General features: G+C 42.4%; 3 protein-coding genes, 1 non-coding gene and 1 pseudogene across 10 annotated transcripts; 3 read left to right on the top strand and 2 right to left on the bottom strand.

Annotated features, from left to right (window-relative positions):
- Positions 1-5,050: 5,050 nt before the first annotated feature.
- Positions 5,051-68,699, bottom strand: LOC124612710 (tRNA-splicing endonuclease subunit Sen34). Of its 2 annotated transcripts, none has more exons than XM_047141061.1 (5): positions 68,505-68,699; positions 50,232-50,470; positions 27,263-27,506; positions 18,204-18,365; positions 5,051-5,327 (listed from the first exon to the last, which is right to left on the bottom strand). In XM_047141061.1, the coding sequence occupies exons 1-5, from the start codon at positions 68,557-68,559 to the stop codon at positions 5,137-5,139; spliced, it is 891 nt and encodes a 296-aa protein (XP_046997017.1). In that variant the 5' UTR covers positions 68,560-68,699; the 3' UTR covers positions 5,051-5,136. The 2 variants fall into 2 exon arrangements, with proteins under 2 accessions (XP_046997017.1, XP_046997018.1); XM_047141062.1 differs by lacking the exon at positions 68,505-68,699 and adding an exon at positions 52,361-52,449.
- Positions 68,700-187,508: 118,809 nt separating this feature from the next.
- On the top strand, positions 187,509-569,315 carry LOC124613428 (fatty-acid amide hydrolase 2-like). Its single transcript, XM_047142130.1, has 12 exons — positions 187,509-187,529; positions 187,583-187,745; positions 363,382-363,566; positions 486,021-486,237; positions 510,621-510,838; positions 519,398-519,509; positions 519,601-519,758; positions 519,854-519,997; positions 525,612-525,713; positions 534,142-534,309; positions 545,064-545,246; positions 568,946-569,315. The coding sequence occupies exons 1-12, from the start codon at positions 187,509-187,511 to the stop codon at positions 569,045-569,047; spliced, it is 1,773 nt and encodes a 590-aa protein (XP_046998086.1). The 3' UTR covers positions 569,048-569,315.
- A 1,895-nt stretch (positions 569,316-571,210) lies between these two features.
- LOC124613949 (myosin heavy chain 95F) lies at positions 571,211-971,446 on the bottom strand. 6 transcript variants are annotated; one of them, XM_047142716.1, is made up of 26 exons: positions 971,396-971,446; positions 889,283-889,346; positions 773,583-773,617; positions 690,240-690,445; positions 675,399-675,472; positions 672,862-672,991; positions 672,311-672,475; positions 668,983-669,245; positions 668,673-668,822; positions 667,681-667,940; positions 647,744-647,901; positions 647,475-647,639; positions 647,149-647,372; positions 646,097-646,294; positions 645,759-645,983; positions 640,351-640,558; positions 632,847-632,971; positions 631,001-631,117; positions 622,120-622,340; positions 616,130-616,220; positions 614,381-614,523; positions 599,839-599,886; positions 591,546-591,666; positions 584,803-584,920; positions 572,270-572,494; positions 571,211-572,163 (listed from the first exon to the last, which is right to left on the bottom strand). In XM_047142716.1, exons 4-26 carry the CDS (start codon positions 690,433-690,435, stop codon positions 572,009-572,011), a joined length of 3,780 nt encoding a protein of 1,259 aa, XP_046998672.1. In that variant the 5' UTR covers positions 690,436-690,445; positions 773,583-773,617; positions 889,283-889,346; positions 971,396-971,446; the 3' UTR covers positions 571,211-572,008. The 6 variants fall into 6 exon arrangements, with proteins under 6 accessions (XP_046998672.1, XP_046998668.1, XP_046998669.1 ...); XM_047142712.1 differs by having other exon boundaries at positions 599,839-599,889; positions 971,396-971,445; XM_047142713.1 differs by lacking the exon at positions 971,396-971,446 and adding an exon at positions 971,225-971,242 and having other exon boundaries at positions 599,839-599,889.
- On the top strand, positions 779,995-780,112 carry LOC124614541 (annotated as a pseudogene).
- A 150,948-nt stretch (positions 971,447-1,122,394) lies between the features above and the next one.
- On the top strand, positions 1,122,395-1,122,469 carry Trnas-cga. Its single transcript has one exon. It is a non-coding gene; the product is annotated as a tRNA-Ser (tRNA).
- Positions 1,122,470-1,153,433: the final 30,964 nt, after the last annotated feature.

Here is a 1,153,433-nt window from a genome sequence, read left to right as displayed (position 1 = left end):
CTAATCTGCGCCTGTGCTTAAGTCTCTAATGTCCTCATGGCTGACAACTCTTATTACTTCCTACATTACTTATGAGCTTTCTAACCACAAACTGCGAATTTTGGGTGCTGTCTGACTAGTTAAATGTATGTAAGAACAAACTGTTATTTCATAAACTACAGTATGCTTTGAAAATGGGTTAGCCTGAATGTCACTGTTTTGTATGAACAACAAGAACTAACAATGGAAAATCCAAGATGGAATGTAACAATATTATGAAAAGGAAAGTTGTCACTCACCATATAGCGGAGATTCTGAGTTGCAGATAGGCACAACAGTCTTTTTGTTGTGGCTCTCTGCGACTCAGCATCTCTGCTATATGGTGGGTGGCAACTTTCCTTTTCATAATATTGCTACAAGAACTAATGTGTTTTTGGTTTATAGAAAATGTTACTGATCGGAAATTTAGAAAAATACATGGACCTACTCTCATTATGAAATGTGAATCCCTTGTTTACAAGTATGAGTGCCATAATGAAAATTATGGGAAATTACAAGAAATTATTAATTAGTAAATTAGTACTGTATGTAATTTTTTACAGGAAAATTAAGGTAACAAAAGTAGGTAGTCAAAGTTCATAATTTAACAGTGGCTATGACAAAATCTGCAATGGAAAACAGGGTTGCTTATGAACTTAAATGCTAGTTGTATCTTCAGTTAATTAGTTTCTGATAATTTTTAGTACTTTACAAGAAAGTGGGAATGCTTAGCTTGGTATTTTGTGTGTGTCATTACATAGAATTGTACTAACTCACTCACATAGTTTTTCCTGTATCAAAGTATATTGCTAACTTTAAATAGATGTAATTTTTAATTAACATGTTTTATAATGAAACTGATGGTATCACTGGGATCAGTGCAATCAAAATAAGAATCTGAATAATAAATTCAAGTGCAGAACTAAGCCTAAATAAGAACTTGGGACTTTTAAGTATATGTTACAGGCTAACAGGTAAATGTATTGAAAATAAGATAAAAATTAGGAAAAAAATTGGTTAACTATAGGAGTAGAAAAACATAACAGGTCACAAGAATTCACTTTTCTTTGGTAACTCAGGAACTCTTCATGAATAAAAATTTTTTATGTTTACAGTTTGAGAAGTCCCCTGCATAACAGTTAAGAGATCCTTTGGGATTGAAATAATTACACAGCTGCACTGCAATTTATTTATTTCAATGTGCCAAGCAGCTATATCACACAAATTTACCTTCAGTTATGAATGTAAAACTGCCTAAGTTGATCATTGTTGTCTGTTCTTTTGGAACATCCAACAGCAAGCTAAGCTTTCCCACTTAGCAGGAAAGTACTTCAAATTACTGGAAACTAATTGATTGAAGACATGATTACCATTTAAGTTCGTAAGCAGTCCTATTTTCCATTTGAAAGACACTCCCATCTTTACTTAATCTATGAAACCATATGTGTCAGTCATAACAGAAAATCCCATTTTATGCTCAAGACGAGGGGGGGGGGGGGGGGGGGGTGTATAGTTTCAAAATTGAAAAGATGTCCTCTCCGAGTGCTGCAATGGGTGTAACAGAGCACCAAATGCAGTCACTGAGCTATGAATTCTGCAGTTCCGTTGGCCTGACTGCACAATAGAGCGATAACCTGGAGAAATGAGGCTGATCTAGGTTTGGTCTTACACCATTAAAAGTAGATTCTACCTGCCAATTTAAGGGTGTTTCTGGAAGTCACATTCATCTAGTTGGTTCGGTCCACAGCTCATGGTCTAGTGGCTAGCATTGCTGCCTCTTGGTCACACGGCCTGGGTTCGATTTCCGGCTGGGTTGGGGATTTTTCTCTGCCCGCAGACTGGGTGTTTGTGTTATCCTCATCATTTCATCATCATCAATCGTAACAGTGCTCGATAGGATTGCGTAAAAAATTGGGACTTTGAGTGGGCGCTGATGACCATGCAGTTGAGTGCCCCACTCATCATCATCATCATCATCATCATCATCATCATCATCATCTAGTTCTTTCTAGGCCCTTGGATGACTTGTGCTCTCAGGTTCTGTAAAAGCTTAATTATGTATATAAACAACAACAACAACTACAATAATGATAGTTTTTTCTAAGGCTCAATTTCTTGGTGAAAATCTTTCTATTGGACGTCACTTTGGCAACTTGCATGAGCCTAACTTACCCCAGTTATCCAATAGGGAAAAGGGGACCCACAGTTTCACACAGAATTGAAATCACGTGTTGTTTCTGGTGGCTCCCCACATCACTGAGAGGCAAAGGATAGGCTGAAACAAAAACTGAAGAATCCATGATCCGACAGAGATTCGGTCCTGCAGCCTCTCGGTTTTCAGGCATGCACTTTACTGCTAGAACATCAGGCTTGACATTTATACAAGCAGCTCATGTATAGCTTTCAATGAGTGAGTTTGCAAGTATCAAAATATGACTGTATCTTTTGACTGAATAGTTTTAGAAGCTTAAATTATTTGCACTACCCAGAGGCCACAGACTTTAGAATCTGACATGAATTTCAACTTGATAGATCAACCTGTTGCTGAGAAAAAGGTGTCTTAATAGAAGGCCAGACAGATAGATGGAAAACAAATGGCATTTTTTTTAATGTGATATAATTACAAATTAGCGGTCTCAGATTTTTTTCCTTTACTTGCCTCTTGTCAAATTTTATGATTGTATGTCAACAGGAAGTACCCTATAGATTTTGATGAGTGAGTTTGTGAGTATCAAAATATGTGACACAAGTAGCAGTACCTTTTGATTGCATTGACTTGGAAGCATAAATTTTTTTACACTGCAAAGGGACAATAGACCTTGGTATGTGACATAAATTTCAACTTGATACCTCAGCTCATTTCTTAGAAAAGGGATGCAGACATACAGACAAGTGGATGGACTTCAAAATTATCAGGGGTTCTATTTTTTCCAATTGAGGTATGAAACCCTAAAAATAGAAAGCAGGAAGGTGATGAAACAAATGCAGTAATGTGATCACATGTGTTTTGTAAGCAAAGAAAGTTTTGATATATCAAATCTAATAACACTTTGAAAAAAGTTTACAGCCTGCTCCTCCACTTCAAGGAGTATTAATATTGGTTATTTTTGTTGATATTTAACAGAATTTTCTCAATCATTTGGAATTTTTTCTGTTCAGTTTTTTAATTTTCTTTTCATACTCATTTCAAGCTTTATTTCATACTGTGTCGGATACACTTAATTTCACCAGATGAAATTTTATGTCGCTGAATCAAAAACCTTATTCATATTATTCATCTTATTCATATTAATCATGTAAAAGCTGTACTTTTCATAAACAATTGAATAACCTTACTGTTAAAAATTAAAGTAATCCATCATACAAATACTAATTTGAGAACTACAAATTATATGTTGCACAGTAAGTTTTGTATATTTCTTATCAAATTTAGTTCCTGGGGCACAACACATTTTCTACTAACTCAGCCACTCAGTTACCCAAAAAAAGACAATTTCTGAATCATCACCCCCCCCCCCCCCCCCCCCCCATTTTTTGGAAAACTTCTGCAGATGCTCAATGGGAGTGGAACATGTTGTTGTCTGCAGCTCATGGCAGTACGATATGTTAAAGCAATTCATTACTTATTACAGTCAGTGCTGTTTTTCTGGGGGAACGCTGGGGGATGCATACCCCTAAACTTTTTCGTTGATAAAGTAATTTTTTTACGATGTTGAGATCATAGGAGAGTGCCAAAGATTTATTTCACGGACGTAAATCTTTTATTTCATTTTTTCATGTTGGTAATTGCAATATGAACAATACCAGTGCAGTTTTTGGTGGAAAAAGTGATGTCATTGACTGTTTCAAGCATTTAGAAGCTGCGGCAACCATTCTCGACAACTAAATCGCTGGCAGCCAGTTAAACAAGCATGTGGTGCCCTTGCCCGCTAATAGTGGGTGATGGTAGTGCTAAACGGATATGCGTATGCTCAAATGCCGAGCTACCGATAGATGTCTCTACGGTCCCACTACCATGATCCTTCGCGATTCACTGCCATCTTTGTTTCGTTGTTCTTTATTTGTTTGTTTGTTCTGTTCTTGTCGGTTGTGCGAAGTTTTACAGTATGTCCTGTAAGTTAAGCTGTTCTCCTGAACCTGAGTACTGAACCTACATGTGAAAATGCAGTGAACGAATGTGTGCATGATAGAAAATTAAATAATTGTCCAGAATGTTGGACTTTCGAACAATAAACATTTTTTAGAAAAAAAGCGCTGGTTACAGTTAATGACAGAATAGACAGATGACCACTCACTTTAGTAACTTATTGACCTTTTGTTCAATAGAATGTGCATGACATCTCTGGTTTGTATTTTTCCCTTGTGGTTCCAGTTTTTTAATACTCCTAACATTGTAATCCCTTGGTATTTCTTTTCGCCTTCCAAAATCCAAAGCAGATGAAAGTTTGAAAACGCAGCAGTAACCATTATTTAGTCATATGACTGTAAGCTCATTATTACTGTGTGCGCGCGAGTGTATACCCGTCCTTTTTTCCCCCCTAAGGTAAGTCTTTCCGCTCCCGGGATTGGAATGACTCCTTACCCTCTCCCTTAAAACCCACATCCTTTCGTCTTTCCCTCTCCTTCCCTCTTTCCTGATGAGGCAAAAGTTTGCTGCAAAAGCTTGAATTTTGTGTGTATGTTTGTGTGTCTATCGACGTGCCAGCGCTTTCGTTTGGTAAGTCACATCATCTTTGTTTTTAGATATATTTTTCCCACGTGGAATGTTTCCCTCTATTAATTCATATATATATATATATATATATATATATATATATATATATATATATATATATATATATATATATATATATATATATATATATATATATAAATAAATAAAAAAATTCTTAAGCAAATGTGTAAATTAATACACCTGTCAACTACAATTATTTTATGTAAATGAGAATCATATATGATGTTCCTTTTTGTGGTAAAAAGCGATAACAAAATGTAAGTAGTAACATGATAAATAAGAAAGTTTAGCTCTGGCTTTCAGTAATAATAATTTATTTACAATGTGTTTTATAATTGTTACAATAACTGTCTGAAATATACTGCACAAAGCAACACACCATACTACCTCTGTCTGTCTCTCCATTTCACCGACTGATAAATGAGGTCTCCATCTTCGGACAGAGTGGCAATCACAGCCCTCTTTCTGACATTAGTTCCCAGTCTTCCAAAGGTTATAAATTCATAGAGAGAGATTGAACATTCTCGTTCCTTGCACAAAATGAGAAAATGTGCATGAAATTTAAGTGGGTCGCCTGCAACAAATAAATTAATTATTCTTTGACAAAATCAAAAGACATTTTACATTGTTTTATTTGGACACTTAAAAAAAATGGTTTGTTCCTTCTGTGCAATGCTGTGTACTTTTTTAAAAAACAGATTATGATAGCTTTAGTGTTCTTATAACCGGAGGAAAAAATATAGTGATAAAATTCCAGTTTTTATAAACTGAATGGATTGTCTGATAAGGAGACCCTCCATACTGTAAATCACGAATTTTGATGCGCTTCAAATATGTTGTAGAGGCACTTACCCTAAGTATCTGGCTATCCGGTTTTTTAGAAAATCGATTTTGAAGTTCATTGCATGCTTTGTATACCCATAACATTACATATATTCCAAGCAAGTCAGTGTAGCACAGCGGTAAAGGTTCACGGCTATCGCACTAGAGGCACCGTGACCGAATCCTGTTCATGTACTTTCCTCCCCCTGTTTTCGTTTTATAATATCAAATATTTCATTGGAACATTTTCAATTAAAATTTTGAAGTTCACTATATAAAAAAAACAGATGATTTGACTTACCGAACGACAGTGCTGGCAGGTCGATACACACAAACAAACACACGAAATTCAGCTTTCACAACAAACTGTTGCCTCATCAGGAAAGAGGGAAGGAGAGGGAAAGACGAAAGGATGTGGGTTTTAAGGGAGAGGGTAAGGAGTCATTCCAATCCCGGGAGCGGAAAGACTTACCTTAGGGGGGAAAAAAGGACAGGTAGAATTTCGTGTGTATGTTTGTGTGTCTATCGACCTGCCAGCACTTTCGTTCGGTAAGTTACATCATCTGTATATAAAAACAATCAATATAATAGAGGGAAACATTCCACGCGGGAAAAATATATTTAAAAACAAAGATGATGTGACTTACCATACGAAAGCGCCGGCAGGTCGATAGAAACACAGGCAGACACACAAAATTCAAGCTTTTGCAACAAACTGTTGCCTCGTCAGGAAAGAGGGAAGGAGAGGGAAAGACGAAAGGAAGTGGATTTTGAGGGAGAGGGTAAGGAGTCATTCCAATCCCGGGAGCGGAAAGACTTACCTTAGGGGGGAAAAAAGGACGGGTATACACTCGCGCGCACACAGTAATAATGAGCTTACAGTCATATGACTAAATAATGGTTACTGCTGCGTTTTCAAACTTTCATCTGCTTTGGATTTTGGAAGGCGAAAAGAAATACTAAGGGATTCCCTCTTTCCTGACGAGGCAACAGTTTGTTGCGAAAGCTTGAATTTTGTGTGTATGTATGTGTCTGTTTTTCTATCGACCTGCCAGCGCTTTCGTATGGTAAGTCACATCATCTTTGTTTTTAAATATTTTTCCCGCGTGGAATGTTTCCCTGTGTGTGTGTGTGTGTGTGTGTGTGTGTGTGACCTACCATACGAAAGTGCTGGCAGGTCGATAGAAACACAAACAAACACACACATACACACAAAATTCTGGCTTTCACAACCAATGGTTGCTTCGTCAGGAAAGAGGGAAGGAGAGGGAAAGACGAAAGGATGTGGGTTTTAAGGGAGAGGGTAAGGAGTCATTCCAATCCCGGGAGCAGAAAGACTTACCTTAGGGGGAAAAATGTCACAGGTTGCCAGAATTCACGACAGATCCTGTTTAGCGTCAATGTGTGGCTGATACACACAACTCCACTATGTGCAATCAAGTGGGGACAGATCAGGGGAATGATGTGGCCACCTTTTAGGGGTGATTTGACAAAGGTGCTCAGGATGAAGATTTTGCAAATTTTATATATATATATATATATATATATATATATATATATATATATATATATATATATATATATATAAGGTGACTTACCGAACGAAAGCGCTGGCAGGTCGATAGACACACAAACAAACAAACACAAACATACACACAAAATTCAAGCTTTCCCAACAAACTGTTGCCTCATCAGGAAAGAGGGAAGGAGAAAATATGTCTGCTTTTGTCCGTATGTGTGGATGGATATGTGCGTGTGTGCGAGTGTATACCTGTCCTTTTTTCCCCCTAAGGTAAGTCTTTCCGCTCCCGGGACTGGAATGACTCCTTAACCTCTCCCTTAAAACCCACTTCCTTTCGTCTTCCCCTCTCCTTACCGATGAGGCAACAGTTTGTTGCGAAAGCTTGAATTTTGTGTGTATGTTTGTGTGTCTATCGACCTGCCAGCGCTTTCGTTCGGTAAGTCACCTCATCTTTGTTTATATATATATATATATATATTTTTTGTTTTTTTTTTTCCAGTGCCATATTTGCCTGGCATATTCTGTATAGTCAGTAAATTATGGGTTAGAACTTAAGACAGGAGGAAGTTATATGTGAGAGTGGACACAATCTGGAGATGTTTAACACTAATAAATGAAAAGCAACGGTGAAAAAAATATTTAAAGAAAAATATTTTTTGAAGTACTGATGATGAGTGAGTCAATACAGAAAGTGTATTATACTGGAACTCAAACAATGGGTATCATCACATTGGGTGACAATAAAACATAATTAACATTTTTGTTCTCCCAATTGCCTTAGTTAATTTCTCTTACATAATGTACTACATACATTTCATTTCTGGATAAAGTACAAAGTTTGACTGCTGAGCTGTTAATACCAAAATTGGGAAGTTTGCTGCTTACTAATAAGAAATAATGCATGCTCACATAGCAAGAGTTAGGTAGGTAGGTAGGTAGGTAGGTAGGTAGGTAGGTAGGTAGAACATCTTGCATATTTGTCTGAAGGACGGGTGTTAGAGAGAGGCACCAATCAAAAGTAGCAAAAGGAATTATAGAGAAATGTATCTGCCTATGTATGCTTTGAGGCCAAATAATTTCCTCCATTACTTTGATGGCAGTAGCCACCATTTTGCATCTAAAAATTAACAAGCAGGAGGGCGAGAGATTTTTTAATTGAATGCTAAACTTAATGCTTTGCCACATTCACTGCACACTTAAATACTTAAACAGAATATCAAATTCACCATCTACTAGTATTAAGGAAACAACTATTACCACTCAACAAGGTCTGAATCAGACTTCAAAATATTATCAGTACCTCTCCATATGAAACAGTACTTGATGGATTACACTGTAGGAAATACTGCAACCAGCCACAAGTTTTCTTGAAATGATTTTATTATAACATTACTAATTTCGGACGTGAGTCCATCATCAAGGATCATTCAGGTATCGGTACGGATTGCAAAAGAAAATCAAACCTCTGTATTATAATATGTACAGGAGACCTTTTCAGGAAGACACAAATGTAAAATTTGCAAGAAGTCAACACTGCCAACTGATGATGGGTTCAGGCCCGAAACTAGTCATGGTATAATAAAACTATTTAAAGAAAACTTGTGGCTGGTTGCAGTATTTCTTACAGTGTAATTTACAGAAACAGCTATGGTGTTCTCCAACCAAAATAGATAAAATAAAGTACTTGACTCATCAGAAATTCACTATTTTTTATGTGCTTGTCTAGCCCTCAGTAACTCAACTGTACAGTGAATGGTTATAATAGAGGAGGGCAAATGTATCAATTTAAGACAGGAAGCTCTAGTTGGGATATGATTAAATGGAAGCTCTGAAAGTAAAAATGAGAGTTTCAAATTTACTCTTAGTCTACTGAAGAACTTTTATCATCGAGTTGAAACATTTCTGTAACAATTTTATTTATCTGTACAACCTGAACAAGGCATTCATTAAGAACAGTTATTCAGAGTAGCATCACCCAGCTTCTATGATGACATGAATGCTCATAAAAAATTTTGTCACATCCATTAAATCAAACTCAACATTGTTCGAAAAATGTCACAGGTTGCCAGAATTCATGACAGATCCTGTTTAGCATCAATGTGTGGCTGACACACAAAACTCCACTATGTGCAATCAAGTGGGGACAGATCAGGGGAATGATGTGGCCACCTTTCAGGGGTGATTTGACAAAGGTGCTCAGGATGAAGATTTTGCAACCGCATATGTGAACAGATATAAAGTGTGACATCTAGCAACCACAGTTGAGCAAAATTTGTTCAAATCATAAATACAGTTAAAAGTTATTATTTGTTATTTGTGATTAACAAATATAGTTATTGGAACATTGTTCGTTTTTGTGAATAAAATCATTTTTCATTGTCTGCAAATAAAAAGGGTTATAAATGGCAATGATTGCCCCAATTCTTTGTCATTTTTAAAACAAATGTAATTTTTGTTGTTTTGTTTTCAGAACAACTATTTTTTTCAGTCAAAGTTTATGTGATTTTTAGATGATTTTTATTAAAATAATGTTCCATAAATCCTTTTGAGCATAAGGATATAAGACTTTCGAATATGATCTGCTTCACTAAATATTGAAAAAGCATTGAATTATGCTCTAATTAGCTCTAATTACTGGCAGATTACTTGCTCATGATTTCATGTCAACTTCACTTTTAAAATCCAGATCGAAACTGAAAAATAAATCATATTTTTCTGTCATAACTCCTTTATAGACATATAATCTGATATCTGTGGAATTTCTTTGGCTATTTTAAGTCTGTAGTTTATTGCAAGCCTCCCTTTGTCAGGGGCAGCAATACAGGTGAACAACTTTTTTTTTAAACTGCAGATAAGACAGTGTTGCAATAGTTCTCTCTCTTTGCTGTCGAAAGACAGAAGTAGTCCTGAAATACTCTCTTGACACTTTCTCGATAGGAAATTACCAGTGTGCTGCAACATTATGAGCTCTTTTATGTACTCAAACTCAGTGTCTCTTACGATATTTTGCAATCTCAAAGCTCCTTGTAACCGCATAGACATATACTAGTTCAAAAAAACGATTCCATTTTGTAAAGCAATGCTTACTCAGAGTACTACAAATTTTCAATTATTTCTAACAACTTTGGATGTGCAGCAGTATTCCATAAAGCATTACGTTTCTGTATAATTTTGCAATGCACTTCAGCTAATGCTGTTTTAGGGGACTTTACATTTAAAGCCTGTTGTTGTTATTGCTGCTCACCACAGAGCCCTTACTTCGTTCACTAATTTTCTACCAGTACGAACATGAGATATGCATATCCAATAGCATCAGCAATCTTGGTACAATTCACAAAGTACTGAAGACTCGAGTCTTGTCTGATTAGTTACAGGCCGGCCGGAGTGGCCGAGCGGTTAAAGGCGCTACAGTCTGGAACTGCACGACCGCTACGGTCGCAGGTTCCAATCCTGCCTCGGGCATGGATGTGTGTGATGTCCTTAGGTCAGTTAGGTTTAAGTAGTTTTAAGTTCGAGGGGACTTATGACCACAGCTGTTGAGTCCCATAGTGCTCAGAGCCATTTTTTTGATTAGTTACACAGAGTGTCTGTATGCTGTTATGTGGACGGAGTGGCTGAAGTTCTGGGAAGTCCAGAGTAGGTTGAATTGGTCTGCTTTGATAGTGTAAGTGCTAAGGCCATTTGCCTGCAAAGCATTTTTATGTTACATTTGTTATGCTGTAAGGCTTTGTTCAACTCGGAGGTTTCGAACACTGCAATGCATTCGTTTATTGGACATGGTACGCAGTTGCCTTCTTCTGACCTTTGGACGAACTTATGAACCAGTTGTAAGGGAACTATAGTTTGGTATGTGCTCTTGAAACGTAGTGCAACTGTATTTGTAACTTTTTTTGAATTGTTATTGGTGAAAGAAGCAATAAGTGACAGAAAACATCCAAGGACCAATGGAGGCTCAAACCCCAAACCTATGGCTTTGTGCTCTGGAACGTATTACTTCTTCCTCTTCTCTCTCTCTCTCTCTCTCTCTCTCTTTTTATTATTATTATTATTATTATTATTGAAACTAGTGCATTTATTCAGCAACAGGTGTTACAAATCTCTTACACTGGCTTTAAATAAAGCATCTAAATGAGTCATATAAATGGTAAAAACAAGAAAAAAAGAACAAACTGTAATGAACATATTTTGAAAGAATAACAGAGAAAGATTACCTCTCCAGGTAAGAAGATTTAATCCAGCTGGGAGAAGAATCGATAGGCCTAGTGCTTGAAATGACTAAGAAGAAATAGAAAACTAATGAGATTATGAAACAGCAAAAAAACTTGCTTTTACCTTTCTCATTCTTCATTCATCACGTGATATTTAGAGTTGTTTATAAACACTCCTCCCTCACTGAAAGCATAGTTTATAAAACAATATATGAACCATGTATGTGTTCTTATCTTGGATATTGGAAATTCTATGAAGCTCCTGTAAATTATTTTCTTGCTGCATATTTTGTTTAGTTGTTGATATCAAGCTTGCTGATTTAAGTTTTGCCCATTATCACAGACCTGTAATTTTGGAGCAGCCTACTGTTTGGTGTATTGCAGTGTTAACCATTCCACAGTAATGGCAGTATGGATAACTAGTCAGTTTTGTCCTGTGGTGTCACACAGATAACAGAATTACTTCATAAATGATCTTAGGGATTTGTCTGCAGAATTGGACCAGACCACCTCCCAGTTTAAGTCTTTGTGTTTCACCTGATTTGCTGGGGGGACATGGACCTTTTCTCAATGGTTTCAATTCTTTTATTTGTCACGTAGATCCTAACAGTGTGAGTCATCTCTAAAACGTATGTTGTGATTTGTGAGGAACATGTTATATTTGCAGGCACCTTCCTGTTACTTGTGTTTTCTGTCACAATATCCTACCCAGTCTTTAGTAAGAAAGACCGACTAGTTGGTAGTTTGAATATATTAATGAGAGTTTTCACTACAAGGACTGAACTCCTGCCACACAGTCTGTTAAAGATGAAATTGCTTTAATTAGGTGGTTTTGTCAGCTGTTCCTAGGCTACCTGAAACAACATAACTTTCTGAATAAACCAGCTTATGTACTTTTTGATTTGTGTGATATAGTTTCTATTGATGCGTATGATTTATTCAACATATTGGCTCTATCCAAAATGTGGTATGTTTACACATTCAATCCTACAGATGATGTTTAATTTTCTTGCGCTTTTTGCTGTTAAGGCACTTCTTACTTTTTCTACCCCTGATGTAAATTAACTTGTTTACTTTAATACCTTCATTTCACTCCTAGCACTTCCATTTCAACACATTGGGTGAAGGGCTGTGGCTTGGGACGAATACTTTCATTTAGTCACAAGAACTGTGTTTTTATCATTGCTTCTTTACAACCATCCACTGTTTCTGATACTTTTTTAATGTCTTGGGGACTGCGGAATTATAATGTTAACATCATTGGTATACACATTCACAGAGTATCCTGGTAAGAAGCTGCTGATTGTTGGGATTAATGGTTCTAAAAACACAAGGAATGTTAGCTTTGACAAAGGGCAACCTTGCAGGAAATGCTAATGTGAAGTCCATTGATTTGCACCTTGGAAAACCATTTAGTACTGATTTGCTAGCAGTAAATCTATTTTTCTTGTGGAAACCTAAAGTGCTGCAGCACACTCCTTAGATTCTGATGGCTGATTTTTATCATAAGCTTTCTCTAAATCGATGTTCAATGGACCTAGTGTTTGTTCCTGATGCTCCAATGTGACTTTGAGGAGCAAATTCCATCTATAATACTTTTCTTAGGTACAATACACATTTGTTTCAACCCAAGGATTCTGAAAGGTATCCCTTTAATCTCTACACAATGACATGAGAAATTGTTTTTGAGTCTGTGCATGCCAATGTTAACAGCATGAAATCCATTATTCTTTGTGGTATCAGTTTCTTGGGAGCTAGTACGGAGATTCTGGGTTCTTTTTCAAAGCACAGGTGTTTCTCTCTCGCTATGTCCATGAACTCTTTTCTTAATAACTGGTCTTTAAATATGTCTGCTTGTGTCTGTATGTGTGGATGGATATGTGCGTGTGTGCGAGTGTATACCTGTCCTTTTTTCCCCCTAAGGTAAGTCTTTCCGCTCCCGGGATTGGAATGACTCCTTACCCTCTCCCTTAAAACCCACTTCCTTTCGTCTTCCCCTCTCCTTCCCTCTTTCCTGATGAGGCAACAGTTTGTTGCGAAAGCTTGAATTTTGTGTGTGTGTTTGTGTTTGTTTGTGTGTCTATCGACCTGCCAGCGCTTTTGTTCGGTAAGTCACCTCATCTTTGTTTTTATATATAACTGACTAGAAGGATTTATAAGATTCATATGGGACACCATATGCTCCTGGGCTGTGTTTTGGCAAAGTATTTATGTCTTCAATTTCTTCCTCAGATATTGGTTCTGGCAACATAATGATACTTTCATTTGTTAGATATGACATACAATTTTGTGAGCAGCTGTGCAGTTTTTAGAGCTTCAGATGGCTGCCTGTATACGATCTTTGGAAATGTTCTTTAATGCCCATCCAACTAGTACATTTGTTTTCTTTCTGCATACAGTATATAACTTCCATATCTCTGTTTGCACCTTTTCCATTCTCTTTGAGTTGATAAACACCCTACGTATGGTCTGGTAATTCTTGAAAGTGATAATTTTCCCTTCTAGTTCACTATCTTGCAGCTCTAAAATTTTCTTCATGATTTTTTATAATCACTTGTTTGATCTTTCCAGTTGAATACTTGTACTTGCAGCTCATACATGATAAAGTAGCAGTACTCCATGTTACTTATCCTCATTTCATTAATCCTGTAGGCAACACGTGTAAATAGTTTCCTAATACCAGATTTTACAACATTCTTACACCACGCAATAACATTACGGAAGAACAGTTTCTGCTTAACCCACGATTTGCCACGAGCAATGAACTCCATCTTTATCGAGGTTACAATTTAATTTCCAGTATCCTACATCAATTATTTCTGGATGAGATAGACGTTTCACTTTAACAATTACAATGTGATGGTCACAGAAGCTGACAAGAATCGTGCCGTTATCTTGCACAGTTATTTATCGAACTGAAACTGTGATAAGCAACCAGAACAAAATTGTTTATAAGACACTGTTCAGTTCGAGAAGTAAACAGAGACAATGTAACAGTGTTAAAAATAATAAAAAAATTATTTGCATTCGGAGATTGTAATAATCCCTTTGTCTCAAAATAATTTATTTGTGAATAAAATAATTTGAATTATCTATTTATTTGAATAATTATTTGGACAGAAATTTATTCAAATAATGCCCATCTCTGCTTGCAACAATGTGGAGACTCAGAGAAACAGTGTGTATACTGCAGCTGTGAAGTGAGGTGGAAGCAATTATAACTATATTAATCACCCATAGACCATGCTTGACAAGTTCCCTACAAATCTTCGTTCAAGGCTCTACACAACCACAGCATGGTGATCCTTAACAACCCATACAAGACTAATGATCGTTTCCTCTCTGCTGAAACAAACTTAAGCTGAGACATATATATAGGTAGTAAAGGGCAGGCTGACAATACATCACTGCAGCAGCCAACTGCTGACCAGAACACAAGCCCAAAGTCAGTGGAGTTACAGCTTGCACTTCTTGTGAACGGTAAGGGTATAGCTACTGTTCCTATATTACTTCTCACACAGGATCAAGCATAAGCATCATCCGACATGCAACTGACCGTACTTTGATTGAGGGCACCTCACCCTTGTGACAAAGCACTGTTATGCATGCACATCTTGTGAATGGTAGGAGTGCAGCTGCTGGTCCTGTGTTATGTTCCACACAGTACTTTGAATGACCTCATTTGACATTCAGCTGGTGGTTGAGTGCTTCTCAGTCATGTGAGAGAGCACTGTTTCTCCCCAATTGGGAGTCCATACAGTTTGCTGTTGTTTTCACCTCCTTAGTCATTGTATCGTAATACCAATTGCCCCGTTTCTTTCTATGACTGGAAACAACTTGGAAAGATGGTGTACGCTGAATGTTTCATACTCTGTTACTTGACACATTACAACTACACAGCTTCCACAGAGTTTCTCTTTGCTTCTCTGCACAACACCATCTCACTGAGGTTGATCAATTGTACACATCAACTTGTGAATACAAACTGCAGTCTCAGAGGCCTTTACACCAGGGATGACCATGACAAGAGCACTGTAGTATATTAGTGGAGATTCCTGATGATATACTCCTACTCAATTAGGTTTGCTATTGTACAATGTTAAAAAATATGTACATAATAAATCAATGTATTACACAATACAAGCAATAATTCATATGCTGTTTTACTCAACTTGCAAAGTTATCTCACAATACATTATGCTTTATAACTTTTGACTCCATCATTTTTAAACAAGCTTTTCTTATATCAAACTGTCAATTCTAGTTTTCTCCAATACATTTGAAAGTTGATTGTCATCATAATACATTCTGGTATATAGATGGTAAAGCTGTTATCAACCCACAGGTTGGTTGGAGCAACACTATACTTTATTAGGTATGATCCTCCTGGAGGTGGTATACCCTTGCCTACCTCCAACCTTTGAATTGATTTACTCACCCAGTTACAGGAGGGGTGCTACAGTTTATTTCACACTGAACCAAAGTGAAACATGGAGTCACTACATTTACAAATCATTGACAGAGGTGAAAGAAGTGATAAGCGATGAAAAAATTTCTATGCGTGACAGGTAACTGAAACCTAAAACTTTGTTGGATTTGTAGACACAAACTCACAAACCACACAAGGAACAAAGAATTGTTTGACTAGAACCAGACTACCTGCCAAAGAAGTTTATTAAGCTCAATTTACTCTTCGACACCTGAGAATAAATTATCATCTCATGTCGATTTGGCAGGTTTTAAGTGTTTTCCTTCTGTCACTGATCTTATTTCTCCAAAATAACCTCTTTTTTATCCTGGAAGCCAGTCCCCAATACTTCATTTTACTGTCTTTTATTTTTAAAACTGTTTTTACACTTCCAGTCTATTTGGCTTTTGCTACCTTGTCCCTGCACGTGTCTACAATTACATTCCTCTTTCTCTTTTCTTTGTAACATAATTTTTGTTTAGTTTTTATACTGTCATCGCCTGTTACTCTTTTTTGACAGAATTAATACTGTTCTGAAAGAATGTTTCTTTTATCCAACAAAAGTGAAAAGAAAAGATTTGAAGAAATGAGAATTTACATGAATCTTGGGGACAAGGCATCTGGAACTTAATATAAAACATGATGACAGAGCAAGAGAGAAACCAACAATGAGGTGCCACAATAGAAAAAGATTTGAAAACCTGAAGTTGGGAGTGAGATGAAAGGAGGAGAGATCAGGAAAAATGTGAAGGGAAATAATTAACCAATGCGAAGAACAAATTAAAAAAAACCTCTAGTGAAAAATCTAAACAACTGGAGGCAAAATATGGAAAGAAGACTACCTTAAATCAATAAATGAGGATGGACAACAATTTCCCCTTTCTTCTTCTCTGATATGTTCTCGAAGAGATGTACCAAGGTAGTTTAAACTGGGATTTTATACTTGGCATCACATGTAATTCCTCCACTCTTATCATCCAAAGTACACTCTAAAAACCATAAGGACTATTAATAGGTGACTCACGGGAGGGGGGGGGGGGGGGGGGGGGAGACGACGACTCCCAGCATCCCTTGCACCGACTACCATTGACCTCTGTACACCAACAAAATCATCTGTTGTGGTGTCAGGCAAATCTGGCCTGGACTCTCATTGACTTGAGTAGAATTGTCTTCAGTGATGAGTCTCATTTCAAATTGAACCCCAATGACCAGCAAAGACGAGTCTGAAGAGATCCTGAACAGTGGTGAGATACATCCTGACTGTTGCCCGCCATATGGCCTGACAACCAGGGGCGATGGTCTTGGGTGCCATTTCATTTCATACCAGGACCTGCTAGTTGTGATATGTGCACCCTCACAGTACAACAGTATGCCAATGATATTCTATGTTCCTTTTTGTTGCCCTTCATGGCAATCCATCCTGGGCTTACACTGCAGTAAGATAATGCCCGTCCGCACATAGTGAGAGTTTCTACTGGTTGTATTGTTGCTTGCTAAACCCCACCTTGGCCAACAAGGTTGTCAGGTCTCTCCCGAATTGAGAATGTTACGAGCATTATGGGGAGAGCCCTCCAGCCTGCTCAGAATTTTGACGATCTAATGTGCCAAGAGGACAGAATTTGACACGACATTCCTCAGGAGGGCATCCAACAATTCTATCGCTCAATGCCAAGGCGAATGACTGCTTGCATAATGGACAGAGGTGGACCACCATATTATTGACTTACTCAATTGGTGAGGTTCTTTCTCTTGAACAAATTATCTAATTTTTCTGAAATTGTAATTGTTTGTGTATATGTACATCACATCTACAAATTTCCATTCCATTTGGATATGTACTTCATGGTATGTCATTTCTTTTTTTTTTTCTTAGACTGTAATACTTTACCTTATGCAATTGACCTTGGGATGCCTTTCTTTCTTTGTCTATTATTTCATTTTAATACATTTCTAAAAATAATAAGATAGTCAGAGAAACAAGTCATACCAGGTTTAACAAGTAACATAAAGAGGAAAAGAACACATCTTTGCACAAGAGTCAGATTAACACCATTAAATTCAAAACCAGTTGGGTGGCAGGAGGGGGTGGGGGTGGGGGGGGGGGGTGATGTGGAGGGCAGGAAGGGAGCAGGTGGGGGGTGGTGGGGAGAAGCGGAGTAATTGCAGTAGAAATGTGGTGTTTCCTTGGCGGTTTGTAGTAAATAGCAAGAGGTGAAATTTTTTAATCTTTCTGCAAATGAATTTCATATTCTCAATGCCAGTCTCAACATGAAATAGGTTCACAGACAATGAAAAAAGTGCAGAAAAAATGTTACTCAGAGTTCTGTACTATCACATGTCAAATAACTATTTGCGTTTAAGTAAAAATTATATCAGGAAACAAATCTAAAATGTATGATTTACAATGGGAAAAATTTTCATTTACCTTACCTCGATACACTAAAAAGTCTCCACCAAACTTTTTACCACTGGTCATGTAGTAACCCTTGTCCCACAAATCCTTAAATACTTTGTAGCGTATTTTATCCAATGGTGATTTTGGAAATTCCCATCTTACTGGGCAGGCATCTTCCTGCCTCAGCCAAGGATATACTAAAAGAAAAAAAAAGTGGTTTGAAATTAACTCAATTTGCATGTCATTATGTATGTGTTAGTCTTTTTCCTCTTGTTTTGAGGGTAATGAGGTTAATTTTCTTCCACAAGATCTATGTCATATTTAAATCCATTATTTGTTCCCAAAAATTATCAAAAACTCTCTTGAAACTGAAAGGCTTTGAAGGGATTTTTTATGTAGAAGACTCACCCATTTAACACCATACTGGAAAATGAATAAAAAATTTTACATTATAGAATGTTACTTGGTTAAATCACTTACAAATCTGAATTAAGACACTGTTTCCTTTGTGCAACAGTTGCACTGTAGTAGAACAACCAGTGGCACTTCACAAAAACAAAACAAAAGAAATCATGCTGACATATTAATTCTTTTGAAAGCAAAATGAAGTTCATTCTTGTTTGTATCCTGCCACTACGTATTTTTTGGTTGTGATCTGAATAATATGGAGAACCAACCACACTTTAATAATACTTCTCATAGAACATACTTTTCTAGAGGTAGACAGTAACCTTGGTTAGACACAATGGGGAAATAAATTAGTCACATTCATTTTGACAAAACTGTAATGGTATTTGTCTAAATTATGATAGACATATGGAATTATTCTAGAAAATGAGTCCAATTTATTAACCACTGAACCATCTCATTTAATAATATTAAAGCTACAGAAAACCTGCTATAGTGTATCACAAAGTCTAACAGTAAAAGAACAAACTGAAAAGTTGAAAATGATTTCCTACTATTTACCTTGTACAAGACAACTCCACATATTAACAAGAAGGAAAATAAAAATGATATTTACAAGTAATATCTTTCCTTTTTGTTTCTCCCCTGTTTAGTAGAACAAAACAATGCATAAGGAAAATTCACAAGACATGAAATCACCATGGGCTGTTTGTACCAGTACGTCATTGTCTAGGACACTACTATCACACTTTCAGACACACAATGAGAAAAAATAATAGTCACTACAATTTCACAGACAAAAGATGATATTGAAGGCTATATTAAACAGATAGGAAAGTTATCAAATCAAATCAGTTATGATGGTGTAGGAGTGTAAGGTACAAAACTAAGTCTTCTAGCCAGGAACCCATTACAAAAATTGAATCAACAGATTTGTGAGGGTAAGTATGCCACTCATGGCAAAATGAGTCTTGAACCACTGTAACTTCCACAAGTTATAGCCTACAGTTTGATATTGTTTACCTACTATATTATGGACTTCATATAGGCAAGAATGTGACATCATCTGATCGATCTGTGCTGAAATGAGTTATCTGTTTGAACTGCCCTTGTCTTACGTCAGTTTTTGGTGTTCTGCCAAAATTTCCCACATATTTTACATTATTTCACACTAATAACTCAGGATGATTAAAAACCTAGTTATTACAATACTTTGATTTGAAAATTACACTCAAAACAGTCACGCTGACAAAAAAAATTGTTATCGTGATGACACTTGTAGTTGTGTGCACCAACCTCATTCAAAATGCAAAGTAATGAAGGTCCTGTGATTATGGTTAAAAGTAAACCACATTTAAAATGTATCTGCAGTGCACCAATCTTAATCACCAGTACATAAACTGTCATCAGCCAACCATGCATTTGAATGACGTGTTCTACAATGGAAAACATCCTGGAGATGCAAAGATGTTAATACAGATATGAATTTGCACTTGGCTGTCTATCACATGCTCTCACTTTTGTCAACAAGCAGAAGTGTGTTTATACATCACTACTAGTTCATTTGTTTGTAATCCAGTTTTCATTGCAAACAAAAATTCTTAATTACCTATCTTTGTTGTTAATCTTGGTTGTTATTCAAGATGATATAATTAGAAAAAAATTATTTTGTAGTTTTTTAAAAATATTTTTGTATTTTATGCTTCACATAACTGCTCATAGAATATGCACCTTTGTTTGAAAATTTGAATCAGCCTGGAATCAAAACCAGCTTACCAACTCCCCCCCCCCCCCCCCCCAAATCCGATTCATGCTGTGAGGAAGCACTCTACCACCTCCTCATTTTAGCATAATAAACATGGTTGGAAAACTTAGCAGTCGATTTTCTCCAGGATGTTTCTCATGTACCAAAAATACAAAAAATTACAAAATCTGATTATCATGTGGACCACCTTGCTAGACAAAAACAGGTAATGTGGTCACACGTGGAGGTACAATTTTATTCTACTCCTAGTAAATGGTGAGTGTGTGTGTGTGTGTGTGTGTGTGTGTGTGTGTGTGTGTGTGTGTGTGTGTGTGTGTTAGAGTTTAAGGGTACTCAGTGGTGAGGTTACCAGTGTTCTTGCAGTAACAGGTGTGAATAAAAGGGCTAAAAATGTTGCCACACCGTGAGGAGTAAATCTACAAAATGAAACTCACTCACACCTCAGTTGCACTGACCTATATAATCACACCATATTGCATGCCATAAGACAATGGAGGAAAGCTGAAAGGTGCTATAGCTGCAAAGAAAATAACGGACAGCACAGGGAAATGTGACTGGCTGACCACTTACAAAAAACAAGAGTGAACCAGTCACCCAGTTAATATATTAAGAACATCTCCCTAAAATATTAGGGAATCAGTTGGATATATCACAAAACCTTAAAACTATAACCACATTCATTTGAATGTCATTTAAAATAGAGGGCAGATCATTCAGCAAATCTCCACTGCCCTCTAGTCTGAAAATAAAACATAGTCTAGTAAAATGTGGCACATAGTGGTCTGTACACTGCAAGCACAACACATTGGAGGGTCCTCTCACTGGAGCAAGAAGCCATGTGTCACAGGGCTGTGGCCTATGCAAAGATGAGTAAGAAGCTCATCCTGCTTGTATTGCTGGAAGGAGGTACACGATGGCTGTGTAGTAGGTTTTACTACATGCAGCTTACTGTTTGTTACTTCCAGCCTCTCTTACCATACAAGAAGAGGGCACACTGAACTAACTGAGTATCATGAAACACCTCCTTTGCTACTACATCTGCCTTTTCATTCCCCTCAGTACCTAAGTGCCCTGGCACCCAGCAGAAAGACTTTCCCCAGAATTTGCAAGGGCATCCTGGATACCCTGGACTACTTTATCAGCTGGGTACAAGCATTGCAAAGACTGAAGGGCACTCATGGGGGTGAGATCAGATGAGGAATTTAAGAGGCACAGCGCATCTCATCACCTCCAGTGCCCTCATGATCATGCACAGTTCTGCACCAAAGACAGTGAAGTCTGGAGGGAAATGAATCTTGAGAACACAATCACGGAAAACAACAGAGCAGCCAACGGAATCCCCCTGTTTATACCCATCCCTGAATACAACTATATAGTTGCGGTGCTCACTTAAAATGCTGGAAAATATTTTATTAAAAACATAAGCAGGATTGCAATCTCTACTGTAATGCATTAAATTGGAAATTACTCTGGGCCTCTGCAGCAACCAGGGTGGCAGTCAGTTAAAATCCTATATAATATGTAAGAAACTCTCTACGCAACCTGTAAGTACAGTTCAAAACATTACTACTTAATAAGAAATACCAACCACCAGAACTGTTTATAACCTATAGGCACAGTGACAAAAATGTAAATAAAATAGCTAACATATGTACATATTCCAGGCCACTGATGAAGCCTTGCAGAAAATAAAGGCGAAACGCGTATGGCACTAAAATTGTGTTTTATTCAGTTGCTGTCAGACGGTCCATAAGTGAAATTTATCAATATACCGTAGTATTACGCGCAACTGAGGAGGACAGGACCACAAAAGTTGAAGATGTCCTATATTTGAACTTATATATGCTCCACATCAAGGGAGGCTGGCACACATGTTGCGTGGATCCTAAATGGGCTTACTGCCTGTGGACAATTGGTAAAGAGGTACTCCACAGCTGGATGAACAATGCTGCTGTATGTTGGGAAAGTGGGAGTAGTGAGGAAAGTACACGCCTGATGCAACATGAGTTGTCACATGATGGTAGGTGGTGGTTCACCAGCCTCAGTGCAAAGACTGGGTAAAGGGTTGGTCTTGTAGGTGGCTGTGGCCAGCCTCATCCCCTCATGGTGTATAGTGTCAATGATCTTCAGGTAAGAAGGCCTCACTGACATGTACACTGACCACCCACAGTACAGCTGTAATCACATGAAGGCCCTATAAAACTGGAGCAGACATGCCATGCCCGGTTCCCAAGGCTTATAGCTAAGACACTTCAGAATGTTCAGTGCCTTCTGGGCCCTTGTCTTCGGATCCTTTAAATATGGTAAACACAACAGCTTGGAGGAAAAGATAAGAACCAGAAACCTCACAGAGTCTTCAAATGGTAAATTAAAAATACAACAAGAAAGATTAAAATGAACATACACACACTTCTCCGTAGAAAATGCAAAACCAGTCTTTGCAGCCCACAACTCCAGCCTCTTCACTGTAAGTTGCAATTGATGACTTGCTGCTGTGGTGTTGGAGAAGACTCCTTACTGTGGATATTATACCATTAATGGCTATGGCAAAAAGGGTGACAAAACACTGAAGAGGGTGACGAAACACTGCCCTGGTGAACACAATTCTCTTGCACATAACCATCTGACAGCATGTCACTGACTCTGTACGAAAAAAAGGCATCTTGAGAGAAAGGAATGAATGAAGATGGAGCTGGCCACGAATGCCCCACTGGTGTGGATGACTGAGAATACTGTGCCTCCAAGTAGTGTTGTATGTCTTACTGATGTCAAAAATACCCCTAGCCAATGCTTGCTGGATTTCTGTCTCCAGCAGGTTCAAGTTGTCAACAGTTAATGGACATCTCAGCAAAGGAACTGCCTGATCTCTGAGATGAAGACCAGACAGTTGGCCGTGTGCCCCAGGTTCTTCCCTACACAGTTCATTACGGCAATGCTCTGATAACTACTGGGACATGTTTGGTCCTTTCCTGGTTAGAGGAAATCTATCAAAATTGCCACAAGTCGGGAAACTGACCTGACAGCCAAACTGAATCAAAACATCATAAGAGGATTTCGTCTGACACCATGATCCAAAGTGTTGCAACATACTGTACTGTATTTGGTCACAACAGGATGCCATATCACGATTTCGACCTTTTCCATAGTCGCACGGCAAGAACAGAGCAATGGATCCTAGCTGGCAGTGGCGATAAGCACAAGCAAAATGCTCTGCCATTGTCTGCACAATTTCTCCAGGAATTGTTCAGGAGACACTCCTGTTTCAACAACGCCACAATAGGTAACTGTCTGCCTTTACCAGAAATCCTCCTGATGGCTTCCTATACTGTTGCAGAATAAGTGGGACGTTTGACAGAGTTCAGGTACACTTGCCATGACCTTTCCTTGCTCTCCCTGAAGATGCACTGAGCCTTGGCACTCTCCAATCGAAAGGCTACAAGGTTATCTCCCATTGGGCAGCACTTAAACTGTTGTGGAGCAACACACCTGACATGGACTCCTGATCAGCATTCGTAAGTTCACCAAGGTACGTGCTGCCTCCAAGGATGGGAGGACTTCAAGGTGAAGAAATCAGCAGCATGGTGGATCACTCGTGTGATCCCTTGTGGTCCATTCACCCCAGAATGCTGTCACAATGTTTAAACAAAGCCAGCTGGCTGAAAAGCATTCAGTTGGCTCTGCTGATCAGCCAGTATGACCGCGTCCTTTCAGGGAGAGCCCAATACAGTAGGTGAATCTGGAGTGGGAAGTGGTCACTGGAATGGACATCAGTGACTTCACACTGAACAGAGTCCACAAAGGCTGGAGAGCAGGAAGAGAGGTCGATGGCTGAACGTGATCCAGTAGCAGCACAGGAATGATTCGGAGCGCCTATGTTGAGGATGCACAGCTCGTGAGATGTCATGAGGTTCTCCAAAACCTGAGGGCAAGTAGAGGTTGCGCACTACAATACAAAATGGGCGTGAAAGTCTCCAGTAGGAAAAATGGTGCCAGAATTGTTCTATAAGATCAGTGAGAGCCTCAGAGTCTATCGCATTTTCCGGAGGTAAATACAGTGAGCAAACAATGATCCTCTGACATACATGAATTTCAACTGCAACTGCTTTCATGTCAGTAGCCAGGCGGACAGTAGAGGAGTGGTGCACATTACTGACAAACACAGCGACCCCTCCCTTGTCCATTCCCCCAGTCAGGTCATCCTTGCGATGAAGGGTATAGCCTCATAGTAAAGGAGCAGCAGACGCTTTAAAATGCGTTTCTTGCACACACAAACACATGGGGCACTCCTGTGCTAGGACTTTCAGTTCCTCTACATGTGTCCTCAACCCATTAATGTTCCACTGTAGTATGGGAGCTATTTATCACTGGGGTAGCACTTTCACCCCGTCTCTCGACTGCCGAGGAGAGCCCACAATGGGTGGAGGCTCAGTCTTGGGACGAGACGAGTGCCCCAGATCAACATCAACGTCCATTAGCTCTGAAGATGAATCATGAGAGATGTCAGAGAAAATGAAGTTAACATTGTTGATCTGCTTACTTTTTGTGTCCATCCTTGGTTGATGCTTGGCCTTTAATTTTTTGGACTAGGGACGCTTCGGAACTGCAACTGTGGCATTGGTAGCAGCAGCACTGGACGGTGGACCAGGCTGAAACTTTGGAGGGGCAGTGAGCTCCACAACATTGGCAACCATGGCTTTCTCTGGGGGGTGATATGCAGTTTGAAATAACTTCAGCACCACAAGCGCATTGACAAATGCAGGTATTTGTACTAACACCAGCATTCTCTATTTGCATAGCAGCATAGACTTTTTGAACAGGCATCTGAAGAACTGATGCAAAGGAGGTAGCGAATGTGGCGGGGGAGGGGGGACCCGCAGCATGGCCTTATACATCTCTTTGGCCTCACCATATGTGATGCACTTCGTAGTTTTAATCTCTTGTATCTCTCGTTCTTCTGGATAAATGCTGGACTCTGAACTCCAGACAGGATGACCCTAGAGCAATTCACACACTTCAAAGGAGATGAACAAATTACTCCTTCATGGGTGACCTTACCACATTTGCCAGAAGTGGCACTGGGTTGGGGACATAGTGACGCATGCTTAAGCACAGTAAACCTGCCTTGACATGCTCTCAGTGTTTTGTACAATTGAACATACGGATAAATGAGTTGGATCCCATCCACCCTCTTCACATTTTGCACATAGCCTATACCTTCTTGAGCCCACTCATCTCCCAATTCGTCTTTGGGATTGTCCACCAGATCTCTGCATGTCACATCTTTGCTATAGTTCAAGCTGCTGTGGAGCTCAGTTTCAGTGGCATATTTCCCAAGGCATTTTGCTTTCTGCAGGTCTGTCACTTGTTGGGACTAGAGGCCGACCAACATTGTCCCACTGTGCAATCACTTGACAGATTTTAATGCACCAGCAATGTCCTGTGAACCCCTTTGAACTTTCTCAAAGCTTCCCTCTCTTCTTTTAACAATCAAAATCATATTCTGAGCTGTAGCATGCATTCCTTTACCAAAAACTGAATTGCCCCTGAACAATTCCATTATCTGGAGGACTCATCAGGTGAGACCTCTTGAGTGACTGGGTGTTGGTACCTAGCAGCAGCCCAGCCACTGGGAGGAAGAGGAGAAAATTTCAAGGGCTCCCTCTCAACCCATGAGCAGCTATGGAAATAAGGGTCTACCCAGACAGAGCCCCCCATGCCTATGTAAGCCTTATATAACTGAGGTGTAGCTGGTTCCCCAGAGGTTACCCACTAATGGCTGTTCCACATCAACAGCCAAGCATCTCATTGGCACACAGCACACCTGGAGACTGAGATTTTTTTTAACAGGGGTTTCTAAAATCCTTGCAATCCAGGCAGTCAAGCAAGATCATTAGTCCCTGCAGCACACTACATTCAACTGCCACACCATACTGTGGTCACTAAAGCATGATCAGAGTTTACAGTGACAGACAGCTGGTGTTGCTTATCAGTCCTTCAGCGTAGGAACCCAAAGGTCACCAAGCTCGTACACATCAAATGAATGCTGAGCCCCCGAGGGCTACTCCTGTTAAGTTTGATTCATACATTGACAAACTTTTGGGCTTCATCATACCTATAGGTTATGATATAAAATGCCTTGATTCTAACCTGGTTCATTGAAACACATTGCCATCTCAATAATGTACCCTTAAAAATCTTAGTCATTGTGAGAAAACTGGATGTGAGTCATGCTTAAATTTAACAGTGATCAACTCCCTCATTTTGCTTTGGTCAAGGTTGAAGCACCAGAATTTTGCACTGAACTGGGTTAAAGCTGACTTTACTGTGCTTAACTTTTAAGCAAGGTTTGTGCACTTGGCTGTAAATGTGCTAAACATAAATGATGAGAAAGACAAAAATTAAATGATTAGAAGCTTCTGAAATGTAGTGTTACAGGAGGCTACTGATTACCTGGAATGGTCCAGAGACAAGTGCTGTGTGCCAATGAGAAAACATGCTTAAAGAAGAATATAACGAACTGAAAAAGAATAGTTAGCCATATATTGTGGCAAATTTTTGGTGTTGTAGGAGGCTGTAGTTATTTTAAAATGTAGAGCATAGCTGGCAAGTGACAAGAATAGAGAACCGTACCAAATTTTTGGTGTTGTAGGAGGCTGTAGTTATTTTAAAATGTAGAGCATAGCTGGCAAGTGACAAGAATAGAGAACCGTACCAGACTAATTTTGGTGTTGATCATTGAAGCAACAAGAAGTAGAAATTGCTCCACTTGGAAAAATTTATGACAACATTTTCATTTCTGAGACCTATTATATGAAAGAACAGGGTGTTTTGAGGTAAGTGCTCTAACGTAGTTGTTGATATTTCATTTAAATAATTATCATGATTTGAAATACATTTAAGCATTATTTGACTACTACATACCTGAAAAAATTTGAACAAGAGTGTTTTCAATGGTCACTGGTTTTATTTTAGCGAACTCTTCTTTTAGCAGCTCTTCCTTATCAATGACGATGTCCTCCATGTCACATAACGCCTCTTCTGGGGGAGATTCAGTCTTTTTCCTTTTACTTTTCTTGACACCCATTAACTTAAGTTTCTTGCCTTCTACTATTTTGTCTATCATATTCGTTACTTGTTCTCTTCGTGATTGCATTAAGTGCTCTGTCTATAAGTTTGAAAGAGAAAAGTTGCTAATCATAATGATCACTTTGCAATTACTGTTGCTTATAATCCCAAAAGATTCATTACATGTGTGTGTGTGTGTGTGTGTGTGTGTGTGTGTGTGTGTGTGTGTGTGTGTGTTAGACTGTCTGACGGACATGTTGTGTGGGAACAATATTGGCTTGCCAAATCAACCTGCAGCCTTTATGTCACAGACAGGAAATGGTTTTCTGGCCTTGACATGTAGGCTGCCCTGCATGACAGGCATGTTGTGTTGGAGTAGTAACAGCCTGCTTTATTGACCTCCTTTGCACGGCGGCCTTTACATTAGGGACAAATAAATGATTTTCAGGTCCTGTCCTACATTATTGATCTGTATTGTAGGGGCTGCATGTGATAATAAGCATGGTTGGGGACAGTTTGAGATGGATAGAGGAGGGGATGGACAGAGTGAGAGTGAGGAGGAAATGAACAAAGAGAGGAGGGGAAATGCATGCAACAGGTGGAAGGTGTAGACGGGTGGCGGGCAGATGGAAGGAAGAGCGAGAAGTGAAGATGGAAAGAGAGGGGGGGAGAAGGACAAGGTCAGAGAGAAGGGCTGGAGGAAATGGACAAAGAGAGGAGGAGGAGATAGACAAACAGAGGTGGGACAGAAAGAGGGAGGCAGAGGTACACACAGAGAGGGAAAGGGGGCAGTGTGTTCAACCTGTGTGTCGAACACACATGCAGGCAAAGCCATGGGGAAAAGGCTAGCTCTACATGTAAGACTGAAATACCTGAACAAAGCTTAAGGAGACACAGAGAGAGACAATGCACAAGACTAATGCTACCTTTATGACCTTTTGCACTGAATATAATGACACAACAGTTTATAAAGACAGTGGAACGAAAACTCTTTTACAGAGAGGAATTATTCTATTAATATATCAAGTTATTTTCAAGTGCTAGAATAATGAGAATGCAAAAACTATTCAATGGAATTAGCTTTTATAATTTATTAAAGCAGTAGGCCATCTATGAGGACAGTGTTAAAAACTAAAAAATTCAGTTTTATAAATTTAAACACATTTGTATTGGTGCAATATGTTTATTTCTGTTCCACCCTTTGAATATCTGGTAGATGCCAATAATAAATACCTTTTGTGGGCAATATAACAAGTTTGTTGGAGTTGCCATTTTCTGCACCAAGTATATAGATATATGTTTCAAATATTCAAACACCATTTTCTTGCTACAATATTATACAGGATGTCTCAAAAGAAAGTTCATATTTGAGTAGTCAAAATAAAATAGAGGTTGAAATCTATCAACAAAATCGTTATTTATTATAGAAATATAAAGTTTATGAATTTACTTCTTACAAACAATGTCATTTAAACACAATCCAGCACACTTATGGCACTCATTGAAACGATAAACAAAATTTTGCATGATGACTTGGTATGTAGACACTGGGATGGCTGCCACTTTGCCACAGATATCTTCTTTCAATTGCTCCAGAGAAGTTGGATTATTGGCATACACTTTAATTTTTGACATATCCTGATAAGCGGGCCTGATAAGGGGGCCAATTTATGTCACCTTTCCTGGAGATCAATTTACCAGGGAAAATCTTATGAACTCACAGTACAGACACATTGGACAAGTGGCCTGTGGCTCCATGCTGCTGAAACCATGTTCTTTGGTTATAACCCCATGAAAGTTTTGCAATTCAGGTACCAAAATGTCATTTCACATTGTCACAAAATGTTCCAAATTCACTGTAACTGCACAATCGCTCTTGTCCACGAAAAAGTAAGGGCCAATTATTCCTTGAGCCAACATCACAGCCCACACAGTAAATTTTGGCAAATGAAGGGGTTCTCATGCTTCTGTTTAGGATTTACCGCATTCCAGTAGCGGCAATTTTGCTGTCTCATGTGACCGTTCTCATGAAAATCAGCCTCGTCAGGAAACATGATTATGTTACATGAAGGGCACTCAGTCACATCATTAACTAACTGCAACCTAAGCTGGCAGCATGAGGTTTTAATTCTTGCAGCAATTGGATTTTGTAAGGGTGGAGTTTAAGGTCTTTTTGCAGAAATCAGTGCACTGATAATCTAGGCACATTTAAAGAACTTGAATGCTTACAAATGGAGAGGTTAGAATCATCATGAACAGACCAATTTACACTCTCCAGGATTCGCCCATTCTTGATTACCTTGATAGTCTGGATTTAGATTTGGCTAGTGTTAAACCGGTCTCTTCAAATGTTCTGATAAGGGAGAATACTTGGAGCATTATTTATATTATGCAATCCACTATCACTGCAAAATTTTGTCCGTTCTAGTCGCTGAATCACATTTTTTGTAGTAGTCTCGTACACAGAAGGCATGGCCCACTCCTGAGAAGCTCTCCCCATCAACTGAATTCCTAAAGGCCACTCAAGCAATGAACATATTTCCCATTTTCCTCCTCCTCTTTATGTACAAACTTTCTTTCGAGACAACCTGTATTTATTTACGCAAAAGAACATAAATATTATATTGAAGCAAAACAAATGGGTTTTAATTAACAAAATGAGTATTTATTTTCTTGCTGAAGAAAACAGCTACACCAACAAATTTGTTACAAAATTCCTTTTATGTGACACTCTACAACAACTATTATTTTTGAAAAGTCTGTTTTTACTAAATAATCTGTTTTTGTACATCTTAATTATTTTCTTGTGTGAAAACAAATAAACAATAAAACTTGGACCAATACAGGAGAACACATTACTTTTCAAAATAATGAAAGAAGGGCGCTGATGACCTCGATGTTGAGCGCCCAAAAGCCCCAACACACACATAATGAAAGAATCTCTCTAAATTATTGCCTTTAATAAGAACAATAGATCTTGCTAAATTGCAGCAATACTCAGTAAAACTCTTGAACATTCACTGTCTGCCTGCATGCACCACCAATAAATATGTGGATAATTGCTGAACAGGAGGCTGGAATTATTACAGAACAATGTAGAACTTAATCAGAAGGTGTCGGACACAAAATGGTGTTCCTACTGGTGACTGTCACTCGTTTTCAAGTTTATGTTTCTCTCCTGTAATGTCTTATGGAAACTGCTTATGCAGCCAGCTAATTATGTTGCAACAGCTAGCAGGTGTAGTGCATGTTTAATTTCACCCTTTGTTGAGCTTCTACTTCCTGTCTTCTTAAACCCTGTTCAAACACGCTAACTTGGCAGACTTTTCAGCCTTCTGCCTCTATCTCTGCTCTTCTATGTCTTTGAGCTATTTCTTGTAAAAAATTAGCCAATTCTAAAATGTTGTTGTTTGTAGATGATGTCTGGTGGAGTATGAATGCCATGTGCAGTGTAAAGTGAATAGATGCAGGCTTGTTTCAGCACATTTGTATCTGTAAATGGTGTACAACATATGCAACTGTATAACTTATGAAACTAAAACTGTAGTGAAAAGTAACAAATCTTAAATTCTTTTCTTTGACAGGAATACATGATGTGATCACACAAATATGGTGAATAATTTTACTAGAAACAAAGCAGTAAGTCTATATGGAATTTAATGTAATCTCCTTCAAAGTACTGTCTTTGATTAGCAACGCACTTATCCCAATGTTAAATCTGTGACTGGAAGCATTTCTGGAAGGCTTCTTTTGGGAGGACATTCAGCTGCTGTGTTTGGTTCTCTCAGTGTCAGCAATGATGTAAATTTTCCTTTAAGCATGGCTTTAATTTTTGGTAAGAGCCAGAAGTCACATGGTGCTAAAACGGATGAGCAACGGAAATGAGCACAAACAGGAACACTTTTTCCATCCCAAAATTCTCTAATTGAATGTGAGAGGTGGCAAGGCATCTTGTCATGGTGAAGAAGGAAGCCACTGGTCCATTTTTCTGGTCTCTTTCTTCAGGCAACATTTTGCAAACGTTGCAGTATGCTCTTGTAAAATTCAGTGATTACAGTTGTTCCTCTTGGAATGAACTTTGATTGCTTTATGCCCTAAAAAAAGGACATGATTTTGATTGATGTGACTTTTTAGGGCAAGGAGGTTCTCTGGTTTTCCACTGGGAACACTGAATTTTCATCTCAGGGTCGTACCCATAGTCTCAAGTTTCATCTCCAGTTACTATTTTGGACATGAAGTCTGGATCTGAATGATGATGATACGTCAACTGCATGTTAACTGACACACAATTTGCCTTCTGTTCATCACTCAAAAGTCTGGGAACAAATTTTGCACTCACTTGTCTCACTTGCAAATTATTGGTTAAAATGCATTGCATGGACCCATACAAGATGCTAAGTTATTTCGTAACCTCTTGAACAGTTACTCACATTTGAACAAACAATTTATGCCATTTTTGCACTTTTCTTCTATTTTTAAGGTTAATGGATGTCCCAAAAATTGTTCATCTTCTACCAACTCATTTCCGCTTCTAAATCACACATACACTTGCAAACAGTCTTCTGAGTTACAGCATTGTCAACGTACACCAAATTCAACATTTTGTGAGCTTCTTTGGCACTTTTTTAGAACCTGAAACAGAACTTAAAGTTTACCTGTTGCTTGAAACCCATGATCCATGACAGATGTGGTAAACACAACCTCACTCTATCACCTCTGGATGCTGATTTAAAAGTCAGAATGTGTTCCAACTTGATGCTGCCCGTCTCAATGGATCAGGATACCGTATTTTTTGATCACACCTTGTACAGTTATTTGGAGATGTGGTTGCCCCTAGCTGTCACACATGTTGACAGTGTCATGGCACAACTTACGAGTCAGTTCAAGAGATCTGCTGGCAGCTAATGCCGTTCCTGAGACAGATCTATTCATTGGTCTGGAAGGGCTCTTGTGGCAGCTGACAGCCTGCGGTTCATCTCAACAGTTCATTTTATTTATTTCATCCTATGCATGCTCCACATGATTCAGATCCAGAGAGCTTGAGGGCCACATCATCCAGTGGATATCTTCACTTGAAATAAATTCATTCATCAGAGCAGTTCAACGTGGACTTCTAGAATCGATTATGAAGAGAAAGTCAGAATAACTGCACTGCTGAAAAGTCACAAATGTGAGTGCAGTACCTCACCTTAGTAACTTTGGATATTAATAATATTTTCCTAAGCTCTGTACACTAATGCAAAATAATGTCTCTCCACAATGCATGATCAAATAACTTTGTCTCAATGATATTTCTAAGAGCAATGACTTGCACTATCCTTGCAGATGAATATGCAATGAGAATTATTCTACAACAAGGGCTTTACCCATGAAGAGCACATTCCTCTATAAATTCATTGTCCAATCTCAATATTGCTCAGTCTCAATAAATGGGTTCCTTTCAGCACTGCAGTGAGTGAGGCACACACTGTTGGATATCTTGCGCACAGATAAACCATTATGAGCCTCTGATATGCTGTTTGTTGGGAAACTGCAAGCCCTGAGTAAGCTGTAAGCTTTGCAGACATTATTGAATTTGGCGATACACTTGAGAACAGGTACTGCTCCTCTTACAGAGTGATTATTCTTGGTCATTCTTGCACTGGTGTGACACAAACATTTCCCTTTACCTTAGAAAAGTCACCAAATCCTTGAAGTGGTACTCTCAACACTGCTGCGGCTTTTGTCCGTGTTCGCCTGCTTCAAGATACTCAAGGATTCCACTTTGCAGAATAGGGTTTGTGTGATGTCTTTGTTTACTATGTTTCAGAGTTCACATGTTGACTGTACTCTGCTCAAAAAGTGCAAATAAAACAGACATTATGGGTTCAATGCATTTGTTTTTATTGTCTTTAAATAATGTCCTAATATAAAGCAAAGTGTATTCCTCCCACAAACAGATAGCACAATTCCTGCTCACAGAGATTTCTTAATAACCATTTACAATGACTGCTATCCATTTGTCTTTCCACCTTCCTCCTCTCCTGATGAGACTCAACTTTTGAATACACATGTGCATAGTAGCAATAGACATCAATGAATAAAACTGTAATAGCTGTCAGCAATTGATAAAAACATACAAAAATTTATGATTACAAGTTTTTTAGACACAGGAGAATGTAAAACTTTTTTTTAAAAAAAGTATGTATCTGTTCCCCCTTTTTCAAATGTATTTACAATGCTCCAATAGTAAGGTGAATAAAACAAGGCAAGTTTGTAAATATTGGTGCAGAATTCGGAAAGGAAAGCCTGCAATGTGGACTCAGGATCCAATCTACTTTTACACAAGGTATTCAAGAAATCCACGTAGATGTGCATCTACAAGACCATTTAAAAAGTAATTCAGAGTTTTGGAACAATGTGTATGGATGAAGCAATCAGATAATGATCATTTACAAAAAAAATGCATAGTTTGTTGATACTGCATAACACATTATGCAAAATGGTGGTAAAATTAGTTCCTTGAGGAAGAATCATGTTTTATATATGCTGCTCAAGTACACAGAATGAGGAAGTGACCGCTCAGTAATGGTCTGCATTAACTCCAGACGTACATTGGGAGGTGAAGAGGAGACAGCATACATAAAAATTCAAACTTCATATCACAAATGGCCCATATAAATTAAGAATTGTTTGCAGGAACCTTATTACATGAAGACTAAAAATCAGATAAAAGTTTTCTATTGAATAATTGAGGTTGTGATATAAACTTTTGCCTACACTGCCTACTGCAATTACATGACCGTCTTTTCCAAGGCCTCCCCTCAAAAAGCCTTAGTCACTACTGGCATTGCTGAGCCCAATATTTTTTCAACAACTTTCTGAAAAATATATGAATTCACTGCATGGCATGGCATATACTATCGCTCTGATGGCCCTGGGGGAGGAGTGGGGCTGGTGTAAGACATTGGCACACATATAATAGTTCTTGTTTATTTTAGAGAAAGTGACGATGTGGTTAGGATAGGGATTAAAATACACAGTATAGATCATCAGTAGTTGGACCACAGGTTGATCCATGCGTGATACTTCGCCATCTATTTTTGTCTTGGCCTTCGCTCCTTACTTCCATACAGTTATTGCTTTCCTCCTTGATATTCCCCATTCGTTGATATCTTCTTCTCCATCTCATTCCATATACCTCTCCTTCCATTCCTTGTAAGAGTAAGCACTGTCTTGTCAAGACATGGTCTAGTCCATTTTTCTTTTTTTTTTTTTTCTTTCCTTATGATGTCTCAGGGTGTATATGTGGACAAGGAAAAAAAATTCCCAGGTTTCCTGGTTAAAAATACACTTTCTCCCGGGTGGAAACTTACTTCTTCCCTGTTAACTGAGAGTATATTTTCTCTTGGAACTGTATAAGTAATCAATCCTTTGAAAAGGTTATGGTTTTATACACGGATGTAGAATTTCCTGGCACTTTAGAAGACGAAACTCAGGGGAAAAAAAACACGCTTTGGAAAGATGTTTGATGTGCAGCAACATGTACTGCATATTTTCGTATTACGAAAGTATAAATTCGAATTCCACCAAACACCACACGTTACTTTCTGAAGCACTGAAATCGAGATTGCGATGTGTTTTTGTAAGCCAGTCATAGCTCATGTCACGTGATCTCGCCAGCCAATGACAGCGGATATCCAGAGCTTTGGACACATGGTGTAGTCAGCCAATAGTAACATCACTATTAAGTAGAGCGAACATACTAACAGGAAAAGTTAATGGTTTAAATTAATATATATAGTGTTGCTAGAAGAAAAGCAAAGCTTTCACATATGATATTGGTCTCTAAGGCCAATACGCTGTTGGAGAAGCTAAGCTTTCACATATAATGTTGGTCTTTTATGTGCATATTACATTTTAAGATATATCACACAAATGTGCCAGTAAAATTTTTAATAACCACATAAATGTCTGATTGTAAAAGTCCTTTGTTTCTAAAGTGTTGCAGTTCATTTAAAAGCCCTTATCCTCCTCTTTTCAACAATTGTTTTATTTTTCCAAAAACTTCATATTTCAAAAATTATTTGTAATCAAAATTATTTTGTTCTAGAATGTTTTAATCTCAATATGTAACTCACTCCAAAATTCAGTGCCACAGTTTTGCAGCCATGAATTTTCTGTTTTCAAAAATGCAGACTTTCACAAAAATAACTTGTTACTTTGTTAATTATTCCAATTAGAAAATTTAGTTTTTTGAAAACTTTTTAGCAAACTTTGGGACTTCCCTTTCACAATGAAATGCTCTCCCATAAACTAGTACTGACAATTTTGCTGATTTATAATCATACACCTATTATTTAAACAAAATCACTTAAATGCCTATTGTACTGTCTCTTATAATTTTCTTGTTTTTTTATGTTATGTTAAAATGTAATAAGCTTGTATTTTACCATTTTGCGATTCCTATATTAAACACATCTATAAATAAGCATCATGCACAAAGTCTTAGTCCTCGCTATGTAATCCATACATATGAGGGTCATTCAATACGTCCTTTGAAAGAGATAGAAAAAAAAATTATTTGGGGATTTTTTCCCCTCAATAATTATAATCCCCTTTCAAGTCTACACACTTCTCCAAGCATTGCTCCAACTTTTTAAGCCATACAAAAAGTCATATTTCAGAAGGTCTGCAAAAAAAGTATCTGTTTGGGTGATGACCTCGTTTGTTGAGAACTGTTGTCTGCCATGCCATCTTTCAAGTCTGCAAATCCAGTGAATATGGTGGCTGTTACAATAATTCAAACTTCAATTCCTCATTGAAACTGGGGAGGCGCACACCTAGGTGTGCATTATTGTGATGGAAGAGGACCTTTTTCTTTTCCAAATGAAGATATTTTTCCTTGATTTATTTGTTCAACTGGTGCAATAATGACACAAATACTCTCCAGTTATTGTTTGTTCATTTCCAGGTATTGATGTAGATGATTCTGTGTGTATCCGAAAAAACTGGCCATCACCTTGCCACTCCATTTCATTGTCTTTGCCTCCTTTGTTAGCTTGTTTGCCTTCAAAAACCCACTTTTTTTATTCCTTAGTCTTTGGAGTGTAGTAGTGTATCTACATTCATCCAAAGTTATGTATCGATGCAGAAACCTCACAGGGTTTCAACAGAAATGTGTCACAGCAGCCTTGGCATCAACCAAACTGTTGCATTTATCTTCCACTGAGAGCAAACACGGCACCCATAAGGCAGACATTTTTTTCACACACAATTTTTCATGTAAAATTGACAGTGTATCTTGCAATATGCATTTGGCCTTAATGATTTCATGCACTGTGATTTGCGATTGCTCAAAACCGTAGCATGGATTTGTCAGTCATTTTGGGGAGGGACAGGTCACTTCCACCAGACATCCCAAATGTTACGCATCTTTCGTGGCTGTATGGCTACATTTAAACTCATTTACCCAATCATCAACAGTTGAAAACACAGGAGCAAATGAGCAGATATGCTGTGAACTTCATCCAACTCAGCTTTGATCTGTTTCAGTGTTCAGCCTTTTAAATACAAGTGTTTAATCCCTGCTCGAAATTCACGTTTTCCATATTGTGAAGTAAACACGAGCCTGCTGCTTCAATCAAATGGGACAATGTAACCATGTGATGGATACAGCTGCAACTTTGTCTGCCCTCCAGTGACAGATGAAGATTACTACCAGTAGATTGTTTCGATACTATGTGTGCCCATCTCCTGTGTTTTCTAAAAACTTATTGAACAAACCTCATAAACATATGTCAGGAACAGTTAGTGTTTGAGTCTTCCACTCTTGTGGCCATGGGAGCGTGCATTTTGGAGTCTGCGTGGTTATGTATGTGAATGTTTGTACTTTTACTACAAAAAATAGGAAGAACTTGAAAGCTAGTGTAACTACTGTTTCCTATTAGGTGTTTCTATGCTCCACACATCAATCCTCTATAGGTGACTGGCTGCCTTTCCCTTATTTTACTTGTAGTTCAATCCAGGAATTTCCATTACTGTTATCAGTAAAATATTGTGGTCACCTGTGGCAGCAGGCTAATTCTAAAGGCCTCACCCTTTTTCAGGGGTAGGAAGATTGATTTGAAGAAGTCATTAAGCCACTCTCTCTCTGAGTATATTTCCCAGTGTATTCGCAACTGCTCTTTATTTTGTTTTTCATCTAAGGCTTTTAATATTTCATTAGCAGTTCACCAATTCCTGTGGACTTTCTGCTTTTTGTTTTCGAAAGGGTTGCCTCCACTTCACTCTTTAGAACGTTTCAGCCCTTCTCTTCTCCATTATAAATGGTTTCCACTTCCAGTTCACGTTGTTCTGTCTGACCCCTTCCCCATATAACCACTCGATTTATTTTTTCAATCTCTCCTTTCCTTTGTAGAGTTCATTCACTATCACCATCTTCAACCTATACCACCATGACACTGTTCAGTCCCTCCTTCTCACACATCAACCTCCTCATTTTTTCATACACTAAAACTGTCATCTCTCTCTAACCACTCACTCTTATTACATTTCCCCTGAATCCATTTCTGTCTGGTTCAATCTGTCTCCCTTCTTAAATCATTATTTAAATTCTTGTACATTATTTTTTACCTTTTCTGTGTTTACATTTTCCCATTTCATTATAAACTCCATTTTTTGATCATTTCACCTGTTATCCACATCTTCCATGTCGTCTCTCTAATCTTTATTTCCAGTATTTTCTAGTAGACATACAATTAAAAAAGTCATAATATGATCTGCATACCACTGTGAAGGCCTGGCAGAGGGTACTTCCTATTGTACCACTTATAGGGTTTCTTCCAGCTCCATTTGCATATAGAGTGGAAAAGCACATGCCTGGAAACTGAGAGGTCACAGGATCGAATCCCAGTCTGACTACGGACTTTTCCTTGCCCTCATCTCTCAATGATGGGAGGAATTGCCAGAAACAACATGTGACTCAGATTCCTTGTTAAACTGTAGGTCCCCTTTCCCCAGTTGTATAACTGGGGTAGATTATGGACATACAAGTCAAAGAAGTGGCGTCCAATTGAAAGACTTGCACTAAGCCATTGAGATACATGAAATTATTATTACTAATAAACTTAAGTCTGCCACTTGATTTACCTATGTGATCATTCCATATCCCTGCAAATTGTAGCACCATGTTTGTATGAGTTGACTGATTTCAACAATAAGTCACTGATGTTGTAGTCATAGGATACTATATTTTTGTTTTGTTTTGTGAAGTGCATTTTTATATTTTTAAACTTTTAAAGTAATTTTCCAGTCTTTGCGCCACTTGGAAACTTTGTTAAGATCTGATTAAATACTTGTGCAGCTTCTTTCAAACAATACTTCATTATAGACAATTGCATCTTCTGTGAAAATATAATATTACTATTAATATTGTCTGTCAGGCCATTACTATAAAACATGAATGGCAAGCATCCTAGCACACCTCCATTGAGCTCACCTGATGCTACTTCTACATCTGCTGATGACCCTTCATCCAAGGTAAGATGCTGCATCCTCACTTCCAAGAAATACTGGATTTGATCACAAATTTTGTCTGATACCCCATATGACTGTGCTTTTTGTTAATGAGCACTGGTGTGGTACTGAGTCAAATGGTTTTTGAAAGTCAAGGAATACTGCATCTACCTTGACTGCCTCACTCCATGGCTTTGTAAAGAATTGCATGAAGTCACTGGATGAAATCACTTTTGAGTTCCTACGTGCTACTAGCAGTCCAGTTAACACAATGATTGTGTTTAGGGAGTTAAAAGAATGGGGCACAATGGTTGAGAAGCTTCTCACATGGCTCACATTTCTGTAGTCAATGCTAAGTGTCACTTGAGGCAGTGTAAAGAGTGATACCCTGGACAATGGATGTCTGGAAATGAGTGATTTGTAGTGATGAATCATGTTATACACTGTGGCAATGTGATGGAAAGGTTTGGGTTTGGTGTTGGTCCGGAGAACATTACCTATCATTATGTGTTGTGGCAACAGTAAAGTACAGAGGAGGTGATGTTCAAATACAGGGATATTTTTTGTTGTTAGGGTGTGGTCCCTTTATTGCATTTAAGAAAATCACAAATTCAGAAGAATATGAACACATTTTACAGCATTGTGTGCTGTGTACAGAAGTGGAACAATTCAGAGATAATGACTGTTTGCATCAGCATGAAAATGCACTTTGTCATCAAGTTGCATTCATGATGCATGGTTTGTGGGCAATAATAATCCTGATTGGACTAGCCTGCCAGAGCATTGACCTGAACCAAGTGAAACACCTTTGGGATAAGTTAATATGTCGACTTCACTCCAATCCCTAGGGCCCATATAACTTGCTCCTCTGCTTCCGGTTCATGAGGAAGAATGGGTGGCCATTCCTCTACATACATTCAGAAAACTTAATGAAAGTGTCCCCAGAAAGGCTCAAGCCATCATAAAGGTGAAGGATGGGTGGCCACAGCTTATATTAATGTTCACTAACAATGTTCAGATAATTTGGATCAGGCTGTGTATCTATATCACTCACATTTGCAATACTTCTGGTTATTCCTTTGTAAAGGAACATTTGAAAACTGAATTCAACATTTCTGCTTTTACTTTACTACCCTCAATTTCAGTTCCCATGTCATCCATGAGTATCTGGACACTTATCTCTGATGCCACTAAAAGCCTTCACATGAGACCAGGTTTTTTTAGGTCTTTCAATAATATGCTCGTATGGTAATTGCTAAGACTTCATGTATTTGAATCTTGACTTCATTTAGCTTTTCTTTATATATAGCTCTACACTTTGTTTAGCACCTATTGTGACATAGTCTCTCTTTCTTTGTAAGTTTCTTTATAGTGACTGTGTATTATGGAGGGTCCCTCCCATCATGAACTATTCTACTATAAAGGCAATTGTCAACTATTCCTCTAAAACTGAGCTACAGTACTTCTACATGCTCCTACCCAGAGCTAAATATATCAAGTTCCTTACTGAGATATTACGCTATAGCCTGTTGATCAAGCTGACTGAACATACAAATCTTTTACTTGTTATCGCTGTCCTTTGGTCATCATTGTTGCTATAACTACCTCATGGTCACTGATAGATATTTCAGCATGGACATACTCAAAGAGGTCACAGCTATTTATTGCCATTAAATCTAATATATTTCCATCATGAGTGGGCTGCTAAGCTATCTACTCCACATAGTTTTTAGAGAAGGCATTGTTTTGCAGGTTGTCTCGTCACACACATGACTTACAAAACTGAAATTATCCCAAAGTATTGTTGGTTGATTGAAGCCTTCTCTGATGATGATGGTATGTTCAGGAAGATAAGTACTACAAAACTGAGGTTTTTTTCCTACTGTTTTTGTTACCAATACTCATGGTTGTTAGAAAGGTCCAGTTATAAGCTCATGCCCACCGCCGATACTGTGTTTTGACCATACAATTTCACATGGAGCTTCAATTTCTATCTCAGAGGACTTGATTTTCTTGTCTACTGCAACAAATGCATCACTTCTATTTGCCATGAGCCTGTCCTTTTGATATATACCTAAATTTTCCTAAAAAATCTCACTACTATCAACCTTGGTTTAACCAGCTTTCAGTACCTAGCATCACATGAGCCCCAATGCTTTTTACAAGCACTTTAATTTCTGGCATTTTATTGGGAATGCTTTGACAGGTTATCACTAGGATTTTAATACTCTTGCCTGTGGATGATGTTTCTTTGGATCTTATACTAATACTCTTGAATCTCTTACAGCTATCATAACCACCACCTATTTTGAGCTATTTATGGGGACCTTACATTTCTCAATCTTATGACACAAGTCTAGGATGTTATGACCTAGCTCATTACAGACCCTTTGAAGTCTCCGATTTAAGTCTTCCACTTCATTCAGAATGCAGGGTTACAAACAGCTCCGCAAACAATGCTGCACAGTGTGAGTTTCATTGAAATTCTGTAACCAAGGTTGGTCTTCTCAACTTCCTGTGTCAGTCTTTGGAATGATCCAAACATGGTCATGGAGCTCAGACGACAGGCATTATTTGTTACAAAACAAGCTACAATCTGCAGTTAGTTTCACCCTATTCCCTCTCTGGCTGACACAATAACTTCTTCAACATGTTAAAGGAGGCCTCTAGACCCATACAATAAGTGCATAAAGTGATCCTTTCCATCCCTTGCTGTCATTTCACTAACGGGTACCATTATAAGTCATACATTTGAACTGCCAGTAATTAATGGACTCTACCCTTTTGCATTTGCTTCCACTTGATATGGGATACGTCAGGTATCCCAATAGGTGAAGTCACCGGCACAGTTTCAGTTGAAGGTAGCACCTAAAACTTGTTGATTAGAGGGATAGGTGTAACAACCTGAGTTCTCACCGTATCCTCTAACAGCGGCCCTAGACCTACCACTGAGATGCCACTCACAGACATGTGGACAAGAGGTGATAGATCCTGTACTTCCTGTAGAGGAGATAGTAGCCATAGTAGAGGATAGTACTTGTGGTACCTTTGGTATGTGTCTCTTGGTAACCTTCCCAACAAACCTATTCACAGCAGCTTGCAATTATGTGACAGCAGTCATGACAATTTACAGCTACTTACGAACAGCAACTATCTCATCCTGTGCTCAAGAACAGCAGTTCCAGTGGCACTGTATATCGGCTGGTGCAATGATTTATAGAACAGTAAACAAATAACTTTAAACTGATTATGCTGATTCTTTCTTCATTTCTGAATCTGTTATTCTACAATTGTTACAAACCTCTTTAAGAACTGAAGCGATTAACAGACAATAAAGATACAAGACAAGAAAAAAACCTGGAATAAAATTTACCGATTCTGTGAAGTTACTTGGAACTGTCCTTTCCCCTCCCCCATACCCACTCCACCTCATGAATTTATGGCCATTAATAACTAAAAGAGATGTGCATGTGCACAAATATGGAAAACTGTACAACAAATTACAAAGTAACAATTACATAGTGGGGTTTATTAGTAGCAGTTTACGCTCAACAAGGCTGTAACATCACATAAAGGTTTAGAAAATCCTTGAGACACTTTGTGTAATCACCCAAAATAAATGACAAGTCCATCAGCATTGTGTGCTGCGTTGTCATTAGAAAATAAGGTATTTTCTATAAATATGTGATGTAGTGATATCTGTGCACAACCAGGGTTGCAGAAGGAGGAATTAATGTGTCAGGCAACAGCACTTCATTTCTCACCTCACCGACTGGCCAGATCTGTACTGTGTCTTCTATGACTGCACGTTATCTGCACCTGGTTCTCCCCACATGACTACACGGTGTCTAGTGAAGGGTTCATAGTGTAAGATTCCTCGCAGGATGAGGTGGCCAATGTGCAGTGACCAATTTTTGTCTAGAGCACTGGGTGAGTTCATTCATTTGTTAGGAAGGTGAGGACGATGCTGTCTGCCATTTTTTGCCTGACTGGTGATGACAGAATCGAGGCGCAACCCCTTCAATCTTCCTCAAATGATTTTACAGAAACTATTTGGTAAAAAAAATTGATTTTTGCTTTACTTGTAGCTTTATATGTTAGGTTCATTATGATCTGCCCATCATTTCGTTAATGGTAATAGTTACTGTAATATTTATGTGGGACCAAGACACAGTGCAAAATTTGAAAAATTTGCAATGAAAAATAGGGATTGCTATGATTTTGCATTTGGTGTGTATTACATAATATGTTGCTGCATATGAAATTTAGCTAATATACTGAATTCTTCTTTAGACCTGGATGGAGGTGTCTATCTGTCACCAACTGATCTGACATAGCACACTCGTTTGTGATCACATCACGCCAGCAATAAGCTAGAGTGATATATCTACAACATTCCTCGTATTTCATAAACTGTTTGAGATATCAAAATGAGATTTTGGCAAATGAGGAGAGTATTTTGCCTTACGGTTATTATGCAAAACTTTATTATCTACTGTGTTATTCCATTAGCTACAGACTTTTTTGATAAAAGAATGTAATTTTTAACGGCCATTGATAGCTGATGAAATGAGAAATGCTACGGGTTTTGGAACAACATAAATGAAGACATTACACATTTATTTTGTACCAAGGAGGTGCTTTTTCATAAGATACTAACCTTACTTTTCCTCAATTCCTCGCTTAATAAACCACAGTTTAAGAATTTTCTCGCAACTGTGTCTGCACAAGATATTAGTGAGGTGAGGCTGTGTAAACTCTGCTGTGTTTCGGCAAAAAAGCAAATTTTAACATTGCAGCAAGAGAAATGTGTAGATTTTACTCAAAATTCATCACTCTTGACACTTCTCTGAAAGTTACAAATGGTTAACGAATCAGGCAAAAATAAATCACTGCATTTTTGGCGGAATTCTTTTTAGTTACTAACCAAAGCAGTGGTGACAGATCTTTTTGAATTGTCACCATGCAAGTGTGGATGTGGAGGGGCCCCACTCAACATTTAAAAAAAGGAGAGAGAGAGAGAAAAGAAAAAAATTGGGTGTAGCCTTCAGTTTAGAATCGTACTTCCCCTCCATTGGTTGGCATTTCTCCTACAGCAGCTGCCCGCAGCTCCCACCACTATTGCTCTCCCCACACATGCCCTGCCATCTGTGCAACTACTGGCCACAGTATTCTGCACAGACTGTATCAGGTTAATCCTCAACCCACCCTCCTCTTAAAGCTGAAATATAGCTAATTTTACATGGTTCTTGCATAACACAGGCAGTAATACGTTTCTTGATTCATACTGGAATGTTGGCTCTTGGAATTTTGAGAGGAAATTTCTCCACAATGGACCAGGCCTTTTTTATAGCATGTCCTACTGCAAATCACTGAGCCCTTCTTTGATGCTCTCATGTGATCTAAAAAAAATGTGTACCAAATTGCATAGCTGTTCTATGAATATTTTCTGGTTCTTCTATTAATACAATTTGATTAGAGTCCTAAACTTATGAACAATACTAGAAAATTGGTTGAACAAGGGTTCTGAAAGTGATCTTCCTTCAGATACTCCTAATAAATAGGAGTTGTGAATGACTAACGAAGCTGATCACCCACCAATAGCGTGGTCAAACAATATGTTTTCCATCAATTTAACCACACTGTATTATGTTTCTCTTGAGGCCCATCTGTCAGTTCTGTACCAAGTGCTCATCATCTGCAAGCAGCCTCAGCAATCTACGATTTTAGCAAGCCAGGCAATTTGTAGGTATACATCACGAATGGTAATAGTCCTACTGGACTTCCTTGAATACACTGGACACTACTTCTGCCTTCGATGATCCTCCCTTCCCCTCCTCTAGTCAAGAATTGTTTACTGAATTCTGTCTGTTACAAAATCTTCAATCTAACTGCATCCATTTCAAAATTCCATAAAAATATACTTTGCTTACCAGGCAGTTTGTGTGGAACTGCACTGTATACTTTATGTAAGTTATGAAGCACAACAACAAATCTGGGCTGTGCCACTGTTAGTCTTCTAAATCTCATAAACAAAGCAAACAGAGTTTTACTCAATTAGTGTCTGTCATTCATCCTTCCTAGGAAAAACACATTGTGACACAGTAAAAATCATTTAGGCCTCTGTAGCTGCTGGATTCAGCATTTCGATATCTGGAATTTCTATACGCTATGGAACAAGGCAAAGTAAAGCTTCCTCTCCTAATCATTGTAGGCAGAGGAGGGGATTGTGAATGGTCTCATCTGTTTTCGACAATGGCTGCATGTATTTGATGGCATGAAGTGCACTTATGGATGCCAAGCACATGAGAAATGTGGTATTACCAACAGTCTCATATGTTGCAATGTACCTTTGCAACAACAATGCAAAGTCTGTTGACCTGGAGGGCATGAATGGGTTAAATTACAGAGCACCAAAGGTAATTCCCTCTTTTGACCCATCAGTATACACTGATAAGTCATAAAACAATACATTACAGACATAGTCTGTATCTCTGTCCCTCTTAAGAGGAAGTAAGCTTAAAATTTCTACTGTAGCAGTTCTTAATATCTATGGCAGTAATAAGCCCCAACCCTTGCCAAAGAGTGAATTTGGGTCAAAGTCAAACAACACATGATCTTGCTTCACACTGATCTTGAATAATTGGTTTGTGTGTGATTTGGGGGAGTCACCTCCAACAACAGGATGTTTAATAAGGTGGAACAGGCATGATTGTTGATCGGACAAGGAACTGTACACCTGACTTGCCTTGAGGAGCTGCCACTAGATGGATAGTGGCACCAGCCTCGGCACAAAGTCTACCTGTGGATCTGATTCCTTACATAGAGGATGGTGTAAATAATGCATGGGGATATGAAGATCTTGCTTATCTGTAGACCTGGCACCTTCAGCGTAGCTAGAACTCCACAACTGCTATATAATGCTGGAAGAGATGTGCTCTGTCCTCTTTTCCTTCTTCTTCCTGAAACGTTTCGTTTATGCTGATCATTAACAGAGTCTCTTCCAAACTTCTCTTTTCTCCCACGGTCTATTGTTCAGCATTTCTTCCCCTTGTAGTCTCCTCACTTCTCATCGTCCTTCACCAAGTCTCTCCATCTTGTCTGTGGTCTTCCAATTGGTTTCCTTCCTGCTCCTCAGACCCATGACTATAGTAGTGTACTTCCATCACATCATTCAGATGTGATAATCAGGAGAACACATTTAAAAACACAAAGCCCAGGAACTCCATCACATATTTCACTCAAACAGTATCCTTCATACTGAGCACAGGTAGATTATTAATGCACTGTAACTTTTAGAAACTGTGACATATATTTTTTAAGTTGGAAAACTGTAAACAGTATTATACAAAAAAGGTGAATGAAAGCTTGAAAAATAAATTTACCTGATAAAAGAATTAATGTAATTAATGTACACGCACCAACTGAGGACACTGAAGAGGTTGTTAAAGATGGCTTTTATGAAGAACTAGATCAACTTTTGATTAGATTAGTTTTTCGTTCCATAGATCCGTGTTGAGGAGATCCTCGTGGATGTGGAACATATCACTTTTTTTTTTTTTAAGCTGAAATAACAATACTAATAGTATGAATATATACAATACATCATTTGTTTCTATTAAAAAATTCGTCAATGGAGTAGAAGGAGTTGGCCACTAGTAAGTCTTTCAGGCTCCTTTTAAACTGATCTTTATTTGTAACTAAATTTTTTATGTTTGCTGGCAAATTATTGAAGATGAGTGTTCCTGAGTAGTGGACCCCTTTTTGAACTAAAGTAAGTGCTTTCAAGTCCTTGTGCAGATCATTTTTGATCCTGGTATTGTATGTATGAACTGAGCTGTTTGTCGGAAAAAGAGATATATTATTTAGGACAAATTTCATTAAGGAGTAAATATACTGAGAGGCAGTAGTTAGTATACCCAGTTCTTTGAAGAGGTTTCTACAAGACGTCCGTGAATTTACTCCACAAATAATACGTATTACGCGCTTTTGGACTCTGAAAACTTTTGTTTGACTTGAAGAGTTACCCCAAAATATTATACCATATGACATTAGGGAATGAAAGTAGGCAAAGTATGCAGGCTTTTTCACTTTTATGTCGCCTATGTCTGTTAACACTCGAATTGCAAATACAGACTTGTTAAGGTGTTTCTGCAGTTCTGTGGTGTGCTCCTCCCAACTGAATTTATTATCAAGTTGTAATCCCAGGAATTTAAGACTGTCAACCTCTTCTATCTGCTCTTCTTCGTACTTTATGCGTATGCTGGGTGGAAACCTCTTACAGGTTCTGAATTGCATACAGTGAGTCTTTTCAAAGTTTAATGTCAGTGAGTTGGCTTTAAACCATTTATTAATATCCATGAAAATATCATTAGCAGATCTTTCTAGAACTACACTCGACATACTGTTTATTGCAATACTTGTGTCATCTGCAAACAAAACGAACTCTGCTTCTGGCAGCGTAACTGATGAGAGATCATTAATGTACACAAGAAAAAGCAATGGCCCTAAGATGGATCCTTGTGGGACACCACATGTAATTTCTTCCCATTCTGATGACGACTGATGACTTAATTCACTAGTCCCTTGCACTGACACCCTTTGTTTCCTGTTAGCGAGGTATGACTTGAACCATTTTGCAGCACTGCCTGTGACACCATAGAATTCTAATTTATTTAAAAGGATGTTGTGGTTTACACAATCGAATGCCTTTGACAAATCACAGAAAATGCCTGCTGCTTGTAACTTGTTATTTAATGAATTAAGTACATTTTCACTGTAGGTGTAAATAGCCTTTTCGATATCAGAACCCTTCAGAAATCCAAACTGTGTTCTTGATAATATGTTATTTGTGGTCAGATGGTTGAGAAGCTGCCTGTACATTACTTTTTCTAAAATTTTTGAGAATGCTGGCAAAAGTGAAATCGGTCTGTAGTTTGATGGCATCTCTTTATCCCCTTTCTTGAATAGAGGCTTAACATCTGCATATTTCAGCCAGTCAGGAAATGTCCCAGTTATAATTGACTGGTTACACAAGTAACATAGAATTGTACTAAACTCACAAGAACATGCCTTAATTAACTTTGTTGATATTTCATCGTAACCACTAGAATGTTTTGTTTTTAAAGATTTTATTATGGAAGTTATTTCTTTTGGTGAAGTGAGAGACATATTCATGTACCTCAAGCTATTTGTAAAGGCTAGTTTCAGATATTCAAGGGCATTATTTACTGATCCTGACAATCCCATTCTATCAGTAACGGATTTAAAGTACTTGTTAAATAGATTTGCCACACTATGCCCATCGGTTACTAATGTGTCATCTACCCTTAGTGATATTTGCTCCTGTTCCTTTCTGGTTCTACCAGTCTCCTCGTATGATACAAAATTAATCATAGGTGATTTTAATGCAAAGATAGGGAAGGAGGAAGCATTCTGGCCTACAATTGGAAAAGAAAGTTTGCACAACGTTTCGAATGATAATGGCACAAGGGTGGTTAATTTTGCTGTTTCAAAAGACATGATTGTTGAGAGCACATATTTCAAAAGGAAGGACATCCATAAAGCAACTTGGGTCTCTCCGGATGGACACACCCGAAACCAAATTGATCATGTTCTTGTAGATTGGAGATGGCACACTAGTATAGAAAATGATAGGACTTTCAGGGGAGCAGAATGAAAGTTCACCAAAGGCTATCTAGAGCAACATCAAGGTGTCACAATGCAGAACTTGTTAGGTTCGACACTGACAGGCTTACACCACATGCAGTTGAAATTGTGGGGGATTACCACGCTGGCTTTTGGAGGAACAGATCAGCTATAGACCAAATATTTACCCTGCGTCAAATTTTGGAAAAGAAATGGGAATACAATAAACCAGTTCATAATCTTTTCATAGATTTTACAAAATCATATGATTCAGTACTGCAATCAAAATTGTACAGAATTCTTTTGGAACTTGGAATACCAAAGAAGTATGTTAGACTTATAGAAGCGAGTTTGAAAAACACAAAAGGTAGAGTACGCGTGGGGAAATTGGAGTCAGGAGAATTTGTAATAAAGATCAGACTTAAGCAGGGAGATGCCCTGTCTCTGCTACTTTTTAATTTAGTCCTAGAATATATTGTACGAATGGCAGCAGATAATTCAGAGAGTGTGGAGTTAAATGGAAATATTAAGATATTAGGGTATGTAGAAGATCTAAACATCATTAGTGATAGGAAAGAATCTGTAACAGCAAATGCGAATGCGTTAATCAAGGCTAGTGAAGATGTAGGTCTAAGGATAAGTGAAGACAAAACTAAATACCCGGTTACTACTAGAATGCCAACAGCAGTAGATCAGGAAATGTTAAGAGTTGGAGACAAGCAGTTTGAAAAAGTGAACACATTTAAGTATCTAGGTGTGGACATCACTTCCAGAAATGAGATTGAATCAATACTGAAGAAGAGATTACGGACGGGAAATGCATGCTACTTCTCACTGAATAGATTATTTTCATCACAGATATTGTCTAGGAATTTAAATATTAGAATATACAAAACTATTATTCTACCAGTTATGCTGTATGGGTGTGAGACTTGGTATCTCACTGTGCAAAATGAAGAGCCATTTCAAGTATTTGAAAACAAAATTTTGAGGAAAATTTTCGGAGCAAAAAGAGATGACATTAGAGGAGAGTGGTGAAAACTGCATAACGATGAGGTTCACGAACTATATTCAAGCCCTGACATAATCATTATTATTAAATCACGTAGGCTGCGATGGGTGGGTCATGTAGCTCGAATGGATGAGGGCAGGGCAGCGTGCAGCGTACTGGTAGGGCACTTAGAGGGAAAACGTCCTGTGGGGAGACCGAGGCGTAGATGGAAAGACAATGTGAAGGCTGATTTGAGGAGCATAGGTATTGAAAGTGAATGGAAGGAAATAGCCGAAGACAGGGAAAGATGGCGAAAATACGTTGCTGCGGTAATGGACTCTTGAGTCCGGTATGACCAGTGTGTGTTGTGTGTGTGTGATATAAGAAACTCAGCTTTGACCACAAAAAATAATTAATGCCCACAAAATTTAAAGCATTAGATTTTTACATATGCTAATATATTTGCCTAAGCTGTACACATGGAGTAGAGATGGAGTCAGGAAAGTAAATAATCTAGCTTTCCCCACTGTGTTTACATAAGCATTGACATTATAAAACATTTTACAACATTCCTCTCTTCACTATTTCCATTTAATAACTATACCTGATCAAAAGATAAGTTTTACATTACAGTTATATTGGAAAATGCATAAACAGCACAAATCTGATGATGAATTGAATTATTTTTACCTGTTCTTCATAAATTCTTTTCCTGTATTTTTCATATTCATTTTGGATTCCAGAGCCAGGTGCTCGGGACAGTGATGGGAAGCGAGCTAAAGTTGCAATTTTTTTCTCTACTAGTAATGTTGCTTCCTCTGGCAAAAGTTCCAAAGGCAGACCGAGAAATGTCTCTTGCCGTGGCATGTGTGGCAGGCACCCTATGAGATTTCCAATAATACGATGTTGTTCTCTAAGTGTCAGCCAATCTGTAAATGTTAGATAACAATTTATATATCAACACTCACATACACTTTTTATAGTTCTATTTGGTACCACATCAACAGATGGATTACTGGATTATGTTAACTCCACCCGGCATTATATACAGGTGACTTTCTAACTAATTTACTGTTTACAAAAATTACATGTGCTTGCAGTTTTAATGCTTATAAGGGGCTAGAGGACTGATGTTCTGATTCCTAAGAGTCTTTTTTCATACATAAGTGTTGGTGGTATGAACTTATCACTTGATAAACTAAAAATTCTGTACCATTCCTCATTAGATAGAGATTTCCAACAGCAAGTTAAACTGGCAGCCCCCTACCGGTCTTACCAGCTATTAGTACTCCATTCAAGGAATCGTGGCTATTTAAAATGTCACAGAAATGTGAAACAGTGCATGTAGAATGCAAAAAGAGCTATGAAGAAAAAATAAAATAAAGTACCAAAACCCTTAACACAGCTGCAGGGAATGTAAGAGATTTAACAAATCAAGAAGAACAGCAAAATATAAGGGGCAGTCAAATGAAAATGAGAATTATAGAAAAACAGTAAGCAAACTGTTTATTATTACAAAAGTAATCACCGTAACTTTTAATGCATTTTTCCAACTGTGAGACAAGACAGTCCATGTCTTCACGAAACATGTTTGTGGTCGCCTACACAACCACGATTGTAACCAAGCGTGTAGCTCTTCATCCGAAAAAAAACTGACAGCCGCAAATGTCTTTCTTCAGGGCTCCAAAAAGATGGACATCACATGGGGACAGATTAGGACTGTATCGAGGATGTGTTAAGGGTTCCTAATGAAACTTCTGCAGCGTGGTCAAAACAACCTTGGTGGCATTTTTTTCTATTTGTTTTCATTTTACTACCTCTTATACGACTAAGGCAGCCACAATATGTACATAAAAAGTGGTGAAAGATAGTAAATAATTGCCTTTATGTCAGTGTCCACATATTAAGTTCAACCCTAAAAGAAGAATTGCTAATCCTGATTGCTGTCCACACACCACACAAAAGGAAACTCAATTAGGCTAGACCAAAAATGTCTATAGGCCTGATACACAACAGTAGCCCTTAAATAATTTTATGTGGAGATCTCAAGCCAAGACTTGGGTACTTACTCAACCAAAATATAGTAGGAACAACTGCAGAGAATAGGGAAAAAACATGTAAGAAATTTTGTGATTCCCAACAGACTGGAAATAATGTTACTGAAAAGTCTATATAAATATATGTAACCTGCCTGAAGTTACGGGTTGTTCATGCTTTGCCATTATTACCAAGAGAACTATATATAAGGGATACAGTAATATTTAGAGGATGTGAGAGAGCATCAGTTCTTTACTGTGTAATATTGGACGTAGAAATATATAAAAGAGTAAAGCTGTCAACTATTTGAAGACTGTTTTGAAAACCACAGTGCTTTACTAGGCCTGGTCCTGTTGGAGGTGGTATGTTGTCGCCTTTCTCTGATCTCTGAACTGACTCACTTAGCCAGTTATACAAGGATCTACTGTGTAACATGGATTCTGAATGACATTGCAACTTGACACTTTTCACATTTAAAAACATAGCCAGAGGTGAAAGAAGTGATAAGTCACAGTTAAAAATTCCAGGACTATCTTTGAGTTGAACCAAAGGCCTCTGGATTTGTCTTACACTTTACCACCGAGCCACCATGCTGAATAGGAGGAGCAAACTCAGACAAGAAAAAAGTACAATAAGAGGTTTATAAATTAGATTTACTTGACACAGACACCATTAGGGACCTATACCAAAAGGGAGTGGAGAAGACATTAACACAAATACAAAAACCGCTGTGCTGATTAACAACAGGACAAGATAAAATCATTCAAAACAGATGTACTTACAAGGTTCATTGGTTGGTTTGGGGTATAAAGGGACCAAACTACAGAGTCATCACTCCCTTTTTCCTGACACAAGAAAGGCTCAAGGTACAAAAACACCCAACACCACACCTAAAAAGAAAATGTTTGGAATGAATAAAAAATGGGGAAAATGTACACCACACACAAAAATAGAAGAAGGTATTAAAACCATAGAGCATATGGTCTGGGCTGGCTGATCACAATAATAAAAGAGGATGAGCCAGCCACACTGCAACACAAAAGTCCACCCCAAAAAGACAAAGTGAGATCAACACATGTAGGGAAAAGATGACCACCAATACAAACAAATGCAAGAAAGTGCGACAGAGTTAAAATGGAGGGAGGGTGGTGACCTCAGAGACAAGGCAAAATGCCCACCCTTAGATGGTACAATGAAAACCCCCTCACAAATAAAGTGTAAAACTAAATCTGCTGTTGAGGCATTGTCACCCAATACCGAAGGTAGAGTGCTGGGAAGGTTAAAAGTCCGCTGCAGAGTGGCTAAAAGTGGACAGTCCAGCAAGATGTGAACAACAGTCATATGTGAGCCACAGTGACACCAAGATGGATCCTTGCAATGGAGGAGATAGCCGCGTGTTAGCCACCTATGGCCAATGTGGAGCTGGCAGAGAACTACAGAGTCCCTGCGAGAGGTTTTCCACACAATCGTAGTATCTTTAAGAGCACGCAGTTTGTTGTGCGTATTCAGATTATGCCATCCCGTCTCCAAAAGCTGATAAACCTTGTGGCATAACAATGATCGTGGGTGAGTTACAGGTATGCCAGTCTCCAGAAGCGGTTTCCGTGTAGCCTGTTTGGTCAGCCTGTCGGCCAGTTCATTTCCTGGGATTTAGACGTGGCCTGGGGTCCACACAAACACCATGGAATGACTGGACCGTTCCAGGGCATAGATGGACTCCTGGATGGTCACTACCAAAGGATGGCAGGGGTAGCACTGGTCGATAGCTTGTAGGCTGCTTAAGGAGCGAGTACAGAGAAGAAATGACTCATCAGGGCATGAGCGGATGCGCTCAAGAGCGCGAGAAATGGCCACCAGCTCTGCAGTGAAAACACTGCAGCGATCTGGTAAGGAGTGCTGTTCAATATGTCCTCCATGAACATATGCGAAGCCAACGTGACCATCAGCCATCAGTGTAAACCACTTCATGGTCCTGGTACATGTCAAGAATCGAGAGGAAGTGACAGCAGAGAGCTGCGGGGTTAGGACCAAGGCATTTTGCCTTGTCTCTGAGGTCACCACCCTCCCTCCATTTTAACTCTGTCGCACTTTCTTTGCATTTGTTTGTTTTGGTGGTCATCTTTTCCCTACATGTGTTGATCTCACCTTGTCTTTTTGGCGTGGACTTTTGTGTTGCAGTGTGGCTGGCTCATCCTCTTTTATTATTGTGATCAGCCAGCCCAGACCATATGCTCTATGGTTAGGACCATGTGAAAGGTCGAGGCGAAGCTTCAGCATAGGTGTACACCATGGAGGTGTATGTGAATGGACCTCGAGTATAGTTGGTAAGGCAAGGACTCCACTTCAAACAGAAGAGATTGGACGCGAACTGCAATCTTAAGCCCTGAGCTGGGCCTTCGATGCAGGAAATGAACTGCCATGGATGGGGAAAGGAGACAGTAATTCGGATGCTCAGGAGAACTATGAATGTGTGCAACGTAAGTGGCGATCAGTTGTGCACGTGTAACCTTCAATGGAGGGACTCCAGCCTCCACCAGGACGCTGGTCACCAGACTCATCCTAAAAGCTCCTGTTGCCAGTTGAATACCACAGTGGTGGACTGGGTCAAGTAAACACAATGCTGAGGGTGCCGCCGAACCATAAAACAAACTCCTATAGTCAAGGCGGGATTGAACAAGGGCTCTGTAGAGCTGCAGCAGTGTAGAGCGATCTGCACTCTAGTTGGTGTTGTTCAGGCAGCGGAGGACATTGAGTTGCTGCCAGCACTTCCGTTTCAGCTGATGAAGATGCCATGTCAACTGGGCATCGAAAACCAGTCCTAAAAATTGATATGTCTCCACTACAGTGAGTGGGTCATCATTAAGGTAAGTTCTGGTTCCAGATGAACAGTATGACACCGACAGAAGTGCATGACGCACAACTTCACAGCTGAAAACTGGAAGCCGTGGGCTAGAGTCCATGACTGCGCCTTGAGGATGGCTACCTGTAGGTGCCACTTGGCAACACCAGTACTGGAGGAACAGTACGAAATGCAGAAGTTGTCTGCATAGAAAGAAGGTGAGACCGATGGACCGACAGCAGCTGCTAGACAGTTAATGGCCACTAAAAATAGAGATACATTCAATACAGAGTCCTGGGGACATCATTCTTCATATGGCGGGAGCTAAAGGAGGCACCAACTTGCACACAGAAAGTACGGAACGATATATATATATGATGTTGCCAGGTCATGTCATAAGCTTTTTGTAAATCAAAAAAGAAGGCAACCAGGTTTTGGCATTTGGAAAAGGCTGTTCAGATGGCAGACTCGAGGGAAACTAGATAATCAGTGGTAGAGCGACCCTTGCACAAACCGCCCTGACACGGAGCCAGTAGGCCACATGACTCCAGGGTCCAACACAATTGCTGACTTACCATACATTCTAACAGGTCACAATGAACAATGGTGAGGCTGATAGGCCAATAGCTATCCACATCAAGCGTGTTTTTACCGAGTTTGAGCACTGGAATGATGGTGCTCTCCCGCCATTGTGATGTAAAGAGACCATTGCACCCGATTCGGTTGAAAATGGCGAGGAGATGTTGCTTGTAGTCGGACGAGAGATGTTTGATCATTTGACTGTGGATCCGATCTGGCCCAGGAGCTGTGTCGGGGCAATGTGCAAGGATGCTGAAGAGCTCCCACTCTGTAAATGGAGCATTATAGGGTTCACTGTGATGTTCAGTGACAGGGCTTTCCTTTTCATCCCTCATTTGAGGGTGCAAAATGCTGGGGAATAATTCTCTTATGCAGAGGCTCGGCAATTGTGTTTGCGTTGGTAGATAACACGCCATTGATGTTAATGCCAGTAACACCTGTCGGGATCTGGTACCCACAAACACATCAGATCTCCGCCCAGATTTGGGAAGGTGACGTTTGGCACCCAATGGTCGAGATGTACCTCTCCCAATGCGCCTGTTTCCATCTTTTTATAAGCTGGCAAACGTGGGCACAGAGCTGTTTAAAAGCTATTAGGTGCACTAGGGAAGGGTGCCGCTTACGTCACTATAGAGCTCGCTGATGCTCTTTAATGGCCTCAGCGATTTCTGGTGACCACCAAGGTACTGACTTTTGCCAGGGGCACCCTAAAGAACAAGGGATCATGTTTTCTGCAGCAGATACTATTGTTCTCATGACCTGCTCAACTACCACATCAATGGTACCATGTGGGTGAGATTCAACGGTGACAGCAGAGGTGGAAGCTTCCCAGTCTGCCTTATTTAAAGCCCAATGGTCACTACCACAAAAGTCATCATGGGCTGTCCAGTGGACAGATGGGAGAAGTCCTGGGCTGCAGGGGGATAAATCAATGGCCGAGTTAGTGTCATGAGCCACACTGAAATGTGTGGGGGCCCCAGTATATAAGAGGCAGAGGTCAAGATGAGACAGGAAAGTTTTGACATCTCTACCTAGGCCAGTAAGCACAGTGACACCACACAAGGGGTTATGGGCGTTAAAATCTCCCAAAAGTAGGAAAGGTTCAGGGAGTTGATGAATCAGTGCAGCCAATGCATTCAGGGGTACTGCACCATCTGGAGGAAGATAATATGTTCCAGACAGTTATTTCCTGTGTCATCCTTATCCTGACAGCCAGAGCTTCAAGGGGGATTTGAAGACGCACAGGTTCACAACATACTGAGTTCAGAACATATACACAAACTCCACCTGACACACTATTATAGTCACTACGGTTCTTGTAATATCCCCTATAGCCACGAAGAGCAGGGCTCCGCATTGCCGGGAACCAGGTTTCCTGGAGAGCAATGCAGAAGGCAAGTGTAAAGGTTATCAGTTGCCGTAGCTCTGTCAGGTGGCGGAAAAAACCGCAGCCATTCCACTGGAGGATGACATTATTGTGTGCTGGGAAGGCATGAAGCATGCAGTGGGGCAAGCTATGCTTCAGGGTCAACTGTTGCCACTGATTGAGTATTTGTATACATTCCTACTACGGATGAGGCAACATTGAGATCTGGGTCCTCAAGGGACGCTGAGATCTCCACCTCATCCGCAGGTGCAGAATCTGTTGTAACTGTGACCAGGATGGTCGCGGGGTAGCAATGACGGAAAGTGCGGTGGGACCCGCGGAGAGGCCCACGAAGAACAACACAACGGGAGAGGATGGACACAACCAACGCAGGACAGAACGAATACAACAAGATTGAACAACAGAGTAACAAGGAAACAAACACATCCACTCGAACACAGAACAAGGAAGTAAGCTGTCTAGCACAAAGCAAGGTGTAAGTTGACGTACGCGAGATTAGACTGGTTGGCTGAGCGAGAGGCAGGCGCTTAAGTACGCTATCGGGGGCGCCGCTATTGGCTGCAGGGACCACATGTTTCACTGCGGCGCCCGCACACTAAAAGCAGGCCAGGAGGTGCGTGCCACTACAACTTACAGCGCGATGGTGCAGAGACCTCTATGGGTCTTTGACATCCATGATTTCTGGTGCGGATTCAAATTCTGCGGCGCACAGTACCAGATCCCTCCCCCCTGAAACTTGCGCGTACGGGCGGAAACGCCCCGGACGGTGCCCCGAGGTGGGCGACAGTGGGAAGAGGAACTGGGCATATCAACCGCAATTGGTGGGGAGGAAGGGATGCCTGAGGTATCCATGACAGCCGATCCAGAGTCCAGGGCGGGGGGAGGGAGCCGCTGATCCAACCGGAGGCGGAGAGGGCCGGCGGTAGGCCCATGGGGAGACGGCAACCGGGGGCTGGGACGGTTACTCGGGGACCACGAGGTAGGGAGAGAGGCGGCAGCACGAGTCCCGTGGCAGCACAAGGGCAGAGCTGATTATGATGGCGGCGCTCCACCCCTTTCGACGTCTGCATTGATGTCACATGCCGCCCGTGGGCTGCGACGACCATGGCGGGTGTCCAACCCACCTTGCGCCCATACTCGCGGGCCCACACGGCGTGCCAGGGGCATACTGCTGCGAGGGCCGGGAGTGGGGGCGGGACGAGGACGGCATCAGGAAATGGAGCAGGATCTGCGGCTGTCGCCCATGAAGGAGCTCTGCTGGCTGTGTCCGTTAATTGGCGTAGTGCGATAGTTGCTCAACCGTTGGCCTGACAGAAGTCGTGGAAGGAGCATGCTGTGAATTGGGGACCATTATGGAGACTAACATGTGGGGCAGGATCTCAATGGCGAGAACCTGGGCCAGGGCCGTGAGTGTAGCCTCCATGGTGGTGGATGCCATTTGGACAACATATGGGTATTTGGAGTAGGCATCAACGATGAGTAACCACATGGACCCCAAAAACGGGCCCGCAAAATCGATGTGGATGCGATCCCAGAGCCGGCGAGGCACAGGCCAGGGTGCAAACGACTGAGGGGGCTTGCCTGGTGACGCGCACAGACAGTACACCCACAGACCAGGTGCTCAAGATCGCCATAGATGCCAGGCCAATACATATGCCGGCGAGCCAAAACTTTCATACGGGACATACCCCAGTGCCCGTGGGGTAACAAACTGAGCACCTGAAGCAGCAATTCCGGAGGGATGACCACCCGGTGGGCATCCGACTCCGTGACCAACAGAAGGACATCATCAATCACGGAGAGCCTGTGGGACAGGTGCCACCAGGGGCTGAAATCGGACTGCATCCGATGAGTAACATAGGACGGCCACTTGTGGACCACGTAGTTAAGAACCTGCTGCAAGACAGGGTTGCGGCGGGTAGCCGCAGCAACGTCAGCAGCCATAAGAGGAAGACTGTCCAACGCATCCCGGTGGGCGGAATCATTGTGAAAGCAGAGGGCCTCCTGTTGGTCAAAGGCAGGATCGGGGCCTGCTGGGAGACGTGACAAAGCGTCCGCATAAGCATGGTGGGCTTATACCGGATGGTGTAAGCGTAATTACGTAAAAACAATGCACTGCACTGGAGATGTTGAGCCGTCCGCTCGGGAAGGTGAGAGTGGGGTCCAAAAAGTGTAACCAAGGGTTTATGGTCCGTCAGGAGGGTGAACTTTGCCCCAAAGAGATAGGTGTGAAATTTCTGGACGGTGAACACGATCGCCAGGGCCTCCTTTTCAATCTGGGAGTAGTTCCGTTGTGCTGGGGTCAATGTCTTAGAGGCATAAGCGATGGGCCGTTAGGAGCCATCGGCATCCCGGTGCACGAGGACAGCCCCAATGCCATATGCCGATGCATCAGCTGCCACAACCAAGGGGCAGTCCGGAGAGAAGGAAGTAAGGCAATGGGCGGACTTCAGCATCGCCTTTAAACGGAGAAAAGCCTGGTCACAGGCAGGAGTCCAAATAAAAGGTATCCCTTTGCAATGCAAGTGATTGAGGGGTTGAGCAACGGAGGCAGCCTGGGGCAAGAACTTTAAGTAATAAGTAACCTTGCCCAAAAACACCTGCAGTTCCGATAAGTCCTTGGGACGAGGAAGGGCCTCAATGGCCACGACATTACGACCTGAAGGGCGAATGCCATCTTTGCTAAGCCAGTGGCCTAAGTATTCCACTTCCGGTTGAAATAAACAACACCTGTCCAGCTGACAGCGTAGACCATCAGACTGCAGAGCGTGAAATAAGGCGCTGAGTTTTTGCAAATGTTCCTGGCGGGAACACCCGGTGATCAAGATGTCATCCAGATAATTCACACAGGCAGGGATAGGCTGAGTAAGCTGCTCCAGGAATCGCTGGAAAATGGCCAGCGCCGAAGAGACACCAAAGGGAAGGCACTCGTACTTATACAATCCGAAAGGCGTGTTGATAACGATGATGTTCTGAGATTCAGCATCCAAGGGCAACTGGTGATATGCCTCAGCCAGGTCGATCTTGGAAAAATACTCTCCCCCGGCAAGCTTGGCAAGAAGGCCTTCCTGTCGGGGAATGGGGTAAGTGTCAACAAGGGACTGAGCATTGACTGTAGCGCTGAAGTCCCCACACAGCTGAAGGGACCCATTGGGTTTTCGTATGACCACCAGTGGTGTCGCCCATGCACCGTAAGTTACAGGTTCCAGCATGCCAGCGGCCTGGAGCTGATCAAGTTCCTGCTTGACCGCTGCCCGTAAGGCCACCAGAAGGGGCCGGGCCCAGAAAAAGTGAGGCTGTGCATCTGGCCGTAGGGTGACGTGCGCCTGAAAGCTGGAAGCACACCCGAGATCCGGTGCAAACAACGATGCAAAAGCGGAGCACAGATCGTCCAAGTCCTGAAAGGGAACAGCCGTGGAAACATCCTTAACTTCGCCGGAAATTGAAAAGCCAAACAGTTGAAACGCATCCAGGCCAAAAATATTCGAAGCCGACGGATGGTCGACGACAAAGAGGGTAAGGAGCCGTGGGACACACTTGTACATCGCCTGGATGACAACTGCCCACGAAGGGAAATGGAACTGTCTCCGTAGGCGACCAAATGGCGAGAGGGAGGCGACAACACAGGAAAGCCCAGCCGTGTACATGTCGCCATATTAATCAGGGAGACGCTGGCCCCAGTGTTGACCTGAAAACTGACATCCTCTGTGAAAATGGGGAGCGTGAGGAAAAGCTTCAGCGCTGATGGGTAATCCTGTGGGACAACCGATTGCAGAGCATGAACGGTATCTTGAGGCCCAGGAGGGGCAGGACTGGATAGAGTCGAGTGACTATGACAAATCGAACTGATGTGGCCCTCCTTGTTACACAGCGAGCACGTATTCCAGCGGTGGGGACAATCAGCCTGTGAATGGGCAGTAAAGCACTGTGGGCAAGATGGAAGTGGGCCGCGTGACCGGCGACGAGGGGCGACCGAAGGTGCTGACGCCATAGAGATGTCGGAATACGAGGAGACCCGATGGTGCTGGCCCCTGTCGGCTGGGCCATGTCGCCGTCGTGAGGGCAGAACCCGCCGTGATGCCGTGATTGCTGCCACCTGTGGTCACACCGTAAGACGCTCGTTAGCTGCTTGACCAATTTCAAAAGAGTGGGCAATGCGAAGAATCTCTTCCAAGGAGGGGTTGTTGAGTTTCAATGCTGCAGTACCGACCTCATGGTCGGGAGCCAGCTGAACCACCACATCCCGTATCAGGGAGTCCACATACAAAGCCTTACACCGCTGATTGGTGCACGTAAAATCGCATCAACGGCTGAGACCCTGCAAGTCTGTGACCCAGGAACGATATGATTGACAAGGCTGTTTATGGTACTGGTGGAACTCCAGCCGAGAGACGACTACATAGTAGCGTTGGGAATAATAGTTTGTCAGCAAAAGGCAGATCTCCTGGAAAGAGAGAGCCACAGGATCAGACAACGGTGCCAACTTGCGGAGAAGAAAGAACGTGTCCGGAAAGGCCCAAGACAAAAACAATGACCACTGCAAGGAGTTGTCCGTGACTTGAAAAGCCGTGAAATGTTGTTTCAGCCAATGTAAGTAGGTTTCCCAGTCCTCTTTAGCATCATTAAAGGGTGGAAACAATGGCGGATGCGGGAAAGCATCGGACACCTGAGTACTCTGAAGCTGGTGCGGTAACGCGTCCCGGGCATCGACTTTGTCCGTTAGCAACTGCAGCGACTTTTGTAAGATGTCTAACTGGAGCTGCTGCTGCTGCATGAGCTGCAGCTATTGCTCCAGCAGACAGACCAACTTCGCCTCCATACCAACGACGACCACTGTTTACCTCGTCGCCAAAATGTTGTAACTGCGACCAGGACGGTCGCGGGGTAGCAATGATGGAAAGCACGGCGGGACCTGCGGAGAGGCCCGCGAACAACAACACAACAGGAGAGGACGGACACGACCAATGGAAGGCAGAACGAATACAACAAGATTGAACAACAAAGTCACAAGGAAACAAACACGTCCACTCGTACACAGAACAAGGAAGTAAGCTGTCTAGTGCGAAGCGAGGTGTAAACTGACGTACGCGAGATTAGACTGGCTGGCTGAGCGAGAGGCAGGTGCTTAAGTACACTATCGGGGGAACTGCTATTGGCCGCTGGGACCACGTGTTCCACTGTGGCGCCCTCACACTAAAAGCGGGCCAGGAGGCATGCGCCGCCACAGCTTACAGACGTCCATGACGTCTGGCGTGGATTCAAATTCTGCGGCGCGCGGGTACCAGAGAATCTGTAGGGAGAGGAGCTGTTAGGGCCACCGGAGGATCCTTTTTCTTAGCAGACTTCTCTGTTTGCTTGCCCTCTCGCTTCTCTTTAGGGGCTTGCTGGGAGGAAGACCTTGAAGCTCTTTGTCCAGCAGCTTTTGCCTCCTTTAGTCACTGGTGAAGGTCCACTGTGGCATTAGTGGAGACCTCGGGAGAGAGGGTCCCAAGGGACCCCTTCCACATAAGAGGGGCCAGAGGAGGCTGTTCCTTCTCTGGCTCGGGGGAGGGGACCGATGTCCCCTGAATTTGGGGAGGCCTTGTTCCTGAAGTAGGTACTTTGGGAGCAATAGAAGATTTTCCCCCTATCACCAAGGGGCAGATGTATTCTGGAGGCCCCACTGTTCGTGGCACAGAGTGTGGTACAACTGGTACTTGTGATGGTGATGTGCTGCAGCGTATGTGGACGTCAACCAAGTGGGGTGTAATTGTTCAAATTTACGTTTGCCTCTTGGTAAGTCAACCAGTCCAGGGTCTTGTACTCCATGATTTTCTGCTTCTTTTGGAGTACTGTGCAGTCTGGAGAGCAGTGGGAGTGCTGGTCTCTGCAGTTGATACAAATGGGAGGAGGCGCACAGGGAGTATCTGGATGCAGTGGACGTCCGCAGTCTTGACATGTGGTGTTGGAAGTGCAACAGGAAGACATGTGCCCGAATTTCCAGCACTTAAAGCACTGCACAGGGGGAGGGACGTATGGTTTAAAATCACAGCAGTAAACCATCAGCTTGACCTTTTCAGGCAATGAATCACCCTCAAAGGCCAAGATGAAGGCACCAGTGGCAACCCTGTAGTCTTTGGGTCTCCTGTAAATGCACTGGATGAAATGAACACCCTGCCGTTCTATATTGGCATGGAGCTCATCGTCAGACTGCAAGAGAAGGTTGCAATAAAAAATAATCCCCTGGACCACGTTGAGGCTTTTATGGGGAGTGACAGAAACAGGAACATCACCCAGCCGGTCACAAGCGAGTAACACCCGGGATTGGGCTGGGGATGCTATCTGAATCGAGACTGCACCACTTCTCATCTTGGACAGTGCTGTCACTTCCCCAAAATTATCCTCAAGATGTTCAACAAAAAATTGAGGCTTCATAGGTAGAAAGGAGTCCCCGTCCATTCTGCTACAGACTAAATACCGAGGCAAATATGCCTCTCTTCTTTCTGTAGCCCTACGTTCCTCCCATGGTGTAAAAAGGGAGGGAAATGATTTAGGGTCATATCTGTCAGCACTGTACTAGATCTTGCCCTTCTTAGACTGCTGGCGCCGTACGGTCACCAGCAAGAAATGACTTAGTCCGCTTCATTGCGGATCATCCACCCTGATGCCACCCTCTCCAATCAGGGGTGCCACCTAGCCACAGCAAAGGCCATCTGGCATGATAGCCGTTGCCAGGAGTTCTGATGCTCCAGGAAGACAGGCATCTACTCCTTGGCATATGTGGGGAGTTTGCAGATCAGGCATCAGCCGTGCGAACCCTGTGTTGTCAGGCGGCTACCACCAAATGGGTACATGACGGTTCCACCGCAACGGACTGGCTACTGTGCTGGATACTGGACACAGAGAAATCCAATACTATCATGGGGGCGAAAGAGGACAGGAGACAACGACAGAAGATGACATATCCAGAAAGTGTACTCACCCAAATAGTTGAATTGCAAGTGGAGGTGCAAAGCGATAACAAGAAGCTCAGGAGATCGAATCTAAGGGCACTATGGATAACTCATGCACCATGTAAGGTAACTCTTGCACCATGTAAGGAGTCCTTCCCCATATGGCCCACACTTCCGTAGAATTTGGAAAGTGGCAGGTCAAACCATAAAATGAGACCTGAACTTGAAGTGCCGAAAAGTGTGAGACTCTTTTAGTTGCCTCTTACGACAGGCAGGGATACCTTGGACCTATGCCGGATCCGCAGGGGGATACTAACAAGGCAAATGGGAAAAGTTGTGCCTGTCTGCAAGTTAATGTGTCCTCTGTACAGTACGTAACAATCTATTTTTTGTTACACTGTTGACATGCCAACCTAGAGTTTCCACTGTTTGTTTATATCAGTATGACAATGCACCCTGTCATAAAGTAGAATCTGTGATGCAATGGTTTGTGGACACTAACATTCCGGAAATAGACTGGGCTACCCAGAGACCTCACCTGATCCAATAGCATGCCTTTGGTATGAGTTAGAATGTCAACCTCACTCTAGACCCCAGCATCTTCTCTAGTTTTGGCTTTTCAGAAAGGACTGTGATTTCTCTTTCTCTCTCTCTCTCTCTCTCTCTCTCTCTCTCACACACACACACACACACACAGGGATAATGCAGTATAGATCTAGTAATGAACAAAAAAAATTAGAATAGGGGTGAACTACAATGACAAGTGCCACGAACAGAGTGTCACAGTTAAGAAAGACAGAACAGCAACTCAGCACTCTTATGCCAACTGGCTCCACTGATGACACAGAGATTGAAAAAACATATGATGGGAGAAAAGAAATTATTTAGTACATAAGAAGAGAAGAAAATTTAATTGCAATTAGGGACTTACATGAGACTGGAAAATGGAGGGGGAAGGAAAAATAGTACGTGAAATACTCCACGAATGAAATGAAAGTGATGGTCGGATTTTGCTCAGAAAATGATTTCACCATTGCAAACATTTGGTTTATGAATCAAGAATGAAATTGTGTATGTGGAGGAGACCTGGAGACACCAGAAGGTTCAAGAAGATTATGTAATGGCAAGAGAGATTTATGAACTTGGTTTTAAACTACAGAACATTTCCGGAGTGCATGTGGACTCTGACTGTAATATAGTGGTTATGCGATACGGGCTAAATTTGGAGAAACTGCAAAAAGTTTTGAAATTAAGGAGAAAGTGCCTAGGTAATTTCAAACAATGAGAGATTGTTGGGAGGCAACAACTAACTGATGTATAGGAAAGGAATATAACAGAGGAGGAATGGGTTACTTTCAGAAATAAAGTAGTGATGATAGGAGATGCAAAACTATGCAGAAAATATATGCCCAGGAAAAATTCTTTGAATAACAATGGAAATACTATTACATTTGATTGATATTGAAAAAAATATAAAAATTCAGTCCCTCCAACTGGCAAAATGGAATAAATGTCTAACATATTAAAGAGGACAGGAAGTGCAAAGTGGGGAAACAAGAAAGGCTAGAGGAGAAATGTAATGCAGTAGAAGCATGCATGACTACAAAAAAGTTATGTGCTGGTCAAGAGGAATATTTGATAAGTGTTGTTGTCTTTGACCACTGGCAATGCCAATGGCTGCTGTGATGTTACCTTTTGGTGTGTGTATCCACTTTCATTGTTAAATTGCAAAGCCAATGAATGAGAAAGTAAAACAACCTTGTTATGATGACAGACTGATCTGTAGCTTAGGCTGTTTCAAAAAATCGTCACTGATATCATGTTACAGTTGCCATATGGTTTACAGCATTTATTGCATGTTTCCTACATCATCAGTCAAAACCAATGACTTATACCAAACATTCCTCTTTATCCATTATGCAGCACACATACGAAAATTAAAAAACTTTTGGAGAAAAGAGAAACAGTTGCATGCAAGTCATGAGCTCAGATGGCAGCCAGTAATGATCAAAGGAGAGAATGCTAATAGGCGGAAGAAATACATAGAAGGGCTGGCTTGGTGGCTGAATAGATCTTTGGTGTTCAATCCCTGATTGGTCCTAGAATTTTTGTACATCATTTGTCACTTCTTTCACCACTGGCAATGTTTGTTAATGTTAAAAATACCAATTTGCACCTTGGTTCGGAGTTCATATTAAACTATAACTTCCCCTATAACAGGCTGGGTGAGTCAGTTCAAAGATCGGAGGAAGGCAATGGCATACCACCTTCAAAAAGGACCACACCTAGCAAAGCACTGTGGTGTTCAAACAAACATTGGTGCTGATGACAGCTTCATCTTATACAAAGAAAAGGAATTTTAAAGCAATGTTATGGAAAGAGAAGATGAAATGGATGACAATGAGATGGGCAAAACACAGTAAGGAGAGCAGAAACGTGATTTTACAGAAGTATATTGTAGACCAGATGACCAACTCAAGTAGCTAATGAAGGAAAAAAAGAAATTTATGGAGGTTTCTCTATTATTTAATACATTTATGGGGTCGATCGAAGCACCCGATCCCACCCGTCGGCTTTGACCCGTGATGTAAGGCCGTTGTGGTTTGTGACATCACGACGGCGCGGAAATTAGTTTCAGAGAAAGGCATGTTTGTAGATGTCGTTTTGATGTGATCGGTGGTGCTCTCTAGTGGTGTGTTAGGTGATGTTTTCGGTTTAGTTTGCGTGTGTGACGTGTTTATAGGTGGCGTATTGTTGCGATCGGTGGATCTTTCTGGTGGTGTGTTTATGGGTAGCGTGTTAAGTGGCGTATGGGGTTCATTTGCTTGATAGCATTGCATATGTGTGGTATCAGGACTGTGCTTTCAGCAGAATATTTTTCAGTGAGCTAACAATTTTAGTTTTGTTATTTCGACGTTATTGTAGTTTTTTTCTGTTCGTCATGTGTGAATTTTGGTAACTTGCTTTTTTTATGTCTTTGGTAGGTATGGATATGACTGACAAGGTCAACAGTTTTTGGTTGTCAGCAATGATGGGGGACAGTGCGTTGTCTCTAATAAAATTTCTTCAACTATTCAGATTTTTGGATGAAGTCGTGAAGGGTTCAGAATGTCGTGAAGAAATGAGGCTTACTAAAGTTTCGGCATCTCAGACCAGGGACTGGATAACAGGTCAAGGGAAGTGTTCGATTCCAATGTGTTGTTGTGGCTGTGGGTGTTCTAGTATCGGGGGTTGCTGTTGAGCTATATAGGTCAAGGGAAGTGTCAGATTCCAGAGGATATTGTTTAGTGGAATTTGGGGAGTTTTGTGTTGTCAGTTTTTTTTGTCGTTTTGCGTGGTTTGGTATGGTGGTGTGTGTCTAAATTTGTTTATATTTACTTTGTCCCCACCCAAAACCCCCCAATTTACCAATGCTTGTCCCGTTAGTTTCATTACGTTTTTTGTGGAACGTGTGTATGTTGGTTTTTCAATGTATTTTCGTGTTTGTGGTCATGTTTACGTAATGACGTCATAGGTGCCATATTGGAGTCGTAGTGCGTGGTCGATTCTGACATATTTGTGACGTTATGGGTCAAAGCAGACGGGTGGAATCAGACGCTTCTGTATTTCCCATTTATGAATTCACTTTGTGATTTTAGTTGTTTATACAGAAAACTATTTAATATGCTGTGAATTTGGAAAAAAAACCAGATAATATAACATTAGAAATGGTCAAACCAGTCACAAAGAATAGTTGAAATGTAATCATAATGTTGTGTATTAAATATGGACTTAATGATAGCAATAATGAATCTAAACCTCAGACTGTGCTGCAGATCAATATCAAAGAATTTACAACAGGGCAGTGACAAACTCTCAGGTCTTTGAATAGGTGACTATACGTTTATGCGATTGCTTTTCTTTAGTTTGAAAACTTATATGATGTGACTAAGATGTAATATTATATTTTCATTTGTCATGACAGAGTAACAACATACAAAAAGCCAAGTGTACAAGAGCCAGCCATTTCAGCCCATTATTCTACAGCTACTTGCACAATAGCAGCAGTTCTGTACAAGATCGGTGATAGTGGTTTCCATATATTCTCCACATTACTTCAGCACTACAAATTTGAAGTTTTACATTCATAAATTATTAACTTTGAACTATATGTTGTGAATGCTTGAATCATTACTACAATGTGCTACATGTAATGACAAATAAGACTGATTAAAGCAATTTAAAATACTTCAATATGGAACAGGATTCCTAAATGAAAAAAATGTCTGACTTGAAAATTTATAAGTTGTCGAATATTGTTGAATTCTGGTAAATAACATACATATCTTTGAACAATTATTGCGGTCAGCACTAGCGAAAGGGAAGGAAATTCAGGACGTACATAACTTGGAAAGGTTTGTCGTTGATGGTAACATGTTAGATAATTTGTTGGCCAAAATATGACATCTATTGCAGAAAAGGTATGACTGTATTGCACACAAATATTATGCTCTGGCCAGTAACACTGAGAATACCCATTGGCTGTGTGGAAGCCTTTTACAACCATAGTAACTAAGCCACAGCTTGACATCAGACTAGGTATTAACCTAGAATGACATACCACAAAATAAGCAATAAAACAGCTGTCTCACAATGTATAAATGGCCATACCTTACCTTTTTTCAACAATGCTATCCATATTCTACATCCAAGTGTGAAAGACACATTGGATTAGGACACAATGAGCAACTGACAGGCAATCATTTAACAGTATGAAATTCCGAAACTCAGCAAAGAACTGTAGCGGGCCAGGGGCGAACATCTCAGAAACAGAACCAAAAGAATATACGACATATCAAATGGCTTACTACTCTGTAACTATTATAAATAAAGGCGGCGTAACAATACAGCTGTATAAGGTTTATGGCCGTATGATATGTTTTTACTTTCAGATTTCAATGAAGTCAAGAAACAGACCTAACCTTCCCCAACATATTACTTAAATTTGCAATTTCATTTATTACTATGATGAATATTCTCTCTGTGACAACTATTCACTTCAACACAGTAACCGACTCCTACTTAACTCACCCCAGTAACTGAAATATCAATTATTCAGACATTATTGTGAGTTATGAAAAGTATCAGAGAAGAAATAAAAGAAATAAAAATACGACAGTGTTTCCAATAATGTTGTTCGTAGTACTTGCCATCAGCATTCCAAACAAAGGCTTTACCGTCGCTAACTGTTAACGTTATCATCATGAATTTCAGTCAAAGCAAAACGTAATACTGATCACATATACTGAAGTTATCAGTCTGTTTGCAAACAAATGTGGTAAACAAACTGCACCTATGTCAAAGTTATTCACACTTCGCAGTTCACAGATTCGCAGATTCCAGTGGTCTCTTAGTTACCCCCAAAGATGTTAGACTCCAGAAAGACGCTCGAGGTGAGACCGCACTGAGGAGCGCTGCACGGCGCAACAAAATATTGTTTTCACGAAACCGTATAAGACACAATGCACTAAGCGGCAGCGGAACTGCGCGGTGTAGAACTGCGATGCAAAATTGACCAAGTGGTCAACTATGACGTGTTGTCGATTAGTTCCATTGTCGCTACTGCAGCATAGCAAGCGTCGCGATACTGCACGTCATTCAAATCATTGCTCTTTTGACGTGCGAAACGAAGGTTTGTTTACTAAAATGGACTCAAACGAGGCAGAGTTAATTGTATGTATAAGTAGATGGTCAGATTATATGACCTTAAAATTGCACATTATATGAATAGTACCAGAAAAAGCAACATTAGAAAGAAATTTCCAAGGAAATGGGAGTAAACGTAATATACGAATACCTACAAATTACATTTTTTTGTTTTATCAAACAGATGATAAGGTCTTTATTATTTGTAACTACATGCTTACTGTAAATAGTCTTCACGGGTTTGCCGTCAGATCACGTTGTGCAAGCCAATGCATACAGATCTATATCTGCAGGCTTTGTGATCTGTCAAAGGCATTTGACTGTGTAAATCACAATATCCTTTTAAGTAAACTAGAATATTATAGTGTAACAGGAAATGCTGCAAAATGGTTCAAATCTTATATCTCTGGCAGGAAACAAAGGGTGTTATTAGGAAAGAGACATGTATCAAGCTATCAGGCATCATCCAACTGGGAACTAATTACATGTGGGGTCCCACAAGGTTCCATTTTGGGGCCCTTACTTTTTCTTGTGTATATCAATGACCTTTCATCAGTAACATTACCAGATGCCAAGTTTGTTTTGTTTGCTGATGATACAAACATTGCAATAAATAGCAAATCAAGTGTAGTCTTAGAAAGATCAGCCAATAAAATATTTGTAGACATTAATCACTGGTTCCTAGCCAATTCTTTGTCACTAAACTTTGAAAAAACACACTACATGCAGTTCAGAACTTGTAAGGGGTGTCCCAAGAGTATATGTCTAACATATGATGACAAGAAGATAGAAGAAGTGGACGGTGTTAAATTCTTGGGATTACAGCTTGGTAATAAATTCAACTGGGAGGAGCACACCACAGAACTGCTGAAGCGTCTTAACAAATCTCTGTTTGCAATGCGAATTTTGTCAGACATAGGGGATATAAAAATGAAAAAGCTGGCATACTATGCTTACTTTCATTCCATAATGTCATATGGGATTATTTTCTGGGGTAATTCATCAAGCCAAGCTAAAGTTTTCCGGGCACAAAAACGTGCAGTAAGAATTATATGTGGTGTGAACTCAAGAACATCCTGCAGAAGCCTGTTTAGGGAACTAGGGATACTAACTACAGCTTCCCAATATATTTATTCCTTAATGAAATTTGTCATTAAAAATATATCACTTTTTCAAACCAACAGCTCAATTCATGGAATCAGTACTAGAAATAAGAATAATCTTCACAAGGATTTAAAGTCACTTAGTCTTGTACAAAAAGGTGTGCATTATTCAGGAACACACATTTTCAATAACTTGCCAGCAGCCATAAAAAGCTTAACAACCAATGAAATTCAGTTTAAGAGAAGCCTAAAGGATTTATTGGTGGCCAACTCCTTCTACTCCATTGATGAATTTCTGAGGAAAACCAACTGATTTGTATATAAGTACAACATAACTTCTGCACAATTTCAGTGCAGTAATGTGTTCACCGAAAATTTGTGTGTGTGTGTGTGTGTGTGTGTGTGTGTGTGTGTAAGTATAATCTAACTTCTGCACCATTTCAGTGCAGTAATGTGTTCATTGTAAATAAGTATTACAGCAGTTGTATTACATGTTTCTTACCTTATAAATAAATAAAAAACTTTTTTATTTTAAATTCAGTGCAATAGTATTTGTAAAATGACTCTTAGTGTTCATTAAAAAATGACGATCATTCCACTTGGGACCTGTGGAATGGTACATTAGCTTATTTGTTTTAGTTTAAATATTTGTCATGTATTGTTGTTTTTCTGACATGTTCCACATCCTGGAGGACCTCCTCACTACGGATCAATTGGAATGAAAGTAAATCTAATCTAATCTAATCTAATCAAGCTGCCATCACCCTGCACAATGTGGTAGTGCATTACGTACGTTAGTTCATAGAGCACATGTGGTATCTGATCCTGAGAGCCTGTCGAGTACAATACAACATTTGAAGACAGTGTTCCGACAGAACGGTTATCCTGAGAGACAGATACGTAATGCATTCAGGTCCAGGCGAGTTCAGTCTATGGAGCAGAATGAAGATACGAAGACACCCACCACTTTGGCCTTTTTGCCGTATTTTGGTGCCATATCGTCAAGAATCGGAAGAGTCCTCGGAAGATACGGAATTAAGTGTGTTTTTCAACCATCTGCAAAACTGAGAAACCTGTTGGGTTCGGCTAAGGATGATCTTGGACTGAGGATATGTGGTGTGTACAAGATTCCTTGTCAGTGTGGGGCAGCGTATATAGGTCAGACATGCCGCACAGTACAAGAACACTGCGATGAACATCAGCGTCATACATGCCTTTGTCAACCGGAAAAGTCGGCAATTGCGGAACACTGCCTGAATACAGGATATCGTATGATTTATGAAAAGACGGAAGTTTTATCCCCGGTATCATCTTTCTGGGACTGCTTCATTAAGGAAGCAATACATATCTGTACAGCTGATAATCTCATCAACAAGGGTATGGGATTTCAACTGAGCACAGCCTGGAACCCTGCGTTGGCTGCTATTAAATCACGACGCGAAAATCAAGATTCTTCGATAACAGGCCCGTCATATCACTGGCCTAGCACGGCCATTGGTGAGTAACATCTGGCCGCAGTTGACAAACGCAGCGAACAGCCCACGCGCGGGAGAGCCGCTCTGCGATTTTCGGCAGAGGGAGTTTGAATGTGGCAAATCACTGCGCATGCGCTATTTCCGCGGCTGCGCATTTTTCGCGCGCGTTCTAAAAACGGGGCGTCCGTGTGCGGATACCGTCAATCATACCTAGCCACGAGCAAGGCTGAACCACCTGAAGATGTCAGAATGTTGCTCGGAGGAAATATTGTGGAATTTTCACAACGTGATCTGGCGGCAAACCCGTGAAGACTATTTACAACACATCCGCTGAGAAAGCTTGAAGAGTCATACATATTTATTATAACATTTTTTACTATGTATTTTCTATTAAACAACATCCCTTGTTTATCGTGTCGTTTTGCCTGGCCGAACTATGTTGCAGGAAATTAAAATAATCTTTGAATCCGTACCATATCTGGGTAACACTATTTACAGACTTGCCTCTTGTATGAGGAAGGTATTGTAATGGCATCTCCTCTGTGTCTTCATTGTAAAACAACATTGTATCATGTCTGAGAAAACTGTGCAAGACACAAGTGGCAAGATTCACACTTTCTATATGTTCCGATGTGAGACAGATCTTGTAGTAGTAAATCCTAATTTTTGGCACAACATTCTGAAAGCATTTTCTAAAATACTTCAGACTCAGTTATGTCTGTAACTATGAATTTTTTTTGATTGGCCAAGTACCAGGGTAAGATCTCATCAATACGGTTTTTAATCAGAAAGCCTCATCTCTAACAACCACATGAGGCAGTCGATCCCTCATGCCTGGTAATTCTTTTGGCCCTGGTGTATTCAGACATTGGTTTCCAGTTTTTCTGCTAAATCTGACTGCGAAAAGACCCCTGTATCCAAGGTCACCAATTTTCACATATATAACTTTATACTTATCTTCTGCACATATCCTTTCACTTTCGTCCATTTTGCTCGGAGGCTGATGAATGACTTAAGTAAAAACAATTGCTACATATTGTCACGACACTGAAGTTCAAATGCAGTATACTAAACAGAACTGTATTGTGCTGTGCCGCTTTGCTGCAGTGCAGTTCTGCTCATGTGATCTTCATGTAAACACAGAAATCATGGAGTCATTTGTCTGTGACCAAAACATTGTGAGCAGTGTATGTGTATTGTAGTGTTATTCATCGACAACTGTGTAAAAATTATGAAAATATGGTTGCTTGTGTTACCTGCATATGCATGAACAGAAACGGAGAGTCTGCTGTTACTTCTTGTAGGTAAATGCATTAGCTAAAATAATACTTTTGGTTCAAATATAGACTATTCGTTTCAATGTTTTCACTCACTAACTTATATGTTTACAATATGTAGGTTCACAAAGGACAGCACAAGTAAAAGCTTGTGGACTGGCTTTGCAAAGTAAAATAGCACATCAGTAAAATACATCACAATATGTTCAGAGCTTTACATATCTTTTATCATTTCTCTCACGCATGCAGAATGTAAGTTGCAGCAAATTTTTCATAAATGAGTGTATGATATCTATTTATTTAACAGAATTTGATGTTAAACTTGTTTTCATTTGTTGCTGGTAGCTGGGGTCACAGCATCTATCACGTTGATATAAGTGTGCAATATGTGCAGCAGACTCTGTCTGTAATTGGGAGGGTTAGGAATAACACTAATGTTAGGAAGAAGAGAGTACTGCTACTAGGTGTCAGTCTGAGCAGATGAAGTTAGGGGGGGAGTATCGGGTCACCAGCATTTTCAAGCCAAGTACTGGGCTGGATCAGTTGATCGAGGGTTTAGGGCTTTTGTGTAAGAGCTTCAGGAAAGATGATCAGGTACTGATAGTGGGAGGGCCAAGGAACAGCCTGGGCAGGGTCAAGGCATGAAACATAGGTTGGGCCTTGAATAAGATATCTTCCCTACCTGGTGAATCCAACAGGGGCATGATCAGCTTCGTCTTAGCAGTGCTGTAAGTCATATCAGCTTGGAGCTGGAGGTGGTGATGATGACTACAGGCTGGGCACACATGTCCTGGTGCCAGTGGGGACTACCAGGAGATGGGGCTACATTAGGCATGGTCTCCTCCTCAGCAGGTTTGGGAAAGAGTGGTTGATGGAGTTGATTAGTGAGGATATAGTAGGTGGGTGTCAAGACACACATGGTCAAATACCTATTAAAGGACATCATCAAAACACCATGAGCTGCACTTGAAATGTTTGTTTGCCAGACTGGGTTTTTGGGTGTATAATACATCACCAATGGCATCTGATAAAGAGGAAAAGAGCGAGAAAGTAGAAAAAATTAAGTTTATAACCTTAACATACTGGGGTCACATTTCTCATAGATTAAGCAGTTTGCTTCGAAAAATAGCCTGAAAATTGGCTTCAGGACAGAGTACAAAGTAAGATCACCTCTTATACATGATATAGATAAGAACAAATAATATAACATGTCAGATGGATACAAAGTAACATGCAATGAACATGATAAATTTTATGTTGGGAAAATGGTGAGAAGCTTCAAAACGAGATTTAGAGAACATATGAGGGTTGGAACTTAAATAGTGGCAACTATTTATTGACAACCGATACAAAAGAGTTACATGTTTGCACCTGTCCTTCGAAGTACTCACCAGCATTGTGTAGAACCCGTTGCCAGCGATGTGGAAGGCGTAGTATACCGTTAGCCAAGCCTGTTCTGTTGATGGTGTGAATAGAGTGTTCTAAACTTATGGTGATTATCGTGTGCGATTGTGATGGTGTTATCCTAACACATTACGTTCCTCCACAACAGACCGTCAATGCACAGGATTACTGTTCGTTTTTAGAGCATCACCTGCGACCAGCTTTGCGAAAGAAGCGGCGACACTTTCTGTGCAACCCACCCATAATTTCGTACGACAATGCGCGGGCGCATACAGCACAAGCTGTGCCTGCTCTGTTCGGTTGGGAAGTACTGTACCATCCACGATACTCCCCGGAATAAATTCCGGAATTGATTCCAAAGATGAAGGAACCACCTCGTGGCATTTTTTTCAGAACTGTTCCAGAGATTCGACAGGCAGTAGACCACTCCATTCGTAACATCAACAGAACAGGCTCTGCTAATGGTATACTATGCCTTCCACATCACTGTTAACGGGTTCTACACAACGTTGGTGACTACTTTGAAGGACAGTAACAGGTGCAAACATGTAACTCTTTTGTATCGATTGTGAATAAATAGTTGCCACTATTTAAGTTCCAACCCTCATATTAATATTAGTGAAGCCAGTCCCTCAGCAGTGAGTACTCATTTAGGACAATACAAGTCTTCTGCTAATAACATTAATAAAAATAAATCACCATTCTTCATAAAGCAGAAAAGGCAGGTTATTAAATATTCTAGGAGAAATTAAAATATACACTCATATGATGAAACAACCAAACAAAATACTTTGTGAACAAACAGAGTTACACAATAAGATGTGTAAATTGAACAATGTTCAATGTTTTAACTGAATAAGTTCGCTTTGGAGTCTCCATATTCTGCATGTAAAACTGTTTAATTTGACTTATTATGTTGGATTATTTTGCAACTTTATACCTTTTGTGTTCTACCTTCATGTATCAACAGTCCAGAGGATGTATTCCACATATATGAATGTATGTTGCAGATGTATATGATCTTAGAAATAACAAGAGACAGGTAGTCCCTTTGACCTACCAGTTCCATGTTTACGTTAGTGTCAGTTATGTCAGATCTCATCAAGACTTGTCCTTATCTGACTGTTGCTACATATACTGTTGTCTTGTTGTAGAAAGTGATGTACATACAGTTATTTGTTTGTTTGTATCAGATCTCACTGACGGCAGTTTATACACCTGAATACTGGTTTGGCCAACAAACATTTCAAGTGCAGCTCATAGTTAAAGCTACACAGCACCAAGCATTCAAGATTTTTGGTCGAATACCTGTTCATAGTCGGAAGGTTTACCAGAATGTACGAATACCTGTTGCCATGGGTAGGAGAACTAGGCTTTTTTTGTAGAATAAGCAATGACAATAAGATCTCCTCTTTTAAAAGTGTCTCAACCAGCTTAGAGAGTTCTATACCATGTATGTGGGAAATAGAATGCACCACTCAGGAGTGTGCAAGCAAAACGGAACTTCGCTCAGATTTATCTGTTATTCATCAAAATGTGCAGATGTGCGGTTCATTAAAAATTAAGTGCATGAGCTTGGAGCTGTTACATTCTTTGAGGAGCACAGTAACATGCATTACAGCGATGATGAATTGCAGCATATAGTGTAGATAAACATTTTGAATTGTCATCCATTGAAGTAACAAAGCTAGATGCCCATAAGAACTGTTCATTCCATGTCTTGTCTGATGATAATGGGAATAGTTTTTTCAAGAAATTAAATGTAGGCCTGGAAAAGGTCTCAGGCTTCAAGAGTAGCATAATAATATGTGGAGGCATGAATATTAACACATGTACTGAGGGCTTCAAAAACTCATATCGATGTTGTTTTGTTGAACAGTTCACACGCTGACATTTGTTGATGACCCAGATTGAAATCTGTCACGTTGAAAGATTATCTTCAGTCATCGTTGGTCCCATTCTTGCAGGATCTTTTTCCGGCCGCAGTGATGTCGGAAATTTGATGTTTTACTGGATTCCTGATATTCATGGTAGACCTGAAATGGTCATATGGGAAAATCCCCACTTCATCGCTACCTCACAGATACTGTGTCCCATGGCTTGTGCACCGACAATAACACCATGTTTAAACTCTCTTAAATCTTGATAACCTGCCATTGCAGCAGCGGTAACCAATCTAACAACTGCGCCAGACACTTGTTGTCTTATACAGGCATTGACGACCTCAGATCTGTATTCTGCCTGTTTACATATGAAGGGCTTATTTCAATAGTGGTACAAGTCCATTACCTCCACTTTTCTGCCTATAATGCTTTTGCAATTAATGATCCAAACAAACAGAAAGAAAGGTTCATCTCTAGCAAGAAGCCATATGCTTGGATGTTTCTCGTATCTCATCTTCAGATTTTTCAGAGCTCATTTAACGTTAGGACTCCATATCTCACAATGAACAAAAATGGACTTGTACCACTATTGAAATAAGCTCTTCATATCTCTGTATTTGAATATGCATTCCTTTACCAGTTTCTTTTGCACTTCAATGTACATGGATAACTGCAAATATAAAAAGGTCTTCAGTTCCTTGCAGAGGTACTGCACTTGTCCGCAGCTCCTTGGGTACTATCACAGGTATAAAAAATATACAGATGTTTACTGCAAAAAAACGTTCAGTGACAAATTAAGATGCGATGAAGAAAATAAAAGCAAAGTAGTCTGGGATCTTATAAAACACGAAACTAGAAAATGCAACCACAAGTATAATAACACGCAATTTAAAACAGTGGACAGACTAATAGAAAGTTCTCAGGAACTGGCAAATTTTGTAGACGATTATTTCTCTGCCACTTTGGAGAAACTGCTACTTATTTTTTGTTTTCCTTTCTAATACAAAAGTGACAAAATGAATACCTAGGCAATGCCGAGTTTGTCAGCTAGTAATAATAATAATAAAACTTAAAATGTTCAGGACATAACCATAATTACAATAAAACTAGCCATGTGAATGTAGAACAACTCATTCCTCATCATTACGATTTATCATGCAAAGGATCCAAAGAACATGAAAATACAACTAACTGTTAGTGGCCATTACAAAAATAGGCAACTGAAGGGCATCTCATCATCCCACTACATTGTCGGTTAGTGATAATTCCAGATGTTAGTAAAAATTACGAGAAAAATATTAGATATTTCTGTTTTTAGTCTAGAATATGATAGAGTACTTTCCATAACAAAATTCTTACCAGCTACTACTAAAAGAAAGATATGCTACAAGAAAAATTGAAGAAAATTTTTTTTACATTAAATCTGTGGAAAGCATGGAATCACTGACATATTTGGAGTGAAAATAATATATGAACATTCTCAAAGTTTATAGATTCATGGTACACATATTTTATTGTTAAAACATAAAAGTATTCAGAGTTAAAAAATAAATTATCGCAAGAGTTGAGAAACTGTTCCACCTGTGTAACAAAAACTGTCGTTGCTGGCGAATTTTCTCTCTGTTGGGTCTTGTACAAACTTACAGTGAGAAAGTTGTTAAGAAAGCTATGAAGTTAATTTTGATAATATATAAGACTTTATTAGGGAATTGGTGCAACTGCGTGCGTGCTTGTGTGCTGCCACCGGGATTTTAGTACTGATAGCTCTCTTTGATAGGACCAAGAATATTCCCAACCTCCCAAAAAATTATTTGCAGCTCTTACTGACCCTTTGTCCCTCCACCCATCACCCATATCGTCGGTGGAAGCAATACAAGAGTAACTGTCGGTAGTCTCAGGACAATATTTGCGTTAAAGTAGAGAAAAATATATTTTTACATGTAGTTCTGTAAGACCCAAGTTTTGTTAAAAGTATACCACAATACTATTGTCCTTAGCAGCAGTGTGTGTTACACAAACTTCGTTCTTGATGCTCCAATGTCTCCATATTCCATGAAATATTTTCGTCTATTTTTACACTTTCTGAATCAAAAACCAAGTGAGCGAAGAAGAGAGAGAGCAGTGGCCCCTGAGCCAAAGTAATTAATTTCTTCATGGAGATCACTCTGTATTTTTCTCCTCTGTTGTAGTATCAAAGTATTGTTCTAAACTCTAACATTTTATCAAAATCGTAAAATTCTATAATTTCTGTTTTAATTTATATCCTTTCCTTGGAGAATCAAAACGTGCGCATATGTAGAGATTCTGTCGATGTTACTACACTATTAATATGGAATACGATCTATTCGGAAATACCAAAAGATTTTAATTTTATTTTACGAATTTGCGGATAATTTATATTGTTTCTGGCTTCTTCAGTGTTGGCCAGATCGTCAAAAAATCTTCACTACGTTCGATACAACAATTTTAGAATGTTTTCGAGTGACTTTTCATCCTTTATGCACGCTGGTGAGAGCTGCACTACATGTCAGACCATGCAGCTGTGTTTCGCCCATGACCAAACTGAAACCACAGATGAGCACATGACACTGTACAGAAACACAGAATATTCAGGCGCTTACCTGTTGCACTGTTAATAGTGTACTTGTGCCAACAAAGCTATGAGGCAGACGAATCACAGCGCTTAGTGTTGGTGAGCAGCAGTTAGTGGGTGTGAGCTTGACTTGTCTAACTAAGTATCTAAACACATGTTAGATAAATTTCGTTATTGTGGCTTTTGGCCTGAAGGATACAAACCCATCTCTCCAGCTGACTGTATAAACACCACTGACTGGAAGTTAAATTTGGTGTTAGTTCAGAAACTGAAATATGTTCAGGACTCTGTTGTATTGTATAGTGCTTAACTTGGATCCACGAAAGGAGTTTATGTGTTGATCTAAGTTAGCACAAAACATGCCTGGCAATCAGTGGTGCCAACTCTAAAAAATATAGTGTGCCAAATCTACATTTATAAAATACCAAAAATGTGCTAAATTTTATGGAAAAATGCCACAATAATTGCCTTAACTGCCATAAAAAACGATACCAATAATTAATTCTACCAAATATTATTTGTATCCAGTAACATCTGTACCATTTACGAAGATTACTGCATGAAAATTCTATCGTAAGCATCTCTGCCATTGAAATCTCTATCAAATACAGTATCTACAATAAATATGTCTACCACTTTTACACTCTACTAATCAAAAGCTTAGCATAAAGATGTCTACCAAATAGTAAACCTACCAGAATAAGACTTCACTAGAATAATTCTATATTCCTATACTTTTTATCATACATTTGTGTATCATGCAAGGAAAAAGCAGAAAACATTAATTAGCTTGTGTAAGTAAGAGAGATATCATGATATACAAATTTTATTTTGTAAACTGAAACAAAAATTAAATATATTTGTTGGTTAAAAATAAGCATAAGAAGTACATATTTAATGTCTTCTAATAACTGATGTAATTTTTCCTCCTATCTATGTAATTATGTAGTTTTGTGGTTCTTAATTCGTTCGAACAATCAATCATTCATAATAGGAAACACAGTCATAACTCAGTCACTTAAAATGATTCAGAAATTTTACTTATTGGAATGAAATCGGGCGATGATTCTTCTTCTCTGCAGGTTCGTGCTTTGCAGCAGTCTGCTAATCTGTAGAAATAAAATGCCTCGTAATTTTGGGAGCTTTGTATAATCAGTCGGGAAACCTCAGATCAAGTGGATATTTGGCTTTGATGAAGTTTAACCTTCCGAAGAAGTAATGGAGCTCTTGGATCATTAAATGCAGGCTCGTATCCAGTCTTTCAGAAGTTCCCTTCTGATTAACAACTACGCAATATATCGATGAATATCATTAATTCTCAAATGTCAAATACACACCTTTTGTATGAAGGAGCAATATATATATATATATATATATATATATATATATATATATATATGTGTGTGTGTGTGTGTGTGTGTGTGTGTGTATGTGTGTGTGTGTGTATGTATGTATATATATATATATATATATATATATATATATATATATATATATATATATATCCATTTTAATCGTACAATTTCGTATCAGTTATCTTCTGTCATAAATCTCAATATTCAGATTACAATTCTTCAAACAATGCTCAGGCTAATCAGCACAAAGACAGTCTCAGAAGCTTTTTTTTTCTTTTGTAACAACCACCAGGGAGAGTATTACAAAGAATAATTATGCTCTCATGGCATAGCTATTGTATGAAACTACTTTGCGCATGGATGCTGCGAGTATGAAGATAGAAAATTAGTAAATGTGATTCAAGGGTAGAATTGTATCAGAATAATTCATCGAATATAAAGAGATATTACAATGAATTACCTAAAAGTTAGCTAAAAATCAGGATAAACAGTACGCCCTTAATGTTTTACAGCAACTGAATTACTTCAATTTGTGAAAAAGTTTTTTTATTTATTCATTTTATGTAGATCCATTACACATGTAAAATGTATAAAATAATCAACATAAAATTAATAATTATGAATATTGATTCACTGTGATATATTATTCTAATAAATAAGTACATAAATGATACTAAAATTTTATCACTCCACGAAAATAATGTTCATTTGTTAAAGTGCAATATATTATTTTATGCATGATTTCGACTGACATCAACATCTTACTACTAAAATAATATATATTTTCTATTAACATTTTGGGGTGCAAAATATTTAGACCCCCATTTGTGTTTTCTTGAATAGACGCAGCTAATGGGTCTGCTGCAGAAGACATGGCCACATACATCTCATGTGTTCCCATAATTTGAAAGACAAAGTTCATGACATCATAAGTGTGATAATATTTGTTTACCGTTTTAAATCCAAATTTTATGTATAAAACTGCATTTAATGTTGAGGTTGACAAATTGTTCCAGAGTTCAGATTTAACCAAGTTTACTTGGTTGAAGACACACTCAGTTTTCACATTTGAATGTGTTGAAGTTAATAATTTTGGTGCAAATCCATCCAGTGCTCAAAAGGGTTTGCTTTCAGCACCATCTTTATAGTTCAGAATGTCTCAATAAATTTCAGTAGTGATTGAAATACACTGCCATTATATATGGACATGGTTTTGTCATTGAGATATAAGTTCAATAACTGTCACATCCATTTTAAAGTCCTGGGATATTTCGACAACTGCTGGTTTAATAACCTTCAGGCTTTCTTGTACAAAAGGCATTGACAGTTTTCTAGAACAGCAAAGTTTGTAAGCAATCTTGCTTGTAATTCATTGACAAATTTTGGAGTAAAATTTACACATTGCTGTTTAATGTTTTGCACCACTTCATATGTTGGATTGTATTCACTTAACTTTCTCTCGAAAACATACCCATATACAAAGCTGGATCAGGTAATAATGTAATGTTAGTACATTAATTCTGACAGGAGGTTTCAGAAGACGACAACTTATAGATTCTGTTAGGGCTCTCAGTTCTTTGTAAAATTTGGCTATTTCAACATCAGTGATTTCAAAAAGTGTGTTCACCACGTGGGCCTTGTGTGCTTACAAATTAAATATAACGGGTTTTTAAGGTCATTATACATGCTGTACAACATATCTGCCATGTAACAGTTTTCATTTCCTCTGGCAACTCGAAACGAAAATTTTAATTCATTCCACTGTTCCAAAATGTGACATAAAATGGTTCAATGGAGATCCATCTGGTGTGTACAGTTGAGGAATATTTTATAGGCCCTGACCCACAGTTTATGGTTTTATATAAATCTTTGTAATATAGTTACCACTTCAATCAATGACTAAACCATTTATATATTTCCCAAACTAGAAAATCAATATTCCTGGGTAATCACTCTTCCAAGGCATACAACATAGCTAATTGTAAGGAATGGGAGAAACAGTGTATTAATATTAAGCTTCAGTTAATGATCTCATTTTTAAGTAATTGATGGACGCTGTTGTTTGTTCTTGTCATAACAAAGGCGTTGTCTGTACCAATGCCAATTAATTTATTGATGTTAAAATTTAATCTGGACAGTTTTATCTGGGCAAATAGTGAGTATTGTGACGAATACAGGGATTAGCTAGGGCGAATACTGTTACACCTACGACTATAAAAAAGAAATGCAAAGTATTTCTATTTAAAAAAGGTTATAAAAATTCTCTTAAAGCCTTTATAAGAGATAGTCTTCACTCTTTTCGATCTGACCATGTAAGAGTAGAAAAGTTGTGGAATATTTTCAAAGAGATAGTATAGACAGTAATTGAGAGATATATGTCACATAAATTAATAAGTGATGGTACTGATCCCTCGTGGTACACAAAACGGGTCAGATCGTTGTTCCAGAACGAACAAAAACAGCATGCCAAATTTACACTACTGGCCATTAAAATTGCTACACCAAAAAGAAATGCAGATGATAAACGGATATTCATTGAACAAATATATTATACTAGAACTGACATGTGATTACATTTTCACGCAATTTGGGTGCATATATCCTGAGAAATCAGTACCCAGAACAACAACCTCTGGCCGTAATAACGGCCTTTATACGCCTGGGCATTGAGTCAAACAGAGCTTGGATGGCGTGTACAGGTACAGATGCCCATGCAGCTTCAACACAATACCACAGTTCATCAAGAGTAGTGACTGGAGTATTGTGACGGGCCAGTTGCTCGGCCACCATTGACCAGACGTTTTCAATTGGTGAGAGATCTGGAGAATGTGCTGGTCAGGGCAGCAGTCGAACATTTTCTGTATCCAGAAAGGCCCGTACAGGACCTGCAACATGCGGTCGTGCATTATCCTGCTGAAATGTAGGGTTTTTCAGGGATCGAATGAAGGGTAGAGCCACGGGTCATAACACATCTGAAATGTAACGTCCACTGTTCAAAGTGCCGTCAATGCGAACAAGAGGTGACCGAGACGTGTAACTAATGGCACCCCATACCATCACGCCGGGAGATACGCCAGTATGGCGATGACGAATAGACACGTCCAATGTGCGTTCACCGCGATGTCGCCAAACAAGGATGCGGCCATAATGATGCTGTAAACAGAACCTGGATTCATCCGAAAAAGTAACGTTTTGCCATTCGTACACCCAGGTTCGTCGTTGAGTACACCATCGCAGACGCTCCTGTCTGTGATGCAAATCTAGGGTAACCGCAGCCTTGGTCTCCGAGCTGATAGTCCATGGTGCTGCAAACGTCGTCGAACTGTTCGTGCAGATGGTTGTTGTCTTGCAAACGTCCCCATCTGTTGACTCAGAGATCGAGACGTGGCTGCATGATCCGTTACAGCCATGCGGATAAGATGCCTGTCATCTCGACTACTAGGGATACGAGGCCGTTTGGATCCAGCACGGCGTTCCGTATTACCCTCCTGAACCCACCGTTCCATATTGTGCTAACAGTCGTAGGATCTCGACTAACGCGAGCAGCAATGTCGCGATACGATAAACCGCAATCGCGATAGGCTACAATCCGACCTTTATCAAAGTCGGAAACTTGATGGTACTCATTTCTCCTTCTTACACGAGGCATCATAACAACGTTTCACCAGGCAACGCCGGTCAACTGCTGTTTGTGTATCGGTTGGAAACTTTCCTCACGTCAGCACGTTGTAGGTGTCGCCACCGGCGCCAACCTTGTGTGAATGCTCTGAAAAGCTAATCATTTGCATATCAAAGCATCTTCTTCCTGTCGGTTAAATTTCGCGTCTGGAGCACGTCATCTTCGTGGTGTAGCAATTTTAATGGCCAGTAGTGTAAAATATTGATTAATAAACTAGCCAAATCGTTTTAATAAACAGACAAAAATAACTTCAGTGTTCTTCAAGACAATTCAGCAATTAAGAAGATTCCTGGGAATTGCGAACTGTCAATGACACCTGTTGGGAGTGGAAAATACTCTGTCAGGCAATGACACAACAAGCCAACGTCAACTGCACTGGACACCTGAGATGCAGTGTATCTTCAAAAAAGTAAAAGCAAACTTACAGAAAGCAATGCTGTTCTCTCACCCAGTCTAAGATGCACCATTAGCTATAGTGGCAGATGCTAGCCAGTAGGCTATCGGCACAGCTCTCCACCAGTTTGTCGGAAAGAGTTGAAAGACCTTGGGATTTTTCCTTCTGTAAGCCCACGAAGGCTCAAATCAAGTGGATCGCATATGACAGAGAGCTGTCAGCCATGTACAAAGCTGTGTGGTGCTTCAAGCCTTATGTCGAAGCTAAACCATTTGTAATTTATATGGACCACAGGCCAATCACATCTTATTTCAGTAAGCTCAAAGATAGCTGTTTTCCTCGACAGTTTCGCCAGATAGAATTTATAAGCCAGTTTACAACAAAAATAAGGCGTATAAAAAGGGCAGAAAACGTGGTAACAGATTTCTTAGTCGAGAATTGGGGCCATCTTGTGTGTCATTAATTACACTACTCAGTGGAGAGCAAGCTACGTATACTCAACTGCAATAATATTTACAGAGCAATTCAACCACCCTGTAGCTTAAGCGAGTGCAGTTATTAGCTGGCGAATACTTTACTTGGACTGATATTTCCAGACCCAACCCCAGACCTTTTGTCCCTGAAACACCATGTAAAACAGTTTTTGACATATCCAAAACCTTTCACCCAGCCTAGTACAAAAGCAAGCCTTAAGTTGATGATGGAGAGGTTTGTGTGGCCCAACAGGAGAAAGTAGGTTAAATTGATGAAGAGTCTACAATCACATATTTTTAATTTTTCCAATAATTCTACAGATTGTGCTACATGCATTATGATATTGCTTCCTGAACGCGCTCTGCAGGTATGTCTGTTGAATTAGAACCTCTTGGTCGTTTTGTTTTGGTGAGAACAGGGGCTTGGAAGTGGATAATGTTTTTGTAACAATTTTTCCGAGAGTTTAATAAGCCCCATATAAGTAATACTTTTATTTTAATAAATATTAGATGATCCCTCTTAAGCCTCACAAGTTTACTGATGCTTTAATGAAATTATTGTCTAAGATTTTGGGCGTGTTTAAGTCTGTATCCAAAACGTCGACAGCTGCTAAGATGGTGAATTAGCAGAGGGTAAGATGAAGAATTCGTCGTCTTATCTGCCTCTTTCTATTGCTGTGCTTCTAATTCCTATGTTACTGTATAGTCATGTCAGTTAGATTACAGGCTACATAATAAACAATGGGGAAATTGTATATAAGGAAGACAGATCGAAATAAATGGGGCAAGGAATCAATTAAAAAGGCAATGCAGCAAGTAATAAATGGAAATTTTATTAATACTGCCGCTAGTAAGTTCAGCCTCCCTGAAGCTTTAATACGTGTCTAAGTAAAAAAATATACTTATGAAGCAACCACTGCTTCTATTCACATTTAAATGTATTTGGAAATCTCATTCAAAATTAATATTTTATCTATTTATTCTTCATTTAAAGCAAAATTAAAATAGAATCTCTGTCATTCAATTTTTGTAAAATCTCAATGAGGACCTAATAATTCACATTGATTATTTGATTTCAGGATTTGCCACAAAATGCAAGCAGGCATAAAAATACATTTAACGACGACCATTTACAAGAACTGAGCAATATGTCATCGGTTTGTAGAGAAGAACATTTGGACTGACAAGGTCTGACTTCACTCGAATTGTCTACGGTTATGCTGAATTTAAAATATACTGCGCAAATTCAGCAAAGCTAAAAAGATGACAGGGAAAGATTATATTCAAAATGTCATGACCAAGTTTAAATTTTCTTTTCGGGAACCAGAATATATGACAACAGCTATTTTGGCTGCATTTAATAAAGTGAATGTAGAGGGATCCTTTAATGATAGTAGAGAAATAAGAACAAAATACAAATTTGAGCCCACCAGATTTTTAATGTTAAGGTGACAGGATGTTCAACTGTTCCCACAAAGGTACACCAGTTCGGAGTTTTATTGGCAAAAGAAGGGTAATAAAGGTTTCCTCTACTGAGACGGGAAGAAATACTTTACCATCGACACCTCAAGCTGATCAAAGGGAGGTCCAAGAAACCGAAGAAATAATTTTCCATCTCTAGACATAACCGGCATATCCGAGAAATTCTCTCCGGAAGAGACAAAGGAAAGAGGAAACTGAGAAGAAGAAACAGGAAAGGAAAAGACAATACAAACGCCAAGGCAAAAAAGGAAAGGTCCGAAACATAATCTTCCGTCCGAAACATAATCTTGTGGGGGAGATTTTGGCATGAAAGAAAGAAAGGATACTAGAACAAACTCCTGCGATTCATCTTCAAACTAATCCAACGAAACTGAGTGCTGTGACAGTGGTTCCGATTCAGTCGATGAAAGAGACTGCATCTTTTGTGGTGAAGTTGGAAAGACAGAATTGTGGTAACAACATTCCCGGTGCCAAGAGTGGGCTCATGGTCAGTGTACAGGCTTAAATTACAGGGGAGCCAAGGAGAAATGTTATATTTGTGACTTTTGTGATAAATAGGTAATCATCAATAAAATGTCTTTATTTGCTAAATAAAATGTTCATTTCGTCATCTTACCCTCAAAATAGTGTAGTTGAAGACTGGTGCTATTACTAACAAAAGCAGGTCCATCCAAAAATCTTTAGTTTCAGGAAATGTTTAAGAGCTTGAATCTAAAGGGAATACATGATATAATAATTTTTCCATAAATAGGCAGTTTTACTCCAAAGTAAAGGCCATAAAAATCGTATTATATCTGAATGTCGCCAACTTACCTGGCTTTTCTCTATAAACAAAGACTGCTGTGAATGGGTGAGAACATGCGTAGCTTGTCATCGGTGCAAAGTGCGCAGATATCGACACAAAATGTCTGGAGAATTCCCAGAGGCTACAGATCGTTTCTCCCATATCCACATAGACACTGTGGGTCCCCTACCGCCATCAGAATGGTATCGTTACATACACTGAAGAGCCAAAGGAACTGGTACACCTGCCTAGTATCGTGTAGGGCCCCTGTGAGCAAGCAGAAGTGCCACAACACGACGTGACACGGACTCGACTAATGTCTGAAATAGTGCTGGAGGGAACTGACACCATGAATCCCGCAGGGCAGACCGTAAGAATACGAGGGGGTGGAGATCTCTTCCGAACAGCACGTTGCAAGGCATCCGAGATATGCTCAATATGTTCATGTCAGGGGAGTTTCGTGGCCAGAAAGTGTTTAAACTCAGAAGAGTGTTCCTAGGGCCAATTTCTAGCAATTCTGAACGTGTGGGGTGTCACATTGCCCTGCTGGAATTGCCGAAGTCCGTCGGAAAGCACAATGGACGTGAATGGATGCAGATGATCATACAGGCTGCTTACGTACGTGTCACCTGTCAGTGTCGTATCTAGACATATCAGGAGACCCATATCATTCCAACTGCACAAGCCCCACATCATTACAGAGCCTCCACCAGCTTGAACAGCCCCTGCTGATATGCAGGGTTCATGGATTCATGAGGTTGTCTCCATATCTGTACAAGTTCATCTGCTCAATACAATTTGAAACTAGACTCATCCGACCAGGCAACATGTTTCCAGTCATCAACAGTCCAATGTTGGTGCTGACGGCCCAAGGCGAGGCGTACAGCTTTGTGTCGTGCAGTTATCAAGGGTACACGAGTGAGCCTTTGAGTCCGATGGCCCATATCGATGATTTTTCGTTGAATGGTTCACACCCTGACACTTCTTGATGACCCAGCATTGAAATCTGCAGCAATTTGCGGAAGGGTTGCACTTCTGTCACGTTGAACGATTCTCTTCAGTTCTCATTGGTCCCGATTTTGCAGGATCTTTTACCAGCCGCAGTGATGTCGAAGATTTGATGTTTTACCGGATTCCTGATATTCACGGTATACTCGTGAAATGGTCGTACGGGAAAATCGCTACTTCATCGTTACCTCGGAGATGCTGTGTCCCATCGCTCGTGCGCCGACTATAACACCACGTTCTAACTCACTTAAATGTTGATAACCTGCCATTGTGTGATGTCCTTAGGTTAGTTAGGTTTAAGTAGTTCTAAGTTCTAGGGGACTGATGACCATAGATGTTAAGTTCCATAGTGCTCAGAGCCATTTGAACCTGCCATTGTAGCAGCAGTAACCGATCTAACAACTGCACCAGACACTTGTCTTATATAGGCGTTGCGGACTGCAGCGCCGTATTCTGCCTCTTTACATATCTCTGTACTTGACTACGCGTGCCTATACTAATTTTTTGGCGTTTTAGTGTATTTAGCCCAGCTGACAGATATATTTGGCGGGCAGGGGCAATTGCAATAAGTGACATTACGGCAAAGACATCAGCATGGATGTCCCATTTCTGCTCTCCGGCTCAAATCACTACAGATCAAGGACGGTAATTCGAGTCGGTACTGTTCCCTGAACTGTTCAAGTTGTGCAATGCTCAACACCATCACATGACCAACTGTCATCCGGCAAGAAATGGGATGACAGAGCGCTGACATAGAACGTTAAAGGCTGCACTTTCGTTCCATGGAAGGTGGACCTCTGACTCCTGCCATTGGTTTGACTGGGCCTCCGCACAGTGTATAAGCCAGACATTGCTGTATCGACATCGTATGTCTTACAGAGAAATGTTACACTTACCATCGGAGTTTTCCCCAACAAGTCAGCTGCCAGTGGAGCCAGAACTGCCCTGTTTTTAATGCAGCAAATCGAAGTCCAAATATCAAAACTACAATCTTCATCAGCATTCCGCCTTGGGGAGCAGGAAGTTTTGTGCACAGAGATCTTGAAACGTGCTCTCACATAGCGGTGAGAACTGGTGCAGTGCGCCCGCCATTGCAACCACCATAGTCTGGGCCGTTCATGGTTTTGAAGCGTAATGGGCAATGCGATATAGACAATGCATAATGATAAGCCACACAGGAGCTCACTGGAAATAGTGAAACCGACATATCTGCTGACACCAGATACCCATGTAGAACATCAGGACTTTTGGATCCACCTGTTCGTGGGAATGGCCAGGCACATTCAGTGTCATTGTCAGCTTAGCAAGCAAGCTTGCAAAAACACCAGAGGCGGCGGTCGTCTACACAGCAACAGGCAGACGACTGCACTACAAGTACTCGCAGATTTTGGAAACTACTCTTTACTGATTTTACCGCTGTTATATTTAACCTTTCTTTTTGTGTTTAACAGTTTCTTGCTTACTCGAGTTCTTGTCAAGTCTCACTTACCTAAGTGCGTAAAATAAAAAATTTAAATCGAATATTGCTGACTCATTGAATTGGCATTATCGAATAATGAAAGGTGACTACAGTCCTAAAATACGTCCCTAGAACAAGCGCAACGTTCAATTAATTGTATTGATTGATTGATTAATGCATGTGGTCTGCAAAATTCTTAACTATTACAGAGGTTCTGTACTGTCCAAAGACACATTAAGTTCCGTGATAAATCTCACTTCAACTGAAAGTGCTCAAGCTCCTAGACTTCAGAATTATTAAACAGTGCTAAGACTCTTTCACTTCAGTGAAGTCCAAGCTACCAATCATAACAGCACGAATGCATTGACAAATTTCTTCATACATTCTGAAAACATCATATGCAAGTAGTGCGTCGTTAAAATCCCTAATTACTTCAGTTCAGCTTTAAATACGATCGCTGTTCGTTTATTAAGGTCCAGTCAGTCGCTAAATTGAAACCACAGTGAAAATCAGAAATATTTCATTCGCGACAGCTAGCTACACCTTCAAGCCACTTCTCTAGATTGTCGCCGCATCGACATGGACATTTTCGTATCGTGGTAGCAACTTTCAAATACCCTCGTCGTTGATGGCATCCGCCCTTGCTTCCTACCAATGTTTCCGCAGCTCGTTGTCTGTGTCAAAATGTTGTCTTCATAGCCAACGGGTCATGTGAACAGATACGCATCTCCGGGCCGTATGGTGGGTGATGTTTATTGCTTCTGCAGTGTGCGTTCGAGTATTGTCATGAAGAAGGAAATGATGACAGTTTTCTTATGTCATCTGCATGAAATGAGACGAAATATTCCAGCAGGCACTCATACTAGGCAGGAGAGACTATTTCCTAGGCATCTTTACGTGCTTACTTCGGCTCAGAACTGAAATGAGTGCGTGACGCGATGTACGGGTGTACTTGAGACATTGCCCAATACATTTGTGCAGTGCTTCATCGGATTTTCACAGTGGCTTCTGTGGTGTCACCCCCAGACACCACACTTGCTAGGTGGTAGCCTTTAAATCGGCCGCGGCCCGTTAGTATACGTCGGACCCGCGTGTCGCCACTATCAGTGATTGCAGACCGAGCGCCGCCACACGGCAGGTCTAGAGAGACGTCCTAGCACTCGCCCAGTTGTACAGCCGACTTTGCTAGCGATGGTTCACTGACAAATTACGCTCTCATTTGCCGAGACGATAGTTAGGACAGCCTTCAGCTACGTCATTTGCTACGACCTAGCAAGGCGCCATTATCATTTGCTATTTATCTTGTGATGCATGTACCGTCAGACCGATGTTCACCAATTATGGATTAAAGTTAAGTATTCCAGAAGCTACGTACCTTTTTTTGCTAGTATAATTGCTTTACCTGTTCCAGACCTCACGCCAGCCTGCGTGAGCTTAAACGCGTGCCTTTCGGCTTCCTCAGAGTGGCTTGGTTGTCTTGCCAAGTCACAACAGCTTCCATTTCACAGTCGATCAGACCTTAATAAAAGAATAGCTATCGTACATTCCAAAGCAATTAATAATCTTTGGCTTGGCACATCTAACGTTTCACGAATACAATCCAATGAATTAGTGTAAAATATCTTATTTATTCATGGTTTTCATTCTGTGACAATGGGTATTGTCTCTCGCAGTTATTGCTCACGGAGCTGGGTGCCGGGTAGTTCATCTCCCACGACTCCCGCGGGCTACTGCGTGGCTTGTTATCTCTTTACGCCCCTACCCCCACGATCGTGACGGTTATGTACGACTCTGTATTTTTTCCCCCTGTAGTTTGAAAATGTAATTGCAGCCGAAAACGTACGATCGTGAGGGTTACTCTAGATCATTTATTACCGAAGGACACCACTAAATCGCAGCTGTGTCCACATTGCGATGTTGTTAGGATTGTTTTTCGCTGTGTGAGATATAGTGACTTCATCTTATCAGTAGCGGTTGCGTTAGTGTATAAGTCTCAAAAACTGCTCGGATTCAGTTAGTATCTGGGCATCTCTTAGTATTTTTATATTACCGAAATATCCATTTTGCGTGGCAATTGCATCTCTGATGCTTGAAAGTGTTTCCACCATCACATTCGTGATTTGCTCCATTCTTTATTTATAGGGGTTAGTTTTGCTCAAATAAATTTATTTCGCATCCTTGAATACTGATTAATGCAATATTATAATCTTGTATGGACACACTTGAATGTTTTTGCAAATACAGTTAACTAAACACCACTGTCCTGAAATTATACATGGTGTAATGTATTGGAACATTTTTAGATAATAAATGGATTTACTAAGGAAGATGTATTGCAGTTGCTTGGTAGACCAGATCTAGAAACAAGTGATGATGACGATTGTGAAGATTTGTTTGTGCCAGAGAAAACTGGTGCATCGAACTCCGATTCTGATACAGATGAAATATCAGTTGAAATAATATCAGAGTCCTCAAGAAATAATAATCAACCAAAAGCAGAAACTCTCAAAGTTATTTTTCCATAAATAATAAAGAAACAAAACCTATCAGCTGAAAAATATGTGTGGAAGAAGAATTTATTTAAGCCGATGCACCACCCAGAATGCAGGTACAATATACCACTTGTCTCTGGGTTACTGTAATATATTTCGTCCTGTTTTCAAATTAATTTTCTGTTCAGTGTTTAGATCCACTGCGCACTTCCTTTCAGTATTTTACACATATATTTTACAAATAAATTCTTTAAGATTGCTGAAGAAAGTACTATTTGGTATAAAGTGTGGAAGTATGGGAAAAGCATTGAAACAGATGCAAAAGAACTTATAAAATTTATATCTGTCAACCTGATTATGGGTCGCATCACATTGCCTCAATTGAGATTATACTGGAGCATTGAGTATGGCTATCAATAATCATGTCATGAGAGAGATTTCTGGCACCGAGAAATGCTTTTTCCGTAGTTGATGCTTCTTCTCCCCCAGACAATTATAATAAATTGTGAAAAGTTCAGCCAATTCTTGATGCTGTAAGAAATGTGTGCCTCAGGCTTCCACTGGATCTTGTAACATAGTCAGCTGATGAACAAATGATACCATTTACAGATCTCTGTCCATTGAGGCAGTTTGTAAGAAACAAACCTCGACCAGCTGCGCTAAAAAATTTTGTACTTACTGCATCAGTTAGTCTTGTATTACACTTTGAAATACATTAAGGTGATTCAACTCCCCTATGGACTAAAGAATTGGGATTAGGCTCTTCTGCGATAGTAAAGTTGGCACAAACTTTAGTCAAGTAAGCTTCATCTACTTTGACAGATATTTCACGTCATTTCCTTTACTGGAGAACCTGACTGAAACGAAGCTCTATGGAAGTGGAACAATTACGGCCAACCGAATAAAGGGCTTGCCTCTGGTCAAAGTAGAGAACGTGTTGCTCAGAATCGTGAATTAGTAGTTGTGGAGTGGAAAGACATCAGCAAAGTAATTATGGCTTCAAACTGCTATGGCTCCACACCGACTGAACTCGTGCAACGTTGGTCCAAAACTGAAAACAAACACAGTGAAGTCGATTGTCCTCGTGTGGTGCCTAAATACAACCAAAACATTGGTGGTGTTGATGTTTAAGACCAACAGATGTGATGCTGCAGAGCCTGGTTCATAAGTAAAGACGGAAAGTAATTTTGCACTTTGTAGACCTCGCTGTGGTAAATGCATAGAATCAATGCATGATAAGCACCAAAGGGAATAATATCCCAAGAAAAGAACAGAAAGATTCAAATTAGGGATAAGAGATAATTTGCCATATCAAATTATTTTATCCAGAATGAGATTTTCACTATGCAGCGGAGTGTGCGCTGATATGAAACTGGCAGATTAAAACTGTGTGCCGGACCGAGACTCGAATTCGGGACCTTTGCCTTTCGCGGGCAAGTGCTCTACCAACTGAGCTACCCAAGCACGACTCACGCCCCGTCCTCACCGCTTTACTTCTGCCAGTACCTCGTCTCCTACCTTCGCAGGAGAGCTTCTGTAAAGTTTGGAAGGTAGGTGACGAGGTACTGGCAGAAGTAAAGCGGTGAGGACGTGGCGTGAGTCGTGCTTGGGTAGCTCTTTCAGACGTGACACCGTGCGGACGGGCTCGGCGCGCAGGGCAGTGCTCCGCAGGTGTTGTTGTTTACCCGCTACTGCGCGGTCGCGTCGTTGTATTGCCTTATAGTACCTGTACCGACCCGCCATGGCGTTCTCATATCGAAAAGCTACAATCAAACTAACGTTCAACGCATCGTACACGAGACCGAAGGCCCATGAAATTGAACGGTTTCTACGAGACATCGTGCACATAGAACCACAAGAACTGATAGGCATTCATCTGTCTATTGTAACCAGCACAGTGTATCTCAAACTGATTGACGAAGCGGCCTGCGACAGATTACTCTAACGATCTGCAAACGGATTTCGCTTCTGTCACGCAGACGGTAATGTGAACGTGGTAGGAGTTGACCATGCTGGTCTGGGGGTACGTACCGTGCGCATCATTGAACTACCGTTCGAAGTTCCTGCCAACCTAGTTGTTGATGCGCTGCGGCCATACGGCACAGTTCTGAACCACACAGAGGAAAAATGGAACACATTCGAAACGTACCCTGTCCTTAACGGGGTACGACAAGTGCGCATAGAACTTAAGAAGCACCATCCATCATATATTTTCGTTGGTGGCTGCCGCGCAATTGTTGTATATGATGGACAACCGAGGACCTGCTCGGGCTGCGGCCAGGATGGCCATGTTAGAACTGAGTGTCTGCAGCGCCGCCTCGTTCAGGTGCCCCACAATGAACTTCCCCAACGATCCACTATGACCTCTCTCCCGCTAACATATGTGGAGGCGGCACGACATGATGTGATGGATGATCAAAACCTGCTACCTCCTCAAGCCGCTGCTAGCTCCGTTGGAGAGTCAGCGCCGTCGACAACGCCGCAGCCCAACGGTGCAGAGGTTCCTACAGCCTCTGCCCACCGCAGCGTCGTGGGCACCCAGCCACCGTCACTGTCGGGATCGGACACAGGGGTTCCTAGCGACCGAGACTGTGTCGAGCCCCGCCCTCCGGCGGATGTCGAATCTCGGACCCGAAAGCAAAAATCACCCAAGCGACACAAGAAGAGGCGATTGTCAGTTGAAGAACAGGACAGGGATGTGAAGCCAGCGGAAGACATCGACTTCGTTGACTCGTCCACAATTGCAACGGACTCCAGTGGCATTATTCACCAAAAGGTGCCTGAAGACAAGGAACACTCTCCTAAATTTGGTGGCCCAGAAAACGAGGCGCATTGCGTCGACTGCCAAAATGTGGGCTCCTGTGAAAACGACCAGCCACCAATGACATCACAATCGTCTCTTGGTGATTGGGCAGACGATATGGAGGCAGATGATGCACAGCAAACATCGATATCTCCACCAGAGCCCATGGCTGACATTGAGCCCGGAGGGCTCTGCCAGTCAGGGACTCATACGGCACAGTAATGCACAGCATGCAGTTGGATGGCTGTGTGGTGTGTGAGATCGCTGTGGGCTTGCACCGGCACACTGCCTCCGCCACTTGATATGTCTCAGTCATACCGTGTGGGAACAGTCAATGTAATTGGTGTCCACTCCACTGTCAAGACCTGCATGTTACACGACATGATCAGAGCGGCAGACTCGGACATTGCCCTTCTCCAGGAGGCCCGTCCCGAGCTGCATTTAGACCTATATGGCTACACCACCTACAGCCTACCCTTAGGTGATGGCGCAGGAGGAACGGCCATCCTTCTCCGAGATGGCATAGACGCGACGGACGTGACGTACTTGCCGAGCGGGCGAGGCATCGCACTCACACTTGGCGCAGTCCGCCTCATTAACGTCTACGCTCCCTCCGGTAATTCGCACCGTGGTGACAGGCATGTCTTCTATTCGGAGGAGGTAGCCCACTTTTACAGGGAAATATGGGCCATTACATAGTGGGCGGCGATTTTAACAGTGTTCTGCGGCCTGAGGACCAGATACCGGATTACGTCCCATGCCCGGCTCTACAAGCATTGATACGTGACCTCGCGCTCCACGACACATGGCTCTTACATCATGGGACCCAGAGTGGATATACGCACTTTACCAGCCATTCTGCCAGTCGTCTGGACCGGATACACGTCTCGCGTGCCCTCTGCACAGCAACCCGTGATGCAGAACTCTGGCCGACGGCCTTCACGGACCATCTCACGTACATCTGCACTGTCACCTTACCCCGACAACTCACAAGACGCAGCAGGGGCCCGTGGACGCTGAACGTCTCCCTCCTTCGCGAGGAAGCGTGTCGGCGAGCAGTCACTGACACGTGACGTCGATGTATCAGGCGCCTGCCCATGTATGCTTCCACGTTGCTGGGGTGGCTGGGATATGTCAAACCTGTACTCCGACAGACCTTGATGGCCTACGGGCGTGACAGATCGAACTGGCAAAGGGTAACATCGGAATTTTACTATACAGCGTTACGTGAGCTGGCGACGCAACCGCCGTCTCCCGAACGTCAGATGTCCGTACAACGCATCAAAGCTCGTCTACTTCGCATCAGGACAGAGCAGCTAGAAGGTGTCCGCATCCGTGCGCGAGTGCAAGACTGTATCCCCAACGAAACGGCGTCAGTGTATCACATTGTGCGCGAGAGGTGCCACCGCAAACGTCAGCTCATTACGGCGGTAAACACGGAGGAGGGCGGCCGCGCAGTGACACAAACGGACATCGCGCACACGTTCGCCAGACATTATGAGACGTTGTACATGGAAGATCCGCGAAATGTACGTGATTATGACGAGCTGTTGCACGATTTTCCCGCCCCTCGGGACGTGGCACCCGATGATAGTCTGCTGTTGCCCTTTACATCCGACGAGGTGATATCGGCCTTGGCACGTGGAGCACCGAACAAGTCGCCTGGACCGGACGGTTTACCCCTGGAATTCTACCGCACTTTTTACGACCTTATGGGCGACAAGTGGCTCGAAATGTTTCAAGACCTCATCCGCGCTGATTTCACTGTTCCCACAGAATTCACAGAAGGCATCTTGATCCCAGTACCGAAACCGAATGGTGGTTGTAGGTGGCAGGACTTTCGCCCACTCACACTCCTCAACAACGACTACAAGATCTTCGCCCGCATCCTCCGCGCGCGTCTCCACACCGCTATCAGGAAAGCCATCCACACCGATCAGACATGTTTAGGTGGTGTCAGCAACATTCATACGGCGTTAGGAGCATACCGCGACGTAATTGCTTTGACGGCGGCCTGCAAAATACGAGGCGCCCTTGTCGCCGTAGATTTTGACCACGCATTCGACCGCGTCGACCACGTCTTCTTACGCGCAGTTTTGCAACACATGGGCCTCTCTCCGGAGTCTGCACAGGTGGTCCTTCGACTGGTCCACGGAGCGCGCTCCCGCATGATGGTCAACGGTTATCAGTCTGGTCACATTGTTGTTGGACGGTCAGTGCGACAAGGGTGCCCCCTGTCGGGTATATTATTTGCTGCGGCGCTTGAACCAGCTCTACATGGTCTACGGCAGCGATTAACTGGTATCTCCTTGCGGGACGTGACCTTTCGTTGTGGTGCATTCGCCGATGACGTGGTGTTCCTGGCCAGATCAGAGGATGAAATGCATATGGCGCTACAGTGGCTACGTCAGTACGGGGCGGTCGCTGGGAGCGTCATCAACGTGAAGAAGACAAAATACATGGATGTCGGAGGGGGGCTTTCCCACACAACGGCGGTGCCCTTTGACAAGGTGCCCGTACTCAAGTGTTTAGGAGTGCAATTCTATAGCAATGTCCGCCGCACGGCAGCGGCTACGTACCGCCGGCTCCTACACCAGACACGTGCTCTGCTGCACGACAACAAACTGCGTCGCTTGGATATGCTCCTCACAACACGTTATGTCAACACCTATCTTGTCTCAAAACTGAACTATTTTGCGCATATCCTTCACTTGACGGCTACGATGGCCGACAGATTTCAAGCAGCATATGGACATTTCGTAAACACCGGTCTGGTTTTTAAAGTCCGATACGCCACCCTGACACTGCCGCAGCGGGCGGGCGGTATCGGTTTAATTCATGTACATAACCGTGCGCGATCGATTTATCTCAACACTATGCGTCGCACGTGGACCTCTGCCCGCGCCACTCTGACGGGCACCCTGATAGCGGAAGTGGGCCGGCCGAAGTGGCCGTGCGGTTAAAGGCGCTGCAGTCTGGAACCGCGAGACCGCTACGGTCGCAGGTTCGAATCCTGCCTCGGGCGTGGATGTTTGTGATGTCCTTAGGTTAGTTAGGTTTAACTAGTTCTAAGTTCTAGGGGACTAATGACCTCAGCAGTTGAGTCCCATAGTGCTCCGAGCCATAGCGGAAGTGGCACCACACTCTCTGCATCCCCCGATTTCTGTAGGACACATTTCACCGGCACTCACCCACATCAGAGAGTTCTTGATTGACTTCAGCTACTTACGGTCAGAAATTCCGACAACACGGAAGCCCAGCACAAAAGACTATTATCGCCTCTACCAACAGCAGCAACCTGTAAATACGATCGCCCACAGACATCCTGAAGTTGCCTGGAACACGGTGTGGCGAGCGGTACACACGCCTTGTCTACCTACGACGGTGCGTTCATTGTGGTACGTGGTTGTGAATGGGAAGTTCGCTATTCGTCAGAGGCTACATTCCATACATCTGACGGACGACCCCTTGTGTCCGGCATGCTCAGTCGCTGACACGGATGCACACCATCTGACGTGTGCCGCGACCAGCGAGTGCTGGCTACTGACGCAGCGCATGCTGGCGTTACTCTTGCGGCGATTGCCGGAGTCTATCTCCCCTGATGACGTATTGCGCCCCGACGGCGTATACTTTCCATCAACCAGAACGAAGGCCGTTAACTGGCTAAAAGGCATGGCCGTTTACTACATATTTTGCCACGCTCCCAAAGGCACACTCGACTTTTGGTCCCTGTTGATGACGACACATGCAGCTTTCAGCTGCCTCCCGAAGTACAGAACTCGTTTCGCAAATTATTTAGGTTCATTATTTGCAGATCCTCCTGCTCACTGGGGCGTTCCGGGTATGAGACGCTGAAAATGAAGAAGAATTCTGGAGCATATTGATCCTCTACGGACGGAATAGGGGGGAACCCCTCCCAACAGACGAGAAGACGACTCGGACGCTCGGCTACGGCAGTTGTAGGATCTTTCTTTGTAATGAAACAAAAATAAATCTATAAAAACAATACAAAATGAAAATTAAAAAAAAATTAAAAATGTTCTAAAAAATTAAATAAATAAATAAAACAACATCGACAAACCCAGTACATCCTCTTCCTGATCCATCGACCCTGGAACTCTAACACATTGCTTGGGCGTGTCGGCGGCATGGCCAGGCTTCGGGTGTCGACCCGTGCCCTACCCGTCGTCCTGCTCCTGCAGCGGTTCATGAGAAAAAAAAAAAAAAAAAAGTTGGTAGAACACTTACCCGCGAAAGGCAAAGGTCCCGAGTTCGAGTCTCGGTCTGGCGCACAGTTTTAATCTGCCAGGAAGTTTCAAATTATTTTATGTTTACACAAATGTTATTTGATGTTATTATATGTTTCTAGGTAGCTGAAGGGCTGCTCGCAGTTTCGCCTGTGAATAGAAGAGTGTTAAGTGACAGTGACACTGAACAAGATGAAGATGAATTTTCATGCGGCCAGAAGGTCTAAATTCTTTAATCCACTTGCTAAGCTTCCATGTAATGATAAGCGTTATGATGTGTGTGTACATTTTTCCAAGTGCTGATGACATTCCTCCCTCCCCATGTACTTGCAGAAACGAACCGTGTAGAAGTCGCAGCAAAATGTGGTGCAAAAACTATAATGTGTACTTGTGCGTATCGAAGGACTGTACATGTTTTAAGGAATTCATGTTTCTCCCAATTAAAAACCAAGAAGGCAAATTTGCATTTAGAAGAGCTACAACAAAACTTATTTCAAAATCAAATAATGTACATTTTTGCAAGCACAATAAATTTTGTGTTCTCCAAAGTATTTTGCATTAGTGTTTACCTGACCCTCAAGATCGTGACGGTACCCCTCTCCCAAAATTTTGAATTCAAGGACTTTTTCTTGTTTTTATAGTAACATTTAAAGCTAAAAAAGATAAGAAACCATATTGGAAAATGAAATCACATTTTAAAATTTTGAAGAATTACACCAAAAGATCGCTTCTGTAACATATTTTCCATAAACATTTATGCAAGTACAGTCCCCCTTACCGTTTTGGAGTTCACTTGCCGATTTAGCATTACCAGCCGATAAAATTCTCCTATCTTAATGATAAACTCGAAGGTTAAAGTAAGTACTGATGGCCACAGTGGACGAGTTGTCACATACTTTAATGTCTGACTAATGTAGTATCAAATTTATACATTTCTATCGCATCCTATGGTCGTGGCTTGCAGGACGACAAAATAAACTAGTAAAGCATAACTGACGTTAAGCGATATCAATTTTCTGATCACACGGTCATTTTTCAGATCACACTAAAGTGGGACAACAGAAACATTTTCACTTTAATAATCTATTTACACCGTTCTAAATCGTTATGAGGCACAATTACAGTTAAACAGACAGTTTCTCACATCATGTTTTGGTTGTAGGGCACGACCACCCCAAGGAAATTTAACCATATGGGGGTATAAAAAGTGAAAACTAATATAAACTATAGTAAAAAAGGATCTTAATGTGAACAAGCCATCCGATGAACCTGTTGGTTCGAAATCGGTAGTGGCGCTATTTATGTAAATAAAAAGCATTATAAAAAGTGGCCGGTTCCTGTTATCTTCTCTACAAGAATCAAACTTTATCTAATAATAATTATACTGCGTCACGTCTAGTCCAGTTCTTCAGGCAGAAGTGTATGAGCTAAACATCTGAACTGAAACCTTTGCAGAACGGAAAAGGTACGCTTGTGGACAAGAGTACCTGTTCAAAATATTATGTACTTAGTCCCCACTACAACTCCTAGAAACTTGTAACGGGAGTTTCCAAAAACTCTGTACACACACACACACACACACACACACACACAATATTTGGTGGTTATAATAAAACTGTTCCTACTTGAGAGGGCCACCCACTAAAAACGAGTGATTGTAGGTCAATTAAACATTGTGGAAACATTTGTAAGGACATGCATAAGAGCAATAACGAATAAACCACTGAAAGAAACACACTTTAATTTCCACATGAGAGGGTAACATCTGTTAACTGCGTGCCATGCTTACATTCCAGGTTATAGACGCTGCTCAATATGACGACTATCTGCATTCACTATAACCTGGAACTACACTAAAGATTGCTCTACTGTTGTCCGAAACATCTCACGTGGGATGTTGGCTACTTCCCTTGCTATGCTCATCTTCAACCTTCAACGTGTGTTAGACACCTGTCGATAAGCCGTGTCCTTAACGTAACCCAACAGCCACAAACTACGTGGGTTCAAATCTGGTTCAAATGGTTCAAATGGCTCTGAGCACTATGGGACTTAACATCTGAAGTCATCAATCGCCTAGAACTTAGAACTACTTTAACCTAAGTAACCCAAGGACATTACACATATCCATGCCCGAGGCAGGATTCGAACCTGCGACCGTAGCGGTCGCGCGCTTCCAGACTAAAGCGCATAGAATTGCTCGGCCACAGCGGCCGGCTCAAATATGGTGATCTTTGTGGCCACGTAGTTTCGAACAGTCGGCCAGTGATACAGTTTTCCCCAAACGTGCTGCGGAGTAACCGAGTAATCCCATGAGCAGTGTGAGGTGGAGCTCCATCGTGCATCAAAACAGTAGAGTCCAAATCATCTCTCTCCTGTGGAGCAGGATCACATGCTGGCGAAGCAGATGACAGTAACGTGTGCGACTCACGCTGCATGTCCTTGGTCCTTGGGATCTGAGTCACTGAAAGAAAAATGGAACGATCATCAACTGTGCCATGAAGCCACACCACACAGTGGCTTGTTCCCTGTGCAGGGAACTTCATGAATGTAGGTTGGCGGCGACGATCCCCAAACGCGACAGTTAATGAGTCTTCACTGCCCCAGTGAGGGTAAAGTGTACTTCATCACTCCACAAAATGTTCGAAGGCCACATGTCAATTTTAACCCGTGCAAGAGACATAAGATCAAAGTCTACTCGAACGTCTGGGACCTGTGGCAGAAGTTGGTGAGTAGTGTGAAGTTTGTACAAATAGCATATCACAATCGTTCGCAGCAGTTTTTGAGCGGTGGACCATGAAATGTTCAGCTGTCGTAAGACAGCTTGTACACTGGCTGAAAATCGCACATTATCTCCAGCATTCTCATCCACGGCAATAGTAACTTCTTCAACAATTTGTGGTGCAATTGGCCGTTGGCCTCTTCAATGAGCTATTGCCAAATCGTCAGTTAATTTGAACTTCTGAATCACGTTCTTCAACCCCGGAGCGGAAGGATGGCCTCTCCATATTCCTTTAATGCATCCATCCTCGCGAAGACCAGCAGCGCTATTGCTGTCGTTTTGATTAAATAGCTTTACGAGTAAAGCTGTGCTCACTTTGTTCACTGCCTGTAATTATAATGCACACTGATGCTTGTGTTTCTACGTCGCCATACCAGTACCGCCACCAATGGCAAGTCATGACAAGTAGTAACAACGCATATCATGCTGCGCACAATCTAAACAACACCGACAGTAGTTCAAGTAGCGAATGTTTAATTACACTACTGGCCATTAAAATTGGTACACAAAGAAGAAATGCATATGATAAACGGGTAATCATTGGACAAATATATTATACTAAAACAGATATGTGATTACATTTTCACGCAGTTTGGGTGCATAGATCCTGAGAAATCAGTACACAGAAAAACCACCTCTGGCCGTAATAACGGCCTTGATACGCCTGGGCATTGAGTCAAACAGAGCTTGCATGACGTGTATAGGTACAGCTGCCCATGCAGCTTCAACATGATATCACAGTTCATCAAGAGTAGTGACTGGCGTATTGTGACGAGCCAGTTGCTCGGCCACCATTGACCAGACGTTTCGAATTGGGGAGAGATCTGGAGAATGTGTTGGTCAGGGCAGCAGTCGAACATTTTCTGTATCCAGAAAGGCCCGTACAGGACCTGCAACATGCGGTCGTGCATTATCCTGCTGAAATGTAGGGTTTCCCAGGAATAGAATGAAGGGTAGAGCCACGGGTCGTAACACATCTGAAATGTAACGTCCACTGTTCAAAGTGCCGTCAATGCGAACAAGAGGTGACCGAGACGTGTAACCAATGGCTCCCCATACCATCACGCCGGGAGATACGCCAGTATGGCGATGACGAATACACGCTTCCAATGTATGTTCATTGCGATGTCGCCAAAAACGGATGCGACCATCATGATGCTGTAAACAGAACCTGGATTCATCCGAAAAAACGACGTTTTGCCATTGGTGCACCCAGGTTCGTCGTTGAGTACACCATCACAGGCGCTCGTGTCTGTGATGCAACGTCAAGGGTAACCGCAGCCATGGTCTCCGAGCTGATAGTCCATGCTCCTGCAAATGTCGGCGAACTGTTAGTGCAGATGGTTGTTGTCTTGCAAACGTCCCCATCTGTTGACTCAGGGATCGAGACGTAGCTGCACGATCCGTTACAGCCATGCGGATAAGATACCCGTCATCTCGACTGCTAGTGATACGAGGCCGATGGGATTCAGCACGGCGTTCCGTATTACCCTCCTGAACCCACCGATTGCATATTCTGCTAACAGTCACTGGATCTCGACCAACGCGAGCAACAATGTCGCGATACGATAAACCGCAATTGCGATAGGCTACAATCCGTCCTTTATCAAAGTCGGAAACGTGATGGTACGCATTTCTCCTCCTTACTCGAGGCATCACAACAACGTTTCACTAGGGAACGCCTGTCAACTGGTGTTTGTGTATGAGAAATCGGTTGGAAACTTTCCTCATGTCAGCACGTTGTACGTGTCGCCACCGGCGCCAACCTTGTGTGAATGCTCGGAAAAGCTAATCATTTGCATATCAAAGCATCTTCTTCCTGTCGGTTAAATTTCGTGTCTGTAGCACGTCATCTTCGTGGTGCAGCAATTTTAATGGCCAGTAGTGTATAACCACCCACAGCATAGATACCAGATGTCTCTCCTACGGAACATCAGGAGCAAATTTCACTGATGGTTCGGCAGGTATGTGCAATTTAGTTTTGCAACGTGTAGCTGGAGTTAGCCTAAACAAATCCTGCTCATGTCTTTCATACGACGTCCAGCGTCGACAGAAAGTTTGGTTTGTTTCCCATTACAAATGAAATTATTTTTAAAGTGCAATTTTACGTACATATTTGTTTGAGCGATCCCAAATTAGTATTGTGATCTTGTTTTATCGATATGTATTAACAGGAACAGCAAAAGACGAAGAACAACCCGAACTCCAGCAGCTACCGAGCAGCGCTGTTGCATGGCGGCAGCAATCAGTGCGGGCCAGGGCGGTGCTGTCGCTACTGGAATACTGCTTATTCTACGTGTTTCACTGGCCCTGTTAGTACATATCCATAAAACAAATATCACACCACTCTAATCTGGGACCACTCTGTCGGACTGGCAGCTAAAATCCCTCTATCAAAATAATTTTGTTTGTAATGAGAAACAAATGGCTCTGAGCACTATGGGACTTAACATCTGTGGTCATCAGTCCCCTAGAACTTAGAACTACTTAAACCTAACTAACCTAAGGACATCACACACATCCATGCCCGAGACAGGATTCGAACCTGCGACCGTAGCAGTCGCGCGTTTCCAGACTGAGCGCCGAGAACCGCTAGACCACCGCGGCCGGCGTAATGAGAAACAAACCAACTCTTTCCGTCTACAATGGGCTTCGCATGGGTAGTATTTGTTTCGTCTGAGTCCTGCTTCACGTTAGGAAAAAGAAATAGCAAATATCTGCCGAAACACCAAAGAAAATGTGCAGGAGTATGTGGTAACTGTAAACTTGTGATTACTAGCCTCCACTGTCTTCCGTATGAAATAATGTCCTAGTTAGCACACACGTATTTGAAATGTTACTCCATTAAATCCCCAGCTAATTGGGCTCAGCCGGCCGGAGTGGCCGAGCGGTTCTAGGCGCTGCAGTCTGGAACCGCGCGACCGCTACGGTCGCAGGTTCGAATCCTGCCTCGGGCATGGATGTGTGTGATGTCCTTAGGTTAGTTAGGTTTAAGTAGTTCTAAGTTCTAGAGGACTTATGACCTCAGAAGTTAAGTCCCATAGTGCTCAGAGCCATTTGAACCATTTAATTGGGCTCAAATTTCCCCAACAGATTACGTTGAGGAATGTGCAACATGTACGACGGGGGGGGGGGGGGGGGGCGGCAGATTTTGGTGCTGATATACACTGAAGCGCCAAAGAAACTGGTACATTTTTTTTTTTTTTCATTTATTGAATTTCAATTCCCCCCGAAGGGGGCGGGCTGGCAGCAGCTTAGTACGCCGCTCTTCAGCCGACAGATTTTGTGACAAAGATCAAGAGAACAAATAATAAAAAACAGGCGATAAAATCGGAGACTTAGAGAGTAACAAGGCGAAAAGAAATCGTGGAACTTAAAACAACAACACAGGGATGATGACGCTAATAAAAATACATACGAAGTAGACAGGGAAAACAATAGACAATTAAAAAACACGGCGACAGTCTGGATTCTGTTCGCAAAGGAAATAAAATTCACACCGAGCGACAGCATGGTTTCTGTTCGCAACACGAGAAAGACAAACAACACTGAATAGTCACTGGAACACTGCACTAAAAAGTTGGCAAATGTGACACCACAGTCGAGAGCAGGTGGGGGGAAACTGGACAGAAGATGGGAAAACAAGAAAAGGGGGGGGGGGGGGGAAAGGAGAGTAAAAGCGAAGGGGGGAGCCGGGAAAGGGGCTGAAGGAGGAAAACTGGTACAGGCATGCGTATTCATATATAGAGGTAGGTAAACAGGCAGAATAAGGCGCTGCGGTCAGCAACGCCTTTATAAGACAAGTGTCTGGCGCAGTTGTTAGAGCGGTTACCGCTGCTACAGTGGCAGGTTAGCAAGATTTAAGAGGGTTTGTACGTGTTGCTATAGTCGGCGCACGAGAGATGGGACACAGCATCTCAGAGGTAGCGATGAAGTGTGTTGTAACTGCGGCGGGAACAGTCGCGATGTTGAACTGATGGAAAGCGCGGCGGGACCCGCGGAGCGCCCCGCGAACAACACAAACTGGAGACGACGGACAAGACTAACTAAGGACCTTACGAACTTGAACAAGATCGAAACAACGGAGCCACAAGAAAACCTAACTAGACAACTACGTCCACTCGTACACAGAACAAGAAAGTAAATACGCTGTCTAAGGCGAGGCGATACGTCCAGAGACGTACGCAAGATTAGACTGGCCGGCTGACTCACTCACTTAATGCACGGACTGAACATCGAGTCCGATGGTGCAGGAGTCTAAGCAGCGAAGCTGCTGTTCCTCCATGGTAGGCAATGGTGGTAACGATGGCCTCTGGTTCGGATGGTCCTCAGGCTACTTTCGAAGATTTTCGAAGTAGGCTATGGCGGCTGCAGCATCTGGGGCAGGTTTTCTTCTGCCGGAGCGCCACTCCTCTTTCAGCTACTCCTCGGCGACCTGGTAGTCGTGCTCCCAGTCGTCGGGGATGAAGATGGGGAGGGCGCTGATCGCTCGTAGCTCCTTCCGAGGCACCACCTCGTGCAACAGGCCACGAGTGTGGCGGAGGTCGCACGGGCGGTGGGGAAGGGGAGGCTTGGATACGTCTGGCGGCGTAAAAGGATATGGGTTGTCCCCGTGAGGGTATGACCCATCCTTTATGGACGCCGCGATCTTCTTAAGGAAGGGCTGCACACTGCACTGATCAGGGAGCGGCAGGCACAGGGGCAGCTCCTCCTCCTCCTCGAAAGTCTCTTCCTCGACGTGGGAGGTAACTGGCGGCGCCTTTTTCCTGGTTCGTGGGACCGCCACCACAGCGGGAGGCAGTCCAGGTGTAACCTCCCCGCAAGGAAGTTTAATTAAATGATAAATAAGAAAATGGAGCCAAATGTAACCTCCTAACAGAATATCGTTAGATTGAAGTGAATCCAAGCGTAATCTCCTCACACAGAAATTAAAGAATAATAATGGCCCAAATATAACCTCTCAGCAGAAATAATAATATCTGATAAATTTTATAAGGACAGCAGCGCAAATTTAAGGGGGGGAGGCACTGCCATGAATGGTAAAATACCAGTGGTTACAGGTGTTGGAGCAGCACCTTTTTTAGGATAGGTAAGACAGAAAGATGTCAATTTCTACGAGAGGTCAGGATTGAAACAAATCTGCAGTTTAGGAAAGAAATTAAACTGCACAATTCTAGCACATTGGATCACCAATCACAGCTGTCAATTATAAATTTTCACCAATTACCAGAAATTTTATCTCCACCAAGTTGTATCTCAGTCCTAGGTAATTGCATTGATGAATTAAAGTCACCCAACCCAGTTGACATAATCTGCCTCTCTGAACACCATGTGACCACTGGTATAGGAACTAGGCCTAAGCGCAATGAGAAACTCAGACAGGAGAGTACTGCAAATGTTAGAATAAGGAAAGGTTCTCATAAAAGTATAATTAAAAATAATGTAAGTATATTTCATCAAAATATTGGAAGTTTAAAGAATAAAATAGATGAGCTTCTGGTTTGTTTAGAAGATTTAGAAGCTGAGGATGAAATAGATGTACTATGCCTGTCTGAGCATCACATTGTTACTGATATGGATAAGGTAAATGTAAGTGGATATAAGCTCTCTGCACATGTAATTAGAGAAAATACTGAGAAAGGAGGAGTTGCCATATATCTCAAAAGTTATCATTGTGCAAGAAGTATAGAAACAAAAAAGTTTTGTGTAGAGAAACATATAGAAGCATGTACCTGTGAGCTTCAATTAAATAAAGGCACATTTGTAATTGTAATTGTATATAGGTCCCCATCGGGAAATTTTCATCTATTTCTGAAAAATTTGGACTCCTTGTTGTGCTATCTGTCAGACAGGGGGAAGAAAATTATTATTTGTGGGGATTTCAATGTAGATTCTCTGAAAGAGGGTAATAGGAAAAATGACCTTGAAGTATTACTCAGTTCTTTCAATTTGACACCCGTTATTGATTTTCCTAGTTGGGTGGTAAAGGATAGCAGCTCACTGATAGATAACTTCTTTATAGACCAAGTTAAGTTTAACCAGATAAATGCTCAGCTTGTTGAGAATGGTCTTTCAGATCATGGTGCACAGCTAGTTACAATATATGACATAGCTCCATTCAGCAGTACTAAAGAGTCCTCCAAAGTAGTACGTTCAGTCAACGATTTAACAATTGCGAATTTCAGGGAAAGCCTACAGCAGTTAGACTTGGATGAGGTGTACCGTGAACCTGATACCAATTTAAAATATAATTTATTTCATGACACTTTTGTAAATGCATTTGAAAACTGCTTCCCCAAGAAAATAGTTAAATTTACTCGTAAGAAACCATGTAACAAACCATGGCTTACTAAGGGTATAAAAATATTTTGTAACGGGAAAAGGGAAATGTATCTGACAGCAAGAAAGAGTAGTGACCCAGAAACTATCAAACATTATAAAAACTACTGTGCTATATTAAGAAAAGTTATTAAAAAATCCAGAAGTATGTGTATCATGCCTGAAATCAGCAACTCTGATAATAAAATTAAAACAATTTGAAATATTATTAAAAGAGAAGCAGGTCAACCAAGAGCACAGGAAGACAGTATTACCATCAAATTGAATGAAAACTTTACAAACAAAAAGTTAGAAGTTGAAAATATATTTAATAATCATTTTCTAAATATTGTGGATATAGTAGGTTCCAGGTGTTCATTAGAAGATGCTAAGCAGTTAATGGAAGAGGCCATACCTATGCAATTTGATACAATTGAAATCTCACCCACTTCTCCCTCTGAAATTAGGAAAATAATAAACTTGCTTAAAAGCAAAAACTCACATGGAATTGATGGCATTTCCAGCAAAATACTAAAAGCTTCTTCTCAATAGATAAGTAAGAATCTCAGCCACCTGTGTAATAGTTCTCTGGAACAGGGCATTTTCCCTGATAGACTGAAATGTGCTACTGTTATACCTTTGCATAAAAAGGGGGATAGATCTGATGTCAACAATTACCATCCAATCTCCCTTCTAACAGCGTTATCCAAAATTTTTGAGAAAGTAATGTATTCAAGAGTAGCTTCACATATCTGAAAAAATTAAGTACTAACAAAATGTCAGTTTGGTTTCCAGAAAGGTTTTTCAACAGAAAATGCCATATATGCTTTCACAAATCAAATTTTGAATGATCTGAATAACCAAACACCACCCATTGGGATTTTTTGTGATCTCTCAAAGGTTTCTGATTGTGTAAATCATGAAATTGTGCTAGACAAGCTCAAGTATTGTGGCATGAGTGGGACAGTGCACAAATGGTTTAATTCATACCTAACTGGAAGAGTGCAGAAAGTTGAAATAAGCAGTTCTCATAATATGCAAAGATCAGCACATTCCTCAAACTGGGGAACTATCAAGAATGGGGTTCCACAAGGGTCGGTCTTGGGTCCTTTGTTGTTCTTAATATATATTAATGACTTGCCATTCTATATTCACGAAGAGGCAAAGTTAGTTCTCTTTGCTGATGATACAAGTATAGTAATCACACCTGACAAACAAGAATTAACTGATGAAATTGTCAATAATGTCTTTCAGAAAATTAATAAGTGGTTCCTTGTAAACGGACTCTCGCTGAATTTTGATAAGACACAGTACATAAAGTTCTGTACAGTAAATGGTATGACGCCATTAATAAATATAGACCTTAATCAGAAGCATATAGCTAAGGTAAAATATTCAAAATTTTTAGGTGTGTCCATTGATGAGAGGTTAAATTGGAAGAAACACATTGATGATCTGCTGAAACGTTCGAGTTCAGCTACTTATGCAATAAGGGTCATTGCAAATTTTGGTGATAAACATCTTAGTAAATTAGCTTACTACGCCTATTTTCACTCATTGCTCGCATATGGCATCATATTTTGTGGTAATTCATCACTGAGGGATAAAGTATTTATTGCACAAAAGCATGTAATCAGAATAATAGCTGGAGTCCACCCAAGATCATCCTGCAGACATTTATTTAAGGATCTAGGGATATTCACAGTAGCTTCTCAGTATATATACTCTCTTATGAAATTTGCTATTAACAACCAAACCCAATTCAAAAGTAATAGCAGTGTGCATAACTACAATACTAGGAGAAAGGATGATCTTCACTATTCAAGATTAAATCTAACTTTGGCACAGAAAGGGGTGAATTATACTGCCACTAAAGTCTTTGGTCACTTACCAAATAGTATCAAAAGTCTGACAGATAACCAACAAGTATTTAAGAAGAAATTAAAAGAATTTCTGAATGACAACTCCTTCTACTCCATAGAGGAATTTTAGATATAAATTAAGAAAAAAAAACAAAAAAAAACAAAAAATTAAAAAAATAAAAAGATTTAAAAAAAAACAAAAAAATAAAAAAGTTGTTATATTAACTTAATTATGACATGTACTGGAAAATTTAACTCGTTCCACATCATTACGAAATATCGTATTCATGATCCATGGAACTAGTATTAATCTAATCTAATCTGGCCGCCGGGACCATGTGCTCCACTGCGGCGCCCTCACACTAAATGTGGGCCAGGAGGCGCGCGCCGCCACGGCTTACGGCGCAGGGACCTCAAGGGGTCTTCGACCTGGGTAGCATTCATCTCACGCTAGTGAGGAGAGCCCTAAGTCATAGTGACGTAACGCTACGTCATCATGGCGTAAATAAACCTAAATCGACTTCATGAGTACGTATATTGATCTTTGCAGTTGTACCACAGAAGTTGCACGGTAACGTGAAAGCTAAACGTAAATACACGTGTACAAACGAAGTGACAGCAGTTGTGTGGTATGCTCATCCCAGTTGAATTACTTATTAAGCTGTAATCTCAACAGTTTTCGATGTTATTGCGTGTTTCTTGATGTAATGAATGTCTGAACGAAGGAACCAAAACAATAATGAAAGTCAAAAATAGCGTTTAGTCATTCAAAAAAAAACCATTAATTGTGCATAAATCCCGTGGACAAACACGTGAAATAGAGAGAAATTAAAGTGTTTCGTATTTTTATAAAAGCCAATGGATTTTACATAATTCTTCTGGAGAGAAACGTTAAACTGAGACATTAATGTGGTTCCAAAGATAATTCCGAACGTAGCTGGAATTTTAATTTTGCCTTCATGCTGTAGATCAGCACAGACACTTTTGCTCTTCAGAAATAAGTTTTTCCTGATGATTATAATGTACTGACCTGTTACAACACATGTCATTATTTTTCTTCATATGTTGTATACTGTGAAAAAACAATGACATGCAAGTCACATTTACCAGAAATTTAAGCAACTGAGAGCAGTGAGTGCTGTTGCCATTTTCAGCTACTTTGTGTATGACTCTTACGCAATATGGAAATAGCTATAGTAATCATGCCAAACACCTCCAAAATTAATACCATGTCTATAGAGAGAATAAACAAACACAGTATTCCACCATCGCATATGAAACATCGATTAGTGGGCTGTTGTAGCTATTTTGTCAAGTAGCTCACCCACTGTAACAGCCAGTGTTCCAACGTCATTTGGCAACTACTAGGAGACTTACTTTTTTATAGTTGATACTGCTTACATATTAAAATGTGAGAAACAATTATAGACGAAATATCATCGTTTTTTCACTGTATACAGCGTATAAAGAATGAAGGCAAAATTGAAACTCCAGCAACACTCCGAATTATCTTTGGAACCACATTAATTTCTCGGTTTAACGTTTCTGCCCAGAAGAGTTATGAACAGTCCACTGGCTTATATAAAAATACGAAACACTTTAATTTCTCCCTATTTCACGTGTCTGTCCACATGATTTATGCAGAATTAATGGGATTTTTTTAATGACTACTCGCTTTTTTTTTTACTTTCATTGAGGTTATGGTTCCTTCGTTCAGATATTCGCTATATTCATGTAACACACAATAACGTCTCACATTCTTGGAATTAGAGCATAATAATTAATTATTTCACGTTTCCGTCGCACAATCATGCACGATTCGTGGGATTTTTCAAAAATGCCTACAAGTTTTTTTTTACTTTCGTTATATTCAGAAATACCCAATAACATCTTAAATTCTTTTGACTACAGCTTAATAATTAATTATTTCACGTTTCTTCCATATGATTTCTGGACGATTCATCGGATTTAAAAAAAGGACTGCGAGCGTTTCTTTTTTTTCTTTCGTTATGGTTCCTTCGTTCAGACATTCATTATGTTCAAGAAACACACAATAACATCGAAAACTTTTGGGCTCTGGGCACTATGGCTCTGAGCACTATGCGACTTAACATCTGAGGTCATCAGTCCCCTAGAACTTACAACTAATTAAACCTAACTAACGTAAGGACATCACACACACCCATGCCCGAGGCAGGATTCGAACCTGCGACCGTAGCGGTCGCACGGTTCCAGACTGTAGCGCCTAGAACCGCACGGCCACTCCGGCCGGCAAAACTGTTGGGATTCCAGCTTCATAACTAATTCAACTGGGCTGAACATACCACATTTAGCTTTCACGTTACCGTGCAACCTCTGTGGTACAACTGCAAAGATAAGCACACTTACTCATGAAGTCGATTTAGGTTTGTCGACGTCACGATGACGTTGCGTTACATCACTATGACGTACGGCTCTCCTCACCTAGCGTGAGATGAATGCTACCCCTTCGACGTCCATGTCGTCTGGCGCGGATTCAAATTCTGCGGCGCGCGGTACCAGAAAGTGGGGATTTTCCCGTACGACCATTTCATGAGTGTACCGTGAAAATCAGGAATCCGGTAAAACATCAAATCTTCGACATGGCTGCGGCCGGAAAAAGTTCCTACAAGAACGGGACCAGCGACTACTCAAGAGAATCGTTCAACGTGACAGAAGTGCAACACTTCCCTAAATTGCTGCTGATTTCAATGCTGGGCCATCAAGTGTCAACGTGTGAACTATTCGACAAAACGTCATCGACATGGGCTCTCGGAGTCGAAGGCCCACTCGTGTACCCTTGATGACTGCACGCCTTGCCTGGGCCCGTCAATAACGACATTGGAATGTTCATGACTGGAAACATATTGCCTTGTCGGACGAGTCTCGTTTCAAATTGTATCGAGCAGATGGACGTGTACGGGTATGGAGACAACCCCATGAATCCATGGACCCTGAATGTCAGCAGGGGACTGTTCAAGCTGCTGAAGGCCCTGTAACGGTGTGGGACGTGTGCAATTGGAGCGATATTGGACCCCTGATACGTTTAGATATATCTCTGACAGGTGACGTGTATGTAAGCATCCTCTCTGATCCCTTGCATCCACTCGTGTCCATTGTGCATTCCGACGGACTTGGACAATTCCAGCAGGACAATGCGACACCCCACATGTCAAGAATTGCTATAGAGTGGCTCCAGGAACACTCTTCTGAGTTAAAACACTTCCGCTGGCCACCAAACTCCCTAGACATGAACATTATTTGAGCATATCTGGGATGCCATGCAACGTGCTGTTCTCCACCCCCTCATACTCTTACGGATTTATGGACAGCTCTGCAGGATTCATGGTGACAGTTCCCTCCAGCACTACTTGAGACATTTGTCGAGTCCATGCCACGTCATGTTGCGGCACTTCTGCGTGTTCGCGGGGGCCCTACACTATATTAGGCAGGTTTCTTCGGCTCTTCAGTGTAAGATAACATGTAACTTGGCAGTACGGTCCAAGATAGAAAGGTCGATGGAGGTCAGCACCTTGACTTCCAAGGTCACCTGTCCACAGTCCTATGGGTCTGGGATCATCTCAAAAGTGAAGTGTACAGCACTTCCGCTGATACTGTTCAAAAAATGGAGGAGCCAATTGTACAGTCTTGTGGTCATTTAAGAGATGATCCAGGTTTGTGTGAAAGAACTCATAGCTGACTGCAGAGACAAATGCAGTGTTACATAAAAATATGAGGAAGACACGTGGAACTTTTTAAACCTTAACATGTAACGTGCTGGAATAACATAGTATTTCTTGTTAACGTAGACCTTGGGTGAAATTCGAAACAAATTAGATCAGGACTCAGTCTAATAGTTTATACTTCAAATACAGGTGTATTGGTCGGGACATTGTTTTATACTCAAGACATTGGCGGCTCATAACAACAAATTCGCAATGATCCCACAAACGGCTCGATTGCCGACCCCTGTTTACTGGAATGTTTTTGGTTTTCTTATTGTAAACTTCCGACCGTGTCGGTTTTCGCTATTAATTATCATACATCCTGTATATAAACTTAGCACTCCCAGCTTGACGACCGAAGTGTTCGCTTGTCCCTTAAACGGTCCTGTTTTTGTGAGTTATTTCTAGTGGCCAGTTTGAAAATGGTCTAACAAAGTACCTCACATTCATCCAGTCGAATATTACTCCTTAGTTACATGTTACAGAACAGAGAAAAAAATTGGCTTCCATCACATTTATTAAATTTTATTTATGATTTGCAATGTTAAAGAATAAAGGATAAGAATGAAACTGTGCAGTAAATCCATTTACATGAACAAGTGCGAATATTTACAAGCAGTGTTATGGACAGAAGGCCGTGAAACAGAATAAGTGATTTTTTAAAATTTGTTTTCTGCCTTTTCAGTTTTGAGAAATATTGATCAAACTCACTTTTGACTCGTTATTTTTGTTGATAGCCAACAGATTTTTCTCAGTATTTTGATTTTTTCTGTTTCCAGTTTTTAGTTTCAACCTAACATTCATGGTACACAATTAAAATATGTTTTGGTAATATTTTATTGTTTTATTTCCAACGTTAGTTGTCATTTTCTTGGATACTTAGCAGGTTTAATTATGCTATGGTTAAATTTTAGATAATAAAATTGAAAATGTTTCACGTCCATAGTTATCTTCAAAATACAAAAGTCATCTGCTCTAAAATAAGGACTGAGATAAAACCGCCAATTTTCTAGAACCTAAATTATTTGTTTTTTCTACCAAATATAGTTCTTGTGGTGTTATACATATCCAAATCAACCAACTCAGTTATATAAAAAGTAGCAACTTCGAAGCCTTCCCCCCCTCTCCATCCCTTAGATAAATTTTTGCGAACTTGCATGACAACAGTGTACACAGTGTTGCAAAGAGAACCTTTCATTCTGGAAGACGCTGCCCTCATTAATTTTAGCTCTGTGCCACTTCTTTATCTTCCTTTAGTTGAACACCGTGTTGTAGTGGCGAAGAATTTACAAATTAAAGAAATTCTAGTGCAAATGCAGACAGTGCTAAGAAAGCTAAGAAAGAAAGATTTCGAAAGTGCCAGCTTCGCTGGGATCGAAATCTACGAGCGAAAAGGGACTTCTGTGAGTGTTGTGCTGTTGAATAACATCTAGATAGGGTGTAACGGTTGTTATTAATATCCCGAGAACTTTTGGATAGTATATCATAGTGCAATAGGACAACAAAATAAGGTATGTACCTTGTTTCTTTGATGTAGACAATCCTGTTAATACTACAACATGCATAGAAAACAAATATTTACATTTAATACTTCAGTTTATCGAAATATCAATTACGCTGAAAATATCTCTGCAGCCACTGACCCCTTGCGTTACTTACGAAGGCCAGTGTAGTGACATGGTTGAAACGCAGGCTAGTCACAGAAGATAAATATTCCTTGTTTGACAGTCTTTTGTCGGCACCACTTCATCTTGCTTGTTGACTGCTTCTCCAAACATCGACAGCATTGGACCGAGCTCTGTTCTCGGAATTCGCGTGTTTCTGCTAACAATCTCACGCACACGTGCTGTTTGCATTGTCAACTGTTAACTCTCAAATATTTTGCAGGTATAATTATGTAAAAGAACATTTGACATCCACCTGCTATGGAAGCTAGCGACAAGCAAAGCACAATAATGTTACCAGTGGTACAAATAGTTGTTTGAGGGAGGAGGGCAACTCACTTAAAACTTTCTCTGTCAGGCGATTGTCAGTTACTAAGTACTTCCTTCCGTCGTGTACTGTCCTTGTGGATTATTCTGCACTGCAGCTTATTATTCTGTTTTGTTTACTGCTTTATTATCCCCTGTCCTCATCGAGACAGACGACAAGCTCCTGGCATCTGGTAGTTACCATTTCTGGCTGCTGAGAGAATTCGGTTGTCAGTGACATCTTCAGATAGATCAGGAGGTGGAATCTTTCTAAAGGAGTTCTGTAGCGTGGAAAGGATAAATGGAGCCTCGAATTAATTTGCACTAGACAGTTGGCCACACTACCATTTTCCTTTTCTCCTATTTGTTAATGAATGAAGTAGGACACAATGTGAAACTATAAACGGAAATTCTGAAAGAAGGTTGAAGTGTCGTCACAGGAAGCTATCAAAGGTTGCAAAATAGGAATGAAATACTTACGAGTAGCCACTCACTTTCCGAACTTTCAAATTCATTGATTTCACGAAAGGTAACTCGCCTCTAGATCCTTCCATTTTTGCCGGCCGAAGTGGCCGTGCGGTTAAAGGCGCTGCAGTCTGGAACCGCAAGACCGCTACGGTCGCAGGTTCGAATCCCGCCTCGGGCATGGGTGTTTGTGGTGTCCTTAGGTTAGATAGGTTTAACTAGTTCTAAGTTCTAGGGGACTAATGACCTCAGCAGTTGAGTCCCATAGTGCTCAGAGCCATTTTGAACCTTCCATTTTTAGGTATGATATGAGTAAATAGTTTTTATACGCCTACGTCTTTCTGTAGATCATCACTCTTTCAGCTGGTTTGGTGCTGTCGTCCGTATATTCCTGCCTTGTGCTAATCTCTTCGAACCTATTACATACAGCATCTTCGGTAACCTGTTATGCATTTCCTAGCCTTAGCCTGCACCTATTTTTTCCTCTCTGCTGCTCCTTCCAGCGCTAGGTTAGCAACAGTTCCTGCAAGTTGTGGCAGACGTCCCATTAATTTGTCTCTTCTTCTGGTAACGTTCTTTTATAGACTTCTAAACTCACCCTTTTCTTAGTACTTCGTCCTTTTGTACTTTATCCGTCCACGTAATTTTTAACGTTCTTTGTTGAAATGATTCCAGGTTCCTCTTCTCCTTACTTCCGATGATCCACGCGTAACACTGATAACTGTTTGTATACGAAACTATTGCCTGAATACGTATTGAATTGGAACTTTGCGCCTTTGGCAAAATAAATCGTAACACTTACAGGAATGGAAGTTGCTGGAAATATGTTAATAATGCTCCATGTTACTACACGACTAAAACGGTGTACAGTGCATGGGCACTTGGGCTGTTGCAAGTGGCCTATTTAACGGCTTCCAGAGGCAACAACAATCTGATTTTCAATATTTCATACAATTACTGACAAAATTTAAGAATTTAAAATGCTGTCATAATCCGTTCATTAAGAGGTATAATCTTACGATACTGGTTTAACACAAAACTCAACTGTTGAAGTTTGAAAGTGACGGCGCACAAATTGCCCAGACTACGTTCATCCAATGAAACTTCCTGGTGGATTAAAACTGTGTTCTGCAGAGTGAAAATTTAGTTCTGGAAACATTCCCTCGACTGTGGCTAAGTCGTGTCTCCGCAATATCCTTTCACCCATGAATGCTAGCCTTGCTAGTTTCTCAGGAGAACTTCCGTGAACTTTGGAAGATAGGAGGTGAGCCACTGGTGGAAATAAAGCTGTTAGGATGCGTCGTGAGTTGTGCTTGGGTAGCTCAATCTGTTCGAGTCTGCCTTTGGTAGTCTAGCGGGACGGACGTCTTGGTTACACCCTCGCCACAGGGCTCGCAATCGGAGGTGTTTTTGTGATTCATCCATCTTAGTGCGCTATATTTTCTTAGAAGGAGAATGGCTTATTCTCACCGCAAATCCACACTGAAAATCAGCTTTTAGATTGAATATGCACGACCGTAGGCACTTGACGTCGTACACTTCATCAGACGTGAGGTAAATATTTATTACAACGATGTTATTGGCGTCCCCCCGTCTATAGTGAGCAGCGTGGTGTATATGAAACTGTTTAAAGACGAAGTATGTCACAGAGGTTTACGTGCAACTACAAGTGGTCTCAAATTCCATCACTTGGACGGACACATCAGTACCTAACTGTGGAACATAAGGGATATGGACTGCGGACGACCCGAGTATCTGAACTCCCTTTTGAGGTGCCTTCAGAGATGGTGGTATCCGCATTCTGATCGTACGGTAAGGTGATTTTCCACACAGCTGAAAAGTGGGCTCAGTTTACCACATATCCAGTTCTCAACAGAGTGCTATAGATCCAGATAGTGCTGACCAAATATGTGCCGTCCTTCTTATATATAGGTGGGTGCCTTGTCATTATAATCTGTGATGGCCAGCTGAAGACATGGTTGGGATGTGGTCAAGAAGGACACCTCCGTCCTAGCTGTAATCCAGGGTCACACAGTTGTCACCGAAGGAAGGTGACCATCCCAACGGCGCTCCTGCTCACGTTTGTCAAGGTTCTCCAAAACGACCTCCAGTGGCAGTCAGTGCTCACTCTTACTGCTGACCCATCACCATCTCAAGTAGTACCTCAGGGTGTTGTGAACAGATTCACGCCTGCATCTTTGCCCCCTCCTACATTGCCTGTCTTGAGCGGTAGTGTCCAACCTCCAGCGGCGGGGATGGACCTCGACTCTACGGCCATGCCTACCGGTGCTATCGTGCCTGACTGCCAGGAGTCCCAGGCGCCTTTGGGCATTGAAGATCACATGCGTAATCAACAGTCGCCGAAATGACATCGGAAACGTCGGATCGCACTATCTGACACCTGCCAGACACAATCACAAGATGATGACGACCCCATCTTCCAAGGTCGTCTCCCAGTGTATGATTCCTTGGCAGAACAAAAAACCCGCTCCCAGTCGGAGGAGAAACCATCATCGCATGCACCCACAGCTGCGCCTATGGACGTTGAACAACAGCTGCGACAGCGCCAAGCTCTCACACAGACACAACACCACCTTCGAACTCGACAGGGGCTCTGTTGGATCCACTGGATCCACGCAATTCTGCTTGCTCTTATGATGTAGAAAACGAAATACCCGTCCTAGTCACAGTAGCGAAAGCTGCTGCTCTTACCCAAGACTGTTAATCGACTGAGGTACTGGTGGGATGAGCCGCCTGCTGGCGCGACAGTTCTGTACCTTGCTGACCTTCTTGCCTCAATGAACGTCCCAATAGTCACAATTCCGCGACAAGCTTACAGGATTGGCTCAATCAATGTCACCACCATCGGTATGCCTGTCAAACTACTATTGCAGTACGAAATGTTGCGGGTGAAGGATCTCGATGTTGCTCTCCTGTCTCCTGGCTATGCTGCTTATATAACGCCATGTGTTGTTAATGTTAGCGGGACGGCTGTATTCCTAAAATAAATCACCGAGGATAACGAAGTGGTTTAACTTCCATCGGCTAGAGGTCTTGTGGTGACCTTCCATTGTGTCCGAATCATCAGTATTTACGCTCCTTTGGGCGTGGCCAAGCGGCGGGAATGGGTGCAGTTCTATTCTGAATAGGTCGCCCCCTTGTGGGCTGTCACCGCCATATTACACTGAGGTGACAAAAGTCATTGGATAGCGATAGGCACATTTACAGATGGTGGTAGAACCTCGTGCACAAGGTACAAAGAGGCAGAGCAATGGCAGAGCTGTATTCAGGTGATTCATGTGAAAAGGTTTCCGATGTTATTATGGTCTCAAGACAGGAAGTAATAGACTTTGAACGCGGAATGGTAGTTGGAGCTAGAGGCATGGGACTTTCCATTTCGGAAATCGTTTGGTAATTCAATATTCCGAGATCCACAGTGTCAAGAGTATCCGACGGCTTTCAATACTTGACCGAGAGAAGTTGCGTGTGCGTGTTGTTGTCAGACAAGTAACACTGCTTGAAATAACAGCAGAAATCAATGTGGGACTCACGAAGAACGTATTTCTTAGGAGAATGCTGCGGAATTCGACGTTAATGGGCTATGGCAGCAGACGACCGACGCGAGTGCCTTTGGTAACAGCACATCACCCACAGCGCTTCTCCTGGGTTCGTGGGCATATAGGTTGGACCGTAGACGACTGGAAAATCGTGGCATAGTCAGATGAGTCCCGATTCAGTTGGTAAGAGCTGATGGTAAGGTTCGAATATGGCGCAAACTCCACGAACCGTGGACCCAGGTCGTCAACAAGACATTATGCAAGCTAGTGGTGGCTCCATAATGGTGTACGCTGTATTTAAATCGAATGTACTGGGTCCTTTGGTCCAACTGAACCGATCGTACACTGGAATTCATTTATGTTCGACTACTTGGAGACCAATTGTAGCAAAAAAAAATCATTTTTTATGGGTAACAATGCTCTATGTCGCCGGGCACATCTGTTCGCAGCTGCTTTGAAGAACATTCTGGACAATTTGAGCCATGATTTGTTCATCTAGATCACCCGATATGAATCCCATCGAAAATTTATGGGACACAATCTAGAGGTAAGTTCACGCACAAAATCCTGCTCTGACAACATGCTCGCAAGGACGGCTAAAGAGTCAACATGGCGCATTATTTCTGCAGATGACTTCCAACGTCTTGTTGGGTCCATGCTACCTCATGTTGCTGCACTGTACCAGGCAAAGGGATGTCGGAGATGAATTATGAGGTACCACATGACTTCTGTACCTCGCTGTATTCTTGGCAGCGGCTTCAATGGTGGGTTAGCCCAGGAGGACCAACATTCCCGTTATACCAGGAACTCAAGATTCTAGTGTACTAACTGAACTTGCCAATACTTGAGACCACATCATAGTGATTGGCCCGTCTGTATGTACGTCACCAGCCATTCAGCGAGTCGTCTATGTTTCCCAAGGACTCACATCTGCCATACCTGACGTTGAATTGTAGCTGACAGACTTCTCCGACCATATCGCCTACATTTACACTGTTCCCCTCCAGCGGCAGAGGATGTGGCGAGTTTGAGGCACTTGGAAGCTGAATGGCACCTACCTGTAAGATCCAGAATGCTGGTCGTTCATTGAAACGACTTGAAACATCTGCAAGAGACGTCTCTCAACATATCCCTCGATCCTCCAGTGATGGCTTGACTGCGCCAAGCCTGCTTTACGTCGATCGGCGATAAATTATGGTTGTGACAAAATGCAGTAAAACAACGTTCCATGGGGTACTATTTAACTATACTCCACGAGCTCCCAGCCCATGCCCCCTCTATTCAACGACTGGTTGAAATTCAACTCATTAAGGCGAAGATAATTTAGCTTAAACATCGCCACCTTGATGGGACCATAGATGCCAAGGCCGGGTGTGTGGAGAAGCCACGTCCATCCTTCATATTATCCAACCCGAGAGAAGCAGAGCAGTTGGGAAACGTTGGTCCATGCCAAATGGTCACCGATTGAGCCCCAGAAAGATATCTCATGTGTCTTTGCGGACCACTACAAACAGTTCTTTACAGCAGTAGACCAGGACACCACAGCAATGGCTGATGTCCTTGTATCGTTGACGGGGACCCTTTATGGAGTGACTGTGGAGATTTTCACAGTGACAACTAAGGCTGATGACTTCGCTGAAATTCTCCCTAAGGGTGGCTTTCCATTGGAGTTCTACCGCCCAATCCACAACATCATGGGTTCACATTGGACTGAGATGTACCAAGAACTGATGACCCCTGACCTTCCCCTCCTGTCTGGATTCGTAGAAGGTCTTATCCTGGATCTCAAGCCGTCAGGGTGTCGGAGAGTCGGATATCATTGGTGGCTGACCATGTTAAACAGTGACTTCAAGATTTTTACGCGGAATCTCGCCGCCCGCCTTCAGCGGATCCTCCCTCAAGTCATCTCTATGGATTAAATGTGCTTTGGTGTTGAAAGCAACATTCAGATGGTGCTCAGAGTTTAACGTGATATCACAGCCCTTTCACAGGCCTACCTTATACACGGTGCCTTAGTGACAATGGGCTTTGACCATGGCTTTGACAGATTGAGTCATAACGTTCCTGAGACAGTTCTCCGACAGATGACCATCCCCCGCATGTTTATACACATTATCTTGCGACTTCTGCGAGGTGCCACTTTGTGGGTGCTGTTCAATGGCTGTGCAGTGGGCCCTGCGTCGATCATGAGGTCAATCCGTCAGGGATGTCCGCTGTCGATGGTTCTTTATGCCATAGCCTTTGAGTCACTGTTATATAAACGACTGATGGGCATCACAATGATGGTGCATGCTTTCATTTGTCGTGTGTACACAGATGACTTCATGTTCCTGGTTCGATTGGGGGATGAAGTGTGAATGGCACTGGACTGGTTCAACCAATATGGGACTGCTGTGGGAAGCCGCATGAATCTGACGAAGTCTGGTGCTATGTTCGTTAGTAGAGGTCTTTCAGCAGAGAATGTGACCCAATTACCATTACTGGGGATCGTCTTCATACAGCGAGCGGCCTCGTATAACTGTAAAGGCCTCCTTTAAGTGAATCCCACGAACATTTATACAACAGGTTAATTTGATCAACACTTATCTGGCGTCGGAACCACAGATTTTACCAATGCCAAAGGCAAAGGCACACAGACTGCTGGTGACGTTTGGCAACTTTCTGAGCACAGGTCTTATCGCCAAAATTCGCTACGACATGCTAACTCTTCCTCTTCGAAATGGCGGCCTTGGTCTGGTCAACGTCTGTGCAAGAGCAGCTGCGCTTTATACAAGTACGAAGGTTACATCATGGACCCGCCACCGGATTGGATTAACAGGACTCCCGATTGATAAAGTTGCCCATCCCACATGAGTTTCACCCGTTGCAGTACCACATATTTCTACCTCCCTCTCACACGTCGAATACATTTATGTCCAAGCATACTTGCCTCGTACTAGGAACCCTACGAAACTTGATGTTTATCACGTAATAATGAAACATCACTCCCAGAATGTGTTTGAAAGACAATATCCTATGATCACACGGTCCGCGTCTGGCGTTCGGTATACCATGTCCTCCTCTACATGAACGCGTGTGCGATCTTGTATCTGGTTGCTAAGGGGACATTGTACATGAAATTCGTTGAAATTTGACATTATCTGTTTTCTACTCCATAATGTACTTTGGCCTTGTCTGGACATTTTGGTATATAATACAATAAAATTAGACAATTGTGAGACCTTTAAATAATATTTTGAATGTCGACGTGTGACTTTCAAATTTCGCGGCTATGCATATATTGTCACAGAAGAGCAGTCATATCTTGTGAACTACGCGCTCTAGAAAGCTGTGAATTGCTTTGTTTTGTGCCTACTGCTACGTCTCAGAAGTTGGAATTACGGATAAAGAAATCAGTCCTTTGTTTATTTACATATAAAAAGCAATAGAAGTTAGCTTACTACAAAAATAGCCGATTATCACGCTACTTTCAACGAAAACTAGTATCAGAAAAGTAATTGATGAATTCCAGGAATATTATGGGAAGGCCATTAGAGATAACTGTGTCAGTTTAGAGAAGATGAAAAGAGCTGTGTGGAGCACTTTCTTTCATCGAATACCAACTGATGAAAAGCCATGTCATGCTTTGTGTCCACCTCCACCAAACACTTGGTGTAAATATTGGCAAGCTGAATTTTCTGGCACTGTGCATGAATTTAGACATAAACATTCACTTCCTTTGGCAGTAATGAAGGCAATCAAACCTATTTACAGAGATTTGGCAAATCCTGAGCTACTAAAGAAGTGTTTAGATTGGAAAACCTAGAATGTGAATGAGTCCTTCAATAATGTTGTGTGGTGCCGTGTGCCTAAAAATGTATTTGTTGGCCTTATAACTCTAAAGTTAGCAGTGTCTGATGCTGTAATAACTTTTGATGTTGGGAACTATGAAGGACTTAAGGTTCTGCAGAAGTTAGGGTTAAGATTTGGATAGAACATAGCTAAAGGACTGCGGAAACTGGATGAGCTTCGTGTACGTGAAGCAGAGTTAGCAGCTCAGCAAATGACAAAACAAGCAAGAAAGAAAAGGGAGAGGCAATCACTGGGCTGTTGTGACACTGAAGAAGACACATACTATGGGCTATGGCAATTGTAGTGCATAAAAGACGCAGAAATGTAAGTTATATAAGAATTTGTAATAAAAAATGTTTTAAACCTCAGTATCTCTGAACTACATTTTTTGCAATAAATGACCCGTTTTCTAAAAAACTATTGAGGGTAGAGACATGAAAATTTCACAGCATGCCAAGTGTGTGATTCAACACATATGGAACTAGAATAATTAAAATATCCTTAGTTGTTTTGTTCTTATGTTCATTTATTTACAAAGTTCTGTCAAAAAATTGAGTGTTTGAAAAAAAAGATAACATGCGCCACAATACAATTTTAGTAACCATTCTAGTTCAGTGTATCTAGAAAGGTGCATTCAATTATTATGGAAAACTGTAAGTTGGTATCTTAAAAAGTTTCGAAGGTAATGGGTCACAAAATTCGATAATTTAACTTTGGCGGCATAGGACATACAATGTCCCTTTAATGGAAAATTCATGACACAACTTCGCCTATATGCTATTAACATGACAGATTCGCCGCTTTGCTCTCAGTGTCACACGCTTGACACGGATGAACATTGACTGGAGTGTGGATCTCCTGCAGAGGTATGGCAGCTGATGTGGAAATCGCTTGTCTTTCTGCTATGTACGGCTGCCCATGCCATTGCACTAAAGTCACTTCTGTTTCCGGGTGAGACCTGTTTCAAATGTGCGAAGACCAACGCAGTGAATTAGATAACGGGCCTATTGATCTCTTACTTTTTCCATGAAGGAGATAAGAGAATTCTTGATTTTTGAACGTTCCTGTGAGATCGCTTTGCTTTTATTACGAGCAATTCGAGATACCGTCGATACTATACCAGCCTTTTGGATAGCCTCTTGTTGGACCTCCTCCCCTTCAGCTGGGGTGTCCCAGGTACGAGAAGATGACTTCAGTGTGACTGTGTAGTACCAGGAAATGGAGCAGTGAACCGGTAAATGGGGTATTCTTCGGGAAGAAATTCCCGGAACACGCCTGATGAATTCGGGATTCTGAGTGCGTCTACCCATATCTTGGCAGTGTGCCAATGTCATTTTATTTGTTTCGCTGGAAGGGCGTTCTGAATTCCATTTCTGTTTTTTTTTTTTACACAAACATAAAAAAGGCGGTCCGGCGACCGGTTACATTATTTAACCTTCCACCTTTTGTTCTGCTGTCATTATTAGCAGTGTAAATTAGCATTAAAATTTACTTCAGCTGTTTGTTTTCCGAAATTATTCAGTTTAAGTTAGTGCAATGAACAAAAAAAGTTGAGTCGCGATAGGCACAATAAAAAGATTCACACAATCATAGCTTTCGGCCATTAAGGCCTTTGCCAGCAGTAGACACCATACACACACGCATACACACACTCACGCAAGCGCAACTTGCACACACGTCTGTAGTCTCAGAGAGCTGTGCCTATCGCGACTCAGCAGCTCCGCTATATGGTGAGTAGCAACTTTCCTTCTCTCGTATTGTTACATTCCATCATGGATTTTCCATTGTTTGAATAAAAAAAGTTAGTAGAGGACTTGTCCGCGAAAGAAAAAACTTCTCGAGTTCGAGTTTCGATCGGGCATACAGTTTTAATCTGTCAAGAAGTAACATATCAACGCACACTCTACTGCAACACCCCCAAGGCTATGGCTAAGCCATGTCACCGCAGTATCCTTTCTTACAGGAGAGCTAGTCCTGCAAGTTTCGTAGGAGAACTTCTGTGAAGTCCGGTCGGTGGATGATGAGGTACTGGCGAAAGTAAAGCTGTGAGGAGGGGTCGTGAGTTATGCTTGGGCAGCTCAGTTGGTACAGCACTTGCTCACAAAAGGCAAAGGTCCTGAGTTCATGTCAGTTTTAATCTGCCAGGAAGTTTCATATCGCGCACAGAGAGAAAAATTCGTTCTATATTCGTCCAATGCAATGGAATGAGACATACTCCCTAGCGACTTCCAATAAACTTTACACATATTATCAAACCTTTTCGAAATTTTTTCTCGCTGACATCCTCACAAAAAGCTTATAGAACATTTTCACTGTTCTTGCACTAAAATTTCAGCGTGAGACGTGACGTTATAATTTATTATGTTTTACTACTAACTCTATTCCCATCACATTTTACAAACAGTATCTGCATATACCACTGAATATAACTAAAAATTGCATCACTGTGCGATACACAGTTCCGTTTTATATATGGGAGATATTTTTACAGATTCTGGGTGTGGGGCGTTTACTGGTTACTACCATTTTAGAAAGAGATATCGTGTTAGAATGAGGTTATTTCTCTTTGCACCCTCTCTTTTCCGGTCTTCCTTGAGCACTACAAAATGTTACACTGTGACATATCTCTCCAGAAAGAATTAGTGTAAATATCAAGTATAATCAAATAATAATATCATCGCTTTTTGTAATGCTCAGCAAAATATAAGACTGTTTTATGCTCTTAGTTTGTGTACACAAAACGCAACTTTATCCCGCGAAACAATTTTTCACTTCTTGCAAGAAGACTATCTTAAGATACAATGATAATCGTAAAACTGGCAACTTTGTTACACCTGTAGCACCTTTTGTAACGTAACGTTACACAAATATGTACTACGACATTTGATTTCCATTCATATAGAGTGTCTTTATTGAAATAGCAATAAAGTTATTATGTGCAGTGATATATTCGTATATAGCATATTAATTGTCACAAAGTTACCCCAGCTCCGGAGAACATTGTGGTATGAAGACTAAGACAGGGAAACTAGAGCTATATTCATTTGGCACAAAAGTGCGCTGACTTAAGAGTTTCTTTATCATACACAGTTATATCTTTCTTACAAATTTGTTCCTTTTTACAAGTTTTGTCTTATCCATTCACAGAAAAACAGTTATCACGCAGTTTGCCAGTTTGGTGAGATTTATTTTCCTAATTTTCTTAAAATCCAAATAATTATAGGTCTATCCTCGCTGAAACAAGATAAGAATAAAAACTACACTGCGTTAGCCAAGATAATTAAACAAAACTATTATACACTTTTTACGCTTTCATTCAGTGGAACTGCTTCAGAAAAAAAACAAGTTACAACACTTACATGTAACACTGTACTCTCTGAGCAAGGTAATTCGTTGAATCTGTTGGACACTTGCAATTTCAGTGGCTGGAGAAAAAAAAAAAAGATCGTTGTTGGAGAAAATTTGCTTAATTACTGTTATTAATCATTGAGTTGTCGTGAAGATGCGTTGTTATTGTTGGTGAGCAGACATGGCATAGGAATTGAGTGCAGTTGCCTGTAATAATTCTCATACTTTCATCAACATGTACGTCACTCTTGTTAGTACGGTGACTGACTATTCACAACAGTCAGCGACTATGTACAGTAGGAGGAGATCTGTGGTATGGTGAGCAGATGCATCAGCAGCCAAGAGGCACTCGCTAAGTGCTTCAGGAAGATATTTCGCATCTCGAAATTCTGGATAATGTTTCCCAATGCTTATAACTGCACATCAAAGCATGGTCCAAAGCTATGTTAACGTATTTTGAGTTGAAATTAGCTTTTACCTTGTTAAGTTTACGTTGTTGTCTTCCTACGCTATTACTGAAATGTAATGCACACGTCTCTAAGACGAATTTGGTCAGTTCCATTCTCGACATATCAATTATACTTTCCCGGTCCCTGAAAGAGACCTCCGTTTTTCTAGTGATGCAATTTGAACAATTAATATTAGGTCATCAGCATTACGGATCTGTGTTAGGGAAGCATTACATAATTGTGTTTGGGAAGTAGGTGATGTACAACCTAGAGCTTTTTGGAGCCAATACAGAATCTTGAGATAATCTCTTCTTTATTGTGAGTTACTAATTTGAACTACACCCATTCTGGCTTTGGAAGAGCGATCTGTAAGAATGTTAGTTACGAGTCTGGTCAGAGTTTTGCTTGATGTATATTTCTTGAGTTTATCCAGTGGTATGGTTCACACACTACAAATAGCCACCACAGAATCTACTGGTTTTCGTAGCTTATTCTGGAGTCCTGACAACATATAAGATTTGTCAGTGCCAGTAGACATTCTAGGATTTCTTATTTCAGAAACCGGATTGGTACGCTGAAGCTACTTTTGTTAGTATTCCCTGAAGTCTGCTGACTGTTAAGCGTTCCAGGTGTTTGGCAAGATGCTAAGTAATCCTTTGGTACTATATTTTGATGTGTCGTTGTATGATTTATCACGGTTAAGGATCTTTATGCTAAAAGCTATCTTGAATTCTGAAGGAATATTCCCAGCGTAAAAAACACGACCGATTATCTCTTCTGGAATTTTCTACCACACATCCCAATATGTCGAATAAAAGTCATAATAGTAGTAGGGCAACAAGGACATCACCCCACATTGGGGGTTGCCTACATCAGGGCAAACCTATCGTTCTCTTTTGACTGACAGGTCCCTTAACCTATTGTTCCCCCACCCCTCCTCCTCCCCTTTCCCTCTGGAAGCTCCCCTCGCCAATAAAAGCTGACTTTTGATATCACTTTGATTGACTAATTAATTAAATCAATCAATTAATTAAACACCCCCTCTGGGGAACCCTCCAGGCCTCCCCCTGCCCCACCCAGAAATTGGCAGGAAAAAGGCTTGGTTCATTGGCCATTTGGAGGGAAATGGATTGGCAGTGCATGGAATATTGTTTAGACAATTTAGACAATCAGCGGAAAATTGTTTATTTAAACAGTTTATGGATACAAGACAATGTATGAAAATAGTTTATTTATATATTTAAAGAATTTGATGGAAAATCGATTGCAGTGTATGGGATATTGTTTAAACAACTTAGAGAATATGTGGAATATTGTTTATTTGAACAATTTATGGGACATGAGGTTATGTATGGAACATAGTTTCTTTATTTATGTAAAGGATTTGATTAGAAATCGATTGCAGTGCATGGAATATTGTTTAAACAATTTAGCCAATGTGTAGAATATTGTTTATTTAAACATTTTATGGGATGCAAGGAAAATGTATGGAATATTTAAACAATTGCGATGCATTTTCATTCCGATTGTGTAAGGAATCACGTATTTACACTGTCACAGACCGCTTTAATATATACGAAAAACTTTTTCGCATCTTGCCATGTGCACAGGCTGGGACGTACCGGAGGGATTTTGGAAATGCCAGAAGGCTCTCCCCACCACTGTAGTCTGTCGACTGCCGTCTTAAGTGGCCTGTATCTGTGAACCAACCTATCGGATAGCGGCGCATGCGAGACACCTTCCTTGCAAAGCAAATAGCTGATTGGTTATCGATCCTGAAATACTGCTGAAGTTAATAAAAATTAATTTCCGGTCACATGATCCTGATGTAGGGAATACAAAGCGGACACGGTAACTATTGCACACACTGACGACGTCACGAAAACTAATACGTAGGAGGCTGACACGAAATACACTTAACAAATGGATCGTTGCATATAAAGAGAGAGGAGAGAGCTGTAGTTTGCTTTGCACACGACATAGGAACTAGCATGAGATATTTCATTCTACCATGGACCGTAAACTGTCCCAGCCTTCCTGCCGCACTTCCTCGTGGTGCATTTCACGAACTGCTTCAGGAATTATTGAATCTAGTGTGGAATATCACGTCTTGAAGATGTCACAGATGTTGTTTCCGAAGATGTGCCACGGGAAATATTAAGTAAATAGTGTTTAAAAGGTTTGTTTCACACACTTTAAAACCACTCGAAATAAAAAGAAAAAAGATCGACACTGGACAGTAGTTTGCTTGCATGAACAACAGTGCTATGTTTTTGACGAGAAATTACATTAAATAATCAAAATCTATTATTATTTGGTGGACGGCCGGAGTGGCCGAGAGGTTCTAGGCGCTACATCTGGAACCGCGCGACCGCTATGGTCGCAGGTTCGAATCCTGCCTTGGGCATGGATGTGTGTGATGTCCGTAGGTTAGTTAGGTTTAAGTAGTTCTAAGTTCTAGGGGACTTATGACCACAGCAGTTAAGTCCCATGTGCTCAGAGCCATTTGAACCATTTTTATTATTATTCGGTGTCACGATTGGAAGCGGTGAAGTGTGAAATGATAGTTGGAAATTCAATTTTCGAACTGGTCACTTCGCCGGCCCTCACTGCCGTCGGCAAGATAAGACAGGTCGGCGCATTCTTTGTACTCGTCACAGGCTGAGCTAATATGCAACTACCGGTCGCTGAAGGCTCGTGACCATCCTTATGGGCAGCCGCGGTGCACTGCAAAACAAGCAGCTGCAGCTTGGAAGTGTACACTGTACAGTAGTTCTAAAGAATTCCATCCCGACATAGACCCATCAGTTTAAGAAAACCTACTTTACCCAATCTGAGGCAGCGATGTTGTTGACCATACATTCCGAATTTCTCACTTGACATGTAGATTCTCCCTTTTATACGAGTCATTTTCGAAGGCAGAGGAAATCGAGGCATACACGCATTCTCACATCGCTAAAGTATCTTTACTTGTGAAAATCCTGAAACCGTATGGCATAGTCTACATTTAATTTTGTCGTTAGGTAGGAAGAAACCTTTTCTTATCTGTTACGTCATGTATCACAGCACTAGAATATTAAATATTTTGACTCATGACAGAGTGCTAAGGCCTACCTCTATCACAGGAAACTTCCTCAGTTTCGAGCTCCCTTAAAGTAACCAAATGCCTAAAATTCAAATGGCTCTGAGCACTATAGTACATCTGAGGTTATTAGTCACCTATGCTTAGAACTACTTGAACCTAAGTAACATAAGGACATCACATACATCCATGACCAAGGCAGGATTCGAACCTGCGACCGTAGCAGCAGTGCGGTTGCGGACTGAAGCGCCTAGAGCTGCTCGGTCACAGCGGCCGGCCCAAATGCCTCGCTACGTATCGAGAAGTCGTAAACATCAGGTTTATAACATGTATCACTTTATAAATTCGGTAACACATCTGATTTTATTACGATGGTCGTCTCCCCATGTGAAGGAGAGAGACTGAAATATCGCTAAAAGATATCGCCGCAACGAAAAAAACTCTTGTTTACCCACCAAGTCAAGAATCATATCTGCTGTACCCTAGCCTTCACTTCCACGCGCCAGGTGGCACGTCATTGATAGGCTAATTAATTAAATTGATCTGAGAGTCACTTTTCATGGCGAGTAATTTTTTCCAGCAGTCGGATTACACTCACCAGGTAGCTCAAATGGGAATCCCTGGAGGGAACACTACGTTCTTTTCGAGGAATACTATTGAGAACCGACATTTGAAGCTCACTGCAGAAGAATTCTACCGCCGGCAACGTACACTTCGCTTAATGATCGCGTTATTAAAAACACGATCACAATGACTATAGTGTTGTCACCTGCATAAAAAGCGGTCTTGGTTCTACAGTCACACACAAGAGCCGCTAATAGTGTTACACTTTCTGGTAGAAATGCTGTCCGGAATCAAGTCTAGCCATTCAACCACATAGTTGCGCTGGATTCTGTGGAGATGTCTTTCAATGATTACAGCCACTGATAAATCATATTCGTGGCATTCTCATATCTAGAAACGAGTCATCATTTTTCGAACCAACAGAAAATGGTTCAAAGGGCTCTGAGCACTATGGGACTTAACATCTTAGGTCATCAGTCCCCTAGAACTTAGAACTACTTAAACCTAACTAACCTAAGGACATCGCACACAGCCAGGCCCGAGGCAGGATTCGAACCTGCGGCCGTAGCAGCCCCGCGGTTCCGGACTGCAGCGCTAGAGCCGCACGGCCACCGCGGCCGGCTTCGAACCAACAGGGTGACAATTATTGAACTATATGAAAAAAACGTAAATTAGTTACGAAGTACGGAGTGCACACTCTTTATTCAACATGTAAACCTCACTACAGGAATTCGGATTTAGGTTATGACATGTTCGATATGCCTGTCATCATTGGCGATGACGTGGCAATTCTGCATGAGCCACCGAAGTGTCGGAACATCGATGCTGTCGATGATCTGAATGCCTGGTTTCAGCTCAGCAATGGTTTTGAGGTTCTTGCTGTACGCCCTGTCTTTAATACAGCCCCACAAAAAGGAGCCATTGTGTTCAGATCCAGAGTGTATGGCGGCCAATCGAGGCCTGCGGGTACCCCAGAGCAATAATGCGGTTCCCAAAGTGCTCCTCCAGGACATCAAACACACTCCTGCTTCGTTGGGGTCTGTCTTACATGAACCACATCTTGTCGAAATCAGGGCCACTTTGGATAATGGGGATGAAATCATCTTCCAAATCCTCCACTTACCGTTCGGTAGTCACCGTGCTCTCAAGGAATATCGCACCGATTATTCTGTGACTGGACATTGTACACCACACAGTCACTTGTTGAGGATGAAGAGACTTCTCGATCGCAAATTGCGGATTCTCAATCCCCCAAATGCGCCAATTTTGCTTATTTACAAACCCATCCAAACGAAAGTGGGCTCTCTCGCTAAACCAGACCATAGTCGTATTCTTATCTGGCGAAATACCCTCACACTCCAAGAAGAAAATCGTAATTCCAGTTCCAAAGAAACCAGGTACTGTTTGTAATTGTTACTGCAAAATACTTCTCTGGTAATAGTAAAGAGTCCACAGATTCCCTCTAGGAAACTTTTTGTTATTTATGAGAAACCTAGATGTATTATTGAGTTACCTTTCAGATAGGAAGAAACAGTTAGTAGTTTTGGAGCTTTCAGTGTAGAAAAAATGAATTGAAATTATTATTTGGGTGTTTCATTCTAATTTCAGTACTGAGTTTTCCGTCTCTCGTGCAGCAAAATAGTAGGACTGATTGATTACATTTTTACAGACAGCGCTCAGGCTGAAACAATTAATGTGTACCTAACTGCTAATAGACTATCTGATCATGATGTACAATTAATGGAAATAGTATGGCACTTACAACACTGAGGCAAGTTCATGCGAAGCAAAGAGACTTGTTAAGCTGAAGAGGATACAATGTTAAAACAGTAAGCTAAAAGAGGTGGTACGGGATGAAATATGAGTAGAAAGAGATATTAATGTCAATTTTTGTCAGTATTTTAAAGGTGTTTTTCCAAAAAAATTATTCAGAAGATCCATTAAAAAACAAGTAAGCTGTTGATAACTAAGGGAGTTAAAATCTCGTGCAAGAGAAAGAGGTAAATTCATGTAAAGGCCAGAGGAAGTCAAGATTTGATATTACTTGCATACCACAAAAAATACTGTATTATTTTAAGGAAAGTCATTACAATGTCCAGAAGTATGCTTGTCTTAACAGAAATAAATAATGTAGATAACCAGATGAAACTGTGTGGGACACTGTCAAATTGGAGATTCAAATGGTTTAAATGGATCTGAGCACTATGGGACTTAACTTCTGAGGTCATCAGTCCCCTAGAACTTAGAAGTACTTAAACCTAACTAACCTAAGGACATCACACACATCCATGCCCGAGGCAGGATTCGAACCTGCAACCGTAGCAGTCACGCGGTTCCAGACTGTAGCGCCTAGAACCGCTCGGCCACCCCGGCCGACTCAAATTGGAGACTGGACAGCCAGTCAGAGTACGAGATTTCATAACAGTTACACTAAATGACAATTTTATGACTGATAATTCACAAGTTGTAAGGACTTTTAACAATCATTTTCTAAACGTAGAGCAAAAATCGGATTAAATGGTTCAGTTGAAGAAGCAAGAAAATATATTAAAAGTGTCATACTACAAAACTTCAAGCGACTGGAAGTAGCACCAGCAGCCTTCTCTGAAATTAATATAGTTATAAAAATTCTAGTTGAAAAGTTCTTCCAGCTTAATAAGTAACGTCCTTAGCGATATACGCAGTGCTTCACTGGCACAGGGACTTTTACCAGATAGATTAAAATATGTAATTGTATGAATATCAAGAGCTCAGATGGAAAACCAGTTCTAAGCAAAGAAGGGAAAGCAGATAGGTGGAAGGAATATACAGAGGGTCTATACAAGGGCGATGTAATTGAGGACAATATTATGGAAATGGAAGAGGATGTAGATGAAGATGAAATCGGAGATATGATACTACGTGAAGAGTTTGACAGAGCACTGAAAGATCTAAGTCGAAACTAGGCCAGGGAAGTAGACAGCATTCCATTAGAGCTAGCCTTGGGATAGCCAGCCCTGACAAAACTCTACCATCTGGTGAGCAAACGGTATGAGACAGGGGAAATACCCTCAGACTTCAAGAAGAATATAATAATTCCAATCCCAAAGAAAGCAGGTGTTGACAGATGCGAAAATTACCGAAATATCAGTTTAATAAGTCACGGCTGCAAAATACTAACGCGAATTCTTTACAGACGAATGGAAAAACTGGTAGAAGCCGACCTCGGGGAAGATCAGTTTTGATTCCATAGAAATGTTGGAACACATGAGGCAATACTGACCCTACGACTTATCTTAGAAGATAGGTTAAGGAAAGGCAAACCTACGTTTCTAGCATTTGTAGATTTAGAGAAAGTTTTTGACAATGTTGACTGGAATACTCTCTTTCAAATTCTGAAGGTGGCAGGGGTAAAATACAGGGAGCGAAAGGCTATTTACAATTTGTACGGAAACCAGATGGCAGTTATAAGAGTCGAGGGACATGAAAGGGAAGCAGTGGTTAGGAAGGAAGTGAGACAGGGTTGTAGCCTATCCCCAATGTTATTCAATCTGTATATTGAGCAAGTAATAAAGGAAACAAAACAAAAATGGGAGAAGGAATTAAAACCCATGGAGAAGAAATAAAAACTTTGAGGTTCGCCGATAACATTGTAATTCTGTCAGAGACAGCAAAGGACCTGGAAGAGCAGTTGAACGGAATGGACAGTGTCTTGGAAGGAGGATATAAGATGAAAATCAACAAAAGCAAAAGGAGGATAATCGAATGTTGTCGAATTAAGTCGGGTGATGCTGAGGGAACTAGTTTAGGAAATGAGAAACTTAGAGTAGTAAATGAGTTTTACTATTTGGGGAGCAAAATAACTGCTGATGGTCGAAGTAGAGAGGACATAAAATGTAGACTGGCAATGGCAAGGAAAGCCTTTCTGAAGAAGAGAAATTTGTTAACATCGAGTATAGATTTAAGTGTCAGGAAGTCGTTTCTAAACGTATTTGTATGGAGTGTAGCCATGTATGGAAGTGAAACGTGGACGATAAACAGTTTAGACACGAAGACAACAGAAGCTTTCGAAATGTGGTGCTACAGAAGAATGCTGAAGATTAGATGGGTAGACCACGTAACTAATGAGGAGGTATTGAATAGAAGTGGGGAGAAGAGAAATTTGTGGCAAAACTTGACTAGAAGAAGGGATCGGTTGGTAGGACATGCTCTGAGGCATCAAGGGATCACCCATTTAGTATTGGAGGGCAACGTGAAGGGTAATAATCGTAGAGGAACGCCGAGAGATGAATACACTACGCAGTTTCAGAAGGATGTAGGTTGCAGTAGGTACTGGGAGATGAAGAAGCTTGCACAGGATAGAGTAGCATGGATAGCAGCATTAAAGCAGTCTCTGGACTGAAGACCACAACAACAACACAACAATTGTTAAACCATTTCACAAGAAAGATGACAAGACAGTCTTAAATAATTATCGTCCAGTTACTTACTGATATCTTTTTTCCAAGATATTCGAAGAATTAATTTGGTAAAGAGTTGTCACACACTTAAGTGGAAACAATCTACTTAACTTAACAGCGTTTAGATTCCAGAAAGGCCGACGACTGAGAACATCATTTATACATTCCCACATCAAATGGTACAAGCCGTAAATACTGTAATAATATATTGCCAGTTGGCATTTTTTGTGATCCTTCCGAGGCGTTTGACTGTGTACATAATATTACTGTCTTAGAAAGACTCACTTTTATGGAAGTGATAACATTACATACAGCTGTTTTGAATCATAATTAACAAACATAATGAAAAAGTGGTGCTGAATAATCCAGGCATAGACAGAAAGGTAGAAAACTCTAGTGACCGGGGAAAAATCAAAGGGTTCAATTTTGGGTCCACTCCTATTCCTTATATACTTGAATGTACTTCCACTTAATACACAACAAGCACAACTGGTTCTTTCTGCAGACGAAACAAGTATTGTAATAAATCCCATTAGAGAAAAGCAACAGAAGAGTTAGCAAATGATGTTTTACAGAGAATTATTAAGCGGATCTCTGAAAATGGACTCTCCCCAATTTTGAAAAAGCACACTACATTCAGTTCTGTGCACTGAACAAAACTTGAAGTGGAAGAAGCATGTTACTGCACTTCTCAAACAAGTTCAGCTACTTCATGTAATTTAAAACATTGGAAACAAACGTATCAACCTCCTGACCTATTCTGCATACTACCATTCAATAATGTCTTACGAAATAGTTTTGGGGTAACTCACAAGTCAGAAAATACTGACTGTACAAAGTTGAGGAGTAAGAATAATATGTGGTGTTCACCCACCGACGTCATGTAGGAACCTCTTCAAGGAGCTAGGCGTTTTACCTAAGCCAACACAATGCATATATTCGCTAGTGAAATTCGTCATAAACAATACATCACAAGTTGAGGAGGACAGTGATGTTCTTGAAGGAACTCTCCAGGCAACAAGACCATTGGGCCGATCTCGTACAAGGTGGAAAGATGACATAGAGAAGGACATCGCAGCATTAGGAATTCCCGCAGGGTAGAGAGAGGCTGCGAGAGATAGAAGGCGGCGGAAGCAGATCGTTGATGCAGCGCGTCGTCTACAGGGCCTGTGATCGCTAAGAAGAGAGAGAGAGAGAGAGAGTGACGTTAATACCTACAACACTATAGGAAACAATGACCTTAATTACCCGTTGTTAAGGCTGTCAGTAGTAGTCTTGCGCATAATAGTTCGCGACTGGGAACGTTCAGTTTAGTTCGCGGTTCCGTCGCTCTTTTAGTTCGTTAGCTCCCATCTCAATTTCCAGAAAGACAGTTCGCTCGCTTTGCTACCGCTACTGCACACGCTCTTTTATTCGTTATGCTAGTCTTTTAAATAATGGCCAGTGTTGCCAATGCCTGTATTATTACAGTTTTATGTCGAGTAATTAGACTTCGAAAGCGCAAATAAACCAGTTATTTACACAAATGGGTAATATGTGGTAGTCAACTACTTCACTTTACATACAGTGCACTCTTAGTATTTTAATTTTAAAATATATTTATTTACTTATTAGTTCATTGTAGGAATATTACTTACAGAATATGCTAAATGCGTTTTTTTGTGAATAAAAATACACTTTCATAAATAATCGACTTTTTTAAACTTTTGGAAATAACCAACAAAAAATATTTCTGCTTTAGGTACAGGTTAAGTACTATATGGCACAAACGATAATACCTTTATCATTAACAGAAGAAACACTAACACTTATAATTTGTTACCAAACAATTAGACATAGAAAAAATAACTATGACCCCTGAGTGAGATCGTATTCTAAAGCATACTTTTTGTGCTTTGCATTATCATTCTTTAAATAATCAGTCTTCTAATTTTCAAGTGAAATATTACAAAAATTTACATATTATTATGTAAAAACATTAATTTGGAAACTTTGTTCGTTGATAACAGTGTTCTTCGTTCATTAAGGATTTGTCCTGTCGCCGAAAAACGCGTTCGCAGGGCACTGATGTCGCTACTATGCAAAATCTCTTTAACACATATGCATATACATGAGGATATAACTGACGACGCGCGTGCCACCACTCGAGCGGATCTTTTTCTCGATCTAAATACTCTTCATTGAGGTATTTATCGAGTTCGCGAATATCAGCAGCAAGTTGGTTATCTGGTCTAGTGATTTTTCCTATTTGTTCGCCATACTCGTCCCATATAGAGTATTTTTTTATTTTCATTACTGCTGCTACTAGAACAAGACGCCGAAGGGTCGCTAGCAGTACGATCAGCCACTAAAATATCTCGATTCTCCCTCTGAAGTAACTGCACTCTGCCGACTTTATTTTTGAAGCGTTGTATTGCAACTTCACAAGCTTTCTGATTTCTAAAACCTCTCTGTCTAAATCGGGGGTCCAAAATATTACACTCAGCGTATAGAATGTTATTCTCTATATCTTTAAAACGGTCTTCCATGCCTTTCTTGAGCACTAATTTGCACAGCGACAATTTTTTTATTGTTAGAAGCATGCTTATGCAGAAAACTGTTGAGCAGGTTACAAAACACAATAATTTTTGACAAAGTCACATTTCTTTCGGCACTTATTTCTACCGTAATTTCATAGAATGGACTAAGTAAGGGCAAAACTCCTTCTATTATTTGCCAGTCACTTTCTGTTATTGTTAGGTCAGAGCGCAGAAGTGCTAACGTAGCAATCACTGCATCCTTTACCTTCATTATTCGCTGAAGCATGTCAAAAGTAGAATTCCAGCGGGTCTGGACGTCCTGTTTGAGCTTGAGGACAGGCAGACTTATTTGCTGCAGTGTAGCAATCAGTTTTTTTTTTACTACGATTGAAAAACTCGACAATGTTTTTAACTTGCGCCAAAACGTCAGATATTTCTTTAGTAGCTTCTTGTACAACAAGATTTAGAGAGTGGGCGAAACATGAGACTGATCGCCACTCACCATGTCTGACAGCAGATAAGCCATTTGCAGCATTATCGCTAACAATAGCACCAACTTTGTGGGAAATATGCCAGTCCGTGATAACGTCTTTCATGAAATTGCACAAGATTTGGCTGGTATGCCGCTCTTTATAATTAATACAACCAAGTAATGCCGACTCAAGTTTAGTCCCTTCATCTATAGCTTTCATTATTCCTCGACGTCCAACCATCAGTACTGAGAGATAACGCAGATACAGCTTGCACCTTCTTTTGTACTTCAGCCATTATATCATTGTCAACCCTTGATATTAAATTTTCCGATAACGTTTTTCTTGATGGAAGTTTTTTGGCCAATGAGAAACTAGTTCTATCAGTTTTCGAAAATCTTTTATTTCCACAATTCGTGGAGCGTGATGCCCTTTAGTTACCATCTTAACAACTTCTCTGTCTATTTCTTCAACCTTTCGGACTGACGGTAGTCTTCGAATATATTGGTTCATTGATTGTTGGGAGGCTGATACCGAAATATTCTGCAATAAGGATGTAGTTTGATTTGCTTGCAGTGAGTTTAAACTAGACATTATCAGTGGTTGTCTTTCCATCGTTATTGGGATTAAAGATGTTTTGTTTTCATATGCCGGGTTAAATTTCCGTTTGAGCCTGCTGAAATACTTATTAATGTTCTTTTGTCTGTCATCAGTGAAACGTGTCCACAAGGAACTATGTTTCCTTTTTGATGACATAATAATAAACGGCCTAAAACAAAACATAGTAACCCTATAATCAACCGATACGCATTACCGTACCGTACTCCACATCATCGCATTGTAGAAGTCCATACGAACTAGTTCGTTCTCGAACTCCACAAGACTAGTCAGTAGCTCAGAAGGAGTTCAGTCTGCAGCAACAAAAGTTTTTGATCATTTTCTCAATTATATAAAAAGTCTGACAGGTAGCGAAGCAAGTTTTAAAGCTAATTTAAAATCATTTTTCCTGCACAACTCCTTCCATTTCATTGAAGAATGTCTACTTAAAAACTGACGGGCACTAAAAATATATAGTTGCATAAGTAGGACTGAAAAAAATAAACATTCATTAATGTGTTAACACTAATAATTTATACAGATCCTGTAAACTCACTCGTTCCATGTCATTTCCATAAAAGAATCATTCAGATGATCTACGGAACATGTTACTAACTAACTGAGAGGGGTGAATATTACCGAACTGTTAGTTTAATAAGGCATGATCTACGGAACATGTTACTAACTAACTGAGAGGGGTGAATATTACCGAACTGTTAGTTTAATAAGGCATGGTTCAAAATACTAACGCGAATTCTTTCGAGACGAATGGAAAAAATGGATGTAAAATGTAGATTAGCAAGAGGCCAACCTGGCGGATGATCAGTTTCAATTCTGGAGAAACGTAGGAACAAACGAGGCAATACTCTATGACTCATCTTAGAATGTAGGTTAAGGTTAAGGGAAGGCTAACCTACGATTAAAGCATTTGTAGACGTAAAGACAGCTTTTGACAATGTAGACTGGAATACTCTCTTTGAAATTCTGAAGATAGCAGGGATAAAATACAGGGAGAGAAAGGCCATTTGTAATCTGTACAGAAACGAGATGGCAGTACAAGAGTCGGGGGGGGGGGGGGGGGGGCATGAAAAAGGGGAATCAGTGGTTGAGCAGAGAGTGAGACATCTCTGACGTTATTCAACCTGCTCATTAAGCAAGCAGTACTGGAAACCAAAGAAAAATTTGAAGTAGAAATTAAAGTCTAGGGAAAAGAAATAAAAACTCTCAAGTTTGCCGATGACATTGTGATTCTGTCAGAGACAGCAAAGGACTTGGAAGAGCAGATGAACAGGACGGGCGGTGTCTTTAAAGGAGGATGTAAGATGATAATCAGCCAAAGTAAGACAATGATATCGAATGAAGTCGCATTAAATCAGGTGACGCTGAGGGAAAAAAATGTTCAAATGTGTGTGAAATCTTATGGGACTTAACTGCTAAGGCCATCAGTCCCTAAGCTTACCCACTACTTAACCTAAATTATCCTAAGGACAAACACACACACTCATGCCCGAGGGAGGACTCGAACCTCCGCCGGGACCAGGCGCACAGTCCATGACTGCAGTGCCTGAGACCGCTCGGCTAATCCCGCGCGGCGCGCTGAGGGAATTAGATTAGGAATTGACACACTGAAAGCAGTTGGTGAGTTGTGGCATTTGGCCAATAAAATAACTGATGATGGCTGAAGTAGAAATTGGAAATTTTGTGGTAAGTTCTATGGGACCAAACTGCTGAGGTCATCGGTCCTTAAGCTTATACACTTCTTAATCTAACTTAAACTAACGTACACTAAGGGCAGCACACACACCCATGCCAAAGGGAGGATTCGAACCTCCGACGGGACGGAGATAAACCGTTTCAAGGCGCCTGAGACCGCTCGGCTACCCCGCGCGGCGCCGAAGTAGAGAGGATGTGAAATGTAGACTGGCAGGAAAAGCGTTTCTGAGGAAGAGAAATTTGTTAAAATCGAATGTATTTTTAAGTGTTTGGAAGTCGTTTCTAAAGGTATTTGTATGAAGTGTAGCCATGTATGGAAGTGAAACATGGACGATAAAGAGCTTAGACAAGAAGAGAATAGAAGCTTTTGAAATGTGCTACAGAAGAATGCTGAAGATTAGATTGGTAGATCACGTAACTAACGAGGAAGTACTGAACAGAACTGGCGAGAAAAGAAATTTGTGGCAGAACCTACTAGAAGAAGGGATCGGTGTAGAGGGCAAATTCTGAGACATCAAGGGATCTCCAATTTAGTAGTGGAGGGGAGTGTGGGAGGTAAAAATCGTAGAGGAAGACCAAGAGATGAATAAGTAAGCAGATCCAGTAGTTATTCGGAGACGAAGAGGCTCGCACAGGATAGAGTATCATGGAGAGGTGCAAGTCCTCAGACTGCAGACCACCACAGTAACATTATTATTAATTCAGTTCCCAATGAAGGGACTGATTGGCAGTTGGTATAAAACATTCTTCAGCCTAAATTTAACAAAATGTTTAACTATGTAGAACATGAGAAATAAATTCTGTTTTGAAAAATATATACATTAGCGAAAAATTTTGTAGTTTTAAAAATTTTAGCTGAATTTGCGCAAAAATCAAAATGTAAACGCAGATGATGTTAACACTGCTACGCTATAATGTTGTTGTTGGTGGATCAAAATGGTCATGTTCATTATGGGTGTGGAATGTTGAGTTATACAATGAGACCCTGTGAACCGGAGAAAGCAACTAACAGTTGTCGAGGAGGAGGTTGGAGAAGGGAGAAAATGGAAGGATGGACTGAAGTGGAGTGCTGTTGACTAAGAGTGGAATAATAGAGAGGTGGATGCTGAACGCGATGTATTCACCTTATCTTTGTAGCATTTTAAGAAATTCGTAGAGTGCAGGAAGGGTGATGATTCAGGCAATATTAACGTAACTTAAGATGGGATAGGTGAGGGATTTATAGGTTCAAATGGTTCAAATGGCTCTGAGCACTATGGGACTTAACTTCTGAGGTCATCAGTCCCCTAGAACGTAGGATTACTTAAACCTAACTAACCTAAGGACATCACACACATCCATACCCGAGGCAGGATTCGAACCTGCGACCGTAGCGGTAGCGCGGTTCCAGACTGTAGCGCCTAGAACCGCTCGGCCACTCCGGCCGGCGGATTTATAGGTGAGGACAATAGTAGAAGCATGTAGGATACATGTGGGGTCTCTTAGCAGTTTTAGTTGTTTTCGAGCTTTGTACTGGTTGACAAGCAGGAATCATTCCCAGGACAGCAGTATGTGGATACAGAACTATACATCACCGACGAGCATGTTTTTGGCTTTTACATAGGCAATTGATCCCTGTGCTGTTGTAACGCTGTTCGATCTTCCAGTTCCGTCTGTGACTGCGGGAGGTTTCCGTTGGTTGCAAGTTAAATGACAAGAATGGAAATCCGTTAAAAATATTTCCCATCGGCGGTCGCCTTGCGCTCACTGCCAGTTCACAGTTAAACAGGAGCGCCATTTTCCGAATAGGATATAGAATGAAACGCGAAAAAATTAAGGCATACCACGGAATAATCTCGTATTAGCAGTTCGCTGGGAATCAGCCACCGACGAAGTAGAACCAAAGTAATGGAACTTACATGTTCCGCCTGCCCGCTGCTAAATCTTTCATCAGGTACATTAGAAGCGGACATTGCAGCAATGAGATGTTGCAGTAATGAAACTGTTATGACGAGATGTTTGTCTGTGGGATTTCCGCAGTCCCTGCGGTATGCATTTGCAATCTTCAGAGCACAGTACCTTTATAATTGCCAGCTTTGAGAAAGGAAGTTTTCTCATGAAGCAGCCAAGCATACTCTGCCTCTGTATCTACGCAGGCTGTGCTACGCTACCTTAAGTATGATTTATGTTGTTAGAAAAATCAGTAACGTATCTGTTTCGATCGAGAGTAACTAATATTCGTTACTAGCCTCTTTCACAGCGAACAGCCTGTTGTGCTCGCAGACGAGCCTTGTCTATGTTTCAGCATTCTGTCCACGAATTTCTGAAGGTGTGTTATAGAGCTGTAGGGGCTTTACTCATGAAATGGATTTCCATGCTATCTTATCGGTTCACTGCATGCAGTCATCCATTTTGGAATATCAGCTCATATGCTCTAAACATTATTGAAGAGATTACAGAAGTGGCTCCCTCCCTCTCTGTGATAATGAAGATATCATGCACCAGAGTACTGTATATTGCCTCGTCCTGTGATATTTTTTCTTAAAAAAGAGTGCTCTGTTGAGTTATGCAATACTATACTGATAGTTCAGGAAATTATCGTTAGTTAAGGTTTAGTTAGCCATCTAGTACGTCAGCGTGCCTGGTTCGACGTATTGCTTAATTCTTTGCCACTAGACTGGCCTTCAAAAATAAACTACGTGATCTTTTGATCCGGACAACCCTGTATACTGCGGAAGCAAGATGTCACAAGAGGCAGACCAGCCAATATGTAAGGAGGCGTAAAGCACTGTGTCGTCAATATGGAAACAGTAACAGCAGAAGCTCAGTGAATTCGAACGTGGACAAATCATTTGATGTCGCCTTAGTAAGAAATCCATCAGGGACATTTCAACTCTTCTAGAGCTGCCCAGGTTGACGGTTGGTGACGTAACTGTGAAGTGGAAACGCGAAGAAACAACCACAGCTAAACCAAGATCAAGCAGACGTCACTTACTGACGGACATGGACCGGAGAATGGTTGTTAAAGGTCGCATGAAATTAGCGAACTAAACCATTTGCGACTTCGAAATTGCAGCCAGAAGTCCATTTAGCACAAAAACTATCTGCAGAGAGTTAAAAAGAATGGGGTACAATGATCAAGCAGCTACTGATAAGCCACAAATTTCTGTGCCTGCAGAGGATTGCTTGCCATCATGGATGTGTACTCCCAACAGTGAACTACAGAAGACGTGGTAGTACAGTATATGGAGGCTTTTTATGAGTAGGATTTGGCCCTCTTATTGAACTTAAGAAAACTCTAAATGGAGAAGGATATGAAAACGCTTTACAGGGTTGTGTGCTGTCTACAGTCGAGGAACAATGCAAAGACGATGAGCGTTCTTATCAGCATGACAACGCATCCTGTCATAAAGTAGCATCTTGAAGCAATAGTTTGTGGATAATAGCATTCTTGAAATGGACTGGCCTTCCCAGAATCCCGACGGAACCCAGTGGACGCCTCTGGGATGGGCCAGAACGTCTACTTCGCTCCAGATCCTACCATCCAACATCACTACCAAATGGCTTTTTGGCTCTTAAGGAAGAACTGGATGCTAATTATCCATAGACATTCTTACACCTCATTGACAGTGTCCCTAGCACAGTTCAAGCGGTCATAAACGGAAGAGCCAAAAAAACTGCACACCTGCCTAATGCCATGCAGGGCCCCCTGCGAGTGCGCAGAAGTGCGGCAACACGGCATGGCATGGACTCGACTAATGTCTGAAGTATTGCTGGAGGGAATTGACACCATTAACTCTACAGGGCTGTCCATGAATCTGTAAGAGCACGAGGGGGTGGATATATCTTCTAAACAGCACGTTGCAAGGCATCTCAGATTTTATCAATAATGTTCATGTCTGGGGAGTTTTGTGGCCAGTGGAAGAGTTTAAACTCAGATGAGTGTTCCTGGAGCCACTCTGTAGTAATTCTGGACGTGTGGGGTGTCGCATTTTCCTGCTGGAATTTCCCAAGTCCGTTGGAATGCACAATGGATATGAATGGCTGTAGGTGATCAGACTACGTATGTTTAACCTGTTAGAGTCGCATCTAGACATATCAGGGGTCCCATGTCACTCTAACACCACACACCCCACACCATTACAGAGCCTCCACCAGCTTGAACAGTCTCCTGCTGACATGCAGTGTCCATGGATTCATTAGATTGTCTCCATAGGCGTACAAGTCCATCCGATCGATACAATCTGAAACGAGACTGGTCCGACCAGGCAACACGTTCCCAGTGATCAACGGTTCGATGTCGTTGTTGACAGGCACAGGCGAGGTGTAAAGCTTTGTGTCGTGCAGTTATCAAGAGGAAAAAAGTGGGCCTACGGCTCCGAAAGCTTAGCAGCCTCACACATGTTGATGGCTTAGCATTGAAATCTGCACCAGTTTGCTGAAGGGTTGCACTTCTGTCACGTTGGTACGATTCTCTTCGGTCGTCGTTAGTCCCATTCTTGCAGGATCTGTTTTCGGCAGCAGTGATGTCGGAGATTTGATGTTTTGCCGGATTCCTGATATGCACAGTACCCTCGTGAAATGGTCGGACGGGAAAATCGCCACTTCATCGCTACCTCAGGGATGTTGTGTCCCATCGCTCGTGCGCTGACTATATAACACCACGTTCAGACTCACTTAAATGTTGATAAGCTGCCATTGTAGCAGCAGTAACCGATGTAACAACTGCGCCAGACAGTTGTCTCATACAGGCGTTGCCGACCGCAGCTCAGTATTCTCCTGTTTACATATGTCTGTATTTAAATACGCATTGTAAGTAGGCTGTTTAGGTTTTTATATTGGTAACGCCACGTAGCGCTCTGTATGAAAATCACTGGCTGTGCTGTGTGCAGTCTGTGACTAGTTTGCATTGTTGTCTGCCATTGTATTGTTGGGCAGCTGGATGTGAACAGCGCTTAGCGTTGCGCAGTTGGAGATGAGCCGCCAGCAGTGGTGGATGTGGGGAAGTGAGATGGCGCATTTTTGAGAGTGGATGATCTGGACGTGTGTCCATCAGAAACAGTACATTTGTAAGAATGGATGTCATGGACTGCTGTATATATATTATCATTTTTGAACACTATTAAGGTAAATGCATCGTTTGTTCTCTATCAAAATCTTTCATTTGCTGACTATGCCTGTCAGTAGTTAGTGCCTTCAGTAGTTTGAATTTTTTATTTAGCTGGCAGTAGTGGCGCTCGCTGTATTGCAGTAGTTCGAGTAACGAAGATTTTTGTGAGGTAAGTGATTTGTGAAACGTATAGGTTAATGTTAGTCAGGGCCATTCTTTTGTAGGGATTACTGAAAGTCAGATTGCGTTGCGCCAAAAATATTGTGTGTCAGTTTAAGCACAGTCTTGTACAATTTTTCTAAGGGGACGTTTCATATTTCGACCCTACCAGGATACCTCACTGGAATCTTCTGATTTTTTCTTGTAGTTTGTGTAATTAGTGTAGCTATTGTTTATTGCTAGCGCGTAATTATAGAGACAATTTCCTTTGTAGTTGTAGTTTTTCATTGTTGTACAGTAAAACACTTGTGGCATGCATGTAAATTTGCACCAAGTATTTCGCAGCTGCGCTTGCAATTAACTAGATATTATTTTCAGTGCTATGTTAATGTGTTTTCTTATTTTGCTCTTCAAATTGTGCTTTTCTGTGCTGTCATGTGAAGTATTGTGACAATAATGCCGTGTGAAAAACATAACACCATTCTCCAAAGTAAACTGAGAAATGACAGTGAAGACGAAAGCAGTGTGTTAGCGCCACCGTGTAATGAATTAACTAATGTTCAAACTAGTAATTTGGTAATTGTGCATAGGGAAATGGAGCAGGCGGCAAATAATGGTGTAGACAGTGAAACAAGTAGTGAACAGGGAAGCATTATCGATCGATCGGTCGGCAACAGCTCGCCTCAGGAATCCGAAATGACAGAACACAATATTGCAAATACTGTAGACTCAGATTTTGGGTCCTCACCGTTTCCTCAAATAAGTCAAGACACATTTTCTGCTCGTCAAAATGTAAATGTTGCCGGTGCAAATGCACTGCCGAAAAGCATAGAGGAACAGATTCCAGACACTAATACATTATTATTGCAATTAATGCAGCAAATGAAACAAAATCAGAGACAAACACAGCAACAGTTACACACAATGGAACAAAATCTTCAAAAGTTAGACACAATGAAACAAAATCTTCGGAAGTTAGACACCACACTTGAACGAACCCGTGAAGATTTAACTACTGAGTTACATAAAATCGAAGCGAAATGTCAAAAAGTCTGTAATGACGTAAAAACACAAATTTGTGAGGATTTCCAACCCATTTTTTTGCGGCGTGAAAATGCATTACAGAATCACGAAGCAGCCATAAAAGAACTGCAAACTATTGTTCATGAAAATCATGAGACCTTTGCAAGCTAAAATTGACTCAGTTGCATCTACTGATTTGGTTACACAACTTGCAAAAACTCAGGAAAGCTTAAAGGACTCAGTAGATACTCTGAAAATTGGTTCAGAAAGACACATGGAGGAAATTAGTTCACTATCAGAGAAAGTAGTCGAACTTTCGGATCAGCTAAATAATTTATCTACGAAGGTAGATGATAATCTGAATGACGCAAGACCGGTAGTCTTTAATGACACAGAAGAGTACGAACATATTAGGAAATTGAAACAAAATCAGAATCAAATTAATTCACAGCACCAAAGAGAAATCCGGGAAGTACTAAATCAGCTGACACAGGTAATGCAAGAATTACGTATTTCAGAGGACACTCGCGCTCCAACACGGGAAGACGGACTTAGAAATACGGAAAAGCCACAAAATAATAACATAGGGCATTTCGGAAATTATGAAAGAAATTGGCAAGGTGCACCGAATTTTGAAATGGAACCGCTGAAACGACGTAACAATGACCGACATGCGACTCGCCGACGCGATGATTTTGACTATAAGCTGTTCATTACTACACGCAAATTCAAAACATTTAAGAATTCTGGCAACGACATTCATCCACAAGCGTGACTTCATCAATTCTCTCATTGTTTTCCTCCCAACTGGTCATTAGAGCACAGATTAGTATTTATGTGTGGCTATTTAGAGAATGAACCAGCTGTAAGAATGCGATCGGTCATTCACGATAGCCACAGTGAAGGAGAATTTTATCATGCCTTCCTCTCAGCATATTGGTCTCAAGCTACACAAGACCGAGTAAAACATAGCATCATAATGATGAAACATTTCGAACAATCTGAATTTTCCAGTCTTGTGAAATATTTTGAAGACATGTTGCACAAGAATCAGTACCTGTCAAACCCATACAGCCCCTCAGAACTCATCCGCATTTGCTTAATCAAATTACCTGAACATTTACGACATATTATTTTAGCAGGACGTTGCAAACACGACATTGAAGCTTTTCAGGGACTCTTACAAGAATTAGAAATTGACACTGACAATCGCAGAATGCGAAAACAGGAACACAACAATTACAGGTCACATCCGTCGCAATTCCGCGATGAAAGAAATAATAACTGGACACGACAAGGCTATTCTCACAACACAAATCGTGACCAAAACAGACACCACCCGTATGACAATCGTTGGCAGAGTAGTAATAATTACAGGGAAAGATCACCTCTCCGCGGTAGTGACTATCACAGAGACAATCAGAGAAACAAACAATATGGAAACCAAAATAATTATTATCAAGGGAGACAGAATAACTTTAGACGCAACGGTCCAGAGCGCAGTTACGATTCAGGGAGAAATTCTCCACCACTTAACCGACAAGAAAGAAACTACAGGAACTACCGACATGACGACAGACGATATAATCATAACGACACACCTGAATTTCGTCAGAACTGGCGGGTTTCAAACAGGGTTGGGCCCTCTCGGCAAGGCGAATTTGTAGAAGTTAGGTTTCCTAATCCCAGTAACGACGCGCGACGACAAAGGTAACAGACAGTGTCTCGTACCGCAGGCAGCCACGTGCGCCGGCTCGGCTTGAGGAAAATAACATAAGCTAACCTTGAGAAAAATTCCAGTATTACTCACCGACGTATGCAACATGATAATTACTTTGAAGATGAAACTCTGCGCACTAGGAAGAGTAAAGGTTTACGCCATATTTCACATGTAAAACCGTTTATTGAAAGATAATCTGCTTTTTAACTTTGCCTTTGCCATAAAACTTTTCACTTCACATTTCTAGTATGCTTTGTCAGACTTAGAATCTGTTAACATGCAACAATGTTTGGAATTGAATATGCAGTCAAGAACCAAGAGAACTTATTTAAACAGAAATTACGAATGCATTGTTATAGTGAACAGACGACACAATGTTGTTATTTGTACGTTCTTGCTTGTTAGTTGCACGATTACATAACGACTATCAGGCTTACATACTTAGAACATACACTGCTAATGAGATTTTAATGCAACATTTTGGTTTACTTGAAAAGACACTCTTTATTTGAAGTACATTCGGTGCGATTAAAAATGACTTAGCATTTGGTTTCTTTGATAGCTACACGATTATATCACGACACTAGTAATATGTGACACAATTTACATTGTTGCTTTTGTGGTGTATCTGTTTTATATCTGCACAGTTTTTCTGAATTCTTCTGGAAAGTAAAACATGTTTTAATAGTAACTTTTGTGGTATAGCTACAATGAGACATCCTTTTCCGTAGCACAACAATACGTTACATTATAGTACTTTCTCGATGACAGTAAGGTACGTAATAACTACGATATCTATACGCAAAGCATTTCACTTTCATTTATAATGAGATAAGTACATTGACTTCAGCAGAACTTTGCTTACAGAGGACGACAACTACGACACTTCCACAGAATTATCTTACAGCAAGACGCACATTTAGCGCCACAGGACACGCATTTGAGTGATTAATTTTGTACTTGAACCATTTATTTTTCAAGGTTTTTGAATTACAAAGAGTTTTCCGTGATACATTTCATTCCAGTGCTGTAATCTGTAGCACCTGAGGGTATAATTTCATTAATCCTCAGGGGGGTACACGCTTACTTTGTGTACCATGTGTTTGGCAAGCACAAGGAGCCTTAGCTAATATGGTATTTGCTTATACAACTTTACACATCGGTACCATATTTCTCCAACACAGAATTACACAGCTACCTGATTATTTAACAGAGAAACAAACATTTTTTTACTACATCAGTGACAGATGTTTACGTAATTACACAGTTGGATACCTGCACACTTATGAAATTGTATTTTGTCTGTACTTTGTGAACTGTTCATATTTTTTCGGAAACATTGTGATACTATGAGAGCTTTGAATGATGTATTTGGTATGGGATCATGATTTTTAAAGTACGTTTTGCGGTATATGACACTATTGAAATGAGCAGAGAAAATTTTTTAGGTTTTGAAATTATTGCTGAAAGCTACGACGTTTTTGAGATTTGACTGAGGTGTTATGATGTTATTATTATGATGACGATGTGTATTATGCTGTTGAGGTATGTTTATGGTCAATAAGATGATGCTACCGTATATGAGGAATTTGATTATGCTACGTATTTATTATGATGAAATATTGAAGAAGTGTCGACGAATATGTATATGTGTAATAAGGTGAGGAATAATGACTAGTGGTTAGGGACTCTGGTTTGTGAAAAAGGATGCTGGAAACCAAGAATCGTACTTTAAGAGTTATGAAAGGTGTGTAAATGCATGAATGTATCACAATGCCGACGAAAATTTTTTGGACACTGTTATATTTGTAAGATTTTGTTTCTACAGATTTGTAACGCAAAAATTCGACCTGTGAAATCTTATATGTATCAAACTGTCACTGTAGCGGAAACTTCTGTTGTAAATTTCGGTAAGAAAGCTAAGTGACCTCGACGTAATGCGTCGTTGACGCCCAATTGTGCCAGCCGCCTAGAGAAAAAGCCATTAGGTGGAGAAAAAAGAGGCCATTAACCTCGCTATTGACATTCCTTTGTCGAAAGAATCGCAAATATCACACGCTATTACTTGAAAACATATGATTACACTGTGGAGCTCTTAATTTATGATATTTACTAAAATGCCTAATGAAATGATGAGAAACATTTTACATCTATTGTCTTTCTAGTTGAGAGATTTTTTTGCCTTGCGAGACGCCATTTGTCTAGTGAATGACGTTTCATATGTTGCTTTATATATACATTTGGCTATTATGTTTAATATCTAGTTTCTAGCTGCACTGCAGCATTGGTTACAATAAAATTTAATAGATGTACTAATACAGATATTTTATGCCTACAGATCCAGTAAATAATAACTTTATGCTCACAAAAATATCAGGGAGCACAAAAATACATTTCCCCTCACAGGAATTGCATACATAATTTTTGTCAATGACTGGTAACTTTTTAGTAGTGTAAGCTAAGGTGATGCATCACTCTAGTGTTAAGATGTGACATAGGTATTAGACATGGCCATTTTTACTGTAATATTTTTTCTGCTTGAACTTTGTCATGATTAGATATAAGTTATTGTATTTGCTGCTACTGTTTGCCAGGCCTAGTGTTACTGAATTTGACTTTGTATTTCTCTGTTAAGCCAGTTTTACTACGGATTTATTTTTCTTGTTTGCTGCACATTGCCTTATATTAGTTGTAATATTGCAATTGCTTTGCTAATTTATATTTATTGCTGCTAACTTTGCCAATTTGCATTTTTTTGTCATTGCTGTTTTGTTAATTGTTTTGTGCTGCTGCATTGCCTCGTACCTGGGTATATATATCTGAGCTCAGTAGATTTAAGTTAGCTTAATGGAGGGTAGACTATATGTGAAACAAACTATGATGAATTGTAAGAAATGCATTGAGAAGTTATACGAAAAAAGTACAGAAAGCAGGTATGGATAGGACTTTTTGGGAATAATGATGAACGAAGGGAGATCTCCAAGAAAAAAAAAGTTTTGTTTGCAAAATACTGCAGTGCAAAATGTTACTCTGAAAACGAACCCTGTCCTTTCCTTTTGTGTTATTCCGCTATGTGTTTATGTACCCTTGTGTATTTGTCTTTTTCCTGTCTTTAAGTGTTTAGCTAATAAGATTTATGTTGTAGAATTTTTCAAATACTGTGTTATTTACTTTGTAAAGATGTTTAGACATTATTTATTCTGTTTTGTTTTAATGCTCACGTGTGAAGTTGATGTTTCAAAAGTTATTCTGATCTTTTATGTATTTACTTATGTCATAATTCCTGTAACACTGATGTATATGTTATTTCGAGTCTTCTGTAAAGCCTGCATTACCACAAATGTTATCTGTATTGTTATGCTCTTTAATGATGTATTTTGTACCTTTGTTATTGTATTCTTATGTTATAAAATTGTAATTGACGCCAGTTCATCAAATTAAGTAACTTGTAAGTTACATTTCACTGCACACGTTTCTGTTGGTCATAGTATATGGACAATATGTGAGAAGTAGGGACTATTAGTGTTTGCACGTGTGTTAATAATTCAGCAAGGGACTGGATAACAGTGAGTGCACAAGTGGTGGTTTATGGACTTGCTATATTGTCCGCAAGACTTTTCGATGGTGATTGTGCACCCGTACAGTTGCAACAGATGGCTGCTGGCTGTCTCTACAAGGACTACAGTGGGTCTGCATCTTTGATGGCCCACCAATACCATTATCTCCCTGCCGCCGTTGGATAAGCAGCTGAGCAGCAAGTCGTATACTCCTAGCTCACTCGTTTGTTACATAGTTTAATTCTTAATTTCTTTGCGTGTTTTTGGTACTTGCATTGTTTAATTCATAAATTTCGGGCGTATTATAGTATTTGAGAGTTGTAGCATCGCGTTTTAGTACCTGAATAGTGTAAATTCGCGTAGTCGTTTGTCTACTGTTTTTGTTTTGAACGGCCAGTGTCGGTTGGTCACAGTCAGTGTGCTCCCTGCCGCCGTTGGATAAGCAGCTGAGCAGCAAGTCGTATACTCCTAGCTCACTCGTTTGTTACATAGTTTAATTCTTAATTTCTTTGCGTGTTTTTGGTACTTGCATTGTTTAATTCATAAATTTCGGGCGTATTATAGTATTTGAGAGTTGTAGCATCGCGTTTTAGTACCTGAATAGTGTAAATTCGCGTAGTCGTTTGTCTACTGTTTTTGTTTTGAACGGCCAGTGTCGGTTGGTCACAGTCAGTGTGCTCCCTGCCGCCGTTGGATAAGCAGCTGAGCAGCAAGTCGTATACTCCTAGCTCACTCGCTTGTTACATAGTTTAATTCTTAATTTCTTTGCGTGTTTTTGGTACTTGCATTGTTTAATTCATAAATTTCGGGCGTATTATAGTATTTGAGAGTGTAGCATCGCGTTTTAGTACCTGAATAGTGTAATTTCGCTTAGTCTCCTTCCGCCGCCGAGCAGTGTCAGCAGTGCGCAAGTAGCAGCATTACTGCATTTACTAGGCAATCTTGTATTTTAATAACCGTTTAAATTTTGTCGATTTGTTTGCGCTCTCTGTAGATTAGTTCAGACGTTCTTTGCAAAACAGTTTTTAGCATGGATAGGGACTGCAACTGCTGTGTTCGGATGCAGGCTGAGTTGGCATCCCTTCGCTCCCAGCTTCAGGCAGTGTTGGCTTCGGTCACACAGCTTGAGGCTGTTGCCAATGGGCATCACTGTGGGGGTCCGGATGGGGGTTTGTCGGGGACGGCCAGCTCGTCCCACGCATCCCCTGATCGGACTATGACTGTGGTTGCCCGGGATACTGCCCGCATTGAGGCTGATCCCTCACCTGTGGTAGAGTGGGAGGTCGTTTCAAGGTGTGGCAGGGGGCGAAAGACATTCCGGAGGGCTGAACGGAAAGCCTCTCCAGTTTGTCTGACGAACCGGTTTCAGGCTCTGTATCAGGCTGATACTGATCTTCGGCCTGACATGGCTGCTTGTCCTGTTCCTGAGGTTGCCCCTCAGTCTGCAAGATCCGGGCAGTTGCAGAGGGTGGGCTTACTGGTAGTTGGGAGCTCCAACGTCAGGCGCGTAATGGGGCCCCTTAGGGAAATGGCAGCAAGAGAGGGGAAGAAAGCCAATGTGCACTCTGTGTGCATACCGGGGGAGTCATTCCAGATGTGGAAAGGGTCCTTCCGGATGCCATGAAGGGTACAGGGTGCACCCATCTGCAGGTGGTCGCTCATGTCGGCACCAATGATGTGTGTCGCTATGGATCGGAGGAAATCCTCTCTGGCTTCCGGCGGCTATCTGATTTGGTGAAGACTGCCAGTCTCGCTAGCGGGATGAAAGCAGAGCTCACCATCTGCAGCATCGTCGACAGGACTGACTGCGGACCTTTGGTACAGAGCCGAGTGGAGGGTCTGAATCAGAGGCTGAGACGGTTCTGCGACTGTGTGGGCTGCAGATTCCTCGACTTGCGCCATCGGGTGGTGGGGTTTCGGGTTCCGCTGGATAGGTCAGGAGTCCACTACACGCAATATGCGGCTACACGGGTAGCAGGGGTTGTGTGGCGTGGGCTGGGCGGTTTTTTAGGTTAGATGGCCTTGGGCAAGTACAGAAAGGGCAACAGCCTCAACGGGTGCGGAGCAAAGTCAGGACATGCGGGGACCAAGCAGCAATCGGTATTGTAATTGTCAACTGTCGAAGCTGCGTTGGTAAAGTACCGGAACTTCAAGCGCTGATAGAAAGCACCGAAGCTGAAATCGTTATAGGTACAGAAAGCTGGCTTAAGCCAGAGATAAATTCTGCCGAAATTTTTACAAAGGTACGGACGGTGTTTAGAAAGGATAGATTGCATGCAACAACCGGTGGTGGAGTGTTCGTCGCTGTTAGTAGTAGTTTATCCTGTAGTGAAGTAGAAGTGGATAGTTCCTGTGAATTATTATGGGTGGAGGTTACACTAAATAACCGAACTAGGTTAATAATTGACTCCTTTTACCGACCTCCCGACTCTGCAGCATTAGTGGCAGAACAACTGAGAGAAAATTTGGAATACATTTCACATAAATTTTCTCAGCATGTTATACTCCTAGGTGGAGATTTCAATTTACCAGATATAGACTGGGACACTCAGATGTTTAGGACGGGTGGTAGGGACAGAGCATCGAGTGACATTATACTGAGTGCACTATCCGAAAATTACCTCGAGCAATTAAACAGAGAACCGACTCGTGGAGATAACATCTTGGACCTACTGATAACAAACAGACCCGAACTTTTCGACTCTGTATGTACAGAACAGGGAATCAGTGATCATAAGGCCGTTGCAGCATCCCTGAATATGGAAGTTAATAGGAATATAAAAAAAAGGGAGGAAGGTTTATCTGTTTAGCAAGAGTAATAGAAGGCGGATTTCAGACTACCTAACAGATCAAAACGAAAATTTCTGTTCCGACACTGACAATGTTGAGTGTTTATGGAAAAAGTTCGAGGCAATCGTAAAATGCGTTTTAGACAGGTACGTGCCGAGTAAAACTGTGAGGGACGGGAAAAACCCACCGTGGTACAACAACAAAGTTAGGAAACTACTGCGAAAGCAAAGAGAGCTCCACTCTAAGTTTAAACGCAGCCAAAACCTCTCAGACAAACAGAAGCTAAACGATGTCAAAGTTAGCATAAGGAGGGCTATGCGTGAAGCGTTCATTGAATTCGAAAGTGAAATTCTATGTACCGACTTGACAGAAAATCCTAGGAAGTTCTGGTCTTACGTTAAATCAGTAAGTGGCTCGAAACAGCATATCCAGACACTACGGGATGATGATGGCATTGAAACAGAGGATGACACGCGTAAAGCTGAAATACTAAACACCTTTTTCCAAAGCTGTTTCACAGAGGAAGACCGCACTGCAGTTCCTTCTCTAAATCCTCGCACAAACGAAAAAATGGCTGACATCGAAATAAGTGCCCAAGGAATAGAAAAGCAACTGGAATCACTCAATAGAGGAAAGTCCACTGGACCTGACGGGATACCAATTCGATTCTACACAGAGTACGCGAAAGAACTTGCCCCCCTTCTAACAGCCGTGTACCGCAAGTCTCTAGAGGAACGGAGGGTTCCAAATGATTGGAAAAGAGCACAGATAGTCCCAGTCTTCAAGAAGGGTCGTCGAGCAGATGCGCAAAACTATAGACCTATATCTCTTACGTCGATCTCTTGTAGAATTTTAGAACATGTTTTTTGCTCGCGTATCATGTCATTTCTGGAAACCCAGAATCTACTATGTAGGAATCAACATGGATTCCGGAAACAGCGATCGTGTGAGACCCAACTCGCCTTAGTTGTTCATGAGACCCAGAAAATATTAGATACAGGCTCCCAGGTAGATGCTATTTTTCTTGACTTCCGGAAGGCGTTCGATACAGTTCCGCACTGTCGCCTGATAAACAAAGTAAGAGCCTACGGAATATCAGATCAGCTGTGTGGCTGGATTGAAGAGTTTTTAGCAAACAGAACACAGCATGTTGTTATCAATGGAGAGACATCTACAGACGTTAAAGTAACCTCTGGCGTGCCACAGGGGAGTGTTATGGGACCATTGCTTTTCACAATATATACACTCCTGGAAATGGAAAAAAGAACACATTGACACCGGTGTGACAGACCCACCATACTTGCTCCGGACACTGCGAGAGGGCTGTACAAGCAATGATCACACGCATGGCACAGCGGACACACCAGGGACCGCGGTGTTGGCCGTCGAATGGGGCTAGCTGCGCAGCATTTGTGCACCGCCGCCGTCAGTGTCAGCCAGTTTGCCATGACATACGGAGCTCCATCGCAGTCTTTAACACTGGTAGCATGCCGCGACAGCGTGGACGTGAACCGTATGTGCAGTTGACGGACTTTGAGCGGGGGCGTATAGTGGGCATGCGGGAGGCCGGGTGGACGTACCGCCGAATTGCTCAACACGTGGGGCGTGAGGTCTCCACAGTACATCGATGTTGTCGCCAGTGGTCGGCGGAAGGTGCACGTGCCCGTCGACCTGGGACCGGATGGCAGCGACGCACGGATGCACGCCAAGACCGTAGGATCCTACGCAGTGCCGTAGGGGACCGCACCGCCACTTCCCAGCAAATTAGGGACACTGTTGCTCCTGGGGTATCGGCGAGGACCATTCGCAACCGTCTCCATGAAGCTGGGCTACGGTCCCGCACACCGTTAGGCCGTCTTCCGCTCACGCCCCAACTTCGTGCAGCCCGCCTCCAGTGGTGTCGCGACAGGCGTGAATGGAGGGACGAATGGAGACGTGTCGTCTTCAGCGATGAGAGTCGCTTCTGCCTTGGTGCCAATGATGGTCGTATGCGTGTTTGGCGCCGTGCAGGTGAGCGCCACAATCAGGACTGCATACGACCGAGGCACACAGGGCCAACACCCGGCATCATGGTGTGGGGAGCGATCTCCTACACTGGCCGTACACCACTGGTGATCGTCGAGGGGACACTGAATAGTGCACGGTACATCCAAACCGTCATCGAACCCATCGTTCTACCATTCCTAGACCGGCAAGGGAACTTGCTGTTCCAACAGGACAATGCACGTCCGCATGTATCCCGTGCCACCCAACGTGCTCTAGAAGGTGTAAGTCAACTACCCTGGCCAGCAAGATCTCCGGATCTGTCCCCCATTGAGCATTTTTGGGACTGGATGAAGCGTCGTCTCACGCGGTCTGCACGTCCAGCACGAACGCTGGTCCAACTGAGGCGCCAGGTGGAAATGGCATGGCAAGCCGTTCCACAGGACTACATCCAGCATCTCTACGATCGTCACCATGGGAGAGTAGCAGCCTGCATTGCTGCGAAAGGTGGATATACACTGTACTAGTGCCGACATTTTGCATGCTCTGTTGCCTGTGTCTATGTGCCTGTGGTTCTGTCAGTGTGATCATGTGATGTATCTGACCCCAGGAATGTGTCAATAAAGTTTCCCCTTCCTGGGACAATGAATTCACGGTGTTCTTATTTCAATTTCCAGGAGTGTATAAATGACTTAGCAGGTAGTGTCGGAAGTTCCATGCGGCTTTTCGCGGATGATGCTGTAGTATACAGAGAAGTTGCAGCATTAGAAAATTGTAGCGAAATGCAGGAAGATCTGCAGCGGATAGGCACTTGGTGCAGGGAGTGGCAACTGACCCTTAACATAGACAAATGTAATGTATTGCGAATACATAGAAAGAAGGATCCTTTATTGTATGATTATATGATAGCGGAACAAACACTGGTAGCAGTTGCTTCTGTAAAATATCTGGGAGTATGCGTGCGGAACGATTTGAAGTGGAATGATCATATAAAATTAATTGTTGGTAAGGCGGGTACCAGGTTGAGATTCATTGGGAGAGTGCTTAGAAAATGTAGTCCATCAACAAAGGAGGTGGCTTACAAAACACTCGTTCGACCTATACTTGAGTATTGCTCATCAGTGTGGGATCCATACCAGATCGGTCTGACGGAGGAGATAGAGAAGATCCAAAGAAGAGCGGCGCGTTTCGTCACAGGGTTATTTGGTAACCGTGATAGCGTTATGGAGATGTTTAATAAACTCAAGTGGCAGACTCTGCAAGAGAGGCGCTCTGCATCGCGGTGTAGCTTGCTCGCCAGGTTTCGAGAGGGTGCGTTTCTGGATGAGGTATCGAATATATTGCTTCCCCCTACTTATACCTCTCGAGGAGATCACGAATGTAAAATTAGAGAGATTAGAGCGCGCACGGAGGCTTTCAGACAGTCGTTCTTCCCGCGAACCATACGCGACTGGAAAAGGAAAGGGAGGTAATGACAGTGGCACGTAAAGTGCCCTCCGCCACACACCGTTGGGTGGCTTGCGGAGTATCAATGTAGATGTAGATGTATCTCTACAAGGACTACAGTGGGTCTGCATCTTTGATGGCCCACTAATACCGTAATCTCTACCAGGACTACAGTGGATCTAAACCAATATTCTTCAAAACTTCGACTGACTCTGCGGTGGGTTTGCTCTGTTGTGGCCCATTACCTGTCTGCATGTCGAGTCAGCACTGTCTTTCCGTTGAAAGGACAACACTACTTCTTCAAGACTGCATGAAAATCCACTACTTCCGTGTACATTTTCTTTTACTACTCAGACATTGAAAAAAACACTGCTATTTTACTGTGATGAACGATCAAGACTGTCTGCATGGACTGTGAGAAAATTTTAGCTTTTGACCAACATTGTATCAATAAATGTGTGCATTTGATTTTTTTGTTATTGTAATTATGAAACATTTTTCAAATCCGTATTGGCCACTGCCCAAAACAATTTGTAAAATTTTTTGTGGGGAGCATGTAAGTAGGCTGTTTAGGTTTTTATATTGGTAAGCCACGTAGCGCTCTGTATGAAAATCACTGGCTATGCTGTGTGCAGTCTGTGACTAGTTTGCATTGTTGTCTGCCATTGTATTGTTGGGCAGCTGGATGTGAACAGCGCATAGCGTTGCGCAGTTGGAGGTGAGCCGCCAGCAGTGGTGGATGTGGGGAAGTGAGATGGCGCATTTTTGAGAGCGGATGATCTGGACGTGTGTCCATCAGAAACAGTACATTTTTAAGAATGGATGTCATGAACTGCTGTATATATATTATCATTTTTGAACACTATTAAGGTAAATGCATTGTTTGTTCTCTATCAAAATCTTTCATTTGCTGACTATGCCTGTCAGTAGTTAGTGCCTTCAGTAGTTTGAATCTTTTATTTAGCTGGCAGTAGTGGCGCTCGCTGTATTGCAGTAGTTCGAGTAACGAAGATTTTTGTGAGGTAAGTGATTTGTGAAACGTATAGGTTAATGTTAGTCAGGGCCATTCTTTTGTAGGGATTACTGAAAGTCAGATTGCGTTGCGCCAAAAATATTGTGTGTCAGTTTAAGCACAGTCTTGTACAATTTTTCTAAGGGGACGTTTCATAGCACGTCTATACCACTTTGTTTGGCGTTTTAGTAGTATTCAAGAAACTATAATATTGCAAAAAAATTGAGATTAACTTCCTTCATTTTCGTCCTGCTAACCACCTTCTTTCATCAGACAACTGTTAAATTAATCCTACGTGTGGTCAGTGGAAAACGAAGAAGGAAGAAAGTTTAGTGGTTCGCGTTAGGAATGGAAAAAACCAACCGGTTAAAACCGATTCCGGTATTTTAGTTCTGGATAATCGGTAGTTTATGGTGTTGGTTTTGTCTCAGTTTTAACAGATATTTCGATTTTCAATAATAACTGGGTAAAAGCAGCAGCTATCAACATGCCACAGCAGCAGTGCAAAAACTTTTTTTTAACGTCTTCAAAACTTCTTTTATCAGTTGCAGAATGGTATCAACCCCAGTTTGGAAGCATTTTACGGAGTAGGGTAGCAGTGAAGTACAATGCTCCACTTGCTTTAAAAGATTAAAAATTGGAGAAGCCACAATGAATTTGCGACATCACAGTAAGGAGAAAACATCCACAGTGTTCCACGTGTAAATACCTACTCCGGAAGCCACCATATGGTGCGAGGCGGAGGGTACTCGTACCGCTACAAGTCATTTTCTTTTCTGCAAATACTCCGAGTTGATAACGACTGTTTACATGCCTCTGTACCAGTCCTAATCTCTCTAATATTATCTTCATGGTGCTTAAGCGAATCGTCCGTTGGCGGCAGATGAATCGTTCTGCAGTCAGCCTCAAAAGCCGGTTCTCTAAATTTCCTCGAAAAGGATGTCGCCTTACCCCCAGTGATTGCTGTCTGAGTTCCCGAAGTATCTCCGAAATAGTTACGCTTTGTTCGAACCCACACTTTACTAAAATGCTCCCAATAAACCAAAGTTGACCATTCAACTTCCTTACAACAGTCCTTATATGCTCATTCCATTTCAAATTGCTTTGCTACATTAAACCAAGATATTTAATCGATGTGATTGTGTCAAGAAGCGCACTACTAATACTATATTCGAACATTATGGGTTTGTTTTTCCTTCTCATCTGTATTAAATTACATTTTCTACATTTAGAGCTAGCTACGATTCATGACACCAACAAGAAAATTTGTTTAAGTCTCTTGAATCCTACTGTCACTCAACGACGACACCTTCTCATACACCACAAAATCATCAGCAAACAGCAGCAACCTGGCGTTTACCTTGTGCGACAGATGATTTATGTCTATAGAAAAAAAAACCAGCGCTCCTATCACATCTCCCTGGGGGCACTCCTGACGATACCCTTGTCTCTCATGTACACTTGCGGTCGGGGACACTGCGTTCTGTCACTTAAGAAATCCTTGGAAGAAAAATTTGATTGATTTACTTATAACTTTCTTGGCATGCTAAAAACTATGCATAACGACTGAACCTTTAATTTTATGGTTGCTTGAGGGCGAAAAATTGGTAACATCCAAAGTGACGATGCAGGGAAGTGATCAGCTTGTGACCTTTCGCTCTCGCTGCCACCACACCTCCATCACTTGGGGACAATGAGACATATTTCTGCCGCAGGCTGAACTACATATCGCTCGCGACCTCCTTGTCCTTCACCTTCATTAGAGTTTTTCATTCTTTGTAAGAAATTTACTTTTATTACAGGATTCTACAGAAATAACAAAACCGAAAATCAATTGTTTCAGAAATCGGTTATTTTGAGCGATTTTAATAGTCAGGTTGAACTCGAGACGAAAAGACCCAGTGTAATGGAAAACAGCCTATTCTGTGATAACCACCATCTAGGGATGGGAAAAACTGACCGATTACAATCTATACTAGTACAGGTTGTTTATAAATGAATATAGCGGTTTTAACGCTTTACAGTATTTATTACATTAAAGTTACAGTTATAAATGATATGTCAAATGAAAGAGCAACTCAAACAGTTGTGTTTGACACCAGTTCGCATGCGCAGTGTGCAATGTTTCCGCCGCAATCCGCTAGACAGCGGTAGTAACGAAGATGGCGACTAGTGAACAGAAATCATTTTGTGTTTTGCAGTTTGCAAAGACCGAATCTGTAGTTACTGTGCGACGTGCATTCCGGCTGAAGTTCGGTTGTCATCCTCCAAAAGTGATAATAACATTCGTAGATGGTATCATCAATTTGAAGATACCGGCTGCCTTTGTAAAGGGAAGAGCACTGGACGACCAAAGAGTTGAGCGAGTGAGAGAATCGTTCACTCGAAGCCCAAAGAAATCAGTCCGGAAGGCTAATCTTGAAATACAAGTTCCCATGTCGACTGTTTGGAAAGTTTTAAGAAAGCGCGTACAACTACGTCCTTACCGTTTACAGTTGTTACAGGCTCTAAAGCCGGCAGACCATGGACTACGTTCCAACTTCGCAAACGAAATGTTGTTTCACGACGATGAAGGTTTTCTGAATCATGTTGTCTTCAGTGATGAATCGACCTTTCACCTTAGTGGACATGTTAACACCCACAATGTGCGCATCTGGGGCTCAGAAAAGCCTCTCGAGGTAGTACAAATGCAACGAGATTCCCCTAAAGTGACTGTTTTATGTGTCGTATCCTGGCAGAAAGTTTATGGTTCCTTCTTTTTTGGTGAAACTACTATAACTGGCACTTCTTACCTTGATACACTAGAGCAATGGCTCTTCTCTCAGTAGGAAGAAGATGAGCCAGAGAACTTCAATTCCCAGCAAGATGGTGCGCCACCTCACTGGCATAGCGAAGTACGCGATTAGTTGAACTTCACTGTAACCAGGTGCTGGATAGGCTACAAGGGGCCCAATGACAGGGCTTGCTTTGCATGGCCTCCACGTTCACTCGACCTAACGTCATGCGATTTCTTCTTTTGGGGCTTCATCAAGGATAATGTGTACATGCCTCCGCTACCAGCAGACCTCCCTGAATTAAGAAACTGGGTTTAAGCAGCTGTTGCTACAATCACTGCAGACACACTTATCAATGTTTGGGAAGAGCTCGGCTATAGACTTGATGTGTGCCGTGTGACAAATGGTGCTCACATTGAACATTTATAAGATTCTTGGTAAAACTGTTTGAGTTGCTCTTTCATTTGACACATCATTTAAAACAGTAAGTTTAATATAATAAATATTATAAAGCGTTAAAACCCCGATATTCATTTATAAATACCCTGTATTTTAGTACTGAATAATTGGTATTTTTCGGTATTTGTTTGGCTTTGGTACAGAAGTCATTTTCATTTTTTAAAGATAACTGAGTATAAAACCGATAAATCAATTTGTCATAGCAATTGTGCTACAATTTTTGGCTTCAAATGCAATTTTGTTTTTTAAAAAAGTGTTTCATAGGAAGTTCTTTGGTTTCTGAAAGTTTCGTTTCGTCTTTGAATTATATTGGTGAAAGGAGTCAATTTAATGGTCAATACACTATAGAATAACTATTTGTGAACAGATTGGACCATAAATATTGGCCAATGGATTAATTTATTATTGAAATCTTAACTATTGTCATGTAATTGTTACTGCTACTATCTAAATTATTCAACTGAATTTTTTAAAGAGTAGTTTCGGTCTTGTCAACAAAAAATCAGATGTATTCAAATCCCCAGTATAAAGTAAAGACATATATTTGAGTAAACCGCCGATTTTTCGTTCTAAATAACAGACGAAAAATAATGCTACAAGTTTTACACAAAATCTTATTATTTGCCTGTCATTTCCGTGAAATAATAAAGGAGAAAAGAAGTTAGTCGCAGTAATAAATAAAAAAACTTAATTCATTCATAGCTAACAAAAAAAATTGAAAGTAGGCGGTCTGCTGCTGTTTCTGCGTACTAATATGCCTTTATCTACACTCCTGGAAATTGAAATAAGAACACCGTGAATTCATTGTCCCAGGAAGGGGAAACTTTATTGACACATTCCTGGGGTCAGATACATCACATGATCACACTGACAGAACCACAGGCACATAGACACAGGGAACAGAGCATGCACAATGTCGGCACTAGTACAGTGTATATCCACCTTTCGCAGCAATGCAGGCTGCTATTCTCCCATGGAGACGATCGTAGAGATGCTGGATGTAGTCCTGTGGAACGGCTTGCCATGCCATTTCCACCTGGCGCCTCAGTTGGACCAGCGTTCGTGCTGGACGTGCAGACCGCGTGAGACGACGCATCATCCAGTCCCAAACATGCTCAATGGGGGACAGATCCGGAGATCTTGCTGGCCAGGGTAGTTGACTTACACCTTCTAGAGCACGTTGGGTGGCACGGGATACATGCGGACGTGCATTGTCCTGTTGGAACAGCAAGTTCCCTTGTCGGTCTAGGAATGGTAGAACGATGGGTTCGATGACGGTTTGGATGTACCGTGCACTATTCAGTGTCCCCTCGACGATCACCAGTGGTGTACGGCCAGTGTAGGAGATCGCTCCCCACACCATGATGCCGGGTGTTGGCCCTGTGTGCCTCGGTCGTATGCAGTCCTGATTGTGGCGCTCACCTTCACGGCGCCAAACACGCATACGACCATCATTGGCACCAAGGCAGAAGCGCTCTCATCGCTGAAGACGACACGTCTCCATTCGTCCCTCCATTCACGCCTGTCGCGACACCACTGGAGGCGGGCTGCACGATATTGGGGCGTGAGCGGAAGACGGCCTAACGGTGTGCGAGACCGTAGCCCAGCTTCATGGAGACGGTTGCGAATGGTCCTCGCCGATACCCCAGGAGCAACAGTGTCCCTAATTTGCTGGGAAGTGGCGGTGCGGTCCCCTACGGCACTGCGTAGGATCCTACGGTCTTGGCGTGCATCCGTGCGTCGCTGCGGTCCGGTCCCAGGTCGACGGGCACGTGCACCTTCCGCCGACCACTGGCGACAACATCGATGTACTGTGGAGACCTCACGCCCCACGTGTTGAGCAATTCGGCGGTACGTCCACCCGGCCTCCCGCATGCCCACTATACGCCCTCGCTCAAAGTCCGTCAACTGCACATACGGTTCACGTCCACGCTGTCGCGGCATGCTACCAGTGTTAAAGACTGCGATGGAGCTCCGTATGACACGGCAAACTGGCTGACACTGACGGTGGCGGTGCACAAATGCTGCGCAGCTAGCGCCATTCGACGGCCAACACCGCGGTTCCTGGTGTGACCGCTGTGCCGTGCGTGTGATCATTGCTTGTACAGCCCTCTCGCAGTGTCCGGAGCAAGTATGGTGGGTCTGACACACCGGTGTCAATGTGTTCTTTTTTCCATTTCCAGGAGTGTACGTGCAGCACTCGGAAACGGACAACTTAACACGTAAAACATTTTCCACCTTCAGTTTTCATTCTTTAGCACAGTCTACACGTAATTCCCAAATCCTTAATTACAACATGTTTTTTGAGCACAAATTTAAATCATTGGAATCAGTAGTGAACGTAGAATGCAAAAGTCTGACAGAGTCTTAGAATCCTTCAATCTTTTTTCGATGTCTATGTTTATTTCTGAAAAAATATCAATAAGAGCCGAAAATTGGTTATTTCAGAAAACTGTTATTTCGAGCGGCTTTAATAGACTGGTTGAACTGGAGACGAAAAGAACAGATGTAACCGAACACCGGTTATTCCGCGATAACCACCATCCGTAGTCTTCCCGTCGTCATCAGAGGCGGAGCACAAGCCCATATTCTTTCGGGGATGAGGAAGAAAATAGGTCGCACCCATTCAAAGGGACCATCCTGGCAATTGCCAGGAGCGACTTTGGGAAATCGCAAAAAACCTGTATCTGGACTGTCGCAGGCAGATTTGAATGGTCGTCCCGCCGAATGGAAATCCCGTGTACTAACAACTTCGCTCGGTGCCATTGAGATCTCAAGACTGACGACGAACGAAAGAATATGGCTGGCCATCAAAATTGCAACAGCAAAAAGGATCGCACACAACGAAATTTTACTTCTTGTAGGTACATAATACAGGAGGAAGCATTAGTGATTAAAGCTGTAGCTGATAAGGTATTCCAGAATTCGAACTGAGAACAACTGGCCACATAAGTAACACATAAGTAAGCCCGCCTGGTTGGCCGTGCGGTCTAACGCACGACTTTCCGGGCGGGAAGGAGCGCCTGGTCCCCGGCACGAATCCGCCCGGCGGACTTGTGTCGAGGTCGGGTGAGCCGGCCACTCTGTGGATGGCTTTTAGGCGGTTTTCCATCTGCCACGGCGAATGCGGGCTGGTTCCCCTTATGCCGCCTCAGCTACACTATGTCAGCGATTTCTGCGCAAATAAGTTCTCCACGTACGCATACACTACCACTACTCTACCACGCAAACGTAGGGGTTACATCCGTCTGGTGTGAGACGTTCCCTGGGGGGGGGGGGTCCACTGGCGCTGAACGCACAATAACCCTGGGTTCGGTGTGGGGCGGCGGAGAAGTGAAGTGGACTGCGGTAGTCGTCGTGGGGTTGTGGACCACTGCGGCTGCGGCGGGGACGGAGCCTCTCCGTCGTTTCTAGGCCTCCGGTTCACATACAATATAATACAATACAATATATAAGTAGATGTCCTCGGTGTAGCGAATCAGCCTAAATCAGTTGATAAAGGAAAGGCCTCCAGCCCAGACTGCATACCAGTCAGGTTCTTTTCAAAGTATACTGATACAATATCTTCATTCTCACTTGTCGAGTGATCCGTACCTACAGATCGGAAAATTGCACAGTTCACACCAATATCCAAGAAAGGAAACAGTAATAATTATCTGAATTACAGAGCCATATCGCTAAAGTCGATCTGCAGTAGGATTTCGGAACATCTACTGTGTTCGGACATTATGGTGTATCTCGAAGAAAACGATTTATTAACAAACAGCCAACACAGATTCCGAAAATATCGTTCTTGTAAAACTCGACTAGATCTTTATTCTTTCGAAATAATGAGTGCTATCGAAGGGTATGTCAAATTGATTCCATATTTTTAGATTTACAGCTGGCTTTTGACACCGTTCCTCATAAACAACTACCAACCAAATTACGTCCATATGAAGTATTGTTTCAGTTGTGCGACTGGATTCGTGATTTTCTGTCAGAAAGGTCATAGTTCGTAGTGACTGACAGGAAGTCGTCGAAAGAACAGAAGTCAATCTGGCGTTCCGCAAAGAAGTGTTATAAACCCTGATGAGTTCCTGATCTACATAAACGACATAGGAGACAATCCGCATAGCCCTTCCTGATTGTTTGCATACGATGCTGTCATTTCCGTCTTGTAAATTCATCTGTTGATTAAAAGCAATTGCGAAATGATTTAGAGAAGAAATCTGTATGATGCAAAAAGTGGCAATTAACTCTAAGTAATGAAAAGTGTAAAGTCATCCTCATGAGTACTAAAGGGAATCCACTAAATTAAAAGTTACACGACAAAACACGCAAATCTTAAGGCTATAAATTCAACTAAATACTTAAGATTAAAATTACGAATATCTTAAATTGGAACGATCTAGTAGATAACGTCGTGGGCAAAGCAAAGTAAAGGTTGCTATTTTTTGGCAGATCACCTAGAAAATGCAACAGGTCAACTAAACTGACTGTTTTCACTACGTTCGTCCTCTCCCTTTTGAAGTACTTCACACAGCAAAGGACCTGGAAGAGCAGCTGAACGGAATGGACAGTGTCTTGAATGGAGGATATAAAATGAACATCAACAAAAGTAAAACGAGGATAATCGAATTTAGTCGAAATAAATCGGGTGGTGCTGAAGGATTTAGATTAGGAAATGAGAAGCTTAAAGTAGTAAATGAGTTTTGCTATTTGGGGAGCAAAATAACTGCTGATGGTCGAAGTACAGAGGATGTAAAATGTAGAGCGGCAATGGCTAGGAAAGCGTTTCTCAAGAAGAGAAATTTGTTAACAACGAGTATAGATTTAAGTGTCAGTAAGTCATTTCTGAAAGTATTTGTTTGGAGTGTAGCCATGTATGCAAGTGAAACGTGGACGATAAAAAGTTTAGACAAGAAGAAAATAGAAGCTTTCGAAATGTGGTGCTACAGAAGAATTCTGAAGATTAGATGGGTAGATCACATAACTAATGGGGAGGTATTGAATAGAATTGGGGAGAAGAGAAATTCGTGGCACAACTTGACTAGAAGAAGGGATCGGTTGGTAAGACATATTCTGAGGCATCAAGGGATCACCAATTTAGTGTTGGAGGGCAGCGTGGAGGGTAAAAATCGTAGAGGGAGACCAAGAGATGAATACACTAAACAGATTCTGAAGGATGTAGGTTGCAGTAGGTACTGGGAGATGAAGAAGCTTGCACAGGATAAAGTAGCATGGAGAACTGCATCAAACCAGTCTCTGGACTGAAGATCACAACAATAACAAATATTTAGTTGAATTCACAGCTTTCAGATTTGTGTGACTTATCGCGTAATCGAAATTTAGTGGATTTCTTTTAGTACTCATGTGAATAACTCCACACTTTTCTTCATTCAGGGTCAATTGCCACTTTTCGCACCATACAGATATCTTATGTAAATCATTTTGTAATTCGTTTTGGTCATCTGATGACTTTACAAGACGGTAAATGACAGCATCATCTGCAAACAATCTAAGCCGGCTACTAGATTGTCTCCTATGTCGTTACTATAGATCAGGAACTGTAGAGGGCCTATAACTCTTCCTTGGGGAACGTCGGACATTACTTCTGTTTCACTCGATGACTTTCCGTCTATTACTACGAACTATGATCTGTCTGACAGGAAATCACGAATCCAGTTGCACAACTGAGGCAATATTCCATAGGCACGCAGTTAGGTTAAAACACGCTTGTTAGGAACGGTCTCGAAAGCCTTCTGCAAATCTAAAAATATGAAATCAGTTTGATATCCCCTGTCGATAGCACTCATTACTTCGTGAGTATAAAGAGCTAGTTGTGTTTCACAAGAACGATATTTTCTGAATCCGTGCTGACTATGTGTCACTAAATCGTTTTCTTCGAGGTACTCCATAATGTTAGAATACAGTATATGTTCTAAAACCCTACTGCAAATCGACGTTAGTGATATGGGCCTGTAATTCAACGGATTACTCCTACTTCCCTTTTCGGGTATTGGTGTAACTTGAGCAATTTTCCAATCTTTAGGTACGGATCTTTCTGTGAGCGAGCTATTGTATATAATTGCTAAATATGGAGCTATTGTATCAGCATACTCTAAGAGGAACCTGACTGATATACGATCTGGACCGGAAGCCTTACCTTTATGAAGTGATTTAAGCTGCTTTGCGACACTGAGGATATCTACTTCTATGTTTCTCATATTGACAGTTGTCCTCGACGAGAATTCAGGAATATTTACTTCGTCTTCTTTGGTGAAGGAGTTTCGGAAAATCGTGTTTAATAACTCTGCTTTAGTTGCACTGTCATCAGTGACTTCACCGTTGTTATCGCGCAGTCTAGTGCGATTTGTCACGGTTCGAGCGGCTCCCCCCGTCGGAGGTTCGAGTCCTCCCTCGGGCAGGGGTGTGCGTGTTGTCCTTAGCACAAGATAGTTTAAGTTAGATTAAGTAGTGTCTAAGCTTAGGGACCGATGACCTCAGCAGTTTGGTGCCGTAGAACTTACCACAAATTTCCAAATTTCGCGCAGTGAAGGTATTGATTGCGTCTTGCCACTGATGTGATTTATGTATGACCAGAATCTCTTTGCGTTCGTTCTCATCGGAGTCTCTTCCCACGGGTACGTCCACAATGACGTATACCTCCGACTGGAAACAGATGTCTTGTTGATCATAATATCTATGTGCTGTCGCTTATTACCATAGTCTGGTCTAAATAAACTTGTGCCAAAATATGGCTCTCCTGACATCGATGGCTAATCAGTTTAATGAAGATTTGCCGAAGTGAATTGGCACGTGGTCTGAGTTCTCATCTGCTGTTATGCTGCACTACACCTCTTGTGTAGAAATTAAAAGCTGAGTGTCTTAATCACCTGGTCCTGACCCACTTAGAAACGACAGGCAGAACTACACGCGGGTGAAAAGGGTTATGGGATACCTCTTAATATCGTAGCTGACCTCCTTTTGCCACGCTTACTGCAGCAATTCGTTGTCGCATGAATTCAAAACGTTGCTGGAAGACCTCTGCAGAAAAAATTGAGCCATGTTGCCTTTATATTCGTCCATAATTGCGAAAGTGTTGCGGAGCAGAATTTTGTGCACGAACTAACCTCTCGATTATGTCCGATAAATGTTCGATGGTATTCATGTCGGACGATTTGTGTGGCTAAATGCCTCTGAGCACTATGCGACTTAACTTCTGAGGTCATCAGTCGCCTAGAACTTAGAACTAATTAAATCTAACTAATCTAAGGACATCACACACATCCATGCCCGAGGCAGGATTCGAACCTGCGACCGTAGCGCCTAGAACCGCACGGCCACTCCGTCCGGCAGGGTGGCTAAATCATTCGCTCGAACTGTCCAGAATGTTCTTCAAATGAATCACGAACAATTGTGGCCAGGTGACATGGCGCATTGTCATCCACAACTAATGCCTGCAAATGGTCTCCAAGTACCAGACATGACCCTTTCCAGGCAATGAACGGTTCGGTTGGACTAGAGGACCCAGTCCATTCCATGCAAACACATCCCACACCATTATGGAGCCATCACCAGCTTGTACTGTGCCTTGTTGACAAGCTGGGTCCATTGCTTGATGGGTGCGCTACTCTCGAACGATACTATCAGCGCTTACGAACTGAAATCGGGACTAATCTGACCAGGCCACGGTTTTCCAGTCGTCTTGGGTCCAACCCACGTGGTCACCAGCCGAGGAGAGGGGCTGCAGGCGATTTCGTGCTGTTAGCAAAGGGCCTCGCGGCGGTCGTCTGCTGCCATAGCCCGTTAACGCCAAATTTCGCCGCACTGTCCTAACAGATATGTTCGTCGTATGTCCCACATTGATTTCTGTATTTATTTCACGCAGTATTGCTTGCCTATTAACACTGCCGCTGCTCTCGGTCGTTAAGTGAAGCCCGCCGCCCGCTGCTTTGTCCATGGTGAGGGGTAATGCGTGAAATCTGGTATTCTCGGCACACTTTCGATACTGAGGATCTCGGAATATTTAATTTCCTAACGATTTCCGAAGTGGAATGTTCCATGCGCCGAACTCCAACTACCATTCTGCATTCAAAGTCTATTAATTCCCGTCGTGCGGCCATAATCATGTCGGAAACTTTTTCACACGAATTACCTGAGTACAAATTACAGATCCGCCAATGCACTGACCTTTTATACCTCGTGTACGCAGTGCTATCGCCATCTGTATATGTGCATATCGCTATGCCACGACTTTTGACACTTCAGTGTAAACACACGCAGGTTTGTCTGGAAGCTGTAACTCAAGTACAGTTGGTGACACAAATCGCGACACCCCTCGCCTTATCGTTATACTGAACGGCATAGCTTTGCCGTCTGTTAACACATCGTAAGATGCAAGGAGACGAAGTGCTACCAACATAATACTGTATTTAAACGTGAAGTCGAAAAACTATACGAACATTGTCAGACTGTTTTAGATAATGTGCGAGACTATATTGCTGCTAATTTGTTAATTTTATATGTTTGCAATTTTCAATAAACTTTCAAAGAATGCTATTTAGTATGCACTGTACTAACACAAATGAATTACAATTTATTACGACAATGTTATGATAATAGTGATTTTTAAATATAACAAAGTATACCAAACTATCACGAATTAGCAGTGTAACACGTACTTTCGCCTTCGAAGCGATCTGTCTCTACGTTCAGTCGACAGTCATATTGAAGTAGTGTTACAGCCGTACCACGGAAGTATGCAAACGTAGCAGTGGGGTATAAACAACACAAAATCCAGATAACAAATTATTCAGTGTCACTCCTTTGTCAATACAGGTGACAGAAGCAGAGAAAGCAGACGCTAACAATTGCACAGTTCAGCACGTCTTTCACCTTTAGATCTACAGCGTTCAGAATCAAGGTAACGAAAACCATGTATGGGAGAGGGTTGTCTCAGGATTTCTTTAATGATTGTCCAACAGCCTGGAATTTCCTCTTTCACAGAAGACGCCAGCATACAACTGTGTCAAACAGTGCTCCCTTCTTGTCTCAATGATCATCAAGACAGAGAGTTCTCAACGTAAATGGCGGTAAGTTGCACTTTCTATTGGAACGACTTTCCTAGACTCAAAACAATGAAATTCCTAACAGCGAAAAGCGCCTGATGAACGAGTTTTCAGGCAGATTAAGACAGAGATGAACGAAAGTAACAAGAACAGGTTATCCTTGATAAGCGTGGGACGGAATTTCTATATGGTATCACGAAGTTGGCGCATTTCACTGTAATTTATTTCTCTGCTGTTTCTCACTAACGACCCTTCTAGGCTATCACAACGTTCATATGCGAATTATCGAGGTGTAATCGTTAAAATGGTCTGCTCTTTTAAATATTAATGCGCTGGTGGACGGATCTGACTCAGTGGACAATGCTAATTGTAATCTTATTTCATCTTACAGACTATTGGAAAGGCTTAATAACCCTTTCAAGATGTTCAGTCTGCACATGAACTTGCTTTCTGAAACCATTACTCATTGGCTCTTGCTTCACGAAAACGTTAAGCGTCACATGAATAGGGTAAAACCAGATGGACAAATTGGCATGGAGACTAGACAGCTCATTCTTCACACTTACAAAGTTTAGCATTGGTAAGCCAACGAATTTAGATGAAATAAGATTGATGAAATAAATTAAACATTTCGAAAGGAAACCTAAATCACTTCTTCCTTAAGTATTCCCTTTTTGAAAAAAAACGCCAAAGCCTTGTAACTTAAGACCTCTTCGAGTCGTTCTGAACATTTTGCTAACTCGAGGTCACAGTGGGGAGTGTCTGCCACCCCATACTGTTGTCATTCCAGTCCCGGTGCGATGCGAGCCCCAAAGAGTATCCTACAATTCATCGAAAAGCTCAGCAATGATATAATTTCAGGAAGAGAGTGAAAAAGAGAGAAAAAAGTTCATAAATCACAGGAAATGAAACATGTCAGTTTCCATGGAACCAATATGATTTAATGGGGCCCATAAGTTGGCCGAGCAATGTTTCTGGTGTGGAAATACTGCAAGAACTCCATGTTCCATATGTTTCACGCACGGACATGGAGTTACGCTAGCAGTCGAAAAAAAAAAAAAAATGTTCAAATGTGTGTGAATTAAACTGCTGAGATCATCGGTCCCTTGACTTTCACACTACTTAAACTAACTTACGTTAAGAACAACACACACACATATAGTGGTACGCAATAGTTACTACGCGCGGCAGCTGTTTCCGGAAACTATATCTTACAAGCACGGGCGGCAGTAGGTCTCTCTCCAATACAGTCGAAACTTTGCTTGGCGAAAGTAAATGGATACTTATTATATCTTAGGTGCCAATAGTTAGTAGTATCTGAGGAAATGACAGTCAAAGTTTTGATTCTACTGTGAGGTTGCAGTATAGTGCCTAACAGCACCGGTTCGAGTTTTTGCACTCCGTGTACAAATCCAGTTTTATGTTGCTATTTTTTTCCTTCGGTTGTCGCTGAAGTATGTGACATCATTGACGTCAGTGTTTTTGTGACATCGAGAAATACGATGCATTTATTTACAAAATAAATAAGCTTTTCAAATTATCATAACAGATCTTATGCATTGGCTGAAAAAAATCGCAAAACCAAAAAATAGTTAATGTAGAATAATGAAATTTCAGGAATACATTTTCCTAGGTAACATATTTAAGTGATTAGCGTTACAAGATCACGGGTTAATTTAAGTTCGAGAGAAGCCGTTGCAAATGTGAAATGCTGATACATCAATAAGCGGTGTAACTGTCAGAATGTTGAATGCAAGCATGCAAACGTGGATGCATTGTGTTGAACACGTGGCGGATGTTAGTTTGCGGGAGTTCCATGTCTGTTGAACTTGGTCGGTCAATACAGGGACTATTAATGCTGGTTGTGGATGATGTGCTCGATTGGAGAAAGACCTAGTGATCGAACAGGCCAAGGCAAAATGTCAACACCCAGTAGATCATGTCGTTCGTTCTGGTTGGTTGATTGGTTTGGTGGAAGGGACCAAATAGCGGGGTCATCGGTCCCATTGGATTAGGGCAGAATAGGGAAGGAAATCGGACGTGTTCGTTCACAGGAAACATCACCGCGTTTGCCTCAAGCGATTTAGGGAAATCACGGAAAACCTAAATCAGGATGGCGCGTCGCGGGTTTGAAACGTAGCCCTCCCGAATGTGAGTCCAGTGTGCTAACCACTCTCTCGGTAGTACATCATGTCAGGTTACAACAGAGGTATGCGGGCGAGTGTTATCCTGTGGGAACACATCCCCTGGAATGCTGTTCACGAATGGCAGCACAACAGGTTGAATCACTAGAATGACGTACAGATTTTCAGTCAGGGTGCGCAGGACAACGAGAGTGCTCCTACTGTCTTGAGAAGTCGCTCCCCAGACCGTAACTCCAGGTGGAGGTCCAGTGTGTCGAGCATCAGGCAGGTTGGTTGCAGGCCTTCAACTGGCCCACTTCCTACCAACACACGGCCATCATTGGTACCGAGACAGAACCAACTTTCACTAGAAAACGCATCAGATCTCCACCCTGCCCTCCAATGAGCTGTCCTTGAAGTAACCGATTTGTAACAGTTCGTTGTGCCACTTCGGTGCCAACTGCTGCTCAGGTTGCTGCTACATGAATTCGTAAGGTTATTATCTCCATACCCGTACAAGTCCATCCGCCCGATACAATTTGAAACGAGACTCGTCCGACCAGGCAACATATTTCCAATCATCAACAGTCCAATGTCAGTACTGTACTGTACAGTCAATATTGTACAGATACGGCTCCATTTTTATGTAAGGTCACAAACCTTTGTCCAAAAATTGATGATAGGTATTATTTGCGACCTTTCAGATTTTGTAGCTATTGCGTACCACTATGATGCTGTTAAGAATGCTGAAGATTAGATGGGTAGATCACATAACTAATGAGGAAGTATTGAATAGGATTGGGGAGAAGAGAAGTTTGTGGCACAACTTGACCAGAAGAAGGGATCGGTTGGTAGGACATGTTCTGAGGCATCAAGGGATCACCAATTTAGTATTGGAGGGCAGCGTGGAGGGTAAAAATCGTAGAGGGAGACCAAGAGATGACTACACTAAGCAGATTCAGAAGGATGTAGGTTGCAGTAGGTACTGGGAGATGAAAAAGCTTGCGCAGGATAGAGTAGCATGGAGAGCTGCATCAAACCAGTCTCAGGACTGAAGACCACAACAACAACAATGATGCTGTTCCATTGGCTGGTTTACATCTTGTTGCATTCGACGACCAATTTTGCCACTAACTTCTTGGAGGCAAACAAAAACTGTTAGTAACAATTTTTCTGGAAGTGTCAACTTGTACTGGGACGCGAACGAGCGCGTAAGATCCCAAGTACAAAGCAGACATCCGCAAGCTTTCACTTGACACCTCTGAAGTTGCAAATGATGATGGTCTGGGGTCAGGGCATCTGGCTCAGAGCTGTGTGCAGTTATAGTGATATGGGACCCCTGATATGTATAGATACGGCTCTGACAGGTGTGCATTCCGACGGGGAATTGCAGCAGGACAATGCGACATCCCACACGTCCAGGATTACTAAAGAGTGGCTCCAGGAACACTTCCGCTGGGTACCAAACTCCCCAGGCATGAACATTATTGATCATATGTGGAATGCCTTGCAACGTGCTGTTCAGAAGAGATCTCCAGCCCCTCGTACTGTTTCGGATTTATGGACAGCTCTGCAGGATTCATGGTATCGATTCCCGCCAGCACTACTTCAGACATTAGTCGAGTCCATGCCACGTCGTGTCACGTCATGCTCGCGGGGGCCCTACACGATATTAGGCAGGTGTACCAATTTCCTTGGCTCTTCAGAGTAAACACGCCCTTTTAACTCCATGATTCATAGAATCCTAAAGTTACTACTAGAATCAGATTGTACAGCCACCGAAATGCAAGTTGCCGCATATTAGTCGAGATCTTACATAAAAATTTGAAAATGAAACTGAATAAAGGTAGCAGCGGTAAGGTTCCCAAAAATAAAGTGAAGTTTACTAAAAAGCAAATACCTATGGTTTATAAAGGAAAATTTTCTGATATAATTGAACGGCAATTCCATAAATCTAATGTTTCAGTAGTTTTTCAAACAACTTCAATATTTTAAATGACGGCATAAGATCGGAGAAAATAATGAATATAAAAAATTCTGGTGTGTGTAAGCTAGAATGTGGTCAGTGTAAAGAGTTCTATGTTGGTCAAACAGGTCGATCTTTACTCTCCGGATATAGTCAACATGCTGGGAAACTTAATAATACACTCCTGGAAATTGAAATAAGAACACCGTGAATTCATTGTCCCAGGAAGGGGAAACTTTATTGACACATTCCTGGGGTCAGATACATCACATGATCACACTGACAGAACCACAGGCACATAGACACAGGCAACAGAGCATGAACAATGTCGGCACTAGTACAGTGTATATCCACCTTTCGCAGCAATCCAGGCTGCTATTCTCCCATGGAGACGATCGTAGAGATGCTGGATGTAGTCCTGTGGAACGGCTTGCCATGCCATTTCCACCTGCCGCCTCAGTTGGACCAGCGTTCGTGCTGGACGTGCAGACCGCGTGAGACGACGCTTCATCCAGTCCCAAACATGCTCAATGGGGGACAGATCCGGAGATCTTGCTGGCCAGGGTAGTTGACTTACACCTTCTAGAGCACGTTGGGTGGCACGGGATACATGCGGACGTGCATTGTCCTGTTGGAACAGCAAGTTCCCTTGCCGGTCTAGGAATGGTAGAACGATGGGTTCGATGACGGTTTGGATGTACCGTGCACTATTCAGTGTCCCCTCGACGATCACCAGTGGTGTACGGCCAGTGTAGGAGATCGCTCCCCACACCATGATGCCGGGTGTTGGCCCTGTGTGCCTCGGTCGTATGCAGTCCTGATTGTGGCGCTCACCTGCACGGCGCCAAACACGCATACGACCATCATTGGCACCAAGGCAGAAGCGACTCTCATCGCTGAAGACGACACGTCTCCATTCGTCCCTCCATTCACGCCTGTCGCGACACCACTGGAGGCGGGCTGCACGATGTTGGGGCGTGAGCGGAAGACGGCCTAACGGTGTGCGGGACCGTAGCCCAGCTTCATGGAGACGGTTGCGAATGGTCCTCGCCGATACCGCAGGAGCAACAGTGTCCCTAATTTGCTGGGAAGTGGCGGTGCGGTCCCCTACGGCACTGCGTAGGATCCTACGGTCTTGGCGTGCATCCGTGCGTCGCTGCGGTCCGGTCCCAGGTCGACGGGCACGTGCACCTTCCGCCGACCACTGGCGACAACATCGATGTACTGTGGAGACCTCACGCCCCACGTGTTGAGCAATTCGGCGGTACGTCCACCCGGCCTCCCGCATGCCCACTATACGCCCTCGCTCAGAGTCCGTCAACTGCACATACGGTTCACGTCCACGCTGTCGCGGCATGCTACCAGTGTTAAAGACTGCGATGGAGCTCCGTATAACACGGCAAACTGGCTGACACTGGCGGCGGCGGTGCACAAATGCTGCGCAGCTAGCGCCATTCGACGGCCAACACCGCGGTTCCTGGTGTGTCCGCTGTGCCGTGCGTGTGATCATTGCTTGTACAGCCCTCTCGCAGTATCCGGAGCAAGTATGGTGGGTCTGACACACCGGTGTCAATGTGTTCTTTTTTCCATTTCCAGGAGTGTATATCGGCGATCGTCTGTGAAACTCAAAAATGGTTCAAATGGCTCTCAGCACTATGCGACTTAACTTCTGAGGTCATCAGTCGCCTAGAACTTAGAACTAATTAAAACTAACCAACCTAAGGACATCACACACATCCATGCCCGAGGCAGGATTCGAACCTGCGACCGTAGCGGTCGCTCGGCTCCAGACTGTAGCGCGCAGAACCGCACGGCCACTCCGGCCGGCTGTGAAACTCAAACCGCAGCATTACTAGCACCAGTATTAATATGAAAAATCTTCACAATGCCCCTAAAGACAAGAAGTAGTAAGATATTTTGGAGAATTTATAAATACGGGTATATAGTCATAAAGACGACACAGAAATAATGTTCTTAACTGCCTGACATTTCACGCCACCTTAGAGCTGAATGTCACCCTGTTTCATGTGTCTTAAGCTGGGTTATGCATGGCCTTATCAGTCTGCTATGACCTTTATGTACCTAAATCGTGTTTTTGTCCTTGCTTGTATCCACACAGTCATTATATCGCGTAATTCCACGTCACACTTCCTGCTTCATCTAACTCTTTTAATGTCTCAGTGAATTTCTTTCTTACCACTGCTGTACTATGATTTTAGTTTCGAGAGTTTAGTGTTTTCCCATTTTTAACGATTGTTGGAAGTCCAAAATCAAACGTAGACCTCGGGCTACGCACCATGTTGTATATCTAAGAGCTTTTTCGTGGTGATGACTTATAGTTTCTAAAATAATTTTAGCTTCTATCTGCTACAAAAAATTATACGGTTGTATATGAGTTACCACATTTTTAGACTGCAGTTTTAATAACATGTTTTATTTTTAGATTGATTGTTTCACCTACATGGTTATGTAGGCTCTTTCTGTTTCTACAAAATATTTTATCACGGCTACGGCTGACGGTAGCTGTAAGCGCATTCAGCTGTTCGCGAACTGAGGCCAGCTCCTCCTGCATCCGCAGACAACATGCACACATTCTAATCATCCCAGCAAGACTAACTGAAGAAGCAAACTATGAGAGCAGACAGAAACCTATTATACCACTTGCTGCCCTCAATACTTGTCACTAATTGACCTTGATGCCTTAATGTGCTATATAGGTGACTGTTGTGAAAAAATGAAAACTGCGCTACATACTTTCTGAATTAAAATTTTACAGTTAAAAACGCGATATTAAGCCTCTTAAACAGGAGAACGCGCACAGAATTTAAGAAATATATTACTAGAAAAACACAGGAAAAGCTAAATATGTAACATGCCGAACTGTAGATATGTGACAGGCGATAGCTGGAGACTGGCTGGTGGATGATAAAACCTGGTTCTGACACAGCCTACTTCTTTCGAATAGCACCAAGGGGGCCAACGGTCTTTATGTCGCTATCTGATAGACGAACCACCAGAAGCAGTGTCACATGCCCTCATTCCACACATTGTTGAGATGTTTGGACTTTAACACAGGCTATTGATACAAAGTTTGTTGACGAGGAACTGTACGCCACCACTTCCCCTCACCTGCTCGCCAAATATTGGCGGTGAAATACCACTAGTCACAAGGATTCGAACCGGCTGCCTCCGAATAGAGTTCCAGTACTCGGGTGTACGAAGTGACCTCGGCTAATGTGGCGATAGTGTTGATGCCAGAGTGTACGGCCCTACGTGTGCTGTGTTACTACCCCTGGAGGGTATATCACAGATCTTTGTATCTGCCTGGTAGTCGATTCCTCCGCACACCGGGCAGGTCGTGCTTGCAGTCACTGCACGAGGAGAATGCGTGTAACGGCTCTCATCAAAACAGAGACATTTTCCTTGCATGGCCTGGGATGTTAACCACGGAGTTACACGTCCCCTCCACAGCATCTGGAGGCGGGCAGTGTGCCTGTCGCAAAAGGATGTTGTCGGCAGGACACTGTCTTGCTACGGCAGGACACGTGTCCTCGTAGCATCACGCGGATATCCATCCCTGCCCGATTATTTAGGCCGTCGATGGACCATGCGAAGTCAGTTACGCCCTACGCCTCAAGTCAGCGGTACCAGCAATCCCGTTCGGCCGCATCAGCCGTTCAGTTCCAGCACTACCAGTTGGCAGTTTCTTCCAGTGCTTTGTGCCAGCAGACCGGGCCCAGTTCATAGTGGTCTCCACGAACAGCATGTCACCCGTCACACGCTGGCAGCACTGTCCCATTAATGTCCCATTAATGTCCCAGGTCTTCACGCCACCGCCTACCACGACTCTAGGGTTCGTCGTCACAGAAGAGAAATTTGTTTTATATAGTTGTTGGGTATTCGTTTAGGACATTATAATTGAGTTTCGTCTGTTAATAAAGTTATTCTTTTCAAAGTGTCTCCGTTCGCTCCTCAGTATGAGGATGCGTCGCAGACCATGGGTGATATCCCCAAATCGGTAATGCTGCATCTAGTAAAATTGGTCCATGACCGCTGTAATCATTCACAGGTGACCGAGACAGGAATCTGCTGCCAGATCAAGTGCGTCAGCACGCCTGCAGTATCCTGCTGCAACGGAAGCAGGGAATGTTTAGAGACAGAGCAGAAGAGCGTAATGGAGGATGGAAAAATACATCGTGGCCCCATTTAAGAAACATCCTGGTTTCCGCTCCAAGGTTCTTGGAGAAAAGAGTAGAGCCAGATAAGATTAGAATCATATTCCTCACATAAACGAGTCCAGTACCTTATCTACCACTACCTCGTTCGTTGGGATCTCCAGGAGACCTGAGCGTTCTGCAAGAGAATATACTACCTTACTTTCTGCTGAATTCAACCTCTAGAAGGCGGAAGAACCTTGTACCACAGCTAATCATTCCCTTTCCTGTTCCATTCGTGAATGGAGCGGCGGTCCTTAAGCGAAATGTAGGTTAGCAGCAGTTAGACTGTTCTGCAGTCATCCGTAAGCGCCAGTTCTCTAAACTTTCTGACTGGTGTTTCGCGAAAAGAAAGTCGTCTTCGCTCCAGGAATTCCCATTTGAGTTAACGAAGCATCTTCACAATACTTGCATGTTGATCGAACCTACTGTTACTAAGTCTAGCAGCACGTTTCTGAACTGTTTCGATGTCTTCCTTTAATGTGACCTGGTGGGGATCCCAAACAATCGACCAGTACTCAAGAATGGGTCGCACTACTGTTGTACACTCCGTCTCCCTTATAGGTGAGCTACACTTTCCTAGAATTACCAGTGCCTTAATGACATCTCTACGGCTTTAAAGATAAGTGCCTGAACCTTGACGTCGTCTACCGTTAGAATGGTTGATGGCAACTGGGATGCTATCAAGAGCACTATGCTAACACTTGAAATAAGAACAACTGAAACAATATTTGTAAACAGCAGATACAGCAGAAACAGGGTCTCACATTGGCGCCCCGGGCTCTAGTGATTAGGAGTTGGACAAGACACGTGGAACAAACAAAAGATTTATTAATATTAGAACCGCTTGTAGTTAAGAAGTTCAGACCATTACGCGATTTGAGTTTTACTCCAAGGTAATCCCTTTTGGCGATTACAGCAGTGACCATTCTCCCGCACTCAATCTTAAATTTATTTCCTACTTGTATATTTTATTTCTCTCCTTCGTTTTGCTTAGCTACTTTTAATCGTGTTATATCAAGCTTTTCAGAGACGGGCAACACAGTGATCGGCGTGAAGCTTGTCAAGGAAGGTTATACACTGCTTGACAGGGGCTAAGAAACAGAGACATTGATGGACAGAAATAATTATAGGCAATGATTGGCGATATGAAACACAGTACATACGTAACCGAGGTGGACTGGTATATTTTTAATGAAAAATGGTACAGATTTCACCACATGGGAAAGCGGGTTAAAAATGGTTCAAATGACTCTAAGCACTATGGGACTTAACATCTGATGTCATCAGTCCACTAGACTTAGAGCTACTTAAAACCTAACTAACCTAAGGACATCACACACGTCCATGCCCGAGGCAGGATTCGAACCTGCGACCGTAGCAGCAGCACATTTCCGGACTGGAGCGACTACAACCGCTCGGCCACGCGGGCGACAAAGTGGGATAACAGACATAAATAACCCTCATGTTTGACCAAAGTCAGACTCCCATCATAATGGTCTATACCGTACTCTCAAAATGGTTCAAATGGCTCTGAGCGCTATGGGACTCAACATCTGAGGTCATCAGTCCCTAGAACTTAGAACTACTTAAACCTAACTAACCTAAGGACACCACACACATCCATGCCCGATGCAGGATTCGAACCTGCGACCGTAGCGGTCGCGCGGTTCCACACTGAAGTGCCTAGAACCACTCGGCAACAACGGCCGGCTCCGTACTCTCAGTAAGGAATAATCCCCCCTCGGGCACTGATGCACATTTTCCACCGTCATTCATTCTGGCAATCAAACTATTGTATTGTCCTTGGGGGTATTGTACCAGCCCTCCCTCAAGGCGGTTTTCTGTTCTTGCACAGTTCGGGGAGGGGTGTTTGTTGAGAAACGCGTCTGCCAGGAGCATCCCAAGCATGTACAATAAGGCATAGGTCCCGGGAGTACCTAGGTCATTCCGTACGTTTCATATGTTCACTTTCCAGTGTGTCCGGTGCCCTGTGTGTGTGTGTGGGGGGGGGGGGGGGTTGGAGGAGGGAGGGGGGGCTCGTTCATGAAGTCGAGACCTACCGCACCCCTAAACAGAAGGACACAATCCAGAATAACCTCCCTGCAGTACTACTGTGTTGCAACGGTGCATCATGCAAGCAGGGGCTTTCGGCCATTGTGCTTAATGCCTTATCGCACCATTAGGTTTAGGCCATACCGATGACGTCTTGAACATTCTGCGATGTGTAACATATTCCCCTCTCTCCCCACACTAACTGGTGGCCAAAATCATTTGCCACATTTCAGCGGTATTCGTCAGAGAACGTCACTCTGGGCAGTTGTTGCTGAACCCATCAAACATGCTCCCTACATCAACGAACTCTTTTTCGAAAAAAACGTGGGTGAAGTGGAGTGCATTTGACAGGCCTCTGAGAATACAAACCAGCCCGATGGTTCAAATGGCTCTGAGCACTATGGGACTTAACATCTGTGGTCATCAGTCCCCTAGAACTTAGAACTACTTAAACCTAACTAACCTAAGGACATCACACACATCCATGCCCGAGGCAGGATTCGAACCTGCGGCCGTAGCAGTCGCTCGGTTCCGGACTGAGCGCCTAGAAGCGCTAGACCACCGCGGCCAAACCAGCCCGATTCAAGCACCGTGAAATAGTTGTGGCAGAGACATATGTACCGGCAGTAGTTGCAAGGTCTACAGCGATCTTCCTAGTGCTAAGATGACTGTTCCTTTTCGCCACTAGGGCTACGAATCGAGCCTCCTGCGGTGTGATGGTCCGTCTATGACAACCGTCATGCTTTCGCATAGCGTTTACAACTTCAGTTGCCTTTTTTAATCGCGAGATGACACTTTTAGATAAACTGAAAGTTGGACGTTAATACTTCATTGCAAGACTGGCCAATGATTCTGCTGTGGTGTGCATACACAAACTCTGAGTTCAAACATGTTCAAATGCGTTTGAAATCTTATGGGACTTAACTGCTAAGGTCATCAGTCCCTAAGCTTACACACTACTTAACCTACATTATCGTAAGGACAAACACATACATCCATGCCCGAGGGAGGACTCGAACCTCCGCGGGACCAGCTGCACAGTCCATGACTGCAGCGCCTTAGAGCGCTCGGCACGAACTCTGAGTCTGACATGCTATTATCGCGAGTAGTAGAGAGCGAACAGATGTGGAGAGGAGTTGGAAGTGATTGGTGAGAAGCCGCGCAGCATGAGAGATCGCAGCTTGCCGTGGAAATGAGCGTCCGGCATTGTGGACCGGGAGCCCCCATTCTGGCAAGTTAGGCCGCCGAGGGCAAGTACTTATTACATTGGACGCCACATTGGGCGACTTGTGCGTCGGAGATGGGGATGAAATGATGATGAGGACAACACAACATCCAGTCCCTGAGCGGAGGAAATCTCCTGCCACAGTCAAGAATCGAACCCGGGCCCCTTGGCGTGGCATTCCGCCGCGCTGACCACTCAGCTAACGGGGGCGGACGCAGCTTGCCGTGATCGTGCTAGTAGCGGAGGAGGAGACTTTGGTATTAATTGAGGCTTTTTTGCCTTTTGTTGCAAGTAGTTGTTGCTTGTTTGCGCTCAGGTGGGATTTTGTCAGATTTGTATACGCATACATTGAGAGTAATATTCTTATCTTTGTTGTGGCATCGACGTGTTTATTGAGTAATGGGCATTGTGGACTAATTGAGGCCTGTGTAAAGTCTGTCAGTGTTTAAATAATCTATTTAGCGAGTACAGTAAATTTAAGTCTTCATTGGTTTCTTGCCGTAGTGGTAACACCGGTTCCCGTCAAATCTTCGAAGTTAAGCGCTGTCAGGCTGGGCTAGTATTGAATGGGTGACCATCCGGTCTGCCGAGCGCTGTTGGGAAGTGGGGTGCACTCAGCCCTTGTAAGGCAAACTGAGGAGCTACTTCATTGAGAAGTAGCGGCTCCGGTCTCGTAAACAGACATACGGCCGGGAGAGCGGTGTGCTGACCACATGCCCCTCCATATCCACACTCGGTGACGCCGGTCGGTACCGTCGCGCCTTCATGGCCTGTTCGGACGGAGTTAATTTTTAGTTTTAGTTTATGGCTAGTTGACCACACTCCTCCTGATCATTCAATTTCTATATTTAAAAAAATATGGCAGTAGTTGTTACAGTTATTAGGACCATGCATGGCGCTCTGCATGGATCACAGTATTGCTTTTGATATATTTTTAGCGTGTTGCTGATCACGCAGTTGCTGCGGCAAGACGAAGTAAGTTGTCGGTTGGGTACAGGACCATTGCATTGTTAGAGAATATTTTAAAACGAGTTGTATTATTGTCAGAGATGTATCGTCACATATTTCCGTACGTCTTTGAAAACCTGACAGTTTCAACACCTCTTACAGTGGCTACAGCAGAGACGCTTTGACCGGCTTCGAACCGTCCAACTGCGCGTCTGCGACCGTAAGCACTCAAATGACGTCTTGCAGACGTGTTGTAACACACGGAATGTTGTACTTACCGATTCCACAACAACCTTCGCCCAAAACCGTAATGGATGAATTGACAAATGCATACAAAGCGTTCGAGCTCAGGCTTCGCTGCAGTCAACACGTTCCGCCATTTACTATCATTGGCCAGGTATTCCGTAGCAATCGTCGGGTGTTCCCTAGTAACTGGCAATTGTTCCTTAGCAAGTGTCAGTTGTTTCTTAGCAGTTGTCAAGCAATGTGACACTAGTGGCATATTTATATACGCTGTAGGACTGAAATAGTTTTAAAAAAGTAGGACAAAAGAAAAAGAATGAAAATGACTTACTTTGTATTCTCATTTTCGCTCGGTTCTCTGACCGTTTTAATTTGGCAGCATTCTAATTGATTTACATGTACTTTGTTTTATACTATCTAAGGAGGTATGTACTAGTACTATAATAAGTGCAGCTTTCTAGACTGAATTGTAACTGTATTTAGCTTTACATTGCACTGATACGCCAAAGAAACTGGTATAGGCATGCGTATTCAAATACAGAGATATGTAAACAGTCGGAATACAGCGCTACGGTGGCCTAGTTCTATACAGGACAACTGTCTGGCGCAGTTGTTATCGTTTACCGCTGTTAGAATGGCAGGTCATCAAGATTTAAGTGAGTTTGTACGTGGTGTTATAGCCGGCGAACGACCTATGGGACACAGCATCTCCGAGGTACCGATGAGGTGGGGATTATCCCGAACGACCATTTCACGATTGTACCGTGAATAAAAAAAAAAAAAAATAAATAAAAAATAAAAAAAAAAATTTTAAAAAATGTTCAAATGTGTGTGAAATCTTATGGGACTTAACTGCTAAGGTCATCAGTCCGCCGGCCGCGGTGGTCTCGCGGTTAAGGCGCTCAGTCCGGAACCGCGCGACTGTTAACGGTCGCAGGTTCGAATCCTGCCTCGGACATGGATGTGTGTGATGCCCTTAGGTTAGTTAGGTTTAAGAAGTTCTAAGTTCTAGGGGACTGATGACCACAGATGTTAAGTCCCATAGTGCTCAGAGCCATTTGAACCATTTGTCATCAGTCCCTAAATTATCCTAAGGACGAACACACACAAACACCCATGCCCGAGGGAGGACTCGAACCTCCGCCTGGACAATATCAGGATCTGATAAAACATCAAATCTCCGGCATCGCTACTACCAGAAAAAGATTCTGCAACAACGGGACCAACGACGACAGAAGAGAATCGTTCAATGTGACCGAAGTGCAACCTTTCCGCAAATTGCTGCAGATTTCAATGCTGGGCCATCTACGAGTGTCAGCGTGCGACCCATTCAACGAAACATCATTGATATGGGCTTCGGGAGCCGAAGGCCCACTCGTGAACCCTAGATGACTGCACGACACAAAGCTGTACGCCTCGCCTCGGCCTGTTAACACCGATATTGGACTGTTGATGACTGGAAACATTTTGCTTGGTCGGACGAGTCTCGTTTCAAACTGTATCGAACGGGTGGACGTGCAAGGGTAAGGAGACAACCTAATGAATTCATGGAGCTGGCCGCTGTGGTCGAGTGGTTCTAGGCGGTTCAGTCCGGAACCACGCGGCTGCTACGGTCGCAGGTTCGAAAAATGGTTCAAATTGCTCTGAGCACTATGGGACTTCACTTCTGAGGTCATCAGTCCCCTAGAACTTAGAACTACTTAAACCTAACTAACCTAAGGACATCACACTCACCCAAGCCCGAGGCAGGACTCGAACCTGCGATCGTTCCAGACTGTAGCGCCCAGAACCGCTCGGCCATCTCGGCCGGCAGCAGGTTCGAATCCTGCCTCGGGCATGGATATGTGTGATGTCCTTAGGTTAGTTAGGTTTTAGTAGTTCCAAGTCTAGGGGACTGACGACCTCAGAAGTTACGTCCCACAGTGCTTAGAGCCATGTGAACCATTTTTGAATCCTTGGACCCTGCATGTCAGCAGGGGACTGGATGGTGGAGACCGTGTAATGCTGTAGGGCGTTTGCAGTTGGAGTGACATGGGGCCCCTCAAGCGTCTAGAACGACTCTGACAGGTGACACGTACGTAAGCGTCGTGTCTGATCACCTGCATCCGTTCGTGTCCATTGTGCATTTCGACGGAATTCGGAAATCCCAGGAGGACAATGCGACCCCCCACACGTCCAGAATTGCTACATAGTGGCTCCAGGAACAGTCTTCTAACTTCAAACACTTCCACTGGCCACCCGGAGTGGCCGAGCGGTTCTAGGCGCTACAGTCTGGAACCGCACGACCACTACGGTAGCAGGTTCGAATCCTGCCTCGGGTATGGATGTGTGTGATGTCCTTAGGTTAGTTAGGTTTAAGTAGTTCTAAGTTCTAGCGGCTGATGACCTCAGAAGTTAAGTCCCATAGTGCTCAGAGGCATTTGAACCATTTGAATCACTGGCTACCAAACTCCACAGGCATGAACATTATTGAGTATATCTGAGGTGGCTCGCAACGTGCTGTTCAAAAGAGATCTCCATCCCCCTTGTACTCTTAAGTATTTATGGACAGCCCTGCATGCTTCGTGGTGTCAATTCCCTCCAGCACTACTTCAGACATTAGTCGAGTCCACACCACGCCGTGTTGCGGCACTTCTGCTTGCTCACTGGGGCTCCACACGATATTAGGCAGGTGTACCACTTTCTTTTTGGCTCTTCAGTGACTACTGTATTTAGCTTTATATTATTTAAAGAGCTGTGAATAGCTTCCTAGTAATTGCGCTGTACGATTACGCTTCGTGATGATCTCAAAGACGCCTTAATAGTCGTCATAGGCAGTTTTTCTGAATTTTCAATTGTTTAAAGGCTACTGCTTTACGTATCTGGTAAACTGCGAAATTTTTGATAAAACACCCCGAAAATGCCAGTTTCACTCGCGAGTGTTAGCACTGAGATAGTTTCCTTGTTCCTACCCCAAACGCGGATGCTGTGCCGGGGGAAGGATTGCCTGAACGCTAATCTGCCTAATACTACCTCCGTAGCCTGTGCGTGGTGCGCGTTATTATCCGTCGCCATGGATGCCGCTACGTCCTTTGTACGCCGCCGCCGCTGCCGCTGCCGTAACCACAACCGGCGCCGCCCCGCCAGTTGTCGGAGGCCTTCTGGGAGGCGCAGCGAGGAGGTGAGCTGGTCGCGGAGGGGCCCCCAGTCCACTGCCGGGCGCCGTCGCAGCAGCAGCAGCAGCAGCAGCAACCGCCGCGGCCACACGTCACAGATAGCAGCTGGGCTCACAGCTACTCGGCGCGTCCCGGTAAGTCGGCGGACAGTGCGGCCGGCAGCGCGAAACGCGCGACTTTCGAGGAACTGGACACAGGCGGCACCTGGACACGATTACTTTAGCTTGCGACAAAACTTCGCGTCGGAGGCCAGCGACCATTATACGCAAACATGGACAGGACTATAGTGATATATCATGCATTTAATATTTATAAACTGGCCAAATGCGAGTAGGACTCGCGCATTGAGGATTTCTATATAGTTCACCTATCCTGGGAATCGAGAATCTCTACGATTTTTGCCTGTTATCGCTATCGACACTGGCAAGATACTGGTCCCGGTAATTCCAAGACCGTATCAAAATCTCTACAGTAGTTCCTCAGGCTAGAACGGACATGCAAAAAGAAGCTAGCAGGGGACTACACTGTATATATGTAGAAAGAGAAGAGATAATAAAAAGTTGGTTATCTGCGTACTAAAACATGACTGCAACTTACATTTTATATTTGCATGCAGTAATGTTCGCCTGTTATGCTCTTGGCGGATGATGAATGCAACTATGTTCAAATGACAAGAGATATTTTTTTATGTTATAATCACAATTTAACAAGATTCAGATTTTTTACTATACTATTACTGCGAAATATTACTTCTTGCTGAATTTCGTGGTTCTAGTAAACATACAGGTTTTGATGAGTGAGTTTGCGAGTATCAAATCATATGACACAAACGGCCATATCTTTTTACTAAATTGACTTAGAAGCTTGTAATTTTTACGCCGCCAAGGGACCGTAGAGCTTAGTGTGTGACATGAATTTGAAATTGATACGCCAAACTGTTCCAGGGAAAGAGGGTCTTAACAAACGAACAGAGAGACAGATGGTTAAAAAAAGACAAAAAATATTTTTTTCGTGTAATACAACTAAAATTAGCAATTTTCGGGTTTTTTCCTTTACTTGTACTGTGAAATTTTGCTTCTTGCCAAATTTTATGATTCTATGTCAACAGGAAGCACCCTGTCGGTTTTGATGAGAGAGTTTTCGAGTATCAAAATATATGAGGTAAATGGCCATCTCTTTTGAGTGAAGTGACGTAGAAACTTCAAATTTTTACTCCTCCAAGAGACCACAGACGGAAATGTGTGATACAAGTAAACTTGATACGCCTGCTCGTTGCTGAGAAAAAAGGGTTCTTAACAGTCGGACAGATAAACAGGTTGACAGACAGACGGAAAACGAAGTCATCGTATAAGGCTTTCGTTTTTATACACTGAGGCACGAAACCCTAAAAATGAATATTTCTTTGTTCATCTCCTGTGCGTACCCATATTATTTGTTCGATTACGTTGAAAGTTTGGAGAGCTGTTGTGGACATGCTCGCGAATGTTTCTGTGGGGGTAAGAACCACCTGCCACCACTAGGGGCGGAGATGAAGACGGGGTGACATAAAAGCTTAACTCGGGAACTTCTGGAGCATTTTCAGTTAAATTTTGTATATACATGACTCATTATTTGTGCAATTATTTGTATAAAAATATTGTGCCCGCATCTCGTGGTCGTGCGGTAGCGTTCTCGCTTCTCACGCCCGGGTTCCCGGGTTCGATTCCCGGCGGGGTCAGGGATTTTCTCTGCCTCGTGATGGCTGGGTGTTGTGTGCTGTCCTTAGGTTAGTTAGGTTTAAGTAGTTCTAAGTTCTAGGGGACTTATGACCACAGCAGTTGAGTCCCATAGTGCTCAGAGCCATTTAAAACTTCTTTTTTAAAAATATTGTTGCGGTAATATAATCCAACCACTCCTAGGTGTGGAGGTGGGGTAAGAAGATGTAGCATGTAGAAATATGCGATGACGATCGATATTAACAGGCAAAAACAACACCTTTAGGAGTCACTACACTTACTAGCTACAGTCACGATGATGGGCTCAAATGGCTCTGAGCACTATGGGACTTAACATCTGAGGTCATCAGTCCCCTAGAACTTAGAACTACTTAGAGCTAACTAACCTAAGGATATCACACACATCCATGCCCGAGAGTCACAATGATGTTTCACGCCTACTGCTGGGGTAGGGGGTGAGGGGGAATGCCACGATATTGACATTTCTCAGCATCTCTCTGTAACGCCTGAAAGAATTTGTATCAAAATTGGCAAATTTACAGTATCACCCCCGTGGCTGAGGGTTTGGGGTGAAAAGGCGTCACAGAAAATCATACCTCAGGAACGTCAGCAGCAGTTTCAACCAAATTTGGTACATGCATTACTCACTGTTTACAATGTAGCAGCGAAGTATAAAAAAAATTGGTGTCTAAATTTTGATATCTACTACCGTTGGTGGGACGGGAGGGTAGGGGTGGTGGTGACGATGACAAGGGATGACATTTAGAAACGTCTGAAAACCATCTGTCGGCATTTCTTTCCTTTAATTAATTGACTTAGAATACAAAAGTGTAAAACGCAACCTGTCTCTCATTTGCGATTTTCAACGCATAATCCACATTACGGTCCGGGGCCAAAAGTCATACCACATGACTCAGCACGTCAGATACATTTAACGTCGTCACCAGAATGGCATGGTGCAAAACAGCAGAGAATCAGAGTTGCCAGTGTAGTCCTTTTTTTCGAAACGACAATCAGTTATTGGCAGAATTAAAAGTTTCCTCAAAATTAAGATGAAACACATGGCGACTTCGCTAGAGATACCTATTAAATATGTGCACAAATATGTGTGAAATATGTTAAATGTATGTAATCTCCTATGCACATCCATTGCATGCGTGTACCTACAGCTAGTAATATTTAAAAAGTATATCCCATTAAAGGTACACCATCAGGCCGGTACTAATAGACACAGATGACAATTTGCACAAGCTGTAACAATGAGGTTACTGAAAATGTCTGAAAACATGAGATAAATATAAGTTTGCCGTCTCCTTGGTACCGCACGATACGCCGCCGAGTTGATACTCAAACCGCAAAACAGCCTCGATTTTAAAGAGAGACTCCTTTTCCGTCATTCCGATGTCAATATGTTATATGGTTGCTGTATTATTGAACTGTAGTACGGGTAAGCGTATCATTAACACTTTACGGTACATGTTTCGTTGTCTTCTTTATCTTTGTCTATCGTGTAACATTTGAATGGAGGAGCCACATAAGGTAACATTTCTTGTGGTTCGGAATCAGCGCAACAGCTGATCTACTACATATCGGCAACATTATACAGATTTACAAATACTATTTGCATTGTAATGCGTGGTAAGTGTCGTCAAATATAAAATGCGTCACGTTTCGTGATCTTGCTACCTCGCAAGGTGTAGGTCATGGGTTGGAGTTCCTCTCGGTCCTGGGTGGGTGTTTTAAATGCGCCGTTATTGCGCCAGTCCTATGACAGATACAAAATATGAGATGAGAATATGGAAATTTGTAAGTATTAAGGAATTCTAATACGCTTAATGCGTTCAGAGACGACAAAATTGCAGTATGCTATGGCTGTGATTTGAGATCTCAGAAGCCAAATTAAAAAAAGAAACCAATAAGACTTTACAGTTACACTTCGTCAAGCCCGTATAAAGGCATGGTAACATGCCCCCTGAACCACGCGTAGAAAAATCCTCGAAGTTGTCAAATTTCTGGAAGATAAAAACAATGCGGATGCAGGAAATTTGTAGAACAAAAATTAAATAAAAACAGTCTTCTCATCTTCTCAGCGCCATCCTATAAACCGTGATGCTGATGTAATACCAGAATGAAACAGCCTCTTTCTTAAAGAAACGTCGCACTTCCACCAGATAACTTCAACATTACTTCGGTATAAATCCACTAGAAAGTTACTATCGTAGGGAACTGCAATGCTGGTTAGCGTTTAATCAATATTAGCGGTATTTTTACAGTAAAGCTTTTATGCATGTACCGCAACCAGTGTCAATGTTTATGGACTTTCAGTCTTATAAAGTGCTGGCCAGAGTGGCCGAGGGGTTCTAGGCGCTACAGTCTGGAACCGCGCCCGCTACGGTCGCAGGTTCGATTCCTGCTTCGGGCATGGATGTGTGTGATGTCGATAGGTTTAAGTAGTTCTAAGTTCTAGGGGACTGATGACCTTAGAAGTTAAGTCCCATAGTGGTCAGAGCCATTTTTTTCTTATAAAGTTAACTTATTTGCCGCGAATTTCGAGCCACTGGTGCTCATCTTCAGGCATGAAGGCACAATGCGAAAGAGAAACGTGTTGCAAAGTGAGGATAGATGGCCGACCATCGCAACAGCCAGTGGGCGTACATGTCTTAAGTAACCAGTACAAGATAACCAGAAAGTATTTACAGATCGGCACGTCTTTTTGACAAGAAATATGCCACAGATATTTTTCTATTACTATGTAAGGAGACATACCACAAGGACCTAATGAAGACTCTGGCAACTCAACAAACTGGCGATAATGCAGCTAATAGACTTAGAAAAGTAATATTTAAATATTTTTGTATGCTTTATCTCCTGAAGATGGTCGCCTATGACTCTAAACACGTCACAAATAAATGAATAAAATGAATAATCAATAAGCATTGTGACTGGTTGCAGTAAATACGTACAATCTCGTATGCATATGATATTTATTTTAAAGTCTCGTTCTCCGTTCTCTTTCTAGCCTCTTTATTCTTGTGCAGCGAATCGACGCATGGTGAAGGGAATGGCAATTGTATCTCAATGTAGACAAGTGTAATGTGCTGCGAATACATAGAAAGAAAGATCCCTTATCATTTAGCTACAACATAGGAGGTCATCAACTGAAAGCAGTTAATTCCATAAATTATCTGGGACTACGCATTAGGAGTGATTTAAAATGGAATGATCATATAAAGCTGATCGTCGGTAAAGCAGATGCCAGACTGAAATTCATTGGAAGAATCCTAAGGAAATGCAATCCGAAAACAAAGGAAGTAGGTTACAGTACGCTTGTTCGCCCACTGCTTGAATACTGCTGAGCAGATTCGGTCAGAGGGTTACGTGCCCTCTGCAATAAAAAAAACTGAGTCAATCGATCAACAACGAACATTAATGGATGTCTTACGGCGTCCGCCCCGAGCAGACACAACGAACAAAACCGAACAAAATGAGATTAAAAAAAAAAAAAAAAAAAAAAAAGCAGTGTGGGATCCGTACCAGATAGGGTTGATAGAAGAGATAGAGAAGATCCAACGGAGAGCAGCGCACTTCGTTACAGGATCATTTATTAATCGCGAAAGCGTTACGGAGATGATAGATAAACTCCAGTGGAAGACTGCAGAAGAGACGCTCAGTAGCTCGGTACGGGCTTTTGTTGAAGTTTCAAGAACATACCTTCACCGAGGAGTCAAGCAGTATATTGCTCCCTCCTACGTATGTCTCGCGAAGAGACCATGAGGATAAAATCAGAGAGATTAGAACCCACACCGAGGCATACCGACAATCCTTCATTCCGCGAACAATACGAGACTGGAATGGGAGAACCGATAGAGGTATTCAAGGTACCCTCCGCCACACACCGTCAGGTGGCTTGCGGAGTATGGATGTAGATTTAGATGTAGATACTGTAGTGGAGGGAATTTCTCACGATTGTATTCCCTGTGCTACGGCTGCAGCGCGGAATTTGATACACAGTATTTCGGCAGCCTTATACACACTGATATAAATTATTTGTTTATTTCCTGTTGCAGTGTGTCATCAATATTATTGAGGACAAATCGCCGTTCATACACCGCATAATGGAAATTGTGAGTGCGAATTCCGCCCGAGTATGGATGCCTGTTTTAAATGCTCCATTACTTAGTCATTTCTGCATTGACACAAAATATGTGACGGGAATAAGGAAATTTAAATAGTGCGTTCGCAGCTGACGAGATTGCAACACGTGTGATTAATGTGTAATTTCAGGTATCGAAGGCCAAATTACAAAAGGACTGCCAAGGGACTCATGACGTCGTGCAAGACTTAACGCTACTTCGGAAGTTTGTGGGTCAGGTATCTCAAGTGTAACTACTAAGTGGAGGTGCTTATGAAGATTGCATGAGCAGTGCACTGGCGTGTTTGTGTTGTTGACGGTGGGAAGAAAGGGAGAGCGAGACTACCGCTGTCGGCACACCCTTTCGACTTTCAACAACGGGCCGCAATGCTTAACGCACACGTCATACGGACAGGTTACTGCCAACAGTCGCACATTCTCTCAATCTGTGAGACACTTTGCAGAGATTTGGACTTACATCTAGAGTCTTGGAACGCAGAACCTACCCATCACCCCCTCTAATTTCTCACTCCAATTCTACATCTACATTTATACAGCGCAAGCCACCCAACGGTGTGTGGCGGAGGGCGCTTTACGTGCCACTCTCATTACCTCCCTTTCCAGTTCCAGCTGCGTATGGTTCGCGGGAAGAACGACTACCGGAAAGCCTCCGCGCGCGCTCCAATCTCTCTAATTTTACATCCGTGATCTCCTCGGGAGGTATAAGTAGGGGGAAGCAATATATTCGATACCTCATCCAGAAACGCACCCTCTCGAAACCTGGACAGCAAGCTACACCACGATGCAGAGCGCCTCTCTTGCATAGTCTGCCAGTTGAGTTTGCTAAACATCTCCGTAATGCTATCACGCTTACCAAATAACCCTGTGACGAAACGCGCCGCTCTTCTTTGGATCTTCTCTATCTCCTCTGTCAACCCGACCTTGTACAGATCCCAAACTGATGAGCAATACCCAAGAACAGGTCGAACGAGTATTTTGTAAGTTACCTCCTTTGTTGATGGACTACATTTTCTAAGGACTCTCCCAATGAATCTCAACCTGGCACCCGCCTTACTACAATTAATTTTATATGATCATTCCACTTCAAATCGTTACGTACGCATACTCCCAGATATTTTACAGCAGTAACTGCTACCAGTGTTTGTTCCGCTATCATATAATCATACAATAAAGGATCCTTCTTTCTATGTATTCACAATACATTAAATTTGTCTATGTTAAGGGTCAGTTGCCACTCCCTGCACCAAGTGCCTATCCGCTGCAGATCTTCCTGCATTTCGCTGCAATTTTCTAATGCTGCAACTTCTCTGTATACTACAGCATCATCCGCGAAAAGCTGCATATTACTGAGGACAAATCGCCGTTCATGCACCGCATAATGGAAATTGTGAGTGCGAATTCCGCCCGAGACCTGTAGAGGATCGAGGCTTGTTCGGGGAGTGGCAATTGACCCGCAACATAAACAAATGTAGCGTGTTGCGAGACGGACAGACCGTTTACTAGCGTTGAAAATTTCTTGCAAGGCATGGATGGTACAGACCACCTCCAGTCAGCAAGGCGCGTTATAACTGTTTGTCGCACCGGGACTCGAACGTGGACTCTTGAATTTTGTGGGAAATACAGGCGAGCCTCTGGGAAACTTGGAAATCAGAAGACGGGCAGGGACGGCGAGGCAGGGCAGGTTGCATCAGCCAGTGGTATCAATGTCTACACGTTTGTTAAATTATTTAGTTCGAGCCCCGGTCCGGAACACAGTCTTCATCTCTCACAATATTTTCACTGCAGCGTACGCTCCGGAATCGAAGAAGCATTCGTAATAAATTTCTGATATTAGAGTAAGATACTACAGAATATGTTTCGTTTGAAACTGATGGGTGACAGTTACTGCTAGAGTGGTCAGTAAGACAAGGAGACAGTAACATTTAGCGCATCTGATATTCTAAAACATAAGAAAAATGTCATAGGAATCCATATTTAGATCTATACATATTTAAATGGGATTTAGTAAATTAGAATGGAATAAGAAGTGTGGGTCTGCGCATGAACGACTGTATCGGGGCAAAGATTTGTCTCATAAGGTCTCTCTAAAATAAATCAGCTGAACGAGAACTTTTTACTAGGATTTACAAACAAAGGTTCCGGAAACAACGACTGCCCGAAACCCAGCTCGCTTTGTTTGTCTACGAGATGAGCAGTACCGACGCTGTAGCAGAGTCCGTGTTCCTTGACTTGCAGAAGGCATTCGATACGGTTCCGCACTGCCACCTAATGAACAAAATACGACCGTATGGAGCAGCGGACCAACTGTGTGATTGGGCTGAAGCACTTCTAGCACACAGAACACAGTATGTCATTCGGAACAGAGAGAAACCTTCAGACGTAAAAAAAACTACGGGCGTGCCTCAGGGGACTGTTATAGGACCACTGCTATTCACAATGTATATAAATGACCTGGTAGAGAACGACAGAAGTTCCATGACGCTTTTCGCAGATGATGCTGTGGTATATAGAGAAGATGCGACGCTAGAAAATTGGAAGACCTGTAGAGGATCGACGCTTGTTCAGGGAGTGGCAACTGACCCACAACATAAACAAATGTAGCGTGTTGCGAATACACAGACGGACAGACCGTTTACTATGTGATTAAACAATTGCAGAACAGTCACTGTAAGAAGCTGCTTCCATAAACTGTGTAGGAGTAGGTGTACGGAACGATTTGGAATGGAGTGAACATATGAAGTTAATCGCGAGTAAGACAGATAGCAGACCGAGATTTATGAAAGAATCCTGAGGAAATGTAGTCCATCAACAAAAGCAGTTGTTTGCAAAACACTCGTTTGACCGGTACTTGAATATTGCTCGTGAGTATGGAATCTGCAACAGTTAGGACTGGTAGAGGAAATAGGGAAAATCCAAAGAAGAGCAGCGTGTTTCGTTACAAGTTCATTTAGTAAGCACGAAAGCGTCACAGAGATGATCAATCAATTTCAGTGGTGCAAGAGAGGCGTTCTGTATTACGGTGTGATTCAATGTCAATGTTCCGAGAGTGTATGTTTCTAGGAGAATCAACAAATATATCTCGTCAAAAGACCATGATGATGAAACTAGAGAGATTCGAGCCCACACGGAGGATTACTGGCAATCGTTCTTCCCGCGATCTATTCGCGACTGGTACAGGAAAGGGGGGAAGTGACAGTTACACGAAGTACGCTCCGCCACACACTGCAACGTGGCTCACGGAGTACAGATGTAGATTTCGACGTAGAGGATCAACCGCTTTATTCTTGAGCTTAGGCTGCAATTTCTGCTCCTCTTTTAAGTTATTTGGAAGTACATAACAAATTGCGACCACTGAACAGCAGATTAGTGGAAGAACACTAGAGCAAGGATTCTGCATGAAACTGATCGACACTGTCGTACACAGATTCAGGCGAAATTTTTCAGGGTCCAGAGAAGCCTTCGTTATAAATGGACCTGCATACTTGCTGACAGATTAAAACTGTGTGGCGGACAAGAAGTCGAACACAGAACAAAGCCGTTCTCTGTCAATACTTTAATCGGCTGGACTATCCAGCACGACTGACTACCAGACCTTGCAGCCTGTCTGCCGCTAGTACAGACGGATAGAGTGAGTCAGGAAGAAAGGTACATGCTTTGAGGGGCGACAGTAGTGGTGATTCTGAACAAAAACTTGAAATCAAGAAATGCCCTTTTCTTAATCATATCCGACATACAGCTGTTTGAAAATCACGAGCGTCAGTCGCATTTCCTTCTTCACCAGCACTTACGTGCGAATACAATAAAAAAGACATTAGGTTACTTAGTGTATTCTCTACGGACCACACACATAACCGTCTCAATGGAGTATGATATCTTGATTTCCTTCAAAGCGTGTTACCAAAATAATTGGAAGATATCCCTTTGGCAACACAACGTCGTATGTACTTTCAGTTGGGCGAAGTTCCTGCACATTCCGTACGGCCAGTGACACAATACCTCACTGAAACGTATTCTGGGCGTTGGATCCGTCTCCGTCTTACTCTATTACATTATTGTTTGTGGGGTTGGCTTAAGAGCGAAGTCTACAAGCGCAGAGTGGACACAAAGGTAGAGCTTCTCACTCGTGTTTTACATGCGCGTGCTCCAGTAAAGGATACTGTCGCCTGATAAACAAAGTAAGAGCCTACGGAATATCAGACCAGCTGTGTGGCTGGATTGAAGAGTTTTTAGCAAACAGAACACAGCATGTTGTTCTCGATGGAGAGACGTCTACAGACGTTAAAGTAACCTCTGGCGTGCCACAGGAGAGTGTTATGGAACAATTGCTTTTCACAATATATATATAAATGACCTAGTAGATAGTGTCGGAAGTTCCATGCGGCTTTTCGCGGATGATGCTGTAGTATACAGAGAAGTTGCAGCATTAGAAAATTGCAGCGAGATGCAGGAAGATCTGCAGCGGATAGGCACTTAGTGCAGGGAGTGACAACTGACCCTTAACATAGACAAATGTAATGTATTGCGAATACATAGAAAGAAGGATCCTTTATTGTATGATTATATGATAGCGGAACAAACACTGGTAGCAGTTACTTCTGTAAAATATCTGGGAATATGCGTACGGAGCGATTTGAAGTTGAATGATCATATAAAATTAATTGTTGGTAAGGCGGGTGCCAGGTTGAGATTCATTGGGAGAGTCCTTAGGAAATGTAGTCCATCAACAAAGGAGGTGGCTTACAAAACACTCGTTCGACCTATACTTGAGTATTGCTCATCAGTGTGGGATCCGTACCAGGTCGGGTTGACGGAGGAGATAGAGAAGATCCAAAGAAGAGCGGCGCGTTTCGTCACAGGGTTATTTGGTAAGCGTGATAGCGTTACGGAGATGTTTAGCAAACTCAAGTGGCAGACTCTGCAAGAGAGGCGCTCTGCATCGCGGTGTAGCTCGCTGTCCAGGTTTCGAGAGGGTGCGTTTCTGGATGAAGTATCGAATATATTGCTTCCCCTTACTTATACCTCCCGAGGAGATCACGAGTGTAAAATTAGAGAGATTCGAGCACGCACGGAGGCTTTCCGGCAGTCGTTCTTCCCGCGAACCATACGCGACTGGAAAAGGAAAGGGAGGTAATGACAGTGGCACGTAAAGTGCCCTCCGCCACACACCGTTGGGTGGCTTGCGGAGTATAAATGTAGATGTAGATGTAGACAGCACGAATGACCTAAGGTCAGCAAAGCAGCAGCTGCCTACAAGAGCTGCAAAGTGCATTGTAGTTGACAGTGGACTTTTCAACATCTTTTGTGAGGAAATGTAACAATTAAAGCATTAGATCACAACTTTTCATTTACTATCACCCACATTTATCCTGTTTCCCAGTTTTCATTAGTTCACTCAGAAAGTGTTAAGAGCAGTACGTATGTTCATGTGGCGTTTTTTGTTCAGAAGCACTATCACCCCTAAAAGCATGTACCTTTCCTCCTTGACTCGCCTCGTATGTACAGATATGGGCGCATGTGGTCCGGCACAAAGTTTTAATTTGCCAACGAGATTCAATTTTTTTTATTCTTCTCTTGCTCGCCATCAGCAATGAGCGCTAGCTTTTGTTGCAACCAGGTTGTCTCTGGATCCGGAAGTTGGGGCAGTTACATTGTGGTGTGTACGCCGTGAAGTGTTGGTTCCGCTCTAGGTAACGCACATATTCATGGCTACTCCGTCCTTTCATTTTACGTTGCAGGACAGGTCTCTGCCTATGATTCCCATGATGTTGCCGAAATATGGCGTCTCCTTTCTCCTGATATTTCTGAGCGATCACCAGCTTACCATTTAACCGCCTAGCACTAAGTCATTCCTCACGTGGCGTGTCCAAAAAATTATTAGCATTCGAGGACGTCGCCATAACTAAAAGACGTTGTCGGTCATTGTCCCGCCCTCGGCGCCACATTTTAAAACTGCAGCCACCAACACCACAGGAACTGCATGTGGGTTTAGAGTCCTTCACATTGATTTCTCAGGTGGATAAAAGCGCAGCGGAACTTCTCGGTGCAGATGTTAATGCCATGAGAGTTACTCCCGCTATTACGTACAGTGTATCTCAATTAATTACATGTTTTTGATCTTTAGATTGCTCTTACGTTGCAGGATGAGTCTCTGAAAGTGATTTCCCATGACGTGGTGGAAACGCTTATTTTCCGCTTCTTATGTTTAACAGTTTTGTGTTAATGACATGTGACGTAATCACAGTGAATGTCACAATGACCCAATGTTGAAAATTTGTAAAATTCCAAACAGTCTCTGATCGCTTAATGTGGCATGTCTACAAAATTGGAAAATGGGAAAGTGTCGCCATAACGGGGAGACGTTAACGGTGACTGTTTCTGCTCAGGCACCACAATTTGCAATAAATGGCAAATTGGGAGCTGTGCAAATTTTGTTTTAAGTAAATGCGGATTTCAAATTTTTGCCGACACTTATCGCTTAATCTGTTCAGTCCTCCTGCAATACTCGCCATTAGAACTGTACCAACTGCGTGCCTGGTGTTTCATAGTGAAATGTGTATTCTTATAGGACGACTATCCAATGAGTTCCACCCGATAGTATTCAAACAGCAGACTTTGTACACAATTTATTAAATTGCCAATACTAAACACTTTTAAATAACAACAAATTCATATAACTTAACAAATGGTTAAAGAGTGAGCTTTAAAAACAATAACGGCTGCTTGCCACCATAAAATCAAGAATCTTTTACAATAGTGCTTTTAGAGTTTATCCAAAAGACGAAATCCAATAATAAGTTAACTTGGCATTACAATTTAAAATGATTTATATAAAAAAACTTTGAGAAAGATAATGGCGCTTGGCACCATAAAATGAAAGAAACGCAACACACAACCAATAAACATAATAACAAAATAATAATTTGATACAACCAAAGGGCGAGGGCAACTCCCGACGCAATCACAGACGAGCGAGCTCTCAACACTTCGGAGCCTTCCCACTAGAAACGGTCCCCGAAATAAACCGCTGAGAGCTCCCAGACACGCCTCCCACAACTGCCCATCACTTTACGCACCTTGGTTATGTTCTGTAACACACGACAGATAATAGCAACACAAGATAACATTCAAAAATACAGTGTAACATCCCGACAGCACATTATAACCACGGCGCCGTTAACGCGGGCGCTCTTAACAAGTGCCGGAAGCCAACACACACAAATCTCAAACAATTCTCGCTTCCTAAAACGAAACAATAAAAGCCAAGCGCACATGGATAGTCAAACCACAGTCTTAGAAGTGCCTTAACGACACCAAACGCGACTATTCCACCAAGTTAATAATAACACAGTAAAAAAATACAGAACATACCACTAAATGCTGTTACACAACCAAATTGACTAGATCGTGTTGTTCAGGTCCCAGAAGACCACATATACCAAGCAGCAGTAATTCATTATGTATATACTGTACAAAACCGCCCTTCTTGCTGCCAAATGTACCATACATGAACGCAACTCCGGGCAGGACTACAGTTGAGCAAATAAATTAGTAGCAACAAATATCGTAACGAGCCACACACGCAGCAAAAAGTTCCAACAACACTGTCCCGCATCAGAAAAGTTCAGAAACCGCTGCTGGAGCTTCCAGGGGAAAATCTGAAGAGCCAACCGAGCCCACACCCTAACCTGGCAGACGACTCCAAGATTCAGCAGCTAGTTGTCTCCGGGCCAGAGTATCACAGGACCCCACCGGACCTCCACATCAGACAGGCAGGAAGAACAAGTACGCCGCATGACCAGCACAGCGGTGAGTCGTCTCCGCCTCAGACCACTCTGCTCATATTGCGAGACACAACAACCTTAGCGCTAGTCACTAGCCGGTCAGGCAGAGCGAACTTCACGTTTCGTGCAATACCCGGAAAACCAACTACCCTCTCGCTTTCCGCCGGCCGCCGCAAACACACGCCAGCGACGTCATAGCAAATCGCCACCGGAGCGACACCCGCACCAGGACAGCGAACTATAATCGATTACAGTGCGCGCTCTAAGCAAGATCACAGGTTTGCGGCGCGCGCCGTATCACATAGGTACGCCATTCACTAAGGTACTGTTGAGCAGTAGATATTTCACTGCTTCTCTGGACATCATGAACGAGCTCGATGAAGGATTGTGAGTTTAGCAGACAAGATGGTAAGGCCAGCTGCCTAATACAAAGGTTCATGCCAGCCCCGTAGTTGTTGCTTGCTAATGTATTAGTAATGTAAAGTCTTGAGTGTTTCGTCATACATATGGATGCCAATTTTGATATATACACTCCTGGAAATTGAAATAAGAACACCGTGAATTCATTTTCCCAGGAAGGGGAAACTTTATTGACACATTCCTGGGGTCAGATGCATCACATGATCACACTGACAGAATCACAGGCACATAGACACAGGCAACAGAGCATGCACAATGTCGGCACTAGTACAGTGTATATCCACCTTTCGCAGCAATGCAGGCTGCTATTCTCCCATGGAGACGATCGTAGAGATGCTGGATGTAGTCCTGTGTAACGGCTTGCCATGCCATTTCCACCTGGCGCCTCAGTTGGACCAGCGTTCGTGCTGGACGTGCAGACCGCGTGCGACGACGCTTCATCCAGTCCCAAACATGCTCAATGGGGGACAGATCCGGAGATCTTGCTGGCCAGGGTAGTTGACTGACACCTTCTAGAGCACGTTGGGTGGCACGGGATACATGCGGACGTGCATTGTCCTGTTGGAACAGCAAGTTCCCTTGCCGGTCTAGGAATGGTAGAACGATGGGTTCGATGACGGTTTGGATGTACCGTGCACTATTCACTGTCCCCTCGACGATCACCAGTGGTGTACGGCCAGTGTAGGAGATCGCTCCCCACACCATGATGCCGGGTGTTGGCCCTGTGTGCCTCGGTCGTATGCAGTCCTGATTGTGGCGCTCACCTGCACGGCGCCAAACACGCATACGACCATCATTGGCACCAAGGCAGAAGCGACTCTCATCGCTGACGACGACACGTCTCCATTCGTCCCTCCATTCACGCCTGTCGCGACACCACTGGAGGCGGGCTGCACGATGTTGGGGCGTGAGCGGAAGACGGCCTAACGGTGTGCGGGACCGTAGCCCAGCTTCATGGAGACGGTTGCGAATGGTCCTCGCCGATACCCCAGGAGCAACAGTGTCCCTTATTTGCTGGGAAGTGGCGGTGCGGTCCCCTAAGGCACTGCGTAGGATCCTACGGTCTTGGCGTGCATCCGTGCGTCGCTGTGGTCCGGTCCCAGGTCGACGGGCACGTGCACCTTCCGCCGACCACTGGCGACAACATCGATGTACTGTGGAGACCTCACGCCCCACGTGTTGAGCAATTCGGCGGTACGTCCACCCGGCCTCCCGCATGCCCACTATACGCCCTCGCTCAAAGTCCGTCAACTGCACATACGGTTCACGTCCACGCTGTCGCGGCATGCTACCAGTGTTAAAGACTGCGATGGAGCTCCGTATGGCACGGCAAACTGGCTGACACTGACGGCGGCGGTGCACAAATGCTGCGCAGCTAGCGCCATTCGACGGCCAACACCGCGGTTCCTGGTGTGTCCGCTGTGCCGTGCGTGTGATCATTGCTTGTACAGCCCTCTCGCAGTGTCCGGAGCAAGTATGGTGGGTCTGACACACCGGTGTCAATGTGTTCTTTTTTCCATTTCCAGGAGTGTATGTCTCTCTGTGTGATGTCCCATTTTGTCTACCTCCAGCGGCCTTGCCTCCTGCTCAGCACGCAGGTTTAGAGGCCTGACGATTTTATTGTGTAGTGTGCTCTACAGAGATATACAGTTGTGTACTGGTACACGAAACTCAGAGGACAATTATTGCGACGGCACCAGGAAACTTTTAAGCCTATTGCTTTAAGACTCTCCGAAGCCATTGCAAATAGCCAGGAGGAGACTGGGACGACGTTATTCTCACGTAAAGAACCACGCTACCTACTGTGAAATGTTCTCTCTCTGGGTCGTCAAGGCATCAGCCCGTAGTAGCAGCAGCAGTGGTAGCAGTCATAATGTGCTGAAGGATAATGACGGGAACTATATTCCTAGAACCAAGGAGATCGAGCTTGTTGTCCCAAGGTTAGCATACTGTATGAAAGCCATTCCATGACGAGATACACAGCCTCTGCAAAACTATAAGCCGAATAACTAAAACAACAGTAATAATAAAAGTAATAATAATAACAATATTTTATACACAGCTAGAATAAATAAATATGAATAATTCAATATTTTAATGGATCATTTAGAATAAACTAATCAAGCAATAAAGGAAACAAAAGAAAAATGCGGAGCAGGTATTAAAAATACATTGAGAAGAAATAAACACTTTGAGGTTGGCCGATGACATTGTAATTCTGACAGAGACAGCAAAGGACTTGGAAGAACAGTTGAACGGAATGGACAGTGTCTTGAAAGGAGGATATAAGATGAACACCAACAAAAGCAAAACGAGGATAATGGAATGTAGTCGAATAAAATGGGGTGATGCTGAGGGAATTAGATTAGGAAATGAGACACTTAAAGTAGTAAAGGAGTTTTGCTATTTGGGCAGCAAAATAACTGACGATGGTCGAAGTAGAGAAGATATAAAATGTAGACTGGCAATCACTGGAAAGCGTTTCTGAAGCAGAGAAATTTGTTAACATCGAGTATAGGTTTAAATGTCAGGAAGTCGTTTCTGAAAGTATTTGTATGGAGTGTAGCCATGTATGGAAGTGAAACGTGGACGATAAATTGCTTAGACAAGAAGAGAAATGGCTCTGAGCACTATGGGACTCAACTGCTGAGGTCATTAGTCCCCTAGAACTTAGAACTAGTTAAACCTAACTAACCTAAGGACATCACACACATCCATGCCCGAGGCAGGATTCGAACCTGCGACCGTAGCAGTCTCGCGGTTCCAGACTGCAGCGCCAGAACCGCGCGGCCACTTCGGCCGGCCGACAAGAAGAGAATAGAAGCTTTCGAAATATGGTGCTACAGAAGAATGCTGAAGGTTAGATGGGTAGATCACATAACTAATGGGGAGGTATTGAATAGAATTGGGGAGAAGAGGAGCTTGTGGCACGACTTGACTAGAAGAAGGGATCGGTTAGTAGGAGATATTCTGAGACATCGAGTGATCACCAATTTAGTATTGGAGGGCCACGTGGAGGGTAAAAATCGTAGAGGGAGACCAAGAGATGAATACACTAAGCAGATTTAGAAGGATGTAGGCTGCAGTAGGTGCTGGGAGATGGAGAGGCTTGCACGGAATAGAGTAGCGTGGAGAGCTGCATCAAACCAGTCTCAGGACTGAAGACCACAACAACAACAACAATGTAAACATATTGACACATTAACATATGTAATCTGTAGTACACTAGCACATTAGTAAAACAGTAGCCGCAGGGCATCCAAACGTATTTTCAATTCAAAATGATCGGCAGTCACCTGAAGTTGTAATTTAGACATAGGTTTAAGTGACTTGCTGTAGTACATAGACAACAGGTTAAACACCTGCAACTGCAAATACACAAACGAAAAGGACCTCGCGTTACGGCAAAACTCTGCATACACGTTTATTTAATTAGAATTAAGTACCTACGATATGTATATTTGTTTCCTCCAGGGGAAATCGTGTGATGTTTGTGTTGACGCTATTGGAGATTAACTGCACTATGTAAATCGACAAATTGGATATCTCAGACCGCCTTTTAACTCAAGACGAGTTCTAATCTACCAGTTTTGCCTAAATATGTGTCGTACCTCAGGATACAAAATAAAATTACCTTTAAAGTTTTGTCTGTTTAACATTTGTAGTGGAAGTTCCTATTCGTCGATTTAAGAGATTATCAAATGAAAGAAACAAAAAAGATTAGAGTTTATGCCTCACGAATGCCGAGGCCTAGCTTAATCGTAAAAAGAGAAGGAAACACCATGGGTTGTCTGAGCACACATTCAGACATTCGTCTAAAGTGATTTCGGAAAATCACCAGAAACCTAAATAACTGAGGGGAAAAGGGCTTGGTTTCGGCCGGAACTTTTTGATCTCACTGAAACAAGACGGGACCGGAGATTTAAAATAGTACACGTGCATTAAATGGCAGCATGACCATAAATTGGCCCTGAGACGCTTGTACGGAAGTTCGTGTTCAAATGTATTACTTATTTGTAGAAATGAATAAGAACTTAAATCAATCCAGTTTTAATACAATTCAACGAGCAAAAGACAAATGGCGTTTAAAGCATTTTCTAAACGTCTAACTCAGTGTGTCGTGACACACCGTCTTTTGTTTTTCCCAACTCTTTGGGAAATCGAAATTATGCGTGATCCGAATAGGCCAAGAATATTTTCATCATCATTCATCGCTAAATGCTAAATCATCTATTAATTAATACTGGTAACACATTCACAGAACAGCTAAAATGCAACTGAACTTTGTCGCAGACAGCAGATGAAGACAGGTCGTCACTGGTACGAAGACTACCTTATTGTGCCGATATCCATCTAACAGAACTTGGGAGCATAGCAATACTGCTACGGGAACAGACGGTAGCACCTGTTGTTTATATTAAATCTTGTGGTTTTATTGTTTTGATTTTCCATTGTAAGTTTTATCACAGATTTTCAAAAATCGAAACTCGTTATTTCATGGTTGAGGCGGGAGAGGGCTGTGTCATTGAAAAGGCGGGTTCCGGTACCTAAAATTTGAAAAATTAAACTCTGGTGGCGAAACTCGTAGACATGAATCCACCTGGCTTTGTGTAATTCACAGTTCTCCTTTTTAACGACTCCTAATTCATGTATTTCGAAGTTAATAACGGTTCAAATGGCTCTGAGCACTATGGGACTCAACTGCTGTGGTCATCAGTCCCCTAGAACTTAGAACTACTTAAACCTAACCAACCCAAGGACATCACACACATCCATGCCCGAGGCAGGATTCGAACCTGCGACCGTAGCAGCAGCGCGGCTCCGGACTGGAGCGCCTAGAACCGCACGGCCACCGCGGCCGGCTCGAAGTTAATAACACTGTACGACTGTTAAAGTAAACTGGAATGAACTTCTCTTACGACTCTTAGTGCATCAAACCACTCTTCGGTAGTGAATGCTTTTAACAAAGTAGTTACCGTCTCTGTTGCACCATTATAAGACTATTCGAGAACAAGACATTATGGGAGACTAAATCTGTGTGCCGTACCGGTGCTCGAACCCGAGTCTATACGTATCGGCTGCAGTATTCTAAGTGACATCAATACAGGTACGACTCGACTTCACAGCTTGAATTCTTCTAATGTTGCTCTCTGTAGCAACAAAACAAACAGGGTGCTTTCTGTGAGCTTTGGAAAAAGGGGAAAGAAAAATGGATAGATCTGAAGCTCGTGAAAGTTATCTGTAGGTTGTTAGTTGTATGCTGAAACTTAGTGTAGGTGGATTTCTCGCTAACAATCTGAAAACTGTCCGATTTTTTAAATTCCAATTACAGATTCAGATTTGGAATCGGCGTAGCTACCGTACTTTTGAACATGAACTTATTTATGCCACTTTTTAGGAACGTGATTTTAATTAATCTGAAATGCATCTGACTTTCTATAACTTATGTTGCATAAAAGAATGATTCACAAGAATACTCAGAATGACTATTATGTAATCTAAATCTACGCCATTACAAAAACGCATCGGTTAAATTTACATTAAATTCCACTGTTTCAAAACTGTTCGTAATATTATGTCAAAAATGTTCATTTAGGCCCCACAAGAAAGTCTTTTCTTGCAACAGATAACTTGACTGTGCCTTGGCTGCACTGCAAATGATAATTTGAAATGAACCACTTGCCCGCCGTTAGCCTTCTTCTTTCTTTTAAGTTGATGTTTTAGCAAATTAGTTTCTGATTCTCTTTTCGAAACTATTAATTATTATTCATGCAGAAGTGCAAGGCGTGACAATTCATATTTTATCGAACATTTTGCACTGAACTGTGGGGATGTACTTTGTGGATTATCTATAAGTGACAAAAGGAAGTTTCTTGAAATTCAGGCCTTTTAACGACACAAAATTAAACTCCAACTAATATGAATAATTAGCAATATGTCTCTTTACATTGTCATACACAGTCAGATTAACAGCTCATGCATCGAAGCTGCTTACAAGAATAATATACAGAAGAATGGAAAAGAAAATTGAGAATGCGCTAGGTGACGATCAGTTTGGCTTTAGGAAAAGTAAAGGGACGAGAGGGGCAATTCTGACGTTACGGCTAATAATGGAAGCAAGGCTAAAGAAAAATCAAGACACTTTCATAGGATTTGTCGACCTGGAAAAAGCGTTCGACAATATAAAATGGTGCAAGCTGTTCGAGATTCTGAAAAAAGTAGGGATAAGCTATAGGGAGAGACGGGTCATATACAATATGTACAACAACCAAGAGGGAATAATAAGAGTGGACGATCAAGAACGAAGTGCTTGTATTAAGAAGGGTGTAAGACAAGGCTGTAGCCTATCGCCCCTACTCTTCAATCTGTACATCGAGGAAGCAATGATGGAAATAAAAGAAAGGTTCAGGAGTGGAATTAAAATACAAGGCAAAAGGATATCAATGATACGATTCGCTGATGACATTGCTATCCTGAGTGAAAGTGAAGAAGAATTAAATGATCTGCTGAACGGAATGAACAGCCTAACGAGTACACAGTATGGTTTGAGAGTAAATCGTAGAAAGACGAAGGTAATGAGAAGTAGTAGAAATGAGAACAGCGAGAAACTTAACATCAGGATTGATGGTCACGAAGTCAATGAAGTTAAGGAATTCTGCTACCTAGGCAGTAAAATAACCAATGACGGACGGAGCAAGGAGGACATCAAAAGCAGACTCGCTATGGCAAAAAAGGCATTTCTGGCCAAGAGAAGTCTACTAATATCAAATACCGGCCTTAATTTGAGGAAGAAATTTCTGAGGATGTACGTCTGGAGTACAGCATTGTATGGTAGTGAAACATGGACTGTGGGAAAACCGGAACAGAAGAGAATCGAAGCATTTGAGATGTGGTGCTATAGACGAATGTTGAAAATTAGGTGGACTGATAAGGCAAGGAATGAGGAGGTTCTACGCAGAATCGGAGAGGAAAGGAATATGTGGAAAACACTGATAAGGAGAAGGGACAGGATGATAGGACATCTGCTAAGTCATGAGGGAATGACTTCCATGGTACTAGAGGGAGCTGTAGAGGGCAAAAACTGTAGAGGAAGACAGAGATTGGAATACATCAAGCAAATAATTGAGGACGTAGGTTGCAAGTGCTACTCTGAGATGAAGAGGTTAGCACAGGAAAGGAATTCGTGGCGGGCCGCATCAAACCAGTCAGTAGACTAATGACCAAAAAAAAAAAAAAAAAAAAAAAATTACGATAATGTCTTCCTCTACAAAACATTTCTATTACAAAAATTTGTTTTCTTGAATTCTTAAGTCAGTATTATGTCAGTAATCTAAATGGGGGAGGGATAGTCAGAATACTAAACACATGATTGATAGTTCTCCCTTATTGCCGGCTGGAGTGGCCGAGCGTTTCTAGGCGCTAGAGTCTGGAACTGCGCGACCCCTACGGTCGCAGGTTCGAATCCTGCCTCGCGCATGGATGTGTGTGATGTCCTTAGGTTAGTTAGGTTTAAGTATTTCTAAGTTCTAGGGGACTGATGACCTCAGAAGTTAAGCCCCATAGTCCTCAGAGCCATCTCCTTTATTACGAACATGTATATATTCTTGGACACAATGAAGCCTTTGCACAGCAATAACTTGCGCTTGCCGCTAACAAGCTAAAAATAAGTTACCGTTTTATGAAGTGCTGTCCCTTTGTACAATCATCTTAAAAATCATCCTGCATGCTCAGGTTACACATCATGGAACATCTAAGAATAGAAAGCTCTGGGTATCACCTCCATTATCCAAGTTACTCATTCCGCCATGATCCAACACCCTCTCTCCACGACTACTGCTCCGCAAGGCTGCGATTCAACTCGACTGTTACCTACTAGCTTGCCCGCGCTTTCCTCAATTTTGCAACTTTTGGAAACCAGAGACTGTGTATTGCTCTTGTATTTAGCATTCAAAGATATTTTAAGTGTTAATATTCCGAATAAGCAGAATATTTTTATTATATTTTTATTGAAATATGCACCAAGTGGTAATATAATAAACTAACTATGATTTACTCTCATTTCTTTCAGTGTATTAACCTTTCAGTACGAAGGCGAGTCGGTAAGAGCATTATAGGAGGAAGCAGTAAATCCTGGTTAGAGCTTCGTTCTGCCACACCGTTTTAATGTCACAAAGGGTCATACTTCCTGTCAAAGTGGGAAATTCATCTCATTGCAGAGTAATTTAAACGCATCTATACTGAATGCGTGTTACTAAACATCTAAAAGGTTCGTCTGGCCCCAGTTGCAAGTAGCCTAATTAAGGCTTCCAAGGGCAAAAAATTTAATTATCAGTATTTTATATAATTACTAACTGAACTTAAAAATTTAAAGTTCCGTCGAAATCTACTCATGAAGAGGTATAATGCTACGTTAAAAAGTTAACACAATCAGTTGGATATTAAAGTTACAAACACTATACGTCTTGAGTAGCGTTAACTCATGGCGCGCAAAGTAAGGAGACTATATTCATCCTGATTTTGAGAATGAGAACGCTTAGCGACTTTCAAACAAATTATTTATTTTCAAACCTTTTCGAAAATTTTTCTCGCTGACATCTCCCCCGCCCTCACACACAGACACACACACACACACACACACACACACACACACACACACACACACACATACATACACACAAAATAATGAAAGAGAAAAAAAATTATCAGGACATTTTCACTGTTCATTTAGTAAGGCTTCAGCATTATGCAACACGTTTCAATGTATTACTTATGTACTACTTATTCTGGTCGCAACACATTTTACGAACGGTGTCCTTTCAATGTGCGGGGGTAGTTACTAGTTTTGAAACAAATTACAAATACATCCATGCACACATTGATCTATTTCTCCGCGCCACATTTTGATTGTCTAGTCGTTTATCTTATGTGAGATAATTGGTTTTTTTTGAACAGGAATACAGCTATAGATTCGGAAAACTTTAGCGAACCGCTCATTATTCACTTTCTTCGTCACATTGGAAGTACCTGTAAGCTTCACCGGAAGAACGGTTAACGTACTGCTTCAACTAAGTATGTGATGCTTCCACAAGGCCTCACAGCAATAAATCAAGTGATGGCACGATGCCAGGACTATAGTTGCAGCCTTGAAGGATAAATTAGTGGCACTATGCGCTCGTCGGCCATGGTAAACTTGAAAAATAATGTACTAGACTGTTCTCTTCTAATGGAACCCTATGTCCTAGCTACAATTAAAATATTGTTAATTATTGACGTAATAGAAGTACAGTTACGGTTATAGAATTGATTAAAATTAATTGCGAAGCATGGCTCCTAATCTCTTTTCGATACCGCTGAATGCTGAGGAAAGTCATTTATTGAGAAGAATATTCACCTTTCTGTTCGACGTCGTAGTTGGCTGATGCTGTAGTTGCTGTTGCGCGTTGTTCTGAAAATAAATAGGGTATAATTTCGCCGAGAGTTTTCCTGGATCTTGAAAGTGTTTACGAAGAATACGTTAATCTTCAACTTTTGTGGTCCTGTTGCCCTCAGTTGTATGTAACATTGCGATATGTTGATAACTTTTACTTTTGGAACGTCTCATTACAACTGAATAAAACACAATTTTCGGTCCATACCCGTTTCGCCTTTATTCTTTGCATGGCACCTTCAGTGGCTTGGAATATGTACATATTTGTGTTTATATTAAGCCTGCAAGTAGAATTTAAATTATTACTACGTCATAGAAAAGCCAACCATCAGAACTATTTATAACCTATACATAAATTTTCCCGAAATGTAAACTAAATAATATAAACAAAAAGATGTACATATTCCAAGCCACTGAAGATGCCATACAAAGAATAAAGGCGAAACGTGTATGGCACGAAAATTGTTTCATTCAGTTGTAATTATACTGTCTAGAACTAAACATTATCAACGTACCGTAATTGGAATATGTTAATTAATTAGAATATGTTAATCGTCTTCTCAGTCTCAGTATTGTGGCGTAATTGCTTCATTCAGTAAAGTCAGCAAGAAAGCATTTCTGTCTTCTGCTAAAAACGTCTTTAACAGGTATTAAATGTAACTTCTTTGACATGAAACACCAGTTAGACTCATATTCATATTATTCTTCACTTTTAAATAACCGCAAAACCATTTTTACATGTACTTGTAAGTTGACAATGTATAACCCACAAAAGTACATCAGAAATCAGTTACATTTCGACTTCTTTCCATCACAGCTCACAACCAACTCTCCGCCTATACTAATAGCCAGAGAAAACATAAACCAAAGATACATAAGCCCCACATCGATACTTATACAGTACAATACTCATCGATTTTTAAACACAAATAAAACTTAAATAGAATATGTTACGTCATATTCTAATTGCATTAACTTAAAATTTGAACAATGAATTAATTTTGCAGTCTTTCATAGTAAAAGAAGATAAACACGACATAAAAATAATGGATCCCTAAAAATAGAAATAAACTAAGAAATTCACATCGAGAAAATGTGTCTTATCAACGTAACAAAAAACAAAGGGCAGAAGTTGTATCGCATCTACTACACTCCAGAGTCACACATGTGTAGCCTACTTATATCTTGATTTCCCCTGATAACTTTAAGTAATTAGTGGAACCTCGATCCATATTCGTCACGTTGCCTGCGGCGAAGATCAATTGCCTGAACTCAGCTCCGTGTAAATAATCCAGTTTTATTGACCGGTTCAGACAACGGGACACTCCTTGAATTATGAAATGCTGACCTTTCCAATATGACGTTAAAAAGATTGTGGATTACAGTTCTCACTGAAGCTCCATTACATTTTTCTACAGGCAACATTCATTACTACAAAAATGGGGAGTAAACTGGCGTAACTTGTACACACCAACATTTTAACAGCACTGCATCCTTCCCGTCAATGTTTATTTCTTGTCACTTGGCGTAATTAGCTTTGCGAGTTGAGTACAGCGATCTTACGAACTTCGGCTCATCTGGAACGCCAAGCGTTAGTCAAATAACACACAATGCCTGACCGTTGGTGAAAGCCATTGACATGAAACTTTTACAGGACATTAAAGTGTATGTTCTGAGTCTACTGAACTACAATAATTACATTTCAGCCACTGCTTTGGGAAATACAATTTTTTGATTACACGGTTAAAATTTTGTGTACTTTTCTGTTCGTTACCCTAAATAATTTTAATTATACATAACATTACGTTCTTTTAGCTCAGTAGACTCAGGATATGTATGTTATTACCCCCTGAAAATTTGAATGCTCTACTCGAAGTGGTTTCTGAGACTTAGGGAAAAATGCAACAGCAAATGTAAATTTTCAGGAACGCCTTCTAAAGTTTCAGAAGACTGTAACTCACTTAATATACGCATAATTTTTTATTTTTAGTCACTCAGAAGCACGCTGCACCGTACTGTATACCATCCTCTTAATCTTTTTCCAAGTTTTCTCTTCTGTTCTTCTTTCTGGACTCCATAGCGGCCAGCTATGCTGCATACGCTGCTTTATCAATGCGAATCTTGTCCATCCGTTCAAGTTCTCTGATGCAGTTTACTCCAGGGTTAATTCCCATATGCTGTAGCACTTACACCCTACCAATGTTGCCATCATTAAAAGCAGTAGCAGCATTAATGACTCCCTGCTTGAGTGTCCAACGAAAACATTTTTTGGTAAGCGAGTCCATATAAGATTCTTGAACGACCCATTGGGATTTTGAGTCTGACCATGCAGACACTTCTTCATTAATTCAGGATTTGCCAGGTCTCTGTAAATAGGTTTTATGATATCCATGACTGCTACTAGGATGGAATGTGTACGGCTGTATGAACAGTCTGAGTACTAGTCATTGCGGTAATTGCATCATGAATCAGGTCCAGGAGGACAAAGGTGGTGTACTGGTTTTTCATCAATTGACAGTCTGTGGAGGAAAGTAGCCCATACTGCCTTCTTTATTTTCAACAAATCCTCAGTATTATTTCTAATGGCCATCCTATAATACTGCTGTAGTTCATCAATCATTTTGTCTGTCAGCCTGCCTCTTATGGTTTTACCATCAGAAAGCTTGTTGTCTCCCAAACTTTGTTTCAACTTCCTCAAACTGGTTCCCATCCTCTTCTGGACATGACCTTTATAACACAGCAATCCATAGCCTTCTATACAAAAAATTACCAATTTTATTAGATCTTGAAGTAATGCACGTAAAAATTTTAAAATTAATTTTTATATATAAAAAAAATAAAATAAAATACTTCCTATGTGACTTTATAAGTGATATATATATCATTTTATTCGGAAAATTGTAAATTTTATAATGAGATAAAAATCCGAAAATTTGAAAAAATTCTTTTTTCAGCTCTAACTCCCCTTAAAGAGAGCTCGTGCGGATCCCAAACGCCCGAGTAGCTCTCAAGAATACGTCGCACCATCCTCCTTTACAGATGAACCATACACTCCTAAAATTCCCTCAATAAACCGGACTCGACCACCTTCCTACCACAGTGCTCACATGCTCGACCTATTTCATATCGCTTTGTAACGTTACGCGCAGATACTTAAACTACGTGTCCGTGTCAGGCAGGGCACTACTAACGCTGTATCCGAACATTAGAGTATATTTTTCCTACTCATTAGCATTACCTTACATTTTTATACCTTTAGAGCTATCTGTCGTTCATCACGCCGACTAGAAATTTTATCTAAGTTATTCTTGTATCCTCCTACAGCCACTCAACTTTGACACCTTCCCGTAAACCACAGCATCAGTAGACGACCGCAGATTGCTGTCCACCATGTCCGCCAGATCATTTATGTACATAAAAAATAGTAGCGGTCCTATCGCACTCACCTGGCCACTCCTGGCGACATCCTTGTCCGTTAAGGGGAGGCTGCCTCCTCTTGTCATCTTCTGTAATTATTTTCATTTTCTGTTTTAATATTAATTTTGTAACTATCAAACTATATTTTAGAAAGTTGTGGTTTTTGTCAGTGTTTCCAAGTTAAGCTCCTTTGGTACTTTCTAGCGGTTTGAGTAAAATATTTGTGAGCCTTGTTTATACTATATTGTTTTAAAGTATAGTTACTGGAGTTGAAATCGTGTGTTTTACATGCTGTGGTCCTATTTGAATAAATTTTCGAGATTTGTAATTGATAACTCAACTCAGTCAATCGCCTCTAACCTACTTCCTTACTGCCCATGGGGATTTTCCTCAGACTAGAAACTTTCATTCCTCCTTTGTGATCTCCGATGTATTGCATATTCATCAGAGTGAGAGGCATTTGGCGACTGTGCCAACACGAAAGGCTGTGTACGTGTCAGAATGGATTAAGGAGCGTAAGAGGAGTCTGTTCACTCTAGCATATGGAATGAAACAGAGCGCTGCCAAAAAAAAGTAAATAAATAAAAATTGGAGATTTATTCTCTTTCTCCTATTCTACGGGGTACACTGGGTCTGTCGTCTGCTACGACCACATAGGGAACCGCTCATGGTGACTGATAGCATTTCGCCCTCAATGGAAGGAGCAGACGGACACGTCCGTAGGGTGGGAGGGCTGGTAAACAAGACAGATCCACTGCTGCGGCCACTGTCTCGACTCGCAACCCGCACACCCCACGTGACCGATCTCTACTCTCCCACTGGTTGGCTTTGAACCTTCTGAGGGCGTTACTTGGCAGCCCCGGAGACGTTACTTGGCAGCCCCGGAGACAGCGACCCTAACTCAGCGGAACCGCGTGTGGAATCCATCTCTGTTGACACAGAGCTGCTTACGTAACCTACATCACGCCATTGATACCCAGTGGTAGCAGCAAAAAAAGTACTGCAAAAATTGAAAAAGAAAAAAAAAACAAAAAAGGAAAAAAATGCTGTTCTAGGCGCTTCAGCCTGGAACCGCGAGACCGCTATGGTCGCAGGTTCGAATCCTGCCTCGACCATGGATGTGTGTGATGTTCTTAGGTTAGTTAGGTTTAAGTAGTTCTAAGTTCTAGGGGACTGATGACCCAGACGTTAAGTCCCATAGTGCTCAAAAAAAAAATGCTCTTTTCTATCTTTAACACCACTTTGGGCTGCACAGCTGCAACTCGCTGCTCCATGTCGTTATCAGATAATTCATTCACAAACGTCGGTCTAAATTCTTTCATTTTCAAATCTCTGATGTAGTCATTAAATGTTGACTCTAGTACTTCAAGCTCAGTGAGTCTTTTGCGTGTAGCTTTCACTGGAGACTGCACAGCTGACTGAGCGACGGTGAAACATGTTTCCTCTCGATTTCCTTACGTGGCACTACGCGGTCTGTCTTTGATACCGCCTGAAACAAAAGCACGTTTCTCCCAAACAAGCATGATTGCTTTACAAGGTGAGATCTTGCCAAAGTGGTCTCATTACCGCTGTCACTGCGGACGTTCGTGCGCCTACACACACGCCATTAATCGCTCGTCAGCAGTGTAGCTGTGTCCGCTCGCATCAACCGTAGCTTCATAACTAAAACAATTCAGTACTGAAACAGAACAATACAAAAGGCACCTACTGGCAACAGCGCCCACCGCCAGCTTAAAGGCAATGATACCATTAACACAATTACTTATTTCTCCTTATGTGTAAAGTCGACAGGAGTACGGGACTTCTTGGACACCCTATACAATACCATCAATGTGTGGTTTGGGGAATTTTAACCCTTGGCGATGACGTTTTGAATCTGCTAAATAATTCATCTAAAAGACATTTACAATGAAGCGAGATGTTGTTCATTACTGGCGCCGGCGATTATCGTTTCGGAGACACTACATTACCATCGGAGATATCTTCTTAATTTGTCTGTAAGAGACTATAGGAAGGACCATATGTAGTATATGAGACAGGTTGCTATTGATATACAAAATCATCAGATCTGATGATCTAGTTTATAACAGAAACCAATATCCTTTCGAAAATTCGAATGTTGGATCTTAGTCTTGTGGCTGTCCACAGTGAAACCTGTTCGTGTTTTACTGCTTGTGATTATTGATCTGAGCTACTGACTGATGCACAGTATTTTAATTGGTATCTCATGCCGAGAACGAGGATGAAATTTGAGAGAATAATGTTATGTTATGACAATATGAAGGCGATGGCACAATGTTAAGCACACAATACACATTTATTGTGTACAGAGTGAACCAGAAATCTATCGATAAAATTTCAGAGAGTGTTCATGGATATTTTCTGAGTATTTTGGCATAAGGAACCCATGATCTCCGATGTCTCGTCATAGAGTAATGATGTGATTATCACTTTTCAGTATGTCTCCCTGTTAACGTTATTTATGGAAAAATATTGGGTTGGTGCATAAGTTCCTAGCGTTTTACCATAAGTTTAACAAACACAACAGGTACACATAACACAGACTTTAGTCACCAATAATACATTTTCCTTCACTATTTACAACAATTTTCCAAGGCTGGGGCAGCTTTTCGATTCTGCGTCTGTAGAAATCACGTGGTTTTGAAGCCAAAAGCTCATTGAGCTGTGTTAGGAGCGCATTTTCATTCGGAAAGGAAGTTCCTTGACGGCCGTTCGATACAGAGCGTTAAAGGTCAAAATCTGAGGGTGCGGAGTGAAAGTTCACGTGAATAAAGTAGGTGCGGAATGACTTCCCAATCCATCTCCTGTAAAGTGTTTTTGAAATCTAGAAGAATGCGGACAGACGTTATGGTGGAGTACCATCACTTCATGCACTATTCATGGTCGTTGTTCTTGGATTTCTTCTGCAAGACTTCTCAGTTCAAATGGTTCAAATGGCTCTGAGCACTATGGGACTTAACTGCTGACGTCATCAGTCGCCTAGAACTTAGAACTACTTAAACCTAACTAACCTAAGGACATCACACACATCCATGCCCGAGGCAGGATTCGAACCTGCGACCGTAGCGGCCACGTGGTTCCAGACTGTAGCGCCTAGAACCGCTCGGCCACCCAGGCTGGCACTTCTCAGTTACTGACAATAAATCTCAGCAGTAATAGTTCAACCTCGGGCAAACAATTCCTAGTACACCACACCGCCGCTGTTCCATCAGATGCATAACATTATGAGGATGCGCGCATGTCTTCTTACGGCTTTGCTTGGGCTCAGCCATTCCTTCTTTCCCTTCTATTAGCATAAAGACACGATTTCTCGTCACCAGCAACGATACAGACTTGAAATAGTCGGTGTTGTTCACGAGCCAATTGATGACGGGCGACCAGAGATGCACGTATGGCCACCCTCTGATTTTTGTGTAATTTTGGTTTAGAGCATTTTTGAACCTTCTCCATTGCACACAAATGTCGCACGATGGTAACGTGATCAAAGTTCATAACATTTACCAGTTCTCGAGTACACTGACGTAAATCATTATGGATTAATGAGTTTAAACGACTTTCATCTACATCTACATCTACATCTGCATGATTACTCTGCAATTCACATTTAAGTGCTTGACAGAGGGTACATCGAACCACAATCATACTATCTCTCTACCATTCCACTCCCGAACAGCGCGTGGGAAAAACGAACACCTAAACCTTTCTGTTCGAGCTCTGATTTCTCTTATTTTATTTTGATTATCATTCCTACCTATGTAGGTTGGGCTCAACAAAATATTTTTGCATTCGGAAGAGAAAGTTGGTGACTGAAATTTCGTAAATAGATCTTGCCGCGACGAAAAACGTTTTTGCTTTAATGACTTCCATCCCAACTCGCGTATCATATCTGCCACACTCTCTCCCCTATTACGTGATAATACAAAACGAGCTGCCCTTTTTTGCACCCTTTCGATGTCCTCCGTCAATCCCACCTGGTAAGGATCCCACACCGCGCAGCAATATTCTAACAGAGGACGAACGAGTGTAGTGTAAGCTGTCTCTTTAGTGGACTTGTTGCATCTTCTAAGTGTCCTACCAATGAAACGCAACCTTTGGCTCGCCTTCCCCACAATATTATCTATGTGGTCTTTCCAACTGAAGTTGTTCGTAATTTTAACACCCAGGTACTTAGTTGAATTGACAGCCTTGAGAATTATACTATTTATCGAGTAATCGAATTCCAACGGATTTCTTTTGGAACTCATGTGGATCACCTCACACTTTTCGTTACTTAGCGTCAACTGCCACCTGCCACACCATACAGCAATCTTTTCTAAATCGCTTTGCAACTAATACTGGTCTTCGGATGACCTTACTAGACGGTAAATTACAGCATCATCTGCAAACAACCTAAGAGAACTGCTTAGATTGTCACCCAGGTCATTTATATAGATCAGAAACAGCAGAGGTCCCAGGACGCTTCCCTGGGGAACACCTGATATCACTTCAATTTTACTCAATGATTTGCCGTCTATTACTACGAACTGCGACCTTCCTGACAGGAAATCACGAATCCAGTCGCACAACTGAGACGATAACCCATAGGCCCGCAGCTTGATTAGAAGTCGCTTGTGAGGAACGGTGTCAAAAGCTTTCCGGAAATCTAGAAATACGGAATCAACTTGAGATCCCCTGTCGATAGCGGCCATTACTTCGTGCGAATAAAGAGCTAGCTGCGTTGCACAAGAACGATGTTTTCTGAAACCATACTGATTACGTATCAATAGATCGTTCCCTTCGAGGTGATTCATAATGTTTGAACACAATATATGCTCCAAAACCCTACTGCAAACCGACGTCAATGATATAGGTCTGTAGTTCGATGGATTACTCCTACTACCCTTCTTAAACACTGGTGCGACCTGGGCAATTTTCGAATCTGTAGGTACAGATCTATCGGTGAGCGAGCGGTTGTATATGATTGCTAAGTAGGGAACTATTGTATCAGCGTAATCTGAAAGGAACCTAATCGGTATACAATCGGGACCTGAAGACTTGCCCGTATCAAGCGATTTGAGTTGCTTCGCAACCCCTAAAAAAAAGGTATCTACTTCTAAGAAACTCATGCTAACAGCTGTTCGTGTTTCAAATTCTGGAATATTCCATTCGTCTTCCGTGGTGAAGGAATTTCGGAAAACTGCGTTCAATAACTTCGCTTTAGCGGCACAGTCGTCATCAAATCCGGAAGGTCTTCCTGAACGTGGGGAGTCACTAATGTCAATACGATCCTTCTTAAAACGAGAAAACAATTTTCTTGACGTTCTCTGTCCAATGGCATTGTCCCCATACAAGGCGCAAATGTTTCTGTCTGCCTCGACTTCAACCCTCTACTGACTGAAACAGAAGAATATGTCGGAAATGTTCCGATTTCTCTACTTGGAGCTCCATTTTCTTGCGTCCACAGTTCCACTCACTATCTCTAAATGACAATATGACAACATGTAAACTCAAATAGCAACAAACAAAAAAATGACAATCTGTAAACAAAACCTATAACAACCGGAATACCAACATGCAAAACAAAAACGCTACGAACTTATGCGCCAACCTAATACCTTCATAACAGTGAAAAAGTACGTTATGCAACAACTCAAATCAAATTCATACCTTCCCAGGTGCAACTAACACACTACACACTTGGCATTAACATACCACCTTACCTTGCAAAGTTCCTACTTGATGGGAGCGTAGCATCATTGTGCCTTTCTTCCATTGCACTCAATGAACCCGTTCACGAGTTGCATTTCGACAAACTCGCCGTCAGTAAACCTGTTCGTACTGCTGTGTATCACTGTTAAAGAGCAACTAACTCTACTGGAAAAATAAAACGAGACAGAACCGAGCAGTACCGATTGCAGTCGTGAGATAGAAGAGTAAATTGGGCTTTAGTGTTGTCGACAAGTAGCGTGAGTGAAAGTAACTAGTGTTTTCAAACAAGACGCACAGTGCATATCGTGAATATTTGCAATGTTATGGAGATACTTTCAGTGCAATGAAGATGCAAAGATAAAGGAGGGCAGTAAAATGCAATTACTGTGTAATGAGCCAAAGGAGACCCCCAAATATACAGAAAATATTCCTGACCACCCTCTGGCATTTTGTCGAAGGAGTTCTGGTTCACTCCGTATAGTGCAGGTTAGACAAGGATGTGAATGGACTAGATAGTGAGCCCGCATCTCGTGGTCGTGCGGTAGCGTTCTCGCTTCCCACACCCGGGTTTCCGGGTTCGATTCCCGGCGGGGTCAGGGATTTTCTCTGCCTCGTGATGGCTGGGTGTTGTGTGATGTCCTTAGGTTAGTTAGGTTTAAGTAGTTCTAAGTTCTAGGGGACTGATGACCATAGATGTTAAGTCCCATAGTGCTCAGAGCCAGCCAGGACTAGATAGTGATGAATCTGCCGACATAGTCACTTGATCGAGCGACTGTATACAGTTTGCAACTACTTGCGAACCCGGCGGAGTCCCACGGCTTCGCTCGCTACACGATGTTTGTGGACCAAAGAATGAGGCTAGAATGAAATTTCTGGCCACACGTCATTCCTGCACATGCGGTAAACATGGACTAAACATTACCATTCCACCATGTGTCTTTCTCTTGCTTCAATGATATTAGCACGACGGTGGCCGATGTCTTTCTAAGTACAAAGAGGGAGGACTATTTAACTAAGAATTTATATGTGTGTGATCAAAGAGCGTGAGATATGATAAAACGAAATGAAACATGGCGAAAGAAACTGAAATAGACTGCTTTCAGTACCCAGCGCAGCGGCTGGCTGGAGGTTCTGTATCGAGTTTACTAAAAGAAAACATCGTTTACAGTAGGCATTAATGAAGACGATCTTGATTTAAATCGCGCGATTAGCTAATTTCGATGACTTGTCACTTTCAAGCATATGTAAAACCATAATGAAAGAGAACCACATTTTCTACAACATCTCCATACCTTCCCACGTATAACTAACACACTACACACTTGGCATTAACACACCACCTTACCTTGCAAAGTTCCTACTTACATATGTAATATTACGTATTACATGTCGTAATTGTCAAATTATTTTACACTACACGTAAAAAAATAGACGTTATATTGCATACTCACATGTGAATGGGTCCACACTAACGTGACAACCTTAAATATCATATTGCGAACTTTGTTCTAAGTACCACAGCCTGACAACTGACAGCGGCTGATACTTCGTTGTCAAAGATACACATACATTCAAAAACCGTAAGACTATCGATGGCAGACGTCAGTGGTACAATACACAGGCGTGCCAGGCTTAGTTAATGTGTTATATATAAGACAATTAGCGATCAAAGACTACTTAAGGCCATACAAAGAGACACAATAAAATATTTTATACTTTACATTAACAATAATGTATGAAATGAGTACAAATTTCACAAAATATTGAAAAATAAACAATCCATCCATTGCTGGCAATATGATGCTTAAAGTTGTCGCGTAAATGTGGATCCATTCACGATGTAAAGACGGAATATAACGTCTACTTTTTCCACGTGGGGAAAAATAAGTTGACAGTTACGACATATAATATTACATATGTAAGCAGGAAATGAAATGAAAGTATCCTGTGGCACTGTTGGTTCAAATGGCTCTGAGCACTATGGGAGGTATCTGCGTGTCACCAATCTCTAGAAAACTGATCTCATGTGGCACACTCATTTGTGATCGCGCCGCGCCAGCGATAAAGACAGAGTGAAATATCTACATCATTCCTCATATTTCATAAACGGTTTCAGTTATCGAAATGAGATTATGGAAAATGGTTCAAAATGGTTCAAATGGCTCGAAGCACTATGAGACTTAACATCTGAGGTCATCAGTCCCCTAGACTTAGAACTACTTAAACCCAACTAACCTATGCACACCACACACATCCATGCCCGAGGCAGGATTCGAAACTGCGACCGTAGCGGTCGCGCGGTTCCAGACTAGCGCCTAGAACCGCTCGGCCACACCGGCCGGCTGTGGCACTGTTGGCGGGTGACGCCACATTGGGCGTCTTGCGTGTAGGTGATGATGAGATAATGAGGACAACATAACACCCAGTCTACGAGTGGAGAAAATCTGCAGTCCGGCCTGGAATCGATTCAAACGGTTCAAATGGCTCTGAGCACTATGGGACTTAACTACTGTGGTCATCAGTCCCCTAGAACTTCGAACTACTTAAACCTAACTACCCTAAAGACATCACACACATCCATGCCCGAGGCAGGATTCGAACCTGCGACCGTATCAGTCGCGCGGTTCCGGACTGCGCGCCTAGAACCGCTAGACCACCGCGGCCGGCCGCCTGGAATCGAACCCGGTCCCGCTGCAAGGTAGGCAGATACGTTACCACTTAGCGAAGCAAGCGGACATGAAAGCAGGAATTTTGCATAGTAAGATGGTACGTTAAAGTGAGGTGTGTGATCTGTTACTTATACATGGTGCAGACAATGCAATACTCTTTCAAGTTCGTTTTACAGGCGCTCGGAAATGACTGACACTCCTTCAAGTTGGTTTTACAGGCGCTCGGAAATGACAAGTCATCAAAATTAACTAACCGCACTATTTAAATATAGATCGTCTATATTACAGTCTGCTACGGATCATATATTTTTCACTAAGCGTTCGGAGGCTGTGGATAACCACAAAAAGAAAATTCTATATCAAGTCAATGACGATTATACATCTGCTATTGACTAGGCTCTGCATTCGAACAAAAATCGGTCTTTGCAAAAGGAAATCGTTTGCTCGAATTTTTAACTTTTTACATTAAGGGCTGTATCTTATTATTTATTCGAATCGGAAAAAATATAATACATAGTTTTTACCATTAGAAGCAAATGAGAGACAGAATAAACAAGTTACTCTACTCAAAGTCTTGCAACTTGAATTGTGCTTGAGTTGCGAGATACAGGTCACAATTGACAGTCCGATATGTGATGCATGGTCTGTCGTTCTCCGCAGTCACAGTTAGTGGCATCCACAGGGAAGTACTATTTGTGGAGGTTACTCCTGGATCTTCCAAATCCACAACGACGGCTGAGTGACCTCCATACGAACAAATTCTGTTCCTGCCCTGGTGGGAGGGTTTCCGAAGGGAGGCACCATGTAGCGTTATTCTCACGTCGAGAAATCCACAGTTGTTTCGTTACTGCAGCAGCTGTTGTTTGTAAGACTAAAGAGGTCTTAAGGAAACTTGTTCTGGACCTCAACCTCTGGGCTGCTGCGTCGTACTCACGTAACGGACGGATTTCCTGATGAGCCTGATGTATTCTCTCCGCGTTAGCAGCTACTTCACGATGATTCTCTGATGGCGCTATGACTGCGAGCTGGTAGAGTTTCACAAGTGACGTGAGTTTCAAACAGAATGGTATGAGCTTACACGTTTCGTTTAGCGCCTTGTCAACTATGTTTGCGTGGGAAAATTTGTACCAGACTGTGCACACGTACTCTGCTGCACCATAACATGTTGCTAGTGCCGTCGTCCTCAGGTTCGTGGTCGAGAGCCCTGCGAGCTACCAGTGATCTTGCGGAAGATATTACACTACTGGCCATTAAAATTGCTACACCACGAAGATGACGTGCTACAGACGTGAAATTTAACCGACAGGAAGAAGATGCTGTGATATGCAAATGATTAGCTTTTCAGAGCATTCACACAAGGTTGGCGCCGGTGGCGACACCTACAACGTGCTGACATGAGGAAAGTTTCCAACCGATTTCTGATACACAAACAGCAGCTGACCTGCGTTGCCTGGTGAAACGTTGTTATGATGCCTCGTGTAAGGAGGAGAAATGCGTACCATCACGTTTCCGACTTTGATGTAGTTCGGATTGTAGTCCATCGCGACTGCGGTTTATCGTATCGCGACGTTGCTGCTGGCGTTGGTCGTGATCCAATGACTGTTAGCAGAATATGGAATCGGTAGGTTCAGGAGGGTAATACGGAACGCCGTGCTGGATCCCAACGGCCTCGTATCACTAGCAGTCGAGATGACAGGCATCTTACCCGCGTGGCTGTAACGGATCGTGCAGTCACGTCTCGATCCCTGAGCCAATAGATGGGGACGTTTGCAAGACAACAACCATCTGCACGAACAGTTCGACGACGTTTGCAGCAGCGTGGACAATCAGCTCGGAGACCATGGCTGCGGTTACCCTTGACACTGCATCACAGACAGGAGCGTCTGCGATGGTGTACTCAACGACGAACCTGGGTGCACGAATGGCAAAACGTCACTTTTTGGGATGAATCCAGGTTCCGTTTACAGCATCATGATGGTCGCAGCCGTGTTTGTCGTCATTGCGGTGAACGCACATTGGAAGCATGTATTCCTCATCGCCATACTGGCGTATTACCCGGCGTGATGGTATGGGGTGCCATTGGTTACATGTCTCGGCCACCTCTTGTTCGCATTGACGGCACTTTGAACAGTGGACGTTACATTTCAGATGTGTTACGACCCGTGGCTCTACCCTTCATTCGATCCGTGCGAAACCCTACATTTCAGCAGGATAATGAACTACCGCATGTTGCGGGTCCTGTACGGGCCTTACTGGAACAGAAAATGTTCGACTGCTGCCTGGCTAGCACATTCTCCAGATCTCTCACCAAATGAAAACGTCTTGTCAATGGTGGCCGAGTAACTGGCTCGTCACAATACGCCAGTCACTACTCTTAAAGAACTGTGGTATCGTGTTGAAGCTGCATGGGCAGTAGTACCTGTACACGCCATCCAAGCTCTGTTTGACTCAATGCCCAGGCGTATCAAGGCCGTTATTACGGCCAGAGATGGTTGTTGTGAGTACTGATTTCTCAGGATCTATGTACCCAAATTGCGTGAAAATGTAATCACATGTCAATTCTAGTATAATAAATTTGTCCAATGAATACCCGTTTATCATCTGCATTTCTTCTTGGTATAGCATTTTTAATGGGTAGTGTTGTATTTCTGGTTTCCCCCTTCATTCTGGAATTGTTACAGTGCCTCTCGTATGTAGATACGATCCAGAAGCAAGTCAATAATCAACGTGGTTAGTAAAAATGCTGCTTTGAGGAAAAACGAAATATCATCACAGACAATATTGATGGTCTTTCATCCTACAAGGAAGACGTACGAAGTCAGAATTGTGATTTAATTGACACTCAGGAGCTGTATCTGTTTCCTTGCATGGATATACAGGGTGATTCACCTACCCCTACCATTGGGTTTTATGCAACATGCAATGCCTTCAAATACCACGTGAAAGATTTTCATAATCTCTTTGCTCGCTAGCGCACCCTGTTAGACCTACAGAAAAAATGAACAGTACTTTTTTATTGTAAATTTAATGTAGTTCAATTTTGTACTGAAATGCGTTTTCGCTAGAGGTTGTATTTTTGGAATTATTCAAGAAAAACGTACAAAAGTGACTTTCAAAGGCGTTTTTCTTGAATAACTCAAATCCATGGCCTCCAGCGGAAACGTATCCCAGTGAAAATTTAACTACATTAATTGCCTACAAAAGATCCCGTTGATTTTTTCTGCAGGACGGAACCACGACGAATCTCTTGGACAGACCCCTTGGAGTTTAACGTTACCTTTGTACTACGCGTTACCTTGTACAAGGACAGCAGACATAACGCTCGCAGCAGAAATTTGCAGTATATGTAACTCGTAAGCATGTGAAACGTGGTGACGATAATCTCACAGTGGACCCACGGGAACTAGTTTGATTACAGGTGGCCTGTAGCTGTAAGTATTCGTCTTCGGAGTGTGAGACCCTTGAAGATAGTAATTTTCCTGGGATAGTTTCCGACGCAGTGCGTGGAAGTTATGGTGATAGGTTCAGTCAGACATGATTACAGAGTGATTGAAAGTGTAAAGACAGAAAATTCGTTTTGATCCCGGGTTGTTTAGTTCCAGGTACAGCTCTGGACGGTCTAAGCTCCTCTGTAAAATGAAAAAAATGAAATTATGGGATACTTTTCGGGGCTAAGCACATTCGCGTACCATCTTAGTTTTGTAGTTACCCATTCATATATGTGTTGCCTCGTACCTCAGCGACAGTGTTAGAATGGGATATTCAATTGACGTTGGAGACGCGCACGTCACAAACGCATTACAAAGAAACTCCACACATCAAAAAATAGTTGTGCATTACCTCGGTTCCGAGAGTTTCGGAACCTGTACAGAAAATTGGGATAGAAATCAACATAAACATCATTTCCGCCCTTTTTATTGCTCAAGAAAACCACACATTGCGTGTTGTACCACAATACAGCGAGCCACTGAGAGGTGGTGGTCCAGATTGCTGTACACTCTGGTGCCTATAATACCCAGTAGCACGCCCTCTTGCATTGATGCATGCCTGTATTCGTCGTGGCATACTATCCACAAGTTCATCAAGGCACTGTTGGTCCAGATTGTCCCACTCCTCAATGACGATTCGGCGTAGATCTCTCAGAGTGGTTGGTGGACCACTTCGTCCATAACAACCCTTTTCAAACTATCCCAGGCGTGTTCGATGGATGGGGTTCATGTCTGGAGAACATGCTGGCCACTCCAGACAAACGATGTCGTTATCCTGAAGGAAATCATTCACAAGATGTGCACGATGGGGGCGCTAATTGTCGTCCGTGAAGGCGAATGCTTCGCCAATATGCTGCCGATATGGTTGCACTATCGGTCGGAGGATGGCATTCACGTTTCGTACAGCCGTTACGGCGCCTTCCATGACGACCAGCGGCGTACGTCGGCCCCACATGATGCCACCCCAAAAACAGCAGGGAATCTCCACCTTGTCGCACTCGCTGGACAGTGTGTCTAAGGCGTTCAGCCTGTCCGGGTTGCCTCCAAACACGTCTCTAACTATTGTCTGATTGAGGGCATATGCGACACTCATCGGTGAAGATAACGTGATGCCAATCCTGAGCGGTCCATTCAGCATGTTGTTGGGCCCATCTGCACTGCGCTGTACGGTGTTGTGGTTGCGAAGATGGACCTCGCAATGGATGTCGGGAGTGAAGTTGTGCATCATGCAGCCTATTGCGCACAGTTTGAGTCGTAACACGACGTCCCGTGACGGCACGAAAAGCATTATTCAACAGAGTGGCGTTGCTGTTAGGGTTCCTCCGAGCTATAATCCGTAGGTAGCGGTCATTCACTGCAGTAGTAGCCCTTGGGCGGCCTGAGGGAGGCATGTAATCGACAGTTCCTGTCTCTCTTTATCTCCTCCATGTCCGAACAACATCGCTTTGGTTCACCCCGAGACGCCTGGACACTGCCCTTGTTGAGAGCCCTTCCTGGCACAAAGCAACAATGCGGGCGCGATCGAACCTTGGTGTTGACCGTCTACGCATGGTTGAACTACAGACAACAAGAGGCGTGTATCTCTTTCCTGGTGGATGACTGGAACTGATCGGCTGTCGGACCCCTCCGCCTAATAGGCACTGCTCATGCATGGTTTTTTACATCTTTGGGTGGGTTTAGTGGCATCTCTGAACAGTCAAAGGGACTGTGTCTGTGATACAATATCCACAGTCAACGTCTATCTTCAGGAGTTGTGGGAACTGGAGTGATGCAAAACTTTTTTTGATGTGTGTGTAACTGCTGTTGTCAGTTTTCAATGCAAAAAAAAGAGCTGAATCATGCTTATTGGCGATTCCCACAACACAAAGAGGGTGACTAGAAGGCAGGAAGGAAAGTTAGACGTTTCTTCAATAGAGACCGAGTACATATCTTTCTCCTAAACAAAAGGAATCACTGTAAACACATTTTCTTAAAAATTAGCTATTCAGTGCTGAAAGTATGAGCCTAGAGCCAACCTGTTTACCCACATGGGCAATAACAGCCACAAAAGCTACAGACAAGCCATGTATCAAACAATGATGCTGTTGAACTTCCAGGTCTCGTAATGTGTCATTCAGCTTTAACAACTTAGTAATTTATTACCCATGTTTGATACACTTTCAGCATTCTATGAATTTAACATAATTTTAGGTAAGTATCCAATACCTAATCTAACAGAGGAGTTTGTTATATCAAATGTCGACAATTCTAGGCATTACTTGTGTCTCTGAAATGGCGCTGTCAGTATATTTTCTATGCTAAACCACTCTCATCAGCTTCCTCACTATTAGTTACTATTAGTGATATGCTTGTCCAAATCACGTGTTTTCCGATGGCACACGTCGTTCATGGAGGGCCGAGAGGAGGTCACCGACGAACCTCGCAGTGGACGGCCATCAACCGCACGAGTCGACGAAAATGTGACGCGTGTGCGCGATTGTTTGAACTCTGACGGACGGCTGAGCCTTCAATTGATAGCACAAACTCTAAACATGTCTAAAACAACCGTTTTTCGCATTGTGACCGAAGATTTGAACATGAGAAAGGTATGTGCCAAAGTCGTACCAAAAGTGTTGACCGATGAACACAAGCACATGCGAGTGCTTCGGTGGCGAGAAATGTTGAAAATGATCCTCATTTTTTCAACTCAGTTATCACTTGTGGATATTTGAGTACGAGTCTGAGACAAAAAGGCAGAGTTCAGAGTGGCACACCCCATCTTCGCCCTGTCCCAAGAAGGTCCGCATGAGCAAGTCCAGGATCAAAACCATGTTCTTTGTCTTTTTTGACGACAGAGGCATTGCCCACCACGAATTCGTACCTACCGGGACTACAGTGAACTCAGCTTTACACTTGGAAGTGCTCAAAAGACTGAAGAGGAGGGTCTCGCGCTTCCGAAGCGACATCAAGGACACGTGGAAACTTCACCACGACAACGCGCCGAGTCACAGCGCCTTCATTGTCAACGACTTCCTGGCCAGGACCAAGACCCCATTGGTTCCCCAGCCTCCCTACAGTCCTGACCTGGCTCCCGCTGATTTCTTTTTGTTTCCTCGGTTAAAAGGAGTCATGAAAGGAAAACATTGGGGACACGATTGAAAGCATCCATGCGCATGTTACATCAGCTCTAAAGGACATTCCGGAAAAGGCATTTCAGGATGCCTTCCAGGCATGGAAACACCGCCTTCAGAAATGTATCGACGGAAGAGGGTGCTATTTTGAAACTTTTTGATTATTTGTACGAATATATTCAATAAATGATATCTTATGGATTTGGTCGCATTACTTATGGATCGCACCTTGTATATACGCGCACCAGAGTCGCACTATGTTGCATATGCGCTTCAGCAGCGCTCTCAAACGATAAATTTTTGATCGGCCCTTACACCAACATCAGGTGATGTTTCATCCCGATGTGCACGAATACAGTCTTGTATTCTTTGAACCATGAAAGCAAAAAGCCTCCGAATGTTACCTTGTTCAACGTTTTTGTCATGTCTGTGTCAGTTCATGAAAAGTGTTGGCTAGAGGCCGGTATGAAAGTATGCGTCTTCCCATCACATCACATATATGTTTTATGGATGACAAATCAGGGGACGTGGGAAGCCAATCAAGCTCCATACATTTCTAAAGGTTATCTGCGATGTGAACTGTAGCGTAGGGGCTTGCATTATCCAGCTGGACTATACCTTTTGATATCCTGGTGATGAAGGGTATGACAACTGGGTTTACCATTATTGCCACATACTGGCGAGCATTCAGCCACCCATCAACAATTACCAAATAATTCTTGTCATATCCAGTACCACTCTGATCCCAGGAGTTGGAGAGGTATGGATCCCGAGAATCGCAATTTCCTGCGACCTTTCACGGAGTCATTGCAACAACTCGTTAGTGTCAGTGTGGTCGCCACAAGGAGAAGCAAGGCTCATTGCTGAACACCACAGATTGCCACTCAGTGTCGCGCTTCACGCTGGCTCTACATCATGCAAGTCTGGCGTCAGTGGTAAAATACGGATGACAACTCGTGATCTCAAGCCAGCTTTGAGTAATCTCTTACCGGCAGTTTGTGGCGACACACTGCGTGCAACCTCTGCCCGGAGTTCAACCGCTGTCATCTAGCCGGCCGCTGTGTTCGAGCGGTTGCCGGCACGGTAGCTCAGCGTGTTCGGTCAGAGGGTTAACTCTGAAAAAAAAAAAAAAAAAAAAAAAAAAAAAAAAAAAAAAAAAAAAAAAAAACTGAGTGAATGGATCAATAACGAACTTCAAAGGGCGTCAGGTGACGTCCGCCACGAACAATTGCAACAAAATGAGATTAAAAAAAAAGCGGTTCTAGGCGCTTCAGTTCGGAATGGCGCTGCTGCTACAGCCGCAGGTTCGAATCCTGCCTCGGGCATGGATATGCGTGATGTCTTTAGGTTAGTTAGGTTTAAGTAGTTCTAAGTACAGGGGACTGATGACTTCAGATGTTAAGTCCCAGAGTGCTCAGATCCATTTGAAGGTTTTTTTTTTTTTTTTTTTTTTTTTTTTTTTTTTTTTTTTTTTTTTTTTTTTTTTTTTTTTTTTTTTGCTGTCATCTGTGTACTTGTCAGACCCAGTTCAACAGTGCTACGTTCTCGTGGTGCAGTTCTTCTCGTCAGACTGTTCTTCCGAGTCCATCTCGTCACTGCTTGTTCTTCAGCCATTTCTCTATAGCCAAATGTCTGTACGATGTTTTGGTATGATGCTCCCATGTTCCTCCGACCAATGGACGAATCTTTCTCAAAGTTCGAAAGATGGCAATAAGCCACACGTGCACGTCCTGTGAGCATGTTGTGTTGCGATCTTCATGTAGAAAGTTCCAGTAACGTTGGACATTCCCAATAGCCGTCATGTATTCACACAATTCTTCATCCTTAGGAAAGACTTCTTCCTGTAGTGAAAATAAGCTCATACCCGAATGCAGTTTCGATGAACATATCCTACAGCATGAAAATACTGTTGCATCAGTATGGTGGCATTCGGTCAAGCTGTTCGTCGTGTAACATTCCCCGTCAGTGTATATTTTCAAACGTTAAGTTTTATCGTTTTTACTAGCTCTGATCAAGAGCTACTGAACCACTGTTCATGTAAGCCAATGTAAGTCGCAGTACGCAATATTGATGATCTTAGCCAATAAAAATAGTAACACTCAGTTGAACTAAACAGTACAGCAGCCTCGCTACATCGAAATATCCAGTTACAAGTAGTGATAATAAGAGACTTCAGTATCTCCGCCGAAGCAAAACTGCAGTTCGTATTACAGTTAGAAGTTTTAACTCGATGCAGTAAATCTTGATTAGATAGCGAAGTGTGTATCCTCGTAGAACTGGTTGAGTAATTAAGCACATCTTCTGAACAAGACAAACTTGCCTCTGAAGTAACCTCGCATGACGATGAGGTGCAGAATAGATTGAGTAGGAGGAAACGGGTATGCAGATCTGATTGCGTAGCGCGAAAGGCGAAGACGTATAAATGAACAAAATGTTAGCGTCCTTCAGTTGAAATGGTGTGTTGTGCAACATGGTCTGGTGTGACCATGGCTAGGAGATTAGAGTTTATCGCGTTTCAGTATGTAGTGATACGAGCAATGTAGTCTACCGTATACGTAAGTTATTTTCACATTCCTCGACTCACAGTGTCAAGTGCATCTGGTAGATAGTGTATCGCTGAAGAGAATGACTAACCACCTATTTTGCACGACCTCAATGCCCACGTCGCTTTTGCCTCAATTTGGCCTGATAATGGTCTACTGACAGAAAGCGCTCACGACAATAAAGTAAAGCGACCTAGACTGGTTTTTACAATCTGTTTCAATTGCGTTTGAGTAACTAGGATAACATTACACACCGAAGTCAGTGGTGGCTTGTAACCACACATTCTGCTTCTAATTTCGTGAACCTTCATCCGTGTCAGTATTCGCTGTTAATTACGATACACCAGTCGAAGGTTGTGATGCAGGAAATAAAACCTGTTACATGTTTTAATTGAGGTGTATTCAGATATGACAGCGTAGCGCTAAAGACGTATAAAAGAGCAGTCTAAGAGCGTCCTTCGGATGAAATTGTCTGTTGTGTAACATGGTTCACATTCCTCGACACCATATACAAATTGTGGTGTACATGTTAAAGAAGCACATGCTCAAGAAATTTTACAAGGTATGTTATCGATAGTGCACATATTTTGAAACGTCCCCTTTTTAACGAATTATACACGACTGTGCTTAACCTGACACACAATATTTTTAGCGCAACGCAATCTGACTTTCAAGAATCCCTACAAAAGAATGGCCCTGACTAACATTAAACTATACCTTCCAGAAATCACTTACCTCACAAAAATCTTCATTACTCGAACTACTGCAATACAGCGAGCGCCACTACTGCCAGCTAAATAAAAGATTCAAACTACTGAAGGCACTAACTACTGATAGGGATAGTTAGCAAATGAAAGATATTAATAGAGAACGAACAATGTATTTACCTTGATATCATCATATATAAATATAGCAGTTCATGACAAATTACAAACCTCCGCCATCTCTCTCCCCACATCCACCACTGCTGGCGGCTCACCTCCAACTGCGCAACGCTACGCGCTGTTCTCATCCAGCTGCCGCTGCCCAACACTACAATGGCAGACAACAATGCAAACCAGCCACAGACTGCACACAGCACAGCCAGTGATTTTCAGAGCGCTACGTGGCGTTACCAATATAAGAACCTAAACAGCCTACTTACAATTTTAATAGTGCCTCAGCAAGATATATGATATGGACTCTACAGAAGTTTTATTTATATTTGTCAGACAGTATGGATCTGAGTCCAATAACTGTATGAATTTTGGTTCCCCCCCTCCCGCCCCTCCCCCACTTTTGGGCACCCACTTCTTCAGGCTACCACCCCCCTCCTCCCTCTCGATTCTCCTCCTTCCTTGTTACCACTGCCACAGCCACTACTATCCAATATGAATAATGTCTCATGTTCTGTTACCTCCACAGCTGCATCCATATTAATTTCCCCTCCCCTACCATTTCGGCACTATTGCGTTGTGGTTTTCCTGTTTGAGGCTGCTGGTGTAAAGGACATTTGGGAGCATTTGCGTACTGCTGTTGCAATCTGTTACGACACATATTAATACTCACCTATTTAATGCATCATGTTTTACATAATTATCTGTATTTCAAGACAGAAAGTTCATGTTTGTCACAAATATATTACGCTAACATACTTCACGATGGTTACATGTGAACTTTATTAGTCGACTGTACCAATGTAAGCAAAGATAATGTATTTATCACGCAAAATAGTTCACCTACCTTGTTCCCTAGCACACCGCAGACTGCGTTTTGCAAACTGATGTCTGTCCAAGGAGATCTTTGGAAGATCGTTTCATCTACTTCCATGTCACCTGTTGTTCAGACACAATAGTGTAGCGTATACCTGTTTATTGGTTAGCAGTTTCGTATAACAGCTGTGCTATTTGGTCCACAAATGAAAGTTTGCAACATATTTAGGCGTTTTAAAGGTGTTCTCACTTTTACAAGTGACAGATGCGCCCTTATATACGTTTTCAACAAGGACTTGTATTTTATACTAGTCTTGTGTGTTCTGATACTCAAATACGGTAAAGAATCGTGGCTGCCCTGTTTCTTGCTTTTGTGAGTTATACTTCTACTATCTATTCCAGTTTTTATACTTGAAAAAGGCCTATGACCGAAGTCTTGATCCTGTAAGAATAAAATACAAATTCTTGCTGTCAAATGGCGGCAGCGTCATTAAAGAAGCCAGTATCAAGTGTTTTAATTGTTGGAATGCTTACATTTTGGTAGTGCAACGGTTCTTTTTTTCTAAAGGATACCTTCGTTATGCAATCAAGCATAATCATTACTGTTCCTAGACACACACACACGGGATAAATTTTGCTAATATATTTCCTAACATGAAATCAGAAAAATCGTTTGTCCCAACAAATTTATTTATAGAGCCTACAACAGAGAAGAAAAACATATAGTTGTAACGTTTCTTCACTGAAGAAAAACTAACCGTGTCCGTAGACGAGTGCTGGAAGATCGCAACCGTGGCCACTAAGAAACATCCAGCATTGGCCTTCAAGTAATTTGGGGAACCATGGAAGCCTAGGTCAGAGTCGCCAGACGGGAATTTGGACACCCCCCTCCCCCCCCCCCCCCTCTTCCGAAAGCGAGTCCGTTGTTGTAGTTACTGCGCTATAGCTCTATAGTTGCTGTTCTTTCTCTTGTTAAACTCAGTTCTGTGTAACCAAAAGGTTTTCTGAATATCCAGTGAAGAATTTCACTGGATAAGACGCTTACGACGTACGTCATTTTCTTATCCATGTTGTTGATTTTCCAGAACGAATTTCCAGAATGAATACGTTCACGATTCGAGCAGACAAAGTTTCCGTATTTTTATAATCAACCAGGTTAATATTAAGTCGATAATAGTCGTACATGCGTGAACGACAGAGAGAGAGAGAGAGAGAGAGATCTATTGTTCTGTAACAGATTTCATGCGCAAGCCTGTGCTGCCCTCATTGTGCCCCGCGAACCTCCACATGATGGTAGATAACAATCATGTAGGATACACATCTCGGAGACTGGTCACAACATCAGCTACGGTACTCCGTTGTAAAAAAGAAGATAACTAATATCTTATACACTATCTGACCAAAAGTATTTGGGTGTCTATTAGTGGATATTAATAAGAGGTTGTGTTCACCATTCAGCTTTATAACGGCCTGAAATCTGCTGGGGACACTTTCAATGAGGTATCTGAATGTTTGTGGAGGAATGGCAGCCCATTCTTCCTCAAGAGCCGAAGCGTTGGACGTTTAGGTCTGTAGCGAAGTCGATGGCCTAACTCATCCCATAGTTATTGCACTGGGTTCAGGTCGGGAATCTTAGCAGGCGAGTACATTTCAGCAAATGTTATTGTCCACAGATGCTGTTTTATGACAAGGTGCAATGTCGTGCTGATACAACCATCGTCTTCGAACTGTTTTCTAGTGTACCCGGCACACAAGATTCAAAAATGTGTTCCCATCCAACGTATTTAGCGTTTTCTTAAGCGCAAGAAGTGGACGACACCCTATTCTCGAAAATACTCCCTCACCGTAAACCACCACCTCTGTACTTCGGTTCCAGTTGTACATGAGGTCTGCCTAACCTTCGGTTAGCTGCTGTTGTTCCTCCACGTTTCCACTTCACAATCAGATCACCAACAGCCGACTTGGACAGTTTTAGAAGAGTTCGAATGTCCCTGACTGGTTTCTTAGCCACTTGACATCCAACGACTAGTCCACGTTCGAAGTCACTCGCTTCTCTGTCGACAACTCAGCCCTTTTACAGTGACTAGTCCGTCTCTCGTGGTATCTGGTGATCAATTTCAAGTTACGTATTGGTGTTCAGACATCTATGATCAGAAAATATGGTTTTTGATGAAACCATTGCTCGTTATCGTACTGGATTAAGAACCAAACCTCTTTTGAAATGTCTTTTGGAGTAAGGACATAAGAACACTGTCCTTAGCAATTCATCTATCGGATGGAGAGTTGGAGCATGAAAACATGTACAAGGTTTCTCGACAGGAATAGACTATGTGCGTGAAGCCATTTCGTTCTTCGTCTATTGTAATGAAGTGTATCACATGCTTGGATATGCAAATGACTGGCATTCCATGCGTATTCAAATACAGAGATATGTAAACAGGCAGAATACGGCGCTGCCGTCGGCAACGCCTACACAAGACAACAAGTGTCTGGCGCAGCTTTTAGATCGGTTGCTGCTGTTACAAACGCAGGTTATAGAGATTTAAGTGAGTCTGAACGAGGTGTTACAGTCAGCGCACAAGCGAAGGGACACACATCTCCGAGGTACCGACGAAGTGGGAACTTTCCCGTACGACCATTTCACGAGTGTGCCCTGAATATTAGGAATCGGGTAAAACATCGAACCTCCGACATCACTGCGGCCGGAAAAAGATTCTGCAAGAATGGGACCAAAGACGACCGAAGAGAATCGTTCAAAGTGACACAAGTGTCGGAAATTGCTGCAGATTTCAATGCGAGCCATCAACAAGTGTCAGCCAAGAAACATCATCGATATGGGCTTTCGGAGCCGAAGGCCCACTCGTGTACTCTTGATGACTGCACGACACAAAGCATTACGCCTCGCCTCGGCCCGTCAACACCGACATTGGACTGTTGATTACTGGAAACATGTTGCTCGGTCTGACGAGTCTCGTTTCAGATTGTATCGAGTGGATGGACGTGTACGGGTATGGAGACAATCTCATGAATCCATGGACCCTGCTTGTCAGCAGGGGACTGTTCAGGCTGGTCTAGGCTCCTTAATGATGGGGGCGTGTGCAATTGGAGTGACATGGGGTCCCTCATACGTCTAGATACGACTCTGACAGGTGACACGTAAGTAAGCATTCTGTCTGCTCGTCTCCATCCATTAATATCCATTGTGCATTCCGACTGACTTGGCAATTCCAGCAGGACAATGCGACATTCCACACGTCGAGAATTGCTGCAGAGTGACTCCAGGAACACTCTTCTGAGTGTAAACAATTCCGCTGACCACCAAACTCCCCAGACAGGAAGATTTCTGAGCATATCTGGGATGCCCTGCAACGTGCTGTTGAAAGAGATCTCCACTCCCTCGTACTCTTATGGATTTACGGACAGCTCTGCATGATTCATGATGTCAATCCTCCAGCACACAGCTCTAAACCGTGCCACGTTGTGTTGCGGCACTTCTGCGTACTCGCAGGGGGCCCTACACGATGTTGGGCAGGTGTACTAGTTTCTTTGTCTCTTCAGTGCAGTGGCGGATACATATGGGGCCGCCCGCATTTCCACACGCGCTGCCCTCGACGGTCAGCCCGCACGCTATTCGTTCGTTTCTTTGGTCAGTCGACTCGACTGAATAGAGTTATCGAGTAGTTGTACTTTCCTATGTAGCACGAGCGTCCGCGTCATCGTATTTTATTCGTTTCTGTCTGGCACATAGATAGCTAACACATATCTACGAGAAAAGTCGCTGCCATTCTAATGATCACGATACGTTATCCTCTCTGGCATTTGTTTGAGAAAAGTTGCAAATATTCTACTGTTTTCTTGTGCAGAGAACCTTCGATAAGTAGGGTTATAAATACCGACTATTCGCTGAATGGGAAGCTAGTTTACATTCAGAAGCAGAAATATTAAGACTGAAGAATGATTAAGTAAGAAGTCGTAGTTGTAGCACGGGCAAGTGTGAAGATCAGTTGATTGTGAAGTATTAATAATCGTAATTCATAGTAATTTCTCAGTAAAAATATTTTTATGAGACTCGCAACAATACTTTTACTAATAACGTAACAGTAGTTTGCCATACCTAACTCGTTGGGTATGGGAAACTATTGATGCTTGTATCTATGGTAATAGTGATTTTCGAGAAGATTCCTAAAAACGCATTGTTACTATAAAGGCCCTCCATCGAATGCACTAGAAAGGATCGGAACCGCCAATAAAACTTCCACACACATAAATTGCCGGACGACGTCATCATTGGAAACTCGCCCTTATATTATACGCCGTAAGGTTCATATTGGCTTGTCACTTGCGTAGTAGGTATTTGTTCACACTCCATAAAAGTCTGGAAGCGAACATTCTGACAGCGAATGTTGACGAAATAACCGAAAAAAATGGTTCAAATGGCTCTGAGCACTATGGGACTTAACAGCTGTGGTCATCAGTCCCCTAGAACTTAGAACTACTTAAACCTAACTAACCTAAGGACATCACACACATCCATGCCCGAGGCAGGATTCGAACCTGCGACCGTAGCAGTCGCACGGTTCCGGACTGCGCGCCTAGAACCGCGAGACCACCGCGGCCGGCCGAAATAACCGAGCCACATATATAAGGGAGACAGAGTCGCTGCCAGGTAGTCAGTTTGAAAACAACGGTCGTCGTAATAACTTGGAAGTTGTGAAAAGTGAACTGCGATTATTGGCTATTACCACGGACTTGAGTCAGTGTTGTGCTTAGTGGTATTAGAAATACGTAGAATGCGACGCTGTGTGTTTTAGTGTTAAGTGTACTAGTGCTGCATTTTTCAGTGCGAATAAATTTTTTATTCGAGAATAATGTTGATGTTGACGGCAATTACACGAAAGATTTTTGGGTTTCGTTGACATCCATAAAGACAATGATTGTAGTGGAAACATTGACGATGAACCTCAAGAAAGTCAAGATGAAGAGCTGGTGAAGTATTAGGTACTACGATTCTAAGGAGAATGGAAAACCTTTCTCTGTTACTGGAGAACTCTGTGGGTATAGGCTGTGATGGTTGCTCAGTTAATATGTCAGAATTGAAAGGACCTGTCGCTACAATAAAAAAGAAAGTTATCAACGTGCAAGTAGCACCGCGTCGAAATCATCAACTCAACTTCGATGTCTCTTGCAGTTGCAAAGTAATAATTGTGAGAAACTCACTTGGTACTACTGAAGAAGTAGTATCGTTCTTTACAGCGCCTAGCAAGCGGTTTGCAACATTGAAGAGCCCCCTAAAACACTCGCTGCAGTCACATTGTCAAACGAGATGGATTGAGTGACTTGCTGTTATTCAATACGCAGCTGATCTCGGAGCAGTTTGCAATGTTATTAAAGAAATACAGCCTTGGAGGGATAGAACAACGGCTGCCAAAGCCAATATTGTCCTTCGAGCTCTCTCTAATTGCGAGTTTATTATCACTCTGTTTACACTGAGTGACATTATGAGCATAACACATCCAGTCAGTAAAACCTTACAAGACCCTAGCTTTGACGTTGCGATGGCAAAAGCAAAATTAGATTCGACGTTCAAGGTGTATGACGGCATGAGAGCTAATGCTGATAGCCATTTTTCTCGTATTGTTGAAGAGGCGAAGGCAGTTATGGAAGAGTTAGGCGTGGAGATGAGTGTTCCTCGTGCTACAGGCAGACAAAGACACATGGAAAACTTCCATCATAATGATGATGCTATGACATATTGTTAAAGAATTGTTTTTGTTCCAGTACTATACCACGTTACGAGTGACATGAGAGAGCGTTTTGGTGAAAAAAAAATTTATCATTTAAAATTCAACATACTTTTTCTGCGCCGTGACATACACAATGTCTGCAGACAAACTAGACTGGATACAGAGCATCACAGGAACATTTGACGTATTCTCACGTGCGACACCATTCGACGGGTGAGAAAATCATGTTATCCTATATTGCTCGAATATTGTGCAATACCCTAAGTTCACCTATCGTGCGGAAACTGGTGCAAAGGAACTGACAAACTACAACTGAAGATAACCGCCTCCGTAATGATTCACTGGTCCACGAGATAAAAATTTTCATTCTTCTCTGAATTCTAGAAACACTCTCATCTCACGATTTTAGTCACTAATGCAATGAGAAATTACTTTGTACAACCCTGGATACCAGATTTTACTCAAGTGTCGTAGACCAGATTCATAGGAACGTGGCATTGTTGAAAGTGATTGGCTCAAATGGCTCTGAGCACTATGCGACTTAACTTCTGAGGTCACCAGTCGCCTAGAACTTTGAACTAATTAAACTTAACTAACCTAAGGACATCACACACATCCATGCCCGAGGCAGGATTCGAACCTGCGATCGTAGCGGTCGCTCGGTTCCAGACTGTAGCGCCAAGAACCGCACGGCCGGCTGTTGAAAGTGAACTGACCATCGTACTTGGACGTGACCGCAAGGTGAACGAGTTATAGCGGTACCGGCGTTCACCATCTCTCTCTTCCTTTCACTCATAGATTTGCACCTGACACAAGTGCAACGCTAAATGCTACAAGACTTCCTTGAGGTATTTTCGCAGTATAGGTTTAGCTTCGCTGAAGAAACCAGTTTTAGATCTAAGCGCTTTCACTTGGTCGGCTAATTGGAATGCGATCCACTGTGCCTTCGTGTGCAGACTGGAAAGACTATCCCGATTTCTGTAGATTACAAAATTACTGAAAACGACGGGTACTGAACACTTTATTACTTTACCAAGACAAATCTGCATCAGAAAATTAGCGACGCTGGAATACATTCAAATGTTCCTCAGTCGTCCGCATGGTCCAGACTGTGTCGTCAGTCAGTGTTTTTATTTTTTACTCGTGTCAGAAACATAAACTATAACTTACAGGATATCACAAACATTAACAAAGATGCTCCAAACAGATTGAGATTAAAGGCGTTAACGGTATCGGCTGATTATTTACTGCACAAATACATACTACAAAGGGCGCGACCAATGTGCAGCTAATTCTCATGGTTCTTTGGTAACATCAGCCACATTCTTTAGACAGCATGTAGTCGGGCACAACTAGCAGACCAGATGGTAGCTCATTGTCTCATCTACACAACATTCGCATAAGGTAGAGTTGCAGGCAAACCAGCTGTTTCCTCATCTTGACCTTCGTTCTGCCAACTTCAGAGCGCAGGCTGTTGGCGCTTTGTGTATAAGCCAACTTTCCTCGTGACCTAAAGGAACGTTTTCAGAAGACATCGTCCATAGTGCAACGTGGCTGGATATAGACTGCCATGAATTTATTACAATGTGTGAGGATGGTTCAGTGAGACTTTCTGTCGCATGAACAAGGCTCTTCCTCGCCTTGAACCTCTGAGTTATCGGTTGGTACCCATTTACTGTATGGGTCCTAAAATTAATATCCCTTAGATTTCTCCAATCTGGATGCGTACTCTTGGCGGGTACCTGGTGGTGGTGGTGGTGGAATACCTACTAGGTAGTAAACTTTTTCACGTGGTGTAGATCTGTTATGAATCAGCAAGTGTCATCAGAAGCGACATCTACTTGATTGGCGTGAATGGTTAGTGTTCTGAGACCGACAGAATGCGTCTCGTATGGGAAAAATGGCAGAAGCGTTAGTAACAGAAACATCTGTAATAGAGGGCTATTGGCAGACTGGAAACGAACTCAGGTAGACGTAACGAGCCGGCCGGAGTGGCCGTGCGGTTCTAGGCGCTACAGTCTGCAGCCGAGCGACCGCTCCGGTCGCAGGTTCGAATCCTGCCTCCGGCATGGATGTGTGTGATGTCCTTAGGTTAGTTAGGTTTAATTAGTTCTAAGTTCTAGGAGACTGATGACCTCACAAGGGAACCTCCCCATCGCACCCCCCTCAGATTTAGTTATAAGTTGGAACAGTGGATAGGCCTTGAAAAACTGAACACAGATCAATCGAGAAAACAGGAAGGAGTTGTGTGGAACTGTGAAAAAATAAGCAAAATATACAAACTGATTAGTTCATGGGTAGATAAGCAACATGAAGGACGCAAAGAACGCCGAAGCGCCGTGGTCTCGTGGTAACGTGCGCAGCTGCGGAACGAAAGGTCCTTGGTTCAAATCTTCCATCGAGTGAAAACTTTAATTTTTTTTTTATTTTCAATTTATGTGACAAACTCTTATGTTTTCATCACTTTTTTGGGAGTGATTATCACATCCACAAGAAAACCTAAATCGGGCAAGGTAGAAGAATCTTTTTACCCATTCGCCAAGTGTACAAGTTAGGTGAGTCGACAACATATTCCTGTCATGTGACGCACATGCCGTCACCAGTGTCGTATAGAATATATCAGATATGTTTTCCTGTGGAGGAATCGGTTGACCTATGACCTTGCGATAAAATGTTTTCGGTTACGATTGAAGAGGCACGTCCTTTCGTCTACTAATCGCACGGTTTTGCGATGCGGTCGCAAAACCCAGACACTAAACTTATTACAGTGAACAGAGACGTCAATGAACGAGCAGACAGATAATAACTATGCAAAAATAAAGAAAGTAGAATTTTCACTCGTAGGAAGACTTGAACGAAGGACCTCTCCTTCTGCAGCTGCTAACGCTACCACGGGACCACGGCACTTGTGACCTCACATTTTCCTTGATGTTGCCTATGTGGCCCATGGACTACTCAGTTTGTATATTTTGCTTATTTTTTCACAGTTCCACACAACTTCTTCCTGTTTTCTCAATTGATCTGTGTTCAGTTTTTCAAGGCCTATCCACTGTGCCAAGTTATAACTAAATCTGAGGGGGGTGCGATGGGGAGGTTCCCTTGTCAGAAGTTAAGTCGCATAGTGCTCAGAGCCATTTGAACCATTTGAAGACGTAGCCAGGTTATAGGATTATCGGTAATTCTGTTGTAGCGAGAATGTGACAATTGATGACCGCAGGATTGACGTTTGACATGCTGACTCAAGAATAAAAAAAAAAGCGCTACACAAGTGCAACGAAGAGCGCTATTAACTCTACACGCTGCTACATGTACATCGAGACCTGTACACCGCAAGTCGCGCGGGATTAGCCGAGCGGTCATGGGCTGTGCGGCTGGTCCCGGCGGCGGTTCGAGACCTTCTTCGGGCATGGGTGTGTGTGTTTGTCATTAGGATAATTTAGGTTAAGTAGTGTGTAAGCTTAGGGACTGATGACCTTAGCAGTTAAGTCCCATAAGATTGCACACACATTTGAACATTTTATGGATGTGTGTGGTGTCCTTAGGTTAGTTAGGTTTAAGTAGTTCTAAGTTCTAGTGGACTGCTGACCTCAGAAGTTAAGTCGCATAGTGCTCAGAGCCATTTGTACACGACAAGCCCAGCACGGTGTGTGCCAGAGGCCGCTCCCCCCACTCCGCACCTTCCCTTTTCTATTACATTCGCGTATGGTAAGTGGGCAAGAAGACCGTTGGTGGTACCTCTCCATAGGAGCTCGAATTTTTATAATTTTGGCGTCGTAATCGTTATCCGAAATTAATGCTGGAGGGATTGGTATGTTTCTTCATTCACTCTGGAGCGTGGGCTTTGGAATTTCGTAATCAACGCTCTTCGCTAAGAATGACCATGGACGCATAACTTTATACATGAGGAGACAAAATTCCAAAATTGGCATTTTTTATGTAAGCCATTCGATGAGTTTCAGAAAGTATCACGCTCGAACAACTAAATTGGACAAGATGTACAAGAAACTTATTATACACTGACGAAAAAAATCGCAACACCAAGAAGAAGTTGTGCGACATAAACGATGATTGGTAGGCCTGTTTCTACATCTGAAAAGTGGTGTCTGTTCAGATTTCGCACCAGTCGCATAAGAGTGGTGCTAGCAGCGCCGCTACGAGGATGTCAATAAGGCTTGCTTTAAATACACGTTGTAATAGTCGTGAGCGAAGTTACCTTTCAGTTTGACATATTATTGTGAAGGATTGCCAAATAGACAGCAGAATTCGAAATTACACTGAAGCGCCAAAGAAACTGGCATAGGCATACATATTCAAATACAGAGATATGTAAACAGGCACAATACGGCGCTGCGCTCGGCAACGCCTATATAACGAAACAAGTGTCTAACGCAGTTATTAGGTCGCTTACTGCTGCTATAATGACGGGTTATCAAGATCTCAGTGAGTTTGAACGTGGTCTTATAGTCGCCGCACGAACGGTGGGGCACAACACCTTCCACCTCCGAAATAGCGACGATATGGGGATTCCTCGTACGACCATTTCACGAGTGTATCGTGAAAATCCGGAATCCGGTAAAACATCAAACCTCCGACATCGCTGCGGCCGGAAAAAGATCCCCCAAGAACGAGACCAATGACGACTGAAGAAAATCGTTCAAAGTGACAGAATTGCGACCCTTCCGCAAATTCCTGCAGATTTCAGTGCTATTTATATTTATTTTTTTATTTTTTATTTATTTTGTAGTAAATGAACATGATTCTTCCTGTACTGCACCACTTATGAAGCAAGAGCAACTTTTCTTGGGGGGGGGGGGGGGGGGGGGGGGAGCATCAGCAAGTGCGAACCATTCAACGAAACATTATCGATATGGGCTTTCGGAGCCGAAGGCCCACTCATGTACCCTTGGTGGCTGCATTACACAAACCATTACGCCTCGTCTGGGCCCGTCAGCACCGGCATTGGACTGTTGATGACTGGAAACATGTTGCCTGCTCGGACCAGTCTCGTTTCAGATTGTATCGAGCGCGTGGACGTGTGCGGGTATGGAGTCAACCTCATGAATTCATGGACTCTGCATGTCAGCAGGGGCTGTTCAAGCTGGTGGAGGCGCTGTAATGATGTGGGGCGTGTGCAGTTGCAGTGATATGGGTCCCTGATGCACCTAGATACGACTCTGACGGGTGACACGTAACTAAGCATCCTGTCTGATCGTCTGCGTCCATTCATGTCCATTGTGCGTTCCGACGGACTTGGGCAATTCCAGCAGGACAATGCTACACTGCACACGTCCAGAATTGTTACAGAGTGGCTCGGGGAACAGTCTCCTGAGTGTTCTTCCGCTGGCCACCAAGCTCTCCAGACATGAACATTACTGAGCATATCTGGAATGCTTTGCAAAGTGCTGTTCTGAAGAGATCTCCACCCCCTCGTACTCTTGCGAATTTATCGATAGCCCTGCAGGATTCATGGTATCATTTCCCTCCGGCAGTACTTCAGAAATTAGTCGAGTCCATACCACGTCGTGCTGCGGCACTTCTGCGTGCTCGCGGGGGCCCTACACGATATTGGCAGGTGTACCAGTTTTTTTGGCTCTTCAGTATTTATGACTTCATGTAGCATTGTGTTGCATCTCAGAGAGTTTGGGAATGTTCCAGCTCTTACAAACGTCATATATTCCATCTTAAAAATTCACAGACTTTTTTCTTCTCTCCTAGTGCAAAAAATGGTATTTATTCTTTTCGTCTGATTCACTTATGAGCACCGCACTGTGTAGCAAGGCGGCGTCCTTCAGAGGCCACTACAAACGTTCTGCCACGAATGCGTTCTCAGCTCGCCTAGGAGCGTCTTGTTTGTCAACAAACAATTGGTAATCGCGGTTGTGGTCAAGTTGTCCAGCATGAGAAGGGTAACGGTACCATGTTTATTTTGTGAGGGGTGTTGAAATGTTCCTTTCTGCAACCTGATAAGTGATTTGTGAGCACGAGGAATCGACAGAGATAACAATGTGGACTTCATTTCACCCAATTTTATTGGGCGTCGCATCCAGCGTGCCTGAAACAAACCCAAAGGCGCCGCCGTGATGTGTAGAGCGTATAATTCATCGTGAGTAGCCTGGCAACTAAATAAACTGAATGTATGTAGTGTTTGCTTAGCCACAGTGTTTCTCGATCCATTCAGTGATGCTAAACGTTCAAGTCGAATAACAGAATCTCGTTTCTAAGAATGCGTGAAAATTCTGTAATGAATAAAAAGAGCTGTACCCCAGAATCCAGGGGGGGAGAAGGGGGTGAGTGAAGGTTCCTCCTCATATCGCCCTTCCCTACGGAATAACGACTTTCCCGTGACCTCCCCCTGTACAGTTTTGTCAAGCATTTTTGTGACTCTCCTGCTGAAGAAATAAACCCGAGATGAATCGTGCAGCTCCTTTTTGAATCTTTTCTATCTCTTCCATTATTCCAGATTGGTACGGCTCTCAAGCCAACAAATAGTAAAGGATGGTTGAGCAACGGTGTGGTATGTAATCTCTTCCCTAGCTGTCTTCTCCACTGCTGGATTTATGTCGTCATTCCACCTTTAATTCGTCCAGACAGAACCGCTTAGATAGTAGAAATTTGTGACTGATTCCAGTACTGATCACCAGTTGCGTGATATATAAAAAGCCTCATAGGCCTACAAGACGTTTTCGGGCAGATCCCTTACGTATTGTATATCGCAAGCAGCAGCGCCCTCCCATACCAGCATGATGTATGCCAGACACTACCTCTACATCTGAGGGAAGTATGCACAACCACTTCTTCCCCCCCCCCCCTAACTATGGTAGTACACAGGTAAAACGGTGCATGGTCCCAGTTGCAGTTTGTCAGTCTAGCGGATCCCAAATACTACAAAAATTTGATTTTCAGAACGTCGTACTATTATTGACCAAATTTAAAAATTTAAATTGCTGTTTATATGATACAGTGTGCTACAATTTGTTTAGTGTTTGTGGGCGCCTCTCTGACCTTTTCAGGTGGTGGGTTTCCCACTTTACGATTCGCCTTTTTCGTTGTTTTTAAACAAATGGTCTGATGATGACCTGGCAATATGTCGAAACCGTAATGGTACCATTTTTTGTGACCTGAGATTGAGTTATACCGGATGTCCTTCCTAAGAGTCGTAAGACAAGTTACCTCTGGTATTTCGGCAGATATTTGCAATTTCATTTTTTCAGTGTGAAGCTGAAGTTGCCCCAAACAGATATTGCTCATCACGTCTTTCATGCGACGTCCAGAGTCACGACATTGGCACTATTCCAGGTATGGTGCACCTATTAACAAGTCATTGGACAATATTCCAAACATCAACATCGAGTGGGATGTAGGAATCTGAAGAGGAAAGAAAATAATTTATATAACGAAATTTTACGTGCCAATTCGACAGTGCGGTCCGACATTGGTCTAGTGCGATATTCGTTATATAGGTACCTATTTACAGGGACAGTAAAACACGAAGAATAACCAGTACTCCAGCGCTTCTGCACTGCGGTAGCAGTCAGCGCGGGTCAGAATGGCACACGAGTCACCGTTGAAGTTCTGGTTATTCTTTGTGTTTTATTGTCTCTGTTAATACATACCGAGAAAACAAATATCGCACTAGGCTAATTTCTAACCGCTCTATCGAATGGACATACAAAATTCCGCTGTAATATCATTTGGTTCATAACGGGAAACAAATCGAGGCTTCCGTCGACTCTGGACATCTCATGAAAGACGTTACGAGCAGTATTTCTTGGGGCGACTCCAGCTACTTACTGCAACAAGTAAATTTCAGATATCTGCAGAAATACCAGAGAAAACGTGTCTGACGGCTCCTGAAAGATACACTCTGAATAACAGTAAAAAATTAAGGAAGTTGTGTTCGAGTTCCAAGTGGTTGCGAGTAATAAGAAACAGAGATAGTGTTATACGACGTTTCATCTCATTTTTCTTGATTTTCATAGGGCAGAACGACGCTAACTACGGGGATAATAGTATTGTAATCCGAGTGACACGCGCGGATCCGTACTGGAACTATTGGGACTGAAATGTTTGTTTCATAAACAGTGACCGTATTCAAACATTTAGTTCGTATGAATTAATGAATATAAACCATGGGCATTATACCGTCTTTTAAATAGAGATGACTATTCTTGAAACTATATTTAGAGCTAATAGACGTGTGTACACTTTCCCGTACTTATCTGCAGAGCTGTTGGAGTCGAATGAGACCCATTTTTATCCTCACATGTGATAAACCAAATGTATAACCTGAACTCTATTTGAGCGGAATATGGCCTGTGTTTATACACTACAAGTTAATACTGTGTGCTGGATAGGTCTCAAACACGGATCTCTGCCTTTTGCGAAGAGTGTGCAATTAGTTTCACTACTCGAGAAAGTCTCACGAAGCGGCTCAAAGCCACAAATTGCTATGGGCTTTTCCATAATCTTTCCAAATCCCACAGAGACACTGTGCCTCATTCATTGTCTCTATGTTGGTAGTCCCCCTACAAAAGTGCGGGAACCTCAGTGGCTTTGCAAGGATTGAGAAGGAGCTCGTGACACATTAAACCTCCGTGTCATTTCACGAGCTGCGCTCAAATTTTGCAATTGGTAGCTCACACTTCGTAAAATGCAAGGACCCGGGTTCGACTCCCAGTCCTAAACACGAGCTTTAACTGGACACACACAATATAAAATAGTTCGTTAACACACTTCAGACAAATGCATGGCGTCGATAATAAACTTGCTCGGAAATTTTGTAAGTCTGGGAAGAAATAAATTTTCTTAGTTTAATCGACGGGACAACTACTCTTTACGTAATAATAACTCCAGTTGTCTATGTCTTCATTACTCTGTCTTGAAGTATCACCAACGCTTTTCAGGCCAATTGTATTTTGGTCACGTTGTAGTTTATTCATACATGACCGGTGCCTTTCGCACTACAACCTTCGAGAGTTTACTGGTGATTCTCGATATATGTCCGACGGATACCGTGCTACGTTACAGGGTAGGGTTGTATTGGTTGCGGTGTGAATAAAATGATCAAGGGTGCGAGATCACGGGCGCTCTTGTTTTTAATAAAAGACGCTTACAAGCCTGGAAGTTAGACGAACGGGTGTCTGATTGGTATACAACATATCCTCAAACATTAAGAACAAACTCAGTACGCGCAACATTGCCCCCGCTATTAACAGGCCATTGAACCATATCCCAAACAGCAAGATAGAGTGGGATGTAGGAACCCACCCATCTGTGAATTTGAGAGGAAGGTTCCGCTGATTAAGTTTTCAGTTGCCCCTGTTCCTGACGGATCGAGAATGCAGACAAATAGACTGCGATCTGCAAACAGTTGTAAATGACCAAAACTTATGGACTACAGTTAATATGAAACTACATACTGAATATCTAAAAAGCAGTTGCTTAACTTTCACTTTTTAAGATTAAGCGGAATTTGAATATCAAAATAAAAATAACGTTAACAGTTCAGAAGAACGAAGTAGAAGACTAAGAAGAATTGTTTCCTCCATAATAGAAAATGATAGGCAGGAATAGAATATAACTAAGAGAAAATATAAAACATCGAAAATAAAATAAATAAAAAATGCAATGACTGCCCGCATAGGTAAGAGTAGACTAAAAGATTTCCGAGGCACACAGTTGCCATTGGTGGCGATGTAGATTAGTGTAGAGCTCTTCCGAGGCTACGCGTAACATATCTAGTAATTAAAGATGGAAATTATCCACTTAGAACTTTAACTTAGTTCCTTTCACTTTATGTTGCTTTTAACTGGTTCATTGCATGTTGTCATGGGTATTGGATATGTACTACTTGCTTAAAGTTTCAAGATAACAGTTCTAAAACTCATGTCAGTAAACTAAATTGTACTGAAATGAATTCATACATCGAGACCATTGAACATTTCCGGAAATGAAGCGCGGTTCATCATGCTCGTCACGTCAGGATGAAGAAGTGCTGCAACCCTTTGTTGCATTTGTAAACCATAATTTTCCCCGACTTCATTGATTCTGGTTTTAGTGGGATAGTAGGGCATTACGCATTGTTAGGCAATATGTGACTATGTTGTGACCAGGCACACAATACCACTAAATTTGCCCGCGAGTAATTTTTTTTCTCTATGGGGCCTACATTAGATTCTGGTCCACCCGATTTCACCAAGGGTACTGATTGAATCAGAAAGTAGAAAGTAAAATTCATTGTAGATCAGCTACGAGAGTGCACCGTCAGCTACGAGAGTGCACCGAACAGCGAACAAATTCAAAACCATACTGGAAGAATACTTCCCTAGAGGATGGAGCAGTCTAGAGAAGTAATTTTGAAATAGTAGGAGGTCTTTTGGTCTCTCATTTGGTAAGCGACCGATTGCAGATCCAAGTGATCGAGTTTCCATCCCCGTTCAGTCGTAGAATTTTTCCCGTCTCTCGTCGTTTCCTTCATCTCTGCAGTTAAGTTGCGATAGATGCCAAGTTTCACAGTGGTTCGGGGTCCACGCCAACTGTAGACCCTCCTGTAACTGGCCTTGTAAATCAGTCCATAGATCGGAGGAAGGCGATAGCATCTACCTCCAATAGAATCGCGTATAATGAAATACAGTGGTATTCAAACCGTCTTCAGAGTTGACAACAGCTTTATCTGAAGAATTTCGACCGTTTTTCTTAAAAGTCAAAATGTAATTATTTTCTACAAATAAATAACCCCAAAGGCTACAGTGAGAAGATTTATTGATCTCCTATTGGTTCACAAGTAGTTTCGTGACATAAAGAGGATGCAAAAAAATACCTTTTGTTCAGCTACATAAGACAAAATGTATGACAACATTTTGTTGTTGTTGTGGTCTTCAGTCCAGAGACTGGTTTGATGTAGTTCTCCATGATACTCTATCCTCTGGAAGCTTCTTCATCTCCCAGTACCTACTGCAGCCTACATCCTTCTGAATCTGCTTAGTGTATTCATCTCTTGGTCTCCCTCTACGATTTTTACCCTCCACGCTGCCCTCGAATACTAAATTGGCGATCACTTGATGCCTCAGAATATACCCTAACAACCGATCCTTTCTTCTCGACAAGTTGTGCTACAAATTTCTTTTCTCCCAATTCTATTCAATACCTCATTAGTTATGTGACCTACCCATCTAATCTTCAGCATTCTTCTGTAGCAGCACATTTCGAAAGCTTCTATTCTCTTCTTGTCCAAACTATTTATCGTCCATGTTTCACTTCCATACATGGCTACACTCCATACAAATACTTTCAGAAACGACTTCCTGGCACTTAAATCTGTACTCGATGTTAACAAATTTCTCTTCTTCAGAAACGCTTTCCTTGCCATTGCCAGTCCACATTTTATGTCCTCTCTACTTCGACCATCATCAGTTATTTTGCTCCCCAAATAGCAAAACTCATTTACTATTTTAAGCGTCTCCCTCAGACCTTCTTTTAGACATGGAAGCCATCCCTCAACGAAACATAGATGCCACTTATGCTTATGCTGACTATAGCGTAAAAACGCAACGGTCAAAAAACTTGACAGTGGACTGCATCCGAGATGTAATCTAAAACACAAAGAAATTCTAAGAACCCAATCAAATTATAACAGAATCCCAGTGATAAATAATGACACCCAAAGGAAATTGAAAATCCATTTTAAGAACCCCCAAAAATAAATGCTCTGGCGGCAGCTGTTGCGATTGTTTATTTATTCAAATAGATTTAGACAGCCGCGGCTGCCCCACTCAGCCAGTGATATTTATTCATTTTGTGCCATCTATTAAATGTTTTCGTCAGAGTCTTTTTTTTTTTTGGTGGGAGTGGGAGGGGATCCGTTCCGTTCTGTTTTTTTCGCGTTCAATAAATAATGCAACACATTTTTTTCTCGACCAATTTCCCCTTCAGCCATTCTGGTTTCATGACGTTCCGATTGGTGGCGGTTCTACACGTATCCTTCAAAATGGCGTCTGTAACGGAGCTGTGTTCCAAGCAGAGAGCTGCCATGGAGTTTCTTTAGGCGGAAAACTCGAGCATCACAAATATTCATAAGCGCCTTGCAGAATATCTGCGGAGACCTGGCAGTGGACAAAAGCACGGTGAATCGTTGGGCGATGTGTTTGTCATAATCGTGACAGGGTCGTGCAAACCTCAAACCTGTCTGATATCCCTCGTGCCGGCCTGCCGCACACAGTTGCGACTCCTGCAATGTTGGAACGTGTGGACACTCTCATTCGAGGTGATCTACATATAACAGTCAAACACCTCGCTGCTCAACTGGACGTCTCTGTTGGTAGTGGTGACAGACACCAGTTGGGATACTCAAAAGTGTGTGCGCACTAGGTTCCTCTCCGCCTAAAGGATGCCCATAAAGAGCACCATCTGTGCGGAACTGCTTGCGCGTGACGAGACTGATGGTGACAATTTCTTGTCGAACATCGGCACACGCCATGAAATATGGATACATCACTTCGAACCGGAAACACGACAATCCTGGGAGTGGCGAAACGCCACCCCTCCTCCGTAGATAAAAGTTCAAAGCCGTTCCCTCACCCGGTAAAGTCATGGCGACGATCTTCTGAGACTATGAAAGGCTTATCCTGTGTGCACTCTGTTGTGGCGTAACAAGCTAGCTACGCCACACTGAGAAGGGAGCCGAAAGGCACGCGTACACACATGCCGACTGGCGTCAAGTCTGGAACAGGATAAGTATTGAATGCTAACAAGAAAAGTATGCAGCTCCTCGAATACTTAACTTTATTTGATCCTTGTGGTACATCGCTCTTGATAATACAAATAAGACTATCTTCAGATACGGTTAATGGCGCCTTGCTAGGTCGTAGCCATGGACTTAGCTGAAGGCTATTCCAACTGTCTTTCGGCAAATGAGAGAAAGGCTTCGTCAGTGTAGTCGCTAGCAAAGTCGTCGTACAACTGGGCGAGTGCTACATCGTATCTCGAGACCTGCCTTGTGGTGGCGCTCGGTCTGCGATCACACAGTGGTGACACGCGGGTCCGACATGTACTAAATGGACCGCGGCCGATTTAAGCTACCACCTAGCAAGCGTGGTGTCTGGCGGTGACACCACATTCCTCCCCTGCAAATCGGCGAACGGTCGTGTTATAAGGCTTCCGCCCGCCGTGGGGAGGACCCCATGTTGACGTATGCGATGAGGTGGGGAGCCTAACAACAGGTGAGGCTGTGCCACCCGCACCCGGCCATTCGGTCCGAGGGGAGCTAGGAAACGCCTGAAAACCTAGTCCAGGGTGCACGTCAACATGCGGTGTATGCGCCCGTAAAGAGACAGGAGGGGCCGAAGGGTCGACCTCCATTGCGTCGGGGTACCCGACGCGCGAAGACGCCATGTGGTCCGGAGCGGGCAAGAGGTCCATGGCGGAGGACGGCTGGTCACGGGAAGCGATCGGCGGCGCGTGACCCAGGGAGGCGCTTGGCGGCTGCAGCGAAGCGTCGAATGCGGGCGGCGCCGGCGGGAGAACAGGCGGCGGCGGCGGCGGCTGCTGCGGCGGCGCGTCGCCATGGGGCAAAATGGAAGGCATCGTCGGGAACACCTGGGGATGAGGCGAGCCAGTAGATGGGTCCCCAGGGCGCTGACCGGACGGCACCGTCGCTGAAAGCAGACGGGGAGCGGCAGAACCCGTGCGACGACAGAGGCGCAGCTGATGGAGATGCCGACGCACCTCACCAGAGGCCCCCAAAACCACATACATCGCGCGCCCGAGGCAGCGAAGAATGCGCCCTGCGAGCCAACGCCGTGAACCTCGATAGTTGCGATAGAATACAACGTCGCCTGGTGCAAAAGCAGGAGTCTGCCGCTGCACAGGAACCTGACGCGGCGGATGCAGCAAAGACATCAAGGTTCGATGAGGACGACCATGGAGCAACTCAGCCGGCGAGCGACCATCTCGGGGCTGAGAGCGATACGATGACAAAAAGAGCAACAACGCGTCCTCCCGAGAATGCGACTCTTTCAACTTCAACATCTGTGACTTGGAAGTCCGGACCAATTGTTCAGCGGCACCGTTTGACTGAGGCGAAAACGGCGCGGATGTCAGATGTTGAATACCATTGGCCTGGCAGTATGACTGAAATTCTGCGGACGCGAATTGTGGGCCATTGTCGGAAACAATAGTCTGCGGAAGACCTTCAATGCAAAAGACAGCAGACAACGCTTGGATGGTGGCAGAGGACGTCGTGGAAGACATCCGGACAACAAAAGGAAAATTACTGAAGGCATCTACTAGAACCAACCGTCGAGCATTCCAGAATGGACCAGCAAAATCGATGTGCAAGCGTTGCCAAGGGGAAGTGGCTTTTGGCCATGCAAAGACTTTCTGCGGCGGTGCGGATTGTTGGTCGGCACACGCCATGCAAGATGAACACATATTCGTAATCGCAGCATCGATTCCGAACCAAGTACAGTGCTGACGAGCAAGTTGTTTCGTTCGCACTATACCCCAATGTCCTTGGTGAAGAAGCCGTAAGACAGAGGACTGTAACGAACGTGGGACCACGACTCTGGACTGATCATTATCAGAACGCAACAACAAAACACCATGTCGAACAAAAAGTCTCTCCTTGTGAGCAAAAAATCGGCGAACCAACGGATCCTCGATCCGAGACTTTGACAAAGACCATTGCGTAGCAACAAAACGCAAAACGGTAGCAAGGACAGGGTCAGCAGCTGTGGCTGTAGCCACACGACGAAAATCAATCGGAAACGATTCGACCACTTCATCGGTTTCCGCATCAATGAACATGCAAGCAAGTTCGGAAGAATCGAATGCTTTATCCTCAGCAACAGGCAAACGGGACAACGCATCGGCGTTTCTGTGCTTAGCAGTGGACCGATAGAAGATATCGTAGCGGTACTGCGAGAGGAAAATAGACTAGCGAATGAATTTCTGCGCTGTACGCGGAGGTACAGGCTTGTTCGGATGAAAAAGCGACGTCAAAGGTTTGTGGTCTGTGATGATGGTAAAGTGACGACCATACAAGAAATCATGGAACTTAGTAACACCAAAGACGAGAGCCAAAGCTTCTTTCTCTATCTGTGAATAATTTCTTTGCGCAGACGAGAGCAATTTTGACGCAAAGGCAATAGGGCGATCATGCGAGCCAACTTTGTGCGCAAGCACAGCACCGATCCCGAAATCCGATGCATCTACCATCAACAAAAGGGGTTTCTGGGGATTGAATGGCGTAAGGCAAGTATTAGAAAGCAACGCCGATCTCAACTGGCGAAAGGCGCGTTCGCATTCCGTCGTCCAGACGAACGGAACACCTGTACGGTGTAAGCGATGAAGCGGAGCTGAAATGGAAGAGGCAGTGCGCACATTCAATCACACCTTGTGATTCTAAATCGTTTAATGTTCTTGCGACCTCATCACGCAATGCATGGGGAACATTGCGCGCTCGGAAAAATTTCGGTTGCGCGTTTACTTTCAGTTCCAAATGTGCTTCATAGTTTTTAGCGCAACCAAGGCCCGGTGCAAAAATGTCTGCAAATTCTTCACACAGCCGAGAAACACTGTCTGAAGGCACAGTCTGATTCACTGATAGGACCTGATTTACTATAGACATGTTAAACAACTGAAATAAATCTAAACCAAACAAGTTCACTGCAGTAGAAGAACGAAGAACGTAAAATGACACAAGTTTTGTTTGTCCCTTGTATGTTGCAAGAAGGCTGCACTGTCCTAACACAGGGATGAGCTGTCCTGAATAACTTTTTAACTGAACATGTGCGGCACGCAACGGAGGTTTGCCCAGTTGTTTGTACGTGTCATGATTGAGCAATGAAACTGCAGCTCCGGTATCGAGCTGGAATGGAATGACCTTGCCATTAAAGTCCAAATCTACAAAAAGTTTATTGTCCTGCTGACGACAAGAGCGATTGTCTTGTGCAAGTTGAACAGACACTGGTACTGAATCACTTGTTAATTGACGTGATTTCCGGCGACGTCGACGCACACTTTTTGTGGGACGAACACCATCACAGTTAGAGACAGTGGCACTGGACAAAGTGGAATTAACTACATGAATGTCCATGGGCGAAGGTCCACGAGCCTGAGTGTCCTTGGTTCGATTCCGGCGCGAAGCAAAAGGCCTGGAATGATTATGATTGTCTGATCTGAGCTTTTTCTGGCAAACACTTTGAACATGTCCTTTCTTATTATAGAAAAAGCAAATAGCTTGGCGTGACAGGCAATGTTCACGCGAATGTCTAGTAGCACACCGAGGGCATGATTTCACTGCATTTGTGTGCTGGCGCGGCACACCTGGTTTAGAGCGTGGCGGCAGCTGCGTGAACGTGCGCGAGGGCAGTGTTCTGGGCCGCGCAGCGCTCCCGGCGGACCGGGTAATGTTACACATGGCTGGCGAAGTCGCAAATGATTCCTGAGCAAAGTCAAGTGTGTCTTGTCTATCCAATATGTCTATCACTTGTGGAAGGGAGGGATTGACTAGTTTCAATATCTGTTCCCATATGTGAACATCAGAAACGTTCTGTCCAATCGCATCACGCACCATAGTATCTGAATAAGGAAGGCCACAGTCACATTCAAATGCACAATCCCTAGTAAGGCCTTGCAAAGTTGCAACCCACTCCCTATTAGTTTGACCGGCCGTACGTCTTGTACTGAAGAAAGTATACCTTTTTGCAACTACATTAACTGTTTCTTTGAAATAGGCGTCCAATGCCGACAAAATTTCTTCGTAGGACAGAGTGCTATGCACGCGTGGGTTCGGATCCCATCCTCGTCGCCAATCTGTTGTGGCGTAACAAGCTAGCTACGCCACACTGAGAAGGGAGCCGAAAGGCACGCGTACACACACGCCGACTGGCGTCAAGTCTGGAACAGGATAAGTATTGAATGCTAATAAGAAAAGTATGCAGCTCCTCGAATACTTAACTTTATTTGATCCTTGTGGTACATCGCTCTTGATAATACAAATAAGACTATCTTCAGATACGGTTAATGGCGCCTTGCTAGGTCGTAGCCTTGGACTTAGCTGAAGGCTATTCCAACTGTCTCTCGGCAAATGAGAGAAAGGCTTCGTCAGTGTAGTCGCTAGCAAAGTCGTCGTACAACTGGGCGAGTGCTATATCGTATCTCGAGACCTGCCTTGTGGTGGCGCTCGGTCTGCGATCACACAGTGGCGACACGCGGGTCCGACATGTACTAAATGGACCGCGGCCGATTTAAGCTACCACCTAGCAAGCGTGGTGTCTGGCGGTGACACCACACACTCCCTTGCCACTTAACAGTTGTAAGTAGGCTGTTTAGGTGTAAGTAGGCTGTTCAGGTTTTTTATGTTGGTAACGCCACGTAGCGCTCTGTATGAAAATCACTGACTGTGCTGTGTGCAGTCTGTGGCTGGTTAGCATTGTTAGAATATTCGCTATTGTAGTGTTGGGCAGTTGGCTGTTAACAGCGCGCAGCGTTGCGCAGTTGGAGATGAGCCGCCAGCAGTGGTGGATGTGGGGAGAGAGATGGCGGAGTTTGGAGAGCGGATGACCTGGACGTGTGTCCATCAGAGAGAGTAAATTTGTAAGACTGGATGTCATGAACTGATATATATGCAGGGTGTTACAAAAAGGTACGGCCAAACTTTCAGGAAACATTCCTCACACACAAATAAAGAAAAGATGTTACGTGGACATGTGTCCGGAAACGCTTAATTTCCATGTTAGAGCTCATTTTAGTTTAGTCAGTATGTACTGTACTTCCTCGATTCACCGCCCTTGGCCCAATTGAAGGAAGGTAATGTTGACTTCGGTGCATGCGACTCATTGCTTTATAGTACTAGCATCAAGCACATCAGTACGTAGCATCAACAGGTTAGTGTTCATCACGAACGTGGTTTTGCATTCAGTGCAATGTTTACAAATGCGGAGTTGGCAGATGCCCATTTCATGTATGGATTAGCACGGGGCAATAGCCGTGGCGCGGTACGTTTATATCGAGACAGATTTCCAGAACGAAGGTGTCCCGATAGGAAGACGTTCGAAGCAATTGATTGGCGTCTTAGGAAGCACGGAACATTCCAGCCTATGACTCGTGACTGGGGAAGATCTAGAACGACGAGGACACCTGCAATGGACGAGGCAATTCTTCGTGCAGTTGACGATAACTCTAATGTCAGCGTCAGAGAAGTTGCTGCTAAACAAGGTAACGTTGACCACGTCACTGTATGGAGAGTGCTACGGGAGAACCAGTTGTTTCCGTACCATGTACAGCGTGTGCAGGCACTATCAGCAGGTGATTGGCCTCCACGGGCACACTTCTGCGAATGGTTCATCCAACAATGTGTCAATCCTCATTTCAGTGCAAATGTTCTCTTTACGGATGAGGCTTCATTCCAACACGATCAAATTGTAAATTTTCACAATCAGCATGTGTGGGCTGACTAGAATCCGCGCGCAATTGTGCAATCACGTCATCAACACAGATTTTCTGTGAACGTTTGGGCAGGCATTGTTGGTGATGTCTTGATTGGGCCCCATGTTCTTCCACCTATGCTCAATGGAGCACATTATCATGATGTCATACGGAATACTCTACCTGTGCTGCTAGAACATGTGCCTTTACAAGTACGACGCAACATGTGGCTCATGCACGATGGAGCTCCTGCACATTTCAGTCGAAGTGTTCGTACGCGTCTCAACAACAGATTCGGTGACCGATGGGTTGTTAGAGGCGGACCAATTCCATGGCCTCCACGCTCTCCTGACCTCAACCCTCTTGACTTTCATTTATGGGGGCATTTGAAAGCTCTTGTCTACGCAACCCCGGTACCAAATGTAGAGACTCTCCGTGCTCGTATTGTGGACGGCTGTGATACAATACGCCATTCTCCAGGGCTGCATCAGCGCATCAGGGATTCCATGCGACGGAGGGTGGATGCATGTATCCTCGCTAACGGAGGACATTTTGATCATTTCCTGTAACAAAGTGTTTGAAGTCACGCTGGTGCGTTCTGTTGCTGTTAGTTTCCATTCAATGATTAATGTGATTTGAAGAGAAGTAATAAAATGAGCTCTAACATGGAAAGTGAGCGTTTCCGGACACATGTTCACATATATTTTCTTTCTTTGTGTGTGAGGAATGTTTCCTGAAAGTTTGGCCGTACCTTTTTGTAACACCCTGTATATGATGATGACTTTTGAACACTATTAAGGTAATTACATTGTTTGTTCTCTATCAAAATCTTTCATTTGCTAACTATGCCTATCAGTAGTTAGTGCCTTCAGTAGTTAGAATCTTTTATTTAGCTGGCAGTATTGGTGCTCGCTGTATTGCAGTAGTTGGAGTAACTAAGTTTTTTGTGAGATAAGGGATTCATGAAACGTATAAGTAATTGTCAGTCAGGGCCATTCTTTTGTAGGGATTATTGAAAGTCAGATTGCGTTGCGCTAAAAATATTGTGTGTCAGTTTAGTGTTGATCAGAATAAGTAAAGAGAGAAATGCCTTAGTACGTTCAGTTATGCTCAGCTGTTTGAAAATCAAATAACGTAAGAGCTTTATCAGCACAGTAATTCACTAATTTTTCTAAGGGGACGTTTCACAGTCAACTCTGAATTGTACTGTGCAACCGTCAGGAAACTGAGGAAGCGACTTCAGCGTGTTTGTTGCCACAAAAATGCAAACGAACTTCTCCTTCTCCATGGCAAAGCAAGGCCTCACTGAAGTCGGTGCACTCAAGATGAGCTCACAAAGCTCATTGGACCTGTTCTTCCACTTTCACGCCATAGCCCGTATCTCATACCATACAACTTCCACCTGTCTGGCAGTGCGTGGATGATGGGGAGGTTATTGATGAAGCAATACGTTGGCTCCGACGTCGACTGTAACATGCGGGCATAGAGGCCCTGCCAGTAACGTGGCGTAAGGCCGTCGCAATGAACGGAGATTATGTAAAAAATAGGATTTCATAGCCAAAATAACGAGGAATAATATGATATATTGAAATTCTGTAGAAAACCAACCTGTTTTTAGAAAAAAATGTGTTGCATCACTTATTGGACGCCCCCGGTATTTATGATGAGGACAACAAGCCTTCAGAGGAGGATCTTGTTCTTCAGCCATGTCAATTTCGAGTCCCATTTGCGGTTTGGAGATTAGGGCTAGGCCGATGAGGTATCTTATGCAGATGGACCACCTCTCAGCGCTGACTGCAGCATAACGAGCGCTGCCTCCACGGGCCCGGCACGAAGCGACAGAGTTACGCAACTGCCTCTCGTTGTGTTCTGACCTCGGTGATTGCATCGGAGGTTAATTTAACGTTAGGACCTTTTTTGTGTGTGTTGCGTAGGGCAGTGGCAGATGAACGTAATGCAAGCACGCGCTTCCTGTGCCTGTGACACTAATTGTGGGAGATGGTCAGATTCGTCTGTCAGGCATTCACAGAGGCCGGAAGTCACGGAAACAATGCACACTAATTCCGAGAAATTTCTAGCTGCAAGCGCTGGACTCGCGGTCGGGAGGTGGGATCCGGTTCGAGCCTCACTCTGGTCATTCTTACTTTACATTCTTACAATTAGAGGTTTCCCTCAGTAAGCCAGGGACGTTGCGCGAGGGTTCTGTTGAAGAGGACACGGCTAGTCTGCTCTTCTACTTCGTTCCTAGTGAACTCGACATGCTTCTTACCTACCCGCATTCCTCCTAAATGCGAATGGAAGACCCTAAAAAGATAATACACGCCTATATTTGGTCAGTTTGCCTTGGCTTCCAGCTAACCGGGTCTCCTCAAGTTGAATAACTGGCAACATTTTTGGACGCAAGAATGGTAGCCTTTGAACAGCAGTGAAATTTGAGATGAAGTAAGATGTACAGCGAGAAAACTGCAAATAAACATAGAAGAAATACTTCGGTTGATCGGCGAATGAAAGAAGTACACCACTGCGCAAAAAACATAAATACAGCAATATAGACCACTTAGGGATGAAATCAGAAGGAAATGCAGGGAAGCTAACGCGAAATACCAATGGAAAAACGCGAAGAAATCGGAAAAAAACGGTCGCAAGAAGCATAGATACAGCATACAGAAATGTCAAATTAGAACAAAGGCGTCAACGTTAACAGTGCGTGAGGAATTTCATTACCAAAGACATACGAGAGAGTGGATATGTGGAAAGAGAACACTGAAGGCCCTTGCAGGGGGAAAGAACTGCCTGATGACGTAACGGAAGAAAAAGAAACTGGCGTCGATATGGAAGACATAGGCGATCCAGTAATTGCATCGGAAGTTACCGTCTAAAGTCACCAAACGACTATTGAAGTTAGTGTGTGCAATCTATGAGATTGCAGACGTAGCATCAGACTTTCGAGAAAAATACCATGAACACAATCCCGAAGAGAGCAAGGCCAGATAAGTGTCAAAGCTGTCATAGAATCAGCTTAATAGTTCATGCATCGAAGTTGCTAACAGAAATTATGTACAGATGATTGGAAAAGAAATTTGATATAAATTAGATGACGATCAGTTTGGTTTTACGAAAGGCAAAGGCTCCAGAGAGGCAGATCCGATGTTGCGCCTGATAATGGAAGCCAGACTCAAGAAAAATTAAAACATGTTTATAGGTTTTGTCGATCTAGAGAAAAACGTTCTGCGACGTACAATGGTACAAGACGTCAAAAATTCTCAGAAAAAATGTTGTAAGCTATAGAGAAAGACGGAAAATACACAGTACATAAAACACCAATAATTATAACAAGAATAGAAGACCAAGAACGAAGAGCTGGGATTAAAATAGGTGTAAGACAGGGGTGTAGTCTGTTGCCCCTACAGCTCAATCTGTGCATCGAAGGAGAAGTGACGGAAGTAAAAGCAACGTTAGATAGATATATTAGTTTTTCGTTCCATAGATCCGTGCTGAGGAGATCCTCGTGGATGTGGAACATGTCAATTTTTTTAAATCTGAAATAACAATACTAATAGTATGAGTATATACAATACATCATTTCTTAAAAGCTGAAATAACAATACTAATAGTATGAATATATACAATACATCATTTGTTTCTATTAAAAAATTCTTCAGTGGAGCAGAAGGAGTTGGCCACTAGTAAGTCTTTCAGGCTCCTTTTAAACTGATCTTTATTTGTAACTAAATTTTTTATGTTTGGTGCCAAATTATTGAAGATGAGTGTTCCTGAGTAGTGGACCCCTTTTTGAACTAAAGTAAGTGCTTTTAAGTCCTTGTGCAGATCATTTTTGTTCCTGGTATCGTATGTATGAACTGAGCTGTTTGTTGGAAAAAGAGATATATTATTTAGGACAAATCTCATTAAGGAGTAAATATACTGAGAGGCAGTAGTTAGTATACCCAGTTCTTTGAAGAGGTTTCTACAGGACGTCCGTGAATTTACTCCACAAATAATACGTATTACACGCTTTTGGACTCTGAAAACTTTTGTTTGACTTGAAGAGTTACCCTAAAATATTATACCATATGACATTATGGAATGAAAGTAGGCAAAGTATGCAAGCTTTTTCATTTTTATGTCGCCTATGTCTGCTAACACTCGAATTGCAAATACAGATTTGTTAAGGCGTTTTGCAGTTCTGTGGTGTGCTCCTCCCAACTGAATGTATTTCAAGTAGTCATCCCAGGAATTTAAGACTGTCAACCTCTTCTATCTGCTCTTCTTCATACATTATGCATATGCTGGGTGGAAACCTCTTACAGGTTCTGAACTGCATATAGTGAGTCTCTTCGAAGTTTAATGTCAGTGAGTTGGCTTTAAACCATTTATTAATATCCATGAAAATATCATTAGCAGATCTTTCTAGAACTACACTCGACATACTATTTATTCCAATACTTGCACTGATACCCTTTGTTTCCTGTTAGCGAGGTATGACTTGAACCATTTTGCAGCACTGCCTGTGACACCATAGAATCTAATTTATTTAAAAGTATGTTGTGGTTCACACAACCAAATGCCTTTGACAAATCACAAAAAATACCTGCTGCTTATAATTTGTTATTTAATGAATTAAGTACATTTTCACTGTAGGTGTAAATAGCCTTCTACGTATGAGAACCCTTCAGAAATCCAAACTGTGTTCTTGATAGTATGTTATTTGTGGTCAGATGGTTGAAAAGCTGCCTGTACATTACTTTTTCTAAAATTTTTGAGAATGCGGTCAAAAGTTAAATCGGTCTGTAGTTTGATGGTATCTCTTTATCCCCTTTCTTGAATAGAGGTTCAAGAGATGGATTAAAATTCAGGGTGACAAGATATCAATGTTAAGATTTGCTGATGACACTGATATCCTCACTAAAAGTGATGAAGAGTTATATGACCTGTTAAATGAAATGAGCAGTCTACTGAGTACAAAGTATGGATTGATAACAAACTGAGGAGTAATTAGGGGTAGTAGAAATTAAGTTAGCGATAAATTTAACGTCGAAATTGGAGACCGACGAAGCAAGGAGCACATAAAAAACAACTAACAAAGGCAAAGAGGGCACTTTTGGTCAAAAGAAGTCGACTAGTTTCAAACATCGGATTTAATTTGAGGAAGAGATTTTTGACAATGTACGTCTGGAGCACAGCATTGTATCGAAATGGATCATGGTCGGCAGGAAAACTGACAGAAGAGAATCGAGGGGTTTGAGATGTGGTGCTAAAGAAGGATGTTGACAATTACGAGGGTTGCCCAGAAAGTAATGCACCGCACTTTTTTTTTCTTCAACAATTCTTGAGAATTACACGTTTGAAAGAATGGTGTTTTATCCACACACCCTATTTTTCCACGCAATCTCCATCCCGTTCTATTGCCTTCCTCCAATACGAAACAAGGGCGTGTATGCCCTGTCGGTACCAATCCTTGTCCTGGTGGCGGAGCCAGTGCTTCACTGTGTGAATCACCTCCTCATCGTCCTCAAAATGTCTTCCGCGAATGGCATCCTTTAATGGCCCACAGAAGTGGAAGTCCGAGGGGCTAGGTCAGGGCTGTAGGGTGGATGGTGTAACACTGTCCAGCCCTGTTTAGCGATGTGTTCAGCAGTCCTCAGGTTTGTGTGAGGCTGAGTTCTAATGGTGCAGCTAAACATCTCCTGGGCTGCTGTGGGGCCGAAGTCGCCGGAAGCTCGTCCTGAGTTTTGTTAATGTGTTGACATATGCTTCTGAGTTACTAGTGCCGCCTCTTGGCATCACATCAATGAGAATCACACCTTCATAGTCCCAGAACACGGTGATCATGACCTTACCGGCTGAAGCAGTTGCTTTGAATTCTACCTTCTGTGGGGAGTGGGAATGGCGTCATTCCATCACCTGTCACAATCCGGGACAAGAAGGCCTCCCCCTCAGCTTCAAAACGTTGCAACAAATGAAGACAATTTTTTTTTTCTGTGCGATATGTGATCCACCGTTAGACGCTGTTGGACTCATCTTGTACACACTTTTTAATATCCAAGAGTGCGGATAATTGCACCCCCACTTGCTCTGCTGATTGACAAGATGCAGCGCCAACTACCGAGTCGTAATGCGTCTGTCCTCGCGAATGACAACATGTCAGGTGTGACAGCCGTGGATGGTCTCCCGGACCGCTGCAAATCGTGGAGATCGACCGAACCGCCTTCTGATGACCTCACCCTCCGTGACCAGCGACTAACTGCACTTCACCCGCCCGGTTAGCCGTGCCCCGGCTCGAATCCGTCCGGCGGACTCGTATCGACGACCTGTGAGCCGGCCAGCCTATGGATGGTTTTTAGGCGGTTTTCCATTTGCCTCGCTTAATGCGGGCTGGTCCTCTTATTCCGCCTCAGCTACACTGTGTCGGCGGCTGCTGCGCAAACAAGTTCTCCACGTACGCGTACATCACCATTGCTCTACCACGCAAACATAGGGGTTACACTCGTCTGGTGTGAGACGTTCCCTCGGGGGGGGGGGGGGGGGTGAGGGCCACCGGGGGGACCGAACCGCAGAATAACCCTGAAAGAGTGGTTCGGTGTGGGGCGGCGGAGGGATGAAGTGGACTGCGGTAGTCGTCGCGGAGTTGTGGACCACTGAGGCTGCGGCGGGGATGGAGCCTCTCCGTCGTTTCTAGGTCCCCGGTTAACATACAATACAACTGCACTTCTGTCGACAGCAGATGCTCCATAGACTTTGCACAAGCGTTTCTCTGCAGAGGGAAATTTAATGATGGCACATTGCTTGTAATGTACATCACCTACAAACGCCATTTGGAACTGTCCTGCAGCTACGCTATCTGTCGGAAGTGACGGAATCTTAGCGAGTTCACTCAGGAGACTTCAGTTAATACACACGTAACGTTTCGCATTCGTAGCACTGTTTTCACCCGAGGAAAAAAATGTGGTGCAGTACTTTCTGGGCAACACCCGTAGGTGGTCTGATATGGTAAAAACTTAGCAGTTTATTCGCAGATTCGGCGCATATAGGATGGTATGGAGAACACTGATAAGAAGGAGGATAGGATACGTGTTAAGAAGTCAGGGAATAACTTTCATGGTGCTACAGGGAGCAGCAGAATGTAAAAACTGTAGGGGAAGACAGAGATTTGAATAACTTATTGAGGATATGGTGGGCAAGTGCCCCTCTGACATGAAGAAGAAGAAGTCACAGGAGAGGATGTCCTACCGGGCTGCATCAAACCAGTCACAAGACTGATGACGCAAGAAAAACCTCCTTACTAGTTTCTAGGATTCTGGAAGGCATACGTCAGCAACTGTATGGTTTACCAGATTATTCAATAAACAGCAAAAAACCGTCCAAGTTGCAATATTAATTTTCTTTACTGATGACTAGCTCCGGCCCTAAGTTCATTATCAAATCGTCCACTAAGCTGTATAAAACCATCCATTACGACAGTCACATGACTGTTCATTTTCGTTAAATGTATCACAGTAAAATAGCTCAGGACTGAACTTTATTTATCTAACTACGTAAAATGACACGAGACGTCCAAAACTCTCATAAAAATTGTTATAAGCTATAGAGAAAGCCGGGGAATAAACAGTATATACAAAACCAAGAAGAATATCAAGAATGGAAGACCGAGAACGAAAAGCTCGGGTTAAAAAGGGTGTAAGACAGGAGTGTAGTCTTTCGCCCCTACGACTCAGACTAAGCATCGAAGAAGCAATGATGGAAGTAAAAGAAACGTTCAAGAGAAGAATTAAAATTCAAGGTGAATGTAGTTCAATCCTGCACTACTTTATAATGCTATTTTTAACTAAAAAGAATAGTCATGTAGCTGTCGCAATGGATGGTATTGCATAGCTTCAATGATGATTTGATAATAAGCTCAGGGCTCGAAACAAGTCATCAATAAAGAAAATTAATACTGCAACTTCGACAGTTTTTTTTGTAATTTATTGCATAATTTGGTAAAATAACCTCTGTTGTAATGAGTGCCCTTGGTAAACACTTTAAATCTGTACACAGTTCCGAAATAACGACTATATTCGCAATCGTCTCCGTTAGGAGAGTAACCGTCTGTCAAAAAGATGACGGATTTAAATGCTGCAGTGGACGCACTCTATGAACAGAGATTATTTCGGCGTCAACGCTAACACGTCCTCCACAGCATTGTGTTTCATTTGACAGACCACCTCTGTATCAAGAACACGCTTCCAAACGTTGCTGAGCAACGCGAATATGTAAGAAAGCTGATAACACACATCTCTATCACCTCTGTGATAACTGAGTGCCAATACTTTGAACCGTGACCTAGAAAGCATTTCTGCACAAACAAAATCTTGTTCTTGTTCTTAAGGTTGAGTGTCGCCAGCGCCTATTTTTCGGTATGACTGTACTTGTTGTGAACTGGTATTTGGTACAGCAGTTGCTGTGCGTTAACAGGGAAAGACCACAATTGACTGAATTTGGATATCCAGCATCGGCTCTCTAGACGACTGGAGAAGAAAATGTCATGGCTGGGAGAACAATAACGAGACTGAGATTCGTAGTAACGGACGAACGAGATGGAGTTGTAACACTGTTGTGACAAGAGGGCAGTTTTTAGTTTACGACTAGCATTCTTCGAGGCACTTGTCGGACGCTACAATATTTGATGACATCTGTGTTCCACATTAAGGGAGTTTTGATTATAAATTCCCTGTGGTTACACTACAGTGTACCAGTTGTTAATATACGTTAATTATGTTCTAACATATGTTTCCATAATATTTAGCCAGAACATGCTCAGTTATCTTGTAGTAACAGAAATTTCATTATACTGTAACGTTTTTAAAACACATACTTATCAGGTCGACAGATCTTACTGTTCGAGTTTTCGTACTGTGGAACAGAGGAATTCATGTCTTGCACCCGTAATCCTGATTTAAGTTTTTCATGTTTACCCAAGCCTCTTCAAATGACTGCCCTCCATCAAAACCAAGGCAGATTTCCCTCCTCATGCTTGTGCACTTGAACTAGAATCAGTCCATAAAGTTATCGATGGGACTTTGAGCTGCAACCTTCCTTCTTTCTTCAACAAGGACGCTGCTTATCTTTCCGAGAACTAGAGCTTGCGAAGTTGACTGAAAACCACTCCACATGATCTTCCTCCAGATAAATCTGAATTAGTCACCGCCACACTCTGCCATTAGCAACGCGGGCTGCTAATTACCTAGTAAGCGGCGCCGTGGAACGAGTAAAAGCTTCTGTAATGTGTATTTGTGTGTAACTGTAGCCTACTGAAAAAAGAGCTAAACAGAGTTCAGAATGCATATACAGAAAGACAATGGTATTGTGACAGTGGCAATGCAAGAGAATTTATAAACAAGAATTAGATGCCCTGTACTATCAAAAAAGGCTCTTGATATTGAACGATAACACGCTTGTTGGCAGGGGCGCCCTGGACTTTTGGAGTAATGGTTTTTACTGTTCTTTGAAAAAATACACATGGGTCGCATCCCTTCCATTTTCTTTTGAAATCTGCAGATATGGTTATTATTTATACCTCTCTGGTGCAAATGGATAGGTGTTTAATCAAAGTTGGCATGCATTCTTACCAGAATAGTTACAAGTTCCTGCTCGCCAAAACTTTTTGAAACCATCAGGAGTTCATAAGTACTCTTGGAAAGGATGAAGAAATCGGCAACCAGTTGCGTGACATAGGTTTACTAGAGCCCTTGACCTAGGTTTCGATAATTACCAAATTATGTTCTACAGAAGGAGATGTAATGCCTATAAATTACGCGTTAGGTTTCTAAATACAGGTTGTTTTACAGCTGTGTACTCCCTTCTATGGAATGTTGAAATTCATGAATCCATAGCCCCTTTTTCACCGTCTTATTTGCGTTACCACGTCGTCCAGCTCAGTATAGTCCAGGGGATGTGCCAAAAATCGGAGAACGGTCAAAGACAGTGAGCGGCCCTGGGACATTGTTCCCTTGTGATGGACTCAAACGGCGGCGAAGGTTCCTAATGACACTCCCCAAATGCTGTGGCCATACTGCCAGAACGCAAGATATTATTCAGCGGAGCATCACTATCTACAGCTGGATATTGTCCCCGTGCGACCAGTACCTGGTGACAGTCACGTACTGCGAAAGGCATATATCCAGCTGTTTCTCACGTAATGTCCCAATAATGACTGCACTATCTATAGGGCCGATTGTATGATGAACTCACCAGTCGGCAGAACGAGTTTCTGGAGCGCGAGAAGGGCCTAGTGAGGCAGCGTATGAATGCCCTTTATTCGCCAAGGAATGACACCATGCCAGATGTCTTTTTTTTTTTTTTAAAAAAAAGAAAAAGGTTCAAATAGCTCTGAGCACTAGGGGACTTAACATCTGAGGTCATCAGTCCCCTAGAACTTAGAACTACTTAAACCTAACCTAAGGACATCACACACATCCATGCCCGAGGCAGGATTCGAACCTGCGACCGTAGCAGACGCGTGGTTCCGCGCCTAGAACCGCCCGGCCACAGCGGACGGCTCGAGTGTTTCACGCGAGGCCCGTCGTCAACGGTTAACGTCGTGCAGCAAAATGTCATATAAAGTGTAATTTTGTGCATTCAGTCAGTAGAATAGACTCAAAGCTATACGGGATGAATCACCTAAAACTTGATCTGCAAATATTGCTGAAATGGAAAGTGCTACTGATGTGCGTTTTCATAGAATGTATTGGTAGTCAGGGACTCGTGCTGTTAGCCAATAAACAGATTGTACCGGTCGTGAGTCGTGCTTCGGTAGCTCAGTTGGTAGAGCACTTGCCCGCGAAAGGCAAAGGTCCCGAGTTCGAGTCTCGGTCGGGCACACAGTTTTAATCTGCCAGGAAGTTTCATATCAGCGCACACTCCGCTGCAGAGTGAAAATCTCATTCTGGAAACATCCCCCAGGCTGTGGCTAAGCCATGTCTCCGCAATATCCTTTCTTTCAGGAGTGCTAGTTCTGCAAGTTTCGCAGGAGAGCTTCTGTAAAGTTTGGAAGGTAGGAGACGAGGTACTGGCAGAAGTAAAGCTGTGAGTACCGGTCGTGAGTCGTGCTTCGGTAGCTCAGTTGGTAGAGCACTTGCCCGCGAAAGGCAAAGGTCCCGAGTTCGAGTCTCGGTCGGGCACACAGTTTTAATCTGCCAGGAAGTTTCAGATTGTAATAATACTTAGAAAGCGCTTTTTTGCGTAAATATAAACTTCTTTAAAAGGAACAGTGCTGGGTAAATTAGAATGTAAGTGGTGTTTATAGCAGGATTCTAGTGCGAGTCATTTACGAGATATCGTATTTTGAAAAGTTTCCACATCGACACTTGTTTATGCCATTTAACATGCATAGTTGCTAGATACGATGTTGTTATGTTTGCTTACAGTGTGCTTGTATGTTCCTTGAGTGCATTGCGATTTGCCAGTCAGTTAATGCGCTACAGTCCAAGCAGTAGGTCCTGAGTGGGCAATGGGATTTAGCAATGCAGAAAAAGCCGACCTGCTCGGGGTGTATGGAGAGCGTAGGAAGAATTCAGTTCGTTCTTGTACGGTGTATTCGGAAAGATATCCAATAGATGTCAACCATGTCGGCAAATATTTATCAACCTCTTCAAACAGTTACATGAAAGTGGTAGTTTAACACCCAGACAGTGTAATAGAAGGAAACAAGTGGCGACAGAAGAGCGGGAAATTAAAGTTCTTGCAGCTATTCCGGTGGATTTGCACGTTAGCTCCCGTGCAATTTCACGGCGAAGTGGCGTGAGTCAGGAAAGCATCCCATGCTACGAACCTTTGGGTTTGTGGAATGACACTTACCTCTGTACCACCGAATCACACTCGCATATTACGTACTATGTTGAAAAAAATAATACCGTACTAGTGAGACACCCGTAACAACTCTACGGATGCAGCTGAAAGAGCTTGAGAATAAAAATAATCATAACTGGAATACCTAAACATTTTAACCAAACTTATCACACTTACGTCAAAAATATTTGAGAAAACTTGCTGTGGGAGCAGGACAAGCGTATAAACCTAGAAATCGTCTAGAACGATCAATATTAGTGTAACATTGACGGTTTGTGGTCGTTAGGTTGACTGATGGCAGTAGAGATGACACTGAAGTATAATTTTAATCGAACAAAATAAATAAAAGTTTATAGGAATATCTGGGTAGAGCCTACAAGAAGAAATTAAACGTTTAAAAAAAATGGTTCAAATGGCTCTGAGCACTATGGGACTCAACTGCTGAGGTCATTAGTCCCCTAGAACTTAGAACTAGTTAAACCTAACTAACCTAAGGACATCACAAACATCCATGCCCGAGGCAGGATTCGAACCTGCGACCGTAGCGGTCTCGCGGCTCCAGACTGTAGCGCCTTTAACCGCACGGCCACTTCGGCCGGCCATTAAACGTTTAACAAATTGTTTTCCCAGACCATTATGTTCTGAAAATTCTGTCTGCATTTTATACACATACCCCCTAACAATGACATTTACAAATTGAGGTACGATAGGAAATGAAGGGGAGCGGGGGATAAATACATAAATGTAAACTGCCGGCTAATCCTCTAGTTCGTATGAATGATGCAGTTGATATCCATGCTATCATCCATAACTTACGTACCTCAGACGAAGTAATGCCGCCTTTGAAAATCTTGTTGTTTATGAACGTTGCCTGTACTCACGGCCTTGGCCTTATGGAGCAGCAAGCAGGCTAGAGACCATGGAGGCCGTCGGTGCGATATTCGGCTTAAGGATATTGATTGACCGTAATAGCAAAACACAAAGAATAGTCAATATCTGCTGCAGCGTTTGGGGAAGTTCACTGTCCGTGACACGACATCTACACCTTATTCATCTCTACTGGGAATATCGATTGTTGCTCCTGTTTTGCTGGTATCGTCAATAAATATCCTTGAACTGAATGTCAAACAAGAACATACAGATTTACAATTTACGTTTTTTTTGTAATGTTAATAAAAAAGACGTATCTCGTTAGCAAATGCCAAACTGGTTTCTGTGCTATACCATCGAGGTGTCAGTAAACACCAGTGAACCCCCGAATCTTTAAAGAATCGAGCCTCCCTGTATAAAACAGTTTCAAAGTCTGATAACTTCACAAATGTGTTAAATATTTGCCGCTAAGCATGTAATCGAGAAAAAATTTAGAAACATACGAAATTATGTTTAAAGTTTGTTGAAGGTCGCTAAATGTTCCTATTAAGAAGCACCGCACCGTGTGAGTAATTTGAGCACCATTTTTAGCATAGCTAGTTTTTCACGCATCTCAATGCTTACTACGTGATCTATCCTAAGCTATGTATCGTATAATGCTGGTACATTCAATGGTAGGATACTGTCTGCAAAACGTGTTGCGATTAGAGTTAGTAGTAAAGATGTAATAAATTAAATATGTCACTCCTGATACTGAAGTACCACTGCATTTTCCCCGGCGTTACAGAGAAACAGTTCAATAAAGGATTGAAATTATGCTTAAAGTTCGTTTGAAGTAGTTAAGTGCTCACATTCTCAAATACTGGATGAATGCAGTCGGCTAATTTGCGTGTAGTGAGTTACGCTGCTAAAATCCACACACGCAGTTCGCAACACTGGCCTTACTGTGTCGAACCTTTAACAAAAGACTAGACCTGTTAATGAGGAGATTATGACAGTATTTTAAACTTTTAAATTTGGTCAATAATTATGTGAAATACTGAAAATCAAATTTTTGTTGCCCCTGGAAGCCGTTACATGGGCTACCTGCAACTGGACCTTGAACCCTGAACCATGAACCGGATTACTAAATAACTTATAAAAACAGAGTTTAAAAATCCGTTTACGTTATAGAAAACGCTGTCCATAAAGATTATTAGTGTTCCAGATGGGTTCAATTGCTGCCATTACAAACATTATTGTCCAATTTATTGTAGCATTGTTGCGGTCTCTGCCAAAAAACACTGAATATTTCATTCTGCCTGCAGTGGTTTACCTTGTGTTGTGCGTTAGACATAGACAGTCACACCAACATCTTGTATGGCCACTATTACGAAAACACAAACACTGTGCGCAGACGGAAATATTCTGCATCTTTGTCACGCAGATGACAAGAACTCTATGGTAAATAGAATAGCAATATTTGCAAACACAGCATCGGATACAAAACCCAAAAATTTATTCTTTTGTGTAGACAGTAACGCACAACTTAGATTAAGTGCTACTTAATTTTTTTATATATCTCAGTTGTGTGGACCGCCTGAGGTTGTGTTCCCAGATAGTAAATTGGTGGCGTTCTTTGCTACTACCAGTCTGTTACGAAGTCATTAGAGACAGAGCATAAGCTAGGGTTAGGAAATCCGCCTTGCCCTTTTGAAAGGAACCATCCCGGTATTTGCCTTAAACAATTTAGATAAATCTCGGAAAACTCAAATTTGTGTGACCTGACGAGGTTTTAAATTGTCGTCCTCCTGAATGCGTGTCCAGTGTGTTTAACAAGTGCGGTACCTATCTCGTTAGTAACTCCTAAAATTAATGTTTTAGTTTGCGTACTAATTAGTATTGGGTACTGTAATGCAACAGTCTTTCGTAATGTTAATCACATAATTGTAATGCAGCTGACTAAAATTTACATCTTTGACTTCTTCCCACATCCGAATTAGCTCGCTGAATGAGAATTACTTGTCGTCAGCTGTATTATGTATATGTCTACTGCAAATAGTGACAACTGAAAAATTAGTACCGGACCGGGACCTAACCCGAATTTCCTGCTTTTGGTTTCGGCTATCCGTGCACGCTTCCCGGTGCGACCCAAGCTTCCGTACGGCAGGAACTCCCAGTTGGGAATAATCAAGATGGGATTTACAGCTTCTGCTTGCGCCTGATGACCAAGGAAAATCTTGCGTAAACCTTACAGGAAACCAAGGTTAAGAACTCTGATTTATTCCTGAGACAGTAATGTCCATTATGTATGTGCATGTGTGTTTTGAGAATCATGATAGACGTTTTTAAAAATTCTATTCCTTCTCTGAGTAGAGTGGTGTATTCGAGTAACGACCTTTTTAGAGTCAGGGACTTTTCAGCCAAATTCTGGGCGAGCTCATAGTTTGGCAGAGAGATTTCCAATGCGGAATAAACGAGGGGAATCGTCAGTCCGGGAATCTGCCTCACAACCAAGGGAAACATTGCGGAAAGTTTGATCAAAACCGGAGGATTGGATCTATTTTTAATTTAATTCTGTGACAGTATTTCCAAGATAAAATATTAAAGTGTATTGTAAGTGAGAATACACTTGCTAATGATTATACAGAGTAATCTCGATAATTTGTCCAACATTACAGTGTACCTACCGTCACTGACGACGCTACAATACATTAAAAAAAAAGCTACTGCTCATTCCTTACTTTTACATGTAGAACGGTCTTTGCCAGTAATGATCATATTGAGAGTCAGGGACTTTTCACGAACATACCCTACCTTATAAAAAGCATCTGGACACCCTATGTAATGCAGAATTAACAACTGAATGTCACACGAGGCGGACCCGCCAATATGAAAGGGAGCGGGGAATGTTGTGTTGTGATTAGAAAGTCAGTGGCGCTGTAAGGAGAGCTCAGTGAATTCGAACGTGGAGTAGTCACTGGGTGTCGCCTGAGTAACAGGCCCATCAGCAACATTCAAACCCTGTTCTACAACTGTCCAGATCACCGTTCGTGTTGTGACTGAAGTGATTATGAAGTGGGAACAAGAAGGAACAACCACACCGAAACCAACACCAGTCACGCCTCATATACCAACAGGGACCATGACGCATTGTGGAGGGCGACTGTATTTTTTTAAAAAAAAAAAACAAAACAAAACATGAAATCAGCACAAGGAACTCGTGAGTTCCAAAGTGCTACCGTCAATCCATCTATCACTACGAACGAGCTTAAGAAGTTACAAAGAATGGGACAGCTCCTTATAAGCTATATATTTTGGTAGTGAATGCTAAACGACACTTGAGGTGGTGTAAAGAGCGATGCCGGAAGGGTTTGGGTTTGGCAAGTGCCTGCAGAACTTCACCTGTTGTCATGCGTACTGTCAACAGTGCAGTAGCCGGCCGCTGTGGTCGAGCGGTTCTAGGCGCTTCAGTCCGGAACCGCGCTGCTGCTACGGTCGCAGGCTCGAATCCTGCCTCGGGCATGGATGTGTGTGATGTCCTTAGGTTAGTTAGGTTTAAGTAGTTCTAAGTTCTAGGGGACTGATGACCTCAGAAGTTAAGTCCCATAGTGCTCAGAGCCATTTGAACCATTTTTGAACAGTGCAGTACAGAGGAGGTGGTGTTATGGTATGGGGGTGTTTTCCGTGGTTAGGGCGTGGTACACTTATTGCGCTTCAGAAAACGCTAAATGAGCAAGGGCATGAACATGTTTTATGGCACTGAGTACTGCTTACAGAAAGGAACAGTTCGGAGACGATCTTTGTATCAGCCTGATCGTGCACCCTGTCATGAAGCAAGCATCTACGTCTACATATCTACATATATACTCCGCTAGCCACCAAACGGTGTGTGGCGGAGGGCACAATTCGTGCCAAAGTCATATTCCCCCCTCTGTTCCACTCACAGATCGCGCAAGGAAAAAACGACTGTCTGAACGCCCCAGTACGAGCTCTAATTTCCCTTTAAATGGTGATCATTGCGCGATTTGAAAGTTGGTAGTAATAATATATGCTCTACATACTCGATGAAGATCGGATTTCGGAATTTAGTGAGCAGCCCTTCCGCTTAGCGCGCCGTCTATCTGCAAGTGTGTCCCACTTCAAACTTTCTATGAGATTTGTAACGCACTCGAGATGGCTAAATGTATTAGTCACGAATCTTGCCGCCTTCTCAATCTCTTGAATCAGACCCAACTGGTAGGGGTCGCATATAGTCGAACAATACTCTAAGACTGGACGAACTAACGTATTGTAAGCTATTTCCTCTGTTGAAGGACTGCTTCGCTTCTGGATTCTACCAATAAACCGCAATCTAGAGTTCGCCTAACTCATTACTTGTGTAATCTGATCATTCCATTTGAGATCATTTCGAATAGTCACACCCAGACACTTGGCGGATGCTACCGCTTGCAAAGACTGGGCATTTATTTTGTACTCGTACATTAATGGGGATTTTCGCCTTGTTATACGCAGTAGGTTACACTTACTAATATTGAGAGATAACTGCCAGTCATGGCATCATGCATTTATTTTCTGCAAATCCTCATTGATTTGTTCACAACTTTCGTGTGATACGCCTTTCCTGTAGACTACAGCATCATCGGCAAACACTCTAATGCCGCTGTCAATACCATCAACCAGATCGTTTATGTAAATCGAGTGCGATGCATTGACTGGTGGGCAATAACATTACTGAATAAGACTCGCCTGCCCATAGTCCCTACCTGAAGCCAATGGAACACCTCTGGGATGAGTTAGAATGTTGACTTCGCTGCACAGCCCAGCTTCTCTTGATGAAGAATGGACTGCCATTCCTCCACATACATATTCGGGCAGCTCACTGTAAGCGTCTCCAGAAAAGCTCAAGCCGTCATAAGTGTGAAGGGTGTACACAACCCGTATTCATGTTTAATAACAGATGTCCAGACACTTTTGTTGGCGCGCTGCAGGCTGCGGTAGGGCGGAGTCCTTTTCAGTCAGCTGTAAATAATGCTGTTTTGGTACTCTTTATTTTTAATCTTAGTTTCTTATTTTGTTCGGACATAGTATGTGAAATTGGTGGATTGGGGGAAGATGTTCGTTTACTCATTAATTAATCCCGGCATTCGCATTATGGCCGAAGAAAAACCTCCCTTCAGAAAAATCACAGCTGGGACTGTTCTTTTATGCCAAACAAAAATTGTGTCTTGTTGCTTTGGTTGGTCTAATGAATATATTAATAATCCCTATTGTCGGGACCTCTGATCTTTTCTATGCCTCGTTAGATCATCACACGTTCCGGTTGGTGTACCTGGTACATGAAGGATAACGGTTATGTACGACGTAGCTTCCAGAATGACGTGAGGGGCGTATATGCATTTGAAGTGTGCTTAGCTGGAGGTCCTAGTTTCGTGCTGAAGGAGAGATTTCACTGATCCAAGGTATTGTTACAATATGCACAACTGTCTCTGGTTTTAGCGATTTACCTGCCTTTATAGTACTCTGTTAAGTTCGATTAAGGCGAATGGCGATCACAGTGTGGAGGCAGTCAGGAGCACGTCGCGAATTGGAAGCATCGCAATTTACCTGAGACCAGTCGAGCGTAGGGCACATTCAGGAGCCACTTAATATTGTCTCCTTACACAACGGAGGTCGATACAGAGACGGTCGCGTGCGGCGGTATGTAATATTTTATGATTAACCCTTATTGACGCACTCTGAAGTCTTAGCCCATGTCTCTCTGTTTTACGAAGACTGCAGAGAGCTTGTCTGAGTGATATCGTACTATTTGAGCCTCGCTTTAAAGCTATTCGTCTGTACTAATTACGAAGACGAAGACATATTTTACCACAACTTCTCACTGATATAATATACCGACTACCCTCTACAAGGTATACACAGGAACACACTATCGGATCAAAAGTGTCCGGATACCTACTAGTGGACATTGAGAAGGAGTGTATCCACGCTTCGCCTTTATGAGAGCTTGAACCCTGCTGAGGACATTTTCAGTGAGGTGTCTGAATGCCTATGGAGGAATGGCAGCCCATTCTTCCTCGAAATCCGAAACCAGACAAGGTAGTAATGTTGGACGCTGGAGTGTGCAGCGAAGCTGACTTTACAACTCATCCCAAATATGTTCCATTGGTTTCAGATCGGGACTCTGGACAGAACAGTACATTTCAGGAATGTTATTGTCCACAGACCATTGCCTCAAAAATGGTTCAAATCGCTCTGAGCACTATGGGACTTAACTGCTGAGGTCATCAGTCCCCTAGAACTTAGAGCTACTTAAACCTAACTAACCTAAGGACATCAAAGACATCCATGCCCGAGGCAGGATTCGAACCTGCGACCGTAGCGGTCGCGCGGTTCGAGACTGTAGCGCCTAGAACCGCTCGGCCACTCCGGCCTCACTGGAACTGCATTTTGCCATGGTGCGTTGTCACACTGATGCAAAAAAAATCATGGTCACCTAACCATACATTAACTGTATGCAGGACACAAATACGTAAAAAGTGTTCACATCCTTTCGCATTAGCTTAGTGAGGGGAGCAAAATCTAATCATAAAAAACACCGTCAAGCCGTAATACCACGTCCTCCGTACTTCAGTGTTGGCAATACACACAATAACAGGAAAAGTTCTCCAGGTATTCGCCAAACTCAAACCCTTCCATCGGATTGCCCCAGGGTATGGCGTCATTCATCAATCCAAATCACTCTTTTCCAGTGATCCACTGCCCAGTGGCGCCAATCTCCACACCAACTCAGTGGTTGAAATGTCCCTAATGGACTTGTTACTCAGCTGACACCCAACACCTAAGCTCTCCTAACCGATCATTCTGCTCTTATTGCTCGTCTATTGACAACACAACGCGCCCCACCTGCTTTTGTACTGGAATTGTGTTCTCAAGTTCATTCTCGAAATTTCGTCCTGTGTGAGAGTCGTGATACTGAAATCTGGTTGCCTGTACATGTAGTACTGTATTTATTATAGCTTTAGATCTTGTAGCCGTTTTTCCCTTGAATGCTGTAACCTTTGTTTTGTTAGATGTTCATGTTTTGAAGCCAACAAATTACGTTTGTAAATGTCTCTTTGAAGATGATCTTCATTTTTTTTTAAATTATTATTTAATCGTTTACGTATAGTACAGATATATTGTTTTCAAACAACAGTAAGGTCATCTACGTAGACATTGAATAAAGTTGGAGACAGCCAACAGTCCTTTGTAACTCGCTGTGTTGTTGTTAATCTTCGATTATTATTTTGTCTCTTTGTAAAGAGCTTAAGCAGGGTTAATTAAGTACCTGTAGTTCTGTAATGTGGCACAATATATGTCTACTGACTTTGTCAAAAGCCTTTTCATAATCTACAAAAGCTATGTTCGTCCTAAAAGCTAAATTCTTCCTTTTTCTCTACCACTTGTCTTAGACTGAAAATAATATCAATGTAAGATAGTTTTTACTGAAACGTATTTGGTTTTCTAATACATTTGCGTTAGGGATAGGGCGCAGTCAGATCGTGCTATAGACTTTATACCCTGTGTTACCGAGACTACCATAGTTGTTTCGGAAGCTTCTGTTGTCATTCTAGAATGTGGAGAAAATTTCAGCCAGGTTTCACTTCTCAGGTACTTAACCCGATGTCTGTCACAGGTTAATGAGATATAGCACAAATTATTCCAATGAAAATCCTCCGAATTTAAGTAATTTATTGCGACTGTTTCTACTGATTTTATATTCTTCAGTCTTTGCGGTCACACGTCCAGGAACTTTTCATAAAATATCACACGAAAAGAAATACAGTTAAAACTATAACTAGCTAAAAGCAACGGGAATCGTGAGAACGTTTCATAAAATAAACTGAAAATTATATACATGGACGATTGTCAATAGCATACAAATTAATATGACAAATGAGCCAAAAAGATAAAGATACAGCCAAAATAAATAAAATAACGTTAGAATGGTGGAACAGCATTACAAAAATCTCTTGTTTGACGATTCAGCAGCGGTCGAGTACTCTGAAAACTGTTTAGTGACCAGAAACAAATTGTTTAAGAAGGAAAAGAACAATGAGACCAATGTTCGCAGGCTTTTATAGTTATACAGAAGTGATAATTTTATAAGATCTGACTGTGAATCGAAATGCGATCTGCGAAAAGTATATGAAGCAGAATGAACGCTCACAATTTCAAAAACTGTCCATTACGGACTGGAAAATTTGGCAATGTACGACAATGATACGTAAATAAGGTGACTGACGAAATAAGGTAAAAGCTGTGAGAATGGAGGCAAAGTGAGAATTGGGGAACGAAAAAAGCTGCTGCTGCTGGGTGTGAATGTGGTTCGTTCTCTACCAGTCGAAATGTTCGATAGTAAATTCTGTTGTCAACAGAAATCAAACAGATGGCCGCCACGTTCCCACATTTCTGGTGATTTCTCAATAATCGAGAGAGATTGTCTAGTCGATTTGTCCACCTTACAGTTGTGACTTTCCTTTTGTTTCCATACCAACAAAATCACCTTAATGATGTGAAGTTAACTTTAAGAGAGTGCTGTGTAATGATGGTTGCAGTTTTTGTAACTGCTTCCTAGACACGTAAGGGATTCTGCCTTTACAATCGCTCTCATCAGCCATCGCGTCGAGTGACAGCCTGGACTGCACGAATAATAAATGGTTTTCCTGCTCCGCGTTGCGATCGGCAATATAAATGCAACTAAACTGTTGACTTGAAACACGCTGACCACCTTGAAACTACCGGTTCATGTTACTAATCGGTTATGAAATGCATTTTTTCCGTGTGTCGTGACCAAAACTATGACAGGTCTACAGGTCGAACGAAATGGTTTCAAGTGCTGCTGACAACCGCTTTAAATGATTTACTGAATCCACGTGAAACCCGAACATGGAAGCCCTGCTGCGGTTTTGAGAGCTGCTTGTCCTTAATGCCAGGCAGTGAGACTGCGAAGAAAACTCGGCGCGATGCAACATCCTCAGTGATACGCTGCTGGAAATGTTATGCATGCTTGCCTACTGATGCCCCGTTATTGAAATGATTATTTCACACGACAGATCTGAGGTTTTCCTAACAACTGGCCCGACAAAATTATGGCTGACACATCATTTCGTTTGTAATAAATAATGAAAACGAGGTACTCTTTTGTCATATGCAGTCTTTGTCTGCACTGACTCTACAACTACAAAACTGCAAATAGTTGAAAATAACATGAAACGCCATATACAAGCGTAGGATTCTACAAGGGGAGGAGAAAAGGGGGGGGGGGGTGAGGCTAGAGGAGGCCTTCGGCCCTCATGCAATCTGCAGATACAGATTTCATGCTTTTTTTATAAAATTATCGCCTATTGTGAAGAACGATTGTCTACGACACAACTAAATCACAGCAATAGCATTGCTGAGCGTGACAGAAAATAGTTTATTTTTTAAGTTTATTTCTGTTTTTTTTTCATTTTGAAGAGCATTATTTTTTTCCTGATTATCTTTGTTGCTGTGTAACAAAATTAAAAAATGTAACAAATCTCCTAAAGAGACTGCCTACACTACGCTTGTGCGTCCTTCTTTTAGAATACTGCTGCACGGTGTGGGATCCTTACCAGGTAGGACTGACGGAATGCATCGAGAAAGTTCAAAGAAGGGCAGCGCGTTTTGTATTATCGCAAAATTGGGGACCGAGTGTCACTGAAGTCATACAGGATTTGGGGTGGACGTCATTAAAACAAAGGGATTTTTCGTTGCGCCGGAATCTTCTCGCGAATTTTCAATCACCAACTTTCTCCTCCGAATGCAAAAATATTTTGTTGCCGCCGACCTACATAGGGAGAAGCGATCATCATAATAAAATGAGGGAGACCAGAGCTTGCACGGAAAGATATAGGTATTCGTCTTTTTCCGCGCGCCTGTGCGGGATTGGAAAAATAGAGAATTAGTGTGAAGGTGGTTCGATGAACCCTCTGCCGGGCACTTAAATGTGATTTGTAGAGTGTCCATGTAGATGTAGTAGGAGATTGATTTGCTCAATGGTTCTGTCATTTTCTATTTCAGATTTTAAATTGTCGGTGACAACACTATTGGTGTATAATACAAATATTACCTGTGAATAACGTGTTTAAAATTCTGGTTATGATTAATCATAAGAAGGATGGAACGTCAGCTCGGTAGATAAAACTGATTGAATTTGATATTAATCATTAGCATACACTAATTGCTTGCTATTTCTGTATCAACGTAATCTACTTAAAAACATTCCATGGGCATCTGTCAGTTATTTGGCACAAAACGTTTTGGATAGTTCGTGTCAAATTTAGTTCCTGGGACACTCTATACGTTCTCAAATTCATCTAATCAGTTATATAAAAAATGGCATTTTTAGAACATTGTCCCCTCTTGCATATATTTCTGCCGAGTCCCGTGGATATATGGCACCATGATACTAAGTGATAATCTATAGAATAGCGCCACATATGGTGACCATAAAACAGTACTCGAAATTACGACGGCGCGCAGAACAATTATGACAATCATTTTCGGAGCGACTTCTTGTCGAAATTCTGCCTGTGGCATACGTTATTAGGAAAGATGTCTATAGATGGGCGTTACATAATCTGAATCGTGCTGTACAAACAAACGGCGAGAAAAGCTTGTTTACTACACAACAGCCATCCTCTTGCCTAGAGGAATTATGGCACTTGGTCAGGTGATGGGAAGTTCGAGCGCAGTTACCAAACAGGGCAGATATCGCTACACGTGCTCTCCATATCTTACAAAGCTCAAAGGAAAAAATCTGGGTGGAGATGCTTTCTACAGAGGATACTCAAGTTCAAGAGGTGGCGATAAGACAAGGTGCAACACTTTTACGACATTGCAATAAAAGAACTTCTGCCAGGACTAATAAAATGCATGAGCAATGATGATGACTTCGTAGGAAAGTGGTTAAACAAACGTTCTCTTAGTAAATGAAGTTAACACGGGAAGGTAACGTTTTAGGAATTTTCCTGTATTTTATATCATCACCTTTCGGTAAACCATTGGAACGTATAATTTTAGAATGAAATGATAATTTGATTACATGTACATGTTTGACTTGAATTCTGGTCTTTCGTGATGAGCCGGCTGTTGTGACCGAGCGGTTCTAGGCGCTTCAGTCCGGAACCGCGCTGCTGCTACGATCGCAGGTTCGAATCCTGCCTCGGGCATGGATATGTGTGATGTCATTAGGTTAGTTAGGTTTAAGTAGTTCTAAGTCTAGGGGACCGATGACCTCAGATGTTAAGTCCCATAGTGCTTAGAGCTATTTGAACCCTTTTTTTCTTTCGTGATGGAGATATTCAGTGAACAAAAGGCTAACAAGAATGTATGCTGCAACCTGTAGTCTTCAACAAGAATCCTTTTAAGGACAACAATAATTTGTGCAACAAAAATGTCTCCGTTCATCACATTCAATTATAGATGCAGACCCAAAGATTATATGCAGTTATCATGGTTCAAATAAGACAGTTCTTAATGTAAACCTTTTGTAACAGAAATATTTTAAAAATGCAATGCATAAAGAAGTATCTATTTTCCAGCAACGCCTTTGGAAAAAATCTTTAGTCCCCAGTAAATGTCGACCGACAGAATGTCATAAGTTGCTGAGGTATTCGTTGTGGGAAATACGCAGAACATTCTTAAGAAACACTTAAGAAAACATGCAGTCTGTTGTTAGCATTATAAAAGCTTGATTTGTCATAAATGGTAAATGAGTGAATAAAAGTAAACAATATCAACGTCATGGAGCTAACGCTAAATAGCAGCCGCAAAAAATGAGGAGTACATTTGTTTTTTGTGTTTCATATTTTGAGTGCTGCATTGTGAAAAATAATATCCTGCTCTTTCACCAGAACTAAATTCTGAAAAAAAAATCATTTAGAAAGGAGCGCTACAAAACGATTCAGAGTAGAAAACTTAAACAGGTGTGCCGGCTTTCACAGACAATTGTGCAAGTCAAACAAACACATGCTCGCTAAACAACTGAAGTGAAGATGCGAAACCTGCTTTCTAGGAAGAAAGGGAAAGGATGGATTGTAAAGAAGATTTGTATCTTGTATTGTATTGTAACGTATGTTAACCGGGGACCTAAGAACGACGGAGAGGCTCCGTCCCCGCCGCAGCCGCAGTGGTCCACAACCCCACGACGACTACCTCAGTCCACTTCACCGCTCCGCCGCCCCACACCGAACCCAGGGTTATTATGCGGTTCGGCCCCCGGTGGACACCCCCCCCCCCCCCCCCCCCCCCAGGGAACGTCCCACACCAGACGAGTGTAACCCCTATGTTTGCGTGGTAGAGTAATGGTGATGTAAGCATAGGTGGAGAACTTGTTTGCGCAGCGATCGCCGACATAGTGTAACTGAGGCGAAAAAGGGGAACCAGCCCGCATTCGCCGAGGCAGATGGAAAACCGCCTAAAAACCATCTACAGACTGGCCGGGTCACCGGACCTCGACACAAATCTGCCGGGCGGATTGGTGCCGGGGACCAGGTGATCCTTCCCGCCCGGAAAGACGTGCGTAAGAACGCACGGTCAACCGGGCGGGCTAGATTTGTATCTTAGTATGCTTCTCAACAATGCAGAGCGTCGCACATAGGACAAATTGGTTCACCTTGTACATGAAAGTGCTCGAAAGAAGCCAATACTTTTTTCTGTACATTATTGTCATCGAATAGCACTATTTTTCCCAAAAGCGTTAGTTAATAGGAATTTCGAAAATATAGGCCACAACACAAATATCTTTCCATTTTGAGTGATCGCTGGTCGCAATATGGAGAAGGTACTGCTGTGGAAAGGGCCTTCAGTTAATATCATTGGTTATTCGTGGGAGCGAAGTGATCTCGTTGCCCAACTGTTTTCCGAGCTCAAGAACGTATCACAACGACACTAAAAACTTTATGTAAACATTTCGGTATTTCTAGACGCATTCTTATTCGTGACTGAAAATTTTCCTGCTGTTGGCTTCGTGGTGCTGGAACAACATCGAAACAAAAACCAGTTGACCCTGAAATGTAAAGGTCGTCGAACAAAAAGCGGTTTGCAAATAACAAGTCGCTGTCCTTGGTACCACCGTTCGAGGTATTTGGCTAATGTTGCTCCAGCATCTTGAGATACCGTCCAGCGGAATTATTTTAGCCAGGAAACAGCGAGATGAACTACAAAACTCACGAAGCTCTTGTCTTGGAAGATGAGCAATATGCTTTCCACATATCTGTTGTGTTGTCTACTTACGAGAAGCGAACACAAAAAATAATACACAATGATTAGTACGTAAGCCTCTTAACTCCGCGGAAGTCCGTCATATATACTGTGTGTCAGCTTTTGGTGCACAATCGCCAAATTCAGTCGCCTCCGTAAACAAGGTCCCTAACGGAAGTATGGAGTCACTTGTCCCGGAGGTGGGGGTTTCGTATCTGGTGATGGAAAAAAAGTCATCATTAGTATTTTTTCAAGGAGAGACAGAATGTTAAATTGTTTATGTAGATACGTTAGTTGGACGGGTCTGTCGAACTCTGCGGATTCTTAGCTGCTTTTATTCATAGAATAGAGCAGACAGTCAATGACTTCTCTGCGCAATAGCAATGGACATACTATCGGCGACAGTGCTGCGAAAGTGGAGTTACTGAACACAGCCTTTCGAAATTCCTTCATCAAAGAAGACGAACTAAATATTCCAGAATTCGAACCAAGAACAGTAGCTAACATGACTAACTTAGAAGTAGATCTCCTCGGAGTAGTGAAGCAACTTAAACCATTTAACAAAAGCAAGTCTCCTGGTTTAGATTGTATACCAATTAGGTTCTTTTCGGAGTGTGCTGATGCAATAGCTCCATACTTGACCGTCATATACAATCGTTCACTCGACGAAAGATCCGTACCCAAAAACTGGAAAGTTGTACAGGTCACAGCAATATTCAAGAAAGGTAGTAGGAGTAATCCACTGAATTACAGGCCCATATCATTAACGTCGATATGCAGCAGGATTTTGGAACTATATTGTGTTTGAACATTATGTATTACCTGATAAAGAATCAACACGGATTTTGAAAACTTCGTTCTTGTGAAACACAACTATCCCTTCACTCACACACGAAGTGTTGAGTGCTATTGACAAGGGATTTCAAATTGATAGCATATTGCTAGATTTCCAAAAGGCTTTTGATACTGTACCAAGCAAACGGCTTGTAGTGAAACTCCGTGCTTCTGGAATATCGTCTGAGAAGTCACAGTTCGTAGTAATTGATGGAAAGTCATCGAGTAAAACAGATGTGATTTCTGGCGTTCCTCAAGGTAGTGTTCAGGTCACAAGTTTTTTCAAACCTAGTGCTGGACTGGGGCAGGTTACAGAGGATTTAGGTTCACTATGTAGAGGCTTTACTAAGGAAGATACCGTGGTTATTGTGGGCGGGCCGGGCAACAGTACTGACAGAGATCCGGGGTACAGCATAGAGTGTGACCTGGCAAAGATTGCATCAACATCGAGTCATACCAGTGTTGGGTTTGTGTCGGTTCTGGAGCGCCACGACCAACCTCATATGAGCTCTTCAGTCAGGAGAGTTAATTTGGAGTTGGAACGGCTACTTGGATCTGGTGCAGGGTCACATATTGGTGTGGTTCCTGTTGATTCACTCTGTAGGTGGGACTATACTAGACATGGCCTACACCTCAACAAGAAAGGGAAGGGCAAACTGGCTGGGCTGATAGCAGGAAATTTAAAGGGGGGAGGAACTACATATCATGGTGGAAACTCTTTTTTAGTGTAAGATCAGTGTCCAATGGGAAACTCAGCCAGGCAAGTACTAAAGATGTTAAAAAAGTTCAAGATGCTCGCAAAAGTAAAGTGAAAAATAATGTTAATATATTTCATCAAAATATTGGGGGTTGGAGAATAAAATTGATGAGCTTCTGCTTTGTTTAGAAGATATAGAAACTGAGAATGTAATAGATGTACTATGCCTGTCTGAGCATCACATTGTCACTGATATGCAAAAGGTTAGCATCAATGGGCACAAATTAGCTGCACATGTAAGTAGAGATAATATGATGAGAGGAGGAGTTGCCATATATGTCAAAAGCTTCCACAGTGCAAAAAATTTAGAAATTAAAAAATTTTGTGTAGAGCAACACATGGAATCATGTGCCACTGAACTAAAACTTAATGATGGCACTTTCATAATTGTAACAGTGTATAGGTCCCCCTCAGGGAATTTCCACCTATTTCTAGAAAACTTAGATGCTTTGTTATGCTATCTGTCAGAAAGGGGGAAGCAAATTATCATTTGTGGGGATTTCAATGTTGATTCCCTGAAAGAGTTTAATAGGAAGAATGACCTTGTAGTATTACTCAGTTCTTTCAATTTGAGCTCCGTCATTGATTTTCCGATTCGGATAACAAAGAACAGCAGGACATTGATAGATAACTTTTTTATAGACCAAGATAAGTTTAAGGACATAAATGCTTATCCTGTTGAGAATGGTCTTCCAGATCATGGTGCACAGCTAGTTACAGTACATGACATAGCTCCATGCAGTATATCAAATCAGAATTTCAAAGCAGTGCGTTCAATTAACAATATAAATATTGCAAACTTTAGGGAAAGCCTAAAGCAGCTAGACTGGGATGAAGTGTATAAGGAACCCGATGCAAACTTGGAATATAACTTATTTCACGATATATTTTTAAGGGTATTTGAAAATTGTTTTCCCAAGAAAATGGTTAAACATAATTCCAAGAAAACAAATAAAAAACCTTGGCTAACTAAAGGAATAAGAATATCTTGCAACCGTAAAAGAGAACTGTATCTAACAGCAAGGGGGAGTACTGACCCCGAAATTGTTCAATATTATAAAAACTATTCTGCAGTACTAAGAAAAGTTATTAAAAAGTCCAGAAGCATGTGTATCATGTCTGAGATCAGTAACTCTGATAATAAAATTAAAGCAATTTGGAATATTATTGAAAGGGAAACAGGGCAACCAAGAGCACTGGAAGACTTTAGTGCCATAAAACTGAATGACAAGTGTACTAACAAACAATCAGAAATTGAAAATATTTTCAATAATCATTTTTTAAATGTTGTGGAGAAAATAGGATCTAGATCTTCACTAGAAGAGGCAAGGCTTCTAATAGAAGAGGCCATACCTGTGCAATTTGAAACAACTGTATTTCCACCAACCTCTCCCTCTGAAATCAGTAAAATAATAAACTCACTGAAAAGAAAAAGCTCTTACGGAATTGATGGCATTTCCAGCAAGATACTTAAAGCTTGTTCCCCACAGATAAGTAGGATTCTCAGCCACGTATGTAATAGCTCTTTGGAGCAGAGTGTTTTCCCCGATAGACTGAAATATGCCATTGTAAAACCATTGCATAAAAAGGGAGATACGTCGGATGTCAACAACTACCGCCCAATCTCTCTTCTGACACCTCTATCAAAAATTTTTGAGAAAGTAATGTATTCAAGAGTAGCCTCCCATATTTGTAAAAATAAAGTACTAACAAAATGTCAATTTGGTTTTCAGAAAGGCTTTTCAACAGAAAATGCTATATGCGCTTTCACTGATCAAATATTAAATGCTCTGAATAACCTGACATCACCCAATGGTATTTTTGTGATCTCTCAAAGGCCTTTGATTGTGTAAATCATGGAATTCTTTTAGATAAGCTAAATCATTATGGTTTGATGGGGGCAGTGCACAAATGGTTTAATTCATACTTAACTGGAAGAATGCAGAAAGTTGAAATAAGTGGTTCATGTAATGTTAAAACAAAAGCTGATTCCTCAAACTGGGGGGGGCTATCAAGTACGGGATCCCACAGGGTTCGGTCTTAGGTCCTTTACTGTTCTTGATATACATTAATGACTTACCATTCCACGTTGATGAAGATGCAAAGTTAGTTCTTTTTGTTGATGATACAAGTATAGTAATAACATCCAAAAACCAAGAACTAACTGATGTAATTGTAAATGATGTTTTTCACTAAATTATTAAGTGGTTCTCAGCAAATGGACTCTCTTTAAATTTTGATAAAACACAGTATATACAGTTCCATACAGTAAATGGCACAACTCCAGTAATAAATATAGACTTTGAACAGAAGTCTGTAGCTAAGGTAGAATTTCCAAAATTTTTAGGTGTGTCCATTGATGAGAGGTTAAACTGGAAGCAACACATTGATGGTCTGCTGAAACGTCTGAGTTCAGCTACGTATGCTATTAGGGTTATTGCAAATTTTGGTGATAAGAATCTCAGTAAATTAGCTTACTATGCCTACTTTCATTCACTGCTTTCGTGTGGCATCATATTCTGGGGTAATTCATCGTTGAGTAGAAAAGTATTCATTGCTCAAAAACGTGTAATCAGAATAATTGCTGGAGCCCACGCACAGTCATCCTGTAGACATCTATTTAAGGATCTAGGGATCCTCACAGTAACCTCACAGTATATATATTCACTTATGAAATTTGTTGTTAATAATCCAACCCAGTTCAAAAGTAATAGCAGTGTGAATAGCTATAACACCAGGAGAAAGGATGATCTTCACTATGCAGGGTTAAATCTGGCTTTGGCATAGAAAGGGGTAAATTATGCTGCCACAAAAGTCTTTGGTCACCTACCAAACAGCATCAAAAGCCTGACAGATAGTCAACCAACATTTCAAAATAAATTAAAAGAATTTCTTGATGACAACTCCTACTCATTGGCTGAATTTTTAGATATAAATTAAGGGAGGAAAAAAACAACTTAAACATTTATGTCATGCAATATTTTGTGTAATGTAATATCTTGTACAGACATGTTTTATTAACGTGACACGTTGCACATCATTACGAAGTGTCGTATTCAAGATCTATAGAACAAGTATTAATCTAATCTAATCTCTAATCTATAGGTCCTCTGCTGTTCCTTATCTATGTATAAGATTTAACAGACAATGTGAGCAACCGTCTTAGGTTGTTTGCAGATGATGCTCTCGTTTATGTCTAGTAAACTCATCAGATCAAAACAACTCACAAAACAATTTAGAAAAGATATCTGAGTGGTGCGGAAATTGACAATTGACCTTAGATAATGAAAAGTGTGAGGTCATCCACATGAGTTGCTAAATGGAATCAGTTAAGCTGCGGTTACACGATAAATCAGTCTACTCTAGAGGTCGTAAATTGAACTAAATATCTCGTAATTGCAATAACGAACAATTTAAATTGGAAAGAACAAATAGAAAATGTTGTGGGGAAGGCAAACCAAAGACTGCGTTTTATGGGCACAACACTTAGAAAATTTAACAGATTTACTAAAGAGACTGCCTGTTTTGGAGTACTGCTGCGCAGTCTGAGATCCCTTCCAGATACGATTAACTCAGTACATCGAGAAAGTTCAAAGAAGAGCAGCAGGTTTCGTACTATCGCGGAATAGGGAGAGAGAGTCATGGACATGATACAGAATTTGGGATCGACACCATTGTAACAAAAGCGTTTTCTTTGTGGCAGAATCTTCTCACGAAATTTCAATCACAAACTTTTCCCTCAGAATGTGAAAATATTTTGTAGACGCAGACCTAATAGGTAAAAAAGAACACCATAATAAAATAAGGACGCGTGTGATTAGCCGAGCAGTCTAGGGCGCTGCAGTCATGGACTGTGCGGCTGATCCTGGCGGCGGTTCGAGTCCTCCCTCGGGCATGGGTGTGTGTTTTTGTCCTTAGGATAATTTAGGTTAAGTAGTGTGTAAGCTTAGGAACTGCTGACCTTGGCAGTTAAGTTCCATGAGATTTCACACACATTTGAACATTTTTGAATAAAATAAGGGAAATAAGAGCTCGCGCGCTGTTGGAGAGTGGAATAATAGAGAATTAATGTGAACGTGGTTAGATGAACTCTCTGCCAGGCACTGGTCGTAGACGTAGAGGTAGAGGTAGAGGTAGAGGAAGCGGAGGGGAGAGGAGAGATCATACCAGCTCCGGCTTTGTCCATTTGTAACGTACATTTTATGTATTGCTGCATGTAAATTATTTTGTATTTTTTTATCTGTTGATTTAAAGAAGAATATATTTTGGTGCTTGAAACAGCTTCGATAGAAAGTTCCTATATGAAATAGATAACCCAAACACTAGTCGCATGTGAAGTTATAGATCCAGGCTGAATGATATGAAGCAGGAGAAAAAAAGTGGCGTCTGGAATAGCGCTCTAAACAGTCAAATGTATGTGTCATTGCAATAAATTTTTGGAAAACTGTTGAATTCACTAACGTGTTTGTATTGCGGAATCGACCAAAGTAAAGTTGTGAACATTAAGAAGTAAATTATACACTTGTGAAATATGAATTTTCGAAACTCGCCGACAGAATTTGCTTGCAGTGGGCGAGACTTTGTTTCATAGCAAGAATCGGTGAAATATGTAAAGCTAAACGAGCAAATACTCTGGATCCTCTACATTGCTAGAATCATTTCTCATCTCTTTAACTTATTATATTTAAATAAAAAAAATCACCTGACAGAAAAATGGTTCAAATGGCTCTGAGCACTATGGGACTTAACATCTGTGGGCATCAGTCCCCTAGAACTTAGAACTACTTAAACCTAATTAACCTAAGGACATTACACACATCGATGCCCGAGGCAGGATTCGAACCTGCGACCATAGCGGTCACGCGGTTCCAGACTGAAGCGCCTAGAACCGCACGGCCACCGCGGCCGGCCTCACCTGACAAATTTACAAAATTGCAATAGCGTACATATCGAAGAACAAGGCCAAAGAAATTATTACCGCTGCACAATTGTTCTCAGTCTTAAGGTAAACGATAGCCTGAATTTTCAAGACGACGTGGGTTGTAATATTCCCATCGTAAACAGCTGAAGTATCTCACGACGTGCACAGGAGTCTAGTAAAAGTAAGTCCAACACAGGAGTTACACGTCAGTCAGCCTTAACTCGATATCCGCTGCAGAATTCTGCCATTTTAGGACTTTTAAGTGTTCTGCTTAGTCCGGGTCAATTGCTATTCAAAGTACACTAAAGCGCCAAAGAAACTGGTACAGGCAAGCGTATTTCAAATACAGAGATATGTCAACAGGCAGAATACGACGCTGCGGTAGGCAACGCCTGTATAAGACAACAAGTGTCTGGGGCAGTTGTTAGATCAGTTACTGCTGCTACAATGGCAGGTTATCAACATTTAAGGGAGTTTGAACGTAGTGTTATAGTCGGCGCACGAGCGATGGGACACAGTATCTCCGAGGTAACGAAGTGGGGAATTTCCCGTACGACCATTTCACGAGCGTACCGTGAATATCAGGAATACGGTAAAACATCAAATCTCCGACATCGCTGCGGCCGGAAAAGATCCAGCATGAACGTGACCAACGACGACTGAAGAGAATCGTTCAACGTGACAGAAGTGCAATCCTTCCGCCAGATTTCAGTGCTGGCCCATCAACGATTTTAGCACGAGAAACATTCAACGAAACATCATAGCTACGGGCTTTCGGAGCCGAAGGCTCACTCGTGTACCCTTGATGAATGCACGACGCAAAGCTTTACGCCTCGCCTGATCCCGTCAACACCGACAATGGACTGTTAATGACGGGAAACATGTTTTCCTGGTCGGACGAGTCTCACTGCAAATTGTATCGAGCGGATGGACGTGTATGGGTATAGAGACAACCACATGAATCCATGGACCCTGCATGTCTGCAGCGGACTGTTTAAGCTGGTGGAGGCCCTGTAATGATGTGGGGCGTGTGTAGTTGGAGTGATACGTGACCCCTGATAGTTTAATTGCTACTCTGATACGTGAGAAGTACATAAGCTTCCTGTATGATCACCTGCATCCATTCATGTCCATTGTGGTACCGCAGGACTTGGGCAATTCCAGCAGAACAATGGGACACCCTACACGCCCAGAATTGCTACATAGGGGCTCCAGAAATACTCTTCTGAGTTTGATCACTTTCCTTTGCCACCAAACTCCCAAGACATGAACATTATTGAGCATATCTGTGAAGCTTTGCAACGTGCTGTTCAGAAGAGATCTCCACCCCCTAGTACCCTAACGGATTTATAGACAGCCCTGCAGGATTCAAGGTGTAAATTCCCTCCAGCACTACTTCAGGCATTAGTCGTGTCCTTGGTACGTCGTAATGTGGGGCTTTTGCGAGCTCGCGGCGGCCCTACACGATATTCTAGGCGTACCAGTTTCTTTGGCTCTTCAGTGTATTTTTGGTCAACCATCCTACAGTTACGTTTCTCGGAAAGTGTGCTAATGTTCTTTTCCATTTTTGTCCTGAAATTTTGAAATTTATTAAAGCTAAGTCATAAAATGAAAGAAGTCAGATGAGTTGCGGATCCTTTGGGATTATGGTTGAGGAGTTACATCCGCAAAACCGAGTTGTGCTCTTTGGTTGCCTGATAACATTACTACAACGCTCTACGCTTCGAAATAAATGCATTATTCGTGGCTAAAAGAGACCTTAATCATTTTCACCGAACATGGTGACTCAATATTTCGGAGGAGCAGAATGAAAATCTCTGTTCGGTCATTCTAATTTAGCCTTCTGTGTTTCCCTGGATGACCTCATCCCCATACCGTGCTGGTTCCTTCAAGAAGACCACGGACGAGTTTCATTCCATCGTCCTTGTCCAACATGGATAATGTTTCTTTGCCTTGATAGCGATGTGAATTTAAATTGTAAAGTTTATACCTATTTTCTGGTGCATTTTCAGTTACGTGTTCCTGCTTTTATTTCCTCAGCATGTTGCGGAAAGCTGTGCAGGACCCACCTTGTTCAGCAAGATTCGAAACCTTTTTTCTGTATTTATATTAATTCGAAAAAATTCATAACGTATACTCTCTTTCCTATTGGTCTGGCACACACACACACACACACACACACACACACACACACACACACAGTCAGAAGTGTAGGAAGACAGACAAGAAAGACTTACAATGTTCGTTACTGCCATTGTTTCTCGGATATGTTCTAAATCGATTCGTTGATATTCTCTGATCCCATTTGTTAGTGCGCCGCTTCCGGATGTGTGTGCCCTTTCTGAAATTATTTGCGCTTTTGAGGACAGTTCTTTCGTCAGTACGAGGCACAGACATGACGTTACATTCTGCATGTGGATGGTCAGCCAGAAGGTGATAATCGATGCTAAACAACATATGCCGAATGACCACAGGTAATAACCTACCAATGCTGTTTGGAAACGCTGGGCAGAAACGAGCCGAATTTACTCTCCGAATTCTTCGTCTGCTTGGAGATCGTCGGGTATATTTACTTACCTGGGTTCGTCGTTTAACGACTCGTTCGCGTGTGTGTCATAGGATAAAAACTTGTTTCTTCCTTTCGTTGTGCTTTAACGCCTCGTCGGTAGTGAAGTCATCTCGCACCTACCTCATCACAAAAAGAAGGAGTAAGAAATCTGTCATACTAATAGTGAAGCGAATTTTGAAAACTACTTAAAACGTGATTTAAGAAGCGCATTTTCATGTTTTCGCTGCGCAATTATTGATCCATTATTATTGTTGTAGTCTTCAGTCCGAAGACTGGTTTGATGCAACTATCCATGTTACTTTATCCTGTGCAAACTACTTCTTCTCCGTATAACAACAGCAACTTGCATCCTTTTGAATCTGCTTACTGTACTGACCTCTTGATCTCCCTCCACAACTTTTACCCCCAATACTTCCCTCCAGTACTAAATTGGTGATCTCTTGATGTCTCAGACTGTCTCCTATCAACCACTTCCTTCTTCTAGTAAGGTCGTACCACAAATTTCTTTTCTCCCAATACCTCATCATTACTTACGTGATCTAACCATTTTATTTTCAGCATTCTTCTGCAGCGTCACATTTCAAAGTCTTCTATTCTCTTCTCGTCAAAACTATTATCGTGCATGTGCCACTTCCATACATGGCTACCTTCCACGCAAACACTTCCAGAAAAGAGTGCCTAACACTTAAATCTATATTCGATGTTAACAAATTTCTTTCTATAGCCAGCCTACATTTTATATCCTCCCTACTTCGACCTTCATCAGTTATTTTGTTCTCCTAATTCCCTCAGCATCATCTGATTTAATTCGTCTATATTCCATTATCCTTGTTTTGCCTTTGTCGATGATCATCTTTTATCTTCCTTTCAAGACCTCGTCCACTCCGTTCAACTGCTCTTCCAAGTCCTTTGCAGTCTCTGCCAGAACTACGAAGCCATCGGCAAACCTGAACTTTAATTCCTACTCCAAATTTGCTTTACTGCTCGCTCAATCTACAGACTGAATAACATCGAGGACAGGCTACAATCCCGTCTCACTCCCTGCTCCATCACTGCTTCCCTTCTCGTGCTCCTCGACTCTTATAACTACCATCTCGTTTATGTACAAGTCGTATACTCTTTATACTAATTCCACCTTTCATCTTACCCTTCTTTGCTTAAGAACTTCTTTTCTACAAGAACTCTTTAATTTTCCTGTATGCGGTGTCTACCTTTCCCCTAGTGAAATATATAAACATTTAAATTTATCCTGTAGCGATTCCTGCTCAGTCATTTTGCGCTTCCTGTCAGTCTCATTTTTTAGGCGTTGATATTCTCTTTCTTCTGCTTCATTTGCTGCATTTTTATATTTTCTCCTTTCATCATTTAAATGCAGTGTCTCCTGTGTTGTCCAGTGATTTCTACTAGGCCTTTTCTCGTACCTATTTGATCCTTTGCTGCTTTCACTATTTCGTCTCTCAAAGCTACTCATTCTTCAGTTACGTATTCCTTTCTCCTTTTCTAGTTAACCGTTGCCTAATGTTCCCTCTGCCCGCGGGGTAGCTGCGCGGTCTGGGCGCCTTGCCACGGTTCGCGTGGCTCCCCCCGTCTGAGGTTCGAGTCCTCCCTCTGGCATGGGTGTGTGTGTGTGTGTGTGTGTGTGTGTGTGTGTGTGTGTGTGTGTGTGTGTGTGTGTGTGTTGACAGCGTAAGTTAGTTTAAGTTAGATTAAGTAGTGTGTGAGCCCAGGGACAGATGGCCTCAGCAGTTTGGTCCCATAGGAACTTACCACAAATTTGGGAAAATTCCGAATGCTCCCTCTGAAACTCAACAACCTCAGGTTCTTTCAACTTATCCAGGTCCTATCTCCTTAATTTCCTACCTTTTTTCAATTTCTTCAGTTTCAGTTCTACAGTTCATAACCAATAAACTGTGGTCAGATTCACGTCGGCCCCCTGGAAATGTCTTACAGTTTAAAATCTGGTTTCGAAATCTCTGTCGTATCATTAAATAATCAACCTGAAACCTGCCGGTCTCTCCAGGTCTCTTCCATGTACACAACCTCCATTCATGATTCTTAAACCAAGTCTTAGCGGTGATGAAATTATGCCCTGTGCAAAATTCTATCAGGTGGCTTCCACTTTAATTCCTTTCCCCCGTCCATATTCAGCTACTATTTTTCCTTCACTTCCGTTTGCTACTGTCGAATTACAGTCTCCCATCACAATTAAATTTTCGTCTCCCGTAACTATTGAGTCATTTCTTTTATCTAATCATACATTTCTTCAGTCTTTCCATCATCTGCGGAGCCAGCTGACATATAAACATGTACTACTGTGATGGATGTGGGCTTCTATATCTATCTACATCTACGTGATTACTCTGCTATTCACAATAAAGTGCCTGGCAGAGGGCTCAATGAACCACCTTCAAGCTGTCTCTCTACCGTTCCGCGCGGGAAAAACGACCACTTAAATTTATCTGTGCGAGCCTGATTTCTCTTATTTTATCGTGATGTCCATTTCTCCCGACGTAGGTAGTTGCCAACAGAATGTTTTCGCAATCGGAGGAGAAAACTGGTGATTGAAAAATCTTGAGAAAACCCGTCGCAACGACAAACGCCTTTGTTTTAATGATTGCCACTCCAATTCACGTATCATGTCTGTGACACTATCTCCCCTATTTCGCGATAACACGAAACGAGCTGCCGTCTTTGTACTTTTTAGATGTCATCCGACAGTCCCACCTGATGCGAATCCCACACCGCACAGCAATACTCCGGAACAGGACGGACAAGCGTGGTGTAAGAAGTCCCTTTAGTGGATCTGTTGCACCTTCTAAGTGTTCTGCCAATGAATCGCAGTCTTTGGTTTGCTCTATCCACAACATTATCTACATGATCGTTCCATTTTAGGTTAATTGTACACTACTGGCCATTAAAATTGATACACAAAGAAGGAATGCAGATGATAAACGGGTATTCATTGGACAAATATACTAGAACTGACATATGATTACATTTTCACGCAATTTGGGTGCATAGATCCTGAGACATCAGTACCCGGAACAACCACCTCTGGCCGTAATAACGGCCTTGATACGCCTGGGCATTGAGTCAAACAGAGCTTGGATGGCGTGTACAGGTACAGCTGCCCATGCAGCTTCAACACGATACCACAGTTCATCAAGAGTAGTGATTGGCGTATTGTAACGAGTGAGTCGCTCGGCCACCATTGGCCAGACGTTTTCAATTGGTGAGAGATCTGGAGAATGTGCTGGCCAGGGCAGCAGTCGAACATTTTCTGTATCCAGTAAGGCCCGTACAGGACCTGCAACATGCGATCGTGCATTATCCTGCTGAAATGTAAGTTTTCGCAGGCATCGAATGAAGGGTAGAGCCACGGGTCTTAACACATCTGAAATGTAACGTCCACTGTTCAAAGTGCCGTCAATGCGAACAAGAGGTGACCGAGACGTGTGGCACCCCATACCATCACGCCGGGTGATACGCGAGTATGGCGATGACGAATACACGATTCCAATGTGCATTCGCCGCGATGTCGCCAAACACGGATGCGACCATCATGATGCTGTAAACAGAAACTGGATTCATCCGAAAAAATGACGTTTTGCCATTCGTGCACCCAGATTCGTCGTTGAGTACACCATCGCAGGCGCTCCTGTTTGTGATGCTGCGTCAAGGGTAACCGCAGCCATGGTCTCCGAGATGATAGTCCATGCTGCTGCAAACGTCGTCGAACTGTTTGTGCAGATGGTTGTTGTCTTGCAAACGTCCCCATCTGTTGACTCAGGGATCGAGACGTGGCTGCACGATCCGTTACAGCCATGAGGATAAGATGCCTGTCATCTCGACTGCTAGTGATACGAGGCCGTTGGGATCCAGCACGGCGTTCCGTATTACCATCCTGAATCCACCGATTCAATATTCTGCTAACAATAATTGGATCTCGACCAACGCGAGCAGCAATGTCGCGATACGATAAACCGCAATCGCGATAGGCTACAATCCGAACTTTATTCAAGTCGGAAACGTTATGGTACGCATTTCTCCTCCTTACAGGAGGCATAACAACAACGTTTCTCCAGACAACGGCGGTCAACTGCTGTTTGTGTATGAGAAATCGGTTGGAAACTTTCATGCCAGCACGTTGTAGGTGTCGCCACCGACACCAACCTTGTGTGAATCTCTGAAAAGCTAATCATTTGCATATCACAGCATCTTATTCCTGTCGGTTAAATTTCGCGTCTGTAGCACGTCATCGTCGTGGTGTAGCAATTTTAATGGCCAGTAGTGCAATTGTAATCCCTAAGCATTTAGTTGAATATACAGTCTTCATATTTGTGTGACTTATCCCGTAATCGAAATTTAGCGAATTACTTTTAGTACTCATGTGAATAACTTCACACTTTTCTTCGTGTCTATCTTGGCTACGATAATGCGTTCACTATATTGTTCACAGTAGCTTACCGTCATTCCCATTTTTTATTCGTTATTAAATCCATTCCTGGATTACGCCTATTTGATTTTGTATTTAAAACCCCCTTACTCACTTGGCCAGAACTTCACTAATTCCTACCATATCTAACTTCAACCTTTCCATTTCGTTATTTAAATTTTCTAACGTACCTTCCCTATTAAGGGATCTATCATTCCACACTCAAGTTTTGTTGCTCCTGATGACGACATCCTTCTGAATAATCCTCGCCTGGAGATCCTAATCGGGAACTATTTTACCTCCGCATTATTTCACCCAAGACGACGTCGTCATCATTTAGCAGTACAGCAGAGCTGCATGCTCTCGGGAAAAATAACGGCTGTACTTTCTCCTTGCCTTCAGTTGCTAGAGTACCAACAAAGCAAGACCGCTTTGGTTTATGTTACAAGGCCAGATCACTCAATCATCTTTACTGCTGCTCCTGCAGCTACTGAATAGGCTGCTGCCACTCTTTATGAACCACGTGTTTGTCTCGCATCTCAAGAGATACCTCCATTGCAGTTGCCCTATTGTATCGCTGAGGTACGCAAGCCGCCTCGCCAACTGCAAGGTCCATGGTTCATTGGTGGGAGGGGCTGATGCATCAGATGCAATATGTCAGCCGAATACAGTATCTGATTACAAGTAACCGGACACCTATTGGTGGACTTTAATATGGGTTGTCAATCCTTCATCTTGAAGATGGCCTGAGCTCTGCTAGGGACACTTTCAGTGCAGTGAGGTGCCTGAATGTCTGTGGAGGAATAGCAGTCCTCTATTTCTCAAGACTCAAAACAGAAAAACCTAATCATGTTGGACTTCTGGGCCTGGAGCGAAGTTCTAACACGTCCCAAAGGTACTCCACTAGTTTCACGTCGGGACTTTGGGTAGGCCAGCCCATTTCAGAAATATTATTGTCCACAAACCATCACCTCAAAGATGTTGCTTTATGAGAGGGTGCATTGTAATGCTTATGGAAAAATAGTCTCCGAACTGTTCCTTTATTGTACGCAGTACACAATGCCGTAAAGTGTGTTCGTATCCCCCCGCATTTAGCATTTTCTTAAGCGCCATAAGGGGACTGCATCCCAAACACTATAAACGCCTCCATACCGTAAAACAGACCCCTCCGGACTTCAGTGTTGGCACTACACATGATGGCAGATAACATTCTCCAGGCACTCGTCAAACCCCATTCACACCATAGGACTTCCACAGGGTGCAGCGTGATTCGTCACTCGAAATCGTCGCTCATTACACACCTCAAGCATAGCTTAGCATATACTACAGCTATGTGCGGCTTATGAGGAGCTGCTCTATCACAGTACCCCTTCTTTTTAACTCAACACGCGCGCTCATTGAGTCAGCTGGACAGCTCTTAGCTGTTTAAAACCCACAAGTGATTCTTTGCGCCGATTTCATGAGATTTTTTTGTTGGAATCAACGACCGCGATGCTCGACGGTTCGTGTCCATCAGTAGGTGTGGATGAGCTCTTGGTCTAGATTTAGCTGTTGATGTTCCTTGGCGCCCCCACTTCACAATCACGGCACCAAAGATTGACTTGGGCAGTTTTGGAAGAATTGAAATGTCTCTTATGGATCTACTGCTCAGGTAACATCCATCGACTAGTCCACATGCGAAATCACTGAGCTCTCCTGTCACTGCTTCTTTTGTGATAACGCAGACGCTGACGCTGAAAAGACGAGCCTATCCTTTGCTCGAGATGGTGCAGTTTGGACAAAAATTTATCATTCCTGCGGTTCCTGTGGGGGGAGGGGGGGGGGGGAGAGAATAGATCTTACCATTCTTGTTGATTTGTCCTTGCTGGTGGAAGGGATTAGTAAAACTTAATCCGTCAGCAGATCAGGCCAACGCGTGATCGGCCTGTGATGAGGTTGTTGACCCAGTCCTCGGATGAGCCGGTTGCGGGAGCGTCCCGCTTTCTCGTAGAACTTCTTGGCGATGGCGAGAATCCTGTCTCGGATAGGCAGGATCCCGGTGTCCTCGTGGAGTTGGCGCGTCGAGAAGTGCCTCGGAAGATGAATGGCAGTCTTCAGGGCGCGGTTCTGTATCCGCTGCAAAGTCACAATGTGAGCATCTGCGGCTTTCCCCCAGACCACAGCCGCATACTGTAACAGAGGGCGGGCCAATGTTAGGTACAGCGTGATGCCGTGTTGCGGTGGGAATGACGACTGCGGGTTTAGCAGCGGATACAGGGCGCGGAGGCGTACTATTGCTCTCCCTTTCACATTACGGATGTTATGCTTCTAGGTGAGCCTACGGTCTAGGGTGACCCCTAGGTATTTCGCCGTCCCACTCCATGGGACAGGTTCTCCCAGGATTTCGACTGGCGTAAGCCCTGGCGGCAGAAGTCTTCGGATGAAGACAACTCCCTGGCTCTTCGTAGCTTTGAATTTCAGCCCCCATTTTGTTGCTCATGAGTCAAAGGCGTTGCACCCGCGTTGGAGACGATTTATCAGCACTTGGGCGTTCGTGCTGCTAGTGAACAGGGCCGTATCATCCGCGTACAGCGCCAGTTCAACTCCTGCCACGTTCGGGCGTCGGCAGTGTACAGGGAGTACAGCGAGGGGGTGAGTACCGACCGACCCCTGCGGCACTCCTGCACGTATCTGCCGGTCTGTGGACGTACCGTCGTCGGCCCTCACATGGAAGGTTCGTTCAGACAGCTGCAGCCGCAGTAGCGTCATGTGGGACGTCGGTATCCCTCGTTCAAAAAGTTTGAACTCGAGACCGTCGTGCCACACCGAGTCAAACACTCGGGAGACGTCGAAGATCACTGCCCCACGGTATTCCCTTGTTTCCAGTGCCCTCATCGCTGGTTCTACCACCCGCAGGAGCTGGTGGGAAGTGGCATGTTCTTCTCGAAACCCGAACTGTTCGTTTGGGATGATGCCCACCTGGGTGACGTGTCGCATCAGTCTTCTCGCGTACAGCCTCTCGAAAACCTTCGAGAGGGACGGGAGCAGGCTGATGGGCCGGTAACTTAGATGCCTGGCTTGAGTCCTTGCCGGATTTCAGAATGGCCACAACCTCCGCGTGTTTCCACGCAGAGGGCTAGACACCTGATCGGAGGATCTTGTGACAACGCAATACTCCCTGTCTCCTTTTATACTGGCGGGTCCGCCTCGCATGACATCTAGCAGTCAAGTCCGCGTTACATAGAGGTGTCCGGATACTTTTGATCAGATACTGTGTAGCTACATTGGGAGGGGATGTTTAGGTGGAGAGCTGGTCACCTCATTTACTAATAATCCCATTGAAGTTTACGATAAATTCTTTACACTGCGAGAACAGAACAATTTCATTTAGTTGAAGCAAACGCCTGTTTCCCCGTTCACGAGTAGCACTTCTGCTATCAATGTCCTGCAGCCGAGAGCCAGCTGGAAGCAGATAGCAATGGCTTATGTCTTCTTGCCTGACGAATTTTCCAGTTTCGCAAGGACTCAAGGAAGTTGAATTTTATCGAGCACTCCCTCCAGTCTTTCGCTTTTGTCTTTAGGTTACAGAGGGCTGACGGAATCTTACACAACGACGTACTTATCGATGGTCGAGGGTGCACCTGAAACACATGCACTACGGGCAAGGAGGTATAGATGAAAGCGACAGAGCAGCTACACGGTTTTAGAAGGAGAATGGTACTTTGTTGTTTATAACTAAGGTACTCTTATCAATAGAGTGGAAATAGTTTTATTAAATTGTGAGGTTTTATAAGTACAAAAACGTATCATGCCTATAAAAAATTATCGATATCAATGTTTACTTATAAAGATCTGCTCCTCTTTCTGATTGATTCCTTTATATTTTCAGAGTGCGTCATTGTCTTGACTACCCTTTTAGTCTCTGTAGCGGGACTTCAAATGGTTCAAATGGCCCTGAGCATTATGGGACTTAACATCTGAGGCCATCAGTCTCCTAGAACTTAGAACTACTTAAACCTAACTAACCTCAGCACATCACAAACATCCATGCCCGAGGAAGGATTCGAACCTGCGACCGTAGCAGCAGCGCAGTTCCGGACTGAAGCGCCTAGAACCGCTCGACCACAGTGGGCGGCCTGTAGCGTTTACGGTGTTGTCTCCTTATCTGCACCCTCAATGTTTCTCTTACTTGATTCCTCACATGTTAAATAGTGCCCGCCTTCGTAACCGAGGACGCTAACGCACGTCTATGCGGTGGCACCCGACTCTGAGGTTAAGACGGCAAGAATCCCGGCCGGATTAAACTGCCACTGCCAGTAATTGGCCGGCAAGGAGAGGAGAGGAGAGATCGTGTGACGTAAAGCTCCTCATCATCAGACTTTGCGACAATGTTCAGGATTGAATTCGAAACCTCTTCGCAGTGTCTCATGAAGTGAGGGCTTGTGTCACTGTTGATGTGATGAAACAGATCCAACCAAAACACTTATAGAACACATTTGCCTCGTAAATCATGGAACCGCTTGAAAAGAATCAGGAAAGGGCATACCAGAACGAAAGATATGCTCTTTAAGTGGAAAATGTCTGAAAATCTTCAATACGACTGTGGTCCTGCAGAACTAACAGTACAACACTTAGGATTGGAATGTCCACACAGGAAATTCCACGGGATTCGGGACGACCTGCAAGCAGAAACAATTGAAGCAATTAAATGACTGAATTCACTGGACGCCGCACTGTAGCAGACACGTAAGAAAAATGAAGAGCTACATAAAAACTAGATTTGAATGAATGTTTAAATAATATATCACTACCAAACATTCAGTACCTTTTAAATTTTATTTGTAATACCTGTCTTTTTGCCAACGCTTTATAGTCCTCAGTACATACATGTTTTATTACCTCCTTAGACACCATACGATAAATAATATAAAACTGTTGATGGTGACAAGTCCACCGGATAGGGACTTCGTGTTATAAGAGAGGAGAAGGCTATTTGCCGGAACTGGGTTTCACTCTCTCCTTTCTCTCACCACCACCACCACCACCACCACCACCACCACCATCATCATCACCATCATCATAATAATTGTCGTCATACAACACAAACATAACATTGTGCTTTCCATGCATGCATTATATTCATCTACAATCTACAAATACACACAAGACAAACATCTCACGTGTTTGCACGGAAAGGAGCCAATATGTGTGGCCGCATCTATCCCTTTGAGACTCCCGGCCACCAATGCCAAACGACTTTAGTTTACTGTGTTAAATAGTAAATAAATTGTTACATAGCACTACTGAGCTAGTTATGGAGTGATGTGATTCCTTTCTTAGGTGCAGTTGGTGGATATGCATTTGTAACAGAGCAATATCCACAAAGTTCGAATGGTTGTAGAGGAACAAATGGAGGATAGGAACCAATATCCGGAAACATCCAGTGACGGTACTGAGCGCCGAAGTTACAGAGGCAAACGCCTGTCGCTAAATCACCATTTCAGGCCACAGATGACTGGTGAAGGACTGCTTCGGAGATGTGTACGCAAACAGATGTGCAACTCGAGCAACTGACCGCCAAACTGATCCAAGGGGCAACAAACAGTGTCTCCTTAATGACTGTTGAGCAAACGTTGCTGTGTATGGGCCTCTGCAGAAAGCGCCGGTTTGATGCATCCATGGTGACTACTGTTCATTGGCGACGATAGCTTGGAATTTTCACGCTAATACCGCGACTGGGCAACCACTGAGTGGCAATAAGTGGCTTTTTCAGATGAATCGCGTTTTCTGCTCCATCGAAGAGGTGACCGAGACCCTGCAACAATCGTGGCAGGGTCCAGGCTGGAGGAGGGAGCATTCCCTGGGTGATTTAGTCGTTCTGGAAGGCGCAATGAATCAAAACAAGTAAGCATCTTTCCCTGGGGACCATATCCATCCTTACATGCAATTCGTTTTTCCTCGGCTCGACAACATCTACCAGAACGACAATGCAATGTCACACAGCTCGCAGTGTACGTGCGTGGTTCGGAGAGCACCAGGATAAATTTACCGCGCGGCCCTGGCCACCAAACTCCCTGGATTTAAAACTTGTGGAGAATCTGTGTGACCACCTCCATCGGGCTGTTCGAGCCATGGATCCTGAAGTGAGAAACCCATCACAGCTGGCCACGGCACTTGGCACGGCTCCATGTCCCTGTCGGTACCTCCCAGAACCTCACTGACTGTCTTCCTGCACATCTCGCAGCGGTCCACGCTGCAAAAGGTAGTTGTTCAGGGCTTAGACAGGTGGTCACAATGTGAGTAGACGATGTACCGGGTGATCAAAAAGTCAGTATAAATCTGAAAACTGAAGAAATCACGGAATAATGTAGATACAGAGGTACAAATTGACACACATGCTTGGAATGACAAGGGGTTTTATTAGAACAAAAAAAAAAATGCAAAAGTTCAAAAAATGTCCGACAGATGGCGCTTCATCTGATCAGAATAGCAATAATTAGCATAACAAAGTAAGACAAAGCAAAGATGATGTTCTGTACTGGAGATGCTCTATATGTCCACCATCATTCCTCACAATAGCTGTAGTCGAGGCATAATGTTGTGAACAGCACTGTAAAGCATGTCCGGAGTTATGGTGAGTCATTGGCGTCGGATGTTGTCTTTCAGCTTCCCTAGAGATGTCAGTCGATCACGATACACTTGCGACTTCAGATAACCCCAAAACCAATAATCGCACGGACTGAGGTCTGGGGACCTGGGAAGCCAAGCACGACGAAAGTGGCGGCTGAGCACACGATCATCACCAAACGACGCGCGCAAGAGATCTTTCACGCGTCTAGCAATATGGGGTGTAGCGCCATCCTGCATAAACATCGTACGTTCCAGCAGGTGTTTATCAGCCAGGCTGGGGATGACGCGATTCTGTAACATATCGGCGTTCCTCTCACCCGTCACGGTAGCAGTTACAAAACCAGAATCACGCATTTCCTCGAAGAAAAAAGGCCCGATAACGGTAGATGTGGTAAATCCGACCCATACCGTGACTTTCTCGTCGTGCAATGGAGTTTCCACGAAAGTTCTAGGATTTTCGGTAGCCCAAATTCTGCAGTTGTGGGTGTTGACAGTCCCTCGGAGCGTGAAATGAGCTTCGTCGGTCCACAACACGTTACTCAACCAATCGTCATCTTCCGCCATCTTTTGAAACGCCCACACAGCTAATGCCCTCCGCTTCACTAAATCGGCAGGTAACAGTTCATGATGCCGATGGATTTTGTACGGATAGCATCAGAGGGTACGCCTCAGTGCCAACCAAACAGTGTATGGCACGCCGGTGCGACTTGCGACTGTACGAGCGCTGACTTCTCCGTGCATAGACGAACCCGCTACAGTCTCCATTTCTTCCTGAACTGTCTCAGCAGCATTACGCCTTGTGCTCGGTCGGCCACTACGGGGTCTATCGTCTAAACAACCCGTGGCTTCGAACTTCGGAATCATTCTCGCCACAGCTGCATTTGTCAACGGATCTTTACCCGTTGGAATCCCCTTCCTACGGCGATAGGATCGTAACGCTGAACTAGCAGATTCCCCATTCTGATAATACAGCCTCACTAAAAGCGCCTTTTCAGGTAAGGTCAAAATGCTGCGACTGCTGGCGTATCTGATTCTTTCTCTCATTACAGCTCCTTTTATACACGATTGTCATGCTCAATCACTGACGTTTTGCTGTCCAGCGCCATCTGTCGGACATTTTGTGAACTTTGTTTTTTTCTGTTCTAATAAAACCCCATGTCATTCCAAGCATGTGTGTCAATTTTTACCTCTCTATCTACATTATTCCGTGGTTTATTAAGTTTTCAAATTTATAGTGACTTTTTGGTCACCCGGTATATCCACGCCAATTTGACATTTGTTGCTTGGTGCCGTTATGGTGCTGCAAATTTTAATGGCGAATACTGTATTTTCGTAAGTACTAGTGTGCAATTGATCTTCTACCTTGAACTTCGTTCTTAAGCTATGTCGAGTTTCATGAAAATCGACCTTCTCGGTGACCGTTGATGCTTCGTTCGGAAAATATCGTTTACGAAGTATGACACAAAAGAAACGATATTGATGGTAAAAATTAGTGTGATTCCAGTTAGTGGTGGTCACCTTCGAGGTAATGCCAATTTGAGTCCACATACGTCTGTATTCGTTGCTACAGCTGCTCGAAACATTTCCGCATGTCCTTGTCCTCCCGTTTGCACTCCAGGTCCACCATTTGTGTCTTCTGTCGAAGATCAAGAGACTGAGCGAGGTGGCGCAGTGGTTAGCACGCTGGACGCCGGTTCAGATTCCCGTCCGACCATCCGGATTTAGCTTTACCGTGATTTCTCTCAAGAATCCCCTTTGAAACGGCACTGCAAACTTCCTACCCCATGCTTCCCCAATCCGAGCATGTGCTTTCCTCTCTAATGATCTTCTTGTTGACAGGACATGCACTGTAATCTTCCTTCGACGCTAAACAGGCATGTCTCTAGTAAAGTACTCGTTCACCGCTACTAAGTCCATCCTTACTGCTGAAACTTCTCGCAGCTTAAGGACACGATTCATAGTCGAAAATGGTCACGTAGTATTACTTCGCCACGAATAATTCCTTAATAATGCAATTGTTCAACTGTATTTTAAATCGAGTTTCACATCTCCGTTATCGGATACTGAGCCTGTAACATCTCTATTACATTCACTGGGTACGTAAATCTGGCTTAGTATGCCTTTATTAAATACTAGGTGCGCCCCGCGATGTTACCCGCGGTTATATGGTTGTTTGTAAACATACGTTAATGCCGAAACTCACTATCCATGTGTATGCTTCGCAAAAGATATCTCTTGAAGGTACTGAGGCGCTAGCCACTTGCGACTCAGTGAACCGCGCGGCATCGGGAAGAAATGGGAGAATCCGACAATACATTTGCTTATTACTCACTCGTTTACTTGAGGAAAAAAATTTACGCGACCGAGTACTGAATTACAAAATGTGTCGGTAAAGGGAGTAAATAATTCCGCGAGTGTTTGCGACATTCCTAGTACAGAAAAGATCACAGTTGTTTTGATGTGTATGCATCATTATCAAATCCAACCTCACTAAAAGCCTATCACGTTTTACATTAAAGGCACGAGGTCTCCCTGTCAGCCGGCCGGGGTGGCCGAGCGGTTCTAGGCACTACAGTCTCGAACCGACCGCTACGGTCGCAGGTTCGAATCCTGCCTCGGCAATGGATGTGTGTGAAGTCCTTAGGTTAGTTAGGTTTAAGTAGTTCTAAGGTCTAGGGGACTGATGACCTTAGAAGTTAAGTCCCATAGTGCTCAGAACCATTTGAATCTCTCTGTCATACAGCATTTGAATGACATCGTCATTGTGAGTCTTCAAGCGGCCGAAATGCTACGGGCTTGTTTGAAAATATTGATTAAACACTTTGAGCACTATATAACCTTTGTATTTATTACTTCGAAGCGTATTATACAAGACATATTATACAATCAAAGCATAATCATAAATACAATACAGGTCAAAATTCAAAGAGTAAATATCTTTTTCTAATAGTAATTATCGTATCATAGGCTTCAAATCAAAGAATGTCTTGTACTAAGCACTTAAAATTAGCTTATGTTTTAATTCAGGGTATAAGGTAATGCCGTTCCAAATTTCTCCGAAACCTGTCCAGCCGTTACAGTGTGAAGAAGTAAGAAACATACAAACTTTGGCATTTATAATATAGATAAGATATGAAATACAATTCTGTAGTTTTAATTCATACGTGCCAGTTTTCATTCTCTCCATTCTTTCCTTTCCATATTGATAACACAAACAAGCTACGCTGTACAAGACTCTATTGGAAACAGTCACTACACGCAGTTATAGGATTACTACATAACCACGATTCATTGCACTTTGCCTGCCGTGACCGCTACCGAAAACATGCGGCGACATTACAGTAAACAAAAACCATACCCATATGTTGGACTGTGGTATACACTAGTAGTCAGCACAGCTTCACGAGCGAGTTGTCTGGTCGCTAAAGCAGCAGAGAACATTGCGATGGTCTTAAAGTTCACAGGTAAATAACAATAGGACCGAAGCGCCTCAGGTGCAATAATGCTGTAGTCGACTAATACACTCTTTCACACAACCGAACGGTCTGCTGGAGGCAGTGTCAAATAACCTTCATCAGAACAATGCCGAAGACAGCGATTTTTGTGTCTTGCGTCGACTCCAATGACCCTCGTTTGCGTCGGTAGGTATTACGTAATATACAGTAGGCAGTCAGTATCTGTGTTAATTGCGAGCAATCAGCGATGACCATCTGTGGTTCCACCCGTCTGTCAGGTCGGTGAAGCGGCAGTGCGCTTGTGCTTACGTAACTCGTTCTGCTGTACTTTTCCCCATTGCCAGCGCTTTGTTTCAGTAGTGTGAAAAGAAAGTCTCCATTGAACACCATCGATAAATTTAAACAATTTCAGACTCAATTACATGCAATAATATTTCTTCATTCTTTAACTCCGCAGATTAGGTCTGCTTCCATTTATGACGATGTAGACGCATGGAACACAGCGTTTTACAGAAATCACGGAAAACCTGAATTTGGAGGCCAGACGCGGGTTTGAACCGTCGTCCTCCCGAATGCCGCTCACCACTGTGCTCACCATTGCGCCACCTCGCTCAGTGATTTGATACAGTAGTCTTTCGAATACCGTTGTAGCCATAGAGACTGCTGTCGGCCGAACAGAGACAGAGAACTGAATGGAAAGCTTAATAATAAATTTTCACTACTCTTCTTTAATGGCGTTTGTACTAAACCATGTATATTTCTAAGCACAACTACATCATAAGCATTTCCGCTGATATCGAAGCATCTTCACTGTGATGTCAAGACGCTAGACCCCGTCACTGTGAATTTTGCTGTTTTATATGAAATCACAATGAAGTAACTTCCACATGTTCTTTATGCTGTCATCTAAACTACAGAGTGTAAGACTTAATAATAAAGTTTTTCAATCATTTAAGAGTCACATTATAATTTGATGCTAATCGTGTAACAATTTCCACTTGTCATTTTATAGTTTTGAAAACTTAAAGAATATTGTTAGCTTTACAGCGCTGGTCACTGGGCATGAAAGGGTAACTATTGGATTAGGATACACACTGAAGCGCAAAGAAATTGGTATAGGCACGCTTATTCAAGTACAAAGATATGTAAACAGGCAGAACACGGCGCTGCGATCGATGACGCCTATATAAGACAGTAAGTGTCTGGGGCAGTTATTAGATCGCTTACTGCTGCTACAAAGCATCTCCGAGGTAGCGATGAGGTGAGGATTTTCCCTTACGACTATTTCACGAGCGTACCGTGATTATCAGGAATCCAACATCGCTGCGGCCGGAAAAAAGATCCTGCAAGAACTGGACCAACGACGACTGAAGAGAATCGTTCAGCGTGATAGAAGTGCAACTCTTCCGCAAATTGCTGCATATTTCAATGCTGAGCCATCAACAAGTGTCAGCGTACTAACCATTCAACGAAACATTATGGTGCAAATGGCTCTGAGCACTATGGGACTCAACTGCTGTGGTCATAAGTCCCCTAGAACTTAGAACTACTTAAACCTAACTAACCTAAGGACAGCACACAACACCCAGCCATCACGAGGCAGAGAAAATCCCTGACCCCGCCGGGAATCGAACCCGGGAACCCGGGCGTGGGAAGCGAGAACGCTACCACACGACCACGAGATGCGGGCAAACATTATGGATATGGGCTTTCGGAGCCGAAGGCCTACCAGTGTACCCTTAATGACTGCACGACACAAAGCTTTACGCCTCGCCTGGGCCCGTCAACACCGACACTGGACTGTTGATGACTGGACACATGTTGCCTGGTCGGACGAGTCTCGCTTCAAATTGCATCGAGCGGATGGACGTATGGAGACAACATCATGAATCCATGGACTCTGCATGTCAACAGGGGACTGTTCAAGCTGGTGGAGGCTCCGTAATGGTGTTGGGCGTGTGCAGTTGGAGTGATATGGGACTGTTGATACGTCTAGATGCGACTGTGACAGGTGACCTGTACGTAAGCATCCTGTCTAAAATGGTTCAAATGGCTCTGAGCACTATGGGACTTAACATCTGAGGTCACCAGTCCCATAGAACTTAAAACTACTTAAACCTAACTAACCTAAGGACATCACACACATCCATGCCAGAGGCAGGATTCGAACCTGCGACCATAGTGGTCGCGCGGTTCTAGACTGAAGCCCCTGGAACCGCTCAGCCACACCGGCCGGCTGCATCCTGTCTGATAGCCTGTGTCCGTTCATGTTCATTGTGCAATCTGATGGACATTGGCAATTCCATCAGAACAATGGGACTTCCCACAGGTTCATAATTGCTACAGAGTGGCTCCAGGATCACTGTTCTGAGTTTGGACACTTCCGTTGACCTCCAAACTATCCAGACATAAACATTATTGAGAATGTGGGATGCAACGTGCTGTACAAAAGAGCTCTCCACCCCCTCGTATTCATGCAGGAGTCATGGTGTCAATTCCACCCAGCACTACTTCAGACATTAGTCGAGTCCATGCCACGTCGCTTTGCGGCTCGCGGGGGCCCTACACGATATTAGGCCGGTGTATATTAGCGAGCGAGCTAATGTTAGCTGTAGTGGCGGCAGGAGTTTCATAGAGTGACTCGTGGCGGGATAAGGAAATGCTGTTCGTCGGTGTAAATGCGACCCACTGTATGCAAACGAAGTTCTAATAAGTACAGCGTAGTCAACATTTAGCAGTCGCAGCGAGCGGTCACGCGGTCGCGATACTACCGTTTACTTCCTGACATTGTTCAGTTACCGACTTTACTCATATTGTGATCGTATTCCGTTCGTGACCGTCAGTGTTAATTCTTGTGTACGTTTGTCAACACTATATCTGTAGTGTGAAGGAAAAGCATACTGCTGTGGAACCGTACCCAAAAAAGAGTACTGTCAGACTGGAATTTTCAAAGGACGACGAGCGGCCAACACCGCAGATATCCAGAACTGGGTGGCCACCATTCTCAAACTTACTAAAGATCAAGTGTAAAACTCGATACTATTGAGTCTATGCTTTTTTTCAAAATTTGGTCTAACGTAATTGACGAAAGTGTTGCTGAGGAAGGTTGAGCCAACTATAAAATGATACTTACTTCCATATTTGCAGTTTTCTGACAGTGCAATAGAAAGCAACTAGATTAATGTGAAAGTGTTTAATATACCAACGGAATTTCCGAACAAAGTTTCAAAACAAAAGTTTAAAGCTTATGATAATATTTGTGGTATTCGGAACAAGGTATGGGTTGACTTCTACCTGTTTCCCCTTTCAAACGGTCTACGATTAGTAAAAATCGATTAAAAACCCAATTCCATCAGCGATAAACATAGGTGGCCATCAGAGCTATGTAAGACGTACATGGGTCAACCCCCAGCGCGTTTCATATGCAACAAAATCGAACATCGCGTTTCATATGCAGCAAAATCGACCATATTAATGGGGACTCCACGAAACGAAAATTACGTATGGAAATGGTGCACAAACATCAGCGTCTATTTTCAAATTTGATTACGGGCACACACAGAGATTCAGTTATTAACAAGATACTATTCCAGATGGGAACAACGAGGAGGCTGTTAGTAATCCTGTTGATGGAGTGAGTAGTTTAGAACATCACAATGACGGAAATAATGTTTTAAATGTGCACCCACCGTTGCCACGAACATAGCTTGTAAAGAAACGACCCGACATTGGTAAAAATAAAACAGTTCCGGCAACTAGACCTCGAAATCAGTGTAGCAACGTACAGGGGTTTGGCAAATATATGGAAACAGCGAGAACTGCATGCAGGAACATAAATGCAGTTACTAGGAAAAAAACGAAGGGAAGATTGGGTTTAATGTCCCATCGACATCGAGGTCATTAGAGACGGAGCACAAGCTCGGATTGTATTAAGTATGGGGAAGGAAACCAGTCCTATCCTTTCAAAGGAACCTTCCTGGCATTTGGCTGGGGTGATTTAGAGAAATCAGAGAAAACCTAAATGAGGAGGCCGAACACAGGTTTGAATCGCAGTCCTGTTGAATGCAACTTTAGTGGCTAGGCAGTCATAGAGGTTGCCCTGTTGTATTCACCACGAACGGCACCTGTACAATATTCTCAATACGTTGTAAGTATCAGTTGCGGTCAGAAAAGTGTTCTGTGTAGTTGTTAACGTATTATGTCGAGCTACGTGACTTCAAACTTGAGCAAATTGTTGGTGCTTGTAGGATATCACATGAGACATTCGTCCTTTGCATGGTCACAACACAAAGTCTCTCGGGAAAACAACTCAGGTGCGACGCATCTCAAGCATAGCCGAACACAATGACAGAAAGAAACACCAACCACACTATCAGTGAGCGAAAAGATGACCAAGTCTTGGAAAAGTAAAACAAACCAGACGTCGATAACATGGAGTAGCATGATAACTTCTCCCACATGACAGTCAACCTAATCAAAAGAAAGTGAGCATACTTCTATGTGATCATGTCAGAAAAAAATTTATTTCCGATATAATTATGATGAGTCTGCACCACATCTGTTAATCCTTTCTATCAAAACAATATGATAAAAAGACAGGTTCAGAGATGTAAATAACGTTCACGTCCTTATCAAGTGAATGTCTACCTGTGAGCGTCTGCTTGTGAACTGAATTTTAGTTACCAACAACAACATTCCGATATATTTTTTTTTTTTTTTGAAATTTGTGGTAAGATCTTATGGGACCAAACTGATGAGGTCATCGGTCCCTAAGCTCACACACTGCTTAATCTAGCTTAAACTAACTTACGCTAAGGGCAACATACACACCCATGCCCGAGGGAGGACTCGAACCTCCGACGGGGGGAGCCGCACGGACCGTAACAATGTACCCTAGACAGCACGGTTACCCCGCGCGACAACATTCTGATGATGCTCATCATTAACTAGAAGGCAACCACATATTAAGACCATCTTCCAATTCAATTTTTGTTATACAATAACAAATAAACTGAAACATAATAATCCTAGCATAGCTGAGCCTGCATGACATAACTTAACATATGGTCTAATATGACATATGTGATGTACTCCAATCAATTTCTTGGTTTTGGTGGATTCCAGTTCCACTGCATTTGGATGCACGACCTTCCGAGTATGCATAGGTCCATTGCAAACTGAAAAGAATCTGTGCCACAGTTTTTTTTTTTTTTTTAGTTGATAGCTGTAAGGACTTTCCTAGAACTTCTTGACCAACATGGAACTCGCTTAATCGTGCCTTCTTGTCTTACCGTTCGTTCCATTTGCTGGCCACAAAACGGATCTTGTGGACTGCTTGCACATCTCTTTATGTTGCTCTCTTGTCCTTAGCGGGAAGTCCACGACTTCTCTGATACGATCTCTTGCATGACTGTTTCTTAATACTGTAACAGAAGTCAGCATCGTGGCACCGTGGGAACCTCATTCATTACCTGCTGGAAATCCCTCAGGAAAATATCCCACGTAGTGTACTGCTTTGCATAGTACATTCTACAAAAATGGTCTAGCTCTTTTATTACGCTTTCTGGTGGGTTCAAAGCCAGGTGATGTGAAAAGATGCAAATCGGTTCTATCCCGTGCCTCTTCGATGTAGGCTTTCATCTTTCTGATCTAAATTGAGGCACTTTTTCTAAAATAATCTTATCCACATGTCTTATTAATGCAGGAAGTCCTTGCATAAAGCTCTTGACACAATCACAGCCGTTGGTTTCGGCAGTGATATAAGAGTGACGAATTTGAATGTCAGCTCCACAACTGCCATTACGTAGCAGAATCCTCCGCATGTATACAGAAGAGGCCCCATTGTTTTAGTTTCTTGAGCATGATAGAGTACAACGCCTCCTGCTTTTTTATTGTTGATGGGACTGAAGATATCCTGCCACCATGAAAATGTGCCCTAGAAATTTTACTCTGTATGACGATATATTCAAGTCTATAAACCGTGGAGTACATGCGTCAGAAGTGGTTTTGTTAATGTGTACACTGCAGCATCTGTCATTATGTGAGGTCTGTGAGCCTGACAGATTTGATGAGGCACCTATAATTACCAGTGCCGGCCCGTGTGGCCGAGCGGTTCTAGGCGCTTCAGTCTGGAACCGCGCGACCGCTACGGTCGCAGGTTCGAATCCTGCCTCGGGCATGGATGTGTGTGATGTCCTTAGGTTAGTTAGGTTTAAGTAGTTTTAAGTTCTAGGGGACTGATGTGTCCAGTTAACGGAAGTCTACATATGTTCTCTGTGATCAGGAAGTTTTGTAATTGACTCCCATTGTTATTAGCCGTAGTGTCACCAAGCAGGATACGTTTGGGATTGAAGTCTCCCATTATGATATAATGTTGAAGGTTTGTCACATGGCGCAGAAGTGAGTTGGGATATCGATCAGTGGTCTAACGTAAATGCTCAGAGCCATTTTTTTTTAGTTATCAGTCTGTGCAGTAGCCCTTCATGCCAGATCTTTAAAGAACGCACCTTCTACCGGGTGTTCAATAAGTCTCTCTGCGGTGCCGTATGACTGTTAGCCGCTCGTGCCGTATGCCGCAGTGAATATACCGAAATGAAATTCAGTGAAATACAAGTTATTAATTTATTGAATATTCCTTTTTACTGAGATAAACGAAACAGTGGAATGTTGGGAGAGTCCACGTGAAGGGAAGTAATCCAGGCAGGCGAACAATCATATGGCACGCGCGGCTAACAATCATACGGCACTGCGGTGAGACTTTTTGAACACCCCGTATATCTAAGAAGAATGCCGGTGTGCAACGTATTAAGTTTGACAGACTTGGTAGTAAGTCTGAGTATGTGGTCACTAGTTGATTTGGGTAGTCTGAAGCCTGCTTGGTGATCAGGGAGGAGGTAATGTAGTTCTGCAAATTTGCTGAGTCTGTCGGCCAACATCCTTTCAAAAGTCTTCCGAATGACATCGAGGAGGGAGATAGGATGATAGGACTTTCGGTGTGTAAGAGGTTTACTTGGTTTGAGAATTATTATTGTTCTGGACTCATCCTAGGGGTATGGTTTCGTTTAATAGATAATAGTTTAAGAGTGTAGTCAGAAGTGGGATGATGATAATCATTGGGGCTTTACTAAGGTTTAGGCAGATTATGCCACTGCCAGTAGGGGAAGGATTTCGTCCTGATATGTCTGTCACCTCGTCCTCTGTTATTTCGTGAGTTAGGAGGTCGTCTGTCTCTGTTGTGTGGGAATTGTTCGAATGCATGGAAGTTCTCTAGTCACTAGTTGTCTGATGTCGTCAAACTGGTCGGCCGCGCGGGATTAGCCGAGCTGTCTTAGGCGCTTCAGTCATGGACTGTGCGGCTGGTCCCGGCGGAGGTTCGAGTCCTCCCTCGGGCATGGGTGTGTGTATTTGTCCTTAGGATAATGTAGGTTAAGTAGTGTGTAAGCTTAGGGACTGATGACCTTAGCAGTTAAGTCCCATAAGGTTTCACACATATTTTGAACAAACTGGTCGTCCTGCGGGAATGAGTGAAAGGATTGCAGTGTGTGTCTAAAGGCCTCCGCTTTTTCTTTGTCGTTGGCGGGTGGAGCGTTGTTGTTTCAGTCTACATCATTATCATAGATAAAGATTAGACTCAATACGTCTGAAGAACATCGGCTGTAAATGTTAGGCTAATCCTGTCAGGGTTTCGAATTTCTTCCAGAATTTTCGTTCTTCCTTAAAGGCGAGTATTTGACAGGAGTCGTCCCACTGTTGCGTTTAATTTGGGCGTTGACTCTGTTCCACGTTGTTTTAGAATCTGTGTTGTTAGTCCTTTTACTTTCCCGTTATACTCGCCTCTTTTCTTGGATTAGTCTAAGGACGTTTTACGGTATAGCCGGTCTGTAGTTTTTAACAGTGATTTTGAGAACTGCTTCGCCCGTAGCTAATTGTAGTGTCTGTTCTTATTGATTAGTTCCATGTCTTGGTTGTTGGTGATGGTCACGAGGAATTGAAGCTGTTTTTGTATTATGCCTTCGCAGGTCTCCCAGTTTGCTGCTGCTAAATGCCTAATTGTACGTTCAGTGAGTTTGGGGGGAAATACGTTCATAACTGTGATTTTTATGAGTAGATGATCACTAGTTATGCTGTTGGCAGTTCTCGGGTCATTTATGTGGTCAGTAAGTTCAGAGCTGAAGAGGATGGGTCCTGGTAGGGAATGTTCTCTGTAACTTACGAAGTCTGGTCCAGTTAACGGAAGTCTACATATGTTCTCTGTGATCTGCAAGTTTTGTAATTGACTCCCATTGTTATTAGTCGTAGTGTCACCAAGCAGGATACGTTTGGGATTGAAGTCTCCCATTACGGTATAATGTTGAAGGTTTGTCACATGGCGTAGAAGTCAATTGGCATATCGGACAGGGGTCTAACGTAAATGCAGATTAGCATTAATTTAGGTTTTCGCAGTTTGTTAATGCAAACCATTATCGCCTCAGTGTTCCGGAATTGTGGCAGTTGGGGAACGTCAATAGCCGGGGGTTCTGTTTGGGTATAAATTACCACTTCATCTCAGCTGTCTCGCCTGTGAGGGGTCAGTTGTTACAGTGTGCGCAAAATGCCGCTAGATGCGTAGTCGGCTGGGGATGCGCGGGGAGTGCGGCAGTGGTGGGGGGGTCGCTCAGAGCGCTATACGGGAAGTGCCTTTCTAAACGGAAGCCTACGCTCACATTTTTTGTAAATATTAAGTGGGACCCCTCCATGCCCCCATTTGCGTGGTGAGCATTCAAAAAGATCAGCTGTCACCTCTGATTTCGTTAGTATCTAAAAAGAATTCCACCGAAAATGCAGCGATTTATTTTCGCGTTTCAGAGAAGCGTCATGAGTGGCGAAATTTGAGTAAAGCCTACGTCGTCCTCATTTCTCTGGTTGTCATGTCACAATTTGCATCGTTTCTCTAAACACAGCGGAGCTACACTGTCTCACCTCACTAACATGTTGTGGAGACACAACTGAGAGAGAATACTGAAACAGTGGTTTATTAGGTGAGGAACTGAGGAAAAAAGTCAATAGCTTATGAAAATGCACATCCTCGCTAAAAAAAAAAGGTTTAATGTCTTCACATATGTTGTACCAAAACCCATAGCATTTTTCGTTTCACCAGCTATCGATGGCCCTTAAAAATTACGTTCTTTCACCGAAAAAGTTGTAGTTATTGGAATAACACGGTAGATAATGAAGTTTTACATAACAACGATATGGTAAAATAGTCTCCTCTTTGCGTGCTATCATTTGCCATAATCTCGCCAGCCTCTGTGGCCGAGCGGTTCTAGGCACTTCAGTCCGGAACCGCGCTCCTGCTACGGTCGCAGGTTCGAATCCTGCCTCGGGCATGGATGTGTGTGATGTCCTTAGGTTAGTTAGTTTTCAGTAGTTCTAAGTCTAGGGGACTGATGACCTGAGATGTTAAGTCCCATAGTGCTTCGAGCCATTTGAACCATTTGCCACAACTCATTTCGATAACTGAAACCGTTTATGAAATATGAGGAATATTGTAGATATTTCACTCTGGCTTTATGGCTGGCGCGGCGCGATCACAAATGAGTGTGCTACATGAGATCAATTTTCTCGAGGTTGGTGATAGGCAGATACCTCTATCCAAGTCTAAAGAAAAATTCGATATGTTAGCTAAATTTCATATGCAACAACATATCATGTAATATGCACAGACACAAAATCATAGCGACCTCCATTTTTCATTGCACACTTTTCCGAATTTCACGCAGATAACTACGACCATTAACAAAATGGAGGTCACTTCATCACGAACCAGACGTATAAAGCTATAAGTGAAGCAAAAATGATTTTTTTTTACCGAAGAGTTTCCGTAAAATTGTTTACAAAAGATTGCAGGGTGCGCGCCTCGATTCTGTCGTCGCTAATCACCCAAAGGTGGAAAACACTGTCGACCTCCCCTTCGGAATAAACGAATGAACTTCCCCAGCGCTTTGGACAAACACTGGTCATTGTGCATCGGCCACTGTATATACTGTCCGCCCCTGGTAGCTGGGTGGTCAGCGCGACAGAATGTCAATCCTAAGGGCCCGGGTTCGTTTCCCGGCTGGGTGGGAGATTTTCTCCGCACAGGGACTGGGTGTTGTGCTGTCCTTATCATCATCATTTCATCCCCATCGACGCGCAAGTCGCCGAAGTGGGGTCAAATCGAAATAGTTGCACCCTGGCGGAGGCCCTAGTCACACGAAATTTACATTTACTGTATACAGGGTGAGTCACCTAACGTTACCGCTGGATATATTTCGTAAACCACATCAAATACTGACGAACCGATTTCACAGACCGAACGTGAGGATTGGGGCTAGTGTAATTGTTTAATACAAACCATACAAATATGCACGGAAATATGTTTTTTAACACAGACCTACGATTTTTTAAATGGAACCACGTTAGTTTTGTTAGCACATCTGAACATATAAACAAATACGTAATCAGTGCCGTTTGTTGCATTGTAAAATGTTAATTACAACCGGAGACATTGTAACCTAAAGTTGACGCTTGAAACCTCCGACGTTCAGTTGCGTGTTGTAACAAACACGGGCCACGGTCGGCGAGCAGCATCTGCACGGACATGTTTACGATGACGATCGTTCTCGTGATCTTACACCTCTGGACTTCTTTCTGTGGGATACGTTAAAGGAGAATGTGTACCGTGATGTGCCTACAACCCCAGAGGATATGGAACAACGTATTGTGGCAGCCTGCGGCGACATTACACCAGATCTACTGCGGCGTGTACGACATTCATTACTCCAGAGATTGCAATTGTGTGCAGCAAATGATGGCCATCACATTGAACATCTATTGGCCTGACATGTCGGGACACACTATTCCACTCCGTAATTGAAAACGGAAACCACGTGTGTACGTGTATCTCACCCCTCATGGTAATGTACATGTGCGTCAGTGAAAAAGACCAATAAAAAGGTGTTAGCAAGTGAACGTAATGTGCTGTTCCAGTCTCTTCTGTACCTAAGGTCCATCACCGATCCCTTTGGATCCCTACGTAATTCGGTGCTCTGCGATACACACGATCGAACAGCGGAGTGGTACTCAAGCGTCAACTTTAGGTTACAATATCTCCGGATGTAATTAACATTTTACGATGCAACAAACGGCACTGATTACGTATTTGTTTATATGTTCAGATGTGCTAACAAAACTAATGGGGTTCCATTTAAAAAAACGTAGGTTTGTGTTAAAAATCATACTTCCGTGCATTTTTTTATTGTTTGTATTAACCAATTACACTAGCCCCCTCTCCTCACGTTCGGTCTGTGGAATCGATTCGTCAGTATTTGATGTGGTTTACTAAATACATCCAGTGGTAATGTTAGGTGACTCACCCTGTATACTGGTCAGTTTGGTCCAAGTATTGTGTCAGTCTTGCCACATCTACGTTGTTTTGGTCACGACTCTGGGATGTATTGTATGTTGTCGACCTTGCAGTCGTAACGTCGTGGCATGCCAGTAACACTTTATGTGCCTTTGAATGATGGTTCAAATCATGTAAGCAAATAAGGTGCCGAATTTAAAGTTGACTTACATCTTGGAATTTTAAAGAGTACTAAAGAATGAAATTTCGTTCAGTGGCCTTCTTACGTCACTAACGTATGAGTACAGTCTCTCAACTGCTACACATGATTTCAATCATCGTTCAAAGGCATATCAAAGTTTCTCTAATCTGTTCACCGTAACATATGGTTTCCAAGTAATGGTTCAGGGGAGGGGCGAGAATTTCACTGTTAAGTTAGCAATTATTCATAACCTCTGAGGGATGAAATTCTAATTTTTTTACATAATGGATCCATGTAGCATTATTAACAACCGTGGAATATGTCTTTAAAACAATATAACAGTGAAACAAACGTGTACGTGTTTAAAGAAGTGCCCTGAAAAAGAGATTGCGTGATAAACATGTGGTTTAAATCGCTCGACAACGACAGTTTCAATTTATTTAGAAAATTTTTACGTGACGACAGAAATGAAATTGCACTGCGCCTGGTAACGTTAGTAGACACTATATTTTGCTAGGCAAGGCATTTCATTCGGTAACTGAACGATAAGCAGTTGTTATCATCTTATTCGTACTCAGACAATGAAAGGACATCATTTAGTTCCAATATGAGGGACGTAGTGAATTATGGCAGATTTTAAACTGAATGTTAATCGCGCTCTGGAGAAGTATATACCGAGTTAAGTAGTTTAAGGACGGAAAAGGTCCACCGTAGTTTAGTAACGAAATTCGGAAAACGCTTAAGAAGACGAGATTGTTGCACACTCGGTAACAAAAGAACGCAGAAATGTCGACTGACAGAAGTTAGTAGAAATTCGTGCGTCTGAAAAAGATCGATGCCAGAAGCATACAACAACTTTCACCGTCATACGTTAGCCGAAAATCTTGCCGAGCACCTGAGAAATTTGTCGTCCTACGTAAAAGCATTCAGCAGATCTAAGGATTCCGTTCAGTCACTCGTCGACCAGTCTGGAGTGCCAATAGAAGACACCAAAGGAAAAGCTGAAGTTTTAAATTTCGCGTTTAAACAATAATTTATGTAATGGGAGCATCCAGACGTACCATCGTGTGACTGTCGCACAGACTGCCCTATGGAGAACACAGGCATAGGCATCCCTTGTGATGAGAAGCAACTGAAAGAGTGGAAAACATACAATTCACCAGGCCCTGATGGCTTCCCAAATCGGTTTTACAGAAGTTCACTTCGACATTGGCCCCTTACTTAGCTTGCTTTTATCACGAATCTCTTATCCAGCGCAAAACCCAAAGCGACTGTAAAAAACAGCAGGTGAATTTTGGACGATGGTTGGAACTTTAATAGTGGCAACTATTTATTTACAGCTCGTACAAAATAGATACATGTTTCAAAGTGTTACTGACCTTCAGAGGAGTCACCAGCATTGTGTATAACCCGTTGCCAGCGATGTGGAAGTCGTAGGATACTCTTAGCAATGCCATTTGTGTTGGCAGTTCGAACGGCCTCGGTCTATTGACCGACGAATTTGTAGCAGTTCTGAAGCGAATGCCGTGAAGTGTTTCCTTCAGTTTAGAAATCGAGTTGAACTCACGATAACTTACGTCAGGGGAGTGCAGTAGGTGGTACAGCACTTAGCAGCCCCATCAGTCAAACAAATCAGTAACAGCTTGCACTGTACGTGCTTGAGTATTGTCCTCCAAAATGATGGTTAGGTCCTGCAGAAAGTGTCATTACTTCTGTCTCTAAGCTAGTCGTAGGTTGTGTTCCAAAAATTAACAGCATGGAGACAGAAGTGATGATACTTTCTGCAGGACCTGACCATCATTTTGCAGGACTATGCTCAAGCACGTACAGTGCAAGCTGTTGCTGATTTGTTTGACCGGTGGGGTTGCTAAGTGCTATACCACCTACTGCACTCAAGTCCTCGTGAGTTCAACTCGATTTCTAAACTGAAGGAAACACTTCACGGCATTCGCTTCAGAACTGCTACAAATTCGTCGGGCAATAGACCGCGCCGTTCGAACTGCCAACACAAATGTCACTGATAAGAGTATCCTACGACTTCCTCATTGCTGGCAACGGGTTATACACAATGCTGGTGACTACTTTGAAGGTCAGTAAAACTTTGAAACACGTATCTATTTTTTACGAGCTATAAATAAATAGTTGCCACTATCCAAGTTCCAAACCTCTTATATAAGAAAGTTAAAAGAACGGACCAGCAAAATTATAGAGCACTATTGTTAACATCAGTTTGCTGCAGAATTATGGAGTGTATTCTCAGTTCGAATATAATAAATTTCCTCGACGCAGAACAGCTTCTGTCCACAAATCAGCACGGATTGGAAAGCATCGCTCATGCTTAACTGAGCTTGCTCTTTTCTCGCACGATATTCTGCGAATCATCGATGAAGGGTAATAGCCAGATTCTGTATTCTTAGATTGCCGGAAGGCGTCTGTCACAGTGCCCCACTGGGGACTGTTAACGACGGTCCGAACATATAGAATAGATTCCCACGTATGTGAGTGGCTCGAAGACTTCTTAAGTAATAGGAAGCTGTACTTTGTCCTCGACGGCGAGTGTCCAGAGACTAAGGGTATTGTCACTAGTGTCCCGAACATGTGTGATAGGACCGCTCTTTTCCTCAAAACAAACGATCTAATGGATAGGGTGTCCAGTAATCTGCGGTTGTTTCTGATGAGCCGAATTGTACGGGAAGTTGTCTTCGTAGGGTGACTACAAGAGGATACAAGACTACTTAGACAAAATTTATAGCTGGTGTGATGAATGGTAGGTAGCTAAATGTAGAAAAATGTAAGTTAATGCATATGAGCAGGAAAAAACAACCGCGTAATGTTCGAATGCAGCATTAGTAGTGTGCCGCTTGATACAGCCACGTCGGTTAAATAGCTAGGCATAACGGTGCAAAGTGAACTGAAATGGAACGAACGTGTAAGGTTCGTAGTGGGGACGGTGCATGATCTATTTCGGTTCATTGGGAGAATTTTAGGAATGTGATCCATCTGTAAAGGGGGCAGCATATAGGGCATATAGGAAACTAGTTCGATCCATTCTTTACTACTGCTCGAGGGAGTAGTTGTAGGGAAGACGGCATTCTTTTTGCAAAACGCTATTGAGAATATTTAGGGAACTGGCATTTGTGGCTGACTGCAGAACGTTTCTAACGTCGCCAACGTACGTTTCACGTAACGACCGCGGAAACAAGATAAGTACGGACATTTGGCCTCACTTCATTTCGGAGAGGAACGGGAAAAACAGGTAGTGGCATAAGGTACTCTCCGCCATATACTGTATTTTGGAGTATGTATGTAGAGGTAGATGTAAATACAGAGCTTTCTAGTAAGTCAAATACGAGAAATCTTTCTGCTATTACGTACTAGCAAACACAGCGAAATCCAGAGACCGACCTGAGAAATGAAAATATTTTGAAGCAGCCCAACGGAAGACATTACTTGTCAAGCTGTACTGTTATGATACGAAAGAGATACCGTTTGCGAGAAACAGCTTACTACGGAAAACCACGCAGTACTAATGAGATGTTTAACCGCGAACGCTAAAAACTTCCACATCCAAAGCGGAGTATAGCAGTCCCATTTGGCGTTAATGCCTAAAGCACATTCCTTGACTCAGCTGTAGTGTTACGTGTGCAGCAGAAACTGTAGCTACTACATAACCAGTAGACACACGAGTCTTTAAAGAATCGACCTTCCATCTACAAAACAGCTTCAAACTTCTTGTTACTTTACAGCTAAATTTAAGAGTTAAATATTTGACGTTCAGCATTATAAGTGAGAGAAAGTTTAAAAAAGTTTTGATACTATGTTTAATGTTTGTTGGAAGTCGATAAGAGCCCTCCTTAGCAAACACTGTATGAGTGTATTCTGTATAATTTGCGCTCCATTTTAAGCAAAAGATAGTTTTTAAGGCATCTCAATGTTTATGACGTCATACCTCCTGACCCACGTGTCGTACAGTGATATAATTTTGCAAGTACACCCAGTGCTACATGTAGACACTGTCCGAAAAATGTGTTGTCAACACAACTTCTACCTAATAAATAAGAAACACATTAAGACGTCATGGCTGATGCTGCAGTTTTACTGGATGATCAGAGAAAATTTAGTGAGTAATAAGCTTTTCTTCCTTTCTTCATTGTGTGTGTCGTTTCAGCGAGAAAACGTTTAATAAAGGTTTACAATAGTGTGTAAAGTTTGTTGGAAGACCGTAATTGCTATCATTATGAAATACTGCACGAATATAGTCTGAGTATTTGCGTTCAGTGAATTACGCTGTGCCAAGACATATACACAGTTTATAACTGCAGAACTTGTCTTATGGGTTGAACCTATCTTTGTAAGATTATTCCACTTAGGCCTAATGAGCATTTATGCAAAATATTGAAAATCAAATTTTTGTTGCCCCTGGGCGCCGTTAGAAGCTCACATAACATCCCAGACACAACACACACACACACACACACACACACACACACACACACATACACACACACATCACACAATTTTTTTTATTTGTTACTGGGACAATGGACAACATTGATCCAGTAGTAGTTATGATCACCCAGTTTCAACCAAGGCTCCTGGCGGGTTTCCTTCCGTTGTAAGGCAGATACTGGGACAGATAATCCCCTCCTATTTTATTCCCAATTTGGGAACTCTTCTGCTCCACTATTATCTCGCCTTGTTTTTGGCTGAAAAGAACCGGGGCTTTTCGATGGATCAGAATCAAAAAGCCCACTCTACCCTGTGGCGGTTCTAAGTTCGACGTAAATAAGCTGTTAAATTATACCATAACACGACAGATCCATTTCTGTCGGTTTCAACAACAAATAATGTTGGATTATGCCGGCTGCAGTTCATTCCAGGAGTCTGATTCCAGGGTTCACCTGTGCCATGTTCCATGTGACAAATAGTAGGCAAAGACATGTCTACGTAGAATTACGTTTACTATGTAACCACAATTCGCAAACACATACACAAAATCAACAGGCACAGGTCGTGTTTTCAAAGTGATGTCATCCTAACTTGAGAACACAGTCACAAAAATAAAGGTGTTGTCGGTCACAACGAAGTACCTCAACACTGAGTCTCAAACTCCTACCACTAATCGTTCTGGCATCCCAGCAAATTAATTAATCTAACTTTTAGAAATTTAAAACGACAGTGAAATGACGTGTGAAAGATTTCACGTTAAATAAATTTTTGTGCTGATTCCAAAACTGGTATTGGATTTCGCGCACTTGAAGTATTTTCGAAGTTATGAAGAATTTAAAATTATAATTAATATTTTATTAGTGTTTATCTAACACGTTTAGCTTGCAGTTGTATGTATAACACATGATCTTTTGTTCTCTAGTATTACTTGAATGGATGTTAGTTTGAAAACAGTCCTTTAATTGAATATCAATATTGCATCATAAATTTTCTCGTTGGTATTTCACACAATTTTGGAATAACCGAGATGAACATGTCACCCCATGAAACACATTCCCTGTTATGATCTTTGGTTGTTATAGTCATAGGCTCTCAATTTATGGTAGCTGAATTTAACTGGTTTCAGGATTCGAAATATGGCTTCTTACATGATTCCTTGAATACAATTTTAGAAGGAATGTTTGGTTTATATGGAACAATCCAGTATTAAGCAATGTTGTATTGTTGTTATACACAGGTCATATATAAAAAATAGATTTTTCGTGACGTCAATTTAGGTTAGGGTCAAAGAGGCTGTTGCTAGTGTTCACGATCGATTTTCGTATAATAATCAATAGTCGACTATGAACTTCGTGGATGAAATCACCTCACAACCAAATGAATGAAAAAAGGACACTTTTCTTCGGCTTTCCTACATAACGTCATTGACTCATGGTGACAGTAGTAAAGCTGAACAAGCACAAAGGTTAGCTCCTGATCTCACGACCGTAAGACTCCTTGACGGGTATCACCCACCGTGTGGATTACACCAATTCTCAAATCGTCAACTTTTTCATTGTTTATTGTGGTAAAAGAGAGAGATTCACTGTCCAGTTAATAAGAGTAATATATTCTGCTTCCATTTTAATTCCTCTAACCGAATTGCTCTCTGAATTTACGTGCAATGAGGTGAGCAATCACAGAAAATATTGTTATATTTGTTATCATTTCAACATCGGACACTATTTTATTTGTTTACTTAGGGAATTCATATCGTCTGAATATAAAGAGAGTTCAAATAAATACAGTTATTTGCTAGCTGAGGTAGCACATGTATTGCAGGTCACCGGCTGGTGCAGCTCTTTCGAGTTGACGTCACTTAATCGGCCATAGTTTCAATGTGACTGCTTACTTACTCATGTACCTTTTCATTTGTCCTCACATGATTGCAGGAATCCAGTTACATACCTTCTCACCAGTAACAAAAAAATAACAATAACAGTGACCTAGTTAGAGTGTATCGAAGCAACCACTTCTGTATCTGTGCCTAAAGAAAATGACGGGTTGAACAAAGACGTGATCGATAGCTGAGGCTAACTAAATATAATAACAAAATTTTCAACATCAAACGGTACAGCGAAAATCCACTCAGTCGCTAGAGAAGAAAATGCTAAAGGATATGATCTCTTGCACTGTCTGGTTACGAATGAACTGTACAGTATTATGTAAAAAAAAAAAAGGAAGTGTAGTTTATATTGCGAAACAAAGACACAAAACTTACTTTAGAGGAAATAGCTTACATTTAACCGACTACAACCTAAGTTAGACAGAAATGTTTGGGCGGCATGGCTGTCCAGCATCGCGTTGAAAATCTTAGATCACAGGAATGGCGGCTTAGTCCACTGACAATCATTCAGCCAACTGTAATTTAACGATTAACCTGAAACATAACTCCTTATGAAGAATAATTTTGATGTTAAATGTAATAAATATGCGCCTCTTTTCAGAAAGAACTCCCAATGATTTCATTTGTAAAAAATAACAACAAACGAAGGGCACTGCTGTAAGTGAAAGCTGTGTCGTTAGTTTCATGGAACACTTCTCGTACTATTCTGTAATGGATGCAGTCAGAACTGCTTAATATCCCCGTACGACCCCTTGGACACACAATAGCGTGATTTCAAACCAACGCTCAATAGTTGGTTAAAAGACAGATGAATAATATTCTCGAAAGCGGTGGTGGCAGGAAACAAAAAAAAAAAAAAACAATGCTATAAAATACACTGAAGAGCAAAAAAAACTGGTACACTTGCCTAATTTCGTTAGGGCCCCCACTAACATGCAGAAGTGCCGCAACACGATGTGGCATGGACTCGACTAATGTCTGAAGTAGTGCTGGAGGGAATTCACACCATGTATTCTGCAGGGCTGTCCATAAATCCGTAAGATCACACGGGGATGGAGATCTCTTCAGAGCAGCACGTTGCAAGGCATCCCACATATGCTCAATAATGTTCATGTCTGGGGAGTTTGGTGGCCAGCGAAAGTGTTTAAACTCAGAAGAGTGTTCATGAAGCCACTCTTTAGCAATTCTGGACGTGTGGGGTGTTCCATTGTTCTGTTGGAATTGCCCAAGTCCGTCGGAACGCACAATGGCCATGAATGGATACAGGTGATCAGACATGATGCTTACGTACGCATCTTCTGCCAGAGTCGTATCTAAACGTATCAGGGCTCCCATATCACTCCAACTGCACACGCTCCACTCCATTACAGAACCTCCACCAGCTTGAAAAATCCGTTGCTGACATGCAGGGTCCATGGATTCATGAGGTTGTGTCCATACCCGTACACGTCCATCCGCTCGATAGAATTTGAAACGAGACTCATCCGACCAGGCAACATGTTTCCCATCATCAACAGTCCAATGTCGGTGTTGACGGGTTCAGGCGAGGCGTAAAGCTTTGCGTCGTTCATTCATCAAGGGTACACGAGTGAGCCTTCGGTTCCGAAAGCCCATATGGATGATATTTCGTTGAATGACACTTCTTGATGGCCCAGCTTTGAAATCTGCAGCAATTTGCGGAAGGGTTGCACTTCTATCACGATGAACGATTCTCTTCAGTCGTCATCGGTCCCGTTCTTGGAGGATCTTTTTTCGGCCGCAGCGATGTCGGAGATTTGATGTTTTATCGGATTCCTGATATTCATGGTATACTCGTGAAATGGTCGCAAGGGAAAGTCCTCTCTTCATCGCTACCTCAGAGATGCTTTGTTCCACCGCTTGTGCGGCGAGTATAACGCAAATTCAAACTCACTTAAATCTTGATAACCTGCCACTGTAGCAGCAGTAACCGATCTAACAACTGCGCCAGACACTTGTCCTCTTGTATAGGCGTTGCCGACAACAGCGTCGTATTCTGCCTGTTTACATATCCCTGTATTTGAATACGCAAGCTTATACCAGTTTCTTTGCGGCTTCGTTGTGTATGAATAATTCAGTGGTTTGAAGCTGCTATAAAACTTATTTTACCACACAACCACAGAGCCTGCAAAAGTCGTCTAATGACAAAATTCCTTTCGTTATTGTTATCTCCTATGATAGTGTCTTTTTGTCCATTCGCAGTTTGAGATGTGATGATTCAAAGCGCACCTTTAAAGTTCGGCGAATGATCTCAGAAAATAAAGGAAACATGAGTTGCACGCGAAATACCTTTTCCGAGCTTCGAAGCTGTCATCTGTTGTAAAGCTTTTTGTGGAATCGCTCGAAGCACCGTGGTCATGCATTGTTGGATATCCGCCATATTACAGGAGATGAGACCTTGTGTTACCAGCACGATCCGCAGACTAAGCGACAGTCACTGTTCATCGTCTACCCCCTCTCAAAAAAGTAGACTGACAAAATCCAATATTAAGATGTTGATCGCCTTTTTCGACAGCAAGAGCTCGATCTATCATGAATTTTTACCCTGGGAGGTGGGGAAGATCACGAACAGCATGCCGTTGACTGACGCTTTGCCTCCAAACCTTATTGGTATCTCCAGGTCTCATCGCCTGTAATGATGCTGATATGGCAACGAGTGACCACGTTGCTTCGTGAGATGCCACAAGAAGCGTTTGCGTGATAGTTTCCAACGGCTTTACAATCCACATCGCAAGTGTGTTGCAGCTAATGCTGGTTACATTGAAGGCCAGTAAGGTGTAAAACTTTGCTTCCGCCGTTTTCCCCCAACATTTGAAGCTTTAATGAAACAAATTGGTTACACATGCATCATTCAAAGTATTTTCCATCGCTGGCCACTACTTTATCCCATTTTTCGGACAGAGTACGAATCCCGCGTGGAAAAAATTGTTCATCTTTCGAAGCGATCCACGAATCGATTCAATTTGTGACTTCTTCATGAGATCGGAAGTGTTGGTCAGCCAGTTCATGCGCCATTGATCTAAACAGGTGGTAGTCAGAGATGGCAATGTCTGGAGAATACGGCGGGTGGAGCAGGACATCCCAATTTAAAGTTTCCAAGTACATTTTGATCTCTTTTGGAACGTGGGGTCGGTCATTGTCGTGCTGCTAAATCACTTTATCATGCACCCGTTTGTCTTTCAATGTTCTGCTCAAACGGATTAACTGCGTTCGATAACGAGCACGGGTGATTGTTTTACCCGGTTTTAACACCTCATAGCACACGACGCCGAGCTTGTCCCACCAAATGCAGAGCATGACTTTGGAGCCGTGAATATTCGATCTGGCCGTCAACGTGGAAGCATGGCCGACATATCCCCACGATTTTTTGCGTTTAGGGCTATGGGTAAGAACCCGTTTTTCGTCCCCGGTCACAATGCGATGCAGAAATCCCTTCTGTTTTTGCCTCTGAAGCAACTGTTCACAAACACACAAACGCCGTTCAACGTCTCTTGGTTTCAGTTCACACGGGACCCAAGTTCCTTCTTTCTGAATCATGCCCATAGCCTTGAGACGTTTTGAAATGGCTTGCTGTGTCACTCCCACTAATCGTGCCAATTCTTCTTGAGTTTGACGCGAGTCTTCACTCAGCAATGTCTCCAATTCTGCATCTTCGAAAACATTCTCTCTTCCACCACTAGGCCTCTCTACGACGTTAAAATCACCGTTCTTGAAGCACTGAAACCACTCACGACACGTTCTTTCACTAATAGCGTCTTTACCGTACGTACTTGAGAGCATTCGATGAGTCTCAGCCGCTGCTTTCTTCATACTGAAACAAAACAGTAACACCTCCTACAAATGACGAGAATTAGGCTCGTAAACTGTCATTTTCAATCAAGAACAACTTTATGATGCAGACACAAATCGACTAATGTTTGAATGAGGTTATGCTGACCGAGGTCCAAGCTAACTGCCTGACGTCTGCGATCTGTTTCTGTCGAAAGCTACTTACTGTTGTCGCCACCTATCCGCAAACGGCGGAAGCAAAGTTGTACAACTTGTATTTCGCTTGTAACTTTTGTTTCCTTTATTTTATGAAACCATTCATCGATCTTTTCGGACCCGCATTGTAAAATGGCGCCCCCTTAGATATTGCAAAATTACTAGCTGAAGACAATGAATACTTGAGAAAGGAATTAATTCTGTTATTGAATCCAGGATTAAGTTCTGTCAATGGACTATTGTGTAACGATGCCTTGAGACTGGCAGTATCACTTTGAAGAGTTGCTTTGAGTGTAAATTCTTGGTAACAGTTTCTCATCGATGAAATTTGGCTCAAATGGCTCTGAGCACTATGCGACTTAACTTCTGAGGTCATCAGTCCCCTAGACCTTAGAACTACTTAAATCTAACTAACCTAAGGACATCACACACATCCATGCCCGAGGCAGGATTCGAACCTGCGACCGTAGCGGATAAAATTTGGATATTCATTTTCAACCATTAGTTCCTTATCTGAAAATACTCAATTTAGAACCCTCTACTCTGTATAAGTTCGGATAGTAAATGAACGCCACTGTCGCAGTCTACGAGGACAAGACACTGCCCTCCCTTTTGATTCTGCCACCTTTTGAAACCCGAGACATTATTTATTCCTCCGGTACATTAGCAGACGGCCCTGCGAAACTAAGTGGGTCTTGTTCCAGTTTCTCCGCCAAGGAAAAGTCCCTGGAGAAACCAGAAATCGCATTCAAGTCCTTCATGTGGCAGTCTACATCCAGACCACGCAGTTACGAGGTGATCTGTATTTATTAACATCATGACCTCATTAGTGCCACTAGGTGATTGTGCAACAAGAAGATCAGCAGGGCCGGCCGGAGTGGCCGTGCGGCTCTAGGCGCTACAGTCTGAAGACGAACGACAGCTACGGTGGCAGGTTCGAATCCTGCCTCGGGCATGGATGTGTGTGATGTCGTTAGGATAGTTAGGTTTAATTAGTTCTGAGTTCTAGGGAACTGATGACCTCAGAAGTTAAGTCGCATAGTGCTGAGAGCCATTTGAACCATTTTTAGATCAGCAGGTCAGTATAAAATGCGGCTCAGTTACGCGCTTCTCAGAGCAGGCAGTTGTGGTGAGACTGGTCGTGAGGTATGCTTTTAATCTATTCCTTTTTGTCCTAATACTTATTGTACGACACGAAACAAGGCAGTTTGTAGTTGAATTTAGTTTTTCCTTCGTATCTTGGTTCAAATGGCTCTGAGCACTATGGGACTTAGCTTCTGAGCTCGTCAGTCCGCTAGAACTTAGAACGACTTAAACCTAACTAACCTAAGGACATCACACACATCCATGCCCGAGGCAGGATTCGAACTTGCGACCGTAGCGGTCGCGCGGTTCCAGACTGTAGAGCCTAGAACCGCTCGGCCACCCCGGCCGGCCCTTCGTATCTTGACTCAGACTATTCATTTGAGTTTTTTATTCTTTTTTACTGGATTCCATCTTAGAGATCAAAATACCCAGCTCTGATTTCACACTACTCATTTCTGTTCTGCAACAGTTTTCTGCATAGTTTGACTTCCCCACTAGTACTGAATCATCGAACTACTCACTTTCATGGACTGATACTTCTTCCAGCTTTACTTTTATATTCCAGTTACCATCTTCCCTAAACTCCATTCTAGCCATTTGGTTAGAAGCAATCAACAAGAAGTAGAAGTATTCTTAACTTACGTTGTCTTTACCGACGTGTGATGCCGGAACACTCTACCAGCAGACGAGATTCGACGACATGACATGATCGAAGCAGCAGCACTCACTGTTGCGTCGTCGACTGGTGCAGGGGTCGCTTACTGCAGTAAGTGGAAGGGGGGCGAAGGGGGTATGGGGCAGGTAACGGTGCAAGGCCTCTGCGAGTCCGTGCTACACTACGAGCACTACGATGACGCACGCCTTCGGTTCCCACCACAGCCGTCAACGCTTGTCACAGCAACAGCAACTCGTTCTCTGTCTCCTGCTCGATGTGTTCAAGGTAACTAAACGTGACATCCACTGTCAAGTCTCCACGCTTCAGAGACATTATTACTTGTCCACGCCGCTTATTTCACTTATTTTGCCTCATCTGCCCATTATTCGACTCAGTGTCTGTGCCAGGCCACTTCACTTTTAATCACTCACTATTATCACTGTGTTCCTGGACAATGCACCACATGTGGTGGAACGTTCGATTAGATTTCATTTTAGTCTACGCTCTTTCGCCTTATACCACGCAACAAGGCAGCTTGACGTTGAATCAATTTGTGCCTTCATACCTAGATCCAAACTGCTCATTTCAAATTTTATTCCGTCTTTATTCCCTCCTTACCGATTCCAACTTAAAGTTGAAACTGTTCAGTTCTGATAATATATCGCTCAGTTCTGATTTTCACTAGTCACTGCCAGCCTGAATTTTTTGGAATACCGTCCCTGAACCCAACTGGCATCCCCAATTAGTGACAGTTGTTGCGGGTGTTTCTTATCTGCATCTACATATATACTCCGCTAACCAACAAGCGGTGTGTGGCGGAGGGCACAATTCGCGCCAAAGTCATATCCCCCCCTCTGTTCCATTCGCGGATCGCAAGAGGGAAAAACGACTGTCTGAATGCCTCAGTACGAGCTCTAATTTCCCGTATCTTTGAATGATGATCATTGCGCGATTTTAAAGTTGGTGGTAATAGTATATGCTCTACATCCTCGATGAATATCGGGTTTCGGAATTTAGTGAGCAGCCCTTCCGTTTAGTATGTCCCACTTCAAACTTTGTATGAGATTTGTAACGCTCTCCCGATGCCTAATTGTACCAGTCACGAATCTTGCCGCTCTTCTTTGGACCTTCTCAATCTCCTGACTCAGACCCAACTGGTAAGGGTCCCATACAGACGAACAATACTCTAAGATTGGACGAACCAATATATTGTAAGCTATTTCCTTTGTTGAAGGGTTGCATCGCTTCAGGATTCTACCAATAAACTGCAATCTAGAGTTCGCCTTATCCGTTACTTGTGTAATCTGATCATTCCATTTGAGATCATTTCGAATAGTCACACCCAGATACTTAACGGATGTTTCCGCTTCCAAAGACTGGGCATTTATTTTGTACTCGTACATTAATGGGGATTTTCGCCTTGTTATACGCAGTAGGTTACACCTACTAATATTGAGAGATAACTCCCAGTCGTTATACCACGCATTTATTTTCTGCAAATCCTCATTGATTTGTTCACAACTTTCGTGTGATACAACTTTCCTGTAGACTACAGCATCATCGACAAACAGTCTAATTCCGCGGTCAATACCATCAACCAGATCGTTTATGTAAATCGTAAAAAGCAGCGGACCTATTACGCTGCCCTGGGGCACACCTGAAGTTACTCTTGTTTCTGTTGAAGTCACTCCGTTCAGGACGACATACTGCTCCCTGTCTGTTAGAAAACTTTCTATCCAACCGCATATGTCATCGGATAGACAGTAAGCGCGCACTTTCTGGAGCAAGCGACAGTGCGGAACTGAGTCGAACGCCTTTCGAAAGTATAGAAATATGGCATCAACCTGGGAGCCGGTATCTAGAGCCTCTTGTATATCATGCACAAAGAGGGTCAGCTGTGTCTCGCATGACCGCTGTTTCCTAAACAAATATTCCGCTTTAGAGTACTTTCAGAGGTATGCTGGTATTGGCTAATGCAGTAATGAAGAGGCAGGGTTTGGGCACTGGCGTAGCCCTCCTATTGGACCTGTAATAAAGTAATTCTATATAAGTCATTTTCAATATATAACCTATCAGCATACAAAGGATAATTAAAAAATATTAAGTCCTAACAAAATAGTGACGTGTTGAAACAAATGTCATTTTCTTCGCCCAAAACATCGATACAAAAGCGTGCATCGAAAATAGACTTTTGAAGATATCTCAAAACGGCTACGTACGCTGATACACAATTCATTTTAGAACGCCGGTATCAAATTCTGATCAAAATCGTATTTATCGTTTTCAAGTTACGTTTCATACCAGTCTGAAAAATACGCCATCGAGAAAAATGTCTTTAAAATTTTGGGATACATTTTTTGTAGTTAAACATACCTCCAGTCAGCGATCCCTGGACCATCCGGAGACCCTTCCAGATCGAAAAGGAGGTGCTCTTCTATCTTCTTCAGGGTCATGGTAGTCCTGTGGGCCTGTTCGACAGCTGCAGTCAGCCGCTGCTCTGCTCCCTCGATACGCTTTTCGTCCGCTTTTGTGCCTAAGCTGTAACATGTTGTCCCTAAAGTTCGACCACGTTCATGATTTCCATAATGCCTGTTAGGCTGTCATTGAAATTATACGCTGCCAAACAGGCCACGATGTCGACTAATTTTTTCCCGCGGTGAGTGGTTTCGGAGACACTTTTTCACAAATCGTCTTGCAACTCGATAATGGAGTTTCTGGCGAACTTCGGATGAACTATGCAACGAAACAGACATCCCGGAGAACATTTGAAGCAAAAAAATTTTCGTAGAGGAGTACCCCCTTAAGTAAATCATGGAGAACCCAATTCCGAATGACCGGTCGAGAAAATAAGCACATGTCCGTTGAATGCGAGCATCAGTACTTTTATTGTATCTGCGTTTGCTTTCCTGGATTATAATTTTCAGTGGAATTAAGCAAATTCATACAGTTTTTTTATGGAGGGTAAAGATTATCTTTAAGACAAATTTAAGTTGGTCTTATCACAGCCGAAACTTCACGTCTTTAGAGAAACATGGGTAGAATAGGTTTTTGCGAAGTACAACTTTTATCTTGACTATGGTTTCTCTGGAGATCAAGAAGGCGCAGTAGTCCAGACACTAGACTCGCATTTGGGAAGACCCTGGATTAATTTCCCATTGCCGGCCGCGGTGGCCGTGCGGTTCTAGGCGCTCCAGTCCGGAGCCGCGCTGCTGCTACGGTCGCAGGTTCGAATCCTGTCTCGGGCATGGGTGTGTGTGATGTCCTTAGATTAGTTAGGTTTAAGTAGTTCTACGTTCTAGGGGACTAATGACCACAGCAGTTGAGTCCCATAGTGCTCAGAGCCATTTGAACCATTTTTTGAATTTCCCATTCAAATTTAAATCGTTTATCTTTTCCATTAATAAGGGCATGGGAATGCCGCCATGGTTCCTATGAATGTATCAGCAACAACTTCCTTCTGTGATCCTGTCCAACTGAACTGACTGTTGCAACTTACAAAATTACATTATAATAATGTATGATGAACATGGTACTTTGTAGATATGATGTCAGTGGTTAAATGGTGGGAAGCTTTATACGTCACCTTTAGTGGGTAGAATGGACGAATATTTTCTTTAACATAAATAGAGATTAACATTATCAACTCCAAACCTAAAGATGCTGAGGTGTTAGCGTGCCAATTTTTGCAACGAATGTTACGAGCCAGTGTCATACATTTGTTCTTTCGTGCTACCAGAATCTTTGATACTTGAAAAGAGTTCCCCCATAACAGCAAATAGATTCGTGAAGAAAAAAGAAAGTAAATGATGTGGCACTCAAGAGGAGTATCACAATGGAGTGACATTTGGGATATACTGGATGAGTGAAAGTGATGAAAGCATTGTAAAATCAGAAAGCAATTCACAGTAATTCAGAAAAAAAACATTACGAAATTGTTTATCATTTAGTCGGTAACTGTAATGTGAGTTTTCCTGAAACGTTAACATGGCTTACCAAATATACGGTATACGGAAGTGAAACTCAGTTGCCGCGCCGTTTGAGGCGCCATTTCACGGATTGCGCGGCCCCTCCCGCCGGAGGTTCGAGTCCTCCCTCGGGCATGGGTGTGTATGTTGTTCTTAGGATAAGTTAGTTTAAGTAGTGTGTAAGTCTAGTGACCGATGACCTCAGGAGTTTGGTCCCTTAGGAGTTCACACTCATTTGAAAATTTTTGAAACTCAGATCTGGAAAAAATATATAAAAGTAGTGTGCTATCTAACGGCTGTAGTCTGTAAGAATTTGCCCGAAACTCGTGGTAGTGCGGTAGCGTTCTCGCTTCCCACGCCCTGGTTCCCGGGTTCGATTCCCGGCGGGGTCAGGGATTTTCTCTGCTTCGTGATGGCTGGGTGTTGTGTGCTGTCCTTAGGTTAGTTAGGTTTAAGCAGTTCTATGTTCTAGGGGACTGATGACCATAGATGTTAAGTCCCATAGTGCTCAGAGCCATTTGAACCATTTTTTTCTGTTAGAATTTCATTGTTGATTATGAGAGAGGCAATCAAAGGTAACCGCATACGTCACACTCAGAGACGCATACAACTTTCGATGTGAATTTACCAACCACTTAATTCCCTTGAATTGTAGAAAAGAAATATGACCGTAAATTTTTGTATTTTATTTATTAGTAGAATAATAGTGATTGCTTGCTTCATTTCCTCGTCACATTTCTAATGCATTGAAGTATGAACAAATAATCGAGCAAAAATTTTGGTAGGATATTTAGATTTCTTTAAAACATTCACTTAAAAAAGGACAATAACTGTATCCTATGATCTACTTCTGCACATATTTCGAACACAGTTCATACACGAGATGTATTCAATGGGCAGTGATGTCGGAGGAGCTTAATAAATGTCTGGGAAAATGAATTATTTATGCAAACTTGAAAAAGTATAAGTTTTGTGTTCCAGTTCTTGTACGAAAGAAAATTTTATATTTATATATTTATCTGGGAAATATTAGTGACATAAAGCTTTCTGTCACATCCAATCCGATTTTTTCATATTCTGTCTTTACGTTCATTACGACACGTTTGTTAGAAAGTGTCTCACATTTGCTATGTAGTCTTACAGATGGTTATGACATTAAAGTGGTAAGTGTAACAGCTACAGCAGGAAGAAACGCGTATCATATTGTTTGTGTACAGTAGAAAATGTGTCAAGCAGTTTCACCATAGGCTGCATTCGCTGTAGTATCATTATGGAACCTATTAGCCAAGCGTTCTTCTCGAGTTTAGTGCCAGGTTAACGGCGATCCGATATGTGAACGCATCCTTATCGTAGCCGGAAACTAACGTAGAAGCGTGGGAATCCATTCTGGGGTGACGCATAGGTTGTCGTGGGATCCAGTTAGCTCCGCGAAATAACTATAGCGATGGACGAATAAAGCAGCAGCGACTTTGAAGAGGAAGCCACCGAAGTCATATGAAGTGCGCTATGAACAAAACTGTATTTAACGTTTCTTCTCCTACTTCATCGTCCCTCCCATCTGTCCCGGTATGCTCTAACGTTGAGTGAGCGCCTAGCGACGATTATTCATCTTTGGCCGTGGGATTCTCGTTGTCCCACGCATCACTCTGTCAATCGGACACTGTTATATGTGTGTTCAGTGTTCTATGTTGACTGCTTATACACTACTGTTTGGAAAAACTGAAACACCACGACCGAGAGATGTGATCATAATGAAATTTATTCCACTAGTTAGAGACGTGACACTACACAAGTGATTGTCATTACAGACACAGGTACTGTGACTACGGAATTTCAGCACGGAGTTTCATCACTACATGCTGCATCAGAGCCGCTAGCTCTCGTGGTGGAATCAAAAGAGCGCCTTAATAAGCATTTGAGGAATACTGGAATGCCACGCGGTTTGTAGGCGCGTCCACAAATCATCGACTGTTGCTGCAAGTGCACCGAACGAACAAGTTGTCGACGGACCAAGTGCAGGCAGAACAAGGAAAAAGTGGTACCCGTCGTTCGACGAAAAAGGCTTGCACTTTCCAATGAGGCCGAGCGTTGTCATGCTGAAATATAGGATGTGGAATTGCCTGCGGGTGGGTACCTCAGGCTGTATAATCTCCCTGGTGTAGCAGTAGCTGCTACATGAAGGAGATTACACAGCCCACAAGAGGTAGGAGGTGTGTTGCAGGCAATGGCTCGCCAGATCTTCAACTCAGCGTTTGTCCGCTATGCCGCTAAACAACGCAATCTGCTCGATTGTGTTCACGATGTGCCGTCGCACGCGTATGCAGCCATCACTGCAGGACAAGTTGGAGCGGGACTCTTCCGAAAACATTACATTTTGCTACTCAGCATGCCAGTGTAGGCGTTCACGTGCCCATGGATGCCGACGAAATGGCGTGCGTGCCACCAGTCCAGGACGCAGAAGACGGCCAAGCGGACAAGATGGCGGTCATCTCACGCTGTGCGCACATTGTGACGTCCAGTACCCTGTCGGCGCTGTGTACGGCCCTCTTCAAAAATAGTTCAAATGGCTCTACGCACTATGGGACTAAACATCTGAGGTCATCAGCCCCCTAGACTTAGAACTTCTTAAACCTAAGTAACCTAAGGACATCACACACATCCATGCCCGAGGCAGGATTCGAACCTGCGACCATAGCAGCAGCGTGGTTCCTGACTGAAGCGCCTAGAACCGCTCGGCCACCGCGGCCGGCACGACCCTCTTCTCTCGACTGGTTGCACATACGCTGTTGAAGCAGCGTGCTCTATTGGAGCCGCAGGGTCAGGAAACGGCACGCCCATCTCCTGGAGACCAATCATTCTGCCCCGTTCGAACGCACTCATATGCCCATATTTCACCCTGTGATGTCGGCGAGGCATTGTGGCACCAACGGAGCGTTGAGTAACACTGACCTGTCCGGTCACAAAAAAGATGGCCCTGTTGGGCCTACGTGTACGCCGCCTCTGTGCCATTTAAATCACATATCATAGTTCCGCTGTTCTAGACGTCTTCTTATCGTGGCCTATTGCAGACCATTCCGTCTGAGCGTTTCACTTTTTACAAGCAGAAGTGTATATCAATTGTTTTAAAGGAAAATGGGGAGTCAGGCAGGTGGTTATATAGGCGAGCTCGGAAAACGGCATAAAACCACACTTAGTCTGGGGTTGTGTCACCAGAGTTCCCTAGTTCGGTCCACGGATTCGATCTGAGTTTGCCACACCTCCCTGTCTTGCAAGACTGTGCTCTGCGCGTTAAGCCGTACGAGAAGTTCTTAAAACAAGTTTCTTGTTGACAGCAGTACATTCTTCTTCTTCGTCTTTCTTTCTTCGTTATGTGCAGTAAAAGAGCGCATCTGAACTCTTTATTGTGCTCTGCCAGCATCCTTTTCCTCTTCTCTTTCCAAAATCTCTTTTTGAATTCGCTGTATTGTTTCTCGCGCTTTTTGCCAACTGTTTTCAAATGGTTCAAATGGCTCATATGGCTCTGAGCACTATGGGACTTAACATATGAGGTCATCAGTCCCCTAGAACTTAGAACTACCTAAACCTAACCAACCTAAGGACATCAAAAGCCATCACACACAACCATCCCGACTGAAGCGCCTAGGTTAAAGGCGCTGCAGTCTGGAACCGCAAGACCGCTACGGTCGCAGGTTCGAATCCTGCCTCGGGCATGGATGTTTGTGATGTCTTTAGGTTAGTTAGGTTTAACTAGTTCTAAGTTCTAGGGGACTAATGACCTCAGCAGTTGAGTCCCATAGTGCTCAGAGCCAGCCAAATTCTGAAGGTGATCAGTTCTCTTTGTTGTCTGTCCCTAGTTTTCCATTAATTTGATGAATACACAAAGCTGGTAGTTGGTACCCAGATAAATCATCTACATGAATTATTATTATTATTATACATATCGTGGTTTTGCTTCAGTGTGAGGTTCCACAATAATTACGATTAACACGCGATTTACCACGTGATGTGAAGGACTGAGTTCCTTGCTTGTAACAGCAGTGCTGGGCTCCACGACTAACTGTCCGCGTCGATTTAGGCTACAGTTGTTAGCATTTAAGTTGTTCTTCACATTAGGGGAACGGTAGACAGAACGATCAGAATGCAAGAGTAATCTTCCACTCGGAATATTTCCGTATTTGTGTTCGGGGCAGATACATCGCTGTTTGTCGAAGTCGTGCCTCCTACTACTTCTCATTCTCATCTCATCTAATTCCATCTCAGACCTTCGCTGCATGCCATATAACGTAATGGAATCTCACGGATGAATAACAGATTGTAAGGAGGAGAGTACTGGTCGTCTGTATCAGCGTGGGGAGAGTTGTAGTGTACGAGTCGGAGGGTTGCAAGACGGTCTACGACCACAAGCAAAGAGTAATGGATTTCCATCATTATTAAAAGTTAAAATCATTAGACTAAGCTAAAGGCTAGACGGATTTCTTCATCAAAACAAAACTAATGAAAACTGCTCCAGAGCCACAGAGGTACTCTGTGGAAGGTGGTGGTTTATTCTGCCCATCGTACCGTCCAGAACTTGCGCTATGTGACTTTGTGCTATTTGCTCGCCTGGAAAACCGTTTAAACCTGAGTCTCTTTACGTAGCTGGGAAGGAGAGGAAGGGATACATAGTTTCGTCGATATTACTTCATTACACGGATGGAGAAGAGGATGGAATATTGGAGTTTAACGTCCCGTCGACGGTAAGATCGTTAGAGACGGAGCAAAAACTCGCATTTGAAGAGGATGGCGAAGAAAACACGCCTTGTCTTTTTTCAAAGGAACCACCTCGTAATTTTGGAAACCCACGAAAAACCTAAATATGGACTTGTAAGGCCGTACTGGCGTTTGAATCATCGACCTCCAGAATGCGAGTCCAGTGTTTTACCGCTGCGCCACGTAGTTCGTTAGGAAGGAGGAGTATTGGACCAAAAATGTCTCGTTGACAGCGCAAGAAAACGCGCTCAGAAGTCACACCCACACACTTACCGACAGCGAGTTCACAGGTTAAGCTGCAGCAGCGCAGAGCATCAACCAGAGGAAAGCTGAGTGACACGTCAGGCCTGATGTGACCAGGAAAAATTCACCTCCGATTCCTTAAAAAATCGAATCACTTGTGTAACACATCATACCTCCCAAACTAGGTGTCGTAAAGTGATATAATTTTGTAGGTACTTTCAGTGGTGTACGTGGGTACTGCCTGCAAAACGAATTACGATTAGAATTAGTAATAATGAAATAATAAATTAAAACGTCATGCCTAATACCGCAGTTTTACTGCACACGAAGGAAAAATGTAGTAAGCGACAAATTTTTCCGTCCATCATTTTATGGAGGCGTTTCAGCGAGAAAATAATTCCAAAAGGATTGAAATTACACTACTGGCCATTAAAATTGCTACACCACGAACATGACGTGCTACAGACACGAAGTTTAACCGACAGGAATAACATGCTGTGATATGTAAATGATTAGCTTTTCAGAGCATTCACACAAGGTTGGCGCCGGTGGCGACACCTACAACGTGCTGACATGACGAAAGTTTCCAGCTGATTTCTCATACACAAACAGCGGTTGACCGGCGTTGCCTGGTGAAACGTTGTTGTGATGCCTCGTATAAGGAGGAGAAATGCGTACCATCACGTTTCCGACTTTGATAAAGGTCGGATTGTAGCCTATCGCGATTGCACTTTACCGTATCGCGACATTGCTGCTCGTGATGGTCGTGATCCAATGACTGTTAGCATAATATGGAATCGGTGGGTTCAGCCTATCGCGATTGCACTTTACCGTATCGCGACATTGCTGCTCGTGATGGTCGTGATCCAATGACTGTTAGCATAATATGGAATCGGTGGGTTCAGGAGGGTAATACGGAACGCCGTGCCGGATCCCAACGGCCTCGTATCACTAGCAGTCGAGATGACAGGCATCTTATCCGCATGGCTGTAACGGATCGTGCAGCCACGTCTCGATCCCTGAGTCAACAGATGGGGACGTTTGCAAGACAACAACCATCTGCACGAACAGTTCGGCGACGTTTATAGCAGCATGGACTATCAGCTCGGAGACCATGGTTGTGGTTACCCTTGAAGCTGCCTCACAGACAGAAGCGCCTGCGATGGTGTACTCAACGACGAACCTGGGTGCACGAATGGCTAAACGTCATTTTTTCGGATGGATCCAGGTTCTGTTTACAGCATCTTGATGGTCGCATCCTTGTTTGGCGACATCGCGGTGAACGCACATTGGAAGCGTGTATTCGTCATCGCCATACTGGCGTATCACCCGGCGTAGTGGTATGGGGTGCCATTGGTTACACGTACCGGTCACCTTTTGTTCTCACTGACGGCACTTTGAACAGCGGACGTTACATTTCAGATGTGTTACTACCCGTGGCTCTACCCTTCATTCGATCCTTGCGAAACGCTACATTTGAGCAGGATAATGCACGGCCGCATGTTGTAGGTCCTGTACGGGTCTTTCTGGATACAGATAATGTTCGACTGCTGCCCTGGCCAGCACATTCTCCAGATCTCTCACCAATTGAAACCGTCTGGCCAATGGTGACCGAGCGACTGACTTGTCACAATACGCCAGTCACTACTCTTGATGAACTGTGGTATCGTGTTGAAGCTGCATGGGCAGCTGTACCTGTACACGCCATCCAAGCTCTGTTTGACTCAATGCCGAGGCGTATCAAGGCCGTTATTATGGCTAGAGGTGGTTGTTCTGGGTACTGATTTCTCAGGATCTATGCACCCAAATTGCGTGAAAATGTAATCACATGTCAGTTCTAGTATAATATATTTGTCCAATGAATACCCGTTTATCATCTGCATTTCTTCTTGGTGTAGCAATTTTAATGGCCAGTAGTGTACTTGTTAAGTTTGCTAGGAGTCAGTAAGTCCTCTCATTCTCAAATATACGATGAATATAGTCTGGATAACCTGCACGTCTTGAGATACGCTGCCTCAAGACATATAAGCAGTTTCTAACTGAAATACTTGACTTATTTTGTTGAATATTTAACGTAAGATTGTATCTCTTAATGAATAGATTATGACAGAATTTTAAATTTTTAAATTGTCAGTAACTGTATTAAGCACCTAAAATCAAATTATTGTTCCTTGGAAGCAGTTTAGTATACAGGATGATGCGAAACTAACTGTACACACTTAGTGGGTGTAACGTATGCATCAAAATAAGCGTAAAATGTTAAATAAAGTTTTGTCTGAGACTATTTCAGTTTTGTGTTACGTTATATCTTTGGGGGGGTAGGAATTACATTATGGACAAGTGCAGGGTTCTGGCGTATCGTGTTCGCCTGCATATCGCTGGTGGTTTTTAGAGGGCGCCCCTACACATTTCAGCCAGGAGGCAAGAGAATATCTCAGAATCGCTCATCCCGATAGCTGCACAGGTCGTGCCGGACTAATTGCTGCCGGCCGAAGTGGCCGTGCGGTTAAAGGCGCTGCAGTCTGGAACCGCAAGACCGCTACGGTCGCAGGTTCGAATCCTGCCTCGGGCATGGATGTTTGTGATATCCTTAGGTTAGTTAGGTTTAACTAGTTCTAAGTTCTAGGGGACTAATGACCTCAGCAGTTCAGTCCCATAGTGCTCAGAGCCATTTGAACCATTTTTGAACTAATTGCTTGGCCCGCCAATCTCCGGATCTTAACCCCTGGACTTCTCTCAAGGACCTCACGTACGGTGTTGCAGTTTAGAATGTAGCACGACTACAGTCACGAATTGAAAATAGCTGTGCAGCTGTGCGGAATGGAATGAACGGAGCCTGCTACATTTTAAAAGCAGTAAGCAGTCGGGCACTTCATTGTCTTCGTCTACTCGGACATAATTTTGAACATATCCTGGGGTAAATGTACACTACGTAATTGAGCTGAATTTCGGGCCTCTTCTTGTCGTTGCTTTCCTAGAAGAATTAATGTTGTGTTTTTTGTGATTGCTATTCGCCTGCATAACTCCGAAATAAAGTAATTTCAGACAAAGCTTTATTTAAGTTTTTATTCTTATTTTGATGCATACATTACGCCCACGAAGTGTGTACAGCTGCTTTTGACATCACCCTGTACAGATTAGCCGAGCGCTAATCTAGCCGTGTGCAGCTGCTCTCGCCTCTGATGCAAGAGAGCGCCTCGCCTCATTAAGTCTCTGTTAAACGCGTTATGTGCGCTCAGTAAATTAGAAAGTACTGTCGACAGTACTGTTGTGCAAGGATGCTGGCTAACAGCGGAATATTCCTCAGATATTGGTGAGCAGCAGCGTTCCCCGCAAGTAGCCTTAAAGTAAACCCTTGAGGTCGCAGTACAGATTTGGAATTTCGATCTCACTCCTCTGATTCTCCTTAATCATTTTGATATAAATGTGATAGGTTTATGTTTCGTGGATGACAAATCTTAGCATATTAAACGCACTATTGTTGCTATTCCTGTGTCGGAGCGAGTTAAAGTTAGTGACAACCTTGATGAACACTTTGGGGGCGTCTTGTGGTGGAACCTTTCTTTTTGTCCGTGTTTGGTTCCTGATATGCGATTATGGAACAAAACAGAGGGCAATCAACACTAACACAGACAAAACGCAGCACATCTCGATTCTCTTAACATCATTATTGATCATATCTGGGACGCTTTACAATGTGCTGCTCAGGCCAGATCTCACCCCTTCATACTCTTACGTATTTATGGTGTCAATTCCCTCCAGAACTACTTCAGACATTAGTCGAGTCCATGCCACGTCGTGTTGCGGCAGTTTTGCGTGCTGCCACCTACTGCCAGGTACTCCATATCAGCGACCTCAGTAGTCATTAGATATCGTCAGAGAGCAGAATGGGATGCTCCGCGGAACTCACGGACTTCGAACGTGATCAAGTGATTGGGTGTCATATGTCTGTACGCGTGATTTCCGCACTCCTAAACATCCCTAGATCCATTGTTTCCGATGTGATACTGAACTGGGAACGTGAAGGCACACGTACAGTACGAAAGCCGAAAGCGTACAGGCCGACCTCGTCTGTTGACTGACAGAGACCGCCGACGGTTGAAGAGGGTCGTAATGTGTAATAGGCAGATATCTACCCAGACCATCACACAGGAATTCCAAACTGCATCAGAGTCCACTTCAAGTATTGTGACAGTTAGGCAGGAGGTGAGAAAACTCGGATTTCATGGTCGAGCGGCTGCTCATAAGCCACACATCACGCCGGTAAATCCCAAACGATGCCTCGCTTGGTATAAGGAGCGTAAACATTGGACGATTGAACAGTGGAATAAAGTTGTGTGTAATGACGGATCACGGTAGACAATGTGACGATCCGATGGCAGGGTGTCAGAATGGCAAATGCCCGGTGAACGTCATCTGCCAGCGTGTGTAGTGCCAACAGTAAAATTCCGAGGCAATGGTGTTATGGTGTGGTTGTGTTTTTCATGGAGGGGGGCTTGCACCCCTTGTTGTTTTGCATGGCACAATCACAACACAGGCCTACACTGATGTTTTAAGCACCTTCTTGCTTCCCGCTGTTAAAGAGCAATTCGGGGATGGTGATTGCATCTTTCAACCTGATCGAGCACCTGTTTGTAATGCACGGCCAATGGCGGAGTGGTTACACGACAATAATGTCCCTGTAATGGACTGACCTGCTCAGAATCCTGACCTAATCCTACAAAACACCTTTAGGATGTTTTGGAACGCCAACTTCGTACCAAGACTCATCGACCGTCATCGATACCTCTCCTCATTGCAGCATTCCGTGAAGAATGGGCTGCCATACCACAAGAAACCTTCCATTACCTGATTGAAAGCATGCCTGCGAGAGTGGAAGCTGTCATCAAGGCTAAGGGTGGTCCAGCACCATACTGAATTCCAGCATTACCGATGGAGGGCGCCACGAAACTGTGAGTCATTTTCAGCCATGTGTCCGGATATTTTTTATCACATCGTGTAGTTACGCTGGCGACGAACACGTTTCTCCCAGCGAGAGACTAGTTTGTTGATAACGCCACTGTTGAACGTTTGACTTCGTTGACAGAGCCGCAGCCTCACCTCTGCTTGCACTGCTTCATCACTATCGAAGTGAAGTCCTCGGAAATGTTCTTCAGGTTCTGAAAGCAGATCAAAATTGGATGGTACCAAGTTGGGACTGTATGGAGGATGCTCGATGACAGTGAATCCAAGGCGACGGATGGTTGCAGAGGTCGAAGTGCCCATGTGTGGTCTGCCATCGTCATGCTGCAGGAGAGGGTGCTCCACGTGTTGACGAACTCTTCGAATTCGAAGCTCAATTAGAGCACTTTGTTTCTCACGCGCCGACATAGTTACGATGCACACCACCTTGTTACAAGCTACAATTCTGAGACCTCTAGCGAGAGACTGCTGGAGGTAAGTACACTACTGGCCATTAAAATTGCTACACCACGAAGATGACGTGCTACAGACGCGAAATTTAACCGACAGGAAGAAGATGCTGTGATACGCAAATGATTAGCTTTTCAGAGCATTCACACAAGGTTGGCGACGGTGGCGACACCTACAACGTGCTGACATGAGGAAAGTTTCCAACCGATTTCTCATACACAAACAGCAGTTGACCGGCGTTGCCTGGTGAAACGTTGTCGTGATGCCTCGTGTAAGGAGGAGAAATGCGTACCATCACGTTTCCGACTTTGATAAAGGTCAGATTGTAGTCTATCGCGATTGCGGTTTATCGTATCGCGATATTGATGCTCGCGTTGGTCGAGATCCAATGACTGTCAGCAGAATATGGAATCAGTGTGTTCAGGAGGGTAACAGGGAACCCCGTGTTGGATCCCAACGGCCTCGTATCACTAGCAGTCGGGATGACAGGCATCTTATCCGCATGGCTGTAACGGATCGTGCAGCCACGTCTCGATCCATGAGCCAACAGATGGGGACGTTTGCAAGACAACAACCATTTGCACGAACAGTTCGACGAAGTTTGCAGCAGCGTGGACTATCAGCTCGGAGACCATGTCTGCGGTTACCCTTGACGCTGTATCACAGGCAGGAGCGCCTGCGATGGTGTACTCAACGATGAACCTGGGTGCACGAATGGCAAAACGTCATTTTTTGGATGACTCCAGGCTCTGTTTACAGCATCATGGTGGTCGCATCCTTGTTTGGCGACATCGCGGTGAACGCACATTGGAAGCGTGTATTCGTCATCGCCATACTGGCGTATCACCCGGCATGATGGCATGGGGTGCCATTGGTTACACGTCTCGGTCACCTCTTGTTCGCATTGACGGCACTTTGAACAGTGGACGTTACATTTCAGATATGTTATGACCCGTGGCTCTACCCTTCATTCGATCCCTGCGATACCCTACATTTCAGCAGGATAATGCACGACCGCGTGTTGCAGCTCCTGTACGGGCCTTTCTGAATACAGAAAATGTTCGACTGCTGCCCTGGCCAGCACATTCTCCAGATCTCTCGCCAATTGAAAACCTCAGAATACGCCAGTCACTACTCTTGATGAACTGTGGTATCGTGTTGTAGCTGCATGGGCAGCTGTACCTGTACACGCCATTGATTGTTTTTAATCTTTTTTGGTGGGGGGGAGGGGGGGGACCTAACAGCGAGGTCATCGGTCTCATCGGATTAGGAAAGGATGGGGAAGGAACCCGGCCGTGCCTTTTCAAAGGAACCATCCCAGCATTTGCCTGAAGCGAATTAGGGAAATCGCGGAAAATCTAGATCAGGATGGCCGCACGCGGATTTGAACCGTCGCCCTCCCGAATGCGAATCCAGTGTGCTAATCACAGAGTCATCTCGCTCGGTGCAGATAAGAAGACTTGAAGGATATAGTTGTAGAACGTTAATACCGTTTCTTTACTTAAAAAGATCTATTTCGGTGGCATTGATTTTCAGCGCGCCCTCGTTCTATTTACAGCGTTCCAAAGTCATCAGAGTGATTTTTGAAAAGGGTGACTAGTATTTTGTCCGGTGAACTTGTGTTATTTAACAAAACAACATTTAGAGAAGCCTTTAGCCCTAACCTCATCGTGGTCTCCCAATATCGCCGTGTTTTCTTAGGATATACTGTCTCATGGTATTACATCTACCTCACTTTAAGAACGACTTTAACGAAGGAAAAATATAATTCAGAAAAATTATCGTTGTGTAAAAGTGTCCAAATTTTCCAGTTTAAAGACCTGTACTCCCAATGTACAGAAAAGCTTCCTAAATATTTTGGCATTGTCATTTGTTTTACGTTCCGATCGGCATCGGTGTTACGGCTGTTTGTTCCTTGAAAACATCTGAACGACGTATAGCGTCTGCAATTTATAAACAATGGTAGACTTCCGTGTCCCAGTAACGGAAAGAAGGAGCGATGTTCATTTTCCGATGTTTCCAATCCGGTTCTCGTGAGTAGCTACAGAAACTGCTATTCGTCTGTTCCTTTCATCTATGAAATGCGGACGCTAAGTCGCGTGTGCAGAAGATAAGCTTGCAAGTAAGTGTTGATAATTTCAAACGCGTACAGTACGAGTTTTCCAGTGGTCATTGTGTGTTCTATCTGTTACGAGTTCGAGTATGATAATGCCTTTGCTTTTCGCTTAAATCTTGATGGCGATGTATGGTGACTATAATTTTGAGCGTACCCGCGTTCGAGATTAGGAGAGAAGAGTGGTAGCAAAAAGTTACGAAAATGTAGAATATGATACGTAACCTTCGTGTTATTCTTGAGTTGCTGTAAAAGATACATTCGAATTTAACCGGGCTGAACTTCACAAAATGAATACAGTATTCATATTGAGAAATATGCAAATGTTTTACGGTTTCCATAAAGATGAGGAATGAGTTTTCACATCAGTTCTCCTTAATAATTAACACCTAAATATGTTTACGTTATATTATTATTGCAAACTTGTTCTTGATTTGATGTCTATTGCGCAGTAAGTTAAATTTGTTTGTTACTCGTCAGGAGCCAGTATGTGTAACAGTTCACTCATGCAGAAGGCGTTTTTATGGGTCAAATGTTTTGTAGTTTTAGATCGTACTTACGTAATTTAATGTGGTATCGAAAGTTATTTTTATTTGGAAAGAAATACTGTCAGTAAGGCTTCCATTTCCTCTCGCATTTTAGTGCTAATCGTTTTGATCTAGGCCTACACTGATTATGTACACTACCGGCTCTGCAACAGTATATTACAGATAATTGTATAAAATATCTTTCTAATTTTAAAAAGAGTTAAAACTCTTATTTTAAATTCTTATTGGTGATTTACTATGAACTATAAAACACGTAAAAAGATTGGAAGTTTTTGATAAAATTCGAAGAATCATAGAGCGGCGCATCGAATTTTATGATGGGAGTACCATGGTATGTTGAGATTATGGAAACAGTTAAGACATGCTATGAATTGACAATAGGATTTTTGTGTTAATAAAGGCACTTTTTCGAAGCAGACTGCGGAAGATGGCTCACCAGTCAAAGAAAATCAATATTTGATCATTTGTGATGAACAAAACTATGTTGATATGTCACTGCGATGCACCGATGGATCTGCATGGATTTTGTGGTATAGGGCACTGACAAGCCGCCCGTCCCAACGGTAGGTGCAACTGCATTATCAATGTCTTGTCAGTCAACAAGCTACTGTCAGGCAATGTGAAGTGATGTTGCTGTGTATGGTTATAATATAGCTGCAGAATGGTTAATAAGTGTTACTCCGTAATACGTCGTAGCATCTTCTCGTATAAGCTCGCTTAACTGTGCTTCAGACTTTCGCAGAATCTTCTCAGACTACATGTGTTCCATCCACCCTCCCTGAGACTGATTTGAGAAGTCCATCCCATTTTATATTGGAGGTTGTATGTCCTAGCTTTTGTCCGACATTTGAAATGACTTAGCCAGACAGATGCAGGGAGACCTACAATTTAATGTGGACTCCAAGGCACGGTCCAGCACCGCACTGTTCACATTAAAAAATCGTTGCCAGAGATGAATCAATCGATAGGCGACACAGAAATCTCCTAGTAGCGAGTGGGATTCAACCCCAGACTACAGGGTTGCGGTTTGGCGCTAAGTGGTTGCGCAGTCACACTTAACCTGAGGTTCGAGATATGAATTCTAAGACTCCTTTAGTACAGATCAAGTAGCTTCTGTCACCTTCGCTTTCCTGTCAGTATTCGCGTGTTGCCGTTAAGCGTTGTCGGGCTTAAATATTAATGGTGTTTTTCAGGATGGGCATTCGCGCATAATCACTTCGATAAAGGATATTACGTTGTCGCCTCTCCCTTTTTGGCGGCTACATGATTTGGGCCGGCCGCGGTGGTCTAGCGGTTCTAGGCGCTCAGTCCGGAACCGCGCGACTGCTACGGTCGCAGGTCCGAATCCTGCCTCGGGCATGGATGTGTGTGATGTCCTTAGGTTAGTTAGGTTTAAGTAGTTCTAAGTTCTAGGGGACTGATGACCACAGATGTTAAGTCCCATAGTGCTCAGAGCAATTTGAACCATTTTTTACATGATTTGGTACTTACCGGGCATACCGTGACAACTGTACATAGCATTGTGCCCCTTTGCTACTCGACAAACACCTTAGGCCGTAGATGCTCTTCCTGTGTGAGGAAATCATTAATGCACAGATGCGCAAAACTTAATACGAAAGCAACTTTCACATGCCAAGTAACATAGCTCAATGAAACTTGGACCATACATGAAAAGAGCTAATGCAGTATAATACGGAAGGTAACTGAGACGAACAGAAACGACACTTTGATTCAAGGATAATAATTACACTGGAGTCAACGTGTTTTCTACGGTCTGCTGGACATAATGAAGGCTAGAATATGGTTCTTAAAAAGCGATGCGATGATCATGAACGGGAATGCATACCCTGAAACGTGCTCCCATGATGATCATAAGCTTGGTAAAGGGTTCGTATCGCTGGGCCTTCAACTCCTCCACCAGCGTGGTTGATGACTAGAGCGAATGGACGTGCTGCATTATGTCTCCCCAACGCATCCCATATGTGCTCGATGGGATTTAAGTCATGGGAACGGACAGGCCAGTTCGCTCGCCAAACATCGTCTCGTTGCACGAGCTCTTCCAACTGCACAGTTCGATGCGGTTGCGCATTGTCATCCAGAAGAAAGAAGTCCGATTTGAATACACCCCTGAAAAGACGCACTTGCACAAGGACAGCAGTGTCACAATAATACTGACCTGTGAGTGTACTGTGTTCAAAGATTTGGATGCCAGTACGCCCACGCAACATTATGCGTTCCCACATCAGAACATTTGGACCTCCAAAATGATCACGTTCGACAGTGCTGGACATACCCCCATACGGCGAGAGACTGGAACACATAATGGACTCTGAGATGTTACCGAACATGATCGTTTTGCTGGCCCAGATGTTTTGGTGTGGGGAGGCATTATGTTGCATGGGCTTGCTGACCTTCAAATCTATGAACACGGTGCACTCACCGGTCAGCATTATTGTGATACTGTTCTTCTTTCCCGTGTGCGTCTTTTCAGTGGGACTTTCAGCCCCGATCTCGTTTTTGTGGATGAGAGTGGACGGGTGGAAGAGCTCGTGGCGAGAGGATATTCATCGAATCGACTGACCTGCACGTTCCCCCGACTTAAATCCCTTCGAGCACGTTGGGGATACTTGTTGTAGCACCTCCACATGCACCAACGAACATCCAGCAACTGTCAACCACGTTGGTGGAGCAATGGAACATCATTGCACAAGAACACCTTACCATCGTCCTGGCCAGCAAGAGAGCGCGTTGCAGAGTATGGGCTCACAACTGTGGTCATCATCCATCTTATTGGCAATCATGTCCCGCCGTTTGTAATGTCCAGGAGACTATGGTTCAAATGGTTCAAATGGCTCTGATCACTATGGGACTCAACTGCTGAGGTCATTAGTCCCCTAGATCTTAGAACTAGTTAAACCTAACTAACCTAAGGACATCACAAACATCCATGCCCGAGGCAGGATTCGAACCTGCGACCGTAGCGGTCTTGCGGTTCCAGACTGCAGCGCCTTTAACCGTACGGCCACTTCGGCTGGCCCAGGAGACTATCACGAACCACGGTGACTTCAGTGTAGTTATTATTTGAATAAAAGCGTCATTTCTGTTTCCCTTATTACGTTTCAGTTACCTTCTGTACTACACTGTATCAGTTCTTTCTACACAACTGGCCATTAAAATTGCTTACCACGAAGATGACGTGCTACAGACGCAAAATTTAACCAACCGGAAGAAGATGCTGTGACATGCAAATGATTAGCTTTTCAGGGCATTCACACAAGGTTGGCGCCGGTGGCGACACCTACAACGTGCTGACATGAGGAAAGTTTCCAATCGATTTCTCATATACAAACAGTAGTTGACCGGCGTTGCCTGGTGAAACGTTCTTGTGATGCCTCGTGTAAGGAGAAGAAATGCGTACCATCACGTTTCCGACTTTGATAAAGGTCGGATTGTAGCCTATCTCGATTGCGGTTTATCGTATCTCGACATTGCTGCTTGCGATGGTCGAGATCCAATGACTGTTAGCATGATATGGAATCAGTGTGTTCAGGAGGGTAATACGGAACGCCTTGCTGGATCCCAACGGCCTCGTATCACTAGCAGTCGAGATGACAGGCATCTTATCCGCATGGCTGTAACGGATCGTGCAGCCACGTCTCGATCCCTGAGTCAACAGATGGGGACGTTTGCAAGACAACAACCACCTGCACGAACAGTTCAACGACGTTTGCTGCAGCTTGGACTATCAGCTCGGAGACCATGGCTGCGGTTACCCTTGACGCTGTATCACAGGCAGGAGCGCCTGCGATGGTGTACTCAACGACGAACCTGGGTGCACGAATGGCAAAACGTCATTTTTTCGGATGAATCCAGGTTCTGTTTACAGCATCATGATGGTCGCATACGTGTTTGGCGACATCGCGGTGAACGCACATTGGAAGCGTGTATTCGTCATCGCCATACCGGCGTATCACCCGGCGTGATGGCATGGGGTGCCATTGGTTACACGTCTCGGTCACTTCTTGTTCGCATTGACGGCACTTTGAACAGTGGACGTTACATTTCAGATATGTTACGACCCGTGACTCTACCCTTCATTCGATTCTGGCGAAACCCTACATTTCAGCAGGATAATGGACGACCGCATGTTGTAGGTCCTGTACGGGTCTTTCTTGATACAGAAAATGTTCGACTGCTGGCCTGGCCAGCACATTCTCCAGATCTCTCACCAATTGAAAACGTCTGGTCAATGGTGGCCGAGCAACTGGATCGTCACAATATGCCAGTCACTACTCTTGATGAAGTGTGGTGTCGTGTTGAAGCTGCATGGGCAGCTGTACCTGTACAGGCCATCGAAGCTCTGTTTGACTCAATGCCCAGGCGTATGAAGGCCGTTATTACGGCCAGAGGTGGTTGTTCTGGGTACTGATTTCTCAGGATCTATGCATCCAAATTGCGTGAAAATATAATCACATGTCAGTTTTAGAATAATATATTTGTCCAATGAATACCCGTTTACCATCTGCATTTCTTCTTGGTGTAGCAATTTGAATGGCCAGTAGTGTATATTACTTGGCTGTGACACATCAAGCGAAACTGTTTCGTCCTTAAGTTTTGCATACCAATACACATAGCGCTCGCCGCTCACAGCTGTGCGAAGTGAAATTACTAATATTACAAATACTAATGTGACCGGATAAGATAGTAAATACTGCTAAATGAAATAAATTGGAAAGGATTCGTCATTAGGCACTAGCATTAGAACTCTAAATAAGACGTTAAGGTATATCGTACTCAAAAAATTTGTGGTGCATAGCCCATCGCCTCAGCAATCCATGACTTGCGTTCGTACTATCCCCTTTTCAACTACGCTACGAGATGAAGCGATAGTGGGAGGTGCAGCGTACTTTTCCTGGCTGGAGTGATGGCTCAGACTTACGATGATCGCTTAACGCTTATGAGCCATTGATTTAGAAACATGTCGTTAGTAACGCGATCCTTTTTGCCCTAATGATAGCAGCGGCGGGTTTCCGCATGGAATCTACGAGAAGCCGAAGCACTGGGAAGCCTTCTTGAGCCATAAACACTCAATCGCTGTCCGCAGTTCACTGTCAAGGCCGTTACGGACTGCTGTGCTCTCTTCTACTTCGTTCACATTTATAGGATTTGGAGTTCACTGCCCGGACGTCAGTATCCTAAAGTAGTACGGCGCCATTCTCTATAAAACTCGATAAAACCGCCTTTGAACATCTAAAGATTTCAGAACTCATTGAAATACAAAATATTTCAGGCAACAGAGCCGCCGACATCTGAGTGGTAGCTCATAGGTCTTGCAATCGTAAAGTTGTTGGTTCGTATCTTCCTGGTACTAACATTATGTGAGTTGTGTTTTGCAGAAGTGAACTACTCCCATGAGCAGTGAACGTTGACTCCTTTAACTTTGAAGTTATGCATTAAGTATGAACTTCCGAGTCCCCGAATGAAAATGGAGACGCAATTTGGCCCTTATTGATTAACGGAATAGTCTAACACACTCACAGATGGTTCAAATGGTCATCAGTCCCCTAGAACTTAGAACTACTTAAACCTAACTAACCTAAGAACATCACACAACACCCAGCCATCACGAGGCAGAGAAAATCCCTGACCCCGCCGGGAATCGAACCCGGGGACCCGGGCGTGGGAAGCGAGAACGCTACCGCACGACCACGAGCTGCGGGCACACACTCACAGACTTACATAATTTAAGCGCAGCTGAAACAGGGTTTCGCGTAGTAAGTAATGATTCATTAAAGAACTAAACGTATATTAAATCAGTGTTTGGTATCTGCTTATGGCGTCCAACAGTGCTCATGAGGATGTCCCCTCTAGAACGTAGTCGATGATTCTCAGCATGAAAGAACAAACTGATTAATCAAAATTAACACATAATTTATGAATTCCATTTGCATCTAATATCTCCGTAAGGCGCTACATCATTCCACATTGCATTTAGCAAGGGCCGATCGCCATAACAGCAGCCGTCGACCTACATGTCTGCAATTGAAATGAAAGTCCGTGCTAAGAGAGAATACGTATTTTAGTGAGTGGCCTCTGATGCATAAGAATATTCACGAACAGTGATTATTATCAATAAGTGCAGAAATTTATCAGGCAACCTCGAAATAACCTAACCAATTCACCTAAGCTTCACCACGGCAAGTAATTGAAATAATCTCAATTTATTCAGCAGCAGAATATCCAAACCAGCTCAGATTGTCATCAGACGCAGCCAGTCTGCTTCCAAAGGCAGAACTCTCACAGTACAAGGACAGAACACAGCAAGCTAGTGTTTCACAATCAGAATGGCGGAAGTGCGCTCAAACAAGGAAACCGTCGTGGCTTCCAAACCGCGGTTGTTTTCCATTGGCTAGTAAACAAACCGACCTCCCAAAGATCCGAAGGTGCCTCGGTGGCAAAGCAAAGAGTTTGCTCAAAGAGCTTATTTCGATCAATCGAAGCTGAGTATGGAAGAGGCAGGCACAGTACTCCAAAGACAACTAAAAGCAAAATATAGTGAGTAAAAAATGAGACTACCGGATATCTTTTTTTCTTTCATTTGAATTCCATATTTGTTATCAAATGGAAAGTTAATTAATAAATACTGAATCACAATTTTTTTAAAAAAGAAATCATTTCAGTTTAAGTTACTAACTGCTTGAATGCGAGTATTTAGAGTAAATTAAAATTTGAAAATTTGTCCAAAATCAGACACTCTAATTCCATCATAAAATAAGAAACATTTAAAGTTTCGGAGTGTCTTATTTTAATTAGAAAGGGGCAGATGGAGAAACTTGAAAAGAAAGAAAGGAAGATTCTCGGGAAAATTAGGGGACTACAGAAGATTACTGATGGGACTTGGAACAATAAGGGAAACGAGAAGCTCTACAAGTACACCGAAAAGATCAAGGATAGAATGCGGAAACGACGGTTGAAATTTTATGGGCACCTAGTAAGAAAAGACGGAAACAGACTGAGCAATAATATCTTCAATTACATCACGTCATTAAAGTACACTTACAAGTGAACAGAAGAATTCAAAAGAGACACACAAGAAACTGGTATTATTACACTATAGATGATCCGAAACAGGGAAGAATTCTAAAACAAGGATGACAGCACAAAATCATTTGAAGAGAAACCACTAAAAAATCAGGTCGATGTATTACATTTCCGCGTGTGGGTGAAAGAAAAGAGGTGAAAGAATGAAGATATTTTGGGAAGAGAGGAAAACAAAGACCAAGTAGCCAAGACCTATGCGATCACTATTAGTCCAAAAAAAATAAAAAAAAAATAAAAGAAAAAAAAAAGATTTGACCATGACGTCAGAGCTCGAATTACGATAGCTAAGGAAGATTTCAATATAAAGAGAAGCATACTACGTAGAAAGCTAGATAAATAGTTCAGGAAAAGACTAGCTAAATGTTTCGTTTGGAGCGTGCCACTCGATGGAGGTGAAACGTGAACACTGGAAGAGAGGACTAAAGGAGGTTGAGATGTGGGCGTGTGGGGTGGATAGGATCAATTAGGTGCAGAAGAAGACCATTGGAAGTTATAAGAAAAAGAAAGAAGAATACACTTGTTTCCAAGGCTATCAGGTATGCAGCCGGATGCGATCGTTGAAGTCCCAAGATATTTCGTCGAATAACCTTGCCGCCATCATCAGGTGGTTCTGATGGAATGGTCTGTCTGCTCATTGTCGCAGACAGACCATTCCATCAGAACCACCTGATGATGGCGGAAAGGTTATTCGCCGAAATACCGTGGGACTTCAACGATCGCATCCGGCTGGACACCCGAGAGCCCTGGAAACAACACATACGCCAGTAAAGCGTCCGATCACATATCAAGAATATACTTGGTCAAGTTGCGACGGGACTGTTTGATCGCGTATACATTGAGAGGATGGGTGTGTGCGAGAAGAATCAAAGGAAAAAGAAAATAAAAAATTTTAGATGATGTTAAAGCAAGTGCAAGCCACTTGAAATGAAGAGAGCAGCAGAACACAGAAGGACGCGCAGAGCAATCTTGTGTGGTGCTGACTTAGGACAAAGCACACAATAATTGTGGTACAAAAATGCGAAACTTCAAATATGAAATAAAATACATTGTTATTTCTACAGGTTGAACAGTATTATTGATATAAATACCTTTTCGTATGGCAATAAGTCATTTTGCATTTCTGTACCAAATTTTATTGCTTTGTGCAATTGGTAATTAAAAGTAAAAATACATTATATCTCCATGGTGCGAAAAGAGGCAGGTGACACTGGACAATAAAAAGTGTGAGGTCCTCCACACGAATACTAACAAAATTCTGTTAAATTTCAGTTAGACGATAAAACACACACATTTAAAGGCTGTCGATTAAACTTAAACCTAGTGACTACAATTAATAATTTAAACTGAAACAATCACATAGAAAATATGCGGACGGCAAACCAAAGATTGCGCTTTATAGGCAGAACCCTCAGGAGATGCAACAAGTCTACCGAAGTGACTGTCTGGTTACATTTGTCTGTCCTCTTCTGGACTATTGCTGCACGGTATGGAATCGCTACCAAATGGGATTGAGGACATCGAAACAGTACAAAGGAGGGCATCTCTTTTTCTATTATCGCAAAATAGGTGAAGAGCGTGAAGGGTGTGATAAAAGAGGTGGGGTGGCAGTCATTAAAATAGAGGCTTTTTCGTTGCGGATATATCTTAGGCCCCTCCTTTTAGTCATCGAACGAACGTCGGAATGGCGGATGATGAACTAATCGATATGAGCTAATCGATAACGGAATAAAAAAAAAACAACAATCGCTTAGTAGTGAAAAGCCATCAGGACCAGATAAAAAACCTATGAGACTCTACAGAATTATGCAAAATAACTTCTGGCAGCAGTTTATCGTAGATCGCTGAAGCAACGAAGGATACCCAGCAATTGGAAAAAGGTGCAGTTCATTACTGTTTTCAAGAAGGGCTGTAAGACATATGCACACAATTATAGGCCTATATCGTTAACGTCAATCTGTTGATAAATTATGGAACATGTTTTACGCTCAAGAATTACGACGTTTTTGGAGAACGTAAGTCTCCTCTAATACAATCAATATGGCTTCCGCAAACAGAGATCTTGCAAAACTCAGATCGCTCTGTTCCTCCATTAGACCCAGAGCGCTGTCAACAACGGCGCTCAGGTTGATGCCGTGTTGCCTGACTTCAGGAACGCATTTGACACTGTCCCGCACCGCCGCTTAGTGAACAAAATACGAGGTTATCACGTACCGAACAAGATTTTCGACTGGATTCAATACCTAATTGCACTTAGAACTCATCATGTCGCTGTTAACGGTACAAACTCGACAGATCTAAAGGTAACTTCCAGAGTACCTGATGGAAGTGTGACAAGACCGTTACTGTTTACAATATATATAAATGATCCAGCAGAAAGCGTCAGAATCTCTTTAAGACTGTTCGCACACAACGCGGTTGTTTATAACAAAGTAGCAACGCAAGAAGACATTACCGATTTGCAGAATGACCTACAGAGTACTGACGAATGGTGCAGGCTCTGGTAGTTGACCCTGAATGTAAATAAATGTAACATATTGGGCATACATATAAAAAGAAATCAGTTACTGTAAACCTACACTATTGATATGATAAATTGTTGGAAATAGTATTTATCGTAAAATACCTGTCTTAAGTGGAATGCCCACATAAAATAATATGAAAAGCTGATGGCAGTCTGAGGTTCATAGGAAGAATCTTATGGAAATAATGTAACTAATTTACAAAATAAGTGGCTTACGTAGCGCTTGTCCGGCCGATTCTCGAGTTGTGTTTATCATTCTGGGACCGTTACCAGGTAGGAGAGAGAGAGAGAGAGAAAGAGAGAGAGAGAGAGAGAGAGAGAGAGAGAGAGAGAGACAGACAGACAGACAGACAGAGAGGATCCAAAGAAGAGCGGCGCGTTTCGTTACGGGTTTGTTTAATCGGCGCGAGAACGTTGTGGGGATGTTCAACAAACTCCAATGGCAGACGCTACAAGAGAGGCATGTGCATCACGAAAAGGTTTACTATTGAAATTTCGGGGAAAAGTCTTACAATTTGGTACTTCCTCCAAAATACATCTCGCGAAATGTCCACGATGATGTGCTCCATAATGCAGTTCTTAGAGTTTTCCCCAAGACCATTATCTCTCATTTTGGAAGCGAGCTGTTGGTACATTGTTTTACTTAAGTTACAAATCACCTCCGGGGTTCTTTATCGTTTACCCGTAGGAGACGATGGAAGACCTATTAGGGGACATTTCCCTTCCCGTGCAAACATCCTCCATATATGTAAGAGAATTAAACAGTTCCTATGTTTTCAAAGTTTTGTAAAAAGGCTTTTGCGGGGTAGTTGGCGTGTATCTCCCAGTTTTTGACAGTTCAGATTTTTCAGTATTCCATGACGTTCTCCAGCAAGTCAAATAAGCCTTTGACCCATCGTGCTGCCTTCTTTGCAAGCGTCCCTCGTTAGTCTTGTTTAGTACGGGTCTCACACGCTTAAGTAGTACCCTAAAGTAAGTATCCCAAGTATTTTGTTTACAGTCTCATTTACGGGGTGACTGCATTTTCTCAGTAACCCATGAATGATTCCGTTTGTGACTTATTAATTTTATAGTCATAGCATATTGGAACGATGGTGATTTTTCCCAAATCGAGGTCCTAACGTTATACGCTTGACATTGCGCCACGAGAAAAGCCAGTGCTTGTCTGACCTCGGAGAAGGAGTATCGTTTGCGTCAGGCAACCACGAGCCGGTGGCAGTGAAGTAAGCTGATATCAGGAGCCTTGGTCATGTCGCACTAGCTGTGCAGGGTCCAGTAGCGTGAAACACTGAAATATCCCATTCGCTGTCGTAAGATGAGCGCTCTGCCTCTGACATAGCAGCAGCTATTTCTAACTTAGCTGCTCACGAGTATTCCAAGAAGGCGTTTTGCTGATCATGTCTATGAACTTTCTGTCTGTTAGTATAATTTTTTGTTTCGTCTCTCTATCCATCCTATCATCACTATGTATTGCTCCAAACATTTTTCTGAGGATTTTACGGTCTATTTTTTCTGTCTATGTGTTACCTGATAATCCAATTGCGACCGTTTCTGATGCGCGATGTTCTTCTGGTAACACAACTGCATTGAAGAACCTGAGTTTGGGCTGTTTTGATATGTTTTTTTACTGTAGTTTGTTCATATGAGTTTGTACGCTTTTCTGTTCTTTCTGTGTTTGATGCTTTTTTTGATCCTATTTTTTTGTATCCCCCTGGATATTTGAATTTTTCCATTCTTTTAACGTTTCCATATTTTACGAGGTGGGTTTTTAAGTAAGTACCGTTTTGAAACTAAAAAAGACGTGCTAAGATATCTCAATAATTTTGTTTTTACATGAAAGCCTTTACCTTAATCTACGAACTGACGCCATTACAGTCTGATTCTTCCTTGTTTATGTTGTGTACTGAGTGTTTAAGATGCCTCCGATAATCGTGAGTCCCGCCGACTGTGAAGTACGGGCTGTTATAAGATTTATTCGTGCTAATGGCCTAAAAGCGATCGATATTCATCGTTATATCTGTGCAGTATACGGAGAAAATATTATTAGTGATGGAATGGTAAGAAGGTGGGTGAGAGCATTTAAAAATGGCCGCACAAATGTGCCTGATGAACAACGGAGTGGGCGTCCTTCGGTCGTTAATGAAAGTTTTATGCAGGAAGTGGACAATAAGGTGAGAGAAAACAGACGCTTTACGATTTCCTCCTTGCGGGATGACTTTCCTAATGTTTCTCGTAGTGTTTTGTATGGCATTGTGACCGAGCACTTGAATTACCGACAATTGTGCGCACGTTGGGTACCGAAAATGTTGACACATGTACACAAAACCAAACGTTTAGACAGTGCATTGACTTTCCTTGAGCGGTACCACAACGAGGGTGATGATTTCTTAAGCCAAATTGTAACGGGCGATGAAACATGGGTGGCCTACGTCACACCAGAATCATAGCAACAGTCCATGAAAGTTGAGCAAGGGCATCGTTTTGCTGCAAGACAATGCCCGCCCGCATGTGGCGAATCAGACCAAAGATCTCATCACATATTTTCGATGGGAAACTCTAGATCACCCTCCGTACAGCCCCGATCTTGCGCCCAGTGACTACCTGCTCTTGAAGAAACACCTGGGCGGTCAGCGTCTTCAAGACGATGACGAAGTCAAAACAGTGGTGGTGCAGTGGTTAACAAGTCAGGCGGCAGACTTCTATGAGGAGGGTATTCAAAAACTGGTACAATGTTATGACAAGTGCCTCAATATTGTCGGAAATCATGTAGAAAAGTTGATTCAGGTACAGGCTTTCATGTAAAAATAAAATTATTGAGATATCTTAGCACGTCTTTCTTTAATTTCAAAACGTTAGTTACTTAAAAAACACGCCTCGTATGTCAGGGTCATGTGCGTAGGTATTCTTTCTTTCCTTGTAATGACCTTTTGATTTGTTTTAGCAGAGACTTTATGTAAGTGTTCCAGTGCTTCTCGTCTATAGTTCCTGAGTATTGTCAACTCATCTGCAAATGCCTGACAATTTATTATTTATGATATTAAAACATTTCATATAGAAGGGGCGATCAAAAGGTTCCCGTTTAAGGGCGTTGCTGCAGCGTATATGCAACCGATCCCGACTCCGATGCGGGTATATAACCACAGTCGTATAGGCAAGGGAATAGTGTGGCCTTCGAATGGAAACTTTTTGATCGCCCCTTACATATTGTTGAAAAATAATGCCTCCGAATTTTTTACGTGAAAACTCCCAAAACTTTTCAAATAAAACAAACGGCATTAACATTCTACATTTTTATTCTTCATGTCTATATATTTATTTCTCAACATGGCCTGGCGACGAATATATTTCTCCCAACGCGAGGCCAGTTTTTGATATCGTCATTGTAAAATGTTTGACTTTCTTGGCGGAGTCACAACTTCACCTCTGTTTGCACCGCTTCTTCACTATTGAAGTGAAGTCCTCGGAGATGTTCTTTAAGTTTTGGAAAGAGTTGAAGAAGGGATGGGACCAAGTCGGGTCTGTATCTACATCTACATCATTACTCTGCTATTCACAATAAAGTGCCTGGCAGAGGGTTCAGTGAACCATCTTCATGCTGTCTCTCTACCGTTCCACTCTCGAACGGCACGCGGGAAAAACGAGCACTTAAATTTTTCCGTGCGAGCCCTAATTTCTCTTATTTTATCGTGATGATCATTTCTCCCTATGTAGGTGGGTGCCAACAGAATGTTTTCGCAATCGGAGGAGAAACTGGTGATTGAAATTTCATGAGAAGATCCCGTCGCAACGAAAAACGCCTTTGTTTTAATGATTGCCACTCCAATTCACGTATCATGTCTATGGCACTATTTCCCCTATTTCGCGATAATACAAAACGAGCTGCCCTTCTTTGTACTTTTTCGATGTCATCCGTATGGAGGATGCTCGATGACCGTGAATCCAAGGCGTCGGATTGTTGCCGTGTGTAGCCTGCCACTGCCATGTTGAAGGAGAGGATTCTTCATGTGCGGACGAACTCTTCGGATTCGTGCTTTCAGTTTTCTGTGGGTCTCCCAAGTGCCGACATCGTTACATTATACACCATCGCATTAAGCGCTTCAGTTTGGAGTCCTCTAGAGGCAGAGGGTTGCAACTTGCGTCAGCAAAGCAGGAAAGTCGACCGAGTAATATACGTGACATGCAATACCTCAACCGATATTGAAAACAGAACAAATAACTCAGAGGCATTACTTTTCAGCACGCCCTCGTATATTGTTATACTCGAAATTGTCATCATATAAATCATGGAATCATGGAATACTTCTAGATAAGCCCAAGTACTGTGCTATGAATGGGACAGCGCTCAAATGGTTTAAATCATGCCTAACTGGAAGTGTGCAGAAAGTTGAAATAAGCAGTTCCCGTAGTATGCAAAAAACTGATGATTTCTCAAACTGGGGAACAATCAAGAATGGGGTGCCACAAGGTTCGGTCTTGGGTCCTCTGCTGTTCTTAATATATATTAATGACTTGCCATTCTGTATCCACGAAGATGCAAAGCTGGTACTTTTTGCCGGTGATACAAGTATGTCTATCACACCCAACAGACAAGAATTAACTGATGAAATTGTAAACGATGTTTTTCAGAAAATCTTTAAGTGGTTCTCTGCAAATGGTCTCTCATTAAACTTTGACAAAATACAGTATATACAGTTCCACACAGTAAATCAAATGACACCATTAATAAATATAGACTTCGATCAGAAATCGGTAGCTAAGGTAGAATATTCAAAATTTCTAGGTGTATGCATTGATGAGGGGTTGAACTGGAAAAAACGCACTGAAGATGTGCTGAAACGTTTGAGTTCAGTTACTTATGCTGTTAGGGTCATTGCAAATTTTGGCGATATAGATCTCAGTAAATTAGCTTAACACGCCTATTTTCATTCTCTTCTTTCGTATGGCATCATATTCTGGGGTAACTCATCATTGAGTAAAAGAGTGTTCAATGCTCGAAAGCGTGTAATCAGAATAATTGCTGGAGCTCATCCAAGATCATTCGGCAAACACTTATTTAAAGAGCTAGGGATCTTCACTGTAGCCTCACAATATATATATTCACTTATGAAAATTGTTATTAACAATCCGAACGAATTCAAAAGTAATAGCAGTGTACATGGCTACAACACTAGGAGAAAGGATGATCTTCGCTACTCAAGGTTAAATCTAACTTTAGCTCAGAAGGGGGTAAATTACGCTGCCACAAAAGTCTTTGAGCACTTACCTAATAGCATCAAAACTCTGACAGATAGCCATATAGCATTAAAAGGAAATTAAAAGAATTTCTGAATGGCAACTCCTTCTTTTCATTAGATGAATTTTTGGATATAGTAAGTTGGTAATTTCCCCACCTCCCACCAAAAAAAAAAAAAAAAAATAAAATAAAATTAAGTGTCATGTAATATTTTGTGTGATGTAATACCTTGTATAGACACCTTTTATTAAACTGACACGGTCCACATCATTACGAAGTGTCGTATTCATGATCTATGGAACAAGTACTAATCTAATCTATACACGTTTATGGCACCTTAAAAGTAGGGACGATGAGGTGGATCCGCACCCAAGCGGAGTCCAAAGTTTTTATCTTTTAGACTTACATTTTACTGCATGTGTTGCAGGAGAAAAAGCAGTCATGGAGATAGGGGTGCGGCTGATCGGCCTGCTGCAGCTGCTATTACGGCTGATGTTGCGGCCCCTGCAGTACCTGCGTTCCCTGAGGCCGGCTCCGCGCCTGCCGCCCATACAGAGCCGCCTGCTCTTCCACAGCGCCTCCCAGCTGGCAAAGCTCATCCGCACGCAGCAGGTAACGTCACCACTGCCAGCGACCAGACGCACACACATAGATAGCCTAAAAGAATGATGAACCTAATGCATATTTTTGATATACACTACTGGCCATTAAAATTGCTACACCGAGAAGAAATGCAAATGATAAATGGGTATTCATTGGACAAATACATTATACTAGAACTGACATATGAGTACATTTTCGCGCAATTTGGGTCCATAGATCCTCAGAAATCAGTGCCCAGAACAACCACCTCTGGCCGTAATAACGGCCTTGATACGCCTGAACATTGAGTCAAACAGAGCTTGGATGGCGCGTACAGGTACAGCTGCCCATGAAGATTCAACACGATACCACAGTTCATCAAGAGAAGTGACTGGCGTATTGTGACGAGCCAGTTGCTCAGCCACGATTGACCAGACGTTTTCAGTTGGTGAGAGATCTGGAGAATGTGCTGGCCAGGGCAGCAGTCGAACATTTTCTGTATCCAGAAAGGCCCGTACAAGACCTGCAACATGCGGTTGTGCATTATCCTGCTGAAATGTAGGGTTTCGCAGGGATCAAATGAAGGGTAGAGCCACAGGTCGCAACACATATTAAATGTAACGTCCAATGTTCAAAGCGCCGTCAACGCGAACAAGAAGTGACCGAGACGTGTAACCAATGGCACCCCATGCCATCACGCCGGGTGATACGCCAGTATGGCGATGACGAATACGTGCTTCCAATGTGCGTTCACCGCGATGTCACCAAACACGTATGCGACCATCATGATGCTGTAAACAGAACCTGGATTCATCCGAAAAAATAACGTTTTGCCATTCGTGCACCCAGGTTCGTCGTGGAATACACCATCGCAGACGCTCCTGTCTGTGATGCAGTGTTAAGGGTAACCGCAGCCATGGTCTCCGAGCTGAAAGTCCACGCTGCAGCAAACGTCGTAGAACTGTTCGTGCAGATGGTTGTTGTCTTGCAAACGTCCCCATCTGTTGACTCAGGGATCGAGAGGAGGCTGCACGATCCGTTACAGCCGTGCAGTTAAGATGCCTGTCATCTCGACTGCTAGTGATACGAGGCCGTTGGGATCCAGCACGGCGTTCCGTATTACCCTCCTGAACCCACCGATTCGATATTCTGCTAACAGTCATTGGATCTCAACCAACGCGAGCAGCAATGTCGCGATACGGTAAAGTGCAATCGCGATAGGCTACAATCCGACCTTTATCAAAGTCGGAAACGAGATGGTACGCATTTCTCCTCCTTACACGAGGCATCACAGTAACGTTTCACCAGGCAACGCCCGTCAACTGCTGTTTGTGTATGAGAAATCGGTTGGAAACTTTCTTGATGTCAGCACATTGTAGGTGTCGCCACCGGCGCCAACCTTGTGTGAATGCTCTGAAAAGCTAATCATTTGCATATCACAGCATGTTATTCCTGTCGGTTAAATTTCTCGTCTGTAGCACGTCATCTACGTGGTGTAGCAATTTTAATGTCCAGTAGCGTACATCGAGTTGACAAAGGGCGTGGGATACCTCCTAATATAGTATCGGGCCTTCTTTTACCCAGCTTAGTGCAGTAAAGCGACGTGGCCAGGACCCAATAACTCGGTGAAAGTCCCCTGCAGAAATATTCACGCATGTTGCCTCTATAGCCGTCCACAATTGCAAAAGTGTCACTAGCGCAAGATTTTGTTCACGAACTGGCCTCTCCATTCTGAACCATAAATGTTCGATGTAATTTACGTCGGGCGATCTGGATGGCCAGATCATTCGCTCGAATTGTCCAGAATTTCTTCAAACAAATCGCGAACAACTGTGGCCCGGTGTCATCCATAGAAATTTCATCGATTTTTGGGAACATAAAGTCCATGAATGGCTGCAAATGGTCTCGAAGTAGCCGAACACAACCATTTTCAGTCAGTGATTGGTTCAGTTGGACCAGAGGACCCAGTCGGTTCTATATTAACACAGACCACACTATTATGGAGCCACCGCCACCTTGCACGGTGCCTTCTTGGCAACTTGGGTCCACGGATTCGTGGGGTCTGAGCGACACGCGAACCCTGTCAGCAGCGCTTACCAACTGAAATCGGGATTCATCTGACCAAAACACGGTTTTACAGTCGTCTGGGGTCCAATCGATATAGTTACGAGCCCAGGAGAGGTGCTGGAAGCGTCGTCGTGCTGTTAGCAAAGGTACTCACGTCTGTCGTCCTCTGCCATAACCCTAACGTTAGATTTCGCTGCACAACCCTAGCGCATGCGGTAATCGTACGTCCGATATTTATTTCTACGGTTATGTCAAGCATTATTGCTAGTGGGTTAGCGCTGACGATCTACACAAACACCGCTTCTCTCGGTCGTTTAGTAAAGGATGTGGAGCACTGCATTGATCGTGGCGAGAGGTACTGGCTGAAATTTGGTATTCTCGGCACACTCTTGACACTATGTCAAACTATGTCCAAATTCTGTATTCCCTAACGATTTCCGAAATGAAATGTCCCATGCGCCTAGCTCCAACAACCATTCTGCGTTCAGAGTCTCTTAATTATCGACGTGCGGCAGCATCGTACCTTTTCACGTGGATCACCTGTGTACAAATAACAGCTCCGCCAATGCACTGCTATTTTATACCTCGTGTACGCTATATTATGGCTATCTGCATGTGTGCATATCGCTATCCCATGAATTCTGTCACCTAAATCTAAGTTTCTGTTTTGCTAACTAGGTTATGATGAGACCAGCGATAATACGCAGAGATCGGAAAGTGATCTACAACTTCCATAAAAAACAGCCTGCAGGTACTGGGTTGGCAAAATAAATCTGTCCTAGAAAATATTTCATGCACCCATGGACAGGAAAATCAGACTTGCATCACCCGAATCAGTTGCAAGTGATACAAGTTGGATTGCCTATCTTAAGTTCTATTAAATGTCGCCAAAAAAACAGTAGATGTGATGTACATATACAAACAGATGATTACAATTTCAGAAAACCGAATAAAAATGTAAATGTCGTGTGACTAGGTGTAGCCTTATAGTCTTATACCGGGTATTATGCATAGTTCCCAAGATTAAGATGGCTGATTTATTTTGATATCTAATAATTGGCTAATATGAATACTAATTAAGTACCTAGGCATTAAGTTGACGTTGGAACTAAAATTCTGTTACAAGAATGAAGTTGGTTGCTTGGAAGAACAAATGCTTTTTCATGTTGAATCACAGCGATACAGACATAGCAATACAGCCATTCAACACCAAATTATTGTTGGCAATCTTTATACGTCAGGAGTCCTCAGATGCATGATCACTAGTGCCATCGCTGTAATAATTGTAAGTATTCATGACTCTGTTAAGTACATCGATATGACAAAATTATTTTAAAGCTCGTTACAGGACTGTGTCCCGCCTTTTTTAAAAAGCAGACATTCTTTCTACATTAATAATTGTCCCCAAAACTTTTTCACTTCGTCTACGCCAACTTCATTAAGCTCTTATTTTATTGCAATCTTAATTACTGGTTGATTAGTTTTTAGAACCTTATTAACTGGCTGGACAGCTTGTCGTAATTTGTTTAGAGGTTCTTGTCATCATGCACATGTTCCTCATGTGACGATGGAGACGTGACAATCGCTGTACATGTTATTATTAGTGGAAGCACCCACATGATTTTCATTATCATTAGCTTCAAACAAATGAGTATAAGCTATGTATTTCAGTATGAACATTGTGCCTGAAGCTAAAGCTTGACAAAACGTGTTAGTAAAAATAACATATACACGAATGCGAACCTCCATCGTCACAGAAGAAATATGTGCATGATGACAAGAACTTCAAAACAAATTCTGAAAATTTATCCAACCACTTAAGAAATATTCTACAAAACCTAACCATCAATAGTTAAGATTTCAATAAGCCACGTAGCCCATTAACTCGTTTTGAAAGGACAACTGCTCTTAAAGCATCGGAAGTCAAAGAATGATTATTTTTAAAAGCATTCACTAACGGAATAATTTAGGACGGAAACCGAATATCTTCAAGAAGTTTAAGGCTGTTTAGCATCTAACAAGTGTTGCCGAAATTCTAGGGAAAGACCATAGACAAATAATATGCGATTCTCTGTTGAGAAAAAAAGCGCTTAGTTAAGGCAGTCTGCCAGAACGCGGTACGGTGAGATGAGTTCCTGACAAGCTTCGCGCCCTGGTGTGACCGTGAAAGGAAGCCATGTGTCAAAGGCCAATGAACTACTCGCAGCACGTTAATGTGACCTCATTTTATCTGAATGACTCAAGAACGTCAGGGTCGAGTGGTCGGTTTAGCGTTACGAATCGTATTGTCTACCACTTCCAACCGCTTAAACTGCAACTATCCCCAGCAGTCACTTCACAGGATGTAAGTCCATTCTGCATTGAGACACGATGAATGTGCTTTCGTCCGCTGTATCTGATCGTTCTTATCACGGACTTACATGTCTGTGGTGTCCAGTCAGCAATAAAAAAATGTTGCGTATTGCTTTATTGTCAATACTGGGCGTAATAGAAAGAAAACTGATTTTGTTCTTTCAGTAAGTCAACAAAAATAAAGAAGATCAACACATTACCACTTGATAAACACAAGCAAAAAAAGCAAAAACAAAACCATACAAGAGATTCCACTGGAAGAACCACACTTTCTTCTTACTGTCGTCTTGTGTAACACATTGTTTATGAATAATTTGGCCATCCTTGTCACAGGAGACACATTTTAAGTGGTTAGGCATACCCCTTACCAAATCGTCCAGAGAAGACTGTGGAATATTTTCTCATTCCTCCACAGCAACCTCTAAGGTGCCCTGTAAGGTCTCTGACGGGACAGAATGGTTGCAAACCGCCCGTTTTAGCGTGGCCCGTGCATTTTCAATGCAGTTGAGGTCTGGAGAACATGGAAACCATTCCATCTGACTGATTCTGCGCTCCACTAATAAGGTGTTCACAAAACGTTGGCGATGGGGGTGTGCATTGTCGTTCCTCGGCGTGAATCCCAATCCCATATGTACACCAAACAGAGGCACAATGCTTGCAACAGTGACGTCCCAATACTTCACACCAGTCATCCTTCCATGTATTGGAGCAAGGGGTGTTCTGCGGCCATGCTTGATTCCACCCCTAAACATGACTGAACCGCCTTCATAGGGGCGGTGGCCTACGATAGTGTTAGGGTGCCCGTTGTCCTAGTTATCTCCACACACCAGTATCAGTATTGTCAGGATGGAGACTGATACGGGTGTCACAGAGTTGTGTCTCACTGCTGCCTAGCCCACAAAGAATGGTTTCGAGCCATTACGACACGAGCCCCTCTCCAAACCCAATTTGGAGAGGAGAAGCCGGAAGAGGTCTTTTGGCACGTAATCCCTGCTCGTGGAGCCTATTTCGTATCGTTTGTGTAGACACCTGCTCTCCTGTAGCTGTTTTGAACTGGGGCCCTAGACGTGCATTACGTTGAGGGTTTCTGCATGCTGTTATTCGCAGATATATTGGTCCTGCACACTAGCTGTTTTTCATCAGCGGTCATTTCTGTGATGATCCTCAACTGATCCTGTCGCTAGAAACTTGTTCCAGACTCTAGAGACATCACTTTGACTTACACCAACGTTTGCTGCTCTGTCCACCTGTCTCAGTCCCTTCTCCATTGGAGCGACTGTACGGATACTCTGACCCTACTTAAAGCTGTCCGAACCATCCTGAAGCAATACAGCTCTCGTAATGGCACACAGTACAAGTACTGCAATGTTTACAGGTGACGCGGTTACCGCAGACTGCACTTACTGCCCCTTAGCAGTGAAACCATAGACTGTTTCAGCTAGAATTACATTACAAACAAACCAATGTGTTGATATCACAGTGTATTGGTTCAAATGGCTCTGAGCGCTATGGGACTTAACTTCTGAGGTCATCAGTCCCCTAGAACTTAGAACTACTTAAACCTAACTAACCTAAGGACATCACACACATCCACGCCCGAGGCAGGATTTGAACCTACGACCGTAGCGGTCACGCGGTTCCAAACTGAAGCGCTTAGAACCGCACCGCCACACCGGCCGGCCACAGTGTATTGCTAGATCAAAAGTTCAGTGATAAAGTTACGGGAACATGCATCATTTATTTTGACCATTGTATATTGCTTCCTCTTCTAACAACCCTACCACAACAAAGGTCAAAAATTAATTATGATTGTAGTGTTGCTCACGCTGCTAAATATTGCATTTTCGGGCAACAACAAAGTTATATTATGTGACAGGTGTCATCAGAGCACAGTTAATAAAGTCATTTCTTGAAATAATGGATAAACTAGGCACTCATCTTTTCGTGTTTCCCACGCTGGTCTCGTTGTGAACTCATGGCTCAATCGTCGAAAATCTAGGTAGTGATGATTCCAAGCTCAGATGCAAAGAGGCCTAGGTGTTATTCTGCGATATGCAAAAGTTTTATAGATGTGTTTCATAAACCATCCTTGAAGATTAAACTTTTGCAAGTTAGGACAATGGTGTTGTAAAAAAGTAATCAGCACTCCGAATTTAAATTACACTTCTTTTTTATTACTTTTGTTGCAATATCACTTAACTCGTTCCAAAACATCACTTCACCATATAAAACATACTTGAAAATATCTTCCTCACTGTTAAAGTTCATATTTCATAAACTGACTACAATTTGCGTCTTTTTAACATGACGACCAGAGCTTGACTCTCTAGTAACCGCTTACGCGCCCAAAAATCAGAGCTACAAGTACGTCAAAGATCATAGTGACAAAAGAAAGAATACACATAAGAATAATATCATTGGAATATATACATATCGATGTATCGAAGTACCTCTACATTAATGAAATCAAATCTGAATGTTGTCACAGAAATATGTTAACTATTTTACAGAAACACAGTGGACTATTGCTGGTATGGAGAGGTTGAGGTGAGGTGCCGTAATGGTTACGTAATTCACGTACCATTACACTTTCAACATAAATTTAGTATCGTGACTACTACAGCACTTTGTTGTCGTCTCATGAAACCTGCCTTTAAAATATGAGACGAATTTTGTAAAAAAAAAGTACAGCGGAAATTATGTCACTTCCGCTGACCACTGATCACTATTTGTACCCTAATTTGATCACTGACTGTATATGATGCTAACGATTTGTGCTGGACCGAAATTCAGACAAACATTGGTAGCAGCTGTGACATGACTCCAGTATGACACTGCTTTTCATCGTATATATAAAAGACCGAAATGAAAAAGATAGACTCTTGGTGGAAGGAATAGCAGTTGATTTTCAAAATAAGTAACACATTGCACTTAAATACGCGAAAACACTCGTTATTGGTTCAAATGGCTCTAAGCACTACGGAACTTGACATCTGAGGTCATCACTCCCTTAGACTTAGAACTACTTAAACCTAACTAACCTACGGACGTCATACACATCCATACCAGAGGTAGGATTCGAACCTGCGACCGTAGCAGCCGCGTGGTTCCGGATTGAAGCGCCTAGAACCGTTCGGCCACCCGTTATTATTTGACTACATAATTGCAGAACAATCACTGTAACAGCCACATCATTCTATACCTGGGAGTATGCGGACTAAAGTGGAACGACCACATGAAACTAAACGTATGAAAGACAGAGCCCAGACTTAGATTCATTGGAAGACTGTTCAGGAAGAGCAGTCCACCCACTAAGGAGAGGTAATTTACAACATTATCATTCAACCGATACTTAAGTGTTGTTCTGTAGTTTGCTACCCTTATCAGATAAGAATCATAAAGGCAACAGAGAATAACCAAAGGAGGACAGTGTTTTCGTCACAGTTCGGTTTAGTAACTGTCACGGAGATGCTCATTTGACTCCAGTGGCAGAAGTTATAAGTTGTGCATCACGGATTGGTTTACTGTTAAAATTCCGAGGGTGAATGTTCGTAGAACATCAGCTGTTGAAATACCATTAAGGTCAAAAATGAGCGTTCAGAGCTCAAACGAAGATTTACCAACAGTCATTCTTCCTGCGCGCCCTTCCTGGCTGGATCATGAGAGGGGAAATTAGGCAGAATTAACACTGTCATAGTAAATAATCGAGAACTAGATCTATTAACATCGAATTCATAGTTTTCTAACCTTCTGCGCTGATTGATCACAGACCCGACGATATTTAACCGTTAGGGATGGGTATGGTGATACGAATAGCTGGCAACTGATGTGTAGCCTGGAACGGAAGGAGAAATTTCAACCAAAACTGGTACACAAATGACTTAGTGTCTGGAACAGATAGCACTTCTGGAGATAGATGCGTGGACAGGGGAGGTAAGGGGGCGATTATGGGCGTTCTTGAGTTATGCTACCACAAGACAGGGATAAATAGGCAATCGATCAGTGGTGGGTAAGCAATTAGTAACTTCATAAAAATGGAAGGAAGCCTTTAAGACATAATAAATCAACGCAGTTGGGTGAATGAATAACCCGTAACCTATTCACATAAACATCTTGGCATTCGCAAGACGTTACACTGAGGGAAATGGGATACCATACACCGTGAAACATCAGTCTGCTATTTATCAAATTTTGTGGAGATCTTCATCTCATAAAGGGCATTAATGGTCAGACTTTCTTTCCTTTTGGAACAAATGTCCGTCTTCAACAATTGTAAGATGTGAGACTCCCAGGGGCACGAATGCAGTCTTTTATTCGCCGTAGCATGAAAGCAAACAGCCCCCGAATGTAATCTTCAGTAATTTCTTGCCATGCTTGAAACATTTGCGGTGTCAGTTCATGAATATTGGTGGTTGGAGGCTGATATGAAAATATAGTCTCCCCATGGCGTCCCAGACATGCTCTGTGGGTGACAAACTAGGAAATCGAGCAGGCCACTCAAGGACTCGAACATTCCTCAAGGCATTTGTGCTGTGAACTACAGTGTGAGACCTTGTATTATCCCTCTGGAATATACCATTTTGCTCCCTGTTCTTAAGGAGTATAACAGAGTTCAGCATGCTTGCAACATACTGGCGATCATTCAGCCACCTATCACTAATTAACAAATTAGTCTTATTACCATATCCAGTAGCACTCCTTATCATGATCCCAGGAGTTCGAGAACTAAGAATCCCGAGTTTGCTGCATCCTGTGACCTTTCACCAGGTCGTCTGCGAACACATTGGTGTCTATCTCACTACCAAAAACAGGAACAAAACTCATCACTGAACGCAACAGAGAGACACTCAAGGTCCCAGTTGACTCTGGCTCTATCCCATGCAAATCTCTCTTGTTAGTGGTGTATCAGCTGTAAACGATGCATTTCACCCTATCTTCCAGTAATCTAATCTATTACAGACGGTCTTTGGTGAGACTCCGCCTGTACCCTCTACCCGGATTTGAGCTGATGTCATCTGCCTATGCGTCAGAGCCAGTTTATGATCTTCTGTTGTTGTAGTCCATCTGGAAGCAGCTGTGTCTACTCATTTTGTCTTACTGTCGTCCTGAGAGCCATCTCGTCACAAATCATTCTACAGTCATTGCACTACAACCAACCCTCTGTGCGATCTGTCGCTAAGTTAATCCAGTGTCCCTCAAGTTAGTGATTCAGCCTTTTTCAAGACGGCAATAGGCAAATTTGTGTAACCTCTTGGTGGACTGAAAATACTGTGATGAAATTTAATCAACATACTTCAGAGGTCATGTTGCTACAGGAAAATATGGCAGGTGGTCAAAAAGGAACTAAATTGGAGCGCAATTTACCAAAAAAGACAAAAGCGACGATCCCCGGATAGATGGGACAGAAACTTAAGAAAGATAGCCAGATTGAACAGGCAACGGGAAGCTCAAGATCGGCAGAAATAGAAGAATCTGCAGGAACCTCATGTTGCACTCCGACTCAAAGAAGCCAAATCACCAAGTGATCGAACAAGCTGGTGAAGATGATTATGATGATAATCTTAGAGGTATGGAACTACCGGAGTATGTTTTGGTAGCATTCTATCAAGGCGTTCGTGGTGTAACACTTCCCATTTTTTTAAATTACTTCCTATGAACCTACTCTCTCCTTTCATGTGATAGGTCGTGTTTATAATATTTCTTGCAGTTTAAAAGACGCCCACTGTTTCTTGAGTATCCAACACGCCTAAATGTTGAACTTGTTGTCTTGAGTCCAAAAACTGATTTGATGCGGGTTTCTATGCTACTCTACCCTGTACAAGCCTCTTCATTTCCGAGTAACTACTGCGACCTACATCCTTCTGCATCTGATTACTGTACTCATCTCTCTACAATTTTTACCCCCCCCCCCCCATACACACACACACTTCCCTCCAGTACTAAACTGGTGACGTCATGATGTCTCAGAGTGTCATATAAACCGACCCCTTCTTTTAGTCAAGTTGTGCCACAAATTTCTTTTCTCACCAGTACTATTCAGTAGCTCATCATTAATTATTTGATCTACCCATCTAATCTTCAGCATTCTTCTGTAGCCCCACATTTCAAAAGCTTCTATTCTGTTCTCGCCTAAATAGTTTATCGTCCATATTTCACTTCCATACATGGCTACATTTCAAAGCAATACCTCCAGGAAAGACTTCCTAACACTTAAGTCTATATTCGATGTTAACAAATTTCTCTTCTTCAGAACGCTTCTCTTGCCGTTGCCAGTTTACATTTTATATGCTCTCTACTTGGGCCGTCATCAGTTATTTTGCTCCCCAAATAGCAAAACCCGTCTACTACTTTAAATGTCTCATTTCCTAATCTAATTTCGTCAGCATCACCTGAAATAATTCGACTAAATTCCATTATTCTGGTCTCGCTTTGTGACGAAGCAAGCTGGGATATTTTTACTTCCTCTCTTGTTTTGCCATCTGCCTTCTTAAAATTCATTTTTTTTAAATTTTTGACTAATTACTATTAACATACGTGAGTATAATCTGCATTTCCATAAAAAAGAAAGGTTGGCCCTCAGTTTAAAGAATATAGTAGCAGATCTAATTTTGCGTTAGTTTTATGTATGTAATTAACTTTCTAATTTTTTTGACTATTCCTAGTTAGTATTTTTCGTTATAGGGTGAAATCAGTAATTGTTTTGCAAGAATTCTATTGTTGAGTTACAAACATATATAAATTCTGTACTAATTATAATTCCTTGGAGGAAAAACTAATAGTATTCTTAAAGGATCTATTTAGCTCTATTCTAAAACATGTTAGCAAAGCCAAAAAATTACCAGTTTTGTCAAAAATGTTGTTTGCGTAACAGTATCTGTTAGTTTCATCATTTAAACAAATAATTCGGCTTAACCCTCGTGGTAGAAGAAACTGTTGAAAAGAACCAATTTTTCGATGTATTCAGTTAATTTAATGAGTTAAGTTTTAATTGTAATTTCTGTAAATTGAACATCAAACGATGTATAGTTTCAGTACCTATTATTGTGATGATACATAAAGGCCCGATTTTTGGTCCCGACATTGTCAGTCCACGGCCGATTTTCAGACGAGAAACTCGTGCTGGTTAGGTCAACAACAACAATGCATCAACTTAACTGTGAAATAAGTGTAAGACAAATAGGCCGTGTTGAGTTCAAATCCTGACCTCGGTACAAATTTTCATTCGTCTCTCCAGTCTGTATATATATACACTACTAGCCATTAAATTGCTACACCACGAAGATGAAGCGCTGCAGACGCGAAATTTAACCGACAGGAAGAAGATGCTGTGATTTGCAAATGATTAGCTTTTCAGAGCATTCACACAAGGTTGTCGCCGGTGGCGACGCCTACAACGTGCTGACATCAGGAAAGTTTCCAGCCGATTTCTCATACACAAACAGCGTTGCCTGGTGAAACGTTGTTATGGTGCTTCGTGTAAGGAGGAGAAATGCGTACCATCACGTTTCCGACTTTGATAAAGGTCGTGTTGTAGCCTATCGCGAAGGCGGTTTATCGTATCGCGACATTGCTGCTCGCGTTGATCGAGATCCAATGACTGTTAGCATAATATGGAATCGGTGGGTTCAGGAGGGTAATACGGAACGCCGTGCTGGATCCCAACGGCCTTGTATCACTAGCAATCGAGATAACAGGCATCTTATCCGCATGGCTGTAACGGATAGTGCAGCCACGTTTCGATCCCTGAGTCAACAGATGGGGACGTTCGCAAGACAACAACCATCTACACGAACAGTTCGACGATGTTTGCAGCAGCATGGACTATGAGCTCGGAGACCATGGCTGCGGTTACCCTTGACGCTGCATCACAGACAGGAGCGCCTGCGAAGGTGTACTTAACGACGAACCTGGGTGCACGAATGGCAAAACGTCATTTTTTCCGATGAATCCAGTTTCTGTTTACAGCATCGCCATACTGCCGCATCATCTGGCGTGATGGTATGGGGTGCCATTGGTTACACGTCTCGGTCTCTTCTTGTTCGCATTGACGGCACTTTAAACAGTGGACGATACATTTCAGATGTGTTACGACCTGTGGCTCTACCCTCCAGTCGATCCCTGCGAAAGCCTACATTTCAGGTGGGTAATGCACGATCGCATGTTGCAGGTCCTGTACGGGCCTTTCTGGATACAGATAATGTTCGATTGCTGCCCTGGCCAGCACATTCTCCAGATCTCTCACCAATTGAAAACGTCTGGTCAACGGTGCCCGAGCCAGTGGCTCGTCACAATACGCCAGTCACTACTCTTGACAACTGTGGTATCGTGTTGAAGCTGCATGGGCAGCTGTACACGCCATCCAAGCTCTGTTTGTTTCAATTCCCAGGCGTATCAAGGCCGTTATTATAGCCAGACGTGTTTTTTCTGGGTACTGACTTGTCAGGATCTATGCACCCAAATTGTGTGAAAATGTAATCACATGTCAGTTCTAGTATAATATATTTGTCCAATGAATACCCGTTTATCATCTGCAATTCTTCTTGGTGTAGCAATTTTAATGGCCAGTAGTGTATGTGAGTCCAGAGACCTTTTCAAGAGGTCGTGCGGTAGCATTCTCACTTCCCATGCCCGGGTTCCCGGGTTCGATTCCCGGCGGGGTCAGGGATTTTCTCTGCCTCGTGATGGCTGGGTGTTGTGTGATGTCCTTAGGTTAGTTAGGTTTAAGTAGTTTTAAGTTGTAGGGGACTGATGACCATAGATGTTAAGTCCCATAGTGCTCAGAGCCATTTGAACCATTTTGAACCTTTTCAAGACTCAAACATGTATGACGTATATATGCAGTCCCGGGTTCAAATCCTGGCCTTGGTACAAATTTTCGTTCGTCTATCATAGGTGTTTGAGACTTAAAACTCTCTGGAACCATATAATTTCATTTTATTGAAAGCACTTGTGCCTGAGTTTCAGGCAGTATCTAAAAGAGTTGGGCAGCCTCTCCAATGACGTTCAAGTTCCAGGGGAATACCAAGTGGGCTGAGGCGCGAATGGGAACTGAGGACAGAGGCATGCTAGGGTAATCGGTACAGCTGTACAAAGCTACGATGCCAGGCTGACGTAAAAGTTTGCGAGTCTGTCTAATGAGCACGAGACATGGGCTCGAATCTCGGTCTTGATACAAATTTTCATTTGAATGTATTTATTATTTGAACTAAAGACTGTTATTTCTTCTGTAACATCTTGATTCCTTTTTCTTCTATTGTACAAGTTTTAACTCATCTCAGGAATTTCATTTCTTGAGCCTGAATATGGCTTTCTTGCTTTTTGCTTATCATCCTGGTCGCTTCCACTGAGCAGTGTTAGTACTGCAACTGTTTTGTACAATTTAATTTGAGTATCTCTCCTACTTTTTTTCAAGTTTTCTGTTAATTGCTCCACATACTCGGTTGAATTTACTAAGCTTAGTTTCTACATTTTTACTGTAGCCATATGTCACCTCACGTCCTAGGTAACTGAAGTTGTTCATTTGTTCTAAAATCTTATGATTTCCTATTATTTTGGTTCTAATTTCTTCTTTCCCCATGAAGGCCATTGTCTTAGTTTTTTTCTCTTAAGATCTGTATGTCAAATTTCGCACTTATTTATTTCAGTAAGTAAATTCCTTTCTGAAGGTCTCCTCTTTATCTGTTAGGATCACTGCATCGTCAGCATGTAGCAAGTTATTTAAAAGAATCCTCCTGTTTATGTATATACCTTTTTGAAATTCTGGTTTCCATATGCTCATTTTCCTTTCCATATATGCATTATTTCATTCATCATTTAATGATTGAATTGGCTGATGATGATGATGATATGCATTATTTCATATATGCAAATGTGAAAGAAAATTGGGGAAATATAGCAGCCTCCTCGCACTCCTTTGTTAGCTGGTATTTCAGTAATTATTTTTCCGTTGAGAACTAGAATGATAGTCGTGTTATGATACAATCTTTTCATCGCATTTATTAGATGTTTCGAATACCAGCGACATTATATTCCAAGTTTCTATCTATTGACATAGTACTTTTTTTGCATTTATTAGATGTTTCGAATATCCGCGTCATCATATTCCAAGTTTCTGTCTATCGACATTTTCAAACACTTTTTAAGAAATCGATGAAAACAATGTGTGTTTCGTTATTCTACTCTCTTCGTCTTTGTACTATCTGCTGTAAAATAAAAACTGCATCTATCGTAGAGCGTCCTTTCCTGAAACCCATTTGTTCCTGAAGCAAGTCTTTTGTTTAAAATCTTAGCATATATCTTCTATGCTGAATCTAGTAAACTTATTCCTCTGTAGTTACTGCATAGGCTTGTGTCTCCTTTTTTTAAAAAAAATTGATATCACTCTAACAATCTTCTACTCTTTGGGAATATTCTTGCTCTTCCAGTTACAAAGTTGTGTCTCGGAACAATAATAATAATAATAATGACAGTTTCCATTTCCGTCATTCTATTTAAGTAAATAATAGAAATTACCAAGTAAGGATGGACAAACTATGATCAGAATAAAAATACGATATCTTAAGCACCAGGTCGCTTTGTGTGTACTAATAAAATATTCTCTGCCATTTTGGATGTCTGGGGAGAGTCGAGCAACGCCAAAGAACCATCACTGATGTGAGTTAATGTCCCCGTCGCCCACAATGATTTTCAGTTGGATATGTGTGTTGCTCCCTCTACTCAACGAAATGGATGTGATGTTTGCTAAGCGTTTGTAGTGAGGTAACTTGTACAGCTCTCTAGAAGAAAACAAACTAGGTCAAAACTTAATGTGAAAATTCATTTTGAAGCTGTGTCTGGCGGTTGTCATGCTCGCAGAGTTCTTGTAACACTTGTGCGCATTCGAATGTATTGTGTTACAATTTGCGCATGCGAAGTATACCTCCTGATGAAATCCGATGGTGCTCAGAGAAACTTCGTGAGACATCTTGCAGTGATCCGTTTAAATTAGCTGGCATTTGTGAGCGAGCTGACTTAACTTACCTCGACAGCTGTACGCCTTTGGGAGCCTCACAGTGTCGGCTGCCACTATGTTGTCACATCCGCTGCGCAAAACACACTACCTGCCAGCAGTTGTTGAGTAGCAAATTTTTCCGGACTCGAAAATCTCTCCTACTTCACTGAAAATCAAAACGTAACTAACATCAAGGACCTATTTCCCTATTTAACAGGAAATCATAACCTTAATAAATATTTTACACACTGAAAGACATTAAAGAGTTCATACAACAGGTTAATTTCAGAATTTTTACTTGATTTTTTTAGGAAATATACTATTAAAAGACTGTACCTCCATATAGGTCGATGCACTGTGGTAGCTGCCTGCAGACAATACCCGTCAGACAACACCATAACTTCAGACCCGAAAAACCAGCAGCCAACTAAATTAAATCATAGTACTGTAGCAATAAGGGAAGAGAGATGCCACTGCAGGCACAGATTTAAACATCTTCAACAGAAAACAATTTTATACAACTGAAGGCTTGCTGTAAATAAGGAACTTTTACTTTTGGAGAATGTTTACTTAGCAGATGAAATACACTGACAGAAGCGATAACAAAGCAACATAGGGGTACTTGTTGGACAAGAACGTCATACAATTGAAAACATGTTCCGTGGGCGATATGGTTGTAAGTGGCTGCTTCTGTGTTGGCAACGCTGTGTAGCGCTTTGCATTGGATCTCTGGCTACGCTTTCTTTGTAAGAGACTCTGTGGTTGGTCGGACTCGTTATTGGAAGTTAATCGCCAATAGTGTTGGGCAGTTGGAAGTTAGTCGCCAGCAGTGATAGTTCAAATTGCTCTGAGCACTATGGGACTTAACATCTGAGGTCATCAGTCCCCTAGAACTTAGAACTACTTAAACCTAACTAACCTAAGGACATCACACACATCCATGCCCGAGGCAGGATTGCCAGCAGTGATGGAAGTGCTGTTGGGCAGTTGGAGGTGAACGGCCAGCAGTGATGGATGGATGTTAGATGATGGAGGGTAGAGGTCTGAAGTGTTAGCGTAAGCTAACGATCTGTACATGTTCGACTTGGAAATTGAATATTACTCATGATTATATACCTTTGTACTTGATGTCAATGACGATTTATGTTTGTGTCTGAACTGGATGTCACATTATTAAGGTAAAAAAATACATTCTTTGGTTTGCAGCAAAATCTTTCCTTTGCTAACCACATGCCTATTAGTAGTTACTGGCTTTAGTAGTTAGAATCTTTTATTTAGCTGGCAGTATTGACGCTCGCTGTATTGCAGTAGTTCGCGTAATGAAGATTTATGAAATGTATAGGATATTGTTAAGATTTCTGTTTAGTCAGGGCCAGTTTTTTGAATTAATTATTTGAAGTCAGGTTGTAATTTTTTTGAGCAGTCAGTTTGCGTTGCGTTAGAATATTGTGGATCAATGTTGACATGATAATAATAAGTAAAGAGAAAGTAGGTTCACTTGCATTCATTTTCACTCAGCAGTTTAAGTAAAATATTTTAATAAAGAAGTTTCAGGGCTTGCCACAAAGTACTCAGGCGTCGAGGACGAATTTACAACGACCTCTTTGACACGGTAATTAGTCTGCGTTTATTTCCCATAAAACCAAAGTGAGCTTCAGCAGACCTCAACTTGGCAGAACATGTTTCCAGTTACGTGACGTCCTTGTCCAACTTCGCGCCTTGTGCAAAACCTGTTATGCTGCATTACAAACCTTGTAGCCGTTTTTGGAGGATAAAATGTTTTCCATGTTCTGGAGGCTAGTGGCATTCCAATTCTTCTCCACATTGCATCATGTGCAACTTTTCTCTAGTCATTGAGATTCTTAGCAATAACAATAATAACAGTAAACGCAAACGCCAATCATGGATTAGGTCTTCGACCTGTTCCAACTGGCCGACTGCAGCCTTTAAGTCAACGTGAGGAGCAATCTACGATCGTGATCATGTCACCAGTTCCTCCAGCCATTATTGACAGTAGATGACTTCTGATGATGACGCTCCTTTATTCAAGTAGCTCCTAATTTGGCTTCACGAAGCTTAATGTGCCCCTTTCCAGACCTCCCTAACTCGAAATATCCGAGGAGGGGCCGTGAATACAACCTGGGCGTTTCTGTGTCTAGCGCAGCTATGCCAAGCATTTGGCAACAGAGGCACTCAAAATGACAGTGATAATTGTAATAACACTTCAATTGCAACGAGTATTTCAATCATGTGTGAGGAAATATAGAATCATCAAATACACACATTATACTCGTGTAGCTTCACTGATTACTTATAAAGTTTTAGATAATACTTGCCATGGTAGCACAGACGGATAACAAGTGACCAGAATATAGTTTGGTGGCACTGAACACGAAATTTTTCAACGGACAGGAGATCTGACTGCTCGTCGACACTGGATATTTCAGCATCGAATATCATGAGACCGATGTCTGGTAATGGCGGCTGAAACGTCCCCTTTGAAAAATTAAGAATGACTGTGCTGGTAACTTCTATGTTATTTTAAACAGCTGAGCAAAACTGAACGTACTGAGACATTTCTCTCTTTACTTATTCTGATCGTCACTAAACTGACACACAATATTTTTAGCGCAGCACAGTCTGACTTTCAGTAATCCCTACAAAAGAATGACCTTGGCAACAATACCCTATACCTTTCATGAATCACTTACCTCACAAAAATCTTCGTTACTCGAACTACTGCAATACAGCGAGCGCCAATACTGCCAGCTAAATAAAAGATTTTAACTACTGAAGGCACTAACTACTGATAGGCATAGTTAGCAAATGAAAGATTTTGACAGAGAACAAACAATGTATTTCCCTTAACAGTGTTCAAAAGTGATCTCATATATATATATATATATATATATATATATATATATATATATATATATCAATTCATGACCTCCATCTTTACAAATTTTCTTTTTGTGGCGGACACACGTCCAGATCGTCCGCTTATATTAACCTCTAAAAACTCTGGCATCTCTCTTTCCACATCCACCACTGCTGGAGGCTCATCTCCAACTGCCCAATGCTACGCGCTGTTCACATCTAACTGCTCAACATTACACAAGCGAATATTCCAACAATGAGTCCAACCAGCCACAGACTGCACACTGCGCAGTCAGCGATTTTCATACAAAGAACTACATGGCGTTATCAACATAAAAATCTAAACAGCCTACTTACACAGCTTAAATCACTCCGTCCTACTAGACGACACATTAGCAATCTAGACAGAAATGTTGCAGACCCATACACTATCTGACCACAGGTATGCGGAATTGATCAGCAGAGATCACGGGAGACGGACACGCCAGAGTAAAAGGAAGCCGGAACTATTGTGTTGTCAATATACGAGCAGTAACAGCAGAATGGATCGGTCAGGAGAGCTCAAACCCATTTTCTAACGTGGACTAATCATTGGATGTCACTTGAGTTACAGATCCATAGGGACATTTCAACCCCTCTGCAGCTGTCCAAGTCGACTATTGATGGAGTCATTGTAAATTGGAGCCGCGCAGGGTAGCCGCACGGCATAGGGCGTCTTGCACGGTTCGCGCTGCTCCCCCCGTCAGAGGTTCGAGTCCTCCCTCGGGCATGGGTGTGTGTTGTCCTTAGCGTAAGTTGGTTTAAGTTAGTTTAAGTAGTGTGTAAGCCTAGAGACCGATGACCTCAGCAGTTTGGTCCCATAGGAACTTACCACTAATTTCCAAAATTGTAAATTGTAAATGCGAAGAAACAACCACACTTAAACCACGATCAGGCAGACCTCATAACTGTCGGTCAAGGATCGTCATGCATTGCGGAGGGTAGTTGTAAAATGAGCAGAAGAAGTCACTTTGAATTCCAAAGTGCTGATAGCAGTCCAACTAATGCAGAGACTGTGTAGACAGTAAAAAAGGATTGGGGTACAAATGTCGAACAGCTCCCAATAAGCCACGCACTTTTGTAGTGAATGCTAAGCTTGAGGTGTTGTAAAGAGCGTCACCGCTGGAGAGTGAATAATTGGAAACGAGTGTTTTGGAATGATGAATCACGCTATACCTTGTAGCAATCCGATGGAAGGGTTTGGGTTCTCCAAATACCTGGAGAACGTTACCTGCCATCATGTGTAGCGCCAGGAATGAGGTACGGAGGAGGCGATGTTATGGTATGGAGGTGATTTTCGCAGCTGGTATTGTGTACTACCAGCACGACAACACGCTGTCATAAAGCAGCATCTGTGGAGCTATGATTTGACCTGCGCCGAGCCCCGACGTCAACTCAGCGGAACACCTTTGGGATGAGTTAGAACGTCAAGTTCTTTCCAGACCCCAGTGTCCAGCAACACTACCTTCTCCGATTTTCGGCTCTAAAGGAACAGTTATCTCCTATTCTTCCGCAGACATTCACACACCTCATTGAAAGTGTCGAAAGCGGAGTTCAAGCAGTCATAAAGACGAACGGGGGACACACCACACATTAATGTCCGCTAATAAGTGTCGGGTAATTTTGAGCAGATATTGTATATACTCGTTTATGTTCAAACCACTGACTGGCAACGCACGGCCGATTTTCCGTATTTATCGGGAACTTGCCTCGAAAGTATACGTTAATACGGTCACAAAAATTAGCTATATTATATTATTTCTTCATTACACGGTGTCTCGATATTAATCAACACAAAAAGTGCAACTTACTAGTATAATAACTATAATTAGGTCTTCGTGGTACTTACCTATCAAAGTAATTTTTACTCCTTTGATGAGTTTCGATATGTATTCCTAGCAGCAACAGTTCGCAGCCATTACCGTTTCTAGTAAATAAAAGTGGGAAACAGGGCAAATGTGTGTAATATTTGGCATTTCGTTCTTACTGCAAAATGTAGTCAACGGCGTTATACCAACGTCATGTGGCTATATGGGTATGACGCTGCGGGCATTCGCAAAGCGCCCTAGTCCCTTCATAGGTACCTCGGTGCTGTGTGTGGGATATTAGAGAATTCATGTTTGACAGTACACCAGAAGTAATTAATGAAGTCTTGGTGTTAGTAATACTAGAAAATGGGTTTGGAACTGAGGTCGTGTGAAATAAAAGCATATCTACACAAAAAGTTGACCTTTCTTGTGCAATATTATTTATATTTCCTTTCACAATCTTTTAGTCGGTTTCAGTGTCTTCGCCTGAGTATTTGCATTCACAAGTCATGCACAGATATGTGCCCTCTTCAAACATCATCTGTGACCGTAAACAACAATATAAATTTGGGCACATTAGTTTGTGTACTAAAGTTATCCCTTGAATTTAAACTAGGAAGGTATGTAATGTGTGCTACAATGTGCAGTGAGAATGAAGAATAGCTGCCAACATAAGCAATTTTACGCTCGATGCAAGTCACTTAATAAAGGAAATTTTTCCTGTCCAGATTGTATACCTATTAGGTTCCATTCGGAGTACGTTGATACAATAGCTTCATCTTGAGGAAGCAATTTCAGTCTTTTGCTGTACGAAAGATCCGCATCCAAAGATTAGAAAGGCCCTCTGTTCTAACCAATACACTAGAAAAGAAATACAAATAATCTGCTGAATATTTGTAGAAGGAATTTAGAACATACGTGTAAGAAAAAAAGATGCACTGTGAAGGAATTATCTGAATCGAACAGAAATTTGTAGATATGATGATTACGATCAGAAAAATTAGATGATTTATTCAAGAGAAAGCGCTTCACAAATTGAGCGAGTCAATAACGCTTTGGTCCACCTCTAGCCCTAAAGCAAGTAGTTAACCGACTTGGCATTGACTGATAAGAGTTGTTCCCTGGTTGTCGGGGCCCATTTCGAAGTGGGACTCATCACTGAAGATAATTCTACTCCAGTCATTGAGATTCCACGTAGAAGACGTGTCTGGAGACGCCCCGGACAGCGGTGACATACCAAACTGTCTGTCGCTCGCCATACGGCTCGACAACCAGGAGTGATGGTCTGTGTGCTGTCTCTTTTCGTAGCAGGAACCCTTTGGTTGTCATCCGCAGCGTTCTTTCATTACAGCGGTTCGACGACGACATTCTACGCCCCGTTTTGTTGTCCTTCATGGCAAGCCATTCTGGGCTTACTTTTCAGCAAGATAATGGCCGCCCGCACACGGCGAGAGTTTTTACTGCTTGTCTTCGTTCTTGTCAAATCCTACCTTAGCCAGCAAGATTGCCGGATCTCTCCTCAACTGAGAACATTTGGAGCATTATGAGCAGGGCCCTCCAATCTGCTCCGGATTTTGTCGACCTAAGACGCCAATTTGGCACGATATCCCTCAGGAAGACATCCAACAACTATATCAGTCAATACCAAGCCGAACAACTGCTTGCATGAGGGCCAGAGGTGGACCAACGCGCTATTGATCTGCTCAATTTGTGAATCTCTTTCTCTTGTATAAATCATTCAGTTCTTCCGAAATTGTGATTATTTATTTGTCTGTACATGTATATCACATGTAGCTATTTCCGTCCAATTTGGATAATTTCTTCGCGGTGCGTCGTGTTTTTTGTCTTAGAGTATATATAGTATTCCTGCATTCTGAAACACGAAGAAGAAAACGACCTAATGACCCATAACCATCACGATTTCAGAAAATATCGTTCTTGTGAAACTCAGCTGTCTCTCTATTCACACGAAGAAATAAGTGCTATAGACAGTGGATCTCTAGCAGATTCCATATTTCTAGATTTCCGGAAGGCTTCTTTGACACTATTCCTCACAAGCGGCTTCTTATGAAATTGTGTGCCTATTGAGTAACGTGCTAATTGTGCTACTGGATTCATGATTTCCTGTTAGAAAGGTCACATTTCGTAGTAACTTACGGGAAGTCATCCAGTGAAAGCGAAGTGATATCTGAGGTTCCCCAAGAAATTGTTCTCTGATGTTATTAATCTATATAAAAATTCAGGACACAGTGTGAACGGCCACACTACCTAGTAAAGTCATGGAAAAAATTGACAAAGTTACTAGAAGATGAAAATGAATTGCAAAATCATTTAAAGAAATATCTCTATGGCATGAAAACTGACAATTGACCCTAAACAATAAAAAGTGTGAGGTACTCTACATAACTACTAAATAAATTCGTTACATTTCTGTTACACCATAGATCACACTAATTTAAAATTTGTCAATCTAATTAAATGTCTAAGTACTGAAACGTCCCCTTAGAAAAATTATTAATGACTGTGTTGGTAAATTTCTACGTTATTTGATTTTCAAACAGCTGAGCAAAACTCAACGTACTCAAACAGTTTTCTCTTTACTTATTCTGATCATCACTGAAGTGACAATATTTTTGGCGCAACGCAGTCTGACTTTCAATAATCCCTACAAAAGAATGGCCCTGACTAACAATAACCTATACCTTTCATGAATCACTTACCTCACAAAAATCTTTGTTACTCGAACTACTGCAATACAGCGAGCGTCAATACTGCCAGCTAAATAAAGGATTCTAACTTCTGAAGGCACTGATAGGCATAGTTAGCAAACGAAAGATTTTGATAGAGAACAAACAATGTATTTACCTTAATACCGTTCAAAACTCATAATATATATATAATTGTGACATTCAATTAAACAAATTTCCTTTTTCTGACGGACACACGACCAGATCGTCCGCTCAAAGCTCTGGCATCTCTCTCCCCACGTCCACCACTGCTGGCGTCTCACCTCCAACTGCGCAACGCTACGCGCTGTTCACATCCAACTGCCCAACACTACACAAGCGAATACTCCAACAATGAGTCCAACCAGCCACAGACTGCACCCAGCGCACTCAGCGATTTTCATACACAGCACTACGTGGTGTTACCAACATAAAAACCTAAACAGCTTACTTACAGTACTATAATCACAAACAACTTAAATTGGAATTATCACTTAGAAAATACTATGGGGAACGCGAACCAAAGACTATGTTTTATTGGCATAGCACTTAGGACATGCAACAAGTCTTGAGAAAAAGAATGCCTACACTACACTTGTCCGCCCTCTTCTATAGTACTGCTGAGCTGGATGGGATTCTTATCATACAGAGTTGACAGACGACATGGAAAAAGTTCAGAGAAGAGCAGCGCGTTTTGTATTGTAACTAAATTGATGAGAGAGAGTCACTGATATACGAGTGTTGGGGTGACAATCGCTAGAACAAAGGCGTTTTTCGTTGCAAAGACCTTTTCACTAAATTTCAGTCACTAACTTTCTCCTCCAAATGTCAAACTATTTTGTTCGTTCCCTCATATTTAAGGAGGATCGCCCATCGTACTAAAATAAGGAAAATTAGAGCTCTTATAGGAGAAATAGGTGTTCGTTTTTCCTCACCTGGTATTCGAGAGGAGTACAGTCTGAAATTAGTTCTGTGAACCATCTGCCAAACACTCAAGTGTGAATTGCAGTCATATAGAAGTAGTTGTACACTTTATGATCAAAAGTATCTGAACGCCCCTATGTGGTGCGGGATTGACCATCAGACGTCACTAGAGGCCGATTCATCACTGTGAAAAGTGACGGGGAGTGTTGTGTTGTCAGTAGGGATACTGCTTCAGCAGAATGGGTCCGTCAGAAGAGGTCAGCGACTTCGAACATGGACTACTCACTGGATCTCATCTGAGTGAAAATCCATCAAGGATATTTCAGCCTTTCAAAAGCTGTCCAAGTCGACTGGTGGTGGTGTGACTATAATGCGGAAATGCGGTGAGACAACCAACTTCTCGTGTAACGACGAACAGAGACCATTGAACATTGCAGAGGATGACTGTTAGAAATCAAATGAAATCAGCAGAATCACTCGTGTGTTCCGAAGTGCAGTCCAACTAGCAAATGACTCTGAGCCTGGGAAGTTAAAAAAACAAGTGGGGTACTGCGGTGCAGCAGCTCCTCGCAAGCCACAGATTTCAGCATTCAATGCTAAGCGACTCTTGATATGGTGTAAAGTGCGACGCTGGACATTGGATGACTGGAAATGAGTGATTTGGAATGTTGAGTCATGCTATACCCTGTGGCAATCCGATGGAAGGGTTTCAGTTTGGCACGCCATCATGTGGAGTGCCAGTTGTGCACTATAGAGGAGATGGTGTTACGGCATAAGGGTGTTTTTCTTGGTTAGGGTGTGGTCCACTTACTGCGCTTAATGCGGAAGGACATGAACACTTTTTCAGCATTGTATACAGGGTATTACAAAAAGGTACGGCCAAACTTTCAGGAAACATTCCTCACACACAAATAAAGAAAAGATGTTATGTGGACATGTGTCCGGAAACGCTTAATTTCCATGTTAGAGCTCATTTTAGTTTCGTCAGTATGTACTGTACTTCCTCAGTTCACCGCCAGTTGGCCCAATTGAAGGAAGGTAATGTTGACTTCGGTGCTTGTGTTGACATGCGACTCATTGCTCTACAGTACTAGCATCAAGCACATCAGTACGTAGCATCAACAGGTTAGTGTTCATCACGAGCGTGGTTTTGCAGTCAGTGCAATGTTTACAAATGCGGAGTTGGCAGATGCCAATTTGATGTATGGATTAGCACGGAGCAATAGCCGTGACGCGGTACGTTTGTATGGAGACAGATTTCTAGAACGAAGGTGTCCCGACAGGAAGACGTTCGAAGCAATGGATCGGCGTCTTAGGAAGCACGGAACATTCCAGCCTATGACTCGCGACTGGGGAAGACCTAGAACGACGAGGACACCTGCAATGGACGAGGCAATTCTTCGTGCAGTTGACGATAACCCTAATGTCAGCGTCAGAGAAGTTGCTGCTAAACAAGGTAACGTTGACCACGTCACTGTATGGAGAGTGCTACGGGAGAGCCATTTGTTTCCGTACCATGTACAGCGTGTGCAGGCACTATCAGCAGCTGATTGACCTCCACGGGTACACTTCTGCAAATGGTTCATCCAACAATGTGTCAATCCTCATTTCAGTGCAAATGTTCTCTTTACAGGTGAGGCTTCATTCCAACGTGATCAAATTGTAAATTTTCACAATCAACAAGTGTGGGCTGACGAGAATCCGCACGCAATTGTGCAATCACGTCATCAACACAGATTTTCTGTGAACGTTTGGGTAGGCATTGTTGGTGATGTCTTGATTGGGCCCCACGTTCTTCCACCTACGCTCAATGGAGCACGTTATCATGATTTCATACGGGATACTCTACCTGTGCTGCTAGAACATGTGCCTTTACAAGTACGACACAACATGTGGTTCATGCACGATGGAGCTCCTGCACATTTCAGTCGAAGTGTTCGTACGCTTCTCAACAACAGATTCGGTGACCGATGGATTAGTAGAGGCGGACCAATTCCATGGCCCCCACGCTCTACTGACCTCAACCCTCTTGACTTTCATTTATGGGGGCATTTGAAAGCTCTTGTCTACGCAACCCCGGTACCAAATGTAGAGACTCTTCGTGCTCGTATTGTGGACGGCTGTGATACAATACGCCATTCTCCAGGGCTGCATCAGCGCATCAGGAATTCCATGCGACGGAGGGTGGATGCTAACGGAGGACATTTTGAACATTTCCTGTAACAAAGTGTTTGAAGTCACGCTGGTACGTTCTGTTGCTGTGTGTTTCCATTCCATGATTAATGTGATTTGAAGAGAAGTAATAAAATGAGCTCTAACATGGAAAGTAAGCGTTTCCGGACACATGTCCAAATAACATATTTTCTTTCTTTGTGTGTGAGGAATGTTTCCTGAAAGTTTGGCCGTACCTTTTTGTAACACCCTGTATAGACTTCACTCCAGACCCCACCATCAAACATCACTAGCTTCTCTGGTTTAGACTCTTGAGAAAGAATGAGGTGCCATTCCTCCACAGACATTCAAACATCTCACTAATAATATTCCCAGCAAGGTTCAATCCTTAGTCAAGACGAAGGGTGAGTACACCCTATATTAGTCCACGATTAGGCATCCCTGGATGCTTTTGATCAAAGAGCGAAGACTATTGAACTCCCTGTAGAAGAGCGAAGCAGATCTGAAGCTGGGCCGAGCATGCAGCTGGAGCGCGGTGCGGTCGGGCGCGTTATAACTGTCAGCCCTTCGCGTAGGCGGGCACACAACAGCTGGTCTCACTCAATTGGAGCTTCCGCTCGCCGCCACACGCTCAATCTCCGCCGGCTTACCGACGCTGCGGCACACCGCACACCGCGGCGCATGTTCTGCAACCCTTCACTCTCGGCTCATCATATATTTTCTTTTGATACGCCACACGTGACCTCTCAGATTTTCTTGCCGTAATTGATTAATTGGGTGTTTTACGTCTACAGCCGGAAGGAAGATTAGGTTTTAACGTCCGGGCCGGCCGGAATGGCCGAGCGGTTCTAGGCGCTGCAGTCTGGAACCGCGTGACCGCTACGGTCGCAGGTTCGAATCCTGCCTCGGGCATGGATGTGTGTGTTGTCCTTAGGTTAGTTAGGTTTAAGTAGTTCTAAGTTCTAGGGGACTGATGACCTCAGAAGTTAAGCCCCATAGTGCTCAGAGCCATTTGATTTTTTAACGTCCGGTCGACATTGAGGTCATTAGCGACAGAGCACAATTTCGGGTTGTGTCGAGTATGAGGAAGGAAATCGGCCGAGCCCTTGCAGAGGAACCATCTCGCCATTTGCCTGGAGCGGTTTAGGGAAATCACGGAAAACCCATTCAAGGTCACCGGACGCGAATTTGAACCGTTGTCCTCCCGAATGTGTACAGCCGATTTACTGATTCCATTATATGCGCGATGTTTCGACGACCGATCCAGTCGTCTACTTCAGGTTCTGTGAACTCTTCATAAGTCTGGACAATTTTGTCCAGAGGAGTAAAAGCGATCTGGTGATACAACTGGGTTAAAACAACAGTCTACGTAAAGGTCTTTGAAGATATCGACCTGTACCGTTTCTATGACTACAGTCGGCTTCACTGTTTGTACTTATCTGATATCTTAGCTACCATCTTGTTCATTGGTAACCTTGACAAGAGCGTCACTTCGAGTACACACTAGAGAGCACTGGTTAGCAGTTATACTGCTTTATCTAAATATTTTTGTATTTTCGTAATCGAATGCAATTATTTTCCAGTTGTATGTCACGTTATGCCAGCATGTATATAAAAATATTTCTTTATTTTATTCTTTTGCTTATCGGCTGGAAACTGTTAAGAACATCTTTCAAACGCGTGCCAATGCCATTAGGCAGCGGTTCAGCTTCTTTCAGTCTGTAACCTCACTAATTTTATCATAAGGACACTACATGTCTGGTGATATGTATCTATTTACCTGTCCACTCGTACCTTGTGTAGGATATCTTATTTTGTAAACTCGAAATAACATCAACATCTCACTCTTTGTGAAACTTTTACCTGCTGTGCTTATTTTCTGAAGATGACTTCTACGTGACGCCGAAACAGGTCATTAATGAAATGTTATAGCTGTCTGGACTACAACCAGTGTTTGAACTATTGTTGGTGTCGTGTCGCTGTTTGCAACCGAGTTAGATTTCCGGGCCAGATTTACAATTTAAACAAGGCTTGGGGTCCCGCTCTCAATTTACACTACTGGCCATTAAAATTGCTACACCACGAAAATGACGTAATACAGACGCGAAATTTAACCGACAGGAAGAAGATGCTGTGGTATGCAAATGATTAGCTTTTCAGAGCATTCACACAAGGTTACCGCCTGTGGCGACGGGTACAGCGTGCTGACATGAAGAAAGTTTCCAACCGATTTCTAATACACAAACAGCAGTTGACCGGCGTTGCCTGGTGAAACGTTGTTGTGATGCCTCGTGTAAGGAGGAATAATGCGTACCATCACGTTTCCGACTTTGATAAAGGTCGGATTGTAGCCTATCGCGATTGCGGTTTATCATATCGCGACATTGTTCCTCCGATATGGAATCGGTGGGATCAGGAGGGTAATACAGATCGCCGTGCTGGATCCCAACGGCCTCGTATCACTAGCAGTCGAGATGACAGGCATCTTAACCGCATGGCTGTAACGGACCGTGCAGCCACCTCTCGATCCCTGAGTCAACAGATGGGGACGTTTGCAAGACAACAACCATCTGCACGAACAGTTCGACGACGTTTGCAGAAACATGGACTATCAGCTCGGAGACCATGGCTGCGGTTACCCTTGACGCTGCATAACAGACAGGAGCGCCTCCGATGGTGTACTCAACGACGAACCTGGGTGCACGAATGGCAAAACGTCATTTTTTCGGATAAATCCAAGTTCTGTTTAGAACATCATGATGGTCGCATCCGTGTTTGGCGACATCGCGGTGAACGCACATTGGCAGCGTGTATTCGTGATCGCCATTCGCATTGGCGAAACCCTTTGAACAGTGGACGTTACATTTCAGATGTGTTATGACCCGTGGCTCTACCCTTCATTCGATCCATGCGAAACCCTACATTTCAGCAGGATAATGCACGATCGCATGTTGCAGGTCCTGTACGGGCCTTTCTGGATACAGAAATTGTCGACTGTGCCCTGGCCAGCACATTCTCCAGATCTCTCACCAATTGAACACGTCTGCTCGATGGTGGCCGAGCAACTGGCTCGTCATAATACGCCAGTCACTACTCTTGATGAACTGTGGGTATCGTGTTGAAGTTGCATGGGCAGCTGTACCTGTACACGCCATCCAAGCTCTGTTTGACTCAATGCCCAGGCGTATCAAGGCCGTTATTACGGCCAGAGGTGGTTATTCTGGGTACTGATTTCTCAGGATCTATGCACCCAAATTGCGTGAAAATGTTATCACATGTCAGTTCCAGTACAATATATTTGTCCAATGAATACCCGTTTATCATCTGCATTTCTTCTTGGTGCAGCAATTTTAATGGCCAGTAGTGGATTAAGACCTCCCCAGCCATCTTATCCACCAGAGCTAGAAAACGCTGAGAGACTGAGAGTTTCACGAAATAACATTGCGGTGGCTGAGAAACAAATGAGACTTGAAGGGAGGAGGGTATGCCAGTAATCGAGCTCTGCGCTGAGACAAATAAACAGTGCTTCAAAAAAGGAGACAACGGCTCGGACTCGGACGCATTAACAGCTATTCAAACGAATTGTTAGCTCATACATATAAGACCTTCTTTAGACCAATTCTCGAATATGCAGTGCCTATCTGGATTGGTAAACCAACCAAATAAAAAGATTATTCGGCACAGGAAGAGGAGTTATAGAAATAGGTAGAGAATCCAGTACACTTACTCCAAACCCAGCCGCATCCGAAACAGCCGACATAAAACCTTTAAAATGCCGACTCACAGAACTTGCTTGTAAAATCGGACTGAACAGACTGATTACCAATATTCTACCAAGGGACCTGCTTAAAAATAAAACGATACCTTTCAAATTTCCAATATTTCATTGCGGTTACCCGCCACATATCACAGCCCAATGCATGCAGAAAAGAGGCGAGTACAACAACGAAAGAGAACTGCATACAGGAGGTTAAACCATCTCATACCGGAAAACCGAGAAAGAAAAACTAGGCAACCTAAAGTCCACAACATACGCAACATAATCCCGTGTGAGGTTTTAGAGGGTTATCAGCATAACAAAAAAAAAAAAAAAAAAAAAAAAAAAAAAAAAAAGTATCAGCACCAAAATCTAAAAAGAATAATAGACGATAAATTGAAAATTCTGTTTTTTCCCCGTTTATAAATACATGGAGTCCAAATAAAACAAACCAACCTACAACTGTAAAGAGCATAAGTTCTCTTCAAGAGACGGAACGAAAGATTTTTTTGAAAAATACTTTCTAGTTGTTTTAGGGCACCGAGTTCGTCGAAATATTGTGCGTGAAATGGGGCCAGTAACTCCGCTGTGCACCCTAAAACACACCTTTAAAGTACCACGTTTGTGTATGCAGGTATTTCCAGCAGAAATGATCTGTACATGCGACATGGTCTGTGAGCAAGACTTCACTCTCGGATAAACTGATGAAAAAATAGATCATTGTATTCTTTCGCCTTTTTCCTCATTTAGTTACGATTTAAATATTGCATATATCAGCATCATAATAGTAAAAGTCAAACATAAAGTGAATATAACACATAACATTTCACGTTGGTCTTCAATTCAACTTTAAAAAAGTAACTAAAAATTTTAGATGTTTCAGCTCCAAAGGCTTGGTATAAATGATACGATTTGATTCGGCGCTGAGTAGTTCTGTCCTCTGCTTGTGCGTACTTGCGTTTAAGGCGGGCTGCATTCAATCAGCCATGTGGATACCACCTTTCGGGCGTTCTGTTTCCTTACAGCACTCAAAAGTGGTTGTTTCGTTAAATAACATAATCGTTTGGGGACAATTTGGTAGTCACCGCTGTAACGCTTTGTAGTACTGAAACACTCATGATGAAGCTGCTACAATATTTGTCGCATATGTGCGGTTAAAACAAAGCGACTTGATGATTTTGCAACGTTAAATAGGGGCTGACATATTTTTGCTTCCCAGTGCACCATTGGTTACGACCCTTACTGTCACTGGATTGATTTTCTCCCCACTCTCCTTGATAAGTTCTGCTGCCGTTTCAGCCACTCAAGTGTGAAGTTTAGTTTACCTTATGCGCAGCGAGACGTCGTCCATTGATGGCCTGCATGTTGCCGTGAGGCGTTCGCAATTTACTCCTGTATCACCGCAAGATGTAGGCCACGACAATACCAGGTAACTTTTACGAATGTGTAATTTCCCTTGCCTCTCGATGCCAGTGTTCTCACTTGATGAGCATCAAGGAACGACCCACAGCCAGCTTTCACCGCTTCAGTTCTGCCCAACTGTCTGTCCCACGTTCCAAACATCATAGAAGCTCTCCTGCATGTCTGCAAAAGGCAACGTCCCGACATAGGGTCACGGTCGCCAAATACAAACTCAGGGCGGAAACAACAGCAGCTCCTAGCTCTTAAACCCGTTTACTTGCATTTATCTTCCATTTCCTCGTTTAGAAGTGAGATGTTTATTGTATTATTATTTTACATACATCATGTGTCGGTTGGGGTAGGGGTGGAACTTTTCAGCGCAGTTGAGTCCTGAGGTACCCCTATTTGCGTCTGGAGTACACGCTGTCCCGATATTGCCCCTTTCTTTACATTTCTTGATATTGGTCGTTATTCTCAGCACTGTCACTGCGGTAGACGAGTCTCTCCTACTGATTTACATAAGACATGGTAACAGTTTTATAACCTTAATCGAAGAAATTATACATGGAAAGCTCCTGGTTACAGTGAAACATACAAGATAAATTTCATTATCACCAACTAAGATTCAAAAAATATCAAAATGGCGAGAAGATTCCCTTGAGCCAATCGTGATTCAGATCACAACTTTCTAGGAACAAACATTCAAACAAGGCTGAAGCGTATTAAAATAAGACAACCGACAACAAAACGGGATATAACTTGAACCCAGAAGTATCTAATGATCATGCTCAAACCATTAAAGAAAAACTGCAAAAATTGAACAAAAAGTACCAACGTAAGAGAAGAATGGAACAGGATAAAATTATAATTCTGAAAACCTTAGAAAAAGTAATAGGAGAAGGAAGGAGTAGAAAGGATAGAATACATCTAGTATGTTAAATAAAAAGGATAAAAGTAGGAAATGAAAGAATAACCATCTATGGAATGGAAAAAAAGGCGGAACAAAAAGCCGAACAGTAAACTAAGAACATTGATCACAGTAGACGGCAACAAGCAAAAGACAGTTTGAGAAGGCTAAATAACTGGAAAAGCAATTTAAATCAGAAGAAACTTACAGACAATTAAGAAACTAACAAAAAGCCAAGGAAACTCAGCAGACAGTGCTTACTAAATAAAAATGAAAAAATGGCAGCGTGTGTAGAAAGGAGCAAATGGACATAGAAGAAGATAATACAGAACTAAGATTGGAGAAAATATTGAAATGTGACGAAATGAACCATGGACTGAAGTTACTGAGGTGGGAAGTGGAGAAAACGCATTCAATTGTTCAAACAGTGTTGGCTGATTGCGAGGCAGATACAATTAATAACGGAGAGGATTATACAACAGAAAAAGATTCTGGAATGATGAGAAATGTAGGAAAGTCCAAAGTGACGAGAATGAGCAAACATGAAGGTTCCGTCAGAATATCATTGGAAGGAAAGACATTGGAACAAGTAGAAAGTAATACTTAGGACAAATGGCGATAGAAAACGGGAACAGTTTGAAGGAAATAAGAGGAAGGATATGTCATTGGGTAAAAGAGCTTTTGAGAAGGTGAAAGGTGTGTTGACAGCAAAGAGTGGAGTTAGGATAGTTTTGAAATGTGGTTGAGGGAAAAATTCTAAAAGAGAAATGGACTGACAGAATGACCAATTACAAAATGCTTTTAAGAATAGGATAGGAAAGAAAACTAATGGGAATGATAAGAATGAGGAAAACTTGTTGACTGTGACATGTATTGCTAAGAACACATATCTCTTCCTCTCACTATATATAGGCATATATTTCCATTTTGATATATATATATATATATATATATATATATATATATATATATATATATATATACACTCCAAAATGGAACCTTGTGGCACGCTGGCGCTTTAAGGTAGACACCAGAGACAGTGTGACCATTAAAGTGCTATCCGTAAGATATCAACTACTTAATCTAACAACGTACCGTGGGAATTGCAATTTTATTAGCTTATACAGTAAACTACTATGCCATACCCTGTCGAAGGCTTGAGCAATGTTCAGGTATACAACTGCCAAGGGCTGAGCATCATTATAACCACCTGTAATTGCTTCCACTAGACATTGTAACTCTGGAGGAGCTGAATGCTTCGGACGAAATCCAAACTGCCTTTTTGGGTGAACTGATATTTCGTTGCATGCTTTGCGGAGTCGAAGAAATATGACCCGCTCTGCTACTTTCGAAATAGATGATACGAGACGAATTGGCCTGTAAGTTTCAGGATACCTATATTCTTTGGTTGGTTTGGGTATAGCAATGACGTCGGCATAATTCCACTGACTGGGAAAATGCCTTAGTTTTAACGTTGTATTAATGATGATGACCAGCACTTTTCGGGCATTGAGGGGAGGGCGGGCGGGGGGGGGGGGGGGTAAATTTGGTAACATCATGTTTCTTATCCATCAATACCAGATGATTTCGTGATTTTAGGTGAGGCAGACTTTAGTTAATTGCCAGCAGATTAGTTAAATCGATGCGCCTATTTTCAAGATCGATGTAATTGGTGAAAGTATTAGTAACAGTAACAGTGTTGTAGGTATTGAAGCTGCAGAGTTTGGAGTAAAGGACAATGCAATTTCTTTTGCCAAAGCTTGCACCTTTTCTCTTGATGAAGTAGCCACAGTAGCTCCGTCATAAAGTGGTGGAACTGCAGTCGGCCCTTGAAGGATTTTCCGAGTAGCGTTACAGACAGAATTTGAACCTGGGTTGATCGGTTTAAGTCTATAGTGCCATGCGTCTTTTCAAGTTGCTTTATTTTTTCACTGATTTCCCTAGGTAATCTATTTAATTCAGTTTTTACTGCTGTATTGCGCGTCTGTTGGCAGAGTCTCCCTATGTAATTCTTAGTTTTCTTTAACCGAAGAAATTTCGGAGGAAATTCTGGGGTGTAATTTGTGCGACACAAGGGGGTCAAGGTGCTAATGTTAGCTGCTGTGGTCGAAATGTCGGTAAATAATACAACTTGCAGTTCCAGGTCTTCAACAGTCTGCATATGAGGGAAGCCGCTGCTCGTAGAGTTCCCCGTCAATATCCCTATGCAGCTTAATTATCTCTCTGCCTGGCGACGTATCTCTGGGGGATATTAATCATGGGTTATGATCAGAATTTGGGGTATAAAGAGATTCATGAAAGTCAGGACATTTTTGTAGAGAACGACGTCCAGAACGTCTGGTAAGAATGCAGTATTTGCGGGGTAATAAGTTATTTCATTTGGTGAAAAAACCGCTAGGGCTGCGGGCAGGCGCTGTAGGGGAAATGCCGAGTGCTGGATGAGAAGTGTCTTTCTAAGCTGAAGCCTACACTCACATTTTTGTAATTATTAAGTGAGGCCCCTTCACGCCCACACTTGCATGGTGACATACAAAAGGATCTGTTACCCTTGCTTTGGTTTGTATCTTAACAGAATTCCGCCGAAAATAGAGCGATTTATTTTCGCCTGGCTTGTTAACCCTTTGTATCTTTCAGAGAAGTGTCAAGAATGGGGAATTTTGAGTAAAACCTACACATTTCTCTTGTTGCCACGATAAAATTTGCTTCCGTTGCCAAAATCACAGAGGAGTTTACAGTCTCCTCTCACTAACAAGTTGTGCAGACGCAACTCCGAGAGAATTCTGAGACAGTGGTTTATTAATTTTTTAAGTGAGGAACTGACGAAATGTAAGGACAGTATCGTATGAAAAAGCACATCCTCGATACGATATAAACATGTAATGTCTTCACGTATGTTGTTCCAAAACCACAGCATTTCTCTTTTCATCGGCAATCGATTGCCCTTAAAAATTACATTATTTCGTCGAAAAAGTGTGTAGTTAGTGGAATATCACGGTAGGTAATGAAATTTTGGGTAATAACCGTATGGCAAAATATTCTCCTCTTTCCGTGCTATCATTTGCCAAAAACTCATTTCTATGTCTGAAACCGTATATGAAATATGAGGAATGTTGTGGATATTTCAAATTCAAATGGCCCTAAGCAATATGGGACTTAACGTCTGAGGTCATCAGTCCCCTAGACTTAGAACTACTTAAGCCTAATTAACCTAAGGACATCACACACATCTATGCCCGAGGCAGGATTCGAACCAGCTACCGTAGCGGCAGCGTGGTTTGGGACTGAAGCGCCTAGAACCGCTCGGCCACAGCGGCCGGCGTGGATGTCAGAACAATTTTCTAGACGCTGGGGACGGATGTCCATCCAAGTATAAAGAAAAATTCAGTATGTTACCTAAATTTCATACATGTAATTTAATATGTACCAAACACAGAATCATAGCAACTCCAATTTTTCATTGCAAACTTTTTCGAATTTCGCGGATTGTCTTACTTTCATGTAAATATCACAATAACTATGGCCATTAACGAAATGATGAGCACATCAAAATGAAGCTTTTACTGAATAGTTCATGTAAAATCGTTTCAGAAAGATTGCAGAGCGTACACTCCGATTTCACCGACAGGCCGAAGGGTGACAGTGTTGGCCTCCCCTTCTGAACAAACGAATGAACTCGTCCAGTGTTTTGTTCGAAAACTGGTCACTGCGCATCGGACACCGTACCGTGCGCAGACTCTAATACTTGAATGCCGCATGGGATGTTTATAATTCGGATCACCGCTGCTATTACAAGTTCAGTAGGGTCATCCAAGACGCTATTGAGAACTGTCGGTAGAAGTTTTCTCTGGGGTGGCTAGCCGTGGAAACTAATGTTACGTCACGTTCGTATCTTCACAGTTGTTGCTTCCAGGTTAAGTTTCTGCAGCAAAGGAATTTCCCAGTGCTGTATGTTTTGCTGGTCGGGTATGGCAGTACCAACCCCTCGTCAGAGCTCTCTGTCAGTGCGGTAGCGTTTAAATTGTGGTAAGTTAAAAGTTTCTGACGGCCGAAAGTGAGTTTCACTGAGCAAGGTTAGCTCAGGTAAGATTTCACTGATGAAAAGTTTTAGTTCGTGAACTTTGTTTTTTTACGCCGCTTGCATTCCAGATAATGACTTTCAGGTTTTCCACTGCTACAATACATTGTTCGCCATTTAAGGACTGTTGATCAGTAGATATAATAAGATTTCTGATACTGACGTATTTTGCGGTGAACTGATAATTGTTGCTAGACTTTCACAGAGCCATTTCAAAAGATCTTTTACTCTGAAATGCGCTAATATTTGTAACAGATTTGTTAGATTAGTATGAGATCGAGATATTTTCTCAGAGGAGGAGTAGAAGTATATAACAGTTCGGGAGAACGCAAGTTTGGCCATAGAAGGTGTTGGTCAGCTGACCGTTGCGGGAGACTGCCTTTCGTTATGTCGGCATATGATGCACTCTTCATGGATAACGAGTTATAACTTGGTTGTTAAGCCAGAGTGGGAATGTTTTGTGTGGCACTGGCGGCTGTTTGTGGCAGTATGGCTGCTCCTGCTGCGCGAATGCGTTTACTTGGCGCGAGCGCAGTTGCTGGTAGACAGCGCAACCTTTGTATGACGCGGGATGGCTTCCGCAACAGTTAATGCAACAGGCTAGAGTGTCTGTGTTTTTTACAGTCTGAAGCCAGGTGACTTCGAGCGCACTTTACACAACTTAACTCCATATTACAATGTACTGACGAATGATTAAATCACTTATTGCAAAGCTTGGGACCACGTGATCTGTAAACTTCCACAATTAGACCTGAAATACAACATAACTTTGGCAGGAAGTATATGTCTGCAGGTTTAGCATTACGAGATAATATTACTAAGAACAAGAGATAATGGTCGTTTGACATGGCGAATATATTCGTACTGCAGAATCTATTTCATGTCCTTTGTTAGTAAATTGAACAGAAATCTCCTTCTCAGAGGTTGTGACTGGTAGCTCCGTGATGACTGCTTTTAGCGGTTTGTTAGTCAGGTCAATTTCATAAGAGTAAAATTCCATGCTGTTCTCTTCCCAAGAAACTAACACACTTCCTGTAATCGTCAGGGATCTCAGTCACAATTCTTATAGCATCACGTCGTGAAGCAGCCAAGTACAGATGAAAAAAGCACCTTCTCCAGGCCTTTTGCTAGACCTTTCCACTTTTTACTGTCGTATATAAATACGGGAGGGATCTTCGCTTTCGTAGGTGGTTGCGGAGGATTTTATTGACAGGAGGCTCAGTTTCTCTGGCACAAGAATTTGCAATAACTTCAAAGCGATTTTGAACTGGCAGGTTATACTGTACTCCTTGATGTCACTGCTGCATACCTGTCGAATGGATAGCTGATGTTCTGTGCCTCGTGATGACTGGATGTCGTGTGCCGTCCTTAGGTTAAATAGGTTTAAGTAGTTCTAAGTTCTAGGGGACTGATGGCCATAGATGTTAAGTCCCATAGTGCTCAGAGCCATTTTTGGATAGCTGATGTGTGTCGTAGTTGATGGGGTAGTTGCTGAACCAGTTCGACGTCGTGGGAAGCTGGCGGCTAACAGTGCATCTCCATGTCTTCGGTTGGCGACGGTTGCCTCCTAGTAGCAGAGGCTGAACGCACTGCTGTTGATATGGATGCTGTTCGGATCTTGAACAAAGTGAAGACCGGTGCAGTTGGTTGTTCGTTGTCGTCACGTTGTTCTGAGAACACGTGTGGCCCTTGATGCTGTTGGTAGCGGGGACGTGGTCGTGGACGGCATTACGATGAGAAATACCTTCCGGAAAGTTCGCAGGATTATTTACAAAATCGCTGTCTTCGATAACTTCCATAGTTCCTCTACGCTTTCTTAACGGATCACACATGTGCAGTCGCGTGACTGTATAAACGTCCTGGTGCCGTGCTACAAAACGCGGGAATAGTTCGTACCACTACATCTGAAACCGATATCGTAGATATGACAAATAATTTAGTGAACACGCTTGCTTAAAGGCGTTAGCGAATGGTAAACAACCTTGCAGTGTACGATGTGAACCTGACGACTATTAGACACGGGACGTGTTTATATTCTAGAAATGAACAATGACGTCCGTGCAGAAATGACAGCTCCCTGGCTTTCCTAGCGCTTATCCCGTCGTACGGGGTTGACTGTTTTTATGATGTGGGGAATTTACTTTGATTTAACGTTGCCGCCGCCACAGTCTTCAGTTAACCAAGGGAGGCTGGTCGCTTGATATGGGAGAGGTCATCGGTCCCATCGGATTAGGGAAGGATGGGGAAGGAAGTCTGCCGTGCCCTTTCAAAGGAATCACCCCGGCATTTGCCTGAAGCGATTTAGGGAAGTCACGGCCGAACGCTGGTTTGAACCGTCGACCAGTGGGCTGAACACTGCGCCAACTGTCTCGGTTAACCAAGGAGGGAAATCGTGGTCTTTAACAATATTTCTGTAAGCTCATTGCCACCGAAGCAGGATAGAAATTGATATCACATTTGATTCATTGACTCAAAAAATGTTCAAATGGCTCTAAGCACTATGGGATTTAACATCTGAGGCCATCAGTCCCCTAGACTTAGAACTACTTAAACCTAACCAACCTAAGGACATCACACACATCCATGCCCGAGGTAGGATTCGAACCTGCAACCGTAGCAGCAGCGCCGTTCCGGACTGAAGCGCCTAGAAACGCTCGGCCACAGCGGCCGGCTGATTTATTGACAAACTACGCATTAGTCACGTATGCCATGTCAATGAAAGAAGAATTTTTGGTTTAGTGGACATATTATTCATTTTTAAACAGTTGTCCTGGTATATAGTTGGCAAAATAGTATATTTGATATCCGTAAACTTCGCAACCCATAAATAAACCATGTATTTTAATAGTGGGCATTGTATGAAATTTCTGAAACCAGTCCACGCATCTTCCCGTAATTTACGATGGAAGATGTGAACAGTACGTCTAAAATGCAGAAGTTTAAGAAAGGAAGTCGCACACCATTACTTTGAAACTGTAGTTCACGATGATCAGAAACTACTTTAATAGCAAGCAACTTCTGACATGAACGAATATTCAAAGAAATCATTACTGAAATAGCGATTTTATTCCACCGTGACTAAAGAATAGTGTATCACTCGTAATGACAATAATATGCTGAATAGCTACAGGTCTATTATTTACATGAGAGGTAAAGAAACTTCCTTTCTCTGTAACTGTTTACCTAGGCAGTTCAGTATTCATATGTAACTAAATTATCTTCACAGCAAACGCTTTTTGTTTTTGTTATTACCGAGACATTTGACGCTGCAAGTGATGATTTATGTTTGTTCAGTTTCTTGTGAAGTGACTTTGGTATTTTTTTATTTGATGCTTCAATTTTTTTAAATTTATCTATTTTGTCGTTATGTGTGTTACACAAAACCACCGCATCTACATCTGCGCCTACGTCTAAACCCCGCGATGTGTGGCGGAAGATACTTTGTGTACCACTGTGACTTTCCTCTTTTCCTGTTAGAGTCGCGAATGATATTCATGAAGAACGTTTGCTGGTAAGTCTCCTTGTGAGCTCGAATCTCTCTGATTTTGGGTTCATGGCCTTTTCTCGAAATTACGTAGGGGGAAGCAATATATTGGTTGGCTCTTCTTGGAACGTACGGTCTTGTAACACAGTGAAGGTTCAAATGGCTCTGAGCACTATGGGACTCAACATCTGAGGTCATCAGTCCCCTAGAACTTAGAACTACTTAAACCTAACTAACCTAAGGACATCACACACATCCATGCCCTAGGCAGGATTCGAACCTGCTACCGTAGCGGTCGCTCGGTTCCAGACTGAAGCGCCTAGAACCGCTCGGCCACACGGGCCGGCAACACAGTGAAGCAGAACGCCTCTCTTCCAGCGTTGCCACTGGAATTGGCTGGGCGTCTCCCTGCGGCTTTAGTGCTTACTAAATGATCCTGTAACGAAATGCTCTGCTCTTTTTTTGGATCTTCTCCATTTCCGCTCTCAGTCCTACCTGCTACGGATCCCATACTGACGAGATATATTCAAGTATTCGTCGAACGAGTGTTTGGGAGCATCTTCCTTTGTTGATGGGCTACATTTCTGAAGATGCTTCTAATGAATATCAGTCTGGCTTCTGCCTTACTCTCGGTTAATTTTATGTGGTCGTTGTCCGCCCCAGTAGCTGAGTGGTCAGCGTGACGGATTGCCGTCCTCTGGGCCCGGATTCGATTCCCGGCTGGGTCGGAGATTTTCTCCGCTCAGGGACTGGGTGTTGTGTTGTGTTCATCATCATTTCATCCCCATCCGGCGTGCAGGTCGCCCAATGTGGCGCCGAATGTAATAAGACCTGCGATATGGCGGCCGGACCTTCCCCGCGAGGGGCCTCCCGGCCAATGACGCCAAACGCTCATTTCCATTTCCATGTGGTAGTTCCATTTCAAATTGCTCCGTACGCATACTCTTAGGTATTTTACGGAAGTAACTGCTTCCAGTGACTGTTCTGTAACTGTGTAATCAAACAATAAACAATGTTTCTGTCTGTGTATTCGCAATACGTTACATTTCTTTATGCTGGGTATCAATTGTCGCTCCCTGCAAGAGGCGTCGATCCTCTACAGGTCTTTCTGCATTTCGCTAAAATTTTCTGTATACAACAGCATCACCCGCGAAAATCATCATGGACCTTCCGTCGTTCTCTTCTAGGTCATTTATATTAATTGTGAAAAGTTGTTGACTGTTACGTCCCCTTGGGCAAGCCCGAAGTTACTTTTACGTCTGAAGACTTCTCTCCGTTCGGGATGACATACTACGTTCTGTTTGCTGCAAATGCTTTAGTCCAATCACACAGTTAGTTCGATATTCCGTATGCTCATATTTTGGTCATTAGGCGGCAGTGCGGAAAGTCAAGGAAGACGGCATGTACCTAGGCACCAGTATTTACTTCTTTTTGGGTCTCGTCGACAAACAAATGGTTCAAATGGCTCTGAGCAGTATGGGACTTAACTTCTGAGGTCATCAGTCCGCTAGAACTTAGAACTACGTAAACCTAACTAACCTAAGGACATCACACACATCCATGCCCGAGGAAGGATTCGAACCTGCGACCGTAGCGGCCGCGCGGCTCCAGACTGTAGCGTCTAGAACCGCTTGGTCATTCCGGCCGGTGTCGACAAACAGCGCGAGCTGGGTTTCGCACGGTCGTTATTTTCGGAACCCATGTTAACTTCCACAGAGGAGATTTTCGGTCTCCATAAATGTGACAATACGCGAGCATGAAGCATCTTCCAAAATTCTACGACAGACCTACGTCACAGGTATTGGCGTATAGTTTTCTGCGTCTATTCAACGACCCCTGTCGAAAATGGGGACGTACACAGATCATTTGTGCAAATTAAAATCAGAAATATATACAACATGACATACAGAGAAAATGAACACGTGGAAACACAAATAATCAGAGATGTAATCTCACAGATCATCAACAGAGAATAGATATTACTTACTCATAGTAGGAAACATTTTAGTAGGAAACATTTTAGTAGTGCGCTCATATTACATGATTTATTTTCTATACACCATTGCAAAAATTTTGCAATTCTTAATAATATTATCAAAGCATCTGAAGAATTTCAGAGTGTCACTTTCTAGTTTTCATTTAGAACTTTGATTTCATATTTTTTCTTATTTAAGTATATCTCCATTTGTTTCCTCAAATATATTTGTTGATTATGTTGAACCACTGTATTTCCTTAATATTTTTCCTGTTTCCAAAATTGTGTCCAGTGTTGGGTGCACGCGTGTCTATCGCTGATCTTGTTTGTCATGAGTGAAAGCACTTACCGTATTCTGAATACCTGATGTGGTACTCCCGGGCGTTTTATCTCAGGCACAACACGGAACTTCCCTGGCATATGAATTTATAGATTCCAGCATCTAAAAATGGATCATGAACACAGCGTAAAGTGCTTGTTACCTTCTGCTGTAATTTGTTAGACGAAGAGAATTCTGAAACTTCCTGGCAGATTAAAACTGCGTGCCGGACCGAGACTCGAACTCGGGACCTTTGCCTGTCGCAGGCAAGTACTCTACCGACCGAGCTGCCCAACGACGACTCACTTCCCGTCCTCACAGCTTCAATTCCGCCAGTACCTCGTCTCCTAACTTCCGCTGCAGAGTGAAAATTTCATTCCGGAAACATTCCTCAGACTGTGGTCAAGCCATGTCTCCGCAATATCCTTTCGTCCAGGACTGCTAGATCTGGAAGGTTCGCAGGATAGCTTCTGTGAAGTTTGGAACGTAGAACACGAGGTACTCGCAGAATTTAAGCTGTGAGGACGGCTTCTGAGTCGTGTATGGGTAGCTCGGTATGCCGGCACGGTAACTCAGCGTGTTCGGTCAGAGGGTTAGCTGCCCTCTGTAATAAAAAGACTGAGTTAATGGATCAACGACGAACTGAAACGGGTGTCTTGCGACGTCCGCCCCGAGCAAATACAACGAACGAAAACGAACAAAATGAGATTAAAAAAAAGAAAGTCGGAAGAGCACTCACTTCGAAAGACAAAGATCCCGAGTTCGAGTCTCGGGCCGGTACGCAGTTTTAATCCGCCAGGACGTTTCATATCAGCGCACATTCCGCTTCGGAGTGAAAATTTCATTCTCGAACAGAATCCTATTTTTTTGCGTTTTCGCATGGTTTGCAATCTTGTGCCTCGAGTATCTATGTTGCTAACATCGTTTCTGTAAAAGCTTACGAAACCTCGCGTTCACTTCTTTGAAACACATTCGCACGAAGAATATTATTGTGTTGATGTAATGCGTACTCATAGACAATAAGACACAAAAAATAACTCTGTGAGTGCTTTATTTGCAGTAGCAGGAATAAGTGTGCATGCTCAAGTGTTTCATATTGGCCAGTCACTTCATTGTCACAACACCAGAATGCCTCTGGAAAAAAGTACTGAATATTTCTCCAGTTTGACCCAATGGTTTCGGAATTATCATTCTGTATTCTAGTACAAGTATTGAGAATGTAGTGGACAGTAAAGAGTCAGTATCAAAACCATATTTTTACAAAATTAAACCTCTATTGTGTCCGCAAAGCAGTTGATGAGAAAACCGTGCCAAGGAAAATGTTAGTGGGATAGCTACGTCTATGCAACATCGCTGCATACCTCGCAGCGACAGCCGGACTGAGTAGGTAGCCTACGTGTTGACCTAGGCATCCGCGTTGCATAACGTGCGGCATTGGGGTAAGCTACGCGTCGAATGCAAGAGCAGCTGGCCGCATGCAGCACGCAGTCAAAACACGCTGTGCGTCATCTCACTCCGCCCACGGCGCTGGGAATTCTGTGATTACGTTGACCTTGTCCCTACTACACGTTTCTATCCCCTTAGGTCACGTCTGTCCTCATCTTTCTCACCCACTGTCACATACCACAAAACACGTCAACACGTAGTAAGGCATCCGAATGTACGCTCACAGCAACAAAAGTATTTGCAGGAAGAACTGAATAGGGATTATTTGTAACAACGTAGCAAGCTCTCAGGGAAGATAGAAGTACAGGGGGAATGATTGCATGATTAATGTACAAACTGTCACGGCACTATCGAATTAACGGCGAGTGACTGCCGCTTATCAGTGAAATTATTTTTACTGTAAATAAAATCGGTTGGCTTGGTTGACTGGGAGGCCGTAGGTGGATAGGTTCAACTGCAGAATGTTTTTCTAGCTGCACATTTTTTAGTATCCAGCCGATTTAACGATTCCACTATTGTGCACAATATTGCAACTTCTTCATGTGGCATGAGTAGTAGTCATACAGCGAAGAGGGACTACCAACATCCACCGAAAGACTGAACGTTACCTGGTGGCGTTGCAGTCGCGTAACACCCTGAGGAAAGTACACTGACGGAAAAGGACAACACAAATGTGAAATGTTGGTACATTAATAACCGGTGTAACCATCAGAATGTTGAACGCAAGCACGCGAAAAACATGCTTGGATTTTGTTGTACAGGTGCCGAATGTCAGTTTGTGGGATGGAGTTGCCGGCAGCTGTGACCGAGGGGTTCTAGGCGCTTCATTCCGGAACCGCGCGACTGCTTCGGTCGCAGGTTCGAATCCTGCCTCGGGCATGGATGTGTGTGATGTCCTTAGGATAGTTAGGTTTAAGTAGTTCTAAGTTCTAGGGGACTCATGACCTCAGATGTTAAGTCCCATTTGAACCATTTTGGGATGGAGTTCCATGCCTTCTGCACTTGGTGGGTCAATACCGTTAATGTGGATGACGCTGGAGTTGTCGACCGATGATGTCCCAGATGTGCTCGATTAGAGACACATCTGGCGACCGCACATGCCAAGGCAACACGTCGACACTCTGTAGAGCATGTTGGGTTACATCAGCGGTATGTGGGCGAGCGTCATCCTGTTGGAAGACACCCCCTGTAATGCTGTTGGCTCTCTGAGCACTATAGGACTTAACTTCTTTGGTCATCAGTCCCCTAGAACTTAGAACTACTTAAACCTAACTAACCTAAGGACACCACAGAACACCCAGTCGTCACGAGGCAGAGAAAATCCCTGACCCCGCCGGGAATCGAACCCGGGAACCTGGGCGTGGGAAGCGAGAACGCTACCGCACGACCACGGGCTGCGGACTGTAATGCTGTTCATGAATGACAGCCAGCAGGTTGAATTACCAGATTGACTTACATATTTGCAGTCATGGTGCATGGGATAACCATGAGAGTTCTCCCGCTCCCAACCGAAATCGCACCCCAGATCATAACTCCATATGTAGGTGCACTGTGTCTAGCACGCAGACAGGTTGGCTGCAGGTTCTCAATTGGCCTTCTCCTAAACAACACACGGCCGTCACTGGCACCGAAGCAGAAACAGGCTTAATCAAAAAACACAACAGAACTTCACCCTGCCCTCCAATGAGCTCTAGCTTGACGTCACTGATGTCGCAAATGGGGGTGGTTTGATGTCAGAGGAGTGCACGCCACAGGGCGTCTGGCCCGGAGCTGTCCTTGAATTAACCGGTTTGTAACAGTTCGTCGTATCACTGTGGCGCCAGCTGCTGCTCAAATTGCTGCTGCAGACGCAGTACGACGGGCCAAAGGCATACGCCAAACACATTGGTCTTCCCTCTCGGTAGTGTCATGTGGCCGTCAGGATCCGGTCTTCTTGCGACCATAGCTTCGCGTAGCTCTATTACATGACCTCGTTTAAACTCAGTGAGGTGTTGATAATAGCGACTTTGTCGCCTTAAAGGCGTTCCTGACTAACATCAACTCACCACGTCCAGAGATAACTTACGCTCACTGGCGCCACTGTTATGTGACTGGCGCGAAATTTGAATAGGCATCATCTCTGAGATGTAGAAACACTCCTAGAAGCTTTCGTTCATGTCGCATAACTCCTTGTTGGTGTTGCGATTTTTTTTTCGGTAGTGTATACAAGCAGAGTTGAGACGAATGTAGAATCATCCTAAAGACAATACACGCTTCAGATACGGCCTACTGCAGCACTTTCAGCCCTAGGAGGAAGTTGTGCACCTACTGATAATTCTGAACAACGTACAAGAATACCATTTCCTATTAAGTATGGCTTTGTACACAAAATGACTGGTGAGGATACCACCCAACCCTGATATCCGTGGGGCAGCTTAGTATGATAACCCCGAGCACATTACTCACGTAGCGGTAAGGGGAATCTGTTGTTAACAAACAGCTAGAGCGCTTTTCAGAACCAACAAATTTTGATAAATGTGTATGGTCTGAAGAAACCCAAGTCCGAAGGTAGAATTATACATTTAGGTATACGTCCACTTTATTTAATATGTTTCGACAACATTTATGTTCTCGCCCGTCTCTGATGGTTTCAAACAACATCAGAACATAACGCATCAATTGTCCGCACTATATATTTCGGTCTTATTGATCCTGTAATGCAGCATCAGAATAAGGGTTCAGCGAGTGTCGGTACGGACAAATTCTTAAAACGTGAGAATATTGAACTGCGTTGCTTTCAACCACGGTATCCAGATTAGATAATAGGAATATTCCATGCAAAAATACTTCTAAAAATTATGGGAGACATGAAGTGGAAAATTGAAGCGAAGATCAACGTGAGACTGCGTTGTCGTACTTCAAACGGTGAATTAAATGTTAACATCTTTGTTGCGGTAACTGTCTCTTTCTGCATGTCCCGATCAGAATCCTTACTAGCGGATACAAACCCCTTTCCAATGGAAGAAGTTTTGATGTGAGGCTTTTAACCTTATTTTATTCTGTCTGTTGAAATTTTGTCACACGGATAGCATGGAATAGCAATACGAAATACCGTTCATTAAATGAGACCTGAAACGTATCTCAAAAATTAATAAGCATCAATATGAACACGGCGACATTTCGCTATCGGATTTACAGTTTTATTTTCTAAAGAGTTTAAGAGTCGCTAACATATTATGGAAACTTCTGTAATTCCATATTGTGTAAATGCAATGGTCTGGCAAAGACTTGAAGAAAATAAACACCAGTAGCTGTAATTTTATTTGATAATTTTATTTAGGCAGCTATACTTTAGCTACATAAATCGTCTAATCGTTTGTGCTATCATAGAGAACATTATATTCGACTGGTTTCCGTAGACTTCTTCTCGGTAGACGTGGATCCTTCACACCTCTGACGAACAAATATGGGTCTGAAGATGGTGCCAATGAGGCACCGAAACTAGTAGCTAAACAAAATAATTAAATGGAATTACTGCTGTTGGATCTCCTTTCTTCAAGGCATTATGAACACATTTTGTGGTTTGCTTCTAATATTGTTTACTAACATCTCCGGAAAAAATAGCCATAACCTAACTCGCTCCCTGTATAGTAAATACACTGACGGAAACGGAAGCCCTGGACTGATATTTATCAAACTTTGTGAACATCTTCATCATATAAAGTGTATTAAATGACTAAACATCCGTTCGATTGGCAGCTGACTTCCTTCACCAACATCACGATAAGGTGTGACCCCAACGGGCACAAATACACTCTTGTATTCTGTGTGGCGTGGAAGCGACAAGAGCCTCCGTATGTCATCTTGAGGAATTTCTTGCACATGCCTGATACACACGCATTTAGCTGGCTGTAGGCATGTATAAACGTGTACGTCTTCCTGTAGAGTCCCAGACATGCTCTATGGTTGGCAAATCACAGGACTGGGCAGACCAATGACATATCCATGTTACCCTCAAGTTATATGTGATGAGAACTGCAGAGCGCTCTAGCATTATCCTGCTGGAAAATGTCATTTAGTTCAAAAATGGTTCAAATGGCTCTAAGCACTATGGGACTTAACATCTGAGGTCATCTGTCCCCTAGACTTAGAACTACTTAAACCTAACTAACCTAAGGACATTACACACATCCATGCCCGAGGCAGGATTCGAACATGCGACCGTAGCAGCAGCGCGGTTCCGGATTGAAGCGCCTAGAACCGCTCGCTCACAGCGGCCGGCTGTCATTTACTATTCTGCTCGCAAAGGGCACGACAGCAGGGTTTAACAGTCTTGTCACATGCAGGCTAGTATTCAGCCTCCCTTCAACGATAACCAAACCGTCTTGTCATATAAAACAGCTCCCCATACCAAGGTTCCAAGAGCCGGAGAAGTATACAGGTCGAGAATCACATTCACCAGCACATCTACGGACCCGTTGGCATCAATCTGACGACTACAAAGAGAAGCGAGCATAATCGTCATAGAATGACAATTAGTGTCCCAGCTGACTTTGGTTGTACTCCATTCAAGTCCCTGTCTTCTGAGATATGGCGTCATCGGTAAACGACGTATGGAAACTGGAGACCTAAATCCAATTACCAATACTCTGTTCCCGATGTTTCGTAGCCTCTGCCTGGATTTCAGGTGTTACCATCCATCTATTGGTCAGAGCCAGTCGAACAATCCTACGATATTCTGGTTGTGTAGTCTTATTTATGGATTCTTCCGTTACTTCATGGTAGAACAATTCCATACTTAAGGTTGAATAACAAGTACACGGTTTTTGTTCTACTGGTTTTTGTTTATTTCGAAGTAGTTTTCGGCTTATTGGCTATCTTCAGGAGACAACTGGCTAGCGTCTGGAAGAGACCCTGGTTCTAAGGTAGCCAAAAAATATAGGCGAAGATACAAGCACTTGCATACAGTGTTGTGCATCAAACTTGTGTCTTAATACTGAAATTATACTTTACACGATGGACAATGTTAAGCTCAATAAATAATTAAACCACACAGTATTAGAGGTTAAATGGATTTTTTTAGGTACTGTTAAAGTGAGCATTTTTCATTAATGTTGTGCAACAAACGTGGTTTTCCTATGGAGTGGGCAATATTGAACACAGCACATCGTTAAAATATGCAGTATTAAAGTATTACAAGTTATATTCTTGAAGTTTGTGGGGTAAGGAATAGCAAAGTCTTTTACATTTTAATCTGGTGTAGCAGTATGTCATTGTGGCAGTTTTTGGGTGTGTGACTGGTTGATAGCATCATGTGAAGCTTAAAAGCGGAGATGTGCCCATCTATAATTGATCATTTAGAACCAGCTGGAGATTTTGGGCTAAATGTCTGTTTATCTCAGGTGCTTCTAGTAGGATTAACTTCCTTCCTTTGTTGTCTACATGTAGTATTTTTGTGTGCAGAATGAGATTTTCACTCTGCAGCGGAATGTACGCTGATATGAAACTTCCTGGCAGATTGAAACTGTGTGCCGGACCGTGAACTGTGAGGACGGGTCGTGAGTCGTGCTTGGGTAGCTCAGTTGGTAGAGCACTTGCCTGCGAAAGGCAAAGGTCCCGAGTTCGAGTCACGGTCCGGCACACAGTTTTAATCTGCCAGGAAGTTTCATATTTCTGTGTGGATTTAGTATTTGTGTCCTTCCTTCAGCACACGTTCGGAAAAGGTGGAGTCTGACTTGCGCAATCTCCAGCTGCGTTTGTGTGCAATCAGCCTAGTTGTGATGCCCCTGCCTGTCTGACCAATGTTCAGTTTGTTGCAGTCATTGCAAGTGATTTTGTAAACACCACTGTTGTGAGTCTTCCTGGAAGCAGCTGTGCTTTCTCTTCTTGCCGCACAGTTGTCCAAGGCCCATATCGTCACCACTTGTTTGGGGGCTACTGCACTGCAGATGGTCTGTGCAAAATGCTCACTGCTCACTTCCCTCCCCCCCCCCCCCCCCACCTGCACGTGATTCGACATATCTCAGATGTCGAAACACGGCAATAAGTTACACGCGCACGTTGCCTGGGGATGTTGTTGAGCGATTCCCACATGGGAAGTTCCAGTAATTTCAGGCGCCCATTAGCCATTAATTACTCGCTTCGTTGTGCGTATGTAGGTATGGCTTCTTTTTGTTCTGAAAATAAGCTCACGAAATGGTAAAATTTTAGATAACTTATCCCACAAGCATGGAAGTACACGAGTATTAGTTTTGTAGGATTGATTACTGTAACACTTTACATATCCGTCAGAGTATAATGAAACATCTTACACGCACAAGTTACCCCCCCCCCCCCCCCCAGGAGCATCCTGTCGTCTTCCCCACCGTTTCCAAACAGAAGTCCACTGCATTATCCACTATGAACCTTTGCACGGTGCCGTAGTTGGAGACACTTCTGCAACTGACCATCGTGGCGTGCAATACGCTGTCTGATCTATACCAAGCAGGAGGTACTGTACATGCGCGTGGCGAAACGAGTCTAGGTTTCTTGCGGAAAAAGCATTTCCGTGTTCCAGAACCGGTTACTCTCTTGTCAGTTCCTCGTCAACCTTGGACACCAGCATGTAGCAAACCAGCTCGCAGTTCCTCGAACAGAAAGTTTCATTAAATAAAGTTACCAGAATGAATCCTTTACTGTGCAGCCGGGTGCACATTGCAGTAGAACTTCCTCGCAGATTGAACTTTAATTGCAGGCCGTAGGATAATTTTTGCGGAGTTGCTAATGTAAAACAGACGCACTGAAAGAGCCTCGAATCAGACTTGGGATGCGCGTACGCGTAAGTTACTTGTACGAGAATTACTTGCGAAAGGCACGGCTTCAAGCCACCATGTACCACACTCATTTAATCTGTACGGAAATGGGAAATATTAACGTGTTTTTGAGAGATGACTTATTTATTTATGTACTAATGAAACCCTTATCATGACACACCTCTCTGTTACCATATTTTTTTTAAAAGTATGCAACAACTTTAACTGACAGAGTATCCATATATTTTCGTTACCGCAATTTGTAAATATATGTGTGCTGTAGAGGACAGAGCATAAATATCAACATAAGAATTAATTGTAAGTTTACTACTGTAACATTCAAAATTGTTGCATTGGGGATAAAATTAAAGTTATATTTCACACCAGTTCGTCTCCATAAATTCGGCAACAGAAAAATAACATCAACTGAAGAAATAAGTATATAAATGAGTCCACGATCATGTCATGGCACTTTATTTCTCTTGGTCACGTAAAATATACCAGTCGCAGTTGCCAGTTTCGGCCATTGGGATCTTCGGATCTGTTACAAATAGAAAAACAGTGCGAACACTGTGAGACCTGAGTTTCTCCTGGCGTATACAACTTTCAGGTGTTACCTGCTTGAAAGTGCTAACACTGTAAGCTGAATTAGCTGAAGCGGTTTCTACAACAGGGCTAGTAATATGTAAGAAAAATAAAAAATACTAACGTGATTAACAACAACAACAGTGCTGGAGTATTAAATTGGTGACTTTTATTTAACTGAGCGAGTTAATTTATTCTAAAGTATAAAGCGTATGTACCTTACATTGTCACAGCATTTATTCGGTCTCTTGCTTGTCAGATGAATCCACCCGCTAGTGGGGATGTGATGATCACGTACATCATTAATGTGTTTCAGATATCGATTCTTATTTACAAATTAACTGTCTCCAATACTTATACGCCTAGGACAGACAGTATCCTCAGTTTTTTGAAGCTAGGCGTACGTGGCAATCTTATTACGATCTTCAGAATCGTTTTTGCCTGTAAACTACTTTCTTTTGTACTGGCTGCAGAAAGGAATGTCATATGAAATGGCGGAGTTAACAGAGGCAAAGTACACAACTGTAATGGTTGTCAAGTCACATCTTGGACTGAGCACTCTAAAAGCCATCAGTGGCCACTCAATTTACATAGCAGTTTATCTCAGTTTATACCACAAACACTTCTTTTTCTTTTCACAATCCTTTCCGCTGTTTTGATAGACGAAAATAAAGACACCGGGTTACGTGCAGCAATGGTTAAAGGACTAGATTCCTGCTGGGAAGAAGTAGGCATCGAATCTTGATTCTGTCTGTATCCTAAATTACCCAAGACGACACTGACATAGGTCACTCAGCAGGGCAAACGAACTAATCTTCTTTCAGTTTAGAGGTTGCGCTGTCTTAATACCAAAATCACATCGAAATTTATAATTTGTTGTTAATGGACGTTTTCAAAGAAAAGAAAAAAATCGTGGAAGTAGTTTGACCCTTGATTTTTAGGCTCAGGAATGATATTATTGCCTCTATCTTTTGACAAAGTACGGTATATGCTGAATAACGCCGGCTTCCGTCGACGATGAAAGGTCGATTAGCAAATAACGTAAAAAATAACAATTTATGATTTGTCTCTCTGCTTTCATAAAATTGAAACTAAAATTTCCTGTTTCCATCGGAAGTACTTAGATACAACCTTTTACATATTCAGCGACTCAAACTTGGCCAGAACGTGCTTTAAATTTTTTTAATGCTGTAAGCTACTACAGTACTGTCACTGAGACTGTGCAACGAGTAACGACAGTGAAATGTGTTTGCCGCCTGTCCTAATCGTTACAGTATTATTTCTCTCTTCAATACTCTGTGTTATTACAAAGTTAAGTATTGTATCTTTTCATTTTGTTATTTGCTTGAAAACTGAGCACATTCTTATTGCTAGTTAGAAGGATAAGAAACGCTCTGGAAGACTAGTCTCTTGTGCGGTTCCGCTTAGGAAGATATCAATGTATTTGTACTGTTTCCAACTTTTCCCTCGATAATTATGTTTACTAGCAGTTACCATGATGTCTATTATGACTCCAAGCTCCAGATATTGGCCAAGTTTTTGAAAGGAGAATACACGTATCTGCGTACTCGGTTCATTACACGAACACTCAAACAAATGGTATTAATGAATTTTATAACAAGAACAACATATAAATTAAGTGAATACTAATGTGTCATGAAATATTTTAATAAAATTTAAAATATATTTCACAAAAATGGAAAATTTAATTTATCGTTTATCTTAATACACAGAGAACTTGTTTGTGTAAATGAACATTAGAAGGTGATTTCTTCTGAGGCCATCGCGTTCAGAAATTCAAAAAACAATCTACAACACCAGTTTCTTACTATACGATATCACTAATATCCTCGCATTGAAACATACAGCGAACAGATTCATCGTGAACTTTTTTAATACGAGGGTTATTCCAAAAGTAAGGTCCGGTTATAAAAAAAAATTAAAACTAAAATGTTTTTTCAAAACAATTGTTTTATTTACATTCCTTACATCTTTATCTATTTTTCTACATAACTTCCATACTTATTTAAACATTTGTCACACCGTTCAACAAGCTTTTGAATGCCCATGTTATAGAAATCGGCCGCCTGTGACGATAACCAGTCCTTAACTGCTTCTTTCACTTCATCATCTGTGTCGAAGCGCTTGCCGCCGAGAAACTCCTTTAAGTAACGGAACAGGTGGAAATCACTTGGCGCCAGGTCCGGACTGTAAGGAGGATGGTCCATCTGTTCCCATCCAAATTTCTTGATCAGAGCTTGCGTTTCATTTGCAGTGTGGGGTCTGGCATTGTCATGCAACAACAAGATTCCAGACGACAAAAGACCACGTCGCTTATTCTGGATTGCACGTCGAAGTTTAGTCAGGGTAGCGCAGTAGGCGGCTTTATTAATCGTTGTTCCTCTCTCCATAAAGTCGACTAACAATACTCCACGTCTATCCCAGAACACAGTCGCCATAACCTTACGTGTTGAGATTGTCTGCTTTGCCTTGACCTTGACTGGCGATGACGTGTGACGCCATTGCATTGACTGACGTTTAGACTCTGGAGTGATGTGAGAAACCCATGTCTCATCCCCTGTGATAACATTGTCTAAAAGACTGTCACCTTCCTTATGATATCGCTCCAAAAAATCAAGAGCAAAAGCCATTCTTTTCATTCGTTGGGGCTCAGTAAGCAGCCTGGGAACCCAACGGGCACACAATTTGTGAAACTTCAAATGTTCAGACACAATTCTGTACAAAGTTGTTCTACTCACATTCGGAAAATGCATGTCTACGTCTGTAATAGTGAATCGGCGATCCTCACGAATTTTTTTGTCAACCGCATTGACCAAATCGTCTGAAATCACTGATGGTCGGCACACCGTGGTTCATCGTGCACATTATCCCGTCCTTCATTAAAAGCTCGCACCCACTTGCGCACTTTACTGTCGCTCATTATGTTAGGACCGTACACTTCAGTAATCTGCCGATGGATTTCCGCCGCTGAATTGTTTCTTGCAGACAAAAACCGTATCACTGCCCTTACTTCACAATCGGCGGGCTGATCAATTGTCTTAAACATTGTAAAGTGACACTGTGAACTACACTCAGCAACAGTAACAAAGCGAATGGCGGCGTTTGACGCGCAAGGCTTGCCGGGAGTCGGCGCGCATGCGTGTTTTGTCATTGGCGCCAAATTTCAATAGTTACGGCGAATCGGACCTTACTTTTGGAATAACCCTCGTATATTGTTACTACTACAAACAATAAATTGCATTTTTGAGAAGGACTTTTGAGCCATCCCACGAAACTTGCCGCCAATCCTAATCGTTACACTATTATTCCTCTCTTCAGTACTCAGTTTATTTAAAAGTATTTTCATTTATAATTATTTTTCTTTGCGTCTTGGTGTTGGCTTTGTAGTACTTCCTAAAAAGGGGCATTTGGCATTCGCATTTCTCGACGAACAGATTTCTGCGGGTGCTGTGCATTTAATTCTCTTGTAAGAGGACATGTTTTATCGCCTTTCTGATTAGCTACCTCAGACTTTCAGGTCAACAGTGACCTAGTTTGCTACATGTCACCGTAGTTTCAAAATTGCCACCTCGCAGTGACATCTCTATGTCGTGCTTAAACGAGGATGGTAGTGGTATCATATAGTAAGAAACTGGTGTTTCAGCTTGTTTATTGGCTTGAAAGAATGGTTCAAACGGCTCTGAGCACTATGGGACTTAACAGCTGCGGTCATCAGTCCCATAGAACTTAGAACTACTTAAACCTAACTAACCTAAGGACATCACACACATCCATGCCCGAGGCAGGATATTGGCTTGAATGAAGAAAGTGACTTTCTGAAAGCGATGGGCCCAGAAGAAAGGTGATTAAATCACCTTCTAATGTTCATTCACACAAACAAGTTCTCTGTGTATTAAGATAATCGATAAATTAATTTTACCATTTTTGCTAAATACATTTTAAATTTTATTAAAATATTTTATGACACATTAGTATTCACTTAACTCACATGTTGTTCTTGTGCAGCGCAGATACGCGTGTTCTCCTTTCAAAAACTTGGACAATTGACGACATGTTTTCGCTTGAAAACTAAGCGCTATCTTATTGCTAGTTAGAAGGATAAGAAACACTCTGGGAGACTAGTCTCTTGTGCGGTATGATACGTGCTGGTTTATGCTTGGGGCATAATATTCCCTCGTGTCTCTAGTGCACTTCATTACTATCGATTTACCTCCCAAGTTTCTGTCTTTCAGCCTGTGTTCAAATGTTCAAATGTGTGTGAATTCCTAAGGGACCAAACTGCTGAGCTCATCGCTCCCTAGACTTCCACACTAACTGCACTAACTTAAAGTAACTTGTGCAAAGAACAACACACACACACACACACACACACACACACACACACACACACACACACAGACACCCATGTCCGAGGGAGGACTCGAACCCCCGGCGGGAGGGGCCGCGCAATCCGTGACATGGTGCCTCAAACCTCGCGGCCACTCCGCGCGGCTTAGTCTGTGTAAATGTACTTGGCAGCATTCATGTACCAGTCGAATTAGAACCGCAAACGTAATGTTTTCCATGTATGATTTTTCTAAACTCGGCGATTAGCCTTAGCGGGAAGGGGTCGGGAGGAGGAGGGAGTAGATAATCACAGGAATTATGAAAATATTGAGATGTTTAAATATGGAAGACTCTAGCGAGTGCTTATGAAGCATAATTTGAGTGTTGATGCAAATGAGTGTGGAACGAACGGAGCGTGCAGGGTGAGGGGGGGGGGGGGGGTGGGCGGGGGGGGGCGGAAGGGGGAAGGGTCGACGGAGAGGGAAGGAAGAGAGAGAGAGAGGGAATGAAAACAGTGTTCTGGAAAGTGGTATGCTCCACTCAAAATTAGCGAAAGAATGAGCCGAGCTGAGCGTCCCCATCTGACGAGCTGATGCCCATCAACAGTGTCATTGTCTTCACTCCATGAGACATTGCTGAGAAATGACCAACAAGTATACACCACTATGACTTTTCCTTCTACAGCCAATTATCAGTGAATATTTATTCCAAAACCTGAATTCGAATAGCCACCAACGGGTCGAGCACTACAGTGTTCATGAGGTATTGGCCGGATATAATCTTTTTTCGCATGGCAAGTAAGGAAATCCGTTTTACGAATGTTGCCTCCGGCGCTCCGGTCAATGTTGTCTTCGGCACTCCGGTCTGACGATAAACCCTGAAAGTTTGCTATAACTTTCTGATCAAAAATTTGCATTCTGGTATGGATAACGTTTAGGGTAGTATCTTATTTAATAACATGATATCTTACTTAACGAATGGAAAGCAAATTTATATGTTTAACTGTTACACCATGGGGAGTACCTATCGATGCATGCATGTAAACCCACTGCTTGCTCACAGTAGCTGTCATTTTTCTCTCATTTTGTCTGACAAGAGAGGCGAAGTCAGCAGTGTGGTCAAATCTGATCCGTATAACTGTCTCTATTACGGAGACTTCAGTTTCAGAGGTAAGGCTGCGTCTAGCCCACCGCCGTGTGTTGCGTCTGCGTGCCGGTGATATAACTGCTGCCATTTCCCTAACGGGTCTGGTGATCTTGGTTTTGTAACGTTCTGTCAACAACTGTGTAACTGGACTCGTGATAGACCCAGCAACGTGCGAAAGGCGAAATGCACTTGAAGTTCGCAAAAGGCGGAATCACACAGGTTGAGAGCGCTAATTCAAGGAAAGAGTGATTAGCCTAAATGTATATGACGTAATTTCACAAAAGAGAGGGCACTTTAAGCGTCGAGATCGGTTGCACTGCTAGTTTTACTAACTGTATCAGATAGATAATATCACTGAGTAAACTTAGTGAGTAGACCGTTTAACTTCCTCTACAGACAGCTTCGTAAGGGACTGGTCCTTCAGAGTGCAAATTTATTAATGAGTCTCAAAGTTAATGGATAAACAAGGAAACCAAATGCTGCATTCTTCCTGGAAGCTTATAAGATGGGAAGAATACATAAAATAACTTTTTTAAGACCACAGATACGAGGGGAAAGAGGATGTAGTAGTGTATGGCCCACCCGTTGTAAAAACTGAAATGGAAAACACACTAAAATGTGCAACTGTGTGGAAATCATCCGGTCCAGATGACATACCAGTGAAACTCCTAACAGTAGAAGGTTACAAACTGCAGGTACTTGTTGATGTATATAGTACTCTGTACGAAGCAGGGCTCATTCTAACAGAATGACTAAAATCCACTTTTGTAATGGTACCACGAACAAAGGTTAATGCCAAAGAAAGCACCGAACATAGAATGATAGGCTTAATGTCGCATACTTTAAAAATTTTCCTCAGTATCATTCACAGTCGAATATACAATAAACTAGGATACAATTTAAGTGAAAATCAGTTTGGATTCCGTAACGGTGTGGCACCCAGAGAAGCCCTATTTGCAGTGAATATTTTGGTATAAAAATGTGTAGAGGTGAATCAGCATTTGGTGCTGGGGTTTATTGATTACGAAAAGCTTTTGGCACAGTGCGGTATGATAAGTTGGTGAGCCTATTGGAAAAAAATAAAACCGACCCGCAGGATATTAGAGCAATTAAACTTAGCAACAGACGGAAAATCATCAGAGGATATTAAGATAAAGCAAGGCTTAAGACAAGACTATGTTCTCTCCCCACTCCTACTTAACTATTACTCGACGGCAGTCCTCGAGTAAGCTCCATCACATGTAGAAATAGGTATCGAAAACTAATAATACACCCGATGCTGACGTCACATTAGTGTTGGCAGAAAGGTTAACACAGCTACAGACGGTATTCTAAAATATTAAAATTGTCAGTAACAATTTTGGCTTAAAAATGAATTTTAGCAAAACAAAAAACAAGATTACTAGCAAAACTCCCAAAATATGATCAGATATCACTATTGATGTCCTCTGAAAGAGTATCAAAATATAAATATACAATATAAAGTCAGTCCACAGTAAAAATATTTCTGTCACTGATAAGTCTGATATATGTACAGTATTTAACAATCATTTTCTGAGCATTGCTGCTGAATTAAATAAAAACTTAGTTTCTACAGGGAATCATATAACTCTCTTGGAAAATGCCTTTCCGAGATTGTCTGAAATGCTCCTCTTTGATACTGACTAGGGGGAGATTGATTCAATAATTAAATCATTGATGTGATGGAGTGCCTAACAGAATATCATAAGTACTGTGCTGCACATGCTACCCCTGTACTCATCCACATTTTTAATTTTTCCTTTAAGAATGGTCAGTTTCCTGAACGATTAAAGTATTCGGTAGTAAAGCCGCTTTATAAAAAGGGAGAAAGGGGTAATGTAGACAATTTTGGCGTATTTCTATGCCGTCGGTGTTTGCTAATGTTATTGAAAAGGCTGTGTATGTAAGGATAATTGATCATTTTACATTACACGATTTGCTGACCAATGTACAATTCCGCTTTAGAAAGTTGTTTAACAATTGAAAATGCTATATTCTCTTTTCTCTGTGAGGTACTGGATGGACTAACCAAAAAGTTTGGTTCGCTAGGCATCTTTTTTTATTTAACTAAGGCATTTATTGCTCCAGAAGTTGGACCATTACAGAATAAGGCGAGTAGCTCACAATTGGTTCACCTCTTACTTTAGCAACAGACAGCAGAAGGTCATTATTCGCAGTGTTGAGAATGGCTGCGATGTGGGGTCTGCTTGGGGTACGGTCAAGTGGGGGGTGTCCCAGATATCAGTGTTGGGGCCACTCCTGTTCCTAATTTTTATAAATGATATACCCTCTAGTATTACGGGTAACTCTACAATATTTCTGTTTGTTAATGACACTAGCTTGGTAGTAAAGGATGTTGTGTACAACATTGGCTCTATTTCAAATAGTGCAGTTCACGGCTTGTAGAAAATGAACTAACGCTAAATCACAGTAAGACTCAGTTTTTACTGTTTCTAACACACAGTTCAACAAAACCCGACGTTTTAATTTTACAGAATGGGATACGATTAGTGAAACTGGAGAGTTCAAATTTCTAGGTGTTCAGATAGATAGTAAACTCTCGTGGAAAGCCCACGTTCAGGATCTTGTTCAAAGACTTAATGCTGCCAGTATTACTATTCGAACGGTATCTGAAGTGGTCGTTCGACACGAAAATTAGTCTAAATTATTTTCATTCGCTTATGTCAGATGGTGTTATATTTTGGGGTAACTCTTCCCATTCTCAAAGGATATTTGTGGCTCAGAAACTGGCAGTTCAGGCAATAAGTGGTGTAAGTTCGCGAACCTCTTGTCTACTCCTGTTCACTAGTCTGGACCTCTCAATATATATATTCTTTACTGTCGTTTCTTGTTGACAATATCAGCTTATTCCCAAGAATTAGCAGCTTTCACTCAGTCAACATCAGGCAGAAATTCAATCTGTATTTGGATCGCATTCCTTAACTCTTGTGCAGAAAAGTGTGCAGTGTACTGCTGCATCCATTTTCAAAAGGCTACCAAAAGCATTCAGAAATCTTAGCAATAATCCACGCGCTTTCAAACCGAAACTGAAGAATTTCCTCACGGGTCACTCCTTCTATTCTGTCGAGGAGTTCCTTGAAAAATTAAGCTGATTTCTATTTTATATTGTTGATTGGGTTTACTTAAATTTATGGCTTGATTTTTTTGGGTTCATAAACATTTTAATTTATCTGTTATTACCTCGTGTTGTAATTTCATGTACTGTCACGTTCCATGACCTTGGAGATTTGCTCCTCAATTTGGTCCTACGGAACTAGACGTCTAAATAAATAAATAAGTAAATAACGCGGTACTCGGATGAAAGATAAAATCAGACTCAGGAAATCAATAGCAGAATTGATCAAGATAGGGCCTCCTGTTTCGAGAGAGGTCGTATTTTACCAACCGTAACTTAAACTTGCAACTACGAGTATGAATGATTTAATGTTATGTAATCCCAATACTCTTGTGTGTAATGGAGTCATGGCCAATAAGGCTACAGTGAAGGAGATAGAGGCATTCGAAATATGATTGTATGGACGAGTGTTTGAAATATTCTGGACACAGAGAGTTACCATTAATACGTTCTAATGCGAATCAATAAGGAAAATTAATATGGAACACAATCAAAACCTGAAAACTACATTATCTCGGCCATATCGTGGGAGGAGGAATGTACAGTACTCTAAGACAAGTAATGGAAGGAAAAGTTGTAGGTAAAAGATAAGTAGGAAGAAAACGAACATTGTGGCTACAGAATCTGACAATGTGGTTCGGATCCTCTTCCATACAACTGATTAGACATGCAAAGTCAAAAACAAGTTTAGCCGTAATGATAGGCAGCCTCCGAAGAGAGACGGCACCTTAAAAAGAAGCTGATGGGGCTTCTCAGAGACCTGCGCTACATTCCGTACTACCCTGAAAGGCCGAGACCAATTACGTTTGTGTCGTTTGAGGTAAACCTCTGACTCTCATCGAGCAAGGTGGGACAGTGGCAAGGCAATGGACTCACATTCGAGAAGACGTACGTTAAAATCCTCACTGGTCATATAAACTAAGAGGCATGGGATACCGCCTAACATCGTGTCAGACCTTCTGTTAGCCAGCACAGTTCAGCAACAAGATGTGGCCGTGGACTCAATAAGTCTTTGGACGTTCCCTGCAGATATATTGAGCCGTGCTGCCTCTATAGCCGTCCATAACTGTGAAAGTGTTGCCAGTGAAGGATTTTGTGTACAAACTGACCTCCCGATTATGTACCATAAATATTCGATTGGATTCATGTCGGCGATCAGAGTGGCCAAATCATTCGCTCGAACTATCTCGGATGTTCTTCAAACAAATCATGAACAACTGTGACACGTTGACAAAGCGCATTGTCATCCATAAAAATCCATCGTTGTTTGGGAACATGAAGTCCCTGAGTGGTTGCATATGGTCTCCAAGTAGCGGAACATAACCACTTCCAGTCAATGCTCAGTTCAGTTGGATCAGAGGACCCAGTCCATTCCGTGTAAATACAGCTCATACCATTATGGAGCCACCACCAGCTTGCACAGTGCCTTATTGACAACCTGGATGCATGTCTTCGTGGGGCCTGCGTCACACTCGAACCCTACCATCAGCCCTTATATCTGAAATCGGGACTCCTCTGACCAGGTCACGGTTTTCCAGTCGTCTAGGATCCAACCGATATCCTCCCGGGCCCAGCAGAGGCGCTGCAGGCAATGTGCAATCAGCGAAGGTACTCGCGTCGGTCGTCTGCTGTCATAACGCCAAATTTCGCCGCACTGACCTAACGGACACGTTCGTCACACGGTCTACATTTGTAATATCTCTTTATATTCGATGAATTATTCAGATACAATTCTACCCTTGAATGCCGTTTACTAATTTTCTATCTTCATACTCGCGGAATCCATGCGAAAAGTAGCTCATACAATTGCTATGCCATGAGCGCATAAGTATTCTTTGTAGTACTGTCTCTGGTGGTTGTTAGAAAAAAAAGAAAGGGAGCTTCCGAGATGGTCTTCGTGCCGATTAGCCTGAGCTTGGTTTGGATGAACTGTAATCTGATTATTGAGATTTATCACAGAAGATAACTGATACGAACTGTACGATTAAGAGGAAATATATATAGATTGCTCCTTCACAAAAAAGGTGTGTATTTGAAATTTGAGAATTAATGATATTTATCGATATATTGCGTAGTTGTTAATCAGAAGGGAACTTCCGAAAGACTGGATACGAACCTGCATTTAATAATCCAAGAGCTCCATTACTTCTTCGGAAGGTTAAACTTCATCAAAGCCAAATATCCGCTTGATATGAGGTTTCCCGACTGATTATACAACGCTCCCAAAATTACGAGGCATTTTATTTGTACAGATTAGCAGACTGCCGCAAAGCACGAGCCTGCAGAGAAGAAGAATCATCACCTGATTTCATTCTAACACGTAAAATTTCAGAATCATTTTGAGTGACTGAGCTATGACTGTGTTTCCTATCATGAATGATCGATTGCTCGAACGAATTGAGAGCTACAGAATTACGTAGAAAAGATAGGAGGAAAAATTACACATTGATTTCTGCGGTTATTTCATGCACTGTTGCTTTTCTGATAGCACTGACAACTTACGCAAATGCCGCTGCTCTCGTTCGTTAAGTGAAGGTGTCGGCCACTGCTGTGTCCTTGGTGAGAGGTTATGCCTGAAATATGGTATTCTCGGCACACTCTTGACACTATGAATCTCGGCATATTTAATTCCCTAACGATTTCATAAACAGAATGTCTCGTGCGTCTAGCTCCATCTACCACTCCTCCTCCAAAGGCTGTTAATTCCCGTCGTGCGGCCATATTCTCGAAGGAAACCTTCCTACATAAGTCACCTGGTTACAAATGACAGCTCCGCCAATACCTTGTGTACGCGATACTAGCGCCACCTGTACATCCATGATCTCTGTCACCTCAGTGTAGGTGACTGCATGGCGTAAGATACTGCTAGTAAGAATCCAAACTGTTAGTTATGCAGCAGTTACAGATGGATATTGCATCTCCCCCCCCCCCCCCCTCTCCCTCTCTGTCACCCATTCATTTATGCGCCAAAACCTGATGCACAATAAATGGTACAGAACACCTCGAAATATTAGATATTAGAAGAAAATGTGTTATCATTTTTATTACTGTCACTCTGACATTATAAAAAATCTCGTCAAAGGCGCGTGAGCTTTATGAACATTGTTCAACGTCGGCCGTTACTTTAACTAGCCGGCCGCTGTGACCGAGCGGTTCTAGGAGCTTCGGCCCGAAACCGCGTTGCTGCTACGGTCGCAGGTTCGAATTCTGCCTCGGACATGGATGTGTGCGATGTCCTTAGGTTAGTTAGGTTTAAGTAGTTCTAAGTCTAGGGGACTGAGGACCTGAGATGTTACGTCCCATAGTGGTTGGAGCTTTTTGAACCATTTTTTTATACTTTAACTCAACGTCGTCTTTTTGAATAATTTGGTACTCCGAAAACTCTACATTTGTTTCTACTAGAGGGGATAATCTATTGTCTTCCTCCTGTGAACTAGGGCAGCTAAGGAAGGAAGGTCTGTAATGAAACGTATCGCTATGCCGAGTTCACTGGCCACTGAACCACAATCAGTTGGCCAAGCACAGTGGAGGAAATTTGAGTCAGTTGCGTTATGTAAGGGATCATCCAGGCATTAGCGTGATGATCTAAATCCGGATGATCCGATGAAGATATGAGCAGCGCTGCACCCCATCACAAGTCTACTTTCCAGTGGCTTCATATCTGCGCAGCTTCTACTGAGAACCTCAAATTTAAAGAAAGGATGGAAGAAGGAAGGTTAAGGCTTACTCCCATCGAAGTCTAGGTCAATAGAGGCGAACGCAAGCTCCTGGTCTAAAACATTCTTGTTCGTCGAAATGAATGTTTGTGAGAATCTAGTTATGTTCGTGCGGCTGGATCTCCCAGTCCCTTCATTAACCATGCAAATTCCGACTGAAATGAACATTAAAATGTGGTAATCAATAAATGTCAAAACAACAAAAATCCCAGTCACCAAAATAACTTATCACAACCGTCATCAATATGGGATGTCATTGTACATGTGCACTTCTGACTATCCGCTAACTCTTTGTTTGCTTCAAAACGAAATTTAGCATTTTAGCAAATTCATGGGAACCACTGCATGTACAGCAGATTACGACTCCCTGATACTCTAGCTCGCGCAGTTCACCTCCCAGCTTCAAAACCTGGACACACGCCGTTCTCTGACTCGCTCATGCTTGTGATGACTAATAAGAATTCTGCCTGTTCTCAAATAACTAAGAAAAATCTCCAGCTGACCAATCATAACTCTAAAATGGAATTGAGGTTAATTGCCAAAATATTGTTTCCAATACGTTAAATTTACTCCGAATAACCTCATTTTTACTCGTCATATCGTAAAGCTGTTGGTTTACCGATATAATCACTGGCCGTTTTCAGATTATTCCTTTCACACAGTATATGTGACCCACTCCACCATTACAAAATATTACGAGTATTTCCTCACTAAAACGTTCGTAATTGCTCACAAATTCAAGATTCTTTCTTCATGTACACTTCCCATTCGCTCTACAAATATTCTGATAATATGAATAACTCTTTAACTACGGAAATATTGTATTTTAAGTGTTGTGACTTAGCAAGACAGCCAAATCACAACGAGAGGAAGCCGAAAGGCACGTGTTAAGCTCACGCAGATTGGCGTGAGGTCTGGAACAGTTAAAAGGAAATGAGAACTTAGAAAATGGACGCAGTTGCTGTAATACTTAACTTTAATCCACATTTGTAGAACATCGCTCTTGATGATACATGCTTCACAATATTAATTATCAAAGCTATGGCGGCTTGCTAGGTCGAAGCCAATGACTTAGCTGAAGGCTATGCTAACTATCGTCTCGGCAAATGAGAGCGTATTTGTCAGTGAACCTTTCCTTGCAAAGTCGGCTGTGCAACTGGGGCGAGTGCTAGTAACGTCTCTCTAGACCTGCCGTGTGGTGGCGCTCGGTCTGCTATCACTGACAGTGGCGACACGCGGGTCCGGCGTATACTAATGGACCGCGGCCGATTTAAAGGCTACTACCTAGCAAGTGTGGTGTCTGGCGGTGACACCACATTAAGCATATATATATATATATATATATATATATATATATATATATATATATATATATATGTTACTTGAAATTTATGCGGTGCCTCATTCTTCTACACAATTTCATTGTACGACCGCCATTCGATAAGTAATGCAGCAGTTTTTTCCTCGGACAATTTTGGTTGAAAAAATGTGGAATTTGCTGTCGGACATCTTGGAATATTCCTGCTCCAACCTTAGTCGTTTCATGTAGTTCCAATAGGCGGCAGCGTCATACGTAGTCTTCAAAATGGCATCTGTAACGAAGGTGCTTTCCAAACAAAGAGCTGTCATTGAGTTTCTTTTGACAGAAAACCAGAGCATCACAGATATTCGTAGGTGCTTATAGAAAGTCTGCAGACACCTGGGTGTGAACAAAAGCACGTTGAGTCGTAGAACGAGCCGTCTTGTCATCATCGCAACAAAGTCGCGCCAACCTGTCCGATTTCCCGCGTGCCGGCCGTCCGCACGCAGCTGTGACTCCTGCACTGTTGGAAAGTGCGGACGCTTTCCGTCGAGGCGATCGACGGATCACAAACAAACACCTCGTTGCACAACTGGACGTCTCTGTTGGTAGCGCTGATACACTCGTCCACCAGTTGGGGAACTCAAAGGTGTCTGACCGCTGGGTTCCTCGCTGACTACCAGAAGCACCTTCCGACTTCCATTTGTTTGGCCCAATGAAGGATACTCTCCGCGGGAGTCCAGTACGTAAATGACGGAGAGGTTATTGATGCAGCAACACGTTGGCTCCGACCTCAACCATTAGAGTGGAACAATGGCGGCATATAGGCCCTCACAATAATGTGGCGTAAGGTCGTCGCATTGAATGGAGAAAAACGTCAAAAAATAGGTTTTTGTAGCCAAAATAGAGGGGAATGATATGGTATATTGGAACCTGCATTCCGATAAAAATGTGTTGCATTACTTAGTGAATGCCCCTTATATGAAGTTTAATTAACAATGATTAATGGAAATGGATAAAAGTGGAATCACGTTCTGTTGCATAATGTAGCTTCTCGGTACACCCTCCCATTCTGCAGCACGTCGGATGACTCACTGCATAGCGCTGGTCCATCCAGCCACCTTGGCTCCTCTCCATGCAGCATCTGCACAAGCATAAGGCAGCTCTACATCTTGCTGTACCATAGGTAAAATTTACTACGCCGATGTCGATAACCTTCTCAGGTGGAGAAGGACGAGCGCAGGAGTAGTCGCTGCATCTATTAGGAAACTACCCGGTATTCGGCAGTAGTTTCTTTCCGCCATGGTAAACAAGAATCAGGTTGGCCTAGAAGGGATTTGCCGGCCGCGGTGGTCTCGCGGTTAAGGCGCTCAGTCCGGAACCGCGCGACTGCTACGGTCGCAGGTTCGAATCCTGCCTTGGGCATGGATGTTTGTGATGTCCTTAGGTTAGTTAAGTTTAAGTAGTTCTAAGTTCTAGGGGACTCATGACCTCAGCAGTTAAGTCCCATAGTGCTCAGAGCCATTTGAACCAATCTACAAGGGATTTGGACCCACTCCTGCAAATATTAACCCAGTCCCTATACCACTGTGCCATGTCCACTGGTTCATCACTAAAGACAATCATAATAATGACATTGATCCGTCCTATGCCGCTGACTTGTAATAGCACTGGAAAACGTCTTCCTTCCTGTGTTGGATTCTTAAATATTTTAAAATGGTGCTGCAGTGAGGTAAAAAAGCTACTGCAAGCGGAGGACCATTTCCCTGCAGCTTCTCGAAACGATACATCATGACAGCAACGCTTTTAGCACAATTATCACCATTTCTAGCATCCTCAGACAGTGCCCTACGCACTCGTTCTCAGTCAATAATACACACCAGTCTTGCTGGCAGAACACCTGCGGTGCTGTAGCACATGCCTACGTAGCCGAGATCTGCTAAAGCTAGCTGCTGTATTGGCGCTTCATTTGGCGTTAGTTGGTTCGAATTCCGCACAAAGGAAGAAATTTTCAGTATCAAAAGTTGACCACAAACGAATTGCGTGATGGTGGCGTACAATTCTTGAACACCAGTTATAGCTTCAGTACCGTGGGTAATATTTTAAAGCTCTCTGTTGGAATGAGGACTTGTAATGCTGTTGATTATGACAAGTATGTCGGATGGGTATTTTAACTCCGGAGGCCTACGTGCTATTAGAGACGACTACACTTTGCTCTTCACAGAGTTTCAGCCTCTTTTCTATTTTCACCAAATAACATAACACTAATATGTATTTTAGGAAATTCATGGTTAGTTCCTATGGGACAAAACTGCTGAGGTCGCCGGTCCCTAGGCTTACATACTACTTAACCTAACTTAAACTAAGGACAACACACACGTCCATGCCCGAGGGAGGACTCGAACCTCTGACGGGGAGCCGCGCGAACCATGGCAACGCGCCTTAAACCGCATGGCTACCCCGTGTGGCACTACTGTGTGTCCTATTCGTTATAACCTGTACTATCAGGCCCAAAGTAACGTAATCCTCAAGCAACTAAATCGCCCCTTTCGAAGATTTGGCGGAAAACGGGCTTGGTTTACATTTAGAAATAGTTCTTTTCCGGGACTTAATTTTAACGCATACCATGCCTACGATAACATCGCCTAAAAAGTCGGTGTTGAAAGTTAATCATTAATTATGCTTTGACCCTTTGTTGCATCTACGCAGTTTTGCAATAGTCTTTGGGTTCCCAGAAGCACACTGCAATTTTGAAAATTCCAAATAAAGTTCGGTACTGCTCCTTGTTGTAAACAAGCATCGTCCGGTAGGCTCTCCGTAGTCCCTCGTCACGAATTCGCAGCAGTATTACTCGAAATTCTTTTCATGTAAAACAGCTTAAAATTTCAATTCCTTACTAATCCGAACCACTTGACAAAATTGTTTGCCTACCTTTTCTTTATTACTTATTGATTTCCTGGTTAGCCCTCCTATTCCTATCAATACGGAAAACAATACAAATAAAAAAACTGCAGACTATATTGAGACTTGAACACCGGTTCTCTGCTCCTCAGCCAGATGTTTTGATAGCTACACCAGAGGCGCTTGCCTTGGTAAGCGTAAGGGCAGTCGTAACAGTTTCTTTCCTCAATTTTTAAGAAAATATGGGCTTGCCGGCTCCTTGCATAACGTCGAAAAATGCTCAGTTTTCAACTGTCTATCGATTCTGTTCATTTTAAGTGCATTACGCGTCATCCAGCTTTAGGCGTATTCTCAAAACCGAAGGCGCATTGAGCTAATATACCTTAGAGTCTTCCATTTTGGGTTGTACGCTAGCGGTCTGCCAAATATGAGCCGAGTCGGTTGGACGTGTATAAGTCCTTCCTCTCGTCAGCATGTGGACACGTACGGCTGAGCACAAACACCAGTACGTGCTGGATCTGGGCGCCAGGCCCATTGGCAGCGGATGGGAGCTACACCGTTAAGCAGGATGGCTCTGCTTCTAAATGCCGTCGTCTCAATGAATGCTTCCCTCTTCAGAAAGATGTGGCGAAATGCGCAAACGTTGACTTTCATCAGCAAGACACTCTATACGCCAATTTAGACCTTCTTTCTTCAGTTCTAAATGGTTCAAATGGCTCTGAGCACTATGGGACCTAACTTCTGGGGTCGTCAGTTCCCTAGAACTTAGAACTACTTAAACCTCACTAACCTAAGGACAACACACACATCCATGCCTGAGGCAGGATTCGAACCTGTGACCGCTGCAGTCACGCGGTTCTTCATTTCTCAAAACAATACTTAGGTTTCGCTATTAATGTACTGACAGAAAAATAATCACAACACCAAAAAATAATTAATGTAGGGTAATGAAATTTCGGGAATACATTTGTCTAGGCAACATACTCGTATTTAAACGGCTATCACTGCAACATCACAGGTTAATGTAGGCGCGAAATAAGCCATTGCAAATATAAAATGCTGGTACATTAATAACATGTGCAGCCGCCAGAATGTCGAATGCAAGCATGCAAACGTGCATGCACTGTTGTGTATGCGTGCCGTATGTCAGTTTGTGGGATGGAGTCCCATGCCTGCCGCCCTTGGTCGGTCAATACAGGACGGTTAATGTGGATGTCCCTCGAGCTGTCTTCCAATAATGTCCCATGTGTGCTCGATTGGAGACACATCTGGCGATCAGGCAGGCCAAGGCAACTTGTCGACACACTATAGAGCATGTTGGGTTACATCAGCGGTATGTGAGCGAGCGTTATCCTGTTGGAAGACTCCTGGAATGCTGCACAAGAGGTCGAGCCACCAGATTGACTTGCACATTTGCAGTCAGGGGATAACCACGAGAGTGCTCCTGCTGTCACACGAAATCGCAGCTCAAACCATAGCCCCAGGTATAGGTCCAGTGTGTCTAGCACGCAGACAGGTTGATTGCAGGGCCTCAAATGGCCTCCTCCTAACCTGCACACGGCCATCACTGGCCCATAGGCGGAACCACCTTTCATCAGAAAACTCAACAGACCTTCGCCCTGCCCTCCAATGAGTTCTCGCTTTCTCGCTTGTCACCACTGAAGTCGCAAATGGGGATGGTTTGAGGTCAATGTAATGCAAGCTGCAGGGCGCCTGGCTCGGAGCTGCCTTGAAGTAATAGATTTGTTAGAGTTCGTTGTGCTACTGTGGTGCCAACTGCTGCTCAGATTGCAGCTGCAGATGCATTACGATGCCCAACAGCCATAAGCCTAATGCGAGGGTTTTCCTTCTCGGTAGTGCCATGTGGCCGTCCACAGATCGGTCTTCTTGCGACCGTACGTTCTCGTGACCACCGCTGCCATTAATCACGTACAGTGGCGACATTCCTGCAAAGTCTTCAGCAGTATCGAAGAGAGAACGTCCAGCTTCTCGTATCCCTATTACACGACTTCATTCAGTGAGGTGTTAAAAAATGGCTCTGAGCACTATGGCACTTAACTTCTGAGGTCATCAGTCCCCTAGAACTTAGAACTACTTAAACCTAACTAACCTAAGGACATCACACACATCCATGCCCGAGGCAGGATTCGAACCTGCGACCGTAGTGGTCACGCGGTTCCAGACTGTAGCGCCTAGAACCGCTCGGCCACCTCGGCCGGCAGTGAGGTGTTAATAATCGCGTCTTTGTTACCTTAAAGGCATTCTTGACTAACATAAACCACCACGTCCAATCTCAAAGGTAACTAACGCTCACGACCATTACAGCGCGTATTTAAACCAAACCTGATTTGCATCATCATAGTGGCGCTGCTAGCGACACCCTTATACGCCTAGCGCGAAATTTGAATAGATATCATGTTTCGGATACAGAAACACGCCTACCAACTTTCGATTATGTTCCACACCTCCTTCTGGGTGTTGCGATTTTTTTCTGTCAGCGTAGAAAGGAAATTAGAGACTTACGTTTTACAGTCGATATAGCTGCCACCTTGCTTCCACAAAATAATTACACGGCTATAGTATTGTTTCACCGCGAGCCTTTTCGTTTCTTCTTGTAAACCATCGATTCTTGTTTCCATTCGGTTTTATTTCTCTTTTCCCTCTCACTCCTCCCCACTGTCTTCTCATATGGTTCCTCCATACTCACGATTCAGCTACGCTCCTTTCCTCTCCTGCCTTTTCCGGACCCTTCGCTCCGTTCTGTCACTCACACTTCCTTTCATGTTTTCTTTATTTCTTGCTCCTGTACACCTACTTTCCCGTTTCTTCTCTGACTGATAGATCATCATGTTCACCAACTTCATGGCATCACTGCTTATCAGTGTACAATACCCTCAATCAGCGTTTAACGTCCCGTCGAAGAAATCGTCATAGAAACTCGAGCTGCGGAATGATGGAGAAGAAAATCGACCGAGGCCTCTTAAAGAACTCATCTCGTCATGCGCTTTAAACGATTTAGGAAAATGGCATACATTTGGATGCCAGACGGGGATTTAAACCACCGCTCTCCAAATAAGAGTCCAGTGTCTTAACACTGCACCACCTCGTCTACATCTACATGACTACTCCGCAATTTACACTTAAGTGCCTGGCAGAGGGTTCATCGAACCAAGTTCAGACTACTACTCTATCGTCCCTCTCTCGAACGGCGAGAGTTAAAAACGAGTACTTACATGCCACCGTGTGAGTTCTGATTTCTCTTATTTTATTACTGTGAACATTTCTCCCTATGAAGATGGGCGTCAACAGATTATTTTAGAGGAGTAAGGTGAATATTCAAATTTCGTGAAAAGATCTCGTCGTAACGAAAAACAGCTTTGTTTTAATAATTACCATCCCAATTCACGAATTACATCCGTGACACTCTCTCATTAAACGATAGTACAAAACGAGCTGCCCTTCTTTGAACTTTTTCGATGACCTCCGTCAACACTATCTGATGCAGATCCCACACTGCACAGCAGGACTCCAGAAGATGGCGGACAAGCTAGTGTAAGCAGTCTTTTTAGTAGACCTGTTACATTTTCTAAGCGTTCTGCCAATAAAACAAAGTCTCTGGTTCGTCTTGCCCACAACATTATCTACATGTTCGTTCCAGTTTAAGTTGTTCGTAATTATAATCCCTAGATATTAGATAAATTGACACTCTTTAGAATTGTGCGATTTATCTTGTAGCCGCAATTTAAAGGAGTTCCACAGCAACCGAAATACACACACCTTCCCTTATTTGGGGTCAATTACCTCTTTTCGCACCGTGTAGATATCTTGTCTAAATCATTTTTGATTTGGTTTTTCTCTTCCGATGACTTTACTAGACTGCAAATTACAGTGTCATATGCAAACAATCTAAGATATCTGCTCAGAATGTATCCTAAAACATCTATATAGATGATAAACGGCGAAGGGCCTATAATATTAGCTTGAGAAACGCCAGATGTCACTTCTGTTTTACTCGATGACTATCCGTCAGTTACTACGAACTGTGATCTTTCTGACAGAAAATCGTGATCCAATCGTACAACTGAGACGATAATCCACAGTAACGGAATGCGATTAGAAGTCGCTTGTGAGAAACGAACTCCCATTCACTGCAGGCTTTAAATTAATCGAAACGCGTAGCGTTTACTTTGCACGCTCCACTTCTATGATCTACGCTCTCGCTAAAAGATCCAATAGTCAGATAGACTGATCTCACCTGTCACATGTTTTATTTCTCGCTGTCAGTAGCCACGTTGGTGACTTAAAGCTCGAGAACACTAACTTTGAAGGAGACAGTCATCCACGTATCTGAATGCGTAGAGTCTGGTGTGGAAAGTATCGTCAATACGTTGATATTTCACTGTATGTTCTTTGCTTGCATTTTTGAGTCACCAGTATGACTAATTCCAGCAATAGTTTTGCATAAGACCGCATGTTTTGAGAGTCTCGGAGAGCGCATATGAAGTTTTCTTGTTGAACTTCCAATAACTTGGTTTAACCAATTGAATTCCAATATGTCGTTAACGCCTTGAATTGTTTTAACCAAAGGATCTGTAATTCGGTGCTAACGACTAAATCAGGAGATGTATCTGTACGTGGTCCCTTGCAAACTTAGTCTTAATTTACGTTTAGCACATGGGAGAGTTTACACACAGTTGTAATTCATTTCCCTATTGAGGTCAAATACAGTGTACTGCAGTACTTTACTCTATCACCCACATTACATTCACTTGGCCTTCATATCTTTGTCTGGAACGGAAACAACTAAAAATGGACACCAGTCACCTCCCACACGTTCCGAAATGGGAACCCCTTTGCCTCGCCCCAGCTCTTTGAGGTTTGGCTCACATGAACCGAAAGTTCTACAACGGTCTCCGCTCCCCCTGACCATTTACGCAGGGAATCAAAGGCGCCGAAAAATACCCACTGGTCGTCAGATTCTTTGTTTTAACTTAAGTAAAGAGTCTGTAGCTGTCATTCACTGATTTCGTCACTGCTGTAAAGTTCTCGGTGTCGCGAATATATTTTTTTCGAATGTTTATATGAAAAGTACTACACATGTAATTGTTCGAAGAAAAGAGAGGACATGTAGAGGAGTTATTGAAAGAGCCTTTGTAAGGCAACTAGTATTAAAATTCTAATTCTTTACAAATCCAAGTAATTTGAAAAATATTTTGCCCATCTTGTTGTTATTCCTTATTTATTTCCATTTAACTCTCCTATTCCTACCAATTTAGATATGGAAAAATATAAATAAAAAACTGTAGACTGTATTGAGAATCGAAAACAGGTTCTCTGCTCCCCAGTCAAATGTCTTGGTCGCTACGCCAGCGGCGCTTTCCTTCAACATCGTTTACTTTATGAGTACATAATCGGCAGTCGCAACAGTTTTTTTCCTGAATTTTCGGACGTGGATATAATGATGAAAAATGCTGTTTTCAATTACCTATCGATTCCGTCAATTTTGACCCGATTCCGCGCTATTAACTTTAGAGGCGATTTTCTCAAAAACGGGGAGATATTGACCCAAAATATCCTACTGTTTCATTTTATTTTGCTCACTAGTTATCTCCCAAATATAACCGAAGCGGTTGGCCGTGTCTGAGGCTTTCTCCTTGTGAGAATGGGCACTTTTAACCAAGCAGTACACTGCATGTAGTGTGAATAATGTTGATTAATGGTTCAAATGGTTCAAATGGCTCTGAGCACTATGGGACTTAACATCTATGGTCATCAGTCCCCTAGAGCTTAGAACTAGTTAAACCTAACTAACCTAAGGACAGCACAGAACACCCAGTCATCACGAGGCAGAGAAAATCCCTGACCCTGCCGGGTTGATTAATGAAAAATACCTTCTGTTATATATAGCAGGGAGAGAGAGAGAGGGAGGGAGAGAGAGAGAGAGAGAGAGAGAGAGAGAGAGAGAGAGAGAGAGAGAGAGAAAGGGGGGCAAAATGTTAACATCAGGTCCCGCACACCGATAAGAGGATAAATTTCGTCTGTTTAACTGTATTAAGTATTTCCTGTCAAACAGTAAATGGCTGACCATGTTGGATTTCTTATGACTGCCAGAGTTGAACTCAAGAACCAAATAGGGGAACTCCATCTAGGTATTAGCTGAGAATCGCTCCATCGTATGATGTAATATCAGTGCGGGTAAACAAATGCGGAATGAAACTTCCTGGCGTATTAAAACTGTGTGCCGGACCAAGACTCGAACTCGGGAACTTGGCCTTTCGCGGGCAAGTGCTCTACCAACTTTTTTTTTTTTTTTGTTAATCTCATTTTGTTCGATTTTGTTCGTTACATCTGCTCGGGGCGGAAGTCGTAAGATGTCCGTTTAAGTTCGTTGTTGATCGATTAACTCACTTTTTTGATTACAGAGGGAGCTAACCCTCTGACCGAACACGCTGAGCTACCGTGCCGGCGGCCAACTGAGCTACCCAAGCACGAGTCAGCCCCCGTCCTCACAGCTTTACTTCTGCCAGTACCTCGTCTCCTACCTTCCAAACCTCGCAGAAGCTCTTCTGCGGACCTTGCAGAACTAGTACTCCCGGAAGAAAGGGTATTGCGGAGACATGGCTTAGCCACATAGCAATATCCTTTCCTCCAGGAGCGCTAGTTCTGCAAGGTCCGCAGACGAGCTTCTGTAAAGTCTGGAAGGTAAGAGACGAGGTATAAGACGACATAGAGGTCGCACTACTCTGAAGTGAAGGTCACTGAAGTCCACTGTAAGTGTAGTAGCCCGATTCAAAACTCCTCCGAATATGAAAATATTTTGTTGACTCCCACCTAATAAAATAAGAGAAATCAGAGTCTCACAAAAGACGTAAATGTTCGTTTTTCTGATAGGTTGCTCGAGAGTGGAACGATAGAGAAATAGTCTGAAAGCGATTCTGTGAGCCCACTGTTGAGTACTACAAAGTAGTCGAGTAGATGTAGACGTAGACGAACTTGAGCGCGGTCCGAAGAGCTCTTGTTCAAACGTTATTAGCGTCAGTAGGATGCAAGAAAAGCCTTTCTGCAAGCTGCACATGAGTTTTTCATTTTATTTAAACACAGAGACGCGTTTCTCCTTTTTAACAGAGTATCTTCAGTGGGTGTCCTGGGATATTACATGTTTTTTTATATTTATTTTCACATATTCGTTTTTAGATTTATAATGGTTCACGAAACTATTTTATAATAATATTACTTACAGTAAAGCGTGTAATTTATTATTTGAAAATCGCGAAGTTTTCCCCCACGTGGATTGATCGGTTGAAACCTGTATGATTTTCAAATAGTAAATTAGATGTTTTACTGTAAGTATCTTTCCATTTTGTTATAAAATAAACTCCTGAACTGTTTTAAATTTAACGACAAACATGTTGAAATGAAGAAATCATACCAGGAACCCCACCGAAGACACCTTGTTTTTTGCCGAAACGTGCCTGGATGTAGAAAACTGAAAACAAAATTCATGTGCCACATGCAAAAGGTCGCTTTCTTGAAAACTGCTGCAATTTATTATAATTGCTGCCACTACAAGATACTGACTGTTATTTGTGTTGGAAAGTAAATCACGCCCGGAGCAGTTCCGCCATAGTGATATTCCTTTGTCGTTTCTTCCGAGAAAGTCTACCTGTTCCTGAATTCGAGTCCGTATGACATTATGTCTTTTACTCTGTTCAGTCCTCTTTTGACTCTTTTTTCTAGTACATCAATAACACCCGAGATTTAGCTTAGAATGGCTTTAGCCACAGCCTCAAAGTTTCCTCAGTATGAAGAGAAGTGTTGAGCTAGGGGAGAATCATTAGCAATCTGAAGCTTCTGGCAAGTTTTATATAGATCACTCGATAAAGGCTCTGTCCGTGAAAAACATAGTCAATCTCGAGTCCAATCCGGCAAATGTTTTTAATCGGTCCGGTAGTTTCACAACAAAGTAGACTCCACAGGGGAGTGAAAGATTCATCCTCTATCTAATTAATATCCAATGATTTGTCGCTGTCACTATTTTATGCCAGCTGCTCTCTTTCTGGAAAAGGTGGCTTTGAAAATTCTCACATAATCCAGCTGGAGTTCATAAGGATGTCTGATAAAAAACGATAGAACACCCATAGGTGCTATACAACTGGAAAAATGACCAATATTTTAGTAACTATAGTACAGTTTTATTCGCAATACCCTTTGTAAAATGTAAGACCTGGTTCGCATTTGAGTTTAGAAGCACAAGTATTAACTGCATAAAGCTGGCGGAGGTTGAAAGACGTCAGCACCTTCTCCCATGTTGCCTGTTTGTTAACGTTATTTCGCACTCCGACCCTCCATTAGCTCCGAGCAAACTTCCTGAGTATCAGAACACTAACACAACATCCATACTGTTTCCTTTACTTATTTGGGTATGTCAGCGTAAGCCTTTTTAGCAGGTCTTCTCATTGTCACGTGGATCATAAACAGCCTGTACGCTTGCACAGAACCACGCAAATTGATTAGACTCATTGAAGCTTGCTTGCTATTTTTTCCCTGTGATTAAACATCCTCTCTACAGACTCCAGCAAATGGAATCGTACCATACTTAGTTGAGTAAGCTTTTGCAATGCAGAAAGATAATTAGTACTCTCGAGTTTGTTCCCAATTTTCACTACGCATTTCAGAAACAAAGTAATGTTCATCTTCGGGTGGTATTCTTTTGATTGTTTCGCATGCATAACATCTTTGCCGCTATCAGTCCTTTCTTTCACTGAGTTGATCCTTTCAGCTCCTTTTCATTTGTATAAAGTTTCTTGCTGGGGTTACCGTTTAAACACTCTCTACTTCCTGTGACTGCTGGAAAATAGTGACACAGATCTGTGTTGATATGTTTTATGATGTGTATGGTATTGCTGCTGTTCGAAATTGCGTAATGTTTGGCTGATAGCCTTACGTTTACCGAAAAATTTGACACTCATGAGAAAGATTTGGTATGGGCAACTCAGTAAATAATAAAACGTGTAAAGAATTCATTAACAGCAGCAATAAAAGAAACATTGAACTAAAGCGGCAGACAACAACACAATTGAATTCAGAAGCGCTATCGATGCCAGAAGTTTGCCTGAATGCTCCAAAACCCTATTTTTCCGAACAGCGAGAAACTGCCACTTACTGTCCCTTTTTTATGTAGTGCAGTCTTGATGAACGAAAAAATCTGCTGCATTTTACTGACTTAAGTGTTATAATCGGTTACGGAGGTATGAACTATCGACTCCGTAGCTGAGTGGTCAGCACGTCTGACTGCCATGTGGAGGACTTGAATTCATTTTCTGGTAGTGCCAGAGATTTTTCCTTGGTTCGAGAACTGGAACGGGGTCCTCACAGATTCAAGATGCCAACGGAGGCACTATTTAAATGAGAAGTAGCGGCTCCAAGGTCTGGAAAGTCGATAAGAGCCTAGAGAGCAGTATGATGATGAACCCATGCCCCTCCATACCTCATCTCCATGATGCTGTATGGCAGATGATAACACGGCGGTCGGCACGGTCTTCTGGATCTAACCTGCGTATGCATTCGACACATATATTGAACACACTTCCTCCTCCCCCTGTCTGTGTACGCCTCCTCCTCTCTCTCTCTCTCTCTCTCTCTCTCTCTCTCTCTCTCTCTCTCTCTCTGTCCACCTCATCCACCTACCACTATCTGTCTATCGCCCCCTCCCCTCTATCTCTATCTCTTCATTTCGTCTCCCCGTCTCTTCGTTCATTTCCTCCAACCCCCCTCAAACCACATCTTGCTGCCCCCTACTCTATTCTTATCCTTCTCCACTTCTTTCTTTCCATCTCTGCTTCCCCCTCTTCCTTTTCCACCTGCTTACTACCCTTCTATATATTTCATCTGCCTCGTGCATCTACTCCTCTTGCCCTCTCTCTATTCATTTCCTCCTCCACATTGCTCTGTCCATCCCATTCTCTATACATATCAACCCGTATCCAGCCTTGCTCATCGGTATGTGTAGCCCCTGCAGTACAGGTCAGTAAAGCACTACTCCCACAACCCAGCTGTCATGTAGGGCAGGCTACACATCATATGAAAATCGTTTATTGGTCCATGATGACTGGTTGCCACGCAAAGCCGATACCGTTCTCACACAACATGCCTGGCATACAGGGCAGTCTCTTCACCAGGGGGTTGAAAAAACACGTTTTTGTCAGTATCACTGCTCTGATCCGAGTTAGAAGGTTATAAACCTCACAATGTTGATACTCGTGAGGCCTGCTGTTTCTGTGCCGAATTTGGTTGAAATTGATCGAGCGGTTTGGAAGGAGATCCCAGACATACATCTATAAACTCTGCTATATAAACCTGCACAAAAGATAACGGATACACCACATAGCTTTTCTGCACCTCTTTTGTCATTTATCATTAACAAGAAACTCAGAAAAATTAATAATATTCAGGGACAGGTTGTAAAGTTTCCTGCTAGGAACTTATTTCATTTATAAGGCGAACAGTAATCAAACCAACGAACTGCAGGGATGGGTTCCCGACTGGAAATAGATGAAGAAAGGTTCTGTAAACACGTGTCTGGAAATGGACGTGGTGCATGCAACAACAAATTGTCCTGGAACACAGAACAGAACTACATCGCACCTACATCACAACAAAAGCGGTCTCCATGGGATGCAATGCACATGTTCTCACGTTGCATCATGGATTGCCACGCTCTTTCGTATGCTCTGGCCTCTCTCTGAATAGTGTCACAGACGTCGTAAACACCCTATTGAAGGGTCTGTACATCAGGAAACGGTTCAGCATACACAAAGCTTTTCAGATGGTACTGAGATAAAAATCCAGGGGGCGATCCAGCATGTATGACCTACAGAGTCTCTGCGTCCTATCTACTGACCGGGGAAGATATTGTTGACGTCTCGGCGAACTATAATGCGACCGGGGAAGATGATGTTGAGGTGTCGACTAACTACAACACTTCTTCACGCAGAAACCCCATAACGTGTCACGCTGCCAAAGGCACATTCTCAAGCAGCCCAGCCAGAGTGTTCCGCAGGAAGACCAGGTACATTTCTCCTCGAGGGGTTGTGCAATAATAACCAGTCCAAGTATGTGGTCCACCCATGAACCATGGACCTCGCTGTTGGTGGGGAGGCTTGCGTGCCTCAGTGATACAGATGGCCGTACCGTAGGTACAACCACAACGGATGGGTATCTGTTGAGAGGCCAGACAAACGTGTGGTTCCTGAACAGGGGCAGCAGCCTTTTCAGTAGTTGCAGGGACAACAGTCTGGATGATTGACTGATCTGGCCTTGTAACAATAACCAAAACGGCCTTGCTGTGCTGGTACTGCGAACGGCTGAAAGCACGGGGAAACTACAGCCGTAATTATTCCCGAGGGCATGCAGCTTTACTGTATGGTTAAATGATGATGGCGTCCTCTTGGGTAAAATATTCCGGAGGTAAAATAGTCCCCCATTCGGATCTCCGGGCGGGGACTACTCAAGAGGACGTTGTTATCAGGAGAAAGAAAACTGCCGTTCTGAGGGGTCGGAGCATGGAATGTCAGATCCCTTAATCGAGCAGGTAGGTTAGAAAATTTAAAAAGGGAAATGCATAGGTTAAAGTTAGATATAGTGGGAATTAGTGAAGTTCGGTGGCAGGAGGAACAAGACTTTTGGTCAGGTGAATACAGGGTTATAAATACAAAATCAAATAGAGGTAATGCAGGAGTAGGTTTAATAATGAATAAAAAAATAGGCGTGCAGGTAAGCTACTACAAACAGCATAGTGAACGCATTATTGTGGCCAAGATAGACACGAAGTCCACGCCTACTACAGTAGTACAAGTTTATATGTGAACTAGCTCTGCAGATGACGAAGAAATTGATGAAATGTATGATGAGATAAAAGAAATTATTCAGATAGTGAAGCGAGACGAAAATTCAATAGTCATGAGTGACTGGAATTCGAGTGTAGGAAAAGGGAGGGAAGGAAACATAGTAGGTTAATATGGATTGGGGGGAAGAAATGAAAGAGGAAGCCGCCTGGTAGAATTTTGCACAGAGCATAACTTAATCATAGCTAACACTTGGTTCAAGAATCATAAAAGAGGGTTGTATACGTGGAAGAATCCCGGAGATACTAAAAGGTGTCAGATAGATTATATAATGGTAAGACAGAGATTTAGGAACCAGGTTTTAAATTGTAAGACATTTCCAGGGGCGCATGTGGACTCTGACCACAATCTATTGGTTATGAACTGTAGATTAAAACTGAAGAAATTGCAGAAAGGTGGAAATTTAAGGAGGTGGGACCTGGATAAACTGACTAAACCAGAGGTTGTACAGAGTTTCAGGGACAGCATAAGGGAACAATTGACAGCAGTGGGGGAAAGAAGTACAGTAGAAGAAGAATAGGTAGCTCTGAGGGCTGAAGTAGTGAAGGCAGCAGGGGATCAAGTAGGTAAAAAGACCAGGGCTAGTAGAAATTCTTGGGTAACAGAAGATATATTGAATTTAATTGATGAAAGGAGAAAATATAAAAATGCAGTAAATGAAGCAGACAAAAAGGAATACAGACGTCTCAAAAATGAGATCGACAGGAAGTCCAAAACTGCTAAGCAGGGATGGCTAGAGGACAAATGTAAGGATGTAGAGACTTATCTCACTAGAGGTAAGATAGATACTGCCTACAGGAAAATTAAAGAGACCTTTGGAGAAAAGAGAACCACTTGTATGAATATCAAGAGCTCAGATGGAAACCCAGTTCTAAGCAAAGAAGGGAAAGCAGAAACGTGGAGGGAGTATATAGAGGGTTTATACAAGGGCGATGTACCTGAGGACAATATTATGGAAATGGAAAAGGATGTAGATGAAGATGAAATGGGAGATATGATACTGCGTGAAGAGTTTGACAGAACACTGAAAGACCTGAGTCGAAACAAGGCCCCCGGAGTAGACAACATTCCATTGGAACTACTGACGGCCTTGGGAGAGCCAGTCATGACAAAACTCTACCATCTGGTGAGCAAGATGTATGAGACAGGCGAAATACCCTCAGACTTCAAGAAGAATATAATAATTCCAATCCCAAAGAAAGCAGGTGTTGACAGATGTGAAAATTACCGAACTATCAGTTTAATAAGTCACAGCTGCACAATACTAACGCGAATTCTTTACAGACGAATGGAAAAACTGGTAGAAGTCGACCTCGGGGAAGATCAGTTTGGATTTCGTAGAAATGTTGGAACACCTGAGGCAATACTGACCTTACGCCTTATCTTAGAAGCTAGATTAAGGAAGGGCAAACCTACGTTTCTAGCATTTGTAGACTTAGAGAAAGCTTTTGACAATGTTGACTGGAATACCCTCTTCCAAATTCTAAAGGTGGCACGGGTAAAATACAGGGAGCGGAAGGCTATTTACAATTTGTATAGAAACCAGATGGCAGTTATAGCAGTGGCTGGGTAGGGAGTGAGACAGGGTTGTAGCCTCTCCCCAATGTTATTCAATCTGTATATTGAGCCAGTAGTAAAGGAAACAAAAGAAAAATTCGGATTAGGTATTAAAATCCATGGAGAAGAAATAAAAACTTTGTGGTTCGCCGATGACATTGTAATTCTGTCAGAGACAGCAAAGGACTTGGAAGAGCAGTTGAATGGAATGGACAGTGTCTTGAAAGGAGGATATAAGATGAACATCAACAAAAGCAAAACGAGGATAATGGGAAGTAGTCGAATTAAATCGGGTGATGCTGAGGGTATTAGATTAGGAAATGAGACACTTAAAGTAGTAAAGGAGTTTTGCTATTTGGGGAGCAAAATATCTTATGATGGTCGAAGTAGAGAGGATATAAAATATAGACTGGCAATGGCAAGGAAAGCATTTCTGAAGAAGAGAAATTTGTTAACATCGAGTATAGATTTAAGTGTCAGGAAGTCGTTTCTGAAAGTATTTGTATGGAGTGTAGCCATGTATGGAAGTGAAACATGGACGATAAATAGTTTGGACAAGAAGAGAATTGAAGCTTTCGAAATTTGGTGCTACAGAAGAATGCTGAAGATTAGATGGGTAGATCACATAACTGATGAGGAGGTATTGAATAGAATTGGGGAGAAGAGGAATTTGTGGCACAACTTGACGAGAAGAAGGGAGCGGTTGGTAGGACATGTGTTGAGGCATCAAGGGATCACAAATTTAGCATTGGAGGGCAGCGTGGAGGGTAAAAATCGTAGAGGGAGACCAAGAGATGAATATACTAAGCAGATTCAGAAGGATGTAGGTTGCAGTAGGTACTGGGAGATGAAGAAACTTGCACAGGATAGGGTAGCACGGAGAACTGCATCAAACCAGTCTCAGGACTGAAGACCACAACATCTACAACAACAGTATGTGGTCACCAAGAATCCTTGCCCACACATTGATGCTGAACCGATGCTGATGAGACGCGTCAACCATTCCCCAAGGATTGTCTGTGATCCGCAGATGACGATTTTACATTACTAATGTTGCCAGTTCTGATAAGGGCTGCTTCGTCGGTAAAGAGGACTGGTGACAGAAATTCCGTAATTGTGAAGGTCTCTCCAAAAACCACCGAAAAATTCTTATCTGCAAAGGGAAATCCGCTGCTGATAATCCTTGCACTCGTTGCAAGTGATAGGGGTAGGAGCGGTAGTCATACACCTAATCGTAATTTGGCTTACACCGTGTTGGCGGAGCATTTGCCTTGAGCAAGTTCTAAGTTTGTCTCAATATCCTGTAGAAACTGGAACTCCAAATCTGGTGCACGCACAATGTGCCGCCTCCCGGCACGTTAGTCTGTCTGAAAGGACCCATGATGACACAACCGCCCAAAAAAGGCTTGAAATGTGATGTGGTTGGTGTCTTTGAGGGTACTTGTTTTGATATAGCTGTGTTGCCTCTCGACCGATTCCATCTGCTTGGCCGTACACAAACACCATCTCACCTTGTTCAAGACATGAATACCGGACCATTCGGCTGCTTACAGTACATTCTGCAACACACAAGGAGAACACGGAACGTGGTCAGAAGAACTGTTATTCGTCAGCGCCTTCTACCGTGGCGACGATGCATTTCCGACCACATGTTCATGAGACCTTTTTTCCTCCATTTTCAGTCACGAACCTGTCAGTGCAATGTGTCGGTTTTGTTAATTTTCACCCTGTATAAGCTACACCAAATTATTTTTTTTTATAAACTGAAGTTTGCTGGCTCTTGCATTACTTACTGCATAATGTTTGTAGTTTTTATATGACTCTGATAGGAGACCTTAGAATATTTTACTGATTTGACCTTTCATTGAACTAGGCTGAGGCACTCGAGCGGCATCAGAGCTTGTCACTAACATCAGCTTATTGCTTTACCCAGAAATACACTACTGGCCATTAAAATTGCTACACCAAGAAGTAATGCAGATGATAAACAGGTATTCATTGGACAAATATGTTATACTAGAACTGACATGTGCTTACATTTTCACGCAACTTGGGTGCATAGATCCTGCGAAATCAGTACCCAGAACAACCACCTCTGGCCGTCATAACGGCCTTAATACGCGTGGGTATTGATTCAAACAGAGCTTGGATGGCGTGTACAGGTACAGCTGTCCGTGTATTATCCTGCTGAAAGTAGGGTTTCGCTGGGATCGAATGAAGGGTAGAGCCACGGGTCGTCAAAACATCTGAAATGTAACGTCCACTGTTCAAAGTGCCGTCAATGCGAACAAGAGGTGACCGAGACGTGTATCCAATCGCACCCCGCACCATCACACGGGTTGATACGCCAGTATGGCGATGACGAATACACGCTTCCAATGTGCGTTCACCGCGATGTCGCCAAACACGAATGCGACCATCATGATGGTGTAAACAGAACCTGGATTAATCCGAAAAAATGACGTTTTGCCGTTCGTGCACCCAGGTTCGTCGTTGAGTACACCATCGCAGGCTCTCCTGTCTGTGATGCTGCGTCAAGGGTAACCGCAGCCATGGTCTCCGAGCTGATAGTCCATGCTGCTGCAAACGTCGTCGAACTGTTCGGGCACATGGTTGTTGTCTTGCAAACGACCCCATCTGTTGACTCAGGGATCGAGACGTGGCTGTAGAATCCGTTACAGCCATGCGGATAAGATGCCTGTCATCTCGACTGCTAGTGTTACGAGGCCGTTGGGATCCAGCACGGCGTTCCGTATTGCCCTCCTGAACCCACCTATTCCATATTCTGCTAACAGTCATTGGATCTCGACCAACGCGATCAGCGATGTCACGATACGATAAACCGCAATCCCGATAGGCTACAATCCGACCTTTATCAAAGTCGGAAACGTGATGGTACGCATTTCTCCTCCTTACACGAGGCATCACAACAACGTTTCACCAGGCAACGCCGGTCGACTGCTGTTTGTGTATGAGAAATCGGTTGGAAACTTTCCTCATGTCAGCACTTTGTAGGTGTCGCCACTGGCGCCAACCTTGTGTGAATGCTCTGAAAAGCTAACCATTTGCATATCACAGCATCATCTTCCTGTCGGTTAAATTTCGCGTCTGTAGCACGTCAGCTTCGTGATGTTGCAATTTTAATGGCCAGTAGTGTATTTTTACGTCCACTCATCTGTCACTTCAGCCTCCAATTCCTGTAAGCTAGACAGTTTTGTGGGGACAATACCTCACAATAATCAGTAACGCCGTCAGCTAACAGTCATATACAATATAAAAGACATTGTAATATCTCTCTTCAACGAAATGATTATCAAAGACACAGACAAAGAAGTGGAAGAAAACCAGCCATATTCATATTGCGACGCCGGATGTTCTACCAGGTTGTTGTTTTCATATTGTGTACAAAATTTCGATGACCGATCCAGCTATCTTCTTTAGGTGCTGCGAGAATTGCTGCTGCCTACTCGTTGCTTCGACTCCACCCAGACCGCAAGTGCACATAACAGCAAAACTCGAGCGCCTGAAGAAGATAAAATACTGTGAATGAAATGGAAACAACATCTCGACGGAGCACACGGAAGCACACCATTAATCAGTCGTTCAACCTAAGAGCTCAAGCCAACCGTACTCTTTCTTTAAACGACATATGGAAACCGAGTGAAACCCAGCTCTGGATGGTCATAAGGGGATTTAAAATCCGATTCCCCGGACTGTGAACTCGAGTTTACTAACTGCTGTTTCACGTAGCTCGATTTATGGTTTATTAGCATCATGAGCAGAAATAGGTATCGACATACTTATGGGCAGGCTTAATTTTACCCATTTGTCTTCGAAACGTATTACCTTTAGAGCAAAATCATCTTTTATGCCAGCGAACTAATCCACATTATGTCACACATCATCCAGTTAAGCAGTCTTCAACAACTGAAGTTCTGTTTGAGTGAATTCTATGAACGTATAACGTAACGTCTGAAATCCACGTCCAAGGCGGGTTTCGAGATCATAATCTGAGCTTTACAAGGCAGACATGTTATCTCCAGACGGGTGAGACGGCGCCCCGTCAAATATTCGATAGGTATTTATTCTATTTGTCAAACAGCTATATACAATTGTCCAAATGTCTTCAAGGAGTTGAGATTCGGTGAGCCTGTCTGAGTCAGTCTATGTTATTTTGATGTGCTCGTGCCTTTCGAGCATCACCACCGAATCGACTCTGTGTATTGTTTACAAAATGACGCAGCTTCAGTTGCCGTCAGTGTTGCGTTACCTTGGAAACATAAATACGCACATCGAGAGCTTACCTCAAACCAAACGTTCGCACGTCTACATCTGCTTTTTGCGAAGAATAAATCAAGAGTCCTCCTCTGGTCAAAAGAAGGTGCTGCTGACGCAGGCCAATGGTTGAAGCCAGTGTGCCCTTGATGCCTTCTTCGCCTGTTAGCTGAGAAAACACGGTGGTATTCGTGTGTTTGATAAGTGGCTTCAGAAGCATCCTGTTCCAGCTCTCCTCGTCATGAAGAGTAGACTTTTCAATATATAAGACAGCAGACAGTGACAAATGTTAAGTGTTTGCTCTGACAGTCGAGGACATATTACGTAGGAGCTGTCTGACATGAAAATAGCGTTTTCACTGTTGTGCGTCACAAGGAGATACGTAGTAGCACCTGTTGCTCGAAGTTGCCCTATCAATATTGACTCGACGGAACATCTTACGCGTAAAGAGAAGAGCAGAGCATAGTGCTCTGAGCACTATGGGACTTAACATCTGAGGTCATCAGTCCCCTAGAACTTAGAACTACTTAAACCTAACTAACCTAAGGACATCACACACATCCAGGGAGGATTCGAACCTGCGATCGGAGCGGTCGCGCGGTTCCAGACTGAAGCGCCTAGAACCGCTCGGCCACACCGGCCGGCAGAAGCAATGACGATACTCATTCTTCAGGCACAGAAGACTGATCCGAAATGGCTTAAAACATCTATTTAATATTGGTCAGAAAGAAGATGAGCTATTACTTTTAAAAAAAGCAGTTTCTGTTTTATGTGGTTTCATTAGCGGAAAATAAAAAAAAGAAAGCAAATAAAGGCGACTATCCCGTTTGACAGGCCGAGTCATGTAGTTGAATTTCAGTGTTACAGATATTAGACGAACACTAGGCGTCAAAAGGATCGAAAAGTGCCCGTGGGCGCGAGGTTTTGATAACGTAGCACTACTCAGTTGGGAATAAATACTATATGAAATAGGCTGTGAGCATTTTGAAGAAACCACTGTAGCGTTAACCTGAAGAGATGCAGGAAACTACCACGGAAAACTTACGCCACAAGATTCTCTTCCTCCAGAAGTTGAGTCCACCCCGCCCGGCGACATCGGAGTTAGTTGTTTGGCGCAGCTACTGCTTTCCAGTAAAATGGATGTCCCGCAACTCTTGACCTCTATAGTTGCAGGCCACTCAGAAAGATTCGATGTTACTCGATAGCTAAAAGATCGAAACTAGTCACGCCAGTACTGCGACAAAGCCTTCCCTGCCTATGTCTATCGCCTGATACGTTTACCAAGTGTTTTCTGTCATTGGTTACCTTCATATGCAGTTCAGACTCAAAACTACGTCAACCACCAAATCAAATGGTCTTTGCGCATCGATGATATAACACTTGTGAGAATTCGAGTATTATGTACTATGATCAACTACATTTTCAAAATATCGATGTTGGACATTGGAACATGAGTGTGACAGTACCAATACTCACATCCTTGAAACAGTGTAATATCGAGGTCAAAAACAAAATGTTGTCCTTGATGTTGGAAAAGAAATAGTACTTGTTAAAATAGCTAATATTTTTTTGTCGCTTAGACGATTCTTTTGTGAACAAGTTTCATTACGGTACAATAATTATTAAGGTAACTCACGTGTTGAATTAAAATATCCAGCATGAAAACACAACAGGCAATGAAAGTCTGAGCAGTAGCAACATAACAAATTACGACGCACTTAATATCAACTGAATACGTTACATTTACCCAGATCACCGTTGACTGATACTAGATTCAAAATCATACACCTTCAAGATGCTTTGACATTTCAGAAGGATATAAAAACCGTTATTTATTTGGTTGTAACTACTGAGATGACTGTTAGTGAAGGCTAATATCATACTGATATATTCTAGAAAAACAATGAAACTGAATTTAATTTGTGAACTATTAAGTATAAAATAGCACAAGCAAAAATAATTTTCAAACTGGAATAGAAAGGAGCGTATCATCATAGATTTAATTGCTGTCTGGAAGACCGCCTTCTCGGCATTAGACATCCATTGGAAGTACTGTGGCTTGTCAGTACTATAACCTTACCATAAATACAAAACGTGATACTAAATATTTGCCCACTGTAATCAAATCTATAGCTTTCGAAAGACTGTTCCCAAAAGCAGGATGAATTCCACTGTCTATACGATTCAACATACAATATGCTAAAGAACTGCTCCTCATCTAGCAAGGATCTATTGTAGATTAATAAAGTTTTCCAAATGATTGGAAAAAATGCGCAAATCATCCCAATTTTCAAAAAGTGTCGTCGAACAAATGCATACAACTATAGACCTATATATCTGCGTCAGTCTGGTGTATAATTTTGGAATGCGTTTTATGCTCGCCTATTATGACCGTTCAGCCGACTGAAAATATACTCTTTACGAATAAACAAGCATTTAGTCCGCCTCCATAGCTGAGTGGTCAGCGCAGCAGAATGCCATGCGAGAGGCCCGGGTTTGATTCCCGCTCGGGGCGGAGATTTTCTCCCCTTTGGGTCAGGGTGTCTGTTGTCCTCGTCATCACTTCATCCTCATCGACACTCAGCCGGCCGGTGTGGCCGAGCGGTTCTAGGCGCTTCAGTCTGGAACCGCGCGACCGCTACGGTCGCAGGTTCGAATCCTGCCTCGGGCGTGGATGTCTGTGATGTCCTTAGGTTAGTTAGGTTTAAGTAGTTCCAAGTTCTAGGGGACTGATGACCTCAGATGTTAAGTCCCATAGTGCTCAGAGCCATTTGAGCCAATTTTTTGATCGTCACTCAAGCCGCCGAAGAAGCATCAACTAAAAAGACTTGCACCAGGCGACCGATCAACCCGACGGAAGACACAGCCACACGCACATTTCATTTCAACACGCATTCCGCAAAACAAAGTTCGTGTGAAACCCAGTTCGCTCTATCCGTAAACGAGATCATATAGATACTGGTGATCAGATTGCGGTCGTTTTCCCAGATTTCCGTAAGGCGTTTGATACTCTTCCCTAATGAATGAAATATTAGAGGACGGAATACCAAATAAGCTTTGTTAATTGAATTGAAAAAGCTCTTAACAAATAAAACACAACAAGCCATTCTTAAAGCATAGAAATCTTAAGGCGTGGGCTTTGGGCATACCTCAAGGGGGAGTTAAAGGCCGCAATTTTTAAATTATGTAGTGCAAAACATCAGACGTTCCATTCGTCTATATTCGACGTCCACGTACAATTATCACTCACAGTGCAGCACTTGCAATGGAGGTTAAATAAAACGTGTCCTGGGGGTGGGAGGGGGGGGGGTGGGGGGGGGGGGGGAGGAAGCAGTGCACTCGTTGTAATGCGGAAACTGAGCGATTTATCTTACGCCCAAAACGGCACTGATCGCGTGCCGCTGTGGTTAAAGTACCGGGTGATCAAAAAGTCAGTATAAATTTGAAAACTGAATAAATCATGGAATAATGTAGATAGAGAGGTACAAATTGACACACATGCTTGGAATGACATGGGGCCAAAACAATACAAAAGTTCAAAAAATGTCCGACAGATGGCGCTTCATCTGATCAGAATAGCAATAATTAGCATAACAAAGTAGGACAAAGCAAAGATGATGTTCTTTACAGGAAATGCTCAATATGTCCACCATCATTCCTCACCAATAGCTGTAGTCGAGGCATAATGTTGTGAACAGCACTGTAAAGCATGTCCGGAGTTATGGTGAGGCATTGGAGTCGGATGTTGTCTTTCAGCATCCCTAGAGATGTCGGTCGATCACGATACACTTGCGACTTCAGGTAACCCCAAAGTCAATAATCGCACGGACTGCGGTCTGGGGACCTGGCAGGCCAAGCACGGCGGAAGTGGCGGCTGAGCACACGATCATCACCAAACGACGCGCGCAATAGATCTTTCACGCGTCTAGCAATATGGGTTGGAGCGCCATCCTGCACAAATATCGTACGTTCCAGCAGGTATTTATCAGCCAGGCTGGGGATGATGCGATTCTGTAACATATCGGCGGACCTCCCACCCGTCACGGTAGCAGTTACAAAACCACAATCACGCATTTACTCGAAGAAAAAAGGCCCTATAACGTTAGATGTGGTAAATCCAACCTACACCGTGACTTTCTCGTCGTGCAATGGAGTTTCCACGACAGTTCTGCAGTTGTGGGCGTTGACAGACTCTGGGAGCGTGAAATGAGCTTCGTCGATCCACAACACGTTACTCAACCAATCGTCATCTTCCGCCATCTTTTGAAACGCCCACACCGCAAATGATGCCGATGGATTTTGTACGGATAGCATCGGAGGGTACGCCTAAGTGCCAACTAAACAGTCGTGTATGGAATGCCGGTGCGACCTGCGACTGCACGAGCGCTGACTTCCCAGTGCATAGACGAACCCGCTACAGTCTCCATTTCTTCCTGAACTGTCGCAGCAGCATTACGCCTTGTGTTCGGTCGGCCACTACGGGGTCTATCGTCTAAACAACCCGTGGCTTCGAACTTCGAAATCATTCTCCCCACAGCTGCATTTGTCAACGGACCTTTACCCGTTCGAATCCCCTTCCTATGGCGATAGGATCGTAACGCTGAACTAGCTCATTCCCCATTCTGATACTACAGCTTCACTAAAAGCGCCTTTTCAGGTAACGTCAACATGCTGCGACTGCTGGCGCATCTGATTCTCTCTCTCATTGCAGCTCCTTTTATACACGATTGTCATGCACAGCCACTGACGTTTTGCTTTCCAGCGCCCTCTGTCGGACATTTTGTGAACTTCGGGTTTCTTTTTTTTTTTTGTTCTAATAAAACCCCTTTACATTCCAAGCATGTGTGTCAATGTTACCTCTCTATCTACGTTATTCCGTGGTTTATTAAGTTTCCAAATTTATACTGACTTTTTGATCACGCGGTATATCGTGCATGGCGAAATGGCACCATCCAAAACTGGCGGTGAGGCAAATGTGGCGCACTATTGGCCATATGGGCGAATAGACGTGTAGTTGTTGAGCAACTGTCAATCCCAACAAGAGGCTACTAAAAAGACTCTTCAGCGACAGCTCAGCGAACTTTACTGCCTATGGAACGGCACAGCAGCTGACTGCTGTTCATTGGCAACGAAGGCTGGAATTTACAGGCCACTACCGCAACCAGACGTCCACTGAGTGGTGGCCTGTGGCCTTTTCAGATGAATTATGTATTATGCTACATCGGACAGATTTCCGTTGGCGTATACGTTCCTGCAACAATCAGCGGACAGGTCCAGGGCAGATGAGGGAGCGTTATGATGGGGGAAACAGTTTCGTGGTATTTGCTGGGTGATCTCATCATTCTGGAAAGCACAACTGATGCGTCTATCGTTGCGAACCATCCCCATCTCTTCCTCCAATTTTTTTCTTCGTTAGCACCATGGCACTTACCAGCAGGACAATGCAACTCGTCACACAGCTCTCAGTGTACTTGCTTGGCTCGAAGGGCACCAGGATGAGTTTACCGTACTCCCCTGGTCACCAGGCTCCTGGGATTAAAACCCAGTCGAGAATCTTTGGGACCACGTCGATCGAGCTATTGGCGCCGTGGATCCTCAATCGAGAAACCCAGCGCAGATGGCTACGGCAGTGGAGTCTGCATGGCTCCACATCCATGTCGGTACCTTGCAGAACCTCACTGACTTTCTTCCTGCACGTCCGCGCTATAAAATGTGGTTACTTACATTTTTGACAGATGCTCACATTAATGTGTTCAAAAATGTTCAAATGTGTGTGAAATCTTATGGGACTTAACTGCTAAGGTCATCAGTCCCTAAGCTTACACACTACTTAACCTAAATTATCCTAAGGACAAACACACACACCCATGCCCGAGGGAGGACTCGAACCTCCGCCGGGACCGGCCGCACAGTCCATGACAGCAGCGCCCTAGACCGCTCGGCTAATCCCGCGCGCACATTAATGTGACTGGACTGTGAATAATATACAGAGAAGTCGAAACACTGGAAAACTGTTGTCTACAGAGAATCCACCCAAGGCGCAGGGATTGGTAGCTGACCGGCAGCATACACAAATGTGTCACATACTTTAGTATTCGCAAACTCACTCACCAAAACCTATAGAGTGCGTCCCGTTGACCCAGAACCATGATATTTGGCAAGGAGCAAGGTTTCACAGTACAACTAAAGGAAAAAAGTCCGAAAATGTCAAATTGTAATTGTATCATATAAAAATATATTTTTTTCCGTTAGAATTTACATTGCTTTCATCATAATTACGTCAAAAGCATTACAGAAAAATATTACTGCATAAAAACATAAAATGTAAGTTTTACTCATGTTATAGTAAGTAAACAAAAATTATTTTATTAAGTCTTCTCTCTCTTAATTATGTAAACTGATCCGTCCCGGACGCTTATTTTTGTACGTCTGGGCTAGTCTCAGGAGCTACTGTAGAGATACTGATACCGTCTCGGAATTCCCGGGACCTACATATCGCCAGTATCGATATCGATAACAGGCAAAAATCTTCGCGATTCTCGATTCCCGGGATGGATTTAGTAGTAGTAGTAGTAGTAGTAGCTTTATTCATGCTTAGATCTCTTTTTACAAGGATATAGGACATTTCAAAGTATTTACAAATTTAGATCAATTTAAAATAAGCTAATTCATATACACATATATTTACAGACTTCTAGTTAGAGACAATCATTAGATTTATTCCTGGTATACAATACTTTTTTTTTACAAATAAACACTCTGTGCACTCAATCTCACTATAAGTCACTGCACGCACTATGCACACACTGTTTCATAACACTTCACACACACACACACACACACACACACACACACACTCACACACACACACACGGCCTTGGTGGCCGAGCGCTTCTAGACGCATCAGTACGGAACCGGGCGACTGCTACGGTCGCAGGTTCGAATCCCGCCTCGGGCATGGATGTGTGTGATGTCCTTAGGTTAGTGAGGTTTAAGTAGTTCTACGTTCTAGGGGACTGATGACCTTAGATGTTAAATCCTATAGTGCTCAGAGCCATTTGATCCATTTGCACACACACACACACACACACACACACACACACACACACACTGGTGATCTCTGGGCCATTTTCTGTACCGCAACTTCCCATTTGCTATCCTGAAAAACTGAGCCATCATCCCCCCATAATGAGTGAGATGTTGAGGTCAGAAAGAGGAAGAGATGTTAGTATTGTGCTATGCATAGCTTGGGGGGAAGTATTTCTAGAAAGGAAAAAAGAAGGAAAAAAACCTAGAGTGAATGTGTTATGTGGAATGTTGGATATTTTATAATCAGTATTATTATTATTTATTTGTATAACATTTTTTTATCAAACCCCTACTCTGTTTTAGCTAAGTAATCCTTCAATGTATAAAATGTATTGCATAATAGGTACTTTTTAGCTGCCTTTTTAAATAAGTGTATTTTTGAAATTTCTTTATTCTCTTTTTGTAATTTATTATGCAATTTTATTCCTTGGTAGAAAATGCTGTTTTGAGTTTTATGTTTATTTTTTATTGGTAAATGTAAGTTGAGTCTATCTCTTGTTGCATGGTCATGGACACAGCTGTTTCTGCAGTAATTACGAATTTTATTTATTCCCAGTGTTTTGAACAGATCTTTACATTGAGCACGACTAGTATTTTTGGTTATTATTCTTTTGGCTGTTTTTTGGAGTTTGAAAATTGTGTTCATATTTCGCGCATTTGTTCCCCAAAAAAGAACACCATAGTTAATAACTGAATGTACATGTGAATAACATGTAACTAATTATCTATATACAAAATTAAGTTTGTGCGGAACCCTCAGTGCGGGAGTCCTACTCGCACTTGGCCAATTTTTTACTCCTGCCTAAAAGTCATTATTTAGTCTCCATATTAAACGATATCGATTGTTTAGATACGCTTATTATCGATCATAATTGTTTAGATGACGATGTAGATATCGAAATCCGATATCAATGGCAAACCAACTTCGCACATCGCTAATTTCGGCGCTCACTTGCGCCGACTGTTCGTGTGCCTGCCTCCAGCGTCTGCTGAAGAAGGTGTGACATAACAAAGCGAAGGAGATAATCGTTCAAGTCCAAAGCCGTGACTGAAGCGACAAGTCATCGCTGCTGGCAGGGGAAAACGGAGGCTGCCGCTTGGCGCCAGCACCTGTTACGCCAGCAAACGGTGCCCCTGCTGGCGGCCTTGGCTGGGCGGCCTTGTCCCCACTGCTGGTAGCGTGCTCCGACATCCCAATCAGCTGGCAGTGCGGCCCCACTATACCGTGGCCTCTAGCCATCCAGCCGTCGCATCCTGTCCTCCGCCAGTGACACCTTTGCAACGGAAACATTTCTGCTTACATCTACACCCCATCACCACCACTAACCATATTACTGGGTGGTTATAATTACTAAATTACGGTTACTCACGGAGGTCCCATGTGGGCAGTAATTATCGTATGGCAGGGAAACTAGATAGATATTGTAATGTGCTAATGCGGAACCGATTTACCCTGGAAAAAATAGTACCAATTTTTGCCACCAGGTGCAATTCTGGCGCTATACAGCACCTCGACGACCCCTCTGGCGCTCATATTGAAGAAATTGTGTAAGCGTCAGTTAATAATAAAATCACCTGTATACCTTTCTCACTTAATTGACCTTTCCTCCCATGTCCCTTTCCTAACCCATAACCCTTCGGAGCATTTCTATATATCTTTCTTTCGTTTGCAGCGCCAGATTTGCACCTGGTGGCCGAAATTGGAACCATTTTTTTCCAGTGTAAATCGGTTCCGCATTAACGCTTTAGACATTTGCCAAATTTCTTTACAGTACGATAATTACAGCACACACTCGACCTCTTTGAGTAGTTGCACCTTAATTATAACCAACCGGTTTATGTGATGGAGGTCGCATTACGTTTTAGCATCACTCACCTTCTCCTCAATTACTTAGCTCGGTCAAAATTTTCGTCGACGCCCCACCCCTTGAAAGAGAACACTGGTCGCTGTAGAACTAGCACCAGGCGACTTTATACCCCTCCAAACCTGATGCAACTCATGACAGAGAAGGAATGTATGTGTGTGTGTGTGTGTGTGTGTAGCTGACGTTTGTATGGAAGCGGCGCAGTAAAATGGGGCGTCAGGGAGACGTACCAAAATGACAGAAAGTTGATATAGCGTTTGGCTACATCCATGATAACATGTTGAATGGAGTTGTCCAATTTGCAGGCGTATCAACAAGCGAAATACCCTCTGACTTCAATCAGAATGTCGCAATTCCAGTTCCAAAAGGGCCGGTGCTGACAGATGTGAATATTACCTAACTATTAGTTTAATAAGTCATGGTTGCTAAATGCTAACAGGAATTCTCTACAAAAGAACGAAGAAACTAATAGGAGCCGGCCTCGGGGAAGGTCATTTAGGATTCCAGAGAAACATACAGGATGCCAGTTATTGACCTATAGGAAATAAAGTCGTCATAACTTTTGAACTGTTTGCGTTAGGACGTTTAAACTGCATGGTTGGCCTCGGGGCATGGGGGAAATTAATATGAGAATGCACACGCGCCTTGTTGTTGTCGGCCATTTTCAAGTGAAAATGTCACGGTACAGAGTGCCTGAGCGTATAGCGTTTCAAAGCAGACCCAGAAAATCGATCAGACGAACTGCACAACAGGTGGAAATCAACCGGGACACAGTGCGACAAATAATCGTCGAACACCTCCATTTCTTCCTACATAAAATTCAAACCCATCAGCAATTAAGCCCCAGGGTCATGGAACAGCGGCTGTGTTTCTCCAACACTATTGTCCACAGAATTAACGAACAGGACTGTGAGGTGAACATGATTGGTTTAGTGATGAAGCCCACTTTCATTTGGGTGGGTTCGTCAATAAGCAAAATTGGTGCATTTGGAGGACTGAGAATCCGCATTTCGCGATCGACAAGTCTCTTCACCCTCAATGGGCGGATGTATGTCACCGAATAATCAGTGCGATATTCTTTGATGATACGGTGACTACTGAGCGGTACATGAAGGTTCTAGAAGACTATTGGATCCCCATTATCCAAAGTGACACAGATTTCGACAAAATGTGGTTCATGCAAGACGGAGCTCGATCCCATCGAAGCAGGAGAGTCTCTGATGTCCTGTAGCAGCACTTTGGTGGCTCTGGGGTACCCAGAGGCCACTGGCATGGGCCTCGATTGGCCGCCATATTCGCCGGATCTGAACACATGCGACTGCTTTTTGCGGGACCACATTAGAGACAAGGTGTGCATCAGTAACCCCAAAACCATTGCTGAGCTGAAAACAGCCTTTCAGGAAGTCATCGACAGCATCAATGTTCCGACACCTCAGCCGGTCGTGAAGAATTTCGCTATTCGTCTACCTCACGTCATCGCCACTAATGGCAGGCATGCCGAACATGTCATAACCTAAGTCCGAATATCCCGTAGTGAAGTTTACATCTTAAATAAAGTGTCTGCACGCGTAGTTTGCAACTAATTTACGTTTTTTTTTCATATAGTTCAATAATTGTCACCCTGTAGGAACACGCGAGACAGTATTGACACTAGGATTTCTCTTAGAAGAAAGGTTAATGAATCCTATGTTTATAGCATTCTTGCTGTTGTGGTCCTCAGCCCAAAGACTGATTTAATGCAGCTCTCCATGCTACTGTATCCTCCGAATAACTACTGCATCCAACCTCGTTTTAAACCTGCATACTGTGTTCATCTCTTTGTCTTCTTCTATAATTACCCCCTTCCCCCCCCCCTCTCCCCACATACACACATATCCCTCATATGTTTATAGCATTTGTTGACTTAGAGAAAGCTTTTGGCAGTATCGACTGCAATACATTCTTTGAAATTCTGCGAACAACCTTGTATGGGAATGAAACGTGGACGATAAACAGTTCAGACAAGAAGAAAGCAGAGCAGAAACTTTCGAAATGTTTTGCTACAAAGGAATGCTGATGTTTAGATGGCTTGAACATGTAGCTAATGAGGATGTACTGAATAGAATTGGGGAGAACAGAAATTTGTAGCACAACTTCACTAAAAGACTGGATCGGTTGATAGGACACGCTCTGAGGCGTCAAGGGATCACCTTGCGGGAAGTGTGTGTGTGTGTGTGGGGGGGGGGGGGGATTATAGTAGAAGACAAAGAGAGCACGTTGCAGTAGTTATTCGGAGGATTCAGTAGCATGGAGAGCTGCATTAAATCAGTCTTCGGACTGAGCACCACAACATCAACATTCAATGCAGGCTGTACCACTCCCAGTCATGTAACAGGACGGGGAATAGTGATCATAAAAAAGGATGCTAACCGACAGGAACTAGAGTCGAGTTTGACGCCTTGTCAACGACGGTTGGTTTCCATCAGACACGAGTTGGTGCTTTCAGTGAATGTACGTCCATCTCAACCACTCTCCGGCGAAGACTGTCAAGACAGCTGTTTTCCTGTTTTCAATGGATATGTGGACTCAAATACCTCGCAAAAGGCCGTTGCTCACAGTGACACATAAAGCTCATTCCAATTTTGCCTCTTTTCAAATGATGCAAGGCGACGAGAGCACTGTTGGCCCAATTAGGCGGTTAACCAGCAGCTTGTGAAGAGTATGATTCAGGTCTAGATTGTTTTGTGATGTGTATCATACAATGACCGCAGCTCACAGGTTACTGAGAATACAAATCAGGCCGTTTATTTCAATATTCTCATTGACCATATGTCGCCATTACTTCAACATCTTCATAATGAGCACGCTGTGGGCACAGATGTCTTCCAAAATAACGAAAGCCGTGCTCACTGGGTTCCACACATACATTCCCGATCTGAACAACATTCAAGCATCCTCTCGTACCTCGACTGGTCCGCTAAATTACCCGATCTCAATCCCAAAGAAAATTTGTGAGTTTATTTGGGACATAGCAATAAACCCAGTAGTTCGCCAGCTGGACTGATCCCGAATTGATTCCGAAATGAAAGTCATGTTTCCCATTAACTGCCACCGTATTTATCCGACAGCGGACATATTGATTCCGTTTAGTTGCCGTCTTGTTTTTCCATAGCGAACGTGTACATTCCATAAGCTATTTTCCATAACATTTTCTTTCCCATTCTACACAGTCCTAGGACTGTGTGCATGCAGTAGCCATGGTTAAAAAGTTTGGTATTTTGATATTTTCATAATATAAGTACGATGTGCAAGTTTCTCGTTATTTTTCTAAATTCTTCTTTGTAAGTGTCATTTTCAGCCCGGAAGTAAATTCGTGAACTAATACATCTGTTAGGGATCTTAAAAATTTGTCCAAAAAAATGGAAAAGTACGAAAACTCCCACTTACACAAAAATGAGAAATGCGTTAAACTTCTTTGATATCGAAATGTGCCGGGCAACAGAACTTTCAGAAAATTTAACTTTGAAAGTAAACATGTCGCGCTAACACCACGCAATGCAAAATCCACACTAGCCGGTGTATCAAACAATTCACCTGCGAGAGAGCAACCCTTTCTCAATGAAATTTACATATGCTATCTGACTGCAAAACATATAACTCAGATTTAAATGCTGGCCCTGAAATTGCTAATCTTTATATCAGTCTTGTAAACACTCTGTACCAGAACTGTTATTATAAAACGAATGAACATGAAAATTAACGCATCTGACTTTCTGACAAAACTGTTTGAAAGTCCACAAGGTAGCGCTTTACTGAAATCTTTTATTGCTACTAAGCCTCAGAACTAATAATGATAATTTCACAGAAACACTGTGATAATCACTGTGACTTACAATGTACATGAACTTTTACTCTAATTAAATTTATTTGCATACCTGTGCGCAGGGAACGCTCTTCTGCTCTGCAACCTATCACTATTAGGATAACGATGATATTGTCAAAAATCAAATTAACGAAATTTGATTTGCCGTACTTGCGATGTGCACTGCAAGACGGTATCTTACCAACTGTCACAAAAATTATTCTCAGTAAGCAACTCGCTATGTGCAGTTATGAAAGTACATAAAAATAGGGAACTAATCTTAACGATTGATAAATGAGAACTAGACTAAACTTAAATATGCTTCATTAAGCCACGAGAACAGTACACCTTTTCATAAGGTTAGCAAAATATTTCTTAATAGCTTTCCTGTGTACAATTACTTCCCTTGACACTCGCTTCAGCTATAAGACAAAACCAAATGTTGCATTAAAAGATTTCTACAGCAAATATCAATCATAAGCAATGTGCTGATAATAAGGAACTACACAGCTACAAATATAAAAATACTGAATTACGTTAAAAGTTGGCTCTTGTCATTCTTGCATTCATGTCATCTCATTTGCTCAAAATTTTTCCTCGGAATATATTGTTACAAAACCCTTTTTAATAATTCTTTCTCCACTACGCGGCAGGTCGCCTTCCATCCTCTCCAAACCAAGTACGTAACCAGACTGCCCAACACGTACTGCTACTCCCTTCAAAAGTAACCTCTCTGACCAAAGAATATAATATTACAGAAGTTGAGAACATTCATCAAATAACGCAATTTCATTCATATTTATGGCCTGAACTACCTGAATATCGTCATGGCAAAAAGGACAGCCCCTTTCAAGTGTAAGCAAAGTTGCAGTTCTCAAGCATAAGTGATAAAATTATGTAAGTGAAAGAAACTTGCTTCTCATTTTACCGTAAGTTTCAGTTTGATCACCCCTTGATGTCTCTAAACAATGAATACGCTGTGATGTGAAGACTAAATTTGACTCTCCTGTTCAGAGTAGAAGCCTCACAACTGTTAGTAGTCCATTCAGAATTATTACTAAAGTCGGCCCACATACATCTACATCTACATCTACATTTATACTCCGCAAGCCGCCCAACGGTGTGTGGCGGAGGGCACTTAACGTGCCACTGTCATTACCTCCCTTTCCTGTTCCAGTCGCGTATGGTTCGCGGGAAGAACGACTGTCTGAAAGCCTCTGTGCGCGCTCTAATCTCTCTAATTTTACATTCGTGATCTCCTCGGGAGGTATAAATAGGGGGAAGCAATATATTCGATACCTCATCCAGAAACGCACCCTCTCGAAACCAGGACAGCAAGCTACACCGCGATGCAGAGCGCCTCTCTTGCAGAGTCTGCCACTTGAGTTTGTTAAACATCTCCGTAACGCTATCACGGTTACCAAATAACCCTGTGACGAAACGCGCCGCTCTTCTTTGGATCTTCTCTATCTCCTCCGTCAACCCGATCTGGTACGGATCCCACACTGATGAGCAATACTCAAGTATAGGTCGAACGAGTGTTTTGTAAGCCACGTCCTTTGTTGATGGACTACATTTTGTAAGGACTCTCCCAATGAATCTCAACCTGGTACCCGCCTTACCAACAATTAATTTTATATGATCATTCCACTTCAAATCGTTCCGCACGCATACTCCCAGATATTTTACAGAAGTAACTGCTACCAGTGTTTGTTCCGCTATCATATAATCATACAATAAAGGATCCTTCTTTCTATGTATTCGCAATACATTACATTTGTCAATGTTAAGGGTCAGTTGCCACTCCCTGCACCAAGTGCCTATCCGCTGCAGATCTTCCTGCATTTCACTACAATTTTCTAATGCTGCAACTTCTCTGTATACTACAGCATCATCCGCGAAAGGCCGCATGGAACTTCCAACACTATCTACTAGGTCATTTATATATATTGTGAAAAACAATGGTCCCATAACACTCCCCTGTGGCACGCCAGAGGTTACTTTAACGTCTGTAGACGTCTCTCCATTGATAACAACATGCTGTGTTCTGTTTGCTAAAAACTCTTCAATCCAGCCACACAGCTGGTCTGATATTCCGTTAGGCTCTTACTTTGTTTATCAGGCGACAGTGCGGAACTGTATCGAACGCCTTCCGGAAGTCAAGAAAAATAGCATCTACCTGGGAGCCTGTATCTAATATTTTCTGGGTCTCATGAACAAATAAAGCGAGTTGGGTCTCACACGATCGCTGTTTCCGGAATCCATGTTGATTCCTACATAGTAGATTCTGGGTTTCCAAAAACGACATGATACTCGAGCAAAAAACATGTTCTAAAATTCTACAACAGATCGACGTCAGAGATATAGGTCTATAGTTTTGCGCATCTGTTCGACGACCCTTCTTGAAGACTGGGACTACCTGTGCTCTTTTCCAATCATTTGGAACCTTCCGTTCCTCTAGAGACTTGCGGTACACGGCTGTTAGAAGGGGGGCAAGTTCTTTCGCGTACTCTGTGTAGAATCGAATTGGTATCCCGTCAGGTCCAGTGGACTTTCCTCTGTTGAGTGATTCCAGTTGCTTTTCTATTCCTTGGACACTTATTTCGATGTCAGCCATTTTCTCGTTTGTGCGAGGATTTAGAGAAGGAACTGCAGTGCGGTCTTCCTCTGTGAAACAGTTTTGGAAAAAGGTGTTTGCTATTTCAGCTTTACGCGTGTCATCCTCTGTTTCAATTCCAGCATCATCCCGGAGTGTCTGGGTATGCTGTTTCGAGCCACTTACTGATTTAACGTAAGACCAGAACTTCCGAGGATTTTCTGTCAAGTCGGTACATAGAATTTTACTTTCGAATTCACTGAACGCTTCACGCATAGCCCTCCTTACGCTAACTTTGACATCATTTAGCTTCTGTTTGTCTGAGAGGTTTTGGCTGTGTTTAAACTTGGAGTGAAGCTCTCTTTGCTTTCGCAGTAGTTTCCTAATTTTGTTGTTGTACCACGGTGGGTTTTTCCCGTCCCTCACAGTTTTACTCGGCACGTACCTGTCTAAAACGCATTTTACGATTGCCTTGAACTTTTTCCATAAACACTCAACATTGTCAGTGTCGGAACAGAAATTTTCATTTTGATCTGTTAGGTAGTCTGAAATCTGCCTTCTATTACTCTTGCTAAACAGATAAACCTTCCTCCCTTTTTTTATATTGCTATTAACTTCCATATTCAGGGATGCTGCAACGGCCTTATGATCACTGATTCCCTGTTCTGCACATACAGAGTCGAAAAGTTCGGGTCTGTTTGTTATCAGTAGGTCCAAGATGTTATCTCCACGAGTCGGTTCTCTGTTTCATTGCTCGAGGTAATTTTCGGATAGTGCACTCAGTATAATGTCACTCGATGCTCTGTCCCTACCACCCGTCCTAAACATCTGAGTGTCCCAGTCTATATCTGGTAAATTGAAATCTCCACTGAAGACTATAACATGCTGAGAAAATTTATGTGAAATGTATTCCAAATTTTCTCTCAGTTGTTCTGCCACTAATGCTGCTGAGTCGGGAGGTCGGTAAAAGGAGCCAATTTTTAACCTAGCTCGGTTGTTGAGTGTAACCTCCACCCATAATAATTCACAGGAACTATCCACTTCTACTTCACTACAGGATAAACTACTACTAACAGCGACGAACACTCCACCACCGGTTGCATGCAACCTATCCTTTCTAAACACCGTCTGTACCTTTGTAAAAATTTCGGCAGAATTTATCTCTGGCTTCAGCCAGCTTTCTGTACCTATAACAATTTCAGCTTCGGTGCTTTCTGTCAGCGCTTGAAGTTCCGGTACTTTACCAACGCAGCTTCGACAGTTTACAATTACAATAGCGATTGCTGCTTGGTCCCCGCATGTCCTGACTTTGCCCCGCACCTGTTGAGGCTGTTGCCCTTTCTGTACTTGCCCAAGGCCATCTAACCTAAAAAACCGCCCAGCCCACGCCACACAACCCCTGCTACCCGTGTAGCCGCTTGTTGCGTGTAGTGGACTCCTGACCTATCCAGCGGAACCCGAAACCCCACCACCCTATGGCGCAAGTCGAGGAATCTGCAGCCCACACGGTCGCAGAACCGTCTCAGCCTCTGATTCAGACCCTCCACTCGGCTCTGTACCAAAGGTCCGCAGTCAGTCCTGTCGACGATGCTGCAGATGGTGAGCTCTGCTTTCATCCCGCTAGCGAGACTGGCAGTCTTCACCAAATCAGATAGCCGCCGGAAGCCAGAGAGGATTTCCTCCGATCCATAGCGACACACACCATTGGTGCCGACATGAGCGACCACCTGCAGATGGGTGCACCCTGTACCCTTCATGGCAACCGGAAGGACCCTTTCCACATCTGGAATGACTCCCCCCGGTATGCAAACGGAGTGCACATTGGTTTTCTTCCCTTCTCTTGCTGCCATATCCCTAAGGGGCCCCATTACGCGCCTGACGTTGGAGCTCCCAACTACCAGTAAGCCCACCCTCTGCGACCGCCCGGATCTTGCAGACTGAGGGGCAACCTCTGGAACAGGACAAGCAGCCATGTCAGGCCGAAGATCAGTATCAGCCTGAGACAGAGCCTGAAACCGGTTCGTCAGACAAACTGGAGAGGCCTTCCGTTCAGCCCTCCGGAATGTCTTTCGCCCCCTGCCACACCTTGAGACGACCTCCCACTCTACCACAGGTGAGGGATCAACCTCAATGCGTGCAGTATCCCGGGCAACCACAGTCGTAGTCCGATCGGGGGATGCGTGGGACGAGCTGGCCGTCCCCAACAAACCCCCATCCGGACCCCCACAGTGATGCCCATTGGCAACAGCCTCAAGCTGTGTGACCGAAGCCAACACTGCCTGAAGCTGGGCGCGAAGGGATGCCAACTCAGCAGTTGCAGTCCCTATCCATGCTAAAAACTGTTGTGCAAAGAACGTCTGAACTAATCTACAGAGAGCGCAAACAAATCGACACAAAATTTAAACGGTTATTAAAATACAAGATTGCCTAGTAAATGCAGTAATGCTGCTACTTGCGCACTGCTGACACACTGCTTGGCGGCAGAAGGAGACTACGCGATTTTACACTATTCAGGTACTAAAACGCGATGCTACAACTCTCAAATACTACAATACGCCCGAAATTTATGAATTAAACAATGCAAGTACCAAAAACACGCAAAGAAATTAAGAATTAAACTATGTAACAAATGAGTGAGCTAGGAGTATACGACTTGCTGCTGCAGCTGCTTATCCAACGGCGGCAGGGAGCACACTGACTGTGACCAACCGACACTGGCCGTTCAAAACAAAAACAGAAGACAGACGACTACGCGAATTTACACTATTCAGGTACTAAAACGCGATGCTACAACTCTCAAATACTATAATACGCCCGAAATTTATGAATTAAACAATGCAAGTACCAAAAACACGCAAAGAAATTAAGAATTAAACTATGTAACAAATGAGTGAGCTAGGAGTATACGACTTGCCGCTGCAGCTGCTTATCCTACGGCGGCAGGGAGCACATAATGGCTGGAAAGTCGCTATCTGCAAAAATATAGGTACGAAGTAAATAATCAAAAACGTCATCCAGATGTTCATTGTTAGGTTTGCTGGACGTTAGATCTTCGACAAAACAATCTACAGTTTTGTCAGGGGGCAGAAGAGGCAGTCCAAACAAAGTTTTCAGATGTCTTCCGAATTCAGATTTATGTGACTTAGAATCATTTGATCAACCTAAATTTTGAATCTTTCTCAACCATGTCTGCCCGAGATGAGCTCTGCAGCCCTTTATATTCGTTTGGGACCAAACGTGAGCAATTGCCTGGCGAATTCCGTTTAAAAGTCAACGTACCTAATGTCAGCATTGGTGTTATTTGCAATTAAGGTAAAAACTTCCTTACATGTTTCATGTTTTTTAGTTTGGGAGCAGAAAAAATACCATTGGGAAATAGTTTTTTCCATTTATGCCCTGAGTTATAAATATTTGATGGAAAATCGTAGGCCAATTCTTGAAGGCCCTATCTATAAACTGACATGAGAGACTCACAGCATTTCTTTCAGCGTCATTCACAAATAAAAAATTTTCTCACCTAGTTGCGTAGATAACATTTCTCGCCAATGCATCGTGTAATTCTGGTAAATTATTGAGAAACTTCCGAAGTTTATCTCTTGTGAATCCTGGCTACACCAATGTGCACTCCACATTGCTCGTCATAAGTAAAGCGGACCGTATCTCAACATGTATTGGTCTCTGAACATATTACAGGAATTTTTCATCTAGTTTTGATCAATACTACCTCCTACAGGAAATGTGACACTTTATTAAAAATACTCTAATGTAGAATTAAGTAATATCTTTGTAAACTTGTCGCAGAAAGTGCAGCTAAGCTGTTTTAAGAGCAAAGTTTTCTGTAACATTCGAGCTCTTTTTTGTAGTATCATCCAGTGCACTTTCTTCTGGAATATCTCTTTCTTATGTACAGTTAGTTTGGCGATTGACTTTTGCTAGCGATCTCCCTCGACATTGAATTACAATTCCTTAGATTTCGTCGCTAATGACGTGGTCTCGATGGGGAGGTAAGTTTTGATCTTATTTCTTTTCCTAGGATTCTTCCAATCATTTTCAGTCTGCCTTCACCGACAACTACACTTTCGGCTGTGAATCCAAGGAATGCCTCTGATGAATCCATTCTTGGAGGATGTGCAGAACAGAATACATGCAATAAGTAATGCAGAAATGGATGACGTATACATACGCTCAGTAGCTTTCTCTCTTGTGTTACTGAAAAGATTTGTTTTATGTAAAGTTCAGTCACAAACACGCACACAAACGAAATGAAAGTGTAAAAGCAGATGTCCTTATGTAATTTCGAAATCAAAGAGCATACTGTTGGCTTGTGAGTGAGTCTAACCGATGCAAAACTGTCAGTCCCTTAGGAATGAGTTTTCCGTATCATTGTGGCCATGATGCTGCAAATAAGGTGGGCCACTCGATGTAAGAGGGTTACACACAGCAACAGGAGGATACTTGACCACGTAATTTGGCTATAGCACATGTTGGACATTATTTTATTAGAAGAATTGTAACGGCCCATGAATCTCCGTCGTCAGTGTTGGCGGGATTCTGAAGCAGCGCAATGCTTGTAGCCCTCAGTGAGTTGACAGTTTGACACGGTCTACTGGTGGCACACACATGTTGGCTCCAGTTATCAGTGACCAGAAACCATAAACTTCTCAGACTAGAGCTGTTTAGCAGATGCTCTTAACTGACGAGTAGAGTGCGTACAAAATAGCTCGGCCCGTATCTGTGCAAATGGCGATAGGATTTAAAAATCCCGTCCACTTTCTAGGGTCATAAAACAGCATGGATTTGAATTCATGGACTGGCGTTCTGTCAGTACGTCTGTGTACCACTGCTGCAGGGCAGAAAACATTTTGACTGTGGTAGTTTAGTATATCTGCCCAAAGAGGACAGTAAACAACAGAGAGTCGTGACCAGAGCCGGTTCGTGAGTATACATTCTTGATGTTCACAAATTTTTAGATTCAGATAAATTCTTCGAGTGTGAAATTAATAGCATCTGCTGTACAACAGCTATACTTATCAAAAAGTTTATACAACTACAGCCACTGCAAATTATAATAACAACAGTAATAATAATAATAATAATAATAATAATAATAAGATGCATAACTTCTCTGACAAAAGAAAGAATTCTTTTTGTGGAATTTTGATGTTAATTATAGTTTAGGGCAATTACTAAGAAAATGTAAGTTTTCACAGCTCTCCATTTCGGATTTTTGTGTAAGTGGGAGTTTTCGTACTTTTCCATTTTTTGACAAATTTTTAAGAACAATAACAGATGCATTAGTTCATAAATTTACCTCCGGACTGAAAATCAGATATTCTTACGCAGCACCCACACAACAGCTTGTGCTAACTGTACACTTCCTTGTTAAATGCTCGCTTGTAGTCACGCTTATTTGATTTCGTCACTCTCTCAATCAAAGGATCTGTTCTCGGAGGCCTTAGATCCTTTGAGGCTAACTTTTCCTGGAAATTTACTTTTCCGTTACCAGAATGAGATTTTCGCTCTGCAGCGGTATGTATGCTGATATGAAATTTCCTGGCGGGCTAAAGCTGTATGCCGGACCGAGACTCGAACTCGGAACCTTTGCCTTTTGCGGGCAAGTGCTCTACCGACTGAAGTAACCAAGCACTACTCCCGACCCGTCCTCATAGCGTCAATCTTCTCTTAGTATTTAAAGCGGATTCAACAATGTTCATGTTTACACTGCACACGAAAGCCGATTCCACCGAGCGGGGTGGCGCAGTGGTTAGACACTGGACTCGCATTCGGGAGGACGACGGTTCAATCCCGCGTCCGGCCATCCTGATTTAGGTTTTCCGTGATTTCCCTAAATCGCTTCAGGCAAATGCCGGGATGGTTCCTCTGAAAGGGCACGGCCGACTTCCTTCCCCATCCTTCCCTAATCCGATGAGACCGATGACCACGCTGTCTGGTCTCCTTCCCCAAAACCAACCAACCAACCAAAGCCGATTCCCGCACAGTGAACAACCAAAACCAAATACAAAGTGCCGTTTTTGGAAATGACTAAACTCATGTAGTAATGCCAACAAACAAGGTCAATTGATTAGAATACAAATGAGCCGCTGAGATCGATGAGAGCCTAAAGCACACTGCCGTCGATCCCGTATTTAAGCGAATATCAGAGCAACCATTGGTACAGCTTTTCGTAAGTTTTCATTAATACAATGTGGGCCTACAGCACGCATAAATCTGACTCACTGTAAGACCAATAGATTTCAGAAGTGTGAATAAATGTACAATCTCACAATAACCAGAGATGTGCTTTAGACCATTATGATTCTCAGCGCCTCAACTGGATAACCGTATGATAAAATTTATAGCTTAATATATGTACTATAACTCATTCAGAAACCCACAAAATAGGTTTTACTGCCAGTACAGCTTTAACATATACTGACGTCCTATCTAATTTTACTACAGTATATAGTGAGAGAATTAGCATATCTGACATGTGTACTGTCATCCAACAGGATTTATGCCGAGGGAACGAGGATTAAAGTCGGCCGCAGTACACTACCTCCTGGTGGCACTGACGTAAACTTCTGCTTGAGTGGCAAGGGCTAGCAGTGCACACCGTGGCCGTGCACATTGTTTATCAAATCCGAATGTATTTGGCCCATAAGGCAATTACCTCCCCGCGAGTTGCATAAGCGCAAAAGCTCCTTAAAATGTGCACAACTGAAGGTGTGCTCACGACTGTGATGCCAAGTCTCACGGACTCTAGAGAAGCAGTAGCGCTGTAGATTTAAGTGCTGTATCTTTCCGATTGCAGCATCTACGTTACGTTTAACAGCATTCAAAGAAAATTAGCCAATAAATCTGCAAGGCGTTGAAAGTTAGGGTGTTCACATGCCCCTGTCCTCTTACACAGCAGCCACCACTGGTCGTAATGCTGTGTTGCTTACATCGTCCTAAGAGTTTGTTGGCCCTAATGACGTGAAAGAAAGTTATTGGTGTCGTTTCACGTTACAATCTGGTTTTGCATTGTTTTAGTTAATGTAAACTAATAATAATGAAATGATGTTCTTTGAATTTAAGTAACGTTGTAAAATGTGTAAGGACATTTCTAGTACTGTCAGGACATCAAAGACATTTTTGTGCACGAGCGTTTTTCATTGCACATGGCTTTTTTCGCAAATCACGACATAGTTACATGGTTATCACTTTGCTTGAATTGTTTATTTATCACTTACGTTAAATTAACACGTTCATTTATCGTGGTACTATGTTTTTTTCCTCAGATTCATTAATGTTACGAGAAGACTAATTTTAAAGCTGACAAAACATACGAGGAACAAAAACTCAGTGGGATATTTCGATAATTACGTCCCTTCGTTTGCTTGAAGTTCTGAAAGCATACGACATATTTAGGTGTCGGACAGTTAGAACAGAAAGAAATGGTATGCCTCAAATGACAGAAGACACATAATTAAAATGAGATGGCTTTGACCATAGGATTTCTAATTTAGGTATATCTGTGTTCAAGTGGAAGGACAGTAAAACTTTTGACACTTAGCTCCTATCGCCATGGGAAAGAAACAGCCACTGCTGCTAGAAAGCAAGAGTGGTGCAAAGGTAAATATGCCTTGTCTAAGCTTAGAGATTAAATGAAAGAAGCGAGAGGGGTAGATTATGCAGATCAGTTCAGATCTTTGCACATTGTTGATCTTAAATCGCCATAATTGTGGCACAGAATATTCTGGGCTATTATTGATACAGTATACATCAATGGATATGCAGTTTATTGTAATTTGTATGAAACAATGCCTGTCTTACAGTCCAGAAGACAGGTTCCTCTGGGGTTGATCGCCAAGAAAAAACTGGAAGTGGTGGAAGAAAAGGGAAAAAAATTTGAAGGGCAGCACCAAGAGACAGTCCTGGCATTATGAGCCAAACAAGTGGTAAAATGAAATAGTTTTTCTCTGCCTAAGTTTGTTATACTAAAAAATCAGAGGAGCGCATTGGACGGTGTTTGTGAAAAACAGAGGACGTTGAGAACAATATTGAATCACTACCGCACATAAAACGCAAAATGTGTAAAGTTTCCTGTGCTTGACTGAGAAGAAATCGATTTTCGGTGTATATCATGATATAATAATAACTATGTTCTCTGTTTTTCATAACTACTTCCAAAGTGTTACTAAGTAAATAACGTGACCAGATACGATGATTATATCCTGATTGGGCGCAGAAGTCCCACTTGTGCTTTGTACTTAAGCAAAATATGTGTATTACAACGCACTACTCTATTTTCAGTTGCTTTGGTAATGTTCTTACCAAATATAAAATCCTTTGTCACAGTTTTTCATAGATGGCCAGGAAAGAGTTAACAGGTTACTTCAGCACAACAAAAAATTCGACGAAAACGTACATACTTTCAAAGCCAACAGTTTTTCAATGCAGCACTGAAAAAAGGGAAAGGACCAATCAAAGAAAGTCTGACCACGTGGTGTCAGCAGGAAAAATCACGAAACAAAAAAAAAGGTAAAAAATGTAGCGTAGCAGATAACCTTGCTTACTACAATGCTAACAATAAAATATAAAGAAGCAGAATGATGTGGAAATTTTGTGTCAGTTCCTCGGCAAGCTGTACATTAATGTCACGTAAAAATAAAATGTTCTTCCTTTTGGGCATCTTTCTGAAGTATCGAAGCCTTGGGAAGTACTTGTACCTATGCTCCTCCTCCCCCATTATTTGTTCTCTTTATTGAGTGACTGGAATAACTAGCGGCTTGTACAGTCCTTTCAAGCAGACTTTATAACGAAATTTCGCTTATTCCTTTGTCTCTTCCAACAAAAATGTAATAGTGTTGCACATAATCACAGGTGCCTGAGTGTGAAGAACTTTCACTGGGCCTATAGTGCGTAAGACTGCAGTTCCATGCTACGTAGTAAAGAGACAACAGCAAGAACGCTCAAGACGTGCAGGTCACTAGATACACTCAACTGAGGTAGTCTCCCTTTCAGAACAACGGGATGAACTCACCCATCGCTCATGATAACAATGCGTTTCTGATGGGGTATCATATTATTTTGCGCGAACTCGTAAGTATGAGGTTGCGATTAGTGTCCCCCTCCAGTTATCTCTGGTGCTGACTTAGGAGGCAACAAAGAAATTGGAGCAGGCCGGAGGAAGCGGAGGTAGAAGTCGTTTGTCCAGAGTAGAGCAGCAGTAATTGTCAGCTAGTAATAGCGTAAACTCTATTCAAGAATCACAAGAGGAGGAGGTATACTTGGAAAAGGCCTGGAGACACAGAAAGATTCAATCTAGATTACATCATGGTCAGACAGAGATTCTGAAATCAGATATTGGATTGTAAAGCGTACCGAGGAGCAGATATAGACTCAGATCACAATTTAAAGGGGAGATCGAAAAGTTTCCGTTTGCGGGCGTTGTTGCAGTGTGTATGCAACGTTGCACGACTCCGATGCCGGTATATAAGAACCTATATACAAAGGTTCAGTGTAGCATTCGTGTCTTTCTAACGTGCATGTGGTCAATGCAGAAACGTGAACTACGGCGATGTTATTACCAAATGCGTCCGAACAGGACCAACGTGTTGTTTTTTCTTATCTTGGCTACCAAAGGACAAACACCGTGGTTCGACACAAGACGCAACACTTTCCTTGCCCACACTGCTGCAGGCGAAGAAAGCTGGTGGGAGACACTCACTCAAGCACCCGCCTATAGTCCTGGTCTCTCCCCATGCGATTATCACGCTTTCGGCCCCTTAGAAAGGCCCTGAACGGGCTGTAGAACGAGGATGTGCAGCAGGTAGTAACGAACTTCTTCACGTAGTAGAACATGGTGTTTTACCAAACGAGTATCTTCAAGATCATTTGTCAGTGGGACGATTGTTTCAATGCTCATGCCGATTTGGCCTGATTGGCATACCGATTCTGGACTGTACGGCCTTCGAACGGAAACTTTTTGATCACCCCTTATAGTAATGACGAAGAGTAGACTGAACGTTGAGAGAATCTGCTGGAAGAATTGGTGTTGAAGGAAGTGGGATACCGAAGTACTGAGGAACGGTGCTAAAAACGGAGATACTCCCAACAGGAATATCACAGTAGGCAGTTCAGTTGAAGAGGAGCGTTGTTTTTTCTTTTCTTGGCTACCAAAGGACAAACACCGTGCTTCGACACAAGACGCAACACTTTCCTTGCCCACACTGCTGCAGGCGAAGAAAGCTGGTGGGAGACACTCAAGCACCCGCCTATAGCCCTGGTCTCTCCCCATGCGATTATCACGCTTTCGGCCCCTTAGAAAGTCCCTGAAGGGGCTGTAGAACGAGGATGTGCAGCAGGTTGTTACGAACTTCTTCACATAGTAGAACTGGTGTTTTACCAAACGAGTATCTTCAAGATCGTTTGTCAGTGGGACGATTGTTCAATGCTCATGCCGATTTGGCCTGATTGGCATACCGATTCTGGACTGTACGGCCTTCGAACGGAAACTTTTTGATCACCCCTTATAGTAATGACGAAGAGTAGACTGAACGTTAAGAGAATCTGCTGGAAGAATTGGTGTGGAAGGAAGTGGGATACCGAAGTACTGAGGAACGGTGCTAAAAACGTGGATACTCCCAATAGGAACATCACAGTAGGCAGTTTAGTTGAAGAGGGGCGGTCATCTCTAAAAAGAGTAATCTGTATACACAAATGGAAGGTTCACTCAGAGTCTAGGTATGGTTGCTAAAATAGGAAATGCCTCGTAGTGAAAAAAAAAAAAAAAAAAAAAAGAGTCCCGCGAGGCAATGGTCAGTGGTAAGCAGTGGCTGCACATTACGACGGCTGAGCAGTTCGACGGCGTCCAGAGAGGTCGTGGTCGGCGGGTGAGCAGCGGTTGTACGGTGACGGCATATCAGCTCGCGAAGTGCACGGAGATGGACCCACGATGGAAAGCAGCGACCGCTCGGGGGCGACGGCGAGGCGACTCGGTAGCGTGCTGCAGGCAGAGTCCTTCGAGGCTGTGGTCAACGGTTGGATCCCTGCTGGCTTGCCCTCGGCCGGCTGATTGTATGCACGCCCGGCGGAAGACTACACGGTCGGATTTTAGGGGGCACGAGACCGGCGTAGGAAAATAGTACGGTGATTGTGGTGCCTCCTTGACGCCGCTGTATTGTGCGAAGCTTCCCGTAAGTCTGTCGGTATATATGTTTATGTTTGCCGACAGTGGATGTGGAGTCTCTTAGTGCTATAATCTGTGGCGAGCCAGTCGCTGGCAGGCTGAATGTCTTGCGGTACAGCCGAATTTCCAAGGGGCAACGCAGTGGGATAACCACAGGTACAAGGAAGGTGATTGCGAGGAAACCTTGGGTAACAGAAGAAATACTCAAACTGGTATGCGAAAGAGGTAAGTACAAAAACATTCAGGAAATACGGGATTACAGCAATATAAATAACTCAGGAATGAAATAAATAGAAAGTGCGGAGAACCCAAGGCGAAATGGCTGCAGGAAAAATGTAAATAAATCGAAAAAGAAATGATCGCCGGAAGGATTGACTCAGCATAGGGTAAAGTCAAAACAAACTTCGGTGGTAACATTGAGAGTGCAATTGGAATTCCGCTATTCAACACAGATAAGTGAAGGATAGGTGGAAAGAGAACACTGAAGGCCTGTGTGCAGGAGAAAAATTGTCTGATGACGTGATGAAGAAAAAACTGTAGTCGATATGGAAGACATAGGAATCCACTATAGCAGAATTTAAAAGAGCTTTGGAAGACTTGAAATTATATAATTTCTAAAATTATTGGAGGAAGTGCCAACCAAACAACTATTCAAGTTGGTGTGTAGAATTATGATACTGGCGGGATACCATCAGACTTTCGAATAAATGTCATCCACACAATTCCAAACATAGCAAGAGCAGATAAGTGCGAGAAGTATCACAGTCAGCTTAGTTCATGCATCGAAGTTTACTGACAAGGATAATATACAAAAGAATGCCAAAGACATGGAAAAAATTGAGGCGATCAGTTTGGCTTTAGAAAATGTAAAACTCCACATAGGCAGTTCTGACGTTTGCTTGATAATGAAAGCAAGAGTGAAGAAAAATCAAGACATATTCACACGATTTGTTGATCTGGAAAAAGCGGTCGACCGTTTAAAATCGTGCAAGATGTTAGAAATTCTGGAAAAAATAGGAGTAAGCTATAGGGAAAGACGTACAAGAATAAAAACGGAACAATAAGACTGAAGGACCAAAAACGAAGCCTCAGATTAAAAAGGGTGTAAGGCAGGGGTGGAGTCTTTCGCCTCTACTGTTCAATCTATACATCGAAGAAACAAGAACAGAAATAAAAGAACTGCTCAAGAGAGGTATTAAAATTCAGAGTGAAAGCATATCAATGATAATATTTTCTCATGACATTACCATCCACAGTGATGGTGAAAAATCATTAGAATATCTGTTGAATGGAATGAAGTCTAATGAGTACAGAATATGGACAGAGCGTAAACCGAAGAAATACTTAGGTAATGAGAAGTAGCAGAAATGAGAATAGCGAGAGGCTTGACATCAAACTTGGTGATCACGAAGTAGACAAAGTTGAAGAATTCTGCTACCTTGGAAACAAAACAACCCATGACAGCCGAAGCAAGGAGGACATAAGAGGCGGACTACCACAGGTATAGAGGGTGTTTATGGTCAAGAGAAGTCTACTGATATGGAACATAGGCCCTTAATTTGAGGAAGAAATTTCTGAGAATGTACGTTTGGAACATAGCATTGTATGATAGTGAATTATGTACAGTGGAAAAACCGGAACAGAAGAGAATCGAAACGTTTGAGATGTGATGCTACAGAGGAATGTTGAAAATTTAGTGGACTGATAAGATAAGGAATGAGGAGGTTCTCCGTAGAATCGGTGAAGAAAGGAACCTGTGGAAAACACTAACAAGAAAACGGTACAGGATTACAGGACTTTTCTAAGGCATCAGGGCATATCTTCCATGGTACTGGAGGGAGCTGTAGAAGGCAAAAACTGTAGAGAAAGACAGAGATTGGAATATACATCCTCAAATTATTGAGCAGTAGGGTGTAAGTGCTACTCTGAGATGAAGAAGTTGGCACAGGAGACGATATCGTGGCGGACTACGTCAAACGAGTCAGAAGACTGATCGGATGCCGACTTGTTGGCTAGTAGTGCTCTGAAACCAGAATGACACTGTCGTTTTGTTTTTTTGTTTTGTTTTTTATAGGAGACTATGAGCAAAAGGGGGTGGCGCTCAGTTGACAAAAAAGAAGCGAAAATACTTCTACCGTTCCTCTTTTTAAAACATTTGTTGCATATCTGAACATCTATTTGTAAGGAAACCTGTCTTCATCCTCAAATCATTGCCAGAAGTGAAACAAACGATAAATAACGAGCAAAATCCTGACACCTGCTGGGTATCGAATTCCAGAGCTTTGTATCCGAAGTCTGGTACTTACTCACAAAGCCATGCCATTTGGAAATGATTAAGCGACACCGTTTTGACGTAACTAAATGTAATTTATACTCAATTACGACTGTAAAAGTACTCTCAGAGAAAATGCCTCTATATGTGGCACGCGAAGAATACAAAACCACAGCCGCTGTGAATTTCTTGAGGGAAGACATTTTACTGCGTAGGCTTTTTCATTTTCAAATAATCAATATACTTCATAATTTAGCAATTAGCTAATTTCGTCCCCTTTGGCATTTATATAGCATCACACCAGGTGCAGACGTATGAAACCGGAATTTCCCTATAGATGGTGCTAGCCGTCAGTGTACGGTCCGTGAGACCGCGTCTGCAGCGCCTTCTGCTTCCAGTGACGGCTAATGACGAATGACAACACACATTAACCCAAGTTCCATACTTCGGTATCTGTTTCAAACCCATAAGCATCTCGAGTTTTGTGCCTACGAACTACGATTAGCGGACAGCATTAGTTTTCTGTTATCATTTGAAGAAAACTGCAGCAGAATCGCATCGAATGCTTATCTAGGGCTGGCCGCTGTGGCCGAGCGGTCATAGGCGCTTCAATCCGGAACCGCGGCGCTACTACGGTCGCAGGTTCGAATCCTGCCTCGGGCATACGTGTATGTGATGTCCTTAGGTTAGTTAGGTTTAAGTAGTTCTAAGTCTAGGGGACTGACGATCTCAGATGTTAAGTCCCATAGTGCTTAGAGCCATCTGAACCATTTTGAGCTTGTCGAAGCTCTCGGCGAACATACTCTTCGAAAAACACAATGTTTCGAGTGGTTTAAAAATTTCAAAAGTGCTGATTTTATGTGAGAAACGATGAACGCGCGAAACCATCGAAGAAGTTAGAAGACAACGAATTGCAGCATTATTGGATGAAGATGATACTCAAACTTAACAGCAACTCACGGAACAATTGAATGAGACGCAGAAAGCCGTTTCTCTTCTGTTGAAAGCTTGGGAAAGGTGCAGAAAGTGGGAAAATGGGTTCCGCATGAACTGAATGAATGACAGCAAGCAAATCGAAAGACCACTTGTAAAATGCTGCTCGCCAGATCCAAAATAAAGTCGTTTCTCCATCGAACAGTGACAGGTCATGAAAAATGGATCTATTTTGAGAATCCTAAGCGTCTTAAGTCATGGGTGAATCCAGGCAAACCATAAACATACACTGCAAGACCAAATCGCTTTGGAAGTCAATGCTCTGTGTTTAGTGGTATCAGAAGGGTGTCATCTATTATGAGCTGCTAAAACCTGGTGAAACCGTTAACACTGATCGCTACCAACAGTAAATGATTTATTGAAATGGAGCATGACTTGAAAAACGACCGGAATATGGAAAAAGGCAACACAAAGTCCATGATAACACCCCATCACACACAGCAAAAAGGATCAGGGAAACGATCGAGGCGTTCAGTTGGGAAATACTAGGGCATGCGGCTTATTCTCCATACTTGGCTCCGTCCGATTATCACCTGTATGCATCATTGAGACACGCTCTCTCTGAACAACGCTTCAATTCGTATGAAAATGTACGAAAATGGCTCGCTGAATGGTTCGCTTTCTAAAGAACTATTTTTTTGGCGTGGCATTCATAGCCTGACGGAGACGTGAGAGAAATGTATAAATAGCAATGGAGATTATTTTGAATAAAATACTGTTTATGACTTTCATACTTCTACATCTGGTATATTGCACAGGTGTGAGACAGGTGTGCCCTATCACGACTGTGAGAAGCCGTAATTAAGAATGCCATCACATGTTGCTTCCTCCACCCAGATGTGTTGAATACATGATGCTACGTACGTATATGCTTACGATGTTTTACTGTGAAAGAAGTAACACAGTCAGGATGAAAATGCCCAAGCAAGCGAAATTAGCTAGTGGCTATGTCATGAAATAAAGTGATTATTTCCAAATAATACTGCTTACGCAAGACATTAAAAAGATTTCGGATAATTTCCTTCTGTTCTGCATGTCTAGTCCCTCTGAAGCGCAGAAAAAAGGATAACTTCCAAATATTTTTACAGCCATATTTATTTTCTGCCGGAAACAGAAGGCAATCGGTTCATTTCATCTGTTTGAACATCTCGCTTTTCGTGTCCAACTGGAACCGAGCCAGACTGTGCATTGGTAGGACACTGAACTTGTAGTTGGCAGGACGTCGGTTCAAATCCCAATTCGACCACGGAGATTTTCCTGAACGGCTCGAATGCCAGAATGGTTCATTTGAAAAGGGGAGGCCAATTTTCTTCCCTTTTCTACCCCCATCCGAGCTTCTGCTACGTTTCTAATTACGTCCTCCTCAATGCAACGCTAAACCCTTATCTTTCTTCCTTCTTTCCTTTGTCCAGCCAGAATAAGTCGGAGACCATGACTGAACACGGGCAAAACCTCTGCCCCAGGAAAATTCTTTCCATGACGAGCACTGACTCAAGCTGCAGTGGACATGTGAACGTTATCGCCAGTAGTTTAGTGAGTGCCTAAATATGGCTTTTCGGACGAATACTGATGTAACCTATATCATAGGATACTTCCACATGTGTGTTACAGGGTTCCGTGATGGTAGCAATCTAGGAGGCTGCATTGTTGAGAGACGTGATGATTAAAATGGTTCAGTTGCTTAGCAACGATCGTTCTATATAAATCGCCAACTAAGTTCGCTGAGCTAATCGTCTTGAATTACTTGGATTAATCTGAGAAGTTTGCGGCAGTGCATCGTTCCTGGAGCACAGTTCGCTAGCCGGATCGCTTCAAGTCGCAGAAATAATGCGATCTTATCTCAATAAGCATCACTGCATTGCTCACACCAAAGTGTTAGAGATACTACATTTTTAACTTAGTGTTCCTGACGAGTCAAGAAAAATTTGGAATACTAACCGTCGGATTTGACCAATGACGTAATCGTAATGGCTGCTGTGACGTCACATTTTGGTGTATATTTTGAACAGCATATGTTTATAGCGCCATTTGTTGTCATATTTTCGTAGGTTTCGAGAGAAATTATATTTATAATCTCTGCTGTATACGAGAGACAAAATATTTTCTCTTCTGCTTCGGAGGTAATTACAGTATTATACAACTCGTAAGTCATCACGATAATTTTAAGAAAATAGTGCTATTTAAAGTTGTCCTCATTACAGTTGTAGTGGTTTGTTTTACGATATTCGATTGGTTTTCTTTCCGATAAATAATCAAAGTACTTTTTGTTATACCTCTTTAGATTTACTCATGATACATATTTTTGTTCAAAAATGGTTCAAATGGCTCTGAGCACTATTCGACTTAACGTCTGAGGTCATCAGTCGCCTAGAACTTAGAACTAATTAAACCTAACTAACCTAAGGACATCACACACATCCATGCCCCAGGCAGGATTCGAACCTGCGACCGTAGTGGTCGCTCGGTTCCAGACTGTAGCGCTTAGAACCGCACGGCCACTCCGGCCGGCTATATTTTTGTAATTGCGTATCGCGATCTCCATTTGTGATATATAATTAAAGAGAATTTTTCGATATCAGCGTTGATTTTTGTACTATTAATTTCATTTTAGTTCGTTCTGCGTATAGTGATTCCCACTGCAGCTGTAGGTATAATCACAGCTCATCACTTACCTATTCAATCTCATTAGCATATCTTATATCTTTGTTATTTAGGACCTGTTAAAGACAAGATTATTTTGTTCAGCCACTCCCTTGGGGTATGTCACCAAAGTTATTGTTTATTTTCTTCTTAGAACAATTGTCGTAATTTGTTATAAAGTTCACTAGCTAACGTGTCACGTATTTTATCTCGGTTAAATATTTTTACATCGTATTTTCACTGAAACAGTTCCTCTCGATTTAGGCCTAAATCAAATATTAACATTTTTCGTGTTTGGAAAGCGAGATACTCTGTAAATACACTCATAGAGTACGTATATCCATAGAGTGAGCATAGTCTACAGCACATGTTCTCATCATCAAATTGGGCTAGTCATGTGATTTTGGGACGACGCTGCTTGTTTACAATTTGCAGTTATAGCAAAACTTGAATATTATACATATTTCCCTTGTTTTAAACACGTTTTCGCACGTTTGAATTTTGTAACAGCTATGGTGTGGTGTTGTCGTTGCTACGAATAAAAAGAGAAGTATGTGAAAGGAGGACCAGTTGCTTTTCAAAGGTTGTAAAACGAAAGTATAATTGTAAATGTCTTTGATATGAGATACTTTATATATTGAAAAATATCAAGACATGGTACTGTTAAGTCTTGTATAGAGAATTCCTGCGATTTTATAGCCGTGTATTTATGAGACAAGTGCTAGATAAATTTGCAAGTGTGTTTGAGTAAACTGCCAGTCAGTATATACATACTGATTCTACGTTCATATGCAGATAAAATTTGTACTTGGCAGTCTTTCCTCCACTTTATGCAGGTTCTCACAAACCCTTGTGTGTATCTAAGTATTTCTGCATAAGATTGTCATTGTAACGTAATTAATTGAAATAGATTCGACGAATTGAACCAGTGCAATACAAAACCTAAAAAAAATTTGTTGACTTTCACTTCTTTTATTACTCCAGAGTTCGGGCATTGCTCTTGTATTTATTTATTTTTTTTTTTTTTTGTGCGTAGTGTATGGTTTTGCTATTCTGATAAGACGGCGAAAGAATTTTATAGATATTTTACTTGTCTATAACAAGCAGAAGGGTGAATAAAGAAACATTGAACACAATAATGCGCAAACAGGTGGTGCACATCGCTTACCGTACTTACTGTAACAATTCCATAGTTCCAAATGCGTTGTCCTTTCGTGATATTTCGGCACCGTCTACAGTGTCATTGTAGCTTAATTAATTAAAACAGAGATACGACAATATAGTAAGTGCAACAGAAAACGTAAAAACATACTGTTGGCTGGCACGTCTTATCCTGTTACCGAAAAAACTTAAATAAAATGTAATCAGAGCTATGATACTGTGTCGAAAAAGCACAATACCACCGCTCTTCACATCTTTAAGCCAACTTCAATTCCTGGTATCAAACCGTCGAGATGTCTGTAAAACGCGTGTCTGAAAGTGATCTGTGTGTACCAGCGTAGTAGTAACACTCAAAATACACCAAGTGATATACGGAATAAAATGCGCCACCCCGAAATCGCATGACTTGAGCTGCAGAAGATGTTGCGGATGGAATTCTCATTCTGCGCATCTGATTGCTCACTCCATACATACTCTATGGATACACTAGTTTAAAAACTTTGATCATACAAAAATTCCACCTCACCACATATTTACGTATGTACCTGATATTGGCGTAACAGCCAAAAACCGGTTTGTGAAAAGAATAATAAATCTTTCTTCACTTAAAACTTTCGGGCTGATAGTCCGTGGTCGAAGTATAAAACTCTCCCCTGACATTTCGTCTCGGACTGCGGGAGACATCCTCGGAGGTACAGCGGCGAAGTCCGACTAGAACTCGAGGAAGCGCTGATTATATGGGCAGTACAGAGGGGGCCACTGTCGATCACGTGGCGTTGGCTATGAGATTGTCTCTGGTAATGCCAACATTCTCGATTGAAGGTAATCAATCGTCACGCTTGCGGTGCAACGCTGACATCCAAATTTTATCAAGTTTAACACCTTCGTCTTTCCTGTTAAAATTATTACGGTGTTTATCAATCTCGATAGCCTCTCTATACATGCGTGCATAATAATGTTAGGTTTTTGATATGACATTCGTCTCGCTGAATTTTATTTCATGATCACCTTCCTGGTAAACATGTTCCGCTACGGCCGATTTATCCGCGTGACCCAGGCGGCAATTCCTCTTATGTTCAACAAGATGGGTGTTCACACTTCTCTTTGTGGTACCGATATAAACCTGTCCACAACTGCAAGGAATTTTATATACTCCCGGTGTAGTCAAAGGGTGTCGTGCATCTTTTGCCGATCTTAAATATTCTTTTATTTTCCTGGTGGGTCTGAAAATAGTGTCCACCCCATACTTGCTTAAAACTTTCCCAATGCGATCTGTGACCTTATGAATGAATGGAAGAAAAACTTTGCCCTTGGGAGACAGTTTTTCATCGTTGCTCCTGATTCTCTGCCTAGAGCGAAGTGCTAGATCTATATCCTTGCTAGAATAGCCATTCTTCACGAAAGTTGACCGTAGATGTTCAATCTCATCTTTTAAATAAACAGGTTCACAAATTTTGTACGCCCTGTCTACCAAGGTTTGTTTTCATTATACCTCTTTTTTGTCTAGAGTGGTGGTTTGAATCTTTATGTAGATAACGATCAGTATGTGTGGCCTTTCTATACACCTTATGGCCCAACGTTCCATCCTGCCGTTTAACCACAAATACATCCAGGAAATTGCCCATTCCTTTCCATCTCCATAGTAAATTGGATTTTCGGATTAATGCTGTTCAAATGTGTCAGCAAGGCATCCAACTCCTCTGCTCCGTGTGTCCATAATACGAACGTGTCATCGACATAGCTATACCATCTGGCTGGTCTTTTACTGGCAGTTTGCAACGCCCGTTGTTCAAAAGTCTCCATAAATAAGTTAGCCACAGCAGAGCTAAGAGGACTGTCCATAGCCACCCCATCAATCTGTTCATAAAAGCCGGCCGGGGTGGCCGAGCAGTTCTAAGCGCTACAGTCTGGAACCGCGCGACCGCTACGGTCGCAGGTTCGAATCCTGCCTAGGGTATGGATGTGTGTGATATCCTTAGGTTTGTTAGGTTTAAGTAGTTCTAAGTTCTAGGGGACTGACGACCTCAGAAGTTAAGTCCCATAGTGCTCAGAGCCATTTGAACCATTTTGTTCATAAAAGTTATGGGGTCAGGCAGTGTCGGACTAATGCCACAATATCGGTAGGAAAAATATCCGCTATGCATAAGATACCGAAATCATGGTAAATAACGACACAATATCAAAACTGACGACGATATCATCCGGGCCCACGCTCGTTTCATTTAACTTGTCAATGAAATGAGCTGAATTTTTAATATGACTGTCCATCCCACCAACATAAGGTTGCAACAATGAGGCAAGGTGTCTAGCTAACTCGTGTGTTAGTCCACCTATAGCGCTGACAATTGGCCTCAACGGAATCTCAGGTTTATGCACTTTGGGTAAGCCATAAAGTCTAGGTAGGTACGCTTCTGTTTTACAAAGCAGCTTCTTATCGTCGGGGGCGAATGAAGACGCTTTCACCAATCGATTGGTCGTTCTTAAAATCTTCATAGTCGGATCTTTCTGGAGTTTTTTGTAGTTGGAGGTAACCAAAATATTGATTTTTTCCATGATAGTCCTCACTGTTCAGTATGACGGTGGCATTACCCTTATCTGCATTAAGGACAATAATGTTTTTATCAGCATTTGTATCCCTCAGCGCCAAAGGAAGGCGATCGATTGCTTTCAATCGAGAATGTTGGCATTACCCAAGACATTAAAATCCGTGGAGAAGAAATAGAAACTTTGACGTTCGCCGATGACATTGTAATTCTGTCAGAGACAGCAAAGGACTTGGAAGAGCAGTTGAACGGAATGGATAGTGTCTTGAAAGGAGGGTATAAGATGAACATCAACAAAAGCAAACGAGGATAATGGAATGTAGTCGAATTAAGTCGGGTGGTGCTGAGGGAATTAGATTAGGAAATGAGACACTTAAAGTAGTAAAGGAGTTTTGCTATTTAGGGAGTAAAATAACTGATGATGGTCGAAGTAGAGAGGATATAAAATGTAGACTGGCAATGGCAAGGAAAGCGTTTCTGAAGAAGAGAAATTTGTTAACATCGAGTATTGATTTAGGTGTCAGGAAGTCGTTTCTGAAAGTATTCGTATGGAGCGTAGCCATGTATGGAAGTGAAACATGGACGATAACTAGTTTGGACAAGAAGAGAATAGAAGCTTTCGAAATGTGGTGCTACAGAAGAATGCTGAAGATTAGATGGGTAGATCATATAACTAATGAGGAGGTGTTGAATAGGATTGGGGAGAAGAGAAGTTTGTGGCACAAATTAACTAGACGAAGGGACCGGTTGGTAGGATATGTTCTGAGGCATCAAGGGATCACCAATTTAGTATTGGAGGGCAGGGTGGAGGGTAAAAATCGTAGAGGGAGACCAAGAGATGAATACACTAAGCAGATTCAGAAGGATGTAGGTTGCAGTATGTACTGGAAGATGAAGAAGCTGGCACAGGATAGAGTAGCATGAAGTGCTGCATCAAACCAGTCTCAGGACTGAAGACCACAACAGCAACAACAACCAAAGACAATCATATAGCCGACGCCACGTGATCGACAGTGGCGCCGCCTGTACTGCCTACACAATCAGTGCTTCCTTGCGTTCTCTTCGTAGTTCGCCGCTGTACCTCCAAGAATGTCTCCCGCAGTCGGAGACGAAACGTCAGGGGAGAGTTTAATACTTCGACCACGGCCTGTCAACCCGAAAGTTTTAACTGAAGACAGTACCGGCCGTGAAAGCTTACACTGTATGATCAAGAATAATAAATATTATAGAATATTACACCAGTGTCTTGTGTGTTTTCATTCGTAATGTAAAAAATTATAATTTTTTTTTAATTAAGTGTATCGTGTGAGCAGCGGCGGCTTGTTTCGTACTCAGGTGAGCAGCGAGGAGGTGGTGCGGGCGTACGTGGAGCGTATCCGCGCGGTCAACCCTTTTCTGAACGCGTTGGTGGAGGAGCGCTTTGAGGCGGCTGTGGAGGAGGCGCGGGACGCGGACCGCCTGGTAGCCCAGCGCGGTGCCGCGGGTGACCTGCACAAGCTGCCGCCGCTGCACGGAGTGCCCTTCACTGTCAAGGAGAGCTGCACACTCAAAGGTAAGACTGCAGCGCGATCACGATGAAGGCCATGGACGGCTGAAGGCTAACGCAGTCGCAGAGGCCGCAAGCTGGTGGGGGGGGGGGGGGGGGGGGGGGGAGTGCGGGCGGACTTGAGCCCTGTAAATACTTCTTCACACTTCATTCACTCATGATTCCCGTTAAAAGAAAGAAGTTCTTCAAATTTAGAGTGTTAACAGGCCCCATTCACACTAGCCCTGCCAGAGCGCTTTGATTGTTGATTCTACGCTACTGGCCATTAAATTTGCTACACCAAGAAGAAACGCAGATGATAAACGGGTATTCATTGGACAAATATATTATACTAGAACTGACATGTGATTACATTTTCACGCAATTTGGGTGCATAGATCCTGAGGAATCAGTACCCAGAACAACCACAACAATAACGGCCTCGATACGCCTGGGCATTGAGTCAAATAGAGCTTGGATGGCGTGTACAGGTACAGCTGCCCATGCAGCTTCAACACGATACCACAGTTCATCAAGAGTAGTGACTGGAGTATTGTGACGGGCCAGTTGCTCGGCCACCATTGACCGGACGTTTTCAATTGGTGAGAGATCTGGAGAATGTGCTGGTCAGGGCAGCAGTCGAACATTTTCTGTATCCAGAAAGACCCGTACAGGACCTGCAACATGCGGTCCTGCATTATCCTGCTGAAATGTAGGGTTTTTCAGGGATCGAATGAAGGGTAGAGCCACGGGTCATAACACATCTGAAATGTAACGTCCACTGTTCAAAGCACCGTCAATGAGAACAAGAGGTAACCGCAGCCATGGTCTCCGAGCTGATAGTCCACGCTACTGGAAACGTCGTCGCACTGATCTTGCAGATGGTTGTTGTCTTGCAAACGTCACCATCTGTTGACTCAGGGATCGAGACGTGGCTGCACGATCCGTTACAAAAATGGTTCAAATGGCTCTGAGCACTATGGGACTTAACATCTGTGGTCATCAGTCCCCTAGAACTTAGAACTACTTAAACCTAACTAACCTAAGGACATCACACACATCCATGCCCGAGGCAGGATTCGAACCTGCGACCGTAGCAGTCGCGCGGTTCCGGACTGCGCGCCTAGAACCGCTAGACCACCGCGGCCGGCGATCCGTTACAGCCATGCGGTTAAGATGCCTGTCATCTCGACTGCTAGTGTTACGAGGCCGTTGGGATCCAGCACGGCGTTCCGTATTACCCTCCTGAACCCACCGATTCCATATTCTGCTTACAGTCATTGGATCTCAACCAACGCGAGCAGCAACGTCGCGATACGATAAACCACAATCGCGATAGGCTACAATCCGACCTATATCAAAGTCGGAAACGTGATGGTACGCATTTATCCTCCTTACACGAGGCATCATAACAACGTTTCACCAGGCAACGACGGTCAACCGCTGTTTGTGTATGAGAAATCGGTTGGAAACTTTCCTCATGTCAGCACATTGTAGGTGTCGCCACCGGCACCAACCTTGTTTGAATGCTCTGGAAAGCTGGTCATTTGCATATCACAGCCTCTTCTTTCTGTCGGTTAAATTTCGCGTCTGTAGCACGTCATCTTCGTGGTGTAGCAATTCTAATGGCCAGTAGTGTATTTTTGTGTAAGGGGCTTTCTCGTGGCAAATGACCAAAACTATGAAAAATATACTTCCGCTCTATAGAAAAGAGCATTTCATGCCGATTACAAAAATCTATAGTTTATGGACATTTTTTCTCATTTTTTCATAAAATTAGTTTGAAAATAATGTTGCAAAGGTGTCACGCTCCTTGTCCTTTCAAATTGCGCCAGAATGCGTGATGTATCTTTCTTTTCATTACTTTTTTCAGTTTTTGGATATGGATCATAAACACCGGTGTATTTTAGAAGGCTCTCACTACCGGAACCTGAGTGCAGGTGTATCTAGGATGCTGTGGCTTAGCTGCAACCCAAGATCTTATGTTTGTTTACTTATTGCTTTCGGAATTTGAAACACCTATCCTTCATAGCTGCTGCTGTGTTCTTCTGTTTCAGTGTCTGTGTTATAAATGCCAAGAACAAAGAAATTTAATACCAAATGGAGGTTTCGAGGCAACCAGTTCAGGGCAACATCGAATAATATACGTCATTTGCTTCAGCAGTCACCTGCAGAAATTGGATGTACAGGCGTACAATACGCCCACAAGCATTCCTTGCTGCTATGGAGACAATTTAGCCTAAATAAAGAGTTCTGGCAAATGCAAAATTTCTTAGGACGTACCTTCATGGTCTGTCACAGAATCCCAACAGGAAGTTTCAAGAGTTACATACCGAAAACTCTATTTTGTCAGGCTCACAGTATTGAAAGTAGATGTACTGGCTGCAATAATAACTTTTAATGACGGTGCAATTTCTAGGGTTGGTCTTCTGAAAAAATTAGAACCCACTGGCTGCAAGGAACTGAAGCCGAGGGAGCTACAGAAGCTGTTACCAAGGAGGCTAGGATAAATAAAAGAGTGAAGAGAAGGGGGAAGGAAGATAAAGAAGCAGGTGACCAACAGGAACATGCAGCTTGAATGTTCTAAAACTGCATAATGATAAGCTAATAAATTTGTGAATCTTCTTATCCAATTTACCAGAAACCTGAATTTTTGTCGTTCAGATACACTTTTCCCCGAAATGACTGAAGTTCACTTGACTACCGTTTTCAGAAAATTCTAAAATATGATGACAATGTGTGTGACCGCTGATCTAAATTTTTGAGTATATTTCTCATGGTACAATAGATTTTGTAAATTTCTCACAGATTAGCTTCCGAAGAGGAAAATGGAAGGATAACAAACTTCCCTCAATGTTGTCTGTAGCATGACTGTTTTTCTAAGCTGTACGGTCAATGGTACGAAAGAAAATCGTACCTCAGCTAAACAGCATTCTGTTTTCTAGCCTCTTATGAATATTGTTGTCAACTAAACAGTGTAATAGACTTCTAACTGATTTTCTCAGAAATGCTTTGACTAATAACCCTAATAGTTTGTACAAATTTTGAGCTACTTCTGCTTTAGAGATCAGTAATACTGTGAGGGGGAAAGAGAACGTTAAAAATGGAGGTCATTCAGGGACATGTCCCCTTAAACTGAAGAGCTTTGATGAATACCACCAGCAGTTTCTCTGTCAGCGAACCAACGAAGATGGGGATTTCCATTTCTGTCCCAGTCGGTCGCAGGGCTTTGCGGAAATAAAGAGAAACATTTGATGTTGCTGAGTGGCGGGAGACGCCTTGGCTGCTAGACCAGTGGTTCCCAACAGGTGGCCCGCAGACCCCAGGGGTCCGAGAGCTATCCCAGAGGGGTCCGCAAGATGCTATTAGAATAACAAATATATTAAATATATTTCGTATGATAACAGATTTTTCGTTTTGGCCGCCTTCTGCATGTGCAGAGCTCTGGCGAACGCTAACCTCTGCGTCTAGCATATTCGTAGAGCCAACTGACACTAGCACACTCTAGCACAAAACTAGAACTAGATAGAGGCAAATAGTTCTGCTGTATGCCGTTAGACTGCGCGCGCTGCCTCTTTGCAGCTAACAACTGACAGTCACTTTACACAGAAACTCGCATTTCAGACGACAATCGGCCATTGTTAATTTATTACCCGTGCTTTCACAGACCGTGTTGTTTACATATTCAATATTCTGTATTAAAACAGTAGTGTTTGCAAAGCGTTGTTTTTCGCGGAAGCTACAGTTCGCGTAGTTCAAAATGGACCATTGGTTAAAAAGTGGTTCGTTAAAACAAGAAAGGCCTACAGATGAAGAGGAAGATAATGCATTTGATGTTCAAGCAAGTAAGTCAGAGACTCTCGAACCGAAGTTGTCAGTGTCCATTGAACCTAAATCGTCAGCGTCCCTTGAACCTAACCCTTACAAGATCAGTGTTAAGCTTACTGAAAAAATTAGAAAATATAACTCTGATTACTTGGAAATCGGTTTTACGTTCACTGGACCTGAGCAACAGCCTAAACCTCAATGTGTATTTTGCTATGAAAGCCTTTCGAATGAACACCCAGATTTGAAGACAAAGATTTTGAGCAATAATGAAAAATTTAACAATAACAATGATGGCTAAATTGAAAAAGTTATAAGCTCAATATTTTTTCAATAATGAATATGTCAATGTTTTTTTCTAAGTCCCAAAAATAGAAAACGTATAAAAATACTCTTAATTTGGCTTTTTTAGGTACTTGATAGTGTGATATGACAAGGTACCAATCATGCTCGATGAGGGGGTCCTCAAGAAAATTTTGTTGGGAACCCCTGTGCTAGACAAAGAGCGCCATGTAGGCTAGCAAGCGGTTTGGGGTTTCCACTGCTACAGTTCCCGCAAAATATTGTGGCTGCTAGATGCTCAATCTGCTAGGGGAAACACCGAGCGCTGGAGCGGAAGTTGCCGTTTTAAACTGAAGCCTACATTTTTTGTAAATATTAAGTGGGGCCCCTCCATGTCCACAATTACATGGTGGCCATTGAAAAACATCTACAGTCACCTATGCTTTCATTAGGACCTAAAAAGAATTCCTCCAAAATTGCAGAAATTTATTTTCGCCTGGCTTATTAACCATTTGTAACCTTCGGAGAAGCATCATTAGTGGCGACTTTGGAGTGAAACCTACTCATTTCTCTGGTTGCCATGTCAAAATTTTCTTCTTTTGCAAAAGCACAGACGATTTTACACTGTCTCACCTCACTAACATGTTGTGCGGACACAACTGCAACAGAATTCTGAAACAGTGGTTTATTAAGTTTATTAAGTGAGGAACCAAGGAAAAGTAAAGTCAGTAGCTTATGAAAAAACACATCCTCAGTGCAAAAAAAAGAGTGTAATATTTTCACATATGTTGCTCCAAAACCCATGGCATTTCTTGTTTCACCAGCTATCGGTGGTTCTTCAAAATTACATTCTTTAACCGAAAAAGTCTGTAGTTATTGAAATAAAACGGTAGATAACCAAGTTTTAGATAACAATCATATGGTAAAATACTCTCCTCTGTACGTGCTATTGTTTGCCAAAATCTCATTTCGATATCTGAGCCGGCCACGGTGGCCGAGCGGTTCTAAGCAGTTCGGTCCGGAACCGCGCGACTGCTACAGTCGCAGGTTCGAATCCTGCCTCGTGCATGGATGTGTGTGATGTCCTTAGGTTAGTTAGGTCTAAATAGTTCTAAGTTCTAGGGGACTGATGACCTAGATGTTAAGTCCTATAGTGCTCAGAGCCTTTTGAACCATTCGATATCCGAAACTGTTAATGAGACATGAGGAATGTTGCAGATGTTTCACTCTGGCTTTATCGCTGGCGTGGCACGATCGCAAATGAGTGTGCTACATCAAATCAATTTTCTTGTGACTGGTGACAGATACCTCTACCCAAGTCTAAAGAAAAATTCAATATGTTAACTAAATTTCATATGCAACAACACATTATGTAATGTGCACCAAAAGCAAAATCATAGCGACTTTGTTTTTCATTGCAAAATTTCAGAATTTCGCGCAGTCTTACTTTCACGTAAATACCACAATAACTGGGACCATTAACGAAATAATGGTCACATCATCATGAACCTGACATATAGAGCTATAAGTAAAGCAAAAACTATTTTTTTAACAAATAGTTTCTGTAAAATTGTTTGAGAAAGATTGCAGGGAACACCCCCTCGGTTCTGTAATTGGTGACGGCCAAAAGGTGGAAAACACTTATCGGCCTCCCCTTCCATCAAATGAATGAACTCGCCCATCCCTTCGGACGTAAACTGATCACTGCGCATCGGCCACCGTATCCTGCTTGAGCTATAATCCATGGGCAGGCGCATTGAACTAAAGGGACAAAGTTTCCTGTATCTTGGTTCAGCAACTCAGTCAGGTGTGAAGTACGAAGGCAGTCTATGGTCTGTGTCTGGTGCTATCGGAGCCTGTGATTTGTGTTATGCTAGAATGTAGAATGGGTCACAAATACACTAATGGTCATTAAAATTGCTACACCAAGAAGAAATGCAGATGATAAACGGGTATTCATTCGACAAATATATTATACTAGAACTGACATGTGATTACATTTTCGCGCAATTTGGGTGCATATACCCTGAGAAATCAGTACCCAGAACAACCACTTCTGGCCGTAATAACGGCCTCGATACGCCTGGGCATTGAGTCAAACAGAGCTTGGATGGCATGTACAGGTACAGCTGCCCATGCAGCTTCAACACGATACCACAGTTCATTAAGAGTAGGGACTGGCGTATTATGACGAGCCAGTAGCTCGGCCACCATTGACCAGACGTTTTCAATTGGTGAGAGATCTGGAGAATGTCTTGGTCAGAGCAGCAGTAGAACATTTCCTGTATCCAGAAAGGCCCGTAAAGGACCTGCAACATGTGGTCGTGCATTATCCTGCTGAAATGTAGGGTTTCGCAGGGATCGAATGAAGGGTAGAGCCACGGGTCGTAACACATCTGAAATGTAACGTCCACTGTTCAAAGTGCCGTCAATGCGAACAAGAGGTGACCGAGACGTGTAACCAATGGCACCCCATACCATCACGCCGGATGATACGCCAGTTTGGCGATGACGAATACGCTCTTCCAATGTGCGTTCACCGCGATGTCACCAAACACGGATGCGACCATCATGATGCTGTAAACAGAACCTATATTCATCCGAAAAAATGTCGTCTCCGAGCTGATAGTCTCTGCTGCTGCAAACGTCGTCGAACTGTTCGTGCAGATGGTTGTTGTCTTGCAAACTTCCCCATCTGTTGACTCAGGAATCGAGACGTGGCTGCACGATCCGTTACAGCCATGTAGATAAGATGCCTGTCATCTCGACTGTTAGTGATACGAGGCCTTTGGGATCCAGCACGGCGTTCCGTATTACCCTCCTGAACCCACCGATTCCATATTCTGCTAACAGTCATTGGATCTCGACCAACACGAGCACCAATGTCGCGATACGATAAACCGCAATCGCGATAGGCTTCAATCCGACCTTTATCAAAGTCGGAAACGTGATGGTACGCATTTATCCTCCTTACACGAGGCATCACAACAACGTTTCACCAGGCAACGCTGGTCAACTGCTGTTTGCGGATGAGAAATCGGTTGGAAACTTTCCTCATGTCAACACGTTATAGGTGTCGCCACTGGCGCCAACGTTGTGTGGATGCTTTGAAAAGCTTATCATTTGTATATCATAGCATCTTCTTCCTGTTGGTTAAATTTCGCGTCTGTAGCACGTCATCTTCGTGGTATAGCAATTTTAATAGTCAGTAGTGTACTTGTATTGCACCGACGTTTATCATCAAAAGTACGATCATATGGGGTATCAAGCGAAATTTGTGACTGGATTGAGGGCTTTTTGGTAAGAAGAACACAGCATTTTATCTTGGGTGGGAGTCATCGACAGATGTAGAAGTGATTTCGGATGTACTTCGGGGGAGTGTGTTGGGACCCTTGCTGTTGTATATTAAAGACCTTACAGACAATATTAGTAGTAAAATCAGGCTTCTTGCAGATGGTGCAGTTCTCTATACTGAAATACTCTCTCAGAGAAGCTGCATAAATATTTAGTCAGATCTTGATAAGATTTCAACATGGTGCAGAGATTGGCAACTTCTCTAAATGTTCCGAAATGTAAAATTGTACACTTCACAAAACGAAAAAACGTAGTATCCTATGAGTATAATATCAATGAGTCACTGTTGGAATCGACCAACTCGTGTAAATACCTAGGTGTAACACTTTGTAGGGATATGAAATGCAATGATCTCATGGGTTCAGTCGTGGATAGACCAGGTGGTAGACTCCGGTTAATTGAGTGCAATCAGTCTACTAAAGAAATTGCTTACAAATCACTAGTGTGACCCATCTTAGAATATTGCTCAAGTGTGTGGGACCCGTGCCACGTAGGACTAACAGAGGACACTGAATACTGAAGAAACTGAAACGACAGACTCTTGAAGACAGACGTAAACTATACCGAGAAAGTCTGTTAACGAAGTTTCAAGAACCGACTTTAAATAATTACTCTAGGAATTTACTACAACCCCCTACTCATCGCTCACACAGGGATCATGAAGATAAGATTATAATAGTTACTACACGCACAGAAGCATTCAAACAATCATTCTCCCCTCGCTCCATACGTGATGGAACAGGAAGAAATGCTAATAACGGATATAATGGGACGTCCCCTCCGCCATGTACCTCACGATGGTTTGCAGAGTATAGATGTAGATGTAGTGTCGATTTTGGGTGCCAAAAAGGTGTGAGAACATAAAAGAGCGTTGTGGCAGAAGTGTTCACCAAATAAATTTTTAAACTAAATTAGTAGTGTTTCAGTGAATATACAGTGTGATGTGAAAGGATGTAGTGATGCTGAAGTTTCATCAGTTGATAATGCTGAAGAATCGTACATTTCAAGCAAGCAAGAACTAGTGGCTGATGAAACTGTTCCACTAGCAGAAATAGTTGACAATAATGTCACTGCAGGAGAAACCGAAGCAGGCCAAGATCTTCAAGACGAAAGAAACTCATCTAAAGAAGGTAACAGCTTTCAAGCTGTCGATGATCTTGGCGATATGGGAACCTGGCCCGATATTATAAATGATTATTTTAGGATCTACATCTACATCTACATTGATACTCCGCAAGCCACCCAACGGTGTGTGGCGGAGGGCACTTTACGTGCCACTGTCATTACCTCCCTTTCCTGTTCCAGTCGCGTATGGTTCGCGGGAAGAACGACTGTCTGAAAGCCTCCGTGCGCGCTCTAATGTCTCTAATTTTACATTCGTGATGAGACCAATCAAAGAAGGTAGGCAAGATATTGGTGAAAAAAGGTCCTATGGATAGAGAGATAAGGTGTTTTACTGTTTTTAATTGCTTCTGTCATCTTTCAAATAATGAAAAAGTTAAGCGAATGTGCCTTGCATATTCTCCAACAAAAGATGCCGTTGGCTTTGTTGCAAGTTGCTCAGTTCGAGTGCTGGCGCTATCACAACAAATAATCTCAGAGACTGGCAAAGCTTATCGGTAGTTTTCTCTAATCATAACTACCCCACAGCCACATTACTGAAATGTGCAAGTGGAAAGTGCTTTCATAGAGCATTAAAAACTCAAAATTAATTGATAAGGTAACTCAAGATCAAACTCATCAAGGAAAAGAGAGATGGAGATGGGTTTTGTTAAGATTATTTTCCGTAGACGTTTCCTCATAGAAAGGAATCTTGTATCAAAAGGCGACCATGCAAAGTTTGGATATGCAGGTAATGGACACTTTTTGGATGAAGTAGAATTAATGGCCAACTTCAGCCCTATATTAAGTGATCATAGTAATAATGTGGATAAATCTGTAAGGTTGGTTAATTTCTTACCTAAGTAAGGACACACTAAATGAAATCATTATCATGTGATGAGATTGTATCTATCATGAAGGATGCCATACTCAAAAATAAATACACTCATGCTCATAAATTAAGGATAATTGCAGAATGTGGTGCCACACAACGTGACACTACACAATACTGGCGCTAATAGCGTATGCACATAGAGAACACACACGACACAGATCTGTAAGTCCATGGTATTGGTGATAAGTTGAGAAAACTGTTCCGAACCACATGTGCTACAAAACGCCACTGTTTCCTGCGCATGTACCCCATCATCAATATGGGATATGATCATCATGCACACATATACAGGCCACACAACGAGTTGGCATACTCTGGATCGGGTGGTCGAGCAGCTGCTGGGGTATAGCCTCCCATTCTTGCACCAGTGCCTGTCGGAGCTCCTGAAGTGTCGTAGGGGTTTGAAGACGTGCAGCGATACGTCGACTGAGAGCTTCCGAGACGTGCTCGATGGGGTTTAGGTCTGTAGAACAGGCAGGCCATTCCATTCACCTGTTTCAAGGTACTCATCCACGATGGCAGCTCAGTGGGGCCGTGCGATATCATCCATCAGGAGGAAGGTGAGACACACTGCACCCCTGAAAAGGCGGACATGCTGGTGCAAAATGACGTCCTGATACACCTAACCTGTTACAGTTCCTCTGTCAAAGACATGCAGGGGGGTACGTGCACCAATCATAATCCAACCCCACATCATCAAACCACGACCTCCATACAGGTCCCTTTCAAGGACATTAAGGGGTTGGTATCTGGTTCCTGGTTCACGCCAGATGAAAACCCGGCGAGAATCACTGTTCAGACTATATCTGGACTCGTCCGTGAACATAACCTGGCACCACTGTTCCATTGACCATGTACGGTGTTCTTGACACCAGGCTTTACGGGCTCTTCTGTGACCAGGGGTCAGTGGAACGCACCTTGCAGGTCTCCGGTCGAATAAACCATGTCTGTTCAGTCGCCTGTAGACTGTGTGACTGGAGGCAACTGCAGTAAGATCCCGAGCAAGGCTACCTGCAGTACTCCATGGCCGTCTGCGGGCACTGATGCTGAGATATCGGTCTTCTTGTGGTGTTGTACACTGTGGACGTCCCGTAGTGTAGAGACTGGACACGTTTTCCGCCTGCTGGAATCGTTGCCATAATCTTGAGATCACACTTTGTGGCACACGGAGGTCCCGTGCTACGACCTGTTGTGTCTGACCAGCCTCCAGTCGCCCTAGTATTCTGCCCCTCATAACGCATCAGTATGTGTTCTTTGAGCCAGTTTCAACACACAGTCACCATTAGCACGTCTGAAAACGTCTGCACACTTACTCGCTGCACCGTACTCTGACATGCACCAACACGCCTCTGCGTATGTGGACTGCTGCCAGCGCCACCGTGCGACGACCGCAGGTCAAATGCACAGCATGGTCATAACCTGAGGTGATTTAAACACGCAAACCGCCCACCCCACCAGAGCGTTGTTTCACCATGTATCAGCAGTATCCTTAATTTATGAGCTTGAGAGTATGATTCAATAATACTGGACAGTACACTACACTTAAGTGACAAAGAACAATAAAGTGCGATCTTAAGAGCGATAGATGTGTTTTCCATACCAGCTGCAACAAGAGGAGGTTTTTTTTTTATTTTTTAAAGCGAGTGACTGTACTGGAAAAGGTCTTACATAGTTGTTGCTTCAGATGATACACAACCTTACCATATTGCTTACAGGTTGTAGGCGATAATCTTACGACAATGGGAGCAACATGAAGGACAAGAAGAGTGGTACTCAAGCTCATATCATCGAAGAAAATCCAAGAGCTCGCTATATCCCTTGCTGTGTTCATAGCTTGAACTTGGATGTTAGTGATTGCTGTTAAATAATCTATAACTGCGCTGCTTTTCCTGGTGTAGTTCGAAGATTGTTCACATTATTTTCTGCTTCTGTGAAGCGCTGAGAAGCGCTCGAGAATCACATAAGCCTAACTCTGAAGCTGCTGTGTGTTACAAGATGAGAGGCTAGTACTGAATGAAGTGTTCGGATTATAAGTTCTGAAAAGACTTGCCTTGACAGAGTTAAATAACGCATGTAAAAATGATCTGTTGTGTTTCAGTGAAGAATCTAGTCTCTTGAAAGAAATCTCAAAATTTAAGTTTTCTTTGTGTGCTATCGTATAGCACAACGTCCTTTGCATGTCAACAGAGTCAATAAAGCAGTTGAGCAAGAAGGTACGCAGTTAGGCACTACAGCGAAAATAATAAAATCAACACTTAGTGTTATGGAAGAATATAGAGCCAACAGTTTTGAAAAGGTTAAGGAAGAAACAGAGGTATTAGTTGCATCTTTAGGAAATGTTGCTAAGTTAACGGAACCCAGATCTGCAACTATTAAAATCGAGTTTTCTTATGAAAGTAAGGAAGAACCGCTTAAGAATAAACTTCTTCTCTGTTGTGGCAGACACCACTGTTGTCTTTGAAGGAAAAGTTTCAGCAGCTCAATAACTGCTGTGACGTGCTGTGACGTTGAGCATTTGGCAACAAAAAAATGCTATTTCAACATATGAAGTAGAAATATTGCAGAAGCTTTGAAAAACTTTAAATGTATTCAGGAGACATAAATTCGGAGGATTTTGCAAACTAATTGGAACTGGTGTCTCCTATGCTTCCACAAATTGCGAACACGTTTAAAATTACTTCACTAGATCTTCGAAATGAACATTCAGGACGTTTTCCCATATGTAACAACTACGAGAAGAATATTTTTGTACATGCCGGTATCTGTAGCTTCTGCAGAACGTAGCTTTTTCGACTTAAAGATAATTAAAAACTGTCTCAGATCTTCAGTGAGAACCAGCCATAATGGCAGCGGGATGGCAGATTGCACAATTGCTCGACATGGAGAAATTAGTGAAGATCTTCGCTGCTCAAAAAGCAAGAAAAGTGAACATTTAGAGGAGTAATTTTTAAAACAATGTCTCTACAATCTAGTAGGCTTATCCCTGTTTTATTTAACGTAGCCAGAATTTATTCAATTATATGCCTAATTTTCCATGGTTTTAGCGCTGCATTTGAAAGTTACTACTACCAAGGCAACCGGGCTTTGCTCGCAACTCGAACTTATACTAAGGTATGCTCATCAACGATGAAGGATGACGAAAACAAAATTTAAGAACGTGCAGTTTATTTCTACGACAGCTCTCACTGGCTGTTTGTCGCGAATGTAAAAATAGATCAAATTTTCATACAGTCTGGAAACACAGCGTTGAACCCCCGCTATTGCTTCTTTAAAGTTAAAAATTACGATGAAAAGTTCAGTCGTTACAGCCGCTGCAATATTTGTAGTAATTTTCCTTCAATTTATATGAAACACTCTAAATAATTTTTTTTATAAATTTCAAAATCGCCATATACTTGCTTGCTGTTAAATCTGTGAGTTAAAGAAAAACATTATATCGATCATTATTATTTCGGACGTACTTTTCGGGCATTATTTTGCAAGTGACATTGCGACAATGAAGTTGTACTTTCAACCATAATTTGACATGGAGGGGATTTTTCCAGAGGTGAAAACTATCTTGACATATGGAAGGATGGCCGTTCTGAAAGAGTTAGAAAAATGTGAAGTAATTTACCATAACATACACAGCTAAAATCAATTCATAATTGGATCAGTATCACTGTAATGTCAGGAATGACTAATAAATTTTTAGATTTCTGTTTTTCCAATTCTATTTGGTGTTGGATTTAGGTACAGGCTCATTCATTTTAAGTGCATATTCCTGGTGCATATTTTCCTTATTTTAGTGCTTATTTCGGGTGTTTTTGTGCATATTTTAATGCATAAGTTCCACCATTTTATACAGTAAAGCCAACTGGCCACCTAGCCGGAGCAGCAGCACCGTCTGGTCTACATTCCAAAAAAAAGATGAGTGGACATGTGAAATCTTACTGTCCGGTAAGCACCAAAGAAACTGGCATAGGCATGCGTATTCAAATACAGAGATTTGTAAACAGGCAGAATAAAGTGCTGCCGTCGGCCATGTCTATATAAGACAACAATTGTCTGGCGCAGTTGTCAGATCGGTTACTGCTGCTACAAAGGCTGGTTATCAAGATTTAAGTGAGTTTGAACGTGGCTTATAGTCGGTGCACGAGCGTTGGGATACAGCATCTCCGAGGTACCAATGAAGTGGGGATTTTCCTGTACAAACATTACACGTGTGTAGCGTGAATATCAGGAATATGGTAAAAAATCAAATCTCTGAAATCGATGCGGCTGCGAAAAGATCCTGTAAGAAACAGACCAACGACGACTGAAGAGAATTGTTCAACATGATGGAAGTGCAGTCCTTCCACAAATTGCTGCAGATTTCAATGATGGGCCATCAACAAGTGTCAGCGTGCGAATCATTCAACGAAACATCATCAACATGGGCTTTCTGAGCCGAAGACCCACTCCTGTATCCTTGGTGACTGCACGACACAAACCTCTACATCTTGCCTGGGCCTGTCAGTACCAACATTGAACTGCTGATGACTGGAAACATGTTGCCTGGTTGGACGAGTCTCGTTTCAAATTGTATCAAGTGAATGGACTTGTATGAGTATGGAAACAAACTCATGAATCCATTGGATCCTTCATGTCAACAGGGGACTGTTCAAGCTGGTGGAGGCTCTGTAATTGTGTGGGGCGTATGCAGTTGGAGTGATATGGGACACCTGATATGTCTGGGTATGACTCGGACAGGTGACACGTACGTAAGCATCCTGTCTGATCACCTGCATCCATTCATGTCCGCTGTGCATTCCGACGGACTTGACTAATTTCAGCAGAACAATGCAACGCCCTACACATCCAGAATTGCTACAGAGTGGCTTCAGGAAAACTCTTCTGGCCATCAAACTCCCCAGACATGAATATTATTGAGCATATCAGAATGTCTTGCAAAGTGCTGTTCAGAAGAGATCTCCACCCCCTCGTACTCTTATGGATTTATGGACAGCCCTGCAGGATTCATGTGTCTCTCCAGGCATTAGTCAAGTCCATGCCATGTTGCATTGTGGCAATTCTACGTGCTTGCGGGGGCCCTAAATGACAGACAGGTGAACTAGTTTCATTCGCTCTTCAGTGTATAAGTGAAAATCTGAAAAAAGTGCGAAAATTTTGATATCTCTTTGAATTTTTCGTTGTGAAGCCGACCTGCTACAAGGCACCAAGGATGAAATTAGGATTCAACACCCCCAGGGAACACACAGAACAGTTGAGGAAAAAACTTCTGCAATATTACTATTGGAAAACCACCATTTGACTGGACTATTCGAGACTGCAATTTGCAACTTCGTGACATTACTGCTCATTTTGGTAGGGATCCTGTGACTGTCATGTAAGTGTGGATGGAATCAATGGCTTCTACATGGCCACACTCACAATACCATGCATCTAGCACATGAGGGAACAGACATATAGTTCTCCCAGCTGTGTAGAACCACACAGGTAAATCATGTAAGTTTACTCAGTTAAACAGGCTTGTTTGAAGCAAGGCAAGTACAGAAACAGAAGAAACAGACTGTGTGATGCCAGGAGCACAAGGGACTGTCAGTACGGTAGTCACTGTTGTGATTTCATTTGACACTGAAGCAGACAGAGGTGTGCTGACTGTGGTCCACCCAAAGACAACATTGGACACAGAAGTGATACCACACTGCATTTTCGGATGGGTCCTGGTACTGCTTATAGGATCACAAGGGATGTATCTGTATGTGGATCTGAAGAAGGTTTTGGCCGAAAGCTAAATGTGTAACAGTCTTTTCGTTGTACCTGTCTCTAGTTCAATGTGTCATCTTTACAGTGAGTAGCAATCTACCCTTTTCCTAATATTGTTATACAGAATACATTGCATTTTTTATTGATTCCCAGTGTGCTGCACACAGCTTTCTAGTCTGTATTTTGTGGATACAGCTATAACGCCTCAATTTCTTTTCAAATCACTGGCCTTGCAATTGAAATATAGCTTTGCAATCTCAATGTGTCTATAAGAGTCTTATAAATAGCAGTGCTGCTGGTTCCCTCAAGTCTTGTTGTAAATCACATGAAGGGGAGAGAGAGATTACCTATACGAGATGGCAAGGGACTTAAGTATTTCTGTAAAATAGGTACCAAATGGCCCACAAAAATCAAATTAAAACTTTCGCTGCACATTATCTCGTTATGAATAATAATAAAAAAGGTCAGTTGGAGTCCTGTTTATTGTAATTATTACTACTGACTTCCCTAGAATCTCTGCTTCCCTAAGGCAGAGGCTTCAGAATGCTGATCACTGTAAAAGCTGAGAGTATCAGTGTTTTTTATTTGTATGGTAACCCTTTTTTAAAGTAAGTGGCAACTAGTGTTTTGACTCCACTTTTCAGAGTGGTTTGAATTTCTTGAATAACTCTATAAATTGACATAAAGCCTTTACTCACCATGGCCACAGCAAAACAAAACAAAACATCAAAACCACAGTTAACAGGTACATAGGCCACAGCCAGCTAACCATATTGCCATACAGGACTACGAATGATCCATCAGATTGCACATGAAATACAAGCAATCAGCAATTTACACACATATGTGTAATCTATGGATGGATCACATGACTGGCAACATATTGTCGATATCTGTCACTCGAGCATAAGGCACTTCGACAATGGCACTGCCATTGTTTTAGACTCTCATCATAACAGCAACTAAATAATTCACAGTTATGATTTCATGTTTATGAACATACAGTAAAGCTTAATTTATACGTTTTTCACTTTACATTTTTCTCACTTATACATTTATTTTTCACGTCCTGGCAAAATATTCACAGTGTGCGCAAGTTATGACGCAGTGTTTCAGAGTGGGTTGCCAGGAAGTGGATTGGTAAGGTCAATATTAGACTACAATAAAATTTGATAATATAATAAAGAACTTTGTCAAAGTTAGGCGTTGGTCAAATTTTCTTTGATCAAATCCAGCGCCTCACTGTATATTTGATCAAAGGAAGCGTTCCTCTTATGTTTACTGCGTAGAGAAATCAATCACTGCATCAGTCTGACACACAATGTTTATCAATATGATTCCCAAATTTACATGGCGCGTTGCATGGTCGATTGATAGTGACCGGGCCAAATATCTCACGAAATAAGCATCAAACGAAAAAACTACAAAGAACTTAAACTTGTCTAGCTTGAAGGGGGAAACCAGATGGCACTATGGTTGGCCTGCTAGATGGTGCTGCCATAGGTCAAACAGATATCAACTGTGTTTTTTTTTAATAGGAACCCCCATTTTTAATTACATATTCGTGTAGTACATAAAGAAATATGAATGTTTTAGTTGGACCACTTTTTTCGCTTTGTGATAGATGGCGCCGTAATAGTCACAAACATATGGCTCACAATTTTAGACGATCAGTTGGTAACAGGTAGGTTTTTTAAATTAAAATGCAGAATGTAGGTACGTTTGAACATTTTATTTTGGTTGTTCCAATGTGATACATGTACCATTGTGAACTTATCATTTCTGAGAATGCATGCTGTTACAGTGTGATTACCTGTAAATACCACATTAATGCAATAAATGCTCAAAATGATGTCCATCAACCTCAATGCATTTGGCAATACGTGTAACGACATTCCTCTCAACAGCGAGTAGTTCGCCTTCCTTAGTGTTCGCACATGCATTGCTACAACTGCCTCATGGTTACTGATACCTGCTTTGATGCAGACATACTCAAAGAGGTTAGGTCTATTTTTTTGGCATTACATGTAGTATAATACCATCGTGAGTGTGGTTCCAAACCATCCATCCTAGGTAATTTTCAGAGAAGGCATTTAGTAATGTTTCAATGGATGTCTTCTCATTTCAACCATTAATAAAACTGTAATTATCCCTGTTGTTTGTTGAATGATTAAAGTCTTTTCCAATGATCACAGTATGATTGGGGAATGTATGTACTAGTGAATTGAGGTTTTCTTCAAAATTTTTGTTTCATCAGGAGGTGAGTCTGTTGGTTGACAGAATGATCCAGTTATAGTTTTATGCCCACACCTGGTACTGAGCCTTACTGAAACAATCTTGGTTGTACCTTAAATTCCTATCTTGATAGATGTGAGTTTTTTATCTGCTGCAGCAAATGCACCACCTTAATTTCTCATTAGCCTACCCTTTCAATATACAATTAAACTTTCCTCAAAAGTCTCATTGCTATCAGCTTTGAGTCTTAACCAGCTGTCTGTATGTAGTATTATATGAGCTTCATTGGCTTTTTTATGGGACCACTTCAAGCTCTGGCACTTTGTTACCACTGCTTTAACATCTAACCACTTGAATTTTAATATTCTCACCTATGGTGGGCATTTCTTTGGATCTTACTCTGATGCCGCTGTATATCCTATTACTATCAATATTTGGACTGGATGGATATTGCCTGTTCTAAGAACCTCTGTGTGCACCCCATAAACAGTCAGCTGCCTTTGTAGCAACCTCTGATGTGTAATGCACACCTGAACTATTTAGGGGAACCCTACATGATCACAGCCTACCTTTTCACAGAACCTTAACAGCCTCTGGTTCAAGCCTTCTTCCACTTCAAATCATAATCAGAGACACTGGACTCACTTGTGGGAGGACAACATTTCAAACCCACGTCCAGCCATCGTGATTTAGGTTTTCCATGATTTCCCCAAATCACTTCAGCAAATGTCGAGACAGTACGCTTGAAAGGGCATGGCCGACTTCCTTCCCCGTCCTTCCCTAATCCAATGGGACCAATGACATTGCTGTTTGGTCCCTTTCCTCAAGCCATCCAATCAACCATAACCAGAGGACCACCATCTGTTCTGGGGACAATGACACAAACTGTGAGCTTTGTTGAAACTCCATGAGCTATGCTGGTATCCTCAACATTCTCTGCCAGTTTCTGGAATGATCCAAATATGACCTGAACTGTGAGCTTTGTTGAAACTCCATGAGCTGTGCTGGTATCCTCAACATTCTCTGCCAGTTTCTGGAATGATCCAAATATGACCTTGGAGCTCAGACTACGCACATCATACATCCGAACACGAGCCAGAATATGCAGTTGATTACACTCGACTCCTCAATGGCTGCTACAATAGTCTATTCAGCATGCTGAATGAGGCACCTGTGCATATGCACTAAGTGCATATGGTGTTCCTTCCCATCCCTTACTGCCATTCCAAAGGGGTACCACTATGCACCATACATTTGAACTTCCAATGATTAATAGACCCCTACACTTTAGTGTTTGCCTCCCTTTGGCATGGGACTCAGAAGCTTTAGAAACAGGTGAAGTGAGTCCCACTGGCTTAGTTTAGGTTTCAATGGAAGACATCACCTCAAACTTTTTAGTTACGGGCGTGTGTGTAACATCTTGATTTCTCTCTGGTCACTGTCTCCCCTGTATAGGATGCCTAGGTCTACCACTAACGTGCCTGTTACTGTCAAATCAACAGTGGTACATCCTATATTGAGACAATGTCCACAGAGAGGATAGTACTTGAGATACCTTTCATGTCTCTGATACGTGACTCTTGGTAGCCTCCCAACATGCCCATTCACAGCGGTTTCCAATTGCATGACAGTAGTCAGGACAATTTCCATCTCCTTACAAACAGCAAGTAACTCATTCCATGCCTGAGAACATCATTCACAGTGGGGCTGCATTATGCCTGGTGCAATATTTTACAGAACAGTAAACAAATAACCTTAAACTTTGCTTGCTGATTATTTTTAAATTTATGGATCAGATATGCTACAAATGTTAGGCTACCAGTAGCCTTTTAAAAATGTATTGATTAACTTTCAAAATAAGGTATCTACTACATAACAGAAAAACTAGCTACAAAGTTTACTCTTTCTTTGAAACGTTTTGTGTTAATTTACCAACATTGTAGGCAATATACACTCCTGTTCAAAGAGAAAACTGATATGACATGACATGTTAGTTATTTATAGTAACTGCAAATCACAGACACCAATTTACTATGAAATTGGTTATGCACAATACCCACACTGTACAAAAATTCACGAAAATTTGCATTTGCAAGCATCCAAAAATTCTCAAAAATATACCATACCTTTCCCACAAATATGTAATGAAATTAGGGAAGGATTTGTTTTTAATGAGGATACAGTGGATAAAAGTTTCTAAAAGGCACAACATAAATTTACAATTCATGACATGGTACAAGTTTTTTCACTGAACTCACAAATGTTTGAAAAACAAAAAAACACAATGTTGACACAACAATGACAGATTATTTGAAAATGACACAAACAATATTGTACAATGTTAGAATCTAGAACTTAAATTGGACTCAACTGGCACATGTGGTCTCACACAAAGGAAAATTCGTAAGTCTGCTTATATATGTAAATAAGTGCAAATTGCACAGATTTTTAACTTAGCTGGATCTGTGACAACTTCTACACTGGCATGCCAAAGATGAACTCTGCAGCATCAGTTTACCTCAGTGAAAATCACAAAAATTGTGGAGCACCAGCAAAGCATGTCTTCTGCCTGTGGCAGCTAACAAGCATAAAACTCACAGGTTTCAGTATTTTTTGTGATATCAGCTTTATGATTCACCCTCAGTGAACATAAGTGTTTTCTTTAAGAACTTAGCTTCAATAATAGAGAAACTAATAAAATAAAAATTGTCTAGGATCTTAATCTGTGGTGACATTAACATAAATTTTCACTCAGAGTATAGTGTCCACTTTAACTGTAAAATTTTTATGAGTTAATACATCTGTGATCTGAAGGTTAAATACTCAACCAGGCTAACAAATCATAGTAAAAGTTGTCTTGATCAAGTAGCTCATGAACAAAATGCACTGCATGTTCCATGAACTTAGGATTCTCTGACCTCATTGCATCAGTTACGGATAAATCTGCCAATGAGCAAGCCCTAAATTAAAAAAAAAATTGTAAACTTCTATGAAACAATTTGCACATGAGTGGGATAACTGATAAGACCCTGAACCAGTCCCAAAGAGTAAATAGCAAATCTGAAGCTTCTTGAAATACTTTCTACTATTACTTCAGCTACCTCTTGCTTCAAAAGCAAATATATTCATATGTGTAATAACAGTAAACATTTAAAGTAGACCACCATAAGCATCATCAAATCAGATAAAAGAAAGAGGTACCTTCTTTCCCCGAGAAAAACCGAATTTGTCATTTGTGAAGAATTTAAGGGGAACTGCAGTGCATATAATAATATCTACAGTATGGTTACCTGCTGAAAATATCATCAAAGAAAATAAATTCATGTGAAACCTACAAGTACAAATACTGGTAGAAATAAACAGCCATCAAGTAGCATTAATGTAAAAGTGAATTAGGAGACTAGCTTACAATAAAAAAGAAATTGCAGATAAATTCAACTCCTACTTCACTAAAACTGTTGAAAATCTATCAAATACCCTCAAAAATAATTATCTCTCAGAACTGGACCACACACATTTCTTACCTGCAACATCAGAAGCAGAAACAGAAAAAATAGAAAAAGTGCTATTGATGGTCATGCCCACATCTTGGTCCATCCTTATGTCACTTTCATTCCCTACCATTTGCTACAAGAGTCATATCCATGTGGAAGACCCAGATGTAAGATCTGCATGATTCACTCAGTCAACACACCCTATTCTTATGTTATGTTATTATGTTATTCATCAGAGGCAGGGCAACTTTTGAAAGCTACCATGACATACACCAGCTCTACTGCAGTCTCTGCACAGCATTTTACATGGTTGTGATCATCAGTCAGCTGCCCACCAGAGTGAATGGCGACTGCCAAACTGTGACAAAGAGCAGATTTAACTGCCCAGTAGGCTATACATGCTGCTAAGCACAACATTGCTGTTTCACAACCCATGCCATCTAGATCTTTCCCCCAGCACCAGCTTTTCTGAACTATGTGGATGGGAGTTATTCTTGTGATACATCCTTTGTTTTCATAATCCTCCTGGCCTCGATCTCCACTAACCCAATGTACCCACACCTTCTGCCCAGCAGTCTCTCTTTTCTCTGTCCTGTCACTCCCTCCCAGTCCACTTCCCCACATCATCATTGTGTGCCTGTGTGAACCCACTGGCTCTGTTGCCCGTATGTCACATTCCTGTCCTATGCTTCTGCTGCCTCTCCTTCCCACATTCCTATTCCACACACTTGCTACCTCCTTCTGAGTCATTAGCTACCATTCCCCAACCCTCCCTTCCACTTCTCCCTCCACTCACACTGGACTACAGTGCCCCAGTCAGACTCTATCCCTCCCCTGCATTATTGCTTTCATCCAAAACTATCTTCTGTGTCTGTCTTTGTGGTAGGATTTTAACCAGTTTCTCACTGCCTCTGTGGCACCATAAGTGTGCTTTGTGGAAAACATTTTTGTGATACACACAGCTGAAAGCTTTTAAAAGATCACAAAATATACCAACTGCCCTTTTTTTTTTTTGTCTGTAATGAAGATGGTGCAAGAAGAGTTCTGGCAACTCACAGCACTGTTGCCAGCTTTCGACTGTAAAGTGCTGACAGCTGCAGGTGGAACCAATGGCCATTTACAGAGTTGTGACAACACTGAGACATTGCCATAGAGACATTTACAAGTGTGTTATTGGTTAAGAAAGGCCTACGGTGCTGCCATGCCTAGTCCACTGCAACTGTTAGTAATTGACTTAAGGTGACTCAACTACAGGGATTCGAGTAAATCATTCATGAAAGAAAATAGAACTTCAGCTGTGAATATTCCTTCGCAGAATCAAAACTAAGTTTCAGTGATGATATCAAAGTTTCAGAGGTGTCTCACAATTCTGAAGTATGATGTCTTCTCACAGACCTCTGTGAATGTGGTCAAAAAAGAGGTGCAACAATAGTGTGTGACTTGTGTCATACCTCCTTTCTGTGGAAAGGCTTCGTTATAGCAAGCTTTGCTTAACTGATCTGAGCAGGGTTTTAGAACCTTACTGGAAATATTTTCTACACTTGATGATCCTTTGGTTTTCAAAGAGGCCATGGTTTTCTTTGCTTCATTTCTAGTTATGGAGGATATTCTTATATTCCACTTACAGGATTATGAAAATGGTGCTTCAGTAGTCCCATGGCACTTGAAAAGAAGTCATTGCTGCCTATTTGTTCATCAGAATATAAAAAGTGATCACTGAAAATTTTACAATTATCTCTTGGTTGCTTATTCACTGATGAGCCAAAACATTATGACCACCTGCTTAATAGCTTGTGTGTCCATATTTGGAATGAAATACTTCACTGATTCTGCATCTCAAGGATGTGACAGTTTGTTTGTAGGTATATGGAGGTATTTGACATTAGATGTCTATGCACAGGTCATGTAATTTGTGTAAATAATGAACCAGTCATTTGTGTAAGTGGTGATGGCACCCAATAGCAACCCACATAGGTTCCATAAGATTTACATCACGCAAACTTAGTCATGAAGACATCAATATGAGTTCACTATAATGGTCCTCAAACCTCTGTAGCAGGGTTCTGGTCCAAGACATGGACTATTACACTGCTGAAAGATGACATCAGCATTGGGGAAGACATCGAGCACTAAGGGATGCATACAGCCATGGCGTGCTGCACATTTCAAGCTGCCGTTCACCTTGATGATGGAGAAGACCATTGACCTAGTGTAGCAAAAATGTCAATTCACTCGAAGAGCCAACACATTTCCATTCATCAACAGTCAAATCCTGATGGTCCTGTATCCACTGCAGTCATAATTGACAATGTTATTGGGTCAACATGTGAACATATAGGGGTGGTCTGCTGTGGAGCTCCATGTTCAACAGTGTAAAATGAACAGTGCACCCCAAAACGTTTGTGTGTGCACCAGCATTGTGCTCTTTCAGCAGAGGTGCTGCAGATCAGCACCTACCATACTTTACAGAGCAAACAAACCTTCAAATCCCATGTTCTTTGAAGAGGTGGTGCACATCCAACCATTTAGCGCCTAGTGATAGTTTCACTATCCTTTTACCTCTTTCTGTAGATGCTCATAATACTAGCACTGAACATGTGGCCAGCTTCACCATTTTTGCAATACTTGTTCACAGGCTCTGCATGATAATAATCTGCCCTTTGTCAAAGTCACTTATTTCAATTGATTTTTCCCATTTGCAGCCCTTATCTTTGCTAGGGTGATCCCCTGTCTGTGTCTGATCTGCTTACATGCTTTTGTTACTGTGTAATGTGCCCACAAAGCCACCAGGTGGTATCCAGTATCACGATGGGCAGTGGTCATAGCATTTTGGCTGATCAGTGTGTATTTCTCATCAGTATTTAAAACTGTCTTTAGTAATCAACATAGATCACTAACTTTAAGTTGGTGGCAGTGTTGCAACACTAATATATCCACGAGACAAAAATGGCTCAGAAATACTTCTATGTGGGATTCCACAGCTGATAATTTTGCGTATATTTCACTGTTAGGGTCTTCCCTTCATTTTTATAACATACTTGGGCATATTGTCATCTATCAAACAAATATCTTTTGTGATTCCCCTTGCATCAGAATTGAAGGCCTCAGATAAATCTAGAAAAGTCCCAATGACTTTTCTTCTCTTTTATTCAGTCAAGAAACCTCTCCCAATTCCCCCGCCCCACCTCAGTTTATATTTAGAAAGTTATTGCATGAAAACGTCATTCATGTTTTGCAACTGATGTTTCATTGTGTACATTGAAGTATGTGTTACTTTACATTACATTGTTTTGTTTTTGTTCTTTTTTTGTATGGTTGTGAATTTTTCAGACTCTGTCATGTTCTATTTTATTGTTTTTGTGGAGAAAAAAACTGAATTCATATGATGATAGATGCCATTATTTAACTGCCATTAATTAGCATATATATTATATGATGAAAATAGTTTCAGTCATCTAGCAATATTATACTTTCAGGAATGAGCTGCTGTGTTGGTTCTGTCCCAAGAAAAGGTATGAAGGCAGACAAAGATGGGCAGGTGGTTGCTCTAATGAAAAAGGCTGGAGCTATTCCATTAGCAGTAACAGCCACACCAGAATTATGCCTTAGTTGGGAAACAAATAATCTCATCACAGGAAAAACATGTAATCCATATGATCTTCTCAGAACCAGTGGTGGATCTTCTGGGGGAGAGGTACTATGCATTTATAATACATGCAGGTGCTTAACTTACAGTAAAATTTATTAATTTGTTTGTAAAAAATTATTTACATGAAAATTTACAAGAAAGTACAGGTAGTAATGTTCCAAATAATTCAACAATGGGTGATGGAGAGGATAACAATTAAACTTTAAAACTTTATGATGATACAAATTTTAACCACTTTCTGTTTTAAATGTATATTTTAAAAATATGATGTATTTCCCTGCAACAATCCATTCACAACATAAACCATTAATTTTGTTTCAAAATTGAACAATGATTCTGTTTTAGTGACTTAGTGACTGTAACACTTTGTATCATAGTTCTCTTATATCATACTTATTATAAAATTTTTACACCACAAATTTGTTTTCCTTAAAATTTGTAGACTTGTCTTTTGTAAGGAAGATTTAAAAGTGCATACTTACCTTCAAAATAGTACCAACTACAATAATAATGGTGGAACATAAATTAGTTTAAGATGACAAATACTAATCTAGTGGATCTTGAAGACTTTTCATTTCAAACCAACAACAAAATGTGAGATGTGGGATGCCATCTAGCATACTATTAAAAGAAAGCAAAAGTTACTTGAGCTATTGGATCCAAAGCGAATGTTTACCTCTCACCTCCTCTTGGCATTTTTTTTACATTCATTTCCCTTTTCACTTCTCAGAAAAATATTATTTTGTGAAAACTTCATTGTTTTGTGGTCCTCTTAGACCTCCTAAGTGCTGCTGTCCATGAGTGCAGGCAAGTGGCTCTCAGCTATTTAACACTGATTTGTACATCCAGTAATTATTTTCATCATTAGAAGTTGCAACTCTGTTTTTTACCCACAATTAAAAATAAATATCTGTCAGCTTGGAAGTTCAGTACCAGATCATAATTCCTTTCCTCAAAAATAATTCTGGTATTACACCTATACAAAACTTTGATAATTCTGACACAACCAGGTGTGCATTCACTCATTATATTATATAGATCCCACTGTGAAGCACAACTTATGGAGATGTGAAATGAGTCAAGTTACACGTTGGCAAAAGAAAAGCATTTGTTTTAAGTATGTATGTATACACTGCATTAAAAATAAGTTATAACTACACCACAATACTGTATCTATGCCCACTCAAATTACATTTGAAATACTAATATAGAGAAACCTCACTTAGCAAGCATAATTCATTCCAGAATCTTACTTGTAGTGCCAAACACTGGTTAAGTGAATCAATTTATCCCATATAAATTAATATAAAATACGATAACGCGTTCCATGCATAAAAAGTACTAGAAGTGTTATCTTATTCAGGCCATTTATGTGAAGAAAATTATACCTACAGTATACAGTATTATGTACTTTATTATTCTGTGTACATAACTAATACTTTTTTTACTAGGAAACTATCTGTAGTCATTTGTTTGTGCTGATGCTTCAACATTTGGCAAAAATGTGACATGGGACTGTTGTCAAATAAATTTGTAGCACGTGTAGCGACTGCTTTATTGGGACGATGATCTTCAGTGTACGATGCAGTGGGTTCTCATGCTTTCAGCATTTCTCTTATTGCACCAGAAAATTGCTGCTTTGCTGTTACTGCCCCCTCCTCCTCCTCCTCCGAAGAACTCCTCTCCACAACTTCCTGCTGTGATCTTCCACAAACTCATCGATATCATTGTTATCCACTTCCAGTCCCATGCTCTTGACAAAGGACACAATCTCATTGATTACACTCCACAGGTACTGACTCAAATGCGTCAGAGTCACATTCACCATTGCAATCTGGCCAAAGATTTTTCCAAGCAGAAGTGAGAGTTATCTTGGTAACCTCTTTCCAAGCCTTTTCAATTATCTTGATGCAGGCAACAACATTGAAGTGATATTTCCAAAACTTTCTAAGAGTGAGGTTGCTAGCTTCAGTCAACTCAAAGCAACACTGAAAGAGTGCTGTAGTGTAGAGCTTCTTAAAGTTAGAAATAATCTGTGTGTCCATAGACTAGAGTAGGGCTTTCCAACCTGTGGTCCGCGGACCCCTTAGGGATCCGCCGGCTCTTTCTAGGGGGTCCACGGCCACCTTTTACCAAATCAGGTAAAATAATGAGTAAAATTATTGAATAAAAATGTGAAAATCAAATTCATCACTGTTTTTTTTTTCTTGTGAAAAACGTGTACTTTTGCTTCAGGTCGTATCCCCAAGCAGCCTTTGTGGTTCCTCAGTGAGAACGTATACACAGTTTAGTGCTGGAGAATGTGGCTTCTCTGATCGACTGTTTAGCAACAATACGGGGGTCGTTCGTGCGCTGGCTCACAGCACTAGATGCGCAGAAACCTTTTACGCATGCGCGGAGCGAGCTTTGTCGACCAATCACATCTCTCGCTGGCACATAAGCGGCCCCAGGCATCATTATATGTTAAACTTGCCTTGTCAGTGCACTACCTGTTACATAAGTCAATTTTTGACCAGTTTATTACTTCTAACATGGATCGGTGGCTGAAGTCAGGATCATTGAAGAAGGCTGCAGTTTCTCCATCGCCTTCACAACAAGGGAAGTTTCCAGTTGAAATGAATGAGCAGGGAGGACGATCAAAGGAAGACTTTACATACATTTGAACATTTTTCTTCGGATTTCACGAAAAACCACACACACACACACACACACACACACACACACACACACACACACACACACACACACACACGACTGTTACGAAATATGCATGCTCCTTACACAACAGTAGCCAAACAGTTGAAGTGAACAGACCATAAGCGACAGCTTGTCAACAGCGAACAGTTGGGATGTGACGTTGATTGCTCTTGGAGGAAGAAAGCTCCATCGTGTGAAATTTCAATTACCAAGTAATTTTAAACAGGCTATAGTGTGTTGAACAAAGAGAGTAAATCCACTAGTAAGTGTCAGTATACAGTGGGAATTCAAATTGGATCATTAATTTCAAGTTGTTTTCATTCATCTCTAAACCAAAGACTATTGATACTTTGGAGAGGGGGGGGGGGGGGGGGGGAGGGGTCATTGGGAACATGGCACCTGCATTAAGAAGCTTTCAGTTCCCATGGGTTTCGCCCTGAAATTTGAAGTTACTGTGCTGTTGACTGACTAGGTGGTCCGCCATGGATTTTCGACTGAAGAAGGGGTCTGCCAGCTGAAAAGATCGGGAAGCCCTGGACTAGAGTAACAGAGTGGTGTTGGGAGGCAGAAATTGGAACTTGATGAACTGAAATTTTTCAAGGAGGTTTTCCTGTGGGGATGGAGAATGGGCAGGAGTGTTGTCCATAACAAGCATGACATGGAGTGGCAGATTCAGCTCAAGCAAAATATTTTTTCACTGAAGGACCAAACACTTCGTTGATCCAGTCATGAAAAAAATCAAGTGTCACCCAAGCTTTGTTGTTGGACTTCCACATCACATTTAACTTGCTCTTCTGGGCTTTACACTTTGTGAAGGCTCGTGGAGTTTCTGATTGGTAAACAAACGGTGGTTTAATTTTCAAATCACCACTTGCACACTTGCATTGGCACAGAGTAGCAGTGTGAGATGGTCTTTCATTGGCTTGTGACCAGGCAATGTAGTCTCCTCTGCTATTATAAATGTACGCTTTGGGGCATCTTTTTCCAGAATAGACTCATCTCATCATAATTAAAAACCTATTGTGGTAGATAACCCTCAAAATCTATGAGCATTTGAAGTTGCTGATGAAGTTCTCTGCTGCCTTTGTGTCAGAGCTGGCTGCTTCGCCTTGCCTCACAATGCTGTGGATGCCGGTTCTTCTCTTAAACTTCTTGAACCACCCATGACATCCCTTAAACAATTCTTCGGCCACTGATGATCCTGACATCTTCTTAACAAGGTCAGCAAAAATCATTCTCACCTTCTCACAAATAATTGACATTGTTCAGGATATGAAACCATTGTTTAGATACTCTTGTTACTCCCTTTGAAGCATCTCTCTGCTTAATCTTGTCCTTGGTCTTGCAGATAGTAGATGTAGATCGATTGTATGTGCATGCTAAATCAGCAATGCTCATATTATGTTTTTGTTTTTCAATGATTTTATGTTTTATTTCTAGGGTCATTTTCTTTCTTTCATGGTCATCTTCTTGCAGTTTTATCTTTGGGGACATTTCTACGAAGGGTATTAAAATTTGCACACAAAAAACACACTGTGTGAACACAAGTTTAGAAAAATGTGTGATCACAAGCAGCACCAAGATGGTAGCAGAAAGAGTGCTAAACCCACACTGCAGGACATACTAAAGACATTGTTCATATGCCACTGCCGACATTGAAAGGTGTCCACATTGTTGAATGTTTCCCCCTTTGCATATGAACGGCTAGTGATGTCACACTAAATTGTCATCACATGTTATGCAGAACATTGCTCGTTAAGTGAGCACTTTTTTACAATTTGTTTTGCTTGTTATGCAAATTGTGCATTATGGAAGGTGCTTGTTAAGCAAGGTTCTGCTCTGTTAACATCAGAAGCATAACTTATAAAAAAAACCCATTGCTTCCCCATATGTATTAAACTATCACTGATTGTATCCTAGAGCTGACTTAAAACAGGGTGTTCAAAAAGCCTCTCCGCTGTGCCGTATGATTGTTCAACTGTTTCGGTTTTTCAATGAAACAATAAATGCACAACGATACTGCTGTGATATTCTGTACCCATTCATAGGAGAACTTGTGTCAAGTGAAATACTGAACGATTATTTTCAACAAGATGGTGCACCCACACACACAGCTCGTGTTTCAATGTCAGTGCTAGCTGATGTTTTGGTGATTGCATAATTTCACAGAGACTTTGGTCTCCAACATCGCCTGACCTAACACTACCTGACTTTTTCTTCTGGGGTGCAGCGAAAGCAACTGTCTATAAAAACCGTCGAAAATCCATCGATGAATTGAAAACTGCAATATCTACTTTCACTGCTTCTGTTACAGAAGAAATGGTAGAGCTTGTGTTTCGAAACTTAATTAGATGAATTGAATTGTGTATTCAACAACAGGGGGGAACACTTTCAACATTTAATGTGAAAATTTGTAAGTAAAAATGAATATTCATTCAATTAATAACTTGTATTTCACTGAGTTTCATTTCAGTATATTCTTTGCGGTATACGGCACATGCAGCTAACAATCATACGACAGTGTGGAGAGACTTTTTGAACAACCCTTATATGTACGACTACATTAACTTTTATTGAAGAATCGCGTAAAGTTGGATCAGCAACAACAGAGGACTAGAGGTGTTACTACTTGTCATGAATTTAACAGGTATCTTCAATCCTTGACTGTAGCTTACCAGATAATATGTAGAGAAAGTGGTTAGTAAGGCATACTTTCCATTTTGTTTTGAATTTAATAGAATTTCCAGTTTCTTGTTTTATGTTCAGTGGGAGCTCATTGGAAGCCTTTGCACCAGAATACACCCAGCTCTAAGAACTAGATAAAAAGCCAGGATATACGTGGAAATTATTTTGTCTTGTACTGTAATTATTCCAAGCTACTGGAAAAAAGAAAGGAAAAAAAACACTGTAATATGTGTGGTTATGTATTTCATGCAATGTTCTTACTGCTCACTGTTTTCTGAATAGATTCTTTATTTTCTTTGCTCCATACAGAAGTAATAGTATGAAATGCAAACATCCACATGTGTCCTAAAGTCAAAATGTGATTCATTCACTCTCTTCCTGGCGCCAACAGGTCTCTGCTACTTCTTTGAATCTGTATAATGAGAGTAATGAGTAGTATAACAGGAGAGCAGGTTCCCCTCCACTCCATAAGAGCAGCTTTCCTTAATTATTTAAGGCACTAACTGGCTGCCTTTTCACATTTAAAGTAGGAACAATTTATGGTATGTGGCATAAATAAAGAATGATAGATGTGCACCTTTAATGATAATTATTATTGCAGCCTAAAAGAGGGATTTATCATAGCTGCATATCTGCTGTTCCGCTTTCCAGTGGATTCTCTCTAATCATGAGAGCTATGGAACATGGAGTGCAAATAAATAATTAATTAATTTTTGAATGAAAATCCACTCAGTTGTAGCTAAATAGGTGAGTCACAAGACAGGTACCAATATAAACTATCACAGTGATACTTGTAGTAGCCTCTGTATCTTTATAGACTGTGAGAGGAGCCAGCCAATAACTGATTGGTTGCAGTTTAAAATATTTATGGCACCCTTTTGTGGAGAATTACAAGGAACATATAGGGAGTCAGATATTTATCTCCTGACGATGAGAAAAGTGGTAAAGATTCTCAAAAGATGGAGTACAGAGTTTAACTTGATTGGGCCTTTATATCAAAAAAACTTTATGCTACTAGCTGCTTCTTTCTTTCTTTATTTGTTTCTTTACGTATAGAACTTATTTGTGTTATGGGAATAAAAAGAGTAAACATTCTTGGTTATCACCTTACAACTAGTGCCAATAATAAGTAGTGTAGCATTCTTAAAGAGCTTATAACACTAATTTATAATTCAAACCATTCCATATTCTTGAAAGATCTCTTTTATGAGAGAATCTATGCGGCCTGATATGTAATAAATACAGCAAGAAAGTATTGCTGCAGACAACAACACCACCAATTTTTGAACAATGAACAACTGTCAGTTCAATATTATTCTTTAGCACTTGGCCTGTACTCGTTGGAAAGATCATAACAAAGAATAAATTACATGATAGCACCAGTGGCTTGTATAATGTGTTGCAATTGCTGCTGTAGTTTGTTAAGAAAACAGTTATTATATTGTCAGTGGGAAATATCTTTTTACAGTAAGCAAGTACATAGCCAAGGAAATTATTAGACTGTAGGAAATATTGCAGTCAGCCACAAGCTTTTCAGAAATGATTTTATTGTACCATTACTAGTTTCGGGTGTGAGCCCATCATCAGATGGTAGTGTTGATTTCTTGGCAAGTTTAATATTTGTCACCTACAATATAACAGAGTTTTTGTGATTGCATTGTTTACAAAAGGTTTTACATTGTATATAAGCTCTATAAATTATACTTACTCCATGAAAGCTCTCTATTACATGTTGTAGGAGAGAGGTTTCTCTTTCTCTATGCATGCTGATCCATGAGCTAAACTAAATAGAAGATGGCAAATACATTTGTATCTATCTTAAGATATGTAAAGGAGTACTTTTCATGAAGTACATACCATTTAAAAGCTTTTGTAAACTATGTAATCATGAAAACTTTATTTTAGGACACAAATGTAAAACTTGCCAAAAAATCAGTGCCGCTGTCTGACAATGGGTTCAGGCCTGAAACTAGTAATGGTACAATAAAATCATTTCTAAAAAACTTGTAGCTGTTACAGTATTTTCTACAGTATAATTTACAAATACAGCTGTGGTGTTACCTAACCATTATGGATAAAATAAAATAAATGAAAAGCACCAGTTTGCTTTTGTTCTACAATATTACTTTTATTGTAAACTGGTTTTCAGCTTACAAGGCCATCTTCAGACATTTACTGAAAAATACATTATTATATAGGCTTAAGTTTTAGTCATAACAATAATGGAAATTCGTGGATGAAAAAATATGTAAAATAAGGGAAGGGCACCCACTGTTGTAGTGGTCTGCTATATGTGAGTGGTTGCCTTTCCCTTATTCTATCTAAGTTTTAGTCACTCTTTTTGAGTATGTTAACAAGTACATAGCTTACAGGCATATGAGGTATGACAATAGAGTTTGTGGACTGATTGTATTGTGGGTACAATAGCATCATGTTGAATGCGGTAACTCTGTGCTTGTTCAGTCTCCAAAATATCTTTAAATTACTGTCTGGTTTTAGTGAACATAATAGTGAAAGCAGTTCTCTTTTTGTACCTGTATTTTTTATTAATTTATTTATTGGCAAAGGAAAGTGATCACATTTTTGAAGATTCTTCAAATGATGAAACCTCCATGTGGAAACTGTTGTTTGAAGAAGAGAAGTTAGTTCTTCAAGTGATAGGAAATTCAGGCAGGAGACAAGCTCAGTATGGGATGGGTGAATGAACAGGGCATCCAGCTACCAGGCATATAATCATATTTTCATCTGTGTGGGAAAGGAATTGTGTTTCAAGAATGGTTTCTTGGAGGTCAGTTGGTCTCTTCTAATTACAATTAGGAGGTAAAGAAATGTTTACATGAAAGAGACCCAATCTGCAACAAGTCAAGTAATGGATGCTTCACCAAAACAAAGCACCAGCTTACACATCTTGATTCTAGAAGCTGTTTAGAAATCAATATCAGAGGAATTGTTGGGGATAGCAAAAGAACAATTTTGCAAATGCTTCAAAGATTAAAAAGTGAATGGAGAAACCCATTAAAGTTCAGGAAGATTGCCTTGAAGTTGTGATGAATAAATATACAACATTTTTGACAAAGTGTGTTTTCTATCACTATTCAGCAAACTTCATTGTGATATCTCCAGTACTTCAAGTATTCAATGAACTTACTTTTTCCATAAGTAGTGATTTTAGGTGACTATCAGTGAAATAAAATATCTGATATTTTTATAATATTCTCACAGGCTGCTCTGTTAGGAGCTGGAGCATCTGTTATAGGTGTTGCTTCTGACATTGCTGGCTCTATCCGCATACCTGCTATGTACAATGGAATTTTTGGCCACAAACCTACTCCAGGTAATTTGTAAGAAGTGATGCATGAAAATGATTATTTGATACAGACATGCAGAAGCAGCTTTAGAACAGTATCTGCTGTTTTATTTTTCAGGGTATATATCAATTGAAGGACATTATCCAAGTGCTACTAGTGATGAGTTCAAGCACTACCTAACTGTGGGGCCACTTACACGTTATTCTGAAGATTTGAAACCAGTGTTAAAAGTAATGGCTGGTGAGAAAGCATCTGGTCTTAGACTAGATGAGGAAGTATGCAACATTTTATTTTCTAATGAAATTAAACATTTGTTATTACATATTTTTGTATATTAAGTGTATGAGGTAAAATATCCTCTCCTTTTTAGGTTAACATGAAGGATTTAAGAGTCATTTATATGGAAGAGGCAGGATTCTCATTTGTTATATTACATTTAGACAATGAGATCAGAAAAGTATTACAAAAAGCTGTTAATTTTTTGCACAAGAAATTTGACATACCTGTTCAGAAGGTAAGTTTCAGAAAACTGTCTTCTTAGAAGTATAAGAAATAGTGTAGTATCTGCTTTCATTTTCAGATTATGTTGCTGGGGTCATCTTGGATACCAATAATTCTGGTGTCACTGTCTTATTTTTATCTGCATTTTTGATACAAACCATTGCTGAAATTATGACGGAAAGCTTGTGTAATGTTGATCAACGTTAATTTTTAGTGGTAAATTTTATTTGAATATTATCCTTTCCTTTTATTTATTTTCTTAATAAATTTTATAGATCTTACTCTCTTGTAGAAGAAAGAGCCATTATGTTTCATGCATGTCAAAGAAACTTTCCTTTCATTAACCTTCTTTTTTTTAATAAAAAAAGAAAAGAAAAAGAAAAGTTAGAGTCACATACCTTCCATCTGTAAGAAAGGAGGTTAACAACTCATACGCAATTTCCAGTTAATGTTTAAGCTTTTTTACATTAATTTCTTCACCATTTTTTCAGTCATCAGGGAAAAGGCATGTAAAAGATTTGTAGAACTGATTTAACTGGTTAACATTCCCAGAATTCACTCATGTGTTATAAGAATTTTAACTGGCTTTCGTTCTAGAACATCGAGCAGATGCCTCTTGCAAAAAATTGTTATTTTGAGAACTGTTTTGCATCCATTCATTAATGTCTTTAGTTGTTGATTTTGTGTTGCCCAAATTAATGTAAACTGCATGCATATAATACTAAGTTCAAAAACAACTTCTTGAGCTTCAATGTTGCTGCAGAAAGGAGTCAGGTATGCCAATGTACCAGATACTTTTAAATGACTTGAAGGTGATGAACTGAATTTAAGACTGACTCAGAGAACTTTTTATAGCATAACTCTTTCTACTCCATCAGAAATTATCCTCTTATAAACTCTTAAAATGTTTTAAGGTACAATTTAAGCATTATAATACTGTGAATTTTCATAAACTTAAGTTATTTCAAAGTATAACACTTAATTAAAATATATGGCTTTGATTTCTTCCCAAATTCCAGAGACTTCTCTCAGTGAGGTTCATTTAACATGATTACTGTAATAAAAAGAATGTAAAGATAGGGTCATCTCCATTATAGTTTCTCCCTCACATTAATAAGCTGATTTTGCTTGTTATTTTGAATATAATATAACTCTGTAATAATCTTTATATGATTTCCTTATTCTTTCCTATCTTTTGATTGATACTACAAAAAAAGTAAATAAATTTAGACAGTATGACTAATATGAGGATTGGGAACAAAGTAAGTTTCATGCAAGTAATTTCCATTAATTTATTAAATCCCATTCTTGTACAATAAAACCTGGATGAAGACAGAACCACAACTCACAGGTTGAGTAATGAGGAAATTGGAGAAGTTTTGACAAACAATATCAAATGAAATGAAAATCATAAATATCAAATAAAAAATGAGAAAGGTACCAGTAGCCTGTAATGTCCTAAGCATGTGACAGTGTGCTGAATGCTGAAAAGGTGTCAGTACAGTATCATGGAAATCCAACACGGACACCAATACAGGAATGGTGTATAGAGCACTGCTCAGTTAACAGATTCCGCCAGGAATGAATAGTCTTCTGCTATTTAATTTGTGCATTATAAAGGTTCAGCACAGTGAAAGCATATTTCTTACAACATCAAATCTACAAATGGGGTCTAAAGTTTGTAACTGGTACGATATCATATTGCATCATGACTCTAGAAAACACTAGCCATAACATCCACTATGATGGAAAACTGGTGATTGACATAGCAACATCTGCAAAGACACTATTGGGTATTACAACCAAAATGCCATTAAGGCAGTATGCAACAAACCTCAAACTGTTACGAAGTGTGCAACATGCTTGTATATGCAAATGACTAGTGTTTCAGCACAACTGCACTATACGGATAGGAATAACACCATCTACATCGTGTATATAAAGAAATAATACACAAAGGTTTCACATTCAAAAATCACATTTGAATGTCAGTTATTTGTGAAAATATGTTTCAGAATCCGACAATGTTAGCATCATCACCTAATGAGACATTGTTTTACCATTCTGTGATACAGCTGCTCATGTTGCTCACAACCCCACAGCTATAATGTGAATATGGAATCAATGGACATAGGGGGCTCACGCTCACTGCCATGCAGTGCCTCAGTGACCCCACACAAATAGCACTCAAGAGGATAGATTTATAGGATTTACAATCATTGACACCCACACCTTGAGTCAGAAAATGGGCTTGTTTGCAGTAAGACACATATCTACATCGACAATATGATGAAGTATGGAGACCATGGACTGTCAGCACAGTAACCACTGTTTGGCTTCCCTGTACATGGCAGCAGAGCTTGGCATGCCCACAGTGGTGTCCTCAATGACAATGCGGGGCACAGGAGTTGCACTACATCTTTTCTTCAGCTGGGTCCCATTACAAATATATGGTGCCATGCTATTATTATTGATGAACTCTTCCATAGACTTTAATCAGCAAGAACTGACATATTTATATCTTTCACCCAAGTTCAGTTCAACTCATTGCTGAGTTGTTGTTTCTGCCAGATGTGGCAGCTCTGTGAACTAAATATCCCTCTCTCTATATCCCAGATCACCTACAAATTTAAACAGGTTTTCTCTCCACTCAACTAAATATACAAGTAAATTTTTGTTATTTGCTATCCTTGTTAGTGCTGCAGTTTTAAAGGTCACCATGTAGTAGTCATGGTTTCAAACATCACAAAGTGCATGATGTCCTATTTCACTGTGTGTTCATAAAGCAGCTGCCTAGTACCTGACTCCTCAACAGCAACAGGTTGGTGCAGGCGATCAGCTCTTATAGTGCATGATAAGGTAATCCCTTCCTTGAAAGAATAACGTATTGGTCCTCTACTACCAACCAGAAAAGACCAATCATTAACAAGGAAGGTTAAGATGACTCCTGTTAGAGATAAAAAGACATTAATTTGGAGCATTACATGTTGCAATGAATTGCTATCACAGAGGCATCATACTCAGATTTAAAAATTTATCTTTTCTCCAGAATAAAATCAAACAGACATGGACTGATGTGTGCAAAGTTTCTGTTGCAACATGACACTACATGGCTCATGCAACAGTTGTGACAATCCCAGACCTGAAGTTACTATATTCCATCACATTCAACAGACATTTTCTCAAGTGATATCCATATATCTAGATCACTCAAAAGAAACACTGGGTGAAAGTTCATTCTGATAAACAGATATACTATGCAGCATACACGCAGTTATGTGGATTTCCTAGCAAATTCCTTACTGTGGTAATCCAGGCATTTTTTAAGTGTTAGTAAACCTGCTTCAGTTGTGAGGGGTATTATGTAGAACAATAAAGCAACTTTAATAATCAATTTTTGACAAACATATCAAGGGTACAGCCACGGGAACCAGGAGGCTTTTTCCTGTGTCAACCTTTTCAAGGGTCACTTGGAGGGGGTTTCCTGTGATCCATCAGCCTTCAGCCCCTGGTTTGGTTGTCATCTTTGTCATATGGACTCACAGTGAGACTGACCTGTTAAAATTTCTGGAACCTCTAAATACCTTCTCTCAATGAAATTTGATGTGGTCCTATTCTCAACCTCATGCCACTTTCCTTGACGTTGATCTCATCCTTACCAAAGGCCAGTTACACACTTGCGTCCACATTACACCTACTAACATACAACAGTACTTACATTTTGACAGTTGCCATCTTTTCCATGTCAAATGTTCCCTCCCATACAGTCTTGGCATTCAGGGCAAATATATTTCTTCAGATGCAGACTCTTTACAGCAATACACCATCATTCTCATCTCAGCATTCACTAGATGTAATTATCCCACCAGCCTAGTTCAAAAGCAGATTTCCCAGGCCATCACATCCAATTCAAGTACTGCTGATCCCTCCAAAAACCAGCTTCAAGGCACATTACTTGTCACACAGTATTATCATAGTCTTGAATGTATTAATCAGCTACTTTGACAACGCCATCACTTTCGAAAATCATACCCTAAAATGAGATCCGTTCTATCTGAGGTTTTGCCCACCACACCTAGAGTAGCTTTTTGTTGCCTATGCTCCTTCTGCATCCATCTCCCTACCCTACAGCACCTACCTCTGTGACCATCCCTGCGGCAAAACTTAACCTACGCACCCACCTTCCCCACCTATACCAGCCATGTAACTGGCAAAACATATACTATCACCTGTGAAATGACATGTCATATACCAACTGTTATGTAAACACTGGCCCTTTGCATCGGCATGACTACCACCAAGTTATCATTTAGGATGAATGGGTTAGGCAGGGGGGTGTATACCAATAACAAACAGTTTCATGTTACAGAGCATGCATTAGTCTTGCAGAGCATGCTCTACAACATGACAGTCATGACCTCGGTGCCTGTTTCACCACAAGCACCCTCTGGGATTCTTCCCCCAGACACCAGTTTCTCAGATCTCCGCAGGTGGGAATTAGTGCTACAGCATGTCTTTGGTTCTTTCCACACACCTGGCCTTAATTTATGTTAGTTTCTTTTGTCTCAGCATTTTTTCACAGTAACTTCTTCTTTCTTCATTCTGTTTTAATTCTCTATATCTTTCATTTTCTGCTCCATCTATTTTTCGCCATCCCCCTTCCACATCTATTATATACAATGCACTTAGCTTTTCACTCTTATTAATCCATGCACAGTATTTTAGCAGTAATGTCTGTCTTAATAATGCTCTGTCTTCCACCTTTAAGCTCTCATGTTTTCTAATCTCAGCTGGTGCAGTCCTGAACAATTAGTCTTTCCTTCTCATCCTGTCCAGTAAGTCTCCCCTGACCTGAGGTTCTGAGTGGCTTTCCTGAACTCCTAAATCTTTTTTACAGCCTCTCTAGTCCTTTTCCTTCACCCCTCTTTCCTTCCCCTTCAACCCTTCTGCCAGAAGAAGGAGAGGAGCCAGTGGCTCCAAAACCTTGCACTTGTAAAACAGTTTTTATATGTGTGTTCTCCTGCCACTATTTGGTGAATAGATTTTTTATCTATCCAATTACATTAAATTGTACAACTTTGTAATGCATGTGAACAATCCAATTCTTCCTCACAGAACAGATTAAATGGTGATTTCTTTTCTAAGTCTTATGTAGGACACTTCCATTTTAAAGGTGCACAGAACCCAAGCAGTTTCATTCTTCATGCTGATTTAGTTTTGGCAACTGACTTAATTGCCATTTCTAAATTTTTAGGTTTTTTAATTTTATCTGTTGAATTTCATTTTTTATTTTCCCCCTCAAATTGTTCAAGTGTGCCTCTTCCAATCCAATGGCCTGAGATGTTTATGCATGTAATCTCTGTACAGTTTTATTTCTTCAAAATTCCCCCTGGTTCTCAAAACTAGCTAATTTGCTATATTTCATTCATGTTTTTGTTTCTATACTTTTTTACTGTAGTTTCATGTTGAGGTACTTTTCTGTACTATTCTAATATTGTATTATGCACATGTGTTTCTTCATGGTTTTATAAATGAAATTTTTGTTGTTTGTCACCCCATGTATAGTGTGTTATCATATTATCTAATGATTTCATGAAAAGTTTTAGCAACATTTTCCTTTATTTTAGGGGAATATTGAAGAAATGTCAGACTCTGTAGAAATGAGTGCAGCTGTTTTCTTTGGAATGCCAGGAATACCAAATTTATTGCAAAAAGAAGATAATCCAAAGGTAAATTATTGGTAAATAAAACAAATGTAACATAAATTTTAAAAGACCACCTCCTCACCTAAAATATCTATTTGTTTTATTAACTGAGTAATTTAGTCCACCTCTGAACTAATCATCTATTTCTTCCTTCCTCATTTACATTTTTTATTTGAGATGTTACAGTTTCTCTGTAACATCATTACTTTTAATATTAGTGTATTTTTCCTATGTGACCACTGAAGTCTTAGGTATCAGTTTAAACCTTTATTTAAGATTCCTTGCTAAATTAAGTTGCACTGCACTGTTAACAATATTATGTGACAGTATTCTGTGATATTAACGGAACACCAGTAATGTTCTCAAAGTTTAGTACTAAATAAAAATATATCATTTTCAAATTATCATGTTATCCTGCGTGGACTGTTAAAGCGTGTGGAATCAGTCTCCAGAAGGTCACGCAATTTCGTCATCAGCAAACTTGCCTCCATCTACCTTCTAATTTGAAAGAGGAAAGCTAACTACTCACTGTGTAGCTTGGCACTGAGAAGTTGAAATGCACATAAACAAGAATGAAACTGTTGCTGAGCTTTCAGATGAAACACAGTTTACTGTACTTTCCTGGCCAACTACTCAACTCATCAACCAAAACAGATAAGTTTAGCATAGTAACTAATGTCCAGAAATGTGCCACTTCCTCACTACATGCAAAATACTGCAACACACATTCAAATCTCCCACATTTTTGGTGCCACTGACTAAGGTGTTGTGTATCATTCACTGATTACTGGGGGTCCCATCCCCACCACTGGTTTGTTTGCATATCATTCAGTTGAGTTTGTGACGTGTGTTCTCATCAGTTGTATCTTGCAGCAGTGATAACAGCAACTACCAGCACATGAAGATGTCAAGCAGTTGTGTCAGTGAAATATTGTGGGGTTTACACAATGCAATCCAGTGGCAAGCTCAAAAAGTGTATTTGCAGTTTTATTTGTGCTTTAATTCAGTTGTCAGTAGTCAACACAGAAACACCATGTGCCATCTTTATTCTTCACAAGTACCAGAGGAGAGGATGAAAGATGCTCCAAAAGTTCAATAATATCATCTTGCAGGATCTTCTCCACTTCCTCCTCAATCACCCATTGTTCATCCAGTGACAAATTAAATGAGCACTGGCTAATTTGTAGATGATCCCAATGTTGACAGTGTGTTTTATCATGGGACATTCAGTCTGTCTTTCTCCATTCCAGATGTGAAAGCATCCAAAAATTGAAACAGAATGGCCACCACTTGCCAGTGTTGTTCCTCGGTCAGGCCAGATCCTATTGGCAGTTTGATAATAGTTTCCTCACCCACATTTTCTGCAGTGATAGCAAAGCATGGTTCTTTGACAATGACACTGAGCTACCCTTCCTGGACTAGTTTGGCTGTCCCTTCACACATATCTTTAGAGATGAGTTGTGGCTGCTTATGACAATTAGTGATCCAAAATTCTCCTTGAGCATGCATAATGCTTATGATCATCACTGGCATGTAGATTTCTTTTGTGAGACTGAGTAACATTCGGTTAAAATGACACATTCAAAGGCCCATTTTCTGTCATTGATATCTACTCATGAAATATGTATTCCTGTCAGTTGGATGTATTTCCCATTTGTGGCTTTCAGCCAATCAGTTTCATATCATGGAACATAGTCATTTTTCGCTGGTGATGATAAGCATCTGACATTACAGAAAAGGAAGCCCCTGAGTTGACTTAACACCCAGAGAGGTTGGCTGTCAATGATGATGTCAATGAGATTTTTTGATATCTTAGTGACTTTCATCCAGGGAGGATAAGCATCTTTTATGGTCGCTCCTCCACAGCTGATCAGCTTTGCTTGGTTTTCATGAAGTTGGCAGCTAGGCAAATAGCTGGTACCACTGTATGGTGAGGGAGAACGGCAAAGACATGTTGGGGAGTGACCTCGTCCTGGGTACTGCAATGGGTTTTATCCCACAGGTCTACTACAGTCATCTGCAGCTGACTGATGTGAATAGAACTGATGTGTTGATTGATGTATGACTGTTGAAAACTAGACTTCTATCTCTGCAGCAGCACACAATTTGTCCCATGTATCAACAGTGGAAACACAGCAGTGTGTTGCCCTCTGTCCTCCAAATGTCTATTCTTCTGTGGGGCATTCTACTTGGTTAGATCTGCATTGGTTGGGTGCTGGGTTGTCATTGATGGCTGCAGCATTAGTGTCAGTTGGCTGGTCCATTCTTCTCAGTACGTTCAGCTGGTGGCAGAGATTGGTGCTAATGACTGATAAGCCTCCTCCTCAACATTTTCTATTATCTGCTGACATACCGGCTTGACATTCAAGGCTGCTGTCTCTTGCTTACTTGGTCTGATATTTCTAGATGCCATACACTGTTGTATCTGTTCTCATACTATCTGATGTTGGAGAGAGGTGGATTCGTGGTGGTCATCTCTAACTGCCATAGGGACCACATTTAGAGTCAATCGTATCTCCTTTGCCCAAGACTTTTCCATTGCATTTAATTAATTCACTGGTGCTACTTGATAGATTCCTCTGTTGTGGTGAAATCCTTTACCAGAAGAGCTTAGTTATGTCTTCAGTGACTCCATTCAAGTGTGAGATTTTGTTGACTTCTGTCATGTTAGGATTCATGATGTTGCATAGGGCCGAAACGTGTGTATGACTGTGTCATTCCCCAATGACATCAGGCTGTGTCCTTCAAATGTTCTTCTGCTAATCAGACTTGCTGCCAGTTCTTGCCAAATGTTTTCTTCAGTTCAGGCTGGGAATTGTCCCAGCTATTAAGCTTCTCTTCATTGTTTCTTGAATCACTGTTGGGCTGCATCAGCCAAGTAAAAGTACACATTTGCCAAACACATGTCATTCCACTTGTGGTATTTGGCACCCCAGTCAAATCCTGTCAGCTATTTCATGGGGTCCTGATCAGTGCCTCTAGAAAATATTGATTGATGCCAGATGTGCAGCTGACTTACTATTATTTTGGAATCTACCTGCCTCCTGAATATACAGAGCTTGGTAATGGTATACTACTTGTATTCTATACATGAAATGTAATTGCAGTTGCAAATATGGACAACCTTCAGCTGTATAATGGAGTGACGACAATGAAAATTTGTGCTGGACTGAGATTTGAACCCATATTTCCCATTTATCATGAGTGGCCACCTTACCATTAGGCTATCTGAGCATGACTTATGGCCAAACCCAAACTTCCATACATCATCAACCATGTGCATGCATGTCTGAAGGAACATTGTGTCATATTTCTGAGTAACACAGGCACTACAGTACCACATTTTTGTATTCTAGTTTCTGTCCATTTAGTTGGCAGTTTTCACATTGCCTAATTGTAGCTTTGATGATGTAGAATTCTGAAGTACTCACTAAATCCACCAAACAATTTCACACGTGAACCACACTCAAGTCCAAAACTGAAAGGAGGGTCTTCATTGAAATACAATACTTAGCACTCAAAGCAAATTAATTACTGACACCAGTCAACAACCAGAACACAACTGACCTCGTGGACAGAGAGTGCAGCTGCTTATACACATTTATTTATTTATTTATTTATTTATTCTTTGCCCATGGACTCCAGCTGAAAATCCAGCTGAGAGTATTGGGTGTGTCATACAATAGCCTATTAACATCAAACTTGATTTCAATATATATATAAATGAAACAAATGATTAAACAGAAATAGTCCATAATCATACAAAGGTTTTACATGTTTCACATTATATGTACACACAAATCAAAAAAAACATACAGAAATGATAATTTTTACAGGTACATTTCAGTAATGATATATTTAAACACATCTTAGTATTCACTCAAACTGTATATACATTTCTCTGTGAGATATAGTTTCAAATGATTTTTAAAACATTTTAGATCTGTTTCTTTTTTAATGATTTTGGGGAGTTTATTAAAAAACCTTTTGCCTGCTTCTTCTGGGGCAGTCATAGACAGTTTTAGATTTCTGTTTATCATGTAGTAATTTTCATTTCCTCTTGTACCGTGTTTGTGTACATCTTTATTTAGGAGGTGTTTATCACTTGACCTTACCACCATTATGCTTTGGTATATATACAGTGAATATACTGTCATAATATTATAGTGTACAAAAGCTTGCCTACAGGTCTGTCTTGGTGGTATTTTTGCAATGCATCTCACTGCCCTTTTCTGAATTGTGAATATTCTTTTTAGGTAGCCAGCTTGTGCATTTCCCCATATATGAACCGAATAAGACAAATGTGGGAAGACAAGTCCATAATACATTGATCTGAGGACTTTATCATCCACAGTCTTAGCTGTTTTATGCATGATGAAGATCTGTTTGTTTATCTTTTTACACAGTGCATCTATGTGCTCCCCCCATGCCAAATGTTTGTCTATTATAGTTCCTAGAAAATTTGTGCTGGTTACTTCTTTAATAGTGTTTCCATTTATATTAACATTTATATTATAATTTTCACTACGCTTGGTCTGAAATACTACATTCATTGTTTTAGACTGATTCATAAACAGGTTGTTTTGTGTTAAATATTTATTTGCATTTTCAATAGTCAGGAGTGCTTCCTTCTCAAGCTCCTCCTTTGTGTCAGCTGTGCAAATGATTGTTGTGTCATCAGCATACATTATAAGTTTCTGATTTATATAGTTAGGGAAGTCATTTACGTAGAGTATGAATAGTATTGGCCCAAGCACAGACCCTTGCGGCACACCGTGTTTAACTGTTTGTAATTCTGATATGTAGTTTGTTATGTTTCCCCCACTAGTATGTCTGATTTCTGTGCATTGTTTCCTATTTGTAATGTATGATTTAAGTATGTCATAGCATTTTCCTCTAATTCCATACTGATGTAATTTCATCATTAATTTTGAGTGGTTCACACAATCAAATGCCTTAGATAGGTCCATAAAAATCCCACAAGTCTTTTGTTGCCTGTCAAGTAAATTAAGAATGTGCTCAATTATATCTGTTGATGCTGTTTTTGTTGACTTCCCTTCTCTGAAACCATGTTGTGATGAATGCAGTATACTGTACTTTGTTATAAAACTTACAATTCTATTCTTTATTATCATTTCATAGATTTTAGCAAATGTTGAGATCAATGATATTGGCCTGTAATTTCCTAATTCATCCCTGTTCCCTTTCTTAAATATTGGCTTCACTTTACTTACTTTCAGTGAATCTGGAAATATACCTTCTTCTATCGCAGCATTCAGCATGTGTGTCAATGGTTTTAATATACATTCTCTGCATTCCTTTATGAGATGTGATGTGACACCATCCAAGCCAGAAGAATGTTTAATTTTAAGTTGTTTTATTAGGTTTGACACTTCTGCATCTGTTGTAGGTATGAAAACCATAGTATGATTTGTATGTGGGGCGTTTAACAATTTACTTACTGCATTTGTTTTATTTTGACTTATTAATTCGTCTGCTACAGTAATATAATATCTGTTAAAAGTATTGGCTACTTCTAGAGGGTTTGCGTTGCTTTTCCCACTCATCAGTGGGCAGATGTCCTCTGCCCGATTTGTTACTTTTCCTCTCTCTCCATTAATGAACGACCATAAACCTTTTGAGTAGTTCTTTCCCTTATCTATAGATATCCTGATGAATGATGCTTTAGTTTCTCTGATAAAACTACAGTACTCTTTCTTTTTTATTTTATACAGTGTGTTGTAGGCCTCATTATTTTTTTGTTTGGAGAGGTCATAATACACTCTCAGATTATTTCTGGCATGGATTACTTCTCCAGTCACCCAGCTTTTCTTTTTTTGTTGCTGTTTGACAAGCCTTTTACTAACAGGACATGTAACATCATAATAATAATTGAATAAAGAATAAAACTGGTTCCATTTGGTGTTTGCATCTTTAGCTGCATATATTGTTTCCCAGTTTTCTGCCTCTAACATCTTTTTTAGCAGATTTATGTTATGTGGGTAGTTCTGTCTTCTCATCTCCCATATCTTCTGCACTGAATCACTAGTCTTTATATTTATGTCTATCATGATTGCAAAATGGTCTGCTAATGTGGAGTTTATTACCTGTGTGTCACAATAGCATGTAGGAATATTTGTTATTACATGATCAATAATAGTTTCACTATGCTTTGTTACTCTGGTTGGTTTATCTATTTTTATTTTTAGATTGTATATGCACAATAAGTCCAGTAGGGTCTTAGTATTGTCTGTATTTTTACTCGTGTCTATGTTCAGATCTCCTATAATGATCAAATAAGCATATGTTTTTGAGAGGTGTTGGATTATATCTTCCAGCTGTTCAAAGAAGGTTTTAATTATACCATTTGGTGATCGATACAAACCTAATACACAACATAAATTCCCAGCAATTTTAGTTTCCAGTGCTGTAGCTTCAAAGCTCAATTCTATAGCATATTTTGTTATATTTATGGCTTTAGTTGATTTATAGTTAGAAAAAATAGCAACCCCACCACCTTTATAGGAAGTTCTGCAAAAACTGGCTACTTTCACATAATTCTTCAAGTTGTACATTCCTATGTGATTTTCTTTTAGCCCATGTTCTGTAACTACTAGAATGTTTGGCCTATACTCCTGTAATATTATCTCTAGTTCCTCTGTTTTATTGTTTATGTATTGAACATTTTGGTGAAGTATTCTAACAGTTGGCTTTAAATGTAATAGTTCCCCTTCCTGTAATATACTAAGCACTTCACTTGCTCCCTTTGCTTCTGGTACTATGCAGTGATTTTTTTCAGTTTGTGTCATTAAACCTGGAACGTATCTTTGTCCGGTGTTTATATTCCTCTCACTATTGTCACACTGGTATTTAAAATGGACAGTTTTACTTACATCTTTTTCCATGTTCTCTTTCTGCTTACTCGGTACCATAAAAAATTGTCACTTAGTGTAGCAGATCTCCTAGTTCTCAGGCATCTGTCTTGATTGGAAGCTGCTTCTGCTGTTGATCTCCCAGGCCTCAGGCACCTCTTCTGTGTGGTTGCTGTTGCTGGTGGCTCCTGTGCTCGCCGACTTGGTGACTGCCCTTCTTTGTTAGCTGCTGCAGCTAATGACCTTCGTATGTTTTCCTCACATGCATTTTCATTGCCTTGAGGTAGTATTATGTGGTCTGCTGTTCTGGATGCTGCTGCTGATGACGACAGCTCTGCTGATGATTGTGGTGATTCTGCTGCTATTGGTTTATCAGACACTGCTGCTGAGAACATCTGAGCCTTTGCTGCTGCTGCTGGTGTTTGTTGTAGCTCTACTGCAGATAATGATGGTTCCACTGTTACAGACAACTCTTGTTTTGGCGGAATTGGGATTGGAGACACTTCCATTACAGATGACTCATTAATAAATTTAAGTATTTCGGCACTAATAATCTTTTTCCCTTTTACGTTCATGTGGAGACCATGTCTTGTGAAGTGCTCTCTGTGAACGCTGTTTATCTCTACAAAAGTCGTATTCTGGAAACCTCGACATATTTTCTCAAATAGCCTGTTTGCTGTAACAATCTCGATGTTTACGCACGAGTTTTCCATCAGATCATGCCTCCTGGGGATACTAACAATGTAGAAATGCACTTGAGGCATCCTTTTGATTGTTTCCTTTAGGATTCTCGTTGCACGCCAAGTTTCATTACAGTAAACATCATAAGATATTCCAGAATGCTGACGCTGAATAATCCAGAATATACAAACATTACAAATGTAGTAACAAATAATTGCTTGTGATCTGTTTTGAACTGATGCCCACAGCATGCCAACCAGTGATGCTAAACCCTACACACACTGCATGCACCACAGCTCATGGCAATATCATTTTCATATAAGAAAGCAAGAAGTACCAGAAGATGTGTTTGCTTAACAAAACAGTTAAACTAACTTTGTGTTTCCCTTCTGGTGAAACACAATTTATGTTTCACTTATATGATAGTTAATATATCACTTCCACACATAAAATAAATAAGTTGACAGTAAACGTACCACTTGAAAATATCAGCATTATATGTATACTGTTGCATTCGGACTCACAGATCTCTACCTTCAGAGGTATCTGACATTACAAACATTAATACGCAGAACACTTTCAATAAAAGTATAGACCAGTTATTTGAGACTGTTACTTTGCTTTATTTGCTACAACTTGAAAATACATTTGCAGTATTAATTGGTTAAAGCATTAAATTTTTTGGAAGGTACTGAATGAACTCACCACATTCACTGTTGTAATATTTTCATTCACATGACTGGTTTTGAAATTTTGAATCTCATTCTCGTTGCTTCATATATTATTTAGCCATAGTGACAAATATTAAGATATCAAAGTGCTGCATTTAACAAAGAACTACAATTAAGTTATAGGTTAACTTCACAGTTTATATTTTATATCTATTCTTTACATTTCAGGAGAGCCATAATCTATTTGTGGAAATACTGAAGTCAATATTTGGTATTTCAAAGTACTCGCCAGCAGCACTGGCCTTCTATTTGTTGAAGGAAATGAATGTGTTAATACCACGTTACAAATACAATGATTACTGTGCTCAGAGAAATGCTTTAAGGAAGAAATTTGTGGTAAGAAAATTGGCTTCTTTATAAGATTTTTCATACAACCAGTTACACATTTGGGAGAGATATTTTTAAAAAAGTCTGATCCATTTTTATAACCCTCTTTTTCAATAGCACAGACTTTTTATAGATGTGATAATTTTTTGACTAATATTGTTGTCTTATAACAACATTTCAAGGCAATTTAAACATATTGTGGAAAGAAGTCTCTGGCCATAGACTTAAATGTTGCTTTCATCTTGGATATTTTTGTGTTTATTTATACATCAAGACGTTGTGAATTGTATGGATGTTGTCAGCACAATAATGTACATAATACATAAATATAAGTGTATACAGACATGTACATAGATACATGACATATTACGAAAAGGATAGATTGCTACTTGTGATGTAGAGGATATATTGAGTCGCAGACAGGCACATCGTAATGACTGCTGTACATTTAAGCTTCTTCTGAAATGGAAAACACACTCATCCACAGAAGGCCAACTCACAGACACATGACCACTGTCTCTGGCTGGAGGCAGTGGTCTTGAGTGTGTGTGAGTTGTGCTTGTTAGGAAGATCTTTTCATTGTGACTGTCTTGAGTCAACATCTCTTCTATACAGTGATTAGCAATCTGTACTTTTCATAATATTTTTTTTACTCCATCCTGTACTTACCACTGTTTAAGTAGATTTGCTTTACTATGTTACATGTTTGTACATCATATTTCACTATTCTATTAAACATATTCTTCTTAAATATAACAGTTAATTATTAGCATAATTTTCAGCATTATTTACATATCATTTCAGGTGATCTTTGACACTATAAGAATGCTTATCTAACAGATAATTTTTTGGATCATGTTTGTTGACATTGTCAATGTTAGAGACGAAAGATCTACATCTACAGCTACATCTGTATTCTGCAAACCACTGTGAGTGCATGGCAGTTATTAGGATTTCTTCCCATTCCATTCACATATGAAGGACAGGAAAAATGATTGTTTTAATCCCTTTGTGCAAACTGTAATTATTCTAATTTTGTCCTCATGATCCCTCTGTGAGCAAAATGTAGGGGGTTGTAGTATATTCCTAGTATCATCATGTAAAGCTGGTTCTTGAAACTCTGTTAGTAGATTTTCTTGATATAGTTTATGTCTATCTTCAAGAGTCTGCCAGTTCAATTTCTTCAGCATCTCTGTGACATTCTCCCTTGGTTCAAAGAAACCTGTGACCATTCATGCTGCCCTTCTCTGTTTATGTTCAATATCACCTGTTAGTCGTACTTGGTATGGGTCCCATACACTTGAGTAATATTTTAGAATGGGGTACATGAGTGATTTGTAAGCAGTCTTCTTTGTAGAGTGACTGCACTTCCCCAGTATTCGACCAATAATCTGAAGTCCACCACCTGCTTTACCCACGACTGAGCCTATGTGATCATTCCATTTATTCCACTTCATGTCCCTACAATGTGTCATACCCAGGTATTTGTATGAGTTGGTCGATTTCAACTGTAACTCATTGATATTATAGTCATAAGGTACTACATCTTTTTTGTTTTCATTTTTTGAAGTGCACAATTTTACATTTCTGCACATTTAAAGCAGGTTGACAATCTCTGCACCACTCTAAATTTTATCTAGCTCTGACTAAATATTTGTGCAGCTTCTTCCAAACAGCACTTTGTTATAGATAACTGCATCATCTGCAAAAAATCTGAGTTTAGTATTAACATTGCCCACAAGGTCATTAATATATAACATGAACAGCAAGGGTCCCAACACACTTAACTGTGGAACACCCGAAGTTACTTTTACATCTGACAATGACTCTCCATCCACGATAATGTGCTGCGACCTTCATACCAAAAAGTCAGTCCAGTCACAAATTTCATTTTATACCCCATATGCCTGTATTTTTGACTGTAAGTGTATGTGTGGTACTGATTCAAATGCTTGTTGCAAATCAAGAATTAGTTATCTACCTGACTGCCTTAATCCAAATTTTCAGTACATCATGTGAGAAAAGTGTGAGTAGGGTTTCACATGATCAGTGTTTTCAGAATCCATGCTGGTTGGCATGGAGGAGGTAATTCTGTTCAAGATATCTCCTTACCTTTGAGCTCAGAATATTCTCTAAGATCCTACAGCAAATCAATTTCAACGATGCTGGATGATAGTTTTCTGGATCATTTCTACTACCCTTCATGTAGATGGGTGTAACCTGTGCTTTCTTCCAACTACTGGGCATGGCTTTTTGTTTGAGGGACCTACAGAAGATTATAGTTACAAGAGAGTCTAACTCAGCTGCAATTTTGGTATAGAATCTGATGGGGTCCTATCAGGCCCTGGAGCTTTGTTCAGTTTTAACGATTTCACCTGACACCAATACTTATTTCATTCATTTTTCAGTGGTATGAGGATTAAATTTGGGAAATTCTCTTGGGTTTTCCTTTGTAAAGGAGCAATTGAAAATGAAATTAAGAATTTCAACTTTCGCTATACTATCCTCATTTTCAGTTCCTGTCTCATTCACTATGGACTGGACACTAACTTTGGTACCACTAACGCCCTAACATATGACCAAACTGTCTTTGAGTTCTGTGGAAGATCATTTGACAACATTCTCGCATGGTACTCACTGAAGGCTTCACACATTGCTCTGTTGACAGCAAAACTCGTTTTATTCAGCATCTCTTTATCTACAGCCCAGTGCTTTGTTTCACAGTTATTATGCAGTAGTTTCTGTTTCTCTAGTTTCTTTACAGTGACTATATAACATGGAGGTTCCCTCCTACTATGAACTTTTCTACTGAGTACGTTCAACAATCCTTTTAAACTTGGACCATAGTTCCTCTATATGCTTCTGCCCTGTGATGGAAGTTTGAAGTTCCTCATTGAGTTTTCATCTGGTTTACTGAATATATATATATAAACAAAGATGAGGTGACTTACCGAACAAAAGCGCTGGCAGGTCGATAGACACACAAACAAACACAAACATACACACAAAATTCAAGCTTTCGCAACAAACTGTTGCCTCATCAGGAAAGAGGGAAGGAGAGGGGAAGACGAAAGGAAGTGGGTTTTAAGGGAGAGGGTAAGGAGTCATTCCAATCCCGGGAGCGGAAAGACTTACCTTAGGGGGAAAAAAGGACAGGTATACACTCGCACACACGCACATATCCATCCACACATACAGACACAAGCAGACATATTTAAAGACAAAGAGTTTGGGCAGAGATGTCAGTCGAGGCAGAAGTGTAGAGGCAAAGAAGTTGTTGAAAGACAGGTGAGGTATGAGTGGCGGCAACTTGAAATTAGCGGAGATTGAGGCCTGGCGGATGACGAGAAGAGAGGATATACTGAAGGGCAAGTTCCCATCTCCGGAGTTCGGATAGGTTGGTGTTGGTGGGAAGTATCCAGATAACCCGGACGGTGTAACACTGTGTCAAGATGTGCTGGCTGTGCACCAAGGCATGTTTAGCCACAGGGTGATCCTCATTACCAACAAACACTGTCTGCCTGTGTCCATTCATGCGAATGGACAGTTTGTTGCTGGTCATTCCCACATAGAATGCATCACAGTGTAGGCAGGTCAGTTGGTAAATCACGTGGGTGCTTTCACACGTGGCTCTGCCTCTGATCGTGTACACCTTCCGGGTTACAGGACTGGAGTACGTGGTGGTGGGAGGGTGCATGGGACAGGTTTTGCATCGGGGGCGGTTACAAGGATAGGAGCCAGAGGGTAGGGAAGCCACTTCCTCGTCCCCTCAAACCCAGAATCCCCCACAGAAGAACCACAAAAGTGCCCCACTTGTGACAGGATACTTTCCGGGACTGGACCAGACTCTGAATGTGGCTCTCCAGCAGGGATACGATTTCCTCAAATCCTGCCCTGAAATGAGATCCATCCTTCATGAAATCCTCCCCACTCCGCCAAGAGTGTCTTTCCGCCGTCCACCTAACCTTCGTAACCTGTTAGTTCATCCCTATGAAATCCCCAAACCACCTTCCCTACCCTCTGGCTCCTATCCTTGTAACCGCCCCCGATGCAAAACCTGTCCCATGCACCCTCCCACCACCACGTACTCCAGTCCTGTAACCCGGAAGGTGTACACGATCAGAGGCAGAGCCACGTGTGAAAGCACCCACGTGATTTACCAACTGACCTGCCTACACTGTGATGCATTCTATGTGGGAATGACCAGCAACAAACTGTCCATTCGCATGAATGGACACAGGCAGACAGTGTTTGTTGGTAATGAGGATCACCCTGTGGCTAAACATGCCTTGGTGCACAGCCAGCACATCTTGGCACAGTGTTACACCGTCCGGGTTATCTGGATACTTCCCACCAACACCAACCTATCCGAACTCCGGAGATGGGAACTTGCCCTTCAGTATATCCTCTCTTCTCGTCATCCGCCAGGCCTCAATCTCCGCTAATTTCAAGTTGCCGCCACTCATACCTCACCTGTCTTTCAACAACTTCTTTGCCTCTACACTTCTGCCTCGACTGACATCTCTGCCCAAACTCTTTGTCTTTAAATATGTCTGCTTGTGTCTGTATGTGTGGATGGATATGTGCGTGTGTGCGAGTGTATACCTGTCCTTTTTTCCCCCTAAGGTAAGTCTTTCCGCTCCCGGGATTGGAATGACTCCTTACCCTCTCCCTTAAAACCCACTTCCTTTCGTCTTCCCCTCTCCTTCCCTCTTTCCTGATGAGGCAACAGTTTGTTGCGAAAGCTTGAATTTTGTGTGTATGTTTGTGTTTGTTTGTGTGTCTATCGACCTGCCAGCGCTTTTGTTCGGTAAGTCACCTCATCTTTGTTTTTATATATAATTTTTCCCACGTGGAATGTTTCCTTCCATTATATTTACTGAATATATATAACTTCCTGCTTGTTTTAGTTACCCTTTATACTTTGGTAATCATTTGCTACAACCGCATAATGGCCACTGATATCAGTTTTGATGAGGACATCCTCCAAAAGGTCAGATCTCTTTGTTGGCATTACATCCAATATTTTTCCATCATGAGTGGGGTTCTGAACTACCAGTTCTAGGTAGTTTTCAGAGAGGGCACTTACTAATGTTACCACACCCACCATCAACGAAACTGTAATTGTCATTTTTTTGTGTATTAAGGATTAGAAGTCCTCAAAGTCAAGATTGCAAACAATTTTTTTGTGATTACTAGTTTCAGCTGCATACAAACAATGTTCAGATCTAAAACTTAAAGTTACATATAAGAATATAGCAATGTCCAGCAGCATACAGGAACCAAAAGTGCAGAAACTGCACGTAAAATTACAACAGTGTCCAATGAGATGTAAGAAAATTTTTACAGAACGTGTACCACAAAAACAGTCTTGATTAGTGTAATTAGCATAACAGCTTAACGCATTGTCATAAAAGACTTTTGAATGACAACATTAATACAGAATATACAGTTGGAATAATCTGACATGTCATTTGTCTTCCATCAATTAGAACGAAGGTCATAAAATTGGAAGTTGGAAGTTGGTTAAGGAAGAAGCAGTGAAAATGAAAGACTCATATTTACAGAAGTCAAAATTATCGAATGGAATAAGTTTACATGCAGTGAGGTATCATTTTACCTGAGCCATTACATCATTAAAACTTAGTCACTGATACATTCAGTCTGTATTTGTGTTGTTTCATAGCAGATATCATTGTGAGTACATTATTACACCATGATATATGAAGATAGCATTACAGTTGATGACCAGTACAGCAGACAAGTAATACAATATTTGTTATACACATCATGTAAACATGAGTGGCCAGTATTATTGTGAATAGAAAACACAGCCTCTAAGTTCAATAAGCTACTTGAGATGATGATTGCTAGATGGCATTAAAACTGAATTTGTAATTTACATATGATCTTAATATTATTATGAATTTATGATCTTAATATTATTATAAATTTAGCTGAAATACAGGATACCAATGCGCTTATAGCTAAATTATTAACTTAAGTGCAGTTCATATTAATAACAAACAGGACATCAACTCACAATATTATAATAATTGTAGTAATTTACAAAGGTTTACTGGCCATTGTCACAGTTTTGATTTTTTTAACAAGTGTTCAGTGTAAAATATAACAGCGGATTACATGTCTTCTTAATAAACCGAAGTGTGGGGAACATACAACCTTATGGAGCATATGTGGGATCAAAGTAGTGTTAAACTAATTTCATCATATTAAAAGCACTACATAGTTATGGTGTCAGATTACTTAAATATTAAAAAGGAAATAACACAAAAGATGTGAAATAATCCAAATAATATAAAAGAAGTTTATTATTAATGTAATACAAACTGCATGTAGTTCAATAGTTAGATGACTATCATTTGCAGTTTGTTGTATAATTTAATTATATAGCACACTATTTTGCATTTTTGTTTTGTATTTCCTACTGACATGTAAGTGGTGAGTGGATCTGGTTCCATATTCATGTAGAGACCATTCATTGGATACTAGTCGATGTCTTTCTTTATGTGGATCACATGAAACAGTCAGGATTCTCATACATCTAAACAACTCAGTGCAGCGAGCTCTCTTGCTACTTTTTATTATAATTCATACAATCCTTTTTTGTAGCCTAAAGATTGTTTGTACATTCCACGTGTTTCTTCACTAGAAGGTTATGCCACAATCAATTATAGAATGAACACATGCCAAAAATATTGTTCTAGTGCTACTATACATTGAATTTATCATTCTAAGTGCACAGCATGCTGAAGTTATTTGCTTCATGAGGGCACTGAGGGCAATTATCACTTTTGGTTTGTTCCCTACAGTAATTTTCCCTACAAGAACAGTAGGACATTTTTATAAAATACAGATGAACTCATAGCAAATGGTTCAGGTGAATATAATGGTCAAATGGGAGTGATAAAGCATCCCTCTCAATTCTGTTCAGCTAACAATTGCAAAGCCTTGTTAAACCGAATTATAAATGCCGGCCCAGTTACAATGTTAAAGAGAATTTACTGGATGAACACTGGGAAGTAGTTTACCAAGGCTGGACAGTAGATGACAAGATTAATTTTTTCCTAAAATATTCTTGCAATGCCGTGAATTCAGTTTTCCTGGTTTGGTGGGTAGAGGTAGTAACAGTGGAATCCATGAGAAAGGATGGTTATTATCTATGAACCAAGTATGTTGTGGCAGCAAGAGAGAGTTCACTAAGTTAAATGACTTCTTCTTAACAGTCGCTGAAAAAAACAGATCTAAAAAATGAATCACATAATGCTGATCCTTTAGATTTATTAAGACAGGCATTGCATATTTCACCACCTGAGATCAGCTTTGCCAAGTCAGTGATACCACAAAAATCATTGGGCTACTGAAATATTGTATCACTTCTATTCTTGATTGTATTTCATCCAGACTACAGAAATCTTGTGTTTACTTGATGTTGCTGCCTTTGAGTTAGGTTTGTTTCTAAGCCAATGAGTCAAGGCACATTTCCTGAAACACTGAAATAGGCAATAGCAATATATGTTTAAAGTGGATTTGTGAGTGCTCAGAAGTTACTGAAAAGCTAACTTGCAACAGAATACTGGACCGCATATCTGATATTGACCTAACAGCATCTCAGTTTGGCTCCCATAAAGGCTTCTCTATAGAGAAAGCAATATATGATCTCACAAATTCTGTCTTGGTACAACAAAGTAAGAAAAATTATCATATTCACATTTTTTTATAATCTTGCTAAGGCCTTTGATTGTATAATGATAAAATTCTACAAAAAAATCAAAATATTATTGATTAAAGCAATCCCATTTGCATGAATGGAGTCATATCTGGATGAGAGGAAACAGATGATTAATATAACAAATAGAGGTTCAGTGCTGGTTTGTACCTGCTCTTCACCTCCGTAAGTGAATTACTATTGGACTTTTGGAGGCCTCCTCAAAATTGTAATGCTGGTAACGCAAGTATGCTGTTAAAGGGCCTAAACACTTCCATACTTGAAACACCAGGAAGAATAATGGAACAAGCTTACAGCAACTTCACAGCTAACTGCTCAATTCTGTTCCCACAAAGACTCGCATTACGTAATTCCAAGCAAATATATTATTTAAGGTACCAGAAGAGTATTTCATTGGACACATGTTGGGTGAGGCTTCATGTTTGAAGTTATTATGTACCAGTAGAATGCAGAGAGTTAAATGATTCAGGGTAGATAAGTAATCCAGCATATTCAGAGTGAAGAGAACTCATATCACTTTGTTATAGAGATTAGTATTGAGTCTGCTTTCATTTGTGTTGTATAAATGTGATCCTCTCTTTGATGAGAGTACATAGTGTAGAGCCACTTCAACAATAAAAAAAATAAAAATAAAAATTTGTTGACAGTTCTGAATTGATTCTCAGCAAATGATTTGTCACTAAACACTAAACTAGAATAAAATTTAGTACACTCAGTTATGAACCTTAGGTATGACCATGCACACCTCAACAGGATTGCACATCAAAAATTAAGACATAAAACATCATTTACAAAATTTTTGAGTATGTATGTTGGGAATAATTTGAATTGCAAGTGATATATTATAAGGACTTTGTAAATGTCCTAAGTTCACTTTCTTTTGCATTATAAGCAATAATACACTTTGCAAATGAAACTGACAAAAATTAATACTTTTTATCTATTTCCTTTCACTAATTTTTCACTGTGTAACATTGTTTTCCTTTTCACTTATGAATAAAGTAATTATTGCACCAAAAGATGTAATAAAAACAATGTTATTTCCATGCTAAAAGATATAAAAGCCAACTCCTTCAACAGTCAGGCATACTTAAAACAGTTTCAGAACAAAATTATTCTTTTGGGAAGTTTGTTGTCAACTGCCAGCTACAGTTAACAATAGTTATACAAACATAATACCCAAGGTAAACTGACCCACACTGTTAATTTACACAGCTTCTACATGGCACAGAAAGAAGAAAAGTAGGCAACCATAAAAGACATTTACCATTTATTTGCTAATGTAAAGGTTGTTTCATATAGCAAAAATATTAAATGAAGATTGCCTTCCTGATACCCAATTCTACTTGACAGAAAAATCCGTAATACCCAATGTGATTCTTTGTGTGTGTGTGTGTGTGTGTGTGTGTGTGTGTTTTTGTGTTTGTGTGTGTGTGTGTTTTCCTGCACTAGCAACCCTAAAATATAGTTTTCATAATTGTTCAATAAGTACAAATATTTGACTGTCTTCTAGTGACCACAGAAACTCTTGAAAAAGGAATGGGGCACACTGGCCTTACAACACACTGCAACATGCAACATCATAGTGAATTGTTAGATATTTATCCAAGGAATAAATAACAAACGGCTAAATTTATCTGTCTGTCTATGCCTGCATTGCTGGCCAAAACCTCTCATGCTGGTTTTTAGCGTGTAATGTACATTTATAGTGAACTTGGTTCCAATTATAAAACACACTTATGCATACATGCCTATTCAAAATTTTTCCATCCATGGCCTATAATGGATGACCTACATTGATGCAAATTTTAATATTTTCCCCCTTGTTTGTCACCTCTTTCAATTCACTGGAGAGACTGTGAATGAGTGTTGTGGGTTTTGACTAATAAATGCAAACAAAAACATTGACATTATTGTTTGAATTGGTTATCCACATTACAATAAAGCAAAAAAGAGGAAAAAAGTTATGCTATGTGACTGTGCCTCAGACATTTTATTAACAAGTCAACACACTGCAGAATGTAATTTTCACTCTGCAGCAGAGTGTACACTGATATGAAACCTGTCTTCATGGCTTTAATTCCACCCACCAGTACCTCATCTCCTACCTTTCAAATTTCACAGGAGCTGTCCTGCAAACCCTGTAGAACTAGCACTCCTGGAAGAAAGGGGTTTGGAAGATAGGAGATGAGGTACTGGCAGAATTAAAGCTGTGAGGATGGGTGGGGAGTCATGCTAGGGTAGCTCAGATGGTAGAGCACTTGCCCGTAAAAGGCAAAGATCCCGAGTTTGAGTCTAACTCCGGTGTACAGTTTTAATCTACCAGGAAGTTTCAAGTCAACCCATTGATTACTGAATAAAATGTAATGATTATAAGTTTCTCCATCATGTAAAATAGCATGACATGTTTATTTCTGACTGACTATTTCAGTTAAAGCAGTTACCTATTGTTGTTATATTAAGCTATACTTATTTTTGACTCTTCTAAAATACTGAATTATAAAATAATTGAGTGTATATCATTTTATGCCAGTTATTGAATATGTATCTACAGAGATTGAAAAATATTTTTGAAATTAGAAGGAGAAGCATGTGGTGCCAAATTGTTTTGTATTCGTGTAATTGTGAGAAAAACTCATCTAGGAATGGTTTCATGTACCAAATAGTTTCTTTTTATACTACTGCTCATAAGTCTAATTAAAATTTATGTTTAAGCTTCTTGCCATTCACAAACTGACCCTCAGTGTATGACCAGCAATGATTTTGGCCAATGCATAGTCCTGCAAAATACCTTATTTCACTAAGCAGCAAAATTTCTTGAGACCCAAAGAATAAAAATAATGTATATAGAGTACATGCAGGGGACATAGTGCCAACAGAAAGCTCTGCAGAAGATTTCAGATATAACTTACATTATATCTTCTACAAGTTGTCCCTTTTTTCCTTTTCTTTATCTCATCATTATATTATTTATAAAGCAGAATAATTATTTTTGATGTTTTTCATTTTTCAGGATATTTTAGGAGACAGTGGGGTATTTATATACCCAACCCACCCAACAGCAGCCATATATCACAATGATTCATACATAAAGACTGCTGGTGTTTTGTATACAATGGTATTTAATGTCCTTGGTATGCCAGCAACACATGTACCACTTGGACTTAACAGTGAGGGACTCCCAATTGGCATACAGGTAACATTCATGAAAATAACTTTTTGTGGATAGAAAACAAGAGGAATAATAAAAAGATGTTTTGGCTGCTGAGTATACGGCGATCTGGGACTGTTTGACTGACCTGTTACAAAAAATGTTGTATGGGTATTGGAGAGTCATGATCTACAGGGTGGAGAATTACCAACAACAAGATATTAACCATAGAAATATTTTCTTCATGATGAGTGCTGCAGTTGCTATGTAGCCTACAGTGGAATTGGCAACACGTTGATTCCAGTGTAGGTGCACTGCTTCTTTATTTCTTTCCCATAATTAGTTCTGGGCATTACGCATTCTCCAGCAGTGATGCAAAAATTATCCATCCATAAAATAAAAACTAGTGACATTAGTTGGAAGAACATAATGCCCTGTGTTTTTGATTAGTCATCTGATCAGTCCTGTATGTTTGGTAGTCTTGTAATCAATGATGTTGTAGGCTGCACTTTTCACTTCAGTTAGAAGGTTAGTTATCACCCAAACTCAAAAGGAACTGGAGAGGAGATGTGTGGGGAATATAACACCATGAAAGAAACTGAAACAAAGCCAGAAAAAATAGTGTAAATAGATATAAGGTGGATAGTGGGAGCCAAACTCATTTTGGAGAGCCAGTTTCCTTTTCTGAACTCTGCAGCCACTTGTATAAGAAGTTGGGATCCAAGTGATAAAGTGGTATTTATGTTCCTGCTGAGACATGATGCCTTAAAATTACACAGAATGACTTGGGTACATAGATCTTTTATATTTCTGCCCAATTCGAAAGATACCCTACCTGAAAATGAGAGGAGTATTCCTTCATTTCATAGTTACATCCTGGATGGAAACATGATCAGCTGGCACACCAGACGCATAACTTTCTAAACTCATGCTTTGGTATTAAGATAAACCAATCAAACTCCTTGGTACATGTCCTGCAATAACCTTCCTACCAAATGTTCAGACTCATTGCAAAATCTACCTTGCACATACTGCTATTACCACATATGGTTATAGTAATTAATGTACAGTTCAAAACATAAAGCTACCATTCGGCTGTACATTAACAATCAGAAGGAATCCTTACAAGCCACTCTTTAAGTATACTTTGGTTGTGTTGAAGTCTATCACCTTCCAATTTTTCTTTCCATTTTGTTTAGTCCATAATTTGCACATTTACATGTGGTTGTCAATTATTAGTATACCTTTAACTCCTACATAAATTAAGTGCTAATTAGTCTGCCAGCAGATCTGGACTTCTATTAGCAATTTGATGGATTTCATATCACCATTCCCATCTGTGGCAGTTCTGGGACTGCTGCACTTTACTGTAAAAGACTCATACAGTCTCCAGAAAATGCTCACTGAGATAGAGATACCTAGTGGCAGTTACACAGTCAAGAAGTCCCTTGGCAAAAAGCATGCCAATAGCACTGCATGATTTCATGCTATAAATGTGAGCTCGAAGTGTCAAGAAACTGCGTTTCTCCCACACTAGTGCAGCATACTCTAGCACTGATTAAAGCAGAGACTTGTACACAGTGATGCCAAAATGTTTCAATAATTATGTTGGGTGTAGCAGTGAGTATAGGTGCTTGATGGAACCCAGCACCTTCCCCTGTAGTTACTTTATGCGCTGGTGCCATCTTAATTAAGTGTAGAATGTGACATTGGGGTAACATTCAGTTCTGCTCCATTGCACTAAGTTTCTAGAAACATGGACAGTCTGTAGGTTGTCTGTGATGTTCAGCCAGCTAATGATAATGGCTTGACTTTTGTCTCTGTTGAAAGGTAGATGCCACTACAGGGTCAAAGATGTTATGTGATCAACCAAATTTCGGTGTTAATGAAGGTGCCAGGTGCTCATTTATAGTCCAAAGACCACTTTATCATCTGCATACAGTGCAAGGTGCATGCGGTCTGCAGTTCAGAGATTGGCTCCAGTACTGACCCCCACTGTGCATTATCATTGATGTTGCTGTGGGAGGAGGATCTGTGCTGGATATGCACAAGGAATGTTCTTCCTTGGCAGCATGTTGAAAGCAGATGGATGCCTGACACAGAGACCTCATGACAAAAAGGTGTGAAGAGGCGGCTTTCATGTCACATGCTGTTGAATGTATGAGAGATGTCCAGGAAGACTCAGAGAATTCAGTACTCCACTGAGTCTATCACCTCCTCCACCAATTGCAAAAGTTGATAGCTCATGTAGCGGCCTCACCAAAATCTGAACTACTGCCATTTCTGGCAGTGGGCTGATTAGTCAACAACTCTTTGGAAGCCACAAATTTTTTTCTGCCTTTTGAGGTGGCCACCATTTAGGCACATTTCCAAACCTTCATATAGTGCACAGTATGGAGCATATCACTGGAGGTGGCTGTGATATATTGGACCACATTCAGGAGGAAGTAAGATTAGGGATTTAATGTCCCATTGACAATAAAGTCATTAGAGATGAAGTACAAGCTCAGATTATGGAAGGATGGGAAAGGAAATTGGCTGTCACCTTTCAAATGAACCATTCCATCATTTGCATCAAGTAATTTAGGGAAATCACAGTTAGTTGAAACCTGGATGTCTTGACAATAATTAGGTCCATCATCATCCTCGGGGCATGTTCTGAGGCATCAAGGGATCACCAATTTAGTATTGGAGGGCAGCGTGGAGGGTAAAAATCGTAGAGGGAGACCAAAAGATGAATACACTAAGCAGATTCAGAAGGATGTAGGTTGCAGTAGGTACTGGGAGATGAAGAAGCTTGCACAGGATAGAGTAGCATGGAGAGCTGCATCAAACCAGTCTCAGGACTGAAGACCACAACGACAACAACATCCTCCAGAATATGACTAGAGTGTGCCAGCCACTGCACCACCTGACTTGGTGCTGCATTCACTGGCAGCTGCTATAGATATTGATTGGTTAGCTAATCAGTACCTGGAGCCTTTCTGGCATTCCACCTCTTGTGACGAATGATGTCTGTTACATTGGCAGCATGCTGTACAGCTAAAAAATGTGGTAATCACTTTTTGACCAATTGTGTGCTCTGGTTTGTTGATGTAGACGAAATTTGTGGCCTCAGCACCTAGCTGAATCACAGACTCTACTTCCCGAGGTGATGGTATCATCTGTTGGTGTTTATGGAAATAAGCCTTTATTGTCTGCCAGCAAAGATGTTTTGGGAGCCTTCACCTGATTCCTTTGTTTGTCAACAGTGTTTTTTTTTCCTGTCACAGTTGATCCATTACCACTTCATATGACGGTAGTATCTGTTCCCAAAAGAACGGTTACCGTAGATGACCATGCAGCTTTGCTAGAAATGAAATGGTAATTAAATGGACACCCCTAGCTGCAAGCAGGCATTGATGTACTTCATTGGGGACATGTTGAAAATGTGTGCCCCGACCGGGACTCAAACCCGGGATCTCCTGCTTACATGGCAGACGCTCTATCCACCTGAGCCACTGAGGGCACAGAGGATAGTGTGCCTGCAGAGACATATCCCTTGCACGCTCCCCGTGAGACCCACATTCACAACATGTCCACACTACTAATATGGCTTCCCGGCCTTTAACCTTCTTGTGCGAATGCACACGCTATACCCAAACTCGTATGGGACTTGGTAGATTATTCTGCCATGAGTAATGAGTAAGATGGGCAAACATCTATTAGGTGCACTACGAATGTAGTGGTGTGGATATGTTGGGAATGTGGGTCTCATGCGGAGCATGCAAGGGATAAGTCCCTGCAGGCGCGCTATCCTCTGTGCCCTCAGTGGCTCAGATGGATAGAGTGTCTGCCATGTAAGCAGGAGATCCTGGGTTCAAGCCCCGGTCGGGGCACACATTTTCAACATGTCCCCAATGAATTACATCAACACCTGCTTGCAGCTAGGGTGTCCATTTAATTTTCATTTCATCACCACTTTGTTCCTGGGTCTCTGGGTTGGTGAGATCCATGGCAGTCTTAAATTGTTTGTAGCTGTCATCAAGCAGATGTGGTGACAGGTGTTGTGAGCGGTCTTGCCTGACCCCTTGTAAGTGGTGGTAATGCTGCCTCTGCTGCTCGTGTTGTTATCTCCCTTAGGTAATTAACTGATTGCTCCACCTCAGCATTTTGAAATTGAACCACGTGTCTCATTTTGTGCCAAAATGTGAAGCCTCTTAGATGACACCTTCAATATGTTGTGGAAATATCATTTGGAATGGGGTCAAAGTTGATGTTGAAAATTGTCAGCAAGTGGAGAGAAAAATGAGTGTTCAGATTTGATGTGTACAAATACTTTGGTAGCACTTAATGATACCAACATCAGCCATGTTTGGCCATGTGCTGCCTGTTCGGTAGATGGTTGGCTTTTTATGTACAGTACGATTGTGTTGTTTTGCTTCACAATGCACAGTTGTGAGAGCAGTTGATGATGTTTGTTATTCTGGAATTCCAGTCTCCATGATCTGCATTAACATCTCCACCAGTGAAAACTTCGCAATGGAGGGACAGTAATTTCATAAAGTCAGCTAGTTGGAGTAGACCAACAGGTGGATAATACACACCAATGAAGGTGTCAGTGTTATGTCTCAACAGTGATGCCTGTTGTTTCCATGGCCTCTAATTGTCATCGAGAAATTGCGTAATTTCTTCACATCACACATGAATGCTGTTTGAAGTGCACACACAGATTGACCTCTTATTAATTATGGTAGACATGCTGGTCTGTTTGTTGCACCCTAACAATTGTCTTGATGGCTGTCTGTGCACTGCAGATGCTATTTCCTATGGCAAATCCAACATCAACTGTGTGTTGGTGTTTAGTAACACATTGTTTTGTGGCAGGGTTACTCTGAGGTCAGAAGATGTAGGTATCAAATTGCTGTCGAATGTGGGGTCAGTCGGTTGAAACGACAGAGGGCATTATTTAAGGTATTTTGAGATTTTGCTGGCACTGCTGCTCTTTAGGACCTCTATGCTACCACCCAACTTCTTGTTCCTTCTTCCTAGTTTGTGTCAAGCAGATGCCACCAAACTTTTTACATGGTGCTCCCAATGACTGACAAAATAACAAGCCTGGGTCAAATTATTCTTGTGAACAGTATTTACAAGCCAGAACAAAACATCTGGGAAAAAAGCTGAAAAACTGCAACAGATTTATTTTATAACAAAGTTATCAATGAAGGCAATGTTAGTAAAAATATAGTACCATCAGATATACTATGCACATAGCCAAATATGACAAACTAAGCAGCAAAAAGAGTTGGTGAGATGTGAATAACTGACATTTGTCTGCCTACATATGACCAATGTTTGGTTTGGTATTACTTATCGAATCAAGAGAATTGCCTTCAGATGTTCATTAGTCAATCTCATTTGATGTTCTGACTTCTGAAACATTATTTTTGAAAACTTTTACTCATCGACATAATTTGTTCCAAACATTAATGCACATACCACTAGCAAATTCCTTCAAGTTTCGGAAACTCAGTATCATGTAAGCAGCAATAAAATTCAACAAGTTTTTTCTCTTTGCGCTTCTCTTTCAGCAACGCATTTGCCTTCAAAACAATGAGATACAACTGCAGTTCAACTGGCACATCATCTAGGTTACAATCAAACGGATTCTGGAATGTCACTCTCAATTCTGTCTAGATCTGAAAATCTCTCCAAAAATGCTTATTCAAGTCAGGAAATTTTTTTTTTAAAGAATCAAGGTTGAAACTTCAGGTATTGTAGCACTAAACCCTTTAAAACAGTGAAAATGGGAAAAGTTTTCTCCTTCCCAGTGTGCTTCAAATAATGACAGTTTTTGAAGTTTCAGATTCAGGTAGGGTTTGATGTTGACAAAAAATAAAAAATGACAACTTCAGCAGCCAGGTAGGATCCAGCAGCAGTGGCCCTGTTCTACCTTTTTCAGTGAGAAAGACAGCTACAGTATTTCATTTGGAAGAATGAAAAAATGAAACAGGACTTTAGTTTGCATCTGAGCCACCTTGCTGCTGTGTGATTAGGAAATCATAGAATTAAGAATCACTTTCTTCAAGAAAAGCTTGAAGCAGATGGTGATTGAGTACATGTCATATGAATTTCATGCAGGTTAACACGGGCAGGAGACCATGTACAATGTTTGCAACAGTGGTTTGACAGAGTCTTTACATAATATGACATGATGACACATCCATAGATCCTTGTATACAAAAATATTTGGACCCATATAACAGGCAAATTTTGGAGATGCAACTCTTGACTTACTGTAGTAGGAACAGAGGTTCTTGTGACGGGTGGCAATGTTGCTGCTCAAAAAATTCTGAATGGAGTCTGATTGGTTCACCATACATGAATTCTGCTGTAGAAGCCCCAGTGTCAGGTTTAACAACTGCACGTAGTCCTAGAAGCACAGCAGTAGGTCAGATACACTGTATGTCTTGTCACATTCAATGAAATTCAAGTACCATCGATGGGCTGGATGAACTGACGTTGCGGGCCAGATAAACTGACATCACGGGTCGGATCAGGCCTGCAGGCCATAGTTTGGTGACCCCTGGTGTAGAGTATTCTGCTCGCTGGCTGCTAGCAGTTCTTGTCAGCTTAATCACTACTGAGTGCAGGTCGATCCATCTTTAGTGAGACTGGAGCTGTTTATCTTACCCTGGCCTTAGTTACAGCTGTCTTCCAAGCAACTTGTGCCAGAGTATGTTACCACTAGAGGACGTACATGATAGCTTCACACTTTCTATAGCTTGGAAAGTGTTCCTACTGTCAGGTGGTTTCCCCACTCATTTTGTTACGTTTGAAAGCAACTGGTCACACTTATGATCTGCAGAACATGCTGATTACTAACTAGCATGCTCTCCTTCCTGGAATGCCTTCTATTGTAATTTACACAGCATTTCAGCAGGATGCAGAGGCATACTACGTTTCCAGCATCATGGTAGCTGTAGGTTTTAAGTGGCTCTATATATCCCATAACATTTCAATAACAACTACCAGTAACAGTGGAGTGTCCTCCTTTGTCTTTGAGGTTTTAACTTACCTTGTTCTATCAATAGTGGTGGCGACAGAGTACCAGTTTTACTAGCTCATGGGTGTCACAGTATGCATGTAGTATAGCAGTTGCTCTAATAATACCACCTCTGTGACTTGCAAGTAACTGTTGGACAGCCTTAAGCAAGCCTTACATGTATTTTTTGCTCATCAGTTTGACATCTTCACAGTCAGGCTCTTAGTTTTGAGTGATTTGCCACAGCAAGCTGTCTTTAGCAGTAAGTTCTAATGACATGTGGCTGAACACACTGAGGAATGCAAGGGCAGGCACTCAAGTAATTTTTCCAATGTTTTTATCACCAGGATTTTTCTGTGCTTTTGACCCAGTATCTACTCTTATTTGTTTATCTCGCCTAGCTCCTCTGGTCATCATTCCTTCCATCCTCTTTTTTTCTGCTTTTCTGTACATGAGGGGAAGTCAAGCTGAAACCTTAAATATTTTTTTAAAAATATTTAACAAACAAAAATGGGACACAAGTGTATCATTTTTTGACATTGGCTCCTTGTCGTTCAACACACATCCTCCGACACATAGCAAGTGTAGGGACTCCTCCAAACAAGAAAATTCCTCTGGTTGTTTGCACATCCACTCATGTATTGCCTGCTGCACCTCTTCATTGGAATAAAATTTCTTTCCTACCATCACCTCTAAGTGGTCCAAATATGTGCTAATCACTTGATGCGGGGTTTTGTGGGTGTGGTGGATGTGGCAGAATATCAAAGTGTGAGGCTGAGCATTGTCATGTTGCAAAATGACAACGTAGTCAGAGGTCCATGTCACTTTGATCTTATTGCATGCCATAGCTGGTTTTTTAACATATTGGAATATGATGCACTGTTGGTGGTGTTTCTGTTAGTTGAGTAGTATTCCAAGACAGCGTCTCGTTCATCCAAAAACAGAAGTCAGCAAAACCTTCACAGCAGATTGCTGCATCCAGAACTTCTTGGGTTTTGATGGTGAAGAATGGCACCATTCCTTGCTTGCTTTCTTTGTTGTGTGTTGGTGGTAGTGTACCAAAATTTGTCTCCTGTAACGATTCTCACAAAGAAGCCATCACCTTCTGATCCAAAGCACCACAGATGTTCTTCACAGACATCAATGCATCACTGTTTCAGTTCTGGAGTGAGCTGCCATGGCACCTATCTTGCAGACACTTTGTGAAACTTAAGCACTTCATGGATGGTGTGATGTGCTGAGCCATAACTAATGTTCAAATTTGCGACTATTTCGTCCACTGTCAGAAAGCAATTTTCCATCATAATCTCTTCAACTGCTACAGTAGAGTCTGGTGTCACAACATGGTGTGCGAGACCCAGGCACTGGGTGTCTGTTGCAGAAGTCATGCCATTTTTGAACTTTCTATTGCACTCACACATTTACTGCAGTGATAAACATGCTTAACCACACTGGACCTTCATCCACAGATGTATTTCATACCTCCACTGCTCTAAAAACATATGACAGAACACTGTTCTTCCTTGATGCAAACCTCAAATGGGGCAGCCATTTTGAACTGGTATTGTGCCTGAGTTTCACTTGTCTATAGCATGCTGCCACCTGTAGGGCCTTCCTTGCATCATTGGTAACTGTACTGCCAACTTAGAGAACAATGGCACAAAATGATGATTTTTTATTATATTTTTACAGTTTTCATTTCACTTCTCCTCGTATTTCAGTTTCATCTGCGTTCTACAATCTCTTTCAACACTATGCTTTGGCCTTAAGGAAAACATCAGTAATTGGAAATTTGAATCCTAGCTGCCAGTCTTGTGTTCCTTGTGACTAATTTTTTCAGGCACTTGTAAGACCTGGGTACAGTCCCCAGTACTGCCACAGAAATTATCATAGAGGAAGGACTGCAATAGAATACTATTAAAATACTGGAATTAGAAATATGGGTTTGAATGCTGACATTAACAGCTAGGAAAGTGGCATGTAGATCATGTGGCCTGTAGTACCCTTTTCCAATGACAATTTCAGCACAGGATGAAACAGTGGGCACTTGGAGGGTTTGTGGATCATGGGATCACAGTAACATGAGAGAGCGTACTTTACATCTCCTTGCTTTGATTATCATCATTCCATCTATTCAGTACAAATACAGATCTGCTTTATTTTTCCCAACCTTCTGTCTAGAGCAACTTCTTTTGCATGAATCAAAGTATTTTCAGAAAATAAACATCTATTACCTCCTTAGCCAACCTCAGTTGTTTCTGACCACATAGTTCTTCATAGTAACATTCTTGAATAAATGCTTTGTGGCGTTCTTGCCACATCACATTTGTCAATCACAAGCTTTCAACAACTTCCTCTGTTGTCATCGTATGGACCTGAGATTTTAGTATGCTGTTAGGTACTTTAGTTGGCCAGATTATGTCATGGAGACATCATGAATTCATGGAACTTCCATATTCTACCAGATACTATGTTAATGTCTACGACTGAAGAATGTTCACAATAATGTTGATTTTATTGGATGGAGGATGACTCGGTTGATTTCTCTATACCTTACATCATCAAGTGCCCATTTCCATGCAGCACTGAGGATGTAGCCACTGCCTCAGTTTAAGTTGAGATCAGTATGTTTAACTATAACTTTAAACAAGACAGAGGTTACATCCTCAGTGCAGCAATGAAATGGGTGCTTGATGCTGAAAGGCAACAGAGAAATCAATTGAGTCACCCACCGTCTAATGAAATCAAGCATCACTACCACTGTTCAGCAATCAAAGACATCGGCACAATCTCTCGTGATGCATGGAAGATCTGTGATGCCTCTATGACATAATTCAGCCAACTAAAGTATCTTATTCCCTTATGATGTCAATGGAGGAAGTTGTTGAAAGTTTGAGATAGCCAAATCTGATGCAGCAAGAACCCTGTGAAGCATTTACTCAGTTAACCACTTTTGATAACATTGTTGGAAACACTGTGATCCACAATGAATTTTAGAATAAATAATAAGTCTTGCTCACTAAAATATTTTTTAAATATTTTATTTTAATGATGACTGGTTTCAATCTTGAAGATTATCATCAGGCCGTTACATGTCTCTGGAATGGATATAACATTTTCCTTAGAGGGAATTAGGAAAAAAAGTTAAAACAACATTTACAATAAAAGTTACAACAAAATATAGAAAGATTTATACTCTTAGGTGGTATACAGAGGTGCCAAGTGATGCATGAACATGTCAAGAGACGCATTCGTCAAATGCTAGAGAATGGAGGAATATTAAATTGGTGGAGCCCCACCAATTGCCTACTGCATGACCACAGAAGGAGCCAACAAGATACAGTTATATATGTAAACAAATAATTAAAAATAACATAGAAAAACATTAGAAATCTGTTATGAAGACCGTGCATAGAAACATGTCACAAAGATGAATGTAGTAGTAGTAGTAGCAGTAGCTTTATTCATCCATAGATCTCTTTTTACAAGCATATAGGACATGTCAAAGTATTTACAAGTTTAGACCAATTTAAAATAAGCTAATTCGTATACACATACAATTACAGACTAGTTGGAGACATTCATTAGATTTACTCTTGGTATACAATACTTTTTTTACAAATAACTTATTACATAATGTAATGCCACACTGTTCACTTGTATCTCACTACCAGTCACTGCACACACTATACTCGCATTGTTTCATGTCACTTCACTCATTACACACACACACACACACACACACACACACACACACACACACACACACTTCAGACCCCTACTCTGTTTTGTCTAAGTAATCCTTCAGTGTACAAACTGTATTGGATAACAGGTACTTCTTAGCTGCCTTTTTAAATAAGTGTATGAAATTTCTTTAATCTCTTTTGGTAGTTTATTGTACAGTTTTATTCCTTGCTAGAAAACACTGTTTTGAGTTTTATGTTTATTTTTCTTGGTAAATGTAAGTTGAGTCTAGCTCTTGTTCCATGGTCATGGACAGAGCTGTTTGTGCAGTAATTACCAATGTTATTTTTGATGTGTACAACTGACTGGTAAATGCATTCACACACAGTGTTTTGAACAGATCTTTACAATGAGCTCAACTATTATTTTTGGTTATTACTCTTATGGCTCTTTTCTGGAGTTTGAAAATTCTGTTCATATTTTGCGCATTTGTTCCCCAAAAAAGAATGCCATAGCTAAGAATTGAGTGTACATGTGAATAGTATGTAACTAAAAGACACTGCACTTTACACACTGATGATAGGATTCCAAGGGCATAACATGCTGCTGACATTCTGTTTGCTCGTACCTCTGTGTGTTCACACCACTTCACTGGGAATCAATATTGATTCCTAGAAATTTGCAAATGTAGACGAAGCCATCAGTTTTCATGGAGATGGGTGGCATGGGGCCTATTGACAAACTGCTTAGGTGGTAAGACAGGCAAGAAGTCAAGTGATGTACTGGCAACAGACAACATCGGTCACCATGGAGAGAAGAATACCAATGAGCCAAAGACATACTGGCAATGAGCCAACCTGTTCCTGTTGCTTCAGAAGTAATCAGCCTAGAACTCTATGATAATGGTGTATCAGCAGCAAAAAATTGTCTATTAAAATGTCACATTAGTCACATTGTTAGGATGATGAATATTGTATAAGTTCTATTTAAAATTATTTAAAACAAGAGATAAAAGAACAAACGAGTAGTAATCTAATACAGCAAATCATCAAATAGGTGGTAGAAATGTTTCTCTCCAACAGGAGTCCAGGAGTTTGTTTCATAAGTTAAACAGATGCTTTTAGTAATGTGCTTAGATTTAGATTTCTTCAGCGTTGTTTAGCAGGTGCCCCTCAGGAGCGTTATGCAAATATGCAAAAGACCAATTTGCCTGTTGCTTTTCTTGTGCAACAAAAGAGCAGCCTATATTGAATTAAATCCAAAATTATGGCGGCCTACAAATCTACAGATATCTTAAATAACAAAATCCATAATGTGCACTTCCTTTTAGTAATCAGATTTCTCCTCTAATTTATTCAATGTTGCTCATATTTACAGAGGAAAAGCTGAATCTCTTGTGAAATTTCATTTGTGATCGACACCGCAAGAAAATTAACTTTCTGATAAATAGAGTAATGCTATGCAGGAATCTACAAATAATGCACAACTTTAATTCTAAAGTCATTCATTGCACAGATGTGTAATTCAGTAAAGCTAAAGACAGAAATTAACACCAATTTTAAAGCAGGATAGTATAAAACATATAATTCCTGAGGTTAAAGTTGCAACTAGATCTACTACACTCAACAAGTCCACATACTAACAAAGAGAAAAGTAAACAACAGTTAAATAGCAATCTTCATATTGTAAAAAGCTTAAATAATAAATTGCCATCGGTAAATCTATTGTAACTATGTATGGCAGATAAAGTGAATACCCTTGTCATCACTAGAGAAAATGAGAATTTATCTGAAACTATTCAATTTTTTAATGAAAATGACTTAAATGAAATTAATTAGCAAAGGTCCAACCTTATAAGTTTCAAACTAAACTTAAGAAGTTAATTGATATTAAAAATTCTTTATTCCTGCCATGAGAAAAGGTCTCTTTGAAAGTAATGAATCCACAATTATTGAACCTTAGGCCCAGATCAAATCACGTGAACAAAATGAGCCAATACATCCAATCATTAATAATATGTTGTCCATCTTACAAACTTAAGAGAAAACTTACTGTAATAATATCTTAAACTCTGCATACACATGCGAAGAATTTATAATATTAAGGATAACTTTGAACTTGTCCAAGCAATATTTACCATACAGATGGTCCAGATGATGCTTGATTTGCCTCATTAGATGTTAAGAATATCAACATCCCAATTAAATAAACTATAGATATGATCAAAAATAATCTACTAAGACATAAAACAATGAGCACAGGGGAAAGAGCACAACTTATTGAATTGTTAGAAAGTACTTTTACATTTAATTATTTCTCTTCCAATGATGTGGTTTAATGTTAAAAATATGCACCAGTAATGGATAATTCTCTACCTGGATTTTTAGCAGAGATTTTGAAATTAAATTCTTTACAGAAAATCCTGAAATTATCAATAAAAATATTTATTACAGGAGATATGAAGACAATACATCATTGTTCTACAAAGGTTCAAAAGATGAAATAGACACCTAAGCTGAAGTCTTAAGTAACATTCATCCAAAACTGTCATTTAATGTAGCACATGAAAATGACAAAAGAATTAATCTCCTTAACCTCAATTACCAATCTTAAAGGCAAACATTATTTTGCTATTTATAGAAAACGTACTCCATCAGATGCTATCATAAATGCTACTTCCTGTCATCCACAGAAACATCAAAGAGCAGTCTTTTTCTTGATAATTCATAGAATGTTAAAGTTCCCAGTAGATTTAAATGAAATTCAAAGAGAAATTGCTATTCTCAAACAAATAGCTATGGCTAACGATTTTCATTTAAATGAGGTTAATTTTTTGTTCAATAAGTTAAAATGAAAGTCCTCAGACTGTTCTGTCACAACTGCTTCAAAATTTGTTAAAATGATGTGTACGGGCAATCTGATTTTAAAAAATGTTAATAAATACAGGCAGAACTTAAGCATTTACCATCAATAACCTCCTCCAAAAAGAGTTTAAACATACAGTTGGCAAGATAGCATATATTTCAACTCTGGTGCCAACAATGTTCTTTGTACGACTGTACCAACAATGCATTGGACAAACAGGTCATAACTTTCTCATCCATTTTAAAGAGCATGCAGTGGGTGCTGCTTGAGATAAATTATTGTTTGGCCTGCACAGAAATGAACATTCTATGGCCCGTTTGGAGATTTGGTGTAGTACATTACTGCTCTTTTATCTTTTGTTTTAAATTATTGTAAATACTTTTACACTCCATTTAATTCTTCTCTTACATGTACGCATTTTCAGGCATTAAGCTTGTGTATCTTCATTGGTCAGTTGTATACTCCCTGGCGAGTACTGTCACTTCAATACATACTACCAATACTTTAATAAGTCCTCCCCCCCATGAACCATGGACCTTGCCGCTGGTGGGGAGGCTTGCGTGCCTCAGCGATACAGATGGCCGTACCGTAGGTGCAACCACAACGGAGGGGTATCTGTTGAGAGGCCAGACAAACGGGTGGTTCCTGAAGAGGGGCAGCAGCCTTTTCAGTAGTTGCAGGGGCAACAGTCTGGATGATTGACTGATCTGGCCTTGTAACATTAACCAAAACGGCCTTGCTGTGCTGGTACTGCGAATGGCTGAAAGCAAGGGGAAACTACAGCCATAATTTTTCCCGAGGGCATGCAGCTTTACTGTATGGTTAAATAAATGATGATGGCGTCCTCTTGGGTAAAATATTCCGGAGGTAAAATAGTCCCCCATTCGGATCTCCGGGCGGGGACTACTCAAGAGGACGTTGTTATCAGGAGAAAGAAAACTGGCGTTCTATGGATCGGAGCATGGAATGTCAGATCCCTTAATCAAGCAAGTAAGTTAGAAAATTTAAAAAGGGAAATGGATAGGTTAAAGTTAGATACAGTGGGAATTAGTGAAGTTCGGTGGCAGGAGAAACAAGACTTTTGGTCAGGTGAATACAGGGTTATAAATACAAAATCAAATAGGGTAATGCAGGAGTAGGTTTAATAATGAATAAAAAAATAGGAGTGCGGGTAAGCTACTACAAACAGCATAGTGAACGCATTATTGTGGCCAAGATAGACACGAAGCCGATGCCTACTACAGTAGTACAAGTTTATATGACAACTAGCTCTGCAGATGATGAAGAAACTGATGAAATGTATGATGAGATAAAAGAAATTATTCAGTTAGTGAAGGGAGACGAAAATTTAATAGTCGTGGGTGACTGGAATTCGAGTGTAGGAAAAGGGAGAGAAGGGAACATAGTAGGTGAATATGGATTGGGGGTAAGAAATGAAAGAGGAAGCCGTCTGTCAGAATTTTGCACAGAGCATAACTTAATCATAGCTAACACTTGGTTCAAGAATCATAAAAGAAGGTTGTATACCTGGAAGAATCCTGGAGATACTAAAAGGTATCAGATAGATTATATAATGGTAAGACAGAGATTTAGGAACCAGGTTTTAAATTGTAAGACATTTCCAGGGGCGCATGTGGACTCTGACCACAATCTATTGGTTATGAACTGGACATTAAAATTGAAGAAACTGCAAAAAGGTGGGAATTTAAGGAGATGGGACCTGGATAAACTGACTAAACCAGAGGTTGTGCAGAGTTTCAGGGAGAGCATAAGGGAACAATTGACAGCAGTGGGGGAAAGACGTACAGTAGAAGAAGAATGGGTAGCTCTGAGGGATGAAGTAGTGAAGGCAGCAGAGGATAAAGTAGGTAAAAAGACGAGGGCTAGTAGAAATCCTTGGGTAACAGAAGAAATGTTGAATTTAATTGACGAAAGGAGGAAACATAAAAACACAATAAATGAAGCAGGCAAAAAGGAATACAAACGTCTCAAAAATGAGATCGACAGGAAGTGCAAAATGGCTAAGCAGGGATGGCTAGAGGACAAATGTAAGGATGTAGAGGCTTATCTCACTAGGGGTAAGATAGCTACTGCCTACAGGAAAATTAAAGAGACCTTTGGAGAAAAGAGAGCCACTTGTATGAATATCAAGAGCTCTGATGGAAACCCAATTCTAAGCAAAGAAGGGAAACCAGAAAGGCGGAAGGAGTATATAGAGGGTCTATACAATGTAGATGAAGATGAAATGGGAGATATGATACTGTGTGAAGAGTTTGACAGAGCACTGAAAGACCTGAGTCAAAACAAGGCCCTGAGAGTAGACTACATTCCATTAGAACTACTGACGGCCTTGGGAGAGCCAGTCCTGACAAAACTCTACCATCTGGTGAGCAAGATGTATGAGACAGGAGAAGTACCCTCAGACTTCAAGAAGAATATAATAATTCCAATCCCAAAGAAAGCAGGTGTTGACAGATGTGAAAATTACCGAACTATCAGTTTAATAAGTCACAGCTGCAAAATACTAATGCGAATTCTTTACAGACGAATGGAAAAACTGGTAGATGCCGACCTCGGCGAAGATCAGTTTGGGTTCCGTAGAAATATTGGAACACGTGAGGCAATACTGACCTTACGACTTATCTTAGAAGAAAGATTAAGGAAAGGCAAACCTACGTTTCTAGCATTTGTAGACTTAGAGAAAGCTTTTGACAATGTTGATTGGAATACTCTCTTTCAAATTCTAAAGGTGGCAAAAAATACAGGGATCGAAAGTCTATTTCCAATTTGTACAGAAACCAGATGGCAGTTATAAGAGTCGAGGGGTATGAAAGGGAAGCAGCGGTTGGGAAGGGAGTGAGACAGGGTTGTAGCCTCTCCCCAATGTTATTCAATCTGTATATTGAGGCAGTAGTAAAGGAAACAAAAGAAAAATTCGGAGTAGGTATTAAAATCCATGAAGAAGAAATAAAAACTTTGAGGTTCGCCGATGACATTGTAATTCTGTCAGAGACAGCAAAGGACTTGGAAGAGTAGTTGAATGGAATGGATAGTGTCTTGAAAGGAGGATATAAGATGAACATCAACAAAAGCAAAACAAGGATAATGGAATGTAGTCGAATTAAGTCGGGTGATGCTGAGGGAATTAGATCAGGAAATGAGACACTTAAAGTAGTAAAGGAGTTTTGCTATTTGGGGAGCAAAATAACTGATGATGGTCGAAGTAGAGAGGATATAAAATGTAGACTAGCAATGGCAAGGAAAGCGTTTCTGAAGAAGAGAAATTTGTTAACATTGAGTATAGATTTAAGTGTCAGGAAGTCGTTTCTGAAAGTATTTGTATGGAGTGTAGCCATATATGGAAGTGAAACACGGACAATAAATATATTTCACAATATATATAAATGACTTAGTAGATAGTGTCGGAAGTTCCATGCGGCTTTTCGCGGATGATGCTGTAGTATACAGAGAAGTTGCTGCATTAGAAAATTGTAGCGAAATACAGGAAGATCTGCAGCGGATAGGCACTTGGTGCAGGGAGTGGCAATTGACCCTTAACATAGACAAATGTAATGTATTGCGAATACATAGAAAGAAGGATCCTTTGTTGTATGATTATATGATAGCGGAACAAACACTGGTAGCAGTTACTTCTGTAAAATATCTGGGAGTATGCGTACGGAACGATTTGAAGTGGAATGATCATATAAAACTAATTGTTGGTAAGGCGGGTACCAGGTTGAGATTCATTGGGAGAGTGCTTAGAAAATGTAGTCCATCAACAAAGGAGGTGGCTTACAAAACACTCGTTCGACCTATACTTGAGTATTGCTCATCAGTGTGGGATCCGTACCAGGTCGGGTTGACGGAGGAGATAGAGAAGATCCAAAGAAGAGCAGCGCGTTTCGTCACTGGGTTATTTGGTAACCGTGATAGCGTTACGGAGATGTTTAATAAACTCAAGTGGCAGACTCTGCAAGAGAGGCGCTCTGCATCGCGGTGTAGCTTGCTCGGCAGGTTTCGAGAGGGTGCGTTTCTGGATGAGGTATCGAATATATTGCTTCCCCCTACTTATACTTCCCGAGGAGATCACGAATGTAAAATTAGAGAGATTAGAGCGCGCACGGAGGCTTTCAGACAGTCGTTCTTCCCGCGAACCATACGCGACTGGAACAGGAAAGGGAGGTAATGACAGTGGCACATAAAGTGCCCTCCGCCACACACCGTTGGGTGGCTTGCGGAGTATCAATGTAGATGTAGATGTAGAAGAGAATAGAAGCTTTTGAAATGTGGTGCTACAGAAGAATGCTGAAGATTAGATGGGTAGATCATATAACTAATGAGGAGGTATTGAATAGAATTGGGGAGAAGAGGAGTTTGTGGCACATCTTGACAAAAAGAAGGGACCGGTTGGTAGGACATGTTCTGAGGCATCAAGAGATCACAAATTTAGCATTGGAGGGCAGCGTGGAGGGTAAAAATCGTAGAGGGAGACCAAGAGATGAATACACTAAGCAGATTCAGAAGGATGTAGGCTGCAGTAGGTACTGGGAGATGAAGAAACTTGCACAGGATAGGGTAGCATGGAGAGCTGCATCAAACCAGTCTCAGGACTGAAGACAACAACAACACCACCACCACCACCTCCAACAACAACAACAACTACTTTAATAAGTCATATGCTTATGATGGGGCACATGATCTAATGTTTCACTAAATACTGACTTACACAACATTCATCATCCTAACAGCAAGTAATGTGATATTTTAACAGACTCTTTCTTGCCACTGTTACACTAACATCATCAAGTTCTGGGCTGACTACATATGAACCAACAGAAACTTCTGGGCTTATTGATGTTCTCGTCTCCATGCTGACCAACAGTGTCCTTTGCTGGTACATCTTTGGTTCATTGATGTTCTTGTCTCAGTTGTGACTGACAAAGTCCATTTACAGTATATCTTTGGCTTGTCATCTGCCTTATCGCATAAGTGCTTCATCAATATGCTCCATGCTACCCATCTCCATAACAACTTCATCTTTACATCACATTTCTATGACTTTGTTTTTATTTTCACTTACTGCTATAAACACTCTTTTAATTAAGAATGATGTTATCAGGCTTAGTTCCATATAGGGGAGAAGTGATTGATAATATCAGAAATAATTAATGGCATTGAAAAAGTTTTAATTAAAATTATCAATATATAATCACACATCAGAGTAACGCCCGCAGGAAAGCAGCGCTTCAGGCAAATCAAAGAGGGTTTAACGTGGCTACTTTTGTTTATAAATCCTACTATATAAACCATTAGGTGGTATTGTTAGCTGTCTTGTCTTGTTTTCTGCACCCAGAATACATCTACATATCTGCGGCATGCGATGTAGTGGGCATTTCTGTACTATATGCTACGGACGGGATCAGGACACTTTTGTTAAATAGGATCTGTGGACTATACGCAGGGACGTTAAATTGAATATAAGAACAGAATTGGATACTTAACTTTGAGAAAGTAATGGCATACGAAGTTTGAATGACTGTATCGAAGTATAGTAATGGACCACAGTCCTTGCTATAATATATCTGAGTAACTATAAAAATCACGGACATTTTAGTTGCCATAATTGCTGAGAGTAATTGTAGGATCAACCCTCCTTTTCCCTCTATATATAATGCAATCATTCATGATCATTTAATTATTATTGAATATCGTTAATAAAAAACTAAAGTGATTTCCATAATTACTTGTGTATTAGTAATTAATAAATAACATCTAAAGACATTATTATGTATCTTGTATTTGGTAATGTAGCAACAAATGAAGCGTGATTGACTGAGCAAAAATTTAACATTAATTATCTTGAAAACCCAAAATTTAGTTGACATTACAGGGAAGATGTTTGTGGCTGCTCAATCTGAGTTACAGATATAACAGTGAAGCATATACAGTAGATAACAACATAAATATTGTACGTCAGAGAAGTTGACGACAGCAGATTGACAGAGGGTGGCTACACTGCCCATAGATAGCAGTTATTGTTTCCATAACCAATTTCTATTGGTTATCCACATAATTTTTAATTACTTTTTAATAAATGTAACTGTAGTGTACAGTGGCCATTTTATGTATTTTACCTGCTATTTTATATTTTTTCATTTATAATACAACTGGGTTGATTATTTTAAGCTTTTTCATGATATCATCATACGTCTCACATTAGACCTATTGGCTCCTTCTGTGGTCATGTTGTATCTCTTGACATACGTTCCTGCTCCACTCAGCATCTCTGCACATAGCTTTCTAAACATTGCTACAAAATTTATTGTACATGTTGTTATTGCTTGTTTCTCCATGTTCCTGATCACCTCTAAGGAAAATGGTATTTACATTTCAGAGACATGTAATGATCTCACGATGATATTAAAGACTAAAACCTGTAACCATTAAAATAAAATATTTTAAAAATATTTTTGCAATTAACACTGATTATTTATTTTAAATTTACTCACATTATTTCTGTTTGTGTTTCTTCTTTTTTATTCAAGAAGTGTTACACAGGCCATAATCTTAATTCTGCAAATAGCGTATCGGTTCTAGGAATCAATATTGATTCCGAGTTGAAGTGGTGTGAACACACAAATAGCATATTGATTCCTAACATCTTTTAATCAAAGGCTGTAATGACCTGATAAATGTATACATGATGTTTACAAAACTTCCTGGCAGATTAAAACTGTGTGCCGGACTGAGACATGAGACCTTTGCCTTTCACGGGCAAGTGCTCTACCAACTGAGCTATCCAAGCATGACATGCGACCTGTCCTCACAGCTCCAAAGCATGAGATGAGGTACTGGTAGAATTGAAGCTGTGAGGATGGGTCATGAATTGTGCTTGGGCTGCTCAGTTGGTAGAGCACTTGCCCATGAAAGGCAAAGGTCCCGAGTTCAAGTCTTGGTCCAGCACACAGTTTTAATCTGCCAGGAAGTTTCATATCAGCACACACTCTACTGCAGAGTGAGAATTTCATTCTGGATAAAGATATCTTTACAGTTTGGTAATTATTGGGTTGATGCGTAAGTTTCTAGCATTTTTCCGTAAGTTTAATAAACACAACAGATACATGTAACAGAGACTTTAGTCATCAGCAATATATTCTCCCTCACTATTAACAAGTCTGCTCACACTGGCGTAACTTTTCAATTCTGTGAAAGTAGGAAACACATGGTTTTGAGGTGAAGAACTCGCCAAGCCCTGCTTGGAGTGCATTTTCATCATGCAAGGAAGTTCTGTTGTGATTTTGGCTTACAGCATGCCATACTCACAAAACATTCCCCATTGCATGCAGACATCAAACAATGTGGAATGTCAAAATATCCACGGGTGTGCTGCCGGTCTATAGTGTCCAACGGGCACAATATTTCGGCGATCATACATGTCGCCATCATCAGGTGAACTGACGGACTGAGCTCCTGTGAACGTGCCGGCACGGAGATCCGCACGCTATGGCTGCTCAGAGGGAACTGGGTTCGGTCGCGGCGGCGGCCGATTTAAATACCCTCCGCCCGCGGCGCACTCCCTCCGCCGTCCGCGCCCCACGCCACGGTCGCGCGGTGGAACAGATTGCGACGGCGTCTGAGATGACGTCGGAGTGATGGCTCTGTCCGCCGTGGTCGTCACAACTATACGTTTGCTCGATTTACTCTTGATTAACCCGATCGCTGGTTCCCACGCCTTGCTAAGATTATAGCCACAGTCACGGTTTATGAGGTCGTCATTGGTGCGAATTTCGATGGCCTCTCTAACAACGCTGTCCCAGTATCTCGACGTCTGTACCAGAATCCTCGTGCGGTCATATTCCATGGCGTGATTTTCCGACAGACAATGTTCAGCGACCGCCGACTTGCTCGGATACATCAGGCGAGTGTGCCTCTGGTGTTCACGGCATCGATCCTCGACGGTACGCATCGTCTGACCAATATACGACTTGCCACATTGACACGGAATCTGGTACACACCGGCCTTCCTCAAACCGAGGTCATCTTTGGCGCTCCCCACCAGTGCACGAGTTTTATTTGGAGGACAAAACACAGTTCCGACCCGGTGTTTCTTCAGAATGCGAGCGATTTTCCCCGAGAGTGCGCCTGTGTATGGAATAAATGCAGTGCCTACCTCCTCCCTCGTGACTTCATCCATCTCAAGAGGTTGTGCTGCAGTGGTTGGGCGGAGAGCACGTTGAATCTGCCACTCTGAGTACCCATTTTTCCGAAATACAGTTCTCAGATGTTCCAATTCCTGGGGTAGACTCTCTGCGTCAGAGACAGTGCGCGCCCTATGTACTAGAGTTTTAAGTACCCCATTCCTCTGTGAAGGGTGGTGGCAGCTGTCTGCGTGCAAATACAGATCCGTGTGCGTAGTCTTAAAACTCTAGTACATAGGGCGCGCACTATCTCTGACGCAGAGAGTCTACCCCAGGAATTGGAACATCTGAGAACTGTATTTCGGAAAAATGGGTACTCAGAGTGGCAGATTCAACGTGCTCTCCGCCCAACCACTGCAGCACAACCTCTTGAGATGGATGAAGTCACGAGGGAGGAGGTAGGCACTGCATTTATTCCATACACAGGCGCACTCTCGGGAAAAATCGCTCGCATTCTGAAGAAACACCGGGTCGGAACTGTGTTTTGTCCTCCAAATAAAACTCGTGCACTGGTGGGGAGCGCCAAAGATGACCTCGGTTTGAGGAAGGCCGGCGTGTACCAGATTCCGTGTCAGTGTGGCAAGTCGTATATTGGTCAGACGATGCGTACCGTCTAGGATCGATGCCGTGAACACCAGAGGCACACTCGCCTGATGTATCCGAGCAAGTCGGCGGTCGCTGAACATTGTTTGTCGGAAAATCACGCCATGGAATATGACCGCACAAGGATTCTGGTACAGACATCGAGATACTGGGGCAGCGTTGTTAGAGAGGCCATCGAAATTCGCACCAATGACGACCTCATAAACCGTGACTGTGGCTATAATCTTAGCAAGGCGTGGGAACCAGTGATCGGGTTAATCAAGAGTAAATCGAGCAAACGTATAGTTGTGACGACCACGGCGGACAGAGCCATCACTCCGACGTCATCTCAGACGCCGTCGCAATCTGTTCCACTGCGCGACCGTGGCGCGGGGCGTGGACGGCGGAGGGAGCGCGCCGCGGGCGGAGGGTATTTAAATCGGCCGCCGCCGCGACCGAACCCAGTTCCCTCTGAGCAGCCATAGCGTGCGGATCTCCGTGCCGGCACGTTCACAGGAGCTCAGTCCGTCAGTTCACCTGATGATGGCAACATGTATGATCGCCGAAATATTGTGCCCGTTGGACACTATAGACCGGCAGCACACCCGTGGATATTTTGACTATCAAATACGCCGGGAGAAACTCAAGAATCACAATGTGGAATGATCACAGTTCATCACATTTGCCAGTTATTGAGTACACTGACATGAATCACTGTGGATTAATGTGATTAAACCATCAAATCCCAAAGGTCTTCCTAAATGTGGACAGTCACTAATATAAACATGATCCTCCTTAAAATGAGAAAATCATTTACGTGGCATGCTACATCCAGTGGCACTATCCCCTTACATGGCGCAAATGTTTTGGGCTGCCTCTACTGCAGTCACCACTCTACTGAACTCAAAACAGAAGAATATGTTGGAAATGTCCCAATTCCTCCACTTTGCACCCTATTTCCTAGTGTCCACAGCTCCACTCTATCACCAAATGAAAAAATGACAGTATGTAAATTCTAATAGCAACAGTGAACTACAAATAAAAAATGACAATTGAAAATAGACCCATAGAAACCAGAACACCAATATGCAAATCGAAAATGCTGTGAACTTATGGGCCAACCTATTATTGTCCCGACTGATTGAAACAGTTCAGAAGAGTTGCGTCCGTATTGGAGAGTGCTATTAACTTTCTTTTCATTTTGTGATGGAAGAGGACACCTTTTTTTTGCGGTAGATTTCAATAAATGATCTTTGCTGAAGATTTCAAAACATGTTTGAAATTCTCTTTGCTGACACCACCATGTAAAAATAAGAAATTGACTCTTGTATCTAATCTGCCTAAGGAGATATACAACTGAATCTAATGGAACCTTTGTTTCAATGTAGGTGGTCGCAGCTCCACACCAAGACAGGCTTTGTATTGCTGTAGCACAAGAATTGTCAAAGGAATTTGGTGGCTGGGTACCACCACCTGAAAGCAGTTGTTAACATAGTATTTCTGCACATCACAATGTAATTATATTGTAAATAATTATGTATAATCTCTCTCTCTCTCTCTCTCTCTCTCTCTCTCTCTGTGTGCGTGTGTGTGTGTGTGTGTGTGTGTGTGTGTGTGTTTGTTTGTTCTGCTGCACATGTGCATGTGATTTTGTGCAAATAAAATAATAAAATGTGTAAAACACCAAAATTAAAAATTGTGTACCATGTTTGCGTCAATAAGTGTACTGTGGTTGTGTCAATAAAATATGTTTATTTAGCCTGCTGTTTGTGTCATTTGGATTGAAAAAGAACACAACACTGACACATATGTGAAGAAAAAACATTAACAGTCAGTCACTTTGGGCAACAATACTCTGTCCTCAGTGTTTGAACATACTGTGGATCTCCTCATAATGTCTGAGAAACTGGAACCAAGGATCTCACACACCCGACATTAGCATTAGGTACCCAAAATGAACAATGTTAAGGAATTACTTACTGACTGGAGCATTACTGTAACTGCAAGTTCTGTACTTTTAAGAAAAATGCAAGAGCCTGTTATTTTCATATTAATTACATTGATAACAAATGCGTAAACAAAAACCATACCAGCTCAGTGCCTAAAAGGAGTAATGGCTTGGTGGCTGGAATGTTCTGGTGGATAAATGTGGGCAATTTTTTGTTTATGCAGGATTAGCTGATATTTACTTTACTCTTCGTTGTAAGCTTATACAGAGGGGTCCAAAAAAAAAGTCCATAACTTGCAAACTAATTGACAGAGTTGTCTCATTTTTGGTGAAAGTGTAGCTTAAAGTCCAACTTAAAGATATCACTGTAGATGTTCGAAATGGTCACCATTAACATCCACACACAAACTATGCCGCAGAACTGCAGCATGAACTACTGACTGCAACGTGTTCAGTTGGATATTTCCACATGAATGTACGAATGGATTCTCGAAGTTCATCCAATGTGCATGGCTTTTGTTGATAAACGACATCCTTTAGTGTTCCCCACAGGTAAAAGTCCAGATGAGTTAGGTCTGGGAAATGTGGTGGATACTCCACAGCACCTCTATGGCCTATCCATCCTTCCTGGTAGATTTCCGTCGAGATACGCCCTAACACGATTTTGGCAGTGGGCTGGGACACCATCTTGTTGAAAGTAAACTCTTCCGTCTCCACACAAGTCTCGGATGGCAGGTAAAATGGATGTCTGAAACTACATCACACATTTACTCCTGGCAAATTCATGGCTTTGTTTACATGGACGTTCACATTTTCGGTGGCCCAGTAGATGCAATTGTGGCGATTTACTGTACCATTGAGTTTGAACTGTGCCTCATCAGACCATACAATCTTCTCTGCAAACTCTTCATCGTTGCACACCACATTAGTAAACCACTCGCAGTACTCCATTCTGCGATATGGATTGTCCTTGTTCATTGCTTGTAGCAATCATGGGATGTAGCACTTCCACTTTGCTGTCTTCAAAATTCGCCGAACACTTGAGCGACTCACACCAGTTTCACGGGCACACTGTCTCACAGACTTCCATGGTGAGTGAGTGAAATGTTGAAACACACTTGTTACTGTTACAGGTCATGCAGATCATTGTTTGTGTACATCTTTAACACAGCCTTCGGCTTCAAATTTGTCTCGAATGCGACGAATCGTTAAACATGTCGGTGGCTCTGTTTGATACTCATTTCGCCATTGCCGTTGAACCTCATTAATATTTTCGTACTTCAAATACCACTTCAAAACTGACTTCCTTTCATTGAATGTAAGCCTTGCGCCAGCCATGTTTACTCAAGTAACGAGGTGCAACTAAGAACAAAACAGTGACTATCTGGCGACTGTCCTCTGACAACAAAAAACAATGCAATACAACACTTGTGTGGCGATTGCTGGAGCTAAAAGCTATTACACTATCAAAGATAAGACAACTCTGTCAATTAGTTTTCCAGTTATGAACTTTTAAACAGTGGATACATTTTTTGGACCCCTCTGTATATGTACAATACCAGAGTTTAACATTTCAAAATGATGTACAGTGTTTTAACACACTGGTATAAAAACCACTCACTGCTCCATATGCTGTGTGCTCATTAGGTTTCATGTGAGATGCCAAATTACCAGGTATTCATTAATTCATAATCACAATATACCCCAGCTCAAAAGAAAATCAAGTCATTTTTATAAACTCAGAAAGTCAGATTTATTTAGATTATGCATAAATACATGTTCATCAGACAGATAAATATTATAGGTGACTAGTTGAATGGAATGTTTAAATATCAAAACTGTCTAACTTTAAGAATGATTTGTTACACACCTGGCTTTTATGTCTTAGTGTAAAACAACAGCATCTGAACAATGACAACAAAAATTAATGTACAATCTTTCAACACACAGTATGTTTATCTTAATACACAGTCACTTTAAAAAATAAATTATTTCTTGATACACAGGCCTTTTTTGACTTGGCAACAGTATTACAATGATTAGCTTATCAACGTGCAGCTCATGTGTGAAAATAAGGTGACCTCAGAAAGTACTAAATGAATGACAGGAATAGAGAGATGCAGTTCTGTTACAAGCTGCAGCATGTCATTTTATGCTGTAAAAATATTTTCTAAACACACACTCACAGGCTTAGGAACCAAATGCAGTGTACTGCCACACCACACAAAGGTGCAATGTCCCTTAAGTAACAGGCAAAATTAAGTCTGCTCTCTTCAGTAAACTCATAATGTCAGATTTACTTATAGTTTAATGGTCTGAAGTGCACCATATATTTATTCCAAAAATATTATAAATCTATTTTACTCTTTCAAATGAATAAGCAGTCATAAAAATATATTTACATCCATAAAACTGAACATTGCAGAAACAAAGCCTTCACCAAAAGCACTTCTCATGTTTCAAGGGACACTGCCATACTATACAAAGCAAACTAGTTTTGAGTTTACTGCCTTCTACGATCAGCAGCTTTAACATATGGCTTGCCACCATTACGTTCCCATTCTTTTTCAAATTCTTGCTCTAGAATTTCAGCACCTCTTCTGCGAGTTAATCCAGTTTCTTCAAGGCTAAGTTCACACATCTGCATATCATCAATGCCTGCAAACAATATTGTAAATGTTCATGTATTTAGCTCCATGCGTAAGTACACATTAGTACAAACTTAATGAGAATTAGTTTTAAGAAAAGTGTTTCTGCAGCCTACCTGCCACAAGAAGTATAGGTGGTTTGTCAGGATGTAGCTCCATTTGTCTTGCAACATACTGTCCATCAAAGTGTGCATACCACAATCCACGTTTATCTCCAACAGATGTTGAGGCTTCTCCCTGATTATTGTTGACTGTAGGAGGACGAATGAATGGAATGCGGAAGTAACGTTGAGTACTTGTTGATATTGGTGCTTTCTGTACCACTTTTGGGGTTTTTGTTGCTGCAAATGAAATTTATAAATAAAGTAGGCGGAAGTAATCTTATTTTCAAGAAAAACCAGAAAAAATGACAATATATGCCATGCATTTTAGACTTCTCTTATGTTACGTTGATGACAATAATATAAAGAGGCACAATTTATTACATTACACAATAAAAATCTAGGCACTTCGCATTAAATTGTATCAGTCCTAGTTCATATTTTTCAGTTAATGCAGTCTATTATACTATCACAACAGAAGACAAAGATTTAATCTCTCCTGCAGGAAAATTTCACAGAACAAACCATTGACTGATATCTGCACTATGCTTAAATTGTGTTAGCCACAACAATAACGAAATAATCACTTAACAGACTGCAAAAATAAAGGTAATTATTATGTTCCTAGTCAGCTAAAGACGAGTGAAGGACTTTCACATTCGTGCACAAAATTTTCCACTGTTTCCATAACAACATGAATTTCTCAGGATGCTAACTTCACTGATGGCTTTGAATTTTAATGCAAATATACTGCTGTTGGTGAAAATTAAACATTTGCAAGGTACACAATGTCAAACATGAAATTTACATTGTAAAACATGACGTTTTCTAGATGATTGCACTGCAGCACTACCTGGACATGTACCTACAACAAACCACAACCTTTGAACTATTTAAGCACAGATCTAAATACTGTAGAAACTGCTATATTTTAAAAGAGATAAAGAAAAATTTTTCAATTTCACGCAGCCTGTTTCACTTCAGGCAGAGGATGTATTGAAAATAAGTAACAGACACTGAGTAACATGAACAAGCTGTGAGTACAATCTTGAGGATGATAAGTTATCCAGTTATCTGAGCAAGGTAGAACAGTGATTAGCATACTGGACTTAATTTCAAGAGGGCAATGATTCAAATTCCCGTCCAAGCATTCAGATTTAAGTATTCTGTGATTTCCCCAAATCGCTGCATACAAATGCAGGGATAGCTGTAGTTAAACCTTTTGGGATGTGAGGTCATGGTCCAAGAAACTCTTCTGTTTCTGACGTTTCATCCAGGACTGTGCTAGACATCCTCAGAGGCACCTCTGAGGGTGTCCAGCGCAGTCCTGGATGAAACGTCAGGAACAGAAGAGTTTCTTGGACCACGACCTCACATCCTGTGTCATCCAGTCATGAAAGCCTTCATTCTAAAATACAGGGATGATTCCTTTGTAAAGTCCATGGCCAACTTCCTTCCCCATCCTTCCCTATCCTAAGCTTATGCTCTATCTCTAAATGACCTTGTTGTCAATGGGATGTTCAACTCTTTAACACCACAGTTATCAGCTAAGATAAGTACAGTCACAGTGTGGCATCAAATCTTTCCACAACAAAAGTGAAGTGAAGGTGTTGCATTGCCATCACAGGTTTCTTAGTAACAATCACTGGGATATATGAGTATACAACAGAGATAGAGATTGTGGTATGTTAATCAGCATGGTTTGATATTATGACTTACACAAAGGACTGTTGCTGTTCAGCATATATTAAATCTGGTTATTAATCTCTGATACCTCCAGCTGCAGTGAACTGAAAACTAAAATAAAAGTGGTGATGTGCTGATGTATCTGTTTGATGAAAAGAGGAGGAAGACCTAGAAACAGGAATTCAACAGTGTCCTAGTGTTGAAATAATTATAATACAGTTTGCAATAAAATAACACATTTGAACGATGCACACTTGTTAATCCCTCATTACTTGCAAATACAAAGGCTATCCAGTAGATAAACTGTTTCCATGGCATCAAAAGAAGTGGAGGGAATCTAGCAGTTGCTACACATGATGCATACAGTAGTTCAGTGTGCTCAGAACTGTGACAGTGAAAAAAGCCACATTGCATCTCATTCAACCACAGCAACCATGCCAAATGAACATTGTTTCTGAAATGTTGCAGCGAAATGCAGGAAGATCTGCAGCGTATAGACACTTGGTGCAGGGAGTGGCAACTGACCCTTAACATAGACAAATGTAATGTATTGTGAATACAGAGAAAGAAAGATCCTTCATTGTATGATTATGTGATAGCGGAACAAACATTGGTAGCAGTTACTTCTGTAAAATATCTGGGAGAATGATTTGAAGTGGAATGATCATATAAAATTAATTGTTGGTAAGGCAGGTGCCAGGTTGAGATTCACTGGGAGAGTCCTTAGAAAATGTAGTCCATCAACAAAGGAGGTGCCTTACAAAACACTCATTCGACCTATACTTGAGTATTGCTCATCAGTGTGGGATCCGTACCACGTCGGGTTGACAGAGAAGATAGAGAAGATCCAAAGAAGAGCAGCACGTTTCATCACAGGGTTATTTGGTCAGCGTGATAGCATTACGGAGATGTTTAGCAAACTCAAGTGGCAGACTCTGCAAGAGAGGCGCTCTGCATTGCGGTGTAGCTTGCTGTCCAGGTTTCGAGAGGGTGCGTTTCTGGATGAGGTATAGAATATATTGCTTCCCCCTACTTATACCTCCAGAGGAGATCACAAATGTAAAATTAGAGAGATTCGAGCGCGCACGGAGGCTTTCCGGCAGTCGTTCTTCCAGCAAACCATACGCAAATGGAACAGGAAAGGGAGGTAATGACAGTGGCACGTAAAGTGCCCTCCGCCACACACCGTTGGGTGGCTTGTGGAGTATAAATGTTAATGTAAATGTAAATAATTAACATCAGTGGCCATCATTTTATAGTCAGCAATGAACTCATAAGGAAAAGTGACAACAATATTTGCTGTAATTCACATTTCTTGATATCTCACCTGTCAGACAAAATTTCACAGATTTTTGATATCTCATCTGTCAGACAAAATTTCACAGATTTACCAGACACTTTTGCATGAGATCATGGCTAAAAAATTAGGGCACCACTTGTACGGAGGCCCGAAAAATTGTTTTTGAGAACTACAAAACTAAATGGATGACTGCTTCTTTTTTCATTACAGTGCTGAAGGAGAAAGCCTACTGTGAAAAATAGTGACCAATGATGGATGAATTAAGGTTTTCTTATGCTGGTGAGGTGAAAAAACACCAGTCATTTACATGAAGTCTTGCCACCTCATCCAACAAACAGCCAAATTCTCACAGCAAGCCAGATTATGAACACCATTTTTTGGGACTCTAAAGGAATCTAGTTTGTGAATTTTGCTGAATATAAAGTTCTAAAGCCTAATGAGAGTCATACCATCTCACCCAACAAACATACAAAAGCATATCAAACTCTGACATCACTCGTGCAACTGAGACAGACAAAATAAAAAAAAAAAAAAAACTATCAAATTTCCTCAAGAAAGGAAATGAGAGATTAATATGAGAAAAGCAGTACTGTGTGCATCAAATCCATCAAACAGAAACAGAACAAGACTCATAAAATGGAGATTATAAAACTGCTTCAAAAGGACATTCAGACATTAAAAGCTGAAATATTAACAACAAAGGAAGAAAATGATAGACTATTTAAAAAAAAAAAAAAAAAAAAAAAAAAAAAGCTGTCCTATGAGTGTGGAATCCATCAAACAGAAATACAAGACCACAAAAATGTGTGCAAGTTTACGAACTCTAAAAACAATTATAAATCCAGTGCCTCCAATGATGTCACAATAACTCAAACAAGCCAAGAATGAGCAGATAATAATACACTAAAGTGACAAAATTATGGGATAGCAATATGCACATATACAGACGTTGGTGTAGTAAAGTGTACACAAGGTATAAAAGGGCAGTGGGTTGGTGGAGCTGTCATTTGTACTCAGGTGATTCACATGACAAGATGTTCGACATGATTATTGCCGCACAATGGGAATTAACAGGCTTTGAACACATAATGGTAGTTGGAGGGAGACACATCAGACATTCCATTCTGGAAATCATTAGGTAAGTCAATATTATTCTGAGATCAACACTGTCAAGAGTGTATCAAGAATACCACAGTTCAGGCATTACTCCTCACCACAGATAATGCTGTGGCCCATGGCCCTCACTTAACTACTGAGTGCAGCAGCATTTGTGTAGAGTTGTCAATGTTAACACACAACTAGCAATGCATGAAATAACTGCAGAAATCTATGTGGGATATAGGACAACTGTATCCATTGGGATAGTGCAGCAAAATTTGGTGTTAACAGGCTAGGGCAGCAGACATTGCCTGCAGCATCTCTTCTTGGGATCAAGAGCTGGCTGAAACACAAAGCAGAAAGCTCAGAGATATTTAGCCAGTTAGGGAACCTACACTGGAAAAACTCAAGGCCATAGGAGGAGTGTTCATTTCAGTTGACAAAAATATTGTCTCTATTCAGGTCAAAGTTCAGTGTGACAGTGAAGTTATCTGGTCATGTATAACAGGTCTAGGTGAAACCAAGTTCATTGTTGGATGTTTTTACTGGTCACGCGATTCTGCTGAGGCAGTTCTAGTCATTCACAGGAAGTCTATGGACAGTAGCGTGTAGGGACCCAGATCATGCAATACTAGTTGGAGGTGACTTTGATGTACCAAGTGTAAACTAGGATAATTATGGATTCATTGCAGGAGGTGCAGACAGACTTTCATGCAAAGTACTCTTGAACACTTTTTCTGAAAACTGTCTTGAGCAGTTAGTTCAGCAGCCTATATGCAAAGGAAATATCTGAAATCTTGTAGCTGCAAATAGGCTGGGCCTTATTGACAGTGTCACTATAGAAATGAGGAATAGTGATCATGATGTCATCATAGCAACTACGGTTATGAAAGTTAATAAATCAGTTAAGAAGGCTATAAGAGTGTTTCTACTAGAGAGAGCAGATAACCAGTTGTTAGCATCTCCCATAGACAGTGAACCGACAACACTTGGTTCCAACAGGATGGATGTAGAGGAATTACAGGCAAAGTTTAAGCAGATATAGCGTCCCCAGTGCTATATTACGAAAAGACTTAAAAAACAGTATTTATAAAGAAGAGACATTTAAAAATTGAATAATATATTTTTATCATGTAGCCGTAAAACAATAATTTCTCTGTCAAGAAATGCAAGGAAATGCAATGCAAAGAAATAATTTATGACAAAATGATCTAAAGAGACGACAAGATACGCTCTTTTGTTAATTTTTTTTAGTCAACTTCACTTCTTCACTTGTCTTGATGATGTACAGACGGACATCTTGCGAGTGCTGGCAAATGTAAGCATATTTGTATGAGTTAAGCATATAATATACTGATTTAATATTATTGTGCACTTTTAATTTGTAAGAGGTGATCCCGATTTCATGTCCGCCTTCCTTGAATTAACCTGCATTCAAGTAATTTACAGTTCAACAATCGCAGCTGCCGATGCAGCCAACGACGCCATTACGTGGCGATATTAACTTATGAAAAATTAGCGGAAGTGGAAAACTCGCCCGCTATTAACATAATATTAATTTTTCTCCACAGCCGCCCGACGTTGCAGAAAATACTTAGCTTTAAAATTCTTATTTTCAGTACCATAGGCGAGAGACAGAGACAGGACTTCGACTACAATACAATGGTTAACGGAGGTAAGAAAAATACTCTCGCGCGTGTGTGGGCCGCAATTGTAATTAATAACTAAAGATTTTTTGCTTTAAAGTGAACTGACTAGCCGAGGAAATTAATATGAAAAGTTTATTACATTGTTCAACTTATATGCTCATGTTTTAAAAGATTCAGCGAGTCTAACATTTATTAACGTAACAAATAATTTGAGATTAATATTATTAAAAAGGAGAACTTCAGGAAAGCATTTAATCATAAATCAAAATTAAATGAAATATCATTTTTATTAAGGCCCACCACGAAAGTCGGCAACAATCAAAAAAAAAATAATAACAATAATAATATATTAAATTACGACGGCCGACGGACGCGAGACAGACTACAAATTTTTTCCCACGAAGTGTACAACAACTTCCATCATTATACATTAGCAAAAGATCTGGCAGAAGATAAACCGAGAAAATTCTGGTCTTGTGTAAAATCACTTTGTGGATCGAAAGTTTCCATCCAGTCACTTGTTGACCAGTCTTGTGCAGCAGTTGAAGGTAGCAAAATGAAAGCCAAAGTTTTAAATTTCACATTCAAGAAATCATTCACACAGGAGAATCATACCAACATACTATCATTTAATCACTGAACAGACTCCTGCATGGATGATATTGTAATAAGTACCTTGGCATGGAGAAACAACTGAAAGAGTTGAAAACAAATAAGCCACCAGGTCTGGATGGAACCCCAATCCAGTTTTTCAAAGAGTACTCTACAGAATTGGCCCCTTACCTAGCTTGCATTTATCGAAAATCTCTCACCCAGTGCAAAGTCCCAATTGTCTGGTAAAGAGCACAGGTGACTCCTGTACATAAGAAAGGCAAAAGAACAGCCCTGCAAAATTACTGACCAAGATCCCTATCATCAATTTTCTGCAGAATGTTTGAACAGACTCTCAGATCGAATATAATAAATTTTCTTGAGTCTGAGAATCACCATGGTTTTAGAAAGCATCGCTTTTGCGAAATTCAGCTTGCACTTTTCTCACATGATATACTGTGAACGATGGATGAAGGGAAACAGATAGATTCCATATTTCTAGATTTCTGGAAACCGTGACATGGTATCCCATTGCAGGCTATTAAGGAAGATACAAGCATATACAACAGGTTCACAGATATGTGAATGGTTCAAAGACTTCGTAAGTAATAGAAACCAGCATAGTGTCCTCAACAGTGAGTGTTCATCATGGACAAGGGTATCACCACGAGTGTCCCAGAGAAGTGTGGAATGACTGCTGTTATTTTCTATATGCATAAAAGATTTGGTGGACAGTCTGGGCAGCAATCTGCAGTTCTTCAGTGATGCTGCTGAGGTTTACAGTAAGGTGTTGAAGTTAAGTGACTTCAGGAGGATTTAAGTTGACTTAAACAAAATTTCTAGTTGGTGTGATGAATGGCAGCAAGCTCTAAATGTAGAAAAATGTAAGTTAATGCAGGTCAGTATGAAAAACATACCCATAGTGTTCGGATACAGCACTAGTTGTGTCCTGCTTGACACAGTCACATCGTTTAAAATTACAAAGTGATATGAAACGGAACGAGCATGTGAGGATTGTGGAAGGGAAGGCGAATTGTCAAGTTCAGTTTTCTGGGAGAATTTGAGGAAAGTATGGTTCATCTTGGGTACTGCTCGAGTTTTTGGGATCCATACTAGGTTGGATTGAAGAAAGGCATTGAAGCAATTCAGAGGCAGGCTGCTACTAGATCCGCTACTGGTAGCTTCGAACAACATGCAAGGGTTCCAGACATTTTTTTTTTTTTTTTTTTTTTTTTTTACTGCCTCCAATAAACATTACGTGTAAGCACCATGAAGATATGATACAAGCAGTTAGGGCTCATATGGAAGCATGTAGGCAGTCTTTTGCCACACTCTATTTGCGAGTTGAACATGAAAGGAAATGACTAGTAGTGGTATGGGGTACCCTACAATATGCACCGTATGGTGGATTGCAGAGTATTTATGTAGATATAGATGCAGATGTAGATGGACAATTCGAGTGCAGATTTAGCCATGCATATCACCCAACATGAATCCCACTGAACATTTATGGGACATAATCAAGAGGTCAGTTTGTGCAAAAAGTTCTGCACCAGCAACACTTGCGCAATTGTAGACAGCTATAGAGGCAGCATGGCTCATTATTTCACCATTTGTGGAGCCCATGCCACCATCGAGCTGCTGAAAATAGATATGAAATAATAATTGAATCTTTCTAATATGCACGTCTCTAAAACATAAATGCACGAGTAAAATTTTATAAACTTGTGCTTATTGTGATAGAAAAGATTTTCCTGTATCAAATTTCATTGACAAACTATTTCCTCATCACAATTAAAGTCTGAATGTATAATCAAGGGAGGTCACTTGGTCCTAACATGTTTTGAGATTAGAGTTTTGTTTCTTATTCAGATCGAGCATAGTGGTTTTGCTCAAGGATTGAAGAAAGACATTGAAGCAATTCAGAGGCAGGCTGACCAACATCCCTATCATCAATTTTCTGCAGATTGTTTGAACAGACTCTCAGATCGAATATAATAAATTTTCTTGAGTCTGAGAATCGTCATGGTTTTAGAAAGCATCGCTTTTGCAAAACTCAGCTGGCACTTTTCTCACACGATATACTGTGAATGATGGATGAAGGGAAACAGTGGAAGGGAAGACTTTAACAACAATGCATGAGTCGTTGGCCTGCAGTAGCACGAGCGAAATGCAAAGACATGAAAAAAAAGTGTAAAACTGCAGGTACCAGTGTCTGCTAAGCTCCCAATGAACCATTTAAACCATCATTACTCATGTGTATTTAACCATTTATAGTCACAATCTTGTAACATCAAGTGTAAAATGATAAATTGTGATGACATATAAAAAGAAAAATGGAAAAAGACTAATTGATAAGCTCCGCAGAATTATTTGTGAAAAGGGTTGTACCGACATACATAATAACAATGTACGAGTTGTTGACTAGCAGTAGCATGAGCGAAATGCAAAAACAAATCTTGGTGTCACAAAGTGAAGGAACCATAATCACAGTTCACCACAAATGTACAAAACTTGAGTATTCGAAAATAATAAAGCAGCGAACGGACTGCATCTAAATGCTATTTCACCATGATAAATGTTATGAGAAGAAAAAAGTGGATATCTGGAATAACAGAGACTGGTCCACGACTTTACGTGCTTCCAGATATTGTGAGTGTTGATAACTGTCTTATGCCATGTTTGATTGTTACAGGTTCGCTTGCTGGAGTACCAAAAGCTGTCCATCACAGGCTACCAATTATACAACGAGCAAAACCCATAGAGAAAATGATGCCACTGGGCTCAGCTGTTAGACTGCCATCCACAGACCTAGTAGGTTGCCACACCTGTGCACTCAACAATCTTTGAGAAAATGACCCACTGGGCTTGGTTCTTAAACCGCCAGCCACAAACCAAGTGGGTTGGCACATCTGTGCACTCAAACTTCTTGAGATCATCGATCTGGCTACTACAAAAAGAAGACAGTACAAGAAGTGACATGAAAGAAAAGTGTAAAACTGTTTGTAAAATAAGAAATAATTGAAGTTTATAGTAAGCAACCTTATGGGCTCATTTAGTTTTAAGTTGCCGTACTTAAGGAATGAAAATTTTTAATAGAGCAAATTGTTAGGCTCACAACTAACTTTGAGAGCTTAGCCTAAAATTTAATGAGTATGATATCATGGCTCCTTCTGGACTCAGGCCAGCAAAACAATTATTCACTGTCCCCAGTTGGGGAGCAAATGGAGCCACTCTTATATGGCCATAAGCCATGATTTTAAATAACTTGATTAATATTTTGTATAATTGTGAATTATTTGAGAATAACCATTTCAAAATAATAAGTAGTGTACTTAAAACTTTTAGGATTAAGAAGTTATATTTACATCAACTTCTGTTTTGTATAAGTCTATAAATAGTTGAGACAAAAGTGTCTCACTGTCATTTTGTCTCAGCTCATCTTGTCCCATGTAGTCTGTATTGCGTTAGCTTGTGTGAGCACTTAATTGTGAAAATTTACAGAATGAAAGTAATAAAAACTTTAATTTCAGAAGTACATTCCACCTTCCCTGAAAGTAATTGTCTTAGTGAGAGGGAAAATTTTTATTGTTAAAAAGAAGTGCTAATTCATATTTTAAGAGAGATCAGGGAAGTGAGATAGGGAGTTTGTGTGGACAGGGCTTAATTCAAAGCTTAATCTGTGAGAACTTTAATTATTTTCGATTGCTACATTACACAACACAATGCAGCAATTGGTATTTTTTCGTCAAATCAAACGAAAGTTAATGTAGACATAGATTCTTTGGCTGCCAGCATTAATGAACACTGACTTTATAATAACCCACAAAAATAACATTTGACATGATTTTAACTTACGTGCAAGAGTGTAAAATTAATTTGGACATGACTTGCTTAAAAATGATTGTCCTTATTCACTGACTGATCCATCAAAGTTAAGGAGCAAAAGACGCTATGGAACATTCATTTACACTACAAACCCTCTTTTATGATGAATTTTAAGGATAGTAAACTGTGGCATCTTCTTGCAAAGAAAATTAACAATTACCATGCCTTGAGATCAGACGGAACAACAAAGAAACAATGGCTAACCACTATCAACTAGTCAATAAATATCAAGATTATGAGAGCTGCCCCAGAATTAACATTTATTGCTTTGAATGCAAGGCTTAGCAGACTGCTAGCTATTGCTGGTGTTTAATGGCTGACTCTGGAGATGTCTTATTAGGCTGAGGACACAGTCAACCCAAGCTGGAGTGTGTCATGCCAATGTTTTTGATAACACTACCAACATATGACTAACAGTCTGAAATTGGTAAATTTATCACTTTCTTAACTTTTCCATTAGTCTGCGTGTTGATGCACACAACTGTCAACCATGTTTAATGGAATTTTTCTATCTGTACTCATGCAGAATCTGTTACAATTTCTCGAGAGGTGCTGAAGATTGGTAAAAGGACCGTAATTGCTTTCCCATAACTGATAATAAAAAAGGTCAACAGCTTTCATCAGGGCTATGCGCCTACCTATGAGGATGCTTTGGTAGTGGGAAAAGAGGGACTAAAGCATGAACTGTTGGAATATCCATACTGTTCACCAGATTTGATACTTGTAATTTCTCTCTCTAATGAAATTTGTGAGTGGAAAACATCTTGAGTGCAATAAAGAGGTAATGGTAGTCACAAATTGATATTTTGCAGATCTTCCAGAATCGCACTTCAGGACTGGAATTTATTCATGTTGAATACAATGGACAAAGGGCAGTGACCTAAAATGTGCATTTTTTTTTACAAACACAACATCAATTTTCTTCTTGCTCTTGTTATATATTGCTCTTGTAGGTGATGTTTTGCTTTGAATGTAACGGTATAAGGACATTCGATTTTCAGGAAATATTTGCTGTAATTCTGTCACAAAATAGCTGCTATGTAACTACAGAAGACATAATTATATCACTGTTGGTATTGATTGGGTGTCTCCCTATTGGTAATAGCATGAAAGCAGATCCAATGAGTGAACAAGCAGAATCCAGTAATCTTTCATGAGAAAATGTCAAGAAGTTCCAAACCTGCCCAATGAAATTGCATCTCTCACCAAAAAGCAAATCAGATTCAGAGATTCTCATTGATTAATGTATATTATCACCGGATTGACGGAGAATCGAGCAATATACAGGATCAGTATGCCAACACTGTAACTGCACTTTTTCTCAACTTGCCCATTTCTGTGTATATGAGAAAAACACTAGCACTGCATAAAATATATGTGATGTCAATATAATAGGATACTAAATGACAACACTCTGGTGGTTGTAGCACAGCCATGCTAGGAACCAGCCCAATACCAACCTTATAGTCAACTGGCATTAAGAACCGAAGGTAGAAAGGTGATGGAAATCCCTTGCCCGAGCAGAATATGGCACAAGAAGAAAAGTATAAAAAAAAAATAGCGTATGGTCATTTTAAATAGTTATAAATTAGTAAAAAAGTCTCGTTGATATTGTGTAGTGATATCTTCATAAAGGCTCAACATGCTACATAAAAATGATACTGCATAATTAAAAAGAAGGCTTCAGATACCCTGTTATTATAAGATATATCAATAATAACATTAAAATTACAGTACATGTTGTAACTACAGCAGAAGAATCTCAAGAGACAATTACTTCATCTTCATACCTACAAATCATAATTTTACACAAGTGAGTTTTTATTCCTTTTCCACTTTTTGATAACCACTCCAGGGGCATAATATTACACCTATTTTAAAACCATTATCCTTCTTGTAATCATTGTAAGAGAGCCACTGTTACAAGTTACCATCTCCAGTACAAGTATTTAACTCAATAACTACTTCATGCATTTGAGGTACTGTAAGATCAATCAGTAGTTAACCTCAAAATTTCATACATCCATTAAATCTTGAGAAATTTTAGGTCTATGCCATCTGAAATAAGTATCTAAATGGAAAAACATTTAACAATGAAAATAAAATAGCCAAACAACAGAACAATTAACTATCATAATAGTATTTCCGCTACAAAAATTGTGCACTGAATGAAGCAACAAAATGTGCCTCATAGTGTAATATCTTTTGGTTTTCCTTCTAAATTAATATTACAAAGAATGCTGAAAAAATTTTGTATAAAAAAATCTAGAGATGTGGAAGTACTGACCCATTAAAGAGTACTAATAATGATTGAGAAAATCATTTAAAGGGCTTACCTGCATCCATAATTGAACGTGGAGCCCTTTCATTTTCCATCATTGTTGTGCGTTTCCTATTTTTTGCTTTCCAAGCATGATAAACCTTCAGACGGCGATGAAATTCCACTCTACATGCCTGGGAAAATGTTGAAAGGATTAATCACGTAAACTGGCATTTTTATATGTATAAATCACTGAGCTATAATCATATGCATAGAAAAGTGTGTTTGCAATGAACAGTCTTTAAAAAAAAAAGAACATTTGGATGCTGGACTGCTCTGACATTGACTAAAGCTGACCTGAGTGCCTTCAGAATTGTAAGCCAGCCGATCCGAAACAACTGGCGATCTTGTAAACTGTAGCATTTCTTTAAGGTAAAGATTTCCTCAGCTCTAGGTGTACATCCTAGTGCTGCACATGCTAATTGTCTAGTGGCAAGGTGCATGTAAGTTGCGTATAGCACATCACTATTTGCATAATTTTTTGACACTAATTTCCTCTGTATGCTAAAAGTACTTGTCTAGTGGGAAGCATAATCACAATTTCACTTTCTGACATAAAAAATGGTCATCATTAATAGCAGATCCATCCTAAAGTATTTTTGTGACACAGTTCCTGGCTTGCATTCCATCCCTAAACTCTTTATACTTGTGGGTTTGGGGGAATCTGACACAGGACTTTGTCTGATAGCCTAATAATACCCAGCTGTCTACTTTTAAACTTGCCTGTCTGCCAATGAACGTTCCTATATGTGTTGGTTAGCAGTCTACTCTAATCCATATTGTTGTTAACATTACAAAATATGAATACTTGATGCTAATTAGCAATATCTTATTTCAGTATTAATAGATTGCAATTTACAACCCCAGTCACCAGCGTAATGATGCTGAGAATGGTTTACCAGCCAATAAAGAATTAATCTTATGCCTATGATGCTAAAATCACTTGATTGCAATTTGATAGTACATCTGGTTGATGGTTATGAGGTCACTACCACCTAGATCTAACAGTACTGGTTGTCTCTGAATGAATAATGAAAATAAATGAATAAAAGTAATTGAGTAGTATATTAAACATACACTATGCACTCTTGACATTATCACACTTGAAAGGCATGTGATGAACAGTTTATAAAGACACCATGATTTGTTTAAGTAGACAGAGCAGCTCTAATGTAAAACATAACTGATGATTGTGGCTTAGATAATCATGCTCTGTGCAGCCTTTGACTTCCCAGCAATTGAGTTTTTATTTCAGGGATTGGGAGGAGGGGGGGGGGGGGGGTAATATGAAACCAGTATTATATTGTAAGTCATCAGAACCTTGTCCACTGAAAAATTGTACTCAAGAATTCCTCAGAAAGCAGAAGAATACAAATTTATGAAACATAAGAAATAAACTAGGGGACATTCCAAACTCTGGAGTTTGGAAAAGACAAGTGAGTTTCTTGACAAAGACAGATAACTTATGTAGTGATAAAGTGACAAAATACACACTTTAAGGGTTCTTCAGCTTAATATGATATGTAACATTTACAGCTGGCTCTGTTTGAAGCAAAAAAAAGCAGTTAGATTTGCATGCTACCACAAAACTTCCTATATCCACACATACAATCTTACCACTTTTAATTTCTTATTTATAGTATTGAAGATAATACGTTCTTTGGAAAATTAGCCCTCAGTAATTTTACTAACTAATGAAATAAGCAATTCAGAAATTATACGTAATTTTACTAACAGATGGACTGAAATTGAAACTGACACCACCAAATTAGTCACATTCAGTCGCAAGTGGACAACCACTTGATGTATAGTCTGTTACAATAATTACAATGAACTATTTCTCTATGAATAATCAATCGGTTCATACTAACTATGTCTTAGAGCCTATGGAACTGCTATTGGGAACTAAATTCAAAGAAGACATTACCAACTATGGGCTGCTATGTAGAAATCATGCCCCAAGCTCAACTTTGTAAATTTACTGTCCTCATTGTTGTTTCAATTTCTTTCTGTCATAAAAGTACCGAATGGGATATACTGGAAATTACTTCCAGTGTTTTGTGTCCTTTTTTAAATGTTTTGATAACTCCTGTTTCTCCTTCTATTGTCTCAATTGAACATAACAGGACATGCATTGCCTTTTACAATAATCAGTGTGATTCACATTTAGTTGGCATATTCAATGTGAAAGGGGTGCTCAAATGGATCTGAATACATCATGTGAATATAGTAACTAAAGCATTAAAATAATATCAACTGCTTAAGTCCTTATCTGTCACTGTAACATGCATTTAGTACACTATACTTGTGCAGTGAGGTACTCTCTAGTAAGTAGATTAGATTTATTATGGATGGGCAGTACATGCCACTCACTCAAAATACGAAACACGAACCAGGCCTACAAACACTGAAGAAAGACAATATATGGTACAGGGTAAATGCTACTCACTTCAGAGCCCCTTCCTTCTGCGACACTATTTTCAAGTGGGCTGTGGTTCATGGAAGTGTAACTGGAATCACCCAAGATCTAATTATATTTTCCATATTACTAAAATTAAGCTCACTTTTTCAGGCTTCTCTAAAAACGGTTTTTGTGAGGCATACAACATTACTCCACTCTTCTGGCATTATTTGTGCCACTGCTCTTCCTAACAATTTCTAAATTTCTACCACTGTGAAGCTTTTATTATTAGCTACCATGTAATGTTTGATCTATACTCAAACTATTTTGATAGCGCTAAACTGGCAGTGGTATAGTGGAAGCTTGAGAACATCTCATCAACAACTTACTATTAAAACTGTGATTTACATTGTTTCATAAATTGCATGAGTTCACTGCCATCACTGGAGCTTTACCTTTAATAAATGAACAGTGTGAGATATTATCCATTACCAAGAAAGATGGCTGATTTAAGTTTTTCAATAGTTGCCCCTTGAACCACTTCAGAAAACTATCATGGTTCATCTCCTCATGGTAGTTACTTGTTTTCCTCAATTTGTAACCTAGAGACAGATCAGTACAAAACCAGAGAAAGTTCCAGCATGTAGGACGATAAATCTTCTGTCCTATTCCACAGGAACAGGAAGTTTCACATGCCACATATACTGTCATCTGTCCAGTCTTTTCTGATGGACATGTTCATTGAGCCACACAATGTCTTCAAACATCACCTCAACAATCTCTCTAAACAACTGACAATGCTATGCAATGATATCACTTCTCTCCACTGTAATTATGCATCAATTAATTTTTTTGTACCTGAAACCAAGAGCACTGAAACTGTTAACAAAGAAGTCCTACTGACATTGAATAATTCTGTCTCATGAAGAAGCTTTTTTATGACTGGTTGTTTTTTTTTCTCTTGTAATATCCATATACATGGTGGTGCACAATAAGTCACCTGATTTGTTTCATACAGCTTGAAAATACAACCTAATGTATCACATGTTCAACATGACCGCGATTTTGGTCTACAACTTCTTCAAGTTGCACACATGCATTTGTGACGACTCTCGGACACGAATCTTCTGGAATGGTGCGGCATAACTCCACAATGATGGCTCTAAGTTGAACTGCATTTTCGCGTTTTCTGTGGTACACCTTCTCTTTAAGGAACCCCCAAAGGAAGAAGTCACATGGGTTAATGTCCGGGCTATGGGGTGGCAACATTACTCCTCCTGCATAACATTCTGGAAATCTGTTTGACAATGCCCTAAGGCCAAGTCTTTCATGTAGGATATCAAGCACAACACTGGCAGTATGGGTGTGTGCTCCATCCTGCATGAACCATTGTGTCTGCAACGGAAGACATGAGGCCATGAGTTGAGGAAAGAACTGGTTTTGCAGCATGTGTAAATAGCATTCACTGGTTACTTTAGCATTGAAGAAGAACAGACCAATGATTCTATGGCTTGACATCACTACCCACATGCTCACTTTCTTCCTTGTAGGTGTTTATCATGTGGATTATTCATGAAGGTTCACATACCCAGAATCGAACATTCTGTTTGTTCACAACATCGATCACATACAAATAAGCTTCGTCAGAAAACCAAGTGTTGTGTAGCACTGCCTCTTGGTCTTGCTCGATCGCTCACCTTGCTAACTGCTGTCTCCGCTCCTTATCTCCCGCAGTAAGCTTATGCGTCAGTCATCTTGTATGGATACAAGTGAAGGTCGGATTCAATAATTCTTTGTATAGTACAACGTGTAATTCCCATCTCAGCACTGGCTCTTCTTGTTGATTTACTCGGACTACAAGTCAAAGCCACTCAAAGTGCTACAATGTTTTGCAGCAAATGTATTGGTACGTGCATGTGGCCGCTGACACTCCAAAACAGATCCAGTACCTTTTGATGTAATCTGTGTATTGTCTGTGGGCTGGGAGCTCACTGTGTGCTGAAATAAGCATGAAACCTTTTCTGTGTCAATGTAATGCCGTTCGTCACTGCGAACAATAACACAATCCGCAACTCTTGGGCGACAGTCAACCATCCTTTGTCCACTATCGGCAAACTGAAATGGCGCACTCACAATGGAAGTGATGAACTTGCAACGGCATCTGGCATAATTTCTGTGAGCTGCACGAAGTTGAGTGCACAATAGCATAATTGTAAGATCAAAATTCAATCAGGTGACTTATCATGAACCACCCTGTATCTGAGGATTCTGAGCATCTTTTTTGAACGAGTCCAAGTTTGTAACTCATTGGTCTGTCTTCCTCTTTTTACTGGGTGTCAGCATCTTTGACTGTACACACCCTTCCCGGACTGCACAGTTTTTTTCCTTATAAACTCTAAAGACAGTAATTTTATGAATCTTCAAAGCATCTGCAATTCTTTCAACTACCTTGGTTGGAGGCAGTAGAGTCACATTACTGTTTCTCTCCTCCTTGAAATATTCTGGTACTAAGCATACAAACTCACATCTGTCTATGTAAAATGTGAGCACATCATTCAGCTTTCCATTTAGCAACCATACTTTTCTGCAATATTCCGCTGAAAGATTCTGGGATTTTGTAACACAAAATAAATTTTCTGCACAGAGAAACAAAGCACACAATGAAAACAGATCATAACTGTTGGGTTACCAGCTACAAAGGTTGCTATTAGCCACTGCAGCCACTACCTGCCACAGCAGAGCAATTTGTCAACTGTGAACAGAACATATCACTATCAGTTTACATACTTCAGGACTCCATTCCACTGAAGTCAGAATTAGAGAGTCTGTGTGATTTTCCATTAAACTTACACTGTGCATGGTATTCACTCAGTTTATTGTAGAAATTTTCCATGGGCACTCACAAAACAAAAATAAATACCTTAACATTTGTCGAAATCGGAGCAGTAGCAGACATTCTATATCACAGATGCTAACTGCAGTACAAAGTGAATATCCAGACAGTAGTTAGTGGCCATAAGGTGGAGTCTGGCATCCACAGCATCGAAGGTAAATTCTCATGTACAAATGATTCAAAGCTGGACTGTCAGCAAGGAACTATGTCACAGAAATATTTTTAAATGGTCATGTTATTACTCTCGTGTGAGAAAGAGAAATACACTGTGACTTTGCTTGCATTAGAGATGTACTTTTAATATACTGATCAAATGCGGCATAAAAAATGTATGCATACAATTGCCTCAAGCACTGGCCTTGTGAATGCATAAGATCACACACTGAACTTGCTGTTTACACTGTACATCATTTGCCATCAGACCACTAGGACAAACAGCACTTGACAACTGGAGAAGAAGAAAACTTTACCTAACAAATTGCTGCAGCCTAGAATGTCTCCAGCTTGTGCATACTGGTGGACTTATTCTAAGTGTGGTCATTTTTATTGTCACATAATTAGTCAGATAAGCCATTTTCAAAGCAGCAAACAGTTTTTATTTTGAATAATGTACATAATGAAACATAGTTCACTTTTCAAGCACAGAACATTTTAAAACTGGGTGATTACCTTTTACTGTTTCCAATGAGTAAAACGAGACAAATAATTCAATTATAGGGCTGCACATAGCACTAAATCCTGTTCCCATCCATTAACTACAAAAAGTCACTGCACTGGGATCTGCGCAAATTATTCACCAATACACCAGATGTACTAGATACATAGGAAATGCCCAACTAGGCATAAAATATGAAATCCAGCATACTGAACTCACTTGCTGTGTTTACTGTTATAATAATAATAACATGATTTATTATCAGAAGATGTAGCAAGAGGATTTGGTTACGTCATTTCTAGTAATTACAGACTTGTTCCAACTGTACAAAATTTTACGGTTTGCCCTGTTTCTTCACCTAAGTACAGAGAGAAAAAATTAAGTATTCTGTTTGAACCAGACATTTTTTAATTTGGAGACAGAGGCAGATAGGCTTACAAAATTGAAAAGAAAACAAAAGATAATTCATGAAACTACTTTTGGATGGAATGGCACTTGACAAAATTATAGACAAGGATGCAAAATGTACAGGTAGTATTTTCTCCAAATATATTTTCGACCTAGATTTCATTTTTACTAGTTCAGCATTTTCTTAGTAAGCACTTGTCCTCTGTCTTGCACAGTGTGCACCCGGAGGAAACCATAGCTGGCTCTTCTCAAATTCTTATCCTTAGCAATATGACATCAAACGACCACTTTTGCAGACCCTATAGCCAAAGATACCCGACTAGTTTATTTACTCTGTAGATAAATCACGAGGCAGACAATGGGAAAGAGAACAAAAACAGTTATATTACGAAAAATTCTCACCTCCAGTAGTTCAATATCACATGAAGTATTAATTGTGTCTCTTAGTTCTGAATATTTCCACTTTGAAAGATCATATTTCTGCTTCCCTTGACTTCCTTGTATTGAACGAGCTAGCTCCGACCTGAAATTATGGAAAAAACTAAGTAATATTGTAAAGAACATAAAAAAACAACAACAATAGCACTCCAAACTTCAGAGCAACAGGTTATTCTTCATGTAGGAAATATGCATTGATTGGCAAAGGCATGGGACAGGAGAGGGAAGGTCTACCAACAAGTAGGCCATTAGAGACAATGCACAGGCTGAGATTGGGGAAAGAAGATGGGCTGCATCCTTTTCAAAGAAATGATCCCTAAATTTATATGGTCATAAGGGGACTTTAGCCATCACCTTCAAAAATGCATATCCAGTATCTTACTACTGCACAAGAACATTTGGTCTTGAGCAAAATGTGTGAATCATCAGAGCAAACATACATGTAATAGTTAGTCCACATCATTTTCTGATATTCTGTACCAGCAAACAATACCCAGGTGCAGATATTGAGACAGACAGTGTAAAGCTGAACAAAAATGACAAAATTTCAGAGGTAGTTCCAGGATATCTTCTGAGTATTCTATTTTAAGTGACACGTGGTATCCACTACCTCATTACAGAGTAATTGCATTCCATTTGATTTCCTATCATCATTTAATTTGTATCTGCATTGCACAGAAAATACCTGTGGTGTCACCGCCAGACACCACACTTGCTAGGTGGTAGCCTTTAAATCGGCCGCGCTCCGGTAGTATACGTCGGACCCGCGTGTCGCCACTGTCAGTGATTGCAGACCGAGCGCCACCACACGGCAGGTCTAGAGAGACTTACTAGCACTCGCCCCAGTTGTACAGCCGACTTAGCCAGAGATGGATCACTGACAAATACGCTCTCATTTGCCGAGACGATAGTTAGCATAGCCTTCAGCTACGTCATTTGCTATGACCTAGCAAGGCGCCATAGCATTTGATAATTAATATTGTGAAGCCTGTACCGTAACAAGAGATGTTCTACAATTGTGGATTAAAGTTAAGTATTATATCAACTACGTACTTTATTTGCTACTATTAATTCCCTTAACTGTTCCAGACTTCACGCCAGTCAGCGTGTAATTAAACGCGTGCATTTCGGCCTCCTCTAGCAACACAGTGTTGGCTCTTCTGCCAACACATCAATACCTACACTGAAAATGTCAATGGTATGCACAGTGCGTCTTGTTTGGATGTGAATTTATTCCATTCACTCGTGGTACCTGCTGTTGACAACACTAATAACCACTTGACTCCTCATCCTCAAGCCTGTATTCAGTACTGTTTTGTTATGCCTTGAGCTTGTTTCTATGGCAGTGTTAGTTATATGTTAACACTGATGTGATGCATAATAGTATGGGTAGGATTCACTGACAGTACCTGCTGTTGACAACACTAATGCCCACTTTACTCTTCATCCTCAAGCCTGTATTCAGTACTGTTTAGTTACGCCTTGAGCTTGTTTCGATGGCAGTGTTAGTTGTATGTTAACATTGATGCATACTAGTATGGGTCGAATTACTGATGAAGATGTGGTTGTTGTGCACAGTGTGTATTGGTTCTTTGAATGCAATGGAACAGTGGCACCGTGATGTTATGCAGTTTGTTTCCACACAGTGGCAGTGACTATATCACAGCAGTTATATATTTGTACACAGGCCCCTGTGAGAAGCCAGATAGTTCTTGTGTTAAATATGGTGATTGCAGATTACAGTCTTTTCATTGTTGTAAAAGCATTTTCACAGAAACAAGGGTAATTAGGATAACAAACTGAATAAATCATTATACATTATTACTCAGTAATGAGCCACCAGAGATCGCGTGTCAGTGGAGTGTGGAGTTCAGGTTCACTCTGTATTCAGAGTGAGCTGTAACAGGATTTTACTTAGATGTCCTGTTGTAATTTATTAACCATATAATTGGTTAAGTGCTGGCTTGTGACTTGACAAATACAGTAAATTTGCTGCAGCCCACAATTTTTTTTAACTGAACACTGATGCATCACTATGTTGGTGTAATAGCAACCTAATTTATAAGGCATCTTTCAGATTTTTGCTTATTATTTTCCACTTCATAAACATGGGAGAAAATTTCACTGTATCTGGTAAGCCAAAGAAAATAACACAATTATAAAAAGAGAGAATAATGAAATTCAGGGAGGGTTGTAAATTTCAGGAAGTAAATTCAAGCTCAAAAGAAGAAGAAGAAAATGAAAAAAATTCCTTGCATAAAATAAAGTACATACATATTGGTTGATTCCTGGATTACAAGTTGTTCTATAACTATTAAACTGAAAAATATTTTCTTGCAAAAATATAAACTGAGGATTCCAATACAAAAATTCCCAAGGCATTTAAATGATACTTCCACCAGTGTTCACTTCATTCACAGTACCACTCACAGTTACATTCCTGGTTTGATCACTATGAACCTTTTGTCTGTTTAGTAAATTACAAATGTTTATGGCAACATATTTGTAAGTTTATACACAAAACAGAGGAGAAAAATAATGCTTTTAAAATATAATGTACATTATACAAGATGCAGTGACAAGGTCTCCAAACACAAATATGCAAACATTTGCAAAGCATGTTTCCCAATGTAAATTTTCCAACAGGTTGAAGGATACTGTGCAGCAGCTATTGACAGTTTGTTTTCAGACTCAGTTACCTTCTAATTGGCTTATCTGACCACATACATTGAGGTGACAAAAGTCATGTGATACCTCCTAATATCGTGCTGGACTTCTTTTTGCCCAGGGTAGTGCAGCAACTCGACACGGCATGGATTCAACAAATCAATGGAAGTCCCTTGCATAAATACTTGCTGCTTCTATAACCAAACATAATTGTGAAACTGTTGTTGGTGCAGGATGTTGTGCACAAATTGACCTCTCAGTTATGTCTCATAAATGTTTGATGGGATTCATGTAGTGCCATCTGAATGGTCAAATCATTCACTCAAATTGCCCAGAATGTTCTTCAAACAAATTGCGAATAACTATGGGCCAGTGCCATGAAATTGTTGTTTCGGAAAGTGAAGTCAATGAATGGCTGTAAATGGTCTTAAAGTATCTGAACATATACATTTCTACTCAATGATCAGTTCAGGTGCACCAGAGGACGCAAACCATTCCATGTAAACAAAGCTCACACCATTATGGAGCCACCACCACCTTGCACAATGCCTTCTTGACAACTAGGGTCCACAGCTTCATGGGGTCTGCACCACACTTGAACCCTACCATCAGCTCTTACCAACTGAAATCAGGAATCGTTGGACCAGGTCATGGTCACAAGCCAGAGAGAGGCACTGCAGTCTATGTCATGCTGTTAGCAAAGGCACTCTAGTCAGTCATCTGCTGCTAGAGCCCATTAACACCATTTTCTGCTGCACTGTCTTAACAGATACATTCATCGTACATCCCTCATTGTTTTCTGTGGTTATTTCACACTGTGTTGCTTGTCTGTTAGCACTGACAACTCTATGCAAATGTTGCTGCTCTTGGTCGTTATGTGAAGGCTGTCAGCCACTGCATTGTTCGTGATGAGAGATGACGCCTGAAATTTGGTATTCTCAGCACACTCTTGACACAGATGATCTCTAAATATTGAATTCCATAATGATTTCTGAAATGGAATGTCCCCTGCAACTAGCTCCAACTACCATTCCACTTTCAAAGTCTATTAACTCCCATTGTGTGGCCATAATCACGTTGGAAACCATTTCACATGAATCAACTGAGTACAAATGACAGCTCCATCAATGCACTGCCATTTTACACTTTTTTTTAAGGCATTATCTCACATTTATCCGTATTTAAACTACATTTATCCACGTTTAAACACAGCTGCTGTTTATTAGACAGTGGAAATCTTGTCCAATGCTTCCTGCAAATCCTTACAATTGTCTAATAATAATACTGTCCTGTACACAACAACATCATCATTGAACAAATCTTACAGTACTGCTGATCCTGTCCAACAAATCATTTAAATATACTGACAACATTAGAGGCACTTCTTCGAGAAACACATTACGTTACTTTTCTTTCAGTGAACGTACTTCATTCAGTACTGCATACTAGTTTCTATTAGTGAAATTTCATAGAGTCACTCAAGTATTCTTCATGTTATTGTATCTTTTATAGTAGTCAATGATGTGGCACAGTGCAGAACACCTTTTGGAAATCTGTTACTTGTCCACCTGCATCTATTGTTTGTGAGATGCCATGTTTCAAATGATTGGATTTTCCTGAATCCATGCTGATTCTCTGAGAGAAGTTTGTTTTCTTCTAGGAGTGTCTTAATGCTTAGAATGTGCTCTAGGATCTTGCAACAGACAGACATCACAGAAATTGCAAAGGCCACCTCTTTGAATAATGTCACTGTTAACCAAAACCTGAAACTTCCAAATCATTATGACGTAGAATCATCTTACAGTGAAAACGAACAGCACAATACCTGTAACCTATAAGCAATGCCATTTCAGAACAGCATGTTTTCTGAATTCATCACCAATCCACCATCATTTAGCATTCATGGAATCACTTGCACAAAGCATATAAACTATCTAAGCATGGTGTGGGTGTGCAATAACAATAATTACAGTCATACCATCATGAAATGGTCAAGCTTTACAATCAGTTGATTTCCAGCAATGCTTCAACATTGTTTCTTGTTTTCCACTTTGCAGTATATTAATATGGCTTCCCTTGGTTTATTCTGTGGTCAGATTAGGCTGCTTTCATGGGTGGTGATGCTAATGTGCAATAACAAAACTTGGAGTGGTCTACGCCCACTTGCAATGGGTGAACACTGTCATCAAGTGACCTTTAATGATAACTTACAGGCTGGCATTGTCAGCAAGAACCTCACCAGATTCTTTTGCATCCAGTTCTTTTGATTTATTGATAATTTTTAGAGGACATACAGCCCATTCATTTGGAGGTCATGGATTTATAACACACTAGCATCTCTGGTACCACATCTTAATTTACTGGTCCATTCTGAGCCATTACATACTTCAGTAAAATATTCGATACATGACAAGTCAAATCTGATTAACAGAAAGTGTTGATTAGTGCTAGATAGGCAAAGGGATACCAATGGAGTGGCCACCACATTCCTTATACATGACACTACCTTTTTTAAAGCCTCCTCAGTATATTTCTATATAAGACCCTGCATGCCACATATGTTGAACTTCACAAATAGGCTACTGATATAGTTCCTATCATTTACAACACTCACAAATCTGTCATGGCATATTATATATACAGCTCACCATAATTTGTGCACCGAATCTGGTGTTGACTACTTTCAACAGTTAATGTACATCACACCTACTGATTCAAACATGACTGGCAGAAGTGGCCACATTACTAAACTTCACTCTCTCAAAAACTGTTAGTCTCAAATTATTAAGTATTAGATCACATTTACAGCATATAAACATTAACCTGTATGAAATTTTGTAAGAAAATAAAACATCCAAGAAACATTATTCATAGAATTGGCCTATAACTGCATACAGGTTTCAGCTAAACACATTTGCAGTGTGGCTGCTACCCTTGTGAATTACTATACCGTGTTTCACCTCCAAGCATTTGTACCTATGAGTCACAAGCACCCTGATTTGCAAGTTATTATATTAACATATAAATAAATTTCAGTATCTTTTCACTTCGTAGTAATCTAATACAACTAATATCAGCGCAAAATGATCAGTTTATAAACATCTACTACCTCAATTACTGTTGCCTAAATGACATGTTTTCTGATTAATAATTTCATATCCTGAAATCAACACTACACTACCCTGAATTATGCTAAGTGGTGAAATATAAGTAATTACAGAGGGAGCATGCACTCAGATTGGGCAAGAGCAAAGCAACTATCCCATCATTTGCTTTAGTGAGAGTGCAAGTTTTGCAAATGAACACAAACTAAAAACATGTGCCAGACTGTTGTTTCCTCTGTTTATGTGCCTATGTATTGCTCAATATCTCACCTATGTTTTACTCATATCACAATTAAATATTTACATAGTCATGAATCAATTAGATACTGAAGTTATCATGAGTTGGCTATCTAAAACCAAATGTACAAAAGCATTTGAAATGTATGATAGAAATTCACTACAGCTTTGAAGCCCAAATACATCCATACAAAAATAGTTTACTCAGTATTATCTACTTAGAGTATAAATTCCATATCTGTGACTAAATGAAAGGCAGTTCGTTTAGCTGACAGATGTGTTTCGCTTCCCAGTCTGTGATATACAGATTACACATTCTAGCTCTAAATCAAATTAGTACAATCACGAACTTGCTATATTAAAACAAGTAGCTGTGACTAAAGATTAAAAAGCAAAAGACGTCAAAAACTTGCATAAGAAGTTAATTAAGAAGGTGATGGGCAGTGTAGATGGAAAAAAAGAGTAGTTCTCCACACTGACAGTCAACATACAATTTGGCATACAGAGCTGTTCATAAAAAATACTCAAAGTCAGACTTATACAAGATAAAATCTGGTGCCTGTCTGAAAGTTTATGCAGGCTTAATGAGCTGATTTTGTAAGTCAGCTTTAGAGAACATTATAAAGTAGGTAATAATAAAACAGCAGACATAAAAGAGGATGCATGGATCAACATCTTGATATTTATCACCATGTTCCTTAAGGATGCTATTTGAATGTACTTTAAAAGCTTGAACTTTTCACTAATTTAAAAATTGCCCACAACAGTTGTTAAATTAATAAAGAGGTTTTTTAAGTATTTTCTGGTCTTTCATGATGTCCCTTCTCCAAGCTTTTTGCCTTTTTCCTAAGTTGGGGTTCCTTTTTCTGACAGCTTGCATTGGGCTAATAGTAGCTTGATTCACCAGTTCTTTCTTACTGGATGTTCAGTGTAAACTTGTGATCGCCAGATACTAATTTGTTACTCACAGATTGTGCCTGCAGATGGGTGTCATCTATCTTCTAGTGCATGTCTAGATAATCTACATCAGTAGTCAAGTAATTTTTTATTATTTCTCACTATGAGAAGACTTTTTCTTGAAAATCAATTTTACATTTGCGATTGAAGAGTTACCAACCTCATATTATTACACAGTCAACTATAGGTTTCCGTTTCAATAATAAGAGCACCAACATATTTGCACTGTGAGCATCTCTCTTGTCCTCCTCAGTTTCTTAGTATTTTACTACTCTTTTTTTCTTTCACTTTAATCAGAAAATCTAATGATATTTTGGTAATAAGTTGAAATTGGGAATGATACCACTATTTTGACCTGAGGCTGAAATATAAGATCTCCCCCTTCGCCAATATGTTCACCAAGTTTCCCCTAAGAAAGCATTCCTACTCTGTACATCAAAATGTGACTGGAAACCAAACAACCTGCCTTCCATTTAGTCAAAAAGAAGGAATTTATATCCAAAGGAGATGCCAATATTCTATTTCATCACTGTGCAATGACAAAAGCTACATAATGACAAGTTTATTCATGCTGGAATGTGCAGCATATGAACTGTGAAAATGTTAACACAATATCCCCACCACAGTTGCACTGTATCTTATTTATTTCGCTATGGCTAGTTCTGGGAATTGCCATTATCAAGCAGTGTATGCACCGGCCATGTGTAAGACTTTAGAATGTAGATGGTACAGTCACCATGTCACGTAAATGCTTCACTAAAAATGGGTTTCTGTGCTTAAACCTTGATTACAAAGCCACTGAGTGCCAAGCCTGCTTGCAAGCCATAAAATTGCTCTTATGTTCAGGGACTTCTACACTCATGGACAGTTTGTGCATATTTCACTTCAGAACGAGCAGTAAACATGAAATAAATAAAGAAGTAGTGCAGCTTGGGTACGGGTATGGTGTATCTTTCTCACAAATACTAAGCACAAGGAACACCCATTGAATAATCCTGGCAATCAATTAGGGCTGTTACAAGACCATGACAGGAAAAAAGAGAGAGTTAATGGCAACAGTACAACAACATTTTACAAGTGTGCGGTAAAATTAGCAACAAATGTTACAGCTTTTGCAGCAAGTGAAAAGAGAGCTATCATTAGTGCAAGGCAATAGTGAAATTTTTTTACAAATGTACAAAAAGTAGTAACAAAAAGAGTTAAAAGAATCACCAGAGACAGTAGTAAGACATGCAGAGTGCAAGAAGCTGTGTCACTATACATATAGCACAGTGCAATGTGATGGTATCTACCTGTTGAGTTTACTTGGCGTTGGACTTCTGACTTCATTGTAGACAGGCCTACTGTTGGAGAAACAACCATACATGGAACTGTACACAGAATATTTTTACATTTCAGTGTTTACAGAACATCACAGAATAATTCATTGTCACACTGCCCACATGGAAACACAAATATTGCAAGCAGGAAAACTGCAATGAACAAGCTATAGTCACTTATACACTATAAATATTGAAGGCATCACATAACAGTTGTAGAAGTAATAGACAGCCAAATTAGATATTTTTCAGAGGGATAAATTTCATAACTTATTACCAAGATTCATTACATATTACCAAGAATTTCTGATAAAGACTGCAGAATTTCTTGACTCAAATTGATTGTGTGTATTTGTATCTATTTTATCTAATACTGCATTAGTCTCCCAGACTGTTATATTCACTGTTTACAGAAAAAGTGAACTGCAAACAATGAAGAGTTAAAAATATTTTTAAAATGTAATAAAAATATTTCTTATAGTTGACAATTCTTGATTTATTTAGTCGTCCCTGTGTTAAGAAACATAAAAATATTAAAATGTCAAAAACATAACTTCACAGGCTCAACACTTTAGCACTTTTACAACATGTATGCAGAAGCAGTAAGGACATACACAATGATCACAGCCACCTCTGTTGTGTTCACAACCACTGCCACATCAAGAAGTAGCACCTCTTGCAAGCTAGATAATTGTTAAGGGTTATCTGAAAAATAATGCCTAGTTCTGTCCCTTTAAACTTTCTGCGACAGTCATTATCTAAATCCCAAATGTAAAAGTAAAGCAGTCTGTGATTCAAGACATTGTGATCAACCTGTAGAAACACTTTAAATAGTTTCTACCAATATAACCTACTAATTCAAGTATGGGATGTGACTTTTGAATGGAAAAAAATTATATTCTTTGAAACCAAGGTTTGTGCTGATTTGAGGCTTACAAGCTGAGAAGAGAGACTCATTATTCATTAGCACTGATGCATCAACACGCATGTACACAAGACTAACAAGAAATCTGGTGTACCCTACTGTTTGTTACATTGAGGAGTCGATCCTTTTTTCAAACTGTTCATATTTGAGTTCCCCTAATTCATAAAAATACTCTAAGCTAGGACTGGAAACTTCAGAGAACAGGAACTGTTGAACCACAATTAGCAAAAATATGGATCATCCTCAACACCATTTACCATGTATAGGAATCAGACAAAGAAATCTAAGGAAATCTATTTTGATAGCAAACGAATATTGAAATCCATGTGGTTTATCATACCAGACACAATTTCTTACATATAACGTCCTATAAACTGCCTTTTCCTTCATTATATTTTGGATAATTTTGTAATTCTTGAGGATGTCTCGCAACATGTTTGTTGAGTCTGCTTTGGTGATTTGTCACAAAAGATTAGATGTAAATCATAGCACATCATAACTGCTGTGGAACAGGTCACTTTCTCATATTGCACTGCTTACATCATATCCATTGCTTACATAAGTCTGCTCCAACATTTTGGGTTACTTTTTACCATATCAGTGGATATGTTGCTTTCCTATGTGATTCTTCTTTGAGTTTGTAACTAACATGACAGTAGCTTATTGCTTTCAAGTGGGACTTTATGAATTTAATATGATGCTTAGTAGCAAAACCCAAATCATAGCTGGAATTATCATAGTGTGCTGGGTACTAAAACAGTTAATGGTTTAGCACCTGTCACTTGAACATTTAAGAAAAATCTGTGCAATAATATGAAGTTATGACATTGATTATATCCTGACAACAGGCATTATCTTAGGACAAATATTGTTAAGCTGTAGTGATTATTGAATTAATCAATCCATATATCAAAAATCATTTACTCCAACTATTTTCCCACTTTTGGTGGACACAAGAACTTACAGATCTGAAACTAGCACATTTTATGACTGCAAGTCTGTCTGGCACCACTACATCTTAAGAAGTTTTCAGTCTATATTTGCTTGATGTTCCACATTAGAAATAAGTCTCTTGTGGATAGTTACATTGGTTAAACTATCTAGTAAAACTAGATCATAGTGTTGAAAAAATTGACAGGAATCCTGGTCACAGACAATAGTAACACTTGTTTTCTGATTATTGTTAGTTAGTTCAAGTAGCACATAATGCTGAAAAGACAGACAAGAATCTTGCTCATACACAATGATCACATTTGTTTCATGACTATTGTGAATTTGTTTATACACTTTTAAAACACTACAATGAAGGGACATGATCTTATTAATGCTTCACTGTATCAACTAATCAGCTAAAACAAACACACACACACACACACACACACACACACACACACACACACACACACACAGAGAGAGAGAGAGAGAGAGAGAGAGAGAGAGAGAGAGAGAGAGAGAGAGCAGTTCAGCAGATTTAGAAAGAAACAGGAAGAGCTAGCAGAAGATTGGAGGAAGACAGCAGAGCAGGTGGGCAGGCTAAGAATGTGGGAGGAAGTGGTGTCAGGTACACAGGCTAACGACGCAATACCTGGGTACCAGAGTTAGTGAGGTGGGGCATGCAATGGTGAAGTGGAGGCATGGGCTTGGAGGGTGACAGGACAGAGACAGGAGAAACTGTTGGGTAGAGGGTGTGAAGTCAGTGGGTTAGCGGAGATTGAGGCCAGGAAGATTATGGGGGTGAAGGATGTCTTGCAAGGAGAGCTCCTGTTGACACAGTTCAGAAACACACTTGCTTGAGGGAAGGATCCAGATGGCATGAGTTGCGAAGCACCCATGTTGCGCTCAACAGTGTCACATACCTATTCCTCCAACCATGCCCAACAATCAGCTGTAAAGGAGCACTCCCCCCTCCTCCTCCCCTCGTTGCCCAATATTGTTCCGGTCAGGAGCAAATGAATAATATCCCTTGCCAGAGCTTTGATTACCTATCATCACGCCCAAAAATGTGGTACATGCTATCCAAGCTCCTTCCCATCCCTCCTAAAGTAAAACTCTGTTGCCCAGTTCCCCACTCAACTGACACAACATCCCAGTCCATTCCTATACCACTTCCATTCCAATCCCTTGCCGAATGGGTGCTACACCTGTGGAAGACACAGGTGCAAGACCTGCCACATCCTACTCCAGTCTTTTCAGTCATCAGTCTTCTGACAGGTTTGATGCAGCTCACCATGAATTCCTCAACTGTTCCAATCTCTTCATCCCAGAGTAGCACTTGCAACCTACGTCCTCAATTATTTGCTGGATTTATTCAAATCTCTATCTTCCTCTACAGTTTTTGCCCTTTACAGTTCCCTCTAGTACCATGCAAGTCATTCCCTGATGTCTTAACAGATGTGTCCTATCATCCAATCCCTTCTCCTTGTCAGTGTTTTCCACATATTCGTTCTTGGCCATCCGCGCTTATTATTCCCTCTTGGCTCTTGTACATATTGTGTATTACCCATCCCACCCTATAGCTTACCCCTATTTTTCTCCGAATTTTGAACATCTTGCACCATTTTACAGTGTAGAACACTTTTTCCAGGTCAACAAATCATATGAATGTGTCTTTATTTTTCTCTAGTCTTGCTTCCATTATAAACTGCAATGTCAGAATTGTCTCTCTGGTGGCTTTACCTTTCCTAAACTCAAACAGATCATCAACTAACACATTCTTAATTTTCTTTTCCATTCTTCTATACATTATTCTTGTAAGCAACAGCTGTTAAGCTGATTGTGAAATAATTCTTGCACTTGTCAGCTCTTGCAGTCTTCGAAATTGTGTGGATGATATTTTTCTGAAAATCAGATGGTATGTCCCAGACTCATACATTTGACACAACATTGTGAATAGTCATTTTGTTGCCACTTCTCCCAATGATTTTAGAAATTCTGATGGAATGTTATATATTCCTTCTGCTTTATTCAATCTTAAGTTCTCCAAAGCTCTCTTAAATTATGACTCTAATACTTGATCCCCTGTCTCTTTTAAATCGACTCCTGTTCCTTCTTGTACCACATCAGGCAACTCTTCCCCCTTATAGAGGCCTTCAGTGTACTCTTTCCACCTATCTGCTCTCTCCTCTGCATTTAATAGTGCAATTGCTATTGCACTCTTATTGTTACCACCCGTGTCTTTAATTTCACCAAAGGTTGTTTTCACTTTCTTGTATGCTGAGCCAGTACTTCCGACAATCATTTCTTTTTTAATTTATTCTCATTTTTCATCCAGCCATTTCATCTTAGCCTCCCTGCATTTCATATTTATTTCATTCCTCAGCAACTTGTATTTCTTTATTCCTGAATTTCGCTGAACATTTTTGTACTTTCTTCTTTCATAGATCAACTGAAGTATTTCTTCTGTTACCCATGGTTTCTTTGAGGTAACCTTCTTTGTACCTTGTTTTTCTTTCCAACTTCCATGATTGCCCTGTTTAGAGATGTCCATTCCTCTTCAGCTGTACTGCATACCGAGCAGTTCTTTATTCTGTATCTGTAGCCTTAGAGAACTTCAAGCATAAATCGTCATTCCTTAGCACTTCTGCATCCCACTTCTTTACGTATTGATTCTTCTTGACTAATCTTCTAAACTTCAGCCTACTCTACATCACTACTACATTGTGATCTGAGTCTATATCTGCTCCTGGGTATGTATTACAATCCAGTATCTGATTTTGGAATCTCTGTCTGACCATGATGTGATCTGACTGAAATCTTCCCATATCATCCAGCCTTTTCCAAGTATACCTTCTCCTCTTGAAATTCTTGAACAGAATATTTGCTGTTACTAGCTGAAATTTATTACAGAACACCATCAGTCTTTCTTCTCTCTCATTCCTTGCCCCAAGCCCATATTCTCCTGTAACCTTTTCTTCTATTCCTTTCCCTACAACAGCATTCGAGTCCCACAAGAATATTATATTTTCATTTCCATTTACATACTGTATTACCCATTCAATATCCTCATATACTTTCTCTATCTCTTCTTCTTCAGCTTATGATGCTGACGCGTATACCTGAACTATCATTGTCGGTGTTGGTTTGTTGTCAATTCTGATAAGAACAACGCTGTCACTGACCTGTTCACAGTAACAAATTCTCTGCCCTACCTTCCTATTTGTAACAAATCCTACTCCCATTATACCATTTTCTGCTGCTGTTGTTATTACCCTATATTCAGCTGACCAGACATCCTTGTCTCTCTTTCCAATTCACTTCACCGACCCCTACTATATTTAGATTGACCCTTCGCATTTCCCTTTTCAGATTTTCTAGCTTCCCTACCATGTTCAAGCTTCTGATGTTCCATGCCCCAACTCGTCGAATTTTATCCTTTCGTTGGTTATTCAACATTTTTTCTCATGGTCACCTCCCAAAGATCTATTCTGGAATCTTTTGCCAATGGAGAGATCATCATGACACTTTTTCAGTTACAGACCACATGTTCTTCGGATACACATTATGCATCTTTAATGCAGTGGTTTCCATTATCTTGTGCATCCTCATGCTTTTGATCAGATATCAGATGACAGCACCACATCAGGACCTGCGTGCACCGCTAATGGTCAGCATCACCTCAACTCACCAATCAAGAAAATAACTTCATATAACCTTGGAGCAGAGAGCATGCTATCTCATTGCATTATTTTATTTTGTTGCAGTAACTTGGACTCCACTCTTGCGGTGAACTGTGATTTGTATCGTGTACTCGACTTAGCTTGTATCCTGACTTGTATGAAATACTGTAACTGTGAGAACTTTGTGTACATTCTTATTTCTGTCTGGAATTACTACACAAGTGGCAACAACAGCAGTTGAGCTTTCATGTTTGTTTCTGGCCAATTTGACAATGACAACTGGTGCACACGTGTAGGTGGTGCTTCAACGTTTACTCCAGCAGAAGCTGGAATTCCACTGGCATTTGGAATTGCAACTGCAAGGACACATGGCGATGTTGGACAGGCTACTGACCAGACTGCTCGCAAAGCCACAGCAACTGCCAGCCCATCTGCCTCCCTTCCCCACCTTATGACGAGTCTGTCGAGGGCAGGGAGGTGTACAAGAAGCATTTATAGCATCACTTTGCCATCTGCTTCAGGAACCCTTTTTTCTCTCATGTCAAGAAATGTGTCCCTTACTGACAGCTTATTACCACCAATCTGCTCATGTTACTTCCTCAAGGGCTGAGTTTAACAGCGAAGGCAGCAGCCCATGAATTGTATCATGCTTGGGTTGCCGAGTTGCAGGGTCTCAGTCAAAAGTGCCGCTTTGTTACCTCTCACAAGGAATCCCATGACTGTGAGGTCACAAGTTCAGCCTTTAGTAAGGCTCATTTGAAAGTGTTGTGCTAATGATTAGGACAGGAAAAATATTAGCTGCTAATGACTCACCATGTGCATACAGGAAGGTGACAGAAAATGAGTGTCTGTGAGGTGGAGAGATCAACCTTCTATGGAATGTATGTGTTACACTTCACAAAATGGACATTGTCTACATTCAAGAAATGCTCAAAACAAACCATTAACTTACACCATGAACACTGAATGAAAAATAGGATGCTACAGTGATCCAAAGGTTCACATTATCAAGACTGAAGACAAACTCCTTGGGAGTTACAAACCATGCAGGGTGTTCAGCTATGTATCCACTCTTAGTAAATGCATATAGAATCATACTCATGTAAGGGGCTGATGAGAAGTGATGGCCTGTGATGGCTTGTAACTAAATGAGAAATAGTCTGTCATCGACAGAAACTTGGTATCCTTTTAGGTGTACCTGTAACTGTATGATAGTATATCTTATAGGCACAGAGAAAACAAACATCCAGGGCCTGAATTTGTCCAGTGATTATAGGTGGTATAAATTGTAATCTAACATTTCAGGAGGGACAGTTTGCTCTAAAGGAGTACGAATTTTATACACATTCCAGGAAACACGCAAAGGCAAGTTATTTTGATGAGCTATTGGCCAGAAGCAGTTGTAGATCTCTTATGCTCACTTTTCCACTCTCACTAGCTGTGACAAAATCTTCCCTACTGCTCTTGCAAGGTCATGCACACAAGAGACAATCATAGGGGGCAGAGCACTTCCACCTACCAAAACTTTGCTTACTACATCCAAAAACAAATTTCTATCTTAAGAATCAAATCACTCTGCAAACAGACTAACAATGATTACAAATTTTGAAGGAATGTTGTATGTGGTCCAAGGGCAGTTCAGAATGGAAGCAAATAAGGAGTACCTGTTAATTTATTCACACCATAATCATTAACTGAATTTTCCATCAGTACTCAGCAGAACACGGTAACTAAATTAAACAGGAATTTGGATAAAAAGAAATTTCGTTTCAGAAGACAGTGATTGACTTTTTATAAGGTTGTGTTTATTTCTTGACACAATCGCTTCATTATGGCACAATCATAGGCAGTGTCTGCCACAATAGCCACCTCCAGATGTCAAAAGTGCCGCTATCATACACAAAATATTTCCCTTTAAAAGACTCTTCAGCTTTAAAAAAGCAAGATGATAGAGTTTTAAAGAAGAACTGGACCAAGAAATTGTGCTGTTGGAACATTGTATCAATTTGTCTGTTAACTTCGTTCTTCCAGTAAAAAAAATATACAGGAAATACAGGCTGAGGGCCAGCAGGACTGAATAGATTGTGGACCTTGAAGGAGGATCTAAAGAACTTCTAGAGCAGTATCAATCAATGTTCAATGATGATCCTTTCTCAGAAAACACTATTCAAACAGGTGAAGAGTTTCTACAAGCAGTATCAACAATGTGAATGGAAAGATGGTCTAAACTGAGACGAAGCAAAATAACTGGTGAGCTTGGAAGTTAGTAAAAAGTATCTGCAACAAACCTGTAACTCCAGAACCTGATCTCATTGGGATACCTACTGACAGAAGAGAAAATACTATCTAAAGTGAAAATTCAACATGATATGAGTAATGAAGTGGACATCTTTGCCAGACCATTCAGTATTGAAAAGTTAAGATGATTGACCCACCAAGTGCAGAGCTGGCTTGCATGATATCCACACTGAACAAATAAAGCATTTTGGGCTTGCTGCCCTAAAATTGAGTGTATAGTTAATTGACAGTGGTATCACTATCATGCACATTCTCTGGAGAAAACCCAAGGTGATAGCCCCTCTAAAACCAGGGAAAGAACCTAAGGATTCACAAAACTTCAGGCCTGTGTCTTGTCTTCATCATGTCCACCATGCATTTGAAAGTATGGTCCATGACAGAATTTTTGGCTCAACAGAGACGAAAGTCATAACAGAACTAACAGAATCTATGCCTCATATGTCATGTTGTGGCCAAATACTCCATCTCACCCAACACAAAAAGATGGCTTGAAATGGAACCCGATAACTGGAGTCACTTTTATAGACCTCTCAGCTGTCTATGAGATTGTCAGGAAGCAACAGCTGCTCATTAAATTTTATAACATGACTGAGGACTTCCGGATGACAAAATTTGTGGAATGTCTCCCGCAAAACAGATGTTTTTATGTGGCACTACATGAGAGGAATAGCTGCGAGAGAAAGCAAAAGAATGGCCTACTTCCAGGCCGTGTTCTGTCACTAATTTTATATAACAACCATACAAATGACCAGCCTATAAACACTGATACGAGACAGTTTATATACGCCAATGATACTGCCATGACTGCACAAAGAAAATCATTTGAGGAAGTGGAAGGGAAACTTATGTAGGCTCCTGAAGACTTAGTTACCTACTATAGAGAACATTTCCCCAAGCCAAATCACTGTAAAACTCTGGCGTGTGCCTTCAACCTCAGAAATAAAGACACACATAGGCAACTGAAAGTAATGTGGCAGGATCAGGAGTTGAACCATGATGACTTATCAACATGTTTGGGTATCCAACTTCACAGGACTCTCGAAATTTCAGATGCATGGTCAAAACATTAAGGGAAAAGTATGTGTGAGGAATAATATCATCCAAAAACCAACCAGCATCAAATGAGGAGTTCAATTTCAGAATAATGGCACTTGCACTACGTTTCTCTGCACCAGAGCATGCAGAAGCTGCATGGTACAACTCTGCACACACCAAATACATCATATACATCTATGTGCCAATAATGAGACTGTGTGCATAGTTATCTGGCTGTCTAAAACCAATGCCAGTTCAACAATTTCACCCCATTGTCAGCATAGCTCCAGCCACAATCAGAAGGAAAGTTGCAGCTGAGTTCAAAAGGAGAAAACAGTCTGATGATCACAGACACCCGCTATACAGCAACTAAATACAGCACAGATGATTAAAGTCCCAGTGATGTTTTATGCGAATAACCAATTCCTTAGATGAATCAAATGAAATATAGTGAGAATATTTATGGCAAACCTGTATTAATCAGACACTAATAAATCCCAAGGAACATTTGGCTGCTGGGAATCACCCACCATTTCCAGCCTGGATGGCACTTAACTGCTTACAAACTGGTATCACATGGTACAGAACCAACCTGAGGAAATGGGGGTATGAAGAGAGTGACTCTTGTGAGTCTGGTGTAACACAGGATCATCAACATCTATCAATATACCCAAAAATAGGTAAAACTTGCACAGTGATAGACTTTATCATAGCACATGACAAAGCCATTCATGTGGCTGATTACTGCAAATATGCAGTGTAGCTGGTGACCCAGATATGTAAAGTAAGTAAGTAAAAGTGGCATTTTGTGAACATGTTCATGTGTTATCAAACTGACTATCTATGAACATGTTTGACTATCTATGAACATGTGTTCACCAAATATGCTTTTAGCATCTGAAGATCACCACTGTGATCAAAATTGGTTATGATTGTGTCATAAAATGGTTTCTTATTTAATATGATTATATCATATTACTTTATCTCAATGGGCTTGGAAACAAATTCTTGAAAACTGCCACTAGTATGGTCAGTAAAAAGACCCTATTTTCTCATATATTTTCTCCTGAACTCTCACGCTGTTGAACAGACATAGATGTACTTTGTCATTATGGTGTATGTGTATCAAAACAGTGTTACTGCAAGTCCACCAAGGTGCTCCTAGTCTACATCTGGACACAAGTGTCAATGGGTAAAATATGACCAGTATAGAGAACTACTTTAAACATTGCTGAGATCTGAAGACTGTAATATCACACAGCTGTAGAAGTCTATAAGTCAATAACAACAATAGTTAGAAATAAAAGCGTGAGTTGATTTAAAAATAGATGATATACATGAATCAATGAAACATACTAAAATGTCCAAGACAGTTATATGAAATAGCTTAAGGTTAAAACACTCTTATGCCACATAATCATTATGTTTATAATCTTATGTCATTTTCCTTTCCCCATTCATCTTAAAGCCATTTCAGGCATGAAATTCTGTTAATTTGCAAACCTCTTTACATACCCTAGTGTCCAAAATTGAAACATAACCAGGAAAATTAAAAAAGAAAGGTATAGTAAGTGACCACTGGATAGCAGTCAATATTTACCCTTATCTGGAACCGTGCTTTGTGTATAGAAAAGGAGAAGATTCTGCTTTGAATAAACATTTGATCCAAGGACAACAAAAAGCAGTTCATAAGGACCAATGGGTGTCAGGCATGGTTGCACTTCTACTGAGAGCAGCACAATGCTGTAGAGATTCCATATGGATTTTGCTTTGTGAAATAGAATCATTGCACACCCTGAAGCTGTCAGATGCACATTTAAGTCTCAGTAGTAGTAGTAGTAGTAGTAGTAGTAGTAGATGAAGAAAAAGAAGAAGACGAAGAAGAGAAGAGAGTGAGCACAAAGTGTTATTTCAAGATTTTGGTGATAATTTTGAGATACAGGAAATGTTCCCCAGAGGCAAGGTTGACCAAGGAAGGATTAGGCTACAACACAGCCAATATCTGATGTTTTGAATACAATTTTCAGCAGAGTTTACAGCCGAGATAGCAGTGAAGTGCAGTTTTTCCAAAAAAGTGTGTACTGGTCCATGTGCCTGATGTTCAGCAGCAGGTGTCCCCTCCACAGGAGTGCAGAGACAAAATCGTTCAATTTAAAAGTAGTACATTCAGAAATATTCATGAATGAATAGAGTAACAAGCTCTTTAAGATGAATTCTGTTCTGGTTTTGCAGAATGATCCTTGTGGTACAGCTTGAGGGATAGTGGTAGCCAATAAAATCACATTAACAATGTGGAAAGTTAGCATTTTGGTAATGTTGGGGCCCTAGCATGGGGAAGCATCATGCTGGATGTCTGTTTGAAGTTTGACATATTGAGGAATACCTTTAATGCTCAGAGGAGTAGGTATGAGGTACTGCAACCAAATGTATGACTTATCAGCAGTGCAAGTAGTCCATACTTCCTTCTCATGATCAGTCAGGACTCTCCAGCTTGAGCTGCAGTGGAGGATATTTTTAACATATATATGATGACCAAGGTTGTGATGAGTTCAAAAGGTCTGTTGTGGTTCTATAGCTACACTAAGTGATCAAAAGTATCCGGACACCTGGCTGAAAATGACTTACAAGTTTGTGGCATTCTCCACCAGTAACGCTGGAATTCAATATGGTGTTGGTGCACCCTTAGTCTTCATGACAGCTTCCACTCTCACAGGTGTATGTTCAATCAGATGCCGGAAGGTTTCTTGGGGAACGGCAGCCCATTCTTCATGGAGTGCTAAACTGAGGAGAGGTATCAATATTGGTCGGTGAGGCCTGGCATGAAGTCAGCGTTCCAAAACAGCCCAAAGGTCTTCTACGAGGGCGGTTCAGAAAGTAACCTCCAATTGATCACAGTGCGGGTTGTGGGGGGAGTAGCAATGCCATCTGTGCGTTCACGCACTCAACAGGTCAGTCGGCATCAAGCTGTGGTCGAGTGAACGTCGTACCTGTGCTAGTTTAGTTTTTGTGGCAGTTTGAAATGTATGCTGCAATAGAAAACCCCGCCAAATGTGAAGTGCGCGCTGTCATAAGGTTTTTTACAGCCAAAGGATATTCTGCAGCAGCTATTCATCGTGAGCTTTGTGCCGTGTACGGACCAAGAGTTATGAGTGAAGGAGTTGTCCGTGAATGGGTACGTTTATTTAAAAGTGGACGAGAAAACGTTCATGATGAAGAGAGGAGTGGTAGACCATCATTGGTGACTGACGAACTCGTTCAGACAGTTGATGCAAAAGTTCGTGAAAATCAACGTTTCTCAATGTCGGAGTTGTCTACTGGTTTTCCACAGATTTCTAAGACTCTCTTGTATGAGATAGTGACAGCAAGATTGGGTTACCGTAAGTTCTGTGCACGATGGGTGCCCAAAATTCTTACCGACCACCACAAAACTCAAAGAATGGCCTCTGCATTAGACTTTCTGTCACGTTATGAGGACGAAGGAGAACCATTGTTAAACAGAATCGTGACCGGTGACGAAACCTGGATTAAGTATGTGAACCCTGAGACAAAAGAACAATCAAAGATGTGGGCACATTCAAATTCGCCTACCAAACCAAGAAACGCCTCGCAAGATTTTTCTGCCAGAAAACTGATGGCAACGGTGTTTTGGGATGCCAAAAGGGTTTGGTTGGTTGAATTAATGGAACGTGGTACGACCATTAATCAAGACGTGTACTGTGAAACAATACGAGTTACGACGGGCTATACAGAACAAACGCCGTGGTATGCTGACTTCCGGTATCGTTTTTTTGCACGATAACGCCCGTCCTCACTCTGCTCGCAGAAGAACGGCCCTTCTTGAGTCCTTCAAGTGGGACGTTATCAACCATCCACCTTACAGCCCAGACCTGGCGCCAAGTGATTATCACCTCTTCATGCATTTGAAGAAATGGCTCGGGTCACAGCGGTTTGATGACGACGAAGAGCTCAAAGATGCGGTCACAGGCTGGCTCCAGGCACAAGCGGGTGATTTTTATGCAGAAGGAATTTCAAAGCTTGTGAAGAGATACGATAAGTGCCTCAATCGCTATGGAGACTATGTAGAAAAATAATGCAAAGATGTAGTTGTAAGATGTATATATTAAAATATTTTTATTTAACTTGGTGTATTTTTTTAAATCAACCGGAGGTTACTTTCTGAACGGCCCTCATATAAGATTCAGGTCAGGACTGTGTGCAGGCCAGTCCATTACAGGGATGTTATTGTCATATAACCACTCTGCCACAGGTCATGCATTATGAAAAGCTGCTCAATCATGTTGAAAGATGCAATTGTCACCCTGGAATAGCTCTTCAACAGTGGGAAGCGAGAAAGTGCTTAAATATCAATGAAGGCCTGTGCTGTGATAGTGCCAAGCAAAACAACAAGGGGTGCAAGTCCCTTCCATGAAAAATGTGACAACACCATAACACCATTGCCTCTGAATTTTACTGTTGGCACTATGCACACTGGCAGATGATGTTCACCGGGCATTCGCAATACCCACACCCTGCCATCAGATCACTACATTGTGTACCAAGATTCGTCACTCCACACAATGTTTTTCCACTGTTCAATCATCCAATATTTATGCTCCTTACACCAAGCAAGACATCGTTTGGCATTTACTGGTGCGATGTGTGGCTTATCAGCAGCTGCTCAACCATGAAATCCAAGTTTTCTCACCTCCCACCCAACTGTCATAGTACTTGCAGTGGATCCTGATGCAGTTTGGAATTCCTCTTCCACCGTTGGCAGTCTCTGTCAGCCAACAGACGAGGTCGGCCTGTACGCTTTTGTGCTGTATGTGTCCCTTCAAGTTTCCACTTCACTATCACATTGGAAACAGTGGACCTAGGGATGTTTAGGAGTGTGGAAGTCTCATGTACAGATGTATGACACAAGTGACACCCAATCACCTGACCACGTTCGAAGTCTGAGTTCTGCGGAGCACCCCATTCTCCTCTCTCACAATGTCTAAAGACCACTGAGGTCACTGATATGGAGTACCTGGGAGTAGGTGGCAGCACAATGCACCTAATACAAAAAACATACGTCTTTGAGGGTGTCTGGATACTTTTGATCACATAGTGTATGTCGGTAAGTTGCTACAAAGGCAAAGAGTGCTTCATTACTAGTTTAAATGAAACAAAAGTCTTGTTGACATCAGAAGTTGAACGAAGCCCAGATGAATAAAAAGGAATTAATGCAAGAAGCATTCAGTTAATTGAATTTAAAAAAAAGAAAAGAAAGAAGCAGAAAGATCTATCAGTTTACCAAAAATTTGAGAAGATGTGCATCTAACTCCAAAGGCACACTCTACAATAGATGTGCAGAACAGAGGTTTGTTGGGAAAGACATTATCTGGTTTAGCGATTTTTAAAAATAATTATGCTTTGTTTTCACAGCTCTTTTAATTACTTTAATTGGACACTGTTGTATGCTGTAGTCCTTTGATTAAGACTTACCTTGTTGCTCTCATTTCATGCATATATTTAAGTTACAGACACTAGTGTAGTTGTATCCATTACTCCCTCATAGCAACATATACACCATAATTTTGTCCATAGTTAATGTATCTACAGAACTAAAACTTTGCCTCACTGAGATAAAGAAACCTACCTCGCAGCAGATGGTTGAGGCATATCCTCAATCTGTTCATTTGTTTCCTGAGCCAGTCTGAGTGCTAGCTCATGGTCTCTCTTTTCTTGCTCTAACTGTTCACGGTACTTTGCATCTTCCAAAGCTTCTTTTTCCAGTTGCTTCTGCAAATATATTTATTTTAAGTAGTTAATAATGGAACTATAATTTAGTCAGTAAATTGAGTTTTCACAAAAATTGGCTTTTGTATCAACTACAAAAGGTATAACATTCATCAGTTTCCATATCACTACAGACATGAATCTCACAAACAATAACTGGTAAAATTTTCTAGGTAGTTGGAATAACAACAATAAGAATTTTGCAGGTGCGAACTCTCCCTGCAATATATCCTTTTTTCCTGTTACACCCTGGCCTCAATCTTCACTAATCCCGTCCTTTACCCACCTATCTCCTTCACTGCTCCCACTCCAGCACTGAATAGCCTTCTGTTCCACTAATGCATCCAATAGTTCCTCCTCTCCTCCACTACTTCTCCCCTTTTCTGCCCCCCCCCCCCCCCCCTCATGCCACCCAACTGCACCAAGATGCCATACCCTGTCGCCGCCATGTAGGTGCATGCTCCTACAAGCAACACACCCTCCCCCATCCCTACCCTGCTATTCCTCCCCCTCCCCACCCCAGCCACATCCTTAACCCCTCCATACATGGAATGCTTCTCCCATCAGGTGCAGCTGCTCCAGTCTAGCCTCAGTGACCAGAGTTAGTGGTCCTGCATGTGATAGATTGTTCTTGCGTGAATGGGTGTGTTTTCTACCTTAGAAGAAGGCCTTTTGGCTGGAAGCTTAAATGTGAAGCAGTCTTTTTGTTGTGTCTGTCTGCAACTCAACAGCTCCTCTATTGGTGAGTAGCAATGTATACTGCCACTAAGCCATCCTGGGTTGCCAATATGAAATACATATATTACTACTCACCACACAGAGGCGGCACTGAGAACCAAAAAGGCATGTACAAAAAAAGTCTGTTAGATACTATCAGCTTGGACTAATTCCTTTAGTCAGATGTAGTGAAACACACACACACACACACACACACACACACACACACACACACACACACACACGGCCACTGTCATCTCCAGATGGTAATGTACATGATAACTAACAACATACTCTTACAAATGGCTGGCAATAGATTTATCACACTTGACAAACTTTTTAGATTTCAGTTTCAACTCGGACACAACTGACTTAATGTTGAGCATAATTATTGTCTTTTTCTGCCCCTGTGCCCACCAAGAAAACCAAATTCCTTTTCCTGCAATTAGTTGCAGAGGGGTCTCCTAGGGGATTCTTAAAAATCCATTGGGAGATGGCACTTCAAGCAGACAAGAAATAGTAATGGTGCTTTTAGCATCTCTAAATTCAGTTTCTAACAGCAATGGATCTTTACACCAATTTCCTCAATGTGTATAAGAAGTAATAAAGAATCAGTTGATTTTCTGCCACCTAAAGGAAACGTATGTACAGAAAAATATCTGCAACTGTTTCTTCAGTACTAAAGTAAAAATATAGAGGAATTCTTTACAAATGTATTATATGGCTGTTACTAATTATGTTTTGTAATTCTCTATGTGAAAGACAAACATTTTTTTTCTTCTTCAAAGCATAAAGCAGTATTAATTTGATTAACACTTGATAAAGAGATGACAGGTAATTCACAGAAAATGTTACACTAAAGAATGAAAATTTAACTTCTTTTAGCACTCACCTGAAGTGCTGCAGCAGCTCTCCTGTCTTCCTCCTCTTGTTTTTTCCTTGCTTCTTCCTCAGCCTTTCTCCTAGCTTCCATTTCAGCCTTTCTGAAAATTTCAGTGAAATCAAGAGTGTAATGCTTAAATTCCATACTACAACAAAATGTAATAAAGTTTCTTAGCCCTTACGACAATTATTATTGGTATAAAATATAAGGTAGATTTAATTATTTCAAATACATGCATTACACATTCTCCCAAAAACATTACAATTATACATACATATAAGGCGACATCAGGCACACACATACAAATAAAAAAACAGCCTACAATTTGGAAACAGAGGTTTCTTCACACAGATGAAGTGTTTTACAGTAATATTTGATTGTACTTTCATTTTGTAAATCCTTTCTTTACCATTGTTTTCATAATGTTTCCAGAGTACCACTCTACTGAGGAATAGCAGTTATAAAATAAAAGACATGACAAAGTGGGATTCGATGATGAGAAGTGTGGCTGTTGGAAACAACATGCTGTTGTGCCTATACAGTACTCATGGGTGCAGAAAACAGTTAATATAAACTTTCAATGAAGTGTAACAAATACAGGTAAACATGCTCAAGGGAAGAAGCAGCTTAAAATTGCATTAATAATTAACTATCATTAAACTACTACAAATCATGTGTAATTTTTCAAGGTAATGTTGGTATAACAAAACCAAAAGAAAAGCTGGTACTTTTAAAGAAAATGTTGCTTCCTCAGTTATGATAAACAGTTGCCATTTATCTCACACTATTAGCTTAGCATCAAAAGGATTATATTGATATTTATCACATAAAAGTTACACCTACATTTTTAGCAAATGATGCACAATGAAAACAAAAATTACAATTGTTTCATTGTTAGCAGAGAATTTTTAATCCTCCTGTCTAGATTATTGTACAATTTTTAGGAATAATTACAAATCATGTAATTGGTTTTTATTTGAAACTATAGATATTCCCAATTCCAGCTTTAAGTCCGACTGGAGCTTGTTGGTAGTGAGTTGCTTGACAATAGATGTTGATAATATCTTTATAAAAAGATCTAATCAAAACCACTAGTCAATGGCCTGTAAGAACATGACATGCAGTTTCATATATTAAATGATAATACTGATAATGGTAGAAAATTTACTAAATTTGAATTTAGGAGGGTAATCAGTAATCCAAAAATTGGCTATTTTAGGAAATCTCTCAAAGGCACGAATTGGAGTGGTGTATAGAGGAAAATGATGCCATGTCAACAAATACAGCATATTTATTAACAAATTTGTCTTTATCTGAAATTAGAGTAAAGGTATCTTGTGAGATAAAAAGGAATTGTATCTGTCAGCGAGCTCATTATTAGACATACTCCACACATATACACAAATTTATTATGAGCAGAATACAGTCCCACCAAGTACAGTAACAAAATAAAGACAGCATGGGTATAGTGAAGGAGGAGAATGGTACAACAGAGACAGGAAAATGTATGTTATGTTGATCATAGGTCGGGCAGATATCTTTTAACAGTAACTGATATGTTGGCACCAGAAGTGTACAGTATTGTAAAACTTTTTAACAAGCATTTTGTAACTTTTACTCAAAAGAAGGGGATGTCAGGCTCACTAGATACTGCCATGGAATGTCTTGGAAAAGCTGTTACAAATAACTTCAGTAATATGAATATGATCTTCACAACATCAGGAGAGGTAATGTTCCCCAAGAAATCTTTAAGACAAAAAGAATATCTAGTGGTTATAGCAAGTATAAACAAAGTTTATACGTTAAACAATGAAAAATCCAGGTTGGAATATCAACAATATTACGAAAATGATAGATTGCTACTTACCATAAATATGACACACAGAGTTGCAGAGAGGCCAACAAAAAGACTGTTACACATTCAGTTAAAGCCTTCCTCAGAGAGGAAAACACACACTCATTCACACAAGCAAGTACGCCTGAAGCACACATGACTGCTATCTCTGGCTGCTCTGGCCAGAATGCAGCTTTGTCACATCTCCTGATGTTGTGAAGATCATATTCATATTACTGAAGTTATTTGTAACAGCTTGGAGAAGGGGGACGGGCTGCAGGGTATGAGTAGGTGAAGAAAATTCAGTGTACCCTGGAGCAAAATGTAAGGTTTAGATGGTGGTCAGACAAGGCTGCCACATGTAGCATTGAGAGGCTGTAGCGGAGGGGAGAGGAAGAGGGAGACAAGGAGCAGAAAGGAGAAGAGCAGATAAGAGGAGAAAACTGCATTGTCAGACAGCAGCACACAATGAAGGTGAAGGGACAACATGGATTGGGAGGAGGTGATAGGACAGAGTGGGTGGAAACTGTTGGGTGGAGGTTGTGAGGATACGAGGTTACCATAAGTTGTGGCCGGGATGATCTCAGGAACAGAGAACCTGTTGTAAGGGTAACTTCCATCTGGGCAGTTCAGAAAATCTGGTGATGGAGGGGAGGATCAAAATGGCTTGGGTTGCAAAGCAGCCATTAAAATCGAGTATGTTATGTTTGGCTGCATGTTGTGCCACTTTGCTCTTGGCTACCATCTGGCAGTTGTCATTCAACCTGGTGGGCAGCAAGTTGACAGTCTTACCAACATAAAAAGCAAACAATTGCTGCATAGCTGGTATACGGTAGGCTTCTTTCACACATGGCACAGCCTCTGATGGTGTAGGATAAGTCCGAGACATGGCTAGAATAGGAAATGCTGGGTGGATGGATCGGGCAGGTCTTGCATCTGGGTCTTCCACAGGTATATGACCCCATGGCGTGCTTCCCAGCAAACTTCTCTCAGAGGCTTCTTCAAAGATCTACGAATTTCAACACTTCATTCTCAGTGCATTTACTCTTTGATGGTATTTGATGCATATAACTAAAAAGAACAGTTTCACTTAATTTGTGGTTTGCACAACCACAATACACAATAGAGAAATATACAACTTTTTTATTTCCTTTCCTACAATTCAATGGTTCATAGAGGACACAGTTGGATTCTGGCCAGAGCAGCCGGAGATAGGGGTCATGTGTGTGTGAGGTGTGCCTGCTTGTGTGAATGAAGGTGTGTGTTTTCCTTTCTGAAGGGGCTTTGGTCAAAATCTCATTGTGTAACAGTCCTTTCCTTGAGACTGTCTGCAACTCGAAGGTATCATCCTTATGGTACATAGCGATCTATCCTTTTCATAATATTGTTTGAAGCTAATTTGTTTTATTTTGAGCTTAGTAAAACATTAAGCCAGTAGAAACACTACCAGAATCTGAGTAAATGCCTACTGTTACAAAGGAGAAGAGACAGGGAAACATGCGTCACTCTGACCATAAAGTGATCACAACTAATGAATAACCAATGTCCTGTTATGAGGACACAATTTGCTTTATCATCTTGTATTTTGCTTATATCTGTCTTATTTTCACCAAGTTTCCCAGCACACATCTCCTAGAGGCCTCTTCAATGATCTTGGAATTCCCACACTTACTTCCCAGTGTATTTATGCTTTGATGCTATTTTAAGCAAATAACGATAATAATAACAATAATAATAAACAGTTTCACTTAAATTGTGGTTTACATAACCATAATGCACAATAGAGAAAAATATTGGTTGTAGTATTTATTTCCTTTCCTATGATTCAGAGTAGGTTTGGTATTCTGGTGGAAAGGTGTTCAACAAGGTCCCTTCAACATAAAACAAGAATTTAGGAGTCCAATATATTCAGAATAAAATCAACAACATATCTCATTAGCTATTCCCCTTACAAATTATCTGACTATCTTGATTCAAGACTACTGTTAGCTACATGACAAGTAGCAATTTTTATCGTAATTAGAGCTCTACCATAACAGCTCATGGATAGTTACCATTGTATGATAAATATCAATGTGACCATGTAGATATAGTAACGTTCACAAGAGAGATAAACAACAGCCAATAACATCATGGAAGAGCACCAGCTCCCAATACCTCCTAAAAAAAGTGACTTTTCTGTTTATTCTACTGCTTTACATTTGCTTGGGCAATTACAAATAATTTATATTAGTTCAATGGCAGTAAAGTATTAAATCAGTTTCCATGACCTGCTTCACTTTGATGATTATACTTTGACACATTTCACATGTATGTATATTACCCTGCACGAAAGGAATAATAAAACTCAGTGAAAATACTTATTGCACAACAAATCAATTTGTAAAATTTTCATTAAGAGAAATGTGTAAGTTTTCGGGGGATAAAAACGGTCCCTATGTACTTGATATGTAGGGGACGGTAGGACATTCCTAGAGTCATCATTTAAAGCCAATTCTTGAAACATCGTTAATAGACACAACAAAAATCAAAACGTTTTTTGGTAGGTTAAAAACTGTATCAACAGATAAAAGTAACAGTATCAAATTGTTATTATCACAAGTGGACAACAAACAAATGTGCCTCAAAGCTGTTGCAATTTGCAATTTTATTCCCATGTTTTTGTGTTGGTATGAAGATCTGCGAGAAATAAACTCAGACCACGTTTTATTTAACATGCTAATTGTTATTCAAAGCTGTCAGAACATCAGCATATCATGTAATTATTAGACTGTGTGCTTTTATCTATTACACAGAGCCAGATTTGTGATTCATAATTTCAAATATTTCTTTAATATGCTTTTCGCCAAATCACAGCTCTTAGCAGCTGTGTGTGGGACTATATTCAGCATACAATAACATTTGCAAGTTTTAATACCACACAAAAGTTTAGTGATTTTTCAAGAAAACACTGGTGGAACATCAATATAGTCAGAAAGCCAATATGGTGGAAAGGTGCAAACAAAAGAGCACATAGAAGGAGGAGGAGGAGGAGAACGAAGAGGAGGAGGAAGAAGAAGAAGAAGAAGAAGAAGAAGAAGAGAGCGAAAAACAGGAAACTGATGCCACATGGGTAGTAATAGAAAACGAGTACAAACCAATCCAAAATTCATCACATACTTCTCTACATCTACATCTACACTCTGAAAACCACCATGAGGTGCATGACAGAGGGTTTCTTCCTGTTACATTCACATATGGAGCGCATGAAGAATAATTGTTTGGATGCCCCTGTGTGTACAGTAATTATTCTAATCTTATCGTCACTATACCTATTTACGTGATATCTAGGGGACTGTAGGATATTCCTAGAGTCATCATTTAAAGCCAATTCTTGAAACATCATTAATAGACTTTCTTGAGATAGTTTATGTCTATCTTCAAGATCTTCCAGTTCAGTTCCTTCAGTATTTCTGTGATACTCTTCCACAGACTAAATAAACCTGTGACCATTCATGTTGCCTTTCTCTGTATACATTCAACACCCCTTGTTAGTCCTATTTCTTATGGGTCCCATACACTTGAGCGATATTCTAGAACCAGTTGCAGGAGTGATTTGTAAGCAATCTCCTTTGTAGACTGACTGTACTTCTCCGGTATTCTGGCAATAAACTGAATTCTACCACCTGCTTTACCCACGACTGAACCTATCAAGCCATTTCATATCCCTACAAATTGTTACACCCATGCATTTATATGAATTGGCTGATTCCAAACGTGAGTCAGTGCTATTTTAGTCATAGGATACTATGTATTTTCATTTTATGAAGTGCACAATTTTACATTTTTGAACATTTAAAGCAAGCTGTCAATCTTCGCACCACCTTGAAATATTATCAAGATCTGACTGAATATTTATGCAACTTCTTTCTAATAGTATTAAATTAGACATAACTGCATAATCTGCAATAATCTTACTAATAATCACAGAATTTTTTCTCACAACAATCACATGCAGTACCAACAGGTAAAAACTTTGCTTGTTGAGATATTCTGAAACAAAGATTTTTCGTTCACTCTTGTATTCCCTTCATCTTTATGTGAGTTTTCCTTAATTATAGGAGGTACTTTAACATGAAATGTAATACTTTTTTGTGCATTCACTTTAAGAAATGTTGTTACTCACTTCCTTCTATTTTCCTCCTCTTCTCTTTTCTTTCTTTCTTCTTCCTCCTTGCGCTTTCTTTCTCTCTCCATTTCTTCTTGAATCTTGCGCAATCGTTCTTGTTCTTCTGCATTCTTTTGCTGTTGCAGTTTTGTCTGTAATTGGCTCATTTGCTCATTTATTCGATTCATCAGCTGAAGGTGTAGACTGTCCACCTGGGCTGTAGTGATTGAGTCATCAGTCTGGAACAGGAGCATATTTCAAAGTAATAATAGAATTGTGATTTGCTATTTAGTTATACCAGTTTACTTGTGTTGTAAAAATAGTTCTTACCTGCATACACGTTCCCTCACATGTTACTCTAAATGAAAGTTGCTTAGTCAAAGTTTTTTAAAATTTTTGAACAACACATTCCCTTTAAAACATTTCACCATGAAATTCATTCGGTAAACTGAGGATGAGTTTGCTATATTGGCAGCAAAATGACTGATGATGACTGATTTAGAGAGAGCATAAAATGAAGATTGGTATTAGTAAGAAAAGTGTTTATGGAATTGAGAAGCTTTTACATTTCTTGTACATTTAAGTGTTATTACTTCTTTTCTGAAAGTGTTTGTCCAGAGTGTAGCCTTGTATGAAAGTGGAACATGGAAAATAAACAGTATGCACAAAAAAAACTGAAGCTTTTGAAATTTGGTGCTACTGAATAAGGTTGGGGATAGATAGGTAGATGCAATAGCTAACGAAAAGGCAATGAGTTGTGTCATGGAGAGAAGAAATTTCTGGTACAATTTGACAAAAAGGAGGGCACAGTTCATAGGCCACAGCCTGAGGCATCTACAAATAATCAAAACAACCGTCCCCAGCTTGGTGTGGATAGCACTAAGTATCTACAGTCAGACAACTTGTCTCACATAGCAGTAATTTTGTTTATGGGCCGCTGAATAAAGTTATGATTAAAATTCAGACAACAATGTTAGCTAACTGAATATCACCATTTTCATACATCTTAGGAACTCTTCAAGGAAGGAAAGTTCTCTGGAGACTGAATGTCACCTGTTCACTTCTGGAGCGACACCTCATGGCAATAATGGGAGCTGTGAGCTACCATACAACCCAGTCTGCCCAACTGCAGTACCAGTTTGACAGGAGCTATGGCCACTTGCTGGCTGCCCGACTCAAGCACCAGTCCAGTGTGAGTCACATTCCCTGTGTGACCTTTTACTGCATTTTTCCTTCACGTCCCTTAAACATTATCTCTGTACCAAGAAATCAGCTCTTATCAGCTTCTTAATCAATACACGCTGCATCTTAGTTCAGTCAGGATGTTGGTTGCAGCTCACGATGATTTCTGGGTAGTGGCAGCTCGTACCAGCCTGGCACTGCAGTCAGGCAACCTAGCACCTATCTCCTGGGCCTACAAAACTTCCTCATCAACCAATCTATTTATTAGTTAAAAAATTGGGCAGATGTGAGTACAACATGCACTCTGAAGGTTCTATGCACATTTAATTATGTATACATACAGCTCATCCATCCTGGGAATCAAGAATCTCGACAATATTTGCCTGTTATCAACATTGATACTGGCAAGATATTGGTCCCAGGGATTCCAAAATTTCTGAGAAAGTTTTGATTTTAAGTTTTACTTTGGATAACAAATGAAAAAAGAAATCTTTTGTGTGATTTAATTACAAATTAACAATTTTTGGATTTTTTCCTTTACTTGTGCTGTGAAACCTTGTTCTCTGCAAAATTTCACAATTCTAGGTCAATGGGATTTGCTGATGATGAGGTCCCATAATCCAAGGAGCATAGGGGACAATCCAGGAGACCTGCACCACCGACTCGGCAAGGTCCTAGCGGAGGTGGTTTGCCACTGCCTTAAGTTTTATTTACATTCCCTCCGCAAACATGCCTTCACCCTAGCCAGATTACGCTCACATATTTTATTTTCTCAGGCTTGTCTGACATTTGGCATAACCCCCAAAGGCCTCACACTTAAAGTTCCCATCTCTGGCTGCAACCCTTCTTTCCATCAGTCCCTATACCAGTTCCAAACTGAACAATCCATTGCCCTCACCCACCTAATCCTTCACCTACACATCAACTCAGCCAATGAACACACCCGTCAACTCCTATCCTTAATAAAAGTCCTCAATCTTTCCTCTCCCACATCCACACCGGCTATTCAGAGCATCCTCCTACAGGCCAACCGCAAATTAGAACAGCATGCCACCCTTCACCTCAAAAAACTATGCAATCTCCTGGTTTCCCACCACCAGAAAGGCAACTCACTCACCCTTCACAACCTTTCCAGCAAACCTCAACCACCTCTCATTGCACACAAACCCAGTCTCTCCCATCTACTCAGTCTCCCACTTCCAGCTCCACTCCCTCCAAAACCTCAAAATTCCAATCAACACAATCTGGCACCACAACACCCTAATTCAGTAGTTAACCTTTCCTCCAAACCTCTCTCCCAATCCGAAACCTCTGTCCTATCCAAAGGCCTCGCCTTCAGCCCCACTCCCAGATTCAACCAAACAGCCCTCGTCAAAGATTTACTGTCCTACACTCGCACTCTCTGCTGGAAGTATCACTTTGGCACGAAGAAAAATGATCCTAATCCTACCCCTAATGATCCAACTCCCCAAGACACTATCCAAATTGAACCCTGCCTGGAACAGTTACGTCCTCCGTCACAGCGGGACCCACCTCCTCTTCCTCAAAATCACCCTCTCCAAACCTTCCAGGAATTTCTGACTTCCAGCCTTGCCTCTCAATCCTTCTTAAAAAACCTTAATCCTACTCCCAACATCACCACTGCTGAAGCCCAGGCTATCCGTGATCTGAAGGCTGACCGGTCCATCTTCATTCTTCCGGCGGACAAGGGTTCCACGACCGTGGTACTTGATCGTCAGGAGTATGTGGCTGAGGGACTGCGTGAGCTTTCAGACAACACCACATACAAAGTTTGCCAAGGTAATCCCATTCTTGATGTCCAGGCAGAGCTTCAAGGAATCCTCAGAACCTTAGGCCCCCTACAAAACCTTTCACCTGACTCCATCAACCTCCTGACCCCACCGACACCCCGCACCCCTACCTTCTACCTTCTTCCTAAAATTCACAAACCCAATCATCCCGGCCGCCCCATTGTAGCTGGTTATCAAGCCCCCACAGAACATATCTCTGCCTACGTAGATCAACACCTTCAACCCATTACGTGCAGTCTCCCATCCTTCATCAAAGACACCAACCACTTTCTCGAACGCCTGGAATCCTTACCCAATCCGTTACCCCCAGAAACCATCCTTGTAACCATTGATGCCACTTCCTTATACACAAATATCCCGCACGTCCAGGGCCTCGCTGCGATGGAGCACTTCCTTTCACGCCGATCACCTGCCACCCTGCCTAAAACCTCTTTCCTCATTACCTTAGCCAGCTTCATCCTGACCCACAACTTCTTCACTTTTGAACACCAGACATACCAACAATTAAAGCGAACAGCCATGGGTACCAGGATGGCCCCTTCATACGCCAACCTATTCATGGGTCGCTTAGAGGATGCCTTCTTGGTTACCCAGGCCTGCCAACCCAAAGTTTGGTACAGATTTATTGATGACATCTTCATGATCTGGACTCACAGTGAAGAAGAACTCCAGAATTTCCTCTCCAACCTCAACTCCTTTGGTTCCATCAGATTCACCTGGTCCTATTCCAAATCCCATGCCACTTTCCTTGATGTTGACCTCCACCTGTCCAATGGCCAGCTTCACACGTCCGTCCACATCAAACCCACCAACAAGCAACAGTACCTCCATTACGACAGCTGCCACCCATTCCACATCAAATGGTCCCTTCCTTACAGCCTAGGTCCTTGTGGCAAACAAATCTGCTCCAGTCCGGAATCCCTGAAGCATTACACCAACAACCTGACAACAGCTTTCGCATCCCGCAACTACCCTCCCGACCTGGTACAGAAGCAAATAACCAGTCCCACTTCCTCATCCTCTCAAACCCAGAACCTCCCACAGAAGAACCACAAAAGTGCCCCACTTGTGACAGGATACTTTCCGGGACTGGATCAGATCCTGAATGTGGCTCTCCAGCAGGGATACGACTTCCTCAAATCCTGCCCTGAAATGAGATCCATCCTTCATGAAATCCTCCCCACTCCACCAAGAGTGTCTTTCCGCCATCCACCTAACCTTCGTAACCTCTTAGTTCATCCCTATGAAATCCCCAAACCACCTCCCCTACCCTCTGGCTCCTACCCTTGTAACAGCCCCCGGTGTAAAACCTGTCCCATGCACCCTCCCACCACCACCTACTCCAGTCCTGTAATCCGGAAGGTGTACACGATCAAAGGCAGAGCCACATGTGAAAGCACCCACGTGATCTACCAACTGACCTGCCTCCACTGTGATGCATTCTATGTGGGAATGACCAGCAACAAACTGTCCATTCACATGAATGGACACAGGCAGACAGTGTTTGTTGGTAATGAGGAGCACCCTGTGGCTAAACATGCCTTGGTGCACGGCCAGCACATCTTGGCACAGTGTTACACCGTCCGGGTTATCTGGATACTTCCCACTAACACCAACCTATCCGAACTCCAGAGATGGGAACTTGCTCTTCAATATATCCTCTCTTCCCGTTATCCATCAGGCCTCAATCTCCGCCAATTTCAAGTTGCCGCCACTCATACCTCACCTGTCATTCAACAACATCTTTGCCTCTGCACTTCTGCCTCGACTGACATCTCTGCCCAAACTCTTTGTCTTTAAATATGTCTGCTTGTGTCTGTATATGTGTGGATGGATATGTGTGTTGTGCGAGTGTATACCCGTCCTTTTTTTCCCCCTAAGGTAAGTCTTTCCGCTCCCGGGATTGGAATGACTGCTTACCCTCTCCCTTAAAACCCACATCCTTTCGTCTTTCCCTCTCCTTCCCTCTTTCCTGATGAGGCAACAGTTTGTTGCGAAAGCTTGAATTTTGTGTGTATTTTTGTGTTTGTTTGTGTGTCTGTCGACCTGCCAGCACTTTCATTTGGTAAGTCACATCATCTTTGTTTTTAGATATATTTTTCCTACGTGGAATGTTTCCCTCTATTATAACTATATATATGTAAGATATGAATTAATAGAGGGAAACATTCCATGTGGGAAAAATATAACTAAAAACAAAGATGATGTGACTTACCAAACGAAAGCGCTGGCATGTCGATAGACGCACAAACAAACACAAACATACACACAAAATTCAAGCTTTCGCAACAAACTGTTGCCTCTCAGGAAAGAGGGGAGGAGAGGGAAAGACGAAAGGATGTGGGTTTTACGGGAGAGGGTAAGGAGTCATTCCAATCCCGGGAGCGGAAAGACTTACCTTAGGGGGAGAAAAGGACGGGTATACACTCGCACACACACACATATCCATCCACACATATGCAGACACAAGCAGACATATTTAAAGACCAATATGTCTGCTTGTGTCTGTATATGTGTGGATGGATATGTGTGTGTGTGCGAGTGTATACCCGTCCTTTTTTCCCCCTAAGGTAAGTCTTTCCGCTCCCGGGATTGGAATGACTCCTTACCGTCTCCCTTAAAACCCACATCCTTTCGTCTTTCCCTCTCCTTCCCTCTTTCCTGATGAGGCAACAGTTTGTTGCGAAAGCTTGAATTTTGTGTGTATGTTTGTGTTTGTTTGTGATTATTCTGTGTGATATAATTACTCAAAGTCCACATACTTCAAAAGGAGGCCAAACAAACTTAAAACTTGGAAACATCCTAATTGGAGAAAAGGAAAATGGCAGCTGTATCATGTACTTATGGACAAATTCTTTCACAGAGAAATCTACAATGTTAAAATATTAAGAGGGGTAGATACAGGTTCAGACATTACATTGTCAAAATCAAAATTAAGCTCACACCACTAAAAAGAATTCAAAATGCAATAAACAAAAGAGGAACTTCGATCCCCACCAATTAAATAGAAATGATGAATATAGTGAAGTCACACAAAACATAAAACTGACAGATAATTTAGAAGAACTGGTTCAAATTCTCAGGCAACAAGCAGAAAATTTAGACCCATTGAACCCACATAAAAGACATGTCTGGTGGAACTCAGAATATGACAAAATTCGTGAAGAAAGACATCATGCATGGTTAAAATTTCAAACACACAAAACAGAATAAAATGCAACCAACCTCAAAAATATCAAGAAAAAGTTCACAGAGATTATCAGGCAAACCAAGAGGCAATCACAGAGACTTTTATAAAATGTCCATAATGACAGTCAAGGTGTTAGATTAAATAACTTTGATAAAAAAAGGATTTCTAAACTTCTTTTTTGAAAAAATTGTTTAAAAATGGGAATTATTTTGGACTGTCCTTGGATCAAACAACATCTGTGTGCAGTCTTTTCAGTGACCTCTGCAAAGTCCATGGACTTGCAACAGTGTCTCCATTTATGGTGTCTCCTCCTTGTCTTCCACAGAATTAATTTTGCCAGTATCAGCCCATACATAAGGTCAACATAAATATTCAAGAAGCTAGCTCCAAATTTCATTTCCACTCAAAGGAGCTGGTATCCATGTTGTGGATTAAATCCATATGTTCACACCTTGATTTATTCATTCTGTGCAGCACTTTTTGGTATTATGGAGGAGAATGTCAGCATAAAGTTGTATATTTACAGTGGAAATGATGTTACATACTCTGTAATAAGTCTACTTGTCATGTTTAAGGTTATTCCATCTATACTGTGTGCACAGACCTATACTAGATAAAAGCAGAATACTGCCTTGCCAAGGCAGATTGTTACGATCTGGAGGCTCGACATGAACATTTCAGAAACTGCATGACTTGTTGGGTGTTCGAGGAGTACTGTGGTTGATGTCTTCAACATGTGGTGAAACCATGTCCAGACATCATGGGGTTGGGCAGCCACCCCTCATTAGTGATGTTGGATGTCGTAGGCTGGGCTGACAGGGACCGGCGGCAAACTGTGCCACAACTAACATCAGACTTTAATGCTGGGCAGAGTACAAGTGTGTTTGAAAACACAATGCACTAAACACTCCTAACGATGAGCCTCTGCAGCTGATGACCCATGTATGTGCCAATGTTAACACCTAGACCTTGGCAACTATGACTGAAATGGGAACGTGACCATCGGTACTGGACATTGGCAAAGTGGCAGAGCGTTGCATCTTCTGACAGGTCATGCCAATGGGAGGGCACAAATCTGTCATCTTCCAGGGGAATAGCTCCTTGACACCTTTACTGTGGGATGGAGGCAATCTAGCGGCAGCTCTATTATGCTCTAGGGAACACTTATATGGTCATCCATGGATACAGTGGAGCTCATGCAAGGCACCATGATGGCCATGGAGTATTGGAGATTGGTGCAGAACATGTACACCAATTCATGACGATCACGTTTCCCGATGGCAGTGGCATTTTTCAGCAAGATAATATGCCATGACACAAGGCCAGGAGTGTGATGGAGTGGTTCAAGGAACAGAGTGGTGAGTTCCAATTGATGCACTGGCCCCTCAACTCACCATATCTGAACCCGGTAGAACACATCTGGGATGTGATTGAATGTGGCATCAGAACCCATCGCCCCCTTCCCAGAATTTAATGGAAATAGGTGACTTGTGCATGCAGATGTGGTGCTAACTCCCTCCAGCACCCTACCAAGGCCTCATTGCTTCCATACCATGACGAGTCACCATTGTTATCTGGCCAAAGGTGTACATACTGGCTGTTAGGTAGGTGGTCATAATGTTGTGGCTGATCAGTGTATATTCTTGTACTGAAAACATCAGATTGTCAGCATAAGAAAACTTCCGAATAGCACCCACACTTGTCAGCTATTTGTAAACACATTAAAGAGGTTAGGTGAAAGCACACTATTCTGTGAGAGTACATATTTTTGGTGTTTCCAGTGACTTTGTTGACCCTTTGGTCTTTTTGTAGGCTTTTATGGAGTGGTATGATTTCTTCATGAAAGCTGTTTGCTTTATTGTGTCCTAAGCTGCAGTCAGATGTACAAACATAGCTTCAGTAAGGTTCTTTTCTAGGCATTCTCACAGGGCCAGTGCTGCATTAGATTGAGGATTTGGATTTGTGAGTTCTGTGGCTGAATTTTTTTTTTTTTTATATGAGGAGGGATTCTATTTCTACTGATTACTGCTTCAGAATCAATCATCCAATCACTATGTACAGAAGCTCAGCAAAGATATTGACCTACAGTCATTTGGATCAATTATAGGCTCACCTAGGTTCAATACATCCATAACATGGACTTGCCTCTAGATGTTCCCTATATCGAATTTATTCAGACATTCACAGTTGAACTGAAAACTATTCCTTTGTTTTAGGGACAAAATGTTTGGTACACTTGATCTGGATTTCATCAATGCAGCCTCTTTTTCAATTCTTGCACCAATCTATTGTAGATCCTTCTTTGTGTGCTGGGTTTCATTCTTTTTTCTTATTTCTTAGTATTCTTGGTTTCTACTTGTCTAACTGGTCTCATTTGTATTCATCCTTATGATTTAAAAGAACCTAATATGCAATTTTATGTGTACTGTGTAGTGTTTATTTGTCTTCATCAACAGCAGCATAACAAACCCAGTCTGCAAACTAATCAGTCCACTGATTACATTTAAAACACAAAATACAGCTGTTAACAAACACCAGCAAGATGTAATTTAGTGTCAATCCCCACCCCCCTGCCCACTGACTTACACAACAAAATTACTTGCTATTGGCGCTTCATACCCACAGAGAGACAGAGACCACATTAAATATTTCATGCCTCAATAAATGACAAATACCAGAATGTTTCACAACTGATACACCTGTAAATACTACCAACCTTAATTTTTTTCAATGCTGTCTCAATATCACTGTGGAGTTTTTTTACTTCTGCTGCACTGGATTCTTTGTCCTTTTTGAGCTGAGGAATAATTTTCTCCATCCTACTAAGATTGTCCTGAAAAGAGACAGAAACAGCTTATATCATGTTGAAAACAGTAGCTTATAAATCATTGCAAAAATTAAATAGCAAACAAGAACTTGTAGAAATCTTAACCGGATAAGTGATGATTAAGAACAGTGCATTTCTTCAGCAAAAGAAGAAATAATAACAGAAAAGAGCAGAAATGAAGATATTAAGAATTATGCATCAGAAGGCAAAGAATGAGAAATCAGGAACAAAATTAACAGCAGAAAAATGGGTCAAGCACATGTTATTGGCTATACAGTCATTCTCTTCAGTTACTGTTGATTAATCTAGAATGCACTCATTCATTCATTCATTTACAAATCATGTTTCAGAAATGTCATTGAGAAAGAGTGTCATCAAGACTGTAATGAGTGAAGTTATGAATTAGCAGGCAGAAGCTGCTAATGTAGGCTTGTAGTGTTATAAAATTGCTTACACTAATGTTCGTACTCCTGCAGCTAGTGCAGTCACAGGTAATGTCTTATTAGGCTATTATATTTTTAATGGACAATTATTTAATACATTAATTTTTTCATTTCATGAGGAGTTGATTCTTGTTGATCTTTATTTTAATTTAATGGAAGGCTAAATTAACAAAAACCATATTAAACAATAGTAAAAGCATAGAACATTCAGGCTTCCTATTACTGTCCTGGCCCAAAACCTGTAAATCCTAAACTTGGATTGCAATGGAGTGAAAACAACAAATTTATATTGTTGAAAAGTGAATGGATCCTATATCTCGTTCTCATAAACTCATCAGTGACATTAAATACTAATGGAAATGCATATTTTGGCCCATTTCCACAGATGATGCAACAGAAGGTTATTAATTTGATGGGAGTATGTACTTCCAATTCAGGCTAGGATACAGATGTAGCTTTGAAGATTCTTTCTGTAAGAAGAAGACCCAGTATTAATAATATTGGGTAAAAATTCTATTAACTAAGACATTATAGGACTGATGAGGAGTCAGTTAGAGGTTTGTCAGTTTCAGATGCTAACAAAATGCTAATCAGTCAAGTGCTGAATTTGATGGGATACCCATAGGAAGAATTTTACTGCAATGTAATGAGTGTTGACATGTCAGATGAGGCTGTCAAGTGTTGTTCCCTCTTTGTGTGTCAAAGGTTAGTGCACAGATGTGTTGTCACTCTAATCAATATTAAAAACACATAAATTTGTGTTTGAAAGGATTCTGCCTTGAGCAAAACACAGTTATTCCTTTACTTCTATACCCTGACATGTTTCACTGCAGTTCAGTATCATCAGTGGGCCTTTATTTTTACCAAATTTTGTTATACGTTAGCAAAAGAAAAACTTGACAGGTTTTACACAGTAGCAAAGGAAATGAGATGGCAACAATTTTTTCTGAGTTAGCTGCGTTTTCTCAGAATGGATTGAACCTGCTACTGGAAAAAAAACCCTCAGAAAGAGAAACACCACATGCTAGTTCTGAAAAGTATATTAACAACCAATTATGAAGAGTGGTAATCCACTCACAATGATAATTATGTGAATTACTTCATATATAGAAGGTAGCTGCTTTACAAAAACTGCTGGTCTTTCTATTACACAATTCAGCTGCTATTTTTATCTACTAATTCATGTTAGCTGTAATGGTAGAAACAAACAGCAAATATTTTTGCAACATGTTCAGGAGATGATCTGAAAGACTGTATAAATCTATGATAGTCTACATATCAAAATGTTTTACCTTTAGCCTGTTGATTTTGGTGAGTCCCTTTATTCTAGGTTGATATTTCTTCTTAACCAAAAACATTCGAACATTCTTCTGTATTACAATTAAGCAATGTCTTCTATATAATATTTTATATTTCACTGAAACAGTTGACAATAAATCAGTACAGGACATCTCGATTATGTAGGAAACTGGTACGATAAAGGCTTATAAATACATTAATCTATGTTACTAGATGGCTGGCTTTTGTTCAACTGCATTTCATTTTCAGATACAACATACAAGAATTCACATTCAGCACAGACATTCATTGATGAAGGAATATGATAACCTTTGTTTTTACCTACATTGTTCCAATTTCAGGACAATCTTTCACATTAAAACTAAGTTTAAGGTATGTGATTGTACATAAGAAAGAGCACTTAAACATTAATAATTTAAAAATGAAATCTTAAATTTTAGATCTCAGAAAGGAAACTTGAAATATTTATCTCTTTACCTGTACATAAGCACCAATTGATGGTTAAACCTTTTAGTTTGTTCCTGTTCGAGAAGTTACAAAATCACAGGTATATTCTGCTGCTTTACCTGTGTACAGCTAATTCAAACGTTAGTAGTGAAAACAGTTTTCATTGTTGGTGTATAAATCATAGGACATGACAAACAGCAGCAGATGGGGTCATTCCATGTCAAGTGGTCTAGGGCTGCCTGCTCGATCCACTTGGATTTTGCTGAAATTTCGTATGTAGAGTACCACATATCCCATATGAACTTTGATTATGTTTAGATTTTCCAGTGGAATATTTGTTGAGATACAGTCGTATGTTTGACCCCATACGCTGACCACATACAGTACGACACTGAGCTTTCACCAACTTTGAGGCCTAATATCTCTCTTGGTACTTTTTTTTTTCAAACATGAAACTTAGCTGGTTGGTGCTCTTTTTGACACTGTATGCCAGTGTTAGGATGTTCAAAACATATTCATTCTAATGAGAGTGGTTCTAAAACATTTCTAAAAGAGACTTTTGTGTAAAATGGGATTGAAAATACCCTATTTTTAGCCATTTTACAAAAATCGTCAACTTTACACTAGGCCAACTGTGATACAATTTATCTACTTATGGCACACACAGAAATAATAATTGTTACTACCATAAAATAGACTGCAAAATGTTGTACAAGCTAGCCAAGTTCCATGCTTAAAAAAATACCAAGAGAGATATTAGTTCTTAAAGTTGGTAAGGTCTCAAAGTTGGTAAGTGGTCAGGGTATGGTGTCAAACAAGTGGTTTTCTCTCTAGAAGTATTCCACTGGAGAAATTAAAGCTTGATCAAAGTTCGTTTGAGACATGAGGTACTCTATATACAAAAATTCATCAAAATCCAAGAGGGCAAGTGGGTAACTTTCAAAAAATTAGACATGAAATATCCCTGTAGTTTCTAGCCACCAACCTACAAACATCACCCTACATTAAATCTACAGCATCTTGAAGGAGAAAACATGAAATAATGTTGGTAGTTCTTTAGTTCTTGCTGGGAATGTTAGTGCTTGTAGTGCTCTTTAAAGGATAAGTTGCAATGAGTATTTCATACTGCTTAAAATGATTTTTAAAGCTCATCAAAAATTACATTCATCCTAATGGTAAAAATAACAACTCCCCATGTGGCAGCAGGAGAACACACTGTCTCCAACAATCAGACTTTCTTTTTCATTCCATCTGGTAAATTCCCTTGACTCAGGGTTCTGGGCAACTTTTCCAAACTCTATCCCTTTTTCTAAACCTCTCCAGTCCTCTACCTTTACCCCTCTTCCTTCCCCTTCAGAGAAGATTTTTTTAATCTATCCAATTACATTACATTCTTCGTAATGGATATCCTTACAACAATATCAATCCAAATTACAAGGATTTTGAATTAATAAGTGGAAAAAAATTGTCAGTTCCCACTGTATATATTTTAGAGCCTTTGGCAGATGTTTACTCAAAATGAAAGAAAAAATGGGCACTAACAATAACTGCAACAGAACAGGTTAGTCCTTTGGGCAGCTACTAAAAGTATAATGAATATATATTTTAGTTCTACTGTCTTGATCAATACTGAGGCCAAAAAACAGTACGAGGGTTATGAACAGATGCAGGATGGGTCATCTGCACCTCTCTCAAGCTAAGGCAATAATGACTTCCCTTCCCTTCCACATCTAATCCACTCCTATATATCAGTGATCATAGGAACTTAATTATTACAATAAATAAATTTATATTTTGGATATCAAATACCATATTATATACTCTTCATAGCAAAAAACATTTACAAGCAGATTATAACAAGAGTAACAGCAAAATGTATTGTAAGAGTATAAAGTACACATACTCAAGCATCCTTTTACTAACATACTGTGCTAGAGAAGCCCAATGGCACCACTCCACAGATTAAAAAGCAATAAGCTCAACTTCCTCTACTTCTGCATAGCTTTTGTACATAACAAAGGAAAAGCTACAGTAGATGTAGGAAGACAAATAACCCCCTAACTGACAAATCAAACTGCAACCAATCAAGAATATATACTAAACACAATTAATTGTTTTATTTTATACTCCAACTTCTGTTTTATCAGTGGTGATTGGCGGATGTAGCTAGATGTTGTGGTTTATAGAGGAACTGATGTAGTTTCTTAAAGAGACAGGTACAATGGATTGGTATGAGTGTGCACATGCATTTAACACATACCTGTAGAGTGTGTAACCCTTCCCAGACAAATCCTTGAATAAGGTTTTTATTAGATTCATTGTGACTCAGTTCTTAGCTGCATAAAAAGTTCCATACAGAGCTTTACGATGTCAGCATACTGGACCAAAAATTAGCCATCCTAAGGAGACATCAAGCTAATACTGTGTAACACTGCCTCTAGCAGTAATGGCCTTCACTCAGTCCGAAGATTTCTTCAGGTATGCCATACCCACCCAAAGCCATTCACTGATGGTTGGATCTTATATGGAGTTACCAGACTGCAGAGTGCTGAGAACTCCGTTCCACTCACTTGACCAAATAGCTCCTACACGTTTTCTATGAGATTAAGACCCATGATTTAGCAAGCTAGTTGAGGTGCAGTAGGCTGCCTGAGTGTGCATCAAACCATGAACATATGCTTGCATCTCTGTGAATAGAGATGTTGCCATCTTAGAAGACTCATTTTGAAGATTCAGAAGAAAGCACAACATTTGGTCATTAAGGATGTTTAAATAAACATCTTGGTTCTGTTCACGGTAACCTGAATAACCAGGACCAAGTTATGGTGTGTAAAAAAAAAAAAAAAAAAAAAAAAAAAAAAAAAAAAAAAAAAAAAAAAAAAAAAAAAAAAAATTGTCAGTAATATGATGGCCATTACATATTACTGAGTAACAAATCTGTGTTTATGTTTTACTATGTATGTCACAACATGTCCCAATTGTACTGTAATTCATTTCCATGCCTAATTTAATCAAAATCGTATTGTTAACAGTACTCTTACTGTTTTCAACTGTTGAGAATATGTAAAAGCACTGGTGGCTCCGCCCTCCCAGGTGGTATGTTGAGTGAAAGTTTGTGTTAAGGTCAAAGTATAACTGTGAATGTACTATGGAAAAAGTATTTGGTTTCCATTAAACTTTAATCAAAATCAGAAGTACTGTGTACATTATTGTTATCAATGTGCTGAACTAATGTTCCAGTGAATTACATGATCAATGGTGGAAGATGCAGCAAACAGATTTCGACATCCATTATCAGCATTATAATGAAGGTACAAGTTAAGTAATATGTTACATTATTGTAACATCCCACTACTGCTTTCATTAAATTTGTAGTATGCTTCATTTTCTTATTTTAAAGAATCAGTAAACAAATAAATAGAAATTATGACTCATAGAGTTGCATTGGTAGGTGTGTAGTTACAACTTCATTTACTGACAGCAGCATTCAGTTGGCTTTAATAATCGACGAGGTGTGACACATGTCTCTGGTTAGTTATAATCTGTTTACGACCACTATTCTTACGCCATATTACATAGCTGTGAGTGATGCTCCATTCCTTGTGGACAGGAACTACTCTATTTTGATACAAAAAACAAATGAAGCAATTTCATTTAGGGTGTGGTCATGGATGCATCCAAACATGATAGTTCCTTTCTGCTACCTAGTCATGACTCCACATCGAGACATCTTACTGTACTGATTCCATACAACCTACAGATACATACACAACATTTCAGTCCCAAGACTTATGTCAGAAGTGGAGAATCACACAGATAAAGTAACCAATGTGCCCTTTTAATTACTGCCTGAAACACACATGGCTAAGAAATTTACTCTTGCCTTCATCGATGGTAATTTCTTGAGAGAGGGTATCTGAACAATGGGCATTAGCACTAACAATTTCCAGTAGAAGTCTACCTTGTGCAGTGCATCACATAATCTGTAATGAAATAGGAAAAAAGACTAGATCTGCACTGTTCTCATCTACACTGGTGATGCTGCACTGTCCAGATTTTCTAAGCAGACTTCAATAATGGTAACATGGATGGTTTTAGTACAATCTTCCTCGGAATCTGTTTGATATAAAGTTCTCACTCTCTCCCTTAGTTTTCAACATCTTGAGGCACAATATGAAGAAAACTCTATCTAATGCTTTGTTTTCAACATTCTTCAAGAACATAGTCCAAGCTATCCTCCAAATTATCCACATTATCATCTTCAAAAATATCAAGCCATTTTCTGCAAAATCACAAAATATTTCATGAACAATTTCATCATCATATCAAACCTTGCCTTGGCATGTTGATACAAGTGAGCTCATGTTGCAGAAATGTGCCTCTGCACTAATGCACAAGGAGAAAATGTACATACTTCCATACCTTGACTGTACGACCCGTGGTCTATTCAAAATTACTTTACAACTAACAGCTACAAAGGAAATGGTGAGGTGAGGCTCACAAGGAAGGCACAGCACAAATTCAGCCATTCCCCCATCACGAGCCCTGTTGCCCGAGCAACCACTTGCAATTCCTAGGTTTTCACCCCACCATGACATTTCCAAGATTGTATATGCTGTAGTTTCAGGCAGCTAGCTGTCCTGTGAAAACACTGATTATGTGTTGGGATTTGTTTATTTTAACTTCTTACAGCTCCAGAGTTAATATTTTACCTCATTTTGTTATTGTTTGTCATGTGTTGTGTCATACTCAACACTGTTAGTAGCTAGTTTTTCAAATGTTACTCAGTGGAAGAGTTCAACATGAAACAAATGTCTCTCGGTCAGGACACTGGTGTATGAGGTCCGTCAAGGGAAACAGTTTAAGCATTATGTACCTACAGTGTCAACAATGTTTGTAGAAAATTATGCCTAGTACAGCAGAAGTGAAAAAGGACACATGTACCTTCAGCCTAAAACACTGAAGTAAGTGATAAATTTAAAAAGCAGAACTTTGGATCTAATATCTGTGAATAAACCACAATTCCCCTTATACTAAATCTATATGCTGACAAAAGCATACAGCCATACAGTCATTAGGCTGTCACCTTTTTCACTGTCATTTCAACCCAACAGAATTGTATTGACCCAGTTTAAAGGATATGTTGCCAGCAATAACAATCATCAAAAAATTTGCTGTCTGCAGTTCAGGCACTCAGCAATGAAGCTGTTAGGGAAGTCATCTGTTATGCAGCACATAATGGAAAAAGCATAGTAAAATGGAGTATTTTAAAAAATTATAACAGGAAGCGATATGTTAGTGAACATTGGCTGTGACAATATTACTTCAAGCATAAATGCAACGAGAGTAATGTCAATATGGTTTTTCCATTGTTATCACACAGAAGATCAACAGGTGGATTCAACTGAATTTTTGGTATGTGCAGATTAAATGCCTGAATAGAAGAAATATGTTTTTATAAGTTCTGATCATTATTATGAAATCAAACAGGTTGCAGGAGAGGTTTTGATGCATGAATGCAGCATTGTGCATCACATTTACTTCAAATTATATCATGTTAGGGATCTCTGGGTGAGTTACAGTTTAGAGCATATGCAAATATGAATATTCTTAAGATCTCATTTGCATAATGTTTCATTTAAATTCAGTAACAAAATAGTGTCCTGCATGTCAAAAATCACCACCAGAAAATGGTTTTTTGTAAAGATTCCGTATATTGTCTAAAAAGTTTAGTGTGACAAGTAGAACCAAAATGAAAACATACTGCAGCTTTTCCAGAAGATACTGATGCTACTTCCAACTTTGCAGACCGAATAGTTTGAGCATGTGAGTGAGTTGAATGAAATGTAAAATTACGTGTGTGTTCTGTGCAGGATGTGGCAAGTCAGCTTCATGCCTTCACATGTTCCTACTAAAATGTCAACTATAAAGCAGCTTTGAACAATCAATGCAAGAACTACAGTCTCCACTGAACAGCTCATAGAAGGTAGACCTGTAAGTACATGAAAAGGAAGAAATAAAATCACTAAGAAATTGTGCCAGAAAAATTATGGGCACTGAACTTTTAGGCAGGCCAACTGTGCCCAAATTTTTAGTGGTCCAGGGACCAGAGTGGAAACTCTTTCTCATTTGTGAGTAGAACCCTTCTCACCCTTCTATAGCATTTGTCCACCTTCGTAGCTGACTGGTCAGCATGACTGACTGCCATGCGGGGTCCCATGCTTGATTCCAGTAATGCCTGAAATTTTTTGCTGGTGGGAGGATTGGTACAGGATGTACTCAGCCTCATGAGGCCAACTGATGAACTACTCAACCAATTAGTAACAGTTACAAGATCAAGAAACACAACAAAGACTGGGAGAGCAGTGTGGTGATCACATGTCCGTCCATACTGCATCTGATGATGCCATTGGCTAAGTGTGACACAGTGATTGATCGGGTCTGGTTGGTCTGTCTAGGGGCAGAAGGCAGAATTTCACAATTATATTGTTTATCTTGCTACATCTCAATTTACTAGTGCTTGTGTAGAACACATATATTCTTAAATCCTCCATGACTGTCAATCTCTGTTATTTCAGTGTGCCCTATTATTTTTTCCCTCTGTCAATTTTAGTTTCTTATTATCAGTGATAAAACACATTTTTTATGACATACTTATGTAACAAGCTCCACACAAAAACAGTGTGTCAGCTTTGAATGGGAACTGCTGAATTCACAATGTAAATAAATAAAACATTTACTTATTCATTGCATGGCATGAATCAATAATGGCTTTGTCGATAAGGTGAGTTATATGCTTCCCACATCTACAAAATTGTTTCACAGAAAACAGACATCTGTTCTACTTAAAAATAACACTTAACATACAACTATCTTTTTTATTTGGTGTTAATTTGCAATAGTCAGCTATAAAGGAAAATTTTTTGGTTCAGAGGTCAGTTGGTTAGTGCTGTTTAAAAACCTGAGAGTGAGGTAGAGGACAGAAATACTACTCATGCAAAGCTAATTTGTGAAGCAAGTCATGCATGAAACACAATTTGATATACATACACTTTATCACTGACAGTGAACACCATTGGGCTTTCTTCCATTGTGAACTGAGTAACCATTTCTTAATTTTGTTCACCATTGCTGATATGTTTTCAGGATCAGATTTCATAACTGCATCAAATTCTGAAAACTTGCCTGGTCTGAAGAACACTTTGGTTACACCAAAGCGGTAATCATCCTCTGTCATTCCTAAAGCCTTGAGCAATGCCTGTGAAAGTAGCCAAAATTACACATAAATACACAACATAATGTTAGTAGATAGATACCTCATTTGAATATTATTATCTGCAATGCATAAATTGATACAGTGGACGGACATACGTCACTGAATGATGTTTCTTAAGAGCAACAAGTACAATAATGGTGTGGGCTGCTTAAATTCAGGGCAACCATTTACTTGTTCTCCACATAAGAATGTGATTTCAGCATTAAAAATGAGGATCAGCACTTACAAGCAGATGACCTTCTGTTTATTGATTTTTGGTTGCTACTTTGCAACACACAGCGCAAACTTGCTTCATATCGAGGGTTACAAAGTACTAACCAATTTAAGAATTTTAACCTCTACTTCATGCAAGTCTAAGGTTATAGGGTAACATTTCTTACAAATTTTTCCCTGCTTGTCATTTTTTAGTGACATTCAGGTTAAATTTATTGGTGAATAACACATTTAAAGTCAACACATTTTGGGAAATGAGACTCCCTCCAAGAAGAACTTTCAATCTAATACTGTATGCATGTTACCCCACTCATTTCTCCTAAGGACTCCATTCACAGTTAACTTTGAATACTCTACTGTAAACTGCACCTTCCCCGATCAAGGATTTAGGTTTCTCATTACAAAGGAACATTACCAGGTCCTGAGGTCTCTGTTAAAATTGTTTCTTTTTTTAAGGGCTGGTAAATACACCCTCACCTTCTGTTTCATTTATTTTTATTATTCATTTTTATTTGAATTTTATGTTATCAAATTATTATTTGTTTACTTCATTAAAACTTTTATTTCAAATAATACGATAATTTTTTAAGGTATTTAACATCGATTACCTACAATCATGAAAATATTTAGAGCAGGTGGGTTGTTGTGTATACCAAAATTTCATAAATATTTAGAAATAGGTGCAGGCTTGTGGGACAAATGTACTGAAATAGTGACATTATGAGCAATACAATACTGACATGTGTAAAGCCCATTTCAACATGCCACAGGAATGAGAGATCAAATTTTGTGGTTGTATACTGCATATAACTAATCAGTATTAAAAAATCGCAAGAGAAGAAGGTATACAGAAAAAGGCCTGGATGGTCCAACAAAGATTCCAAGATCGAATATTGGATTTTAAAGTGTACCCAGGAGCAGGTAAAACTTCAGATGACAGTTTAGTATTGGTGAAGAGAATCTTCCAGGAGAATCATTGTGGAAAGAAATGAGATACTGAAATACTGAGTAATGATGAAATCTATCTTAAGGTCTCTTAGTTTGTAGATACTGCAATAATGAATACCAAATTAGGCAGTTCAGTTGAATAGGAATGGACATCTCTAAAACAGGAAGCCACAGATATTGGACAATCATTAAGTACAAGGGTGAACACTTGATGGGTTTGAATCTAGCACACTTGCATGAGCCAACCTTGAACCTTCACGTGCGTGCACGAATTTTTTCCCGCCTGTCAATAACGTCAGTTGCTGTTGAGTGAGGTGTTGTGTAGTACTTGTGTCAATTTTTCATTGCAAGGAAAATGACGGAACGATTGCAGCAGCGCTGCTGCATCAAATTTTGCCAGAAACTGGGAGACAGCCATATGGAAACCATTCAGGAAATTCAGATGGCTTTTTATGATGATGTTAAGAGCGTCACATAGATTAAGGAATGGTACAACCAGTTTAAAGATGGCTGCAAATTGGTGGAGAGTAAGACAAGCTCTAGTCGGCCGTCAACATGCAGAAATGACCAGGTCATTGCCAACGTGAACGCTGTGCTGATGCAGGACCATCATGTGACTATCAGAGAAACTGTGGAAGAGTTTGGCATCAGCACTTTTTCAGCACATTCCATTATGACCGAAGATTTGATCATGAAGAGAGAGTCAGTGAAATTCGTGCTGGAGCTGCTGATGGCAGTGCAAAAGCAGCTTCATGCTGAAGTTTCACAGGATATTGTGGACTCCACAAAGAGAGGCCCCAACTTTGTGAACACCACCATCACTGATGACAGGTCCTGAGTGTATGGGTATGACCCGGAAATCAAATCCCAGGTGTCATAGAGGAAGCACGGCTCATCACCTAGACCAAGGAAGGCCTGCCAGGTATGCAGCAACATCAAAGTGATGCTAACCGCTTTCTTCGACTCTCATGGGGTGGTACTACCATGAATACACACCACAGGATGAAACTATCACCAAAGAGTACTACAGGGATGTTCTCCTTTGCCTATGTGATGTGCAGTGCAAGAGACTGGAGTTGTGGTCAATAGGAAATTGGCACCTCCATCACAACAATACTCCAGCACAATGCTCGCACTTGATTCGGACTTTTTTGACAAAAAACCAGATTCCTGTCCTTCAACAGGCTTCTTACTCTCCTGGTATGGCCCCCTGTGACTTCTGGCTCTTCTCCAAACTCAAGACGCCATTAAAAGGAATGCTATTTCAGACAAGAGAGGACAATATGGCAGCAGTGGCAGGTGAGCTAAACTCCATTCTGAGAGAGGCTTTTTCGGCATGTTTCCAACAATAGCGGCACCACTGGGAGAAGTGTGTGAAGTCCCAAAGGAACTACTTTGAGGCTGATTAGGTGTCCAATGCTCCAGATCAGCCAGTCCCCCCCCCAGCCAAAGGTCAGATACTTTTCTGACAGATCTTGCATAAAGTACTTAGATATGAAATAAATAGAAAGTGTAGGGAAGCCAAGGTGAAATAACTGCATGAAAAATGTGAAGAAGCTGAAAAGAAATAGCATCAGAAGGACTGATTCAGCATGTAGAAAAGCCAAAACAACCTTCAGAGAAATTAAAAGCAATGCCATCAACATACTGAGACCAGTGGGAATTTCACTATTAAATGCAGGAAAGGGAGCAGATAGGCGGAAAGAGTACCCTGTAGGCCTCTATGATGGAGAGGAGTTATCTGATGACATGACTGAAGAAGAAATGGGTGTCAGTATGGAAGACACAGGGAATTGAGTATTGCAGTCAGAGTTTAACAGAGCTTTGGAAGACTTGCGGTTAAATAAGGCAGGTGGGATATAGGCAACACCTACTCAAACATTCTAAAATCATTGGAGGAATTGGCAACCAAATGACTATTCTAGTTGGTGTGTAAGATCTATGAGACTGGAGACATACCAACAGATTTTCAGAATGATGTCATCCTCACAGTCCCAAAGATGGCAAGGTCGTCTAAGTACGAGAATTATCACACAATCAGCCTTGCAGCTCATACATCCAAATTACTGACAAGAATAAGATACAGAAGAATGGAAATGATAGTTTGGCTTTTGGGAAGGTAAGGATACCGGGAGGCAGTTCTGATGTTGCAGTTTATAGTGGGAACAAGGCACGAAAAATCAAGACAGTTCATAGCATTTGCTAACCTAGAAAAAGTGTTCTGAGAAAAATAGGAGCAAGTTCCAACGAAAGATGGAAAATATACAAGATGTACAAGAACAGAGAGGGAACAATAAAAATTAAGGCCAAGAATGAAGTGCTCAGGTTAAAAAGGACGTAAAACAGGGATGCATTCTTTTGCCTCTACCGTTCAACCTAAACATCGAAGAGGCAATGATAGAAATGAAAGAAACATTCAACAGTGGGATTAAAATTGAGGATGAAAGATTATCAGTGATAAGATTTGCTGATGAAATTACCTTCCTCAGGAAAAAGATTAGAGGATCTGTCGAATGGAATCAACAGTCTAATGAGTACAGTATATGGACTACGAGTAAACTGAAGAAAGACAAAAGTAATCAGAAGTAGCAGAAACAAGAACAGTGTGAAACTTAACATCAATAAATGACCGTAAATAAGACAAAGTACAGGAATTCTGCTACCTAATAATCAAAATAATACGTGCCACATGAAGCACAGAAGGTATAAAAAATTGACTATCACAGGCAAAGAGGGCATTCTTGGCAAAAAGAAGTCTACTAATACCACACATAGGCCTTAATTTGAGAAAGAAATTCCTGCAAATGTATGTATGGACCACAGCTTTTATGGTAGTGACACATGGACTGTGGGAAAATTGAAAAAGAAGAGAATAAAAGGGTTTTATGATTAGTGCTATGAAAGAATGTTGAAAATCACGTGGATTCTCTGTAAAATTAGAGAAGAAAGGAATGTATGGTGGTGGTGGTTGTTGGAATGTTTAAGGGGGACTAAGGAATGTATGGAAAACACTGACAAGAAGAAGGGCAAGATGACACAATATTTGTTAAGACATCAGGGAATAATTTACATGATACTAGAGGGAGTGGTAGAGGGTAAAACTGTGAGGGAAGACAGAGACTATAATACATATTAACAAATAAATGAGAATATGGGATGCAAGTGCTACTCTGAGGTGATGAGTTTGGCACCACAAGAGAGGATTTTGTAGTGGACCAAATAAAAAAGGTACTTGTTGGGTACACTTATCACGTAGGACGTAGGTACAGGAGAGTGCAGATGCATATTGATCAATTTGTGCAACATATATAGCTTGGAGAAAGTGTCCTGCCCACTCATTTCTTTCTGCAGCATTTAAAATGAATTTGATGTCAGTGCAATGTAACATTCAGCGACACACCTGTACTGCTGCAAATAATGGAATAATTATAAGGCACAACCCTGTAAGTTTCCATGAATGAGCTGCCCCTTACTGTGAGTTTCCATGCATTACCCTTCCAGAATTTATTGCTGATTTCCCTGTCTTATTAGTCTTCTGCGTCTGCCTTAATTCAGGGTTATTCCTTTTACCAAACGAACACTAGCATTTTTTAAGTAATACGTCTGCTGCTATTTGGCTAAAAGAAATCTTTAACACATTCATTTCATCATACACTCTGTAGTGAGAGATTCAGCATGAAATTTGCCAAATTTGTGCAAAATACTGTGTATGGGCCACCAAAAATAGAGTGTCAACAAAAAATTTAAAATTTTCAAGTTTCTCATACAATCATTATTTCAGCATTGAACAACAAAACTAAAATTAATCATAGGTGGTGTACTTCTTTATATCTAACAAAACAGAAATAAAAGGAGCATTTTTTTCATGACATGGAAAGGAAATATGTGAATAGAACATTTATGGGCTGTACCTACACCACATAAATAAGAAGGCTAAAAAATCTTTGTTCAAACACAACTTGCTGAAATGAAGACATTCACTGTTGATGCATGTAAGAATTAACTGTGAATGAATACTTACCTTACAGAACATACGAGGTGGTAAACTTCTCAGTTTTTCTGGTAAATGTTTGTTATACATGCTGTGTAGTTCACTGAATGGAACTCTTGATGGAAAACCATTCTGCATCAACTCAAGTACAGACACCATACCAGAGCACTCAAGCTGTGATAGTACTGAGCCTCCTTCAAATTGGTGATCAACCATCTTTTGATTTGGCTTGATACACCGAATGAAATTAGTACCCTGAAAAAAGAACAATATGTGGTAAGTAATTACTTCTACAATGCAAACATATTAATACTATGTCTAGTTTTAAATTATATGACTAAAAAGGTTCACTTCGAATGACTACTTACTGTGCTCTTAAGCTTCTCCATCAGTTCAGACAACTGATTTTTGAATTTCATTCCAACACTGTCAAATGCTAATTTTCCTTTTTGATGGCCAATATCAGCTGTTGGAAACAGACCTTGAAGAAATTTGTTCTTGCACTCCAGAATCAGTCCTTCCAAGGAAGCATGCAGAGCATCATTGTTCTTTTCTACAAAGTGTGCCTTTAAAAAAGAAAAGGTTGTCACTCATTGACTCATTGTGTTCCATAGATTACATCATAAAGAAGAATCTGCGGAACTATGTAAAAAATTGAGGTACATACTGACATAGAGAAGCAACTGTTTGTGGCTGCATTAATAATTTATAACTGTCATAATTATAATTATAATTATAATTATATTATTATTATTATTATTATTATTAATTGCTATAAATCATACATGTTTCTTGCTTTAAACCAACAAGTTTATAATGATATTTAGCAAAGAATATTAGCTACCAATATACTGTGCGGCCACAGAATTGTAAACAAAACACTGTTACGAGATTGGTTGGGGCAAATGTGTGAAGCAACCACATCAGGCCCACTTTTCTATTAGGGATTTTCTCTCATCATACAGACTATAGTCATGCAGTTACCAGGAAATTCAACTGAGTTTCCATTAGTCAGTCATAAAATATACAATTATTAAGCAGAAACAAATAATGTCCTAACAAAAAAAAATTAAAAAATGTTCACGTGGCAGTAGGAGCACTACAATTAATATTTCAGTGTTTCATTCATGGTTTATCGATCCGAATATTTCTCTTTTTTTAACTACCAGTACTTAATAAAATCCTAGTTCATCTAATTAATTACAGAATGAGTTCAAAATTAGTTGAAAGGCAAAACTGTATATGAATAAAGAGAATGAATAATAACAGTGGTAACAGTGTTGCATAATTTAACAATAGTAGTACCAGTGCTGCATACAGAATGGAACAATGGACAGAATACACTCTGCTTCAATAAAATTCTACAAATGTTATAGTCTGTAGTATAATATACAAGAAATTGGTTTTACAAGAAACTTACAGTCTGGTAACAAACAGCACCTGCAAAATGTCGGATCATGAACCCTTCAGAATCTCTAATTTCCCTATGTGCTTTAAGTTTGGAGTCACGTGTTTTAGCTAGTCGGAAGTGATTGGCCCAGTGTCTATGGACTTCATTTGTGAAATGTTCTGAAGATGGCTTTGGAAGTTTAGATTCCTCATCCAAAAGGTTAAATATTCCAGAAGCTTTTGTTTCTATGAGATCTGGATAAACAGAAATACAGGTTATACAATTAGACACATAAAAATAAGACAGAAGATACATTAAATTTGCAATTTATGGAAGTTTTGTTGTAAGGTTCTTACCAATACAGTCTTGGTTGTCTCTAAATTCAATCTTTGGTACATTTAAACTCTCCTTCTGATATAATTCTTGCTCATCCTTCAATATCCGTTGATTGAAAAACTGCTGCAGTTTCTCATTGCAGTAGTTAATACAAAATTGTTCGAAGCTGTTGACAGTGAAGTATTCTGGAATGGTGTAAGATTGGAAACAATGCACAAAGCATTATCAATGTTTCAGTCAACTGACAAAAAAAGTGACTTCTTTGTGTAAGGTAACTCACTTTACTTACCAAAACCAGCAATATCTAGGACTCCAATATAATAGCTAGATGCTTTGAAAGGGATTGATTTATTAATTCTCTGAACTATATAATCAAACAGTTTGCTATATAATGCTTTAGCCAAAGCATCCCTGGCATTATTGGCTTCATAGACTTTAAGTGGCACCCTGTTAACAAGAAAAGAGAATCAGATTACTGGGAATAACGCTTAACCTGTATCTTCGATAGATCATATTTTTCCTAGATGAGATGGAGTTTGTAAAGAATAGGACAGACCACCTATAATTCCTATATAATAGGTAGGACCGTAAATGTAGGCACATGAACAAAAGAAAATTGCTGAATGCATCAAGACATATGACAGTAATGATACATAAAAGTCCAAAGTGGAAGAAATTTCCAATAATAGACACTACAAATAAGTGAACACTGAAAGTACTAATTGAAACTTAATATGTAAGAGAGCAAATAATTGAATAACAATCAGTTAGAAAACAGTGAACAAAGATGTCCGACTTTTGCCAGTGGTATCAGTATAATCACTGTATGGATATATTAATTTCAGTCTTCTCACAAGCCTAATTTACGTGAGGTTTAGTGCTTGTTACCAAGAAATTATCTTCATATAAAACGGTAATAGTACATTAACTGACTGTACAGTGAGATGCAACCTCACTGTGACAATAAATGACCACGTAGAACAATTGCTACTTAATTATTTATCCTTCCATCCATTGATCATCTTACAATGATTTGGATTTGTCATCATTACACAATGAAAATAAATACGTCAAAAATATCATACACACAGAATACGTAAGTATGCTTTACAAGTATAGAACACACAGCATATATATTATTACAATGATTTTGGTGTATACACTAAATAAATTATTGTATGTTCTATTCTCATCTTGGACTGCTATGCAGTTTCAGTTGGAAAACAAAAAGTGGAAAATGTAACCAAAGCACAGGTAATAAAATGACTTTGTGAATGTCAGTTCCAAACACAAGTCTACATCTACATCTACATACATACTCAGCAAGCCACCATACGGTGCATGGCAAAGAATGCCCTGTATCACTACTAATTGTCTCCTTTCCTATTCTGCTCGCAGATAGAGCGAGGGAAAAACCACTGTTTATATGCCTCCGAATGAACCCTAATTTCTCATATCTTATCCTCATCGTATTTACATGAAATTTAAGTTGCCGGCAGTAGGATCATTCAACAGTCAGCTTCAAATGGCAGTTCTCTAAATTTTCTCAGTATGTTTCCTCGAAAAGAGCATTGCGTTTCCTCCCAGGATTCCCATACAAGTTACCAAAGCATCTACGTAACACATGCACATTGTTCGAACCAACTGATAACAAATTTAGCTGCCCGCCTCTGAATTGCTTCAATGTCTTCTTTTCATCCAACCTGATGCATATCCAAAACACTGGAGCAGTACTCAAGAATCGGTCGCACTAGTGTCCTGTATGGGATCTCCTCTACAGATGAACCACACTTTCCTAAAATTCTCCCAATAAACCAAAGTCAATCATTTGCCTTCCCTACCGCAATCCTTACAAGCTCATTCAATTTCATATAGCTTTCCAATGTTATGCCCAAATATTTAAAAGAAACTTCAAAACAGAACACAGGAAAGGACCTCAAATGACCGCACTGGAACATGTTAACAACTATCTGACTTGTAAGCAACCTTATATAACCTTCACTCCTAGAAACTGCTTGTTCATGGTTTCAAAGAAGGTTTTTCATGACTCTTCAAATGTTTGACAGTTCTGATTTTTTATAAATTCTGTGAAACCTTTCTATAAACCAAACAAGCCAGTCACCAGTGGCACCAATCTCTTTTATGTATGCTATATTCTCCCTATTACAACAATCATATACAGTTCCCACATAACACACAACTTTCTGTCTGTCCAGAAATCCTTCACTTAATTACAATTTTAACTAGATATCCCACAAAAATGTTTGTTCTTTAGCATCTGTCTGCACAGCAAGGACCAAAAAGCTTTTTGCAATTGAAAAACACTACTTCAAGTTGCCTATCTTGATTCATGATTCTAAGTATATCATGTAAAGAACACAGATTGGACTTCAAATGATCAGTGTTTTTGGAATCCATGCTGGTTGGCATGGAGAAGACTATTCTGTTTAAGGATAAATGTTATAGAAATATATTATAGATAAACTTCAGCTTGGTGAATTTTCAGGATCTACTCTCCCTTGAGGTAACAGATGACCCATGCTGTCATTCACTAACTGGGAACAATTTTCTGCTCAAGGAGTCTGAGTGTTGTTATTGTTAAGGGTAGAGTTAATTCATGTGCAAATTCCGTATAAAATATAACAGACATTCCACTGAATCCTGGTACTATCCTGATGATTAAGAAGTTTGGTTTAGTTGTTATTAATCATCATTGGTTTGATGTGCACATTAACATTTTTGGAATGGAACGCTAACTGAATGGTAAACTGATTACTGCTTCTCTTTGCAAAAGAATGGATGAAAACATTGTCTTGTTTAACAGTTAGCTGCTCATTACAGCACAGTTGCTTTCAAAAGTGCTTTTCAAATCATATAATATCAATCTCCTCCTCAACACCCACCTCCTAATTGTTCAGCTGGGAACTATTTCTACAAAGGACTGTAGCACACAAGTCTTGTGCTTTCCAACTCTCACTGGTTCTGCTCATTCAGTCTTCCCTTCTTTCGCAGTTCTGTTTCTATTTCTCTCTTTTGTTGTTTCTGTTTCTTTTATTTTATCTTCATTATGTTTCCTTCAGTCATTTGTGCCATTTTTTACCCAATTTCCTGTTTCATGTCTGCTCATACACCCTTCTCCCCCATGAAATGACATCCACACCAGACCAAAGGCAGAACACCAGCATGCAGACATGCACATCAGACCAAAGATGGAAAATCTAAGGACACTTTTAGTGGAAGAGGACTGCAGATGGAAAGCCTGGAACAGATCATGGAGGAGGGAAATGGCCTTAGGTATAAATACTGGACCCATTTCACTCAACAAGCAGTCTCAGGTGGCACCTGACGAAAATAATGAGTCACATTATCTGGCAGAATAGCTGATACCTCAAGATGTCAACCGATCACCATCGGCGGGATGGGGAGGGGGGGGGGGGGGGGGGGGGGAAGGAGGATACCTGAAGAATTACATCAAGAGATTCTACAGGGAGGACATGTACCAAAATGTAAAGAAGCTCGACAACCTTTGATGGAGAGAAGGGAAGGTGCTGAGTTCTCTCAGATTCATGTTGAGATGGAGATGTAGTACCAGTTTTCACCAGGATTAAGCATCACACTTCAAGTCTAGAGTTGTGAACAATGTAAAAAGTCAGGTCAGCTTCTCAGTTGTGAGAGAGAAGATACGAAGTATGTACCACAGGCCAGGCGCAGTAGCCAGTAACTTTTACACCTCCAAAAGATATGGTAGCCTCCTTAGCAGGTGAAGACTCCAACTAGGTCACTGCCTCTTTGTCTCTAGTGGAGTGCACCAGGAAAATTGACTTAGTGTGCCAGTCTTCGAAGTTTGACCGCACGAGTAAGAAGGTGCAGCGGATGGAGGACATTCACACTGTGATTAAAACCTAAGTGGTACATAGTTTAACGCAAAGAGCATCAGAGTGACTCCCGATTAAGATTAAAACAGGGAACTAAATCAACCATTACCAAGCACTGTCTCGAACTACATCACTCCATGAACTATCATGAAATGAGGGTTCTGGCACAGACTTTCAGATACTAGGACAGTGATATAAGCGAGCATAGAAATATAGGTGATGGACAACCTCATGATCATGACACTGAGTACAGACTCAATAGAGCCTGGGATCCTGCACTAGAGTTGCTGAAAATGCAATGGGGGCAGCTGCAGAACCGAAGATGGAATGCCAGCACTCAGCCTGGCACACTGGACCAAAGGAGGACCTAACAATCCTTATAGCAGGAGCAGACTACAGGTGGAATGCCTGAAATGGACCATGGAGGGGGAAGGCCACAGGCACAATACTGGACCTGCTTCACTCAACGAGCAGTCTTAGGTAGCAACTGATGAAGATAATGAGTCATGTTGTAGAAATATGTGCATGAATGACGCTGATATTCGGTAGAATACTCAACACCTCAAAATGTCAACAGACAGCCAGGAAAGACTAAAAAAAATTACAACTGTTTTCTGTTAACTCTAGGAGTCATCCCTGCATTCTGATATCACATGTTGTCCTCATACCACTCCTCCTCATCCCTTCTAAAACCACATCCCTCACTTTTGCAGTTTTCCCAATTCCACTCATCCTATTCTGAAGAAGAATATGATTTCAAAGGCTTGTAAGTATCACTATACAGGGTGTTTCAGAATGAATAGTAGATATTTTAGTTGGTAGCAATATAGAAGAGAGGAAGATTAATGTTTAACATCCCATCGAGACTGAGCTCATTAGAGACAGAGCAAAAGTTCTGAATGTTTTCAAGGATGGGGAAGGAAATGGGCTGTGCCCTTTCAAAGAACCACCTTGGGATTTGCCTGGAGTGATCTAGGGGAACCATGGGAAAACTACATCTGGATGGATGGACAGATTTGAACCATCATCCTCCCAAATGTGAATCCAGAGAGCCAATCACTTATTTCAGTGAAATATTCAATATAACATGTGTCCAATTTGTACTGGTTACAAACATATAGCTGGAGAATGTAACCTAAACAAATACTCACAGAATTTGTTAAGCAAAGGCAAATGATTAACTTCAAAGCTGATTTTCAAAAATTCCACCTCCAATATCAACGCACTTCCAAATTCTCTTCAAAACACCACATCTGCTCTGAGGTTGTTTGAGTGTTATTTTATTATGGCAGCCCTATTCATAATCCAAATGATCAATTTGTCTCTTGTGTTTACCTTTTATATTTAAATGTCACCTTTCCTCCAACCCTACAGGCAGAAATCTAAAGTTGCAAGGTGTGGGGAACATGGTGGCTAAGAAATGTGACCATATCTGCCAATCTATGTTCCAAGGAACGTCAGAATTAAATTATGTCTGAACGAGTGCCAGAATGTGCAGGGACCCTAGCACACTGGAAGAACATACTCATCGTTGCATTCAAAGGAACTTCTTTCATTGATGCTGGAAGCTCATTTTCCAGAAAGTCTAAATGACAGGGCCCTGTAAGATGACATGGTAACACAAAAGCTCCAATCAATTAATTGCCTATCACACCAGACCACACATTTACAGAGAATCATTCCTGAAAATGTGTTTTGACAAAGAGATGTGGGTTTTCATTGGAAAACTAATGTGAGCTGCAGTCCATGCAGAATATATTGTCTGGTATGTGTCCAAAGCACTGGACAAGTTTATTCGTTTGTTTGCAAGGGGAGGTCGACATTGTCTGTGTTATGTCCTAGCCAGTAATGCCAACCGAGCCCGCTGCCAAAAGGTTGGCAGCATCAAAGTCCGGACGCCGTCCGTATAAGCAGCGCCAGTGATACAGGAAATTGCCGCAAGTCTTCGCGCTGGAGTCGCGAGCGCTAGGACAGTTCTGTATTCGCCGCTCAGTTGTATACGCGCCACCGAATTGTGTACTTGCTAGTCAGTTGTGTGTTCATCGCAGCAGAGTTGTTGTTTGTCGTCAGCCGACGCTGACCTAGCCGCTCCGACTCGAACTAGACAGATTTCTGTAGACACCGAGTTCACTACTGTGTTTCTGTATCTTCATGAATAAAGATAAGTACCGACTTATTTAATCAGAGTGTTTGGGGTTTCATCTTTCTGTTTACTGTTCCAGCGGACCGGTCGGCCCGCTATTAAAAGTGTGGCGGTGACTTCGTAAGCCATTTCTACAGCCAAGTGTTTGTCGCTACGAACACCGCCACAAAACTGGCGACGAGGTCTTCCGAACTCGTGTGCAGGGCTGGTTCAACTTGTTCTTGTTATACTAATTATAGCGATAAACTTTTGGGGGCTGGTTTAATTTGTGTTCACTATGTCTGCCAAATTACAACAGTTGATCTTGTTACAGAGTCAGCAAATACAAAGTCTGGTGGAAGCAATCGCCAAACAAGCGGCTAATCCTCCAACACAAAAGGAACAAGCACAGGCAGCACCACAGTTCCGGGCTTTTGATGAATCCAGAGAAGAATGGCAAGAATATTTCGCGCAGTTGCAGGCGCACATGACAGTCTACAAAATCACGGGTACTGAGCGGCAGCTTTATTTAATTTCCACTGCAGGCGTGGAAATCTATCGACTCCTTTGTAAGTTGTTCCCGGAATCCCAGCCAGAAGCTTTAGACTATGACGTTGTTGTTAACAAGCTTGCTGAGTATTTCGAGTCACGAGTTCATGTGGCAGCAGCCAGATTCAAGTTCTTCAGATTAAAGAAACTGCCACATCAATCTAATAAACAGTGGTTAACAGATTTACGGGGCCTCACCCGTCAGTGCCGATTTAATTGTGTGTGTGGAGCTTCCTACAGTGATGTCATGTTACGAGATGCTATTACGCAAAACATTGCAGATTCTCGTATTCGTGCTGCTATCTTAAAGTTGCCTGACCCGTCATTAGAGACTGTGATGAACATCATTGAAGCCCAAGATACTTTTGACTATGCTGAGTGTGAGTTAGATCAGCCATGTATTTCTCAAATTGCCTGTGCTAAGCAAGTTGTGTCACGCCCGCGGCCCCACCGGCAGAGTCAGACTGTAAACACTAGCCGGCCGCGTCATGTTAAACACATTCGTCAGCCGCGTGTGCAGAATGATAGAGTTAAGTCTTGCCCTAAGTGTGTTCTGGCTCATCCTCGTGAACGTTGACCGTTAAGAAATGCGGTTTGTCACTTTTGTCAAAGGAAAGGACACATCCAGACTGTTTGTTTGCATAAACGCAAGAACAATTCTAGTGCTGCCCACCCCATGGATATTCATGTTTTTCAAAGCCAGCCCGCCCAGAAGGTCGCGTTTAAAGACTCTTCCATGGTTCGTGTGGGTAATAAACTTGTTCGCAATAAGCCACCCACCCAGCCCTCTGCTATGCGACCCAAGCGTAATTCAAACGCTGTAAAAGGTAATGTACAGACTGCAAGTGAAACGGGAGTTGTTGTTCCACCTGCCCAACCCACGAGTTGTCGTAAGCAGCGAACACGCGCTAAACGCGCTGATTTTGTGTCTTCCGCCTCCACTGCACCGATCCAGAGACAGTGTAATAAACTATTTGTGAAGCTACGCATCCAGGATAAGACCTTCAATTTTCAATTAGACACTGGTGTGTCTGTGACTCTCATCAATAGTGCTACGTATGCGGCTATCGGCCGCCCTAAACTTTCAGCGGCAAAGCATTCTTTGGCTACTTATAGTGGAGAACAAATTCCTGTGTTAGGTGTATGTAGCGTGCCAGCCACATTCCGTGGCAATACAAAAACAGTTTCATTCACAGTGCTCCGCGCTACAGACAGTGTAAACATTTTCGGATTAGACTGTTTTGACTTGTTTGGCCTGTCTATCCAAGACAATGTGTTGCAAATTAATTCTGTTGTTGTTCCTCAAGACAGCATAACCGATTTGTGTAAACGATACAGTGACATATTTAAAGACGAACTAGGTTGTGCTGCGAACTTTGCCGCTCATATTACGTTAAAAGATAATGCTCAGCCTCGATTTTGTCATGCTCGTCCAGTGCCTCACGCCCTCCGGGCACCTGTAGAAGATGAACTTCGTCGTTGGCAAAACAACGGTGTTATTCAACCCGTTTCAGCGAGCCAGTGGGCTTCTCCCTTAGTTATTATAAAGAAACCGTCTGGCAAGTTACGTTTGTGTGCTGATTTTAAGTCGACAGTTAATCCTCAGACTGTCATTGATTCTTTTCCTTTGCCTAGACCGGACGAGCTGATGGATAAGTTAGGGGAAGCTCGTTTCTTTTCCAAAATTGATCTCCGTGAAGCATATTTGCAATTGCCCCTCGACGAGCAATCACAACAGTATTTTGTCATAAACACGTCGTTGGGGTTGTTCCGTTTTCTGCGTTTGCCTTTTGGTTGTGCGTCAGCTCCAGCTGTTTTTCAGCGTTTTTTGTGGCAACTTCTGGCTAATGTGCCATCGTGTTGCAACTATTTAGACGATATTGTTGTGTCCGGTCAGACGCCTGCTGAACATTTCCGTAATTTGGAGTGTTTGTTTAAAGTGTTGTCTCAGGCAGGCCTACGTTGCAACATCGATAAATGTTCATTTTTCCTTACGGAGATGAAGTATCTGGGACATGTTATTAATGCTCAAGCCATTCATCCCTCCCAGTCACATTTAGCAGCTATTCGTGATTTGCCCGCCCCTCGCAATCTGCATGAATTGCAAGCAGTTCTGGGCAACTTGACGTATTATATTAGGTTTATACCTAATGCATCACAGATTGCTGCACCGTTGCATCGTCTCCGCCGTAAGAATGTTCCGTTTGTGTGGTCAGCTGATTGCCAATCAGCCTTTCAGCAGCTTAAAGAGGCTTTATTGAATGATCGTTGTCTGGTCCATTACGACCCTAACAAGCCTCTGGTGTTAGCTTGTGATGCCTCTTCTTACGGCCTCGGAGCTGTGTTGTCTCACCGAGTCGGTAACACCGAACGTCCTATTGCGTTCGCATCTAAATTGCTAAACAAAGCTCAGTGTAATTACAGCCAATTGGACAAGGAAGCGTTGGCTATTGTGTTCGGTGTCACAAAATTCCATCACTACCTCTATAGTAGACCATTCTATTTAGTAACAGATCACAAGCCCCTGACGTCACTGTTTCATCCGTCTAAACCAGTTCCTCAGCGGACAGCTCAAAGACTACAACGTTGGGCTCTTTTGTTATCACAATACCAGTATGAGATACTGTATCGCCCTACAGCTCAGCATGCAAACGCTGACGCGCTTTCTAGATTGCCGATTGCTGCGGATGATGTCTTCGATTCCTCTGACGACTCTTGCCATCCGATTGACGCCGATGAGCATCAATCCCTCCGGGATTTTCCGATTGATTATCGTCAGGTGGCACGTGAGACAGCTACGGATCCTCATCTGAGTTTACTATTACGTTTTGTTCATTGTGGTTGGCCGTCCAAGGCAAAGGACATATCGGATCCTGTGGTTCATCGCTATTATCCGCAACGTCATCTGTTGTCTGTTTCGCACGGAGTTCTGCTGTTACGCACCGAGAATGACCGAACACCAAGCTGCTCCGCCTCAATGCTATTTTGAGTGGGCACGCCCTGCCGGTCCCTGGCAGCGAGTACATATTGATTTCGCTGGTCCATATTGGAATTCTCGTTGGCTCATCGTGATAGATGCATTTAGTAATTTTCCGTTTGTTGTGCCCATGCAGTCTACAACGACTGCACAAACTATACAGACGTTGACTTCAATTTTTTGTATTGAGGGTCTTCCAGCAGTTTTAGTGTCTGACAATGGTCCACAATTTACCTCTGCTGAATTTGAAAGTTTTTGTTCTGCCAATGGCATTCGCCATGTTCTTACTCCGCCGTTCCACCCTCAATCGAATGGTGCAGCGGAACGTTTTGTACGCACATTCAAGGATCATATGGACCGCCTTCGTGCTACGCACTCTCGTCAGCAGGCCCTCATCACGTTCCTGTCGTCGTACCGGACCACGCCACGCGACGGCCCTTCGCCTGCGGAGCTTCTCCACGGCCGTCGTCATCGCACCCTACTACGGTTGTTGCACCCCCGGGATCGACCCGCCGCTTCTGAGCATCGCACGCGTTTTCAGCGCAACGACGCCGTTTTTTTCAGAGTTTATCACGGTCGCCGTCGTTGGGAACGTGGTACCGTGATAAGTGTCCAGGGACGCGGTTTTTATACTGTCCAAGGTGCTACTGGGATGCACAGGAGGCATCAGAACCAGTTGCGCCGCGCTGGCCGCCCGGATTCTGCCGCTCGTTCTTTGTCCACAGATTTGGTCCGCGGCGGGTTCCAGCCGCGCCTTCCGACTTCGCTGCCGCCCCCAGGGCAGCAGCAGCAGCCGTCGCCGCTACCACGCCGACAGCCCGTACCGTTGATGCCTCCCGCGCAGCTTCATTCGGGAGCGCCCCAGGTGGTCGCTCCGGCGCCTGCGGTCCCTCTTCAGTCGCCACCGCCTTCGGAGCTGATGGACGTCGACCCCTCAGCCGGGCCGCCTTCCCAAGCGGTGGCTGTGCAGCCTGTCCTGCAGCCACTTTCCTTGGGCACCCCCAAGGAGTCTGACACCGCAGCACCTTGTCAGGCGCCCACTCAGCAGCCGTCGACGCAGCGTCAGGAGACGCTGCCTCTCTTCGTGGGTCCCGACGCCCCGTCGCGTCCAGTACCAGAAGCTGCGCCCGTGGTCACAGGCGTGCACCCTGACCTCGGTTTTCAGTCGGTGTTTCCCGAGGCCCCGCGCAGCCAATGCTGGGGTGCGGACCGGGGACTGCCACCGACAACAGTCTCCGCCCCGGTCTCTTCTGCTACGCCTGCGGCCAGACCCCTCCCCCCCCGTCGACGCTCGCCACGTCACTATTCAACGACGGTGCAGCGATTTGGGGGGGAGGAGTGTTATGTCCTAGCCAGTAATGCCAACCGAGCCCGCTGCCAAAAGGTTGGCAGCATCAAAGTCCGGACGCCGTCCGTATAAGCAGCGCCAGTGATACAGGAAATCGCCGCAAGTCTGCGCGCGCCACCGCTGGCTTCTGGGTTCTTAAGCGCTGGAGTCGCGAGCGCTAGGACAGTTCTGTATTCGCCGCTCAGTTGTATACGCGCCACCGAATTGTGTACTTGCTAGTCAGTTGTGTGTTCATCGCAGCAGAGTTGTTGTTTGTCGTCAGCCGACGCTGACCTAGCCGCTCCGACTCGAACTAGACAGATTTCTGTAGACACCGAGTTCACTACTGTGTTTCTGTATCTTCATGAATAAAGATAAGTACCGACTTATTTAATCAGAGTGTTTGGGGTTTCATCTTTCTGTTTACTGTTCCAGCGGACCGGTCGGCCCGCTATTAAAAGTGTGGCGGTGACTTCGTAAGCCATTTCTACAGCCAAGTGTTTGTCGCTACGAACACCGCCACAAAAGTCTGCATGCTTTTGGCTGGTTAGTAATGTGCTGCACTAAGAGAAATGAGGTCCACATCCTGTAATCTTTCTCAAATGATTTCACAGAAAGTAATTGGCAAAGAAATTAATCATTTTTGTATTACTTATAACTTAATATGTCAACTTCCAATGATGTAAATATCATAATTCACTTGTCACAGGTATTTTAATATGGTGTTTAAGTAAGGCACTGCACGAAATTCAAAAATGTTTATATGAAAAATAAGAGTAGCTAAGATTTTGCATTTGGTGGATATTACATCATATGTTGTGTGTATGTGATTCACTAAACATATTGAATTTTTATTTAGATTTGGGTGGAGGTCTATCTGTCACCAAATTTGAGAAAATTTCTTTTACATAGTGTACTCATTTGCAGTAACGTGCAACAGCAATAAAGAAAAAATGAAATACCCATAACATTCCTCATACCTTATAAATGCTTTGAGATATTGAAACAACATTTTGGCAAAAGATAGCATGCAAAGAGGAGAGTATTTTGCCATAAGCTTATTGCACAAAACTTATTTATCTACCATGTTATTCCACTAAATACAGACTTTTTCAACGAAATAATGGAATTTTTAGGGGCCATCAATAGTTGTTGAAACAAGAAATGCTGTGGATTTTTGAACAACATAATAAGCGAAGACATTACACATTTATTTTGGTATCAATGGTGTGCTTCTTCATAAGCTATTTACCTTACCTGTCCTCAGTTAATATACTTAATAAACCATTGTTTCAGAATTCTGTGGGAACTGCACCTGCACAACATGTTAATGAGGTGACATTGTGTAAATTCTGTTGTGTTTTGGAAAAGAGGCAAATTTTAACACAGTAACAAGAGATATATACGCTATACTCAAAATTCACTGCACATGATGCTTCTCTGAAAGTTATAAATGGTTAACAAATGAGGCAAAAATAAATTGCTGTTTTTTCTGCATTTTCAGCAGAATTATTTTTAGGTACTAACCAAAGCAGAGGTTATAGTAGATCATTTTGGATGTTCACCATGCTAGTGCAGGTGTGGAGAGAGTAGATTAGATTAGAGATTAGATTAGATTAATACAAGTTCCATGGATCATGAATACGATATTTCGTAATGATGTGGAACGAGTCGAATTTTCCAATACATGATATAATTAGGTTAATTTAACAACATACATAAGTTAATATAACAACTTTATTTTTTTGTGTTTTTTTGTTTTTCTTTATTTTTTATTTTTATTTTTATTTTCTTATTTTTTTTATATTTTGTTTCTTAATTTATATCTAAAAATTCCTCTATGGAGTAGAAGGAGTTGTCATTCAGAAATTCTTTTAATTTCTTCTTAAATACTTGTTGGTTATCTGTCAGACTTTTGATACTATTTGGTAAGTGACCAAAGACTTTAGTGCCAGTATAATTCACCCCTTTCTGTGCCAAAGTTAGATTTAATCTTGAATAGTGAAGATCATCCTTTCTCCTAGTATTGTAGTTATGCACACTGCTATTACTTTTGAATTGGGTTTGGTTGTTAATAACAAATTTCATAAGAAAGCTACTGTGAATATCCCTAGATCCTTAAATAAATGTCTGCAGGATGATCTTGGATGGACTCCAGCTATTATTCTGATTACACGCTTTTGTGCAATAAATACTTTATTCCTCAGTGATGAATTACCCCAAAATATGATGCCATATGAAAGCAATGAGTGAAAATAGGCATAGTAAGTTAATTTACTAAGACGTTTATCACCAAAATTTGCAATGACCCTTATTGCATAAGTAGCTGAACTCAAACGTTTCAGCAGATCATCAATGTGTTTCTTCCAATTTAATCTCTCATCAATGGACACACCTAAAAATTTGGAATATTCTACCTTAGCTATATGCCTCTGATTAAGGTCTATAGTTATTAATAGCATCATACCATTCACTGTACAGAACTGTATGTACTGTGTCTTATCAAAATTCAGTGAGAGTCCGTTTACAAGGAACCACTTAGTAATTTTCTGAAAGACAGTATTGACAATTTCATCAGTTAATTCTTGTTTGTCAGGTGTGATTACTATACTTGTATCATCAGCAAAGAGAAATAACTTTGCCTCTTCATGAATATAGAATGGCAAGTCATTAATATATAATAAGAACAACAAAGGACCCAAGACTGACCTTTGTGGAACCCCATTCTTGATAGTTCCCCAGTTTGAGGAATGTGCTGATCTTTGCATGTTATGAGAACTACTTATTTCAACTTTCTGCACTCTTCCAGTTAGGTACGAATTAAACCATTTGTGCACTGTCCCACTCATGCCACAATACTTGAGCTTGTCTAGCAGAATTTCATGATTTACACAATCAAAAGCCTTTGAGAGATCACAAAAAATCCCAATGGATGGTGTTCGGTTATTCATATCATTCAAAATTTGACTGGTGAAAGCATATATGGCATTTTCTGATGAAAAACCTTTCTGGAAACCAAACTGACATTTTGTTAGTACTTCATTTTTACAGATATATGAAGCTACTCTTGAATACATTACTTCCTCAAAAATTTTTGATAAAGCTGTTAGAAGGGAGATTGGACAGTAATTGTTGACATCAGATCTATCCCCCTTTTTATGCAAAGGTATAACAATAGCACATTTCAATCTATCAGTGAAAATGCCCTGTTCCAGAGAGCTATTACACAGGTGACTGAGAATCTTACTTATCTGTTGAGAACAAGCTTTTAGTATTTTGCTGGAAATACCATCAATTCCATGTGAGTTTTTGCTTTTAAGCAAGTTTATTATTTTCCTAATTTCAGAGGGAGAAGTGGGTGAGATTTCAATTGTATCAAATTGCATAGGTATGGCCTCTTCCATTAACAGCCTAGCATCTTCTAATGAACACCTGGATCCTACTACATCCACAACATTTAGAAAATGATTATTAAAAATATTTTCAACTTCTGACTTTTTGTTCATAAAGTTTTCATTCAATTTGATGGTCCACTTAATATTTACAAAAAATGTGAGCATAGGCTTAGGTTTAGAACAGCACTTCCCCTCCAGTGCTAGACATTTCCCTACAGCGCACTGACTGCCTGCCCACAACCCCTACCAATACCATACCACTTTCCCCATGCTTGTCCAGCAGACTGCACATCTTTTGGCCATGTTATTCTGCATACACTCTACAAATGTATTAGTACCATAGTACTATAATGAGTGAAAGTGATTTCATCAATAAACAGTATTCATGGGACTACTTGGCAATCGGAAATTAGCCAACAACAAAATTCCAATTGTCTACCTTCATCTATTTCTTGAAGGTATTGAATATGCTGTAAATTACAACCAAAGAGGCTATGTACAATTAATATCCACCATATTTAAGTGCCAGGAAGTCATTTCTGAAAGTATTTGTATGGAGTGTGGCCATGTATGGAAGTGAAGCATGGACGATAAATAGTTTAGACAAGAAGAGAATAGAAGCTTTTGAAACGTGGTGCTACAGAATAATGCTGAAGATTAGATGGGTAGATCACATAACTAATGAGGAGGTATTGAATAGGATTGAGGAGAAGAGAAGTTTGTGGCACAACTTGACTAGAAGAAGGGATCGGTTGGTAGGACGTGTTCTGAGGCATCAAGGGATCACCAATTTAGTATTGGAGGGCAGCGTGGAGGGTAAAAATCATAGAGGGAGACCAAGAGATGAATACACTAAGCAGATTCAAAAGGATGTAGGTTGCAGTAGGTACTGGGAGATGATGAAGATTGCACAGGATAGACTAGCATGGAGAGCTGCATCAAACCAGTCTCAGAACTGAGGACCACAACAACAACAACAACATATTATTGTATGTGGGGCACCAGTACTTGGGGCTTGGGGTTCTCCAGTGGGTAAATGAGGGCCAATCCAGTTATGTTCAGTTTGGTATCAGTGGATTTATTTATTCAATCTAGTCTATAACAGGTGGGGGAGAGGCATCAAATCCTTAGGCCCAGCAGTGAATCATTGTCACGTATACACCTATGATCGCCATGCTCAGTGTGTCTCAGCAGTGGGATGAGCTTGTACAGTAGGCATCCAGGTGGAGCTGCATCAGGTGCTGGAGCTGCAATCAAGCACAACAGAGCTACTAGCAGGTAGGGGGTGGAGGCCTGCCCCAGCCTTGGTTAGTGACAGATGCATAGATATCTGGGGAATAAACATAGCTTCAATCTCTGGCAGGCAGTGACTAGTGATGGTGGCTGCCCAGCAGATTGGTGGCTGTTAGGATTTCTTTTCATCTCTTGGCCCACTGGTACAGACACTGGACTCCCAAGACATGTGGCCCCATAGGATGGCGAAAGGAGATGACTGCTTCAGTGGATGGAGGGTGAGCAGTGTTGCTTCTCAGCCACATGACAGTAGGCCACTTCACAGCAGTCATCAATTTGATACCTATAGCCACCTGGACAGCCACTATATATATGTGTCAGGATCACAGTGTTGATAAGCTGACCCTCAACTGTCACACATAGACCCCTTACTGCAATATTGGTAAAGTATCCCGGATTTTGGTAACACCACTGATCATCAACAGAGTGATCATGCCAGTGTGCCAAAGCATGTGCAGTGGTGAAACAATGCGACCAGCCATCACTGTTACATTCTACCCTTCTTTGAAGAATACAACTATCTGAATCCCACTCTGTGATTAAATCTGAAACTTTTCTGCATTCTACACATTTCATGGTGGATACACTTTTTGCAAAGTCTTGAACTCCTTTTTTTTTACATTGGTCATGCTATTACATATTAAAGAGACATACTGGGATTTTCCCAGCTATCATGCCATTTCTTCATGTCTGCTGACACTGTAGGTATATGTGGGAGGACAGTGAGGACTGAATTTGGATGACTCTACCGTTGTGGCAGTAACAGACAGTGACCTTTGAGATCAGGGCTCAGAGTTTGGCTGACATAGACATTCCTAATACAAGTCAATGCTGAAGCTCTCTGCAGGACTGCTTTATATGTCCCAATAGTTGTTCCATCACAATTCAATTATCTTGGCCAGCTACCATTTACTCTTGGAAGGAGAGAAGCATTGAATCTAAGGTGGTGTTTACAGAGAAGAGATTTTTGCTTGGCCGGATCTCTAATGGAAGGTCAGGCAGGTAAGGTAATGAATAGGCATTGTTCACTACCATGGTTCCTGTTTATGTTTGCAGGCAGTTGAAAAGAGGGTCCCAGTACATTACAACTAGTACCATTGATCATCAGACCCTTACCCTGTAGTTACAGGCATTGTGTTTTACTTAGGTGAGATTGTATGTAACACATGCAAAGTGTGATTACCGTTTCTGCCATTGCAAAGAGTAAACAGCCCACCCATTTTACAACAACTTCCTGCACCGAGGTTTCCTGAAGTGAGTAAACAGCTCACCCATTTTACAACAACTTCCTGCACTGAGGTTTCCTGAAGTTGCGCCAAACATGACCACAATGACCACAACGATAACATGTCACTTCACCATTTAAGACCACCCTCTGGATATGGTCATTGTATCTATTCCTGCCAAAGACATTGTAGTTGCCACAGCTTCATTTAAAGACTTTGGAAACTCTGCTATATCTTGTGGGAAACTTCAGCTGACAACCCCTGCAAGATTGGACCTACTGCCCTCTGCTCTGCATCCTGCAGAATGGCTTTGTTGGCATTGTCATTGCCCCTAAGTTCACAGGTATCAACATTTAATTTCTTAATTCTGTCCCCAAAATTTTCTATGGACTCCCTTTCTCTCTGTGCTATACCATTTAGCTGTTACTGTCTGTATCTAAGGATATTCTTCCCCCAACAGTATTCCAACAACCCTTCCTGCGAGGCATGCAAGGGGAGCATTCTACAACTTTTCATGGTACATAACATATGTCCTTGCATCTCCTGTTATCAAGCCATACTCGACAACTGCTCATGATTCCAACCCGCTATTCTGCAGCCATATATAGGTCATCCAGAAAAGTCAGAATATCCATCCCTGAACTACCACAAAAGGATTAACTAATGTAGCAATGCTAGTATGTAGGACAGGTAGACACAAATAGAAGGGGACAGTTCCCTTCCCTAATTCCCTGTGAAACTAAGTTGTCAGCTTACATTTCAGCAGTTTGATCCAGTTTAATACATTTGTTTACCTCCTGGGTACAAACCTTCTTGCCCCAGTACCTGATGGAATCCTGCACAAAATCTGTCACTACCAGAAACCAAAATAAATAAGCATAACATTTTACTTAGGTCTGAAAGGGAAAAGGATACAAATGATCCTGTAAGCCTATACAATGCTAAAACACTAGTCAATAAATGTAAACTTTTATCTCAGTGCTTCTTGGGAGTGGAGCGACTTTGCATGGTTTGCATACCAAGCAGAGCTCTGTCAAATGCTGGCACTGGGATCAGGCACAGCTAAGTTGCTAGCAATGTGGGCTGGTGGCCTGCACCAACCTTTGTGAGTGACAGAAGCACAGAAAACCGGGGAACGAATATCACTCTTAACGTCTGGCTGGCAGTGGCAATGGTGGACGAATAGCAGATTAGTTGCTGAGAGGGTCTCAGTTCAACCTGTTAGTGTGGAGGCTTGACCTCCAAGGCAAGTGTTCACATAAGAAGGCAAACAAAGACAGCTGCTTCACAAATGGCAGGTGAGTGACAATGTCTCTTCAGCCTCACAGCAGTAGCCTGCTCCTCAGAGATCGCCAATTTTATGCCTCTAGATGGCAGGATGAATGATTGGGCACACTGCTAAGCAGACGCTCCAGCTGTCACATAGACCCTTTGCCGCAATGTTGCCGAAGCATCCAAGATTTTAGTAATGCCACTGGTCATCAACTGAGTGGTCATACCAGCATATTGAGGAAGGTGTGGTGGTGAAATGCTGCTCTAGCATTTTACCGCAAGCAGCATGATTATGCAAATGAGTGCTTACACTGACCAGTGCCATTACAATGTCTAAGAAGTTCTTTATTTGCTTGTTGAAAGACTACATTGTACAGTCTGAGTAATCTTTTACTTTATCCACACTGTTCATTTGCACATTCAGTTGAGACATGACTTCTGAGCACTGAATCAGTCTCACACAGTTTAGTGGAAACACAATAACCACTCTTGAATCAGGTACTCCACAGTTAGGAAGCAGTTTACCATATTCTCCACAAGTAGCTGTGTTTCCATTACAAAACCCATGCACTAATACCATGTCATCATACACTGCATTTGTAAACATATTTGGCATGCTCAAATGAAACAGTCGAATTATTCAATAAACCACAATTAAAATTGTAAAATTCAATTACGTAAACTTGCGTACAACTTCACAAGTTGAACTTCAGAACAAAAGCGACAGCCGATAAATAACCCCCATAACAACTGGAGTATTAATGTGCAAAACAAAAGCTTATCTCTAACCAGGTGTATCTGTTTAAAAATTAAAAACCGAAAATACAAACAATGGAAAATCCATGATGGAATGTAACAATATAATGAAAAGAATAGTCGCTAGTCACCATATTGCGGAGATGCTGAGTCTCAGAAAGGTACAATAAAAACACTGTCAGAAAATTAGCTTTGGACCAACACAGCATTTGTCAAAAATACACAAAACACACACACACACACACACACACACACACACACACACACACACACACACACACACATGACCACAGTCTCTGGCAGCTGGAGCCAGTCTGACTAGAGACTGTGGTCATCATGTGTGTGTACGTTTCATTTGTGTGTGTGTGTGTGTGTGTGTGTGTGTGTGTGTGTGTGTATGTGTTTTGACAAAGACCCTGTCAACCAAAAGCTAACTTTTTGACAGTCTTTTTGTTGTGCCTTTCTGCATCACAGCATCTCCACTATATGGTGAGTAGCAACTATTCTTTTCATTATGTTGAAAACTGGAAACACTTAAATGAAAGGTTTACTATTTTGAAATACCCTGTGTTTTAGGTGCCTGTTTGTGGTTAAGCATCTTATTAACAATGGAGAGTTGTGGTCCATGTTCTCAGTCATTATTTATATCCCATTCACTATGTTATATTGCCATAATGATTTATAATAGGCCACTGGAAATCAAGTTGAGCTCATGACTCACAGAGGCACTGCAGGGAAGCCATTTTGAGCATGTGCCATACACCGGCTCTAACATGCAACATTTGGAGTTAGTTGTCAGCTGTACACAAGTGATAACATGCATAGATGATGATGGGAAAAACTGAAACTGCCACAAATGTCAGAAACAGGCAACATTTTTTTTAAAAAAAATATATTGAACAATACAACAACAGATAGTTACTGTCAGATGAGACTAGTAGAAAGTTTGCATTTGTTTGTTATTTTTTAAAAAAAGTTTCCATTATTACAGCACAGATTTTTCTGATTGGCACTCATAGATCCTAATCATTACTTTGCATGGCAATTCATCATGACAAGTACTGCATACCTAGATAGCTTCAAGCACAGCAGAACACACAGTTTCCACAGTTAACTATGACATCTTTGGAAAAAAATGAAATTCATTAGCACTTAGAAATTATTCATGAAAACAACTGAGAACATTTATACTTGTAAAAACGTCAAAAGTATGTAAATATTGTATTGCTATTTGTTTCACTGTTACCACAGAGCTTGTGTTTGTATCGCTTGTACGTACTAGAAGAAACTATAACTGTTCAATATTAAACAGTAAATACAGCTAATGTGCAATTTAAAAAGCACAATAAAGGAAGATAGAAATTATCACAATTTATACTGAAATATTATTGCAGAAAATTAAGAACTAATAGTATGCATTAGTGCAAAACTCACATTATAACAGTTCCTTTGAGGCCACCACGACTGGTCTGCATGACTTTAGAAACAAGGGCTTGTCTAAGTTCCTCTGGATCCATTCCCATCAATTTAGATGCTATTGTTAGTGATTTTTCTGATGCTGCAGTGATCCTACAGCCTCCTTTTGTATCCTCTGGGTTTTCTTCAAAAGAGACATTTCCTAGATGGAGCACTGATGCTACTGTTGTATATATGTTTAGCCTTTCTGCATCATCCAGACCTATTCGAGATAACGCCTAAACCAACAGAATATTAAAAATGCAACTTAGGTAAATATACAAAATATAAAATTTGTAATGGAAGGCATGATGTCTGTAATTGTCCAAAAGAGAACATGATCGTACAAAATAAACCACTTTCACATTTTTATCTTCCTGTGAACAACAAGCTTTTCATACTTATGCATAGTCATGTATATAGTTGTGCATACGAATAACTCTTTCTGGGGCATGAGAATTTCCTTTCCACTGACTTTTCTTGGAAAAACTGCTTCAGTTGTAAAACTGAAGTTCTTCAGATCAATTAAATTCATGTAACAGCAAAATTACAACAAATTTATGTGTTTTTGTTGTCCAGGTAAATACATCTCACATTTGTGAACTGAACTATGAATAGAAAGGACACTTAACCTCTTGATTGCTGGTGATGCAGCATACACACATGAGAAACTCGTAAGGTAAAGTAGTACTTGTGAAAATATATTTTAGAACACTCCCAAAAACACTATCTGTCCTCCAAAGGAAAGAACATGTGATAAAAAGAAACTCGTAACCCCCCCCCCCCCCCCCCATGCTAGTTTCATTGTTTGCAACTTTAATTTCAATTAGAACTTCATGAGACTGGTGTCTATCACACAGAGGTAGAGGTATACATTTTTTATGAAATAACCACGAGTACTCTTTTGATATACAGGGATAAAATCTCTTTTAATGAAATGCATGAATTTAGAAAAGACAATATTAACATACCTGATCCAGGGTAGTGAAGTCCTGCACATCATCCAGTAATGGATCCTTTAGGCCTCCCTTTTTAATTTGACTCTGAGATTTTTGACTGTTGTTCAGTTTCTTCTCTGTTGTGTTGTTTACAAAATACTGGGTGCATCCTTGCTTTAAATACTGTTAACGATGATAACAAAAATTGAACACTAATTTAAAATCTGCAGCTCTCTTCCACACGACAGGCATGAGAAAAATGTGTGATCACAAATGTTTCAGCTACAACAAGAACAAAGTAGCTGAGCTATAAGCTAAACAAAATTCTCAATAAGAGACTTACATGGAAGTCATCAGGTTTGGTGATATTTAGCTGGGCTCGAAGCTGGTCAGGTGCACCCGCACACAGTAGATAGAATACATGGTAATTTCGCTCCTCAGGGCCTTGCACACAAATGCGGGATTTCTCCAGAAGATAATGAGAGATGTAGCCACCGACAACCTGATATTTGTTGTCAAAGTGGACTTCCATGAATTTTCCAAACCTACTGCTGTTATTGTTTCGTGTTGTTTTTGCATTTCCAAAAGCTTCCATGATTGGATTTGCTAGAAATGTACAAAGAAAATGTTAGTTTTGCTATCAAGTACAGCTGATGCTGACAGGACAGAAGTGCAACTAATTAACAAAGATGAATTCTTAATCAATAGTTCCCAAATAAAAAATTCTAGAATACCACCAGATCCCTTTTTCAGTACTTTGGAAACATCTCCACATATTCCCCTATTGCCTTTCTAGTTGCATACAACATAGCACTTAAAATGCATTAAGATAAGCAGTGTACTTATTTACTTAATTCTGTTGATTCACTGTTTTTCATCAGCAGGTGACATGTTTTAATATGAAGCAGTGATTAGGCATCAGTTTGTCACAGTATTAAATGTTGGAAGCCTGATGATAATATCACAGTCACACATCATGGATTTTCTCTTCCTTAAAGCATCCACAGCAGATTTAACAGCAGGCCCACTGGTTGCACACCCAGGGCTGGGATTCCTGGGAGGTTGGTAAAATAATTATGAACTTTTGTCTATTTTCTGCACACCACCTCACTGTGTGTGGTAGAAGTATTTCATGTGTCACTGTCACTCCCCCCTCCCCTCCCCCACCTCCCCCCCTTTCCCTGACCCAATTGTGAATGGTATACAGGAAGAAAGAGTGTTGGATAGCTTCCATATGAATCTCTCTCAGTTTACTTTCCTAGCCCTTTTTGTGAGATAAACATAGAAGGGAGGGATATGTTGACAGACTGTTCTATGAATGTGTCCTGTCAGAATTTTAACTGCAAACCACACTGTCATGGGCTCTTTGATGATTTTACACTTGCTTAACCAACTCGTGATGAAATATAATGCACTTCTTTACATCTACAAGGGGCGTTTGAAAAGTCCGTGCAAAGTCCGAGAGATGGCACCACCGACGCGTATCCAGGTCATGTTTAGTTAGTAGCATCTTTGGAAAGAATGCACACTATGTTTTAGCTATATTGGTCTATTTCTTTGTGTTTGGCATTCGTGTGAATCAAGGAAGTCAAGTGATTGTCAAAAATGGATGAAAAAGGATTTCGTGTGGTGAATAAACTTTACTTTATGAAAGGCAAAACACCTCAGGAGACTAAAGGGAAGCTTGATAAATATTACGGTGACTCTGCACCTTCGATTACAACAGTTTATAAGTGGTTTCAAAATATTCAGAGTGGCCAAATGGGCACAAGCGATGCTGAATGTTCTGGACGCCCTGAGGAGGTTGCGACTCCAGAAATCATTGATAAAATCCATGATATGGTGATGGATGGCAGAAGAGCTAAGGTGCAAGAGGTTGCTAGTGCTGTGGGCATCTCAAATGAATGGGTACATATTTTGCATGAACATTTGGACATGACAAAGCTATCCGCAAGATGGGTTCCACAATTGCTCATGCTTGACCAAAAACAGAATCAGGTGAAGTGTTGCAAGGATGGTTTGCAGCTGTTCAGGAAGAATCCGCAGGAGTTTAAGCATTGTTTCATCACTGTGGATGAAACATGGATACATTACTATAATCCTGAGACCAAACAATAATCTAAACAATGGGTTACCAAGGGAGAATCTGCACCAAAAATGGCGAAGACCATTCCTTCGGTTGGAAAGGTTATGGCGACTATCTTTTGGGGTTTGCAATGGATAATCCTCATCGACTATCTATAAAAGGGTAAAACTATTACAGGTGCATATTATTCATCATTATTGGACTGTTTGAAAACCGAGCTCCATGAAAAATGCCGGCGATTGGACTGCAAAAAAGTCCTTTTCCATCACGACAATGCACCAGCTCACACCTCAGCAGTTGTGGTCGCAAAATTAATGGAAATAGGATTCCAACTTGTTTCATGTCCCTCCTATTCTCCAGACTTGGCTCCCTCGGACAACTATTTGTTCACCAATTCGAAGAAATGGCTGGCGGGACCAAGATTTAATCAAACGAGGAGGTGATTGCAGCAATTAATACCTCTTTTGCAGACTTGGACAATTCCTATTACTCAAAAGGAATCAACAAATTATAACAGCATCGGATGAAGTGTATAAGTCTAAAAGGAGACTATGTCGAAAAATAAAATAGGTTTACCCCAAACATGTAAATAGTTTTTATTTGCATGGACTTTTCAAATGCCCCTCGTACTCTATTTCTTATCTCAATCCTACTTGATAGTTGTCCCAGACTAAAGGGCGATACTCTAATAAGGATTGAATAAGGTCTTGGAAAGCTACTTTCTTCATGTGTCGGCTACACTTCCTCACAGTTCTTCTAATGACTCACAGACTGCCATCTGCCTTTCTTACGGTTAGTTTTATACAGACACCCTCTTTACCTATCTTCACTTGCATACTTCCAGATACTTAACAGATGTGATTGTTCCATCACATAATCAAACAGTATTGAAACATTACAACTATTTTGATCAGTATGCTATATTTGTTTATGTTAAGAGTCAACTAACAAAGTCTGCATAAATTGTTCATCCAAAAAAATTATTAGCATTTTTACATAGTATTTTTCCCCAACAAGCCTCTGGCTACATTAAAATCAAGTTGTCTAGAGTTATGTCCAATTGTTTGACTCTCATTGCTCAGAAAATTTGAAATCTGTCTCTTGTCGCATTTGCTAACCAGACATATGTTCCTACTTTTCTTAACATTTCTATTAACACTCATAGTCAATATTGCTATAATGGCCTTATCATCAATAATTCCAAGTTTTTTGATAAATTAATTGAAAAGTTTGGCACTGTTTGTAACCTCAGTAACTGCTCACCCTAATCACTTCATCTCCTTTAGTATAACTGTTGAGTTCCTCCCTCTAATTTCATTCAGCATCATGATTCAAAATGGTGAACTGCTGCTTGAGCATGAAAGTAATATCATTAGTGACATTGATTGCAGAAGCTGCTATAGTCCTTTGGAGACATGGAAAAATAATCTTTGAGACTCCGTGACCCCACAGGAGACTACTGGTCTTGGAGAACTATGCTATGAATACTTTGGATTTATGTGTATGACTGTTTTGCTCTGCTTGTCTCAAACTGCACTACTGTATCATAACCAAACTGAAATACAGTACTATATACAAGAGTTACCATCCAGAATCTTCTGTTCAATTGGCCCCGCTGTCGTACCCCAGAGATCACACAAATACCGCAGCAGATATTTTGTAGATTCAGTCTTCCCAGCACCCGATTCTCCAGACACTATTATTGACTGTGATTGCTTCATGACCTTCATGTCACGGAATGCTTTGTCGCCTGCGAATAGCAGAAGCAGCATTAGAAATTTATTCTCAATATATCAGCAGCTATAATAAACAAATAAAAAGATTATCATGCAATTATTTGAACTGCCTTCATTTTGGGCCAACTTAAAAAACCCATATGCTATTCCTTAACTATTTGAAATATAAGTTTCTGCATATTGTTTGAAACTGTATATATTATGCAACAATATATTCTGAGATATAGCTCTATCATCTTCAGATGGTACTGTACGAGTTCTTGGGTTCACAAAACCCAAAGTTGCTAAAGAATTTAGATTTGTAATTATGTAGAAACTTTTATGTGTCATTTCAGAAAGTTAAAGGATTGCATGAAGGATGCTAAACAGTTCAGTAAATAGGAAGGGATATCATACATACCGATTGCAAAAACATGTGGAGGCATAACACCTAATGACTTTCCCTGGTAACTCTTTATAGTATTTTTTGAATAAAGATCTTTGATTTCAAAGTATGGATTCACAGCGAGAAGAATATTGGCGACATATGTCTGAAAGAAAGAGAGAAAATATTTTTTAAAAGAAAATTTTACAAAAAAGCTAACCAGTCTAATTGCAGTCATTTATTTAATCATTTGCAACTTCAGATGGTAGTTTTCAGTTTCTTCTTCTTAAGGTAATTTGGGTCAAATACACTATGTAACAAAAAGCATCTGGACACCTATTAGTGAACATTAACATGGGGTGTGTCCACACTATGCCTTTGTGATGGCTTGAACTCTGCTGGGGACACTTTCAATGACATGTCTGATTGTCTGTGGAACTTTCAACGACATATTTGCATGTCTGTTGAAAAATGATAGTCCATTCTTCCTCAAAAGTCAACACCAGCAAAGATAGTGATGTTGGACACAGGTCTGAAGTGAAGTTGACATTCTGACTTATCCCAAAGGCTTGGTTCATGTTGAGATTTTGGGCAGGTCAGATCAATACAGACCTCTGAATCATAGATGCTGCTTAATAATTGAGGCATTTTCATGCAGACAGAAGCAGTCACTCTCTCTGAATTGTTCTTCTATTGAACTCAGTATGCAGTTATGTAAAATGTGTGCATATCTATCTGCATTTAGCTTTTTCTGAAGCCCAGTACTCCACAATCACATCACCAACAGTCAACTTGGGCAGTTTTAGAAAGGTTGAAGAGTCCTGATGTATTTGTTACTTAGGTGACATTCAGTGACTGTAGTTGAGTTGGCATTAAGTTGGTCCCTGACAGTTACAGTGGGCTGGGCACAGCAGCTTCACTCATCTATATCAACTAATAACGTAACCCGATCTTGTAAAAGTCTCTATGGCAACACTTCATTGTTGTCACATCTACATACAGTTACTGCTGTCACCTGAAGCCATTAATGCTTTGCAGTTGAAAGCTGACAAGAGAGCTACACCTCGTCACACATCATCCCAGGCCGTCTCAACTAAAGTCCATGTTTGAACCCAGTGAGCCCTCCAGTCCGACCCATTCATCTACTATGCCTGCCTTGATCGGCTTTCCTATCCAAAGCCCTGGAAGTTAGCAAAATGTGATCTCTTTTCCTAAGCCAGGCGAGCACTTATTGTTTCTACAAAATTATAGGCCAATTTTCCTCCTCTGCTGTCTCGGGAAAACCCTCAAATGCATTCTGCAGTCCTCCAAGACTTTCTGTCAGCCAGGAACATCATCATTCCTCAGCAGTTCAGCTTCCACAACAACCACATAATGGTTCACTAACATTTTAACTGGCTGAGTATATTGTTTGTCTTGTCAAATCAAGCTCAGTACTGGTGCTGTATTTCTATACATACAAAGAGCTTTTGATAAGGTTTGACACATCAGGCTTATCTATAAACTTATCTTTCAAGACTTCTACTTCATTAAAATCACCTTTTGCTTCCTCTGCAACAGGCACCTCTACTGACGACACAATACTTCCAGCCTCCTTTTACACTGGCACCTGCCTCTCTTGACATCTAGTGGTCAATTCCACATTTCAAAGGTGTTTCCAGACACTTTTGACCAGATAGTGAATGTCTGTGTTCTGTGGCATCAGCAGTGCCCAACTGCTGAGATGCTGCATGGCAGTAGTATTGTCCTCCTGACTCTATTTTACATTCTCACGACAGCTATGACATTCATATCAACATGAACAATGATATCACGGAATATGTATACTGCAGTCTCTATACTGCCACTGACAGGTTGGTTGATGTTCATCCCTCTTATAAGAAACATAACATGATCTTCTCACAAGCAATCTACAATTCAAATGTGATATCTGAATATATAATGTTGCATAGTCTTTCCTTACATACAGACTGTAAATGCTGTTTCTGCTACACACTTTCCCCAATTGTACTGAGACACTAATCATTTGCATATCCAAGCATGTAGCACACTTCGAAGTTTGTTGCACGAGTTTTAACTTTAATCGCCAATATACCATATGTAAGCTTGAGGGCATAGTTAATATTATTTTCTTGGTGGTTAACCCACAGATATTCCATAAACATTCTGAATTTGATCTGAGTCTATAAATATCTCCATGTGTAGGAGAAAATTTTCCATTATGTCTCTCGAGAAATTCTCATGGTAATAAAAATTCAGATAATGACACATATGGAGAAAGCTCCACAATGGTTAATACACAGAGAACTCTCGTGTATACAAACATTAAGAAAACCTACAGTATTGTCTACAGAAATATCTTGGAACAGGAAACAAAATATGTATTCCCTACATGACATTGTTCACTCGGTACAAAAAAGTGCACAAATATAAATTCTGTTCTTATCCCTTTATGTGGTTTCCTGTATGGAAAAGCAATAGGCAAACCATAAATATAACAGACTGTTTACTTATGTATGTAGTATGGGGAATTCGCTTACAAAATACTACTAGTAGAAATGGATCATACTTACATATATCTTGTCTTTGTAGTAACGAAGGCGAACATTGTGAAGCAGTGTTGCTGGATTTAAATACATTAACCCACCTATAGAAAAAAGAACATAACATATATCTATCTGTCATCATAGAGAAATGGTTATTTGAAGAAAAATTTATACACAAACAAAAAGTTTGTGGCCTCATAATGCCAAGGTATTTGTACATTTGACTCAATAATGTAGTCACAGAAATAACATCACATATCCTCTCAACCTGTGAAGCTTCATTAGATTTCATCCTCATATTCTGGGTGCTTAACTTTTTTTTGTCAGGTAGTACATTTAATAACTCGTATCAAGGCCAAGTGCAATTCAATACAACCATGGTACTACACAGATTATGAGACCAGTCAGATGACACTGTCCAGCCGAGATTAACAGAATTGGCTCCAAATAACCTCCAACCCTCAACTTGAGATTATTCACAGAGTTATTCCAGAGGTAGGTGATAAACCTCGCAGCACAATAGGTCACACGTAGTTTTTTATCACTAACACACACTTATGCAGTGGTACTCAACACTGAGGTAGCCAGATAGAATCTCGGTGGTCTAAGAAATTTTCGTTGCCAGTTCTTGATGAGGAAGGGAAAAAGTGACACGATGACATGCAGTTTATGATAATCAGATACTGTTCCACTGTTGTGGATTACATTCCAAACCATTACATACTGATGGTGTGTGAGTTTGTTGACTGTGATTCGTCTGCCAGATGAGGCCATTAAGCTCAGTGCCTCCTGGTGCTATTTGTGAGGAGCAGACTGTGTGTCAATACCATAGTTCATCCTCTCTATTCCACTCATTGTCATCAAGAACAGAAATATGACACTAAAACTCCACATGCTCTCATCAGAATCACCTACATTGGACAGATACACCATTTGATCAAAAAGTTCGCAGTAGCTAAGGTGGCAGCTTGTACTGAGAGGCACAGAGTGAGGTAGCACACTGTACTCACATTCAGGGGAATAATGGTTCAAATCTGCATCTGACCAATCAGATTTAGATTTCCTTGAATTCCTTAAATGCTCCAAGCAAATACCAGGATGGTTCCTTTGAAAGGGCACAGCCAATTTCCTTCACTCTACTTGAAACTGTTTGAGTTTGTGCTTCAATCACCTCTAATGATCTCAATGATGGCGTGATGGTAAACCCCTAATGTCCTTCATTCCTTCCTTGAACTAAAAAGTGCAAACAACAGGTGTGCAAGCAGACAGCTTTAAGCACTGGACATGTAACCATTGTGTCAACGTCATTGTGTCACAACTACAATATGGAGCAACATCTCTAAAACAAAAAGACATTATCTGGAATGTTCCAAAGAAGAAAAAAGTATGCACAAAGTTTTCCCGCACAGCCTGACTACCGAACAAAAACAAGGAAGCATGGACACCTGCTGAGACTTGACACAAATGCAGAATGCACACACTTTTGTGGAAGAAATCATCATAGGTGACAAGACTTCTTGTTATCAATATGAACCGACCACAAAAGAACAAAGTGCAGAAATTTGCGTGAAGGTTCAACACATAACATTATGGACCTTATTGTACTGAATATTTACATGTTTTGTGAAAAGTTAATTGTTACCTATTAACTGAAAATATGTTTAAAATTCTTTTTTACTGATTCCGCATCCGAGAGGGCTGGGATCTGTGGAAGGTGCATTAGTGTATTTATCTTTTTTATACATATTTATTGTGTATTCTTGTTTTCTGATATGTTCTACATCCTAGATGATCTCCTCACAACAGATCTCCTGGAATGAAAACTACATACAATCTAATCAAATGCTCAAGCCAATGTGACGCACAAGTTGAACAGCATCCCAAAGAAGGACTTTTCTGACACTTTCACATGGCTGTATGAATGTTCTCTGCATGGTACTCAAGTAGAACACATCAAGCATTAAAATCACTGTCTTACCATTTCTCTACTTTTTTTTAATCCCGTCTCAAATTTTTTTGGACTGACGGGGTATATTAACACTTGTGAAGGAAGAACAACCTCTCAGTTCACTTCCAACTAACAATGTCATACAGTTTTAATCTGTCAAGAAGTTTCAAAATAATTTACCCTGCATTGTAGAATTAATGATTTAGTCTAGTATGGATTTTATCTTTTTGTGAATTTACTGTCATCACTGACATGTTTTTGTGTTACAATAAAATGAGGGGCAATGGAAGAGATGTTCAGCCTTTATATGAGCTTCAGTTTTCAACCTGGAGACATCTCCATCTACATCCATACAAGGCAAACGTTTTTATAATATGTGGCAAAGAGTACATCTTCTATCACTACCATTCCACCTCTCCTCACCCTCTTTTCCCTGTTAAAGTCGTGAGTGAGAAGTGTGGAAAAACAGCAGTCAGTCAGCCTTCTCATGAACTCTATTTTTTCTCATTTTTCTAATGATAATCAGTTCACAAGATGCAATCTACTGATCAAAAGTACCTGGACACCATTGTGTAATGTGGACTTGACCACTAAATGTCATGAGAAGTGGGCCTACCAGCATAAAAGGAGGCAAGCAGTATTGTGTCACTGTAGAGAAGCAATAACAGTAGTACAACGGGTCAGCCACGGGGGCTTAGTGACTTCAAACGTGGGCTAGTCATTGGATGCAACCAGTTTAACAAATCCATAAGCAACATTTCAACCTTTCTAAAACCAACCATGACAACTGCTAGTAATTTGATTATAAAATGGAAATGTGAATGTGAAGTTGAAACGTGAATGAAAAACCAGCAGCTAAACCAAGACCAGGAAAACCTTATATACTGACGGACAGCATTGAGAAGGGACACTGCAAATTATTACATGAAATTAGCAGGAGGAGATTGTCAGTTCTGAAGTGCTACCAGTATTCCAGCCACCACAATGACTGTGCATATAGAGTTAAAAAGAAAGGGTACAATGATCTAGCAGTTACTTATAAGCCACACTTTTCTGTAGTCAGCGTTAATTTGTGTAAAGACCAACACCATCAGACTGTGGGTGACTTGTAACAAGTGATGTAGAGCAATGAATCACTTCTGATGGAAGGCTCTGAGTTTGGCAAATGCCTGGAGAACGTGATCTGCTATCATGTGTAGTGATTACAGTGAAGTACATACTGGTTAGTGTTGAGGGGTGGGAGTGTTATTCATTGGTAAGCTCTGGTCCCCTTATTGCACTTAAGAAAACACTAAATGCAGAAGGATATGAATACATTTCACAGCGTTGTGTACTGCGTACAATGGAGGAACGGTTCAGAGACTACGAGACTGTCTACACCAGCATGACAATGAACCTGTCATAAAGTAGCATATATGAGACAATGGTTTGTGTGCAAAAATATTCTTGAAATTGACTGTTCACCCAGAAACCTGAGCTGAACACAGTGTAATACCTTTGGGATGAGTTAGAACGTCGACTTTATTCTAGACCCCCAGCATCCAACATCCCTACGTTCTCTGGTTTCAGCTCTTGAGGAAGAATGGATTGCCATGCTTTCACAGGCATTCAGACACCTCACTGAAAGTGTCCACAGCAGATATGGAGCTGTTATAAAGGCTAAGGTTGGACACATTCCATGTTTATGTCCTGTAACAAGTGTCTGGATACTTTTTATCAGAAGGTATGGAAGATTAATATTAACCTGACTCTTCTTGGGACATTTGCTATCACAGTTTTAACGGTAAACCTCTCCTTGCAGCACAACACTAAACTAGTACTGTCTGCATTGGAGTATGAGCACCTCCATAATGGATGAATCACAGTTCCTGAAGATTCTTTTAATGGACCTCAGGGTATTATCTGTTTTTTCTGAAACTAGTTGTATATGACCATTCGACTTTAGGATGCACGGGTCGATTAGTCCCAAATATTTCATAGTACATTATGTTTATTTACATTAAGGGTAGAATTTTGCGCAGAGCATAACTTAATCATAGCTAACACTTGGTTCAAGAATCATGAAAGAAGGTTGTATACATGGAAGAACCCTGGAGATACTAGAAGATATCAGATAGATTATATAATGGTAAAACAGAGATTTAGGAACCAGGTTTAAAATTGTAAGACATTTACAGGGGCAGATGTGGACTCTGACCACAATCTATTGGTTATGAACTGTAGATTAAAACTGAAGAAACTGCAAAAAGGTGGCAATTTAAGGAGATGGGATCTGGACAAAATGATTAAACCAGAGGTTGTACATAGTTTCAGGGAGAGCATAAGGGAACAATTGTCACAAATGGGGGAAAGAAATACAGTAGAAGAAGAATGGATAGCTTTGAGGGATGAAGTGCGAAGGCAGCAGAGGATAAAGTAGGTAAAAAGACGAGGGCTAGTAGAAATCCTTGGGTGACAGAAGAATACTGAATTTAATTGATGAAAGGAGAAAATATAAAAATGCAGTAAATGAAGCAGGCAAAAAGGAATACAAACGTCTCAAAAATGAGATCGACAGCAAGTGCAAAATGGCTAAGCAGGGATGGCTAGAGGACAAAAGTAAGGATGTAGAGGCTTACCTCACTAGGGGTAAGATAGATACTGCCTACAGGAAAATTAAAGAGACCTTTGGAGAAAAGAGAACCACTTGTATGAATATCAAGGGCTCAGATGGAAACCCAGTTCTAAGCAAAGAAGGGAAAGCAGGAAGGTGGAAGGAGTATATAGAGGGACAATACAAGGGCGATGTTCTTGAGGACAATATTATGAAAATGGAAGAGGATGTAGATGAAGATGAAATGGAAGATATGATACTGCATGAAGAATTTGATAGAGCACTGAAAGACCTAATTCGAAACAAGGCCCTGGGAGTAGACAACATTCCATTAGAACTACTGACAGCCTTGGGAGAGCCAGTTCTGTCAAAACTCTACCATCTGGTGAGCAAAATGTATGAGACAGGCGAAATACCCTCAGACTTCAAGAAGAATATAATAATTCCAATCCCAAAGAAAGCAGGCGTTGACAGATGTGAAAATTACCGAACTGTCAGTTTAATAAGTCATGGCTGCAAAATACTAATGCGAATTCTGTAGAGACAAATGAAAGAACTGGTAGAAGCTGACCTCGGGGAAGATCAGTTTGGATTCCGTAGAAATATTGGAACACGTGAGGCTATACTGACCCTACGACTTATCTTAGAAGCTAGATTTAGAAAAGGCAAACCTACGTTTCTAGCATTTGTAGACTTGGAGAAAGCTTTTGTCAATGTTGACTGGAATAATCTCTTTCAAATTCTGAAGGTGGCAGGGGTAAAATACAGGGAGCAAAAGGCTATTTACAATTTGTACAGAAACCAGATGGCAGTTATAAGAGTAGAGGGACATGAAAGGGAAGCAGTGGTTGGGAAGGGAGTGAGACAGGGTTGTAGCCTCTCCCTGATGTTATTCAATCTGTATATTGAGCAAGCAGTAAAGAAAACAAAAGAAAAATTCGGAGTAGGTATTAAAATCCATGGAGAAGAAATAAAAACTTTAAGGTTCGCCGATGACATTGTAATTCTGTCAGAGACAGCAAAGGACTTGGAAGAGCAGTGTCTGGAAGGGAGGATATAAGATGAACATCAACAAAAGCAAAACGAGGATAATGGAATGTAGTCGAATTAAGTCGGGTGATGCTGAGGGAATTAGATTAGAAAATGAGACACTTAAAGTAGTAAAGGAGTTTTGCTATTTGGGGAGCAAAGTAACGGATGATGGTCGAAGTAGAGAGGATATAAAATGTAGACTGGCAATGGCAAGGAAAGCGTTTCTGAAGAAGAGAAATTTGTTAATATCGAGTATAGATTTAAATGTCAGGAAGTCGTTTCTGAAAGTATTTGTATGGAGTGTAGCCATGTATGGAAGTGAAACATGGATGATAAATAGTTTGAACAAGAAGAGAATAGAAGCTTTTGAAATGTGGTGCTACAGAGGAATGCTGAAGATTAGATGGATAGATCACATAACTAATGAGGAAGTATTGAATAGGATTGGGGAGAAGAGGAGTTTGTGGCACAACTTGGCAAGAAGAAGGGATCGGTTGGTAGGACATGTTCTGAGGCATCAAGAGATCACCAATTTAGTAATGGAGGGCAGCGTGGAGGGTAAAAATCGTAGAGGGAGACCAAGAGATGAATACACTAAACAGATTCAGAAGGATGTAGGCTGCAGTACGTATTGGGAGATGAAGAAGCTGGCACAGGATAGAGTAGCATGGAGAGCTGCATCAAACCAGTCTCAGGACTGAAGACCACAACAACAACAACAAGGGTGAAATGCCAGCCCCCCACAGATCTTCCTGTACTTCACACCACAACTGGACTATGGTATGATCATGGCACTGTATTGATGTATCAAGAAACTGTGAGTATTCATTTGAACATGTTGGGACTGGAAATCAGGATGTGAAGATAATAGGTTTTCTTGGAATCCATGGCTGAGAAGTTTAGTAATTCATATCCATTTCTTTCATTTCTATGGGCTCAAACCACATGTCTATAAAGACAGTTTGAGGAAATACAGCCTCCACTTGTGTAGCATCTTCAGAAGGTGTAGACATGAGGAACAGTCAGTTTTGGACCTTGTATGGAACTTGTGCAGTGATTTCTTCAGGATGCTATAATGCTTGCAGGGCACTGCAACAGCTGTATCCAGCACAGCTTATCACTACCATATTTCAGAAAGTATCAGTGTGTAGTTCATGCAGGACTTTTTGCCTGCCAGATCTGACTTAATCCCCCTTCAATAGAACAATGTGAACACATGAAGAGTGGTACGCGTAACTTGAATAGCCATGACAGCTGATGACAACCAATGATGTGTCTCACAACATTACACAATCCTGGCGTGTTTGACAACGCTGTATGCTCACTGCTGGGAATGGCATTAAAATCACATAATTAGGCTCAGGCCAGAGTAGTTGATGATGTGTTGTGCGCAGCTGACCATCACATTTGTGGCACCAGGAAGGGAAGCAGATAATGAGATTTCACTTACTGTGCATGTACTGTATAGTAGCAAGAGCACAAGATTAAATTTGTAGGTGATATGGCAGTACACAGGGTGCAAAATTTAGACACAGAGCTGCTACCTCTGGTAACAACAACAGCTGGGCCTCGAGTACAATTAAGCTAGACTGACACATTCGGCTACATCACTCAATGCTACTTCAACTCTGCTCCAAAGTTCATCACTCCTAGAGGCTGATGAGTGGTGGTGCCCCAGTCTCTCGGCAACTTATGGCCAGATGTTTTTGATGGGCGGCTGATCTGGAAAATGTTCTGGCCAGGGCAATAGTCAAACACTATCTGCATCAAGGTAGGTCAGGACAATACAGACAACATGTGATCTCATGTTATCTTATTGAAAGATAATGTCATGGAGAAAATGATGATATGTCACAGCCACCAGACTCAGCAGTCAGCACGGTAACGGGTGCTGTCCAAAGTACCAGCTGTGTAAACTGGTGGTAGTAGTGCTGTGAATCTAATGGCACCTCAAATCACTACGTCAGGCAAATGTCAATGCTGAATACAATTTGGAATCATTCATTGTTCTCAGAATCTCTACACACAGATACATCCATCATAATACTGTATATGCAGAACAGGAACTCATCTGAAAATATGATGTGTTGCCTATCCTGGGTCCAGTGCTGTCGTTAGGTGCACAACTGCCTTCACACCTCTCTGTGCTGCTGTTTTAAGGGAAGTGGCAACAGTGATTTCTATGTTGACAGTCCTTGGGGCTCGACACGTTGTTTATGTGGACACCTGTCTTACAGGAAAGAAGCCCATTTCGTGACGAATTACATGACATGGCTGTTTGATCCTGCATGTGTAAATGAATGATACGTCTGTCCTCTTGGACACTAGTTGCAAGGGCCACTGAGATCTTTCACGGCATTGAGTTGGCTGTTCTAAACACATCAATTCCACACTCACGCGGCAGCTGCTGGATCTTGACCATTGAGAGCAATCACATCATTGCACTGTAAATTGCAGTCTCTATACACCATGATTGCGCCACTCTCTAATTCCAACAAGTCCGGTCTGATGTTTCTACTGCTTACTATACATGAGGCATTATGCAATCTTTGCTTATACACAGAATTTGTATAAGGTTATTTCTATCTCCTTTGTGCAGTTGTGCTGAAATGTTAAAAATTTGCACATCCAAGCAAGTAGTACAGTTCAAGCTCATTTCATGTTTGTTGCATACGGTCTTCACAGTGCAGCAGTTCTAACAACCAGCAGTGTGTATTTATTCTAACACACATTTAACAAACTATAATTTGCATATGGTTGTTGTTATTCATTCTTAGAACCTTACCTCATCAGCATAACTCAAAAGATGGGTTGAAAAGATACATTACTTAATTTAAAAAAATATATATTCATTGCATGTACAGCCTACAGTCCCTCAAAGTTTGTGGCTATGAGGTCGTGAAACATCCTTGTGGCACAAAAAACACAAACTGTGCTCTGTTGCACCTGGATATTTATTGGCTGCTGAAGTTCTTTTCATCCATAACACTTCCAGTTTTTTTCCCTTTCCTCTCTCGGGTGAATGACTTATTCATATGGCTAATAACAGAAATAATGACAGGTTCTATTTAGTGTTTTGCAGTCTGGTGACACATCTATAGACTTGTGGATCATGAGTTTCATCACTTGGAAACAAAATCCAAGTTTATTGGATGATGGTCCAGACTTGTGATAAGATTCATGATTTCCTAGGTGATAGAACTCAATATATTAACCTTAACAGAACAAAATCAATGAATGTAAATTTAATTTTGGTAGTACTCCAAGGCAGTGATAATTACATTGTACTTGATTTACGTCATTACCAAACTAGTGCATAAAGTTATAAGCTCTGTGAAGCTATTCACTCACGCTATTGTCTTTAAGAATGTTAAACAACAGAAGACTGTAGTGAAACGCAGGAAGATCTGCAGAGGATCAGTGATTGGTGCTTATAAATAGGTTAAGATATCCAGTACTATCAGTTAAGTGAGGTTTACTGTAGCATGTTCCAAAAAGAAAAAGGCAACATATTATTTCCTTCCACATACATCTCAAGAAGTAACCACAATAAAAAAATAGAAAATTTATGTCACATGAAGAGGTTTATCAATACTTGTTGTTCCTACACACCATGCATGATTAAAACAAGGATGAGGAGAAATAGTTGTACTCTCCATCAGATATGGTAAGGTGGCTTGCACAGTATAATGTAGACATGGATGAAACTGAAATGACTGATGAAGACTGGGAGTGTTTATGTTGATAAGGGAGACAGCAGCCATTCTTCCAGATTTCCTTAGTACGCTGGGGTGCACTTTTTTGTAACTTCATTGAAAACATTTGATGCAGACATCAGTTGTAACGTGGCACAGGTCTAAATTATATTCTGTTTCAACCCTCTACCTCTGATTGTTGTCAGATGTTACAGTTAGAAGTGGATCCACTTTATGAGGTCACCATGGGGTAATCTTCTTTACATATAATTGACACTCATAGGATGAAATGTGAATATGAGGTTTCACTATGTCTTTCATTATCGGATGCTTTTCCTGTGAGGTATAATGTGACCGTCACTAAAAGGAAGCAGTACAGCCACTGTGCAGAGATGTAGCGACCAGCAGGCGGGCATCAGCATACAGTCGAAATGCTTAAAAGGGCTCCAGGATGACCATGACCAAATGCCACCTGTTTGCAGCTACTGATCATCACTAGCCCTGGGAATGAACAGTCTCCTGGGGTGAGTGAGACCCATCATCTGTATGACATAAACATTGTCAGCTTCTCAGATCTTAAAGCCGCTACTTCTCATCTGAGTAGTTTGTAGCTTGTCAACTGGCCTCATACGGGTCGGTAAACTCTGCCTCAGTCCTCCCACCAATGGAAAATCCCTGGCAGTTCTGGCTATTGGGCATGGGTCATCTGCATGGAGGTCAGCTCTGCTGATCAATTATCAAAGTGGACATAGTATATATGACACACATACAACAATCCCAAAATACTCTCTACATTTTAACGTCATGGATTTGTAATTTCTGATTACGTTTTGAGTAAATTGATCAGCATATTGAGAGTATAAAAACAGTTTTAAACTAAGCTGACATGTGGTGATAAATTAGTACACTGAGCTGATAAAAGTTATGGGATACCTCCTAATATCATGCCAAATCCCTTTTTGAACAGCGTAGTGCAGCAGTTTGACAGCCGCTGCAGAAAAATTGAGTCATGCTGCCTCTATAGCTGTCCATAATTGTCAAAGTGTTGCTGGTGCACGATTTTGTGCATGAACTGACCACCTATAAATGTTCGATAGGTAGCCAAATCACTCACTCGAATTGTCCAGAATGTTCTTCAAACTGATCACGAACAGTTGTGGATCTGTGACATGGCACATTGTCGTGCATAAAGATTCCATTGTTGTTGCAGAACATGAAGTCCGTGAATGGCTGCAAATGGTCTCCAATAGCCAAACATAACCACTTCCAGTAAACGATTGGTTCAGTTGGACCAGAGGATCAAATCCATTCCATGTAAACACAGCCCACACCATTACATAGCCACCCCCAGTTTGCACAGTGCCTTGTTGACGACTCGGGTCCATTGCTTCACGGGGTCTGTGCCACACCGGAACCCTACCACCAGCTCTTTCCAACTGAAATTGAGACTTATCTGACCACACCAAGGTTTTCCAATCATCTAGGGTCCAATCAATATGGTCATGACCCGACGAGAGGTACCGCAGGCGATGTCGTGCTGTTAGCAAAGCTACCATATGTCTGCTGCCATAGCCCATTAATGCCACATTTTGCTGTACTATTCTAATGGATGCGTTCATCGGACATTCCACATTGATTTTTTGCAGTTCTTTCATGCAGTATTGCTTGTCTGTTAGCACTGATAACTCTATGTAAATGCCGCTACTCTCAGCTATTAAATGAATACCATCGGCTACTGCACTGTCAGTGGTGAGAGGTAATGCCTGAAATCTGGTATTTTCAGCATACTGTGTATCTCGGAAACTGAATTCCCTAATGATTTCCGAAATGGTATGTCCCATGCATCTAGCTCCAGCTGTCATTCCATGTTCAAAGTTTGTTAATTCCCATTGTGTGGCCATAATCACATTGGAAACATTTTCATATGAATCACATGAGCGAAAATGACAGCTCCGCCAATGCACTGTCCTTTTGTATCATGTTTACATGTTACTACTGCCATCTGTATACATACATATTGCTGTCCCATGACTTTTGTCACCTCAGTGTATAAATTTTTGTATCAGGGCTGGGTTACATATAAGTGTTTCAATCCCAAAAGCTAACTACTCTTATGTGAAGTGCAACTGCATTGCAGGATACAAATTCATATTCATTTATTTTTAATCTTTCATTCCCAGATTGTGAGAGCAGGGAGGGCTGCTGTAGCCCTTCATCTTTTTCAGTCAAATATTCCAACAGGTTGAGGGTGGGCCAGAGGCAATCCCGACTAGCAATATTTGGGAGCGGGTTTCCAGTTTTGACATTCACCTGATAACCAAGGAAAATCTCCCAAAATCTTTATTCAGATTGGAGAATCAGAAATTATTTACTCCCTATGGATGTTGAAGGATAGTGTTGTATGTAAGTAACGTAGCATGCGAGAGAGACAGTCGCAAATTGCATATTCACAAGGTACAAGTACAACTGAATAGGTCTGGATACTAATGCAGCTCATCAGAAGATATCATTGCCACTACTTGTCAAGGATGCAAATTTTGTACTCATTAGGAATTCACACAAACTACTACTTGTGAATCATGATATTAAACTTCCAGCAAATGGCAATGGTTGTAGGCAATTACTAATCAACTGACATCATGTAGCAACAATAGCAGCATAAAGCAGCATCAAAAAAATCATTAAGCATGTCCATATGCAATTTTTCTCAGAGACAAGCAGTATGTAATGCTTTTACAAGACAGTGGACAGGAGAGGTTAAGATTCATGCACTGCTGCACACCTCCCTTGTTGCATTCAGTTCAGGAGCCACTCTGAGCCATAACCAAGTGAGGTGACACAGTGGTTATAGCACTTGGTTCTCATTCACAGCCAGCCATCCACATTTATATTTTCCATAGTCTCTGAAATCAGATACTGGATTGTAAGGCGTACCCACGAGCAGATATCGACTCAGATAACAATATAGTAGTGATGAAGAGTAGGCTGAAGTTCAAGACATTAGTCAGGAAGAATCAATACGCAAAGAAGTGGGATACGGAAGTACTAAGGAATGACGAGATACGTTTTAAGTTCTCTAACGCTATAGATACAGCAATAAGGAATAGCGCAGTAGGCAGTACAGTTGAAGAGGAATGGACATCTCTAAAAAAGGCCATCACAGAAGTTGGGAAGGAAAACATAGGTACAAAGAAGGTAGCTGCGAAGAAACCATGGCTAACAGAAGAAATACTTCAGTTGATTGATGAGAGGAGGAAGTACAAACATGTTCTGGGAAAATCAGGAATACAGAAATACAAGTCGCTGAGGAATGAAATAAATAGAAAGTGCAGGGAAGCTAAGATGAAATGGCTGCAGGAAAAATGCGAAGACATCGAAAAAGATATGATTGTTGGAAGGACAGACTCAGCATACAGGAAAGTCAAAACAACCTTTGGTGACATTAAAAGCAACGGTGGTAACATGAAGAGTGCAACGGGAATTCCACTGTTAAATGCAGAGGAGAGAGCAGATAGGTGGAAAGAATACATTGAAAGCCTCTATGAGGGTGAAGATTTGTCTGATGTGATAGAAGAAGAAACAGCAGTCGATTTAGAAGAGATAGGGGATCCAGTATTAGAATCGGAATTTAAAAGAGCTTTGGAGGACTTACGATCAAATAAGGCAGAAGGGATAGATAACATTCCATAAGAATTTCTAAAATCATTGGGGGAAGTGGCAACAAAACGACTATTCACGTTGGTGTGTAGAATATATGAGTCTGGCGACATACCATCTGACTTTCGGAAAAGCATCATCCACACAATTCCGAAGACGGCAAGAGCTGACAAGTGCGAGAATTATCGCACAATCAGCTTAACAGCTCATGCATCGGAGCTGCTTACAAGAATAATATACAGAAGAATGGAAAAGAAAATTGAGAATGCGCTAGGTGACGATCAGTTTGGCTTTAGGAAAAGTAAAGGGACGAGAGAGGCAATTCTGATGTTACGGCTAATAATGGAAGCAAGGCTAAAGAAAAATCAAGACACTTTCATAGGATTTGTTGACCTAGAAAAAGCGTTCGACAATATAAAATGGTGCAAGCTATTCGAGATTCTGAAAAATGTAGGGGTAAGCTATAGGGAGAGACGGGTCATATACAATATGTACAACAACCAAGAGGGAATAATAAGAGTGGATGATCAAGAACTAAGTGCCCGTATTAAGAAGGGTGTAAGACAAGGCTGTAGCCTTTCGCCCCTACTCTTCAATCTGTACATCGATGAAGCAATGATGGAAATAAAAGAAAGGTTCAGGAGTGGAAATAAAACACAAGATGAAAGGATATCAATGATACGATTCGCTGATGACATTGCTATCCTGAGTGAAAGTGAAGAAGAATTAAATGATCCGCTGAACGGAATGAACAGTCTAATGAGCACACAGTATGGTTTGAGAGTAAATTGGAGAAAGACGTAGGTAATGAGAAGTAGTAGAAATGAGAACAGCGAGAAACGTAACATCAGGATTGATGGTCACGAAGTCAATGAAGTTAAGGAATTCTGCTACCTAGGCAGTAAAATAACCAATGACGGACGGAGCAAGGAGGACATCAAAAGCAGACTCGCTATGGCAAGAAAGGCATTTCTGGCCAAGAGAAGTCTACTAATATCAAATACCGGCCTTAATTTGAGGAAGAAATTTCTGAGGGTGTACGTCTGGAGAACAGCATTGTATGGTAGTGAAACATGGACTGTGGGAAAACCGGAACAGAAGAGAATCAAAGCATTTGAGATGTGGTGCTATAGACACATGTTGAAAATTAGGTGGACTGATAAGGTAAGGAATGAGGAGGTTCTACGCAGAATCGGAGAGGAAAGGAATATGTGGAAAACACTGATAAGGAGAAGGGACAGGATGATAGGACATCTGTTAAAACATGAGGGAATGACTTCCATGGTACTAGAGGGAGCTGTAGAGGGCAAAAACTGTAGAGGAAGACAGAGATTGGAATACATCAAGCAAATAATTGAGGATGTAGATTGCAAGTACTACTCTGAGATGAAGAGGTTAGCACAGCAAAGGAATTCATGGCGGGCCGCATCAAACCAGTCAGTAGACTGATGACCAAAAAAAAAAAAAAAAAAAAAAAAAAGTCTCCTCAAGTTGATGAAGACCTTATCATTGATGGGATGTTAAATCTTAATCCTCCTTCCTTCAAAACTACAGACTTACAGAGATGAGCCAAGCATCGCTGGCCATGCTGGAAGAGACTATTTGTCTTCCTCTGTTGGTAACCAAAAGGCAAATCAACTTCATATACTTGTAATGCAGAATGTATGCCTGGTCTATCAGGACTTATCATAATTGAACATTTGCAGTGTTAGATGCTTAGAAACTGTACTGTGCAACTATATGAGCTAAACAGCCATAGAAAATGTTACTATCTGGGCAATAATTATTTTTAATTACACAGAAATTATTTATCTTTATGTGCTCCTGAAACACTTTTCAAATTATTGAGTCTTTATTTTCTTTGTTAGTCTTGCAACTTACAGTAGATGAGATTTGTAAGCAGGCAACACTAGAAACAGAGCATGGAAATGTTGTTAACTTACAATTATCATCCACTTCTTTGCTGTCGTTGTCTTCTGCATAATGAATTCTGTCTAAGCTGCATGTCTGCTTGGAATGTTTGCCATCAAATGGTAACACTGTTGCTTGTCCACTGTAGCCAAGGTCAATGATCTGCCCCAGTATAAACCCCTCCACGGGGTCAGGAACCCACACTTTCTGCTTCTCCATGCTGTTCATTGCTTCACACCTACAAGCATAAGAATGACACACGTAAGTAACTGTTACATTTATCAAATGTGAGGAGGAAGACTTGACAGGCATCATTTATTTATTTATTTTGGCTTTAGGCAACAATGAGCAAACAGCAAGCAACAGTTAAAACTGCACAGAGTTAACATAAAACTTAGAGTTAAAGTAAACTGACAGAATAAGCTCAGCCTTGTGGATAGTACAATATACAAAACTAAGGAGATTACATTATGTAAGATACTATTCTTAGAATAGTTTCATATGGAGCAGCTTATTCAAGATTGTGTGGGTCTGTAGATACAAATGTAGCTTCTATATTAAAAAGTATACTAAGATGTGACAGTTTCTGCCCTTATGTACAATTATATGTTCTTAATTCAAAAAATTACTTGAACCAAGTGGACTTATAGTAAAAATTTCAAAACTGTGTAACAGCTTCTTTTAAGTATTCCGGTATCACATTGTATTCATTCACATCAAATCTGCAGAGTACGGATGTAACACACCTATGTAGGGAAAACTACTTGAAACCAGTTTGCTGCATAGTACTTGTTATGCTTTCTTTTACTTTGTGTGTGCCAGTATTATATGATTAAGATTGGCCACAACAGTATTATATGATTAAGATTGGCCACATCAGGTTGGTCCTAATCGCAATTTTCAGAAAGTAAAATTCTTATTTGATGTGACTGTGCAGAGTAAACTCTGTGTCATTTTGCCTTGCTTCTTTGACGGTCCCAATATATCCAATATATATCTGTCAGTTTGCTTGAAGAAGTTTGGATTTTTCAATTTCTGCGAAACACTATGAGCGTTCACGAGTATCAATATGACAAAATATGTACATGAAATGTATTCGCAGTTGTGAAAATGGACAACTATCACCTGTATAATGGAATCATGACAACAAACATTTGTGCAGGCTGGGACTCGACCCTGGATTTCCCACTTATTGCGAGTGGTTTCTGAACAGGAAGCAAATTAAATAAAACATATTTATCTGTAAAAGCATCAAAACAATGTAAAGGCTTCCCTTCCACCAGACACAACACCCGAGCAAATGTGCAAAAATCTTTCTTAAGAAAGGCCTGGCCACATTGTCCCCAGTACCACTACCAGGTAGAAGCGCACAAAAGGAAGGCGGAAGTCAAGGAGGAGGGGACAGTAGAGTTGGGGGAAATCCCAGCTTGGTCTGGTATATTGCATAAAAGAAAGGGGCATGTGTCCATGCGCCTAACCCATCATGGGGTACGGTATAGAGGGAGGGAGTCTCAGACATCATCTGGTGCGGGAGGGAGGGGGGGGGGGGGCAGTGCCGATCACATGTGATACCATCCAGCTGAGGGGAGATGATGTAAAGACCGTAGCAAATCATCGAGTAAAACTGAAGTGATATCAGGTGTTCCCCAGGGAAGCGTCCTGGGACCTCTGCTGTTCCTGATCTATATAAATGACCTGCGTGACAATCTAAGCAGTTCTCTTAGGTTGTTCGCAGATGATGCTGCAATTTACCTTCTAGTAAGGTCATCCGAAGACCAGTATCAGTTGCAAAGCGATTTAGAAAAAATTGCTGTATGGTGTGGCAGGTGGCAGTTGACGCTAAATAACGAAAAGTGTGAGGTGATCCACATGAGTTCCAAAAGAAATCCGTTGGAATTCGATTACTCGATAAATAGTACAATTCTCAAGGCTGTCAATTCAACTAAGTACCTGGGTGTTAAAATTACGAACAACTTCAGTTGGAAAGACCACATAGATAATATTGTGGGGAAGGCGAGCCAAAGGTTGCGCTTCCTTGGCAGGACACTTAGAAGATGCAACAAGTCCACTAAAGAGACAGCTTACACTACACTCGTTCGTCCTCTGTTAGAATATTGCTGCGCGGTGTGGGATCCTTACCAGGTGGGATTGACGGAGGACATCGAAAGGGTGCAAAAAAGGGAAGCTCGTTTTGTATTATCACGTAGTAGGGGAGAGAGTGTGGCAGATATGATACGCGAATTGGGATGGAAGTCATTAAAGCAAAGACGTTTTTCGTCGTGGCGAGATCTACTTACGAAATTTCAGTCACCAACTTTCTCTTCCGAATGCGAAAATATTTTGTTGAGACCAACTTACATAGGTAGGAATGATCATCAAAATAAAATAAGAGAAATCAGAGCTCGAACAGAAAGGTTTAGGTGTTCGTTTTTCCCGCGCGCTGTTCGGGAGTGGAATGGTAGAGAGATAGTATGATTGTGGTTCAACGAACCCTCTGCCAAGCACTTAAATGTGAATTGCAGAGTAGTCATGTAGATGTAGATGTAGATGAAGGTAGTTGGCAAAGAAGGTGCAGTAGTACGGTTAGTGCTCAATTTCTCTGTGGGAAGTTTGTAAGTACTGTCAAAAGTCAAGATAAAATGTATTGCCATCAGTATACAGGTAAGTGATCGTCCATCCCTTTGATCCAGTTTCCAGACGTCACTGGTGGTAGCACAAGTCAGGTGGTGGCCATCGTCATCCACTACGTGGCAAAGGGGTATGTCCAACAATCTGACTGCGTGACAATGTTGATTTGTGACGAATTTTCCACATGCGACGTGGTGCCATGTTATCCGGACATTGGAAGGAAGGAAAGGCTGGTGGATATGACACACAACCATGGTCCACTGCATTGATGGATGTTTGACGTTGTTGTGGGTTTGCCGTGAAGCAGTGGAAGTAGTGTGATATAGAAATCTTTGGTTTGAGGAAGGCGCGTGCTCAATAAGTGAGTGTGAGAGTAACCGAAGTCAACAATGAAATCAGAAATGTGCACCACATGGGGCGTGATATGACCTATTGGTACCGCCGGGGATATGTACGTGAGCATAAGAATGTCCAGAAACCTTTGTGTAAGGGAGGCATCCCCTGCTTGTGCATGGAGGGCATGTACAAGGATGCCGCTCAAAGTCACACATTGGCAAGGCCAAGGAGTGTGAGCATCTTTTAACGGACCTTATAGGGTGTACCAGCCATTAGAAAGTATCCAAACGCAACCTGGAGACTGCGACCCATAGTTGATGGCAGTGGGAGTATCTGTGTGATGTGGACCATCTTCTACCCCACATATTGACTGAGGTATCCGACACGTTGTAAAGAATTGAGTCATCGGAGGAGATCATGTTGAACTGCCATGAGGATGAGTTAGAGAGCATGCGGAAAACAGATGGCAGTGAAGTGTCACGCAGTGAAGGTCAAAATGATACCATGGTTTCATAGGTTCTGTACCCACGAGAGGGGTGATAAGTCATTGTGTGAGAGGTCATGTCCAATGGGCATCGACGAGGATTTAGCCACATTCATGGTAATGCCCACTTAAGTTCCGTGCGTTGACATCACATCAACTATCATTAGGCTATATAGCATGACACAGCCAGACTCAAACTTCCGTATGTCATCAACCATATGTCTACAACCTGCACCAAAAAGAGGAAGAAGCACTTTCGAGAACAATTGACATCGGGAAAGTGGAAGCAAAATCAGACGACATAAAACAAATTGAAATTCTAATAGACAATTCGCGACTCAAGGAAGTAACAGAAGCGATAGAGAACTACTCTAAGACAAGCCGCTAATCCCAGGTACAAAAAAAGAGCAAAAAAATTGTTCAACACAGTGTCACAATCTAAGAAAAGGTACCTGAAAGCCTGCAACAACTAAAACGGCGTGCAGAAAACCTTACACTCCTCAGGTCTTACGCCGAAAAGCGAAATATATACGAGGATAATCCCAAAAGTAAGGTCTCCTATTTGTTTATAAGTACAGAACTCTGTTTGTGTTGTAGTTGGTCACACTGTTATGAAGAGTGCTTCACGCGCTGTGTGTAAACATGCGCACGCCGCGTTGAGGCGCGAAGTCTTGGCTTGGCAGCCGTTGAGAATGGAGCTCCCGTTGGATGTTAACGCCAAGTGCGAATTGTGCGCATTTATTCGGTTTTTGAACGCAAAGGGCACTGCGCCGATTGAAATCCATCGTCAATTGACGGAAGTGTATGGTGAGTTGTGCATGGATGTCAAAAATGTTCGTAAGCGGTGTAGAGAGCTTGCTGCTGGTCGGGCCGAAATTCACGACGAACAAAGGAGCGGGAGACCGTCAATTTCTGAGGAGACAGTGTTGAAGGTTGAGCAAAGAATGCGTGAAGATCGGCGGATCACCCTGGATCATCTCTGCACGTTGGTTCCTGAGGTTTCCCGAAGCACCGGTCACAGAATTTTAACGGAAACATTGAACTACCGGAAGGTGTGTGCAAGATGGGTACCACGCATGCTGCCTGAGGACCACATGTGGCAACGAGTTGATGCTTCCCCCGCGCATTTCTTCACCGCCTTGCAACCGAACAGGGCATCTTTCTGGACTCAATTGTCACAGATGACGAAACCTGGACGTAACACTTTACACCTGAGACCAAGCAAAAATCACGCCAGTGGCGGCATCCTCCTTCGCCAAAGCCGTGGAAATTCAAACACAGTCTGCCGGTACTGTGAGACTCTGAAAAAACTCGAACGGGCAATTCAGAACCGGAGAAGAGGAATGTTGAGCAAGGGCGGACACATTCTCGATGACAACGCTCGCCCACACATCGCTAGGCAAACCGTTGCTCTCCTGTAACAGTTTCAGTGGAACATAATCATCCACACACCCTATAGACCTGACTTGGCGTCCAGTGACTATCACCTGTTCCCTAGGTTAAAAGAACATTTGGCCGGAAAGCGATTCAGCTCCGACGACGAGGTGAAAGAAGATGTTCATAACTTTCTGAACTGCATGGCGGCGAGCTGGTATGACATGGGCATACAAAAACTGCCACAGCGTCTACAAAAATGCATCGACAGAAATGTTACTTATAAAAAAAATAGGAGACCTTACTTTTGCGATTACCCTCGTATAAGAATATCTTCTGTGTAAGAGAAGGAAAGAAACTAGTGAAGGAAGCCTCAAGAGATCCAAATGGTTCAAATGGCTCTGAGCACTATGGGACTCAACTGCCGAGGTCATTAGTCCCCTAGAACTTAGAACTAGTTAAACCTAACTAACCTAAGGACATCACAAACATCCATGCCCGAGGCAGGATTCGAACCTGCGACCGTAGCGGTCTTGCGGTTCCAGACTGCAGCGCCTTTAACCGCACGGCCACTTCGGCCGGCCAAGAGATCCATATATTGGGCTATGCCCCAGAAAACGAACTAAAACACATTACATCGATATGAAAATGTGGGAGACGCACTTCGATAACATATGAACAAGGAAGGACTAAAAGGGAGACCAGACGGCAGACAGGACACAATGCCACAACCAACTACGGAATGGGTCCCATTGGCCACAGAAGAGGTCAAATATGCCATTAACAGCACCAAGAACAAAAAAGCTGCACGCTCTGTGTAGTGGACTGGCCCGACAGCCAATCCACTATGACTGGTAGCCGAAAGGCACGCGTTTAAGCTCACGCAGACTGGCGTGAGGTCTGGAACAGGACAATGTCTTGAGAATTGCAAATAAAGTACGAAGATCTTGGAATACTTAACTTTAATCCATAATTGGAGAACATCGCTCTTGTTTATACACTCCTGGAAATTGAAATAAGAACACCGTGAATTCATTGTCCCAGGAAGGGGAAACTTTATTGACACATTCCTGGGGTCAGATACATCACATGATCACACTGACAGAACCACAGGCACATAGACACAGGCAACAGAGCATGCACAATGTCGGCACTAGTACAGTGTATATACACCTTTCGCAGCAATGCAGGCTGCTATTCTCCCATGGAGACGATCGTAGAGATGCTGGATGTAGTCCTGTGGAACGGCTTGCCATACCATTTCCACCTGGCGCCTCAGTTGGACCAGCGTTCGTGCTGGACGTGCAGACCGCGTGAGACGACGCTTCATCCAGTCCCAAACATGCTCAATAGGGGACAGATCCGGAGATCTTGCTGGCCAGGGTAGTTGACTTACACCTTCTAGAGCACGTTGGGTGGCACGGGATACATGCGGACGTGCATTGTCCTGTTGGAACAGCAAGTTCCCTTGCCGGTCTAGGAATGGTAGAACGATGGGTTCGATGACGGTTTGGATGTACCGTGCACTATTCAGTGTCCCCTCGACGATCACCAGTGGTGTACGGCCAGTGTAGGAGATCGCTCCCCACACCATCATGCCGGGTGTTGGCCCTGTGTGCCTCGGTCGTATGCAGTCCTGATTGTGGCGCTCACCTGCACGGCGCCAAACACGCATACGACCATCATTGGCACCAAGGCAGAAGCGACTCTCATCGCTGAAGACGACACGTCTCCATTCGTCCCTCCATTCACGCCTGTCACGACACCACTGGAGGCGGGCTGCACGATGTTGGGGCGTGAGCGGAAGACGGCCTAACGGTGTGCGGGACCGTAGCCCAGCTTCATGGAGACGGTTGCGAATGGTCCTCGCCGATACCCCAGGAGCAACAGTGTCCCTAATTTGCTGGGAAGTGGCGGTGCGGTCCCCTACGGCACTGCGTAGGATCCTACGGTCTTGGCGTGCATCCGTGCGTCGCTGCGGTCCGGTCCCAGGTCGACGGGCACGTGCACCTTCCGCCGACCACTGGCGACAACATCGATGTACTGTGGAGACCTCACGCCCCACGTGTTGAGCAATTCGGCGGTACGTCCACCCGGCCTCCCGCATGCCCACTATACGCCCTCGCTCAAAGTCCGTCAACTGCACATACGGTTCACGTCCACGCTGTCGCGGCATGCTACCAGTGTTAAGGACTGCGATGGAGCTCCGTATGCCACGGCAAACTGGCTGACACTGACGGCGGCGGTGCACAAATGCTGCGCAGCTAGCGCCATTCGACGGCCAACACCGCGGTTCCTGGTGTGTCCGCTGTGCCGTGCGTGTGATCATTGCTTGTACAGCCCTCTCGCAGTGTCCGGAGCAAGTATGGTGGGTCTGACACACCGGTGTCAATGTGTTCTTTTTTCCATTTCCAGGAGTGTATATAATGACAATCTCAATATAACTGGTAATGGCGCCTTGCTAGGTCGTAGCAAATGACGTAGCTGAAGGCTATGCTAACTATCGTCTCGGCAAATGAGAGCGTATTTGTCAGTGTAGCATCGCTAGCAAAGTCGTCTGTACAACTGGGGCGAGTGCTAGGACGTCTCTCTAGACCTGCCGTGTGGTGGCGCTCGGTCTGCAATCACTGACAGTGGCGACACGCGGGTCCGACGTATACTACCGGACCGCGGCCGATTTAAAGGCTACCACCTAGCAAGTGTGGTGTCTGGCGGTGACACCACACCCTGACAGACTTTATAGCGAACATTTAAAAGATACTGCCCAAATACTAAAGCCAATATGGAGAAAACTCTGCAATGAGTGCTAGAAACAGCCTCCATTCCAGAAGACGTAAGTGAAAACAACATATGGACACGAATCATAGGCACAATACTGTGATGGAACGAAATATGGATCTCGCATAACCTCTCCCTATCGGAGCCTATATCTCTATCAAACGGAGTCCTTCAGGGAGACCCACTGAGTCCTCTGTTATTTATCCTTGCAGCGGAAGAAACTGTGAGTTATCCCAAAGGGAGGGTGTAATCTCATATGCATATGCAGACGATATTGTAATAAGCGCAACGGACATCGCAAAGTTTCAAGAAGCAATAAACGATGTGGAAGACTGGTGTGTCGAACACAGCTTCGAAATAAATGTGGAAAAACAGAAATGACGGCACTCCGAAATGTAGGAAGAGCACCTGAATCAGCCGAGGTTTTCATATTGGAGAGAAAACTGAATATCGTACCAGACTTCAAGTGCCCAAGTGTGACAATACAAACAACCGCAAAATGTTTCGCGAAACATGTGACAGAGAAGGCAATGCAAGCAATAATGGCAATCCATGACATACAATATATTAGATCCCTCAGCCTACAGACAGCAATGGCACTATTCAGAACAAAAATCTTACCAATAGTGACGTATGGTATAGAAGTTATCGGACCACATCGTACAGTGAAAAACCTACCGACACTAGGAAGAGTAAAGGCGACCTATATAAAGAAAGCAATAGGAGTGTCCAAAACAACACGATCCAGAGTTATATACTGGCGGGAAACCCTTCCTCACTGAAGACTTACGGATAAGCCTGATGCTACCCAACATGAGCGCTTTGGAAAGTCTACTAAAAACACTGAAGGAAAAAACCTCCAGAATTTTACAGCACAGGCGCCATGATTGACAAAACACGGACAAAGGAAAACTTCGAAATGAGACACGTGACCAACAGAATGGCAATCCACGGTTTCCACCTCCTTATTTGCACCAGTACGTCATAACATGAACCTAACGCAAATGTGTGAGTGTCAAATCTTTCGTCAGTATGGAAACGTTACCATATAGAACTCTGTATCAAATAAGTGACTATCCAAATCACAATACGTAAAATTTCTAATTTCGCGTACCGTATTATTATTGTGCTTTGAACTTGTATGCTTATTTGGCTGCAATAAACTTATTATTATAGGTTTCAAGATCGAGATTCATTTCGTAATTTTATACGAACAGAAGAAAGAGATTGTTTTGAAAATACTGACCATCACTGAAAAACATCAGGCAGTCCATAAAACAAAGAGACAGGTATATATCTTTTACACAGAAAACCACTGCTCTAGACGTTTCGAATTCCCCTCTCCCCAACAACACACACACACACACACACACACACACACACACACTTTTCATCAAACGCCAATCAAAAGATAGGGGAATCTAAGCGCAGTGATCAGGTGACCAATGAAGCCATCAAACTTGCCAGAGGTGTCACGAAAAGATTAGGGAATCGCTGTGAGAATGTCCTCATTATTGGTAAATTTGCGGTTACTGCGAATCAGTTCTTCAGTTGCCTGAACATTGCCGTCTGTGGTCGATGTCGATTGCCTTCTTTCCCCATCAGCGCCATCCTCGTCTGTGCGGCCTTGTTCACATTTTTGGGACCATTTCACTATGACTAGAAACGATAGTGCATTTGATCCATATACCATTAGAATTTCAAGGTCAATTGTGTGCAATCTAGACGTTTATGCAACAAAAATCGTGCTGTCCCTCGTGCTTCAACTTTGTAATCCAATTCTAGTTGCCTTGCCATTTCACTCCCACGCTGTAATGCACCCATAATCCATTCCGCAACAGAACTGTCTGCAGGAAATCCGAAGCGTGTAGTCTCTTCTAACAATGCGAAACTCTTACAGACTCGCACTCGGGAGGATGACGTTTCAAACCCACGCCCGGTCGTCAAGATTTAGGTTTCCATGATTTCCCTAAATGGCTCCAGGCAAATGCCGGGATGTTTCCTTTGAAAGGGCAACGCCAATTTCCTTCCTCATTCTTGACCCAGTCCGAGCTTGGGCTCCGTCTCTAATTACCTCGATGTCGACGGGACCTTAAATCATATCTTCCTTCCTTCTTAGCGTGGTACGGCATGTGTAACCTGTTTTTTGCTGTTCCCTCGTATTTCATTAACAGTGTGTTGGAATAGTTGCAGAACGTGTTAAAATTTATCCCAAGACATTTAGCATACAACAGCATCCAAAACAAATGAGGGGACGAAAATATACTTTGCTAGGTAACACAACTTTATTACAAAAACAAAATTGCACTGTAACCATAATTCGCTCATACACAAAAAAATATACCAGGCATTAAGAAAGAACAATAATGAAATAAGAATAAAATATGCCCCAAAGGTAAAATTCGGGCAACAGGATAGTCTCAAAAAGGAGAATCAATATGTTCTATAACTAACTTCACAAGAAATCTGACGCAAAGGCGCTACAAAATGCAATAAGTGAGCTAAAGTATATAATAATTGTGTATTAAGCACTGTCGGACGGCACATTTAGCGAATTCAAATGGAAACTTCGACAGAGCAGAGGAAATACGAGTGTTTCACTAGGCGAATCCTAAGTACAGGGAACACACCACAAGGCACAAACACTGTCTGTGTACTTGTTTAAAGAGCTAGGGATCTTCACTGTAGCCTCACAATATATATATTCACTTATGAGCCGGCCGGAGTGGCCGAGCGGTTCTAGGCGCTACAGTATGGAACCGCGCGACCGCTACAGTCGCAGGTTCGAATCCTGCTTCGGGCATGGATGTGTGTGATGTCCTTAGGTTAGTTAGGTTTAAGTAGTTCTAGGGGACTGATGACCTGAGAAGTTACGTCCCATAGTGCTAAGAGCCATTTGAACCATTTTTCACTTATGAAATTTGTTATTAACAATCCGAACGAATGCAAAAGTGATAGCAGTGTACATGGCTACAACACTAGAAGAAAGGATGATCTTCACTACTCAGGGTTAAATCTAACTTTGGCTCAGAAGGGGATAAATTATGCTGCCACAAAAGTCTTTGGTCACTTACCTAATAGCATCGAAAGTCTGACAGATATCCATATAGCATTTAACAGGAAATTAAAAGAAATTCTGAATGGTAACTCCTTCTACTCATCAGATGAATTTCTGGATATAGTATGTGGGTAATTTCCCCCCCCCCACCCACACACACACACACAAAAATAATTGTCATGTAATATTTTGTGTAATGTAATATCTTGTATAGACACCTTTTATTAACCTGACACGTTCCACATCATTACGAAGTGTCGTATTCATGATCTATGGAACAAGTACTAATCTAATCTAATCAATCACAATAGGCTGGAATATTCTGACAAGGGGGCTATCCATGACACGACGGCCGGACACTTTAATCACATCGCATAGCGGCCATCTTGAACAACTCTCGCAAATATGACAGCACTGATGTTGTAATGATATGCAGTTCGATGTCCTGCAGTGCAGTAAGTGCTTCACTGTAGAGTAGGGGGTCTACATCGGATTTTTTAGTTCCTTCTCCAGCCAGGAACAACCTACTGAAGTCTGTTCCAGCAAACCTATTCCATGCGCAGGTCATTTTTCCGCGATGACAGATGAATTTCGCCGGCCGGTGTGGCCGAGCGGTTCTAGGCGCTTCAGTGTGGAACCACACGACCGCTACGGCCGCAGGTTCGATTCCTGCTTCGGGCATGGATGTGTGTGATGTCCTTAGGTTAGTTAGGTTTAATTAGTTCTAAGTTCTAGGGGACTGATGACCTCAGATGTTGAGTCCCATAGTGCTCAGAGCCATTTGCACCATTTGAACAGATGATTTTCTCCGAAATATCTCGTCGTTGCATACAGTATGACGACCGGCGAGCAGGAAAGCAGCAGGTGGGAGACTCAGAATGGGCTGTTTCAGCGGGAATCCCGTTAGCGCGGCACGGCGTACGGCTTCGAGCGATAGCGACACCCACGTCACTAGCCCGCGACTTCTCGCCTGCACCGACGACAGCCGGCGGCGACTACAGTGCGCGTTCCGACAGAGGTGTTTACCACTCAAGACACCAAGACCGCGACAGTTACTTCCAAAATTGGCAGGGGCTTTGTTAAGTACACTATCTGATCAAAATTATCAGGGCAGCTATCAGTGGTCATTAACATGGGGTGTGTCCGCCCTTGGCCTTCGTGATGGTTTGAACTCTGCTGGGGACAGTTTAATATTTCTGAATCTCTGTGTGGGAATGACAGCCAATTCTTCCCCAAGAGTCGAGACCAGAGAAGGTACTGAAGCTGGAAGCTCTGGTCTGGAGCGAAGTCGACACTGCAACTCATCCCAAAGGTGTTCATTGGGTTCAGACCTTTGGATAGGTCAGTCCACTTCAGAAATATTATTGTTCACAAACCATTCCACCGCAGTTCTCACTTTCTGACAGGGTTCATCGCCATGCTGCCGCAAACAACCATCGTCTCCCAACCGTTTCTCTACTATGCCCAAGTACATAATATTGTAAAATGTTGTCATCACCTTCCTCATTTAATGTTCTCTTAAGCCAACTACCAGAAACACCACCATTCCGTGACACCACCTGTAATAATAAGTGTGTGGTGTATATACGAGGGGCATTTGAAAAGTCCGTGCAAAGTCCGAGAGATGGCACCACCGGCGCATATCGAGATTATGTTTAGTTAGTATCATCTTTGGAAATAACGCACACCAAGTTTCAGCCATATTGGTCTATTTCTTAGTGTTTGGCATTCGTGTGAATCAAAGAAGTCGAGTACTTGCCAAAACATGGACGAAAAAGAATTTCGTGTGCCAATTAAACATTACTTTATGAAAGGCACACGCATCAGGAGACTAAAGGGAAGCTTGATAAACATTACGGTGACTCTGCACCTTCGATTAGAACAGTTTATAAGTGGTTTCAAAACTTCCGGAGAGGCCATATTGGCAGAAGGGATGCTGAACGTTCTGGACGCCCTGTGGAGGTTACGACTCCAGAAATCATTGATAAAATCCTTGATATGGTGATGGATGACAGAAGAGTTAAGGTGCGTGAATTGTTAGTGCTGTGGGCATCTCGAATGAATGGGTACATAATATTTTGCATAAACATTTGAGAAAGCTATCCGTAAGATGGGTTCCACGATTGCTCACGCTTGACCAAAAACAGAATGGTGTGAAGTGTTGCAAGGATTGTTTGCAGCTGTTCAGGAAGAATCCGCAGGACTTTAAGCGTCGTTTCGTTACTATGGATGAAACATGGATACATTACTATACTCCTGAGACCAAACAAAAATCTAAACAATGGGTTACCAAGGGTGAATCTGCACCAAAAAAGGCGAAGACCATTGCTTCGGCTGGAAAGGTTATGGCGACTGTCGTTTAGAATTCGCAAGGGATAATCCTCATCAACTATCTGGAAAAGGGTAAAACTACTACAGGTGTATATTATTCATCATTATTGGACCGTTTGAAAACCGAGCTGCAAGAAAAACGCCAGTGATTGAACCGCAAAAAAGTCCTTTTCCATCACGACAATGCACTAGCACACACCTCAGCAGTTGTGGTCGCAAAATTAGAGGAAATAGGATTCCAACTCGTTTCACATCCCCCCTATTCTCCGGACTTGGCTCCCTCGGACTACTATTTGTTCCCCAATTTGAAGGAATGGCTGGCGGGACAAAGATTTAATCAAACGAGGAGGTGATTGCAGCAACTAATAGCTATTTTTCAGACTTGGACAATTCCTATTATTCGGATGGGATCAAGAAATTAGAACAGCGTTGGACAAAATGTATAAGTCTAAAAGGAGACTATGTCGAAAAATGAAAACGTTTTACCCCAAATACGTAAGTATTTTCTATTTTCGGACAGACTTTTCAAACTCCCCTTGCAGTAGCTTGTTCATGTTGTAGATAATACGACAATGGAAAGGGTGAAAATCGGTACAAGCACATACTGCACTCCTCTCGAAAAGTATCAAAGGCGCCTTTGAGCTTAACGTTCCCACCCAACGTACGTATCACCATCAACAGTATCGAATGCCCTCACTTGTGACACAATGCGGAAACGTTTGGAATTTAATCCAGGACTTTGGTACCCCCCCCCCCCCCCTGTCTCCCCTGCCATAAATGCAAACGGCAAATTGCCAGCAGTGCACGGCGTACCCGAACGGTCACTCACCCAAGCACTGGGCCCATCCTATGGTGTTCAACTTCGGTAATCTGACGGGAACCGGTGTATCCTCCTTTGGATGGCCCTTGACATATAATTAAGGGAATTTTTCTTCTGGTGTTGACCAGTACCACCTTCTACAGACACTTTTTCCTAAATACACTATATACTGACTGAATAACGAGGGGGATATGATATAATCCTGGCTTAGTTCCTTGTCAACTATGACCCCCCTTTCACGTCCTTCGACTTTTAAAACTGCAGTTTGGTTTTTTAGTAAGTTTCAGATAACATATGCTCTTCATATCTTATCCTTGATGAATTCAGAATTCCTAAGCAATTATCGAAGTGAACATTGTCTAAATCTCTTGTATTCATATATTTCTTCGGAACCGAAAGCGATCTTCTCTCACAGAGGCTTCTAAGCAGGCGTTCCATTCTTCTGTAGATAATTCCTGTCAGTATTTTGCAACAATGACTCATTCAACAGCTCAATGTAATGCACCTGACACCAGCTGCCTTTACTGGTGTTAGATTTATTACACAGTTGGTGATGTCTAGAAGTATTTCGCCATCCCATGTATCCAGCATACCAAGTGGAACAAGTTTTTTAATTGTTGGTTCTTCCAGGGATATTAATAAAAAAAACGAACACCGACCAAACAGGCCTTGAAGGCCCGACAGTGCCGACGGCCGCCGTGTCCTCCTCAACACTCAGGCGTCACCAGATGCGGATACAGAGGAGCAGCCGCCCGGAGTGGCTGTGCGGTTCTAGGCGCTGCAGTCTGGAACCGAGCGACCGCTACGGTCGCAGGTTCGAATCCTGCCTCGGGCATGGATGTGCATGCTGTCCTGAGGTTAGTTAGGTTTATTTCGTTCTAAGTTCTAGGCGACTGATGACCTCAGAAGTTAAGTCACATAGTGCTCAGAGCCATTTGAACCATTTGAACAGAGGAGCATATGAGGTGTGACAATAAAGTAATGAGACTGATGTGAAAAAAATGTTGCTTACTGTTTTAGTCAAGTTTCGTGTTGTCTCCTTCAAAGTAGTTCCCTTCTCATTGCACACACTTTTTCCAGAGCTTCTGCCATTGATGTTAACATTTCTGGAACTCATCTTCTGTGACATCCTCCAACACCCTCGTTACAGCGTTTTGGACATCTTGTGTTGTTTGAAAATGGTGTCCCTTGACCGCCGGTTTGACTCTTAGAAATAGAAAAAAGTCGGAGAGAGCGATATCTGGTGAATAAGGTGGCTGTGGTAGTACTGAAATTTTTTTTAGGCTAAAAATTGCTGTGCTGACAGAGCAGTATGGGATGGCGCATTATTGTGATGCAGAATCCAACTATCAGCAATGTTGGCATGGACACGAAGAACTCTTTTGCGAAGTCTTTCTAAAATTCCTTTGTTTGTCCAGGAGGCAACCACACTTTATGAACAATTCCCTTCGAATCAAAGAAGCACACAAGCATGCATTTCACTTTTGACTCTGACATACGAGTTTTTTTTATCTGGGTGATCCCTTTGAGCACCATTGCCTCTGGATCGTACGGGGGAAAAAACCAACTTTCATCACCAATGATAACACGGCTCAACAATTCTGGATTGATTTCCACTTGCTCCAACAGATCGGCTGCCACATTTTTCCGTGTTTCTCGCTGTTGTGGTGTGAGATTTTTGGGGACCATTTTTGCACAAATCTTTCTCATACCAAGATCTTCAGTTATTATTAGACAAACCGTATCTCGATTGATGTTCAGTTCTTCTGCAATCATTTTCAGGGATAATCTTCGATCAGATCGTACGAGTTCACGCCAAATTGGCATTCGCCTGTGAGGCTGATGGTCGTCCACTGCGGTTTTCAACTTCAACATTCGTTCTGTCTTCACTAAACATTTTATGCCAATGAAAAACTTGAACTCATAACACGAGGTCCTCTCCAAATGCCTTCTGAAGCTTACCGTAAGTTGTCGCCGCGTTTTCACCCAATTTAACGCAAAAAGAAATTGTATACCATTGCGCAATATTATGCTGTTCCATTTCCGTGACGAGGGACACAAACACGTGTTAACTTATTAGAGCACAACTCACGACTTAGCAGTTGCATCGATGTGCTGCTTGGACTAGAAGCAGCTTTTAGACCAAGGTCAAAGATATTGTGCCTACGCAAGCCTGCAGGGTTGCCACATCTTGCAAAGAAAATTAGTCTCATTACTTTATTGTCGCACCTCGCAGGCCTACAGTCATCACACCACTTTCCTGGCCGTTGTCAGTTTTCAAGACTGGCTCCGCTACTTCTCAATCAAGTAGCCTCACAAGGCTTGAGTGCAGCCCGACTGCCAACAGCACTCGGCAGACCCAGACGGTGACCCATCTAATTGATAGCCAAGCCCGACAGAGCCTAACTTCGGTGATGTGACGGGAACCAGTGTTACCACTGCGGCAAGGTCGTTGACTCAGGGGTCTAAATACCATCTAAAATTCTGTAATGTCGCCTTTGTGGCAAGTGAACAGCCGTGTTTGAAGATTACGCCTGGTGTGGCAGCGCCGTGAACTGAAGCGGCGCCGTGAGAACTATGTGCAGCCCTGCGGTCTCGCGCAGCGGTTTCGGGTTGTGAACGGAGTGCGACACGCCACGCCAACACAGAGCAGCAGGCAGCTAGCGACAACCCGAATAATAATACCCCGCGCAGACCACAGCGCGAGGCGGGCAGGATGTGGCATCGCACTGAGAGCCCCACAGTTCCTATTGTCGAGAGTATTCAGTGTACAAAGTTTTGGTCACGAAACCATGTCTGGAAATGTACTGATTGGACAAAACATGAGGTACGATGTAAAAGAAACGGGTTATTTTTGTTTTTCTTAAAGAATCTTTATTTATTCATCAACATTAACTTTGTGCCCTTCAAAGTAATACCACTCAGATGTAATACACTCATGCTCATAAATTAAGGATACTTGCAGAATGTGGTGCCACACAACGTGGCACTACACAAAACTGGCGCTAATAGCATAGGCACGTAGGGAACGCACACGACACGGATCTGTAAGTCCACGGTATTGGTGGTAAGTTGAGAAAACCGTCCCGAAACACACGTGCTACAAAACGCCACTGTTTTCTCCGCAACTACCCCGACGTCAATATGGGATATGATCACCATGCACACGTACACAGGCCGCTCAACGGATTGGCATACTGTGGATCAGGTGATCGAGCAGCTGATGGGGTATAGCCTTCCATTCTTGCACCAGTGCTTGTCGGAGCTCCTGAAGTGTCGTAGGGGTTTGAAGACGTGCAGCGATACGTCGACTGAGACCATCCCAGATGTGATCGATGGGGTTTAGGTCTGGAAAACAGGCAGGCAATTCCATTCGCCTGATATCGTCAGTTTCAAGGTACTCCTCCACAATGGCAGCTTGGAGGGGTCGTGTGATGACTGGGTGTTGTGTGCTGTCCTTAGGTTAGTTAGGTTTAAGTAGTTCTAAGTTCTAGGGGACTGATGACCATAGATGTTAAGTCCCATAGTGCTCAGAGCCATTTGAACCACTTTTTTTTTAAGGGTCGTGCGTAATCATCCATCAGTAGGAAGGTGGGATCCACTGCACTCCTGAAAAGGTGGACATACTGGTGCAAAATGACGTCCTGATACACCTGACCTGTTACAGTTCCTCTATCAAAGGCATGCAGGGGTGTAGGTGCACCAATCATAATCACACCCCGCACCATCAAACCAAGACCTCAATACAGGTCCCTTTCAAGGACATTAAGGGGTTGGTATCTGGTTCCTGGTTCACGCCAGATGAAAACCCGGCGAGAATCACTGTTCAGACTATGCCTGGACTCGTCCGTGGACATAACCGGGGACCACTGTTCCAATGACCATGTACTGTGTTGTTGACACCAGGCTTTACGGGCTCTCCTGTGACCAGGGGTCAGTGGAATGCACCTTGCAGGTCTCCGCGCGAATAAACCATGTCTGTTCAGTCGTCTGTAAACTGTGTGTCTGGAGACAACTGTTCCAGTGGCTGCGGTAAGGTCCCGAGCAAGGCTACCTGCAGTACTCCGTGGCCGTCTGCGGACACTGATGGTGAGATATCGGTCTTCTTGTGGTGTTGTACACTGTGGACGTCCCGTACTGTAGCGCCTGGACACGTTTCCTGTCTGCTGGAATCGTTGCCATGATCTTGAGATCACTCTTTGTGGCACACAGAGGACCCGTGATACGACATGATGCGTTTGACCAGCCTCCAGTCGCCCTAGTATTCTACCCCTCACAACGTCATCAATATGTGTTCTTTAAGCCATTTTCAACACACAGTCAGCATTAGCACGTCTGAAAACGTCTGCACACTTACTCGCTGCACAGTACTCTTGACATGCACCAACACACCTATGCGTGAGTGTACATTTGTACCAGCGCTTTTCCTACTCCTGGAAGCACTTCTGGTTATGGTATTCTACTCCTACAGCCATTCTGTTTTCATATTATCAGTGGTGGCAAAATAACGTCCTTTCGTGGTAAAAGAAGTGGCAGGGGCAATGTCCGGCGAATGCGGTGGCTGTGGCAGCATAACGTTGTTTTTCTTTATTATATTTTTACCAAAAGATCACGAACAAGCATTGTGGTTTGAGCGGGAGCATTACGCTGTCGCAATTTTCACGAGTGGTTTGCCACATTCCTGGTCGTTTCCTTCCGACTGCTTCACGGAAACGGCGCATAACTTCCAGTCGGTATTTCTTATTGACTGTACGACCATTAGGCACAATCCCATGGTAATCGAAGAAAACGGTGAGAAGAACCTTCACATGTGATCGAACTTGACGAATTTTTTCGGCCTTGGCTCTACAAGCAGTTACCATTGGGACTATGGGGTCTTTGACTCGATGTCATATCTGCATACCCATGTTTCGTCACTTTCTTTGCCGGCAGCTGTGGCCGAGCGGTTCTAGGCGCTTCAGTCCGGAACCGCGCTGCTGCTACGGTCGCAGGCTCGAATCCTGCCTCGGGCATGGATGTGTGTGACGTCCTTAGGTTAGTTAGGTTTAAGTAGTTCTAAGTCTAGGGGACTGATGACCTCAGATGTTAAGTCCTATAGTGCTTAGAGCCATTTGTCACCTTCTTTAAAAGCTTTCGATTATTGCGGACTTCACTCAGCTATTTTTTGAGCGATGTCTAAGCGACTTCGTTTTCGTTCGAAATTCAACAATTTCGGAACAAACTTTGCTGCTATACGTTTCGTGCCCAAAACATCCGAAAAAAACTGCTTGGCATGTGTCAACATCATCAGCAAACCTCTCTGTCGGTGGTTCGGTCATTTTACAGAACCATTTTCTTTGCTTCGTCCACATTGTTGTCGTTATTGTGCTAGGGCGTCCAGGGCGGTCTTCAACGTCTTGTCGCCCCCCTTTGTAACGTATACACTACTCGCAAACTCTTGTCTTACTCACTGTAGCTCACCAAAAGTAACAGTGAACATTCTGAACGCGTTGCTGCAGTTTATTCCATTTTTCAAGCAAAATTTAATGTAAATTCTGTGATAAATCTTTTCCAAAACTAAAAGTTCGTCCAACGTTTGAAAACATATACAACCTTTTCGACTGTCAACAATAAACTAAGTATTCAAAAGAGCTGAAAATGCAAACATTCATCACGAACATCTCAATCAATCTTACAGAACACCCTTCGAAGAGCCCTCAATACGCCTATAACATATTGCCAAACATTCGAATACTATAGTTTGATACTAGTTATTATGCGAATTACACAGCAGTTAATAAGGAAGTTCTGGTTAAAAGCCAAATAGAAAGGTCATGACTACATCAGATTCAAGTATACTTAATATCCAGACTCTATAATCAGTAGGGATATTTTTGGTTAACACTGAAGCCGCTAATTAGCTAAATTCCTTAATGACTATCAATGTTCACTAGCATTTACATTTGCTGCATATTCTGTTCGCATTGTATGCACTTTTTCATCAAAGTCTGCAGTATAATAGGGCAGCAACGTAAAATATTTGCATCATCGCTTGTAAGTAAAGAGAAATTATGCAGTCCTTTATTACAAATATAAACGTATACCGATTTTCAGCCCTAACAATAATTTTGAACTTTGTGGTTACTAATCAGTCAAAGCACATTTAATTTGTAACTCCAATATGTGTAAGGAAACGATGCAACTTAAATTTTCCTTATAAATTAATCAAATATACTTCCCGTTGTTAATTTCCATATAATATCTTGTTTCAAGCTTCTAAATTTTTTATTTCACAAACTATCTATACATACTCATCAGGAAGTAATACAACTAAATTACGCTGTGCATAGTTTATCTCTGTGTATTAGTTTTGTAAATTTGCATCTTAAACATCACTATTGATCGTTACTAAAGGTATAAATACACGTGCAGCAGCATTGTCATAACGCAGATTGTAGCCAGTTTGAACATCAGATCACTTTCAAATGTCCCGTTTCACAGCACGCACACAAAATGATACGAGGGCGCGGTTGTCAGGCACTGTTGAGGTTGTGACGTCACATATCATATTCGTCCGACTACTACAACGGCTGCGAGAAACTTGATAAGTCTGCAACTATAGGAGGGTTGGCTGTGGTGCTCTGCAGACGCATCACGATCTCGACTTTGAAGAGGGTGTTCGTCACGCACGAGAGCGCCCGGCGACGAGTACTCGAAACTATACACATGCCGTCGGTTCTTGTAGAGCAAACAGCTCGTTCTGCATCTACATACACTTTCCGCAAGCCACCATATGCCGTGTGGCGGAGGGTACCTTGTACCACTACTAGCCACTTTCTCTCCTGTTCCACTCGTAAGACAAGCGAAGGAAAAACGATTGCCTGCCGTTAGTTTGGCCCGGCAACAGCAACGCTTCCTCCCTAGGCTGTCGACAATGGAGGTTGGGGATGGCATTAGCCCTCAATAAATTTTATCACAGACGCTCACACATTTGTGATTCAGGAGTTATAATGGATATAAATGTTGGGAATGGCTTTATCCGGTTTAAATAGAACCTCTAATGTTTTGACCTGAAGCACCTGAAGATGCAAATTTAATTTACCAAACTGGTCTTGTTGTCCAACAAAGAATTCTAATAGTCGCAGTAGTCTTGTTTAGCAACCCGCCTTGGAATTGCTTCGATGTCTGCCTTTAGTTAGACTTGGTGGGGATCCCAAACACTTGAGCAATAGTCAAGAGTGGGTCCCCCTAGTGTTCCATACATGGTATCCTTTACGAATGAACTACACATTCCTAAAATTGTCTCCGCTGTATGCGTTCCGTGAAGCGTGAGATTTGAAAGAGATCCGATCTTCAAACTTATTTTAGATCCAACGATATATCTCTGGACATGGGTTCCTTATCAAAGTTTATCTAAGAATTCCCCTTTACAATCCATGGAGCATGCAATAGGAATTGGTAAACATCTAGCTTACTGCCCCGTCGCAAGTAATTTCTCTTCATATTAAGGAAGTTTAATTAAAATTTTCATTTCCAAGAGTACATTTTTAGGGCGAGCTATTAAATTACTTTTGCCGACTTTGCAACTTCTCCGTCAGTTTATGTAGCTATAGTGACTGCGGGCTCTGCGTGTCAACTGTGAAGGGAAGACTTCTGTTGCATTATTCCGGATACAACTGCTGTAAAGCGCTGGACACAATGTGTTATACGTCTTTGTAGAATTTGTTTCGGAATATATTTAGTGGTCTACAAAAGTGTATTTCTCTTCTAAGTAGCCAGTTGCCACACCATTAAATCTATTTCATAGTTCCTACAGAGGGATTGTTTTTCAGGGAAAACACCTGAAGATTCTGCTGGTAGGTAGACAGTTGGAGTGATTTTCAGGTGACAATGCCACCCGTCTAAGCTGCTCCCGTAGAGTGTGTTGGAGAGCTCGTACTATCGTAATTTCAAACGGCGACGAAACAGAATGGCGTCCCTCCAGGAACTGGCTGTTCCTACTCTGGAAATGTTAGCTATTTTCTGAAGAGAAAAAAACAATTCCAAATGTGTTTGTATTAACCTACTTAACTCTCTTACTGAAGGGTTGGTTTGTTTTATTTTCTGATAGGCAGTATAATACAACATATCCGTTTGTTTTCTAAATAATGAACATAAACTGAAATTATAATTAGACAAACACAGCCCCAGAACCGGATCAACAGAAAGCTCCCGCACCTCTGCGTATCTTTTTCATTTCATTAATAAATAATAATTGAATATCATAGTGGTAATCAGTGACACTGTTGGACAGTTGACCACAGTGTAGTACTAAGAAGCGTCATGCATCCCTTTTGGCTTTGACGTGTTCTTTCGATGGTTGTCTCTGTTATCAACCTCTAAGTCTCATCAAGAGCGCTGCAAGAAGTTCTAGTAAGAACAGGATTTTATATAGTAGATAGTGCATACAGGTTTGTCCGATGTCGATATTTCAAAAGCCTTTCCAGGCATCGAAATAAAGCTTTCACAAAATGTTGAATCTGGAAAGACGTAAGTAGCTTGTTGTTTAACTACCGCAGTTTAGCAGCCAAAATATTGATGAAACTATGCCGGCCGGTGTGACCGAGTGGTTCTAGGCGCTTCAGTCTAGAACAGCGCGATCGCTACGGTCGCAGGTTCGAATCCTGACTCGGGCATGGATGTGTGTGATATCCTTAGGTTAGTTAGTAGTAGTTCTAAGTTCTAGGGGACTGATGACCTCAGCAGTTAAGTCCCATAGTGCTCAGAGCCATTTGAACCATACTGTACTACGCTATCAACAGATAACAAAAAATATTACGTAAGCAGTATCTTTTTAGATATGTTTTCGGCTCAAAAGATTTTTAAGTTACTGTACTGGAAGGTGGATGAATGTTCAACAGGAACGAAAGTGATATCGACAGTGCTGGAAGGAAACATAATACGACCGCTCATGTTCTCAATATAGACTGCCCCGAAAAAGAGTTAAGCAGGCAGAAGGGGAGCAGTAAACGAAATGAAACTTCGTTCAGAGGGTATGAGGTATTGTCTGAGTGATTACGAAATTGAGTCCAATTTACAAAGAACCTGGCAGCAAGAGCCCACTTATCAGTACGATGTTTACCCCGTCTGGCCTGGATGCATGCATTGATTCAATCGGGAAGGCTGTCGCAAGCCATTGCGTGCTCTTAGGCAAGCTGACCCACAACTGTCGTATTTGGTCCTTCATATTCTGGATTTCAGTATCTGATAACTAATCTTTGGTTGTTATGTTTATCCAAGGAGCTTAGAGTGCATTATTTTAAACTCCTAGTGTTTATCTACGCAAACATCTGTGCCTTCGTTCAAACATCGTGTACTTCGTGTCTCCGTGTATCGTACACCCATTTGCCACATGAGAAGCTTCGTCTCGAGCATGAAGGGTAAGTAAAGCAACCATAAGATGCTTATTCTTAGTAACAGTCCCGAATAAGTAATTCTTACAGGTGGATTTCATGTTCAGCGGATTTTTCACACTCAAACTACTCGACCGTAAAAGCTAGATATATAAAAATCTAAATTAACATGGTAACACGTCATTATGAAGACTTGCTCGCTAAACATACTGTATAGTGCCATTAAGTGGCAAACAAATAGTTGTGATTCGTAGAAAACGACCAAGTTGTGATTGTTATTGTCTTCAGTCTGAAGATTGGTTTGATGCAGCTCTCCAAGGTACTCTATCCTGTGCAAGCATCTTCGTCTACGAATAACTACTGCAACCTACATCCTTCTGAATCTAATTACTGTAGTCAGCTCTTAGTCTCCCACTATGATTTTTACCACCCACGCTTTCCTCCAATACTAAATTGCTGTTCCCTTGATGTCTCAGAATGTCTCCCATCAACCGATCCCTTCTTTTAGTCAAGTTCTACTCAGAACCTCCATAAATTGGAAATCCTGTCGCTGACCCTGCGATGGAAAGAAATTCAGCAAAACTAAGTTTAAGGTATAGCAGGAAACACCAGTGCCTGCTACAGTAAACGACATTGTGAGATAGAAACTTAAACCAAATGTTACAATTTATGACTTTGAAGTTTTCCAGATTTTGAGTTCACTAAATTTTTGAACCTTCTGCGCAAGAACTGAACTGCCGTTGGGCGTATAAGGTAAGCAACGGAGTTTACATTGAACAAACATTTTGATCATTGTATCTCCAATGACATGCAGTATTTCTTCCTATATATTCTTCTTTTCGTTAGCGTTCACACCGTCTAGGACGGGTTCCACAGTACTAAACATGTCTTCCCAGCATAGTTTATTTGGACTAAAATTTGAACGTTCCTATTTCGTAGATATGGTACATGCATAATGGTTTCGAATAGAAAGATTGCTCAACTGAATGGAAAAGGGGCATATTATGTCGGAAACGGCTCTTCTTCGTATGACCAACGGGTCTTTGTCTCAAGACACTACGTCTAAGTAAGTACACATTGGAAGAGTTTCAGCACTGGGCTATCAGCCACAGTTAATTTTTCAGGATTTTAAACAGGTATCAGTTCTTTACATCGATGGCGTAGTGAAATGTTAGACATTCTGAAGAACAAATCAGCCGAGCTATCCAAACAGTTAGTCACACGATAACAGTTGAATCGACAGTTGCGAAAGCCTGAATAATTCGATTAGTTTTGCGAATTTTTCGTAGATAATCCCCCGACGTAAAGACAACAGGAGCGACTGGATGCACCATCCGAATCGGATTCGTCGCGGATTGTCGCACGGCTGGTCTGAATTCCACCAGAAAATCGCGCCACGTGGACCGTTTTCTCTGCCGTAACCGTGACGTATTTGTGTCGCTACAGGAAACACATTCCGCAAAAAGGAAATCCGTTTAGTTAAATACTAGAAAGTCTGATTTCGTACCAAGTGGACGAAACACCAAGGTGCAGAAGAGTAATAATCAGACATCAAATTAAGATTTTCAAGGCTGTATTTACTTAATTCGACCTCCGTTTATTTTATGAAGCCGCCTTAGATACTGTCAATATTATTACATGACTGACCACAGTATCTAGCGATTTTGAAGATCTTTCCTCTTTAATCAATATATTCGTTGTTAACGGATGAAGAAGCAATTGAGAGTTACCTCAGTATAATCAGACACTACCTGTAACAATTTCTGTTTGAGAAAAAGTAGAGCCTCTGGAAATCCATCTCAAGACTAGGCCATGCCTGCCGAACATTTTTTATGTTGTTCTGGCACTTCATCTAGCCCGCTTAGCGCTAGTAAGCGAAATTAATATTGGTTCTCTTACACTATAATTAGTGGCAATATGGCAATATTTATGTTTTTCGTGTGGCATCCGTTTTACTACCATAAGTTTTGGACCCTTGGCACTGCCTTCGTCGTCACTATCAAACGAGCGGCTCGTGTGCTTGGCGAGCAATGAAGCATAACCAGCATGGAAAATATATGCTATAGCAGTTTCTATTTTTGGAATGCTATTACTGTTACCGAGGTCTGATCCCATCTATGGAGATCAATATACACAGAATATTTTGCCCTCTTGCGCTGTGAGGCAATACAATAGGCCTTCGAAATATGAGGCAAGATGTCGAAGTATATATGTGACATTGATAAGTGCATCTCTTGGGTCCTCTTGGTCTATATGTCACCGCAACTAACGAATGAGGCGCTCATCCTCTCGTATTCATGCGTAGTAATTTTAAAAGACATAGTCTACATGATACGTGTTGAACTCTGCACTTACAAATGTTACCAGGGCTAAAATGATAACCGTATCTTCTAAATTATCTAGATGTAGAGAAGATTTTCGCTATCAAAGTATTTCAGTGGAGTTACAAATAGGGATAAGCACTGTTAGTTTTAGCGAATGTAAATACAGTTGTTTAAGAACAAACAGAATTGAGATCACTACTGAGTTGTTCAATTAACAGAGGAAATATCGAAGTGCAAAAGCCGGCCGAAGTGGCCGTGCGGTTAAAGGCGCTGCAGTCTGGAACTGCAAGATCGCTACGGTCGCAGGTTCGAATCCTGCCTCGGGCATGGATGCTTGTGATGTCCTTAGGTTAGTTAGGTTTAACTAGTTCTAAGTTCTAGGGGACTAATGACCTCAGCAGTTGAGTCCCATAGTGCTCAGAGCCATTTTTCAAAGTACAAAATATGCTAGAATTATTGCTTTAAGGGATCTAATGTAATGAGAGAAAAAAGGAATTATCACATAAGGCGAACTTGAAATATTTATTTTAGCAATACTAGACGTTACTACTGATACATTTTGTGTCGTCGAGAAAACCTACCAAAAAATAACAAATTATTAATTTAGAATTATCTGCATTACCCTTTCTGACATATATAGTGTACACATAGTAAGTTCACCCAGTTACAAGGGAGACACATACGCTGATGAGCCAAAACATTATGACCACTGCCCACCGCGAGGTCGAATGCCTTCTATTGGTGTTACGGGCACGTGGCGCAGTAAGGAAAGAATGTAAGCGAAAGAGAGACGAATGGGCAGTCATTCTAGCCAATACACGGGCCACAAACGCGGAAATTCAATGATATAAGCGGGTTTGACAAAGAGCACATTGTTATGGCCCTGCGGCTGGAAACGAGAATCTCTGAAACGGCGAAGCTGGTCACCTGTTGGTGTGAGCACCTATGGGAAAAGATTTAAGGATGGTGAAATAACGAGTAAACCGTATGGTATCGGACGACCACGTCTCATCACAAACCGTAGAGGTCGGACGATTCCCTGCTGTGCAATCCAGGATAGGCAGCGCTCTGTGGCAGATCTGACGACAGAGTACAACGCGGGTGCAGACATAGGTGTTTCGAAGCACGCCGTTCAAAGGCCGTCGTTGAACATGTAGCTCCACATCACACGACCACTACGCGTTCCTGTGCTGACCCAACGACATCTTCTGTTATGACTGCAGTGGGCTCAGCATCACAGAGTTTTACCTTGGTCAATAGAAACGTGTCGCCTGTCGAAAGAATCACATTTCTTGTTACACCAGGTCGATGGCTGGCTCCTTACATGCCGTCATCCAGGCGGATGGCTGCGCGAAGGCAGAATTATGCTATGCGGTACACTGAATTGGGCTTCCACGTGATGAGTGGTGGTAATCGAAAGCATCATGACGACAGTGAACTACCCGAGGGGTGTTTGAAAAGTCCGTGCAAAAATAAAAACTACTTACCTATCTGGGGTAAACCTTTTTTATTTTTCGACATAGTCTCCTTTTAGACTTATACACTTCGTCCAACGCTGTTCTATTTTTATTCATCCCTTCCGAATAATAGGAACTGTCCAAGTTTGCAAAATAGCTATTAGTTGCTGCAATCACCTCCTCGTTTAAATAAAATCATTGTCCCACCAGCCATTTCTTCAAATTGGGGAACAACTAGAAGTCCGAGGGAGCCAAGTCTGGAGAATAGGGGGGATGTGAAACGAGTTGGAATCCTATTTTCGTTAATTTTGCAACCACAACTGCTGAGGTGTGTGCTGGTGCATTGTCGTGATGGAAAAGGACTTTTTTGCGGCCCAATCGCCGGCGTTTTACTTGGAGCTCGGTTTTCAAACGGTCAAATAACGATGAATAATACGCACCTGTAATAGTTTTAACCTTTTCCAGAGAGTCGATGAGGATTATCCCCTCTGAATACCAAAAGACAGTTGCCATAACCTTTCTGGCTGAAGGAATGGTCTTCGCCTATTTTGGTGCAGTTTCTCCTTTGGGAACCCATTAGGTTGTTGTTTGGTCTCAGGAGTATAGTAAAGTATCCATGTTTCATCCACAGAGACGAAACGACGCTCTAAGTCCGATTCCGTTTTTGGTCAAGCGTGAGCAATCACGGAACCCATCATGCGAATAGCTTTCTCATGTACAAATGTTTATGCAAAATACACTCCTGGAAATGGAAAAAAGAACACATTGACACCGGTGTGTCAGACCCACCATACTTGCTCCGGACACTGCGAGAGGGCTGTACAAGCAACGATCACACGCACGGCACAGCGGACACACCAGGAACCGCGGTGTTGGCCGTCGAATGGCGCTAGCTGAGCAGCATTTGTGCACCGCCGCCGTCAGTGTCAGCCAGTTTGCCGTGGCATACGGAGCTCCATCGCAGTCTTTAACACTGGTAGCATGCCGCGACAGCGTGGACGTGAACCGTATGTGCAGTTGACGGACTTTGAGCGAGGGCGTATAGTGGGCATGCGGGAGGCCGGGTGGACGTACCGCCGAATTGCTCAACACGTGGGGCGTGAGGTCTCCACAGTACATCGATGTTGTCGCCAGTGGTCGGCGGAAGGTGCACGTGCCCGTCGACCTGGGACCGGACCGCAGCGACGCACGGATGCACGCCAAGACCGTAGGATCCTACGCAGTGCCGTAGGGGACCGCACCGCCACTTCCCAGCAAATTAGGGACACTGTTGCTCCTGGGGTATCGGCGAGGACCATTCGCAACCGTCTCCATGAAGCTGGGCTACGGTCCCGCACACCATTAGGCCGTCTTCCGCTCACGCCCCAACATCGTGCAGCCCGCCTCCAGTGGTGTCGCGACAGGCGTGAATGGAGGGACGAATGGAGACGTGTCGTCTTCAGCGATGAGAGTCGCTTCTGCCTTGGTGCCAATGATGGTCGTATGCGTGTTTGGCGCCGTGCAGGTGACCGCCACAATCAGGACTGCATACGACCGAGGCACACAGGGCCAACACCCGGCATCATGGTGTGGGGAGCGATCTCCTACACTGGCCGTACACCACTGGTGATCGTCGAGGGGCACTGAATAGTGCACGGTACATCCAAACCGTCATCGAACCCATCGTTCTACCATTCCTAGACCGGCAAGGGAACTTGCTGTTCCAACAGGACAATGCACGTCCGCATGTATCCCGTGCCACCCAACGTGCTCTAGAAGGTGTAAGTCAACTACCCTGGCCAGCAAGATCTCCGGATCTGTCCCCCATTGAGCATGTTTGGGACTGGATGAAGCGTCGTCTCACGCGGTCTGCACGTCCAGCACGAACGCTGGTCCAACTGAGGCGCCAGGTGGAAATGGCATGGCAAGCCGTTCCACACGACTACATCCAGCATCTCTACGATCATCTCCATGGCAGAATAGCAGCCTGCATTGCTGCGAAAGGTGGATATACACTGTACTAGTGCCGACATTGTGCATGCTCTGTTGCCTGTGTCTATGTGCCTGTGGTTCTGTCAGTGTGATCATGTGATGTATCTGACCCCAGGAATGTGTCAATAAAGTTTCCCCTTCCTGGGACAATGAATTCACGGTGTTCTTATTTCAATTTCCAGGAGTGTATTATGTACCCATTCATTCGAGATGCCCACAGCACTATAAATCTCACGCACCTTAACTCTTCTGTCATCCATCACCATATATCATGGATTTTATCAATGATTTCTGGAGTTGTAACCTGCACAGGGCGTCCAGCACGTTCAGCATCACTTGTGCCCATATGGCCTCTCCGGAAGTTTTGAAACCACTTATGAACTGTTCTAATCGAAGGTGCTGAGTCACCGAATATTTATCAAGCTTCTCTTTAGCCTCCTGTGGCGTTTTGCCTTTCATAAAGTAATGTTTAATCACCACACGAAATTCTTTTTCGTCCATTATTTGACGATCACTCGACTCCCTTGATTCACACGAATGCCAAACACAAAGAAATAGACCAATATCGCTGAAACTTGGTGTGCGTTCTTTCCAAAGATACTACTAACTAAACATGACCTCGATACGCGCCGGTGGTGTCATCTCTCGGACTTTGCACGGACTTTTCAAGTGCCCCTCGTACGTGAACATATTGCGGATCACCTTCATCGCTTCATGCTCTCTCCCTACGGCAATGGCTTCTTCCAGCAGTATAACTGCTGTGTTGCACGGCCAGAATCGTGCAACAGTGGTTTGAGACTTCATAGTGAACTCACACAGATGTCCTGGCCAGCCAGTGTGCCTGATCTGTAACCACTGGAACACATGTCGAGCGTCAGCAGCCTCCCGGTAACCACCATCCCGTAATTTGCGGGAACTGCTTGACTTGTGCCTAGACATCTGGTGCCACATATTTCTGGAGTCCTGTCAAGGACTTGTAGAATTCATGCCTACCTCTGTTGTACTGGGTTTGAAAATTGGAGCATTACGCTATTAAACATGTGGTCATAATATTTTGGTTCATTGGCGTAAAAACAATAATTTTGTCTTGGAACTCTTCCATTTAGTCCGTGTTTGCATAGAAAAACAATAGTATCAGAAACTGAGTCCGCCTTGACGCAAAACACCTTGTTATACGTTTATTTCTTTATTCTCCCAAACAAGTTTCGGCGACAAATATCACCATCATCAGTGGGTTTTTTTAATCCAAAACATGCAGAAAATAGATGGATATACAAACACAGTGGCACATTATTACATTTTTACTATTCGCTTTTTGAAATAGAGTTTTCTATGGATACTTTCATACTACCTTATTTATTGTATTTTACAGTATGTTTTTGAGAATTATTGTCGCTGTTTGCGACATATTTTCAGTGCGCTTTTTTTCTGTAGCCGTTTTTACTCAGCGAACATCATGTCATCTGCACCTGTGTGAGCGGCCGTTAGTAAACAAATATAAAATGAAAAAAAAAGAAACAAAATTTCTTTGATCTTACAATCACAAGAAACAACCACCAACATGAATTCTCCATCTACAGAGTCAGCCTGCTTAGCTGGGTGCTAACGTACTCGCCTGCCATGCAAGCGGGCCCGGGTTCGATTCCCGGTGGGGTTGGAGATTTTCTCCGCTCGGGGACTGGGTGCTGTGTTGTCCTTATCATCATTTCATTCTCATCACCGACGCGAAAGTCGCCCAATGTGGCGTCTAATGAAATCAGACTTGCACTTGGCGACCGAACTTCCCCAAATAGGGGCCTCCCGGTCAACGATACCATATGCTGATCTCTCTCTCTCTCTCCATCTACAGAAAACCCACATCCACAAGCACTGTATTCCACAGCTCATCCAACCACCCGACGGTTCATAAATATGCCAGTTTCAAATGGTTCAAATGGCTCTGAGCACTATGGGACTCAACTGCTGAGGTCATAAGTCCCATAGAACTTAGAACTACTTAAACCTAACTAACCTAAGGACAACACACACATCCATGCCCGAGGCAGGAATCGAACCTGCGACCGTAGCGGTCACGCGGTTCCAGACTGGAGCGCCTAGAACCGCACGGCCATTCCGGCCGGCTGCCAGTTTCACACACACGCTCCACAGTATAAACAGAACACCTCTTAAACCAGGAAACTACACACAGGAACTAAATATAATCAAACAAATTGCTGTTGAAAACAACTACAAAACAGACATCATAAACAAACTCAACAACAAGGTAAAACTGAAACATGCAGTGCACACAGACAACACAACAGACCACACCACTTCAGGAAAAAGAGAGAGTTGGTACAAACTAACATACAGTAACAAAATATCACATAGAATAGGAAACATCTTGAAAAAGCAAGGGATCCCAATAGCATTCAGAACAAACAATACAGTTCAGAAAAGACTAAGACCAGTCAGAAAAACCTCAGACAAATTCAGCAACGCTGGAATATATCAACTCACTTGCAACTCCTGTCACGCCCATTGCACAGGACAAGCAAGCAGAAACTTACGAACGAGGTACACAGAGCACATGAGAGCTCTAAAGAGTGACAGCACACATTCAACTTTTGCAGAACATCTAATGAACAAAAACCATAACCCCACGAATATCGAAAACGATGTACACATTTTAAAAAACAGCAGCAGTCTATACCGACAACTAAAAATAGAAGAAAATTACTACATACAAAAGGCTATAGTGGAAGGGAGAAATGTAATAAACGAAAACACAACACTTTGCAACAACACACTCTTTACAGCTCTGAGCTGGCCTCTGTGGCAGAGCGGTTCTAGGCGCTCCAGTCCGGAGCCGCGCAACTGCTACGGTCGCAGGTTAGAATCCTGCCTCGGGCATGGATGTGTGTGATGTCCTTAGGTTAGTTAGGTTTAAGTAGTTCTAAGTTTAGGGGACTGATGACATCAACTGTTAAGTCCCATAGTGCTTAGAGCCATTTGAACCATTTTACCGCTCTGAGGGAATTGACCAAGGACACAAAACAGAAAGCACACACACGCAAAAGAACCACTTCCCCTATCACACACACACAGACATAAATAAGGAACAGAAGTCGTCGCTACAGTTTTCATAGCCACGCTATTTTATGCAAGTTTTAGATTTTTAAAAACCACTGATGGTGATATTTGTCGCCGAAACTAGTTTGGGATAATAAAGAAATAAACAAATAACAAGGTGTTTTGCATCAAGGCGGACTTAGTTTCCGATATCGTTGGTATAAAAGCAACTAAACAGCAGGTTCTGCCACAGTCGTCCACGCTCGTTCCACGAGTATCCTATTCTCACACAATTCGTAGGATATCCTCTGATAGTATTGCCCGGAAACCATAGATGGAAACAAGAGTGACAACGAAAGTTCTGAGTGTGGCCTAGGGACATTCTCAGATAGCTTAATTGCTAGCGAAAACGATCTGTCACTATATACTGTGGTAACATGTTACGGGATACCTCCTAATATTCTGCCCGGCGTAATGCAGCAACTCGATGCAGTATGGACTCCACAAGCTGTTGCAAGTCCCCTGCAGAAATATTGAGCCATGCTGCCTCTATAGACGTCTCAATAGCGAAAGTGTTCCCGGTGAAGGACTTTGTGCAGGAACTGACCTCTCCAGTGTGTCCCATAATGTTCAGTAGGATTCATGTTGGGTGATCTTGGTGGCCAAATCATTCGCTCGAATTGTTCTGAATGTTCTTCAAACCAATCGCGAACAATTGTGGCCAGGTGACATGTTTCGTAACGTGAAGTCCATTTACATGTTGTTATGCACTCAAAAGTTACGTTATTTATGGGACACCTTTTGCAAACTGAAATGAGAGAGCAGCCTGATCATACGGCACTTGCGAATTAAAATAAAATTGCTTTCCTTGTCCACTTTACACCACTGGAGTGTCGTACTCCAAGCACATACAGTAGCAAGACCATGTATGGCCATGTTTTGACCTCTACTACTACCTCTTTTGCACTGTCATTAGAAGGACCCATTTGCCAATGGGAAATAACTGTTTTCTATCATTTGGCATTGTGTACGCCGACAAAGAAAATTTGAACCTCGTCTAACGCATCCTGGCATGATATCCACGGAGCCAAATCGTCAAAGTGGCAGTACATGCTTTGTACGAACGTACGTTTCTCGTCACCTCTATTAGCATGTAGTTGAGGGTAGCGATTAAAACGTATTCGCCACCGGATGTGGTCGGACCACCAACCTTTCGGCCAGCAGCCTTTCTTTAGTCGTCTTCCAAAATAAACCATAGCGTCAGTATTGTTTCACATGTTTCTATAATTCTTCGGATATGTTTCATACGTATAGAATTTGTAGTTCGTGCCTGTGTTATAAAGTGAGAAAATCGCTTTTGAATATTAGAAGATTCCGAGTGCTCTCAAGAACCAAATATTTGCAACTTATTAACAGAGGCGCTGGTAGAAGACTGTGTCGGTACCTCAATTAATAAGTTAGAAATGTTTTTTACTTAACACTACTCGGAATTATTCTAACCTTCAAAGTCAATTTTTTATCGCGTTTTTATTATGTCGCCTTCCTTCTTGTCTGTCTGCTTGTCCGTCCGTCTGTCCGGAACAAATTTTGCAACTGATTTTAATCTTAGCTCTCGCTGAGCTAGAGACTTAGCCTAAGCTTTCAACATAGATCAGAACTGGATGACAATACAATGTTAACTCGCCTTCTTGTCTGCTGCCGATGACATCGGAAGTTCACTGAGGCTTTTTGCGGATGATGCTGTGGTATATCGAGAGGTTGTAACAAAGGAAAATTGTACTGAAATGCAGGAGGATCTGCAGCGAGTTGACGCGTGATGCAGGGAATGGCAATTGAATCTCAATGTAGACAAGTGTAATGTGCTGCGAATACACAGAAAGATAGATCCTTTATCATTTAGCTACAAAATAGCAGGTCAGCAACTGGAAGCAGTTAATACCATAAATTATCTGGGAGTACGCATTAGGAGTGATTTAAAATGGAATGATCATATAATGTTGATCGTCGGTAAAGCAGATGCCAGACTGAGATTCATTGGAAGAATCCAAAGGAAATGCAATCCGAAAACAAAGGAAGTAGGTTACAGTACGCTTGTTCGCCCACTGCTTGGATACTGCTCAGCAGTGTGCGATCCGTACCAGATAGGGTTGATAGAAGAGAGAGAGAAGATCCAACGGAGAGCAGCGCGCTTCGTTACAGGATCATTTAGTAATCGCGAAAGCGTTACGGAGATGAGAGGCAAACTCCAGTGGAAGACTCTGCAGGAGAGACGCTCAGTAGCTCGGTACGGGCTTTTGTTAAAGTTTCGAGAAGATACCTTCACCGAAGAGTCAAGCAGTATATTGCTCCCTCCTACGTATATCTCGCGAAGAGACCATGAGGATAAAATCAGAGAGATTAGAACCCACACAGAGGCATACCGACAATCCTTCTTTCCACGAACAATACGAGACTGGAATAGAAGGGAGAACTGATAGAGGTACTCAAGGTACCCTCCGCCACACACCGTCAGGTGGCTTGCGGAGTGTGGATGTAGATGTAGACGTTTACTTTGTGTACCAGTGCCATTTCCACCTTTTCCTGGTCTATATAGTTGCAAATGGTTAGCGGGAAAAACGTGTGAGGTCGAATCTCTCAGATTTTATCTTTACGATCTTTACTCGAAATATATGTAGAAAGAAGCAATATACTTGTTAACTCAGGTGTAGAGAAACTGAAATAAATCTGATATTTACATCTCTCTGCTATAGTCTCATAAAAATGTTTGAAAGCGATTGGAAAATTTCACACACCTAAGTCTAAAAAGCAGAAAATCATTATTAAAATAAAAATAAATTTTTTAAGGACCGCGTTTTTAAATCGGACTAACCAGTATAAAATAATTTTTCCTATCTCCATACAAATTCCTAATCCCACACAGTAAAACTGAAAATTTGAATGTGAGGTTCTAATACCTATGATAATACTTGTAAGATTTAAAACGAGAAACGTAGGTCCCATGCAATACATAATTGACGCATGACTAGTTCACCTCCTTGCTATTATCTATTGCATGCGCTCTAGTTTTCGTTATAAATGTTTTCATAGCTATTAAAAATTCACAATGACGAATTTTGCTTTCTATATGAGCTAGGATAAATTATTTTATACTTTTTAGTCCGATTTTATGTACTTCTCGTATAGCCAGGAGATCTAGAAAGATTGTCTGGCTGCCAGTTTCGTTGCCTTCTTAGCATGTGTGGGACAAATTTCAGGTTTACACCCACGGACGTCAAGCAACATCGACCCCATTTAAATCACACCTTACAAAAGCAGCTGCCAAGGTGAGAACAAGAAACAACCTCATCCATAAACTCTGCGGAACCACCTGGGGATCAACTGCAACAACTCTGAGGACGTCTGCACTGAGCCTGGTATACTCTGCGGCGGAGTACTGTGCGCCAGTATGACTAAACAGTAGTCATGTGAACAAAATCGATGTCGAACTTAACACCATGCGCATTATTTCAGGAACCGTTAGGTCTACCCCTAAGAAATGGCTACCTGTCCTGAGTCACATACACCCAAAAATACGACGAGAAGCGGCCTTGATCAGGGAATACAACAAGATCGAAGCAAACCCTGAACTACCGGTACACGTGGATATACCTGATCTGAGTGCCAAAAGGCTTCGTTCAAGACATCATCCTCTTGCTCTCGAGAGCCTCAATGGGTCTGACATCAACTATTGGAGAAGAGAATGGCTCCAGAATGCCCCAATAACTTGCCACCTAATGCCTTGTATTACCGAGGCAATTCCTAGGTTTGATCAGTCCCGCAAGATCTGGTCAACTCTGAACCGATTAAGAACTGGGTATGGAAGATGTGCTGATTCACTCTTCAAATGGGGACTGCTGTCTTCGCCTGCATGTGATTGCGGTGCGCCTAAGCAGACCATCCAGCACATCAGAGAAGAATGCAGTGCTAGAGCGTTCAGTGGTAACTTTGAAGAATTCCTCGTGGCATCTCAAAAATCCAACGAATATATACAAAGACTAGATGTTTGTCTGTGAATATATGTAATTTTATGTAATGTAGAATAAGGTGATCCAATACCGAAATGTACTTAAATTCCATACGCTAAATAAAAGTCCGATTTTAACACGTGGCATATCAAAAATTTATCGTAATTTAAATAATTATGTCAATTGCGTCGTACTGCTTTATTAAATTTATGTCCAGGCCGTGACCTTCAAATACGATAAATATGAAGAAAATCGGAGACTGCTTATCCTTAAGATTTCCTTGTTAGACTTAAGTGACACTGACTTCGTGTTCTTCTGTTGATTCCTTCATGTCATTCTGCCTTTTTTTTCTTTGCCTCCTCCAGTTGGCATAACAAAACAGACTATCTATCTTTCGACAAACGTCCCCCACCATTAAAGAACGTGGACAGTTGTAAAATAAAGGAAAATTAATCAAGCAAGGACTAAATAACCGCTTGGCCTTGGAACTGCAGAATGGGCTACTAGGAGAAAGGGAGTTGCTGCGTTTCGCACCTGAGAAGCGCTGTGATATATGCAGACGCAGAGCAAGCTGAGGTGAGGGGTTCAGCGCTCGGCCTTCGCTTTCACTGCGCTCGCGGCCCGACTCTTTCTCGGACCGTTACTCACGCTGCGCCTCGCCCGCTTCGCAACGCCTGGAGTTCATTGTACTTGCTGGGAGACTATCTCCGGGCCATCTGTAGCCAGTAAACAGAGCAGCAACGCCACCTGCGCTGGCGCCAAACAGACAAAGGCTAGCACAGAGTTGTCAGAATGTTCCAGATTTTAAGTACAAGCTATGAAACATTCTGTACAACACAGAAAGAAAGGTATAGGGTGTCCGAAAAGTCTTTCCCTGATTACATAAACTGATAACTCTGGCTAGAAGCAAGATACAAATATGAAACTGGTGTCTAATTGTTTACAAACTATCAAAGTTTTTTTTTCACACATCAGTAAACTTCCACATGAGCACCCTTGGTAGCACGTAGCACATCTAGACGATATTTAATTTCCGTCCACACATTACTCAACATCACTGGAGGGATCGATTCAACAACTGTGCTTATTCGTTGCCGAAGGGTTTCAGGATCTGGGACACGTGTTCGGTAGACCTCGTCCTTGACATAACCCCATAAAAAGAAGTCTAATGGGATTATGTCAGGAGAGCGTGGAGGCCAAACCGTTGGCCCATCACGACTAATCCATCGCCCAGGAAAGGTCATATAGAGATGGGCACGGACGTCCAAACCCCAGTGAGGCGGTGCACCGTCTTGCTGAAACAAGACATCTGGGTGATACTGAAGCATCTGAGAAACAGCATACAGTTGCAACATGTCCAGATACATTGCAGATGTGACGGTAGCCTCAGCGAAGAAGAATGGCCCCATAATTCGATCGTGCAATAGCTCGCACCAAACATTCACCTTTGGACTGCCTCTGGTGCACTCCATGACCTCGCCAGGGGGTTGTGAACCCCAAATGCGCACATTATGGCGATTCACTACTCCACAGACAAAAAAGGTCGCTTCGTCGGAAAAGGTAATTCGTCTGACATAACCATCATCGTCCTCAATACGTGATGGCATTTGGACCGCAAAGTCATATCGACGTGTGCTGTCATTGGGCAACAATGGAAGTGGAAGTTTATTGACGTGTGAAAAAAACTTTGATAGTTTGTAAACAATTAGACACCAGTTTCATATTTGTATCTTACTTCTAGCCTGAGTTATCAATTTATGTAATCAGGGAAAGACTTTTCGGACACCCTGTAGTTCATGCTATTGTTAATGGTCCCATTTCCTGTTCTATTCGCGAATCCTTTGTGAGAAAAAAAGGAAACAAGTGAACTGGTAAAGTAATTAAGAGACGGTACTCTCATTCGGTGGGCAGCTGTTCAAATCCCTGTTCAGCCATCTAGATTCATGTTTTCCGTCGATTCCCTATATCGTCTAATGAGATGCGGGATAGTTCCTGTGAAAGGTCACAGCGGTATACTTCGCCGTACTACCCCTATTCAAGCGTTTGCTCCGATTGTAATGACCTCATCGTCGATGGGACATTAAATCTCCATCTTCGTTCCTTTTCTTCAAATCCTCGTATTCGACACTGTCCGTCTAGTAAAGTATTCTGGAAATCGAAACGAATTGCCAAATGATTTAGATAAATTAGATTTAAATTTCGGTTACGCTATGAATGACGGAAATGAAATGTTGTAGATTCCACTAGACACCTAGGGATTACAATTACGAACAACTTAAGCTGGAATAATCGTGTAAAAATTTTGGTGTGACAGCAAACAAAAAACTGCGTTTTATTGGCAGAAGTTACTGCGTTTCACATTTGTGCTGCGCGGTAATACAAACAGACACAAGGCAAGTGGTTAGGATTGACAGAAGACACCGAAAAAGTTCAAAGAAGGTCAGATCGTTTTGTATTATCGCTAAATAGAGGAGAAAGTGTTACGGATTTGACAAGCCATATTGGGGTGGGAATCATTAAAAGAAAGTATTTTTCTTCGGTGTGGCGAGACCTTTTCATGAAATTTCAGTCTCCAGTCTTCTCCTTCGAATGCCAAAACATTTTGTTGACCGTCACCTACATAGAAGAAATGACCGTCATAACATAATACGAGAAATCAGAGCTCGCACAGAAAGATTTAGGTGTTTATTTTTCCCATGTGCTATTCTAGAGGGAATGGTCGAGAAATAGTCTGAAGGTGGTTCTGTGAATCGTCTTCCAAACTCTTACTGTGAATTGCGGGGTAATCACGTACATACACACGTATCGTAAATATTCGCTCTCTCAATTTACCCACGGCCAGAAACAAACGGAGTTGCTGTCACGGACACCCAGTTAAGTTCCACTGACCAGGAATGTTACAACCCTTCCAAACGGTTCAAATGGCTCTGAGCACTATGGGACTTAACTTCTGAGGTCATCAGTCCCCTAGAAAGTAGAACTACTTAAACCTAACTATCCTAAGGACATCACACACATCCATGCCCGAGGCAGGATTCGTACCTGCGACCGTAGCGGTCGCGCGGTTCCAGACTGTAGCGCTTAGAACCGCTCGGTCATTCCGGCCGGCCAACCCTTCCAGCAACACTTCAATGTTCTTCAGTCTCTTCGGGTAAACCAAATGTTACGAGACTCTCACACGCATGTGGTACTGGTGATCAGCACGCATTGCATACGCCTCGCCGATACACTACACTTCCAGGAGTTCTCCAAATACATCAAAGTCTTCTGAATTATATACGCAGTTGAAATACAAACTTGTGAAGTGACGCTAGATTCGGAGGTAGGTGTTCAGATCGTGGCGGTGGAAGAAACTGGTCGGCAATCAGAAATCTTGTACGAAGTAAAATACTTCTGAGACATGCTGTATTTTTCCCATAGCCACAGAAGAATGTTAAAGAGTAGAATACGGAGATAAAGAGCGAAATGATACGCTGTAAAACGGATTCAGAATATAAACAAATCTAAAAAGCTCTCGCCAGTAGGGGCATATTGGAAGAAAGTGCGATAAAGAATTCAGCATTAATTAAAAGGAGAGGGAGAAAAAGATATGAATATGCTGCTGTCCATGGCAATGAGCCTTGAAAGTGTGCCGACTAAGCCGGCTCAACGTTCTCGCAAAGCAGAACAAGAAGCAGCGCCATTGCCTGTTTTAGCTGTGAGCCATTCCTGCGTGGGTTCTCGCGTGAACGAGCCTTCAAAGCCGTCATCCCTAGGAAACAGCGGCGCACGCGACAAGGCTCTTGCAAATCAGAAGCACTCTTGCTGTGAAAGATGTTTTCCTAGGGCGTTTCGTCTCACGGTTGAAGCTCGTCGCGACATACTCGTACAACAACACTACACACGAACACCACTAATGCACTCTGGTGTCCTTTTTATCTGTCATAGATTATTGCAGCTCTCATCATTTACAAGGCCGCCGATGACGTGTCTGTGCACGAAGTTACATCGACATCTGACCGTAGGTACTGAACCTTTTTTACAACCACTATAATGTGTGTCCAGTTTCTGCCAACGTCGCAGATCTAACAATAACAATACAGCTTGTAGCGTAGTAGCGGTTACACGTATCTTGAATAAACAGTTCTTTGACTGATATTACAGCGGCAGCATGTAGTGCTGCCGGCGTGCAACCAGTCATACTTCACCGAGCTCGGCTTGCTCCCCGTAAAAGGTAATACACGGAGAACATGGCGCTCGAGCGAGAACTACTATTGGCTAGTGACTGTCTCTTGCCACCAGATTCGTTGAACCATCGTCTCCGAGTAGTGGCTGGCGGTTTAATTCTTTGGACACGACTGATGAAGCAACTTCGGACTCATCGCAGGCGCTACCAAAAACTTCTCGGAGCAGAAGGCTTACAGTGCACAGAGAAGTCAGTTGCAGTTTCGTTGATTATCACTATGAAACACAAAGCACGTGTGTAGTGTTAGCACCAGAGACTTCTCGCTTCACCCTTCCTCAGCCTACTGCAGTCAGTGAGCTGGACGAATATTGCTTCTTCAATTTCCCTTTCTAATAACGTTTCGTAAAATAGGAGTCAAGGTGAGTTCCATTACTTGTCAGTAAGAGTCTTGGAGAACACAGGAATTCCACATTGCTTCCCCGACCAGGTTTCAGAAGAGTTGGATTGCTACCAATTTCCTCTGGCCCGTTACTTGTGGTAAATATGTAGGTATGCATTCCCCCTTGATTTCCAACAATTTTTTTTTTTTTTTAGTCACGCACAATTTAATTTCGAACAATTTGTAGGCATCTTCAGGACCGTTGGTTTCTGCGGCACCTGCAATCTGCATACGTCCTTTAAACGACATCTTGTGTTAGTGCGGCAAGTTACATAATTTTGTGTGCAATGGCAGGTCTATGATGACTGGGAAAATGCGTACCTATACATGGTGTTACAAAAAGGTACGGCCAAACTTCCAGGAAACATTCCTCACACACAAATAAAGAAAAGATGTTATGTGGACATGTGTCCGGAAACACTAATTTCCATGTTAGAGCTCATTTTAGTTTCGTCAGTATGTACTGTACTTCCTCGATTCACCGCCAGATGGCCCAATTGAAGGAAGGTAATGTTGACTTCGGTGCTTGTGCTGACATGCGACTCATTGCTCTACAGTACTAGCATCAAGCACATCAGTACGTAGCATCAACAGGTTAGTGTTCATCATGAACGTGGTTTTGCAGTCAGTGCAATGTTTACAAATGCGGAGTTGGCAGATGCCCATTTGATGTATGGATTAGCACGGGGCAATAGGCGTGGCGCGGTACATTTGTATCGAGACAGATATCCAGAACGAAGGTGTCCCGACAGGAAGACGTTCGAAGCAATTGATTGGCGTCTTAGGGAGCACGGAACATTCCAGCCTATGACTCGCGACTGGGAAGACCTAGAACGACGAGGACACCTGCAATGGACGAGGCAATTCTTCCTGCAGTTGACGATAACCCTAATGTCAGCGTCAGAGAAGTTGCTGCTGTACTAGGTAACGTTGACCACGACACTGTATGGAGAGTGCTACGGGAGAACCAGTTGTGTCTGTACCATGTACAGCGTGTGCAGGCACTATCAGCAGCTGATTGGCCTCCACGGGTACACTTCTGCGAATGGTTCATCCAACAAAAGTGTCAATCCTCATTTCAGTGCAAATGTTCTCTTTACGGATGAGGCTTCATTCCAACGTGATCAAATTGTAAATTTTCACAATCAACATGTGTGGGCTGACGAGAATCCGCACGCAATTGTGCAATCATGTCATCAACACAGATTTTCTGTGAACGTTTGGGCAGGCCCAGTCATCACGAGGCAGATAAAATCCCTGACCCCGCCGGGAACCCGGGCGTGGGAAGCGAAAACACTACCGCACGACCACAAGCTCCGGACCATACGGGATACTCTACCTGTGCTGCTAGAACATGTGCCTTTACAAGTACGACACAACATGTGGTTCATGCACGATGGAACTCCTGCACATTTCAGTCGAAGTGTTCGTACGCTTCTCAACAACAGATTCGGTGACCGATGGATTGGTAGAGGCGGACCAATTCCATGGCCTCCACGCTCTCCTGACCTCAACCCTCTTGACTTTCATTTATGGGGGCATTTGAAATCTCTTGTCTACGCAACCCCGGTACCAAATGTAGAGACTCTTCGTGCTCGTATTGTGGGCGGCTGTGATACAATACACCATTCTCCAGGGCTGCATCAGCGCATCAGGGATTCCATGCGACGGATGGTGGATGCATGTATCCTCGTTAACGGAGGACATTTTGAACATTTCCTGTAACAAAGTGTTTGAAGTCACGCTGGTACGTTCTGTTGCTGTGTGTTCCCATTCCATGATTAATGTGATTTGAAGAGAAGTAATAAAATGAGCTCTAACATGGAAAGTAAGCGTTTCCGGACACATGTCCACATAACATATTTTCTTTCTTTGTGTGTGAGGAATGTTTCCTGGAAGTTTGGCCGTACCTTTCTGTAACATCCTGTATAATGAATACGATAAAGCTGTTAATGATGTGTCAAGGTTGTGTAGCTGCATGTGTGACCTAATGAGTGCTTGTGAACTAAAAGGTTGTTTTTTATGTTTTTATAGATGAGAACGAAATTTTGTTTGGCTGGCTCGGCGGCTCAGTGACTAACTGCCAAACTACAAATCCAGAGGTCTCGAGTTTGATCTCTTGTCAATCCTGGAATTTGCATCTGTCACTTATCACTTCTTTCTACCCCGGCAATGTCCACTGACGTGAAAAAGGCCGAGTTGCATCGTGGTTCGGAACCCACTTTAAGCTGTAGCTCTGCCTGTAAGTGGCTGGTTTAAACCGGTTCAAACGTCGGAGGAAGGCAATGGGATACCACCTCGAACAGAACCATGTTTAGAAAAGCGCTGTGCTGTTCAAAGCAATCTTCAGATTAATAACTGCTTTACTTACTTATCTTTGCACTGTTTGCTACACTGATGTAGACTGTTACTATATGAAACTACAGTCACGGAAAGGAAAATAGTAAGACCAAGAAGTAGATGTGCGACTCAACAAAAGTTGGTTTCGTGTGTTTCTAAACCTGAAAGATGATGTCTATTCATATCCAGTCGCTAAATACACGCTGTAACGGTCGTGTGCGTTAGTTACCTTTGAGATTGGACGTGATGAGTTGATGTAATATTTTTATACGATCCGTACAAGATGGAGAGGAAGGCGTTCATTCTTCAACTAGTAAATGAAATTACTAATATGGAACAAGAAAGAGCCAGACAGGAGCAAGGAAGCCAATAGAATGAAGGAGCGGTTCTTGGAACAGATAAACGAAGAAGACGAAAGAAGTGCAAAACTTGAATGCGCAAGGGTAACGAGACTAGCGACATCCTTCAGAAATACAACGAAGCTGTCTGCAGAAAATGTAAAACCGTCTGTCCAAAAAAAAAAAATTTACGAGGGTGATTTATTCCTGGCGTACAAGCGACGTCAGCGCACTATGGTGTGAGCTTGAATGAACAACTCTAAAAAACAGATGTGAATTCGACCAGTCAGTTGCGAGCAGGCAGTCTTAAGTAGCGGATGTGCGATTGTAGTTTGTCAAAGTTGTTGTGTTACAAATCGCATTACTAACGAAGTGAAGATCTCTAAAAGCCTCGTGGTCTAGGGCGCCTTGTGACGGTCCGCGCGGCATCCCCCGTCCGAGGTTCGAATCCTCCCTCGGACATGGGTGTGTGTCTTGTCCTTCGTGTAAGTTAGTTTAAGTTAGATTAAGTAGTGTGTAAGCTTAGGACGGATGACCTCAGCAGTTTGGTCCCATAAGACCTTACCACAAATTAAAAAAAAGAAAAAAAACTCCAAAACAAGTTTTCAAGGCACTCTGCAGAATGTTTTGAAGAAGAGTGAAGTGTGCGAAGTTTGTCCTGTACCGCTTGATTTGCGGCCACTCAGCGTGGCGATGCGTAATTGAACACCACCCCAACAAAGAACTTTTCTAACAGTTTCACACTGTTGTATGAACGTTCTGTGCGTTGTACTCAAGTGTGTGGGAACTATGTAAAACACCTGAAGTATTAAAACGAGCATCTTAAGTTCTCTCTAGTTTTTATTAATCCTGTCTCGAAACTTTTTGGAATGATGGAGTACGCGAAAAATACTAATAATCCGCTCAAAAAGTAACTTATTTCTTTAGAAACAAACATTTGAAATAAAGCAATAAATATTAGGAACTTCAAAACTAAGCCGCATCGTGCTCGATAGACAAGCAATGTGTTCGTAACCAACACAGTAATCTAAAAAAGTTACAACTTCGACTTTGATTGTAATGTGTACATGCTATACGAATGTAAGGAAATATATGGGACATAACGATACCCATGTTGTGAATTCTAATGCAAATGTCATTACAGGTCAAATAACCCATCTTCGCTGTTCTGGAGGTACCACATTTTCCGCTGTTCTAGTATGTAATATTTATCTATATCAATATCAGACAATAAATGAAAGCTCTCCACATAATTTCTCGAGGAACGCAGTTGGCAGCAGTGCAGAACAGGAACGCGAGTCATACCGCTGTCCTGTTGCGCTGGCCATGTTTGCTCTTTGCGAAACAATCGGCGTGTGCACAGCTGTGTTAGGCGTGAGCAGCAAAAAGCGACGGTGCTGCCTCAACTGAGTCAGCGGTGATGCAAGCGGCGCAGGAAGGTCATCTGGCCCGCGCGCCGCTAGGGAAGCTCCCTGCGACTGCTGCCAGCACCGGCCTGCTCCAGAACTGCACTTCCCGACGGTGGGAAGTCTACTAACACAGCTGACTGGCGGCGTTGCAACGGTTAAAAACCGTCCCTACAAGGGATGCGGCCGCTGACGTCGACGTGGACACGGACGCAAAAACCGAACGCACTAGACAATGCGCCCGCATCATATGATAACGTGCTCATTAACGTGTTTTCAGCGCTGTCCAGCGACAGGTGTCGGTTGTATCTGGTTCGCAAGTCACACATTTTGTTTACGAAACTGGACGAGCGTAAAATTCCTATGTTAGCTCCATTAAAAACCACATTTCCTCCCTTATCCATATGCTAGTCAGGTTGTTGTTCAAATGGCTCTGAGCACTATGGGACTTAACATCTCAGGTCATCAGTACCCTAGAACTTAGAACTACTTAAACCTAATTAACCTAAGGACATCATACACATCCATGCCCGAGGCAGGATTCGAACCTGCGACCGTAGCAGTAGCGTGGTTCCGGACTGAAGCGCCTAGAACCGCTCGGCCACAAAGGCCGGCTTATTTGGTGATTTTAAACCGGTTTGTGACAGTGTCATTGTTAAATTTAACCATTTAACTGTACTAGGTACCACTACATAATTTTTGTGGAGCTGAATGCTTGTTAATTTTATTTCTTTTCTTCATTTAGGACTCTAAAATTGGATTTCAGTGCCTGAAGCATGTCAAGTTGTTGCTAAAATGGAAAAACAGGATCAAGTTAATGTATGCAGTTTTGGAAATACTGATTCCCCATGCCATTTAACGACATACAATGCCTTAAAAGGTCTAAAAGCTGTAAAGGTACTTTCCTTAGTAGAACAAGAATTACTTACAAGACGGGGTTTCCACTCTACTGAAAATGCTCAACTGTGCTTCCACCATGAAGCTTTACTCCTACAAAGGTCTGAATTTTTGCGAAGATCATGCTGCGACCCATTCATAAGAAAAACCATACTGCACGAAAAAGTTTGCGCTCAATCAACATAGAAACAGCTGATCTGCTAAAAAGGATAACCACGTCTGATATTAAACCAGGCCAAACAATGTGCCCTTCATGTAGAAAAGAATTTAATTTAATTTGTGGGAAGTTCTATAGGACCAAACTGCTAAGGTCATCGGTCCCTAGGCTTACACAGTACTTAATCTAACTTAAACTAACTTACGCTAAGGACAGCACACACGCCAATGCTCAAGGGAGGACTCGAAACTCCGACAGGGGGAGCCGCACGAACCGTGGCTAGGCGCCGAAGACTGCCTAGCGCGGCGAAAAGAATCTGATACACTGAAATATTCACAAATGGAAGTTACACCTCAGTCAGATGAAGATGATTAGATCAATGTTGCTCACAATTTGAATACATGCTTAACAGCTGTTGGAATATCACCATTAAAATTTCAACGAATTGCTGCAAGGGATCCAAAAGGATATGCAAAGCGCAAAATACATCAAGTTGAAGGTGCAATTATTAAGAAAATTGTAGAAGTGGAAGGACTTGATCCCAGTGAACTGGAGCAACCATCCATAAGCAAGCAATGCTTGACTTGTTCAGATTACAGTCAGCAGATCCAAGAATTGAAAGACACATTACATGTATCAGATCATAATGAGAAAATTCAAATTTTGACATTAGTTCCCCAAAGCTGGTCGATCAAAACGGCTATAGAAAAATTTTATTTTTCTGAAAGAATGGTAAGGAAGGCTGGAAGGTTAAAAGCTGAACAGGGAATATTGGCACACACCAAAGCTAAATGTGTGAAAAAGCTTTCTGAGGCTGTGAAGGCGAGAGTCATCGAACATTTTTATGATGAAGAGTTTAGTCGAATTTGTCTAGGAAAAAAGGATTGTATTACTGTTCGGACTGATGGAGAAAAGGTTCAAGACCAAAAATACTTATTACTTAGCAACTTAAAAGAAATGTTTGTTGCCTACCGCAATGAAAATGGACCGGAAATTGGATTTTCCAAATTTTCTGAAATAAGGCCAAAGTGGTGTGTGTGCCTATAGGCACACCTGGCTCACATTCAGTTTGTCTCTGCACAATACATCAAAAAGTGAAACTAATGTTGGCACATAGCCCAATAAAAGAAGATTACAAAATATTACTGAGCAAAATTATTTGGAAACAAATTATTGCATGGTTCATCACTGTGAAGTATGTCCAGGAATAGAAGCTCTAAAGGAATATTTGGAAAGCGCTTTTGCAGATACTGATCCCGAGGATACAATTCAGTTCAAACATTGGACTCACACTGACAGAGATACACTTGAAGCCAGAGAAATGACAGTTGAAGAATTCATTGAACTATTAGTTACGAAATTTTTGGCCCTTTCTACTCACCACTACATTGCAAAGCATCAGAGCAAACCATTTGCAGTTCACTAAAGAAGGTCTCAAAACAGGAGTATTGATTATATTAATGAATTTCTCTGAAAATTACACCTTTATTGTCCAAGACGCAGTCCAAGGATTTCATTGGGAGAATAGTCAAGCTACAATACATTCATTTGTCATTTACTAAAAATATAATGAAGACCGAAAAAGTGTCACATACTGCATGATTGCCTCCAACATGACACAGTTGCAGCGCATGTGTTTTAAACGTACTTGATCAAATCCCTGAACTGCATTTGCAAAGAAATTCAGCATATTCATTATTTTAGTGACGGTTCTCCCGCACAATACAAAAATTTAAAGAGCTTCCTAAATCTTTGCCATGATAAAAAACATTTTGGCATTACTTAAGAATGGAATTTTTTCGGAACAAGATATGGGAAATCACCACGTGACAGAATTGGGGGCACAGTTACGCGTTCAGCTCCCAATTGACAACGAAATCTTAACACCAACTGATCTGCTTGAATATTGCCAAAAAAATTTGCATGGCATTGAATTTATCTAGATTAAAAAGGAAGACCATCACCATTTTGTGCCAGCTGATGAAAAGCGACCTCAGAATCTTAGAGCATCAAATGAGACGTTGTCCTTTGTAGCAAATGTTAACCGATATGCTAAAGTTGCTCCTAAACATGCTGCCATTACTGAACTACAGCCCGGCCAGTATGTCGCTTGCATTTATGATGGAAAATGGTGGATAGGAAATATCTGTGAACTTTCATGTGAAGAAAAAGATGCCTTGATTAATCTCATGCATCCTCATGGAGCTGCTCAGTCATTTCACTGGCCTACTAGAAGAGACATATGCAACAGATAATTGCAATCATACCAGTTCCAGCTGCTTCAATGCTGGGATGCCAATACAGTTTGCCAGAAGCAATAGGTTTTGGACATCAACAAAAAATTAAAAGCATTCAGCAACTGAAGAATTCTACATTATGGCTTGGGAATCACAAAGAAACCCAAACAAGACTTGGGAACCTGTTTGATACCCACTTTCAGGCTTGGGAACCTGCAATAAAGGAAGCCACCCGTGGCTGACCTTGCATGGCTATTGGGCGTGGCCCCTTGGCGATGGGGCCACCACTCACTGAGGTTGGTAGTGGCATAGCCACCATGGACCAACGGAAGCATTTTTCTCGAATTACAAAAAAATTCAATAGTTTGGGGGAATTTTTGCACCTTACCCAAAGAGACACTAAAATGAAATGTGCCCTGTTGAATGTAATGTGGTAGATATCTATTTGGAGACACGTGACTTTGAACACAGGTATATTTTGATACATTCTTGTTTCTTAGCAAATTTACAGGATGGTATCACAGTAATTAAACACACAATTCAGGCCCAAATTTGTGATATACTAAATACCCATACAAACAGTAGTTTGGCAAAAGACCAGGTCCATAGCGTACTTTCTCCACTACTTACGCCTCGTTAAAGTATGGGACAAATTTCTCACGACATGATTTGTTGCCCACTTTAAACTGAGATTATGCCAAATGCATTGCTTTCAGAACTCTACTTCCATCATTTTTGTGTAGAGCACAAAAAGTTGTATGACTATTCCCAGAAGCGAGAGTCTATCTCTTTTGCATTAGGAATAGGGAATGCCAAACTTGAAGATTTCTTCGCTATTTTTAGGTCTCGTTAAAAGTGGTCTTCACAAAAGTTCCTCTAGCATCTCAACCAAGTTGCAGGTGAGGCTGAAACTTTGCATAAGTTCACGTAGGGCCCTCAGGTACATACTGAACAAAATTCGTCAAAATTGAAGATGGTTGAGCTGGAAGCCATAGAGCACTTTAAGTGGAATGACCCACTTGTCAAATTTAAGCACAATGAACAAAATATTAGACACTACCTTAAAGAGAACATAGTGATCGTTTTGGAGCGCGGTACACAATGTAGGACTGGCACCAGGCAGTGATTTCAACCTCCCCCACAAGCCATGGCAGTGGAGTTCTGAGTATTCGTCAATCCGTCGTGTGGAATCAGCGCAGTAAAGCCTGGTTTACACCAGAGCGAATGGAAGCTAACACAACGGAACGATCATTAGCAGACAAATGGTTCAAATGGCTCTGAGCGCTATGGGACTTAACATCTGAGGTCATCAGTCCCCTAGAACTTAGAACTACTTAAACCTAACTAACCTAAGGACATCACACACATCCATGCCCGAGGCAGGATTCGAACTTGCGACCGTAGCGGTCGCGCGGTTCCAGACTGTAGCGCCTACAACCGCTCGGCCACCTCGGCCGGCCAAGCAGAAAATAAATAAATAAAATAAACATAAGGGACATAAGATATTCTGGGTTTACAATGAGGGACGCCAGGTAGAAGAGGTTCGAAACTACTGGTTTATGAGGATGACCCACCTTATTCGAAAGTATGACACTATTAAATACAGTTCGTTGCTTGAAGCCAGCGCATTACCTCGAAAACGTTTAGGACAACTTTCATACAGTGGCTTTAAAAATATAAGTAAATCATCTTAAACCATTGGTATCAGATCTGGGTACCTAATATACGAACCGTTCATCATGTAGAGTAACTTCCAAAACTAAAATTTCTTAATTTAGTTTCATAATTTAAAAAGAAATGCCAGAACAAATAAGAGTTCTTACTGACACTAGCGGTTTATTTACAACCGAAGTCAGTCTCGCGTGTTCACAGGGCGTTTACAGTGCAATTCGCATTACGTTTATTTGTACCAGCCACAAAACTGAGCATAAAAAAATAAAAGTGACAGGTGACGGGAATGCTACAGAATCATGTCAGCTCTCTCTGTAACAAGCGCCGTGAGTGTCCTGTGTTACTGTCAGTAGCTAGTATTGTTTTCACTTTGCGAATGCGAATCTTTGTTTTACGCGGGAATCGTTTCAGTGATAGGAGATTTCCTGCAAACGGTAAACGTCCTGATTCGAGATCCAACCGTCTTCCTGACGAGACGGGTGCCAACCTGGCGGTCTGACGTCACAAATATGAGAACTTGGTGCCACGTTACATCACTCGTCCTCGCGTCTGAAATCCGGCAAAATGCCGCAGACAATGTTCGTCGCGTGATGGTGAAATGCGGTAGCTGGGGCTGGGGGGCGGGGGGCTGCAGTAGTCTCACAACCGTCTGCGAGTGCATAAACTTGGTGTGCGGTGTTTTACGAGCTTCACAAACTTCAGCCGACTGCGCTGCAGAGGTACACTGGGCTTCCGCGCAGTTTGCTAGCATTCCTCAGCGTGCAGCTCTGTCGTATAACTAACGAGTAATTACGTTGCCAGCTCAACCATAATGAATGCTCGCTATGTGGAAGAAAGGTAATGAGACAGTGTTTATCGTAAGAAGGAAGAGAACAGTATAGTTTCTACCAAATAATTTTGTCTCGAATTACATAACTTCAAAGTAACTCCTTCAGTTCTACTTAATACGCCTCAAACAGCAAGGTCTCGGTCTCCTCCGTTATGCCTGGCTGAATATTACTAATTCACCCAAAATGGTGTCCATCAAGTAGATCTTCTATTTCCACAAAAGAACGCAGTAATTCAGACTGATGACAGGGGAGAAGGACTATTGGCGCCTTCCTGGCTCATTCTTTCAGAACACAAAGCCCCTAACATTCGCCCTCGTGTAATAACAAAGAATGAATGCTTGGAAGCAGAGGAAAAACAGTGGACGATGATTTGTTCTTGAGGTGTGTACATTTTCTTAATTATTCCCTTCCGTCAAGAAATCGGGAAATTTATTTTAGGTTTGCTTTTCCCTGCCGTTATGGAATGTGGGGCAACTCTAGCACCCTACTGCATAAATATTGGTTTGGAGCAAAAGTTCGCAGCGTTTTTCCATAAACACAACAGATACACATAACAAGAGACTTAAGTAATCAATGCCGGCAGGAGTGGCTTACGTAAAACCAGCTGACGCCCACACACAACTCCACTGCCACGAATCACACCACCAATGGAGGATCGCACGGCCGCTTGGCACCGGTTCTACACCGTCGACAGTGGTCCATAGCGATCAGGTTGCTCTTGTAACCTTCGTGCTACCAGGACTCTTTCACTGACATGGGAACCTCCCCATCGCACCCCCCTCAGATTTAGTTATAAGTTGGCACAGTGGATAGGCCTTGATAAACTAAACACAGAGCAATTGAGAAAACAGGAAGAAGTTGTGTGGAACTGTGAAAAAATAACCAAAAATACAAACTGAGTAGTTCATGGGAAGATAGGCAACATCAAGGACACCGGAAACGCAGGAGCGCCGTGGTCTCGTGGTAAGGTGAGCAGCTGCGGAACGAGTGGTCCTTGGTTCAAATCTTCCATCGAGTGAAAAGTTTGATTTTTTATTTTCAGTTTATGTGACAAACTCTTATGTTTTCATCACTTTTTTGGGAGTGATTACCACATTCACAAGAAAACCTAAATCGGGCACGGTAGAAGAATCTTTTTACCCATTCGCCAAGTGTACAAGTTATGTGGGTCGACAACATATTGCTGTCATGTGACGCACATGCCGTCACCAGTGTCGTATAGAATATATCAGATGTGTTTTCCTGTGGAGGAATCGGTTGACCTATGACCTTGCGATCAAATGTTTTCGGTTCCCATTGGAGAGGCACGTCCTTTCGTCTACTAATCGCACGGTTTTACGATGCGGTCGCAAAACACAGACACTAAACTTATTACAGTGAACAGAGACGTCAATGAACGAACAGACAGATAATAACTATGCAAAAATAAAGAAAGTAAAATTTTTATCCGATGGGAAGACTTGAACCAAGGACCTCTCCTTCTGCAGCTTCTCACGCTACCACGAGACCACGGCGCTCGTGTGCCAAGTGTCTCCATGATATTGCCTATGTCGCCCATGGACTACTCAGTTTGTATATTTTGCTAATTTTTTCACAGTTCCACACAACTTCTTCCTGTTTTCTCGATTGATCTGTGTTCAGTTTATCAAGGCCTATCCACTGTGCCAACTTATAACTAAATCTGAGGGGGGTGCGATGGGGAGTTTCCCTTGTGAGTACCATTGGGGTCATATAGATTGGGACTGTTGATAAAATACCAATATGGGTATATTTTTTCGAAAAACGTCAATATATATCGGCGATATCTTTTCCTCCATCATATCGATATATCGATATCAAAATGGCTGTATCGAGTGCCGATAGTTTTATTTTATATTATACTTCATCCGCAATTTTCGGTAAATAATTGAAATTGTTCTTTTGAAACTGTAGTAGAACATAATTTTACTTTCACTGTGTGAAGGAGTATTACTGATCTTTGACGTTTCATCACGACCTGTCTTTCTCTTTGAAATGCGAATGAACTATGGGTTGGCGGTATGAATGGAGTAACAAGATATACGATGTCACGAAATAGCACATAAGTCTCGTTAGAAAACAATTTTAACACAACTAGTGTGTTATTTCTTTACGTTATTCAAAAACAGGTGCTGAAAATGATGAATAGAAATATAAATGACGAGATTGGTCTTTGCGGTGGGCGGAGACGTGTGAGGGGACCTGCTGAAGTAATCGGCCCTCGGTACTACCAAAAGAAACTGTTGAGTTTAGCTTCACCAAACAATTTTGACACTACAGCTGCTAGATTGCATGTGTTGACAGAAACGGAAAAAAACAGGAAAGTTTACATGAAATGAATTCTGCACTTACATGCAGTTACTATTGTTAGCAAAGTGGTTATCGCCAAGCGTGAATGTGCATTGTTTTCCTTTACATTTTTTTACAGAATATCTAATAATAAATCAATACTAAATTACACAGCGCTCAAACCAGCAGTATATTTACAATGTCCAGTTGATATTTTTATAGCCATGTTCGTTGACGTTTTACGACGATATATCGATGCTTCTTTTTGATATACTGAGAGCTAAGAATGATTTTTAAAAATCGATACATCGGATTCCCGATATTTTTAAAAATATTAGCAGTGCTAATACTGACCCCAAGTAATTTACACAGTACATATACATAAACACAAAATCAAATAGGGGTAATGCAGGAGTAGGTTTAATAATGAATAGGAAAATAGGAATGCGGGTAAGCTACTACAAACAGCATAGTGAACGCATTATTGTGGCCAAGATAGATACGAAGCCCACACCTACTACAGTAGTACAAGTTTATATGCCAACTAGCTCTGCAGATGACGAAGAAATTGAAGAAATGTATGATGAAATAAAAGAAATTATTCAGATTGTGAAGGGAGACGAAAATTTAATAGTCATGGGTGACTGGAATTCGAGTGTAGGAAAAGGGAGAGAAGGAAACATAGTAGGTGAATATGGATTGGGGGACAGAAATGAAAGAGGAAGCCGCCTTGTAGAATTTTGCACAGAGCACAACATAATCATAACTAACACTTGGTTTAAGAATCATGAAAGAAGGTTGTATACATGGAAGAACCCTGGAGATACTAAAAGGTATCAGATAGATTATATAATGGTAAGACAGAGATTTAGGAACCAGGTTTTAAATTGTAAGACATTTCCAGGGGCAGATGTGGACTCTGACCACAATCTATTGGTTATGACCTGTAGATTAAAACTGAAGAAACTGCAAAAAGGTGGGAATATAAGGAGATGGGACCTGGATAAACTAAAAGAACCAGAGGTTGTACAGAGATTCAGGGAGAGCATAAGGGAGCAATTGACAGGAATGGGGGAAATAAATACAGTAGAAGAAGAATGGGTAGCTTTGAGGGATGAAGTAGTGAAGGCAGCAGAGGATCAAGTAGGTAAAAAGACGAGGGCTAGTAGAAATCCTTGGGTAACAGAAGAAATAGTGAATTTAATTGATGAAAGGAGAAAATATAAAAATGCAGTAAATGAAACAGGCAAAAATGAATACAAACGTCGCAAAAATGAGATCGACAGGAAGTGCAAAATGGCTAAGCAGGGATGGCTAGAGGACAAATGTAAGGATGTAGAGGCCTATCTCACTAGGGGTAAGATAGATACCGCCTGCAGGAAAATTAAAGAGACCTTTGGAGATAAGAGAACCACTTGTATGAATATCAAGAGCTCAGATGGAAACCCAGTTCTAAGCAAAGAAGGGAAAGCAGAAAGGTGGAAGGAGTATTAGAGGTTCTATACAAGGGTGATGTACTTGAGGACAATATTATGGAAATGGAAGAGGATGTAGATGAAGATGAAATGGGAGATATGATACTGCGTGAAGAGTTTGACAGAGCACTGAAAGACCTGAGTCGAAACAAGGCCCCCGGAGTAGACAATATTCCATTGGAACTACTGACGGCCGTGGGACAGCCAGTCCTGACAAAACTCTACCATCTGGTGAGCAAGATGTATGAAACAGGCGAAATACCCTCAGACTTCAAGAAGAATGTAATAATTCCAATCCCAAAGAAAGCAGGTGTTGACAGATGTGAAAATTACCGAACTATCAGCTTAATAAGTCACAGCTGCAAAATACTAACACGAATTCTTTACAGACGAATGGAAAAACTAGTAGAAGCCAACCTCGGGGAAGATCAGTTTGGATTCCGTAGAAACACTGGAACACGTGAGGCAATACTGACCTTACGACTTATATTAGAAGAAAGATTAAGGAAAGGCAAACCTACGTTTCTAGCATTTGTAGACTTAGAGAAAGCTTTTTACAATGTTTACTGGAATACTCTCTTTCAAATTCTAAAGGTGGCAGGGGTAAAATACAGGGAGCGAAAGGCTATTTACTATTTGTACAGAAACCAGATGGCAGTTATAAGAGTCGAGGGACATGAAAGGGAAGCAGTGGTTGGGAAGGGAGTAAGACAGGGTTGTAGCCTCTCCCCGATGTTGTTCAATCTGTATATTGAGCAAGCAGTAAAGGAAACAAAAGAAAAATTCGGAGTAGGTATTAAAATTCATGGAGAAGAAATAAAAACTTTGAGGTTCGCCGATGACATTGTAATTCTGTCAGAGACAGCAAAGGACTTGGCAGAGCAGTTGAATGGAATGGACAGTGTCTTGAAAGGAGGATATAAGATGAACATCAACAAAAGCAAAACAAGGATAATGGAATGTAGTCTAATTAAGTCGGGTGATGCTGAGGGAATTAGATTAGGAAATGAGGCACTTAAAGTAGTAAAGGAGTTTTGCTATTTGGGGAGCAAAATAACTGATGATGGTCGAAGTAGAGAGGATATAAAATGTAGGCTGGCAATGGCAAGGAAAGCGTTTCTGAAGAAGAGAAATTTGTTAACATCCAGTATTGATTTAAGTGTCAGGAAGTCATTTCTGAAAGTATTTGTATGGAGTGTAGCCATGTATGGAAGTGAAACATGGACGATAAATAGTTTGGACAAGAAGAGAATAGAAGCTTTCGAAATGTGGTGCTACAGAAGAATGCTGAAGATTAGATGGGTAGATCACATAACTAATGAGGAAGTATTGAATAGGATTGGGGAGAAGAGAAGTTTGTGGCACAACTTGACCAGAAGAAGGGATCGGTTGGTAGGACATGTTCTGAGGCATCAAGGGATCACCAATTTAGTATTGGAGGGCAGCGTGGAGGGTAAAAATCGTAAGGGAGACCAAGAGATGAATACACTAAGCAGATTCAGAAGGATGTAGGTTGCAGTAGGTACTGGGAGATGAAAAAGCTTGCACAGGATAGAGTAGCATGGAGAGCTGCATCAAACCAGTCTCAGGACTGAAGACCACAACAACAACAACATATTCGCAGTATTTTAATGAACTAACAAAAAACATACATTACAGTTGTTCAGTGTAACAGTGTTGATTCTATTTTCATAAAAATAACGTTCGAGATACAAATGGAAATTTAGATTGTGTCATATTGACACCAGCGATACTCAGCGAGAAGGCCGCTAATAAATTTTAATTTTTTGTAAATATAAAACTGATCGAAACATCACTGGATGCTGATTAAGAGAAAAAGTCATATATTTTGAAAAAAATAGCTTTGAAAACAAGAAAGCCATGCTTTTCCATTGTGCTTGTGGGGTCATATCGGCTATAGTTTTACTAAGAAGGATACAACAACCGCTGATGCAAGAAACACTAACAATGGATACAAAAATAAGCCGAAAATAATATTTTCATTATTGCACGTGTTTCGTAGAACAGCTGTTCAACATAAAATTCATCATTCTCTTTCCATAAATGTTACATCCAAGAAACAAACAATTTCTGTCGGAGTCATACTGACTCTAGTGGTTCTTACAATGGAAAATTTCCGTCGCAACACCCTCAGATTTAGTGGTAGGATGGCCCAGTGGATAGCCCGACAAAAACTGAGCACAGATCAAGCATGAAAACAGGAAGAAATACTGAACTACGAAAAAAGAAGCAAAATAGAAACAGTGAGCAGTCGAAACTGAAGATATGCAACAGCGACCCACTGCAATTAGCCACGTCGTTGTGGTTATGTGGTTACGGTGTTGGACTGCGAAGAGGGAAATACATATTCAAACCTCCCTCGTGCTTCCTTTTTTTTCCACAGAATTATGAAATGTCTGTCCGGCCACTGACAGGTCTGTTCGCTGTATTCAAATTTGTGTCTGTGTCCGGGTGTAACGCCCGTTTGCAACAGCGAGGTGTAACGAAGAGATCTCCAGACCCAAGTACCTCCTATTTGTTCTACACAAAAACTACATATTATGTCCCTTGTGTTCCGTTTTGGAAAATTTTTACTCTTGAATTCCTTTCTTGTAATACAGTTACCACCCGTTTATTTGTTGTTTTCCTTTCTGTTAGGTCTATATTGCATCTCGCCTGCTCTCACTATACATTACAATTACTTGCGACGGTAATATGTTCCTACCACGTGACTCATGTTCTATAATCTGTGTACAGTATGACAATTGCCAAAACTTCAGGAGAACAGAGTCAATTACCGGATGAAAAGTTCTTAAATTTGTGAAAAAAAAACATGGGGCACAAAGCAGAATTGAACACGGATCTCCCGCTGCGCAGTCCAAGCCTGTGACCACACAACCACAACGGCATGCTTCTTCCACGTTGCTCAATATTCCACATGTTCAGCTTGGACCGTTCACTTTTTATGTTTTGCTATTTTGTTTTGGGTACACCTTCGTGCTTGATCTGTGTTCAGTTTTAGACGGACTACCGACTGGACCATTTTACCTCTAAATCTGAGGGGGTGGGATGGGGAGTTTTCCTTGTCAGTGCAAAAGCCATGGATAAATTTTAATGTGTTATAAAATGAACGACACATCGTTAGACACAATTGACTCAGAGGAAGACAGTCGTAGATTTTGAGACAAGCAGTTCTGAAAACAAGGGAGATATACACGAAGAGCAAACTCGTACACCTGCCCAATATCGTGTAGGGCCCCCGCGAGCACGCAGAAGTTCCGGAACACGACATGGCATGGACTCGACTGATGTCTGACATAGTGCTGGAGGGAATTGACACCGTGAATCATGCAGGACTGCCCATAAATCCAGGGCTGCCCATAAATCCCTAAGAGTACGAGGGGGTGGAGATCTGTTCTGAACAGCACGCGGTAAGGCATCCCAGATACGCTCAATAATGTTCATGTCTGAGGAGTACTGTGACCAGTGGAAGTGATTTAAGTCAGAAGAGTGTTCCTGGAACCACTCTGTAGCAATTCTGGACGTGTAGGGTATCACATTGTCCCGCTGGAATTTGCTTTCGTACGTGTCATCGTATCTAGACGTATCAGGGGTCTAATATCACTCCAACTGCCCACGCGCAATACCATTACAGAGTCTCCACCAGCTTGAACAGTCCCCAACTGACATGCAGGGTCCACGGATTAATGAGGTGGTCTCCATACCCGCACACGTCCATCCTCTCGAGACAATTTGAAACGAGATTCGTCCGAACAGGCAACATGCTTCCAGTCGTCAACAGCCTAATGTCGGTGTTGATGGGCCCAGGGCAGGCGTAAAGCTTAGTGTCATGCATCATCAAGGGTACACGAATGGGCCTTCGGCGCCGAAAGCCCATATCGATGATGTTTCGTTGAATAGTTTGCACGCTGACATATGTTAATGTCTCAACACTGAAATCTGCAGCAATTTGCGGAAGGATTGCGCTTCTGTCACGTTGAACGATTCTCTCCAGTCGTCGTTGGTCCCGTTCTTGCAGGATCTTTTTCCGGCCGCAGCGATATCGGAGATTTCATGTTTTACCGGTTTCCTGATATTCACGATACACTCCAAATGGTCGTATAGGAAATCCCCCTTTCATCGCTGCCTCGGAGATGCTCTGTCCCATCGCTCGTGCGCGGATTATAACACCACGTTCAAATTCACTTAAACCTTGACACTGCTGGTCGGAGTGGCCGAGCGGTTCTAGGCGCTACAGTCTGGAACCGCGCGACCGCTACGATCGCAGCTTCGAATCCTGCCCCGTGCATGGCTGTGTGTGATGTCCTTAGGTTAGTTAGGTTTAAGTAGTTCTAGGTTCTAGGGGACTGATGACCTCAGAAGTTAAGTCCCATAGTGCTCAGAGCCATTTGAACCATTTTGAACCTTGATACCCTGCCATTGTAGCAGCAGTAAGCGATATAAAAAGGACGCAGACACTTGGTGCCGAGCGCCGTATTATGCCTGCTTACAAGTCTCTGTATTTGAATATTCATGCCTATTTCTTTGGCGTTTCAGTGTATATTTCCATTGTGCTTATGGGGTCATATTAACCCCAGTGGAACTCGAGAGTGAGTAATGTTTTGCCCGGTCAGCTTATGAGGCAGGGAAGTGCAGAGCCCGCTGCCTGCGGCTGTGCAGTCCAGTAGGCAGACAGTGCGTACTGTATAGTCGGATCGCCGCTTCCATTGTGTTCCGAGGCCGTTTCGCCTCGTTGCGCTTCCGGCAGCACTGCCCGCCAGCGGCGCCACATGCGGAGATGACTTTGAACTTCAGCTCGTTCCCCGTGTACGATTACCGTTGTCTGTGCCGAAAGCCGCTATCTATAACTCAGTAAACCTAAAGCCTCGCGTGTGGCCAGTCATCAAACCAAATATTTGCGACTGAGCGAGATCATCCACTGGAGGGTCATTACGAAGACGACAACACATTTGCAGAGGACTAGCGATCAACACTATTCACAGTGAGCGCAGAAGGAATATTTCACTCTGCGGCGGAGAGTGCGCTATTACGAAATTTCGTGTCAGATTAAAACCGTGTGCCAGACTGACATTTGAAGCTGGAACCTTGCCTTCCTCGGGCAATGCTATTACCGACGGAGGTACCTATGCGCAATTCTCGTCCCACTATTCACTATTCAGCGCTTCAGTTCTCCCAGTTCCTCTTCCCGTGTTTTCCAAAATTCTCCTGTACTTGTCGGACGAGCACTTGTGGAAGAAAGGGCATCCCAGAGAAATGGCTTAGCCACAGGTCAAGTGATTTTTCACTATGCAACGGAGTGGATGATGTTTCTAAACTTCATGACTGGATACATCTGTGTACTGAACCGAGTGACAGTCCTCAGTCGTAGCCGGATAGCTTCATCAGTTGCGCCATTGCCCGCTGAACACAAGGTTCCGGATTCGAATCTCGATCCCGCACACAGTTTTATTTCGCCAGGAACTTTCAAAAGAACGCATACTCTGATGTCATGTGAAAAATTAAACCGTGGAAGAGCAAGTGTTATGGGATGAGTTCTACACAGCCACGACGTCTTACTTCCAAAACGAAAAAGCCCATTAGAGAGAAATTGAAGAAGCGACGTATCTGGTGGATTAATTCCGGACACAAGAACTATTTCTAGGTCAGTTTGGTTCAAGCTGTGCTCGAGTTATTTCCATTTACAGCCTCCGCCTTTCTACAAATAAATTTCGTCATGTTGCCGCCAACCTGATGCAACCTGATCTGATGACACTTCAGTGGCTTTCACGTCTATTCTAACAGGTAATCATTTCGCCTCGCCAGGAGCCATCGACGCTAACCAATAGACCATAAAGGCGAAATCGCTTCTCGCTAATGGCAGAACTGTTTGTTCTACGGAACCACGGCCGATTGATTCCTCCCACGCTTGTCCAGTGTAGCAGCTGGTCCATCGCTAGTGGCGTCGTTCTTGACGGAACATTAAATGCGAGATGTATCTTCTTTCGGACAGAAATTCTGTTAACTGCCATTGCTCCCACGCTGGCACGTCGCTAAACGATGCAAGGCCAAGAGCGCTGACGCATCAGACGAAGTGGAAAGGGGAAGACAGTCAAGATCCGCTAAAATTACCGTGTTCACCGGGTGGTACAGTTTATCCCTGAACATAACATCAGAGAACATGGTGGACTGTAATTTAATGTTTAAAATTATACATGTTACTAAGTTAAAATCCCCCTGTGTGTTTTACTGTCTGTGTGTGAAAGCTAATCTCAGAACTATTGCAGGGATTTCGAAACGGTTTTTACTAATAAATAGACTGATTCACGAGGTAGGTTCGTGTCCATAATTTATAACTATAGTAATGATTTGAGTTTAATATATGTATTGCTATCTGTTCCGTATTTAATTGGCGTTTTGTTCAAATGGTTCAAATGGCTCTGAGCACTATGGGACTTGACATCTGAGGTCATCAGTCCCCTAGGACTTAGAACTACTTAAACCTAACTAATCTAAGGACATCACACACAGCCATGCCCAAGGCAGGATTCGAACCTGCAACCGTAGCGGTCGCGCGGTTCCAGACTGAAGAGCCTAGAACCGCTCGGTCATTCGGGCCGGATGGCGTGACATCTCTTGGCGAAGATCGGGGCCACGAGCTCGTCAACTACAGAGAAGGCGGTATTTGATGGGAAAAGCAGTGAAGTAAACAGCCGCCGTAGCTCTAGAGAGCTGTGAAACTTGACCAGTGTCTATACATATCTATACATTTTATAAATAAATGTCCCCGGCCGCGTTCTTCAGTCTGTTATGGGGATGTATACCGTAGAAACTATTGTAGGGGTTTTGATATGGTTTTCACCACGAGATGTGTCAATGATATTCCCAACCTAGAGAGACCGCGCCCCTTGGGGGGAGGGTGGGGGGGGGGGGAGATTACCGCAGGGGGGAGGGTGGTAGACAGTTCAGGAGAAAGCAAAAACCATGCCATCAGACAAGTCAAAATTTTCATATTCTTATTACAACTTTGCCTCACGCGTCACCTAGTTATTGCTGACCCCACGTTCTTCTGTCTGCATTCCTTCATTCTCAACTTGGTATTACGCTTGTTGTGCTATGTAGAAGTAAACGGTATTTTTATTGGTTTTGTCCCTTGAGTGCAAATATCTGCTAAAAGAGGATTGCATAATGAAGAATAAATTAAGTATCGATTCACGTTTATTAAGAACAAGGTCCAACTGCGACACTATGTTGTGTGTCATAACGTCCTCATTGCGGCCTGTGCGTCTGAAATGTCGTCTAACAATAGCTCATCTGGCGTTGAATAACAAACCAAATTATTTTTTAAGAAAGAAACTCTTTAAACCGCATGAAACTGGACTCTTCCAGCAGAAAAATGAGAAAGTTATAGAAGTATCATATAAAATTGCTTTCTTAATAGTAAAAAATAATACACCTCATGCTATCGGTGAGATGCTCATCAAACCTTCCATTCTTAAAGCAACCAGAATTGTTTTTGGACATGATAGTAAGCGAAAAATGGACAAGTTTCTCTTTCAAACAACATTGTGCAACATAGGAATGAAGAAATGGTCCCGAATGTGAAAGAACAGCTAGCTAAGAGCCTGAAAATTTTTCCATTTTTGGCTGAAAATGTTTGTCTTGAGACAGATTTATGTTATATTCACGTTCTGACTTCGTAAGTATCATTAAAGGAAAAAAAAAATCCTAATCTTATTGGCTCTCACTGAATGAGCAACAGACAGGCCAGGCCCTAGCTTCTAAAATTACATTCACGTTCTGGCTTCAAAAGTACTAACTAACGAAAAAAATCATATTTTATTGGCTCTCGCTTCATGAACCACGGACAAGGCCTAGCTTCTTAAACTTCACCTGAGAAACTTAACAATGCACTGGCTATCGGTGTAGTTAATAAAATTAAATGGAGTACTGTGAATACTCGTTTTTTGCCGAATCCTCTGTGAGGATCTCAATTGTGAACACTGATGTTTAATATTTCACACACAACTCCTGTGGCTTTCGAAGGGCAATGTGCTTAGCAGTTTGTATGAACTGAAGTCAGAGGTAGAACTATTTCTTTTGAGTCAAAGAAAAGCTGAGCCTCATTCATCACTGATGGCAGCTTCATATTTTCGCTAACATACATTGCGCACTTCTCTGAAATCCTGAATAATCTAAATTCGAAAGTACGGTGTAGAAACACCACAATAATGGATGACAATGACGCCATAAGGGCCTTCTATGGAAGCGTTGCCTGGATGTTCCCATTACTAACTTTTCGTCATTCCCTCGATTCAATGAACTTCAAAATCGGCAATAGTGCGATGTCAGGGAGTGGAGAGTTATCATAAGTGAACACCTGGAACAGCTTCAGGAAGAGTTCTACTTTTGTTTTCCTCAGTAATCTTCAAAAGACTGTCAGAGCAAATCAGCAAGTTCAGCCATCTCAACTGATATGCAGGTGCTTCCTGATTAAATGCATAAGGATGCAACTGAATTGAAATGTGATTCGAGAGCTAAAGAACAGTTTCAACAAATGGCGTTGGAAGAGTTTTGGGCCAGTTTCATCCCTATTCATACAAGACTAGTAAAGGAAGTATTAAAAGCTGTCGTACAGTTCTCACCAACACACTTCTGAGGGACTGGATTCTCAACATTACCTATCTTGAAAACACAACACCGCAGTCGCCTGAACATGGAGAGTGATCTTAGATGTGCTTTATCTAGTGTGAAACTAAACATGAAGGAGCTGCTTAAAGAAATCAGTGCTCTGAATTTTTCTTGTAATTTTTAAAATGTTTAATATCAAATGTGTTGGTCAAGTGAAAACAATATTATTAGGTATTAAACTAAGGCACAAAGACGTTTCGGCTACCAAGTCCTATGAAACACTGCAGTTTTGTATTACTCTACCTATGATAATTCCACTTTTTTAAAGTGTGAATTGTCGATTATTGTGAAATAAAATTTTTCGAAAAAATAAAAAAATAGTAAATAAATAACTAAATAAAATAAATAATAGCAGGAGACTTGAGATATTCTGTGATTTCAAAGGTGGCCACCAGGCAAAAAAGGTTGGGACCCATTGCTCTATACATACTTAAATTAGTCTTCATTTTACAACAATTGTCTATTAAAGACGCTTTCAGTCGCTGTACAAAACAAATAAAAATACTGATGATTTTCACGGGTTTGCAGCCGGGTTCCATCGCCCTGACGACAACACGATATTTCGGCGGAAAATCTACGTTATCAAAAATAAAAATACTGTTTGAGAGTCTCCTTGGGTTTGCTACCAGACCCTAAAATCAACTTGATTCGGTATACCGATGGTCTATCTCTCCGCCATCTTCTCCTGAGATTGGTGGGCCGATGGACTGCCAAAATATCGAATCATGTTGATTTTAGGATCCATCAGCGAACGCTTATTATGCCCCGGGAAAGCCTAAGAAGTCACAGAGTACTGTTTACTTCTAAGGGCACAAAGAATGTTTTGCAATAACGCAACAGGCGGCCGGAGTGGCCGTGCGGTTATAGGCGCTACAGTCTGGAACCGCGTGACCGCTACGGTCGCAGGTTCGAATCCTGCCTCGGGCATGGATGTGTGTGATGTCCTTAGGTTAGTTAGGTTTAAGTAGTTCTAAGTTCTAGGGGCAGATGGCCACAGTAGTTAAGTCCCATAGTGCACAGAACCATTTGAACCAATAACGCAACAATAAGTCACAAAAGGCTGATTATTGCTGTGTTCTGAGAGTGCTTCATACTTGCATTGTAGGGCACAGTCATTCACTAGCAGAGTTAGTTCGAAGTGTTTGTTATGGTATCGTAGTCACGAAGTGAGGTTTGGGCAGTTTTGCTGTACTACTTCGCGCGCGGTTTAAACATTGACCTATTCCTCGAAGAAATGACTCTTGCACTCGGTGATGAGTGGCCACATCGTACAACTATATTCAGGTGGCAAAGAGAATTCTAATGAGGAAATTTCGCTCTGGTTGGTTCAAATGGCTCTGAGCACTATGGGACTCAACTGCTGAGGTCATAAGTCCCCTAGAACTTAGAACTACTTAAACCTAACTAACCTAAGGACAACACACACATCCATGCCCGAGGCAGGATTCGAACCTGCGACCGTAGCGGTCGCGCGGTTCCAGACTGTAGCGCCAGAACCGCTCGGCCACCAGCGGCCGGCATTTCGCTCCGGAGGACGCTGAGAGGGCGGGAAATCCACGATCATCATTTACGGAGAAAAACATTGATGCTGTGAGGAAAATGCTAGACGAAGACAAGCGAGTGACCTATAACCAGATAGAGGATACCTTAGGGCTAAATGAACCTGCAATTCGTTCGATTCTGCATGGTCATTTTCAAGTAAAGAAACTTTGTTGTGTCTGGGTGCCGCATAGACAGAAGGTAGAGCAGAGGACATTACGTGTGACTTGGTGCTGGGTGATGTTAAAGAAATTTTCTAAGGGACAATCTCAGCATGTGTATAACATTGTGACAGGTGACGAGACTTGGATGCGCTATTATGGCGTGCCGACTAAGACTCAAAACAAGGTTTGGTTCTTTGAAGATGACGACACAGCTGTAGCTGTCGGAAAATCCAGATCAGTAAAGAAGAAAATCATAGCTTTTTTTTTTCAAATCGAGTGTAATTATGGAGCGTGTTGTTTTGGACACACAGAAGACAGTCACAGCTAATTGGTACACTGAGCAATGCCGCCCAAAGTTATCCAGTCTTTGAAGAACCTGCGACTGAAGCCAGGAATGGGCACTTGGTTCCTCCAGCATGACAACGCTCCAGCTCACCACGCCAAACCAGGCACCGAATATTTGCGGGGTACAGGACTGGAACTTCTTGAGCGCCCTCCTTACAGTCCAGGCGTTGCTCCTTGTGACTTTGCACTGTTCCTGCATGTGAAAATCTGCTGAAAGGAGTTCAATTTTCAAGTGCTGAGGACTTCTTGAGGGCTTGAGACAAAGCGTCTGCCTTAGTCCCTTGAGAAACTTGGGACTGGTTTAGGGATTGGTTTCAGAGGATGGAGAGGTGTATTCACAGTGGCAGAAATTATTTCGAAAAAATTAAGTAAATAAAGCTGTATTGCAAAACTTTCCTAATACCCTTTGGTGTGGGCTAAGAATGGCGACTGCAGACTAAAGAACGTGTTGTGTCACCAATAACTTGGTGATATGTGAGGACACGCTGATGCTTTCAGTTCCACAAAATATGCACACGCTAACTGTAATAAGATTATGAAGTGTTGAGTTGTCTGACTGCAAGTTTCTGCTTTATTCTGAACTGTCTGTCCCTTCCAGCCCGCCACCCCCCACCATACTCCAAGTGGCACACCAGATTGTGGACCATTGAGGGGAGGGAGAGGGGAGAAGAGAGAGAGAGAGAGAGAGAGAGAGAGAGAGAGAGAGAGAGAGAGATAAGCAGAAATATTTTAGGACCTCACTATACTGGAGGAGGAACATACAAAGTATGACAAAATAAAGAAACCGAAAATTATAAAGAAAATAGCAGAGGAGCTGAAACTGAAACAATAAAATGGATAGGTCCAATAAAAGAAGAATTGAAGAAAATAGGAATATCACAACTTGATGTGCCACACCGAAAAAAATTTAGGCGAAAAATCCACGACTCAACCGTTGACCTGATCGAAGAACCCAAGAAAGACGGGAACAACTTCGAGTGGCGAGTGAGAATGCCTCAGGTCAAATGGGTCCAAGCACTAACAGACAAGCAACACTGCATGGAAAACCGCAGAAATCAGTGTGGGACGTACGATGAACGTTAGGACAGAGCAGCTAAATTTGGTGTTAATGCGCCATGGCAGCAGACGACCGACACTAGTGCCTTTGCTAACAGCAAATCGCCTGCAGTGCCTCTCCTGGCCTCGTTACCATATCTGTTGGATCTTAGACGTCTGGAAAACCGTAGCCTGGTCAGATGAGTTCAGATTTCACTTGGTAACAGCTGATGGTAGGGTTCGAGTGTGGCAAAGATCCCACCAAGCCATGGACCCATGTTGTCAACAAGGCGCTGTACAAGCTGGTGGTGGCTCCATATGGTGTGGCCTGTGCTTACATGGAACGGACTGGCTCCTCTGGTCCAACTGACCTAATCACTGAATGTAAATGGTTATGTTTGGGTACTGGAGAGCATTTTCAGCAACTCATAGATGGAATTTTTATGGATGACTATGCGCCATACCATAGAGGCGCAATTATTAGCTGTTGGTTTGAAGAACATTGTGGACAATTCGAGTGAATCTACATCTACGTGGATACTCTGCAAATCATATTTAAGTGCCTGGCAGAGGGTTCATCGAACCACCTTCACAATTCTCTAGTATTCCAATCTCGTATAGCGCGCGGAAAGAACGAGCACCTACATCTTTCCGTACGAGCTCTGATTTCCCTTATTTTATCGTGGTGATCGTTTCTCCCTATGTAGGTTGGTGTCAACAAAATATTTTCGCATTTGGAGGAGAAAGTTGGTGATTAGAATTTCGTGAGAAGATTCCGTCGCAACGATAAAACACCTTTCTTTTAATGATGTCCAGTGCAAATACTGTATCATTTCAGTGACACTCTCTCCTATATTTCGCGATAATACAAAACGTGCTGCCCTTCTTTGAACTTTTTCGATATACCCCGTCAGTCCTATCTGGTAAGGATCCCACACCGCGCAGCAGTATTCTAAAAGAGGGCGGACAAACGTAGTGTAGGCAGTCTCCTCAGTGGATTTGGCCACCCAGGTCGCCAGAAATGAATCCCATCGTACATTTATGTGACATAATCGAGAGGTCAGTTCGTGGGCAAAATCCTGCACCGGCAACGCTTTCTCATTTATGTACGGCTATAGGGACAACATGACTCAGCATTTCTGCAGGGGACTTCCAGAGCCCTGTCGAGTTCTTGTCGCGTCGAGCTGCTGCACTAAGCCGGGCATGTTAGGAGGTATTCTATTACTTTTGTCACCTCGTGTAGTCTCGTCCACGAACAGTTGCGAGATTCTTATTTCCTTCATAGAATCCTTGGTCAAGCATTAAGATCGCGTTTTCCCTTACGTCACGTCAACAGTGAATTCTGAACCTTAACTTTAATCTGGATAGCTAAATCATTACCTTTCGTAGGCATACAGTGTCAATCTAGTCGTAAAAACAGTGTGAAGATTTAATTATACTATCACCACTGTACAGAGAGAAGATGGATCACTCATTACCGCCACGCTGTCTCCGTGAATAGAAGGATAAGTAATCACAATAACCAGTACAATTAAATGCACTCTCTGCCACGATTTCTATAGTAATTGGCGAAACAGGTATGTAGATTAGACGACTACTATTCTTATTCAGTCTTGCTTGGCTGTGAGTGGTACACCATTCCTCGTGTAGACACCATGGGCCAACCAAAGGGATAATTTCATTCACGGTCTGGTCACGCGCACCTCCTAACCCAACAACTCGTGTCTATCACTTCGACACGTTTCCATGTCGACCCATCCTATTGCGTTGGTTCCATACAGCTGACTTGTCACTTCCACACCACGTCACCGGTGGAGGGTCCCGTGACCAGCTAGAGCATTGGTTCCCGACCTGGGGTTATCAGCCCCCGAGGGGTGAAACGTAATTTTCTGAGGGGTAAAAACAAAAGGATTCAACTGCGTTTTGGTCACGAAACCAAATTATTTGTTACATATGACACATTGTCGTGGGGGTTACAGTTTATGAAACGTATGTACGGCTAACAATGGAAGCAAGGCTAAAGAAAAATATGATTGTCGGAAGGACAGATTCAGCATACAGGAAAGTCAAAACAACCTTTGGTGACATTAAAAGTAACGGTGGTAACATTAAGAGTGCATTGGGAATTCCACTGTTAAATGCAGAGGAGAGAGCAGATAGGTGGAAAGAATACATTGAAAGCCTCTATGAGGGTGAAGATTTGTCTGATGTGATAGAAGAAGAAACAGGAGTCAATTTAGAAGAGATAGGGGATCCAGTATTAGAATCGGAATTTAAAAGAGCTTTGGAGGACTTAAAGGTCAAATAAGGGAGAAGGGATAGATAACATTCCATAAGAATTTCTAAAATCATTGGGGGAAGTGGCAACAAAACGACTATTCACGTTGGTGTGTAGAATATATGAGTCTGGCGACATACCATCTGACTTTCGGAAAAGCATCATCCACACAATTCCGAAGACGGCAAGAGCTGACAAGTGCGAGAATTATCGCACAATCAGCTTAACAGCTGCTTACAAGAATAATATACAGAAGAATGGAAAAGAAAATTGAGAATGCGCTAGGTGACGATCAGTTTGGCTTTAGGAAAAGTAAAGGGACGAGAGAGGCAATTCTGACGTTACGGCTAATAATGGAAGCAAGGCTAAAGAAAAATCAAGACACTTTCATAGGATTTGTCGACCTGGAAAAAGCGCTCGACAACATAAAATGGTGCAAGCTCTTCGAGATTCTGAAAAAAGTAGGGGTAAGCTATAGGGAGAGACGGGTCATATACAATATGTACAACAACCAAGAGGGAATAATAAGAGTGGACGATCAAGAACGAAGTGCTCGTATTAAGAAGGGTGTAAGACAAGGCTGTAGCCTTTCGCCCCTACTCTTCAATCTGTACATCGAGGAAGCAATGATGGAAATAAAATAAAGGTTCAGGAGTGGAATTAAAATACAAGGTGAAAGGATGTCAACGATACGATTCGCTGATGACATTGCTATCCTGAGTGAAAGTGAAGAAGAATTAAATGATCTGCTGAACGGAATGAACAGTCTAATGAGTACACAGTATGGTTTGAGAGTAAATCGGAGAAAGACGAAGGTAATGAGAAGTAGTAGAAATGAGAACAGCGAGAAACTTAACATCAGGATTGATGGTCACGAAGTAATGAAGTTAAGGAATTCTGCTACCTAGGCAGTAAAATAACCAATGACGGACGGAGCAAGGAGGACATCAAAAGCAGACTCGCTATGGCAAGAAAGGCATTTCTGGCCAAGAGACGTCTACTAATTTCAAATACCGGCCTTAATTTGAGGAAGAAATTTCGGAGGATGTACGTCTGGAGTACAGCATTGTATGGTAGTGAAACATGGACTGTGGGAAAACCGGAACAAAGAGAATCGAAACATTTGAGATGTGGTGTTATAGACGATGGTTGAAAATAAGGTGGACTGATAAGGTAAGGAATGAGGAGGTTCTACGCAGAATCGGAGAGGAAATAAATATGTGGAAAATACTGATAAGGAGAAGGGACAGGACGATAGGACATCTGCTAAGACATGAGGGAATGACTTCAATGGTAGTAGAGGGAGCTGTAGAGGGCAAAAACTGTAGAGGAAGACAGAGATTGGAATACGTCAAACAAATAATTGAGGAAGTAGGTTGCAAGTGCTACTCTGAGATAGGAAAGGAATTCGTGGAGGGCCGCATCAAACCAGTCAGTAGACTGATAACCAAAAAAAAAAAAAAAAAAAAAAAAAAAAAAAAAAAAAAAAAAAAAAAAAAAAAAAAAAAATGTATGAACACCATCTTTCTCACATATACCACCCACTACACACATACTTTGTACTTAGTACCCTGCATCTATGACAGTGTAATTGAAACATAAACGTCACATATACTTAAATATCTCATGAATATGCCTCCTTTTCACTTCGCAACAATAAGCGAACTAATTGACAGCAAAACAGCAACTATGTAAATGGCTACTACTATACTGCTTTAGGACCTACATTGTATTTTTATTATTACTATTATTAGTGGCAGTCGCCCAACACAAAGCATTGGCACCCAGTTCAGGAGTCCAGCAATCAAGTGGTCTAAAAACATTGTAAAGTGTACACATTTTAATTCGGTAGATTTTAAACGGAGGTGCAGGAGGTGGGTGAAGCAAGTGCCGGCAGGGAGAGGACTGGTCCTGAGGAAACGTGTTTTCTAATACGTATTTACCTCAATGTCGATAGTTAGCTTTCTTTTGTGAGAAGTACTTGCGGGTAACACTCGCAATGCGCTTTAATTTATCATTTTATAAAAAAGGTTGTTCGAAATACGCCGTACCTGTAGTCTCACTGACTCAGTGATCTGGTGATGATGGGCGGAGAGAGGGGTGGGCGGGAGGGGGGTGTATCTAGTATCTGATTGCACTTAGGAGTAACGGTCTCAAAAATGGTTCAAATGGCTCTTAGCACTATGGGACTTAACATCTGAGGTCATCAGTCCCCCAGAACTTAGAACTACTTAAACATAACTAACCTAAGGACACCACACACATTCATGCCCGAGGCAGGATTCGAACCTGCGACCGTAGCGGTCGCGCGGTTCCAGACTGGAGCGCCTAAAACCGCTCGGCCACTCCGGCCGGCGGTAACGGTCTCAGAAAGGTTGGGAACCACTGAGCTAGAGCCTGTTCTACTGCAGTTACAGCGCTCCAAAGCGAAAAGGGTGGTCTTTTAAGGGAGGCGACATATATGTTTTCGGGGGAGCTAAGAAAGCGCCAACCTGAACGACATTGGACGCTAACGCCGAAGCTGTGAGTGACGCAAAGACAACAGTAGCACAAGGCTCAGCAGTTACTCCGCGGTCGCTTCTCACTCGAGTAACGAAGCGTTTTGTTCCATTGTGCCGACTTGAACGGCGCAACACACTGTGAAATTGTGCTAGGACGCGGCGGTTGCTTCCGGCGGGCGAAATGAAAGGCGAGCTGTCTCGAGGCGTACTACGCCGCCAATTAGATACGGGAAAGCGCGGGCTGCAGTCCGCTTTCGTGGCATCGGCCGTAAAATGTAACAGGGAATGTAGGCAGCCGGAGAAAGTGCTCGGATTAAATTGGCTCCCTCTGAAGAAGTCGGCAAAATTTAATATGCGAGCGTATCTCCTCCAAGGAAAGACGACCAAGAAAAATCAATAGAAAAGTTAAAGTACCTTACGGGAACTTTAGTATTTAATGTTTTTGCTGAAAGTTCTGACGGTGACTCTAATAAGTATGACAGTATCAGTCTTTTTCATTACCACTTTCACGTTTTCTAGGATTATATGGATTTATACACATGTTAAATTATGCAATGGTTATTTTCACTACTGTTTCAGCGGGAAAGTGTAAATATCAAATCATGAGACAAACAAAACTAATAATTCCACATCTGGAAAACGGTTGGCATTATGCGCAACTGATTAAGAAATAAACGAAACATTAGATTCTAAAATGCGTTCAGGCAGAAGCAATGTCTTCGTTTACGTTTGACATGAGAACACGAATCAAAAAATGGTTCAAATGGCTCTGAGCACTGTGGGACTTAACATCTGAGGTCATCAGGCCCCTATAACTAAGAACTACTTAAACCTAACCTAAGGACATCACACACATCCATGTCCGAGGCAGGAGTCGAACCTGCGACCGTATCGGTCGCGCGGTTCCGAACACGAATCAATGATTCCACTGAATTGTAACGTAATTCTCAAATGCAGCAACAGCCCCCCATGGTTGAAGGGAAACAAATAATAAATAAATAAACAGCTCTTTGCAACAGAACTCTCTTTACACCAACTCCCCCCCCCCCCCCCCCCCAATCCCTTACACACACCAAACGAAACAATTAAAGAAAATCCACAAACCTTCAGCCACTTACACACACAAACAATTCAAAAAGAAACAAAAAATAAATGAATAAAGCAGTAGTAATTAAATAAGTAAAATCCTCACCTATTCTCTCTCGATTTCTCTCTGTCACACGCACACGCGCGCACGCACACACACACACACACACACGCACACATACACACACACACACAATCTTTCACGTAGAATTAGTTAATGTTAGGCCCAACCATAACATTCCCACTCGTATAATTTCGATGTAAATAACTTCTTTACATTAGCTTCTATTTGGTTGCAGATGACGAACTATGAAAGGAAAAAAAATACAATTAAAAAAAAAAGGAAAGAAAACGAGGAAAAGCACAGCACGTGGTAACGAGGTGTATGTAGAACTCTCTGTCTGCTTTTCAATGACAAAGTTGCAACTACTGTCTTAAAAACTCAAATTTATATGTGCACAAGTAGTAAAGAGCATTTTTCGTGTCTAACAGAAAGAAATAATGATGGTGATTGGTTTGTGGGCGCTCAACTGCGCGGTCATCAGCGCCCGTACAAAGTCCCAATTTTTTTCACACTCCAATTTTTTACATAGTCCAATCTAGCCGCTGTCACGAATGGTGATGATGATGGTGATGATGAAATGATGAGGACAACACAAACAGGCAGTCCCCGGGCAGAGAAAATCCCCAACCCGGCCGGGAATCGAACCCGGGACCCCATGATCCATCGGCAGCAACGCTGCTAGACCACGAGCTGCGAACGACAGAAGGAAAGATACCTCTCTAATGATGCTAAAACTTCAGCGAAACATGTCTGGGAAATAGAAAAAAAAATTATATTATGTATTGCTCAAAGTGAATCCCCTCTACAAACAAACCATCTGTAGTTAAATATATGGTAAAAGACATATTTTACTATTTTACGTTTACGTCCACTAGGGTAATGACCGCCCATCTGTAGCTGACGGATGTGACGTCACGCAGTGGATGTTTGAAGGGGCTCTGCAGAGCAGTTGTTGGTGGCCCAAATACACTGAACTCATAGGTTACTATCCTATATCCATTTAAACCTCAATAGATATAACACCAAGAAAATAAATGAACCCACTGACGATGGTGAAAATTCACCGAAACATGTTTGGGTGTTAAAGAAGTGCTACGGTCGCAGGTTCGAATCCTGCCTCGGGCATGGATGTGTGTGATGTCCTTAGGTTAGTTAGGTTTAAGTACTTCTAAGTTCTAGGGGACTGATGACCACAGATGTTAAGTCCCATAGTGCTCAGAGCCATTTGAACCATTTGTTAAAGAAGAAGAATATGTGTTTGCTGAAGGCAGAACCATATTTCCATGATTAATTGTTTGAAAGCTAAAACGGCAAAAACATAAGATGGGTGGTCAGTAAAGGTATATACTACGGTGCTTATAAAGTTCTATTCGCTGGACAATTACGTTTCTTGCTTTATTACGGGTCTGTGTGCCGTGCAAGTAAATTTATTAAAGAATGATCACAGCTCAATCTGTTAACGGAGGGAACCAGTCCTACACAATTAGAAGAAACGACTGGAACGTTTACATGAAATACTTGAGGGGTAACATCAGTCACTATGACTAGACAGGGATCGAATTTGCATTCAAAATCCTCGCAGACACAACTGCACAGTGTTGTTATAGTGTCGACATCTGTCGATTCAAAAAAAAGAAATGGCAACTCATATTTGATAAGCAAAAATTAAGAAAGATAGGGGTTTAACTTTACATAGGCCTACACGATGAAGCTATTGGAGAGGCAACTCATGCTCGGATTGGGGAAGCACGCGGAAAGACATTATCCGTGCCCTTCCCTTAGGACCCATCTCAGCGTCTACCTGAAGCGAATTGGGGAAACCAAGAAAGGAGTAGATTTAAATGGGAAGACTGGTATTTAAACCGTCGTCCTCCAGAATGATTTGTTTCAAAGGTCATTACAGTTTCGCAGCACCCGCCCACGCAAGGATATTCCCTACAGCACTTATGACTCATTCAAGGAAATACTGTCCGTGCGACGTTTCGCACTTACTGTTCCACAACGGACAGCCACAGTCATTGTGATGCTCTGGAATGATTCTTTAGTTATCTTTTTTTCTTCTTTGCATGCAGTATGCACATTTTGATGTTGACATTTCCCAGGCTAATTGCTCTGCCCGTAAGCTAGTTGACGGCCAGTGCCCTCGTCCGTTTCCTGTTGCCTAGACGTCGCGTCTGCAGTCGAATGTAGTGCATCACCAGACAAATACACAAAACAGTGCACTGGGGAACGTGGTGCACAACAACACTACCTGGGAATACGGGAGAGCTGTCACACTGCACAACTATACACCAGTGATTCTAAATACAGCGTCATTGTAAAACCACGAAACATTTTTAAAAATTCGGGACAGGGATGTCACTAAACATAACGTAACAAATAGATGAAAGACAACGAGGTGCTGGGCTAGTTAATTTGTGAAGCCGCCGACAGAGGCGCCACCGTCTGCAGTAGGTTCGTCAGATTCGACGCCTGGCTATTTTTTCTTGTGGGGTTACATTAAGGATATCGTTTATGTTCCACCTCTACCACAGAACCTCGAAGACTTGCGACACTACCGCAGCAGCTATTCTTATCGTCATTCCTGATATGCGGGATCGGGTGTGAGCAGAAATGGACTAGGTATTAGATAAATACTGTGTGATGAAGGGTGGACACACGAGGCATTTATAAACACCGACAGAAGAAAAAAAACTAACTTGCTTTGAGAGTTTCTTTCACACAGTGTACCATTGTTGTTGTTGGTCGTATAGATAGCCTGAAATGTTTCATGGTTCAAATGGCTCTGAGCACTATGGGACTCAACTGCTGTGGTCATAAGGCCCCTAGAACTTAGAACTACTTAAACCTAACTAACCTAAGGACATCACACACATCCATGCCCGAGTCAGGATTCGAACCTGCGACCGTTGCGGTCGTGCGGTTCCAGATTGTAGCGCCTTTAACCGCTCGGCCACTCCGGCCGGCGAAAATGTTTCATGGACTTCATATTACTCCCTACAGGGGCCCACAGAGAAACCGCGAAGAAAAGCTTAGACAAATTACAGCGCCCAGAAGGGCTGTAAACATTCATACTCCCTGCAATCCATACTGCAGATGACACTGGAAGAAACCCTAACCTGAGGCACAATGGTAAGTTACCTCTGCCACGCTCTTCACAGTGGTCTATGGAGTGTAAATGTAGATCTAGAATTTCTCTGTTTTCACCGTAGTCACCATAGTGCGAGGTAAAGTCGTACATTTCTTGACTACGACTGAAACGTTAGCTCTCGAAATTAGAAGAGCAACGCCCCCTGAAAAGTATAACGTCGTTCTTAAGGCGACACCCACGGAAGTTGAAAATTTCTGTGACGCCCTCACACTGGCCAAACGAAGCCGTGACTAAACGTGCACTTCGTCTTTGAATATTCTCCATATTTCTCATCTATCCAACTAGGTAGAGACCCAGACTTATACGAACAATATCTCTTTCCTGCCTAAATTACAGTGCAGAAACGAGTGAAATACATTGCTATAAACCTCTTGGAAAATTTGTCCACGGAGAAACAGTTTGACAAACATCAGATGTGTTTTCAAATGTAGTGTACATTAAGGTTTTTTTTTTCTTAACAGCTCCTTCTTTACGACAGAGCATATCTTGAACAGAAATGAGTACCCAGTTACAAGCGCGCGCACACACACACACACACACACACACACACACACACACACACACACACATATATATATATATATATATATATATATGCATTCAGCTACAAAACAGGCAACAAAGAGATCACGTGGCACGCTACAACTAAACTTGGTAAAACGTCATGCCCAACTTCCGATGAGAACACGGCAAGTGCCATAATCCGATTTCCCAGAAGCTTCGCTCAGTACAAGAAACGTCAAAATAAGCGAATACATGTCTCGGATTATCTGTAGATACTCTACCTTTTCTGGGAAAATGAGAGTGAAAGTTTTCTTTGCCTTTTAGCGGATAGCAAGACCAAACGAAGCGGTAACACAGCAGCTAGCGTTCCATATTCCTACTTTCGCGCACTCTGTTCTGAACTCGATTATTGTTTTTATTTTGTTTTTTATTGTTTGTCGTATATCTACGCTTGTCCGTAGAAGATTACAATAAGAATGTCCAAAACGATAAATGAATGCACCAAATCTTGCTGCAGAACAAATATTAAGAATAGAACATAAGAATTAAGAACTGATATAAAAATAAAATATAGGAGTATGGGGATTTAAAATGATTGTAACCGCTGAAAATACCACACACACATCTATCATGTAATAAATGTATGACATTTATTGTGAAACCAATTGTACTTCGACAACTGATTTAACGCCCTTGTATCCCCCAACTTGATAATAAACATTCGTGCACTAACCTTCAACGGGTATATGCAGATAATCGAAAAAAAAATTAAAAAACACAGTAATAGGATTTCGAACCCGGGTCGCGACAGTGGAAGCCGCTACACAAGCCACTGTGCTGTCGGCTCGGTTGAACTGATTGCGTTTTTGACATGTAAAGCACATCTAAGACTTTGAACGTCGTTTTCTAAGAAACGTTTGAGTATCTACAAATAAGACACACATTATCTTAATTTGAACCCTCTTCCATTGGTCGAAGTTTCTGTGAAATTGGGCTATGGCACTTGTCGTGTTCTCCTTGTTAGTATAATCGAACTATAGCGGGTAAGACTCTGAAGTCGATTTCAGGACGAGAGAGGCTCAAAATCTTCTATCACGTAGATTTAGATGTCCAGTTTTATTTGCGTCTCTCCACACAGATGTCCGGAGGGTTATTCTATAAGGGCAAGACCAATACCTTCATCCAACCACATCCAGCTCAACCCTTCATGAGTCACTGGTAATGTGGATGTCACCGAAATTTTAAAACCTTTCCAATCTCAAAGAGAAAAACAAATGTGCATGGGGCATAAAAATTCTAACTGTTAACGCACTTGAAAATTTTAAAATCAAGACAATCTTTTTCTAATCAACACAAATTAAATATCCTCGGAATTCGAAATCTATTAAACATAAGCACAGCCTACGTCAGTCATAAGAAGTGCCATCTCGTGCGGATTCTGTCCCAAGACTGTAGTGAAGAAATGATGTCACGAAGAGATTTTTCTTTTCCTTCTTTCCGACAGTATTTAATGTCATTCATCACATTTATGACTATATGTCAGAATCATACCAATGCTCTGGGCGCTTCAAACTCTCTAAAAACGGTGCAAAGCGCACATTTCCACTTGTTATCTTGTTGATAAAGGTAACGTTTTACTAGAGTATATTATTTTTGTTTCTTAACCAAGCATGTTACACCTGATTTTTTATGCATCTTCAGTCTTCACGAAGCAAATGATTCATAGCATAATTAATTGCTTGTCTGCAAATAATTTATTTTGAGTTGTTTGATTTCGATAAGTAGCATATCGAAGCAGTACTTCTAGTTAGCTCATCATATATGTTACTAGTAAGAAGAGCAGCTTTGAACTAGCAAATGAGGAAGATTGATCAAATGTTAACGACATAAGAACATCTTAATTTCGACAGAATCAGCATGAGTGCATGCCATATATAATACAGCAGTTTATAAACATATTTTGCAGCATAGCAGCTCCTTGACTAAGTAAGAGAAAAGAAACTGTGGGTCCAACATGCAGTTATAACTACGTTAATGAGTGACAACATGTAGAGATGTGAGGGGGGGGGGGGGGAGGGGGCGGAGCCACCGCGTTCACAACCCCGTTGTGTAACTACGGAATTTCCCAAGGAAGTGTAGCAGCGTGGATTCCCAACGCTAAATTTCACGTGAGGAAAAGACTTGGGTACCTGTTGTCTCTTCCTACATTCCTGTTGTCTTAAATGACAATGAAAACCTTTTTCGACTCCTGCTTAAATGACGTCTCTCAAAAAACACTTTATTACACTGAACACAGTTTTACACGAATTAACAAATACAGCCAGCGTCTTGACTACAGTCACTGCAGTGCTATTCAGATCTAGAAATTGAAACGTAACTGCAACGTCTCGCGTTAAATAAAGTGACTCGATATATAATAAAATGTTTCCGAAATCTACTTAAATGTCTCGCATGATTACATACACGACTTCAAACGTCACAAGCAAATCTCGATAACACTTCGCTATTTTAATGATATGACTTCCAATATCTGTGTCACGACTTTAATGTTCATATTACGCTACGAAAAACGGAGCACGGGAAACTCGAAAGCTTATACAGGACTGCAGATTGGATTCAGACATACACTGAGGTGATTTAAGTCGTGGGATGGCGATGTGGACATACACAGATGGCGTTTGTATCGCATACACAAGGTATAAAAGGGTGGTGCATTGGCAGAGGAATTATTTTTCATGTGAAAAGGTTTCTGATGTGATAATGGTCGCACGATGGGAATTAAAAGCCTTTGAACGCGGAATGGTAGTTGGAGCTAGATGCACGGGGCATTCCATTTCGTAAATCTTTAAGAAGTTTAATATCCCGCGATCCATAATGTCAAGAGTGTGCCAAGAATACCAAATTTCAGGCACTACATCTAGCCACGGATAAATCAGTGGCCGACGGCCTTCACTGAACGACCCGGATCAGCGGCATTTGCGTAGATTCGTCAGTGCTAACAGACAGGCAACACTACAGGGTTATTACAAGTGATTGAAGCGATTTCACAGCTCTACAATAACTTTATTATTTGAGATATTTTCACAATGCTTTGCACACACGTATAAAAACTCAAAAAGTTTTTTTAGGCATTCAAAAATGTTCGATATGTGCCCCTTTAGTGATTCGGCAGACATCAAGCCGATAATCAAGTTCCTCCCACACTCGGCGCAGCATGTCCCCATCAATGAGTTCGAAAGCATCGTTGATTCGAGCTCGCAGTTCTGGCACGTTTCTTGGTAGAGGAGGTTTAAACACTGAATCTTTCACACAACCCCACAGAAAGAAATCGCATGGGGTTAAGTCGGGAAAGCGTGGCGGCCATGACATGAATTGTTGATCATTATCTCCACCACGACCGATCCATCGGTTTTCCAATCTCCTGTTTAAGAAATGCTTCTGCTTTAGCCTTTACCGTAAGATTTTCCAAACCGTCGGCTGTGTTACGTTTAGCTCCCTGCTTGCTTTATTCGTCGACTTCCGCGGGCTACGCGTGAAACTTGCCCGCACGCGTCCAACCGTTTCTTCGCTCACTGCAGGCCGACCCGTTGATTCCCCCTTACAGAGGCATCCAGAAGCTTTAAACTGCGCATACCATCGCGGAATGGAGTTAGCAGTTGGTGGATCTTTGTTGAACTTCGTCCTGAAGTGTCGTTGCACTGTTATGACTGACTGATGTGAGTGCATTTCAAGCACGACATACGCTTTCTCGGCTTTTGTCGCCATTTTGTCTCACTGCGCTCTCGAGCGCTCTGGCGGCAGAAACCTGAAGTGCGGCTTCAGCCGAACAAAACTTTATGAGTTTTTCTACGTATCTGTAGTGTGTCGTGACCATATGTCAATGAATGGAGCTACAGTGAATTTATGAAATCGCTTCAATCATTTGTAATAGCCCCGTACGTGAAATAATCACATAAATCAATATGGGACGTAAGACGAAAGTATCCGTTAGGACAGCGCGGCGAAATTTGTCGTTAATGGGCTATGGCAGCATATGTCCGACGCGAGAGCCTTTGCCAACAGCACGACATCGGCTGTAATGCGTCTCCTGGGTTCGTGAACATTTCCATGACCTATTCAGATGAGTCCCGATTTCAGCTGGTAAGAACTGATTGTAGGGTTCGAATGTGGCGCAGACCCCAAGAAGCCAAGGACCACAGTAGTCAACAAGGCACTGTGCAAGCTGGTGGTGGCTCTATAGTAGTCGTTAAATGGAATGGATCCATTGGTTCAACTGAACCAATCATTAATTGAAAATGGCTATGTTCGGCTACTTGCCATTCATGGACCTCAAAGTCCCAAGCAGCGATGCAATTTTTGTGGATGACGATGCGCCATCTCACCGGGCCATAGTTTTTCGCGATTGGTTTTGTAGAACATTCTGGACAATTCGAGCGAATTATTTGGCCACTCAGATCGTCCGGCATGAATCCCATCTAACATTTAAGGGACATATTCGAGAGGTCAGTTCGTGCACAAAGTCCTGCGCCGGCAACACTTTACCAATTATGGACGGCTACAGAGGCAGCACGGCTCAATATTTTTTGAGGGAACTTCCAGCGACTTGTTGAGTCCAGGCCCCGCCCGTCGAGTTGTTGCATTACGCCGGACAAAAGATGGTGCAACACGATTTGTGAGGTATCAAATGGTTCAAATGGCTCTGAGCACTGTGGGACTTAACTTCTGAGGCTATCAGTCCCCTAGAACTTAGAACCACTTAAACCTAACTAACCTAAGGACATCACACGCATCCATGCACAAGGCAGGATTCGAACCTGCGAGCCGGCCGGAGTGGCCGAGCGGTTAAAGGCGCTACAGTCTGGAACCGCACGACCGCTACGGTCGCAGGTTCGAATCCTGTCTCGGGCATGGATGTGTGTGATGTCCTTAGGTTAGTTAGGTTTAAGTAGTTCTAAGTTCTAGGGGACTTATGACCACAGCAGTTGAGTCCCATAGTGCTCAGAGCCATTTGAACCATTTTTGAATCGAACCTGCGACCGTAGCGGTCGCGCGGTTCCAGACTGTAACGTCCAGAACCGCTCGGCCACAACGGCCGGCTTAGGAGATATCTCACGACCTTTGTCACCTCAGTGTTTAATTTGCATCGCTGGTATGCGTAGCCTAACTGGAGCATGCACGCGGTGCTCAGTAAGAAAATTTAGCATGAGCCAATTATTCTAGGGCCGCGTCGGTCATTAAGTTCAGTTCGGTACAGGGTGTTCACTTTCAGCTGTCACAACACAATTGTTTTCATTCGATTACTCATGTCAGTAGAAACTTTGTCAGAGACTTTATATGGACAAACAGAGCGTACAAGAAACAAGCTTCAGACAGCGACCACGCACTTAAGCACTACACTGGTTACCAATATTGTTAAATATCCATCATTTTGATTTGCAGCTCCTTTCATCGGCCGTGTTTGCTGTTAAAATCGTTGGATGTGAGGTCCGCCAGCTATGCAAAACACCATTTTTCTCAGTACCTGTAGTAATTAACACACAAGTGATCAAAAAAATTCATGCATACTAAATGTAAAGTTATTTAGAAAAAGAAACGATCTGTTGTTTGAACTAAAAATGCACATAATTTTATAATCATTTAACAAAAATGTTCACATTGCAGAATAAATAAAAACGAAAACTCACTGATGATGGCACAGTGGTGCCGAAACATGTTTGGGTACTGAGAAAAACGGTGTTTTGCATAACTGGCGGACCTCACATCCAATATTGTTAAATTCTGTAAAATAGGATAATGCACAGAAAATAATAAAACGAACAGGTAAAGAGAGAGAGTAACACACTAATTCCGCGCTGGTTTCATTGTAGGGCGTTCTAAATTACCGTTACTTCCGACACATAAGAATTATTTTCTCTGTCACTTGATTGCCTCATCTCACGAATGCGCGCTACGTACGTAACCTTCTTTGATTACTAAATCATATTTGTAACTTATTAAAGTCAGAATATGTTATTATGGTTTAAGAAAACCATGACTTTGAAACCTTCATTCTCTAGCTGTAATTACTGTTACGGTGATTCAATGTTCTACTTATGCTGTCTCTTAATCCTTAACTCATGAGGTGTGGTCTCTCAGACCGCGTGAAAATTTTCGCTCATTCGCCACCGTCGGTTCTAGTGGAATCCTTCTATACTCCACCTACCCTTTTTAAATCGCTTACCATACAATCTTTAGTTGTCGGCTGCATTATCGCCTTCTTTATTTGTTGTTGACCCTTGTTACTGACACATGTTGTGGTTTCCTAGATAGCGCCTCGTGAACTACATACCTGTTTTCTGCAAGTATAGTAAAAAATGTGTGCACTGGAACGTGTCAGTTTTAACGATCCTAAGTTTCAGGAAATTGTTAGTTGGTGGATGGAGGAAGATATCGGTAAAACAATCAAGAAACGCCCGAAGAAGTGGGCGATTTTACAATAGCCAATGCTCACAAGTCTGCTAGTGAACAAGAGAATCATTCAGAGGGAGATATTCAGGAGAACTGTGTTTGGGACCTTACTGTTCCTCCAATTTAACACTTAAAGCGTTATTTAAAATCATGTGTGTTCTGAATGGTGATAAAGAAAATTGTAGTTCACACCATTGCATTTCAATTTTGCAGACTTTCTTTTTTTGAACCGGTCGAGGGCAATTTTTAAGTGCAGATTTAAACCTTTTAATTTAATTATACGTGAACATTACCTGTTACAGAGACACTATAATTTTTCAGAATGTAAAATTCTATCCTATAACATTTCCTTTACGTGCACTTCTTAAAAATCCACACGGAAGTATGTTATTTTGTGTGATAAAGAATGAAGTACTACAGGCTGTATTTAATGTAATAAAATCAACGAGTATTTAAACATCACTTAAATAATTGTAAAAATAATTTTTATATAAAAATTTCAAATGATTTTGTGCTTTAAATCTCGGTTTGAATATATGGGTCCCAGAGATCCATACGCTACAGAAAAGTCATCTCGTAAATTAAAGGTAGTTGCTTTACCACAAACTAGAACTACATTATATTACGAGAAAGGTTAATGAAATGAAGAATCGTGTCAAAATAACGAAGATGAATCGATCGTTGCAGTTATAAATATGTGATCAAGTAATTCACTATTGACGCCATGAATCCTGCAGAGGTTGCAAAGATCTTTATTACCTCTGACTGCTTCTGGAACAGCGCATTTCGTTTAAGGAAAGGTGTGATAGAAGTAAAAGAACAGCTGGAAATACGCTACAAAACGGTGTTGCATTTAGAAATTATGTTGCCGATATCGATGAGTGAACTACATTCCTGCTCTGTAAGATAACTTCACTTGGTACAAAAGAAGTCCACCACGCAAATCAAAAACAGAGTGAAACTGAAATATGCTAGAACTAATTAAGTTACTATAATCGTTAAAAAGGGACGTCAGTTCTGTTTCTGACGACACTCATTGCAGAAATTAGAATCTGGTAAAACGTCTATCATATTTTCTGGAAAAGAAAGATTCTAACATTTCAAACTTTTACCTTATGTTTAAATAGGAAACTTGTAAAACAATGCAAATCGCTTCTTATTGAACTATCTGTGAATTAGGTACAACATGAGGCTACTGATTGTTACGTACTCGTACGAAATGCAGAAGAGTTATGCATTTCCTTCGAACGAAGATGTGCATACAAACGTGGAAGACAAGCAGAAAATTCTTTGTAAACAATTCCAACGTTAAACGGTAACTTACCCACAGCTGGTGTGTTATACAGGACTGTCCTTCACCTGTAACAATGAAGAAAACAATGTTAGATACAAAGAAAGAATAACGACAAGGCAGGTGTAAAGTTTAAGATCGCCACGAACTGTTTTTCGTAGTACCAGAATCTGTATCAGAAATGCAAGCGTCTTGTGCTACCGACGAATAACTAGGATTTAGCTTGTAGTACATTCTGGACGGGCAGTTCGCGATACTTAAATTTGAATATCGCTATTGTCAGCTTGCCGCTTTGACAATGGTCAGTGTCTCGAACGATGTCCACAGATGACCTCAGCAATTTGGTCCCATAAGACCTTACCTTAACCCAAACGATGTCCAATGATGTGGATGCGTTATTCTGCGAGGGCAACACTTTTGTACCACGGTTTTTAGGTGTATAATAACGTTCATATGCACACTAATTTCAAGTCCTGTATCATATATAATACTGAGTGAAGGATTATAAGCGAAAATAATTTTGGGATTTTTTTTCTTTCTGAGCGAGAAACCGCTGCGAAGCAAATCAACTCTGCATACATTACCCTCTTACCATCATCAGGTCACCATCAAGCGATTACACAGCACGCGCACAACAATGAACTACGCTAACATTAAGATAATTTACATGAGTGTAAGAACGTCTTCTGATAGACGCGCCTCCCCAGAACCTTCTTATGCAGTAAGTTGTGTGTCCATTCAAGTTCGGCTTAATACTTCGATATTTAACTAACAACGGATTTCGGATAGATGCTTCCTGTAGCGTATGACGTATGATTCCTCATTACACGTGGTTATACCAGCAGCTGTACAGTGGGCTGTTTAACAATCATTCTCAGCTCTTCATGTTATGGCTCGGTACGTAACCGTCTTGACAAACAACACATAACAATAACATTTTGTGCTAGTTTGGGTAATTTATTAAGCGGGTGAAATGTCAAACAGTAACAGTGAGACTTGCGGTGGTTCTATGTCAAGTTCAGTTGCCAAGAAGTGAGAAACTCAGCGCAGTCTTCAACAATGTCACACCCACCACATTTACATTGGGCTCCAAAAACTGGATTCGTACACGATTTCCCAATACCGCTTCTGGATGGTCATGCAAACACTTCAAGATCGATTCTGGAAATCCGCTTCTGGTTGCCAGTTATCCAATGTCGCAGTCGATTTTCGCTCCCATGTAAACGCAACCGGTTTTGAAACATGCTTCGGCTGTCAGTTTCGTCTTGTTTTCACATATTTTCGGCTAATATGGACGGAGTGGCTTTTTGTACAGTGATGGATAAGTATATATATTAGACTGAAGCTGTTTATACCTCGTCTAATGGAAGACAAATAGCGATTGTGCTGATTAAATCATAAACTGTAACAGCTGTTTTCCATGCGTCATATTTAACTGGGCTAGCAAATCCGCTTCAGGCCTTAACATGTAAACGCGACAGGGAAAACGGTTTCCGACATTCGGTTTTCGTCTTGCGGCCCCCACACGTCCAGAATTGCTAGAGTGGCTCCAGGAACATTCTTCTGGGTTTAAACACTTCCGCTGGCCACCAAACTCCCCACACAAGAACATTATTATCTTCTGGTAAACCTTCACCGGAGGAGAAACACCCCTCTGAAGATGTCCAGCGCAGCTCTGGACGAAACGTTAGGAGCTGAAGAGTTTCGTGGACCACGACCTTACATCCCGGAAGGTTTACCAGAAGATATGTCATCCGATCGTGAAAGCCTTCATACTATGATAAGAACATTATTGAGCATATCTGGGATGCTCTGCAACGTAATGTTCAGAAGAGATCTCCAGCCCCTCGTAATCTTACGGATTTATGGACAGCTCTGCAGGATTCATGACGTCAATTCCCTCCAGCACTACTTCAGACATTAGTCGGGTCCATGCCACGTCGTGTTGCGGCACTTCTGCGTGCTCGCGTGGGCCCTACACTATGTTAAGCAGGCGTACGAGTTTCTTTGGCTCTTCAGCGTAGATTAGAGAGTGCTTTATGTTCCTTCTCATTTAAATGCTCTTCTTTGACGGTATTTTAATTTTGCTTTTATTATGACACTTATGGATGCAAATGGGGGATAACCTGAGGCTTGTGTACACTAGTTTCATTACACCTGAAAAATTGACTGTTATTGTTATGAAGGTTACCTAGGGACTCCAATGTAGGCACAATGGTTGAAGAAACACATGAAATATAATAGCATATTAATAAAATGAATAGTATACCTTCACTCACGAGGTGTGGTCTCTCAGACCGCACGAAAATTTTCGAACTCGCTCTCCAACGTTCAGTTGTAGCGGAATGCTTCCATACTACGCCTATCCTCCTTAAATTGCCAACCCTACAATGTTTTGTTGTGTGTTGCGTCACGACCCCGTTTGTTTGTTGTTGACACATGTTACTGACATGTGTTCGAGTCACCTAGATCGCGCCTCGTGAACTACATGCCTGTTTTCTTCAGTATAGTACAAAATGTGTTCGCAGGAACGTGTCAGTTTTAACTTTCTCGAGTTTGATGAAATTTAGTCGGTGAATGGAGGAATGTATCAGTGGATAGAGATAAAGAAATAGCCAAAAACGCCGGCGAGTTTGCGATAGCCAGTGATCACAGTTCTACTATCGAACAAAAGGATCATTCAGAGCAAGGCAATCGTGATGGATATCTTTCTGTTTCTCCAATAAAATACTTAAAAGTGTTAAGTTAAAACCAAATGCGTTCTCTGTGATGATAAGGAAATCTGTGGATTCCATCACTGAATGTCAATTTTGCCGACTTTTTCGGGAGGACGACGGTTCGATCCCGCGTCCGGCCATCCCTATTTAGCTTTTCCGTGATTTCCCTAAATCGCTCCAGGCAAATGCCGGGATGGTTCCTTTGAAAGGGCACGGCCGACTTTCTGCCATGTCCTTCCCTAATCCGATGAGACCGATGACGTAGCTGTCTGGTCTCCTCCCCCACACCAACCCCAACCGACTTTCTCTTTGCACCTACCGAGTGGAATTTTTATGGCACGTTTAAACCATGGAATTTAGTTTTATGTGGAAATTTACCTACATTAGAGACACTATAATTTTTCAAAATGTAAAATTCGGTTCTCTAACAGTTCATTTGTGTGTACTATTTAAAAAAACACACACAAAAGTATATGACTTTGTGTGTTGAAAAGTAAAATGCTGCAGGCTTTATTTAGTGCAGTAAAATAAACAAATAGCATTTAAACAACACTTAAATAATTGTAAAAATAAATGTTACATGATATAACTTAAAAATTTCAAATGATTTGTACTTTAAATCTTGGTTTAAACATAGGGTCCCAGAGGGTCCTCTTAGTATACGTTACACGAAAGTCGCCTCGTGAGTTAAGGGATATCACTGAAAAATCATGCACTACTTTTGCAAAGTTTTTGTCTGATATCGACAAAAAAACTGCAGAACCCGAACTTAAAATTGCCTTTTGCTACCAGCTCATGACATTCGTTTTAATACAACTGACCATTTGACAGCTACGTTAAAAAGTGCATTTCCTGTTTCTTAAATAGCACAAACTGATATTTGATTAGGAACAAAAGCACGGCTATTAAAAGAAGTACTAATGCACCTTTTCATAAAATTGATCTTACTTCCAAGCTTCAAAAAGTAAAATCCTCAGTTTTGGTGCATGGAGGTACCGATATAAGAAAAAGAAATTGTGTGTTTATGTGTTCCAGTAACCTCAGAGAATTAACATTTGGGAAAACCAGTCTTACAGTTATTTGTAAAATTATATTAGGCCGCGTATTTACCGGTTAAATTCCATTATATTTACAACTGTTTACTTCTAGGTTTGTCAAGTTATGTGCTATCAGCAAGACAGTCACTACGGAGTCTGCGAAGGAAAGAGTACCTGGTGACGAGGAATTATGTAAGTGTGTGTGTGTGTGCGTGTGTGTGTGTGTGTGAGTGAGGGCGTGGAGGCCGGGGTGGGGGGGAGGGGGGGGGGGCTGTGACGAACGTTAACTCCGCAAGACAAATTATTGGTGTCAACAACATAACTCTTTGCTACCTGAATGCCTTAAAACCTTTTCCTCTCTAATGTCAGGCTCCCGTTCATATGACCTTAACTGTCCTGTATTTCTTCTTGGGAAATCTGAAGGCCTGGAAATTTCAGTAGCCTCTCGCAAGACGGGTATTTATTATTTGGAAGGGAAACTTGATTTGGCAACTACTGTTCGCTACACCAATACAAAGAACAAACCTTTGCAAAGATAACGTTAATTCACCTGGTAGAAGTAAATCAAGCTACAAGATTTTGTCTTTAAAATCACTATATTTTCTGTGGCGACGAATTTAATATCAGATTCCTTTCACATGATCTCCGAATGTTTTTTGAAGTACTTTTAATGCGTTCTGCTGCTTTTGCACTAGCGAACGGCAAAAGCTGGAAAGCGGCTCGCAAGTACTTGTTCCATTGTTGTAGTGTCGTGCTGGTTCGAGTGTCTGAATCTTTGCACTTATTATGCAGTGTGGTGACTCCTTTGGATGGCAGAGATCTGGATGTCTGGTTATCCTAAACTGAACATGCCTATCATCCTTTGAGAATTTCCTATCGCATTGGCTTCCATATCAGAACTGAAACGGAATCATGTCGGTGACTGATGAGTACCTTCGCACTTAAGTGGTGTATTAGAGTCGTTACGCATGTTTGTAAAAATGTAAGGAAGAAAAATAGTGAACACTTTAAGTCCTCTTCTGTCAGACGAATCACCGTCAGCATTGATCATAAATTGTACATCGCCATATCTCAGTTCCCCTCCAGATAAATGTTGTCAATGAAACTTTTTTCCGAGAATCAGGACACTAATCGACAACCTTCACGAAGGAGAAGCGCTTTCGTTCGCTACTGGGAAACTGGAAGCTTATGTTAATATATCGTGCTGGAAACCTTTGTGAGTCGAGTCGTTTGGACTAGGCCAGAAAAACAGTGCGTCGCACCCAAAAGAACTGTCACACCACCTGCGTGGATGCCAGTTCGAATCTTCATCACCAATATGCTACAGCGCGACGAGTTTCTACAGTTCACAAAACTGTCCCAATGCAATACTGCTGACCAAGGACACCGTCCGGTCAATTAATGTGAGCATCTGTCAAAAACCTGAAAAACCGTCTTTTCGGCAGCGCGGACCGCTGCGAGGGATGTAAGAAGAAAGTCAGTGATGTTCTGGGAGCTTCGACTGGGATGTGGACTGTGGAGCCACGCCGACTCCATGGCTGTGGACAGCTTCGCTAGGCTTCTCGGTTGAAGATCCATACCACCAACAGCACAATCGAGGTGGTCCCACAGGTACTCAGTTGGGTTTTAATCTGGTAAACCTGGGAAGTCTGCTGGTCAGGGGAATAAGGTAAACTCGTCATAGTGCTCTTTGAAACATGCACCCACTCAGCGAGCTGTGTAACACGTTGCATTATCCTGTTGGTAGATGCCATCGTGCTGGGGAAAAACAAACTGCTTGTAGAAGTGGTGGTCTCCAAGGATAAATGCGTATTGATACGTTGTGCCTCCCAGAACGACGAGGTCACATATGGAATGCCACGAAAACCTTCCCCCGACCATCACTCTCCCTCCTGTGGTCTGGACCCTTCCGACGATTGTTGCAGGGCATTTGCTTTGAGACGTTTCATGCCATACACACGTTTCATGCCATACACACGTTTCATGCCATACACACTAACACTCATCTGTCCGATGGAGCATAAAACGTGATTCATCTGAAAAAAAAAAACGCCGATCACTACTCAGTGGGCGTCAAGTTGCGATATTGGCGTGCAAATTCCAGCCTTCGTCGTCAATGAACTGCGGTCAGTATGGGTATATGTAGAAGGCGCTTGCTGCGGAGGCCCATACGCCGTAATTTTCGCTGAACAGTCGTCGATGAGACACTGTTAGTAGCCCCTTGGTTCATCTGGGCAGGCAGTTGCTCAACTGCTGCACGTCTATTTGCCCGTAAGCATCTCCGCAGCCATCGTTCACCCCTGTCATCAAGGTGTGTGGTGCACTGCAGTTGCCTCGGCACTGGTTTTGAACAGCGCCATTGCACCATGCATGGTATACAGGGTGTACATAAAGTCCGGGAACACTTTCAATTATTTATTGCACAAGAACCAAACATTGTACACACATCATACATATGTCATTTTGAAGAGAAACCCTGAAAGTTTTTATTTATTTTTTTTTTATTTTTCATGTATAGCGCCACAGCGTAGTTTGATAATCTGCCGATAGTCTGTGCTAGTCGCAAACATGGCGAGTTCAGGTGCGGAGCGAGCTTTCTGTGTGTTGGAGTTCGACGGATGTTTACAACCAAGTACGGTAAGAAGCCACCAAAAATGACACATTAAAGATCTGGTTTATGTACTGCCTCTAGGCAACGGCCTTGCCGCAGTGGATACACCGGTTCCCGTCAGATCACCGAAGTTAAGCTCTGTCGGGCGTGGCCGGCATTTGGATGAGTGACCATCCGGGTCGCCATGCGCTGTTGCCATTTTCCGGGGTGCACTCACCCTCGTGATGCCAACTGAGGAGCTACTCGACCGAATAGTAGCGGCTCCGGTCAAAGAAAACCACCATAACGACCGAGAGAGCGGTGTGCTGACCACACGCCCCTCCTATCCGCATCCTCAGTGAGCATGACACGGCGGTCGGATTGCCCCGATGGGCCACTTGTGGCCTGAACACGGAGTGCTTTTATGTACTGCCTCTACGCTGTGATGTAGCAGAGCTCCGGGAGAGAATATGGAAAGAGACAGCCACAGTCGATGATGCCATGCTGGGATGGGTATGGCAAGAAATCGAGCCGGGTCACTCGTGGTTCGCACATAGAATGTAAAAAAAACTTACAGAGTATATGTATGACATCTGTACAATGTTTAGCTCTTCTGCAATAAATAATTATAAGTGTTCTCGGACTTTATGTACGCCCTGTACTTTAACCACGGTGACACGCGAATAGTGCACCATTGGCCCAAAAAGCAATGATCATACCCTTTTGGACGTCAGATAAATCGCTCCATTTCCTCATTATGACAGTAACTGCACTGTTTTTCTGTCTCTCCCTGACACGCTTTATATATCCTCCACTGCTAGTGCTGCCGGCCGGAGTGGCCGTGCGGTTCTGGGCGCTACAGTCTGGAGCCGAGCGACCGCTAGGGTCGCAGGTTCGAATCCTGCCTCGGGCATGGATCTGTGTTGTGTCCTTAGGTTAGTTAGGTTTAATTAGTTCTAAGTTCTAGGCGACTGATGACCTCAGAAGTTAAGTCGCATAGTGCTCAGAGCCATTTTGAACCTGCTAGTGCTGCCACCTACCACCAGTGAACGGTTATGCAAGTTGACGTCGAATATAGGCGGTGGTCACATTAACGTGACTGGACCGTGTATAATGTATCACTTCTATTTGCTTCAAAGCACAGCCTCGTTTTCCTCTGTCCCTCGTTTTACAGTTCTTTGATATTGTTAAAGTATGTAACAGAGAACGTCAACCATAGCCGAGTGTCAGTGGAAAGAATTTTCATAGGCTGAATTAGTCAGGAGAAGAGAGCAGGGTTGATAGGGTACCGAGTTTTATAGTGAGAAATCTCTCTCAGTAAGACCTTTCTACAAATGCATGCAGAATCCCGCATTGTTGCTATCGCAAGCTAGTAATTATGATATTATCCTGGTTTTATATGAAACCTCAGGACATTAATTCTGTAAGGTTAGCTTTTAATACGTAGATCACCTGCTGACTGCGATGCCTGACTCCTGAGTTGTATCGCCAGCATCGAGTAGATAATAGGGTTGTTGATAGAAAAATCCGGTCGTCCGCTATCGTAGCGGGATTACGAGATTAGAGACTAAATCAAGACACGCCCGTTTGTTCGGTGAAACCATCTCATCAGTGACGCTTTGAGCTACAGGACGGTTGTCTACGTCTTCACACACAAAGGTAAGGAGAGGGGAGCTACAGGGTGGTGCGGCAACAGTCATCGTAGGAAGGCTAGACAGGAGCAGAAATGATTAGAGAACCAGTTAACACAGTTAACAGAAGAGTTACTTAACTTATATTTCTCCAAGCGAACGAAAACCCGTTACAAATAATGCAGCAATAAATAAAGAGCCCAGCTATCAGTGTCAACAAGGGTGAAGTTCTCAGAACAAAAGTAAACTACCGTGTTAGAGCTGTGACTAGGCGGCGTCTGAGTAGGATCACATAGTGAAATGGGGCCGAGCGCGAGTGGGGTGTCCGGCCGTCCTATAATGCGGCAGCAGAGGGCATTCGTAGTACGGAGCCACTGAAGGGGTGGCTCTGTTGGCGCGCACCACTGGATCCGCCAGATCCCGCTCTAATGCTATGGGCGTCTGATGAAAACTTGCAATTCCGTTGCCAACTTGAAGATGACAGTAGCGTGGTATCAATACATGATACCACAAGGACAACAAACAACTCGATGCTAAATGTACCTCCTGAACACTGCAGAAAGAGGTGGAATCAAATCTTACTCATACCAATCGACTTCCATGCAAACATCTTGGAAGGAGAGATGACTAGGTCCTTAGAGACAGAGCAAGAGCTCACACTGCAGAAGGGTAATTGCCCGTGTCCTTTCAGAGGAACCATCCCATCATTCACCTTACTCTATGTAGGGAAATCATGGAAAACCTAAATCTGGATGTCTGGACCAGGACTTGTTCCGTCGTCGTTCTGAATACGAGTCCAGTGGCACCACCTCACTCGATCCATCAGTCTTGGAAAGTCAGTGACAGAGGAAACCATGTATCTCATGAAATGGAGTATTAATGTTTTGAAATTTTATTCCATGTGTCACTGATTTTCACTATCTCTTCTGTACTTCCCAGAACGGAGAATGCATATTGCGAAATCATGAGGCAAGGACAGGAAGCGGTATGCACAGAAGGAAGATGGGATCGTTTTAAAAATGGGATCAAAAAGGCAACTAAGGAAACGCTTGGAGTCAAGGAGAGGAAAAAGTAAAGAAAGAATGGGTAACACCAGATATGATAACCAAGATGGATGACCGCAGGAAAAGTGAAGCGCAACTACAAGAAGTTAAATAATGAATTAATAAGGGAGACAGAAAAAGCAAAGGAAAAATGGCTGACAGAAAAGTTTGACAAGATAGAGAAATTAGAGAAAGAAGGAAAATATGATTTGATGTACAAAGAAGCAATGGGTTTGACATTCAGGGAAAAGAGAAACGATAATGGACTAAAGGAAGTAGAGGCAGCAGATGATAAAATGGTGAGTGAACCCCAAGAAATAATGAGAAGATGGGAAGAATATATAGAATGGCTGTACGCTGCAGACAGCTGACCAAGTGAAGAAGAGCTTGGGGTAGAAGAAGAAGAAGAAGAAGATAAAGTTGCAGATGATTAGAAAGGAAATGCAATGCTAATTAGTGAGATTGAAGCCTCTATGAAGGAGATGAAAAACGGAAAGGCAATGGGAATTGATGACATTCCTGTGGAACTGTTAAAGGCATTTGAGAAAGAAGGGAAAAGGGAGGGGACTGAATTGTGTAATCAAATATAGCCTACATGACAGGAAAATGGCCAAAGGACTTTACAGAAAGTATATCAATACCTATAGAAAAAAAAGAACAGACAAAAGTGTGAGGAACATAGAACAGTGAACCTGATATCGCACGCAGCCAAAGTCTTGCTGAGGACGCTCAACAGAAGGCTATACGGAAAGCTGAATTGCGTTATAGGAGATGAACAATTTGGTTTCAGGCGAGGGATGGGAACTAGAGATGCCACTGGGCTACTGAGAGTGATAGGGGAGATGTACATGGAGAAGAAAAGGAAGGTGTGTGTTGTGTTCATTGATCTTGAGAAGGCTTTCGACTGTGTCAGGTGGGACAACCTGCTGGAAATCCTAAGGAAACATGGAGTTGACTGAAGGGATAGACGGCTAATTAGAATTTTATATTTGAACCAGAAAGCAAGAGTGAGAATAGGTGGTGTGACGAGTGAAGAAATTAAACTGGGGACAAGGTGGTTGTTTATCACCAACACTGTTGAATATCTATCTGGAGGAAATTATTAATGAAAGTTTTGATAGAAGGAGAGGAGTTTGTATAGGGGGTCGGAGAGTGGAGTATAAGATTTGCAGACAACATGGTTGTGATGGCAAAGAGTGCAAGAGAGATGGGATAACTATTCGATGATCTAAACACAAAATTAGAAGAACATGGAATGAAGATTAACAACAAGAAAACGAAAAGGGTGGCAACTGGAGGAAAGGGGAGAAAATGCCGTATGAAAATGGGGGGAGAGGAAATAGAGCAAGTGAATAAGTTCAGTTACTTGGGAAGTGTAATAATGGATGATATGTATTGCTCAACAGAAATTAGGAAAACAAATGCAATGGCAAACGAAGGGTTCAAGAGGAAACAGAAATGACTTTGCGGACCACTACACAAAGATCTGAGGGAAAGACCTATCAAATGTTACATCCGGAGCGTTGCACTGTATGATGCGGAGACCTGGACATTGTGGAAGAAAGATGAGAGAAGATTGGAGGCATTACAGATGTAGATATGGAGAATAATGGAAAAAGTGAAATGGGAAGACCAAGTAAGGAATGAAGAAGCATTAAGAAGAGTTGGAGGAGAAAGAAACATGCTGAAAGTCATCAGAAAGAGAAAACGGAACTGGATTGGACATTGTTTGAGGACGGACTGTTTATTGAAGGAAGGAATAGAAGGAATGGTGCAGGGAGAAAGAGGAAGAGGAAAAAGAAGATATCAAATGCTGGACAATATCAAAGGAGACAAATGTTTAGAAATGAAAAGACTGGCTATGGACAGGCAAAAGTGGAAGAGGCTTAACCCATAACAATACCTGCCGTAAGGCAGAATACCATACTACAACTACTGATTTTGGTACTTTATTCTAATGCTACAGTTTACATAAGCATGACTCTTGAAATGCTGTTATGGTAATTCCGTGATACACAAACACAATACTGTATTTTTTACTTTATCAGTACATGTGTTGCCATCAGTGAGTGACTGTTGAAAAATTGTGAAAATATACCAGTTCTGTCAAGTTCGAGAACATTAGCCCTAAAACTATTTTTCCAAATTGGTAACAAAGATCAAGAATTCTTTAAAAATACCGTTTTTCGATTTGTTAAAACAGAGTTTAGTGTTAATTAAACAAACGTATAAAAATGATTATACAGACCCAGTTTTTGAAGTAATCCAACAATATCTACTGGAACAGTAAAGAAAATGATCAAAATGTATGAATAAAATTAAAAATAATAATTTATTTTTGTGGAGGGCAGAATTCTAAAATCAGTATTTCTTACAAGCACAACCATCAAATAATGACCCTAAAAATTAAATGATGCAAATATGGTGTTTGACAAGTAATGGTCAAAAATTTTAAACTGCAGCGGCCGGCCGCGGTGGTCTAGCGGTTCAGGCGCTCAGTCCGGAACCGCAGGACTGCTATGGTCGCAGGTTCGAATCCTGCCTCGGGCATGGATGTGTGTGATGTCCTTAGGTTAGTTAGGTTTAAGTAGTTCTAAGTTCTAGGGGACTGATGACCACAGATGTTAAGTCCCATAGTGCTCAGAGCCAAACTGCAGCGCAGGAACCTGAACAATGCAAGATAGTATCAGTACACAGTACTTTGTACGCGAACCATTTACGAATTACACTGAGGTAACAAAAGCCATGGGATAGCGATATGTACATATACAGATGGCGGTAGTATTGCGTACACAGAGTATAAAAGGGCAGTGGATTGAAGCTGTCATTTGTGCTCAGGTGATTCTTGTGGAGCAGTTTCTGACGTGATTATGACCGCACGACGGGAATTAACATGAAGAATGTTAGTTGGAGCATTTCATTTCGGAAATCGTTAGCAAATTCAATATTTCAAGATCCACATTGTCAAGACTGTGCCGAGAATACCAAATTTCAGCATTACCTCTCACCGTGAGCAACAGTGGCAGTGGCCGACTGCCCTCACTTAACGACCCAGAGCAGCGGCGTTTGCACAGAGTTGTCAGTGCTAACAGACAAGCAAAACTGCGTGAAATAACCGCAGGAACCAACGTGGGACGCAAGGCGAACGTATCCGGTTACGATAATGCTGCGAAATTAGGCGTTAATGGGCTGTGGCAGCAGATGACCAATGCGAGTGCCTTTACTAACAGCACGACATCGCCTGCAGCGCCTCTCCTTGGCTTATGACCATATCGGTTGGATCCTAGACGACTGGAAAACCGTGGCCTGGTCAGATGAGTACCGATTTTAGTTGGTAATAGCTGATGGTAGGGTTCGAGTGTGGCGCAATCCAATGAAGCTGTGGACCCAAGTTGTCAACAAGACACTGTGCACTGGTGGTGGCTCCATAATGGTGTGGGCTGTGTTTACATGTAATAGACTGGATCCTCTGGTCCCATTGAACCTATCATTGACTGGAAATTGTTATGTTCTAGTGCTTGGAGATCATTTGCAGCCCTTCATGGACTTCACGTCCCCAAACAACAGTGGAATTTTTATGGGTGATAATGTGCCATGTCCCTAGTCCACGATTGTTCGTGATTGGTTTGAAGAACATTAGGGCAGTTCGGGCGAATGATTTGCCCACCTAGATCGCCCGATATGACTCCCATCAAATATTTATGGGACATAATCGGGAGATGAGCTCGTGCAAAAAATTCTGCAACAATTCCGCAGTTATGGACGGCATAGGGGCAACGTAAGTCATTATTTCTGCAAGGGGCTTCCAACGACTTGTTGTGTCTACGCCATGTCGAGCTGTTGCACCACGCAGGACAAAAGGAGGTCAGACGCGAGATTAGGTGGTGGTTCAAAAATGGCTCTGAGCACTATGGGACTCAACTGCTGTGGTCATTGAGTCCCCTAGAACTTAGAACTACTTAAACCTAACTAACCCAAGGACATCACACACATCCATGTCCGAGGCAGGATTCGAACCTGCGACTGTAGTGGTCGTGCGGTTCCAGACTGTAGCGCCTTTAACCGCTCGGCCACTCCGGCCGGCTATTAGGTGGTGTCCCTTGACTTTTCTCACCTCAGTGTACAGTAGTTATCACGAACAGTACATCCACGGTACTAATGTAGGACACGTGCACGTTCTCCCTTTTTAACATGATATGAAACTGCAATAACGAGATGCTGGTATCAGTTTCATATGTGTCAAGGTGAACGACATTGCAAACGAAACAGTACTTTCTAGAGACCAAGATAATGATTTATTTCTTTTTAGTCCAGTTTTTAAACGTAACTCATTTCCACAACAAATTAGATTCACGCTTTTTTAAATTTCCTGAGCCACAATGGTGTGTATCCGCTCCAGGATAGTGCGATACTAGGTCTCGAGACCATGTCTCTGAATTCTACTCATGTGAGGTTCTAGGCCAATCATATTCAGTCACAATCGTGATGATGAACTTGCTACAGGGAATACACGTGCTCGTACATGCTAGAGGTACAAACTGTAGACTAACAGCAATATCGATATTTTTTTATCCACTCCACGAGTTGTGGAGTGTTCTGTTGCAGAAGCTCTTCGTCCAGAATATCAAAACGAAAATTATAAATAATGCTTGATAGAGTCGTGGTTACGAGAATATTTACAACTTATGATACTGTTTGTTTGCTGGGACAAACATTAAGCTTATTTCACTCAGTCGTCTTACTTTATTGGACTAACTCAGTTTTGCTACGTAATATTTCAGTTATATAACGCACTCATGAAACTATACCGAATATAATTAGAAAATTTATCAGAATACTGCTTCCACTCTTCGTAAAGTGCCACGGATTGTCCTTTTAAACATCGTTTGTCATTCAGGGGACGCACCCAGAATACCTTGTGTTTCCTTCTTCGCCTTCTTGGCAACACAGAGCCCTATTGCTAGTAATACTGCGGAATTCATTTCACGTCCGACTACAGCGAGAAACGAGGCAAGAGCGATTTTTAAGCGTCCGTAAGAACAGACGTCAAGAACGTTTTAAAAACGCCAACGTCGGGATTTAACGCAACGCTTTTTTAACTTCGCGCGAACGAGGTCTTAAACAGACAGAAAATCACAGTGCGGTGTGCTGCCTCTTTAGTGGGCATCATCGGCCCTTTCTTTTTTGAGGTTCAAAATGGACGAGCAACCACAGTCACTTCCTGGCGGTATGCTGCCATGTTTGACAAATTCTTCGCACCTGCATTTGAACAGTTTCCTACAAATATGTATTGGTTTTAGCAAGATGGTGCTACGTCTGATTGTACTCAAATTTCAAAAGCAGCAGTGCGCAGATTGTTTGGTAAACCCTTCATTCATGGAATGGGGACATTTTGTAGTCTCCCAGATCTCCCGACTTATCGGTTTGTGATTACTGCCTTTGCGGGTCCCTGAAACACAGGGTGTATGTCACACGTCTATCCACAATTACGGAACTGAAAGACTCCATTCGTGCAGAAATCAGAAATATTGCTATACAGATGATTGAATGTGCCGTGAACGATTTACGTCGCATATTGTATGAGCATCAACGTACCTACAACACACCATTTTTCAAAACATGAAAAATTAGTGAAATGACAGTACGCAAGTGTTTCGTTGTTGTGGTTTAAAATGTTTTACTACATAATCCTCCGCATGTTTCGCTATATCCATATCGGCCCGTTTTTCTGCCACACCCCGTATTTCAGTATTAGTGACCCGCTCCAGCTTCGCACAGGTAGCGGACAGCTTGTCTCTGTTGCGCAAATAAATTTTGTACACAAACCCTCCTCTGAAAACAGCCTGTCTATTAGTAGAAACCGTATCAAACTCTCTGCAGTAGTTCCTTTGATTAGCCTTCGCATACAGTCAGAAAAAGGCAATGAGAGAGTTAACTTATAATATGTCTAGACATTGAAATGAAATGAAATGTCGTGTGGCTAGGGCCTTCCGTCGGGTAGACCGTTCGCCTGGTGCAAGTCTTTCGATTTGACGCCACTTCGGCGACTTGCGCTTCGATGGGGATGAAATGATGATGATTAGGACCACACAACATCCAGTCCCTGAGCGGAAAAAATCTCCGACCCAGCCGGGAATCGAACCCGGGCCCTTAGGATTGACAGTCCGTCGCGCTGACCACTTTGTTTTTTTTTTTTATTCACCAAAAACAGTAACAAAAATTGGTTACAATGAAATGACATAAATAAGGTGACAGATAATTGCAGTCATAAATCACAGCATTCAAAGAATGAGTCTTTAGCAGTAGCACAATTTAACACCTTCACTGTCACCTTCAACTGGTGGCAATTCAGCATGCACATTTTCTTCTTCTGCAGCCTGAGGTTCCTCATCATCATTTACCAGGCCCAAATTAATCATTCAGTAAATCCTTGATGTGTGTTCCTTCCAGGGTAAACTACGTGGACAGAAGATAAGTCCTGAACAGCGACATCGCAAAATATTTCACTGCCTTGTTATTTTTGTCAGTTCCAGCCTTCTAAACGCATCTATAGGGAGTTCAAGATCTTCCTTTATATCAGACACCAGATGTTTGTCGCCGTATTCTTGTATCTGCTGTACTGCTGATTTATTTTTCATGGGTGACTTGCAGGTGAGGTTAGGGTCGGGAACGTGACCCAATCCATTCCCTCTCTACTAGGAATCCAGTTCCTAACCTATACCCATTCGGTTGAAGACAATTCGGAGCATGTTACCGTATTTCTTATTGTGATTCTGATATTTGAGTATTTTCTCGAATTCATTTTCCATATACATCTTGTATTCAATATGTTCATCGCTGCCAATATTGTTAAAAACATAACTTGTATATTTGCCCATTAACGAAATCACTGCGTTATTTTTTGCCTGAGGGTAGTAACTTTCCTCTGGTCTGAAGAAAATGTTAGTGGGTACATTGTTTGCTGAAGTTCTTGTTATTTGAGCAATTTTCTCCCTGGTCCACCTCCAGTTGATAATCCGATCTCCACAAGTGTAACGATGAGGCACACTATCAACGAGGTTGCATTTGCTGCAGAGGTTAGTGTCACTTAAACCGATGGCAAAGAGACGCTCATTAGCGCTGATGATGTTATTGACTACCTTGTACCACGCTGTTCTCACGTCAGACGAAAGAACATCACTACTGATGTTTTTCCAGACCACATTCCATGCTATTCCCGCATATTTGGTTTCTATGTGATTTTTCCTTTCATGTTTCCGTCTTTCAGCTAAAATCGCCTTTGCTGTAACGTTTTTGGAGTTTAAAATCTTTTTGCTGAGATAACTTAGTTCAAGATAATACTCCCTAATGTGTTTCAGCTTAAAACTTATTTTTTGTATATTTATCGGCAGCTCTACACTTTCTGGCCGGACAATATCGTATAGTTTTGCTGTAATGCACCCTGGATCATTACACATTATGCTCCATGTTCGTTTGACATACAATGCCATCGCTTTAGACTTGATGTCGGTTAGACCCATTCCTCCATTGCTTGGATCCAAAACTGCTGTCTTCACCGGCACTCGAAACAATTCCCCTTTCCACAAGAACTTTGCTAAGCTGAACATGATCGTCTTCGCCACCATTGATGGAATGGGGAGAACCTGTGCTATGTAGTAGGCCTTGGATAAAATATACGTGTTGATAAACAGTATTCTCTGGAACTGGTCTATGCTACGTTGACAGTTTTCAATCAAAGCTCCCTGGATTTTTCTTGCCACCTCCCGCCAATTTATTGCTATCATTTTTAAAAGGGACGTTGTCAATGACGTTCCAAGAGCTTTGTGTTCATTAACATGGTTCGCCCACTCAATGCGTAAGTTAGCAAGCCGCTTTATATTTAGAAATTTACTTTTATTTTCATTTACCCTCGCACCTGATGTGGAACAGTATTTTGCAAGTATCATCTCTAGTTGTGTCACATCTGTTTGGTCTCTGATGATTACGCCTACATCGTCCGCGTAAGCACCTACCACGGTCTTTGTTCTTTGAATGGTAATGCCTGTGAGTCTGTGCTGTAGCTGTCTCAAGAAAGGTTCCAGCGACATAACGAACAGGAGCATGGATAAGGGGCTTCCTTGGGTAACACCCCTTTTTATTTCAATTTTTTTTTGTCAGTTGACAGTTAACGGAGATTTGTGCAGTAACACCCATTGCCATGTTCTTGATGATGTCGATGGTTTTTGGCAGGAACATTTGGCGCATTATCTCTATCAGGTATTTGTGATTAATTTGATCAAATGCCTTATGGAAGTCTATGAAAAGCAGTCCACATTTTATGTTACTTGCCTGCGCTAGCGCAATAACATCGCGATACAAAGCCGCAGCAGCTACCGGGGGCATTTAGTGATAGACATATACAGATTGCAGCCAAGTTTCACTGATCAGTGAACGGAGTTTTCCAGCCCGATACCCATCCCTCCGTAGCAGACTAGCTTGTGAGTCCCATTTTTGCAACGAAATCTCACTCCAAACGCCAATGAAATATGGAACAGATAACAGTAGATACAATACACATCCAACATTACTGGCCGGACGAAGTGGCCGAGAGGTTCTAGGCCAGGGGCGGGCAAACGTTGCACGCGGCTCATGAGCGCACAGCGCTGCACGTGTGCTGCTCGCGTGCAGGCGTCGACCGGGGCTGTGGCGACAGCCGGCAGGTTGCGGCAGTGTAGTGCCAGGCTAAGCTGCGGACGTTGATGCGAAGCGAGCACTATGTAGTGAACGTTGTATTTCAAGAAACGGAGAAGTGAAGATTTGCTATCTTTTAAAAAGTAATGAGAGAATCATTTTTTCTTTGTGCAAAAACGTGAAAATTCGAAATGTTTAATATGTGGCAGCATTCTCGCTGATCAACGGAAGTTTAGTATTGAAGCCCATTATAATAAATTTCACAAGGACGAGTACAATTTATTGTCGGATTCTGAGCGGATGGGGAATTGACTGAGCTTAAGAAGAGCGATCTGACGATACCAGATGAATCTGTCGTAGTTGGCCCGCCGGAGTGGCCGAGCGGTTCTAGGCACTACAGTCTGGAACCGCGCGACCGCTATGGTCGCAGGTTCGAATCCTGCCTCGGGCATGGATGTGTGTGATGTCCTTAGGTTAGTTAGGTTTAAGTAGTTCTAAGTTCTAGGGGGCTGATGACCACAGCAGTTAAGTCCCATAGTGCTCAGAGCCATTTGAATTTGTCGTAGTTGCTGTTGTCACGAGAGATCTGCGACTTTCTCTCGTCATGTCTCTCATCTAACTGATTTAAAATTTTATGGAGCACTGTTTTCAAGTTTTCAGGACGACAACAATAATAGCCCAGCGGTATGTGCAAAGTTAGAAGACTGCGCTTAATATAGCGAGAGCTGGAAAACCATTTGCTGAATTAATAAGTCTCGGTTAAGAGCAACATCAGTGACGAAAATTTACGTAACTGTTTGTGTTTGTCTGTATGTAGAAATTTTGTTCCAGATATTAAACGTATTGTAAACTCCACCTGTGATAATTAAATAAAACGTATCGTAGGTAGTAGGTACTCTTTCAAACCATGATTTCCTTCAAGCACTCCTACTCACCTTATTCATTCACTCAATAAAGCAAGCTAGGAAACAAAACGCATTACAGAGGAAGGAGCGGACAGAAGGTATGGTGGGGATGGGAGATAAGCGGGTGGCCAGCTCGCCCCTGTGTGCACGCAGAACACCTGTTAACTGCACGCGTGCAAGTGCACCGCACATGTGCAGGATTCCTGCCCGCCCCTGTTCTAGGCGTTACAGTCTGGAACCGCTCGACGACCGCTACGGTCGCAGGTTCGAATCCTGCCTCGGGCATGGATGTGTGTGATGTCCTTAGGTTAGTTAGGTTTAAGTAGTTTTAAGTTCTAGGGGATCGATGACCTCAGAAGTTAAGTCCCATAGTGCTCACGGCCATTTGAACCATCATTACTAAACTGAACCGTCCAAGAAAGTGGTATAGACACGCGCATTCAAATAGAGAGATGCGTAAACAGACAGAACTCGGCGTTGCGGTCGGCAACGTCTATATAAGACGACAAGTTATGGCGGAGTTGTTAGATTTGCTATTGCCGCTACAATGGGAGGTTATCAAGATTTAAGTCAGTTTGAACGTTGTGTTATAACGTTGTGTTATGGTCGGCGCATGAGCGATGGGACACAGCATCTCAGAGGTAGCGATGAAGTGGGGATTTTCCCGTACGACCATTTGACGAATGCGCCGCGAATCGGGTAAAACATCAAATCTCTGACATCGCTCCGGCCGGGAAAAGATCCTACCAGAACGGGACGAACGACGACTGAAGAGAATCGTTAAACGTGCAACCCTTCCGCAAATTGCTGCAGATTTCAATGCTGGGCCATCAACACGTGTGAACGTGTGAACCATTCGACGAAACATCATCGATGTCGGCTTTCGGGGCCGAAGGCCCACTCGTGTACCCTTGATGACTGCATGATACAAAGCTTTATACCTCGTCTGGGCCCGTCAACACCGACACTGGTCTGTTGATGACTGGAAACATGTCGCCTGGTCGGACGAGTCTAGTTTCAAATTGTATCGAGCGGATGGACGTGTACGGGCATGGCAACCTTATGATTCTATGGACCCTGCATGTCAGCAGGGGACTGTTCCAGCTGGTGGAGGCTCTGTAATAGTGCGGGGCGTGTGCAGTTGGAGTCATATGGGACCCCTGATAGTCTAGATACGACTCTGACGGGTGACAAATAAGCACCCTGTCTGATCACCAGCATCCATTCAAGCCCATTGTGAATTCCAACGGACTCGGGCAATTCCAGCAGGACAATGCGACATACACACGTCCGGAATTGATACAGAGTGACTCCGGGAACACTCTTCTGAGTTTGAGCCGGCCGGGGTGGCCGAGCGGTTCTAGGCGCTACAGTCTGGAACCGAGCGACCGCTACGGTCGCAGGTTCGAATCCTGCCTCGGGCATGGGTGTGTGTGATATCCTAAGGCTAGTTAGGTTTAAGTAGTTCTAAGTGCTAGGGGACTGATGACCTCAGAAGTTAAGTCGCATAGTGCTCAGAGCCATTTCAACCATTTCTTCTGAGTTTAAACACTTCCAATGGCCACCAAACTCCCCAGAAATGAAAATTATTCAGTATATCTGGGATGCCTTGCGTGCTGTTGAGAAGAGTTCTCCACCCCCTCGTACTCTTACGGATTCATGGACAGCCCCATAGGATTCATGGTGTCAATTCCCTCCAGCGCTACTTCAGACATTAATCGGGTCCATGCCACGTCGTGTTGCGGCACTTCTGCGAGGTCGCGGGGGCCCTACAGGATATTAGGCAGCTGTACTAGGTTCTTTGGCTCTTCAATGTTTTTACCAAATCTTCTGCCTGAATCAGTCTATTAGTGAAAACAGTATCAAAATCCATAGTGTATTTCCTGTGATTGGCTTACAGTGGACTGTAATTTATAATATATATAAATTTAATAAATGGATACATGGAGCGCGATGAGTACTGCTTTTACCGCCACGGACATTACTTTTGGCACCGGCTGTATTCCCTGCGGCAGTGGCTGGAGATTCCGCGCACGTCCCGAAGCCTCGTCTGTGGCTTGTAGGCAGCCTGGCACCTGCCGCTAGCTTCTGCTGCTGCCGCCGCCTTGTCATTAGCTTGTTTTTGTGGCGGCTGCTCGCTCTCCGCGCCCGTACCTGCCGTGACGCAACGGCTGCCGGCCGGGCGCAGAGCGCTGCACGCTAGAAAGCGACGCGGCGAGTGAACTTTCCGCGGCTGACTCATCTGCAGCGTCGCCGACACGGTCAACCCGGCAGCGAAAGCAAGCCATCCGTCCGCGACCGCGGCGTTTTGCTGCGGGGACTGTTTGTGCTGCGACGTCCCTGTCCCCAGGCGATATCCTTTCCCTTCAGAGAAACTCGTTTCTAAATGACATCCATGACCAGAAGCAAAAGTCCAGATAAATGAGATCAGTGTCTCCACTGTAGTCATATGCATCACTGTGTGTACCAATAAACCTGCCTGTATAATACGCCAGCTTGTTCCACAACGCGATGCCCCACGCAAGGATCAACAAGCGCACTGAATTACAAGGGTCACTCCAAAATAAATGAACACTATTTTTGTAAAAATACAGTTTTCATTCTGCATGTATGAAAGTTTTACAGTGTGTAGATACATCCTTCCTGCTTATTTACAAACTTAGTTCAACCTGTTCCCGTGAGTGGCGCCGTCACAGCATGTCTTTGTAAAAATACAGTTTTCATTCTGCATGTATGAAAGTTTTACAGTGTGTAGATACATCCTTCCCGCTTGTTTACAAGCTCAGTTCAACCTGTTCCCGTGAGTGGCGCCGTCACAGCATGTCTTCAAGATGGCTGCTACACTTGACGTTCATCAGAAGCAACGTGCTGTCATAGAATTCCTGTGCTGTGAAAACGAGACAATGGGAAACATCCACAAGAGGTTGAAAAACGTGTATGGAGATGCTGCTGTCGATCGCAGTACAGTTAGTCGGTGGGCAAGCGGGTTACGTGATGAAAGCGGGCACGGCAATATAGACCATTGGCCTCGCAGCGGCAGGCCACGTACAGCACACATTCCAGATAATGTGCAGTGAGTTAACGAATTGGTGACTGCTGACAGACGCATCACAGCGAACGAATTGTCACGCTACGTTGGGATAGGGCAAGGAAGTGTTTGTAGAATACTGAAAGTGGTGCCGTTAAAAAAGGTTTGTGCCAGGTGGGTTCCCACGATGTTGACAGTGGCTCACAAAGAAACAAGAAAAACGGTATGCAGCGCACTTTTGGAGCAGTACGAGAATGGTGGAGATGAATTTCTTGGAAGAATTGTAACAGGTGATGAAACATGGCTCCATCATTTATCACCAGAGACGAAGAGGCAATCAATGGAGTGGCATCATGCAAATTCACCCAAGAAAAAAAATTCAAAACCACACCTTCTGCTAGAAAAGTTATGTCTACGGTGTTTTTCGATTCTGAAGGACTCTTGCTTGTGGACATCTTACCAAGTGGAACCACCATAAATTCTGATGCATATGTGACGACACTGAAGAAACTTCAAGCTCGATTGAGTCGTGTTCGACCACAAAGCAGGATGTTTTGCTGTTGCACGTCAATGCACGGCCTCATGTCAGTCAAAAAACCATGGAAGCGATCACAAAACTCGGACTGACAACACTGAAACACCTGCCTTACAGTCCTGACCTGGCTCCATGTGACTATCATCTCTTTGGGAAACAGAAAGACTCTCTTCGTGGAACAAGGTTTGAAGATGATGATTCCTTTGTGCACGCTGCCAAACAGTGGCTCCAACAGGTTGGTCCAGAATTGTACCGTGCGGGTATACAGGCGCTGGTTCCAAGATGGCGTAAGGAAGTTGAGAGGGATGGAAATTATGTGGAGAAATGAAAATATTGTTCCTAAAGGATGTATCTACATACTGTAAAACTTTCAAACATGTAGATGGATTTAAAAAAAAAACTAGTGTGCATTTCTTTTGGAGTGACCCTCGTAATTACTATTGGTTTAGTAGTTTCACTTTACCCACTATAAAGCGGACGTGGAAAATACCATGACTATATGTATATACAGTAATTTTACGAATGTTGTTTATTTTTAAGGAGCACAATGCGTTTCGAGACTATCCTCATTTTCAGTTCCTTGTTCCTATATCTGTACATACGCGTGTGGTTTGATATGTCTGGTAAATCTCCCTGAAAGAATGGAACATTTTTGTTGCGCCTTCATGATTGGTAAGCTTCATTATTCTTCGGATCGTACGAAGAATTTCAACAATGTACAGTTCATTCTTGACAGCTGTCTGAAATGGACAGTTGTCGACTGCGTCTGAAAATTGAGAAAACCGAACATTTTGGGTTAGGCTTTATCGTGACTGTTATTGACATTAAATCGGACAACAAGTTTACTGTTACCAGTCACTCTTTATTTATCTCCACGACGCGTTTCAAAGATTTAAACCTCAATCATCAGGTGGATTTAGACTTGTTAGTACGACGTGTGTGTGTGTGTGTGTGTGTGTGTGTGTGTGTGTGTGTTGTGTTACGATTTTTTGGAGGAACTTGTGGCATTGTCTCCAGTGCTCACAGGATCCTTTCACTGTCGTAACACATCACATGTATACTGTCATATTTTGTAAATACACCTGATGCTGGAGGTTTAAACCTTTGAAATGCGTCGTGGAGATAAATGAACAGTGAATGGTAACAGTAAACTTGTTGTTTCATTTAAGGGGAAAACCGAGTTTCGTGCTATTAAACATTTTGATTTGAAGGAATGGACTGCCACACAAATAAAAAAAAATGGATGAACTTCACGCGGACTCTGCACCATCACTGAAGACCACTTACTTTTGGATCAATGAATTCAAACGTGGTCGGACGAACGCTGTAGTCGAACAAGCGCACTACGACCGTCCAGTTGAGGTCACCACAAAGGAAACCACTGCCAAAATCCATGACATGGTAATGGAAGACCGCAGAATAAATATTCATGAGACTCCTCAGACTGCAGGTATCTGAACTGAGCGAGTGCACAATATCCTGCACGGAGAATTTGCAATAAAGAAGCTGTGAGCGAGATGGGTGCTGCGATTGCTCACAGTCTACCAAACGCGCATCCAGCACAGCTTTTCAACACAAAGTCAGGCGGTTTTTAAACGCAACACTCACAACTTTTGCGTCGAATTGTGACTGTTGATGAAACCTGGATCAAAAAAAATGGTTCAAATGGCTCTGAGCACTATGGGACTTAACTTCTGAGGTCATCAGTCCCTTAGAACTACTTAAACCTAACTAACCTAAGAACAACACACACATCCATGCCTGAGGCAGGATTCGAACCTGCGACCATAGCGGTCGCGCGCTTCCAGACTGTAGCGCCTAGAACCTCTCGGCCACCCCGGCCGGCAAACCTGGATCCATTGTTATACAACAGAGTCAAAACACCACTCAAAACAATTAACAAAGGTTGGTGAAAGTACCATTTTGTCAGCTGGTAAAATAATGGCCACTGTTTTTTGGGATACCCACGGAATAATCCTCCAAGATTACTTTGAAGAAGGCAGAACCTTAACTGGACTCTTATGCTTCCTTGATGGATCGTATGAAGCTTGCGCTGACTGAAAGCAGAACGAGGTTGGCAGCTTGCAAAAAAGTGCTCTATCACCAGCATAATGCAGCATTCCATACAGCAGCGATAACGACGTCGAAAGTGCAAGAACTGGGTTTTGAGTTGCTTCCTTATCCACCCTGTTCACCAGACATAGCCCTAAGTGACTTTTTCCTGTTCCCTAACTTCAGACTTTCATTGGCTGGGACGAAATTTTCTCAAATCAGGAAGCGATATTTGCGGATTGACATAACCTGTTTTTCGAGGGGATGAAGAACCCGGAGGATCGCTGGACGAAGTGTATAGCCCTCAAAGGAGACTAAGTCGAGAAGTAACGTGAGTTCTTTACGAAGCAAACATTTTTACTTGTTTTTCACCAGACTTATCAAACCACCCTCGCACTTTAAACTTAAGTTCCCTGGCGTGTTTCTTGGTCTGTATGCGAATGCTAACCTCAGGAACTTCTGTAGACATTTTGATATGGTTTTCACTAATAGAGAGACTGATTTGCGAGGAAGGTTTTTGTAGATAATTCATAACTATAGTAATGACGAGAGTGTAATATATGTGTAGCTTGTCTGTTTCATATTCCACAATCCAGTGGTGTTTGCAGTGACATCTTGTGGCAAAGATGTGTCACGAGCTGGTCAGCTATAGACGAGGCGGTATCTGGCAGGAAATGCAGTAAACATCCGTCCCCACCTCCAGAGAGCAGAATCTATACAGATCTAGCTACATACCACTACATATTATGATTTAAAGCCTACCACTGCACTTTTCTATTAGTTATCCATACGAAGCCATTGCGGGTCGCTAGCATAATTTTTTATATGTTCGTTTAATCGTGTTACACACACGTGGAAAATGAACACCCTGAAGAAATGTAACAACATAAATAAAGTCTAACTCGCTTTTTATACAGGTTGTACTCTGCATAAGATCATGCAACCGCAAGCAAGTGGTCTTGCACAATGTTTTGAGTAGCTTACATAGCCCCTTGTAGTTACAGTGCAATTCTACAATAATGGATAGAAGCTATCATAAATTTATCAGGTATCATCTTGGGGAACAGTCCTCAATACGATTTCTACCTGCTGACAAAAATCTATTAATGTACGTTACCTATAATGCAGATAGGGCATGGTACTGGCTCATCATGTTCCACTCATGAGACAATGCGTGACATGTGCGGTGAACATGTTATTCAGGACAAATGACGAACATTTTGGAGATGCACAAGCCAAAGCAGTCACCTTTACTCGGCACTCGAAAGACGATAAAAACGATGAATTCCATTCGATGGAAATTCGAGCACAACTATTCAGTTTCTCGAGCCCAAAGCATCTCCTGTGACAGCTCAACATTTGACATTTTACCCAGACTTGCATTAGGGAATGGCTCTGAGCACTATGGGACTCAACTGCTGAGGTCATTAGTCCCCTAGAACTTAGAACTAGTTAAACCTAACTAACCTAAGGACATCACAAACATCCATGCCCGAGGCAGGATTCGAACCTGCGACCGTAGCGGTCTTGCGGTTCCAGACTGCAGCGCCTTTAACCGCACGGCCACTTCGGCCGGCTTGCATTAGGGACTGAATGGCTTTTAGATCAGTAACGAATACTCTCAGAGTCTGCTGAACCTTCTGATAGTAACACTGCTCTACTTGGTGTTGAGCCTTGATAAGACTTCACATTACCATTACTTGCATCATAGTTTTTAGAAATATTTCCATTAATGTACTGCAGAACACGAGCCCAGCCGAGAAGATTCTATAATGTACTCACGACATTCACAAGAAAACTACGTTAAGGCTTACGAAAATTAACACTGTTTATGATTCCCTGCAGAAGAATTGCCTAGCCTGTGATTGGGCCGCACGCACATTGCGCATGGGCCGCTAGGCGTCTGCAGTGGTGTAACGTTCCAACGCTCATTTCTGAACGTGTGTAAGTTGTGTTGTGCAGTGACGTAGCAGAGAAATTCGTGGAACGTATGGCGTGACCAGCCATCGGAAGCGTGGCCCCAGTCACAACAGGAGGTTGCCGATGTCACTAAAATGTTCCCTAACAACAAGAGCTATTCGAGTTTAGTTAATGACAGAGACAACCGTTACCTCTTGATAAACGATGTAAAGTAGCTGTAGAGTACACAGCTCTCAAGTGCAGGGATACTCCTGAAAAGCTACAGGAATATACGACGACGAAGTCATTTGCCACGGGCACAGGCTCTGAAGGAGCAAGTATGAGGAAGAAAATCGGTCATGCCCTTTGCAAAGGAACGATCCATGCGTTTGCCTTAAACGATTTGGGAAAACCGTCACTTTGCGGTTTGCCAGCGTCTGCTTGAATGCTTTCGGTTTGTTGGGGCAGTGAGTGTACATCCACTGTTTGGACTGTTCCTTAGCTTCAGAGTCCACATACTACACCATGTATCGTCACAAGTCAGGATACTGTTCAGAAATACCTCCCATTCCTCACTGTAGTGCTGATGGAATGTCAAGGCCGAACCCATTTCTTCAGTTTTGTGAACACTGGTTAGACATTTTCGTACCCATCATGCACAAACCTTATGGTCACCTAGCCTCTCTACGGCAATGTTGAAGAGGGCTGTCTCTGAAATTTGAGGCACATTTTTTGAAAGCTAATTTCACTAACGTGTTGCACAAGTTAATCAGTCACATTTGAATGTCTTCCTCATGTGTGCGACAAGCGTTGAGTCTCCTGCACCACTCCCCCAGAACACCCATCACTCATATCCCCATCCCCATACACACGACACAATCGACGATGAATCTCGGCGGCACGAACTCCACATGCTAGCTGAAAGTGAATAACACAATGTACCTCGCAACTGCCGGTAGGCACGTTAACACCGTCCATTTCAGCCGCTTGCAGCTTACATGCTAACGAAAGACAGTGAGCAGGCTGACGCAACGTGATGTGACCTTCATGGTCCCCTTTTCCAAGCACGCTACCACCAGTAAGCTACAAGTATTTGCGTATTTTTAATAGCTCTTCAGAGGTTAATTTATAAATAGCTCTCTTACATTCCGCTATTCACTGTATGGTGGCTTGCGGAGTCTACTTGTATACAGGGTGTCTCAGAAGGAATGGTCAATATTCAGGCATTCAAAGCAAAAAAAAAGTTAAAGATGGGCTCTAACATGTATAACTTAAGAGCAATAAGCACTTCTTCATCTTCGATGCACTGAAACAAATTTGTTCTGCTGAAAGCTCTTTGCTTTCCATGTTTTGGGACGAGGTAGTACGAACCAAAACAACAAAAAATAGTGCCGTAAACATGGGATCTAAAATACATACCTTAAGAACTATAAGCACTTGTTCAGTAGAAGAGATGTGTTTCACAGTAGCGCAGATGAAGAAGTGCTCATAGCTCGTTAAGTTATGCATTTTAAGACCCAAATTTACTAGACTTTTTTGTTTCGATTGATCTCTCGCGTCATACTCCTCAATGCTGACCATTCCTGCAGGGGCGCCCATTATTTACATTTAAGCTATATCGTAAACAAATAGGCAGAATCAAGTAAATTTTGTAACAGTTAATTGTTATGTGATTTAAAAAATATTTATACTTTTCACAACCAGTACTGGTAAACAAGAGAATCAATATGGCATTCGTTAACGTATAACATTTTGGAAACGTTAGAAGCTAGAGAATCCACGATAAGGGTGCATGCAACCACCTGAAGACTGGTCTAATCCACGGAAACCATTCATGACTTACATTATAGTTGACGGTGACCATTATGAGCTATTTATCTTATCGTTTAGGTTGCTTTCCCCTGAGACAGAGACATTATTCGTAATATAAAATACGCACATACGTTCTGACAATAAATAAGTACATTTCTTACGAATCTTCCATGTAAAGTAGCATAATGGGCCGATTCTTAAAGAAAACCACGATTACCGGCCAGCTCAACTGTTCGATACCGCTTCGCGATGTATACCCGAAGCAGGAAAACTCTATTAGCACATATTGCAGTCGTGCTGAGTGGCTGATTTAGCTTTGTCCACATAGTTACAACGTAATTATTATGATCTATAATTAAAATATGGTGAAATACAATTTTTTTTCGAAAGTATGTTGAGAAAGTATAAACAAATAACGGAAGTCATATTTATAAAATGTATACACGAAACCAATTAGTAATTAGTATACAGCTTAATGAAAAACGCCCTAGGAAATATTTTAGCAACAAAGTCCATTCTCTAACTGAAAAGTTATTACATTTTGTAAATTAAGTATTGTTGTAAAAAGTTATCTTAAATATTTTGGAATGATAACTGTTTCATTTCGGGAAGTTTGTTTTTCGTAAGTAACTGTCATGATTTATAAATACAAACTCCGTAACTTTTGCTGTAAAACTATTCAACTTTTAATTGTATATCCGAAATTAACACTCTAAGCAGTGCTTGTACACAGAGTGCCATTATTCTCACATTTAACGTTAACAGTCATATATCTATGATACTTTGTCATTTTAATATTCAGCCGTTCTATTGTCCAGACTCTTTGATTTAACTGTCATTACGTTTTAAGGACACGTGCTCATCTTTTATTTACCAACGTAAGACTGTTTTCACTAAATGTGACGTACTCCCACGATTATTTACTGATCTGTTAAAAGATGGTGATTTTACATCAGGCATTTCATGGGGAGCTTGACAACATGTTAAGTGTTCTGCAATATATGTTAAAGGCATAAAATGTAAGTACATATTTCGTAATTATACACAAATTTACATTGATTGTTTAAGACATTTTACATCTTTCGAAATTTTACGTGATCTTGTTGTATGCAATTTTGCTTTTAGGAAATACTTGAACATGGCATAAAAGGCCGAAACCTGGGTTGCACTTAAATAAACAATAAAACAGTCAAATGGCGGCGTGATCATTTTAAAAAAGAATATATAAGAAACGGCGTCACTAGCTGGAGGTAGGCAGTGTTATCTCATCATTCAGCTACGAAACCTGTGTCAATCTATGATGCGAATAAATAACAGCTCTAAAGCAACTAGCTGTTTCGGTCACATCATTTCGTAGAACTGATTACTGAAAACACGCAAGTCCTGAAAAACTTTGTTACAGGTAAAGATATTTGCAGCGAAGAGATACGCCCTATCTTTAATATCAAGAATCTCAGTTGAGTGTTATCCAACACAGCCCAACAAGTGGTTATGTTATATCCGCTTCCAGAATATTGATTTTGCGCTGCTGTGCGAATATTCAGTACGCTTCTAACAAGGGCGCCGGGAGCAAAGTTTGAGTTTTAACCAGCCTGCCAGGGTAGATGGTAGTTCAACCTGAACTACAGTCGACTTGATGTAACGGGAAGAGCACTCTGTGTTACATCGAGTTCCGTCACTCACCTCAGTGTTAAGCGAGAATCGTGTGGTGTGTGTCTCGTCGCCTCAGTCAACTGAGCCGGCAGCTGGTAGCAGAGAGAAGTTCGCGTCCGAGACTCGGCGGTCCACCGCGAAGCGTGCGGAATCTGGCGGCGTTTAGCGGTCCGCTCGTCCGCTTTCTCCGCCGGCAACTTTGCGGATATCTGTGCCGTCCCGTCACACAGCCTGCACAGCTCTCCTCGCCAGCGGCCGCTTGGCGACCACAACTCCCACCTCAGCGTCGCTTCCCAGGCGCCGGCATTCGCCGAGACAATGGGAGGTCCCCGCTGCGTCATCCGCCTACAACCCCCTCCCCTCCCTCCCACTGCTGCGCTCGTCTCTTACTCTCACCTACGGTCCAGACGCCTTGTCAGGCAGGAGGAACGTTTATTTATTTCTACTTTGTGCTGGCATATGCCTTCACCAGCACACCAGTCGGCAGTAGGAAACACTGTACAGCAATCGCCAAACTATGGGCGCCTATGATAAGGGAAGACCAAGACACGCTCGCAGGCTACGCGCCGATAACGCCCCCTGGCAGCGTGCATATAGGCCGCCGCCGCCTACCGAGCTCTCAATCGCTCAATCTCAGTACCTTCGTACGTCGCATCCGGACTGAGTTCGCATTGCTACGCAATACGTCGCACTGTTCTCTAATCTTCAACAGTGATAGTCATCGCCTCACATCTTAGTTAGATATGAGGGAGCGTTAGTCATTGTACACTACTGGCCATTAAAATTGCTACACCACGAAGATGACGTGCTACAGACGCGAAATTTAACCCACAGGAAGAATATGCTGTGATATGCAAATGATTAGCTTTTCAAAGCATTCACACAAGGTTGGCGCCGGTGGCGACACCTACAACGTGCTGACATGAGGAAAGTTTCCAACCAATTTCTCATACACAAACAGCAGTTGACCAGCGTTGCCTGGTGAAAAGTTGTTGTGATGCCTCGCGTAAGGAGGAGAAATGGGTACCATCACGTTTCCGACTTTCATAAAGGTCGGATTGTAGCCTATCGCGATTGCGGTTTATCGTATCGCGACATTGCTGCTGGCGTTGGTCGATATCCAATGACTGTTCGCAGAAAATGGAATCGGTGGGTTCAGGAGCGTAATACGGAACGCCGTGCTGGATCCCAACGGCCTCGTATCACTAGCAGTCGAGATGACAGGCAGCTTTTCCGCATGGCTGTAACGGATCAGCCGGCCGGTGTGGCCGTGCGGTTAAAGGCGCTTCAGCCTGAAACCGCGTGACTGCTACGGTCGCAGGTTCGAATCCTGCCTCGGGCATGGATGTGTGTGATGTCCTTAGGTTAGTTAGGTTTAATTAGTTCTAAGTTCTAGGCGACTGATGACCTCAGAAGTTTAGTCGCATAGTGCTCAGAGCCATTTGAACCATTTTTTTTGTAACGGATCGTGCAGCCACGTCTCGATCCCTGAGTCAACAGATGGGGACGTTTGCAAGACAACAACCATCTGCACGAACAGTTCGACGACGTTTACAACAGCATGGACTATCAGCTCGGAGACCACAGCTGCGCGTCTCCGGCCATCCTGATTTAGGTTTTCCGTGATTTCCATAAATCGTTTCAGGCAAATGCCGGGATGGTTCCTTTGAAAGGGCACGGCCGATTTCCTTCCCAATCCTTCCCTAGCCCGAGCTTGCGCTCCGTCTCTAATGACCTCGTTGTCGATCGGACGTTAAACACTAACCACCACCACCACCATGGCTGCGGTTACCCTTAACGCTGCATCACAGAGAGGAGCGCCTGCGATGGAGTACTCAACGGCGAACCTGGGTGCACGAATGGCAAAACGTCATTTTTTCGGATGAATCCAGGTTCTGTTTACAGCATTATGATGGTCGCATCCGTGACATCGCGGTGAACGCACATTGGAAGCGTGTATTCGTCATCGCCATACTGGCGTATCACCCGGCGTGATGGTATGGGGTGCCATTGGTTACACGTCTCGGTCACCTCTTATTCCCATTGACGGCACTTTGAACAGTGGACGTTACATTTCAGATGTGTTACGACCCGTGGCTCTACCCTTCATTCGATCCCTGCGAAACCCTACATTTCAGCAGGATAATGCACGACCGCATGTTGCAGGTCCTGTACGGGCCTTTCTGGATACAGAAAATGTTCGACTGCTGCCCTGGCCAGCACATTCTCCAGATCTCTCACCAACTGAAAACGTCTGGTAAATGGTGGCCGAGCGACTGGCCCGTCATAATACGCCAGTCACAACTCTTGATGAACTGTGGTATCGTGTTGAAGCTGTATGGGCAGCTGTACCTGTACACGCCATCCAAGCTCTGTTTGACTCGGTGCCCAGGCGTATCAAGGCCGTTATTACGGCCAGAGGTGGTTGTTCTGGGTACTGATTTCTCAAGATCTATGCACCCAAATTGCGTGAAAATGTAATCACATGTCAGTTCTAGTACAATATATTTGTCCAATGAATACCCGTTTATCATCTGCATTTCTTCTTGATGTAGCAATTTTAATGGGCAGTAGTGTATATAGTTGCGATGCGGACACGGGCAAGAAATAGTACATGTTATTTGATTGCTATTAACCACAGAACTTCAGATTGGACATCACTGAAGTACTCGATTGGTTCCTGTTATAAAGTGTATTTTAACCATTTGGGCATTTTGTGTTGTAGTGAGAGGAAACCAGCCACCCACCTCTCATAGCTCCCTCTCCAAACCCAAAAAGAAACCACAAAACATTACAAGACGGCACAGCCTATACTTCATTACTAATAGTCTATTATATCTACGTCTACACATGTATTCCGCAAACAGAGATTTTGCGAAATCCATCTCGCTGTGTTCCAGCATGAGCGAAAAAAAAAAATGTACAAACTTCCCGAGTCTCGTACCAGATTTTCTATTGGATTCAAGTCTTTCTTGCAAAGAGAGCTCCTAGCGGAACAAAATCGACAGATGTAAACGTAATTTCCGGAGTACCCCAAGGAGAACAGTATCTACCGTAAAATATCTAGAAATAACTACTGAGAGCGATCTTAAGAGGAATGTAGAAAGTAGGAAAAATCAGATGCCACACTTACATTCATAGGAAGAATCTTAATGAAATGTAACTCTTCCAATAGAGAAGGGGTTTACAAAAAACTTGTTCAATGGATTCTTGAGTATTGCCCGTCGGACTGGAACACTTACAGGTAGGACTAATAGAAGAGATAGAGATCCAACAGAGAGTAATGCGTTTGTTCACAGGGTCGTTTCCTTGGCACAAGGGCTTTGCAGACATGCTTGACACACTATAGTGGCAGATGCTGCAAGAGAGGCTTTGTGGTCACGGAGTGATTTACTATCGAACTTCCGAGAGAGTACGTTCTGGGAATAGTCGAACGACATTATTTGCTCCCACATAGGTCTCGTGAAATTACCACAACAAGAAAATTCGAGATATCAGAGGTAATACAGAAGTTTACCGACAACCATTCTTCCACGCACCATTATCGAATGGAACAGGGAAGAGCGTATCAGACATTGGTGCCAGAAGTACTCTCCGTCACACACCGTCGGATGGCTTGCGAAGTATTAATGAGGTACATCTACATGTACATGATGTAGTACATAAATCAAAGTCCCCCGGCACGGTTTCGGTATCTATGTAAAGGCTAACGTCATAAACTACTGTAGGGATATTGATGCGGTTTTCAGTTTTCACTAACAGAGAGACTGATTCACCGGGAATATTTGGATATATAATTTATAATTATAGATGAATGGAAAAAATGGCAGAAGCCGACCTCGAGGAAGATCAGTTTGGATTCCGTAGAAATGTAGGATTACGGGAGGCAATACTGGTCCTACGACTTCTGTTCAGAAGAGAGAGGTTAAGGAAAGACAAACCTACAGTTATAGCATTCGTAGATTTATAAAAAGCGTTTGACAATGTTGACTGGAATATTCTCTTTCAAATTCTGAAGGTGGCAAGAGTCAAATACAGGGAGCGAAAGGCTATTTACAATTTGTACAGAAACCAAATAGCAGTTATAAGAGTCGAAGGAGAAGGGAGTGAGACAGAGTTGTAGCCTGTCCCTAATGTTAGTCAATCTGCATATTGAGCAAGCAGTAAAGGAAACAAAAGAAAAATTTGGAATAGGGATTAAAATCCAGGGAGAAGAAATAAAAACCTTGTGATTTGCCGATGACATCGTAATTCTGTCAAGAGACAGCGAAGGACCTGGAAGTGCAGTTGAACGAAATGGACAGTGTCTTGAAAGCAGAATACAAAATGAACATCAACAAAAACAAAACAAGGATAATGGAATGTAGCCGAATTAAATAAGGTGATGCTGAGGGAATTAGATTAGGAAATGAGACACTTAAAGTAGCAGATGAGTTTTGCTATTTGGACAGCAAAATAACTGATGAATGTCAGAGGAGAGAGGATATAAAATGTAGGATATAAAATGTAGAATGGCGATGGCAAGGAAAGCATTTTTGAAGAAGAGAAATTTGTTAATATCGAGTACAGATTTAAGTGTCAGGAAGTATTTTCTGAAAGTATTTGTTCAAAAATGGTTCAAATGGCTCTGAGCACTATGGGACTTAACATCTGTGGTCATCAGTCCCCTAGAACTTAGAACTACTTACACCTAACTAACCTAAGGACATCAGACACATCCATGCCCGAGGCAGGATTCGAACCTGCGACCGTAGCAGTCGCGCGGGGTCCGGACTGAGCGCCTAGAACCGCTAGAGCACCGCGGCCGGCAAAGTATTGGTATGGAATGTAGCCGTGTATGGTGGTGAAACACGGACGATAAACAGTTTAGACAAGAAAAGAATAGAAGCTTTTAAAAATGTGGTGCCACAGAAGAAAGTTGAAGATTAGATGCATAAATAACGTAAATAATGATGAGGTATTGAATAGAATTGGGGAGAAGTGGTATTTGTGGCAGAACTTGACTAGACGAAGGGATCTGTTGATAGGTCACATTCTGAGGCATCAAGATATCACCAATTTAGTACTGGAGGGAAGCGTGGGGGGTAAAAATCCTAGGGGGAGACTAAGAAATGAATACACTGAGCAGATTCAGAAGGAAGTAGGTTGCAGTAGTCACTCGGAGATGGAGAGGCTTGCACAGGATAGAGTACCATGAAGAGCTGCATCAAACCAGTTTTTGGACTGAAGACCACATCAACAACAGTAACGACGAGTGTGTAATATAGGTATTGTTATCTGTACCGTATTTATTTGGTGTTTGAAATTACATCTCGTGGCGATGGTGGGTGCTAAGAGCTGTTCACCTACAGAGGAGGCGATATCTGGCGGGAAAAGCGGTAAAGTAAACAGCCGTCTCAATTTCAGGGAGCAGTGAAGCTTGACCAGATTCTTTGTCGAGCCTGGCGGTTTGGCTGTAAAGCGCCTGCCTGGAAACAGAGAGGTAGGTGGGATCGCATCGCATTCGAACTGCGGACTTTTAAGTCTGCATTTTAACCTAGCGTTCACCACTCAGTAATGTGAAGGTTCGCCAGAATCGACGCATGGTTCGGATGCCACGTAGAACTGTTAAGTCCTCTTTTTCCAGTTGGATAACTGGTGTAGGTGAGGGACACGCAAGTCACCAAAGTGGCGCCCACTCGAAATACGTCTCCAGGCCACTGAGCCAAACGAAATTATTATTACCGGAATCTATACATACCTCCTTCTTCGATTCATATATAATTTGGAGTCCACCGCGTTTTTATTTTTATTTTGTGAAGGCTAATTTCAGGAACTACTGTAGGTATTTTACATCTACATCTACATTTATACTCCGCAAGCCACCCAACAGTATGTGGCGGAGGGCACTTTACGTGCCACTGTCATTACTTCCCTTTCCTGTTTCAGTCGCGTATGGTTCGCGGGAAGAACGACTGCCGAAAAGCCTCCGTGCGAGCTCGAACCTCTCTAATTTTTTATTCGTGATCTCCTCGGGAGGTATAAGTAGGGGGAAGCAATATATTCGATACCTCATCCAGAAACGCACCCTCTCGAAACCTGGACAGCAAACTACACCGCGATGCAAAGCGCCTCTCTTGCAGAGTCTGCCACTTGAGTTTGCTAAACATCTCCGTAACGCTATCACGCTTACCAAATAACCCTGTGACGAAACGCGCCGCTCTTCTTTGGATCTTCTCTCTCCCCTCTGTCAACCCGACCTGGTACGGATCCCACACTGATGAGCAATACTCAAGTATAGGTCTAACGAGTGTTTTGTAAGCCACCTCCTTGTTGATGGACTACATTTTCTAAGGACTCTCCCAATGAATCTCAACCTGGCACCCGCCTTACCAACAATTAATTTTATATGATCATTCCACTTCAAATCGTTCCGTACGCATACTCCCAGATATTTTACAGAAGTAACTGCTACCATACAATAAAGGATGCTTCTTTCTATGTATTCGCAATACATTACATTTGTCTATGTTAAGGGTCAGTTGCCACTCCCTGCACCAAGTGCCTATCCGCTGCAGATCTTATTGCATTTAGCTGGAATTTTCTAATGCTGCAACTTCTCTGTATACTACAGCATCATCCGCGAAAAGCCCCATGGAACTTCCGACACTATCTACTAGGTCATTTATATATATTGTGAAAAGCAATGGTCCCATAACACTCCCCTGTAGCACGCCAGAGGTTACTTTAACGTCTGTAGACGTCGCTCCATTGAGAACAACATGCTGTGTTCTGTTTGCTAAAAACTCTTCAATCCAGCCACACAGCTGGTCTGATATTCCGTAGGCTCTTACTCTGTTTATCAGGCGACAGTGCGGAACTGTATCGAACGCCTTCCGGAAGCCAAGGAAAATGCCATCTACCTGGGAGCCTGTATCTAATATTTTCTGGGTCTCATGAACAAATAAAGCGAGTTGGGTCTCACACGATCGCTGACTTCGGAATCCATGTTGATTCCCACAGAGTAGATTATGGGTTTCCAGAAATGACATGATACGCGAACAAAAAACATGTTCTAAAATTCTTCAACAGATCGATGTCAGGGATATAGGCCTATAGTTTTGCGCATCTGCTCGACGACCCTTCTTGAAAACTGGAACTACCTGTGCTCTTTTCCAATCATTTGGAACCTCCCGTTCCTCTACAGGCTTGCGGTACATGGCTGTTGGAAGGGGGGCAAGTTCTTTCGCGAACTCTGTGTAGAATCGAATTGGTATCCCGTCAGATCCAGTGGACTTTCCTCTGTTGAGTGATGTCAGTTGCTTTTCTATTCCTTGGACACTTATTTCGATGTCAGCCATTTTTTCGTTTGTGCGAGGATTTAGAGAAGGAACTGCAGTGCGGTCTTCCTCTGTGAAACAGTTTTGGAAAAAGGTGTTTAGTATTTCAGTTTTACGCGTGTCATCCTCTGTTTCAATGCCATTATCATCCCAGAGTGTCTGGATATGCTGTTTCGATCCACTTACTGATTTAACGTAAGACCAGAACTTCCTAGGATTTTCTGTCAAGTCGGTACATAGAATTTTACTTTCGAATTCACTGGACCCTTCACGCATAGCCCTCCTCACGCTAACTTTGACATCGTTTAGCTTCTGTTTGTCTGAAAGGTTTTGGTATTCTGCACTAAGAGGTGGACTGTTTCATGAGGAAAGTGTGTGGATATAATTTATTACAGCTGCGCCAGACAAGTTTTCCGGGCGTAGGGACTTAGCCATGCGAAGACGGGGCTAGTCGCTAATACGAAATATTAATTATTTTATTGTAGTACAACTAACCCAAAATAACGGAATGTTCTGTTAATAGCTTTGCGGAAGATGCGCGGTGAGAAGTGAATACCACTGGAAATCATTTGTTGTTGTAAGATTTTGTAGATGAGTCGGCGTAAGTTGTTCCCCGGAAGTTGCAGTGAAATGCGCGCGGCAGCTTCGCGCGTCTACCTCAACCAATGTAACGCTATTTTGTAAACTTCCTATGGCAACGCCTTAGCCTTGCCACAGCTCTGTAGACGGCTACTGTTAACGCTAGAACTGTTGATATTTTTAAAAATATTCGGTATCCGAGATATCGATATTTAAAACTGTAATATCATGGGCACTCGATATATCGAGAAAGGTATCGGTATATCGGCGGGAAAAATATCGACGTACATGCCTGATAAAATATCGGCTGCACGTTCTAAATATACTGCCAGTTTTGGAGCTGTACATTTAAGTATTGATTTATTATAAGGTATCCTGTACATCAACAAACTAGCAGCCTTCCTCTCTCCCTTAGGGCAAGTATTGAAAGGAAAACGATGCACATTCACGCTTGGCGATAGCCACTTTACTTACAGTGGTAACTGTATGCAAGTGGCACAATAAAAGATGTCTGATCGGTCCGCCCTTCGATTCTGCGATACAGCGGATTTGTTCGGAACGCTTGATGTCGTCTTCCCCATTTTTTTCATTTCTGCCAACGCCAATGACCTAGCAGTCATAGTGTCAAAATTCCATGGTGGAGCTAAACGTCGCAGTTACTGTTGGTGGGTCCGAGTCCCGATTACGTCAGCATTTGCCCTCACACATCTCTGCTCACCCCAAAGACCAGTACTGCCATTTGCATTTTTGTTCATTATTTTTAGCAACTGTTTTTGAAGGATGCCAATTTGAAGAAATAGCACACTAGTAGCGTTAAAAATTGGTTTTTAACGCTACTGGTATGCTATTTCTTCACATCGGAAATCTTGTTATTCCATTCACCCCCCCCCCCCCCCCTAGTGCAATCGGACTTCTCCTTTTGTGCCACATATACTTGCTTCACACAGCCAAAGTGATGAAAGCTCAAGAAGCAGTAAGACTCCTTCGCACAATGAAAGAAAAGGCAGGTTCTACTACATTTTCAGAAGAAAAACTTCAAATATTTACCGAAAATTATGAAAAAATATAATATAAAATAAAAATATCATCACTCGACATTGCCGTCTTGATATCGATATATCGTGGTGAAATATCGCCGATGTACATCGACATTCTTTGAAAAAATATCGGTCTGTCGATATCTTATCAATAGCCGTACTTTGCGCCTGCATCCATTAGCGCTTCGCTGTTGAAAGCTGACAACAGTGCTGCGAGCTGTCAGGGGTCTCATGCTGTCTCGACTACAGTGTACCGTCCGTCACTGATTGTGTCTCACAATATTGCTTCTTTAATAGTCCAAGACTTTTCTTACTTGCATTTCCTGCTGGCAGCGCTACACTACATGGAAACATTACTTCACAGCTTCGCTACACTACAATGAAACACTGCATCATATCGCTTTGCAAATTCGCCAATGAGTTTATCTCTCGACTAAGCGAACCGTAGGTCCTCCGGAAGCTGTAAGTAACTTGGTGACGTGACTAGGTACAGTCAAAGCAATACAAGTTGCTATCCTGCATTGCAAGCATGGAAAGTGATTGCAGAAAATGCCTTCGTTGGCAGCTGTGACAGCTTCCTGTTAGCGTCCTTAAAGTTACTGAAAATGAAGAGGTGAAAGGATTGAAAGTGCTGAACGACAAAGTGACAAAACGAGGAAGCAAAGTGTTACAGTAAGTAGGTCGGCGATGTGCAAATTACTGCTAGAGGGACATAATGTCGAGCGGAGAGGGAATGGAGAATGTACCCAAAAGAAGATGACTTATAGCATCTGCATACGCACGATGGGGATCTGAAGAAGATCAAGCATGATCGATAGTCTCACCGTAAAAAAACGTGCAACTGAGACAAAAAATGGCACACAAAATTATTGGTAAACACGGCAAATGCAAAAGCAGTAAATTCAATTTGTAAATATGGAACATGAAATACTTTAAAATATCAACACTGTTGCTCAACTCTCGCGACATACACTCCTGGAAATTGAAATAAGAACACCGTGAATTCTTTGTCCCAGGAAGGGGAAACTTTATTGACACATTCCTGGGGTCAGATACATCACATGATCACACTGACAGAACCACAGGCACATAGACACAGGCAACAGAGCATGCACAATGTCGGCACTAGTACAGTGTATATCCACCTTTCGCAGCAATGCAGGCTGCTATTCTCCCATGGAGACGATCGTAGAGATGCTGGATGTAGTCCTGAGGAACGGCTTGCCATGCCATTTCCACCTGGCGCCTCAGTTGGACCAGCGTTCGTGCTGGACGTGCAGACCGCGTGAGACGACGCTTCATCCAGTCCCAAACATGCTCAATGGGGGACAGATCCGGAGATCTTGCTGGCCAGGGTAGTTGACTTACACCTTCTAGAGCACGTTGGGTGGCACGGGATACATGCGGACGTGCATTGTCCTGTTGGAACAGCAAGTTCCCTTGCCGGTCTAGGAATGGTAGAACGATGGGTTCGATGACGGTTTGGATGTACCGTGCACTATTCAGTGTCCCCTCGACGATCACCAGTGGTGTACGGCCAGTGTAGGAGATCGCTCCCCACACCATGATGCCGGGTGTTGGCCCTGTGTGCCTCGGTCGTATGCAGTCCTGATTGTGGCGCTCACCTGCACGGCGCCAAACACGCATACGACCATCATTGGCACCAAGGCAGAAGCGACTCTCATCGCTGAAGACGACACGTCTCCATTCGTCCCTCCACTCACGCCTGTCGCGACACCACTGGAGGCGGGCTGCACGATGTTGGGGCGTGAGCGGAAGACGGCCTAACGGTGTGCGGGACCGTAGCCCAGCTTCATGGAGACGGTTGCGAATGGTCCTCGCCGATACCCCAGGAGCAACAGTGTCCCTAATTTGCTGGGAAGTGGCGGTGCGGTCCCCTACGGCACTGCGTAGGATCCTACGGTCTTGGCGTGCATCCGTGCGTCGCTGCGGTCCGGTCCCAGGTCGACGGGCACGTGCACCTTCCGCCGACCACTGGCGACAACATCGATGTACTGTGGAGACCTCACGCCCCACGTGTTGAGCAATTCGGCGGTACGTCCACCCGGCCTCCCGTATGCCCACTATACGCCCTCGCTCAAAGTCCGTCAACTGCACATACGGTTCACGTCCACGCTGTCGCGGCATGCTACCAGTGTTAAAGACTGCGATGGAGCTCCGTATGCCACGGCAAACTGGCTGACACTGACGGCGGCGGTGCACAAATGCTGCGCAGCTAGCGCCATTCGACGGCCAACACCGCGGTTCCTGGTGTGTCCGCTGTGCCGTGCGTGTGATCATTGCTTGTACAGCCCTCTCGCAGTGTCCGGAGCAAGTATGGTGGGTCTGACACACCGGTGTCAATGTGTTCTTTTTTCCATTTCCAGGAGTGTATATGCCAGCTATAGTGATAATGTATTTCTGAAAACCTTTCAATTTTTGTGCGAGAAACGCCTGGAAATGGGTGAAACAAGCTCGGAATGCGTCTCTGTGTAATAAAATAAAAGAAAACATTAACATAGAATAATAATAATAATAATAACATTATTATTGTTATTTTTTTCCTTTACCAGACATAATGTCTGAGAAACGAAAGAAATAACAATAATAATGTCGTTCTCAGTCCGAAGACTGGTTTGATGCAGCTCTCCACATACAACATGCGACGTATTTATAGAACAGACGTCAGGTAGGCCGAAAGTCTTGGTACGATAATCAGCTCAAAAGGTAAAGATTAACTGATTAGAAGAAACTAGGAATATGGAAATTTGTGGTAAGATCTTATGGGACCAAACTGCTGAGGTAATCGGTCTCTAGGCCTACGTACTACTTAATCTAACTTAAACTAACTTACGCTAAGGACAACACATACACCCATGTCCGAGGGAGGACTCTAACCTCCGCGGGAACCGTGACAAGGCGCCTGAGACCGCCTGGCTACCCCGCGCGGCGAAGAAACTAGAGATGATATGTAAGACAGAAAAGACTTCCACAGCATACTTCATCACAAATCATGGTTCAAATGGTTCAAATGGCTCTGAGCACTATGGGACTCAACTGCTGAGGTCATTAGTCCCCTAGAACTTAGAACTAATTAAACCTAACTAACCTAAGGACATCATAAACATCCATGCCCGAGGCAGGATTCGAACCTGCGACCGTAGCGGTCTTGCGGTTCCAGGCTGCAGCGCCTTTAACCGCACGGCCACTTCGGCCGGCCACAAATCATGTACGGTTTATAATGTTAGTAATTAAATGAAGATTCACGGAGATTCTTAAACAGAAAACTGGCAATAAAGAGTCTGAGAAGCAAATGAATAAATGGAGTGAATTCATGCAGAAATCTTTCGATGATAAAACGGCAGAAACCTTCAGGTCAACTAACAAGTTTAATTTTTTAAATAATTAGGGCAAACTGAACATATGAAACACATTCCACTGTCGGCAATCATATAAATAAATATTCAAGTAGAGACACAGTTTCAACAGTCAGCCACAGCTGCTTCAATAATACAACTATCTTACATTCTTAATGTATTTCATATGATGTCTTTCTCTTCACAGCTGCCTGCGCATGTACCTACAGATGAAAGTGAAATCCGAACTAAGGCAGCGACATGGCGTTTATCATAGACACAAAGCACTCACAAAGATAAAACTGACACTATCCACAAAACACTGTAGTTTATGAAGTTTCTAATTTGGAATTTAGGCAAGTATCCACAATGAGATTTTCACTCTGCAGCGGAGTGTGCGCTGATACGAAACATCCTGGCAGGTTGAAGCTGTGTGCCGGAGCAAGTGCTCTACCAACTGAGCTACCCAAGCACGACTCACGCCCCGTCCTCACAGCTTAACTTCTGCCAGTACCTCGCCTCCTACCTTCCAAACTTTACAGGAGCTCTCCTGGTAGCTCTCTTGGTAGAGCACTTGCCCGCGAAAGACAAAGGTCCCGAGTTCGAGTTTCGGTCCGGCACACTGTTTTAACCGGTCACGAAGTTTCAAGTATCCACAATTTTATTTCCATGATTTTATGAACCAAGTGTAATGTAATTCATTTTGTGGCTGTTTCTTCTATGACGCCCATCGGATAAATCATCAACCCTGATAATGAACATTTATTCACCTTTATTTTGTTTCAGAGCTTTCATTTCCCACGCAAGCGGGCAGAAAATGCTGTTTAGGGAACTGATCCATAGGAGAACTCAGTTCTTTTCAGTGACCTGACCGTTGGCTGTCAGTAGGGACGATGAACTTCCAACTGGGATTATTTGGAGGGTGAAAGTTCCTCGCAGATCATAACTGTTGTCGAATTGGATTTAGAGTCCGGAACCTTGCCTTGTATCAGGAATGTGGGTCGTGGGACGAGCCTGGCTGGCTCAGTCGATAAGAGCAGCACCCGCGAAAGGCAAGGTTTCAGATTCGAGTCCCCGTTAATTACACAGTTTTTAATTTGTCAGGAATTTTTGAAACTCTCCGCTGCAGAGTGAAAGATTCATTTTGGAAATTTGGAGGATAGTTGCCAGTGCTGGCATTTGCCTGGCAGTCAGCTCCTAAAAACATTGATTGAAATCAGAGGGCTGGAAATAATTTTAATTTCCAGCAGGAATGATTCTGTCCCAGTGAAAAATTATGTAAGCCTAGCGTATGTACGACTGCGTAAATTTTTGGGTGTCTCGGCTGTCAAAGTCAATGACCTGCTCGACACGTAAAGGGATATTCCTAAGAATCCGACGTTCCAGAAGAAGACTGCGCGAAAATTACAGTGCATACAGAAAAATGACACATATCACTCTCCAAGCTTCGATTCGTAACACGCGCCTTGGCTAAGTTGCAGAGCGCACCGCAGAGGGGCAGCCGTGTGAAAACATGGCGTGTATTGGTGCGATGCGTGCGTTTTGTGTCCTAAGAGTCCGCTAAATGCGAATCAGTAGCGACGGGAAGCAACGATTTTATACCAAACACCAGTTAAAAGCTCCGGCACACGTAACGATCCGTGGGTGGAACTAAATGAAAGAAAGAAACCACACGTGGTACAACACATTCCGTGAGACTAGCTGCGTATGTACTGCGAAGAATGCAGAGCGGCTGGGTCCATCAGTGAAGAAGACGGAGCGTGGGCGGTTATCAACCGTCAAGGAGCCCCAAAAAATCGATACAATGTGCAACGAGAGAACTGTAAATACCAAAGTCAGCTATGTGGCACTTTTACGTAAACGTTTCCGTGTAAAACAATATTGGCTGCAGTTTTTACACGCACTGACAACTCGCGACAACTAACCCCATTCTGAATTTTGCAATGACTTGCAGCGACTACTGGAGGCAGACGGTTTCTCGCAGAAGTAGGTTTTCAGTGACGCTGCCATGTTCCATTTGTTTGGAAAGGTGAATCGTCATAATACACGTGTTTGGGGCATAGAGCATCCACAGAAGACTGTGGAACACAGGCGTCATGCACCTAAAGTTAACGTCTTTTGTGCATGTTCTCCTCGAAAGTTTATGGACAATTTTTATTTGCGGAGGAAACTGTAGCTGGTTTTGTGTACATGGACATGCTGCAGCAATCGCTTATTGCACATTTAAGCAAGACAGTGGATACTTCATTTTGCAAGAATAAGGTACACCACAACACTTTCTTTCAGACGTACGAGATTACCTCAGCTGTCTCAACATTAGGTTCGACATGCTCCCCATCATGATTCTCCTCTTCTTCAGTGAGCCGCATGGTCACCTGAGTTATATCCACGTGATTTCTTTTTGTTAAGTTGTCAAATATAGTGTGTTTGTGCCTCCACCGCCAGTTAATTTGGAAGAGTGATATGGAAGGAGAATTAATGCATTAGCTGATACTGACCGTAACTTCTTAGGACATGTATGGCAAGAGTCTGACAATCGTATTGACGTTTGCCGTGTCACAGACATTGCCCACAATGAACATCTGTAATGTGAATTAAAAACATGGAGTGTTGTTCTATTCACTGCTATCCCACTGTTTTCTGTATGTCTTGTTTTCGCACAGTCGTCTTCTGAAACTCCGGAAGAACAACCGCGTATCAGAGTTTAAAGAGTCCATCACGTGTTCCTCTTACAGTCACGCCTGTACACAGTAGGGGTGTTCAAGAATAACGTACACGAGTTTTATCACAGCCCTCAGCTTGTCTGGCTGCCCATTGATTTCCCAAGTTTGATCTCCAGTGCCACCTGTAATGGATCGACACAACCTTAGGCGACGACTGAAGGGCAAAGTAGTCGTCGTTCCGGTTTCCAGATCCAACGTAAATCCTGTGCCGACCACACGACCACGTACACTGCCGTCCAACAACGCCTCAGCCACGCCTCAGAAGCAATCGTGCAGTCCTCAACGCCTGATCACAGCTGTATTTAATTAGTTACTTTATGAAATAGATTAATGGTTATAGTTTAAATTGCCGTCAGCGTCGGGGTCACTGAAGTCGTGGCGCTAGCATAATAGTGGAAAGATGCGAAAGAATTGGGTCTAATTGAACAACTATCCTGATTTTTATATTTCAAATACGAAGGGAAGAAAAAGTAGAGTTAACGTTCAATTTATGATGAGGTCATTATAGACGGAACACAAACTGCGACTGAAGAAGGATGGGAAGGGAACCGTCCATGACCTACAGAAGGAAGGTCCCCACAATTGTCTTAAATGATTCAGGGAAATCAAGAAAAACTTAAAACATCGAGTCCGGACTGAGGTTTTGACAACAGTCCTCTGGAAAATGAATCAACCGTGTTACCAATGACCCCGCGCCTGGGTTCCCGGGTTCGATTCCCGGCGAGGGTCAGGGATTTTCTCTGCCTCGTGATGACTGAATGTTGTGTGATGTCCTTAGGTTAGTTAGGTTTAAGTAGTTCTAAGTTCTAGGGGACTGATGACCATAGATGTTAAGTCCCATAGTGCTCAGAGCCATTTGTTACCATTGCGCCACCTCACCTGGTCACCAAATACGGGTCCACAATCTCAACCACGCCATCTAACTGGATTCTTACGCAACATTAAAAGAGCAGTAACTCTACACTCATGAAAGGCTGTAGACAAGTTTACAAACTTTCTATGTTCAGCTTATATTTCTTACTATTCCTCCTGCAACGTACTGTGAACGTGCACAGGTGGAGACTCAGCTTTTAGATTCTCGGAAAGACGTCGTCAGCATTACTTACCATTGGCTGATAACACAAATGCCTTCACAAGGCTTATCTTTCCAGATATGTCGTCGGATAAAACCTTTCTTGACAAGTGAATTAAATATTTTATCTCTGGCACTGCCAACATGAGCACTGTGCGGCTAACATACACCTATATTGTCCAGACAGATGAAGCGAATGGCTGTAGCTAAATGTGTCCAGGAATTTTTTTTTATCTGATATAATGACATGTCTCATGCTAAACGTGTAGCAATGCTAGCAATTAAGCGAATCCTGCACAGATCGACTTGGGTTGTAATACACGTTTGTCATAACTACTGCAATGACAAAGTTGGAATGCATCATGAGGAAGGAAGAAGGGGGAGAGAGAGAGAGAGAGAGAGAGAGACAGAGAACGTGCAAACTTTCCTTCTCATCTGTAGCCGCGAGCCGCCATGTCCGTTTCATTCGATAAACACTTCCAGCCAGCTGATGTCTCCATAGGCTGCTACGCAGCCTCTCCCTACGGATTAAGTTCACACCCACTAGACAGCAACAACCGCCTTGAAAACAGGCTAACGATTGAACCAGTACGCACATCAGAGCACGGGAACGCTCTCTCGAACTCTTTTGAAACACTACGTACGAGGAGAATCACTTCACTGTTCACCGACTCCCAGCTTCCTAGATAGGCTCCGCAACAATTCCTCCGCCCAAGAGAGAACAAATCTAGATTCGTGCTTCTAACGAGCGCTGCTGGACGACTCCGAAAAACGCTCCACGACATTGTTTTGACATGCAGATCTTTCGGCCAATGTAGGCCAGTGCGGAATGTAGGCACTTCGATTAGCTATTTCCTGCTAACGCTCACAGTGGTTGCTGCAAGGTGCTGCTTGCTTACAGCCCTCTGAGAAGAGTATGAGGAAACACCGTCTACCCTGTGGAAATCAATCGCATTTGAAAACGGCATGGTCGGTTGAGGCCATCACTATTTAGGGGGACTAAGGGAAGATCTGCCTATTATGTCCAAGTTGAATAGGCTTGGAAGGCCCACTGAGAAACCGGTTGCAGGGTTCGCAACAGCGACCAGGATTAACCGACGGCCGCGACCAACAAATGATATGTTAAAGACTGTCGTAACTACTGCACAGAAATTAAATTCGAAGAGAAATAAAGGAAGATTAGGGGTTAACGTCCAGTCGACAAAGAGGTCATTAGAGGCGGAGCTCAAGCTCGGATTATTTCAAGGATGGGGACAGAAATCTGCAATGCCCTTTCAGAGGAACCATCCCGGCATTTGACTGGAGCGATTTAGGAAAATCATGGAAAACCTGAATCTGGAGGGTCGGGCACAGTTTGAACGGTCGTCCCCCGAACGTGAGTCCAATGTGCTGACCAATTTACCACCTCTAACTTAACATGTAGCCGGCGTCGAAATCATGAAGGAGAAGAGGAAGAGAGAGAGCGCTGAGAAGAATCCGGGAAGAAAGTGGTCCCGACAGCCACGTGAAACCAGGCAGGGAAACAGAAGGTTAGCGGAAATCTGAAGTGACCAGGTGGAAACACACTGACGGGAAAAAATCGCAACAGACACAAAAAAAAACAAAGAAAGAGATAAGCCATTACAAATATGAAAGGCTGGTACATTAATAAGTGGTGTAACAGCCAGAACGTTAAATGCAAGCATGCAAATGTGAATGCATTGTGTTGTACAGGTGCCGGAAATTGGTTTGTGGGATGGAGTTTCATGTCTGTTGCACTTGGTCGGCCAATACAGGAACGGTTAATGAATAACGCTGGAGTTGTTGTTCTATGATGTCCCATTTGTGCTCAATTGCGACAGATCTGGTGATCGAACAGGCCAAGGCAACATGTCGACACTCTTTAGAGCATGCTGGGTTACGACAGTGGTATGTGGGCGAGCGTTATCCTGTTGGAAAACAAACCTCTGGGCCGGCTGAGGTGGCCGAGCGGTTCTAGGCGTTTCAGTCCGCAACCACGCGGCTGCTACGGTCGCAGGTTCGAATCCTGCCTCGGGCATGGATGCGTGTGATGTCCTTAGGTTAGTTAGGTTTAAGTAGATCTAAGTCTAAGGGACTGATAACCTCAGATGTTAAGTCCCACAGTGCTTAGAGCCATTTGAACCATTTTTGAATAAACCTCTGGAATGCTGTTCATGAATGACGGCACAACAGATCGAATCACTACATTGACGGAAAGCTGTCATACGAAATCACGCCCCAGGCCGTAACTCCAGGTGCAGGTCCAGTGTATCTAGCACGCAAACAGGTTGGTTGCAGGACTTCAACTGGCCTCTTTCTAACCAATACACGGGCATCACTGGCACTGAGGCAGAACCAGTTTTCAGCAGAAAATACAACAGACCTCCACCCTGCCCTCCAGTTGTTCTCGCTTGACACCAGTGAAGTTGCAAATGGCGGTGGTTTGGGGTCAGTGGAATTTACGCTACAGGGTGTCTGGCTCGGACCTGTTCTTAAAAAAACCGGTGTGTAACATTTCGTTCTATCACTGTGGTGCCAACTGCCGCTCAAATTTCTACTGCAGATGCAGTACGATGCGCAACAATCATACGTCTAACATGATTCTCTTCCCTCTCGCTAATGTAGTGCCATGTGGCCGTCCGGAGTTCAGTCTTCTTGCGAGCGTACATTCCCATGACCACAATGGCTGCATTCCTGCCAAGCCTTTCTGCAGTACCGTAGAAGTAACATCCAGCTTTTCATAGCCCTGTTACACGACCTCGTCAAACCCAGTGAGGTGTTGATAATGGCGTGATAAAGGCATTCCTGACAAATATCAGCCCACCACTCTCACAAGTAACTAGCGCTCACGACCGTTGCAGCGTATATTTGAAGTAAACCTGAGTTGCATAGTCGTAGTGGCGCCACTAGCGCCATTCTTATGTGTCTGGCGCGAAATCTGAATACACAGCATCTTTTAGATGTAGAAACACGCCTACCAGCTTTTGTTTATGTTGCGCAACTCCTTGGTGCTGTGATTTTTTTCTCGCTCCACCAGTACATGTGTCCACTCCCCTAGCTACTCTGCCATTCCCTCGCTCATTAATACGGATCACCGAAATAGATGGGCAGAGAGAAATTCTGTGAGAGGAAATAAATGCCTAAATTGTTACAGAAGTTTCGAAGAAGGCATCAGAATAACAGATCACAAGGGACGCTGCTATGCTTTACATAATAGTGTAAAAAATAGGTGTCGATAGAGAAGAGAGGACACTGAAATTTCAAAGCTCTTGATGTTTTGTCTGGACTGGACTGATTTGGGGAAGAGACCAAACAGCGAGGTCATCGGACTCATCGGATTAGGGAAGGATGGGGAAGGAAGTCGGCCGTGCCCTGTCAAAGGAACTATTCCGGCATTTGCCTGAAGCGATTTAGGGAAATCACGGAAAACCTAAATCAGGATGGCCGGACGCGGGATTGAACCCTCGTCCTCCAGAATGCGAGTCTAGTGTGCTAACCACTCTTGATGTGTTGTGTGGACTGTATGTATATGTTTGTGTAAGGTTTTGCAACGAACCAGTGAGAAGTACGAGCAGAATATTTCAGTGTCTGCTTGCACATTCTTCTCGTATCAGAGTTGATGAGTTACCTACGTTGGCACCATGCATTCGGAGATTATGAAGAGCGTGATGTAACGTTAAGTAGCACTTATCATCTAGCAGCCACGAAAGCACTTGGGAGCTAATGGACTGAAAGTCAGAGACAGATGGTCACGGTCCTCAGAATGTTTCGTCTGTCTACAAAGTGCTTTATTAATAGTTTTACCAAATTGCGAAATAAATTGGAACTGTTGGAAACAATTTGTAAGATCTGTAAAGATATTAGCACAGTAAATTAAACAGTGATAAAGAGAATCGAAGCATTTGAGACGTGGTGTTACAAAAGGGTGCTGAAAGTTTTAAGCAACCTGATACGTAAAGAAATCAGGAATCTCAGCTCGGAATCGGCGGAGAGAGAAATATTTGAAAGACACTGACTAGAAAAAGTGTCTGGATTGTAGGACACGCGTAAAGACATTAGGAATAACTTCATATGGCACCAGAAGGAGCTGTAGAGGGCAAAAAACTGCTGAGGAGACAGGTTTAGAACACCCCCACCAAATAATTGAGGAAGTTAGGTGTAAGTGCCACTCTGAGACGAATAGATTGGCACAAGTGTCGAAGTCGTGAGAAGCCCAGTCAAACCCTTCAAATGGGTAATGAAGATAATAAAAAAAGAAGAAACAAAGAAGTAAGTAAGCTGCCAGTGTGACGACTGGTTTCTTTCCCTATGCGTATGAAGTCGCAATAGTAAATAGTAGATCTCACAGCAAGTACACTCTTAAGACAAAAGAAACTGTCCGCAGCTCGTGGTCGTGCGGTAGCGTTCTCGCTTCCCGCGCCCGGGTTCCCGGGTTCGATTCCCGGCGGGGTAAGGGATTTTCTCTGCCTCGTGATGACTGGGTGTTGTGTGATGTCATTAGATTAGTTAGGTTTAAGTAGTTCAAAGTTCTAGGGGACTGATGACCATAGATGTTAAGTCCCATAGTGCTCAGAGCCATTTGAACCATTTGAACAAAAGAAACGTACCAGGAAAGAATAATGCGAATGGAACAGAAATCGGTAGATGTGATGTACAAATACAGATCAGAATTTGAGGAAAATTGGATGGTTCATTTCATTCAAGAGTAAGAGCTTCGCAAATTCAGAAAGTCAATAACGAATTGGTCCACCTCTGGCCCTTGTGCAAGCAGTTATTCGGCTTGGCATTGACAGGTTGTTGGATGTCGTCCTGAGGGTTATCGTGCCAAATTCTGTTCATTTGGCGCCTTAGGTAGTCAAAATCAAGAGCTTGTTGAAGAGCCCTACCCATAATGCTCCAAACGTCCTCGATTGGGGGGAGATCCAACGACCTTGTTGGGCAAGGTAGTGTTTGGCAAGTATGAAGACAAGCAGTAGGAACTCTCACCATGTGGGGGTTGGCGCTATCTTGCTGAAATGTAAGCCCAGGATGGCTTGCCATGAAGGACAATTAAACGGGGCGCAGAATATCGGCGACGTGCCTCTGTGCTGTAAGGATGCTACGGAAGACAACAAAACGGTCCGGCTGTACAAAGAAATGGCACACCAAAACATTACTTCCGGTTGCCGGGACGTAAGACGAGCGACAGGCAGGTTGGTATTCCATTGTCAGGACCGTCTCCAGACGCTTTTCGGCTTGGATCCTCACTGACTGAAGTAGAATTATCTTCACTGATGAGTCCCCCATCGAACTGAGCCGCAATGATCAGCGAACTGCCGATTAGAAACACCAACAGAAACCAAGCGAATTTGCACAGTAGTAGAATACTAGACTCATGTACGGGTGGACTTCCGACCATCTAGATACAGGTTTTCCAAGATTCCTCTTTCAAATTCTAAAGTTGGCAGGGGTAAAATACAGGGAGCGAAAGGTTATTTACAATTTGTACAGAAACCAGAGTCGAGGGGCATGAAGGGGGAGCAGCGGTTGGGAAGGGAGTGAGACAGGGTTGTAGCCTCTCCCCGATGTTATTCCATCTTTATATTGAGCAAGCAGTAAAGGAAACAAAAGAAAAATTCGGAGCAGGTATTAAAATCCATGGAGAAGAAATAAAAACTTTGAGGTTTGCCGACGACATCGTAATTCTAACAGAGACAGCAAAGGACCTGGAAGAGCAGTTGAACGGAATGGACAGTGTCTTGAAAGGAGGATATAAGATGAACATCAACAAAAGCAAAACGAGGATAATGGAATGTAGTCGAATTAAGTCGGGTGATGCTGAGGGGATTAGGAAATGAGACACTTAAAGTAGTAAAGGAGTTTTGCTATTTGGGGAGCAAAACAACTGATGATGGTCGAAATAGAGAGGATATAAAATATAGACTGGCAATGGCAAGGAAAGCGTTTCTGAAGAAGAGATATTTGTTAACATCGAATATAGATTTAAGTGTCAGGAAGTCGTTTCTGAAAGTATTTGTGTGGAGTGAAACATGGACGATAAATAGTTTGGACAAGAAGAGAATAGAAGCTTTCGAAATGTGGTGCTACAGAAGAATGCTGAAGGTTAGATGGGTAGATCACGTAACTAATGAGGAGGTATTGAATAGAATTGGGGAGAAGGGGAGTTTGTGACACAACTTGACAAGAAGAAGGGACCGGTTGGTAGGACATGTTCTGAGGCATCAAGGGATCACAAATTTAGCATTGGAGGGTAGCGTGGAGGGTAAAAATCGTAGAAGGAGACCAAGAGATGAATACACTAAGCAGATTCAGAAGGATGTAGGTTGCAGTAAGTACTGGGAGATGATGAAACTTGCACAGGATAGAGTAGCATGGAGAGCTGCATCAAACCAGTCTCCAGACTGAAGACCACAACAACAACAACATGATTCCTCCAGATCGCTTAACGCGAATGCCGAGATGGTTTTCCTCTAAGAACATAAGCGATTTCAGATTTTGTGCTCCATCTCTAATGACCTGGTCGACGATGGGACGTTAAACTCCAGTCTTTCTTTCTATTTCGAACAAGCAGCTAATATAATTGTTATATTGCAGCTGGCTTTTCGTCTCCAGGTGTTATGCGCGAAAAGAGAGAGAGAGAGAGAGAGAGAGAGAGAGAGAGAGAGAGAGAGAGAGAGACTGTCTCACACCAGTCCTGTTTGTCAGACTTACCGATCAAAACGTTTGGCGGTTGCTCGTCTGTTACGCAAATAAGTGATTACAGTTGTTGAGTTCGTGCTTGGAATCTGCGTTTCCTCTCATGTATCAATTACTGCGTAACACTTGTGAAGACGGATTTGGACAAGCAGCCAGAACGTTTGATGTCAGATGCAAAGAACACATGAGAGCCGGGAAGTATCTGACAAACTACTTCACATTTGCAGAACACCTAAGAGAACACAATCACAAACCAACCCCCAAAGAAGAAGACATGAAAGTAATTAGAATAAACAATAAAAAACACCCTCCAACCCTGCAAGAAAATTACCACATACAAAAACCCAAAGCAGAAAGAAAACCCTGTTGAATGATCAATTATACGTAACAAATAATTCCGCGTTTACATTAATAGATAAAATGGTAAATAACACTCCAACAGACTACTATTATTATTCCATCCAGCCCCCTTTCCCCTCAGTCTTCCACGAAACCCCACACAAAACATTTAAACCAAAACTGAAATCAGCTGATCACCAAAACTTGCAACCACACTCTGATAGCTGTTACATTCAACTTTCTACAAGTCGACCTGATTAACCCCCCTCCTACAGAGAGAGAGAGAAAGAGAGAGTTTAGTTATGAATTTAAATCACACTTTTCGGTAAGATATCTAAAGTTAATGACGAACCCCCAGTTGTTAGCGCACAGATCATCAAAAAAGTTCTTAACGTCAAAATGTGCTTATGTTTCGTAAGTGGAGTTACAGTGCGACCTTTAGCATGTGACCACATGAGAGAAAATGCAGATGCCAGAAATCTCGAATATCTGTAAGTTTTCACTTATTAGCGTAAAAAATAAGACGTGAACTGTTTTATAATCTAAAAATATCGCATATACAAAACTGGGTCGTTCTAGATTTCGCTGAAGATGCCTTGAAGTAAAAGGCGAAACGCGTCTGAAACAAACAAAACACACTGCAGCAAGAAAACGGCGTTTTAATTTACAAAACACATAAAGTTTGTATTCATTCATGAGAAGGACAACAAAGACGTATTACAGGCAGGCAGATTTAAACTGAGGGCACCGACAGCAGCGGATTTGACAGAAGATGTGGGATAAATGGGACCACTAATCTGATTGGAAACAGTGTGACTGTGGCCTCGTTGGAGGAGCCCTACTGGTTCAAAAAAAATGGTTCAAATGCCTCTGAGCACTACGGGACTTAACTTCTGAGGTCATCAGTCCCCTAGAACTTAGAACTACTTAAACCTAACTAACCTAAGGACATCACACACATCCATGCCCGAGGCAGGATTCGAACCTGCGACCGTAGCGGTCGCGCGGTTCCAGACTGAAGCGCCTAGAACCGCTCGGCCACCGCGGCCGGTGAGCTCTACTGGCACTGTAGTGAAGTGTTACAGGGAAATTATGGACAAACTAAATTGGAGTGGGTAGAAAGCTTTTTGAATCTAGCTCCTTCTGAATAAGAGCTAACAAATGGCATTTTAACCACTAATTACTGCTGAGTATTCATTTCATATCGTGAGTGAGTGGAAAACCACCTTACTTACCTGACTGTTGTCGCTGGTAAGCCACCTTTCTTCCCCGTGAGTAAAGTCCCTGAAAATTCCTGACAGAAACGTGCCTGCAACGAGGTCCGCAACGCCACCCTATTGAGCGATTCAGAGACGTTTCCCCCGCAGCAGTAATATCCGGTCACGAACCCTGGCGCTCGTGTTTCCGCCTGTAGTGTTCTGTGCCCAGGTTGCTTCTCGCAATGCGGATGTGCAGTACACAGTCGATACCAAGTAGACATTTTATCCAAAATAGTCTACGATCAGTGATCTAATTTTACATCGATAATGGCATCCATAAATGTGTTCGTATAGCCTAACTTGCCGCGTAAAGACTTGTAAGCCTGAGGGGGTGGGGGAGGGGGGGAGAGAGGTGCATATAGGGACCGTATCTGCGTGCCAGACTGGCAGCCGCTGAACTGATACACAGGTCAGCATTAGCTGATTCCCAAAATCACTTCAGGCAATAGTGGATTGGCTTCCTATCTGTGCGTCAGTACAACAACATATATCGGCAGAAACAGACGAACAACGAAACCAGAGAGCAATATAAACATTTTGCAGGTACGTGTAGTTAACGACTAACACTCTCATCTTAGATTAAAGCGATATTATGCCGATGCAAAAAACTGCCAAAGGCTAAATAAAGCAAGGGTGATGCTCCATGCCTGCGGAAACCGGAAAATAAAAGCGCTAAAGTCAACAAAAAAAAGAAAAGAAGACAAGACATTGCATCCAAATGTTATCATTCTGCTGGAAGAGATGCGTTCAGTATGAAGAAGTTTAATGTCCCGTCGGCATTAAAGTCATTAAGACAAAGTATTGGGTGAGCTGAATCAGGACTGAAAAAGCAACAGCAATCATTGATAGTTCAGTGTAACTCAAGATACTCAGGGAACTTACAGGCGAATCTTTGAAAGAAACACGTCGTTACTCTCGAGAAACGCTACCGGAAATTTTTTGAGAACCAAATGTCGTGGAAGACTGTGACAGTTCTGTTGCCTCTAATCTGTATCGCTCGAAAGAACTCGATAATACCTACTGAGGTTATTACCGATTCCCAAAGTGAAATAACTCGAGTGAATGCCAGTATTAAAGATGCCTTATAGACTATCAGCTTAAGGGCCGCTATATCGCTATATCGTAATCGGATGCTTTTATAGACTATCAGCTTAAGGGCCGATAGCGGCAGAACTCCTCTAAAAAAAAAGAGAGAGAGAGAGAGAGAGAGAGAGAGAGAGAGAGAGAGAGAGAGAGAGAGATAGAGACTCTGAGAAAACAGTGGCTGAATTCCATGAGCATGAGAGAAGATTTCAGTTTACCAACTATCGAATTAGATGGTCGCAAAACTGTTACCAGGGACAAGGATTTATTGAGAATGTTCTGAACGTATCTTCAGAAAATCGTTCAGAAAATAATCCACTCGTGACGGCAACAGCTCAGAGCTCGTGGTAACGTACCCGAAGTTTTTGGCTCGTCTGACGTACAGGAAGATTAAATGCGCATAAGGTTGCAACAGCAATTAAAAATTACGAAGATATTTTTGTGTGACCGAAGAGACGTTACCTGACCAACCAACATCAGACCTTCTACTCTGGGGACGAAAATGTTAAGTACCATTGGATAAGTCAGAACTATTGAAGAATAGGCCTTATACGTGTATGTGGCGAGCAACGCTGCTTGCGTGGAATGGAAAGGACCCGTCGTGATTCAATAGTAGTGTCAGAGTTGTTACGAAAGACAAGTGAGCTTCATCCCAGATTTAAGCGAACGAAACTATGGAGGACGAGGCAATGAAACTGTATTTCCAGTCTCCATCTAATTCATAGATTTTGAGAAAACTTCTGGATCATTTTCAACATAACTTGTATCCAGAGTGATTTTTTCACTGGATAGACTCTAGGGAATGATCGATGAGAGGATACGGGACAAAAATGGTCTTATGAACTTGTGTTCGGAAATGCATAATTTTCATACTAGAGACCATTTATTCAATCATACATTCTTACAAAGATTGTGGTCTAATACGCAGTGCGCCGTGCAGCCACAGTTACAGTATGCGTTGAAAGTGGTTTCTATTTGCCTCCGCTGTAGCATGTCCTGTCCCAAACACTCACATCGGCCAGGCTGCGTCTGAAGAGTGTCAAAGGCAGCGCGTATACGCTGCTCCAGTGTCTCCACATCCGGAATGAGCTCTGCACATACGATACTTTTGAGATGGCCCAGATATGGCACGAGTTGAGATCCGGTGAACGAGCAGCCCATGCAGCTGGACCCCCTCGTCGGATCCATCGACCAGGGAAGACACGATTGAGACTCGTGCGGACGTTAACAGCGAAATGGGCTGGAGCACCATCATGTAGCAGCCACATAACCCTCCGAATCATCAATGGCACTTCTTCCAGCACTGGAGACAAAGTCACCAGCAAGGAACGCAGATAGTTCCTGCTTGTTAAGCGACGTGGAAGGAAGAGTTGTCCCAAAATGCTGTCGCCAATTATGCCGGCCCACACATTTCGGCTGGACCGATGCTGATGACTCGCTGTAACCATACCATGGGGGTTCTGCATACTGTCCCACAATGACTCTTATGAAAGTTGATGACACCACTCCGCGTAAAGGTGGCCTCATCTGTGAATAGGATGGATGACACAAATACCACGGAGTTGTGGTTGCCTGGTGATAAGGGTAGCAACAATTGTCATGGAGAGTGTTGCCGGCCGTTGTGGCCCAGCGGTTCTAGGCTCTTCAGTCTGGAACCGCGCGACCACTACGGTCGCAGGTTCGAATCCTCCCTGGGGCATGGATGTGTGTGATGTCCTTAGGTTAGTTAGGTTTAAGTAGTTCTAAGTTCTAGGGGACTGATGACCTCAGATGTTAAGTCCCATAGTGCTCAGAGCCATTTGGAGAATGTTCCACTCGGTCATCTGGCTCATCTGTACTGGCGGCCCAACTGCCTAACTGATAAGCGGTCGTCTTCCACAGTGTTAAATCACATTTTCCTCCAAGTCTGTGGTCCGAACATTTCGGGTAAGTCCTTCATGACTTCCTGCTTCCCGAAACGACGCTGTGTCAGACAAACGGCGAAATACTGTTGCAAACATTGAATGCTGTGGTTGTTGTCGGCGGGGAGAGGTTTCCTGATACAACCTTGCTGCCTGCCGCCCGTTACCATTTGCCTTTCAATAAGTAAACTCCATGTCAGCAAGCTCTTGATTCGAATACGGAACCATTGTGTACAACGCTGTATCGCATCCACTACAAGGTGAGTCAGCAAGAGAAATGAATCGGACACAACATTACCAAAGGCTGTGGCAGGAGAGGGCGCTAGGGCACGACGTATGAGGAACAGTACCGCCCTCTAGGGTATTACCAGTTTCAATTGCCTGAGGCTGCAGTCGTGTGTGTGAGTTCAAATGGCTCTGAGCACTGTGGGACTTAACTTCTGAGGTCATCAGTCCCCTAGAACTTAGAACTACTTAAAGCTAACTAACCTAAGGACAGCACACACATCTATGCCCGAGGCAGGATTCGAACCTGCGACCGTAGCGGTCGTGCGGTTCCAGACTGTAGCGCCTAGAACCGCTCTGTCACCCCGGCCGGCGTGTGTGTGTGTTGCATTAGCGTGCGCGCGCTTGTGTGTGTGTGTGTGTGTGTGTGTGTGTGTGTGTGTGTGTCTATTGTTGACAAAGACCAATGGCCGAAAGCTTTAATTGTGGAAGTCTTTTTGTTGGGACTATCTGCGAGTCAGCATCTCCGCTATATGGTGAGTAGCAACTTTCTTTCTCATAATATTGTTTCATAGTGAATGACAGTTGTAAATTATCAAGGAATCCTGTGGCAAAGAAGTGTGTCAAAATTTAGTAAATCTTTTATTCGTTTGTGTAATAAAGTGAATCACTATTTCATATGTTCTAGTTTGACGATCCTACTCCACGAACAAGCAAAGAGCCCACAGTTATGGCCAGACGAAAGTAGTTTCAACTGATCACAACACTATCAGTATTTGTAAACACTTTTTATTGTTGCAATGCCAAACCATTAACCTGAGGGTTACTCAGCGGACATGAATGCATGATGGGATGATTTTAGGAGAGGCAGAAAGCAACAACAAAAATGAGATAAGACATCATCGTAACACCAAAGATAATGACATGCAGGTGGCCAGGAAATTTCACAGTGAGAATTGATGATGGATGGATCAAAGATGTTTGTTGCTGGTTTTAGAGAGATACGAAAAGATCGAAGTGTGTTGACGACAGAAATTGAGGAGCAACATGAAAAAGTCTGGGGGTTTCTATTCAGCAGTGGGTTTCGAGTGGCTGTGACGCGGATGACGTGGGTTTGAGGTAAACATATTACTAATTTCCACAACAGAAAACAATGTGAAAATTTTTTCTAACATATTGGTTGGCAATCGATCCGAAACACTTCTGAATGTCAATGCGATGTCGAATGTTGTCGTCGGCTGGTGTGGCCGAGCGGTTCTAGGCGCTAACAGTCTGGAACCGCGAAACCGCTACGGTCGCAGGTTCGAATCCTGCCTCGGGTATGGATATGTGTTATGTCCTTAGGTTAGTTAGGTTTAAGTAGTTCTAAGTTCTAGGGGACTGAAGACCTCAGCAGTTAAGTCCCATATAGCTCAGAGCCAGTTTTGAATGTTGTCAGTGGCAGTGAATATGAAATGACTGTACCACATGTACTAAAACAGGTGAGCTTTAGAAATCGGGACACACATTTGTTGCTCAAATTTCGTTCTTATTCTATGACTCTATGTGCCTACAAAAATTTAAAAAGCTGCACTTACATTAGGAGGTCAACCTACTGAACCGTACTCTCACTGTGTTTACTAATTTATTAAAGGCTACAGTGAAAAGATATGAAAATCGGGACCACAACGAAACATTAAAATATTTCTATCGAAGGATCAACCCGGTACAATATGGAGCCTTCACGAACTACTCTATATGTTGTGAAGCTGCTTATTCTTTCCAACTTCGTGTGTACGCAGTCTCAGAACTGTATAGCACACTGTGCGTAAGGGCGGATCTGTGCGGCTGGCAGTCCAATGCACCCCGCCCCGATATCGTCATGCAGTCATAAAAAGTAATGCGGAACTAGTGTTTCGCTTAATTGTGGGAGCAGGCCCACTTCCGGGTGGTCACTGGCCGTGGAAAGGGAAGGGAAGCGGGGTGCCCGCCCTTCCGGCTGCCAACCTGTCACCTGAACAATGGCGGACTGCACCGGAGCAGTGCCAGACGCAGCTTCTGGATTACCTCTCCCGCCTTTCTGACAGCAAAAGCACACACCAACACCGCGGTCTTACGTTCGACCGAATCTCTCTCAAGTTCCGACTACGTCACGCAACAGGTATCAACTGGTCGTATCTCTTAAAACAATAGTAGTCCAATATACATATAATTTCGAGTAATCCATTGTCACGACCGTCTGTCTGTTGAACAAAAATATATTGGAAGCTGAAGCATCCCCAACTCTCTTGTGGTTACCTTTTTAGGTACTCCACGTCGACGTCTGCTCGTAGATACGTATCGTCGGTAGGTTTTCCGGCTATACTTCCCGACGTGACAGAGACGACTCTCTGATGAGGTGCGGGCCTATTACTGCGAGTCTTGTAAATATCGCTTTTATTTAGAAATTTGCCCGGCTAAAACTCTCCCCTTTTATGATTAAGACAGCCTGCGCCACCTTTCGGAGGGAGTTGAGACGTCAAAGAGTCACAAAAGTTCATATTAAGCAGTCCGTAAAACACGTAAACGTTCACTTCAGTTAGCGCGTTAGTTAATGCCTACGCTTTCCGCTAGATGGTGCTGACGTACTGCCGAATAGCTTTGGTTCCGTAAAACCTTCACTGATTAGTACTAAGTAAATGAAATACGTACAACACTCTTGTATTTCATTTTCACTCTATATTCAAGGGTTAAGATGGCGATGGATGATGGTCTATTTAAAAGGTTCCTAGCCCGGAGGAATCTAAATAGTCCACAAATGCCGATATGCACGCGCTCTACGTCCAGATTCGCAACTAACGGCACACGACACTTTCAAAAGTCCACACGTTAATATCTGAATACCGGTACCTCTGAATTCACTCGTATCAGCAGATAATTTGAGTTTCTGTCGTCTATATGTCCGTAAAGTTCCAATCTAGCACTAAAGTCCTAAAATATCCTTAATACTCCGTTGCTACCAACAGTCAGAGATCGTACACTACATCACTTTTAATCTCCGTAATATTCTAACAGTGTATCGTGAATCTTAACACGTTAAAGTCCAATGTAATTATTGTCTCGCTGACTGACACGGGTTCCCCGCCCTTTAACGAAACAATCAAGGAAAAAAGGCGGCAATAATGACGATCAGGCCTTTTTATAGGTTTTTCATCACAAGAGTTTAACGTCACTGCCTTCTCCATGACGGAGCTTCCGTGGCTTTGCTGTACTTAGGCGTTAAACTACTTGCTGATATACTGTAATTTTGATCTACAATCACCGAACTCTGATTCTACACTATTTTCCCCTCTAAAAATTCTATTCTTAATTATATATTATTCTTTCTATAGCTTTTATCACTGTAAACTGGACCGAGGTGTTACAAAGCGTTTGCTACGTTACAAAATCCCTTTACAGTTCTCCAGTATAATCTCCATTTTTGCTTATGACAGCTTCAAAACGTTTCGGGACTACTACATTCCGAATAGGAGACCTCCATTGTTGAGCTATCTGATTACCCAGGTCGCCTAACTGGATACTTCACTAGCCGTATTAAAACGTTTTCCTCTCAGTTGTTCCTTCAGTTTTAGAAAGAAATCAATAGTCTGGTGGGCTCATATCAGGACTGTATGGTGGGTGCGGAAGTATTTCTCGTCCATGTTTGTCGAGCGTTCATCTCAATATGCGGTCTTGCATAAGCGTGGAAAATGAGGTTCAGCTGCAAGCGTGTCTTGCCTTCTTTGACGGATTTTCGGGCGCAAAACATTTTGCAGAAACATCTTAGAGTACGCGCCTATTACAGACGTCCCTTGGGACACTGTACCTATGAGTCCATTCATGTCATATGCAAACATCGTTACCAGTTTCACCATTGACTGTTGGCGGGGGAATTTTTTCTGGCGTAGACAATCGGAACTCTTCCACTGTGACGAGTGAGACTTCGGCTCTGGCTCAAAATCTCGCATCCAGGTTTCAAGTGCAACAATGCTTTTCAGAAACTGTTTTCCTTCTGTTCGATAACGTTCAAGCAATTCATCTGTAATTCTTTTGCGACCTGCTTCCAGCTCTTCACTCAGATCACGAGGAACCCATCTGGCAGCAAGTTTTCTCATCTTTAACTTTTCAGTTATGATTCTCTACACTGAAATGACAAGACATTCTGGCTTCATATGTAATATTCTCATCTCATACGTTTTCTGTCATTAACAATATCCTGAGAAGTGTAGTCTGTTGCAGGTGATTGCCTTCCACTTCTTGGGTTATCCTCAGTGCTTACTCGACCTTCACGGAAATGAGCAGACCACCGTGATACTGTGCTAGGATCCGCTACACTATTCCCACACACTTCTCTCAAACCATTGTAAATCTTTCCATGAAGCGATTCCATTTTGATGTAGGAACGCTTGTCACAAAGTGTAATCCGACTTGCCCAGGTTTCAACTTCTATTTTAAAGATGAATTATGAGACAGTCAAGCCATCCAGCAAACACATATACGACCCTCACGCCTAAAGTCTCCCCCACAACTGACATGAATTTCAACTTTATCACGCCACCGTAACGGCCGCGCATGCAGAATGTGCAGGAACTTTGAAATGATCCTCGTACATACAATTACTTGTACTTTTGTTTTAAGCACCACGCAGTTTCGTCACCCTTCGCAGTTTTTGTATCTTTAACGATCAAACGTCTTATTCCAAAAACGCAAGAATAGTAACAGTGACACTCTACATGGAGAAATGGTGTATAAAAGGAAGAGTCAGATTGGGTGAGAGAGTGGGTATTGTAATGCGTCGATATGATGGAGACGCTGATATTGGCGGCTGCTTGAACACCAGTAGTTTGCCACTAATCTTGTTACAGGATACAGTCAGATATTCTCTCTCTCACTCTCCCTGTTTGCCTGCCTGCCTGCCTGTCTGTCTGTCTGTCTCTACACGCACTGTTCGCTGCTTACACTATATAGTTACACTTAAGAGATTACATTCTCACTTCAAGTTTCCCATGGATTCCTGAAACATAGCTTCAGGCGAATGCCGAGACAATTCCTTCACGGACGTGGACGATATCGTCAATCACCCTTCAACGGAGCAACACCATCGCCTCTACCGACCTCAATGTCGACGCGATTTACGACATGTAATGTAAATTAATTGTAGGTAAATGTCCACATTCTCAGCCGCCTCCTTGCATACGAAAATATTTACAAAAGTAGTGATAGAAGTTTTTGAGGAGAAATGTACTACACACATCTTTTCAACCAATTCTAAAAGTAAAGGAGATCGAATAAACAGGTGTAAAAAGTAACATACTGAATATAACAACAATACGAAGAGATCGAAGGGAAGAAGCGTACAAGTATATCATAAATGTGTCAGAGAAAAGTAAAACAAAATAAATACAAAGGATTGTCTAAAAATGTTGAAAGCAGCTTAAACCAAAGTGTTGCGTTCAAATCTCTAACTTGTCTGCCGTTTAATGTACAGTTAACAGAGATACACGTATGTAGGGGTGGCTTCTGTTTCCCGATGTTACCTACTTGAAACTTTTCCTTGTGGGATTACATGAGCAGTATTATTTACGTGTTCCCTATATAGTCGGAAGAAGATCTGGCCGCACGGGCAGTGGGTATGGCAAAATGATTTACTGAACATCTGCTGAGTACATCAAAACATCCTGTGCTAATGCAATTTGTGTAAGGAACATGATGGCTTTAATATCGAACAGGTTTTGTTGTAATTTTGTAAGAAACAGCGGAAGTTGAGTTGATTTGGCGTTCGATTTAACAGGGAAAAGGATAGTTTCCAGACTTTCTTTCTATGGAAAACTCTGTCGAAGAGTTTCCTTTGCATCCTCTAGAACAGCGTCATGGAAGTTGTCGTACATTCAACAGTTAACGCAGCAAACTGCAGCGCCGTCGGGTAGCTTGTGGGTATTCTGTGTATGGCTCATATGATAACTACGTACTCAACTATTGTGTCAGTTATTGAATGTTTTTCAGAGTTATTGTGTTTTTCCTAATATGTGTACATTACACTGCAAAAACGAAAAAAATGTTGCGTGGCACATCACAAGGAGTGCTGTCACCTAAGACTGTGTTCTGTTATAACGCTGTGCTTACGTAGGCATTGCTTATCGCTCGCGCAGCTGGGAGAATCTGATAGTCGTCGCAGTTTACCCAGTAATGTTTGTAAGATTGCATCACACAGTTCGCAGGGTCGATTTCACAGCACAAACGGGTCGCAAAGAATTAGTCTGACTCTTAAAGGCAAAGTATCTATAGCGAAATACTCTTATTTCTAAGCTTGGTTTGCGCTTCCATCAACGATACCATACAAAATTTAGTACCGGGCGCGACCACAGTTAGGAAAGTGTCTGTCGGGGATACAATAGTGTTCGAACAAGTGCAGGCCTTAGAAACGCTTCAAAGCTAGCAATAGCGAAATACATATGGAAACCAGGTTCGAATAGGAAACCTTCAAATATCTGGAGGTACCCATCGGCACCGATTGAGGATGGAATGATCACGTGAATCGACAGCTGCCAGAGAGAATCACTGGAAGATCCCCAAAAAAGTGTTATTCATTAAGGAAGGAGTTCTCTTACAAAATAGACGCTTTGTTCATGTATGCAACAGCAAGAAATACAGCCATTTTTATGCATTCGGTTCTTTTATGGCAGTTTCTTCGAAAATGAGCCACGACTAGGAAACCGTTAAGTAATAGTTTGGGTTAATCCCAACAGCTCTCGAAACAACGTTCAGAGTAAAAAATAAAAGAGAGTGGCCCAGATTTTGTCACTACCTCCGTCTTCCATGATATGACACAAGAAGTGGGACAGGAAAGAATTTCTATACGTCTTACCTCCGTTACACAAAAAAACCAACAATACACCACGAAGGACTTACGCAAATTGGTCACAAATTGATGTTCATCTAGGTGTCGACGGAAAATGGAAAATTGTAAACATTGGCGGTCGGTGGATGACTGTGTGATCCTTTAGTACAATTTCACCGCGCAGCTGGTAAGAATAGCAAACAGGGGACATGTCGATACCAGGGAATAATGTCTGTGTGAATTTCATTGCATGTACTTAGTTGGACAGTAACTATGATTCGCACACAGGCGCGTGAATAATATACGCGGATGTGAGCGTTTGAGAGTGGGTGTGTCGTTGGGCTCAAGGAAGCCGGTTGGAGTAATTGGCGAATGCCTCGACATCTGAATAGCAGCGATGCCTCTATTTGACGATTTTGCCAGGCATGAGTGAACCATTGTCAAACACAGCGTGAAGAAAGAAGTGTCGACCAGAGAGACGCTAGAACGAGAGGACCGAGCAATCGTCAGAGAGGCTCTCAGAGCCCCAGATTCATCATCATCCTCTATTCGACGTGCTACTGGTGCTTTAGTGACCACAAGGACCATTAACAGGCGGCTCACAGAAGGGAGGCTGATCTCGTGGAACCCCTTTGCGTCGACTACCATTGACCTCTTTGCTGTGGTGTCGGGCACATTCGCCTGGAGTAGAATTTTCTCCAGGGATGAGTCCCATAGAATTGTCTCCTGGGATGACTGCCACTTCGAACTGAGATCCGATGATCCGCAAAGACGGCTCTGGAGGTGCTCCGGACAGCATTGATCCACGAACTTGACTTTCTCCCGCCATACGAGCTGACTACCACCTGTGATGGTCTGGGGTGCCATTTCATTTCATAACGACCGATTTCGTTGTCATCCGTGGCTCCATTACAGCACAGCGGTACGTCGTTTTGTTGCCCTTCATGGCAAGCCGTCCTGGGCTTACATTTCGGCAAGACAATGCGCCCTGCACACGGCAAGAGTTTTTACTGGTTGTCTTCGTGCTTGTCAAACCCTTGGCAAGCAAGGTCACCGGACCTCTCCCCAACTGGGAACGTTTGGAGCACAACGGCCAGAGCCCTTAAACTAGCTCGGGATTTTGACGATGTACATCTACATCTACATGGATACTCTTCAAATCACATTTAAGTACCTCGCAGAGGGTTCATCGAACCACCTTCACAATTCCCTATTATTCCAATCTCCTACAGCGCGCGGATAGATCGAACACCTATATCTTTCCGTACGAGCTCTGATTTCCCTTATTTTATCGTGGTGATCGTTTCTCCCTATGTAGGTTGGTGTTAACAAAATATTTTCGCATTCGGAGGAGAAAGTTGGTGATTGGAATTTCGTGAGAAGATTCCGTCGCAACGATAAACGCCTTTCTTTTAATGATGTCCAGCCAAAATCCTGTATCATTTCTGTGAGACTCTCTCCTATATTTCGCGATAATACAAAACGTGCTGCCTTTCTTTGAACTTTTCGATGTACTCACTCAGTCCTCTCTGGTAAGGATCCCACACCGCGCAACAGTATTCTAAAAGGACGGACAAGCGTTGTGTAGGCAGTCTCTTTAGTAGGTCTGCTACATTTTCTAAGTGTCCTGCCAATGAAACGCAGTCTTTGGTTACCCTTCCCCAAAACATTTTCTGTGTGTTCCTTCCAATTTAAATTGTTCGTAATTATAATACCTAGGTATTTAGCTGAATTTACGGCTTGTACGTTAGATTGATTTATCGTGTAACCGAAGTTTAAGGAATTCCTTTTAGCTCTTATGTGGATGACCTCCCACTTTTCGTTATTTAGGGTCAATTACCAACTTTCGCACCATTCAGATGTCTTTCCTAAATCGTTTTGCAATTTTTTTATCTTCTGATGACTTTATTAGTCGATAAACGACAGCGTCATCTGCAAACAACCGAAGACGGCTGCTCTGATTGTCTCCCAAATCGTTTATATAGATAAGGAACAGCAAAGGACCTATAACACTACCTTGGGGAACGCCAGGAATCACTTCTGTTTTACTCGATGACTTCACAAATCCAGTCACATAACTGAGATGATATTTCATAAACACGCAATTTCACTACGAGCCGCTTGTGTGGTACAGATTAGATTAGATTTGTACTTGTTCCATAGATCATGAATACAACACTTCGTAATGATGTGGAACGAAAATGGTTCAAATGGCTCTGAGCGCTATGGGACTTAACATCTTAGGTCATCAGTCCCCTAGAACTTAGAACTACTTAAACCCAACTAACCTAAGGACATCACACACATCCATGACCGAGGCAGGATTCGAACCTGCGACGGTACCGGTCGCGCGGTTCCAGACTGAAGCGCCTAGAACCTCTCGGCCACTCCGGCTGGCGATGTGGAACGTGTCAAAAGCATTCCGGAAATCGAGAAATACGGAATCGATCTGAAATCCCTTGTCAATAGCACTCAACACTTCGTGTGAATAAAGAGCTAGTTGGGTTTCACAGGAACGATGTTTTCTAAACCCATGTTGACTGTGTGTCAATAGACCGTTTTCCTCGAGGTAATTCATAATGTTATTGATTGGCGACTCCATGTGTGCACAACGACCATATACGTGAAATTACAAGGAAGATCAGCGTTGGCTGTAATGTTGATGGTTTATTGACACCAAAATCGATTTTCAATCACATAGTGATCATCTTCAGTGCTGTAGTGTACAAATTAAACTCATGGGCACTGGTATCAAGTTATTATCAGTAACCAAAGCTATGAAACGATCACAAAGCTTTGGTTACTGATAATAACTTGACACCAGTGCCTATGAGTTTAATTTGTATACTACAGCACTGAAGATGATCACTATGTGATTGAAAATCGATGTTGGTGTCAATAAACCATCAATATTACGGCCAACGCAGACCTTCCTTCTAAATTCATAATGTTCTAAAACAATATATGTTCCAAAATCATGTTGCATATCGACGTTAGCGATATGGGCGAGTAATTTAGTTGATTACTCCTACTACCTTTGTAACACGCCAATTGGACAGAATCTGGTACGATATCCCCCAGGAAGCCATCCAACAACTCTAACAATCAATACCAAGCCGAATAACTGCTTGCACAAGGGCCAGAGGTGGACCAATGCGTTATTAACTTGTTCAGTTTGTGGAGATCTCTCTCCTGAAAAAAATCATTCAATTTTTCTGAAATTGTAATCATTTGTTTGTCTGCACATCATATTTATAGATTTTCGTCCGAACTGGATAATTTCATCCTGGTGCGTCGTTCTTTTTTAATGTGTTACTACGGTACTGTTTCTTGCTCGCGTATCATGTCATTTCTGGAAACCCAGAATCTACTCTGTAGGAATCAACATGGATTCCGGAAACAGCGATCGTGTGAGACCCAACTCGCTTTATTTGTTCATGAGACCAAGAAAATATTAGATACAGGCTCCCAGGTAGATGCCACTTTCCTTGACTTCCGGAAGGCGTTCGATGCAGTTCCGCACTGTCGTCTGATAAAGTATGAGCCTACGGAATATCAGACCAGCTGTGTGGCTGCGTTGAAGAGTTTTTAGCAAACAGAACACAGTATGTTCTTCTCAATGGAGAGACGTCTAAAGACGTTAAAGTAGCCTCTGTCGTGCCACAGGGGAGTGTTATGGGACCACTGCTTTTCACAATACAGGGTGATTCAAAAAGAATACCACAACTTTAGGAATTTAAAACTCTGCAACGACAAAAGGCAGAGCCAAGCACTATCTGTCGGCGAATTAAGGGAGCTATAAAGTTTCATTTAGTTGTACATTTGTTCGCTTGAGGCGCTGTTGACTAGGCGTCAGCGTCAGTTGATGCTAAGATGGCGACCGCTCAACAGAAAGCTTTTTGTGTTATTGAGTACGGCAGAAGTGAATCGACGACAGTTGTTCAGCGTGCATTTCGAACGAAGTATGGTGTTAAACCTCCTGATAGGTGGTGTATTAAACGTTGGTATACACAGTTTACAGAGAATGGGTGTTTGTGCAAAGGGAAAAGTTCTGGACGGCCGAGAACGAGTGATGAAAATGTAGCACGCATCCAGCAAGCATTTGTTCGCAGCCCAGGAAAATCGACTCGCAGAGCTAGCAGAGAGCTGCAAATTCCACAATCAACTGTATGGAGAGTCCTACGAAAAAGGTTAGTTATGAAACCTTATCGTCTGAAATTGGTTCAAGCACTGTCTGCAGCTGATAAGATTAAAAGAATCGATTTCTGTGATTTTATCCTTGCTCAAATGGAAACAGATGAATCTTTCGTTTCAAAGATTGTGTTTAGTGATGAAGCAACTTTCCACACTAACGGGAAAGTCAACCGTCACAATGTCTGTATATGGGGCACTGAGAATCCGCGGGAAACAACTCAGTATGAACGTGACTCGTCTAAGGTGAACGTTTTCTGTGCCATTTCAGCCAATAAAGTTTTTGGTCCCTTTTTCTTCGAAGGTGCTACTGTAACTGGACTACAGTATCTGGAGATGTTAGAGAATTGGCTGTTCCCTCAGCTCGAACAAGAAGCACAACAATTCATATTTCAGCAGGATGGAGCGCCACCACATTGGAACTTATCTGTCCGTAACTACCTGAACGTCAACTACCCGAAGCGATGGATCGGCCGCCAGGCAGCCCGTGACAGAGCACTTCATCACTGGCCTCCAAGAAGCCCTGATCTTACCCCCTGCGATTTTTTCTTATGGGGGTATGTTAAGGATATGGTGTTTCGGCCACCTCTCCCAGCCACCATTGATGATTTGAAACGAGAAATAACAGCAGCTATCCAAACTGTTACGCCTGATATGCTACGGAGTGTGTGGAACGAGTTGGAGTATAGGGTTGATATTGCTCGAGTGTCTGGAGGGGGCCATATTGAACATCGCTGAACTTGTTTTTGAGTGAAAAAAAACTTTTTAAATACTCTTTGTAATGATGTATAACAGAAGGTTATATTATGTTTCTTTCATTAAATACACATTTTTAAAGTTGTGGTATTCTTTTTGAATCACCCTGTATATATAAATGACCTAGTAGATAGTGTCGGAAGTTCCATGCGGCTTTTCGCGGATGATGCTGTAGTATACAGAGAAGATGCAGCATTAGAAAATTGCAACGAAATTCAGGAAGATCTGCAGCGGATAGGCACTTGGTGCAGGAAGTGGCAACTGACCCTTAACATAGACAGATGTAATGTATTGCGAATACATAGAAAGAAGGATCCTTTATTGTATGATTATATGATAGCGGAACAAACACTGGTAGCAGTTACTTCTGTAAAATATCTGGGAGTATGCGTGCGGAACGATTTGAAGTGGAATGATCATATAAAATTAATTGTTGGTAAGGCGGGTGCCAGGTTGAAATTCATAGGGAGAGTTCTTAGAAAGCGTAGTCCATCAACAAAGGAGGTGGCTTACAAAACACTCGTTCGACCTATACTTGAGTATTGCTCATCAGTGTGGGATCCGTACCAGATCGGGTTGACAGAGGAGATAGAGAAGATCCAAAGAAGAGCGGCGCCTTTCGTCACAGGGTTATTTGGTAAGCGTGATAGCTTTACGGAGTTGTTTAGCAAGCTCAAGTGCAGACTCTGCAAGAGAGGCGCTCTGCATCGCGGTGTAGCTTGCTGTCCAGGTTTCGAGAGGGTGCGTTTCTGGATGAGGTATCGAATATATTGTTTCCCCCTACTTATACCTCCCGAGGAGATCACGAATGTAAAATTAGAGAGATTCGAGCGCGCACGGAGGCTTTCCGGCAGTCGTTCTTCCCGCGGACCATACGCGACTGGAACAGGAAAGGGAGGTAATGACAGTGGCACGTAATGTGCCCTCCGTCACACACCGCTGGGTGGATTGCGGAGTATTAATGTAGCTATAGATGTACTGTGCACATAGATATTCCTGCAGTTGTTGCTGTGGCCAGATATATTTTGACAGATGCCTAAACATCTGTCGGAACTGTTCTGGGGCGTCGCAAGTGCCTTACGCACAGCACCACGTCGGTCGGTCAGTTCCGACAATACTGGGAGTATCGGAAATCTTGGTTATTCGTTTGGGTATCGCCAGCGTCTCTGCGGAATGTCCGCGGGCTGCTGTTGGAGCCTTGTTTGACGCAATCAGCGAGGTGACGCAGCAGCGGCGCGTTATCAGCGCTTCGTCGTCACCAGACACCTGATGTCGGCTCCAGCACTACTGCCTGCCTACCGTGTTGCCACGCGGCTGTCCAGGGCCGCCGCCTTTTCCTTGTACACCGTCCTGAGTAACAAGTGACAGGTCTCTGCCACTTGACGACTTGGGAAGACCACTATATTTGCTGAACCCCCAAAAGCGAAATCAACTGTTTTAGGTTTTCTTCACCGAACGGAAACGCATGGGCTGTCGTTTACGCGGCGCTCTGCATCTACATATAAACTGTGCAAACCACTATGAAGCGTTTTTCAAGGGTACTTGTTGTACCATTTATTAGGGCTTCAGTCCATCCTAACCGCGTATGAAGTGTGAGAAGAGCGGTTACTTAAATCCCTCCCTGCGCGATATAATTAGTCTAATTTTGCCTTCGCGATCCCTACGGGAGCTATATGTACAGGGTCGTAATACAGGGTGAACACAAAATCTTGCACTGATTATAAAAATTTATAACAGAATAACAGTTTGACATAATAAGTTACATTTGAAGCCGTTACATAGGTTATTGTTACTAGTTTTTTTAAGACCACTTATGTTAGCAAACCTCAACATGTGCTCCCTTGGTAGCTCGGAGAATGTCGTGGCTGTATTCCAGTTCCCGCCAGGTGTTTCGTAACATGTGTTCTGTCACAGTACCCACAGCAGCTTGTATCCTAGCCTTCAGTTCGTCGACGTCAGCAACTGGTGTGACGAAGACTCTGTCCTTGATATAGCATCAGAAAAAAGTCAAGGTGCGTAATGTCTGGAGAGCGGGGTGGCCAGACTGTTGGCCCGTTCCTTCCAATCCACCGATCCGGACATTACTCCCCTCTCCAAACACATTACGCCCCTTGCTGCTCTCTACCGTTTTGAAAGCCAGTTTGTGTTAGAGGTTAAGCAAATTGATCTCGCGTACTAGTGGCTAAATGTGTGTTACATAAGAAGTTCTAAGCTCTGGGGTTCAGTCTTTTATCACTTCGTTCGTCTCTGGTAATGATTTAAACACGTGCAAAATGTCAAATTGCAAGGTGGTTCGGAGTCCATGTTAAACTGTATGTCCCTTCAGTTCAATGGACAGAAGAAGGCAACGGCATACCACCTCCAACAGAACCATGTCTAGTAGAGCACTGCGGTATCAAAGTAACCTGCGGTATCAAAGTAACCTTCGGGTTCAGGCAGCTTTGAGTTCGTCTGAAGATGACGAGGAGGAAACTAGTCGAAACGTTACGACGCCACGACTCAGCTGTTAACCAGAGAAGATTTCGTAAATGATATTGGCCTAGAAAGCCTGCATTCCCATACAACTTAACAGAATCAAGGATAGTTTAAGAGATTGTAATCTGCACATCTAACTGATTCTGCATTCCCATGGAGAGTATCTGTACTATCAAATCGGCGGTCTGGTGAGAGTATTGCTTGTTTTTACCATACGGAAGCTGTCGTATCGCCATAAGGTTATCTAACAATTTCGATTCGGAACAAATTATTGTATTTGTGCTGTGATTTGCATAATACAGCAACCGGTTGTAACAAGATTTTACTTTAATCTAGTTTCAACGCCGACTGTGGATGTCTTCATCAGAAAATCGAAACAATTAATGTAATAACAGATGAACATATTTAGGAGTAAAAGGCTCTCCTCTTCTGAAATATTTCATAAGAGGACAATATTTAAATAGAATAAAAATTACAGACATTGGAACTGGCACAAAATTGGTAACTGTCAGTTTCCTCTAATAGCCCCAAGCGGTGAATAGTGTGCTACGTCATGTAGCCATAATTTTATTGACAATTACCAATTCTATGTCAGTTCCAATTTCTTTAATTTTTATATGGTTTAAATATTATCTTCTTACGGAGCATTTTAGATGACGAGAGCATTTTGCTCATAAATCCGTTCATCTGTTGCGACATGTAGCTATTTGGCTTTTCTAATGAAGACACCCATAGTCGATTTCGAAATCAGGTTAAATTACGATCTTGTTGCAATCGGTTGTCTATATTTTACATATCATATTCTTGTACGGTTGTTGTATCATAGCCAAGTTTAAAATCATAAGAATTTTACCAGCCCATGTATTTGTACTGTTGTTTACATTTTTCCCGTAATAATCAAAATGAAATTTATTTGTTGTTATGATCTGTTATCAGCGACTAAGTGCTCAGTGCGTCCTACCCTAATTGTTTGTTATAAGAGTCGAGGGGCATGAAAGGGATGCAGTGGTTGAGAAAGGAGTGAGACAGGGTTGCAGCCTATCCGCGATGCTATTCAATATGTACAAACAACAAGCAGTAAAGGAAACCAAAGAAAAATCTGCAATAGGAAGTAAAGTTAAGGGAGAAGGAATGAATACTTTGAGGTTTGTCGATGACATTGTAATTCTGTCAGAGACAGAAAAGGGCTTGGAAGAGCAATTGAACGGAACGGACAGTGTCTTGAAAGGAGGATATAAGATGAACATCAACAAAAGCAAAAACAAGGATAATGGAACGTAGTCGAATTAAACCAGATGACGCAACGGAAATTAGATCAGGAAACGAGACACATAAAGTAGTAGATGAATTTGGTCCTTGGACATAATAACAACTGATGGTGGCCGAATAGAGACGATATAAAATGCAGACTGGCAACAGCAAGAAAAGTATTTCTGAAGAGGAGAAATTTGTTAACGCTGAATTATAGATTGAAGTATTAGCAAATCTTTTATGAAGGTATTTGTCTGGATTGTAGCCATGTATGGAAGTGAGACATGGACGATAGACAGTTCAGATAAAAAGTGAATAGAAACTTTCGAAAAGTGGTGCTACACAAGACTGCTGAAGATTAGGAGGGTCGATCACGTAACTAATAAGGAGGTACTGAATAGAACTAGGGAGACAAGACATTTGTGGCACAACTTGACCAAAGGAAGGGATCGGTTGATAGGACACATTCTGAGACGTCAAGGGATCACCAATTGAATACTGGAGGAAAGTGTGGGCGGTAAAAATCGTAGAGGGAGATCAGAATGTGAATACAGTAAGCAGAATCGGGAGGATGTAGGTTGCAACAGTTATTTGGAGAGGCCCGCACAAGATAGAGTAGCATGGAGAGGTGCATTTATCAGTCTTCGAACTGAAGACCGAACAACAAACACAATTACGCTTTTATCTTAATAGAGTGCCCCTGTGTGTAAAATGCCGACTACATGGTACATAAAAACAACCTGTACGAATCTCAGGGAAACTAGGAAGAGGTAATACGGCATAGATTCTGGCCTTATTGTCGTTGCCACACACTGATACCGTGGACGTCGGATGGAAGTGCCTGATGATGACGACGATGAAATTTGGTTTGTGAGGCGCTCAACTGCGCGGGTATCTGCGCCCGTACAAATTCCCAGTCTTTACACTATCCAGTCTCGCCACTTTTCCGAATGATGATCAACTGATGAGGAAAACACAAACATCCAGTCCCCGGGAAGCTTCTGAGCCATGTTACATTTGCAAATACACACAATGCACCTGGAACACTAATTACAGCTTCCAGATTCCATTAGCACACTGGACTCGCATTCGGGAGGACGACGGTTCAATCCCGCCTCCAGCCATCCTGATTTAGGTTTTCCGTGATTTCCCTAAATCGTTTCAGGCAAATGCCGGGATGGTTCCTTTGAAAGGGCACGGCCCATTTCCTTCCCTAACCCGAGCTTGCGCTCCGTCTCTAATGACGTCGTTGTCGACGGGACGTTAAACACTAACCATCATCATCATCATCATCATCCAGATTCCAAACGGCGGGTGCGGACGTGATTCAAGGGCATTCGAATTCTGTTCAGACTTACCCACGACCGATGAAAGCATAGTTTTTCACCTCGGTGAAACCATAACGGCGAGTTCTCATTTACGCTATTCAGACTTCTCCGTTTGTAACTTCTTCCTGTCCGCCACCGGTAGCTGAGTGGTCAGCCGGCACGGTAGCTCAGCGTGTTCGGTCAGAGGGTAACGTGCCCTCTGTAATAAAAAAACTGAGTTAACAGATCAACAACGAACTTAAATGGATGTCTTACGACGTCCGCTCCGAGCAGAAAAAAAAAGTGGTCAGCGCGACAGAATATCAATCCTAAGGGCGCGGGTTCGATTCCCGGCTGGGTCGGAGATTTTCTCTGCCCAGGGACTGGGTGTTGCGTTGTCCTAATCATCATCAATTCATCCCCATCGACGTGCAAGTAGCCGAAGTGGCGTCAAATCGAAAGACTTGCACACAGCGAACGGTCTACCCGACGGGATGCCCTAGTCACGCGACATTTACATTTACTTTTTCCTGTGGATAAACTCAATGCGAAACAATCTCAAACCCTACCACATTTGCGCTAATCTATTCGAGCTGTTACAATGAACATTCCGATGCACGAAGTACTGAATAGTAACATGTATTTGCCGAACAGATGTGAAAGTCTCACTATTTTGAACACGTAGCCAGCATAAGATATGCTTCATAGTCCAAATGTTTCACTTTGAAACTGATAGTTCCCCATCACACTGTATAAAGAGTATATACTACCTCAATGGCTTCAGAGATACGGAAAAGTGAGATGAATAATTGTCTGTGATCACGTGGTAAGAATTTTTGCTTACTGATTCAAAATTACGCGGTACGACTTCTAGCCTCGTCTTCCTCAATCTACTAGCGCTGCCTGTGTGAGAAAATGAAGCCAAAAGTGACAGCTTAATGAAGTGGAGACGTCAGTATCAACTTCATGAGATGCGCCAGTGGAACAGATATGAAGATCAATGTTTCCCGTTGCGAAAGCGACTGCTCGTGCTTGACGACCAGTGCATTCTCTTGTCGCGATAAGGGACTCTTTCCTCAGAAATCGCAACTGTCAGCTGAAGCCGCTCTAATAGCTCATATCAACTGTCAGACAACCACTGAATTTACTGGATCGTGTGATGTATCTCTTATTATACAGGGTGAGTCACCTAACGTTACCGCTGGATATATTTCGTAAATCACATCAAATACTGACGAATCGATTCCACAGACCGAACGTGAGGAGAGGGGCTAGTCTAATTGGTTAATACGTTTCTAGCATTTGTAGACTTAGAGAAAGCTTTTGACAATGTTGACTGGAATACTCTCTTTCAAATTCTGAAGGTGGCAGGGGTAAAATACAGGGAGCGAAAGGCTATATACAATTTGTACAGAAACCAGATGGCAGTTATAAGAGTCGAGGGACATGAAAGGGAAGCAGTGGTTGAGAAGGGAGTAAGACAGGGTTGTAGCCTCTCCCCGATGTTGTTCAATCTGTATATTGAGCAAGCAGTAAAGGAAACAAAAGAAAAATTCGGAGTAGGTATTAAAATTCATGGAGAAGAAATAAAAACTTTGAGGTTCGCCGATGACATTGTAATTCTGTCAGAGACAGCAAAGGACTTGGAAGAGCAGTTGAATGGAATGGACAGTGTCTTGAAAGGAGGATATAAGATGAACATCAACAAAAGCAAAACAAGCATAGTGGAATGTAGTCTAATTAAGTCGGGTGATGCTGAGGGAATTAGATTAGGAAATGAGGCACTTAAAGTAGTAAAGGAGTTCTGCTATTTGGGGAGCAAAATAACTGATGATGGTCGAAGTAGAGAGGATATAAAATGTAGGCTGGCAATGGCAAGGAAAGCGTTTCTGAAGAAGAGAAATTTGTTAACATCCAGTATTGATTTAAGTGTCAGGAAGTCATTTCTGAAAGTATTCGTATGGAGTGTAGCCATGTATGGGAGTGAAACATGGACGATAAATAGTTTGGACAAGAAGAGAATAGAAGCTTTCGAAATGTGGTGCTACAGAAGAATGCTGAAGATTAGATGGGTAGATCACATAACTAATGAGGAAGTATTGAATGGTATTGGGGGGAAGAGAAGTTTGTGGCACAACTTGACCAGAAGAAGGGACCGGTTGGTAGGACATGTTCTGAGGCATCAAGGGATCACCAATTTAGTATTGGAGGGCAGCGTGGAGGGTAAAAATCGTAGAGGGAGACCAAGAGATGAATACACTAAGCAGATTCAGAAGGATGTAGGTTGCAGTAGGTACTGGGAGATGAAAAAGCTTGCACAGGATAGAGTAGCATGGAGAGCTGCATCAAACCAGTCTCAGGACTGAAGACCACAACAACAACAACAACAAACCATAAAAAATGCACGTAAGTATGTTTTTTAACACAAACCTACGTTTTTTTAAATGGAACCCCATTAGTTTTGTTAGCACATCTGAACATATAAACAAATACGTAATCAGTGCCGTTTGTTCCATTGTAAAATGTTAATTACATCCGGAGATATTGTAACCTAAAGTTGACGCGTGAGTACCACTCCTCCTCTGTTCGATCGTGTGTATCGGATAGCACCGAATTACGTAGAGATCCAAAGGGAACGGTGATGGACCTTAGGTACAGAAGAGACTGGAACAGCACATTGCGTCCACATGCTAACACCTTTTTATTGGTCTTTTTCACTGACGCACATGTACATTACCATGAGGGGTGAGGTACACGTACACACGTGGTTTCCGTTTTCAATTACGGAGTGGAATAGAGTGTGTCCCGACATGTCAGGCCAATAGATGTTCAATGTGGTGGCCATCATTTGCTGCACACAATTGCAATCTCTGGCGTAATGAATGTCGTACACGCCGCAGTACATTTGGTGAAATGTCGCCACAGGCTGCCACAATACGTTGTTTCATATCCTCTGGGGTTGTAGGCACATCACGGTACACATTCTCCTTTAACGTACCCCACAGAAAGAAGTCCAGAGGTGTAAGATCAGGAGAACGGGCTGGCCAATTTATGCGTCCTCCACGTCCTATGAAACGCCCGTCGAACGTGTACCTCACCCCTCATGGTAATGTACATGTGCGTCAGTGAAAAAGGCCAATAAAAAGGTGTTAGCATGTGGACGTAATGTGCTGTTCCAGTCTCTTCTGTACCTAAGGTCCATCACCGTTCCCTTTGGATACCTACGTAATTCGGTGCTCTCCGATACACACGATCGAACAGCGGAGGAGTGGTACTCACGCGTCAACTTTAGGTTACAATATCTCCGGATGTAATTAACATTTTACAATGCAACAAACGGCACTGATTACGTATATGTTTGTATGTTCAAATGTGCTAACAAAACTAACGGGGTTCCATTTAAAAAAACGTAGGTTTGTGTTAAAAAACATACTTCAGTGCATTTTTTTATGGTTTGTATTAACCAATTAGACTAGACCCTCTCCTCACGTTCGGTCTGTGGAATCGATTCGTCAGTATTTGATGTGGTTAACGAAATATATCCAGCGGTAATGTTAGGTGACTCACCCTGTATAGTAACAGTCTTTGATGTAAATCGATAATGTTCCCTACAGCAAAGGCGAAAGAAAACCACAATAAAAATATGATAATGCATTTACTTATAGTTCAACCTATTGGCTACGTTTACTTAGCCTTTGAATGCCTAACAGATGAAATTACTCTCTGGGTATCAGTTATTCCAATGTGTTATTTTACTTTCTTTTTTTTTAATTTACAACGGCGCCTTTGTCTTCTTATTCATTTATTAGCTCTTATTTTTGTTGATCATTTTCGCATTACAATTAAATTTTTCTCATTCACAATGCTGCATTGTGGTATAGCACTAAATTATTAATGTTTGCATGCATTTCAAGAAAACTATCCTCTCTTGATACGACCCGTACAAGACCAGAAACAGAGGATTCAGTACCAAGACTCGGTGATACGACTTCGTTTATGAAAAACGCATTTCTAATAGCCGCACTACACACATTTTACTACGGCGCCACAGAAACGAAGCTAGAAAAAATGTGCAAATTTGGTTCAGGGCCTTCGACGCAGCTTTCCTAGGCGCCGGTTCTACGTAAACACACGCGTTATCTGCTCCATCAGCCATCTGGCACTCACAAGTGGACGAAGTCCTTGTGCAGTATTTCTCTACATTTGCGGTTTTCAACAGCACGCAATTACGTTGCCCCTGAATGTTTCCAACTGCCATGCACTCACCCATAGCGCCATGCACTCACCCATAGCCGGCCCCTACGGCCGAGCTGTTCTAGGCGCTACAGACCGGAACCGCGCTGTTGCTATGGTCACAGGTTCGAATCCTGCCTCGGGCATGGATGTGTGTAATGTCCTTAGCTTAGTTAGAATTAAGTAGTTCTAAGTCTAGGGGACTGATGACCTCAGATGTTAAGTCCCATAGTGCTTGAAGCCATTTGAACTTTTTTTTTTCTGCACTCACCCTCCATTATGTCGTCAACCATCTTTCCTCGTCTTTTGCTATCCAGCAAAGAACTTCTGTGATTCACCTGGCTACATGTTCCATCCATCTTAATTTCCTTTTCATTACAATCATAATTACGTCTGTCGTATAAGAATGACCTCGGCTATCTCTGGCACTGAAACGCGAAGGCCTGTTTGCTGTGGTTGTTTTGGCTCTATTATCCCGCTTCGTATTACATTTTTGGGCAACACTGTGCATTCACACAAATTATTCTTAGCCTGGAAAAGGACGGTGAGACATCTGTGATGTCAGACCACGAACTTCGTGGAGACCGTTGTTTGGGTGTCTCGGAATGGTTCAGATGGTTCAAATGGCTCTGAGCACTATGGGACTTAACATCTGTGGTCATCAGTCCCCCAGAACTTAGAACTACTTAAACCTAACTAACCTAAGGACATCACACACATCCATGCCCGAGGCAGGATTCGACCCTGCGACCGTAGCAGTCGCGCGGTTCCGGACTGAGCGCCTAGAACCGCTAGACCACCGCGGCCGGCTGTCTCGTAATGGTAACTCTGGTGGTCGTGTACACAGATTGTTCAAAAATTCAGTGTCCAACCTAGTAGGGACGATACAGGAGATAAAAACAAATATATTTCGCAAAGCAACCATGTGCCGGAAACCCGTACTGCGTCAGCACTGAGCATGCATAATGCTGACGTAATAATTGGAGCAGATAAGTCGTTGCGTCTAACGTTGGGTGTTGTGTGATGTCCTTAGGTTCATCTGGAAAGGTCACGTGTCGCCACTCAGTGGACGTCCGGCTGCGGTGCAGGCGAGCAAATTCCGGGCTTCTTCGCCAATGAAAAGCAGTCAGCAAGTATGCATGAAGCTGGTGGCTGCTGCAGAAGACCATACGCAGCAACATTCGTTGGAAGGTCGTTGAGGAGACAGCGTTGGTAGACCCTTGGTTCATCTAAGTGGTCAGTTGCTCAACAGTTGCACACCTATTCGCCCGAACACATCTCCGCAACTGTCGTTCAACCCTGTCATCTACGGTCTGTGATGCAGTACAGTTGCCTCAGACCGGTTTCGGATAGCGCCATTTTGCCATGCACAGTGTAGTTCAACCAAAGCAGCGCGCGAAAAGTTCACAAACTTAGACGTTTCGGAAATGCTACCACACTAGGTCCGAAAGCAAATGACTATTCCCTTTTGGACGTCAAATAAATCGCTCCGTTTCCATGTTACGAGAACGAGTGCACTGTTTTCCGCGTCCCCCCTACAAGTTTTATATACCCTCCACTGCCAGTGCTACCACCTACCTGTCTGAGTGGTTACTGCACGCTGACGTCGAACATAGTGGTCACATTAATGTGACTGGATCGTGTAGTAAAGATGCTAACTTTACACCCAGCATGCACTACGTCACGATGGGGGTAAATATATTATCGACAGCCGACCATTTGCGCGAGTTCAAGTGTTCCATGCGGCTACCATAGGCAACAACAAGGGTTAGTGAACTCTGATGCAGCATCTACTGCCGGCTGACTATAATACGCAACGATATACAACGTCCGTCGTTCAGCTATAATCGTAATACTACACAGGGTCTCCCAACTGGCAAAGTAGACATTCCGGAAGGTGACGGAAATTGTCAGTTCAAGCAAAAAGTATGTATACGTAGATTTACGCTATTTCAGAATGGTTTCGGAGACAATACATTTTCTCTTTTTTCTTGCGGCTACATTTACACATGAACAGTAACAAACGAAGATTGGCAGAAGAGCTTCTGTGAAGTTTGGAAGGTAGGAGACGAGGTACTGGCGGAATTAAAGCTGTGAGGACGGGTCGTGAGTCGTGCTTGGGTACCTCAGTTGGTAGAGCGCCTGCTCGCGAAAGGCAAAGGTCCCGAGTTCGAGTCTCGGTCCGGCACACAGTTTTAACCTGCCAGGAGGTTTCATATCAGCGCACACTCCGCTGCAGAGTGAAAACCTCATTCTGGAAACACCCCCGAGGCTGTGGCTCAGCCATGTCTCCGCAATATCCTTTCTTTCAGGAGTGCTAGTTCTGCAAGGTTCGCAGGAGCGCTTCTGTAAAGTTTGGAACGTAGGAGACGAGGTACTGGCAGAAGTAAAGCTGTGAGGACGGGGCGTGAGTCGTGCTTGGGTAGCTCAGTTGGTAGAGCACTTGCCCGCGAGAGGCAAAGGTCCCGAGTTTGAGTCTCGGTCCGTTGTTGATAATTGTATGACATCAGACGCGACAGAATGGAAATAAATTTACAGTTTCGTTTCTCAATCAAAGTGCGACGCCTCTTAACCTATAAAACGTTGGAGGATCGGATGAGAAGACACAATAACGCATTAACGAAAGCTCGTTGAACAACTAGAGGTTGCTTTATTATCCACTACGAGTTCAATATATCACTTCGCTGAACACTTCCAGTGTGATGACGCCTCCCTACATTCTGTCATTTGAACGAGACGAAGTCTCCACTTTCTGTAATCGTTTGGCTGATAGAGGATAGTACTACTGCCTAGGCATCAAGATTTCAAGACCTATCCTGGATAGATTTTTACTTATGTAGATGATTGCAAACAGATGTCTAAATAAGAAAGGTGCAAACACAAGATAAACTGCTATATTGCATCATAAAGGAAATTTGAGATTAATGAAGACAAGCAACGTTACACACTCTGAGAGCGTGAAAGAGTTTTTAAGTAGAAGACTGACATTTTTGACAATATAGTGTGAATGTTTAAATTTGGTCGTGAGCTGTAGCAAATTCTCTTGCAGACTATTAACAATGTATTACGAACTACTTTAAATTTGTGGCCTGACGAGTAAATGTCTACATAGTTTTCTTCCTTTTTGTTTTTAATGTTTATTTATGCCGTATCGGAAATGACCAAGATATATGATTGACATCCACACAAGTTTTCAAAGTCGACAAGTGATTTATATGCATAACAGACATTGTTATCTTGTTCTTGTCTTCGACCTCGACATTTTCTAACTTTATTACACGCAGGAAATGCAGTAAGGACAAGCACCAAAGCTGTCCACTCTCGTGTCCACTTTTTGCTACAGAGGCGCCCGGATATGCTGTCTCCGATGAGAGACTTCAGATGCCCGTCTGATGCTTCTCTAATGGCAGTCAGGTCGATTCCCTCACACTCATTTTCAGTCCAGTTGGATAAGTCCCTCCGTAACGACCCGATAAAGAGGATATACAAGGCTGTTAGGCCTCCGAGAAACAGACAGCAATGCACACTCACCGCGCTGCTGATAACGTGGCTATATATCTCAGTACACTGGATATTTCCACTGTACTAAGCTTGTCATAGAGGACGCACTTCAACGTAATGCATAAACTACATCTTTTTCTTGTCCCTTCGTACCGTATCGGAGCAAGGTCGGCATGACTATGAACGGATGTGGCATTGTTAATTTAAGGAATGGCCGAATGCACTTCCTATTGCCATCCCGTTACCCCTCGGGACGAATGCATGTACCCCGTCTGTCCGCGCATGACAGCGAGCGACAGTTTTCTAAAGGTTTGCAAATCGTGTTAACAGAGGTGAGACTTGGGTACCAATCCAGTTTTCACTTAGTGAGTTGTGGAAAACCGCCTAAAAACTACATTCAGGCTGACCAGTACACCGGCCCTCGGCGCTAATCCACCGGGCGGATTCGATCCGTGGCCGGGACATCTCTCTGTCCGGGAAGTGGCGCTTGACGTGTACTGCTATCTGGGTCGATACAGCTGCACTACATATGTCATTTCAAAATCTTATCTAGCGGGCCGGCCGGTGTGGCCGAGCGGTTCTAGGCGCTTCAGTCTGGAACCGCGCAACCGCTACGGTCGCAGGTACGAATCCTGCCTCGAGCATGGATGTGTGTGATGTCCTTAGGTTAGTTAGGTTTAAGTAGGGGACTGATGACCTCAGATGTTAAGTCCCATAGTGCTCAGAGCCATTTTTCTTATCTAGCGTAAACGATATTTCCAGTTTACATGAATTTTATATTTGTTTCTAGATCATAACTCAGGGTGCTCGGTTAAATTGGTCAAATGGCTCTAAGCACTATGGGACTTAATATCTGAGGTCATCAGTCCCCTAGACTTAGAATTACTTGAACCTAACTAACCTAAGGACATCACACACATCCATGCCGAGGTAGGACTCGAAACTGCGACCGTAGCAGCAGCGCGTGTCCGGACTGAAGCGCCTAGAACCGCTCGGCCACAGCGGCCGGCGTTGCTCGGTTATTCCAATATTTCATTTATTGGTATTTTTAATCTGGCAAGATTTCGAACATTTGTGCACTATGAACTGGTAGAACACCCGTGGATTGTTCGATCAAGTAACGTGCCGAGAGCAACTGAAGAATCAGAAGCTTGTTATAAGTTACATCAAACATCGAACACTACTTTTGTAAATTACAATGTTACATGTAAAAACACACAGTTTACATTATTTGATGATAAATAGAACAATAAATACAAATTGTCAGTGCTAGCGGCAATGAATTAGCGGCGTTCAATAAGTAATGTAGCGTATTCTTTTTTTCTGAAATCAGGATTCGAAACACCGTATTACTCACAACTGTATTGGCTACAAAAGCCTATTTTTCAGCATAATTTTCATTCAATGCGACCGTCTTGCGCCACCTTACTAGGAGGACCTGAATGCCCACGTGGTACCACTCTACTGAAGAGATGAGAGCAAACGACTAGTTAACATCGGTACCGGTATTTTAGCACTGAATAACCAACCGGTATTTTTCGGTATTTGTTTGGCCTCGGTTACAACAGGTGCTTTTTATTTTTTACTAAGAACCGGGTAAAAAGAAACGAAATATCAATTAACAAATGCAGCAGTAGTGTTAAAATTTTTTATTTTAAAATAAAGCTTTTTTTTTTTAAAAAAAACGAGTACGTTTTAATTTCACTGCTTTGAAATGTCGCGTTATAACAGAAAAAGGAGAAAGCTATAAGTGGCGTTTTAATAAGAATGCCGGCAGAAACGAGCAACAAACACATGGCATGAGAAATAGTTTAGCGTGACTGAGACAATACCTGTTACCATGTGGCGTAGTCTATTAGCTGGTAGCGTGTACATGCAGGGTGCAGGACATACCCCATTTGCTCCAGATGGTACTTTCTCAGTGTCGTCGTCGGACATCATTTGTACTACAGAATGGAACCGTGCCCGCCTGGTTGGCAGTGCGGTCTAACGCACTGCTTTCCGGTTGGAAAGAGCGCCTGGTCCCCGGCACGAATCCGTCCGGCGGATTTGTGTCGAGGTCCGGTGAACCGGCCAGTCTGTGGATGGTTTTTAGGGGGTTTTCCATCTGCCTCGGCGAATGCGGGCTGGTTCCCCTTATTCCGCCTCAGTTACACTATGTCGGCCATTGCTGTGGAAACAATTTCTCCACGTACGCGTACACCACCATTACTCTACCACGCAAACATAGGGGTCTGGTGTGAGACGTTCCCTTGGGGGTCCACCGGGGGCCGAACCGCACAATAACCTTGGGTTCGGTGTGGGGCGGCGGAGGGATGAAGTGGACTGCGGTAGTCGTCGTAGGGTTGCGGAGCACTGCGGCTGCGGCGGGGACGGAGCCTCTCCGTCGTTTCTAGGCCTCCGGTTCACATACAATACAATGGCATCGTCCCTAGTCTCCACGACAAACGTGCGACATTTGAGGAGAAAACTTCAAACTTAGCAATTCATTCATAGGTTAGACAAAAATAGAATGTAGCTGATCTGCTGCCTATGTTTACATAATATACCTTTATCTGCTTGTAGCCCTTGTAAATAGACAAATTAACACGAAAAATAGAGTTCTTCAACCTCAGCTTTTGCCCTTTAGCACTGATTATTCCTAAAGCCCTAAAAATGCTATCATCCTCGATTACAACATGATTTTTGAGCAGAGTTTCAAAAAATTAGAATCAGTATCAGAAGACTAGTGATTTTTTGTAGTATTCGACCACTTCGAGAAAAGCAGCGAACGGTGGACGGATTAATTTCTCTTTTATTTGCTTATTTAATGTGGTATTTTGATTCTACGTGCCTCGAAACTGAGGGAGTCAAAAGTTTTCAATCTCTGTTCGATATCTATGTTTATTACAGGAAATAGCAGGAATAAAAAGCGAAAACTGGTTAGTTCATAAACTGGTTACTTTGAGCGATTTTAACAGTCAGGATAAACTGGCGTCGAAGAAAACAGATATAACCGCAATCCGGTTGTTTCAGCGATAATCGCCATCCCTACCCTACTGGCCGTTGTCGGAGTCAACGTTTTGCTGCAACAGTAATCTCCCCATCATCCCCACGCAGCGCTTGCCGCGGAGTGGTCCGTCATTGGGCCAAACAGATGGAAGTCGGAAACCGAGGAAGCCAGCGGGCTCACGTTTTTTAGTGCCCCAACTGATGGTCGAGTGTGTCAGTACTACCAACAGAGACGTCTAGTTGAGCAGCGAGGTGTTTTATTGTCATCCGTCGATCACTTCGAATGAGAGTATCCGCACGTTCCAACATTCTTCAATAAGCTCGAGGCCATGGGAGTGGATCCGGTGCAGCATCCAAGTAATGATGAATCCTGGGCGAATGTGTTGACACAGGCTATGAGCCAATTCTCCAGCATTAGCATCATGTGTATCTTTTGTGTTTATTAAACTTACGGAAAAACGCTACGAACTTACGCAATAAGTTCAAATTAAATGTCATACCCTTCACGTCTGCACCTCACCTTGCTGTCGTATTTTTATTAAATCGAACATTATTACGTTTTGCCTATCGTCGGTGCATGAGATGATAACAGCAAAAGCAGACCATGCGTCATAGCCATTTGTATCTTATCGCAATGGTTTCGGACGAGGCGTTGTTATCAAAACAATATGCAATGAGCGAGATGTTGGAGATCATGCTAAACTTCAACATTTCCTTTTGTCTTTCTCTACTGGGCGCTGTCACAAGCTTCTCCAAAGCCACAGCACAATACACACATGCCATATTAATCTACATAAATCAATCTCATGATGGAAGCTTTCGAAGCACGTTGTCGAAATAAACGAAATAAACGGTGACTGGTAACAGTAAAAGTTTTCAGTCTATGTTGTATACGAGGTAAACCCGAACTCCACAGATTGAATCCAAACTCCACCGACAAAAGTTCGGAGGCTGTTAAGGGATATTTTCTTAGTATTTTAGTATAAGGAATCTGTGGCCTCCACTGGTTCGATACAGAGGAGTTTTATTTCGTTTGATTTCGTACACCCGTTAATTTTTGTATCTGTCTTATCTGCACAACATTGAAAATGTCAACGGTATACGCACTGTGTGTCTTGTTTGCAAAGTAACTCGTTCCATTCAGTTACGGTGCTTTCTCTCGACAACAGTAATGCCAACTTTACCCTTCACCCACAAGTCTGCATTCACTACTGCTGTGTTTATTTATTTATTTAAATGTCAAGTTCCGTAGGACCAAATTGAGGAGCAAATCTCCAAGGTCATGGAACGTGTCAGTACATGAACTTACAACATAAAAAGTAATAACAGATAAAAATAAATCTTCATGAACCTGAAAGAAAATCAGTCCATAAGTTTAAGCAAACGCTATCAGCAATACAATGAGAATCATGTTAATTTTTCAAGGAACTCCTCGACAGAATAGAAGGAGTGACCCATGAGGAAACTCTTCAGTTTCGATTTGAAAGCGCGTGGATTACTGCTAAGATTTTTGAATTCGAGTGGCAGCTTATTGAAAATGGATGCAGCAGTATACTGCACACCTTTTTGCACAAAAGTTAAGGAAGTCCGATCCAAATGGAGGTTTGATTTCTGGCGAGTATTAACCGAGTGAAAGCTGCTTATTCTTGGACATAAACTAATATTGGTAACAAGAAACGACAATAAGGAATATGTCTCGGGTTTGTTTTTTCCGCAGTGTTAGTTGTTTATTAAAAGTAAAACTCAGCAATATGGGTGAGTTCACTGATGAAGAGCTGATCGGTATGCACCTCGTCCACTGAATGCAACGGAAGAGCGGGACAGCAACACTATGCTGAGCCGTTCCCGCTACATGTCAACCACATCACAGCACTCCTGCATCTGTGTTGTGTGTTGTAAATTTCGATGATCGCGTATTATTAGCCTTTTCACTGTTCTGAAGGTATTTTCACAGAAACGTAGGTAATCGGGGATAACAACTCGAATACATTATAATTACATTATTCCTCTGTAACGAGTCACCGAAGACCGTCGGTTCCTTACGCCAAAATGCTCAGAAAATGTCCCTATCTCGTCCCACACCATCAAGATATACCCTGCAAATAAATTGTCTTGGAACATGTGTGGCGAAAAAAAAGTACCAGGCGACGAGGTTTTAACTCTTGCAACCCTCATTACAAAAATTACTAACTAAAACGAAAGGATATGAGGTAGGATGTAATATGACATTAGAGACGGGAAAATTTACCAAATTGCGGTTGATTACGATGTGCGATCGTTTTTTATACTCACAGTTAACAAAATAGTGCGGCTGTTACTCCGTGGTCTTATGGATGTCACAATAAAACCCAAGGTTTCATCTCCATCTGCGGAGGACATTTTCAAAGGGGATCGTAGCTTCATTGAGTGTCCAATTTACACCCTGGTTCGCTAGTGACTGAGGCAAAATTCCGTTTTACGTGTGCACCAGCGCAGTGGTGTGACATTACATGTTTTGAATACCCAGCGTAATTAGCCGTTGTCAGTTGATGTCGTCTGCTATTGCAGTCACCCCATGGTGGAAGGCAGGTACACATCTTCCTCGGCACCGGGAACAAAACGTCATTCAGTTTCATGCCCTCTTCCCTTCTACTGAAATTCCTGGGATGTTTAATAATTTCTATGGCTCTCTGTACAACTTTTCATAGGACCCGCTTGTGGCGGCCACTATTTGAGTTGTATCAAAATGAGTGTGGTGGTCTGTTGGCTGGAAAGCATGTTCCGCAACAGCTGATCTGTCAATCTCTCCCCTTATACAGATGCCCTTGTGCTCTTCTAGTCGTGTTTTGGCCGTTCTTTTTCTAGTGTCCACGTACACTTCCCCACAAATGCATCCTATAAACTCCTGCTTTTCCTAATGGTTTGCGGCTACCCTTGGCCAACTTTAGGTGATGATATATCTTCCAGAAGGGTCTATATATTATCGCGAAGTTTCATTTTGTCAAGATTTGTCCCATGCGGTCAGTAAAGTCCTTAACGAAAGACTTTTTTATTTTGCAGGTACTTGTGGATCGCTATGATTTTTGCACTGCGATCTTAACGCTCTCTTTATATCAACGAACGAATAACCATTCTTGAGCAAAGCATTGGTGACGTGTTTTAATTCCACCCTAACCAGCTATGATTCGCAATGTTACTTGCACTATTCCCAATGTTTTTACAACGCCCCGGCTTTGTTGTGGGTGGTGGTTCGAATCCCGGTGTAGGTAACGACCTGTGTCCGTGGGTTTTCGGTAAACTGTGTAGCTTAAGGTATTACCTTCTTTCTTGAAATCTAGCACATCAAGAAAATTTAATCTTCCGCCTGCCTTTTCATCCATGGTAAAGTGAATCTTCGTATTAATCCCGTTGCTTGTGAAAACGACCTAGTTCCTTTCTGCCATGCCTCCACAAAACAAACATATCATCTACGTACCGGAACTAAATATGCGGCTTCCTGTTGGCAGTTTCCAATGGCCGCTCCTCGAAATATGCCATAAAGAAATTCGCTCTAACTGGTCTTAAGGGGGTCTCCCTAGCTACGCTATCCGTGGGTTCATAGACATAATCGTTCCAGTTTAAATAAACGGTTTTGAGGCAAAATTTAAAAAGTTCTGCAATAGCAGGAGGAACCATCGTAAGCAGCGATACCACATCAGACTAAGTAATATATACTCCGGCTGGACCACTATGCCGTTCAATTTACTGATAAAATTTGCCGAATTCTTGATAAAGGAGTCCGATCGGAGCCAATACAGTCGTAACAATATTGTCAAGAACTTGGCAATCGAATAACGAGACGAACCAGTGGTACTACCTCTAGGTCTCAGAGCAAGATGTTCATTATGCACTTTGGCAACCCGCAAAGGCTTGATGGCAGCGCAACTGAACTGAACAGACTTTCCTGGGCGCTCTGTTCGACAGAGGACTTTACTATCAACCACGTAACAGTTCTAAGAACACTTTTATACTGCAGTCGCAGTTCTGAGCGGGCGAGCAAGTGGCTGCCCCATTTGTCCATATGCTGGTGTACAGTACCTGGCGAGTGGTGACGTCCAGATGAGTGTAAGGAAATCCGCTCGCCCGCGTGAAGAGTCGGCGGTGTGGCAGAACCAGGTGGTGGCCGTGTGCACCGCGGGAGGGCGGGTCCTGGTGCTCGCACAGGCGTGCCGCATCCACTGCCGGCGGCGGGCAGATAGCGGCTCCGCGACACGGCCGGCCGGCCAGATAAGCCTATCGCTATCAGCACCCGCAGAGCGTGCCTTCACCCGCACTGCCGCTCGGCAGCGCTCAGGTGTTGCGGCCGCTGCCGCCGAGTCGCGAGTCCGCCTATGTTTGCAAATATCGCTCCCTGCTGAGGCCGTTAAGCCGCCAAAACGCGTTACTGTTCTTATGCGGAGGGCAACATTTCGAACACTAGTGCTGAACAAGTCATCACCGCAAGGATTTACTACACAAAGAAAATCTAACATTCTGTATCTGCATTGTGTTAGGTAAATAACCGAGTCTCTTTCGAAGAAAAACACACTCTAGCACAAAAAATAAATAAATACACTACTGGCAATTAAAATTGCTACACCAAGAAGAAATGCAGATGATAAACGGGTATTCATTGGACAAATGTATTATACTAGAACTGACATGTGACTACATTTTCACGCAATTTGGGTGTATAAATCCTGAGAAATCAGTACCCAGAACAACCACCTCTGGTCGTAATGACGGCCTTGATACGCCTGGGCATTGTGTCAAACAGAGCTCCGATGGCGTGTACAGGTACAGCTGTCCATTCAGCTTCAACACGATACCACAGTTCATCAAGAGTAGTGACTGGCATATTGTGACGAGCCAGTATCTCGGCAACCATTGACCACATGTTTTGAATTGGTGAGAAATCTGGAGAATGTGCTGGCCAGGGCTCCAGTCGAACATTTTCTGTATCCAGAAAGGCCCGTACAGGACCGCATTATCCCGTTGAAATGTAGGGTTTCGCAGGGATCGAATGAAGGATAGAGCCACGGGTCGTAACACATCTGAAATGTAACGTCCCCAGTTCAAAGTGCCGTCAGTGCGAACAAGAGGTGACTGAGACGTGTAACCAATGGCACCCCATACCATCACGGCGGGTGATACGCCAGTATGGCGATGACGAATACACCCTTCCAATGTGCGTTCATCGCAATGTCGCCAAACACGGATGCGACCATCATGATGCTGTAAACAGAACCTGGATTCATCCGAAAAAATGACGTTTTGCCTTTCGTGCACCCAGGTCCGTCGTTGAGTACACCATCGCAGGCGCTCCTGTCTGTGATGCAGCGACAAATGTAACCGCAGCCATGGTCTCCGAGCTGATAGTCCATGCTGCTGCAAACGTCGTCGAACTGTTCGTGCAGATGGTTGTTGTCTTGCAAACGTCCCCATCTGTTGACTCAGGGATCGAGACGTGGCTGCACGATCCGTTACATCCATGCGGATAAGATGCCTGTCATCTCGACTGCTAGTGATACGAGGCCGTTGGGATCCAGCACGGCGTTGCGTATTACCTTCCTGAACCCACCGATTCCATATTCTGCTAACAGTTATTGGATCTCGACCAACGCGAGCAACAATGTCGCGATAAGATAAACCGCAATCGCGATAGGCTACAATCCGACCTTTATCAAAGTCGGAAACGTGATGGTACGCATTTCTCCTCCTTACACGAGGCATGACAACAACGTTTCACCAGGCAACGCCGGTCAACTGTTGTTTGTGTATGAGAAATCGGTTAGAAACTTTCCTCATGTCAGCACGTTGTAGGTGTCGCCACTGGCGCCAGCCTTGTGTGAATGCTCTGAAAAGCTAATCATTTCCATATCACAGCATATTCTTCCTGTCGGTTAAATTTCGCGTCTGTAGCACGTCTTCTTCGTGGTGTAGCAATTTTAATGGCCAGTATTGTAAAATAAAAATAAAAAAAATAAAGGACGCACCACGAAAGAATTACCCAGTTGGGTTGGAAATCGGTAGAGGTGATGTACACGTACGGACAAACAAATGATGACGATTCAAGAAAGATGGGTGATTTATTCAAGAGAAAGGGATTCACAAATCGAGCGAGTCAATAACGGTTGATCCACCTCTGACCCTTATGCATCAGTTACTCGTCTTGGCAGTGATTTACAGAGTTGTTGGATGTCCTTCTGAGAGATATCGTGGCAGAATCTGTCCAATTGGCGCCTTAGATCGTCTCGAGCTGATTGGAGCGCCTTGCACATAATGCTCCAAACGCTGGAGAGATCCGGCGACCTTGCTGACCAAGCAAGCACGAAGACAAGCAATAGCAACTCTCGCCGTGTACTGGCGAGAATAATCTTGCCGATATGTAGGTCCAGGAGAGCTTGCTTTGGAGGGTACCAAAACTGGTCGTAGATTATCGTCGACGAACCGTTGCGCTGTAAGGGTGCCGCGAATGACAACCAAAAGGTTCCTCCTATGAACAGAAATGGCATCCCAGTTCATCACTCCAGGTAGTCGGGCCTTATGGCGGGCTATAGTCAGGTTGGTATCCCACCACTGTCCGGGGCCTCTCTAGAGACGTCTTCGCTGGCCATCGAGGCACAGTTCCAAGCGGAACTCATCGCTCAACAGTTCTACTGCAGTCAGTGAGGTTCCAGGCCGGACACGTGTCTGGACGCGCCCCGAGATACCGCCCGACAACCAGGAGTGATAGTCTGGGATGCCATTTATTTTCATAGGAGGAACCTTTTGGTTGTCATTCGCGGCACCATTACAGCGCAACGGCACGTCACCGATATTCTACAAACCGTTTTGTTGCCGATCATGGCAGCCCACCCTGGTCTTACATTTAAGCAAAATAAGCCTGCCCACACATGGCGAGAGTTTCTGCTGCTTGCTCAAAATCAAACATGTTTCAAATGGCTCTGAGCACTATGGGACTTAACATCTGAGGTCATCAGTCCCCTAGAACTTAGAACTACTTAAACCTAACTAACCTAAGGACATCACTCGCATCCATGCCCGAGGCAGGATTCGAACCTGCGACAGCAGCGGTCTCGCAGTTCCAGACTGAAGCGCCTAGAACCGCTCGGCCACACCGGCCGGCTGCTGCTGCTTGCCTTCGTGCTCCCCAAACCTACCTTTGCCAGCAATGTCACCAGACCTCTCCCCAATTGAGATCGTTTGGAGCATTACCGCCAGAGCACTCCAATCAGTTCGTGATTTTGACGATCTAATGTGCCAATCGGACAGAATTTGCCGTCGTATCCCTCAGGAGGGCATGCAACAACTCTACCAATCGTTACCAAGCCGAATAACTGCTTGCATAACGGCGAGAGGAGGACCAACGTGTTCTTGACTTGCTCAGTTTGTGAAGCTCTGTCTCTTGAATAAATCATCCAATTTCCTGAAATTGTAATAATTTGTTTGTTTTTACACGTTCATCACATCTACATCTACAATTTTTCATCCCATTCGGATAATTCATTCGTGGTGCGCTTTTTTTTTCTTTTTTTTTTACTGTAAATTGGCTTCAGATAGGCTTAATTCCAGAATCACTTATGTTTAAATAATTCGCTCATTCGACTGAATTTAAACTTGTTCCAGCATTATTCCTCATCCGTATAATTGTAAACAGTCGCTGACTTACCGACTATTGGACCTGATTTGTGAATGGACTGTGCACTTCCTTGCAGATGCAATTCAACAGCCGGCCGCTGTGGCCGATCGGTTCTAGGCGCTTCAGTCCGGAACCGCGCTGCTGCTACGGTCGCAGGTTCGAATCCTGTCTAGGGCATGGTTGTGTGTCTAAGTCTAGGGGACTGATGACCTCGGATGTTAAGTCCCATAGTGCTTAGAGCCATTGAACCATTTCGTATTCAACAAGTCCTTCTTAATGGACAAAATCTACAGATATAGAAGTCATTTCAGGAGCGCCCATAAAAGTGTGATAGAATAGTTACTGTTTACGGTATACAAGGTGTCTGACTGTTACAGGTGCAAACCAAAGTGGCGAGTATAAGGTATTGAAACAAGCAAATAACCTTCATGAGCATCAGTTCGGAAACCAATGGCTTCCCCTATACGAAGTATCCACAAGAGCAGTCGTGGCAATGTTACAACACTGCTAAGGTCTAAGCCTACGTTCTACAAATGTTCCTTATTGTAAAAGGATGCGTGTGTCGTACATGCGTGATGGTGCACTGGCTCAATTTCATGTGTCTGCTCGGGGATACGTATCACGAATCTTCGACAAGTGTATCTGCCTTGGCTCGCCAATACCATACCCTCCCTGCTCTCCCGATTTTAACGTGCTGAATTTTTTTGTGGGTATAATTAAAAATTTTAGTGCATTGCAGCTCTGATGATAGTGTCGATGACCTCTGGGAACGCCATGTACATGGTTGTCAGTGCTTCGGAACGCGCGTGGAATTTCTGAACGTATACGGACATCGACGACGAGACCTGCTGATGTCTGCCTTCACAGGAACGGTGGCCTTGTCGAACACTCTTGTAATGTGTTTGTTCTCAAATGCGCATCTGTAGTTAGGATACTCGGGGACAGTGTTATTAGATGTTCATGTACTCAGTGGTAAGCCGGCCGGTTGTGGCCGAGCGGTTCTAGGCGCTACAGTCTGGAACCGCGCGACCGCTCCGGTCGCAGGTTCGAATCCTGCCTCGGGCATGGACGTGTGTGATGTCCTTAGGTTAGTTAGGTTTACGTAGTTCTAAGTTCTAGGGGACTGATAACCTTAGAAGTTAAGTCCCATAGTGCTCAGAGCCATTTGAACCATTTTTTACTCAGTCGCAAAACGTCGTATTGGAGAAACCATTGGTTAGTTGAGCTATTTTCATAACGGTTTTGCTGTCCTCTACTCGCCCCTTTGATTTGTACCTATAATAGTCAAACACCCTGTGCAGCTACTCCTAGAGGTCCAGTGCGGGCTGTAATTATCGTATGGCTGCGAAACTTGGTAGATTAATGCGTTATGCTAGAAAAAATTAGTTTCAGTTTTGGCGACCAGGTCCAAATGTGGCACTGTGAATGCTAGAAAGACATATAAAAACGTTTCCATATGTGACGGATTAGGAACGAGACGTGGGCAAAAAAGGTTAAACACGTGAGAAAGGCATAGTGCTGGTTCTATTATTAACCGCCACTTACACAATTTGTTAAATATAAGCATCAGAGACGTCGACGAGATGCTGTACAGCGCCAGATTTGCACCTGGTGGCCAAAACTGAAAATATTTTTACCCCAGCTTCACTGCTTCTTCATTAACGCAGTAACACATCTACCAAGTTTCGCTGCCATACGATAGTTACAGCCTGTACTGAACATCCGTTAATGGCTGCATTTTAGTTACAACTACCCGGTAAGATGTAATGAGTAACGCCGAAATCTCCTTAAGGCTGTCCGTAAATGATGCGGTTGTCTGTAAGAAGGTACCAATTGCAGAAGACTGTAGCGAATTACGGGAGTACCTCCAGAGGTTCGATGATTGGTGTACGGACGGCCATTTAACCGTAAACGTAAATAAATACATCGTACTACGCAAAAATAGTTGGAGAAATACACTACACGATTACGTAATTGCCGATAAATCAGTAGAAAGAGGAACATAAAGTACACAGTAGTAAAGAAGGCACGCACAACGAGGGGGACCACTGGAGGATTGACCACCACACGTGAGCAGATCCGATGGCAACGCTAAGAGCCATCCAGTAGTGAGCTGACCTACCATAAATGCAACATCCGGAAAGAGCTACTGTCGTTAGCAGGCGGCTGAATGACGCAGCATTCGCCAGACGCCAACCCACACTGCCGGCCGGGCCGAGCCGAGCCTGGCCGGGCCGCCGCCCGCTCCGATATCAAACACATGGTTTTGAATTGCAGTGTTCACACTGGCGGCCGGGCCGCGCCGACACGGCGTGAGCCTCCCGGCGCCGAGCCGACGACATTCCGAGTGTTTAATATTGCCGGCGCGAGCCCACCGCAGGCGCGAGCCTGTGGAGCAGCACTACAGCTTCTGCAGTACACGCATCACACGTCTCCCTTCTGCTTTCTTCATAAGTGTGACTGCACACGTCTTTTATTTTAAGATGTTACCTCACATTTCACAATCAGTGAGGAAAAATTACGTTTATTATGATGATACATGCGAAATTACTTTTATTTCATTTATTTAAACTACCGTATTTACATGCATTTACAACAATAGCTTGCCAGCGATCACGGCATTGCCGCCACTGAATAGTTCGCATTTACTTGTAAACGGAGACAGATATGAGTGTCACTGAGGGACGGAAATGTGTCCCTACCAGATGATAATGCGTTGTAAAGTCATGCTGTGGCAGTTCCTTATCAGTGGAAATAGAACCACTGAGTCAAAGGGCATTATCTCAAAACTCTTCGCCTATCAATCTGTCTATCTTACAAGGTAATGAAAAGAATTCTGTGAGGTCATCAGCGGCTCCACATGATGAACCATCACCACTCCCAAGAAGAAAAAAGAAGAAAAAAGTTGGAAAATTCTGAAGGAGTATTTCTGCGATTCTTCGTTGAAGGCACAGCAAGACATTACCCTAAATGACGAGGCTAATTACTTCCTAAAGATTGTCAGGAGTCCCATAAACTCTCTTCCCCTCAGAGGTAAGCGTTTGTGAAATTTAAAATACAAAAGCATGACTACAATTAACTGGAGGTAGTGAATGCTGTACAAAGTTCTACTGCGAGCCAAAAAGTGTGTACTAACGAATCTTACCTTATCGTTATACACAATTTTTCTTCTGCTGTTATACTTCTGCGAAAATTTGTGTTCTGTTTAGAAATTTTGTCTTGAATGTTCTGCAGCACATACTGAAATGTATTATGATTCGTTCTGTAATTTGAATAAAATTTTTTAAGGATAGTTTTTAAGTTCTTCATATAAAGAAAAAAAAACTCTCCTAAATGTCTGTCGCTATTCATGGGATGAATCCATAACCTCCTAGTTCTTCCGTACTTCAAAACTCGACGAGTTACTGCAGAGTCAAAACAATACCAATAAAAGAGTGAAGACATTGTTCTACACGACAGCACAGACCAGCTAAAGGCGAGCAACTGTTGACTGCAGCTGCGTTTTCTACTGACTTGCTTGTCAGCTGTCGAAGGGTGGAGATCTTTTTAAATTTATTTATTTGGCCTCCCGCCAGCCATTTAGCCAAAGAGTGGGGATTACATTGACAGTGCAGCGCAGCCCGCCAAGGAAGAAAAAAAAAAACAATGAAGAACAATGAAACGTACATCTGTGCCGATCTACAGTAGTTTCATTAACTCTCCATTATTTTTTCTGTAAAAGTAGACAACGAGACTACAGAATTGCGCTTCAGTTATCTTTTAGTTCGAAATACGAAATATACATCATACTAATTGTATGATGTTGATGACAAATAATTGTTTGTCTTTTGTGATGCAACATGTGGCCAATTATAAAAGCATAGCAGATGATTGTCCAGTAGCCGAGGGAAAATTTTTTATACATTTGGATTTATCTAGGGAATGAGACCATTAAAAAAATAAGAGGGACCGGCACTAGGTCTGCGCTGATCACTAGTAATTAGTTTTTTTCTGTCCTGCATTATATGACTACACTAAACCAAGCTGTAACCGCGCGAACTCCGTGGCTTGCGGACGCGGTACTGACGCCACTGAATAGCTCGCATTACTTGAGACCAGAGACAGATATCAGTATCATTATCATTTCAAAAACTTTTTGGTACTTTTAGCTACATTTCATTCCCAACAATGTATGGTCTAAAACTGATCTAACAGTAAGCTACCCGCTACATAACTTTTTCACTACAAGATTTGTAAATCAAGTGCACAACGTTGACAAATAGTATCATTTCACAATGACTGTTAAGAAATATGGAAAGATAAATGATTCAATACGAAGCTAAGATGTTGCACTACCACGTGTACAAAAATCAGATTCTTTAGCCGCATACTTTCTTCAAAATCGGTTGGGAAGCGTTACGAAACTAAGAAATCACGCGAAACGAAAAGTAGACTTTTTCTTTTTTTACGACGTAAGTAATGCTTTTAAGGAAAAAATAAGTTCATAAAACGATGTGGCGAAGTCTCATGTGATGCCGAGCGGTCTAAGGCGCTGCAGTCATGGGCTGTACGGCTGGTCACGGCGGAGGTTCGAATCCTCCCTCGGGCACGGGTGTGTGTGTTTGTCTTTAGGATAATTTTGGTTAAGTAGTGTGTAACCTTAGGGACTGATGACGTTAGCAGTTAAGTCCCATAAGATTTCACACACATTTGAACATTTTTGAACTAATGTGATGGTGTGGAGTCCGTTATCCTATGGTGCCCGTCCACCATTAGCATTCCCAGCGGGCTCCGTGACAGACGTGCGGCACATGGGTGACGTTCTACAAGCGGTAGCTCTGCTCTTCGTGAACGCTCACACCGACGTCCTATTTCAACAGGACAGCTGTCGTTTTCATACCGCTGCAAACTCCCCGGGCTGCGTTGGACACGCTGACATGGCCAGCCGCATTCACCAATCTCTCCCCGATCCAAAATGTGGAGGATGCTACAGAACGTGTCATTAGGATTCCACCTCCACCCACCAATCAGTGGGATCTACGCGCTCTGCAAGCAGCATGGGATGGAGTATCACATCATTTCGTATGTGTGGTACCAACGTCCACCTGCCTGCCAACAATGATCGCAATCCGCCTTGTCCTTTTAGGTGCAGCTCTTTTTATGACGATGTTTGTACATGTACATGTACGAATTCACATTGAAATCCGATCTTGTCTTACTTTGTCAGGCAAGCTATCTGCTAGTGATGGGACACAAAGCAAGTATAGAAAATTTCGTTACTACTACCTTCCAAAAAATTACAAGAAGCCAGTTACACAGAAGAAAGAATGGGAGAGGGAAGTTATCTACATACATTGATGTGAAATTCAGACCACCTAAAAAAGAAAGGAAGCTTAGGGTTATACGTCCTGTCGAAGACGAAGTCGTTAGAAATTAAACGCAAGCTTCGACTGGGGCGAGTTTGCGAAGGAAATCAGCCGTTGACTGTCGCAAGAACCACCTAAGCGTTCTCCTTAAACGACTTAGGGAAATCACAGACAGCCAATATTTGTATGGTCGGATGGGGATATGAATCACCATCTTTTAGAACATAATATCAGTGTCTTCCCACTACGCCATCTCGCTCGGTGTATATTATAAATGTAGTTTACAGGACGAGGTCGGCTAATTCCTCCGAACTTAGGACCGACTGAACCAACGTGGGTAATACAGGCCGAAGAACTGCAGTCCTTGCTTGCACAGCCACCTCGGATCACGCCCCCCCCCCCCCCCCCCTCCGATGAAAAATGTACCCGCACACTATGATGGATGGTCTCAACCACAGCACATCCTGCTGTTAAGCACCCCTTATCACATTATCATCCCACTCTGGGGCGTGCTGGAAGCCAGTGGTGGAGGGAAACCACAAACAGTTGCCCAGAATTCATTGCTGGTTTTCCTGTATACTTTGTACGTGTATCACTGTGTCACGTGTGACAATGCTGTAACGGCACATTTTAGTAAAAATATTAAGGCTGTAACTCATGTTGTATCGTGACTTTCGAAGCTCTCTCAACATGTGAACACGAGTGTAGGACGGGGTAAAACAACGGCAAACGACAACCGCTGATATCTGGCCCATCATACGAAGTGGTCAGGAAGTTTGAAAAGCTTGTGAGGGTGTTGCAGCGCAGGTTGTGCCAAGAAACAATTGTTGCGCCGTTTCCGAGTAAATTAGCATTGAAGTTACCCAATCAGGCCATTGCGAGCGCAAATTCAAGCAGCCAGACAGAGACGATGCCATCAAACGTAGTCATCGTTTGGTTTCCTAAAACCGAACAGTAGAGCGATACAAAAATTGGACGTGGGACGGTAGTAAGGATCTGGCCCGAGCCAAAGGCTGATCATTAAATGTATACGCACTTGCGAATGTGGACAACCATCAGCTGAAGAGTGGATACATTGCACACCACGAGTTAGGACATGAGGTTAAATGCAGGGTTACAAAACGCGTCATCTGCGGCAGTTCAGTCATTGGTCACTTAAAATCAGCTGTCGAAAGATCATCGCCCAATTACGTCATACGAATTCCGTAATTGTAATCGTGCTACAGGTTAAAGTTCATAAATTGGAGATTATTTTCAAAGAACCGTACTTCCAATTTTGTACCTTTGAAGGCTCGTTTAATGCTACGGTGGAAAAGTGCGAACTTTGAAAAGAAAAAAAAAATGAGCCACCTGAAAGCACTTGGCAACGCATAGCAGACGTTCAGCGTTGCCAGCTGATTGCTTTGGAGCAGGAAAAGTGATTTACGGCTTGATAGGAGCTGATGTGAGTCAGTCCCTGCTCGCATCTGCCTGATAACCGATAACGTTTACTGTTCCGGTAGAGTTACCTGCTACAGCAGAATATGTGGGTCACGCATTTGTTTATTAATGTGTTGCCGCTTCTATATTTCACTGGAACAGCGTCTTGTAGGAGCATGACTAGGCAGCCATTCAGTCTGAGGTTTTTCTGTGATATTCCTCGATCACTTGAGGCGAATAACGGCGTTTCCTTTCTAGTAGCAGGTTGTTTTCTATCGCGAGAAATTAAATCTCGCGTCAGGTTTCTGCGAAAGTAGGTGTCTTGTTTTAGTGGTCACTTGACTAAAGTTTCTTGTCTGTTCTCCAGTATAGCAATTCGCCTTTCCGATTTGCTCTCTTTTCACGACAGTGATTAAAGTATGTTGATTTATTGCATAATGGGCCAGGTGGGTGGCTGTAATAATAGTGTGCGGGACAAGGCAGCTCATTTTGAGTAGCGAAGCGTGATTTCTATTCATTGCGCATCAATGTGACATACTAACTGGGCTTAAAAAAGTCCCTCAGGTTCATGTACCATTATTGTGTGTCACTATTTCTAATAGAATTCTATACACGATGCTCATAATTGTGCGCGAAGCAGCAAAGCAAGTAGACTTTAAACCTAGTCCTATTCGGAGCGCATTTAACTTACCGGAGGCTCGTAACGTGATTGATTCCCGGAGGCTCGTAACGTGATTGATTGCTTCAGTACGGCTGCTGAGGACGCTTCCGTTCGCCTTAGGCCAACTGACCCAGTGCTCTGTCTAGAATGACAGGGCATTAAATCCCAGTCTCCATTTCTTTTCTTCTTTGCTTAAGATTAGCAAATAAATAAATAATTATCCCCGACTTTGCCTACACCACGATCCGTCCTTCGCCGAACAGTGGCAGTCTTTGTGTTTGTACAACTTTTCACTGCCGAACGAACTGACTTGTCCAGTCACCGTGAGCTACATGGTTGTATGAGACTGTCACGAATAAGCCACCACACGGCTCATGCTAAATGTTGACGAGGCAGCTGTACTTCAGTAAAGAACTAATTTCAAACGTCAGTATTTCAACTCGCAATTTTTTTAAAGGGACGATGCAACTTTGTGTCAGTACTACTCCATCATTCCTGGCAGCTGGACTTCGTGAAATGCGCACGCGCAAAGAAAAACCTCGATTTTTTTTTCCCGACGTATCTCCGAGACTAACAGTTCGATCCGAGTGTACCACGTGTTGCCCTCAAAATGAAAATATGTGTTACAACTTTTCCTGGGATGGACTGAAAAGGGCTGTTTATGGACGACTGATCCACCAACCACTCTGAGGGATCTACGCCGAATCGCCGTTGAGGAGTGTGGCAATCTGGACCAACACTGAGTGCCTTGATGACCTTGAGGGTAGTACGCCACGACGAATACAGCCTAATGTTTAAGGCAACCTTCGCGACAAGCGGGAAATCCACGATCGAGTCCCGGTCTGGCACAAAAATTTTCACGTCACCAAAAGGTAATACACCTGTACTTAACACAGCTGAAGCCATCTTACTCGCGTTCAGTGAATTTATTTCTAAGTAATTTCGGATCGCAATCTTTCGTCAATAATGTTCATCGAGACATGCAAGTAAAAATTTTATTGCATACTTTGAAAATGCTACACGCAACTGATCTTTCCATGAAAAGAACTCCGGCTCCGTTTGATACTGCCAATTCTGTTTTTCTGTTCAAATGGAGAGCTGTAATTTTGGCAGCATTTCAGAACGCTTCAAAACAGCAGTAGAATGATACAATGTTTGTCAACGACTCCAGTGTTGCGCATTGAATAATGCGTAGACTGGAGGTCCAGAGTGCCACTTCTCAGCAATTTCACTTCTAATGGCAAGTACATATCCTAGAAAGAGATGACGTTTGCTTCGTAACATTTAGCATTTTTCTCGCCTTTTGTTGCGAAAAATTTTGCTTGAAGTTTTAACAGTTATAATCTTCTTTTCTAAACATGTCGCATACTGTTAGTAATACCATTGTTAAATATTTAAAGACACTCTTGTTCCAATATATCGAAAGACACAAGCCTACACCTAATAGTAATACTGCGGGGGAATATGAAACGGAGTACGCACGTGGAATAAATAGTAGGGAAGGTTAATGGACTACTTAGGTTTTTTGGAAGTATTCTGTAAAAGTGGATGACGTTTATTAAACATGGTTTTTGTTGAGGAAACTGTCTGAAAAACGTCAATCAGTTTTTTTATAGTATCGTAACAGATCGACGTAACCGTTATGAATGCGTAACAGAGATGTTCAGGGAAGTTACAAGCAAGTCTTTGAAAGACGAGAACAAAGTTTGAGATCCGGTGTTAAATGTATGCTGCACTTCTGCAGCATTTATCGTACACGATTTGGCCAAAAATATGGAAATATGGCGAGAAATGCATGCTTACTGTTGCTAGCCAAGCCTGCAGGTTGCGTGGTTGTATCTGACCACGAACGGCACCTGTGCAATGTCCTCAACACGTTGCGTCAGTCGTGTTCAGAACAGTGTCCTGTGCAGTTGTGAGTGCATTATATCGGAGCTAAGTGAATTCGAACGTGGGGAAATTTCTGATGCTTCCGTAACCTAGGGAACCGAAGTGATTGATGCTTCTAGAGGCACCGTATACTAGATTTATACCGCAAACAAGTTATGGCCGACTTTACGAGGGGCGTTTGAAATGTCCTTGCAAAGTCCGAGAGATGGCACCACCGGCGCGTATCGAGGTCATGTTTAGTTAATAGCATCTTTGGAAAGAACGCACACCAAGTTTCAGCCATATTGGTCTATTTCTTTGTGTTTGGCATTCATGCGAATCAAGGAAATCGAATGATTGTCAAAAAATGGACGAAAAATAATTTCGTGTGGTGAATACACAGTCCTTTATGAAAGGCAAAGCGCCTCAGGAGACTAAACAGAAGCTTGATAAACATTACGGTGACTCTGCACCTTCGATTAGAACAGTTTATACGCGGTTTCAAAATTTTCGTATGGCCATATGGGCACAAATGATGCTGAACGTTCTGGACGCCCTGTGGAGGTTACGACTCCAGAAATCGTTGATAAAATCCATGATACGGCGATGGATGACGGAAGAGTTAAGGTGCGTGAGATTGCTAGTGCTGTGGGCATCTCGAATGAACGGGTACATAATATTTTGCATAAATATTTGGACATGAGAAAGCTATCCGCAAGATGGGTTCCGCGATTGCTCATGCTTGACCAAAAACGGAATCGTGTGAAGTGTTGCAAGGATAGTTTGCAGCAGTTCAGGAAGAATCTGCAAGACTTTAAGCGTCGTTTCGTCACTGTGGATACATTACTATACTCCTGAGACCAAACAAAAATCCAAACAATGGGTTACCAAGGAAGAATCTGCACCAAAAATGGCGAAGACCATTCCTTCGGTCGGAAAGGTTATGGCGACTGTTTTTTGTGATTCGCAACGGATAATCCTCATCGACTATCTGGAAAAGGGTAAAACTATTACAGTTAAATATTATTCATCGTTTGAAAACCGAGCTGCAAGAAAAACGCCAGCGATTGGACCGCAAAAAAGTCCTTTTCCATCACGACAATGCACCAGCACACACCTCAGCAGTTGTGGTCGCAAAATTAATGGAAATAGGATTCCATCTCGTTTCACATCCCCCCTATTCTCCAGACTTGGCTCCCTCGGACTACTATTCGTTCCCCAATTTGAAGAAATGGCTGGCGGGACAAAGATTTTATTCAAACGAGGAGATGATTGCAGCAACTAATAGCTATTTTGCAGACTTGGACAATTCCTATTATTCGGAAGGGATCAACAAATTAGAACAGCGTTGGACGAAGTGTATAAGTCTAAAAGGAGACTATGTCGAAAAATAAAAAAGGTTTACCCCAAGCATGTAAGTAGTTTTTATTTTTGCACAGACTTTTCAAACACACCTCGTACGTTCCAAGGGTGAAACATGGCCGGGGCTCGGTGACGACTAGATAACCGTATCACTACTCTGCAAGACCGCATTACTGCCAAGGATTGTGTGACCATTTCGGATGGTCAGTTCTATCCCATGGTACAATGTTTGTTCGCCAAAGGTGAAGCTGCGTTCCAAGACAACTCGCATCGTCCAGGACTGGTTTTGTGAGGACAAGGATGAATTGCCTTGGCCACTATAGTCACCAGATCTCGATATTATTGAGCCTTTTTGGTCTGCTTTGGAGAGAAGTGTCCGTGATCGCTATACGTTTCCATCACCACCGTTATCTGAACTTGCAAATATTTTGGAGGAAGACTGGTATGAGTTCCTTGAAAACCATACAGGACTTATATTTATCCATTTCGTGACGGGTGGAAGTTGTTTTGGATGCCAACGGGTTTCCTACACGGTGTTAGACATGGTAATGTGCTGTGTTTTTGGTGTTTCCATGTTTTTTTTTTTCCATTCCCTGAATGTCTCACAGAGGAAAGATGAGCATGGCGCGTAGGAGCCATGCATACAGACATCTTTCCCTTGGTCCGTACACAAACTGAGTAGGACAGAAACATGATACAGTATAGTAGCTGCAGAGTGTATAATTATGGAGATGTTAGAAAGTTGCGAGTACCTACTATTAAGAAAAATACTCAACTATTGGCGTAATATCACTTGTCGAAGATCATGCTTCGTTAATTTCAGCCGTGAGATACTCTGTGTAATGGAAGGTCGGGCAGTATTGGACAGCGAATTGCTTTGTACAAGAGCTGTTTCCAAACTAAACTCCTGCGATATTGAAAGCACTTGTCGCGTCACAGCAGAGCGAATTATTGAGGAAAAAAACCGATCACGCAATTTTGAATCAAAACTAGTGCTTTCCCGATTGGCAACAGGTTGCCTGTTTCTAGGAAAGTTGCGTTTGGTTTGCAAGTAAATACTATTATATTTTTATCGTATATTTAGACACTGTAGCCTCTGACAATGCCTATCCCAAGTAGTAACGACGGGAATGTTAGACTAAAACAGCGGTACGTTAAGGTAGCTTTCGGCAAAGCAATGTCGGGCTGTGCCGGACAAGACAGGAGCAAAAAAAATAACTTTTTTTTATCAGGCAAATATGGAAAAGTTACGACAATAATAGGATTAAAATAATATGAAGGAAACCGTAGAAAAAGACAGACGTCTTGAAATGAAAATCAGGGAAGCAGATAAAAAATATTCAGTTCGGAGAAGTACACAGATAACAGACATCAAGCTGTACAGGAAAACAAGGAGGTGGCCACGAAATTCGTTGTAGGGAATAACAAGAATTTTCCGAAAACATTCAATAATGGACAGGAAATAATATTGTTCAAGAAGAAGATTCGATTCAGTGTTATGCTTGTGAGGATTGGGGCCATGAGAATGGTGCCCATCTAAAGTTGAACAGTCTTTTATATATGTATGCTAAATGTATCACAACAAGCTAAATCAATATTTTGATTTAGGCCTATACTGTTGAAAACTAACTTAATAACTTTATTAGAATTTTTCCGTATTTCAGTCAACGTGAAAAATTAGTACTAAGATACACTCCTGGAAATTGAAATAAGAACACCGTGAATTCATTGTCCCAGGAAGGGGAAACTTTATTGACACATTCCTGGGGTCGGATACATCACATGATCACACTGACAGAACCACAGGCACATAGACACAGGCAACAGAGCATGCACAATGTCGGCACTAGTACAGTGTATATCCACCTTTCGCAGCAATGCAGGCTGCTATTCTCCCATGGAGACGATCGTAGAGATGCTGGATGTAGTCCTGTGGAACGGCTTGCCATGCCATTTCCACCTGGCGCCTCAGTTGGACCAGCGTTCGTGCTGGACGTGCAGACCGCGTGAGACGACGCTTCATCCAGTCCCAAACATGCTCAATGGGGGACAGATCCGGAGATCTTGCTGGCCAGGGTACTTGACTTACACCTTCTAGAGCACGTTGGGTGGCACGGGATACATGCGGACGTGCATTGTCCTGTTGGAACAGCAAGTTCCCTTGCCGGTCTAGGAATGGTAGAACGATGGGTTCGATGACGGTTTGGATGTACCGTGCACTATTCAGTGTCCCCTCGACGATCACCAGTGGTGTACGGCCAGTGTAGGAGATCGCTCCCCACACCATGATGCCGGGTGTTGGCCCTGTGTGCCTCGGTCGTATGCAGTCCTGATTGTGGCGCTCACCTGCACGGCGCCAAACACGCATACGACCATCATTGGCACCAAGGCAGAAGCGACTCTCATCGCTGAAGACGACACGTCTCCATTCGTCCCTCCATTCACGCCTGTCGCGACACCACTGGAGGCGGGCTGCACGATGTTGGGGCGTGAGCGGAAGACGGCCTAACGGTGTGCGGGACCGTAGCCCTGCTTCATGGAGACGGTTGCGAATGGTCCTCGCCGATACCCCAGGAGCAACAGTGTCCCTAATTTGCTGGGAAGTGGCGGTGCGGTCCCCTACGGCACTGCGTAGGATCCTACGGTCTTGGCGTGCATCCGTGCGTCGCTGCGGTCCAGTCCCAGGTCGACGGGCACGTGCACCTTCCGCCGACCACTGGCGACAACATCGATGTACTGTGGAGACCTCACGCCCCACGTGTTGAGCAATCGGCGGTACGTCCACCCGGCCTCCCGCATGCCCACTACACGCCCTCGCTCAAAGTCCGTCAACTGCACATACGGTTCACGTCCACGCTGTCGCGGCATGCTACCAGTGTTAAAGACTGCGATGGAGCTCCGTATGCCACGGCAAACTGGCTGACACTGACGGCGGCGGTGCACAAATGCTGCGCAGCTAGTGCCATTCGACGGCCAACACCGCGATTCCTGGTGTGTCCGCTGTGCCGTGCGTGTGATCATTGCTTGTACAGCCCTCTCGCAGTGTCCGGAGCAAGTATGTGTTCTTTTTTCCATTTCCAGGAGTGTATATAATTTACGTCTACTTTAGTTTGATGTTTATAATCATTTTCTGTCAAATTAAAACTTTTTATAACGAAAATGACTTTTTTTGCTCGTTGCAATTATCCAAAAAGTTAAACGACAAAAATATAAATGGTGGACAAATATTTTAAAAAAATCAATGAACGTATATTCTTATGCCATTGATTTTTATAATTCTATTAAGTAAGGTATCATAATCTTTTTTAGTGTGCAGAATGATCCAATATAACATTTTTAAAAACATGTAAACTCGCAAAATCTTACTTGTCTGAGAGTAACAGACCTTCCCCTACATGGAGCCGAATTATCATATGAACAGGGAGCAACCAAAACCTTAGAAGAAAGCTATGTTGTCGGATACGGTAGCCTTAGTGCCGTAGATCACGCGACGAGAAGTTATTTGTCCCTCCCTCGCGTAGAGTTAAGGCAGTCGGCTAGCCAGATATTCTGATGCCTACTACCATGGGTGTTCACGAGTTAGCCCTTTCTCCCGTATAGATCAGAAAAAGCAGGGGTGCATTTAAGCGTTGCCGATGATTTCAAAGTTAGTTGCCACAGTTGCACGGTAATGTGGACGTAGCATAGTATCAAAATGGCTGGCTTCTGCAGTCAGACTTCACCAACGTGGCGGCTGGTATCTCTCCGTACCAGCTTATCTGTCGGGACAGATTTGCGCTGTTGTGGGAAGCGATAACCGAGCGATCTCGCGATTAGCAGGAATGCGTGTAACATGAGCAATTACCGCCGGGTACACGATGGCGTCACGCCGCGAACTGCTACAAACAAAGGCTCCGCGCTCCAGATTCCTCTACCACAGGCGGCTCAGCGCTGACGCCCGCCGCACCAGGCCTCTCAGTCCCTTCACTGTTGAACTCGTCTGCTTCTTCTTCTTCTTCTTCTTTTTCTTCGTCCTCTTTTGTTTCTTCTTTGAGTGATAGGCAGAGGAAACGTCGCTTTGTTACAAGGCTCTTCCCCAATGGACCATCTCGGTTACGCTCTGTCGACAATCTGAAGCCATCTTTAAGTTTCTGCGTAGACCACTGCATCAATCATCCTCAGCCCTCCATTCCACGGCGAAAAAAGTTCCCGTAGGTAGAAACGTCGACAGTGAGTTTCCAGATGTGCAAAATGTGGTCGTCAGGCGAGAGGCATCCAATTGAGTCATTATACACTGAAGAGCCAATATCGTGTACGCCCCCGCGAGCACGCAGAAGTGCCGCACCACGTCGTGGCGTGGACTCATGTCTGTAGTGCTGGAGGGAATGGACACCATGAATCCTGCAGGGCTGTCCATAAATCGGTAAGAGTACGATGGGTAGGAGATCTCTTCTGAACATCATGTTGCAAGGCATCCCAGATATCCTCAATAATGTTCATGTCTGGGAAGTCTGGTGGGCAGCAGAAGTGTTTAAACTCTGAAGAGTGTTCCTGGAGCCACTCTGTAGCAATTCTACACGTGTGGGGTGTCGCATGGTCCTGCTAGAATTTGCCAGGTCCGCCGGAATGCACAATAGATATAAACGGATGCAGGTGATCAGACAGGATGCTTACGTACGTGTCACCTGTCAGAATCGTATCTAGATTTATCAGGGGTCCCATATCACGCCAACTGCACACACCCCATACCATTAAAGAGCCTCCAATCAGCTTAAACAGTCTCCTGCTGACATGCAGGGTCCATGGTTCATGAGGTTGTCTCCACACCCGTACACGTCCATCCGCTCTATACAATTTGAGCCCACATCTCGTGGTCGTGCGGTAGCGTTCTCGCTTCCCACGCCCGGGTTCCCGGGTTCGATTCCCGGCGGGGTCAGGGATTTTCTCTGCCTCGTGATGGCTGGGTGTTGTGTGCTGTCCTTAGGTTAGTTAGGTTTAAGTAGTTCTAAGTTCTAGGGGACTGATGACCATAGATGTTAAGTCCCATAGTGCTCAGAGCCATTTGAACCATTTTTTTTATACAATTTGAAACGAGACGTTCGATCAGGCAACATGTTTCCGGCCATCAACAGTCCAACGTCGGTGTTGACGGGCCCAGGCAGGGCGTAAAGCTTTGTGTCGTGCAGTCATCATGGGTAGACGAGTGGGCCTTCGGCTCCGTGCCGATGATGTTTCGTTGAATGGTTGTACTTCTGTCACGTCGAACTATTCTCTTCAGTCGTCGTTGGTCCCCATTTTGCAGGATCTTTTTCCGGTTGCAGCGTTTGTCGGAGATTTGATGTTTTACCGAATTCCTGATATTCACGGTACACCCGTGAAATGGTCGTACGAGAAAATCCTCACTTCACTGTTACCTCGGAGATGCTGTCTCCCATCGCTCGTGCGCAGACTATAACACAATGTTCAAACTCACTGAAGTCTTGATAAACTGTAGCAGCAGTAACCGATCTAGCAACTGTGCCAGACACTTGGTGTGTTATATAGGCGTTGCCGACCGCAGAGCCGATTTCTGGCTGTTTACATATCTCTGTATTTGAATATGCATACCTATGCCAGTTTCTTTGGCCCTTCAGTGTATAAGAAAGGTAAACGTGCTGGTGCCGGTCGCTGTGGCCGTGCGGTTCTAGGCGCTTCAGTCTGGAACCGCGTGGCCGCTACGGTCGCAGGTTCGAATCCTGCCTCGGGCATGGATGTGTGGGATGTCCTTAGGTTAGTTAGGTTTAAGTAGTTCTAAGTTCTAGGGGACTGATGACCACAGATGTTAAGTCCCATAGTGCTCAGAGCCATTTGAACCAAACGTGCTGGTTAACGTCCCCCAGGGTAGCTAAACAACGTTATCTGGTTAATTGTTTTGTTTTATTTTCCTTCTGAACGAAAAGATATCTCGGTAGTGATGATAAATTAGGTACCGTGTACAGTAGCATGAGAAAAAAAAATGACAATTATGCTCGTAAACTCTTGTTTGTGTATTACCTTTTTATAGATCTTTATTACTTATGCATATGTTTGTAAGGCTCAGTAGTTAAGTGGGTTAGTTTGTTTTATTCGAACCGCGTATCAATGAACCTTGTTTTGTGAAAATTAATATTAACTTCCCGACACAGTCAAGTTCAGATTCCAAAATCTTGTCGTAGTGCGGGAAGCAAGTGAACGGTGGACACGTCCGATGCTGATGTCCACAAACAGGTGTCCGGATTCTTTTGGTCGGAGAGTGTATTTCAGAGATACCTGACAAGCAAACAGCCCAAGCCGTGTCAGCTAAAAAGACCTTCATCAGGCCGTGAGCCAGACGATTAAATAAATAACGCAAAAATTCAGGCATCACAAAAGATGGGATTAAACGATGTTGACACGCTACGTACCTGTCGTTACCCAGAACGCGGTGACTTGCGGAGTAGCGATTTAAAAATAGTACCTATTCCTCGAGCAAAGTAACCGCGGATACCTGGCAGTTGGTCATTAGAAGCACGTAGTTGCTAGTGCAACCAGACACACAGTGCAAGCATCATTTTCGCTGAACTGGTGGACAGAAATGCTTGGCACGCAGGAGACGGCAGCACGAGATGTGCCAAGAAGAGCGTGGCTTTGCGGAACGGCGAGCTGCGTGTCTCTCCAAGTCGTGACGGTCGCTGAACTTTGAAGCTGGTTCTCCCCCGCGGGAGCAGGGCGCGAAGCCTTGGCGTTGATGCGCTTTCTAAGCAGAAAAGATCTCTGCAAGCCATCTACAGCATGTATCCGGACCACCATCCGAGAACAGGGTTGCAGGCACAAAGAAGTCCGACAGGAGTCACGTGAACGCGACAGTCCACTGCAGACAATAGCTATGGTGCTACGGACTATATAAATCAAATTCAGAACATTTCATACCACCTACTCAGATCAAGTATTCTAGATTTCCTAAAAATGTGGACGACCGCGCATTTTGATTTCCCGATGTTATCGAGCAATGGACAACTCATTCGAAAGGACAGGAAATGATGCACAGGTTGCTTCATAAACGAACTCAAAATTCATTGAAATTGATCATGACGTATAAACAACAGTTGCGGTTACGTACTCGAAATTTTTTTGCGAATATCTAAATACACTGCTGGCCACCGTAAATGCAACAGCCTGAAGGAAGCATCCGAATCAAGTGAAATTTACACCATGGGTTTGCAGCGATGAGATATGCAACTGATTAGAATTTCAGCGCAGACGCACATCACGCGCGCCTGTGGCGCCACCTCATAGCGCCATTTAAGGCTTGGCGATTTCGACGAGTGTACGTTCGGCACGTGTGTTTACCTTGTGGTTGTTTCACAAGACGATCAGTTATGCCTCGTAGACAACAGCGAACATCGTTTGATCAAGTATCCGAGTTCGACAGAGGAAGGATAGTGGCTTACCGAGATTGTGGATTATCATACAGAGAAATCGCTAGTCGTGTTGGACGAAACCAAACAACTGTAATGCGGATATGTGACCGTTGGATGCAGGAGGGTACGACGGACCGACGTGGTCCATCGCATTCACCTCGGTGCACCACTGCACGTGCTGATAGGCAAATTATGCGCATGGCAGTGATGGACCGCTCAGTGACATCCCGAACAATAGCACAGCACATTGCGTCTGTAACGCATCACCCAGTGTCTGCGCGTACCATTCGACGCCGTTTACAGCAGAGTGGCTGTCCGCAAGACGTCCATTGCTTCGTCTACCATTGACGCAGAACCACAGACGTATCCGTCGCCAATGGTGTGATGACAGACGGATGTGGACGGCAGAATGGAATGACGTTGTCTTTACTGACGAGGTACGCTTGTCTGCAGCACCACGATGGTCGGATTCGAGTGTGGAGACACCGTGGAGAGAGGATGCTGGACAGCTGCATTATGCACCGCCACGCTGGTCTTGCACCGTGTATTATGGTATGGGGCGGTATTGGATATTACTCTCGCACGCCTCTAGTACGCATTGCCGGTACTTTAAATAGCAGGCGCTACATATCCGAGTTGCTGGAGCCAATTGTCCTTCCTTACCTTCAGGGCTCGGCCACAGCCATATTTCAACAGGATAATGCGCGACCACACGTGGCACGCATTGTCCAAACGTTCTTCGTCAATAACCAGATTGAATTGCTTCCCTGGCCGGCTAGCTCTCCGGATCTTTCGCCGATAGAAAACATGTGGTCCATGGTTGCTCAACGAGTGACCCAGATTACATCCCCAGCTGCCACACCAGATGATCTTTGGCAACGTGTGGAAGCAGCTTGGGCTGCTGTACCCCAGGAACACATCCAACGTCTCTTTGACTCAATGCCGAGACGTGTGGCAGCGGTGATCTCCAACAATGGCGGCTACTCTGGCTACTGATTCTGGCAGCAACCACATGTCACAGACGTCTGTAAACGTAATCATTTGATACTTGGTCAACATGTTATCTACAAAATAAATTTTGTTGTGCTACCTCTTGTCTTTCTTGGTGTTGCATTTACGGTGGCCAGCAGTGTAGTATCGTCCTAAGAGCTCTTTTCGGTGGTAGGTACAGAAAACAAAATTAGGAAGGAATATTAGGACATAACGTGCAGTTGACGGCAAGGTCATTAAAGAGGGAACAAAACTTTGCAAGGATTTTCAAAAGAACCATTCCGGCATTTGTCTTAATGCCAGGTTCTCATTCAAAATGGTCGAAAATTAAATTTTTTTATTGCATTTTTCGAAAGGTACATGTGTCTAGAAAGTTCGGAAGAAAACGTTTTTTAATGCGTACGTTATGCGTTACAGAAGTTTCTACAGCCCATTGGTCCAAGCAGTGTAACGGCCGATGTGGGACAATCTCAGCGGGAGACATCCGGCTCAGGAAGAAAACTTGTCGTGCCGTGACGCGCGTGCACAAAAGATTTATGCTGCAGTATGCATGCACTCGTAGTCCCGAAAACGTTGGCGAACAATGTGTGCAGGCTGCCGAACGCCGGCCGCGGTGGTCGAAGGTTCTAGCCGCTGCAGTCAGGAACCGCGGGACTGCTACGGTCGCAGGTTCGAATCCTGCCTCAGGCATTGATGTGTGTGCTGTCCTTAGATTAGTTAGGTTTAAGTAGTTCTAAGTTCTAGGGGACCGATGACCCAAGATGTTAAGTCCCATAGTGCTCAGAGACGTTTTGAGCTGCCGAACGCAGCGTATCCACCTCAGTCAGATCGACTTTTCTCGTCTCGAAGAATGAGGGAATTACTCTCTAGGAACAATTCGAGGTAGAGAAAGGGTTGATGTACCCTCCTGGAATTGCAGACTAAACGTAAGTAACGAAAACATTTTTTCAGATTAAATTTTGGTCAAAACTGGTAAAAACATAATTTTTGGTCAGCCATATTGGATTATCCATTTTGCATTTTGAAAATCTGACTTCAGATTTGTGTTCAGCGATACCAAAGATATGTAATAACACGCAGCTTTTATGCAAAATGAACTAATAATACATACAAAAGCTTTCCCTAACCTTTAAACAGGTTTTTTCTCGAAAAAGAATTTTTCAAAACTGCGTGCAGCATTAAAGAAAAACGATTCAAACTATTAACCTTTGACACGCGAGAAGTGAATACTTTTCTTGGGAGCTTATATTAATAAGACTTACATGAAATTTGTTAATACTAAAATTTTTTGGTAAAGCTGTAAGAATGAGAGAAAAAACTAACTCAAAGTTCGAGTTAGCACAATATCGTTAAATTTAAGATTATTTCATTGCTGTTATGTATAAGCTCCCACAAATTTAATGTAGTATCGACTGATGTTACCCATTTTTGATTTCACGTAACTCATAAGGGGCTACACTGCACGCAGTCTGCGTACTTCAGATTCGCAGGTCCTTGATCAAAACATATTTACGGGCGCCATTTTGTCTGTTTATTGAAAATCTAAATAAATTTCAAACTATGATCAATCGTAAACCCCAAACAGACCCTTTGTATGTCTTTTCATTGTCCCAAAAAAATTTCCAAACTTAGCCTATTTTTTGCTCATTTGAATGAGAACTTGACCATATGCGATTTACAGAAACTACATAAATATGGATGGCCAGATGGGGAATTTGAAGCGTCATTTTCCAGAAGCGAGTGCTACGTGCTGACCACTGCACCATCTCTCGGTGCTAGGGATAAAAGTCAAGGAAGTATCAATAATAGTAGACTGACGGAAGAAAAAATTGCGACACCAAGGAGTTGTGGCACATGAACGAAAGTTGATAGGCGTGTTTCCGCATCTGAAGTATGACGTCTATTCAAATTCCGCACCAGTCGCATAAGAGCGACTCTAATGCAAATCAGGTTTGCTTTCAATAGACACTGCAACGGTCGTGAGCGCTAGTTACCTTGGAGATAGGACTGCGCGAGTTGATATTAGTCAAGAACGCCTCTGAGGCGAGAAAGACGCCATTCTCAACACCTCACCGAGTCTGAACGAGGCCGTGTAACAGGGTTACGAAAAGCCGGATGTTCCTTCTGCTATGCTGCACTAAGACTTGGCAGGAATGTAGCCACTGTACATGGTTGCTGGCGGTGGTGGTCATGAGAATGTACGGTAGCAAGGAGACCGGCCTCCGGAAGGCCATTTGGCGCTACCGAGAGGGAAGACCATCGTGTTCGGCGTAAGGTCTGGCGCACCGCAGTGCACCTGCAGCAGCAATTTGAGCCGCAATTGGCACCACAGTGACACAACGAACTGTTACTAACGGGTTACTTCAAGAGCAGCTCAGAGCCAGACGACCTGTAGTGTGCCTTTCACTGACCCCAAACCACCGCCATTTGCGTCTTCAGTGCTGTCAAGCGAGAGATCGCATGAGGGCTGGATGGAGGTCGTGTTTTCTGATGAAATTTGATTCTGCTTCGGTGCCAGTGAAGGTCGTGTGTTGGTTAGGGGCAGGCCAGTTTAGGACTCGCCACCAACCTTTCCGCGTACTAGACATACACCTGGAGTTATGGTCTGGAGAGCGATTTCGTATGACTGCAAGAGTTCTCTCGTGATCCCAAGCTCGCTGATTGCAAAGTTGTGCGTCAATCTGGGTTATCGACCTGTTTTGCTGCCATTCGTAAACAGTATTCCAGGGGGTGTTTTCAGACAGGTTAACCCACATATCGTTGTTGTAACCCAACATGCTCTACAGTGTGTCGCCATGTGGCCTTGGCCTGACCAATAACCAGATCTGTCTCCAATCAAGTACATATGGGACATCAGCCGACGACAGCTCCAGCGTCATCCACAAACAGCATTATCCGTCCCTGTATTGAGCGACTAAATGCCATAAACATGGACCTCCTTCCCATAAACTTACTTCCGGCACCTGTACAACACAATGTATGCACGTCTGCATGCTTGCATTCAACATTCTGGCGGTTACGTCGGTTATTAATGTAGCAGCATTTCACATTTGCAACGGCTCGTTTCGCGCTTACATTAACCTGTGATCTTGCAAATATATAACGTTATGTAGACAAATGTATTTCCAATATTTCATTACTCTGCATTAATTAGTTTTTGGTTTTGCGATTTTTTCCGACAGTGTACATCCAAGCGCAAGTAAGAACAAAAACGACAGCTATCTAATTGTTTACACCTGCGTTACTCTCTTGCTAACTAAAAGACTAGATTTGGCCGCTATCAGCAATTGGACATGTTGACTTTTCAAAGAATCTGTCCGCCTTGCCGAGCACTGTTTCCACATTTTGTAAGATTTTGAAACTGTTTCATTGTTTGTTCCTATGATCACATTTACACAGTTGACTGGCTGTGAGAGAGCCTGCGAGCAGACAGCCACAATCTTGTGAGAATTTCTTTCTGTGTATTAGTATATTAACGGGAAACATTTTATGAGTATTAGCTTCATTTCTAGGAAAAATAATTTGTGTAGTAGTTCGTAACCTGGCATTTTTGAAAAATTGTTCTAGGGAACAACGACCTTATAGTATTATAATTATTTAGTAAACACAGTCGTGGTCGCTTATAAGTTGTTACTTTTTATTTGCTGATCGATCTACTACAAAGATCATCATCAGATCTACATTTTTTGGTGGTAGTAGGAATCTCTGACGTGGAGCAGGCTCGTCAGTGCTGACGTTGTTCTCAATGACAGCACGGACATGGTAATAAACATGATTCGCAACGATAATAATAACTATGGCCTTACTGTTTTGACTGTTGAAGCAACAGCTTTTTTTCTAAAAATATAGGCTTTATCTGTTTTCATTGAAATTCAGCTGCAGACTGCTGTGACAAAAGTAAAAAAGAACGATACTTGGGAAGATAATTGTGAAAGAAGGGGTGCAAGAATTAAAGTGAGAGTGGAAGAAAGAGAATTACGTTGGAATGAAGCATTTTTTACCTCGGCAATAAGTTAAATCGCCGATATATAACTCCATTTATAAGTGTGGCATTATTTTTATCACTATTGCTAACGCATGCACACATTGCAGTTGACTGCTTCTTTACTAGGACTTTTTTACACATTCCTCGTTGAGCGCCCCTAACAAACAAAAAAACGAACAAACAAATACACACACGCACACATACATACACACACAATTTCCTACCGTTAACAAAATTTATTCGTGGTTCATTTAATTTATTAAAGTGCAATCTCAACAATTTTGTCTGTATTTCCGCCCTGCACCTACGTCAACCGGTAGCTATACTAAATGCTACAACTTATCTTTCTATTCATTAGTATTTACCTTCAATGATCTTGGGGAAACAGGCTCCGTCCTCGATTACGTCACTACTGACTGGACACCAGACCTGCGAAGAAAGGACAGAAACCATAAGTTTGCAGATCAAGTTAAAAGTATAACAGTATCCTCTTATTCTTTGTAAATCTCGCGAAAAATAAAGCTTCGCCGCAACGACAGGTAGATACAAATACAAGTTTGATTTTACCCATAATGGTTTCGAGGAAATGGTGTTAAAATCAACGTTAAAATGTAGGCTTAGCGACCTATTAAACGCGAAGGCACTAAAACTGACGCATTTAGAAGGTGCAAGCCTTCATCATCATAATTACTGTACAAGAATCACGTGAAAGTGATAACGATAAAAATATTGAAAATTCGTATTGACTTCTCATGTAACCAGGACACGCGTTATCTTTGCAAACGGATCTGCGTTGTGGATGGACACAGTTGGGAAATAAATAACTGTCGAGCGTCAACTGCTAACCTTGCACCAGACTCTGGTCATCCGTAAATCAATATGCATTTCGTAACCATCTTCCAGTACATAACTGTGTTGTCTGCATACAATCCCACAGAGCTACAGACGTGGTAAAAACATTACAGCTTCCTGTTCGGTGGGAACTTAGAAGCAATTTGCATGTGGCACTCTCCAATGACGCGAATCTAAAATTAGTGCGAGCAGATTCGCTACTGAAATTGGACGCGCTGACTGCCAGGTGTAAGTAATAGACTAGATAGTCAAAAAATGGTTCAAATGGCTCTGAGCGCTATGGGACTTAACTGCTGAGGTCATCAGTCCCCTAGAACTTAGAACTGCCTAAACCTAACTAACCTAAGGATATCACACACATCCATGCCCGAGGCAGGATTCGAACCTGCGATCGTCGCGGTCGCGCTGTTCCAGACAGTAGCGCCTAGAACCGCTCGGCCACTCAGACCGGCGATAAAGGAAGAATTCCAAGCTTGACAATGCATGTTTGCTGCTGGGGTTTCACTTTTGGCGGTGCCTAATGGCACAGAAACTTCGAGGTATGTGATAGTACAGGGCAATATAGGTATTTACATGGCTGACAGTATGTGTTTTAGTACTGCGATGTATTGATTTGTTTCTATGTTTTATGCCACTTGATAATGAGCTAACGCTGTCCCAAAACATGTTGTGATAAATATGTCACACATACACTGAGATGACAAAAGTAATGGGATACTTCCTGATATCGTGCCCTGCGTACAGCAGCAACTCGACGTGGCATGGACTCAATAAGTCGTTGTAAGTCCCCTATAGAAATACTCAGCCATGCTGCGTACCATAAATGTTCGATGGGATTCATACCGCACGGTCTCGGTAGCCAAATCACTCGCTCGACTTGTCCAGAACATTCTTCAAACGAATCGCGAAATGGTGTGGCCGAGTGACGTGGCGCATTGTCATTCATGAAAATTCCATCGTTGTTTGGGAGCATGAAGTTCATGAATGGCTGCAAATGGTCTCCAAGCAGCAGAACATAATCATTTCCAGTCAACGATCGATTCAGCTGGACCTGCGGAACCGATCTCTTCCATGTAAACACAGCCCCACCACTATGGAGCCTCCACCAGGTTGCACAGGCAGCCACACTCGAACCCTACTATCAGCTCTTACCATTTGAAATCACGACTCACCTGACCAGCCCACGGTTTATCAGTCGTCTAGGGACTAACAGATACGGTCACGATCCCAGGAGAAGCGCTGCAGGCGATGTCGTGCTGTTAGCAAATCCACTCGCGTCGGTCGTCTGCTGCCAGAGTCCATTAACGCCATATTTCGCCGCACTGTCCTGACGAACAGGTCCGTCGTACGTCACACACTGATTTCTGCGGTTAGTTCACGCAGTGTTGCTTGTGTGTTAGCACTGACAACTCTACACAAACGCTGTTGCTCTCGGTCGTTAAGTGAAGGCTGTCGGCCACTGCGTTGCCCGTGGTGAGAGGTAATGCCTGGAATTTGGTATTCTCGGCACACTCTTGACACTGTGGATATCGGATTACAGAATTCCCGAGAGATTTTCGAAATGGAATGTCCCATGCGTCTAGCTCCAACTACTATTCCGCGTTCAACGTCTGTTAATTCCCATCGTGCTGCCATAATCACGTCGCAAACCTTTTCATGTGAATCACCTGGTTAGAAATGACAGCTCCGCCAATGCACTGCCCTTTTATACCTTGTGTACGCGATACTACCGCCATCTGTCTATGTGCTTATGGCTATCCCATGATTTTTGTCGCCTAATTGTAAACCAATGGGGGCAGTATTATTCTCCGGGGAACGTTCACCTGAGCTTCGATAGGACCTGCGGTAATAACTGAAGGCGAATACCTGTGCTGCAACGCTCGCTGAACATAAGATTTGTGCACAGCAAACGTAGCATCGGGTCGTATGTGGGGACACTGGCAGACGCCTTGCCGTCTCCTGTCGCCAAGGGCAAGGTCCTGACCGCCACAGCCGCGCCACCGGCTGAGCGAGGTCGCCCACTACACTGCACTGTACCGTGCGTGCATCGCTTTGTAAGCGCCGCCGGTTCTCAGCCGTCGCGGGGACGCTGCACTCCACGACAATGCGACATTTAGCTCCCCTTCAAACCTCATCCCTAAGCGAGAAAAGTTTTTCACGGCTGACTTATCTGCGAATGTTTGTTGCTTTCGATTCAGGGAAGGCAGATACGGAAAGAATAAACATTACGAAACCAAAACAGATTATAAGTAACATAGGAGAATGCAGGCAGGTGATGTCGTCCATAACCGTCAATATTTGGACATGAGTATAAACTGCCGCTTTCAAGGCAACTGCAGCAAGTAAGCGCTGTGCAAGCGAATTTAGAACCACGGTTTCCAGAGAAACTCCGGTAAGACACACACACACACACACACACACACACACATACACACAGGCGGCCGCGGTGGCCGTGCGGTTCTAGGCGCTGCAGTCCGGAACCGCGGGACTGCTACGGTCGCAGGTCCGAATCCTGCCTCGGGCATGGATGTGGCTCTGAGCACTATGGGACTCAACTGCTGAGGTCATTAGTCCCCTAGAACTTAGAACTAGTTAAACCTAACTAACCTAAGGACATCACAAACATCCATGCTCGAGGCAGGATTCGAACCTGCGACCGTAGCGGTCTTGCGGTTCCAGACTGCAGCGCCTTTAACCGCACGGCCAATGCGGCCGGCTGCATGGATGTGTGTGATCTCCTTAGGTTAGTTAGGTTTAAGTAGCTCTAAGTTCTAGGGGACTGATGACCTAAGATGTTAAGTCCCATAGTGCTCAGAGCCATTTGAACCATTTTTGAACACACACACACACACACACAAACATACATACAGTAAACATTAGCGCATCACAAAACAGTGATGGCCTACGTCAAAAATTATCGATAGCGAAATCAATAATCAATGGCTGAGATAGGATTAACCCTGATCCTATGTTTTTGGTCAAGGAGGAGAGCTGGATTCCATGCACAATTTAAACAAAAACTGCCAACGTTACTTGTTAATTTAATTTCTACTGATTCATTAATACCACTTTCCCCATAGCTGGAAGTAGATGCTAGATTCTACGTGTTTTATATTCTGCAGGATGAACGGTGTCAAGGCAATTTTCTGCAATGGCGCATTTGCTCAGGCTCGGTACACCAGTCCTCCACAGTCCTGATGTTATGTTATGTTGTGCTAACCGGGGACCTAGAAACGACGGAGAGGCTCCGTCCCCGCCGCAGCCGCAGTGCTCCGCAACCCCACGACGACTACCGCAGTCCACTTCAACCCTCCGCCGCCCCACACCGAACCCAGGGTTATTGTGCGGTTCTGCGCCCTGTGGACCCCCCCAGGGAACGTCTCACACCAGACGAGTGTAACCCCTATGTTTGCGTAGTAGAGTAATGGTGGTGTACGCGTACGTGGAGAACTTGTTTGCGCAGCAATCGCCGACGTAGTGGAGCTAAGGCGGAATAAGGGGAACCGCCTAAAAACCATCTACAGACTGGCCGGCTCACCGGACCTCGACACAAATCTTCAGGGCGGATTCGTGCCGGGGACCAGGCGCTCCTTCCCGCCCGTAAAGCCGTGCGGTAGACCGCATGGCCAACCCGGCGGGCCACAGTCCTGATAGTCTGACCAATGTATGGTATGCCACAATTGCAAGGAATAAGATGTACATCCGTCTTATGCAATCCAAGATCATCTCAGCGGAACCTAAATGGCCCCTGATCTTAAACGGTGGTCGAAAACCACATTTCACATCATGGCAAAATACGACCAATTCTGTTCGAAATGCTCCCTGCGTTAGGCAAGAAGGCTGTATCATCATCGTTCACACGATGCGCAATTGGTCGATAGGGTAACGCACTTGTGATCTGTCTTTCACGGCAACCATTCTGACGAAAAGTGACCACGAGGTGGGTTAACTCAGCCGACAAACCCCCAGGGTCCGAGATGACATGGGCCCTGTGAAGTAAGGTACGCAGTACTCTTTCATGTTGAGCCAGAGGGTGACAACAGCCAGCCGTTGTCAGCCTGCAAATACAAGCGAGTGTGAGCAGGCTTCCTATAAACTGCATGTCCCAACGTACCACCAACTTTCCTCCTTATCGACACACCAAGGAAGAAAAGACAGCCATCCTTTTCCACCTCCACCGTGAAACAAATATTCGAGTGACTGAATATAGGTGTTCAAAAAAGTCGTTCATATTCTCACTGCCATGAGGCCAAACAACAAAAGTATCGTCCACACCGGCCGCAGTGGCCGTGCGGTTAAAGGCGCTGCAGTCTGGAACCGCAAGACCGCTACCGTCGCAGGTTCGAATCCTGCCTCGGGCATGGATGTTTGTGATGTCCTTAGGTTAGTTAGGTTTAACTAGTTCTAAGTTCTAGGGGACTAATGACCTCAGCAGTTGAGTCCCATAGTGCTCAGAGCCATTTGAACCATTTTTGTATCGTCCACGTATCTGAAAAAACACGCAAGTTTCGAAGACGTCGACTCCAAGGAACGTGTCTCGAAGCCTTCCATAAAGAAAGTGGCGATAATAGGTGACAACGGGCTTCCGATCGTAATTCTATATGTCTGCTCGCAGTGCTGGTCACTGAATTAAAAGTAAGTAGAAGTCAACATATGTCGAAATAGGTTCGTCAACCCAACACCAAACCTAACTCCAATCACCCGTAACAAATCAGACAGGGGAACACGAGTGAAAAGAGAGACCACATTAAAATTTACTAGAATATCAGAGTCATTCAAAGGCATTCCCTCTAATCGACGTAAGAAGTCCGCCGTGTTCTTATTGTGATGCTCTCACCGACCTACAATAGGGCTCAACAGAGGAGCTAGGTGTTTTGTTGCACGATGAGTTGGAGCACTGATGTTACTCACAAACGCCCACGTACAAACACACACAGAATTTAACCAACATTTTATCACTAGATGGCGCCGTAAGCGGCAGAATATGTAAAATAACAGAAGCGAGGTACACGGCTGTTCCTCAGTTTGTGTCTGATTCAGTTTGAGGTCCTCGGCATGAATGTCTCAATGCAGGATCTCGCGCTGCTGGTAAACGTCGTTTACAAGAACGGTGACTATGCGCCATTAGCCCTGCATAAGTTCCGGGCACTCAGGAGTGTGATGTCTGCTACGTGTCTGGAGAAAATGATTACGAAACTCGAAAAGACAGATTCTTCTGAAGTGCAATGTGGCAGGAGGAGGAAAACAACCGTATAGAAATTGCAGATTCTTCCACGCAAGCTAATTATAAGAGGGCTGGAACGTTAATAGTGGCAACTATTTATTTACAGCTCGTGCAAAATAGATACGTGTTCCAAAGTTTACTGACCTTCAAAGTAGTCACAAGCATTGGGTATAACCCATTGCCAGCGATGTGGAAGTCGTAGGATACTCTTAGCAGTGGCAGTTGTGTTGACATTTCGAGCGGCGCGGTCTATTGCCCGTCGAATTTGTAGCAGTTCTGAAGCGAATGCCGTGAAGTGTTTCCTTCAGTTTAGAAATCGAGTTGAACTTACGAGGGATTAAGTAAGGGAAGTGCAGTAGGTGGTATAGCTCCTAGCAGCCCCATCAGTCAAACAAATCAGTAACAGCTTCCACTGTACGTGCTTGAACACTGTCCTGCAAAATGATGGTCAGGTCCTGCAGAAAGTGTCATCACTTCTGTCTCTAAGCTGGTCATAGGTTGTGTTCCAAAAATGAATAGCACAGAGACAGAAGTGATGACACTTTCTGCAGGAAATTTTGTTGCTTTCAGATGACAAGCCCAAAACGCACCGTAAATTTGTTATATGACGCAATCTTACTGCCAGTAATCCTGCAGATTCAACCGCGATCAATCACGTATTAGAGATAAGGAACAGTTTCCGAACTGCTTTGCCGCTTTGTTAACCGCGACGCCCCTTGGAATGAATGAACTGCTGATGGCGTTATGTGAGGCATGTAAATAGAAAGATGGAAGAGAGTGGGACTGGTGTACGCCTGCAGAACACCTGCCATCATGTGTAGCGCCAACAGTGCATTAGAGGAACAGCTCGAAGACAATGGTTCTTTCAACATGACAATTCCCCCCTGTCATAGAGCAGCATCTGTGAGGCAATGATTTATAGGCAGTGACATTCCTCAAATCCACTGGCCTGCCCAAAATCCCGATCTGTACACGCTGGAATACCTTTAGAATGAGTTAGAACGTCGGCTTCGTTTCACACCCCAGCGTGCAACATCACTACCTTGTCAGGTTTGCTCTTCTCCTTAAGAAGACCGGACTGCCATTTCTCCAAAGACATTCACATACCTCACTGAGAATACGGTGGCATCGAGGCAAGAGTAGACACACTAATAAGTGTCCGCACACTTTCGATCAGATAACGTACTAGTAAATGTTGATGTTGCAGTCTCCGTTCATGCGATGTTGCCACTCTTTGCATCAACCCCGTTAGCCGCGTGAACGTTCTGCTTCGATGACCACGCTGAAAATTTCTGAGTTAGCCTCAGTACCAAATTGCAAAGGGTGTATCTCTAATGGTAATACACATTCCGTCACGAATAATGTCCGGTCGACCGACTTGATAAAACGCCTAGCTTTCGGCGGCGGTTGGGAACTTCGTTTCGAGTTCCACATTGTTCTCACCACCACTCGTGGCACCGAGGGCTGAAATCGATCCGCGCCGTGCAGACACGTCGTGCATCGGGTTACCCGTCTTAGTCACCACGGTCGATACCCACCAGGATCGACACACAGCCGCTGTCGATGACCTGTACCGTCGAAACCCAGGACATCTTCAGTGTCACGCTCTAATTATAAGCTATTTAAGTAAACGAAAAATAATACCACCGCGACTCCTCTGTGGTGCAGGCGTAATGTGTGACGCGCCTCTTTAGTTACATCTGCATTCTGCGTCTTACTTAGAGGCAGTTGGTCTCTTCTTAACCACATCTGTGGTCTGGCAGACAGTTTTGATTGTCACATAAATACTGAATGTCTCAAAATCAGTCTCCGTTACTGTATTACTACTACTCTGCTGGTGCCAAGCGAGAGCAGTTATTCATCTCAATAATAACTGATCAATGAAAGACGCACACTTGAAATTTTCAACTATTATAAACTCTCTCAGTATGTGAGAGTTTTACCAAGGACTCGAGAAAAGTGCTCGTGTCCTGGAGCACGTGGATTAAAATGCGTTTTCCACCTCGCTGAATCACCAAATATTCGTCCCCTAGAGATCCGACGTAATTACGGATAAGATGAGTGAGAAAATGAAATACATATCTATACGTCATTTCCATGTGCCCTGCTGATCATTAAACCGAATTGGTAGAGTTTTTTAAATTTACGTTTTTATAGTAGGAAATGACTCTCGCATCGAACTGGGAACAGCTTGTTCAAGGAATGAGGTGCAAAATTGGACTGTTGCGGGTTTTGTTTCATCTCAAGATGAAGAGCGACGTATGTCAGGAAAAGAACGAGTCCAGTGACCACCATCTATGTTCGACGTCAACGTGCGATAACCACTCACAAACAGCAGGTGGCAGCACTAGAGCTGAGGGTATATAAAACGTGTTGGGGGACCCAGAAAACAGTGCAGTCGCCGTAATGCAGAAGCGGAACGATTTATCCGACGTTCAAGAGCGGATGATCATTCGCTTTCGTGGCAAGAGTGGAAGCATTTCTGAAACAGATAAATTTGTAAACTGTTCGTATGACAAAATGGCGCTATCCAAAACCGGTACCGAGACACCTGTGTTGCACGGCGAGCCCCATTTCTGAGCACATCAATCACAACGAAGTCAGATCGCGTTAATATTCATTCTTGGGTCAAAATTTCGCATAAAAAATGGCAATTTTCGGGACATTACTACTGAGGCTACACCAATTACGTACTCAGTTTTAGTTTTAAAAAATGTGTAGTAGGCTTTCAACTTCCGTACAAATTCTGCTTTCGGGGTGGTGAAATTCTTTTTGACGTCATGTTGCGGGATCACAAACGCTTCCCTCATCCAGTACTGACGAAACGACAGCTTCAAAATGAAATTTAATTTAGAAAGGATAACTGGTATTGCTATTTTCTCGATAAGCATATAATAACAAATTTTCATATCGTGAAGATTTAGCTTCTTGGTCGCACCACAAGGATTGCACTGCCTCGCTGACTCACGTGCCATCGCCGATGAGGTCATTGCACACGGAACACATCCTCGGATTGAACAAGAACTGGAACGGGTTGTGCCTGTTTGCAGGAATCATTCTCAATTTCCCTCAATAGATTTTGGGAAATCACAGTAAAACTAAATCTGGATGTCCATGGAGGGATGTCAACACCGTTACTCGCGAAGACGAGTCCAGTGCTTTAATCTCGGTGCCAAGTAGTTTGGTTTTCAGTCGGTGTGGACACAGTTTATTTTGAATAAAGTAATACCTAATGAAGATATTCACGTAACGATGCTTAAGCTGAAATTTCACAAGTCTGATGCGATTCTTGGAAATGTGCTTGGCATCAGATTACAGTGTGATGTTGTGGATGAATATCAAACATTATCACTTGGATAAAGGCTTCATGGACCTCTTACTGCGCCAGATTTGTATGGTAGCTTATGCTTTCGACATCTTCTCTGACGCCATCGTCAGGACGTACCTGTAGGCCGAGTGGTACTTTATTTAGTTGGCCGAAAGGGAACACACATTTCACAAGAATTTCTGCAAATGTGACTCAAAATCAACAACCGCTTTCGACTTTCGTTAGCGTTCGGTACGGGCCTCTCACAAAACCTTATGCACATCTATCAGAGATTTATAAAAACACACCGTTCTTCATACGATTAATTATAATTATTGTTATAATTAAAAGTCATATAGGTTGTTATCATTTTTTATCATAATTTACAAATTAAGCATGAAACACACTTCAACGTACAAGCTTTCAAGACGTGCTCTGGTAACCAAGACAGGAGATTAATAAGTCCTAGCGTCGTGATAATGTCGTTGTTTATGTAATCGAAGGATGTAGGTTCGCATCCCGCTATACGCAATTTTTTTTCGTCTTAGAGTTGGCAACACATTCTGGGACTTCCTTGCGAATGTAACACAACTATGTTCTGCAGTATTCGATGGTACTTAAATTTCCGTCTGATTAGAGAACAAAGGGTGAAATAAATATTTGGAAATTTTCGAGAAAATTAAAAGGACAGTTTTAATTGCTGCGAATGAAAAAAAAAGCAGCTTAAAAATCCATACATTTCCTTTTTGCAAATATTTGGCTCTTTATTTCCGAATATATGGCGATTTCCGAGTGTGTGGTTAGGCACGAGCCTAAGAGGACATTTTAACTTGCTGTGAGTGAAACGATGAGCAATAACATTCATATTCTTCCTTGTCAAAAGTCGATAGCAGTTCCTACAGCTGTCGATATCGCGCGAGATATGAAAATGACGTCACGTCTGTTGAAAGTCTTTTGAAATGGGTGTTACCCTTGATCGAATTGTGTCTTGGAGACGTCACGAAGTCACGAAACTTGCATATACGAGGGGTATCCAGTAAGTAATGCAGCACATGTTTCTTTTTGTGAACGTAGGTTGGTTTCATTCATCCCAATACACAATATTACTCCCCACTATTTTGGGTAGAAGACCCTATTTTTCAACATATTCTCCGTCCCATGCGACGCCCTTAAGCCACCTTACTGTGAGGGCCTGTATGCCCGCAAGCTACAACTCTACTGGTCGACGTCGGAGGCAACGTCTTGCTGCATCCATAACTTTCCCATCATCCACGTACGGAACAGCGTGTAAGCGCCACCAATAGGAATGTGCAGTTGAGCAGCGAGGTGTTTGATTGTGAACTGTCGGTCACCTCGCATGAGTGTATCCGCAAATGCCTACGAGTACATTGCAGGAGTTACAGCTGTGTGCGTCGGCCGGCAAGCGGGAGATGAACAGATTTGAACGATCTTGTTGCGATGACGGACACCTCAGCCATCTATCGGACTTCATGAATCCTTGGGGGCTGGAGCGGGAATATCCTACGATGTCCTCAAAAAATTCCGCATTATTTCAACCGAAATTGGCCGAGAAAAAAGAAAGTGTTGCATTACTTACTGAACGCCCCTCGTAGAGAATACGTCGATGTTATCACGGAGGAATATCAGTACCCGCCAGGATAGCCGAGCGCGCTAACTCAGGTAGGCGCGCCGGCCCCGGATCGAATACGCCCGGCGGATTAACGACGAGGGCCGATGGGCCAGCCAGCCTGGATGTGGTTTTTAGGCGGTTTTCCACATCCCGCTTGGTGAATACCGGGCTGGTCCCCACGTTCTGCCTCAGTTACACGCGTCGCAGACATTTGAAACACGTCCGCACTATTTCACGATTTACACTAGACGTGTACACTGATTCCGTCCTGGGGGGTACGGGGTGGCGGCAGGAAGGGCATCCGGCCATCCCTAAAACTAACACTGCCAAATCCGTTGTAACCACGCCGACCCTGCGATCACTGCGAAACTATGGCGTAAGCGAAAGAAAGAAATATCACAGAGGAATATTAGTAGCGATTTTTATTAAAAATGAAACTCCTCCAGCTGTACTTAAGATTTTATATTTACTTCGGTACTAGTTTCGACGTTGCGTCAACGCCATCTTTAGGCCCGTACACTTTGATCAAATCAGTTGTGTGTGGCTCAGTCTAGAAGTCCGCGGTGAGACCAACACGTGCTCCACATGGATGGCGGGCAGTAACTAGTGTGTCCCACCTTCATCCAGTTTAAATATGGATGTACGAAGATATTAGTAGCGATGTCGACTTCTTTAGGCGCTGGATAAATCGGCTTATTTATCTGTAACCTTTCAACGTCAACCGTGTACCACCAAGGGCGCACAGAGAAATAAGCTAAATTATCCATCGTCTAACGAAATAAAGATCGCTACTAATGTGCCTCCGTCATAGACACCGACATAATCTGTAGTAGTCTGTGCAAGTTCCGTGACTTCGTGACGTCTCCATGACAGAATTTGGTCAACTAAATAATGAGACAATACAGTCTACAGATATCTCCTGACGATGAAGATGGAAGAAGCTGTCGAAAGCTTGAATTTACTCGTACATACAAATGTAACGTGGTAAGAAATCCGTGAAACATTTACCCAAAAATGTCACCGCGAAAAACTACGTTCTCGTAAGATTACTTCTGCAAAACATATTCAGTGCACCACTGTTCATTTGCTTTAATCATTTGATACGAAATGTTCATTATAGCTTTTCAACGTAAAATTGTCACATTGGAAATTTTTTCATTAATTCCTTTCTCTTAGTTCCCATAATTTACAAATTTCTAGTTTTCAACGTCGTACACAGTTCAAACTTAAGTCCAACTCACTGGTATGAAATACAATTTACTGTATTCCGATTACTACTGTTTCTTTTGACATCAGCCGACCGGTGTGACCGAGCGGTTCTAGGCGCTTCAGGCCGGAACCGCGCTGCTGCTACAGTCGCAGGTTCGAATCCTGCCTCGGGCATGGGTGTGTCTGATGTCCTTAGGTTAGTTAGGTTTAAATAGTTCTAAGTCTAGGGGACTGATGACCTCAGAAGTTAAGTCCCATAGTGCTCAGAGCCATTTGAACCATTTTTTGAACATGACATCAGTTGACAGATGAATGATTGTCAATTCCGAACTCGTAACACTGAAGTCTTAGGTTGAGCCTCATACTGAGTTAGAATATGTTGCCTAGAAAAGTAATATTAATATACAGTGCGAGGTGGCACAGAGGTTAGCACTCTGAACTAGTATTTTTCACTGTTCATATCATCGTCCAACCACTTAGGCTTAGTATAACTGTGGTTTTCCTACACTACTTACGCAAAACAGGGGATGGTTCTTTTGAAAAGGCATAACTGGTTTCCTACCTCAGTGCGAGTCTGCTCTTAGTCTCTAACCACCCAGTCGTCGACGTGACGTCGAACTATATTTTTCCTTTCTTCAGGAGTGCTAGTTCTTCAAGGTTCGCAGGAGAGCTTCTGTGAAGTTTGGAAGGTAGGAGACGAGGTACTGGCGGAATTAAAGCTGTCAGGACGGGGCGTGAGTCGTGCCTGGGTAGCTCAGATGGTAGAGCACTTGCCTGCGAAAGGCAAAGGTCCCGAGTTCGAGTCTCGGTCCGGCACACAGTTTTAATCTGCCAGGAAGTTTCATACCAGCGCACACTCCGCTGTACAGTGAAAATTTCATTCTAGAAACAACCCCCAGGCTGTGGCTAAACCATGTCTCCGCAATATCCTTTCTTCCAGGAGCGCTAGTTGTGCAAGGTTCGCAGGAGAGCTTCTGCGAAGTTTGGAAGGTAGAAGACGAGGTACTGGCGGAATTAAGCTGTTAGGACGGGGCGTGAGTCGTGCTTGGGTAGCTAAGATGGTAGAGCACTTGCCCGCGAAAGGCAAAAGTCCCGAGTTCTAGTCTCGGTCCGCACACAGTTTTAATCTGCCAGGAAGTTTTATATTTTTCCTTACTGTTTCCCAAACTCAGTCAATGCTTCATATCAGAGGTACTCCCGTTACTTTGATAAGCATGTGCAACTCTGATGTCACCATTCGCGTACAACAGCCACGCAGTTCTCGATCACTGAAGCTGGCGCTAGGGAATAGCAGTGTCTGGTGTCGCGCATAACACAGAAGCCGTACAGTAGGGGCGGGTGTCAAAGCGTGAGGCTGATAACTGCGGCTGCTGCCTCCTTTGACTGCCTCCGCGCCGACAGCCGGTGACAGCATGATGGACATGTCGATGGGAGCGCTGGGTGTGACCGCCAGATAACACCTGCATTCACCGCCGTGTCTCCATGGCGACACTGTCGTGAGCCGTTCCTTTCCTGCTGATAACCGCTGTCTGCCTTTAGAGGTTGGGGGGAGGGAGGTTAAAGAAGTACTTAAGACTTATCTAGCGCCAACCTTGTACAAGGAAAAGAACCTGCATGAGACCCATAGGTAACACAATGCAACGTACGGTGCTCGTTAAAAAATTAGTTCTGGGAAAAAATTTACATTATTCAGTAAACAGTTTAATATTACTTTATCCTTCTATTTTAGGGTATAGACCATATTGTAAGAGGCGTGTTTTTTAGGCCGGTATTACACTATCAAATTTATTTGTCAAAGATTTGATCAAAGATGTGATCAAATACTCCGTCAAATATATTTGACAAAGATCTTTGACGTAGCGCTAGAAGCGGTATTACACTGTCATCATATTTTTCGTCAAAGTTCAAGATGGCTGACAACAACAACTTGTTATTAACCGCAGCAGTTGCATGTACCAAAATTGCACTGTGTGCACATTCGGAAGAGAAGCAGGGGAAAAAAAGGAAACATACCTGGGTGAAGCCGTGGGTTTTACGACGACGCGATAAAAGCATCCAACAAAACTTTTTACGTGAGCTTATAGTGGAGGACGTCAAGTCGTACATCAATTGCTTAAGAATGGATGAGCATACATTTCTGCATGTGCACAGTGAAGTGTATCCTCACATCACAAAGCACAATATTCACTTAAGAACTGCTACATCCGCAGAAGACAGGCTCACTGTAACACTCCGATTCCTCGCTACAGGAGAGGGTTAGGTTAGGTTAGGTTAGGTCAGGTCTCCAATCTTCTTAATCTATTTTTGTATTCATGGTCCCTCACGTTGTAAAGCGCCTCATCAGCTTCATACATCTCTATTAATTTTGTAGTTGTCGGCACACACCAATTGTATTTACCGGCAATGTTTATAAAAACACTACAGATGACAGAACGCTGCAGCGATGCTAGCGCTCCATGTGGTAACATGTCACATTGCAGTGAACAGAAGGCAAGCGACTTCTTTGATCAAATCTACAGCGAGGCCCTAGATTTGATCAAATATTGGACGACATTTGACAAAGTTCCATATTACACCATCAAATATCTTTGACAAAGATATTTAACAAAGAAATTTTATAGTGTAATACCGGCCTTAAGTAAGGTCCGTTTTGTTGTTGAAACTGGCAGTTCGCGCGCATACCGCAACGAGAGCGTGTGTCGTGTACCGGCATGCCTCGGGAACAACTGTGCTCAGTTTCAGCTCTGTAGCTAACCTGTACGGTTCTGTTCTGTGCTTTCAAAATGTTTAAGACAATCAACTCGCCCGCCGCGTGTGAGATTCGCTCAATGATAATGGGTTTTGTTAGCAAGGAACCTGTGTGCTGCAGAAATTCATCGACAAATTTGCGAAGTATACGGTGATACTGTTATGAGCGAAAGCAAAGTGCGTTACGTGGGTACGAGAATTCAAAGATGGCCGTGACAACGTCCATGATGAGGACCGCTCCGGTCACCCTTCTTTGGTTCAAATGGCTCTGAGCACTATGGGACTTAACTTCTGTGGTCATCAGTCCCCTAGAACTTAGAACTACTTAAACCTAACTAACCTAAGGACAACAAACACATCCATGCCCGAGGCATAATTCGAACCTGCGACCGTAGCAGTCGCGCGGTTCCGGACTGAGCGCCTTAACCGCGAGACCACCGCGGCCGGCTCACCCTTCTTTGAATACAGATCACAGTGGCTTCTGTTGAAGCAATGATTCGTGAGAACAGGCACTTCACAATAATAGGCCTCTCAAACCAATTTCCTGACGTGTCGAGATAAGTACTTTACAACATTGTTTCTGAACGCTAAAGTTTAGGAAACTGTGGTCCCGAAACTCCTAACAGAGGGCCACAAAAACCAAAGATTTGAGTGTGCGACATCACACTGCAGGTCAGACGTGCGATTTATTGGACAGTTTTGGCTGGGAAGTTTTAGACCACCCACCCTACAGTCCTGATCTTGCGCCGAGCGATTACCATCTGTTCCTCCACCTCAAACAACACTTCAGGCCGGCCGCGGTGGCCGTGCGGTTCTAGGCGCTCCAGTCCGGAGCCGCGCTGCTGCTACGGTCGCAGGTTCGAATCCTGCCTCGGGCATGGGTGTCTGTGATGTCCTTAGGTTAGTTAGGTTTAAGTAGTTCTAAGTTCTAGGGGACTGATGACCACAGCAGTTGAGTCCCATAGTGCTCAGAGCCATTTGAACCAACACTTCAGTGGCAACCTTACAACGATGACGACGACGTGAAAACGGCATTTTGCATGAAATTTTTTTTGTACTTATAGAATTCAGACTAAAAAATATTAAAATTCTCCTATTCCATATAGATTAGAAACTTCACGAGAGAAGCTTACTATATGTAAAGAGATTAAACAGAGAAAAAATTGCAAAAATCTCATGAACAGTTTCTGAGAAAAACGTACATATATTATTTTTTTGAGTATAAAATTTTTTAATTCCGTAAAGAAGTTAAATATATACAATACAAGTAATTAAACAGTAAATGTATTGTTTCCATGTAAAGCATGGTACATAATTTAATTGCCGTATCTTCAAAATTGTGGATTTGGTTCATCTTTTAAGGAGCGTGTGTTTTTCGTGACTGTCCGCCCTTAAATGTTAAAAAAAATACCTCTGTATACCAGTACAGCTGTTAGTTCAATAGTTAAGTGTATTTACTTTTCCCTCGAAGAACTATAACATTACAACTACATTGAAAAATAATAAATACCTTCCCAAATATTAGTACTATACCCTACTAACAAACCTTAAAGTTACTATTGTTCAAAAACCTTAACTCATTTTATTTTCATTTGTTGAATAAGAACTGTTCTTCAGTATCCTACAATTATGACACTTTTATGAGGCTTTGCATTGCCATCTCTACACATATTCAGGAACACTTTTTTAAGACTCTTAGGGTGTACATAAAGTCCGGGAACACTTTCAATTCTTTATTACACAAGAACATAACATTGTACAGATATCATACATATGTCATTGTGAAGAGAAACCCCGAAAGTTTTTTTTTATGTATACCGCCACAGCATAGTTTGGTAATTTGCAAATAGTCAGCGCTAGTCGCAAACATGGCGAATTCAGGTGCGGAGCGAGCTGTTTCCTGAAATGGCCTCCCCGATCACCAGACCTCACTCCGTGTGACTTTCTTTCTGTGGGGGCACATTAAAGATCTGGTGTATGTACCGCCTCTACCACGTGATGTAGCAGAGCTCTGGGAGAGAATACGGGAAGAACTGCCACAGTTGACGATGCCTTGCTGGGACGGGTATGGCAAGAATTCTATTACCGTATTGACGTCTGCTGGGTCACTCATGGTTCGCATATCGAATGTTTGTAAATAAGAAAAAAAAAAAACACTTTCAGAGTTTCTCTTCAAAATGCAATATGTATGACATCTGTACAATGTTAAGTTCTTGTGCAATAAATAATTGAAAGCGTTCCTGGACTTTATGTACACCCTGTATTTGAGAGTATTGGGGCCAGTACCTTCCTTCAGGGAGAACGTTCTCAAATGACCTCCATCGGCTGTGCTGTCGTTGAAAGTCAACGTGGAACCTAGGATTCCATAGAAGAAAGGAGATGAACCTGGTCAAGTTGAAGTCCTCGGTCAGGCTGTAGCGCTTAGTTAACAATAGCCGAGGGCTGACAGTGTCTTACGCTGCTGATAAGTCAACAAAAACAGTACATTTTCCTGGTTCTAACAAAAGCTGGCAAGCCTTGAATTTTGGATTCTTTCTTCATGAACTACAGCTCCTTTTCCAGATTTTCCCTCATATCATTTTTACTGCTTGCTCTAAGCAGAAACTGAATAGCGTGAAGGGTAGGGCACAAATCTGTCTCCAACTGCCCCCCCCCCCTTACCCCCTTATCAATTACTGCTTCCCTTTCATATGCTTGAAACCTTATAAGATTTTACTAGCTGTAGATAATCTTTCGCTCCCTGTATTTTATCCCTGATAACTAAAGAACTTGAAAGAGTGTATTCCAGTCAACGTTGTCGAACCGAGCGAAGTGGCTCAGTGGTAAGACACTAGGTTTGTGTAAGAGAGGACGGTAGTTCAAATCCCATATACTCATCCAGATTTGATCCGTCTCCGTGAGTGAGTAGCCAGCGTAAACGGCTGCCATGCGGCGGATCAGGATTCGGTTCCCAGTACCGTCAAGTACGAGGGCCGTTCAGAAAGTAACCTCCGGTTGATTTAAAAAAATACACCAAGTTAAATAAAAATATTTTAATATATACATCTTACAACTACATCTTTGCACTATTTTTCTACATAGTCTCCATAGCGATTGAGGCACTTATCGTATCTCTTCACAAGCTTTGAAATTCCTTCTGCATAAAAATCACCCGCTTGTGCCTGGAGCCAGCCTGTGACCGCATCTTTGAGCTCTTCGTCGTCATCAAACCGCTGTGACCCGAGCCATTTCTTCAAATGCATGAAGAGGTGATAATCACTTGGCGCCAGGTCTGGGCTGTAAGGTGGATGGTTGATAACGTCCCACTTGAAGGACTCAAGAAGGGCCGTTGTTCTGCGAGCAGAGTGAGGACGGGCGTTATCGTGCAAAAAAACGATACCGGAAGTCAGCATACCACGGCGTTTGTTCTGTATAGCCCGTCGTAACTTTTTTATTGTATCACAGTACACGTCTTGATTAATGGTCGTACCACGTTCCATGAATTCAACCAACAACACCCCTTTGGCATCCCAAAACACCGTTGCCATCAGTTTTCTGGCAGAAAAATCTTGCGAGGCTTTTCTTGGTTTGGTAGGCGAATTTGAATGTGCCCACATCTTTGATTGTTCTTTTGTCTCAGGGTTCACGTACTTAATCCAGGTTTCGTCACCGGTCACGATTCTGTTTAACAATGGTTCTCCTTCGTCCTCATAACGTGACAGAAAGTCTAATGCAGAGGCCATTCTTTGAGTTTTGTGGTGGTCGGTAAGAATTTTGGGCACCCATCGTGCACAGAACTTACGGTAACCCAATCTTGCTGTCACTATCTCGAACAAGAGAGTCTTAGAAATCTGTGGAAAACCAGTAGACAACTCCGACATTGACAAACGTCGATTTTCACGAACTTTTGCATCAACTGTCTGAACGAGTTCGTCAGTCACCAATGATGGTCTACCACCCCTCTCTTCATCATGAACGTTTTCTCGTCCACTTTTAAATAAACGTACCCATTCACGGTCAACTCCTTCACTCATAACTCTTGGTCCGTACACGGCACAAAGCTCACGATGAATAGCTGCTGCAGAATATCCTTTGGCTGTAAAAAACCTTATGACAGCACGCACTTCACATTTGGCGGGGTTTTCTATTGCAGCACACATTTCAAACTGCCACAAAAACTAAACTAGCGCAGGTACGACGTTCACTCGACCACGGCTTGATGCCGACTGACCTGTTGAGTGCGTGAACGCACAGATGGCGTCGCTACTCCCCCCACAACCCGCACTGTGACCAATCGAAGGTTACTTTCTGAACCGCCCTCGTATTTTTCCTTGTTGGGAGGAATGATGCCGGGTATACTCAGCCTCTTGGTGCCAACTGAGGAGCTACTTGAATGGAGGTAGTGGCTCCAAGGCCTGTAGGTCGACGAGACGGAAGGGAGAGCATTGTGCTGACCACATGCCCCTCCATACCACATCACCATTACCCTGCACGGCGAAGGATGACACGTCGGCCGGTGGACATCCTTAGCGGCTACAAGGACTGGACGAAGGGCATCTAGAGCAGTGGTTTCCAACCTGGTGGTAATTACCCCCTCAGGGGTAAAATGAAATTTTATGAGGGGTAAAAACTAAATGATTCGATTCTGTTTCAGCAACGCAACTAAATTATTTTCAAAAGATCATTACTATTATCATGATATTGTAGGACTCTAATATTGATTATATAATTTGTCAATAATTACTTTGTCTCAATTAGTAGTATTAATGTGATGGATGTTACAGGTTCCCCACATAGTCCACCCACTAGACACATATATTGTGCTTTGTCCCGTACATCGCTGATGATAAAAGTGAGACCTACGAGGTGCGACAATAAAGTAATGAGACTGATTTTCTTTGCAAGATGTGGCAACCCTGCAGGCTTGTGTTGGCACAATATCTGTGACCTTGGTCTATAAGCTGCTTCTAGTCCAAGCAGCACATCGATGCAACTGCTCAGTCGTGAGTTGTGCTGTAATAAGTTAACACGTGTTTCTGTCTCTCGTCTCGGAAATGGAACTGCATAATATTGCGCAACGGTATGCCATTTCTTTTTGCGTTAAATTGGGTGAAAACGCGACGACAACTTACAGTAAGCTTCAGAAGGCTTTTGGAGAGGATGTTATTTCAAGAGCTCAAGTTTTCCATCGCCATAAAATGTTTAGTGAAGGCAGAACGAATGTTGAAGATGAAGACCGGCAGTGGACGACCATCAACCTCACGGACGGATGTTAGTTTGGCCAGGGTGCATGAACTCGTACGATCTGATCGAAGATTATCTGTGAAAATAATTGCAGAAGAACTGAACATCAATCGAGAAACGGTTCGTCTAATAGTAACTGAAGATCTTGGTATGAGAAAGATTTGCGCAAAAAGTGTTCCCCAAAAATCTCACATCACAACAGCGAGAAACACGGAAAAATAAGGCAGCCGATCTGTTAGGGCAAACGGAAATCAATCCAGAATTGTTGAGCCGTGTTATCATTAGTGATGAAAGTTGGTCTTTTGAGTACGATCCAGAGACAAAACGCCAGAGTTCGCAATGGTACTCAGAGTGATCACTCAGACCAAAAGAAGCTCGCATGTCAAGGTCAAAAGTGAAATGCATGCTTGTGTGCTTCTTTGATTCAAAGGGAATTGTTCATAAAGAGTGAGTGCCTCCTGGACAAGCAGTTAACCAATAATACTACAAAGAAATTTTAGAAAGACTTCGTAAAAGAGTTCTTCGTGTCCGGGCCAGCATTGCTGATGACTGGATTCTGCACCACGATAATGTGCCATCCCATACTGCTCTGTCAGTACAGCAATTTTTAACCTCAAAACAAATTTCAGTACTACCACAGCCACCTTATTCACCAGATATCACTCCGCGCGATTTTTTTCTATGTCCAAGTGTCAAAACGGTGGTCAAGGGACACCATTTTCAAACAACACAAGATTTCCAAAAAGCTGTGACGAGGGTCTTGGAGGATATTACAGAAGATGAGTTCCAATAATTTTACCATCAATGGCAGAAGCGCTCGAAAAAGTGTGCAATCAGAAGGGAACTACTTTGAAGGAGACAACACTAAATTTGACCAAAACGGTAAGCAACATTTTTTTCACATCAGTCTCATTACTTTATTGTCGCACCTCGTATACGTAACAAATTCTACATATCTCAAGAAAAATCTTCTCCAAATTGTAGATAACAGCTGCAATAGCCCTGAGATCTCTTCATTACTCGCTTCAAAACAGATACGTGAATTATTTGAAAGCATGACACAGCAGTAACTACATAAGAGCTACTACTATAGTGCTGTACTCAGTATTGTTATTATTATTACTGTTACTATTAGTGGCTGTGGTCAGACGCCAAGCATTAACAATCTGAAATCTCCCAATTTTTGCCAATTCAGAAGGAAGGACTGCCGCAATGGAGTGATTTACGAAGAGTAAGTATAGCACACACATTTTAACTTAGTTGATTTTAAATGGAGTTGCAGAGTGCAGGTCAAGATGCCGAAATGAAAAAAAAATAAAATAAAAAACGTCCGAACAAGCCTTCAAGGCCCAACGGCCCAACGGTACCGATCATTCTCAGTGTTAGAATGAATGACGAAGGAATTTGTGGTGCATCACAAGCGCTAGACACAAGTCCTCAGATAAAAAAGCTAACTATCCACAGTGAGGGTGGACACTTGTTACAAAACATACTTCCTCAGCTTTACTCCTCTCCACACCGGATGCGAATATGGAGGGGCGTGTGGTCAGCAGACCGCTCTCCTGGCCGTTGTCAGTTTTCGTGGCCGGTGCCGCTATTTCTCAATCAGGTAGCTCTTCAATTGGCCCCACAAGGGCTGAGTGCACCTCGCTTAACAACAGCACTCTGCACATCTGCATCCAAGTGCTAGCCAAGCCTGAAAGAGCTTAACTTCGGTGATCTGACGCGAACCGGCGTTACCACTGCGAAGTCCCGCAGTGGAGAGGAGTAAAGCTGAGGAAGTATGTTTTGTAACAAGTGTCCACCCTCGTTGTGGATAGTTAGCTTTTTTATCTGAGAAGGAGTTGTTTGTAGCACTTGAATGCATTCATTCTAACACACACACACACACACACACAAACTATCATTCATCTTTCATCAGTTTAAAAATAAAAGTGTTCCAAGAAAAGAAAGTCTTTCATTCTACGATATAGTTAGGTGCTAAAGTTCGTGATTATGCGGGCGGGCGGAGGGGGGGGGGGGTCTAAGAACCATTGGGAACCATTGATATAGAGTTATGTTTCCCGTAGTTTCCATCAATCATTAAGGCAAGTGCCGGAATAGTTCCTTTAAAATGACGCGACCGACATCCTTCCCAAGTCGACGGGCAGTCTCCATCTCTCATGACCTCGATGTGCAATTGATGTTGAAAAATGTTCAAAATGTGTGTGAAATCTTATGGGACTTAACTGCTAAGGTCATCAGTTCCTAAGCTTACACACTACCTAACTTAAATTATCCTAAGGACAAATACACACACCCATGCCCGAGGGAGGACTCGAACCTCCGCCGGGACCAGCCGCACAGTCCATGACTGCAGAGTGACGTTAAACAGAAACATCTTTCATCCTTCATAATACTGTGGAAAGCATTTTCTAAATCGACAAAAGCTATACATGCGGGTTTCTGTTTCTTCTAGGACACGCTGTACAGTCAGTATTGCCTGCCATTTTGCTAGTTTTCTCCGCAATCGAGGCTGATCTTCCCCCCAGGTCTGCTACCACCAGTTGTTCCATTCTTCTGTAGGCAATTAGTATTAATATTTTGCAACAGTGACTCATTAAATTAATGGCTCGATAATATTCACAGATAATTCACGAGCTAAAACAAACTTTTAATGTCAGCATTAACGCTTCCTCATTTGATGTGGCTTCTCTTTTTCTTGTGGCTCTGATGACCGGTCACTATCGACTGGAACACGGAGCTGTTTCTGAGATCATCGAAGGTAAGTGCCAATAAACTGCTGACACTTAACACCGGCGTCGGACAGAATTCAACGACGCATTCAAAATTTTCACCTGTTGCATTACGTTTCTAGAAAAGAAAAAGAAATACGTACCGACATTTTAAAAGATCTTTTAAAGCTGCAATTTAAAACGTATTTAAGAATGTATTTTCTGAAAAATTTTGTTGTCAAAATAGCTTAACATATGAGCATGGCGGTAGAGATTATTCAAGAGCCACTGCTGTACAAAACGCGAGTTATATTTTTCACGTAATTCATTAACAGCGGAAATATCTCGCTTACTCATGGGAACTGAGGCTAAAATTGAAAATTAAAGGCTGTAAAGGTAAATTTATATCGTGAATTTTAGTTTTTAAATTTCAGTATTAGGCATTTTAGATGTCGCACTGCACTGTCGATGGGATATCCCATAGATTCAGCCGGCTGTCAGAAAGGTTTTCTTCCACTGCGCACACCGGCCTCCGAATGTGTGGGAGGTGTGTCGTACGTGTGTCATATACACTACTAGCCATTAAAATTGCTGCACCACGAAGATGACGTGCTACAGGCGCGAAATTTAACCGGCAGGAAGAAGATGCTGTGATATGCAAATGATTAGCTTTTCACAGCATTGACACAAGGTTGGCGCCAGTGGCGACACCTACAACGTGCTGACATGAGGAAAGTTTCCAACCGATTTCTCATACACAAACAGTAGTGACCGACGTTGTCTGGTGAAACGTTGTTCTGATGCCTCGTGTAAGGAGGAGAAATGCGTACCATCACGTTTCCGACTTTGATAAAGGTCGGATTGTAGCGTATCGCGATTGCGGTTTATCGTATCGCGACACTGCTGCTCGCGTTGGTCGAGATCCAATGACTGTTAGCAGAATATGAATCGGTGGGTTCAAGAGGGTAATACCGAACGCCGTGCTGGATCCCAACGGCCTCGTATCACTAGCAGTCGAGATGACAGGCATCTTATCCGCATGGCTGTAACGGATCGTGCAGCCACGTCTCGATCCCTGAGTCAACACATGGGGACGTTTGCAAGACAACAACCATCTGCACGAAGAGTTCGACGACGTTTGCAGCAGCATGGACTATCAGCTCGGAGACCATGGCTGCGGTTACCCTTGACGCTGCATCACAGACAGGAGCGCCTGCGACGGTGTACTCAGCGACGAACCTGGGTGCACGAATGGCAAAACGTCATTCTTTCGGATGAATCCAGGTTCTGTTTGGACAAAGAAATTTGATAGTGTAATACCGGCCTAACACTGAGCAGTGGGGTAGCGCTAACTCAGATGTAATCACGTTGTAATCCTGTTGGTGCAAGAAAGTTTCATCGTGAATTCGTGGCTCATAAGGACAGAAGAGTTGATTTATAGTTCCTCATCTCTGTGGCCTGCGTTAATTTTCTGAGTGAAACCTCAAAGCTTACCGCTGAGTCAGAAAATGTAGGGTGATGACTGTCCTTGGATGGATATCTTAAGATTAAACGATGTCGCGAAACACTCCCGTGGTTTCTTTCTCATTCTTCTTTTCTGTCATCTGTCTCCTAACTGGTTTGATACGTTCCGCCACGAATTCCCTTCTTGTGCTAACTCTTCATCTCAGAGAAACTATTGCACCCTATGGCCTCAATTACGTGTTGCCCGTAATCCAGTCTCTGTCTCCCCAACAGTTTTTACGCTCTACAGCTCGCTTCAACAGCAAGGAAGTTATTCTCTGATGTCTTAACACATGTTCTATCATCCTATCTTCTTGTCAGTGTTTTCCTCTTAGCTGATGCAGCAAAGAACAGCATATTTCTTTATATTAACATGTCCTCCTAGTTTTTCAACGTGTTTCTACAGCACTGCATCTCTCTTCTCTTCCGCTTTTTCCACAGTCCACGTAAACGTAAACGCCTTACGGCATTGCTGACTAGGAAATCCCAACGGGGTGGACTTCGCCTGTCGGAAAGTGTGTTCTTGCTTTGCCCACATTGGTCCCTTCCCTTTCAGATACGAGGGTTGGAACTTTAATAGTGGCAAATATTTATTTACAGTTCGTACAAAATAGATACGTGTTCAAAGTTTTACTGATCTTCAAAGTAGTCACCAGCATTGGGTATAACCAGTTGCCAGCGATGTGGAAGACGTAGGATACTCTTAGCACTGCCAGTTGTGTTGACAGTTCGAGCGGCGCGGTCTATTGCCCGGCGAATTTGTAGCAGTTCTGAAGCGAATGCCGTGAAGTGTTTCCTTCAGTTAAGAAATCGAGTTGAACTCACGAAGGCTTAAGTCAGGGGAGTGCAATAGGTTGTATAACACTTAGCAGTCCCATCAGTCAAACAAATCGGTAACATCTTGCACTGTACGTTCTTGAGCATTGTTCTGCAAACTGATGGTCAGGTCACGCAGAAAGTGTCATCACTTCTGTCTCTATGCTATTCAGTTTTGGAACACAACCTCTAGACTTGATAGTGACGACGAAGAGAGTCTACACATTTCTTCAGGTATGCCATATATAGCTGTAGTTACTCAATGACGAGTAGATCGCGTAGAGCTATAACACTGTCAGGAGCTACTGCTACGTTTTAACAGCTGTTCCAAATAGCCTCATACTTTTTCTATGGGATTAATATCGGGTGATTTGCAGCACCAGCCCAGTGTGTGCCGATTTTCGGCACGATTGTGTTCCGGCCGCGAGTGTTCAATATTGGCCTCGCCAGAGATACTGGGGCGCCGAGTTGGTGCCGAGTGGCCCTCTGACGACGAAGAGAGGAGGGTTGGACCGTACCGAGCGAGGAAGACGGAACGGCAGAGTGTTAGGGTCCGGATGGTCCGAACTGTGGATTAATAATTTTGGCACTGTCGAAATCAACTGGTGGTGAAACCGAGACGCTTGGGAATTCAACGCTGCTGTTGAACGATAAGCTGTGAGCTCTACAATTGTATGGGCGCAATTTATGGCGAGCTGTGGCCGATGTTGTTTGTGGGTGTTTCGCCACGGCAGATAAACATTAAAATTAATTCCGCACAAGTGAATGCGTCTGTTGTCATCTTGGAAGAAGAGAGTAAACACAGCAGAAGCATCACGCAAATGCAGAAGAAAGCACAACACTTGTTGGCCGAAAAATGTGGATGAAATGAAATGATCATATGGCATTGATGGCTTGGAGTCCACACCTGGGGAGGTGGCTGTGGCGGACAGTTTATAATGATTACTTTAACAGAGATTACTCAACTGAGCGGTACTTAAGATTATGCAACGTAGGGCAATATGTTGCCTCTGGTTGGGAGAGAGAGGGTAAATAAAGTGGGGGACAGAGAGAGTACAGCGCAGCGCCCCTGGTGATATGGTATTACATTAGCCAGGTATGAAGACGATCATTGGTCGACTCCAGAAGGCAAGATATACGTAGGCACCAAAACGGAGGGCTCTGATTGGCCCAAAATACAAGGAAACATTTTCCTACCCTGTATCAAAGTAACTAAGCGGAATTGCGAAACGGACGGCAGAGGTGAGCGGTTGCATGTTGGGCATAGATCCCGCTGGTCACTGTAGGTTGGGACGTTCATTCGCTGCATTTAAACAGTAAGCTGTTGTAGCAACACACTGATCTACCCAGTAGCCTTTGCACCAATCAAATATTTCCATGGCGCACTTCCTCTGACTACCCACGCAATTTCTAAAGCTCTTTTCCATCTCTTCCTCTAATTCAGGTTGTTGTGGATCCAGGACTGCCGAGCAGTATTCAATAATACATTTGCCTAGGGGTTCGTAAGCGGCCACATAAATCAAAAAAAGCCACTTGCATGTGAAGCTTCCCGACATAGGAATTAAAAATTTGTGTCATACCAGGACCTGAACCTACACCGTTCGTGGGCAATGCACTTACGGATTGTGTATCCGAACACATTGAATCTTCAATGTGGACCAGTACTCGAACCCGAATGCAGCTTTTATCTTCTAGGAAGTTTCACAACAGCTGCTGCAGACTGAAAGATTTCATTCTTGCTGCTTTTTGCATTCTCCCAATGAGCATTAGGCTGGCATTTGCCTTCCTTATAACAAGGATTTTGTAGTTCTTCCATCTGAAATCATTACAGTGATCCCCCATGACAGCCGACATGTGATCACAAATGTTGAAGTCAAACATTATTGAGTTTTTTCGCCTATTTATGCAAACTAAATTATATTTACTAATTTTGAGTGGTCGCCATTAGTCTTTGTACAAAGCTTGTTGGTCTGCAGGTCCTCCTAAATTTCACGACGTATTCAGATTTTGTAGTCCTATCGTCCTCAGTTGCGTATAATATCGCGATAAGTTGATAATTTTTACTTTTTGACCCTCTAATTACAACTTAATGAAACAATTTTGGTGCCATACGCCTATCACCTTTATTATTTGCAATGCATCTTCAGTGGCCGGGAATACGTGCAAATTTTTGTTTATACTACGTGATATAAATTTGGGACGATGTGTGCATTGGTTAGAAATAGTTCTGGCAGTTTGCTTTTCTTTGTTGTAGCAATAATTTAAAGTTTTACTCACAGGTTTCGTGAATGTTGTTCTATACGTTGTGTTTTTGTTCCATTTTTAGCGCTGTTCTTCCTGTTATAATTGCTATTTGGAAGTTTGTTTTTCAGACTTCACAGAACTAGGAACTGAATACTTGTTCTGATGTATCTTGGTATGTGTTACCAGCTGTCGAATGTTATTGCCAACGATCGAATTTTATTGCCAACTGTTGAATGTGTTTTTGTGATATCTATGATATGTTCGTGTGTGTGTGTGTACTACTACAGTAGTACAAATTTATATGCCAACTAGCTCTGCAGATGACGAAGAAATTGAAGAAATGTATGATGAGATAAAAGAAATTATTCAGGTAGTGAAGGGAGACGAAAATTTAATAGTCATGGGTGACTGGAATTCGACAGTAGGAAAATGGAGAGAAGGAAACATAGTAGCTGAATATGGATTGGGGCTAAGAAATGAAAGAGGAAGCCGCCTGGTAGAATTTTGCACAAGGCATAACTTAATCATAGCCAACACTTGGTTCAAGAATCATAAAAGAAGGTTGTATACATGGAAGAATCCTGGAGATACTAAAAGGTATCAGATAGATTATATAATGGTAAGACAGAGATTTAGGAACCAGGTTTTAAATTGTAGGAAATTACCAGGGGCAGATGTGGACTCTGACCACAATCTATTGGTTATGAACTGTAGATTAAAATTGAAGAAATTGCAAAAAGGTGGAAATTTAAGGAGGTGGGACCTGGATAAACTGACTAAACCAGAGGTTGTACAGAGTTTCAGTGACAGCATAAGGGAACAATTGACAGGAATGGGGGAAAGATATACAGTAGAAGAAGAGTTGGTAGCTCTGAGGGATGAAGTAGTGAAGGCAGCAGAGGATCAAGTAGGTAAAAAGACGAGAGCTAGTAGAAATCCTTGGGTAACAGAAGAAATATTGGATTTAATTGATGAAAGGAGAAAATATAAAAATGCAGTAAATGAAGCAGGCAAAAAGGCATACAAACGTCTCAAAAATGAGATCGACAGGAAGTGTAAAATGGCTAAACAGGGATGGCTAGAGGACAAATGTAAGGATGTAAAGGCTTATCTCAGTAGGGGTAAGATAGATACTGCCTACAGGAAAATTAAAGAGACCTTTAGAGATAAGAGAACCACTTGTATGAACATCAAGAGCTCAGATGGAAACCCAGTTCTAAGCAAAGATGGGAAAGCAAAAAGGTAGAAGGAGTATATAGAGAGTCTATACAAGGGCGACGTACTTGAGGACAATATTATGGAAATGGAAGAGGATGTAGATGAAGATGAAGTGGGAGATACGATACTGCGTGAAGAGTTTGACAGAGCACTGAAAGACCTGAGTCGAAACAACGCCCCCGGAGTAGACAACATTCCATTGGAACTACTGACGGCCTTGGGAGAGCCAGTCCTGACAAAACTCTACCATCTGGTGAGCAAGATGTATGAAACAGGCGAAATACCCTCAGACTTAAAGAAGAATATAATAATTCCAATCCCAAAGAAAGCAGGTGTTGACAGATGTGAAAATTACCGAACTGTCAGTTTAATAAGTCACAGCTGCAAAATACTAACGCGCATTATTTACAGACGAATGGAAAAACTGGTAGAAGCCGACCTCGGGGAAGATCAGTTTGGATTCCGCAGAAATGTTGGAACACATGAGACAATACTGACCTTACGACTTATCTTAGAAGAAAGATTAAGGAAAGGCAAACCTACGTTTCTAGCATTTGTAGACTTAGAGAAAGCTTTTGACAATGTTGACTGGAATAGTCTCTTTCAAATTCTGAAGGTGGCAGGGGTAAAATACAGGGAGCGAAAGGCTATTTACAATTTGTACGGAAACCAGATGGCATTTATAAGAGTCGAGGGGCATGAAAGGGAAGCAGCGGTTGGGAAGGGAGTGAGACAGGGTTGTAGCCTCTCCCCGATGTTATTCAATCTGTATATTGAGCAAGCAGTAAAGGAAACAAAAGAAAAATTTGGAGTAGGTATTAAAATCCAGGGATAAGAAATAAAAACTTTGAGGTTCGCCGATGACATTGTAATTCTGTCAGGGACAGCAAAGGACTTGGAAGAGCACTTGAACGGAATGGACAGTGTCTTGAAAGGAGGATATAAGATGAACATCAACAAAAGCAAAACGAGGATAATGGAATGTAGTCGAATTGAGTTGGGTGATGCTGAGGGAATTAGGTTAGGAAATGAGACACTTAAAGTAGTAAAGGAGTTTTGCTATTTAGGGACCAAAATAACTGATGATGGTCGAAGTAGAGAGGATATAAAATGTAGACTGGAAATGGCAAGGAAAGCGTTTCTGAAGAAGAGAAATTTGTTAACATCGAGTATAGATTTAAATGTCAGGAAGTCGTTCCTGAAAGTATTTGTATGAAGTGTAGCCATGTATGGAAGTGAAACATGGACAATAAATAGTCTGGACAAGAAGAGAATAGAAGTTTTCGACATGTGGTGCTACAGAAGAATGTTGAAGATTGGGTGGGTAGATCACGTAACTAATGAGGAGGTATTGAATAGGATTGGGGAGAAAAGAAGTTTGTGGCACAACTTGACTAGAAGAAGGGATCGGTTGGTAGGACATGTCCTGAGGCATCAAGGGATCACAAATTTAGGATTGGAGGGCAGCGTGGAACGTAAAAATCGTAGAGGGAGACCAAGAGATGAATACACTAAGCAGATTCAGAAGGGTGTAGGTTGCAGTAGGTACTGGGAGATGAAGGAGCTTGCACAGGATAGATTAGCATGGAGAGCTGCATCAAACCAGTCTCAGGACTGAAGACCACAACAACATTCAAATCTATGTCTTCTTCTACGGTTTTTACCCTCTACAGCTCCCTCTAGTACCAACAAAGTTATTCCCTCATATCTTAACAGATATCCTATCATCCTGTCCCTTCATGTCAGTGTTTTCCTTACGTTCCTTTCCTCGCCGATTCAGCGCAGAACCTCCTCATTCTTTACATTATCAGTCCGCGTAATTTTCAACATTCTTCTGTCGAACCACATCTCAAAGGCTTCGGTTCTCTTCTGCTCCGGTTTTCCCACAGTCCATGTCTCACTGCCATACAATGCTGTGCTCCAACCGTACATTCTCAGAAATGTCTTACCCAAATGAAGTCCTATGATTGATACTAGTAAACGTCGCCTGGTCAGGAATGCCCTTTTTGCCAGTGCTAGTCTGCTTTTTATCTTAGTTATCACAATTCCTTAACTTCATTTACTTCGTGATCATCAATCCTGATGTTAAAGAGTTTCTCGCTGTTCTCATTTCTGTTACTTCTCATCCTGTTATTAACAGATTATTATTTATTTAAATTAAGAATTCGACTATTTCTAGACGACCCGTAACTTAAGAATCTAGTACAGCATGTTTTCTTCTTTCTTTCCAGAACTTTCTCGTACGTTGGCCGACTGCCTGTCAAATGACATCAGTCTGTTAGCTTTGGATTTTGGTATTTAGTCATAAATATTGTAGAATTAATCAGTTTGCGGAAGTCGCCCTTTTGTTAATGATTTGTTCTCCTGTCTTTGAGTCGTCTTAGTCCCATTTTGTTTAGTTTAGCCTGCCAGTGTTTTTTTTTTAATTTGGAAATGAAGAAGAAAAATATTTTGGTTAGTTTTTCTTCAGACAGCGAAGGTGTTCGTAAAATTTTAATCTTGTTTTTTTTTTTTTTTTGTGCTTTCAGTTTGTCTGTGTTTCTGTATAAATCTTCATTCTTCTTCTTATGTCATCGACGTCAGCTTCATCCCCTCACTGTGTTCACAGCCGGTACTTCATATTAGTGTGTACTGGAAAAAAATTAAGTGTTCAATTCAGCACGCACCCTTTCACTTACAACTCTTTCGCTTACATCACAGAGAATTTCACACCAAAGCTGAATGCGTTGTTACTGTAGTACCTGGTCCGATGGATACAATCGTCATGACTCAGCTTTACCGGAAGGCGTTAAAAAATTTCACTAGGAACCTACAGCGTTAGTGATTTCCCTAAATCGCTTCAGGCGACTGCCCGGATGATTCCTTTGAAAGGGCACGGCCGATTTACTTCCCTAACCCTAACCCGAGCATGTCCTCCGTCTGTAATGACCTCGTTGTCGACGGGACGTTAAACGCTAATCTCCTCCTCCTACAAGGTTACTCCTTTCGAAATGAGGCAAAACGGATAAAAGTGCATTCAACTAAAGAGTGGGATCTGAGGTGTGATTTGAAGGCAAGACGAATGAGCACATCCGGAGATTTCCCCGTCACAGCTACTTCGGGAAACCGCTAGACAAAATCCCACCACGTCGCAGCCGACAGCAGCAGAGGGGCCGCTGTCACAAGCAGCCGACTCAGTGGGAGGCATTACGAAGAGATTATTACCTCGGTCCCGCTGCGTCTCCGGTCACGGGGCACTTTGATCATTTAGCATCTCGTCCCCAGCTCCGATTTGCGACTAGTTGCAGAGTATATACAAAGCGTTTGCAAGTATTTTCAATAAATGCCAGTCGTGTTGGACAAGTTTTGTTCGAGACAGAATGTTCGCCGACACTTCTCGGTGACGATAAGCGACTTTTTATTGAATCTGGCGGCTCAGAGACGATGAAATTTCACCGAACTAGCAGGGCCTACTAACCAGGTGCGCTGCATCTGCATACGACCTACCCTACTAAATAGTTAGAATGATTGTCAACAAGAAGTCCTTAAGAATGAGTATCTCTAAGCGGAGAAAAATATTTTAGCAGCGAATTAGGAACTTTAATTATGGTCGGCCTACCCTCTTTCATACGGAACTGATGACTGGATTATAGGCAACACTAGGGGGTCGTATGTGCGTTACCTGTACGTTAGACGTGTTCATAGTATCAAGCATTATCTCATAACGATCGCTTTCTTTACGTATCCGAGCAGTGTCTTACTAGATTTACCTAAAAACCAGGAGTGAACCGTCTAGAAACTGAGTGAGCATATAAAAGGGCCCGGTAACCCACAGGACATTTTTGTTCATGTAGTTATTCACCTGCCTGTTACTTAAAAATAAATAGTGTTTATAGCAAAATTGTTCGCAGTGGACGTTACATTTCAGATGTGTTACGACCCGTGGCTCTACCCTTCATTCGATCCCCGCGAAACCCTACATTTCAGCAGGCTAATGCACGACCGCATGTTGCAGGTCCTGTACGGGCATTTCTGGATACAGAAAATGTTCGACTGCTGCCCTGGCCAGCACATTCTCCAGATCACTCACCAACTGAAAACGTCTGGTCAATGGTGGCCGAGCAAGTGGCTCGTCACAATACGCCAGTCACTACTCTTGATGAACTGTGGTATCGTGTTGAAGCTGCATGGGCAGCTGTACCTGTACACGCCATCCAAGCTCTGTTTGACTCAATGCCCAGGCGTATCAAGGCCATTATTACAGCCATAGGTGGTTGTTCTGGTTACTGATTTCTCATGATATATGTAACCAAACTGCGTGAAAATGTAAACACATGTCAGTTCTAGTATAATATATCTGTCCAATGAATACCCGTTTATCATCTGCATTTCTTCTTGGTGTAGCAGTTTTAATGGCCAGTAGTGTACATGCTGCGAAATGACCATAACTGGAATACTGGAGAATTTCAATTCATACGGACGCTCAGACGCAGTCGTTCTCTCCGCTAACCGTTCACGAATTGTACAGGAAATGGGCGAAATGATGGACCTCTACGAAGTACCATCAGCTACACACAGTGATCCGAGACGCAGATGTGGTAAGAGGAAATGTTGGAACGCCAGTCAGGTGTTGTGTGTGTTACGTAAGGCGGTATCGACTGGTGCAAGGTCGCGCATCGCGCCGTGCCGGGCTTCGCGTGTCTGCCTGGCTATATTTGACCACGTCGCGTCCGAGTCAGCCCGGAGGGGGTAAAGGTAACCAGCGGCGCGGCTGGCCGCCGCCCCCCACCACGCCTCGTCGCTCTGCCCATACGTGTTTCCCACTCCTTGCGCTCTCGGCATTTCCCATTCAGTGCACATAGCAGCAGTCGCAGAGCCAGGGAGGCAGGGTGGATCATAAAAGGGGCATTTCAGTAGAAACGTTTATAGTTTCACATACATCAACTTGCAAACTTCGAGGCCAAATTTCGTAACTAAAGTAGCAGAAAAACCAAGAATGTGGAAAATGGAAAGGAATTCTTGAAATTAAAAACTGTTCAACACTTCAGTTTGGAACCGCGTGACCGCTACGGTTGCAGGTTCGAATCCTGCCTCGGGCATGGATGTGTGTGATGTCCTTAGGTTAGTTAGGTTTAAGTAGTTCTAAGTTCTAGGGGACTGATGACCTCAGATGCTGAGTTCCATAGTGCTCAGAGCCATTTTTTTTTTTTTTTAACTTTTCAGTTGCTAGCGCGAGGGCGTGCCGTGGATGTGTTTGCGGTCTGACAGCTGTAACTCCAGCCAGATAATGGAGCACGTTCACAGCCTGATTGCCGTCAACAACAAATCCGACACGGAAATGAAGTAAGAAAAGACAGTCTCTTCAGTAACGAAAAAAAGAACTGACTTCACGGACATTGCTGGAATCGACCTAAATCTGGAAGACTAGATGGAAATTTAAATCTCATATCTAACGCGAGTTCAGTGTGTACAGGGTGAAAAATATTGAAACCGACAAACTCTGGGAGGTTGTAGGGGACATCAAAACAAATATTTTTCCCTAATGTCATTTTTTCCTATGAGGATTATTTAAACCGGTGGACGCCGTTTTACGCACTTCAGTTGTTAGAGGCCGTATTACGATCTTCGGTTGTTAGACGGCGTATTACGATCTTCAGTTGTAGGCAACTGCTGTCCACCAGTGTAGTAGAGCATTGTCCCTGTTTACTAATGGAGCGATACACCTGTAGTGAGTACACTGATATGGTTCGTGCGTACTACGTAGCGCACCACAACGGACGAGCTGCACAGCGGGTTTATCAACAACAATATCCTAATCGCCGTATCCCGCATCATAAGACCTTTGCTGCTGTGTACCAACGTCTGCGTGAGACCGGATCATTTAGCAGATTACCTGGACAGGGGTGCCATCGCATGGTAAGAACGCTGCAATTTGAGGAAGCTGTCTTGCAGCATGTGGAGCGGGATCCTTCAATCAGCACTCGTTCAATTGCACTAACATGGGGACAAATCAGACGAATGTAAGAACAGTTCTTCGAGAGCAGTTGTTACGTCCATTTCACTTACAGCGTGTCCACAACCTGGGACCAGTTGATTATCCACCTAGAGCACAATTTTCGCAGTGGTTCCTGAAACAGTGTGAAATGCATCCTACATTTCCATCCTCTGTGTTGTTTACCGATGAAGCAACGTTCGGGCGTGATGGAGTCTTCAACATGCGCAATTCGCATGTTTGGAGTGAGGATAACCCACATACCGCAGTTACTAGCGCTCATCAAGTGCGGTTCTTCGTTAATGTGTGGGTCGGTGTTGTTGGGGACTGTTTAATTCCGCTACCTAGGCCATTAAATGGCAGACACTATTACAATTTTCTCGCCAGAGCATTGCCGGAATTGCTGGAAGAAGTCCCGCTCCCTACAAGACAACGCATGTGGTTCCAACATGACGGGGCGCCGGCACATTTCAGTCGTCGTGTGCGTCGATTCCTGGACCTACGGTTCCCAGAAACGTGGATTGGCAGAGTTGGTCCTGTACCATGGCCTGCTCGGTCCCCAGTCCCCTCTGGACTTTTTTGTGTGGGGAGAGATGCGCAACCTTGTTTACGCAACTCCTGTTGCATCAGAAGAGCATCTGGTTGCCCGGATAGTAGCAGCAGCAGGAACAATTCAGGATACTCCTGGGGTTTTTGCCCGTGTCAGACAGAACATGATCCGACGGTGTAACCTTTGTTTGCGTGACAATGGAGGCATTTTTGAAAATCTACTGTAATTGAAATTGGGTTGTGTTGTGTTGTCTCTTTGTCATAAAAAATGGAAAAGTGTTTGTTGGTTTAATTAATTTGCCGCCAGAGAAATCTTCCTCTACCGGTTTAAATACTCCTCATAGGAAAAAAAAGACATTAGGGAAAAATATTTGTTTTGATATCGGTTTAAATGCTTTTCACCCTGTATAACTGTGCCACGAAGTCCGTCTCCCAAAAGAAGGATAGAAGAAAAAGCAGGAATGCTTTGTCTTTGAAATCATCCTTGCCCTTCCTTAAACACTGGCTTTATCGATAATTAAGTTTTTTCTCTGCATATATTTAATGCTTTTAAGAATTCCGTTATATCATCACACTGCTCTAAACTCTCTGGGCGAATTTCGACTGCATTTACATTTGTGTTTCTAATTGAAAACAGATTTCCATAAAATGTTGGTAATGCCAGACATCTTGGGTAATCTGCTGGACGAGTGTGTTGTGAGGATAGAATCGGAATGTGTTCTAGGCGGCATGCGAGCGTGCGGGCACATCTGAACAGAGAGAGGGGGGAAGAGGAGAGGAATATCATTTTCTTGTCTGTTCGGTATAATATTTTGCACCTGATTTTAAACCAACTTCCCCATGGGCTACAGACTTGAAATTTTAAGGTTCAGATGGTTCAAATGGCTCTAAGCACTATGGGACTTAACATCTGAGGTCAGCAGCCCCCTAGACTTAGAACTACTTAAACCTAATTAACCTAAGGACATCACACACATCAGCGTACGAAGCCTGCGACCATAGCAGCAGTGCGGTTCCGGGCTGAAGCGCCTAGAACCGCTCGGTCACAGTGGAAATTTTAAGGATAGCTCAGAACTCGATGACAATGCCATATTAACTCGCTTTCTTGACAGGTGTGTGGCGGAGGGCACTTCGTGTACCACTTCCATTTCCTTCTTTTTCGTCTCCAGTTGCGAATGATGGTAAGCCTCTGTGTGAGCTCGAATTTCTCTCATTTTTACGTTCGTGAGATATACGTAGGAGCAACATATTGGTTGAATCAGGTGAAAAGGAACTGGGATAATCCCGAAATTTACGATATGTCTCAGTTCTAATCTCATCATAATGTTTGAAATTGATTGAAAATTTCCAGGTATAACAGACTAAACAGCAGAAAATAATTAATTAAAAAATGAATTTTTAATCTACCACGGTATTAAGTTGGGCTAAAAACTATAAAATAATTTCTCCTTGCACCATACAGATTCCCAAACCCGTACAAACAGTCCTGAAATTTGCGATTGTGAATTTTTAATAGGTAAGAAAATACCTGTAAGATGCAAGACGAAAAACGTGGGGCACATGCAACAGAAAACAATAAGGAGGTGCACAATTCATGCATCAGTTTTGTACTGCATGCGCCCCACGTTTTTTCTTTTAAATCTTACAAGCCATGCAAAATGTACAATCAGAAATTTTCAGGAATATGTGTACGGGGTTAGGTATCTGTATGGGGATAGGAGAAATTATTTTAATACTTTTTAGTGCGATGTAAAAACGTGGTATACTAAAAATTCAATTTTATTAAAAAAATTATTCACATTATTGGTCTCGTTCATATTCATCCTGTGCTCAAGTGAATGAAACATGTAGAAAAGAAATACATTTAACATTTTCGTAATTTGTGGTCCAGGAAATCTCTTCCGAAAATGACAAACCACATAATGTTTTACTTTGCCGTCTAACTGAATCTACTCTTTGAAGTGAGTTACGTGCCGAGAACTGGAAAGTCAGTAGTCAGTCTGCTTCCCAACAGTGGATATCCGTTCCAGACTCTTGCCCTAGGCTCTTACGAAACGGGTGTGCAAGTTGCCACCACGGAGCAAGAATCTCATTACCACAGTTCTCGGCGAAAGAGGCAATTAGTACGACATACACGTATGCGGGACTGCCTGGGTGGCCATTTCTGTCACCTACCAGAAGTTTTTCTGCCGCAGACGCGGCTATCACGCTGCATAACTTTCAGCTAATGGACTGTGAATCGGAGCGTTCAGCTTCGTCCGTTGCAACTAGGAAGAGGCTTAGCGGGACCATCTGGGCCGAAGCCCAAGTTTAATAGAATCACAGGCGATCACTGCTAGAAGTCCATCAGACATCTGTAATGAATAAAAACTTCAGTTTCGGGGTTCGGGGGAGCAAATCCCCCCTAATCCCTCTTCCCCGCTTACCCTTGCGAACACCTACGTCACTCCAACAACAGATACTAAACAAACAAATGAAATGCCATAAGGATGCTTTTCAGCATAGATTTAAAAATGGGGGCATCATCCCACACATTTTTCGGTCCTATTGGAAGTCTATTGAAATGGGACCTGTTGAAAAATGCACTGCTCTCCGTGCAATGATTAAGGACGTGTTTGTTATCCAAGCCGAAACCGTTTTTCTGTCGAGAGTTGAACGAGTAAATGCTGCCGTTCGTTTTGAAGCGACGCATATTGTTAACCACAATTTCCCTAAGTAAGCAAAAATTAATTTTTTATGTGAAACCTCCTAAATCTTTTCAAATAAAACAAACATTATTAACGTTAAACATCTTTATTCCTCATGTCTACATATCTGCAGCCCACTGCCGCTAGATGGTCACTAATTGTAGCATATTACATGGCGGTTGAAGCTCGTGGTCTTGCGGTAGCGTTCTCGCTTCCCGCGCACGGGGTCCCGGGTTCGATTTCCGTAGAGTTCAGGGATTTTTCTTGCCCCGCGATGACTGGGTGTTGTGTCGTCATCATCATTCATCCCCATGACGGTCGGAGGAAGGCAATGGCAAACCACGTCCGCTAGGGCCTTGCCTAGTACGGCGGTGCGGGTCTCCCGCATCGTCCCCTAAGCTCCTCGGAGTATGGGACATAAAATAAAAAAAAAAAAAAAAAAAAAAAAACATGGCGGTGTGTAACGTAACTACGCTGGTGCGCGAGAAAGAGCGTGCTGTAACCGAATTTCTAAACGCAGAAGAGTTTGTCCACACATGGAACACCCTCTCCTTCAGCATGACAAGCCAGATCACACACGAGCGCTGCAGCAATCCGACGCGTTTGGTTCACTGTCATCGATCACCCTCCGTACAGTTGTGACTTGGCCGCATCTGTTTCCAAAAGTTCAAGAACACTTTGAAGGACTTCACTTTGATAGTGACGAAGCGGTGCAGTCAGAGGTGAGATTGTGACTCCTTCAACAAGGAAAACTTTCTACAGTAATGTTATCAACAAATTGGTCTCTACTTGGGGGAAATGTATTCGTCGCCAGGGTGACTGTATTGAGAAATAAATTTGCAGAATTTAATAATGTTTGTTTTATTTAAATCGGTTTAAGAGTTCTCACATTAAAAATTAAGGGGCATTAGTTTTCAGCATACTCTCATAGTTGCAAGACAAAAAAAAGGTTCAAATGGCTCTGAGCACTATGGGATTTAACATCTGACGTCACCTGTCCCCTAGAACTTAGAACTACTTAAACCTAACTAACCTAAGGACATCACACACATCCATGCCCGAGGAAGGATTCGAACCTGCGACCGTAGCAGTCGTGCGGTTCCGGGCTGAAGCGCCTAGAACCGCTCGGCCACCGCGGCCGGCAGTTGCAAGACATCAACAAAGCTTTTCATATTGGCTGAAATGATCACCGAATAGTACATTGTACGTGAGAAGACAAATGAGTTCATGAGGTCAGTCAGCATTGATTTACGGAGAAAGAAAAGGCGTTTCCAAATTTTAAACTCCCTATGTACTCCGAGTGAGATTAAAGTGGAATCTCGTCTATCTGGACTAGGCCATCTCGATATTAGAATGTCAATGATTAAATGCCATAAACACACACTTTATATTTATTTTCACGTAAACACCCAAATTATTCATTATTTCCACATAAATGTTGATCAGATGTTGGCAGATCACACACGAGCGCTGTGACATCTGCAACAATCCGACACCCTGGGTTCACTGTCATCGGTCACCCTCCATTCAGTCCTCACTTCGCCGCATCCGATCTGAGTTTTATACACTGAAACAATCAGAAAGTTTCTTTTGAGCCAGCTTCGTATATCGTTTATGTGCCGCGCGATCTCACCAGAAATAGTTCGGTCGAAGCTGTTTCCGTGTAGCGTTCCAAATTAAGCATTATTTTGTGCAGTTGCGTTGACGCCTTTGCGTGTACCATAAAGTCTTCAGACTGAGTGCCAATTTAGTCAGGCGAATCCATATTCACTATCGTCACTAGAATGAGATTTTCACTCTGCAGCGGAGTGTGCGCTGATATGAAACTTCCTGGCAGATTAAAACTGTGTGCCCGACCGAGACTCGAACTCGGGACCGAGTTCTAGTCTCGGTCGGGCACACAGTTTTAATCTGCCAGGAAGTTTCACTATCGTCACTGTCTGCAGACGAACAAACGGCGATAATTCCACATCAGAAATCATACTGTATCCTGTGTAATTATCATTTCGGAGTTAAGTCATTTATGTGTACAAAACCTATGTCTGAGAATCGTAGTATCTTTGCAAATGCTCCAGCCGGCCTGAGTGGCCGACCGTTTCTAGGCACTTCAGTTTGGAACCGCGCGACCGCTACGGTCGCAGGTTCGAATCCTGCCTCGGGCATGGTTGTGTGTGATGTCCTTAGGTTTGTTAGGTTTAAGTAATTCTAAGTTCTAGGGGACTGATGACCTCTGATGTTAAGTCCCATAGTGCTCAGAGCCATCGCAAATACTTCAACACGCAATACAGCAATAATTTTTTTTCCAAGAATTCTCCTTTATCTATCGTATGCAGAGCACGAAACTTGTTTCCATGGACACTATCACCTTCTTTATCTATAGTGTTAAACTTGGAGCAGTACAACTCTACGTCAAGCGGGTAACTTACACCTTATCAGGATGTGTGTACAGCGGTTGGATGAATTTCAATTTAACGTTTATGGTCGTAGATTGTTACCGCTACTTAAAAAAATAAACCTGAAAACAGATTTCATGAATCGTGAGATTGGAACTGCTTCCTGTCGTAGATCCACATGACGAGACAGAACCCTACAGTTAATTTGTTCGGTTACAGATGTGGTATGATAAGAGGAATCTCATTCAAGAAAGCCGAAGAAGGAAGCCCGATGTTCTTTATATGTGAATGCGAAACATAACCTACTGCAGTAAGTAAGTAAGTAAGTAAATAAGTGCAAACAACGAAGCAGACCTACACCGGGCCAGAGTTATTCGGCAAATACCGCGCTTACTGTGGGTCTACTCCACGTGCAGGCTCACGAGACAAAAGTGATTACGACTGTCGGAAGCCTCTGGAGTGCGCGAGTGGTAAGTCGCTTCCTGAAGCCTTCATCGGCAGACAGAGCCGCACAGAGCAAACACTGGCGCGCGAGAGCCGCTTAACGTTACAGTACGTCATCAACGAGGAACACCGGCGAACGGTTAAAAACAATCTGCAGTACACCACGAAGAAACTAGGCTACGAAACACGCACTTTACGTTACTGGACGTGAAGAAACTTTGCGAAGAAACTTGTGTTCTCACGTGCGTATTTTATAGCCGTTGATAATTCATAACAATGACCTGAAAACATGTACCAAACGGCATACGCTTTTGCAGAAAGTAAACGTTCTCTTTATGATATGCTGAGAGACACTACAAGAACAACGTAGAAAGCACACATATTGTTGATATACTGGCAGTGTGAAAGACAGATGAGCCTAAAAAGTCGTCATAGACCAGCGGTTCCCTATCTTTCACAGACCATTACTCCCCATCTCCCACAATATCACCAACTTTAGTACCTAACTAACCTTTAGATTGAAAGACTTTTCTTGGAACACTTTCATTTTTAAAATGATGAAAGATTGGAAAGACGAATGACATTTAGTATGTGTGTGCGTGCGTGCGCGCGCGCGTTTGTGTGTGTGTGTGTGTGTGTTAGAATGACAAAGCGATTTGTGGTGCATCATAAATGCTACCTACAACTCCTTCTCGGATATGAAAGCAAACTATCCACAGTGTGGGTAGAACTCGTTACGAAACATATTTCCCTGTGTTACTCCTCTCCATCGTAGCATCTGCTTGAACCGCACACTGCAAACCCATTTAAAATTAAACAAGTTCAGATGTGTGCACTATACTCACTGTTTCTTTTTTTTGTTGGACTCCTTACTTCTGAACTGGCACAAATTAGACGACTTCAGACTCCTAATGTTTTGTGTCCAACCAGTCTAATAATAATAATAATAATAATAATAATACTGTGTACATCCTTACATAGTTGCTGTTGTGTTGCACTGTCAATTACTTCATTAACCTGTTTCAAAGCATGTAATGAAGCAATTTCTGTACGATTGCTGATAGTATCTACAACTTGGAGAACACATCTGCTCGAGATATTTAGCATTTGTTACGTATAAGTCTCACTTTTATCATCAGCAATGTACAGGACAAAGAACAAAATGTATGTGTAGTGGGTGGACTATGAGAGGAACCTATAACATCCATCCATCCATCGCTTTTGCCTTTGTCCCATAGTTTTCACATAGTCGGCAAGGTTACAATGGGATGCGGCATGGTTATTGTTAAGGGGTGACCAGACGCCCTTCCTGCCACCACCCCTTACCCCCCCCCCCCCCCCCCCTCCCTCCCGAATTGGAATCAATGTGCCCCAACTGTCTGCATCCAGTGTAAATCATGAAAGAGTGCGAACGTGTTTCAGATGTCTGCGAGTCGTGGAACTGAGGCGGGACGTGGGGACCAGCCAGGTATTCACCTAGTGGGATGTGGAAAACCGCCTAAAAGCCACATCCAGGCTGGCCGACACACCGGCCCTCGTCGTTAATCTGCCGGGAGGATTCGATCCAAGGCCGGTGCGCCTACCAGAGTCCAGGAAGCAGAATATTAGTGCTCTCGGCTAACCTGGCAAGTAGAAGAACCTATAACCTCCACCAGATTAATGATATCTCAGAAAAAGTAGTTACTGATAACTTATATAATCAATATTAGAGTCTTACTAAATTGTGATAATAGCAATGATCTTTTGAAAATAATTTAGTTTCGTGACTGAAACAGAAGCGAATCATTTAGTTTTTACCACTCGGAAAATTTCATTTTACCCCTCAGAGGGTAATCATCCCCAGGTTTGGAACCATTGTCCTAGAGGAAAGCAATAACTATGTAATTTACCAACGGAAAAATGCTTCTATCAGACCACAAAAATTGCTGCTCTTTAAAAGACTCTGCCTCATTCAACCTTCCTCAGCCCCTTTAAAAATTTTTCCAAAAATTTCGGCAAGTAAATACATTCGCGCATTTTTATGCTGAAAGAGGAAAAGGCAATGGCAGTGGCAAAAAGACGGAAAAGTAATAAATACGGGAAGATGGCAGACAGTGCTTACGGTATAGAAAGAGCGAAGGAGACAATGGCAGTGTGAGAGAAAGAGAGGGACACAGTGACGGTAGAACATAGATGACGGTGACAGAGCAGTGCTAAGAAAAGAGGGAAGGAGACAGTGCCAGTGGGACAGGAGAAAAGAGAAGAAGGAAGTGGATGACAGCCAGTGATCACGAGACACAGAGTCTATGGCAATGAAAACGAGGAAGAGGGAGATAATGACGACGAGAAGAGACGGCAGCAACGGGAAGAAATGAATGAGATAGTAGCACTAAGAGAGAACAAGAAGGAGACGGTGACAGTGACAATTTTCGTAGAGCTAGCTTCAAAATTGCCTTACTAGCGACATACTTTCAAGAAACCTTTCGTCCCTTGTTTCGCCACCTTAGGGGTAGAATTTCGAAAAATCCCATCTTAAACGACGTCTAACGTATGAGATGAACACTCTCTACAAATTTCAAGTTTCTATCCTTACTCGTTTGGGTTGGTTGATGATGAGTCAATGAGTGAATCACCCTGTCGGGACATCCCGTCTTTTATGCAGAGATTATAACCGCAATGAAAACGAGATGGAGACGAGCGGAATACGAAGCCAGGCGGATGAATTCGTCCATAAGCCAAGGAGGTTCTTTGTTAGATTACATGAAGAAAAGATTACGTCTATTATCTGCACACCTCCTGTGAAGTGAGTGGCAGGACATACGTCCCATTGTACCAATTATTAGGGCTTCTTCGCGTTATATTCACCCATGTAGCGCAGGATCAATGATTGCTTAAACGCCTCTACACGCCCTGCAATTAGTCTAATCTTGTCTTCGCGGCTCCTATGGGAGCGATACGTACATGACTTCAGTATATTCTTAGATTCACCTTCTAAAGTTGGTTTTAGAAATATTTAATTACGCTTTCACGATATAGTTTGCGTCTATCCTCAAGTGTCTGCCAGTTCAGTTCTTCCAGCATCTCTGCGACGCTCCCTCACAGGTCAAACAAACCTGTGATTATTCGTGCTGCCCTTCTTTGTATCCGTGCAATATTCCTTGTTAGTCCTATCTGGTATGGGTTCCATACACTTGAGTAATATTTTAGGGTTGGCCGCACGAATGCAGTCACCACTGTAGACCGATTATATTTCTCTAGTATTCTACCATTGAACTGCAGTCTGCCATCTGCTTTACCTACGGCTGACGCTATGTGATCCTTCCATGGCAAATTCCTGCATATAGTTGCACACAGATATTTGATTGAGTTGACCGATTCCAACAGTAACTCACTGATATTGTAGTGGCAGCGTACTACGTTTTTTTGGTTTTGTGAAGTGTACAATCTTACAATTCTTGACATTTAAATCGAGTGCCCAATCCCTACACCATTTTGAATTCTTATCACGATGTGACTTCAATTCAGTGGCAAATCTCGTTTGATATCCCATATGATTGTACGTTGGACAATAACTGTATGTGTGGCACTGAGTCAAATGCCTTTCAGAAGTCTAGGAACACCCTGCATCTGAGTGCCTTGATACATGGCTTCCCGGACATTACGTGAGAAAAGCGCGACTTAGGTTTCACATGATCCATGATTTCCGAATGTATGCCGGTTTGGTGTGAAGGAGGTTCAAGGTAACTCATGACATTTGCAATTAGAATATGTTTTAAGATTCTACAGCTGATGGATATCAAGGATATTGGCCGGTAGTTTTGTCGATTGCTTCTGCTGCTCTTTTTCTAAATGGGTGTGACCTGTGCTTTCTTCTGACCACTGGGGACAGTTTCTTGCTCGTAGCTCCATAAGCAGGACAAAACAAATACCTTCTGGGGTTTTCTCGTCAGCTATTTAAGATCAGGAGGAGTCTGGAATACATTTTGGCATTCCCTGTCACAAGTTCCTTCGCCGGCAATGTGATGGAAATCTGTTTTGTTTTCCCCACTTCGTAATTCTGGTAAACAGTGAAAATTACCTTTCACTTCTTTGGCGTCCCACTGATCTATCTGCGATGGTATCTCATTGACTCATGTTCACTTTTTAAAGCTCATATCATTCATTTGAATCACAGTTATGAATGCCATAGAGGACTTTTATAGTGCGTGTTGGCAGCAACTTTTCACTGCAATAGACTATGTTGCTTTTAGCTTTACAATTACAATAAAATCAAAGACAGTTTTGGACTGGCGTTTTTTAATGAATATAAACGATTATTACTATAATTTTTTAAAATAATTGACATCTTTATGAATGAAAACAATGATATAATATTCTACAATATTTATTATTTATTTTACAAACCCGTTTCCGGCTGTTACTCCATCATCGGATACAAAGATAAGTTTGTGGTGCAGTGAAATTTTGTTGGATCAAAGATTTAAACTAGTACACCTACAGAGTATTTCCATTTCCAGACATGAAAAATGTTAATGTTACATTTAACAATAAAACAAACGGGATTATTTCAGTGTAAATGCGATTAATGTTATTTAACTAAGGTAAAATGTGTGACACATTAACTAAGAGACTAAATACAAATCATAACAGTTGTTCATAGAAGAAAATAAATTGAACAAGAAACTTGGCTGGCATGTTCCAAAGGTGTGGTTGAACAAAATAGTTCTAAACTACAAACGGATAAATTATACTAGTGAGATTAAGCAGGTAAGTGAAACAGCTGTGATAATACAAAGTTAATTTTTTTTAAACACAACTATAGAAATTATAGTAACTGAAACAAAGGAAAAAGGGGCATGTGAGTGAAACAAGTAATTTACAACATGGCCTGGTTGGTATTATGAGTAGTATCTGCAGATAGACGTGGCGAATAAGGGAATTGTGTCTGGTCATGCAGTACCAAGCTCGGGCTGATTGATGAACATATGTTTATAATTTCTGTTATTTTAAGAACGTTCATCTTCCTTCCCTTATGGATGTGATGTAATACTTCATGTTTCACCTTGTATCTATGGCGTCGTTTAAGCAGGTGGTCTGCGATGGTAGAACCTCCTTTTCTAAGTTTCCAGCTTCTGTGGTTTTTCTTCAAACGGGTGCGTATTATCCTGTCAGACTGACCTGTATAGAATTTACCACAATTACATGCTATTTTATAGCTGAAATGCTGTCATTACCATCAGGCAAAAAGTGTCGAACAGTGTTGTGCACAGAAAATAATAGTTTTACTTTCCTGGATTTAAGCTTTCTGGCTATACCTAGTGAGATTTTTCCTAAATATGACACTGTGCACCATTTACTGCGTTCTTGCGGTGGTGAGTCTAGAATAGGATGAAAGAACAGAGTACACCTGTTGTTTCTGCTTTTTGTGCATTATAGTGTCCACCAAGGTAGAAGAGTAGCCCACTGTTTGAAGCCATATGTCTGATTTTATTTAATTCCATTCGTAAATTGTCATGCGGATGCACATTAAGTGATCTATCACTGAAGGAAAGGCAGCATCTTTATGGGTCATTGGAGTTGAGAATAGGCAGGTATTACAACATCTGTGATGGTAGGTTTCCTACAAATCTTGAAACTATAATTATCGTGACTTGTGTCTATGGTTAGATCTAAATAATATATGTTTTTACCTCCAAACTCCATTGTGAATTTTGTACTGCTGTGTTTGGGATTTAGTTGCTTGAGGAATTCCTCATCTGTCATAAGCACAACACATCATCAACATATCTAAACCGCCCGGGTTCCCGGGTTCGATTCCCGGCGGTGTCAGGGATTTTCTCTGCCTCGTGTTGGCTGGGTGTTGTGTGCTGTCCTTAGGTTAGTTAGGTTTAAGTAGTTCTAAGTTCTAGGGGACTGATGACCTAAGATGTTAAGTCCCATAGTGCTCAGAGCCATTTGAACCATATCTAAACCACTATCCAACCTTCGTAGAGAGTGGATTACTTTCCAAAAACTGTTTTTTGAAACTGCCCATGAAGATTTCAGCCATGTCTCGAGCAACTGACTGTCTGTATATCCTGCTATTGAAACGGAAATAATTTACTGTTAGGTAAGTTTGTGTATCTAATCTTATGTCATCTGTGACTACTGGGTTAACTCCTGATTTATCTAGTAAGTCTGTGAGAATGTTTAGGCACTCTTGAACAGGTATATTACTGAAAAAGTTGTTAACATCAAAAGAAACTAGCTTGATACTAGGGGGCGGGGGATTTGAACTTAACTCTCTGGTTAATTTGTAAAATGGAGCTGAGAATGCAGACACCACAGGGCGGATTGGGATATTATCTTTATGGAGTTTATGGAAGTCATGCAGTCTGGGAGTTATAGGATTTATGTTGGTGAGAAAGTAGGCAGCAAGTCTAATATACTTTTGTACTACTTAACAACAGTTTTAATTTTATCATTATACGACCTGAAGGTCTTTCTGTATCTGTTGGAAGTTGGTGGAGTTTAAGAGACCTTCCACTTTGTTAACGTAGTTACGTTTGTTCATTAAGACAACAGTATTTCCTTTGTCTGATCGGATTGCAGTAACATTATAATCCCTCATTATCTTCTTGAAATTGTTTAATACTTCTTGTCTTTCGCTGGTGGGGCACTAGAAACGATGTTAGACGTTCCCAGGTATTTAGTGGCAATCTCATCACATAATGCACATTCTTAATCTATTTTTATTGTTTCCAATTGTTTTTCAGAAACTTTTTGTGGTGAAATAAATAATAAATATTGCGGAATATTACACAAGTGTATGCGTCGTATCATTTCTAATGTATAAAATATTCTACCAAGAACCCACGGAACAATCAATCAATGCAAATTGATAGCTAATGCTTCTGTTATTTAGACGTGTGTCTTGGGCTGCTAGAGTTCATTTATTGCCCGATGCTTCGAAAGCTATACACTATGGGTTGAAAAATGTGGTCAGTGGCGTCTTGTCCACTTCGGGTGGGAGAAGAGGAACGGAGTGGTATAGCCACTTGTTGATAGCTGTGTTCCGGTAGTCAGGAACTGCAATTGCTCCGAGCTGTTAGTAGACACCTTTCTGACAGATGGCTGCTCAGACAACGGCACGCGATGAGGATATAAATCAAAATTTGAAGAAATCGTATCTTTGCGTGTCTTTGACAACGCAATGCGGTTCGAATTCCTTACGATATCTAGGTACGAACCAGTGACATTGGCTTTTCCACAGTTTTGCAATTAACTTAAGCGATTAGCTAGGCATATTCTTTATCTAGCTGAACAGCGGTATTGACGAATATCTTATATCTGCAGCTTTTTGGAAGGGTAAAGAATCCGTAAGGCAGAAATACCAGCTGCAGCTCAGTAATCTTGGAGGCAGTCATTATGCAGAGGTGAAAAGACTTGCAGAGTACGGAGTAGCACGGACAGCAGCGTCAAACCAATCTTCGGGCATATGACTACGAGAACAAGAAGCTTAAAAATGGTTCAAATGGCTCTGAGCACTATGGGACTTACCATCTGTGGTCATCAGTCCCCTAGAACTTAGAACTACCTAAACCTAACTAAGCTAAGGACATCACACACGTCCATGCCCGAGGCAGGATTCGAACCTGCGACCGTAGCGGTCACGTGGTTCCAGACTGAAGCGCCTAGAAACGCACGGCCACACCGGCCGGCAAGAAGCTTACTTCTCAAGAAGATCAAGAGGAAAACAAATTTAAAGGTAACAACAACTCTACTGTTGGTAATTTTGTCCAAAGTTTTGTGTCACTGTTTAATTAATATACTACCATTTATTACCATGAAGCAGACTGCAGAAATGTAAAAGATCTTCCGTTTAATGTAGAACAATCACAAGTAGTTATTTTTGCGGATAAGACTAGTATTGTAATCAATCCAAGCATACATACAGAAACAGAAGAAATGGTTAATTCAGTTCTGTACATCTAGGGGTACTACACCAATTAGAAGCGTAACACGTGGTGAGGAAATAATAAATAGGGTGGGGACTACAAAAATTTTAGATGTCCGTATTGATGAGAGTCTAAAATAGTAAAAGCACATTCTGGAACTCTTAAAACAACATCGTTCAGCCTCATTTGCACTTAGAATCACTGCAAATCTTGGAGAGAGGCAAATCAGTAAGTTTACATTTTTGCATATTTTCATTCAATAATGTCATATGGAATAATGTCGTGGGATAACCCACCTTTAAGAAAGAAAGTCTTCATTGAACAAAAACGTTCTGTAAGAATATGTGGTGAACACCCATGATCATCTTGTACACATCTGTTTAAGGAGTAATGTGCAACACGATCTGTAACGGAAGTATCAAGATCCTTCAGACTGACGGTGTTCTGGATGGGTGAATAAGTTAGAATCTAGAAACAACCAAGTGAGAAGTTGTAGGATGCTATAAATCCCCAGGATACTTGTTAAAATCTGTATTACTAAGCGACTATCCTATAACCCATTCCCATTTGCAAGGCTGCCCACGTACAGGCTTCCAGGGGCAGCAAAAAGTTGATTTTCAATATTCCGCGTTATTATTGACTGAACTTGAAGATTTAACATACTCTCACAATCTGCTCATTAAGAGTTATAATCTTATGTTAAAAGTTTAACACAATACGACCAATATACAGTTGAAACTATATGTTTGTCTTGCAGCGTATCTGACGATGCGCAAATAACCGGACTTTATTCGTCCAGTATTTAAGGATGAGAGCACTTAGCGACTTCCAACAAACTTTACACATAATTTCAAATCTTTACGAAACTTTTTCTCGCTGACACATTTTTCAAGCAGCATTCGAATCATCACTCAATGTACCAGGAAAATTAAATCACTGTACGACACTTAATTCAGGAGATATGATGTCATGAACACGTAATGTGCTAAAAACTACCACATCATGCATAACATTTAAATTGTTACTTTTTAGCTACTAAGACTATTCACAACACTTTTCATGGACAGTATCCACATTTGCCACTGAATATGGCTACAAAAATATATCATCGTACCACACTTAGTCCAGGAGGTACCATATCATAACCATTAAACTACATGAAAATGAATCTGCAGTGCAAAATTCGCTGACATACAGGTGAAATATGGGTACAAATATGTGTCAAAAAGGTTGTGAAATATATTTGACATGTGTTTATGTGAGCAAGACCAAGAGTAGAAAACCTATCCTAAACCCCTGGAACGATTTCAATCAAATTTGGTGCACATATTAGTTACAATCTGGAAGGAAATACTGTAGGAGCAAGAACCACCAACTTACTACTGGGGTGAATGTGATAATGTGGAGAGAGGAGGACGAAGAGTAAGACAGACAACGAGGGGAAAGGTAGAGAGAGGCACAGTGATGAGGAAGAGGAGCAGAATTAGAACAGAGATAGGTGAGGGGGAAATGGACAGAGAGAGGGGAGAGGAAATATGTACAGAGGAAGGAAAGAGGAGAAGATGGAGGGAGCCAAGGAGAGGAAGAAAACTGGAAATTTGTAGTAAGTTCCTATTGGACCAAACTGCTGAGGTCATTGGCCCCAAGGTTTACACACTACTTGATCTAACTTCAACTAACTTACACTAAGGACAAAACACACACTCATGCCCGAGGGAGGACTTGCACCTCTGGTGGGAGGAGCTGTGTGAACCATGGCAAGGTGCTCAGACCGCGTGGCTACCCCAAGCAGCAGGAAAGGAAGACAGAGGCAGAGAAATGAGGAGGAAGAGGTGAACAGACAGAGGGCAGGTGGGAATAGATAGAGAAAGGAAGAGTAGAGGATGGCCAGAGAGACAGGAGAGCAAGAGACAGAAACAAAAAGGGAAGTGGAGGATACAGACAGAGAGAGTGGGACGAGGTGATGAACAGAGAGAAGGAGGAGAAGGAGGAGTAGATGGACAGAGAGAGGACAGGAGGAGAATGAGAAAGAGAGGGGGAGGACGAGAATGACAAAGAGAGGGGGAGGAGGAGATGAACAGAGGGGAAAGAGCAGATAGGCAGAAGTGGGAGGACTAGATTAACACAGGGAGCAGAGAGGAGGAGATGGACAGAGAATGGGGGTGGCGGAGGTGGACAGAGAGAGGGGGTGGCGGAGGTGGACAGAGAGAGAGGGTGGCAGAGGTGGACAGAGGTGATTTGCAGGGACAGAGGGGAGGAGGATGGATAGAGAGAAGAAAGGAGTGGTGGAAAAGGAGAAAGGGGATGGGTAGAGAGTGTGAGAAGAAGGAGATGGACAGAGAGACGAGGGAGTTGGAGATGGAGTAATAGAATAATGGAATAAATACATACCCAGGCAATTTAGTACGATTATAAAATCATAGTTTGCTGTCTGTTGGATACTTTGTTACATGAAAGATATCCTCTAGTACACTAATAATACTTTACTGGCGTGAAAGGAAACGCCAAGTTGCGCCGTGCGTATGAATTCATAACTAGCCGTAAGCCAACTTCTCGAGTTGCTGTGTGGCCCAGTTCTCAAGTGAGAGGAAGGCAAGGCATGTCCCCTTCAACAAAGACCATGATTTGTAAATACTTAACTACCATCGGTCAGGGTGATTACCGTGTTCTCCTATTCGCTAGACATGAATGTATTAATGGTGTTCGTGTAGGAATACATTACATCACAGTGCCCCAACAGAAGAAGCCGTACGCCAGCTGGCAGCTGCAATCGATTCGCACGCGGCATCGACCTGCGGTGGCGACCTTGGCGCGCTCGACTTGCTGCTGCCAGACCCGATTGCACACATCCTGCCACACCAGCCGCGCGAGAGGGGGCGAAGGGGTCCAACAGCTGACTCGGTGACTACACAGGAAGGCAGCCTGCACTTTCTCTCTACCCGCTCCGGCAACGGTGGCGAAGAGCTACATTGTGGGCGGGTTTCTCATGTTCGAGCCACGCTGCGTCACCAAATGGGTGCTCACTTCGCAATATTGCGGGTTCAGGCGGAATAGAACTCAGTTTCCTCCAGCCATGTTCTGGGATGAATCACTCTGGTATTACAATAATTCTGTTAAGTAATCTTTTGGCGTATTAGCGATATCGCATTTTGTTTAGGAAGCTTCAGTTTAGGAAGTTACTGGTGTTCTTTTGCAAGTGAACAGAATTTGTTATGGATTAAGCCTGACAGGCCAATCAGAGGAAAACAGAGGAAGGAAAGAGGAGAAGATGGAGGGAGCCAAGGAGGTAAGTTGCTATTGGACCAAACTTCTGAGGTCATTGGCCCCAAGGCTTACCCACTACTTGATCTACCTTCAACTAACTTACACTAAGGACAAAACACACACTCATGCCCGAGGGAGGAATAGAGAATAGTTGATTATTTCCTTTTATTTCTCGGTTGTCTTGTTCTCTACCCGAAGTGTTCACAACGTTTTGTGCAAGGTTCAGTAAAATGTAAGCGAGAGACGTCACATTTCTAAACAACAGAAATTTATTTTCAAGAGAGCCATTACAATAGCTACACATTCGGCTCACTTCGTCTCCAGAGATCTCCTGTCTTCACAAAAGTTGTTTGGCTTAGAATATGTCATTGATTCAACATCTACGTCTACACTCCTGGAAATTGAAATAAGAACACCGTGAATTCATTGTCCCAGGAAGGGGAAACTTTATTGACACATTTCTGGGGTCAGATACATCACATGATCACACTGACAGAACCACAGGCACATAGACACAGGCAACAGAGCATGCACAATGTCGGTTCTAGTACAGTGTATATCCACCTTTCGCAGCAATGCAGGCTGCTATTCTCCCATGGAGACGATCGTAGAGATGCTGGATGTAGTCCTGTGGAACGGCTTGCCATGCCATTTCCACCTGGCGCCTCAGTTGGACCAGCGTTCGTGCTGGACGTGCAGACCGCGTGAGACGACGCTTCATCCAGTCCCAAACATGCTCAATGGGGGACAGATCCGGAGATCTTGCTGGCCAGGGTAGTTGACTTACACCTTCTAGAGCACGTTGGGTGGCACGGGATACATGCGGACGTGCATTGTCCTGTTGGAACAGCAAGTTCCCTTGCCGGTCTAGGAATGGTAGAACGATGGGTTCGATGACGGTTTGGATGTACCGTGCACTATTCAGTGTCCCCTCGACGATCACCAGTGGTGTACGGCCAGTGTAGGAGATCGCTCCCCACACCATGATGCCGGGTGTTGGCCCTGTGTGCCTCGGTCGTATGCAGTCCTGATTGTGGCGCACACCTGCACGGCGCCAAACACGCATACGACCATCATTGGCACCAAGGCAGAAGCGACTCTAATCGCTGAAGACGACACGTCTCCATTCGTCCCTCCATTAACGCCTGTCGCGACACCACTGGAGGCGGGCTGCACGATGTTGGGGCGTGAGCGGAAGACGGCCTAACGGTGTGCGGGACCGTAGCCCAGCTTCATGGAGACGGTTGCGAATGGTCCTCGCCGATACCCCAGGAGCAACAGTGTCCCTAATTTGCTGGGAAGTGGCGGTGCGGTCCCCTACGGCACTGCGTAGGATCCTACGGTCTTGGCGTGCATCCGTGCGCCGCTGCGGTCCGGTCCCAGGTCGACGGGCACGTGCACCTTCCGCCGACCACTGGCGACAACATCGATGTACTGTGGAGACCTCACGCCCCACGTGTTGAGCAATTCGGCGGTACGTCCACCCGGCCTCCCGCATGCCCACTATACGCCCTCGCTCAAAGTCCGTCAACTGCACATACGGTTCACGTCCACGCTGTCGCGGCATGCTACCAGTGTTAAAGACTGCGATGGAGCTCCGTATGCCACGGCAAACTGGCTGACACTGACGGCGGCGGTGCACAAATGCTGCGCAGCTAGCGCCATTCGACGGCCAACACCGCGGTTCCTGGTGTGTCCGCTGCGCCGTGCGTGTGATCATTGCTTGTACAGCCCTCTCGCAGTGTCCGGAGCAAGTATGGTGGGTCTGACACACCGGTGTCAATGTGTTCTTTTTTCCATTTCCAGGAGTGTATATTCCGCACGGCACCTTAAGGTTTGTGGCAGGGAGTACTTTGTGTATCATTGTCTGTTCCCCTTTTCCTGTTCCAGTCGCGCACGGTTCGCGGGAAGATGGATTGTTGGTAAGCTTCCGTGTGAGCTCGAATTTCTCTAATTATACCGTGAGACATATGTAGGAGGAATCAACATATTGCTTGACTCTCCTAGGAACGTACGCTCTCAGAACTTAGACAGTAGTGTACGGAGTGATGCAGTACGCCTCACTTGATGCCTCCACCACTGTGCTTACTAAACGAACCTGTAAAGAAACGCGCTGCTCTTCTTTGAATCTCCTGTATTTGGTACGGATCCCAGATCGACAAGCAATATTCAGGTATTGGTCGAACGAGGGTTTTGTTAGCTATCTCCCTTGTGGGTGGACTATATTTCCTGAGGATTCTTCCAATGAATCTCAGTCTGGCATCTGTCTTACCTGCAGTTAGTTTTATTTGGTCGTTCCACTTTAAATCGCTCCGTACGCGTATTTGTAGAAACTTTATGGATGTGACTGATTCCTGTGACTGTTTTGCAATCGTGTAATCAAACAATAAAGTGTCTCTCTGCCTATTTATGTGCAATATGTTACATCTGTTTATGCTGAGCATCAGTTGCCATTCCCTGAAGCAAGTGACAATCCTCTTCAGCCTCTTCCTACAGTTTGCTGTAGTTTTCTCATGTGACTTCTCTGTGTACAACAGCATCATCCGCGAAACACCGAATGGGACTTCCGATGTTATCCACTGGGTCGTCTATACATATTTTAAAAAGTATGAGGGGTACTCAAGAAAACAAGAATTCTTTTAAGCTATATATTTTCAAATTGCTTACAAAACAACCTTATCCAATTCAAAGTACTCCCCATTACAACTAATACATTTGTCACATCGGTGCTTCAACTCTGCTTCCACTGTTAGAAGCAATTTTTGCAATCATCTTTAGAAATAGCTGACAACTCCTCCTTCGTTTTTTTCTTGATTTCTTCAATGTTTCCGTACAGCTGTCCTTTCATGGGAATAAGAAAACGTCGCACGGAGCCAGGTCAGGCAGCTGAGATGCATGGGACAGTTGGAACAGTGCCATTTTTAACCAAAGACTGTCTGACAGAGACGGCTGTGTGTGCAAATGCGTTGTCATGGTGGAAGAACCTTTCCTGTCTGCCACAAATCGGGTGTTTTTTGACGAACATTGTTGCGCAAGCTTCTTAAAACTTCCAAATAAAAGGCTTGATTGACAGTCTGACATGGGAGAACAAAATCTGAATGAACTACGCCTTTGGCATCAAAAACACAAATCGGCATTGTTTTGATGTTTGATTTAACTTGAAGACTTTTTTTTTTTTTTTTTTTTGGACAGGCTGACGATGCGTCTTCCTTTGGCTTGACTCTTGCTTTGTTTCTGGGTTGTAAACACATCTCCATGACTCATCAACAGTAATGACCTTCGACAGAAAACCTGGATCAGTTTCAAACAGTTGCTTCAAAGCATTATATATTTCAACTCGACGTTCCTTTTGATTGTCAGTCAGAACCCGAGGAACAAACTTGGCAGCAACCATTTTCCATTCCCAAATCTTCTGTTAAAATTCACTGAACCGAGCTCCTAGATAACCCACTAATCTCTGACAGTTGATCAATTGTCTGTAGACGGTCTGTGGGCACAACCTCTCGAATCTTTTCAATTTTTCGTCGATTCAGGCAGTTGATGGACGTCCAGAGAGAGGTTTGTCATCAATCGACAAGTCGCCATTTTTAAATCGAGCAAACCACTCGTACACTTGAGCTATTCCCATGGCGTCGTCTTGGTAAGCTGTCTTCAACATTAAAGCAGTTTCAGCAGCATTGTTACCGAGTAGAAAACAAAATTTCACAGCTGCGCGTTGTTCACTTAAAATGCTAGCATCAAAAACGAAACACGAACAAAACAGCGCTATCAAAAACAATCACTACAGATGAACAGAACAAGCCAGGTCGACAACTGGCACTGAGTTGCGCTGTACACGCCTAACGGCAGAAATGCGTACTCCCCAAGCTCCACCCACGGCAATGTTATTCCGTTTTTTTTGGTGGTGGTGGTGGGGGGGGGGGGCTCCCCCTCGTATAGATCTTGCAATACTTATTTCGACTATACATGAAATTACTTTTACGTCTGAAGATTCTCTGCAGTAAATATAAATGTCGTGTGGCTAGGGCCTCCCTTCAGATAGGCCGTTCGCCGGGTGCAAGTCTTTCGATTTGACGCCACTTCGGCGACTTGCGCATCGATGGGGATGAAGTGACGATGATGAGGACAACACAACACCCAGTCCCTGGCGCATGGCCTGGCTGACCAACACTTCCGATCTCATGAAGAAGTCACAAACTGGATCGATTCGTGGATCGCTTCAAAAGATGAACAATTTTTTCGACACGGGATTCGTACACTGCCCGAATGATGGGAGAAAGTAGTGGCCAGCGATGGAAAATACTTTGAATGATACATGTGTAACCGATTTATTTCATTAATGCCTCATATGTTGGGAAAACGGCGCAAGCAAAGCTGTACACCTTGTTTCAACAGTCGTTCTACCCATGTGCCATTTGCGAATGGAAAAGGGTAGTGGGAAAATAATAGTGGTATCAGAGAGGTACCCTCTGCCACAAATCGCATGATGGCTTGCTAGAAAAAAAACCTCTGATAGAATAATAACGAAATACGCGAACATTCAGTATTTCAAATAAATATGGCAGTCGCATTATAATTGTTTCATCTTACACATTGACGCGAGAAAAATCATGGGACATTCCTAATATTGTGTTGGATCTCGTTTTGCCTGGCGTAGTGCAGCAACTCGACGTGGCATGGACTCATCCAGTCGCTGGAAGTCCCCTGGAGAAATACTGAGCCATGCTGCCTCCATAGCCGTCCGCCATTGCGAATGTGGTACCAGTGCAGGATGTTGTGCACGAACTGATCTCTCGATTATGTCTCATAAATGTTCAATAGGTTCATGTCGGGCGGTTTGGGTGGCCAATCATTCGCTAGAATTGTCCAGAATGTTCTTCAAGCCATTCGCGTACAATTCTGGCCCAGTGGCATGGCGCCTCTTCGTTTAGGAACATGAAGACCACGTGTAGCTGCAGATGTTAATTAAACTAATGCTTGGTAAAAGGGACAGTATTTAATTGAATACATTCCATCTTCCCTGAATCCAACATAGTAAGTGTTGTAGACCGAACAACAGTTAATAACCGCTCATACGAGAGTTTTGTAAACAACCACCTTCGTCGATAAAGAACATGTTGCTGAAGATTTTTAAACAGCCCTTCCGCCGATGAACGACACCACTTCATTGGCCTCCCAATGAATTTTAGTTCTGCACCTGACTTCTCATGACTAGATACATGTGTTCGTTCTATCTTAAAATATCCTGAATGGATACCCTAACTTTTCGAAGGTTATACTACCTCTGGTGAGAATTCATCGATGATATAAATTACAGGAGCATGCTAAAGTAAGCACTGTGGTATTCATAATAATTTTCAGGTTAATATGTTAGCTACTTTACTTATGCAATAAGAAATCTACCTGATCATTGTGGATTAAATAAGTCGAAACCAGCAGCAACATATCACTTCACTCATGTTTTCCTAGGAAAAGGTTGTTAATTGCTTGCAAGACAGTGGAATTTCAGGTTACAGTTGGAAATGAAATTGTTTGCAAATTGCCTCAGTTTTTCTAGTGTGCGTTACGCGTCAAGTTCGATGAAGACCAACGTTCTAGAATAGATGATGTCCGTTTTTGTTTTTTTATGGTAATGTTAAATCGATAAGCGATAAGCACTTTGAAATGTTTGCGATGTAGAAACAGGCAATGCATGACATTTATCTACTGAATATCGGTTATTTTTATAGTTTTGCGTGGCATTTAGGAGCGAATGGTAATCAAATTGAAAAGTTCCATCTACGCCAAGGTGTTGGTGTTGTGTGCACGATAACAACTGACGAACGGAACACGCACGAGTACACACAATGCTGTGTCAACCATGGCTCATTGATAAAACATCCCAAGCGTATCATGGCAATGTAAAATTTATTCATTCGTGTATTACAGAAACGTTTTGTATGATTTTAGGTACAAATATCATCAGTAGACAGCAGATTTTTGTGTTGGATGTACAGTGACGCAGAGAAATAACACACCGGATTGTTATCAAGATGACTTAACGCTGTGAATATTTAGGCTACAGCCTACTCCAGTACTATCGTAACCTCCATCTAAGTTTGGGTGCTGCGTAATTATCAGATTTCGTTCCGCTAAATAAACAGCGCGTTTCTTCCATGTGGTGCCATTAAAAGTAACTGAAAGCGTTTGTTATTCTTTTAAGTAGTCTGTGGTCCTTTTAAATTCATTTATTTATTATTATTGACAGACTTTATACTTCGTTACGACTGTAGACATTGTATCGTCTGAAGGCTTCATCATGAAAGAATACCAAAGACTTTTGTAATCACTAACCAATGTTTTCTTTAATTTACAGAGACGCAACTAACGCCGAATTTAATGCAATTTATTTATCGACCGCTTCGAGTGCAGGACCGTCTTATTCAAGGTAGTCAAATACGCAATTATAAAACCATCATTACATGTCACACATCTTTCGAAATCCTAGGTACAGTACATAATTCAAGTCAAGCCGACCAATTCTGAAAACAATAACTATGTGGAATGAGGCGCTAGCTATAATATTCGGAATTATTCTGCTTGGCATAGTTAATGTGTTCAGAACTGTTCTGAAAGACTTAAAATATGTACCTTGGATTTTGAAAAGTGCATGATTTGTAATATTGGTTTTGGAATTGCATATTACACTACCGTGAACATCGTCTTGGACTGAAACTGGTCGGTAAATGATTGCATTAAAGTCAGCATTTGCATTATGCATTTCCTACGGTACATGTATAATGATACCTGCCTAGACAAGATGTTTAGTATCTGTTTTGTTTGTCACAGTTACATATGATGAGTAGATTCCAAACATTTCATAGCGTAATCTACCGACCTGCGTCTCCTATGAGAGACAGAATGCTAGAGAAAGAGTACAGTCTTCCAATGTGTTTGACAGCACTACAGAGACTATAAGAGGATTTTATTATTTATAGGCGAAATCAGGACATGACAGCGAGATTATGGACTTTCGAAAATCAGGTGTGAGTAGTACTGAAGCAACCGACTCGGTTAAAGCAGCGAATCACGAAACTGATACAAGCTCGTTACTCAGAACAGAAAACATAGTACTCACAGACACGTATAAAAAGAAATGAAATGAAAAATATGAAAGCTGCAAAACAGTGGGTTTTAACAACAGAAAGAACAAGAAAATGAACTTTTACAGAGTGAAGTCCTCATTCAGGTCCCCTTATGTAAGCTTTCAGTGATTTTACTAAATCACAGGTAAATAGCGATAATTGCTTTAAGTAGCTAACATGCGCTGCCTTTCCTCTTCAACTGTCCTATTAGAGCTACTAAGCCTTTTGTGTAGCCGCAGAGCATTACATTATAAGACCCGAAGTTATTACACTTCCCATCCCCCCCAGCCGGCCCCTGTGGCCGAGCGGTTCTAGGCGCTACAGTTTGGAACCGCGCGACCGCTACGGTTGCAGGTTCGAATCCATGCCTCGGGCATGGACGTGTATGATGTCCTTAGGTTAGTTAGGTTTAAGTAGTTCTAAGTCTAGGAGACTGATGACCTCCGATGTTAAGTCCCATAGTGCTTGGAGCCATTTGAACCGTTTGAACCATGCGATCCCTGTTTCTCCATGGGCATCTTAGAAAATGGATGCATGCAACCAATTTTACTCATAGTAAAAATTTAGAATAAGAATTTACTACCTGAAAACACTTGAAAATTCATACCACTGATGTCAGTGTACTCTGAAGAGTTTCTAGAAACCATAATCAGATTTCGACGACTTTATTTTTTATGTACCGACAGCTTAATTCGTTGCCTTTTCCAGCTTAATACGCCGCCTTTTCTGTCTAGATGTGTGATATGTTACACTGTTCTCTTCCGGTAACTATTATTTTCTCAAATTATTCTGTTAATACAATACAAAACTTTGCTATAGTGGTATCTGATTCTTCTCTATCGATATTTTATACAGCTTCTCAGGCGCTGGCATCAATCAAGTAATGTTGGTATTCTAATCTGAATTAACGAAAGCTAGCAGAATTTAAATACAAAGATAAACAATTGCAGGCACCCAATAGATATGTTCGCTGAGACACAAGTACGACAATAAATTCTGCCGGTACCCTGAGAGAGAGGGGGAAGGGGGGAGGCCGGTTCCTTGGTCTTAGCGTAACTTTCGCCTATGATGATATTATGCATACTGAGGCTCTCCATGATCCGTATTTTATATTAAACTGTCGATTTACCATAAAGTACATGCGTTTTACACACTGACGGAAAAAAGTCACAGCACCAAGAAGGAGTTGTGCGACGTAAATGAAAGCTGGTAGGCGTGTTTCTGCATCTGAAAGATAATGCCCATTGAATTTTGGCGCCAGTCGCGTAAGACTGGCGCTAGTAGGGCCACTATGAGGTTGCAAATCAAGTTTGCTTTAAATACGGACTGTAATGGTCGTGAGCGTTAGTTCTGTTTGAGACTGGACGTGGTGAGATGATGTTCGGCGTATGGCTGTGGCACATCGCGCATTCAACTGACCCCAAACACCGCCATTTGCGACTTCAGTGGAGGCAAGTAAGAGGTCATTGGAGGGCAGGGTGAAGGCCTATTTCATTTTCTGATGAAATTTGGTTCTGCCTCGGCGCCAGTGATGGCCGTGTGTTGGTTAGAAGGCCAGTGGAGAGCCTGCAACCAACCTGTCTGCGCGATAGACACACTGGACCTCTATCTTGAGTTATGGTCTGGGGTGCGGTTCCGTGCAGGAGCACTCTCGTCGTTATCCTTAGCACCCTGATTGCAAATCAGTCTAGAGATTCGACCTGTTTTGATGCCATTCCTGAATAGCATTCCAGGAGGTATTTTGCAAGAGGGTAACACTCGCCCACATACCGCTGTTGTAACCCCACATACTTTACAGAATGTCGACATGTTGCCTTGGCGTGCTCGATCACCAGATCTGTCTCCAATCGAGCACATACGAGACATCATCGGATGACAACTCCAAAGTCATCCACAGACAGCGTTAACCGTCCCTGTGTTGAGCGACCAAGTGCAACAGGCATAGATCTCCATCCCACAAACTGACATCCGGCTCCTGGGCACGTTTGCATGCTTGCATTCAACATTCTGGCGGTTAAATCGGTTATTAATGTACCAGCATTTCACAACTGCAATGGCTTATCTCGGCGTTACATTGTAAGTAGGCTGTTTGGGTTTTAATGTTGGTAACGCCACGTAGTGCTCTGTATGAAAATCGCTGACTGCGCTGTGTGCAGTCTGTGGCTGGTTGGTCTCATTGTTGGAATATTCGCTTGTGTAGTGTTGGGCAGTTGGGTGTGAACAGTGCATAGCGTTGGGCACAGTGTTGCCAATTTAGCGACTTTGTCGCTAGAAATGGCGACTTTTGCCTTCGTCTTAGCGACAAAAAAAAACATTTTAGCGACAAAAATTATTTAGCGACTTATCTGGCGACTTTTGGAGTTTTGATGAGTTTTGAAGAACAAATCAAAACTATTTTGCGCCAGTATTTTCATTAACAAAACTAAGATTTCAACTATAGAATGGGTACTACACTGACTTTGTTCTAGATTTACAAAGTTAAATTAAGTTCTTAGCAGATCATGTAGCATTGTTTAGCTTTTAGTAAACCTGAATGTGGGAATTGCCTACAGAGTAAGAAAACCTTGACTATAGAACAATTCATTATTCATTACCCACTAGCCCATTATCGTCGATAGCGTATCGATCTATAATTCTTCAACTTTTGAACTCCCTTTATTTTTCGAATTGACAAACATCCGTAATATTAAGTATAATAAAATACATTTCTGTCCAGCAACCTCTAATTTTTCGAAATGTTAACTCGCAGTCAAATTATTACCACATGCACAGTGGTAACGCAAGAACAATTCGGTGGGGGTATCTCAGACATTATTACGTTTTAAACAATGAACAATAGGACTGATATCGAGTTACCGAGTGGGTAGATTGTTTCACGACCTTTAGTTCGCCTGAGTTCTAATGTATTTTCAGTGATTATAAATTGGTGAAACTTGTGTTGTGGTGGCTTACATAATGGATTTACTGCAGAAGAAGAAGCAGTACGCTCAAAAATATCGGGATGTGTGGGAAGCAGAACCTGAATTCAATGGGTGGCTGAAACCAGTCGTTGGAGACTTATCCAAGGCAAGATGTCAAGTATGTGCAACAGAGTTTTATGCTAAATTGTGTGATATTAGAAAGCATTCGAAAACTATTAACCATAAAGAAAAAATTGATTAAAAAAAACACCTTACCTGTGAAAATTGCTCCGAAAACTACAGTTAGAATAGCAAGCAGAGCGGAAGGCGCCCTTTCTTTATTTATTGCTGAACAATGTTCTATTTTAGCTGTAGATCATTTAGGAATACTGTGCAAGAAGGTGTTTTCCGGTGATGAGGGCGCTAAAAACATGCAATTACATCGTACAAAGTGCACTTACATTATAACTGAAGTTTTGGCTCCATATTTTACACAATCATTGGTTGAAGATATAGGTAACCACAAATACAGTGTACTAATAGATGAATCCACAGATGTATCAATATCTAAAATGCTAGGTATCGTTATATGGCACTATAGTGTAAACAACCAAACCATTAGATCAGCATTTCTCAAACTCGCTGTAGTACAAACTGCAGATGCAAGAAATCTGGCTGCTGTTCTTGTGAATTCTTTGAAAGATCTCAAACTTCCAATCGCTAATATGGTAGGAATTGGCACAGATAATGCTTCTGCAATGTTTGGTATAAACAATGGGCTTTTCGAACAATTCAAGAGAGAATATGGTTTGAAGCATTTGGTATTGATCTGTTGCATTTATCACTCTTTTCACCTTGCAGTTTCGCACGCCTCAGTGAATACCATACCTAGAAACATAGAGTTTCTTGTCCGGGAAACCTACAATTGGTTCTCCATTTCACCCAAAAGAGAAGAGGAATATAAAAAGGCTTATGAGACAATAAATTGTGGAAAACAGCCACTAAAAATTTTGAAGGTCTGTGCAACACGTTGGCTTTCAATGGAACCAGCAATACGAAGAATTCTGGAGCAGTGGGAAGAACTAAAGCTACATTTTTCATTTGTCATGGTTCAAGACAATTGTTACACTGCCGATCTTTTGTACAAGACGTATTATGACGACTCAAATCATCTTTACATGTTTTACTTTAAACATGCTTTAAAAGACGTGCAAATAGCAATAAAAGCTTTTGAAGGAGAAGACAATGACCCCACTAAATTACTAGATACACTTGTATTTCTCATGCAGTCACTCTGACAAAACATAGTTTTTCCAACTGTTGATTTGTTGACAACACCAGTTCCAGGCGAATGTATGTACGCAAATCCGAACCTTGGCTTTATGTTTGAACAGAAATTGTCTGAGTCAAGTTTGTCTGAAGAAAATAAAGTTTATTTGTAGAAGAGATGCATTCAGTTTAGTCTGAAACTCAAAGAAATTCAACAAAGACTGCCAAGTAACGTTACGATCCTGAAAAAAATGTCAATGCTGAATAAACACTATAAGTGAATAAAAATAATGCTGTAGTGGATGTAGCCAAAGAATTGGGTTTTAGTGGCGATTTCATAGACGGTATGCTGCAAGAATGGCATAATATCAATTTCATTAAGTGGAATAACACTACTAACCTGTTCGATTTTGGAGTGACGTTTTGCAGTATAAAAATGCCGCAGGGGAGAATCCTTTTTCTTTGATTTCACAGCTAGCAGTGACTGGTCTATGCCTACCGCATTCAAATGCAGAAGTGGAAAGAATATTCAGTTCTATGAACATTATAAAAACTAAACAACGTAACAGATTATGATTAAAGACAATTAATGCTTTAATCATATTGGGAGACCAGCTGAAGAAACAAAATAAAGATTCTGCATCTTTTGACATACCGTCAGACGTATTGGAGCTTATTGGAACGAACAAAAGTTACTCTTTTGCGACAAAAACAGTCGAACTGCAACATCATCTTTTGAGCGACATTTAACCCTCTACATCAACTGCAGTTCCGTCAGAGCATGAAACAGAAGAGTTATTCGATCTTCTGAGTGACGACGATGAACAGCTCACATACTGGTATGTATATATTTTGTAACCTAATTTGAGTTCTTGCTTTCTTTTGTTACAAATATAGTTGTATATTTCTAGTATATTTGACTACTGTAATTGAAACAATAATTTATGTGTTGCGTCAATTATGATAACATGTATAATTAAACATTAGCGTATTTTATATGTATGTTGTTGCAAGCGATGCGTCATTTAATTAAGACAATATAGCAATTACGTACGAGACAATTTTTATTATTATTTTATTACCTCCCCACTGGCTTATTGCACCATTCACAGCACGAAATTTTCAGTACACCTCTAGTAAAATCAGTTTTAGCGACTTTCTAGCGACTTTTGATATTGAATCTAGCGACGCTGGTTTTTTAGAGTTGGCAACACTGGTTGGGCAGTTGGAGGTGAGCCGCCAGCAGTCGTGGATGTGGAGAGAGAGATACCAGAGTTTTGAGAGGTTACTATAAGCGGACGATCTGGACGTGTGCCCGTCAGAAAAAGGAAATTTGTAAGACTGGATGTCATGAACTGATATATATATATATATATATATATATATATATATATATATATATATATGTATATATATATATACTATTAAGGTTAATAGATTGTTTGTTCTCTATCAAAATCTTTCATTTGCTAACTATGCCTATTAGTAGTTAGTGCCTTCAGTAGTTTGAATCTTTTATTTAGCTGGCAGTATTGGCGCTCCCTGTATTGCAGTAGTTCTAGTAACGAAGATTTTTGTGAGGTAAGTGATTCATGAAAGGCATAGGTTATTGTTAGTCAGAGCCATTATTTTGTAGGGATTATTGAATTGCGTTGCGCTAAAAATATTGTGTGACAATTTAGTGATGATCTGAATAAGTAAAGAGAAAACTGTTTGAGTACGTTGAGTTTTGCTCAGCTGTTTGTAAATCAAATAACGGAGAAGTTTACCAGCACAGTCATCCATAATTTTTCAAAGGGGACGTTTCAACATTAACCTTTGATCTTGCAATGCTAATCACTTAAATATGTGACGTAGACAAATGTATTCTCGAAATTTCGTGACTTTACATTATTTTTTGGTGTTGCAATTTGTTTTCTGTCAATATAGGTTATGGGCCGCAGTGAATCCATTACTAGTGATGCTCTTTTATATTCAGATCAATGTTCCCATTGATGACTTAACTGTTTCCATTTGAGTAGTATTCGCAATGTAAAAACTGGTGGAGAAGCTATGCCTGTTAAAGTTTGATTGGACTACTCTTATAATATCTGTATATTTCCGATATGCTCAATGTAAGACGTAACACGAAATTTGACAACAGAGACATATGAAATAAGAAAAAGCTAATGGCTGTGATTTCTGGGAGAGGACTGATTGATTGATTGATCGAGAGCGTTTATGGGACCAAACGGCGAGGTCATCAGTCGCACAGAAGAAACAGGGTGCGCTAAAAGTGGACGGATCCAGTCAGGGGAGCCAAATTATAAAATAATGAAATTAAAAGATACACAGTAAAAGGCATAAAAGGTGGAACCAAATCTAAAAACTGGAAAAAAAGAAAATGGCTGCCATTAACACCACAACGCAAACAGCTGCGGTTGGAGTGGTGCCTTGACCAACTAACATGGACTACCGGTGAATGGTGGCGCATTGTGTTCAGCGATCAATGGCGATTCTGCACTATCCCGGATTGCCATAGTCGACGATTATGGCGGCGACCTGGGAACTGGTCTCAATGTTTCAACATTTCGGAGACGCACAATGGTGTTAAACCTGGCGTTGTCTACATCTATATCTATTCTCTGCAAACCACCGTGAGGTGCATAGCAGAGAGTGTGTTGTCTACAAAGCCTGCACACTCGGTTCGCTAGACAAGCATTCAAACAAATAGTATTAATGAATTTTATTACAACAAGGCAAGTACAAATATTTAACTTTTGCAATTACACAGATGTGTCGCAGGCAAAGGGCGACGACATACGAAATAATCCGAAGTCTGTGCTACATATCGAGTACAAGCGAAGTGATCTAGCGTGGACGCTGCTATCCAGGTCACTTGTCTTGAAGCTGCTACTGAACTGGATGTCACCAGTCGGTCACGGCGCTTATGTCCTCTTCACATTAGGGGCCGCTGCTCTCGCGTTGTCGTCCTGGAGGGAGGCCCGGTCAGCGCGCGATTGGCTGACTTCTTCTCACAGCCTTCTCTGCTTTGTCGTTCCCGACAGGCGTGCCGGCGCTTGGAATTACGCCATAACACCGTGCGTCCCATTGTACCAGTTATTAGGGTTACTTTCTGTTCCTTTCACGTATGGAGAGCGGGAAGAATGACTGTTTTCAAACATCCTGCCTCTACGCATGCAGTAATTATTCTAATCTTGTCCTCACGACCCCTATGTGAGCGATACGCAGGGGGTTGTAGTGTATCCCTAGAGCAATCATTTAAAGCCGGTTCTTGAAACTTTGTTAACAGACAGTCTCGAGGTAGTTTACGTCTGTCTTCAAGAGTCTTCTAGTTCGTCCCTTCAGCATCACTGTGACACACTCTCAAGGATTAAATTAATCTGTGACCCATCTCTGTATATGTTCAATATCCCCTCTTAGTCCTATCTGGTACGAATCCCACACACTTGACCAGTCTTCTAGAACCGTTCGCACAAGTGATTTGTAAGCAAATTTTCTTTTGTAGATTGAGTGCACTTCCCCACTATTCTACCAATAAATCGAAGTGTACCACCTGCATTACCCACGACTGAACCTAGGCGATCACTCCATTTCGTATCTCTACAAAGCGTTACATCCAGGTATTTGCATGAGTTGGCCGATTCCATCTGTGACTCGCAGGTGTTATAGTCACAGAATACTGCGGTTTATTTTCGTTTTGTGAGGTGCAACATTTTACATTTCTGTACATTTAGAGCGAGTTGCCAATCTTTGCACCACTTTGAAATCTTATCAAGGTCTAACTGAATATTTATGCAGCTTCTCTCAGATAGTACTTCATTATAGACAACTGCATCATCTGCAAAAAGCCTCATTTTACTATTAACATTGTCTGCAAGTTCATTAATATACAACATGAACAGCCCTCCAACACGCTTCCCTGGGGTACATCTGAAGTTACTTCTACATGATGACTCTCATCCAAGATAACACGCTGTATCCTCCCTACCAAAAAGTCCTCAATCGAGTCACAAATTTCACTTGATACCTCGCATGTTCATACTTTTGACAAGTCTAAAAGGAAGTCGTTAACTCCGGTTACACGATAAACGAGACAAATCTAAAGGCCGTAAATTCAACTAAATACCTAGAAATTACAATTACAAACAACTTAAATTGGAAAGACCACACAGAAAATGCTGTGGGAAGGCAAACCAAAGACTGCGTTTTATTGGCAGGAGGCTTAGAAAATGTAACAGATCTACTGAAGAGACTGCCTACACTGCGCTTGTCCGTCCTCTTTTAGAGTAGTGGTGCGCGGTGTGGGATCCATACCAAACAGGATTGACGGAATACATGCCGAAAGTTCAAAGAAGGGCAGCACGTTTTGTACTATCGCGAAATAGGGGACAGAGTGTCACTGAAATGATACAGGATTTGGGGTAGACATCATTAAAACAAAGGCGGTTTTCGTTGCGGCGGAATCTTCTCACGGAATTTCAATCACTAACTTTCTCCTCCGAAAGCGAAAATATTTTGTCGACGCCGACGTCATACGGAGAAACGATCATGATAATAAAATAAGGGAAATCGGAGCTCGCGCTGAAAGGTATAGGTGTTCGTTTCCTCCGCGCGCTGTTCGACATTGGAATAACAGTGAATTATTGTGAAGGTGGTTCGATGAACCCTCTGCCAGGCACTTAAATGTGATTTGCAGAGAATCCATGTAGATATCTACCTGGTTGTCTTGGGCCAAATCTTCCAGTATGTCACGTGAGAAAAGTGCGAGCTGGGTTTCAGATGATCGTCTGATTCTACAACGAATCTATGTCAAGGATATTGGACGTTAGTTTGTGGACTTATTCTAAAAACATGGCACGGTTTTTGTACGCGGGATCTACGACAGCTTATAGTTAGAAGAGGGCCTAACTCAGCCGCGTATTCAGTATAGAATCTGACAGGGATTCCATCGAGTCCTGGAGCTTCGTTCAATTTTAACGATTTCAGCTGTTTCTCAACCCCACTGACACTAATACTTATTTCCTTCATCTTTTCAGTGGTACGAGGATTAAATTGGGGCAGTTCTCCTCGGTTTTCCTTTGTAAAGGACATGGTGTAGGGAGCCATCGGATCTGGGTCCATGTCATGGCTATATGGGGCGAAATCTGACGGCACATTGATACGTCACAGACATTCTGCGTTCTCATATGGTCCCTGCCATGCGAGAGTATAATGGTGCGATTTTTGAACAGGACAATGCAAGTCCACACATGGCAAGTGTCTCTATGAACTGTCTGTATGATTACGAGGTATTCCCATAGCCAGGGAGGTTCTGTCTCCGGCAGAACATATGTAGGATCAGCTCGAACGTCAACTCCGTCGCACAGTCACTATCCAGGATATCAAGAACCGGTTACGTCAGTTGAGGGCCAGTTTGTCTCAGGAGAGGATACTATGGCTTTATGACTACATTTCCAAACGAATCAGTGCATGCATTCAGACCATAATAGGACGCTCATACTGTCCAGTTAGTTGTAAATTTGACCCTGCTATGTAATAACTGCAGTAACACATACCGTCTCAATCCGTGACGTTCGTTTTCTCCTCTCCTTCTGTGTACTACTTTTTTTTTTTTTTTTTTTTTTTTTTTTTTTTTTTTTTTTTTTTTGCCAGGCAGCGTATATACACGAATCTCTGAAGCGGGACGAGTGCAAACTGTGGACGTCACAGCCCCGTATGGTACGATAATCGATATCAATGTGCCTTCCGTGAAGCCGAAAAGTAGTTGTGATAAATTTGGCGAGGTAAAAATCGCTTTATTTACTTACGTTATCTACACGGGAGAGCAGTAGAGTAAGTGATGAGCACTTCATGCAGTTTTAACCATACCCAAGAAATACAATCGGCGGAGTTCTCATACGTCAAACCAAGTTAAGTTATTCCAGCTATCTAGTGTCAAATGAATGTATTCCCACGCCACCGTGTCATGTTACCTCCGTTGGCGTTCTTCTGGTACCATCACTCACGCAGGTCTTCTGGTGCCGTATTCCGACAAGTTCCAATTCTTCGTCAGTGACGTCATTGGTCCGTCTCTTATTCAGTTGATACTTCTCCATTAACGGGAACGTTTTCGCTCGACGTCTGTGGTCAGGACAATAAAATTAACCGCAACTATGTCCGTGATGAAAACTGATATCCTCCAGATAACTCTGAGGCTCTAGGCGGATGAAGTAGGATGGTCACATCAACAAATTATCAGTTATCAGGAAGGACAAGACTCACTGCAAATACACTACACTGCACTACACTGCACATGATGGCCAACATAAGATAGTTAATCCAATGCGTGTAAATAGATAAAAAAGTTGTTTCATTTCATTAACCCCGATCGGCCACGAGAATCGACGAAATGTCGATGGGAAACTATAAGAGCAATGTGAAAAGAAATTACCATCTAACCGCTTTGTGGGGAAGACAGCTATCAAAATAAAATTCAGTGGAGCAATCCTACATATCTCTCGCCTAGACTAGACACAGTTATCCTAATGGTAATGTGACCACTCACGATGGCGGGAAATTCAGGTTCGAGTCCCGGTTCGGCACAAATTTTCACATGTCACCAACAGATGGAACATCTGAACCTAATACAGCTGACACCAAGTTATTCGCATTCAGGAAATTTAATTCGATCTAATTTCGAACTGTTGTCAATCATCATCAATGTAAATACCACTTCTTCCACGTATCTATCACCTAACGACCATTAAAATGAAATCAGAGTATTCCTGTCTTATTTGGTGACGTATGGACAGTGACTGTTGTACACCATATGTGAAGACTAGAATAGGACCGAAATGTAAAATGTGCCGCATGTTTTTCTGAATGAAGACTGTTTGTCTAAATTTCGTCTAGAGATAAACATGAAACAGACCAAACTAATGGTTATTAATCGACAAGGTTAAGATAAAATCCAGCTTACAGGTTGCTGAAAGGATCCGGAGGCAGTGAATGGTTGTGTATATTTAGAATCTCCGATCAATCACAAATGCAATTACGATGAAGAAATAAAATGACGAATCGTCCGTGTCCGAGGCGCGAGATCACCAAGGTCTGGCAGAACCGAGCATCATCCAAAACAGCGAACATCAGCTTGGTGAAATCATTTGGTGTTCCCTGTGTTTTTGTATGGCTGTTAGGCCTGGACCTTGAAAGCTAGTGACAATACCCAAATTGACGCCTTCGTGATGTGGCATGTTATGCGTACTTTGCGTCATTTGAAGTTTATCTTGCAGTGTCAGTCAAAGCTAGTTACAGTTCCTTGGGGAGAAGCGGTTAATGCATAACTGATCACCTTGCAACGAAAAACAGAAGGCAGAAACCACGAGGAAGAGCAGCAAGTAGATGGCTGGATCAAGCGATGAAGATTAACTTTGTATGAAGAAGGGCTAAAGATCGCTGTGGATGAAGACGTCCAGTCGAATATTCAGTTAATTAAGAAATGAACGAAGACACGACGTCGCGACACTCAGCAAAGAGTAAATCGATTAATGATGATGACGCTTTGTGCTTCCCTTCCCGTAACACATCTTTGGTAGCTTACCATGTGTGGGTCAGATGTAGATGATAGTCTCGGTACGTTCTTGACGCTGTGGGTTGATAAATGTTGAAAGTCCCAACAACAGATGTATAATGCTCCATGTGTCTCACACCGTCTACTATTCCGCATAATTCGGGCTGTGTAATTCCGTATAACTCTCTCTGTGTAGCTACAATCACGTCAGTAAACATTTAATAAAACACTCATGAAACCACCTGAAAGAGATATGACGTTTGCTGGCGATAAATATTTATTTTGGTTAGAAATTTTTTGTCGTCAGACTACCGGTTTCGGTCTATAATGACCATCTTCAGATCTGTTTTTTAAAAACATGTCCTAATATACATAGTCAATAATATAGACAACCAGTTAATTGCGTTGTCCAAAAAATTCTGTGTTGTAGTTACATTGACAACGAGAAGACCTAAGACACGGGCCAATCGATTGGGCTCACGTTTGGAAAACCATCTAATGGTGTGTGGCGGAGGATACTTTTTGTACCACTAACTGAGACCTCCAACCCTCTTCCACTGTGAACAGCACGTGGGAAGATTCATTGTCGTTAAGTCTCTGTATTGGCTAATTTCTCGAATTTTCTGCTCATGGTCATTATGCGAGACGTATCTGGGGGAAGTAATACGTTGCCCGAGTCTTCCTGGAGAGTGCTCTCTCTAAATTTCAATTGTAAATCTCTCTGTGATGCACAACGCCTCTCTTGTAACGTCTGCCAACGGAGTTTGTTGAGCATTTGCGTAGCCCCATCGTGCCCACTAAACGATCCCGTGAAGAAATGTGCCGCTCTTCGTTGGATCTTCTCTATCTCTTCTACCAGTCCTATCTGGTAGGGATCCCAGACAGATGGACATTACTCAACACTCGGTCGAACAAGCGCCGTGTAAGCCACTTCCTTCGTGGATGAGTTAAATGTCCTTAAGGTTCTTACTGTGAATCTGAGTCTGGCATGTGTTTTTCGCAGTGTTTGTTTTATGTGGACATTCCACTTAAGGTCGCTCTGGATAGTTACTTGTAGGTATTTTATGGTAGATAATGTTTCCAGCAGTTTGTCATCAGTCGTGTATTTCTTTTCCTATATATGCGCAATATGTTAAATATTTACGTTAAGGGTCAACTGCCACAGCTCGTACCATTCATCAATTCTCTGGAGATCATTCTGCAAATCGTTACTATCTTCTGGCGCTGCTACTGTGTTATGGACAACTGTATCATTTGCGAACAGCCTTAGAGAACATACGATGCTTTCTACTAGTTCATTTATATATATTGTCGCTGGTGTACCACCTAAAATGAAAAATCCCTAAGATATTTTGGTTCGCTTCTCTCTTGCTTTTGGGCTCAAATGGCTCTGAGCACTATGGGACTTAACATCTGTGGTCATCAGTCCCCTGGAACTTAGAACTACTTAAACCTAATTAACCAAAGGACATCACATACATCCATGCCCGAGGCAGGATTCGAACCTGCGACCGTAGCAGTCACGCAGTTCCGGACCGAGCGCCTAGAACCGCACGGCTACCGCGACCGGCTCTTGCTTTTGAGAAAAACAGCAAAGTTCTTGACGATCAATCGACTCAGAACTGAGCGTTTTTCACCTCACATGAGGTTCGCAAACAAAAGTTTTCCGAGAAATCGAGAAAAGATTGTCGGATTTAGTCTAGCACCTTCCTTCGACGCTGTAGCTCTTTGGGAACCTTCCTTTTGGTACAACTCTCGTATAAACCAGATGTTCTCAGAGAATGTTCACATAACATTTCTTCCTTCTCGGGTGTGAGAAACTATCCTCAAAATCTATATACACTGGTGTCCAAAAATAAAGCAACAAACCGTTATTTTCCCGTCCCGTGTCTAGTTCACGATATAATCATACAAACTGTCAACAGATGTCTGTACGATAGTGTTCTTCACGGAAGATAGCACTCTGGTTATTGTCGGTGACCTGCCGTCTGTTTACCTCTGGTGTGTCTTCACAGAAGAGAATGTCTAGAGTGGAGCCGAAAACATGCTACCTGTACAGTCGAAGAGTGAGCCAGTATTGCTTTCACAGACGATTCCCAATTGCCGAGCGCTTCTAGGCGCTACTGTCTGGAACCGCGCGACCGCTACGGTCGCAGGTTCGAATCCTACCTCGGGCATGGATGTGTGTGATGTCCTTAGGTTAGTTAGGTTTAAGTAGTTCTAAGTTCTAGGGGACTGATGACCTCAGAAGTTAAGTTCCGTAGTGCTCAGAGCCATTTGAACCATTTGATTCCCAATTTGGCCTGGAGAGTGATTCCGACGGATTCGCATCCGGAGTGAAACGTGGAACATGATTTTGGGACCCAGACATTGTGGAAACATACCAATATCGAGGAGGATCCCTAATGGTGTGGGCAAGCATTACGTTGACCACTCAAATACCTCGTTATGAAATTTTTCAGGTGAACTAACAAGGTTCAACTGCTGTCAGGCATCGTGACAAGATCTTGAGACATCATATGTGGTCGCTGCAAAGTGCTGTGGGCCCAGACTTCGTAATGATGGACGATAATGTTCGACCTCATAGAGAACGGGTGGATGATGTTTTCTTGGAAACGGAAGATATTGCATGCATGACATGGCCTGTTCACTCTCCCAGTTTGAATTCCATGGAGGATGTCTGGAATGCACTAGGAAGACAGGTTGCATCACGTCAGCATGCACTGACCGTTCTCCAAGACTTGTGAGTAAAAAATGGTTCAAATGGCTCTGATCACAATGGGACTTAACATCTGAGGTCATCAGACCCCTAGAACTTAGAACTACTTAAACCTAACTAACCTAAGGACATAATAATAATGTCGTGTGACGAGGGCCTCCCGTCGGGTAGGGGACTGGTGCAAGTCTTTCGATTTGACGCCACTTCGGCGACTTGCGCGTCGATGGGGATGAAACGATGATGATTAGGACAACACAACACCCAGTCCCTGAGTGGAGAAAATCTCCGACCCAGCCGGGAATCGAACCCGGGCTCTTAGGATTGACAGTCTGTCGCGCTGACCACTCAGCTACCGGGGTCGGACTACCTAAGGACTTCACCCACATCCATGCCCGAGGCAGGATTCGAAACTGCGACCGTAGCAGTCTCGCGGTTCCCGACTGAAGCGCCTAGAACCGCTCGGCCACACCGGCCGGCACTTGTGAGCAGTTCTGCAGGAAGATTGAGTGTCAGTTGCCTCAACATGAAACTGATGACATCATTCGCAGCATGCCCAGTAGTTGTCAGGCCCGTATTGCTGCCAGAGGTGGTCACACGCCGTATTGAGCACATTAACCAGTTGTCGGAATGTGTGCAAATTCGTTGTTTTTGTCTAACGTTACGTGTGTTGCAATTGTGTGTGCCCTGTAATTTTTACACTGTTTCTACTTTACTATCACCTGTTTATACTATTTTGTGGCAAGATAAACGCAACCTTGCAAAATTTCTGTTTGTTGCTTTAATTTTAGACACGGGAGTATTTCAGAGTCACTCTAACACACAGGCATAATACATTAATGGATCCTGGCTGACATGAACTACAGTAGTTGTAAGAAACTCTATGAAAAACAGCTTTCTAGTAACTACGTTGTACAGTTATTTTGACGACCCATTGTGACTTAAGCTAGCGAATTTGCAGCGCCAACTTTTTGAAGTGTCGATTCGTAGCTCGGCTTTCTCACTGCCAGCTTAGCTGCGTGCTAACAGAGCTCTAACGACCCACAAAAGAATAAGCGCCTGCATGACGGCACCTGAAAAAGTGCCCACTTGCATGCTGCGTTTCAAATAACAAACGATATGTTTCCTATATATAATAAACAGCTTGGATAGGCTATACGTGCCACTCTGAATCTTTCCGAAATCACACGATCAATATGTTGTGTTGTTTTCACAGAATGGAAGTATGCATGCAGGAGCTTTACATGCTAACCTTTGCGACGATTCTACAAACAACGACGTTTTATAGCACCACGATTTGATTCCCTAATTATAATAATGCATATTTTTGCAACGAAAGAGACAGTGTAAATGATTTGAGCCACACTGAACGTCTTTCCAAGATCTAACAACAACACTCCACGAGTTATTACACTACTTCAAAAGCGTTATCCGTTACACTGCAGAAACACCACTAGTTTCGATAGTTTGCCTTGTATTAGTACGGTAGTCCGGTTCGTGCTTGTGAATTTTGCGCCTGCCAATTTGTAGACAGGAATAGATACGCAGCAGTCTCAACGAACACAAACACTGTTTTGCGAGCCCTTTCTTGGAACAAAATAAGGGCGCAGCGCAAACGAGTGAACAAATAATATCTACTAGTCAAGTTACAATACCGCACTGTAAATAAGTTTACTCGTTAAATTAGTGCATACATACATACATTAATCCTTGTTCCATAGATCATGAATACGAGATTTCGTAATGATGTTTACGCTAAATAATTATTATTTTTTAGAGTTACTACTTCATATCTAAGAATTCACCTATTGAGTAGATGGAGTTTTCATTCAGAAACTCTTTTAATTTGCTTTTAAATGTTGGTTGGCTATCTGTCAGACTTTTAATGCTATTTCGCAAATGACCAAAAATTTTAGTGGCAGCATAATCCACCCCTTTCTGTGCCAAAGTGAAATTTAATCCAGAACAGTGAAGATCATTCTTTCTTCTAATGTTGTAGTTATGCACTTCGCTGTCATTTTTGAACTGAGATGGGTTATTAATGACAAATTAATGACATAGAACTCTGTTACGCAGCGGAATTTTCATTTGCTTTCGTGTGGTACCAGGATCTGTTTGCACCTGTATTTTTGTCTTAACAATAGCAAAGTAACTCATCTCTTTTTTATGTCAACGTAATAATAAAATCGTATCCTGTTTGCTAATATAGCCACCATTTTCAAGCGTCACAGAGTTTATGAATACGTAAATAATTGTCGATGGTTCTCTTAACAGAATGTTAGGTTTCGGCACACTGGTTTGTGGCCTTCGCCCGTTATATGTTTAATATTATGTTAGTATGTTGATCATTGTAAACAAAACGTAAAACTATAACGGAGAAGGGCTTCACAACGAAAAAACCTAATTTCAGTTAAAACTTTAGTCGAGGTCGCAACATCATTTTTTTTTATTATTATGACCGTTTTCGGCTTATGTTAAAGCCATCCTCAGATTTTTTTGGCCCCTTATGGCTGGTGCACGATCGTGGTATCACCTGAAAAACCGAGGAGCCGCCTGCACCAGCCATACGAAGCCCAAAAAATCTGAGGATGGTTTTAACATAAGACGAAATCGGTCATAATAAACAAAAAAGAATCTTATTCTGTCGCTGCAGACATCCTTAGGTGATACGATTAAAACGCTACAAGGTTTTCACTAAGCTGAAGACTTCATAAGGTGTCCATATTTGACAAAAACATAAAAAGAAGAGTCCTATCATTCAAAACTGGAAAGTTAGGCTGTAATGTCATGTCGACCATGAGGTCTTTACAGACTGAGCCGCATAGTCCAAGAATGAGGAAGAAAACAGATGGTGTCCTTTCAACGAAACAATCCCAGTATTTGCCTTAGTCGTTTTACGAAAACATTGGAAAACCTCAGTCAGGGTGGTTGCATGGAGAACTGGACCCAGTTGTTCCAGAATGTGAGCCCTGTTTGCTGACCACTGGATCACCTCGCTCGGTTATCTGTCAAGTAATCATCTACAGCCCAGAACGCACCTCTTTATCTGTGCAAGTAGCTTTGCCAACTGGAGTGGAAAATGAATTTTTTGTGAATTAGTTTTTATGCAGCCCTGGGGAAACAGCAACAGGTAACGAGTATAAATGTGTAAAAGCTATCAGGGTGCCACAATACTGAATTATGGAGAACATCTAACAAGGTGAGGCGTTGGGATCACGGATTTACTTCAAACTTTGTACACCTTTACTAGGCCATTAAAACAACATAATGTAAAAGTAGTAAGGTGCACTACTCTGGCAGTTCCGAGAAAATTTTAAGAGAAGTTTTACACGTCTCTTATTTAAATGATGTATCAATGCAATGGTTCCGGGCGCAAGAAGTCATTGTGATCATGTGGTTAGCATTATTGATTAGCGTAACGGCCGTGGACGAGGCAAAGGTTCGAATACAGTTAATACTAATGTTTCAATCTACATTATTTTCATCACTGGCCACATTATTTAATTTGTGTGACATTTGAGAGTAACATAATGAAAATAAACCATGCGCATTTTCGTGAAGTTGTAGTGAATTTCATATATTACTTAACTGTTTACTATTTGTAATTAAATTTTCAAAGATGAGGGACACGCTTGGAAAGTCCAAGTCAAACCTCGATGAATAATGATGCGAATGACGTTATTGACAGTCAGTAGAATAGCAAGTCACAGTGTGCCAGACCACAAGACTCATGTAGAATTACTCGTCCGATGTGCTCTCGACATCACACGTTGCAGGATGTCATTTACCATACAGACATGGAAAACACAAATTGAAACTTCATACAAATACTTTGTGCAAATAAATGCGATTTTTTCCTCTTATTACCTCTCAAATGTCTTCTAAATTAAATAATATGACCAGTGATGAAAAAATTGATTAATAATTAAGTTTGAGCGAGACTCGAACCGTCGCCTCACACACGTTCGTCTTCACGAAGTTCGAACGCTAATCACTTGACCGCCACGCTCCTACTGGCAGATTCATAAGCCACATAATAGACGTTTAAAACTTCTATTGCGATATTCTCAGAATTGCAAGAGTAGTTGTCATAAATGTCTACTAAAGGTGTGCAAAGTTTGAAGTACCGGGTGATCAAAAATCAGTATAAATTTGAAAACTTAAAAACCACGGAATAATGTAGATAGAGAGGTGAAAAATGACACACATGCTTGGAATGACATGGGGTTTTATTAGAACCAAAAAAAAAAAGTTCGAAAAATGTCCGACAGATGGCGCTGCACAGCAAAACGTCAGTGACTGCTGCCGTGACGGGTGAGAGGTACGCCGATATGTTACAGAATCGCATCATCCCCAGCCTGGCTGATAAACACCTGCTGGAACGCACGATGTTTATGCAGGATGGCGCTACACCCCATATTGCTAGACGCGTGAAAGATCTCTTGCGTGCCGGCCGAAGTGGCCTTGCGGTTCTAGGCGCTACAGTCTGGAACCGGGTGACCGCTACGGTTGCAGGTTCGAATCCTGCCTCGGGCATGGATGTGTGTGATGTCCTTAGGTTAGTTAGGTTTAATTAGTTCTAAGTTCTAGGCGACTGATGACCTCAGAAGTTAAGTCGCATAGTGCTCAGAGCCAGCCATCTCTTGCGCGCGTCGTTTGGTGATGGTCGTGTGCTCAGCCGCCACTTTCGTCATGCTTGGCCTCCCAGGTCCCCAGACCTCAGTCCGTGCGATTATTGGCTTTGGGGTTACGTGAAGTCGCAAGTGTATCGTGATCGACCGACATCTCTAGGGATGCTGAAAGACAACATCCGACGCCAATGCCGCACCATAACTCCGGACATACTTTACAGTGCTGTTCACAACATTATTCCTCGACTACAGCTCTTGTTGAGGAATAATGGTGGACATATTGAGCATTTCCTGTAAAGAACATCATCTTTGCTTTGTCTTACTTTGTTATGCTAATTATTGCTATTCTGATCAGATGAAGCGCCATCTGTCGGATATTTTTTGAACTTTTGTATTTTTTTTTTCTAATAAAACCCCTTGTCATTCCAAGCATGTGTGTCAATTTGTACCTCTCTATCTACATCATTCCGTGATTTACTCAGTTTTCAAATTTATACTGACCTTTTGATCACCCGGTATATCTGTGATCCCAACATCGTGGCCTCCCGTTGTAAGTTCCAGACGGATGCACCTGTATATGTCCATGTAGGCAGCACAGGCGTATATCTCCAGACCTCCCAAGATCATTTTAGAACAAGATTTTGTATAGCAACACAGACAAATTTATCAACTAGCTTTCGGAGAATAGAGCAGCGTGGGCACTAAGAGCTGATAATGGCCAAGAATTCTAGAAATCGCAAGCTATATTTAACACAGGACAGATCTCAGTTTCTTGCCGGAGCCCTAGTCCACGTGGATGGGCTTATGGCCCAATCGCCTGCAGAGGACATTCGATCCAAGTAATGTCGCTCTTCACCGGCTTATGGTGCTGGCCGTCAAGAAAAAATGGGAGCCATTTCGTGAGTCCACATGCAGAACCGCACCCGCCATCGTAGCCTAGGTCGCCAACGAACATCAGCGCGGCGGCGCTCTCCTCGGGCCATGGTAGTAGAAAACTTTCAGTGCCAGTATTTAGTCAGCAAGATTAGCTGAAGTTCCTGATAAACATCCTTTGCGTCAGTGTCCCTGGATTAAGTTCCAAACCTGTCCACAGTTTCTCACGAAGTAAGAGCATGCGACACCGTCGATGGTGATCCATACGTCGGACTGGGATGTGCCAAGCTAGGCGACCCCTTTGGAGTGTTCGAGAGGAGTAGGTTCTGTTATCTCCCTTCCCTTCATCCATAACAACACAAACACAACACGTCTTCAGTCATCCACACAACGCAGATACACACTTGATACTTCGTAACAGGTAGTAGGAAGGCAACGACAAACCACCTCCAGTAAGACCTAGCTTAGAACGGCGGTTCAAGATTCCTGCACCTTCTCCCCTATGCTCAGTCCCTGAGTATGGGATTAGATGACTTGACACGCACAACCGGCAAACCAGAGGACTGTTTACAGGCAAAACAGCAAAGGAAAGGCCCTCCCACAATAGAAGGGTAGTGAAAAGACTGACTTCCACATGTAGGCAGAAACGAATGGAAAATACGTAGGACATTACCCGTTTACAAACTCGCTCTGGTCCTTTTCTTTCAATAAATGATTTAAAAGTCGGTATTACGCAAGTTTTTAACAAGGTCGGAAGTGGAAAATTTTTATGTCTGCTTAAAAGTCGCCATTCGTCGTCCAAAATATTAAAAATACACCATACCCCCAGGTCTGCCCCCCGGCTCCTCTTGGGTGAGACACGGTCGAGTTGTGACTTTCGCTGTTATTACTTCTTAAATCAATAAACAGCATGACTGCAAATCCCAGATTTTCAAATGACGTATTTCTTTGATGGACAATTTCTTGGTGATTAGGCTAAGACAATGTGCTAAACACAATTGTAAACAAATTATTATTATTAACAAATCTAAGTCTCTAACATGTTAAGAGATGATGACAAGATTTGTTTGGAGGGGGAGGAGACGGTAACAAATTGTGACCCCCTCCCAAACATCTGCGCCTAGTAGGCAACGGCGAATTATAAGAAAAAGGTGATAATGTAATTACCATAACAACAATCAATCAAAGAATGACCTTGGTCACGCTTGCTTTTCTGTCTACCGTTGTCATATCGCTCTGCTACCTCAGGAGTTCGTTGCTACACACTGTTCAGGCCGGAAACGTTAACAATTGTAATAACGTTTCCGTCTGCATTGTTCGTCGCTCCATTGTTTAATTTACTTCACAAAATGTCCTAAATTAGTCGGTCAGAAAAGTGTTAAATTACCATCATGCGGATCAGACCCAGTACTGGCGTAAACGGGCAACTTGTGAACGTATCTAGAACGGATACACCTAGCTGTTGCTGCTGCAGCCTTATTGTATGCCTGGACAAACGTGAACTGATGTCGGCCCCCTCATTACTTGATTGTCACTCACTTTGTTGTTTTAATCGACGTACAGTAAAGTAATTTCTCTCTGTCTCACCTTATTGGAAGTTAACAAATTCACAAGGTCGGTTATTACATACTAGTTATGCGAAAATGCCTTTGTTCTTATCTGCTGCATTGAGATGCGCTTGATGCAGCACGATTTCCTATTTCAAAGAAATTGCAACTTAATATGTATATGTACCGCGCTGTGGACCGCCCCACGTAACCTGTGCGTATGTACTAGCGTGAAGTTAAAATTCTGCACTGATTTCACTTTCCTGAACAAGTAGGAAAGGGAAACCGATAAGCCATAAACGTTTGTACATCCCTTGAGAAGCGTGGCAGCTAACGCGAAATGATGTAGAATGATCAATGATGAGGCACGGCTACTAAAACCTTTATCCGGCCACATATAAAGGCTGCGTACAGTAAGCAATAAGCTGAGCTGTCCTTTCCTTTCGCCTGTGATCTACGAACGTAATGATGGCTCTCTCGCGGACGTTTTCATTACGAAGAGGGGACTCTAGTTTCATTGGAACCAACCGTCAAGGTCGATTATAGTTCTAGCTAAACACAGACTGACGCCATCATCTAGAGGCGGAAGCACACTTTTATCCTCCTACACGCCAGGTCACTGTATGACAGTTCTAAGTCAAATTATAACTGGCGGTTTCACGTATTGTAAGCAGAAAATGTGATTTAATACTTGCACTAGATCTGACAACAGTTCTGACTGATGATTTAGCGAATGAGAATATACTTACAGAATGCTGACGGGTTGCATTTACGCGCAAAGCACGCTCCTTGTAGTAGGTCTGTTAGTGAGAGCGTATTACTGAGATGAACAAAAATGAAATGTTACTAAGTATTGTACAGATTTTTAACCTCACAAGCTGTTTGGAAGAATATTTGAGCATCGAAGTGTGCACTGGCCATTATCGATACTCAGCCTAGAAATACGTACCAAGGGAAACATAAAGATTAACACACTTTCAGCCTCAATTATTAACCATTAAAGATGTTGTTTCACATCGTCGTGCGTGTTTTCAGCAGATTTTGCGTCCTACCATAACGTGAAACGTACATTTACTACTCTAAAAACAGACTAGCGGACACTTGACACCTGCTACATATGTTGTTCTAATGAGAAAGAGCAACCACAAATGAACCTCCAAAGCTCGCACTTAATTCGGTCACGTCAGATGTACGTTACGCCCAGGACGCGAACACTCTCTCTTTCCAGTTGTCGCACATAAGCTGTAGTTTTGTCCCTCCCACGCGGAAATTACTTTTCCCTCATAAACACATTCATCTTCCCTTCCCACTCCGACCACCCTTCCTTCCGTCATGCGTCGGAAGTCGCAGAGCACAGGAAACCGTGTATACTATTAACTGCCACTATATATTGGTAGCGGTAAAAGAAACCAGAAGAACGCGAAACGGTACAGGTAAAATTCTAGGTAGTCCCTGCCACAAACTTGTAAAAATAGCTTGAATGGGTTTTTCTTAAGGCAATGACGGTAGCATGTAAATAGATGAAACTGGTAGGGAAATGAGTAGGCAATATCGAATGATTAACAATGCAAAAAGGTGTAGTTCTTAAGTGTCATTTTCGCACGTCTTGCGAGGTGATCTATGTGCATTTCGGTGTAGCAGGAGAAAGATGACGGCAGAGTGGAACTTGTGTCACTCAGGAAGGCGCAGCCGCACAGTTCAGCTAAAGGAACAAAGTTTGAAATGGCAATTGTTAGTGTAGAGCTCCGTGTGTCCGTTTGGTTCACTGATGTTAAAAGTTCACCTGGTGCCAATGTTCGTGGAGCCTGACTGAAGACAAACGCAGCGGTGCGAAGTTGACCTCCGTCAGTTTGCAGCACAGCTGACAAAGCCGACGGTTGGCGGTGGCGGGCTGGCGCGCGCGCGGCAGGTGAGTGCGTTCCAGCTGTGAGGGCGCAGCGCAGCGCGGACTCACCAGACAGGCGAACGTGTTGCTGCGCCACGGGTCCGCCGGCGACTGGCGCGCGCCTCGGCTGAGCCCTGCCGCCGCCGACTGTCTCTTGTTCGCCGCGTCAGCCACGTACTGTTCCAGCGGTTGCAGGGCTGTCCACCGGGCGCCACGGCTCGCGGCCCTTCGCGAAACGCGCCGCCATTTGCATACCCGGCAACTGCCCTCCGGAAGCGTTCTGTAGGAAGCCAGACCTGTAGGAAGTCAGCACCATCAGTTCCTGAAAGCGTTCGTAGGAAGCAGATGCTGTAGGAATTCAGCTGTGACAGCCACCAGCATTATCAGTTCCTCTTGAAGCAAAGAACATTTTAATACACTAAAGCACCAAAGAAACTGGTATAGGCACGCGTATTCAAATACAAAGGTATGTAAAACTCTGAACATAGCTGCTAAGGTTCAGTGACCGTGTCAGAATTATGTTAGAAACAAATAAGCCCTCGGTCAAAAATATTAAGTTGCAACCCTTGTTCACTCTGGTACGAGCAGCCCTTAGCGGCTCGCCATCTTAACTTATTCACAACTATTCATGACGTCGCCTTTCCGGCTTAGATTTTTTAAAATGTGACTTGTAAGTACTGCATCTCTTTCCAGTCAGTACACACTTTAATTTATTAATGTCTTATATACCTATTATGTTTTAGAACAGTTAGTTTAATTCTGAAGACGACGCTCATAATAGTGTCGAAACCTGGTCAGTTTTAACTTAATATTTGTGACCGAGGGCTTATTTGTTTCTAATATCACAAAGGTATGTAAACAAGCAGAATACGGTGCTGCAGTCGGCACCACCTAAGTAAGACAACAAGTGTCTGCCGCTGTTGTTACATCGGTTACTGCTGCTACAATGACAGGTTATCAAGATTTTGGTGAGTTTGAACGTGTTGTTGTAGTCGGCGCACGAGCCATGGGATACAGCATCTCCGATGCAGAGATGAGGTGGGGATATTCCTGCACAACCATTTGATTAGTGTGCCGCTTGAGGAATCCGCTAAAATAAATGAAAAGCACCATTTTGCATTTGTTCTACAATATTACTTTTATTGTTAACCGGTTTTCGGCTTACAAGGCCATCTTCAGACATTTACTGACTAAATGACATTTACTGAGTAAATGTCTGAAGATGGCCTTGTAAGCCGAAAACCGGTTAACAATAAAAGTAATTTACTGAGTGAATGTCTGAAGATGGCCTAGTAAGCCGAAAACCGGTTAACAATAAAAGTAATATTGTAGAAAAAAAGCAAACTGGTGCTTTTCATTTATCAGAATGTTGTTCTACTAAGAACCGACGGAAGATTCTGTTAACATAATTCGGTAAAACATCAAATCTCTGAAACTGCTACGCTGGAAAAACATCCTGCAAGAGCGAGACCAACGACGACTGATGAGAACCGTTCAGCGTGGCAGAAGCGCAACCATTCCGCAAATTGCTGTAGATTTCAATGCTGCGCTATCAAGAAGTGTCAGCGTGCGAACCATTCAACGAAACATCATCGATATGGGCTTTCGGAACAGAAGGCCACTCGTGTACCCTTGATGACTGGACGACACAAAGCTTTACCTCTCGCCTGGGCCCGTCAACACCGACACTGGTCTGTTGATGACAGGAAACATGTCGTCTGGTCGGACGAGTCTCGTTTCGAATTGTATGGAGCGGATGGACGTTTAAGGAGCCAACCTCATGAACCCATGGACCCTGCATGTCAGCTGGGGAATGTTCAAGCTGGTGTGGAGCGTGTGCAGTCGGAGTGATATGGGACCCCTGATACGTCTAGATACGACTCCGACAGGTGACACGTACGTAAGAATCCTGTCTGATCACCTGCATCCATTCACGTCCATTGCGCATTGCGGCGGACTTGCTCTATTCCAGCAGGACATTGCGACACCCCACACGTCCAGAATTGCTACAGAGTGGCCCCAGGAACACACTTCCGAGTTTAAACGTTTCCGCTGGCCATCAAACTCCCCAGACATGAACATTATTGAGCATATCTGGGATACCTTGCAACGTGCTGTTCAAATGAGATCTCCACTCCCTTGTAATCTTACGTATTTGTGGACAGCCCTGCAGAATACATGTTGTGAATTCCCTCCAGCACTACTTCAGACAGTAGTCGAATCCATGCCAAGTAGTGCTGCAGCACTTCTGCGTGCTCGCGGCGGTCCTTCACGATATTAGGCACGTGTACCAGTTTCTTTGGCTCTTCAGTGTAGTAATGTAGTTGTCTATAACGAAAGCTGAAAACAAAGTACGAATATTCAGTTCATCTTTATAAGATTCGGGGCCGGCTCTAGCGGGGGAGGGAGAGGTGGAGGAGGGCGAACCGTACCACCGCCCCGGACGGCGGGTTTGATAGGGTTCGCAAAATCTTGTGGTTTAGTATGGTTCCAAAAGGATGGATGAAACAAAACAATGAAAGTTTTGTATAAACGAAGAAGTCTGAGAATAAGCTGTAGATGCAAATCGTTCATAAAATCTAGTATCCTACAGGTAACAGTCTACGTTATTGTGAAATAGGCGACTAAGGATGCGCCGGAATTGGTCACGTCTCTTTCAAAATACCAAAGGTTGCTAGCGGCAGTGTTGCCAAGTCAATTTGTACCATGTGGCCGGCCGCTGTGACCGAGCGGTTGTAGGCGCTTCAGTCTGGAACCGCGCGACCGCTACGGTCGCAGGTTCGAATCCTGCCTCGGGCATGGATGTTCGTGATGTCCTTAGGTTAGTTAGGTTTAAGTAGTTCTAAGTTCTAGGGGACTGATGACCTCAGAAGTTAAGTCCCATAGTGCTCAGAGCCAATAGAGGTCTCCTATTCGGAATGCAGAAGTCTCGAAACGTTTTGAAGCTTAAGTAGTTCTAAGTTCTAAAAAAAAAAAAAAAAAATAAAAAAAAAAAAATAAAAAGAGAGAGAGAGAGAGATGAAGATAAACGTCAGTTAATCGTGGTCTAATTATTCCTTAAATACCTATGGCAGTATAGCTGAGAAAAACCCTTTCTAATAAACAGGTAAAGTAACTGAAATATGCACTGCCCGTCAAATGCTATAGTCCTTAGAATCCAGACACTGTGATTAAGGAGCATTTACTCGTGTAAACATGTATGGCGTCCTTCCGCATCACTCCCACTCCTTTGGATGTGCCATTAATACCACTTACATTCTTGTTCTTTTGGTCACGCTCCTCTAAATTAATGTTTTCAATAACTTCTTTTAGCATTCGCTCATTCCCATTTCTTTCTCGGCGTTGAAGCCATAATCAATAGATACTGTTGCTAAGATAAAACTGAAAACAGCTACCAAACCTTAATTTGGGGCTGAAGCAACTAACCAGCACTCCACGAGCTGTTTATCCAATTACGTTCCATTTCACACTCTTCGAGTTTCAACAACTTTGTTTAGGATATAACTGTTAATTTTCGCTACAGTAAATGAAGAAAGTGGTTTCAAAACTTATTATTTTGGGCCATAAACCATAGTCGTGGCTTGTCGGAAAGCACGACTTTTAATATTCGATCATAGAAGATTTTCCTTTGTGTACTATGGACGCACTATATAGGTAGTGACGATGTATACACTTTTTTTCAATAAATGAAGCATTTACATGTAAGTGATTCGCTGTTCTATGACCTTTCAGTTTGTGCATCACAAGCGGAGACGTGCCGTCGACAATGCAATACTCAGCTGAGCTGGTCCTGCTACCGGTTTCGCACCGCTCGCTCCACTTCGCTCAGGGAACGTAATTAATTTTGGAGTTATTAACTCAAAATGTCCCCCCATGAACCATGGACCTTGCCGTTGGTGAGGAGGCTTGCGTGCCTCAGCGATACAGATAGCCGTACCGTAGGTGCAACCACAACGGAGGGGTATCTGTTGAGAGGCCAGACAAATGTGTGGTTCCTGAAGAGGGGCAGCAGCCTTTTCAGTAGTTGCAAGGGCAACAGTCTGGATGATTGACTGATCTGGCCTTGTAACAATAACCAAAACGGCATTGCCGTGCCGGTACTGCGAACGGCTGAAAGCAAGGGGAAACTACAGCCGTAATTTTTCCCGAGGGCATGCAGCTTTACTGTATGATTACATGATGATGGCGTCCTCTTGGGTAAAATATTCCGGAGGTAAAATAGTCCCCCATTCGGATCTCCGGGCGGGGACTACTCGAGAGGATGTCGTTATCAGGAGAAAGAAAACTGGCGTTCTACGGATCGGAGCGTGGAATGTCAGATCCCTTAATCGGGTAGGTAGGTTAGAAAATTTAAAAAGGGAAATGGATAGGTTGAAGTTAGATATAGTGGGAATTAGTGAAGTTCGGTGGCAGGAGGAACAAGACTTCTGGTCAGGTGACTACAGGGTTATAAACACAAAATCAAATAGGGGTAATGCAGGAGTAGGTTTAATAATGAATAGGAAAATAGGAACGCGGGTAAGCTACTACAAACAGCATAGTGAACGCATTATTGTGGCCAAGATAGATACGAAGCCCACAAGTACTACAGTAGTACAAGTTTATATGCCAACTAGCTCTACAGATGACGAAGAAATTGAAGAAATGTATGATGAAATAAAAGAAATTATTCAGATTGTGAAGGGAGACGAAAATTTAATAGTCATGGGTGACTGGAATTCGAGTGTAGGAAAAGGGAGAGAAGGAAACATAGTAGGTGAATATGGATTGGGGTACAGAAATGAAAGAGGAAGCCGCCTGGTAGAATTTTGCACAGAGCACAACATAATCATAACTAACACTTGGTTTAAGAATCATGAAAGAAGGTTGTATACATGGAAGAACCCTGGAGATACTAAAAGGTATCAGATAGATTATATAATGGTAAGACAGAGATTTAGGAACCAGGTTTTAAATTGTAAGACATTTCCAGCGGCAGATGTGGATTCTGACCACAATATATTGGTTATGAACTGCAGATTGAAACTGAAGAAACTACAAAAAGGTGGGAATTTAAGGAGATGGGACCTACATAAACTGAAAGAACCAGAGGTTGTAGAGAGTTTCAGGGAGAGCATAAGGGAACAATTGACAGGAATGGGGGAAAGAAATACAGTAGAAGAAGAATGGGTAGCTCTGAGGGATGAAGTAGTGAAGGCAGCAGAGGATCAAGTAGGTAAAAAGACGAGGGCTAGTAGAAATCCTTGGGTAACAGAAGAAATATTGAATTTAATTGATGAAAGGAGAAAATATAATAATGCAGTAAATGAAGCAGGCAAAAAGGAATACAAACGTCTCAAAAATGAGATCGACAGGAAGTGCAAAATGGCTAAGCAGGGATGGCTAGAGGACAAATGTAAGGATGTAGAGGCTTGTCTCACTAGGGGTAAGATAGATACTGCTACAGGAAAATTAAAGAGACCTTTGGAGAGAAGAGAACGACTTGTATGAATATCAAGAGCTCAGATGGCAACCCAGTTCTAAGCAAAGAAGGGAAGGCAGAAAGGTGGAAGGAGTATATAGAGGGTCTATACAAGGGCGATGTGCTTGAGGACAATATTATGGAAATGGAAGAGGATGTAGATGAAGATGAAGTGGGAGATACGATACTGCGTGAAGAGTTTGACAGAGCACTGAAAGACCTGAGTCGAAACAAGGCCCCCGGAGTAGACAACATTCCATTGGAACTACTGACGGCCTTGGGAGAGCCAGTCCTGACAAAACTCTACCATCTGGTGAGCAAGATGTATGAAACAGGCGAAATACCCTCAGACTTCAAGAAGAGTATAATAATTCCAATCCCAAAGAAAGCAGGTGTTGACAGATGTGAAAATTACCGAACTATAAGTTTAATAAGTCACAGCTGCAAAATACTAACGCGCATTATTTACAGACGAATGGAAAAACTGGTAGAAGCCGACCTCGGGGAAGATCAGTTTGGATTCCGCAGAAATGTTGGAACACATGAGACAATACTGACCTTACGAATTATCTTAGAAGAAAGATTAAGAAAAGGCAAACCTACGTTTCTAGCATTTGTAGACTTAGAGATAGCTTTTGACAATGTTGACTTGAATACTCTCTTTCAAATTCTAAAGGTGGCAGGGGTAAAATACAGGGAGCGAAAGGCTATTTACAATTTGTACAGAAACCAGATGGCAGTTATAAGAGTCGAGGGACATGAAAGGGAAGCAGTGGTTGGGAAGGGAGTAAGACAGAGTTGTAGCCTCTCCCCGATGTTGTTCAATCTGTATATTGAGCAAGCAGTAAAGGTAACAAAAGAAAAATTCGGAGTAGGTATTAAAATTCATGGAGAAGAAATAAAAACTTTGAGGTTTGCCGATGACATTGTAATTCTGTCAGAGACAGCAAAGGACTTGGAAGAGCAGTTGAATGGAATGGACAGTGTCTTGAAAGGAGGATATAAGATGAACATCAACAAAAGCAAAACAAGGATAATGGAATGTTGTCTAATTAAGTCGGGTGATGCTGAGGGAATTAGAATAGGAAATGAGGCACTTAAAGTAGTAAAGGAGTTTTGCTATTTGGGGAGCAAAATAACTGATGATGGTCGAAGTAGAGAGGATATAAAATGTAGGCTGGCAATGGCAAGGAAAGCGTTTCTGAAGAAGAGAAATTTGTTAACATCCAGTATTGATTTAAGTGTCAGGAAGTCATTTCTGAAAGTATTCGTATGGAGTGTAGCCATGTATGGAAGTGAAACATGGACGATAACCAGTTTGGACAAGAAGAGAATAGAAGCTTTCGAAATGTGGTGCTACAGAAGAATACTGAAGATAAGGTGGGTAGATCACGTAACTAATGAGGAAGTATTGAATAGGATTGGGGAGAAGAGAAGTTTGTGGCACAACTTGACCAGAAGAAGGGATCGGTTGGTAGGACATGTTCTGAGGCATCAAGGGATCACAAATTTAGTATTCGAGGGCAGCGTGGAGGGTAAAAATCGTAGAGGGAGACCAAGAGATGAATACACTAAGCAGATTCAGAAGGATGTAGGTTGCAGTAGGTACTGGGAGATGAAAAAGCATGCACAGGATAGAGTAGCATGGAGAGCTGCATCAAACCAGTCTCAGGACTGAAGACCACAACAACAACAATAACTCAAAATGTATTATACTGAAATCGTTTCTCTTCCGTTTCATTGACTGGTGGTCGTAAAGACGTACTCAGTCAGAAACATGTGTGAGCAAGTGTGATGTGTACAAATAAGACCTCGCAGATGAACGACATTGTGAAAAATGTTGACAGTGTGCGAAAGTACAAGAAGTGGGACCGGCTAGGGAGGCGAAAGGGGGGGGGGTGCATGGGAGCGACACTTGGAAATTCCGCACGCAGCGGCAAAATCTCTGGGGCCGCCACTAATAACAAAGACTGACGCCTTAAATGTTTAGAAATGTGAAACTGTGCACTTCACAAAACGAAAAACATAGTACCATATGACTAATGTGAATGAAGTACAACTGAAATCGCTCAACTCTAATACCTCGGTGTGACAGTGTATGGGAATATGAAATGAAACGATCACTTGGGTGAAACATGCAGCAGACTTGGTTCATTGCTAGAATAACAGAAGAGTGCAATCAGTTAACAAAAAGAGACTGTGTACAAAACACTCGTGCCATCCATCGTACAACACTGCTCAAAAGTGTGCCACCCATACGAATGAGGACTAACAGGGGAAAGGAATCAAATGTATACAAAGACGACAGCCTTAAACCCACCAGGGTAGCTAATGCGCTGCTTCCTGGACTCGGGTAGGCGCGTCGGCCTCGGATCGAATCCGCCCGGCGAATTAACGACGAGGGCCCGTGTGCCGGCCAGCCTGGATGTGGTTTTTAGGCGGTTTTCCACATCCCATTAGGTGAATACCGGGCTGGTCCCCTCATTCCGCCTCAGCTCCACAACTCGCAGACATCTGAACGAGTTCGCACTATTCCATGAATTACACTAGTCGCAGACAGAGCAGGGGTATACTAATTCCGTCCCAGGGGGTACGGGGTGGCGGCAGGAAGGGCATCTGGCTGCCCGTTTCCACTAACCTTGCCAAATCCGTTCCTAACAATGCCGAACCTGCGCCAGTGCGGGTCATGGCACCAGTGAAAGAAAGAAATATAACAGCCTTAAAAAAGCATTGTCTGACTTGTAAGTGGAACACCCAGAGGGGGAGAAGGGTATAAAGTGAAGTTTCATGAGTTGAAGGGATACAATGTTATGTCGGTGATTACAAAATCGAATCAAATTTACAAAGGACCTAACAGTATGAGCCCACTTATCAGTAAGACGCTGCACCCCCTCTGACCCTGGATGCATGCACCGATTCGTTTGAGAAGGGTGTCATAAAACCGTCGTATCCTCTCCTAAGACAATAAGACAAGCTGACCCATGACTGTTGTAACTGGTCGTTGATATCCAGGATACTGGCACTGGGACGGAATTGGGATCCGGGCTGGTCCAACATTATGTTCTATCAGGGTTAGTACTGGGCATCTTGGTGGCCACATGAGTTTCTCAGCATCACAGAGACTTTTGTCAGATGCGGCAAGCGTAGTCCTGTTAAAGAATGGCACCGCGCTACTGTCGTATGAGAGGTAACACGTGGTCTCTCAGGATGCCCGTGACGCACAACTGAGCGAGGTAGCGCAGTGGTTAGCGCACTGGCCTCGCGTTGGGGAGGACGACGGTTCAAACCCGCGTCCGGATATCCAGGCTTAGGTTTTCCGTGATTTCCCTAAATCGCTCCAGGCAAAAGCCGGGATGGTTTCTTTTGAAAGCGCACGGGCGATATCCATCCCCATCCTTGACACCATCCGAGCTTGTGCTCCATCTCTAATGACTTCGAAGTCGACGGGACGTTAAACTCGATATTTCTTCCTTCCTCCCGTCCTTACGTGCCATTGTGCCATCAGAGTTCCTTCAGTCATTGCCAACTATCACTTTGTCATAATCGCTAGCTTTCTCCTCCATGACGAGAGCAGGAATACCGCTATGCCTCCCAGAAATATTTGAAGGACTAGCTCTCTTTTCCAGATCGCCGCCATACTCCCTGATGATGGCCACACGGGGTAGCGCCATTCATCAGCAGTCCATACATTCTGGTCGCACTACCACTCCAAACGCACTGATGGTGTTGTGGTATCAACAACAGCCTACGCCCTAGACAGGCTGTTGATAGTCAACTAATGGTGTGGGATGATACAGAATTCTGCAGGGGGACCCGTTATTTGTTTTCAGATCGTAGTCGCAGATGTGAAAGAGCTATGATGTCCTTTGTACACAATACGGTGATCCTCCCATGTGGTAGTTAGACGTGGTCGAGCGGAACGTTGGCGACGTATGTGTCTGCCCTCACGATTCCATGCAGTGCAGACCAACATTGACCCACTGTCACATCCAAATGGCTCACAAATCTGGATATCTGAGGATTCGACCAGCTGGACGATGGAGACCCACAGTGAGGCCCCACTCAGACTGTTGGGTGATTATAACGCTGTTCACACGCGTACGCGACATTTCCGTGTCCTTCACAATGTTCACTCAAAAACTTACGCTGTTCGCGCCCCTTATATATCCTACCAGGCCTGGTAACAATACTAAATTTGGAAATGTTAGTGGATACGATGAGATACCCGCAACATTCTACAGAAATTTTGTGACAGAACTGGCTCCTTTTCTAGCAGTAGTTTATCTAGGTCGCTGGATTAACGAAGGCCACCTAGCTATTACAATAAAGAGCAGCTCATTTCCGTTTAATGAAAGGTCGTCGTACACATGCGCCATTTTAAGCCTGTGTCGTTGACGTCAGTATGTTGTAGAGTTACGGAACATGTTTATGCTCAAGCATTATAACGTTTTCAGAGAAAGCACTTCTCCTCTATAAAAATCAACAAGGATTTCAGGATTCTTGCGAATAAGGCGCCAAGGTTGATCATGTGTTCCTTGACTTCACGAAGCCACGCCATACGGTACCGCATCTGTCGTTTAGTGAAAAACATATAAACTTGAAGAGTATCGGATTAGCGTTTGTGATTGGATTCAGGAATTCCTTACAAACAGAACACAAAATGTCGTTCTTAAAACAGAACGCAAAGAGTCGTTCTTAAAGGGACAAAGTCGGCAGATGTAAACGTAATTTCAGGGTACTGCAACGGTGTATGACGGGGTCATTACTGTGTACAATATGTGTAGTAATTATCTACAACAGTGATAGTCAACCTAGGCCCTACCCATTAGTGGGTGTTCCACCTTTCATGGTGGACGGCAGGAGGTTGGGATATTAAACAATAGGTTTTATTAATTTTTGATATAAAGTAATTGGTAAGTAGAATTGGTTCCATTCCATACTGAGCGCCTGGTGCAGCAACCGGCTATGCACACTACTGGCCATTAAAATTGCTACACCACGAAGGTGGCGTGCTACAGACGCGAAATTTAATCGACAGGAAGAAGATGCTGTGATACGCAAATGGTTAGCTGTTCAGAGCATTCACACAAGGTTGGCGCCTGTGGCGACACCTACAACGTGCTGACATGAGGAAAGTTTCCAACCGATTTCTCATACACAAACAGCAGTTGACCGGCGTTGCCTAGTGGAACGTTGTTGTGATGCCTCGTATAAGGAGGAGAAATACGTACCATCATGTTTCCGACTTTGATAAAGGTCGGATTGTAGCCTATCGCGATTGCGGTTTATCGTATCGCGACATTGCTGCTCGCGTTGGTCGAGATCCAATGACTGTTAGCAGAATATGGAATCGATGTGTTCAGGAGGGTAATACGACCGCCGTGCTGAATCCCAACGGCCTCGTATCACTAGCAGTCGAGATGACAGGCATCTTATCCGCATGGCGGTAACGGATCGTGCAGCCACGTTTCGATCCCTGAGTCAACAGATGGGGACGTTTGCAAGACAACAACCATCTGCACGAACAGTTCGACGACGTTTGCAGCAGCATGGACTATCAGCTCGGAGACCATGGCTGCGGTTACACTTGACGCTGCATCACAAGACAGGAGCGCCTGCGATGGTGTACACAACGACGGACCTGGGTGCACGAAAGGCAAAACGTCATTTTTTCGGATGAATCCAGGTTCTGTTTACAGCATCATGATGGTCGCATCCGTGTTTGGCGACATCGCGATGAACGCACATTGGAAGCGTGTATTCGTCATCGCCATACTGGCGTATCACCCGGCGTGATGTTATGGGGTGCCATTGGTTACACGTCTCGGTCACCTCTTGTTCGCACTGACGGCACTTTGAACAGTGGACGTTACATTTCAGATGTGTTACGACCCATGGCTCTATCCTTCATTCGATCCCTGCCAAACCCTATATTTCTGCAGGATAATGCACGACCGCATGTTGCAGGTCCTGTAGGGGCCTTTCTGGATACAGAAAATGTTCGACTGCTGCCCTGGCCAGCACATTCTCCAGATGTCTCACCAATTGAAAACATCTGGTCAATGGTGGCCGAGCAACTGGCTCGTCACAATACACCAGTCACTACTCTTGATGAACTGTGGTATCGCGTTGAAGCTGCATGGGCAGCTGTACCTGTACACACCATCCAAGGTCTGTTTGACTCAATGCCCAGGCGTATCAAGGCCGTTATTACGGCCAGATGTGGTTGTTCTGGGAACTGATTTCTCAGGATCTATGCACCCAAATTGGGTGAAAATGTAATCACATGTCAGTTCTAGAGTAATATATTTGTCCAATAAATACCCGTTTATCATCTGCATTTCTTCTTGGTGTAGCAATGTTAATGGCCAGTAGTGTATTTCTTGAAATGAGACAGTCTCTGCTGCTATTTTTTCACTTACAGAAATAAAAAAATTGCAACCGAGACTGTCTCATTTCAAGATATTTGGCAGATAATTATTATTATCTGCTTTAAATTGTTGTAACTCTGTTTTATAAATTTTATTAAGCAAAGCTACTTCATACTTTACAAAACACTATTACCGTGAAGCTTGAAAGTTGTCTATTTCAATATTTGTAATTATTACTGTTCAGGCGAAAGACCTACGGAAATGTGTAAGGGTCCATCTCAGATGATATTAGTAGTATGAGAAAAGGAGAAGAGAAAAAAAAATTATTACTCTTCCTACAAATCATGAAAAATCAAATTCTCTTCTACTTCACTGCTATTATAAAAATATCTTCTAACGTCTCCTAACAATTAATACAGTAATGCTCCTGCACGGAACAGACAACTTACCTCGTCTTGCCGCTGCACCTGCGTGTATACTCTACAACCAGCAACACGCTAAACTAATTCAAAAGAAATGCTGTGATCCACGCAGAATGCGATGCATGGTCAAAACTACTGACACAACTGCTGCAATTTTTTTATACAGAAATTGAATGATGAGGAGAGGTTTAGTCATCAAGCCTTAGGCGGTATAAAAAAATGAAAGAAACCAATAAAAATTTTTAATTTTCTGTATTCTGAAAATAGACAATTTAAACACTGGCGAACTTTACTCTGACCTTTCCTTTTCTTAGACAGTTCGAATAGCAACAACTTTAAATATTCCACAATGTCTTAGATCAGTTACCACGTAATTGGTCATTACAAAGATACGAGTATTATTCTCAATGTCTGCATCCAGAAATCTGACAAAATCACTCCAGTGCGCAAGCAAGCAACAACCACGTGCAGCAAAAAAGCAAATTAGCAAAACTCCTCAATTATTACCAAAGTCTCCTCCGGCGTTAATAGCACGGTCACGGCAGGCTGAGCCTTCATTTGTCACGCGTTTTCTTTCCACCGTAGTCTGCGTCCGAATACTCTCAACAACTGTTCGTACGCTACCACTCGCGATAATAATATCTCAGACTCAGAGTTTGTGTATGCACACCACTGCAGAATCAGTGGCCAACTTTCCAAAGAAATATTAACGTCCAACCTTCAAGTTGGTGGCTGGTTACAAAACTTTACTGCTAACGGAAATACTAAAGTGAGATAAAAGATGTTGATTAACCCTGGTCTGGAGCATAACGTTGAAGGCTACGCGAGGCTATTCGCGAACGATGCTGTTATCTATAGGAAGATTGCAACGCTATAGAATAGGCAATTGATGCAGGGGCTGGCGGTTGACAACGTGGCACTACACAAAACTCGTGCTAATAGCTTAGGCACATGGGGAACACACACGACGCAGATCTGTAAGTTCACGGTATTGGTGATAAGTTGAGAAAACAGTCCCGAAACACATGTGCTGAAAAACGCCACTGTTTCCTGCGCATGTACCCCGACGTCAGTATGGGATATCATCACCATGCACGCGTGCACAGGCCGTACAACGGGTTGGCATACTCTGGATCAGGTGGTCGAGCAGCTGCTGGGGTACAGCCTCCCATTGTTGCACCAGTGCCTGTCGGAGCACCTGAAGTGTCATAGGGGTTTGAAGACGTGCAGCGATACGTCGACCGAGAGCATCCCAGACGACCTCGATGGGGTTTAGGTCTGGAGATCAGGCAGGCCACTCAATTCGCCAGATATCTTCTGTTTCAAGGTACTCCTCCACGATGGCAGCTCGGTGGGGACGTGCGTTATCACCCATCAAGAGGAAGGTGGGACCCACTGCACCCCTGAAAACGCGGACATACCGGTGCAAAATGACGTCCCGATACACCTGACCTGTTACAGTTCCTCTGTCAAGACATGCAGGGGTATACGTGCACCAATCATAATTCCACTCCACACCATCAAACCACGACCTCCATAAAGGTCCCTTTCAAGGCCATTAAGGGGTTGGTATCTGGTTCCCGCTTCACGCCAGATGAAAACCTGGCGAGAATCACTGTTCAGACTATACCTGGACTCGTCCGTGAACATAACCTGGGATCACTGTTCCAACGACCATGAACTGTGTTCTTGACACCAGACTTTACGGGCTCTCCTGTGACCAGGGGTCAGTGAAATGCACCTTCCAGGTCTCCGGGCGAATAAACCGTGCCTGTTCAGTCGTCTGTAGACTGTGTGCCTGGAGGCAACTGTTCCAGTGGCTGCGGTAAGGTCCCGAGCAAGGCTACCAGCAGTACACCGTGGCCGTCTGCAGGCACTGATGGTGAGATATCGGTCTTCTTGTGGTGTTGTACACTGTGCACATCTCGTACTGTAGCGCCTGGACACGTTTCCTATCTGCTGGAATCGTTGCTATAATACTGAGATCACACTTTGTAGTACACGGAGGGCCCGTGGTACGACCTGCTGTGTTTGACCAGCCTCCAGTCGCCGTAGTATTCTACCGCTCGTAACGTCATCAATATATGTTCTTTGAGCCATTTTCAACACACGTTCACCATTAGCACGTCTGCACACTTACTCGCTGCACCGTACTCTGACATGCATCAACACACCTCTGCTGCCAGCGCCACCGTGCGACAACCGCAGGTCAAATGCACCGCATGATCATACCCCGAGGTGATTTAAACACGCAAACCGCCCACCAGAGCGTTGTTTCACCATGAATCAGCATTAACCTTATTTTATGAGCATGAGTGTAGATGAAGAGACGTACTACTGTTCGGTTACACCATTCGCGACAAATCATTGAAAACAGCAGCTACCGCAAAATAACTAGGAGTTATCATTCCAAGAGGCCTAAAGTGGAATTAATACATGAAACAAAAAGTAGGGAAAGCAGATGCCAGGCTGAGATTCATTGGGAGAATCTTAAGGAAGTGTAATTCATCCACGAAGGAAATGGCTTACAAAACATTTGTTCGACCGGTACCTAAGTACTGTTTATCTGTCTGGGATCCTTACCAACTACTAGTAACAGATGAGGCAGATAACATCCGACGAAGAGTGGCGTATCGGTCACGGGATCGTTTACTCGGCACGAGAGCATTACGGAGATGCTCAACAAATTCCACAGGCAGACGCTACAAGAGAGGAGATATTCATCACGCAGAGGTTTACTACCGAAACTCCGAGAGAGTACGCTGCAAGAACAGCTGGACAGCGTGTTACTTAACTCCGCTCCACTGTAAGGGCTGGCCGATGTGGCCGAGCGGTTCTAGGCGCTACAGTCTGGAACCACGCGACCGCTGCGGTCGCAGGTTCCAATCCTGCCTCGGGCATGGGTGCGTGTGATGTCCTTAGGTTAGTTAGGTTTAAGTAGTTCTAAGTTCTAGGGGACTGCTGACCTCAGAAGTTAAGTCCCATAGTGCCTACAGCCATTTGAACCATTTTTCCAATGTAAGGAACGCTCCAACCGTAAGTAAGTTACACGCGAATTCAAACGAACCATTCTACAGTATGTCTTGAGTTACTAGGACAATAACCTCGTTTATGAGTGTGTGTTCATTAGCATATAATTACGCCAGAGGGGGGGGGGGGGGGAGGGGGGGAGGCGGCGGGGGGCTTACTAACACCGTGTATAAGACATCGATATTCTCTTTGTGTGCTTCAAGCAGAGTGGTTGAAGCTTTGAAATGGTTCGAGAGAAAATCAATAGTTTTTATTCTCCATGAAAAATGTTTCGCAGCTGAAGTCCCCATTTCTTCTAACACTGTGGAAGCTACAAGAAAGTAGTCATGTACCGCGTTCCACAACTGCATTTGTTACAAGATTTTAGTGAGTGAGACCTGTGTGACACTAATTACGTCAGAGATTGGTTTAGGCATTAGGAGCTGTCTGCCAGTCGTTGACACATCGTCGCTAGGGTATATTTAAATTGGACGTGGTAACGTGACTCCAACACTCCAGTTCTAAAACGTTTCTGATGTTAACGATAATCTCGATTCGGCGATATTTCCACATCATCTCATGGTATACATTACAGTCGCTTAACACGTTTCTCCCTCAGTTAACTTTCAATTAAGAATCCTACTAATTAGATTGTTGTGAAAGAAAATACTTCATCAAGCTAGAAAGAATGTAGTTAACAAATTAAGTAAAAGAGAGTGTAACATATATGTCAAGCTAGGCAGAACATATATTTTAAGTGAAATACATGACAGTAAATAAAATATTGAAGTTTATGTCATCAGTATTATGTTTCGGCAACAGCACTCATGTACTGTGTAACGGAACGAAACTCTGTGCACAATCCAACATGACATTTGCAACACGTTGTTCTTGGAGTTCATTTGCAGTTTTCTTCGGCGCAGTGTCTTCTTTTCTAAGCTGCCAGAGATTTTTCCCATTGTATCGGATGTCATGCTGCGCGCTACCTTGATATGAAGTATCTGCAGGGCCACCAGAACCTCTAAGGATTTTTGCATTGGAAGTCATGCAACATTTCACAACGTAACGCCAAAACTGTAGTTGTGGCATATTCATAGCTGTCTTTCCGTAGAGAAGCGACAATAACGTACATACACATCCAGTAACCATGTAAAAATTAGCCACCATCATTTCTTTCCTCAGACGCTCATCCTATATAACATTCTAGTTTCGTTCATTCGGTCAGGTCCCCCATATTTTCGTTGTATTCTGCAATAACATGTTATCGGGGTACAAAGGTTCTTTTCTTCTCTTATCTGGAGTATATGCCCACAGAGGTCAAATGACTGATACCTTGCCTGGTCAAAGCAGTTGTTACTTCATAATTATCTAGCCATCTGGTAATAATCTTTCCATTTTCTTTGCTGCCCTTGTAATCTAAATCTCCTCTCTTATTATTTTTGGATATTGTCTTAGAGGTTATAAGATGACATTTTTTAGGCAGATGGTTCTCACTAATAGTTCCAGTAGCACCATAACCTCGTTCTTTTAGGAGAACCAACAATGTTGGTGATGTAAATAGGTTGTCAAAATAAAATCTGTTGACAGTTATTTACTTTTTTCAGGAAGTTGAAACGTCCCCTTAGAAAAATTTATGAATGACTGTGCTGATAAACCTCTTACATTATTTGATTTTCAAACAGCTGAGCAGAACTGAACGTACTCAGACATTTCGCTCCTTACCTATTCTAATCAACACTAAACTGACACATAATATTTTTAGCGCAACGCAATCTGACTTTCAAAAATCCCTACAAAAGAATGGCCCTGACTAACAATAACCTATACCTTTCATGAATTACTTACCTCACAAAAATCTTCGTTACTCAAACTACTGCAATACAGCGTGCGCCAATACTGCCAGCTGAGTAAAAGATTCTAACTACTGAAGGCACTAACTACTGATAGGCATAGTTAGCAAATGAAAGATTTTGATAAAGAAGATGTTGAGTCCCATAGTGCTCAGAGCCATTTGAACCATTTTTGATAAAGAACAAGCAATGTATTTACCTTAATAGTGTTCAAAAGTCATTATATATATATATATATATATATATATATATATATATATATATATATATATATCAGTTCAGGACATCAAGTCGTACAAATTTACTGTCTCTGATGGACACACGTACACATCATCCGCTCCCAAAACTCCGCCATCTCTCGCCCCACATCCACCCCTGCTGGCGGCTCACCTCCAACTGCGCAACGCTACGCGCTGTTAACAGCCAACTGCCCAACACTACAATAGCAAATTCCAACAATGCCACCCAGCCACAGACTGCACACTAGAGTTGGGCAACACGATTCTTTTTTCCGATTCGATTCTTACGATTCAATCTCACATTGCGAATCGATTCCTACGATTCGTTCACGATTCATTCTAGTCTGCGATGGCACGATTTTTACGGAATGCAAAAAGTTCTACATCTTACTCACAGATGGCAGGACATGTTTGAAATTGTCAATGAGGTTAGAATCGAACTCTGTCATGATAAGATATGCCATAAATAGTTTATTTACGAGTAAACTTGCATATGACGTTACAAGTGTGATTCTCGATTTATACGTGTAATGCCTTAATTGATGAAAGGTCACGTTTGATTTGATTGCATCTATTGTTTTATTTCAGTATGCCAGGAAAGAGGAGTCGATTTGTGCGAAAGGCGGTGCAAAATTACGTGGTATGCCAGTTTGGTTGTGTGGCTTGAACGTATCTAACTACAGACGTCTGTTTTATAGTAACAAAATCTAGCAGCGAGGCAGACGTGGTTTGGCTCATATCATCCTATGTTTTTCTGTGCTGAGATGTCTTTCCAAGTCCACATCACCCTTGTAATTCATAACGCAGCTGACAGCCCTCCCACACAGCAAATTTAGCGTAACTTCATTTCTTCTAAATACTAAGCATAGGTATTTTGCTTTTAATTTGTCTGAGAACTTGCCGCTGTCACTCATATTTACGTAAGAAGACGACATAATTCTAAACAGTAGGATTCAATCGCATACAGCGACATTACTTCACTAAAATTGAATATGAATCTGAACACGATAACATTCGAAAATTCGAACTTGAAATTATTAATTAAAAAGCTTTTGTTTAAAGACGGTATTACACGGCGATCCGCCAAGAAAGGTAGGCCTATTGGTTAGAGGGTCTATATTCTCTCTTTTTTTTCCCGCGAGTAATATTACGGCCCACGAACTTCGTTTATTTGTTCCGAGCTTCCTTTGTTCACACGCATCCTCCACTTGACTGCCATCTGACGGTCGTAATCATTCGGCACAACTCTGCAATCTGCATGATTAGGAAGTTGCCTTCGAAGCATAGCATACAGTAAAGCTGTGAGTACCGGGCGTGAGTCGTGCTTCGGTGGCTCAGATGGTAGAGCACTTGCCCGCGAAAGGCAAATGTCCCGAGTTCGAGTCTCGGTCGGGCACACAGTTTTAATCTGCCAGGAAGTTTCATATCAGCGCACACTCCGCTGCAGACTGAAAATCTCATTCTGGAATCGATGAATCGTTGGAACTTGGAATCGTCACGACTCGGAAACACGCAATCGTTCTTACGATTCTTTTGAACGACGATTCGTCCGTATCACGATTCGATTCTTACGATTCTTTATTTAGAGTCGTTCAAATGAACGACTCATTCACGAATCGCCACAACTCTACTGCACACAGCACAGCCAGTGATTTTCATACAGAGCGCTACGTGGCGGTGGCGTTACCAATATAAGAACCTAAACAGCCTACTTACAAAGTGAATTGATAGAAATTCTTTCACAGGCTGAACCTGGAGAGAAAACACTTTTCCTAGCGTATCTATTAGTGGACGAAGTTTGCACGTTTTATCAGTTACATTGATTTGTGTGTTATTACACGAGTGAATGAATCTCATAATTGTGGCAAATCTGCCACTTCTCATGTTGTATACCATTTCATTTCTCACGTCCAACCTTGAATCCCGGTAACATCTTGTCGCAGGTAGCGGATTACAGCGCGAGGAAATTAGAATTCTTAAAAACCTTTTTATCTCTTCATGTATTATTTTGGGATCCTAGCAGTTCTTGAACAAGGCTTATTTTGTTGATTCAATGATGAGAAATGTAATTATTTCACCATTCCAAAATAATTCAAAGCACTGAACTGGAGACAAGCTTCTCTATTCATTATGATCTCTCTCAGGAAATATAGCGTGATCACTTTGCAGATCCTTCCCTCTCGATTCTCTGATAACAGTTTTTCAGATCTGTAACTTTCCCGTTTCATTTAATTGACAGTTTCTGTCACCAACTATCTCCTCCGAATGCGAAAATATTTTGTTGACGCCGACTTACATAGGAAGAAACGATCATTATAATAAAATAAGGGAGATCAGAGCTCGCACGGAAAGATATAGGTGTTCGTTTTTTCCGCGTGCAGTTCCAGAGTGTTCAGTCAGGAACTTAAATGTGATTTGCAGAGTATCCATGTATATGAAGGCGCCTTGGTCGAATTTTGTCTATCCCCCCCCCCCCCCCCCTGTCTTCTTCACCAGAATCATCTGACTCCATATTAGCTTCAGGAGACTCAATACATATATGTGTTGCCTCGTCTTCTCCTTCCTCAAGAATACTTAGGATGTCATGCAGAGACAGACCTGTGAAAAAGAATGAATCATCATACTGACTGTTCTGCGTAGCATAATAGCGTAAAATGTGTGCAAAAGGACCATAACAATGAATTGCATTTTATGGTTATCCTATATCATAAACTCCAGCACCTTTGAAATTATAATTAAGCTAACATTTTTAAAATTATGTGATATATTGCAACAGAAAATAATACTTACTTTTTATTCCAAGACATAGTCTTATTCAGAAGAAGTCTTCATAATGGAAACACCATTCACTGCCCTTCTCCTGGTTTCTACTGACAGAAATCAAATCTCTTATCTGAGAGACATATAACAATAGACATTACAAGCGTATGCATTATTGACAACAAGATAAAACACTGGCAGAATGTTACGTGACATGCAAGGTGTTTCAGAAGTGATGGTCAATATTCAGGGATTTGACAGGAATGATCATTTGAAACAAAAGTCAAGAAAGATGGGCTCTAAAACGCATATCTTAAGAGCTATGAGCAATTCTTGATCTTCGATACTGTGAAACAAATCTCTTCTACTGCGAGCTCTTTGCTTTCCATATTTTGCGAAGTAGAACGGACCAAAACAAGAAAAAATGTCCAATAAACATGCGCTCTAGAACACACACCTTAAGAGTTATGAGTACCTGTTCATCATCGCTACTTAGAAACATAACTCTTCTAATGAAGAAGTTTTCATAACTTTTAAGGTGTGGATTTTAGAACACATGTTTACGAGACATTTTTTTCTTGTTTTGGACCGTACTACCACTTCCAAAAATATGGCAAGCAAAGAGATTGCAGTAGAAGAGATTTGTTTCACAGTACCGAAAATCAAGAATTGCTCATAGCTATTAAGGTATGTGCTTTAGAGCCCATGTTTCTTGACTTTTGTTTCAAATGATCATTCCTGTCATATCCCTGAATATTGACCATCACTTCTGAAACCCTCTGTATGTGTTATGGTAGCCAGAAATGGGTTAAGCGAGGTCGGTGGGCTTAGGAGCGGGGCCGGGTGTTTGAGAAGGTCTTGGACCAGCAGCCAAGTTTGATTTGCATGCAGGAGGCGCGCCAGAGGCGGCCGTAGCACTGTGTGTCCCTGGCCGTACGGTCGCCCACAGCCGGCAGACAGGCAGACGGTACGTTGACTGCAGGCGGCAGCGTGGCGTGGCGCCGTTTTCCGGTCCCCGGAAGCGCGGGGTGGCCAGCTGTTTCCCTGAACAGGCTCGGCACGTCGCCACACGTGCCGCGGTTGCCGCTTCTGTCGCGTTCCTCCCTGCTCTTCCATAGTTCGATAAAGACTAAGCGAGAGAAAGAAGCTGGTATTTTACGATCACAAGATTACTGGTGAACTAGAGGAACGTGTTTAAATTTTTAAATACCTGGGGACAGAACAATAAAATGTAAAGTCTGGGACGTAAGTATTTTACCAACGGGAAAGATTCCAGGGACTCGTTTGATAGCGCTCTAAGTGGATCTGTTGCCGGCCTGGACGGTCTGGAACGTTGAAAAATCACCGCCCCTATCCGGAATTTAATCCCGGACCTCCACGGCCGGAGACTAGAGCTCTGGCCGCTAGACCACGTCGGCCAAATAGTGTCATAGAGAGATACGAAACAGAACGGACCAATGAAATCAGTAGTACGGCTATAGCCAATATACACTCATGCTCATAAATTAAGGATAACTGCAGAATGTAATGCCACACAACGTCGCACTACACAAAACTGGCACTAATAGCATAGGCACATAGAGTACGCACACGGTATTGGTGATAAGTTGACAAAACCGTCCCGAAACACATGTGCTACAAAAAGCCACTGTTTCCTCCGCACGTATCCCGACATCAATATGGGATATGATCACCATGCACACGTACACAGGCCGCACAACGGGTTGGCATACTCTGGATCAGGTGGTCGAACAGATGCTGGGGTATAGCCTCCCATTCTTGCACCATTGCCTGTCGGAACTCCTGAAGTGTCCTAGGGCTGTGAAGACGTGCAGCGATACGTCGACCGAGAGCATCCCAGGCGTGCTCGATGGGGTTTAGGTCTGGAGAACAGGCAGGCCACCCCATTCGCCTGGCATCTTCTGTTTCACGGTACTCCTCCACAATGGCAGCTCGATGGGGCCGTGCGTTATCATCCATCAGGAGGAAGGTGGGACCCACTGCACCCCTGAAAAGGCTGATGTAGTGGTGCAAAATGACGTCCCAATACACCTGACCTGTTATGGTTCCTCTGTCAAAGACATGCAGGGGTATACGTGCACCAATCATAATTCCACCACGACCTCCATAAAGGTCCCTTTCAAGGCCATTAAGGGGTTGGTATCTGGTTCCTGCTTCACGCCAGATGAAAGCCTGGCGAGAATCACTGTTCAGACTATACCTGGACTCGTCCGTGAACATAACCTGGGACCACTGTTCCAATGACCATGTACTGTGTTCTTGACACCTGGCTTTACGGGCTCTCCTGTGACCAGGGGTCAGTGGAATCCACCTTGCAGGTCTCCGGGCGAATAAACCATGTCTCTTCAGTCGTCTGTAGACTGTGTGTCTGGAGACAACTATTCCAGTGGCTGCGGTAAGGTCCCAAGCAAGGCTACCTGCAATACCCCGTGGCCGTCTGCGGGCACTGATGGTGAGATATCGGTCCTCTTGTGGTGTTGTACTCTGTGGAGGTTCCATACTGTAGCGCCTGGACACGTTTCTTGTCTGCTGGAATCGTTGCCATAATCTTGAGATCACACTTTGTGGCACACGGATGGCCCATGCTACGACCTGCTGTGTTAGACCATCCTCCAGTCGCCCTAGTATTCTACCCCTCATAACGTCATCAATATGTGTTCTTTGAGCCATTTTCAACACGCAGTCACCATTAGCACGTCTGAAAACGTCTGCACACTTACTCATGCATCCTACTCTGACATGCAGCAACACACCTCTGTGTATGTGGACTGCTGCCAGCGTCACCGTGTGACGACCGCAGGTCAAATGCACCGCATAGTCATACCCCGAGGTGATTTAAACCCACAAACCGCCCACCAGAGCGTTGTTTCACCATGTATCAGCATTATGCTTAATTTATGTGCATGAATGTATACTTTGCAAGCCATTGTATACTAGAGAGGGCAGCAGTGGCAAGGTGACGTAGGGTGGTGCGAGGTACGGGTGGCGGATGGTTTATCCGGTATGGGTATCGTGAGAAAGACCGCCTAAATTTTGGTCCTTCTCCGCAACTGGCTGCAGCGTTCGGAAGTTGCGCTCCAAAATGATAACTTTCTGTTTTTAATAGTAGGCAAACTAAACAGTGTATTATTTTGCAGTTCAAATTAAAGCATCTCTCAATAGCCTGCTACCATTCCATTGTTTCACAAGTATTAATAACGAGCAGGATAAAAAACAACTTCAAGACGAAAAGGCCGATGAAGTACTTCGGTGATCTTCGGATCGCGCCTTACTTCACTGGCGGGCGAAGCGGTTCGGCTGTAAGCTCAGAGCGGGTTCGGCAGTCTCGGTAGACGAACATGTTCTCCGCTGCGGTATCAGTTAAGTCTTAATTTTCAATGTCTAGTTTGTAAATATGAGAGCTGGTTCGGCAGCATCGGAGGATAGACATGTTGTCTGCTGCAGTCGGTGTCAAGACTATTTTAACAATGTATGGCTATTTGGACATATAGTTGAGAGCAGTATGATACTAATTACGGAAATACACAGTTCATTATTTTGTTGAAGGATGGAAATTATTTATGGCCCTAAAGTGGAATGTAATTGTGCAGCTTCTCGTGATCTGCCAATAAAAAGCGAGTGGTATCCCATACAAACAAACTAATAGGAAATTAAATTATTCTAAAACAACAGTTCCTCGCTAGGACTTTCTTACAGCCTCAAGATAACAGATTCACGACCTACGTGCTGTTTTTTGCGCAGGGGACAACTATAGAAGACTGCAGGCTGTGAACATTTGTTAGAACTTATGCATTCCACTAAGGGCGGTGAAAGCAAATACTCGTAGGCACCTCGCGTATACTGCAATCTTAGTACAAATGAGATCAGTGACACGTTATCTGTGGTAGCGCAGAGGAGGTATAAAGGAGAGAAATTTCGATGGAAAAGGTTTATAATGCTCATGTAAATATCGCCTTACCCCACGCCCTTACTCTCCCTTTTTCAACTTGCTGTACAGAGAAGGCAATGATGATCGACGCTGCGGTCTGGAGAGAAGTCGACGTTCTGCCTTAAAAAATGACTCTGACCGCTATGGGACTTAACATCTGAGGTCATCAGTCCCCTAAACTTAGAACTACTTACACCTAACTAACCTAAGGACATCACACACATCCATGCCAGAGGCAGGATTCGAACCTGCGACCGTAGCAGCAGCGCGGTTCCGGGCTAAAGCGCCTAGAACCGCTTCTTTTTTTATAATCTCATTTTGTTCGCTTTCGCTAGTAGCATCTGCTCGGGGCGGACGTCGTAAGACACCCGTTTAAGTTCGTCGTTGATCGGTTAATTCAGTTTTTTTTATTACAAAGGGCAGCTAACCCTCTGACCAAACACACTGAGCTACCGTGCCGGCGAACAGCTCGGCCACGGAGGCCGGCTCGTTCTGCCTTATCCCAATGGCGTTCCATTGGATTCAGGACAGGACTTGGTGCGGCCAGTCCATGTATGTTTCTGTTCACAAACCATTGCCTCGCAGTCGCTGATTTACGGCAACGTGTACTGACGTGTTGATCTGAGCAGTCATCGCCTCCAAACTGTTCCTCTGCTATGCAAAATACACACTGCTGTTACATGTGTTGAGAGCCTTCTGCATTTAGCGTTTTCTTGAGTGAAATAAGGGGATCACATCATAACCACCAGAACAGCCACAAACATATTCTGAGTTCAAACATAATGAGGTATGTCGAACAGAACAACCTCCTCCATGCCAATCAGCATGGATCGAGGCTGTCAGGTAGACGCAGTATTTCTCGATTTTCGAAAAGCATTTGACTCAATACCACAACTACGATTATTATTCTGAAAGGTGGATTATATGGGGTATCAGGCGAAATGTGTGACTGGATTGAGGACTTTTTGGTAGGGAGGACACACCATGTTATCTTGGATGGAGAGTCATCTTCAGATGTAGAAGCAACTTCAGTTGTACCCCAGGGAAGTGTGTTGGGTCGTTTGATGTTCATGTCGTATATTAAAGATCTTGCAGACAATATTAATAGTAATGTCAGACTTTTCGCAGATGATGCAGTTATCTACAACGAAATACGTTTTGAAAGAACCTGTGCAGTTATTCAGTTAGGCCTTGAAACTGGAGCAGGGATTAGCAGCTTGCTTTAAATGTTCAAAAGTGTAAAACTGTTTACTTTACAAAACAAAGGAAAAAAACGCAGTATCCTATGAATACAGTGTGTTTCAAAAAGAACTCCTGAGTTATAATGTGTCCTAGAATCTGTACCAAGTCACATACACTACTCTAGTTTGTGGTGCTGTGGCGTACTTAGATGTTCACCATTGATATTATAATCAGACAATATACGGTACTTTTTCTTTATTACAGGCGTTGTCGTACATTTATCCATATTTAAAGAGAACTGTCATTCATTATACCAACTGAAAATTTTGTCCATGTCCTGCTCCATTAATGTTTCCTTGCATGGGCACATTTTGCAGCACCAACTGTTATTGTTTTTCCCGTATTAAGCTAACTGAAAAAATTAAAGAGAAGTTTTCTCAGACGCGGTTCGCTTTTATTTATAAAGCACCTTCTGCGGTCATTCTGGAAAGTTGGATACCGTTGGATATGCGTAGACATTTTACTATTTATATATTAAAAACGGTATTTCCTTATAAAAACTGCATGTAATTTACTCACGGTGTTTTTGCTTCTTGTTTTGAAATATTTTTGCTTATTGTTGGTGTGTGCAGTGACGTGTTGGGGATCGGCAGTGGAGTGTGAAAACTGCTTACCACATTTACGTACTCAACATAGAAACGTTATACAAGGCGGTACATGCTGTAAACGACGTTAATTCAACGAACTGCGCTAATTACAGCAACTGAAATTCTGGATAATCTCAAAACTGTGATAAATGAAAATCAGAGCAATTCTCATTCATCATTAGCGATGCAAATGCAGTAAATTCCCTACAGCAAATATTAAATGTTTCAAGTTGGGACACTTGTTTCACAATTAAACGCCGCCAAGGTGAGGACACGATGCAGCTGTGCAAAAGAAGCCGTTCATATTTTCTCATTAAATTTCGTCAGACCAGAACAGTTGCAGGCGAAAGTAAACACTCTCCTAAAGCTTCAACGCACGCAACGAATCTATATTGTTTCAGACACCTATTCAGGTCTCAGACATCTATGATGTATATATGCAGACTGAAGCGTTGAATGAGAATTTTTACCACAGCCGTGATTCGAACCCAGGTCTCCTGTTCACTAGGCAGATACACTAAACACTATGCCGCCCTGGCACAGTAGCTCTGCACAGCTGCACACAAGAAACAACCACCAACATGAATTCTCCATCTACAGAAAACCCACATCCACAAGCACTGTTATCTACAGCTCATCCAACCACCTGACAGTGCATAAATATGCTAGTTTCACACACATGCTCCACAGGATAAACAGAACACCTCTTAAGCCAGAAAATTACACACAGGAACTAAATATAATCAAACAAATTGCTGTTGAAAGCGACTACAAACCAGACATCATAAACAAACTGAAGAACAAGGTAGCCGTCCGGTGTGGCCGAGCGGTTGCAGGCGCTTCAGTCTGGAACCGCGCGACCGCTGCGGTCGCAGGTTCGAATCCTGCCTCGGGCGTGGGTGTGTGTGATGTCCTTAGGTTAGTTAGGTTCAAGTAGTTCTAAGTTCTAGGGGACTGATGACCTCAGATGTTAAGTCCCATAGTGCTCAGAGCCATTTGAACCATTTGAACAACAAGGTAAAACTGAAACATGCAGTACACACAGACAACACAGCAGACCACACCACTTCAGAAAAAAGAGAGAGATGGTACACACTAATGTACACTAACAAAATATCACATAGAATAGGAAACATCTTGAAAAACAAGGGATCCCTATAACATTCAGAACAGACAATACAGTTCAGAAAAGACTAAGACCAGTCAGAAAAACCTCAGAAAAATTCAGGAACGCTGGAATACATCAACTCACTTGCAACTCCTGTCAGGCCCAATACGTAGGGAAAACAAGCAGGAACTTCCGAACGAGGTACACAGAGCACATGAGAGCTCTAAAGAGTGACAGCAAACATTCAACTTTTGCAGAACATCTAATGAACAAAAACAATAACCCCACAAATATCAAAAATGATCTACACATTCTGAGAAACAGCAACAGTCTATACCGACAACTAACAATATAAGAAAAATTACTGCATACAAAAGGCTATAATCGAAGGGAAAAATGTAATAAACGAAAACACAACACTTTGCAACAACACACTCTTTACCGCTCTGGGATAACTGACCAAGGACACAGAACAGAAAGCACACACAAGCAAAAGAACCACTTCCCCATCACACAATGAGACATAAATAATGAACAGAAGTCGTCGTAATTCGCGCTACAGTTTTCATAGCGTTTCTCATCACATGCGATACACCTCTCGCGACACTCGCGAACAGCAAGATGGCGTAATATTCTGGATCAGAAACAAAGTGCGAAAGTTTTGTTTTTCTGTCTATAAAAGCAGCTACATACTATCCAACGAACGTGAGAACACGAATAGCTAAGTATCAGCGCAGTACACACCAAATAACTGGATTCCACAACACTACCACAACCCCAAGTATACTTTGCTGACATACGAAGTTTACCTTTTAGTATTTTGTTTACTAACAGCCGCTCACACGGATGCAGGTGACATGATGTTCACCGAGTAAAAAACAGCAACACAAAAAAGCGCACAGAAAATATGTCGCAAACAGCGACAATAATTCTCAAAACATGCTGTAATATACAATAAATAAGGTAGTATGAAAGTATCCATAGGAAGCCCGCCGGTTGACCGAGCGGTCTAACGCAGTCTGCCTTCGGCAGTGACACAGTGCGGACCGTGTTGCCTGCCGGCCGCGCTGTGGTGCGCGCGCCTGTTTGTTTACGCCGGAGCAGCTTCGCGTGTGCGGTGTTGTGAGTTTAGAACGAGATGGCACACTCGTACAGAAAAACGACTTTGAAGTTCAGTTTTGCGAACGACTATACACGACCAAAGGCACACGAGATTGAACGTTTCTTCAGAGAAGAGGTAAAAATCGATCCACAGGAAATCGTGGGAATCAATTTATCGCTCGTTTCAAGCGTCGTCTATGTCAAGCTTGTTGACGAGGCTGCTTGCGAAAGACTTCTACAACGATCACCGAACGGGTATCGTTTCTGTCATGCCGACGGGAATGTTGGTGCGGTTACAGTCGATCATGCAGGAATGGGGATCCGCACTATACGAGTCTTCGAACTTCCGTTTGAGGTTCCGTCTGAACTTGTTACCGACGCCTTTCGACCATATGGTACAGTTCTATCCCATGTGGCCGAAAAATGGACGAGTTTTACCACGTACCCCGTTTTAAATGGGGTGAGACAAATACGGATAGAACTGCGCAAGCACGTCCCCTCTTATTTGTACATAGGAGGTTGTCGAGCGATTATAATCTATGATGGGCAACCTCGCACTTGCTCGGGGTGCGGGAAAGAAGGTCACGTCCGCTCGGAATGCCTCCAGCGACGTTTAGTGCAAACTCCACTGGATGACGTTCAGGCGCCACGACCGACGACTGTCTTACCGTTGACCTTTGTGGAAGCCCTGAGAGGCGACGTGAGGGAGACTTCCGATGGGCACCAGCAGCTGCCCCCTATAGAGAACATGGACGCCAACGGGCTGGAACTCCGACCACCGGTTCCACCACAGCAGACACAGGACACCACAGAAGAGATGCAGCTGACGGCCGCTCCAGGCTCATCCGTGGTGGCTGCCAGTGCTTCCACCGAGAGCGTGATAGGCCAGGCCCAAGACGGAGGATTCGCAACCCCAACAGCCGATGCGGAAGCAAGGCAACGGAAACAGCGTTCGCCGAAGAGAAGAAAGAAGCGTCGACTGACTTCTGCTGACGATAGCCATAGTCCCGAGGGGACAGTGGACGACAACGACAGTATCGACCTGAGACCAGTGGATTCAACAGATACCGAGATGACGATGCAGGAACTACAAAGCGACGATAACTTGAACTCTCCTTCTGGTAACCGGAAGGCGGAAGTGGAGATGACAACTGTCCAACATCAGAGCGATGACAACGTTACCTCCCATCCTTCGACCAGTTCCGGTAATATGCTGGGGGACTGGGCGCAAGAAATGGACCAACAGGAACGGGATGAAAATACGAACGCGACGATTGAGGACAGTCCTGGCCAGAGGCCGGGAGGGGTCGGGAAATGTTGACCAACTTAGTGTGTTGAGGAGCGCCGGGGGTGCAGATGGACGCTTAATGACACCGCCCTACAACTGATGAACACAAGCCAGGCGTACCGCATTGCCACGATAAACATTAATGGCATACGGACACCGCTTAAAATTCAAATGCTGAAAGATATGTTACGCGCTGCGGACGTGGATATTGTACTCCTACAAGAAGTGCGTTTCACATCGCCGCCAGAGTTCTACGGTTACGAGGCACATTATTCAGTGCACGATGAAAGTGGATGCGGTGTGGCGATTCTCACCAGGGAAGGAATAGGAGTGGAGGACGTCGTGTCTCTCCCTTCGGCACGCGGCATAGCGATCACTGTCGACGGCGTTCGTTTCATCAATTTATACGCACCATCTGGCTCCACAAAACGAAGAGAAAGGGCGACTTTTTACACCGAAGAGATAGCACCGTTGTTCGCTGGACGCTTTGATAACTATATAGTGGGCGGCGACTTTAATTGTGTCGTCGACAAAAAGGACCAAGTACCTCATTATGTGCCATGCATGGAACTGCGTGCGTTGATTACCGAAATGGCGCTTCTGGATACCTGGGAACTGCAGTATGGTGACAGACCGGGTTATACGTTTGTCACGGGACACTCGGCGAGTAGACTTGATAGAGTGTACGTGACACGCACTCTACGGACGACGATACTGGATGCCGAAATCTGGCCAGCGGCTTTTACGGATCATATGGCGTACGTCTGTACGATTTCACTAACGCGTCAGAAGATATGGCGGAGTAAAGGTCACTGGAAAATGAATTGTGCACTTTTACGTGACACTGATTGTCACCGGTCGATAGAGGCGGCCTGGGAGACCTGCGTTCGCCGCCAACGAGCATACACCTCGGTTCTCCAGTGGTGGAATAAATGCGCAAAACCAACGTTACGGCGAACGTTGATACGATACGGGCAGGACAAATCGCAGTGGAACCGCACAACGGCTGATTTTTATTTTACAGCCCTGAGGGAGCTGATGACCCAACAACCATCGCCGGAAAGGCACACGGCCATGCGCAGGATAAAAGCCAAGTTATTACAGCTGACGAGACTAAGAATGGAAGGTATAATGGTCCGGGCGAGATTGGCGGACACAGTTGCTGCCGAAACCCCCTCCATGCACCACGTGGTACGTGAACGCCAACGACGACGCAGGACTTTGATCAGGGAACTAATCTCTGAAACTGGCCAGCAAGTTGTGCACCAGCGTGATATTGCGCATGTGTTTACCGACTATTTCCGCCAGTTATATGGACCTGTACATGTGAACCACGAGACACTACATGATGTCATCTCGGAAATGCCAGATAGAGGACCACCACTGGATGCAGAGACTTTCATCACAGCGATAACAGAGGACGAGCTGACAGACGCAATTGCCAGGGGGGCTCCGAACAAGTCCCCAGGACAGAACGGCTTCCCAATTGAATTTTACCGCGCCTTTGCATACCTCATGGGACGGACCTGGATTCAGATGTACAACGAACTCCTGTTACCGCAGACTGAGATACCTGCCGAATTCACGGAGGGTATCATCATCCCAATACCCAAACCACGCGGTGGCAGAAATCCAGGAGATTATAGACCACTCACTCTCTTGAACTGCGACTATAAGATTTTCGCGCGCATCCTTGGGGCTCGCCTGCGGTCTTCACTTTCTGATAGACTCCTCATAGATCAAACTTGCCTCGGCGGTAAGAGCAACGTACATACGGCGCTCAGTGACTACCGAGATATCATCGCGTTAGCAGCGGCATGCCGAGTGCGTGGGGCACTCGTCGCTATTGACTTCGATCATGCATTCGACAGAGTGGATCATACCTTTTTGCATGCGGTGATGGGCAGATTGGGAATCCCACAGGCCTTCATCCTAGTGATCATGCGACTGTTACACGGCGTACGATCCAAGGTCTCGGTGAATGGGCGGGGCACTGACTACATCGTTATTTCAAGGTCAGTTCGTCAAGGTTGCCCCCTTTCGATATTTTTGTATGCAATGGCTTTGGAAACCTGTCTATATGGTCTCCGAAGACGGTTGGAGGGAGTGCCGTTGCCACAACTGACCTTTCATTGCCGCGCTTATGCTGACGATATGATGCTGGTGGCACGGACAGGCGAAGAAGTACGTACGGCGTTGGCATGGATACAGCGATATGGGATGGCGGCAGGAAGCGTGCTTAATCTACAAAAAACACGCTGCATGAATGTCGGTCGAGGATTACAACCGGGGGAGGAAGGCTCGCTCATCTTGGTTAAGACCATAAAATGCCTAGGTATTACGTTCCACACGGATGTGCAGCGGACAGCAGCGGATAACTACCGACGCATATTGAAGCTGATGCGGACAATGGTGCTGTTACAGAAATTAAGAGCGTTGGATATGATTCAGAGGGTGACCTATGTTAACGTATACCTAGCACCGAGACTCACTCACGTAGCGCATGTCCTGCCTTTAACGCGCACAATGGCATCACGGATACAAGCAACTTTCGGAACCTACGTGAGTGTGGGACACCTGTTTAAGATCCGATACACAACGCTTACGCTACCACCTGGAGAGGGTGGACTTGGTCTAGTGAACGTATATGAAAAGGCACGGGCGTTATTCGTCAGTACGATTTTCCGACAGTGGCGCGGTCAATTTCGCAATATCTCGGGTGCGTTGGCCGACGTACTAGCGCCCACTTCAATGCTGCCCCCAGTCGATGTGGGCCATATTTCACCGAAGCTGTCACATTTCAAGTCTTTTTTTTTGGAGCTTAGCTATGTCAGAGATTTCTTCCCAACAACACGACTACCGACGACGCGAGACGTATACCAACTCTTACTGCGCCGGTGCCCCAGGAATACCCTGGAACAGAAGTACCCAGACAAGAACTGGCGACAGATATGGAGCGTTATACGGAACGTTTACCTCCCAACGTCGATACGCTCAACATGGTATGTGGTGATAAATAGGAAGTTCGCAACGAATCACCGGCGGCACGCGATTCATTTGGCAGACACTCCACTATGTTTAGGCTGCGCAACAGTGGACACTGATGAACATCGTTTAACATGTAGTGGGACGGCTCCAGTGTGGCACTTGGCACAACAGATATTGGCGTTCCTGTTACACTCCGCCCCTCACACAATTTCATCAGACACGCTTTTTTTCCCCCAGGAATATTATTTCCCGGTCCAAAAAACCAATGCAGTGACATGGGTGCGGGGAATGGTGGTGGGCTACGTGTATAACGAATCGGAAAAGGACAAAATTGATTTTTGGCATTTTCTCCTGGATGGACACACGAAGCTGCAACAGCATAAGAAATATAGACAAGACTTCGCTAATTACTTGCGACTTACATTTACCGACCCGCCGGCCAGATGGGGTGTGACGGGTGAGAGATGAGATAGACGAAGAAGCCGAGAAAGACATCGATCACACTTACGGACCCTAAGTTCATTTCGAGAAGACGACCCAGTCTTACACCAACGTCTGGAGAACGAGTCGATAGATGGCTCTCTTGCTCTATCGAACGTCGGGTCGTGAGCAGGTGTCGCCCCCGACACGAATTTCATTTCATTGCTACAGGAGCATGTTTCTTTTGTATTTGTACTATCCGCAATGTCTTCATGTCTTTCATTTGGGAATTTTCAGTTTTATTCATTTCCTTAATTAATTAATTTTCTAAGTAGCCACTATTTGTCAACATATGGACTTTGTAGACACTATTTATGCGATAGTACAACAACATGTATGTCAGCAAAGGTGGTAAGCCTGACATTGGATTAAAAAAAAAAAAAAAAAAAAAAAACGCAGGGCTTTCCGGAGCGGGAAGGAGTGCCTGGTCCCCGGCACGAATCCGCCCGGCGGATTTGTGTCGAGGTCCGGTGAGCCGGCCAGTCTGTGGATGGTTTTTTGGCGGTTTCCCATCTGCCTCGGCGAATGTGGGTTGGTTCCCCTTATTCCGTCTCAGTTACACTATGTCGGCGATTGCTGCGCAAACAAGTTCTCCACGTACGCGTACACCACCATTACTCTACCACGCAAACATAGGGGTTACACTCGTTTGGTGTGAGACGTTCCCTGGTGGGTCCACCGGGGACCGAACCGCACAGTAACCCTGGGTTCGGTGCGGGGCGGCGGAATTGTGAAGTGGACTGCGGTAGTCGTCGTGGGGTTGTGGACCACTGCGGCTGCGGCGGGGACGGAGCCTCTCCGTCGTTTCTAGGTCCCCAGTTAACATACAATAGAATACAATCCATAGAAAACTATATTTCAAAAAACGAATAGTAAAAATGTAATAATGTGCTACTGTGTTTGTATAACCATGCTATTTTCTGCATGTTTCAGATTTAAAAAAACCCACTGATGATGGTGATATTTGTTGCCGAAACTAGTTTGGGAGAATAAAGAAATAAACGAATAACAAGGTGTTTTGCATCAAGGCGGACTCAATTTCTGATATCACTGCACAAGCTACCCTAGCACGCCTCTCTCCTCAATCTAGATTGCCCTTCTCGCCTCAGCCGACTTGGTATTCCCATAAACTCAAACAGCATTACAGAGGCATTACCTCACCATCGAACGAAACGGGGTATCCTGCCTGCAACCCAGGCATAGGTGCTTTGATCAGAGGGGATTTGGACTGAGGAAGGAGGCGTGCTCAGGCAGTTCCATGCAGTTGTACAAAGCCATTGTGCCAGGGTGCCGTAGTGGTTAGTGCATCCGCTTAGTGAGCAGGAGACCCGTTCGAATCCTGGCCTTGGTAGAAATTTTCATTTGTCACTTCGGTCTGCATACGTACAACATAGATGTTTGAGACTTCAAAAGGTCTCTGAAATTATATAATTTCATTTGATTTGAGCACCTGTGCGTGGGTTTTGGGCGGAATATCCCATTTCGTTCAATGCTGAGGTGCTGTTCCAGTACACCTGGAGTGCCTATACAATGCTGTTCTAGTTTAGGGGAAATACCAAGCGGGCTGAGGTGTGAACGGGAATTTGAATTGAGAAAGGATGCGTGATAGGGTAATCCGTGCAGCTGTGCAAAACGTCTGCACCAGTGGGGCGTCGTGGTTACCGCATCTGCCTAGCTTAACGTATGAGTTTATCTTTCTCAAGTCTGTACCACAATTCAATAATTTATAATTAACTTTTTAAACAAAAGATGAATGTCAAAAATGGTTGCTCACTTGAATCTCACAAATATAATGGACCTCAAACCGTTGATGTATACAAAAATACAACAAGTGACACCTCGAGTGAAGCTTAATTGGTACCGAATGTACTGTTAATAGCTGGTTGGTACCTCAAACTATATGGAAGATTGCTACGGAACTGTGATTGGCTTTCTAAATCTTTACATCTCGCAAACACAAGTTAAAAAAGGATCGAATATTTAAGGAAGTGAAATTACTGAGAAAGCAACACAAGTTGCGGAGTAGCCCTCATAAGTTGTGAGTTGCTCAGAGGAAAATCAGCGCTAACGAATAAAGCGACACTTACTCAAGGCTCAGGGAAGTACGCGAGACTGCGACCAGGTGCCTCACGGCCATGTGTCTCCACCCAGTCTCCGTGTATCTTGTACGTTCCTCTCTGTTCCCATAAACTACCATGTGGAGGGAAGGACTCACAACTTTTACCATGATGATGAGCAACAATTTCCCTGAATACACCAAAATTTACGGGAAGCCTGCCAAAACTTCTCCACCTTTGAAACCTTCTGGCAGATTAAAACTGAGTGCCGGACCGAGAGTCGAACTCGGGACCTTTGATTTTCGCGGGCAAGTTCTCTATCATCTGAGCTCCCCTAGCACGACTCACGATACGTCCTCACAGCTTCAGATCAGCCAGTACCTCGTCTCCTACCTTCCAAACTCCACAGAAGCTCTTCTGCGAACCTTGCAGAACTAGCACTTCTGGAAGAAAGGATATTGCGGAGACATGGCTTAGCCACAGCCAGGTAGGAGATGAGGTACTGGCAGAATTGAAGTGTGAGGACGCGTCGTGAGTCGTGCTTGCGTAGCTCGGATAGCAGTCGCCTTTCGGCACGCTAGCGGCACGGACGTCTTGTATATACGGAGGTGTTTAGCAAACTCAAGTGGCAGACTCTGCAAGGGAGGCGCTCTGCATAGCGGTGTAGCTTGCTGTCCAGGTTCGAGATGGTGCGTTTCTGGATGAGGTATCGAATATATTGCTTCCCCCTACTTATACCTCCCGAGGAGATCACGAATGTAAAATTAGAGAGATTCGAGCGCTCACGGAGGCTTTCCGGCAGTCGTTCTTCCCGCGAACCATACGCGAGTGGAACAGGAAAGGGAGGTAATGACAGTGGCACGTAAAGTGCCCTCCGCCACACAGCGTTGTGTGGCTTGCGGAGTATAAATGTAGATGTAGATGTATGTGTCTTCTCCGCGCAACTCGCTCGCGGAGTTGTTTACGTGATTCTGCCGTCTTAGCGCGTTATATTTCCTTCGAAAGAGAATTGGTTATGCCCACAGAAAATCGACACTGAATATTAGCTTTTCACCTGAATATGCCCGACCAAAAGCACATGAAATCGAACAGTTTATCAGAGTGAAGTCAAGATTGATTGCAACGGTCTTGTTGGCATCCATCTATCTATAGTGAGCAGTCTGGTATACGTGAAACTGGTTAACGAAGACACATGTAACAAAATTCTGATCTCTGATGGACATGCGCGCCTTGTCACGGTCCGTGCGGCTCCCACCGTCGGAGGTTCGACTCCTCCCTCGGACATGGGTGTGCGTGTTGTCTTTGGCGTTAAGTTAGTTTAAGTTAGATTAAGTAGTGCTTAAGCTTAGGGACCGATGACCTCAGCAGTTTGGTCCCATGAGACCTTACCACAAATTTCCAAATATTCTGATGGACACATTGGTGACGTAACTGTGCAACATGCGGGACTTGTACTGCGAACGATCCGTTTATTTGAACTCACTTTCGAGGTGTCTTCAGAGGTAGTGGTATCTGCATTCCGTCCCTATGGAAAGGTGTTTAGTCGTACAGCTGAAAAGCGGGTTCAATTCACTACATACGCGGTTCTCAATGGAGTACGACAGATCCACATAGAGCTAACCAAACACGTATCATCCTACTTATATTTTGGTGGGTACCATGCAATTATAATTTATGCCGTGCAGCCGAAGACAAGCTCGGATGTTGTAAAGGCCGCCTTTGTTCCAGCTGTCTGCAACGCGGAATCACGCGGTTACCGCCTGGCGACTTGCAGGCCACGACCGCTCCGACAACGCTCCCGCTGACGTTTGTCGAAGTTTTCCATAGCGAACCCCGACCGTGGTCATCACTGGCTTCTACTACTGGCACATCGTTGTCTCTGGTAATGCCTCAGGCTGTTGCGGACGGACCGACGTCCTTGCCTCCTCCTCCTGTCATGTGCAATGGTGAGCAATCTATAGTGCAGGGGATGGCCTTGACTCCGTAGTTGTGCCAACCGATGCTTTTGGGCCTGACCATCCGGATCCCCAGGCGTCTTCGGACAATGGAGATCACGTGCGCAAGCAACGGTCGCCGAAAGATGTCGGGAACGGCTGATCTCGCCGTCTGATATCTGCAGGACGCAGTCTCAAGACGATGAGGATCACAACTATCAAGATGTTCCCCCGATGGACGATTCCGTGGTGGAAGCATCAGCCGCCCCCCGTCGGAGGTACAACCATTTTCGCATGCACCAGACGCTGTACCCATGGACGTTGAACAGCAGCTGAGCAAGCACCACTCTTCCACCACCGACATGACACCGCCTTCAGACTCTGCAGGTACTCCACTGGACGCACACCATCCACGCACTTTTGCGTGGTCTGACAATGTAGACGACGAAACACCCACCGTTGTGACAGCAGCGAATGCTGCTGCTCCAACCCACGACTGCTAATCGACAAGGTTACTGGATGGGGATGTGCAGCCTGTTGGAACAACGTTCTTGTTCGCTGCTGCTCTTCGTGCCTCCATGGGCGTCCCAGTAGCCCCAATTCCGCGACTAGTTTACAGGATTGGCTCCATCGATGTCAACACCATTGGCACCCCTGTCAAACTTGAATTGCTCCGTGAAATGTTGAGGGTCTCAGACCTCGATGTTGCCCTTTTGCAGGAAGTTCGCCTGGCGACGTTTCCTAATATCTATGGTTATGTGTCCTACCTCACTCCGTGAGCTGACGGTGACAGTGGGACAGCTATTCTTTTAAAGGAAGGCACTGAGGTAGACGACGTGATTTACCTACCATCGGCTAGGGGTCTTGCTGTGACTTTCCACGGTGTCCGAGTCATCAATATTTACGCTCCCTCGGGCACGGCCAACTGACGGGAACGGTCGCGATTCTATTCAGAACAGGTCGCTCCTTTGTTTGTAGGCCACTACGACCATATTATTGTTGGCTGCAACTTCAGTTGTGTGTTATCCCAGAAGGACCAACATCCGCATTTCACCACATGCCAGAAACTCAAGCTGCTCGTGCATGAACTGAACCTCACCGATACTTGGAACCGCGTGCATGGTGATCGGCTTGGATATACGGACGTCACCAAACCATTCAGCAAGTCGTCTTGACCGTGTCTACGTTTCCCAAGGAATCGTAACTGCCACGCTCGACGCTGAGATATGGCCTACCTTCTTTTCCGACCATATCGCCTACATTTGCACTGTTTCGCTCCAGAGGCAGAAGGTGTGGCGCGGTCGAGGCCTGTGGAAGCTGAATGTCGCCCATCTCAAGCATCCGGAATGCAGGCAGGTCGTAGAAACGAAGTGGAATAACTGTGTTAGACGCCTTCCAGCGTATTCTTCAACACTCCGGTGGTGGCTCGACTGCACTAAGCCTTCTTTACGTCGTTCGATGATGAATTACGGTCGCGACAAAATGCTGTGGCAACATCATACCATGGAATACTATTTCACAATTCTCTGGGAACTTTCAAACCATGCCCCCTCTGTTCAACGACAGGTTGAAATTCAACGTATTAAGGCGACGATAATTTCTCTTATGCGTCACCGCCTTGAAGGCACAATAGTATGCGCAAGATGTCACGATTGTGTACCAGGAGAGCCCCCGTCCATGCATCATATTATCCGGGAGAAGCAGTGGTGTCTGAGAAAGTTGATCAACGCCCTCGACATACCAGATAGTCGCCGATTGACATCCCAGAATGATATCGTAAACGCCTTTGTGGATCACTACAAACAGTTCTATGCAGCAGAGGACCAGAACATGACTGTAACGACTGATGTCCTCAGTTCCTTGACAGCTACCCTTGACGGGGCTGCTGCGGAGACTCTCACAGCGACAATTACGGCTGAAGACGTCGCTTATGCTCTTCATAAGCGTGTGGCGAGCAAAGCCCGAGGTCCCGACGGGTTTCCGCTGGAGTTTTACCGCACATTCCACGACAGCAAAGGCTCACGCTGGACTGCGATGTATGAAGAACTGATGAATGCTGACCTTCCTCTCCCATACTAATTCGTAAAATGCTTGCTTATCCCGGTCCCCAAGCCATCGGGAGGCTGGGTAGTTCGACATTATCGGCCGTTGAGCATTTTAAATTGGGACTTCAAGATTTTTACCCGGGTTCTTGCCGCTCGCCTGCGGCGTGTCAGCCCTCAAGTCATTTCTCTGGATTAAACGTGCTTTGGTGGTGACAGTGAAAGTATCTAGATAAATTTATCTTTAAAACTGAAAGTATCTAACCAAAATTGTTTCCTTTTTAATTAGTGAAAGTATCAAAGATAAAGTTGTTCCAAATTAATTATTCAACAAACCTGCATCTGACTTTGTCTGCAAACTTGTTTCATGCACTCCTCCATTTTGCCAGTAATGAAACATGTATTTGACTCAGCAATCAAGTTTATGAGAAAAATGCCGTTTGTGCAATGGCATTAAGATGGTACTGAAAAATTAACTTTTGGCTCTGATGTTTACTTAATTAAATTATATCTCGTCTTGAATAATGCCAGTTGTGCAATGGCATAAAATTAGTTATTTGGAATAACTTTGCTCTGATAACTTTAGTTTTAAACCTTGAACTGCACATATATATTGCATAAAGGCCTTATTTTCTTTCCGTTCTTTCATTGGTGGGTAACTTTACTTTACTACTCATTTCCATTTTCAGTACAAGGAAAGGATGTGGATTATGATTCAGGCTGTTAGATTTAAACACAATACATATATTGTTAAAGTTTTAAGTCATACACAAAAACTACCATTTCCAACATTTTTGTAGCACAATCACTCTTACAAAAATTTTTACAGAACGCTTACTGCGTCAAACCTTGGACATACAAATCCTAACTCTGAAAATTATCTAACAAAAACCATTTTTGAAATCATTACATAGCTTCTCTCATTTACGTGCTAAAGTCTGCTCAGTGTAATTGCGGAGGTCCTACCTTAAAGCTGTCACCACACATCTGCTTCCTCCGGGCACCTAGCTACGACTCCCGAGTTTTTTACTGTGCGCGCCTGGCTCTCTTAACCATCAAAGATCCTCCTACTCAAAGATGTTATACTCGTTCCACCTTGCGGTTAGCAGCTACCGACCTTATTTTCAGTATCTACCTTGATCAGACCTTAGCACATACCTTTCAACAGTAACATTCAGACGGGACTCAGCGATTACTGTGACACCATAGCCCTGGCCACGTCCTGCCACAGTCACGGTGCCTTAGTGACAGTGGACTTCGACCACGCCTTTGATAAAGTGCGTCATGAATTTTTAGAAAACGTACGCCGACAGATGGCCGTCCCCCACAGATTTATTCGCATCGTCTTGCGGTTCCTCCGAGGTGCCACGTCGCGGGTGCTGGTCAATGGCCGTGTGGCAGGCTCTATTAACATCATGCGGTCGGTCTGTCAAGGATGTCCGCTATGTTCCTTTTCGCCATCACCCTTGAGCCACTGTTTCACGGTTTGAGGAGCCGGTTGACAGGGATAACAATGAGGGGGCATGTGCCGCGCCTAGGCAGATGGCGTGGTGTCCTTGGTTCTGTCGGAGGATGAAGTACGAGAGGCACTGTAATGGATCACCCAGTACGGGACTGCTGCTGGCAGCTGTGTGAACCTGACGAAATCCAGTGTTATGTTCGTCGGTCGAGGTCTCCTAGCAAAGAGTGTGGCTCCAATGCCATTAGTGGACAAGCTCAGATGTTTGGGATCACCTTCACGCGTGATATACAGCACATGATCTAATTTCGCTATAATCGCCTGCTCCAAGCACGAACGTCCGTGGCAACCTCCTGAGAGCATTGGATATGTTACAACGTGTGGATTCTGTTAACACTCATCTAGTCTCGCGACTACCCAATTTAGAACAGATTTTACGGATGCCACAAGCAATGGCACATAGACTGCAGGTGGCGTTCGGCTACTTTGTTAAGCGCTGGTCTTATCTTCAAAGTCCGCTACGACACGCTGACACTTCCTCCTCGAGATGGTGGCGTCGGCCTTGTCAACGTCGAAGCGAGAGCAGCTGCCCTTTATGTAACTACGATGGTTGAATCGTGGATCCGCCGCCGAACCGGATTGTCTGGAAGCCTGATTGACGAATTGGCCCCTACCTCTCGAGTGGCACCCGTTGCAGTAGCCCATATTTCTTCCTATCTCTCACATGTCAGGACTTTTTTTCATCGAATACAATTATGTCCATGCCGACTTGCCTAGTACCAGGAACCCTACGATACGTGATGTTTACCGCCTAATAATGAGAAATCATACTCAGATTGTTGTGGAAAACCGACATCCTACGATCGCATGGCCCATGGTTTGGCGTTCTGTGCACCATATCCTTCTCGATTCGAGCGCTCGGGCGACCTGTTATCTGGCCGTTAATGGAAAATACATGACACAACTTCGTCTACATGCCATAAAAATGACAGATTCGCCGCTGTGCCCTCGTTGTCACACGTTTGATACGGACGAACATCGACTGACGTGTGGATCTTCTGCAGAGGTGTGGCAGCTGATTCAGAAGAAGCTTGCCTTTCTTCTATGTACGGCTCCCCATGCCATTACACCGACATCATTTCCCAGATGAGACTTACTTCCGACATACGAAGACCACCGCTGTGATCTGGATAAAAGGCCTCTCGATCTCTTATTTGTTCCATGAAGGCGATAAGAGTGTTCTTGATTTTTGGACATTCCTGCAAGATCGTTTTACTTTTCTTGTGCAAGATCCGCGATACCGTCAATAGTATGCCAACTTTTTGGGTAGTGCCTTCTTCGATCCCCCCTGCAGCTGCGGTGTCCCAGGTATGAGAAGGTGATTTCAGTGTCATTGTGTAATACCAGGACTCGGTCCAATGTACCGGCAAAATGGAATATTCTTCGCGAGGACGTGCCTGGAACATGTCTGACTGCCTTGGGATTCAGAGTGCGTCTACCCACAAGTTTACTGGACGCGGATGCCACTTCGTTTGTTCTGCCAGAAGGGCGTTTTCTGTAATTCCCTTTATGTTTTGTTTGTTATTGATGCTAATTACGCATCATTATTTTTCTTCTGGCGGGCGTTCTATGTGATTAAAAAAAAGAATGGTAGAGCACTTGCCCGCGAAAGACAAAGGTCCCGGGTTCTGCCATGAAGTTTCATATCAGTGCATACTCCGCTGAAGAGTGAAAATCTCACTCGCCACCATTGCCTACTGTGTTGGAAAGCAGGAAGACTTTGCCACCATACGTTTCACGTTGTTTTACACAGTATTTATAGTAATATTAGATCACTGTTTACGATGCATAATTGGATTATTACTCATGCCATTGGCTGATGCTGGCTAGCACCACGTGCTAGGAACATTTGTAGTACTGCATGTCTGGGAGTTAATTAGATCTGAGCACTGAGAAAAAGGTGAAGTGGTCCCCCCGTTCCTCAGAAAACATTATCGGCCGACGAGGGGCTGGGAAGAGAGCTGTGTTCTACAGAGAACAGAGTGTGGAGGCGGCGGTTTACCACACTGGAGGTTGCAGAGCCCCCGTAGCCTGGACAGAGCAGACGGAAGGTTGCTCTGTGGTGGAACGAAAAAAATTTGAATAGCGTATCTGGAGAAAGAGCATTGGGGGCGGAACAAGGCGAAAAGTCATCCTTTTAGTACAAAGGAATGCGCGGGATCACAAACGATGGTCGCGAGCTAACCTCTGAGGGATTTTATCATGGAAAGCACCAGGGCACACTTCCCACTGAAAAGGAGAGACGTATTTTTGATTGGTGGAGTGCTAAGTATGTAGGAGGGTAAATAGAAACTTCCAGAAAATCTTTTGCGTTCAAGCGTTTGGTTGGAAGACTCATGACCCATGTATTGGGAGGTAATGGTATTTTAACAGCCTCTGGATTCGTCGCCTGATCTCAAACATAAACGACACATGCCCAGGGTATGGCTTGAAGAGAACACTTCCCTCCAGGGATCGATCGAGGGCACTTCCCTTCAGGGATCGACCAAAGTTCCCTCTAGGGACTGACCTAGAGACTTCGCTGGCGAAAGCCATATTGGAGAACCGGTTTCGATATATGGAGCACATGAGGTCGTTTCTCTGTGACAGAGTTTACTCGAGTGACTATTCTTTAGCTCTCTGTGGAGTCTGACACGCAGTGAAGTGCTTCTTTATGGATGAATACCTGAGTCGAATTTCTGTTCCTGGCTAGAGAGCAAATTAAATATTCGCTCGTGTTCTGTCTCTTACTGATGTAACTTCAGCCCTGGGGGTTTACGGACGGTATATTGCGTCCATTGGGCAGGCAGAGAATTGCAGGTTCGCCACGTACAGCGTCTGCTCAGCGGCCAACGCTCCAGCGAGCAGATCATAAGTGCAGCACAATACAACTGCTGCCCATACCACAATAGGCGACATGCGCTCTCCGGTTCGACGGATAGGGAAACACTCACAGTAAATGAGCTGACTTCCATTTGCTTGTCCACTCAGCCTCTTGTGGAAGTGCCAGTCAGATTGAAGATCTTCCGTTTCTCTCCGCTAACCAGTATCAGCCAACTTTGTGTCCGTCTAATAACGGGGGAAGGCACTGTCTAAGAAAGAAACATATGTTAAAAAATCAAATGGCTCTAACCATTATGGGACTTAACATCTGAAGTCATCAGTCCCCCAGACTTAGAACTGCGTAAACCTAACTAACGTAAGGACATCAAACACATCCATGCCCGAGGCAGGATTCGAACCTGCGACCGTAGCAGCCGCGTGGTTCCGGGCCTACAACCGCTCGGCCACAGGGTCCGGCGAACACATGTTATCCTAATCTCGAAATTACATGTATGGTACTCGAACATTAAGAATCACCTTGAAGAAAATGACTTATTGATACATAACCAACACGGATTCAGAAAATACCGTTCTTTAGCAACACAGCTAGCTCTTTATTCCCATGAAGTAATTAGTGCTGTCGACAAGAGATCTCAGATCGATTCCATATTCCTAGATTTCCAGAAGGCTTTTGATACCGTTCCTCACAAGCGACTATTAATCAAATTGCGTGCATATGGAGTATCGTCTCAGTTGTGTGATTGGATTCGTGATTTCCTCTCAGAGAGGTCACAGTTCGTAATGATAGACGGTAAATCATCAAGTAGAACAGAAGTGATATCTGGCGTTCCGCAAGGTAGTGTCATAGGCCCTCTGCTGTTCCTGATTTACATAAATGATATAGGCGATAATCTGAGCAGCCCCCTTACAGTGTTTGCAGATGACGCTGTAATTTACCGTCTAGTAAAATCATCAGACGATCAATTCCAATTACAAAATGATCTAGAGAGAATTTCTGTACGGTACGAAAAGTGGTAATTGGCACTAAACAAAGAAAAGTGCGAGGTCATCCACATGTATACTAAAAGAAATCCGATAAATTTAGGGTATACGATAAATCTCATAAATCTAAGGGCTGTCAATTCGACCAAATACCTAGGAATTACAATTAGGAGAAACTTAAATTGGGCCGGCCGGAGTGGCCGAGCGGTTCTAGGCGCTACAGTCCGGAACCGCGCGACCGCTACGGTCGCAGGTTCGAATGCTGCCTTGGGCATGGTTGTGTGTCATGTCCTTTGGTTAGTTATGTTTAAGTAGTTCTAAATTCTAGGAGACTGATGACCACAGAAGTTAAGTCCCATAGTGCTCAGAGCCACTTGAACCATTTTTGAACTTAAATTGGAATGATCACATAGATAATATTGTGGGGAAGGCGAAATAAAAAGACTGCGCTTTGTTGTCAGAACACTTACAAGATGCGATAAACCCACTAAAGAGACAGCCTACATTACACTTGTTCGTCCTCTGCTGGAATATTGCTGCGCGGTGTGGGATTCTTACCAGGTAGGATTGACGGAGAACATCGAAAAAGTGCAAAGAAGGGCAACTCATTTCGTGTTATCGGGCAATAGGTGTGAGAGTGTCAGTGATATGATAAGCGAGTTGGGGTGGCAGTCACTGAAACAAAGGCGATTTTCTTTGCGGCGAGATCTATTTACGAAATTTCAGTCACCAACCTTCTCTTCCGAATGCGAAAACATTTTGTTGACACCCACCTACGTAGGGAGAGATGATCATCATAATAAAATAAGAGATATCAGAGCTCGAACGGAAAGATTTAGGTGTTCCTTTTTCCCACGCGCCATTCGAGAGTGGAATGGCAGAGAAGTAGTACGAAAATGGTTTGATGAGCCCTCTGCCAGGCACTTAAGTGTTATTTGCAGAGTAACCATGTAGATGTAGATGAAGATCTGATATTTTGTGCCGGCCGCGGTGGTCTAGCGGTTCTAGGCGCGCAGTCCGGAACCGCGCGACTGCTACGGTCGCAGGTTCGGATCCTGCCTCGGGCATGGATGTGTGTGATGTCCTTAGGTTAGTTAGGTCTAAGTAGTTCTAAGTTCTAGGGGACTGATGACCACAGTAGTTAAGTCCCATAGTGCTCAGAGCCATTTTTTGATATTTTGTGCTTTACATGTATGTAATTTCTTGTACTCTTCATGTTTTTTTTTTTGAGAATAAATAAATTACGGTATTCACCTTGCGATTCGTTCTAGTTGTACTCCTATAGGAATGATTGGTTTGAGATGGTAAATAGAAGTTTTACGGAAATCCCTAGGTGTAGGTTGCCAATAGCAGGGTCATTTGTAAACGCGAGATTTCCTTCGCAGAGACAACGTTAGGCAACCACACGTATACACGCTATATATTACAGACATCACGGGGATTTACAGTTTGTCGGTTAACTAAGCAGTGGTTGGTACACTGTGCTTGCTGTATCGGTCGCCAATCATTGGCTCAGACACTCGCGTCACAGTGCCAACGCTGCTGACCCATCGGACTGGCTAACAGCATCTACAATGTAAGATTCAGAAATTTTATCGCACTGAAGACGGCAAAGTGGCGCTTTCGCGTGTTTGCGTCAAGCCTACACGACGCACAGATTCATTGTGCAAGCAATACTCGGGGGACCAGCGGGCGCTATTCTCTAATTTCAAGGCCACGCCCGCGTGTGGACAGCAAGGTCAGCTTACGGCCGAACAGTTCTGCGAACCCACAGCCCAACAGGGTGTTGCAAATCAACGCGTATTCAAAGCTCCGAGACCATACAGGCATTCCGCAACGCTTCCAATCTGACCTGCCTCAGAAAACAATACTTTCAGAATCTTGCTCCTTGCTATATCCCCAGAAAATTAAGACAATACAGCTACGGAATTTAATCAGTATCGCAAAGTAATATGTGGCAGTACTGTCACAGTTTATACACTCCTGGAAATTGAAATAAGAACACCGTGAATTCATTGTCCCAGGAAGGGGAAACTTTATTGACACATTCCTGGGGTCAGATACATCACATGATCACACTGACAGAACCACAGGCACATAGACACAGGCAACAGAGCATGCACAATGTCGGCACTAGTACAGTGTATATCCACCTTTCGCAGCAATGCAGGCTGCTATTCTCCCATGGAGACGATCGTAGAGATGCTGGATGTAGTCCTGTGGAACGGCTTGCCATGCCATTTCCACCTGGCGCCTCAGTTGGACCAGCGTTCGTGCTGGACGTGCAGACCGCGTGAGACGACGCTTCATCCAGTCCCAAACATGCTCAATGGGGGACAGATCCGGAGATCTTGCTGGCCAGAGTAGTTGACTTACACCTTCTAGAGCACGTTGGGTGGCACGGGATACATGCGGACGTGCATTGTCCTGTTGGAACAGCAAGTTCCCTTGCCGGTCTAGGAATGGTGGAACGATGGGTTCGATGACGGTATGGATGTACCGTGCACTATTCAGTGTCCCCTCGACGATCACCAGTGGTGTACGACCAGTGTAGGAGATCGCTCCCCACACCATGATGCCGGGTGTTGGCCCCGTGTGCCTCGGTCGTATGCAGTCCTGATTGTGGCGCTCACCTGCACGGCGCCAAACACGCATACGACCATCATTGGCACCAAGGCAGAAGCGACTCTCATCGATGAAGACGACACGTCTCCATTCGTCCCTCCATTCACGCCTGTCGCGACACCACTGGAGGCGGGCTGCACGATGTTGGGGCGTGAGCGGAAGACGGCCTAACGGTGTGCGGGACCGTAGCCCAGCTTCATGGAGACGGTTGCGAATGGTCCTCGCCGATACCCCAGGAGCAACAGTGTCCCTAATTTGCTGGGAAGTGGCGGTGCGGTCCCCTACGGCACTGCGTAGGATCCTACGGTCTTGGCGTGCATCCGTGCGTCGCTGCGGTCCGGTCCCAGGTCGACGGGCACGTGCACCTTCCGCCGACCACTGGCGACAACATCGATGTACTGTGGAGACCTCACGCCCCACGTGTTGAGCAATTCGGCGGTACGTCCACCCGGCCTCCCGCATGCCCACTATACGCCCTCGCTCAAAGTCCGTCAACTGCACATACGGTTCACGTACACGCTGTCGCGGCATGCTACCAGTGTTAAAGACTGCGATGGAGCTCCGTATGCCACGGCAAACTGGCTGACACTGACGGCAGCGGTGCACAAATGCTGCGCAGCTAGCGCCATTCGACGGCCAACACCGCGGTTCCTGGTGTGTCCGCTGTGCCGTGCGTGTGATCATTGCTTGTACAGCCCTCTCGCAGTGTCCGGAGCAAGTATGGTGGGTCTGACACACCGGTGTCAATGTGTTCTTTTTTCCATTTCCAGGAGTGTATATTCTCCAAACCACTTCTTTTTCAGTATAAATACATGGAGTTGTAAACAATCACTTTTTTGAAATAGTTCTTTATTGATTCCATGAACCGGCTTTCGAACCGTTTCAAGCTCATCTTCAGATGGTGTACAGGAAGTTCCATAGCTATTTCAAGCATAAGGCTAGATGCTGGATGCTGGCTTGCGACAGTATGGGCGGCTTTTGTTGTTAGTATCCATCCGTCTGACTCCACTGTGATGGCCAGATGGTACCACATCACTATTTTTACACAATATGTATGCATCTAAACTGTGATAGCGAAACTTTTCCAGCATCCAGCATGTGCTGTACAACTGTTTCTTGTTACAAAGATCTTCACACATGCTGGATGCTGGCGAAGTTTCGTTATCACATTCCTTTGTATTCTGTGTGGGTTGTGAGTGTTGGCAAGCTGAGAAAGCATCTTTATGTCTGTAGCTGTGTCGGTGTGTGTGTGTGTGTGTGTGTGTGTGTGTGTGTGTGTGTGTGTGTGTGTGTGTGTGTGTCAGAGAGAGTGGGTTGTGAGTGTTGGCAAGCTGAGAAAGCATCTTTTTGTCTGTAGCTGTGTCGGTGTGTGTGTGTGTGTGTGTGTGTGTGTGTGTGTGTGTGTGTGTGTGTGTGTGTGTGTGTGTGTCAGAGAGAGAGAGAGAGAGACAGAGAGAGAGAGAAAGGCAGAGAGAGAGAGAGAGAGAGAGAGAGAGAGAGAGAGTGTGTGTGTGTGTGTGTGTGTGTGTGTGTGTATGTATGTATGTATGTATGTGTATGTCTGCGCAGGTTCGCACTTCTACAGTTCTTTATGATTGTTGAAGGTTGACACTTTCCTGTACAGTCCAGCATACTGAGGGTGAAATCCTATACACTGAGGTGACAGGAAGTAATGGGAAACCGATATGCACATTTGTAGATGGCAGTAGTATCGCGCACACAAGGTATAAAAGCGCAGTGCATTGGCGGAGCTGTGATTTGTACTCAGGTGACTCACATGAGACAGTCACCGACGTGACGTGACTATGGCTGCACCATGAGAATTAACAGACTTTGAACTCGGAATGGTAGTTAGAGCGAGACACATGAAACATTCCATTTCGGAAATCGTTAGGAAATTCAGTATTCCGTGACCCACGGAATCACGAGTGTACCGAGGACACCAAATTTCAGGCATTACCTCTCACCACGGACAATGTAGGGGCCAAAGGGCTCCACTTAACGATCGAGAGCAGCTGCGCTTGGTAGAGTTGTCACTTCTAAGAGACAAGCAACACTGTGTGAAATAACCGCAGAAATCTATGTGGCACGTACTACGAACTATCCGGTAGAACAGTGCGACGAAATTCGGTATTAATGGCCTGTGGCAGCAGAGACCGACACGAGTGCCTACACTAAAAGCACGACATCCTCTGGAGCGCCTCTCCTGGGCTCGTGAAGATATCAGTTGGACCCTATATAACTGTAAAATCGTGGCCTGGGTCAGATGAGTCCCGATTTCAGTTGGTAAGAGCTGATAGTAGGCTTCGAGTGTGACGCAGACCCCACGAAACCACGGATCCAAGTTGTCAACAGGGCACTGTGCAGGCTAGTGGCGGCTCCATAATGGTGTGGGCTGTGTTTACAGGGAACGAACGGGGTCCTCTGGTCGAACTAAACCGATCATTGGCTGAAAATGGTTATGTTCGGCTACCTGCAGACCATTTGCAGCCATCTGAGATGGAATTTTTGATGGTGACAATGCACCATGTCACGAAGCCACAATTGTTCGCGATTGGTTTGACGAACATTCTGGAGAAGTGAATGGTTTGGCCACCCAGATCGGCCGACATGGAACGTTTATGGGACGTAATCGAGAGGTCAGTTCGTGCACATAATCCTGCGCTGGTAACACTTTCGCAGTTATGGAGGGCTACAGGGACAGCATGCATCAATATTTCTGCAGAGGACTGAAAGACTTGAGTCCACGCCAACGTCGAGTTGCTGCACTATGCCGGGGAGAAGAGGTTCGACACGATATTAGGAGGAATCCCATGAATTTTTTCATCTCAGTGTAGTGCTGCTGGTCCTAACTGATAAAGAGTTTATGCATATTAGAAACGTTAGAAGTGTTACTGAGCTTCCTTGGAGCGCACCCGAAGTTTCTTCCGTTTCAGTGGAACGTTGTCCGCCCCGATAGCTGAGTGGACAGCGTGACAGACTGCCGTCCTACGGGCCCGGGTTCGATTCCCGGCTGGGTTAGGGATTTTCTCCGCTCAAGGAGAGGGTGTTGTGTTGTCTTCATCATCATTTCATCCCCATCCGGCGCGCAGGTCGCTCAATGTGGCGTCGAATGTAATAAGACCTACAGCAAGGCGGCCGGACCTGCCCCGTAAGGGGTCTCCCGGCCAATGACGCCAAACGCTCATTCCCATTTTTCAGTGGAACGTTCACCGTCCTGTATAATGTACTGGGTTCTTTTACTAAAATATTCGTCTGGTCAGTCAACGATGTGGAACAAGAAGACGGAGTCTACCTGTTCACCAGCATCTAGCGTCTACAACATGTAGTGTATGAACGAAGCAAATTCTGTTTCACACGCTTGATTTTATCGTGTTTGAGCTTATACGATCCGATAACAGACGGACATCAGTGATACTGGTCTGTAATTCTGTGTCACCGATCTATTACCCTTTTCTATAAACAGGAGTGCCTTGTGCTCATTGCCGGCCGGTGTGGCCGAGCGGTTCTAGGCGCTACAGTCTGGAGCCGCGCGACCGCTCCGGTCGCAGGTTCGAATCCTGCCTCGGGCATGGATGTGTGATGTCCTTAGGTTAGTTAGGTTTAAGTAGTTCTTAGTTCTAGGGGACTGATGGCCTCAGATGTTAAGTCTCATAGTGCTGAGAGCCATTTGAACCATTTTTGAACCCTGTGCTCATTTCCAGCCAAACAATTATGATAGTTGCGCACGAGATTCGCGATAAATGCGATGTAGAGAAGGAGCTAATTCCGCGACATATTCTATGTAAAATATAACTGGAATTTCGCTAGGACCTCGTGTCTTGTTCGCTTTAAGTAGTCTTAACTATTTTCCAATACGGGAATGCTAACATCAATATCTCTCATTTATGACTGTTTCGTTTTGTTTTAGGGCGCAAAAACAACAAAGGTCATATGCGCCCATGTCAGAACCGTAGAAAACGAAGACGAAAAAGGAGTTAAAAGCGACTACACACACGAAAGGAAAGACAACTAAAAACAGGGACTTCCTGCTGGAGAAAGGTCCCTCAAATACGCCATAGAGACAACGGAGGTCCTGAACTAAATATTAAGTGTGCTTCGACACATTGCTACGACGGATAACATGTAAAACGCGGTCGACAGCCCGCGCGGTTCGCTAAAACGGTCGATAACTCAGACGGCAAACGTAAATTAGAACGTAAGTGGTTAAAAAAAAGGGCACTCTGTCAGGAAATGGCGAACCGTCAAAGGTTGATTACAATGGGCACAAAGTGGTGGGGGATCACCACTTAACAAATGGCGATGGCTAAAACGACAGTGACCAATACGCAAAATGATCTCGCAGCTGCCGGCTGTTGTGGCCGAGCGGTTCTAGGCGCTTCAGTCTGGAACCGCGCGACCGCTACGGTCGCAGGTTCGAAACCTGCCTCTGGAATGGATGTGTGTGATGTCCTTAGGTTAGTTAGGTTTAAGTAGTTCTAAGTTCTAGGGTATTGATGACCTCAGATGTTAAGTCCCATAGTGCTCAGATCTATTTGAACCATTTTTGATCTCGCAGCGAAAGGGCCGAGGGGAGGTCCGTAAAGCTTCTGGAAGAGGTTTAATTCCCCGGAGCTTATTCCCATGAAGGGAAGACCAGTGGTGATGCCAAAGTGACACCACCTGCTGACAGACGGCAACACGGAGATCGCCGGAAGGAATGAAAGAACTAGCAGGCCGAGGTAGGTGGACTGCAGCCTTAGCAGCAGCGTCAGCGGCCTCGTTTCCCGTCAGACTGACGTGACCAGGAAGCCACATAAACATCACAGCGGCTCCATCAAGAGTGAGCAAGTGACAGCTTTCCTGGACCGTTGCACTAAGGGATGGACTATATGCAGCACACAGAGGCTCTGTAGGGCACAGAGAGTCGGGGCAAATGACGCAAATGAAAATCCTGTGTCGCCGAATGTACAGCGAGGCCTGGTACAGGGCGAAGAGCTCCGCTGTAAATAGTGAGCAGTGTTCCGGAAGCCGACACCGAAAATCGTCGGTGCCAGTGACGAAGGTACACACCAGTCCGAGAGCCATTAGTGTACACAAAGGTACTATCGCAAAGCTCCGTGCGTAGGTCGATAAACTTACGGCGATAGAGCGAGTCTGGAGTAGTATCCTTAGTAAACGAATGAAGTCCCAGGTGAACACGGGCCCCTGTACGAAACCAAATTATTATAAAGATAATAACTAAGTGATTAAGGGATTTGTTGTCACACAATGTGCGTAGCGTAGGAATTATGAGAATAAGAGAAGAGGCATTAGGGAATGCACTAGCCATAAAGGGTGTATTATTTCCGTGGTTCCATCCGCGAATGCCTTATAAACAGATCGACTGGTGTCCTCTACTAAAAAGTACAATTCATTAAACAATGAGACTTGTCAAGCAAATCTTGGAATGACAAACAGCAGAACGGCTGGTAGAATTACGACATGGCGGTGAAAGGACTGTTAAAGTGAGAGTGAAGCAGCACTACGGCGTAAAAGGAAATGAAGGTTTCCACATACTTGCGAAATGGAAGTTGGCAATAGGAGAAAGAAGTATGACCAGGTTCCGTGTGCTGACCTACTCCAGCCTGCACGGCTGCAGATGAGAGTCACCTGGAACAGCCGACTGCGTCTTGTGTCTGTCAGTATGAGTGGTGACTGTTCTTTCGGACATGTGCATGTCCATCTGCCTAGTAAGCAGGCGATACGGGTTTGAATTCCGGCCTTGGCACAAATTTTCATTCGTGGCCAGTCAATTCTTTCATGGCCCGAATGCAGCAGAGATCAGAATTTCTTTTTTCTGAATATAAAATGCGTCTCTTCTCTGAACATAAATTGCATCTTTTCATACCAGTATAAGCGGCGGCACTATGTGGAAATGGACCTGAATATTCTGTCACGACCGTGGTATGGCTTTGTCCTAAACCGCAGGAACTTACTCTGCTTTAATCACGGAAAGCTTTTTTCTTTTCTTTTTTTTTAAAAAAAAAGAAAAAAACACCATTCATCAATGCCAGTGATCTGAATAACCATTGTACAAGTAGGATGCGAGGAGAACACTAATGTTTCCGTTCGCTGTTCTCTGCTCTCACAAGAAACATCTTATTTACCACAGCGTCAAAGGGATACTACCAGTACTTAATTTCTAAAATTTTAGGTACCAGAATGCATCTCTTTGACCATACAACCTCGCCCAATTCCCCCTTCCCCTGCCCCCCGCTATAAAAAGCCACTAGTTTCGATTTTTGAAGACGTGTGATAAAACTTACAATGACGTATCATTCTTTACAAACTACTTTTCTCGGCCCAGGGGAAACTGTAGTTACGCTGCGATTTAATACAAGTGTACTATTTTAAATCTACGTGCCAACTTGTTCCGGTAAATTTTAAAAAATTCCATGGGAAGTGCCGGAAAGGGGCTTTAAAGATCATTTCTTTGTTTTTTTTTAAATATCTAGAACACCGCGGCTTGTAGCGAATTGTTTCCCCAGTACAAAATTAAACTACATTAATTTCTTACAGAAAAAGTCTTGTTATTTTTTTCTCTAGGACTAATAGTTTCTGCATTGCAGAGGATGGAGAAGTTGCAAATTATTAAAAATAGCAGTGTAATGGTGTAAAATAAATGTAAATTATTAAATAGTATGCTTACAGGACACATGTTAACGTTTGGACGACATATGAACGCAGCACAACCGAATTAATAGATAAATTGTGCTCTGGGAGTGTAGCACGGTTGAAAGATGGAGGTCGACGATAAAAGAGTGAGGGGAGGTATGTCACCAGATAGTCGTCATGCATTTGCCTCCTTCAAAGGTCTGAAAAAAGAAGAACCAGCCGACGGAATCCGTTTCTCTCCACCACGCTACGTCACAAAAAGCAGCTACAAGATGTTTTACAAAGTTAGAACGACCTTTCCGAAACTCGTCTTATGAATCACTGGTGACGCAGTGCGCAGACACCCTGGGCAGGTGGGAATTTGATGTGGGTGGAAGTATTTACTTTCTGTGAAGAGTGTTAACACTACATTGAATACAGACATAAGTTGCTAATAATACAAATGCAAGAAAAGCATATAGGCAGATTCCACATGAATCTCTGCACACTGTTCTGCACTGCTACAGGGAAAATTGATTGTTAGTCATCCTGTACAGTAGTTGTACTGTTCTGGAAAAGATGACGTCCTCCACCACGAGCGCTACTGTTTTCCGTTTGCAGACATACTATACTTCCCCTTCGTTTCCTGTCCAGTTCTCTTATGTAAGTAGACAATATAACTTCACTAAACTCGTGATCATATAGTGGAGTCATTTTCTGTTTATTAAACGAGTACTTATCATTCTTTAAGTGAGCTTTTATCTGATATTCGTTCCTATAAACAATGACTGAGAAGTGCTTAATCTGTAAGCGTGATGTTAGTGATGTGTCTAGTGTTGGTGCGAAAGGGATTGGATTGGTAAATGTGGCATCTTGCTGCTGTCTGTCGCTGACAGCACACTGTAAACCTGTGTAACCATGTTGCAGTCACTTAGTGGTGAATGAATGAATAACCTGAGAATTACTGCACTTCTCTCACCATTAACTGCGTTACTGGTAGACTGCACAAATCTCTTCCATTCATAAATTACTAGCACTGATAGAGTGGGAAACACTGAATGGAGCCACTTACAACACATCCACAGTATATATTCTAAGTGGGTGTCAATATGCCTGATGAAATAAGACTGATCACGTTTAAATGTAGAACAGTAATCTGCTGTTATGCATTGCTTGACTTTTGCTGAAATACCTGAAGTTCCTTAATTCCTGTGTGACCTACTTCTGTTAAGGAGATAGCTGGTATAATCCTGTACACCTCTTCAGACGGTGGGACAGCTGAGGCTGAGGTGATGCATTTGTCGAATACTCTCTGACAGCATGTTGCATCTGAGACAGGCTCTTGAGTGGCGTAGACAGCTGACACCTTCAGCTGTTGAGCGTTTTTGCAGAATAGCTCATTTAACAACTGCAAATACTCACTTAATAAACTAAAAATAACTCTTCTGTATAAAGATATGTCCAGTGAAATTATTTTATATAGTCACATGACAGAATTGCTGGGTCAGGGATTTTCTCTGCCTCGTGATGACTGGGTGTTGTGTGATGTCTTTAGGTTAGTTAGGTTTAAATTGTTCTAAGTTCTAGGGGACTGATGACCATAGATGTTAAGTCCCATAGTGCTCAGAGCAATTTTTGAACAGAATTGCTCAAGAAACGTGGGGAGGTATAGCAAGTCTAAACTGAAATATGTGCAGCAGTTGTGGTGGGGTAAGCTGCTTTTCCCAGAGGAACATTACACTTTCCAAACAGGACGAGTAAAACTTCCTGGCAGATTAAAACTGTGTGCCGGACTGGGACTCAAACTCGGGACCTTTGCCTTTCACGGGCAAGTGCTCTACCATCTGAGCTACCCAAGCACGACTCATGCCCCCCCCCCCTCCCCCTCACAGCTTCACTTCCGCCAGTGCCTCGTCTCCTATCCTCCAAACTTCACAGAAGCTCTCCTGCGATGCTGCAGAACTATCACTCCTGGAAGAAAGGATATTATGGAGTCATGGCTTGCCACAGCCTGTGGGATGTTTCCAAAATGAAATTTTCACTCTGCAGCGGAGTGTGCGCTGATATGAAGGTAGGGGACGAGATACTGGTGGAAGTCAAGCTGTGACGACGGGGCCTGAGTCGTGCTTGGGTAGCTCAGGTGGTAGAACACCTGCCCGCGAGAGGCGAATCTCCCGAGTTCGAGTCTCGGTCTGGCACACAGTTTTAATCTGGCAGGAAGTTTCACATCAGCGCACACTCCGCTGCAGAGGGAAAATTTCATTCTGAGGACGAGTAAAAATCAGTTTCCCCTCTATAACCGTAGTACCGAGTGCAGAGATTTCTGTAGGTTCTGTGTTTCTTGCGTTAGCGTAATAGTAATTGCTATCTGTATTCCACGTAGCGTTAACGCACTTTATGAAGAATAAACACCCCCAGGCATGTCTGCACACCATGTCGCCAGTGATGCATAAGGTGAGCTTCGGAAGGGTCATTCTCACTTTGTGAAACGCCCTGTAGTTGCTTTTTCTGGCGTAGTGCGGTAGAAAGAATGGGGAATCCTCGGCTCGCTCTTCGTGTTGCATATTTTTAAAGGAGACAACTGCATGACCACTATCGGGTAACATACACTATGTGATCAAAAGTATCTGGACACCCCAAAAACATACGTTTTTCATATTAGGTGGATTGTGCTACCACCTACTGCCAGGTACTCAATATCAGCGACCTCAGTAGTCATCAGACATCGTGAAAGAGCAGAATGAGGTGCTCCGTGGAACTCACGGGCTTTGAACGTGGTCAGGTGATTGGATGTCACTTGTCTCATACGTCTGTACGCGGAATTTCCACACTCCTAAACATCCCTAGGTCCACTGTTTCCGATGTGACAGTGAAGTGGAAACGTGAAAGGACACGTACTGCACAAATGCGTACAGGCCGACCTCGTTTGTTGACTGACAGAGACCGCTGACAGGTGAAGTGGGTCGTAATGTGTCATAGGCAGATATCTACCCAGACCACCACACAGGAATTCCAAACTGCATCAAGATCCACTGCAAATACTATGACAGTTAGGTGGGAGGTGAGAAAACTTTGATTTCATTATCGACCGGCTGCTCACAAGCCACACATCACGCTGGTAAGTGCCAAACGACGTCTCGCTTGTTGTAAGGAGCGTAGACATTGGACTATTGAACAGTGGGAAACCGTTGTGTGGAGTGACGAATCACGGTACACAATGTGGCGATCCGATGGCAGGGTGTGGGTATGGTGAATGCCCGATGAACGTCATCTGCCAGCGTGTGTAGTGCCAACAGTAAAATTCGGGGGCGGTGGTGTTATGGTGTGGTCGTGTTTTTCATGGGGGGGGGGGGGGCTTGCACCTCTTGTTGTTTCCGTGCCACTATCACAGCACAGGCCTACATTGATGTTTTAAGCACCTTCTTGCTTCCCACAGTTGAAGAGCAATTCGGGGATGGCGACTGCGTCTTTCAACACGATCGACCACCTGTTCATAATGCACGGCCTGTGGCGGACTGGTTACACGACAATAATATCCCTGTAATGGACTGGGCTGCACAGAGTCCTGACCTGAATCCTATAAAACACCTTTGGGATGTTTTGGAACGCCGACTGCGTGCTACACTTCACCGACCGACATCGATACCTCTCCTGAGTGCAGCACTCCGTAAAGAATGGACTGCCATTCCCCATGGAACTTTCCAGCACCTGACTGAACGTATGCCTTCGAGAGTGGAAGTTGTCATGAAGGCTAAGGGTGAGCCAACACCATATTGAATTCCAGCATTACGGATGGAGGGCACCACGAACTAGTAAGTCATTTTCAGCCAGGTTGAAAGGTGGCTACACTGAGCCACTGCGCCAGAGATTGTGCCAAAGAGTATTATTCAGCCGCCTCCACAGTGCCTGTCGAGAGGTCGTAGTAGTCAGTGCCTGTCGAGGTCTCGTGGTAGTCGGTGCTGAGATGTCGTAGTGAAGAGCGTTTGTTGAGATGTGCTAGTAGGCGGTCCTTGCTGAGATGTGATATTGGAGAGTTCTGGTTGAGATGTGGTCGTAGCGAGTCGGTGTGGAGATACTGTAATGATTAGAGTGCTTTTCATCAATATAAATTAAGGTAACAACTACTTTTCTTTTTTTTCTCATTATTTCAATGTCCTAAATAATGCGTCATTACAGGTTCAGTCAACAAAGCATCTGGCTACACAGAACAATTACACTTGTGGTTTGGTTTAGTAGGTTTTATAGTTGCTGGGGACTTAATTAATTAATTGTGTTAACGAAAATTTTCATTTCATTCTTTGTTGTTGTTCTATGCAGTGAGATTGCGTACAAAAAGTAGTCAGGGCCAACCGTTTACGAGACGCAGCGTAATCGGACATACAGCTACTAAATACTAAAAAGTATTTTCATTATAAATAATTAAGCCCCCATGCAAGGTGTATGGATACTTTTGATCGCATGCTGTACCTTCCCTCACACTTCTATCCTCGGCACCCACCTTTGCATCCTGTTACACTTCCAGAACACAATCTATCCATTAATTAGATTGTACTGCACTTATAAGTCTACAAACAGTTAATATTTTTTTCCTTCGTACATCCATAGTTGAAATGGAGGACAGTGAGATGTCAGCTGGTATAAATTTATATTAAAAATGAATAAATTCCTCCAGCTGTATTTAAGGTGTCGATTTTATTTTGGCAACTAGTTTCAACATTGTAACAACGTCATCTTCAGGCCCATACACTTGTTGACGTCATCTGCGTGCGGCTGATACTAGATGTTCAGTGGTGAGACACGGATGTGCTCCGTGTGGAAGGTGGTTAGTAACTCATAGTTTGGAGCCACACCTTCCGCCGTGCATCGTTTGTAGTATGCGATGACTGCTGTTGTCTTTATCAGTTTGATCTAGTTAGCTGCGAACCTGCGGGTTAGTCCCAACGCCTGTTGCCCGCATCTCGTGGTCGTGCGGTAGCGTTCTCGCTTCCCACGCCCGGGTTCCCGGGTTCGATTCCCGGCGGGGTCAGGGATTTTCTCTGCCTCGTGATGGCTGGGTGTTGTGTGATGTCCTTAGGTTAGTTAGGTTTAAGTAGTTCTAAGTTCTAGGGGACTGATGACCATAGATGTTAAGTCCCATAGTGCTCAGAGCCATTTTTTTAAAAAAAAAGCCCAACGCCTGTTAAGGCACGTTTAATCTTCGTATATCCATAGTTGAAATGGAGGACAGTGGGACATCAGTTGGTATAAACTTATATTAAAAGTGAAGAAATTCTTCTAGCTGTATTTAAGTTACTAACCACCTTCCACACGGAGCAGGTCCATATCTCACCACTGACTTCTAGTATCAGCTGCACGCAGTTGACGTCAACAAGTGTATGGGCCTGAAGATTACGTTGTTACAACATTGAAACTAGTTGCCAAAATAAAATCGACACCTTAAATACAGCTGGAGAAATTTCTCCAATTTTAATATAAAGTTAATATTTGTTCCTTACCCATATTTTTTAATAACATGCATTAATTTTATACCATTATAAATTTTTTAATGATCTGCAGTTTATTCATCCTCTGCGATGCAGAAACAATTAGTCCTAGAGAAAATTAAATAAATTTTCATTAGAGATCGCGTTTTTCGAGATAGTCAAGGAAAACATGAAAAATTTACTTTTAAAAGCCCCACCGCCCACCCAACCCTTACATTCCATCCCACTGTTCAGGATTTGTAGCATCTTATTCATTACACTCACCACTACCGCTGTACAAAAATTTGATTAACGACTACTTGAATTTTTTTCCCATGATTTTCGGTCATTGACTGGACTACTTTCCCTTTTAGTTTTCGTGCGAAAACATGTACGAACTCCACAAGGAAAGTTGTTTTAGTCAAGAACCACAGAATTATAGCGTGAAGGAAGTTACAACTGTCTCGTGATTGTGTGCAACAATTACTTTGGTGGTAACAAGTGATGACTCTACATGCAAATACATATTCTACTTACTTCCCACTGAACAATGAATTGCCGGCCGGTGTGGCCGAGCGGTTCTCGGCGTTTCAGTCCGGAACTGCGCTGCTGCTACGGTCGCAGGTTCAAATCCTGCCTCGGGCATGGATGTGTGTGATGTCCTTAGGTTAGTTAGGTTTAAGTAGTTCTAAGTCTAGGGGACTGATGACCTCAGATATTAAGTCCCATAGTGTTTAGAGCCATTTGAACCATTTGAACAATGAATTACTTAGCGTGTAAAGCGTTATGGCCAACATTTGAAATTCTTAAGTGTGTGTATGTGTCTGTGGGGGGAGGGGGTGGGGGGAAGGGAGGGGGGGAGGCGCGCGCGCACTTGTGTGGATGAACGGTCATATGTGAAAATATGCGGTACAACTGCCCTTAATCCAGCACGTGGATTTCATCTCAGTATTCTCTCCCTGTAATGTAAACGAGAGCGCTACAAGTTAAAAAGGGCAGCTCCACAACAAGCATTATTACCCAGATGTATATCTCACGACTTCTTTGCGGTCTGACAGTTCACTGAGGACATAGGGGAACTTGGAAAAACCTGCATGTGCTTTCTATGAATCGGAAAACACATTCCACATTGAATTTCCGTAAAATACGACCAATCTTGTTGGAAGTGCTTCCTACGTAAGGAAAAAAGGCAGTTGACTTACGTGTCGACTCAGAATTAATCACCCGAAGCACAGTTGGTCGATAGCGCAACGCACGTTCAATCTGTCTTTCACCATAACCATTTTGACGAAACGTAGCTTCAAGATGAGACAGCTCAGCTGGCAAAGTCTCTGCGTCGGAAATGACATGTGCCCTGTGTACCAAGGTACGAAGTACTCCTTCACGTTGAGCCAGATGGTGACAACTATTAGCCTGTAAATATAAGTCGGTGTGAGTGCTTATTCTAAACTTTGAGCGCTTTTGGGTTCTGTTAAGGATGATCTTGGTTTGCATAAGGCGGGTGTATATCGCATTGCTTGTAATTGTGGAATGGCATATATTGGTCAAACTATCAGGACCGTGGAGGACTGAAGTACTGAGCATAAACGGCACACACGATTACAGCAGCCAAGTAGATCTGCTATTGCCGTACATTGATTGGATACTGGTCCCCCCATGTTCTATGATAACACCGAGATATTGGCATGCACGTCCAGCTATTGGGACAGTGTTATTAAGGAGGCAGTTGAGATTAAAGTGGCGAGAAACTTTGTAAAGAGGGGTGGAAGTTTTTGTTTAAACTCTGTTTGGAATCTGGCTCTCTCCCTTGTCAAAAAACAGAGGGACAGAGTCAATGTTACCTCACCTACTTGTTAGTAGTCTCACTATCGATATCTCTGACTCTGGTCATATTTGGTGGCACTAGCGTTCAGTGTGTGTGTTATCTTTCCTGCATTAATCCAAGAACTAAGGTTTTAAATTTGCCTGTGCGTCGCCTGTCCGTTGCAGTTGTGCCTTGAAAATGGCGGGATGTACTCCCGCCGAAATATCAGCGGTCCGGCGGTCGCTGAAAATACTACCTGGTTGAATTCCCGTAAGTTGTTTGAAAAAGTCAGAATAGTGTTTCAGTGTATACATATATATATATATCTAATTAACTCGCAGTCCATCAGAATTGTAATTGTAAAAATCTTTGCTATTGGGGCTGTTGAAATAGATTCTAAGCGTGCACAGGCTATTAGAATTATTGTAAAAGATATGCTGCTGCTGTGGAATTTAGTTATAGTAAATAAAGTATATCCGCATTAGTTTTTAGCGTAGATTTATAAAAAAAAAATCCGCTCAGTTTTACTGTTGTAGTGAGTAAGCTAAAAGTATCTCTCCATTGGAATAACAGAGTAAATTTATACCTCAAGAATATTATATTGTACCTCAAAAACTACATTGTACCTCAAGAATTATACTATACCTCAAGAACTATATTGTATTTGTGTGAACTGATTAAACGAAGCAAAAAATTCGTCACTATACGTCTTCGTTGTTGTTATTTACAAAATCCCCTGTTGCATTACGTATGTGTATGTATATAGTGGCTGTGCGGGTCATAAATGACATTAATTTTCTGAAGATGAGCGCTATTAAGGAGGGGAAGTTTAAGATGGTAGATAACAAAATATATAGAATGGTTGCATGGAATTACGCTTATCATGCAGCACGAATTGGGTTATGGAAGCAGGAGGCACGTGGCCGTGTCATCTACTAATTGCTGTAGCGCTCTGCACATGTTTCATCCTAGTCGAACTCAGAAATTGGCACTTTAATGCCTTCTATTTCTATTCTCGCATGCAAGCCCCAGTCATAATATGCTTCTATACCAACGTTTGCACGTTTTGTTCCACTGGGAGTTAAATTGTATGCAGAACTGAAAAGCATGGGTATACTTGATGCCTTCTTATCCAAAATCTGCACTCTGTGCCTGCACTAGCACAGAGATGTTCTGCTGGGATGGGTCGTATGTTGGTGACCAGTACTGTCCTCCATCTCGCTGCTGTTAAGGACCACCAACAACGTTCTATGTGTTGGTAGCAGATCGCGTGTCCTTATCACACAAATCGATGAGTGGGGCAGACAACAACAGCTCCTTGTCCTGCTGCAGCAAGGGGACTATGTGCGCTACAGGATCCCACGTGGTCGTTACAGATTCAGACATGCTGGAGGTTGTTGCTGCTGCAGGTCCAGAGGTCAGTGCAGGTCTTGACAAGATGGCAGCCGAGTTTGCTACAGGTCCGTATGCAGCAGAGGTCGACATGTTGGCGCTCGAACCTGCAGGCTTGGCATGTCGAGTGCTACTGTTGAACAAAGACAAGCAAGCATTACATATGGACCAAGATGCGAAAACATCCAATAATAATAATAATGCTGAGTCTTCCTAATTTTCCTGATAAGAAGCACCCCCGTAACTGTTCATACTGTCTTTATATTACCTCGTATTGCAGGACTGGGCTTCGTTTGGCGCTGACCTTACACATCATACACTGTTGGCGCAGCTACGACAGCATATTCCCATTTCCATCGAATGGTCTAAACACGGTCCTGTCTCACTAACTCGCTGTAGCCTGTTTCTACATGGACTCCAGAATGTTGCAGATATAGCTTTCTCTGACTTCTACTGAGTTCCGACTTAAATTGGAACGATCACATGTGCAAAGCTGCAGGGATGGCAGTGTAGAGTCTGAGGAACAGTTGGAAGATGCAGAGGGACTATCTAAAATTTTTCTGTAGTAGATAGGTTCGAAAAAGGTGACTCGTTTCGAAATATGAGAGCGCCAGAAATATGGTTCACTGGTGGCTGTAATCATTAAAAGACTTCTCCATAGGATACAACGCAGATATGTGGTTGCAAGACTTGATTCCAAACCGCAGACAGCATTTCTATCAGAAAGCGTGGCACTAGAGATCTGAAAAGCTAGTAGACATTTCCTTCGACCTCAATCAGCATACCGTGTACTGTATGTGACCATTCCCAATCAACCATCACCTATAAGCAAGTGGACATATCACAGAACTTCTGACGTGACATCGAGACAGAATGCGTTACAAATACTGGAGAAATATCTAGCAGGAGCATGAGGGAGTTGCAAATACCGGCTTCATACCGCGTTCCATAGCCGGATCACTTTCTAAATTCAGTGATTTTATTACGAGTTTACACCGTCGGCGACGTGTAACCGCACTGTTGGTCTCTTAATATGCACTCCAGCGATCACCGTCTATATTCACTGTCACGGAATTTGTCTGGAAAACCCACTTCATTTGGAGATAATGCCATACCTCGATTTATAAGGCTTGTATAATTTTTAACATGGATGTCATTAGCGATACTTGTGAGCACCTGTAGAACCGAGACAGCTTGTGACAGTAACATAGCCGTTGCGCTCGTGTTTTTAACATCTGGCGGCTTGTAAGACGGTTACGTTTCTCTTTCTAAGACACTGTGGTAGCACTCACCAGGAAAACTTATGACATGTCCACCAATCGCTGATTTTCGGTCAGTATTTTTTCGTATCGCCAGCAATCAGTTATTGGCGAAGTGTTATACTTAGTAGTAGGCGATGCGTGATAGTTTGACCTTGAGCATCAAGCGTATAAAGTATGTGCGTGTGTGTATGTGTTCCGACATGTGCAAAGAAAATGACTAAGTCCAGTCGTAAGGAATGTATGGATTTGACGTGGAATACTGCGATGTCAGCAACCTCAGTAGTCATTAGACATCGTGAGAGAGCAGAATGAGGCGCTCTGCAGAACTCATGGACTTCAAACAGGGTTAGCTGATCGGGTGTTACTTGCGTCATACGTTTGTATGTGAGATTTCCATACTCATAAGCATCCCTAGGTCCATTTTCCCCGATGTGATAGTGATGTGGAAACGTGAAGGGGCACGTACAGGCCTGCCTCGTCTGGTGACTGACAGAGACCGCTGACAGTAGAAGAGGGTCATAATGTGTTACAGGTAGACATCTATTCAGACCATCAAACAGGAATTCCAAATTGCATCAGCATCCACTGCACGTACCATGAAAGTTAGGCGGGATATGAGAAAACTTGGATTTCAAGGTCGAGCAGCTGCTCACAAGCTACAAATCACGCTGGTAAATGCCAAACGACGCCTCGCTTGGTGTAAGGAGCGTAAACATTGAACGATTGAACAGTGGAAAAACGTTGTGTGGAGACGATTCACGGTACACAACGTGGCGAACCGATGGCAGGGTGTGGGTATGGCGAATGCCCGGTGAATGTCATCTTCCAGCATGTGTAGTTATGGTGGTGTTATGGTGTGGTCGTGTTTTTTATGGAGGGGCTTGTACCCCTTATTGTTTTGCGTGGCCCTATCACAGCACAGGCCTACATTGATGTTTTAAGTACCTTCTTGCTTCCCACTGTTGAAGAGCAATTTGGGAATGGCGATTGCACCTTTCAACACGATTGAGCTCCTGTTCAAAATGCACGGCCTGTGGCGGAGTGGTTACACGACAATAACATCCCTATAATGGACTGACCTGCACAGCGTCCTGACCTGAACCCTATTGAACACCTTTGGGATGTTTTGGAACGCCGACTTCGTGCCAGGCCTCACCGACCAATATCGATACCTCTCCTCAGTGCAACACTCCATGAAGACTGGGCTGCCATTCCACAAGAAACCTTCCAGCACCTGACTGAACGTATGCCTGCGAGAGTGGAAGCTGTCATCAAGGCTACGTGTGGGCCAACACCATATTGAATTCCAGCATTACCGATGGAGGGCGCCACGAACTTGGAAATCATTTGCAGCCAAGTATCCGGATACATTTGATCACATAGTGCATTTCCAGAGCCAGAGCCGTCAGCAGGGGGTACTTCCGATACTTGGCTCATTGTCGAATATCGTCCAATTGAGATCGCGAGCCGGCCTGAGTAGCCGAGCGGTACTAGGCGCCACAGTCTGGAGCCGCGCGACCGCTACGGTCGCAGGTTCGAATCCTGCCTCGGGCATGGATGTGTGTGATGTCCTTATGTTAGATAGGTTTAAGTGGTTCAGAGTTCTAGGGGACTGATGACCTCAGCAGTTAAATCCCATAGTGCTCAGAGCCATTTTTTGAGATCGCGATCGTAATATTTAATTGTAAGTATAGTGATAAAATATATATGTAGCCAGTTTTCTAGGAATGATTCTCTCAGGGGGTGCGTGGCGCGCGGCGGCGGTGGCCTGTGGCGGAAATGATTCACGTTTCTAGCTAATGGCAGGAGCTGTGCAAATGGAGAGACCATCTGGGATGCAGGAATGTGACTGATTTAGCCCTGTCGCCCTCTAGACGACTGAATAGTGAACTAATGCTCACTATGTGTTGGACAGTCTTCGTTATCGCGTGTGTTCTCTGTGGAAATTTGAGAAGATTCAATATGGACGTGTTTTCGTGCCGGACCATTATTCCGCCTCATGTAAACTGCCCGGTTGCCTGCTTCTGTACATATCCCGCCTTTATTTGGTCGAGAGAACATCTATTGTGTTGTGTGCATCTAGCAGGTGAAAGAAAGGTGGAAGACAAGTTTTCTGGTTCTCTAGACATAAGAAGCACCTTAGTCGACTTTGTAAATTTTAGGGATGATTTGGAATCTGTTACATCACCGACATCGGTGTTCACGTGTGGAAACATCAAATTTCTTCTATTTTTTTCGAGTTTTCACTTAAATATCTTGGCATAAGTTACTAGTTACTCAGTGGGTTAAAGCACGCTGCACCTCGCTAAAGCTTTGGGTTTCTAGAGAAATATTTCTCAGTCTATATCTTCGGAATTATACTGTGGAAGCGATTAGTAGGATTCTGCTATGTTCTTGATATGATATGATATTCGGGCAAACCACGTGAAAATATATATGTTCTTGTAATCCCAGAGTCTAGGGATGGGCGTAGAAAGCAAGCAAGCAAGCAGGTCGTTACGAGAAACAGTAACGCCTTTGTGCCGAAGGGAACAGACCCAGCCTTTGTACAACAGTTCGGAGAGTGACCTTGGTCTTCTGAGGGTGCTCTGATCACGTATTGAGCCAGTGTGTGTGTGAGGACAGATGAGTTGTGACCATCGGCTTCGATGGATGACCTACTGACCTCGTGGGAAATATCTAGCGCTGCAAGGATTATATACTGTCCGTGTACTAATCCTATCTGTCTTCGTGGTATATGTACAAGTGTCTTGTGGTCACTAGATGATGATTTTGTATGGCGCAGGCTAAGAATTGCGCGTTTACTACATCGATACAGTATGTGGTGATGTACGGCTGTGTTCGAGATCGGTTTCACGCTGAAATATTCAAGCTTCCGTCGTCAGTGGCAGAGCAATATAATTGAGAAAGTGTTTTCCCGTATTTGACGATCTGTAGACCACTTTTGCAGGTTTTAACTGTCACTGAAAGTCTCGTCTGCAGAAAAAAAAGGCAGACAGTGCTTCCACGCCAGCAGCATCAGTAATTTGGCGGGTAAATTTAGTAAGAGCCAATCAGAATGCTCTATTCATTCACAAGACATCCTTTGTACTGGGACATAAGAGCCGCTAAGACTGGTTCGAACAAAATGGGGGCAAAGTATCTATGGAAAGCTCTGAGAGTGTTCAAGCGTTCGAAGACAAGTTGAGTCAGACCATCCATCTCTGGTGGGATGCTGTCCCTCATCCACCATTGTGGCAGTAGGACATCTCCATACCAACAGCTGTTGGACACCGAAAATTCCAGACATTTTTCTCTTCTGAAGGACAGTGTTTCGAATTCTGTTTGCATAACTGTTCTGATTTTCACATCTGTGCTTAGACTGTGCTCTCTTTCCAAAAAATAAGAATGCTTTTATGATTAACAGAGTTTTCGCAAGTGTGCACATACAAGATGAAGGCTTGTAGCGGTGAGAACGTTTACCGTTTCTGAGACGCATGTTGAAAGCAGGACGTCACGATTTCCAGGAAGAGTAGCACATGGTGCCTCGTTAGGAGCTTCAGGAAGAATGCATTCGGCGTTATTCTGGATTATTTTCGTAAACAAGTCCTGTTAGGGCAAGAATTTCCATGCAGACAGGCTAAGACATCACAAAAGCTCCTAGAACAACGAAAGTGACCGTTAACTATTTCTGCGACACTTTACGATTTCCTAGAGGGAGACTTGGCTATTATGAGTATTTACATATACATGTGACGTCAGTATAACACTGACAACCTTTTAGCTGCGCCTGCAAGGTTGAGCCGCTATGCAGACATCTCCCTTGCCACTTGACCTGCAGCTCTGAAAGTTATGCATCAGCTATGGTGGCTAGCTAAACACGTGCACACCTAGAGGTGTCTCACATCTGGGACAGGCTGTCCCATTAGGATTGCTAGGGAGAATACATCTGGTCATCATTCTACCTTTGAACTCTGTAGGGAACAGTTTGCTGATACGTCTCGGTCGAATTTTTAACCACAGTTCGAAAGCGTTTTTAAGTGCAGTGAGTGTTTGTGCAGTGCATTATTTCGGCTGTTTAAGCGTTGTGAGTGTATTTGCAGAGCGTAATACATGCATTATTTTTGACAATTTTACACCTAGTGTACGTGTTTGTTGCATTATTTTGTGAACAGGTCTGTAGGCTGTGCAATGCATTATATCGACAGTTTATAATTAGTGAGAGTGTTTGCAGAGCGTTTTACATGCATTATTTTGACAATTTACGAGTTGTTTGCTTGTCTATACATCAGTGTATTGCATTATTTTGGTGATTTACGAGTAGTGTGCAGGTCAGTAAGCTATATACTGTGACCACAAGCATGTCAGGGATGAGTGTTTTGTATCAATGTAATAAATGAATTATGTGAAATCCGTCCATAAATAAATTGTTCAAAAATACACTCCTGGAAATGGAAAAAAGAACACATTGACACCGGTGTGTCAGACCCACCATACTTGCTCCGGACACTGCGAGAGGGCTGTACAAGCAATGATCACACGCACGGCACAGCGGACACACCAGGAACCGCGGTGTTGGCCGTCGAATGGCGCTAGCTGCGCAGCATTTGTGCACCGCCGCCGTCAGTGTCAGCCAGTTTGCCGTGGCATACGGAGCTCCATCGCAGTCTTTAACACTGGTAGCATGCCGCGACAGCGTGGACGTGAACCGTATGTGCAGTTGACGGACTTTGAGCGAGGGCGTATAGTGGGCATGCGGGAGGCCGGGTGGACGTACCGCCGAATTGCTCAACACGTGGGGCGTGAGGTCTCCACAGTACATCGATGTTGTCGCCAGTGGTCGGCGGAAGGTGCACGTGCCCGTCGGCCTGGGACCGGACCGCAGCGACGCACGGATGCACGCCAAGACCGTAGGATCCTACGCAGTGCCGTAGGGGACCGCACCGCCACTTCCCAGCAAATTAGGGACACTGTTGCTCCTGGGGTATCGGCGAGGACCATTCGCAACCGTCTCCATGAAGCTGGGCTACGGTCCCGCACACCGTTAGGCCGTCTTCCGCTCACGCTCCAACATTGTGCAGCCCGCCTCCAGTGGTGTCGCGACAGGCGTGAGTGGAGGGACGAATGGAGACCTGTCGTCTTCAGCGATGAGAGTCGCTTCTGCCTTGGTGCCAATGATGGTCGTATGCGTGTTTGGCGCCGTGCAGGTGAGCGCCACAATCAGGACTGCATACGACCGAGGCACACAGGGCCAACACCCGGCATCATGGTGTGGGGAGCGATCTCCTACACTGGCCGTACACCACTGGTGATCGTCGAGGGGACACTGAATAGTGCACGGTACATCCAAACCGTCATCGAACCTATCGTTCTACCATTCCTAGACCGGCAAGGGAACTTGCTGTTCCAACAGGACAATGCACGTCCGCATGTATCCCGTGCCACCCAACGTGCTCTAGAAGGTGTAAGTCAACTACCCTGGCCAGCAAGATCTCCGGATCTGTCCCCCATTGAGCATGTTTGGGACTGGATGAAGCGTCGTCTCACGCGGTCTGCACGTCCAGCACGAACGCTGGTCCAACTGAGGCGCCAGGTGGAAATGGCATGGCAAGCCGTTCCACAGGACTACATCCAGCATCTCTACGATCGTCTCCATGGGAGAATAGCAGCCTGCATTGCTGCGAAAGGTGGATATACACTGTACTAGTGCCGACATTGTGCATGCTCTGTTGCCTGTGTCTATGTGCCTGTGGGTCTGTCAGTGTGATCATGTGATGTATCTGACCCCAGGAATGTGTCAATAAAGTTTCCCCTTCCTGGGACAATGAATTCACGGCGTTCTTATTTCAATTTCCAGGAGTGTAAATAAAGTACACTCCGTCCTCTCTCCAGCAGCTGGACACAGACTGAGTCCTTTTACCACTATTTCCCCCAGACTGCCATGAAAGAACAGCACCCTCTAGTGGCAGTGCTATGTACTTGCTCAGTTGGACTCTGAACCTCCTTGTGAACGCACTGGATGGAGCTACTGCCTATGATAACTCAAATTGTTTAAATAAACAATGCATACAAAATAAAGACTTACATCCATTCTATCCAGCACTGGCTGAGTCCTCTTCCCACTAATTTCAAGGAAGAGGTGGTGGTCAGATGAGTTCGGTTAGTGGAGGTAGACCAATTGACCTATTTTCCCACCAAAATTTTCCCACCACTTCTTTAGCTTAGTGGAGGTAGCCCAATTGACCAACTTTCCTGCCAAAATTTGCACTTCCCGACATGACGTCATTGCAATTTTGCCACATCTATCGCCGCCATCTTGGATCCGCCATCTCGAATAAATTTGGCAACAATGCAACGTGGGGTGGCGTCCTTGCTGCCCTACTACTTGTGTATCTAACAAAGATTAGAGGTTAGATGAAGACTCCTGAATAGGCAGGACATACCGGTAGCATGCTATTCTCTATGAAGAGCCTTTTACAGACACGAAAATTATTTCGGGGCGCTCCAAAGATACTCAAAGCAAAGTGTACCAAGTTCCTGTCATATTTTTACAAAATAACAGTTTGGGCAGAGATTGCAGAGAGTGCTCTCTGCTTCACGAAACATGAATGAAGTGACATCAGGAGCTATTTCTGTCACACGAATACCTCGAACTAACAAAGGGTGTAAGTATATGAAGTGAAACGTTCTCATAGGTTCACTTGCAAGTATAGCAAAAGATAGGCACTCAGTCCCTGGTGCGGCACAGGGATGCTGCATATTTATACGAAAGCAATTACTTCTGAAACATTTTTACAAAAAAGGGCAGCCCGAATGGTCACATAATGAAAAAGTAACAAAAATGTAACAGTATCTGACTGACAGACATTTAGGGAAAAACGCCTAAAAACAAGCTAAAATTACTCGAAAATATTGGGCATTGGTTTCCAGTTTGAACCTATCTTCATTATCCATCCTTTACCGTGGGGGCAGTGACGATAAGAAGGAGACCCATGTTGTTATTGTTGTGTTCTTCAGTCCTGAGACTGGTTTGATGCAGCTCTACATGCTACTCTATCCTATCCAAACTTCATCTCCCAGTACCTACTGCAACCAACATCCTTCTGAATCTGCTTAGTGTATTCATCTCCTGGTCTCCCTCTACGATTTTTACCCTCCACGCTGCCCTCCAATACTAAATTGGTGATCCCTTGATGCCTTAGAACATGTCCTACCAACCGGTCCCTTCTTCTTGTTAAGTTGTGCCACAAACTTCTCTTCTCCCCAATCCTACTCAATACTTCCTCATTAGTTATGCGATCTGCCCATCTAATATTCAGCATTCTCCTGTAGCACCACATTTCGAAAGCTTCTATTCTTTTCTTGTCCAAACTATTTATTGTCCATCTTTCATTTCCATACATGGCTACACTCCATAAAGACTTTCAGAAACGACTTCCTGACGCTTAAATGCATACTCGATGTTAACAAATTTCTCTTCTTCAGAAACGCTTGCTTTGTCATTTCCAGTCTACATTTTATATCCTCTCTACTTCGACCATCGTCAGTTATTTTGCTCCCCAAATAGCAAAATTCGTTTGCTACTTTAAGAGTCTCATTTCCTTATCTAATTCCCACAGAATCACCTGATATAATTCGACTACTTTCTATTATCCTCTTTTTGCTTTTGTCGATGTTCATCTTATATCCTCCTTTCAAGACACTATCTATTCCTTTCAACTGCTCTTCCAAGCCCTTTGCTGTCTCTGACAGAATTAAATGTCATCGGCAAATCTCAAAGTTTTTATTTCTTCTCCATGGATTTTAATACCCACTCCGAATTTTTCGTTTGTTTCCTTTACTGCTTGCTCAATGTAGCCTACAGATGGAATAACATCAGGCAGAGGCTACAACCCTGTCTCACCGCCTTCCCAACCACTGCTTCCCTTTCATGTCCCTCGACTCTTATAACTGTCATCTGTGTTCTGTACAAATCGTAAATAGCCATTCGCTCCCTGTATTTTACCCCTGCCACCTTCAGAATTTGAAAAAGTGTATTTCGCCGGTCGGAGTGGCCGAGCGGTTAAAGGCGCTACACTCTGGAACCGCACGACCGCTACGGGTCGCAGGTTCGAATCCTGCCTTGGGCATGGATGTGTGTGATGTCCTTAGGTTAGTTAGGTTTAAGTAGTTCTAAGTTCTAGGGGTCTTATGACCACAGAAGTTGAGTCCCATAGTGTTCAGAGCCATTTGAACCATTTGAAAAAGTGTATTCCAGTCAACATTGACAAAAGCTTTCTCTAAGTCTACAAATGCTAGAAACGTAGGTTTGCCTTTCCTTAATCTATCTTCTAAGGTAAGTCGTAGGGTCAGTATTGCCTCACGTGTTCCAATATTTCTACGGAATCCAAACTGATCCTCTCCGAGGTCGGCTTCTACCAATTTTTCCATTCGTCTGTAAAGAATTCGCGTTGCTATTTTGCAGCCCTGACTTATTAAGCTAATAGTTCGGTAATTTTCACATCTGTCAACACCTGCTTTCTTTGGGATTGGAATTATTATATTCTTCATGAAGTCTGAGGGTATTTCGCCTGTCTCATACATCTTGCTCACCAGATGGTAGAGTTTTGTCAGGACTGGCTCTCCCAAGGCTGTCAGTAGTTCTAATGGAAAGTTGTCTACTCCCAGGGCCTTGTTTCGACTTAGGTCTTTCAGTGCTCTGTCAAACTCTTCACATAGTATCGTATCTCCCATTTCGTCTTCATCTACATCCTCTTCCATTTCCATAATATTGTCCTCAAGTACATCATCCTTTTATAGTCCCTCTATATACTCCTTCCACCTGTCTGCTTTCCCTTCTTTGCTTAGAACTGCGTTTCCATCCGAGCTCTTGATGTTCATACAAGTGGTTCTCTTTTCTCCAAAGGTCTCTTTAATTTTCCTGTAGGCAGTACCAGTCTTAGCTCTAGTGAGATAAGCCTCTACATCCTTACATTTGTCCTCTAGCCATCCCTGCTTAGCCATTTTGCACTTCCTGTCGATCTCATTTTTGAGATGTTTGTATTCCTTTTTGCCTGCTTCATTTACTGCATTTTTATATTTTCTCCTTTCATCAATTAAATCCAATATTTCTTCTGTTACCCAAGGATTTCTACTAGCCCTCGTCTTTTTACCTACTTGATCCTCTGCTGCCTTCACTACTTCATCCCTCAGAGCTACCAACTCTTCTTCTACTGTATATCTTTCCCCCATTCCTGTCAATTGTTCCCTTATGCTGTCACTGAAACTCTGTACAACCTCTGGTTTAGTCAGTTTATCCAGGTCCCACCTCCTTAAATTTCCACCTTTTTGCAATTTCTTCAGTTTTAATCTACAGTTCATAACCAATAGATTGTGGTCAGAGTCCACATCTGCCCCTGGTAATTTCCTACAATTTAAAACCTGGTTCCTAAATCTCTGTCTTACCATTATATAATCTATCTGATACCTTCTAGTATCTCCTGGCTTTTTTCATGTGTACAACCTTCGTTCATGATTCTTGAACCAAGTGTTAGCTATGATTAAGATATGCTCTGTGAAAAATTGTACCAGGCGGCTTCCTGTTTCATTTCTTGCCCCCAATCCATATTTACCGACTATGTTTCCTTCTCTTCCTTTCCCTACTGTCGAATTCCAGTCACCTATGACTACTAAATTTTCGTCTCCCTTCACTATCTGAATAATTTCTTTTATCTTATCGTACATTTCATCAATTTCTTCGTCATCTGCAAAGCTAGTTGGCATATAAACTTGTACTACTGTAGTAGGCGTGGGCTTCGTGTCTATCTTGGCCACAATAATGCTTTTACCACGCTGTTTGAAGTAGCTTACCCGCACTCCTATGTTTTATTTGTTATTAAACCTACTCCTGCATTACCCCTATTTGATTTTATATTTATAACCCTGTATTCACCTGACCAGAAGTCTTGTTACTCCTGCCACCGAACGTCACTGATTCCCACTATATCTAACTTTAACCTATCCATTTCCTTTTTTAAATTTTCTAACCTACCTGCCCGATTAAGGGATCTGACATTCCACGCTCCGAAGCGTAGAACGTCAGTTTTCTTTCTCCTGATAACGACGCCCTCCTGAGTAGTCCTCGCCCGGAGATCCGAATGGGGGACTATTTTACCTCCGGGATATTTTACCCAAGAGGACGCCATCATCATTTAACCATACAGTAAAGCTGCATGCCCTCGGGAAAAATTACGGCTTTAGTTTCCCCTTGCTTTCAGCCATTCGCAGTACCAGCACAGCAAGGCCGTTTTGGTTAGTGTTACCAGGCCAGATCAGTCAATCATCCAGACTGTTGCCCCTGCAACTACTGAAAAGGCTGCTGCCCCTCTTCAGGAACCACACGTTTGTCTGGCCTCTCAACAGATACCCCTCCGTTGTGGTTGCACCTACGGTACGGCTATCTGTATCTCTGAGGCACGCAAGCCTCCCCACCAAGAGCAAGGTTTCATGTGGGGAGGAGACCCATAAGAGCGCGAAATCTTATTATACAGGATGTCTGTAGATATTTGTAACGAATATCTATTAGAGGGGTCGGAAAGTGTTAGACTTAGGATCGAAAAAAGGCAAAACGTTGCTACAAACATATGCCGCACAGAACGACGTTTGGGTATACTAGCGAAATCTTCTGAGTTATTTTCGTTTTCTATTTCTTAAACAAATTCGACGTTTCGATTACCCTCATGGGATCGTCTTCTGGTGCTTTCTTTACTCAGCACAGTCAAAAGGGAAACTGACATATAGAAGTGTGTCTTCTCGCACTTTCGCTCTTGTTCTGAAGAAGTGGAAGTATTGTGTAAAAATTTCTCGGACTCTGACTGGTAGGCCTTTGTCAGGATGAGATGCTGGTATTGGCCAGGACATGGAGATGAAGTGGGGTTACCAAAACATAAACATAAATATTACTGATGTTTACATCCACCACGCTCTGCAACTTGTTACAGAGCTATACGCTACAGAACGCATACTGATTTATTTCATATGGTCAGAGTGCCTGCTATGAGTAGCAGTGAATATGTGGCAACGCGTGCCAAACCGTTCGATAAATTTACTCAGATCCTGAGGAACCAGAGCAGCTTACACCATCCGTTTTGTGTGTTCCCACAACGAAACGTCCAAGGGATTAACGTCAGGAAACTGGGCAGACCAATTCACTGGCCCCCTATCCACTGTCTTCTTCATCTACTACTGATGTGACGCGCGCCGCTATCCTGTGATCTTGTTCAGAGCGCGCACTATAATCGATTATAGTTCGCTGTCCTGGTGCGGGTGTCGCTCCGGTGGCGATTTGCTATGACGTCGCTGGCGTGTGTTTGCGGCGGCCGGCGGAAAGCGAGAGGGTAGTTGGTTTTCCGGGTATTGCACGGAACGTGAAGTTCGCTCTGCCTGACCGGCTAGTGACTATCGCTAAGGTTGTTGTGTCTCGCAATATGAGCAGAGTGGTCTGGGGCGGAGACGACTCGCCGCTGTGCTGGCCATGCGGTGGTGATTAATTGGAGTCGGCGTACTTGTTCTTCCTGCCTGTCTGATGTGGAGGTCCGGTGGGGTCCTGTGATACTCTGACCCGGAGACAGCTAGTTGCTGAATTTTGGAGTCGTCTGCCAGGTTAGGGTGTGGGCTCGGTTGGCTCTTCAGATTTTCCCCTGGAAGCTCCAGCAGCGGTTTCTGAACTTTTCTGATGTGGGACGGTGTTGTTGGAACTTTTTGCTGTGTGTGTGACTCGTTACGATATTTGTTGGCACTACTTTATTTGCTCAACTGGAGTCCTGCCCGGAGTTGCGTTCACGTATGGTACATTTGGCAGTCGATGTGTTAGGTAAAGTCTGCCTAAGAAGGGCGGTTTTGTACAGTATATACATAGTGAATTACTCCTGCTTGGTATATGTGGTCTTCTGGGACCTGAGCAACACGATCTCGTCAATTTGGTTGTATAACAGCATTTAGTGGTATGTTCTGTATATTTCTCAGTGTGTTATTATTAACTTGGTGGAATAGACGCGTTTGGTGTCGTTAAGGCACTTCTAAGACTGTGGTTTGACTATCCATGTGCGCTTGGCTTTTATTGTTTCGTTTTAGGAAGCGAGAATTGTTTGAGATTTGTGTGTGTTGGCTTCCGGCACTTATTAAGAGCGCCCGAGTTAACGGCGCCGTGGTCATCATGTGCTGTCGGGATGTTATACTGTATTTTTGAATTTTATCTTGTGTTGATATTATCTGACGTGTGTTACAGAACATAACCAGGGTGCGTAAGTGATGGGCAGTTGTGGGACGCATGTCGGGGAGCTCTCAGCGGTTTATTTCGGGGACCGTTTCTAGTGGGAAGGCTCCGAAGTGTTGAGAGCTCGCTCGTCTGTGATTGCGTCGGGAGTTGCCCTCGCCCTTTGGTTGTATCAAATTATTATTTTGTTATTATATTTATTGGTTGTATGTTGCGCTTCTTTCATTTTATGGTGCCAAGCGCCATTATCTTTCTCAAAGTTTTTTTATATAAATCATTTGAAAGTGTAATGCCAAGTTAACTTATTATTGGATTTTGTCTTTTGGGTAAACTCTAAAAGCACTATTGTAAAAGCATTATTGTTTTTAAAGCTCACTTTTTAACCGTTTGTTAAGTTTTGTAAGTTATATGAATTTGTTGTTATTTAAAAGAGTTTAGTATTGTCAATTTAATAAATTGTGTACAGAGTCTGCTGTTTGGATATTATTGGGTGGAACTCCTTTGATAGTTGTCCTATAAGAATGTACATTTCAGCTACTATACTCTGCAGATTACCGTAAAGTGCATGGCAGGATTTACTTCCCATTGTACCACATATAAGGGCTCCTTATTATCTTGTTGGTGGATGGAGAGCGGTAAGAACGATTGCACACTCCGTATGCACTGCGATTAGTGTAATCTTGTCTTCGGTCTAAAAACCTACTTTCCTCGGAACTGAAGTACACGGAGTCCCAATCATGTTTCAACCAAATGTAGCGAGCTATTAGGGACACATTTAGCAGTAAGTGCCATCTGAGTATTATACATTCATAACGAATCAGGTTTGTTTCGTGCGACACGTAAATGCTACAGTCGTCTGCACAACAGATGGATCACAATAATTCGTTTAAGCAGTGATACATGTTTTCGTAGTTTGTGGCAACCTCTGCGCATTAGCACCAACGTATTATAGCACGTACGTTCAAATTAACATGTTTGTATTGTTTTGATAATAGGAATCAAGCTCCGACGTTTCCTTCAGATTTTCACAACTGTAAAATGTGCTGTCATCTATGCAGATTACGGTGATCAATAAAGTCTTGCTGTAGCCGTCGACAGGCCGCTAACCAGACGAAATAGGTTTGGTAATATATTGTTGTGGAATCACCGCTGGTCGTTATATTAGCTACAAATAAATTAGCCTGCTACATATTGTGAAATTTAGTTCATATAGACAGTGAAAACGCTGCTATTGGGGTGTAAGAAGGACGAAAACCTTATAAAATAAATTCTTATAAGCAAATATTCCTCTGGGTGGGAATGTTGCTCGTCACATTTGTTGCTGTATGTCGTCTGGAACGTTTTGGCACCGCTAAATATCACGGTAACCTTTTGTGTTGCGACACGGTTTATGTGTCACTAGAGCTTAACGATTGCGCGAAAAAGCAAGCAGAGGTATCAGGAAGTTCAATACGAGTAACGTGTCGTATTTAGTTCGACATGTGATCTCATCGTCGCCAGTTTAGTTACCAGTACAGCAAAAGTAAACATTATGTAAGACTTACGCTGACGTTTGTTGCAGATAAAGATCTGGAAAGGTTTGCCCGTGTAAATCGAAACCTGGAAGATTTGTAGAAAAGTTTACTTATAATAAGTGATTAAGAGTACTGAGACACGTACTTCACGCAGGCACTCTCGTCTGGCTCATTCAACGAAGGGCCGACAAAAGAAGTGAAAACGAGACAGCAAATTCCAGCATGCGTGGGCGACATCGAAGGGGCCAATTTCAATACATTCATGAGTTCATATGGGTAGACAAAGGGTGTTGCTAGCGTAACATTTCCGCTTACACAAAACTGATTCAGTGGGAAGTCAATGACTATAGGAAATCGTACACACTGATGGGTGACACTTTGTCGTGCAATATTACCACAGCAAGGACGACTATCGTGCTATCCATATTGAAACGTCCCCTAAGAAAACTTAATGAATTACTGTGCTGATAAACCTCTTACATTATTTGATTTTCAAACAGCTGAGCGGAACTGAACGTACTCAGACATTTCGCTCTTCACCTCTTCTGATCAACACTAAACTGACACACAATATTTTTAGCGTAACGCAATCTGACTTTCAATAATCCCTACAAAAGAATGGCCCTGACTAACATTAACCTATACCTTTCACAAATCACTTACCTCACAAAAATCTTCGTTACTCGAACTACTGCAATACAGCGAGCGCCACTACTGCCAGCTAAATAAAAGATTCAAACTACTGAAGGCACTAACGACTGATAGGCATAGCTAGCAAATGAAACATTTTGATAGAGAACAAACAACAGCGTTCAAAATCATAATATATATAGCAGTTCATGACATCCAGTCTTACAAATTTACTGTCTCTGATGGACATACGTCCAGATCATCCGCTCTCAAAACTCCACCATTTCTCTCCCCACATCTACCACTGCTGGTAGCTCACCTCCAACTGCGCAACACTATGCGGTGTTAACAGCCAACTGCCCAACACTACAATACGTCCAGATCATCCGCTCTCAAAACTCCACCATTTCTATCCCCACATCTACCACTGCTGGTGGCTCACCTCCAACTGCGCAACTCTACGCGGTGTTAACAGCCAACTGCCCAACACTACAATAGCGAATATTACAACAGTGCCAACCAGCCACAGACTGCTAACAGCACAGCCAGTGATTTTCATACAGAGCACTACGTGGCGTTACCAATATAAAAACCTAAACAGCCTACTTATATAGCCCCCATGCTCCCCACAAAAAATTTTACAAATTGTTTTGGGCAGTGGCCAATACAGATTTGAAAAAAATTTACGTAATTACAATAACAAAGAAATCAAATGCACACACTTATTGATACAGTGTTGGTCAAAAGCTAAAATTTTTCTACAGTCCATAAAGACAGTCCTGATCATTCATCACAGTAAATTTGCAGTGTTTTATTTTTAATTTTTTTTTAAGTCTGAGCAGTAAAAGAAAATGCACATGGAAGTAGTGGATTTCCTTGCAGTCTTGAAGAAGTAGTGTTGTCCTTTCAACAGAAAGACAGTGCTGACTCTTGACATGCAGACAGGTAATGGGTCACAACAGAGCAAACCCACAGCAGAGTCAGTCGAAGTTTTGAAGAATATTGATAGGTAGGTCATAACAGAGCAGACCACTGTAGTCCTGTTAGAGATTATGGTATTGGTGCGCCACCAGAGGTGCAGACTCACTGCAGTCCTTGTAGAAATAATGGTGTTGGTGGGCCATCAAAGGTGCAGACCCACTTAAGTCCTTGTAGAGACGGCCAGCAGCCATCTGTTGCGACTGTGCAGATGCACAATAACCATCGAAGAGTCTTGCAGACAATATAGCAAGTCCGTAATCCACCACTTGTGCACTCACAAAGATTTTGGAGTTGACCTTAGAACCAGCAATGTTGTTAACCAGTGCCTTGCTGATTTATTAACACACGTTCAAACACTAACAGTCCCAACTTCTCACATATTGTGCATATACTATGACCAACAGAAATGTGTGTAGTAAAATGAATGCTTACAAGTTACTTAATTTGATGAACTGGTGTCCATTACAATTTTATTACATGAGAATACAATTACAAAGATACAGAAAACATCATTAAAACATAATAATACAGATAACATTTGTAGTAATATGGGCTTTACAAAAGAATAGAAATAGACATATACATCAGAGTTACAGGAATTATGACATAAGTAAATATATAAAAGGTCAGAATAACTTTCGAAACATCAACTTCACATGTGAGCATTAAAACAAAACAGAATAAATAGTGTCTAAACATCTTTACAAAGAAAATAACATATTATTAAAAACATCTGCAACATATCTCTTATCAGATAAACATATAAAGACAAGAAGAACACATATACACAAGGGTACACAAACACATAGCTGAATAACACAAAAGGAAAGGACAGGGTTTGTTTTCAGTGAGATGTCTGGTACTGCAGTTCAACCCAAAACTTCATTCCATAGATCTTCCCTCTTATTTCAACATTTGCTCCTTATTCTACCCCCTCTTAAGCTAACATAAATCTACTGAGCTCAGATATATATACTAAGGGATGAGGCAATGCAGCAACACACAACAAATTAACACAAACAGCGAGGACAAAAAAATGCAAATTGGCAAAGCAAGCAGCAGTATATCTAAATTAGCAAAGCAATTGCAACATTACAACTACTATGAGCCAATGTACAGCAACAAGAAAAATAAATCAGTAGTAAAACTGGCTTACCAGAGTAATACAAAGTGAAATTCAGTAGCACTATGCCTGGCAAACAGCAGCAGCAAATGCTATAACCTATACCTAAACATGACAAAGCTCAAGCAGAAAAAATGTTACAGTAAAGATGGCCATATCTAATACCTATGTCACATCTTAACACTAGAGTGATGCATCATGATCACTTACTCTAGCAGACAAGTTACCAAATCGTTAAAAAATTATTTATGCAGTTCCTGTGAAGGGAAATGTCTATTTGTGCTCTCTTTTCTAAGAAAGTACATTATAAACGAATTCTTTACTGGGTCTGTAGACAGAAAATAGTTATATTAGTACATCTATTAAATTTTATTTTAACCAATGCTGCAGTGCAGCTAGAAACTAGATATTAAACAAAATGAGCAAATATAAATACAAAGCAAAGCATTAAACATCATTCACTAGCAATATGGCATTTCATAAAGCAGTAAAAAAATCTCTCAACTAGAAAGACAGTAGTCGTAATCAGGCGTATAGACATAAAATATTTCTCATCATTTCATTAGGCACTTCAGTAAATATCAGAAAGTATGAGCTCAAAACTGTAATCACATGTTTCAAATATGAGCGTGTCTTATTTGAAGTGCTTTCTACAAAGAAATGTCAATAGCGAGGTTAATGGCCACTTTTTTTTACCTAATGGCTTTTTCTCCAGGCAGGTGGCACAGCTGGACACCCACGATGCATTACATGAAGGTCACTTAACTTTCTTAACGAAATATTTACGACAGCAGTGACAGTCTTATATAAAAAATTTCACAGGTTGAGAATTTGCGTTACAAGTGTGTAGAAACAAAATCCAATAAATACACTCCTGGAAATTGAAATAAGAACACCGTGAATTCATTGTCCCAGGAAGGGGAAACTTTATTGACACATTCCTGGGGTCAGATACATCACATGATCACACTGACAGAACCACAGGCACATAGACACAGGCAACAGAGCATGCACAATGTCGCCACTAGTACAGTGTATATCCACCTTTCGCAGCAATGCAGGCTGCTATTCTCCCATGGAGACGGTCGTAGAGATGCTGGATATAGTCCTGTGGAACGGCTTGCCATGCCATTTCCACCTGGCGCCTCAGTTGGACCAGCGTTCGTGCTGGACGTGCAGACCGCGTGAGACGACGCTTCATCCAGTCCCAAACATGCTCAATGGGGGACAGATCCGGAGATCTTGCTGGCCAGGGTAGTTGACTTACACCTTCTAGAGCACGTTGGGTGGCACGGGATACATGCGGACGTGCATTGTCCTGTTGGAACAGCAAGTTCCCTTGCCGGTCTAGGAATGGTAGAACGATGGGTTCGATGACGGTTTGGATGTACCGTGCACTATTCAGTGTCCCCTCGACGACCACCAGTAGTGTACGGCCAGTGTAGGAGATCGCTCCCCACACCATGATGCCGGGTGTTGGCCCTGTGTGCCTCGATCGTATGCAGTCCTGATTGTGGCGCTCACCTGCACGGCGCCAAACACGCATACGACCATCATTGGCACCAAGGCAGAAGCGACTCTCATCGCTGAAGACGACACGTCTCCATTCGTCCCTCCATTCACGCCTGTCGCGACACCACTGGAGGCGGGCTGCACGATGTTGGGGCGTGAGCGGAAGACGGCCTAACGGTGTGCGGGACCGTAGCCCAGCTTCATGGAGACGGTTGCGAATGGTCCTCGCCGATACCCCAGGAGCAACAGTGTCCCTAATTTGCTGGGAAGTGGCGGTGCGGTCCCCTACGGCACTGCGTAGGATCCTACGGTCTTGGCGTGCATCCGTGCGTCGCTGCGGTCCGGTCCCAGGTCGACGGGCACGTGCACCTTCCGCCGACCACTGGCGACAACATCGATGTACTGTGGAGACCTCACGCCCCACGTGTTGAGCAATTCGGCGGTACGTCCACCCGGCCTCCCACATGCCCACTATACGCCCTCGCTCAAAGTCCGTCAACTGCACATACGGTTCACGTCCACGCTGTCGCGGCATGCTACCAGTGTTAAAGACTGCGATGGAGCTCCGTATGCCACGGCAAACTGGCTGACACTGACGGCGGCGGCGCACAAATGCTGCGCAGCTAGCGCCATTCGACGGCCAACACAGCGGTTCCTGGCGTGTCCGCTGTGCCGTGCGTGTGATCATTGCTTGTACAGCCCTCTCGCAGTGTCCGGAGCAAGTATGGTGGGTCTGACACACCGGTGTCAATGTGTTCTTTTTTCCATTTCCAGGAGTGTATAACAGTGTCCAAAAAATTTTCGCCAGCATTGTCATACATTTACGCATTTACACACATTTCATAACTCAGAGTACGATTCTTGGTTTCCAACATCCTTCTTCACAAATCAGAATCCCTAACAACTACTCATTATTCCTTACTTTATTACACATTTACATATTCGTCGACACTTCTTCAATATTTCATCATAATAAATTCCTCATATAGCATCAGCTTATTGATCATAAACATACCTCAGCAGCATAATACACATCGTCATCATAATAATAATATCATAAAACCTCAGCCAAATCTCAAAATCGTTGTAGCTTTCTCCAATAATTTCAAAACCTAAAGAAATTCTCTGCTCATTTCAATAGTGTCATCTACCTCAAGTGTACTATAAAAATCATGATCCCATACCAAATACATCATTCAAAGCTAACATAGTATCACAATGGTTCTGAAAAAATATAAACAGTTCACAAAGTACAGACAAAATACAATTTCATAAGTGTGCAGGTATCCAACTGTGTAATTGCGTAAACATCTGTCACTGATGTAGTAAAATAAATGTTTGTCTCTCTCAGTTAAATGAACAGATAGCTGTGTAATTATGTGTTAGAGAAATATGGTACCGATGTGTAAAGTTGTATAAGCAAATACCATATTAGCTAGGACTCCTTGTGCTTGCCAAACACATGGTACACAAAGTAAGCGTGTACCCCCCATGAGGATTAACGTAATTATACCCTCAGGTGTTACAGATTACAGCAATGGAATTAAATGTATCACGGAAAACTTTCTTTGTAATTCAAAAATCTTTAAAAATAAATGTTTTAAGTACAAAATTAATCACTCAAATACGTGTACTGCTGCACTAAACTGTGCGTCTTCTTGTAACATAATCTCTGTCATTACTTAAGGGTAAAAAATGAGGCAAGTGTCGTAATTATCGTCGTCCATAAGCAAAGTTCTATAGAAATCAATGTACTTACCTCATCATAAACAAAAGTGAAATGCTATGCGTATAGATATCGTAGTTATTACGTACATTATCGTGTTCAAGAAAGTACTTTACTGTAACGTATTGTTGTGCTACGAAAAAGGCTGTCTCATTGTAGCTATAACACAAAAGTTACTACTAAAACATGTTTTACTTTCCAGAATAATACAGAAAAACTGTGCAGATATAAAAGAGATACACCGCAAAAGCAACAATGTAAATTGTGTCACACATTTGTAGCGTCGTGATATAATCATGTAGCTGTCAAATAAACTAACCACTGTGTCATCTGGTATCTCTCAGAAAGTATTTTAAATCCAGAATGTATTTTCAAGTAAATCAAAATGTTGCATTACAATGTCATTAGCAATACCGGTATATGTTCTAAGTATGTGAGCCTTATAGTCATTACGTAATCGTACAACTAACAAGCAAGAATGTACACACACAATAACACTTTGTCATCTGTTCACTATAACAATCCATTCGTAATTACTGTCTAAATAAGTTGCCCAGGTTCCTGACTGGATAGTTAACTTTAAAACATTGTTGCATGTTAACAGTTTCTAAGTGTGACAAAGCATACTAGTAACGTGAAGTGAAACGTTTTACGGCAAAGACAAAGCTAAAAAGCAGATTATCTTTCAATCAACGGTTTTACATGCGAAATGTGGTGCAAGCCTTTACTCTTCCCACTATGCAGAACTCCAGCTTCAACAGAATTATCATGTGGTATATGGTACATCGGTAAAGAATGCTCAAATTTTTCTCAAGGTTAGCGTCTATGTTATTTTTCTCTGAGCCAGCTGGCGCACGTGGCTGCCTGCGGTGCGAGTCATTATCTGCTATCTCTTTGTTGGCGTGCGTCGTTATTGGGATTAGGAGACCTAACATCTACAAATTCACCCTGCCGAGAGGGCCCAGCCCTGTTTGAATCCCGCCAGTTCTGATGAAATTCGGGTCTGTCGTTATGATTATATCGTCTGTCGTCATGTCGGTAGTTCCTGTAGTTTCTTTCTTGTCGGTTAAGTAATGGAAAATTTCTCCCTGAATTATCTCTGCACGGTGGACCGTTGCGTCTGAAGTTATTCTGTCTCCCGTGATAATAATAGTTCTGGTTGCCATATTGTCGGTTTCTATGATTGTCTCTGTCGTATTCATTACTACGGAAATGCGATCTTTCTCTGTAACTATTACTCTGCCAGTGGTTGTCATATGCGTGGTGTCTGTTTTGTTCACGATTTGCGTTTCTGTCATCGCAGAATTGTGACAGATGTGACCTGTAATTGTTGTGTTCCTGTTTTCGCGCCCTGCGATTGTCAGTGTCAATTTCCAATTCTTGTAAGAGTCCCTGAAAAGCTTCAATGTCGTCTTTGCAACGTCCTGCCAAAATAATATGTCGTAAATGTTCAGTCAATTTGATTAAGCAAATGCGGACGAGATCTGAGGGGCTGTATGGGTTTGACAGGTACTGATTCTTGTGCAACATCTCTTCAAAATATTTCACAAGACTGGAAAATTCAGGTTGTTCGAAATGTTTCATCATTATGATGCTATGTTTTACTCGGTCTTGTGTACCTTGAGACCAATATGCTGAGAGGAAGGCATGACAAAATTCTCCTTCACTGCGACAATCATGAATGACCGATCGCATTCTTACAGCTGGTTCATTCTCTAAATAGCCACCCATAAATTCTAATCTGTGCTCTAATGACCAGTTGGCAGGAAAACAATGAGAGACTTGATGAAGCCACGCTTGTGGATGAATGTCGTTGCCGGAATTCTTAAATGTTCTGATTTTACGTGTAGTAATAAACAGCTTATAGTCAAAATCATCATGTCGGCAAGTCGCATGTCGGTCATTGTTACGTCGTTTCGGCGGTTCCATCTCAAAATTCGGTGTACCTTGCGAATTGCTTTCATATTTTTCAAAGTGCCCTGTGTTATTATTTTGTGGCTGTTCCGTATTTCTATGTTCCTCTTCCCGTATTGGAGCGCGAGTGTCCTCTGAAATATGTAATTCTTGTATTACATGTGGCAACTGATCTTGTACTTCCCGGATTTCTCTTTGGTGTTGCGTATTAATTTGATTCTGATTTTGTTTGAATTTCCTAATTTGTTCATACTCTTCTGTGTCATTAAAGACTACCGGTCTTGTGTTATTCAGATTATCATCTTCCTTCGCAGATAAATTATTTAGCTGATCTGGGAGTTCGACTACTTTCTCTGATAATGAACTAATTTTCTCCATGTGTCTTTCTGAAGCAATTTTCAGAGTATCTACTGTGTCCTTTAAGTTTTCCTGAGTTTTTGCAAGTTGCGTAACCGAATCGGTAGATGCAACTGAGTCAATTTTAGCCCGCAAGGTCTCATGATTTTCATGAAAAATAGTTTGCAGTTCTTTTACGACTGCATCGTGATTCTGTAATGCATTTTCATGCTGCGAAAAAATAGGTTGAAAATGCTCACAAAATTGTGTTTTTACGTCATTACAGACTTTTTGACATTTCGATTCGATGTTATGTAACTCAGTAGTTAAATCTTCACCTGTTTGTTCAAGCGTGGTGTCTAACTTTTGAAGATTTTGTTCCACTGTGTCTAACTTTCGAAGATTTTGTTCCTTTGTGTCTAACTTTTGAAGCTTTTGCTGTGTTTGTCTCTGATTTTGTTCCATCGTGTCTAACTTTTTAAGATTTTGTCCCATTTGTTGTATTAATTGTAATAACAATGCACTGGTGTTTGAAACATGTTCCTCAGTGCTTTTCGGCAGTGAATTTGCACCGGCAACATTCACATTTTGACTAGCAGAAAATGTGTCTTGACTTATTTTAGTAAACGGTGAGAACCCAAAACCTGAATCTACAGTATTTGCGAGATTGTGTCCTGTCATTTCGGATTCCTGAGGCGAGCTGTTGACGACCGATCGATCGATAATGCTTCCCTGTTCACTAATTGTTTCACTGTCTACACCATTATTTGCAGCCCGCTCCATTTCCCTATGCACAATTATCAAATTACTACTTTGAACATTAGTTAATTCATTACACGGTGGCGCTAACATACTGCTTTCGTCTTCACTGTCATTTCTCAGTTTACTTTGGAGCCTAGTATTACGTATTTCACACGCCATTATTATCACAATATTTCATACGATAACACAGAAAAGCACAATTTGAAGAGCAAAATAAGAAAACACATTAACATAGCATTGAAAATAATATCTCGTTAATTGCAAGCGCAACTGCGAAATACTTGGTGCAAATCTACATCCATGCCACAACTGTTTTACTGTACAACAATGAAAACCTACAACTACAAACAAGATTCTCTCTACAATTACGCTCTAGCAATAAACAATAGCTACACTAATTACACAAACTACAAGAAAAAAATCAGAAGATTCCAGTGAGGTATCCTCGGCTAAGGGTCGACATATGAAACGTCCCCTTAGAAAACTTAATGAATTACTGTGCTGATAAGCCTCTTACATTATTTGATTTTCAAACAGCTGAGCAGAACTGAACATACTCAGACATTTCGCTCTTCACCTATTCTGATCAACACTAAACTGACACACAATATTTTTAGCGCAACGCAAACTAACTTTCAATAATCCCTACAAAAGAATGGCCCTGACTAACATTAACCTATACCTTTCACAAATCACTTACCTCACAAAAATCTTCGTTACTCGAACTACTGCAATACAGCGAGCGCCACTACTGCCAGCTAAATAAAAGATTCAAACTACTGAAGGCACTAACGACTGATAGGCATAGTTAGCAAATGAAAGATTTTGATAGAGAACAAACAATGTATTTATCTTAATAGTGTTCAAAATTCATAATATATATATAGCAGTTCATGACATCCAGTCTTACAAATTTGCTGTCTCTAATGGACACACGTCCAGATCATCCGCTCTCAAAACTCCACCATTTCTCTCCCCACATCCACCACTGCTGGTGGCTCACCTCGAACTGCGCAACGCTACGCGGTGTTAACAGCTAACTGCCCAACACTACAATAGCGAAGTTTACAACAATGCCAACCAACCACAGACTGCTCACAGCACAGCCAGTGATTTTCATACAGAGTGCTACGTGGCGTTACCAACATAAAAACCTAAACAGTCTACTTACGGTATGCCGCATGTGACCGACAGCTATGTCCACAGTGCTGGCTCAATGGTTGAGCACGGCACCTGGTGTGAGCCTGTCTGCTAGCTGCTGCGAACTCGGAAGAGTTGATAGCACTAATGCGTAAAGAGAGAAGTCAGCACAATTATGTGAAGAAAACACTCAGTGACTCAATATAGCGAAGGAGAGCCAAAGAAATAGTACTCTAATGCTAAGGAAACCAAAAATATCTTAATTACAGGAGTTGTTGTTCTTACTTAATACCTTTAGCCAATGATAACAAAATTATCAAATTACTACTCGTAGACAATTAAATTAACAGGAAATCAAATTGATGTTGAGCCCAACAAATTAATTTACTTCTGGTCTTTCTTGACAATTAAAAACTGCCGCGACGTAGCTCCTGTGGGCCTGCTGAAGCAATTTTTGAAGTATTCTCTTACTGTGAAGGCGTGAATTTTAGATTTAAGTGCTGCGAAGTCGGATTCCAGGCATTTCTTGTAGCTGTTCAGTATCAGTAGCGGTAATTGCGAATTTACTGGCAGACAACTGTAGAGTGCAAACGTAGCTTTCAGCACATTACCTGCAGACTTTATCTTACCTTCGAAAGGTTTCCTGAATACTCCAAAGTTGTTACCTAACTACTCAAAACCAAATTCAACAACTCTTTTCACTCACAGTAATTTGTAATTGATTAATTCGTTGCTATACTCATAATAAACCAGTTGTTACTGGAATGTAGCACTAAACTATCCAATAAAGGAAATGATTCATTCCTCACGTCATCATACAGCATTATTTCCACTTAGCCGTTTACTTGGTCTGGTAAAATTAATTCAACTGTTCCAGACCTTATACAGGGTGTTTCAAAAATGACCGGTATATTTGAAACGGCAATAAAAACTAAACGAGCAGCGATAGAAATACACCGTTTGTTGCAATATGCTTGGGACAACAGTACATTTTCAGGCGGACAAACTTTCGAAATTACAGTAGTTACAATTTTCAACAACAGATGGCGTTGCAAGTGATGTGAAAGACATAGAAGACAACGCAGTCTGTGGGTGCGCCATTCTGTACGTCGTCTTTCTGCTGTAAGCGTGTGCTGTTCACAACGTGCAAGTGTGCTGTAGACAACATGGTTTGTTCCTTAGAACAGAGGATTTTTCTGGTGTTGGAATTCCACCGCCTAAAACACAGTGTTGTTGCAACAAGACGAAGTTTTCAACGGAGGTTTAATGTAACCAAAGGACCGAAAAGCGATACAATAAAGGATCTGTTTGAAAAATTTCAACGGACTGGGAACGTGACGGATGAACGTGCTGGAAAGGTAGGGCGACCGCGTACGGCAACCACAGAGGGCAACGCGCAGCTAGTGCAGCAGGTGATCCAACAGCGGCCTCGGGTTTCCGTTCGCCGTGTCGCAGCTGCGGTCCAAATGACGCCAACGTCCACGTATCGTCTCATGCGCCAGAGTTTACACCTCTATCCATACAAAATTCAAACGCGGCAACCCCTCAGCGCCGCTACCATTGCTGCACGAGAGACATTCGCTAACGATATAGTGCACAGGATTGATGACGGCGATATGCATGTGGGCAGCATTTGGTTTACTGACGAAGCTTATTTTTACCTGGACGGCTTCGTCAATAAACAGAACTGGCGCATATGGGGAACCGAAAAGCCCCATGTTGCAGTCCCATCGTCCCTGCATCCTCAAAAAGTACTGGTCTGGGCCGCCATTTCTTCCAAAGGAATCATTGGCCCATTTTTCAGATCCGAAACGATTACTGCATCACGCTATCTGGACATTCTTCGTGAATTTGTGGCGGTACAAACTGCCTTAGACGACACTGCGAACACCTCGTGGTGTATGCAAGATGGTGCCCGGCCACATCGCACGGCCGACGTCTTTAATTTCCTGAATGAATATTTCGATGATCGTGTGATTGCTTTGGGCTACAGGAGGCGGCGTGGATTGGCCTCCCTATTCGCCAGACATGAACCCCTGTGACTTCTTTCTGTGGGGACACTTGAAAGACCAGGTGTACCGCCAGAATCCAGAAACAATTGAACAGCTGAAGCAGTACATCTCATCTGCATGTGAAGCCGTTCCGCCAGACACGTTGTCAAAGGTTTCGGGTAATTTCATTCAGAGACTACGCCATATTATTGCTACGCATGGTGGATATGTGGAAAATATCGTACTATACAGTTTCCCAGACCGCAGCGCCATCTGTTGTTGAAAATTGTAACTACTGTAATTTCGAAAGTTTGTCTGCCTGAAAATGTACTGTTGTCCCAAGCATATTGCAACAAACGGTGTATTTCTATCGCTGCTCGTTTAGTTTTTATTGCCGTTTCAAATATACCGGTCATTTTTGAAACACCCTGTATTTTCACCTAACAAACGATTTGCAAATTCGTTTCCATCGCTAAATTAAGCCATGGAGCTTCCATCAGCTGCAGTAAACGTATAGTTCGTGTCAATTGTTGCTGTTCCGAGCCTCGTAAGGGGATTATGGCTGCTGTATCTACATGAAATATGATGGATGTTATGAGTAATTTGCTCCTTCTGTATCGTGGCTTAATCGCACCATATACAATTTATTTTCTCGAATTCCGGGATGGGCATAGACCTTCCAGTTTTTTGTTTTTTTTTTTTTAATCGGTATGTTAGCTAAAATTGGTATGAAACAATGCGCTAAAGGTTTACGGAATATAAGTTCATAGGAACACCTAGTTTTCGTTACAAAGTAATCGAATTTCGTTTAGTGGACTATTTAATTTCGAAATATCAAAATAACTACGATCATTAACGAAAACATAGGCAGTTCACCATGAAGATGGCATTAGAGGCTATAGGATATGAAAGAATATTTTTTTCAGAATAGTTTATTTAAATTAGTTTTAGAAAACTGGCAGAGTAGCTCGCTTAGTGGTACCTCCGTTTCCCCACTGCAGTGAGTTTGTCAACGGCCACACTGCAGCAGACGAAGAATATTTCGCTCAAGATGCGGTCAAACGTACCTGGGCCGTGTCAGGACCTAGTGTCGGACGGGTGACGCTCACGCTGCGGCCCGTTCCTCTAGCAACCACGCATAATAGAGACTCGTCCTCATTTCTGTTGTTCCTTGTAGTGACTCTGAAGTGGTGGTTTACGTTTCTGTTTGTGAAAGCTGTAAATATGTTCTCTAACTTTTCTAATGCCGAATTCGGGCTTATAAAACTTACTTTAAAGGAAGAAGAAAAAGAAGCAAGGCAGAAAAATAATTTGGATCGACAGTGTCTAGAAAACAAGACTAGTACAGTATAGTGAGAGTTTTGAACATTAGCGCCTCATCTCATTAATGACGAGATGAAGTTTTATGAATATTTTAAGGTGATTCAACACACATTCTGTCAACTTTTAAACAAACTAGAACCGAAATTGAGAAACAAAAAACACATTTTCTGGAGACTATCAACTTCATCCAAGGAACGTCTGTCTTTTTTTTAAGGTAAGTTCAAAAAAATTTTAAGCGTCCTACTTCGAATTCGTAGGAGATAGCTGCACGAGATCAACTAAAACTTCCTAAATTCTCTAAAGGCGGTGGGCAATGGCAAGAACGCATCGCCTTGGCGATAAGGGATGACATAAAGCAAAAACTTTTGTTTGTTTGGAAAATAGAAAGTAAATAAATATATTCTGCTATTAAATGTTGTATAATTTTTATCTTACCTTTGGCAACCAAATCTGTTGCCGTTTTCTTCCAGATTGTGTCTCTGTACTCGGCATTCCGATATTTTTCATTCGTCTGGTTGTAAAGCAGAGGAAACTTAAGAACTTCTCCTTTTCGTCTTTCCACATCCATTTTTTGTACACAGAACAACCTGGCACAGTTACACAGCCTATCGTCGTATCGTCCGTCACGTGAAAAATTAAACAGAGCAAATTACGCCCGGCACGCTCCCTCCTCACTGATGTTCCCCGAGCACAGTACGGACACGTCTGAACAGCTACATTTATTTTAAAGGTGTGTTTCGTCCTTCGGATGATGACCGATATTCGTATGTGTCTCGGCACGGCGATGGCAGGGCATGTGTGACCCTTACCCTCCTTCCGCCTTGCTGCCCGGCGATTGGTCTCCGCTATCGCCATCCTTTCGTGTGGCCGAAATACGTACTACCCAACCACGATGTTATTGCACTTGACCTCCCGCGGCCGTCATCGGGAGCGTACGGTGACATTACAGTAAACAAAAACCACATCACTTTTTTTTCATCTGTCGTATACGCTTTGGAAGTCCAAATAGCTTAACGTTCAAGTTGCGTGATCGTTACAACAGCAGACCACATTCTGATCGGCTTCAAGTGCACAAGTAAACACACGAGCCACCACTCCCAAGTGCAATAACATCCTGGTGTTTGGTACTCTACACTGTTTTTGAGTGTTCAAAGAACAGAAAAGTAAAGGAATCTTGCCTGGCATTTTACGAACTACGATTTTCTTCGAAAACAGTCAGCAGTGCATTAAAAGAATCAGTAGGCAAGATTTAAGTAACACAAACAAATTCATTTCTTATACTAGGAAGTTGATTCTGTAATTATAATTTGATGATAGCTCCATTAACATTAAAATAGGCCTTTTTATTACATCGATTTCAGCTGTAGGATACCACCACTCCAAGAAACGTTCTTTACAGTGAGCAAACACCACATGCACACAGTAACGTAATTTTAAATGTGGACATCCTTCTGAAGATAAACCTGTAAGTTCGAAACTGGTAACGATCCTACTCATTTCTAATAAATAACATTACAACAGTGGCTGCTCGCTGTTTTTACTTTATTGTATTTTCATACGCTCACGGTCTCACCTATCAAAATAATTTCCGTTTGAGTTATAAAATATTTTGGTACATAGCGCCATGTCAGCCCTAGACTTCAGGGTTTCAAGTTTATGCTTGAAGTTACAGTCTGTAAGAAAATAGCCAGTTGACCACTTATTGGCAGTTCTCTTATTTCTAGGCGACCGACCATAGCAAGCCGTTGAAAATAAGAAATTATGATAACAGTGCTGGCGCTAACTATCACTGGTAATTTCCGCAAAGTACTGTACGACACTATGATAACTGTGCGCCCCGTATTTTTTTCAGCCCAAAGTGTGGACAAACACATTCCCGGCTCACAGAAAATAGTAAACGTGACGCTTGGGCAACTTATTGCATATGAATGATGCGATAGCCTTTTAATCAACACTCTACGTGTTTTGTTGCTGCCTTCCAAAGTGATCTACTCCCATTCCAATTAATCACGTCTCGAATGATATCGTAAGGAATGTGGGGTCAAGCCTAATTTCGAGAATTATGCGACTTTTGAAAAACTATAGAGCGACTATGATTCAGTGTTGTCCCGAAATCCTTCCAGAGTTTTGTGGGATCCTCACATGACGAGATGTTGCTGTCAGTGTGACTACATGGTGTGTTACATTCTACTGGAAGGCATCTCTAATTGTCCCTAAGCTTTTTAATCCTCATTGTGTGGTGCTTTCTGAAGGAGGATTCTGCGTTCCAGGCATCATGTGAAGGGGAAGTATTTTGTCTGAAAGTCATCCCAGGAATGTGCTTCGCCGAGTAGTAGTTACTACTGGAAGTATCAATTGTGATTTTATGTTTCCTCGAATTCATTACATCTGTCATTCGTCAAGTACATGGTAAGTCAGAAAGGATATAGAAGTTTATTGAGATAACTTATAGAATCGGTAGATGTGTCATTTTGTAGTAAACAACAACAAGTTTCACATAAAACTGTCAAGTGTCATTCTGGTTCGATGCGACTACCATTTACGATGCAGCAAACATCCCACCGGTAATCGATTTCCTCCCACACACGTTGGAGCAAAGAGGGCGTAACTTGTGTAACGGCAGCGTAATTCGATTTCTCAGAACGGCTAATTTGTTTGGTACGGGGGGAACATAATCACGGTCTTTATTGAAACCTCACAGAAAGAAATCCAGTAATGTTAAGTCTGGGGTGCCAGGTGGCCATGCGATTGGCCCTTCACGACCAATCCACCGACCTGGGAAGCGAGTATCGAGGGAACCTGATCTTCCGTGAGGAAAGAGGTGGTGCACCGTCTTGCTGGTAGTAAACCATCCCAACCCGCTCGTCTTAATTTTTACGGCCTGCGGGCAAAGCTCTTCCTAACCTTTGGACATAATCATCGACACGTGGAGCACCTGGTGATTCATCATCTCGCAGTGAACAACCCGTCTCAACAAAGTTCTTGTGCCAAATAAATTGTAGACCTGCTTGGAGGTTCTCCAGCGTAATCGATGCGAAATTTACACCGAACAGTTGTTGCAGAGTTCGTTTCATGAAATCAAAACACATAGCGAACACTCTCCGCGCCAATGGAAGTAGCCATTTTAACTGTGCACTACGCTGGGGCTCATGGTAGTGTGAGTCGAACTTGAGGTTGTTTGCTACAAAATGACACGTCTACCGATTCTCTAAGTTATCTCAATAAATTTCTATATTATTCCAGAGCTATAAAGTCCTTTTTTGATTCACCCTGTGGTATGCTCCTGATGCATACAAAAGTACAACGTCGCTTGCTGTGTGTTCCAAGTTCTGTTTAAATCGTTTAGTAACCTCATAGAATACGCATATTTGGCTCACCTAGCATGTATGGCTATAATCATATAATTATATCACTACAGCATAAACAGTATCTGGTTAGTTTGGGTTAGATTAAATTATATGTAATTTTGCAACACTGCACGCAGTTGTCATCAGTGTATAATTAGTTCTTAGTGCTGTCTACTCCTCTTGATTTCTGGTTCTAAAAGTCCCCTTCTTCACTATATCCAATACTGTCTTTGCACTGTTACCTGGTGAGCCTATCTTTTTCTCTAAAAGTGTTTGCTTTCATGTTTGTGTTATTACCTTCAGTATTTTGCAGTATGTTTTAGTATATTTTGCAAAGAGCCATAGCATCAGTACAATAGCTGTTTCTGACTGACACCTACAGTTTCCTTTTTCTTATGTGATACCTTTATTCCATGGCTTTTTTTGAAGACTTTGGTTTAATCTTGGTTTTGATTAAAGTAGCTTTCAAAAAAGGCAAGCACTTCATTAATAAATGTATTGTATTTTTCATTCATGTCATGAGCACTGTATGCATCACTGTATTCCATTATCTTTGAAGATTTTTCTAAAATAATTAATTATTGACTTACTGACTATCCTCCACATTTAGGTTTAGTACATTTTGTATCCTATTTGGCATTAATTTTAGGAACTGTACGTCATAATCTGAGACGTCATGGACTATTGGTTCTGTAATACAGTTTTATTGATTAGACCCTTCTTTAAAGATATTGTCAATTAGCTATCCTATTTGGGAAGTTTACAGTCGGGATTAAGTTCATTGATAATGTTGCTGAGTGTCGTAAATTCTTGGTAAAAAAGTTTTTAAGGAAATATGTAAAATCGCCAGCTGCCACTGTTTCTTCGTTTTCCTCTCTTCAATAGGCCAGTAGATCTCGAAGATGATTTATGAACCTGCAGGTGCTTGATATACGCATTATTGTAAATAATTCATTATCAAATTTTAGTTCTGTGGTACACGCTTCCATATGCTCCTTTAAGCAAAATTTAATGAATGTCTTTCTTCTTAAATTTATCAGAATTCCTCTTAATTGCAGCAACTACTTCATTTTCGATTTCTGCTCTACAGAAGTTAGATGCTAACGTAAATCATGTAACACTTAACATATCTATACCAGTCGTCACATGAAATTTACAGAGGCAGATTATGTCATCTGGGTTTGACAACTTTTAATTCATCAACACAAATAAGTAGTTCATGAATTTTACTCTTTAGCCTTCGAATATTCTGATGCAGTAAAGAAGTCGTATTTTACACTGAATAAGAAATCAGTTTCATGTTTTTCTGATGATTGCTTTTTCTTATTTACTGTTGAGCATTACATATATGTTGTTCCAGTATAAAGGTACGAGTATTTCGACAGGTGTGAATGGAGATCTTGAAGTCCAAATAACCTTGCAGGCCATTTAACCCTTCTTCTAAATGCAGATTTAATCTCTGAATCTGCAGGTAATTTATCTGCGGTAAAATACCGAACGATTTACGTTTATGTAGAGCGTGCTTAGAATGTGGAAAAAGTTCGGCCTGTAGGAAGCAAGCCTTTATTATAGTGCATAGCAATTCTATAGCGTGACGTATGTATGCAAAACTGTGCAGAAAGAGAAAGGTTTTGACACACTAAAATATCTACCTCGCTCATTATCTACACTAAATAGTAAACAGAGCAATTAAGCCAGGTGATTTACAAATGGATGAACTGCGGTAGCCGGCCGCTGTGACCGAGCGGTTCTAGGCACTTCAGATCGGAACCGCGCTGATGCTACGGTCGCAGGTTCGAATCCTGCCTCGGGCATGGACGTGTGTGATGTCCTTAGGTTGGTTAGGTTTAAGTAGTTCTAAGTTCTGGGGACTGATGACCTCAGATGTTAAGTCCCATAGTGCTTAGAGCCATTTGAACCATTTTTGAGTTGCGGGAAATCACACTTCTGCAACGAGCAGTAGACACAGCGCTCGACAGACGAGGAAATGTAGTAAGTGCCTCTGGAGACATGCGATGATTCATCAGGTAATTTATCTAAATCGTTAAAACGTTTTCTCTTGACTGACAGACAAGGTCAGGAAGCCAGAAATCAACTATCTAGGCGCGTGAACGTGAAAAGATAAGAAGAGGAGATAAAGCGAATTGAAAATGTATAAAAGTAATTTGTAGGCGAATGAATCGAAACAAGGTTGTTCTAAAATCTGTTTTATTGCACACAGGCTGTTAATACAGCGTTTCAACTAATACAGGTAATCCACCTGAAATGAAGAAATTTTAAGCATTTTGTTTCTTCGAAGTAACCCCCGGACGGACACATTTTTTCAACACTAAAGACAAGAGTTACTTGCTGAATCTTTAATCAGCTGTAGGTTCTTTTCAATCTAAGGCAAGAGAGATAGGTAAATTTATTTGTGTAGCCAGAGAATACCATAGCGTAACCATGATACAGTGGCCAAAAAACTGAGATAACTTAAATCGAAACTTAGGTTTTAGACCTGTATGTTTTTCAGCTTGAAAGTTCTTTTTGCTTGTATTAGCATCGGTTACCTAACCGAAACGAGTGACGTTTCGGTTATTATTTCCAAAAGCATTGCAAGTAGTCTATAATTAAACTATTTACGAATAGCATTTTGTAATTATTTTAGAACATACGTTTTTGTTGTGGTCTTCACTCCGAAGATTAGTTTGATGTAGCTTGCCACTCTAGTCTATCCTGCTTACTGTATTTAAGTCTTGATCTTCCTCTCTTATTTCTACTCTCCACCCTTCCCTCCATTAGCAGACTGAGGATTCATTGGTGCCTATCAGCCGATCCCTTCTTTTAGTCAGGTTGCGTCGTAAATTTGTTCCGCGACCCCCCACCCCATTTCGAATCTGTCCCTCCTCATTAATTATTCGATATATCCACCTAACATTCAGCATTCTTCTGTAGCTCTACGTTTCAAAAGGTTCTGTTTTTTTCTTGTCTGACTGTTTATCGTCCACGTTTCACTTCCATACAGGGGTTCACCTAAACAGATACCTTCAGAAGAGACTTTCTAGAATTTAAATTTATGTTCAATGTCAAAAACCTGCAAAAGAGACTTTCTAGAATTCAAATTTATGTTCAATGTCAAAAACCTACAAAAGAGACTTTCTAGAATTTAAATTTATGTTCAATGTCAAAAATCCCTCTTTTTCGGAAATTGTTTTCTTGCTGCTGGTGGTGTGCATTTTATATCCTCTCCACTTCGGCCATCAATTATTTTGCTGCCCAAATAGCAAAACTCATCTACTACTTTTAGTGGCTAATTTTCTAATCTAATACCTTCGGAATCGCCTGATTTAATTCGAGTACTCTACATTCGGTTCAACTGCTTTTCCAGTCCTTTGCCGTTTGTGACAGGATTGTAATGTCAACAGCAAATGTCAAAGTTTTTGCTTCTTCACCCTGAACTTTGAAGCCCTTTCCAAATTTGTTCTAGGTTTCTTCACAGCCTGGTACACATAAAGGTTAAGTAACAGCACGGATGGACTGTAACCCTCTCAACTATTGCTTCGCTTTCATGTCCGACTCTGCACTCTGGTTTCTGTACGAGTTGTGAATAACCTTTCGCTCAGTATATGTTATTGCTGTTATCTTTAGAATTTCGAAGAGTGTATTCCAACAATGCCAACAGGTTTTTATAATAAACAAACGCATAAACGTAGGTTTGCCTTTTTTAACTTAAAGATAGGTTGTAGAGTCCGTATTGTTCTTACGTTTCTCAGCAGCTCAAACAGATCTTCACGAAGATTGCCTTCCTTCAGTTTTCCCATTATTCCATAAATAGTTCCTGTGTCAGAATTTTGAGATCACGTCTTATTAAACTTGCAATTAGATAATATTCACATCTCTTAGCAAAATGCTTTTTTTTGGAACTGGGATTGTTACCTGTTCTTAACGTTTGCGAGTACTTCTCCTGTCATATGTATTGCACGCCAGGTACGGTCCTAGCGTCGCGGCTTGCTCTGCCAAGTATCTCTATAATTCTGAGGGAATGCCGTCCACTGTAGGGGCCTTCTTTGGACGTAGGTACTTCGGTGCTCTGTCAAATTCTTCTCGCTGCATCATGTCTTCCATCTCGTCTTCGTTTACTTCCTTTACCATTTCTGTAGTATTGTCTCTAAGTGAAAAATAAAATGATCGTATGGCATTGTTGGCCGGGAGGCCTCATTATTTCCCTAACATAGCCTTTCTATGTGTTCTTTTCTTTCTTCAGCCTTCGCTTGCCACGGGCTTGTCAGCTGAGCTCTTGATATTCTTACAGCTGATTCCCTTTTCTCCTAACGTTTTTTGTTTTTCCCGTAGCTGCGTTTAGCATGGAGCATCATGTGTGTCTCTCCATTCTTGCATGTTCCCTTTAGCCATTCCAGCTTAGCCATTTTGCACTTGATGTCAACATCATTTTTAGACGCCTTTGTTACCTTTTCCCTATTTCATTTTGTAACTTTGTATACTTTCTGCTTTTGTCAGTTAAATTCAGTATCTCTTATGTTTGCCAAAGATTTCTACTGAGTCTTGTCTGTTTGCGTATATTTCATCTCTCAAAACTACATGTCCGAATTCTGCTGTATTCCTTTACCCAGTTTCAGTCAGTTACTGTCCGATGCCCCCGTAAGTTTCGATCTACAGTTCATATCAAATAAATTGTGGTCAGAGCTGACATCGACCTCTGGAAATGCCTTACAATTTAAAATATATTTCGAAGCCTCAGCTTTTCCTTTATAATATAATGTATTTGAAATCTTGCGATGTCTCCAGGTCTCTTCCACGTACAGAACCTTCTTTTACGATTCTTAAACCAAGTGATAGGAATAATTAAATTACGCTCTATGTACCATTCTACCAGCAGGTTTCTTCTTTCATTCCTTTTCCTCAGTTCATGTTTTCCAACCTTTTTTCCCTCTCCTCCTTTCCCTGCTACCGAATTCCAGTTGCTATCACAAATTTTTGTCTCCCAAACTATCTGAATAATTTCCTTTATCTCATCATACGCCTTTTCAATCAGTTCATTGTCTACAATAGTAGTTGGCATAAAAATTTATACTATTGTGGTGGGTGTTGACTTCTTGTCTATCGGGGGCTATGATATTGTGTTCACCATACTATTCACAGTAGCTTACCCACATTCCCATTTTCTTATTCATCATTAGACCTACTCCTGCACTGCCTCTATTTGATATTGTATTTATCACCCTGTACTCACCTGAACAGAAGTCCTGCTCCACCTGCCACCACAGTTGTCTTTATATCTACCTTCACACTATCCATATCCCTTTTTAAGTTCACTAATCTACCTACCAGTACCTACCAGGTTAAGGGATCTAACTTCCGACGCTCCGAACCGTAGGAACCACTTTTTTTTCTGATGACGACATCCTCCACAGTAGTATTCGCTTGGAGGGATATTTCACCTCCGGAGTATTTTACACAAGAGGATGCCGTTATCATTAAGCCATACAGTAGCGTTGCATGTCCTCGTGAAATACAATGGGCATAGGATGAGATTTTCACTCTGCAGCGGAGTGTGCGCTGATATGAAACTTCCTGGCAGATTAAAACTGTGTGCCCGACCGAGACTCGAACTCGGGACCTTTGCCTTTCGCGGGCAAGTGCTCTACCATCTGAGCTACCGAAGCACGACTCACGCCCGGTACTCACAGCTACCGAGTTCGAGTCTCGGTCGGGCACACAGTTTTAATCTGCCAGGAAGTTTCATATCAGCGCACACTCCGCTGCAGAGTGAAAATCTCATTCTGGAAACATCCCCCAGGCTGTGGCTAAGCCATGTCTCCGCTATATCCTTTCTTTCAGGAGTGCTAGTTCTGCAAGGTTCGCAGAAGAGCTTCTGTAAAGTTTGGAAGGTAGGAGACGAGATACTGGCAGAAGTAAAGCTGTGAGTACCGGGCGTGAGTCGTGCTTCGGTAGCTCAGATGGTAGAGCACTTGCCCGCGAAAGGCAAAGGTCCCGAGTTCGAGTCTCGGTCGGGCACACAGTTTTAATCTGCCAGGAAGTTTCATATCAGCGCACACTCCGCTGCAGAGTGAAAATCTCATTCTGGAAACATCCCCCAGGCTGTGGCTAAGCCATGTCTCCGCTATATCCTTTCTTTCAGGAGTGCTAGTTCTGCAAGGTTCGCAGGAGAGCTTCTGTAAAGTTTGGAAGGTAGGAGACGAGATACTGGCAGAAGTAAAGCTGTGAGTACCGGGCGTGAGTCGTGCTTTGGTAGCTCAGATGGTAGAGCACTTGCCCGCGAAAGGCAAAGGTCCCGAGTTCGAGTCTCGGTCGGGCACACAGTTTTAATCTGCCAGGAAGTTTCACAATGGGCATAGTTCCCCCTTGCTTTCAGCAGTTCTCAGTACCAACATAGCGAGGCCATGTTGGGTAATATTACGTGGCCAGAGCAATCAATCATGCTCATTTAATCATCTTCCTAATTGTTGACCTCCACCTCTCTGAGGACACCATAAAAGGCCATCACTGACCAGAGCTCCCCTTTTATTGCTTATACCCCCTTTCTATTAAAACATTTCTCCACTTCTAATTTCACCACCTGCAAATCGTGCATTTGTGATGTTGAGAAGTACTACTCCCAGTATAGCGGCTGCTTTCGTTAATCCATCTTATTTCTTTTGGTTGTGACAGTGTTCTTGAGCTGTGAGAGACCGGCTGGCTTTGGTTTGTTGAACATGTTTAACATGACTGGTGTATGTTCTCGTTGTCAGTTCGGAGTGCTTTGTGTCTTTGTCATTTGCGAATTCTCTGTTGGTGTGTAGAGAGTTGTTATTCTCACACGATGCAGGTAGTGCTCTTGCAGTGGACCTCTTGTGCTTCTTTGTTTAGTGGGACTTTAACTTTTTTGTTGAGTATGTTCTATGGGACATGCCGCAGCTGGGATGGTGCTTAAAACACTGGACTCGTAATCAACTGAGTTAAAATCCTTGTTCCACCATAATGACTTAGATTTTTGTGGTTTTGCTAAATCAGTACAGGCAAATACTAGGATGCTTGAGGGAGGTAAGGCCAAATTTCCTTCCACATCCTTATCTCTCTGTCTCTAATGGGCACGAAAACAAAAAAAATCCTAACTTTACCCGTTCTTTGTTCAGATTATTTGCTACCTGTTTGACACAACTATTTTTGGTAATAAGTTTTTCATTGCCTTGCTATTCTTTTTTTGTAAACCTGGATGAGATGTTTATGTAGGAATAGTAAATATTTGAGGAGATGCTTGAAAGTCTGCCAGGCATGTAGCCAGACTGTGGCATGTTGTGGAACAAATTTTCGAGGGCATAATGTACCAACATCATCAGGTTACTCGTGCTGATGGATATCCTGGACCATTAAGCGCGATATTCATCTACATCTACATCTACATTTATACTCCGCAAGCCACCCAACGTTGTGTGGCGGAGGGCACTTTACGTGCCACTGTCATTACCTCCCTTTCCTGTTCCAGTCGCGTATGGTTCGTGGGAAGAACGACTGCCGGAAAGCCTCCTTCAGCGATCGAATCTCTCTAATTTTACATTCGTGATCTCCTCGGGAGGTATAAGTAGGGGGAAGCAATATATTCGATACCTCATACAGAAACGCACCATCTCGAAACGTGGACAGCAAGGCACACCGCGATGCAGAGCGCCTCTCTTGCAGAGTCTGCCACTTGAGTTTGCTAAACATCTCCGTAACGCTATCACGCTTACCAAATAACCCTGTGACGAAACGCGCCGCTCTTCTTTGGATCTTCTCTATCTCCTCTGTCAACCCGACCTGGTACGGATCCCACAATGATGAGCGATACTCAAGTATAGGTCAAACGATTGTTTTGTAAGCCACCTCCTTTGTTGATGGACTACATGTTCTAAGGACTCTCCCAATCAGTCTCAACCTGGCACCCGCCTTACCAACAATTAATTTTATATGATCGTTCCACTTCAAATCGTTCCGTATGCATACTCCCAGATATTTTACAGAAGTAACTGCTACCAGTGTTTGTTCCGCTACCATATAATCATACAATATACGTATACTGCACGCAGAATACCGTGGCCGGTAGACGCGCAGACGGCAGGACACGCGTGGGAAGAGCGGCAGTGGTGGGGGCTGCGGGCAGGCGCTGTAGGGGAAATGCCGAGAGCTGGAAGTGAGGTGCAGTTCTAATTGAAGCCTACACCGAGATTTTTTATAAATATTAAGCGGGGCCCCTTCACACCCACACTTGAATGGTGACCATTCAAAAAAAGTCTGTCATCTCTGCTTTGGTTAGCATCTAAAAAGAATTCCACCGAAAATGCAGCGATTTATTTTCATCTGTCTTGTTAACCATTTGACACTTTCAGAGAACTGTCACGAGTGGCGAATTTTCAGTAAAACCTACACATTTTTCGTGTTGTCATGTTAAAATTTGCTTCTTTTGCCATAACTCAGCAGAGTTTACGCAGTTCCCACCTCACTAACATGTGCAGTCGCAATTGTGAGAGAATTCTGAAACACTGGGTTATTAAGTGAGGAACTGAGGAAAAGCATTGTAAAAGCACTCCGTCATCAGGCCACAAGTGGCCCAACGGGACCATCCGACCGCCGTGTCATCCTCAGATGAGGATGCGGATAGGAGGGGCGTGTGGTCAGCACACAGCTCTCCCGGTCGTTACGATGGTTTTCTTTGACCGGAGCCGCTACTATTCGGTCGAGTAGCTTCTCAATTGGCATCACGAGGCTGAGTGCAACCCGAAAAATGGCAAAAGCACATGGCAGCCCGGATGTCACCCATCCAAGTGCCGGCCACGCCCGACAGCGCTTAACTTCGGGGATCTGACGGGAACCGGTGTGTCTACTGCGGCAAGGCCGTTGCCCCAAAAACATTGTAAGGTGGCAGAATAAATGATGGTCAGATTCGCACTTTACATGACAGCTTTATACATCGCAACGGGAAGCTGAATATGACGCCTAACTTAATTCGGTGGTAATGAGCAAATTTGCCTATCAGTATGTAACGCAAAAAGGAATGACACTCAATTGACAGTAATTAACACGCCGTTCCTATAATGCATGTTTGAGCGGAAGGTGAAAAAAGCAGCGAGAGGCGTTTTAGTTTGGAATTCAGAGGGACGAGGGCAGAGGCAAGGCTGCACTCCAGCGGATACTATGGAAACCACTTAAAGGGGGTGTCCCAGGCTGTAAGTCAAAGACTGACCAGGTGACTCAGATGGGGAGACCGAGTATAACAGCCCATCTGATGGACGACAGGAAAGAAAGCTTTTAAAAAAACTGCATTTAGGAATTCCAAATGGATACGAAACAAGACCAGTGATGTATTTTTGGTCATGTGTCCACCGAGTGGTACACACGTGAGAGAGTCAACGTACGCATTTAATTGTCTGGAATGGGCACAAAACGTCCGATTGGTGGAAACGCGCTAGGAAGGAGAAAAGAGCCAAAGTTTCGACGCAATTTAATGGTAAGGACCTTGCAACTGGTAGAGAGGAACGCTCCTATTGGTCGAAAAAAGCCGTGACATGAAGAACGAAAGAACCCAGGTGGGGAGATAATTCGGCTATGAGTAAGACAAGACGGAAATTTTCAGGGACTCTTCTCTGAACTGGCGTCAAGTGCAGATCAGAGTGCTTAACGCTCTGTACAACGCAGAGGAGAAGTTCGTGTGAACACTGCGTTCACAGTGGCTGACATTCAGCTAGAAATTAGCTGTAGCATCGTTTAGCCCCAACTGTGGAGAAACGACCCAACCAATTAGTTATTTGTTCTTGTGAGAACTGAAGTACATTATAATATGCACACTGCTTCGATCATGCGCATGTATATTGACACATTCTAAGACTAGCGATGAGTACATGATCTCTTGCATAACGAGAAACATAGGGAAAGTTTCTGCTGGAAAATTCAGCAAAGGTGTAAGTAGTTTTATAGGAATTTCAGCGGAAGAGAGCGGCCTAGCAGACGATAGCTTATCGCAGCTTAAGGTAAATACGGTGGACAGAGGTGTAAACTTGTTGGTTCACCAGCTTTTTCAGTCTGGAACCGCGCGACCGCTACGGGCGCAGGTTCGAATCCAGCCTCGAGCATGGATGTGTGTGATGTCCTTAGGTTAGTTAGGCTTAAGTAGTTCTAAGTTCTAGGGGATTGATGATCTCAGATGTTAAGTCCCATAATGCTCAGAACCATTTTTTTCACCAATATGGGTCCACTGTAAACTCGAGTGACCTTTTGCTCAATTTGTCACACAACTAACCATCCACCATAGACTTGATTGTCATCCTAGAAACAGTACCGAGCTTTGAACCGGAATCGGACGATTTTCGTAGCACTGACCAACTTCATAACGTAAGTGTAGGAACAACTCTGTAAAGAAACTTCTAATTAAACTTTAATATTGTGTTTACGATAATTTAACCTTCTGAGAGTTAATATTTAATATTGTTGTGTTTAGAACTACTTCACTTTTGATGTTGACGAGATGCGTTATCCTGACAACTGTTTTTTGTTGTCACATTGAAAACTGTGTAAAAGCGTGCATTTTTGTGCTAATTTTGCGACATTAAACACGTCATTTCAACTTACACAGTTGTCTTCAATCCTAGAATAAGTAAACCACAAATATTGCACCTTAAAGCATTTTATGAAAAAACACTTCCTTCGTACAAAATAAACGTGCAATGACTTCACTTATGTTGTTCCAAAACCCATACCATTTCTCGTTTAATCAGCTATCGATGGCCCTTAAAAATTACATTCTTTCATCGAAAAACTCTGTAGTTAGTGGAATTACACAGTAGATAACGAAGTTAAGCGTAATAAGTCTCTTCTTCGTGTGCTATCATTTGCTAAAATCTCATTTCGATCATTTCGATATCTCAAACCATTATGAAATATGAGGAATGTTGTGGTTATTTCACTCTGCCTTTATCGCTGGCGCGGTGCGATCGCAAATGAGTGCGCTACGTCAGGCCAATTTTCTTGCGATTCGCGACAGAACAAATATACACGCATCAAAAAAAGTTTTGCGTCATCCCGGTACCCAGAATTCCTGAAGACAGACGTTGACTGTGGATATTGTATCACAGACAAGAGTGCCTTTGGCTCTTCAGAGATGTCCCTGAATTCGCCCAAAGATGTAAACATCCTTGCATGAGCAGCGCCTATTAGACGGAGGGGGTACGACAGCCGATCAGTTCCAGTCAATCCACCAGGAAGGAAGTACTCGGCTCGTGTTGTCTGTAGTTCAACCATGCTTAGACGACCAACACCGCGGTTCGATAGCGTCCGCATTGACACTTTGTGCCAGGAACGGCTCTCAACAAGGGAAGTGTCCAGGCTTCTCGGAGTGAACCAGAGCGATGTTGTTCGGACATGGAGGAGATACAGAGATACAGGAACTGACGATGACATGCCTCGCTCAGGCCGCCCAAGGGCTACCTCTGCAGTGGATGACCGCTACCTACGGATTATGGCTCGGATGAACCCTGACAGCAACGCCACCATGTTGAATAATGCTTTTCATTCAGCCACAGGACGTCGTGTTACGACTCAAACTGTGCGCAATAAGCAGCATGATGCGCAACTTCACTCCCGACATCCATGGCGTGGTCCATCTTTGCAGCCACGACACCGTGCAGCACGGTAAAGATGGGCCCAAAAACTTGCCAATGGACCGTTCAGGATTGGCATCACGTTCTCTTCACCGATGAGTGTCGCATACACCTTCAACCGGAAAATCATCGGAGACGTGTTTGGAGATAACTCGGTCAGGCTGAACGCATTAGACACACTGTCCAGCGAGTGCAGCAAGTTGGAGGTTCCCTGATGTTTTGGGGTGGCCTTATGTGGGGCCAACGTACGCTGATGGTGGTCATGGAAGGTACAATAACGGCTGTACGATATCTGAATGCCATCCTCTGACCCATAGTGCAACCATATCCGCAAGCATATTGGCGAGACAATCGTCTTCATGGACGAAAATTCGCGCCCCCATCGTGCACATCTCGTGAATGACTTCCGTCAGGATAACGACATCGCTCGCCTAGAGTGGCCAGCATGTTCTCCAGACATGAACCCTATCGAACATGCCTGGGATAGATTGAAAAGGGCTGCTTATGGACGACGTGACCCACCAACCACTCTGAGGGATCTACGCCAAATCGCCGTTGAAAAGTGGGACAATCTGGACCAACAATGCCCTGATGAACTTGTGGATAGTATGCTACGACGAATACAGGCATGCATCAATGCAAAAGGACGTACTACTGGGTATTAGAGGTACCGGTGTGTACGGCAGTCTGGACCACCACCTCTGAAGGTCTCGCTGTACGGTGGTACAACATCCAATAAGCAGTTAAAAGGGTGGAAATGATGTTTATGTTGGTCTCTGTTCCAGTTTTCTATACAGGTTTCGGAACTCTCGGAACCGAGGTGATGGAAAACGGGGCTTTCTTATGTGTGTATTTCGAATAGGAGTATATAGTCTCTGAAGTCAGTTTGTAATTTAGGGAAATTGTTTTTAGTGGTGCTGACGTAACCTGTTGTGTCGGTCTCGCTGACTGTGAATGTGTACTGATGTTCAATATCAACAAAAAAATGGCTCTGAGCACTATGCGACTTAACTTCTGAGGTCATCAGTCGCCTAGAACTTAGAAGTAATTAAACCTAACTAACCTAAGGACATCACACACATCGAAGCCCGAGGCAGGATTCGAACCTGCGACCGTAGCGGTCGCTTGGCTCCAGACTGTAGCGCCTAGAAGCGCACGGCCACTCCGGCCGGCTCAATATCAACAGTCCGCATATTTGGGCACATATGAATCCACACTTTACTCGATCTTTTGCTCATAATAGCGCTGCAGTGTTATTGTGTGGGCCGACATTCTCGGTGATGTGTTGACTGGGTCATACATTTTTCCATTCCGCCTCAACGGACAGACATATCGCGTCTTCGTGGAACCTGTGTTACCAGAGCTGCTGGAGGAAGTACCTCTGAATGCTAGACATAGGAGGTACTTCCAACACGATGGGGTGCCAGCCCATTTCAGCACTACCGTGAAGAATCATCTGAGAGCCACCTTCGGGAAGCGATGGATTGGCCGAGGTTGCCCTGTGAGCTGGCCAACCTGGTCATCTGACCTCACGCTTGTGGATTTCTACCTCTGTGGGTATATGAAGCAGCTGGTAGGGCATGAAACCAGTGTGGAAACAGAAGAAGACAACGTCGTTACAATTTTTGTCTCTGCTAGTACTAGTGCGGACAAGCCAGGAATTTTCGAATGGATACGACATTCAGTGGTCCGAAGATGTACGTCATCAATACCGGCCAATGTCGCGTTTTCGAGCAGTCCCTGTGAATGCCACTGCTGTTAATATCATGCTGAACTTCCTTCGGTGTATAGCGTCCCTATCATCAGAAACTGCCGTCGGGGGCCATGTGTACCCCATCTAAATGTATTTGTTATGATGTTCTCTACCTCCTGTATTAATTTGAACGAACAGTTTGTAAGGAGTATGCTTCGCTGGCTATGGGCGAAGCATGACAGAATCTCTCTGACCAGAGAGTAGTTTATTGTTAGTTGTTGCTTGTCGCTAGTCTGCGCGAGTCGACAGTACTAGTCTGCGCGAGTCGACAGTAGTAGTCAGTCGGATACAGTAGTAGTCGGTCGGCTGCAGTAGCGAGTGGACAGTAGCAGTCTGCGGGAGTCGGCATGCGTCGGCTGTGTGCTCTGCTCGCGACTCTGGTCAGGACTCTGGACGATGAGTATTGTTGTAGAAGGTAAAGAAGCAGCATTGCGCATATCTAATAATGTATGTTAATTCTAATTAATTTGTTCAAAAAATGCCCCAATAATAATTTTTTTTATAAAGTAACTCTTTTAAAGAAAAACATTCATTTCAATTTAAAGAATATTTCCTATGCATTCCCTCCAAGAATATATATATATATATATATATATATATATATATATATATACATATATATATATATACGCCAGCATTGCACGAAGCTGTGTCGAAGAATGTATAATTAAGAGCAGATATAGATGCAGTTTTTATTGAGGTAAGAATTTTTGTTTTTTTTTATTCAGAATACAGGGCCGAAGGTCAGCGCTGCTGTCCTTATAAAATTTACCAGATATTATTATTTCTGTTAGGAGGTTACATTTGATTCATGGTTCATTATTTAATCAATATTATTGTGAGGTTTATAGTCAATTATCATTTTTTTAAATTTTTGTGGGGAGGTTACAAGTTTTAGAACACCCTATATACTCTGCCCGTTTAGGTCAATAATTCTTTAATAGAGCAATCACAAGAAAAAGAATGACATTTGGAAATTTAGTCATAGTGGCGAACGTATCTTAGCACAGTAACCCACACAGCATAACAAATAATTCTATGTTTCCAAGAGTTTACATCAAAATTATCCACCTGCAAAATGGTAAAATAAAGTGTGTTTTATGTCTCGAGGGAGGTCAAAAAATAATCCCAGAATATGCCCAGCATGTTAACACTGGCGCATACTACTCACACAATTACGTTAATAAAATTGTGTAACTGCTTCATAACCTGTGGACAATGTTAATGAGAATCAGGCGAAACGACATTTCCTAAACCCACTGTCCGAGCAACATGAACGTCAGCGACTGGAATTATCGGCTGAGGCAATGCACCTAACGTAAGTAAAGTATTTACTTAGGCGAATGAAGAAGTAAGAATATTGTATTAGCAGACAATCTCATTCGCGGAGATCCCGCTTTTCGAAATAACAACTGATGATTTTGGAATGCGTTTTTGAGGGAGGTTCTTGTATATGTTTAAGTGTATAATGGAGTGCTTCTTTATCACTGCCTCATAAGTACAACATATGAATGGTTAAAATAAACAGACGGGGGAGTTCGTGATTCTCCAATAAATGTCTTCTATGACATTCCTTACATTAAAGTAATGCGACGTTGTGGGGTCAGCCATTGATAGAAGTTCAAGAGAATAGTCAGCCAAGAACTAGAAAAATATGTGCCCAACGGAACAATTAAAGATTCAAGAGACTCCCGTGGTACACAGACAATAACAGGAAGCATCTGAAGAAAAAGCGGCTACTGCACAATATGTAAAAAAACAAATCATAAATCCGCATATAGGCGTGTGTTGATTGCAACGCACTCAGCTACGAGAACAGCAATGCTCGAAGCATCAATAACTATCGTAGCAAAATATTGTCACAGGAGCTATCTCAACACCCCAAGCAGTTTTAACCATACATTTAGGTTGACAATGGCATAAAAGTCAGTGGCCAGGTTATATTAGTAGACGGTACAGGAACCTAAATAGAAAACAGTAAAACAAGACTCGAGATGATGAATTATATGGTACCTCTGCTAAGACGAGTGACCTGTTATTCACTGCCATTGGTGTTGAAAAGCAGGTTAAATCGCTAAAGTAAGGCCCCAGGGTCCGATGCCAGGTTGTATACAGAACTTGTACATAAATTAGTGCCGTTCTTAACCATGATTTACATGAGATCCTTTGAGCAGAGATATTTTCCCGTGTTTGGGAAAGAGCATAGGTCACTGTGAAACGTCCCCTTTGAACAATTCTACACGAGACTGTGCTTAACCTGACACACAATACTTTGTTAGCGCAACGCAATCTGACTTTCAAAATTCCCTACAAAAGAATGGCCCTGACTAACATTAAACTATACCTTTCACAAATCACTTACCTCACAAAAATCTTCGCTGCTCAAGCTACTGCAATACAGCGAGCGCCACTACTGCCAGCTAAATAAAAGATTCAAACTATGGAAGGCACTATCTACTGATAGGGATAGTTAGCAAATGAAAGATATTAATAGAGAACAAACAATGTATTTACCTTAATATCATCATATATAAATATAGCAGTTCATGACAAATTGCAAACCTCCGCCATCTCTCTCCCCACATCCACCACTGCTGGCGGCTCACCTCCAACTGCGCAACGCTACGCGCTGTTCACAGCCAGCTGCCTAACACTACAATGGCGAGTATTACAACAATGCAAAGCAGCCACAGACTGCACACAGCACAGCCAGTGATTTTCATATTGAGCGCTACGTAACGTTGCCAATAAGAAAACATAAACAGCCTACTTACATAGCGAAAACATAAACAGCCTACTTACATAGCGAAAACATAAACAGCCTACTTACATAGCCCCCATGCTCCCCACAAAAAATTTTACAAATGGGATTGGGCAGTGGCCAATACAGATTTGAAAAATTTTTCATAATTACAATAACAAAGAAATCAAATGCACACACTTATTGATATTATGTTGGTCAAAAGCTAAAATTTTCTCACAGTCCATAAAGACAGTCCTAATCGTACATAACAGTAGAATAGCAGTGTTTTTTCTCAAAGTCTGAGCAGTAAAAGAAAATGCACACGGAAGTAGTGGATTTCCATGCAGTCTTGAAGAAGTAGTGTTGTCCTTCCAATGGAAAGACAGTGCTAACTCTTGATATGCATACAGGTAATGGGCCACAATGGAGCAAACCCTCAGCAGAGTCATTCGAAGTTTTGAAGAATATTGGTAGGTAGGTCATCACAGAGCAGACCCACTGTAGTCCTGGTAGAGATTACGGTATTGGTGGGCCGCCAGAGGTGCAGACCCACTGCAGTCCTTGTAGAAATAATGGTATTGGTGGGTCATCAAAGATGCAGACCCACTGTAGTCCTTGAAGAGATGGCCAGCAGCCATCTGTTGTGACTGTGCTGGTGCACAATCACCACTGAAGAGTCTTGCGAACAATATAGCAAGTCCATAAACCACCACTTGTGCACTCACAAAGTTTTTTGGAATTGTCCTTAGAACGAGCAATGCTGTTATCCAGTCCCTTGCTGAATTATCAACACACGTGCAAACACTAACAGTCCCTACTTCTCACATATTGTCCACATACTATGACCAACAGAAACGTGTGCAGTGAAATGTAACTAACAAGTTAATAATGTCATGAACTGGTGACAATTACAATTTTATAACATAAGAATACAATTACAAAGGTACAAGATACATCATTAAAAACATAGCAATATAGATAACAATTGCAGTAACACAGGCTTTATAAAAGAATAGAAATAGACATATACGTCAGTGTTACAAAAATAGTGACATAAGTACATACATAAAATAATGAGAATAGTTTTCGAAACATTAATTTCACACATGAACATTGAAACAGAACAGAATTGTAAACAACTTTACAAAGAAAATAACATATTATTAATGCAACTTATATTTGAGGATAACAGTATTCCTCCTCATAGTGAATATAGCTTAGTATTAGAAGAGAAAAAAAATTCTATGAAACAGTACACAGAGACAGGAAGAAAACAAATACTCAAGGGTACACAAACACATAGTGGGATAACACCAATAGGAAAGGACAGGGTTCGTTGTCAGTGTAACATTTGGTACTGCAGTCCAACCCAAAACTTCATATATCTTTCCTCTTATTTCATCCTCTGTTTCCACCAAAAAAAATTCTATCTAAGCATGCTTTCTGTATTTATATGTTCACACATTTCTTACCTCAACATTTATTTCCAAGAAAATCCTACCTAAACCTGTTTTCTCAATGCATTTCTTCCAATTCATCGCAACTCATTCTCTTAGAGGCTACCCCCTCTTAAGCTAACTTAAATCTACTGAGCTCAGATGCTAAACTAAGGGACGAGGCAATGCAGCATCACATAACAAATCAACACAAACAGCAATGCAAAAAAAATGCAAATTGGCAAAGCTAGCAGCATAAATGAGCAAAAGTCAAATTCAATAACACTATGCCTGGCAAACAGCAGCAACTTATACCGAAACATGACATAGCGCAAGCAGAAAAAATATTACACTAAACAACAATGCAGATAAGGGAAATGTATATTCACATCTTAATGTCTATGTAATTAAAGTGGTGCACCACAAGAAGTTATTCTACCAAAAAAGTTACCAAGTACTTGAAAAGTAAATTATGAATGCAGTTACTAGTTCCTTCTTATTGTTCTTTCCTTTCCAAGTGCTCCTTTTTTAAAGATTGTGGATCATAAAATAATTATTTAATAGATCTGTTGACAGAAAGTGTTCACATTAGCAAATGCATTTCATTTTATAAAAGCAATGCTGCAACACAGCTGGAAAACAGGTGTCAAATGAAATAAGCAACTATGAAAATCATTCAATAGTCATGTGGCATTTCGTAAGTCAGTAGCACTCAACTCTCGTAGAAAGACGCTTGTCGTAATCAGGTGTGCAGATGTACGAATATTTCTCATCAATTCATAAGCATTTCAGTAATTAGCACAAAGTGCGAGTAATCATATGTTTTCAAGTAACGAGGGTGTCGCATTAGCGATGAAAGGCACACCCTAATGGCTTGTTCTCCAGGTGTTTGACACGTCCCACGTCCCCTTTTTTTTTTCTACCTGTGCCGCTGAAAAGGGCTCGCAATAATGGCTTTTTCTCCAGGCGTCTGACACAGCTGGGTGCCCGCGACGCATAACGTGCAGGTGGTCACTTAACTTTCGTACGGAAATATTTACGACAGCAATTTTCGCTAAAGTGACAGTCTCACATAAAAATACTTCACAGGTCAAGAATTAGCGTTGCAAATCTGTAGAAACAAAATCCTATGAATATAACAGTGTCCAAAAAATGTTCAGTGGCATTGTGATACATTCACACATGATTCACACATGTCATAACTCTTAAAGTACTATTCTTGGTTTCCAACATCCTTTTCATAAATCAGATTCCCTAAACACTACTCCTTATTCCTTACCTTATTACACATATACATATTCATATTCATCAACACGTCTTCAATATTTCATCATAATAGCTACATAGCATAATCAGATTCCTCATATAGCATCAGCTTATTTATCATAAACATACCTCAACAGCATAGTACACATCGTCGTCGTAAAAATAACATCATAACACCTCAGTCAATTCTCAAAATCGTCGTAACTTCCTCCAATAATTAAAAAAAAATTCTCTGCTCATGTCAAAAGTGTCATCTGCCTCAAACGTACTTTAAAAATCATGAATCCATACCAAATATATCATTCAAATCTCTCATAGTTTCACAATGGTTCCGAAAAAATATGAACAGTTTACAAAGTACAGACAAAATACAGTTTCATAAGTGTGAAGTTATCCAACCGTGTAATTGCGTAAACATGTGTCACTGATGCAGTAAAATAAATGTTTGTCTCTCTCAGTTAAATAATCAGATAGCTGTGTAATTTGTGTGTTAGAGAAATAAGGTACCGATGTGTAAAGTTGTATAAGCAAATACCATATTAGCTAGGGTTCCTTGTGGTTGCCACACACATGGTACACAAAGTAAGCGTGTACCCCCCTGAGGATTAATGTAATTATACCCTCAGGTGTTACAGATTACAGCAATGAAATGAAATGTATCACTGAAAACTTTCTTTGCAATTCAAAAATCTTTAAAAATAAATGTTTTAAGTACAAAATTAATCACTGAAATGCGTGTCCTGTAGCGCTAAATGTGCATAATCTCTGTGAAAGTGTCGTAGTTATTTTCCTCCAAAAGCTAAGTTCTGCAGAAGCCAATGTACTTACCTCATGATAAACAAAAGTGAAATGCTTTGCGTAGAGATATCTTAGTTATTACGCTTATTGCCGTGATGAAGAAAGTACTGTGCTGTAACGTATTGTTGTGCTACGGAAAAGACAATCTCATTGTTGCTGTACCACAAAAGTTACTACTAAAACATGTTTTACTTTCCAGAAGAATTCAGAAAAACTGTGCAGATATAAAACAGATACACCGCAAAAGCAACATTGTAAATTGTCACTCATTAGTAGCGTCGTGATAAAAATCGTGTAGCTGTCACATAAACTAACTATTGTCTCATCTGGTATCTCACAGAAAGTACTTTAAATCCGGAATGTATTTTCAAGTAAACCAAAATGTTGCATTAAAATCTCATTAGCAGTACTGGTAAATGTTCTAAGTATGTGAGCCTTATAGTCGTTACGTAATCGTGCAACAAACAAGCAAGAATGTACACACACAATAACACTGTGACGTCTGTTTACTATAACAATGCATTCGTCATTTCTGTTTAAATAAGTTCTCTTGGTTCTTGATTGGATATTTAACTTCAAACATTGTTGCATGGTAACAGTTTCTAAAGCATACTAGTAACGTGAAGTGAAACGTTTTATGGCAAAGACAAAGTTAAAAGGCAGATTATCTGTCAATAAATGGTTTTACATGAGAAATGTGGTGTAAACCTTTACTCTTCCTAGTACGCAGAGTTTCAACTTCAACGCAATTATCATGCGGTATTCGTCCGTAAAGAATACTGGAATTTTGCTCAAGGTTAGCGTCAATGTTATTTTTCTCTGAGCCAGCCGGTGCAAGCGGCTGCCTGCGGTGTGAGTCATTGTCTGTCTCTTTGTTGGCGCGCGTCGTTACTGGGATTAGGAGGTCTAACTTCCACAAATTCGCCTTGCCGAGAGGGCCCAGCTCTGTTTAAAGCTCGCCAGTTCTGATAGAATTCAGGTCTGTCGTTTTGTCGGTAGTTTACACAGTTTCTTTCGTGTCGGTCACGTGGTGGATAATTTCTCCCTGAATCGTAACTGCGCGCTGAACTGTTGCGTCTGAAGTTATTCTGTCTCCCTTGATAGTATTTATTTTGGTTCCCATATTGTCTGTTTCTCTTATTGTCTCTGTGATAGTCATTACCACGGAGAGGTGATCTTTCCCTGTAGTTATTACTACTCTGCCAACGGTTGTCATACGGGTGGTGTCTGTTTTGGTCACGATTTGTGTTGTGAGAATAGCCTTGTCGTGTAAAGTTATTACTTCTTTCATCGCGGAATTGCGACGGATGTGACCTGTAATTGCTGTGTTCCTGGTTTCGCGTTCCGCGATTGTCAGTGTCAATTTCTAATTCTTGTAAGAGTCCCTGAAATGCTTCAATGTCGTCTTTGCAACGTCCTGCCAAAATAATATGTCGTAAATGTTCAGGCAGTTTGATTAAGCAAATGCGGATGAGTTCTGAGGGGCTGTATGGGTTTGAAAGATACTGATTCTTATGCAACATGTCTTCAAAATATTTCATAAGACTGGAAAATTCAGATTGTTCGAAACGTTTCATCATTATGATGCTATGTTTTACACGGTCTTGTGTGGCTTGAGACCAATATGCTGAGAGGAAGGCATGGTAAAACTCTCCTTCACTGTGGCAATCGTGAATTACCGATCGCATTCTTACAGCTGGTTCATTCTCTAAGTAGCCACACATAAATTCTAATCTGTGTTCCAACGACCAGTTGGGAGGAAAACAATGAGAGAATTGATGGAGCCATGCTTGTGGATGAATGTCGTTGCCAGAATTCTTAAATGTTTTGAATTTACGTGTAGTAATGAACAGCTTATAGTCAAAATCATCATGTCGGCGAGTCGCATATCGGTCATTGTTAGGTCGTGTCGGCCGTTCCCTCTCAAAATTCGGTGCACATTCCCAATTTCTTTCATTACTTCCGAAATGCCCTGTGTTATTTTGTGTCTGTTCCGTATTTGTATGTCCCTCTTCCCGTATTGGGGCGCGAGTGTCCTCTGAAATACGTAATTCTTGTACTACTTGTGCCAACTGATCTTGCACTTCCCGGATTTCTCTTTTGTACTGTGTATTGATTTGATTTTGATTTTGTTTGAATTTTCTAATTTGTTCATACTCTTCAGTGTCCATGAAAGCTACAGGTGTTGTGTCATTCAGATCATCATCTACCTTTGTAGATAAGTTAGTGAACTGATCTGAAAGTTCGGCTACTTTATCCGATAGTGAAATCATTTCCTCTGTATGTTTTTCTGAACCAAGTTTCAGAGCGTCCATTTGTGTTGCAATCGTGTCTACTGTGTCTTTTAAGTTTTCTTGACTTTTTGCAAGTTGCGTAACCGAATCGGTAGATGCAACTGCGTCAATTTTAGCTTGCAAGGTGTTGTGATTTTCATGAACAATAGTTTGCAGTTCTTTTATGGCTGCTTCGTGATTCTGTAATGCATTTTCATGACGCGAAAAAATAGGTTGGAAATGCTCACAAATTTGTGTTTTTACGTCGTTACAGACTTTTTGACATTTCGATTCAATGTGATGTAACTCAGCAGTTAAATCCTCACGTGTTCGTTCAAGAGTTTGCTCCAATGAGTCTAACTTTTTAAGATTTTGTTCCATTGTGTCTAACTTTTGAAGCTTTTGCTGTGTTTGTCTCTGATTTTGTTCCATTGTGTCTAACTTTTCAAGCTTTTGCTGTGTTTGTCTCTGATTTTGTTCCATTTGTTGCATTAATTGCAATAATAATGTATTAGTGTCAGGAATCTGTTTCTCTACGCTTTTCGGCAGTGCATTTGCACCGACAACATTCACATTTTGACAAGCAGAAAATGTGTCTTGACTTATTTGAGAAAACGGTGATGACCCAAAACCTGAATCTACAGTATTTGCGAAATTGTGTCCTGTCATTTCGGATTCCTGAGGCGAGCTGTTGCCGACCGATCGATCGATAATGCTTCCCTCTTCACTAATTGTTTCACTGTCCGTGCCATTGTTTGCCGCCCGCTCCATTTCCCTATGCACGATTACCAAATTACTACTTTGAACATCAGTTAATTCATTACTCTGCGGCGCTAACACACTGCCTTCGTCTTCACTGTCATTTCTCAGTTTACTTTGGAGCCTAGTATTACGTTTTTCACACGCCATTATTGTCACAGTATTTCACAGGACAACACAGAAAAACACAATTTGAAGAGCAAAAATAAGAGAACACATTAACATAACACTGAAAATAATATCTAGTTAATTACAGCTGCGAAATACTTGGTGCAAATCTATATGCATGCCACAACTGTTTTACTGTACAACAATGAAAGGCTACAACTACAAAGGAGATTCTCTCTACAATTACGCGCTAGCAATCAACAAAAGCTACACTAAATACACAAACTACAAGAAAAATCAGAAGATTCCAGTGAGGTATCCTAGGCTAAGGGTCGCCATATGAAACGTCCCCTTTGAACAATTCTACACGAGACTGTGCTTAACCTGACACACAATACTTTGTTAGCGCAACGCAATCTGACTTTCAAAATTCCCTACAAAAGAATGGCCCTGACTAACATTAAACTATACCTTTCACAAATCACTTACCTCACAAAAATCTTCGCTGCTCAAGCTACTGCAATACAGCGAGCGCCACTACTGCCAGCTAAATAAAAGATTCAAACTATGGAAGGCACTATCTACTGATAGGGATAGTTAGCAAATGAAAGATATTAATAGAGAACAAACAATGTATTTACCTTAATATCATCATATATAAATATAGCAGTTCATGACAAATTGCAAACCTCCGCCATCTCTCTCCCCACATCCACCACTGCTGGCGGCTCACCTCCAACTGCGCAACGCTACGCGCTGTTCACAGCCAGCTGCCTAACACTACAATGGCGAGTATTACAACAATGCAAAGCAGCCACAGACTGCACACAGCACAGCCAGTGATTTTCATATTGAGCGCTACGTAACGTTGCCAATAAGAAAACATAAACAGCCTACTTACATAGCGAAAACATAAACAGCCTACTTACATAGCGAAAACATAAACAGCCTACTTACAACTGACAATTGATCCACAAAGCTTCCGTCCTGTATCACTCACATGCGCTTGCACCAGAAAGGTAGAACATTTTCTGACTGCAAAGATAATGATATATCTGGAAGAAAATAACTTTCACCATGAAAATCAAAATGAATTACGAAAACACCGATAATTTAAAAACCAACTTGCTCTATTCACACGCTGTAATCATTGCCATTGGCAGAATAAAGAAAGTTGCCGCGCCGGATTAGCCGAGCGGTCTCGGGCACTACAGTTATGTACTGTGCGGCTGGTCCCGGCGGAGGTTCGAGTCCTCCCACGGGCATGGGTGTGTGTGTTTGTCCTTAGGGTAATTTATGTTAAGTAGTGTGTAAGCTTAGGGACTGATGACCTCAGCAGTTAAGTCACATAAGATTTCACACACATTTTTCAATAAAGAAAGTTGGTTCGGTGTTTTTAGAATTTCGAAAAGTTTTTGATTCTATAACGCGTCGACGTCTTCTAAAGAAATAAGTTGCTTTGCAACACTTTATTCTCAAGGGACGGTCATCGATAGACACTGCCCCATTCGAATGTAGCACGGTACTATCGTTGTTGTTTACATTATGTACAAAGGGACTTAAAGAAGTAAGTTACACATTATAGTGGCAGACCAAGTAAATTTTATTTTATTTCATTTTCCAGTATTTAATTTAACATTAACACTTTCACCTGATCGCATCACAAACCAGCAAACAAACTCATCTTGTAAATAATTATGTACTCTACAACACACTCAAATTTCAATATTCAGTGCAGAAATCTGTAAAAAAAATTGTACATTGAGTAATTTCTTAGACGACAGATTTGTAGAATTCACGTTACAGTTCTTTTGAGAGAGAATACATATTTATCTTAACAATAGTTAATTTCCTGTAATTTGTGGTGTTGTGGGGTCATACACAACCAGAAATCTTCTTTACTCCTGTCCCTTTTTAAGAATATGTAAATCACCGTGTGTCCCTTTAACCAGTTGACTGCATTTTTCTTCATGTTCGACTAAGAGTCTTCATCTGGATGTAGACTGCTCGTCGGTCTTATGGTGTTGGGCGATGATCCTTGATGTTTGCTAATTTCTTCTGATAAACGATGATACGTTGTTTGCTTTACCACATACAAATTTATATTCTTCGTTATCTGTTGGGTTTCGGGTGGCTAACAGTGGAGAATCTGCCAGATGAATTGAGTGTAGTCGTGAGTTTGTTGGGATTTCCCTGTTGACACCGTAGTATCACTTTGCCGTTATGTTTACTGAACGCTGCACTACAGTTCAAAGTGACACTTACAGGATACTGTTTTTCAACATAGTCATCAAGTCTCTGTTTATAACGGTCGCAACATTCTGCCAGTATTTCAATTCCTAGACGATGGAAATCCGCGTATTAGTCACGCAACTTTAAGAGTAGAGCTGTGTGAATGTCCTCATCACAGCCGGCCGCTGTGGCCGAGCGGTTGTAGGCTCTTCAGTCCGGAACCTCGCTGCTGCTAAGGTCACAGGTTCGAATCCTGCCTCGGGCATGGGTGTGTTTGGTGCCCTTTGGTTAGTTAGGTTTAAGTAGTTCTAAGTCTAGGGGACTGATGACCTCAGATGTTAAGTCCCATATTGTTTACAGCCATTTGAACCATTTTGTCCTCATCGGTCAAAATCCCCACACCCCCTTCCCCCCGCCCCGATGTTCTTTCTTCTTGCCGGAATGATGGAAATCACATGGCGCAATATCTTCCTTCCTTCCTTCCTGATTAGCATCGCCCAACTATGTGTGACCAGAGTCAAATTGTTGGCACCATTTCAGTACCGCTGGACGCGACATTCCATTTGGTCCATGTGTCGCCAGATTTCCACGGTGAATCTGTGTATTTTAAACGTTTGGACCACAAGAATTGTACTGTCCCGCGTACCTCTACTTTGGAGTACGCATTCCAGTTTGCCGCAACATTTCAGTCGCATCCAGTGACGCACCTATCCTCCGTACCGCAGCAGATCTTGTCTGCAGGAAAACCGGAACATGTACTCTTTTCTGACAATGTGCCACTCTTTTTGCGCAATGGTCTTAGCGTGGGACGACATGTGTAACTTAGCTTCCCAAGTTTCTGTTGATGGCATAGCAGATAGCGTTAACTGCAATCTCACGCTTTTGACAGATGATGCAGTTCCGTATGAGGAAACTGGATCATTTAAAAATTTCAGCAACATCCAGTTAGGCCTCAACAAAGCATTAGGCTGGTTCAAAGACTTGCAACTAATCCTCAGCGCAAAAAAATGCGTATTTGTGCTCTTTTCGAAACGTAAAACAACGGCGTTCTTTGACTACATAATAAGTAAGTCAGGCCTTGTTCATGTAATACGAATGTCTGCGAGTAGCAGTGTAGTGTAACAGCACAGGCTCAGCTGGAGGTAAAGCAATTGCCGGGCTACGACCCAGTCGTAGGATACTGGAAAACTGCAGTTTGTCTACAAAACAAACTGCACGCAGTTCACTTGTATGGCTCACATTTGAATAACGCACAGTGTCTGGGAACCATACGAGGTCGTACCAACAGCGGATGTCGTGCGTGTACAAAGAAAAAAGGGCTGAATTTTCTCGAATGAGACAGTGAATTGTACTCGCAAACGTGGTGTTACGGTATGGCGGTGTTTTAGGTGCTTAGACTGTGGTTCACTTATTGCGCTTTAGAAAACGCTAAATGCGGAAGGATATGAACACATTTTACGGCTTGTGTACTGTCTACACTAGAGGATGATTGTATCAGCATGAGGCTGCACCCTGTCATAAAGCAGCTTCTGCGGGGAATGGTTTTTGGACAACTCCTGAAATGGAGTGGCCAGCCCAGAGTCCCGATCTGAATCCAGTGGAACACCTCTGGGATGGGTTACACTACTGGCCATTAAAATTGCTACACCACGAAGATGACGTGCTACAGACGCGAAATTTAACCGACAGGAAGAAGATGCTGTGATATTCAAACGATTAGCTTTTCAGAGCATTCACACAGGGTTGGCGCCGGTGGCGACACCTACAACGTGCTGACATGAGGAAAGTTTCCAACCGATTTCTCATACACAAACGGCAGTTCACCGGCGTTGCCTGGTGAAACGTTGTTGTGATGCCTCGTGTAAGGAGGAGAAATGCGTACCATCATGTTTCCGACTTTGATAAAGGTCGGATTGTAGCCTATCGCGATTGCAGTTTATTGTATCGCGACATTGCTACTCGCGTTGGTCGAGATCCAATGAGTGTTAGAAGAATACGGAATCAGTGAGTTCGGGACGGTAACACGGAACGCCGTGTTGGATCCCAACGGCCTCGTATCAGTAGCAGTCGAGATGACAGTCATCTTTTTCGCATGGCTGTAACGGATCGTGCAGCCATGTAACGGATCGTGCGATGGTGTACTCAACGACGAACCTGGGTGCACGAATGGCATCCGTGTTTGGCGACATCGCGGTGAACGCACATTGGAAGCGTGTATTCGTCATCGCCATACTGGCGTATCACTCGGCGTGACGGTATGGGGTGCCATTGGTTACACGTTGATACGTCCCCTTAGAAAAATTGTAAATGACTGTGCTTAAACTGACACACAATATTTTTTGCGCTACGCAAGCTGACTTTCAAAAATCCCTACAAAAGAATGGCCCTGATTAACAATAACCTATACCTTTCACGAATCACTTACCTCACAAAAATCTTCGTTACTCAAACTACTGCCATACAGCGTGCGCCAATACTGCCAGCTGAATAAAAGATTCTAACTGCTGAAGGCAATAACTACTGAAGGCATTAACTACTGAAGGCATTAACTACTGATAGGCAGAGTTAGCAAATGAAAGATTTTGATAGAGAACAAACAATGTATTAACCTTAATAGTGTTCAAAAATAACAATTCATGACATCCAGTCTTACAAATTTACTCTCTCTGATGGACACACGTCCAGATCATCCGCTCTCAAAACTCCGCCATCTCTCTCCCCACATCCACCACTGCTGGCGGCTCACCTCCAACTGCGCAACGCTACGCGCTGTTAACAGCCAACTGCCCAACATTACTGTACAATAGCAAATTCCAACAATGCAAACCAGCCACAGACTGCACACAGCACAGTCAGTGATTTTCATACAGGGCGCTACGTGGCGTTACCAACATGAAAACCTGAACAGCCTACTTAAAACGTCTCGGTCACCTCTTGTTCGCATTGACGGCACTTTGAACAGTGGACGTTACATATCAGATGTGTTACGACCAGTGGCTCTACCTTTCATTCGATTCCTGTGAAACCCTGCATTTCAGACGGATAATGCTCGACCGCATGTTGCAGGTCCTGTACGGGCATTTCGGGATACAGAAAATGTTCGACTGCTGCCCGAGCCAACACATTCTCCAGATCTCTCACCATTTGAAAACGTCTGGTCAATGGTGGCCGAGCAACTGGCTCGTCAGAATACGCCAGTCACTACTCTTGATGAACTGCGGTATCGTGTTGAAGCTGCATGGGCAGCTGTACCTGTACACGCCATCCAAGCTCTGTTTGACTCAATACCGTTATTACGGCCAGAGGTGGCTGTTCTGGGTACTGATTTCTCAGGATCTATGCACCTAAATTGCGTGAAAATGTAACCACATGTCAGTTCTAGTACAATATATTTGTCCAATGAATACCCGTTTATCATGTGCATTTCTTCTTGGTGTAGCAATTTTAATGGCTTGCAGTGTAGAACATCAATTTCGCTCCAAATCCCAGGGTCCAATGCGACTATCTTCTCTGGTTTCGGCTCTTGAGGAAGAATGTAATCCCTGCAGAGGCCTTCAGGCACCTCATTAAGGCTGCTTCCAGCAAAGTTCAGGCCGTCATAAAGGCGAAGGTTGGACACACCATGTATGAATGTCCACTAATAGGTGGCCCGGATGCACTTGATCAGGTACCGGGTGGTTATAATAAAAGTGCAGCAACTCACGGGGCTCCTGCAATTATTGTATGGCAGTGAAACTTGTAGATATTCTAATGCATTAAGGCAGAACCATTGACGCTCGTAAAAAATTAGTTTAAATTTTGCTGCCAGGTGCAAATCTGGCGCTGTACAGCATCTCGTCGACGCCTCCGACCCTCATATTGAACAGTCTGCGTAGACGGTGGTTAATAGTAAAATCAACATTATGCCTTTCTCACTTGTTTGACCTTTTCTGTCCACGTCCCGTGCCTAATCCACTACATATGGAAACATCTCTATACGTTGTAAGATGGCAGTCATTAAAGATCACCTAACTCACATTGAGCAACCAGTAGGGCTGGACAAAAATGACTGACAAGGCACAATGCATCTTGTAGAGGGTATAGTATGGACGTATTGGAATAATTAATGTCAGGTGATGGTTTTAAAGTAATTCACACGACATGAAAAACTTTGTGGAAACGCATCGATTTACTGGAGGCTAGTTTATCCCAGGCAAGTATACAGAGTGACCGTGACCGGCCCGTGGGGGAGCGGCGAAGGGAAGCGACAATAGGCAGCTAATGGCGGCTCAAGCTCTGAGAAAATGGTAACGGGGAGCGGCCTCCAGCTGCCTTAAGATGAGTGACAGTGAGTCGGTGGTTGACCTCATGCTGGTGTACCGGGAAGCAGACAGAGAACTTGTTCGCCTGTTGATAAATGTCCGTCGTCCCGTTTTCAGTGAAACATGCGAGAAAGCCGCGCAAAGCTACGATGGAGCGGTCAATAGAGGTCAAAATATGGGTGTTCGTGACTTAGCAACTTCACGCTGGATTCACGGTCTGCAGAGTCTGAGTAAATCAGGTGAAGAGTGACACAATGAAATACGCCGGCCTCCGATGGGAACGTAGGACCAAGGAATTTGAGGTACTCTCCTGGGGGTCAGAATTCCGGAAAACTTGATGTTTGTGCAGACGCTAACCTTGAAGGGTGGCTTGGGAGGAGCTAAATAGCAGAAGTTGAGAGGAAGGGAAATTTTGTGGGAATTTGTTCACTTCCTAGAGCAGGCATTGGTCGGCGCTGGGAAGCGACGCATAATTAAAGCGACTTGCGCTGCAATTGGCGCAAGTGATTTTGCTGGAGGGGAAACCGAGGCGAAGAGCGGACTGTGAAAAGTCTCCGTAGTGGTCTTCCGTTCCCAGCTTGCCTAAAGTGCGGACATGGCGTTCTTTACTCAGCTTGCCTGAAAAAGAGTGAGCATCTCTGCAGTTTATGACTTAGCAAATGGAACGATTGAGCTTGGAGATAGAAAGATTTCATTCAGCTATGTACTGAGCAAGATAGCTAGGAATGGATAGACGAGAGCAGCCTTGTAGCACCACGAGGTCGGCCGACGACCACACAACGACGCCGCTCCGCCACGGTGTATTCAGGGATATTGCGCCCGCTCAGGAAACTCATTAATTTGTTGGATCACGTCAGCAAAGTTTCCACGAGGGTTTCATGGGCCGCGTATTCTAGAATTCTTCTTGCACTTCGCATTTCACCTGGGCCAGTCGATAGGAATTACTTTGAGTTGTCGCGCTTTACTCCACGCAAACGCAATTTATTACCTCTGCCTGATGGGAGAGTCTTGTAATGTGATGATTGAAAGGTCGGGAGTTAAAATAAATTTGTCCTAATCCAGTGCATCTGTTTTCAATCAAGTAGTTGAAATCCCAAGTCACTTTCTTAATTAATTTTATGTTCAACATTTGCATCTGGTGTTCAATAGCTGAATATAACATCAATGTGGACCCCTTTTTAATTAAAAGTGATCAATTCTGAATAAATTAATGTCAACACTGCCACTGCAGTTCAATCAGGAGTCACAGGGCCATATTACTTTTTTGCGTTATCCGATATTGCGGCAGTTTTGCACTCTCAGTTGATCTGTTAGTCAGTTAGTTGGGGTGGACACACGCCAAAACCAGATAAGTGACGGGTGGGGTGTTACAACGTCTTTCTTGCATTCACAGCGTGAGGTTTGCATCTGGTGGCCAAAATTGGAATTATTTTTTTCCAGTGTTAATCGGTTACACATTATAACGCATTAGAATATCTGCCAACTGTCGTGTCGTTGCCATATAATTATAGCACACACTGGATCTCTGTGAGTAGCTGTACTGTGATTATAACCACTCGGTACTTTAGATAATGTTCTAATATCAACATTTTCGTTGTCGCTCAGTTGCCTATACGCACAGTGGATGTGACTGACGTTGCACTGGAATGGCTTGGTACCTTGAAGTAGATACCACTGAAATGTGTTAACGTGTTGGACAAGCGGCGGCAACGGGAGGGGCCCCATTTAACGGGCAGCTCACGTTGCGTCAGCAGCAGCTGCGGCGGCAAGCGCCTGCCTCTGCCACGGGCAGGAAGTTCCCAGCGACGGCCGTCGCATCACGGATGCTGCGACTCTCCGGTGCAGCTGCGGGCACGAGGCAGCACGATCCGTTAACCGTTTTCACTTGCTCATGGCCATATCGCTGCTCTCGCTTTTCCTGTCATTCCTGTCTAGGTTATTTATTGCGTACCGCTTCCTTTTCTGAGTACATATAAAGGTGGTTTACACCTGTGCGCCTTGAGGGTAGATGCCGTGCGGCTGTAGCTTGCCGCACAGGGAAGTAGTGGAGCCCAGTGCGAACAAAGCTGTGAACGGAATCACTCTCACACACATGTTGAGAAACAGGCATGCAACCTATGTGCTCGCCTCTAGTTGGGTGTGGGGCAAATACAGTCGCACGGCGACCAGACGCAAGGTGCGTAAGTGTTAAAGCACCATATTAATGTTATGTATCATGCTCCTTATGCAGAGCAAGTTGGAGAACATCATTTCACAAAACTTATCATTTGCTTCCCCCCCCCCCCTCCTCCTCCTTTCTCTCTCTCTCTCTCTCTCTCTCTCTCTCTCGTTACCCTCGTACACTTTCATCCAAGTCAGTGTTCGCTACTATAGTCAGATTAAAACTACTTGAGAGGTGACCATCGCTCCGTTATGGGCGACATACAAACACGGCGGGTCACTTCACAAATCTCCGCCCCCGGTAGCTGAGTGGTCAGCGCGACAGAATGTCAATCCCAAGGATCCGAGTTCGATTCCCGGCTGTGTCGGAGATTTTCTCTGCTCAGGGAGTGGGTGTTGTCCTATCATCATCATTTCGTCCCCATCGACGCGCAAGTCGCCGAAGTGGCGTCAAATCGAAAGAATTGCACCCGCCGACCGGTCTACCCGACACGAGGCCCTAGTCACACGACATTTACATTTTACGTCACAAATCTTGTTAATGTCTGACCCGGAAATGCGAAATGCTCTCTCGGCAGCTGATTTTAAGTGGCCAATGATTGAAGTACGGCAGACGATACCTTTTGCAGCCGTGAATTTAAACTCATATCCTAACCTTACCACAACCTCTTGATGTGCAATGTATCCGAGAAAATAGCGGGCAACAGTCTGCGGCAGAAATAAAAGTCACAATCGCTTTGTTCACGGCGATTAAAGATAAACTCTACGAGCAAATTCAAGGCAGAAAAAAATTCAGTTTCAGCACCAAAATGAAACTGTTTTTTCTCGGTATCATTGCTTATGTGAAACTATCTTCACGTTCGCTACACGAGCTGCCACGTTACCAACCGATGAGCGGTCCTCGTTGGCACTTGGTGGTAGATTGTAGGCAACACAGGCAGATTTCAAACGAAAAATGAATAATATGAAGAAAAATAAGAATAAATAAAAATGTCAATACTACAATGAAAATGGGGCGACGAAGTATTATAAATAAAACAATACATTTAAAACAATTAATTGAATAATAATAATAATGAAAATCTTTTGATTAGGTTTAGAATTAAAAAAGGAATTCGTGACCTTTGATAAGATTCGAACCTATGACCTTAGATACGTAACCATTACGCTATGCCACAATCCTAGTAGTTATGTTTATAACTGTCGTGTCCCAGTCGCAACGACGAGTTGCAACCTTCAAACGTTCGGCTTCACACAATGTCATGCGAACCTTATCTAACATAACTCGATCTCTGTGATCATGGTAACTGTATATATGACACTAAATCATGTCTTCTGCTCGGGTACCCAGTGGTGTTTGGTTAGTGCTGTGCATGAAATGTATTTCATTACATCGTTGTGTGTGTGCGTTGTTGGTTTTGGTTTGGTTATCATGTATGATGAAATACGAAATAAAAGTCTCAGACCCATGAATCAGGATCCAAAAACATCAAGAAAGAGAGCCGGACAAGGAATCGGAAGTAACGTGACCAATTGTTCCGGCAGTTTGGCAACGGCGTACTGTTCGGGCGTGACGTTGAGCACTCGGATTGGAAGAACACAGCTCCAACGCGTGAAGTGTTGACTACCAAGTATTTTTAGTTGGACTGTGACTGAAGTGCGCACTATATACAAATCTCGCCCTTGGATGCGCCCCCCCCCCCTTCAGCTTGCCACTCCAAGCAGTCGCCACTAATCTTAACAGTTCAGACGCCTCTGGAGTCCCTCTCACCCCTGCGCCCCACGCGTCGACTCGTGTCGCTTGGGCCCTAAGCCGGACCTGGTCTTATGTGACTGATGGTCAGTTTCGTAATACTATTGGGGTGCATATGATACGAAAACTGTTAGGGGCGAGATCATAATCTGTGTTTTGTTGAGAATCAGTTTTTACGATTCTGATCACATCTGAGAATCAGGAAAGAGAGGGCTGAGGTAACACAGGTCCCAAATGAAAAGTATGAATATAAGAGTTCCTCAGCCTAGTGCCTTGGCATCGTGACTTTTCCAGACAGAATTAGACAAGGGAAAAAATTCTCTTTTTGGCAATCACAGCAATATTTTAATTACAGAGACAGCAAAGGAACGCCTTGTATAGAAAGCAATTCAAAAATCTGAAGGGTGCTTACTAGTAATGAACTTCAGTCAACTAAAAATGAAAATGAAGAAACAAAAAATAGCACGGATTTCATCCTAAAGAGGGAAAGTAATACAGTATATGCACTGAAGAGCCAAAGAAACTGGTACACCTGCCTAATATCGTGTAGGGCCCCAGAGAGCACGCGCAAGTGCCGCAACATGGCGTGGCATGGACTCGAATAATGTCTGAAGTAGTGCTGGAGGAAACTGACACCCTGAATCCGTAAGAGTACGAGGGGGTGGAGATCTTTTCTGGAGAGCGCGTTGCAAGGCATCGCAGATATGCTCATGTCTGGGAAGTTTGGTGGCCAGCGGAAGTATTTAAACTCAGAAGGGTGTTCCCTGAGCCACTCTGTAGCAATTGTGGGCGTGTGGGGTGTCGCATTTTCCTGCTGGAATTGCCCAAGTCCGTCGGAATGCACAGTGGTGATCAGACAGGATGCTTACGTAGGTGTTACCTGTCAGAGTCGTATCTAGATGTATCAGGGGTCCCATACCACTCCAACTGCACACGCTCCACATCATTACAGAGCCTCCACCAGCTTGAACAGTCCCCTCCTGACATGCAGGATCCATGGATTCATGAGGTTGTGTCCATACCCGTACACGTCCATCCGCTCGATACAGTCTTAAACGAGACTCGTCCGACCAGGCAACGTGTTTCGAGTCATCAATAGTCCAATGTCGCTGTTGACGGTCCAGGCGAGGCATAAAGCTTTGTGTCGTGCAGTCAGCGAGGGTACACGAGTGTGCCTTCGGCTCCGAAAGCCCATATCGATGATGTTTTGTTGGATGGTTCGCATGCTGACACATGTTGATGACCCAGCACTGAAATTTGCAGCAATTTGCAGAAGGGTTGCACTTCTGTCACGTTGAACGAATCTCTTCAGTCGTCGTTGACCCGTTCTTGCAGGATCTTTTTCCACCCACAGCGAGGTCGGAGATTTGATGTTTTACCGGATTTCTGATACGGTACACTCGTGAAATGGTCGTAGGCTATATATATATATATATATATATATATATATATATATATATATATATATATGATAATTCCATACATTGTTTAAAATAGGAATTTTTTACGGATTATTACTGACTGTCAGTTGAAAGAGTACTCAAACATGCAAGCAAAATTTGACATTGTATTATGCCCTTCAAGTCCTATCATCAATGTGAAACAGCAAGTGCTGTACTTTTTTGGGAGTTAAATGCACAAAATATGGACATAATTTTCAAACTACAGGGAAATGTAACACGAATAACAACTAAAACAATAATGGGGCTCAGTGCAAAGATATGTTTAAAGAATTGAGGATTGTAACTGCATTTTCTGAGTACATCTACCAATCCAATATGCACATTAAGAATAACAGACACACATCAAAAAACGTTTTGCATCACCTTGGTTCCCAGAAATCCTGAAGATAGACGTTGACTGTGGATATTGAATCACGCTACCGACGGTTTATGGCTCAGAGGAACCCTGTCAGCAACGCCACCACGTTGAATAATGCTTTTCGTGCACCCAAAGGACGTCGTGTTACGACCCAAACTATGTGCAATAGGCAGCATGATCCGCAACTACACTTCCGACGTTCATGACGAGCCCATCTTTGCAACCACGACACCATACATAGCTGTACAGATGAGCCCAAAAACATGCCGAATAGACCGCTCAGGATTGGCATCACGTTCTCTTCACCGATGAGTGTCGCATATGCCTTCAACCAGACAATCATCGGAGACGTGTTTGGAGGGTAACCCGGTCAGGCTGAACGCCTTAGAAACACTGTCCAGCGAGTGTAACAAGGTGGAGGTTCCCTGATGTTTTGGGGTGGCGTTATGTAGGGTCGACGTACGCTACTGGTGGTCATGGAAGGCGCCGTAACGGCTGTACGATATGTGAATGCCAGCCTCCGACCAAAAGTGCAACCATATCGGCAACCTATTGGCGAGGCATTCGTCTTCATGGACGACAATTCGCGCCCCCATCGTGCACATCTCGTGAATGACCTCCTTCAGGATGGCGACATCGCTCGACTAGAGTGGGCAGCATGTTCTCCAGACATGAACCCTATCAAACATGCCTGGGTTAGATTGAAAAGAGCTGTTTATGGACGACGTGACCCACCTACCACTCTGAGGGATCTACCCGAATTGCCGTTGAGGAGCGGGACAATCTGGACCAACAGTGCCTTGATGAATTTGTGGATAGTATACCACGACGAATACAGGCATGCATCAATGCAAGAAGACGTGGTACTGGGTGTTAGAGGTACTGGTGTGTACAGCAGCCTGGACCACCACTTCTCAAGGTCTCGCTGTATAGTGGTACAACATGCAATATGTGATTCTCATGAGCAATAAAAAGGGCGGAAATAATGTTTATGTTGATCTCTATTGCAGTTTTCTATACAGGTTCCGGAACTCTCAGAACCGAGCTGATGCAAAACGTTTTTTTGATGTGAGTAGGATATTGCAAAAAATTCAAAAGTGTTTTGTACCAGGCAATCAAACTGTCTAATAAATTGCCCAAGGATATTAAAGAGCTAACTAAAACCAACATATTTAATGAGGTAGTTGTGGTAAATCTCTTAATTAGTATACACTGAACTGTAAAGGATTGCTTAGTTAACACAAAGTAAGAGCCGGCGAAAACGTGACATCAATGAATAGTTAAAGATTACGCTATTCTCCAACATATTTTCACCGTCCAGTGCATGTACTGTGGTGGAGAGTACTAATCTTTTGTCATCTTCCTGTTCTCAAAATCTCCACCATCAGTAATCTCATGTTGAAATAGTCATCTTAGCAATAGCGAGTCAACTAAACCACGGGTATTTAAGTCGACTTCACTTGCTCGATGACTAGCTGTTGTTGGTGTCTCATGTCTCATACAGACTCGGTGGCTTGATAGCACTGTGCTTGCGAGTCCGATAATTTGGGGCCAGTAATTGCTTGTGATCGGCAAAATTTTCAAAGAACGTAACTGCATGGTCAAGCGAACTGAATAAAAAGAAGTCAAATAAATGTTTGCCTGGACAAAATAGCCCAGCAGTGCTTAGAAAAGCCTTGCTCATTTCCGTTAGTTCAGTCAGCGGACTTCGGGCAAGTGAGGTGCAGCATAACTTTGTTTCTCAGGAGGCGAGAGTCACTTTATAAAAGTCACTCTATAAAAGCCACCTATTAGCATGGAGAGTAACCGCAGTAACAAGTACATATCTTGGGTGAGCTGAAAGTGACTATCAAGTGATGGTAAATCGAAGATGATATCTGAAACCGTTCTTTATCCATGTCATCACAATGTGAAATGCGAACACAATCGTGAGTATCTTGATACCACATCATCACTGCCCATCATTTGACATACCTCAATTAGGCACTGTAAAACATCTTATTTGGAAATTGTTGAATTCGTGTTACACTCTGACTTAAGTGTGTTGTTACGCCATATGATGCTTTGAACGTGCTTCCTCCTCCATTGCCCCCCCCCCCCCCCCCACCCCCAGAAGGGATCGCACCATTTCCAAGTTTTAGGGTTCCGTACGTCAATCGGCAAAAACGGAACCCTTATGGGATCGTTTTGTTGCCCGTCTGTCTGTCTGACTGTTTAAAACACTTTTTCTTAGGAACTGATAGGCGTTTCGATCTGAAGTTTATGTCACATACTCAGGTGTACGGTCTCCTGTCGCTGTAAAAAATTGGAGCTTCTAAGTCAATGCAATCAAACGATACGGCCATTTATGTCACATGACATTTATTGTATGATTATATGATAGCGGAACAAACACTGGTAGCAGTTACTTCTGTAAAATATCTGGGAGTATGCGTGCGGAACGATTTGAAGTGGAATGATCATATAAAATTAATTGTTGGTAAGGCGGGTACCAGGTTGAGATTCATTGGGAGAGTCCTTAGAAAATGTAGTCCATCAACAAAGGAGGTGGCTTACAAAACACTCGTTCGACCTATACTTGAGTATTGCTCATCAGTGTGGGATCCGTACCAGATCGGGTTGACGGAGGAGATAGAGAAGATCCAAAGAAGAGCGGCGCGTTTCGTCACAGGGTTATTTGGTAACCGTGATAGCGTTACGAAGATGTTTAACAAACTCAAGTGGCAGACTCTGCAAGAGAGGCGCTCTGCATCGCGGTGTAGCTTGCTCGCCAGGTTTCGAGAGGGTGCGTTTCTGGATGAGGTATCGAATATATTGCTTCCCCCTACTTATACCTCCCGAGGAGATCACGAATGTAAAATTAGAGAGATTCGAGCGCGCACGGAGGCTTTCAGACAGTCGTTCTTCCCGCGAACCATACGCGACTGGAACAGGAAAGGGAGGTAATGACAGTGGCACGTAAAGTGCCCTCCGCCACACGCCGTTGGGTGGCTTGCGGAGTATAGATGTAGATGTAGATGTAGATGTTTTGATACTCGCAAACTCACTCTTCAAAGCCTACAGTGTACTTTCCATTAACCGAGAATCATGAAATTTGGCAAAAAGGAATGTTTCTCAGTACAACCAAAGGAAAAAAACCCGAAAACTGGAAATCTGTAATTATAATAACTCGAAAATCTATTTCTTCGTTTCTTATCTGACTCTCTGTCTGTTCGTCCGCCTATCAGACCGCTTGTTCTCAGGAACGGATAGACATATCAAGTCAAAATTTATGTCAGATACTAAGGTCTGTAGGCCACTGGTGGTGCAATAAATGTAAACTCCTAAGTCAATGTATAAAACCTGCGGCCATTTAGGTTGCACATTTTGATACTAGCAAAATCACTCATCAAAATTTACGAGGTACTTTCCGTTGACTTATGATCGTAAAAATTGTCAAGAAGCTAGGTTTCACAGTACAACCAAAGAAAAAATCCGAAATGCGTAAATATGTAATTATGTAACGTGAAAAAAAATGTCATTTGTTATCATACTGTCTGTCTGCCCGTCCGTCTAAGACCATTTTTTTCTCAGGAACAGGTAGATGTATTAAGCTGCACTTTATGTCACATATTAAGGTCTACGGTCCCTTGGCGATGTAAAAACCTGAAGCTTCTAAGTCATGTAGTCGAAGGATGCGGCTATATATATATATATATATATATATATATATATATATATATATATATATATATATATATATCACATATTTTTATACTCGCAAACTCATTCATTAAAACCTATACCGTACTTCTGCTTGACGTAGGATCATGAAATTTGGCAAGAAGAAATGTTTCACAGCACAAGTAAATAAATAAAATAAAAAAATAGTTAATTTGTAATTATATCATACGGAAAAAGATTGTTTTTTTCATTTGTTATGTGACTTCAAACTTTATATTAAAACCTCCTCGAAGAGGCAAAAATGGTCGAGATTCTCTGTTCCCAAAATGGATGAGCTGTCTATATAAGTGATTAAGTTTATAGAGAACCCTCAGAACTAGACTCCTACAGGTATCTGGCAAATTTTTAAAAATTTGTTTTAATTTCGCAGTTTTTCAGGTGTGCCCTTTTTGTTAAAAATGTTCACTTTCAAAATTATTAATCAATGTCTGATGCTAATAGGCATCAGCCTCAGGGCAAGATGAGAAACGAGATCATCAAAAGAAGAACACGGGTAACACACCCTCGACGGAGCCACCAGCCTGAAATACCACTGCCCAAGACTTCAATAGGTGAAGCAATGAGAACCACAAGACCGCTACGGTCGCAGGTTCGAATCCTGCCTCGGGCATGGATGTTTGTGATGTCCTTAGGTTGGTTAGGTTTAACTAGTTCTAAGTTCTAGGGGACTAATGACCTCAGCAGTTGAGTCCCATAGTACTCAGAGCCATTTGAACCATTTGAAGCAATGAGAGAGCTCACCAAGAACCTGGGGACACACAAGCAGCCATGGAACCCCGGGAAAAAAGACTCGGTGACATCAGCAGGACTGCTATAACAACGTGGAATCTGAGGGCACTGGAAATAGTGAAGTGGAAGAATACGTAACAGATCTTCACTCAGTAGCCAGCCGGAATGGCCGAGCGGTTCTAGGCGCTACAATCTGGAACCGTGCGACCACTACCGTCGCAGGTTCGAATCCTGCCTCGGGCATGGATGTGTCTTATGTCCTTAGGTTTGTTAGGTTTAAGTAGTTCTAAGTTCTAGGGGACTGATGACCACAGAAGTTAGGTCCCATAGTGCTCAGAGCCATTTGAACCTTTTTTTTTCACTCAGTAATAGCTGGATAATGGCTAAGAAGAAGGAGAGGAGAGATGAGAAGAAGAAGAAGCTGTAACGTCCCATCGGTTAGTGAGTAGTTAAAAATGGTTTAAATACCTGTGAATATCTTGCCTTGGTGTCCCTCGACGACTGCATACAAGCGCTAAAATATGCTTGTTCAATAAATACAGGATACCATAATGGATTTCACTACAATGATGTAGGCCACAACGTAGATTTATTCGCTTCAAAACCTGTATCTTATGAGCTCATGATAAATCTTCGGTGTAATAAGCCTCGTTGTTACTACTACAGTTAACCGATAGTGTCACATACTACACTGGCGATATTAAGTAGTCCAGATGCAGTAATTTGATAGAGATGCGTGTGTGAGGTATATTGCACTGTTCAACACCAATACTCAACGAAGTACGAATATAAAGTCACATACCGTTCTGCCTTTTGCGATATTAAATCAAACTGTTTAAGTCTCCGAAATAATCCGTCACTTTACTGTTCTAATATGCTGTTTTAGACAATGCACAACACACGAGTTGGTCTATTGTAAATCCAAGCCTGAATCAAGCACCAAGCACTTAACTTAACTGTGTGCACAGATCTGTCCTCTGCCCTAACAATACTCGAGGCAGTTTATTTTTACTCTTCCTACAATGTACTACTGGTTATAATAATGCAAAACATAATTTATACCATAAAATAGTTTAAAAGCATTATCAAACACTCTATAATATTCCCTACCTTGCTAGAACAAGTTTAAGACATTTTCTAAGCACATAAAAATCACATTAATACTGAAATTACAGAAATGAGCATTCCAACAATGCTAAACGACCAACTATCTATATTTTGTTAATTAGGCTCGAGATTTAATTCCTACCATTTACAGATGATAAGATCGAAATATATATTCTTTTATCTAAACATTTTACATATATTAATATTCTGAATCTGATTTTGTTTATTTATGGTACAAAGGATATTGTAACTACTATTGTTTGGTATAGTTATTACTCTTATGAAGGAATTTTTCCTATTATCGAAAAGTAATTGAATTTAATTATTTCTGGAGATATAAGAGTATTGATATAGTAGTACATAATACAGAGGTGGTAACCATAAGCCCAGAATGTTAAAAAGCCTACAGCACTTCCTGTTATACGACTAAGTTGTAATTTTGTGTCCATACACAATGTGTCCCCATTCTGTTAGGAATCTTGTGTAAAATTCCAAACAACAATACTGTCTTAGTAGGAGTTGCAGCATTACGATCTTCGAAGTTTCCACAACAGCTGTGTAGAAGGCCAAAGAAATAACTGTAGCAGACGTCCTGGTCGCACATGTAAGAGAACGTGGCTGATACTCGTCGGAAAATGGCGGTGGAGCAGCGAGGCAAAATCACATTTTGTGCCAAGGTTTTGTTTCTGGGCGAGAATTTGACCAGAATACCAAGGGGCAGGTTCATGATTGCGTCTCCACGACAACGTGCCAGTTCTCAAAGCGAAGATTGTGCACGGGTTTTTGGCCAGCAAACGGATCACTCGCTGGATTTGGCCCCGGCTAACTTCTGGTTGTTCCACGAACTGAAGGTGGCAATGAAAGGACCCGTTAAGACGCAATTGAACATCCAACAAAATTTATTGCAGTACTAAATTCAGTTGAAAAAAAAATCTAAATTATTTAAGACAGAGGATCCAAGCGTGTGGGAGACAGAGTAGAGAGGGGGGACTCCCACATTTGCTGCAGGATTAAGCTCAAATTCGAAACCGCGTGTTTCAGAGTCACACAAATCAGGATTTCAAAATAAAATTAACTGCCATTTTTCTTTTAGCACCGTATTTTTAATTAATTATGAACGTCTTTATGATTCAGAGAACAAGCACAAATTATTTTATAAACGTATCAGGAGACTTCACTTCTTTGGAATTCGCCTCCGTCGTTCGAGGACTGCGTGTTTGACTAACATGTGGTGGACCAAGGTTCAATTGCCGGTACAGTTAGGGATTTTTCTGTGGTGGGAGGATCAGAATTGTATACACTCAGCATCGAGAGACCAATTAAGGAGCTAGTTCAATTAAAAGTAGAGATTGCAAGGTCTGGGAAGCTGACAAGGAGTGGGAGAGCGCTGTGGTACATTCCACGCCCCTCCTTAGCAGACTCAAATGATGCCATGTTCCAGAGGATGGCACGGCAGTCGGTCGGCACCACATACTCCTCTTGATAGATCGCATACGTTTTCCATTTCTTAGAAGTAACCAGAATACGTATCAAACAAAACTGAAAAGCATTTAAAGTAAGTATATTTTTTTCTGAAGCCATTTTCGCTCGTTAAGGAAGTGGATACATCTCTTTTTCAGAACAGAGTTTGGCTAAATGTATTATGATACTGGACATTCCTTCTCTTAGTTGAAACGAGTCGCTTTTTATACCAAAGAGCGTTTTAAAAAGTCAAGCCTGTCCATCGCGTTAGCACGAATTGATGTTTGTTTCGGGCGAATGTTCGGTTTTGAGTACTCCAGTATTTTTAAATGCATTCTATGAACACGTCAAGAAGAGCTGCGATTCTGAATTATATGAACACATCCAGCCCCCTTCCTGGAAAACGCCTGCTCGTCCGGGCACTGACCCTCCCCCTCCCGTCATCCTGAGGTTTGGCATCCGACAGTTTGAGTACATAACACTTGGACTTTTACAGCAGCCTCATGCAGAACTACCCGGGAGTGAATTTCTCGTTACAGCTTATGAAGTTACTTTAACGGAAATTACTGCACTAATGTGCTCACGCTAAGTCTAAGGTATGTGATTTTCATTAATACACTCCTGGAAATTGAAATAAGAACACCGTGAATTCATTGTCCCAGGAAGGGGAAACTTTATTGACACATTCCTGGGGTCAGATACATCACATGATCACACTGACAGAACCACAGGCACATAGACACAGGCAACAGAGCATGCACAATGTCGGCACTAGTACAGTGTATATCCACATTTCGCAGCAATGCAGGCTGCTATTCTCCCATGGAGACGATCGTAGAGATGCTGGATGTAGTCCTGTGGAACGGCTTGCCATGCCATTTCCACCTGGCGCCTCAGTTGGACCAGCGTTCGTGCTGGACGTGCAGACCGCGTGAGACGACGCTTCATCCAGTCCCAAACATGCTCAATGGGGGACAGATCCGGAGATCTTGCTGGCCAGGGTAGTTGACTTACACCTTCTAGAGCACGTTGGGTGGCACGGGATACATGCGGACGTGCATTGTCCTGTTGGAACAGCAAGTTCCCTTGCCGGTCTAGGAATGGTAGAACGATGGGTTCGATGACGGTTTGGATGTACCGTGCACTATTCAGTGTCCTCTCGACGATCACCAGTGGTGTACGGCCAGTGTAGGAGATCGCTCCCCACACCATGATGCCGGGTGTTGGCCCTGTGTGCCTCGGTCGTATGCAGTCCTGATTGTGGCGCTCACCTGCACGGCGCCAAACACGCATACGACCATCATTGGCACCAAGGCAGAAGCGACTCTCATCGCTGAAGACGACACGTCTCCATTCGTCCCTCCATTCACGCCTGTCGCGACACCACTGGAGGCGGGCTGCACGATGTTGGGGCGTGAGTGGAAGACGGCCTAACGGTGTGCGGGACCGTAGCCCAGCTTCATGGAGACGGTTGCGAATGGTCCTCGCCGATACCCCAGGAGCAACAGTGTCCCTAATTTGCTGGGAAGTGGCGGTGCGGTTCCCTACGGCACTGCGTAGGATCCTACGGTCTTGGCGTGCATCCGTGCGTCGCTGCGGTCCGGTCCAAGGTCGACGGGCACGTGCACCTTCCCTGACCACTGGCGACAACATCGATGTACTGTGGAGACCTCACGCCCCACGTGTTGAGCAATTCGGCGGTACGTCCACCCGGCCTCCCGCATGCCCACTATACGCCCTCGCTCAAAGTCCGTCAACTGCACATACGGTTCACGTCCACGCTGTCGCGGCATGCTACCAGTGTTAAAGACTGCGATGGAGCTCCGTATGCCACGGCAAACTGGCTGACACTGACGGCGGCGGTGCACAAATGCTGCGCAGCTAGCGCCATTCGACGGCCAACACCGCGGTTCCTGGTGTGTCCGCTGTGCCGTGCGTGTGATCATTGCTTGTACAGCCCTCTCGCAGTGTCCGGAGCAAGTATGGTGGGTCTGACACACCGGTGTCAATGTGTTCTTTTTTCCATTTCCAGCAGTGTATTTATTGTGCTTCTGGCGGTAGAGGTCATCAGTCCCCTAGAACTTACAACTATTTAAACCTAACTAACCTAAGGACATCACACACATCCATGCCCGAGGCAGGATTCGAACCTGCGACCGTAGAACCGTTCGGCCACACTGGCCGGCGGGAGTAGTCACCTGTCAGCTTGGATGCTAGTTCAAATGGCTTTGAGCACTATGAGACATAACATCTGAGGTCATCACTCCCCTAGAACTTAGAACTACTTAAACCTAACTAACCTAAGGACATCACAAACATCCATGCCCGAGGCAGTATTGGAACTTGCGACCGTATCGGTCGCGCAGTTACAGACTGAAGTTTCTAGAACCGCTCGGCCACATTGGAGGCTGCTCTGTTGTATTAGAATGGTGCATAAGTTCGAGGCGTTTCTGTTTTCCATGTTGATATTCCAGTTGCTATGAGTTTACCAAGCTGCGCCATGGTCGCGAATTGAACAGTGACCCGAATATAGAATAAATTTCCTGTACTTCACGTCTGTGGTCACAATATTTTTGTCAACATACTACCGGTTTCGGCCTATAATGGCCATCCTCGGATCTGCAACAAACTATGGGAAAAATACAAATAAACTAGCAGATTGTCTACAGATTAAAGTAATAAAATAGACCATAATGAAAAGTACTATTGACATACATGTACATTTGTGCGCTTTAAATATGAAGAGGCATACCTGTTTTATAAAAACATGTCCTAATATACTGGAGCCATAGTGGCATCGAAAAATGCTACACACAAAGTCAGCGCCAGTATCGTCAAGTATATGTAAATAATAGTAATATATACAATAGCCGTTTTGTCAGCAGCACTACTGTTCGCCGGCCGTTGTGGCCGTGCGGGTCTAGGTGCTTCAGTCTGGAACCGCATGACCGCTACGGTCGCAGGTTCGAATCCTGCCTCGGGCAGGTTAGTTAGATTTAAGTAGTTCTAAGTTCTAGGGGACTGATGACCACAGATCTTAAGTCCCATAGTGCTCAGAGCCATTTGAACCATTTGAACTACTGTTCAAAACAAACTGCCGCGCAGTAGCCACAAAATTTTTGTGTTGCAAGTTCGTCAGATGTCGCTACTCTTGGCGTACACATGTCCTCCAGTGATTAATTGTAGGATGTAAGTTAAAGGGGGATACAATCTGCAATGGGCTTATAAGGAGTAAGAGGCATTACAGCAAAAAAAAAAAAAAAAAAAAAAAAAAAAAAAGCAATGAAACATAACACAACAAAAGTTAGAGCGTTAAAAAGGAAATACTTAGTAGACAGTAATTAACATATTCTAAAGGTGGCAGCGGTAAAATACAGGGAGCGAAAGGCTATTTACAATTTGTACAGAAACCAGATGGCAGTTATAAGAGCCGAGGGCCATGAAAGGGAAGCAGTGGTTGGGAAGGGAGTGAGACAGGGTTGTAGCCTCTCCCCGATGTTATTCAATCTGTATATTGAGCAAGCAGTAAAGGAAACAAAAGAAAAATTCGGAGTAGGTATTCAAATCCACGGAGAAGAAGTGAAAACTTTGCGGTTCGCCGATGACATTGTATTTCTATCAGAGGCAGCAAAGGACTTGGAAGAGCAGTTGAACGGAATGGACAGTGTCTTGAAAGGAGAATGTAAGATGAACATCAACAAAAGCAAAACGAGGATAATGGAATGTAGTCGAATTAAGTCGGGTGATGCTGAGGGAATTAAATTAGGAAATGAGACACTTAAAGTAGTATAGGAGTTTTGCTATTTGGGGAGCAAAATAACTGACGCTGGTCGAAGTAGAGAAGACATAAAATGTAGACTGGCAATCGCAAGGAAAGCGTTTCTGAAGAAGAGAAATTTGTTAACATCGAGTATTGATTTAAGTGTCAGGAAGTCGTTTCTAAAAGTATTTGTATGGAGTGTAGCCATGTATGGAAGTGAAACATGGACGATAAATAGTTTGGACAAGAAGAAAATAGAAGCTTTCGAAATGTTGTGCTACAGAAGAATGCTGAAGATTAGATGGGTAGATCACATAACTAATGATGAAGTATTGAATAGAATTGGGGAGAAGAGAAGTTTGTGGCACAACTTGACAAAAAGAAGGGACCGGTTAGTAGGACATGTTCTGAGACATCAAGGGATCACAAATTTAGCATTGGAGGGCAGCGTGGAGGGTAAAAATCGTAGAGGGAGACCAAGAGATGAATACACTGCCAAGTGGAGAAATCAGAACATTTTCAACATATTCTTCTATTTGATTTCTATAAAGGGCTTAGAGCAACGGAAGCAGCCAGAAACATTTGCGAATGAATGGGGATAATGCCACTGGACAGAGCACGGCAAGGAAATGGTTTTCTCGTTTCAAAGAGTATCACTTTGACTTTAGCGACTCTCCACGTTGAGGAAGATCTTCGGCGTTTGAAGGAGATCGTTTGCACGCATTAATTCACAATGATCCATGCAGTGTACTTGAGAACTGGCAAATGTGATGAATCGTGATCATTACACCATCGTGCGACATTAACATGCACTGAAGAAGGTTCAGAAATCGGCTGTATGGGTACCACGTGCTCTAAGCCAAAATCACAAATAATCAGCGGGGGGCGCATCTGCATCTGCGTTTGCTTGTCATCAACTGGCTCAGGAACAACCACCTACCTTTACTATCTTGCATCGTTGCTGGTGACTAGAAATAGAGTCTTCGTACCAACATAAGGAACGGAAATGAAACGTTGAGCACACACAAAGCAGCAACTCCCCGCCAAAAGGTCTGTGCACATTGACAAAATATGTTGTTATGCTCCCGGCGGGGTCAGGGATTTTCTCTGCCTCGTGATGACTGGGTGTTGTGTGATGTCCTTAGGTTAGTTAGGTTTAAGTAGTTCTAAGTTCTAGGGGACTGATGACCATAGATGTTAAGTCCCGTAATGCTCAGAGCCATTTCAACCATTTTGTAGTTATGCATCACAGCGACGATGTGGTCTACTACCAATTGGTTTCCCGAGATGTATCTATCGCTGATGACATCTATTGTCAACAACTGAGACGTCTTGCAGACGGATTCCAAGAGCAACGACCGGGAAGACTGCGTGAAGTGATGCAACTGCACGATAACGTCCGCCCGCATTCTGCTAGACTGACGAAAAACTCTATACATCACCTCGTTCACCTCATCTTGCGCCCTCAGATTTTCACCTTTTCGCTGTCTATCGGACAACCTTCAAGCTACTTCCTTTCCAGATGAAAATGTGCTCCCAATATGGCTCGAGGGGTTCTTCGCCTCAAAAACATGTGATTTCTACAGTCGCGGAATCGAAAGGTTACACTAGCGTTGGCAGTCTGTTGTATATAGTGAAGGAGAATATATTATTGATGACTAAAGTCTCTTTTATGTGCATCTGTTGTGTTTTACGGTAAAACGCAACGAATTTATGCACGAACCTAGTAATTCAAAAGTTCGGGTCAAATCCAGACACACATTCTGGATGTAGACATCGTGATGTGTAAGTCCTTACATAACTGATAGAAACAAGACTTATTTTTCAGTAAAAGTGATACAGTGCTGACAGAAAACGCTTTATTTTGCTTTACTTTACGCCAAACGTCCTTTCATACAGCGGCAGACTTAACAGACATTGCTCGTGTGCAAAATGTGTTAGCTCCAACTTATCTTTTGTATCACTGTCAGTATTTGGTATGTCTTTTAAGAATCTCTGCGTTAACGGTAGATAAACATTTCTTTTTATATAACGAGGACTCTTCACGTGCACTTTTGGAGGAAATTAAGTTTCATCAGCAGCAGATATCGCAGTGTACATACATTAAAAAGCAATGCGTACTTATCTGCTATATGTGGCCGTACCGTATGCGGTAATGACGAGATATGTTGCAGATAAACCTTTTAGCAGCTTGAATAGCTGTCAAGGAAAGAGAATGAGGAAAATCAGAGAAAACTTCAACTTGTTATACAATTTGCTTGTAACAAGGTAAAGCTGTCACCAAACTGAAAGTTGGTTTGTGCATTACCGTGCTTAACCACAGTCTGATTACAATTAGTTGACACTTCGCCGGCTGGATCTGGTTTCACCAATCTGAGTGCTCAGCGTCACGCCCGAACCGTTCGACGTTGCCAAACTGCCACAATAATTGGTCAGTTCCCCTTGTACAGCTTTCTCCCTTCTTGTGTTTGGATCCCGAATCCTGATTTCATACTTCATCACACATGATAATGACACACACGCACACACACACACACACACACACGACGACGACCCCCCTGCGGGTCTGGGGATTAGAATAGGCCCGAGGTATTCCTGCCTGTCGTAAGAGGCGACTAAAAGGAGTCCCACCCCCTCAAGGGGGTCGTTAGCGCCTGCGTCCAGAGACGGACGGTTCCACGACCTCTATTTGGGGTCATTTTGCTTTTTCACTTCTCGTTTCTTCCTCCCTTTGGTTGGTTCCTTTCTTTGCTCTTTTCCACCTCACTGTCTTCCTTACTCTTTCCCTTGTCTTCTTCTCCTTGCCTTCTCCTTGCCTTCTTCTCCTTGCCTTCTCCTTGCCTTCTCATTGCCTTCTTCTCCTTGCCTTCTCATTGCCTTCTTCTCCTTGCCTTCTCTGGTCTCCGCCTCGGCGTTTGAGACAGTCTGTCCTCTCTCTCCCTCCCTCTCCTCCTTTTCCTCTTCTTCCTTCCTCCCTGTGCGTGCCTGAAGGCCGACCCACGCGTTCGCACGCGTAGCAGGTGACGAGGTAACGCGTAATTCCCCGCCCTGGGTAGACATGTAAGGCACGCGCGTACCCCCTGGTAAAGGCCAGGCCCGGGGAGGGGTGATTGCCTGAGCTGATACCTTCTGACCATGCCGATTGGTCCCTCCATCTGGTTCTCGGGAGGTGTGACCTGAGTTGTAAACATTCACCTAAGGCGGGAGTGCCCTCTGTGAGGGTCCCCACAAGGAAGGAGCGCGCCATCGGAGACGCTGGCAATCATAGGGGATTCCTCCGCAATGGATTTCACTCCATCTGTCTCGACTTCTGCCCAAAAACGGAAACGTGACCAGCCATCAGTGACAAAAGTACTACCGCCTGTCCCACAGTTCCTCGTCGTTTCTCGATCTGAGGACGGAAAGGATTTTTCCTCTGTCAACCCTTTTGTTATCCAGAAGGGTGTCGATGCCATAGCCGGATCTGTCAAATCTTGTACCAGGTTGCGTAATGGTACCTTATTACTACAAACTGAGAGCGCCTTTCAGGCACAAAAACTGCTTCGGGCCACACTCCTGTACACGTTCCCTGTGCGGGTGGAGGCTCACCGAACCTTGAATTCGTCTCATGGTGTGGTCTACACTAGCTCCCTCGACGGACTGACTGACGAGGAGATTCAATCTTTCCTCCCTGAGCAGGGCGTGACGGCTGTCCATAGGATCATGAAAAAGGTCAACAATGACCTTGTACTGACCCGGACACTTTTCTTGACCTTCGATAGTGTTAAGCTGCCATCGCGCATCAAGGCGGGCTACGAGGTTATTTCTGTTCGCCCCTATGTCCCGACACCTACGCGCTGTTACCAGTGTCAGCGTTTCAATCACACTCGACAGTCTTGTTCCAATGCGGCTAAATGTGTCACTTGTGGCAGGGATGCCCATGAGGGTAACTGTCCACCTCCGTCTCCTCGTTGTGTGAACTGTCAGGGTGACCATGCCGCATCCTCCCGTGACTGTCCTGTCTATAAGGAAGAACGCTGTATCCAAGAAATTCGGGTCAAAGAGAAAGTGTCCACCTCGGCTGCTCACAAGCTATTGGCTAGTAGGAAGCCCACGCTGCTCCCAGCGGGGAAATACAGTACTGTCCTCGCCTCTCCTCGGACTACCAGGGAGGTGGCAACCCAGAAATGCGATCTGACCTTCAGCACCACGGTCGTCCGTTCGGCCAGTGCTAAGATCGCCCGGTCGACGTCTCCTCTTCCTCCCGTCACCCCTCAGACACAAGCACCTTCATCAGCTTCTGCCAAGATGAAGACCCAGAAGTCAGATGCACGGGCCTTTAAGAAGGAACCGTCCCATGCAGACTTCCTACGTACCTCGACCTCCCAGCCTTCGGCCGGTACTTCCACCAAACGACCTTCCAAGAAGGCTCCTAGGAAGCACAGTTCTCCTTCTCCGCCACGGCGCATTTCTTCTCCTGCGCCACCTAGCAGTTGCCGCCCCAGGCCGTCATCCGTTTCGCCTGGCCGCACCGCTGGTACCCGAACATCTGGCCGTTCACCGGCGGAGGAAGCCCCCCCTCCCGGCCATCTTCCCAAGATGGCCGATGAACCTATAGACCCAATGGACGAAGACTGTCCGCCTACTGATAGCGGCGGCAGTGCTCGCTCGAAGCCAGGCCCTCCGCGGCCTTCGAGGTGACCCCTTCTTTTATCTTCCTTTTCTTACGATGGCACTTATTCACTGGAATATTCGCAGCATTCGCTCCAATCGAGAGGACTTGAAGTTGCTGCTCCGCTTGCACCGTCCGCTCGTCGTAGCCCTCCAGGAAACGAAGCTACGCCCATGCGATCAAATTGCCTTGGCACACTACACCTCTGTGCGTTTTGACCTACCCCCTGTGGTAGGTATCCCGGCTCATGGAGGGGTTATGTTGCTGGTCCGGGATGATATTTACTATGATCCCATCACGTTGCACACCGGCCTGCAGGCAGTTGCCATCCGCATTACTCTCCCCACTTTTACATTTTCCATTTGTACCGTTTACACTCCATCGTCATCTGCCGTTACCAGGGCAGACATGATGCAACTTATTGCTCAGCTACCTGCACCATTTTTGTTAACTGGAGGCTTCAATGCCCACCATCCCCTTTGGGGCTCTCCAGCATCCTGCCCGAGGGGCTCCCTGTTAGCAGACCTTTTCAACCAGCTCAACCTTGTCTGCCTCAATACTGGCGCCCCTACTTTTCTTTCGGACACATCTCACACCTATTCCCATTTAGACCTCTCTATATGTACTCCCCAACTTGCACGCCGGTTTGAATGGTATGCACTTTCTGATACATATTCGAGCGACCACTTCCCGTGTGTTATCCATCTCCTGCAGCATACTCCCTCTCCATGCTCCTCTAGTTGGACCATCTCCAAGGCAGACTGGGGGCTCTTCTCTTCCAGGGCGACCTTTCAGGATCAAACCTTCACAAGCTGCGATCGTCAGGTCACACACCTCACGGAAGTCATTCTCGCTGCTGCTGAATATTCCATCCCTCACCCTACTTCTTCTCCACGTCGCGTACCGGTCCCCTGGTGGACCGCAGCATGTAGAGACGCTTTACGTGCTCGTCGACGTGCTTTACGCACCTTTAAACGCCACCCTACAGTGGCGAATTGTATCAATTATAAACGATTACGTGCTCAGTGTCGTCGTGTTATTAAAGAAAGCAAGAAAGCCAGCTGGGCTGCTTTCACAAGCACCTTCAACAGTTTTACTCCTTCTTCTGTTGTCTGGGGTAGCCTGCGCCGGCTATCTGGCACTAAGGTTCACTCACCAGTTTCTGGCTTGACGGTCGCGAATGACGTCCTTGTGGCCCCTGAGGATGTCTCCAATGCCTTCGGCCGCTTTTTCGCCGAGGTTTCGAGCTCCGCTCATTACCACCCTGCCTTCCTCCCCCGCAAACAGGCAGAGGAGGCTAGGCCACCTAACTTCCGCTCCTCGAATCGTGAAAATTATAATGCCCCATTCACCATGCGGGAACTCGAAAACGCACTTGGCCGATCACGGTCCTCCGCTCCAGAACCTGATTTTATTCATATTCAGATGCTGAAGAACCTTTCTCCTGCGGGTAAAGGTTTTCTTCTTCGTACTTACAATCGCATCTGGATTGAGGGACATGTTCCCGCATGCTGGCGCGAGTCTATTGTTGTCCCGATTCCTAAGCCGGGGAAGGACAAGCACTTGCCTTCCAGTTATCGACCCATCTCGCTTACCAGCTGTGTCTGTAAAGTGATGGAGCGAATGGTTAACTCTCGATTGGTTTGGCTGCTCGAGTCTCGACGCCTACTTACCAATGTACAATGTGGATTTCGTAGGCGCCGCTCTGCTGTCGACCATCTGGTTACCTTGTCGACCTTCATTATGAATAACTTCTTGCGGAAGCGCCCGACAGCGGCTGTGTTCTTTGATTTGGAGAAGGCTTACGACACCTGTTGGAGGGCGGGCATTCTCCGCACCATGCATACATGGGGCCTTCGCTGTCGCCTCCCTCTTTTTATTCGTTCTTTTTTACTGGATCGACGGTTCAGGGTACGTGTGGGTTCTGTCCTGTCAGACACCTTTCGCCAGGAGAATGGTGTGCCACAGGGCTCAGTTTTGAGCGTCGCTCTCTTCGCCATCGCGATCAATCCAATAATGGATTGCCTCCCAGCTGATGTATCAGGCTCCCTTTTCGTGGACGATTTTACCATCTATTGCAGCGCGCAGAGTACACGTGTCCTGGAGCGCTGTCTTCAGCGTTCTCTTGACCGTCTTTACTCCTGGAGTGTCGCCAATGGGTTCCGTTTTTCTGCCGAGAAGACGGTCTGTATTAACTTCTGGCGCTACAAAGAGTTTCTCCCACCGTCCTTACGACTCGGTCCCGTTGCTCTCCCATTCGTGGAGACAACAAAATCTTTAGGTCTTACATTTGACAGGAAACTTAGTTGGTCTCCACATGTGTCATATTTGGCTGCCCGTTGTACCCGTTCTCTAAATGTCCTCCGTGTTCTCAGTGGTATGTCGTGGGGAGCGGATCGAACCGTCCTGCTTCGTCTATATCGGTCTATCGTCCGCTCCAAGCTGGATTATGGGAGCTTCGTATACTCCTCTGCATGGCCATCCATCTTACGCCGCCTCAACTCCATACAACATCGGGGTTTACGACTTGCGATCGGAGCGTTTTATACTAGTCCCGTCGAGAGTCTTCATGCTGACGCTGGTGAGTTGCCACTCACCTACCGGCGCGATATACTGCTTTGTCGGTATGCCTGTCGGCTACTGGCAATGCCCGACCACCCGTCTTATCGTTCCTTTTTTGATGACTCTCTCGACAGTCAATACGGGTTGTATGTCTCTGCCCTGCTACCCCCTGGAGTTCGCTTTCGTCGCCTCCTTCAACACCTTAATTTTTCACTCCCTGCAACCTTTCGAGTGGGCGAGAGCCACACGCCACCTTGGCTCCAGGATCAGGTTCGCGTCCACCTTGACCTCTGCTCGCTCCCGAAGGAGGTTACCCCCGGTTCAGTCTACCACTCCCGTTTTATCGCACTTCGTTCGAAGTTCATTAATATGACCTTCATTTATACAGACGGCTCTAAGACCAATGACGGGGTTGGGTGTTCCTTTATTGTCGGGGCACAAAGTTTCAAATACCGGCTCCATGGCCTTTGTTCGGTCTTCACAGCTGAGCTCTTTGCCCTCTACCAGGCTGTCCTTTACATCTGCCGCCACCGACATTCTGCATATGTCATCTGCTCCGATTCCCTGAGCGCTATCCAGAGCCTCCGTGATCCGTACCCGGTTCACCCTTTCGTGCACCGGATCCAACGCTCTCTTCAGCAGCTGGTGGACGTCGGTTCTCCGGTTAGCTTTATGTGGGTTCCTGGCCATGTCGGTCTCCCTGGGAACGAAGCTGCAGATGCCGCGGCCAAGGCTGCGGTCCTCCAGCCTCGGACAGCATCTTGTTGTGTCCCTTCGTCAGATTGTAGCAGGGTCATTTGTCGGCGCATTTTATCGCAGTGGCATGCCGATTGGGCTGCACTTCCAGACAGCAAACTTCGGGCCCTGAAACCTCTTCCCGTGGCTTGGACGTCCTCCTCACGCCCTTCTCGGCGGGAGGAGGTCGTTTTGGCCCGGTTACGAATTGGCCACTGACGGTTCAGCCATCGCCATCTGCTGACGGATGCGCCGGCGCCGTTCTGCCCCTGTGGGCAATTGCTGACGGTCTGCCATATTTTAACGGTCTGTCCAGATTTTAACACCCTGCGTCTTGATCTTGGCCTGCCTTGTACTGTAGAAGCCATTTTAGCGGATGGCCCACGAGCAGCTGCTCGCGTTCTTCATTTTATCAATTTGACAACCCTCTCAAAGGACATTTGATTCTACTGTCTTCCTTTTTTAATCCTATGCCTGTTAGTCTGTCCTTTATCGTTTTTTCCGTTTCGTTGCTGTTTTAAACTTGTGACTCGCGGTGCATTCCTCACGTAGTCTGGGCGCTAATGACCGTTGAAGTTGTGCGCCCTAAAACCACAAAAAAAAAAAAAAAAAAACCACCACACACACACACGACGCTTACGACTTACACGCGTTTCACGCACAGCACTAACCAAATACAGGGTGTTTGTAAATGAATATCGGGGTTTTAACGATTTATAATATTTATTGCATTAAACTTACAGTTATAAATCATATGTCAAATGAAAGAGCAACTAAAACAGTTGTGTTTGGCACCAGTGCGCATGCGCAAGGTTTCCGCCGCAATCCGCTAGACAGCGGTAGTAGCGAAGATGGCGACTAGTGATCCTCCAAGTGATAATAACATTCGTAGATGGTATCATCAATTTGAAGATACCAGCTGCCTTTGTAAAGGGAAGAGCACAGGACGACCAAGAGTTAATGAAGAGACTGTTGTGCGAATGGAGAGTCGTTCATTCATGGCCCAAAGAAATCAGTCCGGAGGACTAGTCGTGAAGTTCCCGTGTCGTCTGTTTGGAAAGTTTTAAGAAAACGCATACAAATACGTCCTTACCGTTTACAGTTATTACAGGCTCTAAAGGCACCAGACCATATATTATGTGCCAACTTCGCAAACGAAATGTTGTTTCATGACGATGAAGATTTTTTGGATCATGTTGTCTTCAGTGATGAATCGACCTTTCATCTTAGTGGACATGTTAACACTCACAATGTGAGCATCTGGGGCTCAGAAAATCCTCACGAGGTGGTACAAATGCAACAAGATTCCTAAAAGTGACTGTTTTTTGTGCCGTATAGCGGCGAAAAGTTTATGGGACTTTCTTTTTTGGTGAACCTACTGTAACTGACACTTCTTACCTTGATACACTAGAGCAATGGCTCTTCCCTCAGTTGGAAGAAGATGAGCCAGAGAACTTCATTTTCCAGCAAGATGGTGCGCCACCTCATTGGCATAGCGAAGTACGCGATTGGTTGAACTTCACTGTACCCAGGTGCTGGATAGGCTACAAGGGGCCCAATGACAGGGCTTGCTTTGCATGGCCTCCACGTTCACCTGACCTAACGCCATGCGATTTTTTCCTTTGGGTCTTCATCAAGGATCGTGTGTACGTGCCTCTGCTTCCAGCAGACCTCCCTGACTTAAGAAACCGGATTGAAGCAACTGTTGCTACAATCACCGAAGACACACACTTATCAACGTTTGGGAAAAACTCGGCTATAGACTTGAAGCGTGCTGTGTGACAAATGGTGCTCACATTGAACATTTATAAGGTTTTTGGTAGAACTGTTTCAGTTGCCCTTTCATTTGATATATCATTTATATCTGTAAGTTAAATAAAATAAATATTATAAAGCGTTAAAGCCCCGGTATTCATTTATAAACACCCTGTACTATTGGATCCTTCCATACTAGTCGCGAATCAGCGTCACGTACAGCGTTATTATAATCAGAGAGATTGGCTTACATTAGAAAAGTTTCACACGACATTACGTGACACCAAATTTTTGAAGGTTGCAATTCATCGTTGCTACTGCGATATCAGAATTAATGTAACAACTTCAGGCATTGTAGTATCGAGCTTAGAGGTTGGTACATTAATATGCCGTGTAGAAGGTCGTAGGTTCGAAATTCGTAATACGTAACAATTTCTTTTATTTTCAAATCTATTCAATGAATTGATGAAATGAAACTTTTTTAAAATTTTTAAAGCTTTACCCCGTCATTTTCCGCATCAAATAGTGTTTTTTATTCGCCATTATTTTTCTTCCGTTATTGTATTTTCATGATCTGCAAGTGCCAACCAGGACTGCTCATCAGTTGGTAAAGCGGTTGATCGTGTACACAGTGTGAGAATAGTTTCTGGTAACCAGTTAATGATTGCGAGAAATTACAGTTTTTTTTAGCTCTGAAACTGAAATTTTTCTGATTCAACTTTGTTCGTAAAGGTTAGCTTTAATCACTGTGAACAAAGCGGTCGTGATTTTACGATTAGTTCTGCCGCAGACTGTTGACCGTTGTGTTCTCGGATACGTTGCACACCACGAGGTTGTGTAAGAGTTAGGACATGAGTTTAAATTCAGGACTACAAATGGCGTCCTCTGCCGCTGTTCAGTAATTGATCAGCTGTCGACAAAGCATCTGTCATTTCTGTTATACCTCGCGGTGGCCGGTTCCATCATTGCTCGGCGTTGCTCATTAACAGCATTTGTGAAGTGGCACGCCGTGTTTGTGTGTCGCTCACAACTGAGGGGTAGCCTGTAGACGACGTGGCAACACTGTATCAGTAACTGACAGAACTCAACCATCAAGTGATTTTAATAGGACTTTTTTTGAGTTATCAGTCTTCTGACTGGTTTGATGCGGCCCGCTACGAATTCCTCTCCTGTGCTAATCTCTTCATCTCAGAGTAGCACTTGTAACCAACGCCCTCAATTATTTGCTGGATGTATTCCAATGTTTGTCTTCCTCTACAGTTTTTGCCCTCTACATCTCCCTCTAGTACCACGGAAGTCATTCTCTGACGTATTAACAGATGTCCTATCATCATATCCCTTGAAACTTCCTGGCACATTAAAACTGTGTGCCGGACCGAGACTCGAACTCGGGACCTTTGCCTTTCGCGGGCAAGTGCTCTACCAACTGAGTTTTAATCTGCCAGAAAGTTTCATATCAGCGCACACTCCGCTGCAGAGTGAAAATCTCATTCTGGAAACATCCCCCAGGCTGTGGCTAAGCCATGTCTCCGCAATATCCTTTCTTTCAGGAGTGCTAGTTCTGTATGGTTCGCAGAAGAGCGTCTGTAAAGTTTGCAAGTTAGGAGACGAGGTACTGGCAGAAATAAAGCTGTGAGAACGGGGTGTGAGTCGTGCTTGGGTAGCTTAGTTGGTAGAGCACTTGCCCGCGAAAGGCAAAGGTCCCGAGTTCGAGTCTCGGTCCGGCAAACAGTTTTAATCTGCCAGGAAGTTTCATATGAGCGCACACTCCGCTGCAGAGTGAAAATCTCATTCTGGGACCATATCCCTTCTCTTTGTCAGTTTTTTACACATATTTATTTCCTCTCCGATTCTGCGCCGAACCTCCTCATTCCTTACCTTATCTTTCCACCTAATTTTCAGCATTCGTCTGTAGCAGCATATCTCAAATGATTCGATCCTCTTGTTTTTCGGTTTTCCCATAGCCCATGTTTCACTACCATACAATGATGTGCTCCAAACGTACATTCACAGAAAATTTCTTCCTGAAATTAAGCCCTCCGTTTGATACTAGCGGACTTCTTTTAGCCAGGAATGCCCTTTTTGCCGACACCCGTCTGCTTTTGTTGTCCTTGCTCCGTCCGTCATTGGTTAATTTGCTGCCTACGTAGTAGAATTTCTTAACTTCATGTACTTCGTGACAATCAGTCCTGATGTTAAGTTTCTCGCTTTTCTCATTTCTGCTACTTCTCATTACTTTCGTCTTTCTTCGTTTTACTCTCTGCCCATGTTCTGTACTCATTAGACTGTTCATTCCATTCAGCAGATCATGTAATTTTTCTTTACTTTCACCCAGGATAGCAATGTCATCAGCGAATCGTATCACTGATATCCTTTCACCTTGAATTTTAATTCCATTCCTGAAACTTTCATTTATTTTCATCATTGCTTCCTCGATGTACAGATTGCTCACTAGGGGTGAAAGATTACTTCCATGTGTTACACACTTTTTAATCCGAGCACTTCGTTCTAGGTCATCCTCTCATATCATTCCCTCTTGGCTCTTGTACATATTGTATGTTACCCGTCTCTCCCTGTAGCTTACCCCTATTTCTTTCAGAATTTCGAACATATCGCACCATTTTACATTGTCGAACGCTTTTTTCCAGGTCACAAAACCCTATGAATTTGCCTTGATTTTTCTTTAGTCTTGCTTCCGTTATTAACCGCTACGTCATAATTACCTCTCTGGTGCCTTTACCTTTCCTAGAGTCAAACTGATCGTCATCTAACACATCCACAATTTTATTTTTCCTTTTTCTGTATGTTATTCTTGTTAGCAACTTGGATGCATGAGCTGTTAAGCTGATTGTGCGACTGGACTTGTAGACACAGTAATGATGGCGATGGCATGACCTTGAACTCACTTATCCAGCCAGAAATGAGGAGATCCTACATCTTAATGTGAACTGCCAACCATGGTGCAACTTGAAATTTTTAACTTTTACAGATCATTGCCAGAGTTTAAAAAAGCCTTTAGTGTCAGAATAAATCTATGGAATCATGTACTTCTGAACTCAAGACCTTTGGATTTGTAATGCGACACACCTTTTTTAAAAATTTTATTTCTCCACTTACGTACATCAGTATTGGCGCAATAACTAAACGGTTCCTAACATTATGGACTTTATAGCCTTTCACCTAGAAACAAAGACAATTCTGTTCCTATAAAAAAGAAAATTTTTTCCCTGCAGATAAGAATAACTCCCCATACGGTCTCAAAATATCCATGATTCCTGTCGCTTAAGGCATAGTCTAAGCAGTCAGTGCTAGTTTCCTGCTCGTCCATTTCCATGAATGGTTCAAATGGTTCAAATGGCTCTGAGCACTATGCGACCTAACATCTGAGGTCAACAGTCCTCTAGAACTTAGAACTACTTAAACCTAACTAACCTAAGGACATCACACACATCCATGCCCGAGGCAGGATTCGAACCTGCGACCGTAGCGGTCGCGCGGTTCCAGACTGAAGCGCCCAGAACCGCTCGGCCCCACCGACCGGCTTTCCATGTATGAATTGGTTCCTTGCGGAAAAAGCAATGGACAGTGGTGCACTCGAGATTGAAGAGATTAAATTCCGTGTCAGGTGTAGTTTATTTTCAGAGTGTATAAAATACATGTCAGGAATTTTAGGGATTTATTCTTGATACGAACACATTATGGAAAGTTGTTATAAAGATGGGTTGAAAAATCGTTCGTTAGGGAAGTATGAAAGGAATTTCGTGCAGTGACTGCCGATTTTATAACTTAGCTCAGATCTGAAATTCTAATCAATTTCTTGTTTACAGTTCGTCACGGAACTTGTTTTGGTTTATCTGTTTATCGTTTATTCTGTTTTAGAACAATTTCCATCATAATGCATCACAATGACGTATTCAGTGTTTAAATGATGGCTTCATTTTCCCCTAGACGCCATCCAACGGGCGTGGTTGATCCACGATGATGATCCATCTTACTTTACACGGATAGTTAGCCAGTATCTCGCTAACCAGTTTCCGAACAGGTGGGTTTACCGATGGGGGTCCGTTGCATGATATGCCCGATCGCCAGATTTGAATCCAGTGTTTTTCTTTACCACCGGGCACGTTCAAAACCCTTGGTGTATTCAGTTGCCGTACCGATGTCGACGTTCTGAGAGAGCGTATGCAAAATGGATTTGATCAGATGTGGAACAGACCAGGAATTTTCCAAAACATGCTGCAAAGTGTGGAACACAGGCCCAGAGGATGCAAGTTCATTCGAGCAGCTTTGGTAATTGTATATATCTTTAGTAAATCTTCTATTTTCGCGCCATGAATAACAAATCATTTCAGTTATGTAAATATGTTTGTGAAATGTATAATTTTGTTACATGGGTAATAAATCCTTTCATACCTCACTAATGAAGGATTTTATGACCCTTTGTTCATACGAGCTTTTTGTAATATTTTGATATCGAGAACAAAGTTCCGAAGTTTCCGATCAGTATTTTTGTACAAGGGCAACGGCCTTGCCGTAGTGGATGCACCGGTGCCCGTGAGATCAACGAAGTTAAGCGCTGTCGGGCGTGGTCGGCACTTGGATGGGTGAGCATCCAGGCCGCCATGCGCTGTTGCCATTTTTCGGGGTGCACTCAGCCTCGTGATGCTAATTTAGGAGCTACTCTACCGAATAGTAGCGGCATCGGTCAAGAATACCATCATAACGATCGGGAGAGCGGTGTGCTGACCCCACGCCCCTCCTATCCGCATCCTCCACTGAGGATGACATGGCGGTCGGATGGTCCCGCTGGGCCACTCGTGGCCTAGGACGGAGTGCATTTTTGTACAACCTGTATTTACCATCGGATGTCGGGAGCATGCCTGTGACTACATCATACGAAATGGCTTTGACATATGTAGGGAGGTGGGGACAAAGAATATTTTCCCAAACGTAGGTTCAATCTGTCGATGGGTATTGGACAGAAACACGATGCTGTAGAATTTTCCGAGTCTGGACGTTGCCACAGAATCAAAAATGTTCAAATGTGTGTGAAATCGTATGGGACTTAACTGCTAAGGTCATCAGTCCCTAAGCTTACACACTACTTAACCTAAATTATCCTAAGGACAAACACACACACCCATGCCCGAGGGAGGACTCGAACCTCCGCCGGGACCAGCAGCACAGTCCAGTCCGCTCGGCTCGGCGCGGCGCCACAGAATCAAACTGCTACAACACTAAGCAATTAAATTCTGGCAGATTGGTCAGTAAGTTCCAGCACACCATCTAGATTTGGGTGCTATTTCGTTTCTTGAAGTTACTACATCCAAATAACTGGAGGGTTTAACCTGCAGCTAGGGGGCTATCTCGTTCTTAGATTCCTTTCAAATATGAAAATATTGACAAATGAATAGTTTTAAAGGCATTAACTGAATACTTTGGCCTTTTCACGTAGTTCGTGGATCACATGTAAGTGCCTACAGTAATTTTGGCCACGTCGCTGAGCGGCGTGCGACCAACTGCAGGCAGCTCGGGTATCCGTGCGCCTCGTTAGCAGTGATGTATGCGGCGAGGGGAAGCGTTCCGCCGGCGACACGAGTTATCTGCGTAATGAGAGGCCAGCAAGCAGTTATTTATGGCGTCAGCTCTCTTCAAGAAACCACTGCCAGCCTGCTTTTAGCATCTCCACTTCCGATCTGTGGATATGCGTACACGTGTGTGTGCCCAAATCACAGGTTCCGCCTTCCTCGGCCAGAAGTTGTGGTAATTACTTGCTGCTCGAAGGATTGCACGAAGTGGACTTATTGTTAACTGTATTAATTGATAAGAGCTGATCGTGATTAGGCAGAGGACATCGAGAGAGTAATCTTATTACAAGATTTTTAAATGAGCACCAGTACGCTGCAATCAGGTTTGATATTCCAAGGTAACACGCCTGTGACATTGCTTCAAAAAAATCGAGATTTTGTTTTTTTCCATCTGAAATCGATCTTTAGTGTTTTTTGAACAAAACGGTGGCTAAAATAGCAGTTCCAGAAACATATACAATACAGCTGATTTTCAAGCTCTCAGCTCTGTTAGTAGATACACTTCACGATGTTCTTATGTTTCCCTTGTATGTACACACCTCAAAAAAAGTTTTGCGTCACACCGGTTCCCAAAACTCCTGAAGATAGACGTTGGCTGTGGATATTCTATCACAGACACAGTCCCTCTGACTGTTCACAGATGCCACTAAAACCGCCCAAAGATGTAAAAAACCATACATGAGCAGAGCCTATTAGGCGGAGGGGGGGGGGGGGGGGTCCGACAGCCGATCAATTCCAGTCATTCCACCAGGAAGGAGGTACACGGCTCGTGTTGTCTGTAGTTTAACCAATCCTAGACGGTCAATGCCGCGGTTCGATCGCATCAGCATTGTTGCTTTGTGCCAGGAAGGGCTCTCAACAAAGGAAGTGTTCAGGCGTCTCGGAGTGAACCAAAGCGATGTCGTTTGGACATGGAGGAGATACAGAGAGACAAGAACTGTCGATGACGTTACTCGCTCGTTTCGCCCAAGGGCTGCTACTGGAGTGGATGACCGCTACCTGCGGATTATGGCTCGGAGGAACCCTGACAGCAACGCTACCATGTTGAATAATGCTTTTCGTGCAGTCACAGTGAGAGTTGGCAGTATTCTCTTAGGATTTAAAGGTTGGCTACAGCGCGCATACATCAGCTCTGGAATCTAAGGTATTGTTGTCGCGCTTCGCAGCTCACGGATTAATTAGTGGCAGTTTTGAAGCCAGTGTAGGAGCCCGCCTGCTGCGGTGCGCACGTGTGTTGGGCGAGGGGTCGTCGCCGAGCTACCGTACTGCCGTGTCCGCCAGCAGCGACACAGGATTTGGTAGTGAGTTGATGTTTTTTATAATTTGCAGCGCGATTATTAATTTAAAGAAAAGGGTTTGTGTAAGTGCGTATCATCAGACGGTAATTTTGATAATGATAGGAGTTGAATTCTTAAGGGAAACCATTGTTAGGCGAATAGATTATGTATTGATTTTTGTCATTGTTTTCTTTTGTAATTGTCAGGGAATTGTTTCACTATGTATTTAATTGAGAAGTATTTCAGTCTGTCTCAAGAGTTTGATTAATTTGTAATAGTGCTTTAATGCCACTGGAGACAGATTTACATACGAAGCGATTGTTCAAACAGCTTCTAGCGTTTTGTTAATTGAATGAGAAAGAATCGCTTTCAGAATATAGTTTTTGAAAAAAGGAATTACTTGTTTGGGTTATCATTTATCGAGTTTAGATTTGACTAAAACCTTTCTCTTGAATTATATGTAGTTGTAGTAAGCAGCAGCCGCCACAGCAACAGCAGGAACCGCCATACAGAACATGCATTGCACTCAGCATGTATAATAGGTCTTTTTATGTTTTTGTTAAATATTGGAATGCAGCAGATCAAGCAGTGGCAGCAGAAAGACCAAGTAAGTTATTTGTTGCGCACAGGACCAATTAAAAAAATAATAAAGTTTAGGCGATCTCTGTAATAGTAAAGTCAACAATAGTACAAGCACGAGATTTTCAGTAGAAAACACGAGATAAGAAGATAAAGCTCGCGACTTTCAACAGGACGTCGTGATACGACTCAAACTGTGTAGAATAGAGTGCATGATGCGCAACTTCACTCCCTATGGCCATGGCCAGGTCCATCTTTGCAACCACGACACCATGCACCGCGGTACAGATGTGCCCAACAACCTTCCGAATGGACCGCTCAGGATTAGCACCACGTTCTCTTCACCGATGAGTGTCGCATATGCCTTCAACCAGACAATCGTCAGAGACGTGCTTGGAGGTAACCCGGTAAGGCTGAACGCCTTAGACACACTGCCCAGTGAGTGCAGCAGGGTGGAGGTTTCCTGCTGTTTTAGGGTGGCATTATGTGGCGCCGACGTACGCCGCTGGTGGTCATGGAAGGCGCCGTAACGGCTTTACGATACGTGAATGTCATCCTCCGACCGATAGTGCAACCATATCGGCAGCATATTAGCGAGGTATTCGTCTTCATGGACGACAATTCGCGCCCCCGTCGTGCACATCTCGTGAATGACTTGCTTCAGGATAACGACATCACTCGACTAGAGTGGCCAGCACGTTCTCCAGACATGAACCTCATCGAACATGCCTGGGATAGATTGAAAAGAGCTGTTTATGGACGACGTGACCCACCAACCACTCTGAGGGATCTACGCCGAATCGCCGTTGAGGAGTGGGACAATCTGGACCAACAGTGCCTTGACGAACTTGTGGATAGTATGGCACGATGAATACAGGCAAGCATCAATGCAGGAGGACATACTACTGGGTGTTAGAGGTACCGGTGTGTACAGCAATCTGGACCACCACCTCTGAAGGTCTCGCTATATGGTGGTACAACATGCAATGTGTTGTTTACACACACAGTAAAAAGGGCGGAAATGATATTTATGTTGATCTCTATTCCAATTTTCTGTACAGGTTCCGGAACTCTCGGAACCGAGGTAATGCAAAACTTGTTTTGATGTGTGTATATATTTGGTTTCCGAGCATTGTTTTCCTTATACACTTTTCTGTAGTTGGAGCTGCAGCTATTTTGTCATTCTCGAAAGATACTATGCCTGCAATTTGTTTTAGTAACGGGCAGATAGTGGGTGTGAAGTTCTGGAGCTGCTAGAAATATATTCTGGGTTTGATATGAGACGATCACTGTTGGTAGTTGATTCCATGACAGTGGCCGAAGCTGAAAAGTGGGTCATTGAGGCAACTCGAGATGCTAGAATAACAAGGAGAAACAGGTAAAAGAAGACGGAAGTTGAGGAACATGTAAACCAAGAAGATTATGCAACTGGAATGTATTAGAAACAAAAAAGATCAATCATAGACCAAATAAATCTTTGAATTAAATTTTCCGATAATTAAATTTTCTGACATATTTATTTATGCACAAAATGGCTCAAATGGCTCTGAGCACTATGGGACTTAACTTCTAAGGTCATCAGTCCCATAGAACTTAGAACTACTTAAACCTAACTAACCTAAGGACATCATACACATCGATGCCCGAGGCAGAATTCGAACCTGCGACCGTAGCGGTTGCGCGGTTCCAGACTGAAGCGCCTAGAACCGCTCGGCCACACCGGCCTGAAATGACATGATTGTAGTCTGCTATTTAGATAGACATTTTGTTTATGTGTACTTAAATATCATGCGGCTGTGTAAATTAGTTAGTCAGTGCATAGGTTCTAGTATGAACCGGTGTATAAAAATGTAATTAACTGATCTTTTCAAAAAATTGTAATAAAGTGAACGTGAAAACTAATTTGATGAACTGTGTATCCGCAAGAAACACTCGTTTTGTGCTACAATTTTCATTCTACAAAGTTCACATTTCTTAGTTACAGCCGCATAAACTTTACAAACGATGTTTGTCTTTTGGAGCGTTCACAGGTAAGTTACCTTAAGATGCCAGCAGACAGCTGCTTTGGAGGCCGTAATGCTATGATATCGTACAGAATCACCCAGGCGTCCGTGGAAAGTGGTGTTTTGGTGCAGAACGCCAAAACAGCGGTAAGGTCGCACGGCAGCAACATTGGAAAAGTGCCAACAAGTGGAAGAACTGATCGTCATCATATCGGATACTTACTCTCATGAAACACTGGTACAGCAAAAGATGTTATTTTGCATACAACGTACAGAAATTTCTAACATTATTCCATTATTGAGCAGGAAGTCAGCATGTGATTGAAGAATGGTACATTACAGCAAATAGTAAATGTTTTGGCTACAGAGACGAATCACAATGGAGAAATTAGTCATTGTTTATTCCAGCAATCGCTTTCCTACGAAGAGTTAGAAATCCAGCCAAGGCAGCGTGGAACAAAGAATGGCATGAGTCCTCCAGACGTCAGTTGGTTGATTCGAGGGAGAGGAGCAAATGGTGAGGTCATCAGTCCCGTCGGAACAGGGAAGGAAGTCGGCCGTTCCCTTTCACAGGAAACATACCGGCATTTATCTAAAGCAATTTAGGGATATCATGGAAAACCTAAATCAGGATGTCCGGACCACCAGGACAGCTGTCTAAAGAAACAACAGCATCTTATCGAATTTACACAGTCTCTATTATGTGACGAAAAGGAGGTCACCAACCATATCTCCATCGGTTGCATTAATTGCTTTGATGGTAAAAAAACGTTGTATTGCACGAGCTGCTAAATGTGAACCAGGTCTACCGACCTCAAAAACTTTATCACTGAAGTAGGACAGTAAGGTACAGCTATATTTACACAGAGAATACAGAAAACAAACTGACTTCATTAATGAAACACAATTTTTTGTTAATACTGTACTACGCGTTTCGGGTCTTAACTCTCATCATAAGCTAGTCCCTCTGTACACCTTATTCACAGCAATAGCGTCTATCTTTGTTAACTGTAACCAGTGACTCTTTGAAATTCTTAGTTTTGCTATAATTTTACTTTACTATGTCTTGTTATAAAAATGGAAGCCGGAAGTGGGTATGTTTTGTATCTGGTCGCCGGGTGTTTATATTTACATTTTGCAGCAGTTTCAATATGTTCACAATAATATCACGACTAATTTACACTTTACGATGCTCTTAATGATATATAAACAGACTGATTAATGCACTAATGATGGGCATGAATGTCAACAATCTCCGCGGGTAATTGGCCACAGTCGCAATTACCTATTCTGTAAATAAGTGAAGTGTTCAAGCGGTGTGTTTCATTAATCCACATCCAAACCTGCGTGTTCTACTAACGTAAAGAACTCTGACTGCCATACGGACGTTACAACAAGGCCTATCGACTATGCTAGACAAATTGCATTAATAAAAAATAGCTTAATGATTTAATGCTCTTTTTGAAACTGACACTTGGTGCTGCGGTTTTCAGTTCGAACACTAGTTTGATGCAGCTCTCCACGCTAGTCTATATTTTTCAAACCTCTTCATCCAAGCATAACTACTGCAACCTTAATCATCTGAACCTTCTTACAGTTGTCACGCCATGGTATCCTAAAATTGTTACTCCTCACACGTTCTTTCATTGCCAAATTGATGACTCCTTGACCACTCAAGACGTGCGCAATCGCCCTATTTCTTCATTTAGACAGGTGGTGCCATAAATATAATTTCCCCCCTACTCGATTCAGTACCTCCTCATAAGTCGTATGATGTAAGTGGTGTCGTCTAAAAATCGCTGTGCCGTAACAAAGTCAGTACCTCTCATCGATACCATAGAAGGTAACGAGTTTCGCTACATACGGCAATGACGAATTGGAGGTGCTGGTGAAACCACACCCTCTCTCAGCTTCGCAGCGCCACCGCACCTAGACGCCTATATACAGCCAAGAAGAGGAACGCTCAACTCCAGTTCGTGATCAGCGATTAACACGACACCGATGCCTTAGATACGGCATCAGAGTGTTTCGTGTGTAATTGTGATCTTTTGCTGTGAACATTATGTCTGTGTACTCAAAGTGAAGAGTCTTGCAAAATTGTCTGTAAACAGGGATACTTTAATTTTCGGAGATAGTTGTAAATACTCAGTACATTCCTGTGTAAATGAATTCTAGAAAGTTAAGTAAATCTTCATATCTATCTTGTAATAAAGTGAATTAATATTTTATATGTTCTAATTTCCATTCGTTCTCCTCTTGGAGTAAGTAAAGAACCTTTAGTTGTACTGACGATTGTATTTTCGTCAGGTCCAACGATGTACCCATCTAATCTTCAGCATTCTTCTTAGCATCACATTTCAAAAGTTCCTATTCTCTTTTTGTCTGAACCGTGAGTCAGCCACATTTCACTTTCGTACAAAGTTACATTTCAGACAAAAACTTTTAGGGAAGATTTTCTAACATTTAAATATATATTCGATGTTAACAAATTTATCTCTTTAGGAAGGTTTTTTCTTGCTGTTCCCATTGTTTGTTATTTGTACTTTGTTGACCACAGAGCAAACCTCTTCTGTTTATTTTTGTGTCTCGTTTCCGAACCTAATTCTAACAGCATCACCTGATTTAAGTCGAGTACCATTGTTTTACTCTTGTTGATGTTCATCTTACAATTGTCTTCAAGATAGTTCAACCCATCCTCGAGGTTCTTTGCCGTATCTGATAGAATGAAAATGTTATCGACAGAGCTCTTAGTCTTTATTTCTTCTCCCTTAAATTTAATTCGTTTCCAACTTTCTCCTTGGTTTCCTTTCGTACTTGCTTAGTGTGCATATGAATAACATCGTCGATACACTACGACCCTGTTTCACTCCCTTTACAGTTCCTTCTACAGTCCGGTTTCAGTACGAGTTGTAGATAGCTTTTGGCTCCTTGTATTTTATGTCTGCTATTTAAAGAACTTTGAAGTCTATACTCCACAGAATATTGTCAAATTCTTCTTATAAATCCACAAATGCTATCAAGGTATGTTTTCCTTCCTTCAATCTATCTTCTAAGATAAGTTGTATGATCAGTATCATTTCACCTATTTGTATCTTCCTCCGTAGTCCAAACTGTGCCCCCCCCCCCCCCCCCCACATCGGCTGTTACCAGATGTTTGCATCCTTCTGCAAACAATCCGTGTTAGTGTTTTCCAACCACGATTTATTAGAATGAAGGTTCGGTAATTCCATTCGACGTTGAACAGTTTTGTCTTGGTTGGTTGGTTCTCCCAAGGTTCTTAATAATGGAGGCGTAAACCATATTATTATCAATGCCATCGTTCGGATCTAACTTTACCGCCATTGTTTGATGTGGGTACGATTCCAGATTAACTTATTTCAAGTGAAATACCGCTTTGGAAAGAATTACTTCTTCGGAGCAATATGGGGTAATGATGCGATCCTGTGGTTGTATTGGGGATGTCTCGCATTCATATTGACTTTGGCTATCCCAGTTTAAATTTTCCGAGGTTTTTCTCAGTCACTTCAAGATAGAGATGGACTGTTCCTGTTTACAAGTTTATTTATTGCTTCGAATTCTCCTGTCTGAAGCAATTAGAGATCCATCCATAAGATGCTGCTTAAAATTGCTATTCAAGTGTAGTAATTTTGTTTTGCGTTATTATAAATCTTAAAAGGAGGAAACTGGATCACAGCTAATACTATATATAATAATAATTCGTAAGCTAATACTATACTTACATCCAAAACTGCAGCGCTGTCCTTTCGAATGACTACAAAGTGCACATCAGATGGCACAGCATGATATAAATTAGTCTTTCTCTTAGTTCGCACTTACTTCATCCTTACAAACGTTCTATCAGTGGTGTTAAACTGACGTTAGCTGGGTCAGGAAAGTAAATGGAAATAGCGCGAGTAGCGTACACAAATTTTCACAAGAAATTTGTTCATCAAGAAATTCATATAAAAAGGCAGTAGAGCGATTGCTTAACGTTTCCTTCATTATGTAGCTTATAATTTTTATAAAGCTATCTGGGAAGTTAAAGGAGGGAAAAGCGACATATGTGATAAGGAATTTGTTGCCACGGCATTGTCTGTCTATAGAGCATAGTAATAGGACAGTGGTTGATTCAGGGATCTGGATGGTTCAGTACAGAATCTGGCATTGGAATCATTTGGGTGAGGAAAAACATGCCAAAATGCATAGATAATTTTATCGTTCTCCGGATACAACAGCAACTGTTTAAGACTCTTCGATAAGAAATATCAACAAGCCAGAGCCTGGTTTTACCATTTCGTCTCCATTGGAAGGAAGGAAGATTAGCGTTTAACGTCCCGTCGACAACTAGGTCATTAGGGATGGAGCACAAATTCCGATTGTTTTAAAGTTGAGGAAGGAAATTGGTAGTGTCCTTACAAAGGAACCGTCCTGTTGTAACTGCGACCGGAACGGTCGCGGGGTTGAATTGACGGAAAGCATTGCGGGACCCGCAGAGCGGCCCGCGAACAACACAAACGGGAGAGGACGGACACGACCAATGAAGTACCTAACGAACAACAAGATCGAAACACTGGAGACACAAGAAAACCTAACTAGAGAACTATGTCCACTCGTACACAGAATAAGAACGTAAATAGGCTGTCTAAGGCGATGCAATATGTCCAGAGACGTACGCAAGATTAGGCTGGCCGGCAGAGTTTTTTTTCCTTTATTGAATTCCGATTCCCCCCCTCCCCGTAGGGTGACGGGCTGTCAGCAGCTTAGTATGCTGCTCTACAGCCTACAGACTTTTTTAAAACGTAAGAAGAAAAGAAACAATAAAAGCAGGCGATAAAACGGTGACTTAAATTGTAAAACAGCGGAAAATTGTGGAAAGTTAAATCATAAAGCAAAGGGGTTGGCAATGCTAATAAAATACACAGGAATCAGACAGGTAACATAGTAGACACACAATTAAAAAACATGGCGACAGTCTGGTTTCTGTTCGCAAGAGATAAAAAATCACACCCAGCAACATTATGATGTCCGTTCGCAACACTTCCTGAAAGACACACAACACTGAACACTCACTGTAAAACACTGCACGAAAATGTCGGCACAAAGATGACATTCCCTAGCCAAGGGCAGATGGTGGGGGGGACCTGGACAGATGTGGAAAAAAAAAAACAAAATGGGGGGGGAACCAAAGGAGGGAGAGGACTCATAAGGGGGGAGAGGGGCAGGGCAGATGCGAGACGGAATGGGAAAAGGCAGAGGAGGGAAATGCAAAAGGACTCGGGGGAGAGAAAGAGGGCAGAGAGAGGGTAGGTGGGGAAAAAAGAGGGTGGAAGGGGGGGGAGAGGAAGCCCAGGAAAAGGTCAGAGGAAAGGAGGGGGAGTGAGGATCAGAGTTGATAGGAGGGAGAAAGGGAGGGAGAGAGGGCATCATCTGGGAGGGGGAGTTGATGGAAGCCACCTTGGGTAAGGAGATGAATTGTGTAGAGATGGAGGGTAGGGGGGGACACAACAGTGAAGACGTGGCAGGAGGCAGGAGGCGTATACGGAAGGGGAGGCGGAGTGCATGACGCTCAAGGATCTGGAGGGACTTGCAGAATTTGGGAGGGGCGCCGGCTGAGGGAGAGGCCGGCGCTTAAATTCATGATCGGGGGCGCCGCTATTGGCCGCTGGGACCACGTGTTCCACCGTGGCGCCCTCACACTAAAAGTGGGCCAGGAGGTGCAGGCCGTCACGGCTCACGGCGCGATGGTGCAGAGACCTCTAGGGGTCTTCGACGTCCATGTCGTCTGGCGCGGATTCAAATTCCGCTGCGCGCGGTACCAGACATCCCGCTATTTGTCTGGAGCGATTTAGGAAAACCTGAGAAAACCTAAACCAGCATGGTCAGACGTGATTTGAACCGTCGTTCTCCCGAATGCGAGTCCAGTGGGCTAACTACTGCGCCACCTCACTCAGTTGTCTCCATTGGCGCCGTCTCTAAAAAATGGTTCAAATGGCTCTGAGCACTATGGGACTCAACTGCTGAGGTTATTAGTCCCCTAGAACTTAGAACTAGTTAAACCTAACTAACCTAAGGACATCACAAACATCCATGCCCGAGGCAGGATTCGAACCTGCGACCGTAGCGGTCTTGCGGTTCCAGACTGCAGCGCCTTTAACCGCACGGCCACTTCGGCCGGCCGGCGCCGTCTCTAATGACCTCGTCATCGACGAGAGGTGAGACGCTACATTTCTTATTCTTTATTGATCGACGTGAAACTTGCTTGTCAGCCATTGAGCCCACGCAAGCGCTGTCTGGCTATCTATCACAACAGTAGACGAAAAAGACGAAATTAGAGCCAAAGTGGAGGCATTTAGATGCAATTTCTAAAGATGTAACCTTCTCTAAACGTCAGATAATTGGCATCTTAAGCCAGTCTCAATTTCAGGTTAATTTCATAAGCACGCTTTGTTGAAGAGGTTGTCTGTTCCTTTATCATAACTTGTCGACAATCTTAGGAACACAAATTTATGAGGGGCGTTTAATAAGTAATGCAACACATTTCTGTTCTCAGCCAGTTTCGGTTGAAAAAATGCCGAATTTGTTGTAAGACTTCGTGAAATATTCGCGCTTTAGCCCCTATACTTTCATGAAGTTCTAATAGGTGGCGACGCTGTACGTAGCCTTCAAACTGGTGTCTGTAACGGAGGTGCTTTCCAAGCAGAGAGCTGTCATTGAGTTCCTTTTGTCGGAAAACCAGAGCATCGCAGATAGTCATAGGCGCTTGCAGAATGCCGTCTGTTTGACCCAATGAAAGATGCACACCGCGATAAGCAGTACATGGGTGGTGATGAGATTATTAGTGCAGCAAGAGGTTGGCTCCGTTGTCGACCAGCTGAGTGGTATCACGCAGGTATACAGGCCCTCCCACTAAGGTGGAGAAAGCCCGTCGCAATGAACAGAGATAATACTGAAAAATAGGGTTTTGTAGCCAAAAGAGTGGAGAATAATATGGTGTATTGGAATCCCGAGTAAAACCATCATGCTTTCAGATAAAAAAGTGATGCGTTTCTCACTGAATGCCGCTCGTCTGTTGTTTCACTAAGGAAACCACTATGCCAGTTAAACGCTGGTAAGATTATTTTCCCCAAAGTTAGCTAAAAGACACCAAAAATCAAATACCTAACAAATAACTATCTGAAATGATTACTAGTGAAGCTCTTCTTTGGATAATGCAACCTTTTCCGTGAAAATTGTAATTTAAAACCTTGTCTAACCTGCCTCGTTTAGGAACTGATATGCAAGAAACACAACACCTGACTTCCGGAAAGAATCCTACAGCAACATCACAAGTGACCTACAATATGTTCCTTATCATTGTCCACAGGGAATACAAATTTTAAACGAATAATAAGAAAACGAAATTATTATGAAATTCAAGATTCGTGATGGTTTGTTTCGTCAGGACGTCATGTTTACAGATATCCTCAAAGTACACTCCTGGAAATTGAAATAAGAACACCGTGAATTCATTGTCCCAGGAAGGGGAAACTTTATTGAGACATTCCTGGGGTCAGATACATCACATGATCACACTGACAGAATCACAGGCACACAGACACAGGCAACAGAGCATGCACAATGTCGGCACTAGTACAGTGTATATCCACCTTTCGCAGCAATGCAGGCTGCTATTCTCCCATGGAGACGATCGTAGAGATGCTGGATGTAGTCCTGTGGAACGGCTTGCCATGCCATTTCCACCTGGCGCCTCAGTTGGACCAGCGTTCGTGCTGGACGTGCAGACCGCGTGAGACGACGCTTCAACCAGTCCCAAACATGCTCAATGGGGGACAGATCCGGAGATCTTGCTGGCCAGGGTAGTTGACTTACACCTTCTAGAGCACGTTGGGTGGCACGGGATACATGCGGACGTGCATTGTCCTGTTGGAACAGCAAGTTCCCTTGCCGGTCTAGGAATGGTAGAACGATGGGTTCGATGACGGTTTGGATGTACCGTGCACTATTCAGTGTCCCCTCGACGATCACCAGTGGTGTACGGCCAGTGTAGGAGACCGCTCCCCACACCATGATGCCGGGTGTTGGCCCTGTGTGCCTCGGTCGTATGCAGTCCTGATTGTGGCGCTCACCTGCACGGCGCCAAACACGCATACGACCATCATTGGCACCAAGGCAGAAGCGACTCTCATCGCTGAAGACGACACGTCTCCATTCGTCCCTCCATTCACGCCTGTCGCGACACCACTGGAGGCGGGCTGCACGATGTTGGGGCGTGAGCGGAAGACAGCCTAACGGTGTGCGGGACCTTAGCCCAGCTTCATGGAGACGGTTGCGAATGGTCCTCGCCGATACCCCAGGAGCAACAGTGTCCCTAATTTGCTGGGAAGTGGCGGTGCGGTCCCCTACGGCACTGCGTAGGATCCTACGGTCTTGGCGTGCATCCGTGCGTCGCTGCGGTCCGGTCCCAGGTCGACGGGCACGTGCACCTTCCGCCGACCACTGGCGACAACATCGATGTACTGTGGAGACCTCACGCCCCACGTGTTGAGCAATTCGGCGGTACGTCCACCCGGCCTCCCGCATGCCCACTATACGCCCTCGCTCAAAGTCCGTCAACTGCACATACTGTTCACGTCCACGCTGTCGCGGCATGCTACCAGTGTTAAAGACTGCGATGGAGCTCCGTATGCCACGGCAAACTGGCTGACACTAACGGCGGCGGTGCACAAATGCTGCGCAGCTAGCGCCATTCGACGGCCAACACCGCGGTTCCTGGTGTGTCCGCTGTGCCGTGCGTGTGATCATTGCTTGTACAGCCCTCTCGCAGTGTCCGGAGCAAGTATGGTGGGTCTGACACACCGGTGTCAATGTGTTCTTTTTTTCCATTTCCAGGAGTGTATTATAGCAGAAGATAGTTCGTGGAAATGGTTCAAATGGCTCTGAGCACTATGGGACTCAACTGCTGAGGTCATTAGTCCCCTAGAACTTAGAACTAGTTAAACCTAACTAACCTAAGGACATCACAAACATCCATGCCCGAGGCAGGATTCGAACCTGCGACCGTAGCGGTCTTGCGGTTCCAGACTGCAGCGCCTTTAACCGCACGGCCACTTCGGCCGGCAGTTCGTGGAAAAATGTCTACATTATGGAGAAGAGACTAACACAATAAGGAGACTATTTCTGACAGCTTGAAAAAAGTGGGTAGTTCGTATTAACAGGTTGTTCCTGTACTATACGATATTGGGAGCCCATGTTTCCAACGGCTTGTTATTAAGTAATTTGCTGTTATGCGTCAGCATCCACCGTCCTTGGAAGTGTGGAAGATGGGTTTTGTTACCACAAACGAGCAAATTAATTACTAATTGTATTCCAACGATTTTATCACATGTACCGAATGAGGTAACGAAACTCCAATAACAGATATACACTACTTGCCATTAAAATTTCTACACCACGAAGATGACGTGCTACAGACGCGAAATTTAACCCACAGGAAGAAGATGCTGTGATATGCAAATGATTAGCTTTTCAGAGCATTCACACAAGGTTGGTGCCGGTGGCGACACCTACAACGTGCTGACATGAGGAAAGTTTCCAACCGATTTCTCATACACAAACAGCAGTTGACCGGCGTTGCCTGGTGAAACGTTGTCGTGATGCCTCGTGTAAGGAGGAGAAATGCGTATCATCACGTTTCCGACTTTGATAAAGGTCGGATTGTAGCCTATCGCGATTGCGGTTATCGTATCGTGACATTGCTACTCGCGTTGGTCGAGATCCCATGACTGTTAGCAGAATAAAGAATCGGTGGGTTCAGGAGGGTAATACGGAACGCCGTGCTGGATCCCAACGGCCTCTTATCACTAGCAGTCGAGATGACAGGCATCTTATCTGCATGGCTGCAACGGATCGTGCAGCCACGTTTCGATTCCTGAGTCAACAGATGGGGACGTTTGCAAGACAACAATCATCTGCACGAACAGTTCGACGACGTTTGTAGCAGCATGGACTATCAGCTCGGAGACCATGGCTGCGGTTACCCTTGACGCTGCATCACAGACGGGAGCGCCTGCGATGGTGTACTCAACGACGAACATGAGTGCACGAATGGCAAAACGTCATTTTTCCGGATGAATCCAGGGTTTGTTTACAGCGTCATGATGGTCGCATCCGTGTTTGGCGACATCGCGGTGAACGCACATTGGAAGCGTGTATTCGTCATCGCCACACTCGTGTATCACCCGGCGTGATGGTATGGGGTGCCATTGGTTACACGTCTCGGTCATCTCTTGTTCGCATTGACGGCACTTCGAACAGTGGACGTTACATTTCAGACTTGTTACGACCAGTGGCTCTACCCTTCATTCGATTCCTGCGAAACCCTACATTTCAGCAGGATAATGCACGACCGCATGTTGCAGGTCCTGTACGGGCCTTTCTGGATACAGAAAATGTTCGACAACTGTCCTGGCCAGCACATTCTGCAGAGATCTCACCAACTGAAAACGTTGGTCAATGGTGGCCGAGCAACTGGCTCGTCACAATACGCCAGACACTACTCTTGATGAACTGTGGTATCGTGTTGAAACTGCATGGGCAGCTGTACCTGTACACGCCATCCAAGCTCTGTTTGACTCAATGTACAGGCGTATCAAGGCCGTTATTATGACCAGAGGCGGTTATTCTGGGTACTGGTTTCTCAGGATGTATGCACACAAATCGCGTGAAAATGTAATCACATGTCAGTTCTAGTATAATGTATTTGTCCAATGAATACCCGTTTATAATCTGCATTTCTTCTTGGTGAAGCAATTTTAATGGCGAGTAGTGTACTACAATCGCTTACTTATGGCTCCCGTAAGGATCATGAAACCAAGATTAGAGCAATTACTGCGCGTTCAGAAACGTTTCAGTAATCATTCTTCCCGCCCTCCCATTCATGAATGGAACGGGACGTATCACTAAGAAGAGGTACAATGGGAAGTACCCTCTGTCATATACGTCGCAGCAGTTTGCAGAACTAATTACACGAGTAAGACGCCTAACTTCTCTTATTAATTATTTATATACTTTTCATTGTATTTAACCCAGTTTTCAGTACCACAATGTCCGCCCCCGGAAGCTGAGTGGTCAGCGCGACAGAATGTCAATCCTAAGGGCCCGGGTTCAATTCCCGGCTGGGTCGGAGGTTTTCTCCGCTCAGGGGCTGGGTGTTGTGTTGTCCTAATCATCATCATTTCATCCCCATCGACGCGCAAGTCGCCGAAGTGGCGTCAAATCGAAAGACTTGCAACAGGCGAACGGTCTACCCGACGGGAGACCCTAGTCACACGACATTATTATTATAGTATCACAATCTGTCATGGTTACCCTACGAGTCTACCGTTTTTGTTTATTAAATTTCACTAGTTTTGAGAAACATAAGAGTAATGATATTACAACCGAAGTGCTTCCGACACCTTCGGGTCGCTTTGGCGCGCCTGGGAGACGAAATACTTCGATTGCGCTAGTCAGACTGTTTCCGGTTCTCTTCAGAGCCGGACATGTATCTCTGTTTCGGACGGACATGTACTCTACATCGGAAGTTGCCAGAAAAGTTACCGTACTATTAAGAAAGCTATGTCGAGTGTTGTACAAGACAGAGTAAAAAGTGAATATTAATACAAACAAACAGGATACAATAACGAGAGGTGTCGCCTACCATCATTGTCAGTACTACAGATATTGCCATCTGTAGATACAGAGACTAGCGTGGGCAAGTGGCGTCCCACAAACACAGGTACAAGTTCGAGATGACAACATAGCAGGCTCAGCTGAAGAAGATCCCACGACCGACGAGCTATCTTCTGCGCTGGGGACACAACTTTAGAAGACTACAGGTTGGAGGAAAGAACGGTTAGGGACTCTTACTCAATCTCTACAGATCTCTCCAGCTTCCAGACCTGACTTCCAACACGACAACGTATAATTTTATACTGCACACTCAATCGAAACGCTTACATTTTTAACGAGTGCTGTGGAATGTCTCTGCTATTACTGCACACAAATGTTCATTCACATCATCTTTTCAAAATATAGGCCGTCGCGATCACAACAGATCACATAGTGGCGCACAATCCCAGGAAAATGAAGAACAGTTTAATAGGTTGCGATGAACCCAGTTGCCAAGCCCTCGCGACTAACGAGTGAAAACTTGTAAACCAGGCATCGGTTGCGATGAACCCAGTAGCCAAGCCCTCGCGACTAACGAGTGAAAACTTGTAAACCATGCTCTTCGCACGACCCCCGTAGATATCCGTAGTTACCGCATATGGTGACTGAACCGACTATATAGCAGTACCGCTACGTTCGAATCACCATTTCCGAAACTATACACCGAGCAAGTCGCATGTATACACTAGTGAACGGATTTTTTTCGTTTGCGAACACCGCATACATTCCACATAAACAGAAAGAAGGATGTTGATAAGACACTAGAAACTATGGATTGCATAAGAAAGGAAAAAAAGTACTCTCAGAAAATATATCTGAATGATCTCTTGATAACTATCGGTAGAATTCATATCAACACAGTATGTCCCATTAGGGTAACGACAACAGGACATGATCACATAAAAGAATGACGTGCAGCTCTTTTAAGGCCTGAATAGAATGAACGGGCAATGGAAGTTGCGCCGGACATCCTCCGTCATGAAAGTCTGATGGTCTGCTGATTATAAATCTAAATATCGATGTACGTAGTGCTGAGACCGTGCAACTGCTTTTGGTAAAAGCTCTTCCATGAAAAGAAGTTGTACTATATTTTTGTTTAGCGGGCACACGGCATACCATTTATGCATTTATCGAGCTGTAACGTTTGTCAGCTTGGAGAGGTAATTTTTATGAAGGACTGTTAATTTATTTTGTCACCAATAAATAATATACTTAAATCTGGCAAATTAAAATGAAATAGTTAAAGTCAATCTCTTGAGTTTGGCATTTGTGGTTAATAAGAATAAAAGGACGAGGTTTGTTAACTGGAAAAATATGGATTAGTGAAGGTACATTTATTGCTCAACAATCATACATTCTGAACTATTGTAAAATTCATGCTAGTTCCCTTTTACAACATTAATTAAAAAGTAGCTCTCTCTTAATGTTAAAACAAAAGAAGTACCATCTCCCAACATAATCCAAAATTTAAAAACATTAAATGGCCATTTCATTATTAGGAATCTTACAGCCACTTATCTGAGTGTTAATTATTAATTGCTTCGAGACAAACAGAGAATTAGCAGGAGGACTTTTATATGAGTGCGCTAATGTGTCTCTTAACGTGACGATTATCTGCGCTTTGATGGCTGACTTTGCAGAGTAGGCGCCAGCACTATCTGCGGCGATGGCGGTGGCTCCAGCGGGGCAGTACTGGACGAAGCGTCTACCAGTACTGACTCTCACAAACAGTCACGACCAAAGTCTTCAGCGACTGTCGGCAGAAATCAACCACCACATCTCACCACAACTGAAAATCAATGTCTCATATCAAAAGTGGGAGCGAAGTGTGTCTCCATACAAATATACATGACTTTCTCTCTCCCATGGTGTTCTGTCGAAATTCGTGCCGGATGTCTCCTCACTTTTAATTGGTCAGCTTAGGTTTTGAATCTCAGGAGTCAAATTACCTGCTAACAACTTTCGTTATTCGTAAGTAACACCATGTTTTCTCACGCTAAAGGCACACAGTTACCAAAAAATGTTCATTCTAAAACGTTCCAGAATAATGCATGAGTCGCTGATACATCATACATTTCCCGTACACTCCAAAAACACCCATTCTCGTAGGATTTTTCAGTTTCGTAACTCTTGATGGAACTCTGCCCTCTCCGTTGTGGCGTGTCAGTCACCTGATGTCCAACGTACATCGTCTGCTTCCTTCTACAGCTGCACTGTAGCTCTTAAGTACACTGGGTTCGTATCTTATCTGGAATATTGAGTTTTTTCCTGCTTTCTGAAACGCAAGCATCTGAAAAACAACAAGTGAAGTTGCCTTCCATTTTTCAATGATGATACGTGTCGTGACTACACAGGTCTAACCTTATCTGTAAGTGCGCTTTTTCCTCAATGTATCGTTTCCCAGACAGGCATGTTGGCAGTGGAGTAACTGATACAATCTGGAGCCGTGTCAGGTACTCATATTAGAACTGTGCATTCGTCCCATGTGATTGACAGCAGAGATGAGGTGTCACATATATAATGCAGAGAATCATAGATATGGGACAGGTTTTTTTAAATGGGTGTCATGTTTATATTAAACACAAGTGCATTTTAAAATAATCTTATTATTACGTAAAAGGCTATAACCTAAACAAATTTTCAAAGTAACTTCCAGAAGCAGTAAAGCGCTTATCAAAGTCAACAACCAATTTTTGAATTTCATTCACATAAAAATCTGTTGTCAGATTTGCCAACCACAAGTGAGCGGTAGTTTTGATGTCATCATCATTTTTGTGACGCTGATCACGAATAGTTTCATAAAAAAGCTCTTCTTGAAACTCGGGGAAACCCTTCTTTCTCTTTAAAATTTTACATCAAGTTCTTGCAGATGATCTCCTATGTCGCACTTCATCATGAACTTTATTACGATTTCCAGAATGAATTTTTCACTCTGCAGTGGAGTGTGCGCTGATAAGAAAATTCGTGGCAGCTGTGACAACGGGTCGTGAGTCGTCCTTGGTTAGCTCAGTTGGTTGAACACTTGCGCGCTCAAGGCAGAGGTCCTGGCATCAAGTCCGGCCACATACAAAGTTTTAATCTTCCAGGAAGTTCCATATCAGCGCACATTCGTCAGAATGAAGAATTCATCCTGGAAACATACTCTAGGCTGTGGCTAACTCATGTCTCCGCTATTTGCTTTCTTCCAGGAGTGCTCGTCTTGCAAGTTTCCTAAAAGAACTCCTGTGAAGTTTGGAAGGCAGGAGACGAGGTATTGGGTATGGCTTAGCAATGACACAAAAATTGCGCCGGCCGGAGTGGCCGAGCGGTTCTAGGCGCTTCAGTTTGGAACCGCGGGACCGCTACGGTCGTAGGTTCGGATGCTGCCTCGGGCATGGATGTGTGTGCTGTCCTTAGGTTAGTTAGGTTTAAGCAGTTCTGAGTTCTAGGGGACTGATGACCTCAGATGTTAAGTCCCATAGTGCTCAGAGCCATTTGAACCATTTGAACAAAAATTGCGAAACATGTTGCAGTGTCATTGGCTGGCATTCAAATTATGGAAAATGTGGTAAAATTGACCATTCTATCAACTGTGTTGCTTATTACAGTACATCGTCACATATCGATCGTGTCTTTTCCATCCCATCTGTCGACTGGTACGCTGTTGATTACCGCATGATTGCCTGACACTATTTGTTTGAGTTGGCGAGAGCCCTGGCAGAAAACTGGACATCTATTACTTGTTACGGTAGAGCATGGGATTAAATGTAGAGGTCATCACCTTCAGACAGTTGTTTGGATGGGTCCCTCAACGCTGCAGACTCGTCCTATTTCCATATGCTGCAATGCCCTCTACAGTTTATCCCCCAATAAAAAAACAGTACGTTATTTTATTTCTACTAACCCACACGTGTTGTGAACAGCACCTTCTGACAATGGCCAGTACCAGAATAGTGATTATGCACATGACTTCAAGAAGAGAAAAGAATGCTCTTCAAAATGGAACACTGACACATCTTCTAACCATCAGTGTGGAAGATGAGATTAACTGTATAGGTCGTCACCTTCGGAGACCTGTTTGGAAATGCTCCAGAATCCTGCACCTCTACAGTTTCCTTATCTTGCGACGTCTTCTAAATTTTGTTAATGAGAAACATCACCTCTCGGTTTTATTTCTACCAAACTGTGTGTAGTGGGTGCAGCATAGTTTACACCATGCAATGTTCACATTTCTGTGACAGCCAATGGATCATAACATATCAATGTCAGCTTAGCACCTGACACATACCTCAAAGTCATGGTCGAAAAACAAAATGTATGCAGTGTACAAAGATGTAGTCATACACTCCTTCGATGTGTTACACCTGAAAAACAATCTATTAAACTGCTTATGAAAGAACAACACAGGGACCCTCTCTTGAGACTGATAGTCTGTGGGATACTGTCTTGCTCCAGTACAGGCAACAAAACTTTACACAGGTCTGTGCAAGTGACTTTGATCATTGGCCATATGTTCCAATGGAGTAGTACATGTATATGTAATATGCCCGATGTCAACACACAGACGGTATTTGTTTTTTCGAAATATAGGAACAGAGAGAAGCAATAAAATTTTATAGGAGATTCAATTACAAGGAGTGGTATAACTCGTTAAAGTTTGGTAGCAGATAGCCCATAGTTTTTTCTTCTTACTCTGAATGTTACAAAATAATGATGAGGAATGCTCTCGAACATACTAAATGACTATATAGATGCTGATCTGTATCGGTATTTCATACATCTGAAATGAATGCAATGCCTTCAAATATGACAAACTGTAATTTGAGCATGTGGAATGCTGTCAAACTACAACGAATTTTCTAAAAAAACTAATATAAATCCACTGCACCTATTCTCATGGAAGCATGGCTGTTTTATTATTACTGTCACGACTGTGTGTTTGAAAATATGCGTTACCTCAAGTCTTATGTTATTACATACTTCATAACTTCTAATTATAAAATAGACATCATTTGAATTATAGTTCATTGTGGAACCTAGAAATCATAGTGTTTTTCGCGACATGTGAGTAGATTGCGTGAGACAGGCCGTTCTGTAATGATCAGATTGGTTACAAAACTAAAATGCAATAATCTGCTGGATCTGGACTACTTCTTCAAGAACGGTTTGCAGAAGCCTTACACACATTTCTGTAGAGGAGAGTTATGGGGCAAAAATGTCAGATGTCAGCACACAGACAGTTTATGTTTTCGATGTATCGCAGGGGTCTTATAGGGTTCTCCACTAGGTGTCGTTAGGAGGTTCGATTACAAGACATGCACTCACGATTTTTTTTACGTTTCGTAAACGCCAGTGTGATATAGCATCGCACTGGTTAAAAGGGACCTGTCATAGCGTACAAAACAAGAAAGTCCTCTTGAATTATAGCTTGTTGTGTCAAACATAAAATGAGTGTGTTTTTCTCACATGTGAGCAAATGGCGTGGAAGGCTGTATTCTATAATGTTATTTCACTTAATGTTTGTAACACACACATACATGACAATTTATTTATAGACACTGATTTGAATACGAGGAACGCTCTGAGACCATGTAATTTTGTTCATAAAAAGGGAAGAAATCGCTTAATATAGATGTTTTTACCTTGGAGTTTAAATTCTCGCATTTTTCTTTACTCTAATGGCAGTTTTGGAATAACAAGGACATTCTGCAGTGATTGGCAGTTTTCGCAGCAAAATAGTGGAAGTTTTTTTTTCGATTTAATGCAAGGTGGACATGTATAGGAGACGTGAGATAAGTTAATACATCTGTCAGATATATAGCATCGACTTCTGATATTTGGTCACTTGCAATCGGTGGCAGTTTTTTTTTTCACTTCGTTAGGCGTCGCAAAATAATGGGGGGCAGTGGGAGAGAGATGCGAAGTGTATCCTGCAGCCGAACGTAAAAGAATGACTGTACAGATACCATCTGAAAAGAAAGTAATACCCACATTGCATGATAATTTATATTTTGAACACAATGAATACTCTCAAACTATACAGATTTTGGTCATGAAACTAAAAGAAAATGGCCTGCACCTATTTTCGTGGAAACAGGGTATTTATTATCATTTTTAATAGATGCTCGCTTACAGGAGGTTCATTGACGTTAAATACAATTGTGCTTCATCACAGAATGGTAGGCTCTTGTGGGTGTGGTGTGAAGGAAGGTGCAGGACAGCTGCATTGTAAACAAACCAGTAGCGCTTGGTGTGGCTGTCATTTATCTTTTTTTGTTCAGTGGGCCGCCGGCGTTGCAGCCTATTTTGTATGGGGGCATCGTTAGTGCTGACCAAACGTGTGGATCACCCAGCCACGCACTCCAAGGCACTGTCTACCCACTGGGTGGATGCTGGTGGCACACAGAAGCCATAGCAGCTGTCCGCTTGAAAAAGCGATCTGGAGGGTCCTCTGGAATTTCGTTGTTGTTCCAGTCTTTGCGAGAAATATGTTTAACAGCATGCAGGAAGTCTGAGTTCTGTAGACCAGAGACAGTACATCACTGCCATCAGATGGATCTCTTTGTGGACGATTGGTGACAAGATAGAACCCTTATTCTTACTTAAGATGGTGTCGCAGCCACATCTAGTAAGTGTTGCTTCACGCAGTGGAGAATGGCAAAACAGAGGCACGCCGGCGATCGAGGCGTTGCGAAGTAAGCACGCACACATAGCCTGGCTGACAGCAGCAGTCTACCAACAGGCTGACGCAAGGACGCACACAGACCGAGCACTGAGCGAAGCCTGGAGAGTGCTGAGTAAGGGGAAGTGAGGCCAGCACGCTGTTAAGCTGCAATATACTGCGGGAGTAATAACAAAAAGCTACCACCGAGGGTAAAAAACGTCCTCCTGCCGGATATAAATAGTGGAGCGCAGGCAGCAACAGACAGAAGCCATTAGGAAACAGTTAGGATCTGAGGACGGACGTGGTCCGTGTCCAAAAGTTCAGTCTTTGTAGGTGACGATTCCGGAAGTCTGCTCCAGCTCGTAGGAGTCATTCGTTCGCTGCCAGATGTCAACTTCAGCTCTGGAGGTCGGCCTGAGTTCGGTCGGCACCATGGCTGACTAACTACAGCGAGAATTTCCAGCAGGACCGGCCGCAGCGCGGTCTGTTACAGGCGCCGCCGGGGACTGATGCCCGGACTCCACTGCAACCCGGCCCCATGGCGCGTGGTCCATCCATGTCGGGACCTCGCGGACATAGCGACTGACAGCTTCCCAGCCGCCGGTGCAGCAGGCGTCGGCAGCTGACCTCACAGCGCGCGGCTCCGTGGGCGTGCCCGTACTGGGGCGCCGAGCGGCGACGAGTTCATCTCAACCACAGGGCATCCTGGCTTCAGCGGAGCACTGGTGGCCTGAGGCTCCTGAGTGCGATTAGCGGCGCGCGTTGCACGCATTGTAGGAGAATTTACACAGCAGCAGCCAGGCGGAGGGATCCGCAGGGCTGGGCAGAGACGACGAGGGAGAAATTATAAGGAAGTTCAATAAATATTTGTAAAACTCCACGCTGTCTCAGTCTTTGGCGCAACCACTGTGTCTGCTGCTAACAAGTGGTGGAGAAGTCGTAACACTACATAAGAGCTACTACAGTGCTGCAAACAGTTTATTGTTATTATTACTATGCAGGAATGGCTCTGAGCACTATGGGACTTAACATCTGTGGTCATCAGTCCCCTAGAACTTAGAACTACTTAAACCTAACTAACCTAAGGACATCACACACATCCATGCCCGAGGCAAGATTCGAACCTGCGACCGTAGCAGTCGCGCGGTTCCGGACTGAGCGCCTAGAACCGCTAGACCACCGCGGCCGGCTACTATGCAGGAAGTCTGAGTTCTGTACACCAGAGACAGTATATCACCGCCACCAGATGGATCTCTTTGTGGACGATTGGCGACAAGATAGAACAAGCCTTATTCTTACTTAAGATGGGGAGTGGGAGGGAGAGGGAGGGATGAATGGAGGTAAGAGTGGCTAAGAGTTGGTTAGTTCATGACCACATATCGATGAGAACATGTGCAATTGCTGCCCCTCTGTCCAGAGGCAATCTTTTGGGACTATGATTTTCCCCAATCCCCAGTACATGTGTTTCATTATGACACATTGATTACGAGTGCTGTTTTTTTGTTTCATTACAGCTTCGATGTGTATTTAGAACAGTGAAGGTTTTCCCATCACTTGTGGTAGCATGTATTGGCTTTCTTGAATTTCGATTACCTGGGCTGTAGGGTGATTGTCAAGCAATGCAGTGGGAAGTGTCTGTAGTGAACTCTGTCGCCAGACAGCGATATACATGTCCTCAGCTGTATGGTTACAAGTACCTGTAATACATTTATTAAACTGCTCTCTGTCCAACACCTGCATCTTGTCAGTTGAACATTCTTCCAGCCAAAAGTGAAGATAGTTTCTTTCACTCCAGCCTTTTCACAGCCAGCTTGTAAGTAAAGTGGTTGTTCTCCTTGGAGATTGAGTACGTCTGCCACTAGCTTCGAGTGTTATTGTGAAATTTTTCCCAGCAGGTTAACATCAGTTGTAAGGCATTGTCAGTTTTCTAGCTGGATTGCGATTTTAGGGGCTCCTTTTACAGTGCTATGCAAATAGACATGTAATTAGTACCGATCTTTATCATTAATTACTTAATTAATACCAATCTTTACTTGTTTCCCATCCAAAATAAACAATAACTTAACCTTCCTCTCCTGCATCCTGACAGTTTCCATGTGTTGGGGGGGGGGGGGGGGGAGGAGGGGGGGGGGGTTGCGCGTGGGCTTTCCTTTCCATCCAGAAGGACACTAGAAAGGGTAGCATCATTTTTAATTTCCCACCAATCAACAGGTGAGGGGAAGTGAGCACAGACCTGGGACACAGAAATTCCCGCCATTTTTGAAATTCCCGCCAAGATTCGAAATTCCCACCAAAAACAAATTCCCACCAAGAGGGTGGTAGGGGAGGGGCAGGAAGGGGGAGGGTATGGAAACCCATGTGCCGGCCGGGGAAATCGTAAGACGTCATCTGCGATGAGATAATTAACTGAGAAATTTAATTAAATTGGACATCAATGTGATATCGAAACTGCGCCGATGCCGCCGTCACTCTATTACTCAGATTGGGCACTATTTTACCATTGGGGCACTAATTATAAAATATTGAGAAATTTTTTTAAAATAATGGAGCTATCGCCATTTGAGCGATGATTTTGTTGATCGCTGAAATTTTTGGGCGATGCTGGCAAATCTAAGTGTATTTTTAAGCAGTGATTTCAATTTAACATTATTTCTTATGACGTTTACCACTCTGGACAAATACTGAAATATTGCAAGTACAAAGTTCTGCCAGGCTCCACATAACTATTCTAGTGATAACATTAACGTGATATGTGTAGCTAATTAGGCTACTATAGTAGTGTGTACATATTTTTAACGCTAGTGGGTGAATCAAAATCGGTTTTCCTCTTCTTTCTTGCTAGAACTCACCCATAGTTAGAAATTACGACAACAGCACCCAGCAGAAAAGGAATAAACGGCAGCACTTACATTAAATTCGAGTGAATGTAGGAACTGGTCTTAACAAAACAACAACTAAGCTCACGTAAGGCCAAAGACGTACAGTACTTGGTCTTAGCTGGGAGGGCGGTAGCCGATAGTGCTGTCGATATAGACAGTTTAAATCTATCGTTGGCCTTGCTGAATATCGATAGTGCGTATTCCTTTTTCTTCGGTTTGAAAATCAAAATATCTGTCAGTTTCAGTACATGGCAGATAGGTCGTGTATAATGTCGTTTAGGTGGTATGGGCGTCCAGACTTCATGTACGTCCCCTCCCCCTTCCTTTTGATTAAGTCCTTGCTTACACATCATTTGAGCCTTCTACAACAAATATCGTTCGTGGACGTAAAAGATGCAGAAATCCCGCAAATGGAATTGGTTCATTGGCATGGAATTGAAAACTGCAGGTAAGAAACCTATAAATTTTGGACCAAAAAATTATAACGCCGGCCGGAGTGGCCGAGCGGTTCTAGGCGCTACAGTCTGGAACGGCGCGACCGCTACGGACGCAGGTTCGAATCCTGCCTCGGGCATGGATGTGTGTGATGTCCTTAGGTTAGTTAGGTTTAAATAGTTCTAAGTTTTAGGGGACTGATGACCTCAGAAGTTAAATTGCATAGTGCTTAGAGCTATTTGAACCAATTATAACATGTAGAAACATATTTTCATGTGTTGCAGCACTATTTATTTATTATTCTGTAATCTGATGTTTGAGGTAAAGCCTACACAGATTTCAAAGGGACTACTGTAACTCCATGTGACCATATTCAAGGTTTTCACTGCAGATGTGGGTGTGCAGAAAAGTTCTCCAATGATCAAGAAGACATGACCTTCAAATACTTTAAGGATCTCGACAGTCATGAGCAACAAAATACTTGTCTCCACAGTTGCATCAAACAACAACAGGTATTGTAGTCCACTGTTATAAAATAAAAGCATATATTTCTGTGGAAATAATTACCATACATACAATAACCTAATGTCCACTTTCTTTCTTGTCCAGACGTAATATTTAAAACTGTAGTGTGCATTAGATTCTGTGTCGAATTTTATTCTCACATATACTGTTACATTCCTGATTAGTAATACTATTTAATGAATACGAGGGGTGTTTAATAAGTGATGCAAAATATCGTTTATTTTCGGACCAATTTCTGTTGAAAAAACGCGTAATTTGTTGTGGAACATTGTTGAAGGTTCCCGCTTCAGCCTCTATAGGTTCATGAAGTTCCGATAGGAGACGGTGCTATACGTATCATTCAAAATGTGTAAGTAGGCTGTTTAGGTTTTCTTATTGGTAACGCCACGTAGCGCGCTGTATGAAAATCACTGGCTGTGCTTTGTGCAGTCTGCGGCTAGTTTGCATTGTTGTCTGCCATTGTAGTGTTGGGCAGCGGGATGTTAACAGCGCGTAGCGTTGCGCAGTTTGAGGTGAGCCGCCAGCAGTGGTGGATGTGGGGAGAGAGATGGCGGAGTTTTGAGAACGGACGATCTGGGCTTGTGTCTATCAGAAACAGTACATTTGTAAGATTGGATATCATGGACTGATAATATATATTATCTCTTTTGAACACTATTAAGGTAAATACATTGTTTGTTCTCTATCAAAATCTTTCTTTTGCCAACTATGCCTATCAGAAGTTAGTGCCTTCAGTAGTTTGAATCTTTTATTTAGCTGGCAGTAGTGGCGCTCGCTGTATTGCAGTAGTTCAAGTAACGAAGATTATTGTGAGGTAAGTGATTTGTGAAACGTATAGATTAATTTAGTCAGGGCCATTCTCTTGTAGGGATTATTGAAAGTCAGATTGCGTTGCGCTAAAAAAATATTGTGTATCAGTTTAAGCACAGTCATGTATAATTTTTCAAAGGGGACGTTTCAAATGGAATCTGTAACGGAGCTGCGTTCCAAGCAGAGAGCTGTCACTGAATTTCTTTTGGAGAAAACCAGAGCATCGCAGATATTAATAGGCGCT

Source organism: Schistocerca americana, chromosome 4 (assembly GCF_021461395.2).
Source record: "Schistocerca americana isolate TAMUIC-IGC-003095 chromosome 4, iqSchAmer2.1, whole genome shotgun sequence".
Lineage (NCBI taxonomy): Eukaryota > Metazoa > Arthropoda > Insecta > Orthoptera > Acrididae > Schistocerca > Schistocerca americana.
The sequence above is the reverse complement of the archived record's forward strand: the minus strand, read 5'-3'. Positions and strand labels throughout refer to the sequence as shown.

Excerpts from the sequence above, each read along its gene's own strand:
- LOC124613428 (XM_047142130.1), top strand. The coding sequence starts at position 187,509 with ATGGATGCCGCTACGTCCTTT. Across the intron at positions 510,839-519,397 it reads GTGGATCTTCTGGGGGAGAG|GCTGCTCTGTTAGGAGCTGG; the intron begins GTACTATGCATT and ends ATATTCTCACAG. Across the intron at positions 534,310-545,063 it reads CTTTAAGGAAGAAATTTGTG|GATATTTTAGGAGACAGTGG; the intron begins GTAAGAAAATTG and ends TTCATTTTTCAG.
- LOC124612710 (XM_047141061.1), bottom strand. The coding sequence starts at position 68,559 with ATGATGATAACGTTAACAGTTAGCGACGGTAAAGCCTTTGTTTGGAAT. Across the intron at positions 27,507-50,231 it reads AAAGAATTTATGAAGAACAG|ACAGAGCACTTAATGCAATC; the intron begins GTAAAAATAATT and ends TCAAACTTATAG. Across the intron at positions 5,328-18,203 it reads AGACTTTTTAGTGTATCGAG|GCGACCCACTTAAATTTCAT; the intron begins GTAAGGTAAATG and ends TATTTGTTGCAG.
- LOC124613949 (XM_047142712.1), bottom strand. The coding sequence starts at position 690,435 with ATGAACAGCATGGAGAAGCAGAAAGTGTGGGTTCCTGACCCCGTGGAG. Across the intron at positions 631,118-632,846 it reads CCAAAATCAACAGGCTAAAG|GACAATCTTAGTAGGATGGA; the intron begins GTAAAACATTTT and ends GTCTCTTTTCAG. Across the intron at positions 614,524-616,129 it reads GAGCTGCTGCAGCACTTCAG|AAGCAACTGGAAAAAGAAGC; the intron begins GTGAGTGCTAAA and ends ATATATTTGCAG.